This window comes from Homo sapiens, chromosome 7 (genome assembly GCF_000001405.40).
Source record: "Homo sapiens chromosome 7, GRCh38.p14 Primary Assembly".
NCBI lineage: Eukaryota > Metazoa > Chordata > Mammalia > Primates > Hominidae > Homo > Homo sapiens.
In genome coordinates, this window is record NC_000007.14 from 47738227 (window position 1) to 48891659 (window position 1153433).

The 1153433-nt window shown below is 40.2% G+C and overlaps 6 protein-coding genes, 6 long non-coding RNA genes and 1 pseudogene across 70 annotated transcripts, besides 46 other annotated features; 7 read left to right on the top strand and 6 right to left on the bottom strand.

The window, feature by feature from the left end:
* Positions 1163 to 1817: an enhancer, noted in NCBI's record as "H3K4me1 hESC enhancer chr7:47778987-47779641 (GRCh37/hg19 assembly coordinates)". NCBI's record gives its function as "activates a minimal SCP1, AML or CMV promoter by ChIP-STARR-seq in naive H9 embryonic stem cells {active_cell/tissue: H9 hESC(naive)}" and the evidence as "EXISTENCE:reporter gene assay evidence [ECO:0000049][PMID:30033119]".
* Positions 23250 to 28546, top strand: LINC00525 (long intergenic non-protein coding RNA 525). Its single transcript, NR_038407.1, has 3 exons — positions 23250 to 23287; positions 25147 to 25352; positions 27603 to 28546. It is a non-coding gene; the product is annotated as a long intergenic non-protein coding RNA 525 (long non-coding RNA).
* Positions 33145 to 33439: a silencer, noted in NCBI's record as "tiled region #6862; K562 Repressive non-DNase unmatched - State 23:Low". NCBI's record gives its function as "represses a minimal TATA promoter and a strong SV40 promoter by Sharpr-MPRA in K562 cells {active_cell/tissue: K562}" and the evidence as "EXISTENCE:reporter gene assay evidence [ECO:0000049][PMID:27701403]".
* PKD1L1 (polycystin 1 like 1, transient receptor potential channel interacting) lies at positions 36388 to 222680 on the bottom strand. Of its 2 annotated transcripts, XM_017011798.3 has the most exons (59): positions 214017 to 222680; positions 210171 to 210273; positions 205170 to 205285; positions 201967 to 202091; positions 198620 to 198732; positions 193710 to 193830; positions 192878 to 193095; positions 190978 to 191300; positions 177206 to 177373; positions 169851 to 170024; positions 167617 to 167736; positions 166931 to 167099; positions 166152 to 166391; positions 164153 to 164285; positions 159762 to 159968; positions 155652 to 155833; positions 152316 to 152537; positions 149764 to 149924; positions 147460 to 147828; positions 146372 to 146431; positions 143683 to 143859; positions 142502 to 142579; positions 139263 to 139405; positions 137871 to 137991; positions 135673 to 135784; positions 128193 to 128388; positions 126990 to 127046; positions 120447 to 120659; positions 119379 to 119606; positions 116929 to 117039; positions 116656 to 116813; positions 114901 to 115001; positions 108653 to 108845; positions 106769 to 106852; positions 104736 to 104943; positions 102235 to 102341; positions 101220 to 101436; positions 98695 to 98868; positions 96907 to 97017; positions 96741 to 96813; positions 96113 to 96159; positions 94864 to 95026; positions 92991 to 93126; positions 91814 to 91898; positions 91199 to 91375; positions 89124 to 89242; positions 82850 to 82960; positions 77108 to 77231; positions 75705 to 75788; positions 74895 to 75067; positions 73591 to 73825; positions 71247 to 71351; positions 70021 to 70161; positions 64984 to 65118; positions 62423 to 62653; positions 57763 to 57924; positions 54401 to 54571; positions 49111 to 49146; positions 36388 to 36940 (listed from the first exon to the last, which is right to left on the bottom strand). In XM_017011798.3, the coding sequence occupies exons 1-59, from the start codon at positions 214132 to 214134 to the stop codon at positions 36917 to 36919; spliced, it is 8763 nt and encodes a 2920-aa protein (XP_016867287.1). In that variant the 5' UTR covers positions 214135 to 222680; the 3' UTR covers positions 36388 to 36916. The 2 variants fall into 2 exon arrangements, with proteins under 2 accessions (XP_016867287.1, NP_612152.1); NM_138295.5 differs by lacking the exons at positions 49111 to 49146; positions 214017 to 222680 and having other exon boundaries at positions 210171 to 210240.
* Positions 48485 to 48779: a silencer, noted in NCBI's record as "tiled region #14324; K562 Repressive non-DNase unmatched - State 24:Quies". NCBI's record gives its function as "represses a minimal TATA promoter and a strong SV40 promoter by Sharpr-MPRA in K562 cells {active_cell/tissue: K562}" and the evidence as "EXISTENCE:reporter gene assay evidence [ECO:0000049][PMID:27701403]".
* Positions 57065 to 81621, top strand: PKD1L1-AS1 (PKD1L1 antisense RNA 1). 2 transcript variants are annotated; one of them, NR_161269.1, is made up of 4 exons: positions 57065 to 57217; positions 75200 to 75343; positions 79800 to 79969; positions 81281 to 81621. It is a non-coding gene; the product is annotated as a PKD1L1 antisense RNA 1 (long non-coding RNA). The 2 variants fall into 2 exon arrangements; NR_161268.1 differs by lacking the exon at positions 75200 to 75343.
* Positions 150466 to 151066: an enhancer, noted in NCBI's record as "H3K4me1 hESC enhancer chr7:47928290-47928890 (GRCh37/hg19 assembly coordinates)". NCBI's record gives its function as "activates a minimal SCP1, AML or CMV promoter by ChIP-STARR-seq in naive H9 embryonic stem cells {active_cell/tissue: H9 hESC(naive)}" and the evidence as "EXISTENCE:reporter gene assay evidence [ECO:0000049][PMID:30033119]".
* Positions 158475 to 158996: an enhancer, noted in NCBI's record as "NANOG-H3K4me1 hESC enhancer chr7:47936298-47936819 (GRCh37/hg19 assembly coordinates)". NCBI's record gives its function as "activates a minimal SCP1, AML or CMV promoter by ChIP-STARR-seq in naive H9 embryonic stem cells {active_cell/tissue: H9 hESC(naive)}" and the evidence as "EXISTENCE:reporter gene assay evidence [ECO:0000049][PMID:30033119]".
* Positions 158997 to 159517: an enhancer, noted in NCBI's record as "H3K4me1 hESC enhancer chr7:47936820-47937340 (GRCh37/hg19 assembly coordinates)". NCBI's record gives its function as "activates a minimal SCP1, AML or CMV promoter by ChIP-STARR-seq in naive H9 embryonic stem cells {active_cell/tissue: H9 hESC(naive)}" and the evidence as "EXISTENCE:reporter gene assay evidence [ECO:0000049][PMID:30033119]".
* Positions 176804 to 177305: an enhancer, noted in NCBI's record as "NANOG hESC enhancer chr7:47954627-47955128 (GRCh37/hg19 assembly coordinates)". NCBI's record gives its function as "activates a minimal SCP1, AML or CMV promoter by ChIP-STARR-seq in naive H9 embryonic stem cells {active_cell/tissue: H9 hESC(naive)}" and the evidence as "EXISTENCE:reporter gene assay evidence [ECO:0000049][PMID:30033119]".
* Positions 199420 to 199499: an enhancer, noted in NCBI's record as "active region_25982". NCBI's record gives its function as "activates an Ori minimal core promoter by ATAC-STARR-seq in GM12878 lymphoblastoid cells {active_cell/tissue: GM12878}" and the evidence as "EXISTENCE:reporter gene assay evidence [ECO:0000049][PMID:35858748]".
* Positions 199950 to 200119: an enhancer, noted in NCBI's record as "active region_25983". NCBI's record gives its function as "activates an Ori minimal core promoter by ATAC-STARR-seq in GM12878 lymphoblastoid cells {active_cell/tissue: GM12878}" and the evidence as "EXISTENCE:reporter gene assay evidence [ECO:0000049][PMID:35858748]".
* Positions 202963 to 203586: an enhancer, noted in NCBI's record as "H3K4me1 hESC enhancer chr7:47980786-47981409 (GRCh37/hg19 assembly coordinates)". NCBI's record gives its function as "activates a minimal SCP1, AML or CMV promoter by ChIP-STARR-seq in primed H9 embryonic stem cells {active_cell/tissue: H9 hESC(primed)}" and the evidence as "EXISTENCE:reporter gene assay evidence [ECO:0000049][PMID:30033119]".
* Positions 202963 to 204260: a biological region, named in NCBI's record as "MED14-independent group 3 enhancer GRCh37_chr7:47980802-47982001".
* Positions 202979 to 204178: an enhancer, noted in NCBI's record as "MED14-independent group 3 enhancer chr7:47980802-47982001 (GRCh37/hg19 assembly coordinates)". NCBI's record gives its function as "activates an origin of replication core promoter dependent on BRD2, BRD4, P300/CBP and CDK7 cofactors, and independent of MED14, by STARR-seq in HCT116 cells {active_cell/tissue: HCT116}" and the evidence as "EXISTENCE:reporter gene assay evidence [ECO:0000049][PMID:35650434]".
* Positions 203966 to 204260: a silencer, noted in NCBI's record as "tiled region #8949; K562 Repressive non-DNase unmatched - State 22:ReprW". NCBI's record gives its function as "represses a minimal TATA promoter and a strong SV40 promoter by Sharpr-MPRA in K562 cells {active_cell/tissue: K562}" and the evidence as "EXISTENCE:reporter gene assay evidence [ECO:0000049][PMID:27701403]".
* Positions 213317 to 213446: an enhancer, noted in NCBI's record as "active region_25984". NCBI's record gives its function as "activates an Ori minimal core promoter by ATAC-STARR-seq in GM12878 lymphoblastoid cells {active_cell/tissue: GM12878}" and the evidence as "EXISTENCE:reporter gene assay evidence [ECO:0000049][PMID:35858748]".
* Positions 225062 to 241389, bottom strand: HUS1 (HUS1 checkpoint clamp component). 3 transcript variants are annotated; one of them, NR_037917.2, is made up of 9 exons: positions 241184 to 241389; positions 240463 to 240590; positions 240191 to 240367; positions 238504 to 238611; positions 237387 to 237461; positions 230993 to 231092; positions 229580 to 229699; positions 227074 to 227212; positions 225062 to 226406 (listed from the first exon to the last, which is right to left on the bottom strand). NR_037917.2 is itself a non-coding variant. In NM_004507.4 (8 exons), exons 1-8 carry the CDS (start codon positions 241291 to 241293, stop codon positions 227130 to 227132), a joined length of 843 nt encoding a protein of 280 aa, NP_004498.1. In that variant the 5' UTR covers positions 241294 to 241389; the 3' UTR covers positions 225062 to 227129. The 3 variants fall into 3 exon arrangements, 2 of the variants coding, with proteins under 2 accessions (NP_004498.1, NP_001350612.1); NM_004507.4 differs by having other exon boundaries at positions 225062 to 227212; positions 241242 to 241389; NM_001363683.2 differs by having other exon boundaries at positions 225062 to 227212.
* Positions 230666 to 230960: a silencer, noted in NCBI's record as "tiled region #5513; HepG2 Repressive non-DNase unmatched - State 12:CtcfO". NCBI's record gives its function as "represses a minimal TATA promoter and a strong SV40 promoter by Sharpr-MPRA in HepG2 cells {active_cell/tissue: HepG2}" and the evidence as "EXISTENCE:reporter gene assay evidence [ECO:0000049][PMID:27701403]".
* Positions 240910 to 240959: a silencer, noted in NCBI's record as "silent region_18169". NCBI's record gives its function as "represses an Ori minimal core promoter by ATAC-STARR-seq in GM12878 lymphoblastoid cells {active_cell/tissue: GM12878}" and the evidence as "EXISTENCE:reporter gene assay evidence [ECO:0000049][PMID:35858748]".
* Positions 241040 to 241099: a silencer, noted in NCBI's record as "silent region_18170". NCBI's record gives its function as "represses an Ori minimal core promoter by ATAC-STARR-seq in GM12878 lymphoblastoid cells {active_cell/tissue: GM12878}" and the evidence as "EXISTENCE:reporter gene assay evidence [ECO:0000049][PMID:35858748]".
* Positions 241170 to 241459: an enhancer, noted in NCBI's record as "active region_25985". NCBI's record gives its function as "activates an Ori minimal core promoter by ATAC-STARR-seq in GM12878 lymphoblastoid cells {active_cell/tissue: GM12878}" and the evidence as "EXISTENCE:reporter gene assay evidence [ECO:0000049][PMID:35858748]".
* Positions 244216 to 249219, top strand: LOC105375270 (uncharacterized). Its single transcript, XR_927251.3, has 3 exons — positions 244216 to 244909; positions 245992 to 246079; positions 248125 to 249219. It is a non-coding gene; the product is annotated as an uncharacterized LOC105375270 (long non-coding RNA).
* SUN3 (Sad1 and UNC84 domain containing 3) lies at positions 248922 to 297676 on the bottom strand. Of its 6 annotated transcripts, none has more exons than XM_017011930.2 (11): positions 297593 to 297668; positions 290591 to 290718; positions 287651 to 287712; positions 279036 to 279139; positions 270809 to 270849; positions 268939 to 269101; positions 267743 to 267827; positions 257805 to 257920; positions 256089 to 256256; positions 250562 to 250654; positions 248922 to 249223 (listed from the first exon to the last, which is right to left on the bottom strand). In XM_017011930.2, the coding sequence occupies exons 2-11, from the start codon at positions 290710 to 290712 to the stop codon at positions 249104 to 249106; spliced, it is 1074 nt and encodes a 357-aa protein (XP_016867419.1). In that variant the 5' UTR covers positions 290713 to 290718; positions 297593 to 297668; the 3' UTR covers positions 248922 to 249103. The 6 variants fall into 6 exon arrangements, with proteins under 6 accessions (XP_016867419.1, NP_689995.3, NP_001271279.1 ...); NM_152782.4 differs by lacking the exon at positions 297593 to 297668 and adding an exon at positions 290803 to 290881; NM_001284350.2 differs by lacking the exon at positions 297593 to 297668 and adding an exon at positions 280273 to 280370 and having other exon boundaries at positions 290591 to 290881.
* Positions 250851 to 251692: an enhancer, noted in NCBI's record as "OCT4-NANOG-H3K27ac hESC enhancer chr7:48028674-48029515 (GRCh37/hg19 assembly coordinates)". NCBI's record gives its function as "activates a minimal SCP1, AML or CMV promoter by ChIP-STARR-seq in primed H9 embryonic stem cells {active_cell/tissue: H9 hESC(primed)}" and the evidence as "EXISTENCE:reporter gene assay evidence [ECO:0000049][PMID:30033119]".
* Positions 251693 to 252533: an enhancer, noted in NCBI's record as "OCT4-NANOG-H3K27ac hESC enhancer chr7:48029516-48030356 (GRCh37/hg19 assembly coordinates)". NCBI's record gives its function as "activates a minimal SCP1, AML or CMV promoter by ChIP-STARR-seq in primed H9 embryonic stem cells {active_cell/tissue: H9 hESC(primed)}" and the evidence as "EXISTENCE:reporter gene assay evidence [ECO:0000049][PMID:30033119]".
* Positions 253719 to 253948: an enhancer, noted in NCBI's record as "active region_25986". NCBI's record gives its function as "activates an Ori minimal core promoter by ATAC-STARR-seq in GM12878 lymphoblastoid cells {active_cell/tissue: GM12878}" and the evidence as "EXISTENCE:reporter gene assay evidence [ECO:0000049][PMID:35858748]".
* Positions 290072 to 291271: an enhancer, noted in NCBI's record as "MED14-independent group 3 enhancer chr7:48067895-48069094 (GRCh37/hg19 assembly coordinates)". NCBI's record gives its function as "activates an origin of replication core promoter dependent on BRD2, BRD4, P300/CBP and CDK7 cofactors, and independent of MED14, by STARR-seq in HCT116 cells {active_cell/tissue: HCT116}" and the evidence as "EXISTENCE:reporter gene assay evidence [ECO:0000049][PMID:35650434]".
* Positions 297196 to 297475: a silencer, noted in NCBI's record as "silent region_18171". NCBI's record gives its function as "represses an Ori minimal core promoter by ATAC-STARR-seq in GM12878 lymphoblastoid cells {active_cell/tissue: GM12878}" and the evidence as "EXISTENCE:reporter gene assay evidence [ECO:0000049][PMID:35858748]".
* C7orf57 (chromosome 7 open reading frame 57) lies at positions 297317 to 323071 on the top strand. 9 transcript variants are annotated; one of them, NM_001100159.3, is made up of 9 exons: positions 297317 to 297404; positions 297982 to 298137; positions 303108 to 303293; positions 305255 to 305363; positions 308234 to 308390; positions 311654 to 311751; positions 314474 to 314697; positions 316369 to 316380; positions 322000 to 323071. In NM_001100159.3, the coding sequence occupies exons 2-9, from the start codon at positions 298083 to 298085 to the stop codon at positions 322044 to 322046; spliced, it is 888 nt and encodes a 295-aa protein (NP_001093629.1). In that variant the 5' UTR covers positions 297317 to 297404; positions 297982 to 298082; the 3' UTR covers positions 322047 to 323071. The 9 variants fall into 9 exon arrangements, with proteins under 9 accessions (NP_001093629.1, XP_011513423.1, XP_047275841.1 ...); XM_011515121.3 differs by having other exon boundaries at positions 298067 to 298137; XM_047419885.1 differs by lacking the exon at positions 316369 to 316380.
* Positions 300463 to 300964: an enhancer, noted in NCBI's record as "OCT4 hESC enhancer chr7:48078286-48078787 (GRCh37/hg19 assembly coordinates)". NCBI's record gives its function as "activates a minimal SCP1, AML or CMV promoter by ChIP-STARR-seq in primed H9 embryonic stem cells {active_cell/tissue: H9 hESC(primed)}" and the evidence as "EXISTENCE:reporter gene assay evidence [ECO:0000049][PMID:30033119]".
* Positions 303256 to 303433: a silencer, noted in NCBI's record as "fragment chr7:48081079-48081256 (GRCh37/hg19 assembly coordinates)". NCBI's record gives its function as "represses an EF-1alpha promoter that drives an FKBP-Casp9 reporter gene in an ReSE screen in K562 erythroleukemia cells {active_cell/tissue: K562}" and the evidence as "EXISTENCE:reporter gene assay evidence [ECO:0000049][PMID:32094911]".
* Positions 310132 to 311331: an enhancer, noted in NCBI's record as "P300/CBP strongly-dependent group 1 enhancer chr7:48087955-48089154 (GRCh37/hg19 assembly coordinates)". NCBI's record gives its function as "activates an origin of replication core promoter dependent on BRD2, BRD4, P300/CBP, MED14 and CDK7 cofactors, with strong dependence on P300/CBP, by STARR-seq in HCT116 cells {active_cell/tissue: HCT116}" and the evidence as "EXISTENCE:reporter gene assay evidence [ECO:0000049][PMID:35650434]".
* Positions 311467 to 311967: an enhancer, noted in NCBI's record as "H3K4me1 hESC enhancer chr7:48089290-48089790 (GRCh37/hg19 assembly coordinates)". NCBI's record gives its function as "activates a minimal SCP1, AML or CMV promoter by ChIP-STARR-seq in naive H9 embryonic stem cells {active_cell/tissue: H9 hESC(naive)}" and the evidence as "EXISTENCE:reporter gene assay evidence [ECO:0000049][PMID:30033119]".
* Positions 350042 to 350571: an enhancer, noted in NCBI's record as "H3K27ac-H3K4me1 hESC enhancer chr7:48127865-48128394 (GRCh37/hg19 assembly coordinates)". NCBI's record gives its function as "activates a minimal SCP1, AML or CMV promoter by ChIP-STARR-seq in primed H9 embryonic stem cells {active_cell/tissue: H9 hESC(primed)}" and the evidence as "EXISTENCE:reporter gene assay evidence [ECO:0000049][PMID:30033119]".
* Positions 350042 to 350593: a biological region, named in NCBI's record as "H3K27ac-H3K4me1 hESC enhancer GRCh37_chr7:48127865-48128394".
* Positions 350384 to 350593: an enhancer, noted in NCBI's record as "active region_25987". NCBI's record gives its function as "activates an Ori minimal core promoter by ATAC-STARR-seq in GM12878 lymphoblastoid cells {active_cell/tissue: GM12878}" and the evidence as "EXISTENCE:reporter gene assay evidence [ECO:0000049][PMID:35858748]".
* Positions 350478 to 370510, top strand: UPP1 (uridine phosphorylase 1). Of its 13 annotated transcripts, none has more exons than NM_001287426.2 (10): positions 350478 to 350697; positions 350986 to 351192; positions 352024 to 352138; positions 356537 to 356601; positions 361444 to 361561; positions 363598 to 363756; positions 365071 to 365185; positions 368647 to 368856; positions 369135 to 369281; positions 369992 to 370510. In NM_001287426.2, the coding sequence occupies exons 4-10, from the start codon at positions 356558 to 356560 to the stop codon at positions 370129 to 370131; spliced, it is 933 nt and encodes a 310-aa protein (NP_001274355.1). In that variant the 5' UTR covers positions 350478 to 350697; positions 350986 to 351192; positions 352024 to 352138; positions 356537 to 356557; the 3' UTR covers positions 370132 to 370510. The 13 variants fall into 13 exon arrangements, 12 of the variants coding, with proteins under 12 accessions (NP_001274355.1, NP_001349703.1, XP_011513814.1 ...); NM_001362774.2 differs by having other exon boundaries at positions 351028 to 351192; positions 351962 to 352138; XM_011515512.3 differs by lacking the exon at positions 350986 to 351192.
* Positions 350734 to 351073: a silencer, noted in NCBI's record as "silent region_18172". NCBI's record gives its function as "represses an Ori minimal core promoter by ATAC-STARR-seq in GM12878 lymphoblastoid cells {active_cell/tissue: GM12878}" and the evidence as "EXISTENCE:reporter gene assay evidence [ECO:0000049][PMID:35858748]".
* Positions 351104 to 351633: an enhancer, noted in NCBI's record as "H3K27ac hESC enhancer chr7:48128927-48129456 (GRCh37/hg19 assembly coordinates)". NCBI's record gives its function as "activates a minimal SCP1, AML or CMV promoter by ChIP-STARR-seq in naive H9 embryonic stem cells {active_cell/tissue: H9 hESC(naive)}" and the evidence as "EXISTENCE:reporter gene assay evidence [ECO:0000049][PMID:30033119]".
* Positions 351414 to 351603: a silencer, noted in NCBI's record as "silent region_18173". NCBI's record gives its function as "represses an Ori minimal core promoter by ATAC-STARR-seq in GM12878 lymphoblastoid cells {active_cell/tissue: GM12878}" and the evidence as "EXISTENCE:reporter gene assay evidence [ECO:0000049][PMID:35858748]".
* Positions 367347 to 367570: a silencer, noted in NCBI's record as "fragment chr7:48145170-48145393 (GRCh37/hg19 assembly coordinates)". NCBI's record gives its function as "represses an EF-1alpha promoter that drives an FKBP-Casp9 reporter gene in an ReSE screen in K562 erythroleukemia cells {active_cell/tissue: K562}" and the evidence as "EXISTENCE:reporter gene assay evidence [ECO:0000049][PMID:32094911]".
* LOC105375271 (uncharacterized) lies at positions 372949 to 376149 on the bottom strand. Of its 2 annotated transcripts, none has more exons than XR_927253.3 (4): positions 375802 to 376149; positions 374866 to 375006; positions 373567 to 373687; positions 372949 to 373478 (listed from the first exon to the last, which is right to left on the bottom strand). It is a non-coding gene; the product is annotated as an uncharacterized LOC105375271 (long non-coding RNA). The 2 variants fall into 2 exon arrangements; XR_007060320.1 differs by having other exon boundaries at positions 373277 to 373478; positions 374866 to 374958; positions 375802 to 375931.
* Positions 394848 to 395455: an enhancer, noted in NCBI's record as "OCT4-NANOG hESC enhancer chr7:48172671-48173278 (GRCh37/hg19 assembly coordinates)". NCBI's record gives its function as "activates a minimal SCP1, AML or CMV promoter by ChIP-STARR-seq in primed H9 embryonic stem cells {active_cell/tissue: H9 hESC(primed)}" and the evidence as "EXISTENCE:reporter gene assay evidence [ECO:0000049][PMID:30033119]".
* Positions 408386 to 409026: an enhancer, noted in NCBI's record as "OCT4-NANOG-H3K27ac hESC enhancer chr7:48186209-48186849 (GRCh37/hg19 assembly coordinates)". NCBI's record gives its function as "activates a minimal SCP1, AML or CMV promoter by ChIP-STARR-seq in naive H9 embryonic stem cells {active_cell/tissue: H9 hESC(naive)}" and the evidence as "EXISTENCE:reporter gene assay evidence [ECO:0000049][PMID:30033119]".
* Positions 433232 to 909271, top strand: ABCA13 (ATP binding cassette subfamily A member 13). Of its 29 annotated transcripts, none has more exons than XM_011515130.3 (62): positions 433232 to 433326; positions 454733 to 454826; positions 460011 to 460134; positions 481128 to 481279; positions 483055 to 483083; positions 489036 to 489199; positions 491599 to 491729; positions 495792 to 495925; positions 501015 to 501179; positions 502641 to 502840; positions 506350 to 506477; positions 507286 to 507386; positions 507637 to 507804; positions 510013 to 510218; positions 510986 to 511125; positions 530754 to 530868; positions 533561 to 538339; positions 539868 to 541694; positions 543117 to 543226; positions 549734 to 549852; positions 557474 to 557637; positions 559006 to 559085; positions 560140 to 560261; positions 571721 to 571915; positions 574841 to 575005; positions 576006 to 576183; positions 578931 to 579070; positions 597196 to 597309; positions 600139 to 600229; positions 612417 to 612593; positions 613955 to 614261; positions 629568 to 629682; positions 633942 to 634271; positions 636121 to 636190; positions 638215 to 638346; positions 649596 to 649733; positions 650814 to 650994; positions 653695 to 653913; positions 665457 to 665653; positions 672294 to 672451; positions 674127 to 674357; positions 689540 to 689645; positions 716811 to 717060; positions 728727 to 728819; positions 733304 to 733373; positions 742810 to 742928; positions 744850 to 744937; positions 751010 to 751118; positions 768110 to 768164; positions 769646 to 769823; positions 772858 to 772973; positions 778499 to 778655; positions 781815 to 782068; positions 786022 to 786214; positions 790010 to 790119; positions 841998 to 842148; positions 848928 to 849062; positions 856484 to 856587; positions 877059 to 877151; positions 905062 to 905167; positions 906391 to 906528; positions 907191 to 909271. In XM_011515130.3, exons 1-62 carry the CDS (start codon positions 433258 to 433260, stop codon positions 907284 to 907286), a joined length of 15180 nt encoding a protein of 5059 aa, XP_011513432.1. In that variant the 5' UTR covers positions 433232 to 433257; the 3' UTR covers positions 907287 to 909271. The 29 variants fall into 29 exon arrangements, 26 of the variants coding, with proteins under 26 accessions (XP_011513432.1, XP_011513433.1, NP_689914.3 ...); XM_011515131.3 differs by having other exon boundaries at positions 769646 to 769730; NM_152701.5 differs by having other exon boundaries at positions 728730 to 728819.
* Positions 439864 to 440365: an enhancer, noted in NCBI's record as "NANOG hESC enhancer chr7:48217687-48218188 (GRCh37/hg19 assembly coordinates)". NCBI's record gives its function as "activates a minimal SCP1, AML or CMV promoter by ChIP-STARR-seq in naive and primed H9 embryonic stem cells {active_cell/tissue: H9 hESC(naive and primed)}" and the evidence as "EXISTENCE:reporter gene assay evidence [ECO:0000049][PMID:30033119]".
* Positions 506575 to 507774: an enhancer, noted in NCBI's record as "CDK7 strongly-dependent group 2 enhancer chr7:48284398-48285597 (GRCh37/hg19 assembly coordinates)". NCBI's record gives its function as "activates an origin of replication core promoter dependent on BRD2, BRD4, P300/CBP, MED14 and CDK7 cofactors, with strong dependence on CDK7, by STARR-seq in HCT116 cells {active_cell/tissue: HCT116}" and the evidence as "EXISTENCE:reporter gene assay evidence [ECO:0000049][PMID:35650434]".
* Positions 560049 to 561248: an enhancer, noted in NCBI's record as "P300/CBP strongly-dependent group 1 enhancer chr7:48337872-48339071 (GRCh37/hg19 assembly coordinates)". NCBI's record gives its function as "activates an origin of replication core promoter dependent on BRD2, BRD4, P300/CBP, MED14 and CDK7 cofactors, with strong dependence on P300/CBP, by STARR-seq in HCT116 cells {active_cell/tissue: HCT116}" and the evidence as "EXISTENCE:reporter gene assay evidence [ECO:0000049][PMID:35650434]".
* Positions 561596 to 561655: a silencer, noted in NCBI's record as "silent region_18174". NCBI's record gives its function as "represses an Ori minimal core promoter by ATAC-STARR-seq in GM12878 lymphoblastoid cells {active_cell/tissue: GM12878}" and the evidence as "EXISTENCE:reporter gene assay evidence [ECO:0000049][PMID:35858748]".
* Positions 578401 to 578905: an enhancer, noted in NCBI's record as "NANOG hESC enhancer chr7:48356224-48356728 (GRCh37/hg19 assembly coordinates)". NCBI's record gives its function as "activates a minimal SCP1, AML or CMV promoter by ChIP-STARR-seq in primed H9 embryonic stem cells {active_cell/tissue: H9 hESC(primed)}" and the evidence as "EXISTENCE:reporter gene assay evidence [ECO:0000049][PMID:30033119]".
* Positions 583544 to 584043: an enhancer, noted in NCBI's record as "H3K4me1 hESC enhancer chr7:48361367-48361866 (GRCh37/hg19 assembly coordinates)". NCBI's record gives its function as "activates a minimal SCP1, AML or CMV promoter by ChIP-STARR-seq in naive H9 embryonic stem cells {active_cell/tissue: H9 hESC(naive)}" and the evidence as "EXISTENCE:reporter gene assay evidence [ECO:0000049][PMID:30033119]".
* Positions 798950 to 800149: an enhancer, noted in NCBI's record as "BRD4-independent group 4 enhancer chr7:48576772-48577971 (GRCh37/hg19 assembly coordinates)". NCBI's record gives its function as "activates an origin of replication core promoter dependent on BRD2, P300/CBP, MED14 and CDK7 cofactors, and independent of BRD4, by STARR-seq in HCT116 cells {active_cell/tissue: HCT116}" and the evidence as "EXISTENCE:reporter gene assay evidence [ECO:0000049][PMID:35650434]".
* Positions 868925 to 869425: an enhancer, noted in NCBI's record as "H3K4me1 hESC enhancer chr7:48646747-48647247 (GRCh37/hg19 assembly coordinates)". NCBI's record gives its function as "activates a minimal SCP1, AML or CMV promoter by ChIP-STARR-seq in naive H9 embryonic stem cells {active_cell/tissue: H9 hESC(naive)}" and the evidence as "EXISTENCE:reporter gene assay evidence [ECO:0000049][PMID:30033119]".
* Positions 921260 to 931265, bottom strand: LOC105375272 (uncharacterized). Its single transcript, XR_927254.1, has 3 exons — positions 931217 to 931265; positions 925028 to 925172; positions 921260 to 922669 (listed from the first exon to the last, which is right to left on the bottom strand). It is a non-coding gene; the product is annotated as an uncharacterized LOC105375272 (long non-coding RNA).
* A 39011-nt stretch (positions 931266 to 970276) lies between these two features.
* On the top strand, positions 970277 to 973258 carry LINC02838 (long intergenic non-protein coding RNA 2838). Its single transcript, NR_183322.1, has 3 exons — positions 970277 to 970477; positions 970569 to 970688; positions 972931 to 973258. It is a non-coding gene; the product is annotated as a long intergenic non-protein coding RNA 2838 (long non-coding RNA).
* Positions 999421 to 999662: a silencer, noted in NCBI's record as "fragment chr7:48777243-48777484 (GRCh37/hg19 assembly coordinates)". NCBI's record gives its function as "represses an EF-1alpha promoter that drives an FKBP-Casp9 reporter gene in an ReSE screen in K562 erythroleukemia cells {active_cell/tissue: K562}" and the evidence as "EXISTENCE:reporter gene assay evidence [ECO:0000049][PMID:32094911]".
* CDC14BL (CDC14 cell division cycle 14 C-like) lies at positions 1108133 to 1109704 on the bottom strand (annotated as a pseudogene).
* Positions 1111438 to 1111638: a silencer, noted in NCBI's record as "peak6515 fragment used in MPRA reporter construct". NCBI's record gives its function as "represses an SCP1 promoter by STARR-seq MPRAs in K562 erythroleukemia cells {active_cell/tissue: K562}" and the evidence as "EXISTENCE:reporter gene assay evidence [ECO:0000049][PMID:32103011]".

Below are 1153433 nucleotides of genomic sequence, written 5' to 3' on the forward strand. Positions count from 1 at the left end.
CATAGCTTTCCTGATTCAAAATGTTAAACCACACTTCCCCAGGCTCTCACTGCAGCCTCCCATCCAGTCCAGACTGTGGCTGCTCAAAGTGTGGTCCCCGGACCAGCAGCCTTAGCATCTCTGGAGAGCTGGTTAGAAAGTCCACAACTTTAGGTCCATGCCAGACTTGCTGAATTCTAATCTTCATTTTACCAAAAGCCCCAGGTGGCATTTGTGCAAATTCAAGCACGAGAATCACGGCCTGGCTTTAGGAAACCATGCCATCTCCCAGAGTCGTACTTTCCTTGTCTGTAAAATGAGCAGTTGGATCAAAGGTGCCCTGAGTTTCCCCCTCTGTGGTGTCTTATGGCTCCTGTATGTGGCTCCACCTTTTGTAAAGTGTTTAACAAGAAACCGGCTCCATGAGCCTCACAAACCAAAGACTGAACAATAATCACATCAGTGGCTGAGTTGTTAAACTTCTAAATAGAATCTGACTTGTATGCTATACGATGTGTGACCGTAGTGAGTGACTTGGACATTTCTGGGGACTGCCCCACCCTTCTTGTGGGCCTAAGCCACAAGCCACATTCACACCTGAGTGTGAGGAGGCAACAGCCTCCTCAGGGTCTCTGCCTCTGCCTTCAACAAGCAGCGGAGAGCTCTTTGCAGAGCCCACACGGACAGAGCCTGAGTCCCTCCACCAGACCCTCCCCCACCTGCTGCCCCTTCTCACTTGCCCTTGCCTCCAGCAGCCTGGCCTTGGCTGGCCTTTGACCTCAGGTCCTCGGGCCTTTGCAGGTCATCCTGTGGGCCTGAGACATTGCCCCATAGCCCCAGCCTAGTCTGCTCTCCCAGCCCCCTCAGGTCTCTGCTCAAATGACACCATCTGCAGAGGCCTCTCTGGAGCAACTTATTTGATGCTGACACTTGCTTTCCACTAGCCCACACCACACTCCTGGTCCCTTTTGCCTTCCTCTAATTTTTCATTTTTCCATAGCAATTCCCACCTCCTAAGATGATGCAGCATTTACCTCCTGTGATGATGGCTGTTGCCCCACAAGGACAGGGATTCTCGTCAGTTTCAGTTCCCAGATGTTCCCCAGCATGGTAAATGTCTGGCACAGAGCATACACAGTATTTTTGGGAGGAACACACTTCTTATTCCTCAAAGTTTCAGGGAACAGGCCCCATCAGGTGCCTCTGTATCCCCAGGTGATGCCCAAGGGAGGCTGAGGGCTGAAGAGTGGCATTCTCCCGATGTCCTGACCTGGGCCACAGTGGGGACGGGAAGCCCTCTGGTATGGAGACTTTCACTGAACTAAACACAGCCTGGGTGGACTGGCCCAGGCCTGATGTGGTGTCCTCCTTGCCTCTCGCTCTGACCCACGCTGGCCTCCCCTTGAAGCTTGCCTGCCCTGAGCCTTGAGGATCTTTTCCTTGTTGCTGGGGCTTCTCTGCCTCCAGTTCTTTCTCTGCAGTGTTCCCTCAGCAGGAGGGCTCCTTATTTTCTCTATGGCTTTCTTATGCAACACAAAAGAACCGGCTCCTTAGCGCAATGAGAGGACGAGAGGATGGTCACTTTGGGAGACTGGCTGTGCGGCTTTGATACATGGTGGCTCCTGGGAACATCAACCAGGAGGGCTGCGTTTTTATGTTTATTAATTTTATTTACTTATTTTACTTCTAAATCTCATCTGTGGCTTGACAGGGAACTAAACAGCTGGACTCAAAAGTCCAGCCCCTGCCCCCCGCCCCCAGTTAATCATCCGCAGCTGTGGGTACAGGGTCCCTGTGCCTCTGGGACTTAATGCAGGTGGCCCAAGTCCCGGGCACACGATCATAAGAACGGAAGCCTTACTATGTGGAAGCGGCATAAGCGTTACTCAGCAGACAGTTTATTTATTTTCTACTTGTGTTTATAAGCCCCTCCTCTGCAGAGGGGGCCTGGAGGCTGCTCAGAGGCCGTTGTACAGAAATGAAAATGTACTAATGTGTACACACACACACAATGGAATATCATTCAGCTTTCAAAAGGAGATCTTGTCATTTGCAACAACATGGATGAACCTGGAAGACATTTTCATTAAAAAAAAGAAATGCCAAGTTAGACAGAACAAAACATTAAATATGCTCAAGGATCAAAATATGACCATGACGCTATTGCCATTCTGCTCTGTTTTCTTTCAGTCTCCATGTAAATGCTTTGTACAATAGTCCCCCCTCACCTGAGCAGCATAACTTCCAGGAACCACACTGGATGCCTGAAACTGTGGCTAGCACCAACCCCCATACAAACTATGTTTTTTCCTACATACACACCTATGGTAAAGCTTAATTTATCAACTAGGCACAGTAAGAGATTAACAACAATGAATAATAATAAAATAATAGAACAATTATAACAACATATGGTAATAAAAGTTATGTGCGGCCGGGTGCAATGGCTCACGCCTGTAATTCCAACACTTTGGGAGGCCAAGGCAGGTGGATCACCTGAGGTCAGGAGTTCGACACCAGCCTGGCCAACACGGTGAAACCCTGTCTCTACTAAAAATTCAAAAATTAGCCAGGCATAGTGGCACACGCCTGTAATCCCAGCTACTTGGGAGGCTGAGGCAAGAGAATTGCTTGAACCTGGGATGTGGAGGTTGCAGTGAGCCGAGATCGTGCCACTGTACTTCAGTCTGGGTGACAAGAGTGAGACTCTGTTTCAAAAAAAAAAAAAAAGTTATGTGAATGTGGTCTCTCTCAGAATGTCTTGTTATTTTATAATTGTTTCATCTATTCTTGGACTGCAGTTGACTCAGGGTAACTAAAACTTTGGAAAGCAAAACGGGGACTACAGTACATGTAAATAACATGAATAATGTGAATATATATCACAATTTCTTTGTCCATTCATCTGTCAATGGACATGGAGGTTGTTTTCATATCTTGGCTATTGCAAATAATACTGCAATAAAGCCTAATGGAGGTGAGGAAAATTCTCTTCCTCCTCAAGTCAAGTCTCCCCAAGCCAGGTCTCCTGCCCTCTACCCGCCCCAAACTGCCCCAGCAGGTGAGCTGCCACTACTGAGAAAGAGAGCCATCGCCTGCCTCCTGCCTTGACCCCAAACCAGAAACTCTCCTCCAGACTCTCAGAACTCTTCCTGTGTCCTCCCACCTCCTCCAGAATCAATCAGAAAGGTGCTCCTTTACCAACCCCTCAGCTGGGGCTCCAACCTCACTACTCTTCACTCTCAGTTCTTCACTAAGTTCCTCTCCAAAAGACTCTCCCATATAAATGTGTTAACTGCACCAACCTGACCTGGGCACCCACAGACTCAAGAGGTCGTGGTGTGGGCTCCCTGTGTGAGTTTTTCTGTGGAATATTCTTTTTTATTTTTATTTTTATTTTTTGAGATGGAGTCTCGCTCTGTTGCCCAGGCTGGAGTGCAGTGGCGCAATCTTGGCTCACTGCAAGCTCCGCCTCCCGGGTTCATGCCATTCTCCTGCCTCAGCCTCCCGAGTAGCTGGGACTACAGGTGCCCGCCACCACGCCCGGCTGATTTTTTGTATTTTTAGTAGAGATGGGGTTTCACCGTGTTAGCCAGGATGGTCTCGACTCCTGACCTCTCCACCCACCTTGGCCTCCTAAAGTGCTGGGATTACAGGCGTGAGCCACTGCGCCTGGCTCTCTGTGGAATATTCTTAGACGGGGAACTGCCAGCTGCAGGATGTGAGCATCTTCAACTTTCCTAGATGTTGCCAAACGACTGTGCCCTGGCTATACTAATTTACGCTCTACCAGGATTTGGGGTTTATAGAATTCTTACAGGACCTGTGGTCTTGGACAGTAGCTAATCAGTTGATACAGAAATACTGCCATGATCTAGGGGCATGCTTAGAATCTGAAAAGGTAGATTCCGGAGGAGAGAAGCAGTCTTTTGTACCGTAGGGATGGACATAAGGAATTCATTACCGAGGAGGTCATGTGGGTCAACAACATAAATAGACTCAAGAAAGATGAAGACACTCTCAGGAATGATCCGTGAGCAGCCGGGTCATTAGGAAGAGCTGAGCCCCTCTTTATGTCTTCTGTGTTTATTTTTCCCATTAAAAACACATTTTCATTAAAAAAATTAGAAATACCAAGTTAAATAGAATACAAAATTAAATATGTCTAAGTATCCAAATACGACCACCAGTGCCATGTTTTCCTTCCAGTCTCTCTGCAAATGTTTGCATAATTGAACCGTTGTATATAAACAACTTGATAACTTGCTTTCTAATTCAACATTAGATCATAAATATCCCACCAGAATATTTATAATTCTTTGTGACCATTTGTAAAAGGTTTAAAACAGTCCAAAGATAGTTAGATTATTTAGTAGCATACTGTGATGAATAATTTTGCACTGTTTTCGTATATTTAGAGTTGTTTCTTTTGGTCATTTAAAAATATATATTAAGCATTTTGTTTTTGAGACGGAGTCTCACTCTGTCACCCAGACTGGAATGCAGTGGTGCAATCTCGGCTCACTGCAACCTCCACCTCCCGGGTTCAAGCAATTCTCCTGCCTCAGCCTCCTGAGTAGCTGGGAGTACAGGCATGCACCACCATGCCTGGCTAATTTTTTTATTTTTAGTAGAGACAAGGTTTCACCATGTTGGCCAGGCTGGTTTCAAACTCCTGACTTCAAATGATCCGCCCGCCTCGGCCTCCCACAGTGCTGGGATGACAGGTGTGAACTACTGTGCCAGGACTCAGAATTTTCTTTAGTAAGATTTGCTGATATGGATTACTGGTTAAATGATCTAAACATCAGGTTAAAAGGCATGGTTATCTCTCATCATTCTCAGCAAACTATCGCAAGGACAAAAAACCAAACACCGCATGTTCTCATTCATACGTGGGAATTGAACAATGAGAACACATGGACACAGGAAGGGGAACATCACACACCGGGGACTGTTGTGGGGTGGGGGGAGGGGGGAGGGATAGCATTAGGAGATACACCTAATGCTAAATGACGAGTTAATGGGTGCAGCACACCAACGTGGCACATGTGTACATATGTAACAAACCTGCACGTCATGCACATGTATCTTAAAACTTAAAGTATAATAATAATAATTTTAAAAAAGTCATGGTTATCTATTATGGTTCTTAGTATATATTGCCTAATTGCCTTTGAAAATGGTTGTATGGCCAGGTGTGGTGGCTGACGCCTGTAATCTCAGCACTTTAGGAATCCAAGGCAGGCAGATCACGAGGTGAGGAGTTCAAGACCAGCCTGGCCAATATGGTGAAACACTCTCTCTACTAAAAATACAAAAATTAGCTGAGCGTGGTGGTGCACGCCTGTAGTCCCAGCTACTAAGGAGGCTGAGGCAGAAGAATCCCTTGAACCCGGGAGGTGGAGGTTACAGTGAGCCAAGACTCCAGCCTGGGTGACAAAGTGAGACTCCGTCTCAAAAAAAAAAAAAAAAAAAAAGAAAGAAAGAAAATATTTACACTGATTTATAAGTCTACCAGCATCATATGTGTTTCCCTGAGTTTACCAGCTTTAGGTATTATATTATTTTTAAAGTTTTGTTAATTTGATAGACAGTGAAATAACCTAATTACTTTGATGTTTATTTCTTTAATCACTAGTAGGGTTGAACATTTTCCCATATGCGTGTTCCCTAATTCTTTTTCTTCTGTTGGGAATTATCTGTGCCTATTGCTCACCTGTTTACAGGATCTTGTTAATTTTCATAATTTATATGAGCTCTTCGTGTAACAAAAATACCAAGCTGCTACGGGAATGCCGGCACCGTGGCTGAAAAACAGCACACGTGGTTAGCGCTGCCGGCTGGCCTTACCCAGGGGAAAACGTTCATGTACTTCTTTCTGGGTCGTCCTCTCCTTCCTAGGGCTCTCTCTGCATCAGAGTCACCCTTTCTGAGCGGGGTCATGTTTGTTTTACTTTTCACAACAATTTATTAAAATAAATGAGTCTGCTTTTACTGACAGCCCACTTCCTCCCTTTCCCCCCAAAGAAAACACAGAGAATCGGCAAATCTGGCGCTAGCAAGGAGCTTGCCTGCTGGCTGTGCCTGGAGACCCTCCGCAGCTTGTTAATCAGCCCCAAACGAGGTGCCAGCGCCCAGATCCCGTGCTGTCACACAGGCGGAGTCAGGTTACAGTGGCAGGGCAGCTTGAACTGGGAGCCCTGGACGCCCAGAGGGGTGGAGGTGGAGGTGGTGGGTGAGGCTGGGGGAGCTCTTCGGCCCTGGTTGAGGGGAATGATGGATGGAAGGGTTGAGGAAGAGATTAGTGGCTATGGGACGCGGAATGGCCTCCGTTCTACGTGGTGCCGCACTTTAGAAAATACTCCCACAGGCCGGGCTCATGCCTGTAATCCCAGCACTATCGGGAGGCCGAGGTGGGCGGATCATGAGGTCAAGAAATCGAGACCATCCTGGCCAACATGGTGAAACCCCCTCTCTACTAAAAATACAAAAATTAGCTGGGCGTGGTGGCACACGCCTGTAGTTCCAGCTACTCAGGAGGCTGAGGCAGGGGAATCGCTTGAACCCGGGAGGCGGAGGTTGCAGTGAGCCGAAATAATTCCACAGCACCCCAGCCTGGGTGACAGAGTGAGACTCCCAGTCTCAAAAAAAAAAAAAAAAAAAAAAAAAAGAGAAAAAGAAAATATTCTCACATGATCCTTACGACTACATTGTATACCTTATAAACTGGGCTATCTGATCCATTTCCTGGGTAGGGAAGCTGAGTCTCAGGGAGGAGGGGTGCCTTACCCACTGTCTCAGAACCAGGGTTCCCCCCCGAGCAGGGACCTGGTCCAGCCGAGCCTTCTCATGCCGGCAGAAGAGAGGCTGCACCAGGGCGATGTTCATAGGCCTGAGAAGACTGCAGCTCTGGACCCATGGTAGTAACATTAAAGGACGACAGCACGCTGCAGCCGGCCAAGCCCTAAAGTGTTCTGAGTGAAATTTCTCATTTCCAGCCCAAAAGTTTCACCCATTTTGTATAGAATGAAGCAAAATAACTAAGAAATGCTGGAAAACTGGTCTTATTGAGGATAAACTTAATTCATATATTCATCCATTCAGCAAATGATGATTTTTAAATGATATATTTTAAAGTACCACACAGTAATATTAGCTTTCTGTGTAGAGTTCTATGAATTTGAGCACATGTATAGATTTATATGACTGCTATGGTAATCAGGATACAGAACCGCACCTGACCCATAAACCCCCCTCACACTATCCTTTAGAGGCACCCCTACCCCAATCGCTGGCAACCACTGAGCTGTTCTGTGTTGCTATAATTTTGTCTTTTCCAGAATGTCATGTCAATGCAATAACATCTATTGAGACTGGCCTCATTCACATAGCATAATGTCTTTGAGATTCTTCTTGCTGCATATAGCAATAGTCCTTTGCTTTATAGAGCTGATAGTATTCCACTGTATGGATGTAACATGCTTTCAACCACTGGAGGACTTTTGTGTTGTTTCTAGTTTTGGGTGATTATGAATAAGGCTGCTATAAACATTTGTGTCAGACTTTAAACACCCTAAATTTCTTTAGGTTATTTCTTTAAGGTAAATGCCTAGTAGTGGGATTCTTGGGTCATATGTTAAGTGTATGCTTAACTTTATAAGAAAGTGCCACATTATTTTCCAGAATGGCTGTACCATTTTGTATTCTCACCAACAATATAGAGTTGTCAGTTGTTCCACACCCTCACCAGCACTTGATATCGTCAGTATTTATCCCAGCCACTCTAATGGGTATGTAATATCCCACTGTGGTTTAATTCACATTTCTTTAATGGCTGATGATGTTGAACATCTTTTTATGTGCTTATTTGCCACCTGTAGTAAAAAGACCTGGATATTTTGGTGGAGTAAAAAGACCTGGGTACTTTGCTGAAGTATCCAAGTCTTTTTACTACTTTTCTTTTTTCTTTTTTTTTGAGACAGAGTCTCACTCTGTCACCTAGGCTTGAGTGCGATGGCTCAATCTCGGCTCACTGCAACTTCTGTCACTCAGTTCAAGCAGTTCTGCCTCAGCCTCCCAAGTAGCTGGGATTACAGGCACCCGCCACCATGCTCAGCTAATTTTTAGTATTCTTCATAGAGATGGGGTTTTGCCATGTTGGCCAGGCTGGTTTTGAATTCCTGACTTTAGGTGATCCACCTGCCTTGGCCTCCCAAAGTGCTGGGATTACAGGTGTGAGCCACTGCATCTGGCTGTCTTTTTACTACCTTTCAATTGGGTTGTTTGCTTTCTTTCTGTTGAGTTTTGAGAATTCTTTACACATTCTGGAGTAGTTTCCCTGATTTGCAAATGCTGCTTGATGGTTCCCAGGTGCCAGAGCAGTGCTGGGTATGGAAGCTGTAGCCCAAGTGAAGATGGCCTGCAGGAGCCTCCTGACAGGGCTGAGGCCAGCCGGCCAGCAAGCTGTTGTTACCTCTGAGTGGGCTGAGGGCACACAGGACATGTCTGCTCCAGCCTTGAGTGTCCAGCATGACTTTCCAGATGAGGCGTTCCTGAGCCAGGGTTTATCGAAACTCCTTGCCCAGTTGTCTGTGGTTATTCCACTTCCACAGGTCTCATTGGTTCCTTGCCCCACTCCAGCCAGGCTGCACACTCGCCAGTCCTCCGTCGCAGTGATCCACCTCTCGCCTGGGCAGGAATCAGTGCTCAGCCCTTACCTGAGTGCATTGTCAGCAGCACCCCACTCCATTTCTGGCTACGCCTGTCCTGGCACACTTTCTTTCCCAGCCTTCTTTCCCTGCCTGCACACCCTCCTGATGCTTCTTCCATCTCCTCCGTTGCTCTTTCTGCATCTCCTTTGTAGGAGGCGGTGGTCTTCTCCAGAAGAACCCTGAATGCACAACTGTACTCAGATTTCTGTCTTTAATCCCCTACTCTATTCTCTCTCAGTCCCCTAGGTCATCTTGGTAAGAACCATGTCTTTAAATATTAGGAATGTGTTTGGTTGGACCTCTCTCCTGCTTCTTGACACAGGCACCCAATAGCCTACTCTGAACCTCTGTTTGAGTGTCAAATGCGATGGCAAAGAGAGCTCCTGATTTCTCCTGCCGAGCCTTCCCGGGCATGCTGTAATCTTAGGATCAGATCAGCTTCTGTGTTCTGTGTTCCTTCCGCCTCCGTATCCGGTTCACTCTGTGGGTTCTAATTCCACAACACAGCTTGAATAGAGCCACAGCTACTGCCCAAATCCAGCAATGGCCACCTCTTACCTGGGCTACTGCAAGGGCTGCCTGTCTTCCTCCACTCTTGATTTTTTTCTAGCCAAGAGCCAGAGGCAACACACATATGCTCTGATTACATCTCATTATTCCCGTGGCTTCCCATCATTCTATTTTTTTTTTTTTTTTTTTGAGATGGAGTTTCGCTCTTGTTGCCCAGACTGGAGTGCAGTGGCATGATCTCGGCTCACTGCAACCTCCGCCTCCCAGGTTCAAGCGATTCTCCTGCCTCAGCCTCCTGAGTAGCTGGGATTACAGGCATACACCACCATGCCTGGCTAATTTTTGTATTTTTAGTAGAGATGGGGATTCACCATGTTGGCCAGGCTGGTCTTGAACTCCTGACCTCAGGTGATTTACTTGCCTTGGCCTCCTAAAGTGCTGGGATTACAGGTGTGAGCCACTGTGTCTGGTCCCATCACCCTAGTATTCTTATCCTTCCAACGGAGCACCACAAGGCCCTCTGTGATCTGACCCTGGCTAACTGTTATCTCCTCCTCCCATTTTTCTTCTCCATTCTCCCAGATCTTCACGCTGCTGCCTCCTCTTTACAAAGTTTTTACTCAAATGTTTCTTCATGTTACTATTGTGGCTACCCTTGGGAAATCTCTATCCCATTAACCATTTTATCTTCTTCATAAAATCTGTAAGGTCCTGGAAGCATTCTGTTTGTCTGCCCGTGGGCTTGTTGACACGTCTCGTTTGTTTCTCCCTACTAGCATGTCTGTTCTATGAGGCAGGAGCTCTGCTTGGTTTGCAAGGCATCCCCAGCTGCTAGCACAGTGCTGCACGCACAATTGGTGCCCTACACATACCAGGAAGAGAGAGAGTGCTGCTGGTGGGTCGCCGTGGATTACTATGCCTGGATCCTGGGTAATAGAGAGGGAGGAAAGGAAAGCCAGGTTCTGGTGTGAAGGGCTTAAAGCAGAGTATGAAAGTCGGATTTTTATTCTTGGAAATTAACTCTGGATACTGATTGGAAAATGGACTGGAGTGGCGAGATCTGAGGAAAGGAGACAAGTTAGGAGAATGTTATAAAATTCCTGGGGAAAGGTTGTGCTGCTTTAACTGCAGTATTTGAAATAAAGACTAAGATGAGGGGGCAGAGTCCAGAAATAACAAGGAAGATACATCTATGGGATATTTTGGGTAGGAGATATGAAATCAAGGATAACACCCAAGTTTCCTTCTTGCCAAATCAGGGTCACAGTGGTGTCCATCCCTGAGAGAGAGATGGCAGGAAGAGGGAGAGGATGAGTGGGCCTAGGAGGCAGGCTGGCAGAGATTCCCAGTGGGCCTGAGGGTTCCCAGCCAAGCAAGCAACTCCGCCCAGTGACCCCTGGACAGGAAGGGTGGGTTACTCAAGGGCAATTGATAGGTTATATATTTGATCTAGCTTGGAGGATGTTAAATCTTATATTTATAGGGAGAATTTTAAGTACCTGATTCTCTTAGGGGGACAATACATTCCTTAGCAACAGCTTTTTCCCATATTCTCTTTTTTTAAATTAACAGACTCATTTTTCTTTTTTAGCCTATTGCTGTGATTGATTACACTAATTTATTTTTGAATGTTGAACCAGACATGCATACCTGAAATAACTGCCTTTTGGTCATAGCATGTAATTCTTTTTATATGTTGTTGGATTTGATTTGTTAATATTTTGATGAGGATTTTTGCATCAATGTTTACGGGAGATATTGGTGTATAGTTTTCCTTTCTTGTAATGCCTTTGTCTGGTTTTAGTATGAAGGTAATGCTGGCCTCATGGAACGTGTTAGGAAGCATTACCTCTGCTTCTATTTCCTGGAACACATTATAAAGAATTGGCATAATTTTTTTCTTAAGTGTTTAGTGAAATTTACCAATCAACCATCTGGGCTCAGCGATTTCTCTTTTGGAGGTTATTAATTATGCATTCAATTTATTTAATATAGGTCTATTTGGATTATCTATTTTTAATGAGTTTGATAGATTGTATCTTTCAAGAAATTGGTCTATCTAAGTTATCAAGTTTGTGGGCATAGAGTAGTTCGTAATATTCTTTTACTATCCTTTTAATGCTCATGGGCTATAACCTATTTCAATTATGCCACTAGTTTTTTTTCTTTGTTTGTAGGTGCTACATACTAATTTGCTTCTTTGCTTGCCTATTTCATAAATATTGATGAATACCTGTTGAGGTCAGGTGCTGTGTTGGGGACTGGGAATCCCAATACTGTCTGGGGTGACAGCTGGAAAGATCCCTGGTTTGTGGACTTAACATTAATTAGACGGTGTAACATGCAAGGTGCTTCATGGCTTTGGTAGGGTAAGTAGCCCACTGGAGAGTGGGCTCGCTGGTCAGGGAGGTATTCTGGAGCTAGAGCTGTTCTTTAGGTAAGGCAAATCTGGGTTTGCAGTTTTGTTCTTTGGTGTGGGGGTCTGCAAAACCATTGCAGCAGGTGGCTAGAGGGGCACCGGTGACATTATTAGCTATGGCTACTCTCACTTTAAGACAGTGACAGAACATTAGATTTACAGAAACATATATAGGGATAATCCGGTTTAATTGATTAGAACAACTCAGATGAATCTGCAATTGGAATGCTGGCTAATGGAGTTATTGAAAGGGATAGGAAAGTGTACCTAATACGATTGACAAATGGGCTTCTTTATTATATTTGTTGCAGGTTTCCTTGGTTGTGAACAAAAGCACCAACCTTGTCTATATTCAGTGAAATGGGGCTTATACCAACCCTGGGGGCTCACAGAACCAAGGAGTCTCTTATAATTAACATGAGGTTGATACTGGGCTGGATGGGCAGGACCCAAGGGCACAGCACTCTTTCTCGGAGTGAAACTGCAATCATTTCCATTTCTTTGTACTGCCGTTCAAGATTCAAATCCTAGCGGGGGATATCCACTTGGGGGTGCACTCACCTGTCACATAGGAGACAGTGGCGTCTCTGATTACAGTCTGCCCGATTCTACCCAATGGCAAAGAAGTCAAACTGGATCTATGATTATTATTTCTTTAGGATGTTTTTATTATTATTATTATTTTTTTAGATGGAGTCTTGCTTGTCACCAGGGTGGACGGAGTGGTGTGATCCTGGCTCACTGCAACCTCTGCCTCCTGAGTTCAAGCAATTCTCCTGTCTCAGCATCCCGAGTAGCTGGGACTCCACCACGCCCAGCTAATTTTTTGTATTTTTAGTAGAGACGGAGTTTCACCATGTTGGCCAGGATGGTCTCTATCTCTTGACATCGTGATCTGCCTGCCTCGGCCTCCCAAAGTGCTGGGATTACAGGCGTGAGCCACCACACCCAGCCTCTTTAGGATACGTTTAAGCAGGTATAATTACTGAATCAAAAGTAATGTCCGTCTTAGATTTGCACAAGATTTTGTTGAGGGGTGAGTGTCATTTCAGAGTTTCCTGGTGAAGTATGTTCACCACCTAAATGTTAAGAGATAATTATGGCAAGTAGTATTTTAAGCTTTTCAGATAAAGTAGTAGTAATCGTGATGTGAAAGAATCCCATCAAGCAGGGCTGGCTGTTCTGTTGAATTTCACTTTCCATTTTGGAACAAAGTATTTGAGCTCATTTTCTTGGAACTGATTACTGTGCCTTGGGGCAGCATGGTACATAAAGCAGTCGATGTTGTATAAATATATTGCGCAGCTTCATTGCAGAAACCTCATCTCGGAGGAGGCACAGGTTTTCCAGATTGAAAGATAAATTAGAGACACAACAGGAGGTGGCCTTCAAAGATGTGGTTCTTGTGGTGGGCTACCACAAGGAGCTAGAGCAAGGCAAAGAAGGGCTTAGAGCAAGCCAAAGATGATTAGGAAAACACAGAGTGATAACTGAAAGAGAGAACGTGTGGTCCTGGGGAGGACGGTGATGAAGACAGGGTAAACTCTTGTGTGCCTACCAAGAACCTCTAGGGATCTCTAGGTCACAGAAGGCTGCCCTCTCCCTCAAACGAGAAGTGTCCTCCCTGGAGGAGGCTCTGCTTGTGAGGTGGTGTGGCTGATGGGCCCAGGCAATGCCAGACTCTCTTGCTGTAGATACCAACCCAGATTTACTGGGGAAATGTACAAGCAGAACTGGCAAGAAAATTAGGTGCGCTTTCCTCCAAGAACTTATATGACAGGCTGGGAACAGTGGGGATAACCTGGGGTCCTGGTGGTGGGAGATGAAGCCAGCTGGACTTCCTGGGTCGAGTGGGGACTTGGAGAACTTTTCTGTCCAGCTAGAGGATTGTAAATGCACCAATCAGTGCTCTGTGTCTAGCTAGAGGATTGTAAATGCATCAATCAGCACTCTGTAAAAACGCACCAGTCAGTGCTCTGTGTCTAGCTAAAGGATTGTAAATGCACCAATCAGCACTCTGTAAAAACGTACCAATCAGTGTTCTGTGTGTAGCTAAAGGATTGTAAGCACACCAATCAGCACTCTGTAAAATGGACCAATCAGCAGGATGTGGGCGGGGACAAATAAGGGAATAAAAGCTGGCCACCCCAGCCAGCAGCAGCAGCCCACCGGGGTCCCCTTCCATGCTGTGGAAGCTTTGTTCTTTCACTCTTCACAGTAAATCTTGCTGCTGCTCACTCTAGGGGTCCACGCCACCTTTAAGAGCTGTAACACTCACCATGAAGGTGTGCAGCTTTATTCTTGAAGTCAGCAAGACCAAGAACCCACCGGAAGAAACCAACTCCTGACATAGTAGGAAATGGAAGCCATGCACACCCCTTTCCCATGGGGAAGCAGAAGGAATCCTCCACCCCTGCTGTGTCTCAGCAAACCACAGAGGTGCCAGGTGGCCACTCCTCCACCACCTCTGTGTGAGAGAAGCCACTTCAGATCCACACTCAATGGTGAGAACCAAAATAAACAAATTGATCGGAACTACAGGACTCTACTTCATTTCTTTTCCTAGAAAGGATTTGATTTAACATTTACTTTTTCTCATTTTTTTTTGTTTCAAAGCTTATAAAAACATTGAGAGGCTAATACATTGAATACCTATATAAATGTCACCTGATTCACCAAATGTTAATGTTTTTCAACATTTGTGCTCTCTCTCTCAATCTCTTTCTCTTCCTTCTCCCTGTCATATATATTTAAACATATCTTCACTGATAGATAATAATTGTACATATTTCTGAGCTACAGGTAGTATTTTGCCACATGTATATACAATGTGTAATAATCAAATCATGCTAATTAGGATATTCTTCACCTCAAACATTTATATTTTCTTTGTGTTGGAAGCATTTCAGATCCACACTCTAGCTATTTTGATACATATTATAAATTATTGCTAACTAGTCACCCTACTGTGTGACCAAACACTAGAACTTATTCCTTCTTCTATTATATTTTTGTACTCATGAATTGACCTCTCTTCATCTTCCCCCTCCCACTACCCTTTCTAGCCTCTGGTAACCCCCATTCCACTCTCTATCCCCATGAGATTCACTTTTTTTTTTTTTTTTGAGACAGAGTCTTGCATGTCCCCCAGGCTGGAGTGCAGTGGCGTGAGTTTGTCTCACTGCAACCTCTGCCTCTCATGTTCAAGCAATTCTCCTGTCTCAGCCTCCTGAGTAGCTGGGATTACAGGTGCCCGTCACCATGCGTGGCTAATTTTATTATTTTTAGTAGTGACGGGGTTTCACCATGTTGGCCAGGCTGGTCTCGAACTCCTGACCTCAAGTGATCTGCCCACTTTGGCCTCCCAAAGTGCTGGGATTACAGGCGTGAGCCACCACACCTGGTCGAGATCCATCTTTTTAGCTCCCACATATGAGTGAGAACGTGTGATATTTGTCTTTTTGTGCCTGATTTATTTCATTTAACATAATGACCTCCAGTTCCATCTGTGCTGCCACAAATGACAGAATTTAATTCTTTATAATGACTGAATAATATTCCCTTCTGTATACGTACCACATTTTCTTTATCCATTCATCTGTGGATGGACATTTAGGTTGATTCTCTATCTTGGCTGTTGTGAACAGTGTGACAGTAAACATGGGAGTGCAGATACACCTTTGATATTCTAATTTCCTTTCTTTTGAATACATACCTAGCAGTGGGATTGCTGGATCATATGGTAGTTCTATTTTTAGTTTTAGGAGCAACCTTCATACTGTTTTCCATAGCGGTCGTAAGAATGTACATTCCCACCGACAGTGTACTAGCGTCCTTCCTTCTCTGCATCCTTGCCAGTATCTATTATCTTTTGTCTTTTTGATAACAGAGACTTTTTTTTTTTTGGATACAGAGTCTCACTCTTTCACCCAGACTGGAGTGCAATGGCATGGTCTTGGCTCACTCCAACCTCCGCCTCCCAGGTTCAAGCGATCCTCCTGCCTCAGACTTCCAAGTAGCTGGGATTACAGGCACCCACCACTACGCCCGGCTAATTTTTGTATTTTTAGTAGAGATGGGGTTTCACCATGTTTGCCAGGCTTGTCTCGAACTCCTGACTTCAGGTGATTCGCCCACCTCAGCCTCCCAAAGTGCTGGGATTACAGGCGTAAGCCACTGTGCCAGGCGAATAACAGCCATTTTAACAGGGCTGGGCAGATATCTCACCATGGTTTTGATTTGTGTTTCCCTGATGATTAGTGATATGAAGCGTTTTTTCATATGTGTGTTTGCCACTTGTATGTCTTCTTTTGAGAAATGTCTATTCAGATCATTTGCTCATTTTTCAACCAGATTTTTTTTAAATTTTACTTATTTTTTTTCTGCTATTTGAGTTGTTTGTGCTCCTTACATATTCTGGTTATTAATCCCTTGTCAGATGAGAAGTCTGCAAATATTTTTTCCAATTCCATAAGTTGTCTTTTCACTTTGTTGATGTTTCCTTTGCTGTGCAGAAGCTTTTGGCTTGATATAATTTCATTCGTCTACTTTCACTTTTGTTGCCTGTGCTTCTGAGGTCTTACCCAAAAAATCTTTACCCCGACCAATGTCCTGAAGCACTTGCCCATATATACATGCATATTTTTGAACCATTTAAAAACAGTGACAGACATCATAACACTTCACCAGTAAATGCCTCACCAAGAACATTCTGCTATATGATACAAAGCCATTATTATGCTTAATAAGAAACTTACTATTGATTCAAATGTTTTCCTTTGTCCCCAAAATATCTCTTACAGATTTTTTTTTTTTTTTTTTGAACAGAGTCTGCCTCTGTCACCTAGGCTGGAGTGCAGTGGCAGTCTTAGCTCACTGCAACCTCTGCCTCCCAGATTCAAGCAATTCTTGTGCCTCAGCCTTCTGAGTAGCTGGGATTATAGGCATGTGCCACCACACTCGGCTAATTTTTGTATTTTTAGTAGAGAAGGAGTTTCACCATGTTGGCCATGCTGGTCTCAAACTCCTGACCTTAGGTAATCCTCCCACCTCAGCCTCCCAAAGTGCTGGGATTACAGGCGTGAGCCACTGTGCCCGGCCTTCTTATAGATTTTTAAAATACAAAATCCAGTCAAGGATCTTACATTGCCTTTTAAAGTCATGTCTCTTTAATCTAGAACAATCTTCTCTATATTTCTGTTTTTCACGATTTTGTTTTTGTTTTTGAGACAGAGTCTCACTCTGTCACCCAGGCTGGAGTGCAGCAGCATGATCTCAGCTCACCAAAACCTCCACCTCCTGGGTTCATGCGATTCTCCTGCCTCAGCCTCCCCAGTAGCTGGGATTACAGGTACTCGCCACTACGCCCAGCTACTTTTTGTATTTTTTAGTAGAGACGGGGTTTTGCCACATTGACCAGATTGGTCTTGAACTCCTGGCCTCAAGTGATCCTCCCACCTCGGCCTCCCAAAGTGCTGGGATTATAGGCATTAGCCACCTCACCTGGCCCATGATTCTGTTTTTAAACAGTCAAATTGTAAGCCAGTAAGGAGATCATTTATGGAGAAATCAACTATGTGCCAGGAGTTTTGCATATCTCAGCACAATTTTAATGGTATATTTTTGACATTTGTTTTCCAAGTACCTACCTCACAAGACATAGGACCCATCAGGGCAAGAGTTATGTCGAAGAACAGACCCTAAACTCAGTCCCTACCTCAGTGCTTACTTACCAGGAAATAGACAGTAAAGACTGCTTGTTGTAAGAATGATTTCGGTTGATTCCTATGAATGATATACTAGTATCTGATTTCCAGGGTATGGTGGGGAGTACCAGATTTATCCAAAGTGCGAAAAACTGGCAAAATAGGGATTAAAATCAGGCCTCTGATTGCAAGCCTGAATTTGTTCAACTTGAAGGCAGCCCATCTTCTCAGAACTTTCATTTTCCCATAGGGAGATTAAGGTATTAAATATCTCATAGTGAAGATGTATCCCAGTTCTTGATGTGCTGAAAGTCTGAGCGTTCAGGAGCTCCAGCGGGATCAGGTCCTTAAAGCAGCATGGCTTAGAAAAGGACGTGTACAGACCCTGGCTTCCCATCCCAGCTCTAGCGCTTGCTGTCCATGGCCATGGGCAAGATGGTGAACCTCATGTGGGAAGAGTGAACAGTATCTACCTAGTGGAGCTGAAGAAGGAGAAAATGATGCCAAACAACCAGCATGATGCCCTGCTCAGGACGCCCGAAGTGCCTGATGAATGAGGTGGAGATGGGGGAGCCGTAGCTTACGAGGGCAAAGGGCAGAGCAGGTGAGGATGGAGCAGAAGTGACATCAGAAGAGTCAGGAAACAGCCAACACTTTCTGCTCAATGAGAGCTCCTTAGTTCTTATTTTATTTATTTATTTATTTATTTATTTATTTATTATTATTATTATTTTTTGAGACGGAGTCTTGCTGTTTCCCAGGCTGGAGTGCAGTGGCGCGATCTCAGCTCACTGCAAGCTCTGCCTCCCGGGTTCACACCATGCTCTTGCCTCAGCCTCCCCAGTAGCTGGGACTACAAGTGCCCGCCACCATGCCTGGCTAATTTTTTGTATTTTTAGTAGAGCCGGGGATTCACCGTGTTAGCTAGGATGGTCGCGATCTCCTGACCTCATGATCCGCCCGCCTCAGCCTCCCAAAGTGCTGGGATTACAGGCATGAGCCACCGCGCCTGGCCCTTATTTCTTATTTTAAAAAATATTTCCAAAAACGAAGGCAAATGTCCTGCCTCCTGTTATATACTTTAACCTTTGTTCCTCCTGGGAGCTTGCTGCCTCTGGGGTTCAGGGTGTCTCAAGAGTTCAGACAGCACCGTTCAGAGCCAGTGGAGGACCCCAGATGTGACCCTGGAGCTCCACGCTGTAATTCGCCCACACCATGCCCTGCCCGCCAGCTTCAGTCTCTGTCCCAGATTGTGGCTCAGAAAATACATAACAAAAAGATACTTGCCATAGTTTTGGAATGACCATGTGGAAAGTTGAAACAGACTGATGGACTGACATTTTAATTCTCATTAAAGAATTAAATGGATCAGACTGTGTGTGTCTTCCAAGTTTCAGGTAAAATAAAATAGATTACTTTTAAAAGAAAAAATATTTTTGGTTGCTAAGGGCATATATCTAGATCAAAACCTCCTGGCTTCATAAACTTTAAATTATTTTAGATTTCTGAAAAACATGCTTCAGTCTGATGGTAAGAAAATGGGAATTTCAGACGTGTGCCTAATGCTATAACAAACTGTCTAGAGAGAAAATCATCACGATTCTTCCTGAGAATGGAGGTGAATGGGACTTCTTTGAAAGTAAAACCTACAGTGGGTGTCCCCATTAGACAAAAGAGAAGCCCAAATATATATATATATAAAATGTATTTTTTTTTTGAGACAGAGTCTCGCTGTGTCACCCAGGCTGGAGTGCAATGGTGAAATCTTGGCTCCGCATTCAAGCAATTTTCCTGCCTCAGTCCCCCAGGTAGCTGAGATTACAGGCCTGAGTCACCATGCCCGGCTAATTTTTTTGTATTTTTAGTAGAGACTGGCTTTGCCATGTTGGCCAGGCTGGTCTCGAACTCCTGACCTCAAATGATCCACTCTCCTCGGCCTCCCAAAGTGCTGAGATTACTGGTGTGAGCCACCGCACCTGGCCACAATATTTTTAGAGCCTGGTTGGAGAGTTGACTGGGCAGGAAACCACCTGGATATGCCACTGTAAAAACCCAGGCAGAAAACAAGGTGGTTGAAGCAGGTGAAGCAAATGGTGGGTGGCCGGCAACAGGGGTTGCTTCACTGATTGGATGTCAGGGGAGAAAGTGGCCAAGGACGGGAAGTCCAGGATGAACTGGGCCTCTGGCTTGAGATGTTGGATGGATGCTTGGGCCAGTCACTGTCATAGGAAACTCAAGAGTTAGGGGCACACTTTGGGGGAAGTTACTTAGTCTTTTGATACCTTAGTTTCCTCTGCTGTAAAATGAAGAAAACATCATATACTTGGCAGTTGAAATAAACATTGGAAAATTTTATAAAACATCTGAAAGTGCCCAGGAATGGAGACTGTCATCAGAAATGCTTTTTCCACTAAGTGTCTCATGGCACTCCTGTTTGCAGGCGCGGCGGCTCCTCCCCACAGTCAGGCACGCTCGCCCACACTGCATCAGAACATCTTGTTCCTGCAGGATGGCCCAGCCCTTCGCTGGCTGCCCTGCCGGCCACGGGACCGAATCACCATCACTCTCACCCACAAAGCTGCTTTTGGAATGCAGGCATTTCATGGTGTGGGAAGACAGTATTTTTACACTTTTCTCAGAAATTGGTCAAATTCTTTTTGCTCCCTGCTATTTTTCCCCTTCTCCCTCTCCCCTTTCCCTTTTCTTCATTCCAGCAATAGCTAGATCTCTACTGCACCCGAGAAAGGACATGACAGTGGCAAAGCAAAACAGTAAACAATCAACAACAAAACTCCTGAGCCCAGCTGGCTTTGATTTCCCAAAGCAAATCAGTCAAGTAATTAAGAAGGCATGAGAAAAACAGAAACACACACACACAATCTTTACTACCTGTGGGGAGGATTGTGAGGGAAAAAGAAAAATATATTCCTCTGTACCCCATGGGTTATGGAAGGAAGTGACAGATGTGAGGAGTGTGTGAGAGACAGAGACAGAGAGACAGAGACAGAGATAGAGAGACAGAGAGACAAAGACAGGAGGGACAGAGACAGACAGAGGAAGACAGACACAGAAATAGAAAGAGAGACAGAACAGAGAGAGACAGGCATAGACAGAAGTGTCTCCTGAGGTTGGGCCTCTGAGTCCTGCTCTCTGGGGAGTACTCTAGAAAAATGGCAAGATCTCAGGGACCTTGGTGTGTAGATGACTGATCGCCAAAGCAGGAGCTCTGGTCTTAGGCCAGATACACTGAAGCAGCCAAAGAGTCAAGTTTCCCTCTGGGCCGTGCCCTGGGGGTGCAGGGGTATATGAAAAGCTGCAGCTGGGTGCAGTGTTCCTCTAGGGCTCAGGAGAAGTGACAGACAGAGAGCCCAGGAAGCACCCACAGCCTGGGCCTGGCGCGTCCATTGGTGTGACCAAGACCTACATACAGAAAGGTGAAGGTGCACAATGAACTCAGACTTTATCTGAATAGGGGTAAGATCCATTTCAAAATTGGAAGTGGGGCTGATTTGAAAGAATCTATTTTATGAGGATAAACTGATGATGAGATAAATTCTATAGATAGGGTTTTCCTTGACTTCTAAGAGAATAGATACACAGAAGGTAATTATTGAGTTAGAGTTGTCTTTTGTTTCTAAGAAAATGATAAGACAATTTATATTTTTCACAGCCTTGCTTTCTTGCTCCACCAGGGGTCACAGCTGATCTTACACATTTCGGGGTGTGGGCACAACTTCACCACTCTTCCAGGGACCAATGTAAAGCCACCCTGGCACCACCCTTTGCTTACTGAAGATTCCCCCACCAAATCCACGTGCTACCTGTGCCTCATCCATCACTGGTTAATTACTCTGATTAAAATAAAGCAGTGATTTGATGTTTCCAAGGAGCTTCATTAGAATGAGAAAAAATTATATTTACCAAGGAAAGGAGGAAATGGTTGAATAAAAAATATGACAAGTAATTTAATTTTAGGTCAATGAATGCTCCACTGTGATTCAATTCTGACACATGAAACAAATAATGAGATGATCAAGCCCTCTTCTTCCTTGCAGAAACTCGCTAATCCATATGAATGGTCTGTTGTTCACGAGCATCTGGTTCCCTTAACAACCTGTGGCCTGTTTACTCCATGGGGAGAATCTGGTCCTCAGAGCAGCTTTAGGGTCCATGCACCTTACTGGACATCCATAATGCACCACAGAGTGTGGTGCAGCAATATGCCATGTGAGGATTTTTTAATCCTTGAAAAGTTGGGTGAAGAGGATAAGATTTTTCGTATAAGATAATACAGGCTTCAAAAAGTTGGAAAAAGAGCACATTTAGAAAGTCCCAGAGCTGGGATTTGAACCCCTGTGCTTCTGATTCTAAATTGCTTCCCACCACGCTCATGGTGACCTCTAGAAGGTGTTAGTGAGGTGGAGATGTACCCGGTAATCCTGCCAGTGCATCTGTGCACTGATTCTCTATTGCTGGCTGTCCTTCTTGGCATCTTATTCAACAATAGCTACTGTAAGGGGGGAAATAGTCTTATATTTTGTGAAAGAACTCAAATGGCCAATTCATATATGGCCAGTTTACTTAAGAATGAATTACCGACCGGGCACAGTGGCTCATGCCTGTAATCCCAGCACTTTGGGAGGCTGAAGCGGGTGGATCCCCTGAGGTCAGGAGTTTGAGACCAGCCTGGCCAACATGGCAAAACCTCATCTCTACTAAAAATACAAAAATTAGCCGGGTGTGGTGGCTGGCACCTAAAATCCCAGCTACTTGGGAGGCTGAGGCAGAAGAATTGCTTGAACCCAGGGGGCGGAGGTTGCAGTGAGCCCAGATTGTGCCACTGCACTCCAGGCTGGGCAACGGAGCAAAAACAAAAAACAAAAAAGAATGAATTACCAGGCTCTAAAAACCTATCAGTAAGCTTTTTTTTTTTTTTTTTAAAGACGGAACTTGATGCTAAGGAAATTGCAACAACACAATGTCCTAATACACTGTTGACAAGATTAAAAAATTTTTTATTTTTAATTTTTGTGGGTACACAGTAGGGGTATATATTTATGGGGTACGTGGGATGTTTTAATACAGGCATGCAATGTGAAATAGGCACATCATGAAGAATGGGGTATCCATACCCTCAAGCATTTATTCTTTGTGGTATAAACAATCCAATTATACTTTTAATTATTTTAAAATGTACACTTAAATTATTATTGACTATAGTCTCCCTGTCGTGCTATCAAATAGTAGGTATTATTCATTCTTCTATTTTTTTTTTTGGTACCCATGAACCATTCCCACCTTATCTCCCCAGTCCTCTACTATCCTTTTCAGCCTCTGGTAATCATCCTTCCTATTCTCTATGTCCATGATTTCAATGGTTTCGATTTTTAGATCCCACAAATAAGTGAGAACATGTGATGTTTGTCTTTCTGTGCCTGGCTTATTTCACTTAACATAATGTCCTCCAGTTTCGTTCCATCCATGTTGTTGCAAATGACAGGATCTCATTCTTTTTATGGCTGAATAGTACTCCATTGTGTATATGTACCACATTTTCTTTATCTGTTCATCTGTTGATGGACTGTAAATTTGCTTCTAAGTCTTAGCTATTGTGAACAGTGCTGCAACAAACATGGGAGTGCAGATATCTCTTCAATATACTGATTTCCTTCCTTTTGGGTATAGACCCAGCACTGGGATTGCTGGATCATATGCTAGTTCTATTTTTAGTTTTTTGAGGAACCTCCCAACTGTTCTCCATAGTGGTTGTACTAATTTACATTCCCACTAACAATATACTAGTGTTCCCTTTTCTCCACATCCTCACCAGCATTTGTTATTGCCTGTCTTTTGGATAAAAGCCATTTTAACTGGGGTGAGATATCTCATTGTAGTTTTGATTTGCATTTCTCTGATGATCAGTGACGATGACCACCTTTTCATATGCCTGTTTGCCATTTGTAAGTCTTCTTTTGAGAAATATCTATTCATTTCTGATTTTTTATTTGGATTACTAGATTTTGATTTCTGATTGGATTACTAGATGTTTTCCTGTTGAGTTGTTTGAGCTCCTTATATATTCTGGTTATTAATTCCTTGTCAGATGGGTAGTTTGCAAATATTTTCTCCCATTCTGTGGGTTGTTTCTTCACTTTAAGAAGATCATTAATTGCCTTAATCATTCTAAAAAGTGATTTGGCAAATAAGGGTTGAATTGTGTCCCCCAAAATGTCTATGTCCAAGTCCTAACCCCTAGTACCTCAGAATGCAACTGCATTTGGAAACAGGGTTTTTGAAAATGTGATCAAATTAAAATGAGGTTATACTAGAGTAGAGTGGGCATGTAATCCAATATGACTCATCCAATATGACCGGTGTCCTTATAAAGAAGAGGAGATTTGGCTGGGCATGGTGGCTCATGCCTGTAATCCCAGCACTTTGGGAGGCCGAGGTGGGTGGATCACCTGAGGTCAGGAGTTCAAGACCAGTCTGGCCAACATGGAGAAACCCTATCTCTACTAAAAATACAAGAAAAAAAAATAGCTGGGCATGGTGGCAGGCACCTGTAATCCCAGCTACTTGGGAGGCTAAGGCAGCAGAATCGCTTGAACCCGGGAGGCAGAGGTTGCAGTGAGCCGAGATTGCGCCATTGCACTCCAGGCTGGGCAACAAGAGTGAAACTCCATCTCAAAAAAAAAATTAATAAATACATAAAAAATAATAAAAAGGGGAAATTTGGACCCAGACATGCCTGGAGGGAAGATGATGGGAAGAGACACAGAGAGAAGATGGTTGTCCTCAAGCCAAGGAGAGAGGCCTGCAACAGATTCTCCTTCAGCCTTTAGAAGGAACAACACTGCCAACACCTTGATCTTAGACTTCTGTCCTCCAGAAATTGTGAGACAATGCATTTTTGTTGTTTAAGGCAACCAATTTGTGGAACTTTGTTCTGGCAGCCCTAGCAAATGAATACAACAAAATATATACTGTATTGAGAACCTTAATATTGGCAATACCATTTGCACAGGAACTCCTTGCCTTTGGTTGCCACCTAAGAAATCATGCATATGGACATGGAATTACACATAAAGTATATTTAGCTAGTTTTTCTTCAACATGCTATTGCAGGAGGACAATTCAAAAATCTTTCCAACTCCCACCTGATTTCTGAAGGTTCTCTGGGAGCCTGCGCATCAGCCATCAAAACACACTTGTCACATTTTTCTTTCCTTTTGGCCTCCTTTAGTGAAGTCAGCTGCCTGAGGCTGGGCGGAGGTGCTCAGCACTCCCTCTGGTTTGTGGGGGGCTGGGGTGGGTCACACTTATTCTACTGGATATCACTGTTCCTGGGCCCTGCCACCACTCTCAGCCCTGGTGCTGTGGATTCTGTTCATGAGAGGGGCTGAAGTCAAGCCTCCCTCTCAGGCCCAGATCTGAGTCTACAGGTCAGCCGGGGCTGGGGCCTCACGGTAGCAGGTGGTGACAGAGGACATGTCATTGTCGCAGTCACTGAGGACACTGGTTCTCATAGCCCAGCCTCTGTGCCTGGACCTCAGCTATAGGCCTGGCCCCATTGTGCTCTCCCTGATGAGAATCTCCAGGCCTTGAGCTACCTGACTCTTCCCAGTTGGCCAGACACATCCCAGTGAATGATCATCATCCTGCTCTCATCTCATAGCCAGCTGATCAGTCTGTTCACCCTCCACCTACTCAAGTACAGAGTGACACACCCCAAGCAACAATCGCATGAGAAATTCTACCACCTGGGGAGGGCAGAACTGGGACAGACTTCTTTCATTTTCTGATCTGCTTTTGCCAGATGTCCTCTGTAGCAAGAGGCAGGACAAACAGTGAGGACTGCACCAACACTCACCGGGTGACCCCTTTGCTTTGGAAACTTACTCAGGGTGAAAGGAATTCCGATTTTAAACAGCATCTCTTTGTGTGGCCTGTTTGAGGCACCACACAGAGCTTGCTGGAGCAGCTCTGTTGACCGCTGACCCTTGGCCTGCTAACTGAAACAAGGTGAGTATTTCTAAGGCTGTCGTGGCCACGGGAGGACCGGAGAATAAATGTGGACCTATTTACATTCTCTTTTCCCTGAAGGTGATAAATGGCTTCCCCCATCCAAACCAGGCCCCTCTAGGGCCTTTATTTGCTATTCTGGTTTTAAAAGGCAGACGGAGAATGTATTGAGTTATCTTTCAACTGTTTACTAGCAGAAGGGCAAAGATCAGATTACCAGCTCAGAGTGATTCATCTTTTCTCCCAAATCAAAGCCATATGTACACAGAGTCTGTGTACACATTAGTTCATTTCATTCATTCATCTAGGTCAGGAGAGGGAGACCTGGGACAAAGGTCCCGCAGAAAGAGATGGAGGCATCAGGCCACAGACAGTGAGCAGCATGGGTTTTTCTCTGCCTCCACATTAGGACTTTAATGTTTTTTTTTTTTGTTTAAAAAAAACAAAACTGCCTGATTTCCTGTCAGGCCAACTAATGATGTTTTTTCCCCAGGTTTCTGGTATAGAGGATGTTTTAATTTGAGAGAAGTTTCCACCTACAAAAACACATATTTGTCCGGGCATGGTGGCTCACGCCTGTAATCCCAGCACTTTGGGAGGCTGAGGCAGGAGGATCATGAGGTCAAGAGATCTAGACCATCCTGGCCAACATGGCGAAACCCCGTCTCTACTAAAAATAAAAAAATTAGCTGGGCATGGTGGCGCATGACTGTAGTCCCAGCTACTTGGGAGGCTGAGGCAGGAGAATCTCTTGAACCCCGAGTTCAGAGTCAGTCAGTTGAGATCGCGCCACTGCATTTTAGCCTGGTGACAGAGCGAGACTCCGTCTCAAAAAAACAAAAACAAAAAACCACATTTATACCTTTGGAAACATTAAGCCTCCAACTGTGAGAACGAAGATTCATATTTAAAGGGAAATGTGAGGTAATTCTGTGAATCTTAGACAGATTGATGGTACAAAATGGGAAGCGCCACCATCACTGATATTCTGAAATTATGGTTGACTGCAAATATCCAGAAAAGCATAAAAACAACATAATGAACGCCTATATTCTCACACACAAAACTGTAACATTTTGGCAGATTTTCATCAGCTCTTTTTCCTTAAGAAACAACACACACAAGGATCATGGAAGCCTCTCCATGCTTCCCACCCTGTCCTTAAACTGATGTTTTTCATCCCCAGAATGACGCTACATTAATGCTACAGATGAATGGCTCCATAAACTATATATAGCAAAGTATTGAACTTTTGTTGATTACATCAGTCTCTAACAAGCTTTTTTCACTGAACATTATGTTTTTGCAATTTGATAATGCCAACAGATGTAGCTACATCCATTTAACTAGTGTATTGCATTTTATTGTTACCAAACCGAACTTGGGTCCACCCATCCTGGCACAGCAAAGCCAAACACTGACAGTGGGATTTGCAGTGAAAAAAGTGAGGCATTTATAACAGGGCACCAAGCAAGGAGAACCGGATAGCTCTCGCCTAGGACCTAAACTCCCGAATGGCTTGAGTGTAAGGGTTTTTAAAGGTGGGAAGGCAGAAGTTACATGCAAAGTCATAAATCAATACATGGAGGTCTTACATTGGTTTGGCCAAAAAAGGTGGGATATCTTGAAGTGTGGGGCGAGGCACAGGTCATGGGTAGATTCAAAGATTTTCTGATTTGCGAATTGGTTAAGGGAGTGAAACTTTGTCTAAAGCCTAGGGGTCCACAGAAAGGAATGCTGAGCTCCGACCTGTAGGCATGACTTCCTCCAGGCCACTCAGGAAGAAATTCAGAACAAAAAATGGCAGTCAGAGTTCAGTCCCCAGTTCCTCTGTTATCTAAGGTCTATGTGCCAGCAGATGTCATTTTCCATTTGGTGGGAGTCCAGGTTTTTTGAAAACAACTCAGGGATATATATTAAGATGTTGTCTTTAGTTTCTATGGGGAACCAAACATTTGGTGGCTCTAACTTCCTCGGCTATTGTCTTCAGCTATTGTTACCTCCTTGCTTATCAGGTTGCTCACTTACTCCTCAGGGCTAGCTAGGTGCCCGGAATTTCCCTCAAAGGAACTCAAGATTTTTCTTTATTTCCATGCTTGGTTGGGAAGAGTGGCAGGCCCCTCAAAGGGATCCCTGCTCTGTCTCCATTTCACATGAATCATACAATTTAATCATGATGATGATAATGGATATTTGGGTGGCTTCTGTCAAGAACTGTGAAGAGGCTGACATTTCACTCACTACTTACAGATTCACAAGTGAGGCTGCTGCCCCAGTTTCATGGATGCTGGCAGAAGACTTAAGATTTCTGAATCAGAGACAGAAGACTTCATTTATTTGTCACAGCTAAAGCAATGGCCAGTGTCAGTGTATTTGCACTGGTGCCTCAAGCCCTGATGCCCACGGGGTGATGCAGAGACCCTATGACTCCCGCACATGCATTGGGTCAAGTCACAGTAGAGGACCACTGAGCTGGGCACCATGTGGACCTATAGCAGGCAGCAGGCAAGCCCTCTCCTTTGAGGTTCCTCCCTGCAACTACGACCCCGAAAAATGGATCCAGTAAAGAAGAGTCAAGGCTTTATAGTCTTGGTGCACCCAGTAAGACCTGTAGGAGAACAGGAAGCCTGTGGAGGACTGTTTCTTCCAAAAGTTTCCAAGTGTTAGCTCTTACACATGTATAAACAACACTGCAATTTGTCTCCTTGCACCGTACATCCACGAAGCAGATTTGCTTCTTGCCAAATTATTTCCCTCAGTGATTTCAGGAACTGACAATTCCCAGTCGCATATAGGAATTTTCTTGCGTCTTCTTTTCCTGACTAACTCTTGCGTTGTCAGACACTTTCATTTGTGCTAAGCTGATAAGTATCAAACGATGATGCAGGCTATTCATTATGTGTGTCCTTGATTACTGATGAGTTTGAGCAATTGTCATTTGTTGGACTGATCGTTCAATTTCCTCTTCGGTCCTTGGCCTTTTCATATATTTTGCCTTTTCTTGTAGGTGTGTCCTTTTCAAATTGATTTTTTTGGTGTTTTTGGTATATCCTGTGTACTAATTCTTTGTCATTTATATGCATTAATAATATCTCCTTTCACTGTGTGGCTTGTCTTCTCAATTTGTTTTTGGGTTTTTGTTTCAGAGAACATTTTATAAGCTTTAAATAATAAAGTTTATTTATTTTTAATTATTTTGATTTTGCTTTTGCATCTTGTTTAAGAAACCCTGTCCTACTTATAAATAAGGCCATAATTATTATTCTTTATTTATTTATTTATTTATTTATTTATTTATTTATTTATTTATTTTGAGACAGAGTCTCGCTCTGTTGCCCAGGCTGGAGTGCAGTGGCGTGATCTCGGCTCACTGCAGCCTCTGCCTCCCAGGTTGAAGTGACTCTCCTGCCTCAGCCTCCTGAGTAGCTGGGACCACAGGCACACGACACCCTACCTGGCTAATTTTGTATTTTTAGTAGAGATGGGGTTTCACCATGTTGGCCAGGGTGGTCTCAATCTCCTGACCTCATGATCTACCTGCCTCAGCCTCCCAAAGTGCCTTATTTTTCTTTTTAAAATATAAAACTTACGCCAGGTGCGGTGGCTCACTCCTGTAATCCCAGCACTGTGGGAGGCCGAAGCAGGTGGATCACCTGAGGTCAGGAGTTTGAGGCCAGCCTGACCAATATGGTGAAACCCCGTCTCTACTAAAAATACAAAATTAGTGGGCATGGTGGCGGGCATCTGTAATCCCAACTACTCCGGAGGCTGAGGCAGAATTGCTCGAACCCAGGAAGTGCTGGTTGCAGTGAGCCAAGATAGTGCCACTGCACTCCAGTCTAGGCAACAAGAGTAAAACTCCGTCTCAAAAAAAAAAAAAAAAAAAAAAAAAGAAAAGAAAGACAAAAAAGAAAAAGAAAAAAATATGAAAGTTTTGCATTTTTCATTTAGGTCATCAATACATGGGGAACTTAACCTCTTATGCAGGGTGAGGTATGAATCTAATTTATTTTTACATGTGGACAACCAGTTGTCTCATCAACTTTCGGTGGATGCTCCTTCCTTCCCTGCGGACATGTAAAATATTCATTCCGTCGTATCATATATCACCTTGCCAGTTGCTCAGGCTGAAAACCTTGGGGCTATCCAGACTCTCTTGTGCCTGACATCCAGTCCATTAGCAAATCCTGACAGCTCTACCTTAAAACAGACTTTCTGAAGCCAGCCCATTCATCATCCCCTCCAACACTGCCACTCAGGGCCAAACCACTGCCACCTTTTGCCTGGACTACTCTATGGCCTCCTAATTAGTTTACCCCTTCATCTCTTGCTCCCCTACAGTTTTTTGTCTACACAGCAACAGAGTTATGTCTTTTTTCTTTTCTCTTTTTTTTGAGAAGGAGTTTCACTTTTGTTGTCCACGCTGGTGTGCAATGGCACAATCTCATCTTACTGCAACCTCCACCTCCTGGGTTCAAGTGATTCTCCTGCCTCAGCCTCCCGAGTAGCTGGGATTACAGGCATGCACTACCACGACCGGCTAATTTTTGTAGTTTTAGTAAAGACAGGATTTCTTCATCTTGGTCAGGCTGGTTTCGAACTTCTGACCTCAGGTGATCCACCCGCCTAGGCCTCCCAAAGTACTGGGATTACAAGCGTGAGCCACCTCGCCAGGCCAAGTTATGTCTTTAAAAATACATTTGATCGTGCTCTTCCCTGCTCACATTCAGAATAACATTTGCAGTCTTACTGTGTCTATAAGACCTCCTATATCCTGGTTGCTGGTTGCAGTTTGCACCTCATTTTCTACTGCGCTTTCTCTCTCTCTTGCTGTGTTCCAGAAACACTTGTGATTCCTCGCACAATGACTGTGTTCCCAGTTCAGGCCTTTGCATTTGCTGTTTCTTCTTCCTGCTATTTCTCTTCCCCCAGAGAGCTGTACAGCTTGCTTGAACCTCATTCAAGGTTTCTGTTCAAACATCACATTATCAAGAGGGGCCTTCCCTTTAAAGAAGAACAGAGCCCTATTTAAAATAGAGCCCTCCCTAATTCACTTAATTTTTCTTCATAACATTCACCACTGTCCACGATTGTAGCGTGTTCTTTTTATTACTTGACCCATGTGCTAGAATGTAAGCACCCTGAGGGTAGGCATTTTGTTGGTTTTGTTGTTTGATCTATTCTCAAAGCCAAGAATAGAGCCTGGGACACAGTAGAGTTTTAAAACATGACAAATAAATGGATGAATGAATGAATGAATGAATGAAAAAGCAAAATTTTCCATTGGGAAGGATAAAATCTTTTTTGGTAATAGTTGCACTGAGTTGAGATCTAAGTCTTTCCATTTTGCTATCATTATAAAAATTATCTTAGCTATTCTTGGCCCTTTCTTTTCCCATTTGAATTTTATGATCAATGTACCAAGTTTCACATAGACCTGCATTGGAATTTTGATTGGAAATGCATTGAATTTATACATTCATTTGACATGAACACCATCCATAAATATGGGACGTCTTTCTATTCAGGTTTAAAGTTTTTCAGTAAACATTGGGTTTTTTTTTTAAATGAAAGATATGTACATGTTTTCCTAGATTTACTAGGTACACTCATAATTTTCTTTTTGTTGTTGTTCCCCCACAGTGAATAAGATCTTTTCCTTTTGCATTTTCTAATTGTTGGTGTATAGGAATAGTACTCATTTTTTATGTCGATCTTCTAAGATGCTTTCTTAGTTGACTGTCTTGATTTGGGGAGGAAGGTAGGCAAGTATGTCGTCTGCAACTGAGGACTGTTTGTTTGGTTTCTTCGTCTTCTCTTCTTATCCTTTCTGCACCTTATTCCATTGGCTTTATCTTACTGGTTGATTGCATTTTTTTTTATTACATTGGTTTTCAACCTACAGGATACATGCGGAAATAGCAGACATCCATGTCCTGTCCTCTGTTTTCCTAGGAATGCTTCCAAGATTGTACCATTCAGTATGATGTCTGCTAATGATTTTGGAGGATAGCCACCTTGGTTTCCTTGCACAGGTTTTATTATGAAATAATGTTGAATTTTATGAAGTACTTATTTATTTATTTATTGAGATGGAGTCTCGCTCTGTCTCCCAGGCTGGAGTGCAGTGGTGCAATCTTGGCTCACTGCAACCTCCACCTCCTGGGTTCAAGCAATCCTCCTGCCTCAGCCTCCCAAGTAGCTGAGACTACAGTTGTGGGCCACCAAGCCCAGCTAATATTTGTATTTTTAGTAGAGATGGAGTTTCACCATGTTGGCCAAACTGGTCTCAAACTCCAGACCTCAGGTGATCCACCCGCCTCAGCCTCCCAAAGTGCTGGAACTACAGGCGTAACCCATTGCGCCCGGCCAAGTACTTTTCTTCCTTTAATCTTTAATGTGGTGGATTACATTAACATATTTTCTGACGTTAAGCCATATTTCCATCTTCAGGATAAAACCCCACTTGTCATCACATGTTAGTTTTATACACTGCTGAATTTGATTTGTATTTTAAGATATTTGAGATTATGTTTATTAGTAAGAGGGGTCTATCATTTTCATTTTTGTATGATGTTCTTAAGTTTTTAAAAAAACCAGATTATACTAGTTTCATAGAACAAGTTGCTAAAGTTTACCTCTTTTTTTAATTCTCTGGGAGAATTTGTACGAGATAAAGAGATCTGTTTTTTGAATGTCTGGTAAAATTTGCTTGTAAAAATGCTCTAGGAATTTTGAGTACCATTAGATTTCTAATTCTATATATTTAATGTCTATGGTTTACATTTCCTATTTTCCTTCTCAAATTGTTTATATTTTCTAGAAAATGTCATTTAGGTTTTCAAATGTATTGAAATAAAGTTGTTCATAGGATTATCTTACTAATTTTTTAATCTTTATGATGTCTGAATTTGCTGTTTTATGCTTTTTTTGTTATTTTTCTCATTATTTCTAAATCAACTCTGCTAGAAATCTATCTGCTTTAGCATTCTTTCAAAAAATCATCTTTTGACTTTGTTGAGTTTCTCTACTGTTTCATTGTTTTTCATTTTTGTGCTTATATGTTTAAGTTTTATATTTCTATGGCGTTTTGTTGTTTGAGATCGAGTCTCGCTCTGTTGCCCAGGCTAGAGTGCAGTGGCGTGATCTCGGCTCATTGCAGCCTTCACTGCCCAGGTTCAAGTGATTCTCCTGCCTCAGCCTCCTGAGTAGCTGGGACTACAGGCATGCACCACTACACCAGTTAATTTTTGTATTTTTAGTAGAGACAGGGTTTCACCATGTTGGCCAGGCTGGTCTCGAACCCCTGACCTCAGGTGATCCACCCACCTCAGCCTCCCAAAGTGCTGGGATTACAAGCCTGAGCGCCATGCTGGCCATATTTCTATGTTCTTTATGTTTGTTTGATTTATCTTCCTCTAAGTTCTTGAGTTGCATTTTAAGTTATTTATTTTTAAACTTTCCTGGTTTTAAATAAACATATTTAAAATATAATTTTCCTTCTAAATACTGATTGAGATGCATCATATACTTTAGTTTGCATTGTGATTTTTCTCTGTAATTCATGAGTTTTTTCAGAGTTATTTTAAATTTTCAGTGACATGACTGTTTTCAAATTATCTTTTTACCTTTTGTATATCTAATTGGTCACATTGTGGTAAGAGAATGACTTCCAGATAACATCAGTTTCCTGAAATTTTGTTCAGAGTTCTTTCTACAAGGTGTCATGTGAGAAACTCCTTTTCAAAATTAATGCTGGACTGTGAGCTCCGAAATCCACATTTGTTCATTCACTGCAGTGTTCCAAGCAGCCTGGGCGGCGCCTAGGGGTGCATGCCCAATGGTGTGATGGCAGCCAGTGTGTGTTTTCCACTAGAGAGCTCTCTAACAGCAAGGGCTGTGTCTGCCGCAGTCTTTTCTTCATCTTGGCCATCAGCAGCTTAACTTCAGTGATTAATTTTCCTCCTGGGGTCATTTGTTTTTCTTTCCATGACTTTTTATTAACTACTGTGTAGTCTGGACATCCTTCTTTATACACTGTCTTGATTTAGGTTTTCAATGGAGAGAGGCCAGGTAGAAAGGGAAATAGAAAAACAGAACTCACTCCTATTCACAATGAAAGTATTTTTATAAAAACAAAAATAAAGCCTTAAGCAATTTTTCCACTTGTCTCATATGTGACTATACAACCAGATTCCTAGAAAATGTCCCTGCTTTTCTCATTCTTCTCCCTGTGGTGTGGAAACAGGATCCCAGGTCTAAAGGATGAAAACTCTCAGGGCGCAGGTTAAAACTGGATGAAGGGAGCCCAGTGGCATCAGCTGGCTGTGCCCTGGTGGGTCACACAGCTAAGGTCAGCAAGAATAGAATTTAATTACATATTTTACACAATGGGATGGAATGAAAGACTGTTTTGAGGAAATAATAGTTTATCAAAGAAGTGGAGAAATGCCCATGGGAGAAGCACGTTCAGAGCAGGCACGGAATGGATAGATTTCAGAAGGAATTTAGCTGTCACTGGTTCGAGGCCAGGCCACTCCCCTCTAAGCAGGCTCTTATAGCAAGGAGCTGCTAGGACCTGGATGTGTGGTGAAAAAACAAAGTGGTTGTCGGTGCAGAATTTCACAGTTAACAAATCACTTTAATACAAACAATCTCATGAACTCCTCTCACGCCTATGGGAAAATGTTAATTGTGTTTATTTTGTGAAGTTGCATATTAGCTTAGTTTCTCTGAGCCCAATGTGAGCCCCAAACTGTATAAAAACATGCATTCAGCCCCTCTACCACCTCTATGCAACTTTACTTGCTAAAAATGTGTGACATTCCGAAGTTCTAAAATGGCCAGGGTGACCAGTCATTCCCAAACATTGCTAGAAATCAACGTGACCAATGGGGGCAAATGCAGCAATTGATACAATAACATCCTCATTTCTCCAGATTTGGTGTGACAGTTCCTTTCACGCCTTCCCCCTTGGGTTGGTTCCCTAATAATGTTCCCCTACAGAACCTTCTCCCAGGTCCACTTGCCTCAGTAAGGACACACATGGACTGTGCGTTGGAGAGTTAGCCAGTGACTTACTCCCTGTGTGACCTTGGGCAAGGTGCTTAACCACCCTTGGACCTCAGTTTACTCATCTGTGAAATGGATGATAATAACAGAGTGGTGAAGAGTGAATGAGCTGAAGCAGTAGCCCTTAGAAGATGCACTGGCACATAACGGCATTTCCCTTTCCACAGCAGCCACTTGCCCTCTCTAGCCTCTGTTTCCTGTGAAGTGGGGTTAGTAAAAGCTGTGCCCCGAAGAGCTCTTGTAAAAGAGGGAGGCTTCTGTGGGAGGCAGGTCAATCGCTCCTCCCAGACCTCCACAGCCTGACCCTTGGTACTTACGTTTCCTACATAACAAAGGGGATAAGGCTGCAGATGGAATTAAGGCTGTTCGTCAGCCACCTTAAGATGAGAGATTATCCTAGATTATCCAGCAGGCCCAATGTAAACACAAGGGTCCTTATTAGTGGAGGCAGGAGGCAAGAGTTGGTGTCAGAGTGATGGGATGTGAGAAGGACTCAACCTACCACTGCTGGCCTTGAAGATGGAGGAAGGGGCCATGAGCCAAGAATTGCAGGTGGCCTCTGGAGGCCAGAAAATGCAAAGAAATGGACTCTGCCCTAGAGCTTTCAGAAGGAACATTGCCCTCATGGCAGCTTGATTTTTGTTCAGTGAGACTCCTTCAGACTTCTGGCCTCCAGAACTGTAAGATGACACATTAGTGTTTTAAACACTAAGTTTGTGGTAACTTGATACTGCAGTCTAGCAGGGTGCCTTGCTCAGGTAACCTCCTATATGTGATGCTGTCACCATGTTCATTACCATCACCATTGTGGGCCTAAGGTATGCAGAAGTGAAAGTTATCCCAAAGGTTTTCACAGTGGCTCATTCTGTAACGCAGCCTCATTTTAAGACTGTCTGATCTCCATGATACATCACCTCCTCATCCAGACCACCCAGAGCATGTGAGAAGAGCCACTCTTGAAGCTCCTCGGGCATGCTTAACCCTGCTAACCTGCGTTCTGTGTGCTATGGGAAAGGCAGCAGCCCGCCAGTGTCACCTCTGTTGGGATTCGTTCTACCTCCCTATACAGAACTCACTGCTGGACTTACTGCTTCCCCTCCTAAAACAGCTGCCTGTAAAAGGGGCATGGGTCTTGCTTTCTTTGTATTTTTCAAAGCTCTTGAACATGGTGAGTGCTCCATGAAAGTATTTGGAATGAAAAAATCCATGAAAAGAGTCTGTCAAAGCATAGCTGATGGAATGAAACAAGATACAACTGGATGAAGATGTATGTTGTGATGCCTTATTACTTCACTGGGGAAGGGAAGAGTCTTCTCCAAACCACCCAACCACCTGGCAGCCCTGGCTCATGCAGAGGTCTCCAGTCTGGATGCGCTCTCACTGTCCATCAATGTGGAAATGAGGCAAAGCCTGCCAATCATACAATCTACTCCCTGAGGAGACCTGTACATTCTCAAATACATAAACGCACACAGAGAATTCGTATTAGCTTCGGTCAAATCAATGACACAGAGATGCCATATGTCATCAGGCACTGTGCTACATGCTTTACACAAACTCTTTGAGGCAGGTTCCATTATACTCCCATTTTGCCCATGAGTTAATTGTGGATTAAGATGGCCATGCCCCTTGCTCAGTTTCTACATAACGAATGATTACACTAAAAATCTTTCCCAGGTCTGCTTGCCAGACCCCCTACCCCTGTCCTTTCCCAGTGTGCAGCCCCAGGCCTTCGGGGAGGCCACAGCACGGTGTGTTTCCATGACACTGGAGGCACCTCCATCCCATCCATCCACTTCTACCCACTGTCACTGATATGCATGCCAAACCAGGCATATTGAAACTATTTAGAATCCAAAAATATAGCATGCACTCCAAACTTAATAATCTCCTTAGCAAATTCTGATCTGAGCACGTAGGTTTTTAAATGGATTCCAAAACAGCCGCCCAGATAACTTCGAAGTTCAGTTTGAATAACCATTTTATATTGAATTAGTAAATCAGGAAAGATGCGTTATTAATCTAGCAAGATTCAATTGTTAAATTTACAAAATAAGGATTTTACTTCAAAAATCTTATTTAAATATTAGAATGTTATCCTGGTCTCTTTCATCGCTTTTATGAGACCTGAAAGAAATTTCACAAGATACAAGGCTTTTAATACTCAGACAGATTCAGTAAAACAAACAAATAAGACAATATGTAACTCTAGGGCAACTGGCAAATTAACCATTTGGGAGAAGGCTGGAGTTAGAATCTTGTCCCACATCTGAACTCTCCGAATGGTGATTATGAGTAACAGTCTGATGACAGATAAACCTTGATTTTCATCCTGGTTTCCCATTTACTTGTTACGTGAACTGGAAAAATTAACAAAACTTCTTCGTACCTCAGCTCTTCTCACCTGCAAAACTAGGATGTCTGCTAAAATTGGCTGTTGGGTGGGTTAAGCAAAACAGGGTCCATAGTGCCTATGCAAGGTACCAGGCTCCTCAGAAGTCCTTGATGTCTGCTGGCTAAAAAGAAAAAATGAAAAACATACTGAAACAACACCCCTCTCTCAGTGATTGACAGAACAAATAGGCAGAAAGGCAGCAAGTGCTGATCAGACCTGAACACCACCATCAGCTAACTTGACCAAGGTGACATTTACAGAACACTTTGCTCAACAACAGCAGAATACAAATATTTTAAAGTTCAAATGAAACATCTGCCAAGTTAGATCATATTTTGGGCCATTAAAACAAGCTTCAATAACATTCAAACGATTCAAGACACAGGATGTTCTCTGACCACAGCAGAATAAAATTAGAAATCAGCTACATAAGGACATCAGGAAAATCTCAAAATACATACAAACTAAATAATATACTTCCAAATCACCCATGAATCAAAGAATAAATCAAAAGGGAAATTAGAAAGTATTTTTATCTCAATAAAAATGAAAACATATCATTTTCATTCAGGGATGAATGCTAACGCAATACTCCGAGAGAAATCTGTAGCACTAAATGCCTATATTAAAAGAAGAAAGGTCTTAAATGACCTTAGCTCTTATGTGAAAGACTATAAAAAGAAAAACAACTTAAACTCAAAGTAAACAGAAAAAAGTAAATAATAAATAAATACTAAAGATCAAAGCAGAAACCAGTGCTGTAGATAACAGAAAAAAAAAAAAAATAGAGAAAACGAATGAAACCAAAAGCTAGTTCCTTGAGAAGATCAATTAAATTGACAAGCCTCTAGCCAGGATGATAACAACATATCAAAGACACAAATATGTTGTCTTTGAATAACAACAACAACAAAGACACAAATTGCCAATATCAGGAATGAGAGAGGTGACAACACTACACTTTTTACAGATAAAGGATAAAATGGAAATATTATGAACAACTTATTCCTATACATTTCACAGCTGAGATGAAATAGAAAAATTCCTTAATGATACACATTACCAAAGTTATCTCAAAAAGAAATAGATAAGCTGTATAGTCCTATACTTCTTTAAAAATTGAATTCATAGTTAAAAAGTTTCTAATAAAAAACTTCAATTCTAGATGGCATCTCTGGTGAATTCTATCAAACATTTAAGAAAGAAATAGTTCCAATTCTAGTCAAACCCATCCGGAAAACTGAAGCAGAGAGAATATTTCCAAATTTATTCTAGGAGGACAGCGTTATCCTGATACTAATATGAGATAAAGACATTACAAGAACAGTAACAAAAAAACAAAACCCAGGGTCCCCCATTGTCACTGGCTGCTTCTCCCTTGAGGAATTCTCCTCCAGGTCTCTCAGCTCCAGCTCTGATGCACCCTGATTTGCTCCAGCAGCTGACTCAGCATGGCCCCAAGCCTAGCGCATCTCCACACCTGTTTGCTCATTTGCTTTTACTGGATTGTGAGATGGCTGAGGAATTTTTTTCTTCATACCCCAGTGCTGAGAATGTAGTAGGTATTTGGTAAATATTATAGGATTCAGTTTTGAAGCTGGGAGGTAGGTTGAACATAAGTGTTACCAGAATCCAATTCAACCTGGAATGCTGTGATAAACATAGGAAGTCTAACAGGAATAATAATGAACTGTATTTATGACCACGCAATAAATAGCACCATTATGGAGAGAAAGGTACAGGAGCAAAGACATTGCTCCGCAATAAAATTTAAGGATGGGTAGGGAGGTGTTGAGACCTCCAAAGATCCTACTGGTTGACACTTAAATTCTTTTTTATTTTTATTTATTTATTTATTTTTTTTGAGAAGGAGTCTTGCTCTGTCACACAGGCTGGAGTGTAGTGGTGCAATCTTGGGTCACTGCAACATCCGCCTCCCAGGTTCAATCAATTCTCCCGCCTCAGCTTCCTGAGTAGCTGGGATTACAAGCATGCGCCACCACATTCAACTAATTTTTGTATTTTTAGTAGAGATGGGGTTTTGCCATGTTGGCCAGGCCGGCCTGGAAATCCCAGCCTCAAGTGATCCGTCCACTTCAGACTCCCAAAGTGCTGGGATTACAGGCGCGAGCCACCACACCCGGCTGACACTTAAATTCTGACTATCCCAAATGATTAGTCTAAATTAATCATGATAATTCCATTTCACCATGATCAATTTAGGAATGAGTTTGAGGGAAAATATTCTTGGGGACTTCCTGAAAAAGTTTCCTCATATCTAATGATAAGACCGAAGGAGATGGTCTCCTCCTTCCATGGACATTTCATCTTTGGATGTGATCCCTGGACCTGTAGCAGATATCCTGCAACCAAGCAGGGTGTCCTCCATCCTGAGGCAAAGCCAGCACACAGCAGAATGCAGAGATGGCATCTGCCCTACCTCTCAACTTCTGGTTTTGTAGATAACACATTTCCTTGCAGTTTCAGTCAATTAGGGTCATGTTTTACATCATTTACAGTCAAAACTATTGTCAAAGGTTATAAATAATAATATAATTGGGGGCTGCATTAGTGTAAGTATAGTTTCTAAGGCAAGTGTGAAGTGTGAGAAATTAGTTAGGTAAAAGCCATGCTGCTGCTATAACAAAGAGCCCCCAGATTCCTCAGAGCAAAACAGGATCCAGGTTTATTTTTCACATAAGCAGGGGGAAGTTGGCACAGTTCTCATCCTAGAAAGGCAGCTCTGTCATCTTCAGCACAAGGCTTCTAATCTTGCTCCAGGTATCACTCACACTTGGGAAAGAAAAAAGAGCATGAAAAGGCACATGCCTGATGCCTTCAGGAGCAAGTTCAGAAGCAGGACACATTGCTCTCTATAGGGGCTGTGAGGAGCTGCAGGGGAGGTGGCGTCAGTGCCTGGGCAGTAGCTGGGGCCTGGACAAAGCTTGGGCAGTGAGGGACAGACAGAGATGGATGCTGGTAGCCATCAACATTTAGCATAGCACAAATTTTTCCTAATCATGGTACTCCTGGACTATTGTTTATCATTAAGAGGAGACACAAGAAGTACAAACAAGGCCAGAGGAGAATCACAAGGAGCCAACCAGCAGATGAGGTGACTCAAAGCCACATCATGGGAGGACGGTGGTGGTGGGGGCTGATGGGGCTTAGGCTGGGGAAGGAAGACCACCAGGGCTGCCAAGGCAGGAGGAAGAACACAACACTTCCTCACATGTGTGAGAGATTATCGTGTGGAGAAGTGGTTAAATGATTAATTTTGACTCCGGGGCAAAGACCTTCCATTTGGTGGAGTTTACAGAGCAGGTTATGGCTCAACATCAGAAGGGAACAAAAGAACAAAAGAATAATAGCAGTTGAAGTCACTCATGATTAGAATAAAGAAACGCCAGTGAGTCACATGGAGGAGATAATACAGACCTGGTGGCTCATCAAGGAGGTATTATAGCCCTCAAACAGGTGAAGATGAAGAAAACATTTTCCCTTACAAACAATAATGCACCTGTATTTGATCTGCTGTAAAGGTCTTTGACCTATGATTTACCAACTTCCAGTGTGCTTAAGTCTAGTATAGAGATAAGGGCAATTGAAATGAGACTATGTATTACTGATATATAGGAGACTTATGATTTTAAAAGTCATCCTCATCTTTGTATGAGTTTCTTAGTCTCATAAGAATTTGAATTTCAGGACTGGCCTTTAGCACATGAATGTCTTCTCTGACCCAGCATGCTGAGGAACAGGCTTGGACACTGACTTCCCACTGACCTCAAAGGCAGTGCTGTTCTTGAACAGGACTTACTTCAAATGCAAGGCAGAACTTTTTATTCTGGAAAGAATTGTGCCCATAGAACAGACACTGGCGATCATATCGTTTTTAAAAAATGATATTCAGCTAACAGGTTGTTATATTAGTAACTAAACTAGAAGTTCTTGTCCTATGGAGAGAATCTCAAGTCTTTGAAAACATATTCTTTCCTACCCTTCACTCAAGTAATTTATCTGCTCTGAAAAATGCCAAAAACATACCACTGTGCCCTGCCCAGTGCCACAGACATTTCCACTTATTTTTTAGGCTAAGCAGCAAATGTGGATCCAAAAGTGGAAGAAATCAGACACTGCTGATGGCAGATGTCTTGCCAATAGGTCAGATGGCTGCATGTTTTTAATCAAGCAGGCCCCATCACCTGAGAGCAGAGATCAAATTATCAAGGTGGTGTGTGTGGACAGCTTTTTGCAGCCACTGGCAGACTCAGTTTCCTTTGTCAATTTCTGTCTGGGATACGATGCTGTTCAAAATGCTCGTGAGACTTTTGTGGTTAAATTATGCTGAAACATGGTGTGTTTTGAGGAGCAAGTTGTCAGCCAACTCAATGATACCACCAGTGGGAGTAGGCCATAACTCAGGCTCAGCTCCTGTATCTCTGTGTCTTGGTCAGATTCTCTAATTACTCTTCCACCCACACTTCTTGCTGATATTCTCTACGGAGATATTTGGTTACTGATACAAACATATTACTCTTGTCCCAAATAACTCAGATTTTTTTAGCGTCTGAGAATGGCTCCACCTTTACAGAGTCTAAAAGATGACACAGGCTCTTCCCTCCACCCCTATTTGGGTTTTGGTCCAGCAGAAAGTGCGAACATATGGTGCGGGGCCCACAGATGAGGCCAAAATCTCATTAGGTAGAAATCTGAGCAATTCGGGATGTCCAAATACTGCAGAAGCTCAGATGCCTTCATGCTTTGGAGCTTTCATCTATAAAAGACACTTGGGGAAAGGATAAACCATGGGCTGGGTGGGAGAAAGGAGGTGCCCAGAAAGAGCACTTGTTATGCACATTTGTGACTAGACTATTCTCTTGTTTGCTAGGAAAAATAATTAATATTTGCACTGGTTTTTAAGTTAATACCATTTTCAACTTATTGTAATTTTGTATGCTATAACAACCTCGTTATTTTTTAATTATTTTTTTTTTACTTTGAGATAACTGTAGATTCACACACAGTTGTAAGACATAATACAGAACACTCCTATGTACCTTTTACCAGGTTTTCCTCAATGGTCACATCTTGCAAAATTACAAAACAATATCCCAGCCAGGATATTGACATTGATACAATTAACGTAAAGAACATTCCATCACCAAGATCCCTTCTGCTGTCCTTTTATAGATGCACCTAAGCCTTCTTCCTTCCTTCCTCACCGTCTTTTCATCCCTGACTCCTGGCAACCACGAACTGCTTCCCTTGTCTATAATCTTGTCATTTTAAGAATGTTATATTGGCCTGGCGCTGTGGCTCATGCCTGTAATCCCAGCATTTTAGGAGGCTGAGGTGGGTGGATGACTTGAGGTCAGGAGTTTGAGACCAGCCTGGCCAACATGGTGAAAACCCGTCTCTACTAAAAATACAAAAATTAGCCAGGCGTGGTGGTGTGCACCTGTAGGCCCAGCTACTTGGGAGGCTGAAGCATGAGAATCACGTGAACCCGGGAGGTGGAGGTTGTAGTGAGCCGAGATTGTACCACTGCACTCCAGTCTCGGCGACAGAAGACTCCACCTCAAAAAAAAAAAGTTATATAAATAGAATCATATAGTATGTAACCTTTTGAGTTTGGCTTTTTGCACTCACTCAGCATAATTCTCTGGAGATTCACCCAGGTGGCTGTGTGGATCAATAGTCTTTTTGTCTTTATTGCTTAGTAGCATTCCATGATATGAAGGGACCACAGTTTGTTTAACCATTCACTCAGTGAAAGCTATTTCCAGTTCAGAGGTGTCACAAATAAAGCTGCTGTGAACATTCATGTGCAGGTTTTTATGTAAACCTAAGTCTTCACTTCTTTGGGATCTATGATCCAGATAATTTCTGGGCGATAAGTTTTCATGTTTCATTTTATAAGAAACTGCCAAACTATTTCCCATAGTTGCTGTACCATTTTACATTCCCATCAGTAATGTATGAGTGATGTGGTCTTTGCATTCTTCCCAGCATTTGGTGTTGTCACTATTTTTTATTTTAGTCTTTCTAAGGTATGTAGTGATATATCATTATGGTCTTAATTTCCAGTTCCCTAACGGCTAGTGATAGTCACATCTTTTCATGTGTTTGCCATCTGTACATCTTCTTCAGTGAAATGTCTGTTCATTATTTTGGTCCATTTTCTAATTAGATTATTTACATTTTTACTGTTGAATTCTGAGGCTTCTTTATATATTGTAGATACTAGTTCTTTGTTGAACATGCGGTCTGCAAATATTTCCCTCCAGTCTGTGGATTGTCCTTCCATCCTCTCAATAAAGTCATTTGCAGAACAAAAGGTTTTTTTTTTTGTTTTGTTTTGTTTTTTTTTTTTTTTTTGAGACAGAGTCTCACTCTGTTGCCCAGGCTGGAGTGCAGTGGCGTGATCTTGGCTCACTGCAAGCTCCGCCTCCTGGGTTCATGCCATTCTCCTGCCTCAGCCTCCCAAGTAGCTGGGACTACAGGAGCCTGCCACCATGCCCAGCTAATTTTTTTGTATTTTTAGTAGAGACGGGGTTTCACTGTGTTAGCCAGGATGGTCTCGATTTCCTGACGTAGTGATCCGCCCGCCTCAGCCTCCCAAAGTGCTGGGATTACAGGTGTGAGCCACCACACCAAGCCAGAACAAAAATTTTCAATTTTTAAAGTTCCAATTTCTGATTTTCTCCTGTTTTTTTCTCCTGCAAATTTGACAGTTTCATGTTTTGCATAAAACATTGTTCATGATCCATTTTGAATTATTTTTGTATATGGTATGAGGTATAGGTACAAGTTCTTTTTGTTTTCTTTTGCTTTTGGATGTTCAATTGCATCGGTAACATTGTCAAAAATGCTATTCTTCCTTCAATGAATTGCTTCAGCACCTTTGTCAAGATGAGTTTGGCATATTTGTGTGAGTCCATTCTGGGATCTCTATTCCTGGGATCTATTCTGTTCCAAGGATCTTTGTCTCTTCCCCTCTGTCAGGACCACATGGTGTTGATTGCTGTGGCTGCATAGTATAGTATAACCACCTTCTGTGCAAGGCATCCAGTTCCTCCCCTCTCCACTCTGACCCACCATCCAATAAACCAGCTGTCTATGAGAGTTATAAATAATGTCACCTGCAGATTTTGAAAAAAGATGCTCAACTTCTGCAGGGTGCAGGGTGTTGTAGGTCCTTCAAAGGTCAGTGCATATTTCTAAACTTTAATAATTACATTTCCTTACTCCTGCCTGGCAACAGGACAAGGATGTTGGTCAAAAAAAAACCACAGTAACTTATGAAAGTAGAGACTGCAAGGAGGCCCTGGCAAGCACAAATCTCTGGAAAATTATTCAACTCAGGACAACTGCAGCAGAAAACTTTCCTAAGGTCTCTACTTTTTCAAGGACAAGGGCTAGTATTTCAGTAATACTTAAATTGATTATAAACTAGCAAGAGAAGCCAGGAAGAAGGTCACCATGAGAAAAGAGTTCCTCCCTACAGTCCCAGAGATTTGTATAACCTCATTCTATATTTACTTGAATTCTGAAGATCAGATAGAATAAATCTCCACACTGGTGTAGTGAATGATGACATTGGTACACCCATGTGTGCTAGCTGTAACTTGGACCCTCTGTCTTCCCCTCAAGAAAAGTCTACTGGGATAGTGGTTGAGTGAACATGGCTTTGAATAGGGAAACCCTTGAATCTGCTCTAATTTTTCTTCTCCTTGGTCCTACTTAAAATCAATTAATTGTCAAGCCTTTCAACTATATGTTGAGTAATAAATTATTCAAGACATAGTTAAGAGTGCAAAACCAGTGGGAACTGCTGTACTAGATTTTACCAAAGATAGACACTCACTCCCAAACCGCTGGGGAAATGGATTCGATCTTTACTAAAGGTGTTGTGCTGGTGACATGGATGAGGTATGTCTTTGGGGATTCTTACGTGATTTTATCCCTTGAGAATGAGTCACTTACCTGAGGAGGAGGCAACAGGAGCTCCTGACCTCAGAGGCTCTCCTACATTCCTGCGTTCTGTAACTTAGAAAGCCATTGGGAGTATACATTGATAGCTATATGGTATTTTAGGGAAGACTCAATGGCATTTCTATTTAAAAGTATTATTTAAAATAGCAAAAAAAATCATCTTTTGTTATTACTTGATCTTTTCCACAGTCAAATACTCAGATAATCTACTTGTTTTATAATTTTAATGATAATCAACATGTACTAACATACAAACATCATTCTTATAAAAGCATTTATAAATTAAGATCTACACAGAGTAAAAAAGAAGAGTTTGCTAATTTTTTGAGTATTTTGTTTTAGTTTTGTCAGATTAGTGAAACTAAATTTTTCAAAAAGCTAGAATTAATGGAAAACTATAATACTTTCTTCAAATATTTACATTTGCTTAAATGTATTTGTTTTGGGTTGAATTGTTCTTCCTCCAGAACAAAAAAGGCACTGGTGGATGTGACCTTATTTTGCTGATGATCAAGCTAAGATAAGGTAATTAGGGTCGGTCCTAATCCAATATGATTGTGTTATAAAAAGAGAAAATTTGGACACCCAGGGAGAATGCCCTGTAAAAAAGAGAACTACACTGCCACAAGCCAAGGAGCTAAGGGAAGCTGGAGAGATGCCTGGAACAGATCCTTCACCAGGGCCTTCAGAGGGAGCGTGGCCCTGCTGACACCCTGACCTTGGACTTCTGGCCTCCAGACTACAAGAGAATAAATTTCTGTTTGTGGCACTTTGTCATGGCAGCCCTAGCAAACTAATGCAGTATTTTACATATTCTTTTGGGAAATAATTGTAGTTTGCAAGACTCCAATTGAAATAGAAACCTCAAAAAGAAGCCAGCCGACAGTGTATTTTAGTCCTTGAGAATTCAACTTTCTTGAACCCTGCTAGGAGACAATTTGGCCCAAGTAAATAAATTATGTGTTCACAGTCATACAGAAGCCCTGGTTTATATCCTTAGTGCCTCGAGTGCCATTCTAGCACACATCTAAATAAAAGGGATTAACAATAATATTTCAACTTCATTGGAGCTATGTCTGCCAGGAAGGAATGAATCAGCAGCCACAAAAACATTCCTGCTTGTGAAGTCATCCCGGGAAGACTTAGTATAATCCATGAAAGCAGAGAGAATTCATTTCAGAAGGCTGTCTGCTTCAACATTTCTCTTTAGGTTTTAAGTTATTCCCACTTCCAATATATTAAGTATTTGTAAGCCATATCTAGTTCTTTTAAATTTAATTAGCTTTTCTTGTGATGTCCATCATGGGAAAAATTCCAAGACATACTTAGAAACATAGAAAAGCTTAGAAAAAATAAGAACCATTAAAACAAATCATATCTCACAACTATGACCCTATCATTTTGTCATCTCTTTACTTGAGTAATACAATAGCTTCTTTTTTTTTTGAGACGGAGTTTCACTCTTGTTGCCCAAGCTAGAGTGCAATGGTGCTATCTCGGCTCACTGCAACCTCCATCTCCCAGGCTCAAGCAATTCTCCTGCCTCAGCCTCCCAAGTAGCTGGGATTACAGGCGCCCACCATTATGCCCGCTAATTTTTTGTATTTTTAGTAGAAACGGGGTTTCACCATGTTGGCCAGGCTGGTCTCGAACTCCTTACCTCAGGTGATCCGCCCATCTCAGCCTCCCAAAGTGCTGGGATTACAGACATGAGCCACTGCGCCCAACCCACAATAGCTTCTTTTTAAAAGCGTTTCACTTGGAAATAATTTTAAACTTAATAAGAAAGTTACAAGAGTAATTCAGAAGTACTCAGCTACCCTTTCCAGAGCCACCTATTAGCATTTTCCCATGCTTGCTTTATTAGTTGCCCTTTTCTATCCATATACATCACCCACCACTTCTTTTTGCTCAATAACCAGTTCACTAAATATTTACTGAGTGCTGGTCTCTGTGGAAGCCACAGTGGTGGAGAGAAAGTCATGAGAACTCAGCTAGCAAGGGCAGAACCAGGATGTGAGAGCAGGTGAGAATGATCATTTTTAGTTAAGTCTAGGAATATACTGGTCCTTAACATGCTGAATGAAGTCTGGGAACTATGGGGTGCATTCTTCCTGAGCATACCTCATTTGAACTTGATGTTTGCATCCTTACCGACCCCTCTCGGCTTCACATGAAGAAACACATCATAACATAGGTCCAAGTGGATACAAAAGTTGCTCAGGTTTTTGTCCATAATTTTGAGATTTGTACTTTCCAAGTTCCAGGAATATAATGTTTTCTGAGTGGACATAGTTCACTTTCAAGTCAATGTTGTTCATCTTTGGATCCCCAGCCTCTAGAATTGTGCCTGGCACAAAAATACTTGAGGAATGCATGAAACGTGAAAGTGTTAATAGTCTCTATTAAAGCTATAGACAGCACTTACAGCATGCAGACACGAACTCCTTTAACTCCTTTACCTCTCTCAGTGGTCTCATGGGAGAGGCTCTACTACTGTCCTCCTTTTACAGAGTAGGATGTAAAGACACCAAGAAGTTAAGTCGCTTTCCTACAGTCACCCAGCCAGTAGTTAAAACTGAATCACTCCACAGTTGCTCAACCCTCAGACCTGCCTGACCTCCATGTTTATCAGCAGGAGTTGGGGCATCTCTAGGGCATCATACTTTCTGCATGTTCAGGCCGAGTTGATATTTCTTTCTTTTTTTTTTTTTTTGAGACAGAGTCTCACTCTGTCGCCCAGGCTGGAGTGCAGTGGTGCAATCTCGGCTCACTGCAACCTCTGCCTCCCGGGTTCAAGCAATTCTCCTGCCTCAGCCTCCTGAGTAGCTGGGATTATAGGCGCCCATCACCACAGCCGGCTAATTTTTGTATTTTTAGGAGGCACGGGGTTTCACTACGTTGACCAAGCTGGTCTCGAACTCCTTACCTCAAGTGATCCACCTGCCTCGGCCTCCCAAAGTTCTGGAATTACAGGTGTGAGGCACCATGCCTGGCCAATATTTCATTTTAAAAAGCCCCTTCTAGCCTGTTTCTTCCTCAAGGATTCAAACTTAGTGTTCAGATACATTGCATCATCTGTTAGAAAATACCAAAGTCAATGAAGATTCAGTAAGTTTACAGAACCTAACTATAACTACAAAAACTTCTAGATTTGAGGGAACTCAGTAAATTTCTTTGACAGTCACCTGTGACGGGGGCTACGTAAACGCATTGGGAAAAGCTAAGTATTCTAAATCTTCTCATTATTTTACAAACTGGCAAGTTAAAGGAAGAAGCTGAGAGAAAATTCACCCTCTTGATGGCTTCCTGCTCCTAAGTAACACTGACCAGCAGAGTTCAGAGCACAAACCTTGCTGAAAAGAGTGGCTGTGGACTGTGGCACGCCAGTCTTCACAGATTGTGTTGGGGACCCCAAATGTGAAAGGGAATGCAGATTTTCCACAGTTATAAAAACCATCTCACCTTCCTCCTGGCAGGTAGGTGCTAAGGAATTACACTGAAAAAAATAAAGGCAAAAATCCTCTAGGAGAGACTCTGTGCCCTGAGGTCAGGCGCTCCCCTCTGGATGTTCCTGCCTTACGCAATGGTATTCACAAAAGCAAATCAAGAGGAAAATATGTGGAGGAAAAACCCTTCTGACATCTCTAAATTGCATCCACTGACTAGTGGCCTAGCCAGCTCCTGCAAAGTGGTGAGTCATCGCAGTAGAGAAGAGGCCCGAGCAAGGAGCAGGGCAAGAGCTCGGAGGTCCTTCTGCCCAATCAGCAGCAGCCCCCGGCTGGGAGGTCTCTTCGGGGTCCAAGGCTACATAGCTGAGAGGCCACAGAGTGCCAAGAACCGTTAAGGGGGCCGAGCTGGCAAGGGGGAGAAGGTGGGGGCTGGCAACTCACCGCATTTTGTTGCCATGAGTCACTTTAAAAATACAAAGAACAATATGATTTGTAGGTGGTTATTGATAGCTCCAGGCATCCAATCCTTCTAGTTTATAAAGATACAAATCTTAATTATTAATGGTTAAGATGAAGAAACAAATAAATGCCTTGAAGTTAGGAAATTCAAACGAATTGTTTCCTCAGATCCCCTCACACAAAAAAGGGTCTGTTCTGTAAAGTCCAGCTTGCTTGGCCTATTCCAAGACCAATGACATTCCTGGTTCTTTCCCAGGGAGGCCAGCTAAACTCATGTTGCAGAAACTTGAGTTCTGCAGGCAGAAACCCACCTGGGAGCCAGGTGAGAGAGACCCACCCTTGGCAGCATTAACTTTTTGCCAAACATACTTTTGATAAATACCTCATAAAGTGATAGTCCAGAAAGCGTTGTGTTTTCCTGTGGAATGAAACCAAAGTTATGATTGCATTGTTGCTGAAAACGTCCCACTCATACACAAGAAAAGTAAGTCATAAGGGCAAAGACAGCACCTACAAGCCTCCACCATCATTTGAGGGAAATTCTTTTCTCAGCCATAGGAAATTAGTATAGATTACTATGTGTTGTAACTGTATAAGGACTCACAATAGTGTGTGTTGTGTATATAAAGGACTGCTCAACCATATTATAAATTTAAAGTTCTTGCTAGTTATATGAGCTATAAAATATATAAACAAATTAAGCGGGTTTAAAGGAAAGAGATGAGCCATACGCCTTTAAAATGCTGTGGTGGGACTTTGTTTTCATTTGCTTTTTGAGACAGGTTTTCACTCTGTTTCCCAGGCTGGAGTGCAGTGGCATAATCATGGCTCACTGCAGCCTTGACCTCCTGAGCTCAAGTGATCCTCCCACCTCAGCCTTCCAAGTAGCTGGGACTAGAGGTGTGTGCCACCACACCTGGCTAATTTTGTATTTTTTGTACAGACAAGATCTCATCATGTTGCCCAGACTGGTCGCGAACTCCTGGGCTCAAGTGATCCTCTAGCCTCGGACTCCTAAAGTGCTTGTATTGTAGGCGGGAGCCACTGTGTCCGGCCTGTTGTAGGACTTTTGAACTGACAATCTTTTTGTCCTTAACCTTAGTAGTAAAGGCTCTGATGTTGTATTATTAAATATAATACTGACATTTAACTTGAGCTATATTCCTATTTTTTTTAAAAATATCGATTTCATTTTTATTAAGAATATGTTTTAATACTTAGGAATGAATGTTGAATTTTATCAAATGCAGCCATGGAAAAAATAAAATGATAGCTTCCTCCCTGTTTGGTGAAGGTTATTAATATATTCTTTTTTTATTTATTATTTCATTTATTTTTATTTTATTCATATATTTTTATTTTATTTATTCTATTGCCCAGGCTGGAAATGCAGTGGTGCGATCTCTGCTCACTGCAACCTCCACCTTCCAGGTTCAAGAGATTCTCGTGCCTCAGCCTCCTGAGTAGTGGGGATTACAGGTGTGCACCATGCCGGGTTAATTTTTGTTGGCCAGGCTGGTCTCAAACTCCTGGCCTCAAGTGATCCACCTGCCTTGGCCTCCCAAAGTGCTGGGATTACAGGTGTGAGCCACCACACCCAGCCCAGTTATATATATATATATATTTTTTTTTTTTAATTTTAATTTTAATTTTTTTTTTGAGATGGAGTTTCTTTCTGTTGCCTAGGCTGGAGTGCAGTGGTGCAATCTCGGCTCACAGCAATCTCCGCCTCCCAGGTTCAAGCCATTCTCCTGCCTCAGCCTTCCAAGTAGCTGGGAATACAGGTGCCCGCCACCACACCCGGCTAATTTGTTTTGTATTTTTAGTAGAGATGGGTTTTCACCGTGTGAGCCAGGATGGTCTCGATCTCCTGACCTCATGATCCGCCCACCTTGGCCTCCCGAAGTGCTGGGATTTCAGGTGTAAGCCACCGTGCTTGGCCTATTAATAAATTTTTAATATTAAAACATTTGTATCCTGATTTAATACTCATATGATCATGGGATATAATTTTCTTAATCTGCTGCTGGATTCTATTTGTTAATGTTTTATTTAGATTTTTGGTATCAAAAATCAATAAGACTGACATGTAGTTTTATTTTTAATTTGGAATATTTTTGTCCAGTTTTTAGATCAATAAATTGCTTGTTTCATAAAAACACATTCGGAAGCTTTTCTTCTGTCTCTGCTGTGGCACAGTTTGAAGGTCGTTCTGGACTTACATGCTTCTTAATAGTTTGGTGTATTTTCTCTGTGAAACCATCTGGGACTGGTGCTTTTGGAGGGATAGAACTTCAAATACTGTTTCAGATTTCTGTCTCTACTCAAGTCAGTTTGTTGCATAATAAACAATGATAACTGTTCTCTCCTTCCAAAATTTTATAATTTATTTAATTTCCTAAAGGTTATTTTCTGTTTCTCATTTTTATTTTGTATATGAATTGTACTCACTTTGTTCATCATATTTAGATACATTAGCCAATAATTTGTCAATTTAATTGTTCGTAAAAAGATTCATCTCTTGGATTACTTCATTTTGCTGTTGATTTCATTAAATTATACTTTCATTCTTTCAACTTCTTTCCTTCTGTTTTGCTTAGTGTGTGTGTCTGTGTGTATATTTGTGTGTGTTGTGAATTTTTCCTATTTGAGCTGAACACACACTTAGTTTACTTTTATTTGTTGTTGCTCCACTTTATATACCATGGGATTTCGTCTGTCAGTGCTTTCTGCTAAGCACTAATTAGCAGTATATATTGTCCTTTGTTTTAATCCCATCATTCAAAAATAACAATATATACCTTATGGTTTAAATATAAATACATACAATTATCTTTCTTCTAAAATTTTCAATTAAATTCTTTCATTTTTATGTTACAAATATAGTAAATACTATCCATTTTTTCTCCTCTGTATAAATCCTCTATTTTATTTTATTTATTATTTATTTTTGAGGCAGAGTCTCACTCTGTTGCCCAGGCTGGAGTGCAGTGGTGTGATCTCGGCTCACCGCAACCTCTGCCTCCCAGGTTCAAGCAATTCTCTTGCCTCAGCCTCCCGAGTAGCTGGGACTACAGCCGCGTGCCATGACGCCCAGCTAATTTTTTTGTATTTTTAGTAGAGACGGAGTTTCACTGTGTTAGCCAGGATGGTCTCGATCTCCTGACCTTGTGATCCGCCCACCTAGGCCTCCCGAAGTGCTATGATTACGGGCGTGAGCCACTGCGCCTGACCCAATTTTATTTTATTTTTTACAAAATTGGTCATTATATTTTCTTTTCTTAAAAATTATGTTTTTCCTATCATTTGCCCAATTTTCATATGCACATTTAAACAGTTTTTTATGATTAAAACAATAATAATAATTGCTAAATAAATAATTTTTTTTTTTTTGAGATGGAGTCTCATTCTGTCACCCAGGCTGGAGGTGCAGTGGCACAATCTCGGCTCACTGCAAGCTCTACCTCCTGGGTTCACGCTATTCTCCTGCCTCAGCCTCCCGAGTAGCTGGGACTACAGGCGCCCGCCACCATACTCGGCTAATTTTTTTGTATTTTTAGTAGAGACAGGGTTTCACTGTGTTAGCCAGGATGGTCTTGATCTCCTGACCTCGTGATCCGCCCACCTCGGCCTCCCAAAGTGCTGGGATTACAGGCGTGAGTCACCGCACCGGGCCATAACTTAAATAATTTTAACTCACTTGGAGATGACTTGATTTTCAGGGGTAGGAGGTATCTAGGTGTCAGTAGGATTATCTTTTTTTAAGTCCAGCGACTTTATTAGTGTGTGTTTTATTTTTTATTTTTATTTTTTCTGTTTTCTGTTTTTTTTTTTGAGACGTGGTCTCACTCTGTCACCTAGGCTGGATCACCCCTCACTGCAGCTTCTACCTCCTGGACCCCAGTAATCTTTCCGTCTCAGCCTCCTGAGTAACTGGGACCACAGGTTTTGTTTTTTTCTTTGGAGAGATAGGGCTTCACTATATTGCTCAGGCTGGTCTTGAACTCCTGGGCTCAAGTGATCCTCCTGCCTTGGCCTCCCAGATGCTGGGATTATAGGCATGAGCCACTACACCCACCCATGTTCTAGTTTTAATAGATGTGAATCCATTTCTTCCCTGGGACACAGTTCTTTTTTAAATATATAGGTGTATATCTCTTTTCCAGTAAAGTCTTTTAAAATTATATTTTAAAATATTTTTTTCTGTTCAAATTTTCTGGGCTTTTTTAGGGGAGACACTAATTATAGATACCCTTTCCGTGTCTTACGCACATTCTTCCTGGTCTGATTTCCATGTGTATTACTTTTCCTAAAATCAATTTTAACTTTTTTTCTCTTGCAGAATTTTCCCAAATATGTCATCCATATAGTTTATTCTCTTTTCTGTGAATCTATTTGCTTTATTTTTTTCTTTTCCATTTCTTTCCTCAACTCTGTTAATTCACTGTCTTTTTATTTCATCTTGGAGTTCTTTCATCTTGGCTTCAAACTGTCATTTCAAAGAGACATTTTTTTTTTTTTTTCATTAACTTAACCTTTGTGTGGAGAACATCTCGGTTACAATTTTTACCTGTTGATGGCAATTGTTTTCAAAGTTATACCCTTCATCTTCACTTTTGGTCATTTTTACATACTGCTTTTTCCTGAAGCAGATTTGCATAGATGCAATAATTATTTGCTTTTATTATTTCTACTCCTCTCTACATGTGGAAGTTCAACTTTTCATAAACGGTGTTCTTCCCTGGGTTGTTGTGAATTAGGGCCCGGGAAGGGCTGGGGCAGAGAGCTTATAGCAGGTACTTCATGTTCTCCTCTGCCTTCAGAGAGCTCCTTCATTGCCACTCAGTCATGTGAACATGACAGCTCTGGGCCAGCAGAGTATCTCTCTGGATCTCAGGGAAGTTACCACTGGAAGCTATTTATCTTTGGGGCATGGCACTCATCCTTCTTTTTCACTGTGTACCTGGCACATGGTGTGTCTATTGGTGTTGATTTTTCTATAGTTTGCAAGTAGTGTGACTCTAGGTCTGTGAACCACCAATAGTTCCTCCCCTAGGCAGCCACATCAACAAACAGCTTCCTACAAAGACGGCTTCCTGCACGTTTTGTCCTTCAGTCCTATGTCCCAGGAACTCTGTGGCATTAGGTCTCAGGGAGATTCCTTAAACTCTTTAGTGCTCTATAATCTATTCGTCCAAACCAGGGGCCTTTGTTGGCTCCTCCAGATACACTGTCTAACTTGGAGAATTCTGTGTGCTCTTGGAAATGGTAGCATCCTTTCTCCTTTTGGTCTAAGTTTTACTGTTCTTGGCATCCATTCTTGAGATTACTGGTCACATTCTGGGCCATAGATTTCTGGGTTTTTTTTTGTTTCTGGGAAGATCGAGTTTCCATTTCTGTTTCTCAGTCTCCTTGTTGATTTCAGTTGTAATCAGAAATAAGGGGCAGACAGATACTTATGCTACCATTTTCAACTGGAAGTCACATCATGGACTTTAAATTTTTAAGTGGTTCTTTAGTTCTGGCCAGAGCATATCTTATCAGCAGTATGATATCTAAAGAATATTTATGCAAATGGACCTTATAATTTGGAAAAACAACTATTCCAAAACTCCTTTAGAACTTAAATTGCTATGAAGAAAATTGACATAAATAATTTTGCATGGTCTTACCTCAGCAGCTTGGTAACTAGAAATGTCCACTAAGGGACTCTCTTCTGTCCTTGCCTCCCCTGTGTTGTTGGATGTTTTTTCCAGAAGGGGGAGTTGTAGGCTGTCGGACAAACCATTAATCTTCATCAGAAGTTCGTCTAACAGATTTGCAAATTCATCCAAGTAGTAATTCTGAAGGGAAGAAAATTAGATTAGTAAATGCATTCAAGAATCTCATTATCCCCCTTTCCTCATTATGTGAAGCATTTAGGGGTATCATCTGTAGACAGTATTGGGCTATGTTAGGAAACATACTGACTCTGCCTGCAGTTAGAAGACCTGGGTGCTGGGCCTACTCTTACATCTCTATATCTCAGTTGCTTCAATAATAATGTACGTATACAGATATACATGTAAATGCTACAGTTAATAATGCCTACATAAAAAAAACTATTGAATGGATTTAAAGGCAGTAATGCATCATGCTGCTATGGGAAAATAAGGTCATTCTTTCATCCCTTCGATTAATAAATCTTTATTGAGCACTATTAAAAAAATAAGGCAATAATGGATGGGGAAGCACATGACAGAGAATAAAGCCCTATCAAAATGTACAGTACCGTGATTACATATGACTGCCTTCAGAACCTTACTGGATGATGCTTAAATATCACCTGATATGGTTTGGTTGTGTCCCCATTCAAATCTCAACTTGAATTGTATCTCCCAGAATTCCTGTGTTGTGGGAGGGACCTGGGGGGAGGTAATTGAATCATGGGGGCTGGTCTTTCCCGTGCTATTCTTGTGATAGTGAATAAGATCTCATGAGATCTGATGGCTTATCAGGTGTTTCCGCTTTTGCATCTTGCTCATTTTTCTCTTGCCACTGCCACGTAAGATGTGCCTTTCACCTCTCGCCATGATTCTGAGGCCTCCCCAGCCATGTGGAACTGTAAGTCCAATTAAATATCTTTTTGTCCCCAGTTTCAGTTATATCTTTATCAGCAGCTTGAAAATGAACTAAAACAGTAAATTGGTACCAGTAGAGTGGGGTGTTGCTGAAAAGATACCCAAAAATGTGAAAGTGACTTTGGAACTTGATAACAGGCAGAGGTTGGAACAGTTTGGAGGGCTCAGAAGAAGACAGGAAAATGTGGGAAAGTTTGGAACCTCCTAGAGACTTGTGGAATGACTCTGACAAAAATGCTGATAGTGATATGAAAAATAAAGTCCAGGCTGAGGTGGTCTCAGATGGAGATAAGGAACTTGTTGGGAACTGGAGCAAAGGTGACTCCTGTTATGTTTTAGCAAGAGACTGGCAGCATTTTGCCCCACCCTAGAGATTTGTGGAACTTAGAACTTGAGAGAGATGATTTTTAGGGTATCTGGCAGAAGAAATTTCTAAGCAGCAAAGCATTCAAAAGGTGACTTGGGTGCTGTTAAAAGCATTCCGTTTTAAATGGGAAATGGAACATAAAAGTTAAAGAAATTTGCAGCCTGACAATGCAGTGGAAAAGAAAAACTCATTTTCTGGGGAGAAGTTCAAGCCAGCTGCAGAAATTTGCATAAGTAGCAAGCAGCCTAATGTTAATCCCCAAGGCCATGGGGAAAATGTCGCCAAGTCATGTCAGAGACCTTCACAGCAGCCTCTCCCATCATAGGCCTGGATGCCAAGGAGGAATAAGTGGTTTAGTGGACTGGGCCCAGGTTCCCCGTGCTGTGTGCAGCCTAGAGACTTGGTGCCCTGTGTCCCAGTTGCTCCAGCCATGGCCGAAAGGGGCCATTGTACAACTTGGGCTGGGGCTTCAGAGAGTGGAACCCCCAAGCCTTGGCAGCTTCCATGTGGTATTGAGCCTATGGGTGCACAGAAGTCAAGAATTGAGGTTTAGGAACCTCAGCCTAGATTTCAGAAGATGTATGGAAATGCCTGGATACCCAGGCAAAAGTTTTCTGCAGGGGCGGGGCCCTTATGGAGAACTGCTAGGGCAGTGTGGAAGGGACCTAGTGGAGCTGTGAGAAGAGGGCCACCATCCTCCAGACTCCAGAATGGTGGATCCTCTGACAACTTGCACTGTGCACCTGGAAAAGCCACAGACACTCAATGCCAGCCCATGAAAGCAGCCAGGAAGGAGGCTGTACCCTGCAAAGCTACAGGGGCAGAGCTGCCCAAGACCATGGGAACCCACCTCTGGCATCAGCATCACCTACATGTGAGCCCTGGAATCAAAGGAGATCATTTTGGAGCTTTAAAATTTGATTGACCTGTTGGATTTTGGACTGGTATGGGGCCTGTAACCCCTTGGTTTTGGCCAATTTCTCCCATTTGGAACAGTTGTATTTACCCAATCCCTGTACCCCCATTGTATCTAGGAAGTAACTAACTTATTTTTTATTTTACAGGCTCATAGGTGGAAGGGACTTGCCTTGTCTCAGATGACACTTTGGACTGTGGACTTTTGGGTTAATGCTAAAATGAGTTAAGACTTTGGGGGACTTTTGGGAAGGCATAATTGGTTTTGAAATGTGAGGACATGAGATTTGGAGGGGGCCAGGAGCAGAATGATATTGTTTGGCTGTGTCCCTATTCAAATCTCAACTAGAATTATATCTCCCAGAATTCCCACATGTTGTGGGAGGGACCTAGTGGGAGGTAATTGAATCATAGGGGCTGGTCTTTCTCATGCTATTCTTGTGATAGTGAAGAAGTCTCACAAGATCTGATCATTTATAATGGGTTTCCACTTTTGCATCTGGATCATTTTTCTCTTGCCACCACCATGTAAGAAGTGCCTTTCACCTCCCACCATGAACCTGAGGCCTCCCAAGTCATGTGGAAATGTAAGTCCAATTAAACTTCTTTTTGTTCCCAGTTTTGGGTATGTCTTTATCAGCAGTATGAAAACAAACTAATATATCAGCCATGAAGAAAGTGAGTATTCAGTGTGCAAACGCCTGGTTTGATTTGTTTACATGCATGTCTGGGGTGACTGAACTCAAGTAATGCACCTAAGGCTCTATGTTTTGGATAGAAGTTTGGGTTTGATAGCAGGCACCAAAAGCAAATGACTAACTCAGGGGACAGAATACAGCATGTCTGTGTCCTGGGGAAGACCATAAACTCTGTCTTTCCAACTGTACAGGTCACTATAAGGATATAGTGAGTTAAGGCAGGAGAATGTGCTTGGTAATCTGTAAAGTGTTTTAGAATTGCACGGGAAAATTCCATGAGTTCCACTATGATTGAGACTAATTTTGTGGCTTTGCAAGGAGATTTGGCATGGAAACATACTCATGCTTTGATAACTGAAAGCAAAATTCTGCAATGAAACCATCATCTTGAGTGTGTGCTATCATGCTCAGTAATCCAAGATCTCACAGCTTACGTGATTCTCAACCATCTCAGCCTCTTCCAACTTTGGTGTTTCCAGTCTCAGAAAGGTGAGGACCTTTTCCCACATATAAGCAGTGACATCTTTAAGTCTCACAAAAGATTTACTTTGAAAAGATTTTCTTTTTTGGGGTAAAGTCATGAGAAAACCTCTCAGCTAGGAAAAAGAAAAAAATAAAGACAAATTTCATGTTAGCAGCCTAAATAAAGAGCTTTGTTAACGTGATAAACTATGCAATGGAGATTATATCTGATGATGCTACTTTACGAGCTTTTGGTAAAATAGTGATTTCTTGGTGAAAAAAAGCAAAATCAGGAAAATACCTCTCCTGAATTGAACTAAATGGCAGTAAGATGATCTCAGCAATGGAAATTCATTGTATTATAAAGGTTGTTTTCAGTATCTAACTTTGGAGACTGAGATTATCAACGCGATGTGCATGCCCATATGTAAAGTCTGTGTCTCAGTTTCAGTGTCCCCTGGTGAACCATTCTGAGCTGTGGGTGAGCCTCAGGAGAGAGGCCTGTGCCTGTGCCTGGGAGACCAGAAAGGGTCTTGGGCTCAGCAAGTTGTTGTGCCCTCAACATGTGCTCTATAAGCCTCCAGGTGGTTTATTTCTTCACTGCAGGCTGTAAGCTGTTAGCTCAAAAGCCTACTGGTAACAAACTCGAATTTTTACACATCCAATTGTTTAAAAAATAACCCAAACAGGGCTGGGCGCAGTGGCTCATGCCTGTAATCCCAGCACTTTGGGAGGCCAAGGCAGGCGGATCATGAGGTCAGGAGATTGAAACCATCCTGGCTAACATGGTGAAACCCTGTCTCTCCTAAATTACAAAAAAAAAAAAAAAAAAAATTAGCTGGGTGTGGTGGTGGGCACCTGTAGTCCCAGCTACTCGGGAGGCTGAGGCAGAAGAATGGCGTGAATCCGGGAGGCGGAGCTTGCAGTGAGCAGAGATTGCGCCACTGCACTCCAGCCTGGGCGACAGAGCAAGACTCCGTCTCAAAAAAAAAAAAAAAAACACCCAAACAAACATTTTAGCCATTTAGAGCCTGTCAGCTTTACACACCCTGCAAAACCTCAGGGGACAGCTGTTACCCACTGATAATGTTATAAGGCCCCAAGCTGCTGCTGGCTTCAGGAGCTTTCTGACCCAGAGCCTCCCCTCCATGCTGCTAAGCAGCATCGTCTAAGGGGTAAGCTCTCTCTCTGCTGCCCCTCTCCCCTGAGATCGCCCTTGCTCTTCTTCCTTTTTGGATGGTTCTTGGCCCCTACGCTGTAAACCTGTGGACAGTTTCATAGCATGAAGTATGAGGGAGTTCCCCCACATGGAAACACTTCAAAACATTACCCAGATAAAGCTTGTGTGTGTTATCATCTCTTGTGGTCATATGTTTGTTCTTGATTGGTCCCCAAATCCCTCGAACCCCTCACAAAATTTCAGAACTCTGCAAAGATGCTCAGGAGCCTGAAAGGGTAGGCCATTGGTGTGTAGGTCTGAGGCCTCCTGGATTTACCAGCAACACACCCATGGCAGACAGCAAGACCTGACTCTTCCACCCAGAGACCTCAATGCAATATTGCCTGCCTGTCTCAGAAGATAGCATCCAGGTGCCTAAGCACGACATTCAAGGCCCTCCATTCCTGACTCCAACCATCCTTTTCAACATAATGCCCACTTGACCCAGAACTCCAGCATGGCCCTCCCTGCATGCCCCCTGTCTAAAATGCTGCTCTCAGCAGTCATCACCATGAGTGGAACTGCTCATCAAGGCTCACTCTCCTGTTGTATGAAGATTTCCTGGTCTCCCTAGGAAGAATAAATGAGTCTCTGATCTAAGTTTCTTGCTCTTTGAGGACACTTCTAGTTAGGCTTTAAAATTGCCTATCATTGTGTAGGATCTGTATGCTGAGAACTATAAAACAGTGATGAAAAAAATCAAAGAGTATCTAAATAAATGGAGAGAAATACAGAATTCTAGGATCAAAAAAGCTTAATATTATTAGGATGCCAATTCCCCCCAAATTTGATTTATAATTCCACAGCAAGTTCAATCAAAACACCAACATGATTTTTTAAAAAGATAGTAACAAGATGATTCTAAAACATATTGAAAGGCAAAAGAGCTAGAACACCTACAGTCAAAACAGAACAAAGCTGGAGGACTCATCCATGCTACTTTAAGATTTGCCACAGAGTGAAAAAGACCTCATGGGATTGGCTAAAGGAAAGATCAATGGAGTAGAATAGAGAACCCAGATATAGATCCACACAGATACAGTCAATTGCTTTTTGACAAAGTTGTAAAGCCAATTCAATGGAGTAAATATTCTTCAAAAAAATTGTGCTGGAAAAATTGGATATTCATTTATAAAAAACAGGAACTCTGTTCCATACCTCACATCTTACATTAAAATTAGCTTAAAACAGATGATTAACCTAAATGTAAAACATAGAACTATAAAAATTCTAGAAGAAAGGCCACGTGCAGTGGCTCACGTCTGTAATCCCAGCACTTTGGGAGGCTGAGGCGGGAGGATCACGAGGTCAGGAGTTCGAGACCAGCCTTACCAACATGACGAAACCCTGTCTCTACTAAAAATACAAAATTAGCTGGGTGTGGTGGCACACGCCTGTAATCCCAGCTACTCAGGAGACTGAGGCAGGAGAATCACTTGAACCTGGGAGACAGAGGTTGCAGTGATCTGAGATCACGCCACTGCACTCCAGCCTGGGCGACAGAGTGAGACTCTGTCTCAAAAAAAAAAAACAAAAAAACCAAAAACAAAGAAACAAAAAAAATTCTAGAAGAAAATAATAGGAGAAAATATGTGACCTTGGGTTTGGCAATTCATTTGAGCCAGGACACCAACAGCAAAATCCATAAAAGAAAACATTGAAAAACTGGCCTTTATCAAAATTTACAACTTCTGCTCTGTAGAGATGCTGTTAAGAGAATAAAAGGAGAAGCTACAGATTTACAAATCACATATCCAATTTAAAAACTGTATTCAAAATATAAAAATTGCCACAATTATTTGTATATGCCAGTCTTCCCCTATGGACTGTGAGCTCCCTGAGGCAGGAAGCAGTTATTATCTTTGTTTCGCCATTGCCTGAATATAATGGGCATTCTTTAGTTTTTTGTTGAATGAGTGAGTGCATGAATGAACAAATGAGTGGATTGATGGATGGATGGGTGGGTGGATAGGTGGACAGGTAACTAGTTTGGTGAGTAGGTGTGTGGATGGGTGATCGATGGATTTATGCATTCATGGATGAGCAAGAGTAGGGAGCTAGGATCATTGATAAAAGCAAAGGACTCGGGCCTGAGTGTTGTCAAGGTGTGAACATGAGCAATCACTTTTAGTTTCCCTCTAGCTACTAAACTAGAATACCAGTAGACTTTTAAGGACTGCAGAGAATTTTTATCCACTTACAAAGCTTGAATATTAAATTTACTGAACTTGCAGTGGGCTCTACAATGTGTCAGGAACTACTACCCTAGAAGGCAGGCACACCAATATGCCTGCTAGGAATGTGGCTAGAGTTCAAAAGCAGACAAAAACCAATAGCACAAGACAATGGGTGCAATGAGGAGGCATGCTCAGAGCCTTTGGGGGTCCAGGGGAGAATCGGTGCTGGGAGAGCTTCTAGAGGGAACACCACATTGACCCTGTCTTAGAACTTAACGCTGAACGAGTCACAGTGGAGGGATCCGAGGGAAGGCATGTTCAGTAAGTGTGGACAGCATGCCTATAGGCTTAGTCAAGCACAGAGCAGGGGTCCCAACCCTGAGCCTTCCATAGGAACACCTGTAGGGCCTTCTGGAAATAGAAGTGATGAGTCCCACCCTTGTGATGTGGGCATAGCAATCCTGGGTCTGGCTGGGCAGAGCAGGTCGGAGCCTCGGCAGGGAGGGGTAAAATATAAGACACTCAGTAACATTTTAATTTCAGGTCAACAACAAATAACTTTTAACATAAATATGTCTGAACTGCTGCAGGGGGCTTACTAATACTGAAAACTTTTCCATTGTTTACTGAAACTTAACTGTAACTGGGTTCCAGTTTTATTTGCTAAATCTGTTGACCCCAAGTCCAGGCAATAGGACAAGACCATGGGGGAGACTCTTCTTCCACTGAAGGAGTTTAAGCCATGTATGACATGACTAGATTTGCCAGTGGCAGGTCAGTAGGAGGGCGTGAAACAGGGAGCCATTCCTCCTTCAGCCGCTAGCCTGGAGAACACGTCCAGTGGAGGTGGCTGATGGGAGTGCAACTCTGATAAGATGGAAAGACTGAGAAAAGGCAACAGATACCCCTGAGGCAGTGTGAGATTGCAGATGAAGTTCACAGTAAGAAATGATGTGATTCAGTGCAGAGTGAGGGGGGCCAGGGAAGCTTCCTGGAGGAAGTGGCACCCTGGGGTGGCTGCTCTCGTGCTGGACTATTCTAGAGTAAGGGAGAGTCAAACCAACTGTGTTTGACGGACCTGACCTCCCAGGGCAGGTGAGCTGGACGGCAGGGATTCATTACCATGAGATCTGGCCTGTGTTGCCTGGCCCTGTCCACATGGACCAGAGTTTCACCCCAACAGCAAATGAAACTTTTACAAACCATAACTTGAAAGTTGGGGATGTGTTTACTTACCATTCCAAAACACAGTGTGGCAGAGACTATTAAAAGGATCCCAAAGTAACAAGCCATGGCCCGCTGGTCAGACTTGGAAAGGCCAAGGAGGCAGTCTTTTTGGCTTCTTCTGGGAAAATGAAACAGCAGCCCGGGGAAGGCGTCTGTGAAGGTGCCAGGTGGTAGAACCCACATAGAGAGCAGAAATCGGTGCAGGTGGGAGAGGGCGGCCAGCATCAGTGCCCCCACCAGCTGCAGAAAGAAAATCCAGAGAGCACTGACCTTGTCACCTCTTCTTAGGAGTGGAAGACTCAACTTCCAAATGTTGAAAATAGAGACAAACTTGGAGGGGCAGTTTTGGGAGTGTGGATCAATCATGTCATCCCTGGTTTTGAACCCAAAAGGCGTATGTCACCCTCTCACCCATCTCCCAGGCCTCCCTCCTCCCACCCCACCAGCCTCCCACACTGTGGCTGGTCTCCCTCCTCCCTTTCAAGGGCTCTTCCTGCCAGTGCCCTCTCCTCTCCTCAGCTGCCTCCTCTGCCTATGGTGACAAGCGGCCTGCTCCCCTGGCCTTTGGCCCCCTTAGGAAGCCATGGTTGCCATGAGGGGGCAGCTCCCTCATGATCTTTATGTCCCCCGCACCTGGCCAGAGCTTAGTAAAATAAATCACTTAGGAAGCATCAGGAAGGCTTTCCAATTTTGATGTAGATTTGGTTCAGGTTAAGTTTCATGGTCCTGGTTGTCGTAACAGACTGGGAACTTGGCCTGGGATCTGAGGGGTTGTATCACTGGCTCCGTTCATGCTTCTCACTCCATCTGCTCCAACCAGCCCTGGTGCTGACAAGTATTTTTTCAGCCTGGATGTCAGACCATCAGGCGGTCGTCCCATAGGTCCACATGGGGCTGTGTGTGTAGACTGTGGACGGGCCTACAGAGAGGCCCTACCTAGCTGCAGCTATAGTCATGGGCTGCATTCTGTGTGGGTGCTTGCTGGATTCATGTACAAGCCTGGACAGGTACCCAAAGACTTCCCTACAAATGCACTAGGACTCGTTTTAGTATTACTTACTCCATAAGTGAAATCAGACATCAGTGGAACTCAGAAGAAAGAAAGCACAATCTATGAGTCTACAACTGGACAAATTGAGCTGTGTGGTCTCCCGGTCTCCCCTTGATGCCTATGCATCTATACTTGCTGCACAGTTAGAATTCTGCTACTTAATTTGGACACAAATTATTTATATTCTGGGCTTTTTTTTCCTTACATAAAAGCATTTTTGGCTGGGCGTGGTGGCTCATGCCTGTAATCCCAGCACTTTGGGAGGCCGAGGCGGGCGGATCACGAGGTCAGGAGATCGAGACCATCCTGGCTAACACGGTGAAACACCGTCTCTACTAAAAATACAAAAAATTAGCCACACATGGTGGTGTGTGCCTGTAGTCCCAGCTACTCGGGAGGCTGAGGCAGAAGAATGGCATGAACCCGGGAGGCGGAGCTTTGCAGTGAGCCGAGATTGCACCACTGCCCTCCAGCCTGGGTGACAGAGCGAGACTCTATCTCAAAAAAAAAAAAAAAAAAAGCAGTTTTGCATGTTGCTAAATGGTCTTAATAATGACTAGTTTAATCACTCCATAAATTCTACATGCATATAATCTCAAAGGCCAGTAGTAACCTTCGGGGCAAATGTCGTTAATGCTTTTTCTGGAGGCAGAGGTTGGGCAAATGGCTGGTGCTCGCAACAGTGAGCTGGAGTGTGGGACAGCCAGGTTCAAATGCTGCTCTCTCTGACTCTCAGGTTCGTTCTCTCTGCCCTGGTTTGCTCAGCATGTTCCTCCAGTGTAAGGTGAATAGGGCTTGCAGAACCCCTTCCCTGGAGCAGGAGACCTGTGCTTGGTGTCCTGTGTGGCTTGGATCCTGACAGCCAGAGCCTCCTAACTCAGGGCACTTGGCCTAGACTTTCCCTCAGCCCTGATTGCAATTCTTTGCTGTACTAGGGCCTGTCAGGTTGGAGAAAGCTCTTTCTCTGCTGGGACCAGATCGGAATCAACAGCACCCCAGGAACTTCATCAGGGCTCCAAGCTGTACTCTGTACCTGTTGATTCGGAGCTTCACCCTCCAGACCAGACTTCAGGGCTAGCCCTGGATGAAGACTTGGCTGTGCCCTGTTGTTTGAGACAGGAAATCCTGAGAATCTTCTAAGAAGAACTGTGCCTGTCCATAGCTTGGTTGTGATAGTTAAACGAAGTAATCTATGAGAGGCCCAAAGTGCCATTCCTGGCACTTAGAGAAAGCTCAGTAGGTGATAATAACTACTTATATTAGTAATAATAACATGCTGTTGTAAGGTATAGTACAGAGCAAGTGTTTCCTAAATCATGGTTATTGTTGTCATGACCATAACTTACTATGTAACTATTGATATCAGTTATCTAAAACCACACTGTAAGGGATTAGAAGACTGGAATTCTAGACGGTGTTTAACCTTGAGAGCAGTTTGTTTTTCCCTTGAGAAAGGCTGACGAGTACACAGATCAATGGTTTACAAGGGAAATCACCTGATAAAGGGGAGAGTTCTTACCCCTGCTACAAAGATGCTGGGGAGTGAGTGGCGCATCATGGAGGAGCAGGATGCCATTGTGTTTTGAATGCCAGGAAGATAGACGCATTTTAATGTGAAGAGGAATAAGAGGATTCCCCGGAGCCATCGAGCCCTCTGAGACAGAAGAACATAACAGTCAGTGTGCCATGCCAGTCACTGAAAGGTGCAGACATATTCACAGCTGTCAGTCATGCATAAAGAGTTCATTGGATTTGATGATGTTATATAGACCCATGAGTCTCCGAGGGACATCAAGTGCAGATGTCTGCAGAGGAGAATGAGTTGGAACTAGGGGTAAATACAAATCGTAACGCATTTTGAGAAGACCTGCTCTGAATTCTGGCCTGGCCATTTCTTTGAACACCAGGATGGAGCAGGTCTAGCAGGCACACACAGATGGGACTCTGTCCACCCCACGTCTGTTCTCCCTGTCTGCGCCTCAGTCTACTGGGCTATAAGAAAATCATCACCACAGAGGGGACTCAAAGAAGTATTTAGTGCATGCTTATTTCCTTTCCCCCAGATACATGTACAGAATAGGGCACCAACACTTTCCAAGTAGGTTTTTAAAAACGTAATCCTTGCAAATACGGGAGGCACTCCACTTTATATCTCTAGAGTCTACGGCTCAGATAAACAGTGTGAACAGACAAACATAGTACAACTGGGGGGCATGGCAGACCCAGGGGCAAACAGCCTTATGGACTCGTCCACATTCACAAGGCCTCTAGGAAGGCTGCTCCCTTCTCCCCTCCCTACCAGGGGCTTATGGGGAAAGTACTTTTGGGTGTATGATCTCATATGCTCTCACCAAAATTATAAGCCCAAGAGAAAAGAAATGACAGCTGGATGGTTTAAAATCTATATGGGCAATGAATCAAGGTTTTCTGTTTGTTTTATTTCCTCAGTAATTGGGACAAAGTCAACAATGACTTCTGACAACCAAAACCTAGAGAAGCTGTGAGTGGCTGTCACCCCTCGGGTTCCCTTCAGAGCAGGCAGGGCCGCACATGGTTGAATGGGGGATGAATGGGGCTTTAGCCAGCACCGGCCAAGAAAAATGCAATGCAAGCTATGGGTAGAATTTTCTAGTAGCCATGTTTTAAAAAGTATAATTAAACAGAGTAAATTTGTTTTATAATATATTTTGTTTAAAATAGTACATGTAAAATCATAAAAAATAGCATCATGTCAATATGTAACCAACATAAAAATTATTGAGATATTTTACATTTTTAATTTTTTTTTTTTTTTTTTTTGAGAGAGAGTCTCAATCTGTTACCCAGGCTTGAGTGGCAGGATCTCGGCTCACTGCAACCTCCGCCTCCTGGTGAGTTCAAGCAATTCTCCTGTCTCAGCCTACCGAGTAGCTGGGGCTACAGGCACATGCCACCATAGTGGCTATTATTATTATTTTTATTTTTTTTGCATTTTAATAGAGACAGCATTTCACCATGTTGCTCAGGCTGGTCTTGAACTTCTGAACTCAGGCAATCTGTCAGCCTTGGCCTCCCAAAATGCTAGGATTATAGGCGTGAGCCACCACGCCCAGCACATTTTTAATTTTCATACTAAGTTTATGAAGTCCAGTGAGTATTTTACACTCACAGCACATCTCAGTTTGGACTAGCCACATTTGAAGTTCTCAATAGCCATGTGTGGCTAGTGGTGACTATTGGACAACACGGCTATAAACCTCCTGTGGACAGAGTGGAAGGGCCGCTTTCTTGCCTCCATCTGATTGAGGGATGCCATAAAGCCTTCTGAGTAATTGCCATTATTATGACTTTCATTTATGGAACATCTGCTAGGTGCCAAGCTGTTCCAAGGATATGTTTGAATGTGCCTGTACAAATACACACACACACACACACACACACACACACACACATTCAAATCCTAGCAAAACCCCCAAGGTATGTATCATAGTTCTACCTTATTAAGACTTGAAGAAAGTTAAGAAACTTGCCCAATGGCACATGGTCAAAGAGGAGCTGGGAGTGAGTTTTAGGTCTGCTGATTCTAAAGCCTGTGCATTTTCATTTTCACACACTCAAATCATAGTTCTTTAATCCTGGGTGTTAAATTCCATCATTAGAAAGTCATTTGTGTTTATCTTGAAGATGACTCGTTCTTCCTGCACCTGGGATGCAGCCTACATTGAAGTTAGAGCTAAATTCCTCTAACTGTCTCTACAGAGAATAATTTGACAAACAGCACAACAGGTGCCCACAGAAGTGGAATTAGGAGGGAAAGCCGTAGTGTGGGCAGAGGCCAAGGTGCCAGAACAGAGACGGGTACATGAGGGCACCTCAGAAGACAAACATGGTCTACACTGCACATTTCTGAAAAGCTGGCCCTGAACACACAGCAACACAGCAACAGAGCTGAATGGTGTGAGATACAGGTTCCTGCCTTGAGCACTCCTGGGTCAGGACAATGTGGACCATGTCCTTGGAGGGCCGTTCCATTGCATTATAGTTCTGTGCTTAGGAATGCAGTTACCCAGGACCCCAAGACCAGAGGCCAATTCCAGTGCAGCTCCTATATCAATGTGAGTGACCTTGAGCCAGTTGCTTAACCTTTCAGAGCCTCGGTCTAGATGGGTGGCATACTAGTACCTGTTTCATTAGATGGTTGGATAGCTCAACATACACGTGATTATATAGAATTTATGCAGTGCCTGGCAGGAGCTAACCTCAATACATGTCAGCTCTTCTCAGAAGCTAATTGAGGAATTGGAAATTGGCATCTGCCCTAGAAAGGATCCCCAGGGAAGAGGGGCTCTCCCCAGGTAAGTTTTTCTGGCAGGGGCAGGGAACATAATGAGAAAGATAGGACATCAGTGGGGAAAAGGGATATAAGGATGAACTCACTTCCCAAGGTCAGAAGTCAGGAGGAGGCTATTTACTGCAAGTCACCAGGTCAGTATGTAGACCAGATTCATGTTTGCCCTAGTCATGCTTCTAGAAAACCTCCCCTGTCCGCATCAGGTGAAAAGAACATCCTACATTCACTCTGCCCCCTATTCCTGAGGCCCACACCTGCTGGCCAATCAGTGACTAATCAGATGCTCTTGTAAGCTGTGCACTGAGAGACAGAAAGCTGGCCGCTATCTGTGGGCCTTTAAGCACAGGCAAGGGAGTGTCAGGCATGTCGGCATTGTAGCCCACAGGACCATGCAAGACTACAGTTACATGGGTAAGCCAGAACTCAAATAGTAGGAAGCGGGTTGACTAGCAGAGCTATACTATAAAAGGTAGACCAGGAAGCCTGCTGTCTGTCCCAGAGAGAGATGCCAATAAATTAAGCAGCCAGTCCTCATCGGGCCCTAATATTGGTACCAGGGGAGCAGTAGTGAACAAAATAGATACATTCTCTATTCTGCAGTTTCCAGCCTTGTGGGGGAAGACAGTAAACCAAATAATTGCTTAATGCAGATTTCATTAGATGCTGATAAGTGCCTGCAGAACAGGTCCCTGGTTGGCCTTGGCCAGCCCAGCTCTTCCCCTTTTATTGCTTATAGTTCTCACAATAACTGTTGAATGTGCTAGGAATGCAATATCCGGAGATAAGGAGGAACTACATGGAAGAGCGTGGGCTCTGGTCATGTTCCTCCAAGAAGAGGATGCCCTCTAACACTTTAGCACAGCATGTTATGTTCCCCCAGCTTATGAAACTTCAGGGCAGGCAGCTTTCCAGGCTCTCTGAACTGGTGCAAGCGGGACACACACAGACAGGATTCTGTCGGGACACACACAGACGGGACTCTGTCGGGACACACACAGACGGGACTCTGTCCACCCTGGTCAGCTTTCCTGAGGTGGGGGCACTGGCTCACCATGCAGCCCAGGCTTCTGCTGTCCCTGCCAATCTGTGAGTGACAGTTGCTTTGCCTTGCTTGTGCGAGTGTTCTGTCTCATCAGATTCATGTATTCTTTCACTTCAGGAGAAAAGCCAAATCTTCTGCTTGGGCTCCTTTAGAACCTGTTTCTTTCCTCTAGCCTAGGGAGTTTCTCTTGCTTGCAACAAAATGATCTCCAACAAAGAGGCAGGGACTGGGGCACTGGTGGAGGAAGCAGAAGTGTAGAGGAAACGAGCCTCATCCTGCCTGGTTCTCCTTACACAGCGGACAGGAGCCAAGGGGTGAGAGGGAGGTTGTGGGGCAGATGAATGGACCTGGGGAGAAGGGGCCTGAAGATGGAGGGGAACTGGCCCTTGTTCTCTAGGTTGCTATAGGACTCACCCAGCCCTGGGGGTGGCCCTGGGGCCCTGACCACCCTCTAGATGGGAAAAGGAGGACAAGGGGGTTAGGGAGGGGCTAGATCTGAGGGCAGCAGGGCAAGGAGGCAGAGTATGTGGGCTCATCTTCCACCACCACAGGAAGGCAGCGTCCCATGCTGTTGTGGGGGGATCCTGCCCCATCTCATCAGCCCCCTCCCCAGGGCTCGTCCAGGCCCATCTGTGCACATTTGCCTGGTCCTCCTGGTAGGAGCCCCCATCCCTGTGGGGAACCATTCCCTGCAGGAAGGGCTGCCTAGGGGAAGGAGGTACAGGGACTTTGAAACCAGACTTCTCTCTATTGAGGGACCTGATACTCTGTGAGCTTTGGTGTCTTCACTTGCAGAGTGGCTAATACTGCCTGCATTTATGACTGTCGCCAGAATGAAGAGAGAAAATGGTGTGTCTAAGCAAGTCAGCGCTAGCCTCCTTCCTCCATGCTGCATCAACACCTGCTTCCTGTGCCCCTTAGCGTCCCCTGGAGGCACTGGGGGAATTCCAGGCTCTTGAGTTCTGCTCCACGCAGAATCCACATACCCCAGTGTTCAAAGCATGTCTCAAGCTCTTCAGGCCCTTCACTGTCCTGGCCACTCCCATCTGCCAGCTCAGAGCATCATCTCTCGATATCAAACAAATCTGTTGTCTCGCACCTTCTAGAGTTTGTGTGACCTCTGCCTTTTGGATGGCATCACAGTGCATGGCCTCTATCTGCATGGCCCTGAGCACACCGTGTACCTGATTCCATGATGCCATAAGGGTGAGGTCCATAAATGCTCGGCAAAGTCCTCTGTGAAACTGGTTAGTGACATCTCCAGCAAGAGTAACAAGGTGGCCGGAAACTGCATAGTAGGTGAGGCTCACTCCAACCACGGAGAGCTGGAACATCCAAGAGAAAGGCCCTCAGATGGCTCCTGAGGAAGGGCTTACCTGGCACCCCATGTGACACGCGTTTGTAAGTTACAGTCATGAGTCACTTAACTACAGGGATGCCTTCTGAGAAATGCATCGCTGGGTGATTTTGTCCTTGGGGGAACATTATAGGGTGCACTTATGCAAACATAGACAGTCCCACACACCTAGGCTATATGAGACAGCCTATTGTTCCCAGGCTACAACCCTGTGCAGCGTGTTCCTGTACTGAATACTGAGGCAATCATACACAATGGTAAGTGCTGGTGTATCTAACTATATCTAAGCATCGAAAAGATACAGTAAAAATACAGTACAAAAGGTAAAAAATGATCCACCTGTATCAGCACTTACGATGAATGGCACTTGCAGGACCAGAAGTGGCTCTGGGTGAGGCACTGAGTGAGTGGTGAGTGAATGTGAAGCCCTAGAGCATTACTGTACGCTAATGTAGACTTTATAAATGCTGCACACTTAGGCTACACTAAATTTGTAAACACGTTTTTCTTTCTTCAGTAATAAATTAACCTTAGCTTACTGTAACCCTTTTACTTAAAAATCTTTTAATTTTTTTAAACTTTTTGACTCTATGATAACACAGCTTAAAACACAAATGCACTGTACAGCTGTACAAAAAATATTTTCCTTATATCCTAATTCCAAAAGTTTTTTCTATTTTTAAAAATTTTGTTTTAATTTTTTATTTTTAAACTTCTTTATTAAAAGCTAAGATACAAACAGACATATTTAGCCTAGGCCTACATACAAGGTCAGAATCAAGATGTCATTAGGTGACAGAAATTTCTTAGCACCATAAGATCTTATGGGACCACCACCTTGGCTGAAATTCGTGTGGTACATGACGGTAACTGTAACAACACTAAATGATACCTGATCTCAAATGCTGTTTTGAGATTAACACTACAGAGGGAGAAAACTGCAATAATGTTGGCAGTAGCTAGTGCATAATCAATTTCTTATTTAAATTATTTTTTCAAGATATAAACAGTTTATTGTTATTTTTCAAAAGAAAATGACACAAGAGAGGCTACCTCCAGCCAGTTCCTTGGCTTTCGCCAGTAGCTGAGGACGCCCTTGTCCATCATACGGTAGAGTTGAACACAGAGGTGGATCAGGCTGAGTGCCAGGAAGACCAGCTGGTGGAGAGAATGTAAACAAACAAGATCAATAGGAATGCTGATAAATTGTTTTTTGAAGGTCTAAACATGTGACCAGCTCCCCTGCCAATCACCTTTGAGTAGCTAGGATGCAAGCCCATTTCCTGTTCTGCAGAGGTTTAATCCTAAACTTGCTCTTCAGTAGGCACTTGGGGTGTTTGGTGCCTCTCCACAAGTCAAGCACTCACAGAAACTCCATGCCAGGGGTTAGAACCCAAGATGGTCTCTGCACTCAGGGAAAGCACGGAGTATGGGCATCTACGGCCACCAGGCCTCCCGACCTCCATGCTGATCCTCCAGTCCTTCCTTGGCACTGCTCAAAAGAGTGAGTTTCTGTGTACATGTGAAATAGATAACATATGAACTATATATACATATATATACTAGTTTTCTCAGCCAAGTAAAGTCTTCTAAAGCTCCCTTATAAGCACTTTCTTAAAGTTCTCTATGTGATTCTCTCTCCAGTGGTGAGTTACCTGTTGATTCATGCCTTTAATCACTAACCCAAACTCAAATTTAGTTATGGATTTGCAAGGAACTGAAGCACATCAGCAGGGCTTTATGCATCTTCTCTGTCCTCTGTTGGAGTTATGTGCATTGTGTCCCATTGGCCCGCTGTAAGGAGCTACACACATAATCAAAGCAGGGTTCACTTTTGGGTGCTGCAAGGTGTTTAACAGCAGTGCTGTGCTGAGCCTTATTGGAGCCTGAGGCAAAGAAACTATCAGGAAAACTGATCCTGCCATTGCTTACAATTTCCATATTTTGTCCAATATGATTTTTTGATATGAATTCTGATGTTTATAAATATTGCACCAGAATACTGTTCACCTTGATTACCAAGTATTTGTGGTGCCCCTTAAATTTGATGCCCAAGGTAAGTACTTTATGTGTCTCCCCCAGGCAGACCCTGACCAGTGGCCCATGCTCCCACCCTCCATTGCGCCCACACCAGCGCGAGCTGAGCTCTACACAAATCTCAGCCTTTACCGGGTCACTGAACAGTCCCTAGAGTCTAAAACCTCTTGGGACTCCCCTCTCTTCACTGCTAAAGCAAAGTAACCTTGACCTGAAGAGTCAGCAGGACTTAGTTCTTCATAGCAGAAAAGTCAACTACAGGCAGAAAATCAGGAAAGTTCCCAAGGAATAACTCAGAGTGACTTCTGGTGTTTTGGATTGTTCAGTGAAGCTATGTGGACATATTCCATCTCACCAAGACCCTGGGTACTGTGGACTGAAGATTTGTGTTCCCTTGAATTCACAGGTGGAAGCCCTAACTCCTAGTGTGGATATATGTGGGGATGGGGCTCCTAAGGAAGTAATCAAGGTTAACTGGGGCTCTGGTCCTATAGGATTAGTGTCCTTACACAAAGAGACTCTAGACAGCTCTCTCTTGCTCTCTTTCCCTGTGTATACCCACAAAGAAGAGGTTCTGTGAGCACACCGTGAGAAGGCGGCCATCTCCCAGGACTAGAGACCTCGCCAGAACCTCACCAGGCTTGATCTTGATCATGGAATTCCAGCCTCTGGGAGTGTGGGAAGTAAATGTCTCCTTCTTTTTTTTTTTTTTTTTTAGACGGAGTCTTGCTCTGTTGCCCAGGCTGGAGTGCAGTGGCGCAATCTCAGCTCACTGCAACCTCCGCCTCCCAGGTTCAAGAAATTCTCCCGCCTTCAGCCTCCCAAGTAGTTGGGATTACAGGTGCATGCCACCATGCCCGGCTAATTTTTGTATTTTTTCAGTAGAGATGGGTTTTCACCATGTTGGCCAGGCCGGTGTTGAACTCCTGACCTTGTGATCCGCCCACCTCGGCCTCCCAAAGTGCTGAGATTACAGGCATAAGCCACCGCGCCTGGCCATAAATGTCTCTTTTTAAAGCACCCAGTGTAGGCTATTCTGTTACAGCAGCCTGAGCTAAATCCCTGGGGGGATCTAAACATCAGGCCCAATTCCCCCGTGATGAATTTGGTACCTCAAGACAGCTCTATATTTGCCCTTGCCACACATGTGAAGATTGGTTTCCCCACTGGGGGTCTTCTTCGTCTCATGCCCCAACCCTTAGTGTGATGCTTGCTGCAAGAAGGGGATGTGACAAAGAGTGTGACCGGAGGGGCAGGTGAATGGGTAGGGAACTAGTCCTGTCTGGTGGAGAAGCCCAGCCCAGGTGAAGCCCCATCTTCCTGTGCACCTCCAGGAGGCCCAAGAGGCAGGTCAGCTCACCTGGGGAAGCATGAGGTGGTACTGCAGGGCTGAGTCGCTGCGGAAGATGCTGAATGACTCCACCAGGGATGAGGGGACGAGACTCCCCGTAGGGAGGATCTCCACTCTCAGGGACACGCTGGTGAAGAGTTGGGTTGGAGGGTTATAGAGAGTGAAGTGCACAGACACAGCCCTGGTGCTGCGGTCAATCCACATGCTGGCCCTGAGTCGGGACAGGGCTGTGTGGGCTTCAGTCCTGTAAAACAGCACACACTGGGGTAGGGCAGGGCAGGGAGAAAGGCACAGAAGTCTACTGAGGCTCCCAGCTGCAGGTCCCATGCTGGGAACACCCTATGCTAGACTTTGCAAGGACACACAGTGCCTGGGCTTCAAGGGGCAGGACAGATGGCCCTCTGTATCTAAGAGACCTCATCAATAGCCCTCTGTCCTCTCTCCTTGCCCCACCCTCTTCCCTGCAGCAGCCCAGGGGACCCTCAGGCAGGAGGGACCTGGAGAACGGAGGCCTCCATTTCCCACCCCAACCCATGTGAGGCAGAGATGTCCACTCTCTCTCCCCAGGGACTCTAGAATATTCATTGTTCTTTTTTTTTCTAGAGACCCCACTGTTTGGAACAAACAAGCTGGGAGAAGGCAGTTACTAAATACTAACTCGTATTTAGTAACAATTAAATCATTTCCTTTTTAAAGAGTATTACTCAAAGGCTCACATTATTGTAACTGTCTAGACCTCCCCGTTGCTCTAAGACCATCCGTGTTACCACTGGGTCAGCACAGCTCCAACCCAGTGTGAGGTGCATGCTGCTTGGGGAGCCACGGGTGGCTGTGGACAACAGTGTGACTGGCTGGATGGGGCAGGCGGCCTGACCTCAGACCTAGCTGCAACATGGGGTCGTGCTTGTTACGCACTTGAACCTCCACCCCTCACCCTCAGGACATGGGAAAAGTAGCACAGGGCCTATTCCACAGAGCTAGGTGAGGATTAAATGAGACAGTAAACACCCAGCTTGGCACAAGGTCAGCATGCAACAAATGCTCCTTATATTCCATGAGCTACAGATGTTCTAGCAACCACTTTTTGAAAGAACGTTTGCTCTGTGCTCTCCCACGTGGAGGCCTGAGCCTGTGTGATGCTTCTATCATTCACAACAATGACAAGTCTGGCTGGAGCCCCTGGCAGTGGTGCGCTGACCTCGCAGGCCTGTCAGGAGGCTGCACCTGCTGCAGATGCGCTGCGTCCAGCAGGCACCAGAGCTGGAGTGGCGGTGGCAGGCAGGATGAGCCCCGGCCCTTCGAATCTCACTGACCTTGTTCTGCCCAGGCTGAGCACACAGTCCTCCCTTGTCCCACAGCCCCCAGGACCATTCAGGGTCACGTTTTGGTTCTCTGGGTCTATCAGGTAGGGGTTCTCAGGGCCTCCAACTTCGGGACTACATGTAGGAATAGAGTCTTCGATGAGTGCTGAAAATGGCCTGGGAGGCTGCAGAACAAACCAGCAGTCAGAAGACACAGATACTATTCCCAAGGCTACCCTGCAATCCGGGGTCTCCAGGCCTGGCCACATGTGAACACCTGCTCTGTCCTGCAACATGGCACCCTTCTCTCCTCATAGGATCGTTCTGCAGCCTGTTTCGTGGTCTACAGACTCTAGCTCAAGCTACAGGATCAAGGTTCTACCCACAGAAGGTTGGCATCTGAGCTGTGTATGGTTCTAAGGCTTAGACCACTTGAAGACTTCCCCATCATGAGATGCCAGGTAAAATGCCTGTCTCAGGGCATACCCTCCCCATTAGAAAAAGATATGTGAATATTCTATTTTTAGATTGTTTGATTAAAAATCCTAGTTTTGCCTAGAATGCCAGTCTCTAAGGCCAAAGAGTGAATTGAAGAAACCTGCAGCAGAACGTCAAGGAAGAAAGAGGCTTTGGGAAAGTGTTCATAAAGGGGAAGGAAGGAAGGGCGAGGCTCGCCCTCTCCCCAGCCCCGGCACTGACAATTCCAATTACCACTGAACTCACAGAGAAGTTCAAATGATCTGCCAGGGTCCTGCCCCAATGTTGCCTAGACTTCTCTAATTCCATTTATTCTTGGAAGCAAAAGGAAAAGGAACATCTTACCTTGCATAAATGCCTAGGAAAAACTTTTAGCTGCCTAATTACGGAACTGCCTATTAGGTAGCATTTTCCTCCAAGAGCTCCAGGCTGAAAGGAGAAAAAAGATGATGAGGACTGGGTGTGCTGTGGACTTCAAACCTCCTCATCAAGCGTGCTCAAAAGGCGTGGGGCTCTGGGTAACTCCACCTGCTACCATAGAGGTCAGAGTTTTATTTTCCTTCCAATACCATTTTAGGGATACAACCAACATTCTAAGAAGGCAGCAACAACCTCCCCAGACTTGTCCTGGAAAAGGGTTAACGTTCAAATGGTGTTCGTAACTTTCGTCACATGAGAATGCTCTCTTTTATCTTTTTTGAAAGTTTCTCCAGTGTCATCAACCCAAGAGACTATATAGAATACAACAAAATAAAATTATAAATAAACTGCTCAAGGAATATGGACAAATATATTTCTCTTTTTTAAATTTAAAGACAGAGAATAGCTCTGTTGCCCAGGCTGGAGTGCAGTGGTGTGACCTGAGCTCACTGCAATCTCCACCCACCGGGTTCAAGCAATTCTCCTGCCTCAGCCTCCCAAGTAGCTAGGATTACAGGCATGTGCCACCACGCGCGGCTAATTTTTGTATTTTTAGTCTGGAGTGCAGTGGCATGATCTTGGCTCACTTCAACCTCCACCTCTCAGGTTCAAGCAATTCTGCCTCAGCCTTGCAAGTAGCTGGGATTATAGGCACGCGCCACCACACACAGCTAACTTTTGTATTTTTAGTAGAGACAGGGTTTCCCCATGTTGGCCAGGCTGGTCTCGAACTCCTGACCTCGTGATCCACCTGCCTCAGCTTCCCAAAGTGCTGGGATTACAGGTGTGAGCCACCGCGCCCAGGATATTTCATTTTTAAACATGGGAAAGGGGTTGAAAATAAAAGCTGAGCAAGGAATGGGATTATGCAAAATGCATATTAACTTTTTCTTCCGAACTTGGGATCAACCTCACCTCTTTCTGGAAGCTTCCTTGCACTTCCTCTGTTTTGGGGTGGTTCTTGTGTTTCCTTGTCAGGGTATTTTGCACACGGAACTAGAATCTTCCATTTCCTGACCTCCCACCCCATCAGCCTGAGGGCTCCTGAGGCTCTGCCATAGCCCTTGTGTCTATCTCAGGCCTGGGAAGCACAGGAATCTGGAGAATCCCGTGCAGCTCAGCAGGGTGTAATGGGATGGGGCCAATGGGTTCTGGCAGGAAAGGAACAGGATGCTCTGCTGGGACCCACTGGAGAGCCACCGGCCTTACACCTGCATGGTCATTCAAGAACCTATGCAGTGCTGCAGTTCAGCATTAGTGACTGTTTCACCCACTGCAAGATAGCTTTTCTGAGATGATCTCCTATGAAGAGGAGACGGAAAGCTCACCTGAGCCCCCGGCACACGGGCTGACGGGGTGCCTCCCGGGTACAGGCCATCCAGAAGTGTGGTCAGACTCCAGTCCCACCAGTCAGCGATGTTTCTCAGGCCACCCAAGCAGTTTCTGGCATTTCTTAATGCAAGAACAAAAATAAAAAGTTGCTTCTGCATCAACAAGAACAATGAAACGTGAGAACAAAAGCATGTTTTCTTGCCAATTTTTCTCTCATTCAGATTTCAGGTACTCTGCAGGAATTAAACTCAAGCTGCTTGCAGCGTGAAGCATGAAACCCTGGAACTCACTTTGCTCCTTAGTAGCAGGAGATAAGAGAGAATGGCGGGTGAAGCACTTGTTCATTTGCTCACTCCATCAGTCACTCAACAAACATTACTATGCAACTACTAGGTGTCAGGCACTCTTCTAGGCACTGGGAAACAGAAAATCAATTCTCTGCCCTCCTATGGGGAAACAGGCAACAAATAAGACAAATAAGCAAACATATACTATGTTGTGACAAATATGAAGGAGGAAAAAAAAAAAGCAGGAAAGACAGGCAAGTGGTGGGGTAAGCAGATGTTCAAGCAGCCATGGAAGCTTCAGTAGGTGGTGATGTCTAGCAAAGACCTGAAGGTGAGGGTGGAGCCCGTGGTCATCTGAGAGAGGGTATTAAAGGCAGAGGGGACGGCGAGGGCTTCCGCAAGCCTGAAGGGTGGGAAGGTGTCGGGGCCACAGGGCTGGTGCAGAGGGAGCGCCGGGGCTAGGGTAAACAAGGGAGGCTCTGGGACACACAGACCAAGACCCAGTCCTCTCTCTGCACTGACTGCCGACTGGGCGCAGCATGTGACTGGCCTCCCAAGATGCCTGTGAGTGGCAGATGTGAAGACATAGATGAAGTGCAGTGTTGGCACAAACACTAGTCTGTTTTCTTTCCAATTAACTTCTTCATTATGTTTATAGATATGCTTCATTTTTCCACCAAGGAACTGATTTAAGGGAGCACTGAAATAACATCAAATGAATGAAATTTATCATTTTTAGTTTGCTCAGACACTGCTATAAAGCCACATGCACAGGCCAAGGCTGTGCATGGCAGCAGCAGGGTGTCCATTTGGCTCTGAGCTACAGCCAGAGGCAAAAGGATAAAATCAAGTGTTCCTACGAGAAAGCAAAGTACCTCTCACCTAACTCTAAAAAACTTTCTCATACATAGCTTCCCATGAAGAGTCACTGAAGAATGGAAAGGATGGGGTGCTCATCAACATGCCCTCAGCAAACAGAAATGGCTCTGATGTGGCTGTTTCATCCAGGTTTCTCTCCACAAAAAGGGGAGACCAAAATAGTTCTCAGGAAAAGGAATTTTGTCATAAGGTGAGAAGAAGTTAGAAAGTCACCCAAGTACACACAGTTGAATGCCTGGTCCAGCACCAGATCCAGACTACTCCAAAGAATGAACACACTATGAATCATTCAGATGATGGCCATGGCTTTGGTAAACGAGGCTTGAGAGCAAAGTTGGGCTGTAGACAGCAGGCCTGGAGCCGACTCTTACTGTGAGAGCCAATTTTGCACAACTCCTCCCAACTCCATGTTCAGTGATGTCACATTGGTGGTGTGAAAGACCATGGTGGTTCCGGGCGTGGTGGCTCATGCCTGTAATCCCAGAACTTTGGGAGGCTGAGGCAGGCATATCATCTGAGGTCAGGAGTTTGAGACCAGCCTAGCCAAAATGATGAGACCCTGTCTCTACTAAAAATACAAAAAATTAGCTGGGCGTGATGGTACGCGCCTGTAATCCCAGCTACTCAGGAAGCAGGAGAATCGCTTGAACCCAGGAGGCAGAGGTTGCAGTGAGTAAAGATCATGCCACTGCACTCCAGCCTCAGTGACAGAGTGAGACTTCATCTAAAACAAACAAACAAACAAACAAAAAAACCATGGTGGGAGGATTTACACCACGGAAATTGGCTGGCAGATGCTATAAATCAGTGCTTTTGTTCTCCAGTTATTAACTGTTTCCAGCACACCACAAAGACTATGTTTACAGGTAAGGTGTAGAACGGACACTCCACTGTTGATTCAGAGCAGATTTTGCAGATAATTTAGAAAAAGTTTTTAAAAACCTGATAGTCATGACAATAATTGGACAATATTAAAAAAATCAAAGACAAATAAATGTCACTAGTGTATAGAGTAATAAAGAGATGCAGTAGCCTCAACCAATAATCTGTATATACTATAAATGTGTTCGAAAATTTCCATATGGCTGGGCACGGTGGCTCAGGCCTATAATCCTAGCACTTTGGAAGGCCGAGGTGAGTAGATCACTTGAGGCCAGGAATTTGAGACCAGCCTGGCCAATATGGCTAAACCCCCGTCTTTACTAAAAACACTAAAATTAGCCAGACATGGTGATGGGCGCCTGTAGTCTCAGCTACTTGGGGGGCTGAGGCAGGAGAATTCCTTGAACCCGGGAGGCAGAGGCTGCAGTGAGCCGAGATCGCGTCACTGCACTCCAGCCTGGGCAACAGAGCAAGGCTCTGTCTCAAAAAAAAAATTTCCATAGCATGTATGAGTAAAAGTCTAGTGAATTAATTTATCTGACTGGTTTTATTTCTTTTTTCTTACGAAGAAATGATCTCTTATCCTTTCAAGTATTTGATCTTCATTGGTTTATACATCTTTAGAACTTAATCTTTGCAGGTCTTTTATTGGGTGCTGGTTCTTAACTCTGGACTTCTCTACAAGTTTTGTCAAACTATCAAATGCAGAGCAAATTGGAGGCCTGCCAGAGCACCCAGAGGGTGGAATGAAGCAACAGAGAGGCATCAGGAAAGGAGAACACAGATGGAGACAGAGATGGGAGGCATAAGGTGAGCAGATACATCTCTGCAAATATTCACGCCAAAGGAAAGGAAGAATGAGCCAGGGGGCACAGAGATGCAGTGAAAAGGGCGGGAGGGTAGGAAAGAGGCAAAGGATGGCTGGAGGTGAATTTTCAACAGAGGAAAGTGTTGAGCATCTGCTGTGGGAAGCAAGATGATTTGACGACAAACATTGTACATTTATAGCAACTAATATGATCCATTTTCTGTGTTTTTAAAGAATAAAGTATAGACATTATAGCCATGTTGAGTTTGCACCACTTTCGGGGAAATGGTATCACTTCTTGACACTTGCTTCCCTATTGGAATAACATTAAGAAACTAAGTTAAAAAGCCCTGAAAATAACCCAAAGCCAAAAGGCCCAATGGCCAGACTGCAGACATCTCACACCTCACTCCTGGCACACCCAAAGTGCAGGTAGTGAACCAAATGAGCCAGGAGTATTCTGGCCCTGTCTGTATTAGTTACCGCAATTATATAAAATAAGCCCACAAAGCTGGCTAAACAATGCAAAAGATAAAATCAGCTGTTATTTTACTTTTATGGCACTTGGATAGAACGCTTGCTTCATTGATTGGTGCTTTATTTGCTGGTTTATTTTTTGTTTTATTATTTTTTTTTGGAACTTCATGAAGTCTTTCATAAGTTCAGAAACACTTCAAATACAACTTAAATATGGCAAAATCCAAGAACGCAATGACTACTCAGTAGTCCAGTTCCCTCCCTTTATAGATGAAGATGCTAAGTCCGAGCACTTGCCAGAGTCACCTGGCAACCAAACATGAGTTGGGGGCCCAGTCTCGGAACTCTGTTTCATCCATTTCCACTCCTGGGCTTATTTAGCTTCTCTATCTGGAATGCTAGTAAATGCCAAACCCTAAGTTGTTGTTGATGTTTCAGGATTAGGTATTGGGGGCTAGGGGGTGAGACGGAGAGGGTCCACTTTAAACATTCCATTACCAACCAGGATACTTGAATATCCCTGCCTGGTGGCCAGAGCACCCAGAGGCAGTGAGGTTTTGCATCCCTATGGGAAACATAAGGTCTATGTAAATCCAGGAGTTGTGAATGTGAGCACATCAATCTCATGTGCACCTGAGAGATCTCACAAACATTATCTCAGCTGCGATATTTCTGATTTGAATATCAAGAAGCAACAATTCATATGAGAAATATGTCAAATAATGTTGACTTGTGAAATGTGAGATGAAAAATAAACTAGCAAAAGCCAGAGGTTTTTCATGTTTAGATTTCCATTTCCATTGAGGACCCAAATTATCACTTTGTTTTGCACACAGCACCACCTACTGGCACAGGCTGTGCACTTGCACGGATAGGAGAGCTGAAAAGTTGGTCATGGATGGAAATAACTGCTGGTTTCACAAATGAGGAGGCAGAAAATTCCACTTAATTTCACTATTACAATGCTCAGCAGAAAAAAAAAAACAAAACAACTTGGATTACTGAGCTACAGAACACCCAGACTCATAGCACTGGGACTTCCAGGTCTTACCTTACGAGTGGGTCACAACACTGACAAAGGGGACAATATCCATTAGCCATTATCTTGCTGCGTATGAATAACCCTCTCTCACAAAAATAAAGATAAATATGTTCTGAAATAATTGATAAGATTAAATTGACTTTCCAGCCACTCACTTCTGCCAAAAAATCCAACCAAAAAGTATTTACGTCAAATTGAATTACTTAGTCAAAGGCAACAAACACACTGATAGAGTTGCTGCATAAATGTGTCTTTAAATATTCACCAGAGTAAATAAGGTAACTCCTGGAACACACTGAATTATTGTATTTACCAGCATTGAAATCATAGCAAAGAACCAATATTATTTCATATCATGCACTTTATAATTCAAAGCCACACTGCCTTGAAAGGACTATCAGACTGACTGTTTGTGGCAGGTGAAAATAAAGCCTAACCATGGATTCAAGAACAACTCTCAAAAAAAAGAAGACTACATTAAATGCACCTGTTGATGACAATATGCATCCCAATTTTAGAAGCACTGAGACATGGAAAAGAAATATGACACAACAAAATGCTATCATGCTTGCCTTTGCCTGGTGGTATCACGGAAATTTTTCTGCTTTACACTTTTCAGTTCTGCTAGATTTACCTATGATCAACATCTACTACTTATAGAAAGAAGGAGGAAGAAGCAAATGAACAGCTTGAGAAATGATCAAGAACTTGAGAGGTGTTAGAAACTGAAGGCCGGGCGTAGTGGCGCACACCTGTAATCCCAGCACTTTGGGAGGCCGAGGCGGGTGGATCACTTGAGGTCAGGAGTTCAAGACCAGCCTGACGAACATGGTGAAACCCCATCTCTGCTAAAAATACAAAAAAATTAGCCAAGCGTGGTGGCACATGCCTGTAATCCCAGCTACTTGGGAGGCTGAGGCAGGAGAATCGCTTGAACCTGGGAGGTGGAGATTGCAGTGAGCTGAGATGGCGCCATTGCACTCCAGCCTGGGTGACAAGAGCAAAACTGTCTCAAAAAGGAAAAAAAAAAACTGTTAGAAATTGAGTGTCAGTTATTACGAACTGCAACCATAGGCTTTGATAGAAGAACTCTGAGGTCTCCAGCAAAAAAGAAACTGCAAGACCCTGTTTTGGCACAGAACTTAAAATTCCTTCAAATATCCTTGTTTTGCTATTTACCCCAAACGAGATGCTAAGAACGTGTCCAAAGTCTGTGAATGGAAGGGGGTTTTATTACTACCAGGGAAATGGTGACAATCTTTCCAGTATTTCATATGTGGGATGTGAAACATGGGGAAGGTGCACACAGGCTATGGAATAGTGCAATGGCCCCAGATCTGGAAGAGTTACCCAAACCTCCTACCTTGTAAATTCTTTCCGGATAGCTTGATTGAGGGAGTATTCATCTTGGGAAAATCTCCCATATATTACACACAAAAGCAGAAGCAGCATGAGGATGTCCATGGAAATGTCTCTGTAAGAAGAGTTTTTAAGTTAGCATCCATACAGACCCTGTATGTAGGTACCTGAGTGCTTCAATTTGCAAAAGATTTATTATTATTATTATTATTTTTGAGACGGAGTCTCACTCTGTCACCCAGGCTGGAGTGCAGTGGCACAATCTTGGCTCACTGCAACCTCTGCCTCCTGGGTTCAAGCGATTCTCCTGTCTCAGCCTCCCGAGTAGCTGGGACTACAGGCACGTGCCACCACGCTCGGCTAACTTTTGTATATTTAGTGGAGACGGGGTTTCTCCATATTGGCCAGACTGGTCTAGAACTCCTGACCTCAGGTGATCCACCTGCCTCAGCCTCCCAAAGTGCTGGGATTACAAGCGTGAGTCACCATGCCGGGCCAGAAGATTTTAAATGAAACTCGGCTTTTAAATCCCTGGGAGAAAATTTTTGTATAATAGTGTGAGATGTGTGTTGGGGTTTATTTATTTATTTATTTTGCATATCAATATCAAGTTTTCCCAGCACTTTTTTTTTTTTTGAGGCAATCTAGCTCTGTTACCTAGACTGGAGTGCAGTGGCACAATCTCAGCTCATTGCAACCTCCCCGTCCCCAGTTCAAGCGATTCTCCTGCCTCAGCCTCCTGAGTAGCAGGGATTACAGGCACCCACCACCACGCCATGCTAATTTTTTGTATTTTTAGTAGAGATGAGGTTTCACCATGTTGAGCAGGCTGGTCTTAAACTCTTGATATCAGGTGATCCACCTGCCTTGGCCTCCCAAAGTGCTTGGATTACAGGCATGAGTCACCATGCCCGGCCCCCAGCACCATTTTTAAAAGATCATCCTTTTTCCATTGGATCATCTTTCTCTCTCTGCCAAAAAATCAGTTGAGCATATTTGGGTAAGTCTATTCCTGTGTTCTCTATTCTGTTCCATTGATTTGCGTGTCTATCTGTCCCCAAATATCATGCTGCCTTGGTTTCTGCAGCTGTATAGTATGTCTTAAATTCAGATAGTGTGCGTCCTCTGACTTTGCTCATTGTTTTCAGAATTGTTTAGGCTATTCTAGTTCCTTTGCTTTCCATATAAATTTTAGAATCAGTTTGTCAATATCTGTAAAAAAAAGCTTGTGGTATTTTGCCGGGCGCAGTAGCTCACGCCTGTAATCCCAGCACTTTGGGAGGCCAAGGCAGGCGGATCACGAGGTCAGGAGATCGAGACTATCCTGGCTAACACGGTGAAACCCCATCTCTACTAAAAATACAAAAAAAAAAAAGAGCCAGGCATGGTGGCAGACACCTGTAATCCCAGTTACTCGGGAGGCTGAGGCAGGAGAACAGCTCAAACTCGGGAGGCGGAGGTTGCAGTGAGCCGAGATCGCGCCATTGCGCTCCAGCCTGGGTGACAAAGTGAGACTCCGTCTCAAAAAAAAAAAAAAAAAAAAAAAAACAGCTGTGGTATTGCATTGAAACTACAGATCAAATTAGAAAGAATAGACTTCTGAACATTACTGAGTCCTCCAATCAATGCACACAGTCTATCTCTCCATTTATTCAGATCTTCCTGACTTCTTTCATCAGTGTTTTGTGGTTTTCAACATACAGATCCTGCACACGTTTTCTTAGACTTACATCCATGTACTTCATTTATTTGGTGCTGTTGTAAATAGTATTCCTTTTTAAATTTCAATTGTTCATTACTGGTATATAGGAATATAATTTACTTTTTTATATTGACTTGTGTCTTGCAAACTTGCTAAATTCACTTATTAGTTCCAGAACCCTTTTTTTTTTTGTAAATTATTTGGGATTTTCTGCAAAGAAAATTTATGTCATTTGCCATTAGATGGTTTTATTTCTTCCTTTCAAATCAATACGTTTTTAACTTCTTTCTCTTGCCTATTGCATTGGCTAGGACTTCCAATGTGATGTTCAATAGGTGTGATCGGAGAGGACATTTTTGCCTTGTTTGATATCTTAAAAAACATTCGATATCTCTCTATTAAGTATGATGTTAGGTGTCGAGTTTTCATAGATACCCTTTATTAGCTCAGGGAACTCTTTTCTATTCCTACTTCTAGTCCTAGTTTGCTGAGAGGTTCTTTTTTTTGGATGAATTAATGTTGAATTTTATCAAATGCTTTTTCTGCCTCTATTGAGACGAGCATGTGGTTTTTCTTATTTAGTCTATTAATATGGTGAATTACATTAATTACTTTCCTCCTCGTGTCTCTTCCAGTCCATAGGTATCATCTTTATTTATTTTTGCTTCTTTGCGATTTATTTGTTGAGCAAGTGGTTATTTGTACTATAGATTTCTGTCTTGCTTTCCAGGGTGATATCAACATACTCTTACTGTAAACTACAAGTTGGCAAAATAACTTCATCAGATTAAGATTGGACTGTTTTGGGTAGGTTGCCTCATAGATGATGGTGTTTTCCCACGAGGAAACACATAATGTCTGATGTTTCTCTCTCTCTCCTTCTCTCTTTTATATTGACCACTGTTAATGAGCAATGCCCAGATTCATTACTTCATTAAAACTGCAAAAATGGTCAGGCTCTAATTCTATTACCTGGTCCCCATTCATTAGCTGGAATTCCTCTCTAAAGAGAAATATCCCCCCTCCTGTTATGTGGTTTCCCAGGGGTATGGTCTGTATAGGAAAGGCAGGCTTTCACTGGCTTTTATAAAGTTGGTTTCTGAGTGTCCACCAACATTGATCAATTACATTGTGGGTGTTGTTACCAGCTCATGGCTTTAGATAGATTTCATGAACTTCAATTCAGTAGTTTCTAATCTTGATGTCAAATTATCCCATGTTTGACCAATGTGAGCCTCTTCAAACTGGCTTCTTGGTCCTCTGACAATGACTCTAGCAGTTATTAATTGCTCCCTTGCCTAAGAAACATTCCAGGTTCATCTTGTACATTTTCCATCACCAACTTCAAATCAGGAATCCCAGTTACTTCTAATTCTTTTTGGTGGACCAAATCTAGGTGCTAAAAGTGTGTGTTGCTTCTGGGCTGTTTCTAGGCCTTTTCTTGCTGGAAAAATCTAGGAAAATATTTTTAAAAACCCACATGATTCCATACCTATACTTTCAATTCAAATTCAGGACTGCAGAGTTTTGACTTCCTTGAACTCAAATCTGTACCTTCTTTCTCTCATATCAAGAATTCCACTTTTAAAGGATACCAGGAATGACAGAATTAGAAAATAACAGAATTCTTCATTTCCTTTACCCCACAATAAATCAACAATGAAAATAAAGATACTAACGCTCCACTAACAATATGATTGGTGAAAACAGCTTTAGAGTTTTTTCCCCTAGTTCTTTTCCGTCCTTAGAGACTAGGTTTATATGGTCAAATTTTTAACCTTAACACAGATTTAAAAAAATCTTATTCCTTCTCTCCCCATAAGTAACTATTATTATTTCCTAAAGGTGCCTGGATTGCCTTTCCCTTGTTTTATTTAGGGTGAGCGGATCTACAGGCACGCATATTCTTGTCCCCTTTCATTAAGCAGTGGGCAGAACAGCATACCCGCTTTCCTCTACCTGGCTTCCCTCCTGCAGCGAATCCTGCAGGCCTCTCCCTAGGAGCCTGGAGGGGTAGTCTTCATGCTTCTACATAGCTGGACACTACTACACTGTGTTCCTGTCCCTCCAGCAAGACGTGTGGGTTCTTTCTAGGATATTCTCATTACAAAAGGTCCCACATAAATTGGTTTGTGTGTGGGTATGTTCATGTTTTACTTACTGTGTCTGTAAGAGTGATTGTAAAAAGTGTGGATGCTGGATAAATCGTAAATGAATCTATCATTGTGTAGAGACTTCAAATTTCCCCCATAGTGGCTGTACCATTTTGCATTTACACCAGCACTGTGTGAAATGCTCTATTTGACATAGCCTCACTAACAGAGTATGTGGTCACATTTTTGGATTTTCACAGTTTAATTTGCAATTCTCTTACTGTAAGTGAAAGGGCCATTTGAACTTCTTTTATTCTGTGAACTCTCTGTTCACTTTTCCAGTCCACTTTTTTTTTGTTTTAAAGAGTTGCTGGTCCTTTAGGCCAGGTGTGGTGGCTCATGCCTATAATCCCAGCACTTTGGGAGGTTGAGGTGGGTGGATCACTTGAGGTCAGGAGTTCAAGACCAGCCTGACCTACATGGTGAAACCCTGTCTCTACTAAAAATACAAAAAATTAGCCGGGCATGGTGGCACATGCCTGCAATCTCAGCTACTTGGGAGGCTGAGGCAGGAGAATCGCTTAAACCTGAGAGGCGGGGGTTGCAGTGAGTTGAGATTGAGCCACTGCATTCCAGCCTGGGCAACAAGAGCGAAACTCTGTCTCAAAAAAAAAAAAAAAAGAATATTAAAACTTTGTTACAAGTATTTTTTCCTAGTTTGTCACTGCCATTTTATTTTACAAATAGTTTCTTTTTACGTAGGAGTTATTTCTTTCTCTTCTTCAAGTTTTATGTAATCCAATTTACTTTTATTTTCCCTTTTTGTGTCTGGATTTTAAGTCATAGGGAAGTTTTCCTCACTGAAATCTTAGAGAAACTTATACTTAAGATTATGCCTAAGTGTATTTTGTTGTATTTATTATTTGCTTTGTTGAATATGGTCTTGTATTAAATCTCTGACTTTTGCTTGTATATAAATATGATATTGGTTTTTGTCTTTTAATTTTATAACCTAATACTTTACTAGTTTTGCCTGTTTCCTAAATGCTTTCTCTGGGCCTGTTCTGCTTGGTTTGGATGCTTCCCCCAGCAGCGCCCCCAGCCACCCCACCCCAGAGGGCTACGTCCTGGCAGAGCTGGGTTTGGTTAGTTCTGAGGGCTGAGCTGGCCCAGCAGCTCCAGACCTCCAGACCTTGCACTCACCTGTGAACTTGACTCTGCAAACTCCTCCAAGATGCGCCCACCACACTCCCAGTGAACAACACCTACAGGAGCTTGGAGTTCTATTCTCAGATACATCAGGTACCCCATCCTTCCCGCCACCATGTTCCGTAGCTGCTAAGCTATAGGGTGGGTGCACTCTCTGGTTGGTCCCCACCTGAGTGCCTTTGGAGGTGTGTGTGGTGGGGGCCATCTCATTTAATTTTGTTGTGCATGTTTTCTATGGGTTTTGTTTTTGCTATCTTAATTACTCTATTTTTATGAGGAGGTTTGATAAGATTAAAAAACTTGGCCACTGCTCCATCTTCCTGGAATTCCTCTCCCACTCTCCTTTAAATGTGACATCCTAACACAACCGCAGCTCTTCTCCTTGGAAAGGGATATGAAAATATTTAAGGGGAAGCTAATGGTGTGCCACACTGTATGAAGGGATTGTTTTTTAAGGAAGATGGTTGGAAGTGCTTCTGTGACATGCTATTTTTTAAAAAACTATCAGAAATTCCCAAGTCCTTGACAAACTACATGAGAAAGATTGGTAGGAGACCGAATTCATGTTCCGAATTTGAAGAGGGATTTTAGCTAGCATTTAGAGAAGGCTCCTTGTGGTGGCTGCCATCCAGCACCACCATGATGGGAGGGGGATGGTACCACTGAGAGAAATGTGTTGGAGGTAGAAGTTGGAGAGCTTTGCCACAGCATGATAGTTCTTAAGGTTTGTGTTTTATCTAAAAGAATTCAAAATATTTTATGAGAACCATAACACAGCTGTGCATATCTGAATATTAAACTTATTTTTAAATAACCTGTCACTGGGCTAAATCCATGCCCTAAGAAGAGGTGTTGCATTTATCTTACAGCTTCCACATTCCTGTGTGTCCCAGCTGGAGAAGCAGAAGTCCCAGACCATGTGCTAAGCACACGTATGGGGTGGGATGAAATCCAATTGTGTGTGTGAATCCATGCTGGATTCATGAAGCTGAGGCCCAGAGGAGGAAGCTTTCTTAATCAACTTCTCAACATGGGCAAATTGTGGAACTGAGTTTTCTGACTTCAATTCTGTTTCCCTGAATTCCTCCCATCTGCTGGGCAGCACAGGTTGTTATATAAATAAGGATGGCTCTGGGGACAGCAAGGTGGTCCCCACCTCCACTCCCCACTCCTCCAGGAGAACAATCTCCCAGGAGGACCAGCGGCAGTGGGGTACTCCCTCCGAGAAGGGAGCTGGAGTGGAGCAAGCCCTCCCGACAGAAGCCGCCACCCACCTCAGGGCAGCCCGTGTGCGACTCTCTCTCCTCATCCTCTGTCTGGTGCCCCTCAGCTGGGCCTTGGATGGTGGATGCGCCCAGCGCAGGTGGCGAGCTTGTTGTCGGGCAGCCAAGACCTGTCAGGGACAAGAGTGCTGTGAGCTGCGGGCTGGTGGGTGGAAGGAGAGAGGCCCCTGGTGCTCCTGCCAAGCCAAGGAATGTGTCATTGCTGTGCTGTGCCTTCAGCCTGGCATTTGGGAACAAAGAGGTACTTTGTATGGATAACATAGACCAGGTTGTTGGGGAAGGGATCAGAGATGGGGGTAGACCCATTTTTAAAAATCTGCTCATGTCCCAGGCAAGTTTTTTTGGCAGGGATTGCAGTTGGGCTATTACAAAGAGCTGCTGTACACGAGGGGTATGTCTACTACTGTCAAATTACAGCAGCAATTATCTTGGGCACTGGCACAGTATTTTCTCTTAGAGACTTTCAAGGTATGAAAAAATCATTTTAAAGTATAGTCTTAGCAAGAAATGACCTTTCTTTTCTTTTTTCAAAAATCAATTTTACTTTCATACTCTGTTCGTGACAGGGCATAACAGTAGCCAGATAAGTGAACTCATTGTAGGTATTCATTCATTCAACACACATTCACTGGATCAGGCACTGGGGACATCTGAGGAACCAGAGACAGTCCTTCCTCCTAGAGACTCTGGGCTTCTAGGAACTTGACAGCAGGAATGTGAACAATATAAAGCTGCACATGCAGAGTGTTGGGGCTTAAGTTACTCCCTTCAGCTGTTGTGCTGTTCTGAGAAAGGAACACGTGTGGCGGAGAGATCCGTGGGGAGGCTTGGGTGTAGGGGGGCACCCCAACTCTAAGATGCTAATGAGCCATGCATAGGTTTGGAGATGCCAGCCTGGCCCTCAGGATCAGGCTGAATTCATCAGAAGGAGCCTCACCTCTGAGGTTGGGATGATAGAAAGAAAATGAACAAACTGGCAGCACAGCAGGGCACAGCTGTACGAGGGGAGAAGAGGAAGGAGAGCCTTCCAAGCAGAAAGGAAAGCTGAGATCCAACAGGTATGAGGGAACAAGGGCAACGTTGCTTCTCAAGAGCTAAGGTGCTGCAGGGCGGGGGGTGCAGGAGGAAAGGGCAAGGTGGGCCAGGTTTGGGCCCCAGACTCCCCTTTACTGCAGTGTAGCCTGGGTCTAATTGCTTCACCTCATCTTTAAATGGGGTGCAGGGATGCTGCCTAATTCATCAGGTGTTATAAGGAACAAATGATCCGATAAATGTAAATACAGTGTAGATGTAAAACAGCATAATGACTAGTACATAGCCTGTGTGCACCACCCATCTTCAGCAGCAGCAGCCTTGGTTTTAGGCAGGGCTGAGAGGCCTCAGACAGGTCCTCAGACATGGAGTTTATTAGGATCCTTTGCGAGGAGGAGGGTGGAGATGAGGAGAGGCCCAGACCGGGGTCTGACTCTCAATGCACTGGGATTGGGTCCTTGGTCGTAAGTGACTTGTGGTTATTACAAGAGTACAGAATTGCACATGCATTTCAGGTGCTTAGTCAATGAGCCTGTGAATGTCTTTGCGGTGGCCAGCAGACCTCTCTCTTCCTTCATATCATTCACACTGCCCAACAGAATGCTACACATACAACAGGCAAAACTGAATAAAAGAAGGAAGAAAGGGAGGGAGGAAGGGACAAAGGGATGAAGGCAGGGAGAGAGGAAGGATGGGGAGGAGTACATTTTCTGTGGGTTCACTGAAGGGCAAATGGACTAAAAGTTCTCCAAAATCATGGCCAAGAATTAGAGTTCTTACTTGCTTCAGTATTTTAAAATATGCTCATTTTCTTGATGCTCTAACTTCTTTAGGATTGGAGTTAAAAAAAAATAAGTCCTATGTGTTCATCTATCATACAGGTATGTGCAAAGAAGCATAAGAAATTAAGACATCCCATGGGTCTCCAAAGATGCAACCCAATCTGAATTCAAAGCCTACATTCAGATATGCATGATAGAATATAAAGTAGTTTTTTAAATCTCAATTTGCACTGCATAGGTAATTTTTTTTACTTTTTCAACCTCGCCTGCACAGTCAGGAATACTGCAGCTTGAAGAGAAGGGGAGGCGAGTCCAGGAACGTTCTGCCAATTCAGAGTCCAGATCCCTGGTAGCCTCACATAAAGACTCAGTAAAAAAGTGGTTGTCAGCTCTTCTTTTCCAAGCAAAACCCAAGGCCATGAGGCATACCTGGAAGGAAAAACATGACAGCGCAGAGAGCCGCCCTATGTCTGTGTTCATTCCACACAGAGCTGTCCTCCCGTCCCCTAATCATGAACAGGACTCCATCTCCCAGTTTTAAAGACACCAGTAGTCACTGCCTTGGATTCCCAGCCCAACTACTCACCAGGCATGGCCCCGCCCAAGAGACCTAAATTCTCTGAGTTCAATTTCCTCAAATAAAAAACGTGGGTTAAAGTGGTACCCTCCTCAAAGATTTTTATGAGGATTAAAGAACAGGCCCATGTGCAGCTTAGCACAGAGCCTGGCTCCTGGTTCTCTCCAACCACAGCTGAAATCAGGGTATAAAGAAAAGTCATACACAACCAAAATGAAGCCTCTATTTCCCCTTCCCATCTAGGTCCCCTGCTGATGGAAGGCACTTCTACCATGGAGGGTGTTTCTTACCATAAGTGGCTGGGTGATGAAAATACAGCAGACCACGGAGAGGGACAGCAGGTGCAGCCACTGCACACATTGCTCCTGGCCAAACCTGCCCCCAGGGAAAGTGCAGTGGTCAGCCCCCTCTAAGGGAGCAGGCCACCCAGCAGTCATTGCTGCCTAAGCACAGGGACACTGCCTGAGAGGGCCTATGGCCTCGCCGTGGCAGGAAGCCTGCTGTGGGGGTGGTGCTGGACATGGGCAGTGTCTTTCTGCTCATCGGAGGGGAACCCTTGTCTGCCAAGAGGACATCGACCTCCCTGAAGCTGCCTAGTGGGAAAGAGAAAGGAAAACCCAACAGGCAGATGAAACAGAGCACAGAGAGGGGAAGGGGGAGGAAAATGGGTTGGGGTATAATAATAATAATAGCAGCAACAACAACAAAGCTGGATGCTGGCGGGTGCTCCGCAGGGGCAGGCATGATGCTAACAGGACTGCTTTCATATTTCAGCTGCTCCTCCCCAAGCCCTAAGAATTAAGCTCTCTGATGTTCCTATTTTACAGATGAGCAAACTGAGGCACAAGAGAGGTCTAAGTACCTGCCCATCCTCACAGAGTGATTCAACATCTACAGTTGAGGAGAGGGGAGAGACGGGAAGAAAGGGCCTTGGCTTTGAGGCTACTCTTTGTGGTTTATGAACCACACTGAGTGACCCTGGGGTCTCCGATGGCGAGTCCAAGCTGTACAGGAGCCAGAGAGGTACCATGTGCCGGAGTGACAGGATCAGAATCTGTGACACATGCATCATAATCCCTGTCCCGAAGGCATACGCTTTTTCAAATGATGGGAGACCATGAACAGTATATTCTAGCCAGAGTTCCTGGCTGGGAACCTGCTCCTCTCAGGAGCTCTGCAGCTGGGTTCCTTCCTTCCTTGGGTGGGCGTCCTGCAGCTTCTTGTTTAATATCTGGACCCCATCCAGGCCTGCTGCCATGGCAGAGCTGGCCAGGCCAAGCCACCCTTTGGGATCTGCATAGGATTTTATTTACCCCAGGAGATGGGAGGGAGAAATGAGGGAGAAAATAGCAATAGTGACATCTGGAGCCTGCATCTGATGAGTTCCCAGAAATGCAGGGATTTGTTTACAAATGCGAGACTTTCCATCTGAGGACCTGAGGATGTTTGAAAAACTCTACAGCTCACCTGTAGGCTAGAAATCCTGTCCCCAAACTGCAGGCCAAAGAAGCGGTCCCACAAATGGCCCACACTGCAGAGCTCCACCAAGGCTGAAGGGCCCTTGACCACTGGGGCATTAGTCCCTCCAAACCACTGCTGGGTGCTGCGGAAGAGTAGGACAGAGACAAGGCAGCTTAAGAGACCTCGGCATCTCCATCCACGCGGAGTGTGGTGGTGAATCTTAGGTGTCAACTAGGCTGGGTCGTAGGGTGCCCAGGCATTTGGTTAAATGTGATTTTTGAGTGTGTTCGGGGTTGGGGGTGTTTCCAGGTGGCATTAAGATCTGAATCAGCAGACTGAGTGAAGCAGAGGGCCTTCCTAGCCACAGGCCTCCTCCAATCCCTTGAGGTCCTGAATAGAACGCACAGGCTGAGAACAGGGGAACTCCTGCCCGACTGCTGAGCTGGGACATTGGTGCTCACCTAAGGGTCTGGGGTCAGGATGGGGGTGGTGAGCAGCAACTCCTGCCTTGCTGTGCCCTCAGAAGGCTTTTGGGGATCTCCTCTTCTGACCTGCATAGGGACCTATGGGTCCCCAACATCAGAGGCAGAGAGGTCAGTTTCCATTTCAGACCCCAAACAACTAAGCAGGCTGACCTGGAATCTGAGGGTCTGCCCTGATTTGGATCAAGTCCCACACACCACAAGGGACAGGGCTGTGACTGGTCCCCTGCAGTTTTCAACCTTCCCTCTCTGCTGTGTGATTTCCCCAGGGCCAGATACAGGACCAGAAGGTTGCCCCATACAGCTCTTCATACCTCTGGGTGCAGCCGTCTTAGCTCGTTTTCTAGCAACTGCTCTTAGAGGCAGGATGCCATGTCAACCTAGGGCAATCGAGTACAACACCTTTCAACAACTAAGAAGCTCTTGCTGGGAAGCTGGTATTAGGCAAACCGAGGGACACTGGCTGAACATAAATCAAAGAATGTGAGCTGTGGCCGGGACAGTGGCGTTGTCCTAAGCCACACCTTCTCCACAACCTCATCGGTGGCTGGTCTGCCAGTGTCAGCCTTGCACTCCTGAGTGCTCCCTTCCAGCCCAGGCCACGTGTCCAGTTTGTCTGGGAGGGTCGTCGGTCCTTGGGATGAGTTTCCCTTCTGATCTACTGCTGATACTTGTGCCTACGCTGAAGGCTCACCTGCCTGAAGCTTGTTCACTCACAGAAAGGATCTTTTTTGTGCCCCACTGTGTGTAAGGTGCTGTGCAGCCTGGGCCCAACCAAACATAGCTGCACGCACAGGCCTTGCCAGTCACTGTGAACAAGCACCTGAATCCAGCACACAAGGACCTGGGCTGAGCTGGAGCCTCGAGAAAACCATCTGCTCATGTACCATGTGGCTCTAGGATCCCAAAGCCACACATCCCTGCCAGGCCAGGCCCACCACAGTCTCCTCTTTGCCATCATTTGGCCACCCTCCTAGGATTGCAGCAGGATTCAATCACCCTGGGCACAGCCCTGGTTGTTCTAGGGTAATCCCTGCCTCTACCAGCTCATTGCTGAGATTCCAGCATAATTGGAAGCTGGGACTATCGTTCACTGTCATTAGCATTAAAACATGCAAAGCTTCAAACTCCAGAATACTTTAAAAAGGTTATGAGTGTATTATTGGCTTTTAAAAAGATCTGACCAAACTTACGTTAAGTACCTGCCAGAAAGCACCAAGACTTTGGAGGAAAGCTGGACGCCTCAGTTTTGGGTGGGCCCATGCCTGGTTTTTAGATGAGACTAGAGTATTCAGTGACATTTGGCCCAATTGTGACTCTGCTTGCCCTGCCTCTCCCAATGGCTGCAGGTCTGCTGGACTGGCAGGAAGGGGGCTGTGGTTGCAAGCCACAGTTACCTTGAGTGTGGGGAGGGCAGCAGTGGCTTTTCCCCATCAGAGAAGTCCTGCTGTGGTCAGCCCCATGAACCTGCAGCTTAGGGGCTGGACAAGCTGTGCCATTGTCACTTGCCGCCTTCCTTTGGGCCCTGCCACTCCCAGAGAGAATGGCTGATGCAGGTTGCTAGAATGACAAGGTCATGCCAAGGTTAATATCTCCACAGACAGGGCTTCACACGTGACGCTCAACAGTGGTGTGGCTTGCCGCCTTCTCAGAGGACAGGCCTGGCATGGGCGGGGTGTGGTGCTGAGGCCTCTAAAGACTTCTGAGGGAGGAAGCACAGGCAGCCTGGGAGCCGGCTCCTTTGTACCCCTTGGGGGACGGTGGGTGCCCCTGGGGAAATGTTGGTGGCCTAACAGCAGCTCCACACAGTCAGGGTGATTGCACCTGGTTCTCTGGGAGGCATGACCCTGCCACAGAGGGGAATCCAGCCAAGAGCAACGGGTTGAACAAAGCCTCCAAGTGGGGAGGGCGCAGAGCTCCGGCATGGTGTTTGGGGTATGGGGGGCACACTGTGTTTCCAGCAGCGGATCGAGAGTACCACCCTCAGGAACAGGAGTGGTGGAGCTGCCGCCAGAGAGTTAGAGCCTGGCAAACAGGGCACCATGTGTGCCCTCACAGGTCCCACAAAGCAGAATCCCACGTAAGCAAAGGGGCAGTCACACAGATCTGAAAAGCACTATAGCAATGGGGTAACGCAGCTGTGCCATTGGAAGCTGCCCTCCAACTGCCCCGTGTCACAGGCCTCTTTGAGACCTGGAACGGAGCTCCCAGCACTGGGGCAGCTTCTCTGAGCACCCTCCTCACAAGGAGGTGGAGAAGCTCACTGAGCAATCACCCCGAGCCTTGCTGCTCCACAGTGTCTCTCCCACGGTCCTGCCGGTATTTACTGAGTAGACACACAGGGCTTTCTGAATTCTTCTGGGCTTCACTTCCTTCCTGTTTCAGGCCTCTGCTGAGACCCCTTCTTTCTGACCCACCTGGAGAGCCGGGTTGCCATGGCATGTGTCCTGGGAAACGGGACCTCCCTCTAGGGAGGACGGCCCCCAGCCAGCACAACAGGTCTTGCATTGATCTTTTCCTGTGTCCGTCTCACCTTGAGCCTGACCCATCCATGGCCAGACCATAGCCAAGGGAGGATGCCAGAGAAATCTAATTGTTTGCATTTCATGCTAGAAGATTAGCTGCTGCGCATAATGATTGATTTACCTTGCGTGGCTCCTGTGCGTCTGGTATCCTTCCCCAGGAATTAGGACCTGATTCAAAAAAATAAAAATCCAATGTACGATGCTTTGGGGTGATACATTTAAACAGGGATATGTTTAAGGATTAGCGGGGACACTACTTTCTTCAGCAAATACTCTTCCTTCCTGACTCAGCCAGAATGAGTATTTCTGAGAGGATAAGGCTAGAACGAGGACTTTTGTTGATGCTTCAGTCCTGATGTTGGCTTGGGCAACCCTCACACCCACTTGAGGCTGCCCTAAGGAAACATGGCAGCTTGAGAAAAATGTTTAATTAATAAAATAAATGGCACTAGCAACTAGAAAATGGATTCACTATCCATCTGACAAAGACCTACTTTACTTAGCTGGTGAAAAGTATTTAGATGTCCCTCAGAAAAAAAAGGATTTTATAAGGTTCATATAAATGTGGGCAAATAAAATGGACAGATGACAGAAAATAAAATGACTTTTACACACATTAAATGATGCTCAATGTTACTCATAATAAACATAATGCAAATTGAAAACAGAAGATACAATTTCTACTTAGTAGATTGGTGCAAAAGGCTCAGCCCCACGGAGAGTTTCTGAGAGTTTTAATGTACATTTACCATGGGGTGCCTCGGTCTGTGCTCCTCCTCTAAGTGGGCTGTGTGGCTCCACTCGGGCAGACCCCGGGGCTTCCTGCAGAAGGAAAGAGGTGGTTCGCCAAGCGTGTTCCCCAGCAATGAAGGGGCTGCTCAGGAGAACAGGGCCATGAGGACAAGTCGCAGGTACCTTGCTGAGCCTGAAGAGCAGGGACAAGAGCTGGGCCCCTGGAGAAGCCAGGAGGGTACACAGGAGACCCACCCTGAAGGATCCAAGGGTGGGGCTGACGTCCAAGTGGGGCTGCAACAAAGCAACAGCAGCCATTACATCAACTCAATATGAGTCCCGCTTAAAACGCAGTCATTGTGTAATTACAAATACATGTAATGTGAATACATACATTATATTTAATAAAAGTGCTCTCTTCATGAATCATGAATTTTAAGTTACAATTCAATTGATTGATTGATTGATTGAGATGGAGTCTTTCTCTGTCGCCCAGCCTGGAGTGCAGTGGCAAGATCTTGGCTCACTGCGACCTCCGCCTCCCGGGTTCAAGCGATTCTCCTGCCTCAGCCTTCCAAGTAGCTGGGATTACAGGCATGCACCACCACGCCCAGCTAATTTTTGTATTTTTAGTAGAAACATGGTTTCACCATGTTGGCCAGGCTGCTCTCAAACTCCTGACCTCAGGTGATCTGCCCACCTCAGCCCCGCAAAGTGCTGGGATTACAGGCGTGAGCTACTGCGCCTGGCCACAATTCAATTTAAATAATGCTTCATGTTCAATATTCGTTCTAAGAAAAAAATAGAACTATATATAGAACTGATATGATGGATACAAGCAGAAGGAATCCAGCAAAGGCTTCTTCTACCCCAGGAGTGAAAAAAACACAAGAAATCATTTTGTTTCTTCTTATACAAATCGTTTTGGATTGAACAAATGCTTGCCGAGCACCCACTCTCTACCAGGCATGTGCTCCATGGATGGAATCATGGCTACAATCCAGCAAGGCATCAACCCACAAGGTACCAATGAACAGAGAAAAGTGGTTAGTGGTCCAACATCAGACAACATGTCGGCTTCAAAGAAGAGGCCGACCGTAGGTTTCCTCACCACAGGCCCTGGTCTATTTCCAGGTGGACGGAGCTGTTCCCTTCCTGCTACTTGATGATATTTCTTTATCCTCTTTTTACAAATTCTGTGCGCTGTTATTTTTTTAATCCCACCAATCCATAATTGTTATTGGATCTCTCTGATACCTGGTGTCATAAAGGAGCCACTATGCCCGGCTGTCCCATGGATGGGTCGCTGACCCCCACCTCGGAAACGGACCTTGTCACCACATTCTGCAGCCACACTACGACCCAGCGGTGAACCCGGTGGGCTGGGTGCATGAATGGCCATGATGTTGTCGTAGTAAACAAGTCAGTTTTGCCTCAGTCCACGTCCTGCTGTGTTGTTTTTTCCTCAGGAAAGAGAGGGTCTCCATTTTAACTGCTGACACTGATTTGGAAGTAATTTACTACATCTCATGAGGAACAATCAGACCAGAGTTGCCAGTGCAAACTGGCATCTTGAGGGAAAATGTGGCCATCAGAATGGTTCTACGTTCTTTTGTCCAGAGGATTTATTTAAAATCTAAATGAATTGCCAACTTAAAAAAAAATTCAAGAGTGTTCTCAAAGACAACCGGCTGCCAGCCTCTCTGGAAAAGTTCTGCTGCTGGGCCTGGGCACGAGCTCCCACACAGCAGCTGTCCACCGAGCCAGCAGAGTCAGAGCTGTGCAGGGCCACCCAGTGCCACACCGGGCAGAGCCCTCCTGTTCCTTCTCTGGTCCCCAGGCAGCCAGGCTTGCTTCCCCTGGTTTAAACTTTTCTCGGAGAACTGTGAGCTTTGTTGATTTCTTAGGCAAAAAGGGGCCACAGTGTAGTCGGATCTGGAAGCTGCTATAAGGAAAAGCGATGGCTCTCACCTGCTCTTGCCCTCCAGCAGCAACCAGGGCAGTGAGACACGCGTAGACGCACAGCAGGGAGAAGGACACGGTGAGGCGCGGCGTGTGCAGGTAGCGGCTGGAGGAGGGCCTGCTGTACACCGACAGCCAGACATGGAAATCCTCCAGGTACTCTGTGAACTTGCAATAGAAAAGCTGAAACGGAAAGCAGGAGAAGTGTTCCCTGACATGGAGCATTTCTGTCAGCAAAGCAAAGTACTGTTAAGCAGTGATCTTCTGAGCAGAGACCACGAGCTTTCTGGTTCTTCCATCCTAGCTGCTTAGCTGTGTACCAGGTGGGCTGTGGTGCAGGTAGACAGCACTGCACTCCCCACACTCTCTGGCTCTGCTATCCTGGCTGGTTAGCTGGGTACTAGGTGGGCTGTGGGTGCAGGTGAACAGTACCTCATTCTAAGCCTCTTGAAGCTGCTCCTCCTTCAGCCTTCTTGGCAGCCCCCTTGCTACAGCCACACTGCTATCACGCTGGACTCTGGCTCACCTGGCCTTCCTCTGGCACCTCCTGAGCTTTGGCACATGCTTCTCCGAGCTTCACCTGCATGGGTCTCAAATGCCTTCACTCCCAGCCTCAGGAGACCTTCTCTCCAGAGCTTCTGATCAGTCTCTCCTTGGTTCTCCTTCATATTCCTAAGAGACTTTCAAAAACCCCTCCACTCTCAGAACTTTCCCTGGCAACATAGTTAATTTCAACTGGGCTTTGAGTACACTGAGAGTGGGGCTGAGTCACCTCCACCTCTGTCCTCAGTAGCCCACAGTGTCTGGCACACAGTGGGAGATACGTTGTTTAGGAATTGCACTAAATTTTAAGTTCCAATTCAATTTAAATAATGCGTGGGGCTCAATATTGTTCTAGAAAAAACAAAAGTATATACAGAACTGCTCTTATGGAATATGAGCAGAGCACAGAAGCGAATGCCAGAAAAATCGTACTAACAGAATGAGAATATATCTTCTTTATGTAAATAAACTAGCCAACAAGCAACGCTCAATTCGCAGCACACACAAGTGCTCATACGTGACTAAATTAATAAGCCTACATTTCTCACAAAAAGCTCTCAAGCACAACAGCTGGAGGATAAGCAACGTATGTCTCCCGTTGTTAACTATGGTTCCTCAGCCAAACAGTCATTCTCACATGGAAACAGTCGTCTAAGAGGAAGCCCCAGTTGAATGGACCTTCAGTTTTAGATGTTGAAGAATTTCCACATGCTGTGGCTGATTGAAAACTTGTTTCAAATCCTTTGTGATCATGTTTCTTACTAGCTTAGCAATATGTCAGGCCTGAAAATGCCAAGGCCTTGAGCCTGGGCCTCTCATCAACGCAGGTGGCAACAGGGCGGGTTGGAAAGAAAGCCCAGTGGCCTGGCAAGGTCCGGCGACACTGGGGACTGTCTGAGTTCACTGGGCTTTTACCACTGTTTGAGACCCAGCTTCAGGAAGTACTCATCAGGGACACAGAGTCACACATGAAAGTTCCCACAATGTTGTCATTACCATAATAAATGAAAGAAAGTTATAAATGCCCAACAGGTCTTCAGCAAATGGTCATGCACAGTGGGCCACTATATAGCCCTGAAATGATGTTTTAAAAATTCATGAAGAGACCTACTCTAAAATGTTGAATAAGAAAGTGCAAAATGCAGCTAGGTGTGTTGGCTCATGCCTGTAATCCCAGCACTTTGGGAGTCCGAGGCAGGAGGATCACAAGATCAAGAGATCAAGACCAATCTGGCCAACATGGTGAAACCCCATCTCTACTAAAAATACAAAAATTAGCCGGGCATGGTGGCGTGTGCCTGTAGTCCCAGCTACTCGGGAGGCTGAGGCAGGAGAATCACTTGAACCCGGGAGGCAGAGGTTGCAGTGAGTCGAGATCGTGCCACTGCACTCCAGCCTGGCAGTAGAGTGAGACTCCATCTCAAAAAAAAAAAAAAAAAAAAAGAAAGAAAGTGCAAAATGCATGACATTATCATCACAATTGTATGAAATGTGTTTGTATATAGGGAAAGACGGAAAGGACATGCAAAAATCACGACTTCCATGGTTAGTTTGTGAGGTTATCTGTTATTCTGTCACTCTGGCTATCTCCTGCCATCCTGGACCTGACCACATCTATACCACATCTGTAATTACTCTATTGATAGTTATCTAGGTTGTTTGGGACACACATAGGGCACTGAAAAGTCTTTAATTACAGGGCTCTGGACATCACAGACCACCAGCAACCATAAATTCCAGCAATGCTATTACAATTACAGAGAAGCATTACTACAATAATTAATAATTGTGAAGGGTAATTAATCCATGCTTGGATGGCCACTCAATGAATGTATCATTTAATATTTTGATATCGTGGTAATTAACTAAGAAAAGAGGAATACACTTTAGAAGAGTTCAAAGACACAACTGTGGCAAGCGAAGCAGAGACAGGTGCCATGCTCTGCCGGTCAGCCAGGTGCGCCACGAGAGGCCACCTGGAGGGAGCCTACCTTCCGGAAGCCGAGTCCCCCTTGCAGACAGGTGAGCTCCCGCTCCACGCGACCATCATGCCTGCCGGCAGACAGCCAGCACTGGGCAGGGAAGAACCAGCCCTGTCCCGTGTGCAGCTCCTTCACCATCACGTGGCTGATGAACCAGCCTGGGGAAGGCCCACGGCTGTCGTGCCAGAGGCGGATCTTCCTCAGCAGGCCCAGTTGGGCAGGAGCGCTGGAGGCACACACAGCAGCATCTCAGCCGGGTGGGTGACAGTGTGGTCCTGGCATCCCATCAGCCCCAATGCTCACCCTCAAGGCACTGATGGCCCACAGAGGGTGGATGGGACATGTCAAAGGTGACTGACATGCAGAGTGACATGTGAAGCCCCCTGGAACCCGGCCAGAGGATGGGAAATCCCACCGAGCACAGTGACCCTGCACTCAGGCCTTCAATATCCACCAGCTTTCCCAAACCAAAGTTACACAAATCTCGTTCATGTATTTGTCTCTGGTGTGGATTAGTCTAAAGTTAACCTTTTCTCTCTTAATGAAGACATAATACTCCAAACCTATAAATATCATACATGAAATTTACCAGGAGAAAAAATAATTTAGCTCAGTCCTTTCATATTTTCTAAGACGCCAGGTGCTTGCATCCTATCTTGTTAAATTCACTCTTTCTCCAACCCCACCATCTTTGTGACACCATGTGTCACAAACTGGGGACAAACCTAATTAAGGTCAGAAGGTTTAGTGTCATAGAAAACACTGATTATGAACTTTACTAGTATGTAAAATCAGTAAGTCTTCTTTCCCCACCCTCCTTCCTTCCTTGCCTCGCATAAACCTATTGTTTAATCTACTCAGAATAATAAACTAAAAATACATCATAAAATTGTTTGTATATAAATCGATGCTCACTATTAGAGACCAATGTTATGTATTCTACTGTTTTGTATTTGTGATAAGGTTACACCAATTCTGATTGGCCTCTCTTTCCCAAATCTAGCAGTGAAATATTTTGGAATACCTCAGGATAAAGGTGTGTCTGGAATTCCTTTCAAACAGGGGCTTCTCTGGACAGGAGAGCTCCTTGGTTTCTGACAGTCCATTGTCGCCACATAAAACAATGTACACCTCAAAACAAAGAACAGGGGTGGGAACTCAGGCTATTTCACAGCAGACACCATGCAATGCTGGGCAGGGCTTCCTCGCACTTTCTCCCAGCGTCCCACCCTTCCTCAAAACCATCTGCACGGTGGAGTGCCACAGCCTAGAGCCAGGGGATGAGTGGGCACGTCCAGTCCCAGGCTTCCCTGGAGAGCCAGAGGAGAGCCTCGAAGTGGAGCCTGGTAGAATTGGCCATTTCCTCACCTATTTGATCTAGAAAAGCCAGATCCCAACTAGGATTCGGGAGGGCATTTGTTTTCTCATGAGGGCGGGAGAACACCACGGTGGGCACACCATTTTCCTCCCTGTGGTTTGGCAGGGAGATGCCAGAGGAGCCTGGACGCAGAGTAGGGTACCCATGCACCTGTGGGCACACCCTGGGGAGGCACATGACAATCTGGCTGGGCTTGTCGTTCTCACTGGTATCTTCTGTCACACAGAAATGAACAATTCTGATGTAATGTCACTTATCAAATTTTCATTTAAGAAAGATATTTCTGTTTCTGAAATCCTTCCTTACTCGAAAGTGTATATTTTCTTTGACTAGTTTCTAAACTTTGTGTTTTCACCTTTCTGTCTCTAATGTTCTGGAGTTCATTTTTTGTGTGTATGATGTAAAGATTTAATAGTACCTTTTTCTACAAGGGCAGCTATTGTTCCAAAATATTTTTTGAAACAGTGCACCCTTTCCTGTGGTTTGTAAGACCTCTAGTCTTCCCTAGAAATCCCTCCTCAGTACCTCTCCCGAGGTCATGACACGATCTCAGGTGCTACAGTTTCAAAATAAGCCTGGATATCGAGTTGGGAGGCCCCTGCCTTGTTCTTCTCTTGAGAGTTGGCATGACTGGTCTTGTAATTCTCTTGTATTCTTTTCTACCTGAATTTTAGGATCAGTTTTCCAAGTTCCACAAAACACTGTCCTGGAATTATGAATAGATTTAATTGGATTTAACCTCATTATGCCTTAGGTTTTCATTTGTAAAGGGGGTATATTAATAGAATTTCATTCACACTATTATTATTAATGTTATAGATTAATTTGGGAGAAATGACAAAGGAAAATCGGCTTTCTCATCCATGAACATAGCTCTTTATTTGGATCTCTTATGCATATCAGGGATAGTTCCTTCATGATGGTCTTGTATGTGGGGTTTGATGAATTCACTTCTAGGCACCCCACCATTTTTTACTGTGACAAAGAGGTTCTTGTTTTCAACTCCATGTTATAAATAGTTATTGCTGTTTTATAGAGATTATTTTGATGATTTTTTCTTAATCACAAATTCAGCAAGTTTCTTTAATGTTATTAGTGCTAATCATTAGAGTGAAGATGCTTCTTCATTTGCTATGTAGACAACCTCATCCTGTACGAAGAACCATCTCTTTCTCCCTTTTGGAAACTTATATTCCTGTTTTATTTCTTGCTTTATTGTTTTTAACCAGGATTTCTAGTACAATGATAAATAGCAGTGCTGACAGCAGACATCCCTTAGAAATCATCTAAAGCTTCACCACTAAATCTTCCTTTGTTAGGTTAAGAACATTCCTATGTGTATGCATTGCTTGTGAATATATACATGTATGTTTATCTGAAAGACAATTTAAATATACAGTTGGTAGACGAAGGGCTTATGGTGAGTAAGGACCACATAAGCTTTAAAAATGTGTTGTGTCCCCATCTATCCTACTGCACTGTGGCACCCCATCTTATTCATCCTCCCATCTAACTCTTTCTCATCCACACCCCAATCCTATTGCTTCCATAAAGTAACCATGGTTCCCTCGGGAAATGGAAGCGTGAGTTCCAAGGGCAGAGGGAGTCTCCCTCTCTGAGGGATTTGTGTCACACGCACTTCGAATTGCACATGGCTCTGCCGGGCTCAATTTCTGCCCCTGCAGACCTCACCTCCACAGCTCACCGCGGCACCCCTGCTCCACTGGGCCCAGTGCTAGACTATTTCCTCCTCCTCCACCGCATCCTTCTTCCCACCCCATCTTCATCCTCCACCAGCTTCTCTGGGACTGTTGTCTTCAGCCCCAAGCTCAGAAGAGTACAACTCATTCTCAGAGTCTCAAAGATCCACTCAGAGACAGAACATATCTCCCCGGGCTGCTTTCCACAGTGGAGACAGAAGGAGAAGGGATTGGAGCAGCTGCAGAAGGTGAAGGGGTCTGCTCTTCACCCTGACAGATGTGCAGGCCAAGGGAGGGCAGTGGAAAGGGCGGGCAAGCTTTGCCTCAGCAATGAGATGAGGCTGCTGTGACAGGTGACAGACGGGGCAGCCAAATCACCAAATCCTCACTTCTGATGTTGACACTGCTTAGACACCATCAAAGAGTACCCCCAGATGCTCGAGCTACCTTTGAGGTCAACCTGGCCGGAGCTCGGAAGCCAGTGTCAATGACGACCGCATATAGCTGATGGCCCGGCAGGGAAGCTTCTTGCAGAAAGATGTAACCAGCTTTCTTTTTTTCATGATGATCTACTTGTCTACTTTTAGCGACCAAAAATCCATAAAGAATCACAGAACCCATAATAAAAATACTGGGAAGCAAGTTTTCTGGGTGGCTATAAACAAAAGGAGAGATATAAAGAAAATTGCTCATGAAAATAGACATATAGGAAAAGACTGATTGCCACCCCTAGCCCCTTACACACAAAAGTCCCTGCTGGGCTTCACTGATACATTTTTACACTTGCTGGAAGCTGAGTTAGAAGGGCTTTGAAGGCAGGGAGCTGGCCTGTGGTCCAGTGAGCAGCACCCCACAAGCATGGACTCCAGAACCAAAGAAACCTTGTAATGGACCAGCCTCTGTGCTAGGTGGCTGTGCCATGCTGGGTCTGAGGAACTTTCATTGTGAACTATGGCTAAGAATGCCAGTCTCGCTGCTATTGTAAAGATTAAGCAATACAAATATACAAAATTCTTGAAACATGCAGGTGCCATTATGTTCCTCCCTCTCTCCCTCTCCTGCTAGCAGAACAAGGCTAGGAGGCATTGGCAATGTTTTGGAGACCCTGCCTGTGCCTCCCACCGCCCCTGTGGATGGTGCTGCTTGTTCCCTACCTGTAGCCTCTACCTACCTGTTCCCAGGCACCAACACTGGCTGGGGTGAGATCACTGAATGCCCACAGTTCCGTAGAATGACATTCATATCAAGCTGCTGTGCAGGGACTCTAACCTAACTGGAGTCTTACAGATTTGTGATGGGATCTCAGAGGGTGGGCACCAGGGTCTATGTCACACGGGGATGTTGCCCGCCCCATCCCCTAGCATTCTGCTCTTTGATTTAATCTGAGGATTGGGCTCTGCTCTTGGTTTCTCACCTGCCCTCTTTTTTCCCACCAAGATAGAGCCTGTTCAGAGCTCTGCCCCACGAGCTCTGCAGGGTGCTCACATCCTTCCACCTGGACAATACTCTGAAACCTTTCGGATTCTGGCCAGATAGCCCCTGTAGAACTTCAGGTGTTGCCTCTCTCTGGACATCTTCCAGGGCTGCTTCCCCCATGGTTTGCCCCAGCCCCAGTGGTATCAATGCCGCAGACACCATGGTTGAGGCTGCTGTCTTCTGAGCCCTGATCACTGAATGGCCAGTGACCTGTTCTGCACCCAACATCTGTTGCATTAGCAATTCATATCTTATTTACTAATTATCTGGTCCACCAACTAGTCTATAAAGTAATACGATTGATGAAATAATAAAGTAAGGTAGAGTTTCTTACTATATGAATATAAGGAGAAAAAAATTTAACACTCAACACCCCAGAAAATGCAGACTCTGCCCTAGATATTCATTCAGCAAATATTTACTCTAAGCATTGTATTAAATGTAGGGTGACACTGATGAATAAGACAGGGAAGGTTCCTGTCCATATCAGCTTACATTCACTTTACTCATATCTCAGAGTCTAAATATAACCATTTCATATAAAAGTGGCTATAAAAATAGTGTACATTTTAAATCTATTATCTAAAATGGGATACTCCAGAGAGAGAAAGAGGGAGCTATTAATAATTAGGCTGTGACAATAAACATAAACCAGGACAGGCTCTTTAGGTATTATTGTCACTGTAGATATCAACCCTATCAATAATAATTGACCAAATTCACACTGAACTAAAACTAAACTTAAAAGTATGAAAAGTATGTTGACTTTCTTGTGTTTACAAATCTCTCATCAGTGAATTCAAGTATAGAGAGACAAGATATATAAGTATATATTCAACTATATAATATTTAAAGATAATTATCTACTAATATGCACATTTCAAAAATGCAATGATAGTAAGTAACATGGATTTCAAGCACCCCCGGAATTATATGTGGGCATCCTGAGTGAACAGTAAAACAAATAAAGTCTATGAAGTCTTTATGTAGGAAATGGAACTTACCTCTGTAGCTTGGAAATGTCACTCACTTCAAAACTGGCCTTCAGCTTTCTCCTTAGGAGAGCGAATGCCGCGAGGCGATGGTAGCTAGGAGGGAAATGCGGATGAGGATACAGAATGTGTGGAGAGAGCAGCTGTTGACAGTGTAATGGCATGTTGGTTAAAGGAATGAGAAAAGGAAGAAAGAGTGCAATAATGATAACTTTATGACTAAGACCCAGTTTAAAAGATTCACCTGACACCTAAGTTAGAAATGAGGGACACTTCTGATGTGCCAGAGTTCTTCACATCTGCGTGTTGGGGCACATGGCTCCCATGGAGGCTGTCCTGAGATGCAAGACTCCACAGCATATGGCGGTCTTCATGACAGCCCTCCACAGCATGGCTGCAGCCTGAGGCTCTCGGGTCCCAGTCACAGCCTAGCTGTGCTGCTGGTCAAGCTCTGGCCAACTCCTCTGCCTAAGCACCAGTTCCTGGCATTACAAATATCCTACCCTGACAATCACTGTAAACACTGTCTCCTTTTTTAAAAATAAAGTCTATCTCACCCTCATTATCTTGTGAGCAGGTCCTAGGTGTTATTGATTTATTTTAAATTTTTTGTTTGTTTGTTTTTGAGATGGAGTCTTGTTCTGCTGCCCAGGCTGGAATGCAGTGGCGTGATTTCAGCTCACTGCAACCTCTGCCTCCCAGGTTCAAGCGATTCTTGTGCCTCAGCCTCCCAAGTAACTGGGATTGCAGGTGTGTGCCCATCTAATTTTGTATTTTTAGTAGAGATGGGGTTTCGCTATGTTGGCCAGGCTGGTCTCAAACTCCTAACCTCAAGTGATCCACCTGTCTCAGCCTCCCAAAGAGCTGAGATTACAGGCATGAGCCACCACGCCTGGCCTGTTATTCATTTTTGTACCCTTGGCTCATAAAAAAGTGCCTAGCAGAGAGTAGTTACGTAATGGAGAATGAATGATTGCATTAATGCATTTATCAATAATTTAATATGGAAGCAAAATATTGGGCCATTACCAGTAAGTTTGGATGTGCTCCTAGCAATGGCATTAGAAAAATTTAAGAGTGTAACATAAGAAAATCAATAAATGGCTATGAATTGCACTGCTACGGTATGATCTGGATATATTTGCCTCCTAGCAGGAAATCACAAAATATAATGTCTTATGGCTTATTTGTTTTTTAAAAGGAAATGACTATTTCTGCTTCTAAATATGACTAATAATTGTTTATCCTAATGAAAAGGTAAGGGCAACAAAAAAGAATGATCTGAGCCTCTTATAGAATTGTTAGTCTGTCAGCTAGATGACAAACAATTTCTAATTTAGTGACATGACTCATATGCCCAGAAATTCCTGAGGAGGCTGTTCATGTTTGCGCAGAGACTTTTCTTGCCTCAGAAAGCACACCTTCACCACCAGGCTGTGGAGGGTCCTCTGAAGATGAGGGACTCTCAGGGCAACATGGGGGCATGGTGAGAGCTGAGGGTCCCACCTGCCTGACTACAAACTGCGTACTCAAAGGATGTCAGCACTTCTATGATAAGAAAACTGACAGGTTCATCTATCACTCATCCACCGACTCATGTCTTCAACAGACACTTACTAAACACCTCCTCCATGACAGTCGGTACGGGAAGGAGGAATACGAGGACAGTCTATAAAGCAGCCCTTGCTCCTTGGGAGCCCATAGAGTGGGAGAACCAAGGCTGACACACGAACTGGCTATGAGAGAACTGACACAGGCTGGAGAGTTGTACAAACCAAGAGAGCTCCAGCTTCTTATGGACAAGGTTCAGGAAAGGCTCTAGGGGTTGGGCCAAATGCAGAAGACAAGGCAGTCATTTACTAAAAATCTCAGATTCTTTCTCAAATGTGTCTATACCTGCAGTTCACTTTTTCAGGAGAAGTCCCTGGTTGTGGAGAGAAACGTTCAGATTTCCACTCTCTCTTGTCCCAAAACAGGCATCGGATCCACTGGAAATGTACTGTATAGTTCACTGCCTTAGCTAAATATCTGTTTGGAGGTTTTCTGTCATAGTCAGCATCCAATAAGGATAAATAGCCTACACTGGCATCTAAAAAGAGAAAACATAAATAAAAAGTACAACCTGAGGTTTGCAGAAAGGCATTCTCCATTTCAAACGCAGACAGAGTAGGCAGATAGGTGGGGACAAGGACTACAGATGAGCAAGAACTGAAAGACAGCATCAAATTCTAGCCATTTCCTGTCCCCGAAGCATTTAAATTTGGATTAAATCCACCCAGTCAAAGCTCCTGGATGCAGATACGAATTGAGGAATGGTAGAGAATTGGGAAGAAAAACAGTGTTTCTAGCATCCCGTATGTTCCAAGTGCCCCCTGACACCCTGAACAGGCCACACCCCCTGACCTTAGTGGGGATGGAAGAGGGTTGAGTCAGTTTCTTTAGCTGCCATTCAAGCCCACTTCCTGCTCCTCGCCAGTTTGTCAGCCAGCCTGCGAAATTTCAGTATACCCAGGGTCTAAACCCATTCTGGTAAGGACAGCACAATGACCCATGGAGTTTTAGCCTATCATTTTTTTTTTATGTTTAGCCTACTTTTTATATTTAGAAGCAGAAGTATTTAACATTCTACTTATTTAAAAATTGCCCAAGACTTTTTAATAAGTGGTGTTGGGACAACTAGACATTAGCCCTTTGTAAAAATATGGGCACCTCATGCTATAAAAAATAATAATAAACATTAGCAAATCAGATATCTAAATATGAAAGAAAAAACAAAAACAAACTGCACAAGTACTGAGGAACACATGAATGACTTCTTTTATAATCTGGACATAAGAAATAAATTTTGAACGATGGTTCAAAATCTAAGAGTCTTACAAGAAATGGTGGATAAATTACTATTTTAAAAATAGCCCTAACATATAAAGAGCTCTTAAACATCAAGAAAAAACAAACTCAATACAAAAGTGGGCATATATGAACAATTCACAGAAAAAAAGTGGATAATGGCTTTAAATATATGAAAAAATACCCAACTTAATTCATATAAAATGCATATTAAAATGAACATTTCTCAATTATAAGACTGGCAAAACTCAATAGCTTGAAAATACATCCTTTTGGCAAAGACGTGGGAAAACAGGCAGCTTCAGACACTGCTGGAGGTAAACGTGACAATACTTACCAAAACCACATAGGCATTTACCATCCGACCCAGGAACAGCCTATCTAGGAATTAAACTTGAAGATACACTCCTCCCCCTACATGTAATACAGTATATGCACAAGTCTTCCATGTGAATACATAGGAGACTGGCTGAATAAACTACGGTCCATCTATACAATGGAGAAGCACATAGCAGTTAAAAAAAAAAGATATCGATGAATAAATACATACGGAGTGATTTCTAAATATGTAATTTAAGTAAGAAAAGCACAATGCAAATGAGTGTAAGAAATAAGGGGAAATAATGTGGGTATGCATGGGCTTATTTTCCCAAAAAGAAACATCAGGAAAACAATTCCCATAAAATTATAATCATCGAGGCTGGGCGCAGTGGCTCACGCCTGTAATCCCAGCACTTTGGGAGGCTGAGGTGGACCACCTGAGGTCGGGAGTTCGAGACCAGCCTGACCAACATGGAGAAACTCTGTCTCTACTAAAAATACAAAATTAGCCGGGTGTGGTGGCGCATGCCTGTAATCCCAGCTACTCAGGAGGCTGAGGCAGGAGAATCACTTGAACCCAGGAGGTGAAGGTTGTGGTGAGCCAAGATCGTGCCATTGGACTCCAGCCTGGGCAACAAGAGTGAAACTCCAGTCTCAAAAGAAAAAAAAAATTATAATCATTGTTCTTCACAGAACTAGACAAAACAATCCTAAAATTCATATGGAATCACATAGCCAAAGCAATACTAAGCAAAAGGAACAAATCTGGAGGCATCACATTACCAGACTTCAAACTATACAACGAGGCTATAGTTACCAACACAGCATGCTACTGGCATAGAAATAGGCATGTAGACCAATGGAACAGAATGCAGAACCCAAAAATAAGGCCAAATACCTAAAGCCAATTGATTTTTGACAAAGCAAACAAAAACATAAAGTGAGGAAAGGACACCCTATTCAACAAATGGTGCTGGGATAATTGGCTAGCCACGTGTAGAAGAATAAAACTGGATCCTCATCTCTCATTTTATGTAAAAAATCAACTCGAGCTGGATCAAAGACTTAAATCTAAGACTTGAAGCTGTAAAAATTCTAAAAGATAACATCAGAAAAACTCTTCTAGACATTGGCTTAGGCAAATAATTCATGACCAAGACCCAAAAGCAAATGCAATGAAAACAAAAATAAATAGATAGGACCTAGTTAAACCAAAAAGCTCCTTCAAAGCAAAAGAAATAATCAGCAGAGTAAGCAGACAAGCAACAGAGTAGGAGAAAAAATTTGCAAACTATGCATCTGACAAAGGACTGGTATCCAGAATTCATAAGGAACTCAAACAAATCGCAAGAAAAAACAAATAACCCCATCAAAAAGTGGGCAAGGACCTGAACAGACAATTCTCAAAAGAAGATATGTAAATGGCTAAAAAATACTCAACACCACTAAGTAATAGGGAAATGCAAATTAAAACCACAATGAGATACCATCTTACTCCTGCAAAAATGGCCATAATTTTTAAAAGTCAAAAAATAATAGATTTTGGTTGTGTATGTGGTGAAAAGGGAATACTTTTACACTGCCTGTGGGAATGTAAACTAGTACAACAGAACCAACCTAAATGCCCATCAACCTACGAGTGGATAAAGAAAATATGGTATGTATGCACCATGGAATACTACTCAGCCATAAGAAGGAACAAAATAATGGCATTTGCAGCAACCTGGATGGAGTTGGAGACCATTATTCTAAGTGAAGTAACTCAGGAATGGAAAACCAAATATTTTATGTTCTCACTTATAAGTGGGAGATAAGCTATCAGGATGAAAAGGCATAAGAATGACATAATAGGACTTTGGGGACTTAGGGGTAAGGATGAGGGGGTGAGAGATAAAAGACTACACATAGGGTGCAGGGTATACTGCTCGGGTGATGGGTGCACCAAAATCTCACAAATCACCACTAAGGAACTTATTCATGTAACCAAAAACCACCTGTTCCCCAAAAACTACTGAAATAAAATAAAATAAAGGAAACAAATGAAAACAATTACCTATAAGGACTAGGTGATAACAAGGTATAAGAATAAGGCTGTTGAAAGATTTAGCTCTGAATACATACATCTTTAAATGTGCTTTAGACATCTGAACAATAAAAATGTCTCACAAATTCAAAACATAAATTAATGTTAAAAAATGGGGACGGGCGCCGTGGCTCACGCCTGTAATCCCAGCACTTTGGGACGCCAAGGAGGATGGATGACCCGAGGTCAGGAGTTCAAGGCCAGCCTGACCAACATGGTGAAACCCTGTCCCTACTAAAAATACAAAAATTAGCTGGGTCTGGTGGTGCATGCCTGTAATCTCAGCTACCCACAAGGCTGAGGCAGGAGAATCGCTTGAACCCAGGAGGCAGAGGTTGCAGTGAGCCGAGATCACACCATTGCACTCCAGCCTGGGCAACAAGAGCAAGACTCTGTCTCAAAAAAAAAAAAAAAAAAAAGGATAAAAGTAAGGCTTAGCATTAAGTACATGCAAAAAAGTGAACCTAGCTGTATATAAAACGTATAGCAAAAACCCACAGAGAAAATAATTAATTCAACTAACTTTTGACTATGTGCTCTTACTGTAATATATCATGTAAGAATGTAAAGTCAAAACTAAACAAAAAATCTAGAAAGAAATATTGAACTTTATCTGGTAGGTTTGTGATTGTTAGGGGTACAGGTGCTTTAATTCTAAAACGATTTGGTGTATACTGTAGGATAGAGCAAAGTGAATTTTGCTCTTTGGAAACTGGCTCTCAAGTTCTCATATTTTGGCAACTGGAATTCTCACTGTAGGAGAATGGGGATCTGAACACACAATGGGAGAAAGTAATAAGGAACCCTGGGTGTTGGATTTGAATTAAGGCATTGTGATTAACTCATTTTACACACACATACACACACACACACAGACGTTAAATCAGTGACGCCCCAATAGCAATGAGCAAATGTGATGCGCAGTTCTTGTGTTCTAATGTCATTTCCCATCAATGAGCCAAGCCTCATTGAGGACATGGCCGGTTCCAAGGAAGGGCTGGCCAAACACAGGATAAGCCAGGACACGCTGGTGTCCCAGAAAGTAAAGAAGCACTTGAGGATTGTGATGTCATGTCAAGAAAACCTCAGGAAGCATCTTGGAGGAGCTCCCACTGGAATAATTTGTGCATCAAAAAGTAAAATAATGGAGGTGAACTAAACACATTGAATTTTTTTTTTAACACATTGAATTTTTAAGAAACACCATGCACCATAGAGACAAGAGAGCAAGAGTAAGACAGAGAGAGACTGAAGCTCTTCTTTACTGAAGAATGCCAGCTAATTCATGGTGGAATTAGCAAATCACCGTTTTGTAGCCTTCTATGTACCTATATCACCCATGGATCCTTAAAATCATGGGGTGACAGTTTGTAAGGCAAGAAGATACTAAGGTGGTCTCAAAAGTATCATCTCACAAAGGGGAAAATGGAGAGATTGGAGGTTCTTTCCCCAAGCAAATTACCAAACTTAGCACCATCGCCTATGGAATATGCTGCCAATCATCTGTGAACTGAATTTAATCATGAGGAAACAGTCAGGCAATTTCCTGAATGTACAACATGCAGAAAATAACTAACCTAAGCTCATAAAAAAAAGTCTGAAAAAAAGGCAAAAATTGGGAGGGTGTTGTAGATTTTTAAAGGGACTATATAAAAACACAGCAACAAAATGCATTCATGAACTTTGACCTACTTCTGATTAAAAAATATAAAGAGCTATAGAAGGCATTTGGGGGGATTTTAAAAATTTAAATGTGGATAACAGAATAGATATTCTTGAATTAATGTTGATTTCTTTTCCTTATGATAATGTACTGAGTTTTGTAGGGAATGCCCTTGTTTTCATGAGATGTTTAAGTATTCAGGGGTGGTATGTCATGGGGCCTGCAACTTTCTCTCTAACGGCTTGTCCTCTCCCTCAAAAACATCCCCCACCCACATGTGCACACCTGTACACATGCAGATAAGGCAAATGTGGCAGAAATCAACAAATGGTGAATCTCAAGGAAAAGGATATGGGTATATGTTGTGCGTATTTTTCTAATTTTCTATCAGCTTGAAATTACAATAAAAACTGTGAAAAAGAACACATGAAATGCAACATTAAAAAATACCATTGAGAATTTGAATTTGATGAGCAATACAGTTTGATTCATTTTTAAAAGAAACAAATACTGGTTCTCAGAAGAAAATAACTATATCCCAGTAAACATGTAGAGACAATGGGTCTGGCGCACTCACTGACAGTCAGAAGCCAGCTCCTCTCCAGGGCCAGGGCCTGTGGAAGTCAGTGTAAGGCGCGTGTCTGGTGAGTTGCCTGTGGGTGCCACTTCAGCCCACTGAGCTCCAGTTTCTTGCTTTTTTGGGGAAGGGGTTACTGAGGCTCAGAATCCTAAGCCACCAGGGGCAGACCACGGAGAAGGGGTGAGCCCCAAACTTCACACTCTGCCCCCACACTGCTTCAGAGGGGGTCCTGTGCCCTATTGATACGTGAGACACAGAGACGTCTCAGAAGTCCTGGGTCAACTCTGAGGTCAGGGAAGCTCAGCAGAGGTTAGTTTGAGGGAAGCAAGGCAGGAGGGTGCTTCAGGCAAAGACTTAGCCTGAGCACAAGCAGAGCCCTAAGGATCAGGAGGAGGCGCCAGAGACCACCTGGGAAGAGATGGGTAGGGCAGTGAGCAGCACCAGCCACTGCATCACAAGGATGGCGCTCATCATGGGGCAGTTTCCATGTGTGGGATCTATAGTGGAGCAGTTTGTTTATAAGCAAGCAGAGAAAGGATTCTGATGTTTTTGTCATGAATAAAGAAAAACACCACTATACATACAAAGGTTATAGGGGATGTTTTAATCATGTAAACAGAAAGGGAAAATAAGGCGCCCTGTTCACTGACCTTTCTGAGAAGCAGCAGGTATATAAATCTGCACAATTGACTCATCCCAGAAGTAGATCTGCTTCACAAGAAAATCAGAGGGAGTAGGTTTCTCAGAGAATCTAGGAGATAAAAACAAAATAGGGATTTCTCATTTTTTTCTTCTCTCTCAAAGGTTTTAGTCAAATTTCTATCAAGAGTTTACTCAATTTGTGCAAAACATCCTTGTCACTGCAAGGAGGTAGCCTGGGACTAAAAAGGGTCAATGTGCTTAATTCCACAACACCACCTGGTCTCTTAGTAAAAACTCCTACATAACACTTTCACCCTGCATCTCATTAAAAACAAACACTTTGGCCAGGCACGGTGGCTCACACCTGTAATCCCAGCACTTTGGGAGGCCGAGATGGGCGGACCACCTGAGGTTGGGAGTTTGAGACCAGCCTGACCAACATGGTGAAACCCCATCTCTACTTAAAAATACAAAATCAGCTGGGCGTGGTGATGCGCACTTGTAATCCCAACTACTCGGGAGGCTGAGGCAGGAGAATCACTTGAACCCGGGAGGCAGAGGTTGCAGTGAGCGGAGATCACACCATTGCACTCCAACCTGGGCAACAAGAATGAAACTCTGTCTCAAAAACAAACAAACAAACAAACCAAAAAAAAAAAAAAAAAACACCAAAAACCAAACAAACACTTCAGTAGCAAACAAGTACAAGAATGGCCAGCACAGTCTGTAGGAATAAGACAAACAGCACTGGCTACACGTGGTTAGGGAGGGGCACTGCAGCACCCACACGTATGTTTGCATGTTTGTGTTAACTCTTTACCGTAACCTGTTTGCAGATAAAAGATAGCAAGCACAAAACTAGACTAAGTAGTAGTCTTAGTAGTTAGACTCAGAAATTCCTCAGAACTGATTTACCTTTTCTGCATGTGACTTAAAGAATTAAATTAAAATCCAAACTCTAAGCAGACAGCCACTTTTAGACATCGAATGCTTAGCTCATTTGGCAGAATGAGAGTCAGGCCAATAAGCAGAGATTAAACTGCGTGCTAAGGGCTGTGTGGACAGCGCCTGTGTAAGATACAGCCTTGCTCACGAGAACCCTTTAATCTAGTTGAGATGCCCACCTAACCAACCAGGAGCAGTAGAACAGTGAGCATCTTTGCCACATAGACTAAACACACGGGGACTCCGAGAAGGAAGGTGATCAAGGCCCTGCCCATCCAGACCTCCAACGAACTCTGCAGACTGGTGGTTTCCATTAGCACATTTGCTGTAGAATTTCAAAGAATCTTTTCAATAGTCACTTACCTTCCCAATAGTCAATTACCTTCCCAGGTAATTTATTTATTAACTGGGGCCTATACAAATCTCATGAACTCAACATTCCTGAGAAAAATAATTATTTTATGAAGTTTCCTTAGATATATAAATTTAAACACATTTTCTCCTTTTGGAAAAATAAAAAAAAATCTTGCTCAGACCTATACTGAAAGAATTAGATTTCTAAATGAGACTGTATGCATTATCACTAATAATTATAATGCTTCTCACTCTAATAATGTTAACAGGCAGGAATTCAAACTCAAAAACCAAAGTCAGGAAGCTTAGCATCCAAACAGCAGAATAGATAACAATTTCTTTAAACAATGAGCCTCATTATTGCTTTAAAAACACAATTTAATTCACTGATTTTTTGTCACAAAACATTCTTAAGGACAATATGTCTTACTCCAATCTCATTGTAGCTGTCACCATCAACACACCTTACTAGCAACATGACGGGAAATGCCCTTGTAACAGGTTTGGAAAATTCAATTTCTATCTGTAGAGATTCCTGGGGGTTTTCGGAAAGCTCAGTGAACTGATGGAGATTCACTTTATCCCGAAGTAATACAAATGTCGTTTTATTTCTCCTATTATCCTGTCATCACAAAGAAAACAAGTTAAGCAAAATTTGCCTTTGGTAAAATAAACACATTAAAAATCAGCCAGCACAGCCTAAATGAAGTAGAGATACTGAGAAAGGCTCTCCTTACCAGGCCATCCTCCTCCCCAAACTCGACCATCACGGGTTTCCTTAGCCATTGCCTGTTGATGGGTCTTCTGCTGGAGCAGGTATAGAGGTTGAGGCCCACAACTCCACCAATCTTGGGGAACAAAGACCATCTCAGAGCAAATGACAGCAAGCAATGGACTTAAGTGAGAAAAGCAGCAAACCAAAGTATCGTGGTGCTGCTATTACACTTACATAAAATTATATGCCTGATATTAGAAGCTAGCATACAAAAATAAACCAGTTTTACTAGTCAGGATGGCAGGATTGGAGTGAATATTATGCTTCATTTGCATCATTCTTATTAAAATTAATAATTTCTAAAGTATTTTGAAGTATTTTTTATTTTAAAAGCTAATGCAAAAGAAATATCTGCTCATTGTAGATAATCAGGAAGGTATAGAAAAGTATATGCAAGAGTGGGGCCGGGCGCGGTGGCTCACGCCTGTAATCCCAGCACTTTGGGAGGCCGAGGCGGGCGGATCACGAGGTCAGGAGATCGAGACCATCCCGGCTATAACGGTGAAACCCCGTCTCTACTAAAAATACAAAAAATTAGCCGGGCGTAGTGGCGGGCGCCTGTAGTCCCAGCTACTTGGGAGGCTGAGGCAGGAGAATGGCGTGAACCCGGGAGGCGGAGCTTGCAGTGAGCCGAGATCCCGCCACTGCACTCCAGCCTGGGCGACAGAGCGAGACTCCGTCTCAAAAAAAAAAAAAAAAAAAAAAAAAGAAAAGTATATGCAAGAGTGAAGAATAGCTATTCTATAGTCCCATTGCTCATAGAAATCATATTTCAGGATGTTGAGTATCAAATTTTGCTATGTAATAGAGTACATATTTGGCAGACAATTTAGTTGTCTATATGTATATCTATATATTTTTTTGACACAGAGTCTTGCTCTGTCGCCCAGGCTGGAGTGCAGTGGTGTGATCTCAGCTCACTGCAACCTCTGCCTCCCAGGTTCAAGCGATTCTCCTGCCTCAGCCTCCCGAGTAGCTGGGACTACAGGCACGTGCCACCACACTCGGCTAATTTTTGTATTTTTAGTAGAGACGGGTGTTTCACCATGTTGGTCAGGTTGGTCTGGAACTCCTGACCTTAGGTGATCCACTCGCCTCGGCCTCCCAAACTGCTGGGATTACAGGCGTGACCCACTGTGCCCGGCCTCAGTTGTCTATATTTTTGCAGTCTTCCCAAATTACTAAAATTCCCTGATTGACATAATAACAATTAGCTATATATGAACTCTATCCCTATGCTGAACATTTAGGTACATTTCTATTTGAGTTATAATAATATTGTTTTGAGCAAATAAATACGACAAGACATCTTGTTCTGAACAAATCTTTTCTCATTTTCCTAGTGTAGATTCTTACAAGTGTAACAGTGTAGGCCAGGTTGTTGCTGGATGCCTAGTTGACAAAGTGCTTTCCAAAATGTCACACTGCCGAGCACCCTGGTTTACTCACTGCATCTCCACAAGCAGTAAGTGTTTTTAAGTAATTGCACTTTTGTAAGGTAAAAAAATCATTTTAATTTGTGTTTTTTATTGATTGTTAGTTTGAATTATTTTCCTATGCTGATTAGCCATTTCCATTTCCATTTAAAAAAGCAAATGCTGTAAAAGATGAGCATTTTTTGACCAAAATAAGATGTACCTAATTTGTCCATACATCCATCAGACATTTGATGGGTCACCAAATGAGCCACGTACTTGAGCCAGACTGGGGTCGGGGGCTACAGAAATAGAGAATCCTTGCTCTCTGCCCTTCCAAACTCACTCATGGTGACCCTGGGGTCATTCACAAAGCTTCCGAGTGAATGTCTACAAAACTGCCAAGTGGCTGGGACAATCCTCCCTGACTTCCCCATCCTCACATCCCCCTTTCACTGTGGTCCCCTGTTCCTCCTGACCTCTCAGGGAGCCAGGGGCCACCCTGCAGGTTCAGCCCAGCAGTGCCTCTCTGGTGAGCAGGGAGGATGGGGGGTAAGCACTGCCATGTCCTCAGCAGCCCCTTCTTAAGCGTCATTCAGGTATACTCCGCATTTGATGTTAGACCCATATCTTCATCGTTCTAAAGACACGATTGGCCAGAATGCTTGCATAATCACTGCATCACATGCTGCAACCCCCTAGAGCCTTCTGTTCTCTGACAATGGATTAGAAGGCCTCAAGGAAACAGTGAATGGGCCCAGTGTCCCAGATACAAGTGACATCTAGTTTTGCCAGGAGTTTTCTGGAGAAGCTAATCTTCTAAGAGGAGTAGAGTCAGCAACGTGTTCTAAGTGATCCCTCTTGGCACTGAGAGGGTGCAAACATGCAAAAAACAGGTGCAAATATGCCAACCTAGTTTCTCTTTTTGTCATTTAAGCCCAATTACTGCAAATTTGAAATGGTCATTAGAAGTGGCAGGTCATCTGTCAGCTTGTACCTGCCCAGGAGCTTGGCTCCCTGGATATGGGTTCTTCTTGAAGAGTATGAGCTGGCTAATGTAGCATGGGCTCTGTGTCTCCGCCCCAGCAGGACTGTGCCCAGCAAGGTCACCAGGTAAATGCACCTGGACAGATCCCAGGCTCTGGACAGAGCTCTGAAGGTTGTAATGAAGAAGGGTCCGGAACTCCATCTGCCCAGTGCTAACATGGTTCAAAGAGAGACAACCCTGAAACATAGAGCATAGGGAGTGGGATGTTTATAACACAAATGCACAAACTGTCTTGAATCCAGACTAGGAGAGAGGGGAAAAGTAGTTAAAAAGCCCATCTCAAGTTAGATTGGATGGCAGGAAGCAAGAGCGCAGGTCTTAGGGCTCAGCGCTGGGTAAGTAGGCAACAAATGTTCTTAAACACTTGTGAGTAATGATGATGATTATTAGTAGGTTCAGATAGACTATTTACTTGCTAATTTCCCAAATGTTACAGTAGCCATCCGTTAAATAAGCCAGCAGGACTGGAGAGGGATGCTAAATTGGTAGAAGAGGAACGCCAGAAGCCTATTCACTTACTGCTTCTTGAAAGCACTGGCCATTTCATAAAGTAAAAATAAAAAAGTCTCGGAGACAATTTCCAAAGTTACCAGAGCAGAAATAAATGAAATAAACTTTGGCCTTTTTAAGAAGTTATGTATCAGCAGGGCTACTTTTAAAATTGCTGCATGCAATAAATCATTTGCATTACTTCACATAATTCCTCAAAAAAACAGAAGGTATCCTGAGAAATAATGTTTCTGAGTCAAACATCCCAAATATCCCAAATGAAAATCTACCAAAACAAAAAAAGGATAAAATAGAAGCAAGGTTTCACTGGAAACATTATAATATTACCATGAAATACTTAAAATTCAAAATGAAAGTCTCCAAATACCAAAATGCCACCCAGAAGAATGAACACAGTACTTCAGAAACTGATTCTGTTTTTGGTTTTGAGAAGCAATTACAAATACAGGTTAACATCCTGGGATATGGAAACAGTATTTTTATGGATGGAGAAAAAGTGTGACTTACCAACAATAAATCTGAGATGACTGTAATTCCTTCTTCATGTCGATAGACTTCCTCCTTCGAGTTTTCTTGCTCAGAGACTTCCCAGACTCTGGATATGAGACCGATGAGCTCAAGCCTCACTCCTTTGTCAATCACAAATGGCCCCGAGAACTGGCCTTGAGCAAGGAGTGCCCGGGTGTACTTGAGGATGAGAACCGCACTCATAAAGCCTAGCTGCATGAACAGAAAAGATGTAAATAAAATGCCTGGCCTTGAGCAAGGAGTGCCCGGGTGTATTTGAGGATGAGAACCGCACTCATAAAGCTTAGCTGCATGAACAGAAAAGATGTAAATAAAGTGCCTCATGGCATATGATGCATATATTCTTGCCTTTTTCATTATTATAAGGAATTAAAATGACTGAACTACGGGCTAAGAGAACTGGATTTAAGTCCAGGTTTGGTCTCTAGGTGACTATTGGCCAGCTTCCTAAGTAGCAAGCTGCTTTTTGATATTCGGCCTCTTGACCAAAGGAAAACAAATGGTCTCTATGCTTTAAGATGTTATTTGTTTTAAACCCCAACGACCACTTTGCAAATCCCTTCACAAATTGGCCCCCACCTCCTCCCACAGCCTTCTCCCTCCCCATTACCTATGTGCATTCTATTCTCAAGCCATGCTGAATCTCTTATTGTACCCAAAGAATCGAGGCTTTTTCTTGATGCCCTCCAGATTCCTCTACCTGCAGTACCTTTACCCTCATTTGGACTGGCAGAATCCAATCCTGCTTTTCTCTCTCTCTGTTTCTTTTCCTTTTTTTTTCTTTCTCTCTCTCTTTTTGTTTAGAGATGGGGTCTCACTCTGTCACCCAGGCTGGAGTGCAGTGGCACAAGCATAGCTCCCTGCAGACTTGAACTCCTGGGCTTACATGATTCTCCCACCTCAGCCTCCCAAGTGCTGGGACTAAAGACATACATTTTTTTTTTTTTTTTTGAGATGGAGTTTGACTCTATCGCCCAGGCTGGAGTGCAGTGGCACAATCTTGGCTCACTGCATCCTCCGCCTCCTGGGTTTAAGCAATTCTCTGCCTCAGCCTCCCGAGTAGCTGGGATCACAGGCACCCACCACCATGCCCAGCTAATATTTTTTTGTATTTTTAGTAGAAACGGGGTTTCACCATCTTGGCCAGGCTGATCTTGAACTCCAGACCTCATGATCCACCCGCCTCGGCTTCCCAAAGTGCTGGGAGTACAGGTGTGAGCCACCACACCCAGCCTATTTTTCTGAACTGTTAATGTAGTCCCCTTTCAAACCTACACAAAGTAGAAAGAATAGTATGGTAGTATAATACGTCTATCACCCAACTTTAACAATTATTCACTGGAATATTTTTTCTTCTATTCTCTACTTAACTTTAAAAAAATATTTAGAAGCAAAAAGCAAATCTCAGGTATTATTTTTATCCATGAACACTTTAGTGTGTAGTGCTGATAGATGAGGATTCTTTCTAAAAATATGCCCACAATGCCATGATCACATCTAACAAAACTACGAGTCTTTACTACGTATCTTTTAAAACCAACCTCAAATGTCTACGAGACAAAGTCAGCTGCATCACTGCTTGTGTTTATGCAGAATTTTGTCATTCTTCTGATCGTAGGACTAAGCATATTTATTGAAATGTATCTGTTTGCAACTTCATTCATCAATGCTTAAAAGACACAGACTAATCTTTTTCTTCTTTGTACCTTAGCAGCTCCTAGCAATTGCTAAATAAATGTGTGTCCATGAAATGAAACTGAGATTCTGTTTTCTATTGGCCAGGCTTATTTAACCACAATGATATCTAATGGCTTAGATATACCTTTTAAAATCTAGTTCTTCCACCACAATAAGATTAAACTAATTTGGAAATGCGTTTAAACTACTATTGAAGGCCCTTTACATGAGGTAGCTTACCATGGATATTAGGACTTAAATGAAAGAATAATCTTTAAAATTAAACAAGTGCTTTAAAGAATATATTATGCCCACTTTCACAATGCCCACTTTTTTGACCAAAAATATCAGAATGGTCACTTTAAGAGGACAATCATGTTCATTTTTATTTCCCACTCTGAACTAAGAACTGTGGCAGACCCTGGGGTTCAGAGATGCACAAGAGGGACAATGGCAGGAATGATTTGATCTCTACCAGATTCATGCTCTGGAGCCTCATGTAGGGTCATCGATGGGAAGTAATTCCATTTCCCAGGTCCCTCGAGTCCAGGTGAGCCCATGTGATGCTCACCAGGGGAAGGTGAGTGCAGCGAGGTGTGCACCTGCAGCGCCACATGACCGACAGGCAGCATACCTTCTCCATGTGCTATTCCCCTGACTTAGGAAGCCACAGAGTGGAGGTATTGGGGCACAAGATGGACGGGGCCAGAGTCCCTGAGTCACCACGAGGGAGACACCCACTGAACACCTGCTACGGAATGTGTGTGAATGAAGAAAAAATATCTGTTGTATTCAGCTTCTGGGATTTCAGGGTTATCTGTTACAGCAGCTAACATTATTTTAACTAATACAGTTTGTATCTTAAGAGGCTGAGTAGTCTAAAGTTGGAAGACAGATGCACAAAAAGAAATTACAAATCAAAGGTGTTGAAGTGCTAAAAACAAAGTCACGTACAAATTTGTCTCGAACAAAATGAACTCTGCCTTCAGACCTTTGTGAAGATTTCACGGAGAAGGTGGCATTTGAATCTACCCTTGAGGAGAAAGTAATATTTTTCCAGGGGAAGAAGTAACCTGCTCCAGTTATGGGAAAACATACCATTTCAAGGACATAAGGGGCATCCCGAATGCCTACACAGGGAAGATGCCTACGTTGGGTTGTGTGCACAATGAGGTGCAGAGAGTCAAGTGGAAATGGGTGAAGTCCTCGTATGATACAAAGAACAATTGGGACTGGGTACGGTGGCTCACGCCTGTAATCCCAGCACTTTGGGAGGCCAAGGCGGGCGGATCACAAGGTCAGGAGATCGAGACCATCCTGGCTAACACAGTGAAATCCCGTCTCTACTAAAAACACAAAAATTAGCCGGGCATGGTGGTGTGCGCCTGTAGTCTCAGCTGCTGGGGAGGCTGAGGCAGGAGAATGGCGTGAACCTGGGAGACAGAGCTTGCAGTGAGCCAAGCTTGCCCCACTACACTCCAGCCTGGGCGACAGAGCAAGACTCTGTCTCAAAAAAAAAAAAAAAAAAAAAAAAAACAATTGGGCCAGGCGTGGTGGCTCACATCTGTAATCCCAGCACTTTGGGAGGCTGAGGCAGGTGGATCACCTGAGGTCAGGAGTTCGAGACCAGCCTGACCAACAAGGTGAAACCCTGTCTCTATTAAAAATACAAAAATTGGCCAGGTATGGTGGCGTGCACCTGTAATCCCAGCTACTAGGGACGCTGAGACAGGAGAATCACTTGAACCCGGAAGGCAGAGGTTTCAGTGAGCCAAGATTGTGCCACTACACTCCAGCTTGGGCGACAGAGTGAGACTCTGTCTGAAAAAAAAAAGAGCAATTGGATTGTGTCCTCAAACTACTAGAAAGCCATCAAGTACTCTGAACAAACAGATGGCATGACCAGGTGTGTTGCTTATAAAGACAGATCATCAGAAGAGAGGTGAATGATGATGCCCTCCCACCTAGACTGGAGGTTGTTGGAGTGGAGCAGCCTGAGATGAGGAGGGGAGACTCAGGCAGGAGGGATGGTAGGAGGACAGGGCCATCCAGCCCCCGTTCCTGTATCCATTGCCCATCTCTCTTGAGCGCCTGCCATGCGTTACACCTATGGTATTTCTGTGGTGAAGAGGAAGATCCCTGGTATCATGGAGTCGACATTCCAGTGGGGGAAGAGCAGCATTAAAGAAATAAATGAGATAGTTGCTGTTGTGAAAATATTGAAGGGGATAGCCCATAACAGGAAGAGAGGATAATAATAATTACCTTCAGATGGTGGGTCTAGGACAATGTCTCTAAGAAAGTAAGTAGCATTTGTGCTGAGTCAATGAAGGGCCAGCTATTTGAAAAGCCAAGGGGAGGGCACAGCGGGAAAAGGATCAAGGCAGTACCCCTGGAGGATGGTTAGGAAGCGGGAGAAAAGCCAGGAAAGGAGGACAGAAGGAAAGAAGGAGCCAGACACTGCAGGTGCATAAGATGTTTAGCTTCTATTCCACACGCAAGGAGAAGCCACGGGGAGTGCTGAGCAGGAGAGTGGCACTCACTGACTCAGGCTTTTACAATGACTTGACTGCTGTGTGTAGCCTGTTTTCTAAGGTGGCCTGAGAGGAGGCAGAGAGGACAGGACAGTGAGAGAAACTGCCAACCTGGATGAGAAATGACATTTGCTTGGATTTGGGTGAAGCGCAGTAGAGGCAGGAGAGGTAGGAAGATTCTAGCTACGTGTTTGAGGAAGAACAGATGGGACTTCTTTATAAGTGAATGGATGAGGGGAAGAAAGGACTCCGGTGACACCTGGGCTTTAACATGGGATTCTGCATGGACGGTGCTGCCCTGTCCTGGGCTGAAGAAAGTAGGAGGAACACGGGGTTGGAAGGGGTTGGGGGAGGAGCCCACTCTGCCATGCTGGGTCTGTGCAGTTTCGGCCCGTGTGGAAATGAGAGCGTGTAGTTATACGTGCGTGTCTGGGGAGCTTGAGTCAGCTTTGGGTTGGAGGTGTGGGTTGCAGAGTCCCTATCAGATGGATGTAAAGTGGAAGGAGTGGATGAGATCACACAGGGAGGAGGTGTGGACAGAGAATCTAGGAGGCCCAAGACAAAGCTCTGAGATACTGACCACGTAACTGTAGATGGGAAGAGCCAACAGGGGTCAGTCAACAAGGCCAACCAAGAAATCATGTCGTGAAGCCTAGAGAAGAGCGTGTCCCCCAAAGCAGATTGAGCCCCACAGAAGGTCCCCGGCAGGGAGAGAATGGGGAGCAGAAGGTGTCCAGTGGATTTGGCCAGATAGAGATCTGCTGTGACTTTGGCAGGAGCAGCGGCAGTGTGGATGGAGATGGAAGCCAAAGTTTGATGGTCTAAAATGCACGAGAAGCCAGGTGTGGTGACGTGCATCTGTGGTCCCAGCTACTCAGAAGGCCGAGGTGGGAGGATGGCTTGAGTCCAGGAGTTTGAGGCAGGCTGAGCCACACAGTGAGACCTTGTCTCTTAAAAAAACACACACACAAACAAGAGGCAGCAAGTATAGCCCATAACAGGCTCAGAACTCACTTTTTAAATGCTCTGCTGTGAAGAGGAACATGAAAAGTTAGGTGGAAGCTGGAAGCAGGTTTGATTTCACTAGAGGGATTTTTTTTTAAAATAAGTGAGATTCTAAGCATGTGCAGGATCATTCAGAAGAAAGAAGTGGAAGCAGCAGCAAAGAGTGGAAAATGAAAAGAGAAACTCTGGAGAAGGCAAGGTGGGCAGGAGCAGGACTGTGCCGCCTGCACCCATGCAGGCTAGGCGTTGTCCAACACTGGGGCACCCGTCACTCAGATTGAGATGAGGGACAATGAGAGGAGCCTGGAGGAGAGCTCCACACAAATAAAGGGAGAAGCCTATGCAGGGGCTGGAGATTCCTTCTGTGGTGACAGAGCATGGCCATAGTTAGATTCACAGACTGGAGGTAGATGAGAGAATGATGCGTGCTCTTCTCATCTCTCAAGCAGCAATGCAGGGGGAACATCAGCTGACGGGGAGGAAAGTGTGCCAGAGACTCAAGAAGAAAAGAAGGTGTGACGAAGGAAAAACCCAATGCCATGTGTTACCAATAAAGAACAAGCCCCTTGCCAAAATTATTCATAGCATGGATAGTACGTGTTCTCATCCATTTCTACTTTGGGATTCCAAATTTCTTCCTTTCTTCCTTCTTTTTCTTTTTCTTTCTTTTCTTTCTTTCTTTCTTTCTTTCTTTCTTTCTTTCTTTCTTTCTTTCTTTCTTTCTTTCCTTCCTTCCTTCCTTCCTCCCTCTCTCCTTCCCTTCCCTTCCCCTCCCTCCCTCCCCTCCCCTCCCTTCCCTTCCCTTCCTTTCCTTTCCTTTCGTTTTTTTGATGGAGTCTCACTCTGTTGCCCAGGCTGGAGTGCAGTGGCGCGATCTCGGCTCACTGCAACCTCCGCCTCCTGGCTTCAAGCGATTCTCCTGTCTCAGTAGAGTACTCCTCCTGAGTAGCTGGGATTACAGGTGCGCGCCACCATGCCCGGCTAATTTTTATATTTTTAGTGGAGACAGGGTTTCACCATGTTGGTCAGGCTGGTCTCGAACTCCTGACTTCGGGATCCGCCCGCCTCGGCCTCCCAAAGTGCTGAGATTACAGGTGTGAGCCACTGTGCCTGGCCTAGATTCCAAATTTCTATATTCAAAATTTCTGAGATGGGCTTTGCTATTCAGATGAATTCTTAAGGGAAAATCACATTTCTAATCTAAGTGTCAAACTATGATTCTGGACAGTGTATTTTTCAAGAACTGATCATGTCCCTCAAAACTATATAAAATAGGAAAATATTTCTGGGAAAAAATTGCACTTACCTTATTAGAGAAGCTCACGAGGTCCCTCAACATAAGAACAGAACCAATCATTTCTTCCTGACCAGAAGAAACAACAATAAAACAAAAAGAAAATGCAAGGAGAGGGAAATTAGCTTGTTTGGGTTAAAGTTACAGCTTGCCTATGTAGAAATAGTACAGATTCCCTGCTTTTTGGCCAAAAGACCAATTGGAGGCCAGACCTTCTGTACAGAGACCATTACTGTTGTCTCTGGTTTTCCTTGGAATCCAGCATCTCTCCTGTGTGCCCCCTAGACATCCTCAGCACACTCCATCAGGGAACTGACACGAGGGCTGATGAAATAAGGGTGCAGAGCTAAGCAACAATTTATTTATTATTTTATTTTATTTTATTTTATTTTATTTTTTTGAGACGGAGTCTCGCTTTGTCGCCCAGGCTGGAGTGCAGTGGCGCGATCTCAGCTCACTGCAAGCTCTGCCTCCCGGGTTCATGCCATTCTACTGCCTCAGCCTCCCGAGTAGCTGGGACTACACGCGCCTGCCACCACACCTGGCTAATTTTTTTTTTTTTTTTGTATTTTTAGCAGAGACGGGGTTTCACTGTGTTAGCCAGGATGGTCACGATCTCCTGACCTCGTGATCTGCCTGCCTTGGCCTCCCAAAGTGCTGGGATTACAGGCTTGAGCCACTGCGCCCAGCCAGAGCTAAGCAACATTTTTAAAAAGAGGAAGAATGAGAAAAAAATTACATCAAGTGAAGTATCTTAAAGTTGTAATGAAATAAGATATATTCTTTGTAGATGTGAATATTCTCTATTGACAGTTATAAGATAGCAGTTGCATAAATGCTGTGAGCAAGTACAGTCACATTTGAATACATGGTAATTTCTTCAGAAGTTGCACAAAATCATGAACTTAACTCTCCAAGATAAAATCAGACTGTTTCACATAAGTTTTACTTACACAAACTTCAGCAGAATTATCTGTAACAACGATTGACTTGGTCATTCTCTCTTTTATAAACCAGCAGCATTCATTTGTGATACATATGAGCTGAATAGAGAGACCACAGCCATGTATGGGAGCTGAGCTGGCTGGCCCTCTTGGTCTCATTTCTTGCCTGTGTTTCATAAGCATGACCACTTGCTAGTGAGCCAGCCAGTCATGAGCCCTGCCACTTGATAAAGGTTTACAGACACTAAACTCACCCTCCTCTGAGCCATACCTGATCTACAAAAGCCAATCTGCATACTGAAGAAATTAATGCATCCTGTATTCGTGACCATTGGTTGCAGGAGGCAGTTTTGTCCTCCTTAGACAAACGACTCAGGATTCTGGTGATCACAGTGATGTAGTTCCTGATTTCTGTGTAACTCCCCATCAGCTGGAGGGTAGAAAGGTTTTTCAGGCTGGAATTATACCTGAAGGAAACACAAGAGTTATCATTACTGTTCCAACACACGGCAAAACTTTTCACCCTGACTACCAAGAGTGGGATGGGATTTGTTGCAAAAATACCTCTTGGACAGGGCAGGGTAGAAAGAGAATGATACAAAGGAGAATTGGTCTGTGCAACGGAAACTCTAAAAAGACACTGTAAGTCATAATATAAAATTTTACAAAAACTCCTTTTATCAGAACTAAAAAAGGCACAAGAAACCAGATACTAATATAGAAGCATCATGGCAAATGAAGGAATGTATTCCAGAGCCAGACAGAGATACCACCACGCTACAGCTGGCCGGAGTTTATGACTCCGGGTTTCAATAATTGCGCATTTATTTACTTATTTACAAACAGCATACTTACTTGCACTGGAAAAGATAACACAGTATTGTGAAAAGAGGCCTATACATGAGGTCAAAGGCCAGTTTCAGCCCTTGTTCTGCAATTTATTTGCTGTATGAGCACAAGAGTATTGTTTAAGAGAAAAATGATCCTCAGTTTCCAAATGTATAAAATAGAAATTTTCATCTGGACACACCGCAGTGGGTCATTGCAAGAAGTAAATTAATTAGAAATCATGTTCTAATTGATTAGAAAATGCATCATGGGCTCTATACACGATGCTTAAGTTCACCCTTGACCAATAAGTGATTTATGGAGACTAAGACCCTAGGAAGCCAAGTTAAAGATAAAAAGAACAAATAAATCTGAGCAGAAACATCACTGGCTGCACAACGAGGGGAAATATACTTTACAGAATTCGTCTTGCCAAACTAATAAACATATAAACCAATGACCAAACAAACAAAAACAACGACAACAAGCCAGGAAAAGGAGGTAGGCCAATACCCAGAGTGGCTGCAATATATTATCTAAAATGTCCAGTTATCAATGAAAAATTATGAGACATCCAAAGAAACATTAAGTGTGACCCAAACATGAGAAAAATAAGCAGGCAATAGAAACTGCCTATGAGGAGACTCAGATGTTGGAATTAGCAAGGACTTTGAAACAGCTATTATAAACATGATTCAAAGAATGAAAGGAAACCATATTTTTAAAAATCAAAGGAAGTTAGAACAATGTTTAGTCAAATAGAGACTATCAATAAACAGATAGAAGCTATAAATTTATAAGTTACAGAGAGAACCAAATGGAAATTATGAAGTTATATGTATAATAATTATAACAAAAGAAATGTTCAAAAGTAAATTTGAGAAAAGAAAGAATCTAGAAACTTGAAGACAGAGTAATAGAGATTATAAATAACAGGAAGAAAAAAGTAGGAAGAAAATGAATGGCAACTCAGAGAAATGTTGAACAATTAAGTTCATGAATTATCTTTTTCTCTCTTCTTATTTAAAAAGCCATTGCATAAAGACATTTCTACAGAGCTGTACTGTTGGGCCCATAACACACAGAAATATAATGTAACAAGAACACAAAGTCTAGGCGTGGTGGCTCATGCCTGTAATCCCAGCACTTTGGGAGGCTGAGGCATGTGGATCACCTGAGGTCAAGAATTCAAGACCAGCCTGGCCAACATGGTGAAACCCCATCTCTACTAAAAATACAAAAAATTAGCTGGGCGTGGCGGTGTGTGCCTGTAATCCCAGCTACTTGGGAGGCTGAGGCAGGAGAATTGCTTGGATCCAGGGGGCTGAGGTTGCAGTGAGCCAAGATTGTGCCATTGCACTGCAGCCTGGGCGACAGGGTGAGACCTTGTCTCAAGGCAAAACAAAACAAAACAAAAAACAACAACAAAAAAAACACAAATAAGGGAGGTGGAAATAAAACTATACAAGAATAAAGAAATGACACTAGATGGTAACTTAAAGCCACAGGAAGATATGAAGACAAACAAAAATACTAAATAAGATTAGCATACATTAAAAGCAATTTCTAAAAATATATTTGTGCTCTCTTCTCCAGTTTCTTTGAAAGACAGAAAACTGGCCAGGCGTGGTGGCTCATGCCTGTAATCCCAGCACTTTGGGAGGCCGAGGCAGGCGGATCACCTGAGGTCGGGAGTTCGAGACCAGCCTGACCAACATGGAGAAATCCCATCTCTACTAAAAATACAAAATTAGCCAGGCGTCGTGGCACATGCCTGTAATACCAGCTACTTCAGAGGCTGAGGCAGTAGAATCGCTTGAACCCAGGAGGCGGAGGTTGCAGTGAGCCGAGATCACGGCACTGCACTCCAGCCTGGGCAACAGAGCAAGACTCTGTCTCAAGAAAAAATAAAAAGACAGAAAATTTTATAAAACAATAATTACAACATTGGACTGTTGGGTTTGTAACACTGATAGATGTAACATACATAACAATCATAACACAAAAAGGGAAGAGGAAATGGATCTATAGAGGAGTAAATTTTCTACATCTTGCTGAAATTAATATAAATTTGAAGTAGTTTCTAGTAAGTTAAGGTGTATATTGTAAGCCTTAGTGCAACAACTAAGAAAATATCTAAAAATACATAATAATCATTAAAGGAGTGAAAATGATATACTAGAAAATACTTAACATAAAAGGAGGCAGTAAAGAAGAAATAGAGGAGCAAAGTAATAATGAGACATGCAAAAAATAAGCAAAATGGCATACATAAATCCATCCAACCACATCAATAATAATATTAAATGTGAATAGATTACATGATTCAACCAAAAGGCAGAGATTGTAAGACTATACACAAAACCAAGATTCAACTATATGCTGTCTACTGGAGACTACTTTAGGTTCAAGGATAAAATTAGGTTGTAAGTAAAAGGATGGAAAGAGACATGCAAACAGTAACAGCAAGGCATGTAGAGTGGTTATGTTTATATCAGACAAAAAAGAAATTAGACAAAAACAGATAGTTGCAATAAAGAGGGACATTTCCTAATGATAATGTAGGTAAATTCACCAGGAAGGTTAAAAAATTGTAAACATATAGGGACCTAACAACAGGTTCCATATACATGAGCAATAATGGACAGAACTGAAGGGATACAGAAAACTCAAAATAATAATACTGTCAATAATGGATAGAACCACCAGGCAGAAAATCAACAAGGATACATAAGACTCAAACAATAATATAAATCAATTAGACCTAACAGATAACCATTGAACATTTAGCCAACAAAATCAGATACATATTCTTTTCAAGTGCACATGGGACATTTTCTAGAATACACCATATAGTAGGCCACAAACAAAACTCAATAAATTTTAAACTACTGCTATTATACAGAGTATATCCTCTGACCATGATGGAATTAAATAATTAGAAATCAATGACAAAAGATATTTGGAAAATTACAAATATGTAAAAAAGTAAAAAACATACTCCTAAATATTATAATCAATGGTTCAAAGAAGAAATTGCAACAAGAATTACAAAATGCTTTGAGATTAATAAATGAAAACACCAACATTCTAAAACACATTGGATGCAGCTAAATCAGTGCTTGAAGGGAATTTAAAGCTATAAATGGCTATAAAGAAGATGACGAATCAATAATCTAATTTTTCACCTTAAGAAACAACAACAACAAAAAAAAACAAGAGCAAAGTAAACCAGAGCAAGTACAAGGCGGGGAAAAAAAGAATAAAAATTAGTGTAGAAATGAATGAAATAGAGAATAGAAAAACAACCACAACAATAAAAATCAATGAAGCCAAAAGCTGGTTTTTTGAAAACATCAACAAAATGACAAATCTTTAGCTAGACTGACAGACAAAAAATAAGAGAGGGAAAAAGAGATGACTTAAATTACTAAAATCAGGAATGAAATTGATATCTCTACTGACCATATAGAAATAAAAAGGATTATAGGAGAACACCATACAAAACTGTATGCCAAAAAAAATAGAGAATGTAGATGAAATGGAAAATTCCTAGAAAGAAACAAACTACTGAAACTGACTCAAGAAGAAACAGAAATCTGAATAGTAAAGATACTGAATCAGTCATTTCAAAATTTCCACAAAGAAAATGCCAGGTCCAAATAACTTTGCTGGTAAATGTTTATAGAAGAATCACTACCCATCCTTCACAAAATCTTCCAAATACTTGAATGCAAAGGAAGCTAGGTGTGGCGGCACACACTTGTTATCCCAGCACTTTGGGAGGCCAAGGTGGGAGGATTGCTTGAGCCCAGGAGTTCGAGACCAGCCTGGGCAACATGATGAAATTAGCCAGGCATGGTGGCATGTGCCTATAATCCCAGCTACTTGGGAGGCGGAGGTGGAAGGATGGCTTGAGCCTAGGAGGTCAAGGCTGCAGTGAGCCATGATCATGCCACTGTACTCCAACCTAGACAACAGATGGAAACCTTGTCTCAAAAAAAAAAAGAAAAAAAAAAAAAAAGGAATACTTCCAAATTGATTGGGGCCAGTATTATTCTGATACCAAAACCAGACAAAGACAACACAGGAAAAGAAAGAAAACTACAGGCCAATACCTCTTATGAACATGGACACAAAAATCCTCAGAAAAGTACTAGAAATCAAATCCAGCACACAGAAAAAGATGTATACATCATGACCAAATGGAATTTATTCCCAGACTGTAAGAGTGATTCAACATCTGAAAATCAATCAATTTTATATAACTTGTATCTTAGTTTGTGCTATTATAATAAAATACCTGAGACTGGGTAATATATAAAGAACAGAAATTTATTTTCACAGTTTTGGAGTCTGGGAAGTCTAAGATCAAGACACTAATAGGCTCAGTGTCTGGTGAGGCTGCTCTCTGCTTCCAAGGTGGCACCTGTTGCTGCCTCCTCCAGAGGGGAAGAAGGCTGTGACCTCACATGACAGAAGGGACAGAACGACCAAAGAGGGCCTATCTAGTTCCCTCCAGCCATTTTATAAGGTGACTAATTTCATTTATGAGAGCAGAACCCTTATGGCCTAATCACCTCCTACAGACACCACCTCTTAACTACTGTTGCACTGGGGATAGTTTGAACAGGAATTTTAGAGAGGACACAAACATCCAAAACGTAACAAATTAATGGACTAAGGGACAAAAAACATATAATTGTCTCCATAGACCTAGGAAAAGCATTTAACAAAATCCAATACGTTTTTATAATGAAATACACACACAACAAACTAGGAATAGAAGAGAACATCCTCAATCTGATAACGGTTGTCTGTGAACGACCTCTAGCTAATATTAATATGAAGTGGTGAAAGACTGAATGCTTCCTCCTTAAAACTGAGAAGAAGACCAGGATTTCCACGCTTGCCACTTCTGTTCAGCGTTGAATGGAGGTTCTAGTCAAGAGAATTAGGCAAGAAATAGAAATGGAAGGCATCCAGATTAGAAAGAAAGAAGCAAAGCTATCTCTAGTGACAGATGACATGATCTTATATAGAGAAAATCTCAAGGAATTCGGTAAAAAACTATTAATACTAACAAACATGTTCAGCAGGGTTATAGGATACAAGATACTCCCCAAACTGATGTACAGACTTGACAAATCCCTATGAAAATCCCAGTTAGCTTTTGTTTTGTTTTGTTTTTCTACCCCCTGCAGCAGGAGTCTGGAGCCCCAGTCTGCCCCAGCCAGAGCAAGGCTGGAGAGGCTGGCCGGCACCAAAGCCATTGTCCCATGCCTGTGCTGCTTTGTTTTTGCAGAAATCGACAGGCTGATTCTAAAACTCATATGGAAATATGAGAGACCTGAAAGACCCAACCTTCTAAAAAGAACAAAGTTAGTGGGCTCAGGTTTTTCAGTTTCAAAATTTACTACTAAACTATAATAATCAAGGCAGCATAGTACTGGTATGAGAAGAGACATTCAGACTAATGGAATAGAATTGAGAATCAAGAAACAAACGTTTTAATTAGGTTATCCATTATAAAAATACAGATAACCTACATAAAAATGGGTAAAGTACTAAGCAGACATTTCTTCAAGGAAGATATACAAAGCATATGAAAAGATGCTCAACCTCATCAATTATTAGAGAAACGCAAGTCCAAACCTTAATGGGATACCACTTCATACTAACTAGAACAGCTGTGAACAAAAAGACAATAACCAGTGTTGGTTAGGATATCAAGAAACCAGAACTCTCATACCTCGTTAGTGGGAATACAAAATGGTGCAGCCACTACGGAAAATAGTTTGGTAGTTACCATAGGACACTGTTTCCATTCCTAGTTACCTACCCAAGGAAAATGAAACCACACACTCACACAAAAACTTGCACATAAATGTTCATAGCAGTGTGATTCATTATAGCCAAAAAGTGAAAACAACCCACACATCCATCAACTAATTAATGAATAAATAAAATATGATATGTTCATACAATAAAATATTATTCAGCAACAAAAAAGAATGAAGTACTAATATATTTTGCTACATAGATGAAACTCAAAAACATTCACATGCTCAGTGAAAAGACAGTTACTTAAGATCATATGTTATATTATCTCATTTATATGAAATTTTCAGAATCAGCAAACCTGTAGATATTAAATAGATTTGTGGTTGTCCGGGGCCGGTGGGAGGAAGCTGGGTGGTGGGTAAAGGGAGTGACTGCTAATAAGTCAAGGTTTTCACGGGATGATGAAAAATTGTCTAAAACTAGCTTATGGTGAAGGCTGTATAATTCAATAAATTATTAAAACCAAGGAGTTGCATACTTTAAATGGATGAACATGTGGAATGTAAATGATATCTTTAAAAACTGTTTTTAAAAAAGAAGAAAGTGAGGCTGGGCGCGGTGGCTCACACCTGTAATCCCAGCATTTTGGGAGACCGAGGCGGGTGGATCACGAAGTCAGGAGTTCGAGACCAGCCTGACCAACATGGTGAAACCCCATCTCTACTAAAAATACAAAAATTAGTCAGGCTTGGTGGCGCACACCTGTAATCCCAGCTACTCAGGAGGCTGAGGCAGGAGAATCACTTGAACCCGGGAGGTGGAGGTTGCAAGTGAGCCGAGATTGTGCCACTGCACTCTCCAGCCTGGGTGACAGGCGGAGACTCTGTCTCAAAAAAAAAAAAAAAAAAAAAAGAAGGAGAAGAAAGTAGCTTTATAGGCTCTGAAGCACCTGCAAGAATGCCATGCAAATATGAGTTAGCAGGATTGCAGTGATAGCACCCGGACTTTTTTATTTGCTCCATCTTAAGAAGATGAGTTCCTGACATGTTTTTGACGCTTGTTAACAACTTGGGGGAGAGCCAACTCTGGAAGAAATACAAATAATGGCTAGGATGTCTGTGTGGCATTGTGTTACTCACAGGTCCTCGCCCAGACAGTCATTTCCATGGTAGCGGGGCAGCACAGTCACCACCACAGTGCACGGCTGGACCTTGGAGCCTTTGCCATCTGTGATTTCAGTGGAAACCATGACTGTGAGGGAACATGTCAGAAGAGGGTCATCTTGGACATGTGGGTTACAGAGATGCTTCTTCACACACAGACAGCATCTTCTGGATGACTAAAACTGTGACAAGTGCTGACAAAGGGGCCAGGCTCCGAGCCACAGGGAGCCCAGGGAGTGAAATACAAACTCGGCAATGGACTGTCAAGGCTTGGGGTTATAGTTTGACCAGTTCCTACATGATATATAGAAATTTAACAGGCCTAGAAAAAAGGTGAAGAATTCTGACAGAGGGGACTTTTTAAAAGACATAAGACCTATTTGGGGGACCCAGGAATTCCTTCATGTAACAGGGGTGCAGGGCTGTGGTGAGGGGACCTGCAGATCAGGCTCAGAGTGCAGGTGATGGCCAGATGCTAAGGGCCACAGGCACCGTCATAGGAACCACATAGAAAGATCGACGCCCAGGTGTGCCCTATGTATCTTTATAACAACATTTTCAACCTGAAACTCAGTGCCAAGGATTGGGGACTTAATTTTGGAGGTTGACACTTCTCAAGATGTGGTCTATGGACACTTGCAGCCCAAGCGCCAGGCATCTCGTCTACAAGCAAATTCCGTGCTCCATCTTCTCCCCACAATCCTGAGTCAGTGGATACTAGGTGGGCTCTGGAGGCAGCAATTTTAACAAATACCCTTAACAGATAAGGTTGGTCCTATGCACGGATATAGAAAATCCCAAAGGAGCAGTTTTTAGGCAAGACTCCACTTATTTTGACAAGCTGAGTCTGCGCCACACTCACTCATGCAAAAGATGGGACAAGAAAAGGTATGTATTAAGTATTTACTATATTGTATTTATTTTGCTTATGTTCGCCCCCTTACAAATCTTGAGTTCAGGTATTCATAGGAATTGGCTGTACTGATAGTGACAATTACAAACAAATTGTGGTTGTGAATGATTTGAGTAACATCACTAACCCTGACACTGCTCTGGGACTGTGACCTGAAATTTGGTCTGTAAATTTATGTTAAGAAATCTTTACTTCCAACACAGAGCTGAGGCCCTGGCCCAAGGTCCTTCTATTGGAACATTTGCCCAGCCTAAGTCTCACATAACCCCGTACGCAGCTTGACTTCAAGAAAACTCAAGATCAAACGGAGTACAAAGTCACTGTGATACAAAGCAGAGCATGATTATGAAGATCTCAAAATGCCCTGCTCAGAAGTTTTGCTCAATATAATTGATTTGTATCTAGAAGAAGGTACAAGTGTTTCTAACTGAAGGTGACAGGCAAAGTTTCATGAAGAAGAAGGAACTTCAGCTTGGCTTAAAGGAGAGGTGAAACTTAAATAAATCAAGTGAATGAACTAGTTCAGACTTCAGGCTCTAATAATCTTACCAGTCCAAATTAAAGAAACTTCTAGATCAGTGACTCTCAACCTTCCCTGCACATCAGAATCTTCCAGGCATTTAAAAAATAAAACAGAAACTTAAAAAGTCACCAACCCCCAAGATTTTTATTTAACCAGCCTGGGTTTGCACATGTCAAGATACCTTCCTAAATGGCTGCATGTCTCTTATGCTCAGTTGAAGCCAGTTCCAAGGGACTGGTTTAGAAGTAACCACAACCTCAGGAACAGGGTCAGAGCAGAAAGTTGTAAACACTGTGGGATTCATTTTGTTTTGAGGTTATGTTACTAACATGCTAACTCACATTCATTTACCCCACATTTTGTTCCTTAGGGGGATACCTTGATTTGGTTTCATCTATAATAAATGCAAGATTCACCAGATATGACATATTTCATTAGTAAGTAAGAAATGTCCTGATTTTAAATATTTAATTTATATATGAAAAAACATTCTCTGGCATTTTATCATTTACAGTGTATTTCAGTTAAAATTTAAGATATAAAAAACTGATTTAATTTATTGATATTACTAATGTTCTTTCTGCACTAAAAGGTAGATAATAAACCTAAACTGAAAAGCATTAAACTGATCAAGGTGATTTTATTTTCTAGACACAGTTTAGTTTTTGAAAACCAGGAAAAAAGGTTTAGAACTGTAGGTTGGCACAGCTAGTGACTCCAACTGGCACCATAGCTTACCTTTGTAATTGTCCAAGTGCTCACCAGCTGGCAACACAAAATAATACTGGGTGTCTCTCCCATGGTACAAAGTGTGTTTGGAGGTGTTTCCTATCTGGTAACTAAATTCATAATGGAAGTCCTATGATCCAGTCCAAGGGAGCAAAAATAGTATAAATGAACACACTGTGAATGATATCACAATACATACACACACAGCTGAGCCTTCATTGTACCAAGGACATTCTTTACAGCCAGGAAGAGGGTAAGTGACAGGTAAGCAGCACTCCCAGCTGCCCAGAGCCCTGGGCCCTGCAGGGCTCTCCATTCACCAAGCCCAAAGGGCTCCTCGAACAACACTGAGATTCCCCACCAGTGTCTGTGTCCTCTCCTTGTCCTGGAACCTCCCCACAGTCACAAATCAGACTGTCACAGCCCCCTCAGGGTGAAGGGCCCCAGCTGCCCCTCAGCTTCCACACTGCTGGGCATCACACAGCAGGAGGAGCAGGAGGGAGGGGTCGGGGTGCCTCAAGGGAAGGCCATGGTCTGGGACCTCTGGAGGACAAGGGTGGGGCTTCCTACAGAAGGGGTCAGGCAGAAGGGCAGGGAGGTCAGTGTCCTGGCTGAGAGGATGGAGAGGGCAGTGCCAGGGTCACAATATCACAGGCTCCTGTCCTGCCTGCCCATCACCTGAGGCATTCATCTTTTTTTAAATTTTTTTTTGAGATAAGTCTCACACTGTCTCCCAGGCTGCTGTGCAATGGCGCGATCTCGGCTCACTGCAACCTCCGCCTCCTGGGTTCAAGCAATTCTCCTGCCTCAGCCTCCCAAGTAGCTGGGATTACAGGCACCTACCACCACACCCAGCTAATTTTTGTATTTTTAGTAGAGATGGGGTTTCACCATGTTGGCCAGGCTGGTTTGCATTCATCTTTTTAAATCCATCCTCTCATTTCACCCTCACAAGACCCTGAGCAACAAAATCACAATGGTCTTCTCCATGGCCCAGAGAAAGGGTGAGGGTAAGTCCGTGTTAGAAATGTGCCTGGGGAGGGAAAGGGCCAGGCTCCTCTCCTCACTTTGGGTCACGTGCCTGCCTTTTTCTTGGGGGCAGCATTAACGGAGGCCCCTGTTCTAACCAGGCTGCAGGGCAGACGACTCCTGGTGAGCAGGCCCTTGTCTCTTTGTGAAATTCTGAACCTTCTCAACCAGGGGGCCACTTTGCACTCCTCTCATTAGTGTGTGGGGAAGCCCATTCATGCCTAACCAACTTTCCAACATTCAACGGCAGGCTGAAATCCTTCACAGGTGGGAAGGACATTGCTGTCCATTCCTACAGCACCCGTGACTGCTGTGACTGCCAGATGCCACTGTCGGGGGTCTCTCAGGACAGACATGGGGTTGTCCACGTACCGGTTTTCCAGACATGCAGAAGACACTGAAGACGGTGTGTGCTTCCAGACCATGGTGGGGCTGCACCTGACAGGCCATGTCCCGAGGAGCCGGGTTGACTGTCAAGTACAGCTGAGCTTTACCCAGTAAGCCATGCTTCGAAGCTAAAGAGAAAGATGAAGCAGCGGTTTCACCCATGATGGAGAATTACAGCAGCATAGGAATAAGTTTTTATAGATAAACCTTATAGCAGGGGTTCTCAAAGTAGGGTCCCCAGACCAGCAGCATCGGACTAACCTGGGAATTTGTCAGAAATGAAGATTCTGGAGCCCCACCCTAGACCTGCTGACTCAGAAACTGAGACTCAGTGATAGTTTTCACATACCCTTAGGGGATTCTGAAGTTCTGGGGTTTGAGAACCACTGCCTATATGTTCATTAATATAACAAACACTCACTGGGTGGGGCAGGTACTATCCTAGGCCCTGGGGAGACAGAAGTGTCTCCCTACCTGGGAGTCACATGGCAACCACCCAGACAGAAACCGAAGCCTGAGGGAGAGATGATGCTAACAGACCCATTACCCAGCAGAGCAAACTTTCTCCATTCTCCTGGATTCTCTCAAAACCTTAGCCACATACACACGTACGTACAGCTTCGTTGAATGTATAGCACCAATACAATTTTATATTTTGTTTTATTAACTATATTAATATCATAACTATTTTCCATGTTGACATAGAGCATCCAAAATCATTGTTGTAAATAGCAGCATAAGATTACATGGAACAGATATACCCTAATACGCACAATTATTATCCCCAATGATTAAACATTTTGCTTATTTTCCATTTTCTGTTATTATTGATCACCCCATAATGATTATTCTCATACATATAGTTTTTAAATGTTTAATGTATTTGTCTTGAGATGGATTATAGAAATGAAATTTACATGTCAAATGGTTTAAAATCTTGATGATCATCATCCTCATCGTAACAGCAGGTACCATCTATTGAGCCTCTGCTACACACCAGGTGCCCTGCTAGACACTGTTCCTGTATTATCTTATTTAACAGTCACATTAACCATGGAAGACAGATCTCATAACAAAAGTAAAACCCAGGAGAAAAGGATGATGAATCCTGCCTGGCTGACCAGGGGAATCTCCACAAAAGAAGACACATTTGAGTGAGGAGTCTTGGGGTATCAGTCTTATACTGGGCTTAGGAAGGGATGTGGGGAAAAGAATGGGCATTCCAGCCAAAATAACCACAGGGAAAGACTTAGAGTCACGAGGGGGCCTGGTGTTATCTGAAGAGCACGGGAAGGGAGGGCAGCAGTCAGCGAGGGTGTGCAAGGCTGCGGGAGAGAAGGCTGACAGGAGACCTGGAGCCTGAGTGCACCACCTGGCAGCCAGCCAAGGACACTGACCAGGCTGGTGGGCCATGGAGAGACTCTCATGTGTCTCCTGCACCATTAAGGAATATGGCCCAGCTAAGAGAACTGTCTTTAGACTTGTCACTTGGGCAAATTTCAGAGGCAAAAGAAAGAGGTACAGCCAAAGGCAAAAGGTATTTGTTGAAACAAAAGCAAACGCTGCCCGTCTTGTATCCAAAGCAGGGACCCAGGGCTAGTTGTTAAATGCTAAACGTGGAAGGGGCAGGCAGATGTTTATAGAAACTGTGAGAATCAAGATGACCCTCAGGGATCTCATTGAGCCCAGCCCAGCCAGTTCTCAGGAGAAAGTGAACCTCGGGTTTCCCACTTGTATGACAATAGAGTTCACAGAGAATGCAAGTTTGCAAATTCCTGATAGGTTTTAATTAATGCAAAACTGTGGATGTTGAACCAAACCTATCTGTAGATAAAAATTGTTGGCTGGGTGCGGTGGCTTATGACTGCAATCTCAGCACTTGTGGAGGCCAAGGCAGGTGGATCGCTCACTTGAGGTCATGAGTTCGAGACCAGCCTGGCCAACATGGTGAAACCCCCACTCTACTAAAAATACAAAAAATTAGCCGGGCGTGGTGGCAGGCAGCTGTAATCCCAGTTACTCGGGAGGCTGAGGCAGGAGAATCACTTGAACCTGGGAGGTGGAGGTTGCAGTGAGCTGAGACCGTGCCTCTGCACTCCAGCCTGGGCAACAGAGCAAGACTTTGTCTCAAAAAAAAAAAAAAAAAAAGGCCAGGCACGGTGGCTCACGCCTGTAATCCCAGCACTTTGGGAGGCTGAGACGGGCAGATCACAAGGTCAGGAGATCGAGACCATCCTGGCTAACATGGTGAAACCCCATCTCTACTAAAAATACAAAAAATTAGCTGGGCGTGGTGGCAGGCAGCTGTAGTCCCAGCTATTCGGGAGGCTGAGGCAGGAGAATGGCGTGAACCTGGGAGGCAGAGCTTGCGGTGAGCCAAGATCGGGCCACTGCACTCTAGCCTGGGCAACAGAGGGACTCCGTCTCAACAAAAAAATAAAAAATAAAAAAAAAAATTAAGCCCACTGTGCTTGTCATATGGAATGAAAACCTCTAGAAATGGGGGAAAATGTCTAGAAGTTCTGCAAAACGATGATCTCAGATTGAGATAGGCATGGAAACGCAAGAAGGAATGCAGAGCAAGGGTAAGGCGAGGCCTGTGGGTGAATTTCAATGAACATCAGTGGCACAAAACAAGCAATAACACCTTTCTAGGGTTTAAATAGAGAGAGAGAGAGAGAGAGAGATTACGGACAGATTTGCAGGAAAGGAATCAACTTGTGCAGTTGTCTAGCATAAATAAGATATATATATATATATACATATATATATATATATATATTTTTTTTTTTTTTTTTGAGACAGTCTTGCTCTGTCGCCCAGGCTGGAGTTCAGTGGCGCGATCTTGGCTCACTGCAAGCTCCACCTCCTGGGTTCACGCCATTCTCCTGCCTCGGCCTCTCGAATAGCTGGGATTACAGGCACCCGCCACCATGCCCGGCAAATTTTTTGTATTTTTTAGTAGAGATGGGGTTTCACCGTGTTAGCCAGGATGGTCTCGATCTCCTGACCTCGTGATCTGCCTGCCTCGGCCTCCCAAAGTGCTGGGATTACAAGCGTGAGCCACTGTGCCCAGCCCTATATATATGTAATTTTTTAAAAAGGCAACTGCTTAGCCTTTACGCTGATGTAGACCTGCACCCCATTCCTTAGGAAGAGTAAACTCACAGAGACGCAGCAGGACTCCTCATCCTCTGATAAATGCAACTGACAATGTAACATACCCACAGACACTTGCAGGACGTACGTCTCTCCACTGCTCAGAGAGTATGGCTTGATTGTCACTGTCTGTTCTGTAATACCTGCAGAAAAGACATGGCTGCATGGAAATGACAGTCAGTGGTCTCAAGGACAGAGGTCACACAGAGTCCTTGGAAATGAGTTCCACTCTTCCCCCAGGGGTGAAATTAACATAGATACTAGTGAAACATGCCACTCCTGCTTGGAAAGGTTGCTGGTTACTGCCTTCTATAAACAGCCTGTCCTGCCCAACAGAAGCATTACTGAGGATGGTCCATCCATCCCTGGCTCAGAAATGACACTAATGTCCCAAGCAACAAGAGAATTCTGTTAGGATCTTATTTTATATGTTTATAATTATGTTCATGTTTAATTTGGCAATTTTATAAATCATACTATAAAGTATGATTAAGGAATTTTGAAGCTATTTTTAAGTCTGCAGAATACTGGTTATGGACAATTTTTAACCTGGGTGTAACTGCTGACCGTGGTGACTGGATTACTTCCTTAGCAGAGAGAGGCTGACCTCTCACTACTTACCCTGAAAAAAGGAGAGATCGGAAATACAAGATTGATGATCTAAACATGGACAGTTTCTAAAATTACAATCTTACAATAGTACTTCTCAAAATGCTTCAAGGAAAGGGTGAAGGGAAAATTATCTAAAAATAGTGTGAAATCCAGATCCTCCCCAAGAGGTCTGTAAGGATGGCACAATCACATGTATTAACACGAAAGGGGGAAATACAACAAATTGAGCAAAAGCACCATGTCTGGGCTGGGAAATTCCATTAGAAATTCAATCGCTCTTCAGGAGCAGCTTCATTTTGACCAATTCATGTAAATCCCTGACCACCCTACAAAAGGCTGTCACAGAAAAGGTGCGCACCAAGGTGTCTGGGAGCACAGAACGTGCAGCACTTGGCAGCACCCCTCTTCCGCTTTGGTCTACACACATGGATCTCCTGGTAGCAACAGACGCTAACTTTACTTTTGTTAGAAGAGTCTCAGGCCATAGTCCATAGAAGAACAAGCACAAGTAGAAAAGGTACCACAATTCTAAATACTTATCTAGTAAAACGAAAAGTTCAGAAGAAATTGAGGGCTGATATCTAAAAGCTTCAGAAACACTGCAAATTGGAGGGTACAAAGAGGACATTCATACCTGAGGATGAATAGCCTTGGAAAACTGCTCGACCCAGCAGGGCCTTGGGCCAGTCAATCATGAGGACAGGCTCGGCTCTGCCTGCAGACAGGGAGGGGTCCACCAGGTTATCCCCATCTCCAGGGCTCTCCTCGGCACTCAAGCTAGGTCCTGATCCTGGAAAGCTGGTGTCCTTAGCTAGGAAGATAAACCAAGCCAATAGATGTTAAAGAAAAAAAGTCATGATGATCTTAAAGCATTAGTGATTCAATGCTGATATTAATAACTATTTGTACTATTGCTGGATACCGCCTATCTAATATAATGTCTTCAGCAGCCAAACATATTCAAGACATGTACTTTGTTAACATGTAATTAGCGGTCCAAAGGCATCTTCCCTCCCTCCCTCCCTCCCTCCCTTCCTATCTTCCTTCCTTCCTTCTGCAAGATTTATTAAGGTCTACTAAGTCCAGGTACTACTCTAGAAATAGGAGACACAGCGTGAACCAGATCAATGGTGTCCTTGCTATCTGGAGTTAATAGTGAGGCAGTCCAAAAAATAAATGAGAAAACACATAAATAAATAATATAAACTCAGGTAATGAAGGAAAGAAAAGCGGGGTATGCAGAGGAAGAGAGAGTGGTGTGGAAAGGAAGTCCTTCTGAGATGGAGGTCAGGGAGGTCCTCTCTGAAGACTAAGACTAGAAGGAGCCCTTCAAGCATCTGAAGGAAGGAGTTTCCAGGTTGAGTAAAACCAAAATGCTGTGGGAATGATCTGCCCTAGTGGTTGGAGGGTGGGAGGGAGGGAGGGAGGGCAGGAGGAGGAAAAATGTGGCTGGAGGCATTGCCAGGGTCACATCATGCTGGGTGCACAGCCACGGGCTTTTGTCCTGAGTGCCCTAGGAAGCCACTGGAGGGACCTGTCAGGAGAGTAACAACAGCCTGGTTTGTGGTGAAGAGTCCTCTGCCTGTCATGTGATGAGATGACTGCAGGCAGCAAGAAGAGAAGCAGCGAGGGCAAAGGAAGGGCTCCTGCATGGTCTAGGCAAGAAGGAGTCGCTGCACTTCACTTAGGCTAAGGAGGCTCCTTTAAGACTTGAAACCAAGGTCACTGAAGCAAGATATAGTAATAAAACACAAATGTTGTAAGGAGGAATAATTTTATAAATGCAATACAAAGGCAGATCTTTCTTCATTCAGTTGTATTGATTAAGCACCTACTGTGAGTACGAATGTGAGCCTCTACAACAGATCTGCGTGTGTACTGTAAAGACTTTTAAATGTTCTGTATGATGATGTTTTGATATACTGAAGAACAAAATGAAACAAAAGCGTTCTGGCTAAGGAGACAGTGCTTCTCTTGGGGCTGGGGCTAGCCAACTCTTAGAGATTACAAAAGGCCCAGCCTGCAATGTGTCTTTGATTTGCAAACTGACCAATCCAGAACCACCCCCAACAAATCATCCTGGGCAACTAGAGACCACCCTTAGGCCTAGGATCTGCTGAAATTAAACTAACTGATTCTAAACTATTCATCCAGCCCTGCCTTAGCCTTGCCTTTCTTTGCCGTGGAAAACCCAAAAAAAACCTTGGCTTAAGGGCTCCCCTTGCTCCTGTCTGCTGTCTCCTGACCTCCCTGCAGCTTCCCCATGTGGCCTTGTGTGGCCTGCCATGCCTCTTGTCTCTAGGACCTGGGAGTATTTTCTTTGTTTTTCTCTCCTCTGTGGCTGCACCTGACTGACCATCTCATCCAAGAAGAGCACGACACACAGGAAGGAACATGGGAAGGGCTGGAGAAGCCGTGCAGTTGGAAGCAGCTGAGGAGGACTGTTGAAGGAAACACTGCCTCAAATCAGAGGAATAAATCATTCATTCATCATCCATTATTCCCTCGATAGATAAATCATTCACTCATCAGCCATTTATCGATTCATTCATCAAATAAGTCATTTACCTACTCATTTGACAGATAAATCATTCACTAGACATCCATCTCTTCACTAGACAGATAAATCAGTCACTCGCTGATCAAACATCTGTTCATTCGATAGATGAATAAGTCATTCGCTGATCATCAATTCATTCTACAATGTGTTTACTGAGTGCCAATGTGCCAGGGACCGTGATCCATCTGGGAACATAGCATAAGCTGGCCATGGAAGCTTTCCTGGAAGAGCTCAGAGCAGAAGACACAGACACAGAAAGAGCCACTAAGTGCCAGGTGCCACCTGCTTCCCAGAGGAGGGAATAAATACTGAGCTGGTGTGTGTGTGTGTGTTTTGGGGGTTGGGGGGAAGGCGGGGGGAGTGGTGGTCCTTACAAGACAAGCCTGAGGAAGACTTCCCAGAGAGAAATGGAGCCAGACCTGAAGGAGGAGGCTCGCTGAGCAGATAACTTAGGAAGGACGTGGAGGAAGGCATTTTTGGCAGACGACACTCCATGACCAAGGCATGGAAGAGCTGGGATGCTCATCCTTGGGCCTGGGGCTACTGTTGGGATTTTGGAGCATAGGGTGAGAGAAGGGCAGAAAGAGGGGAGCTAGAAATAAAGGTTTGGTTCAGACCGTGCCATGTAAGAGTTCAACTTTTCCCTGTGATTCTGTGGAGCTCTCAGTGGCTGTGTAAGGGAACAGGTGGGAAATCCAGATTGCAGAAAGGCTGTGGAGGAGAGCTGAGTGGAGAGAGGCAGCAGGCATAGAAGCACAGTCACCTGGCTGTCTTCCTCCCGATGGTATTGCTTCTTGAATGTCACTGTAATAGGCTTCAAAATCTATAAGAAAGGACAAAATCATAATGTTTCCTTTAAAATCACAGAATCCCCTGAAATTAACAGCAGCTCCCCTGATGGGTCACATTGTCCTTGGTGTATTTCTAGACTCCATACATTGCTCTGTGGATTACAAAATACCCTCAGTGGTGGTGTCTTCCCTCACTCATGACAGCTGGGCAAGGCAGGTTTCATTGCCCCGGGGCCCCAGGAGGAGGAGAGGGAGCTCCAATAGGTGTGTGGTTTCTAAGAATAACCCAGCAAGTAAGTTGAGACCAAGGCTCACATATGGGTCTCTGCCACCACACCCAGCATCCTATCCTCTCTTCAAGCGAGTCTTTTACTGTTCTTTTAGAGAAAATGTCTCACTCTTTTCTTTTAGAAGGAGAGAAATGGACACAAGAATGCCCTGCTGCAAATGTCGCCTCCTGTCCCCTCAGCCCTCCTTTCCCAGAGGCAGAGGAGCTCACAGCGGTCCCTCCAGCCAGCCAGCCAAGTCTGGGAGGCCTGGAGCACAGCTGAATTGACAAGAGCATGCAGAGCATGAGACCACCATAGCCCAAGAGTAAGCAGCAAAATCAGTAAGCAGCTGAGGACAGTGACAGAGAGACAGATGCCAGGTCAGAGCTTTTCTCATTATTACCTTTTCTCTCCATTTTTTAAGTACCAGAATGGTTTCCATCCCCCTGAAACCCAATGATAAAGTGAAGCAATTGATCCCAGGGCAGGGGAGAAGGATTAGGAAGCCGGTGTGGAGTAAACAACTACTGTAGCACAGACACTGCACACACGGGACCTCACTGCAGCCTCAGAACCTGCCATGGGTTTGTCATTTTCCCAGTTCAGAGATGAGGAATCCGAAACTCGATGACTATTGCACAACCAGCAAGTGGTGGGTGTGAACCTGGCGCTTTCTGATTTAAAGGCCCATGTTGATGTGATCTCACACCTTACCCACCAGATTCACTGCTTCCAAAGGTAACTTTGGTGCCTAGACAAGAGGGATGACATGCAGGAACAGTGGCACTTACCAGAGAGGTGAGGGTCAGGGCTGTGGGTGGGCTGACTTCTCTCAGAGCGGCCAGTCATCAGGGATCCCTTGCTCTGTGGCCCTGGCTCTAGGTCTAGTGAACCTTCCTCTGGAGCCTCCCCCAGGACTGCAGAGTCCCCCGCAGGAGGAATCCAGTAGACTCCAGTCATGGGCTCTGTGGGGGTTCCCCTTGGAGCTGAAGTGGCAGGTTGGCCAAGGGTCACGGGTGAAGGTTCCCGTGAGAATGGTGTGGTCGTTGCATCAGGATCTGCAGTGCCAGGCTCAGTGGGCAGCAGGTTTAACTGTGATGACTCTGAAATGGCACCGAGTCCCAGCGAGCCAAGCAGCCCCACTACTCTGCAGAAGGGAACTTAAGCAAACGTTTGGCAGTGTTAGAATTTTGCAGCAAAAATATAAAATATTTGCTTAAAAAGTCTACAGACTATGTAAGGATGCTATATTATAAACAAATCTGTTGTGAATTTGAAAACCTACACTTAAGAGATACAGGGCAGAGAGTGTGGTGTTGGCGTGTTCTGTGTTGGCATGTTGGCCAACAGCAAGAAGCACATGTATGGAAGTAGAAGGCAGGATTCACAGCGATTGCACCTGACGTTTGCTCTTCCAAGTCGGGGGGGAGGGATCTGCTGAATCCTATGCACTCCCAGGCATGACTTATTCATGGGTATTCTAGAAAAAACTTGGGATGTATGGGGTTTCTCTTAATCCTCACTCCCCTACCCGCCAGTAAGTGATATGGTTTGGATGTTTTGCCCCTCTAAGTCTCATGTTGAAATATAATCCCCAGTGTTGGAGGGGGAGCCTGGTGGGAGGTGTTTAGATCATGGGGGTGGATCCCTCACCAATGACTTAGTGCCCTCCTCGCTGTAATGAGTGAGTTCTTGCTCTGAGTTCGTGGGAAGTCTGGTTATTTAAAGGAGCGTGGCAACTGCCCTGCCGCCTCACTCCTTCTCTCACCATGTAATATGTCAGCTCCCTTTTGCCCTCCACCATGAGTAAAAGTTTCCTGAGGCCTCATCAGAGCAGATGCTAGCACCATGCTTCCTGTACAGTCTGCAGAACCATAAGCCAAAATAAACCACTTTTCTTTATAAATTACCCAGCCTCAGGTATTCCTTTATAGCAGTGCAAGAAGGGAATAATACAGCAAGTATCTAGTATAACAGTTTTCAAAACTGCTGTTAGAATTTATGATAAAGGATGAATAGCAAAGAAAAAAATACCATGAGCATATAAATGGCCTCTCAATAAAGCAAGCTTTTACTTGCAACCATGGGAGAGCCCAATTCTTTGAGACATATCTAGGGGCCATGATTTACTTTGCTGAAAGTCTAACCACTGTATGTGTTTCCACTGCAAGTTCCTCTAATCTATTCAGCATGGGCTCTGATTCAGAAAAGTTAAATTTACCTAAAAGAATTTGGAATGCCTCTCTTGCCAAGAAGGGCACAATCACCCTCTATGTCTTCATGTATCTGTGGCCGCTGAGGCCAGCTGTACCCAAAGCTCTACTTGTGGAAGCTTTGAATGGCCTCATGGAGGGGATCTTCAAGAAATGTGAAGGTCAGCGGGGGCTTGGCACCAGCTCTGTTGTAGGAGCTGGCTCTCCAGCTCAGAAATAAAGCTCCTCTGTTTGCCATTCAGAGCCACCTCTCTGATCACAAATAGTGCCACGTGAGAAATCAGTCTCGCTCCTGGTTCAAACCTTCGTGTCCTGCAGCACCCAGTGTCCTGACACCAGTGCCCAGCACGCTGCAACACATTTTACTTAGCCCTGATACCACTCTGTGAAATAGTAGGATCCTCATCTTTCACCAAAGAAAATTAAATCTTAGAATTGCTTAAAGCCACCAGCTGGTAGTGTGGGAGCAAGGATTGGAACCTTCCGCCCTGGTTCCTCTGCTCATTCCTCACTGTGCAGCTGGCCCAAAAGACAGGCGAGGTGGTGACGGACACAGCCCTCTGGGCAGTGTGTCACATCGCAGGTCCTTCTGAACTGTGGCTTTAGCTCAATAAAACTGCCTACACAGGTGTTGGGCGCAGCCTTCCATATCACACTGAGGTCAGAAGCAGCCCTTGAGTGTGTCACCTCTTCTGCTGGTGCCTCACAAGTGTTCACACGGACTGTAGAGGCAAGAGGGGCTGGGGAAGCACGACGGACCGTTCACCAGGCAGATCAGACACACTGGGTCATACCAAATGTATTTTGCAACATTTTAGCAATCTCACAATAACCCTGAGTTTTTCCCTCAGAAAACAAAATAAAGCTATTAATCCTTTTTACCTTCTATCCTATTCTTTTCTGTTGCATTGACTAAAAAGAGATCCCAGGAATAAGACAGATTCGGTATTTCACTGCAGTCCTCACACATAGCTTGAAGAGAGAGTTCGTCATTCCAGTTGACGAAGGTGTCTTTAAAGCTGACCCAGGAGATGTGGACGAATCTGAAATATATAAATTGGCTTGAGATCTTAGGAAAATAATGTGAGGGTTCTTTGGTCACATTAATTCATGTTAGGCATGTTTAAATCACCCTACTTTGGATCTTTATTAAGGGACTTCAATAGCAATGTCACAGCACATATGATGGCACATATGGAGTGGCCAACACTGTGCCAAGCTCGACACTCACGTGATCTGCTCTAACACTGTGAGATCCAGTGAGGCAAGGACACTGCCACCCTACAGAGTTCAGAGAGGCTGTGTAGCTTTTCCGAGTCACACAGCGGTGAGGGCAGAGCTGGGCCTGGTCAAGGTCCCTCTGTTTCCAAGCCTGGGCTCTGGCCCAGCTCTCCACACTAGAGCAGTTGCCACCACGTGATCCCTCTTCGCTGCCTTGCCTCAGGGCTTGCTTCTACCAGCTGCAAACCCATCCCCTCCCAAACTTTCCCCGTGGCCGTCCACCTTTGTGATTCCCACACAGCCTCAGATGCTCACAAAGAAAGATGTCTCCACTGCCTCGGCCCCGCCTCTTCCCTGTGCAGGGTTGTGGGTCATGGGCAGTTCACACATCCCATGCCCACAGCCCGGCGCCCACCTCCCTTGGGCCTGCATTCCATGGCTGCCTTCTGTCAAGCCCTCTAGTCTCTTTGCTGACCCAGCACTTTCCAGAGTGCACTTTTATGGTTTTTCATAATATCTCGGGGGTGGTTTGGGATTTAACAGATTTATTTCCTGTGGGACTTAGGGAGGGTTTAAAAGGCCAGGTCGGTAGATACTCTGGGGTGTGTGTGGTACCTGGTGTCTCCCATGCAAACATCCTATACTCTGCACCTGACGGCCCACGTCTCAGACCAAGGCCTAAGCACTCGACTCCCAGCACAGGGCTGAGGAGCCATGGTGGGAGAGGCCACACAGCGTCCTCGCCTGGCACTGGGCCCAGGCTGTGTGTGTGTGTGAAAGGGTGCATCTGTGTGGGTGCACAGTGGGGTGATGGGGGTGCAGACGGACATGGGCAAAGAGAGGTCCCTCCAGCCCCAGACCTCCTGGGGACATCATCCACATAGGCCTGGACCTTCCTGACAGGATCAAAAGATGTTCACCTGATAGCTTTGGCACATATTGAAAGACTATTTTAAAATAAATTCTGTAATTATCTCATGAGTAGCAGAGGTATATAGTACATTATATTTTTGGAATAGAAGTATTTAGTTTGTTAAATTTAATGATTAATGATTTAAATTGTGCCCCAATTGTTGTAGCCTTGTACCTGGCATTTCTTCACTTTTAGTACATATCCAGAGCCTCAAATAACAGTCAGTAGTCGGGGCCTGTGGGGCTCCCTGGGCAGTGCTGTATGACCTTGGGGCTCACCATGGCATGGCCCACTCTTATCCACTCAGCCTTATTTTCATGGCTCTAATCTTGAAACCCTGAATTCCAGTCCAGGGAATGACCTTCAAAGCAGTCTTTCTGATCTCTGAGGACAGCAGATTTGCTTCCTCCTCCAGGAAGCCTTCCCAAACCACCCAGCCCACAAACAGGACCATAGTAACTGCCCAGCCCCCTTGCCCCTACCATCCATGATGGAAGCAGTTCGATCTGCCCAGGGCCTTCCAGGTGACATATAGGGCTATGGGCAGAGGGTCAGTCCCAGCACTGCTTCCTGGGTGGGTGCCAGCTTGCAGCCCCGATGGGAGAGTGTCCAAAGCAGGTGGGCCTGGGCTCCTGCTCCATCCCGATGCTCACTTACATAATGACCCAACCCCCTTAGAGGAGGAGGCTGGGAAACAGCTGCAACTCACACCCTTCCTGCACTTGGCTCGGTCCTGGTATCCTGTGTTTGGTGTCCGGGGGCTGCACTACACCCACTGGCGCTGTTCTGGCCTCAGCGCTACAGGGGTTCTGGGTTTGGGGCACATCACTTCTTTGCCTCTGCATCTTTCATAGTCTCAGACCTCACAACTGGGCCCACACTGCTGTCCCCTCCATCCTGTGATGCTTGGAAGGCCTGGGCAATGGCCCTGAAACCCCTGGCTGGGAACTTGATGGCTTTGCCTCCTGGCTTCAGTCCCAAGCCCCAGGAGAGTCCCCGATCTTTCAGGCAGGTGCTGTGATGGGAGGGTTCCCGATGAGGTTCCACTTGGAACCCCCGGCTGTGCCAGCTTTAGCTAGTGTGCTTGGCTGTCAGATGCTGCCCAGACATCAGCCCGAGAGCGGGGACTGCTTCCCCAGCCGCTTTCTGAACAGTCTTCTCCTCCTCCTTTGCAGTGAGAATCCTGCATGGCCAAACTCCAAACTGCTTGCTGTGCACAGCAGATTCCTTTCACGGATGCTAGCACCAGGTGGGAACAAACACCGGTGAGCTGAGCTGTGCTGAATACAGGGTCAGGTACCTGAACGCCGAGTCAGGGTAGGGGGACAGGAACACCCGGGTCTCAGAAGAGTTCCGGCCACCACTGGAGACCCTCAGCATCACAAGGAACTGATCATAGCTGTCACTGAGCCATTGTGCCTCAAAGGAAACAGTGGGAGCCGCGGCATCCAGTTGGTGTGCAGTGGAGGAGTCGAAGCAGGGATGTGCTGGGGAGCCAGCGGTGGCGCATTCCCAGTGATACCTGTTGGAGAAGTCATCGGAGTGGCTGAGGGGAGCATCAGGCAGAGTCAGGGACTACCCTGTGTCACTGCACGGGTTTTCCCCAGGTGAGGGGGACCACAGGGGACACGTGCTGGGAAGAGATATTGCTTCCCACATTTTCTCCTGTAACTGAAGTGGGAGGTTGCAAAAGTGCAGCAGCACCACCACCTGGGGTGGGCTCAGGCCACCCCTCCCGACTCACTGAGGCCTGACTCCAGACAGCCTTGTTTCCAGCCCCACCAGGCTTCCTAACCCTTCTCTGCGCACAGCGACCTCCTCTGCTCACATGACTGCCACTTCCCAAGTCACACAGCTGTGCTGCCCTCAAGTATGTCCCAAACACTGCACCCCATCATCATGACAGCTCCATGTGACAGACAAGAATGCTATGTGAGCCCAGTTTTAGGAAGAAAATGTATTTGGGAGGCCTCAGAGTGTTTCCCTGTAGCACAGCTAGTGAGGGGTCTGTGAGATGGACTTCAGGCATCTCTCCTCCCAGTCTCACAGTCTTTCTGCAATATAACAATTGCCACACCCAACAAGATAAACATGGCTGCTCCGTCCAGGTCAAGCAGGAAGATGTCTTCCCCAACCTTGAGCCAGTCTTGCTCTAGCAGGGATGCACACTCAAACATATAGTTCCAGCAGGGAGGAAATGCTGCTATGGAAATGTTTGTGGCTAGGAAGGCCTGGCCCCATCCCGCAGCCATAAGCCCTTTTCAAAGGTGTCACCTAAATGTGAACTGATATTGATCTTTTAAAGAGCATTTCTCTGTCTGGTGTGCAGGCACCTCATTCTAGACCTTTCTGTTTCCAGAGCCTGCATAAAGAGGTACTGTGATGGCTCAGGAACTACCCTGCTCAGCAGGAGCACTGCCTCCAGCTCACAGGCTGTGCAGAGCAACTGCCCCTGGGGTTTAGCTGGAATATTCTATACTCCCAGGGAACAAATTCAGCTCATTTCAGCAGCCACACATGGAGCTCTTGTTTTTGGGCACTGTGCAGGTGCTAGGGCATGCGGATGTGAAGATGAGTAAGACACAGCCTCTGTCTCCTTAGGTTGGGTGCAGGGAAGTCTGCAGATGGCTAAGGGCTTTCCCAGAGCATGTGCATGAATCAAATTGGGGAGTCCAAGCAGCCTTTTGCCTCCTCTCAACTCAAGAAACAGCAAATTCCACACCTGGAATACAGCAAATATGTGTGATCACAGGGGTTGGGAAAACAACGCAACTCATCTATTGCTTTATAAATAAATATTCCCTGACTAGCTACTACATTCCAGGCATGGGGGATATATCAAATAAGAGCCCTGCCCTCCAGAGCAGTGACCATAGTAAGTGAGCAAAGGCTCGATGTCAAGGGTGACTACTGTGAAGAAAGATGCCATCAAATCAGGGTAGGATCTGTCATTTTGGAGTCTCAGTGGGGGCCCCACTGGGAAGGTGATATTTGAGCAATGAGTGAAGGCGGTGATGGCAGATGTTTGGTGAACTGAGTGATGAGCTGCAGAAGGAACCCTTGCTGTAAAGAGCTGAGAGAGATGCAAGCTGGGTAAGTCCAAGGAGGGGCAGGAAGGCCAAACGGGCTGCACAGTGAGCTGTGGAGGCAGGAAGGGACAGCTGAAGCTGCAATGGGTTGGGAGAGGTCACATCATCCTCACTGGCACTGTGAGGACGTTGGCTTTTACTCTTGAGTAAAAAGGGGGTGCTGGAGGGTCAAACTGTGAAGTAAAGTCTTCTGACTGTTTTAAAAGAATCTGTCTCCAAAAGGAGGGAGGTTGGGAGGTGGGTGAGGGATGAGAAATTACCTAATGGGTACAATGTACAGCATTCAGGGAATGGTTACATTAACAGTCCAGACTTTAACACCACTAATATATCCATGTAACAAAACTGCACTCATATCCCCTAAATCAAAAAGAATAAAAACCAATAATACTAGTAAAAGAACCTATCCCTGCCTTGGAGACAGGGCTGCAGGGGAGGATGGAGGTGTGGAGACTGGCCAGGAGATCTTACGGAGATGAGCCCAAGACCCTGGCAGCTCAAACCACAATGTACCGGGGGTAGGGGAGGTGGTGTGGAACTGATGTTTAAGGGAGGGCCAAAAAAAAAGAAAGGAAGAAAAAGAAAAAGTAAAAGATGCTGGTAAAGATTTTGGCCTGTGGCTGGGCCTGATGGCTCACGCCTGAAATCCCAGCACTTTGGGACGCCAAGGCAGGCAGATCACTTCAGGTCAGGAGTTTAAAACTAGCCTGGCCAACATGGTGAAACCCATCTCTACTAAAAATACAAAAAATAGCCAGGCATGGTGGCGCGCATCTGTAGTCTCAGCTACTCAGGAGGCTGAGGCAGAAGAATTGCTTGAATCCGGGAGGCGGAGTTTGCAGTGAGCTGAGATCGAGCCACTGCACTCCAGTCTGGGTGACAGAGTGAGACCCTATCTCAAAAAAAAAAAAAAAAAAAAAAAAAGAGAAAGAAGATTTTGGCCTGAGCAACTGGAAAGGTCCTTCCACGGGTACAGAAGGCAGGTGTGTGGCTGAGATGTCTCGAGGGTGTCCAGAGGGGGCGCTGTAGGGACGCCGGGACTCACAGCCCAGAGTCCGGAGAATGGTCTAAACAGAGAATTCCTGTCTGAGGCTGTTGCACATGGATCATGGATGGATCCACATCAGGACCCTGGCTGAGCCCACAGGCGGGAAGCGGTGTGGATGGAGAAGAGGACCAAGGGCTGAACTGGGGGCAGCCTCCAGCAACAAGAGACCCATCTACCTGGAGATGAGCAACCCGTGGAAACCAAGCCTTCCACACACCACGGCATCTCACTAACCAAGAATTTAACAATGGTGACACTCAAGCCTCATGTTCCAAAACAGATCACTCTTTAAACACCACCTTAAAAAGCGACTCACATTTTACTTCCACTCTTTTCCTCAATTCCCTTATATTTTGTTCCTAAATAAAGCAGTTAAACTTAACGAAAGTTGATGTGCTTAAAATTTAAAACTATTAATAGCCTCCAACGTTCCAGAGCCTGCATTTGCAGAATGCGCGGTCTGAGTAGCTGCGCAGCTCTGTGTGGGGGTGGTGCTCACCTGAGAGTCGCCCCAGGGTCGTCAGGGTCGAAGGACTGGGTCCCTCTGAGGACAATGGGGGATGAGGTGGTCCTGGAGAAGAATAGGTGTGTGCCCTCGGAGATCACACTGACAGGGGCCTGGGCTCGCACCTCCAGGCCCACACAGTAGTTGCTGTACACCACACTGCCTTCAATCTGAACCTGCAGGGGCAAGGAAGGACAGGGGATGTCATGCAGGGACAAGGCAGGGACTCACTGGAGAAACACACTAGTCTGAAAATTAGAAAGGAAGCCGACGAGTCTCAACGCATCCCTGGCTCCAACTAAAACAGTCTTGGTAGTCAAAATAACCACTCTACTGTACGACATGAGAGCTGTGACTGGAGTCCACGAGACCATGGACATCTTCCTATCCAAGCTTGTGTTAATGTACAAATTTGGGCATTTCCTAGCTTGTGAACACAATAGAGACTTTCCATGTGTGCACATTTTATAGTTTTCAAACCTCCTCCCTCCACAGTGAATTGTTCAGGCTCCTGGCTTTTGTGCAACTTCCTTCACCTATCTTAGAGCTGCTTCTTTCTAACCCCCAAACATATCATGGACTTTAGGAAATGTAAATGAAATTTAAGACAAATACTTTTAAACCCAGGAATAGCAGAACATGTTATAAATAAAACATTCATATTGTTCTTTTACAAGTTTGATGCGGCCAGGCGCGGTGGTTCATGCCTGTAATCCCAGCACTTTGGGAGGCTGAGGTGGGTGGACTGCTTGCACTCAGGAGTTTGAGACCAGCCTGGGCAACACGGTGAAACCTCATCTCTACTAAAAATACAAAAATTAGCTGAGCGTGGTGGCATGTGCCTGTAATCCCAGCTACATGGGAGGCAGAGGCACAAGAATCGCTTGAACCCAGTAGCCCAGAGGGGGAGGTTGCAGTGAGCTGAGATCACACCACTACACTCCAGCCTGGGCAACAGAGTGAGACCCTGTCAAAAAAAAAAAAAAACTGACGCAATTTGAAAAAATACAGTCTAATACTTGCTATTCTTTCACTGGGTCTCAGCCTTGATCACTCTAGATTTTCTTCAGATGCACACAGTTCCCTGCTGATCAGTCTCCTGAGTAGGACCAAAGACAACGGAACAGCTGTAGGATTAGAACTCTCATTTCCACCTTCAACCTCTGTTTGCTCAGCCTCTCCAGCTCCAAGGAGCTGCTGAGAATATTCCAAGTATATACAAAGGCTGGAGGAGGCACCAAGCAGGAAGCTGCTTGGGGAAGATGCAGGGCTGTTCAGGAGCAAAGGAAACCTGAGGCTCTGACTGTGAGGTCAGAGACAGCAGAAGTTACCTTATCTGTCAGAAGGTCTCCAAGACCTAGAGAAAGACACAGACCCCCTGTGAAGACACTGAAGACTACAGAAGTGGCTCCCAGCTCATAGCCAAACCTCCTTCGGAGCTCCCATTACCTGGCCTGTCCCATAGGCTGGACACATCTTCTATGGCTTGCTGGGTTTAATTTAAAAATTACGTAGTTTATATATTTAGAAAGCAGAGTTTTATTTTTTAAGAAAGGGATTATAATCTGTAAGCAGGAAGTGTAGTCTCTGGCTAAGAAATTGAAAGTAAGTATTTGGAGGAGGGAGGGAGGGGTAAGAGGAATTTCAGTTGAATGCATTATCACATATTCACAGGATATAGGAGTTATGGATATCTATGGAAGAGGATTGTGTTTTTGTGTAATAAGTAAACATATATATGTGCTTTATGTTTACTTTTGGGTGGAGACAATATTGCAATGTATTATAATTAGGTCTTTTATGTTAAAAGGTAAAGTAGGGACATGAAGGCACTTAAATGCGTAGTCAAACTGGGCAGAATTAGTTTACGGTTGGTGTTTTTTATTAGGAAAAATTTATAGAAATTAGTTTTTTGTTTAATTAAAGTCATAGTTAAGGCTTGAGGAATGGGGGGTTAATTAGTTGATGTTTGGTGGTTGTAGAGTTGTAATTGTTTTAATACTGTTTATTTTAAGGCTAGTGTTTGTTTAGTTGATAGAGAAAAGGGGAGAAAAATCCTGTGGCAATGAGAACAGCTTATTTTTTAATTGTAGGACTGTGTGATTTCACTCTTGCCTGGCCTTAGGTCTTGTTTATAATTTGGTATCTTATTGTCATAAAGAGTATGTCCTGGCCAGGCGTGATGGCTCACGCCTATAATCCCAGCACTTTGGGAGGCTGAGGCAGGCAAATTGCTTGAGCCCAGGAGTTCGAGAGCAGCCTGTGCAACAGGGTGAAACCCTGTCTCTACAAAAAATTAGCCAGGCATGGTGGTATGCACATGTAGTCCCAGCTACTCAGGAGGCTGAGGCAGAAGGATCACTTGAGCCCAGGAGGGAGAGGTTGCAGTGAGCCGAGATTGCAGCCACTGCACTCCAGCCTGGGCAACAGAGTGAGACCCTGTCTCAAAAAAAAAAAAAAAAAAAAAAAAAGGAGTCCGTTCTGTCAGTCTTATAATCACTATTTTAACATTAATGTTGGTCAGTTGTTGTGTCTAAACTGTGAAAGGGAGGGGGCGTAATGAGGCATATCTGACCTTGAGTCCCATTATGGCCAGGAACTCCATTTTTTAAGTATTTTCTGGGTCCCCTTGGCCAAGAGGGGATTTGTTTAGTTGTTTGGGGGGGACTTAGGATTTTATTTTTAGTTTACAGGCTCTATCTACCTCCCCTACTAGGTTGTTCACACAAGTGTGCAAAGACCTTATTTATCTCCAAATCCCTCCCCCCAGCACACAGCCAGGTACAAATAGTGCTGTTTTCATTAGGAAAATGAAGAGCAGCCTCACCCTCCTCCACTCGTTCAGTATTACAGATTTTCCTTTGCATTTCCCCTTGGCTTCTTACAATTAGCCACCCATCAGGTCAGATGCTCCCCACCACCCCGAGGTCCCCTGACATTGACCCTGCTCTGCTCTCTATTCCCCAGCTGCCCCCTGCTTCAGCCTCTAATGACTTCTCACCTTCACTAACACTCTCCCAACATCCCATCCTTCAGTCTGTTTCCTACTCGTTCCCAATCAACATTTCTAAAGAAGAGTATACAGCCTGCTGGGAAAGCTCTGCTTTTTCCTACAACCTGCATCTGAAGTAATGCTATGCTAAGCCTGGTCTGCAGCCTGTTGTCACTTGGCCCATCGTTACCTGCCTATTTCGCGATGAGATAAGTACAGACACTGAGAGGAAGCTTCTGGCAACTCCAGCATTTGCCATCGCTGTGACATCCCAGCACAGATTGGGAGGATTTGCTTCCTCAGGCAAGGTCAGGGCAGTTTGGGTGCCGAGGAGCTTTGTGGCAAGCCACACAAGGCACCAGATGGAACTGTGCTCAATAGGACTGCGTGCCCCACAGCTTAAAAGAACAAAGCTCCTTCGCTGCAGATATTCTGAGGGTCCCTGATCAGGTTCCCGCAGCCTGGCCTGCCCACTGTGCAATTTGTTCCCAGAATCTCCCACCAGGTTCTGCTCATTATCCCTGGTCTTCTTCTAGCCTTTGCCAAGCTGTTGCCCCTCCCAATCCCTTTCTATGTCTGTGGACAGATTCTCTTTTCAGCACCCTGTTTCTTGAAGCCTACTCTTTTAAAAATGACCTCTCCCTCTTTTAACTCGCATATTTTCACCACTTTTTCCAGCCAAAATGCACCAAGCACATGCTGAGAATCAAAGTGCCAGGCAGTCACCGTGAGTGCCTCTTGGATGCCCTGCCCTCTGACTGTCGTCTCCTTTCCTTTCTGGGTGATTGGCCCCTAAATGGCAGGGCCACACATTCTCCTGACATCCCGGCACCAGCACAGGGCTTATTCAAATTAGGTACACAGGAAGGTTTTGTTATACACATTGGAAGGAGCTTTTCATCAATTGCTTTGACTGCATTTGAACATAATTTGTTCTCTTTGGGGGAATTAAACATTTCTCTTAAAATCCAATGCAGATTTTTTTTTTTTTAAACAACCTCCCTTTTCCTGGATCGAACAGGTGTTGAATTCCAAATGCTGAGCTCTTGCTCCAGGGCGATGAGAAGCATGGGTTTCATTGGGCCAGTAGAGCAGTAAGTCAGCCAGCTGACCTTGGCAAGGGCAGTGTAGTTCCCATACTCCAAGGTGTGGCTCGGGAGGATGAGGGTCTGTCTGTGAGTGTCCACAGCAGCAGGGAGGGAGACAGGGAGCCCTTCAGAGTCCATCAAGTTCCAGGTGTAAGAAAGACCTTGGGAAATATCACAGAAGACTGCAGCTTCAAACGTCACTCCCAGCCTCACAGGCTGAGACCTCCATATCTAAGTATCAAGAAGAGAAGATGTCTCATTAAAATGTCCATCACATCTAATGTACTGGTAAATTACTAGAAACTTAGTCTTAACTGTAGATCTCCCATTATTTGTTTGCATAGTGACAGAATGGTATTCTTAGGTCTGGGCTTTAGACAACACCAGAATAAACACTACATCTATTTTATAGACAAAAATAAAAGGTTAAAAAAAAACCAACTAAAATAATAAGTAAATATTTATATACTCATGAGAAAAAACTTCCTATGCATAAAATTAATGGAAAAATAGCAAAGATATCTGATATTTGATTACATAAAAAATTTAAGCTTCCAAACGTCAAAAATATAAATGTTATGCTTCTGGGTTTTGGCACCTATGTGTATATATAAATTTTTTAAATCAATGAATATAATAAGAAAATCATTTGCAGTATACACAACAGATGTTTGCTTTCCCTATTTTTTTCTTCACTGAAATATTCTTAAGTCATTCTCAGAAATCATGACATTTAATCCCTAAATACTAAATATACATCTCTAAAAACTAAGGGAATTTTCCTACATCAACACAACACTACTATCTCACCTTAAAAATTAACAATAAGTTCTTAGTATAATTTAAACCTAGTTTATAATAAAATTTCCCTTATTGTCTCCAAAACATACCCTTGTGCAATTGTTTGATTTGAGATGCACAAAAGTTCTTTTGCTAAAAAAAAAAAAGGAGAGAGGAGAAAAAAATTTTCTTATCAACTAGAACTATGAGGTTTCCTAAACTATAGTTTGGTCAGGAAAATAAGAATAAATGCTTAATTCTTTCCCTTAATTACCAACATTCAGAGTAAGAAGCTGGGGCACTAGTTACTTCCAAAGGTGACCAATATGTTACTTGTGTCTGCCTGCTTGGTGGGAACAGCAGAAGCTTCTCTTTCTCTTTCAGCATAATTATTTTTAAAATATTAGCATTATTCATTCAATTGTAGATGTTACTTTTTAGATGCTCCAAGTAGCCCATCAGGGGCCTGGGGCACTCTCCTTGGCCTGGCTCTGGCAACCTTCTGGTATGACCCTGGTAGTCTTTTAAAGTGATGGGTTTGTTGCACTATTCTTTCTACTGTTATTTATGCTTTAAAATTTCCATAACAAAGAATTTTAAATGTTAATAGTAGCTGATACATATACAAAAAGCATATTTGCTCACTTTAATAAGCCAATGAGGATGAGGATATGGGGGGGAATATTAGTGTCTACCCATCCACACCCCTTACTCCTCCCAGCCACTCTGTCTTTCTGAAGCCCCTCCACACCCCCTACTTTGGGCTGGAGCCAGATGCCACCTCAAGCATGGAGGAGCAAGCCAGGCTAGGGGGCCTCAGGATAGAGTCTCTGCCTGGCCAGAGCGCCTCCACCCTGCAGATGCTGGGTGCAGGGTCTCCCCCAGAGGGATTTTTTTTTTCCTGAAGGTTCCCTAAAAATTGGAAAGGGAAGGCCAGGCACGGTGACGCAAGCCTGTAATCCCAGCACTTTGGGAGGCCAAGGTGGGCGGATCACGAGGTCAGGAGATCAAGACCATCCTGGCTAACACGGTGAAACCCTGTTTTTACTAAAAATACAAAAAATTAGCCAGGTGTGGTGGCGGACGCCTGTAGTCCCAGCTACTCTGGAGGCTGAGGCAGGAGAATGGTGTGAACCCGGGAGGCGGAGCTTGCAGTGAGCCCAGATTGCACCACTGCACTCCCTCCTAGGCAACAGAGCGAGACTCCATCCCAAAAAAAAAAAAAATCGGAAAGGGAAAAACCTGGAGGCAGCTGAGAAATGGGATTTTAAGAAATCTTGGTGCTCATTATAAATGAAAGTTTACTTTTGACATTCTTTAGGTGACTTTAGTTATAATTAAAATTACTTTCCAATTACTTTTTATTGTTTCTATTCTGAATATGATATCATTCTAAGATTTGTCACAAAACTGCCCAGATTTATATGGGTTACAGCAAATTTTAATACTAGGATGCCAATTTTTAGCTCATTCATGATAATAAACATTAAAAAATATGAAATGCCTAGTGAGAGTGAGAGTTGGTCCCTCAGAGCGGACACATGTGAGCTGCTACAAAAACATCTCTAGGCTTGTCAAGATTCTGGGAAAGGCATTGTGTTCTTCAGTTCTATAACTTGTAGTAATTATTCCTGTGAAAAGGCCATACACTTGCAGAACAATGTACAGACAGTGTAATTGCCAAGTTATTTGTAGTGATAGAAAACCGGAAACTTGGCCAGGCATGGTGGCTCATCGCACATTGGGAGGCCAAGGTGGGCAGATCACCTGAGGTCAGGAGTTCAAGACCAGCCTGACCAACATGGTGAAACCCCATCTCTACTAAAAATACAAAATTAGCTGGGTGTGGTGGTGAGCGCCTGTAATCCCAGCTACTTGGGAGGCTGAGGCAGAAGAATAGCTTGAACCCAGGGGGTGGAGACTGCAGTGAGCCGAGATCATGCCATTGCACTTCAGCCTGGGCAACAAGAGTGAAACTCAGTCTCAAAAATAAATAAATAAATAAATAAAAAGAAAACTGGCAACAACAGTTGTTCAATCAGAGGACATTATATAGTGATGTATAATCTTTATGTATGATTTAACAGTAAGACATCATTAAAATTATGTAATCAAAAGGCTGCTTAATAACAAAAGAAAATGCTCACACTGCAACCCAGGTTTGTGACAAACACACATACCACATATAAAAAGCCTTAGAAAAATACTGAAAATAAATAATTAGACAAAAGTGGCTATCACCTACTGCCTGGATTTGAGATGATTTCATTTTTTTCTTTATACTTTTAGAAAACACGTAAAATAAAGAAAAAATGACCGGGCAGGGTCCTTCAGGTCCATAATCCCAGAACTCTGGGAGGCCAAGGCAGGTGGATCAATTGAGGCCAGGAGTTAAAGACCAGCTAGCCTGGCCAATATGGCAAAACCCCATTTCTACTAAAAAAATTAGCTACGCATGGTGGTGCACACCTGTAATCCCTGCTACTTGGGAGGCTGAGGCAGGAGAATCGCTTAAAGCCAGGAGGCAGAGGTTATAGTGAGCCAAGATCATGCCACTGCACTCCAGCCTGGGCAACAGAGTCTCAAAAAAAAAAAAAAAAAAAAAGAAAAGAAAAAATGAAATTATCAATCTTATTTTCTGTGTTTTACAGATAAGAAAATAAAAATAACAATGTTTTACAGATAAAAAACTCAAGAAAACCACTCTGTCCCATGTCCTAACAGCAGAGTCAGGACGGGAGCCAGAGTCCTCCTGCCTAGGGTCTGTGCTTTTTCCTGCTGTGCCTTTTGCTTTAGTCCCTTTGCTATTTGGGTCCAAATCTCACACCCAGAGAACGCGTTCCCCCAGCACGCAGACCTGCCCAACAGCGTGGGTGCTCGCTGGTCTAAAGGTGGGCAGGGGTATTGCCTGTGTGGGGGCCGGGACCCTTTCCGGATTGCCCCGGGCACTTGGTCTCTGCATGCTGATCTCCACCAGCACCCTCTGCGGGCTGACCTCTTGGGGTCAGATGCCACAGAAAGCAGTTTAGCAAATGCAGCTTAGTCACGGATTTTAATTCCCATGTGTCATTTGAGCACCTCTGCCCTGAAAAGGAAAATTTGCTCTGAATCACAGGCCTCAAAGGAATGAAAGAAATAAAAACCAACCCTATTTTTTCTAACCCAGAATAGGTGTTCAACAGATAACCGATCATGTCCTTTCATTTTGGTGTTACATATATTCAAATGTTTCATTCTCCTGAAAATGCTACAGTTCTTAGCATAATCCAAAAAAAGAAAGGAAAGGAAAGGAAAAGAAAAGAAAAGAAAAGAAAAAAAAGAAAAGAAAAGAGCTCCTTAAAGTGAGCTGTGCTGAATGCCAGAGTAATGCAGGCGAATAAAGAACTTATTCACACACCAGACCCCAGAAATGACACTGTCTCCTCCTGTCCAGGCTGGGGTAGCCCTCCCTCCCCTGAGGACCCAGGTCACCCGCTCTGAAGCCCTTATAGGCACTCCTTTGTGTAAATTGCAGTAGGATAAACTGGACAAAGCCTCGCTTCATGCCCCAAACTCTCACCACTCCAAACAGTGGTCCCAACTCAGAGGGAGGCTGAAAAGAGGCTGGTGGAGGATTTCCCAGACTCCGAGCCTACCTGGACTTTCCCAGGCCCCATGTTCTTCACCAGGGGTGGCTGGCAGGGCTCGCACACGATGAAAAGTTGCTGTCTTAGAGTGGAGGCACTGACATTATTGAAGGCAAGGACCTCCACTGTAAATTCTCCTTCCCTGGGACGGTGGAAAGCACAGAAATGAACAAATTTATGTTGATGAACGTCAGGCTTTCATTCACTCTTCATACCCACTCATATCTGCAGAATTATAGTATTTGACAGCAAGTCATCCCATGAATAAGAACAGAAGAGTCAAGGGTCACAAGACTGATTTCCACAGAGGTCTTTCATCATTTAATCAACAGACTGGCTCCCCAGCTAGCCTGGGCCAGGCCAAGTACCAAACTCCCAGACCGATGTCACATGCTATATTCAAACAATACATCTATGTGAGGGGCATGTTGCTTCCTTCTTTGGGCAACCCTCCCCACAGCCATGACCTGGCCCCCTTTTGATAACAGAACAGATCTATATATTTTCTCTGTGTGATGGGTACCCCAACCCATAACTGGGGGGTCTCCGGGGATGGTCTTCCTGTTCTATTTCCTGCTCCATGGATCAGTTTTCCTGACCAATTTCTTAGAGTCCTACAAACTCAGGAAGGACAGGATAGATCCATAGCCTGTCTCCGGGTAAGGGGAGCATGTCACAGCTGTGGAGAGATTCAGGACAGTTGGAGGTGAGAGCTGGGTAGCTCCTGACCCAGCAGGTAGTGCTTTACTAAGGAAATAAGTGGTTATTTTGCAAATGTTGCAACATGGATAACTACTTAAGACTTCTGAATTTGAAAGAGAAAAATATTCCCATCAGAAGACCACAAATTTGAGTTTGCAAGGACCAGAATATCACTTGCCATCCTGGAGCTCCAGCAAGAAAGGTAGGGCCTACTGATAAGAATGAAGACTAGATGGTTTTCTCAGGTTGTCAGAGCGCCCAGGGCACACTCTAGAGATGACAGTGGAGGCACCGAATAAACCATGTCACTTCCACAGGGCACAAAAGGGCTTCTGGAGCTACCGAGTATATCGCCAGGTACCTAGGCCACCATGTGCTCAATTGAGCATGCACCAATCTACAAGCCACTACTGCTCAATTCTTTCCTTATGTGAAAATCTATTTCTGATGAAAAAGTCCTGAATCCATAGTTAGTGATGGGGCCATTCAGTCCCCACCAAAGCGTGGAGAGGCTGCAGTGTGGGTTCTCATGGAAATCTTGCATTGGAGGAAGTTTGCAATCTTTCCCTGATGCCACTGCCTACACGAACCTCATTTTCTAGATACTTCTGCACCCTTTGACATTTCCCTACAGCAGCATAAAGTTTTGATGCCAGCCTGAGGCTCAGCCTTGACCATGTGTGTCTCCCTACTGAAAGGATTAGATCCACTTGGGTCCTAGGACTCACCCTAGAGGCTCGGCTGGGAATGAGTGATCCAGCCAGTCTGCACCTTATCATATCTCCACGATGCTTTGTCCCAGGTACACAGTGGACACTCAGTAAATGCAGAGTTAAAGGACAGAGTTCATGCTCTTCCATATGACATCAAGGCCCTTCACAATCTGCCAACCTACACTCATCTCACCCTTCTATATACGTCTTGCCAGTCACTCCAAACATCTCCTGTTGGCACCTCACTTAGCACCTTTGCCCAGGACCTTGTCACTGTTTGGGAGCCTCTCTCCCATTTCCCTTTGTCAAGCTCCTACTCAAGATATCACTTTCAGTAAGCCATCCCCACCACATCACAGGCCTCCTTTGCAGCCACAGCCCCTGTACTGAAAGCATCTCTTTCCTCTTTGTCTTTCCCCTGGACTAGGAGCTCCTTGAGAAGCATGGTCAGGTCTTATTTGTCTCTGTGTAATCATCTGTCACCTACGTTGACTGACAGGCAGGTCTCTATGTGGAACCCAAGGGCTGATGCCTTAAGACTCTGATTCCCGCGCTGTCTGTAGAGAGCACTCCGCCGCCTTGCAGTGGCTCACCTACTGTAGACATGGCTGCTGGAGCTGCTCCCCAGGCTGACGGTGCCATCCCCAAAGTCCCACAGGTAGGCAACATCTGTGCCGAAGTTGATCCAGCACTCAAAGGCCACACTGGCATTTACCAGAGCTGAGGAGGGGGACGTGAGCCGATTGGCCACAATTTTCTTCTGCACCCTGATGACATGGGGCTCAGAGACCACACTGCTCATCCTGTTGGAAGCCTTAACCATCACACGATACCTGCAGGATGGGGAAAGGAGGGCAGGGAAGGCAGATGGCAAGACAAGAACAGGGTCAGGTCTAGAGAAACCGTCTGCTATACTTTAAGAGGAAGGCGGGGGAGGGGGAGGCAGCATTTAATTTGTAAGAACTACAAAAGTATCTAGTGATTTTCATCTTATTGAGGAGAAGGGGGTTGATATTTTTGACTACCCCCCTCTTCATTATTTAATTCATTTCTCAAAGCAGTAGGGGTAAGCATCATTGCCCTTTCTTAGATGAGGAATTTCTTAGGTCACATGGGTGGCCGAGATAGAATTCGAACCTAGGACTGTCTGCTTCAAAGCCCTACACCGTTTCCCTTAGTTCAAGCTGAAGAGAAATGAACGAAATCTTCCCTTAAATCTTATGTTGAGTTTGCTTCACAGAAGGACCTAGTGGCCCATTATAATACAAATGCAACAGCCATAAAATGCCTTCGGTAGCAGCATGGTGATCTTCAGACTGAGTATAGGCTGCAGTACAAACAGCTACTCAGCAGGACTGCTACTTTTACTGACCATTGGGGGATGCTGAGTCTTTTTTTAATGCTTCTTGAAGTTGTCCTCACTGGTGGATCCTCTCCAAAATACCACTCAAATTCCAGGGGTATTGTTTCCTTGGTAACAGCTGTAAATGTAATGTCTGTGTCTGTGGCAAACACAGTTCCATTTGTGTAGACAGAGACGGCTGTGGCAAAAGAAAGGAAGGTATGTCTATGTCAACATAGGAGGGCTGGAATCTCCAGAGAAACTAGTACCTCTACTTTCCCACTTGGTCATGGGCTTGAGTGATGGTGAGGAAGCTCTGATATGCATGCAGATTGGCAGCAAGGATGCAGCTGTGGGCACGCGGTAGGCAGTGCTGGCCCTGGTTCAAAGGCCCCAAAGTGCTTGCACAGGAGGTGCTCCTAAGGCCATAGGGCCAACTCCCTTTGAGATTCTGCTAGAAAGGGTGTGGCACATGGAGCTGGCAGATAACAGTCCCGATAACCCACCTTCCCATTCCTTCAATTGGGAGCCTTAATGCCTGTGGTTTCAGAAAATTCCCAGAACAAATGGCAGATGAACAAAGAACCTGTTCAATGACAAATGGGGCTCTCCAGCAGAGCCGATAACAAAACCTGCTGCTGCCTACGGCTTTCCTAATCTCAGCTGACTGCGCGAGGGAGGTTTTTGTTAAATCTGGAATTAAAACAAAGACATACATTGCATCTTATACCAGACAGTCATGCTGTGCCAAGCCTGGCTGTCACCCACTTGAGTCTGAGAAATAAAGGACACGTTATATGAAGGAATAGATGGAAAGTGATGTATAACCACAGTGCCTAAAATGAGAAAAAAAGGAGATAAGAGAAAAAGTCTTAAAATTAATTCACTTTTATCATGCAACACACAGTCAGTATTTTTCATTTTTAACTTTCCCCCTTTGAATCTCAATAAATTTCAAAATTCTAAGCATGTGCTCTGAAATCAGACATACCTGGGAAACATAAACTTAATCACAGAATTTCTGTCATTAAATTTTTCTTTGTATATTTTCTCTAAATGAGAACTCCCTGCATGGTATTAAATATGCTAATTCCTTTGAAATATGTTAATTACTTTGATAGATGGCCTTGTTTTTAAAGTATTTCTCAATATGTACACTAAGTAGTCTTCACTTCACAGGAGTTCTTAAATAGGGGTCTAATAAGCCTTGTGCTTTTAAGTCCTATAAGATGTAATGTAAGATTGTGCATATATGTATATATACATGTACACACACCATACACATACCACACATATAGCATATACACACATACATACCATATACACACCATACACAGCATATGCACTATACACATATGCACATGTACACACATATCACACATACCCTCCTATGACATACCACACATGCATGTACATATGTATGTACATACATATGGAGGTGGATACCAAACACTGAATCAGATTCTGAAAGAGTACTGTGATGTCTAAGAAGATTTAGAGCAACTCATTTATCATAAAAGGGTATTAAGAAAGGAGGGTTATTTATTATTACTACTGTTCTTCTGCATAATTTTCTCTTTATAAAGAGAAAATACTTGTTTATAACAGAGATAAAGCAGAATGGGTATTCTGTCCTTCATCAATGCATCAGAATTTTTGAAAAATAAATATCATATGACTAAAAATAGATATATGATAAATAAATATCACATGGTCTCATTAAGCATGCCTGAAAATTAATTCTGAGCACAATCTGATAATCAAAAGTGTTAAAAAAAAAAGATATAGTTTACAGATTTGCACAAGAATACCCTATTATCAATCTGTAGGGCTGGATGCAAACTTGGACCTTCCTATTCTAAATCCTGGCATGGAACCATCGGAAATTTACAAGAATTGTGCCCTTGCACTGGCTAGACGTGCTGCTTATTTATTCAGGTTTAGATAAGACAAGTCAATATGAATGACCAACCGGCTAGTTAGGGTAGGCAAACAGGTTAAAAAAATCCTTCCATATGTATGTCATAACTTCTTGGATGGAGAGTTTCTCACTAGTCTGATTATAAACAGGTACAGCCACTGTGTGGAACAGCTGGAAAGAATTCTTACATGGATGAGTTCACTGAGACTCATCCCTTCATTGGATCCTCCTTTCTCCTGTTTCTGGGAAATGTGACCCCATCATCCCACCCATGTAGGCTGGGCACTTTGGGAGTGCCTCTGGCTGGCTCCCATTTGCTTTGTTGCAAAGTGTAGGGACTCTTTTTTCTACGGTAAGTGGCTGGAGTTCCCCATTCCCACCCCCAATGGCCTCTGAGCTTCCGGTCCCTCCCTCTACAAAACTGACATGAAGCAAATACCTCCCTTACAGGTAGCTGTGCGGATAAAGTGGGGTGACACGAGTGAGGCGTTAGCAGTGGATAAAGTGGAATGGATATTTTGTCCTTCATCAATGCATCAGTGTGCACCTGGCACACTCAGTGAGCACCGGATGCTTTCTCAATTCTGTTTTAGCTCAAGGCCATGCTGTCTGACCAAAATGTGCCTCCAGCCCGTGCTGCAAGGCTCATTATGTATGCCAGCTCCCACCTCAGATGTGCCCTGTCCCCACAGTTAGATAAAGTTCCTATCTCCTAAAATCTCCCAGCCCCTTAGCCATATCCTTCCTAAGCATTTTTAATGTCGTGTCTCATCTTGCTCCTATGCATATCTTAATATTTTCACTAAGATAATAGATTCCTTGAGATGAAGACTTTGTATGACTTTATCTTCATGTTCCCTCAGAACACAGTATTCTGCAAGACATATTTTCTGAATTAGGGAAGAATGAATGAAGGATGTTGTATCAAATTTAGAACTGCTATAACTTGAACAGTATAAGTAAAGCGGAGATACCCTGCTTCATTTATAGTTGAAGTGTGCTTGCTCAGACTCCAGACATACGTCTTACTTTTCTGATTCACTTGGGAGTCAGCAAAGACAAGCACTTCATCTTCATGGACACTGCTGGAGTTCATGAACGCAGACACGGCCTCATGGCCAATCTCCACATAATAAGGCCCAAGCTCCACTTCGGTTCCATGAAACTCGTTATAAATAACAGCCTTGAGCATATAGACTCCTTCTGGAAAAATAAGAATGAACGGACACTTGATGAATTTTTAATAACAAGCATAACAGTTAACATTTGTAGAATGGTCAAAATGGGGTGATTAATATGGGAACTGATACAGGAGAGGTGATCTTTCTTGTCTCTTGTAGCAGCAGGGCCATTTCATGGGCATGTGACCCATACAGTTGCACAGAGCCCCTCACGCAATGGAGCTATGTGAGTGATTTAATGCTCTGCTATCTTGAAATTCTTCATAATTATTTTTAGCAAGGAGTCCTGCATTTTCATTTTCCACTGGGCCTTGTGAATTACGTTGCCAATCCTCTGCAGTAGGAAATATTCATAAGGAAGAAAATAGATATTAGTTATCCCACAGCTAGACAAATAATACTTAAACAGCCAAATGGGAATATATCAAATAACTATGATGATGGATGACAAAAATGGTCCCAAACCCTTATCCGTTTTTCACACACTTACAATACAACTATAATATGACTCTGTGGCTCCTCTCATTAAGTGGAGAAGACTATTGCTTCACCCCTCGAATCAGTGCTAATCATATGGCCAGTGGATTTTCAAAGTGCTTGCACACTGGGGCTTGCCCTCTCTTTCTTGTCTTGGGACCTCTGTCATTGTCATTGGGACCATGTCATTTCCATGTGAATAGCCTGGCCTAGTCTGCTGAAGGATGAGATACACATGACTGAGTCTCCCCATGGCCCCAGCCAAGGGTCAGTCTCCTCCAGGAGACTGGCTGCAGATCTGTGAGTGAGCCCCTCTAAGACCAGCTCAGACCTGAAGAACTCCCAGCAGAACTGGGAGCTGAATAAAAGGTTATGTTTTAAGGCACTAAGTTTAGGGTGGCTTGTTAACACAGCAATAGACTGTCAATACAATTCCACTGAACTGGAAAGACATTAGCAATTCTCTAACCTCAACTCCCTACACAATATTCTTAAACTGTACATTTGATTGTGTCATTCCCCAGCTTGATAATGTTAAGTGATTCCTCATGTGTCACAGGAGCAAATCTGTACCTGAGCCCTTCCCTCTCAGCTGAGCTGGTTCCCATCACTCATCCTTGACTCCACCAGGCCCACAACTGATGCATCAGCCACACAAAACCAGGCTCCACTGCTCAGACGGCCGGTCTCCATCACAAATATGCCCCTGTGCAGGCTTATCTCAGTTTACAACATCCTTCTTTGTGCCTCCATCTGGCCAACTCGCACCTACCATGAGCCTCTTTGAATGACCCAGGCAGAATCACTGGCTTCACCTGGCATCTGACTACAGAACGTGGGCCAGGTTTCCCTCTCAGACTCACTACATTCTCTGTCTTTCTTGTCCTCAAACCTCATCACAGAACACTTAGTACATACATAATAAATGTTTATCAAAGGACCAATCAAGTTTACAGAATGGAATACTGAAGCTCAAAAGGTTAAACAATGTGCTATAGGCCTAGAGTATGCAATGCTTTCTTAGGAATTAAGATAGTCATTTCTCTCTTCACTTGCTGCATCCAAATTATATGGAATAATATGTGGATCTACTAGCAGCATAATAAGAAGAAAAAAGGGAATGATCTTAAAGAGTAAAAGTCTATCTCTGGGGAAGAATAGTGAACATGGTAGCATGCAGGAGGATTTGGGAATACTGTGATAAGCAGAGGCCAGAGAGAAGGGCATCGTACTCTAAGCACAACTCAGATTAACATGTAGAAGAAATAGGTACACTTTCCCAAATTGTATTCTCATCTTGGAAGCTATATCTCAAATGTTGAGACAACATTCATAACTCTATTGCAATTTTCTTACAATACTGCTCCTCTTAACTGTGTCCAAAATAATTTTGCACAGGAATTTTAATGACAAGTAGAAAGTGAAATAGATAGCCATGCAGGTCATCCCATGCACAGGAACCAGAACTTAACTAAGAGTGTGCTACGTGTTGTTTCATGTCAAAAGGCAGATTTCACGACCACAAGTTAGAAAAGGCAGTTTATATAATAGTTAAGAATACACTCCACGGACTCAGAGGAATTTGGCATTGGAAATCTTTGTGACCAAATCTTAGGCATATCTTACTTTCTTTTTTTTTTTTTTTTTGAGACAGAGTCTTGCTCTGTCGCCCAGGCTAAAGTGCAGTGGCATGATCTTGGCTTACTGCAAGCTCTGCCTCCCAGGTTCACGCCATTCTCCTGCCTCAGCCTCCTGAGTAGCTGGGACTACAGGTGCCCGCCACCATGCCTGGCTAATTTTGTTTTTGTATTTTTAGTAGAGACAGGGTTTCACCGTGTTAGCCAGGATGGTCTCGATCTCCCAACCTCATGATCCACTCTCCTTGGCCTCCCAAAGTGGTGGGATTACAGGCGTGAGCCAACGCGCCCGGCCAGGCATATCTTACTTTCAAGTTGACTTTTTTTTTTTTTAAGATAGAGTCTCACTCTGTCGCCCAGGCTAGAGTGCAGTGGCATGATCTCAGCTCACTGCAACCTCTCCTCCTGGATTCAAGCGATTCTCCTGCCTCACCCTCCCAAGTAGCTCGGATTACAGGTGTCCGCCACCACGCCCAGCTGATTTTGTGTGTGTGTGTGTGTGTGTGTGTGTGTGTGTGTATTTTTAGTAGAGACAGGATTTCACCATGTTGGCCAAGCTGGTCTCGAACTCCTGACCTCAGGTGATCCACCTCAGCCTCCCAAAGTGCTGGGATTACAGGCATGAACCACTGCACCTAGCCTCAAGTTGACTTTAGACTTAACCCCTGATAAAAGATGTAATACTGATATAGTTCGGATGTTTACCTCTCCCTAATCTAATGTGTCGAATTGTAATACCCAAAGTTGGAGGTAGAGCTTGGCGGGAGGTGACTGGATGATGGGAGTGGATTCCTCATGAATGGTTTAGTACCATCCTTTGGTGGTGTCCTTGCGATAGTGAGTGACTTCTCTTGAAATCTGGCTATTTAAAAGTGTGTGGCATCTCACTCTCTCTCATTTCTGCTTTTACTGTGTGCTGTGCCTGCTGCCCTGTAGCCTTCTACCATGATTGTAAACTTCCTGAAGCCTCCCCAGAAGCTAAGCAAATGTCGGCACCCGTGCTTACTGTAAAACCTGCAGAACCGTGAGCCAATTAAGCTTCTTTTCTTTATAAGTTACCTAGTTTGAAGTATTTCTTTATAGCAATTGGAGAATGGCCTAATACAAATACCAATTCCTTACTTTATTCATAAAACAACAAAAGAAACCAATGAATATGTATCAAAGTTGCAGATGCTTAAAATTATTATAATAGAGCAAGTCCTGATGTGAAATAGAGATATACTTAGCCTTCTACTTAATCTTCTAGGAGTTAATCCAAAAACAAAAAGGAAAACAGTGAATAAAAATAAAAACTTTTTCTCTCTTTGTTTAGTGAAACTAGGAGGTAGCTAGCATGTTCAGAATACAAAATAGACGCAAAAACTGCTAAAAGCGGCAAATATCAAGCATGCATGAGCAGGAACCGTATTGAAGGAAGAAAACAGAAAACGTCCTAAAGTGAGAACTCAGTTGCCAAAGGGCTCAGTGGCTGTGAATATCATCAACACGCATACATGTGTGTACGCAACACACACACACACACTCCACCAGCAGTTAGTTCAGAAAAAAATGCAACTCTTTAAATTATGAGTAATGCTGTGAAGAAAAAAAAAAAAAGAAAGGAAGGAAGAAAGGAAGGAAGGCAGGAAAGAAGAAGGGAGGGAAGGATAAAGGGAGAAAAGGAGGGAGAAAAGACCATTCAGCATGTACAAGATACTATAAGAGTCAAGAGGGAAAATTCAGGAAATACTCATAATAGATTAAGATAATTTATCAGAAAAACACTGTCCACAAGAACAGGACTGAACAACTTGAGGAATCGTTATCTTCTGAGATGGAAGACCAGAGAGCATCTGGTCTTGGAAGGAAACAAAGTCAACATTTTAGAGTATAATGGAGAATGGAAAGTGTAGAACACAAAAGAAGGGATGCAGAGGAAAATATGAGGAAAGCGGATCAGATGAAAAAGGAAAAACAAAAAAGATTTGAAAAGACAAAAGAGAACTAATAGATGTATGCCAGTCTCCCAAAAAGAAAGCTGACATATTGGAATAGAAACAATGTAAAGATCTAATTCAAGAAATCTTTCCTGAAACAAAGGACACATTGAAAAGGTACACCATGTGCTGGAGAAAGGTGACCCAGAGTGGCCAGCACTTAGACACGTGCTGGCAAAGCTGCTGGAGTTGCAAATAAAGAAATAACTACCGGCTGGGCACGGTGGCTCAGACCTGTGATCCTAGCACTTTGGGAGGCTGAGGCGGGTGGATCGCTTGAGGTCAGGAGTTTGAGCCTGGCCTGGCCTTCATGGTGAAATGCCATCTCTACTAAAAATACAAAAATCAGCCAGGCGTGGTGGTGTATGCCTGTAATCCTAGCTACCTGGGAGGCTGAGGCATGAGAATCACTTGAACCCAGGAGATGGAGGTTGCAGTGAGCCGAGATCATGCCACTGTACTCCAGCCTGGGCAACAGAGTGAGACTGTGTCTCAAAAAAAAAAAAAAAAAAAAAAAGAAAAGAAATAATTCTCATGACAATCACAGAAAAACATTAATCAATGACGGGGAAAAAAGAAGGCTGACTTTGGAATCACCACAAGGTAAGAAAGACAGAATGGAGAATTTCAGGGAGGCTTCTTCAGACAGAGTGTCAGGGCCACCAGCTGAATTTCTGATTCAGTAGGTCTGCAGTGGGCCTGAGAGTCTGTATTCTAAGCCAGTCTCAGGTGGTCATGATGCTGCTGGGCCAAACTTGGAGAACCATGGTTACAGGAGAGAACAGAATGGAAAGACAACCAGATTCCCCAGGAAAAGAACATGTGTCCAAGGAGTCCAGAGCCAGCACACTGTCGTTCCAACATAATGGCAGCAACAGTTTTGAATATGGGAACTTAGAGGAAGCTTATTGCATGAATTTTCCTAAAAAAAATCTACTAGAGGACAAACTTCAGACAACCAAACAGGAACACCATGCCAAAAAAAAGCTGAGTGAGGACCGAATATATTAGCTCTAGAACCGGAACTAAGACTAATGTGGGAAAGCAGGTTGATATGATTTGGATCTGTGCCCCCACCAAATCTCATGTCGAATTGCATTCCCCAGTATTGAAGGTTGGGCCTTCAGCACTGGCGGTGAGGAGGTGGGTGGTGATTGGATGATGGTGGCAGATTTCTCATGAATGGTTTAGTGTCACCCCCAATCCCTGCCACTTGGTACTGTCCTCATGATAGTGAGTTCTCATGAGATCTGGTCTTTTAAAAGTGTGTGGCACCTCCCCCCCTCTTGCTCCTACTCCGGCTATGTAACGTGTGTGTTCCCTGTTCGCTTTCTGCCATGATTGTAAGTTTCCTGAGGCTTCCCCGGAAGCTGAGCAGATGCCCACATCAATGTTTCCTATACAGTCTGCAGAACTGTGAGCCAATTAAATCTCTTTTCTTTATAAATTATCCAGTGTCAGGTATTTCTTTATAGCAATGCAAGAACAAACTAATACATAAGTAGCAGAAAAAAAGGTAAACATTTCATGTTCTGACAATGTAGAAATCATACAGTAAACGAAATTTGGGCTGGGGAAGAGAAGAGGTAGGAGCTGTGGAATAATGCAGATTGCCTCATTAGTAATTGCTGGAAATCAAAAGACATGAAGATTTAACAAAGCAATTAAGAAAGGTGAAAGCATATATGAGAAAAAAATGAGTAAAATTGGTGATAAAGAAGAGAGAAGGGAAGAGGAAGATGGGAAATATTCTAATTTCATCATTGCTCATAGTAGCTGATGAATGGATACGCTAAAGAAACAGAGGGATAAGGACATTTTATAAATAAAAGAGGTCAACTAAAACAAGGCACAAACCTTTCAAGTATCAGAAGGCTAACTCAGATGAACATACAAAAGAAAGAAAAGACTATTTAATGAAATGTATTTTAAAATGCACACAGAGCCCATAATGTAAAATATGACAAACATCTGTCATTTCAATAAAGACAAAAATCACTAAACTCACATATCTCAAATAAGAATGATCAGAATGATTCACACAGCAAAGCCAAGTCCATTGTAGAGAAACATCTAGGACAGTGATTCCAAAAGGTGGCAAATGAAATAATCTCCAAAATTGTGAGAGGCTGTGTGATGAGGTGGGAGTGCCCATGCTGCAGGGGTCTTCATAGGCAAGGCAGGGCAGAAGACACAAAGGAAGAGGCTTGGGCCACCTGGGTTGTTCAAGGAATTGGGATTTCCAGTGAAAAGGGTAAAACAGGGTTATGTTTTCCTACTCAGGACAGAGGGCCAACCCTGTGGGAGGATCACCCAGAATCCTGATCCTCAACCTCATCTTACCCAATGTTTGCCTCTCTCTCTCCCTCCCTCTCCATCTGTTTTCCTTTCTCTCCCCTTCCTCCCTCTCTTTCTCTCTCTCTTTTCTCCCCCCCAACATCCCCTCTCCCTCATCAGCCTTTCCCACTGGTGGGTGGGGTGTGGTTATGAGGACCACGGAAAAGGGTGAGCAAAGGGGCTCAGCAGATAGCAGATACCTGGAGCCAGCCCACACTCACCATACAGGAGGGACACAGGGCTGCAACTCCCTGTAACCTCCTGAGCAGCCATGCTGCTCCTAACACTGACCACATTTTAAGCCATAAAGACAACATCAGGACTTAAAGTTAAAACAGCAGAGAAAAGATTTGCTTATCATGCTACATTAAAACTAGAAATTAATAACGAAAGCAGTTCACAAAAGAGGCCACATGACATGTGAAAATTTTAAATGTAAATAATAACTAATTTAGCATCTGAGAAAGAAAAGGAGCTTTTATCTGAGGAATGCAAACCTCCTCTAAATGATCAGTCCCCAGAGGCGCGTGGGAATGAGACAGCAGTCACAGACCACTTCCCTCCTTGGGCTAAGGAATCCTGTCTTAAAACTGCTAGCTATCCCATGAGTGGCTATAAATTAACCTAACAATGCCACACACAGGACACCGTAGCCCATAGAGTGTATAGCCAATCACTAATCAATGTCATCTGTGTAAACCAATGAAAATTCCTGACAAACAGCTTTATATCAGCCCACTCCTTGTGGCCTCTTTTTGCTTTTAAAAACATACTGGTGACAAAGGCAGAAATAAGCTCATATCCAAGGTTACTGGGGTCTGAGTCTTCCAGGCAGCTGTTTTCACTTTGGCACAAGTAAACATTTAAAGTTGTATTTTGTGTCTCTGCTTCTTTGTAGGTGGACATATCCAACTGAAAATGTAAAAGATGAAAAAAAATACCTATAAAAGCAAAAAGAAGAAAATAAAGATAAAAGTGGAAATTAATAAACTAGGGGAAAATGTGGAATAAACAAAATCTGAAAGCTAGTTCTTTAAATAAACTAATGAAAATTTACCCAACCAATTAAGGAAGGAAAAAGAAATACAACGAAATAAAAATGATAGAAGAAAATACAGATGCCAATTAAAATAAAAGAACTATAAGAGCCTATTTTGCTCATCTCTATGCAAAAAAATGTTAAAACCTAGATTAAATAGATAATTATAAAAGAAAAAATAACTTGAAAGAACTAACTAGTGGAGAAATTAAAATTCTTAACAGATGAATTTCCATAGAAGAAATAGAAGAAGGTATCACTGAGCTACTCCAACGGCAGTAAGAAGAAAGTACCAGTCCCAGAGTGTTAAAAAGGAAATTCTCCAAAATAGAATATATATTTCCGATGCTATTCAAACTGTTTCAGGACAAATAAAAGACAAAGAAAACTTTCACACAGCACTGATATCAAAGACCAAAACTACTGCACAAAAATCAATGACTAGAAATTGTTCTGCACCAGCCATTTGAAGGTGATCCAGTACCTATCTACCTACCTGTCATCGAGGAGAAAAGCTATAATGAGGCAACTGGAAAATTGGACTATTTTTCAACTGCATTTGCAAATGCCTTTAAGGATTTTGGCATTTAGAATCATAGGTCTTGCTGTTACCTTCTGAGTTCTTTCTAGAGTTGACCTATTCATTAAGTGGAACTTGGGTTCTAAGATTTAGGTGCCTTAGTCCACTTTTTATAAATAAATAAATAAATGGGGGATCACAGTGAATGGGAGGCAGGACTAGATTGCAGCTCCAACTTGGATGGACAGAGCAGTGTGTGGAGGCTCGCATAGTCAATTTTTGCTCCAGAACAACTGCAGGAATAAATCAGGAAAGCTGAGAGGACCCACAGACTCCCTGAAGTAAGTGGATTGCTCCTGCAGGACCCAGGAGACACCCCAAATACTGTGCTGGTATACTTGGCTGAGAGACTCACAAATGGTTCACATCACAGTACTCTGTGCAGACAACCCCCAGTACCAGCCTGGAATCTGGTAGACTCGCTGGGTGGCTAGATCCAGAAGAGAGATAACAATCACTACAGCTCAGCTCTCAGGAAGCCACATCCATAGGAAAAGGGGATGAGTACTACATCAAGGGAACACCCACAGGACAAAAGAATCTGAACAACAGCCTTCAGCCCTAGACCTTCCATCTGACAGAGCCTACCCAAATGAGAAGGAACCAGAAAACCAACTCTGGTAATATGACAAAACAAGGTTCTTTAACACCTCCAAAAAAATCACACTAGCTCACCAGCAAGGAGCCCAAATCAAGAAGAAATCCCCAGTTTACCTTAAAAAGAATAGGAGGTTAGTTATTAAGCTAATTAGGGAGGCACCAGAGAAAGGCAAAGCCCAGTGTAAGGAAATCCAAAAAATGATACAAGAAGTGAAGGAGAAATACTCAAGGAAACAGATAGCATAAATAAAAAACAATCAAAACTTCAGGAAACAATGGACACACTTATAGAAATGCAAAATGCTCTGAAAAGTCTCAGCAATAGAATTGAGCAAGTAAAAGAAAGAAATTCAGAGCTCAAAGACAAGGTCTTTGAATTAACCCAATCCAACAAAGACAAAGAAAAAAGAATAAGAAAGTAAGAACAAAGCCTCCAAGAAGTCTGGGATTATGTTAAATGACCAAACCTAAGAATAATCAGTGTTCCTGAGGAAGAAGAGAAATCTAAAAGTTTGGAAAACATATGTGGGGGAATGATTGAGGGGAATAAACTTCCCCAGCCTTGCTAGAGACCCAGACATCCAAATACAAGAAGCACAAAGAATAGCTGGGAAATTCATCACAAAAAGATCATTGCCTAGGCACATTGTCATTGAGTTATCTAAAGTTAAGATGAAGGAAAGAATCTTAAGAGCTGTGAGACAAAAGCACCAGGTAACCTATAAAGGAAAACGTATCAGATTAGCAGCAGATTTCTCAGCAGAAACCCTATAAGCCGGAAGGGTTTGGTCAGTCTCTTCAAACAAAACAATTATCAGACAAGAATTTTGTATCTAGCAAAACTAAGCTTCATACATGAAGAAAAGATACAGTCTTTTTCAGACAAATGCTGACAGAATTCACCACTACCAAGCTACCACTACAAGAACTGCTAAAAGGAGCTCCAAATCTTGAAACAAATCCTGGAAACACATCAAAATAGAACCTCTTTAAAGCATAAATCTCACAGGACCTATAAAACAAAACTACAATTAAAAAAACCCAAAACCAATAACTAAAGTATACAGGCAACAAATAGCATGATGAATGGAATGGTACCTCACATCTCGATACTAACGTTGAATGTAAATGACCTAAATGCTCCACTTAAAGGATACAGAATAGCAGAATGGATAAGAATTCACCAACCAACGATCTGCTGCCTTCAGGAGACTCACCTAACACATAAGGACTCGCACAGACTTAAGGTAAAGTGGTAGAAAAAGACATTTCATGTGAACAAACACCAAAAGCAAGCAGGAGTAGCTATTCTCATATCAAACAAAACAAACTTTAAAGCAACAGCAGTTAAAAGAGACAAAGAAGAACATTATATAATGATAAAAGAAGCACATTATATAATGATAAAAGGCCTTGTCCAACAGGAAAATATCACAATCCTAAACATATATGCACCTAACACTGGAGCTCCCAAATTTGTAAAACAATTACTAACAGACCTAAGAAATGAGATAGACAGCAACACAATAATAGTGGGGGACTTCAATACTCCACTGACAGCACTAGACAGGTCATCAAGACAGAAAGTCAACAACAAAAAAAAAAACAATGGATTTAAACTATACCCTGGAACAAATGGACTTAACAGATATGTACAGAACATTCCATCCAACATACGCAGAATATACATTCTATTCAATAGTGTATAGAACTTTCTCCAAGATAGACCATATGATAGGCCACAAAACAAGCCTCAATAAATTTAAGAAAATCAAAATTGTATCAAGCACTCTCTCAGACCACAGTGGAATAAAACTGGAAATCAACTCCAAAAGGAACATTCAAAACCATGCAAATACATAGAAATTAAATAACCTGCTCCTGAGTGATCACTGGGTCAAAAATGAAATCAAGATGGAAATTTAAAAATTCTTCAAACTGAACCACAATAGTGACACAACGTATCAAAACCTCTGGGACACAGCAAAGGTGGTGCTAAGTGGAAATTTCATAGCCCTAAATGCCTACATCAAAAAGTCTGAAAGAGCACAAACAGACAATCTAAGGTCACACCTCAAGGAACTAGAGAAACAAGAACAAACCAAACACAAATGCAGCAGAAGAAAGGAAATAACCAAGATCAGAGCAGAACTAAATGAAATTGAAACAAACAAACAAAAAATACAAAAGATAAATAAAACAAAAAGCTGGTTCTTTGAAAAAATAAATAAAATTGATGGACCATTAGCAAGATTAACCAAAAAAAGAAGACAGAAAATCCAAATAAGCTCAATAAGAAACAAAACAGGGGATATTACAACTGACACTGCAGAAATACCAAAGATCATTCAAGGCTACTTAATGAACACCTTTACACACATAAACTAGAAAACCTAGAAGAGATGGATAAATTCCTGGAAAGATATAACCCTCCTAGCTTAAGTCAGGAAAGAATTAGATACCACGAACAGACCAATAATAAGCACTGAGATTGAAATGTTAATTTAAAAATTAACAACAAAAAAAGTCCAGGTCCAGACGAATTCACAGGAAAATTCCACCAGACATTTAAAGAATTGGTACCAATCCTATTGACACTATTCCACAAGACAGAGAAAGAGGAAACCCTCCCTAAATCATTTTATGAAGCCAGTATCACCTTAATACCAAAACCAGGAAAGGACATAACCAAAAAAGAAAACTACAGACCAATATCCCTAATGAACATAGATGCTGGAATCCTTAAAACACTAGCTAACCGAATCCAACATATCAAAAAGATAATCCACCATAATCAAGTGGGTTTCATACGAGGGATGCAGGTATGGTTTAACATACTCAAGTCAATAAATATGATACATCACATAAACAGAATTAAAAACAAAAATCACATGATCATCTCAATAGATGCAGAAAAAGCATTCAACAAAATCCAGCATCCCTTTATGATTAAAACTCTGAGCAAAACTGGCATACAAGGGACATACCTCAATATAATAAAAGCCAACTATGACAGACCCACAGCCAACATAATACTGAATGGGAAAAAGTTGAAAGCATTCCCTCTGAGAACTCGAACAAGACAAGGATGCCCACTGTCACCACTCCTCTTCAACATAGTACTGGAAGTCCTAGCCAGAGCAATCAAGAGAAAGGAATAAAGGGCATCCAAATCAGTAAAGAGGAATTCAAACTGTCACTGTTTTCTGATGATATGATCGTATATCTAGAAAACCCTAAAGACTCATCCAAAAAGCTCCTAGAATTGATAAAAGAATGCAGCTAAGTTTCTGGATACAAAACTAATGTACACAATCAGTAGGTCTTCTATACATCAACAGAGACCAAGCTGAGAATCAAATCAAGAACTCAACCCCTTTTAAAACAGCTGCAAAAAAAACCAAAACAAACAAACAAAAACAAAAAAAAAAAACCACTTAGGAATATACCTAACCAAGGAGGTGAAAGGCCTTTACAAGGAAAACTATAAAAGAGTGCTGAAAAAAAATCATGGATGACACAAACAAATGGAAACACATCCCATGCTCATGGATGAGTAGAATCAATATTGTGAAAATGACCATACTGCCAAAAGCAATCTACAAATTCAGTGGAATACCCATCAAAACACCACCATCATCTTCACAGAATTAGAAAAAACAATTCTAAAATTCATATGGAACCAAAAAAGAGGCTGTACATCCAAAGAAAGACTAAGCAAAAAGAACAAATCTGGAGGCATCACATTACCTGACTTCAAACTATATTATGAAGCCATAGTCACCAAAACAGCATGGGACTGGTATAAAAATAAGCACACAGACCAATGGAACAGAATAGAGATCCCAGAAATAAACCCAAACACTTAGAGCCAACTGATCTGCAACAAAGCAAACAAAAACATAAAGTGGGGAATGGACGCTCTTTTCAACAAATGGTGCTGGGATAATTGGCTAACCACATGTAGGAGACTGAAACTGGATCCTCATCTCTCACCTTATACAAAAATCAACTCAAGATGGATTAAGGACTTAAATCTAAGACCTGAAACTGTAAAAATTCTAGAAGATAACATTGGAAAAACCCTTCTAGACATTGGCTTAGGTAAGGATTTCATGACCAAGAACCCAAAAGCAAATGCAATAACAACAAAGATAAATAGTTGGGAGTTAATTAAACTAAAGAGATTTTGCATGGCAAAAGAAACATTCAGCAGACTAAACAGACAACCCACAGAGTGGGAAAAAAAATCTTCACAATCTATACATCTGACAAAGGACTAATATCCAGTATCTACAATGAATTCAAACAAATAACAATCCCATCAAAAAGTGGCCTAAGGACATGAATAGACAATTCTCAAAAAAAAAAAAAAAAAAAAGATATACAAATGGCCAGCAAACATATGAAAATGCTCAACATCACTAATGATCAGGGAAATGCAAATCAAAACTGCAATGCGATACCACTTTACTCCTGCAACAATGGCTATAATCAAAAAATAAAAAAATAGTAGATGTTGGTGTGGATGCAGTGAACAGGGAACGCTTCTATACTGCTGGTGGGAATGTAAACCACTATGGAAAACAGTATGGAGATTACTTAAATAACTAAAAGTAGAACTACCATTTGATCCAGCAATCCCACTACTGGATATCGATCCATTGGAAAATAAGTCATTATACGAAAAAGATACTTGCACATGCATATTTGTAGCAGCACAATTTGCAATTGTAAAACCATGGAACCAACCCAAACCAAATACCCATCAATCAATGAGTGGATAAAGAAACTGTGATATATATATATATATAATGAGATACTACTCAGCTATAAGAAGAGTGAATTAATGGCATTCACAGCAACCTGGATGAGATTGGAGATTATTATTCAAAGTGAAGTAACTTAGGAATGGAAAACCAAACATCGTATGTTCTCACTTATAAGTGAGAGCTAAGCTATGAGGATGCTAAGGCATAAGAATGACACTCCTCTCTCCCTCTCCCCTCTCCCCTCCCCCTCCCCTTCCCTTTCCCCCTCTCCCTCTCCCTCTCTCCCCTTTGCACAGTCTCCCTCTGATGCCAAGCCGAGGCTGGACTGTACTGCTGCCATCTCCACTCACTGCAACCTCCCTGCCTGATTCTCCTGCCTCAGCCTGCCCAGTGCCTGGGATTGCAGGCACGTGCTGCCACGCCTGACTGGTTTTCGTATTTTTTGGTGGAGACGGGGTTTTGCCGTGTTGGCCGGGCTGGTCTCCAGCTCCTGACCACGAGTGATCTACCAGCCTCGGCCTCCCGAGGTGCCGGGATTGCAGACAGAGTCTAGCTCACTCAGTGCTCAATGTTGCCCAGGCTGGAGTGCAGTGGCGTGCTCTCGGCTCGCTACAACCTCCACCTCCGAGCCGCCTGCCTTGGCCTCCCAAAGTGCCGAGATTGCAGCCTCTGCCCTGCCACTACCCCGTCTAGGAAGTGAGGAGCGTCTCTGCCTGGCCGCCCATCGTCTGGGATGTGAGGAGCCCCTCTGCCCGCCACCCAGTCTGGGAAGTGAGGAGCACCTCTTCCCGGCCGTCATCCCGTCTAGGAAGTGAGGAGCGTCTCTGCCCGGCTGCCCATCGTCTGGGATGTGGGGAGCACCTCTGCCCCGCCGCCCCGTCTGAGATGTGAAGAGCGCCTCTGCCAGGCCGCGACCCCGTCTGGGAACTGAGTAGCGTCTCTACCCCGCCGCCACCCCGTCTGGGAGGTGAGCAGCGTCTCTGACCGGCCGCCCCGTCTGAGAAGTGAGGAGCCCCTCCGCCCGGCAGCTGCCCCGTCTGGGAAGTGAGGAGCGTCTCCGCCCGGCAGCCGCCCCGTCCGGCCAGCCGCCCCGTTGGGGAGGTGGGGGGCAGCCCCCACCCCGGCCAGCCGCCCCATCTGGGAAGTGGGGAGCCCCTCTGCCCGGCCGCCACCCTGTCTGGGAGGTGTACGCAACAGCTCATTGAGAACGGGCCATGATGACGATGGCGGTTTTGTCGAATAGAAAAGGGGGAAATGTGGGGAAAAGAGAGATCAGATTGTTACTCTGTCTGTGTAGAAAGAAGTAGACATAGGAGACTCCATTTTGTTCTGTACTAAGAAAAATTCTTCTGCCTTGGGATGCTGTTAATCCATAACCTTACCCCCAACCCCATGCTCTCTGAAACATGTGCTGTGTCCACTAAGGGTTAAATGGATTAAGGGCAGTGCAAGGTGTGCTTTGTTAAACAGATGCTTGAAGGCAGCATACTCGTTAAGAGTCGTCACCACTCCCTAATCTCAAGTACCCAGGGACACAAACACTGCGGAAGGCGGTGGGGCCCTCTGCCTAGGAAAACCAGAGACCTTTGTTCACATGTTTATCTGCTGACCTTCCCTCCAGTATTGTCCTATGACCCTGCCAAATCCCCGTCTCCGAGAAACACCCAAGAATGATCAATAAATACTAAAAAAAAAAAAAAAAAGAATGACACAATGGACTTTGGGGACTCAGGGGGAAAGGGTGGGAAGTGGGTGAGAGATAAAAGACTAGTAATAGGGTGCAGTGTATATGGCTCAGGTGATGGTTGCACCAAAATCTCAGAGATCACCACTGAAGAACTTACTCATGTAACCAAACACCACCCGTTCCCCAATAACCTATGGAAATAAATTTTAAAAAAAACAAAAAACACTAATTGAGGGGGCTCTTGAGCAGCCACTTGCTCAAGCCTGCTCCCACTCTGTGAATTGTCTTCAATAAATCTGTGCCTACTCTGGCAAAAATAAATAAATAAATAAATAATAAAAATAAATAAATAAATAAAATCAATGATTAGAAGCCAACGCCATTTATGAGGAAGAACCATGAATACTATGTTAGAAAACTGAATGCAATAGCATAATCAAAAAGTAATTCACCAAAATCAAGTGTTTTTCACCCCTAGGAATTCAAGAATGAGTCAATAAGATATTGGCTAATAGAACACATGAGATTTGGAGTTCTAAAGAAGCAAAGAAAAAAGTTATAAAATCAGCTTCACAGATGCTGGAGAGAATTTAACAAAATCAACAACTCTTTTTTTTTTAAGTCTTCATTAAGAGAGGAAAAGATGAAAACTGCCTTTACATGATAAATTATATATGTCAAAAATCTAGTATCAAGTTTAATGGAACAATGTCGCAGCCTGATGGGTTCTTCTTTCCCACTGCCCTGAAAAAAGACTAATGAGACCAGCAGGAGTTGCAACAAAGAATGTAATAATCACAGGCCTGCTGAGCAAGGAGAACAGGGAGAAAGTTCTCAAACCTGTCTCCCCCAGAATTTGGAGGCTGGGGTTTTGTAAAAGTACTTTTTAAAAAGTACTTTCCCAGCAGGGTTCTGGGAAACTGGAACAGATGATTGGCTGAACAATTGGGATGAAATCACAGGAGCATCCCAAACTGTCTTTGTGCAGCTGAGTTAGTTCCTTGGCAGGGATGTGAGGGGGTAGTCTTAGAACTAGATGGTGTCTCTTGGTCTACTGAAACGTTAAATCCAAAAAATATCTCAAAATCAGATCTTTAGGTTTCACAATAGTGATGTTATTTACAGGAGTAGTTGGGAAAGTTACACATTTTGCAACCCTCAGTTACGTGACTCTGGGGCAATAGACAACCTATAGAAACACAAACTAAGCAATGGCAGGTTATGGTTTAATGCCTACTCATTAGCAAAGTCCTAACCCCTATCATAATTTTAACCTTGCCTTATGAATGTGGCTTTAATCTTCAGACATGGAGGGTGCCAGTTTCCTTTGCCTCCAAGTATAATGATAAACCTAATCCTTCTCATAGTTATCTTGGCCTCTGCATTACAGTAAGCAAGAAAAATATTTAGTCTGTGAAGTTAGAAGCAAGATGGAGTCAGTCATGCTAGATCACTCTTATTACTTATAATTCTACAAAAGCAGTTCAAAAACACTGGAAGGATCTTGAGACCGACATGCCCATCATCATCAATCTCATTTAACACTGTTCTGGCAGTATCAGCCATTGTAATTAAACAAGAGAAAGAAACTGGAGAGGTCAAATTGGAAATGAGAGGTTGATAATCACCATTCATAATTAATATGTTTACATAGCTGAAAAACACTGAAGAATACACTTCAAGATAACTATAAACAACATGAGAATTCAGTGAAAGAGAAGAGGACCTAAAATCAACAGCCAATAGCAGCAGCTTTTCTATATACCAATGACAACCAGTTTGGGGACAAAATGGAAAAAAAAAGGGAAAAAATATCCCTTTTATAATACAATAGTGCAAAAAATAAAATATCATACAAGAAACAGGTAAATTCTACATAAAGAAATGTTCAGGCCGGGTGCAGTGGTTCATGCCTATAATCCCAACACTTTGGGAGGCTGAGGCTGTAGGAACACTTGAGGCCAGGAGTTCGAGACCAGCCTGGTCAATATAGTGAGACTCCTGTCTCTATTAAAACAGAAAAGAAAAGAAAAAACAGAAATGTTTAAAATACTTTTAAAGAAAGATGCACGGAAAAAATGGACAGGAACAGGGCAGTTCATGCAGTGGGAGACTCGTAAATATAAAGACTCTACATAAATTAATTTATATATTAAACATTTGTAAATGAAAAATAAAATTCTAAGCTCTCCAACCTACTGAATGGACCCCTCCTTTTGGCCAAGGGCATTCCAAAGTTAACCTGAAAAATGAGTTCAGGCCATAATGGGAAGGGAGGGTCAGACATGCCCCACGATACCCTCCTCCCATTGGAATTGAGGCACAACTGACCAGCATTAACATTTAAACAGAGGCCTTAAGAATGACAAAACAGACTTTTTGTAGCAATAAGATACCAACATGACAGATAGCAGGCCCTGAAAGAAATCAAAGTATTTTACCCCAAAATATATTTGACACTTTGAAATTGTCCTACGAAAAGAGGAGACCCAAAATGAACAGCAAATAGCAGCAGCTTTTCTATATACCAATGACAACCAGTTTGGGGACAAAATGGGAAAAAATATCCCTTTTATAATAAATAGTGCAAAAAATAAAATATCATACAAGCAACATGTAAATTCCATATGAAGAAATGTTCAGGCTGGGCGCAGTGGTTCATGCCTGTAATCCCAACACTTTGGGAGGCTGAGGCTGTAGGATCACTTGAGGCCAGGAGTTCAGGGAAAAATTTATGTTCTGTAGAGAATTCCCTTCCCTTTCCAGATCTTTTCCTGATCCAGGACAGAATTAACTGAGTCTGGCACCTTTTAAAGGCTGATAAGAAACATTTACAATCTCTTCTCTCTGAAGGCTGCTACCTGGAGGCTTTGTCTGCATGATAAAATCTTTGGTCTTCACCACCACTTATTTTCACCCAGACACTCCCTTCTATTGATTCCAGGTCTTTAGGTAATAACTTAACTCTTTCAACCAATTGCCAATCAGAAAATCTTTGTATCTACCTATGACCTGAAAGCCTCCCTGACCCCCATCTTTGAGTTGTCCCACCTTTCTGCGCAGAACCAATGTACATTTTAGATGTATTGATTGATATCTTACGTCTCCCTAAAATGTATAAAACCAAGCTGTAGCATGACCACCTTGGGCACAAGTTCTTAGGACCTCCTGGAGCTGTGCCTCAGACCATGGTCACTCATATTTGGCTCAGAATAAATCTATTCAAAAATTTTACTTAGTTTGATTCTTTTCATCAACACATGATTTAAATAAAAATACCAATAAGATATTTTTATACTAGTCAGTGTGAGTCTAAAGTTCATGTGGAAAAAGGAACAAGCAAAAATGGCAAGAATAACACTAGAGAAGATGAGTGACAAGGGAAGCCAGCAAATCACCTGAGGGCAGAGAGGAAACCAGCATTGGTAGAGGCAGCACACCCCATCATTGTGGCAACCGAATTCCAGCATATGATGCTGAGCCAAATGGATGGCCATGCTAGAGAAGATGAGTGAACAAGGGATGCCAGCAAACGGCCTGAGGGCAGAGAGGAAGCCAGCATAGGTAGAGAGAGCACGCCCCATCAGTGTGGCAATGGAATCTTCCAGCAAATGACACTGAGCCAAATGGGTGGCCATTCAGGAAACAGTCAAATGGAATCTATAATGCAGGCTTTATGCCAGGATATATATTCAAATGCATTCAATATTTAAATGAGAAAACAGAATAACAGAAACTCTAGGAGAAACCATGAGAGAATTGTTCCATAAACTCAGAGTAAGGAAAAAATTTCTAACTATGACATAAAACTCAGAAACCATGAAAAAAAGGTTGATAAAGTATACTTAATAAAAGTTAAAAATTCCTACATGAAAAGAAAAAAAAACTATAAGTAAAACCAAAACACAAATAACAAATTGAAAAAAAAAGTACTAAAAAGACAAATTTTCTTTTTTTTTTGAGATGGAGTCTTGCCCTGTCGCCCAGGCAGGAATGCAGTGGTGCGATCTCAGCTTACTGCAACCTCCACCTCCCGGGTTCAAGCAATTCTCCTGCCCCAGCCTCCTAAGTAGGGCGCGCCACCACGCCCAGCTAATTTTTGTATTTTTAGTAGAGATGGGGTTTCACTATGTTGGTCAGGCTGGTCTCGAACTCTTGACCTCGTGATCCACCCGCCTCGGTCTCCCAAAGCACTAGTATTACAGGCGTGAGCCACCACATCCAGCCGACAAATTTTCTTAATAACAAAAGAGCTCATTGAAACCCCATATTAGATGGAACTGTGAAAGTGCTCAGCTTGGTTGAATATGGTCATACACTGGCAGTTGACAAGGATGAACCTAATAAAATGTAAATTTTAAAACTTCAGAAAGATACTGTTTTTACCTATCATATTGATCTCTACATCGTTCACAGGAATGTAAATAGGACAAGAGTCCTAATTAAAAGCAATTTAGCATTAACTATCAATTACAGATGCACATAGCATTTGAGGCAATAATCTTGGCTTTCCATTAAATGACATACACATGTAATTATTCACTGCAATGTTGTTTGCAATGCTGAAAGATCAGAAACAATTTCAATGTTCAGCAATAAAAAGAAAGAGCTGAATAGATTTGGTCCATTAAATTAATGGACTACTCAGCAACCACACCAAAAGCCAGGGAAGCTCTTTCTGTGTAGACAGGGAAGCCCGTCTAGATATGGATATGCATTTAAGTGGGCAAGGAGTGGGATACTGTGTGTGGTATACTTCCATTTGTGGAAAGGAGGGGAAACAACACTTATACTTGTTTATACACATAAAAGATATAAGAAGTAGAAGGCAGTAGTTGACTGTGGGTCAATAGAAAAGGACTTTTTACTATATAACTTTCTAGAATGTGGGAGTTTACACCATGAGAATGTATATGTTCAAAAAGTAACTTTAAAAACAAAAGGCCGGGGGGGAAGGTGCAGTGGCTCACACCTGTAATCCCAGCACTTTGGGAGGCCCAGGCAGGCAGATCACTTGAGGTCAGGAGTTTGGGACCAGCTAGGCCAACATAGTGAAACCCCATGTCTACTAAAAATACAAAAAATTAGCTGGGCATGGTGGTGCACACCTGTAATCCCAGCTACTTGGGAGGCTGAGGCGGGAGGATCCCTTGAACCTTGGAGGTGGAGGTTGCAGTGAGCCGAGATTGCGCCACTGCACTCCAGCCTGGGCAACAGAACAAGATTCTGTCTCAGAAAAAAGGAAGAAAGAACGAAAGAAAAAAAGAAAGAAAAAATTAAATCCTATCCGTAAGTGGAAAAGTATCAGAACTCTCCACTCACCCTCCACCCCCAATCATCATCTCTAGGGGTTTAGTAGTTGTCTGAGTAGAATGGGTCCAACGCTGGAATGTAAAGAATTTTTTCTTACTTTTGTTGAGACTACAAAATGTTGGAAATTTTAGTGCAAAAGAATTCATATAGAACATTGTGTGTGTGCATATGTGTGTGCATGAGCTTGAAGGACAATTTAAGTAATTTTTCAATAGTTATTATTTTTAGAATTCTGCTTCTGTGTAGGATGAAGCGCCAGTACATTACCTTTGGGACCTCAGGGCAAGTCCCCAGCCTCACCACATCTACCTCACAAGGCAAGTGGAAAGATTAAATGCAATGAAGTATGTAGAGTTGGTCACAGTGCAAAACACAGTGCACAAACCCACCTACGTCCGCAGTGTGCCACTGAGCTACTATTCTTGGAGCCAGGAAGGTTGGCTGAGTCCAGAGAAACGGAATGCAGTTTCTTTTCTTTTCCCAACACTGCCTCTTGGGTCCCCTAGCTCAGGACCTCCTTCCCAGGCTCCTGATAAGGACACCATGCACCTTACCTTTTGAGTACTGGTGGTAGGCAGTCACCGCCATTGCCTCAGACATGTTGTGTAGCCTCATTTCAACCCCAGAACTGTCCCCGAAATCCATCATCAGACAGAGAGCCTCTCCAGAAGCCATATGAACACGGAATCCCAGATTTGGAGGTGCCCGAGCTTCCACTTCCAGGGAGCAATTAAGAACAGGGTTCATGAAGTTATCAGAATTTCGAGCTAGGATGGCCACAGGAGGATGCTGAGTAGGGGGATAGAGGATCTCAGAACCAGACTGCGATGCCGTGAAGCTGGGGGTGCGAGGAATGCCAGGCGGAAGGCCGTGGGAGCTGTGGGAGAGAGGGAGAGGCTTCAGATTTCATGACAGTGGACCACTGGGGTGGGAGGGCAGAAGCCAAGCAGCCTGGCCTGGGTCCAGCCAGCTAGAAGCCAAGTCTGAGAAACCTGATGAAAGGCTTCACTTCCACTGGTTCTCAGAGTGGGGTCCCAGGGCCAGCAGCATCAGCATCACCTGGGCGCTTGTGAGACATGCAAATTCTTGACCCACCCCTGACCCACTGGGTCAGAAACTGGGGTGGGGCCAGCAAGCCCCCAGGTGAATCTGAGGTCAGCAAAAATTTGGGAGTCACTGCTCTAGCTACATTAGTAACAGTAAAAGGTAGAGTTTCTCTCATCACTGATTTAATAGACACGAAAGATGGTATCTCCCACAAGTCACTACTTCCTGTGTTTTTGCGAAAAGCTCCCCGTGAGGGTGGGTGCCACCCTTTCTACATTTCTCCCTAGCTCCTTGTGCTGCAAATTGGTTGGGGAGTTGGAAATAGTCTAGGATACTCAAGTCTCAGCTTCCAATCACACAGGACTTTCAAGATCATTTATGTGTTAAAAGCTGGTCTTGAGTAAAGCATATGGTGTTGGTACCATTACGTGGCATAAACGAAAGATTAAAGAAAGCAGGAAAAGGAAGATCATGGAGGTAGAAATGGCTTAAGTATCTTAATGGCCAATTCTCATGCTCCCATGTTTTTTTTTTTTTCCTCTTCCAGTGTGCTGTGCATGTCCCGTTAAAAAACACAGGCAGACAGATCACGGGGTCAGGAGATCGAGACCATTCTGGCTAACACGGTGAAACCCGGTCTCTACTAAAAATCCAAAAAATTAGCCGGGCATGGTGGCAGGTGACTGTAGTCCCAGCTACTTGGGAGGCTGAGGCAAGAGAATGGCATAAACTCAGGAGGCAGAGCTTGCAGTGACCCAAGATCGCGCCACTGCACTCCAGCCTGGGTGACAGAGCAAGACTCCCTCTCGAAAAAAAAATAAAATAAAATACACACAGTCGGCCGGGTGCAGTGGCTCATGCCTGAATCCCAGCACTTTGGGAGGCCGAGGCGGGTGGATCACGAGGTCAAGAGATCAAGACCAGTCTGGCCAACATGGTGAAACCCTATCTCTACTAAAAATACAAAAATTATCCCAGTGTGATGGCGCATGCCTGTAGTCCCAGCTACTCAGGAGGCTGAGGCAGAAGAATCGCTTGAACCCGGGAGGCGGAGGTTGCAGTGAGCCGAGATCACGCCACTGCACTCCAGCTTGGGTGACAGAGCGAGACTCTGTCAAAAAAACAAACAAACAAACAACAACAACAAAATATACACAGTCAGACAAAGCTTTAGTCTCAGTATGTGATTGATGGGAAACATAAAGGCAACCAAGTGGCATGGGTCCCTGATGGCAAACAGTGGCCAATTATGTCTACAGCATTGTAACTTGAAAGTCACTGGACTCAACTGCAACTATAATTAAAGCAAACAACGAAGATACTAAAATCACTAACGGATTGGGCATGGATGGTTCCAGACTGGGGATTGGAGAAGTGGTGCTGGCCTCCATACCTCCTTCACCGTACCTTCTGGGAGAAGTGGGAAAATGTGAAATCGGCCACAGGGGCACTCGCTGGGAGCTGGTCTGAGTGGGTCTGGCCACCTTGGTGGGGGTCTCCATCGTGACAGTCCCAGGAAGCAGCCCCGTGGCCACATCCTCCGCACAGCACAGCAGTCTCAGGACACAGCAGGAAGCCTCCATCTTCAGGCTGCAGGGAGCTGCTGCAGAAGTGGTGCCCTGGAGCTTAAAAGTTTAAGAACAGTTCAGGGTTTATTGAATGGCCTCGTCTGGCATCAGTAGCTGATGTCCGCCATGCTCAAAAAGCCAATTTAACAAACAGCCCCACTGCTACTGAGGTCTCTGCTATTTGGGTGGGTGACCACAAATTGGCCCCGTGCATTGGCGCTATGTTGTGAGTGGTAGGATTCACACTTTCCAGCATACTAGCCAAGACAGCGCCCAGCTGGCACCAGCTAGAACTATGAGGCATGTTTGATCAGGAATTTCAGGGTTGCTTAGTATTAGAAGTTCATGTTACCCCTTCAGCTAAGCCAATAGAAAATTAGCAATTGCATAAGGTCATCTATAACTCTATAAGGTTGTCAGCTGGGAGATGGCGCTCTTACAGACAGCAAAAATGCTCTTACAGAAAGCAAAAATATTTTCCCTTACTGTGGTGACAAATTTTAGAGATGCCTTCAAACTGCCTGAGCAGTGTCCAAATGACTTAGAAATGCAAAATATGGTTCACTGACAAACTCTGAGGCCGCCTACATACGGGTGAGTCTCCCCCATATGCATCAGATGCTCACCAGCAGCTTTCTGATGAAATTCAATTGCAGGGGTTAGATACCAACCTGGAGAAGAGCAGAGAATGTGCTGTCTGCGGTCCCAGTAGCACACAGCCGCCTGTGATGGAACCTGGGGCCACCACTGCTCCAGGCCCTTGCGATTATAATGAAAGGTTTGTGGGGAATTCTGTATGGGAAGGAAAGTGCAGAAAGAAAAGGAAACCCGGTCATGTTTCAGTCACATATCTGGCTTATTTGATTACAAATCATGCCCTTCACCAGGCTTTGCTGGAAATTCCCTTGCTGTGATTGCAGGCTCATTCCTGGGAGTCAGGCCCAGGCTGACCATGGGGATATGATGTGGTTAGAAGCCAAACCAGCGGGGCTGCTGCAGGCACTCGAGGGAGAAGTCTTAGGTAGAGTAGAGCTTATTAAACGATTGACTAAAATCCATGGCCACTGCTTCAGACAGTTCACCCAAAGGGGCGAGTCACATACAAAACATGCTCTGTCTTCCCTGTGGGGCCTGGACTTGACTGGAACATACTGTGGTGCAGTGACTGAGGGGGCACCGCGGAAGGCCTGGTGGTAACTACTTGCTTATTCCGAGTGCAGTCAAACCTGGCAGGGAGGCAGGGCTTGGGAATGGGACTCAAGGACCGTGCCTCTGGCCAGCAGGGACGAGGGTCAGTTAGCCGGTCATCTTCGTGTCCCCCATCATAGGACCCTGTTTTCAGCTGTTATCACCACCTCACCCTGCTGATGAGCCCCAGCGAGCCCTGCAGGAGTGGGTGAGGCACAGCAGGTTCCTTTCTCGGCGGCGGCTCCAGGCCCCACCTCTGGCAAGACCAGCCTTACTCTCAGCCTCCCTCCTCCCACATGGCTCCAATGAGGTGAGTGTCTCTGTCTCAGGCTGTGGCAAGGCCAGGCCAGCATTATAATCATGCATGAGAAAAATCCAAGACAAGTATTTCCAATGCCTGCAGCCAACTGGCTCTGGGCTTGCTCTGCTCTGCAGAAGAGGTGGTGGAGGCACGTTGGAGGACACAGGCCCAGGGTCAGAGGCTCTGGAGCTCAGTCCCCACCTATACAAGAGTCATCATTCTAGTGCCTCAGCTGAGGCTCACTGTCCGTGTCTGTTAGCATGGAGCTCAGAGAATAGACCTGCCCCGGTGCAGAGTAAACTATTAGATGATGAGAAAGAAAAAGAAACATTTTATCTGAGGAATGCGAGTCCCTTTAAATGATCAGGCCCAGAGATGCATTAAAATATGACAGCAGTCGTGTCTCACTCCACTTGAGCTAAACAATGACCTCTTGAAGCCACTTGCTATGTGGGTTCTAAACTGACTGACGCCAAGTAGCCAAAAAATGCCATTCACCTTATAGTTCAACAATGTATAGCCAATCACTGACCAATGTTATTTCTGTAAACCAACGAGAATTCCTGAGGAACAACTTCTGTAATTGCCCCCTTCCTGAGTCGTCATTTTTTCTTTAAAACTTGAGCCTCTCATTTGTTTTCCAAAGCACTTCCCAGTGTGCAGTGTGCACTTCCCCATTCTGCGGTGCTCAACCTTGGCCCAAATAAACTCCCTGTTTATTAACTTTGCCTCGGTTTCTTTCTTTAGGTCAACAATGTGGACTGCACTTAACCTCAAATCCAACGCAACGTCCTGGCCCTGGGATGTTCACAGTGACCACCATGCCACTGCCTGGGCCGCCCTGTTTGTCCCCAACCCTCTCTTCACCATGATCAGCCTTCGTGTATGGTGTACCCATGACATAACTAACTCCATCTTAGAAAAAGCCTCCATTTCTTTTCATAGAGCACTCTGCCAACAAGGAGAAGATATTTTGTTGAATAAATAAATAAATAAATAAAGGCTGCATCCAACCAGATAAGGACACGCGCACACTCTTCCACTATTGGTTCTCACCAGAGGGCCCTGTGACCATACAAGATTAGGCCTGAACAGCTCCAAATGGCCGTCTTAACTGCCACTTTATTGCAGTCACTCGTGATGAGAGCTTGACATCTGCCGCCAGAAGCTCTGCTACCTTCAAGATTTTCTTGTAAGACTGATGAATCCTTCGGTCCAGACTGGGACTCCTTTTGTCTTCTTGGCTTCCCCTGGACTGGTTCATTAACCCTTTCTCCTATCTCTTTTTCTTCTTGATGTTAAATGTTACTTTGTTTGCTGTGGAATGTTTACCTTACACCATTTATAGGTTAGGTATACTATTATGTATGGTTTGCAATACTGACTGACTTATGGAGTGGCATCAGCCTGTGTGCCCGCAGCTCTGGCTGCAAAGTAATGGGAAATACTACGGAAAATTGCCTCCTTAGGAGCTCCATGTAGCTCATGGCTTTTGTGATTGAATCACAATCAATAAAAGCCTGACACTGTGGAAAAACACAAACATGCGTGGACCTAGTTATCTCTAACCTTGCACTACTCATGACACTTCGGCTCTGGGGCTTGTGGTGCAGGGGTTCACATGCTGTCCACTCTGTCAGATGAAGCCCACTTCCAGGTACTTCCAACGGCATGTCAACCCGGATCTTCTGTCCTCCCAGAGGGACATCTGAAGTCACTTCAGCTGTTCCTAATGTGACATATTTTTAGTCCATTCATCATCCTAGTCACTTGCTTCCTATTTTTCCTTTTATATCCCTTTAGTTCTTAATGTAGTGATTTTCTTTAGGAAAACAACAACAACAAACCTGCATGTCTTAGCTGAGTCCTGGGGAAAAAGAAAAGGGCACCCGTGTCTGTCCAGATTAAAGTCCGTGCATGTTTGTGTCTTTCCACAATGTCAGGCTTTTATTGATTGTGATTCAATCACAAAAGTAAAGGGCCTCAGAACAGGGACTGGCTTGGGGGTGGGGGGATTGCGCTCAGGCCTCAGGAGACAGACACAAGAGTACCCCCACCAGGCTTAACTCTGCTCACAGCTAAGAAGGTCTTCTGTTGCTAGGAAGGAAGACCCTTTCCTTCTAACCAAGCACACAGGCCAGAGGTTTGCTCACCCAAGCACTTCGGATTTGTAACCAGTGAGGGCCCAAGACAGACTGTGGCAGCTAAGCAGGAGGTGGGAGGTGGAGTCAATGAGCTCCCGCAGAGGGAGACCCCACTCTGCTCTTGTTTCTCGTGTGTATTCACAGGCCCTGCCTGCATTGCCAGGCCTCAGCAGAGAGACAAGAATGACATTCCCGTGGCGGCACCCAGGGAGTGCTGATTCCACTTGAAGATTTCTTGCTAATTGAACAGTTACTTACACCTTAGCTAAGTCTTGAAATAATTTCTCAAAAATAAGCTGCGAAATTCTTCATTGGTTGACCCTAGCATTGGAGAAAATTGTTCTGCTCAAGCAGCAAAGAATGAGTTTTCTTAACTGGGGCTCCAGGGGATGTGCCAATCTACCCAGTAGAATCCAAAAGAAGTAAGAATTTCACACAGAGATGCTCTGCCCTGAAATGGATGCTACACAGGGCCTCAGCGATCAGATTTCCGGGGGACAGACAGACAAATCCGGCCATAAAAGGTAGGCATATTGTTAGCAAAATGGAGTCCGAAAAACAACAGACCTGGGCCCACGCATCCAAGTGTCTGGGTCACAAACCATCTGAAGGGTCCAATTCTCCCCAATACTGCTGTCAGCAAAGACTCGGAGACTGCAATGGGGGGGAACACAGTCAGGTGTGCAGCGTGGCCTGCCCTCACAGGTGGCTGTCACGGATTCTTCTTTTCCTAAATTTCCACCTAGGGGCTGAATCATGTGCGTCCATTGGCACAGGTTGGACTTGGCCCGTGGTCTCCCAGGGCATGGTGCCAGCCACATGCTCTGCCCTGCCCCCTGTCCTGTCAGGTTTGAGGATTTTACAAATAAATAAAAGGAGCAATATTATAGCAGCAAATCAAGAGTAAAGATCAGGTGGATTGGAGGTATATCAGAAAGAACTGTGATCAGTTTAGCTGTTCTTGGCAACATTGATGGGCCACTACCAGTCACTGCCTTTGAACAATAACATGAAAGGAAAAGTCGCATCGGTGAAAACAGTGGAACTGAATAATAACGAGGAAAACAAACATCTACATTTACCCATGTTTTTCCTTTAAGAAAGAAAAGTTACATTTGTTCTTTATATGCTTAAATGTTTAATTTCCATTAGAAGGAGTAAAACCATCAATTTCAGGTACAGGGTGACATTAGAGAAGGCCAACTATTTTTTAAAATTATGTCTACTTTAAATTTTGTATTGCCTGGTGCTATTGTGTTTTTTTAAATTGTGGTAAAACAATAACATAACATTTACCATCTGAACCATTTGAAGGCACAGTTCAGTGGTGTTAAGTGTATGCACATGTATATGGTTGTGCAGTACATTTTTAGGACTTACCCATCCTACAAAACTGAAGCTCTGTGCCCATTACACAACCCTCCGTTCCTCCTCCCCACAGCCCCTGGCAACCACCCCACTCTCCTTTCAGTGTCTATGAATGTGACTACTCTAGGGACCTCGCATAAGTAGAATTATAAAGGATGTGTCTTTTTGTGACTGGCTTATCTCACAAAGCATAATGTCTTCAAGGTTCATCGAATGCTGTTTTAAAGTCTGTATGTTATGCACCATGAAATAACCAATTACCATCATGTTGAGTGCTTGTACCCAGAAGGCTCACCATATTCCTTCCCAGATTTCAAAATAGAGATGATGATGATTCTTGTATGACATCACCTTCTACGGCTCCCAGCATTCGGGGGTTTGTCATACTACCTGTTCTACTCCTGCAAATTAACTTCAGAACACCATTCTTTTTTCCATCAATTTAAGAGCTGCATTTGCTAACCCACCCTCGGGCCATGTAGGAACAAGCATCGACTTTCACATCTGAGCAATTCTTTGTAAGTTCCATGTCATTTGCATGTTCAGAAAAGCAATATTTCGCCATGGTACATTGACATACCTATCAGCACTGTTATCACAATCCAGAGGCGCCTGTGTTTTTTCATTAACAACAGCCTGTGTTTTTTCATTAACAACACTTAACGCTGCTTCACTAGTTGTTTTCCAAATGTTCTGTAAGAAAAAATAATAAAATAATGTGAGAGAGCTGCTTATGAAAACCCAGTACATTTGGGAAAGTAATATTACTTCATTAACAAAATAGCAGTGGACCCCTGCTGTGCGCCCAGCACTGTGCTGGGCACCAGAGAAGCAACAGCGAGGAAAGCAGACAGCTTCATCCTCCCAGGGCTCCTGTTCTGCCAGAGGAAGCCAGAAAGCAAACATGTAGCCATAACAGCATCTGCTGGGGGTCGTGCTGCGGAAGAATAGAGCTGCAGGAGGGATTCGTGCGGGGTCGGGACGGGGTGGGGGTGGGGGGGGGGGGCGCGGTGCTTTTTTATACACAGGGTCAGAGAAGGCCGCTGTGTGTGACGACATCTAAGCAGAGCTGGAAGAGGAGGAATGCAGAGCTATGCCGAAGGTGGAGGCACACCTGCTTCACTGCAGGAGCAGCAGAAGTCTCGTGGGGCTGCAGCCACAAGTGGGAACCAAGAGAGCACAGGAGGTGACCTCAGAGTTACGGGAGGCCAAGTGGGGTCAGACTCAGGAAGTGGAGTTTCATTCTGAATGAGATGGAGGGTTCTGAGCACAAGAGTGGCACGCTCCAATGCACAGAAGCAACAGTGTGGTTGCGGTACTGAAGAGAGCCTGGCAGGCAGGAGTGGCAGCAGGGGATCCACTCAGAGGGCTATGAGGATGGCAGGTCTTGATTGTGGAGTGAAGGCAGAGGGTGAACACCTCTGAGGCTATGGGGTGGCCGGGCTGGCTGCTGGACTGGAAGTGAGATGGAGCCCAAGAGAGAACTCAGAGACAATGCCACTGGGCTTGCTCGGCCTGTGCACACTGAGAGCTTAGGTGGGGTGGGGGCATTGGAGGGCAGGTGAGGGGTGCTGGGAGCCCATCTTGGTCATGAGGCCTCTGTTGACCTTGCATTGACCTGTGCAGCTCTCCTTGTGACAAAATCTCAATCCTGGTGGCACCAGGAAAGCAGGGAGGTGCCCACGGCACAGGAGGAGGGGGGACACTTTTGGCCTACGGGAAGCTGGCCACCTTGTTTCCTACACAGGACGCCTGTCCAGAGACAACGCCCCACTGTGGACATGATTACAAAAAGCAGCCACCATCCCTCAGACTGAGGGCCCAGGGCCTCACTCTGGCTCTTGAGAGAGCTGTTACCAGAAGTAGTTCCAGCCAGTTAAGAAGTTAGTATAGGTTAACCAACGGCCCAGCCCCTCCCTGGGATGTGCGCTCCCTGTGCTGTGGGCCTTTTACAGATTTGTAACTACAGGACATCAGGTGCTTCATCTTTCAGGAGAACAACACAGGAAGGTGTCAAGAAGGCCAGAGTGGGAGCTGAAAGATGCCAGCTCGTGCCTGAGTGCATACGCCTGGCACCTGCCCCTCTTCTGTGACGAGAACAGGGAACCCCTCTGTGGCCTCCCAGAGCAGGACCTGGGTAGATCCTGGCAGTTTCCTGAGGATGTGAAACCCAGGGGCTGAGACAGCTGCATGTACCTACAACCCCTAAAAGGCATGGTGCTAGTGAGCAGCATGGGAGACACAGGGCTTTGCAAGACACTATCCTATAACTATGCCCAATCAGCAAACTGCCCAGCACGTCCAGGAGCTGGTGTATGGCCCTGTGTGACCTTCGCCTGAGCCCACTGGGGCTGTAGAGAGCAGAGCGGCCAGAATGCAGCTTGGAAATGGGTCTCCCAGTCAACCAAAACCAGAGAGCCCCCTGATTGCACATTTCACCAGGACCAAGCCCTTTGGGACATGATGGTCAAATCCTAAAGGCATCGATCTATGCCCAAAGCTGAGGTCCCAGGTGGCTGAACCTTGGAGTCACCTGGGTGGGGTGGGGTTGAAGCACCATCACCCTGAGCCACGCCACAGCATGTCTGTTAGAATCTTCAGAGGCAGGGCTTGTGCATGGTTTTGTTTGGTTTCTTTGACTTTTAAGCTCCCTAGGTGATTCTGCATAGCAGATCTGCACCAAGTGTTCAAGAAGCATGAGGTCTGTTTGCCCCCTTGTGTTTGGAGGTGAGGGCACTAAAAGCCTAAGGAAGTCACTGTATGTGGCTATTTACATTGTGTAATGTGAGAAACGCAGGTAATATCACCTCCCCTCTAAAACACCTCTCCCCAACCTCCTGTTCTCAGAACCATCAGACGCTCATCTTACTAAATATCCTTCCTTGGGAACCTAAAAATGCCTCCTTGAACTTTCGCTGACAAAAGTGATGGCAGAGCAGAGAAAAGCTCCCAAACACAAACACTGTGGGTTGAGATCAAATTCATTTCAATATAAACTCAGATGGATGTGCTACGGAGGGGGTGGTTTAATAACGCTGCTCTGCATGAGGAATACTGAAAAATGAACTGCAGGAGAGTCTTTGCCAAGGACAGCAGAGGTTCTGGGAGCTTCAAAGAGAACTGGCTTCTTTAAATTTGAACTAGAAACGCACAACTCTGGGCTGTCTGTGCATGTCCCTTTGGAACCAATGCTTATTCTGGGTGAAAAGCATGTCTCACTCAGAAGTTTTCACTCTTCTCTCGGACCCCACCCACAGATGTGAGAGTCACTCCTCTCACGCTTCTCCTCCATCTCCAGGGCATTGCCCAGGCCTTCAGACCCAAGCCCTGTTAGCTACTCTGATAAACAGATGCAAGGGAATTCACAAACATCCAGGTAGCCCAGTCTTAATTAATAGGGGTCTTCAACGAGCTCCCCACACTGCGCAAGTTAAGCAGGGTTTCAGTGCTTTGGCTGCTGGAAGCCTTGTCTGTGCTGGAGCCATCTCGGGGCAGCTCCCACTCCCCACCTGGGGGACAGCACCCACTCCCCACCCCGGGGATAGCCCCCACTCCCCGCTTGAGGGGCAGCCCCCACTCCCCACCTGAGGGCTACCCTCCTACTTCCCACCTGGGAGGCAGCCCCTACTCCCCACCTGCAGGGCAGCCCCCACTCCCCACCTGAGGGCTACCCCTCACTCCCCATCTGAGGGCTATCCCCTACTCCTCTGGGCTGGGCTAGCCCTGCCTGCACTTCTTATATGTGGAACTATGCTCTGGAGCTGAATTAAGGCTTTATAAGTCACACTTGCTTCATTGGCACAAACACACATGATAGGAAAACAATCCCTGATGAATTCCTGATGAAACATGGAGGTGCTTTTTAGCTGTACTGTACATGTACTGTATTCAGGAAGAAAAGCCTAATTTCCCCAGATCCAGGAATACCTTCTGCCTGGAAGCTGATGAGGATGGGCTCTGTGATTCCCGGTCTTCTGCCTTTCCATTCAGAGCACACCAAGGACAGCCACACTTCCCATCACTCATAAGAAGCACATGATTAGCATAGACCTCTAGAGAAAAAAAAAAAAGCAAACATTCTGAAGACTGCAATGTGCTGGGAAGGTGAGAACATAAAGCTGGAGAAGCCCTAAGTTATACATAAGGTCAAAGCCACCTGGGCCTAACAACGGGCTGATCATGAAGATGCGTGTCCTTGGGCTGCCGTGTCCTGCTGTGTGTGTTTTCTTTCTATTTCCTTGCTTAAACAATGTCTTAGGTGTAGCCCACACTAAGCAATATGAGGAAACGCACAACCACCAGCCACGCTGATAATGAATGCCTGTTCCAGAAACACCCAGTGGTCTGGTCATAAAATAATGAGGGTCAAAGGTCCTGCTCAGGGGTGTGTAGTAGAGGGGGCAACACCACAGTCGGAAGGAGTGGTTGGGGAGCTGTTGGACAAACAGGAAGACCATTAAAGACACTCCAAAGTTTATAAGCAGGATGTTCCCACCCAGGCAATCTGGCCCTGATGGTAGCACGGACCTGGCTGACGTTCACTCCTCCCATCTCTGAGGGCTGAAGGCCGGGCAGTGAGCGGAGCCAGTGTCCACCCGGCTGGGAGGCTGAGGGCCCTGCCACATCCCATGTCTGTGAGAGCATCTGGAATAGGATCTGCGCACAGCTGACAACTGTTGCCAGCGATGACAGGTCCTTGAGTGTTTGTGATGCCATTCTCTCTACTCATGCAGATGTTTGAAAATGTCCATAATAAAAGTTAAAAGAAAATATTTCTGCTAGACCTGGCCCTGCACAGAGCCACTCTCAGCAAGAAGCCAGGCGACTGCCTTGGGTGCAAGAGCTGCTTTCCCTGAAGCCCCCACCCCTCTCATCCCCAGGTAGGAGGGGAAGGAAGTGGGGGTGGCGGGTGAAGAGGGGACTGGAGCACCCTGCTGCTTTTCTGTCAGACCCGAGTCCCTGTAAGGAAACCTGTTTCTGCCTGGGCTCTCTTAACCCCAGTCTGTTATTCTGGCCAGCTTTGCTCAGGCTAAAAGGAACCCAAAGGCCTGCAGGCCGCCGAGAGCAGCAGGTTCTCCAGGAGCTCCAGGCCAGGGCTGGGCCATCCTCACAGGGGATGTGGCTTCCAATCCCTGCACCCCAGCAGTGGTGCTGGCAGTCAGCTTGCCCCTAGCCTCCCAGGACACTCTCAAGTTTAGCCTAGGACAATATCAAATCCAGTTTTAACATTGTGAGTCAAAGTCACTATTTACTGTCAAGAGTCCAGTGTATTAATATCTTGTGATAACAAAAGCTGAGGAAAAATCAAAGGCCGTGTTCCTGGCCTAATATGTGACGTGCTACAAATGCCATCGAGTGCCATTGAGCACCCATGCAGGCTGGATGCACCAACTGAGGTATGAAGTAATTTCCTGAACTGGACACATCCGAGAGGAAGAAATATTTAGAAAATGTTTCGGAATAAGCTAGAATAGTCAAGTGACTCATATTTCTCTGAAACCAATTAGTCATCAAAGTCACTGTGCTCAAATTATCTGGAAAAAAAAGTGGATATACCCCTGAACAGAAAGAAATAAATAAAAAATCATAAAAAGTACATAAAATTGCAAAATTGAATAAAGTATGTCACAAAAGGAGAAATAAACTAAGTGAGTGAAACTAATCCTGAAATTGGCTTAATTGTCCCACAGAAGTGATATTTATAGGTTTTTTGAATAAACATGGAAACTGACTCTCCTAGTCTTAAAACCTGAAACTTAACATCCATCTCATCTGAGTTCTTCCCTCAGGAAACCAACCCAGGAAAGGGACCCACCAGATCCCTGCATCCAGCCAGGCCCCTCATTCCTCAGATTGCTTCCTCACCCCTCTCTAATTTTGTTTTCTCGTCTTCCCTGCTATATAAACCCCCAAGTTTTAGTCAGATGGGGAGATATATTTGAGACTTTATCTCCCTTCTCCTCATCTGCAGCACCTGATAAAGCTTTCTTCCCTGGCAATCCTCGCAGTCTTCATGATGATTATGCTCTGTACGTAAGCAGCAGCAGCAGGATGTCAGGCAAACCCCTGGCATTTAGGTAACAATTCCACATGATCTTAACATAAGAATTGCAAAAGAATTGGCGTTGCATTGTTTCAACATTGATGCCAGGCACACACCCGCCTCCTGCCCCGCGCCCCCGCCCCCCCACTCCATTTAAATCCGTCTCTTTAGAAATTAAAAAAATTTTTTTAAATTTAATTTTAAAAATCCGTTTCTCAGGTCTACCAAATGTGTAGCCTAAGTTGAAAACTCAAAAATTCCTTCTACTTAAAGGAATCCTGGCAATTACGTTTCAGGCAACACTTTAGAATTTTCATTTTAAAAATTAAAAACAGAGATACTCTCTGTGTTAAGGACGAGGAGGAAAACCCCACACCTGTGGCCATGCAGACACCTCCTGTAACCTAAGTATTCCCTTCATTGGGCTCTGGGAGGCCCCACTTACAGTCTTGGTTGTTCTCGAAGTGTGGCCCCCAGATCTCAGCCTCACCCCAGACCTCCTAAAGCAGAAAGTCAGGGGTGGGGCCCAGTGAAGGAGTTAAAAATATACCATCCTGGCCAGGCGCCGTGGCTCATGCCTGTAATCCCAGCACTTTGGAAGGCCGAGGTGGGCAGATCACGAGGTCAGGAGATGGAGACCATCCTGGCTAACACGGTGAAACCCTGTCTCTACCAAAAATACAAAAAATTAGCTGGGCGTGGTGGCGGACGCCTGTAGTCCCAGCTACTCAGGAGGCTGAGGCAGGAGAATGGCGTGAACCCAGGAGGCAGAGCTTGCAGTGAGCCAAGATCATGCCACTGCACTCCAGCCTGGGTGACAGAGTGAGACTCCGTCTCAAAAAAAAAAAAAAAAAAATATATATATATATATATATATATATATATATATGTGTGTGTACCATCCTGGCATGTGGACTATTTAAGTTAGAGGCACTTGCAAAACAGCAGGTTTAAGATCACTCTGACCTTCCTTCTGTTTCTTAAAAGCAGAAAATGAAATTCCCATGTGGAAGATGTCCTGTTTATACCAGGGAAATAAAGCAACATTCTTATCATGGTGGCCATGCCTCCTTCCCCAAGGCCTTACCGACCCACAATCCACCTCCAGGAGGGCTACAGCTGCACAGATGAAGACCCCAGCTCTTGTCAGTGCTCACAGACAGCTCACCACCAAAGGAAAGGCAGCAGGCAGCCTGGAGACACCTAAGGGAAAGAAAATAACCAGAGGAAAATTAAATTAAGTACAATCGTTTAATCACAGACATCCTGTGACCACTCTTCCATCCATATCCATATTTCTGCCACAAAAGTATTAAGTACAAAATTGGCTGCCATATGAACAAAAAGACTCGCATCTATGGTTCTTTTCACTTCATATTTCCCAAACTCAGGGTCTGTTTTAGAAGATTAACTGAAATATAGTTCCCATCTGACTACTAAAACAGCCTCCGAACAGATCCATCTCTCTTCCTGCTGCCTCCAGGGCTTCCTGCCCAGATGCACAGAGCTGACCTTCCAGGGCAAGGTCTGGCAGCTTCCAGGGCTCCTCTTCCTCCTCCTCTCTTCCTGCCTCATCATCCCCATTCCTGCTGCTCACTCACAGCCCTAAGAGCACATTCTTCCAGCCCATGGGGATCTGGCATGCTGCAGAAAAGAACAGCATGGAACCCATGACCCTGGGGAGAGATGCCAGCGCAGACACAGAGTAGGCACTGCATGGCATCCTCCCTGTTTATTTCCACAACAGACTTGAGAGGTTCCGTGCAGTTACTTTTTCAGATGCTGGTATCATTTTGGTATTTGTCCCTGTGCAAATCTCATGTTGAATTGTAATCCCCAGTGCTAGAGGTGAGGCCTGGTGGGAGGTGTTTGGATCACGGGGGCAGATCTCTCATGGCTTGGTGCTGTCTTTGTGAGTTCTCCGAGATCTGGTCATTTAAAAGTGTGTGGTATCTCCTCCCCTCCTCTTGCTCCTGCTGTCGCCATGTGATGCACCTGCTCCCCCTTCACCTTCCACCATGATTGTAAGCTTCCTGAGGCCTCCCCAGTAGCAGACGCCAGCATTATGCTTCCTGTACTGGCTGCAGAACCGTGAGCCAATTAAACTTCCTTTCTCAGTCTCAGGTATTTCTTTATAGCAATGCAAGAATAGCCTAATGCAGATGGGATCATGAAGGCCCAGCAAAACAAATTAACTCAGCGAAGCTCACACCATCAGTGAGAGGCAGAGCCAACGTTTAAACCTGGTTCTCAGCACACCCAAAGCCGATGCCAATTCTATGGCACCTTCCTTCAAAGCTCTCTACAGGTGTGCCTCCAGAGCTCAAGCTGCAGCTGAAGTCAGCCCCAAAGCTCTGCCCCTTGGCACAGCTGGTGACTTTCCCTCTGGACTCCCTAGGCCTTGACAGCTGTCTGCTGCTCTCATGTTTGTCAGCAGAGATCATCGTGGGTCATCATCTGGTCCCTGGTCATTCCCTTTCAGCCTGTAGCTCCTTGGGTCCTGAGGTATCTGTGTCTGGCACCAATCGACTTGAGAAAGATCAAGTGCAGCGAGTGAAATAGTCCTGAACTAAGGTGCGGGTTTCCTGGGTTCTGGTCTTGATTCAGCCAGAAATGGATGGTGTGATTTGGGTTTCTCCTCCATGCCCATTCCCAGCGACAGGGCAATGGGAACCGTTGCCAAGTTCCCAGCTCCATATAGGCTGCTGTGCTAAGGAGAAGGGCAGGCTCTACATCCACTTCTTCTAGACACAGGCAGTCACCTTGCCTCTCTGTGTCAGTCTCCTTCTCTGTTTGAGAGGAACGACACAGACCTACTTCACGGGGCTGCTGCCAGGACTGTCATTCTAGAAAGGGCCGCCCTGTATTAGCTAAATGCTTGGTAACCAGCTGCTAAAGGTGTTCGCCTTTGTTCTTTCCCCTGAAAAATGCATTCAGCTCTTTAGAATTCTCTTTTTTACCTGTCTTGGATGTCTATAAAGTCTAGAGGATATCTACTTTATCTTAAGCAAGGTTTCTACAAAGATAAAACTGGATAGTTTCACCCAATTTTTACAAGCCTGGTTCTTGATGCCCAAGAAGCCGCCACCAGAGGGCAGACGAGGACAATATTTATAGTTGAGGAAAGTGTGCAGGGAGGTGAAAAGCTGTTATTTTGAAGATGAAGATGGTCACTAGGTCAAAGGCCTCAAACTGTTGAATAATTCCAAGGATTTCCTTGCCTACTCTCAACTATGCTTGTCTTCCAAAGGCCAGAGAAATGAAAAAATAAAAAATAACAATAATAGAAAAGGGGACAACTTTGGAATCATACAGACCAGACCAGATCAGACTTAGAGGATTTCTGCAATGATCTAGCGGGCAAATAAAATTAAGGAAAGGACGAACCTAACCTCTGTCCACCACGTGCGCCCCACAGTCCACAGCTGTGAGACTGCCCACCACTCTGGGCCCACACAAGGTTAGATAGCCCTGGCACCCACCAAGTTCCGAGACCCTCCCAGACACCCCCACAACAGGATAACTTCCAAGTGCTACACACAGAAAACACCAGCCCTGGTTCCTGGGACATAGTTGGCCCTTGAGAAGTAATTTTCTGTCTCAGAAGGTGAGAAACACATCCCCAACAGGTGTGTCCTCCACTCACAGAGGCGCCAAGGATAGTGCTGCAAAGCTAATTTTCCTTGAGATTTCAGAGGTCTTTTCAAATAAAAAAAATGGAAGGGGGAGATAATTTAAATACAAGGGAGGCTCTTTTTCCTGGTGTTGTGAGGAGGCAGGTCCCCAGGCCCTGGCACAGAATCAGCACCATTTTCACAGAGGTACCTGGCTTCCTCTTAGTTAACTGTGACTGTCGGGGAACAGGATGATACTGATGGCTCAAACACAGTCTCTGAGGCATCATGTGCCTCAAGGGAACTAGTCGAGCCATTTGTTTGAATTACATGACAGATCTCTTAGAATCCCTTAAGAGTGAGTGTTTTTCGGGGCCTGTCAGGGGCTGGGGGGCAAGGGGAGGGAGAGCATTAGGACAAATACCTACCACACAAACACACACCACACACTCACACCACACCACACTCACACCACACAAACACACCACACAGCATCACACACAATATACACACACCACACAGCACATACCCACCCACCACACACACATCGCACACACCACACACCACGCACCACACAAACACACCATACACACAAACACCACACACACACCAACACATTACACACACATCACACAGCACACACCATGTATCACACACACACCATACCCCACTCATACCATACCACACATACACCACACACTACACACAGACCACACACCACACCACCCACACACATGTCCTATACCACACACACACACACAGACACTACAGGCCTAACTCCATGAAATGAGGGCTACAGGAGAGTCAAGAAACCTCTTCTGTTTCTATGAACAAGATCAGTCACTGTCTTGCTTTAGGTGACTCAGGAAACCCCAAAAGGCTATGACTTCAGAAATGGGGCCTCGACACCAATTACAATGGCTAGTGCGTGCATGAACTAGTTGGTCTGCAAGTACAAGATGTATAAATATACAGGGGAAAAAACATCAAGTCAGCGACTTCCGCTCCTCAGCTTTTCTTTCCTTTCTAAGGGCAAAGGGGTAATTCCTTGCAATTCCCTGACTGATAAGAGTGAAGGTCAAATTGGGCCAACATCAAGGCTCTGGGAGTCTGCAGGAGCATGGGCATTTGGAATAAAAGAAACATGAGGTAACCAGAAAAAATAAGGGAAAAAATTGTAGCCAAAATCAGACAATGCTTGGCAGCAGTGAGTGACATAAGGCAAAGAAATTTCCAAGCATGAATGTGACCAACCCCGTCAACACGTGCAGCCTCATTTTCTCATCCTGGTTTGCTTTGGGTTTCTTTGATAAAATGATGGTGATGGCACAAAGACAGTAAGCTAACAAAGGCAGAAATGCTGACAGCAAGCATTCATCAAGGATACTGATTTTTATAACGACCCTCTGGAGTTTACAGATGTGACAACAGGGGTACTCAGATTTTCAGGATGAGAAATCTGGGGGTGAGGAGGTAAAGTGACCTGCAGTGGCGGGGTACCCCACTGGGCAAGATCTGCAGGCACAGGCTCCCATCATGCCAGGCCAGGGGACAGCGGTGACCCACCTGGGTCCTTACCACATCCCACAGGCAGGTCACCTTGCTGGCCTCACGCCCAGGAAAGGGGGCATGGAGGTTTGCACCATGTCACACTGCCATGAGACAGTCAACAGCAGAGCACACAGGCTGCCCAGCCTCAACAACACATGGGTGCTGGCGCGCACAGAGCATGGGGAAGAGGGTTTAGAAATAAGACCCATGGAGGCTGGGTGCGGTGGCTTATGCCTGTAATCCCAGTACTTTGGGAGGCCAAGGCGGGCAGATCACAAGGTCAGGAGATCGAGACCATCCTGGCTAACACAGTGAAACCCCGTCTCTACTAAAAATACAAAAAATTAGTCGGGCGTGGTGGTGGGCGCCTGTGGTCCCAGCTACTTGGGAGGCTGAGGCAGGATAAATGGCATGAACCCAGGAGGCAGAGCTTGCAGTGAGCCAAGATCGCACCTCTGCACTCGAGCCTGGGCAACAGAGAGAGACTCCGTCTCAAAAAAAAAGAAATAAGACCCCTGGGCCAAGACCCCATGATCTCTTCCTGTGCCAGGTTTCTCCTGGTCTCCATGCAAGGGACCTAGCAGACAAGCAGATAGCTTAACTTTGTCTACTACCAGGCAGCAGAAAGTCCTCGAACTTGGAAGGTATCCTGCATTTGCAGGAAGAGCAATCAGCACTTCTCATGGCTGAAGGCATCCGCTTGGAGGAGTCTTCTCAAAAGCCTTCAGGAAAAAACTCCATTCTCAACACCAACTCCAACCTCTGAACTGACCCCGCCGGCCAAATGCACCCTCCTGGTACAGGGCCTCCACTCGTGCCAGAGTGAGCCCACATCCTAGAGGTGATGACTTTTGAAAGAAAATTTCTGAATGCATACTTTAAAATCAAGCTTACCAAACCCTCTGAGAACAGTGATAACTCACCTTTCCTGGTCATCAGAAATGTTCTGGGCTGCCTCCTCGGCCATGTCCTGTGCAAGCTGGTCACAAGTATGACAGTCAGCAGACCAGCTTCTTCCTACATCCTCTGGAAGACAAAGAAATAGAGCTTAATGCTTCCAGCTTCTGTACTTGTGACCTCTTATCAGGACACACATCAAACACAGAGGGAAAAATCCAAACTCCAGTAACATTTTCCCAAGCAGAAACAGCTTTTGTTTTCCTAACACTGTCAGACAAATTCCTTCCTAAGAAGTGTGCTTTTGACAGACGTGGTGGCTCATGTCTGTAATCCCAGCAATTTGGGAGGCCAAGGTGGGTGGATCACTTGAGGCCAGAAGTTTGAGACCAGCCTGGCCAATATGGTGAAACCCCGTCTCTACTAAAAATACAAAAATAGCCAAGTGTGGTGGCACACATCTGTAATCCCAGTTACCCAGGAGGCTCAGGCGAGAGAATTGCTTGAACCTAGGAGGTGGAGGTTGCAGTGAGACGAGATTGCACCACTGTGCAATAGAGTGAGACTCTGCCTCAAAAACAAAATGAAACAAAACAAAACAAAACAAAAGTGTGTTTTAGGTAGGGATCTTTGTGGCTGCCTGAAACAGATCACTACTCAAGGGAGAGACTGTACATGGAAGCTGAGAGAAGTCTGAGAATAAAAAGCTGTAACTGTTGGCTGGGCGCGGTGGCTCACGCCTATAATCCCAACACTTTGGGAGGTCGAGGTGGGCGGATCACGAGGTCAGGAGCTCGAGACCAGCCTGGCCAGCATAGTGAAACCCCGTCTCTACTAAAAATACAAAAATTAGCCAGGCATGGTGGCACGCACCTGTAGTCCCAGCTACTCGGGAGGCTGAGGCAGGAGAATTGCTCGAAACCGAGAGGCGGAGGTTGCAGTGAGCCGAGATCGTGCCACCACACTCCAGCCTGGGCAACAGAGCGAGGCTCTGTCTCAAAAAAAAAAAAAAAAAAAAAAAGCTGTAACTGTCCACAACTGCACTGGGGAACAGGATACCTTCCACAAGAGCAGAAGAGCATTCCTAAGGAAGGCTGGCAAGGCACACACTAGGCGCACTCTGTCTTACGGCAGAACCTAGGAATGATCTGGTTCCGAACCTCCTGCACCTCTCCTTGTTTGCAACTGGCGGGTCAGACTGAGTTCTCTCCATTACGAAACATTTTCTCTTATATTTTTAAAGCACTTGTTAGTTGTCTTAGTTCTTTATACCAACATTTAAACCTTCAGAGATTTTAGAAAACTTAATGTTTTACTCAGAACACTAGATATTTTTTCTCTCCACTCTGAAGAGAGTGATACCAAGAAGAGTGGGAACGTTTTCAGGCACAAGCTCTTTCTCAGATGGGAACACAGACCCCTTGAACAATGATGAACCAAGCTACGGGTGTCCGGCCTTGGATCCTGTGTTTTCTGGAACTTTGCTGCCAATGAGGTGAGTAACCAGAGCCCTGTGGTGGGTTAAGGGGCCTGCTGTTGACCTAACACACCTGTCTCCTGGGGCCTGCTGCCACCTCTGCTCTTCTCACACTGCCTTGTCAGTGCCTCTGGCTTTGTCCCCACTGTGCTTGTTGTGAGTAAATCTCAGATTTGGGGGAAATGCATACTTTCCAATTTCATTAGCAATACACTTTCAAATGCGCCTGTGACCAAGAAAAGGATAAACTGCAAACTGCAGTTTGTAAACGAACAAAATCCCTTCTTTCTGAAGCCCCTGTGATTTGCTCTGACACCTTCCTGTCAAATCTAAACAGAGTCCACTGGGTAAAGACACCTGTGCAACCCTGCCTGCTGGGCTGGCATCCATACCCACACGCACACCTGGATGCTCTGACCTTGCTGCTGCCTGTTCCTTCCTTGTGGGGCTGGACATCCTGAGAACAGGGCCTACATTTAAAGTTTGTGATGTTTTTGAAGCCAGCAGTGCTAACCAAAGATGCCAGGAAATGAGGAGGAGCAAAGAAAGTGACATAATTGAGGGAAGAAATATGCCTGCACTGCCCTACGTGGGAGGCACTCTCATAGCCACTCTCATAGCCACTCTCAGCTACTGGAGCTTAAGTTACTTACAATTAAATAGAATTAAGAATTAGCTGGAGAAACCCCGTCTCTACTAAAAATACAAAAAAATTAGCCAGGTGTGGTGATGCACGCCTGTAATCCCAGCTATCCAGGAGGCTGAGGCAGGAGAATCGCTTGAACCGGGGAGGCAGAGGTTGTGGTGAGCCAACTTCGTGCCATTGCACTCCAGCCTGGGCAATGAGCGAAACTCTTGTCTCAAAAAAAAAAAAAGAATTAGCTTTAGCTTCTCCATCATTAGCCATATTTCAAGGGCTCAGTAGCCAAGATACAAACTATACAATGTTTCCATCATTGCAGAACACCCTCGGGGCCAGCGCTGGGCTGGGCAGCCTCGCCTTTTTCCGGGCAGTGCGGCCAGCATTGTTTCCTCAGAGCAGCTGCATCCAGACAAGGGAGGGGTTCCCAGTTCATCTACATTCTTGGGCCATACTCCTCCACCTGGGGTTTGCCGAGCACTGCACTGGTACAACAGGGAGCACAACACAGAACCAAACTCACTGCTTCCCTCCCGAGGACGGAGGGGTGTGCTGCTTAAGGTGAGACGTGGATGCAGCCAAGCAAACTGGAAAACGTCGAGTTTTGAAAACTGCTTTAAGTAAAAATATTCTGAATAAAATTAGGTAAATGGCTTCCAAATATGGCCCATTTTAAGAAATCACTATCTAAGCTCCTCATTTAGAAACAAAGACTCGATCAGGATTTTGACTCTCCTTATGACCTTGCTGAAAGGAGGAAAAAACACAAGAAAAATCATTTCTTTGCATGAAATCAATGTGCAAGGACGGAACCCCCTGGCTGGAAGAGATCCTGGGAGGTCTTTCCCTTTGTCTTCATTGTTTTAAACAAAAGCCACCTCCTTAGAATTTGTTTTTAAGCCACATTCTGTATTTCAGATTTAATACTTAGTTTCTAAAACTGCTTCTTAGGTAATAGTTCACTTAGTCAACCCCTGCCTTACTCCACAGACTTAAGGTGTTTAGTATGCACATAGTTCAGAATGAATACCTGAAAGTAGGTAGCACTGCCTGAAGACTTTCAGTAGTCAAAGTAGAAAAGCAAACACAGGTGTTTACACAGTTCACAGTGTAAAAAGGCACAGAGCTGCAGTTTACACAGCACAGGGTTCCTCCTCAGATGGAAACTTCAGCAATTGTTCTCACATGGGTTTTCATACTTGAAGATGTAATAGATGGCATTTAATGATACTAAGTTTCAGATTTGGGGAAATATTACATTTGCAACTCAGGCAAGTGTATACATAAAATATACAAGGAAAAATAACACTAGAATGATGGTTATCATGAGCAACCAACTTCGTTTCTCAGGTTTCAATGCAAGCCCAGGTTCTGATCATTATCATCTCATCTTCTGCCTGCTTCAGTTTCTCACCTCCAAATGGAGCTTCCCGGGAAAGCACCTGGCCCACCAGCATCACTTGACCTTCTTCTCTTTGGATGAGCAGTAGCACATGCTGACATGTCCCTTCCTAGCAAGACTGCCAGTCACTGTCATTTCCATTCTGTTCCTTGAGGCAGCTTGTGGACCTCTACTCATTTACCTTTAGATATTCTACATCTTTTTTTAATTAACACCCTATCCCCACTCCCAGCCCACGCTCTGGGTCCCATCACACTCACGGAGACAAACACAGTGCTTGGGCAAATTTTTGTAATTAGTTGTGGTGAAAAGAAAGAAAAATTGATAAGATCTTGGTAGAATGTCAAACTTACCATCCTTTGAGCTGGTTCCCAGAGCAGGCTGCACCAAGGAGAGCAGGGGCAAGGCTGCGATCAGCCCCCTCCACCCCATTTGCAAGCAGGCTGCTCCAATGGGGCTGCTGATCAGCATTCAAATCAGGGGTGGCTTTGGGGAAGTGAGCACAGGTAGAAAGCCCATAAATGGAACCCGAAGCAACAGGGACTGGCCTTGCTCCGCCCCATGGGCTGGAGCAGTGAGCCTTCCCTGCCTCCATTAGCATCTTGGGACAAGCAGCCAATCATAAGCACCCCCTGAGAAAGAAATCTCATGCCCAGAAGAGCTCTGGGGCCTTAGCCTCCCTTCACCCCAATATGCTTCTGGGCCGTTTTCTCTGAGATAAGTATGTCCTAAGTGATGTTAATTTGCAGGGAAATATGTGTCAATCATCTGTGAGGCTCAATAGTAGCTCCACTAAAGAAAAACAACATAGTTATTGAAGTATCATGATTTTGTGAAAAATAGCTGAGTGCCCTGTAATTTGCAGTGGAAGGGCATCATGGTACACTTTTAAAGCCATTGTCAAGTTAGAAAAGACAAATTTGCTATACCTGGGACTAAAAGTAGGTACTCTGTCTTATATAAAATCCTCAATAATTTGAATTATAAATGGCACCTCTCTCTTCTGTAGTTTTCCGTGCTTTCCATTGGCTTCAAAATAAAATTAAATATCATGGCTTGATATTTAAATACCTTGATAGGCTGCCCCCAAATGCCTTGGGTCCTTTGGCCACTTGGAGTGTAGGGGAACATAACCATACCCTAACTGTTCTCTCTGCAAAGTCACATGCAGCAATTCCACTGAAGGAATGCGATGATCACAGTAGGAATCATCTTTCAGCACTACAGTTTGGTGATCACTTTGATTTTTCTGTCTCAAAAGTACATTACAAATAGGGAATTGCCATAACCACCTCTGCATTTATCTTGTTCCAATGCAATTGTTAAGAAAAGCATAACACATGTATTACATGGGGTAATGTTTTAGGCCCTCAAGCACTTATTTTGAGTAGTATACAATTATCCGTATCATCTCAGCTTCCTCACCCTCACCTGCCCACCTTGTTTCCATCAAGGTGTCCTTTCGTCTGGAGTGGTTTCTCCACACTGATTATTTGATATAGACAACTGGTATTTCATGAAGTATGAATAGAATCCTCTTAGGAAAGGACTGCTACTTATGTGAGCCCAGATCGTATGATGGTACATGCCAAGGCAGACCCAGGACAAGTCCCATGGTCCCTCTCAGCTTCCCCATGGAGCTGAGTTGGAGCACCACTGTTTCTCTTGGTTATTTCAGACCTGTCCAGTGTGAAGGGAGGCCCACCTGTCATTTGGGACAGGTTAAGCCACCAAACATCTAAGAATCACACTGGGCATTTCTTTCTAGATTTAAGACTGCATGCTCCAAAAACTGGTAAAGCCCCAGGTAGGAGCTGCTGTGGGAAGGCCAAATTTGAACTAGGTGAAGTGTTAATGAGGAAGTCCAGCATCCCATCAAGCACTTCCCTCACGAGGGCCCCTTATGTGCTCTGCCTCCTTGGCAGGGTTTATTTGCAAACAGTGAAAGAAGTGAACAGAGAAAAGACAAAAACACAAGGTAGATGCCCTCCACTCTGTTCTGGTTCTCACTTCTGTCTGGTCATGTTTTTCTTCCCCTGTAAGGGGAGGATCCTCCCCCAGAAGGCTTCACTAGAATTTTCTCTCAGCAAGGAAGATAACCAAAAAGATAATTTTAAATTGAAACTAGTATGGTAAAAAGTGGTTAGTGTATATATGTAGCCTCCTTTAAATTTTTAAATAGCTTGAGGTTAGAAACACAGGGCTGTCTGGTCACAAGGTTTGAGCCCTAAGGTCACTGGATGATGTCATGGTGCGCTAAGACACGCCAACCAAACCTCTATGAGCCTCGGAAGAGCCATGGAAGTCACCCAGTCTGCACTGTGTGCTGCCGTGAACTGGCAGCCTCTGGTTAGCAGCGTATTTTCACTGAGAAAAAAGCCAATTTTTGCTTGTTTTGTTTGGTAAGGCTTATGTTATGGTTTAAGTGTGTCCCCTAAATTCATAAGTTAGAAGCTTGGTCCTCTGCAGTGGTGTTGGGAGGCAGAGCCTGATGAGAAGTGATGAAGTCACAAGGACTCTGCTCTCATGATGGCTTAATGCTGTTACCAGGAGAATGAGTTGTTATCAAAGATGGTCTGCCCCTCTTGCCTCCTTTCTGTCTCCTGCACCCACTTCTGCCTTGTGCCCTTCTGCCAGGGGACAATACAGCAAGGAGGCCTTCACCAGATGCATCCCCTTACCTTACTTTGGACACCCCAGCCCCTAAAACTGTAATTACTCTTTTCTTTATAAATGACTCAGTCTGTGGGAATCAGCTATAGCCACACAACACAGACTAAGACCGCTTATAAATGCTCACATTTTACGCTTCCCAATTTAGAAACCTGCCAATGAGTAATGCTATTTTCTCTTATTCCAACCACCACAGGTGGTCAGCATGTTTAGTCACTGTTAGAGAAACTGTCTCAAGAGGCTGAATGACTTGCCCCAGACTAGGACGCTGGAAAGAGCCAAAATCCATTCCCAGATCTTAGGGTGTGGAATTCAGCATCTTTCCAAGCTACATATGCTGGTTATGGTTGTAAGATTGGTTCATTTGGTGCTACAGGCGAATAGGAACTAGATTCCAGGAAGGCGGCTACATTTTCTCGTGCTACCCACAGGGTCATCTTCCTTACTGTCCAGTGATTTGTGAAGTCCTGTGCGTGGCTGGTCTCTCCCAGGATCTTTTAGCCTACAACTTAATAACTGGTCACTCTGCCCTCACTGCAAAGACTGTTACAGACACTGATTGATCCTCATCCATGTTGGGCCCATGGTAAAAAGAGATGATTCTGCAATGTGGTGCCACCTTATTGATCGAGACTCCAGTATTCTAAACCTGGCATAACATCAAAATGACAAATAAAAAGTTTAATTTTCTATTTATGAAAATAAGGATGTGCTGTGAAAAGAGTCTGAAGTCCAATGTTCGGGAAACTGTAATTGCCGAGTGAATGTGTAAGGCACTCAAGTAACAAATATTTATTATTTAGTCCCTTAAAAATAATTTACTTTATTACAAAGATAGTAATACAATTTCTAGAAAATACATGCATGTACAAAGATTGAAATAAAAAAAACACTCATAAATATCCAGATTTAAATGTCAGCATATACCTTCCTGATCTTTTTCTATCATACTGTATCTATCAACATCTAACCTGCTTTTTTAACTATAAGTCATACATTTTGCCATATCAGTACACTTTTTTCTGTAACATTATTTTTAGAGCATATCAAACCATAGTTTATTTAACCAATCCCCAATTAATTCATAATTAGAATATTTCGTGTTTTTCCAGTATAACAGTTCTATAATCTTTGATTATAACCTTTGTGTAAATTCCTATAAGTATTGAGTCAAAGGAGACACACATCTTTTCAGGCATTACATATAAAATAAATACTAAACTAGACTCCAGGAAAGTGGTATCAATTCACATTCCCAATAGCACTGTCCCAATGGGGCTAATTTATCTCCTTTTTAATCTCAGCGTATTTCCAGTTATAACATACCATTTTTACCTCTTGATTCAACAATTGTACTTAGAAGAAGCTCTAAAAATCCAAAACTGAAGCTTCCTTTTAGACCCTCCCTATTACAATCCGTATGAAAGTACAGAATTCGAGAGTGACATCAGCCAAACGGAGAAGTGAAGCTTACTGGCTTCTCTCCCTACCACATAATTTCAACTAGCAAATACCCAGTGGCAAGATTATTGCCCTGAATATCCCAGAAATTGGGAGTGAAGCTGTGACAACTCACTGGACCACAGAGCCAAGAAAAACCATGAACAGAGGGTAAAGAGAATGGTTCTGTTTGATCATAACACCTCTCCCGCAAGCCCACATAGCACCGCACTTGGAGAATTTCTCTGGAATCAGTTTCTACAGTGGGAAAAGAGAGCGGGAGGTGGGCATTCACCTTCCGCACCATTCTGAGACTCTTCACAGGGGCACACTATGGTCCTTTCCCCCTGGAAGCACTGCAGGTGCCAGCAGGGTTAGCCTGCTAGGTGTAAATTAGAAACAAAGAATGGGGGTGGGGCTCACAGCAGTCAACAAACAAATCACAGAGTGGACTGCAGGGAACCTGGGCTTAGGGCACCATTTGGCACTACACGGGCTGTAGCGTTCACGGGCTTAAAGACCAAAAAAGACAGTATGCTTACAATTTCTGGACAGACCTACTATACAAGGACAATCACAGACAAAGCCAGATTGCAAAGACTGTTTATAAATACCTACATATTCAATGCACAGATATCAATGTATAACTACAAAGATGAAGAACAGTCAGGGAAACATGATGTCACCAAACAGACAAAGTGCCAGTGACTGACTCTAAAGAGGCAGAGATATATGACATTCCTGAGATAATTCAAAATAGCTGTCTAAAGGTATAAAACTCCCTGGTAAAAATAACTCAGGAACTGATAACCAAATGATGATGATGATGATGATCAACCCAGAGGACTGGTTGAATTCGTTGCTCAAACCAGAGAAAAACACTGTCCTACTAAATGATACTATTTTAAATAAATTGATTGGTCATTACTGTCAAGCAATTGAAGTAATTTGTCCAGATACATATAAAGATGAAGGTTTTGCTCAAATTCAAGTGAGATTCAACAGCTGAATTAAAGCTATTCAAGAGCCAGATGATGTATAAGTGGCTATAGCAAACTGCAAGACATTTGCTTTTGTGCATATATCTTCTGCACAGTTTGAAATGTCTCAAGGTAATTTCAAAAAAAGTAAACACCTTCTTCATAAAGCTGTAAAATGTGGAGCAGTACCACTAGAAATGCTGCAAATTGCCACGCAGAATTGAAACCTCCAACAAAGTAGCTGCTTTCAGCGAAGGAAAAGAGTTCATCAACATTGACAATATTAACTACCCAAGAATCATTCTCTAGTTCATTGAACATTTACAGAATAGGAACATGCTGTAATTAGGCAATTAGGCAAGAGAAAGAAAAGGCATCTAAATCGGAAAGGAGGAAGTTAACTGTCTCTGTTTACAGATGACACGATCATAAGTAGAGAAAATCCTAAAGACTCCACCAAAAAAACTGTTCGAACTAAAAAACATTCAGTAAAGTTTCAGGATACAAAATCTACAAACAAAAACTAGTATTATTTCTTTTTTTTGAGACAAGATCTCACTCTGTTGCCCACGCTGAAGTGCAGTGTTGCAATCACAGCTCACTGCAGCCTCAACTCCCTGGGCTCAACCAATCCTCCCACCTCAGCCTCCCAAGTAGTTGGGACCACCACACCTGGCTAACTTTTGTATTTTTTGTAGAGAAAGGGTTTTGCCATGTTGCTCAGGCTGGTGGCAAACTCGCGAGCTCAAGCAACTCACCTGCCTTGGCCTCCCAAAGTGCTGGGATTACAGCCATAAACCAGTATCATTTCTATACATTAATGGTGAACTATATGAAAAAGAAATCAAGAAAATCCCATTTACAATACAATTAAAAAAAAATATATATATATATATCTAGAAATAAACTTAACCATGGTGAAAAATCTCTAGGATGAAAACTATAAAACACTGATGAAAGAAACTGAAGACACAAATAAATGGAAAGTTATCCTGTGTTCATGGATTGAAAGAATTATTTCTTAAATGTTCATACCGTCCAAAGCAATCTGCAGATTCAGTGCAATTCCTATCAAAATACCAATGACATTCTTCACAGATAGAAAAAAAAATCCTAAAATTCGTATGTAACCACAAAAGACCTTGAATAGCCAAAGCAATCTTGAGCAAAAAGAACAAAGCTGGAGGCATCATAATACCTGACTTCAAAATATGCCATAAAACTAAAGTTATAAAAACAGCATGGTACTGGTATAAAAACAGATAGATCAATGGAACAGAGAACCCAGGAATAAATCCACACATTTACAGCCAACTGATATTCAACAAAGGCACCAAGAACACACATTTATTGAAAAGAAAGTACAGTCTTTCAATAAACGATGCTGGGAAAACTGAAAATCCACATGCAGAAGAATGAATTAAACCCTTATCTCCCACCATATACACAAATCAACTCAAGATGAATTAAAGACATAGATTTAAGACCTGAAACTATGAAACTGCTAGAGGAAACACAGGAGAAATGCTTCATTACATTTATATGGGCAAGAAGTTTATGAACAAGACTTCAAAAGCACAGGCAACAAAAGCAAACAATGGGCAAATCAAACTACATCAAACTAAAAAGCTTCTGCACAGCAAAGGAAACAACCGATAGTGAAGCGACAACCTATAGAATGGGAGAAAATATTATATTTGCAAAGTATACATCCAACAAAGGTTTAATATCTAAAATATAAAAGGAACTCAACTTAATAGTAAGAAAACAAATAACCCTGTTTAAAAATGGTCAAAAGCCCTCTCCCTCTCCCTCTCCCTCTCCCCACGGTCTCCCTCTCCCCACGGTCTCCCTCTCCCTCTCTTTCCACGGTCTCCCACTGATGCCGAGCCGAAGCTGGACTGTACTGCTGCCATCTCGGCTCACTGCAGCCTCCCTGCCTGATTCTCCTGCCTCAGCCTGCCGAGTGCCTGCGATTGCAGGCGCGCGCCACCATGCCTGACTGGTTTTCGTATTTTTTTGGTGGAGACGGGGTTTCGCTGTGTTGGCCGGGCTGGTCTCCAGCTCCTAACTGCGAGTGATCCGCCAGCCTCGGCCTCCCGAGGTGCCGGGATTGCAGATGGAGTCTGGTTCACTCAGTGCTCAATGGTGCCCAGGCTGGAGTGCAGTGGCGTGATCTCGGCTCGCTACAACCTCCACCTCCCAGCCGCCTGCCTTGGCCTCCCAAAGTGCCAAGATTGCAGCCTCTGCCCGGCCGCCACCCCGTCTGGGAAGTGAGGAGCGTCTCTGCCTGGCCGCCCATCGTCTGGGATGTGAGGAGCCCCTCTGCCTGGCTACCCAGTCTGGAAAGTGAGGAGCGTCTCTGCCCGGCCGCCATCCCATCTAGGAAGTGAGGAGCGCCTCTTCCCGGCCGCCATCCCATCTAGGAAGTGAGGAGCGTCTCTGCCCGGCCGCCCATCGTCTGAGATGTGGGGAGCGCCTCTGCCCCGCCGCCCCGTCTGGGATGTGAGGAGCGCCTCTACCCGGCCGCGACCCCGTCTGGGAGGTGAGGAGCGTCTCTGCCCAGCCGCCCCGTCTGAGAAGTGAGGAGACCCTCCGCCTGGCAACTGCCCCATATGAGAAGTGAGGAGCCCCTCCGCCCGGCAGCCACCCCATCCGGGAGGGAGGTGGGGGTCAGCCCCCGCCAGGCCAGCCGCCCCGTCCGGGAGGGAGGTGGGGGGGTCAGCCCCCCGCCCAGCCAGCCGCCCCGTCCGGGAGGGAGGTGGAGGGGTCAGCCCCCCGCCCGGCCAGCCGCCCCGTCCGGGAGGTGAGGGGCGCCTCTGCCCGGCCGCCCCTACTGGGAAGTGAGGAGCCCCTCTGCCCAGCCACCACCCCGTCTGGGAGGTGTACCCAACAGCTCATTGAGAACGGGCCATGATGACAATGGCGGTTTTGTGGAATAGAAAGGGGGGAAAGGCGGGGAAAGGATTGAGAAATCGGATGGTTGCCATGTCTGTGTAGAAAGAGGTGGACACGGGAGACTTTTCATTTTGTTCTGTACTAAGAAAAATTATTCTGCCTTGTGATCCTGTTGATCAGTGACCCTATCCCCAACCCTGTGCTCTCTGAAACATGTGCTGTGTCCACTCAGGGTTAAATGGATTAAGGGTGGTGCAAGATGTGCTTTGTTAAACAGATGCTTGAAGGCAGCATGCTCGTTAAGAGTCATCACCACTCCCTAATCTCAAGTACCCAGGGACACAAACACTGCGGAAGGCCGCAGGGTCCTCTGCATAGGAAAACCAGAGACCTTTGTTCACTTGTTTATCTGCTGACCCTCCCTCCACTATTGTCCTATGACCCTGCCAAATCCCCCTCTGTGAGAAACACCCAAGAATGATCAATAAAAAAAAATTAAAAAAAAAAAAAAAAACTGTAAAAAAGAAAAAAAAAGAGCTCCATATTTACAGCTGTAATATCAAATAAAGTGATTATTTTTTACAACCCCCTTAACACCTTTTGGAGATGGCGTTTCTGTTTTCAGAAATTAACGTAAAATCAAGAAGCAAGATTCCATAAGCTCAGAACTCTGGACAGCTGATCAGGTTTACCTATGGTGCTTTGCCTTTAACTAGAGTGTGTGACGGTAGATTATTTCAGATATGTATGTAAGACTGTTTCCTGAACAATAAGATGTATGAAAGGAGCAGAAATAAATAATTTTTCTAATTAAAAAAAAAAAAAACATGGTCAAAAGACCTGAATAGACTTCTCAAAAGAAGACAAGCAAATGGCCAACAGGTATATGAAAAAATGTTCAACATCACTAATCATTAAGAAAATGAAAATCAAAATCACAATGAAATATCACCTCAGTCACCTCATACCAGTTAAAATGGCCATTACCAAAAAGACAAAAGATTAGCTTTGTTTGGGCCTTTCTTGGAAAAAAAAAAAAAAAGACAGAAGGTAAGTGTTGGCAAGGATGCGGAGAAAAAAAAAGCTTTTGTATGCTATTGGAGGAAATGTAAATTAGTATCCCCATTAAGGCAAACAGTATGGAGGTTCTTCAAAATATTAAAAATAGAACTAGCATATGATCCAGCAATCCCACTACTGGGTATTTACCCAAAGGAAATGAAATCAGTACATCAAAAAGGCATCTTGCACTCCCACGTTCACTGTAGCATTATTCATTATAGCCAAGTTATGGAAGCAACCTAAGTGACCATCAAGAGATGAATGGATAAGCAAAATGGACATATACACAATGGAGTACTATTCAGCAATAAAAAAGAACAAAATCTTGTCATTTGCAACCACATGGATGAACCCCTGGAGAATATTATGTTAAGTGAAATAAGCCGGGTACAGACAGTACACGATCTCACTTATATTTAGAATCTATAAAAGCAAATCTCATAGGAGATAGTAGAATGGTGGTTACCAGATGCTTAAGTGTTTGGGGGCAGCGGGGAAGGCAGATCCTGGTCAACGATATATAGTTACAGTTAGATAAAAAGAACTGCTGGGTGTGGTGGCTCATGCCTGTGCTCCTAGCACTTTGGGAGGCCGAGGCAGGCAGATTTCTTGAGCCCAGGAGTTTGAGACCAGCCTGGGCAATGTGGCAAAACCTCATCTCTACAAAAAATACAAAAATTAGTTGGGCGCAGTGGCACACACCTGTGGTTCCAGCTACTTGAGAGGGTGAGGCAGGAGGATTGGTTGAGCCCAGGAGTTTGAGACTGCAGTGAGCCATAATTGTACTACTACACTCCAGCCTGGGGCACAGAGCCAGACCCTGTCTCCCCCAAGAAAAAAAAAAGAGCTAAAAACCAGAATAGGCAAATATATAGAGACAGATATTAGACAAGTAATTGCCTGGGGCCAGGAGGTATATGGTGGGGGAGAGCAGAATAAGGGAGAAGAGAAAAATGAAAAATGATTACTTATGGTTAAGAAGTTTCTTTACTGGGTGATGAAAATGTTCTAAAATTGATAGTGGTGATGGTTGTACAACTCTGAGAACATACTAAAAACCACTAGACAGTCTATTTTAAATGGTTGAATTGTGTGATATGTGAATTATATCTCAATACAGCTGTTTTAAAAAGTTCTGAATTGTTATTTCTTCAAAACGATGGATGCTTTGCTAAATTGGCAACATACACTAAGAACATGAATGTCATTAAATACCTTTGCCTAGTGGCTGAACCAGAATCCCAACCCCAGGACTACTGTTGAGGCCACATTCTAGGTCCCCAAGAGTGGGCTCCTTCACACCAGGCACAGTACCTCACTATAAACTCAGCCTACAGACCTGATGGCCAAGCAGTTCCCTGCTGGGCCAAGGAAGGGCTGGAGGAGGATGGCAGGGCCACTTGGATGCTAGCCAGGAGCAACTGGAATGGGAAATTCTTAAGTGTCTCTGATATGGCACAGAATGACCTCAAAACTCAGGTGATAAAATTCTTGGATAAAAAGAATTGCTGGGTGTGGTGGCTCACAGCTGTGATCCAAGCACTTTGGGAGGCTGAGGCGGGCAGACTGCTTAAGCCCAGGAGTCCTGGGCAACGTACAAAACCTCATATCTACAAAACAATATAAAAATTAGCTGGGCGCAGTGGCACACACCTGTAGTTCCAGCTACTTGGGAGGGTGAGGCAGGAGGACTGCTTAAGCCCAGGAGTTTGAGACTGCAGTGAGCCATGACTGTACCACTGCACTCCAGCATGGGGGACAAAGCCAGACCCTGTCTCCCTCAGGAAAAAAAAAAAAAAAGCTAAAAGCCAGAATAGGCAAATATATAGAGATAGATATTAGACAAGTAATTGCCTGGGGCTAGGAGGTATATGCTGCGGGAGAGCAGAACAAGGGAGAAGAGAAAAGATGTGCGTACCAAAAGGATGTGAGGCCCTGAGCCCAGGGCAGGTAAGGCATGGGACTGCCTTATTTTACCCTGGCATTTAGGACAGTACTCCACAAACCACAAATTCTTATAAATCACAGCCAGTGAAAGTATGCTCAAAATCCAGAAAGCTCTTTTAAAAAAGGTCTCAACACTTTGAGATGTTAGTCTTGAAATAAGTTAATGTTTCAAATTATATTCATTCCTTTAAATGGATTAAATTGCTATTTCTTGACCCGGCAAAATTTTACCTTGGTAGATCATTCAATAAAGCAGCACTGTGCCCTTCTCTAAGTCTGTGGTGTTGTACCGGCTCCTGCCATCATTTTTCACAGCTCTTTGAGGAGCAAAGAGGTGGAGGACTTGGTAGACACTAAGTAGCAAGTTGTGATAAGAATCAGAAACAGACACCAACTTCTTGAATCTCAACTAAGGTTTCTTTAGCCACATTCTACACAAAGATAAAATCTTAAGCCATTCATTAAAATCTTCAAAATTATATGTATTTGATAATAAACATCACATAGAGCAAATGGTTAAGTCACTAACACATTCTCTTTAACAGCAATTTCAGTTTTATAAAACTACTTTCAGATATTGTTTCATTTTGTATCATGATTTTTAAGTTTTCTCACTGCAGCTGGAATTAATTTCGTTACAATGAGAGGAGGAAGGGTTTAAAAATTAAAACGGTGTCTTCTAATTTTAAAATGTTAATTTAACAAAATATTCCATCCTATTTCAACATTATTAAACATAGGCCAGGCGTGGTGGCTCACGCCTGTAATCCCAGCACTTTGAGAGGCCAAGGTGGGTGATCACGAGGTCGAGATCGAGACCATCCTGGCCAACACAGTGAAACTCCGTCTCTACTAAAAATACAAAAATTAGCCGGGCGTGGTGGCATGCGCCTGTAGTCCCAGCTACTCGGGAGGCTGAGGCAGGAGAATCGCTTGAACTTGGGAAGTGGAGGCTGCAGTAAGCCAAGATCGCGCCACTAGCACTCCAGACTGGCGACAGAGTGAGACTCCGTCTCAAAAAAAAAAACCAAAAAACAAACAAAAAACCATTACTAAACATCAAAAGAATCATTCAAATACACTGGTTTTATCAAAAAACATGAAAAAGCCAAAATATAAATTTTCATGTTAGCTAGTCTTCCAATTTCATTTTATCCTAAGCAACTTAGGTCTCAGTTTTGTAATGTGACATTAATATAATGTTTATGGATGGGTGTGATGGCTGATGCCTGTAATCCCAGCACTTTGGGAGGCCCAGGTGGGCGGGTGGCTTGAGCCCAGGAGTTCAAGACCAGCCTGGACAACACAGTGAGACCCTGTCTCTATGAAAAATTGAAAATTAGCTGGGTGTGGTGGTGCACACCAGTAGTCCCAGCTAGTCAGGAAGCTGAGGTGGGAGGATGCCTTGAGCCAAGGAGGTCAATGCGGTGAGCCATGATTGTGGCACTGCACTCCAGTCTGGGTGACAGAATGAGACCGTCTCAAACAAAACAAAACAAGAAAACAAAAGATAATGTTTATCATGTCCACCTCCACAGGACAATGAGATGTAATTATAATAGGAAATATGATGGGTATGTTTCAGGGAGAATGAGCACATCTACCAGTACTGAATCAGCTTTGATGTTCAGAAACATCAAAGAAATATGGTCTCATCACTTAACACAGATGATACCTTAGAAGTTTCGTTTGTTTCTACTCTAAATAGAAGGGTCTTCTTTCCAGAACGACAGATCCGATACACTGTGGAAGAAAGAAATATAAGGAATTACAACCTAAACCCAAAACTGGCCCCAGGAAGAAACTAGTTGGAATGGCAGAAGGAGCTCCCAGCTAAGAGCTGTGTTGGCTGGGCCAGCTCTCTAGGCATCAAGAGGGGAGTGGACTCAGGTGGGCTTGAGTCCTCAGCAAGAGAGAGACTCCAAATGCTGCAGCTGTGACACCCCACAGTGCTCTGAGTAACCAAGGCAGTGGCGGCGGGGTGACAGAGGCTGTTCTTTCTGTCACTGGGCTCCAAGGGGCAGGAGCAGCGGGGTGAACACACTGAAATGCAAGACTGACTGTGCGCTACAGGCCGTGCTGAGCTAGAGCCTCTGCCTGGAGGGAAAGTACCAAGCTCCCAGGCAACAGCTTTACGAATTCTGGCTACTACACCAAGTCTAAATACATGACGATTTTCACAACATCAATGAGAAATTGTTCTTTAAAGTCTGAATAAATAAATTCTAGCTTTTCTTTTCAGTGTCTTAAAAACAAAGCAAAACAGACATGAGCAACATGAAGTGATATGTTTATCCAACTGTGTGTTGTTGAATCAACTTTTAGTTAAAATGTTAGAGAGGGACAAATAAGTACAGTGTGTCGATGTGCGGTGCTGTGAGGGCACAGACCAGTGATCAGAACACAACACCTGCGGCCTCTCCCATCCTGACAAAGTCTCTGCATGCCAACTCCAGCGACAGGGTGCTAGGACAGCGCAGGGATGAAATACTGAAGGGACACGTCTTCATGAAGCAGATCAAAATGCACCATCTTGTTATTCACAATATCTGGGAAGAGAAAAGCCATGATTTTAGAGACCTAGTGCAGCACACACATTTTGATCTCTACTTTTTCAGAACAGCCTTCCCAGCCTGCACCTCCTGTTTTAGGCATCTGTCTTCCCTGAGGCAGCTGCAGAGACCACAGTCTCTCACTCTCACTGCCACAGCTGAGGCTACATCACGGCCCCAGCACTGGCGGCTCCCTGTGCGAGGAGAGGAAAAGTGAAGCGGCCCAAGCCCTTGGCAAAACACCCAGCAGGCTGGCTTCCTGGCAAACCACATTCACCCACATGAGCATCCTTCTGCAGCGAAGAGCAGCTCCTCACCAGTGAGTGGAGGAACTGTGCTGAGAAGAGCCAAGAGCCAGGATCCCCCAACACCTGGGGCAGGCTGTGTCACACACTGCTACATGGGATGGATCCCTGCATCTCAACGGTCCTGCCAATCCCGTGAGGGCCATGGGTGATGGCTAAAATCCAAGGCATCAGGCATGCAACCAAGCAGGGAAGTAAAGAGCACATGAGGGTGGGCAGGAGCACACAGTGTGACAACCACCGAGAGCTCGGGGAGCTGCAGCACAGCAGCCGAGGAAAGCTCTCCAGCAGATATGAGTGAGTGACAAGAAACCATGTGTGAGCAGGCTGCAGAGAGGCCAATCCCAGGAGATGGGAGGTTGGGGAAAGGACCAGAAAGGACAAGCAGGAGACAAACATTCTTTAGGAGAGGTGGTGCAAGGGCACAGGAGAGGCAGAGACTGAGGGTGGCAGGACCTAGCTAGAGGAGGGGACAATTGAGCCGACACCTGAAGGAGACTAACAGAGACAGAAAAGGGGCTTTGGGAAGTTAAGAAGGTATGAGAAGTTCAACCCACGGTGTTTTAAAAAAAATTTTTGCTACATCACAATTTGCTGGTCTTCCTTTCTCTGCTACACGTGGAGACACCAAAGTGAATGTTGGGAAGACACTTGGCTTAGTCAACCACCTTTGATAAGAACTCTTCCATGTTCCTCAACAGCCTTGGATTCAGAAAGTCCCCAAAATACCAAGTTCAAAGACTGATGTTGTGCAGCGCAGGGGCCCCCCACACCCTGTGTTTCCACACTCTGCAGACAGGAGGGGTATTTCACTCTCTCACCATTCACACTGTGCTTGTCAGGACCAAGGGTCTGGGCATTGTACAGGAGCTTGGGAGAAGTGCAGCCATGAGGCCCAGCCCAAACTATGAATAAGGAGTCCCTTTACATGACCTTCAGGCGATCTCCATGCACATCGAGGTTCTCAGAAGCACCTTTAAGGACCCTGCACTGCCACACAGCTCCCACTATGCTCAGCCCTAGAAATATGACATCGTCCATGTCAAAGTTCCTTAAAATGCAGCACAGGTACCTCACCCCAAAACTCCCCATGATCTGGCCTAGTCTAGCTTCTCCATCTCTACCCTCAGAGCTGCTTCTCTGGCGATATCTCCTTCTGTGCCCATCACTCCAACTGTGTGACACCTTCCCCAATTCCCAAACACCCATTGCCCCTCCCATGGTCTCTTCTGATTCTCTTCATGTCTCTCATTCAAAAGGGCTGGTCCTTGACATTGCCACCTAGAATCTTCTGTTCCTTCTCTACAGCACACTGCAGATCTGAAGGGGATGAGGTGCAGTGTTGGCTCAACCTCCCTCTCAGCTCAGCCTGGGAGCTATGCTACAAAACGTGGAACTTCAAATCCAGGATGCAGTCGCTTTTAGGTTGCTGTGATTTCAGTAGTAAGGTGACAAAAATGCCTTGAAAAGCTCTTGGCAGGTAATGCCTTTCTCATGTGTGGTCAGTAGATGAAGAGTGCTGGAGCAGGTGTGTGACCTCACAAGATGGGGCCCAGCCAGAATCAAGAGGCAACTGTTAACAACCAGCAGCCAAGGGACAGATATGGGGCAGCGAATGCAGGCCAGCATAGCCACAGAAAGGAAACAAGACATCACAAGGGAAAACTTAAATCCAAGCCAAACCGTGTCTGGCACTCTGAGCAGGTCAAATTAGATGACCATGGAGAAGGTGGGATGATCTGCACCCATTCTCCCGATGGCATCTCCAGGTGTGCTGGCCAACTGAGGCAGCACACAACCCACCTACCAACCAGTGTGGCTGCAGGTTTCAGGCCCTAACAGAGTGCCCAGGGGTTGTTTCTCTGCTGCCACCTTAGGTACTTCTGAATCTAGGAAAATTTAAAAAACCCCACTGTTCTAGGAAGTTAAAGTCCACATAATTGAGCTTTTTTTTTTTTTTTTGGATTTATGAGACTATATGCAATCTGTTAGACTAGAGTTGACTGCAGTATTTAGAATATGAAAGAATATGAAAAACAAAACAGAGAAGCACACTCACTGCATAAGGCCTTTGTGGGATTTACTTGTTGTCCAGCAAGAAACTGTAGGAGCTTCCTAATATCTATGTGCACTTCAGCCATGTGTTCCACGTTTCTGTCCTCATGGGTGCTTTCAGAGGCTAAAATGATAGGAATGCATTTAAATACAACATCTTCCCACGTAACAGGAAACCTGGAGATACTCAATGCATTTTACTTAAATAAATGATTCACTTTAGCACTGATTTTAGCATCCTGAAGAAATATTGCAACTTGTAAATGTTGTCATTCATTAAGCATTAGGTCCTAACTATTTAAAATACTATGATAATTTCCAAGGCATCTTTATTTACAGGGGACTTGAAATATAACTCAATCTCCCTCTTCAGGTCAAAGAAAATTTTATTTATTTGTACTTACTATGTATTTTAAGAGTGAAAATATATACATTAACTAATACAAGGCCTGTCATTCTGGAGTGGAATTAAAAAAAAAAAGAAAACATCCTTTCTACCTCTGAGAAAGTACCAAAGATAAGTCCCACCTTATGTTTATTAAAAGAAACAAAATGAGTGACATCAGAATGAATCGCTTTACACAATATTATCAAAGGCATAACCGTATGGATTTCACTCTGCTGGAGCAGGATGCTCTTAACTAGAAAGTAAAAATTCCTTCCAACTCTATGCTAAAATCTGTGTTTATATTCAAGCAGACTCGTAGTAACTTAAATGTGACTAGGGCCGATTTTATTGGTTCTGGCACACTTATGTATCATAAAATGATTTTCTCATCATCCCCAGGTGTTTCTCCCCTGGTCCTTTACCTGCTTTCCTGCTCAGGCAGCCCCTGCTACTGTGCAGCTGCCACTTTCCAGCCATGATTCTAACCCCCTCTTGGCTTATAACTCACCAAACTGTCCAACCGTCCCCTCTCTCCCCACTTGCTGAACTGACTCTATCGTCCCTTATTACCTTGTATGAGATAAGAAATGTGATCAAGTGAAACAGTTTTGCATCTGCTACACTAATTTCATACATATGGAAGTAACTGAAGGAGGAGAATATAAGAACAAATGTATCTACCTTTCTGAATCCATGCCAGGTGAGAAATAGAAATCTTTAGGAGTAGGACAGGAATTGAATAGCTGGAAGGGATCTTGGAGGTTATGTAACTTGATCCGAATTCTACAGAGGATGGAGACCCTGCACAGATCTGTCAGCTACTTGGTGGCACAGCTTCTCCCCCTGGTGGCTAACTGCCCCACTACACCACAGGGATACATAGTCCAGTCTCAATTCCTTTGTTCTTCACCCAAGCATGAAACAAAGTCAACTGAATTTCAACCTTTTTACATGAAGAGACCTCAACAGGTAGGTTATCTGAAACAATTAACTTATCCAAAGCAAAATATAACCCACTAGAAAACTTACCTAATGGAGGATTTCCAAGATCTTTAAAATGAGTTGTAACACATACTAATTCAGTTTCTATTTTCAAATTCAATTCTCCATCTAGGTTTGCTTCAATAACCTGCAAATTGAGTATTTTACATAGTCTTAGAAAAGGAAGCCAAAAGGAAAAAAACTCCATGGGCAACAGCTTTCACACAACCAGATGACAAAGTACCCTACAAAACCTCAAAACACCTCAGAGCACACTGAGACCCCCGTGCTATCAGGGAAAGTGAGAAGATAAGGCCCAAGAGCCAAGAACTCAGAAATCTCCCAAAAATCTCAAAGGGGAAGTCCCCCTGCCTGCCTCCCGGAATGAAGAACTCAGTGAAGATGTGAAAACAGGTGGAACTCCGAGAGGACTTGCCAGGAGACTACAGCAGCACAAGGGCAGGGCTCTAGGGAGGGCTGGGTGGAGCTGATGAGAACTCCCTCACAGCAGGAGAGAGTCCTGCACTGAGAAGGAACCACGGGAAGTAAGAGCCTCAACTAAGCAGAATGGGCACCTTGGGCAAAAAAAAGGGAATGAAACTTTAAATGAAGGAAAAAGAGGGACAGATCTCAGAAAGTCCTGGGGATGTGGTGAGGATGCATGTTTTAATATTTTGTGGTTACAAAGAATAGAGAATTCTAGAGTCATTAAATTAGAAAACTATTTTGGTCCACTTTCACTCCTACAATGAAACTTCCTCCTAAAAGAACCAGAAAAACCAGCCGGGCGCGGTGGCTCTCGCTTGTAATCCCAGCACTTTGGGAGGCCGAGGCGGGCGGATCACGAGGTCAGGAGATCAAGACCATCCTGGCTAACACGGTGAAACCCCGTCTCTACTAAAAATACAAAAAATTAGCCGGGCGTGGTGGCGGGCGCCTGTAGTCCCAGCTACTCGGGAGGCTGAGGCAGGAGAATGGCATGAACCCGGGAGGCGGAACTTGCAGTGAGCCGAGATTGCGCCACTGCACTCCAGCCTGGGTGAAAGAGCGAGACTCTGTCTCAAAAAAAAAAAAAAAAAAAAAAGAGAAATGAACAATAATAGACGCTATGACACAACAACATAAATCAGAATTAGGGAAGCTCAGACATGAGATGACCAGAGAGCACGCACATAAAACACAGCTGACAGCACAGGAAGTAATTAGAAACATAAGGAAAAATTTCAGAAACAGAAACTAGTTTAGAAGGAAGACTAGAGCAAATAGGCACCACAGAGAGAATAGTAAGAGAAACTGGGATGGAAAGGAGAAAGATAAAATTTACCAAACAGAAACAAAGAGTTAAAAGGATCTGACAGAAAATAATAAAGACAGTGGAGAAGATCCAAGCCCTCTGAGTCCCAGAAGAAAAACAAAGCACTGGAAAAGAAATGCTATCAACTACAGCTCAAAACTTTCCTGAAGTGAATGAAGAGTTCGGCCCACATATTGAAAGGACACACCACACACCTGGGAAAACTGACCCCGGATGGTCAAGACAATTGGATTGAAAGAAAAATGGGAAAAATCCCCAGGGTATTTAGTCCCCACTTTCAAATGAATAAATCCAAGCTGTGAAACAAAATCAGAATGGAGTCATTCTTTTTGATAGCAATAATATACACCAGCAGACAATGCAGTGCAGTGAGCCAAACTGACATTATAAACACATGATAACCAATGAAATCCTATTCCTGTGAGTCCTTCTTGAGTGATATGCTAGAGAATAGGCTTTTAATAACCAAAAAAATCATTGGAGAAGTTACAGCATAAACAGTGTGAGCCTTATTTTGACCTTTAGAACCAAAACTAAACAACAGGAATGAAGAGGACAGAATAACGTGTAGTAATAAAATTTTATGCTCTGATGATGTAGACATAATATAACCATTACAAAACAGGAAGGGGGAAAATGAGAAGAATGTGGAAATCAGTGTCTTATTTTTATAAAATATAAATCAACCATTTGTCATAAACACACATTTAATATGACTATAAGGCCTTCAGAATCTCATGAGAACATAGCCATTTATTTAGAAAATAAACTCACATGTTGGAAAATGAAATGTCCAAATCCAGAAGGGTCTGGGGCTGCTGTTGGGTTACCAGGACTGAGGATGGCTGAGCCAAACTCCACACGCCCAGGCTACCAGACTTCTGCCATCCCCTCATATACCATCGGGCACCCCTCTTCTACTCCTGCTCTTGCTGCCCGGGGACTGTCTCCACAGGTCACAAGGGACTCCTTTCCTTTGAAGCTCCTCTACCCACCCCAACAACCAATCAGTTCTTTTAATTGGATGGAACCTAGAAGTGAAGCATATGCCACAGTATGGTTTGAGGTTTTGCTAACCTATCCTGGTCCACTCCCGCACCTACAATGAAATTTCCTCCTAAAAGAACCAGTACCTGTTATTTCTCTTTTTGATGTTGATATCTGCCCAATGTTAAAGCCTAGGAGGTCTCTGGAAAGCCAGTGTGTAGTCTGCTGGATAGCATTTTGCCATCTAGTACTAGAAAAGTGCCACCTAGCAACTGGTCTTATTTAGGGCCATTCCATCCTCACAGTGTCACAGAAAGAAAACAGAGAAGGCACTCTGTCTGCACGGCTCTGTATCAGTGTTCATGTTTACTGAATACAATTTAGTGTTCCTTGTTCTTATTCCTTAAAATTGGTGAACTCTGAATAGTTTTCATTCCAGAAACAAAGTTTTTCTAATTTGGGTGAGCTCTTATTTCTGAGCTTTTCACATTAATAGAAAAATAGTGCCCCAAACTTACCTGTTGTATAATCTACTTTGAATGAGAAATACTCATTTTCAACCCTTTTCTTTCATTAATCCAAAAAAATATATTGTTATATTTCCTAACCCGTTTTCCTACAATCTGGAACAATAGTTGACTGAAATAAAATATATAAAACAATCTTTGTGAATATGCTAGACTGCTTAGTGGGGCTAAGGCTAACACATGACCTTAGCTCATTTGTTCCAAACAACCACACACCCAAGATCTGTAAATTCCCATTGTTTTGAAAAGCAATGGTTTTAGATATAAATAAATAAATACTTATTTAAAAATGCAACTTGCAATGGGCCTAGATGCACTTCAGGCTTAAATGTTCTCTTGTGTTTTCTTCAAATTCCTAAGAATCTCAGTAACAGAACATTAGATTCCAACTCCCTCCTAACCATTAACACCTGGTGCCTAGCACATGGTGGCCTTAAGTCAATACTTACTGAAGAAACTAACAAACAACTAATTCTCTGAACACTGGTCACTCATGTCTATTTTAAGATTCAGTTATTTGGGATATTATACACAACAACACACTTGATTTCTTAAGTATCAGGGTAAGATCTTTCAATGATTTCCTTAAAATAGTCAACTATTGTTTATAGAATGCTGACTATACTGGGCACCTAGTAAAAATTATCTCTAAATTTTTAAAAACTGACGAAGCCCCTGTCATAGCTGCACTGTTATCCCCATTTGGGGTAGTATCCAGCACTAGGGTACTCACTGCACAGCGCAGCCTGGAGCTGAACCCAGGTATGTGGCTCCAATGACTCCCCTCTTCCATATCATGACTCCTAAACATAGACTCTGGTTTCTATCATTAGGTGACCCTGCAGAGCCGTTTCTCAGATAACATTTGAAGTACAATATAGTATGGCAATGATGTGGTTTGTTTTGGCTCAGCAACCCCACCCAAATCTCATCTCGAATTGTAATCCCCAAGTGCTGAGAAGGGGCCTGGTGGTAGGTGACTGGATCATGGGGGCAGCTTTTCCCATGCTGTTCTCTTGATAGTGAGGGAGTTCTCATGAGATCTGATGGTTTTAAAAATGGCAGTTTTTCCTGTGTTCTTCTCTCTCCAGCTGCCATGTTAAGACGTGCCTTGCTTCCCCTTTGCCTTCTGTCATGACTGTAAGTTTCCTGAGGCCTCCTCAGCTATACAGGACTGTGAGTCAATTAAACCTCTTTTGTTTATAAATTACCTGGTCTCAGGTAATATCTTTTTAGCAGCGTGAAAACGGAGTAATACAGGCACACATCACAAAGTACTGCTACATGATGTGGTCTGAAGACAGGCAGCATCGACATCTCCCAGGAGCTGGTCAGAAACAGAGCCTCAGGCTCCAGCTCAGACCTCCCAAATCAGAACCTGCACTTTAACCAGATTCCAGGGGATTCACACGCATGGTAGAACTTAGAAGCAATGTCTTAGAACATGATGTCAATTCCCTCCAGTTCTTGCTTCTTTTTCTGCTCCTGCATGAGTCACATACAACCCACCCCATCAGTCACACCTCGCATTTAATGAAAGGAAGTAACTGGGCATCTCTAATGGGAAGGTGGGCATTTTTAGTGTGTTAAGTCTACCCATTTTCCTTAATTCTACTGCCTGTAATATTCAGATACAGAATTCTGGATACCCAGGAAGACCTCATTATGTACTTTGCTACAGTAACTTGATAACTTTCCATTTAGTAATTCCAGATCGTAGTAGCCTCTCCACAATATTTCTATGTTTTTTTAAACTCCAAAAAAGAGAAAACAAAACACCTCTGATGATTCTAAGCTACCCTTCTACCTCTCTACCTTGCTGACTCATTTTCATTGAACAGAAAGAACAAACAAATGCCATCCTTCAATTAACAGCCCTGTCTTTTCTCTCCTGGGCCTCTCTGAATTTCTCTGGAAGTCCCCAGGGTATCCCCAGATGAAGCCAGCCTGACAACTGGATCAGCATCACTGCAGTCACAGGTGACACCAACGTCAGCACAGTGCACACTGCTTCATGGAAAACAGATTTTATAGATTAAGTTATGAAGGAAAAGCTTTGAGTTACCCAGGTCCAATGACAGCATTGCTCTTAGTGTGCAGAACTCTAGAAAAAAACAGTCAAATGTACATTTTCTAGGCTTCAAAATACTTTTGTGATTTCAAAGACCTCTTGAAGCTAAATTTTGTTCCAGATCCATGCAACACTTATTGCTGCCTACTGAGTGGCAATCCCACACTGGGCAGCTGGGACACAAAGATGATTAAGATGGGGTTTCCTTTATCAAGAAGCTGGTGGTTCACGAGACCTTCAGAGATCTTAGCAGGTGATTTACCATGTACACTGGACAGCTCAGCTCCATGGAGGAGCTTCCAGAGGGGTGGTGGGGAAAGGTCTGTGATGAAGCATGAGAATGGCTAAGTGCCTTCCAGGGAGATGGAGAGAAGAAGCCATGTGTCAAATGGCAAAGAAACTGAACAAAAAAGAAGAGGCATTGTGGGGGAATACCAGAACCCAGCCTCGTTCTGCAGGGAGGGTGTGGCAATACAACAGAGATGTGGCTATAAAGGTGGCCTGGTACACTGTCAAGATCAAAAGTTTATGCTTCATCAGGTGGACAGTGGTTTTTAGAAGATTCAGGGACATAACCAAGGGTGTTTTTTGGAGCAGGATAGGAGGGAGCAGGGGGAGGAGGGAGGGGCAGTGAGTGAAGGAAGAATTCACAATAACCCCAGGTATGAATGAGGATAACCTACACATTTCCCACCACTGTCACACACTGTAACATTTCGAGCCATGTGGCCATAGGAGACTTCCACAAAATAAACAGAAAATAAACAGAAATATAAAAGTGCCCCCTAGCTTGGTGTGAGGTGTGCTTGGAATAAAGGCTGCTATGGTGTGGCATATCTTTGTCCCTGGCTCACTGAAAGACACTTGGCACGCAGACAGGAAACTCCAAACTCACTGTCAGTCATATCAGTGACTCACAGAAAAATACGGGCACGTTAGCAGGTAAAAGATACAATGTTCCAGCCGGGCGCGGTGGCTCACGCCTGTAATCCCAGTACTTTGGGAGGCCTAGGCGGGCGGACCACGAGGTCAGGAGATCGAGACCATCCTGGCTAACACGGTGAAACCCCGTCTGTACTAAAAATACGAAACAAAAAATTAGCCAGGCATGGTGGCAGGCGCCTGTAGTCCCAGCTACTCGGGAGGCTGAGGTGGGAGAATGGCATGAACCCGGGAGGCGGAGCTTACAGTGAGGTGAGATGGCGCCATTGCACTCCAGCCTGGGCGACAGAGTGAGACTCTGTCTCAAAAAAAAAAAAAAAAAAGAAAGATACAATGTTTCATACAAAATATAAGAGGAAAAACAGGCAGATTAAAGGCAAATATAAAAGCTTTCCTCAAAGAATTAGAGTTGAAAAGTATTGGAATAGGTTTCTAAATCCAACTAGCAATCTGCAGGTTCTCAGCACCAGGCCAGGTCCTCATAAGTGGGAACTCGGTTAGGAGGTGCCCACCTGCATGGACTGCTGCAGGGTGAGCTGGAGAACCCACGCCGTCCCACCAAATACTTCAGAGTTCTTTTCTAAAGAAGTTGTGACTTACAAGGTGATTGCTGATGTTTTTCATTTTTTCCACAACACTCTTCATAGTCTTCAAGACTGGTAAATAAATACTAACCTACAAAACCAATGAGAAAAAAGCACAAGTATTAAAAATATTAATATACTCTAGTAATGACAAGGGCCCCATAACTAACTCTAGAACACATGCATGCTCAAAAACTATGGGATACTATTTTACAATTTTCTGAATAAAGTTCTTTTAAAAATATAAAAAGAAAACCAATTCTATTTCACTAACTCAAGGATGCTCAAGCAAAATTAAAGAATGGAATGCCTGCCTCTGGTTACCTCAGCAACCATGTCCCTGTGGGCATTCTTTTGGCTCAAGAAGGAATAGGGTACTTCAGCTGAGATGCCCCTATATTGGTCCAGGGGGAATATAACTCAGGCAATCAGCAGGAGGCCCTCCTCTAAGGGACATTTACACCTATGATTCAAGGGCCTTTTCCATGCTCTGTACAAAAACATGGCAGACAGTCACTGCATCACATCTGAGACTGTTACCAAGAGTGCTCTATAAAACACAGGCTTTTTCAAAATCAGTGTAGGTGCCATCTAGTAAAAGTCAAGTAATTATTTTACCCAGCATATTTCTGTACTTTCTTCTTAAACAAATTGTGAGCAAGAGGAAATGGGCCCTTTGGCATCATCTTTACTTTCAGGAGCTCTAGGGTTAACCATCGGCATGACCGTTACCCCATGTTAGCCCTAAGCCATGAAATTCTTCTCTTCTTGGCTTTCGTGCACATCCAGATATCGCTCCTGACCGGCTGAGGAAAAGATCAAGTCCTGTGAAACCCAAATTGGTGTCTAAGGCCAAGAATACTAATAAATACTAATTGTCCTCCAAAAGTATCATTTGTGTTTTAAGTGATGTTACTGAGCGAGACATTTTCTACATATAGGATGGCATGACATTTCTATCATATGCAACATTTTTAAGATGCTTTATGTAAATAACAAAAGGCAAATAATCTAATGTTTTCGTTAAGTATCCTTTAAAAATAAAATATACTGCAAGACTACAACTAAAACTAGAGAATTCAAGTCATGCCATTTAATGTGGGGTGTACAGCAGGACTGCAGGCATCACCTACATCAGGATCTGGGACCACCGGTTCTTGTAAGTCCTTCCACAATTTCCTAGGAATCACCTTTATGGGGATGTCATGGGTCACAATGCGGCTACTGCTTGACATAGATAACTGCCAAGAAAAGAATTTAAAAATATTTTTATGTTGTTAATATTAAGCAACAACAAAACAAACCCGAAGACCCGGGACAAAAAAGTTGAAATACCAAATCTAAGTGGAATGCTGTCAGTTTATTCACTCAAAAGCCATTCGACCAATATTGATGGTGCCAATATTTATGGAACAGACTCTGGGTACTTCCAGGAACTGGGAAGTGTGGTGATAAGACAAAAAGGTCCTTAGTGTTCCAGTGGAACAAACAGATCAATAAAAATGCAAACAAATGAAACTGTATGAAATGCTCATTATAGCCGTGAGAAAGCACTCCACAGAGACCAGGGTGAGTGTGGGGGAGTTTCCTTAGACTGAGGAGGTGACATTTCAGATACCACCAAAAGCAGGAGAAGCAGCAGCCATGGGAAGACAAGAACAAGGGGACAGGGTTTCAGGCTGGGGAAACAGCACATGTAAAGCCGTGAGGCAGAAAGAAGCAAGCCTGCTATGTTGACGCAACCAAGAGAAGGCCATTCTTTGGGCATAGGACACTCAGAGTGCTGCAGTTTCTAACAGTTAAAAGGCAAACTATATTTATTTCTAGGGGCTCCTATGAGACTCACAGACCAAAATATCTTGCACTTTTGGACAAAAAGTATTATACGTTACTATCTTGCTTTTCCTTAAGCAATAGAAAAAACATACCAAACTTATACTGTGACATGAAATGCCCTAATTAGCTCTGAGAACTGCCTGACTGCAAAGAGTTGAGAGTTATGAAGAAAAGCTGGGCTGGGCGCCGTGGCTCATGCCTACAATCGCAGCACTTTGGGAGGCCGAGGTAGGTGGATCACTTGACGTCAGGAGTTCGAGACCAGCCTGGCCAATATGGTGATACCCCGACTCTACTAAAAAAATACAAAAATTAGCTGGGTGTGGTGGTGGGTGCCTGTAATTCCAGCTACTCAGGAGGCTGAGGCATGAGAATCGCTTGAACCCGGGAGATGGAGGTTGCAGTGAGCCGAGATCGCGCCACTGCACTCCAGCCTGGGTGATAGAGAGACTCCGTCTCAAAAAAAAGGAAATACGAACCTCATTCTATGAGTAGGAAGAGCAACTCTGGATTGTATGTATGCGCATGAGTTTGTGTATTTGTGTGTTTGGAGGACAGCTGTGCACTAAATTCATCTGGCAGTAGCATATAAAACATACGTGTACTGAAGAACGAGGGGCCATTTAAAGGTTATTATAGCAGATGAGGCAGGGTGGGAGTGGGGAGAAAACATGTCAAAGGTGAAAATGGATAGAGAAACCATGATTTCTAGACAAGGTGACAATACCACTACAAGAAACAGAGAGGCTGGAAGTTTCACGGCTTGGAAAAAGCAGCATTCTAGCTGAATGCATATGATAACAACACAATTTTAAAATGAGGAGGAACTGACTCTAATGCAAAATATAGTTATGGACCAGATCTTTAAATTTAAATAAACCAAACAGCTTTCAACAGTATTTATTGTTAAAAAGGCTAGGCTAACTATGTCTATTCCTTCGAGGCCAAGACTTCTGTGTTAGAAACCCTGACTCTCCTACTCACCAGCTCCACGGAGACCGTGAGGCAGGGAAAGTGTTTATTAGTCAGTTTGATTTTCAAAGCCCTGGCATTCTGGGCAGTCTTCAAGGCTCGAGATAAGTTTTCCGATGTTAGCTCTAAATAAATCTCATTGTTTTCTGCAGAGACACCCTCCATTTGAAATTCGTTGAAGAAGTTCTCCTAAGGGAAAAAAAATGAGGGATGAGGGAGGGTATATGTGATCTTTCCAGTGACAATCTGCAGAGTGTGCAGGCCTCTCAGAAGCTTTTGCTCACCTGTTCCAGCTCACACCACATGCTCACTCCTCCATTAGCCAGCTTGTCACAAAGGATGAAGTTAAGCTTATCAGGGCTGATGCGGAGGGTGCAGGTTTTGGCAAGCTTGGCTATCATGTTACTGATTCCTAAAGCAGGGGTTAAAATAAGGAATTACTAAAATGCACATTATGTATCCTAGAGACCAACTTATTTTGCAGAATTTCTTGTTCATCAACTTCTCGGTGGAAAAATAACCACTTAACGTTGGTATCACACTGGAAAGTACTTTAATACCCCTGATGTCACGCAATTCTCCCAACAAACTAGGGGAGATGTACAGCACACATCATCAGTGTTCAAATAAGAAAACAGGCACCTACCAGTCATTCATTCATTCAACATGGATTTATTGACTACTAGGTACTGCAATACACAGTTAAATGCAAGGTTAGGCACTGTCAGGGTGGAGGGACGAATGGGGCCTTGAAGGTATGTCAATGCCTGATAAAGCCGTCTATGGGAGCAGTGGCCGCTTTTTTTTAAAGCCACGTGATCGGAATCAAGTTTCAGAAACGTCCCTTGAAAGCCGCCTTCATCCCCACAAGTGCCCTCCGACCCGCCCCGCGCCCTCCCGGCCCCACCCTCCCGCGGCCTACACCAGCACCCCCATCCCGGCCCCATCCTCCCGCGGCCCCTTCCGGCGCCCATCCCCGTTCTGATCCTCCTGCGCGGTCCCCACCGCGCGCTCACTGCTTCCTTCCGTTCCTCCCTCGCTCCTCTCCGGCCTCCCTGCTCACGTGTGAAGTGGTTCAGACAGGCCCCGTCCACGATCTTGGCCCGAAACTTCATGGCCGCGGATGGCGCAGCCGCGGCGGGCCTCTGTGGGTAACAGAAAAGCGTCGCGCCCTGAGTGTCCCCGCCCGGAAACACGGCAGCGCGAACAGTGGTTCCGCCCGGCTCGGGCTACGCGACTCTTACCAGGGTTATCTCCGGGCCACGCCCCGGAGGAGGTGGGGCTAGGGGGTCACGCCCTAGAGGAGGTGGGGTCACGGGTCAAGGATCACAGGTCACGCCCCGGGGGAGGTGGGGGTCCCAGTCTCCGGGTATGCCTCCGCGCTGCCGGGTAATGGTGGGATCTACTTTTAGTGAGGCGGAGGCTTCAAGCCCCAGATTCGGGGAGGTTGTTCTGAGAATTCACGTTTTGAAAGAATTTTGTGACACCTATTTCAAGTGTTATTTTAAAATATCCAAATAAAATTAATCGTTTATAAAGGTTAAACAATATTATCTTAAATATACCTAAGGTAGAGCAGCTTTAAACCCTCCAGCCTCAGATGACGGTACTGGTACTTTGGTATTGAAGCATCTTGGTGGATTAAGGTTCTGAAAATTGTTTCAAATGACTTCTAAAAAAATTGAACATATTACTGGCTAGTTGGTAAAGTCGGGAAGCTTAAAGAACACTGACGTTAAGTGATAATTCTGCAGTTTGCCTCAAGACGAACTTTATTACATCCGATAAAATTCTTATTAGCATAAATAATGTCATTAGGATTTTTTTTAAAGGAAAAATTTTAAAGGGGGAAATGAAGCAACAATTGTATCTAATTTGGTTTTTCAAAGACTAAAGATTATCTGTGTTAACAATTGTTATTTTTAATGTCCTTTGCAAATAGACTAGAACCTTGTCTTTAACTTGACACATAGAATCAAGATAATGATAATGCAGATGATGATGATGATGATTTTGAGACGGAGTCTGGCTCTGTCGCCCTGGCTGGAGTGCAATGGCGTGATCTTGGCCCACTGCAACCTCCACCTCCCGGGTTCGAGGGATTCTCCTGCCTCAGCTTCCCAAGTAGTTGGGATTACAGGCACAAGCTACCATGCCCGGCTAATTTTTGTATTATTAGTAGAGACGGGGTTTCGCCATGTTGGCCAGGCTGGTCTCGAACTCCTGACCTCAGGTGATCTGCCCACCTCGGCCTCCCAAAGTGCTGGGATTATAGGCGTGAGCCACCGCGCCAGGCCCAGATAATTTTCAAAGACACATGCACACATATGTTTATTGTGGCACTATTCACAATAGCAAAGACTTGGAACCATCCCAAATGTCCATCAATAATAGACTGGATAAGGAAAATGTGGCACATATACACCATGGAATACTATGCAGCCATAAAAAAGGATGAGTTCATGTCCTTTGCAGGGACATGGATGAAGCTGGAAACCATCATTCTCAGCAAAATATCACAAGGACAGAAAACCAAACACCGCATGTTCTCACTCATAAGTGGGAGTTGAACAATGAGAACACATGGACACAGGGAGGGGAATATCACACACTGGGGCCTGTTGGGGGGTGGAGGCCTGGGGGAGGGATAGCGTTAGGAGAAATACCTAATGTAAATGATGAGTTGATGGGTGCAGCACACCAACATGGCACATGCATACCTATGTAACAAATCTGCACGTTGTGCACATGTACCCTAGAACTTAAAGTGTAATAATAATAAAAAGGTGCAAAATACAAAAATTGCAGTTTTTGCCTATTTTAAGACTATAACATGAAGCAAAATTCTAATCTTCATTGTCATATGCGAGTGTTTGCCAAACCAAACTTAATAGATCACTTTCAAAGTTATGCCAACAGGCAGGGCAGGATGGCTCTCTCCTGTAATCCCAGCATTCTGGGAGGCCGAGGCGGGTGGATCATCTGAGGTCAGGAGTCTGAGATCAGCCTGGCCAACATGATGAAACCCCGTCTCTACTAAAAATACAAAAATTAGCCCGGCGTGATAGCTTGTGCCTGTAATCCCAACTACTCAGGAATCTGAGGCAGGAGAATCACTTGAACCCAGGAGGCGGAGATTTCAGTGAACAGAGGTCTGCCACTGCACTCCAGCCTGGGCGACAGAGCGAGACTCCGTCTCAAAAAAAAAAAAAAATGTTGGCATAACTCTTTTTTTTTTTGGAGACGGAATCTCGCTCTGTCGCCCAGGCTGGAGTGCAGTGGCGCAATCTCGGCTCACTGCAAGTTCCGCCTCCCGGGTTCACGCCATTCTCCTACCTCAGCCTCCCGAGTAGCTGGGACTACAGGCGCCCGCCACCACGCCCGGCTAATTTTTTGTATTTTTAGTAGAGACGGGGTTTCACCGTGTTAGCCAGGATGGTCTCGATCTCCTGACCTCGTGATCCGCCCGCCTCGGCCTCCCAAAGTGCTGGGATTACAAGCGTGAGCCACTGAGCCCGGCCATGCCAACATTTTTTATTTGCCCCATATGATCTGCAGGAAAAAGCCTGTTTTTTAATTTCCTCATGAATGAGTTTTGAAGAGTTGAGCATCACATTAAATAAAGTGGCTGCTAGTAGATAAATGAATATAATTAAAGAATGTATCTAAATAAACTTTGTAAACAATGTTTTGTAACATCTTGATCTTTAGTGTAAATTGCTTAATTTTATGTCATAAAAACTGATAAAGCAATTTTTTAAACTTCCTAAGAAGATGTGATATGATACATTCTGCATGGACAAAAGCCCAAATAATATAGGAATTTGACTCAAGAAATAGAAAATAAAGCTGCAATTATCTTTTCTTGGAAGAAGAAAGGAATCTTTTATGTGCTCTTGCAATTTTCTTAAACAGGTTTAGCAAATTAATTCATTAACTTCAGAATTGACAATTAAGTATATTGACACTACTTCTCTACTTTCCAAATGATTTTGAGGCAAGGAATGTGATCTCTAGAGATTTCTAGAAGCCCCATGTACCACTGAGTTTTCTAATGCAATGTATATTCATGTTCTCATCTAGCTACAGTAAATTGCCTTCTGACTTAAGAACTGCCAAATGTCAGGGATTAGTAATTCAGTCACACAATGATTTGGGAAACAGTGTTCACGCTGTTCATTAAGTTTGTTTAGTGGGGAGGTAAATGCCTTAATCTTGTCTTAGAAACTGAAATAAACAGTGGTGCAAATAAAATGTCATTCAGGATGCATATAGTTGGAAGTAAGGGAAATAACCTCTCTACAGCTGCAGATGGTAAACTCTGTCTAGGTAAGTATTTGGCCAGTCTCTTTCAGGTACTTACTCATCTTCTCTAGTCCCTGGGGGAAGAGACAGCAATTTGCAGCCCTGTTGTTAGCAGTTAATGTTGGAAAAATTACCCAAGGGAAACAACGTGACTAGCTCACATGTTACGCATCAAATTTGAAAGGCAGTATTTGTCTTCTTTTTTTAACATGAGAAAACTGTAAAATGAAGGAAAGCATACCCTAGAGGTGGCATGAGTGAATGTCTTTTGACAACTGTACTTGTTCTAAGAGATGGGTTTTTGCTTAAGCAGCTCTTCAAAGACTCTTCTCCTCTTTTAGGTGTCAAAAAAATTCTTCAATAAATTCCATAGATACTTTTCTAAATGAAGATTTGTGGAGCACATGAGAAGTGTCAGGCATGGTGGTGAGTGATGGGGATTAAGGAAGGGGACCAGCCCCTACTCAAGAGGAGGGTGATCAACATTTATTGGATGCCTTTAAAGCACTATTTAAATATTATTGATCAGTAGGGTGAGATAGATAGCTCTCATTTTATAGCACTCTGCACTGATATCATCACTTAGATAATATAAACACACGTAAAATAAGTATGATTATTCCCATTTTATTTTATTTTATTTTATTTTAGATGGAGTCTTGCTCTTGTTGCCCAAGCTGGAGTGCAATGGTGCAATCTCGACTCACTGCAACCTCTGAGTCCTGGGTTCAAGTGATTCTTTTGCCTCAGTCTACCGAGTAGCTGGGATTACAGGCACCTGCCACTACACCCAGACCATTTTTTGTATTTTTAGTAGAGATGGGGTTTCACTGTGTTGGCCAGGCTGGTCTCAAACTCATGACATCAGGTGAGCTGCCTGCTTCAGCCTCCCAAAGTGCTGGGATTACAGGTGTGAGCCACAATGCTCGGCCTATTATTCCCATTTTAAAGATGGGGACAGATAGAATTGGCAATGTTGGCCATGGCATGCCCTACCTCACACTCTTGATGAGAATCTGCATCACTGGATTGCTGAGTGTCCAGTGACCCACATGCTCCTGCTGACTGGACCAGCTCTATTTACACTTGACCTTCAGGAAAACAATTGATAGTGTGGAAATAAATGAAGACCAACCAAATGGAACAGGCAAAGCCTATTTATTCAGAGTCAGCCATTATCACTTGCATTTCAGCAGAGACTCAAAGGCAGGCAGAGAGGTAGGAACGCTTCATAGTGGAAAAGGAAGGAGAGTATAGTGAAGTAACAGAAGAGGTTACAGAGCATGTTTATTTACCAGCTAAAGCTAAAGTGGCAAAGGAAGGAGAGGTTCATCCCTACCCTTCTGCACCCCCTTATTTCCTCCTGGGAAATATTACTGATGAATAACATTTTATATACGGCATTTTGCACATGGTAAGTTTTTTAGTCAAAGGATATATTCATCTCGATTTTTATAGATAGGCCAAGTTCCCTCCATAAATGTTATACCTATTTGCATTTCTTCCAGCAACGTGTGAGAGATCCTGTTTCCCCAAAGCCTTGGAATAAAACATTATCAAACTTTTGGATCTTTCTAATTTCATCAGTGAAACATGGTACAGTATAATTTTTGCCATTTTTCTTAAGTAAATAAGCTTGAATATCTTTCATGTGCGTCTCTAGATGATCTGTTTACTGGCCATTTTTCTATTGGGTTATTGATATTATAATTGCTTTCTTGGGACTGTGTATATATTGGAAAGATTGGTCCTTATAATGTCAGTTGTGAATATTTTTTGCATTTTAAGTTTTGTTGGCCATGCAGAGGTTCTTGATTTTTATATAGTGGAATTTTTTTTCTTTTGTGGCTTCTAAATTTTGAGTCATATTTAGGAAGACCTTCCTCTATTCAATACCATACAGGAATTATCCCAAGTTTCCTTGTTAATATTTTTATGGTTTTATTACCTACTTGTATATATTTTACCATACTGGGAGTTTGTCATATTGTAAAGTGAGAAATATGGATGGAATTTTATTTTCTTAATGACTGGATAATTGTCCCAAGCCATTTGTTTTTTTCCCCCATACTCTTTTGAGATGCTACCATTATCATACACCCAACTTCCACATACATGTAAATATATTTTTGGACTTGTCTGTTGTTGGGAACAGGCCCCCCAAAATCTGGCCATAAAGTGGCCCCAAAACTGGCCATAAACAAAACCTCTGCAGCACTGTGACATGTTCATGATGGCCATAACGCCCACGCTGGAAGGTGGTGGGCTTACCGGAATGAGGGCAAGGAACACCTGGCCCACCCAGGGCGGAAAACTGCTTAAAGGCATTCTTAAGCCACAAACAATAGCATGAGCTATCTGTGCCTTAAGGACATGCTCCTGCTGCCATTAACTAGCCCAACCTATTCCTTTAATTCAGCCCATCCCTTTGTTCCCCATAAGGAATACTTTTAGTTAACTTAAGATCTATAGAAACAATGCTAATGACTGGCTTGCTGTTAATAAATATGTGGATAAATCTCTGTTCGGGGCTCTCAGCTCTGAAGGCTGTGAGACCCGTGATTTCCCACTTCACACCTCTATATTTCTGTGTGTGTGTCTTTAATTCCTCTAGCGCCGCTGGGTTAGGGTCTCCCCGACCAAGCTGGTCTCGGCAGTCTGTTCCATTGGTCTATCTGTTTGCCAGTATCATACAGTTTTAACTATTGTTTTATACCTATGTCATAGAGCTATTTCTTTTTGTTGATTTTTTTTCAGAGATTTTTCTGGCTGTCCTTTTGCTAAGTTTATATTTCCATATGAACTTTAGAATCAATTTTATTTAAAACATACCCCCCTTTGGGTTTTTAAAAATATATACATGTCTTAATTTTTAAAAAACTTTTTAATTGAAAATATCGAACATATATAAATCTAGACAGAATAATATAATGAAGCTCCATGGACTGGCAGCATTCAACTTCAATGATCATTTCATGGCCAATCTTTTTCATGAATTTTCTTATCCATTTCTTCCTCTTATGTTATTATGGAAAAGATCCCACATATATCATTTCAACTTTAAATATTTAAATATGTAAATAAAAAGATTTATTTTAAAATCATCATTTTAGTACCATTATCATACAGACACCTATAATTTATTTTTTTCAGACAGGGTCTTGCTCTGCCGCCCAGGCAGGAGCACAGTGATCATGGCTCACTGCAGCCTCAAATTCTTGGGCTCAAGTGATCCTCCCACCTCAGCCTTCCAAGTAGCTGGAACTGCAGGTGTGCACTGCCATGCCCAGCTAATTTTTTTATTTTTAATAGAGACAGGGTCTCACTATGTCACCCAGGCTCATCTTGAACTCCTGGAGTCAAGCAGTCCTTCTACCTTGGCCTCCCAAAGTGCTGAGATTATAGGTGTGAGCCACCGTGCCCAGCCCAAATTATTTTTTTTAACGATAATTCTTTAATATCTCATAACTGTCCCATAAAGTCCATATTTTTCTGCTTTTTAACTGAGATCAAGTTACATTTATAAATTAACTTAGAACTGACATCTTGACAGTTGAGTTTTCCCATTGAAGGATACAGTATATGGTACATCTATTTTTCCATTTATTTTACTGAAGTCTTCTTTTTTTTTTTTTCTCCAGACAGGGTCGCCCAGGCTGGAGCGTAGTGGCTCGAACACAGCTCACTTGAAGCTTCAACCTCCCGGGCTCAAGTGATCCTCCCACCTGTCTCCTGAGTAGCTGCAACTACAGGCATGTGCCAAGACGTCTGGCTAATTTTTAAATTTTTTGTAGGGATGGGGTCTTGCTGTGTTGCCCAGACTGGTCTCAAACTCCTGGGCTCAAGTGATCCCCCAACCCTTGGCCTCCCAAAGTGCTAAGATTACAGTTGTGAGCCACTGTGCCTGGCCTTAAGTCTTCTTTTAGTCATTCACTGCTGTTTGGGATTTTTTTCACATAGATATTTTACTTTCTTCTTTTATTTGATGTTTATTATCTAAAGATAATAATGGATTTTGTAAGTTATACCCTGTTGTTTTTATGAATGATATTGATTTATATATGGGAATTTTGCATCCACGAACTTACAACAGTTTTTCCTTGTTTCTAATTCTTTTAAAATAGACTCTATTGCATTTCAAGGAATTCATCAAATTATCTGCAAATGGTCATGGTCAGAACTCCTCACTAATTTTTACCTCCAATTTAAAAATTACTGGTTTCCTATCTAATTGCGCTGACCAGTGCCTCCAGATCAGCACTAAATGATAGTAGTGATAGTGGACATCCATGCCTGGTGTAAATAAATGAGTCCGTGAAGGCAAAGATGCTATTATGGGAAAGACTGATGATGAGACTATCTTCTTCTAAATACAAAATGAGTTTTCAATGCTCTAACAACATGAAGCATCCTTAAAGACTAAACTATGGCAAGGATATTTAATTTACTTCCATATTTTTTTATTAGTAAAATGCATTTACTTTTTACAGGCAAGTATGAACCACTTTGAGGTTTTCTTCCCACTCCCAATTCTCAATTCCTATGGGTGCGGTATCATCTAAGAGAATAAGCATTCTTGAATATTCTGGACATGTGGCATGGCCTTCTGTACCAACTCTTCTAGATGTGCTTGCCTGGTGTGCCATGGACCCTGAATCGATATAAACAAGTATACTTCGGGTGTCCCCAGTTGCTAAAGATATTAAGTTTCACACATAATAAATATTCAGAAACTGCATGCTGAAAATAAAGAAAAGAAAATCAATGCCTTATAACGAAATTCATCTCAAAGAATCCCAATGAATACTGATATAATTTTAAATTATATACTTTTTTTTTTTCGAGATAGGATCTGGCTCTGTCACACAGGCTGGAATGCAGTGGCATGATCATGGCTCATTGCCACCTCTACCTCCTGGGCTCAAGTCATCCTCCCAGCTCAGACCCCCGAGTAGCTGGAACTACAGGCACACGCCACCGCACCTAGCTAATTTATTAATTTTTTGTAGAGACAGGGTTTTGCCATGTTGCCCAGGCTGGTCTTGAACTCCAGGGCTCAAATGATTTACCTGCCTAGGCCTCCAAAAGTGATGGGATTACAGGTGTAAGCCACCACGCCTGGCCTATATACTTTTTCTTTTCTAACATAACTATTTTCAAATATCAGTCTAATGAATGAGAAAATAAGCTACTGGAATAAAGAGCTTATGAAAAGATAAGTAGAGGGAGAGGAGGATAATATGGCGGCCAAGTGACCTCTCTATTCCGCTGTTTCCCCCCTCTACACTCCTTGCTGGCTGTGCCGAGGAGCAGGGGCAAGAGGGCTTGTTGTCTAAAAACCAGAACTATGAAGCCAACTATAAGAACAGATAATATGAGCCCAAATGCATATGAATACATAATCAAATATGAAGCTCTACAAATATGCTCATTTCTAACATATATGTATTGTTTTACCTTTATTTTCTCACTATTTGGCCAAAAAGTGTCATAAAACACTTGTTTTTACATGATATAAAATGTCTTCTACATCTCTTCAGTTACTCCCTGTGGCTAATTTAAAAAATGAGGATATATTTCATTTGCCTTGGTGAGTTTCAGGGGATTTATAAGCTAACAGTTGATATTTTCTCCCACTGGGTTAGGAGTTTTACTTGTATTATCTGATATTAAATCTTTATCCTCTATTCCTTTGAGCTTCTCTCTGCCTCTGTCCACTTCATATTGTACCATCATCTTCCTCCCCTATACTCAAGCAAGGTGAGGTAGTAACTATTACACTTAATAGTATTCAGGGAATGGAATAGTTAAGAAAGAACCAAGAAATTAAATATATATATTATAAAAAAGTGATAGCAGATGAGGAAGAATTTGACTTAGAAACTGCTTTTGCATTTGTCTGTCTTTTGCATTAAAATCCTCGTAAGCACTTCGAGCTCAGAATTGAAGATCAGATAAGCCTTGTGTAACTCACGCTTTTGTCATAATTATTCTCATACGTCACTTTACATGAAGCAATCCCAACAAATTTCTCCCAGTGATAGAGCTACTCATATCATTTCCCAGAGCATACATTACCTGGAGTTCAAATGTTTGAACGGTGGTTCCTGTTTTGTTATATATAAACTGACCTAGGAAAATTTCTTCTCCTTCACATTTTTTTGTGATGCCCTATAAAGAAAGCAACAGATATAGAGATTGTAATGAATGGATGCAGTTGTGTTTTCAAAAAGAACCAACAATTCACCAAATATCTCTGTGTGTCCACCAGGGGCACAGTGCTGTGATCATGCCAGTACTAACCTATACACCCAGAGGATATTTAACAAGGGGTCAATGAGGCCCAAGGCTGATCACGGGACTGACTAAAAGGATAGAAGATGGATGGACACACAGACAGATAGATAGATAGATAGAGAGCTAGATAGATAGATCCATAGATAGATAGTTAGAAGATAGATGATTGACAAACAGCTGATAGATGGAAGACAGATACATACATATAGAGCAAATCCCAACATTAACTTTGACCTGATAACTATATTTGCAATAAGCATACTTTGAATAAAATAAAAATGCGTCGCCATACTGAACTGATGTTTACCAAAATGAGATAAACATAAGCCCATTGCCAGATTTTGATCACACAAATAATTTCCTCTGAAAAGTAAGCTCCCGTTGACTGACAAAAACACTGATTTTTTTCTTTGTATGCAATTTCTCTTGTGCTTTTTGTTCTTCTCTACCCTTCAAATTGAAGATTTGTGAGAGGATAACGCACTGGTGCAAACTAATTTATTTTGTGAATCTGAAGTTTATTGTTAGGTTCCTTAAATTGTAACACAGCAAAATAAACAGTACATTCATTAAATCATTTTATAATAAAAATATTAATATCAAACTATAACATTTTTATTAAAAGAGTTGGATACATCATGGTTACATAATGTACTCACAATTATATATGTATGTGGGGAAAAGAGAGATCAGACTGTTACTGTCTCTACGTAGAAAGAAGTAGGCATAAGAGACTCCATTTTGTTCTGTACTAAGAAAAATTCTTCTACCTTGAGATGCTGTTAATTTGTAACCCTACCCCAACCCTGTGCTGGCTGAAACATGTGCTGTGTCAACTCAAGGTTAAATGGATTAAGGGCTGTGCAGGATGTGCTTTGTCAAACAAATGCTTGAAGGCAGCATGCTTGTTAAGTCATCACCACTCCCTACTCTCAAGTACCCAGGGACACAAAACACTGCGGAAGGCCGCAGGGACCTCTGTCTAGGAAAGCCAGGTATTGTCCAAGGTTTCTCCCCATGTGATAGTCTGAAATATGGCCTCACGGGAAGGGAAAGACCTGACCATCCCCCAGCCCGACACCCGTAAAGGGTCTGTGCTGAGGAGGATCAGTAAAAGAGGAAGGCCTCTTTGCAGCTGAGATCAGAGGAAGGCATCTGTCTCCTGCTCGTCCCTGGGCAATGGAATGTCTCGGTGTAAAACCCGATTGAATATCCCATCTCCTGAGATAGGAGAAAACCGCCTTAGGGCTGGAGGTAAGACATGCTGGCAGCAATATTGCTCTTTAAGGCATTGAGATGTTTATGTATATGCACATCAAAAGCACAGCACTTTTTTCTTTACCTTATGATGCAGAGACATTTGTTCACATGTTTTCCTGCTGACCCTCTCTCCACTATTACCCTATTGTCCTGCCACATCCCCCCTCTCCGAGAAACACCCCATAATGATCAATAAATACTAAGGGAACTCAGAGACTGGTGCCGGCGCGGGTCCTCCGTATGCTGAGCGCTGGTCCCCTGGGCCCACTCTTCTTTCTCTATACTTTGTCTCTTTGTCTCTTTCTTTTCTCAAGTCTCTCGTTCCACCTGACGAGAAACGCCCACAGGTGGGGAGGGGCAGGCCACCCCTTCATATGTACACATGACTCAAGCCTCATATATTCTCTTTAGCTTAAGACAGGAGTGCTAGTTTTATTTCTACCTCCTTTATCACCTTGTTGGGTTTTTTTAAGAAACAGGATCTGATGGAATACTATGCAGCCATAAAAAAGAACAAGATCGTGTCCTTTGCAGGGACATGGATGGAGCTGGAGGCCGTTATCCACAGCAAACTAACACAGGAACAGAAAAACAAATACTCTATGTTCTCACTTGTAAGTGGGAGCTAAATAATGAGAACACATGAACACAAAGCGGAGCAACAGACACTGAGATCTACTTGAGGGTGGGGGGTGGGAGGAGGGAGAGGAGCAGAGAAATACCTGTTGGGTATTACTACTTACCGCCTGTATAACAAACCTGCACATATACCTCTGAACCTAAAATAAAAGTTAAAATAAAAAACAAATAAACAACAAAACAAAACAAACCAAAAAAACGGGGTCTGGCCATGCTGCCCAGGCTGGCCTCGAATTCCTGGGCTCCAGTGATCCTCCTGCTTTAGCCTTTTAAGGAGCTGGGATCACAGGAGCAGATACTGCGCCCAGTCCTTTTATCACCTTGTTTTAATTTTACTTGGTTCATAAATTCTTTAATGTAGAAGAAAATGATGAGAAGCAGTTTTTATTACTAAAGGATTCCTGCCTTTGGGATTCACCCATAATTTGTCTAAATAATGAACGTGTTCACCTTTCTGAGATGGAACTTAGCTGCTCAAACTCAACTTTTCAGAGACACCACTTGCAGGTGGTGTGGGCTTCTATGAAAGGACAGCAGCCCTTTGTTTTGAAACTCCAGATATGGAATGTAGAGGCATTTGGGTGACATATAAGGCAGGCTGTTTAACCCAGGGCCCTCCTCCAGATGGGAAGATCATAATTGAAGGCATAAACCTATATAAGGCAAAAGTGGGAGTAGACAGTAAAACCAAAAAACAAAACAAAACAAAACAAAACAAACCCCAAAACAAACAAACAGAAAAACCAAAAAGTGAAGATGGCCAAATGGCGCCTGGAGAGAAAGAACACAAACTACTCGGGCTGTACGTGGACCCAGCAGCGCAGGACTTAAGCGGCAGGTTCCCAGGAAGGCCGGAGGAGGGTGTCCATGTGGGGAGCGTGTGGGTGAAAGCGTGAGGGGGAGTGTGGGGGAAAGGAGCCCAAATCTGCGGCTTAGCTAACAGTCATTTCAAAAAGCAGTTACAACGCCTCCACGCCCCTCCAGCCCCGCCTGGCCCAGCAGAGGGCTCTCTTCTTCCTCCCATCTCTAAGACCACTGCCGGCGCCGCCCCAGAACCGCCCACAAGAGCATGGCCTCTGCACAAAGTGGTGACCCCGCGGCCCTCCTCTCCCCAGCAGCTCATGGTGTGGTGGGCCAGGCTGGCACCTCCTGTGCACTGCAGGAGTCCTCTCAGGGTCAGCTCTCCTGATAGCACACTTGTGACTCCCGACGAAATGGCCCGACCAGATGATTCCCGCTGCAAACTCACGACGGATGAGCCCCACCGTGCGCGCAAAGCTTCCTGCCGGCTTTGCACCGCCTAGCAATTCATGTGACAAGCATCACAGACATGGGAGAAAAGTGTTGTACAGGAAACAGAGAGACGCTACCCGCAAGGGGGAAAAGTGGGGCTAGGAAATCCAGACCCGGAAGCGAGCAGAAGAAAATGAGACAAGCCTACAGTTAATATATTCAGAAGCATAAGAGAAGGTACTGCCTTCATAAAAGAAAAAAATATAGGCTCTAAAAAAGGGAATATGTATAGAAACAAGAAGTCTCAGAAAGTATAATCATGACAGCAGGAATGAAAATTTCCGTAGAGGGGTTAAAATGTGAATTGATATGATCTTCCAGAAGGTGGAACAAAAAGCAGAAAAGGGAAAGAAGAAACACTTTTTAAAAATAATAAATTAGACAGTAAGTTGAATCCTCAGGATGCATGAGTGAAATCCCACGACAACAGTTGTGCATCAGGCCTACCTAACAAGGCTGGAGCAAAATGCTGAGGGCGCCAGAGGGATATCTTGGGAAAAAAAAAAGAAAATAAATGAAAAGAAAGTGAAGGAAGGAATAAAGAAAGGAAGAAATTTATAAGTTATCTGATGTGAATCAACATAATGGGGGAATATTTGTACTTCTGAAGAAGAATTTGGGAAAGTTTTAGTAATAGGAATGCAGAAAACTAAGCAAATTAAAGAAAAATAGGCTGGGCACCAGTGGCTCACGTCTGTAATCCCAGCACTGTGGGAGGCCAAGGCGGGAGGATCCTGAGCCCTGGAGTTTGAGACCAGCCTGGGCAACATAATAAGACCCTTATCTCTACTAAAAAATTTAAAAAACAATCCCACGAGTTTGAAGTTGCAGTGAGCTGTGATTGTTCTCCAACCTGGGCAACAGAGCTGAGACCCTGTCTCAAGAAAAAAAAAATGTAAAGCAATTATTACACTCAGAAACATTTAAAAAAATGGAAGAAAGTAGTATTTAAGTACACTAAATAGCTCAACTGAGAGCTGTTTTGTTCACATAGTCACTGTGAAAACATTGAGTATTGCTTGAACAAAAAGATAATACAGTCTTCTAGCAGTGCCTCAAATGTTAAACCTACATTTACCATGCTATCTAGGAATTCCAGTCTTAGGTATACACCCAAGGAAAACAAAAACTCATGTCCACACAAAAACTTGTACATGAATGTTTGTTGAAGCATTATACATAATGACCAAAAAAATGAAAATAATTCAAATGTCCATCAACTGATGAATAGATAAATAAAATGTCATATATCCATACAATGAAATGTTATTCAGCAATAAAAAATAAATGAAATATTGAGACATACTACATCATAAATGAACCTTGAAAACAGTATGCAAAGTTAAAGAAGCCATTCACAAAAGATCACACATTATAAATGATTCAATTTATATGAAATGTATAGAATAGGTAAATTTATTGAGACAAAGTAGACCAGTGGTTGCCAGGGGCTGGAGGAGTACACTAGGGGAATAGGAGGTGACGGCTAAGGGGTATGGGGTTTCTTTTTAGGGTAAGAAAAATGTTCTAAAATTGATTATGGTGATGGATACACAACTCTGTGAATACACTAAAAGCCACTGAAGGGTGTACTTTAAATGGGTGAATTAATTGTTATGGGAATTACATCTCCAGAAACCTGTTTTGTTTTTTAAATTAAGACATAAATATTTTGGGAAGATGGAAGTGCCATGGAAAAGAGTTAATCTTCATTTTCAATGAGAGGATGTCATAATCAAAACTGAAAAATCAGGAAATAATGGCAAAAGCCAACATGGAGGCAAGTACCCAAATAAACATCTAAAATTGTTGCAAGTAGAAGCTTTGGGATAATGAGAATTGGAGATGTGGAGAAGTGGGACAAGGAATTACTGTTTCTTTACAAACTTTATGGAAATATTTGATTTTTACTTATACATGTATAACTTTGATAAAAGTAAAAATAATAATATAAATCATTTGGTCCAACTCTCTCTCTTTGTAGGTGAGAAAGCAGAAGTCCAGGAAATAAGTGACACAACTAGTTATCTGTCCTAGTTCAGAGGACAGCCCCTAATTCCTAGCCAACCACCTTCTATCAGGCCAATCTGAATGACAAATTTAGATAGCTTCTTACATAGACAGAAAATTCCTTGGGTGCACTGGAGATGTTTCCTGACGGAGACACCTTCTCTGAGATGTGCTCCATGGTAACAGCAGTTGGTATGATCTTTGTAGCAAGCTTGATTAGGGTATGACCCTGGGAACCTGGAAAAGCCCAGCACTTTCCAGGGTAGACATCCGGCTGGAAAGAAAACACTGAATTAATCTCTTAACTAGTTATGTGAATCCATTCCCACAATACTGGTCAGCTAATCACTATTGACTGCAGATCTCTCTTATGCCTATCAAATAGGAAAACTCCCAAGGCACCTCTAGTGTGGTTGTTCTTCCAGAGCACTGTATGCTTATATCAATCAGAGCCCTTTATCATATGAGCATGTTTTCTTTCATTGCTCTAACTAGACTGTAAGCTGTTATAAGGCAGCTAGAGGGCATGAGTGGTGGTGCTGGTAAGGCTAGTGATGGTGGTAGTGAGGATGATGATGGTGACCATTGTGATCATTGTGGTGATGATGGTGGTAATAATGGTGGCAGTGGAGGTGACAGTGATGGTGGTGGTGGTAGTGGTGATGGTGATTGCAATGGTGGTCATGGCAATGGTATCACCTAAAAAGGTGGTGGTAGAGGTAATGGTGATGGTAGTAATGGTAGTGGTGGTTGTAGTGATGGTGATAATTGAAGTGGTAGTGGTGATGGTGATTGCAATAGTGGTCATGGCAATGGTATCACCTAAAAAGGTGGTGGTAGAGGTAATGGTGATGGTAGTAATGGTAGTGGTGGTGATAGTGATGGTGATAATTGAAGTGGTAGTGGTGATGGTGGTGATGAAGGTAGTGGTGGTGGTGGCAGTGATGGTGGTGGTGGTGGTGACAGTGATAGTGGTGGTGGTGATGATGATGGACATGGGGGTGGTGATGAAGAAAGATGGTGAGGTGGTGGTGGTGGTGGCAGTGATGGTGGCTGTGGTGGCAGTGATGGTGGTGGCGGTGATGGTGATGGACATGGAGGTTGTGATGAAGAAAGATGGTGCTGGTGGTGGTGATGAAGATGAGGGTTTTGATGGAGATGGGGGTGGTGGTGGTGGTTATGGTGGTAGAGAAGAAAAATGAGGTCTACTACTTTGTAGATATAAACTACAGCCTGGAATAAGATCAGTGGGTTTTACCCCTGAAAGTTCTAAATTTGCAACTAACTTCAGGTGTATGGATCAAAGTTGAGAGGTGCTCTGCTGTCTATTGATGGCTACTGCCTTTAGACTGTAACTGAAAAGTTTGGTGGGGATCTTACTTGGAGATTTCTCCTGTTATAATTAGACTTAAGAACATGTGGTCTGAATAGCACTTAACATAGTACAGTACTGGCACTTAGGAGACAAGTACTTTCAACAAATGTTTGTTGAATGACTGAAGTTTTCAATGGAAAAGGATGGTCACAGAATCAACTTACAGAAAAGACATGGAATGTATATGTTTTACTTGAAAATAAAATAATCTAGTTTACTAATCTTAAAATGATAAATAAGTAAATAATTAATCATAGTTTACTGACCATAAAATAAGACATAATTCATGCAGTGTACTGACTATAAAAATATAATGAGATGATTTCAGATTCTGTGACAAGTTCAGACACTCTTATATTGCCTCCATTTTTAAAATTAACATTTTCATGATAAATAATAAGAACAAAATTCTAAAATAGAAATAAGTGATTCTTAATTTAGCTTTACCTGAAGAATAATATCTGGAGGCATTTCATGATTTAGGAAACCTATCCCATGCCAGTACAATTTTGCTTTATTATTTTTATAACTTTCTGAGGTCCCAGCTTCAATGATGGAGGCTCCTAAAATTATAAAGTAAGTTGTAAAATAAAGAAACAACATACACAATTCAAAACACATCATTTGAATTTTAACAATGTCTCTAGAAAATTATTACTGGGCAAATTATAAGCGAGGTAAAATTCATACTCAGGAATTGATAGGAAAAGTATGACAGTTTTCACTACCACTGAAATTTTGTCATTTTGAAGAAAACTAGTTTGTTCTGTTTAGTTTCACAAAATGTATGATTAAAAAAATTGAATTTTGAGGCAAGTAAATTAGAGATGAGAATATTATATGGATTCTGTATCACCTAAAAACGTATATAGATCTTTATATTTTAACAGCTCATGTGATAAATGAGACTTCCTGTCATTCCCATTCACTCAATAACAAAAAAAGCAGAAAACCAACAATGCTCCAAATGTCCTTCAAGTTACATTTGTAGCAATTATGCAGATTCATTGAACTCTATTTTAATCAAAGAAATATGAAATATACTCATCAAACATTATCCCTTCAGGTTACTTCATTTTAGAAGCAAAATGTATTTTATACAGAATAAATAAAGAAAATGCAAATTGCTTTTACAAATTGCATTTGCATAACACACCACAACACTAAAAATACATGTGCCTCATCAAATATCTGATTATCCTTACTTTTTCTTTCCTTCTTTTTTTTTTTTTTTTTTGAGACGGTGTCTCACTCTGTCGCCAGGCTGGAGTGCAGTGGTGGAATCTTGGCTCACTGCAACCTCCGCTGCCTGGGTTCAAGTGATTCTCCTGCCTCAGCCTCCCAAGTAGCTGGGACTACAGGCGCCCGCCACCACGCCGGCTAAGTTTTTGTATTTTTAGTAGAGACAGGGTTTCACCATGTTGGCCAGGATGGTCTCGATCTCTTGACCTAGTGATGTACCCACCTCGGCCTCCCAAAGTGCTGGGATTACAGGCGTGAGCCACCGCGCCCAGCTGATTATCTATACTTTTCCTAAGATGACACACTTTTTGAAATAGTAATTGAGTTCCTAGAGTTGCCAGATTTGGCAAATAAAAATAAAAGACAGCCATTTAAATTTGAATTTCAGGTAAACAAAGAATAATTTTTTTAGTAGTAGTCATGTCCCATACAATATTTGGGATATATTTATACTAAAAGATTATTTGCTATTTGTCTGAAATTTAAATTTAACTGGGCTCCCTTCATTTTATCTGGAAACCCTATGTGTACTTCGTTTTTGAAGGCTAATTCTGACTGCCCGCTCACTATTCCTACTCGACCAACTGGCTGGACAGAATCTACACTTTCACCTGCTAATGTGGGGACTGAATACCCCATCCCCATAATCCTTTCCAGAAAAAAATTAAAATTTTAGTGTGGTGGAATTTTGAAAATAATTCATATTTATTCATTTTCTCATTCATTAAAAGATTTAAATCAGCTTTATTAAGATATAATTCACATCCTATACAATTCACTCATTTACAGTGTATGATTCAGGGTTTTGTATTATATTCTTAGAGTTGCACGGCCACCACAATCAATTTTAGAACATTTAGTCAACCCCAAAAGGAACCCATAGTGGTTAGCTGTCATTCCCCATTTCCCTCAACCTCTCTCCCCAAGCCTTGGCAATTATTAATCTATTTTCTGTCCCTGTAGATTACCTATTCTGGACATTTCTTTTGCTGCTCCCTTGTAGTCAGTCACAGTATGTAGCCTTTTCACTAAGGCTACTTTCATTTAGCCAATGCATTTGAGATTTATGAATGTTGGAATGAGTATCAGAAGTTCCTTCCTTTTATTGACTGCAGGTTGATATTCCACTGTATGAATGCATCCGTTAGTCTTTGTTGATGGACATGGGGTTATTCTCAATTTTGGTGATGATGAATACAGTTGCTATAGACATTCTTGGCAAGTTTTGATGTGAACATGTTTCAATTTATCTTAGATAAATGTATAGAAGTGGGATTGCTAGGTCAATAAGGTGTTATATTGAACTTCATAAGAAATTGTCAAACTTTGCCAGAGTGGCTGTGCCATGTTACATTCTCACCCACAGTGTATGAGAGGTCCATTTTGTTCATGCGGTTGCCAGCACTTAGTATGGTCGGTTTTGTTTTGTTTGGCATTCTAATCGGTGTGTAATGATATAACATTGAGGTTTTGACATTTCACTAATGAATAATTAATGTAAGGCATTTTTTCATATACTTTTTTGACATGCATTTATCTTCTTTAATGAAGTGTCTTCCAAACCTTTTGCCTATTTTTTATCTGGTTGTCTGTTTGCTTAATTGAAGCTTGACAGTTTTTTATAAATTCTGGATTCAAGAATGTGTGTGGTTTCCAAATATTCTCCCCTAGCCTGTAACTTGTCTTTTCATTCTCGTAACTGTTTTTTTGGCAGAGTAGAAATTAATTTTGTTGAAGCCCATATTATCCATTATTTTCCTTTTACAATCATAGTTTTTGATGTTGTGTTTAAGAAAACTTTTTCTAACTCTAAAAAATTTCGCTTATTTTTTTTTCTAGCTTTAAGCTTTATATTTAAGACTGTGACCCATTTGGGGTTAATTTTTATAGATTGTGGGTTTTGGGCCAAGGCTTTTTTTTATTTTTGCATATGAATGTCCACCTGTTCCAGCACCACTGACTTGCCTTTTTTCCTTTTTCAAAAATCTATTCACCACAGGTGTGAACTACTTCTAGACTTTTTGTATTGTTCCATTGATTTCACGAGTACCACATGCTCTTGATTACTGTAAACTTATAGTAAGCCTTAAAATTAGGTAGTGTGAGTTCTCCAACTTTGTCTCTTTTTTTCCCAAAACAAATTTGACTCTTCTAGTTCCTTCACCATTCCACATACATTTTGAAAATGGTTGTCAATTTCTACAAATAATCCTGCTGGGATTTTAATTAGGATTATATTAAATCCATAGAAAAGTTGGACAGTATTGTCATCTTAATGGTATTGAGTCTTCTAATCCATAAACATGGTATACTTGTCCATTTATTTAAATCTTTTTTATTTATTTCATTATTGTTTTTTAGTTTTTAGCTCTCAGTTCCCACATTTTGTTAGTCTTACACCTAAGTATTTTATGTTTTTTACTGCATTTATGAATAGAGCTGCTTTTAAATAGTCTCTAATTTTCTATTATTAGTATATAGAAATTGTATATATACCCTTGAACTTGTAAACCTCACTTACTCTGGTAGATTTTTTTGGTGGTTTTTCTACATAAGCAATCATGTTGTCTCTGAATAGAGCCATTTTTTTCCTTTCTAATTTGCATGCCTTTTCCCCTATCCTCTGCCTTTCGTACTCTCTTTCTCTCCCAGTTTTTCTTCATTTCCCTTTCCTGCCTTTTTTTAAATATTAGTTGAAATTTTTTATTTATTTTTTATTTCTTTTGAAACTGAGTCTTGCTCTGGGGCCCAGGCTGGAGTGCAATGACGCAATCTCAGCTCACTGCAATTTCCGCCTCGCCTTGCAGGTTCAAGCGATTCTCCTGCCTCAGCCTCCTGAGTAGCAGGATTACAGGCGTGCGCCACCGCGCCTGGCTGTTTTGTATTTTTAGTACAGCCGGGGTTTCACCAGGTTGGCCAGGCTGGTCTCGAACTCCTGACCTCAATTGATCCGCCTGCCTTGGCCTCCCAAAGTGCCAGGATTATAGGCGTGAGCCACTGTGCCTGGCCTCCATTTTGATTTCTCCATTAGCTTTTGGATATCTCTGTATTTTTAAGTAATTGTTCTCATGATTACAACGCACGTACCTAGCAGCTCATAGTTTATTTGAGTTAACTTTTTATCATTCATATAAAATCTTTACATTTATAGATGTCCATTAAATCTCACCCACTGACTTTTCCTTTATGGTTGTCATAGAATTAAATCTACATATATTAGCCCTCCACGCCCAGACAATGCCATACATTTTTTCCTTTCAACAGCCATACATATTTTAAAGTACTTAAAGAAAGAAAATTACCTCATCTTTTGTTGTTGTTGTTGTTTTGAGATGGAGTTTCGCTCTCGTCACCCAGGCTGGAGAGCAGTGGCGTGATCTCCGCTCACTGCAACCTCCGCATCCTGGGTTGAAGCTATTCTCCTGCCTCAGCCTCCGGAGTAGCTGGAATTACAGGCATGCGCCACCACGCCCCGCTAATGTTTCTATTTTTAGTAGAGACAGGATTTCACCATGTTGGCCAGGCTAGTCTGGAACTCCTGACCTCAGGTGATCCACCCGCCTCGGCCTCCCAAAGTGCTGGAATTACAAGGCATGAGCCACTGTGCCGGGCCACCTCATCTTTACTCACAGATGAGGCTGTTGCTCTTTCTTCATTCTTTAAGTCCCGAGTTTCTTTTTGGTGTCATTTCTATTGAGCTGAAGAACTTCCTTTAGCAGATTCAGTGGCAGATAATTTTCTTAGTTTTTCTCCATCTAAATGTCTTCATTTTGCCTTCATTCCTGAAAGATATTTTCACTGGATCTACAATTCTGCATTGCTAGATCCTTTCCTTCAGCACTTTAAACATGTCGTTTCCTTCTCTTCTGGTCTCTTTAACTTCTGGTAAGAAATCTGTAATAATGTGTAGTTTTTTTTTAGCTTCTTTCAAGTATTTTCATCTTTGATTTTGAGCAATTTAACTATGATGTGTCTGGATGTCATTTTCCTTGAATTTATCTTCTTTCTGATTTGCCATGCTTTTTGAGTCTGTAAATTTATGGTTTTTTTTTTTTAAATCGAGTTTGAGATGTTTTTAGCTATTACGTCTTTAGATACATTGGTCTCTTCTTCATCTCCCTCTGAGACTACAAGGATAAGAATATTATACCTTTTTATAGTGTCCTATAGGTTTCTGAAGTTCTGTTTGCATTTTTTTCAAACATTTTTTCATTCTTTGAATTGCATAATTTCTTTTGATCTATCTTCAACTTCACTACTTCTTTATTTTTAATTTTTAAGTTCGGGGTACATGTGCAGGTTTGTTACACAGAAAAACTTGTGTCATGGGGATTTGTTGTACAGATTATTTTGTCACCCAGGTGTTAAGCCTAGTATCCATTAGTTATTTTTCCTGATCCTCTCCCTTCTCTCACCCTCCATCCTCCAATAGGCCCCAGTGTGTGTTGTTCCCCTCTATGTGTTTATGTGTTCTCATCATTTAGCTCCCACTTATAAGTGAGAACATGTGTTTTTGGTTTTCTATTCCTGTGTTAGTTTGCTAAGGATAATGGCCTCCAGCTCCATCCATGTCCCTGCAAAGGACATGATCTTGTTCTTTTTTGTGGCTGCATAGTATTCCATAGTGTATATGTATGACATTTTCTTTATCCAGTCTATCATTGATCAGCATTTAGGTTGGTTCCATGTCTTTTCTGTTTTTTTTGTTTTTTTTTTTTTTTTTTTTGAGACAGAGTCTCGCTCTGTTGCCCAGGCTGGAGTGCAGTGATGCAATCTTGGCTCACTGCAAGCTCCGCCTCCCAGGTTCACACCATTCTCCTGCCTCAGCCTCCTGAGTAGCTGGGACTACAGGTGCCCGCCACCACGCCCAGCTAATTTTTCTTTGTATTTTTAGTAGAGACAGGGTTTCACCGCGTTAGCCAGGATGGTCTCGATCTCCTGACCTTGTGATCTGCCCGCCTCGGCCTCCCAAAGTGCTGGGATTACAGGCGTGAGCCACCGTGCCTGGCCAGTTCCATGTCTTTTCTATTGTGAATAGTGCTGCAGTGAACACATGCATGCATATATCTTTATAACACAACAATTTACATTCCTCTGGATATCCCAGTAATGGGTTTGCTGGTTCAAATGGTATTTTTGTCTTTAGGTCTTTGAGGAATCACTGTCTTTCACAGTGGTTGAAATAATTTACACTGCCACCAACAGTGTATAACCATTCCTTTTTCTCCACAACCTTGCCTGTATCTGTTAGTTTTTGACTTTTTGATAATAGCCATTCTGAATGGTGTGAGATGGTATCTCATTGTGGTTTTGATTTGCATTTCTCTTTTTTTTTTTTTTTTTTTTTTTTTTGAGACGGAGTCTCGCTCTGTCGCCCAGGCTGGAGTGCAGTGGCGCGATCTCGGCTCACTGCAAGCTCCGCCTCCCGGGTTCACGCTATTCTCCTGCCTCAGCCTCCCGAGTAGCTGGGACCACAGGCGCCCGCACCACGCCCGGCTAATTTTTTGTATTTTTAGTAGAGATGGGGTTTCACCGTTTTAGCCAGGATGGTCTCGATCTCCTGACCTCGTGATCCACCCGCCTCGGCCTCCCAAAGTGCTGGGATTACAGGCGTGAGCCACCGCGCCCGGCCTTGATTTGCATTTCTCTAATGATCAGTGACGTCGAGATTTTTTTCAAATGATTCTTGGCCACATGTGGGTCTTCTTTTTAAGTGTCTGTTCATGTCCTTTGCCCACTTTTTAATGGGGTTGTTTTGTTTTCTTGTAAATTTGTGTAAGTTCCTTATAAATGCTGGATATTAGACCATTGTTGGTTGCAGAGTTTGCAAAAATTCCCTTCCATTCTGTAGGTTGTCTGTTTACTCCATTGATAGTTTCTTTTTCTGTGCAGCAGCTCTTTAGTTTAATTAGATCCCGTTTGCCAATTCTTACTTTTGTTGCAATTGCTTTTGATGTCTTTGTCGTGATATCTTTGCCCATGCCTATGTCCTGAATGGTACATACAACTTTCAGGCTGAGACTATGGGGTTTTCTAAATATAGGATTATGTTGTCTGCAAACAGGGATAGTTTGACTTCCTCTCTTCCTATTTGGATGCGCTTTATTTCTTTCTTTTGCCTAATTGCCCTGGCCAGAACTTCTAATACTGTGTTGAATAGGAGTGACTTCATAGGCAATACCTAGGTTGTCTTCCAGGGTTTTCTTTTTTTTTTTGTAGTTTTGGCTTTTACATTTAAGTCTATATTCCATTTCAAGTTAATTTTTGTATATGGTATATGGAAGGGGTCCAATTTCAGTCTTCTGCATATGGCTAGCCAGTTATTCCAGCACCATTTATTGAATAGGAATACTTTCTGCAATGTTTGTTTTTGTTAGATTGGTAGAAGATTAGATAGTTGTAAGTGTGTGGCCTTATTTCTGGGTTCTCTATTCTGTTCCATTGGTCTATGTGCCTGTTTTTGTACCAGTACCATGCTGTTTTGGTTACTGTAGCCCTGTAGTATAGTTTGAAGTTGGGTAACATGATGCCTCCAGCTTTGTTCTTTTTGCTTAGGATTGCCCTTGCTATTTTTGGTTTCATATGAATTTTAAAATAGTTTTATCTAGTTCTGTGAAGAAGGTCAATGGTAGTTTAATAAGAATAGCATTGGATCTATAAATTACTTTAGGCAGTATGGGCATTTTAGTGATATTGATTCTTTCTATCCATGAGCATGAGATGTTTTTCCATTTGTTTATGTCATCTCTGATTTCTTTAAGCAATGGTTTATAGTTCTTTTTGTAGAGATCTTTCACCTCCAAAATTAGCTGTATTCGTAGGTATTTTATTCTTTTTGTGGCAATTGTGAATGGGAGTTCGTTACTGATTTGGCTCTTGGCTTGACTTTTGTTGGTGTATAGAATGCTAGTGATTTTTGCACATTGATTTTGCATCCTGAGACTTTGCTGAAGTTGTTTATCAGCTTAAGAAGCTTTCGGGCTGAGACTATGGGGTTTTCTAGATATAGGATTATGTTGTCTGCAAACAGGGATAGTTTGACTTCCTCTCTTCCTATTTGGATGCCCTTTATTTATTTCTCTTGCCTGATTGCCCTGGAGAGGACTTCTAATACTGTGTTGAATATGAGTGACTTCACTCCTTTTTTTCTCTGTTTTTGTTTTTCTATCATTAAGCATATATAGTCAATATTTATTTTAGATATCGTATTTTTCAGTTCTAAAATTCCATCTGGTTCTTTTTATTCTCTTGGCTGAGAACTGGTATCTTTTCATTCATTTCAAGTGTACTTACTTTCACCTCATAAAGCATAATTATGCTAGCTGCTTCAAGTCTTTGTGTGACAATTCCAACATCTGTGTCATGACGGGGTTGGCATCTGTTGTCTTTTCCCTTGGGAGTTGGTCTTATTTCCGTAGGAGTTTGCATGCCAAGTAATTGTGATTTGTACCCTAGACATACTGAATATTATACTGTAAGACTCTGAGCCCTATTACTGTCCACTAGGGAATGCTTTTATTTGCTTCATCAATCAACCAAGAAATGTCAGTCCTCCTTCCTTTTATGAGTGGTGGTTCCAATCTCAATTCAGTCCTCAAAACCTTTACTACAGGCCTGTCATGTCCATGTACCACTCAGGGGTTAGTCCAAGACTTGAGCCACAGTTTACATCATTGCCAAATTCTCAAAGCCTCCACTTTGCTGTTTTGGGTCTGTTCCCATGAATGGGCAGCTGAGAGGTGAGGCCAGAAGCTGGCCGCAAACAGACAGGGGAGCAGGCGTCTTCTCTGCAGCTTTGCCTTCCAGGCTTTCTGCCCACACTCTCTGGCCCACAGGACTACTTTATTCTGCGATTTTGGCTAGAAAAATTGGGCTTCTTTCACAGATTTAGCTGCCTACCTTGCTGCCACGTTTGCAGCTCTGTAATTGCTGCCTGCCTCAGCCTAGGCTGCAAGAGAAAAGAAAAGAAAAAAGGAAACTCCCACAAGGCTCACATCTGCAGTTTTTGGTTCCCCTCTACCAACTGCCTGCTTTGTTTACTTTTTAGCCCACTCACGTAGTTGCTTTTTGAATTTTGTCCGGATTTTTTCTCATTGTAATCAGTTGGAAGAGACTTAACAGGCTTTCTCTATCTTGGCCAAACCAGAGCTGACATTTGTTTCCACATCTATGGCTACAGAGAAGCCCGAGCATTTCCTTCTTTTCCTCACTCTGCATGTGCTACTCTTGCACCTACATTCGTCATCATAGGCTTTTCAAAATGGAAGTTGTAAATACATCAATTGATATAAATGCATCAATACAAAAAAGAAAGCATTAAAAAAGTGTATCAGAATGCCAAGACCAAAACAAACAAACAACCAAAAAATCCCAACTATGGTTCGTCTCCCATCTTGTCCCCAACACTCATGCTTTAGGGAATCAGGTTTGGGAAAGTTCTGCCCTCTAACTCACTCTCTGAAAAACACATGCTCACAAGACTGAGTAATCATGCTGTTCCAAATGCTCTCCAGTTCATGCAAGCTGGAAATTTATTTCCCTGGCGTAAATTTGACTATCAATTGATTAAAATTAGCATTACTATGTGTTTTATATTTCCATTCTCCTTCTGTCCCTTTCTTCTTTCCTCCCACATTGTTCACTGAACACATATTGTCCATAGACTATTATAGGCAGGGCATGGTAGATAAGATTAAGGTTAATGATTCATAGCCTTAACCCTTAATAATTAATTTTAATTGGAAGATATTAGGAACATTATATATAACCTTTAAACACTGTCATTTAATCCCTAATAATGCATTTAGATTGGTGATCATAAGTAATTTTAGTATATAATAATACAAAATGTCCTAATATTTTGTGCCTTCCACAACTTCACTGTGGCATCTTGGCTTTCTTGGTGGTTCTTTTAGATGCATGTTAATGAAGTTGCACAGGCTTTTTTCCCTGGAACATTTGCACTCAGCAATCAGTAGTGACAACTATTTCTACTCTCTTCTTTATTATCTAAATTGATTAATTTCCCCCCCCCAAGTTACCAGATAAATATGTTTTCCTCATAAACAAATGTAGAGAATAGGGACATTCCTGAAGCATTCTTTTTTTTTTAATGTTCCTCTTTTCACTTTTTCTGTACTCACCGGCCGACTTCAGGGCATAATCAGCCATCTCGACTTGGTCTTCTCTCAACTTTTTAAGTACATAATTGACCAAGTTTGACACTTCCTGTAGAAATTTTATAAACAGTTTTCTGTTAACAATCTTTGCCAACTGCTTGAGTTTTGACCATTCATTTTATTGATTTGGACCTAATTTGCAAAATTAGAATAGCAGTGAGCCCCTATCAGCTGCACTCTGAGCCAGGCCCTGTTCATGGATCTGGACTGACACCTTCACAGCTCTTGGGAGTGTCATTTTCAGGAATACGGTGTAAATAAAGCCAAGGTGTGTTCAGGGACTCCCACAAGGTCACACAGCACCGTGGACCTAGGGTCTCTTCTGAAGCCCTAACCACTGGCATCACAGTGCTCTCCCGGTGAGGTGCTGTGACCTACTGTGTTCTGTCCCTCATTAGTGTCCTGTGGTTAGCAGTAAAGACTTGAACATTCTAGAGTTATTTGGGAATCAAGGCAGTTTACACAGACTACATGATTGCTTATATTAGACATTTTTCACCCAGTCTAATTAATATTGGATTCTGAAGGCTGCTCTCATTCTAAAAAACGAACAAACAAACAAAACCAAAAGCACCCTAAGCAGGCGTAACAGTTCAAGTTCAAGCTGCCTAAACGTAACACCTTCACAGTGACAAGGATGAAATGGGGTCTGGAGGGCGGCAGGTGGTCCATGTCAGATTGCTGCGCATTTCAAAAAGTAGACATTAGGGAAGAAAAAGAAGGTAGTAATGACAGCGGAAGAGAAAGAAGCAAAATAGAGCTTGTGGTTTCCAACACAGTTTTGCCTGAATCTGATGCTGTCTAGACTAACTACATTAGCTATGAAGATGATGAATGCAAATCTTTTGCTATTTAAGGTATTTGTGTATAGAGCTCAGAGACTGTTATTTCTTTCTTTCTTTCTTTCTTTTACTGGAAAATAGAACAGTTATTTATTTTGGTGTGAAGTAAGTCATATGCAATAGAATGTCTTCTCTGTGACACAGCATTTATGAAACACTGGGTTTCTGTACACAAACCAAATATCAGTCAACACTGGACTTCCCACTGGGAGAAGAAGCAGATGTGACATCGGAAGGACATACTCACTCCCCGTCACCCTGGACATCCGCGCTAACCACCACCCCACCCTGCCCAACCCGCCTAGCCTCATCCAGGACCTCTGTGTGGTCCGGGTCCTCCACAGGGTCTCCATGGGTGTTCCAGTTGTGATTATTGTCCATACCATCCTTCATATCTCTTAGCAATGCCTTCAGGACATCTATTTGTTCGATCAAAAATAGAATTTGACGAAAATTGTTTTCCAGATTCTGGCTTTCCTTCCTGTAAAGGGAAAATCTCAGCATGAGAGGAAGAAAGTGTAAAGCTCCTGTTATCAGCTGTTGCTGGGCTCCACCCGCCATGTGATGAGGTGCTTTATATTGTTGAAGATATACATTCTTGAGTGAGGGAAGAGCAGAGCATGCCCATTTCTCTAAAGCATCACGCTTCACTAAAAAAAAAACAAGGACATCCAGGGGTCACATGGCTGAGGGTGTCCTACTGCTTGACCGGGCTCTGCATGGGGCAGGCAAGGCTCAATCAATCTTGCTGGTCCCCCAGCTGGGTAACGTCACACAGGTGAATCCTAAATCCCACTGTTACCTTTCCAATTGGGAACACCTTGCATTTCCGGTGTAGTACAGAGCAGTGGCTTTCGAATTGTAGCCTGAGTTCAGTGGAAGTGCCTTGGGCAAGGGGTGCTGGTGGATCCAGCCAGTGGGCAGTGACTGGTTACCAGTTTGACAGCCTGAGCATGCAAGATTTTACTTCCCAAGAATGTTTTTTTTTTTTTTTTGAGATGGAGTCTCACTCTGTCCCCCAGGCTGGAGTGCAGTGGCGTGATCTCGGCTCACTGCAACCTCCGCCTCCCGGGTTCAAGTGATTCTCTTGCCTCAGCCTCCCCAGCAGCTAGGATAACAGGCACATGCCACCGCGCTCGGCTAATTTTTGTATTTTTAGTAGAGACAAGGTTTCACCATGTTGACCAGACTGGTCTCAAACTCCTGACCTCAAGTGATCCACCCGCCTCGGCCACCCAAAGTGCTGGGATTACAGGCGTGAGCCACCACGCCCGGCCAAGAATGGGTTTTCTATGTTTACAGTTTGAAAATTACTAGTAGAGAGAAAAAGAAAATGTCAAGCGAATAGGTATTTCTTTATGCTGAAAAAGTATAAGCACTACTTATCTGGTATTTTTCCCCATTTGTAAATCAATACATGTTTGAATTCGGGAAAAAACCAAGCATTTAGAAGAAATAAACACTGTTAAATTTTAATGACTTTCTACCAGTTTTTATTCCATGCAAAAAATTGGTAAGAAAATAGAAATAATATTTATAATTTTGTGTCTCCACTACACTTCCAAATCATTAAAAACTATTTTAAAATTATTTAAATGGCTTTATAATTCTTCATTTCATGAATATATTCCAATGTATTTAACCATTGGCCTAATTTTCTTATAGGGTTATTTTCCATTTTTAGTTATCATAAATGACATGGAAAGCACACCTCAGTGTGTATTTTGTCAAGGAATGCTCCATAGAAGTAGAAATATGTAAAAGGACAAGTAATTTTCTAAAGTACTACAAATGTTACTGTTTGGTGTTTAAAATTTTAAATTATGTATATGCACAAGTGAGAGGAGGCAATTTTTATTTTGTTGTTTCCTTCTTTTGATAAATCCAAGTAACAATAAATGTACTATTTTTAATACTAAATACAGCATGGGTAGATTAAGTCACCTCTAACCCTTTAATCTTTTCTATCTCCTTTTTTTCTTTTTCTTCCTCCTTTCTTTCCATCTGCATATATACATAGAGAAATGCTAGGAATGATATCATTAAATATTAATAATAGTTATTTCTGGGAGTGAAATTTTGAGTTATTTCAGGGAGTAACTTTTCTTTCTTATACTTTTCTGTACGAAAACATTTCAGTATTTGAAACCACACCAAAAAGAGGCATATAGCAAAAGATCGCACTCACTTTAAAAGTTCCAGTTGCTCTTTAGGCATACGAAGTCTGGCCTGAAAACAACAGAAAAAGATAAATCATTCTGAATTCTGCTTATTCAAATAGAGTCTTTTTTTTTTCTCAGAAAAGGGAAATAAATAGCACATTGACTCCTGATATACAGATGTGCTGGCTGGAACTCAGGAGCGTCCTCTGAGAGGCCCGCCTCTTTCCTAGCCTCACCTGTACATCATGAATGTATTTGAAGGAGATGAGGTAATGCAAATCTATTTAATGAGTGACATTCAACAGGAGCTCTTGGATGGGCACATCATTTCCTATTTCTTAAGACTGTAAAGGCCTGAACACAGTCTGAGAGGGAGGTTGGAAGAGGAAAAAATAGAGGGAAGAGGAAGAGAGGGAAGGGAAGACAAGCGGGAGAGGCGCCCCTGGTGGATGTGGAAAAACCTAAGGAGCACATGGCGACGTTAGAGGACCATGCTGAGCTCTTTGGGCTTGTCCCTGAATAAGGAGGGGGACTCCCACTTACAAATAAGAAAGGGATGTGATTACTTTTGGGCTAGATTGGCAATCACAATCAGAAAATTGCAGAAATTTATCTAACACTGGTGTCATGTCTGGTATAGATAGTCTCTGGTATGGACGGTCTTGGTGGTGCCCAAACCAAGACAAGAAACCAGGAAAAGGTAAAGTTACTGTTTGGACACAACATGTGGCTTCAGAGGACTTTCTGCTATGGAGGTGGTCAGTGAAAACATAAACACTGGGAAGATAGAGCATGCTGGAGTGCAGGCAGCACTCTGGTCTGCAGTACCGGGCTACTGTGCTGCCTGTTCCTCACCTGGAATGGGGGAATGGCCTAGCTGCATCCTCCTGTCACTGAGAAGAACTTGGGTCTGGGTGGCCAGCACCTCTATGTCCCTTAGCTCATCCTGCTGTGTGTCTTCCGGGCCCTGCCACAGATGACGGTGGTTGGGTGCTCACATTTCAAATGCCCTACAAGTCATTAGCCTGGGAGCCTCCAAAGCCCTGCACTCTCTTCCCGTCTGTCTTTACCCAGCATGAGACACACACACACAAACACACACACTCCACATACACATGCTTATACACACGTATGCACATGCTCATAGGCACACATGCATACTCACATATGCACACATGCACAGCCCCTATTCCAACATGGGATGGTTGGAGAAGGTCAATAATATTACCAACAGAGAAAGGAGGGCAAAAGAGAGCACCTTGGGGCACCAATCTTGAAGGGCTCAGAAGCCAACAACTGAGTGGACAAGCTGGTAAGAAGGGGAGGACAAGTGTGAAAGGGTGATCTCTTCCCCAGAGGATTCCAGGAAAAATAGTCAACAATGCCCATCGAGGGATGGCTCCTGACATCCTTTCTTTACATCTGGAACTCCCCTACCCTGACATGTTTTACTCAAGTGGTTTATCAATTAAGAGGCAGTATCTTTGACTATGTGCCAAGAAAATAATGTAGATCAGAGTGGAGGAATGATCAAGTGTGAAAACGAAGGCCGACCCAAGCAATCAATTCCCTTGGGTTTAAACTTAAATCTTGGAGGATTCCCGCAGCAGTCTCCAGAAATTTGTCTCATCCACATACTCTCCCTGCCAGGTTGGGAAGCAGACACCTCTGCCTTTAAGGATCACTTTCTTGTAGCAACAAAGCTCACACTTCAGGCACCCAACAGAGAACTCAAAGGGACCCTATGAGTTTCCTGGGGCTCTTGACACACATGACCACAAACGGGGTGGTTTGAAACAATGGAAATTTATTCTGTCGCTGTTCTGGAGGTCAAAAGTGTAAGGTCAACGTGTCCACATGTTTACACTCCTCTGAAGGTCCTCAGGGAGATTCTGTTTCTTGCCTTTTCTAACTTCTGGTGGCTCTGGGCATTCCTAGGCTTGTGGCTGCATCACTCCAGTCTCTGCCTCTGCCTTTACGTGGTCTCTTCTTCTCCTCTCTGTGTCTCTCTCCTCTGTAAGTCTCCTAAAGAGATCCCTGTCATTGTATTTAGGACCCATCTGAGTAATCTAGGACGATTTGATCTCAAGAAACTTAATTACATCTGCAAATACCTTTTTCCCAAATAAAGGTCACATTCACAGTTTCTTGGGGTCAGGAGGTAGACATATCTTTTTGGGAATCACCTTTCAACCTCCTACAGTGACCATCAATGTGCTATCTGGGAAATAGTGCTCCATCTTTACCCAGTAATTAGCTTGCTTTTCTGTTACAAAGACTGGCTTTTTATCAGTTAGCTCTGCCCAAAATAGTGCTATACTATAAATGTGTTGTGTCTTGTGCGATGTTATTCTGTCATGTGTGATAATGATGTCAGAATGGAATGTAGTGTGGCACATAGAAAAATATTGCCTTGCTTTTGTTCTGAACAATTACACTTCTTATACGTTCTCCTCAACATTTTTATTTTGACAAGGATGTGAATTTGGGAGCTTATCATTGGTAGATAGAGATTCTCACTTCTAGTTTTTCACATTCTGTTTGAGCAACTTCCCTGTCAGTAGGAGCAGTGTTTTCAATTTGTTTCTTTTTTCTGTTCTAGCCTTAAAATAACATACAGAAAATACTCCTCAATTAATTTGCTGATAAATGAACTTGAGAGTTCCATGAAAAATAAAATATTTCACAATTTTAAAAACATTTTTATTTTGCTTCATTCCCAAAAGCATTTCAGGCAAGTTCTACTATAGGAACTTGTATAGTATAAGAACATGTAGGACAAAACAGTAAGTAAGGAAGTGAAAGTGAAGATAAAATAAAGATTGGAAAAGTAAGATAATGCGAGAAGGATGAAGTTGGAACCTACTCGTGCCTGAAATTCTTGAAAGTTATTAGCTGTGGGCTATAAATTTGTTTCAGAGCATCACAGCAACCAAATGGGTGGGAGAGGGGGCAGGCCAATGGCCAAAATTTACCACATCCACAATGTGGAAAAAGAAAATCAAAAGTGTTATAAAGGCTGCTTTGTGTATAGTTGATTATCTTTCTGAAACATTTCTGGCAATGAGATGGGGGTTCAGTGTCCTAGGAACCTTCCTAAAACATCCCTCCCTGTAGGCTGTTGGCCTCATGACAAAGCCTATGTCAGGGAAAGCCTCATCAGATGTGAAAATGTCCAGAGCACTCGTTAAGAGGACACAGCCTCCAGGGATATTGTTTTCAGCAACAAAGTCCCTGTGCCTCATCCTAACCATGGATTAAGGTAGGGTTTGTCTGCATGTGCTGTCAATTTACAGCCTCCTGAGACACGAAGGCGTCAGGTAGAGGCTGGCAAAGAAATAGCCATGGGCAAAGCCCAGTTTTACTTGTTTTTTGTTTAGTTTTTTTTTTTTTTTCTTCAGATAATGTTGACTGAGACCCAAAGCTTTATGCCTTGGAACATGGCTCTAGTAATTTGAACCAAGATAAATTCAATGATGTGTTAACACATTTCTGACATGGTCATTAAAATTTTTTTTCTCAATGAGGTCCCATAAGATATCTAACTTTAAACCATATAACTTCAAGGTGAATCCTACAAACTATAGTGATTGCAGACTGTGCCCTGGGTAAATAACTAAGCTTGCTGCTTAATATAGCTTTAAGATAGAAACCAATTAAATATTGGAGTAAGTAATTTGAAGTCATTGGTCTTGAACTCACAACTGTGATCACTGTGGCTTGAATATCTATGTTTCTTCCAAAATTTATGTTGAAACTTAATCCCCATTGTGGTGGTGTTAAGAGGTAGGGTCTTTTGGGGAGTGATTAAGTCATGAAGGTACCACCCACGTGAATAGGATTAGTGCTTTTAATAAAAAGCTCGAAGGAAGTAGTTTAGGCCCTTTTCGCCCTTTGACCTCCTACCACGTGAAGACACAAGAAAGCTCTCATTAAACATAGAATGCACATGCCTTGATCTTGGACTTCACAGCCTCCAGAACTGTGAGAAAGACATTTCTGTTCTTTATAAGCTACCTAGTCTATGGCATTTTGTTATAGCAGCATAAATGGATTAAGACTGTGCTGGTGATTTGAAAGTGGCATGTGACAATAAAATTTTGTTCTCAGTGTAGCAGTGAGCAAAGTCTTAGTCTGAATGGCAGGCCCAGTCTCAACAAAATCTGGATCCTCAGGGAGGATCATTTCAGCTCTGGAATATGCAGTGGTGTGACCACAGGCTGCCTTCCTTCATTGTGCTGATCCATTGTGCTGATCCAGCTTCCTAATCTATAAATGGATTTAGTAATACTCTTACTGAAAAGTCATTTCGAGGATAAAGTGTAATATATATTTAGTGTTCTTAGGATCTCTTCTGATGCATAACTATTACCATTATCCTGTTCTCCATGGTGGAATATGAGGCGATATATCCAGCTTTTTGAAAAGTAATATCAAATCATTGGGATTCAATATGACAACAAGGTCACCTAAAAATTATAAATATTCTTTACTTATTTTTCTTTTAAGAGTTTATCCTAAGTAATCAAGGAGAGGCAAATTGATTAAGCCATAGGATGTTTGTGTTTATAATATTTAAAAAATTAGAGACAATCCAATTGTTTAGAAATAAGTATTCATTGAAAATATTATTCATTGGAATATTTTATCATCCATTACATGTCATTATAAAATAATATCTAAAGGCAAGGGAGCATATTTAAAATCTATTACTGGCTGAGTGCAGCGTTTCATGCCTGTAATCGCTTGAGCTCAGGAGATTGAGAAACAGCAACTACTTCATGTAGCTTGGGATTTATAAAGAACTCACGTAGAAATAAGTTAAAATCAGTCTCCAGTGGTTTCTGACAGTGCTCTTGTCTGTGTGAAAACCAGGTTAACACTGGTCAAAAATTAAATGATCATAGGTCAACCTCAACCTCATGAAAAATACTGTCCTTAGAAACACGGCCATAGTCATTTTATTTTATATTTTGAGACAGAGTCTTGCTTTATCACTCAGGCTGGAGTGCAGTGGCACAAGCACAGCTGACTGCAGCCTCAACCTCCCAGGCTCAAGTGATCCTGCCACCTCAGCCTCCAGAGTAGCTGGTACTACAGGCATATTCCACCATGTCTGGCTAATTTTTTGATGTTCAGGCTGGTCTTGAACTCCTGGAGCCAAGCGATCTGCCCACTTCACCTGCCCAAAGTGCTGGGATTACAGGAATGAGCCACCGTGTTGGGCTGGCTAGACATTTTTAAAGGGTTGAATTTGCTGTTGAGTATGCTGGTTAGTCTAAAATCGGAAGGTAGAAGGGAAGGATGCCTTTTAAAAATGTGATTAGTCTCAGATAACTTATTTATTTATTCATTAATGTGCATATTTATTAAGCCTCCATTTACCTGGGGACTCTTCTAGGCTCTAGACAAGCTCCTTGATCATTACATTTTAGTTAAAAGGGAAGAAGGCAAGAAGAGAGCTGGTAAAGAAATCGATGAGTGTCTAAAATAAAGCAGGGGTAAAAACTAGGATGCACCTACACCTGGATATTGTCACAGGTGGTTTGTGTGGTCACAGAAGCCTGTCTAATGAGGAGACATTTGGACTAGCTGGAATTTCAGAAAGAAACCAATCCTGCAAAGATCTGCAGCAGAAGACTGTGGGCAAAGGGGCACCCAATATTCAGGCACTAACAGAACCTGCCAGATAAACTTACAAGTGTATTAGTCAGGGTTCTCTAGAGAAATGGAACCAAGCCAATGTATATATAGAGAGAGATTTATTTTGAGGAATTGGCTTAAATGATTGCAGGGGCTAAGTCTGAAGTTTTCAGGGCAGGCTGGCAGGCTGGAGAACCAGGGAAGGGTTGATGTTACAGCTCGAGTCTGAAGGCTATTTGGAGACAAAATTTCTTCTTTCTTGGGGAATCTCATTCTTTATTCTTAAGACTTTAAAATGCCTGTGAGACCAACCCACATTGTAGAGGGTAGTCTTCTGTATTTAGTCTATAGATTTAGATGTTAATCACATCTAAAAAATACCTTCACTGCAATATCTAGACTGGTGCTTGACCAAACATCTGGGCGCCATGGCCTAGCCAAAGTGACACACAAAATTAACCATCACAACGAAGCTTAGGCACAAATTGGCAATAGTTGGAGCCACCATGACCACTCTGCGTGCTCATCTCTGCTTTTCTGGTTATGACCTAACTATCCAGCTTCAGCTCCCATGGGCTTGGTCTTAGTCTTTGATGTGAGAACCTCGTGGAGTAGGAGCTATCTGAGGCTGACCCTCTCTGTGGGGTTTCCAGGTAGCTGTGCTTTTGTCTAAGACTGGGGTCTCACAGATTCTCAGCATATGCAGACTGAGTAGCGCCTCTGAGATGGGAGTTATCCTGGGCATCAACCTATGAACCTCCAGGGAGGCTTCCTCACTGGACTGGAATGCTGTGGGCATCATACATGTGCAGTCTCCCCTCTCTTTTGGGACTTCACATGGCAAGACACATTGGAATGAGGCAGTTACTGGAGGAACTAGGAAGTAGAAGATTTCAGAGGCCCTGAGCAAAAAGGGTATGAAGTAGGAATCTGATCAGTCAGGCCTAAGGCCACTGACTGGGTCACTGAAGTCACTATGGGTTAAAAGATCAGCATACTGGTGGAGACAGGCCAATATGTCTGTCCATCTTCCCCCAGAGCAGCAGTAACCTGGTCATAGCTCCTGCTGAAACCACCTTTGCAAAAATGAAAACTAAGGGAAGTATGACGGTGAAAGAGACAAGACCTATCCGACTCCATCATGCTTCTAACTTTTAAGCTGTCCTTGTTCATTCCTGGGAGTAGGCCAAACTAACTTTGGGAAGGAATTCAGTTCATGGTTTGACTCTGAAACAAAATTGATAACAGTCCTTTCCTGAAAAGACCCCCTTCTTGCTTGGGGACCAATCTGCCTTTTTAGGACTAACAAATTAGCTACAAGATTAGAAATTACAGTTTAGGGGTCACGCAGACCCTGGCTCCAAGAGTCTGAACCTCCCCAAATTGTTCCTGGGGATAACATCACTATTGTAAGACCTAAGATCAGTGCTTGAGATGTTTTGCAGACCCTGCACTAGATGGATCAGCTGATACCACCCAGGCCAGTAATCTGACTCAACCAGTTCTGCCAGCCCACCCAGGAACAGAAGACAGCAAGAAAACCTCACTTTGACTCTCTACGATTCCATCTCCAACCTGACCAATCAGCACTCCCCACTTCCCAAGCCCCTACCTGCCAAACTATCTTTAAAAACTCTGATCCTCAAATGCTCAGGGACACTAATTTGAGTAATAATAAAACTCCAGTATCCCACACATCCGGCTCTGCGTGAATTATTCTTTCTCCGTTGCAATTCCCCTGTCTTGATAAATTGGCTCTGTCAAGGCAATGGGCAAGGTGAACCCTTTGGATGGTTACACTGCCACCCTCCTCCCTCCAATCTTCTGAGTTTCTGAGCATAGAATGGACAAGGCTTATTCTGGAATGCTGGGGGTGGGGTGGATCAGAAAGAGGACATTCAGTGACTAGCCTCAGTCTAAGCCCACCTAGATCTAACTAGCTTCAGGACAAAGGGAAGTGCCATACTCCTGTCCAGTGTCAGGCAGTGTCAGGCAGAAGTTGGTGATAAAGGTTTATTTGCCATTTTATTTGTGCTTGAGATTCTCTTGGGGAAGTGTGGAGAATTTTTAGGACCTCATAGCTATAAAACTATTGTCTTAGTCTGTTTTCTGTTGCTATAACAGAATACCACAGCCTGGGTAATTTATAAACAACAGAAGTTTGTTTGGCTCACAGTTCTGGATGCTTGGAAATCTGAGAGCATGGCACTGCCATGTGATGAGGGTTCTACCATGGCAGAAGGGTGAAAGGGCACAGGAACATGTGAGACAGAGAGAGAAATGGGGCCAAACTCATCCTTTTATTAGGAGCCCACTCTTCAGGTGACTATCCCACTCCAATGATAATGGCATTAATTCAGAGCTCTTATGACCCAATCACTTTTTAAAGGTCTTACCTCTGAACACTGTTACAATGGCAATTAAATTTCAGCATGAGGTTTGGTGGTCACATTCAAACCACAGAAACCACTTAATAGAATTCCATTTCCTACATTAATTTTATTAGATATTCTCATATAAAACAAAGATAACATATTGAAAGTTGAACTAGCCTTGTAGCATATTAAACTTTAAATGAGTGATATACAAAATTACTTAACAAAATATCACCTGATATTTATAAAGCCTTGAACCATATTCTGCAATTATGGCATATAATTGTCTGGATTTCTGAGGAACATCTGTTTCTTTAAGCCACTGATGATTTAGGAGTCCTGTTAAAGAAAAGACAAACTTTGATTAAAGAGTTTCTCTGGAAACATAAAATATTTTACATGTATTCATAAGAATTTCCCTAAACATGAAGAATATGTATACTCTTAAGAATATCAGATCCTTGGGTGACATCATGGAAAATGGTGGAATAGTACACACAAAAAATCAGGCCTCCATGTAAACAATATAGCTAGTAAAGATTGACAGAATCAATTTTTTTTGGAACTCTGGAATCTAATCCAAAACCTACAGCAGCCAGATAACTAAGGATAGGGTGGCTAGTTTCTAGAAACAGAGCATGTGGCATTTTTCTTTACCTGACTACCATCTTCCATTTCTCAACCTGGTGGTGGCAGCTATAGGGACAGCATTTCACATTCCTTTAATATAGACTTTGTTCTTAAAATACCATGGTAATGTTTTTTGACTCATCTAGTGGTTCCCTGAGGGGCTGGCACAGAAGCTGACCTGTGTTTATTCCACGCCTATAGCTTTCTAGGAAGTGGCAATATCTATTGAAAGACTTCAAAGACATACTGCCGAAGCCCAACTGGGACAAAGGACAGTAGATGATGGAAGTGGCAGACAGACCCAACAGCCCATGAATAAAGAGGCAGTCTCTTTCTGGAAAAAGGGCTCAGAAGGACTGCTGCATCATATACTAGGAAGCAGAGAACGTAATGTGCATTTCTAGGACTGGACGCATGTTCATAAATGACCCCAAGAAGATACTGGGTTGCACCTCTGGTGGATCTGTAGATTGTGTATAAGCAGGAGATGAAGACTAAGGCAGAGTTTTAGGTGGCCTGGCTTAGTCTTGAAGGAGTGTCCCAGCTTAGAGCCAAGCTGCAAAGACTGAGAGAGTAATCTCTGTCTCTGTCTCTGTTTCTGTCTCTCTCTCACTCTCTCTCTGGATCCAGGAATTCAAGGAAATATGTGAGAAATCAGTGGCTAACCACTGAGATAGTGGAATAGCAAACATATACGACAAGAAATACAGTCTTCCAAAATAGTTTTGGGAGGCCGAGGTGGGTGGATCACAAGGTCAAGAGATCGAGACCATTCTGGCCAACATGGTGAAACCCCGTCTCTACTAAAAGTACAAAAATTAGCTGGGCGTGGTGGTGCTCACCTGTGGTCCCAGCTACTCGGGAGGCTGAGGCAGGAGAAATGCTTGAACCCAGGAGGTGGAGGTTGCAGTGAGCCAAGATCGCACCACTGCACTCCAGCCTGGCGACAGAGTGAGATTCCATCCCAAAAAAAAAAAAAAAGTTTGAAAATGTTACTAAACAAACAAGTGATTGCAGCCCTCAACATGCAACAGCAGGCAAACCCTGGGGAAGAGGGAAATCTGAATTCTAGAGTTATTACATTATAATATTAAAATGCTCAATTTGCAAAATCACATGGCATACGATGAAACAGGAAAGTATGGCACATTCAAAAAGAGAAAATGGCAGAAACCATCCCTGAGGAATCTGACATTGGAATTACGAGACAAAAACTTTATATCAGCTGTTCTACATATGTTCAAAAACTAAAGGAAACCATGGACAAAGAACTACAGGAAACCAGGAAGATTATGTATGGATAAAATGAGAATATTGATTAAAATAAATTATGAAAGAAACCAAATATAAACTCTGAAGCTGAAAGAGGAATAACTAAAATGAAGAACTTACTAGAAGGGCTCAACAGTTGATTTAAGCAGGCAGATGAAAGAATCAGTTAACTTAAAGATAGAGCTATGAAATTATTGAGTCTGTGAACAGAAAGAGAAAAGTGAAAAAGTGAACAGAGCCCAAGACACCCATCAGACACCATGAAGTGGATCAACATATGCATTGTGGCAGTCTCAGAAAGAGGAGAGAGAGAGAAAGGGGCAGAAAGAAATGAAGAAATAAATAAAACCTATGGGATACAGCAAAAGCAGTACTAAGAGGGAAGATTATAGTTGTAAGTGCCTATATTGAAAAAGAGGAAAAACATCCTATAAATGATGTAATGATGTACCTTAAAGAAATAGAAAAGCAAGAGCAAACCAACCCCAAAATGAGTAGAAGAAAAGAAATAATAAAGATCAGAGAAGAAATAAATAAAATGGAAATGAAGTAAACAATACAAAAGATCAATGGAACAAAGGTTTTTAGAAAAATTAAATGAAACTGACAAACCTTTAGCCAGATTAACAAAAAAGAGAAGATACAAATGAAATTAGAAATAATAAAGAAGACATCAAAACTGGTACTGCACAAATTTAAAGGATCATTACTAGCTACTATGAACAACTGTATGCCAATAAATTGGAAAATCTAGAAGAAATGGACAAATTACTAGACACATACAACCTACCAAGACTGAACCAGAAAGAAATTCAAAACCTGAACAGACCAATAAAAAGTAATGAGATCGAAGCCATAATAAAAAATCTCCCAGTAAAGAACAGCCCGGGACCCCATGGCTTCACTGCTGAATTCTATCACACATTTAAAGAAGAGCTAATACCAACCTTATGCAAACTATTCTGAAAAAGAGAGGAGGAGGGAATACTTCTAAACTCATTCTACAAGGCCAGTATTACCTTGATATGAAAACCAGACAAAGACACATCAAAAAAAAAAAAAAAAAAAAAAAAGAAAGAAAGAAAACTACAGGCCAATATCTCTAATGAATATTGATGCAAAAGCCCTTAACAAAATACCAGCAAACTGAATTCCATGATACATTAGAAAGATCATTCATCATGACTGAGTGGGATTTATCCCTGGGATGCAAGGATGGTTCAACATATGCAAATCAATCAATGTGATACACCATATCAATAGAATGAAAGATAAAAACCATGTAATGGTTTTCAACTGATGCTGAAAAGGCATTTGGATAAAATTCAACATCTCTCCATGATAAAAACCCTAAAAAAAACTGGGTATAGAAGGAACATACCTCAACGTAATAAAAGCCATGAATGACAGACAGATCCACAGCTGGTATCACACTGAATGGGAACAAACTGAAAGCCTTTCCTCAAAGACCTGGAACACGACAAGGTTGCTCACTTTCACCACTGCTATTCAACATAGTACTGGAAGTCCTAGCTAGAGCAACCAGACAAGAGAAAGAAATAAAAGGCATCCAAACTGCAATGAAAGAAGTTAAATTATCCTTGCTTGCTGATAATATGATTTTATATTAGGAAAAAAACTATTAGAACTGATAAATTCAGCAGTGTTGCAGGATACAAAGTCAATGTACAAAAATCAGTAGCATTTCTATATACAAACAGTGAACAATCTGAAAAATTAATAAAGTAATCTCATTTACAATAGCCACAAACAAAATCAAATACCTAGGAATTAACCAAAGAAGTGAAAGATCTCTACAACGAAAACTATAAAACATTGATGAAAGAAATTGAAGGAGAAACAAAAAGTAGATAGCTCATGTTCATGAATTAGAAGATCAATATTGCTAAATGTCCATACTACCCAAAGCAATCTACATATTCAATGCAATCCCTATCAAAATACCAATGACATTCTTCACAGAAATAGAAAAAAACAACCCTAAAATTTATATGGAACCACAAAAGACCCCAAATAGTCAAAGCTATTCTAAGCAAAAAGAAGAAAATTGGAGGAATCACATTACCTGACTTCAAATTATACTACAGAGCTTAGTAACCAAAACAGCAGGGTACTGGCATAAAAAGTGAGAGATAGGCTGATGAAACAGAATAGAGAACCCCTACAGAGAACTCATTTTCAACAAATGTGCCAAGAACATACGCTGGGGAAATCATAGTCTCTTCAATAAATGGTGCTGGGAAAACTAGATATTCATATGCAGAAGAATGAAACTAGACCCCTATCTCCTGCCATATACAAAAATCAAATCAAAATGGATTAAAGGCTTAAATCTAAGACTTTAGACTATGAAACAACTATAAGAAAACATTGGGGGACAATCTCCAGGTCATTGGTCTGGGCAAAAATTTCTTGAGCAGCACCCCACAAGCACAGGCAACAAAAGTAAAAATGGACAAATGGGATCACAGCTAAAAAGCTTCTGACAGCAAAGGATACAATCAACAAAGTGAAGAGACAACCCACAGAATGGGAGAAAATATTTACAAACTACCCATCTGACAAGGGATTAATAAGAAGAATATATAAGGAGCTCAAACAACTCTACAGAGAAAAAAAAAAAAAACAAACCTAAATAATCTGATAAAAAAATGGGCCAAAGATTCAAATAAACATCTCTCAAAAGAAGACACACAAATGGCAAACAGGCATATGAAAAGGTGCCAGTTTCATTGATTGTCAGAGAAATGAAAATCAACACTACAATGATATGTTATCTCACCTAAGTTAAAATGGCTTATACCCAAAAGATAGGCAATAACAAATGCTGGAGAGGATGTGGAGAGAGGAGAACTCTCATACACTGTTGGTGGGAATGTAAATTAGTACAACCACTCTGCAGGATAGTTTGGAGAATCTTCAAAAAATGATAAACACAGCTGATATATGATCCAGCAGTCCTACTGTTGGGCATATACCCAAGATAAAGGACATCAGTATATCAAAGAGATATCTGCGCTCCCATTTGTTGCAGCATTGTTCACAATAGCTAAGATTTGGAAGCAACCTAAGTGTCCATCAGCAGATAAATGGATAAAGAAAATGTACATATTCACAATGGTGTACTATGCGGCCATAAAAAAGAATGAGATAATGTCATTTGCAACAACATGGATGGAATTGGAGATCATTATGTTCAGTGAAATAAGCCATTCATAGAAAGACAAATATCACATGTTCTCAATTATTTGTGGGAGCTAAAAATTAAAAGAATTAAACTAATGAACATAGAGAGTAAAATGATGATTACCAGAAGCAGGTGAGGGTAGTGTCGAAGATGGAGGAGGTGAGGATGGTTAATAGGTACAAAAAATAGAAAGAATAAATAAGACGTACTATTTGACAACACAATGGGTGACTACAGTAAAAAATTACTTAATTGTACATTTTAAAATAACTAAAAGATTGTATTTGGATTGTTTGCAACACAAAGGATAAATGCTTGAGGGGATGGATACCCCATCCTTCATGATATGATTATTTCACATTGCATGCCTGTATCAAAACATCTCAGGTACCCCATAAGTATATATACTATGTACCCACAAAAAATTAAAAAATTTTAAATTTTAAATAAGAAAAAGAACATTTGAAGAAATAATGGCTGAAAAAGTTCCAAAGTTGATAAAAAGCCATGAATCTACACATCCAAGAAACTCAACAAACTTCAAGTAAGACAAACTTAAAAAGACTCATGCTGAAACCTATTATAATCAAACTGTTGAAAGACAAAAACACAGAGATAATCTTGAAAGCAGAAAGAGAGCAATGCCTTGTTATATAGAAGAAAGTCTTTGTTGGATTATCACCTGATTTTTTTCTTCAGAAACTATAGAGGCCAGAAGACAGTGGGATGACATATTTAAAGCGTTGAAAGAAAAAAAATTCTATATATGAGAAAACGATTCTCCCAACTGCAGAAAAAATTAACATATTCTAAGATAAAGAAAAGCTCATGGTGTCTCTATGACTAGACCAGCCCTTCAGGAAGTGCTAAAGGGATTCCTTCAGGCTGCAGTGAAAGGACATTAGAGAGTAACTCAATGCCGCATGAAGCAATCAAAATCTCCAGTAAAGGTAACAGAGAGGTAAATATGAAACCAGTATTATTGTTTTGGGTTTGTAACTCCTTCTTTTATTTCTTTCATAATTTAAAAGACAAATTTATAAAGCATAATTATAAATCTATGTTTATGGGTACCCAATGTGTAAAGATGTAATTTTTGACAACATAAAGAGGAGTAAATCCCAGTGAATACAGATCATAAGGAGGAAAAAAAAGAGGAGCAGAGCTGAATAGGAGCAGAGTATTTGCATTCTATTAAAGTTAATTTGGTATAAATTTAAACTATATTGTTATAAATGTAGGGTCTCAGTTGAAATCCCCATGGTAACCACTAAGAAAATATCTAAAAAACGTATACAAAATGAAACAGATCAGAATCAAAAGAGTGCACTACAACAAAGCAATTAAACACAAAAGAAGGCAGTAAAGAAGGAAATGAAGAACAAAAAAGGTATAAGATATAGATTTTCTAAAAAATAGAAAAATGGCAGAAGTAAGTCATTCCTTAGTAGTAATTAATGTAAATGAAAATGGATTAAACTTTCCAATCAAAAGGCAGAGGCTGGCAGAATGAATTTAAAAACATGATTCAACTATATGCTGCTTACAAGAGATTTACTTTAGAATCAAAACTGAAATTTATAAAACATGGCTGAAAGAAATTAAAGAAGACCTAAATAAATGGAAGGACAACTTGTGTTCATGAATTGGAAGATTTACTACTGCTAAGATGGCAACACTACCTAAAGCTGTCCACAGATTCAAAGTAATCTTTATCAAAATCCAAACAGCATGATACTGGATAATGATAGACATATAGACTAATGGGCTAGAATATCCAGAAATAAACCCATTCAACTATAGCCAATTCAGTTTTTGGAACAGAGGACAAGACATTCAAAGATTCCTATAGGGAAAGAGTAATATTTTTAGCAAATATTACTTTGGCTTTCCACATGCCAAAAAATGAAGTTGGATCCCTTGCATCATATACAAAAATGAACTCAAAATGGGTCAATTACCTAAATATTATAAGAGCTAAAACCAGAAAACTCTTTTAAAAAGGTTTGGCAATGGATGCTTCAATATGACACCCTCAAAATTACAAACCTTCGTGTATCAAAGAAAGTGCAAAGACAACCTAGAATGAAAGACAACCTAGAATGAAAGAAATGTTTTCAAGTGATATATCTGAGAAGGATTTGGTATCTAGAATATATTAAAAAACTCTTCCAACTCAACAACAAAAGGACAAACAACCTAATCAAAAATGAGCAAAAGACTTTAATGGACATGTCTCCAAGGAACACATACAAACGGTCAATAAGCACATAAAAAGATGCTTGACATCATTAGTCATTAGAGAAATCAAACCATGATGAAACATGACTTTTCATCCATCAGGTGGCTGTAATTTAAAAAAAAAGGAAAAAAATGATAGTGGAAATGTAGAGAAATTGGACTTCTTGTTTTAATCCATTTGTGTTGCTGTAAAGGAATATCTGAGGTTGGGTAATTTATAAAGAAAAGAGGTTTATTTGGCTCACAGTTCTATAGGCTGTACAAGAAGCATGGCACCAGCATCTACAACTGGTGAGGGTCTCCAGCTGCTTCCGCTCATGGTGGAAGGCAAAGGAGGAGCCAGCATGTGCAGAGATCACATGGTGAGAGAGGGAGCAAGAGAGAGCTGGGAGAAGTCAGGTTCTTTTTAACAATTAGCTCCCACAGGAACTAATAGAGTGACAACTCATTACTGTAAGGATGGAACCAAGTGATTCATGAGGAATCTGTCCTCATGACCCAAATGCCTTCCATTAGGCCCCCACCTGCAACACTGGGGTTCAAATTTCAACATGAGGTTTGGGAGGACAGATATCCAAACTATAGCAGTCCTCCTACACTGCTTGTGGGAATGTAAAATAGTGCAGCCATTGAGGAAAACAGTCTGGTGGTTCCTCCCCAGAAATCTCATTCCTATGTATATACTTGAAAGAATTGAGAACAGGTGTTCAAATAAGCACACATACACACTTATGCACAGCATCACTATTCACAATAGCCTAAAGATAAAAGCACTCTAAATGTCCATGAATAGATAAATGGATAAACAAAATGAGGTATATACATACAATGAAATATTATTTAGCTACAAAAAGGAATGAGGAACTGACACATGATAGGATATGGATGAACCTTAAAAACATTATGCTAAGTGAAAGAAGGCAGATAAGAAAGATCACATGCTATATGATCTTTTTTGTAACAATAACTGGGTTGAAACTTTTATTTTAATGGGAGATACATGCCTTAAGTTGTGAATATATTAAAGAACAATTTTCCAGTGTGCTAGGGGTGGTGGATGGTGATATTTCCCGATACGAAACTACAAACTGCACATTCTGCAGTAATTTATTTGGGAACTGTGTGATGAGCAAGAGTCTCTGGTTGTCAAAACCTCCCAAGTGGAGTCACCTAAATTTAGAAAAGGTAAAATGTATGTTTGCAATAAATATATTAGAAATTCTTAACTTTAAAGCAACATCTATGACTAAAAAATTTGCAAAAAGCAAACCACAATTCTAAAAGAAAAATCTCCTTTCTAAATTTTCTATTAAAAAGCCAGTATTACTCTTACAATCAGAAATAAAAAACAAACGAAAAAGCTTTGAGAATGTGCAGGTCACCTCCAGCACTTTCCGTGGCATTTATTTACAAATATGAGTCATTCCGTTGAGATCTCTCTCACCAGGCAGACATAACCTGTGGAATGGTTTTAAGGATCATTACTTAGGAAGACTTACCTACAAGAAGAAAAGTCAGTGTAAGCATTGTACTTAGAATAATCTTCCATGATCGAGTTACCCTAAAAGAATAAAAACAATGATTAGAAAAAGAATTTAACAACATCATGCATTTAACTTGGACTTTAGCCACTACACTCACGTCAACAAACTTACTTATTTTCATTCTTGCTTAATCTAGGTTGAGTCTATGAATTACTTTAATTTCCAATCCACTATTTTTTAAATTGAGAGAAGATCGTTTTAGTGATGATACACACTCACCAGCATATATGAGTGCGCATACATAGAGTCATGCCTCTTACTTTCACATATGCAATGCTTATGCTAGTATATGTCTATTTATATTCTTAAAATACTTATAAGAAAAAAACAAAGGCAGTTTTCTGGAGGTCTCAAATGTAGAACTAGCTACAAAAAAAGAAAAAAAAGAAAAATCAGGTTCTGATTTTATGGAAATTTTGTACTAAGCTAAAGAACTATGACAGTTAAGAAATATCTGATAAAATTCTTTAAAGCCACCATGACCTTTTTTCCTACTCTGTGTTGAAGTACAGTATGCTATACAAATACGATTTGTGCTCTTTTCTGTATAATTGTACAGACCAGTGATGCCTCACAGAATGAACACATCCATGAAACCTCACCCAGGACTGGAAATTGAGCATACTCAGTTCTGTGGACTGAATTGCACCCCACCCCCCAACACACACACACACACACACACACACACACATTCATTTGTTGAAGCCCTACCATCATTGTTACTGTATTTAGAGATAGGGTCTTTAATTGCTAATTAAGGGTAAAAGAGGTTATGAGTGGGACTCTAAACTAGCAGGATTGTTGTCCTTAGAAGAGGTGGAAGAGAGACCAGAACTTTTTCTCTCTTTGTGCAGTCAGAAGAAAGGTCACATGGGGACACAGTGAGAAGGCAATCCAGGAAGAGAGCCCTCGCTAGAGACCAAATCAGCTGGAACCTTGGACTTCCCAGCCTCCAAAACTGTTAAAAAAAGTAAATTTCTGTTGTTTCAGCCACCCAGTCTGTGGTATTTATTATTGCAGCCCGAGCAGATGAATATACCAAGCCCATCAGAAGCCCATCTTATGCCCTTATCAACCCTATACCTCCCACCTCCAAAGGTACCTGCTCTCCTGAGCTCTATCCCCATTAAGTAGGTTTGTCTGGGTTTGAACCATCTATAAATGGACCCATGTGGGTATGGGCTCTATCTGTCTGCCTCCTGTTCCCAGTCTTAAGTCTGTGAGAGTCAACTGTGCTGTTGTGTATAGTTGTGGTTCATTCATTCTTATAACTGTGTAGTATTTCATTGTGTGAATATATCATGTGGGTATCCATCCTAACATTGATGGGTGTTTGGGGCTATGATAAACAATGCAGTTATAAATATTACTACAAGCAATGCAGCTATGAACATTCTTGTACATGGTTTCTGATGAAGACAAGTATGTATTTCATTTAAGTGTATTTTCAAGAGAGACATTGATGGGTCATAGGATACATGCATAATCCGTTGCAGTAGATTTTGCTCAGTGTTACAAAGTGGTTGTAATGACAACCTTTTCACATCTAACCTTTTAAAAAGCCCTAAAGGGTGGATGGGGAGGGAAGCTAAAATGATCACATTAATCTAACGTGAAGGCTATAAACTTCCGGATAAAGTATTACAAGTTGGCAAACTAAAAATTTCTACTTAAAACATAAGAAAAATCACATTAAGATGGACCATTCATTAACTGTATTCACTAGAGTGGGCCGCCTAATTCTCCCAGTACAGAATCTTTAAGTAGCTTATCTACCCTACATAAAGCAGTCATACCTATTAGCCATCCAAGAGTGTGACAGTGTGGAAACCAACTAAGAAGAGAATTTTCTTAACTCTCTTCCCCTCCAGGGAAGTGTATTCTGGAACCTCTTCCTTTTAACTATTATTGGAGATGTGGAGAGTGGTAGGGGGTCCACTGTATTAAAAAAGTTGTTCATAGGTCAGTTATGGTCTACAAGAGCTCTTTTGGTGGGCTGCATTAAGTGAAAATTATCACATTACCATATTTACCAAAGATTAACTCCAGTGTTTTTCGTTTTTTGTTTTTCACTAGAAAACTGGCTGCCAGGCTCTGCATTGCAAAATTCCTTCGGTGCCTTCACCCAGCCAGTGGGATTCTGCCATTTGGGGCAAGCATATTTTGTTATTACTGTGATTTTGAAATGCTGCTCTACTTGTACTAATAACTTTGTAGCATTCCTTTTATTTTTATTGACAGTTTTGTTCTGTGCAAGTGCTTCATTGTTACCAATAGGAAGGTTATTTCATTACTTGTAGTTTTTGTTTTCCCAGCAGGCAGCACATGGGCAGGGCGTTTGTAAATAGGTTTAGGGTATTTGGATTCCCTGCTATAATAATCCCCACATATGTTCTCACTAGAGGAAACAGGGTGATTCACTCAAAATGTGCATCCCCTACCAGAGTCTTTAGTCAATTATCACCCAAGAATGTAATAAATGCCACTCTGTGCCCAGAGTCCTGAGCCCGGTGCTAAGCTCTGCATACCACCAAGACTATACAAGCTAGCCCAATGACAAAAAAAAAAAAAAAAAAAAAAAAAAAAAGTGAATTATCTGGAAGCTTTTAAGTTCCTGCTGCTGTGGCTCATTCTTTTAAAGAGGGTGGCTCTCCTTTCTTAATCCTTCTCCCAAGTCTGCTGTTATTAATCCAGATACCGTTGACATAGAAGTATTGTGATCAAGTGTAAGACTGTGATGAAGAGAAACCTTCAAAGGAAACTATTGAAAATGATTTTCTCTATAAAGGGAGAAAATACTGTCGGGTAACAGGTAACAGATGAACAGACACAAGTGACAGATGTAACACATAAAACCTACAATTTCAGGCACACCGTTCTGCCATGTTTACCTACCCATTCGCATCAGGATTTTCGTCCTCTGATAACAAAGCATTGCCACTGGCGCTACCGCTGGCGTCTTCAGAGCAACGTCTAAAAAACATGGCAGCCCTTCTTGCCTTTGTTTTTCCACTCATGATCCCCTACCAAAGAACAAACAGCTGGTAGGATGAAGAGCAACATTTGTCCTCATTCCTATTTTATGAAAAACATGAAGCTATACATACAGTTTCTAAATTTGTTTTGTATAATGTCTTCTTCCTCCACGGGTGTTTCTTCTTGAAGACGGAATTTTGAAAAGCTTCTGATTCTTCTGTTGCATCATCCTCCGTGACACCTCATAATGCAGATGGCCACCACGCCCAGCCAGGGCATGGACAGGCAACCACCTCTCTGCTTCAAGGGCCTAATTGTACCATATGTCACACCCACTGAATAATACAAAGGCCCCCCCATGTACCTACCGCTTTTCGATAGCAAATCTGGATGTTTTGCTGTGTTTGCTTCAGTGCTTTTCTAATAAAGAAAATATCAGAAATATAATAGTAGACCCCCAAGTATCCCTGAATCTCAGCACTCTTATTTTCCACAGATAACTACAACCTGAAAATTGATATACTCTATTCTCATTATTTTTGATACTTTACTATGTAAATCTGTATCTATAAATAATACCATTTTCATGCTTAAAACATAAACTAAATGTTATGCCACTCTAGGTTTTCTTACAATATTATTTATCTTGAGACATTAACTCCACTCATTTTAATTGCTCTATGGTATTTCATTATACATACATCACAATTCATTTACCCATCCTTCTGTAAATGTATGCTTAGGTTGTTTTCAGTTTTTTTGGCAAGGAATAATGCTCATTGCACGTTGTTATATGCACATCACAAGGTTTTTCTAAACATACACCTAGAAACAGAATAGTTAGGTGGAAGGATGAGCTGGTTTATTTGGGGCATAAATTCTACGATGACAGTCATTTCACTCTCAGCACTTTGGAGATACTACTCCATGGCCTTGTGGATTGATTGTTGTTGATGAGAATTCTGTCTTATCTTCATTTCTCTGTTTTTTTTGGCAATTTCTCGCGTAGTTTTTAAGATTTTCTGTTTATCCATATTTTCCAGTTGTATTTTAGTGTATCCAGGTTTGATACTAGTTTTTGTTTTTCCTCACTTATAACTCAGAGAGTCTTTTCAATTTGGGTACTTGTGTGTTTTTTCAGTTCTGGACTATTTTTCAGCCATCAGGGCTTCAAATATTGCTTCTCTGCCACTGCCTCAATTTTCTTAGAATGGTCCACCTATTGACACTTGTGTCTCCCTTTTGCTTTCCGTTCAACTGCTCCTTCATATTTGTTTTTGCTTTTTTCTCTTTTTACTTATGCTGATTTCTGGGTGAATTTGTAAGTGTTATTTTTCAATTTACTACTTATTTTCTGAAAGCTTAGATTTATACCAAGAAACCCCCAAGTTTCTACTTTTTTACCTACTAGTCCAAAATTCGAAAGTTACAAAATGGTACACAGCAAATATGGCCTTTCCACCCGGCATCTGCCTTCTAGCTATTGGTTCCCCTCTCTTTTAGCATCTATGCTACCATTTATAGTATTTCCTTTCAAAGATGTGATACACATGCACAGTATGTGACATTGTATTATATATGTAATATTTTATAGGTATATTTATCTCTCCACATTCCTAATGGTAGCTTACTATAAACTGTGCTCTGCATCTTGCTTCTTTCCCTTAAACATGTATCTTGGAAGTTGTTTTGATTGTTTGAGATAATCTTCCTCATTTATTTATGACTGAATAGTGTTTCATTGGGTGAATGGGCCATAGGCTATTTAGCCTGTCTCATATTGATGGGCAGTTTGGTATTTAAAATAATGTGCAATAGTAATCTTGTATTTAAGTTATTATCCATATGTGTGAATATATCTTTAAGGATATATACCCAGAGGAGGAACTTCTGGGTCAAAGTCTATGTGTATTTTTCAAGAATAAATCCGCACATATACAGCCAACTAATCATTGATAAGTTTGTCAGGTGTACACAATAAGGAAAGGACACTGTAGTCTCTTCAATGAATGGTGCTGGGAAAAGTAGATATTCACATGCAAAAGAATTAAATTGGACAGTTATCTTACACCATACCCAAATAATACCTTGAAATAGATAAAAGACTTAAACATAAGACCTCTAACCATAAAATTCCTAGAAGAAAACAAGGAAAAAATCTCCCTGACATTGGTCTTGACAATGACTTTTTAAATATGACATCAAAAGCACATGCAAAAATAAATAAGTGGAACCACATCAAACCAAAAACCAAAAAGCTTTTGCACAGCAAAGGAACTTAATAACAAGAAAACAAATAACTGAATTTAAAAGTTGGCAAAGGTCCTAAATAGACATTTTTTTCCAGAGAAGACATACACATTGCCAACAGGCATGTGAAAAGCTACTCAACATCATTAATCATCAGGGAAATGTAAATCAAAACAACAATGAGATATCACCTCACAGCTGTTAGGATGGCTATTATAAAAAAGATAAACAGCTAGTGTTGCACAAAGTGGTACACGCCTGTAATCCCAGCTACTCGGGATGCTGAGGCAGGAGGACTGCTTGAGCCCAGGAGTTTGAGACCAGCCTGGGCAACATAGCCAGACCCCATATTTTAAAGAAATTGTTAATCTTAAAACAAACAAACAAAAATATATAAAGATAAGTGTAGGCAAGAATGCAGAGAAAATGTAACCCTTGTATACTGTTGGTGGGATGTAAATTGGTATACTCATTATGAAAAACAGTATGGAAGTGCCTTAAAAAATTAAAAATAGAACTACCTTATGATTCAGCAATCCCACTTCTGGGTATATATATCCAAAGGAAATAAAATCAGTGTGTTGAAGAGATATTTGCACTTCCATGTTCATTGTATCACTATTTACAAGCCAAGATATAAAAACAACCCAAGTGTTTATTGATGGATGAATGAATGTGATTTATGCACACACACACACACACACACACACACACACACACACGGTGGGTGTGTGGTGGTGGTGGGGGGAGAGAAAGAGAATGGAATATTATTCAGCCATAAAAAGTAGGAAATTGTGTCATTTGTGTCCACATGAATGAGCCTGGAGAACATTATGCTAAGTGAAATAAACCAGACACAGATAGGTGAATACTGTATGATCTAATTTATATGTGGAGCCTAAAAAGTCAAATGTGTAGAAGCAAAGAGTAGAATGGGAGTTGCCAGTGGCTGATGGGCAGAGGGAGTGGGAATGGGGAGATGTTGGTCAAAAGGTGCAGAGCTTCAGTTACAAGAGGAATACATTCCAGGGATCGAATGTACAGCATGCTGACTACAGTTAGCAACATTGTATTGTATACTTGAAATGTATTGAGGGAGTAGATAGATCTCAAGTGTTCTTACCCCACATACGCATACACAAAGGTAACTAAGTGAGATGATGAATATGTCAATTAGCTTGATTGTAGTAATTATTTCACAACGTACATGTGTATAAAACCAACATGTACAACTGAAACATAGAAGTTTTGTTTGTTAATTATATCTCAATAAAGTTGGAAAAAATCCAAAATGTGTCTTTAAAAATTTCAACCAAAGAAAAAGGCCATTATTTTAACATGCAGAGCACTGCAGAGTCAAAGAAATCCAGTCTCTCTCCTGTGTGAAGAGAAGATGATCTTGTTTCTCCAATGAGGCTGAAAACCCAAACTGCTATAACATTGAAATACATAAATATATATCAAAAAAGGAAACCTTGTCTTTAAATTACTCAGATTATCAGAAAAAAGCACAAAATGTAAAAGCCCCTCCAGTTGGTGGAACCCTGGTGAGACTATGTTGTATGTTCTAGAGGGAAAGACTGAGCTCACAGAGGTGAAGGTTGGAGAGGGGAATTATACAAGGGCTTTCAGCTGCTTGAGATTGGAACAGACAGTAACAAGGCAGGGCAAAAGTGGGAGAGATGGAAAAGCACAAATGGAGGATGTGTCCTGAAAGTTTAAATAAACTAGCTTCAGCCAACAACATGGGTAAACCAACAGAGACCAGGCAGGAAGGAAGGGCCAGAGGGCTTTGAAAAATCAGAATTTGTACTCAAATACATTTTTCCTCTTCTCAAAATGCTCATAAGCAGGAGATTATCTGCATATCTACAAGTAAAGTGAAAAAATTAGGCATAAAGTGAAAATATATGTCAGAGAATGTTGGATCTTTCTAAATACTGAGGCCGATTATGTGGTAGAAAGATGATTATGTCATAAAGTATAGAAAATAAAAACATTGAGATATTCTTATTATAAATAAATTATTCTTGTATCATGTTTTAATTTCCATGGCATCATTACCTACATTCTTGTCTGATCTGGTTTGCAAATATTTGTAATTTCAATCACACTGCAAAAGTCAAAAGTTGGCTAGGTGTGGTGGCTCATGCCTAGAGCCCCAGTGCTTTGGGAGGCTGAGGCAGGAACATTCCTTGAGGCCAGGAGTTGGAGACCAGCCTGGGCAACATAGCAAGACCATTGTCTCTAAAAAAAATTTAAAAATTAGCTAGATGTGGTGCTGTGGGCCTGGACTCCTAATTACTCAGGAAGCTAAGGTGGGAGGATCTCCTGAGCTTAAGAGTTCAAAGCTTCGCTGAGCCATGATCACACTAATGCCTTTCAGCCTGGATGACAGAGCAATATCCTGTCTCAAAAAAAATAAAATAAAAATAAAATAAAAAGTTTCTTCTAAGGAATGATAACACTTCATTATCACTGAACTTATGATTTCAGCCAGTCAAGAAGGTTATCAACTTGGATGAATGCTGTACTTTTTTGTTAATCCAATGGAGAATAGAGATGCTCTTTGGTCATGACAGCTCCAGTTATTATGATCAATTAAAAAAAAAAGAATAACCTTCTTGACTAGGCACGGTGGCCCATGCCTGTAATCCCAGCACTTTGTGAGGCCGAGGCAGGTGGATCACGAGGTCAGGAGTATGAGACCAGCCTGGCCAACATGGCAAAACCCCATGTGTACTAAAAATACAAAAATTAGCCAGGCGTGGTAGCACGTGCCTGTAATCCCAGCTACACCGGAGGCTGAGACAGGAGAATTGCTTGAACCCAGGAGGTGGAGGTGGCAGTGAGCCAAGATCACCCCACTGCACTCCAGCCTGGGCGACAGAGCAAGAGCAAGGCTCTGTCTCTAAATAAATAAATAAACTTCTCTTGACCATACAATCCCGTAGCTAGAGGATGCTGTGACTTGCACAAACAAAAGCATTTGTCATGCTTGGCAATAACCTAAGAGCGTGTATATGCAGTGGAACAAACATTTGACATTGCAGTATGAAGTCTTGATTACTCATGACTGGACCACTGAAGATGCTTAGAATTCATTATGATATTATATTAGAGCAGGATAAACCACAGAATTAGAGTTAATTCCTGCACAAAAACTATCTTCTCTTTAACCAATTCTGATATTACCTGTCTCCTGCTAGATTTCTAAGGCTATACTCGTGTAACAGAAACAGACTCATGTTCAGTTCAAGTTGTCAAATACCCACCATTATGAAAAGTCTTGATTTAAAAAAAAATTTTCAACAAGAGAAAACCAAGGCTGCTAACTGTTGCTGCAGTCGTTGGAACAACAGGATTTCTTTGAATGTTCTCTGTATCAACTTATCCCCTCAAACTCTCACAAGCGGTTACCACCGGGTAAGTAGCCCTTATTATTTTTGCCAGGGTTGTATAGGGCTTTCTGGGTATCAAAAGTGTCTCCTACTGAACTGCGCCATAGCTGTTGGTGTCTATTGGCCTCACCAAGCATATGCCAGATAGATAATCTTCATTCCCATGAAGCACCATTGGTAATATACTCATTGTACTTTCTGTAGATCTCAAAATCCAGGCAGGCAACAAGTTTACACTTAAGCCAAGTGTTTGGAGTTCTAAACGCGATTCCATATAAATATGGTTAAGAGCTTTAAAAAAAGTCTCTCAACTTATAAAACAGAAATATTCTCAAAAAATAAGATATAAGGAAGAATGTTCACATGATAATTTTATTATCGACACACAATTTCCAAATACTTATTAGTCTTGAAAAAAATGCATTAGATGAGAAATTTGCAAGCAAATTTGTCTAAAATTAAGGATTCCTTTACTAAGTGAATCATTACTCCTGCATCTCATTAGTAAATTCTTTTTATGTTTTATTTTTGTATACTGGTGGGGTGTTTTGTTTTGTTGTGTTTTTAGGGTGAGACAGTTATACTTATTTGGAAAACGTGATGCATGTCCCCAATTTTTCTGGACCGCTCTACAGTAACTGTGGTTCCCAGCCAGAGCGGCATGAGGAGGACTGAGGCCTGACTCTCTTCCTGCGTCCACGTCCCCACGTCCCCACGCCCCCACACCCCTGCAACAGTAAGGCCCTGCTCCCACCCCCGCTGCGTCCCGCCCGGTTCCCCGTGGCATCGCTGCGCTGCCCTGCCCTGGTCCGGCTCTGGGCTACGGGCAGTTGACAGGCGGCGCCCGCGCTCCGCTTCCTGCCCTGATTGGCCCACCGCTCCCCCTCAGGCTTCCCCTATTGGCTGACAGTGCTCCAGCCGCGCCCGCCGGTTGGCCGTTCAGCCGTTGCCCTGGCGACGCCGATGTTGTGGTTCCGCGGCGCGCTGGGAGTTTGGGTTTGGTTGGCTGCAGCCAGCCAGCCGTGTAAAAACTCCAACGCCGGGCGCCGCGGGCAGCACCCACGGAGACCCGCGGGGAGCTGGTGAGCCTGAGCGGGCTGGAGGACAATGGGGGCGCCCACTGTGGTCCCGGGCCTTGTCCACTGTGCGGAGCTCGCAGTGCGGGCAGTGCGCGCCGGGGCTGGAGGGAGGGGACCACCTTGTCGCCGGGTTGGGATGAGCACAGGGCGGGATCTCCAAGCCTGCCCAAGTCCCGCGGCCCCTTGGTTACCTGTTGCTTATCCTCTCTGTACTTGCTGTGTCCCTGGCGTGGACGTGCCTGTACTGGATACCCGGCGTGACGTGCCCCCTCTGTGTGCCCCGCACGCACGTGTCTCTGCTGAATACCCCGCGTGAATGTGCCCCTGCTGTGTACCCGGAGTGCGTACGTCCCTGCTGTGTACCCTGTGTGGACGTGCCCTGCTGTCTACCCGGCGTGCGTGTGTTCCTGCTGTATACCGGCGTGATGTGCTCCCTTCTGTTTACCTGGCGTGGACATGCCCCCTGCTGTATACCCTGCATGGAAGTGCCAGCGCTAGGCGATCGTAAGGCGCCTGCAGGCGTGTCAGGGCGAGGCGTACAGACCGACCCAGAGCGGGCGCGCGGATTTTGCTTTTGCAGCTGCAGCTCCTGGCAACTGGTCAAGCAGGCAGCGTCCAGCGCACCCGCGAACACCAGGTCCGGCAGCATCTGTCTTTTCCCGCAGCGTGCAGCGCCTGACCATGAGGAACACAAGCAAGGAACTTCAGGGCGCCACGCACCGCTACGCTCCCTGCGGTGAGTGCGCCCTGAGCGCGTCCCGGCCAGAAAGAGCTGGGTGCGTGCACTCTGCTTGCTAGACACGCTGTGGACCCAACGTCCTCTATGTGGGCTGGAGGGGGGTGTGAACGATGGAGGACCAAGTGATAAAACTAACAAGTCAAAGAAAGCCACAAACTGCTCCTGTGCCTGAGTGTGAAATCAAGACTTAAATATGAGTGGGGGGAGTCTTGTTTTTCTTTATTTTCAACAAGAGAGAACCAAGGCTACCTATCTTGGTTCAATCTGGAGCAACAGGATCCCTTGGAAATTTTCTTTGTCATAGTTCAACCCTATACAATTCTCACAACTGCGTTCCTGAATGTTGACCTGGGAAGTTTCTTCTCTAGCAGAATCCCCTAGGAATTTCACTGAATCCCTAGCCCTTGCTCCTACTTTAGACCCCAAGCAAGTTAAATATACATTCTGGGTTTAGTGTCTGGATACAGGAAAAGGAATTCAGTGAGGTTCATGTCTTCTTATGTGCCAGGGTTTGAAGTGGAGGAGAGGGGAAGGAAGAAGAAGTCTTGAGATGCTGTCTTCTGGGTTTTTTTTTTTTCCTTTTGCTATTGCTTTTTTATTTGTGAAAGGCTGTAGGAGGGTAGAGAAGAGGGTCCTGGGGATCAGCTGGGACAGCTGAGTTGCAGCTGGTCGGCACCCTGGAGCCAGCACATTTGCTCAGAAGTGAACCAAATGTGACCCTTCTTCATACTCTAAACATGCTGCTAGCCCAGAGCTCTACCTTGTGACCACTATTGAAGATAGTGTGGCCATGCTGGGGATTGGAAAGGGGACAGCACAGAAGGCCTGGCTGATTTGCCTTTTCCCAGTAGGCTCTGGAGCCTTTATGTGACTTCTGGGTGCCTTCTAGTGACCTTGTCTGTATGAACAGCAGTAAGGAACACTAACAACTGCCAGGCACTGTTCTAAGTGCTTTGTATTAATATACACTAACTCATTTAACCTCATAACAATGCTACAAGGTAACATTACCCCCATTTTATAGAGTTTGGAGTAATTTGCCCAAGGTCACACACTTCGTAAGTGGCTCCACAGCTGTTCTGTGAGGCCACAGCAGCCTAAAGCAGGAGCCTGTGCCCCTGCGGGTATGTGAACATATAACACACTGCCTTGTGCCTTAGAGACCAGAAGAGCTGGGGGATCTTCAGTTCATCTCATAGACTGTCACAGACTGTGTTTCCTCACTGATTAAATAAGAGTACTAATATATGGCAAATGAGAAGGCAGGGAAGGCTATATATATATATAAAAAATCTATAGGATAGTAAATGACTGATATTGTACAAGTGCCAACAATTTTTTGCATGATAAAAGCTGAGATAACTCTTAGTCCCTTTAACCCTCTGTGTGTGTGTGTGTGTGTGCGCGCGCGTGCGTGTGTGTGAGGTGGTCACAAATGGTTCTTACTGATCCAGGCCCTCATTCTCTGAGTGCCTCCTTTGTATGCATTTACAAATGGCCAACCAGATTCGAGTTCAGTGCCTGTCCACAGCTTCCAGTAATGAGAAGAAGGTAGAAGACACACTGTTCTCTGTGGATTAATTAGTAATCAAAACACAGAGCGGAAAAATAATGCAACAATCAAACGCCTTCTCTCAAATAGAAAATATTTGAACTGAATATGATCGGAGTATGAAGCTGCTAAATTCTCTTATTCATTCTTAAATTGATTCTCTGTGATCTTTTGTGCAATTCTTTAAATCTTTTCCAATTTTTTTCTTTCCTTTTCGAAACCATATAGTGTTGATTCAGCTATTTAATGTCTTTTACATACTTAAAAGATTGTCTGTATTAAATACCATCCATTAAAAATTCAATGTCTAAGCTTTTAGCTTTAAAGGATGGTTACTTCTCATTTCTCTGTGCTTACATAAATCAATTTATTCAGTACTATTTTCCTGTGCATCTACTGTAATAGTCAGCATTCTCCAAACCAAAATAACCAACAGCATATCCATGTCTATCTTTCTATATACATATAGATAGATAGATAGATAGATAGATAGATAGATAGAAAGGGAGAGAGAGATTTGTTTTAAGGAATTGGCTCACGTAATTGTGGAGTCTGGAAGGTTCGAAATTTGCAGTGCAGACCAGCAGGCTGGAGACCCAGGGAAGAGCTGATGTTGCAGTTTGAGTTTCAGAGTGGTCTGGAGGAAGAATTTCCTCTTTCTGGGGGATCTCATTCTTTTCTCTTAAGACTTTCAATTAACTGCCCACAAAAAGAGTCAAACTCTGTAAAATATTTAAAGAGGTTTATTCTAAGCCAAATATGAGTGACCAAGGCCTGTGACACAGCCCCAGGAGTTCTTGAGAATATGTGCCCAAGATGGTTGAGTCACAGCATGATTTTATACATTTTGGGGGGACAGAAGTTATAGGAAGACATCAATCAATACATGTAAGGTATACATTGATTCAGTTTGAAAAGGTGGGATAACTCCAAGTATGTGTGTGTATGTGGGTGGGGGGTGGTTCCAGGTCATAGGTGGATTTAAAGGTTTTCTGATTGGTAATTGGTTGCAAGTTATTATCCAAAGACACGGAATCGATAGAAAGGAGTGACTGGGTTAAGATAAGGGGTTGTGGAGACTAAGGTTTTTGTCATGCAGATGAAGTCTCCAGGTAGCCAACTTCAGAGAGAGTAGATGTGAACATCTCTTATCAGACCTAAAAAAGTGTCAGACTCAGTTAATTCTCTCCTGGATCAGGAAAAGAGCTGGAAAAGGAAGGGGATTCTCTACAGAATGTAGATTTTCCCCACAAGAGACAGCTTTGTAGGACCATTTCGAACTATGTCAAAGAAGTCTATATTGGGGTAAAATATTTCAATTTCTTTCAGGACCTGCTATCTGTCATGTGATGCTATACTAGAGTCAGGTTGCAATTTGGTCTCTGACTGCCACAGAGAGTCTGTTTTTTCAGTCTTAAGATCTCTGTTTTAATGATAATGCTGGTCTGCTGTGCCTGAATTCCAAAGGAAGGAGGGTATAAGGAGGCACGTCCAGCTTTCCTTCCCATTATGGCCTGAACTAATTTTTCAGGTTTACTTTGGAATGCTCTTGGCTGAGTGGGGGGATTCATTCAGTCAGCTGGCGGGTGGTGGGGGGCTTAGAAGTTTATTTTTGGTTTACTCTGATAGGAGGAAGCCCACCCACATTATAGAGGACAGTCTACTTCACTCAAATTCTACCGTTTTTAATGTTATTTTCATCTAAAAAACTTCATAGACACAGCTAAAATAATGCTTTACCAATATCTGAGTACCATGGTCCAGCCAAGTTGACACATAAAATTAGACATTATACCTACCCAAGAAGAGGATATTGTGTTAGACTCTGAACATACTGCCCCTGTGACAGTACGTTCTGATAAGTGGTATTGAATAGAAGGGGATATTGTGTTAGACTCTGAACATACTGCCCCTGTGACAGTACGTTCTGATAAGTGGTATTGAATACACCCAGTCACTTGTGTCACATTAATTGCATCTTTTGTATCTGACATTCTTCCTGGGTTTTGTTTCTAAAGTTTTCAATCAGGTGTGGTTTTTTTTTTCTTACATTTGGGCATCTGGTTAATCAATTTCAGATTCAAATAGTTACCTAGAACCTCAGTTGTCTGAGTGCCCCAGATCTCTTCTCTCTGTGGGGGTCATCAATAAACACTGATAACTCCAGGTCCCTGGGATTTTGCCAACTCACTTGACAGAAACTCCCAGTAGGACTCCAGGGAGTCTCCTGGGTGGTCCCAAGCCAGCCTGCAGGGCCTGTCCTGGATACCCTCAGCTCAAGGCCTTAGGGAGCCTCATGGCTTCACCAGGCCCATGTTCAGCTCCTCTGTCCACAGCACCTTTCTGCATGGGCTCCAATCAAGAAGGGAGGATGGACAGAGAACCGCTCTCTTCCTCCACTCGATTGTGCCTGGCTTCTTCGTGGGACCTTTTTCAATAGAAATCACACAATCTACACTCACTGTGTTTCAACTTGATCTTTCTCAAGGGAGCCACACCCAGTCACCTCAGGAATCTCTGAATTTCCAGCTGAGATGTTTTTCCATAACACATAAGTCACCTGTTTCCGCCACTTTTCAGGAACCATCTAGACCTCTGGCCACCTTTCACAGCCCTCTTTGGCCTCAGGCATGAGCAAAGCCATTATGATTGAAAACAGTAATTACATATTAATAATAATGAAAGGGACAAGGAGAGAGGGAGAGGGAGAGTGATAAGGTGAGATGAATTCTCATGTGGGGAGTCTGGGTGGAGAGAATGGGGGAACTCACACTGTACTCGCTCATATGGAGAGAGGCTGCCGAGCTGATTCGAGTGCCATTGCTCGGTGGACAGGCCTCTTTGACCACTCCCCAGTCCTACCTCTTCTCACTCTTGTGTTATTGGTAAATGTGTTCAAACAGGCTGTTATTTCTGTGACAGAACTTAGATTTCAGTATTTTTAACATACTAAATTTAGCAAATCTTGGTCAACATTTAGTCATGTATTCCACAGGCTTACCCATAACGTTTTAAGTGATTTGGGATTTTTCAGGAATGTATATTCCCCAACATAACCAGAAATACTGTTGTCTTATTTTTATGGAGGATTAGGAGAGAGAGACAGAGACATCATGGGGCTTGGGTACCTCCCTGGGAAGCGAAAGCACCCATGAAAGAGGCTGAGCCCTAGCAGCTTTCCCCTTGATTGGTGCCAGTGGTGGCATCTTGGTGGGCAGTAGAGACTGGATTGCATAGCTGGTGTTATGACTCACGTCAGTAACCCAAAAGAGGGCATTTTCTTCCTTGCTAATGGGCTCTGTGGCTTGCACTGCCCCACCTGATGGTGTTGTCTGCATAGAGATACTCTGGTAGAGGCCTAGAGGCCACCCCGACACACAGCAACAGTGTGGCCCTCCGCCTCTCTCCTCTATAGATTGGTATTACCACGTCCCAGTGAAGCGCTCTGAGAAGGCCGTGGATGCCCCACCAGCGTCCCAGATCCCAGGTCTCAGCAATTTGGGAGACTCACACAGCGAGAACCTGCCTGGGACTCGGAGATACTGGATAAAAGAAACAGATTCGGAATATGTGAAGCTCGCGAAACAAGGTGGCAGGCCCGGTGAGCCCCCTCCTGCCCTGTTCAGTGTGGCAGCCTCGCGGGCGGTGAGGGGGGCGTTTGTTCCTAATTTCTTCCATATAAAAATATTACTACAGAGTCTGTATGTTTAGCTTAGGGCCTTGGGAAAGCTAGGTTAATTAGGTGTAGGGATGAGCATGATCTCCAGGGATGAGCTAATTTTTATGATGCTAGAATAAATAGGCCAAATTCACAGAATTTCCTGTGTAGGATATTTCTTCTGAGTAATGCCTTTGCGATGATTCAACCCTTCCCTCACCCACTTTATATTCTAATTACAAAGAGAATCTCAGGAAGTTGCCTCCAAGAGAGAATCTGTCTTTGCATGCTACCAATTCTTGTCTAATTGTGAAAAGGTTTTGTTGTTTATTCTCATTGCGGCTTGTCCTTTGTATGAAAACGTTTTAGAAAATGAAGACCATAGAGGAGTTTCAGTGTGATACTGACGAGGACCAAATTTTGATACATGATTTAATTGAGAAAGTACTGCTTAACTATGCTAAAAACTAAGTTATTTGAGCTCAATAGAAATTACTGATCAGAGTCTAAAATGTCTCAGAGCCAGCCTTGTGGTCAGTGACTTGGAGAGACACTAACCTTTTTTCCCCTTTAGCTGCCATTACCCCTGTGGGGATTGTCAGAGAGAAAATGGGAAGCAAAATGGCAACATCTTTGCTTTAATATTAAAAAGCCTGGACCAAACAATTTGATGGACTAGGTGTGATGCTCAGAGAACAAGACCTAGACATTTTTTCTTAGATTCACCTCCTCCTGCTGTTGGTTAAAAGAACATTAAGGGGACAAACTCTGAATGTCTGTAAATCAGATAAAAGAATTGCATCAATAGTAGTTTCCTGAGTGTGATCATTGTGCCATGATTATGTCAGGAATGTCTTTTGGCAGCATCTGCTGAGGTATAGGGGGAGGACTGGGCATTGTGTCTGCAACGCGCTGCCCAGTGATTCTGAAAACAATAACGACAATAAAAATAATAATGAGAGAGAGGGACAGACAAAGAGAGAAAACATAAAGCAAATGTGGTAGAATATTGTTTGGGGAGCCTAGGTCAGGGTATAGGGGAACTCATACTATTCTTGCAATGTTTCTGTAAGTCTGAAACATTTAACAATGAAAAGTGCTTTAAAAGTAAAAAAAAAAAAAGAAAAGTTAAAATTTTCTTACTGATAGTAATAGGTCAACCAAAGTTGTCTGCTACTGCCACAGGCACTGCTATCATTTTGCTGTCCTTATGATCAAGAAAGTCAGTTCTTCCCACTCCCCGCCTTTTGAAACCGGGGGAGGGAAGTGTGGGGAGCTAGAAAGCAAGTGGGTGAGTCCGGAGCTGGCCTGGGCCTCTGAGAAGGAGCCTGTGCTCTCTGTGCCTCTCAGGGTTGGCTCCAAGGTGACTGTGAAATCTCCCAGGTACCTTTCAGGGGCTTGTATCCTACTTCCCATCTGGAAACCTGGAGGTGTGGCTTCTCCTGGAAATGGTAGGGGTGGGGTTAGGGACAGCTCCACAGTGGCAGAGGACAGTCAGACCGTCCTATGCTAGGAGAACGGTGTGGGGGTAGCTGAGGATGAGGGAGCCAGCATGTGCAGCCCCTGGAGACCTGAGCAGTGGAGGGATGGGCCCCCTCCAGGAGCTGGTAGATGCTGGCCTGCATAGATGCAGCTCAAGACCAGGAGCTCTGTCCAGATCTGCAAAGAGTGAGATGTGGGGAGGCATACAGGATGTCCCTGCCTGAGCACAAAGCAGGACGCCCACCTGTCAGCCTGTGCACAGACAGGTGAGGATCAGGGATGCTCTGTTAGTCCCTGGATCCCAGAGGCAACTACAGGGAGACCTACAGTTCGCCTTGTAAATTGAGCCTATCACTGGCAATGCTGTGCGTCTGTGTAGGGGCGGCGGGGTGTCTCACAGCCATGTCATTTTCTCTTTTGAGATTTGTTGAAGCACTTTGCCCCTGGAACCAGGAAAGGCTCTCCAGTGGCCTACTCCCTGCCAGACTGGTATATCCACCACAGCAAGCCACCGACAGCCAGCCAGCAAGAGTAAGTACCTTAAAGCACTCACATTTTTGTTTATCTTTACAGGAAAAAAATAGCCCAATTTTAATTTTAAAAATACAAATGTCTAATAGTGGTAGCAAGCATGTGATATGACAACTTCAGGTTCTCTTTTACAATAGCCTGCTCTTTGAGGGATGTAGCCTAAGTTGTCAGAAAACCAGAGTTCTGGAAACCTGTGGCATTTTGTGCCACCCTAGAGTCTTGTGTCTTTGGGCTCCTTCTCGGTAAATTGCACTGTAGTGTTACCGGCGGGTCTTCGTTCTTAGAGCTTCTAAGATGGTGGCGGGCTGCTTCCAAGATGGTGGTGGGCTGCTCTCAAGATGGTGGCAAGCCTTTTGTTCTCTGACCTGGGGTTCTTGGCCTCACGGATTCCAAGGAATGGAACCTTGGGCCATGCATGAGTGTTATAGCTCTATGAGAAGCTGTGGGTCACGGAAGAGAACCGTGGAACCCAGCGACTAGTGTTCGGCTCCATTAGGACGAACCCGGGCACTTAGCTGCGCAGGAACAATGGCGAGCCTCTAGCCCGATGGGGAGCGTCAGTGGGTGCCTCCCTGGATCAGAAGTGCAGCGGACACTCTGCCGGATCCGGAGAGGTGGAAATTAGCGGCGGGTCTGCAACGGAGGCAATCAGCAGTGGTGGACTGTGAGTGAAAGCTCAGCTCAAGCCGGAACAAACACAGACCAGAAGAGTGTGCAGTTGCGAGATTTAATAGAGTGAAAACAGAGCTCCCATACAATGGGAGGGGACCCAAAGGGGTTTGCCACTGCCGGCTCAAATGCCTGGGTTTATATGCCGATCATTGTCCCTCCCCCTTTGCTCTCAGGCAATAGATGATTGACTATTTCTTTACCTCCCGCTTTTAGCCTAATTGGTATTTTAGTGAACGCTCTTTACTACCTGATTGGTCGGGTGTGAGCTGAGTTACAAGCCCCATGTTTAAAGGTGGGTGCGGTCGCCTTCCCCACCTAGGCTTAGGAATTCTTAGCTGGCCTAGGAAATCCAGCTAGTCCTGTCTCTCAGTAGGACTGACCACATCCTCCTGATGTAGAAATAGCAGCCTATCCCAAAGGGTTCTCATTAAAGACAAAAGGCACTAGGTAAAGCTAGAAATACATGAAATCCTAAATTTCTATGTTCAATATTGAGATATGGGGAGCCATCGTTCCCATAATATTTGAAATGTCTAAGAAATTTCTATTTGTGGACATGCAAACTTTATCTCCAGAACCACCTGTCGTGGATTGAGAGGTAAAATGAAAAATCATTTCAGGCCATTTCCCCATTTTTTTGGCTTGAAAATAGGACTACCACAAATATATTTCCAAGTGGTTATCCGGTGTTACTTGAATGTTCTGCACACTGCCACATGGACTTTTTCTTCCCTTCCTTCTGCTTTTTTTCTTCCAGACTGTTGGTACCCCTGTCCCTTTGCTGTCTCCTCCCACCCCATATGTCCTTACCAATTGTCCAAGCCTTCTAGGATGATCTACTTCTGGGGCCTTCAGTGTTTTCCGTCCTCCTGGGACCTTGTCCTCCTCTGGACCGCAGACCACCTGCTCCAGGTCCTGGGACAGGCAGAGGATGAAGAGTGGGAAGCTCAGGAGAAATCCTTCCTTCACTGAAAATCTGGGAACCCAGGAGCTATAACTTAACATGCTTTTTGTTTTTAATTGTCCCTCCCTTTGTTGTTTTCAATGCTCATCTGTTTCTGTGGGCTTTTTCCTGCCGAGACCACATCAGAAGTGGGAGGCCTGGGGAGAGGTGCCGCTTTTCACACCTGTGCTCCCTGAGCAGCTCAGCCACACTCATGGCTTCTCTTACTGGGTATCTGCGTCCACCTTCCAAGCCTGCATTTCCAGCCTCTGACCGCTGCTCTCTGGCCTCTTCACTCGCTCTCTCGGAGGCCCCCAGCCACCTCCTTCAGGTGCTTTGCTGCAGTGGTGCCCAGTACCCCACGCCTCGACCTTGCCCTTGGTGCCCACTTTGCAGCTGGGGCCTTTTTTCAGCATCCTGGAGCCCTGAACAAGTACAAATGAGGAGCAGGACATGGGGGCATCCCTGCAGCCCCTCAGACACTGCATGGGGGGTTTGTGTTGCCGTGTCAAACTTGAATCCAGTGTTCTTCCCTGTTCAAACCTGGTTATGTGTACAGATGGTACCTTCAGGGATCTGAAGGCTGAAGCATTCTAGTGCCTTTGGATGCCCCTCCTGTGTGCGCTGCCTATATGGGAAGACTGGTTGCTAGTTTAAATACTCACATTAAAAATGACCATCCAACAGGAAACAGAGCATGTTATTATTATTTTAAATGAACATGTTAAATGGTAAATGTTTAGGGGTGTTTAGCTATTTTAAGGGGTCAAAGTGGTAGATGCTATCCTAAAAGAAATAATTATTTTATAAGGTACGTTTTATAAATTCATATTTTAGTATATCTCGTTTTACTAACGTTGAGACCTTGTGATTTCTAAGTGGGCCTCCTGATCCTGGGACGCAGGGCCTGGAGGGGTTGGTGTGTTGTTTAGCAGGCACAGGAGGGAAGGGCCCGTCTGTGTTTTCAAGGAGAATGGGTAGTGCTGATGTCAAGAGAGACGGAAGAGAAGAGAATAAGGGAGGGAGAGAAAGAGAAAGAGAGGGAAAGAAGAGGAAGAGGAAAAGAGAGAAAGAGAGAGAGCAGGAGAGGGAGAGAGAGGGAGAGAGAGAGGAGAAAGGAAAGGAGGGAGACAGTGAGAGAAGGAGGGAGACAGAAGGAGGGAGGGAAAGGGAGAGCCAGCGATGGAGATGGAAGGAAGGGAGGGAGTGGAAATGGCTCTGAGCACCAGGCTGTAACTGGTGTCTGTCCTTGCAGAGTGCGGGCTGTCTCCATGCCGGATTACATGGTTCATGAAGAATTTAACCCCGATCAAGCCAATGGTAGCTATGCATCCAGAAGAGGGCCCTTCGACTTCGACATGAAAACAGTTTGGCAAAGAGAGGCTGAGGAACTTGAAAAGGAGAAAAAAAAGGTGACGGGAGCCCATAAATAGACGGCATCCGCATCCGCTTTGCTTCTGTGGTCTCGAGTAATTAAGTGCTGTGATGTTAGCTGCTGGTGGCGTCTTATGTTGCTCGTGGCATCGGCCACGTGCTCTGTATTTTAAGTTTGGATCTACTAAAAGGCAAGCAGGCACCATACTATGGTCTTTCTTTTTCTTTTTATGAATAATGACTTTAAGAGGTAAGATTTCTTTTTGCTAAATGATTTATAGATAGTTAATGCTTATCTAGAGGAAAACTGGCATAGCACTTCTTATCAGGCCAATATAGAAAAGGAATTTTATATTTAGTCATCCCATTTCTGAATATTTTCATTTATTTAAGTATTAAGAGTTTTCTGGGACACTCTTTGTTGATAATAAAGGAAGAGAAGATGAATTCTCTTCTGTATGAAGTCCTGGTGGTGTATTTGATCACAAAGGAGTGACTGGCTGTGCAGTGAAGCCTTCTCAGAGGATGTGTATTTTAAGAATGCAATGGAGAAAGTTGGAAGCAATCTTGAATTGCCAGCTCTGTTGTTGGGAAGTCTTGACAGGAGGACCTTCTATCCCCTTTCCTTGGTGCTGGAAGGAACAAGAGCCAGGCCTTCAGCTCCACCAAGGGCTCAGTGTTGCCCGGGGCATCAGCACCAGGTCTCAGATTAGTCTCAGTTCTTGCAACTTCAGGGTTTGTGAGTGAAACGGTGAAGTTCATATTACAAATAACAATAGTGTTTGATACTGAGAATAAGAGTGAACACCGTTGTCACCTGATGGGTGATCATTTTGAACAATGAAGAGACTGGATGTGTCTCAGCGTACGTGGAAGTTGTTGTGAACTATTTATGCCTGATTCCTAGGCTGTTGCCTTAGCATCTTGGTTTGAAGGGAAACCCCTCAGTTTATTTTGGGGACTTGAGTAGCTGAACACCAAGTGGAATGTCAACTGGCTGCAATGGGCCACATGCTTTTTCTTTAAGATCTCCATGTCCGGCTGTGATTCAGATTTTGGGTTGTTTCCATGATCCGTGCAAAGGCATTAGACCTTTTATTGTTGTTTTTTTGTTTTTGTTTTTTATTTTATTTTTTTAATTAGAGAGAAGTTCTCGCTCTGTCACCCAGGCTGGAGTGCAGCGGCATTATCATAGTTCACTACACCCTCGAACTCCTGGGCTCAAGGGCTCCTCCTGCCACAGCCTCCCGAGTAGCTAGGTCTACAGGTGCATACTACCGTAGACACTCAGCCAAAATGGACCATGTTAAGAATTAGATTTATCTCTTAGTGTTGCACAAGTGACCAATTACACTGAGCTACAACCTCTAGTGATAAATGAACCTTTGGATATTAACCGTGGCTACAGCTCATTTCTACAGAAATCTTAAAATGCTAAATGCTGTATCACTCTCAAATCAAGTGGGGTTTTTAAGTTAGTACCCATTTACAAAAGGTGTGCTAGGGGCTACACAAAGTTCCTGAAGCCAGCCCTTCACTATGGGGAAGGAGATAGGATGACAAGGGGTGGTGGTTAAAGACACACATGCTGAGTATTTAACAGGTAGAGGGACATGGTGTCGGGTAAGGTGCAGGGGATGAGCACCGCATCGGGATGGGCTCTGATTTCCCTAATAAGACAACACCATCACCGCTTTGGTATGAAGGTCACCTATGAGTGATGATCACATCATGGGCGTGGGCCAGCTGACAAAGCGCTTCCTCAGCTGTGCCCTGGCCTCACACGGGACACATGGTGGACACCTGACAAGACTTAGGGCACATGTATTGCCTGTTGGTTACCAGCATTCATGGGGGTCTTGCTCACCTACAGGGTGATCGGGGGATCTTGTTTCTTTTTTTTGAAAAGCCATCTTTTCTTCCTATAATTGTTAGCAATACCTCCGTGGATTTTGTTTGCTTCGTTTTGTTTTTTCCCGTTTTCCCATAGCATGTATTTCTATTTCTTTTAATAAGAAACAATTTAGGTAGAGCGAAACCCACCTTTTATAGAGAACTGCTCCCCAGGTTTTGACTAAGGCGTCCCTTGTGTACCACCACAGCTGTCAAGGAACATATAGCAGTTCTGTTGCCCCCAGCATTTCTACCCCTCTTTATAGTCAGCCTCTCCCCTGCCCCTTGCAAGCCCTGATCTGTTTTCAGTCTTTATAGTTCTTCTGGACAGTGCAGGAACATCGCCATCTTGGACAAGCCTCTCATTCTAAAAGTTCACCTTAAAAAAAACCGCCTAAATCCAAGGGGCATCAGCCTAATGGCTAAGGTCAACACGACCATGAACCATAGGTAACATCTCCAACCAGAAACATTCCAAACTCCTCCCTGACCAGAGACATGGTAGCCCCTAAATAAGCTCTCTCCAGCCAGGAAGATGCCAGGCCCGAGTTAACCCCCCTCCGGGCTGAAAGATGTCTGCACCAAGATAACCTCCCCTCCTCCCAGAGAGATTCCAACCCAGCCATGAACTTCTCCACACACATAAACATTCCAAGCTTCTGATAAGCCCCCTCACCCCAAAACTGATATATACTTTTAGTCTGTAAGAGAAAGTGCTCCTGACCACAATCAGCCAGGAGTGCCTCTCAGGTTTTAACTAAAGAAAACCTGTCTTTGACTGCCACGCCGCATTTCGTGTTTCTTTCCTCTTTCTTTAATTCTTACACTTCCTTTTCCAGAATGTGAAATCAATGGAATCATACGGCATGGCGTCTTTCCTGCTTGGCTTCTCCCATGTGGTGTAATGCATTTACATTATGCATCTACATTACATACGCATGGCCATGCTGTTCTGAGTGTCAGTAGTTCATTTGTTTCTGTTGCTGAGTTTCATTGGCTGATCATGATACAATTTGTTTATCCATTCGTTTGTTGGTGGACATCTGGGTTGTTTCCAGTTCTGGGTGATTATTACAAAAGCGTACAGGTGCTTTTGTGAACATATGTTTTCATCTGGGTGTGGGAAGTTCCTTCAGGACGAGGCTCTTAGTTCATTGTTTTTCCTCCTGAGCAGATGGCATCTTTACTCAAATATAGCAACTGCTTTTGAGTTAGTGATAGTCCCTTTTACATAACTATTTTGTTGAATGAGATTATTGCTGAATTATATTTTATTGTGAGCATTTACAATGACCACATTGAAAGTCCAGCCTATAAGCTTTGTATCTTTGCTACCATTAGTGAGTTTTCTTCTCTAGCTGTTGAATGCTTTCCACTAACTCAAGGTTTTGTGTGTTTCCTCACACAGCTGAGGCTACCGGCCATTGACTCAAAGTATCTGAGCAAAGCAGGCACCCCACTTGGCCCTAAGAATCCTGCAGGAAGTAGACTCTCCTTCCCCCCCGTGTAAGTGCTTGAGCTACGCCCTCACTGTCTGGACTGGGTTTGGGTTTGGCCTTCCGTCTTTCATCCGGTGATGACTGCGCTAGTGACAGCATCCACACAACTTCCCGAAGCCCTGTCTGTGGCCTGGCCTGGCTGTGCCTGTCGCCTCCTCACTGTGGTTTCTGTTCCTTCCTAATGTCATTTTGCCCCTGTTGAACACATCTGCCCTTCCAGGTCATGCTTGCTGCAGGTTGGCAGTGTGGAGGCTCTGCTTCTCCATCAGGCTGTGCCCTGCCTGAAGCACTCCCCCTCCAAGATACCACCCTCACCACAGTTCACGGGGACTGCTTGTCCTGCATGTAGGGGCCACCAGGTCCTGACGTTTCTGTGTCCAAGGCCTGAACTGAGGTGTCCGCGCCTTGTAAGCGTGCTGGCTCTGTTTCCAGTTGGAAGATATAGCAGACACACTGACATTTGCTGATCCTCCAGCTGCAGAGTGAAATCCCTGAGGCCTTAGGTGTCTTCTTACTCTCCCAGAATCCAAGTTTAATGCTAGGATAAATGTTATTAATTACCTGACTAATTCTTCAAACAGCTTCTTGTCCAATGGGGAAAAAACAATCAGATACATTGCATTGTGACAAATGCCATGAGAGCACCAAGCTCAGAGGGAAATATACATGTATTCATATGTGTTTATATATATGTAAGTATATATGTATACCTAGACATGTATTTATAGATGTACGAGAGAGAAAATAAAGCATTAGGAGTGGCCTTGATAACAAAGTGATTGAACCCCTCCTGGGCGCAAGAAATCCTCCCACCTCAGCCTCCCAAGTAGCTGGGGCTATATGCATGCACCACCACACCCAGCTAATTTTTTATTTTTTGTAGAGACAAGATCTCACTATGTTGCCCAGGCTGGTATCAAACTCCTGTGCTCAAAAAATCCTCCTGCCTCTGTCTCTCAAAGTGCTGAGATGGAGGCTTAGAGAGAACAGGTGGTGGGCTGCTACTGCTCGAGCTGAAAGCTCACACTACCTCTACCGTGTCAAACTGCCCTGTCACTCTTCAGTGTGGGTCAGGATAAGATATTTGAAGATGCAGTAGATGGTGAAAGGCTAAGCTAACATCAAGAAATGACTGGAGACAAACCTGTGTAAGAGAGTAAAATAGCAGCAGATAATCATTGATAAGGACAAGAAAGAACCAATAAGAAAGTAATCATTACACTTTTTTTGAGATGGAGTCTTGCTCTGTTGCCCAGGCTGGAGTGCAGCGGTACGAACTCAGCTCACAGCAGCCTCCACCTCTCAGGTTCAAGTGATTCTCCTGCCTCAGCCTCCCAAGTAGCGGGACTATAGGTGCCTGCCACCACAGCTGGCTAATTTTTTTTTTTTTTTTTTTTGGAGACAGAGTCTCACTCTGTCCCCCAGGCTGGAGTGCAGCGGCGCAATCTTGGCTCACTGCAAGCTCTGCCTCCCGGGTTCATGCCATTCTCCTGCCTCAGCCTCCTGAGTAGCTGGGACTACTGTGTGGGCTAATTTTTTGTATTTTTAGTAGAGATGGTTTTTCACCATGTTGGCCAGAGTGCTCTCGAATTCCTGACCTCAAGTGATCTGCCCGCCTCGGCCTCCCAAAGTGCTGGGATTACAGGTATGAGCTACTGTGCCCACCTCCCTCCCTCCCTTCCTCCCTTCCTTTCTTCCTTTCTTCCTTCCTTCCTTCCCTTTCTTTCTTTCTCTCTCTCTCTCCTTTCTTTCTTTCTCTTTTTCTTTTCTTTCTTTTTCTTTTCTTTCTTTCTTTCTTTCTTTCTTTCTTTCTTTCTTTCTTTCTTTCCTTCCTTCCTTTTCTCTTCTCTTTCTTTCTTTCTTTCTTTCTTTCTTTCTTTCTTTCTTTCTTTCTTTCTTTCTCTTTCTCTTTCTTTCTTTCCTTCCTTCCTTCCTTTTCTTTTCTCTTCTCTTTCTTTCTTTCTCTCCTCTTTTTTTCTTTCTTTTTTTTTTCTCTCTCTCTTCTTTCTTTTCTTTTTTTTGAGACAGAGTCTCGCTCTGTTGCCCAGGCTGGAGTGCAGTGGCACGATCTTGGCTCACTGCAACCTCCGCCTCCCAAGTTCAAGCAATTCTCCTGCCTCAGCCTCCTGAGTAGCTGGGACTACAGGTGCGTGCCACCATGCCCAGCTAATTTTTGTATTTTTCGTGGAGACGGGGTTTCACCAGGTTGACCAGGATGGCCTCGATCTCTTGACCTCATGGCTGCCTGCCTTGGCCTCCCAAAGTGCTAGGATTATAGGCGTGAGCCACGGCACCCAGCAGTTTGTTGTTGTTTTTTGTTTTGTTTTTAAAGGTAGTTCTGAGCAATCCATTACTATGAGGGAAGGGCATGGTGTTTTCTTAGGAAGGCTTCCCTGTGAAATACTAGAATTATTACTAATTCTTAATTGACTATCACAAAGAAAGATTTTGGAAGCTGAACTAAACATGCTCTCATCCCTGTACAAGGGATGCTTTGACATGCACTTGCTATGCTTAAAAATGGAGACAGTGAGACAGAGAAGCAGAGGGAGAGACAAAGGGGCAGAGAGAGATAGAGGGAGAAAGAGAGAGGGAAAGACAGAGAGAGAGAGGTTTGTTAGGTTTAAAGGGACAGTGACACCTCCTATTTGGTGTGTTCACGGAATACTGCTTCTGCTTTATCATTAACCCTTGTACTTAAGTTTCACATTACTTTTACTCTTTTTAAGGCCTGGTCAAAAAAACAGTTCACCTACCAATTTTTCCAAACTCATTAGCAATGGTTATAAGGATGAGTGGTTGCAGCAGCAGCAGCGAGCTGACTCAGACAAGAGGACCCCGAAGACCTCCAGGGCATCAGTGTTATCTCAGTCCCCACGAGACCTGGAAGGTCCCCAGGATGCAGCCAGGCTCCAGGATGCAGAGGCTTCTGAAGGTCCTGAGGACACCCCAGGTGAGGCACAAGCAGCCATCTGCATTTATTGGAGGCTTGGTTAATTGTGATGCAGCAGCTGACGTTCTTATCACATGATGCGTCTCGTAATGAGAAATGAGTAACCCAAAAACCATGTGAAAACGCCCACAGAAGTACTAAGGTTACAGATAAGCAAGAGAGTAATACATGTTTTGCTCTTTCCTCTTTATTCAAATGAATAGCGGAAGTCATGACTTTTGGGGTTTCACATTTTCTTTTATTTGTCAAAAATTTTGATAGTCCATTTGATATAACAAACAAATAATATACCAAATAGTATCAACTTTTAATCTTCCAGATCCAAACAATGTTGACCCTAAAAGGACTTTTGCATAAGCAGCCGGTACTTTTTGAGATCACTTCTTAAAAAGCTTTGAAAATAAGTCAAAATTCAAACTTAAAATTACTCCATTATTGGCATGTCTTAAGCTTTGAATAATTTAGAACTTTCTCCACAATTAGATGTTCAAAGTACTATATTAGTTTTTATTTATTATAATATTTTATTTTATTTATTTATTTTTTGAGACAGAGTCTTACTCTGTTGTCCTGGCTGGAGTGAAGTGGCACAATCACAGATCACTGTAGCCTCAACCTCCTGGGCTCAAGCGATCCTCCCATCTAAGTCTCCCAAGTAGCTGGGACTATAGACATGCACCATTACACCCAGCTATTTTTTTATTTTTCATAAAGACAAGGCCTCACTATATTGCCCCGGCTGGTCTCAAACTCCTGGGCTCAAACAATTCTTTTGCCTCTGCCTTGCAAAGTACTGAGATTACAGGTGTGAGTCACTGTGCACAGCCATTCATTTTTATTTTTAATAGTACAGAAAGAATTCATCTTATTTTTTCAACACATCCATCTTAAAGCCTATTGACATTGTGTTCAGTATCCATAGCTCTATTAATTATTGACCATTTGCTTCTGGGAAACCTGTTTTTACTCTTGAGGCTTGAGCTCTTTGATTAAGAGGAAAGATGGCGTGTTATACCTCTTCAGACATTTGAAGTGTTTGGTGTGGTGTGGTTATTTGTAAGTGAGGTCACCGTTTGCCATTCTACACCCTGTTCCTTACTGTATTTGTTGAACAAGATCTGCCACTTATTGGCCAACTCTCTCCTTTATTATCCTGGAAGATGAGATGGTGACAAGTTCATACTCAGTGTTGTTAAAAAGCACCCTATTGGCTGAGCATGGTGGCTCACGCCTGTAATCCCAGCACTTCGGGAGGCCGAGGCAGGCAGATTACCTGAGGTCAGGAGTTCGAGACCAGCCTGACCAACATGGAGAAACCCCGTCTCTACTAAAAATACAAAATTATCTGGGAGTGGTGGCACATGCCTGTAATCCCAGCTACTCGGGAGGCTGAGGCAGGAGAATCACTTGAACCCAGGAGGCGGAGGTTGCGGTGAGCCGAGATCGTGCCACTGCACTCCAGCCTGGGCAACAAGAGGGAAACTCTCTCAAAAAAAAAAAAAAAAAAAAAGGTTTGTTGCCCTATTGAACTTTACAATGTCAAGAGTGTTTTATGACTTATTGTTGTTTTAAGTAATACAGAATTTTCATTAAATCTTTAAGTAATTATGACTTCTTTTAATACTTGATCTGTTTCATTAACCTGAACAACGAATGTACTTTTTATTACAGAGTCTTCTCAAAGTGAGTACTTATAAAGTAACCAGCACCAAAACACAAAAAGTCTTACACAAAGAAATTGATGGACATAGTCCTGCATTCTGAGACTACAGCCTCTAGGCAGCCTGGAATGTCCTTCTCCAAACTGCATGCATTCTGACTACAAAGCTTGTGCCATGTATGCTTTAAAAAAATCAGAGTTCCAGAAACTTAACTTAGGGAGAGCAAAAAGAGGATCGCTTACACAATTACAACAGGATGAAGATGATGATGATGATGATGATGATTATTATTATTATTATTATTTTTTTTGAGATGGAGTCTCGCTCTGTCGCCCAGGCTGGAGTGCAGTGGCGCGATCTCCGCTCACTGCAAGCTCCGCCTCCCGGGTTCACGCCATTCTCCCGCCTCAGCCTCCCGAGTAACTGGGACTACAGGCGCCCGCCACAACGCCCAGCTAATTTTTTGTATTTTTAGTAGAGGCGGGGTTTCACCGTGTTAGCCAGGATGGTCTCGATCTCCTGACCTCGTGATCCACCTGCCTCGGCCTCCGAAAGTGCTGAGATTACAGGCGTGAGCTACCGCGCCTGGCCTATTATTCTTTTATTCATGTTACACAAGCAAAAACATACTTTAGTTCATGGACACACATTGTATTACTCGTCATGTGAGAGTCATACTGGAAAACATAAGTAAAAAGCCATCGGAGACTCCAATTTATTTTTTAGTTTACTTTTTATTTTATTTTAAATCGACAGATAATAATTGTATACAACTATGGGGTGCAATGCGATGTTTTGATATATGTATACATTGTGGCATCATTAAATCAAGGTAACTAAAATATCCATTACCTCAAATACTTACCCTTTTTTTGTGGTGATCACACTTAAAATCTGTTCTTTTAATGATTTTGAAATATACAATATATTATTATTAACTTTATTCACCTTGCTGTGAAATAGATAATTAAAACTTAACTCCTCCTGTCTAAGGGAAACTTGGCACCCTTTGACCAACTTCTCCTCTTACCCCATCAACTACTGCCCCATCCCCAGCACCTGGTAACACATTCTATTCTACTTCTATGAGTTCAATTTTTTTAGATTCCATATATGGCTGCAATTATACAGTATCTGTCTTTCTGTACCTGGCTTATTTTACTTAGACTAATGTACTCCAGGTTCATCCATGTTGTCACAAATGACAGAATTTACTTCTTTTTTAAAGGCTGAATAGTGTTCCATCATGTATATACCACATTTTTTTTCCTTATTCATCTGTTCATGGCCAGTGAGGTTGATTCCATAGCTTGGCTATTGTGAATAATGCTGCAGAAAATTTGGGAGCGCAGATGTAGCTTTGTGACATACTGATTCCATTTCCTTTGATATATGCCCAGCAGTGGGATTGCTATATCATACGAGAATTCGATTTTTAGTTTTTTAAGGAAACTCCATAATGTTTTCCATTATGGCTATTCTAATTTACATTTCACCTTCAGTATGTAAGGGATCCCTTTTCTCCACATTATCATCAACACTTGCTTTTCATCTTTTTGATAATAGCCATTTTGACAGGTGTGAGATGATATCTCATTGTGGTTTTCATTTGCATTTCCCTGATGATAGTGATTTTGAGCTTTTTTGTATATACCTGTTGGCCATTTGCATGTCTTCTTTTGAGAAATGTCTATGTAAGTCCTTTGCCCATTTTTAAATTGGATTATTTGTTTTTTTGCTACTGAGTTGAGTTCCTTATACATTTTGGATATTAACCCCTTATCAGATGTATGGTTTCCAGATATTTTTCCTGCTCTGTGGCTTGTCTTTTGTTGTTTGTTTCTTTTGCTTGCAGAAACTTTTTAATGTAGTCCCACTTATTTTTCCTTTTGTTACTTGGGCTTTTGGTGTTCTGTCCAAAAAATCATTGCCCAGACCAATGCTGGGGAGGTTTTTCCCTATATTTTTTCTATAGGTTTAGCATCCCAAATCTGAAAATCTGAAATCAAAGGAAATGCTCATTGGAACATTTCGGATTTTGGATTTTTGGATTTGGGATGCTCAACCAGTAAGTATGCAAATATTTCAAAATTTAAAAATAATTGAAATCCCAAACACTTCTGGTCCCAAGGATTTCAGATAAAGGATACTCAACCTATAGCAGTTTTACAGTTTCTGGTCTTTTGTTTAAGTCTTCATCTATTTTGAGTTGATTTTAGTATATTAAATGAGATGAAGATCCAATTTTCTTTCTCTGCATGTGGATATTCAGTTTACCCAGCATCATTTATTGAAGAAACTGTCCTTTCCCTCATTGTGTGTTCTTGGCACCTTTGTTGAAAATTAATTGACTGTTAATGTGTGGGTTTATTTCTTGGTTCTATCCACTGATCTATACTTCCATTTTTATGCCAGTACCATGCTGTTTTGCTTACTCTAGCTTTGTAATATATTTTGAAATCAGATGATGCCATATATCTGTTTTTTTTTTTTTCTGTTTGCTCAAGATTGGTTTGGCTATTCAGAGCCTTTTGTGGTTCCCTACAAATTCTAGGATTTATTTTCTATTTCTGTGAAAAATGTCATTGGAATTTTGGTAGGGATTGCATTGAATCTGTAGATTGTTTTGGGTAGTATGGACATTTTGACAATATTAATTATTCTGATCCATGTATGTAGGCTATGTTTCCATTTATCTGTGTCTTCTTCAATTTATTTCATCCATGTTTTATAGTTTTCAGTGTACAGGTCTTTCACCTCCTTGGCTAAATTTACTCCCAAGTATTTTTTAATGCTGTTGAGAGTGGGATTGTTTCCTTACTTTCTTTTTCAGATCATTTGTTGTTAGTATATAGAATGCTACCAATTTTTGTCTGCTGATTTTGTAGCCTGCAACTTTACTGAATTTGTTTACCAGTTTTCACAGTTTTTTGGTGGAGTCTTTAGGGCTTTCTATATATAAGATCACATTGTCATCAAACAGAATATTTCACTTGTCTCTTTATAATCTGAATGATTTCTATTTATTTTTCATGCCTAATTGCTCTGGCTAAGACTTCAGGTACTAAGTCAAATAGAAGTGGTGATAGTGAGCACCCTTGTATTTCTCCTGATCTTAGAAAAAAAGCTTTCAGCTTTCATTGGTGAATATCATATTAGCTGTGGGCTTCTCATGTATGGTCTTTATTGTGTTGAGGTACATTTCCTCTATGCTTAATTTGTTGAGAGTTTTTTTTATCATAAAAGGATGTTGAACTTTGTCAAGCACTTTTCCTACATCTATTAAGGTGATCATATGGTTTTTGTCCTTCATTCTATTATGTAGTATATCACATTCTATTAATGTAGTATATCACATTTAATGATATATTATGTAGTATATTAACATTCTATTAATGTAGTATATCACATTTAATGATTTGCATATGTTGAACCATCCTTGCTTACCAGGGATAAATTCCACATGATCATGGTTTATGATCTTTTTAATGTGCTGTTGAATTTGGTTTGCTAGTATTTTGCTGTGAATTTTTGCATCTATGTTTATCAGGGAAATTGGCCTGTAATTTTCTTTTCTTATAGTGTCCTTGTCTGACTTTGGTATCAGGGTAATGCTGGCCTCATAAAATGAGTTTGGAAGTGTTCCTTCCTTTTCAATTTTTTTGGGACAGCTTGAGAAGGGTTAGTATGATTTCTTCCTTTACATGTTTGGTAGAATTCACCAGTGAAGCCATTATGTCCTGGGCTTTTCTGTGATGGGAGAGTTGTTTTTTTTTTAACTGATTCAATCTCCATACTCATTCTTAGACAGTTCAAATTTTCTATTTCTTCATGATTCAGCTTTGGTGGATTGTATGATTCTAGGAATGTATCCATTTCCTCTAGACTATCCAATTCGTTGGTGTATAATCCTTCACAGTTGTCCTTTGTGGTCCTTTGTGTTTTGCAGTATCAGTTGCAATGTCTCCTCTTTCTTTTCTTATTTTTTTCAGTCTTTTCTTTTTTCCTCTCTTAGTCTAGCTAAATATTTGTCAATTTTGTTTATAATAAAAATACTACTCTAACATTTTTTATCTCTTCTATCTTTTCTTCTGCTAACCTTGGGCTTAGATTATTCTTTAGGACCTCAAGTTGAAAATACAAATACAGCAGGTACAGAAGATCACCTTCATAAGATATGATAAGGGTTTTATTATTCTGCATTGTCTTAAGAAGATAGAATTTACTTCACCATTGACAAAGTATTACATATTATCTGATCAAGGGACGATCATTTGGCATTCATATAAATGTATAAACTTTATATTGCAGGTGTTATGTAATCTTTGTGTTTATATTATCAGCAAGATCTGTTCAATTTTGAAGAAACCTTTTAACGTTTCAAATTAATGAAGGCCTAAATAAGCAGCAAAGCCCCTAAGAGCTGGAAGAATCGTCATGTGGAGAAGAGGATCTGCTCTGCTTAGTTTCTGGATAGCTGAGGCGGGGGTCACTATGAAATGCCTGCTCCCACCTCTCAGTATCTCTGATGCCAAGGCTAGTGCTAGAGCTTTTGACAACCACACTCTCTCCACTGTCAGTCTGACCACTATTTTCCTTCCTGTATTTCATTTCCTCTTCTGTTTTCCTATTTCCCCTGCTGTCCCTCATGGTTTTAACTTTATAAGCAATAGGCAATTTAGAAAGTGCCTTTTTTCCTTCCAACTAGACATCTCTCCACTTAGAGTGTGTTGCTATAACTTTCTGGAGACTAATCTTGTCAAGGCTTCTTATTTTATTTTTTTGAGACAGGGTCTTGCTCTGTTGCCGGGCCTGGAGTGTAGCGGTGCCATCATGGCTCACTACAGCCTTGACCTCCTGGGCTCAAGTGATCCTTCTGCCTCAGCCTCCTGAGCAGCTGGGACTACGGGTGCATGCCACCATGCCTGGCTAATTTTTGTATTTTTTGTAGGGACGAGGTTTCGCCATGTGGCCCAGGCTGGTCTTGAACTCCTAAGCTGAAGCAATCCACCCACTTCAGCCTCCCACAGTGTTGGGTTTATAGGCGTGAGCCACCACACCCAGCCTAAGGCTTCTTCTTAATGTTTCTTTCCCTCCATGAGACACAAGATTATTATTATTTCTTTATTGCAATTTTTTTCAGCTGTCCTAGATGTTTTGACGTGCCCTAAAGCTGGGCATTAGGAAACTGGTACACTACTGTACTTTGAGAGGGTCAACATTAATGAAGATTGCAACAGGCTTGGGAGCAGGGACACGTGCCATGCCGAGGCTGACAGACAGCCTGAGTTGCCCCTCTTCTCTACTCGCCTTGCCCAGGCTGTGCTCATACTATTTATTTAATAATTCTTATCGGTGTGCTTATGTCAGCAGAAACTTTCCACCATACACAGGCAAAACTCATGAATTGAACTGTTTCCAATGGGGCATTCTCTTCTGGTCTACCAGTGCAAAAGTTGTAATCTTGTGTTTCCAATGTATTATTTATGCCAGGATCATAAGCTCAATTTTTATGTAGACTTCAGAAATAATCCTTATTAATAGGTACAAAACTATGTGTTTTCTTATATTTAAAATTAATGTTTTTTAATTTATAGAAAATGTCATCTTTGTCTACTCATTTATTTACTTTGTGTTGCAGGCCCAGAAGAATCTGTATCTGCATCAACACCAGCAGAGCTCAAATAAATCCTGATGCAATATGTATTTAGGATAATTTTTAAATGGCTAAATATGACATGACTGTATTATAGCTATATTTCTGAGGCTTTTTTTGTATTTTATTAATATAGACTCTCATTGAATAATTTACCTTGCAGCAGATTTGACATTGCTGCATAGAAGGGGCAGGTGTTGGTTTTTGTTTCTTGCATTTCTCTGGGATGTGAAACACTTGGCTAACAAACACAACTAAGGCCTCTGGTACCCTCTGCCCTGCTGGCCTGGTGATGTCCCAGTGTCTCAGAACTGATCACTTGCTCCTCCTATTGTGTGAACCACTCTTAGCAGGCATTGCTACTGGATTCTTAACTAGAGAAAACTTACAGAACAGGTGTTAAGCCTTTTCCAATATTTAGTATTGTAGTCTTCATAGAAATCATTTCTAGTTACAGAAAAATTTAACTCCAGAATATGGTGATACAGTTTATGTTAAGAAACATATTTTAATTTATTATGCCATGAATTTATAAACATTTAATATAAAACATTATAACATTTGCTGTTTTAAAATTTTTGCTATTTTTTCACAAACTGATATTCAAAATATTAAACATTTGTTATTTTGTATAAACCTTTAAGTAAAAATATGCTGTTTTAATATTTAATTTAGTAGAATTAACAAAAACTTTTTAATAGTCAAACTGAATTACCTTGTTTTATAAATGTTAAATTGTTTATATTTAAGTAATTAGCTTAAAAATATAGTTTTATGTTTTGTACATTAATTGATTAATAAAATAATAATTTTATGTGAGAATGTTTTCAAAAAGCCAAATAAAGTCACAGATATTTTAGCTTCTTTCCCAGAATAAACTTATCATGCATTTGCTTACCTAAAATTTAAGTTTCAAATTAGTTCTCTATATGAGATACTTAATCGAGCATATATATTTATATTCATTGATCAAACTGATATGCTACAGGAGAATGTATGCAATGTGTAAAAAATGCAAATGGCTGTATGCATTGAATAAAAATAATATACAATTAGAGTAAGAAGTTTGTTTTTTCCCTTTCCTATTCTCTTCCTTTCTCTATATTCTCTTCCTTCCTTACCTCATTCCCAGACACCCCCACCTTAACAAAAAAGTCATCAGGAACAGATATCAATAGTGTAGAACGCTTCAATTATTTGTTTAGATTATTATAGTAACAGAAACCTGTGGTTTAGGAAAAATGGGGACAAAATTTGGAGTAAGGACCAGTGATCAAATTTAGGCTCCACCTACAGTAGCCAGTGTTGACCTAAACAACAAGCAGAGAGGCTGTCTGAAAGCAAATGGTATTTATTTGGGAATGAAGCAGTTCAATGGAAATATAGTAAACCATGCACATATAGTAAACTGCGCACATATTCATGGAGGTCAAGGAAGACAAAAATAGGGAGGATTACATAATTGTTTTGACATAATTATCCTTGACTATAATGATCAATAATGAGGGTGATGCCAGTCCAGGTTTGAACAGGCAGTGGCTGAATAGATGTCCTCACAGAAGTATTTTTTTAATGTATGGTTGCAATACCCTTTGTTCAAGGTTGCAGTTTTATAGAGTCTTTTGTGATAGCTTTTGCTATTCTGTGCAATTCCAACTATATGGCATGCTGGGAATGGAAAAACTATGGCTGCAGTAAAACTATCACTGATAGATGGGGATTAGGGAGGAAGAATGAATAGATAGAGCACAGAGGAATTTTAGGCCAGTTAAACTACTCTCTGTGTAATGCTACAACGGTGGAAATATATCATTATAAGTTTGTCCAAACCCACAGAATTTATAACACCAAGAGTAAGCCTTAATATAAACTATGAACATTGGGTGATAATGGTGTCTCAAAATGGGTTCATCAAGTGTAACAAATGTTATCACTGCTGCTCCAGGTGTTGATGGTAGGAGAGGCTGTGAGTGCTGAGAGGAAAAGGAATATGGGAACTCTCTTCTTTATGCTCAATTTTGCTGTGATCCTAAAACTGACCCAAAAAGTCTATTAAAAATAAAAAAAATAAGATAATGCCCTACATGTCATAAAAAAAATAAAAACTACAGTGTAAAAAAAGCAGGTTGGGCATGGTGGCACATGCCTATAGTCCCAGCTACATAGGAGGCTGAATACAGACTATTGCTTGAGCCCAGGAGTTCAAGTCCAGCCTGAGCAGCATAGTGAGGCCCTGTCTCATAAATAAATAAATAAATAAATAAATAAATAAATATTTTTATAAAGCAAAAAGTGTTGGGTTTGCTGCCTGCAGTGCTAAATGATGGGATATACAAGTGGTTGTATCACATCCCTTGAGTTAAAGGTTAAAAAACAACAGATCAACTTAGGTCTAAAGGACAAATCAGCATTAGTAACATTTAAAAATGAAAATAAGGGTGCTCACCTCAGCAGCACTTATACTAAAAATGAAAATAAGGAGGAAAAATTATTTTCAAGTCTTTTTGTCCTTAGAGAGCAAAGCTCAGCAGCTTTGACAGGCTCTCACACTCTTAGTTTAGATTGCATGTGGGAGCTCTTTGTGAAACAATAAAGAGGCTGTCTGTGCAGTTTTAACAAGTACAATAATGTGCTACAGAAATTCTGATTCAGTAGCAAGCTCTTCAGGTGGTAAGACATGAACCCTCCTTTGAGACATACTGCCCTGTAACCTGGGTCAATGCAAGTTTGAATTAAAAGATTTTGTTTTGAATGTGCCATGTTTTTATGAGGTTACTAAAAGATTTGCAATAAAGTACAACTTTTCTACCCAAGAATATCCTAATTTCTTTGAAACTATCCATTATGTATTAATATGTAGCTATTCCTTGCCTCATGAACTATAGATGTACAATTATTTTAAAACTCCATCTTGGGGACTTTCTGGTAGTTAAGATAATTATAACCATCTAAGCTAAATCTCCCCACACATCATTTAAAAATTGAGCAGATCAATTAACCAAATTGAGCAGATGTACCAATCTTTGTACAGCTATAATATAAAGACAACCACCAATGGCCCATTTCTTCAGCACAATTAGAAAAGGAAGGACGTCATAAGCTTAAAATGACCTGTAAATAGACAAACATAAACTTCCAGTAGAGTCATTTCTGTAGCTCCCACCACACACTTTACTGAAGATGAGGGAGGATCCAGAAAGACTCCAGAAAGAGAAGCAAGGGTGGAGGTAAAACTACCTGCAGAAGGAAAAGTCCCAGTTATGTGGGAACATAGTAAAAATGCATGGTGAAGGGGAAATCGAAGTGGAGAAAATGGAAGACTCTATCAAACAACAGTAAACCAAAAAAAATGGAAGGACACACCATCCCTCCCCTGTACCTATGAAAACAGCCACTCAAGAAAAAAGTCTTTACATCTCACTACTGATAGAAGATGGCACATTTGAATTGTATAAATCATCCCAGTAGACAACTCTATTCACAAAATAAAATATATTAGAAGTCTTTATCTATTAAGAGAACAATAAGACAAAGGCAAAAACTGAGAATAAAAATATTTTGGCTGATAAAAATTTTCTCCAAAAAGTTAACAGTGAAACACCTCTATTACAACAATTCTCAAGCAAGCATTTAGAGATTTTTAAAATGTATACACAACAACAACAAACATACACTCTGGCTTGGAAATTTAAAAACTAAGAACAGAAATTAATTCCATCCTGTAAAAAAAAGAACAAATAAAATGAGAGTTTATTTAATTTCAAGAAGAAAAAGAATCAAAAGAAAAATTATATCAGAAATAAGGACTATAAGATGCCCAAAGGAGAACAGATTCCAATAAAAATGTAATATGAGTCATTGAAGAAAAGAAAGAAAAGAACGAAGAGAGTGAAAATGAGATGAAATGGAAAGGATTAGAGGGAAATTTGTTGAAATGGAAGACAATGAAAGAAGATTAAACATATGTACAATTGGATTCTCTGAAGAAGGAAAAAGCTATATACAATGGAACAGAACTAATATTTATAACTGTAACTCAAGAAAATATTTCAGAAATAATACTTGAATCTACATATTGGAAAGATCCACAATGTACCAGGAAAACTTATTTGTAACAATGTCAAGACATATTCTAATAAAATTATAAGGTTTTATTGTAAATAAAATATCCCCAGTTCTCTAAAGATCTAATAACTTACAAGGTCAAACAAAATTATCCGGCGTAAGATTTCTCAAAAGCAATATGCAAGGCAACACTGAAATAGCATTTTCAAGAAACTCAATGAAAGAATATATGAACCAAGCCAAACTGTCCCTCAAGTGTCAAGGCTATAGAAGAACAGTTTCAAACTTGTAAGAATGAGCCTTTTCTGAAGCACCAGCTAGAGGATGAGACTGACTCAGCTAAAAATCACTGAAGAAAATTCAGCAAAAGGACCACTGATGAGCACTTAATATAGTTAATTGTGGACCTGAAACTAAAATAAAAGTGGGGAAAACATGAAAGAGTAATATATAAATGTTCTATGTTCTGACAAACTAGAAATAACATAACTAAAATTTTAGAAAAGGAAAAGATAAATCTAAAATAAACCCTTTGGTGGATAGGTCATACACAGTACTCAAAGAATACCATTAGAAACTGACAAAACAGATAGTAAAAAATTAAATAAGAAAACAGAAATAAGGGCACTAAGAAAGACATAAGTTAAAAAAATAAAAACAAAACATTACAGAGAAAGAAAAATAGTAAATATAATACTCATAATAATTACAATAATGTGACTGAATTAAGACTACACCTGTAAGTCATATCAATAAATGCAAATGAGCTTAACTCATCTGTTAAAAGATTTTCATTTTGGTTTACAAAGCAAGACACAAATGTCATATGCTGGAGACATGAGACACATCTGAAACAAAGGATTCAGAAAGGCTAAAAATGAAATGATGAGCAAAGGCATACCAGGAAAACAGAAATAATAGAAAACACAGGTAGCAATATTTATGTCATACAAAGTAAAATTCAAGCAATAAACATTACATGAGACAAATAAAGAACTTTTTAATACTAAAAGCCAGAAGTCATGGGAAAGACAGTACAGTTATGAATATCTAAGTATCGAGTATAACAGAGACCACTTTTATGAGGCAGGAACTACAGGAAATGCAAGGAGTCAACTACTAATAGGATACTTTAACAGATCACTCTCAGTGCAATTCAGATCAACCAGAAAAAGATAACAAAGGTTATAGAAGGCCTAAGCAGTGTAATCAATATGATAGGTCGTACGGATATATATCAAAAGTTAAGATGCGATAATAGAATGTATACCTTCAAATGCATGCACAGAATATTCACATAAATAGTTGTTATACTGGAACACAATAATGTAGAAATGTGCAAATACTACTCTGACCACAGCTCAATAAACCTGGAAATTAATCACAAAATCAATAAACTTAAAAAAATTCCCACCAGGAAATTTTTGAAAACCTGCACAACTTATATTTAATGCCCTTGATGAAAGAGAAAGTACTAACCTAAATTACAAAATTTCTAAAAATAAATATAATAAAAATTCTCCTAGTAAGGACCTATGAGAACTAGACCTAACACATATATACAGAGCACTACACCCAACGACAGCAGAATGCAAATTCTTCTCATGTGTACATGGAACATTCTTTAAGACAGAGCATACATTAGGCAACAAAATAAGCCTCAAGAAATCTAGTAAGATGGACATCATACAGCGTATCTTCTCCAGCCACAATGGACTGAAACCAGAAATTAATAACAGGAAAACTGGAAATTTCACAAATATGTGGAAATTAAACAACACATATGTAAGTGACCAGTTGGTCAAAGAAGACATCACAGGGAAATTAGGAAATAGTTTGAGATGAATGAAACAAAAGCACAGTATATAAAAACTTATGGAGGCCAGGCTCAGTGGCTCACGCCTTAATCCCAGCACTTTGGGAAGCCGAAGTGGGTGGATCACCTGAGATCAGGAGTTCAAGGCGAGCCTGGCCAACATGGTAAAATCCCTACTAAGAATACAAAAATCAGCTGGGCAGGGCAGTGCATGCCTGTAATACCAACTACTGCAGAGGCTGAGGCAAGAGAATCGCTTGAACCCAGGAGGCGGAGGTTGCAGTGAGCCGAGATTGCACCACTGCACTCCAACCTGGGCGACAGAATGAGACTCCGTCTCAAAAAAACAGAAAACAAAAACAAAAACCAAAAAAACACTTATGGGATGCAGTGAAAGCAATGGTCAGAAATTATAAATTTAGACAATTTAGAAATTTTCATTATAAGTTTAGAAATTTATAATTCCTGACCACTGCTATCACTGCATCCCATAAGTTTTTTTAAAGTTTTTATATGTTGTACTTTTTTAATGTAAACAAATACATGAAAAAAGAATAAAGATCTCAAATCTGTAACCTATCTTTACATTTTGAGGAACTATAATAAGAACAAACTGAACCCAAAGTTAGCAGAAGGAAGGGAATGATCAAGATTAAAGCAGAAGTCAACAAAACAGAGAATAGGAAAAAATACACACTCAATGAAACCAAAGTTGGTTCTGTGAACAGATTAACAAAACTGACAAACTGTTAGCTAGAATGATGAAGAAAGAAAGAGAGAAAACTCATATTACCAAAAAAAGAAATAAAAGTAAAGACATTGCTACCAACATTAAAGAAATTAAAAAGGATTATAACACTATGAACAACTGTACTCCAATAGAATTAGATAACCAAGATGAATGGACAAATTCTTAGAACACTCATATTACAAAAAGTGACTCAAGAAGAAATAAGAAAATATGAACAGATCTATAAAAATTAAAGATACTGACCCAGTAATCAAAAACCTCCCAATAATGGAAGTAGTTTTCACTAATTACCAGTTATGAACAACAATCTTTCTCCAGCTCTTCTAAAAATCGTAAAGGAAGGAATACTTCCTAACTCATGAGGCCAGCATTACTTTGATCCCAAAGTCAGATAAAGGACATTGCAAAAAAAGAAAATTACTATCCAATATTCCTTATGAATATAGATGCAAAAATATTTAACAAAATACTGTCAAACTGAATCCACTAGCATATTAAAAGAATTAAATGTCATGACCAAGTGGGATGTATCCTAAGAATGCAAGGCTGGCTAAATTAATCAATCACATTGAGGGAATGAAAGGAAAAAAAAACCATAATCATCTAAATTCATCCAGAAATGTATGTATAGCATACACCCACAATATATCCAATATCATGTTAAATACTCAACACACCAGGAATTGAAGGGCACTTCCTTACCCTGATAAAGGACAGTTATGAAAAACCTGCAGCTAATATCAAAATCAATGATGAAAGGCTGAAGGCTTTCCCTCTAAGATCAAGAACCAGATAAAAATGCCTGCTTTTGGCTGGGTGCTATGACTCATGCCTGTAATCCTAGCACTTTGGGAGGCTGAGGCAAGTGGGTTGCCTGAGCTCAGGAGTTTGAAACCAGCCTGGGCAACACGGTGAAACCCGTCCCTACTAAAAATATTAAAAAATTAGCCAGGTGTGGTGGCTGGGTGCCTGTAGTCCCAGCTACTTGGGAGGCTGAGGCAGGAGAATTGCTTGAACTCGGGAGGTGGAGGTTGCAGTAAGATGAGATCGCGCCACTGCACTCCAGCCTGGGGACAGAGCGAGATTGCATCTCAAAAAAAAAGAAAAAAAAAAAAAGCCTGCTTTTGTCACTTCTATTTCAACAATGCACTGCAATTAGGGAAGGAAAAAAAAAGGCATACCAGCTGGAAATACAGAAATAAGTAGAATTATCTCTATTTCCAAATGGTTCTACAGTTTGAGTGTTGGTGTCTCCCTACTTCAAATTCCCAATTAAGATAGTATTTAGAGGTGGGGACTTCAGGAAGTCATTAGGTCATGAGGGCAGAGTCCTCATAAATGAGATTAGTGCCCTTATAGAAGAGGCTTGAGAGAACCTGTTTGCCGCTACTGCCATTTGAAGATGAAGAAAGAAGCCACCATATTTGAAGCAGACAGTGACTCTTCCACCAGACACTGAATCTGCTGGCCCCTTGATCTTGGACTTCCCAACTTCCAGAATAGTGAGCAATAAATTTCTGTTGTTTATTAATTAAGAAGTTTAAGGTATTTTGTTATAGCAGCAGGAACAAACTGAGACAGATGGAATGATCTTATACAGTGCAGTATACAGAAAATCCTAAAGAATACACACACACACACACACACCCCTATTATATGGCCTATGGCCAATAAATGAATTCAGCAAAGTTGCAGCATACAAAATCAATGCACAAAAATCAGTTGCATTTCTATACTTCAACAATGCATAATCTGAAAAGGAAATTAAGAAAACATTTCCATTTTCAATAGTATCAAAAAGAATAAAATACTTAGAAATAAATTTAAATAAGGAGGAGACTTGTACACTAAAAACTACAAAACATTATTAAAAGAAATTGAAGAATACAGAGTAAATCCAGAGACATCTGTGGTCATGGATTGGAAGACTTAATATTAAGATGGCAACACTCCTCCAAACAATCTACACACTTAATGCTATACTAATGGAGGCAGAGTGGTACTGGCATAAGGAGAGACATATACACCAATGGCATAGAACTGAGCTTCCAGAAATAACATCATATGCCTACAGTCAGTTGATTTTAAACAAGGGTGTCAAAACCATTCATGGTGAAAGAACAGTCTGAAGTTCTAACCCTTTAACTGTATCTTGGTTTTTCCTAATCCTGAAGCTAATCTAGGGGCTCCTAACCAAAAAAGGCATCTCATTATCGTATAAATGACACTCTTTTTCACTCTGGAGATTCCACAGGTTTTAGGAGTTGTGTGCCAAAAACCAAAGACAAAACCCGAGTAACTTTTAAAAATTATAACACAGTATATCTGGAAAACCCTAAAAAATAAATAACAAAACTAACTCAGACTATAAGATAAACCAATGTTATTGGCATATATGATCAATATGCAGAAATCTGCAATATAAATTTTTTAATTGACAAATACAATCGTATATATTTATGGTATGCAACATAATGCAAGTTTTGTATACACAAACAATGACCATTTAGATGATAAAATAGTAGAGAAAATTCCATTTATGGTAACAAAAAAGGAGACTAAATATTTGGGAATAAATTTATCAACAAGTAAAATCTACATGAGAAAAAATTTTAAAACACTCCAGAAGACATAAAAGTAGTCTTGAACTAGACATCCCTTGCTTTAGCCAGGATAGCAACATTATAAGGATGCCAGTTAATTTATAAATTTAACACAATCCCAATAAAAATATGAATAACCCTTTTGAAGTCAATACTAAAATCCCTACAGAGGTCAGGCTTGGTGGCTCACGCCTATAATCCCAGCACTTTGGGAGGCCAAGGCGGGCGGATCACCTAAGGTCAGGAGTTCAAGACCAGCCTGATTAACATGATGAAACCCTGTCTCTACTAAAAGTACAAAAATTAGCCAGGCATAGTGGCAGGTGCCTGTAATCCCAGCTACTCAGGAGGCTGAGGCAGGAGAATGACTTGAACCTGGAAGGAGGTTGCAGTGAGCAGAGATTGTGCCATTGCACTCCAGCCTGGGCGAGAGAGTGAGACTCCCTGTCAAAAAAAAAAAAAAAAAAAAAAATCCCTACAGAAAAGAAAATATGCAAGAATAGAATGAAAACAGTTAAAAAGGAAAATCTACAAGGGAGACTAGGCCAACTAAAAAGTAAAACATACCAAAAAGCCTTCATAATAAAACAGTGTGGTTCTGGCACATGAATGACAAACAGGTCAGTGGAAAAGATGAAAAAATAATACAACTACAGACATAGGTAAATACGTGTATAATGAAGGTGGCATCGCATAATGACCGAGAAAATAAAGTTTTTAATACATGGGACAAGTATACAGCCATTTCGATAGAAAAAAAGAGAAAAAGAGAAAATTAGATCCATACCTCACACCATACACAAGCAATACTCAGCATGGACACTGAGAAGCACGTCGTCAGTTATGTGGTGCCAGGCTACAGCTGCAAGCTCCTCATCTCTCAGTCAAGTGGGAAGGACAACAGCGTTGCTAGGTCTTCTTCCAGTTCTGAGAAAAGGGAGTCAAAATTCATGAAACCTGACAGTTGGGTCTCCGCCATCCCAGTCTAAATGCCCTGGTGAGAGTTTAATCTGTACATGATGGCGACCACGAGTTAAGACACCAGGTGCCATCTGGAGTGTGAGCTACCTGCAGCTCTTCAAGGGAAAATAGGATTCAGATCCACTTTTTAGATAAAATAGTGGTTCTCAGAGCATGTTCCCAAGGGTGCTTGGGAATACCCAAGACCTGTTCAGGAGTCTGCTAGGTCAGAACAATTTTCATAATAATTTAAAAACTGTATTTATCTCTTTCTCTTATTTTCTCCCTATATTCAACAGTGTTTACTGTACTATATGACATATGATTCTATTTCAGATTAAATGCAGAAGCAGACCTGAGAATTTAACTGTCTCTATTAAGCTGGATAGTGAAGGAATTGGCAAAAATGTAGAATTATGCCACTCCTCACACTTTTTTTTGTTTTGTAAAGATATAGTTATGTTTCATATACATGTCATTTATACTAATATAATGGGTTAATTATTGTTACTTTAAAATAAATTAATAAGTAAATAGGCTAAATATATTAGTTTTAATTTCTAATATAATAAACATCAATAGCTAAATACCTACATACACATTTCTTTGAAGTCTTCAGTGATTTTTAAGAGTGTAAAGGGGTCCTGAAACCAAAATGTTGGAGGTCTGCTGAGTTACAGCAACTCAGAGAGGTTAAGTGACTTCCCTGCTATCACATAGCATGTGTCAGACAGATGCCTGTCCACCTCTGGACCTTTATGCGCTTTCCTTTCTTGTTTTACTGTGTTCCAGCCTTTGCATTACCCCATACGATACACGCAAATTGGATGCCACCTTTTGAAAACCCTTACTTAAAGAATTTTATTTTCATTTGGTGCAGTATTTGTGCTTTGCCAGTGGAGTATAAAACACTTAATCTTTCCACTCACTCAGACCTGGGGCTGAAGTAGTTTACAGGACAAGGACACCAAGATCTCCACTTAGGATGTTACCTAGAAAGGCTTTCTGATATCTCAAGGTTGTGCAAGGGAAAGCTAACACCATCATTTCTTTTGAGATAGACCTGCTTTGGGCAGCCAACTGCCATGGGGTGAGGTGGTGTGGGACACAGAAGGCAACAGGGGAGAAATAAGCAGAAAAGAATAAATGTCCAAACTGCTTGGCAATGCACAGTGTATATTACATAGCATACAATGCACAGTGTATATTACAATGCACAGTGTATATTACAGTGCACAGTGTATATTACAGTGCACAGTGTATATTACATAGCAATGCACAGTATATTACATAGCTGTATATTACAGTGTATATTACATATTACATTACATATACACAGTGTATAATATATTACACAGTGTATATTATTGTATATTACACAGTGTATATTACAATGCACAGTGTATATTACATATTACACCGTGTATATTACATATTACACCGTGTATATTACATGTGCAAAGGTGTGCAATGTGCAGTAGAAAGACACGCACTTTCCCTCGCGCCACTGCACTCCAGCCTGGGTGACAGAGCGAGACTCCATCTCAAAAAACAAACAAACAAACAAAACACAAAACACACAAAAAACCAGAAAACTACAACCCAACTATATGCTGTTTATAAGAAACTCACTTCACTTACAACACATGAAAATACAAAATGGTCGTGTACCATGTAATAATATTTCTGTCAATGACAGAGCTCATATACAACTGTGGTCCTATAAGACTACAATACTGTATTTTAAATTACATTTTCAGTGTTTTTGTATGTTTAGATACACTAATACTTACCATTGTGCTACAATTGACTGCGCTATTCAGCATAGCACTATGCTGTACAGGATTGTAGCCTAGGAACAATAGGATATACCATATAACCCAGCCTAGATATGTTAGGTATACCATCTAGGTTTGTAGAAGTATGCTCTACGCTGTTTTTACAATGAGGAAATTGTCTAATTGTCTAATGGTGCATTTCTCAGAATGTATCTCCAGTGCTAATTGAGGAATAACTCTACATCAAAATTTGTGGGATGCAGCTAAAGCAATGCTGAGAGGAAAATTTATGCCCATATTAGAATTGAAGACAGGCTTCAAATCAATATTCTAGGTTGTCACTTCAAAAAACTATACAAAAGTAGCAAACTAAGCCCAGAGAAGGCAGAAGAAAGGAAACAATAAAGCTTAGAGCAGAAATCAATAAAGTTGAAAATAGAAAAACAATAGAGGAAATCAATGAAACAAAAGTTTGTTCTTGAAAAAATCAATAAAATCAACAAATCTCTAGCAAGACTGATAAGAATAAAAAGAAAGAAGATACAAACACCAATATCAATAATGAAATAGGGAATACCACAACAGACATCGCAGCCATTAAAAAGATGGTAGAAAAAAACACTAGGACCAACTTTACCTTCATAAACCTAGTGATTTATAAGAAATAAATGAATTCTTCAAAAGTCACAAACTACCAAAACTCAACCAAGATGAAATACACTGCTTGAATTGTTCTATACCTATTCAAAAAATTGAATTCATAATTCCTCACAACTTGGAGGTTTCCCACATGGTTTCAATGGGAAATTCAACAAAATGTTTCAAGAATTAACGCCAATTTTACACCATTTCTTTTAGAAATTAAAAGAGGAGAGAACCCTTTTCAACTTATTTCATGAGGCCAGTATTATCTTGATGCCAAAATGAGATGAGCACAGCATAGAAGAGGAAGACTGCAGACCAATATTTCTTATAAATTTAGATTTTAAAATCTTCAAGAAAATATTAGCAAACAGAATTCAAGAATGTGTAAAAATAATTATATCCAATTACCAAGTGAAATCTATTACAGGTATGCAAGGTGGTTCAACATTCAAAAATCAGTTAGTTTAGTGTAGTTTGCCATGTAAATATGCTAAAGAAGAAAAATCACATGATTCTATAAATTGACACAGAGCATTTGGCAAAATTCAGTATCTACGTATGATAAAAGCTCTTAGCAAATTAGGAATCAAGAGGAACTACCTCAATTTGATAAAGAACATCCACAAAAAACCCTACAGTTAACATATTTAATAGTGAAAGATGAAATGATGCTTTCCTCCAATGACCAGAAACAAAGCAAGGATGTCCACTCTCACCCTTCTTATTCATCATAGTACTGGAAGGCCTAGCCACTGAAGCAAGGGAAAAAAAGAAAATAAAAGGCATACAAGTGGGAAAGGAAGAAATAAAACTGTCTCTGTTTGTAAATGAGATGATTGTCTGTGTAAGATTTCCCAAAGAATCTACAGAAACACTCTTAGAACTAATAAGTGAGTCCAGTAATGTTGCAGTTTAAAAAACCCAGACATACAAATAAATCACTCTTCTATACACAACAATGAAGATGTAAGAATTGAAAAATTTAAAACACAATGCCATTTATGATCACTCCAAAGATAATGGACTGCTTAGGTATACACTTAACAATACATGTACAGGACCTGCCTGTTCAAAATTACAAAATGCTGATGACAAAGTTTTTAAAAGACTTACATATGTAGAGAGACATACTGTGTGGATTAGAAGGCTCAACATAGTAAACATGTCATTTCTACTGTTAAAGAAAAATATTATTCATGACTCTTATTAAAGATAGTAGAGAGGTTTTATTCAGGACTTTTGCAACAGATATAGGCACCACTGTGATGGGTTTTTACAGTAGGAGAGAGAGATTGTGAAAGCATATTTGCAAAAATTTTGACAGAGAAACCTAATATGGCTGACAACATCTTGCTTCTAGTCTCACAGGCTGACTGTCTTCACTCATTCCTGCACATAGGCCAAGCTAATCACAGGAGGAATTTAGTTTATAGTTTAAGTTGGAAACAAGGATAACAATAGCACTTCCCTAAAACTAAGCCCCTCCTTGCTCAGGGACTCAAAATTAGTGAAAGGCCATGAGATTAGGATCATGGGAGGGACCTGAACTCTGCTAAAATGTAGGCACAGTTTCTATAATTCTTTACTTCCCAGGAGTCATGTGGCCAGAGGTCACAAGATTGGTGACTTCACCAATTGCTCCTGTAGATAACATCACTATTGTAGAACCTAAGATTGGTCTTTTGAGATGGTTTTCAGATTTTTGCCTTCTGGCAACCAGCTGACTTCATCTGGAGCCATGACTCATGGCTCTACCAGGCATGTAGCCCACACCCAGAGGCTGGCTCAATTTTTCAATCAGCAGCACCAATTCCCTAGCCCCCTACCCACCAAGTTATCTATAAAAACTTGTCTCTGAGTTTTCAGACTGATTTGAGTGATAACCCCAGTCCTTCTGCTCAGCTGCCTTGCTTTAATTAAACTCTTTCTTTACTGCAATACCATGGTCTCAGTGAACTGGTTTTGTCTGTGCAACAGCCAGGACGAACCCATCAGGTGTTACAGCTGGGTTCAACAACTAATACAAGGATAAGTGGGAATTTACAGCCAAGGAGCTGTACAGGGTCAGTAGATAGAAAATTACTAAGAGAAAACATCTAGGCTAAGGGGATTCTGGCTAAACTGAATCAACCTACTTGCTGAAGACAAGGCAAGGTGATAAGGTATCTAGGGCAAATAATTAGAAATTTGATCAGATATCAAGCATACGGGACTTTTGCTAAATTAACTCAGCAGGATTCTTGCTAAAACTCAACTAAGTGGACATATACTATGGACTAAGGACAGATCAGGTTCTAGTCAGAAAGGGGACTCAGAGGCCAGGTGCAGTGGCTCAACCTGTAATCCCAGCACTTTAGGAGGCTGAGGCGGGTGGGTCACGAGATCAGGAGATCGAGACCATCCTGGCTAACACGGTGAAACCCCGTCTCTACTAAAAATACAAAAAAATTAGCCAGGCGTGGTGGTGGGCACCTGTAGTCCCAGCTACTCGGGGGGCTGAGGCAGGAGAATGGCGTGAACCCAGGAGGCGGAGGCTGCAGTGAGCCGAGATAGCGCCACTGCACTCCAGCCTGGGTGACAGAGCGAGACTCCATTAAAAAAAAAAAAAAAAAAAAAAAAAAAAAAGAAAGGGGACTCAGAGGAATCTGACTCAAGCTTGGTCAAAAAAAGAGAGGCTTAGTCACTACCCAAATTGATCTATAGGTTTGATACGATCTCTATCAGAATCCCAGTATGTTTTGTTTTATTTTATTTTTTCGCAGACATAGATGTGTGTGTTCTAAAATTTATACGAGCTGGGTGTAGTGGCTCACACCTGTAATCCCAGCACTTTGAGAGGCTGAGATGGGAGGATCACTTGAGCCCAGGAGTTTGAGACCAGTCTGAGAAACATGGTGAAATCCTGTCTGTATAAAAAAATTAAAAAATTAGGTGGGCATGGTGGCACACACCTGTGGTCCCAGCTACAAGTGAGGCTGAAGCAGATGGATTACTTAAGCCCAGGAAGTGAAGGCTGCAGTGAGCCATGATCGCACGGCTGTACTCCAGTCTGGGAGACAGAGCAAGACCCTGTCTCAAGAAAAAAAAAGTATATGGAAAGGGATAGGCCTTGGAATAGCTTAACATCTTAACAAAGAAGAATCTAACAGGAAAATCACTCTACCCTATATTAAAGCCTAGTATAGTGATGAAAAGAGTACAGTATCGACAGAAGAGGGACAGACACACACACGACTCGAACAGAATAGAAAACCCAGAAACAGACCCACACAAATAAGCTCAACTAAACTCTGACAAAATGCCAAAGCAATTCAACAGAGAAGGATAGCCTTTTCAATGAATGGTCCTACAGCAACCGGATATCCATAGGCAAAAAAAAAAAATCATCTTCACCCAACCATCACACCTAAAAACAGACCATAAACTTAACTGCAAAGAAGAAAACTGTTAAACTTTTAGAAAAAAACATAAAAGGAAATTTTCAGGATCTAGGGCTGGGAAGAGAGTCTTGACAACAAAAGCACAATTCACAAAAGGGATGATATATGAATTAAAAATTAAAATCAAATTGAAAATTAAGGCCAGGCATGGTGGCTCACGCCTGTAATTCCAGCACTTTGGGAGGCCAAGGCAGGTGGATCACTTGAGGTCAGTAGTTCAAGACCAGCCTGGCCAACATGGTGAAACCCTGATTCTACTAAAAATATAAAAATTAGCCAGGCATGGTGGTGGGCACCTGTAATCCTAGCTACTCTGGAGGCTGGGGCAGGAGAATAGCTAGAACCCAGGTGGTGGAGGTTGCAGTGAGCTGAGATCACGCCACTGCACTCCAGCCTGGGCAACACAGCAAGACTGTGTCTCAAAAAAAAAAAAAAAATCAGAAATTTTTAAAAATGCTCTATGACAGTTCAAATATATGAAGAGGATAAAACGACAAACTAAAACAGGGAAAAAATATTTGCAAACACGTACTCAACAAAAGACTGATATCTAGAATATACAAAGAACTCTCAAATCTCTACAAGAATAACAATAACAACAACAACAGAAAACCCAAACCATTCAATTAGAAAATGGGGAAAAGATATGAACAAATATTTCACCAAAGCAGATATACAGATGTCAATAAGCATCAAAAGATGCTCAACATCGGCTAGGCGCAATGGCTTACGCCTGTAATCCCAGCACTTTGGGAGGCCGAGGCGGGTGGATCACGAGGTCAGGAGATCGAGACCATCCTGGCTAACATGGTGAAACCTGTCTCTACTAAAAATACAAAAAATTAGCCAGGCATGGTGGTGGGTGCCTGTAGTCCCAGCTACTTGGGAGGCTGAGGCAGGAGAATGGCATGAACCTGGGAGACAGAGTTTGCAGTGAGCCGAGATCGCGCCACTGCACTCCAGCCTGGATGACAGAGCGAGACTCCATCTCAAAAAAAAAAAAAACAAAACAAGCTCAACATCATTAGCCACCAGTAAGGGCAAATTAAGACCACAATGAGACACTGAAACATCACTGCACATCCATCAGAATCCCTAAAATTTTAAAAAATGACAACATTAAATACTGGTGAGGATGCAAAGAACCTGGATCTCTCATAAATTGCTTGTGGGAATGTGAGATGGAGCAAGGACACCTCTCTTAGGGACCTGCAGTTCCCCCATCCTTCAAGCACAGCAATAAAGGAAAATCCTGAGTTTCTTCAAGGGAAATTCTAGGCATGTAGCTGGCCCTGAGAAGTACATAAGCAACCTGATAAGCAAGAAGGTAACTGTAGCTTAGAACAATAGCCGAGGAAGCTAGAATCACAGGATGTTTGGTTCCCCTACAGAAGCTAAAGATAATAGCTTCACATATGTCCCTGAGTTGTTTTTCAGGAACCCAGACCCCTACCAAATGGATCTGCCAGCACATAGACCTCAGATAAGGGGAACTGGGGACTGAACTCTTGACTATCATTCTTCATTTTAAATTTTTTCCTGAGGGGTCTGGAGGAAGTCACAGCCATGAGCCAGAAGTAACATTCTTTGCTGACCCCAAATTTTAAAACAAAGCTTCTCTTCCCTAGCCAGTTGGAAATCAGAGTATCTTTGAATTAACCTGTGACCTGAAAGCTCCCATTTCATAGCCCATCCTTTAGGCCAAAACCAATGTGTGACCTCCATGTATTGATTTAAAATTTTGCCTGTAGCGTGTGCTTTCCTGAAATTACCCCTGCCTTAAAAACGCCTTACCTGGCTGGGTGTGGTGGCTTGTAATCCTTGCACTTTGGGAGACCAAGGCGGGCAGATCACCTGAGGTCAGGAGTTTGAGGCCAGCCTGTCCAACGTGGTGAAACCCCGTCTCTACTAAAAATACAAAAATTAGCCCCGCATGATGGCAGGCACCTGTAGTCCCAGATACTCGGGAGGATGAGGCAGGAGAATCACTTGAACCCGGGAGGCAGAGGCTGCAGTTGGCTGAGATTGCACCACTGCACTCCAGCCTGGGTGACAAAGCAAGACTGTCTCAAAACAAAAACAAAACAAAACAAAACAAAAAACCCTTAGCTGATAGGCATCAGGGAGCTCAGGACTTAAGTGTGAGCTGGCTGATGCTCCTTACTTGGTGCCTACAAACCTCAGTGTGGATAACTGGTTTTCCCATGCCAGGTGAGTGGACTCTATTTCAGTTAGATAACAGATATAAAACATTATAGCCACTCTGAAAAATAGTTGGGCAACTTCTTATAGAACTAAACATGCAATTACCATACCACTCAGCAAGTGCACTCTGGGCATTTATCCAAGAGGGAAGAAAAGTTGTTGCTGAGTTGTATGGTAATTGCATACATGAAATTTCATGCCAGCTTTATTCTTAATAGCCTAACACTGAAAACAGCCTGGATGTCTTTCAACAAGTGAGTCGTTAAACTATGGCACATCACACCATGGTATATGGCTCAGCAATAAAAAGGAATGAACTACCGATACACACAACATGGGTGAAAGTCTGAGGAGTTATGTGGAGTGAAAAAAGCCAATTCCAAAAGGTTACACACTGTATGTTTCCATGTATGTAACATTCATGAAATGGTAAAATTTTAGGAATGGAAGACAGATTAGTGGATGCCAGGCTTAGGGTTGGAGTGGGTGAAGGGGAATTGGGGGTGAGATGGGTGAGCTATAAAAGACCAAATGAGGGATCCTGAAACTGCTGAGGATCTTGACTGCGATGGTATCACACTGTGACAGAATTTTTTTTTTTTTTTTTCCTTGAGACGGAGTCTCGCTCTGTCACCCAGGCTGGAGTACAGTGGCGCGATCTCGGCTCACTGCAAGCTCTGCCTCCCGGGTTCAGGCCATTCTCCTGCCTCAGCCTCCTGAGTAGCTGGGACTACAGGCACCCGCCACCATGTCCGGCTAATTTTTTTTTTGTATTTTTAGTAGAGACGGGGTTTCACGGTATTAGCCAGGATGGTCTTGATCTCCTGACCTCGTGATCCTCCTGCCTTGGCCTCCCAAAGTGCTGGGATTACAGGCGTGAGCCACCGTGCCCGGCCTCACTGTGACAGAATTGTATAGGACTAAATCCAGCACAAAATGAGTACCAGAAAAACAGGAAATCTGAAGATTGGTGGATTATGTTAATGCCATATCCTGGGTGTGACACCCTCCTATAGTTTTTCAAGACATTACCTCTGAGGGAAACCAGGTTAAGGAGTACAAGGGATCCCTCTGTGTTATTCCTTAAAACTTCATAATCAATTAAAATGCAATTTAAAAAATGCAGGGGTCAATGGGCTAGAATTTCAGGAATAGGGCTCTAGAAGAACTGGGGTTCAGGGAAGGCTATCTGGGAGATGACCTTTACGTTGAGACCTAAATGAGGAAGGAAGAGAAGACGCCTGCAGGGTGAGTGAACACTGAGTGGAAAGGCGTGGAGCAGCAGCAGGACATGTTCAGAGAGCAGGAAAGGAACCCATGGGGACAGCTCAAGGCACCTGGATGATCTGACAGCACTTGTCCTCTCACAGATTCCTGGACATTTCCACACCACATGCTTTTTGGCTTCCTAAGCCAAAAAGCACTTCCAGAAAATGAACAGTGAACCCCTTAGTAATTTATATCAGCACACCTTTAAGGGTCATCTCTGCCAGGGGTCCCCAATCCCTGGACCATGGATCAGAACCAGTGCATGGCCTGTTAGGAACTGGGCTGCACACCAGGAGGTGAGCAGGAGGTGAATGAGCAAAGCTTCGTCTGTATTTATGGCCACTTTTCGTTGCTCATGTTATCACCCAAGCTCTGCCTTCTGTCAGATCAGGGGCAGCATTAGATTCTCATAGGAGCATGAACCCTATTGTGAACTGTGCATGTGAGGGATCTAGGTTGTATGCTCCTTATGAAAATCTAATGCCTGGTGATCTGTCACTATCTCCCATCACCCCCAGGTGGGACTGTCTAGTTGCAGGAAAACATGCTCAGGGCTCCCATTGATTCTGCATGATAATGGATTGCATAATTATTTAATATTTCATTATATATTACAATGTAATAGAAATAAATGAGCAATAAATGAACTGTGCTTGAATCACCCTGAAACCATCGCCCCCATACCCCCACGTCTGTAGAAAAAATATCTGCCAAAAAATTGAGGACTGCTGATCTATGACAACATAGATGTAAGATTTAACCAACCTGAAGTTTTTAAAAAAGCAGGGATATAGAAGGTATCTCAGGGCACTGAGTAGTTTTTTTTTTTTTTTTCACCAGTCGAAGTTTAATAATTTCAAGATATACTGAAAACAAAGGCAAGAAACACTTAAAATGATAACAATTCTCAAACTCAAAGTACTGTTTGTAGACATCAGATCTAATGAGGTCACATCACATTAAAATGTTATTAAATAATTAGCTGTACAGGCAATATTCTAAGTACTTTACAAATATCAACTGTTTTAATCTTCTTAAGAACCCTGGGGGAGAGGCACTAATATTAATACCATTTACAAATGAAAACACAGAGACAGAGAGATTAAGTTAATTTACCAGCTGTCACACAGCTAATAATAAATGACGAAAGTAAGACTCAAATTCAGCAATCAATGGTTTGATCCCCTGCACTTTGCTGCATCTCGGAGTGACTTCTGAGGCTCCTGTAGCCAGAAAGGGGCAAAGCAAGGTATAGAACAGAGATTTGACTTCCATTGTCTCATGCTCTTTCCATAAAATCATCTGGTCAGTTCAAATGTTCAACTAGTGTTAGAAAGACTAAGAAATTCTATGTGGTGGACTAGTCAATTGTCACAAGCAAAAACAGCAAAAGAAATATAAAGTATTCCTGAAATCACAACTTTATGTGATATGATTAAACTATGATATACATTTAAATACCAACAACAGAATTCACAAACTAACATATAGAATAATTTTAAGTGAAGTGGCTCATTTTGGGTTAACCCCTTGCAATCAGCTCACGTGATGTGAAAAAACAATATAACCACAACCCAAATTAAACCAAAGAAGAGCTTTCACTGATATGAAGCATTGTTTTTGTTAAGCCGCACTACAGCAACCATACCCACACAAACAGAACTGACATATACTAAAGACTTTACCAATAATTAGCAATGAAAATATTCATGATGTCTTCCAGCAATTTAAAGATACATCTTCTAAGACAAACAATAATAATCAGTGTATGTGCAGCTTTTAAATAGTGATTTCATCTTTATGAAAGTTATAACCTCAACCTTTTAATGTTGTGTTTTAAAAAAATCATACATTTACACTTCCCTACCAATGAAATTTGACTTTTTAAAGACTATAGTTAAAATTTCTATGCTATTTACAAGGTAGGATAATAGTTTGACATTCAGTTAATCAAAAATATTATGTGTTCTCAAGCATCTGTAAATTTAGAATATTATAGGCTGAACATATTTGTAGAGAATTCAAACTACCATTATTTTATTAAGAACATTAAGTGAAACTTGAAACTTAACACATGATAGATCTTTACTTGTATCACTTAACTTATACTGAGTATTTTAGCAATTACATTTTTATTTCCAGCAGGTAATCAAGAATACAGATTTTCGTGGCATTGGTGGTAGAGTGGTGATCATAGCTGCCTTCTAAAAATGCTGATTTTTATTTATCTTATAAATGCGCAAAACGTTTTGGAGAAACAAAAGCAAATTTGAAGTGAGTAAAACTTAACAGTTAACACCAGGTTACATAGCTGGTTAATGGCAGTCCTTGAAATACCTAGCTCAAATCTCAAAATCAAACAATTGCATGGGGTAAGAAATAGAAAGCTTTCTACTCCTTTGTTCTGTTTGTTATGCTGCTTCCCATGCCCAGAAAACATGCAGGGAACCAAGATAATGCATTCCCAGAGCTGCCTCATCAGAAAAATGAAAAAGCTTTACCTTGTCTTCAAAATGGCTGGTAACAGTACAGCCCCAATTTATTCATTTTTCCTTATGCTTGTTCTCTCCCCTACCAGGTACACCTAAATACTGCCTCTTTTTTAAAAAAATTAAAAATCTGCAATCCTTTTAATCCTAGGAGCTATACTAGTTTAGAAGTTTAAAATAAAGATGTAATGAGGAATTTGGTGTCCTAACACCATGAGTCATAGTGATACAATAGCAATATCACCTTTACTATGAAGAATACCTGAGACCAAGCCTAGGTAAAGGAAATTGCAGGCCTGTATTGAACATGCAAGTTTCAGGCTATGGTTTAATTAGTGAGTCAATTTTCTGTCTCCAGTACATTGGCACACCCAAACCTTAAAGATATGTCACACTCATTACCTAGCTGGAAATCAAGACAACTGTAGGACAAAACTAAGCTGACAGTCACTAGAAAAGTGATGATGTCTGATCACCAGTGACACCTCATTTTCCAGACCACATTCTCCTACCTAGGGGTACAAATGGGATAGAGTGAGACGAGGGAGCAAATAGCTTTACCTGGCATGTGAGATAGCAAGCATAAGGAAACAATGATAGATTAAAACTATACTCTTACCAGCCATTGTGAAAGCAAGGCAGCAGACTTCATTTTTCTAACGAGGTGGCTCCAAGAATGCCTCATCCTAGCTCTCTGCGTGTTTTCTAAACATAAGCAGCAGAATAACAAACAGAACAATGAACCAGAAAAGCCTTCTTTTTTTTTAAATTTTATTACTATGATACTTTAAGTTTTAGGGTACATGTGCACAACATGCAGGCTTGTTACATTTGTATACATGGGGCACTGAGTAGTTCTATATGATGAGTGAGAGTTGGTGGGAAGAATCTCGCTTTTTGTATTTTGGCAAGAATTTGCTAATTTGAATACATTTTTCCCTGACCTCAACCATCCTGCAGAACCATATTATTCCCCTGCGTAGACGAGGAGGCTGGCTCAGATGGTTTTTGGTAACTTGCCCAGTCATCAGCTAGGGTGCGGCATGGCCAATGACCCCTGTGTCAAATCTCATGAGGAAAATATCTCCATGGGTCATATGGCATGCTGAGTCCAGTTCAGAAATGAACCCTTATTATTCCTGGGTGGAATTTGTGAAGAATTTCAGTCTGAGATAGTGGTTTAGAGCAAAACCAGTCAGGTAGAAGGCTTCTTGGAAAACTGGAGAGCAAATGGAGCTGTGTGGCAGCAAGGCATGAGACAAGGGTGTTTCCTAGATTAGATGGTTCCAGAGGCCCTGAATGAGAAATACCACATCCTGCCAGCACCACCTCTCCTAAAGGTGAAGACTGAGAGGGCAAGAACCAGTCAGCCATTGGCATCCGTTGGGTAGCTGGCTGTGACTCCTAAGTGTTTTGTATAAATATCTCATGGCCTGTATCTTTTCTGTAAACATGGATATGCCTGTGAAGCCTCTGGGCAGCTGGAATCCTGTGGGAATCCTCCACTTCCTTGGAGGCTAGCCATTGACTGTGAGGACTAAGCTCTGACGTTTTTTTTTATCTTGCCAATTCTTATCTAAGGGGTCTGGGGAGTCATGCCCTATAAACAATGAATTCTCATGAGATGGGTTTTATTTAACCCTATATATCGTGACTTACTTTCCAACCTGACTCTGGCATAACATTACGAGACAGGGAAGAAAATAAAAATATTTTATCCCAAAACATGTTTCTTTGCCATATCTTGAAATGGCCCTGCAAAGCTGTCCTTTGTGGGGGAAATTTGCATCTGTAAAAAATCTCTATTAACATAGCTAGAGCTTTTTCTTCCAGGCTCTCCCAATTTTAAAGAGATTAACTGGCCGGGCACGGTGGCTCACGCCTGCAATCCCAGCACTTTGGGAGGCCGAGGCAGGTGGATCACAAGGTCAGGAGATCGAGACCATCCTGGCTAACATGGTGAAACCCTGTCCCTACTGAAAATACAAAAATTAGCTGGGTGTGGTGGCGGGCGCCTGTAGTCCCAGCTACTCGGGAGGCTGAGGCAGGAGAATGGCATGAACCTGGGAGGCGGAGCTTTCAGTGAGCCGAGATCGCGCCACTGCACTCCAGCCTGGGTGAGAGTGTGAGACTCCATCTCAAAAAAAAAAAAAAAAAAAAGAGATTAACTAAGTGTCTAGCACCTTTTATTAAAGATCTGAATAGGAAACATTTGTCATCTATTGTCTCTAAGGGCAGCCACTATAAGACTTCAAATACCCTGGGTCTCCACAATCTTTTATCTTAACCTGGACATTTCCTTTCTATCAATCCAGGTCTTTAGACAAACTCAACCAATTGTAAACCAGAAAATGTCTAAATTTACCTATAGCCTTGAACCCTGCCCCCTACCCCGCTTTGAGTTGTCCTGCCTTTCTGGACCAAACCAATGTATTTCTTAAATGTATTTGATTGCTGTCTCATGCATTCCTAAAACATATAAAACCAAGCTGCACCCTGACCGCCTTGGGCACGTGTCCTCAGAACCTCCTGAGGGCCGTTTGCTGTGTCACGGGCCATGGTCATTCACATTTGGCTTAGGATAAATCTCTTCAAATATTTTACAGAGTTTGACTCTCTTTGTTGACTACTAGGACCAGCAACCTGGGAAAGTGATGGCTCATCAGACTGGACTCAGCTGCCAGGGGAGTGGGCCTGCCACTGTGAGCCTATCTGAGCTGGGGGTGGGTCAGGGGACTGAGTAGCTCTATATGATGAGTGAGAGTTGGCGGGAAGAATCTCACTTTTTGTATTTTGGCAAGAATTTGAAATCTCAGGGGTCTGAGTCATGCTGTAGTCTCACCACAGGCCTCAGGGGAGTCAACTTCTGACCTGGAGGCCTGGTCTGGGTTTGTGGTGTCTGAGTCATAGTTCGTGTGATAAAAGTACGTGCTCTGGTGTGGAAAGCAGGCAGAGGCTTTTTCACTCCATTCTGTCTCACTGACAATGAAAATGCTAGCTGTGACCCACCACATGGGTTTCATGACCCACGAATGGACCAGGCAGCTGTTTAGAAAACACTGCGGCTCAATTTCTGCCCTCTCTGAGGGGTGTTCTAGAAATCTGTATGGCTGCTGGATTGGAAAGAAAAGAGCAATTGCATGAGGAATTGGGAAGTGAGGACAAACAGAGAAGAAGCCTCAGCTACTATCTCTAAAATATTATCTGAGAAAGAAAACAAACAAACAAACAACAAACACATTTCTTTTCCTGAGGAAGGTGAGCCTTTAAATTATCAGGCCCAGAGAACATTTAGAACAGAACAGCAGTCATGGCTCACTTCCCCTTCAGCTAAGTGGTTACCTCTTGAAGCCACTTGCTATGTGGCTGTAGAATAACTGAGGCCAATTAGCCATAAGATGCCATCCACCCTATAGTTCAACACTGTGTGGGCAATCACTAACCAATGTTATTTCTGTAAACCAATGAGGATTCCTGACAACTCTGCAATCGCCCCATCTCCTGAGTTGTTCTTTTTTCTTTAAAAACTTGAGCCTCCTTTTTGTTCTTGGAGCACTCCCCATGGCAACTTAGAAGTGTGTCCTGGGCTACAGTCCTCAACCTGGGCACAAATAAACTCTCTATGTTAATTTTGTCTCATCTTTCTTTTAGGTAGACACATTAGCTTTGGGAGAATTTCAAAGAGTTTGAAGTTACTTAGATTTGGGAAACCTGAAGGGCAGTGGTGTGTCACTATCTGGTGTGGCCTGGCCTTCAGCCTCTCAGCCCCTTCCCTCCCCACCTCTCAGAGCTCAGGGCCAACTGCATCTCTGAAAGAGCCCAAAGACCTTGTTGAGGAGCAGGGGGATCCTGGCTGAGCCTGCAAGCCCTGGGTCTCTTCCAGACTTTCCTGCCTCTAGCAGCTGCTGCTCTAGGTGGCCATTGGTGGGCTGCATTTGCTCTCTGCTTGCAAACATTGATGACACAGGTATTTTGGGTGTGGTTTAGTAGTGGCCCGACACAATTTTGTTTCCAGTTTGTCACACTGACAAGGTTTTAACCTGACAAATGTTAAACACAAATTATAGGAGGCCATTGTTTTAGACTAAGCTCTTGCACTAGGCCCCAAAAGACAAGACTAAAAATAAAAATAAAGTCACCCATGCTAACGTTTCAGGTCACCAAACTTACTGGAAAGGCGTCCTGATCCTGAGCCCTAGAGAAAGTTCTTGGATCTCCTACAAGAAAGAATTTGGGGTGAGTCCACAGAGAACAGTAAAAGGAAGTTTATTAAGAAAGGAAGGGAATAAAAGAGTGGCTACTCCATAGGCAGAGCATCCCCAAGGGCTGCTGGTGGGTATTTTTTATGATTACTCTTGAATATGTGCTAAGCAAGGGGTGGATTATTCCTGAGTTTTCCAAGAAAGGGGTGAGTTATTTGGTTATTCCCCCTTCCCTTTTACAAGGGAACCCTTAATCCTAAGGGTTGTAGAGTCAGGAAATATGTCAGCAGGAGTCGACTCAGAGACTCTTCATCTTGAATAGGAGCTGGGTAAAATGAGGCTGAGATCTGCTGGAGTGCATTCCCAGGAGGTTAGGCATCCTTAGTCACAGGATGAAATAGAAGGTTGGCAGGTGGTATCACAAGATACAGGTTACAAAGACCTTGCTGATGAAACAGGATGCAGTAAAGAAGCCAGCCAAAACTGGCCAAAACCTGCCAAAAACCAGCAAGGTGAGGAAAACTACCTCTGGTCTTCCTCATTGCTCATTATTCGCTAATTACAATGCATTCTCATGCTAAACGACACTCCTACCAGCACCATGACAGTTTATAAATACCATGGCAACATTTAGAAGTTACCCTATATGTTCTAAAAGGAAGAATTCCTAGAAAACTCATGAATAATCCACCCTTATTTAGTATATGATCAAGAAATAACCATAAAAATAGCCAACCAGCAGCCCTAGAGGCTGCCCTGCCCATGGAATTGCCATTCTTTTATTCCTTTACTTTCTCAATAAGCTTGCTTCTTTCACTTTACTCTGTGGACTCACCCTGGCCCCGAATTCTTTCTTGCACAAGATCCAAGAACATTCTCTTGGGGTCTGGATTGGGACCCTTTTCCGGTAACAAAACTAAAACTAAGTTGTTAATCTACCTTCAGAGAGAGAGAATAGCAACTTCCTAACCAGGCCAGTTTCAGTCTTCAGTCTGAGGCAGCAAAATAGGGTCTGGAGGCAGGGAACATAAGGCCGATTCACACTTTAGCTATGACAGGAAATAGCCTCTGCGTAGGCCAAGTAAATGACTTTGTAACTTTGCATCATCCCTTTCATTTACATAGTGTGTGCCCCAAGCGGAGGACATTGAAACTCCCCAAAATTCTGGAATGGGGCCTTTGAGCCCCTACGCTCAGGCCCGCTCCCACACTGTGGAGTGTACTTTCATTTACCTTTTTTTTTTGAGATGGCGTCTCACTGTGTCACCAAGGCTGGAATGCAGTGGCATGATCTCAGCTCACTGCAACCTCTGCCACCCAGGTTCAAGTGGTTCTCCTGCCTCAGCCTCCCAAGTAGCTGGAATTACAGGCACCTGCCACTGTGACCGGCTAGGTTTTTTTTTTTGTTTTTTTTTTTTTTTTACTTTTAGTAGAGACGGGGTTTCACCATCTTGGTTAGGCTGGTCTTGAACTCCTGACTTTGTAATCCACCCGCCTCGGCCTCCCAAAGTGCTGGGATTACAGGTGTGAGCCACTGCGCCTGGCCGTACTTTCATTTTCAATAAAACCCTTAATTCCTTCCTTGATTTGTTTGTGTGTTTCACTCTTGTCACCCAGTATGGAGTGCAATGGCGCGATCTCGGCTCACTGCATCCTTCGCTGGGTTCAAGCAATTCTCCTGCCTCGGCCTGCCTAGTACCTGGGATTACAGGCACGCGACACCACGTCCAGCTAATTTTTTGTATTTTTAGTAGTGACGGGGTTTCACCATGTTGGGCAGGCTGGTCTCGAACTCCTGACCTCAGGTGATCCATCCGCCTCGGCCTTCCAAAGTGCTGGGATTACAGGCGTGAGCCACCACTCCCGGCCCAACCCCATGTTTTCTCAGGAACTGGAGTTCCCTTTAGGAAGCAAGTAACAGAGGTGCTGGGCTGCCCGGGCCTCTAGGTCGTCTTCTTTCCCAGGCTCTGTGCTCTCACCAGAGTGCGCGTTCGGGAAGCAGGGAGAGGACCAGGAAAGACGCCTGAGACGGAGAGTGGGCACCGGCCGGGGGCAGGCAGGTCCGGCCCCTGGGGGTCAGAGTGCAGCGCCGGTTTGAGGCAGTTCGGCCACTTAGCTGCGACTCGAAGTGAATGAGTCACTTCCCCTCCTCGGGCGAGCTCCTGGCTTTGCCCCAGCAAGCGGGAACTCCCAGGATCAGGAAGGTCCCAGAGAAACTCCCCAGGGGGGAAGCCGAGGCCGTCCAGAGAGATCCAGGGTACACACAGTGACAGTGCCAGCTCCACATTCCCGACCACCGGGCCAGGGCTGGTTCCACGCTGTCATTTCTCTCCGCTGGCCCCAGCCGCGGGGCCACCGCCAGACAGACAGACCGGGGATCCTGCCTGGCGGCGTGACCTTGGGTTAGTCCTAGAGCCGCTTCTAGCCCGGTTTCCTCCGCCCCAGGTTAGGACCACGTGGGTAAGAAGATTTCCTCTGTAGTAGGGGCTGTTTAATGAGTAACAGAACTGGCTGCTGGTTCTTTACAATTGCCCAGCTGCTCTGCAGAGGCGAGAAGCAATTGCGGGCTGAGCCTCCCGGGACCTTCGCGGGAGGGTGGAGAGGAGGAAGGCGGGGGAGGCGGGGCCAGAGGGGCAGAGGAAGGTGGGGGCGGGCGGGGCTTGTCTGCGGGATGGCCCAGGATGCGGTCAGCTGAGTTCGCCGGCCCAGGGCAGGCGGGGCCCGAGCCTAGCGGTAACCCCCGGGCAGGGCGGGGCCGCTCGCAGACTCCATATGAGATTCACCTCGCAGGTGGTTCCCTCATTCGAGTGCTCCGGCGCACAGACCCGCGCCCCGCCGTCTGCGAGCCTCCCGAGAGCCGTCCCTTCGTCCGGCCCTGGAGCATTGCGTTTGTCGCCGGTGTCGCAGTGCGAGGATGGCGCCGCGGGTGTAGCGGCTCTCTGCGCAGGCCGAGTGGTGAGTCGCCCGCGGCCCGGCTCCCGCCGTTCTCTCTTCCCAGGGGTCTAGCCCGTCCCCTGCCTTGGCCACGTGCCCATTTACCTGTAGGGGCGGTGACGGAGGCTCTGGTGCACCTTGGCTGTGAGCTGCAGAGGAGCAGAGAGCGGCCCGGCGCGGCTGCGCGGGGAGGCGGGCGCGCGGCCGGGAGGTTCTGGGGCTGGTGTGTGCGGAGCGAGGTGGGCGTGGGGGAAGCGCGCGGGCGGGATGTGCTTCCTCGGGTCCACCCCGTGCCTACCTCTCCCACGTCCCGGCGACGGAGCGCGCGGGGCTCTGGGCGGGGAGCCCACCGGGCCGAGGCGCAGCGAGGGTGAAGCCAGAGCCGGCAGGGTCAGGTCCCGCAGGGCGCAGGCGGGCGCTTCTCGCAGCCCAAACCCGGGCGGGGAGTGCGGGAACCCCTAGAACTATGCTGGGAGCCCCAGATAAGAGGAAGGAGATGGTGACTTAAGTGACGAAGTGATGTTTTGTCCCCACCGCCTTTTAAAGGGAGAAGGGGGTAAAATTTCATTTGGAGGATGATTGTTACGCGAGCTTTCAGAGTTCAGATGGCGTCAAGTGGCCATCGAGTCAACATTTAACAAAATGTTACCGCATAAAATATTGTCATCGAGTTATCTGGCAGCTCCGCAGAGAAACTTCACAGGCATATGCGTTATATGACATAATTTGCATGGGGAAGGGGGTCCCTTCACGATTCTTTTATATGGCAACCTGTTCTTGGACCTGGCAGGGCCCAGAGAAGCGAGGAACTCCGCAGCTCGTCGACACGTCTCGTCTCCTGTCCCAATTCAGGGCTTGGTGAGGTGACTCGCGGTCGCGGGTGACTCGCCGGCAGGACACTGCCTGGAACGCCTGGAGCGCCTCCCACTGCAGACGTCTGTCCGCCTCCAGCCGCTCTCCTCTGACGGTCAGTTTCAAAGAAACACAGTCTGGGATCCGGAGTAGAAAGAGGCCGTTTCCCGTGAAGGCCATAGAGGCAGTTTCCAGGCGCCTGGGTGACCTGTCTCTGCACTTCCCTCTCTGCTTCTCCATCCCTGTTTCCTTTCCCCACTGTCCCCTGCCTGGCCTTTCTTTGGCTCATTTTCTGCCTTCCTGGGGTCTTCTGGTTAAAAAGACCATTGGTTCCATTCATTGGCTGTAACCGCGGGTCTTTAAAAAACTTTGTGACTTCCTTGAATAGAAAGAATGTCTTACTCTGGATTTCTACAAGCGCTGCTGAGCCATTCCCAGGGCAGGCCTTTGTCTCTCCCGCCTTTCAGTTTGTTTGCCCATCTGCATTTTGGCCCAAGCTTTCCCCATTTCTCAGCTGCTCTTACATTATTTCTTTTTTCAGAGGCTACCCTGACCTTCTAGTCCTCTGCATTAAACCTCATCACCGCAGACCGTTTTAATTCAGCACAGGTGTATCGAGCACAAATTATATTCTTGGTTCCAATACTTTCAGCACTGGTGGGCATTCATGTTTCATTTAAGAAGGATAAATTAGTGTTTCTTTACATGGGCTTTTTGTCAAAGTGGAATTTTGTTGACTTTACTGATCTTAAAATTAACGCAAACTTATTGTAAAAACAAACAAACAAAAAAACCCAAAAACCAAAAATCAAATATATAACAGAAAATGAAACTTCTAGGTTTTCCTCTTCCCTAAAGATAAACAACAAACATTCTTCTTCCTTCTCCTCTCTCTCTCACACACATTTGCTTTTGAAATATGTTCATTCAAAAAAGTATTTTAAATGTTTACAAGCTAAGTTATTTATGCAAGTAACTTACCAATCTGATTTGAGTTTAACGGGTTAAAACTAAAAAAAAAAATCAAAAACATCTTCAGTTTTTTTTTTTTTTTAAGTAAGATGGATCTGGCTGGTAATAGGTAGAGAGCCCCAGGTGATCACCGAAAAGACTCTTCCTTGGGGAGCCAAATCCTAAGCCAGGTTTAGGATTTCCCTGGGAGGTAGAATTTGCAGCCCAGGTAAAACCAGCAAAACTCTCCTGTTATGTGGGGAGGGGAGCGAAGAGCATGGCTTTCTAGAGAGGTGAGAGAAGACTTGTTGAGAAACTGAATTTCATTTCCTTACGGAAGTTGGAGAACATTGTGGTACAATGTTAGGAGAAAGGTTTTCTAAAATCAGTGCAGTCTGACATCTTCAACACCAGGGTCTTTTCCACTGGAGCACTGCAGACATCTGCAACTTTCTCTGCCTACGTGGGTGTGGTTAAATAGACCCTCCCTGAGTGCAGGGCTGAAAAGTGGAGAGAAGTTAGTTCTTGGGACACTCACACCCAGGAGGGGGGATCCTGCAGGTACTAAGATTGCAAAGGGAAAGAGAGAGTGAGGCTGGTCCTGGAGCCCACTAGGAAGGAGCCAGCGGAAAGCAGTGACTGGACAAGGGAACTGATTTCTCTGCTGATGTGGCCTTGGTTTCTCTGGTTCAGAGTAAAGAAAAGCAACCAAACCTAGAGAGAAACATCCTTACTCTACAAGGCCAGACGGGAAGTTCTGTCTTTGGCTTGGTTTCCTTTTCTACAAACGGGGTTGGATTCTCTCTGGAGAGCTTTCCGGGGGCCACTCAGCAGTCTCTGATTCAGTGGGATGTTCTCAGCTGCTGGCCCAAGGGAGCTCACCTCTTAGCTCTTCCCCTGCCTGGTTCACTGGGGGGCTGCTCCCTCCCATTAGCTCCCTACCCCTAAAGACAAAAATAGCAGCCTGGAGGGGGCAGAGTTTTAGGGGAGGTTGTAAGAGGGCACATTCTTCAGAGGAGCCACTCTTACGGGGGAATGTTCCTGCCCCACAGAAACTGGCCCTGGGGATCAGGACTCTGCCTGACCCTAAACCCTACTTCTTCCCTCAGTCGGTAGGTCTGCTTAATGGATCCTGAAGAAGGCCTGAAATCATGACCAGACCCCTACGCCCCGGGATCCTCCTGTAGTGCCTTTTGATAAGAAGCACTGCCCTGGCTTCTCTCTCCTCCTTCCACATGTGTAGGGAGAGGTAGCTCTGCCTATTCATGAAGCTTCATCCCTACACTGTCCTTCATTTGGCCCCTGGTGAACCGGGGGCCAAGGTGTGATACCTCTTTTAAAACTCATTCCCTTCACACTGGTGTTGTGACTCATGCCTGTAATTCCAGCTACTTGGAGGCTGAGGTGGGAGGATCACGTGAGCCCAGTAATTTGAGGCGGCAGTGAGCTGTGATTGCACCACTCCACTCCAGCCTGGGTAACAGAGTGAGACCCTGTTTGTTTCTTTTTTTTTTTTTTTTGAGACAGAGTCTTGCTCTTTCACCCAGGCTGGAGTGCAGTGGCATGATCTCGACTCACTACAACCTTCATCTCCTGGGTTCCAGCGATTCTCCTGCCTCAGCCTCCCGAGTAGCTGGGATTCCAGGCATGCGCCACCACACCCAGCTACTTTTTTGCATTTTTAGTAGAGATGGAGTTTCACCATGTTGGCCAGGCTGGTCTTGAACTCCTGACCTCAAGTGATCTGGCCTCCTCGGCCTCCCAAAGTGCTGAGATTAGGGGCGTGGGCCACTGTGCATGGCCCCCTGTTTCTAAAAAAATGAAGAATAAAGTGTTGAATTAAAAAAAAAATCAACAACACCACACCTTATTCCCCTTCTTAGCTCTCCTTAGCTGGACTGCAGTAGGCTGGGATTTCCAAAGAAGTGTTGTGTAAATGCTAAGGGAGAATGAAAGCCTGGTGGAGAGATTTAAGGCAGCAATTGGAGGGAACATTTTTCTCCACACCTAACAACTGTAGTTTTCCCTGGCATTCAAAATTTGCTGGAAATGATCACTATATTATGGTAATAATAAATCCCATTCTCCAAAAAGGGACCTTTTGGGTTTTAGCTTGGTGACAAGAGACTGCTGAGTTACGAAGGTGAGAACCGTGTGGTGGAAACAACTGGCTTGACCTCAGGAAAGCAGCTTCACTTCACAGACTCCTACTGATGTCTTTATGAGCCTTGGATCATCCTGTAGACCCAGTGCTTCACTCTCTTCCTCTCAGCATGAATCCTGCCCACTCTGCAAGGCTTTCCAGGGAGTTGGGGGCCTGGCCATTACAGGGCATTTGGGGATTTGTTTCTTTATTAACTGAGTTCAAAACGTGAGTCTCACCCTCCTTCAAAGAGCTCTGGCAAAACCCTGCCCTTCTCCACACAGAGAAGTGGTCTTGGGGGTTTCTGACTACTGAGCCCTAGTAGAATAACTTCAGGTACGCCACGTTTTTCCTTCATGGGACTTTGCAGTGGAGACGGGGCCGTGGGCTGACTCAGGTCAGCCTCAGTCCCTCTCCCTCCTATGGTGGTCCCCTGTCCCCGCTGCTCCCCCTGGAGCTGATAACTTTTACCCATCTTTGACCCAATTCTTCCTGGGGAGAAGAGCATCTGAGATTCTAGAAAAGTGAGGCAGAGGCCAGGCGCAGTGGCTCACACCTGTAATCCCAGCACTTTGGGAGGCCGAGGCTGGTGGATCACCTGGGGTCAGCAGTTCGAGAACAGCCTGCCCAACATGGTGAAACCCTGTCTCTACTAAAAATACAAAAATTAGCTGAACATGGTGGCGTGTGTCTGTAGTCTCAGCTACTCGGGAGGCTGAGGCAGAAGAATTGCCTGAACCTGGGAGGCGGAGGTTGCAGTGAGCCGAGATGGCACCACTGCACTCCAGCCTGGGTGACAGAGCGAGACTGTCTCTATTAAAAAAAGGGAGGCAGAGAGGTGTGGTGTGTTGGGTCAGTGAGTCTTGACTTGCTGAGCTGGGAAATTGGGAATAAGGGACAGGTTTTTGTTTTGTTTTGTTTTGTTTTTTGAGACGGAGTGTCGCTCTGCAACCTCTGCCTCCCAGGTTCAAGCGATTGTCCTCCCTCAGCCTCCTGAGAGTAGCTGGGATTACAGGCGCCTGCCACCACACCTGGCTAATTTTTGTATTTTTAGTAGAGATGGTGTTTCACTGTATTGGACAGGCTTGTCTTGAACTCATGATCTCCACCCACCTTGGCCTCCCAAAGTGCTGGGTTTACAGGCATAAAGGGGACAGGTTCTCTGGAGGTGTGAGGTGCCTGTCCACTTAGGCTTTTGGCACATTTTCAGCACCTCCTCTCTGAAACTAGCAATGCTATAAACACACATACACACTCTCCTCTCTCTCTGTTTCTATTTCTCACACAATTCACACACTTACATCAGGTGTGTAAGGAATTCCACTTCATTGCACTGACTTTCTACATATTAGTGGGGCTCTGCACGATCTTGGTTTCTACTGAGTGGATTCACTCCATTCTGTGATTTTTTTTCCTTAGGGTCCTGCCTCAGTTGGCGGAATGGCGGCCACGGGAGCCAATGCAGAGAAAGCTGAAAGTCACAAGTAAGGCTCCATTTCATTCCAGGTTGGGTTGGGTGGGGTTGGGTTGTTTATAGAGCATATGTTGTGCCACACATTTTTCTAAGGACTTGACATATATTAACACATTTGATGCTTGTGAAAGAGACTGAGGCCTGGAGGGATTAATGACTCAGGAGGTTCGTACATTAGATGGTTAAAGACCTCCGGGGTCGGGTGCTGGGGCCTCAGCTCTTGATTCTTAGGACATGTTGTTTCAGAAAACCAGACAAGTCCCTGCTCAAATCTCTGTCTAGTAGGTTTTTCCTCTATGTGCCAATTTCTTAAACAAAATCCCCTGCTTATCACTCAGCTCTGCCTTGGTTCTGAATTTTAAATGCCTTCTTATTTCTTTGCAGTTTGTCATACTTCTGGTATGCTTGGCATGACACCACTTGTGTTTAGGCATTGCTAGAAAAGCAAGAATTTCTTGTCTTCATTCTGATTCCTATGTGAACTTTAATCCGCTGATTATTCTTATTTTCTCACCCCCCCAGTTGTCTCCCACCTCTGCTGGGGTTACCTGGGCAGGCCTTCTGTCCTGCCGCCATGGCCTCTCCCCAGTCTTGGTGGCCTCTGACCTTGGCACCACCCAGGGTTGTGGTGACCTCTGGCCCCCCTTGCTCTGGACTCCTGGTCCTTTGTTCCTCTGTAACTTCCCTGAGACCTCTCTGAAGTCTCACATGTGACAGCTGCATACCCAGGTCATAATTCCATATGGACAATGCTCTTCTCCTCCTCCATTCCCCAGAAGTCCTGGTGTCCATTTTGGAGTTTCTGGTGCCTGTGGACATTCCCTGCAGTGATTTTTTTTTTTTGAGATGGAGTTTTGCTCTTGTCGCCCAGGCTGGAGTGCAGTGAGTGGCGCAATCTCAGCTTGCTGCAACCTCTGCTTCCCAGTTTCAAGCAATTCTGGTGCCTCGGCCTCCCAGGTAGCTGGGATTACAGGTGCAAGCCAGCACACTTGGCTAATTTTGTATTTTTAGTAGAGATGGGGTTTCACCATGTTGGCCAGGCTGGTCTCAAACTCCTGACCTCAAGTGATCCACCCGCCTCAGTCTCCCAAAGTGCTGGGATTACGGGCGTGAGCCACTGTGGCCTGCCTCAGTGATTATTTTTTAATTGAACTAATAGTATTCCTGGTATTTTCAGTCATTGACAGCCAAAAATGCCTTGTCCCCAGTTTCTGGAGCTCCCCTCCTTCCTCCTCCTGCCATGGCTTGAGGTTGAGGCCTAGTAGGAGGCTGGTGGGGGTGGAGGGGAGTGGTAGAAATGAAGGCTGGAGAAAACAGGGCCGGCACACCAAGTGCCAAGCAACTCAGTGAGGGTTTCCTCCCCTTCCCTCTCTTCAGTAATTATTTTACCCTCCCTTGTTTTATCCTCAGCTATCTGCTAATCATGTTCCACTTGCTGAAAGGCAGTCAGGTGTAGAGCTCAGGAGTACAGCCTCTTAGGAAGGATGTGACCTTGGACTTTGAATGGGGTTACTGATGGTACTTAGTTTATACTGAGAGTATTAAATGAATTGATATGTGCTAGCTATTAATAACTTCATTTCTACCCCAAGTCGAAAGCCTTCCATGAGTGGAACTGGATCTTACTCATCTTTATGTTCAGTACACCCAGCACAGGATGCTTGGCTGTTGCGAGATGCAGCCAGCATTTTCTGGAGCCCTCCCACTTCCCCTTCCCCAGTACCTCAGGCCCCTGTGTCTCACCCATCTCATTTTCTTCTTGTCTCCACATGTGCTGGTCCTAAGCTATTTGGGCAAGTTTATATAAAGGTTGATACTGCTTTCTCTTCCCTGCTGATAAACTCCTGGAATCAGAAGCCAGTTTTCATTGCTTTCTTTTTTTTCCTTTTTGTCTTTTATTGAGACAGGGTTTCGCCCTTTTACCTAGGCTGGAGTGCCGAGGTGTGATCTCAGCTCACTGCAACCTCTGCCTCCTGGGCTCAAGTGATCCTCTCACTTCAGCCTCCTGAGTAGCTGGGACTACAGGCATGCACCACCACACCCAGCTAATTTTTGTATTTTTCACAGAGACAGGGTTTCACTGTGTTGTCCAAGCTGATCTCAAACTCCTGGGCTCAAGTGATCTGCCCGCCTCAGCCTCCCAAATTGCTGGGATTACAGGCATGAGCCACCGCGCCCAGACAGTTTTCATTTCATTTCATATATTTCTTTTACATGGTAGATGCTCAATGAATATTTGCTAGATGAATAAAGTGGTAGAATAAAGCAGAATAAAGTCACTTGAAATTATGTGTAGACTAGAGAAATATTTTTTTCCAGGTAGTATGTCTCTGACTTGTTATTTTAAAATCCTTCAAAAAATAAATTGGGGCATCTACTGGTTCATTATGGTACATGTTAAATTTACTTTTTAAATTTTACTTTATTTTTTATTTTTAGACAGTCTTACTCTGTTACCTAGGCTGGAGTGCAGTGGTGTGATCAGGGCTCACTGCAGCCTCAACCTCCTGGGCTCAGGTGATCCTCCCACATCAGCCTCCCAGGGAGGTGGGACTATAGGTGCATGCCACCATGCCTGGCTAATTTTTACATTTTCTGTAGAGTCAGGGTTTCACCATGTTGCCCTGGCTAGTCTCGAATTCCTGGGCTCAAGTGATCCACCTGCGTTGGCCTCCTAAAGTACTGGGATTACAGGAGTGAGCCACTGTACCCGGCCAAATTTTCATGTTTTAAAATAATTGCCTGTCTTCACGGTTACACCCTACTTCCTTCTTCTTCATTTCTCAGAATCAAGGAGAAAAGACAAGTATTTTATTTTGAAATATGTGACAAAGTTGTCTTAATCACATCCTGTTTTGTTATTTTGAAGCATGACTCTTAGCCCTTCTATGTTGTACTCTGTGTATTTCTAACATCCTGAAGGAGGAGAATGGAAATGTTACTTACATGAAAAATAGTTGTCACTAAAGGATCCTAAAATACTGTGGGGTGTGCAGATCGTCAGAATTTCAGATTGGCCTAGAGATCAAAAAGGTTTTCTGAGAAAAGTTCAAGGATGGTCCTTACCACACGTGATTCTGGATTTGGTCGCTTGAAAAATGGCCTTGCCCCACATCCCAGAGTAGAATGAACCCTGATTCTGGAGATCCCCCCAATAGCTTGTCAGGAAGAGGTGGGCTTAGGGGCAGGCGGGTGTGGCTCTGTGCTTCAGGCAGGCTGCTGTGCCTTCCTGAGCAGGGTTTTCAGCAGATTCACTAGTGCAGTCAGCAGAGTCCCTGCCTGCCCATACAGGAGACAGTCACCTAGCCCCCTGTCCCCTTATACAAAGATCTCCCTGTCTCTGTGTATAACCCTTTGTACTTATGTTTTCTATATCAGCCTTTCTGAAATGTTCAGGTGTGAGCTCACCTGGGCCCCACTCTAGGGGAATTGATGGGAAGGAACATTTGACAGTCATGAAAGGAGGAAGCAGTCAGGTATAGGCCATCTGTGTGTTTGGAGCCTGGGTGTCTGCTGTTGATGAGTGCCAGATAGAAATAGGGATTTGATAAAATGATAGATAAAATAGGATGGGACCATCTCAACCTTGTTTTTCTTGTCTGTGGTGTGTTACGTGGGATTCAGAGATATATAAGACGTGGTCATGGCCTCCAGAAATTTTTGTTCTGGAGGTAAAGTTATTACATTAATTATGTATACCAGTGTTAAAATATAGATAAGGTGTAACAAGCATCGTGTGGGGAGAGAATGGACAATGTCTGTGAGGGGGGTGCATCCCTTATTTAACAGTTATTTCCAAATCCGTGGCAGCTGAGACCTTGCCTCTCTTGTGTCTTTTTCTTTTCTCATGAGTTAGAATGAGGAGGAGACATGACCACGGGGTTCAGGGCAGAAAGTCAGACTCAGAAGGAAGAAAAAGAAGTCCCCAATTGCTCTGACATCAGCATCCCATGTCTGCCTCTGTTTCCTGTAAGGGAGCCCACCCATCTCTAGGACTCAGAAGGCATACATTGTTGAAGGAGCTACGTTTGAGGCTGGCTCTAAGGGACTTCGACAGGCTTGAGGGACTCATCTAGACCTGGGGCATTTGTTTTGTAAGGAAGGTTTTATTGGAACACAGACACACTCACTCATTTGTGTGCTATCTGTAGTTGCTTTCACATGTCTACGGTGGACTTGAGAAGTAGCAGAAATCATGCAGCCTGCAAAACCACATGTATTTATTATCTGGCCTTTTATGAAGAAAAGTTTGCTGATGCTTGCTCTAGACCAGCATGTGCCACGAGCACATTTTCTAGCAGATAAACAGATGTCTTATCTTGTCACTCCTATTGGATATCGTGCTGGAGAAGTGGTAGCTAGTGTAACAAAAACAAAAACAAATTGAAGGTATGCAGATTGGAAAGGTTATCTCTGGGAGGTAGGATTAGAGGTTGTTTTTCCTTCTATTTCTGTTCATATTTCCTATGGTAAACATAGTAGTTTTAAAATAAATTCAAGTTTATACATCGAATGAACTTGATTAGAGGAGCAACTGGCTATACTCCCTACTCCTTGTATGGGTAGATCAAACATTTCCATCTGTGTACTTTCGTGTGCTCTTCTGATTTCATCCCTGTTGCCCTCCAAACAGAGCCATGGGAGCAACAGGGGTTAAGAGGGAGGAGAAGGGGGAAGAACAGAGGGGAGGCAAGTGCGGACCTTGGCAATGTTGGGGTTGTCTTATCTCCGGGATCTGGCCCTGTCTTTCTCCCACCATGAGCCTCGTGTCTGACATAGGCCACTTCTGTGATAATGTCGGCTGTCGGGCACTGATGTTCTATAAGCCTTCCACTTTCTTGTTTTTTAACAGTGATTGCCCCGTCAGACTTTTAAATCCAAACATAGCAAAAATGAAAGAAGATATTCTCTATCATTTCAATCTCACCACTAGCAGACACAATTTCCCAGCCTTGTTTGGAGATGTGAAGGTAAGAGGCCAGGTGTTGACACCTTGGAATTTGCCTTAAGATCAACCTCCCCCTATATTATACAGGTAGACCAACCCACAAATGCTTGAGAGACCACAGCTGACAGGTTTATGAAGACATAATGTTTACCAAATTTTTGCAAGTTTTTAACTTTCAAGTATGTGAACTAGCAAGTAAAACTATCCTAAGTAGTGCCAAATTGTTCCCTAATTCATCTTTTGCAAATTTAGTGCAGTCATGCATTGTTTAACTCTGGAAATACGGTCCGAGAAATGCAGCCTTAGGTATTTCATCATTGTGTGGACAACATAGAGCGTAACCACACAAACCTAGGTGGTAGAGCCTACTACTTGCCTGGGCCATATGCCTCTAGGCTACAAACCTCTATAGCATGTGAGTGTCCTGAATACTGTAGGCAGTTGTAACACAGTGGTAAGCATTTGTGTATCTATACATATCTAAACATAGAAAAGCTACAGTAAAATCATGGTATTATATAATTTTCTGGGACCGCTGTTGTGTATATGTGATTCCTTGCTTACCAAAACATCGTTACATGGGGCATGACTATGCATTTGAAACTATATATAAAATAAACTTCCTAATGCTTCATTGAGAGAAGAGAAAGATGTAAAAATTTCCTAGGGAAGCAAAGGATAGTAAATAAAGGTCATTGTATTTTGTTTGTAATATAAGATACATATTGATATTCTGTTTAGTTAATTGCCTTTAATGTCTTATTTTGCTTCATGCAGCTTCCAGTTAACTTTTTCTACAAAGTCTTAAGTCCCTTAGTTCTGATTTATCTTAACGTAGGACTTTGAAATGTCTAATGGGTAAAGATGAACTGACATGTAGAATTAAAAATCAAAATATACCAGGACGCTAGAATCCAGTGCTGCTACATGGGATCATAATTAAACAATAGTGTTATGTCTTATCAATCATCCTGTTCTTTGATAGTGTTGGTTTCAAATGGTGGACAACTTCCCATGTGCTTTTAATTCATTAAAATTTCATTCATCCTATTAAGTTAATCCGTAGTGATTTTTATTCCAGGCTATGGAATTTTCTTTTTTATGTTTAGAGAATAATTAATAATTCTTTTCTTTTATCTTCAGACTTTTTTTTTTAAATTTTTTGACCTGGAGTCTCACTGCCCAGGCTGGATTACAGTGGTGTGATCTCAGCTCACTGCAACCTCCCTGTCCTGGGTTCAAGCGATTCTCTTGCCTCAGCCTCCTGAGTAGCTGGGATTGTAGGCACCTGCCACCATGCCCAGCTAATTTTTGTATTTTTTAGTAGAGATGGGGTTTTACCATGTTGGACAGGCTGGTCTGGAACGCCTGACCTCAGGTGATCTGCCTGCCCACTCCCAAAGTGCTGGGATTACAGGTGTGAGCCACTGTGCCCAGCCATCTTCAAACTCTTTAAAAACTTACTCACTTAAAAAAATTTTTTTTTTCAAAACCAACATTTTCTTACATGATGTTCTGCAAATTAAAGTTTTTACTTCTCTGAGAGAGACCCATCCAGAATAGCTATCACTTCCTGAGCCTCCTCTAGGCTTCGGCTGGCTCTTCTCAAGCATTGGCTATTTGGCACTCAAGTAACCAGGCGAGAGAGCGGTCAGTAGCCCATTTTGTGGGGCCCTGGTAACACAGAGGGACAGTGAGGAGTTGCTCCCTCTGTTTCAAACCCAGGCTGTCTCCACAGGCCGCCTTCTACATGACGGAGGGAGGCCGAGGGTGCACAGGACCTGGAATTACCTCCTCAGAGAGAGCAAGGGTCTGGATTCCTGCGTTTGTGGAGCTGACTGCCTTTTGATGCTTGGCCGCCCACCCTGACCACTCACCAGGGGGCCTTGTTAAAGCAGATTCCTGGGCCCCTTAGATTCAGCAGGTCCTGGTGAGGCCAGTGAACTTATATTTTTAGCAAGTTCATTGGTAATACTGATGTTGCTGGTCTAGGGGCCCCACTTGAGGACCTCTGCTATAGACAGTGCACTAATGGGGGTCTCTCTTCTCTGGCTGCAGTTTGTGTGTGTTGGTGGAAGCCCCTCCCGGATGAAAGCCTTCATCAGGTGCGTTGGTGCAGAGCTGGGCCTTGACTGCCCAGGTAGAGACTATCCCAACATCTGTGCGGGAACTGACCGCTATGCCATGTATAAAGTAGGACCGGTGCTGTCTGTCAGTGTGAGTACCTGCCTTCCCTTGTGCTCAGTCTCTAGGCTCTGCAACCCCCTGTGCCCCACCCCTCTGCACACACAGACAGCTGGTCCCCTAACACCTGCTTACTGTAAATGGCTGGGAGCAGGGTGAGCCCACAGTAGCTGGGATTCAGAGATTATTGAACTCAGGCTATCGTCCTTGAGGCTCAGTCTCCAGGGGCGACTAAGTACACAAATGCATATACACCGCTGTCTGTCTACACAGTGTGAGGGTGGCAGGTGCAGGGAGTTAGAGTGCTTGGGGTGTAGAGGAAGGACAGTAGGGGGCGCCCTGCCTGGAGCAGGATGGAAGGAGAGCCTCAAAGTACCAGGCCTCTAATCCCCTCTACCACCTCACAGTGAGTTACTTCAAAACACATTTTGATTTAGCAAGGAGCATGGTGAACACAGAAATCTCCAGATTCTACCATAGAAGTCTTTTCATTTTTCAGTTTTGATTTTGTCAGGAGCAATATAAATGAACAGCTGCAGAGTAAGGAAAGGGAACCCCTTTTGTTGAGATGTGCACCCCTACCTCTCCAGTCAGCTGAGGACACTAGCTATGTCAACCAACTAGAACATATCAGGGAGCCAAGACATGACTAGGTTACTGATAATCTGCGCAAGCCTTTCCTGTGTGTAAGGCTCCGTGACCGATTCTAGCAGGGATGCCTCCACTGTATGGCTCTGCCACAGGAACAGCCCCTGGAAAGTGCTGAGTTCATCCGGGGAGAGGCATCACAGAAGTTGTGACACTAGGGGGGGTGCTCTGAAGAGGAGAGCAGGAGAAGGAGGTATGCAGAGACCCCAAAGAGAGGAAAAGGCACAGGCAGACAAGATCAGCAAAGCATCCTGTGTCCAGTGGGCTGAGGAACCAGCTGATTACTTAGTTTGTCTGAAGCAGAGGGTGTAGGGAGAAAAGAGAAAGGAGATAAAACTTTAACCTGTGGTGGGGTGTGGGAGAATAGGGTGGGTATTTATGCAGGGCTTCAAATGCTAGAAGGAGCTGTTTGTTACCTGGCAATAGCAGACTGCTGCTTCCCTGCTGAGCCCCTGGGTCCGCAGCTGTTACCTATTTGACAAATTGTGTCGATCAAATGGGGTTTTGTCTTTGACAGCTTTGCATACACTTTAAAGTTTCCCAAAGTGTTACTAGTTCTTAAATTTATATTTAAAAAGTTTATCTTTCATCACTATGTCAATGGGCATGTTAGATTGAATTACATCACATGAAACATCAGCCAGAACATTGACAAAGTCACAACCTTGGCTTAACATGGGTGTTTCTCCCTGGTTCCAGCATGGTATGGGCATTCCTTCTATCTCAATCATGTTGCATGAGCTCATAAAGCTGCTGTACTATGCCCGGTGCTCCAACGTCACTATCATCCGCATTGGCACTTCTGGTGGGATAGGTAAGGTCTGCAGAGGGGCCTCTTGCCCTGTGAATGGATGAGGGACTGGGGCATGCCAAGGCAGCTTCTACATGGTGTGGCATTAGAGACAAAGAGTTCCTTTCTTGGCTTTGTTCAAGGGAAGCTTGTTAACAGGAGGTGTGAAAAGAAGCTTGTTTTGTTGTTTTTGTCCAACCTGTTCTCCCAACCCGCACCCCAGAGCTAGGCAGTAGAAGGGCACCACACCATGCATATGGGGGAAACTCATCCTTTTGGGGTTACACAATTTGTGCCTTCTTGTCTGCTTGATTCTGTCTTATTCTTTCTAATCCCCCTTCTTCTCCATTCTCTCCTTTCCTTTGCTTACTTTTCCTCCTCCCTAATCCTGCAGGGATTTTGAAGCACCTTAGGAGAAAAGACACAGGAAAATCAAAGGGGGGAAGAGAGAGGCGCAGTACAAAACTCAGATAAGTGTCCTTAAATTAGCTTAAAATGTCCCTATCCTCAACAGGGACATTTTTTTTTTGTTTAAAAAACAAAGATGGTTGGCCGGGCGCGGTGGCTCACACCTGTAATCCCAGCACATTGGGAGGCCGAGGCGGGCGGATCACAAGATCGGGAGATCGAGACCATCCTGGCCAACATGGTGAAACCCCGTCTCTACTAAAATACAAAAGATTAGCTGGGCGTGGTGGTGCACGTCTGTAGTCCCAGCTGCTGGTGAGGCTGAGGCAGGAGAATCGCTTGAACCCGGGAGGCGGAGGTTGCAGTGAGCCAACATCGCGCCACTGCACTTCAGCCTGGCAACAGAGCGAGACTCCATCTCAACAACAACAACAACAAACAAACAAACAAAAACCCCCACAAACATGGCAAAGAAAGAATGAGATTTAATGAGAAAGCAAAAGCTAACAAATTGTTGAATTGTAAGCCAAAGTCTGTTAGGCAGATTTGTTTTAAATACGTGGTCTTGCTCTCTGGGGTTCCAACTCTGTGCCATTCTTTCTGCTAAAAACTGGGTTCTAGTGATTCCTGCTCCCACCGAGGTGTTCAGAGCTCAGGGAAGAAGCCTGCATGTGCCCTAGAGAAAGTTGAGCTTTGCCGCTGCTGGCCAGGCCTGTGTGTACTTGTTCCAGGCTGTCTAGGGCCTGGACTATCTAGGATTTATAGCAATTCTAGAATTTAAGTGTCCTGACCTTGAAAGGGGACTTGCTTTAGACCCAAATATTTTGAATATGTTATCTTGTCTCTTTTCTTTTTGTTATATAGAGAGATTGATGCATAAAATCTGTGTTTGTATGACTGTAATTCCAAGTTTAGCGAAATTGTCCCTAGGACAACACACCAACGGCCATGAGCTGTCTCGGTCCTGCAAGCTTAGTCTCCGATGCTGCCCACCTGACACAGCTGTGCATAGCATGCTGGCCTCTGCCAGGAACTCTAGTGAATGGTTCTTGAGTTCTTGCTCTGGAGTGATTTTTAAAACAATGATCAGATAATTCTGGAGGGAGTAGTATAGATTTTGAATTTTCCTCAATTGCTCTGTAAAAATGGAAAGAGCAACTAGGGAGCAAAACCAAAAACCACTGGACACAGTTGATAATAAAAGGTGATGTGCTATCCTCACAAACCCCAAAGTATGAATGGGTGGAGACAAAAAGCCTCAGGATCTGGTTGTGTTGGCAGCTGCTCAGGGGGAAGCTCAAGGCGATGGACAGACCTGAGAACAAGAGTCCCAGGCACTCCTAGGAAGGTGCAGGGGGACATGGTGAAGATGGCAGCTGACACTGGAGGGGGCCTGTGCGTCCCAATGTGAGTGATGCTGGAATTCCAAGGGGCTTGACCACTCCAGGCCCTGTGGGTTCACCAAGGCATCAGCCAAGCTCTCCTCTAGCTCCAGCCCCAGTGCTGGGAGAAGCTGCTGAAATGAGACTCTGAATTGCCCAGAACAGCCGCAGGAGTAGCAATGGAAAGAGGAGTTCAGATACATGTGGGGAGCGAAGCAAAGGTCTTTGCAATCGGCCATGTTTTTTAATGTTTCATGAAAACAACTGACTTGGGAGCTCTGGAAAAGATCTGACTTCTTGTTCCCTCCCACATGTTTAGGAAAACCAATTTTGCATTAAAATAAGTATCAGAAATGGATCATAGTTATCTTAGTCCCTGCAGGTTGATAGACAAGATGCCATTGACTGAGTGGCTTATAAACAATAGGAATTTATCGCGTAGTCTGGAGGCTGCGAAGTCCAAGGTCAAGGAGTCAGCAAACTTGGTGTCTGGTGAGGGCTAACTTTCGGATTCATAGAGCTCTGTTTTCTCCCTGTGTGCTCACATGGCAGAAGGGGCAGGCAGCTCTCCGGGGTCCCTCTTATAAGGGCACTAATCCCACTCATGCAGGCTCCACCCTCATGACCTAATCACCTCCCAAAGGCCCTGCTGCCTGAAACCATCACATTTAGGGTTAGGATTTCAGCCTATGAATTTTGAGGGGGAAACCAGCATTCAGTCCAGGTCCATAACAATGGTCAAATCCCATCTAAAATTATTATAACACAAAGAATAAGGGGCAGAGTAATGTCCCTACAAACAGGAAACTACTCCAGGAAGGCACGCCCAGAACATAGAAACTGGACCCTAATAATGCATCAATCTGAGAGGAAGGCCAGGTAGGTCAGGAGTTGGTCATAGCTCACCTGGGTTTAGGGTGTGGGACTTCATTATACTGTTCTAGTCTGCCTTTTGCTGGTTTACTTTTCAAGTATTTGCCTGAAATCTTAAATATTAACAAGGTATGAAACAGGGATCAATGAAACACATCATGGTATATGGTTCAGTGACAGACAACAGTGGGAAATCGCCGTGAATGGAAGCAAGAAATATGGGACAAAGTACTTGAAGGTTCCTGGCCATTTTTATTTTATTCTTTTTTTTTTCTTTCGAAATGGAGTTTGCTCTTTTTGCCCATGCTGGAGTGCAGTGGCGTGATCTTGGCTCACTGCAACCTCTGCCTCCTGGGTTCAAGTGATTCTCCCGCCTCAGTCTCCCAAGTAGCTGGGATTACAGACACCCGGCACAATGCCTGGCTAATTTTTGTATTTTTAGTAGAGATGGGGTCTCACCATGTTGGCCAGGCTGGTCTTGAACTCCTGACCTCAGGTGATCTGCTCGTCTTGGCCTCCCAAAGTGCTTGGGATTACAGGCGTGGGCCACTGCACCCAGCCCTCTACTTTGTTTTTTGTGCCTTTCTCTTCCATAGTGTCCATAATGATCATGCATTAATTACTTTCATAGCTTAAAAAAAAGTTGAATGGGAAAAATGGGTCACTGTGTATTTGAGAACAGTACTGGATGCTTCGTGTTTGGATGTGTGGGTGGATCTGCTTCTTTCTTCCATATGCTCTGCTGTGTGCTCCCTGGCTGCCCTGCTTTAATTTTATTTTGTTTTACACCCTGCATATCTTGATGTCTGCTTTTTTCCTCAGGTCTGGAGCCCGGCACTGTGGTCATAACAGAGCAGGCAGTGGATACCTGCTTCAAGGCAGAGTTTGAGCAGATTGTCCTGGGGAAGCGGGTCATCCGGAAAACGGACCTTAACAAGAAGCTGGTGCAGGAGCTGTTGCTGTGTTCTGCAGAGCTGAGCGAGTTCACCACAGTGGTGGGGAACACCATGTGCACCTTGGACTTCTATGAAGGTGAGGCAGCGGATACGAGGAGGCATCTTTCAGCCAGGGAACCCTGGTCCGTCCCCTGAGCCTGCCTTCTCGCTGTGGACTGGCGTTTCCACTTGCCAGGCTGCTGTCTCAGTTACACTTCGCCCAGAGTGGTTATAATGACCCGTTTGAGTGGTCATTATAGGCAGGACCTGGATGGGTCTTGCTTGTCCCTGTGTCCTTCTGGGCATCAGTGGCGCTGATGTGTTGTAGGAGCTTCTCACATGCATGTGGTTCTCATGTCTCCATGTGTGCCTCAGGGCAAGGCCGTCTGGATGGGGCTCTCTGCTCCTACACGGAGAAGGACAAGCAGGCGTATCTGGAGGCAGCCTATGCAGCCGGCGTCCGCAATATCGAGATGGAGTCCTCGGTGTTTGCCGCCATGTGCAGCGCCTGCGGCCTCCAAGGTAAGCGGCACTTGATGGGCCTCGGCGTCCCCTCCTCCCTTCACTTCTGCTCTCCTGGAGCCCCTCGCTGGGGCCCCTCCTCCTGGGGCACCCCGATACCCATTTCTGGTTTCTGTTTCCGCTGCCCCCAAGTCACTTTCTGACATATGTGTTGTCACCACAATGCTGTTCAATGTCTGACTGTCACACCCTGACAAAATGCAGGATTCTCAGTGACCTTGTGCAGGAAAAATGACAAAAAAGCTTTTGCTGCCCCATGAGGCTGCCACCAGGTCTATAAAAAACTCGGCTTTCAAAGCGCTTTGGCTTTCTGAATTGTGGTTCATCTACCCTCAAGGTACTAGCCACCCTTGAAGGCCAGCTCACAGCTCTGCAGAATTCCCTTATCACCTCGGCCAAAACGTGCCTTTCAAGGTGGTGCTTGCAGCCCTGAGCTGGTCCTGGAATGGTGAATTCCTTTTGGAAGCAGGCACGAGAATAAGGGAGGGACAGGGCAGGGTGGTGTCAGAGAGGGAGGAGTCTTCCGAGCCCCTGGACCAGCGCCTTTCCCTCCCGCACTCCATCCTCCGGCCCCGCCTGACTGCATGGGCAGCCTGGTTTCCTGAGGAGGCAGAGAGGCTGCTCCTCAGAGCTCGTGGGTTCTTCATCCCGTCCCTGTGAAATGTTAGACCCCCGGCACCTTGCCTTGATGTGGTCTTTGTCCTTTGCAGCGGCCGTGGTGTGTGTCACCCTCCTGAACCGCCTGGAAGGGGACCAGATCAGCAGCCCTCGCAATGTGCTCAGCGAGTACCAGCAGAGGCCGCAGCGGCTGGTGAGCTACTTCATCAAGAAGAAACTGAGCAAGGCCTGAGCGCTGCCCTGCACCTCCGCAGACCTGCTGTGATGACTTGCCATTAAAAGCATTGTCCAAAATCCCCTGTTGTGTGGACTTTGAGCACACTTTACACAAGAATCTAGAAAATCAGATCGCGATTAAGAGACAGAGAATCTTGGATTAACCGCATGGGAGATGTTCTTCCTTTTGAAGTTTCATTGGAGCATTTTCAATGATGTTAGCCTGATTTGGGGTTTCTTCAAGAACATTCTACCAAATTTTTGTACTATTTCTAGGGAAATTTTTCAGACTTTAAAATTCTAATGGTAGTCAGATTTCATGTCACTAAACAAGAAATCTGACAATAGTGCCAGGAAACTAATTTCCTGATACATTAAAAAAATTCCATGCACCACTTGCAATGAGAGATGACTGAAAACCAATGAAGCAGACAGCAGGGGTGTTTGAGAAATAATGCGTACCTAAACAGGCATATACACAGTTTCCAAATTATAGTCACACACATTCCCAAAACCATCCACACCAGCTTAATCACACGACAGTAATCCTCCCACCCATTGTCCACAATGCTAGTGTCTTGATCCAAGTACCTAGGGATGGGAAACGGGACACCTGGGCTCAAGACAGCTTGTCCTATTGTTTCTGTCCATGGCTTGTCAGCCTTGCATTCATTCCTGGCCTCACACTGACATTCCTAGACTCCGTGTCTCTTAGCTTCCTTCTCGGTTGCACCTTATAGTGGAGGGGAGAATCCAGGGTGGCCCCTCTGTCTGTCTCGGGTGAGTCTGGCAGCAGCTACTTGGGCAGGCCTAGGTCCCCAGCTCAGGGGCAGCTGGGTCTTGGGTCTTCACTGGCTTGTGGGTTGCCCAGGCTCCTGGCTGACTTCTCAACTCTCCCCACATCAGTGTGGCCACTTTCTGGTATTTATTGTTTCCTGTCCTTGAGATGGGCTTATTTCCTGGTGGGCTCTGAGGGACACTCCCATGCTCAGGGGCTCTGCTTAGCAGTTTGCTGTGTGACTTGGAGTGGCCAGGGAGGTGTGTGGGGACCTTGGTGTGGGTGCATGTGTGTGGTCTGTGCACTCTTTAATGTGCCTTCCCTGTGATTCTGAGATTCAACCCAAAATGAGGGTCATTCAGCATCTACTGAGCCCACATGCCCTTCTAAGTGCTAAGAGCAAGAGAGATCCTTGTCCCAATCAAAAACTTCCTTCCCTTCCACCTTCTCAAGCTCTAGGGTCTGTAATACAGATTTGCTTAGGGTGGAGAGTGAGTCTCCTTCCATTTCTCCCTCAGCACTTCTTGGTCCCTTTGTTGAAGCTGTCCAGGAGAAATTGGAACCCTCAAGGAGACTTCAGGGTCCTGGGATGTGGCTGTGCAGTCATCTGTGCACCCAGGGCAGCATGCTAAAGGCTCTGCTCCTGGCTTCTCACTCCAGCACGAGCTGCAGGGGCTGGACTTGCTACTATTGTGCGCTCATCTGTCTCCAAATTACCAAGTGCCCCCAGACTTCAACTGGATGTCACCATGCCCCTGTGGGTGCAGGACCCAGTGTGGGATAGCCTTTCTATCCTCTGACCAACCAGATGATGTTTATCACCAGGCTCTGGGGCAGGCTGAGGATGCAGGTGCGGACCATTGCCCCAGGCAGTAGGGGACTTGCAGGTTAATTTCTTTCACACCTCAACCCAGGCAAGTGTGGCCAGGTGGGCCCGCCACTTCCTAGGAGGACATCTTTGATAAAGCAGAGAAAAAAAACCACACAGAAATAGAATTTAAGGCTAAAGAGGAGGCTGCTATTAGTAAGAAAAGGGCTAGTTTGTTTTTGAGGTGTTTTGTCTCTGCACTGCCTGGAAGTCTGTCTCGCTGGGGGAGCTGTCACAGAGCCTGTGGCCTGAGCACCCTCCTCCGGGACAAGGCAGAAGGTAAAATGACTTCTGAACATGAGATTCTTTCTACAGGTGTCAATGGCCAAGCTGCAGCTATTGGCACTGCACTGCCCTCTGCTGGCTATGTGAGGTAGTGCACATCAGCCACCCCCAGGTGGATCTCTGTTGATCTAATCGGGCGACATCCCTGACCTTACAGGTGAACTCTATACCCCCTGACACGCAGGAAATGCCGGTTGAACAACACATCTTGTTCTGATTGAGTAAACATGAACTTGTTGGATTAGTTTATGTCGGCCTAAAAGGAAGAAGCTGAGGCAAAATTGGTAAAAGTAGAGAAGTAACTGGGTCCAAGCTTGAAGACTGCAACCCAAGAACATAGATTCAAGTTCCCCTGAATGAACACTCTGATTAGCAGCACTTACAAGTGGATTTTTAAAGGTAAAAGGGACAGGGAATGGGCTGATACACAGCTGTCTGCCAGGAATTCTCATTGGTTTACAGAAATGATATTGATCAATGGCTACACATTGTTAAGCCATAGAGTGTGGGTTCTAGTATTCAGTGTGGCATTATTAAGTTAATTTATAGCTACTTGTGGCAATAGCAAGCAGTTCCAAGAGATGAATACATAGTTAAAAAGGGGGAGTGATTGATGTCTTTTTCTTGAGACAAGGTCTTGCTCTGTCACCCAGGCTGGAGTGCAGTGGTGCAATCACAGCTCACTGCAGCCTTGACCTCCTGGGCTCAAGCAATCCTCCCACCTCATCCTTCTGAGTGGCTGGGAATACAGGTGCACGCCACCACAACCTGGCTAATTTTTGTATTTTTTTGCAGAGATGGGGTCTTGTGTGTTGCCCGGGCTGGTCTTGACCTCCTAGGTTCAAGCGCCCCTCCCACCTAGGCTTCCCAAAGCATTGTGATTAGAGACGTGAGCCACTGTGTTTGGCTTATTGTCCCATTTTAATGTCTCTCTGGCTGTAATAATTTGAAAGGTCTCAAATTCCTCAGATGAAAGTTATTTTCTTTCCTCATTTGGCTACCAAGATGTCTCTGGAGCTGACGTTATAAATGTCCTCACATGAGTGTTACTTGAATTCCTCGGGAGACGACCAGAAACTTGGTCCCCTTCCTCACCCCGCACTGGCCACTCTTTGACTTTCAGGCCCTTGTGCCACGCTGGTATCATTGGCTTGGTCCCCTTGTGGGGGCTTCCCACAACCTGGGCACTGGCCCCTTCCTCAACCCCTCCTCCATTCCCAGCGCTGGTGATAAAGACTCTTCTGAGCAGGAATATAATGACACCAACATGGTTCACTTTCGGTGCTTTCAGCAAGGCAGAGAGAATTAGGAATGTAATTGGGATTGTTCTGATGGAACTAATTACCCTGGATTTCAAAAATCGTTGTCAGCGAGTTCACTCCATGTTTTCCTCTAGTGCAGTCCTTAAGTGATATGCTCAGAATGCCTCCCACTAATGTGAAAAAAAAATGTTAATAATTATCCAGCCCTTTGTAAATTGGAAAATCAGCACGTCACTAGTGAGTTAGTCAAGAGTTTACCTCAGGAAGCCTGCCACGCTCTCACATAAAAGGTTGGGCTTTGGTGTCAATTGCAGAGGTGGCCACGCTCCTCCTGCTGCCTCCTCGCGGTCCAGTCTCATCACAGCGGTGACAATGCCACCTTGACCAGAAACAATGAGATGATGGTTTGTCTTTATAAATGACAATAGGGACAGTGGAATATGTTAGAGCATGAGCTGTGCGTCTCCTATACCTTTATCCTTAAGCCTAGCACTAAGCCACGTTTTAAAGCCAGGTGTCCATCATATATTGTATTATCCGGTAATTCCACTCCTGCTCCTGGGCTTGCATGGAGAGAACTCATGTGGCCCAGGAAACATGGACAGGAATGTTCATAATTGCAAAGGCCTCGGTAACAAAAGCCAGAAGTCCCCAAATATCCATGTGCCAGAGAACAAATGCAATGAGTTTGGTGTGCTCAGATGATGAAAAACAGTGAAAATAAATGCAGACACCTTCACCATCAGTACAGAACCATCTCAGGTAACATTCTAAGTGAAAAAAGCAAATTGTAGAATAGTACCTACAACATGATTCCATTTATATAAAGTTTGAAAATGGACAAAACTAAACAATATGTTGTTTAGGATTACGTGCATTTCATTGTAAGACTAGGGGAAAAAACTCCACCAGGGATTGAGAAACCCCAATTGAGATCAGGAGTTTCCTCTGTTGGGAGGCAGGGTGCATTTGGGAGGAGGGGGGACCCCCAAGGACATCAAAGATGTTCTGTTTCCTAGGTTAGGAATGACTTTCACATCAGGGCTTCTGGGTTCCATTGCAGCTTACTCATATTTCAGTACTCCTTGGTATGTATGTAATAGTAGAATATCATCTCATTAATCACCACCCAGACATTAGGCTCAACTTATAAAATAAGGAAGCAGTGCTAGTATAAGAAAATAGTACTGCTCTGCTGGTGCTTAGTAGTTTTTCAGTTACCACGTACATGAAGGAGAGTGATTTCTGACCGATTTTCATGGAGTAGGATCAGCTCTGCAGATGTGAGCTTTTAATAATAGCTAATATGTATTGAGCCATCGTTGTCAGGCCCCTTGTGTGGAACTTCCATCAGCGATCCTGCCTGGCCCTCTCCCCATCTGTGTTATCCCCAAATGCCAGATGAGGACACAGCCTGGGCTCAGGTCTGTGTGAGGGTTGGGACTGTGCGGCCACAGTGTGTTATTCACATATGTGCACACATACACACCTGTGCGTTTCCATGCACATTCATGCACACATTGTCATACATGCACAGCCATGCAGAAGTTTACTTACTAGGAAAAGAGTAGCACTCAGTTCTCTGGACTTCACAAGGAGAGGAGAACACAGGTATGAATGTCAGTCCTTGGCATCCCAGCGTAGTCTGTGCTGCGGTGGGGTGGGGTGGGGGCTGGTAAGAGTTCTCCTTTAGGGTCTCTTTCAGTGAATGTTTTGTAGGAAGAAAATTTTAAAAAGGGTAAAATCATGACTGCCATACAGAAATGAAATGAACATGTGTGTTATGGAAATAAAGCCAACCCGCCAGTGGTAGGCCTTTCCATGTCCAGTCTAGGAGAGAGAAAGCCCCAGTTATGTGTGCTGAGACTCCACGCGTGTGGGAGGGGACTATGTGGAGGGAGTCTTACATTACACAGTGAAGTGGAGGAAAAATGAGAACTTCCCCCAGATCTCCTTGAAGGGTGACTGGATGATCTTGTGACAGTCCCTGCGTGCCTCCCGAGGGTGCCTGAGTTATTTGGGTGCATGTGTTCCCAGTTCTAGGGGGCAGAAGGCCCTAGACCTTGCTTTATAAAATCAAAATCTCTCACCCGGCTGATTCTGGAGGCACTCTAAGGAGGGAGGAGGGAAGCAACTACCTCCCACAAGAAAGGTTCATCATTTTATCCTTACACATGGAAAATACTTTTTTTTTTTTTGAGACAGTCTTATTCTGTCATCCAGGCTAGAGTGCAGTGGTGCTATCTCAGCTCAGTGCAAATTCTGCCTCCCAGGTTCAAGCTATTCTCCTGCCTCAACCTCCTGAGAGCTGGGACTACAGTCATGTACCACCACGCCAGGCTAATTTTTGTAATTTTAGTAGAGATGAGGTTTGGCCACGTGGGCCAGGCTGGTCTGGAACTCCTGACCTCAAGTGATCCACCCGCGTGACCTGCCCACCTCGGCCTCCCAAAGTTCTGGGATTATAGGCATGAGCTGCTGAATTGCACTCACCATGAGGGAAGCTGGCAGGTGCTGTGACTGGTTCTCAGAGGCAGTCCCAGTGGCAGGAGTTCACACGGAGTGAGGAGCATGAAGTACAGATGGAAGCAGAGCCAGCCTCTCAGCAGGGCCCACAGGGGCAGTCAAGCCTCTCCAGGCAGGACAGAAGTTCTCTACAATTCCCAGGGTTGCAAATAGCTCCTGTGGAAGGGACGCCAGAAGCCCTGCAGAGGCACCTTGCAGAGTCTGGACAAGGCAGGGTTCCCTGCAGGGCCCCACGGCTTCCCTCCAGTGTGCCGCGGCCAGAGGCAAAAGGACGTGGTGGTGGACTGCCTTGCTGGCAGGTTCCCAGGCCTGTCTGGGCAGGTTCCTCCCTTCACTGAACAGCAGTTTCCTTTCCTACGAAATTCCATGTACCACACAGGGCTCTTGTGACGATGGGATGAGGTCACAGGTAGAGAAGCACGGGTGCGAGGGGCTCATGAACAGATTTAAACTCTTCCCCAGATAGCTGAGCTTGGTGCCATTTGCCCTGGGGCCTCTTTCTGGCTCACATTTTCCTCCTGTGGCAGTAGTTCCCTGAGGCCAATCCAGTCTCACCTCAACCTTAAACACCCCTCCTTGTGCCCGGCCAGTTGTCACTTGTTATCTGAGGGCTGCACCCCTGCATCCCTGCCCTCCTTCTCACTGAGGACACAGCGGGTCCCCTCTTTCTAGTCCCACGCAAGGATCACTCCTCGGGGCTAGCTCTGGGCTTTGGTTCACGTGCCCCACACCCAGTCCACGCCAGGCTGGCCTCTGGAAGGTGAGCTTCTCACTGGGGACAGGATACAGGGTAGTGTGGCCCAGGAAGGACATCTGGTCGGGGGGCTGAGGAGAGGGAGGTGGAGGTTGGGAGAGAGGCAGGACAGGCAGGATGGAAACTGTGTTTGTCCATTTGCACTGCTATACAGAAATACATGAGACTGAGTCACTTATAAAGGAAAGAGGCTTAATTGGCTCATGGTTCTGCAGACGGTGCAGGAAGCATGGCCCTGGCATCTGCTTCTGGTGAGGCTTACAATTATGGCGGAAGGGAAGGGGAGCAGGTGTGTCACATGGGGAGAGAAGGAGCAAGAGAGACGGGAGCAAGTCCCAGATTCTTTTAAACCACCAGATCTCATGTGAACTCACTCATCACCAAGGGGAGGGCACCAAGCTATTCATGAGGGGTTCACTCAACACCTCCCACCAGGCCCACCTTTAACACTGGGAATAACATTCAACATGAGATTTGGAGGGGACAATCATCCAAACTATACCAGGAACAGTACTTGGGGATGGTTCGTATGTGTGTGTGTGTGTGGTTTTGTGTGTGTGTGTGTCTGTGTGTGTTTGTGTGTGTGTCTGTGTGTGTGATCAAGGTGTGGGCAGAACTGGTTCCTTTTGAGGCCTCTCTCCTGGGCTTGCAAATGGCTGCCTTCTTGCTGTGTTCTCTGTTGTCTTCCCTCTGTACGTGTCTGTGTCCTAATCTCCTTTCTTATAAGGACACCAGGCATATTGGATCAGGCCCAACACAATGACTCTGTTTATTCATTCATTCATTTATTTTAAAAAATAGAGATGGGGTCTCAGTATGTTGCCCAGGCTGGTCTTGAACTCCTGGCCTCAAGTGATCCTCCTGCCCCAGCCTCTCAAAGTGGTGAAATTACAGGCATGAGCCACCAAGCCCAGCCCCAATGACTCCATTTAAATGTAATCACTTCTTTAAATACTCCAGGTAGACCACAGTTGCATTCTGAGGTCCTAGGTGTTAGCACTTCAATACATGACTTTTGAGGAAAAACAATTCAGCTTATAACCAGAAGGAGCTGGCGTGAGGGCCTTGTGAAAACAGAGGCACATAAATATTAATGGTGTTGATCTACTGTCTTGGATGTAATACAGATACATCCAGCCCTAGTCCCAAAACAAATGACCTTCAGTCAGAGGTAATTTTTTAAGTGTGCATTTCCATAGGAGCAACCAATGTGTAAGAGCAGGTTGCTCAAAATTAATCTGGTTTTAAAAAATTCTACCCACTTTGCTTTTCAACTAGAACATCATGATCCTTCCATATCACCTTTCCACTAACTGTGTTGCTGCCACTTACCAGGCCACCTGTGGGGACTGGTCACCAGTGGACACACGGCCGAGATTGCCTGTGTGGACTGGTCACCGGTGGATGCAGGGCTGTGATTCCCCCTGTGTGGGCTGGTCACTGGTGGACACAGGGCTGTGATTCTCAGTGTGGACTGGTCACCAGTGGATGTAGGGCTGTGATTCCCCCTGTGTGGGCTGGTCACTGGTGGACACAGAGCTGCGATTCCCCATGTGTGGGTTGATCACTGTTGGACACGGTGCTGTGATTCTCCTTGTGTGGACTGATCACCAGTGGATGTGGGACTGCGATTCTCCCTGTGTGGACTAGTCAATGGTGGATATGGGCCTGTGATTCCCCCTGTGTGGGCTGGTCACCAGTGGATGTAGGGCTGTGATTCCCCCTGTGTGGGCTGGTCACTGGTGGACACGGGGCTGCGATTCCCCGTGTGTGGGCTGATCACTGTTGGACGCGGTGCTGTGATTCTCCCTGTGAGGACTGGTCACCAGTGGACGTGGGACTTCAATTCCCCCTGTGTGGGCTGGTCACTGGTGGACATGGGGCTGTGATTATTCCTGTGTAGGCTGGTCACTGGTGGACGTGGGGTTGCGATTCCCACTGCGTGGGCTCGTCACTGGTGGATGTGGGGCTGTGATTCCAGTGCTGGGTAAGCAGATGCTTAGAGAGCTTCAGACCCTGGCACGGGTGATGAAGAATGACAATATGGCAGAAGACGAGAGAGGGTTCTTTTGGGAGTGGCTACTTTAGAATGATTGTTGGGGGTTATGATACCCACTTGGTTGTTGGGGGAACAGGAACAGGAAGTCTGTGGCTCCAGCAGAGGAACTTGCCAGATACATGCCAGAGGAATGAACGTGGCATGTGAGAAGATTCCAGTGAAGGGGACTAGTGGTGTGGCATACAAGGTGGCTCTGAGCTGCTGAGAGCAGATTACACAGATTCCTGTAGATCACACGTGTCCCTGTAGACCACACAGGTTCCTATAGACAGAACAGGTCCCTGTAGACCACACAGGTCCCCATAAACCATACAGGTCCCTTTAGACAGGATAGGTCACTCTAGAGCACACAAGTCTCTGTAGACCACATTTTCTTTTTTTTTTTTTTTAAGTTCACTGAAAAATGCATGCTACAAATATAACCAAATTTTATAGCAGGAGGAAATAAGTGAAACCAAGTAAAACCAATTATAATAAAATTGAGAAAATATGGGCAGCCAAAATAATGGAAAATAGCATTTTTCATGGTGCTGTCACATTTTTCATTGCAAATCTAAGAACTAAATCAATGTCGAAGCAATCACGTTTATGAGATTTCCATCAAGTTATATTTATTCATCTTATTCTTCAAATTGAAACTTTATTACAGTTTAGATTAGAAAGCAAAACTTGCTAATATTTTTATGTGTATTAAAGCAAATTTGACAACAATGTTTCATATTCTGTAACTTGGCTTTGGTCGTTATTTTGAAAATGACTTTCCATGTTTTTCTTACAGGGCCCAAAAGGTAATCCTGGCCCAGTGGTATGGATGTCTCCATGTTTTCTGTCATTTAGGATATAGGTCTTTGAAAGAAAAGAATCAGGAAGATGGCCTGCTTTCTTAGGTGTTCATCAGTTAACATGTTTGAGGTGACAAGCAGGCCACCAAAGAAATGCCAACATCCATCTTTCCCTCCCTCCCTCCCTCCCTTCCTTCCTTCTTTCCTTTTTTTTCTTTCATTTTTTGAGACAGAGTCTCACTCTGTTGCCCAGGCTGGAGTGCAGTGACGTGATCTCGGCTCACTGCAACCTCTCCCTCCTGGGTTCAAGTGATTCTCCTGTCTCAGCCTCCCGAGTAGCTAGGATTACAGGCACGCACCACCATGCCCAGCTAATTTTTGTATTTTCAGTAGAGACGAGGTTTCACCATGTTGGCCAGGCTGGTCTTGAACTCCTGACCTCATGATCCGCCTGCCTCGGCCTCTCAAAGTGCTGGGATTACAGACGTGAGCCACCACACCCGGCCTGTTCTTTATTTTTAAGAGGCATTAGAGCTGATGTTGTCACTGCCCTTGAGGTTCGCCTCTTCCCATCAGTGTGTTTAAATCATCCTGCGTTGGAGGACGGCGCACAGAAAGCTCTGATAAATGGGACGGTTTCTTTTAATAGCTCTCTTGATGATTGATTCTATTTTAAGTAGATTGTGGGAGATAAATACTGACTGGAGAGAAATTCCTTCACATATCTGCCACCTCCCAAACAAAAAAGAAAGGAACTGTTTCTCTGCTTTAAACCAGACCACATTTTCTTCATCCAATCTGCTGTTGAGGGGCACCTTGGTTGACTCCATGTCTTTGCTATTGTGAATAGTGTTGTGATGAACATACGAGTGCATGTGTCTTTTTGGCAGAACAATTTATTTTCCTTTGGGTGTATACCCAGTAATGGGATTGCTATAGGTTAAATGGTAGTAGGACATAGGAATCTTTCGATTTCTATCTCTTTGGAAATCTGTTTCCTGATATAAAGGAGCAAATTGAAGATAATGTAATTGGATACAGGTCAGCCCTTTGATATCACTTGGGCTGCAATCCAGTTCTTTGAGGAATTACAAACAACTGTCCTTGTCTTATAAATTGAGCCTTTACAAAAACAAAAATGTGACTCTGGAAGCAATTCAAAACTCATCCATCCTACTTCCCAACCCTCAAACCTCCTCTATTCACCTGGAGATGCATCAGGTACTGTACAGTCAGGACACTGAAAATGTAGGCATCCTGCATCTAAGAAAAGAGGAAGAAGTTTAAATAGTCATAACCTAAAACTCTGATCATAGGCAAATGTGCTCCAGAACTCTTTGTTTTTGCCTTTTCTTTTTTTTCCCCATACGTTATTGGGGTACAGGTGATGTTTGGTTACATAAGTTCTTTAGTGGTGATTTGTGAGATTATGGTGCAGCCATCACCTGAGCAGTATACATTGTACCCTATGTGTAGTCTTTCAACTCTCGCTCCCCTCCAATCCTTCCCCGCAAGTCCCCAAAGTCTGCTGTATCATTCTTATGCCTTTGTGTCCTCAAAGCTTAGCTCCCACTTATCAGTGAGAACATATGGTGTTGGTTTTTCCATTCCTGCAGAACTCTTTCTTGAAGAAAACTTCCATCTTTTCTCTGTGCCATTGAGGTGTAAATCTTCTACTCTGTCTTCTCTTGGACCAAAAAGCCATCTCTTTGAAACTTCCAGGGAGTTACAAACTTCCAGGAAAATTACTTTCTACCCCCAAACCCAAGGGAAACAAAAGTGGGGTTAGGGGAGGCTATTAAGAAAAAAACTGGCAAATAAAAATTCCTGAAGATTTCTTCCACAAATATTGGTAAGAAACTTTAGCCATCTGAGCAGATTTGTCTCATCTTCCAGAAGCAACTTAAATTCAGCTATTTTTAAAATATAAACTACCGAGCTTTGTGTTATTGTATTGTAAAATTTTAAAACAAAAGCTACATAATCTCTATTTGCATCTGTCTGTTTATATATGTGTGTTTGCATGTTATGTTATGTAGTATGATATTTTTCTACCTTCGGATGATATGAAATTAATATATAAAATCCCTTAAAGGCATTCTATTTAATTAGCTTGAATAAAATAAGTGCTTACATAAATTTAGTATTCCTTTTTTTTTTTTTTTTTTTGAGATGGAGTCTCGCTCTGTATCCCAGGCTGGAGTGCAGTGGCACGATCTCAGGTCACTGCAACCTCTGCCTCCTGGTCCTGGTTCAAGCAATTCTCCTGCCTCAGCCCCCTGAATAGCTGGGATTACAGGCACGTGCCACCTTGCCCAGCTAATTTTTGTATTTTTAGTAGAGACAGGGTTTCACCATGTTGGCCAGGCTGTTCTTGAACTCCTGACCTCATGATCCACCTGCCTTGGCCTCCCAAAGTGCTCACAGGCTTGAGCCACCGTGCCCGGCCAATTAAGTATTCTTAAGACTTTCAGAGGTGTAGAAATGAGTCCAAACGTTTCTTTTTTTAAGTTCACGTAATTTGTGATACTCTTTGGTAAAGAAAGTTTTAAGATTGCTGACAAAATAAAAACACGGTTTCCAGAGCTGTTAGCATTAAACATAATAAAGACATACACTTTTTTCTACCTAGTTTACTAGTCAAACAAACTTATGTTATCTCTATTAGATGTTTAAGATTACAAAGCTATAAATCCAACCTAAGAACAACATTAAGAACAAATTGCTTGATGCATGTTAAGTGTGGCAGTGAGGAAAACAAATAAAGAAGAACCATATATTTGCTGTTGTAATTTCCTTGCTTCTGTGATTTTTTTTTACTACTTGCCTGATATGTCAACAATAAAAAAATTAAATAATTTAGAATGATAGCTACTTTTGTTTAATGTCTCATGAAATTTTCCTGAGCAGTACTGGTGGGAATAGGCCCCCAAAATCTGGCCATAAACTGGCCCCAAAACTGGCCATAAACAAAATCTTTGCAGCACTGTGACATGTTCGTGATGGCCATGATGCCCATGCTGGAAGGTTGTGGGTTTACTGGAATGAGGGCAAGGAATATCTGGCCCACCCAGGGCGGAAAAACGCTTAAAGGCGTTCTTAAACCACAAACAATAACATGAGCGATCTGTGCCTTAAGGACATGCTCCTGCTGCAGATAACTAGCTGGAGCCCATCCCTTTATTTCGGCCCATCCCTTTGTTTCCCATAAGGAATACTTTTAGTTAATCTATAATCTATAGAAACAATGCTTATCACTGGCTTGCTGTCAATAAATACTTGGGTAAATCTCTGTTCGAGGCTCTCAGCTCTGAAGGCTGTGAGACCCCTGATTTCCCACTCCCCACCTCCATATTTCTGTGTGTGTGTCTTTAATTCCTCTAGCGCTGCTGGGTTAGGGTCTCCCCAGCCAAGCTGGTCTCAGCACAGTACAAATATAATTGTTAAGAATAAGTAAATTACATAAATGTAAGTGAGATTAAAAATGTACAAATGAACTATTCAGCAATGATTATGTTTTATAATATGTCTGCCTGAAAACACTTTTCAGTCTTTTGGTAACTTGCAACCTTAAGGTTATGCTAAATTAAATTAAGTCATAGATATTCATTAACTGTCTGGGTCATTCCTAAATAAGATAAGCTATTGAAATGTTAATTACTAAGCAGGAGTAGGCACTTATAAACCTTGTTTTTATGTGATATAAAGTAAATATATTCAAATTTATTAATAAACAAGAAATTGTAATATGAGGAAATAGCAAAGAGCTACAAAAATGTGAGAGGAATCCTTTTTTAAAATTCAATTTAATTTTTAATTTTTTTATTTCAATAGGTTTTGAGAGAACAGGTGGTTGTTGGTTACGTGGATAAATTCTTTGGTGGTGATTTCTGATATTTTAATGCACCTGAGCAGTGTACACTGCACCCAATGTGTAGTCCTTTAAACCTTACCTTCCTCCCATCCTTCCCCACAAGTCCTCAAAGTTTGTTGTGTCATTCTTATGCCTTTGCATCCTCATAGCTTAGCTCCCACTTATAAGTGAGAACATACAATGTTTGGTTTGCCATTCCTGAGTTACTTCACTTAGGATAATAATCTCCAACTCCATCCAGGTTGCTGTAAATGCCATTATTTCATTCCTTTTTATGCCTGAGTAGTATTCCATCGTGTGTGTACGTATGTGTGTGTGTGTATATATATATATATATATATATATATATATATAAAAATATATATATATATATATATATATATATATATATATATATATATATATATAAATACAAATTTTATTTATCCACTTGTTTATTGATGGACATTTGGGCTGGTTCCATATTTTTGCAGTTGCAAATTATGCTGCTATAGACATGTGTGTGCAAGTGTCTTGTTCATATAATGACTTCTTTTTCTTTGGGTATATACCCAGGAGTGGAATTGCTGGATCAAATGGTAGATGTACTTTTAGTTCTTTAAGGAATTTTCACACCGTTTTCCATAGTGGTTGTACTAGTTTACATTCCCGCTAACAGTGTAAAAGTGTTCCCTTTTCACCACATCCATGCTGACATCTATTATTTTTTGATTTTTTGATTATGGCCATTCTTGCAAGAGTAAGGTGATACCGCATAGTGGTTTTCATTTGCATTTCCCCGATAATTAGTGATGATGAGCATTTTCTCATGTTTGTTGGCCATTTGTATATATTCTTTTGAGAATTATCTATTCATGTCCTTAGTCCACTTTTTGATGGTATTGTTTGTTTTTTTCTTGCTGACTTGTTTGAGTTCCTTGACGATTCTGGATATCAGTCCTTTGTCAGATGCATAGTTTGTGAAGATTTTCTCCCAGCCTGTGGGTTGTCTGTTTACACTGCTGATTATTTCTTTTGCTGTGCAGAAGCTTTTTAGTTTAAATAAGGCCCATCTATTTATCTTTGTTTTTGTTCCATTGGCTTTTGGGTTCTTGGTCATGAAGTGTTTGTCTAAGCCAATGTCTGGAAGGGTTTTTCTGATGTTATCTTCTAGAATTGTTACAGTTTCCAGTGTCAGATTTAAGTCTTTGATCCATCTTAAATTGATTTTGGTATAGGGTGAGAGATGAGGATCCAGTTTTATTCTTCCACATGTGGCTTGCCAATTATCCCAGCACTATTTGTTGAATAGGGTGTCCTTTCCCCACTTTATGTTTTTGTTTGCTTTGTCAAAGATCAGTTGGCTATAAGTATTTGGCTTTATTTCTGGGTTATTGATTCTGTTCCACTGGTCTATGCGCCTATTTTTATACCAATACCATGATGTTTTGGTGTCTATAGCATTACAATAGTTTGAAGTCAGGAAATGTGAAGCCTCCAGATTTGTTCTTTTTGCTTAGTCTCGTTTTGGTGGTGTGGGCTCGTTTTTGGTTCCAATGAATTTTAGGATTGTGTTTTCTAGTTCTGTGAAGGATGGTGATGGTATTGTGGTGGGAATTGTATAGAAGCTGTAGATTGCTTTTGGCAGTATGGTAATTTTCACAATATTGATTCTACCCACCCATGAACATGGGATGTGTTTCCATTTGTTTGTGTCATCTATGATTTCTTCCAGCAGTATTTTTTAGTTTTCCTTATAGAGGTCTTCCACCTCCTTGGTAGGTATATCCCTATGTATTTTATTTTATTTTTTGCAGCTATTGTAAAAGGGGTTGAGTTCGTGATTTGATTCTCACCTTGGTCACTGTTGGTATATAGCAGTGCTACTGATTTGTGTGCATAGATTTTGTATCCTGAAGCTTTACTGAATTCATTTATCAGATCTAGGAGCTTTTTGGATGAGTCTTTAAGGTTTTCTAGGTATAAGAACATATCATCGGCAAATAGCAACAGTTTGACTTCCTCTTTATCGATTTGGAGGCCCTTTATTTCTTTCTCTCCTCTGATTGCTCTGGCTAGGACTAGTACTATATTGAGTAGACGTGGTGAAAGTGGGCATCCTTGCTTTGTTCTAGTTCTCAGGGGGAATGTTTTCAATTTTTCCCCATTCAGTACAATGTTGACTGTTGTCATAGATGGCTTTTATTACTTTGCTAAGGGTATTAATCATAAAGCGGTGCTGGATTTTGTCAAATGATTTTTCTGTATCTATTGAGATAAACATGTGATTTTTGTTTCTAATTCTGTTTATGTAGTGTATCACATTTATTGACTTGCATATATTAAACCATTCCTGCATCCCTGGTATGAAACCCACTTGATCCTGGTGGATTATCTTTTTGATATGCTGTTGGATTCGGTTAGCTAGCATTTTTTTTAAGGATTTTTGCATCTAGGTTCATCAGAGATATTGGTCTATAGTGTCCTCTTTTGTTCTGTCCTTTCCTGGTTTTGGTAATAGGGTGATACTGGCTTCATAGGGTGATTTAGGAGGATTCCCTCTTTCTCTATCTTTTGGAATAGTGTCAATAGGATTGGTACCAATTCTTCTTTCGATGTCTGATAGAATTCAACTGTGAATCCATCTGGTCCTAGATTTTTTTATTGGCATTTTTTTCAGTTGTCATTTCAATCTTTCTGCTTTTTATTGGTCTGTTCAGGGTTTGTTTCTTCCTGGTTTAATCTAGGAGGGTTGTATATTTCCAGGAATTTATACATCTTCTCTGGGTTTTCTAGTTTTTGTGTGTAAAGGTGTTCATAGTCGCCTTGAATGATCTTTGTATTTCTGTGGTATGGGTTGTAATATCTCCCATTTCATTTCTAATTAAGCTTATTTGGACCTTCTCTCTCTCTTCTTTTCTTGGTTAATCTTGCTAATGAACCCTCAATTTTGCTTATCTTTTCAAAGAACCAGCTTTTTGTTTCATTTATCTTTTTTATTTCAATTTCATTTAGTTGTGATCTGATTTTTGTTATTTCTTTTGTTCTGCTGGTTTTGGGTTTGGTTTGTTTTTGTTTCTCTAGTTCCTTGAGGTATGACCTTAGATCATCTATTTGTGCTGTTTCAGACTTTTTGATGTAAGCGTTTAATGCTCTGAACTTTCCTCTTAGCACCACTTTTGCTGTATCCCAGAAGTTTTGATAGGTTGTGTCACTATTATTGTTCAGTTCAAAGCATATTTTAATTTACAACTTGATTTCATTGTTGACCCAGTGATCATTCAGGAGCAGATTATTTAATTTCCATGTATTTGCATGGTTTCGAGGATTCCTTTTGGAGTTGATTTCCAATTTTATTCCACTTTGGTGTGAAAGAGTACTTGATATAATTTTGATTTTCTTAAATTTATTGAGACTTGTTTTGTGGCCTGTCATATAAATGGTCTATCTTGGAGAATGTTCCATGTGCTGATGAATAAAATGTATATTCTGCAGTTGTTGAGTAGAATATTCTACTGTAAAAGAGTCCATTTATTCTAGGTTATAGTTTCAGTCCATTGTTTCACTTTCTGTCTTGATGACCAGTCTAGTGCTGTCAGTGGAGTATTGAAGTCCCCCACTATTATTGTTTGCTGTGTGTCTCATTTCTTAGGTCTAGTAGTAATTGTTTTATAAATTTTGGTGGTCCAGTGTTATGTGCATATATATTTAGGATTGTGACATTTTCCTTTTAGACTAGTCCTTTTATCATTATATAATATCCTTCTTTGTCTTTTTTAACTGTTGTGGCTTTGAAGTCTCTTTTGTCTGTTATAATAGCTACTCCTACTCCCTTTTGGTGTCCATTTGCATGGAATATATTTTCATACCCCTTTACCTTAAGTTTATGTCAGTTCTTATGTGTTTGGTGAGTCTCTTGAAGATAGCAGATACTTGGTTGGTGAATTCTTATCCATTCTGCCATTCTGTATCTTTTAAGTGGAACATTTAGGCCATTTACATTCAATGTTACTATTGAGATGTGAGGTACTATTCTATTCATCATGCTAGTTGTGGCCTAAATATCTTTTTTTTTTCTCATTGTATTATTGTTTTATAGGCCCTGTGAGATTTATGTTCTGAGGAGGTTCTATTTTGGTATATTTTGAGGTTTTGCTTCAAGATTAGAACTCCTTTTAGCAGTTCTTGTAGTGCTGGCATGATAGTGGCAAATTCTCTCAGCATTTGTTTGTCTGAAAAAGACTATCTTTCCTTCATTTATGAAGCTTAGTTTTGCTGAATACAAAATTCTTGGCTGATAATTGTTTTGTTTAGGGATGCTAAAAATATGACCCTAATCCCTTCTAGTTTGTAAGGTTTCTGCTGAGAAATCTGCTGCTAATCTGATAGGTTTTACTTTGTAGGTTACCTGATGCTTTTGTGTCACAGTTCTTAAGATTTTTTCTTGCATCTTGACATTAGTTAACCTGATAACTATGTGCCTAGGTGAATGATCTTTTTGTGATGAATTTCCCAGGTGTTCTTTGAGCTTCTTGTATTTGGATATCTAGATCTCTAGCAAGGCCAGGGAAGTTTTCCTCGATTATTCCCTCAAATAAGTTTACCAGACTTACTTAGCTCTTTTCTTTTCTTTTCTTTTCTTTTCTTTTCTTTCTCTCTCTCTCTCTCTTCCTTCTCTTTCTTTCTTTCCTTTCTTTCTTCTCTTTCTCTGTTTCTCCCTTCCTTCCTTCCTTTCTCTCTCTCTTTCTTTCCTTCCTCACTTCCTTCTTCTCTCTTTCGCTCTCTCTTTCTTTCTTTCTCTTTCTCTCTCTTTTCTTTCTCTCTCTGTCTCTCTCTCTCTCTCCCTGTCTCTCTCTCTCTCTTTCTTTCTTTCACATCTCACTCAGTGGCCCAGGCTGGAGTGCAGAGGCATGATCTCAGCTCACTACCACCTCCACCTCCCAGGTTCAAATAATTCTCATGGCTCAGCCTCCTGAGTGGCTGGGATTACAGGGGCCTGCCACCATGCCTGGCTAATTTTTATATTTTTAGTAGAGACAGTGTTTTGCCACGTTGGCCAGGCTGGTTTCAACCTCTTGACCTCATGTGATCTGCCTACCTCAGCCTCCCATACTTAAATTTTCCTTCTTCCTTGGGAACACCAATTATTCTTAGGTTTGATCATTTAACATAATCCCAAAAACTTCTTGAAGGCTTTTTTCATTTTTTAAAATTCCTTTTTCATTGTCTTTGTCAGATTGGGTTAATTAGAAAGCCTTGTCTTAAATCTCTGATGTTCTTTCTTCTACTTGTTCAATGCTATTGTTAAAACTTTCTAGTATATTTTGCATTGCTCTAAGTATGTCTTTCATTATCGGAAGTTGTGATTTTTTTTAAATTTATGCTATCTATTTCTCTGAAGACTTTTTTCATCCATATACTTTATTATTTTTAAATTTCTTTAAGTTGATTTTCACTTTTCTCTAGTGCCTCCTTAAGTAGCTTAATAATCAACCTCCTGAACTCTTTTTCTGGCAATTCAGAGATTTCTTCTTGGTTTGGATCCATTATTGGTGAGCTAGTATGATCTTTTGGGGGTGTTAAAGAACCTTGTTTTGTAATATTACCAGAGTTGTTTTTCTGGTTCCTTCTCATTTGGGTAGAGTATGTCAGAGGCAAAATCTGGGGCTCAAGCGCTGCTGTTCAGATGTTTTGTCCCACAGGGTGCTCCCTTGATGTAGTGCTTCTCCCCTTCCCTAGGGATGGGGCTTCCTGAGAGCTGGACTGCAGTGATTATTATTGCTCTTCTGGAGGTAGCCACCTAGAGAAGCTACCAGGCTCCAGGCTGGTACTGGGGAGTATTTGCAAAGAGTCCTGTGGTGTGATTCATCTTCAGCTCTCTCAGCTGTAGATACCAGCACCTGCTCCAGTGGAGGTAGCAGGGGAGTGAAGTGGACTCTGTAAGGGTCCTTGGTTGTAGTTTTGTTTAGTGTGCTGGGTTTCTCGAATGCTGGTTGTGCTAGCAGTGAAGTTGTCATATGGACAGACTCAGGACCTCTGGTTTTCCAGGATGTTGCAGGTGGTGGAATTAGCTTCCTTTTGGTTGTTTTCTCCTTTCTTGGAGCAGGAAAAAATAATTTTATTCTGAAGGAGAATGACTGGTTGTTCTAGAATAGGAAAGCAGATAAAAACCGGACAAAAACTGAGAGGATATAAAAAATAAAAAATGTTGTAGAAAATTTTCAAAAAAGGAGTTTGTGTGGTTGAGCTGCTAAGATTGAGTGGATTTATCTATGAGTTAAAAAATGATAAGTCTTAGGGTCAAAAGGGTACTAATATAAAATTAAAATGGCAATGTTTTTTCAGATTGTTAGTCTGCTCTTAATAAATTGTGAAAGGTTTTTTTTTGTCTCTGAGTAATCTCCCTAGAAAACAAATATTTTTGTGTTTTATTAAAAATAATTTTCTGTGCTTCTTGTCTTTATCAGGTCTTTAATTACCTAAGGAAGCTGACTCTTCTCAATATTAAAAAAAGCTAGCTTTTGTTCTCACCTATGTAACCTTGTATATTTGCCTTTACAGTATTTTATTATCACTTTATTTAAACAGATAGCTAAGTATTATATAATAATAATCTGAGATTATATCCTAGGATCTGTGATCCTAATTAAGTATTAAAACCTTTTGATTTTTTTTACATCTCAAAATCAAATTCTAAATGTGGCCTTTTTTTTTTTTTTTTTCTTACCTTGAACTAACTTTGATCTTTTCTTGGGGGCTCCTGGAAAAACTTAAAATTTTTTTTGCTCTTACAAAAAGATATATGTTAAACTACTTAGGCTTACTTGGTAGTTAAGTTACATGGAAAACATTGCCAAATAAGATGTGATGTTGAATTTTCTTTAAGTTATATTTGTATAGATATGTAGTATTAATATAAGTGTTTCAGAAATTCTGTGAGGTCAACAAAAATTTGTCAATACCCTAGCTGTTTATGACAGTCAACCATAATGTTATCAGGTGACTGATAAGGACCTCTCTGATGGCTCATAGAACCTCCTTCTGCAATAAACATACACCTGGAGTGAGCTGATAAAGAGAAGATGAGGCTTCCTCAGGTTTTGAATTTTATAATGATCTAAATGGAGAACCTTTGTTAAAAATCTGTGACTTTAATTTAATAAAAATAAAGTGTCCAAACAGTCTCTTAAAATCTTTTGTGTAATGATTGCTTGTGGGACTCTGGAAGTATTGTTTTAAATTGCCTATGTTGTGAATATATTGTTATCCTGGATTCTTTCTCCCACATCCCTAAGCTGACATCTTCATAGTCAAGCTTGAACTTGACCATGAAGAAGCAAGGAAAAATGAATATTCTCTCCAGCCCCTTTCTAGATTGTCTAATGGTCATTGGTTTCTAAATGACTTTGAATACCACTGCTGGTAGGAAAACTCTTACATTTAAACAGGTTTCTCCACTGCAGAACTTGTTAGTAGAACTTTTCATCTGCGCAATTGAAATAGAAATTGGGACCTACCACTGATGACTAATTAACAGCTGTATCCAAATAGGTTGGTGTGAACTTGGAGGAAGGTCATTAAGACATTTGTGTGAAAAAAAATCTGAATGTCTGAGGCTAGCTTAATGCAAAAACTGGTAAAAGCAAATGCACTCATAGATTCCCAGAGCTCTACTGTTAGTGTGCAAAATGTAAACTGTTACTTTTTAAGTGTGTACAATTGTGAAGGTGAGAGATTCAGAGCTAGATCATATCTCCGGGTATGAAGCTTGCAGATGACCAAGACAGAATGTGATCCTTCTTCAACCTGAGGGAGATATTGAGTAGAGGGGAGGCAGGTTGGATGTATTTTTCCAGATTCAAAACAGAAAAGATTCTGGTATCCAGCATATTTTGGTTCAGGGTAGAACTTTAATAACAGGAAGGAATGTTCTTTTCTTGACATCCACTTCTTTCTTCTTCCCTTTGTTGCGGAGACTTTGGTAAACAATCCAAAGAGGTAAACTGTATCAGCCCAGTGATATATCAATGAACACCTTCCAGAGGTCAATAATATTATCAAGATAAAAAATGTTTGTCTTGAATTTTTGATTTTCTTTGAAGAATCTGAAGAAATAAAATATCTTCCAGAGATTCTGTCAAAAATCTGGGAGTGAGTCTCTGAACCCTAGGGGTCTCACACTGTTATCGACAATAGGTTGGATCTGAGATCCTGGCAGGACGATAAGGTCCTAGGGAGAAGAAGAGGGATATGAGAAATAGGGAGCATAAACTTTAAATAATAAAGTTCAGAAAATATGATTAAACATTGAGATTATCCAAGCAGAAAGCTTGAGGATGGCCACTTGGGAACACCAATTCCAAACCAATGGAATCAGCATTCCAAAGTGGAGAAGTTACGGTTTCACATATGGATTAGTCCATTTTCACACTGCTGATAGAGACATACCTGAGACCGCACAATTTACAAAAGAAAGAGGTTTAATTGGACTTACAGTTACATGTAGCTGGGGAAGCCTCACAAAATCACGGCTGAAGGCAAGGAGGAGCAAGTCACATCATATGTAAATGGCAGCAGGCAAAGAGAGAGATTGTGCAGGGTAATTCCCATTTTTAAAACCATCAGATCTCGTGAGACCCATTCACTATCACGAGAACAGAATGGGAAAGACCTGCCCCCATCATCTCCCACCCGGTCCCTCCCACAACATGTGGGAATTATGCCTACTTATGTAGGCAGAGACAGAGAAATTTTACACTTTCCATACAAGACCAGTGCATAGTTACAAAGATTTGATTGGTTACAAATTGCTACATTCCAAGGAAGATTATTACTCGGTGAGGAGGGATAGTGATCTGAGGGAGTCTTATCTCTGGTGCTGTCTGGTCTTCCTAATTATTTACAGGAAGAAAATGCAGCAGACTGTATAGACATACCCCCTTAAGGGTCAGAATAATTTAACGTTACGACAGCTTTAAGTACAATTATTTAATTTCACATTTTCCCCTTTTCATTAAGATCTTTCAAAGAAAGTCTTGTAGATAAACTCAAATGGTTTGGGCTCCTTTTGGTTCAGGAGTTTAATCCCACATCACTAGGAAGGCTAATTCTTAGAGTGTCATGTCTCACAGAAGAAGGAGTTTGTCAGGCTCTAAAGCTGATGGGGTATAGGCTGAATTTAAAGCAACATAAAGGAAGTGGCTTTGAGACCTGAGTCAGGCTGCATGGCTACAACTTCAATTAATGCAATTCTTTGAATGACAATTATTTTAGTTTTTTTCAGTTGTGCATTGACTACATTGTGAAAGAATGCCTCAGCAGCAGTAAAGACAAAACAAAACAAAGGATTATAGTTTTGAGAACAAGTAACCACCAAATTCTGCAAGATCCAAACCAGCTGCTCAGCCAATCTTTTAGAGAGGATATTGGATCTGAAAGGGTAGTTTTTTAAGCTTTCATATTGGTGATTAAGTTAGTGATGATCTGACTCATCTGGGGTACAGACATAACACTCAGTTTTTATGACAGCACAGGTTTCTCCTTGGGCTGCAGTGAGTATGTCTGCAGCCCTTCTCATAAGAGCAATGCCATTGTTTAATAACGAGATAACCATGCAGCTATCATTTAGGGCCTCATTTTATATAGTTGGTTAGGGCCTCTACATGCCAAATGGCATACTCAATACACAGTTGGGCAGAAAGATGGAAGCTAAATGATCATACTGATGGGATACAGAACAAACCCATTGATATTATAAATGAGGAAGATTTGCAGGCCTTGAAGGAATATGAACTGCTCAACCTTGTGCCCAGGCATAACCCAAAGAACACCGTCCTAACCATCCTAGGGGTAAATGTGACCACAGATTGGTGCCACACAGCCAAGATACAGCCATTTAGAGCTAGCCAGTAAATACCCACTCTCTGTGCCCATTCAGGGGCATGTCAATCAGTACTGTGTGATATACTGATGTGGTTAGACATTTCCTTGGTTATCCATCACATATCTCTAGTGCTATTGAGCCATGTATCTTTGGTGTGATTCTTTCATTCCCAACTTAAATCTGACCAAAAGAGGAGGTAAGCCAGCTAAAACAGTTCCGAATTTGTATTATATCATCCCCAAATTCAGTTGCTTTATCTCTCAGTTGGGTCAGTGCCAGCATTAAAGCTAATAAATTGGTCTCTTTTACTGAAATGCTCTTCCCATGTGCTTTGCTTTGTATAGTATTATTAACAGGCCAGTGACGCACGTCATCCTTTGTCATGCTAGTATGAAGCAGTGATCACTGTTCTTGAGAAACATGGATATATTTCTGACATTCTATCTAATCTTGTCTTTGGAAAGGAGATATCCACCATGGCAGGCAGAACCACTGGAGAAGGGCATGAGGCCACATACCCAACAAGTGTTTTTCTGTAATCTGCTAGCATGGTCCTGAGCCCACTGAAAGAAGAGGTTTGCTATGGGCAATAACTGTTGATAGTGGCAAGAAAGCCCAAGAACTAGGGACATAAAAACAAAAAAAGAAATTTAGTGGGAACTTCAAAGAAAGATATTCTCCATCTACTAACAATTATTAATGTTTAGCATTTATATAGATACAGGATTAGTCCAGTGTCTTAGGAAAGCTGTTTATCTCAGATGTTGTCTTTTTCTCATTCTTGTTGGTTCTGGAGAATTTTTTTAGATCACCAGTTTGAGACAAAGTTCAAATTGGTGAAGTGGCTTTCTTTTTTTCTTCTTCTTCTTCTTTTTTTTTTTTTTGAGATGGAGTTTCGCTCTTGTTGCCCAGGCTGGGGTGCAATGGTGCGATCTTGCCTCACCGCAACCTCTGCCTCCCGGATTCAAGCAATTCTCCTGCCTCAGTCTCCTGAATAGCTGGGATTACAGGCATGTGCTACCACGCCCAGCTAATTTTTTTGTATTTTTTAGTAGAGACGGGGTTTCTCCATGATAATCAGGCTGGTCTCGAATTCCTGACCTCAGGTGATCCACCCACCTCAGCCTCCCAAAATACTGGGATTACAGGCGTGAGCCACCGTGCCCGGTCAAAGTGGCTTTCTTTAAATGGGTGACATGAGTCAATTCCTTTTAGCTTAGTGGCATGAGGATTGGTTGGGAGCACCTGATAATTCCCTTTCATCTTGGCTGGAGGAAGTCTTTTAAAAGATCTTATTTCCAACAGACAAAATCTCCTGGTTGAAGTCCATGGTCCTAGAATTTTTCATCCTACAGGAGGTCACTGTGGAAAGAGTCTTTTACTAAATTATAGTTTCTAGTTGGCTGCCTTATAAAGCTGTTGCAATTATTCAACATATTCTTTTAATACCATAGATTCACAGTTTTCTGGAAATAATTTCATAGGTCTGCCTGTTATAATTTCAAATGGAGACAGTTGGTATTTACCAAAAGGGGTTGAGTTTAGGCAAAGTAAAACCAATGGAAAAGGTTTCAGACAAGGAATTCTACAAAGCTCAGCAAATTTTTGCCAATTGAGTTTTGATTATTCTATTTGTGTTGAGAGTTAAACTCTGACCTTTTTTCTTCTGTTGTCCAAATTCCTACCTAAAAGGTTTGGGGAGTCATGCACTACACACCATAAAGTCTCCTCAGAAGGGCTTATTTAACATAGCCTGCTTTCCATCCTGACTCTGGCATAACATTACATGACAGATAATGAAAGAAATCAAAATATTTTAACTCCAAATGTATTTCCTTGCCATATTTTGAAATTATCCTGCAAAGTCATCTCTTGAAAAACCTATGTTCTGTAGAGAATCCCCTTTTCCTTTCCAGGCATTTTTCCTGATCCAGGAGAGAATCAGCTAAGAGTCTGGCACCTTTTTAAGTCTGATAAGAATCATTTACAATCTATTGTCTTTGAAACCCACTACCTGGGGGATTCATTTGCATAATAAGAACCTTGGTCGGCTGGCCACAGTGGCTCACTTTGGGAGGCTGAGGTGGGTGGATCACCTGATGTCAGGAGTTCAAGACCAGTCTGACCAATATGGTGAAACCCCATCTCTACTAAAAATACAAAAATTAGATGGGCGTGGTGGCACACGCCTGTGATCCCAGCTACTTGGGAGGCTGAGACAGGAGAATCACTTAAACCTGGGAGGCTGAGGTTGCAGTGAGCCGAGATTGAACCACTGCACTCCAGCATGGGTGACAGAGTAAGACTCCATCTGAAAAAAAAAAAAAAAGGAAACTTGGTCTCCACAACCCCTTATCTTAACCCAGACATTTCCTTTCGATTGGTCCTAGGTTTTTCAATAAAGTCTTTTAACCAATTGCTAATCAGAAAATATTTAAATCTACCAATAACCTGGAAGCCCCGCACACCCACCTTGAGTGGTCCCGCCTTTTTGGACCAAAGAAATGTACATCTTAAATGTATTTGATTGAAGTCTCATGTCTCCTAAAAATGTATAAAAACTAAGCTGCACCCCAACTGTTAATGGTGGAGGGTCTCCAGGTACTTGACATCTTGAACAAAGAATTGGACAAAATGCACAAACAAATCAAGAAAGGAATGAAGGGTTTTATTGAAAATGAAAGTACAGTCCACAGTGTGGGAGCAGGCCTGAGCATAGGGGCTCAAAGGCCCTGTTACAAAATTTTGGGGAGTTTCAATATCCTTTGCTTTGGGTATGCCCTATGTAAATGAAGAGGATGAAGTAAAGTTACAAAGTCATTTACTTGGACTACACTCTATGGAGAGGCTATTTCCTGTCACAGCTGAAGTGTGAATCGGCCTTATGTTCACTGCCTCCAGACCCTATTTTCCTGCCTCATCTCCCCACCGAGAGATGTGATGAACCCAAAGCCCAAGGTCCTGAAGTTTTGTTGTAGTGTGGATGGCAAGGAAACTCTCCAATGTTCTCAGAAGATCCAAACCATAAAAAGCCTTTTTACCTGGTGAAAATACACTGCAGCATAATAATCTACTGTTATAACATCAGCCATCTTGCATGAGAAAGCTTTACAACCAGAAAACATGCATTGAAAATAACAATCAAATGAAATCCCTTTATAACGTTTAAATGGCCTACCAGGTATTTTCTTTTCTTTTTTCTTTTTTTTTTTAGACAGAGTCTTGCTCTGTCGCCCAGGCTGGAGTGCAGTGGCACCATCTCGGCTCACTGCAAACTGCACCTCTGGGTTCAAGCAATTCTCCTGTCTCAGCCTCCCAAGTAGCTGGGATTACAGGCATCTACCACCATGCCTGGCTAATTTTTGTATTTTTAGTAGAGAGGGGGTTTCACCATGTTAGCCAGGCTGGTCTTGAACTCTTGACCTCAAGTGATCTGCCCGCCTTGGCCTCCCAAAGAGCTGGAATCACAGACATGGGTCACCATGCCTGACAAAATGTACGTGAAGCTTTAATTGTTTTCCCAGGAATATGGGGTCAAGCATTGGTTATAAACTATTTTAAACAATTTCAGTGTCAGCTGGCTTAACATGAAAATCTGACAAAGTATTTTCTTGGTATTTAATTAATTTTTGGGTTAGTAGCTTTATACAAGGAAATTTGGTTATTTCTGTGGTTTACAATAACATAATAACCATAATTATAATTGATAGCATATACTATTTTAGAAATCCCATATAAGTTTGGAACATATGTTAGATTATTCACAAAAATATAACCTAAAGAAGATTGAACACCATTTTGGCAATCCCATGTACCTAAACATGTCAAATAATCCTGTTTACCTCTTCTCTGTATGTTTTCAGGGCCCTCTGATCCATCCAGAAAGCCAGGCATTAGGAGAGACAATTTTGAAACTGAAGTTTTATTTTGGAACTCCATATTACCATAAATCATTTATTTTGCCAAAATGATGACTCAGAAATTATAAAGAAGCAAAAACCTTTTATAACCTTTTACAAAAAGGGCACATTCTCCTGTTTTTACATGCCTTGTATGTGAAACTGTTTGTAGTAGTCTTAAATGCATGTTACAGTGGTAACTCTTAGCAATTTTCACTTTAGTGTAAAACCTAGTAAGTTATGTTCTGATAAGGTTTGACTATTTCCAGCATAGCTGGGGCATGGCCAACCCCACATGTTCCTAGGCCTCACCTAGCTGGAAAGCAGGTGAGTTAAACAATTTTCAAAAGCAAAAAAAGCAGCCTATGACCTTAAAGCATATAGCAAACCTAACATTTCAACATAATTTAGACCACATGTTTACATTTTGAAGACAATTGTATTTTACCAATAATCTTTAAAACCCTCTTTTTTTTTTTTTTTTTTAAGACAGAGTCTCGCTTTGTAGCCCAGGTTGGAGTGCAGTGGCATGATCTCAGCTCACTGCAAGCTCTGCCTCCTGGGTTCACACCATTCTCCTGCCTCAGCCTCATGCGTAGCTGGGACTACAGGCGCCCACCACCACGCCCAGCTAATTTTTTGTATTTTTACTAGAGACGGGGTTTCACCATGTTAGCCAGGATGGTCTCGATCTCCTGACCTCGTGATCCACCCGCCTTGGCCTCCCAAAGTGCTGGGATTACAGGCGTGAGCCACTGCACTCAGCCCTAAAACCATCTTTATTTCCCAAAGATTGCTAAAGTCATGTAAGCTAAAAGGCATTACATTTTCTACATTTCTGACAAAATATTTGATTTAAGCTCTTATTGTTATTAAACCAATTAATTTAAAAGTTTACAGAGGGGATAAACAGTGACTTTTTCTTTATATTTAATCAGTTTACACAGACAGAAAGAGGCCAGAAACTGACTGGTGAGAAATTCTCACCCTTTTGCTGGCATGCCAGGTTTCTGGGTTCTCTCTCCCTAAGCAGCCCTGGCAGCCCTGGCAGCCCTGCTTGACTGTATGCAAAAAAACACATTGTCATGAATTAAGAATATTCACAAATAGTTTACAAATGTTGGAGAAATTAGGCAGAGGGAGAAATATGACTCAAATTCTATTTATGAAAGTATACTCAGCCCATTTAAAGTATCAAGAAGCCTAAAATCCAAAAAGTTAGTTTATAGCTGGTGTGCTCCATCAATTCCTGCAGCTTGACAAAAGTAGCTTATAAATTCCAGGTAAATGAAGTGAATGATGACTTGCTGGAAATGCCAAGGAAACAAAATAACTATTCATAGAACCAAATAAAAGCCTTCTACTAGAAACTAAAAAGCATCAGGGTTTTATATATATGGATACACAAGCAAAGCCAGAGGAGAATAACCAGCAAATGAATGAAAACTAGAAGCAAAAACAAATAAACAGAAAACCAATCCTAAATTTTCCTACTTAATTTACCCTGGAGGCTACAGTGTTACCTAGGGCCCCCCAAAACCCACATAATGAATATTTTATTCCTGATACACAATTCAATACCCTTAAATTCACCAATATCATTATACTTCCGTGCAATCAAGAAGATGGATTACTTGAGGTCAAGAGTTTGAGACCAGCTTGGCCAACATGGTGAAACCTAGTACCACTAACAATACAAAAATTAGCTGGGCATGGTGATATGTGCCTGTAGTCTCAGCTACTTGGGAGGCTGAGGCAGGAGAATCGCTTGAACCCGGGAGGTGGAGGTTGCAGTTAGCCGAGATCGAGCCACTGCACTCCAGCCCGGGCAACAGAAAAAGACTCAATCTCAAAAAAAAAAAAAAAGAAAAAGAAAAAGAAAGAAATCCTCTTTAGGCACATGACCAATAAGTACTCTAACACTAGCCACACAAAACAGTAACCATAGTGTGAAACAATGCAAGCGTGTATGTGAAATTTGGCTTTACACTAAATCCAGCTTCATGTTTAACTATATTAAAAAAAGAATTGCCAAACTGCCGATGCATTGTACAATACTTTTTATTTTATTTTAATCAAGATTAAGAGATTTAATTACGAAAATGCTAATTAGCCAAATGTTTCCAATTCTTTATCAGGTTTTAAAGAATATTTTATTATTTAAACTTTTTCCACATCTTTCTCCCTGTTTAAAAATTCCTTACTACATTGTTTCATAAATAACCTTTTGAAAGCTCTGTAATTTGAGCTAACTTTTAGATAACTTCTGAATAGGCAAAATAATTTTTTTTCCACTAATAACCCTTTCTGGCACGTTTTGTATACAGAATTACGTGTTAACTAGAATTGTATCCCTAGTAACCTAAAACTTTAGCAAAACTCTAAAAAGCAAGAAATCCTGAACTATTAGATATGGGCATTCATAAATAAGAACAATTCCACAATTTTAGAAACATATTTCCCTATATTACAACCCTTTCTTAATTGGAAATGACCCAGATATTAAATGAATGTTAAAAATAAGATTTTAATTTACAAAAAAAGTTTACCTAAAACATTTATCCCATTCACTGTACTTAATTTTTTTTTACTTTTAACAAGGGAGACATGAGATATCAATCAACATATGTAAAATGAACATTGGTTCCATCTGGAAAGGCAGGACAACTAGAAGCTGGGAGGGGGTTAGGGCTTCCAGGTTACAGGTAGGTGTGAGAGGAATGGTTGCATTCTTTTGAGTTTCTGATGAGCCTTTCCAAAGGAAGGAACCAGATATGCATTTATTTCAGTGAGACTTTGAATAGCTTGCTCCAAGCAGCTACCAGCTTGAATTAACACTGACATTTTAAAATATCTAGCAAAGACAAACATAAAATTCAGACAAAATGTATGTTGACAATTCTGAAGGCATTTCTATTTTTATCCCACCAATAATTTTAAAGCTAGCTTGTTTAGTAAAGGTATACTTTAAGTCACATGAACTTGAAATTCTTAGACTTATTTACTTAATTTATGAGTGCTCTTTTACTTATAAGCCAATTTGATAGACACAACATATGTACAACAGTGTACATACAAATAAACACATCTAGACATGTATACACATACATAAATGAAGATCCAATAGCTTGGAACCTTAGCCATGAGATAGCAATACAAGCTTGCTGGTTTTACTTTGCCCCAATAGATAATCCAATGAAGGCTGTGAACCAAAATTTCAGATAAAGCAGTCTCCATGGCAGTTTGATTTTTTTTTTTTTTTGAGACCACATCTTACTCTGTCACCCAGGCTGGAGTGCAGTGGCATGATCTCGGCTCACTGCAACCTCCGCCTCCCAGGTTCAAGCCTTTCTCATGCCTCAGCCTCCTGAGTAGCTAGGACTACAGTTGCCCGTCACTATGCCTGGCTAGTTTTTTGTATTTTTAGTAGAGACGAGGTTTCGTCATGTTGGCCAGGCTGGTCTCAAACTCCTGACCTCAGGTGATCCACCCACCTTGGCCTCCTAAAGTACTTGGATCACAGGCATGAGCAGTGATCCCAGTGGCCTGGCAGTTTTATTTTTAAAGGCCAAACCTCCCCAGATTCCCAAGAGCACTGGGGCCAAACCAAGCCAAAGGAGGGCGTCACACGTGAACCAGGCCCCCTGCTTAGAACGGCAGCACAAAAGTCTGGATACATACAATGCTATTCCACTTTCCATTCAACAGTAAACTCCAGATTCCAAACAATGTTGGAGCCAAACAGCATTGCCACTGTGAGAGAAAATTCTAAGGAGGGTTAATACTAGACCTCAGAACCTCTGACGAGAGCAGCCCTTTTGGGCAGGCTGAGGTCTGCTGGACCCCCGGGAGCGTCTTCCTGTGGGGCCCGATCTTAGAGTGCCAGACATCTCTGGCCTTAGGTGGGTGCCACATGCAGGTTTTCCCCGCCAGAGCCTATTATGAGCTTTATAAGAACAGACATGAACTGTAATGTGAAGAACTGGATGCCGGGTGGGCCTTTTTGTTCCTCAGCCAGTTGAGTATGATCAGGGAAAAATTTAGCATAGGAAAAGAAGGTTTACGTCCCCTGAAACATGTGCGAGTTTGCTCCAAGCTGTGCTTCATGTAGGGATCAGGGACCATGCGTGGAAAATATTTTTAAAAAGTCCTTCCCCCTTCGGGGCAGGGCAATTGTAAATGGCAGCTGAAAGACCGAAAAAGAAAGAAGGGAAAAAAAAAAGAAAGAAAAAGACCCAAGTTCCTTAAGCCAACCAGGAGGTGGCAGTCAGGCTTCTCCACATGGAAACTCCTTAGTTTCACTGGCCACGGCCAGAAACCTGCAGTTCCTTCCATGTTTGGGCGCTGCCCACCAAGGGTCCCAAGTTGAAAAGGAAAAGAGAGGGAGAGAGAGGGCCCCTGCATGGAGCAGAAAGGAAAGGGAGAAAAATGAATCCCAAACTTTGGGCTTACATCTTCCTCCTGGCTGGCTGAGCAAAATCTGCTAATGGTGGAAGGTGTCCAGGCTCTTGATGTCCTCAACAAAGAATTGGACAAAATGCACAAACAAAGCAAGGAAGGAATGAAGGGTTTTATTGAAAATGAAAGTACACTCCACAGTGTGGGAGTGGGCCTGAGCATAGAGGTTCAGAATTTTTGGGAGTTTCAATATTCTCTACTTGGGGTATGCCCTATGTAAATGAAGAGGATGAAGTAAAGTTACAAAGTCATTTACTTGGCCTATGCCCTACGGAGAGGATTGTGGGAGATTGGTTATAGTGGTGGGAAAAATGATAGGGAAAGGGCGCAAACCTTCTGAAAGGTCGGAGATTCTGCAGAGCCCATGGGAGAATAGCTGAAGGCAGCTGTTGTATAACCCTGATGCAGGGGGCAAGGAGTAGGTACAAGGGAATGCAGGCGAATTTATCATAAACAGGCTTGTTTACTTATGTTGACCAGGAACTGACCTTTGATCATCTGCATGCCTGACATTCTCTGAAAGGGGAACAATAAATGTTAACTACCTACAGCTTGTGTTTGCTCCAGGCTTTTGGCATTATGCCTGCACTGAATAAAAGCAAGCAGCTCCAGCTTCTCTGGGCTGCTCTCTGGCCACTAGAGCCAGGCAGTCACCTAGCTGCTCTTACACTGCATGCCTGTGTGTGAGCACTCATTTCATCTGTCAGCCAGGGTCTGCAGGACAGACCTGGCAGGAGGTGCCCTGTGTGAGGAACACTGCAACGGATCACGACAGAACCCTCAAAAATGAAAGTGAAGTGACTGTGCAGTAAATAATTGGTGCCTGCTGGGGATTGATTTCCAAGTTTGAAGGGATTTTCAAGCTGGGGTTTCATCATGGGACAACAGTTATCAGCTTAACAGCAACAGTATATGAAAGTGTTGAAACCGCTGATTAAAGCTAGCAAAGCCTTGCTCTCAGAGTCCCAGTTAAGGGACCTAATGCAAACTGTTGTTTTCCATAATCCATCATTCTCAGAAGGCACACTAGACTTAAAGCTCTGGGAACAAGTAGGAAAAATTCTTAAATAACATTATGTACAACGACAGTGAGTCCCAGTAACATCTTTAACGTTATGGGCCTTAGTTAGGGCTGCTTTGGCCCTGCTTTACACAGAAGAGCATAAAAAGGGAGGGGAGGAAGAGCCATCATCTACTTTACCACCTCATCCTCCTCCCTCAGCCCTGCTGTTACCAGGTAAAGGTGCCACAGAGGGGACAGATTTTCCCTGAGCCCCCTCCCTCAGTTAATTGGAAAAAAGACAAGGGATACACTATAGTTATGGGACCCTGTCTTAAGCAAGTGGCATTAGAAGGGGAGCTCTTGGCTTGCCTGGTGATGCAAGATCAACAAGGCAATGGGGTACATGAACCCATTACTTTCAACACTTATAAAAAATAAGAAAAAGCATTAGAGAAAATGGAGCCACTTGCCCATTTACAAGGGGATTAATTGAGGCCATAGCAGACAACTACCATATGACCCCTTTCTGATAATAGCCACTGTTGTAATTTCTCCCCTACCCCTGACATGGCTCCAATTTGGGACATGACAAGATCCAGTTTGGGTAGAAAAGTGGCCTTAAAAGGGAGACAAGTTAACAATGATCCCACGAATTAGTTGAGGGACAATTAACAGCTGGCCATATAGAACCATCAAACAGCCCTTGGAATTCATCCATTTGTGTCATTCCCAAAAATTCTGGTAAACGGAGACTTTTGTATGACTTACATGCTATCAATGCTAATTTGCAACCTATGGGGCCCCTTCAACAGGGGGTCCCTTCCCCTGCAGTGATTCTTTGAGATTGGCCTGGAGTCATTATTGACTTAAAAGACTGCTTTTATGCTATTCCCCTTGCAGAACAGGACAGAGAAAAATTTGCATTTGCAATACCAGCTATCAATAATGAAAGGCCAGCTCACTGATTTATTGAAAAGTACTTCCTCAAGGAATGTTGAACAGTCCTACCATGTGTCAGTATCATGTAAATCAGACTTTGCTCCCCAGTAGAAAAGAACTTCCTAATTTCAAGATCATCCATTATATGGATGACATTTTACTGGCAGCCCTAACGGAGCCAATACTTTTGAGTTTATATGCCTCTGTCAAAAGGAATACACAGTTAAGAGCTTTAATCATAGCACATGAAAAGGCACAGATGTCCTCCCCTTGGAAATATCTTGGATATATACTAACTTTCTGGTCAGTAAGACCTCAAAAGGTTAAATTGAATACTAACAATTTACATACCTTAAATGGCTATCAAAAATTATCAGGTGATATTAACTGGCTTCACCCCAACTTGGGCATAACTACCGACAAATTACAGAACCTGTTTTCTATCTTAAAGGGCAATGCAGCCCTGGACTCCCCCAGGTATTTAACCCCTGCTTCAAAAACAGAAATTGAGGAAATAGAGCAAGCTATTTCTCAGAGGCAACTAGATTGCATAGACCCACAATATTCAGTCCAATTATTTGTATTTCCTATTAAACAACAGGATTAATAGGACACCTTCAGATAGTACTCTCTAATTATGCAGGCCATATAGAACATCCCCTTCACTGATGAACTATTCCAATTCTTATCTCATACTACTGTAGTTATGCCTACAAAGGTAGTTCACTCCCCCATACCTAACACTTTAATGCTTTCCACTGATGGCTCTGGTAAAAATGGAAAAGCAGCTATCTGGTGGGAACCACATAACTCCCTTACTCGATCTGGATTTACTAGTACTCAGAGAGCTGAGGTTGGAGCCCTAATATTGGCTCTGGAAACCTTTTCCACTCAGCCCATCAATGTTGTTAGTGACTCTGCTTACTCTGTTTATTTATTCTAAAACCTTGAAACAGCCCTCATTAAGTCCACTCTTGAGCCCACCCTGTGCATCCTTTTTCTTTGACTTCAGCAATCGCTGGGTCAGTGGACACATTCTGTTTTTATCACACACATTCGGACCCACAGCTTGCTGCCCGGTCCACTAGTTCACGGCAATGATCAAGCAGACCTGCAGGTTATGACATCACTGCTTGGCCAAGCCACCCAATCACATCAATTTTTCCACCAAAATTGGAGAAATTTTTCTAAACAATTTCAGTTAACCTAAAGACTAGCTAAACAAATTATCCTGCAGTGCCCAGATTGCCAGCTCACAGGCAAGTCCCCTTCCTCAACAGGTATCAACCCTAGGGGACTAGAACCAAATCAGTCATGGCAAACAGATGTTACGCATGTCCCTGAATTTGGAAAACTAAGATATGTACATGTATCCATGGATACCAATTCCCACCTAATTGCTCTTCCTGGAGAGTCTGGCTGATATGTCATTAAACATCTTCTTCTCTTTTGTGTTTATGGGGTTGCCCACAGAGATTAAAACTGATAACAGTCCAGCTTACACCAGCTCACAATTTCAACAATTTTGTCACACATGGAATGTCCAACATTCCACAGGTATCCCATATAATCCCCAAGGACAGGCCATAGCAGAACCTGCCCACTCTACCCTTAAAAATATGCTCAGAAAACAACAAAGGGGGAATATGAGTAAGGACCCTGAAACACTATTGGCACAAGCCTTATTTACCCTTAATTTCTTAAATTTAGAGGATAAGTTTCAATCAGCTATAGAAAAGCACTTTGCAAAAATCACTCAAGATATAAAACCTTCATTTTATGGAAAGATGTAAATAGTAATGTATAGTGTGGTCCAAATGATTTGCTAACGTGGGGAAGAGGATATGCTTGTGTGCAGACCCCCTCAGGTCCTCTTTGGATTCCAGTATGATGCATCAAACCATACTGTGGTGTGGCTAGAACCCAACCTGGTACCAGAAATGAAGGAAATGACCTTGCAGGACCCACAGCCCTGGATGATGCAGCTTCCTCGGGCAACACAGACCCTGGACATTTTGCTGGAGAAGATAACTCAGGAGGCTTAGCAAATCCTGCTCCAGACACAGATACCATTCACTCCAGATAATTTGTTCCTTGCTATGCTTTCTGTTGTACATTGCATCTCTCATAGGGTATTAATCTTTTTTAGTCTCTTACTTTGCCTGCTACCTCTACCTGCTACACTCTATTGGGCCCATCTTCTAGATCTGCCTTTTTTCCGCCCTGTTACTTGGGCAGACACTCCCTTCCCAGCCTCTAACAACATGAATGATTGGCTGGGAGGGACTGACATACCACCGATGGGGTCCCTCAGTAATGGCACACATTGGACTGAGGTGCCAAGTAACACTACATATCGCTCTTTGATTGGAAAGGAATAATACTGATTATACTCATGTTTGTCTTATGTTATTTACTGGTTCTAGGATGCAAAGCCGGAACATGAGCTGTAACTGCCGCACCAGTCAAACCTGTCACTGTGCACATCAACAAAACCTGATGCAGACAAAACGAAACAAATCAAAACAAAACAAACCAGAAAAGGGGGAGATGTGGGGGACCAGTCAGAGTGGTGGGAAAAACTCTAGGGAAAGGACACAAGCCTTCTGAAAGGTCGGAGTTTCTGCAGAGCCCCATGGGGAGAATAGTTGAAGGCAGCTGTTCTATAACCCTGATGCAGAGGGCAAAGAGTAGGTACAAGGGAGTGTAGGGGAATTTATCTTAAACAGGCTTGTTTACTTATGTTGACCAGGAACTGACCTTTGATCATTCCCCTGAAAGGGGAACAATAAATGTTAATTACTTACGGGTTGCATTTGCTCCAGGCTTTTGGCATTATGCCTACACTGAATAAACGCAAGCAGCTCCAGCTTCTCAGGGCTGCTCTCTGGCCACTAGAGCCAGGCAGTCACCTAGCTGCTCTTACACTGCATACCTATGTGTGAGTGCTCATTTCATCCAGGGTCTGCGGGACAGACCCAGCAGAGGATATTTCCTGTCATAGCTGAAGTGTGAATAGGCCTTATGTTCTCTTCTTCTAGACCCTATTTTCCTGCCTCACAACCACCCTGGGCACATGTTCTCAGGATCTCCTGAGGGCTGTGTCACAGGCCATGGTCATTCATATTTAGCTCATAAGGAGCTGGACAACTCGAATCAGGTGGTGGGGTCTGGGCAACTTCCAGGCTATAGGTAAATTTAAACATTTTTTTTTTTGAGACAGAGTCTCACTCTGTTGCTGGGCTGGAGTGCAGTGGCGCTATCTTGGCTCACTGCAACCTCCAACTCCTGAGTTCAAACGATTCTCCTGCCTCAGCCTCCCAAGTAGCTAGGACTACAGGGGTGTGCCACCATGCCCAGCTAATTTTTGTATTTTTAGTAGACATGGGGTTTCACCATGTTGACCAGGATGGTCTTGATCTCTTGACCTCTTGATCCACCTGCCTCGGCTTCCCAAAATGCTGGGATTACAGATGTGAGCCACCACACCTGGCCATAAACTCTGCTTTTTTTTTTTTTTTTTATCTTGCCCAAATTCCTATCTAAGTGGTCAGGGGAGTCATGCCCTACAAACCATAAATTCTCATCAGATTGGTTTTATTTAATCCTATGTATTGTGACTTACTTTCCAACCTACTCTGGCATAACATTATGAGACAAGGAACAAAATCAAAATATTTTATCCCAAAAACATGTTTCTTTGTCACATTTTGAAATGGCCCTGCAAGCTGTCATTTGTGGGGAAAATTTGCCTCTGGAAAGAATATCTATTAAGATAAACAGACCTTTTCCTTCCAGGCCCTTCCAATTCTGAATCAGTTAACTAAGAGTCTCACACCTTTTAAAAGGTCTTAATAGGAAGCATTTGTCATCTATTGTTTCTAAGGGCAGCTGCTATGAGACTTCAAAAGAGTCTTGGTCTCCACAGTCTTTTATCTTAACCTGAACATTTCCTTTCTATTGATCCCAGGTCTTTAGACAAACTCAACCAATTGTCAATCAGAAAATGTTTAAATTTACCTATAGCCTGGAAGCTGCCCAGACCCCACCACCGGATTCGAGTTGTCCAGCCTTTCTAGAACAAACCAATAAGCCAATGTATTTCTTAAATGTATTTGATTGAAGTCTTATGTCTCCCTAAAATATATAAAATCAAGCTGCACCCCCGCAACCACCTTGGGCATATGTTCTCAGGACCTCATGAGGGCTGTGTCATGGGCCATGTTCACTCATATTTGGCTCAGAATAAATCTCTTTGAAGATTTTACAGTTTGACTCTTTTCGTCAACACTCAGGATAAATCTCTTCAAATATTTTACAGAGTTTGACTCTTTTCATCATCAGTGTGTTCCACTAATCCAGATGACTGGGGATGACTGGCACAAGGAAAATGTTGTAGAACGGGCCATATTTCACATGCTGACTGGATTGTTTGTCCAATAAAATGAGTGTCCCATACACTCATAAAATAAGTTCATTTGAGAGAAAGTCCCAAAGTTGAAATTATTTTTTTCTAAGGGAATTTTACTTATGGCCAAAGGTGATGGTGGTAGGCGAATAAACTCTAGTTGCCATACCTCCTTTCATGCGTGTCCATGTGAAGAGACCACCAAACAGGCTTTGTGTGAGCAACATGGCTGTTTATTTCACCTGGGTGCAGGCGGGCTGAGTCCGAAAAGAGAGTCAGCAAAGGGAGATAAGGGTGGGGCAGTTTTATAGGATTTGTGTAGGTAAAGGAAAATTACAGTCAAAGGGGGTTTGTTCTCTGGTGGGCAGGAGTGGGGGTGGCAAGGTGCTCAGTGAGGGTGCTTTTTGAGCCAGGATGAGCCAGGAAAAGGACTTTCACAAGATAATGTCATCACTTAAGGCAAGGACTGGCCATTTACACTTCTTTTGTGGTGGAATGTCATCAGTTAAGGTGGGACAGGGCATATTCACTTCTTTTGTGATTCTTCAGTTACTTCAGGCCATCTGGGCATATACGTGCAAGTCACAGGGGATGCGATGGCTTGGCTTGGGCTCAGAGGCCTGACACCTCCAATCAGCCTTTAAGGAAAACAACCTTGATAACTGTGTAAAGGTTTCCACGGATTATGTTTTGGGCAGGGATTTTTACTCACACAAAGGGTGGGTTCAATTGCTTGGTGGGTGACAGTTCACTTGAAGTGGCATTGATGTCTGGGGTAAATACCAGAGGTTCGTTGTCTCACAGGAGGGAAATCAAGGACGTGAACATACAAAAAGTGAGTTTAAGAGTGGAGGTTTAATAGACAAAAGAAAAAGAAAAGAGAATTGCTCTCTTTCTTGCAGAAAGAGAGGAGCTCCTGAGTGGGTTTTCTGGACCACTGCATAGTGCATGGGGTCTTATAGACTGGCTTGAGTAGGAAGTGTCTGATTAACATGGGGCCAAAAGATTGGTTGGACCAGGTGTGCCATTTACATAGCATGCAAAGAAGATGACCACCCCACCCTAATCTTTTATTATGCAGCTGGGTTCTCTACCTGGCCAGCGCCCTGTTGTCTGCTCCTTACTGCACACATGGTTGACAAAGAAAAGAGAAGATGTTGGGAAAACCAGCCCCACACCACCCGGTGGGTACCCTGAGTCCAGCGGAGGCAAAGGAGTTAGAAAGAGACAGAATAAGAGTTTAAAAGGCAGGTTCAGGAGACCTGAGTGTCAGAGGCTTGCTCATGGCCCAGAGTTCTCGGGCTCCACCTAATTTATTGGTTTACAAGCTCTTTGTTCTTAGGGCAGATGGGAGGGGGAGGAAGGGATGAGGAAAAGGATTAATCAGTGAAGGAGAACTCTTGAGTCATTCAATAAGATGTAGAGCAGTGGTGGTTTCTGTGAATTTCCTGAGCAAAGGCATGTGTCTAAACTACTAAGATCTTTAAGTTATCTGGACTGAAATGGGTGGGAGTGGGTTTCAGGAGGAGCCAAGATGTTTGATTATACTCCACTGCTTCAAGGGAGTGTTATCTCCCTGAGCAACCTGTGGAATGCCGCGGAGCTGTTATGCTCTCGGGCATAAAGACATGAAGGCAATAAGGAGACTTTTCTCCTCAGAGGCCGCCCATGGCTCCCCCTGGGTGTCTCACACAGGGGAGACCAACTCATCTGGCACCCTAGAAACTCTCTTTCCCACAGAAGATGGAGCCACCATGTTGAACATGCCTAGCCCCCAGGTAGCCTTTTCCTATTGGCACAGCTGCTGACATTCACCTGTGCAAGCTCCCAGCTTGCTTATCTATGTTTGCAGCTCGATTTTACAGGCTGCTCTTTGTTAAAAAAAGAAATGATTTGGCCGGGCTTGGTGGCTCACCAAGGCTGAGGTGGGTGGATAACTTGAGGTCAGGGGTTCGTGACCAGCCTGGCCAAACTGGTGAAACCCTGTCTCTACTAAAAATACAAAATAATTAGCTGGGTGTGGTGGCATGCGTCTGTAATCCCAGCTACTCTGGAGGCTGAGGCATGAGAATCCCTCAAACCCGGGAGGTGGAGGTTGCAGCGAGTCAAGATCATGCCACTGCACTCCAGCCTGAGTGACAGAGAAAGAACTTGTCCAAAAAAAAAAAAAAAAATTGGGGGCTACTTTTTATTAAAAGGAATACCTTACCAAGGATTCTTACCCTCACTATCTGCCTAAATAATTTCTTTTTAACTCCTGTGTCACAATGACCACAACCAAGGAGGATTTAACAGGGGTTTTGTTATTTGTAACAAGTAAGGAGGACACCAGGCATAGTTCCTAAAGCAGTGCTTCCCTGAGCGATGGTGGAAACAGGGCTTTTACTGGGCTGGTGAGCTGAGTCATTGTATGTAGAGGTAAAGTCAAGTCAGTGCAGGTGCAGTTGCTAATCATGCTACTACACACATCGCATGTATAGGAAAAGTTGAGTAAGCTCCTCCCTGGGTGAGGATTTTAGTATGGTAATGAGGGGAGTTCACTGAAGTTCATTTCCAAATCTAGCATCTCTGGATCCAACTGTTTTTTGTTTTTCAGGTGCTGGGCTTCTTCATGGAATTCAAGGTGCAATAGTTACAAGTGGGTAGTTTTTCACAGTGCTACCCCAAAACTGGGGACCCAGGGTTACAATGCGGCAGCACTTGTACTTCTTATGAGCCACAGTTGGACCGAGTTTCCTATTATATTGTTTGCCCCAAGCAATCAAATGATTGGGGCTTCAAAGAGTTAAATCTTGCATATAAATTAAGAAAGATTACTATAATTTGATTGGGAGTATGGGTAGACCATTTGGTCTATACCATAGCCCAGTTTCAGAGGAGTGTGTTCCCCCTTTTGTTTCCCAGTTTTCTTTTTGTTTTGAAACACCCTTGGCAATGTAAAGCATTGAAGTGCTAGATGTTACTTTTACAAGTCCTCAGAGTGTGCATTATGTAACTGCTTGCCTCCTCAATCCTGTAATCCTTCCCCCTGTTTGTGATGGCTTTCACCCTTCCTTCCTTTTCTTCCTTTTCCTTTTCTTCCTTCCTTCATTCCTTTTCTTCCTTCCTTCCTTCAGTCCTCCCTTCCTTTCTTCCTTCCTTCCCTCCTTCCTTCCCTCTCTCCCTCCATGCATTCTTCTTTCCTCTCTCTCCCTTCCCCTCCCCTCCTCTTCCCTACTACTCATCCTTTCCTTCCTTTCCTTTTCCCTTTCTCCTTTCCTCCCTCCCTTCCCTTTTTTTTAAAAAAAATGGATCATAATATATTTTTCTGACATTTAAACCTGTAACTTAAAAAATTTTAATAATTAAAAAGTTATATCTGTAAAATGTCTCTAAACTTTAAGCAATTGCTGAAAACTTCAATAGCATTCAGTCTAGCAAAAATTTTGCAAAACTGGAAGGATTTTTCTCATTTCATAATATGAAAAGCCAAAAGAATTCACTTTGTATCTAATTAATATATTTAAATTAAAATATACTATAGAGCCAGAATATGAAATAGAATATTAAGAAAAAGTACCAGCTGGTTATTGAGAAGTGAAGGAAAAGGTCACTAAACAAATTGTGTAAACTCTAAAGTGATACAGATTAATAATGGAAAGAGTACCACCTTAATGGGTCTTAATTTTCTTTAAACAAATGAGAAAATGAAGAAAAAAGCGTGTTTTAAACAACCACCATTGAAGCAAAACCAATTCTATTGTTTCAAAAGGTAGTTATCAGCTTTCCATGTCATACGAGCAGAAATCCACCCTCAAGTCAGAGATTTGATCTGTAGTTACCCTCAAGACAGCACCACCATAGTTTATTCATTTCACAGTTTTTCTTTTCTTTTTCTTTTTATGAGACAGAGTCTCACTGTGTCATTCAGGCTGGAGTGTAGTGGTGTGATCTCCACTCACTGCAACTTCTGCCTCCTGGGTTCAAGTGATTCTCCCATCTGTAGCTGGGATTAGAGGTGGGTGACGCCACACCCAGCTAATTTTTGTATTTTTAGTAGAGACGGGGTTTTGCCATGATGGCCAGGCTGGTCTCGAACTCCTGGCCTGAAGTGATCTACCTGTGTCTGCCTCCCAAAGTTCTGGGATTACAGGCATGAGCCACCATGCCCAGCCACATTTCTCAGATTTTCTAAAGCAGATCTTTTATGACTAATGGGCCAGTCCTGCCTATTATCTAGCTGTTTGCTGAAATCATCAATCCTTTGATCCTTAGCAATCCTTAAAAGATCAGACTGTCTGAGAACCACTGGAGTTGACAGGGATGTCCTGCAAAGGGGCTGGGGATAAGGGAGAGAGAGGGTCATGTCAGAGTCCAGAGTTTGCATCATTGCCTGCTCTTTAATAGTAAGTGAGCTCTGTTTCCAGAGCCTCAGTTTACCTCAGGTTTCCTGAAATGAGAAAAATGTTCATGCCCGTATCGGCCTTGCAGGGTCATTGTGAAGATCAAGGAAAATCATTGAATAAAAATTATTTGTAGACTGTTTGACAAATGGAAGCCCACACAGGGCTCCCTTGAGTTCTGTGAAGATGGGTACCTCCTTTCTCTGTGGTCTGGCAGTACCCTGTGTTCTCCACTATTAGAGAAAACCTCATCATAGCGTAAATATTGAAATCTTCCCTTTATTAAATTGTGAGTTTAAGGAGAGAGGACAACTTACCTTTGTAACCAGTGCTTAGTAGAGTGTTCAGAACATAGGAATCTATTTGATAACAGTTTGCCAAATGGGTGTGAGCAAGTCATTCTCAGGATTTAGCTGCAAGATATTTTTATTTAATGTCACACAAAATGAATCCTATTCTTGCTAATCTCCAAATAATCACAATCTGAATGGCTTGCTTAGTGATAATTTTATTCATGTAAGAATTATTTATCATATGGCATAGAGGATGTTGTCCCTGGGGTGGGGGTAATTACTGTGGAAAGTAAATGACTCCCTTATGCTTTTTGCCTTTGGGATTGAGTTACCTTGAATCACATGGGATTCAGGTGTGTTCCTGCCAAGCAATTTCACTGCCCTGCAGGGGAGCTCGAATTAACAGGAAAGAGTTGAAGCAATTAGTCCAAAACAGTGATTCTCCATGTGTAGCTCTGAAAGAACAATGTAAATATTACTTGAGAACTTCTTAAAAATGCAATCCTTGGTCCTCAGACCTAAGAAATTAGAAAGTCTGTGGATGGAACTGAGTAATCTATGGTTTAATCACCTGCAAGTGATTCTGATACCCACTTGTGTTTGGGAACAACTTCCAAAACCAAGGAAAATCCAGCGAGTTCTCTGTTAATGAAGGTTCTTACCATCTCATGTAGGATGGCTTCATCTCCAGGTAACCATCCCAACTTTGACTGACTTCACAATTAAGAAGTTAATTATGTCACATTACAAGGGGTCCAGATGGAGAGTGGATTCAGAATCAGTGTGGTGTTGGACCGGGCCCCAATCCCACTTCTCTGTGGTTCTCCTCACTCTGCCTTCCTTTGTGGATTGACTTTGTTTTTGTGCTTGGTGAATGGCCATGGCTGTTACAGATGTCACATCCAAAACAAAGACATCTCGTCTGGTGTTCTCTTCTCAACAGTTAGGAAAACTTTCAGTGAAGCTGCAGTTGAACACCTCTTCCTATGTGTTTTTTGGCAAACATGGAGTCACGTGGGAACTCCTGTACCAGTTCTATGGAAAGAGGTGGATACTACTTTGACAGATCAGTTGAGTTTTGATTTTTAATCTGGATATTCAATTCTTCTCTGTGAGTTCCATGTGTGTGAGAACTGGTCACCAGAACAGGAGAAGACTGAAGCTCTGCCTGCAAGTCTTGTTTTTGTAATTTTTTTTTTTTAACATACAGTTCACTTTTTTGGATTTACTGTTCTATGACCCTTTTAAAAAAACTTTTTATTTTGAACTAAGTATAGACACAGGAAGTTGCAAAGATGATATGGAGGGATCCCATGTAACTTTCCTGCAGTTTCTCCCAGTGGTTATATCATATGTAACTGTAGCATAATACCAAAATCAGAAAACTGACATTAGCACAATGTGCATGTACAGTTCTGTGCGCTTTTATCACACATGCAGATTCATCTAACTGCAATCAGGATACAGAACTATTCTATCACCTCAAACATCTCCCTTACGCTAGCCCTTTTTAGTCATGTGCAACACCCCCATTCCTAATCCCTGGCAACCACTAATATGTGCTTCGTCTTAATACTCTTGTCATTTTAAGACTGTCATATAAATGGAATTATATAGTATGTGACTTTTTGAGATTGACATTTTTCATTCAGTAATATCCTTGAGATTCATCTAGGTTGCATGTATCAATAGTCTGTTCATTTCCTTTATTTTTATTTTTTATTTTTTTTGGAGACAGAGTCTCACTCTCTTGCCCAGACTGGAGTGCAGTGGTATGATCTCGGCTCACTGCAACCTCCGTCTCCTGGGATCAAGTGAATCTCTTGCCTTAGCCTCTCAAGCAGCTGGGATTATAGGCGCCCACCATGCCTGGCTAATTTTTGTATTTTTAATAGAAGCAGGATTTCAATATGTTGGCCAGGCAGGTCTTGAACTCCTGATCTCAGGTGATCTGGCCATGTTGGCCTCCCAAAGTGCTGGGATTACAGGCGTGATCCACTGTGTCCGGCCATCCATTCATTTTCATTGGTATGGAGACAGGTTGCTTAATCATTCACCTATTGAAGGAAATTTTGGTTGTTTCCAGTTTTGCACTATTACTAATAAAGTTTCTGTGAACATTCATGTACAGGATCTTGTGTGAACATGTTTTCATTGTTTAAATAAGTGCTCACGAATATGATTGCTGGATTATATGGTAAGGGTATGTTCAGTTTTCATTTTTATTATTATTATTTTTGAGACAACATCTCATTCTGTTGCCCAGGTTTGAGTGCTGTGGTGTGATCTCAGCTCGCTGCAGCCTCAACTTCTTGGGCTCAAGCAATCCTCCCACTTCAGCCTCCTGAGTAGCTGGGACCACAGGCATCTGCCACCACACTCAGTTAATTTTTTTTTTTTTTTTTTAGAGACAGGATTTTGCCATGTTGTCCAGGCTGGTCTCAAACTCCTGAGCTTAAGCGATCTGCCCACCTTGGCCTCCCAAAGTGCTGGGATTATAGGTGTGAGCCATCACTCCTGGCCTGTATGTTCAATTTTTTTTTTTTTTGAGACTCTGTTGCCCAAGCTGGAGTGCAGTGCACTCTCAGCTCACTGCAACCTTTGCCTCCCAGGTTCAAGTGATTCTCCTGCCTCAGCCTCCTGAGTAGTTGGGACTACAAGCACGTGCCACCACACCCAGCTAATTTTTGTATTTTTAGTAGAGACAGGGTTTTACTATGTTGGTCAGGCTGGTCTTGAACTCCTGACCTCAGGTAATCCACCCAAAGTGCTGGGATTACAGACGTGAGCCACTGTACCTGGCCTGTATGCTCAATTTTTAAAGCAACTACCAAACTATTTCTGGAGTGGGCATACCATTTAGTCATCTCACCAGCAATGTATGAGATATCTAATTTAACTGCATCCTTGCTACCGTTTGGTATTTACATTAATTTTTATTTTAGTTGTTTTAAGACTTGTGTAGTGATATCCCAGCTTGATTTTAATTTGTATTTCCCTGATGGCTAGTGATGTTGGACATCTTTTCATGGTCTTATTTGCTAATGTGTATCTTCTTCACTGATATGTCTCTTCATGTTTGAATTTGAAAAATTCAAATTATAATTTTTTCTTTCATGAATTATTCTTTTTGTTTTGCATCACTGTATTCTTTATTGTTTTTTTTTTTTTTTTTCTGTGCTAATATCTTTCTCCTCTTCTTCAGGCTCATCATTGATCAGAATGTTAGAGTCTTTGGTATGGTTTCATACATTCCTCAGGCTATGCTTTTTTTTCTCAATCATCTTTTTCCCTCTGTTGTTCATATTAGATGATTTTTATTGCTCTATCTTCTAGCTTCCCGATTCTTTAATTTTCATATACATTCAGTTATTGAGCCTCTCCAGGGAATTTTTTATTTCTGTTATTTTATATTTCATTTCCGTAATTTTCCATTTGGTTCTTTTTTTATAGCCACTAATTCTTTGCCAGGAATTAGTGTAATTGTTTCAAGAGTGTTTGCTGTCACCTAATGGAGCATGGTTATAATTGCTTTAAAATATTTATCTAATAATTTCAACATCTCTGTTATCTTGGGATTGCCATCTGTTAATTGCCTTTTCCTCTGAGAATTTTAAAAAAGGTTTTCCTGGCTCTTATGTATGTTGGATAATTGTGGATTCTCTCTTGGATATTTTGAATATTATGTTACAAGATTTTGGGTCCTAATAAAATCTTCTGGGGGAATGTTGATTTTTTTTTTTTTTTTTTTTGAGACAGGGTCTCACTCTGTAGCCCAGGCTGGAGTGCAGTGGTGCTATCTCTGCTCACTGCAGCCTTGACCTCCTGGCATCAGTTGATCCACCTCAGTGGCCCCCAAGTAGCTGGAACTTCAGGTGTGTGCCACCACACCTTGCTATTTTTTTGTTTTGTTTTGTTTTGCTTTTGCTTTTGTAAAGATGGGGTTTCATCATGTTTCCTAGGCTGGCCTCAAACTCCTGAGCTCAAGCAATCCACCTGCCTTGGCCTCCCAAAGTGCTGAGATTACAGGTGTGAGCCACAGTGCCCAGCCTGTTTTGCTTTATTTTAACAGGCAGTTAACTTAGTTGGCTTTGCTCTGCAAGTCTTGACCCATTTTCTTTAGGCTGTGCATTCAATGTTAATTTAATTTCAAAGCTGTTGCAGTGCTATTTTGTCTGCTTTACATGTGTGCCACCTAGGGGCCAGTCTGGGTCCTGGAGAGTGTTCAATGTTGTAGTTTAGTTCTCAAAGTCTTTGCTATGTTGATTCTTGTCCATTCCATAGCTCACGGATGATCTCAGGACTTTACACATTGATCTAAAGGCTCTCGTCTTTAGCTCCTTCTACTCTGTGATGTTCCTCACACATAGCAATTCTTAGGGTCACTCTTTCCTGGTGCCCTAGTTAGGAAGCTGGTACTTTAGCGTTTCTGTGCTGTTGCATGCTTCCTATGACAGCGTGCACTTCAGGGCAAAGCAGCAAGTCATGGAGGCTGCGGGGCTGCTATCACCACTGCCACCACTGCAGGAGTCCAGATTTGTTATGGGTGTTCACCGGAACTAGGGTTGGGAGACGCGACAGAGCTCCATACTGCAGGGACTCTTTTGTAGGTTCTCTGGTGAGTGTAAGAGTGTGTGTTTTTATTTTTTCTCTCCCTTGGAGCCTTTTCCATATGTCACAATTCCAGGATTTCGGTTGCCCCAAACTCTATGTAAGGCAATATGAGAGGAACCAAATTTTAAGAAAAAGGGAAAAAAATTTACTGCCATCTGGGTTATTTGCTGAGTTTGATTTCTCTGTGCAGTCTCTCTGCTTCTATTTACTTTTCAACATTCTTCAATAACTTTTTTCTATACTATTTTAAGACATATTAGTTGCAGTAAGTGGGAGATAGGGTGGGATGGTCTTAATCCATCCTAACTGGAAACAGAACCTTAAATCTTGGCTTTGAAGTAAAAAGGTCATGGTCCAGATATAAGGCAGGATAATTTGGAAGAATATTTATCAAATTTTAAAAAATTTACTCTCTAGGAGTCTAGATAAATTTGTCTAAAATACAAATGGATGAGACTATTAGGAAAAACTGAATGGAAATAGTTTTAAGAGGGACCCTGTACCCATCTCTTCTCCCCTACCATGTTATCTCCAAGGTGGAGACAACACAGCCCCAAATAGCACTTGGGACCTGAGTGTAGAGGAGGCTAGTGCTCCACTTCCACCTGAAGACCTGGGCGGTAAAAGCCTTCCAGGGAATCTGTGCTCTCATGGCATGAGAGTGGTAGAATAGAGATGACAGGGGGTCATTGAGGCAGAGATAGTCCCACGGAGTTACTCTTGGTACCAGGGATGTCAAAGAACAGCTGAGGGTTCTCTATGTCTCTGAGAAAAGGGGGAGAGAGGTCTCATGGTCAGGATGAGAGGTCATAGCAACAAAGGGCCTGTGGCCCTAGAGACAGGAGCCCAAATTTAAATGTGGGCATTTCAGTAGAGTTCAGCAGTGAGACAGGGAGATGTGGCGGATTGCTCAGGACCATCCAACATCGTGAATGTTGGTAAGGGGAGAGATCAGACCTGTGTACAAATTTGGGAGCAGTGAGTGCATGAGTGGTATGGTATTTAAAGCCATGAGCTTGGCTGAGGTGTGGGTGAGAGGAGAAACTGGCAAACGCTGAGTCCAGGACACTCTGAAGTTCAGAGGATGGAAAGAGGAGGAGGAAATGATAGAGACTGAGAAGGTTGGGCCAGAGAGGTGGGAGGGGAGGTAAGATAAAATGGTGAGGAAGAATGAAGTACTGTGCCAAACACCACTGCTGGGGTCACGCAGGAAGAGGTTAGCTTTGGTCCGGCTCTTATATGTGGAAACATGGAGCATGGAGATCACAGAAGAAAAGTCAGTGGAGTGGTAAGGACAGAGCTTGACAGCCATGGATTTAAGGTGGATAGAATAAAGAGTTGTGGACAGAAACAATATACACTTGATCTTAGCTAAAAGGTGGAGAAGCAATGACAGAAGATTGACAATTATTTTGAAGAATTCTGATGTTAATAAAGATACAGTGCAGTACTTGGAGGAACTGATTTTTATTGTATGGTAGCAATCTTAGCGTGTTTGTGTGCTCATTAAAGGGTGTAAAACTGATGATCCTGCAAAGGGTACGAGATGCAGCCAGTGCAGCAGGGGGGAGCTGTCTTTAGGTAGGGACAAAGTGAGTCAAGCCATTGTGTCAGGAGGGAAGGCAGATGGTGTTAGTAAAGACGAGGCAAGCTGGTCCATTTGGTGGAGGGATTCTGTGAAAGTTTTATTCTAACTGCCTCTGTTTACTCAGTGAAATATCAAGCCTTAGTTTTTGCATTTGTAAAATAAAACATGTAATACCTACCTATTTTATTGGTTTAGTGAGCATCACAGAGGGCCCATTTAAACATATTTTGGAAATTGCAAGACATTGTACAAATATAATCATTGTCATTGGCTTTGATAAAGTTGTTCCCTCTCTTTGGATATCGATGTTTTCTTCCTGAGGTCCTCAGGATTCTAGAATGTTGATTTGGGAGGCATCAGCTCCTCACCGCCCTAGCCTGACAACAACTCCTTTAGGGTGAATTCTCTTCCCTCATCCTTACACTGAAGGAATGGTAATCCATAAGTCCTATTGCTAATTGAATTTTAGATTTTGCATTATATTCTGCCATCCTATGCTTTCAAATTAGACCTAGAGGCTCTGACACCAGAGTAAACAGACATTGCATTTCATATTCTCACCTGGAGAAATACAATTTTGCTTGAATGGAAGATGCAAGGAGCATGGTTTAAACCTCAGATTCTCTCAAAGAGATGAAAAGGAGAATTCTACTCAATGCCCTTAAAATCTAGGTGTTGGCAACTTTCCTTTCAATGGATAAAAGTAATTGTTAGTAGACTTTTGAGGATTTCTTTTAAATTTTCTTAGCTCAGTGGACACTAAATAGCATTAAAAGTTGAAAACCACTTGTCCCTATCCATTTATTATCTTTTGAAGAGACATTCTTTAGACAGAAGTTGAAATTATGTTTTTTTATTAGTGTAAGAAGGGAAACTAATTCAGATTAATGAGAAATTACAGAAATTAGCAAGAGAGAATTTCAGCATCAGAAAAAAGTAAGTTATTTAAATTACCTTTGAGGCGATTATTTTCAAGATTTATAAATTACAATTAAATATGAAGCATTTGAGTCATGAAAGTTCTTTAAGCTATGAAACTTCTAATTGCTTATTGCCCCTAATTTTAATAAAGCTTTTTAACAGAGACAAAGAGGCAATTTTACCTGAAAACACGGAATATTTTACTTACAACTTTGAAACCACATTACCATAACCTTTCAAAGGAATCAGTCAAGTGTTTCTTGATCATCTCATGCATTCAAGTCGATTGCATGCTCATCTGACAGTTTGCTAGGCTCTTTGGGAACCACTCAGCTCTGACCAACTCAATTTATGTTTGAAACTTATTCCATCCAAGCAGCATTAGACTTAAGTGTAGCTGGGAAAGAGATAAGTTAGATTTGGCCTGCAGGGGCCTTTGTTCTTCATTCCTTTCTTTCCTGGATTAAGCCCTCCTTTCTTCCTTCCCTCTCTGGTCTGTGCGGGGCTTCATGTACTCTTACCCATCCACTTCTCTAAGGAATAAAACCTCCATTCAAATAATCAAGTAGAATGGCTTCAGTTTGAAAAGGTGGGGGGTGGTAGAGGGGCAAAAAAGAGCAGAGACTGGGAGCAAGTTTTGTTATTAGTCATAAAGCCAAATGTTACTTTTGTAAACCAATATGAGATGTCTTGTGAGAAAGCACCAGTAGACATGGAATTCTGATTTACAATGACTGATGCATGAGGCATGCGGTCTGTCCTACACAGATAATTTGTGATTCTGTAGTGAGTATAGAGGGACCGGTTCTCCTCTGAGGGAAATTCAGCTTTAGACATGATTTCCAAAAAGTTCCATCCTCTGGATCCTTTCATATAAAGACTTTTCTGCTAACTCCATGGTTTTCTCAGCGCCTTTCAGGGTCAAAGGAATTCCCTGATCTAGGTAAGGTGTGAGCATCAACCTTAAATTCCTTAGTAAGACTCATCTTCAGGCACCCAAATGCAAGTTTAGGTTGCACATCCCCTTTTTAACCCCTTTGTGTTAGTCCGCTAGGGCTGCCATAACAAAATACCGCAAACTGGGCAGCTTAAACAAGAGAAAACTATTTTCTCACAGTTCTGGAAGCCAGAAGCCCAAACTCAAGGTGCCACTAAGGTTGGTTCCTGGTGAGGCCTCTCCTCCTGACTTATAGCTGGCCACCTTCTAGCTATGTCCTCACATAGCCTTTCCTCTGTGTGTGTCCACTCCTGCTCTCTCTTCTTTTCCTGTAAGGACACCAGTCTTATCAAATTAGGTAAGACTAAGCTTTATGATCTCATTTAACTTTATTGACTTCCCTAAAGGCTCCATATGCAAATACAGTCACATTGGGGGTTAGGGCTTCAACATTAAATTTTTTGGGGAAGGCAATTCAGTCCATAACACCCTCCTTCCCTTCTTGGACTCTTCTTGTGATATAGGTTTCATAGTAAATGTCTCATTTCCTAATCACCGTTGAACTAGCAAACCTTCGCTTTTGTGCATTATAGTAGAAGAGAGACTGATGACCTTGCTTTCGTGGCTTTCTCCTTTGATTGTCATGGCTGCATATGGACTTTTAATGCTTTCCTCTTTGCACATCATCCACTGAGTAGAGAGTTGTGGAAGAGGTGGTTGCTGAGGCAGGTGGCTGACATCAGGGAAGATGGCAAGAAGTGAGTCAGTCTTGGGATGGAAGAATCTGGGAGCAGGTAGCATTAGGAGAATGAGGGTTGTATTAAGTATTTAGTCACATTTCATCCATGGTGTTCTCTTCATGTTGTACTGATTGAAACGATAAAGCTGTGGATGGCCAAGGTCACGCTGGTCATTAACTGCAGGTTGGACCTGGAACTCCCACCTGGATGATTCCAGTGCCAGAACCTGACTTCCCTTGGAAATCCAGCTACTTACTATTCCCCAAACCTCCCACCTCCACTTTTTCACTACCCTTGGCTTCTCCTCCTTCTCTCCTTCTTTGAATTATGTCATCATTAATTCCTTTGTACTTTTTCCATGTCTCAGCCCCTGCCAAAGGCCCTTATTCCCTTCTCCTTGGACAGTTGTGATAGCCTTCTTCCTGCTGGCCTTCCTGCCTCTAAGCTGTGCTAAAGGGGAGGTGGATAGTTGAGATGGTTATTTACAGAGAAAGGGAAGGACAGAAAGCAGGGCTCCCAGGATTCTCTATGGACAAATTCTGTTCTCTTTCAGCCACTTGTATCAGTGAGGCATCTTAGTGAGATAAGAGAGACAGAGAGACAGAGAGAGAGAGAGAGGCAGATGCTCCTTCCTGATGACCATGGCAGGCCGGCCTCAAATCCTGACTCAGCCATTCCCCTAGAAGCTGGTTTTTATGAACCATTTGGTGGACTATGTATCAACAGGATCAACAAGAAAAATACAAGTTAATGTTGCATATTATAAAGAGATAAATTTTAATGTAGAAAACTTCTATAGGTGATGGAAGAGCCAAGAAGCCAGGGAGGCAATGGTGAAGTGACTCAGAAATCGGCAATTAGGGTAACAAATGGCCAATGGGGGCTCCAGGCTGGAGGAACAAGGGCAGGAGATGGAACTGCTGCAACTCAGGGTCACTTATGCAGGCTGGAGCCCTGACAGGGAAGGGAAGTGCAGGGGGAAGGATGGAGGGTGGAGGAGAGGAGACAGGGAAGAGAATTTCTCTAGAGAACTCTGCCACACTGGCCGCTTTAACTCACTAACACCCACACACAACTGGCTCAGCTCAGGGCTGCTTGTTTCTGCTCACCAAGGAGCCCACCAGATGCTCTTTGCTCAGGGGGTTTTGACACATGTGGGGTTCCAGGGCCCAGGCTGCTTCAATCTTGTTCTGCCATCCCCTAGGGCCTCTAATGGAGAGAGGAGAACATTGACTGACACTGAGGGCCTGGACTTGGAAGTGACAACGGTATTCCCCTCACCTTCAGTGGCAAGAGTGAGCCACTTGGCCCAGTGCAAGGGGGCTAGGAAGTCCCTTGCTGAGCATCGCCCTGGGCAGCGGCTCAGCACTGTGTGAGGAGAGTGCCATCCTAAGGGACATTGGTCACCTCTGCCTCATGGCTTAGATACTATTTTGCTTGTGAAGGAAACCAAAATATTTCATATATATATATATATATATATATATATATATATATTTGGAAATATTTAGAGATAGCTATTCTGAGGGACTGGAAATACAAGAGTAGCAGAAAAGCTGTCCTTCTTGGGAAGAGCTGTATCTGTGGAGAAATTCTGCATCCCCCTTCTTGGGGTAAACAGAACTTACAGTGTCTTTTATCTAGTCTGCCAGGCTGCCTGGTTGCTCCCTCAGGAATAACCTCCTATGTGTCTGGATCATATAAAACTGTCTGCAGTTGCTCAGTGTTGAGATGTGGGTCCCACATCAATCCAAATGTATGCTTTTCTGCTCTGTAACATTTAAAACCAAAGATACTGCCCCTAAATTGGTCACTCTTGTAATCCATTTTAGTAAAGATGTCTCAGGAAGCTGATATTACTGATCTACAAAATGGAACAATTCCTTCACACTATACCATTTGGTTTCAATAGTTAGTTGGTTCGCCCTTCCTTCATATTGATTATTTTCTTGGTAACCACAAGTCTCAGAGGTACTTTCTGTTGTTCCTGCATAATATTTTCCTTTGTTGTTGACTTTGAGGCTAGAATCCTGAGCTCAGATGGACCACATCTGAGTTTGATCCAGCTTCAAGTTCTGACTCAGCACCCTCTTTTACTTTCATTTTAGCCATTATAGATAACAGTCACCAAAAGATTGAATATTTTTTTTTTCCTTATTAGTTTGCATTTCCTTATGTATCCAAAGAAACAATTCCTGGAGAGTAGGATCCATCTCTAAATTCCATTGGTAACTTTCACCTTTAGTAATTGATCTCAACATAGCTGTGGCTTTATAACATGGGTGACCACCTGGCTACCCAGGAATCAAATATTCCTCATCCCCCACTCTTTTATCCTTTCTCTTCCCAAGCCACATGTTTCCATGAGTCAGTGCCATTCCAATAAATCCCACTTCACTCACCAATTGTGTAGAGAAAAACTTTTCTCAAACTGCATGTTCCCTCCACTCTCACACCACATTAGTGATCAACACAGAAGACTTCTGTGACCAAATGTGTGGGTATTTTTTTTCCCAAACACCAAGGAGAAGACAGCAGCTAAGTGTCCTTTAATTTAGTTCTGACACTGTCTACTCAGAGATAGTGTCAGATCCCACAGGTTGAAGGCTCAGTCTCTGAGACTGCCCCTCTATACACACCAGTTGCAAGTCCAGGCATCTGGAACTTCTGACTGACCAGCTTTATGTTGGGGTTCCCATGACCCTCTCTTTGGGTTCAGTTAATTTGCTGGAGTGGCTCACAGAATTCAGGGAAACACTTATGTTTACTGGTTTATTATAAAGAATATTGCGAAGGATACAGATAAAGAGACACATAGAGGAAGGTATAGGGGAAGGGACATGGAGCTTTCATGCCCTCCCTGGGTGCCACCCTCCAGGAACCTCCACTGTCTAACTGTCCAGAAGCTCACTGAACCTCTTCCTCTTGGGTTTTTATGGAAGCTTCAAGAAATCAGCATTCATTCCCCCAGTGTATAGTATGGGACCTTCTCATGGGAGGGTCTTAAGATCCACAGTCAGAAAGACAGGGGAACATTAGAGTAAAAGGAGGGCAGGAGAAAGTAAGAGGCCTGTCCCTGAGGCCTAACACACCCAACATTATGAGAAAAGACTGTAACAAGGGCTATGGGAGTTATGATCCAGGAACTGTGGACAAAAACCAATGTATATCATAACACCACACTGCCAAAGTAAGCTTAATAAGTGAAGGAGAAATAAAATCTTTTCTAGACAAGCAATTGCTAAGGGAATTCATTGCCACTAGACCAGCCTTACATGAGGTCCTTAAGGGAGTTCTAAACATAGAACTCAAAGAATGATACCTAATACTATGGAGTTGGTTCCTTTCAGTGAGTTCTTGGTCTTGCTGACTTCAAAAATGAAGCTGTGGACCTTTGCGGTGAGTGTTACAGCTCTTAAAGGTGGCATGGACCCAAAGATTGAGCAACAGCAAGATTTACTGTGAAGAGCGAAAGAACAAAGCTTCCACAGCATGGAAGGGGACCGCAGCAGGTTGCCGCTTCTGGCTGGGGTGGCCAGCTTTTATTCCCTTATTTGTCCCAGCCCATGTCCTGCTGATTGGTCCATTTTACAGAGTGCTGATTGGTCCATTTTACAGAGTGCTGATGGGTCCATTTTACAAACCTCTAGCTAGCCACAGAGCACTGATTGGTGCGTTTTTACAGAGCACTGATTGGTGCATTTTACAAACCTCCAGCTAGCCAGAGTGCTGATTAGTGCATTTTACAATCCTAGCTACAGAGCGCTGATTGGTGCATTTTACAATCCTCTTGTAAGACAGAAAGAAAAGTTCTCCAAGTCCCCACCCAACCAAGAAGCCCAGCTGGCTTCACCTCTCAATACCACAGAAACACACTTAAGTACATAGCCCACAGGCTCTATAAAGCAACTACACAGTCAAGACCACAAAGCAACCAGTGACCAACTTTACAACAGGATCAAAACCTCACATATCAATATTAACTTTGAATGCAAATAGTCTAACACCCCACTTAAAAGACACAGATTGGCAACTTGGATAAAAAACAAGACCCAACCATCTGTTGCCTTCAAGAGACGCATCTCATATGTAATGACACACATAGGTTCCAAGTAAAGGGTTGGAGAAAGATCTATCACACAAACAGAAAACAATAAAGAGCAGGGGTTGCTATCCTTATAACAGATAAAACAGACTTTAAACCAACAACAGTAAAAAAGGACAATGAAGGGCATTACATTATGATAAAAAGTTGAATTTCATGTGAAGACTTACCTATCCTAAATATATGTACACTCAACACTGGAGTACCCAGATTCATAAAACAAGTACTTCTAGATCTAGGAAAAAACTTAGAAAAATACACTGCAATAGTTGCAGACATCAGCACCCCCCTGACAACATTAGATCATTGAGGGAGAAAACTAACAAGGAAATTCTGGACTTAAACTTGATGCTTGACAAATTGGACCTAATAGACATTGATAGAATACAGCACCCAACAGCTAGAGAATATACAATCTTCTCATCTATACATGGAACATACTCTAAAATTGACCACATGCTACGTCATAAAGCAAATATCAATAAATTTAAAAAAATGGAAATCAAACCAAGCATATTCCTGGACTATAGTGGAATAAAAATAGAAATCAATACCAAGAAAATCTCTAAACCAGAGGTACCCAACCTTTTTGGCATCAGGGACTGGTTTTATGCAAGACAACTTTTCCACAGACTGGGGGAAGTGGGGATATTTTTGGGATGAAACTGTCCCACCTCAGATCATCAGGCATTAGATTCTCATAAGGAGTATGCCACCTAGATCCCTCACATGTGCAGTTCACAATAGGGTTCACACTCCTGCGAGGCTCTAATGCTGCTACTGATTTGACAGGAGGCAGAACTCAGGTGGTAATGCTTACTTGCCTGCTGCTCACCTCCTGCTTCGTGACCTGGAGTTGGGGGAAGTTGGAGACCCTTGCTCTAAACCACATGATTACATTGAAATTAAACAACTTGTTCCTGAATGACTTCTGGTAAACAATGAAATTAAGGCAGAAATTAAAAAAAATTCTTTGAAATAAATGAAAACAGACACAACATTTGCCTGGGATGTAGCAAAAGCAGTGTTAAGAGGAAAGTTTATAGTGCTAAATGCCTACATCAAGAAGTTAGAAAGATCTGAAATTAACAACTGAACATTGTTCTTAGAGAAACTAGAAAAACGAAAGCAAACTTCAAAGCTAGCAGTAGAAAATAAAAAACTGAAATCAGAGTAAAACCCATTGAAATTGAGACCCTAAATCCACATGAAGGATCAATGAAATAAAAAGTTGGTAATTTGAAAGGATAAACAAGATTGATAGACTGCTAGCTAGATTAACAAAAGAAGAGAAGAGAGATCTAAATAAGCAGAATCAGAAATGACACTGCAACCAATCCTACAGACATACAAAAGACCCTCAGAGAATATTATGAACACCTCTATGCACACAAACTAGAAATTCTAGAAAAAATGGATAAATTCCTGGGAACACATAACCTCTCAAGATTGAATCAGGAAGAAATAGAAACCCTAAACAGACCAACAGCAAGAATGAGTTCCAAAATTGAATTAGTAATAAAAAACCAACTAATCAAACACAAACAAAAAAAACCCCTGGACCAGATGGATTCGCAGCTGAATTCTGCCAGGCCTACAAAGAAGAGCTGATACCAGTTCTGCTGAAACTATTCCAAAAATCACAGAGGAAGGATTCTTCCTTAACTCATTCTGCAAAGTCAGCATCATTCTGATACCCAAATCTGGAAAAGACACAATGATAAAAGGAAAGTTCAGGTCAATATCTCTAATCAATACAAATGCAAAAATCGTCAACAAAATACTAGCAAATCAAATCCAGCAGCACAGCAAAAAGTTAATTCACCACAATCAAGTAGGGATTATTCCTGGGGTGCAAGGATGATTCAACATATGTAAGTCAACAAATGCAATTCACTACATAAACAGAATAAAAAACAAAGTATATGATTAACTCAGTAGATGAAGAAAAAACTTTTGATGCAATACAACATCCCTTTATGATAAAAACCCTCAAAAAACTAGGCATCAAATGAACATATCTCAAAATAATAAGAGCCATCTATTACAAACCCACAGCCAACATACTGAATGAGCAAAAGCTGGAAGCTTTCCTCTTAAAAAGTGAAGTGAAACAAGGATGCCCACTCTCACTAAAGCTATTCAATATAGTACTGGAAGTCTTAGCCAGAGCAATCAGGAAAGAGAATGAAATAAAACGTATCCAAATAGGAAAAAAAATAAGCCAAATTATCTCTCTTTGTTGATGATTGATATGATTCTATACCTAGAAAACTCCAAAGGCTACTTCTACTAATAACTTCAATAAAGTTTCAGGATACAAAATCAATGTAAAAAAATCAGTAGCATTTCCATACACAAATAATATTCAAGCTAAGATCCAAATCAAGTATACAATCTCATTTACAATAGCCACAAAACCCAAAATAACTAGAAATACTCCCAACCCAAAGGTGAAAGATCTCTACAAGGAGAACTACAAAACACTGCTAAAAGAAATTATAGATGACACAAACAAATGAAAAAACATTCCATGTTCATGAATTGGAAGAATCAATATTGTTTAAAATGGCCACACTCCCCAAAGAAATCTATAGATTCAGTGCTATGCCTATCAAACTACCAATGTCATTTTTTACTAAATTAGAAAAAAACTATTATAAAATTCATATATAATCAAAGAAGAGCCCGAATAGACAAAGCAATCCTAAGCAAAACAAAGCTGGAGGCATCACATTACCCCACTTTAAACTATACTGCATGTGTATACTAACCAAACAGCATGGTACTGGTATGAAAACAGACCCATAGACCAATGAAACAAAATAGAGAACCAGAAATAAAGCTGCACACCTACAGCCATCTGATCTGTGACAAAGTCAACAAAAATAAGCAATGAGGAAAGGACTCCCTATTAATAAATGCTGCTGGAATACACCTGCAATACCTGCCTAGCCATACACCAAAGAAAATAACTGGACCTCCACATTTCACCATATACAAAAACTAACTCAAGATAGATTAAAGATTTAAATGTAAGACCTCAAACTATAATAATCCCAGAAGAAAACCTAGGAAACCCCATTCTGGACATTGGCCTTCAGAAAGAATTTATGACTAAGTCCTCAAAAGAGACTGCAACCAAAAAAAAAAAAATTGACAAGTGGGACTTAATTAGACAAAAAATATTTTGCACAGCAAAAGAAACTATCAACAGAATAAAGACGCACCATACAGAATGGGAGAAAATATTTGCAAACTACGCATCTGGTAAAGATCTAATATGGAGAATCTATAAGGAACTTAAACAATTGAAAGAGAAAAAAAAATTGTAAAGTGGGCAAAACATGAACAAACCCTGCTCAAAAGGAGACATACAAATGGTCAATAAACATATTAAAAAGTGCTCCTCATCACTAACCATTAGAGTGATGCAAATCAAAACCACAATGAGATATCAACTCACATCAGTCAAAATGGCTATTATTAAAAAGTCAAAAAACAACAGATGCTGGCCAGGCTTGGAGAAAAGGGAACACTTAGTTTGTTGGTGGGAATGTAAATTAGTTCAGCTACTGTAGAAAGCAGTTTGGAGGTTTCTCAAATAACTGAAAACAGAACTATCATTCAATCCAGCAATCTTATTACTAGGTATTCATCCAAAAGAAAATAAATGTTCTATCAAAAAACACACACTTGTATGTTCATTGCAGCACTATTCACAACAGCAAGACATGGAATAAACAAAGATCCCCATCAATGGTGGAACAGAAAAAGAAAATGTAGCACACATACACCACGGAATAGTACACAGCCATAAAAAAGAATAAAATCATGTCTTTCACAGAAACATGGATATAGTCGAAGGCTATTATCCTAAACAAATTTGTGCAAGAAGAGAAAACTAAATACTGCATGTTCTCACCTCTAAGTGGGAGCTAACCATTGGGTACTTATAGGCATAAAGATGGCAACAATAGAAACTGGTGCTACTAGAGGGGGAGGGAGAGAGGGAGCAAAGGCTGGAAAACTTAACTATTAGGTACTATGAAGAGTACCTGGTTGAGATAAATCATACCCCAAATCTCAGCATCGTGTAATACACCCAGAGAGCAATTCCGCATGTGTAACTCCTGAATCTAAAATAAAAATGGACATTATTTTTTAAAAAGAACAGGAAAGAAACAAAACAAAATGAAACAAAAATGCTATCATCTCCCTACAACTAAATTTATGTAACTAAAGCACAAACTAGAATTTAAAAAAATGTAAATACCAAACTCATAGCATTTCTGATGATGAATTTTATGTGTCAACTTGATGGGGCCACAGGATTTCTAAATATATGGTCAAATATTATTCTGGGTGTATCTGTCAGTGTGTTTTGGATGAGATTAATATTTGAATTTGTAGACTGAATATAGCAGACTGCCCTCCCTAATGTAGGTTGGCATCATCCAATCAGCTGAAGGCCTGAATAGAACAAAAAGGCTGATCCTCCCCAAGTAAGAGAATTTTTCCTGCCTGATGACCTTTAAATTGAGACCTCAGCTTTTTTTCTGCCTTCAGACTTGAATTGAAGCCTTGGCTCTTTGGGGTTATTAAATATGCTGGCCTTTAGATGGCACCGATTGCTTTCTTGGTTCTCAGGCTTTTAGACTCTGACTAGAGCTACACCATTGTCTCTCCAACTTGCTACACCATTATCACCAAGTTGCTGACTCACCTGCAGATCTTGGGACTTGCCCAGCTCCATAACTGCTTATGCCACTTCCTTATGGTAAATTTCTTTAGATATATAAATATGCATATGATTCTGTTTCTCTGGAGAACCCTAATACGTATTTTGGTACTAAGAATAATTCTGGAGGAAGAGAATCTTAAGGATAAACTTAAATAGGTTCTGAGGTTTCTGGGATTGAATCTCTAATCTGATTAGATTTAAAGACTATTGACTCTATTTCTAATAAAGAGAAAATTGGTGGTCCATGACATGATGTGGCAGTAGAGATGCACAAAATATCACCACTAGATGCTTCTAATCAAACACTTAGAAGAAGCAAGGGTCTGGATGATCTTGTATTTGATACTTTCCAACATTTTTGTCAAACTCATGAGTAAAATGAGGTTGACTGGTTGCTTCTAGTGTTGGTGGACAAAGTGGAAAAAGAAAAGGATGACCTCAGGGGTCAAATTCCCAGCTGAAGTGCTGCATAAATGACCTGAAAGTTTCTAAGTGTGTCCCCGAAAGAGACCCTTATTTCCTGTAGTTGCAGGGCTGAGATTGCAGAAAATCAAACCAGAATCTCATCTTGCAACTGACTGAATTACAATGCAATTTGACTGCTAGTCTTGTAGGGTGTCTACTATTAAAGTAAAGGCATTGATTTGGAGGGAATGCGGTGCTGAAAGTTGGAATGGAGATATGTGGGAAGACCCTGATGAAGCTGGAGACACTGAGCCCCTAAATAACGTCTTCTTTGTTATGTGGAAGAGATCTCCACACTCAAGTGGAGGCATTTTCCCCAGTCCTAGTGGAAGTAGTCTCTTACCCCATGTCTGAGGGGATCAACCCTGCCTTGCCTAAGAAAACTATAATGTCCTACCATGAGGCAGTTGCCATGCAAGGCGCTTCTGCTTCTCCTCAGAACCCACTCCCACCATTCCTCGTTCATTTCAGACCTATAACTAGATTCAAGTCCCAGCAGCACCCAAAGGGGAGATATAAGGTATAAACCATGAGGAAGTGTGCTATACATCAAATGGACAATTTGAGTTTTCTAATGTATACAAGCAGAAATCTGGGGAATATGTGTGGAAATGGATATAAGGGTATGGGATAATGATGGAAGGAACATAAAATTGTATCAGGCCAAATTTGCTAATATGGGGTCACTAAGCAGTTATTCTGCATTTAATATGGCAGCTCATGGAGTTAGGAAGGGCTCTAATTGCTTGTTTGTTTTCTTGGCTGAAACACGGAACAAAAGATAGCATTATTCTGGGAGTTTCTGCAAGGGTGTTTATAAATGACATTAATATTTAAGTAGGTAGACTGAATTCAGCAGATGGCCCTCCCTAGTGTGAGTGGGTCTCATCCAATTAGTTGAAGACCTAAACAGAACAAAAAGTCTGACTTTCCCCTAAGTTAGATAATTATTTCTGTCTGATGGCCTTCATACTGGGACATTGGCTTTTTTTTGTTTTCTGCCTTCAGACTTTATGGAAATACCAGCTTGTCCTGGGTCTCAAGTTTCCCAGTCTTTGGATGGCAACTACACCATTGGCTCTCCTGTTCTCAGGTCTTTGGACTCGGACTGGAACTATATCATTGGCTTCCTTGGGTCTCTGACTTGCTAATTCACCTTGCAGATCTTAGGACTTGCCCACCTCCATGACTGTGTGAGCCTATTCCTTATAATCAATCAATCAATCGATCAATGAATCACCCATTGGTTCTGTTTATCTGAAAATCCTAACACAGCATTGTTCCATGAAAGCAATGGATGAGATAATTTTTGTGTCTCTGACATAATTCTGGCATAGCAGCATAAAAACTGGCTGCTATGAACATAACATGAGAAAAACCTTATGGTTGGAGGCTTTTTCTTATACTAGATTTTTAAAAATTATGACAATTACTTGTAAGGTGTTCTAGATGTTATCTGCAAAGAGAACCAGAGTAGCAATACTTAGGCAACCCCAAAGACCTTTGAGAAGTCACAGGTCAAGGGGGAACATCATATGGGGATCAGGCAAATCCACTTATGGTTGCTGGGCGCCATCCTGCTAAGTAATGGCCTTCACTCTAGTGCTGCCAGCCATGTAACAAAAAATAAAATAAAATAGGCATGCTCTAAACAAATAAGTTTACAAAATAATTGAGTCAGTTTCTTTGCTGAAGCCTGTGTTCCCTGTTTCCTATTGCAAAAGCCATTTATCAAGCATTCACAGCTTGTGAAAATTGCTTTATGAAATAGAAGACCACAAGACTGGGTTGCCTGAAATCCTTCTGACCACAACTGGGGGCAACAGGAACTCAAGAGGGCCTGGCTTCCAAGACGATGGAGCCACCAGCTGGCAAGCTGAATCCATCATGCCACTTAGAAAGTGCAAGTGTTCAGGAATCAAACAGGACTCAGAGGTAATCCACAGGCCACTTGCTGAGTCCTGCCACATCTGCACCCGATACCATTTGAAACGTAGATCCTGATCCCTTTGGAGGAAATGGGTGAAGGAGAAGTATGAAGTGCAGGTGCAGTAGCAGAGTGGAACTTGAGTCACCCATTCCCCAAACTCCCCCAGACACCAACACTGCTTCCATCTCCTTCCCTTCAAACTCTCTGCCATGGGACCACCAAAATTGAAATATTTTGGCAAATTTGTGTAATAACCAATGCTTCAGAAGAAAAAAGGAAAATTCCATCTAATTAATATCCAGAAAAAAAGGGAGGTAAATGGTAAATGTGGGCATTACTTCTTGTCGCACAGATCAGTTCTGTGGGTTCTCGGAAAGGGAGGGCACCCTCTCTGTGTATGTGTGTATGCCCGAGAAAGTCCCTGAAGGCAGCTTTCTGTAATTCAACCCTCCTGAAACACTGAACAGCTAGTGAAAAGATTTCTCAGCAGATGCCGAACAAGAGGGGACATCTGATGCCTGTTTTATTCAGTCACCAGTAATCTCTCTTGCATCACTCACTTTTGTTAGAATTGACTAATAGGCAACATGCCTTCACTTGAGCCCAGCAGATATAAGCACCATCCTTACAGGCTGGCTTCCTGACTGAGAGCAGGGAGCAGCAGGCATGGGGCATGCCGGGTGCCAGTTCAAAGCCCTGCTGTGGAAGAATTGGCTCTGCAGACTCAGGAACCCGGTGAGTGCTTGCCTTGGTTTTCCATAGGGTTCCAGTGAGGTCTGGAGCAAGATCAGGGTCTATTCTTTCCTGCCTGCCTCTGCCTCCTGGCAGGTAAAAACACTCATGCTGCAGGGAATTTGGGGAGGTTGGATTATTTTAAATCAAAACCCGTCCCAAGGGCCAAAGTAGCTGAACACTTTAATGACCAGGATGAAATCAAGGCTGAAGAATTTATCAGAAAAGGGCAAATTTAGAAAAATTCTAAAAACAAACAAACAAAAAAGCAGGTGGAATTGAACTATAATTTGTGTTCTAAGCATTCGTTGTAAAAACTGAACAGTGAATTCTCAGGTTTAAGGAACAAAGCATTTGCTGCATTTAATGCATAAGCAGAATGCTACAGGTACTGACTCCGAAGCACAAGACTGCACAGTGTGCCTCACCAGAGCAGGGTATGACACATCCACTCTGTTATTCTGTAGGGTCACCATCTTTAGTGTTAATTCACATCTATTTAGAACTGTATTCAAATTACATTAGCAAGGTTTTCCTAAGGAGATTGGAATTGTTCAAATGAAACTTGTGTGAATACTTATGCAAATATCCTGTAAGTGTACGTTTTTGTGAAATAGAAATCAATTGCTTGTTATTATGACTAACTTTATTCCTGATGCCACTATATAAACATTAATACCTATAAATGTCATTTTCAGGAGAAGTAGATGTGCAGTAATTTACCTGCATCGTTTCTGATTTTAAGGTCTACAGTTAACCTATGGGAATTTTCTGCTGACAAATGCTTTGGTTTGAAGAGATTCAGTAATTGACATTGAATTACATTTTGCTGAATCCTCCGAGCCAGAATATTCTATCTCTCTGTCTTGAAATAAAATACAAGTTAAAGGAGATGTTTTCTTTTTTATGTGATCTTTAGGATCAAAATAATTTCAGTTGAAAGTTTGTACAAAAGTTTTAAGTTGGCCGGGCGCGGTGGCTCACGCCTGTAATCCCAGCACTTTGGGAGGCCGAGGCGGGCGGATCACGAGGTCAGGAGATCGAGACCATCCTGGCTAACACAGTGAAACCCCGTCTCTACTAAAAAAACACAAAAAAATTAGCCGGGTGTGGTGGCGGACGTCTGTAGTCCCAGCTACGCGGGAGGCTGAGGCAGGAGAATGGCGTGAACCCGGGAGGCGGAGCTTGCAGTGAGCCGAGATCGCGCCACTGCACTCCAGCCTGGGCGACAGAGCGAGACTCCGTCTCAAAAAAAAAAAAAAAAAAAAAAAAAAAAAAAAAAAAAAGTTTTAAGTTCAGGAATAAAGGAGTGAGACAGTCTTCATTGATTGTTAGTGTGTTCGTGTCTGTGTAGGTAGTTTTACATTTATAAACAGTGTATTTCATTGACATGTAAGTTTGTTTTAGGGAATTAGCCTATTTTCCCATGAAAGAGTGTTATGGGTGGAAGTTGGTTCCCAGGCACTGCTCTTTCTGCTTTATGCATATCTACCTCAAAACAGTTCAGTGACCGAGGTAGCCAGACTGCCTACTCCTCCTTAATGGATACTTGAGTTTTAAAAAATTTTCACAATTACTTTTGCTGCTAAGGCAAACATCCTCATCAGAAGGTTTTATTTGTTTGATAACTGTTTATTTAAAGTGGTAACTCCTGCATCCCACTTTTCTTTGACTTATTTTTCTTTAGTATTTATCATCTTGTAACACACCACAGATTTTCTTATTTGCCGATTGCCTCTGGATCCTACATTAGTATGTTACATGCATGAGAGCAGGACATTTTCCCCAATTGGTTCATCAATGTATTCTCCAGCACCCAGAACAGTGCCTGGCACACAATGGATGTTCAGTAAATATTTGTTGAATAAGTAAAAGAAGGAAGGAATAAAGCATTTATGCATCTCTGTTATGTGCCAGATAGTGGGTGAACAAGAAAAGTGAGTTCCTGGCCCACAAAGAGCTATAGTCTGTTCACAGAAAAGCAATGAAAAATGCAATTAAATATTTAATGAAACCACCTCTTGGGATATATCCTATAGATGTCCCTGCACAAATGGGAAGTGATATTTGTACAAGGTTGTTCATTATAGCAATGCCTAGAATAGCAACAGAGTAGAAACAACACAAGTGGTTCCATGCATAGAATTTGGAGCTGCCTGACTGGGTTCACATCCCAGCTCTGTCACTTACTAGTTTACTTTTTCAGGCAATTTCTTAACTTAGTTTTCTTCTCTGTAAAATGAAATTGTTTGTAAGTATTAAATGAGTTTGTACATGTAATGTGCTTGCAACAGTACCTGGTATAGGAGTGGGAGCTGTTTTCTTATTTGGTAGAAATGGGTGGCCTCAGACATCTGTGGACATGAACCGTGGGCTGTGAGGAGAGGAGGCACAGGGTAACTCTCAGTTCATGGCTTGCACAGTTGGGTTAGAACAGAACTCCAGGGGGATAAAATGTGAATATGTTTACATATCTTAATGTTATTACAGTGGAAATATTGAGGGCAGGCCCCTCTGGGTGAATGTCTTTAAACTGACCTATTTTTCACAGCATTCTCCCATTCTCCAATGATAATCTGTAGATTCTTTGTTTTTGAACTATGAAAGTGAGGTGTTGGCATGAACTGTGGAATAACCAAACTGCCTGAGTGAATAAATGGCCTCAAATACATGTTTATTTAGTGAGTAAAGCCAGGAACTATTTGTTGTAGGAAGGAAGCTTGTCTGTTTTTACATTTACTGTTTTTTTTAGCTTTTTTTTTAAATTGATGCATAATAGATGTACATAGTGTCAGCATACATGTGATAATTTAGTAATTTGTATCATTCATAAAGAGCAAATCAGTATATGCTTTTACATTTACTTTTAAAAAATCTTTCATATATTTCATGATTATAGTTTCTTCAAAAAACATCTTATTATAGATTCAAACAAAAATTTAAAAAAATAGAATAATGGATAAATAGTACCCATCATACTTATCTTAATACCTAACTCTATAGATTGTTAAAATTCTACTATTCTTGGAAAAAGTAGTTTCTTACCATTATTTTAATACCATTTATTTTTTCCTCTTGATTTTTATTTATTGTAAAAACAGTACTAAAACAAAAGATAAACATTTTAAAGTCATCTAAAATTTTATTATCCTAATTAACTTTTGTGGTCTTTTCTTATCCTTAGGCATACATAATGAAATATTTTTACGTAATTAAAGTCATAGCTTTTTTCCCACTTTATATTGAAGCCTAACATTTTAAAAGTTACTGTATGGTCTTCTTATTTAATGGTTTTATTGAATAACAGTTCATCAGTTGTATACACATAATTATTTGACCATTTCCTTATGTTGAGGATTAAGGTTCTTTCCAGCTCTTATTGTTATGAATAACATCATTATGCATGAAGGACACACCTTCTCCTGGATCATTTCTCTTGAATAAGTTTCCTGGAGAAGTTTCTGGGTCAAGGTAAGGAAACATTGCTTTTGGGCAGGTGGAGATCAGTTGACAATGTCTCACGGGTGACCCCATGGATAGTTCCAGTGCAATGCCATCAACATTGGCAAATATTCAGTGGCTTTGAGCCATGCTTTTCCACATGAATTTCTATTAATTTCTACATTTTATTCTAACTGTAAATCAGTCTAATTAATTACTTATTTTATTTTTATTTCTTTTAATTTTAATTTTTTTAAATTGACAGATAATAATTGCACATATTCATAGGGTACATAGTGATGTTTCAATACAAATAATGTATGGTGATCAGATCAGGGTAATGAGTATAACTGTTATGTCAAATGTTTATTATTTCTTTGTGTTGGGGACATTCAATATTCTCCTTGTAGCAATTTGAAGCTATATGATATATTATTATTATTATTTCATATGGAGTTTTGCTCATGTCACCCAGGCTGGAGTGCAATGGTGTGATCTCGGCTCACTGCAACCTCTGCCTCCTGGGTTCAAGCGATTCTCCTGCCTCAGCATCCTGAATAGCTGGGATTACAGGCGAGTGCCACCATGCCCAGCAAATTTTTGTATTTTTAGTAGAGATGGAGTTTCACCATGTTGGCCAGGCTTGCCTAGAACTCCTGACCTCAGGGGAGCCACCCGCCTTGGCCTCCCCAAGTGGTGGGATTACAGGCGTGAGCCACTGCGGTGGACCTATGTGATATATCATTGTTATTATATAGTCATCCTATAGTCATATAGAGCACTGGAACTCATTCCTCCTATCTAGCTGTAATTTTGTATCCTTTAATAAATCTATCCCTATTCTCTCCCTCTCCCTACCTTCACCAGCTACTTCTTATTTTAAAGAATTAATAACAACAACAACAACAACAACAACAACAAGAAAATCATGTAAGCCAACTGTAAGCTCCTTGGATAGCTCTTAGTTTTGCAGTCTGTTTGGGTTCTCCCATGTTTTAATATTGAACAGAGCAGCTGAGCCTGTAGCCTGTGTACTGTGGATGGTACACTTCCCCTAATCTATCCTTCAAATCATGGAGCAGTGACCATTCACAGGGTGGTTGTTGTCTCCAGGATCCTACATCTGTTGACACCTTGGATCTCTGTTCTGAATCTTGCCTCCTGTGACTGCTACTCAGTCCTTTCCTTCCCCGCCCAACTGGACAGGACTCTGATCCCTTACTCCATTAATGAAAGCTGATATCCTGTAAGTGATACCAGCTTTTTGGGTTGAGCTGGCCAATTTTACTGAAGACTTGGGCTAGTGGAGGAGGGTTGAAGCATAGTTTAATACGAGGACATCAATGTTTTAAAAAACTCATGGTTCTCTCCCAACCATGGGCTGGAAGAGGATAATGGAAACAACAAAACTACACTGGCCACAGTTTTACTAGGAACATCCTTCTGCCCATGGAAACCACATCCCAGAACCCAGCGACAGATATCCAGATGTCTACCATACATAAAGCACCGCATTCTTGATTTAAAAGGCCACAGTGATAAAATGCATACTTTCTTTTAGTCATGAATAAGAATTATGGTGTTATGCCAGGGCTCATCCTCTGACCTGGCTTGTTGGGGAATAGGGAGAAGCCTATTAGACTGTCTGAGTTCAAATGCCATCCCTCCACCAGCATTAGAAAGACCTGAGTCAGCTCACCCAAACCCAGGCTGAATCCCTGCTGGGCTCTGCCTCTGCCTATCTACCTCCTAGAGATCTACCCTGGGGCTAGGTAGGGAGCTTTCCAAGATAACTACCTTGGAAATCACTTTTTTTCCTTTAAGATGTAAAGAAACATATTCTTAAGTTTCAACTACTTTCTTTTAAGATGTAAAGAAACATGTTCTCAAGTTTCAACTACTTCAAACCTCAGAGCTTTTGTGTGTATATGTGTGTGTGTTTCTTTTCTAAAACAAAATAATCTCATTTCTTTGAGATTTTTGTCTGTTACTGTTGTTTATTTTGTCTATTACTGAAATCAGGTGCTAAAAACTGAACTTGGTGTTACAAAGAATAATTTTATTTTGCAAACACTAATCCTGCTAGCTACAATTTCTGTATTTTTCTGAAATTGAAAAAAAATTTACAGATATCAAGCCTCAGAAGTAAAGTATGTCTTATTTCTTTTGGACATTGTTTTAGAGGTTGGATTTTTGCTGGTTTTGCATAGTTACATGTTATAGCTCATCAACTATTTGTTGTCAAATTTGCTGTAAGGATTTACTAAGGGAATCAGCAGATGCCAGAAGGTAAAAGGTGAGGTGCCTGATCTCTCTCATAGTCAGGTTGGAAAAAGTCTTGAACTAACTACTCTTGAACTGCTCCTATGGCTAGAGGTCCTTGGGGTCAGGGCATCCTCACTGGCTGCGGGTCAGTAGTGGGGCTGGGGTGCTGCTGAGCAGCCACCTGCGAGCCAGTGCACTTTCTGCTCCACTTCTCAGCAGCGGCCCACACCCAGGGGCGCTCCATACACAAACCCGCTCAGCTGCAGACTCCAGCACTGCGGGACAAGATTGGCAGTGAGAGGCGAGAGGGTTCTCAGGTGGTGTAGGAGCCCTTGAACTATTCTCGTTTCCAGCACTTACACGGAGGTGACACATTTCTTGCGATTAGGCCACACGGATGACTGACATGATGGCTTCTCCCTCTCTGGCTGCAGTCATACAGTAGTGCAGGTGAGATGGAACTCCTGATAACTCGAAGCTCCCACCAAGGGCTCTTTAATAAAATGTAGAGTAATTCAACTTCTGTTTGGCTAGATGAGAAGATAAAGTTGATAATCTTCCTACTTGTCATTAAATCGGGAGCCTGTGGGATCTTGGGGCTTGGCCTGGGCTTCCCTGGCCTTCAGGACTCGCCTTAGGCTGAACCCTGGGAGGAAACTGCCTCAGCCACTGCCAGGCCACTGAGGGCCATTTGAGTGTGTCTCAGGTTTGCTAAGAGCAGTGATCTAGGAAAAGCAGTTCAGAAACCGAATTAATAAAAGCAAACCTCCCTTTGTATTTTTTTTAGCATGGGCTGGCCTCTGCTAAGCTGTTTGGGGTTGGTTGGTTTTTCCTAATTCACAATCATGGTATCAGCAGTGCCTTTTCTTTAATTTCAATTGATCTGAATTTGCTTCTAAACCTTTAATTTTAGCTTTATTTTCCTCCTACACCCTCTCTCAAAGCACTAGTGATTAAATAGACAACCAAATATATATTAAAAAAACAATTTTGAAGGGCAGTGAGGGAAATGCTTTGAAGGGCAGTGAGGGAACACTTGCAGTGAAAGCATCTCAGTGTTTCTTTAAGAGTCTGGCTGTGCGGTGAGCATCTCTTTTGTCCTGCATCATTGCCTGAGTTTAAGAATGTGAGAATAGTGGCCGGGCATGGTGGCTCACACCTGTAATCCCAGCACTTTGGGAAGCCGAGGAGGGCGGATCACCTGAAGTCAGGAGTTTGAGACCAGCTTGGCCAACATGGTGAAACCCCATCTCTACTAAAAATACAAAAAATAGCCTGGCATGGTGGCATGTGCCTGTAATCCCAGCTACCGAGGAGGCTAAGGCAGGAGAATCACTTGAATCTAGGAGGCAGAGGCTGCAGTGAGCCGAGCTCGCACCATTGCACTCCAGCCTGGGTGAAGAGCGAGACTCTATCTCAAAAAAATAAAAAAAAGTAAAATAAAATAAAATAAAATAAAATGAAAAAAAAAAGAATGTGAGATTATCCAGTCTTCTAAAGGTATGGAAAACTGACTGGATTTCAAAGACAAGCCATCCAGTTTCTCATTTACCAATTCGACTGTCAGGCTGAAAAGAGAAAATAATTCTCTCTAGGTTGCTCTTTTGCTGAAATTGTTACCAGCATATTGCAGAGAAAATTACAAGATCATCAAAAAGCTAGGTCTGGGAGATTTTATTTAGGATGGTGGATTTACGTGGCTTCTGTGCAAAACAAAAACTAATAATAATAATAATAATAATAATAATAATAATAATAATAATAATAAAAACAAAGACTTACTTTCCCAAGAGGCTTTTCCTTCTTACTTGTGAATGCAGGTCTCCTTGGGAAGCCTAGAGTTCCCTGGTAGAGTTATTTACTTTGGCCCAGATAGGCCTGGGTTTTTCAATTACAGGAAAGGTTTTAAAAACAACAAACAACAACAAAACAGTCACAGTAACAATAATGTGAGAGACCAGAGGCAAAGGCAGCCTCAAGTGTTATTTTTATGAGATTGTATTGGAGGCCGCGGCTATTTATTGGGGAACTGGTCCTCGTGAAAAGCACATTTCTTTTTTCGATTTGGAACTCTGGGGGGCTCCTTTCAAGGAAACCTTACCCGAGGTCAGCTCTTCGTGAGTGTCCTCTCCTCTCTCTGCTTCATTCCTGTCGGGGATGTTTTCCTCCCCCACTGCCTGCTGTCAGCTAAGCCAGAGAGTTCCCCTGAGGGGTAGTACCTCTGCCTGGTCCTACCCGATTCCTGGGCTGTCCCGGCCAGACAGCACCTGTCATCCTCCAGGTTTGAAGTTGGAGCTCCTGGGAGAATTGTACCTGTGTGTTCTTGTGCCCACCTACTTGGAAAATAACCATTCTTTAGGGATGAGAGGGAAGCAGCCAGGAGGCACGGTGCTCTGTCCCGGAGCCACAGAATGATGTCAGCTCATTCAGAATGATGTCAGAATGATGAGTGTCAGCTCACAGGGCCTGCTACGAAAGATCCCAAATGGAAGCTAAAATAGTGCTGTGCTGTGATCCCGGCAGGTCCTGAGAGCACACTCTCTCCTTCTTCATTTTGTCACATCAGCGGAGCCAGATGGTGTCAGAGTATGCTCTTTCTCTCTGCCAACAATCATCATGCACCTGAGCCCAGGACATCAGTCCTATTTCCCACACTCCTGCGTGACAGAACTTCTTACTCCCATTTCACAGCTACAGAAAATGAGCCAGGAAGGGTGGGTAACTCGCACAGGCCCATTTGAGGGAAGCAGCAGAGCTAGGCTGAGACTCGATTTTATCTGATGCCTGAGCCTATGGCACTCCTGGACAGGTTCCTGGAGTAAACAACACCAATACAGCACTCTGAATTTATCTGATGAAGACTGGTGTGGGTGAACTAGGAACAAATGCCACCAAACTATAAGAATTAGGAAACACTTTTGCACATGCTAGGGACTGTCAGGAACTACTGGGGGCATTACCACAGGACAGCCTTGGTGCTGTCTCCAGCAGAGCCTTGAACTCCATGTCCACAGCACACACTGGCATGGGTGGTGTGAGTCCCAAATTCCAGGTGGGGTTAGGCACTGCCCTTACCACTTCTGTTGTGGGGTTTCCTTGTTTCTAGTGGTAACTCAATTATCCTAACATACTACTCTTGATACATCACATCATATTGATGCTGGATATCTTTTGTTTTTTTTGAGATGGAGTTTTTCTCTTGTCACCCAGGCTGGAGTGCAATGGCGTGATCTCAGCTTACTGCAGCCTCCGCCTCCTGGGTTCAAACAACTCTCCTGCCTCAGCCTCCTAAGTAGCTGGGATTACAGGTGCCACCCATCATGCCTGGCTAATTTTTTTTTTTGTATTTTTAGTAGAGATGGGGTTTCACCCTGTTGGCCAGGCTGGTCTCGAACTCCTGACCTCAGGTGATCCATCTGCCTCGGCCTCCCAAAGTGTTGGGATTACAGGCGTGAGCCACCATGCGTGGCCGATGCTGGACATCTCTTAATAAATTCTAAGCCAGGTGTGGTGGCACATGCTTGTAGTCCCAGTTACTAGGGAGGCTGAGGCAGGAGGATCGCTTCAGCCCAGGAGTTCTAGGTTGTGGTTAGTCACAATCCCCCTACAGCTCTCCAGCCTGGGTGACACAGTGAGACCTCACCTCAAACAAAACAAAAGGAAATGAAACAAACAAACAAACAAACAAACAAAACCTACCAACAACAAAACAAAACCAACAAACAAAAAATCCCAGATTCTAAGTAGTAATATGGCTAAGCCCAAAGGGAACTCAAATTACTAACTCTTTTTAGTTTCGTTCCATCTGTTGGCTGGCGTCTGATCAGAAGGGACCCGCAGTTCCTGTAAAGCCAGTTGATGCATCCAGTGTCGTATTGTCCTTGACTCAGTGTGGTCTGTGCTTGCAAACTGACTACACGTATTAGGGCTTATTTGGTTTTCTATTTTAAGGAGTTAGTGTAAGAATGAATTTTTTTCTCTATTTTTTCCTTATATAACTTGCCCATCAAATTCTTTCCAATTGTGTCATTAGAGGCCTGGTGATTACGTGCATGACAAGTATTTCTTTGGTTAGTTATCCTCTTTTTTTCTTATTTTTATTGTTCAGACTTGACAGTTTGTATATCTTAAAATATCTTTTCATTTTCTTTGAAATATGTCTTTTGTAATTTCAAAACTACTGAAATTATACTTCATTCATCCATAGCTTTGATCAATTTTCTGCTCTCTTCTTGTTTTACTAAAATTAAATTTACTCTTTTTTACACTTTCATTTACTTGTGAGTTGTATAATGTTTTATCTTTTTTTTTTTAAGTCTCAATTCAAGTAGCCTAATGCCCTTGTTAAATTACTCTATTTTACCTCCTTGTACTTAAAGGTCATTTTGTCATATCTTTTGAAATGCAGTAGGGCCTCTTTTTGGACTTCCTATGCCACTGCATAGATTTACATTTCTGTTTTGTACCAATTTTATTTTTTTTAAAGCACTGAAACATCACACTATGTTCTAATATTTTGTAGGATTAGAATTTTTCTAGCTCTTCTTTCTTCTTAGGAAATTTTTGTTTTTAAAAACACATTTACTTACCAATTATATTTTAGAGCCATTTTGACTTAAGAAATTATTCCAGTTGGTATTTTGATTATGTTTCCATTCCAATATAAATGCGAACTTGGGTTGAGAGTGTCCTCTCACCCTTCCTCTTTCCTCACTCCCTGGAGTCATCTTGGCCAACTCCAGGGTCCCTGTGTATGGAGCACTTGATGTCCTGTATACCCACCTCCCCTGCTGTATGGCCACCTCTATGGAGGCTGTAGCTTTCCATAGAGTACCTGCACTCAGCCATGGCAGAAAAAGCACAACGTCCTAAGTCACTAGTGCAAACATCCTAACTCGACCATAATAATTGCGGATTCAAAAAATGTCCATAAATATGTATATTTAACTCCATTAAGAATAGTTGTGTTTAGCTGAAAATGCTCTATCGATACCCTAACGATTGGTGCTTAATTTCTAATTTTTTTGCAGTTGAAACAATATTAAAATAACTCTTTTATACATATTTTAGATACTTTCCCAATTGTTTCCTCATTAAAAATCTATCAAATGAGAATCTTTGGGTTGAAGAGTATGTACATCTCACAATTTAAAAACATCTTGCTTACTTGACTTCCTGAAGGGTTGTACCAATATGCATCTCCTTCCAGTGTTCATACTTAATTTTGATTATTTGTGTGTCTCCTTGGAGTACTTGAGTGGAGAAAGTATTCCTCATTCATCTTTATAATGCCAAAGTCTCTAGCTCAATGTTTGAGAAAGTGCTAAATAAATGTTCATTGAATGAACATTGAAAGAAAAGCAATTATTTTTCAATAGAAAGCCAAAAAACAACCCTACTCCTCACAAAAAAAGAGAGAAGGGAGAAAAAAATTGGTTTATTTCTTTCTGTCAGTATCCAACTAACTAAAAGGTTTGCAAAAATTCACTTGGGGAAGGAATTTTGGACTTTGATGGAGAGATGTTTGGAAGCCTCGACTCCTAACTGTAAAGGATCTAGGCAGATCAACTGTAACTATAGTTGCTGTTTGGCATTTGGATTATCTCTTAGCTTGGACTTGTGCTTTGTTGGAACTCCTTGTGTGAACATTGGGCTGTGTTTTCCTGCAGTGCTTAACAACAAGAACTTCAAAATACATCTGGGAAAGTCCCCTCTTTTGAGAGGTTGGCATCTAGAGGCCCCAAGTGCCCCAAAGAGACACAATAGAATTTCATGCTTCTTTCAAAGCCCTTTGTTTCCAAAGACAAGGGCAACAGACTAATTATGTGCTTTACTTTAGCTTCCTGGATATTCTAAACTTATGGTGTTTTCCTCTTCTCTCAGCCAACGAGATCTTCTGGCTAGCTCCTCCCTTTGAAAGGCTCTCTTTCTTTCTTATTCATTTACAATTTTAGTTTTTGTACCTAAGCATTTTATTCTTTGTGGTTTTTAGTTGCAACCAAATCCACATACCGCATGAGTCACTTGGAGGATTTAAAAATATATTTAGACTCAATCTGGAGATTGTTTGTTCAAGACAGATGGAAAATTACATACTTAATCTGTAGGCCTGAGCTTCTGTCCAGGTACCATCACAAATTAGTTCCAAGATATTGCACAAAATAGTAATCTTTATGACATAAAAGGTGTAAAACTGGCACAGTATTACCTATCTCACTGGTTGTTGTGAGGATTAAATAATGAATGAGCAAGTGCTTGCAAATGCTTCATGGTTATGCAAACGAACTACTTAAGGATAGGGCTTGGTCTTCACATCTGAATTCCCAGGAGAGCCTCATTCAGGGATTGTGTACGGCTCTGCTTCATTTAGTTTCACAAGGACATTCATTCCATCCTCTTGGACAGAAACTAGGTCATGTTGGTTTTCACTGCTATTTCCCCAGTCCCTGTAACAGTGCCTGACGTGGTACACAATTCCGAATGAACGAATGAGTGAAAGCACTTATTTTTATTGCCTTAGTACACCACAGTTTATTGATCTATTCTCCCATTGACGGGGTTTGCATGACTTCCAATTTTTTTTTCTTTCGCAAGTAATGTTGTGTAAACACTTTTGACCATTGAGCATACCTCTTGGTTCATGTGTATAATCCCTTCTTAACAACTGTGTATTTGGTTAAATTATATAGTATTCTTAAGGTTGAAACCAGTCTAATCTAACAGAATTAATATGGTTCAATTTACTACATAGTTATTGAATTATTGGGCCATAGAATTTGCAAATCCTTAGCTTACTAATATTGTCAAATTGCTGTCCAAAGTTCCTGTTTATGCATATGGTCACTGACAATGAGTACTCTCAGGCTTTTTACATTGTCCCGAATTGGTGGGTGTAAAATGATGATCTCATTGGGGTTTAATTTGCATCTGCTTGAGTACTACTGAAACTGGGCATCATATAAGGTGTTCATAGTTTGATCTTGTCTGCTCATTTCTTTTGACTGTGTTCAATTCTATCATTTCCTACTATTGATTTGTAGGCATTTGTAGGTATTACAGATAACTGCATTATCAGTTATACATGTTGAAATAGATGCTTCAAGTCTATGGCTGGTCTTTTCCACTCTTCAAATGGCTTTTCTGAAGAACAGAGATTTTAAATTTGTAAATAGCTTAAGTTTCTTTTGTTGTTTATGACTTTCGTGTCTTATTTAAGCATTAAAAAGAAAAGGAAAACTGTCTGTTTTCTTCTGAACATTTTAAAAAAGTTTCGTTTACTTTTGGCCAGGTGTGATGGCTCCCACCTGTAATCCCAGCACTTTGGAAGGCTGAGGTGGGCAGATCACTTGAGGTATGGAGTTCAAGTCCAGCCTGGCTAACATGGTGAAACCCTATCTCTACCAAAAATACAAAAATTAGCCAGGCATGGTGGCGCATGCCTGTAATCCTAGATACCTGAGAGGCTGAGGCAGAAGAATTGCTTGAATCTGGGAGGCGGAGATTGCGGTGAGCTGAGATTGCACCACTGCACTTCAGCCTGGGTGACAGAGCAAGACTATCTCAAAAAAATAAAAAGACAGTTTCTTTCACTTTTTATTGAGACAGGATCTCACTTTTTCATCCAGGCTGGAGTGCAGTGGTGAGAACACAGCTCACTGTAGCCTCAACCCCTTGGGCTCAAGCAATCCTCCTGCCTCAGCCCCCCAAGTAGCTGGGACTATAAGGGCACACCATCATGCCTGGCTAATTTTTGTATTTTTTGTAGAGATGGGGTTTCTCCATGTTGCCTAGGCTGAAAGTTGTTGTTGTTTTCTCATATTTAGAGTTTTTTATATGATGATGACAAAGACCTAATCTATCCCTGCCTCCTCTATCTCCACTCTCAGAATAACCAGTTTTATAGCACAATTTGTTGCAGAAGAAATTATTGTCCCTTTGATTTGTCAACCACCTTTCTCATACATCAAGTCTCCAAATATGCACAGCTCTGTTGCTAGGCTCTTCCACAGGTTGCTTTGCTTATTATGGAACTAATAGCATGGTGTTTTAATTACTATTACAGAAAGCTTTGTTATATGAAAGGACAAGTTATTTCAACCTGTTGATGAAAATTGTCTCAAGTATTTTTGACCATTCTTCTCCCAAATACATTCTAGAATCAGCTCATTAAGTATGATAACAACAGCAAGATCAAAGCAAATAAAACAAAACAAACAAAAACCTTTTGGAATTCCATTAGAATTGCATTGAGCCTACAGATCAATCTGGGTAGGATTAACATCTTTATGGTACTGAGTTTTTTAATGCAGTAATGATATTAATCTGTTCATATATTTAGCTTCTTTTTGCTGTCTTTCAATAAAGTTTTATAATTTTCTTTATGAAATAATTGCACAAACTTTAGTCAAAAATTTCCCCCAGATGCTTTATCTTTTGTTGATAATACAAATCATATGTTATTTAAAAACACTTTTTTTGATTAATACTTGCTGTTGTAGAAAGTTATTGAGGTAGGTATTGGATTCTCCTTCTATGAAGGTAAATTCAGAATTTTCTTCCTGTAATAAAATATTGTAATATAATGTAATTGTTGTGCTATATATTTTGAGGTTAAATGATTAAGTATACACGTTCATAATATTATTATACTTTTTGGTATCAATCTTTTTGTTATGTATTAATCCTCTCAATCATTGATTGATATCCTTATATATTGATAAGAATGACAACTTTCCTTGTCTTAAAGTCTTCTTTGTTTGATATTAACATAACTAATTTGTTTAATATTTACCTACCATATCTTTTTCATCTCCTTCCTTTTAACCATTCTATGTCCTTATATTTTAATTACAGCCATTCTAAATAGCATATAGCATTTTCTTTTTGAAATCAAGCTTGATAATTCTTGTCTTTCAAATAGTGAGTTTAATCTAAGCATTATTTGAAATTAAAGCATACTATTTGAAAGTTTCTTTAGTGTAGGTCTGTTGTTGGATAACTTGGTTTCTGATTATGTGAAAAATTTCTTTTAGCCTCATTCCTGAGAGATTGTTTTTCTGGGTATACAATTCTAGATTGACAGAATTTCTTTCAGCAATTTAAAGATATTTAACTATCTCTGGGTTCTTATTTTTGATGAGTCTTCAGTAATTCTAATTATTTCTTTGAGGTGATGTGTCCTTATTCTTGAATTGATATTGAGATATTCTCTTTTACTTAGTTGTGTTGAAGTTTCACTATACCATGTCTTAGTGTAGATTTAGCTTTCCTAGTAAATGTGGTATGTACTTTATCTATGGATTTGGACTTGTGTCTTTCATATTTTCTAAAAAAAATTTTAGCCACTAGTTACTTAAATATAGCCACTCCTACTTTCTCTCCACTCCCCTTGAGGGGCACTCTCTCCCTTAAATTGAATCTTATATGTTAAGATTCAGCTCATGAATTGTTTTTTCTAATTTATTTTTTGGTCACTTTCCTCTCCTCAGCTCTTTGTTGATTTATTTTACTTCCAGAAAGACCAGAAATGCAAGAAAAATGACATTCTTTTAGCAGGAATGCCCCTGTCGTTTCTAGTCAGCATACTACTGAAAGCAGAAGTGATATTCCTTCATTTAAAATTTTCTTCCATTTTCATTTGGTCTGGAATTCATTGCCAAGCCTTTTCACCCCTCAGGGTGTTTGGTAAATATATTATCTGTGTTATTTCATTATTGAGAATATGTATATATCTGTGTGTATATGCATATATATATGTGTGTGTGTATATATATATATATATCAGTGTATACATATATATATCAGTCCCTGTCTCTCTATATATATCACAAATATATATACATATATATTTGTAAAATTTGTTGTTTAAAGGCCATTTAGCTGTGTGTCATTTTTTTTAATCCTACTTTTTTTCTCTTAGAACTTTGTAAATTGATGCATTGGCATCTAACATGAAATGTTTTGAGGATATATTTAAGGCCAGACTGATTTTCTTCTCTTGTTAGGGAGTTGTCTTTTTTTTTTTTTTGTCTGTCTAGACACCTGTAGTAGTAATAGTTTATTTTTGAAGTTCAGTAGCTTGAAGTTTAATGGCCGTAGTTTAACTACAGCTTATTTTATTTTTCTGAAATATAGTATACTCTTTCAGTCTGCAGATGAAATCTTCTCTATTTCAGGGAAATTCTCCTATCTTATATCTTTGAGGAATATCGTCAAAAAATATTTTGTTCAATTTGTTGGATTCTTTACTTTGGGGGTGCCAATTTTCCTTATGTTGTATAGTCTTTGTTTTTCAAATATATTAGCTTTTGCGTCTTAATATTTTTGCCTTTAAAATGTTTTTAAAAATCATTATTGTTATTGTAAGCTGTTTCTTATTCCAAAAATTGAAATTTAACTAGTATGTATTTTCTTTTTATGGTTTCTAAATCATTTAACATTCCACAGTGATGATTTTTTTGTTTTTTTTCTTAGATCCACAATCTCTTTTTTACTTATTTGTTTATATCTTTTTTCTGAGCCCTTGTTTTCTGAATATTTGTCCTTATTAAAGTGTTCTTCTTAATGGGGCACTTGTAAAGAAATTCTTCATTTTATTTGAGTTGTTTCTTTTCCAGGCATGCTTTATGACTTCCTTTTGTTTTCTTTTTCTTTTTCTGTTGGTTTATTTCCTTCCTAATGTTTAGATAGCAGCTGTGCTCTTTGTTTTATTGCCACCTATACTTGGGGAGTTCAGCCCAGGTATTATATTTGTTCTTGACTCTCTTTTCAATAAATCTGGGAACAGTTTTATTTCTCCTTCAATATCTAGTGTGATCCCTAAGCATATCCTGTATGCTCTAATCATCTATAGAAGGAGAAGATTGGAAATGGTCAGGACAGCCATGGAGAAGAGTGAGGGAAATCATCTGAGATGCAATACAACCTTTATTAGACCAGTTGGGCTCCGTGCTCTCCTATGAAAAATTGTTAAACGTTTTGTGTAATGTTCAGTTCATTTTGTGGAAATTGCTCTCCAGCTTTGGATTCTTCTCACATTTCTCTATGTAGTCCTGGAGGTTTCCTCGAGAGTCAGCCTCATTGTTCACTTTCCTTGTTTATTTGATCATTCTCAGTAGCAGTTTTTCCAACTCCTCTGTCAGAAGCAGGAGATAAGGAGACTCCTTTGGGTTGCTCATCTCCATGGATGTGGGTTTTGGGGATAGTCACCAGGATTATGAGGGGACATTGTTATGGCTTTAGAGATTGTCAACTGAGTTGGGGTTGAAGTATGGTAGGCTTATTTGATCTGCTCTAGAAACTTTTTTTTCTTTTTTTTTACGTTTTGGTAGTTTTTTTCTATTAGGCAAATACAAGTTTATTCCTGCCTCCTCTAATTTATTTTCTTTTCTCTCCCCCCACCCCACCCATTTTGTCTGGAAGAAGAAAAAGTCTGTGAGGAAGTTTCAATGTATCATTTTACCCAGGAGTCCTTTTTGTGTACATGTTCATCTGTATGTATTGCTAATGTCTTCCCAAATGCCATCGTGGCTCAGCTGTGCTGATGGAAACATGGAAAGGTTTATATTCATGCTCAGCCCACAAGGTGAGAGGAATGGTAGTGGAACAGGGATCTGGGCATCCACGAAATTCATGGTGAGAAGTGCCTTGCGGATGGGAAGCTCCGGGGTACAGGACTGAACGCTTCCACCCTCTGCTGGTCGGAGCTTCCCTCCTGGAAGAGTAGGAGGGCTTTGTGGTGGTTTGGTAGTGGGGGCATTGTTTTGTTAACTGCTAATAGGTTTACCAGACGGTTATTTTTCTTGAGAGGAGAGCCTGTGGCAGCATCTGTGCCAGCGCATTTGGACAGCAGAAGTGCCAGTTTCTGCTTCTGATTGGGTCACTTTCTGGTGTTAAGAAGTCAGCAATGGAAGGTCTGAGATGTGCGAGATACGGTGAAGCCCTAGCATTAATCAGACAGCATTCCTATTTAACAGGGGTAAGATTCAAAATGTTAAGCAAGATTCGAGGATAATAATGACATATAAGAAGAAAAACGTGATTAAAAATGTGATGAGAAAGGGAAGGCTGCCTTTGCACCCCTGCAGAGAAATAGTCTTATGAAAGCCACTCACACACAATGGAAAATGACACAGCAGAACTGGTGTCTGGCTACTTTTCTCTTGAATGGAGCAACTTCAAATTCAGAACAATGAAAGATATTTTTTCACTTGTGATTTTCAGAAGGGTCAGTGACCACCTTGTAAATAAAACACTCTGAGATGTTGTTTTTTAGGTTTAATTGGAATTCTGTTATTATTTCAAGATGCTTAGAGAAACTTCTCAACGATAAGATTCAAGGTTTTATTTTCTTCCAATAATATTTTCATTTGAAACTAGAGATCGGATGTGGATTTTTAAGACTGGACTGAAAAATATTTGTGATTTTAGAGTTACTACTATTTTAATTTGGCTTTGGCAGGGTCCTTTAAATGATGTTGTCTTCATGTGAAGGGAACAATATCCAGATACTATAAATAAAAGGATTGATAAATTAATGGCATGAAAGATTTAGACAATAAAAAGGCAAATACAAAGTTGGAGAAAGTATTTGTAATACCATAAGCCATGAAAAGGCTGAATTCTTTAATTAAAAAATTAAATACAAAATGATGCTTTGTAAGTCTGTAAAAATAAAGAACAACTTAATAGAAAAATAGGCAACTGGAAGAACAGAGAGTTAATATGCAAGGAATTATTATATGCTTAACTTGTGAAAAATGCTTGATCTTAATAACTAAAGTTATCATTATGTTTTTGCATATCAGCTTGACAAAAAATTAAGTTTGTTAATCCTAGGTGCTATTGAGAGTGCAATCAGAGTAAATGATAATTGGTTTAGTTTTTAATGAGGGCATTTTCACTACATCTATCCAAATTAAAAATCCACATTAAAAATCATATACACTTCAGTGCAGTAATCCCATTTGGCAATGGTACCTCACGGATCTACTTACAAAAGTCAGCCAAATATGTAAAAAAAACCTCATGAAGTTAAAAGCTGGGATTCATTGAACTGCATCTACTTGATTTCATAATGTGCATTGGTTTTAGTATGTTGCTGTCTTGTTATCTGTAATCAACTATAATAGAGTAATATATTTGGTGTTTTGGACCAAAATTCATGCTACACATATGTCTGACTTTGATGGCCTTTACCTTTTCAAGAAAACTGTTGCAAATTTGAGCAAAATTTTCCCAGTTGTAATATTTCAATAGTGTCATGTAATAGAAAAAATTTAGAAACACTCCTAAGAGAGTTTTCAATTTCAAGCAGAAATGCTTCTCTTCTAAGTAAGTACCACTTTAATTGATAAAAGAAAAACAACCTCATGATATCACTGGCCCCAAATAGAAAAACATGCAAATTTTCATGATGAAGTGATTGGTTAAATAAATTAAATCCTACGGTGGAATATTATGTAGCCTTTAAAAGTAGCAAGGTAGAACTATAAGTGCTGTTATGGAAAATTGGTTCTAACACATTAGTTATACATATACATGTATTTTGTAAATAGATAGTTTATCCTATAGGAGAGTGGTTATAATCTTTCTGTACTTTTAAAATTTCTTAACCATACATATGTTTATTTACATATTTATAATGTCAAAAGTTATATGAGTCTTGGTTCTATAAACCATTTTCTGTTTTTTATACAACTACTTGTCTTAAAAAATAGCTATTGTATGTTATTAAAAATGAAACAGAATAAAAAACCCAAGAAAATTATGTGTTTATTATTCTTAATGCTATCAAGTTATCATTTAATATGAGGTATATTTTTTATTTTGCTTACTTATATTCAGTCAGAATTAATGATGGAATCTTCCCCCACCACCTCCCTACCCCAATACTCCAGTAACTTATTAATTTATTACAAAGAATGACCAAAATGACTTAAATAAGTAGTTATCTCCTGAGCGTCCTTGACCTTTCTTTATAGTTTAATTGTGGTCCCTTGAACCAGAGGGTGATCTGCAGGCATTTTCTTTGTTATCAGAATGTGTGAAACTAGGTTTCAGGACTGTGTCAGAGAACTTTTTAATCATGATGCACTTTTTGTCACAAGAAATACTTCCTCGTGGAATATTTCAAAGACGGTGATTTATTTTTAATTTTTTAATTTGAGACGGAGTCTCGCTCTGTTGCCAGGCTGGCGTGCAGTGTGGTGCAGTCTCGACTCACTGCAACCTCCACCTCCCGGGTTCAAGTGATTCTCCTGTCTCAGCTTTCTGAGTAGCTGGAATTACAGGTGTGTGCCACCATGCCTGGCTAATTTTTTTTTGTATTTTTGGTAGAGATGCAGTTTCACCGTGTTGGCCAGGCTGGTCTGGAACTCCTGACCTCAAGTGATCCGTCTGCCTCGGCCTCCCAGAGTGTTGGGATTACAGGTGTGAGCCACCGTGCCCGGCCAAAGAGGGTGATTTCTTTTCTTCTTTAATTATACCAGGGATGGAAAAACTCTTTTACACCTGTGTTTTGTCTTCATGGCTTTAGGCCACTCATCTGGTCACATTTAGATCTGCTTACAAGGAAGGATTACTGCAATGGGATATGACCATGGCAGTTCAAAGAATAAAGAAACCAAAGTGACCAGAAGTTCATGTTAGTTCAAAGCATTATAACTGGGAATCTGAAACAGTAAGATATCCTCTTTGGTGTTTGATGGAGCATTCTTAGCCTGCAGATTTTTAGGTTTTTTTTTGTGCATTTATTCAATGGCTTGCCTACTTTTTGTCTGGCTATAAACTTTTGTATTTGCAAAATGATGTCACATGAATTCAATACAAGATTATCCACCATAAAACAAGTGAAGAATGATGACAGTAAAATTAATTTTATGACAATTGAGGCTTTTCTATTAATTTTTTGGGCTATACCTTATAGGTGGTGTTTTTTTTTTTCCTCAAATGATTAAATTCCATGTGTGAAATGATTAAATTCCATGTGTCAAAGTTAATTTTCTTTTAACTTTGAAAATTTGAGGTTGTACAAAGTATTGCAATCATTTGAGTAGCTCTTTTGTAGTCTGTGTCAAGAGATTTTACTCCAGTAATCTTAGTTTTAGGAGTTTATTCTAATTTTAAGAAAATAATTCAAATGAAAGATTATTTATACACAAAAATGTTACTTAACAGAAGAATGTGTGAATTATGGGATATTCCTTTGGTAAGAATATTATGCAACAAGTAAGCTGATAGTTATAAATCTTGTTTGGCAATATTGAAAAATATGCATAAAATGAAGGTAAATGAGAAGTGGATGCTACCACCAAAGCCAGCAAAATATCTATTTGGGTAAAAAAGTCAGAAATGTTAAAGAAATTAGAAAAATAAAAATAGTTGCTGTATTGAAGTATGGGAAATACGGGTGAAGTTATTTATTTCTTTAATTTCTGTAATGTCATAAGTTCTGAAATAAATAAAAATGTGCAGAAAAAGGAAAGAAGCAAAAGCTGGGTCTGATGGGAGAAGAACAAGGAGATGACACCGTCACAGATCTGGACGCAATGATAAATGAACTAGGCCTTGTCTGTGGGCTCCTGTCCCAAATGACTGTTCTGAGACACACAGCAGGGATTAAAATGACCTCCTTCAAGAGATGAAAATATTGTAATACCTTACAATTTATTCAGGTGATTTTTTTTTTTTTTTAATTTTCTAGGTCCTTTTCCTTGCTGAATTCTTCTGGCCTTGTATCCTGTTTGTAATTCTGACAGTTCTTCGTTTTCAAGAACCTCCCAGATACAGAGACATTTGTAAGTTTCACTTTTTAATATACTTTTTGAATTAACCTTTGGAGAAAAAAAACTCATAGCACTCTTTCTTGTTTTTTATAAACTCTGAATGCTGAGTGAAATGAATAGATAGGGTTTCATTATGACAATAACAACATATCTGGAGTATATGTCAATAAGCCACAATTTAGGTTTTGTCTTTTAAGAATGATATTCACACAGGTTCACTCAATCTAGCACATAGATTTATTCTTCCAATTAAAACTGACACAATCTGGGCATAAGTAAATAGCCATTATAAATATAGAAAGGAGAAGAAGTAGAAGTGGGAGATGCATTTCATAGTTTATCAGAATGATACTGATAGTAATGTTGATGGTGGTGATGATGGTGGTGAGAAAATAATGATGCTGATGATATGATGATGATGGTGAAGATGGTGATGATGGAGATGATGGTGATGATGATGACAGAAATGATAATGATGGTGATGATAGTTATAATGGTGCAAGAGATAATGATAGTGGTGATTGTGATGACAGAGATGATAGTAATGAAGATGATGATGATGATGAAGATGATGATAGTGATGATGATGTAGATAATAGTAACTATGATGATGATGATGATGGAGATGATGATGGAGATGATGATAGTGATGATGGTGATAATAATAGAGATAATAGTAATGATGAAGATGATAGTGATGATGCTGGTGACGATAGTGATGATCTTCATGATAATAAAGATGATAGTAATAATAATGGAGATGATGATTGGGAAAATAGTGATGATGGTGATGATGATGAAGATGATGATAGTGATGAGAGTGATTATGATGGAGATAATAACCGTGATCATGATGAGGGAGATGATGATAGTGATGATGCTGACAATAATGTAGATAATAGTAATGATGTGATCATTATGATTGAGATGATGGTGATGATGATGGAGATGATAGTGATGATAGCGATGAAATGATGATGGAGATAACAGCAATAATAATGATGATGGTGATGATGATGATGATGATGATGATGATAATGAAGAGTAGTGATGATGCAGCTGATGATAATGATGGAGATGATGATGGTGATGACAATGTTGATGATGATGATAATGATGATGATGATGATGATGATGCTGATAGTGATAATGATGATGATAAGAGTGATGATAGTGGACGATGATGATAATGATGGAGATGATGATGGAGATGACAGTGATGATGTTGATGATAATGGAGATGATGGTAATGATGGTGATGATGATGATAATGGAGATGATGGTGGAGATAATGATGATGGTAATGATTACGATGGAGATGATAATAGTGATGATGGTGTTGTTGGTGATGATAGTGATGGTAATGATGGAAATGATATTGATGGTGATGATAGTGATTACTATGTTGATGCTATCAGTTGTGATGGTGATGCTCTGATAAACTATTACTGGTAACTTCCTGTGCTTCAGGAAAATGGTCAGATGGACCATTTTGTTTTTCTGGGTTGAAACCTTAACAACATCACTCCTTGAGAAATAGTGGCCTGCTTTGTCTCTATCAGGCTATACCACTTAAATATGTATAATGTGGTTGACTCTGTAATCATTACATCAATAAGGGTTTAATAAGTGTTGGGATTTACCCAAAACAGTGTGTCAGTTATATTTAGGTTTTACACATATTAGGACCATTCCTATCAGTTTGTCTTTGTTGTTTGGAGACTCTATTGTGTGTTGCAGAATGGAAAAATGTAAAACCCATGTGAGTAAAATATCATTTAAGAAAACCTAAAAAGCTTTTCAGGGTTTCTACTTTATTATTATTATCAATAAATATGTATTGAGTGCCTTTTGTGTTTCAGGCTGAGAATAAAATGGTGGACAAGGCATTTTCCCTGCCTTTGCAGAGCTCACTGTAGGGCCAGACTATTAGACTGTAGTGGGAAAATTGCCATGATGGGATTTTATACAGGGAGCCATGTGAGCACACAAGAGGGTCAGCCAATCCATTCTAAAGAAAGCCTTCTCAGGCACTGTGCAACTTTGTCAGAACAAGAGAGTGCAGAGGAGAAATTGCCTAGGCAGGGCAGACAGCATGGACAAAAACCTAAAGTAGAACCAAAAGGCAGAGATGTGGCTGAAGTAGTAAGCAGGGTCAAATCAATAAAGGGCTTTGTATGATGTTGAGGATGGTGAACTCTCAAAGAACATGAAGGAGCCATTGAAAGGTTTCAGGCAAGGTCATAATAAAATGAGCATTTAGGGGTCACATTCTGGACACTGGAAAAGGCAGAATTTGGGATTGGTGGAGAGCAACACTAGAGAAGGCAAGATCAACTTGTGGAACTCTTGAATAACCAGGCAAGAGATGGTTGTGCCCTGAAGCAGTGGGAAAAGGGCAGATTCAACAGACATGAAGGAGGTAAGATGGGAAGAAACAACTGGCTGGATGCATGAGGACAGGGAGGCCTTTGACTGGAACAGCTGAGTGGAGAGTGCACTCCCACTGAACTGACAGGGCACAGGACATGTGGGGGATTTGGGGAGCTGTGCTCAGCATGACCATCCTGAATTTGAGGGACTCTTGTGATTGTCAGAGTGAGTCGCCTAATCAATCAGATTATGAATTTGGAATCACATAGATGAGGACACCTAAGAAGGAGAAACTTCCAGAACATAGGCCTCAAGAAGAGCACATTCAAGGGACAAGTAGAGGAGACAATAAGCAGCAACCAGAGTGCTGGAAGGGAAACAAAGAGGTTTGGAGTCTGCCTGGGAAGCACTGAAAGAAGGAGGTATGGCAGAGTGACAGGTGCTGTTGCTGCATGAGTAGATAAGGACTGACAAGTTCTCCAGGGCAGTTCAGTAGAGGGATAGGATGAGGAGGGCCAGGCTGCAGCAGCCTGAAGAGCAAAGGGAGTGAAAAAAGGGAAGGTAAGTGATAGAAAACCAGGTGTACTGTGCAGGAGAAACGGGCAAAACAGGGCAAAAAAAGCTTGCATGCAACCAGAGGATAACGTGGTATCAGGACTGATAAGAAGCCTCAAAATGATAGTGGCTAATGCAAAATTGTGAATGATTTAGTTGTAAATGATAGAGAGCACTAAGTCTGCCATCCACTGTGGTAGTAGCTCAGTCCTGCCCTATGGAAAGGGTAGCTTATGATGTTCCTTATCCTCGAAGTTTCCATCCATCCATTAAACATTTATCAAACTCTTGCTTTGTATCAGGACTGCAGTCCAACAAAGATGTGGCCCAAAGAAACACTGGAAATGTTTCCTAGAGGTATGCAGATGAGCTTTCCTACAGAAGGGAAGGCTTTGTCAGAGCCTCAAGGGGCTCAAGAGTCAAAATTGATCAAGGACTGCACGTTGAAGCTCCATCAAGCCCCCCATCAGCTCTGTGGGGATGGGCATGGCGTGCAACCTTTGTGAGCCTCTTCTCTATAAAGACAGCAAATTTCCCCTGGCTCCCAGGGCTGCTGTGAGGACTTGGTGAGAAAGCCAGTCAGGAGCATGCACTCAGCACCAGCCTGGCATGGCAATGACTAAAAAATGCCCATCCCCCTCCCTCATGCTTCCCACTGTTTTGGGGTGGCCTGATGTTACCATGCCAGGTCTTTAATCTTGGAGACAAAGTGTGCCCAGGGCTGAAGTCCTCAGTCTCTGACCCACTGAGCACTGTCTGTGGGGCCACCATTTCTGATGTGTTCCTGGAGAGATAGAGGGGACACAGAAGTCACGTCAAGGAAATGCACTATCTGGGCACTGTTGCTGACCCCTGAAGTCACCACCATGTGGAAGATGTTCTGTGCCTGTCTTGTTACAGGAAGAGCTGGCCCCGTTCTTGTGCTGTGACTGAGAGGGACCTTAGAAAAGGTGATATGGATTTTACAACTTTAGAATGAAGCCAAAGACTGCATATATGGGTATTTTCACTAAGAATAAATAATCTTCCAAAGTTAAGATTATTTGCATAGGAAAGTGAAATTTCCTGTTAAGTGCCTTGAGAGATTAAAGCTTGAGAAGCTTTATTTATCTGTCCCAGTAAATTCTGTTTGTGCTGGTGAAGTTAGGCTTGTGATCACCTATGGTTTGGGCAGGCTGCACATGCAGGAGGACAGGCACAAGCCCAGGGTGCTGCTGCTTCCTCGAGCTACATATGAATGTGAAAACCGCTGTCAGGGCAGCGCTGCCTTTGTGTTCTGGCTTTCAGGGACTGGGAAAAGAGAAAGACAAGAAGCGGTCACAGACCCTGGGGAGACCTGGGAAAGTGCTCCAGGTTTCAGATGGGCCCTGGCAATACTGGGGCGCTGGACAGGCATCTCCATTCCAGGTCTGCTCCCTGGGGAGGTAGTGAGGTGTGGTAGAATGAACATTTGACCTGGAGTCAAAGTAGATAAGGGCTGACAAGTTTTCCAGGGCAGTTCAGTAGAGGGATAGGATGAGGAGGGCCCGGCTGCAGCAGCCTGAAGAGCAAAGGGAGTGAGAAAAGGGAAGGTAAATGATAGAAAACCAGGTGTACTGTGCAGGAGAAACGGGCCGGTAATCATAAGTTTCATGTTGCTGCAGCCATCAGCATCCTCACCACTCCCACCCTCCTGATGGTGTGAAGGGAGGATATGGTTGGGGATGTGTAAACAGCACATTATCCATAGAGGTGGCTATTTTGTAGTGACATTTGTTCTGAAAAGTCCTATTCAGTGTAGACAATTTTTTTGTATTATACAATATTTAACAACTATATTTAAACATTAAGAATTCAACTTGCATTAAGCTTGAAGTTTTTTTGCCAAAACTAAAAACTCCTACATTTTTATATGAGATGGGAAGAAGCATCCTTTCTATTCTTCCTACCCACAGCTTGTTTACAGAGAGCGGTGTCTGGAAGCTTGGCTGTGCATCAGGGTTATTTCCACTCAGTGAATGGGGAAGCTTGTGAATCCTGCAGCTATATGGCTGCTCAGAGCCATTCTGCCTTGAAACATGAGTACTGACCCTGGAAGAAAGGTGTTAGATATAAAGGTTTTTCCATTTTGTTTGATTCTTTTTGTCTGAGCCCTTAGATCTCCTTTAAATTAATAGCAAGGTTAATAATATAATAATATGATGTTATATATTACAATTTCAACTCAACAGGAATTCCATTTCTGGTAGCAGGTATACGGACTCATTTCTTCTTTGCATCTATTTCTAGGTTATTTGCAGCCCCGAGATCTACCCAGCTGTGGTGTTATCCCCTTTGTTCAAAGCCTTCTTTGTAACACTGGATCAAGGTGTAGGAACTTCAGCTATGAAGGGTCAATGGAGCATCATTTTCGGTAAGAGAAACACAAAGATCTTTTTCAGAAATCTCAGAAAGCTGATACATAGAACAGGCTTCTGCTTTTTGTAAAGCCTCAATAATTTGGGATAGGTCAGAGATCATGAGAAGTATAGAAATTAAAGTTTTATTAAATTCAGAGTCATATAATTCTGCCTCCAACTAATGGTTAGCTTCCAGCAGGAGATCTTTCCACTGTCACTTGCGGGACTCACAGAGTAATAACTGATTAGCAAATGCCATTTGCATGTAATAATTTGTTTTCTGTAGGTTAAAACTCTTGACTTCAAAATTACTTGTCTAGCCAACTTTTCATTTTAGTGCCACATGCCCCCAGAACAATTATTTTTTGAGCTACCTACTGGGTTTTTTCTCCTGTGCTGCTAGTTGACTAGAATCTTGTCGCCAGCTGAGGGAAAATAAAACTGGGCAGTAACTCTTTATTTGTCATAAACCACCTAAACGGACTACAGGACAGTTAAGTTGCCTTCTCTGAGTCTCTGAATGCTGAGCTATGCCTGTGGTTGCCTACAGTGTCAGTTGGCCTTAAACTCAAGAAGAGAAGGAGAAGAAGATATTTCATGTGAGAAGAGACAAAGTGAGGGGGTTTAACTTGGGGGATACTGAATGCCCTGGAAACTTCTCCCAGGTGAAGTTAGGAAGGGAAGGAAGTGGCTAGCGGATTAAGATAGTTTGAATTTATCAGGTATGAATGATCTGAGTTTTATTTAATCTATATTTACTAATATTAAACAATCTAAGATATTTAAATGTAAAGCAAATGTTGACATATATGATCTTTATTTTCCAACTCTAAGTTACAAGAGGAAAATTAAAAGTTTCCAGATAATTTTCGGCATATCAGGTACAATATTTATAAATGGTGTTGTTTTAGTTCATTTGGGCTGCTATAATGAAATACCATAAACTGTGTGGCTTATAAGAAACAAATATTTATTTCTCATAGTTTTGGAGGCTGGGAAGTCCAAGATCAAGGTGCCAGCTGATCTGGTATCTGGTGAGAACCCTTTCCATTATAAATGACACCTTCCAGCTGTGTTCTCACATAATGGAAGGGATGAGGCATCTCTCCAGGGTCTCTTTTATACGGGCACTAATCCTATTCACGAAGGCTCTGTCCTCACGATCCAATCACCTCCGCTATATCATCTTAGGGGTTATGTTTCAACGTAAAAATTTGGGGATGGGAGATGCCAACTTTCAGGTCATAGTAGGTGCTTACTTTTTCTGAGACAAATCATATAGAAATATGATATAAAGAGGCTCATTTGAAAATACTGTAAAGTGATAACCCTGAAAAGTTCAATGGTCTTTTCTTGAATGTGTGGAGAAGGGAAATATACAAAACTCTGTCTTTCTTGGAAGCATTAGAAGAGCTTGAGACTTAGCAGTGTCTTTATTTCAAGTCTTTCTTATGTCTCTTCCTTACTTGGATTGGGAGGTTTAAATGATGTTGAAGTGGGAAGAATATGATTTTGTGGCTAAACAATACTGGCTCTGTTACCTGTGGTTCTGTGAATCTGTGCAAATTAATTGACCTCTTTGAATCTGTTTACTCACTTCAAGTGTTGTGAATGTTAAAGACAAATATAGAAAACATCTAGCGCAATGCATGGCACAGAGGCATTCAACCAATGGGAATTGATAATAACAAATTCTTATTACTACGGCTGTAACAATTATAAAAATACTACTTGAAGGCCAGGCACGGTGGCTCACACCTGTAATTCCAGCACTTTGGGAGGCCGAGGCGGGCAGATCACCTGAGATCAGGAGTTCAAGACCAGCCTGGCCAACATAGTGAAACCCAGTCTGTACTAAAAATACCAAGAAATTAGCTGGACACGGTGGCAGATGCCTGTAATCCCAGCTATTCGGGAGGCCGAGGCAGGAGAATTGCTTGAACCCAGGAGGGGGAAGTCGCAGTGAGCCAAGATTGCGCCACTGCACTCCAGCCTGGGTGACAGAGCGAGACTCATTCTCAAACAAAAAAAACCCCCCAAATTACTTGATATCAGGAAATAATCTACCTTTGTTTTCTTTGTGTTTTTCCACATCAACATCCTCACTTCAATGTGCAGAAATTCAGGGGTTATAAAAGCAACCTGGTGAGATTCTTCACCTAACATTCTGAGAGTGGTAGTCAGGTTAATAGCTCACCAGCATTGCAAAGCCTTTAACTTTGAGAACGAAGAATGAAATTCCTCACTTTGTCTGGTAGTGCCCAAGTCAGAGGTATAAGAAATACAAAATAAAATAGGGAAAGGAAATTGTAAGGAGTAAGGAAAGAGGGAGAGGGAGAAAGGAGACAAGAAAGAGTGAAGCACGCTGTCAGTAGGGCCTCTGGTTTCAGACTCAGCCACTTGACCAAGCAGATTTCATGCGTTTTCATATTGGAGTAAGTGTGGATTCAATTGAAGTTCAAGCCCATAAATAAAGACTCACTCCTGATTATTTTGTGGTAATTGTCTCAGTTAAAAAATACCTGAAAGCGGCTGGGTGCAGTGGCTCACGCCTGTAATCCCAGCGCTTTGGGTTGTTGGGGAAACCAGCCCCACACCACCTGGCAGGTACCCCAAGTCCAGCGGAGACAAAGGAAATAGAAAGAGAATAAGAGTTCAAAGGCGGGTCCAGGGGTCCTGAGCATCGGAGGCTCGCTCACCGCGCAGAGCTCTCAGGCTCCGCCTACTTTATTGGTTTACAAAGCTCTTTGTTCTTAGGGCAGATGGGAGGGGGAGGAAGGGATGAGGAAAAGGATTAATCAGTGAAGGAGAACTCCTGAGTCATTCAATAAGAAGTATAGCAATGGCGGTTTCCGTGAATTTCCTTGAGCAAAGGCGTGTCTAAACTACTTAAGATCTTTAATTTATCTGGACTGAAATGGGTGGGAGCGGGTTTCAGGAGGAGCCAAGATGTTTGATTATACTCCACTGCTTCAAGGGAGTGTTATCTCCCTGAGCAACCTGTGGAATGCTGCGGAGCTGTTACGCTCTCGGGCATAAAGACAGGAAGGCAGTAAGGAGACTTTTCTCCTCAGAAGCTGCCCATGGCTGTCTCACACAGAGGAGACCAACTCGTCTGGCATCCCAGCACTTTGGGAGGCTGAGGCGGGTGGATCACGAGGTCAGGAGTTCGAAACCACCCTGGCCAACAGGCTGAAACCCTGTCTCTACTATAAATCCAAAAATTAGCTGGGCGTGGTGGCAGGCACCTGTAGTTCCAACTATTCAGGAGGCTGAGGCAGGAGAAGAGCTTGAACCGGGGAGGCAGAAGCTGCAGTGAGCAGAGATCGCACCACTAAACTCCAGCCTGGGCAACAGAACAAGACTGTCTCAAAAAAACAAAAAATCTTGAAGGCAAATATCACAGTTAATTTAGTTCATAATGTGTCTGGAATTGGTGGGTTCTTGGTCTCACTGACTTCAAGAATGAAGCCGCAGACCCTCATGGTAAGTGTTACAGCTCTTAAGGTGGCACGTCTGGAGTTTGTTCCTTCTGATGTTCGGACGTGTCCGGAGTTTCTTCCTTCTGGTGGGTTCGTGGTCTCGCTGGCTCAGGAGTGAAGCTGCAGACCTTCACGGTGAGTGTTACAGCTCTTAACACGGCGTGTCTGGAGTTGTTTGTTCCTCCCGGTGGGCTCGTGGTCTCGCTGGTATCAGGAGTGAAGCCGCAGACCTTTGCGGTGACTGTTACATCTCATAAAAGCAGTGTGGACCTAAACAGTGAGCAGTAGCAAGATTTATTGCAAGGAACGAAAGAACAAAGCTTCCACACAGTGGAAGGGGACCCTAGTGGCTTGCCGCTGCTGGCTAGGGCAGCCTGCTTTTATTCTTATCTGGCCCCACCCACATCCTGCTGATTGGTAGAGCCGAATGGTCTGTTTTGACAGGGCGCTGATTGGTGCGTTTATAATCCCTGAGCTAGACACAAAGGTTCTCCACGTCCCCATCAGATTAGTTAGATACAGAGTATTGACACAAAAGTTCTCCAAGGCCCCAGGAGAGGAGCTAGATACAGAAGTGTCAATTGGTGCACTCACAAACCCTGAGCTAGACACAGGGTGCTGAGTGGTGTGTTTACAAACCTTGAGCTAGACATAAAGATTCTCCAAGGCCCCACCAGAGCAGCTAGATACAGAGTGTCGATTGTTGCACTCACAAACCTTGAGCTAAACACAGGGTGCTGATTGGAGTGTTTACAAACCTTGAGCTAGATACAGAGTGCCGATTGGTGTGTTTACAATCCCTGAGCTAGACATAAAGGTTCTCCAAGGCCCCACCTGAGCAGCTAGATACAGAGTGTCAACTGGTGCACTCACAAACCCTGAGCTAGACACAGGGTGCTGATTGGTGTATTTACAAACCTTGAGCTAGATACAGAGTGCCCATTGGTGTATTTACAATCCCTGAGCTAGACATAAAGGTTCTCCAAGGCCCCACCAGACTCAGGAGCCCAGCTGGCTTCACCCAGTGGATCCCGCACCAGGGCTGCAGGTGGAGCTGCCTGCCAGTCCCGGTGCCGTGCGCCCGCGCTCCTCAGCCCTTGGGCGGTCGATGGGACTGGGCGCCGTGGAGCAGGGGGCGGCGCTCGTCGGGGAGGCTTGGGCTGCACAGGAACCCACGGAGGTGGGGGAAGGCTCAGGCATGGCGGGCTGCAGTCCCGAGGCCTGCCCCACGGGAAGGCAGCTAAGGCCCGGCGAGAAATCGAGCGCAGCGCCGGTGGGCCGGCACTGCTGGGGAACCCAGTACATCCTCCGCAGCCGCTGGCCCGGGTGCTAAGTCCCTCATTGCCTGGGGCCGGCAGGGCCGGCCGGCTGCTCCGAGTGCGGGCGGGGCCCGCCAAGCCCACGCGCACCGGAACTCCAGCTGGCCCGCAAGCGCCGCACGCAGCCCCGGTTCCCGCTCGCGCCTCTCCCTCCACACCTCCCCGCAAGCTGAAGGAGTGGGCTCCGGCCTTGGCCAGCCCAGAAAGGGACTCCCACAGTGCAGTGGTGGGCTGAAGGGCTCCTCAAGTGCCACCAAAGTAGGAGCCCAGGCAGAGGAGGCGCTGAGAGCAAGCGAGGGCTGTGAGGACTGCCAGCACGCTGTCACCTCTCAATAAGTTTCCATGACCTCCCTAATTCCTCAGGTAAGTTCACTTTGGGCAGAAATCCTGGGTACCATCTGATGTAGCTTATGGTTATGAAAATCAGCTTCCTCATTCCTGCCTTTGTTGGGGGGTTTCCCCTTCATTTTAACAAGAGGATTTCAGAGCAGAAATATGAAGCACTGCAGGCAACAGAAGTGGATATTCTTGTGTTAGTGGTCACTCCTATTTTGTTTAATTTAAAATGCTTTGTAATGCGAATGTGCTGTCTAAACCCGACCCTCACTTCCCTTTCACTGTCTGACAACCTTCGGGAGGCGGATCGCCATACCCATGCTGGGGCACTCCCACCCTTAGTCTACAGCACCCGGTGCCTTGCCTTCTGGGCTTTGATTGGGTGACCTTTCATTTCCAGTTTCTTGAAATGTTTCCAGCCATTTCCTACTGGTCTCATTTGGTGGTCATCAATATTTTAATTTATTTTTTTCTCCATTCTCAAACATGCCCAGACCCCCTGAGAATCATCTGACCCTCTCTGCCTCTTTTCCAACCACCATACTGCCTGGTTCTCAGCCTTATTTGATTATCACCTGCTGCTGCCTCACCTCAGCTTCTCAGTTTGCTTTTCACTCTCTTGACACTCTTTTTTTTTTTTTTTTCTGAGACGGAGTTTCTTTCTTGTTGCCCACGCTGGAGTGATATGATGAGATCTCGGCTCACCCCAACCTCCGCCTCCTAGACTTATAATTTTTTTTTTTTTTGAGACAGTCTGGCTCTGCTGCCCAGGCTGGAGTGCAGTGGTGCGATCTCGGCTCACTGCAACCTCCGCCTCCCGGGTTCAAGCGATTCTCCTGCCTCAACCTCCTGAGTAGCTGGGACTACAGGCGGGTGCCACCATGCCCAGCTAATTTTTTGTATTTTTAGTAAAGAGGGGGTTTCACCATGTTGGCCAGGCTGGTCTTGAATTCCTGACCTCAGGCGATCTGCCCCCCTTGGCCTCCCAAAGTGCTGGGATTACAGGCGTGAGCCACCGCGCCCGGCCTATCCTTGTTTCTTAAATGGCTTTCCTGACATGGAGACGTAACAGCATTAGATTCGCCAGGGAGAAGGATTCCTTCTGTGCCTGCCGTCCCATTCCGATGCTTTGGGGCCCTCCACAATGATGAGTACTCCCCTCCCCTTCCTCCGCACCTTCCACCGCATGGTCGGCCTTTCTCTTTTTGTATTCCCCATCTGTCCAGCCCTTACACAGCCCAAGGTCTTCCTCTTCTATATGCAGTCAGCTCTGTCGTGGTCAGCTACCTGCTCGCGATGCAGCACCATGGCTTCTGCACACTGAGGAAAGACAACTCCGGATGGGTCTGGGGTTTATTTCCCAGCCCCTTTCATAACTTAGTGGAGAGCTGGCCCAGGAGGGGTGAGTGAAGAAAGAAAAAACGATCCAAGCTCCTGAGCCCAGAGTCTCCCCTCCTGACCCAGCCACTTGCCTAAGGAAGCCCTCCCTGTAACTGCAGTCACTTGTCTACCTGCAATAGAGCATTTTAGGGCTGGGTCTCTGTCCTGGGGTTCTCTCCTTGCCCTGCCTAGGCATGTCTCTTGATGGACTGTTGAAAACTTGGGAATTATGTGCTTTTTGCTAGGTTTTTATTTTTAAATTTCTCCTCCAATAAAACTTATTTTATTTTTACACCGTGTTTAGTATTTCAATTTTGTTTTCTTTCCTACTTCAGGTTATAAAGATAATTTCTTACATTATTTTCTTAAAGTATTATAGTTTTTCCTTTCACCCGCTGGTCTGGAATTCATCTGGGTTTTACGTCTATGTATGGTGAAGGTAATGATTTAACTGCATTTTTTTTCCATTTGGATAAGTATTTTTTCAGTTGTATTATTAAACAGTTTATCAATTTCACATTGATTTGTAATCCCATTGTGACATGAATTAAGTTTTTGTATGTGGTGCATCTGCGTCTGGCTTCTCCAACTTGTTATAGCCCCAGCCATTCCTTGAACTATACCCTGCTGTCTTACTGTAGCTTTCTAATGTCTTGATATCTGAAGGAGTAAATGTCTCTATCTTGCACTTCTCCTTTAGGGAAGTCTTTGTTCTTCCATGTAAGTGTAACAACCTTGTTGTACAAGTCAGTGAAAAATATTATTGGGATTTTTATTGGAGTTGCATTGCATCTTGAGATCCTGATGCATTATTTAATTTATTTAGGTTTTCTTTAGTGTCTTTCAACATAGCTTTATAGTATTTTTTCATGAAGGTTATGCATATCTTTCATTAACTTACTTCCTTGTTACTTTATATTTGTTGTTGCTATTGCAAATAGTATTTTTTAAAAAGTTACACTATGTTACTTATCATTGCTTGTGTAATGGAAATAAAGTTAATTTTAAAAATCAACTTTATTGATCTATACAATAACATTTAAGAGTACATTTCAATGAATTTGACATGTCTATGCACCTGTGTAACCACCATCATGATTGAAATATAAAGCATCTTCATTTTCCTCAGAATTCTCCTGTGCTCTATCCCAGCCCAACCTACCTCCACTCACCCCACATCTTCAGATCCAGGCAATAGCTTGTCTGCTTTTGGTCATCTAGATTAGATTTGCCTTTTCTAAATTTTATATAAAGGATATATCCTTGGTGTTTGGCTTCTTTCACCCAGTAAAATGTTTTGAGATTTATTTATGTGGTTGGTTGTATTAGTATGGTCATGCACCACTTGACAATATTTTAGTCAACAATGGACTGCGTATATGACAGGGGTCACATAGAATTATAATACCATATCTTAACTGTACTTTATAAATGTGTAGACATGCAAATGCTTACCATTGTATTACAACTGCCTACAGTATTCAGTACAATGACATGCTGTACAGGTGTGTAGGCTAAGAGCAATAGGCTACACCACATGGCTAGGTATGTAGTAGGCTCCACCATCTAGGTTTGTGTAAGCATGTTCTGTGGTGTTCACACATGATGAAATTGCCTAAGAATGCATTTCCCACAGTACATTCTCTTCTTTAAGTGACAGATGACTATAATTCATTCCTTTTTATTTTTCCCATGGGTAAGGATGACCCAGGATGTTCTTTTCTGTTTTTTTGGTTAATTTTTAAAAAAAATTTTGTTTCTGAATATATATTTTAAAAGTCTTTATTTTTAATTATTGTGGATACATACTAGTTTTATATATCTCTGAGGTATGTGCAATATTTTGATACAAATACACAATGCATAATGATAAAATCAGGGTAATCAGGATATCCATCATCTAAAGTATAAATCATTTGTGTGAGTGTGTGTGTGTGAGTGTGTTAGGAACATTCCAGTTTCACTCTTTTAGTTATTTTGAAATATGTAATAAATTATTGTTATCTATAGTCATCCCAGTGTGCTACTCAACATTACATCCAACTCCTTCTATCTAACTGCACTTTTGTACCCGTTACTTATCCCCTCTATATCTCCCACCTCACCACTACCCTTCTCAGCCTCTGGTAACTATCATTCTACTCTCTGTCTCTATGAGTTTAATTATTTTAAGCTCCCACATATAAGTGAGAACACATAATATTTGTCTTTCTGTGCCTGGCTTATTTCCCTTAACATAATGCCTTCCAGTTGCATCCTTGTCGTTGCAAATGACAGGATGTCATTCTTTTTTATGGCTGAATAATATACGTACTACATTTTCTTTATCCATTTATATGTTGATGAACACTAAGGTTGATTCCATAGCTTGGCTGTTTTGAATAATGCTGCAGTAAACATGAGAGTGCAGATGTCTCTGTTTTTTTTTTCCTTTTGGATTGGATTTATACACAGCAGTTGGATTGCTAGATCACATGGTAGTTTTATTTCTAGTTTTTTGAGGAACCTCCCTTCTGTTCTCCATAGTGGCTGTACTGATTTACTTTCCTGCCAACAGTGTACAAGAGTTCCTTTTTCCCAACCCCTCACTAACATTTGCTATTGCTTGTCTGTTTAATAAAAGCCATTTTAACTGGGATGAGATCATATCTCATTGTAATTTGGATTTTCCCTTCTTGGATGAGTAGTGATGTTAAGCAAGTGTTCATGTCCTAGTGACCCATTTGTATGTCTTCTTTTGAGAAATGTCTATTCAGATTTTTGCCTATTTTTCATTGAATTGTTTGTTTGTTTTGTATTGAGTTGTTTGAGCTTGTTATATATTCTGGTTATTAATCCCTTGTCATATGTGTAGTTTGCAGATCTTTTCTCCCATTCTGCGAGTTGTTTCTTAACTTGGTTTGTTATATTATTTTCTTTGCTGTGCAGAAGCTTTTGAGCTTGATGTGATCCATTTGTCCATTTTTACTTTTGTTGTCTGTGCTTTTGAGGCCTTACTCAAGAAATCTTTGCCCAGACCTATGTCCTGGAGTGTTTCCCCAAAGTTTTATTCTATTAGTTTCATAGTTTCAGGTCTTAGATTTAAGTCTTTAATCAATTTTGATTTTTTTTTAATATGGCAAGAGATAGGGGTTTAGTTTCATTCTGCATAAGGATATCCACTCTTAGCAGCATTTATTGAAGAGACTGTTCTTTCCTCATTGAATGTTCTTGGAGCCTTTGTAAAAAATGAGGAATTTAATGCTTGGATTTATTTCTGGGTTCTCTGTTCTGTTCCATTGGTCTATGTGTCTGTTTTCATGCCAATACTGTGCTGACTTGGTTACTAAAGCTTTGTAGTATATTTTGAAATCAGGTAATGTGATGCCATCAGCTTTGCTCTTTTTGCTGAGGATTGCTTTGGCTATTTTAGGTCTTTGTAGCTGCATATAAATTTTAGGATTTTAAAAAATGAATTTTTTTTCTATTTCTATGAAGAACATCTTTGGTATTTTCATAGCGATTGCATTGAATCTGAAGATTGCTTTGGGGAGGATGGACATTTTAATAATATTGATTCTTCCAATCCATGAACACGGAACATCTTTCTAACTTTTTGTGTGTCCTCTTCAATTTCTTTCATCAGGGTTTTATAGTTTTCATTGCAAGGATTTTTTGCTTTTTTGGTTAGGTTTATTCCTAGGTATGTTATTTTATTTGTAGCTATTATAAATGGTATTGCTTTCTTGGTTTCTTTTTCACATTGTTCACTGTTAGTGTATATACATGCTATTGATTTTTCTTTGTTAATTTTGTATCCTGCAACTTTACTGAATTTGTTTATCAGTTCTAATAGTTTCTTGGTGAAGTCTTTAGGTTTTTCTAAATATGAGATCATGTTATATGCAAACAAGGATAATTTGACTTCTTCCTTTCCAATTTGGATTCCCTTTATTTCTTTCTGTTGCTGGATTGTTCTGGCTGGGACTTCCAGTGTTATGTTGCATAAAAGTAGTGAAAGTGGGCATTCCAGTTCCAAATCTTAAAGAAAAGGTCTTCAGTTTTCCCCTGTTCAGTATGCTAGTAGCTGTGGTTTTGTCATATGAGGTGTTTATTGTGCTTGATTGTGTTCCTTCTATATCCAGTTTTTTGAGAGTTTGTATCATAAAGGAATGTTGAATTTTATTTAATGCTTTTTCAACATCTATTGATATGATTATATAGTTTTTGTCCTTTGTCTTTTGATGTGATGTATCACATTGATTAATTTGCATATGTTAAATCACTCTTGCATCCTTGGGATGGATGAATCCCACTTGGTCATAATAAATGTAATATTAAATGTAATATTATATTTACATGTAAATTTAAATGTAATATTAAATTCAGTTAAATGTAATATTAAATTCAGTTTTGTTGGTATTTTGTTGAGAATTTTTGCATCTATGTTCATCAGAAATATTGGCCTCTGGTTTTCTTTTTTGTTATTTTTTTGTGTATATGTCTGGTTTTGGTATCAGGGTAATACTGGCACTGCAGAACGAGTTTGACAGCATTCCTTCCTCTTCAACCTTTTGGATTAGTTTGAGTAGGATTAGTATTAATTCTTGTTTAAATGGTAAAATTCAGCAGTGAAGCCATTGTTTGGGTCCTGAGCTTTTCTTTGATGGGGGAATGTTTATTACTGTTATCTTATTACCTGTTGTTGGTTTATTCAAATTTTGGATTTCTTTGTGGTTCAATATTGGTATGTTGCATGTATCTAGGAATTTATTTATTTCTTCTAAGTTTTTCAGTTGAAGAGGACACACAAAAAATAGAAAGATATTCTATGTTCATGGATTGCAATAATCAATATTAATAAAATGTCTATGCTTCCAAAAGCAATCTGCAAATTCAATGTAATTTCTACCAAATCGATGTATTGATATATAGTTGCTCACAGTAGTCTCTGATGATCCTTTGAATCTTTGTGGCATCAGTTGTAATTTCTCCTTTTTTGCCTCAAACTTTATTTATTTGGGTCTTCTCTGTTTTTTCCTATGTCAGTATTGCTAAAGGTTTATCAATTTTGTGTATCTATTAAAAAAACTTTTTGTTTCATTGATCTTTTAAAGAAAACTTCTGCTCTGATCTTTATTATTTCTTCTACTAATTTTGGGCTTGTTTTGTTCTTGCTTTTCTAATTCTTTAAGATGCATACTGTATTAGTCAATTCTTATGCTGCTATGAAGAAATATCCAAGACTGGGTAATTTATAAAGTAAAGAGATTTAATTGACTCACAATTCTGCACCGTTGGGGAGGCCTCAGGAAACTTACAATCATGGTGGAAGGGGAAGCAAACATGTTCTTCACATGGCGGCAGGAGAGAGAAGCATAGAGCAAAGGGGGAAAAAGCCCCTTATAAAACCGCCGGATCTCATGAGAACTCACTCACTATCATGAGAAGAGCATGGGGGAACTGCCCCCATGATCTAATTACCTCCCATGAAGTCCCTCCCACAACACATAGGGATTACAATTCAAGATGAGATTTTGGGTGGGGACATGGCCAAACCATATCACATAGTTAGGTTGTTTATTTGAAGTTTTTTTTCTTTTTTTAAAACTTTTGTGATGTAGGCATTTATTGCTATAAACTTGCCTCTTAATACTACTTTTGCTGTATCCCACAGGTTTTGGTACGTTGTTTTTCTATTTTGATTTTTTTTTAAACAATTTTAAAATTTCCTTCTTAATTTCTTCATTGACCCAGTGGTAATTCAGGGGCATATTGTTCACTATTTCTGTGTTTTTACAACTTGCAAAGTTGATCTTGTTATTGATATCTAGTTTTATTCCACTGTGGTCAGAAAAGATACTTAATATAATTTTAATTATTTTGAATTTTTTTAGACTTATTTTGTGGCCTAATATATAATATATCCTTGAGAGTGTTCCATATTCTAAAAAGAAGAATGCAGATTCTGTAGCTGTTGGATGGAATGTTCTGTAAATGTTTATTAGGTTCATTTCATCTATAGTGTAGATAAAATCAAATGATTCTTCATTGCTTTTCTGTTTAAATGATCTGTTCAATGCAAAATATGGGGTGTCAAAGTCTCCAGCTGTGATTATATTGAGATCTCTCTCTCTTTAGCTCTGTTAATATTTGCTTTTTATATATGGATGCTCCAGAGTTGGATGCACCCAATTTATATTATTATATTTATATTACATTTCGCTGTCTGAGAGGTCACATATCTCTGTCACTGCAGGATTGGTCACTGATTACTTAGTTTGTTTGGTGAGGTTGTGTTTTTCTGGATGTTCTTGATGCTTATGGATGTTCATTAATGGCTGAGCATTGAAGAGTTAGGCATTTATTCCAATCTTTGCAGTCTGGGCTTGTTTGTACCCATCCTTCTTGAGAGGACTTTCCAAGAATTCAAAGGGGAATAAATGTTGTGACCTAAGCCTGTGGTCACTGCAGCTGTTTCAGCACTAGCTGTTTCATTCCTAAGCCCAAGAATGCTGCAACTCTTGAAGACTCCCAGATAATCAGCCTTGTTGGACTTAGGGAAGTTAAGAGAGCATTCTCTGGGTTACCAGTTGAAGTCTCTTGCTCTCTTCCTTCTGTTTCCCCTAATCAGAAGGAGTATCTTTCCACACTGGGCTGCCTGGAATTGGGGGAGGGGTGATGCAGGCACTCCCATGGTACCATGTTGGGTCACACCTGAAGCTCATGTTCTTCCTGATGAGTACAGTACTGGGGCTTACCCAAGGCCCATGGCCACTACTTCCTGGCTGCTGCTGATGTTTATTCAAGGTTCAAGGTCACCTTACTCAGCAGGTGGCCAATCCTGCTGGGACTGGGTCCATCCCATCAGGGCAGCAGATTCTCATCTAGCCTAGATGGGTCTAGAAATGCCATTGGGAAGCAAAGGCCTGGAATCAGGGGCTTCAGAAATCTGCCTGGTACTTTATTTTACAGTGGCTGAACTGGTATCCAGCTTGCCAGACCAAGTCCTCTGTAATATTCCTTCTCCCTTCCTCAAGCAGAAGTCTTTCCCCAAGCTCACTGCCTGGAGTTGGTGGAGGGTTGATGTAAGCACTCTAATGGCTACTACATCTGGTATTGCATTGGTACTGCAACTCCACTGCCTTCAAAACCAGCAGAACACCAGGGCTTATCTAAGGACTGCAGTTCTTGTGGCCTGCCTGCCACTCAAATTTATTTGGGATCTCAAACCACTTTATCAGCCTGTAGTGAGGCCAGCCAGGACTTGGATACCTCTTGCTGTGGCACAGGATGCTCATCTGGCTCAGGGCTGGTCTAAATGCTCCCTCTGTGGGCACCAGTAGAATTCTGCCCTTTGTTGCATTCTATTGTGATAGGGCAGCACTGAGTTTCAGTACAAAGATTCACACTTAGTTTGCTCTCCCTCCCTCAAGCACACAGAATCTTTCTCCATGCTGCACTGCCTGGGATTGAGTGAGGAGAGGTAGGCAACGCAAGACTGTCCTTTCTATCTTCTTCAGTGCCTCTTTCCATCTTAAATGTTATGAACATTAAAAAATAAATCTGTGTGTGGACAAATATTTTAATTTTTCTTGGGTTAATACCTAGGAGTAGAATTCTTGGGATAAATGTTTAGTGTATGTTTAGCTATATAGTGTATGTCCAGGCTGTTTGTTCGAAAGTGTTGTGCAATTTTATACTCCCAACATCAATACATAAGAATTCCAGTTGCTCCACATTCTTGCTAACACTTATTATGTTGTTCTCTTTAATTTTAGCCATTATACTGTTGTATTGTGCTTTCTAATTGTAGTTTTAATTTACATTTTCTTGATCAGGAATGATGTTAAGCATCTTTTTATGTGTTTATTGGCCATTTCAATATTTTTTGAGGAAAGTGTCTGTTTAAATATTTTATGCAATTGATTTTTTATTTTTGGTTTTATTGAATTCTTAGAGTTTTTTTACATATACTGGTCACAAGTCTTTAATCATATGTATACATATTATACATGTATTGCAAATATTATTTTCTCATTTGTGCTGTGTCTTTTGAAGAGCAAGGGTTATTTTGATAAAATATAATTTATCACTTTTTTCTATTTTGAGTAGTGCTTTTTGTGTTTTTCTTTAACAAAGAAATATTTGCCTAATATTTTTGAAGATTGTTCAGATTTTTTCCTGTATTTTCTATGTTTAATAATTTTAGCTTTTGTTTATAGGTACAATTTATTTTCAGTTTATTTCTTTCTATGGTGTGATGTAACTTTTGAGGTTTATCTTTTTACATATGTATATACAATTCTAGTAGCATTTGTTGAAAAAGCTATTCTATTTCATTAAAATACATTGGGACCTTTGTTTAAAATCAGTTGATTTGTTAATAGTATGAAGGGCTGTTTTTGGACTCTCAGATCTTGTAGGTTTCATTTCACAACATCAGAATATAGCAAATATTGCAATAAAGTGAGTCACATAAATTTTTTAGTTTTCCATTGCATATAAAAGTTATGTTTACACTATATTGCAGTCTGTTAAGTGTGCAATAGCATTGTCTAAAAAATGTACATAACTTAAATAAAGGAACACTTTATAGCTAAAAAATGCTCATGATCATCTGAGCCTTCAGTGAGTCAATCTTTTTGCTGGTAAAGATCTTGTTTTGTTGCCGATGACTGCTGACTGATCAGGGTGGTGGTTGCTGGAGGTGGAAGTGGCTGTGGCTATTTCTTTAAGTAAGACAGAAATGAAGTTTACTGCATCATTGACTGTTTCTTTCATGAAAGATTTCTCTGTAGCATATGATGCTGTTTTATAGCATTTACTTACAGTGGGACTTCTTTCAAAATGAGAGTCAATCTTCTCAAACTCTGTCACTGACTTACCAACTAACTTTATGTAATATTCTAAATCCTTTGTTATCATTTCAGTAATGTTCACAGCATCTTCACCAGAAGTAGATTCCATCTCAAGAAACCACTTTGCTTGCTTATCCATAAGAAGCAACTCCTCATTCATTAGTTTTATTATGAGATTGCAACAATTCTGTCACATCTTAAGGCTCCACTTCTAATTCTAGTTCTTTTGCTATTTCCATCACATCTGCAGTTACTTTCTCCACTGAAGTCTGGAACCCACTCAAAATCATCCATAAATTTGAATCACTATCTATGACTCTATAGCTTTATGAAATTCATTTCTTAAATAATAAGATTTGAAATTTGAAGTTACTTCTTGCTCCACGTGCTGCAGACTGGATGTTTGTTAGCAGGCTTGAAAACATTAATCTCCTTGTACGTCTTCATTGGAACTCTTGGATAACTGGCTGCATGGTCAATGAGCAGTGATATTTTGAAAACAACATTTTTTTCTGAGCAGTAGGTTTTGACAGTGAGTTTAAAATATACAGTAAAACATGCTGTAAACAGAGGTGCTGCCATCTAAGCTTTGATATTCCATTTATAGAGCACAGAAGCAGTTGATTTAGCATAGTTCTTAAGGGCCCTAGGATTTTTGGAATGGTAAATAAACACTGGCTTCAACTTAAGGTCACCAGCTGTGTTAGCCCCTAACAAGAGAGTCAGCCTGTCCTTTGAGACTTTGAAGGTAGGCATTGACTTCTCCTCTCCGGTTAATGAAAGTCCTAGATAGCATCTTCCAATGCAAGGCTGTTTCATCTGCATTGAAAATCTGTTGTTTAGTGTAGACACTTACACCAATTATTTTAGCTAGATCTTCTGGAGAACTTGCTTCAGCTTCTATATCAATGCTTACATCTTCACCTTGTACTTTTATGTAATGGAGACGGCTTCTTTCCTGAAACCTCATGAACCAACCTCTGCTAACTTCAGACTTTCCTTCTGCAGCTTCCTCACCTCTCTCAGGCTTCATAGAACTAAAGAGAATTAGGACCTTTCTCTGGATTAGACTTTGGCTTAAGGAAATGTTGTGGCTGATTTGATCTATCCAGACCTCTAAAACTTTTTCCATATCACTTTCTTATCATTTGTGTTTTCACTGGAGTGGCACTTTTCATTTTCTTTAAGAACCTTTTCTTTGCATTCACAACTTCATTAACTGTTAGTGAATTGCATTTATTAACTGCTTGGTGAAAAAGTCCTAGCTTTCAGCCCATCTCAGCTTTTAACATGCTTTCCTCACTAAACTTAATAATTCTTAATCATTAATAAACATGGGAGGTGGAGGTTGCAGTGAGCTGAGATTGTGCTACTGCTCTCCAGCCTGGGCAACAAGAGTGAGACTCTGTCTCTAATAATAATAATAATAATTCTAATAATTCTAGCTTTTGATTTAAAGTGACAGACATGTGACTCTTCCTTTCACTCGAACAATTAGAGGTCATTGTAGGGTTATTAATTAGCCTAATTTCAATATCATTGTGTCTCAGGGAACAGGAAGGCCCGAGGAGAGGAAGAGAGATGGGGGAATGGCCAAACAGTGGAGCAGTCAGAATACACACAATATTTATTGATTGAGTTCTCCATCTTATATGGGCATGGTTTGTGGCATCCCCGAGCAATTATGATAGTAATATCAAAGATCACTGATTACAGAACACAATAGCAGATATAATAATAATGAAGATTTAAAATATTTTGTGAGGATTACCAAAATGTGACACAGAGACACAAAGTGAGCACATGCTGTTGGAGAAATGGCATTGATAGACTTGCTCAGTGCAGGGTTGCCATGAACCTTCAATTTGTGAAAAATACAGTATCTGTGAAGCACAATAAAGCGAAGCATAATAAAACAAGGTAGGCCTGTACACAATTCAATAATTGTTAGTATATTCAGAGCTGGGCAACCATCATCACAGTTAATTTTAGAAAAATTTCCCCAACCTGACAAGAAAATCTAAATGTATTAGCATACACTTCTCATTTCCTCCCAATCTCCCCCACGCCTAACCCTGGGCATACAACTAAACTACTTTCTGTCTCGATAGATTTTACTATTCTGGACATTTCCTACATATAGAATTTGTATAAGTTATAGGCTTTGTTTGGTGACTGCCTTCTTTCACTTAGCACGATGTTTTTAAGGTTCATTCATGTTGTAGCATCTAAAATCCTTCATTTTAAAATTGATGATCAACTAATATTCCCTTGTATAGATACAGGACAGTTTCTTTATCTTTTCCTCTGTCGAAGTACATTTGAGTTGTTTCCACTTTTAGCCTATTATGAATAATGCTGGAATATTCATGTGCAAGTTTTAAAATAAATGTATGTTTTTGTTTCTCTTGAGTATATGCTAGGTCATATGATAGCTCTACGTCTAACATTTTGAGAAACCGTCAGATTGTTTTTCAACGTGGCTCTACCATTTTGCTCTCCCATCATCAGTGGTAGAAAGCTTCAATTACTCCACATTCTCACCAATACTTATATTTCTGTTCTTTAGATTGTAGCCATCTAGGTGGATATAAGGAGTTATCCCATTGTGATTTTGATTTACATTTCCCTAGCGGTTTATGATGTTGACAATCTTTTTATGTAGTTTTTGGCCATTTGTATATCTTCCTTGGAGAAATGTCTATTCAAATCTTTTGCCCATTTTAAATTGGATTATTTGTCTTTTTATTATAAAGTTGTAAGAATTCTTCATATATTTTACAGACAAGTCCCTTATTAGATATATGATTTCCACATCTTTCCCCCCCATTTTCTGGGTTATCTTTCCACTTTATGATTGTGTTTTTGAAGTAAAAGTTTTTAATTTTCATGAAGTCCAACTTATCTTTTTCTTTTGTTGTTTGTGCTTTTGGTGTCATATCTAAAATGCTCAGCCTAACCTTCAATCATAAGGATTTCCTGCTATGTTTTCTTCTGAGTTATACAGTTTAGCTTTTACATTTTAGTCTATTATCCATTTTGAGTTGACTTTTGTGTATGGTGTGAGGAAGGGATACAACTTCATTCTTTTGCATGTGGATATGCAGTTGTCCTAAAGGGTTACCTTCTATCTATAGATTAGTTTGGAGAGAATTAACATTTTAAAAACATTGAATCATCCAATCCATGAGCATGATATAGCTCTCCATTTATTTTAAGCTTTCTGGAATTTCTCTCAGGAATGTTTTTGTAGCTCTCAGTTCTATGTATATTTCATTAAATGTATTCCTAAGTAGTTAATATTTTTTGGTATTGTTTTAAACATTTTGATTTCTCAAAGAACTAAGAATAGAACTACCACTCTATACAGCAATTTCATTACTGGATGTCTATCCAAAGGAATATAAATCATTATATTAAAAAGATACCTGCTCTTGTGTATTTACTGTAGCACAATTCACAAGTGCAAAGTTATGGAGTTGACCTAGTACTGTCCTCAGATCCTTCCTCTCTGGCTCAGATGAATGGGAGCAGTAATGTGAGTCAGCCATAACAACCTTCTTAGGAGAATTACTTCTGCCTTTGGATCTGCTTAGAGATAATTCTCATTTGATAACAATTTGCCCTGTTTGTCTAAGCAAAAATTAACAAAAATTGTAATAGAAAGAATAATCATATTGCTTCACATTCCTTGCTTATTCTTGTAGTCCTTATGCTGAAAATGCACATATCTCAGTGTTAGTCTCACCACTGCCGCTTCTCTTCCTGCTTATTTACACAGTGCTGGGTGCTGGATGATCCTCACACCACCCTATTAGGTAGGTAATATTTTGATCTTATTTTAAAGATAATCTCCCAAGTGTGACACTGCTTTAAACACATTTTGACTCCAAGGGAGCTCTCATTGGGTCTAAGTTTTCTCATCTTCAAACTGAGGAAGGGACCTGAATAATGATTTCCAAGGCCCCATGTACTTCTGACAACCTCAAGTGGGTCCTTCACAGAATTGCAAGGATGTCTCTAGGTGCAGCATTGGTTCCTGGCCCTTTGAAGGGGTGATTCTCAGTGTCAGTCTGAGGGCTGGGAAAGTTCAGTCATCTCTGCCCAGTGGCCTTCTCTTGATCTCCCCACTGTAATCTCTTTTATCCCCTTCCCTTTGCAAGTCTTTTCCTAGCCTGGCAGGTCAAGCATTACCTGATAAAAGTCTCAATAAAGACCTGTACTCAGAAAGGAGGAAACTGCTCTCCACCCAAATCCTATTATAGCTCTGGGATTTCCCTGCTGCTCTGGAATTCACTCTCTCTCTCACACATACACACAAATTAACATTTAATCAGGATTTTCTATGTATTTTTCTGCTATAAACATTTCTCATGTTAATGATAGTTCCTAATTTGGTCTTAAGGACAAATTGAGGTACTTTTGAGATAATAACTAGAAAAAGAATGTAAAACCTGCTCATTATTACAGGGGAAACTCATCTTGAATTACATCAGTTTCTATAATCTGATAATTCTATGGTTTCCGAGGCGAATCTCATGTATGGGTGAGGCAGGAGAGTTTGAATCATGGTTCATAGCTTTCAGAGGTCATTTTTAGCCTTTAATATGAGGCCTCAGTAGAGAAGTAATTTCTTGTTGTGCTTTTGAAATTCTGATCCATTCAAGTTGAAGGCCACACTTAAAAGGTAAGATTTCTGGCTGGTCATGGTGGTTCATGCCTGTAATCCCATACTTTGGAAGGCCAAAGTGGGAGGATCACTGGAGGCCAGGAGTTCAAGATGAGCCTGGGCGATATAGCAAGATCCTCTCTCTACATTTTTTTTTTAAAGCAAAGCAAAACAAAACAAAAACAGGTGAGATTTCTGTTGAGTGTACGTAGCAACCACCTGTAGTAGAAGGTCCTCTAAGCCAGTGCTCAGTTCTCTGGGCTCCAGACCTAGCTTTGCTGCAAACATTCTGCTTGCTTTTAGCAAATTCACTTTGATTGTCTGGGCCACATTTCCTCATCTCTAAATAGCTGACTTGAAAGGCATTGAATTTATTTTATTCATCAGTAAATGTTGAACCTGCTCTGACTTCATTATAGGTTGTGAGAATTAAGTGATAATATTTGTGGAAGAGATTTACTGTAACTCTTTGTGATGTAAGCTTTGTTATTTTTTCATGGTAGATATGCATGTTGACAACTGTTAATTCATTTTCACTATGTTCTCTAATTTGTAAAATAAAGGCATGGAATTAAAAAACTAAAACATTCTCCGTAATTATCTCTGTCTCCTCCTCATGCACAGATCATATCATGTCCGTACTGTTCACTGATGTATTTATTCCAGGCACCGTGTGCAGGGCATGCTGTATAATATGTGTTAAATAAATTTAAAAAATGGCTTATAAACATAAAATGGCTAAGCTTTCAGATAATACAGAGAATGAGAACGATTTTCTAATTTTAAATTTGTGAAGATTTTTTAAATAATGATTTCTCTTTTGGATGAGGGTCAGGTGAAATGGGCTCTCAGGGTAGATGATGAGAGTGTAAGTTGGTACAAGTTTAATTGAAAGCAATTTGGTATCAAGAATCTTAAAAAATGCCAAGGAAACTTATTCTTGTTAAAGAGTTTCACTTGCAGTATTTATTCTGTTTAAAGTTTGTCTAGGTTCCAAACTGCAGCTGACCCCAAGAAAGTCAACAACCTGGCCTTTTTAAAAGAGATACAAGACCTGGCAGAGGAAATTCATGGAATGATGGACAAGGCAAAAAACTTAAAAAGACTTTGGGTAGAACGATCCAACACTCCAGGCAAGTAAACCTCTCATAACTGTGACACTACCTACCTGGACATAGCTTAAGGAGAGCTGTGGAGGCTATGAGAACCCAGAATGCTAAATGCTCAACTCCTGCCTGTGCTAAACTTTCATAGTGAGTCTTTGATGGATGAGGCCAGCACCTGCAGACGGTTGTGGAGGGTGGAGCTGGATTCTCTCTCCTCAACCCCCTCGGAAGGCACCTTGTGCAGTGCACACACTGCATAACCTTCAGAGGGCTGCAGCCCATCCTGACTTTGTCTCCACAGTTACCTTCTCACCACTCTGCCTACTCCTTTACACTCTTCGGCTGTTGTCTTCCTTTCTTGCTTTCTCTTATTCTGTTTTTAAAATCTGTCCCCACCTTCCCCAAACACACACACACACACACACACACACACACACACACACACACACACACACATTCCCAATTCATTTCCTCCTTCTTGTATATTTGGATTGGTCTTTTCCATGTTAGTAACCCTTTAAGACTGGCCTTGGATGATTTATTTACTTTGATTACAAACCTTTTGGATTATTGGGGTGGATTATTCCCTAAACAAAAGCAATTTCTGTTTATTATAAAGAACATCCACATTATAAATGGCTTCATCTTATTTATAATCTATAGTAGGGAAAGTTAGGATGGATAAAGATCTTAGAGAGTTTTGCTTACAAATGGAGAAGTTTGCACCTCAGAAATAGGCAGCCAGTTGCCTCTCTTCACATCCCTGAGTCATTGCCTATTGTGATATTTGTTAATAAATGGGGGCATTCAGTTAAATTTGAAATTTAAATAACAAAAATTTGTTAATATATGTATGTCCCAAGTGTTACATACTTGGGTAAGAAATAATTTATTTCTAATCTGAAATTGAAATTTAACTGGATGTGTTCTATTTTAAATTTGCTAAATCTGATAATCCTAAGTATATAGCTCCAACTATAATTCCTATGTAATTTTTTCTTTCTTCATGGAGTGTATACAAAACCACGAAATAAAGAGTTTGGCAGAAACATGAAGAATGGGCTTCCCAAGGCAGATGGCATTATGTGGTATTTTTAAGAGACAAAATAGCACCTTTGTCCAGGATGGGGCAGGGCTGGCCATGGCCTGCCTGAAAGCTGATTTCACAATGGACCCAAAATGTATCAAAATAGACCAGAATGGTTCCAAACACCAAATGATGGAGTTCTTATATTACACTCTATTTTGGGGTCATTCTACTTTTATAAAATTTGATTTTCAAATGAGGTTTTTAACATGCTATTTAAAGAAGAATTAAATTTTTTTGAGATGAAGTTCCCACTTTATTTCTAGTTTTCTATTATTTGAGCCATTTTCTGTGAGATATGTAACTTAAAATAATCTGAAAAATTATAATTTCACTTTTTTCTCTTCAAGTTTTTCCTTCATTTTTTTCTTTTTAAAAAAATTTTCATTTATTCCCTCTCTCCTATCCTGAATTTTTGCAATGCCCAGTGAAATTAGATACTAATTAAATAATACAATACCCTTTGGCAAATTGTTGAAATTTGGTTTACCAGTTAAATTTTTTCCATGAATATACTTAGATTTGGAAATCTATGGTGATAGCTTTCTTCAGATAAATCTTATGAAGATAGATTTATTCTTCAGTTTTGGTGTATTTGATTTTTGGGCCAGGGCTCTTGGATACTCCATTTGACTTTAGAATTAAAAGTAGGCATTTAGCATGTGCTTTTTCATTGATGATTGAACTAATATCTCTTAAACCTTCTTTATTATAGATTCTTCTTATGGTTCCAGTTTTTTTACAGTAAGTATCTTAACAATAGTTTGAAAATTAGTCTTCAGAGACAGAATGGTTAAGTTTACAACACTGTTTTTAAGTTTACATTTTCAAAGATTATTTCTAATGACTTGTATAACAATTGTATAGAAGCTGGATTTGAGAGAGCCAAGGTCTTTGTAGATACGGGCTAAAAGACAAGTTTGAATTTTCTGAAGCAAGGCTCTGGGTCTGTGAAAAGCAGAGGTGAAACCTGAGGCCAGCAGGTGGTGGGCGATCCACAGAGTTGCTTTGTAAGATGGGTACAGAGTTTATCTGATCCCAGGGATGGTCTGAGATTTGTGCTTGGCACATAAGCGGTGACTCCCTCGAGGCACGAAGCCCTCAGTTAAGGAACTAGTTATCAACAGGGGGGATTTTGACCTCCAAAGGATATTTGTCAATGTCTGGACATATTTTTGGTTGTCATAACTGTGGACCAGTGGGGAGGGTAATATTAACCTCTAGTGGGTTGAGGCCAGAGATGTCGCTAAGAATCTTACAAAGCACAAGACAGCTTCTACAACAAAGAATCATCTGACCCAGAACATCAGTAGTCCGGTTGATAAGCCTCAAGTTAAGGTGCAACCCTGACAATATTAAAAATTCTTCCTTGCTCATATTGCAGCACCAGACACTGACTGACTGTACAGGACTTTGTAGTAACATTGCATTAACAGAAGCATATGTGTCTGTATCTGTTTAATTCTAAGAAAGATTTAGACAGCTCAAAAAAAATATGCCATAAAACCATTAGGAGAAAAGTAAAAGAATAGGGGCCAGCTAATGGATTGGAATGAAGCAAGAATGTCAGTGCATCCATTAAATAATGACACTAGCAAAGAGTATTGAACAAACACTCATCTTAACTTGGAGATTTCTGATGCACCAGGTCAAAAGGAAAATATGGGACACACACTCAAAATCTTACAAATAATGAAAGAACTTAAAAATAGAATAAACCATCACTTTAATGATTAAATTAGCATTTAAAAAAGAAATTATAATACCTGATGCTTGTGATGTTGTAGCTTACTGATATAATCTCATATGGTTGTGACAATGTAAAAAGATATAATAATTTTTGGAAAAGCAACTTGATTTTCTTGCTCTGTAATTGTTCTGAAAATTAATGTTATGTATAATACAAGGGAAATAAAAAGCTGTATGCATAAAATGTTCATTGATAATGATGGATAATTCAAATTTCCCAAAGTAAGATAAGTTGACCTTGATGGCCTTCTTAGTACAGTCACTTAATAGTGAGTATGGTATGTGGAAAATGAGTATGTTATTAGATCAAGTGTAAAAAGCAGAGGACAGTATCATATCCATCGTATGTTTGCGATGTAAAAACATTTCGGTGCAAAGAATTGAAGGAAAAAAGATTTGTTACAATGAAAGAGTTCTATGTTGCTTTTTTATTATAGAATTCTGATAAAGATGTTATACCGTTTGATTTTCACTGAGAGTGAAATGGCTATCTGAATAATCTGAGCAGAGGAATGGTGGGACTTGAGTTATGTTTTTGGAGGATTTCTTTGGACATTGTGTCAAGCAGAGACCGACGGTAGCCAGAGCGGAAGTGGGAGCCCACGTAGGGAATCAGCTCATCCTTCTATGCAACATTAAATGGAGGTATTTTAGAACAGACGCACAGTTAGTGAGGGAGGTAGTGAGATGTGAGGGTGGTTTTGATATATTTTGGAGGTAAAATCAGTAGGCTCTGTTGATGAATGTGAGGTAGGTTATGAGAGAAAGAGAAGAATCAAAGATGACTCTATGTGGTTTGACCTCAGTAATTGGAAAAATGGAGTGGCCATTTACTGAGGTGGGGAAAGACTGAAACAGGTTTTTCTGAGGGGAGAGGAGGAGAGGGTATAAAGGGAAATCAGAAATTGATTTGGGGGATGTCAGTGAGATATCCAAGTGGCATTGCCAAGGAGGTTGTGGGAGTTTCCAGTTTGGAGCTGAGATAAACTCTCTTGGCTGGATATATCAATTTAGAAAGTGTTGGTGCATAAATGAGACTTCAAGGTCATCAAGGGAGAGTGTGTAGACAGAGCAGAGAAAGAGGGCTGAGCACCAAGCACTTGCATTTGAAAAAGAGTATCAGGCAAGGAGGAGGAAGGTGAGAATGTGGGGTGTTGTGGAAGCCCAGGAAGGCAATTTTCTAGGAGATGGGGATGATCCATTGTCTCAAGTGTGGCTGATTGATCATGTAAGAAGAGGATGGAGAAGTGCCACTGGGATTAGCAGCATGGAGTTCATTAGTGATGTTGACAAGAAAGGCTCTGATGGAATGATGAGGGTAAAAGCCTGACTGGAGTGGGTTTAAAAGAGAGTGGGGGCACTCCGGGCTCAGTGGCTCATGCCTGTAACCCTAGCACTTTGGGAGGCTGAGGCGGTCCAATCACCTAAGGTCAGGAGTTCAAGACCAGCCTGGCCAACATGATGAAACCACTTCTCTACTAAAAATACAAGAATGATCCAGGCGCGTAATGGCAGGTGCCTATAATCCCAGCTACTCGAGAGGCTGAGGCACGAGAATTGCTTGAACCTGGGAGGCGGAGGTTGCAGTGACCTGAGATTGTGCCACTGCACTCCAGCCTGGGTGACAGAGCAAGACTCGGTCTCAAAAAAAAAAAAAAAAAAAGAGAGAGAGAGAGAGAATGGGGGCAGGTAAGTGGAGACAGAGAGTGTATATGACTCAAGATGGTAGGCTGTGAAGCAGTGAAGTATGGGGTGGAAGCTGCTGGGCATTGCAGAGGCCTTTGCTGTCTGTTCCCACCCTGCTGGCTCTCTAATTTCTCCCCAGCTAAGATGGACAGTTCCCCGAGAGCTCAGACATCTGGTCACAGGGCCCCATGTCAAACACATGCTGAGAGTATTTTGCTTTCTGTTCTTCCCCGAAGTCAGTTCAGCTTGAGAGGGCAGGGGAGCTAACAACCCCATTGCAACCCACAGCTGGGGTGACCACCAGACTCACATTGCCTGGGACTGAGAGTCCCTTGTTCCAGGAAACATCTCAGTCCTGGGCAACTGGGGAAGGTTGGTCCAACTTCCCCCAGCAATGGTTCAACTCTGGGCAGTACCTTTGTTCCTGAGAGGCTTTGAGGATTCAAGCCAGCATGGCCTGTGCAGGTCCTTGATGGCTGCATTGACTTTTCCCTCTTTCCCTCTTTCCCCACTGCAACATGGATGTTGCAGTGAACCTTCTCCAGACCATTTTGAAGTGAGTGAAAAAGAAAAACATAACTGAGTATCAATATGTTGTTTTTTTACCTTATTTTTAAATGGGAAATAAAAATTACTAATTGTTGGATTTAAAAAAACCTCACAATAATGTTACCTTGAAACAAGAGGAGCTTCTGCACCTCCACGAACGTCCCTCATCTGTCTGTGTACATATTTTATATACAGGCAGTGATGTTGTTCAGAGCGTGTGCTCCCTGATTTAAAAAAGTCAGCGCCATATTTTAATATTTCATATGTTGTTATAGTTTATAAATGGCCAGTTTTAATCGCTGCAGCATTCTTTCCACCTCCTCAGCTCCTTCTTCCTGGGACCATCTCCTGAATAAGCCACCTATATACAAGTCCTTGTTGCAGGGGAACCTAAACGGAGACAGGAGATATGGATTTATTTTCCTTCTTTATTATTATTATTATTTTTTTAGAGACAAAAAATGCTCTGTCGTTGAGCTTCAAACTCCTGGGCTCAAGCCATCCTCTGGCCTCAGCCTCCCTAAATACTGGGATTATAGGCGTTAATCACCATGCGTGCGTGCCTGCCTGCCTGCCTGCCTGCCTGCCTTCCTTCCTTCCTTCCTTCCTTCCTTCCTTCCTTCCTTCCTTCCTTCCTTCCTTCTTTGCTTCCTTCTTTACTTCCTTCCTTCCCTCCCTCCCTCCCTCCCTTCCATCTTTCCTCTCTCCTTTCTTCCCTCCCTCTCTCCCTGTTCAGCACAGATGGAACCATCCATTTTTTTCCCTAAATTTTTTCAATCGATGGTTTATTGAATCCAAGGATGCCTAACACACAGTTACGAAAGGCTGACTGTACTTCACTGTATACTTCTGAAAAACAAGGTCATTCTTGAACATAACCACAGTACAATTATTAGAATCAGAAAATTAACACTAATACAATAGAATTATTTAACCTATAGACTTTTTCCAGATTTGCCAATTGTTCTAATAATGTCCTTAACAGCAAAAGAAAATCTTGGATCATGTATTGCATTCAGTTGTCCTGTCTTTAGTTTCCTTTGTTCTGGAACGGTCTTTGTTTTTATTTCATCATGATTTTTGAATAGATCACTTATTTTGTAGACTATCTATCTCAATTTTGGGGTTGCCTGATGTCTGTTCGTGATTGCATTTGGGGTTTTGTACTTATGGCAGGAACAGCTTGTGTTTTTTAAGATGGCAGATAATAACATGCTGATAGGAATGAACCGATAGAGGGGAAAAGAGAGAATTGCTGGATGATGCTCTTGAGGGGTGGGAGAGCAGGAGGGCTGAGCTCAGCCTGAGGACTGAAGCACTGAATTTGGCTGGGGATAGATTTTTTTTTCTTTTGCCAGTGGAATATATGATAGATTGTGAGAAGAGAAGAGAGTTGAGTGGGTATTCAAGGGAAAGATCATCCAGGAATGGACCAGGGGCACGAGGGCAATGGGGACAAGAAAGAGGTGTTGGCAGAATGGAATGTGGGGCCTGGTAGGGCCAAAGAGTCATTAGAGTTGGGGAACTGTAGAAAAGGAGTGGGGTTGGTCATCGAAGAGTGAGGTGCATAAAGTTGTAGCTATTGATAATGAAAACAAAATGAAGATTTTGACCAGAGAAATGGGTGATTCAAGCAGGTGGAAGAAAATATCATTGGATGGAAGGGAGATAAAGTAACAGAGGGGATTTGAGGATCATTAGATATGGAAATTACTGAGAATGGTGGCTGAAGTCATGCCGAAAAGCATGGTAGTGTGCTAGAAGCCAGAATCCTCCAGAAATGGAAAGAGCTCATTCTGGGAGCTTCCCAGGACCCTGCTGAGTTCTGAGACCCTCTTTTCATTCCACTGAGAGTGGTGTGAGGAAGAGGGAGTGTGTCTCGTTTGGAGTAGTTGGACCTCTGGAGAATGCTTCTTTTTCTGTTTGTTTGTTTTAACTCTATCTCATCTGAAAGATAAATGCTGTGACTTTTATGAGTGGTCTAAAATGCAGGACTCACTTTTATTGAAGAAATGGGAACTAGGCAGCAAGAAGAGAACCAGCAACTGTGGAGCTTGGATCACAGAGTGTGGGGTAGTTGTTACTGGGATGTCATGGAGCATTGGGGTGTTTTTCCACCTAGGGAGAGCATGCGGGCTCAGTGAGGCACTGGAGACCCATGTTCCTTCTATTTTTGCACTTAGCCATTCTTGGCATATAATAAGAAAGCCTCGGGTATCTAGAGAAATCCAAAGGCTCTATACTATGGGCCAGCTGCATTTGCCTTCTGATCAAGCCATCAGTGCTCAGTGAAATGTTGGGTTTTTTTGTTCATATTTGAATTACTCTCTTTTCTTTATCATTTACATGTAAAGAATAGATCATTACATTCTTATCCAGGATCTATGTCACAGACTTTGTTGCTTCAAAAACTGTAGAAGTTGGTACAGCTTGTTACAAAAATCGGCCTTCTTTTTCTTCTTACCCCATCCATATTTTTCCCTCCTTGTCCATATTTTTAAGCCATTAAAAAAAAATCCTCCAACTGCACAGAATAGTTTTAACATTGTGTTCAGCAGATTGGCAAATCTGTTCAATGTAGTGATATATTAAGTGTGAGTTTCTACTAGGAGAATGTCTACAATTTTGCACCTTTGTAGCATCTGTCTGTCTCATTTACTTTATTAATAAAACTCCAGAGGGAAACTTTTGGTGTATTTTTTTTCCCATCAGATGGATCTCAATAAGACCGAGGAGGTAATATTGAAACTGGAAAGCCTCCATCAGCAGCCTCATATCTGGGATTTTCTACTTTTACTGCCGAGACTACACACAAGCCATGATCATGTGGAAGATGGCATGGATGTTGCAGTGAACCTTCTCCAGACCATTTTGAAGTGAGTGAAAAAGAAAAACATAACTAAGTATCAATATGTTGTTTTTTTACCTTATTTTTAAAATGAGAAATAAAAATTACTAATTGTTGGATTTAAAAAAACCTCACAATAATGTTACCTTGAAACAAGAGGAGCTTCTGCACCTCCACGAACGTCCCTCATCTGTCTGTGTACATATTTTATATACAGGCAGTGATGTTGTTCAGAGCGTGTGCTCCCTGATTTAAAAAAGTCAGCGCCATATTTTAATATTTTGTATGTTGTTATAGTTTATAAATGGCCAGTTTTAATGGCTGCAGCATATATCATTCTGGTAAAGTACTATATACTGTAATTTACTTAATAAATTTGGCATTGGATTTTTGGTTGTTTCTGAGTTTTTCACTATTAGAGATAGGCTTGAATATAATAATTTCAACTAATTTCTTAAGAAATTATGCCATAGTTGCCCAGTATAGCATTCAGAACTGATAAGCTCAGTTGCTTCAGTTGTGTAATTCAGTTAGCTGGACGTTGGTCTCCTATGCTGGATTTGACCCCCATGTTACCTGGGGTGACCTTTGGGAGCATCCCTTCCCGTGGTGGGCTTCTTATGCCTTAATCAGCATGGCCCTCTTTTATAACCAATTGAATTATTTTGTGTAAACTCATTGTATGAATAATGGGTTTTATTATTTTTCATTAGCAAAGGTTTATATTCTTCTCTGTTTTTTAACTGTTACTTATTCTATCTGCCATTGGTGAGAGCCACATTACCCTTAAGCTACAACAAAAAGGGCCCTGTCCTGGGGCCTGTGCTTTGGGGAGGTCCCCGTTCTGGCTTTCCCTGGACTGTGCCTCTGCTCATGGCTCAGACTGCCCATGGGGTGAAGGGGATGTGTCCACGGAGCCCACACACCCTGATTCCCTCTCACCCTGGAGTTCCCTAATTTAATGACCAGATCATGGTCAAGCCTCTTTTCTGGCCCCTCCTTCTGAGGGCAAGTCTTAACACTGGACTGTGGCTCCTGCAGCCCAAGGGTATTCTAGGGATGGCTGCAGCCATTGGCAGGAGTGTGGGGTGGGAGGCACGGGTGCTGTTGGGCTTTGTAGGCTGGAGGACCTACCTATGTGCACTGAGGCCCCTTGAGGTACAGACCAAGCTGAGGGTGGGGAGCACATAGGGGAGGAGTGGACTGAAGGTTGGGGCCAGGGACAGGTGCTCCCCAAACTCCCACATTCTGGTGCGTAACTCTGAGGATCACAAAATTCTAAATTTGAATGTAGCTTTCCAAGTTGTTATGAAGATCTATTTGTCAATGTAGGAAAATGGAACGTATTTTGATAGTTAGTTAGCTTGATTTATAACTTAAATATTTGAACATATTTGAAATGCCTCCCTTTGTATTCTTGCCCGAAGCTCTGACTGTGTTAGCAGTGAACAACGAAAATAATTGGCTATTCTGAGAGATGCAAAATTTAAAATGAGAAGATATTGATGACAGTTGTTGAACCATATCAGCTTCAGTATAAATTGTATTTCCATATTTGGCTTCAGTGGCATGATATCAAGAAAATCTGCATTCATAGAAGTATTTGCAAGTGGTACCAGGTTTCAGTGATATATCTTATAATCCTGGGATACGCTTCAATACACAAAGTTGTCATAAAAGATTTTTCTTGATGAAAATCTACAAGGAAATAATCTGTTTGGAAGCACAGCTTATGATTGTGTTGGTCTCATGTTGCTAAAATGCAGATATATTCCAACTTCTGTTGAGTGCATTTTCTAATCTACAAATTTAAGCATATTTATTTATAAAATAAAATATTAATATTTTAAAAATAAAATTAATATGTATATGTAGATTCTCCCTCCCCAAAGCTCCTTGTTCTTTGAAACAGTTTAACAGCCACTGATTAACCCTTGACCTATTCAGATCCATAGGTTAAGACAGGGTGGAGGATTGAGGTACATGGTATTGCCCCCCAAATATTAGACTGATTATCTGAACTTGAAGCAGCCAGGCTGACTGTTCATTTGCTTTTCTAACATAGCAGCCCTTTGCACCCTGGCTGGCCTCATCAGCTGCCCTGCGGCAGGAAGAATCAAGGCTGAGTATAAAATAACACCTATGGCAGAGCCAATGCAAACTTGAGTTCTGTGTCAAAGGCAGAGTGGAAGATGGCCTAAGTTCTCAAGTGTTTCAAGAGAAGACCTTACCTCTTACATTTAGTTACTAGTTCAGGGAGTTAGGGTCACATTAAAGCCACAAAGAATGCTGACATGTAAATGGTCCAGCCACATCTTGCAACAGCACTAGGGGCCCAGTCCATGGGATGTAAGTAAACCTAGAATTGATGCTACTTGTTTTGCTAACTACCCACTCATATTGCTTTTTGTTTTGTTTTGGTTCTAGTTCCTTAATATCCCTAGAAGATTTAGATTGGCTTCCACTCAACCAAACTTTTTCCCAGGTTTCTGAACTTGTACTGAATGTGACCATTTCGACACTGACATTTCTGCAGCAACATGGAGTAGCAGTCACCGGTATGGGTGCCTTGTAGCTATTGCTATATTTCAAAACGTTTAACTACTTAAATTCATTGACAGTTGACATAGAGCTAAAATGATGTTCAAAATGATTTAATTAAAATTTCAAATTCAAAAAAGTATGAATTGTTTCTGTTAATACAAGACAAAAATAGAATAAAAATTTTGAACTCGAAACTGAATTTGACTTTCTACCACTGTTGACATTCTGCAGTCATTGCTAATATAAATGATATTTTTAAGTTAAAAATAACTGATTTTAAAATTCTTTGACTTTATTTCATCTAATATTAGACCTATCACTAGCTCTGTGATTTTAATCTTTCCTCTCTCTAAGCTCCTATTGGGAGGAAATATTTTAAAAATGGCAAAGCTAGTAAGAGGAGGCAGGTTGATGTGGACTTACAGAGTCCCTAACTAAATAAGCAGCCCTACCACAGGGGAGGGAATGGAATTATATAGCTCTTTTCTTGATCCAGGATATTATTATTTCCTGAATTACCAACTGAGTCTGAGCTTTTTACTTTTAATTCCCTTCTTTTCTCTATTTTTCTATCTTTGGCTATTTCTCTAAGGGAAATACAGTGAGAGAACAACAAAGTTGGAATTCATCCACCCATTTATCTGTTCATCTGTCCATCCATCCACCCACACATCCATTCATCCATCCATCCATCTGCCTACCCATTCACCCACTAAACAACTCATCAACCTCTTTATACATCTATCCATCTATTCGTCCATTAATCCATCCATCTATCCATCTATTCATCCATTAATCCATCCATCCGTCCATCCATCCATCCATCCATCCACTCACTCATCCATTCATCTGTCCATCCACCTCCCCATTCATCTACTCACCAACCCACCAACCCATTCATCTGTTCATTTATTTATTCATTCTCTCATTGAATAAACAACGAGCACTTCCTATGAGCCAAACACTTCCCCAGAGAGTGGGAATAAAAAGCTGAATAAGACATAGTTCTTTAATGAGAATGCATGGACACAGGGAGGGGAACAACATACACCAGGTCCAGTCGTCGGGTCGGGGGAGAGGGGAGGGAGAGCATTAGGACAAATAGCTAATGCATGCGGGTCTTAAAACCTAGATGATGGGTTGATAGGTGCAGCAAATCACCATGGAACATGTATACCTATGTAATAAACCTGCACATTCTGCACTTGTATCCCGGAACTTAAAGTTAAAAAAAAAAAAAGGCATAGTTCTTACTTTCAAGGAAGTCATGTTTAGTAAAGGAGAGAGATATGTCAATAATAAAAAACAAACAAACAAACAAACAAAAAACAAAGACCACAGAGTAAGGATCTGACATCTGCTTCAGGAAAAACTTCAAGGAGGAGTTTTGAAGGGTGAGTTGGAGTTTATCAAAGAGATGAGGGAGCATTTCCAGGAAGAGAGAAGACTGTGAGATACTTGGGCTTGCTGAGAGCTGTGAATGTTTGACATTCAGTGTGTCTGAGGTACAGTGGGCAGTAGCAGGGGGTGGCATAGAAAGGAGCCCAGGCCAAAACACGAGTGGCCATGGGAGCAGTAGAATTAGATCTGCATTATAGAAAGACACTCCTGGGCCGGTGTGAGGAGTAGATTGGAGGCAGGTAGTTCTGGGGTTCAGGATCCTGGGAGCAAGTCTTCCATCAGCCACTTTCTCCTGAGGTCTCAGTCTCCTGAACTATTATTATTATTATTATTATTAGAGATGGAGTCTCGCTCTTTTGCCCAGGCGGCAGTGCAGCAGTGAGATCTTGGCTCATTGCAACCTCTGCCTCCTGGGTTCAAGCAATTCTCCTGCCTCAGCCAACCAAATAGCTGGGACTACAGGCGTGCATCACCACGCCTGGCTAATTTTTGTATTTTTAGTAGAGACATGGTTTCACCATGTTGGCCAGGCTGGTCTCAAACTCCTGACCTCAGGTGATCTGCCCTCCTCGGCCTCCCAAAGTGCTGGGATTACAGGCGTGAGCCACTGCGCCCAACCCTGAACTATTGTACAATGAGATTGTTATACACAGAGATTTCTACAATCCCATTCAGAATTTTGCTGCTTCATGGAGCAAACTAACATGAAACCCTCTATGGCCCCAAATTCCACCTTTCCACCTGTTGCTTCTTTCTTCTTGTTGCTTGTGACTCAGCACAGTGAGACCCACATGGAATTTTTTTTTTTTTTTTTTTTTTTTTAGCTTTCTGTAAGAGAAAGCTAGCTCATTAACGTTTAACTCCATTTTCAGGTTAGGTTAGTTCCACTGGGAAGTATTTCTTATGCTGAGAACAAAACCCAGAGGTGGGGTGCGAGATGAATAAAACACCTCATCGAAATCTTCCCAGTGACCTTAATTTAACAGACTCATTTAGAAGCTCAAGTTTTTGTACATCATCCAAATTACAACAACAAATTTGCCTTACAATTGAAAATGTAATTACCGTTAAGAATGTAATTAAAATAAACAATTTTCTATTAACTCTCCAGCGAGTCAAAGCTAAGGAACACTATTACAAAACATACTTTGAGAGGTAACTAAAAATTGTCTTCATGTCTCTTGTCTCCAAGAAAAATTCTTTTGCTTGATGAGCCAATTCCAATGTGAAGAGGAAGGGATGAGTGGCCTCATGTGGCTTTAGGCTACTGGTCCAATTATGTTATGCACTAAAACTGTTAATCTACACATTCTGAATTCTCTGTTGTTTAGCAACAAATTTCTGAATCCAAGTTGTCTTTCACTTTTTGAGAAAGATTTTATACTTTTATAAGTATGCTACACTGATGTCACTATTTTTTCTCTCCTTTCTGGAACTCTGTGAGTAATTCTAATACCTTCTGAGACCAGTAGAGATTAATAGTTACAGCTCAGCTTTGGAAGCCAGATCATTTGGGTTTGAATCAGAGGCTTAATCTAACAAGTGGGACTCTAAGAAAAAGGGGATAATTACAGCACCTACCTCATAGTGTTGTTGGAGGACTAAGTGAGACCTCCCATGGTGTATTCTTAGTCTAGGTCCTAGTACCTCTTCAACATACAATAAATGCTGGTTTTAATCTCAGACACCAATCTTTTTTCCTCCCATGATGCCATGTAAAGGCAATCAGACTGGAAACAAAAAATCTTGTATTTCTGGGATTTTCCCCATCTTTAACACCTTCCTGAAGTCCCCGTTGACTTGGTCTGTCTTTGTGAATGTCATGGATTGTGCTTTTTTTTGTAGACCTCACTGCAATTATAAGGATCCTATGAGATAATGCTTGTGAAAATGGCTTATTAGTGGCTGGCAGGTGAAGGGGCTCAGTCAATGGGTGTTGAATCATCATGATCTGAAACAATCTAATTTCTAAATGAAGGTTCAAGATTCAAACACACCAAGAAATTTATGTGTTTTTATGTTTGCAGTTGCTGAGGCATACTCCCCAGAGATTTTGTCATACCTTGGGGGTCTTCGATTTATATTTTGAATGTGTCACTACTAGATAGTGCCATGGGTTTTTTGGGTAGCTCATGAATTTTATATGTTGATAACTTGAGTTAGGGGAACTTTTTCTTATGACTTCAAATAATTATTGAGAATACAGTTTTAAAGACTCCATAGTATTTTATGCTATGGATATACTATAATTTATCCTTTCCCTGGATACTAGACACTTAACTGGTTTTCAATATTTTATCAGTATAGAACCAATAAAATATTGTCGTACCTTAATTTTTGCTCAGATATCTGATTAAGCTTCTTGAGAAAGACTTTTAGAAGTGAAATTATTGGGTTCAATGACTTGAATTTTATAAAGCTCTTGAAATATGTTTTAAAATTATCTTCTGGAAATGTTGCAACCATTTGTGCCAGGGAGCATGGGACACTTCACCATTCTCTCTATAGCAGCAAGTGTTTATTCTGTTTGCTTTTTCTATCTGATGCCCCAGTGGTGTTTGGTCTTCATTTGCTCTTCCTTTAGAGGTGAAAAAAGGTATTTTTTTTCTGGATTACATTAAACATATCAAAATATTCAAACAACTGCTGGTGTAAATCTTTTGTTATTCCAACAGAGCCAGTTTACCACCTGTCCATGCAGAATATAGTGTGGGATCCACAGAAAGTCCAGTATGATCTCAAATCCCAGTTTGGCTTTGATGATCTTCACACGGAACAGATCCTGAACTCTTCAGCTGAACTGAAGGAGGTACACATGCTTGACTGCTTCTCACACCGCTGGGCCTTTCCTGGAGACTGGATCTAGAGCATGCTGCTGGGGCAGGGTGAGCGGGTGCCACGGGAGAGGCAGCCAGACAGGAGAGTTCGGTCAAAACCCGAGCTCCTTACGCAGAAGAGACCCCTACTGTCTCCAGCTTTTCTAGAAGTGTCTCTTTCTTCTTACCATGTAGTTTTATCCCAGAATGGAAAGGCAGCTTAGAAATAATATGACACTTGATTGCTCTGGGAACTAGCAGTGGGAGAGGCCAGGTCAAGTGAGGGTGTGAGATTCTGAAGACAGCGCTAGTGGGGTCCAGGTAGGAAGATGGTGCACCAGCTGTAGTGAGTGGGGATACAAGTGGGTGAATTTCCAGGTAAAGAGATAGTTTTCATTAGAAGAGTAGGAGCTGTACGTTATGGATGCCTGCTGGGTTCACCAAAGTTGAGCCTCTTCCCTAACTAGGTGAAATAAGGGAGTTGGACTGGATGATCGATCCCCAAGACCCAGTTCACTGTTGGTATTGCTGAGGTTCTGGGAGATATCTTTTAGTTACAGAGTCCCTTTTGTCACTCCAGCCCATTTGTAGGCACTTCTGCTTTGCATGGTGCAGGTCCAAGAACTATGCGGGACCTGGAGCTTTGGTCCATAGACTCCACCTCCAGGGTTAGAGCATTTCTGGTGCAGCTCCTAGGTCAGTGTTGAGTTAGGAATGTTTGGAGAGGACCCACTCTCTTCCATTAGGATCTCAGTCCATGCTGGTTATGTAGATTTTGCTCACTTTTTTGTGAGTTCCCCACAACCTGGTCTTCCCAGATAGCACTTTTCACATTTCAGTGCAGCTAGTTTGTGTTCAGACTGTTGCTTTCAGTATTTAGACTCTGGATCTGTGCTCTCAGTCTCAGGGGTTAGATGGTTGGGTTGCAGCCAGCAGACCCTCATGCTGGCTTGGTGTTTGAAAACCCAGTTCTACCAGGTAGGTTTAGGCTTCACCAAAGTATACTAAATTTTGTGCTTCTTGTATCCCTGGCACAATTTTATTAATCATCTCACAATTTTATGAACTATCTACCTACCACAGGACTTGAAATTGTGACCCTTGGGTTTTCTCATGGATGCTGATGTAGATGGAATATGAAACCCCAGTTGGCTGACTTTTATTCTAGTTTTCTCCATCTTTATAACCCCGTTTTCTCATTATATTATAGTTTGAGTGAACTATGTAAAACTTTTACCTTAGAATGTTCAATATATTGAGATTAGAATTAAAAGGAAAGTGATCAGAAAATACCACTGTGTATATCAACAGAGCTCCATGGAAATTGTACATCATGTGTGTGAGCTTTCTATTGCTGCTGTAGCAAGTTACCCCCAACATAGTGCCTTAAGGCAACTGACATTTTCTTTTATCATAGTGTTCTGGAGGTCAGATGCCTGAAATGGTCTCACTGGGCTAGAATCAAGGTGTCTGCAGGGCTGCAATCCTTCTTGAGGTCAAGGGGACATACTGTTGTGGGGGAGGAAAAATTCTTTTTTTCTCTATTATTCCATCTTCAATGGCTGGGGCTCATGAATTAACCTGATAAAAGACAGATAAAGAAGAGGAAAACCAGTTATTGTGTAGGTATGTATGGGAGTTCACAAAGAGAAATGTGTAGATCTTCCCTGATGACCATTCTGTTTTTCACTTTCAGTATAGTATTCAATAAATTACATGAGATAATAAATACTTTATTATAAAATAAGCTTTGTGTTAGATTATTTTTCCAATTGTAGGCTAATGTATGTGTTCTGAGCACAGTTCAGGTAGGCTAGGTTAAGTTTGGTTATGTTTTGAGGTTGGGTGTACTAAATGTATTCTTGGCTTATGATATTTTCAAGTCATGATGGGTTGATGAGGATGTAACCTCATTGTAGATCAAGGATCACCTGTATTTTAAGGAAGCAGCCAGATTATTAAGGCTTATATGCCATCCAAGGCTATCTATACAAAGGAAAGGGGGCTTGGGGTTTCTGAGTAGCAAGGCAAGTTATGGGAAGGTGAGGGGAGGAAATATATGGTGAATGAGTTATCCTGTTTTGCAGAGAAATCTCCCAGGTGATCAGAGTTATTTGGAGAAGCAGCTCTCTTTTTGGTAGGAGACATCTTTACAGATGAAAATTATCTTAATAATGTAAATTTTCTTTATAAATCTAAATTTCCTTTACCAAAAGGAAATTTATACTCTATTTTTAAACAGTTAGGGAACGGTAAGAAGTTTTTCCTGCCTCTGCTGGTTTTCAGTTTGTCTTTAGCTCAAAATAATCCATATGCCAAAGAAACATACTTTGGGGTGGCGTATTCTGTTTTCTTGCTTTTTCCAGCTTCCAGTGGCCATCCACATTCCTTGGGTCTGAGCCTCTTTCTCAATCATCAAAGCCAGCAATGGCAGGTCTAGTTCTTCTCATATCCCATCACTTGGGCACTGACATTTTTGCCTCCTTTCTCCAATAAAAACCCTTGTGGTTACACTGGGCTCACCAGGTTACCCAGGATAATCGCCCATCTCAAAGCCAGGTGATAAGTAGCCTTAATTTCATCTGCAGCCTTAAATCTCACTTGCCATACAACATAACATATTCATGGGCTCTTGGGATTGGGACATGGACATCTTGGGGGAACATTGCCTGCTTCCCACCCTTCGTAAGTGTAATTGCCTGGTGAGCTCTTCCTGCCCACTGCACAGACAAAACCAATTCATTGAGACTGCAGTATTGCAGTAGAGAAAGGGTTTAATTAATGCAGAGCTAGCCAAGGGAAAAAACTGGAGTTATTACTCAAATCAGCCTCCTTGAGAACTCAGAGGGTAGGGTTTTTTTTTTTTTTTTTTTTTTGGATAATTTGGTGGGCAGGGGACTAGGAAATGAGTTTCGCCGATTGGTTGGGGATGAAATCACAAGGATGTGGAAAAATGCAAAAGTCTGAAAAACGTCTCAAGAGACCAATCTTGGGTTTGACAATAGTGATGTTATCTATAGGAGCAATTGAGGAAGTCACATATCTTGTGATCTTTGGCCCCATGACTCCTGAGCAGCAAGGGATTATAGAAGGCAAGCTAGGGACCAGTGGCTGATTATCATTTAGCTACACCTACATTTTAGCAGCATTCAAGCCACTCTCATAATCTTAATCTTGTGGCCTTTTATTAGTCTTACAAGGGCAGGTTCTGTACCTGAGAAATGAGGGGATTCATCTTAGGGAGGGACTACTATCAACCTTGCTAAAAAGTTAAACTACAAACTAAATTCCTCCCATGGTTAGCTTGGTATATGCCCAGGAGTGAGCAAGGACAGCCAGCCTCTGAGGCTAGAAGCAAGGTGGAGTCAGCCATGCTAGACTTCTCTCACTCTCATAATCTGCAAAGGTGGTTTCACAGGGCCCTTTCCATCTGCATCAGCCTGTGAGCCTAGGCCCTCCCTGGGGTCTGTCTGACTCCTGACCCTGTCACTCTCTGGGCCTGCTGGGGGCCTCAGCACATGCTGCCCCTGCAAGAGAATAGTCCTCCTCTTTCCCTGCCTCTGCCTCCTGAATTGGAAAATGATTTATCTAACCTCACATCCTCTGTGGATCTCCTGTGACCTCACTTCAGCCTCTGCCTCTACTTCTTCAACCTTCTATAATAGGGCATGTCCCAGGGAGCCTGATGGCTGCATATCTGCCTCTCATAGGCTGTGAGCATCTGAGTGGGGACTTGGCCTTATCTATCTAACATGATACATGGTATTGTTGATTATTTTTAATTAAGGGAAAAAAATAGAACAAAACATCAGGGACCCTGTGCTTTGACAGTCACAGGTTAATATTTTAAATCCTGATCCAAAAGGAACCTAAAAGTGAACACATGGGACTAAAATTAAGCTTTCTGACTATTGTCATTGTTTAGTCAATTCAGGCTGTTATAACAAAAGACCACAGACTTGTAAACAACAGAAATTTATCTTGGTGTGTCCTCACGTGGTAGAAGGGGTAAGGGAACTCCCTGGGTCTCTTTTATCAGGGTGCTAATCCCATTCACAAGTGTTCACCCTCATGATCTGACCAGCTCCCCAGGGCCCCATCTCCTTATACCATCACCTTGGGGGCTAGGATTTCAAAATACGAATTTTGGCGGGGAGGCCACAAGCATTTAGACCATGGCAGTCACCAACAGAATCTCTTAAAGATGGCATTATAATTGTTGTAAAATGATGTAATAGGGGAATGTGCTTCATTATATCATAAACATAAGTATTTACAAAGCAGTGTTACAGGAACTCTGTTGAAGTTCTTTTTTTTTTTTTTTCTTTAAGACAGAGTCTCACTCTGTTGCCCAGGCTGGAGTGCAGTGGCACGATCTCCGCTCACTGCAAGCTCCGCCTCCTGGGTTCACGCCATTCTCCTGCCTCAGCCTCCTGAGTAGCTGGGACTACAGGCGCCCACCACCACGCCTGGCTAATCTTTTGTATTTTTAGTAGAGACGGGGTTTCACCATGTTAGCCAGGATGGTCTCTATCTCCTGACCTCGTGATCCACCCGCCTCGGCCTCCCAAAGTGCTGGGATTACAGGCGTGAGCCACCGTGCCCAGCCACTGTGTTGAAGTTCATGTATAAAATAAAGGAGATTTGGTTCAAAAACATTAAACAGTTTCTGACCCAGGACTTCAATTTGAATCTTTCCAATTTTATCCACTTTTGATAGTCAGAAAAGAAAATGTTCTTGGCAAAACAACTTTGTTAGTCCGAAGTATGAATTAAACTGGGCTGACCCATGTTCACTTTTGGCCTAAGAATGAAAAGAAACAAGATTTGATGTCATCTCCATGTCCTTGGCCTGGAGAAACAGCTGTTCCTATTGTTTGTGGATGAAACTGAAAAATATAACTTTTTTTTTTTAACTACCAAGTCTTCCCTCAAGGTAAATCACATAGATATCATCACTTACTTCTTCAATCAAGCAAATGTAAGAACTTTTACTGTGGCAAGATCGTGGTGTTATTTTTAGAAGAGGAAGGTTCTAGGAAAGGAGCTTTATGTCTAAATATTTTTTCATATTGTTGTCAGATTCCCACAGACACTTCCTTGGAGAAGATGGTGTGTTCAGTCTTGTCTAGCACATCAGAGGATGAAGCTGAGAAATGGGGCCACGTTGGAGGCTGCCACCCTAAGTGGTCAGAAGCCAAAAACTATCTTGTCCATGCAGTCAGCTGGCTGCGAGTCTACCAACAGGTGCTGTCCCCTCTCTCTATGTTCTGTTCAAAGGTGTGCCAGTTTGAGTGTCCAAATCCATTCTCCTCCCCTGCCCTGCCATGTTTACTGTTGGATTTTATGTCCCTCCAAGGAAAGGGCCTTAGGAGCCCCACATCCTGGCCATTGAGTGCACCTTGTCCCATGTGCATCAACTGGCTCCAGCTCCATAGGCCTAGGCCCTCAACACTCATCACCAAACAGTCTATCCTAGGCTTGCACACACACCTTGGCAACTCAGAAGTTCCTAGACCCATGCTCTGTTATTGGTGCATGAGATTGCCCTGGAGTACTATGACCAGCTCTTTGGACATTTGCATGCTAGCATTGGGCATCCCTCTAGCACTTTAAGCTCTGAACTGGCCTTGTCTCTTCACTCTGGTTTTGACCAGAAGCTCTGTGCACAAACAGTGACTGTGATTTCAGTGACCATAATTTAACAACACGAAGGGAGGCTCTAGTCTGTCTTTATAGGGATGTTGGTGTGGGGCAGAGGGCCTGAGTGATTAGATTGCTCCTGGCCTCAGAAGCTCATGGAGCCCTGGCTGTTTCACAGCTTTGCGCTTCTTGGGGAGGTTTTGGAGACTGTGAGGCAGAGCTCCCCTGGCAGTCACTTCCCATTTGTTTTATCAGGCTTTGCCGTCTCTGTCTCATGTTTTTCCTTAAAGAACACACCTCTTTAACTTTGTTCTCCGCTAATATGTGTCATGTATAAAGGCCAAAATCTCAAATGGTAGATAAAACATCCTTAAAAATATATAGGTGTTGTCGTCTGCTTCGTGGCACTAAAGTCATCCGGCACTAAAATAATCAAGGGACAGTGCTGAAATGACCAGCATCCAATGGTCTAGTGGACACACTTGCTTTGTGCATTATCTGGGTAACATAACTCATGGTTAATTAAGGCATAGTTAGCACACATACATGTACATCGTGCACCTCTCCATGCCATCAGGCTTGGGCAAGAATGATCTATTTTTGTGTAATGTTGATGACAAACCACAGTGCTAATTGACTTCAGTATCATCCTCACCATGTCCGTGTCGTAAAATGACACTTAGTAACCATGTATTAACTTTGGTATATATTTAAAAATATGCAAATATATTTATGCTATCCTAAATATGTTCGTTTAGGTTTTAAATTGTATTTCATTTGTTTAGAGGTGTATGTTATTCCCTTCTCTCTTTTTCTCTTTTGGGGGAAAAAAGAGAAATAAGGCAGAGATTATAAAGTTGTGTGCATCCATTGTTGCAACATGAAATCTTTAATTTCTGAGTAGAAATTAAATCATACTGCAATTGCTAACAGACATTTTAATTTACCAAAAAATAAAGATTGGCTGTCTGTCATCTAGAGTGGTATGTTAATATTTCTTAACTAAATACTGTTCTTTCCAATTTGCTATTATTAATGCTAGTATTTTGGTTTCCGAATTTGTAGGTGTTTGTTCAGTGGCAACAGGGTAGCCTGCTTCAGAAGACACTCACAGGCATGGGCCATAGTCTGGAGGCTCTCAGGAATCAGTTTGAAGAAGAGAGCAAGCCCTGGAAGGTGGTGGAAGCTCTGCACACTGCACTGCTCCTGCTGAATGACAGCTTGTCAGCAGATGGCCCAAAAGATAATCATACATTTCCAAAGATGTAAGTCGCATTTCCCTGTTTGATTATTGATTAGGTAGATGACACAGAATGTTAAAGAGTGCGTGATGATACTGTTAGAAACACATTCTGTAAAACTACAGCTAAATAATGAATTTCTTGTTAGCAAATGGGAAATCAGAGGCTTTCATTGTGGACCATCACCAGGGTAGAAGTCTTGGCAGCACTCTGGATGCCTATTCAGAGGCTGCAATCGACCGAATACGGGAGCAATGTTTGAGAAGGTGTCAGTTTCCTAGATTTTAGATTTTATGTCTTTGGCATTTGTTTAAAAATGAATAAATTCATTTCGGAGGCATTTTTATGTACAGAACTACCTTACATGAGTAGCTCTTTTCCTAGAATCTTCCTCTTCAAAAAATATGTTTTTATATTTACTTAAAGATTTTGTATAGTTGAAGTGTTTACATAAGGTCCAGAAATATTGTAGAAGTAGGAAATGGTGGAACTTGTTTCTTCCTTTTTAAGATAACCACAATTGATTCACCAAAATAGCCGACTAGATCTTTTTCCTTAGTAGGTGTGGCAGTTTGTAGTAACTTGAATCTTATTATCCTTCTGAAGTTAAGGCTGTCTTTGGAAAAGAAGAATATGATTTCTCAATATTATCTCAAAAATGTGCATTTCAAACCAGGTCACACAAATTCTTGCTCTCTGTGTACCATGAAGGAGAGTTGTGATGACAGAATTGGATAGGACCATATTGTGTTCTTATGATTACTTAAGAAATAGCAATTCTAAACACTTCCAGTTCTTTCACATTTTCTGGAACTTTTAGCAAACAGGATCTTGCTTTTGAAGGTCCTATTTCCTAACTTTTACTTAAGAGATGTTCTGGGGCCTGAGGTGCTTGCGCTAAAGGCAGAAATACAGTTCCCTATCCGGGCCATAAAAGCTACAGGAGGATGGATGCAGGGAGCCAGCAAGGATGCCTTGAAGTAGTGTTCTAGGCAAAGGGCAGGGACAAAACATCTGTCATAAATGAACAAATGCAGGGACATTGCACTGGGGATATTGAAAACCTCCCTGCTGGTCTGTCACTTAATGCACATTAATAGAAACACCACATTAAGTCACCGTAATTATCCTACAAATCTCGAATGCCCCCTGGCACTTTAGCCTAGGATTTTGCCTGCTCTGTGCCAGGCCAGGGGATTGAAGCCCCAGGAAGCTGTACTTGGCTCTTAGTCCTACAGAGATGGGGGGAAGCTGAAGACTATACCACACTCTAGGTACAAAGCTAGGATAGCCCACATTCTTCTGCCCCCATATAAAATTTCCACACATTCTCAGTGCCAGGAAGATGAGGCCCAAACACTGGCTTTGCTGTCCATCTGCTGTTTTTTTTTCTTTGTTTTGTTTTGTTTTGCTTTGAGACAGTCTTGCTCTGTTGCCCAGGCTGAAGTGCAATGGCGCGATCTTGGCTCCCCGCAACCTCCACCTCTCAGACTCAAGCGATTCTCCTGCTTCAGCCTCCTGAGTAGCTGGGATTACAGGCTCACACCACTACTGCCCAGCTAATTTTTGCATTTTTAGTAGAGACAGGGTTTCACCGTATTGGCCAGGCTGGTCTTGAACTCCTGGCATCAAGTGATCTGCCCTCCTCGGCCTCCCAAAGTGCCGGAATTCCAGGCGTGAGCCACCGCAGCTGGCCACCTTCAGCCTTATTTAAATCTTTCTGAGATTCACATGCACCCTTAGCAGAAAATTGTATATCTTTTATCATTAGCTTTGGTCCAAGAAACCCCATCCCTTTTTCACTACCTTGTCTTCATAGCCAATTGTTCATATCTTTTTCTCTTCCTAAGCTGCAAAGTTCACCCAAAATAAATGGAAATCACACCAGACTCTCAGTTTTCTACTGAGTTTTTCGTGTCATTACAGACTGCCTTTTCTCCTCCAGGTTCTTTCTGGTTCCTGCCCACGTCCCTGCAGTACGGGTGGCTGAGGTGTGGGAGCTCTTCACCCAGGCTCTAGCAGATAGCGTGGATTTTGGCAAGGCGAGGACTCACAGAGGTGCCTCTGCGCCTTCCAGCAAGGACTCACCCTTCAATGTCGCACGTTGTTGTGAATGTGAAGTGTCTGTTCACAGATGTGGGGGGAATAGTCCCTAGGGTCTGGCCATGTGGTATCCTTGCTTGTCAGAGTTTAAAGAGACTTGACAGTAAGATCCAGGTTCCAAGCCACACAGCATTTCTTTTTTCCTTGGGGAAAATAAAATAATCTCTTTCTCACTTTCTAGCTCTTTCCAAGTGCCACTCTGCTTCCTTCTCAGTGTAATCCAAAGAGTCAGAACAATGACTGACCTAAGCCCAGTTCATTCTGCAGATGGCCAATTCCAAAAGCCATGTGTCCAGCTTCACTCTAGCATGAGGTGTCAGGAGTCTGGTCAGCAGCCAGAAAGCCCAAGCATGTGGCTCTGATGGAGCAATTGCTCCGCCTTGTAGGGTGATGACGTGGGGATGGGTACCAGTTCCTGCTGGTGTCTTGTAGGAGAATTATCATTGGGACCTTGCTCACTCTCTCTATACCCTTTACGGTGCTTGGGTCCATCAGCTCTCCAGCTAGAGAATAGCAGCAACTATTTATCAAGCCTGTGTTCAACCCCAAACTATCAAGATGCCATGAAGAGACTGACCACTATGGCACAGAAGTCGAAATGGACGCCAGGCACTCAAAGCAGTGGGATGGCTCCAGCCAGTGGAACATTTTGCTTGGGCTTCAAGTAGCTACATCTCTTTCTGCTTTTCTCCTTCTGTAGCTTGCTTCGTTTATCACAGGTGAGGATTCCATGCAGTTGCTCAAAGACACAGAAAGCCTGGACTCACCTGCTCTGGGCAGTTCTGCTGCCCACAGTGTGGCTATGCCTTGCTTCTCCCTCTCCCGTATTTATTCCCAATTTCAGGTTCTTCACATTATCAAACTCATTTTCTTTCCAGCTTCTCTTCTCAGTTGTTTCTTCCATGTCTGGAGCCCGTTAGTCTGACATTCTAGGGACTATTTGTATTGAGCTGCCTGGGTGGTCGTTCTTCCTTTGACCTTGGAGAATCCTACAGGCATTGCCAATTGGCTCAAGTTGGGACCACTGCGATGGGTCCTGTATACCATCACACACCATCTCTATATTTTGAAACTTTTCTCAAAATATTTTTCTATATCTCATTAACTATAGGCTTCAAGGCAAATGTTTTTAGACCCCATGTGAAACTTTATCCTAACCCTCACTTCTTTTACACACACCTAGGAATATACTTTCCCATTTTGGGGTAAAGAGAATGTTTAATCCATATTCAGTATTGAAAGAATCTCCCAATCAGGTGACTCAATGCAATTTGTCAAGAACCTGGTTGTGTGATGAAGTGTGACTTTCAGTCTAGTGAACACACTTCTCAAAGCAGTGGAATATTTTCCTTTGAACGGAATTTTTATTTCCCTAATTGGCACTTCGAACTACTTTTCATTTTATTTCATTTATTTATTTTTGCCCTCAGATTACAGCATCTGTGGAAATTGCAAAGCTTGCTGCAAAACCTGCCCCAGTGGCCGGCACTGAAGAGATTTCTTCAGCTTGATGGAGCTCTCAGAAATGCGATAGCTCAGAATTTACATTTTGTCCAAGGTAAGCTAGCTTTGGTGTTATTTGTCCCTGACTCACTAAGAGTAAATGTGAAATTTATTGGAAAATGGACTTGAAACTGCCTGACACATTGTAAAGTTGGGAGATAACTTTGCTGGTGTCATATGCATATTTATGCTTTACTCTGATGCCTTCTAGGGGATTTAAAATACAGCACACCAAGGCTAAATAAACAATAAGGGCACAGTGAAGAGCGCATCCTTCTGTTTTCCTTAAGCCCATGCTGTGGCCTATGACAAGCAGTGTCCTAAGGCTGGGTTGACTTTCACATTCACGGCAGCATCTGTGGTTTTCAGGCTGGAAAGGGACCAGAGTGCGTTGTGAATAAGCGTATCTTTTGTATTCTGTTCCTTCTACTGCCTCCTCCCACCAATGCTTCTTGGTGTCCGGTAGGGAGAGTGTGTTCCCCCTGGGTTTGCAGAATGCCCTTCTTTGAACTTTCTTGACTATGGTGAGCATTATTCTTTCTTCCCTCTTCTGAGGAAGTTGGGTTTGGACTTTTGCCCAGATGGGCTGCAGCCTTTTCATTTTCTCAGGGAGGAGAGGGAAAAAGTGAGGGGGGATGTTACTTTAGAAGTAAAAACTCATTCTCACTAGTCTTTGGAAAGGACAAAATGATATTACAATGACTCCTGTTTTCCTTTCTAAGGAAGAGAAGAAAATGTATAATAATAGGTCAAGTTTTTAAAAAATCCATGTTTTCAGGATCCAGTTTATTGATTCATGGCCATGTATAAAAGTCAAGCTTACTTACCTTAGGTGAATAATAATCAATTTGTCTACTTTGCAGAAGTCCTCATTTGCCTGGAGACATCAGCTAATGATTTTAAATGGTTTGAACTTAACCAATTGAAACTGGAAAAGGATGTGTTCTTTTGGGAGCTGAAACAGGTAAAGCACAACAAATAATTATAAATAAGCATTTTTAATAAAACATTCAAGAAGCTCATGCAATATTCAGTTTTGCTCCTTTTGTGAATTGTGCTAGCTAAAAAAGGGAACAATATGCAGGTTTTTCAAAACTTTATGTTGTGTTTAAAATGTTTATCATTGCTTATTATATTTGCAGTTCTTGAGCCCATGAAGAGGGTATCTAAGCCTCTTTAAATGTTACTCCTTCCCACTCTTATTAATCTTTTAGATGTTGGCGAAGAATGCTGTCTGCCCGAATGGTCGTTTCTCTGAGAAGGAGGTCTTTTTGCCGCCTGGAAACTCCAGCATATGGGGTGGTCTCCAGGGACTGTTGTGCTATTGTAACTCCTCTGAGACGAGTGTTTTAAACAAGCTACTTGGTTCAGTAGAGGATGCTGTAAGTATTCTACCATCTTAGCTCTTCTAAGGGCACAAATTTAAGATTAAATTCACCAAAGATGCTAATATTTAACCTGGAGTTTCGATGAGGAAAGTTTTGCCGTAAGCCCACACACTTAAAGGAAGCTGGCTCTCTGAACTCCAGCTGCCCTTCAATGCTGGCCTTTCTGTCTGACTGAAAGGTTGTATGCCACCCGCCTGGCCAAAACCTACTTGAAATTCCTCAAACTTTCAAAACATACCACTTCTTCTTTTCTGGCTTCCTGGATCCTTGATCTGCTTCATTCTTGGCTGCACATGCTAAGAAAAGCAGAGGAGTCTCTGGTGATTAGTCAATCCCAGCAAAACTGTGGCTTTGAGTGGTTACAAGCTTTAAAAGTCATATTCCTCTCATGTAACTGCCCAGGACAATGGGCTACCCCTGTTCAGCGCTCAAGTGGGACTGCAGAATGTTGAACGATTTGTTTGGAAAGATTATTTTGTCAAGTTCCAGCCCTATTCTTCTTACTGAGAATTAAAATTACAATATTTATATTTTTAGAGTTCATTTTTCTCTCTCAGTATTACCTTTTTTTTTTATATCCTTATATACCATGGAAATAAAACCAGTGAAATAATGAAACTAGTGAAATATAAATGGTGTCTCAGCAAAATGAAAATTGGGATAGTAATTGAATAGTGTGCATAATTCAATCACCGATTTCTTAGCATCTACTCTGTGCATGACAGTATGCTGAAGGGAGTACAAACATGAAGAAGACACTATCTTGGTAGAGAAGGGCAAACAACAGTGAGAGCCTTGGAGCTCAGCATCTAGGAGTCTTCCCAAATAAGTCAATGAGCCTTAGATGAGGTGTAAGATTTGGAAGCAAAGAGAAGTCAGGAGAGGATGCTAAGCAGGCAGAAAATTATATGTGAAGGGCTGGGCATAGTAGCTCATGCCTGTAGTCCCAGCACTTTGGGAGGTCTAGGTGGGCAGATCGTTTGAGCCCAGGAGTTTAAGACCAACCTGGGCAACATAGCTAAACCCCATCTCTACAAAAATGAAAACAAAAATTAGCCAGATGTGGTGGCACATGCCTGTAATACCAGCTACTCAGGAGGCTGAGGTGGGAGAATTGCTTGAGCCCAGCAGGTCAAGGCTGCAGTGAGCCATGATCACACCATTGCACTCCAGCCTGGGTGACAATGTGAGACCCTATTAAAAAAATAAAGAAAAGAAAATAAATAAGAAAAGTGTATGTGAATGCATGCAGGCACAAAAAACATTACCTGTTTGCAAATACCTTTCTTGCTACTAGATGTCAGCTCTTTCCTGGCAGAAATCCTATCTCAAATTTATTTTTATCTGTAAAGTCTAACTTGTAGTCTCATACGAAGCAGGGAACTATGTATTTATAGGTTACATATACTTGAGGTAGCCTTTTGGATGATGCCTACGATACGTATCACTAACAAATCACCCCAAAGCTCAGTGACCTAAAACAAAACACATTATTTTCTCGCTCTTCTGACTCTGGGTTGACCAGTCTCCGTGGGGTGGTTCTTCTGATGGTCTTACTGGGCATCATTCATGTAGTTGCAGTCAGATGGCCGTGAGGGCTGGAGTCTGGTTAGCTAGGATACTGAGACGAGGGCCTCTCATCCTCCTCTCAGACTCAAGATGTCTCTTCTCCAGGTAACCTCTCCATATGGCCTTTCAGCAGGGTAGCCAGACTTCTGACATGGCTATCCAGGGATCCCACACACAAGCAAAAACAGGCAAGGAGGGAGAGTAGGAGCTGCCAGTCCTCAGAGAAGGTAGAACTAGAACTGGCACAATTCACTTCAGCTGCATTCTATGGGTTTACGTGAGCCAGATCTCAGCCTAGAGGAATTGTGGAAGGTGGTACTGAGAGTGAGACTCTCAGGGGGTCTGGTTCACAGGCTACTTGTTGCAACTAGCTAACACAGATAGCTATGACACTGAGTCCCATCCTACTTTATTATTGGATTAAGTTTTATTTTTGGACTTATTAACCTGAACATGAGTAAAGATTCAAGTCTAGAACTATAACTTAGATAATTACCATGCCATAGGGCACGATCTTTGATGTACAGTTTGAGTGGACCCCTTGTTTAGTGATACAGGGTCAAGGCTGCGTCTCAAATACCCACATCTGAATTGCTTTATTTATTATAAGCAATATCTTCTTTTCTTGTTAAGGATCGTATTTTGCAAGAGGTCATTACTTGGCACAAAAATATGTCAGTTTTAATACCTGAAGAATATTTGGACTGGCAGGAACTTGAGATGCAGCTGTCAGAAGCAAGCCTTTCCTGTACTCGGCTCTTCCTGCTGCTGGGAGCTGATCCCTCTCCTGAGAATGATGTCTTTTCTAGTGACTGTAAGCACCAGCTTGTCTCCACAGTGTAAGTACATGTTTGGTGGGAAACTTATAAACAATTGGGACATCAGAATGATTTCAACTGCCCCTTCTACACAAATGATAGATCAATATGGTAGATTATATTTTGAATAGAAAGAGGTTCAATTTATTTTAAAAATATTAACCTACTGGTACTGTTGGAAAGCATCTAATAACTGTAAAATATGAAAGAGTTCCCTTAATGTTTAACCACTGACTTAATCTTTCATTAGAAATTGAGGATCCCTGGTAAGTCCAAGGTATGCATGTGATGGAAGTTCTTGTTAATTACTCAGAAATTGTGCACTAAGTACAAATGGGAAGCTTCTCTTGGGAGCTGTAACTCTACAGAAAATTCGCCTTGATTTTATTTTATGACTCTGTGAATTATATGTGTGATCAATTTCCATTTTCCTTGACTGCTAGGATGTTCTTCGTCAAATATGTCAAATAGGGAATATATATTTTCTTAATATTTAAGTTCACTTCCTGTTATGGCCTTTAATTTTCCTCTTTTTTTGTCCTTCTTGATTTATTGTCTTATATTTTATGTATTCTCATAAATTGCTTTTCCTTATTTTTCAAATCGAGGTAGAGGAGTTTGTAAACAAACTTAAAAAATTAGTAGAACTATTTGAAAGATTCTATTTCCTTACATAAGTGGACTGCCATGCATTTGCATATATTTGTTTTTAGAAAAATTTATAATGATCTGTCATCTGCAAGATCATTTTTAAATTTTAATTTTCTCTGGATTCTTTTTGATTGCAGGATATTTCATACACTTGAAAAAACACAATTTTTCCTGGAACAAGCATATTATTGGAAAGCCTTCAAAAAGTTTATCAGGAAGACTTGCGAAGTGGCCCAATATGTAAATATGCAAGAGAGTTTCCAGAACAGACTATTGGGTAAGTCAGTAGCCTAAACTACAGGAATGGGGGATGCTTTCCCCTTTTAGTGAGGTGACATAATTTCCTGAGAGTCCATCCTATTTAACAAAGCGGGGCTTAAAATGGGTGGCTCTCCAAGCACAATTTGGCATTGTGATTACTTCATATAATTTTTTCTCATCAATTATGACAAGACTTACCAGAAGTCCTGGTTTGACTGAGCTACATTGTTCCTGCAAAATTTATAATAGTGACTGCTTTTACTCTCAAGACTGTCCTGGTTTGGGTGATAAATACTTCTATATGCAGACTAGTCATGATCCTACTCACAAGAGTCCAGATTTTCTGTTGTGGCCCTTCTCACTTTACTTAGCATTAAGATTGATGCTCACACTGGGGACAACTCCCCATGAACCTATAGAAGAAAACACAAACTGTTTTTCTCTATACACACACTCAACACTTCCAACACTGCTGTGACCATATGTGTGGATTTGTTCCACAACAAGCAATTCTCCACTTCTCCATTGACACTAACTGGGTGTCCTACAATTCGATTCAATTCTCGCACTGTCTGCCTGGAATTAGCATCAGATCCTGCAGGTTAAGGGCTCAGTCCCACAAGATTGCCCCTACTTCAGACGCCAACCCCAAGTCCAGGCTTCCCTTCTCACTTCTGATCAATTGGGTATAAATCAGGATTCCCATGAACCCCTCGTTGTGTTCAGTAATTTGCTGGTACAAGTCACAGAATGCAGAAAAACAGCTTACTTCCTAGGTTACTGGTTTATTAAGCAGATATAATTTAGGAACAGTAGATGGAAGAAATGCATAGGGTGAGGTATGTGGGGGCATGGAGCTTCTATGCCCTCTCCAGGCCTATCACCCTCCCAGCACCTCCATGTCCTCATCAACCTATGAGCACTCTGAACACTGTCCTTTTGGGTTTTTATGGAAGTTTCCTTATGTAGGCATGATATATTAAATCACTGGACATTAGTGATTGACTCAACTTCCATCCCTCTCTCCCCTACCTAGAGGTTAGAAGGCAGGTAAGGGAATGGGAGGAGGGAGAACCTGAAAGTTCCAACCTTCTAATTACAGGGTTGGTTCCCCTGACAATCAGCCCCCATTCTGGGGCTATCCAGCGCCTCTAGTCACCAGTCATTCATTAGCCTACAAAAAGACACCACTTCCTACATTCCAAGGGTCTTAGCAGCTATGTGCCTGTCAGGAAACAATGGCCTAGACCAAATATATATGTATGTTTTTATTATGTTAATGGCTCACCTCTTTCCTTATCAGCTTCATAAAACCAAAAATTCCCTAAAATATAAATATTACAAACTCATAACTGTATGATTCACAGGGAGTCCTCCTGTTCCCCAGAGATCTACTTTTTGGAAAGATGCCAGCATGTAAAACTTGCACTTCTGACCTCTGCTTTTTTACTCTAGAGCTGGTTGTCTATTTCCATCTCTCCTTGGGAATTATCTTCTGCCCTGGTTTTCCAGCATGCCATGACACTGCTCCATCACAGTGGGGTTATCAGCTTCTCCTTAGAAAGCCTGCATCTTGGACGTCAGGGACTTGGACAGGAAATGGGAGTTTCTCATTCCTTTTCTGTGGCTATTACGACCTTGCCTTTTCTTATTTCATGCTGTTTTTTAAACTGCTACTTTTAGAGGCTGCCAGAGATACTCCCTCTGTAGCTCTCAGTATCAAATCCACATATGGTAAGATGGGCCTTTGCATTTTCTACAGATTACACTATAAAACTCTTCTGTATAGCAGCAGTATTGGGTTGATGGTAACTTCTCCAATGAGTTGGCCATGTTCTTCTGGGTTGAGTACTCATCCTACACTTTAACTTTCTCCTATACTACCTGTCCTCATTATCACTTATTATTGCCCACTTTTGACTCTTTTCAGAAACAGGCTACAGAGAGTGATATGCAATAGTGGCAACAGGCTTGTGGTTCAGAAGTCTCAATGATACTGATAATTGCAAATATTTATTGTGCTTTCTATGATTATCTTGTTTAATCCTCATTCAACCTGTGAGATAGGTACCATTATGATTTCATTTTCAGATGAGAAAATTGAGGCTCAGAAAGATTTTATTCCTAGCATAGGTCTCAAAAGTATTAAGCATCAAAGTCAAGAATGCAAATCCAGGAAGTCTCACTCTGGATCCTGTAAGCTTAACCACTCTACTTTCTTTGGACAGACCCTTGCTGGGGGCTGATCTCTGTGAAAAGGCTTGCACTGTCACAGAAATATAACTAGTCTTATTAAGAAACGGAATTTAAAAAAAATATTTTTACTAAATATGTATATTATTTTATTAATTTATTTTTTATCTTTATTATTTTCTTTCTTCTAGTAAATTTAGTGTGATTGTTGTTCTTTTTCTTGTTCTTGACTTTCAGATTTTCTTATTTTCTAATAGGTACTTTTAAGACAATAAATTTTCCTCTATGCCGAGCTCTAGGTATATTTCACACATTTTAATATGTCATTCAACTGCCTTCTGGCATGTAAGAGAAGTCAGTTGGTAATCTTATAAAAGCTCCATTGTATGTTATGAGTCATTTTTCTTTTGCTGCTTTTAAGATTCTCACTTTGTCTTTGACTTTCAATAGTTTCATTATGAGGTGGCTTCGTATGGGTCTCTTTGGGTTTATGCTACTTGAAGTTTTTTAACTTCTTGCATTTGTATATCCATTTAGTTTTCAAATGTGGGGTGTTTTCAGCCGTTAATTCTTTAAATACACTCTCTGCCCCTTTCTCTTTTTCTCGTCTTCTGCATGTGTACATTGGTTGGCTTGATGGTGTCTCATAAGTTCCTTGGGCTGTGTTCATTTTTTTTTCTTTGCTCCTCTGATTTGATTGTTTCACATGGCCCATCTTTAAGTTTGTGGGTTCTTTCTTTTGCCTGAATTTCTAAATTCAGTTATTCTATTTTTTAGCTCCAGAATTTCTGTCGGGTTCTTTGTAAATACAGCCATGCATCACTTAATAATGTGGATGCGTTCTGAGAAATGCATTGTTAGGCAATTTTTCCATTGTTCAAACATCATAGAGTATATTTACACAAACCTAGATGGTATAGCTTACTACATACCTGGAGTATACGGTTAGCCTATTGTTCCTAGGCCACAAACATATACAGGTTATTCTACTGAATACTGTAGGCAATTGTAACATGATAGTAAGTATTTGTGTATTTAAGCCTATATAACAGAAAGGTAAGGTAAAAATATACGATTATAATCTTACGGGACCAAGCATCATTATGTGGTATATGACTGTAATCTCTCTCTCTTTGCTAATATTCCACTTTGTTTATAAACCATTTTCTAGATTTAGTTTTGTGTTTTTCACTGTGTTTTCTTTGAGTTCATTGGCCATATTTAAGGTAGTTGTTTTAATTTATTTATCAAGTAAGTCAGAGGCCTGCATTTCTTTAGCGGACAATCTCTGGAGATTTATCTGGTTCCTTTGAATCATTCATGTTACTCTGTTTTATTTTGGTATGTCTTGATACGTTCTCTTGAGATTTGGACACTTGAAAAAAATTTCCACTTCCCCCAGCTTTTGTAGCATGGCTTTGTGCAGGGGAAGACCTTCATTGCCCAAAATGTTTTAAAGGCTCAGGGTCTTTTAAATCTTTTCTGAAGATGTGTATTCCCTAAGCCTAAGTGTGTGTTTTTATTCCACTTCCCTGCATACATACTATCTGCTTTAAAATGTATTATTCAGTCTCCTGGTTCATCTCAAAAGCCTTGGATGTTTATTGTATTCCTATGTCCATAATTGATTACTCCTAGCCGCCTGCAGGTCTGCAGACTCCCTGCAGCTCTAACATGCCACAGTGACTGACTGCTGCTTTCAGTGGCCTCCAACCTGGCATCCAAACTATGCCACTTTTCTCATCTGTGCTCTACATCAGGCAAGACAGAAACCAGTCACTTCGGCAGCCCCTAGGCAAGCCAAATATTGCCAGCAAGTTCTATTTTTTCCCTTGTATACTGAGGGAGGAACTTGAAATTGATACACATCTTCCTGACAGTGGCATATTGTGCCATGAAGGGGATGAAGAGTGAATGAGAAAAATGTCACAAAATTTCACAATGAGTGTGACATTTTCTTGCATTATTAGGGATTTACCTGGTTGTTGCATCTTCTTAACTGATTTCTAGTGCAATGGTGCAATCTCACCTCACTGCAACCTTTGCTTCCAGGCTCAAGTGATTCTCCTGACTTTGCCTCCCAAGTAGCTGGGACTACAGGTGAATGCCACAGCACCTGGCTAATTTGTATTTCTTGCACAAGTGGGGTTTCGCCATGTTGCCCAGGCTGGTCCCAAACTCCTCAGCTCAAGTGATCCACCTGCCTCAGCTTCCCAGAGTGCTGGGATTACAGGCATGAGCTACAACACCTGGAATGTTTCTTCATATTTATCCATCTTGAGGACTTAAGATGTGTGGACTTATATATTTATTGTCTTTGAACAATTCCATATTACTATTTCTTTAAATATTTCTTTTACCTCAATTTCTTTTTTTTTCTTATTAGGACTGTACTTACGTGTGTGTGTGTCTGTGTGTGTGTTCGTGTGTGTGTCCCAAATGTTTCTTCTTTTTTCTATATTGTTCCTCCTGTTTTCTTTAGTCTCTATGCCTCAGTCTGGGTGGTTTTTCTCTGATTTATTTTCTAGTTAAGAAATTCTTTCTGCAGAATGTGTTTAATTAAGCTTACTCCTTTAATTCTTAATTTCAGTTATATGTTCTAGAATTTTCATTTTATTTTATAGGTTTTACTAAATATTTTCTGCCTGATAACTTCAATAATTTTATTTTCTGGGTGTCAGTATCTATTGTATGCTTTTCCTATTTTTTTCCCCAATTCCTATTGTTTTTTTATACAACTTTTTTTCTTTTAAGAGGTAGAGTCTCACTCTATTGCCCAGGGTGGAATGCAGTGGTACAACCATAGCTCACTGTAGCCTCGAATTATGAGGCTCAAGTGATCCTTTTGTCTCAGTCTCCCAAGTAGCTATGACAACAGGCTTATACCACCATTTGCAGCTAATTTTTTTATTTTATTTTTTTGTTAAGATAGGGTCTTGCTATATTGCCCAGGCTAATCTTGAACTCCTGGGCTTAAGAGATTCTCCTGCCTTGGACACCCAAAGCACTCTACATAAATCTTTTTATTAAATGCATTTCAGACATTATATGTAGAGATAATGCGACACTCTGCATGATTTTTTTTTCCTCCAGAGGTGCTTTAGTTTTGTTTCTGGCAGGCAGTGAGAGTGGAGGCATATCGCTTTAATTCAGTCAGGAATTAAACTATTTTTGAGCATGCTATGAAACTTTGTGAGAGCTCAATTGTTTCTTGTCTTCTTTTACTACTGGGGTGTAGCCTTCTGGGGGTATCAAGCTAAATTTGTGGTGTTTACTAAAGGCAATTTTTCCTCAGCTGTCTGTGAATTTCAGTTTCTTTCCTAGTCTTGTGAGGCTTTTGAAAGTTCTTATTTTCGTAGCCTCTCTTCCCTCATTTTTGTTTTGGAAACAACAGTTGCCCACAGTGGAAAAGTAGCTTCAAATGTTGGACTTCATCTCTCCTGTCTTCCCTATTCTGTAATGTTGGCACACAAATTCCCAGTGCCTCAGTAGCTCTCTGATGCCTTAAAAATCATTAAAAATATTGTTCTCACTTTTCTGGATGTTTGTAGTGGAAGGGTTGGACTACAACAATCTAGTTTGCTACATACAGAAATTTTTTTCCAATTTAGAATTCAAAGCTGTCATGTCACTAACCTCTGAGTGAGAAAGGCTGTGCCTGTGACTCAGTAGTTCAGCCTTGAGAAGCTTTCTCAGCATGAGTAGTGTTGTGGTAAAGAGCTTGAATGCTGACGTCAGACTAATTAGTTTCTAATCTTGGCTTTGCAACAGATTAGCCATGTGATTTGGTGGCAAATTGCTTCAGTTTCCTTATCTATAAATAAGTTTCATAATATTAAAGGAATTAATACTTAAGACAGTATGTGATGATCCCATCACCCAGGTAGTGAACATAGTATCCAATAGTTAGTTTTTCAACCCTTGCCCACCCCTCTTTCCCTAATCTTTAGCTCCCAATTTCTATTGTTGCCACTTTTATATTTATATGTACACCATATTTAGTTCCCACTTATAAATGGGAACATGTGGTATTTGATTTTCTGTTCCTGAATTAATTTTCTGAGAATACTGGCCCCCAGCTACATCCATGTTACTGCAAAGGACATGATTTCATTCTTTTTTATGGCTGTGTAGTGTTTCATGGGAGTATATGTACCACCTTTTCTTTATCCAATCAACTCTTGATGGACATCTAGCTGGATTCCATGACTTTGCTATTGTGAATAGTACTGTGATGAACATATGTGTGCATGTGTCTTTATGGTACAATGATATACATTCCTTTGGGTATATACACAATAATGGGACTGCTGGGTCAAATGGTAATTCTGTTTTCAGTTCTTTAAGAAATTGCCACACTGTTTTCCACGATGTTGATCTAATTTACTTTCCCTCTAACAGTGTGTAAGTGTTCCCGTTTCTCCACAACCTCACCAGCATCTGTTACTTTTTGACTTTTTAATGATAGCCATTCTGACTGCAGTGAGATGGTATCTCAGTGGTTTTGATTTGTATTTCTCTAATGCAGTGGAGTATTTTTTCATATACTTATTGGCCATGTGCATGTCTTCTTCTAAAAAGTGTCTGTTCATGTCTTTTGCCTACTTTTTAATGGGGTTGTTTTTTGCTTGTTGGTTTTTTAAATTCCTTATAGATTCTGGATATTAGACCTTTGTTGGATGCATAGTTTGCAAATATTTTCTCCTGTTCTGTAGGGTGTCTGTTTACTCTCTTGATAGTTTCTTTTGCTGTGCAGAAGCTCTTTAGTTTACTTGGGTCCTATTTGTCGATTTTTTGTTGTTGTTGCAATAACTCTGATATCTTCATCTTGAAATCTTTTCCTGTTCCCATGTGCAGAATGATATTGCCTAGGTTATCTTCCAGGATATTGATAGTTTTAGGTTTAACATTTAAATCTTTAATCCATCTTGAGTTGATTTTTTTATATGAGATGAGAAAGGGATCCAGCTTCAATCTTCTGCACATGGCTAGCCAGTTATTCCAGCACCTTTTATTGATTAAGGAATCCTATCCCTATTGCTAGTTTTTGTCAACTTTGTCAAAGATCGATGGTTTTAGGTGTGTGGCCTTACTTCTGGGCTCTGGGCTGTCTATTCTGTTCCGTTGGTATATGTGTTTTATTTTTTATTTTTATTATTTTACCAGTACCATGTTGTTTTGGTTTCTGTAGCCATGTAGTATAGTTTGGAGGTGGGTAATGTAATCCCTACAGCATTGCTCTTTTGCTTACGATTGCCTTGGCTATTCGGGCACTTTTTTGATTCCATATGAATTTTAAAATAGTTTTTTCAAATTCTGTAAAGAATGTCATCGGTAGTTTGTTAAGAATAACATTGAATCTGTGAATTGCTTTGGGAAATCTTAATAATATTGATTCTTCTTATCCATGAACATGGGATGTTTTTCCATTTGTTTGTATCACCTGTGATTTCTTTGAGCAGTGTTTTTTAATTCTCATTGAGGAGATCTTTCGCCTTCCTGGTTAGCTGTATTCCTAGGTATTTTATTCTTTTTGTGGCTATTGTGAATGTGATTCTGTTCTTGATTTGGCTTTCATCTTGGATATTGTTGGTTTGTACATTGATTTTCTATTCTGAAACTTTGCTGAAGTTGCTTATCAGATCTAGGGGCTCTGGGGCAGACTATGGGGTTTTCTAGGTATAGGATTGTATCATCTTGCAAACAAGGATAAAACTATCCCTGTTTGGAGACTTCCTCTCTTCCTGTTTGGCTGCCTTTTATTTCTTTCTCTTGCCTGATTGCTCTGGATAGGACTTTCAGTATTATGGTGAATAGGAGTGGTGAGAGTGGTCATCCTTGTCCTGTTACAGTTCTAAAGGGAAATTCTTCTAGCTCTTTCCCACTTAGTATGATTTTGGCTGTGTGTTTTTCATCGATGGGCTGTTATTACTTTGAGGTATGTTCCTTCATTGCCTAGTTTGTTAAGGGTTTTTAAAATGAAGGGATGTTGAATTTTATCAATAGCCTTTTCTGCATCTATTGAGATGATCATGTGGTTTTTGTTTTTAGTTCTGTTTATGTGATAAATCACATTTACTGATTTGTATATGTTGGACCAAACTTTCAACCCTGGGATAAAGCCTACTTGATTGTAGTGGATTAGCTTTCTGATGTGTTGCTGATTTGGTTTGATAGTATGTTGTTGAGGATTTTTGCATCTATGTTCATCAAGCATACTGGCCTGAAATTTTTGTTGTTGTTGTTTTGTGTCTCTGCCAGGGTTTGGTATCAGGATGATGCTAGGCTCATAGAATGAGTTAGGGAGGGGTCCCTCCTCTGCAATTTTTTGGATTAGTTTCAGTAGGGATGGTATCAGTTCTTCTTTATACATTTGGTAGAATTCACCTGTTGCTTATTTATTTATTTTTTTTGAGACAGGATCTCACTCTGTTGCCCAGGCTGGAGTGAAGTGATGCAGTCGAGGCTCACTGCACCCTCGACCTCCCAGGGTCAAGCAACCCTCCTGCCTCAACCTCCCTAGTATCTGGAACTACAGGCATGTGCCGCCATGCCCAGCTTATTTTTAAATTTTTTGTAGAGACAGGGTCCTGCTATGCTGCTCAGGCTGGTCTTGAACTCCTGGACTCAAGTAATCCTTCTGCCTCGGCCTCCCAAAGTGCTGGGATTACAGGTGTGAAATACTATGCCTGACCTTTTTGGTAGTCTTTTAAATTACTGATTCAATTTCAGAACTCATATTGATCAGTTCAGGGATCCAGTTTCTTCCTGTTTTGATCTTGGCAATTTGTATGTTTCCAGGAATTCATTCATTTCTTTCAGTTTATGTAGTTTGTCTGCATAGAGGTGTTTGTAATAGTCTTTGAGGCTTTTAAAAAAAAATTCTTTGGGGTCAGTTGTAATGTCCCCTTTTTCATTTCTGATTGTTTATTGAGACCTTGTCCCTTTTTTTCTTTATTAGCCTAGCTAACAGTCTATCAATCTTATTTATTCTTTCAAGAAACCAAGCTCTGCATCATTGATCTTTTGTATGTTTTTTTGTGTGTGTGTCTTCATTTTCCTTAGTTTAGCTCTGAATTTGGTTATTTCTTGTTTTCTGCTAGCTTGCTTGCAGAAACCATGTGCAGAAGGGGTTGGTTTGCTCTTGTTTGTCTAGTTCCTGTAGGTGTGATGTTAGGTTATGAATTTTATATCTTTCTAAATTTTTGATGCGGGTGTTTAGTGCTATAAACTTCCCTCTTCACACTGCTTTAGCTATGTCCCAGAGATTCTTTGTTGTATCTTTGTTCTCATTAGTTTTCTAAGAATTTTATATTTCTGCCTTAATTTTATTGTACCTATAAGTCATGCAGAAGCAGTTTGTTTAATTACCATGTAATTGTGTAGTTTTGAGCAATTTTCTTGGCATTAGTTCCTATTTTTATTGTGCTGTGGTCTGATAGTGTGTTTGGTGTGACTTTTTTTTTTTTAATTTGCTGAGGATTGTTTTTATGGCCAATAATGTGGTTGATTTTAGAGTATGTGCCATGTGCACGTGAGAAGAATGTGTTTTCTGTTATTTTGTGGTAGAGGATTCTGTAGAAGTCTGTTAGGCCCATTTTGTCAAGTGTCAAGTTCAAGTCCCAAATATTTTTGTTAGTTTTCTGTCTTGATCTAATATTGTCAGTGGGGTGTTGAATTCTCCTTCTATTATTGTGTGGTTGTGTAAGTTTCATTGTAGGTCTCTACGAACTCATTTTATGAGTCTGGATGCTCCTGTGTTGGATGCATATATATGTAGGATAGCTAGGTCTTCTTGTTGGATTGAACCTTTACCATTATGTAATGCCCTTCTTTGTCTTTTAAATTATTGTTGGTTTAAAGTTTGTTTTGTCTAAAGCAAACTATAGCAAGCCCTGCTTTTTTTCTGCTTTCCATTTGCTTGGTAGATTTTTCTTCATTCCTTTTCTTTCAGCTTATGGGTGTCATCGCATGTGAGATGGGTCTCTTGAAGACACATATGGCGTCTTACTTCTTTATCCAACTTCCACTTTGTGTCTTTTAATTGGAGCATGCATAGTTTTAGCCTGTTTACATTCAAGGTTAATATTAACATGTACAGATATGATTCTGATATCATGTTGTTAGTTGGTTACTATGCAGACTTGATTGTGTGGTTTCTTTGTAATGTTAATGATCTATATACTTAAGTGTTTTTTTTTTGTGGCGCCCAGTAACTGTCTTTCATTTCCATATTTAGCACTCCCTTAAGTATTTCTTTTGAGGCAGGTCTTGTGGTATTGAATTCCCTTAGCATTTGCTTGTCCCAAAAGGATCTTATTTCTCCTTTGTGCGTGAAAGCTCTGTTGTTATTTCCTTAGCTTGGTCTGTTCTGCTGTGAATACTTGCAATTGTATTATGAAATTCTTATAGTGTGTTTTTCAGCTCTGTGAGTGAGATCAGTTCTATTCTTTCTTGTAATGACCATTTCATTTTTCAGCTCCTGTATCATTGCCTTATATTCCTTAGATTTCTTGGATTCAGTTTCAACTTTCTCCTATATCTGAATGATCTTTGTTCTTATCTGTATTTCTGAAGTGTGTCATTTCAGCCATTTCAGCCTGGTTAAGAACATTTGCTGGGGAACTAGAGCAGTCATGTGGAGGAAAGAAGACAATCTGACTTTTTGAGTTGTCAGAGTTTTTGTTATGGTTCTTTCTCATCTGTGTCAGCTGATGTTTCTTTAACTGTGTTGTAATTTGAATACAGTCAGTTGACTCCTTTTCTGGATATTTTTAGAGGAAAGAGGCTTTGTGCAGGGTCTTTATTTGTAGTTGATGATAGTTCTGTTTTAAATTCTTTGAGAAATCTCCAAACTGTTTTAAACTGTGGCTAAACTAATTTACGTTCCTCCAGCAGTGTATACCTTTACCATTTTACCAATGTAGTTTTATCACATTTTTGTTAATTCAATGCGCAGGTTTAGAGTGCTATGTCTATGTTAATAGTGTTCATTTCTTAATTTTGTGGGGAATCAGGATCACATATTCTTTCTTGCACACTGTTCTATTTTTCTTGAGTTAATAATTGTCTCATGATTTTCGTTTGACAGTTTTCTATGAATTAATCACCAATTTAACCCATACTTGTCAAACCTGTACAATATTAATATGGTAAAAACGTTAGATGGTCTATAAATGTATAAATGTCTTCTTCTATTTTTCCTGTTGACTTAATGCTCTATGGTCTTCATGCTCCATTTGTAGTTTTGTGGTCCCCTAGAGCCAGGGGTCACTCTCTGGTGATTCTTTTACTTATATCCCTGAAGAGTCCCTACTCTGCTTTTCTGTGTTGGAACTTGTTTCCTGGATTCTATGTTTTATCTTTCTTGGTTTATACTCTTGTTTTAGAGAAGCATATCTTCCAGCAACTTTTTCAGGGAACACTTTGTAGGTAAGTGATTTTTAGAGCTTGTATGTCTTAAAATGTCTTTTTTTTTTACTCTCAAATTTGATTGGTAATTTAGTTGGGCATAAAAACATAAATTTGAAATTAGTTTGCCTCATGTACCATGGTATATTCAATCCAGCATGCCAATATATTGACTCTCTCTGTCTGAAATTTTTAGGCTGAGCTGATAGCTTTTAGCTGTGAGCAACCCTGTCTATTTACTCCAGTATGTCTGAAAAGTATTTTTATTTATTTATCTCCTGTCTTCAAAAAGTTTGGGAAGAACTTTATTTAGTTTATAGTGTTCTTGTTGATAAACTCCTTAGATAAAATTTCTAATTTTTCAATGTAGCTTCCCCGCCGCTTTTCCTTCTCACTGATAAACTTTACGTTTCTTTTTTAGTCCAAATATTCTGAGATTGTATGAAGACTTAAGTTAGTGTGATACTTAAAAATAAACATTTTGGAAAATGTTTTTGGATTACTTCTTTGGTAATTTCAAACCCTGCCTTGTTTTTTTCTTTCTAGAACTCCTGTTAGCCATCAGTTGAACCCCCTGTATGAATTCCTAACTTTATAATCTTTTAGGATATTTTTTCTTCTACTTTCTGGGATATTTTCTCCATTTGATTTAAAATACTTCTTTAAAGATTTTTTAAATCATATTTTTAATTTTTGAGAACTTTTTCTTATTCTAAATATGTTCATTAAAATAGTTTTTTTGTTCTTGTTGCATCTTCTTTTATCACATTGAGACAGTCCTTTATTTTAAAGTTTATATAAGCATTTTCGATTCCTACTGGTTTTTATTTTTTTCTTTTGTGTGATCTGTCTTTTATGTGTAAACTTTCCCCAGTTTGTAATGATTCTAGGCTGTTCATTCATATTTAAAAATGAGGCACTAGAATGGTGATGGAAAGTGCCATGTCAAAGGGGGTGGCTTGTAAAGTGGGAGACATCACTCTAGGATAATCGGGCAGTAAGCCAATCTCCCATAAGATGATTCTCAGTTATTGGCATAGTTGCACATCTTTTCTTTTAGGTGGTTCAATTTCTCCAAAGCTTACACAATAGAATTCTTGAAATACCTGCTAACAACACACAGATGGAAAGGAATAGACCTGACTGCCAGCATTATGGAAACAAACAAAAAATGAGGTGATGAAAATATCATTGTTCAAAAATAACAGGTTAAATTAATCCCCACTATTTCCAGTAATGTTGTTACATCCATACCATCAGCTGTGTCTATTACTGGAAGCTCTGTATCAGTCTGGTTTTATTTCTTCAGACTAGTCAATCTCTAGCTTTCTACTGACATAGGAGAGGAGTGGATGCCTGGCTGGGGTGATGGAGAGAGTGTGTTAGAATTCATTCTTGCTCAAAATTTTATCTAAACCCATCTGCATATTTTTAGTTCAACCTCTCATGCTTATAGTCAGATGCTTATACCTCTAAGTCATGAGACTTTGGGGGATTCTGTGAAGGAAATTAACTTTACCCTCTTTTGATTTCTTTTTCTTGAAGTTTAAGCTTAAACTTTTCCTTCTCTGCTATGCCATATACCCCTTGTCTATTTGCTTTCTTCCTTCTAACTCTTTCTCATCTGCCGTTGTTTCCTTTTCCATTCATTTTATCTATGTGGTTGTATATTTTTATATTATCTACTCTCATTTCAGTGGTGTTTTGGCTCTACTTTTCACTGGATATTCCACAGCTTGATAGGGAAGTCCTAAGAAAGTCCAAGCTGGTGGGAATTATACACACATTTAGAGGTGTATGTCAGCATAGAGGTCTGGTGTACAGAGCAGATAACAATTTGAGTTGTTTGAACCAGAACTTGTGGAATGAGTGGAATTTGACAGCTAGCAACTGAAAGAAGAGTGTTCAAATACTTGCTTGATATAGTCTCCTCACAGACATCAGACACACAAATCTTTCCATGTTGAACTTTGAAATATTATAGCTTTGAGTAAATGAATGTATCATAAAAATTTTTCATCATGATACACAGACATGGGTAAGGTGAGATGAATAATAACTGAAGTAAATTAATAGACTGTGTGTTCTCTTTTGCTTGTGTTGCATGTATTGTGCACACCTGATTTGCTTACATCTTTGCTACTCAAAGTGTGATCCCTGGACCACAGTATCAACATCATCTGGATCTTGTTAGATATGTAGAATTGTGGCCCCATCTCAGACCTACTGAATCAGAGTATGCATTTTAAGAAGACGCCTAGATGACTTGTAAGCACAGGAAAGTTTGAGAAGCACTGGCTGTTGTTATGCATTCATCATTAGGTTATACATTCTTTATTTCCTCCTTTTCCTATTAGAACAAAACAAAACAACTACACATGATAAGTATGTGGTATAATAGAGACATCATTTATTCTAGTCAATACATTATCTGTGGTTACTTAAATTCATGGAGTGCAGTTTTATGATGCAGATAAAGCATGAACTGTTTGGTGTTTTGGCATGGGTTTTGGAAGCAGATGGACTTGGTAGCAAACATTGCATTTGACACAGATTCTTAATTACTTTTACCCTTGGTAAAATAAAAATTTACATAGTTTTCTTTACTGAGTTCTTATGAAGATTAAATAAAATGATGTTTCTAAAATGCTTAGCACAGTATCGTAGGCACATGCAATTAATATTAGTACCCTTTTCTTCCTCACCGAAATGAGTGTCAAAATTTTAAGGCATTACAACTAATGGCCAGGGAATTTGATATGGAAGATTTTATTTACCTATTTTGTTTAAAAAATTATTTGATACTGTTGAGCTTTTTAAATTTTTTAATTTTTATGGATACATAGTAGGCATGTATATTTATGAGTAACATGAGATATTTTCATACAGGCATGCAATGTGTAGTAATCACATCCATGTTGACATATACATATATCCATAAAACTGTAATCACAATTAAGACAGTGAAAGTCTTCATCACTCCCAAAAGCTTCTTCTCTATTGTCAATTCCGGCTTCCTGCCCTGTCACCAGGCTACCATTGCTCTGCTTTCTGTCACTGTATTTGAGTTTTCATTTTGTAGAGATTTTTATAAATGGACATATGCAGTATGTACTTTTTTGTCTAACTTATTTTACTTAGCATAATTAATTAGCATTAATTAGTGTGAGATTCATTCATGTTGTAGTGTGTTCAGTCCTTTTATCACTGAGTACTATTCCATCATATGGATGTATCACAGTTTGTCAATCCATTCACACAATTCACAATTTGGTTGCTGACTCTTTCTGGCTTTACAAGTAAAGCTGCTGTGAACATTCACGGACAAGTCTTGTTTGGAAATATACTTTCTTTTCCTTAAAATTGAAATGTTTTGATTATGTGGGAGTTGTATGCTTAGCCTTTTACAAAATTCACAAACTGTTTTTTAAAGTCATTGTACCCTTTTACACTCCCATTGGCAGTGCATGAGAGTTAAAATACCTCCACTTCCTTACCAACACTTGGTATGATCAGTCTTTTAAATTTTAGTCATTCCAATAGATGTGTAGTTGTATGCTATTATGGATTTAATTCGTTTATATGAGTAATAATTTTGAACACCTATCTTTTCATGGACTTCTATGTCATCTGTATTTTTGTTCATAAATTGTATATTCAAATCTTTCCCACTTTTTAAATTGGGTTATTTGTTTATTATTTAGTTTATAATTTTCCTGTATATACAGGATACAAACTCTTTATCAGACATACGCTTTGCAAATATTTCCTCCTGGCCTCTGGACTGTCTTTTCATTCTTCTTAACAAAGTAATCCAGGAGAAACATTTTAATTTTGATGATATTTTGTTTATTTTTTTTGTTTGTTTTCTTAATAGATCCTGCTTTTGGTGTTGTAGCTAAGAAACCTTTGCTAACTCACAGGGTTGCAAAGATTTTTGCCTATATATTTTTTCTATGAGTTTAATAGATTTATGTCCTAAATTTAGGTCTATAATTCATTTTGTGTTAATTTTTGTATGTGGTGTAGGCATATACTGAAGTTTATTATGATTACTTTTGCATAAGGGGACCTAATTACTCCAGCAAAATTTTTTATGAAGGCTATTCTTTTTCCATTGACTTACATTTGTATTTTTGTCAAAAAGTAGTTGTATAAATAAGTGGGTCTTCTTCTGAACTCTGTATTTTATCCCAGTGTTCTATTTGTCCATCTTTATACCAAAATTAACTATCTTGGTTATCATAGCTTTACAGTAAAACTTAAATTTAGGTAGTGTTAGACCTTTAATTTTGTTCTTTTTTTTAAAAAAAATGTTTTTAACTATTCTAGGTCATTTGCCTTTCCATATGAATTTTAGAATCTGCTTGTCAGTTTCTCAAAATTATGCTGGAATTTTAACCAGGATTGAATTGAGTCTATAGATGAATTAAGGGAGAATTAACTTTTTAATTATTTTCAATGTTCTAGCTCATGGTATATCTCTCCATTTATTTTGTCTTCTTTGTTTTTCCTTAACAAATCCTGTTGTGTTCATTCTAAAAGTCTTTCACGTCTTTTTTCAGATTTATCCCTAAGATTTTAATACTTTAAATGCTTTTGTAAATTGATTCTTAAAAATTTTGATCTTCAATAATTTGTTGCTCATACAAATATATATAAATATACATTTAATTTTTGTAAATTCATCTTGTATCATGCAAACATGCTAAATTTACTTTTTAGTATTTTTATAGATTTCATCAGATTGTCTATAAATCATGTTATCTGTGAATAAAGATGGTTTAATTGTTTTTGTATGTCTTTTATTTATTTTATTCATTCTTATTACACTGGCTATAACTTCTAGTATAATATGGAATAGAAATGATGGAAGGTAACATCTTTGTCTTTTCCTTGATCCTGGAAGAGGCGCATTTAATCTTTGGCAATTGAGTGTAATGTTAGCTATAGGTTTTCATAGATACTTTTTATTAGGTTAGAGAAATTTTCTTTTATTCCTACTTTGGCAAGAGCTTTTAATCAGGAATAGATGTCAGATTTGTCAAATGTTTTTCTGCATCTATTGAGATGATTTTTCTTTTTAATTTTTTTGAATTTAGTTTTTGTAAAAATTCTAGTCATATAGTAAATTGCATTGCTTATTTTAAATGTTAAATTAACCTTGCATAACTGAGATAAACTCCACTTGATCAAAATATATTACCTTTTTATCTATTATTGGATTTAATTTGTTAAAATTTTGTTTAACATTTTGCATCAGTTTTTATGAGGGGCAGTGGTCTTTAGTAGTCTTTTTAAAATTTGTCTTTGTCTTATATTTATAGGTAATCATAACCTCATAGAATTATTCAGAAGTATTCTCTTATTTTCAATTTTCTGGAAGAGTTTGTGTTGGATGGGTATTATTTCTCACTTAAATGTTTGGTAGATTTCACTAATGAAGCCATCTAGGCTTTTAGGGTTTTTTATTAGAAGATATTTAATTACAAATTCAATTTTTAATATACATTAGGGCCACTCAAGTTGTTCAATTTAGTATCATAAGGATTTTTTTTAAACTGTATTCTATTATTAACTTCTTAATTTGTATAGAATCAGTGGTAATAGCACCTTTCTCATAGTTGATATTCATAACTTGTGCCATTTTTTCTTGATCACTCTGCCTAGAGGCTTATCAATCTTATTATTGATCTTCTCAAACAACCAGCCTTTGATTTCATTCATTTTTCTCTAATGTTTTTATTTTTACTTCCTTGATTTCCACTCTTCTTTCTTTATTCTACTTAGTTTTGGTTTAACTGACTCTTCTAATTGCTTTGCATGGGAGATGAGGTCATCAATTTGATACCATTTTGTTTTCTAATGTAGGTGTTTAATGGTATACATTTTCCCCTAAATGCTGATTTTAGAGGCATCCCACAAATACTGGCATGTTGTACTTTCATTTTCATTCAGTTCAAAGTACTTTCTATGTTTCCTTTTGATTCCTTTTTTCATCTATGAGTTATTTAGAAGTGTTATTTTTCAAATATTTGGGATTTTCAAGAAATATTTCTGTTATTGATTTCCAATTTAATTTCATTTTAACCAGTGAACATTCTTTGTAGGACTTTAATCCTGTTAAGTTTATTGGGACTTGCTTTATGGTCTGGAATATGATCTACCTTGGTAAATGCTCCATATGCACTGGAGAAGAATATGTATTATGTTGTTGTTGGGTGGCATTTTTTTATAAACAGCAATTACATCAAGTTGTTTGATAGTATTGTACAAATCTTCTGTATCCTTACTGATATTATGTCTTGAGCAGCATTGAAATCTCTTGACTATAATTGTACATTTTTCTATTTCTTCTTAGATTTGTATTCATTTTTGTTTCATGTGTTGTGAAGCTCTGTTGTAATGTTCACAAACATTTAGAATTGTTATATGTTCTTGATTGATACTTTTATCATCATGAAATGATAATTATGTTATCATCTGAAACCTACTTTGTCTGATAGCTTTCTTTTGATTAGTGTTAGAGTGGTATGCCTTTTCCATCCTTTTACTTGTAACTTATGTCCTTATATTTCAAGTGCATTTCTTACAAGTAGCATACAATTGGATCTTGTTTTATCCAATCTTACAAATTTTGCCTTTTTTTGAGCATGTAAATTATATATTAGGTTGGTGCAAAAGTAATTGCTTTTAAATAAATTTATCATACCTTTAAAAGCAAAAACCACAGTTACTTTTGCATCAACCTAATAGTATAAAGTAAATAACATAAACCATTTTATGTGATTAATGTTCCCTTCTGCTAGTTCTATCATTCAAACTGCTGTCATTTTTGATTGATTAATTTTTCTCTTCTTTATGGGTCATATTTTTCTGCTTCTTTACATGCCTGCTAATTTTTTATTGAATTCCAAATATTACACATTTTAACCTTGTTTTGTGCTAATTATTTTTGCATGCCTATAAATAATCTTGAAACAAATTGCTTGAAATAATTTGATTCTTTAGGATCTCGTTTTTAAGATTTGTTAGGCAGGACTGGCAAAGTGCTCAGTTTGATGATAAATACTTCCCACTCCTGAAGCAAGACCCCTTTTTTGTACTTTACTCAATGACTAATGAATTATGAATATTTCAGTCTGGCTGATGGAAACAAAGTGTATTGCTGGTCCTGAGCACCAGAAACGGTTATCTTTAATCCTTTAAAAAAATTATTTATTTATTTATTTATTTTGAGACAGTCTCGCTCTGTCACCCAGGCAGGAGTGCAGTGGCGTGATCTTGGCTCACTGCAATCTCCCCCTCCCGGGTTCAAACAATTCTCCTGCCTCAGCCTCCCAAGTAGCTAGGATCACAGGCGCCCACCACCACACCCGGCTAATTTTTTTGTATTTTTAGTAGAGATGGGGTTTCACCATGTTGGCCAGGCTAGTCTCAAACTCCTGACCTCAGGTGATCCATCTGCCTCGGCCTCCCAAAGTGCTGGGATTACAGGCGTGAGCCACCACACCCGGACACCTTTAACTCTTTTGGGTGTTTTCTTCCATGGTCTCAGGTAGTTTCCTCAAATGCCTGTGTTGATTATTACTCATCTGAATACTCAAGCGAAGCACACTGACAATTTCCTTGCCTTGTGCAGCCTTCTCTGGCACTCTGTCCTGTGGTTTCTAGCTGTCTTTCAGAGTCTAAGCTTTTTCCCAACTCAGCACGTCCACTGGACTCTGGTGCAGTCTCTCCTTCCTGTGCCATGGCCTGGACTCCCTTAAAGCAGCAAGCTGGGATAATCATAGGTCTCGCTCTGTTGTTTACTGCCTTTCATGGATCAGTATATTACATTGCTCGATGGCCAGTGACTGGTACCTCATCTTGTCTGGAAGCACAAGTCAAATTAGAAGATTCCTACTCATCTTTTTTTTTTTTTTTTTTTTTTTAACATTTTCAACCATATTAGGTGAACTACTCTAGCATTTTTCACTTTATTAGATTTGTCTGTTATAACCAGTTTATAATTAATGTAGAAAATGTCTTTTTATTTAGCTTTTCCTGAGGAATCTCCTTGTTTTGAAGAAAACATGGATTGGAAAATGATCAGTGATAATTATTTTCAATTTTTGAATAACTTACTCAAGTCTCCAACAGCTTCCATATCCAGGTAAGTTATCAGAATCCAACTTCTAGGTCTTGATTTAATTATCATCTGAAGATAATCAAAACCTAATTATAGGATATGCACTCTTTAAAATTTATGAGCCTGATTTAGATATTGACACAATCTTTCATATGAGCTGTTCAATAAATATTCCTTTAATAGAGTGTGTGACTCAAGTATCAAGTTGTTTAATAGAATGTATGACTCAATGGATTTTGAAAGGAAATACAGATCGTAGTAAGAAGATTTTCCTTCAATAATAACATGATTTATAATAGATGCTCCAAAAATAAGGTATTTGTTTTGAAAAATTGTCTTAGCTAGTTACCTAGAGTTTAAGCAGGAAATCAATTCTATAGATTCTGTTAGTTTCAAAGACTCCTGGGAGAGAGAAGTGGTCTTTGGAACTAAATTTGTCGGACTATTTTCTGCTGTCCTATTTCAGCACGTGTATTGAAATGCAGATTTTTATGTCTGGTTATGAATAGTGTGTCCAGTTTAAAGGTATACTCGGTTATTTGTGGGGTGTATTGGAACATGATGGGAGAGATGTTTTGCATAAGAGCAGTAACGCTCAAACTTGAGAATGGATTAAATCTGTGAAGACTGCTAAAAATAAAAATGTCTGCACCTTGCCCCAGTCATATGAAATCTTGCTCTGTGTACAGGACCCAGGTTTCTATATATTTCACACATTCTATAGGTGGTTCCAGTGCACACCAAAGTTGGAGAACCATTCTGCTATATCTGTCTAGAATGGGGATTAGTCATTCCTATGGAACTTCTTAAGCCCAGCTATTAGTAGGAACAGAAGAAAGGACAATGGGATGGATCCTCTAGAGAATCAATTCCTTGCTTAGGTCAGATTTTTAATTCCTCTTTCCTGAAAGCCTCAAAAATTTAATAGCCCTAGAAAACCAGCACAAAACTAGTCTATATGTGCACAAGGACACATTTAATTTTATATTTGTGGACCCATAGCAGTTGGCACAGTGTCTTTCATCATGGATAGTGGTAGATAATTAGATGTTGATTTAATGAATGAAAAATCATTGAACATTAAGTGCAATTTATATTAAGAAAGCTGAACTTGAAATGACAAAACCTGGGTCGTCTCCTAGTCATGCCACATAATAACAGCTTGAACCTGTCAATTAAAAAAATAAAAAGTTTCTTTTTTCATGAAAGGGAAATAATGACGTGTACTTCAAAAGGCTGTTGTAGGAATGAACTAAGATAGTAGTTGTGAAAGTGCTTTATAAACTAAATTACTAAAGTAATATAAAAACGTGGCAATAATACTATTAGTAGTACTACTTCTACTTCAATTTATTATTCTATTGCTACTCCATAACCCTCTCAGTTCCCAATACAAATAAGTTTTATATTCTCCTCTATCAAGGCACAATGACTTGGATGGTAGTTAGGCATCTATTCTTAGGGAGGGCTGGATTTAGGCAAGGTTTATGTTGAATTCCTAATAGAACTTTCCCTTTTCTGATGGGATTTTTTCCCTAGGAATTATTTCAAAGAAGCCATTCTGTCCTAAAAATAACAACTAACTAAATTAAGACCATATTTTTGTGTGGGGTGCTCAGGTCTCAGCTATCAGGGAAGTAAACAGCATTCTTGCCTTTGATAGGTCTTATGTCTGTCCTATGTCAGACAGTGTGTTATACAACAAGAGCAGAGGGTTAAAAAACTTAGGAAGTAATTTACCCTGTAAGGCATAAATAGCCAATAAAGGTCAAAAATTCCTTACCCACAATTCTGAACTCTTACAAAGTCTGAAAATAGAGGCTTTTCTTATGGTTGACATCACAACTCATTCAGCAAAGATTTATCATGAACTGATGTGAAGCAGTTTCAAGTGTATTATCCTGCGTCGCGAGATCATTCACAGGTCTCACTGCGAAAGTGTTAATACGGTGATGATCAGGGCTGTCCCAGCCCTCACTGAGATGCATGAATACATATCTGATACCTGTATCATGCTACATTTCTAAAGGATGAACATCCTGAATTCTGAAACACATGTAACCCCAAGAATGTCAAAAGTGGACTTGTAAGTTCTGAGTTAGTAGAAGTTAGTTCTGCAAGTGTGGATTTCTGTTACAAGAGGGGACTTACAGTGTCTGAGTTGCTCTTCTGAGAACTCTGTATTTTAAAATTAAACACCTGGCGATAAGCTACCCCATATATAATAATGAGTTTCTGACAGTAGGATGTATATAGTATTGTTGAAAGAGCACTGGAATTTGCCTTCCAGGACTGGGAGTGCCCACACCTTGCTGAAACCCTACAGGCATGGTTTCTAATGCACTCCACTATCTGTGCTACCTTTACATGCCAAGACATTTTGAAATGGAATTAAATCCTAAGATTCTTCTGGCATAAATAGCAAACTTATCTTTAATAATCATACATATTATTGTTAAATATGCCAGGGGAAAATAATTGAGAATGCTTTCTTTTTGGTGGTAGGAAACATTTTAAGCTAAATATATATAACTTCATTGTGCATTTCTAAAACACTTTCAAATCCTCACATTAGTTTAATTTCTGTTGGAAATCATGTTGTCTATTAAATGTTTCATTTGTGTTTTACTATCAATAAATGAGTATTAACTTGGAAATTTGATAAATCAAATTTATTTTTTTATTTTATACTAAAATAATTCTATTAATATTACAGGGCTTTAAATTTCACAAAGCACCTTCTAATGATGGAAAAGAAGTTGCACACCCTTGAGGATGAACAAATGAACTTTCTTTTATCATTTGTGGAATTTTTTGAGAAATTATTGTTGCCTAATCTTTTTGACTCCTCCATTGTTCCCAGTTTCCACAGCCTCCCATCTCTCACAGAGGATATTCTGAATATAAGTTCTCTGTGGACAAATCATTTAAAAAGTTTAAAGAGAGACCCATCTGCCACTGATGCTCAGAAACTCTTGGAATTTGGCAACGAAGTGATTTGGAAAATGCAGACTCTCGGAAGTCACTGGATAAGGAAGGAACCAAAAAATCTTTTGAGATTCATAGAATTAATACTTTTTGAAATTAATCCCAAATTACTAGAATTATGGGCCTATGGCATTTCAAAAGGAAAAAGAGCTAAATTGGAAAACTTCTTTACACTTTTAAATTTTTCTGTTCCAGAAAATGAGATTCTGAGTACAAGTTTTAACTTTTCCCAGTTGTTCCATTCAGATTGGCCTAAATCACCAGCTATGAACATAGATTTTGTACGTTTAAGTGAGGCTATAATAACTAGTCTCCATGAATTTGGATTTTTGGAGCAGGAACAGATCTCAGAAGCTCTGAACACAGTCTACGCTATCAGGAATGCATCTGATCTTTTCTCAGCCCTTTCTGAACCACAAAAACAAGAAGTTGATAAAATTTTGACTCACATACACCTAAATGTCTTCCAGGACAAGGATTCAGCTTTACTTCTGCAAATTTATTCTTCATTTTACCGATATATTTATGAATTATTGAATATTCAGAGTAGAGGCTCTTCGTTGACTTTCCTTACACAAATCTCAAAACACATTTTGGATATCATAAAACAATTTAATTTCCAAAACATCAGTAAAGCATTTGCATTTTTATTTAAGACAGCAGAGGTTCTTGGGGGAATTTCTAATGTATCTTACTGTCAGCAATTGCTTTCAATTTTTAACTTTTTGGAGCTTCAGGCCCAATCCTTCATGTCTACAGAGGGCCAAGAACTGGAAGTGATCCACACTACTTTGACAGGCCTCAAACAGCTGCTCATAATTGATGAAGATTTTCGTATTTCTTTATTTCAATATATGAGCCAATTCTTCAACAGTTCAGTAGAAGACCTATTGGATAATAAATGCTTGATTTCGGACAATAAACACATTTCTTCCGTAAATTATTCAACAAGTGAGGAGTCTTCATTTGTTTTTCCATTGGCACAAATTTTTTCAAACCTCTCAGCAAATGTCAGTGTGTTCAACAAGTTTATGTCCATTCACTGTACCGTTTCATGGCTTCAAATGTGGACTGAAATCTGGGAAACCATATCTCAATTATTTAAGTTTGACATGAATGTTTTCACATCTCTTCATCATGGTTTCACTCAGCTTTTGGATGAATTGGAAGATGATGTGAAAGTCTCTAAAAGCTGCCAGGGTATACTTCCCACCCATAATGTTGCTAGACTCATATTAAATTTGTTTAAAAATGTAACTCAAGCCAATGACTTCCATAATTGGGAGGACTTCCTGGATCTCAGGGATTTTTTGGTAGCTTTAGGTAATGCATTAGTTTCAGTAAAAAAACTTAACTTGGAGCAAGTGGAGAAATCCCTTTTCACCATGGAAGCTGCCCTGCATCAGTTGAAGACATTTCCATTCAACGAAAGTACAAGCAGAGAGTTTTTAAATTCTCTGCTTGAAGTTTTCATTGAGTTTAGCAGTACCTCAGAATATATAGTCAGAAATCTAGATTCAATAAATGACTTTCTTTCAAATAATCTCACAAATTATGGAGAAAAATTTGAAAATATCATCACTGAGCTAAGAGAAGCAATAGTATTTCTTAGAAATGTATCACATGATCGAGATTTGTTTTCCTGTGCTGATATTTTCCAAAATGTTACTGAGTGTATTTTAGAAGATGGCTTTTTATATGTAAATACCTCACAGAGGATGTTACGTATTCTAGACACGTTAAATTCCACATTTTCCTCTGAGAACACAATTAGCAGTCTGAAAGGATGCATTGTATGGTTAGATGTCATAAACCATTTGTATTTGTTGTCTAACTCCAGTTTTTCACAAGGTCATCTTCAAAATATTTTGGGGAATTTCAGAGATATAGAAAACAAAATGAACTCTATATTAAAAATTGTAACTTGGGTGTTAAATATAAAAAAACCTCTTTGTTCATCAAATGGCTCACATATAAATTGTGTCAATATTTACTTGAAAGATGTAACTGACTTTCTAAATATTGTACTTACTACAGTCTTTGAAAAAGAGAAGAAACCTAAATTTGAGATTTTATTAGCTCTTTTAAATGATTCCACAAAGCAAGTAAGGATGAGTATCAACAACTTAACAACAGACTTTGATTTTGCATCTCAGTCCAATTGGAGATATTTTACTGAATTAATTCTAAGACCAATAGAAATGTCAGATGAAATTCCTAATCAGTTTCAAAATATTTGGCTTCATTTAATAACACTGGGGAAGGAATTTCAGAAGCTTGTAAAAGGTATTTACTTTAACATCCTGGAAAATAATTCCTCTTCTAAAACTGAAAACTTGTTAAACATATTTGCCACCAGTCCAAAAGAAAAGGATGTAAACAGTGTAGGCAATTCCATTTATCACTTAGCTAGTTACCTTGCCTTCAGCTTATCTCATGACCTCCAAAATTCACCAAAAATAATAATTTCACCTGAAATAATGAAAGCTACAGGTCTTGGTATTCAACTGATAAGGGATGTGTTCAACTCCTTAATGCCTGTAGTTCATCACACTAGTCCACAAAATGCAGGTTATATGCAAGCTTTGAAGAAGGTAACTTCTGTCATGCGTACCCTTAAGAAGGCAGACATAGACCTTTTAGTGGATCAGCTTGAACAAGTTAGTGTAAACCTAATGGATTTCTTTAAGAATATCAGTAGTGTGGGAACTGGCAATTTAGTGGTCAATTTGCTTGTTGGCTTGATGGAAAAATTTGCAGACAGCTCACATTCTTGGAATGTTAATCATCTGCTGCAGCTCTCACGCCTGTTTCCTAAAGATGTTGTGGATGCTGTGATAGATGTGTACTATGTGCTTCCTCATGCTGTAAGGCTCCTGCAGGGAGTACCTGGTAAAAACATCACTGAAGGCCTCAAGGATGTCTACAGCTTCACACTCCTTCATGGCATAACCATTTCAAATATCACCAAGGAAGACTTCGCAATTGTGATAAAAATTCTTTTGGATACAATTGAATTAGTATCAGATAAGCCAGATATTATTTCAGAGGCTTTAGCTTGTTTTCCTGTGGTTTGGTGCTGGAATCACACAAATTCTGGATTTCGGCAGAATTCAAAGATAGACCCCTGCAATGTCCATGGGCTCATGTCTTCTTCCTTTTATGGCAAAGTGGCCAGTATACTTGATCATTTCCACCTGTCTCCCCAAGGTGAAGATTCACCATGTTCAAATGAAAGCTCCCGAATGGAAATAACTAGGAAAGTGGTCTGCATAATTCATGAATTAGTGGACTGGAATTCTATTCTTCTGGAGCTCTCTGAAGTCTTCCATGTTAACATTTCTCTTGTGAAAACTGTGCAGAAATTTTGGCATAAGATATTACCGTTTGTCCCACCTTCAATAAATCAAACTAGGGATAGCATCTCTGAACTCTGTCCTAGTGGTTCCATAAAGCAAGTTGCTTTGCAAATCATAGAAAAACTTAAAAATGTCAACTTTACAAAAGTTACATCAGGTGAAAATATTCTTGACAAACTAAGTAGTTTAAACAAGATCCTTAACATTAATGAAGACACAGAGACATCTGTTCAAAATATTATTTCCTCAAATTTGGAAAGGACAGTACAATTGATTTCTGAAGACTGGAGCCTAGAAAAAAGTACGCATAATCTACTCTCTTTATTCATGATGCTCCAGAATGCAAATGTCACAGGTAGCAGTTTAGAAGCATTATCAAGTTTTATTGAAAAAAGTGAAACACCTTACAACTTTGAAGAACTATGGCCCAAGTTTCAACAAATCATGAAAGACCTAACCCAAGATTTTAGAATCAGACACCTGCTTTCTGAAATGAACAAAGGAATCAAAAGTATAAATTCAATGGCTCTTCAAAAGATAACTTTGCAGTTTGCCCATTTCCTGGAAATCCTGGATTCACCGTCATTGAAGACATTAGAAATTATTGAAGATTTTCTATTGGTCACAAAAAACTGGCTTCAGGAATATGCAAATGAGGATTACTCCAGAATGATAGAAACATTATTCATTCCTGTGACCAATGAGAGTTCAACTGAAGATATAGCTTTGTTAGCCAAAGCTATTGCTACTTTTTGGGGCTCTTTAAAAAATATATCTAGAGCAGGCAATTTTGATGTTGCCTTTCTTACCCATCTGCTAAATCAAGAACAGCTGACTAATTTCTCAGTTGTTCAGCTGCTTTTTGAAAACATCCTAATTAATTTGATCAATAACTTAGCTGGGAATTCTCAGGAAGCAGCTTGGAACTTAAATGATACTGACCTTCAAATAATGAATTTCATTAACCTTATCTTGAACCATATGCAGTCAGAAACTAGTAGGAAAACAGTTCTCTCTCTGAGAAGCATAGTAGATTTCACAGAACAGTTTTTGAAAACATTCTTCTCCCTTTTTCTAAAGGAAGATTCTGAGAACAAAATATCTCTTCTGCTGAAATATTTCCACAAAGATGTTATTGCAGAGATGAGGTGAGTATACTTTTGCTTTGTGTCATATATGCAGTTGCGATATATCTCAAACTACTTTATTTTCTGGAGTATAGACATGTCAAAAACAGTATTTGTATCTAATACCTTTGAAAGATCTTTGATGTAAATTTGTCTTAATAAATATTTTATCAAAATGTCAAGGTAAAAGAATTTTGATTACTGTCATCTAGTAAAATATAAACCCAGCCCAGGGTAATTAATCACGTATTATTCTTACATTTTTAGATTATGAAAACAATTATGAATTCTATTTTATATGGATCTGAAAAATTAGTTTTCATAGCTGTACATGCATATACAGGATTGACATAATTTGAATTGCTATACTAACTGTCTAATCACCAACTAGGGGCTTAAGTATTCTCAACCCAATGAATCTACTGTGGTATTTGCATTTAGAGACATAAAAATTGATAATCACATTATCTTCTTTTCATATATCTTTAAAAATCTCGTTTGAAGTTTGCCAGTGAAAAGGCTGGAGGGAAATTCCAATTTATTCCATGATGTCTGCTTTAGTCAAGTTTCAAGCAGAGTAACAAAAATCATCAAAGGATTTAATCCAAGGAAATCAGCTTACACAATTTTGGGGGCTGGCTGAGTAAGTCTGCAATCAGTAGGGCTGACTGTCAGGAAGGGAGGCCCACAGTAGGCAGGGGCGCCCACAGCAGGCAGGGGCGCTGCGGGCATGAGTGAAAGCTCCTTGTCCACAGTGGTCAGGAAGGAAGACCAGGGGAAGGGAGAGCCACTGACTATGAATACCCAGCAGTGGTTTTGTGCCTCTAAGTTACAGAGGTTCTATGCCCTCTTTCAGAGTTTTCCTGGCCCACTCAGGACAGTATCCCTTCTGACTAATTTAAAGTTAACTGATCAGGGATTTTAACTCCATCTGCAAAATCTCTTTATAGCAACACCTAGGTTAGTGTTCGATTGAATAGCTGGGAGAAGATGTACTTATATTACAAAATGGCTATAACTCCCATCTATCCTAGAACTCTCATGAGAGAATCTCCCCTGTAGCCCACCCAGATGAGAAACATACAAGAAAGGGGCTTCTTCAGCTATTGTTTAGCCTAGTCATGTTGATACATCTGTCTGAGCAATTTGCTAGTACTTCTAAAGCTCAGAAAAATATAAATATGCTAACCACTTTTCAGACACTTATCTCTTACATCAAGAATCACATTGTAGTCATTTTACTTTCTTTCCTAAGTAAAAGCCCTTTTAACCTTTTTCATAAGCAAAAGTTTGTGGCTTTTTAAGTTGCTAGGTTTAAAGAACTGTAACAGAATTTGTTCATGAAATTCCTCACTCTTTTCATTATTTGGCAACAAAATATTGAGTTTCATCTGAAATTATTTTAGCATGTCATCTTTTGCTCAGTATTATCTTCCCATGATGCTATTATAAAACAAATAAAATAATATAAATCACTATGTATCTTAATATTTCCACTGTTAATGTATTAAAAATTAAATTAAAAGTATATATATATATATATTTACAGTTTTGTCCCAAAAGATAAAATTCTAGAAATTCTGAAACTGGATCAATTTCTTACCCTGATGATACAAGACAGATTGATGAACATTTTTTCAAGTTTAAAGGAGACTATATATCACCTAATGAAAAGTTCATTTATATTAGACAATGGAGAATTTTATTTTGATACTCATCAAGGACTGAAGTTCATGCAAGATTTATTTAATGCCCTTCTCAGGGAAACTTCAATGAAAAATAAGACTGAAAATAATATAGACTTTTTCACAGTGGTGAGTCAGTTGTTTTTCCATGTGAATAAGTCTGAGGACCTCTTCAAACTCAATCAAGATCTTGGGTCAGCTCTTCACCTTGTAAGAGAATGTTCAACAGAGATGGCAAGACTTCTGGATACAATTTTACACTCTCCTAATAAGGACTTCTATGCTTTGTATCCTACCCTCCAAGAAGTTATACTTGCTAATCTAACGGATTTGCTTTTCTTTATAAATAATTCATTCCCTCTAAGAAACAGAGCAACATTAGAAATTACTAAGAGATTAGTTGGTGCTATTTCAAGAGCAAGTGAAGAAAGTCACGTCCTGAAACCCCTCTTAGAAATGTCTGGGACTCTGGTCATGCTGTTGAATGACAGTGCTGACCTGAGAGATCTTGCCACATCAATGGACTCCATTGTGAAACTTCTTAAGCTGGTCAAGAAAGTTTCGGGGAAGATGTCCACAGTTTTTAAAACTCATTTTATCTCCAATACCAAGGACAGTGTGAAATTCTTTGACACTCTGTATTCCATCATGCAACAAAGTGTTCAAAATCTTGTGAAAGAAATAGCTACTTTAAAAAAAATAGATCATTTCACATTTGAAAAGATAAATGATTTGTTGGTGCCATTTCTTGACTTGGCCTTTGAAATGATTGGGGTAGAACCTTATATATCATCAAACTCTGATATTTTCAGTATGTCACCTAGCATACTCTCATATATGAACCAATCTAAGGACTTTTCTGATATTTTGGAAGAAATTGCTGAATTTTTAACATCTGTGAAAATGAACTTGGAAGATATGAGGAGTCTTGCGGTAGCATTTAACAATGAGACTCAAACATTTTCTATGGATTCTGTCAACTTACGGGAAGAAATTCTGGGTTGCTTAGTTCCTATAAATAACATCACCAACCAAATGGACTTCTTATACCCTAATCCAATTTCCACTCATAGTGGCCCTCAAGATATAAAATGGGAAATAATTCATGAAGTGATCCCTTTTTTGGATAAAATATTATCACAAAACAGCACAGAAATAGGATCTTTCTTGAAAATGGTGATCTGTCTCACCTTAGAAGCTCTTTGGAAAAACTTAAAGAAAGATAATTGGAATGTTTCTAATGTGTTGATGACATTTACTCAGCATCCAAATAACCTTTTGAAAACCATAGAAACAGTTTTAGAGGCCTCCAGTGGAATTAAAAGTGACTATGAAGGTGATTTGAATAAAAGTTTATATTTTGACACACCTTTGAGTCAGAATATAACTCATCATCAACTTGAAAAAGCAATCCATAATGTTTTAAGTAGAATAGCTCTCTGGAGGAAAGGACTTCTGTTTAACAACTCTGAATGGATAACTTCCACAAGAACTTTGTTTCAGCCACTTTTTGAGATTTTCATTAAAGCAACCACCGGAAAGAATGTCACATCAGAAAAAGAAGAGAGAACCAAGAAAGAGATGATTGACTTTCCTTATAGTTTCAAACCATTTTTCTGTTTGGAGAAATACCTGGGAGGATTATTTGTATTGACTAAATACTGGCAACAAATCCCACTAACAGATCAAAGGTAATTAAAAAGCTGAATTCACTTTGTTTTTTTCTCTACCGCAGTAGCTATAAAATAGAACCATGCAGGAATTACAGTGAATCGGGGTAAGTAGTTCTTCTTGACTTCAACTTTGTTTACACTCTGAAGTTGGCTTCAACATAGAGCAATTCAGGTCCAGTCATTCTTTTTCATAATTCGACTCATTATTTGGCATTCAAATATAATTGCAGTTTATTCAAAATATTTCAAAAGTAAGTTATTTTATTCTCAGAAGCAAAAACCTCTTATTCTATTCACTCATCCCAAGACTAGTTGCATAAACAATTTTTCTGTTCATATCCTCTGGCAGCCAAGGGTCCTATGACTCAGTATACACACAAGAACATGAAGCTGCTTGCTTCACAGAAAATTATGCTTTCAGTTGTAGCTAACCACAGGAAAGGGCCAGGCAGCTGCTGGCTTCTGCCCTTTTTTGATTCTGCCAGACTTCACGTGGTTGATCCACCTCCAAGCCCTCCTATCGCTGAAAGTTATGTCCATAGAAACCTGTTCTTAAAAGCTCCAGTCTTGCTAGTTGTCATGCCTTGGAAGCAGTCTGTTGCCTTAGGTTGGAGACCCTGTGCCTCTTGATGTGCAGAGGCCCAGAGATGCTGCAGCTGTCCCTACCTGTCCTTTCTGTGGGTGAAAATACTGTTAGGGTGGTCCCTGGTCTCTGTTTCTCCCTGCTTTCCTCTCTGGCCCACATGGAGATTGGAGATGCCATGTCAACCCTGGTTCATTTGCCAGGCAGGCTGACTTATTTTCTGTTGGTTCTATTACTCCAGAGATGTACCTTGAATCCAGTCATGTTCTATGAGTTGGAAAGATGTCTTTAGTTGGTGAAACAGGTAGCCACTGGCACAAATAACTATTGCTACCTAGGAATTTGACTGCTAGTTTTCAGAGCTTCCTTCTTCATCTCCTCCTTGCTTCTGATGTCAAACTATATTTTGTTTGACTTTAGTGCTCTTCTCTGAATTGTCTTTTGAGCTGAGGTGGTCCTGGCAACCCCATTCTCCACCAATCTCAGGTTTTATCTCAAATTTTTCAGTTCTCCACAGAGGGAGTTTATACCTTAGCTCTTCATACCATCATGTTTTGACACCTTTTCAACATTTACCTTTGCATTTCAAAAGAATAGAACAAAAGAAGAAAGAAAAGCAAGTATTAAGCTTATTGGCCACAAAATTGATGCTTTGAAATAATTCTGGAGACCTAAAGTTTTCTAAAGGTCCAGAATGTGTTATCTGTGTTTTCTTATGTTCCTATGAAGAAAATATGATTATGCAGGGAGGGAGGATGGTTCTTACATGTGTGTTATAACTTAACCTACACAGTAGAGATGCACATGGGTTGCACATTTTTACCCTTTTATGTCATTGTATATATTTTTTTGCTAAGTGTTGTTGAGATTTGTGAAGTTTTCCAGCAGACTGTGAAGCCCTCAGAAGCCATGGAGATGCTGCAGAAAGTGAAGATGATGGTCGTACGTGTGCTCACCATCGTTGCAGGTGGGCTGCTCATATAACAAGTGCTCTGCAATTGCCCTGTGCCAGTTTTCAGAACTCAGGTGTCAGAGAGATGAGTATATTGCACTTGAGTTTCTTTTAGAACAAAGCACAGCTGTCTTAGTCTGGCAACCAGGCCTTGAGGGATCTGCCCCTCCCAACCTCATTCCCACCACTGGGCCTCTACTCCAGCCAAATTGAACGGCCCGTTCCTGCGCCTTTGCTGGGTTTTCTGGTCTCTGTCTTTGCTCATGGAATGTGCTTCCCTTGTCTTCTTGACCTAAACTACAGCCGTACTCTGTGGCCTAGAGCTGGGGGTGTCTTGTCCAGAAGTGTTCCCCCATCTCCTTTACTGGCAAAGACCTTGAGGAGACTTTGATCACGTGCAGTATCGTACTTTCTTCTTTCTTACATTTCCTCCCTCTGCTACAGTCAATATTTTTTGAAGATAGAAACTGTGTCATAACCTTCTGTGTGCATTTCCTGATGGGTGCTGAGTAGTCCCTGCAGTAACCTGAATTCCCTACAGCCGTGGCACTTATTGCTGGTATTATAGTTTTTGGTGTCTTCTTTTCCTGCTGCAGTCTGTAAGCTTACTGGGAACAGGATCAGTCTCTTGCTAAATTCTGTGTCTCCATAATACTCAGCATAGTGTCCAGCAATAGTGACTATATTGTAAATGAATTAATTCATCTGCTAAGATGATACTTGCCAAATCCATTCCTGCACATTTCAGTGCAATCTCCTTTCAATGCCACTGCTGAAGGAGAGTCCCACGAGCTGCTTTAGAGGGTAACTAGATGATCTTAGGGCTTTTCTGAAAATGTGAACATTAGACTTTAGAGCACACTTGAGTCCATGGAATGGACCACAGTTGTTTAAGTAATTCACAGGTGCACAGAGGTGCTGCCATCCTCTGGCCCAGTCTCCTGAGCAGGGCTGCCCAGAGCCCCCTCAGTGGGCTACTGGGCCTGAGTACCCTGTCTTAGCTGATGGCAGTGGGTTTTGACAACATGAATCGAAGCCCAGAAGAGGAGGGGAGGCGAGGAGAAATGGGGAAGCCAAGGGTGGATCCGATCAGATCAAGAGGGAAAGAAAAAAGTGAGGGGTCATCTGAGTAGGGCTTACTCCATATCCTGGCCCCGGACTCCCTGCCCCCTAGCTCATCTGATCCACATGTTCATTCTTCTGCCTTTCCTTGATTTACTCCTGGATCATTATTATTATTTCGATTACTATCAGGTTGTTATATTATGATTTGTAGATTACGTGTTATTTCCTCTGGAAAGCTTTTCTTCACCTACCCTGTCTGGGGTCACATGGCCTTAGCTCCTTGTTATGGCTCTTACCACCGTGTGCTATTCTGATGATGAACATGTGTCTCTTCTACAGTTGTGAGAACCCAGAGACTGTGCCTGTCTATTGATCACTACAAACCTGGCACATGGGGATTAGAACATGGGAAATGTTGATTGACATTTGTTGAATGAATGAATAAGTGCCAGAAGCTCTTCTATACTTACGTCATGTTTCACTGGAATTACCAAATGTGAAATCTGTTCATGGGGGAGTGCTCAGCAGCGAGAAGTAGTGGGTGGGCTGTTGGCATGTTCTGGGCCTATTTTGTACGACTGAGCAAACTGTGGGGGCCTGGGGAGGATGTTGTAGAGAGGAGTCTGGTTTACCCAGGAAGGGGCACAGTGGACGTATTCCCAACATCCACTATCAGAAGAGGAAGGGTTACCGGCCCCAGGATGGCTAATTGGTGGGTGTGGGCCACTGAGTCTGTGAGCCAGGAGTATGGACCAGCATCTACTGGGGAGCGGTATGGAGGAGAAATGAGCCTTGGGCAGAACCAGCATGTCAAATCCATTTTTCAAAACAAAAAAGATAAATTTTTCTTTGTATTGATAAGTGCTAGAAAGAAGCTAAAGTATGGCCATGAGGGTGAGAGTGAGGGGTGGAGGAGAGGAGAAGACCTTGAGGGTGCAGTTCAGGGTGAGGACATTTCAGGTGAGACTTGCGTAGTGAGGATGTGTGTCTGCCATGCTCATGGTTATATCTTCCCAGGGTTTAGGAAACATACTGACATAGGCATGATAGGCATTCAATCAATATGTGTAGAAGGATTGGATAGGTCAATGCATGAGGGCTGGCACTAGGTTGGGCACTTGTGACTGCTTGAGTTAATCTACACAATCACTGATGGGCTTCAGACTAGTGTGCTGGGACTCGTGGTCTGTAAGGCTGCCTCCTTACTGTCACGATGGGGCACTCAGGATTATACACCTTCATGACTGGTAAGGCTTTATTGCCCCAAATATCTTTGAGGGCAGAGTCAAACATGACTGTTAAAACAAGTGATGTCGTGAGAAGTGCTGTAATGGAAGAAGCAGGCGCTTTGAGATTGAACAGGCTGAGTTCCTTGATTCATGCTGAGTGACACAGGGTAGCTTCTGAATCTCTGTGAGCCTTGAAGAAAACATAGGGGAACACCTATTTCAACCTATGTGAGAGGATTAAATAAAATGAGTCACCTCCAAGGGGCTTATCCTAAGGAGATGCCTTGAACATGCTAGTTGCCCTGTCCTGCAAGTTGAAGATGCATCTCCCTGCATGCCATTGGGAAAACTACTTCTCAGCTTAGAGGGCTAGTTCATAAGTAAAAACTGGTAATTTAGGGACTGTCTATCACAGGGTTAGTTCTAATCTGCTCACTCATCCCTTTTTTTGTAATACAAATGGTTGTTTGAACAGAAGAATTGATTGGTCATTGGGTCTAAGAAACATGGAAAAGGAGTAAGAAACAGAGGGAGAAGTGGGACAAGCTTGATTTAAAAATGAAACCCCAACTGCTGTGTAGGGGTTTTGCATGTTTTTTTTTCTTTTAAGATAATCTGTATTTCCAATTAGATGTTATGAACATTGGTGATTAGGAATATTGCTTTCTGTTGTCAAATAGAAATCAGTAAAGTGTTACAATCTAAGTACAAGTTAGGATGGTTGGTACATGATTTCAGCATTTGGAAGTGTGCTCAGGTAAAATTCAAATCAAACTTCTTCCTCGTTCTTGAATGCTTATCTTCCATATTGAATTCAGCCACGTTTGAAGACACAATTATCTGGACATTTCACAGTCAGCTAATATAATGGTTTTTAAATGAATTAAACATTCATTAATGTATGAATTTATATTTATTTTGCCATTCTGTATTGCAGCTGCTAAATTAATATAGCATACTTGAGATTACATTAGTAACAGATAATTAATTTTTAATTTTTATATTTTATTTCAAGGAAACTCAAGCATAACTAACATTTAAACTGCCACCCCACTGTCCTTATTGAATTGTTACTCCATCCTGTAGAATAGGAGGGCAGTGACAGATCCCATAAAGTTAAAGGGATGGGGTGGAATTGACCAATGTGGGCAAATAGCCCCTCCTCTCCCATCATATAAAGGGAACAAGAATAAGATCTGTTATTATTATTGTTGCTGAAAATGCACTATATTTTCGTCATATCACAGAGTTGAGTTCAGTATCTCCAGGAGGAAAGTGACAACTTTCCTTCTCCTGATCTAGTGCTTTAAAGATGCCAAGGACAATGCAGGAGAGCTCATGCAACGGAAGGAGCCTCAGTGGGCAGCTACTTTAATCTTCCAGTTTCCCTAATTGACGAATTGAGGCCCAGAGAGTGAGAGTGAGTTTCCCAGGGTTTCAGAGTGAAGCAGTCAGAGCCCATTTCCAGTTGAAGAGACCTGAGAGGGTCCATGGGGCTGAAGGGAGGAGAGGAAAGGGGTCCAGAGAGCGCTGGCAGATCTGGAAAGCCAGAGTGGGTCTGAATGTGTCCTTGGAGCCAAGAAGAGGGGCCACAGCAAGTAGGAAGGGCTGGAGCCAGGGATTGGGAGAGGCAATGAGAGGTGGAGAAAGAGGGTACCCGGGAAAGTTGGAGGAGTCAAGGCTCAAAACCAGCTCTTGTTAGTGTCGAGACAGTTGTCAAGTGTCCTTGAGGGTGGTGCCTTTGAGGGCAGGCTTCAAGACGTGTTAGATGTGAGGCACATGGAGGCCAGATGGCCTGACAGCCCAGCACTGCATCCCATGATCATATCATCCCTGACCTAACCTTGCAGGAATGCTGGGCTTGGTCACTGTCGACTCCACGTTGTCATTTTACATTGAGGAAGCAAGGGGCTGACACAGCCCACAGCTTGCCTGATGCCATACATTACATCAGCTTTTTCAGGGTGCATTCTCTGCTCTTTTAGGTTTGAACAACATAACTTATAAACACATTATTGTGTCTTCCCGAGACCAGAGGATATGTTTATGCTTAAAGATAAGTGCTGTGATATATAACAGCACATTATTACCTTCATTTCAAATTTTAATAAGAGATTACTTAAGTGACACATTTTATATTTCCTACAATAAAGATACCTGTCTTTGAAATTAGTAAAATAAGATTAATGAGAAAAGAAAAACAAATAAGGCATCAAGGTGGGTTGCTTCTGGAAAGCATGACTTTGGATATATTGTGTCTACTCTGCATTTTATGTGGTTGAAAACTGTTTTAGTAATTAATAAATTTTATATTTTAGAGTAGTTTTAGATTCGCAGCAACCTTGAATGGAAGGTGCAGGGATTTCCCATATACTCCCTTCCCCACCATAGCCTCCCTCATTATCAGAGTGGCACATTTGTTACAATTGATGAACCCACACTGACACAGCATCATTCCGAGTCCACAGTTCACATTGGGCTTCACTCTTGGTGTTGTCATTCTATGGGTTAGGACAAGCATATAATGACATACATCCAGTGTTACAGTATCACACACAGGGTTTTACTGCCTGAAAAATCCTCTGTGCTCTGCCCATTCATCTCTCCCACCCCTCTAGCCCCTAGCAACCACGGATCTTTTTACTGTCTCCATAGTTTTTGTCTTTTCCAGCACGTCATTGAGTTGAAATCATACAATATGTAGCCTTTTCAGATGGGCTTCTTTCACTTAGTAATATGCTGGAACTGTTTTTTCCCTTCCTTCCTTCCTTCCTTCCTTCCTTCCTTTTTTCAGACAGAGTCTCGCTCTGTCGCCCAGGCTGGAGTGCAGTGGTGCGACCTCAGCTCATTGCAACCTCTACCTCCTGGGTTCAAGCAATTCTCATGCCTCAGCCTCCTGAGTAGCTGGGATTACAGGTGCCCGCCACCATGCCCGGTTAATTTTTGTATTTTTAGTAGAGACGGGGTTTTACCACATTGGCCAGGATGGTCTCGATCTCCTGACCTCGTGATCTGCCCAACACGGCCTCCCAAAGTGCTGGGATTACAGGCGTGAGCCACCGTGCCTGGCTCAGAACTTTTTATAAAGGACTTTTGAGAAACAATTTATTATTCATAATTTAAGAGTCAGGATAACATTTTTTTTTCTAATTAAAAAAAGATTTTATTTCTTATAAAAATGTATTTTATTTTCTGTCATGACCAAGCATCTAGGAGGTACAAAGCCCTGTGCTAGGTGCCACAATGACAGGAAGGCAGTGATAAGAAAATTTGCCCGTGGCAGGTCTTGTGCAGATGGATTTATCGTGCGGTGGGAGGTGAGCACACAGGCATCTGCGCAGCAGGGAGGGGAGGGGCTTTGCTCAGCCTGGGAAAGGTGGGTGTCTGGAGGCAGAACTCTAAAAGATACGTAGGTTCAGGAAGGGAGAGTGATGCCTTGTATCTGATGGCCTTGAGGAGACAGGAGGGACATAGGGCATGACTGCAGAGAGGTGGAGGCACCTGAGGCTGCGGAAAGACATTGGATGCAACATGGAGCCTTTGCACAGATTCCTGTAATGGGGGATCTCCTTTGGGGAAGAGCCTTGTGGATCAGAGCGTAAGGCAGATTGGAAGGGTGAGGTGGGAGTGGGACTGTTAAGAGCACAGCAGTTTCCTGGGCGTGATCTATGGGTGCTGGACAGACGCACAGATGGAGAGACATTGGGAGGTCATGCTGAGCAGATGGGGAGGTTGGTTGGCTGTGAGGACCAGGGGGAGGAGAGTCATGACTGGCTTCCAGGAAGTGACTTGTGAGGCATGGGGCATGGAGAAGACCACACATAGACAGTGTGTAATTCATCCTTCAAACTGGGGCACTTTTGAGAATGACAGAGGGCACTGTTCATAACCATGCAAGAATAGGTGAAAAGCAAGTCTGTCCTGGGCAAACTGGGGTGAATGGGTACCCCACTTGTAGGGGATACAGGGAAAGGAGCCAGTTTGAGGAGGTAGAGATAATTAATATTTACAAAATCAATTAGGCCCAGAAAAGCAAAATCTTTATTTTATTACATTTGGAACTCAAAAGGCACAGCTTTACCCTCATCATCTGAATGTTCATCTTGATGATTTAAGAAATGTTTAGGAATTTGTATCACTTTGAATCTTTAAAAAGTGATTTTGTGAGAGTGGCTAGTTCAGGAGAGGACTGTCTATTAATTATTTCTCTGTGTGTTTCCTCTGGCAGAAAACCCTTCCTGGACCAAGGACATTTTGTGTGCTACTCTGAGTTGCAAGCAAAATGGGATAAGGCATCTCATTTTATCTGCTATACAAGGGGTCACTTTGGCGCAGGACCACTTCCAGGTTTGTCGTCTTTAATATTTCAGAGAATTTCATGTTCATGACTATTGGCCCTTGCAAGGCAGTCCAGTTATTCAAACTTGCTGCTTCGTTCTTATAACTACAGCAATGGTGTCATACACAGTCTTGTTGCAAGCTGGGCTTGCAGAATGACTGCTCACCCTTCCTCCCTCTTGGCCTCTCCCAGTGGTGTGCTGGGTTGAGTGGCACTGAGTTGAGAGATCGGATTGTTAAATTTTCAGGAATTTTGCAAGCTGGTTGTTAAACATAGATGTCATCATTATAAATAAATTATATAAACTTATGATGAAATAAATCATGTTAGAAACACAAGTAATAATTACTCAAGATTCATCACTTCCTAATTATTTTAGTATGTTTTACTGTTATCTCTCTTCCTGAGATGATTTGCTTTTGTTGTATCCACATGATGGAAATACTATGTAGTCTTGTGCTAAGTGCAGTTCTTCCCTTCTCTACGTTTAATGACGTTATGGTGGCAGCATGAACTGGGCCATGCAGGAGCTTTTGCACCATGGAAATTGGCAAGTGCTCCAAATCAGAATTTTTTTTTTCTGGAGAGTTAGTTTTTAAATATTTACCAGCCCAACACTGGCTCTAACTCATTGAATACACTGGCTAGTACCAAAAATTGATGGCTGAATGGGAACCAGCATAGCAATTTCCTTTTTATTAAATTGGACACATGCCCAATAGGCTCCCATGCAGGGTCTCCAACTATAGCTGAATCAGACAATGTGTCTCTTATTTGGGCCCCACTCCTTTGTCCTAGAATTAAAGACCCCTGGGCCCCTAGGTAGGCCTGATCCCCCTGACAAGCTTGGACAATGGTGATGTCCTTCCAACAATGCAGTGAAGACCTGTCTCTCTTCTAGTTCTGGTTCTGAATGTTGTTTCTTGCTTTTGTGATCCATATTATCTGTGAGTATGAGATTATCACAGAAAGCAGAGAAATAGATGATGCCGAGAGAGATGAGAGATAGCCATGCCAGACTCCCACAGCATGGCAAGGGTGTCGAATGCCATGCCTTGGTGAAGTGTCAGGAGGGAGTGAGAGCTGCTGATCTCTAATCAATGTCTTGTGGCCTTTGGAGGAGTGGTGCCTGTCAGCAGGAAGCCCTGAGCAGTCCCTAGCAATGATTGACTTTACAACCCCAAATTTACATTGATTTTTTTAGAACATCAAATTCTTATTTCCAGGTTGTGCAGATCTTTGTCAGGTATTAAATGTGGATACAGGAAAAAAAAAAGCCCCACAGACAATTTTTTTTTTTTTTTTTGAAACGGAGTCTTGCACTGTTGCCTGGGCTGGAGTGCAATGGTGCAATCTCGGCTCACTGCAACCTCTGCCTCCCGGGTTCAAGTGATTCTTCTGCCTCAGCCTCTTGAGTAGCTGGGATTACAGGTGCCAGCCAGCACGCCTGGCTAATTTTTTGTATTTCTTGGTAGAGGTGGGGTTTCACTATGTTGGCCAGGCTGGTCTTGAACTCCTGATCTCGTGATCTGCCCACCTCGACCTCCCAAAGTGCTGGGATTACAGGCATGAGCCACCTCGCCCGGCCCCTCACAGACAATTTTTTAGTGATGAGTGAAGGTTATAATAATAAAATAGTCAAGAGACTCCAGCTTTCAGAGCAACTGACTCAAAGACTGTATTTATAGTTCAAATTGTTATATGATTGTCAACAAGTCTGGCTGGTAACAGTTGGGTTAGTTTTGATAAAGAGCAGAAGTTCCTGTCTTTAATGACAAAAATAGTATGTTGCTTATCTCAGGATGCAAAGCTTTTAAGATGGGTCTGTGGTTCAAGGGCTTCAAGTATGTGAGACTTTTAGAAATACAAATCTTTTTCAGGCTGTGGGATATGAAGTCGCCAACAGAGATGGGCAAAAAGCACAATGCCATTTGCTAGTTTTCAGTATCTAAATAAATATTTTAAATATAGTTTTCTCAGTAGCAACATGGAATTCCCATTTAGAGAGAAAGTTTCAGCTGATTGAATCGATATGACAAAAGTTTGGGGCTGTCAACTCCTTACCCTCTTCCACCCTTTGTTCCAAATAGTAGAAAGTAGCAATAAGGAAATGAATGGGGCAGAAATTAAACTTCAAAAATGACAGCAAGTGCCCACTGTATTTCCTGGGCTAAGCTGAGTTGGAGAATGCAGCTGGAACTTCAGGTTGGGTGGGGGCTTCCTACTGCCTCTCTAGATCTAGACCTTTGGGTCCACCTGTATACACTTATCCAGCATTTCTTGATTCTAGGCCTGATGTAGCCGGAGAAGGAGAGTCTGATAGGTGCTGCCTTTTCCACGTGGTGGTTTTACCTGATCCCAAAAGTATAGCCTGATGAATTTCAATCTCAACTTTGGCCTAGATGCCTCTGCTTACCTGGAGCCTGGTACACCTGTGCTGAAGAAACTTGGAATTTTTCTTCCGGTAGTCCTTGCTACTGGGGTAGAATGTGCACTTTTCTACTTTATAATCCCCTCTATGTCAAAATTATTATTTTATTAAATTTAAGAATAACATCCATAGCAGGAATATTATAAATGCATTGAATGAAAATTAATTTGCATGCAGTTACAAATTACAAACTAGAGGTTCTTTGCTATAAGGGAATACTCCATGGCAGAGCCCTCATGCAGTAGGTTTAATTCAATCTATGTTCTCAGGAGTGAGTTGGCCCCTAAGGGGATACTCACCTGTATCTATTGTTCTGACCTAGTTGTATTTCTGCATTGATATGCTACAAAAAGGGATCTCTTTGGAGCAAGGAGAATACCGAGCCTGAAATGCCTGGGTGAGAGAATTGGAGAAGGTTTAGAGAGCTTCACACTCAGGGAAAAAAAAAAAAAAAAAAAAAAAAAAAAGAGAAAAGAAGAAAAAAGCAGAGTGTGAAAGTCCAAGGGCTTCTGTGCATGTTATTAGAAATGTGCATGTAGCTTGGAGTCTTGAGGCTGGACCTAGACATCTCTCTGCCTTGCAGATGCTCTTCCTGAGTTTGCTACCATCCTTTTTCTTTCTGCTTTGCTGTGGTGACATTCAGACATCAGACAATAAATGGGGTCTGTGCACATTAGGGGCAGTGGGTGGGTGAAGGCTGGAGGAGGCTGTGTCTCTTCTGGTAGAGCAGTCAGCGGAAACCTAAGTGAAGAAAGGAAAGAAGTCTGTACCCTTGAGCCCTGTCACACGTTAGAAAATGGAGACGGGCTTGAGCTGAGCACTCCTTGTCAGACCCCTTCAGGTGTTACTCACACAATGCAGGGGTTCAGTTGCTTGGTGGGTATCAACCCAATGACCACAACCAAGGAGGATTTAACAATGAGATTTAAGTAAGGAGAACACCAGGGATGGTTCCCAAAGTAGTGCCTCTGAGCTGGGGACGGGTTAGGTTTTATAAACGTCATGTAATGTGGATCTGATTGACTGGGTCCTGCCATGGGTGATGCCAGAGCTCAATCCAGTTGGATCCTGGATCCTGCCATGCAATGTCCGCTTCTTAATTCAATCCCTGCTCCTCAGTCCGAGCACTCCAGCTCCCCCTGTGGTTGCACACTAGTTCATCCAGGCATGCCCGGGTTATGTGACCTGAGGGTCCATGGCAACTGAAAAACTACTCACAACTTTGTTACGTAAAAGTCGAACCAGATTGGCCTGGTGCGGCTAACATAGACAGCAGACACCACTCCACCTGCTCAGTCCGTCAACCTTCACATGCGGAATCTCACTCCTCACCTCCGGCTTCTGAGCCCGGCATTGACACAGACTCAGCCACGCCCATCCCCACGTCACTCAGCTCCCGGCACTTTCCCTGGGCTCCTCTTGCATCCTTGACCGACTGTCTCCAATTCCACACCTGGCTCCTCTATGTGGCAGAAGGACCCAGGCTGTCTCCAGACCCTTTCTGTTCTCAGTCTGTGCTCACATGCTAGGGAATCTTATGCAGATTCATTTGCAACCTAAAAATCCCAATTACTTCCTGACAACTTCCAAATTTCCTTCTCCAGCCAACACCTCCCCTGACCTTCATGCTCATGTGTTCAGCTGCATTCCCACTCAGATGTCAAGCAGGCCCCTCAACTTTACTCATCTGAAAAAAAACCTCTTCATCTTTCCATGTAATTTTTCCCACCCCTGGTGTTCTTTCCCTCAGATGCCAGGGACAACAACCTTGGCATGCTTGTTTAGTCTTTGTTCTTCTTATTTTTTTCAGTTAGAAAACTCTCCCTTCTACCTTCCAAATGTTTCCCTGATCTGGCCATGTTCTACCACCTCCACCAGCACCTTTCAGATATGAGCCAGCTCTCCCTTCCTTCTCCCCTTGCCTCGATCCCTAATGCGGTAGCCAGAGTGACCCTTCCAAAACATCATCAGATGGTGTTACTCCTTTGCTGAGAGTGTCCAGCGTCTTCCAGTCTTATTTGGAATAGGTGTCCGATTTCTAAGGGAGGCCACTGCTAGGTCCTGCTGTCTGGGTGGCATATCTCTCCTTCTGCCCTCCCCGGCACTCTCTTCTCCACCTCGCTGGCTCCTTTGCACCCACCTCAGGGCCTTTGCACTTGCTGCTCCCGCACCTGCAGTGTGCTTCCCTAATGATGATAAGGAGGGTTGTACACCTTCCTCTTGCACCTCCAGCACTGCCCCCACCCCTGCCTTATTTTCCTCCAGGTCACCTGTGACATGCTGACCAGTTTGCCCCTACAGCTGTCTGCTGGTAGTGTTCCTGCACTGGGTTGTGAACCTCATGGAGGTAGGAGTTTTGTCTCCTGTGTTCATAGCTCTCAGTCCGGCACCTAGCCTGGGCCTGGCACTTGGCAGGTGCTCCATAAGTATTTTTTGAATGAATGAATGAACAGTCCTATAGGATTTCTGTTCAAGTTCCACTCCCAAATCACTTGGGAAGAAAAGAAACTTATAAAATGAATGACAATAATAGATGAATTAGAGTCAAGAAGTTGCATGCTTTGTAATAATCTATTGGCTGGTTTAGTTCCCCCCACAGTGAGATTTTGTGGTTTGGTTGAGGCGGTGGTGACAGTGGCATGAGTGCTCTGATCATGGATTAACGTTCATCATTTCCTGAGAAGTCTTCAGCCCCCCCCCCGCCACACACACACTAAATCTACCTCAGCTCTGCTGGGGGGCTCCATCTTGGGGCGGCCTCCAGAGCTTAGCTCCCAACCTTGACTTTTCAGCAGTCTTCACATTTCCTTGGAACATATATTTGTGAGCTTCCTCTGGCCACTTGAATGATTCATGATTTTCCTTTGCAAGAGAAATTGACAGTGGTTTTGAAAAAAATATTCAAAGTTTTACTTCGACAGAAATATTATCTAAGTGTTGACCTACATATGATACCTTCCCATAATTGGTGCAACCTGGAACTATGCTTCCAATATCAGTAAGAATATGTTGATATAAATAAAATGTGATGAAGCAAATAAATTCTGATGATGTAAAATAAAGTATTTATGGTAGAATAGCTGTGACTAGGGAAAGTGTATAGATTCATGTGTATGTTTATAGACATAGATGTTATATGTTTGTGGTGTTTTCTGGGTTATTTTAAATATTATGTTACCTATATTTGTCATTTAATTCCACATATGGTGTTTTGCATTTTGTCAATTAATAGGTATTATTCTAAAAGGTTTTTTTTTGGCAAAATGATTGGTTGTTTAAAAAACTGATTGTTTCTAGGAAGATACGGATAAGATGTCCATGAAATCTTAGAGGTGGGGGTTAGAGATGTGGAGAGTGGGGACCTACTTCTGGAGTCTTTCCAGATGTTCCCCAGAGTCTTAGGAGCCTCTCCACCTGCAGTGGACAGAACAGGAGCCTCTCAGGCTGTACTGCTGACCTTCAGAGCACGGCAAATCCCGGTTTTATCCACCTCACATAGGAATAGCCACATATGATTTCTTTCTAATCATTGTGTTTGTGGCTGTGAATTTTGAAAAGCCTCAAGTTTCTTTAATTTTTTTTTCATTTTCATATTTATTTTTTAATAATATATATTTGAAGTGTACAACATGATGTTTTGATAAACATACAAAGTGAAATGATTACTACAAACAAATGAGCATATCTGTCATCTCAGAGTTATCTTTGTGTGTCGTGCGTGTGTGTTAACAGTACCTAAAATCTACTTTCTTAGCAGATTTCCAGTATGTAATACAATATTGGCAACTATAATTCTCATGCTGTATATTAATTCTCTAGATGTGTTCATTCTACATAACTGCAACTTTATACCCCTTGACCAACATCTTCATTCCTCCCAAGTTCATCCCTGGTAACCACCACCCTATGCTTTGTTTCTATGGGTTTTTTTTTTTTTTTTGTTTTGTTTTTTTTTTGAGACGGAGTCTCGCTCTGTCGCCCAGGCCAGACTGCGGACTGCAGTGGCGCAATCTCGGCTCACTGCAAGCTCCGCTTCCCGGGTTCACGCCATTCTCCTGCCTCAGCCTCCCGAGTAGCTGGGACTACAGGCGCCCGCCACCGCGCCCGGCTAATTTTTTGTATTTTTAGTAGAGACGGGGTTTCACCTTGTTAGCCAGGATGGTCTCGATCTCCTGACCTCATGATCCACCCGCCTCGGCCTCCCAAAGTGCTGGGATTACAGGCGTGAGCCACCGCGCCCGGCCCGTTTCTATGGGTTTGACTTTTAAAAAGTTTGACTCTACATGTAAATGAGATCCTGTAATAGTTTTCTTTTTGTGGCTGACTTACATCACTTAGCATATCTTCTGGGTTCATCCATGTTGCTGCCAGTGGCATAATTTCCTTCTTTTTACAGCTGAATAATATTTTATTGTATATAATGTCACATTTTCTCTATTCATTCATCTCTTTAGAAACATTTTGGCTGATTCTATATCTTGGCTTTTGTGAATAATGTAAATATCTCTTTGGGACATAATTTCATTTCCTTTGGCTTTATACCCAGAAGTGGGATTTCTGGATCATATGGTAGTTCCATTTTTAATATTTTGAGGAATCTTCATACTGTTTTCCATAATGGCTGTACCAATTTGCATTTCCACCAACAGGGCACAAGGTTTCCCTATCCTGCACACCCTTACCAACACTCGTTATTTCTTGTCTTTTTGATAACAGCCATCCTAACAGGTATGAGGTAATAGCTCATTGTGGTTGATTTGCATTTTCCTGATGATTAGTGAAATTGAGCACCTTTTCTTTTACCTGTTTGCCATTTTGATGTCTTCTTTGGATAAGTGTCTGTTCAGGTTCTTTGACCATTTTTTAAATTGAGTTATTTGTTTTTCTGCTATTGAATTGTGTGTGTTCCTAGGAACAGAGCTTCAGGAAGTTAAGAGCCAGGCGATTTGGTGGAGAATTGCGTGTTCTCTGCTGTGTGTTCAAGAACAAGCTGTCTTGCTTGGCTGGCTAACAGCGGAGCCAGGAGTAAAATCTGGGCTTCTGTATTTCCACAGCCAAGGGCTCTTTCTACTACTCTGCAATGCACAGAAGCAACTGACATGATTGTTCTCTGTGTTTCCTGAGACTAATGAGAATAAATCAAAATCTTACAGATAAGTATGTGTGCTTCTAACCTATATCATTGCTATGTTTTCTAGGAAATTGAAAAGATATGGTCCTCGCCGAATCAGCTAAATTGTGAAAGTCTTAGCAAGAATCTTTCTAGCACCTTGGAGAGCTTCAAGAGCAGCTTGGAAAATGCCACTGGCCAGGACTGCACAAGCCAGCCGAGGCTGGAGACGGTGCAGCAGCACTTGTACATGTATGCTCTGATATTCTTTCATGCCCTCCCCAGTACTTCCATTCATAGAGAGGATGTCTAGGACTCTTTAAAATGTGAATTTCAGACAGTGGTCTGTATAATATACTCTTAATGTGCATATTAATATATATTTTCCAAACATCAAAGTTTTCCATGACAATTTTTGAGTGGTAAAATGTAACAGCAGCATTAATCAGAAGGCTAACTTTATTGGCGATAAAGATATTAGATATAAGAATGTAATCCACAACGCTTGGTGGCAAATGCCTGTAATCCCCTCTAATGGGAGGCTGATGTGGGAGAATCGCTTGAGGCTAGGAATTTGAGACCAACCTGGGCAACATAGCAAGACCCTGTCTCTAAAAAATAAAAGCAACAACAAAAAAATTAGCAGGATTTGGTGCTGTGCATTTATGGTCCCAACCACATAGGAGGCTGAGGCAGGAGGGTTGCTTGACCCCAGGAGTTCAAGGCTGCAGTGAGCAGTGATTGTGCTACTGCACTCCAGCCTGGCTGACAGATAAAGGGCCTGTCTCATAAATTAAATAAATAAATGAATAAATTTCTGTTTGAACAGCAAATATTTTTCTTTTCTTTTCTCTTTTTTTTTTTTTGAGATGGAGTCTCGCTCTGTTGCCCAGGCTGGAGTGCAGTGGCGCGATCTCGGCTCACTGCAAGCTCCACCTCCCGGGTTCACGCCATTCTCCCTCCTCAGCCTCCTGAGTAGCTGGGACTACAGGCACCCGCCACCATGCCCGGCTAATTTTGTTTTTTTATTTTAATAGAGATGGGGTTTCACCGTGTTAGCCAGGATGGTCTCCATCTCCTGACCTCATGATCCGCCCCCTTCGGCCTCCCAAAGTGCTGGGATTACAGGCTGAGCCACCGCACCCGGTCGCAAATATTTTTCAAATTACCTTCATGTTTGATCAATTTTGCTTAGTGTTCTGAAAGTGTAAAGCACCAGAAGGGGAAATAAGGAACTTTAAATTCTGCAAGTGACTTTTTCACTGAAAGAATGATGTTCATCTGACCCTGGCTATCCTAATTTCTCGTACGTTCCATGATCTATCCTATCTATTCTCTTCACAGTTGTGAAAAGCCATTTATTATGCATCCTCATTCCCCTGGTTCATCTCGGTTGGCAGGAGCTCTGAGAAAGAAATACTGGAGTGTGGGTAGTATTAATGGATATTCACATACAGATGGTATTGGGAGACATGTGGGTCTAATTGTTGCAGGAACTTTATGGAAATGTGATCTTGTTATCCAGTCCATCTCTTGGGAGCTGAGGCAGTATTATTCATTCCAACACTGTTTCTGATGTTTTAGCTTGCCTAATTTAGCTTTAATTTTCTGCCATTTTAGGTTGGCCAAAAGCCTCGAGGAAACTTGGTCATCAGGGAATCCCATCATGACTTTTCTCAGCAATTTCACAGTAACTGAGGGTAAGTATGTGGTTTTCCAAGTTTGCTTGATTAAAAATTAAATTTAGTTTCTCATGCAAATATATTATTAAAATAAAACATACAACAGAAAATTTATGCTATATGTGATACATAATCATTTACAACTTGGCTGGTATGATGTATTTGGCATTTATAAAGAAAGTCCTGAAATCCTAGGGTACCATGTTGAAGCAGAGGAACAAAGAGAAGCTTCTGTGGTCTGGATTTTGCTCTGGCCTTGCCTCCTCGGACAAGCAATTGATGTCTGTGTGTCTCTGTTTCCTTGGCTGTTCACTCTGTCAACTCATGAAGCTTCTTGTAGCATTAACATGCCATGTCTGAAGAATTCTGGCAAATACTTAAATGATCCCTCTCTTCTTAAAAAAGTGAGATGAGTAGATGCATGTATACAAGTGAGTTTCTTATAGCACTTGGTCACTGCTCCCTAAGAAGAAGCTCTTTCTTTCTTTCTTTCTTTTTTTTTTTTTGTGTCTCACTCTGTCACCCAGCTGGAGTACAGTGGCGTGATCTCGGCTCACTGCAACCTCCGCCTCCTGGGTTCAAGCGATTCTCCTGCCTCAGCCTCCTGAGTAGCTGGGATTACAGGGATGTGCCACCATGCCCGGCTATTTTTTTTTTTTTTTTTGTATTTTTAGTAGAGACAGGGTTTCACCATGTTGGTCAGGCTGGTCTCGAACTCCTGACCTTTGATCTGCCCACCTCGGCCTCCCAAAGTGCTGGGATTACAGGTGTGAGCCACCACACCCAGCCAGAAGAAACTCTTTCTAAAGTAAATGTTCTTAAAACATACAGGCCTTAGAGAGAGTAGACCAGTAACCAGAAAATACCACAGAACCTGGCATTTTGGTTTATTGTCATATAAATTATTTAAGTTATTCCCAGGGGAGTAAGGTATGACTTTATTTAGTGATTTATGGGTTGAATGGTGTGAAAGAAACTATCCTAGCCAGGTTGTAATATCAAATTTTGTTTTCGCAGTCAGTAATGATCTAAACCTTTATTACACAAATTTCTTATTTTCCTTACTTTGCAGATGTAAAAATAAAAGATTTGATGAAGAATATCACCAAGTTGACTGAGGAGCTTCGCTCTTCCATCCAAATCTCGAATGAGACTATCCATAGCATTCTAGAAGCAAATATTTCCCACTCCAAGGTGTGGTGCTGTTTCTTGTCTGTCTGTTTTGCTCATGGAAGGAGCCTTAGCCTGAAGTCACTGGCACTGTGTTGTCCTTTCTTCCTTCTTGCCTTCCTCTCCTTTGGCTAGTGTAGTGGGTTGCTGCACAAATGATATAATTGGAGGCAGAAAGGAAACAAGAGAACAAGCAAGGAACCAAAGGGTGTCATTGTCCCATGCCAAAATCTTAGGGTTTTTAATTCCATAATATTTTCTTTATTTGGAGTTAGAACAAAGTTGGTGATTATTTATTCTGTTGATTTCCAGCCCTGATGCATGACACCTGGGAAGGGTCTCGGCTTGATTCAGCAGGTGTTGCAAAATTCTTAAAATACCCAAAACCAAAAACAGCTAAAAATATCTTAAGAATCAACTATGACTTCCTCTGAGTGGAGAGTGACTGGGCACAGTCTGACTATGTGCTACCGTAGTGAATCACTGTGAACGCAAATGAGTAATGGCAGGCTGTGTCATCTCCAAGCTGAAAAATGTGATAAAACAATCAAAGAGCTACTGCAACAAACCAAGGGATGAGTAACACATACGGGCCACATGGGGTATGGTTTCTCTGTGGAAAAGGGGAACGGGGACATCTCATGTTTTCCACAGCAGATATCACCTGGATCCTTAGCAGGAGATTTTCTGAGACAGCTTTCAGCACTTCTAGTTGGGGTTTTATCTTCCTGTACAGAGAACCTTCCAGAAGTAGTAACCGTGGAGCTGACTCGTAAGTGAACGTTGCAATTGACCATCAACTGGGCCCCAACACACGTTTAATATCATGTCAATTCTGGTTAATTGGGGCTTATTGCAAGCTTGACGGGTGGACTAATGAAGAATTAATCTAAATTAAAAAGAGATTAGAAGCTGGGAAACCAAAATTCAAATGACAGTGTCACCAAGTTACTTATAATAAGGCACTTAGTATTTATCTTCAAGGAAAAATGTCAAATTCAGCTTATTAAACATGCAAGAGCCAAGGAAAGCAGGGGGCAGTGCTGAAATTGTCTCTTCCCTACCTCGCATGATGCCTTATAGAGAAACAATGAAGATTTTTGGTTTAAAATCTTTAGTTATTGAAACGAGTAATAGGGGAAAGAAGCAGTGGAAGGAGTAATCGGAGCAGCTACCTGGGAATGTTTTAAGACCAGGGTCAGATTAGCTAACTTCTGGGGTCCCTTTCAAATTCAGTTTTATGATACTTTTTGGGTTTGGGCTCAACTGTTTTTGATGACCACTGCCTGATGAAACAAGTGGCCACTGGGTGTCACTGCTGTTCTATTATGGGAGGGCTGTGCACAGAGAAGGCTCCTGTGGTAATGTGGTATTGTCTTGTGTAGATGGTTCTGTAGTGCTTTTTTTGCACTCTGTGTATCTTTCTCTACCTCTTTGTCAGTATGAATCATTATGATCGCCTAAACAGCTGGACAGTTAAGTAATTGGGAGGAGTATTTAAAAAGTTGCATTCTTGCGTTTCAAATAAGTAATGAGATTATTTGCTTTGATGGTTAAGTATATCCATAAATGCACATGTATCTACAGATCCTAGGCAAGGAATTAACATTAGGTTAGGAGGTGACACTTTGGATACTTGTTTTTTCTAGATTGTCAGGTTTTTAGCAGCACCATATTATTTCTAGTATCCTTTTCTTATCTTTCTTCCTGGGTTTCTCTACCATAGCTTTAGTCAGTTTGCAAATAATCACATCAGATTCTTAGTCCAGGCTGTTGGTGGCATGCAGGGAATACTCTTCAGTGGTGCTAAAGCCCTGGCAAAATTGCAGAAATCTTCATTCATTCATTTCTTCCTTTATTCACTTAGGAGGTTTCTGCATGACAGGCATGGTCCCAAAAACTTGGGCTCAAAGCCCGTGCTCCAAGGGAGCCAATGTTCTGTGGGGGATGACACAGTAAATATGCAAACAAAAGAAGGTCAGTGTTAAGAGACCAGAAAGTTCTATCATGCAAATAGAACACAACAATGAGGACAGGTGGTCCCTGGAAGCCTCCCTGAATCGGTGAAGATGGATGTCAGACTGGAATGATGATCTGCATATGAAGAGCTATATGAGAGTCACAGAGCTGGGGCATTTCTGTCAAAAGACCAGAGACAGGAGTGAGCAGAAGGAGGCAAATGCAGCAGATGCATGGATACCATCTCATTTTTCTTTCCTGCCCTCTTCCCTGGCTGCAGAGAACCTGCCATGGGCACCCACCCATGGGAATTTCCTTTTTCTTGCAGAGCTCTATTCTCTAATATCAGCATCACCCAATTAAAACCACAAATCACAGGGGCTTCCTGGACACTGGAGCCCATCTAGCCCAGCCTTCTGTCCTGGGTTTGCATCCTGTCCACCTGCCCTGTGAAGCACCCATCCACTTCATGCTGTGTTCCTATGTTTTAGGCACATGTTCAAATCAACAATGACTTCCTTCTTTGTGTTGGGCCAAATTTTTATTCTTTTAAAATTAGCAATGAGGCCAAAGTGTCAGGACCCAAATAGATTGAGAGAGCAATCAAAAGTCGGCCCTCTGTCCCTTTATTTTCTGTGGTAAACAATTAGGCAGAGTTCAGAGGACTTTTGCTTGGAAGATGAATATTTTTTCACAGTCCTCAGTGGATTCATTCTCCCCGCGCCACAAATCTTAAGGAGGAAGGGAGAGGGCATTCCCTGAAAGTTCCAATCTCTTCTGGGAGGCTCCTTCAAATGGAAAGGTATTCTGAATTTTTTTTCTTTCTGTTTCTTTTGAGCAGAAATGATTGAGTTTGGTGAATCTGGTCAAATTTCCTTATCTCACTTGGGGCCGGTCCTGGGGGCTGGTTCTGTCGGTTGCGACATTAACAGAGCTGCTGGGCATAATTTATGGAGAGGGAGAGATTCCTTTTAGGAGTTTGGAAACATTACACATTCCACTTGTTTTAATACATGAAGTTTGTTTCCTGGAAAGCTCCAACAGATAGTTCTTGGTGAAACTCATTTCAGAGCAGACACTGGTCAAAATTTGCTCATTCTTTTTTTTTTTTCTTTCTCTGAAGACAAAAAGTAATTAATGTGTGACTAGAGTTATGGGTTTCTGGGATCATGAGAAGTTTGGCCTGAAGTTTCCTGGAAGACACCATCTGTCATGTGCAGAGTCTCATTCTAGAGAAAGTCCTTCCTAGGCCTTAGACTGCTTGTCTGGCTCTGTCACCACATCAGGAGATTGGGGTTTGTGGTCCTTGTAATCCAGGATTCACAGAATGAAGTGCACACACCCATCCACCACCATCTCATTCTCTGGTGTTCTTAGAGTAGGGCTTTTCTCTTTGATTTGTTTGATTTGTTGTCCTACCAGAGTATTCTCAGTAAATGTGGTAGGTTCTCATTAAACATTCACTAAAATAAAGTGAAATTCCAGCTACTCTCCTTCCATTAAGTCAGCTAGCGTTTCTTAGGTTTATGAAAGCCACGTTACCTTATTTGCTCATTAGGAATTCTGAGAAATGAGTATTGTGCTAAGGGCATTTGTGTCTCATTTAACTCCCTCTGAGCAGGGCATTTCTCTTCTTTCACAGATGAATGTGATGCTGTGGAAGTCACAGCTGGGAGAGGGCCTGAAATCAAACCCACGTCTTTGAACTTGAACTGTGTTATTCTTCCATCACATGATGTTATTGCTTCAATTTGTTACAAATTAATAGTTCTAAGAAAATTACTGCTTGCCGATGGGTTTCCTCTTCTCCTACTTGCACTTATGTAAATATTTTTAAACCTTAATTCCCCAATTGGCATTGATCTCTGCAAAAATGCTTCTTGCTAATTTTGGCAAAATATTTTTTCCTTTTTATTTTTAAAAATTAAACTTTTATTTTAGGCTTAGGGGTGCATATGCTGGTTTGTTATATAGGTAAACTCGTGTCAGGGGGTTTGTAGTACAGATTATTTCATCACCCAGGTATTAAGCCTAGTATCCAATAGTTATTTTTTCTGATTCTCTCCCTCCTTCCAACCTCCACCCTCAAATAGGCCCCAGTGTGCTTTGTTCCCCTCTTTGTAGCCATGTGTTCTCATTATTTAGCTCCAACTTATATGTGAGAATTTGCAGTATTTCATTTTCTGTTCCTGTGTTCATTTGCTGACGATAATGGCCTCCAGCTCCATCCATGTCCCTCCAAAGGACATGACCTTGTTCTTTTTATGGCTGCATAGTATTCCATGGTGTATATGTACCATATTTTCTTTGTCCAGTTTGCCCTTGATGGGCATTTAGGTTGGTTTCATGTCCTTGCTATTGTGAATAGTGCTGCAATGAACATACATGTGTAGGTATCCTCATGGTAGAATGATTTATATTCCTTTGGGTATACAGCCAGTAATGGGTCAAATGGTAGTTCTCTTTCTAGTTCTGTGAGGAATCGCCACACTGGTTTCCACAATGGTTGAACTAATTTACATTCTCACCAGGAGTGTATAAATGTTCCCTTTTCTCTGCAACCTCATCAGAATCGGTTACTTTTTTGACTTTTTAGTAATAATCATTCTAATTGGTGTGAGATGGCATCTCATTGTGGTTTTGATTTGCATGTCTCTAATGATCAGTAATATTGAGATTTTTTTCATATGCTTGTTGGCTGCATGTATGTTTTCTTCTGAAAAGTGTCTGTTCATGTCCTTTGCCCACTTTTTAATGAGGTTGTTTGTTTTTTTCTTGTAAATTTTTTTTAAGTTCTTTATAGATACTGGATATTAGACCTTTGTCAGATGCATATTTTGCAAAACCTCCCGTTCTGTAGATTGTCTGTATACTCTGTTGATAGTTTCTTTTGCTGTGCGTAAGCTTTTTAGTTTAATTAGGTCCCATTTTTCAATTTTTGCTTTTCTTGAGTTTGCTTCTGGCATCTTCATCATGAAGTCTTTGCCCATTCCTATGTCCAGAATAGTATTACCTAGGTTGTCTTCCAGGGTTTTTATAGTTTTGGGTTTTACATTTAAATCTTTAACCCATCTTGAGTTGATTTTTGTATAGCATAAGGAAGAAGCCCAGTTTCAATCTTCTGCACATGGCTAGCCAGTTATCTCAGCACCATTTATTGAATAGGGAATCTTTCCCTATTGCTTGTTTTTGTCAGGTTTGTCGAAGATCAGATAGTTATAGGTTTACGGCCTTATTTCTGGACTCTATTTTCTATTAGTTCCATAGGTCTATGTGTCTGTTTTTGTGCCAGTACCATGCTGTTTTGGTTAATTGGATATTCTTTCAAGGTGTTTTTTGATATCAAATTCTGATACTTTAATTTGCAAAGTATCATTTTTTTCTCTCAACTTCATCAGTCACCAAAAGATGAGAGTATCTTTTATATTTTCATCCAAGTCGTTAGTGCAGAAAGATTACCATGGCATAGGAAGGTATAACCTAACACCTATTTATTTGTTTGGGCTCTTAAATCAGTTGCAACATGTCTGTCTGGGGTGTCTTGGTAATTTATTAGCCTAATAATTTCATCATTAAAAGAAAATGACTTTATATTGACATGGCTCATTGATCATGACTGTATCGACATGGTTTCCAGCAATTTTCTTTTTCTTCAAGGGCTTACACATAATCTTTTGGATAATCCATGATTAGAATTCTTCAAGAATTGACATTATTATCTATTAGTAATTTCTAAAGTCTACTTTACAAAATAAAACCTGGATAGTTTTTATTTCCATCACGACTTCTTAAAAACTGTAGATAGTAGAACTGTCACTCTTTCTGAAGGCATGAAGAGGGAACAGGGAGAGAGGGAACTGGAAATGGAGACAGAGAAGTTGGTGGAGAAGGTGGCCAGACAGCAGCCATGGCCTCACTGAAGAACTACAGCCAGGCTGAATGGTAGTTCTCTTTAGGTTCTTTGAGAAATCCCCACACTGCTTTCTGCAGTGGCTGAACTAATTTACATTCCCACCAACAGTGTATAAATGTTCCCTTTTTCTACAATCTCACAAACATCTTTTATTTTTTGACTTTTTAATAATAGCCTTTCTGACTGGTGTGAGATAGAATCTCCTTGTGGTTTTGACTTGCATTTCTCTAATGATCAGCGATGGAACAATAGACATGGGGGACTACTAGAGGGGGACTACCAGATGGGGAGGATGAGAGGGGGAAAAAGAGTTGAAAAACCACCTATTGGGCACTATGCTCACTACCTGGGTGATGTGATGGTTCATACACCAAACCTCAGCAACACACAATTTACCCAGGCAACAAACCTGCATGTACTCCGTAAACCTAAAATAAAATTTGAGAAAAAAAGGAACTGCAGCCAAATGATGCCTGCCTTACTGGGCAAGGACACCATTGGCACTGCCCTAGAGGCCAGCTGCCAAGATGCTTATCCACAGATCTCCTAGGCATCCTGTTTTACCCTTCCAGTGTGAAGATGTTTCTCTTTAGGAATATGAAAACCAAGAAGGAATTAATTAGTTCTCTTAAGTGTAATCATCATCCTTAATCAATAAACCCACCTAATTCTTATTCATCTTTTCCCTTAAATATCCTGTAAGTCAAAACTGTGCTTTTGCTGGCAGTGACTGATAGGCTTCTTAGTAGTAACGTCATTTTTGAGCACTTATATACACTACCCCTGAGCTGAATGCTTTACATCTCATTTAATTCTCCCAACAACCCTTTGGAGCCCTTTGTCTTTTATTGTCATCCCTGGTTGTATAGACAAAGAAACTGAAGTGTGTAGATGTTAAGCAGCTTTCAGGAAGTCAGACGGTAAGAGCTGGAGTCAGGATCCACCACCTTGCCACAGTGTGGCTTCAGTCCTTCTGGCCAGGTTCTCGCAGCCTTCTCCTGCCCTCCGATGCTCATCTCTTGTACTTGCCTCTTTATCCTGTGAGCAGCTCTGAGCTCAAATGGGTCCCCAATGGCAGAGAGCCACACTGCTCCTCTCTGAAGGGCGTAGGGCCTATTTTTAAATACCTGCGCTCCTTTCATTGTCTTGTCTTACAAATTCTAACTTGGCAGACTCTCTCTCCCCATCATCTCCAGTTCCCTTGAATCACTGTCCGTGTTTCCCTTCCGGTCACAACTGAGCTGAGGGCAGCCTTTCCTCCCATGCTTTCCCAACCTCTGAGTCTACAATGAGCAGCTGGGCAACATGGAGGCCATCTCTGGTGCTCTCCTCTGAATGCGATTCGGGTTTCAGCAGATGTCCAATAAACAAAGCTCTTGCTAAAAATGCAAATGCCTCTCCTAAGGATCATTGTCATTTTTAAACCACATAAATACTCAGATAATTATCTAAGTGGCCAAGTGTGTATGAGCCAGGCTCGCAGGGCAGAGAGGCATCGCCCTGGATCCTAAGCCCCCTTACAGCTTTCCAAACCAAACACTGACACACAGGAAAATCAGCAGGAACTTGGCATTCTGTTTCTGATAATTTGCAGCATTAGCCTATGCAAAGCCCGAGATAAAAGGTGCCTGTTTTACTTTGAATAGAAATCACACAAGATATTTCCAATCAAGCACAACTCAGTGTTGTCTTTGCTTTTCTAATCTTCCTCCCCTCCTACCTACTCTCAAACAGGAACAACGAACGAACGCAATACAATCTTTAAAAGATAAATAGTAATATTTGGAAAACCACAGGAAAGGAGAGGGAGCAAATGTGCTGCTGGGGCTGTGGCTTCTGTGCATTGTGACTGCGGAGCTTCCACATGACAGGGTGTGGGATCCTCTCTATTTGGTAAAAAGAGATGTAAAAAATTTCAGGACAAATATTTTTTGTCCTGGGACTAGACTCTAAAAAACGTATTAAATATGATCTTGCATGGGGACCACTGTGTGACATGCTAGAAAGTAATTAATACAAATGTTCTATGACAAATGCAGAAAGGACTCTCATTGGGCCAGCTTGGGTTGATGCTCATGAAAAGCCAGGGTGATTCCCCTGAATTGGGGGTTTGGATGAGGTCCATTTTGAGGGATAGTTTCATGCAAAAGCCTATTTTGTGGGACTGATCAAAGAGAGGCTCCTCTTGTGAAAGCAAAGGGTAGATGCCTATATTCTGCTCCCAACCTCCTCCTGAGAGCTTCCCCTCTGCCCAGAGACAGCATGATTGAAAACAGTGGCATTAAGGAAAACTTCACCAATGTGTGTCTGCACAATGCCAGCCCTATATGAAAAAAGGTCTTTTTGGTAAGTTAGTGATGAAAATACTTAATATCCTTTCTTAAAGACTCAAAATGCACACTAGCATACTAGAGTATCATAGCCATTGGTGATGATTAATTTTGTGTGTCAACTTGGTTAGGCTGCAGTACTCAGATATTTGTTCAAACATTATTCTAAATGTCCCTATGCGGGTATTTTTTAGATGACATTAACAGTTAAATCAGTAGACTTTGAGTAAAGAAGATTACTCGTCATAATGTGAGTCAGCCTTATCCAATCAGTTGAAGGCAAAAAAAGTAAGAAAGTCCCCCAAGGAAGAGTAAGTTCCATCTCCAGGTAGTCCGCAGATGTGAGCTGCAATGTCAGCTCCTTCCTAGGTCCCAAATCCGCTGGCCCACCCTGCAGATTTTGGGCTTGCCAGCCCCCACATTTGCATGAGCCAATTCCTTAAAATAAATCTCTCTCAATGTATGTATGCTATGTGTCACTTAATGACTAGGATTCATTCTGAGAAATGCATCATTAGGTGATATCATCATTATGTGAACATTATAGTGTATACTTACACAAACCTAGCTGGTACAGCCTGTTACACACCTAGGCTATATGGTATGGCCTGTTGCTCCTAGGCTACAAACCTGTACAGCAGGTTACTCTACTGAATACTGTGGGCAATTGTAACATCGTGGTAAGTATTTCTATATCAAAACATAGAAAACACAAGAACGTATTTTACTATACCTGTTCTAAACATAGAAAAGGTACTGAAAAATATGGTATAAAAGATAAATAAAATGGTATGCCTGTATGGGGCACTTGGCATGAATAAAGCTACAGGACTGAAGTTGCTCTGGGTGAGTCAGTGAGTGAGTGGCAAGCGGATGTGCAGGCCTAGGACATGCCTGTACACCACTGTAGACTCAATAAACATTGTGTGTTTCTACATTTATAAAAAAAAATTTCTTTCTTCAATCATAGATTAACCTTAGCTTACTGTAACTTTTTTTACTTTATAAACTTTATTTATTTATTTATTTTTTTAAGACAGAGTCTTGCTCTGTTGCCCAGGCTGGAGTGCAGTGGCACAATCTCGGCTCACTGTGAGCTCCACCTCCTTGGTTCAAGCAATTCCCCTGCCTCAGTCTCCCAAGCAGCTGGGATTACAGGTGTACGCCACCATACCCAACTAATTTTTTTTGTATTTTAAGTAGAGACAGGGTTTCACCATGTTGACCAGACTGGTCTCAAACTCCTGACCTCAGGCAATCCGCCTGCCTTAGCCTCCCAAAGTACTGGGATTATAGGTGTGAGCAACTGCACCCTGCCGAACCTTTAAAATTTTAAAAAACTTTTGGACTCTTCAGTGATAACATTTATATTAAAACACAAATACATTGCACAGCTGTACAATTGTTTTCCTTTGTGTCCTTATTCTATAAGCTTTTTTCTATTTTAAGTTTTTTTACTTTTAACTTTTAAAATCGTATTTTTAAAAATTAAGACACAAACACACAGTCTAGTCTAGGCCTACATGAGGTCAGGATCATGAATACCACTGTCTTCCACTTCCACAGCTTGTCCCACTGGGCGGTCTTCAGGGGCAATAACATGCGTAGAGCTGTCGTCTCCTGTGATAACAATGCCTTCTTCTGGATACCTCCTGAGGGACTTGCCTGTGGCTGTTTTACAGTTAAATTTTTTTTAATAACTAGAAAGAGTATACTCTAAAATAATGATAATATAGTATAGTTAGTACATAAACCAGTAATATAGTCATTTATTATCCTTGTCACTATTATGTACTGTACATAATTGTGTGTGTGATACTTTTGCTATGAATGGGAGTGCAGCAGTTTTGTTTACACCGGCACTGCCACAAACACTTGAATAATACGCCAGGCTACAACACTACAATGGCTGATGTCACTAGAAGATAGGAATTTTTTCATCTCCATTATAATCATATTTTTCATCTCCATTATAATCTTATGGGACTACCACCGTATATGTGGTTTGTCATCATGTACCAGATAGCGATATTTTGGTCAACAATGGACCCCATATAGGATGGTGGTCCCATGAGATTATACTACTGTATTTTTACTGTACCTTTTTACTGTACCTTTTCTATGTTTAGATATGTTCAGCCACACAAATACTTACCACTGTGTGACAACTGCCTACAGGATTCAGTACAGTGACACGCTGTACAGGTTTGTAGTCTAGGAGCAATAGACCATACCCTATAGCCAAGGTATGTAGGAGGCTGTATCATCTAGGATGCTGTAAGTGCACACTATGATGTTCACACAATTAAACAATTACCCAATGGTGCATTTCCCAAATGTATCCTTGTCATTATGAGACACATGACTGCACACACACACACACACACACACACACACACATTCTCTTGGTTCTGTTTCTCTGGAGGACCCTGACTACTACACCATTATTTATATCTTACTGTATTTTGGGAACATTTTATGGCATCTGTTGAGTTCTCCGTGCTCTTCTTCAGAGAGCATGGTTCCTATTCACATAGGTTCATGCACTTCGGCCTCAGTTGGCCTGAATGTTTCACAGCAATCATACCCATCAGGAGCAAAAACATGGAGCAGGAAGTATGGTTTTTGTTTTATTTTGCTTTGTAATTTGGCATATCACAAATGTCCTTAACTGAAAAGCATACCCAAATGAAGAGGTGTGTCAAAGCCTTTAATTGCGATGCATGATAGTAATAAACTAGAGACTAATATAAGTTGTCCTCAGTGCCTCCTTCTGAGTGTACTTGCTTTAAAAAAATATATAACAAGCTTGGTAATCCTGTTTTCAATCTAAAAATGAAGGAGCAAAAAATATCAGCTTCACACTGATGACGGTGAAAAGTGGAAGCTGATAAACTGAAAGCCAAGGGTAAGACTTAATATCAGACAAACGAGACACAGATGCTAACTACGGGGGTGGCATCGGAGGGTGGGGGCTTGGTGGGCATTCAGAGTGAGCCTCGTGGAGAGCAGAGGGACAGAGTTTCAGAAGGGTGATCCAAAGACCTCAAGCGAGGGCAAATTTTATAAGAAGTCAGAGAATGATGTGCGCACTTCAGAAACATTTCCATCAAAATGTTGAGAATCGAACCCCAGTTTGGGCTCCCCGCATCTGCAGGTCAGTCCCGGGAGTTGGGAAATCCACTCTTGGGCGACTCCCTGCCGATGAAGCTCCGGTCTGAGGTGGTGAAGCACATGACGTCATAGGTATACTCACCTCTAATCTCTGTGCTTTGAAACAGGTTCTCTTCAGTGCCCTCACCGTAGCTCTGTCTGGAAAGTGTGATCAGGAAATCCTTCATCTCCTGCTGACATTTCCCAAAGGGGAAAAATCTTGGATCGCAGCGGAGGAACTCTGTAGCCTGCCAGGGTCAAAAGTGTATTCTCTGATTGTGTTGCTGAGTCGAAACTTGGATGTGCGAGCTTTCATTTACAAGGTATGGAGAGCATGCTGGCTGGGGGCAGTCCTCTGCAGGACTCTGCTGTGGTGGCTGCAGATAAGTACAGTAGTCCTAGGGGTGCGGCAGTGGGAGATCAGCACCTGGCCACTCTGCAGTGGTCTCCACCAGCCTCTGGTGTCACCTGTTTGCTGAATCCAAGGTGGGGCTCAAGAAGACTTTGTTGTAATAAAGGGATGTTCAGGAGACCCTTCAGGGGGTCCTTGGAAATAAGTGTCAGGGCATTGGGACAGAGTTGGTGGTGATCTCCATGCTCATTGTGGAAGGACCCACTGCAAAAACACAGCACCGCTTCCTAATGCCAGGTGTTCTCTCCTCTGTAAGGGCCACCTCCCTGGAGCATGTTTGAGGAGGCTGGGATTGTGCATGGTCCACTCCTGAGCGGCCCGAGTTAGGTGCTGCTCCCTGCACGGTGGCCCTATCTGTCAGCGGGAAGCATCCAGCTCTGCCAGGGCCTGCCCTGGAGAGAATGTGGAGGGGTGGGCAGCACAGGAAGCCCAATCCCCTGTGTGTGCCGGCTCTGACAAGCATGATCCTCTGACAAGCAGCAGTGTGAGGGCAGGGAGGGACTGGAGGAAGCTAAAGATGATGAAGTCTGCAGGAGAGAGTGGAGAGTGGGAAGTGAGGAGGAGCTGGGGCAAGCCCAGGCCCAGCACTTTCCGGACGGGCCCAGAACCCATGTAGGGGCAACCTAGCTCCAAACCACAGCTCACTGCTCTCAAGCTGCCCCTTCCAGAAGCTTCTCCTCCTTCTGGCCTCTACTGTTTGAATCTTTACTTAAGTTTCCAGAAGCTTCCCCTCCTTCTGGCCTCTACTGTTTGAATCTTTACTTAAGTTTCCAGAAGCTTCCCCTCTTACCCTTAGGCACTGATCTTGCTCCAAGTACCATTGTTTTCCCTTTAGGGAAGTATTTCACAACCTCTGGGTTCATTAGAGAGGCTGCAGGGTTTGTACTATGGTAAGGTGGCTGTAGGCACCCTGAGTTTGGGTGAACAGTTTTATAGTCAGCAAAGGGTAGATTTGCCATTTCAGCCACGCATGATTTCCTTAGTTTCTATTACTTCAAGAGTCCAGGGAGTAAATGTTGGAATGAACACACACACACCCACACACACACACTCCAAGAACAAATATTTGTTTTCAGAATGATTACATTTTAAACCCATAAGGAGGAGAATAAACATTTCTTGCATCCCCATAATTTGCAAACCCACCTCTATCTTGGTGGAATTCGTATTTTTCGCTAACATGCTTATGGTTTAGCTCTGCATTTGCTCACCACAGCCTCTCTTCCAACTTTACAGTTTGCCTTTTGGGAAACAGAGCTCCCATTGGCACGATGCTACTTTAGTGGCCACTTTGTTATGTGCACAAAGGTCCCCGATTTGAAGTAAGTGCTTGTAGAGGCCCACATAATTACTGTGACAAGGGCCATCATCTGTACCAAGATTTCTTTGAAGGATAAGATAGTGGGTTGGATTCAGTCTCCCAGACACAATGAAAATGACATCATCATTAATAACAACAGCTCTTATTTATCAGGTACCTTCTATATGAAGGGCTCTATGAAAGTTGATTAAATACAAGATATGGCTCAGGATGTTAGGGCAGCCCGACCTCCATGTGAGGGCCACGTGCAGGTGCAGCTCATTCCCAAGTCCATGTACTTTCTGATTCACTCAGCTGACAATGAATTTCTGAAGCCTTCAGCAAAGCACAGTTTGCTATATTAATTCGGCACATCAATCTGGTCTCTTGGAGCTGCGCTGGATCCCTGTCACTCCCCACCATAAGTCAGGGGCCAGTCACTGTGTGCCACTTTTTTTTAAAGGGCAGCTGCAATTAGAAAGATGAGTAGAAGAAGTGACAAAAGCTACACACCATTTCTCCTGCTAGAGTTGTCTCTATAGTATGAATGGACAGAATTCTGTCATTATAAGCAGAGTGCCTCTGTGAAGGATGGAGCTGTGATCCCGGAGCCCTGAAAGTCATCTGCAGAGCTAACAGCTAAAACACTAATGAGCAAAAATAAGAAGCAGTGACAACTGGGTTCCTCTGCCCCAGCCTGGAAAACAGAAAATTCAATATCCAAATGACAGACAGTGGAAATTAGCTGTGATTTTCCCTGCTCTGTGCGAAGAGCTGGCATTTCCTCATTTATCCATTCATCCAACAAATATTTATTGAGCAACTAATATTTCCTGTTGCTATTTTATGCCCAGTAGCTACATGAAAGATCAAGACAGAAGAAAAGCCTTGCCTCCAGTGTAGAACTGAGAATATGAAAAAAAAAAATCATGTAAAATACAGAGCATTTCAGTTGGTGATAGCATAAGTAAGCTTCAGAGGGCACTGACATTTTTAAAGAATCCAGGTTAAATTCACATCCCTGAACCTTTCTAACTGTTAGACTTCAGGAAGACTTTTAATCTCCTCAAGCCCCAGTTTTCTCATCCACAAAACGAACAGTATAATGCACATCCCCAAGGTATTAGGAGGATTGAGATGATGTGTGAATGCTATGAATACTGTAAAGCAGTAGATAAATGTAAATTGCTTCACATATAAGGACTGCTCATATTTTGAGCCTCTTCTCAAATTTCCACCTTGGTCACCTCAAAGATACAAAGAAATATTTGGCAAATGATTTGAATTTTAATGATAGATCACATTTGTTTCTGGTTTACATTTTAACAATGCTAGTGCAATTCAGTGTGCTCCAAAACACATGAGCTATATATACTCTAATGAAGATAACTTTCATATAGTACCGCAAAGGCGTCTCTGAAGTTCAAGAGAGAATAAAATCAGATAAACAAGTTTTCACAGCTCAAAAGATGCTTCTGAGTGTAAAAATACAGTGTTGGTTATTTCATGTTGTTTTGTTTTTGTTTTGTCCTTTAGACTCTGATGCCTTCTGAAGCAAATGGCTTGCTCAACTCCTTGCTGGATATAGTTTCCAGCCTCAGCGCCTTGCTTGCCAAAGCCCAGCACGTCTTTGAGTATCTTCCTGAGTTTCTTCACACATTTAAAATCACTGCCTTGCTAGAAACCCTGGACTTTCAACAGGTGTGTGTTTCATCTTTGTCCCTAGGGAAATATTCAAATTTGCCCCTTCTTTGTATTTGCCCCTTTTTGCCTTTATCTTCCCACATCTAAAATTTGCATTAGACAGCAAAATACAGGAATGAAAGTACCTTTTCATATCTCTGGAAGCAACAGCATAACATAGAATAAGGCCTGGCATCTCTCTAAAAACTGCATGAAACTGATATTGTTGATCTACATTCCACCAGTGTGGAGATTGGGATAGTACATGCATTATCTATAAAGTAAGAAATTACTAACTCAGTTATTGCACAGATGAGATTTCAAGGGCCTGTTTAACTTAATTCAGAGAGCAAATTGCTTTCAAAAACCTTAAAACATATATTTACTTATAAATAATTGGCTTACAAGTTACAGATCATTTACTGCAAATGCAAACACAAACTTGATTTAGTTTAGTGACTTGATGTTAGGTTTTGTTTGAACTCTTTTTGCCTGGGATGGAACTGACTGGGCACGAATGAGGAGGAGTGTGGAAATTTTAGGGTTGGACGTGTAGGATGAGGAGCAAGATAACAATGTTCTCAGAACTGCCTTGGAGACAGAATGTAAGTCCATCATGTGATAGATAATTTGTATAGCTATAAAATATCTGGATATCTTGGTAGCATAGACATACATTAAGACTAGTAATTAGTCTGAATTAGTGATATTTTATGGATTAATAATTTATTACTGGACAAATAGTGTAAGGACTTATGTGTGTGTGTGTATGTGTGTGTGTGTGTGTGTGTGTAGGTATGACATTTCCCTCTTCTACCAGGTATGTTGGCCAGAAAAGTTACCGTAGTGTTTCAAATGGTATCCCAAGGACAGAAAACTCTAAAGCAGACATTCCATTCTTTTGACTTGTTGAATATCTTGTACATTCAGTGGAGGAAGGAACTAGACTTTCAGAAGTGTGTGAAGGAATTGTTTTAAGTCACTATGTAATTGCAATTTAGTTTTCTTATTTTCTCAGGTTTCACAAAATGTCCAGGCCAGAAGTTCAGCTTTTGGTTCTTTCCAGTTTGTGATGAAGATGGTTTGCAAGGACCAAGCATCATTCCTTAGCGATTCTAATATGTTTATTAATTTGCCCAGAGTTAAGGAACTCTTGGAAGATGACAAAGAAAAATTCAACATTCCTGAAGATTCAAGTAAGACAGTAGTAATATATATATATGTGTTTAGATTCGTTTGTATCTTGATAATTGGCCTTAAATTATAGTAAGTATTCTGTCTGTGTATAAGGTTGCTATATACTGGCATAGAATCTTCTGCTTCCACCTCCCCAAATGCTGGCATGGCAGCTGACTTTGAACGGTTCTAGTGCCTTTGAGCACAGACAAATCCTCTCACCTGAGTCACTAAGGAACTGTGTCACCAAGGAAATGTCTAAAACACCTGAAACCCCAGCCCCATTGGTTTCCCAGGCTAACCAGTATTGGTGAGGGTCCAGGCATAAAGACCATGAGCACTGCTTTGGTCCATGCAAATGGCTATATTATAATAACGAAGAGAACTTGTCTGTGGCCACCTCCAAATTTGCTCTCTATGAAGCTCAGGTACAAGTGAATATGCATGATAGGTACAAACGAATATGTCACGATGGGTACAAATGAATATGCCACGATAGGTACAAATGAATATGTCACGATAGGTACAAATGAATATGTCATGATAGGTACAAATGAATGCAAATTAATACATAATTTTTTGGCCCCAATTTAAGTGAAGATGTTTTTATTAGAAAGGCAGAATAAACATGCTGGTGAGGTTTTGGAGTTTAGACGGTTCAGCTCCATCAGTTGTGCATTTTTGGACACATTGTTTTATGTGTCTGCATCATGTTGGTTTCATTTATAACGTAGAAACAGTAGCACCTGGCTCATAAGCTTATTGTGAGATGCAATGGATATGAGGAGTGTTGGTGCCTTAGCATAAGGGTATAAATGTATCCTAGTGTATTCGTTTTCTATGCTGCATGACAATCATTGCACACTTAATGGCATAAGAAAACACACATTTGTCATCTCATAATTTCTGTAGGTCACATGTCGGGATTTCTGAGTTAACATTTTTAGTTTTGTACATATCGTGACTATACTTTTTTCTGCAATAAAATTGCTCCTGTTCATATTAAGCTTGCAATGTAAAGAGTAGGTCATTAAATTTCAGTAAGAACAACTTCTATAATTAATGGCTTAAAAATGTATTATGTAGTCATATTCTTTTTTTTTTTTTTGAGACGGAGTCTTGCCCTATCGCCCAGGCTGGAGTGCAGTGGCTTGATCTCGGCTCACCACAAGCTCCGCCTCCCAGGTTCACGCCATTCTCCTGCCTCAGCCTCCCGAGTAGCTGGGACTACAGGTGCCTGCCACCACGCCGGCTATTTTTTTGTATTTTTAGTAGAGACGGGGTTTCACCGTGTTATCCAGGATGGTCTCGATCTCCTGACCTCGTGATCTGCCTGCCTCGGCCTCCCAAAGTGCTGGGATTACAGGCGTGAGCCACTGTGCCTGGCCTATGTAGTCATATTCTTCATTTATACTTTGGGGAAAGTATTTCTATCAACTTTATTGTCAAATAATTTTTTTCCTTTCAAATGGGAAGTTTGGGAAGATGAAAGTAACATTTAAAACAACCACAACAATCATACCTTGAGTATTTATAAATCATAGTATCAAATCTAAGATAATATTTTCATTTTATTCTTATAAAGCTAAAATAATATTTTCATTTTAAATGTTCTCTTGATGAGTAAAGAAATAGTTATACTGAAGTATTCCTCACTAGCTTAAAACCTTATAAGATTTAGTTCCTACTCATTATGGTGATGAAATCTCTACCCTCATCAGGTGACCATTGATTTAGACAATTTAGTTAAGTAAATCTTTAATTGAAATCAACTAGCATCACAAGACTCATGAGAGCCACCAAGAGGGATTAAGTACTTGCGTGAAAATAAGGCAATTTAATATGTCAAAATTCGTAAGTTTGATGGTTCTGCACGGGCTCATTAAAGACAGTTCAGTAGTAACTTGTAAAGCTAACTTCATAAAAAAAGCTCAGTTCCGGTCTCAATATTGTGACTGTTGAAATGAGAATTTTCTTGATGAAAAACCAGATTTATTTTTTGAATTGTCATTTTCATTTTCAAGTGTCCATGTCATTATTTAATACTCTTTTTGATTACTTAGTTTGAAAATGTAAGTCATTCTTTCCTGCCTTTGAAGTCACTTAAGTGAACATAGCATGAAGTTTCTTATGAGTTGAGAGCTGCTGAAAACTATAACAGGGAAAAAAAATCTTATTTTACTTCCTGTCTTGGTTTATTTGGTGTTGCTATAAAGGAATATCAGACACTGGGTAATTTGTAAAGAAAGAGGTTTGTTTGGCTCACAGTTCTGCAGACTATACAAGAAGCATGGCACCAGCATCTGCTTCTGGTGAGGCCTCAGGCTGTTTCCACTCATGGCAGAAATTGAAGGGGAGATGCCATGTGCAGAGATCACAGGACAAGAGAGGAAGCAAGAGGGGGGAGGAGGGAGATGCCAGGCTGTTTTATTTACTTATTTTTAAACAAGCAGCTCTCTTGGGAACTAATAGAGTGAGAACTACACTCATTACTGTGACAATGGCACCGAAACATTCATGAGGGATCTGCCCCCAAGATCTAAAGACTTCTTGTTAGGCTCCACCTCCAACACTGGGGATCAAATTTCAACTTGAGGTTTGGGAGGACAGATATTCAAACTATAGCACTCCCAAAGTTCAGAGTGGTGTCAGAAAAAAATATGGCTGTCATTGAAAATGAGGCATCCTGGATATGTGAATGAATTTCCCTATTAACCTAGGCATCGTGTATCATTAGCAACTTTTTTTTTCTTTCTAATTGCAACAGCACCGTTTTGCTTGAAGCTTTATCAGGAAATTCTACAATTGCCAAATGGTGCTTTGGTGTGGACCTTCCTAAAACCCATATTGCATGGAAAAATACTATACACACCAAACACTCCAGAAATTAACAAGGTCATTCAAAAGGTAAGTTAAAATAAATGAGAATCATATAGACCATACATACACTAAATCAGGAAGGAATCTTTAAAAATGTCTGACATAATTATTATGCGCCTTGGATTATGTAGAAGGCTCTTGTTTTGAATCTACTTCATTTTAGCCTGAGTGTTTTTCCTGTCATTGTTATTGTTAAATCTGGATTTGCTGACTCCTTCCCTTAGAGGACACTTTGGGGGTTGGGGTTGTTATTTAGAATAATTAATGCAGTGAACTTACAGAACTCTAATATGAAAAGTCAAGGACAGTGAGACAGAGAGGAGGACTGTTTGGAGTAATTCCAGGAAAACTTCGAGAACAAATGCTAATCTGTTTTGCTTGGTGCATCCAACAATTACGAAAGAATCAGACATGATACATACAAACTGATGTATTAGCAGTTAGTTAGTATTTTGGTTAGTGATGTTTCTGAATTCACTGTAAGGCTTTGCTTCACCCTGTGGAGAATAAGGTGAGATGAAGACACCAAAGCAGGGTGTATCCAGGAGGAATTGAGACACTATGTGGCTCTGCTTATTTTCCTTTCCTTACATTGTTTAACCTCTCTAATCTATTTACTGCAGGATTTGTTATTATTAATATTTGCACTTTCTTTTTAAATAATTGTGTTGTATTTTCCTGGAGTCTTTTCTTGCCTACTAGGGGGCCTGTAAGCCTACAGGCACCTGGAAAGGGGACATTTTACCAAGGACACAGGAATAATTTGGTCTTATTGTCAAACACAGAAGAGAAGATACCTGCACTATTCATGATAAGCTTCCAAGCCTCAAATAGCATTAAAAATTTGGAAACTGTGATCATATGGCATGGGATCATATGAGCAGTTAAGTCATTTTTGATCAAACTTGCCTTCATGAGTTTCATGCTTCTGACCCATGGTTGCTGTGTGAGGTCACAGCACTGTTTCCTGTAAGTTCCCTTTCCCACTTTGCCACCTACCTCAGGGGCTGCATTTACCTCTGCCTACTCTGAATGGTATTTAAACTTTAAAACATTTATATAATTTATTTAATTTTTGTTTTGTTTTGTTTTTTGGAGAGACAGACTCTGGCTCTGTCACCCAGGCTGGAGTGCAGTGGTGCAATCATAGCTCACTGCTTGGCTGAAGCAGTTCTCCTGCCTCAGTCTCCCGAAGTGCTGAGATTACAGGTGTGTGCCCCCACGCCCTGCTAACTTTTTAGTTTTTTTTTTTTTTTGTAGAGGCATAGTCTTGTCTACTTCCTAAAAAAAAATCTTGAAAGTGTCCTTTCAGAGGGGTATTTGCCAAAAGTCTGCACTCTCACATGGAACGACATTGATCTCCGTATATCCTCAGTGTGAGCTGTTCTGTTGGGCAGGAACTCTGGCCTCACAGCTGCCATCCCAGGACTGGAGCCTCTGCGCCATTACTCGAATTTCCTTAGTGTAGTAAGCTTTTTAGGGTTTTGGATATTTAAGGAATTTCACAGAAAATGGCTCCATATCACAGCTCTATTTTAAATTCAAAATTTAAAAATAGGCCATGACTTTAAAAAAAGATGATATGCTATATTATTATGTTAATATTATTAATATATGACTATAGCATTGCATATTATGATGTATTCTGCAGTATAACAATTAGTGTGATGATCTCTGCTTTTAAAGAGCTCACCCTATTGTGGGGAAGAGAAGGCAAATAGCTGAAGAAATAAGTTAGATATACTATGCTATAAAGACCATTCAGTGCAGCAGAGGCACAGGCTGTGGGGGGCAGCTGGTCTCCCTGGAAAGAAAGATTGGGCAAAGCACTTGGAAGGATGGGTTTTCTAAGCCCCTGTGAGGTGGAGACGGGAGGATTGTGGGCCTGGACAGAGGTGTGGGGAGGTGCCAAGCCCCACATGTGTGTTCTGAGAATGATGAGAATTTTTGAAAAATCACCAAAGATTTCACTGGTTTTTGCTTAGCCCCTTTTTAGATATTGCAGGCAGTATTGAGAGCTGATGTCTTTTTTACTTATTTAAAATGGCTAGCAACTTTGCATGCAGGTATCCTGGTTTTGCACTTGTAAAGCTGATTTTATGGCATTGTACCTGGGATGAATTATCCTAGCAGTCAGCCATGGCTATTTGGTTTTATGAAAATTGTTTCTAGTCATTAGACTCATGGTCTAAAGTCCCACAGAGCTGGGAGACGCTTGTAGGTTTGCCTCTTGGGCTATGCGAAGCAATATTATCTACAGTGTTGGAGTGGCCCATGCTATAAATTATTTAAGACGTGGTCTTTTTCTCTCCATTACTTCTTGTTAGGTGGAACCATCTGAAGTTGCCATTTTTGCAGGAAAAAAAATCTATAAAAGTTGGTAATTTCATTTGGTTTAACTTGTAATAGCACAGGTGACACCCAGAAGCATGATGCTGTGGTAAGAAACGTGTGTATGTGTGTTGGAAGGCTGGATTTTGGTCCCCCTTTTCCTAACTCTCTGTGACCTTGGGCTTATTGCATTCTCTTTGAAGGACTCTTCTCCTCTATCTGTGAAATGAAAGACTTGAGTAGATCCGTGATTTTCAGTCATCTGGGAGACGGCTCTTCATGGGGGATGCATCAGAATTACCCACGGACCCTTAGTAAGGCCTTCCGCCTCTGGGCTCTGATATCCCCATCCCTGAACACTTGTACCCCTCACACCCATCCATATCCTTCCACAGAGCTGTGTGCACCTCCATCTATCAGCCTTAAAGACAGTGGAGGTCAAGCATTTTCATGAACTGGAAAAAAAATGATGGCCAAAACTTCTAGAGAGTGTTAAAAGGTAAACTTAGGGACATTAAAATTTCAACAAGTTTATTTGAGCATTCGGTTATTCATGAATTAGGCAATGCCAGACAATTCAACCCTCCACTGACTATGTTGGGATGTGGGATGTGGGGTAATAGAAGAAGCTTGTATGAAGTGTTTGCTGCAGCAACAGGGAGAAAATATATTCGTTAAAGTCAAAAGTCCCTAGTTGGAGGTTAGTTGGAGGTTTCTGATTGGTTAATTTTAACTTTTGTTTTACTGTTTGCATTGATTTGGGTTTTGGTTTGCCTACATAGGAACTCAAGGTGCTATAGCTGTCTTAGCCTAACAGCCTCCTGATCAACTATTTTAACAGGAGTTAATTTAACTCATACTCTAAGGGTGTCAGACTCAGTATTTGCAAAGAAATTGATGCTATTTCCATGTCATTAGTCAAGAGATTCCAATGTATTAGTATGCTCTTTTTATTTTATAGGTCAGAGTCGTGTTCAGTTTTGGCCCTAGGCTGATGAAAAATTGAAGAACAATGTGTAGACACAATGTGAGCTTGAAGGGAGGCTATGAAAGAAAAACAGAAAAAAGAATTATATTGTTTTCCCAAGAATAAGTAGCATGCCTGAAATGATACTTCAGTGAGAATCACCAGGCACATTCTAGGCCACTGGTGCACAAAGTAGGTTTAGTCTGGGCTTCTAAGGGACGTATAAGCCCATGAAAACAGACCGTCTTATTTTCATCTAGCTCTCTCCCTTTGGCTAAAGGACAGAGCTTTGAACTGTCACACTCAGTGTCCTCCTTTGTGAAACTGGGCTAAATCATAACTCTCAGTGCCATTTGGAAGTGGAAAAAATACCAGAAATAATATTCAGAAAATAGTAAACCAATGGGATCTCCTCCCCTACAAGTGTTATTCCCAGAAATGCATTCTGCCATTGTTGCCTCTGGGGAGTGGGGAAGACAGATGTCACCTCAGAAAGAGGAAAGAGATGGTGGAGGCCAGTGGTTCAAACCGGGGTGGGGTTGGAGAAATTTTACCCAACTGGGCACATGTGACAGTATCTGAAGATATTTTTAGTGTCACAAGTAGGAGGCGCTGCTGGCATCTGGAGGCTGGAGGCCAGGGATGCTGCTATACATCCTACAATGCACAGGAAAGCCCCCACCCCCAAACAAATAATGATCTGGCTTACAATGTTAGTGGTGCTGAGGTTGAGAAACCCCAGCATAAAGGGGTATATAATGCCAGACGGGAGCGGGTGGGAGCCCCTGGGAAGAGAAGGATGAAAGTAGAGGAAGCTGGTGGTCAGGTGGGCATCCTGGCTTCTCCTCTACTGGTGATGGTCCCAAACAGGGGCTGTGGGATGATGGAGGAGCTGCAAGCTGAGGGCCTTGGCCCTACCCATGTGTCTTGGGGGATAGTCCCTGTGTAGGCCGGCCCTGAGCTAGCATGTGGTCCTAGCAGTGTGGCTGAGCAGAGGAAGGATACCTGAATTAGTGTCTCTGAGCATGGAGTAGAAGGGAGCCAGATTTCCCTGACATCCATGTCCTGAGCCAGTGTGTCAAGTGGAGGCCTTGGGGACCTGCTATGAGCCGGCTGCCGTGAGAGCGAGGTGGCCTCAGCACCAAGCTGGCCTAGGCCAGGCTGGCAGAGGAGATGGCTGAGGCTCAGAAAGCAGGAGCCGAGGTGAGAAGGAAGCAGCAAGGGAGAAGGCAGTGCCAGACCCCAAGGTTCCAGGTAAGATGTGGGCTGGGCAGGCCAGGCCCTGGCAGCACCACAGACAGGCAGACGAGGCACATGGCTGTGGGAGTCCTGGGCCCTCCACCCCTGACTGTCACCAGGCTGCCCCTGGAGAACATCAGGGGGTTTGAGCATTCACCCCAAAGAGCCTGAATCACTCAGAGGAAGCTGTTTGAACAGGGAGCCACTGTCAGCAGGCAATTTTGAGACTTTGTTCTCTCTTCACCATCCCCAGTGGGTAAAAACTGGATCAGCTACAGGAAATAGAGAACTACCTTTTCTTTGCATCCCCAAGCAGTGAGGTGTCAGATATTTGGCTTTGTAGCATCATCTGTCTGTATGCATAACATCAATCAGGAAACAGAGCAGGTCCCATAAAATGGCAGCCCTACGTTGGGAACCTGGTGATCCTCTGTCTGGAAGCCGCCTGCAGAGGAGGGACTCTGATAGTTATGTTTGTTTCCAAGTCTTCCCATGCTGCTCAAGATGGCAAAGTTTTTCAGTAACCTTGTGTATCACTCCAGACATGGCAGCAGCCCACACATACCTGGAATTTAAATGCCATACTTCCTTGGGATCCAGTGTGCCAGAGACGCATGTCCTCACCTGACCACTGTGTTGGAGAGGTCCTTCCTCCTTTCAGGCTGGCCTCAGCAGGTGGCAGAGATCAGAGAGAGGCCACCAGCGGTGATCCAGACAGCCACGCCATGTCTCTCCCTGTTCCCACTCTCCCTGTCCTCTCAATGCCCAGGGCAGCCGGTGCTCCTACCTCCAGTTCCAGCTGTGGGGGGCTCCAGCTGTCTTTCTCTTGCCTTTGTTCCTGGAGCTTATCCTCCAACCTTCTTAAGAAGTATCTTCTCTCCTCAGGCACCCCCAACAGGCACTGTGTGTTTTTGCTTTGTTTTTAAATTAACATAGAGTAAGTTCGGCAGGCTTTTTTTCGGTCGACAGCTCTCACATTTGTCTGGATCAGTACACAGAACAGTTCCATTGCCCGAGCCCACACCAAATCCCTCATTTTGTCCCTTGGTAATCACACTGTCTTCCCACCCTAAACCCATCTGTTCTCTATCACTATAGGTAGGTTTTCTTTGTGAGAATGCCCTATAATGGAATCATCATCTGTAACCTTTGAAAGTGGTCTCTTTTGCTCAGTACGAGGGCTGTGATTCACCCAGGTCATTGTGTGTATCAGCAGTTGCCTCCTCTTTATTGCCAAGTGGTATTCTGTGGTGTGGATTCACTGCAGTTTGTTCGTCCATTCACCCACTAAAGGGCGTGTGGGTTTTTTCTAGTCTTTGGCGATTATCAGTGGAGCTCTTACCTTGCTTTTATCACTACTTGAAATTATCTCATTGACTTACAGGCGTACTTGTTTATTATTTGTCGCCTGCTGTAATATAAGCTTCATGAGGGGCAGGAGCTTGTCTGTCTTCTTGGCCACCGTCCCCAGTGCCTAGAAGAATGCTAGGAATACCTTCAGCAGTGGCTGTTGAATAAGTTAAAGAATAATAATTATTTGGCTCTTGTACCCATTTGAGCCAAAGACATTCTGGTGTTAAATATACAAGGGAGATAGAGTAGACTGTATGCCAAGCCCTCTGCCCGCTGCCAGAGCCAGGCCTTAGCTTTGCAGATATGCAGTAGCTTTGTCTGAGTTTAGCAGTGGTGGGTGCCATCAAGAAGATTATCTCCCAAGGTCATTAATTTCATTTACTGAGCTTGGGCCAGGCACCTTATGTGGATTATCTCATGTATGCCTCACAACCACCACTGCAGGTAGGTACTAATATCCCCATTCTATAGCTAGGAAAACCAAGGTTGAAAGAGGATAAGTTAGCTTGACCAGGGTCACACACCTATCAAGTGGTGGAGCTGGAATTCAGGCCCAGTGTATTATTTTGAAGCCTGTGATATGGTTTGGCTGTGCCCCCACCCACATCTCATCTTGAATTGCCATAATCCCCACGTGTCAAGGGCAGGGCCAGGTGGAGATAACTGAATCACCGGGGCAGTTTTCCCCATACTGTTCTCGTGAGAGTGAATAAGTCTCATGAGATCTGAAGATTTTATAAATGGGAGTTCCCCTGCACAAGCTCTCTTCTCTGCTGCCATGTAAGACATGACTTTGATCCTCATTTATCTTCTGCCAAGATTATGAGGCCTCCCTAGCCATATGGAACTGTGAGTCAATTAAACCTCTTTCCTTTATAAATTACTTCGTCTCAGGTATATCTTTATTAGCAGCATGAAAACAGACTAATACAGCCTGTATTAGTTTTCTCAGGCTGCCATAACACAGTACCACAGATTGAGTGGCTTAAACAACAGAAATTTATTTTCTCAACATTGTGGAGGCTGAATGACCATGATCAAGGTAATGGCAGGACTGGTTTTTCCTGGGGCCTCTGGCTTGCAGACAGCCATCTTCTCTTTGTGTCCTCACATAGTTGTCCCTCTGTGTGTGTGTCCTAATATCCTCTTTTTATAAGGACATCAGTTATATGGATTAGAGTCCACCCCAATGACCTCATTTTAACTTAATTGATGATTTAAATAGGATCTTTAAAGACCTATTTCCAAACAAGGCCACATTCTGAAATATCGAGGGTTAAGACTTCAGCATATGAATTTGGGAAGCACATAATTCAGCCAGCCCACAACAGTGCCTCTTTGGAATGATCTTTTACCACTTGTAAATGGAAATAATTAGAGCTCTCTATGAAACTTGTGAACCCTGTCCTTATGGTTTTGCAGCTGGTTATGGAATCACATTGAAAAATAGTAGCCCAGGGAGGCTAGTTTGCTAATTACTACAGGAACGTAGGACTGCATACTAAAAACAAAAAATAAGTAGGAAGCACTTGGAAACCAGTTGCAGGTCATCTCTCAGCAGCCACCTGTCCTCGGGACCTATATGAATTCCCCACTGAACCTTGGATGCTCACATGCATGGCGTTTGTTCCTTGGGAACGTTCCAGAGCAGGGTCCAATCTCACTCATCTGTGTTAACTACCTAGCACGGTACAATGATGCACAGTGTTTGCTTGTAAAAAGCTTGTTAAGCTGCATTTATGTATGAAGATTTTTGTTGCAAAGCCATTTGGAGGAGGAGAAGATGTGCTTCGAATTGCTTTCTTAATTAAAAATTTTCCCTAAAAATTGAGCTAAACGTTACTTCCCCCTTCCCTTTGGTCACTAGAGACCTCCTCTGTCAGAGAACCAACAATGTCTTTTTTACTCTGACAATAGTTTGCTCTCAAGTTACTGAAGCAGTAACTTAGACATGCCTATCCATGGGAAGCCTGCTAATTTGTGCCTGAGCAAATTTTTGCAGACTAAGGATGGCTTGCAGCTGGTGGTAGGAAAGCTGATCCATAATGGCCAACTTTTAGTTTTCCCTGTGGTCCAGGTATGTTCTGTAAATAGGACTTGGTGCTAGGTATATGAGCCAAGGACTGAGAACCAGGAACCTATTGGTGGCTATGACCACCCTGTGGCTATTGTGCAGAACCCTACCTTACATGAGGCATCAAAGCATTGGCATCCCTGCCTCAACCTCCCTCATGCCCTTAGATTAGCTTGTGTGGCTTCGTACCTTTGCCAGCATCACATCCCAAGAGGCTTTTTTTTCTTTTTCAAAAAATATCAGACGGTGCTTAAAACTGTAGCTTTTGGTACTTTCAGTGATCTTGACATATTGAAGAAATCTGATTACTTTTTCTTTTTGTTCTTTTCATGGCATCTGCATTTTTTTGCTGTTTCCTGAGTGCAGTGTCCATTTTGTTATTAGCCAATGTATCAGTCAAGGTTCAAGCAGAAAAGAGAAAACTGGTTAAGTTTAATATGAATAATTATTACTATAAAAAGGCATTAGAGTAATGGTGGATTGGTTATCAACAGTGAAGAGATCTCTAAAGAATGCAGCAATGGCGGATACAGGGAATAACTCTTGCCCCTAGAGCTGGGGCAGAGAACCCAAGGAAGAAACAGAACTACAAGTGACTTCCCCATCCAGGCTTGAAATCCAGACCCTACTGAAGTTAGCACAACCATGGCCCTTAGTATGGCAGAGAAAATCACTGAGGTGAGTGGTAATTGCCATGAATCTGCACTCTAGGGTATCTGGAGAAGTTCTACACTTTTCAAATCTGCAAGGCTATAAAAGGGCATACCTGAGGAAGTCATCTAGGTGGACATGCCACACCTGCAGAAATCCCTGGGACACCACTCTTTGGGATGCCATGGATGTTGCCTATGAGAAGGTGCCATGTGCTGCTGGTTATGCGCATTGCAGGAGCTGAGGTTTAGAGAAGCTAGATGTGGGGGAATCCAGGAGCTTGCTCCATGGGAGCCTTTTGGAAGCAGCACACTGGAATCTGGAAGAGAAAATCCCTCTTCCTTCACTGTCCCTCCAGAGCCCTCTTCTGGCAAAGCTTAACAGTGTATCAACTGGCAAGGGAGAATGTCTAAAAGGCCCAACTTTATTATTGCAGAACAGGCAATGAAGGGTGAATTTCAAGTTGTGAGAAGGTAAATTAATAACTAGCCGGCTGTAAATTGGTTTCTTTGTTTTAGACTATTGAAGTACAAAGAGTTTCCATAAAGCACATGAGTTCTTAAATGTAAGTTTTAATTTATCAAACATATATTGAGTAGAGGGAAGAATTACTTGCTCTAATCCTGACACCGCTAAGAGCTAATGTTGGTTGCAAACCTCATTTATGCCTTATACCTACAATAGGGGTTGGCAATTGTCATACACGTTTTGCAGGTAAAGAAAGTGAGTCTTAGGGGTAAGTAACCTTATCAAAAGCTGTCAACAGGAGGCAGAGATGGGATTTGAAACAAAGTCTGTTTAACTCTAAGGCCAATGTTTTATTTTTTCTGTTATATTTTACTGTATTCTCCAAGTAGAAATTCACATGTGAGTATATCTATTTCTGCCTCAGAGGAACTGCTTGTGGTATGAAGGAGATGTGGAGTCCCAGTGACAAGGGCATGGGGAAGACTGCTTCCTATGGAAGGAGCTGGCCTTAAGCTGCCAAATTGGAATATCGGGTTATGATGGGCAGAGATCAGCTCTCAGTCTCATCTATCTGGTATAGTGGATTCTGATTGGATCTGGAGCAACAGAGCAGGACAGATAGAGAGTTTTACATTTGCTCATAGTTCCAGAACTCTAACACCAATAATTTCACTGTTTTAAATGCAGATTGAATCACTCTTTATTGAGCACTTACTTCTGTAAGGTTAGAGGAACCATCATGTTCACTGTATTAGTCCGTCCTCACACTGCTATGAAGAAATATGGGAAACTGGGTAATTTATAAAGGAAAGAGGTTTAATTGACTCACAGTTTCACATGGCTGGGGAGGCCTCAGGAAACTTACAATCATATTGGAAGGTACCTTTTCACAGGGCAGCAGGAGAGAATGAGAAATGAACAAAGGGAGAAGTCCCTTATAAAACCATCAGATTTCGTAAGAACTTACTCACTATCACAAGAATAGCATGGGGAAACTGCCCCCGTTATTTAATTACCTCCCACCATGTTCCTCTCATGACACGTGGGGATTAGGGGAAGTACAATTCAAGATGAGATTTGGGTGGGGATTATGGGAAGTACAATTCAAGATGAGATTTGGTTGGGGACACAGCAAAACCATATCAGACGCTTTCCCAAGTCCTCCCTCATTTACTTCTCACAAGAACCCCAGGGAGTAGACATTGTTAAATCCATTTTATAGATTAAAAAAGTAGTAAGAATTGTGAATGTTTATATTCCCAAGTTTATTAGATGATAAACAGAAGCTCATGGCTTGAATCCAAATTTGGCAGACTCTGCAGCCAATTTATTTTCATTGGCCATATTTACAGTATTAGTTATAAAATAATAAGGATCCTGTATACTAAAGCTTCTTTCACTATCATCAGTTTGGGATACTGGGTACCTAATTTACCTCATTTTAAAAAATAACTTTGTGTAGCAATGCATGGCATTTCACCCATCCCCAGAATCCTGACTGCCTTCACCTTTGGGAGGATGAGAATGAAGTAATACAGTTTAAAGATATTTATTTGTTTGTAAGCAGTAGAGATGGGAAACAGCTTGGCCATCAACACAGAATTTGGTGAATCAGATATAGACTGATCTTCAGGAGAATATCAGGCAAAGTGAAGAATAAGCACAGGCTATTGCTAGTGTTGTCATTAAACGGACACAAAGCCTGATAACTAACTTCCATAGAAATAAAAATTCTTGGTTCCATGATAATTATTAAAGGTGAAAAATGCCAGTGAAGTGGAAGCTGCCCAAGCCTGGAGTCTACATAAACTTGTACGGGCTGGAAGTGCACAGGCTCTGCACATATGTGGGGCTATTTACATGTGCAGAGCAATGGGGAAGGGCACTGGTGGGACCTTTAGGCAGGTCAAGGTCTTTCCCAGGGAGCCCTACAGAGAGAACAAAATCCATTGCAATCCACTTTCTGACTGTAGGCATCAAATCAGTTATTGGAAAGCAAGTTGTCCGTGGTTTGGTGAGGCTCTCAGATGGGTGAAAGTGGCCAATATGGAACATTTTATCAAAACTCAGCAAAGTTGCCCAGAGTAGAAGTAATTACATTTTACAAGTGGCCTTGTTTGATATAACCTCCTATAAAATAGCAGTTCTCTAAGACAGCAGTATCAGTAGAACTGTGAATGTACTTTTTCTGTGAGACTAGATAATATCCAAACCCTCAGATGAGCATAGATGTTGCTCTTTTACTGACCTTGGATACCTGCAATTTTCCATCATTCGTTTTCCTGTCTGCTTGGAAATGGTGGTCTATTTGATATAATCTTAATTAATTTATTAGTGAAATAGCACATTAGAACATGAGGAAAAATTATAAACATATAGTTCAAAAAATAATAAAAAAACCCAAGATGTATTTTAAACAAATGAAAAGATGCTCAAACTTAATAGTAAGAGAAATGCAAATCCCCAAAATGAGATATCCACAAATGAGATATCATATCAAAATGCTAAAGGCTCACAATTTGATATATTTTGTTGTTTGGAGGTATTAGGAGAGAGTCACTCTCATGCATTGCTGTTGGGAGTGTATTCGTGTGAAGTCTTTGAGGCCATGTTGGGAATATCTATCAATACTACAAAGACAGCTATTCGCACATGCAAACAAGGATATTTATTGTGCCATTGTTTGTAAGCAGTAGAGATGGGAAACAGAGACTGGACATCAATACAGAATTAATTGAATCAGATACAGACTGATCTTCAAGAGAATTTCAGGCAAAGAAAGAACGTGGATAGTATGAGTGAAGAAAAACAGAATACCAACATAATGCATCTGTTTTTGTAAACATATAGATAAACTCAGGGGGTCCACATTGAAGAACCAATAACGATGCTTCTTCTGCATTTGAAACTGGGCTTCTAGGGGACAGAGTAGAACCCTTTTGAAGGCTTGGAATTTGGTACAGTGCGAAAAGTGTATACAAGATAAAATCCCAGGAAGTCTTTTAAGCTAGTTATTTCATGTTCTATTGAATTTGTGTGCTATATTGAGGACATAGGGCATTATAATTGAGTGTTAGCATCCTAGGGGGCTGGCTGTGTGCCCTCTAAATGCCCTGTCTAGCCATGTCCTCTGTATGGGAAGGTCAGGGCACAAGTCCCTTTTGTTTCAGGGGCAACAGACCAGCCTTTCTCTTTTCCTCCCATCCGTCCATCCATCCATCCATCCATTTATCTATTCATCCATCCACACATCCATCCATCTGTCCATCCATCCATCCATCCATGCATCCATCCATCTACTCTTGCATCCATCTATCCATTTATCTATCCATAAAATCATTCATTTATCTGTCCATCCAACCATCCATCCATCCATTCATCCATCCATCCACACATCTATCTGTCCATTCATCTATGCAATCATCCACCCGTCTATCCACCCATCCACCCATTCATTCATCCACACATCTATTCATTCATCCATCTATCCATGCATCCATCCATCCACACATTTGTCTCTTCATTCATCTATCCATCCATCCACCCACCTATCCACCCATTCATTCATCCACACATCTATTCATCCATCCATCTAGCCTTCTATCCATCCATCTATCCATCTATGCATCCATTCATCTATCCATCCATCCATTTATCTATTCATCCATTGATCTATTTATCCATCCATCCATCCATCCATCCATCCATCCATCCATCCATCCATTCATCCATCCATCTATCCATCCATTCATCCATTAATTTATCTATCCATCCACACATCCATCCATCCATTCATCTATTTGTTTATCTCTCTGTCTGTCCATCCATCCGTCCATTAATCTATCAATCCATTCATCCATTTATCTATTCATCCATTCACATATCCATCCATTCATCCATGTATTCATTCATCCATCCATCCACACATCTATCTGTCCATTCATCTATCCATTCATCCATCCATCTACCCATACACCCATTCAGTCATCCACACATCCATCCATCCATCCACCCATCCATCCATCCATTCATCCATCCATCCAAATCTATCTATCCATCCATTCATTTATCTATTCAACCATCCACACACCCATCTATTCATCTATTCATTCATCTGTTTGTCCATCCATCCGTCCATCCATCCATCCATCCATCCATCCATCCATCCATATATCCATCTATCCATTTATCCATTTAAATCCATCCACACATCCATCCATCCATCCATCCATTCATTCATGCATCTATTCATCCATCCATCCATCCATCCATTCATCTATCTGTCCATCCATCCATCCATCTATTCATTCATTCAACCATCGATTCATCTATCTATCCATTCATCCATCAATCCATTCATCCATTTATCTATTCATCCATTGACACATCCATCCATCCATCCATCCATCCATCCATCCATCCATCCATCTATACATTAATCCATTTATTCATCTATCCTCCCAACCATTCATTCATCCATTTATCCAAGATGGGGAGAAAGCAGGCTCTTATTAGTATGAAGTGCATTGAGGGGAATCGGGGGATGCTGTATCCGTGGGTTTTTCCCTTCCTGATTTTGGCCAAGTGAAAAAGAAATATTTTTCTTTTATCTACTCTGAATATGTCTACTTGTTTCCTTTTCAAATCTTCAAATTCCTCTGCCCCATTCCCCTTTGATGCAATAAGAAAAAGGTCTGAATAAGGAGGGAAGAGGGTGATATAACTAAGAAAATAATTGATATAACAAAAAATAATGAATACAACAGAACAAATAAACCCAGAGCTAATATCTTGTGCTATGACCTAGTCACATTCTTTTAATATTTTCCTCTATCTTAAAAGAAAGAATAGCTGCAAGTAAGAGAGGAATAAATCATTTTCTAAAATTAAAAGTTAGTAGGTGGTGTATAAATGAAACCAAAGCCCAAGACATTTCTCCTAATTAAATAAAATGGAAATAAGACTTTAATCACAGGATATCTGAAAATCCTGACACACTTTTAGTTGGGATTATCAGCTCTGAGCCTCATTAGTTCCCTATAATCTTCTGAAGGTGATTAATTAAACAATATGATTATGAATTCATAGATTTAAACGTGTTAAATGTATTTCAGTCCATTGCTGTTTTTATTTATTTTTCTTGATGCTCAAATGATCCCAACTGTGGTCAGTGGGCACCTCTTCATTTAGAATTCCATGTTCTTTTAAAAATTAACTTTTTAATTTGGAGGCAGTTGTAGATTTACATGCATTTGTAAGAAAAAACATGGAAAGATCGGTGTACCCTTCACTGGGTTTCCTAATGGTAACATCTCATGACACTACCTATAATGCAGTATCACAAACAGTATTCTGCCATTGATACAGTTCACTTGTCTTCCAATTTCCCATTTTACTGTGTGTGTGCGTGTGTGTATTTAGTTTTATGCAGGCTTAGCACCTGTGTAGGTTTGTGTATTCATCGCCAGCACTGAAGCAGAACAACCATATCACAGCAGGGTCTCTTGCTTTACCTTTCATAACCACAGCCATTAATTCCTACACCACTCCCCCGCAAGTCCCTGACCCCTGCCAGCCACCAATCAGGTCTTCATTTCTATAATTTTGTCATTTCTAGATTGTTGTATACATGGAATTATACAGCATGTAACCATTTGGGATTGACTTTTTAAACTTAGCATAATTCCCTAGAGTAGTATCCATATTGTGCAGATATCAGGAGTTCATTCATTTTTATTGCTGAATAACATTCCCTGGTATGCATGGTCCACAGTTTCTTTAACCATTTACACATTGTGGGACATCTGGGTTGTTTCCAGCTTTTGGCTATTGTGTCTTCTGTTTCTCTTTTCTTGCCTTCCTGTGGATTACTTAAACATTGTTGAGCATCCTCACCCTAAGACATGATTTTAGGATACCCATTCTAAAAAATAATTTATTGATACTGTCTTTGAGTGTATCTTTTTGCATGATGTTCTTACAAAGAACGTCTGGCTCTAGATATTACAATACAGACATACACACGTGGCTTACCACAGTTCATTGGCATTGAGATTTTACCACTTCAAACCAGGTATGGAAATCCACTTCGACTTAGGTCCCTTTACCTTCTCTGCTTTTAAATATCATCATCTTGACTATCAGAAGGTGTTATGATTTATGTTTTAATCATCAAATACATTTCATAAAACTCATGGAAAACAGTATGGTCTGTTGTATTCACCCACATTTCTGCTCTGTTGTTTTTTTCTTCCTTCCAAATGCTCCAAGATTCCGTTTCATATTTTCATTTTTTAAAGTTTTTCTTCATCTGAGAATGTCTTTATTTTATCTTCATTCCTAAAAGATATTTACATTAGATTCAGAATTCACAATGACAATTCTTTTCTTACGTCGTGATAAATGTTAGGCTACTTTCTTCTGGCTCCCAGGGTTTCAGATGAGAGATTTGCTAACCTTTGAGTGGGTGTTCCCTAGAGGTAACATGTTATGGTTCTCTGGCTGCTTTAAAGCTTTTACTGTGTTCAGATTTTAGAAGTTTAATTATGGTGTGGTTTAATGTAGATTTCTCTCAGTTTATCATATTGAGTGTTTGCTAAGCTTCCTGAGTCTGTAGGTTTTTGTATTTCTACAATTTTAGGAAGTTTTTCAGCCATTGTTTCCTCTCATACTCTTTCAGTTCCACTCAGTTTCTCCTCTCTTTCAGAGACTCTAATGACACCAGTATCAAAATTTTTATTATTGTCCTATAGGTACTTGAGGCTCTGTTCACTTTCCTATCAATCTCCTTTCTCCCTGTTGCACAGATTGGGTACCACACATTGATCAGCTGTCAGGTTCAGTGGTTCTCTCCTCTGCCATCTCCATTCTTCTACTGAGACCATCTAGTGAGTTCTTGTATTTGCGTTATTGCATTGTCCATTTCTGGAGAATCCATGTGGTTCTTTTTTATAATTTCTTTTTATTCATTGAGATTTTCTGCTATTTTGTTTGCTTCAAGACAATTTGTAATTGCTTGTTGAAGCATTTTTTAAATGATGGGTGCTTTAAAACACTAGCCAGGTTATTCCAATATCTGATGTGTCTCAATATTGGCATCAATTGATTGCTTTTCTTAATTCTAGTTGTCTTTTCTTTGGTTATTTTTATAATGGGTGGTTTTCAATTGTATCATGGGTATTCTAAGCAATATAATAGGAGACTTTGAGCCCTATGTAAAAATCTTTTATTTTTGTGGGTAGTCATTCTACTTAGGCTTAACACACAGATCTTGGCCCACTTTGTGTGCTGTGGTTCCAATAAGAGTTTAATTTTGGTTTATCTGATGCATCTGGGACTCCCTGATGCTGCAGTATGAAAGGACAGATGAGATTTCTCCAGTCCAGCTGCCTCCATGTTGGGGAGATGGAGCCTCCAGCAGTTGGAGAAGAAGGGGACTTCTTAGGAGCCCAGGTCTTTGTTGCATCAGGAGCCATCCTGCTGTGGGGCAGCCAGTGTTTCCAGGCCAGGTCACTTGATATTGTGGAATACTCCTTGCCCTGTCTCCTGGGTGCTTGTTGTGGTTCCTCTACCCTCAGGGGAAGAACAACCATTTGCCTGGCTATTCATTACCAGTGTCATCCGAGCTGATCCCCCTGTTGGTGTTGCAGGGGCAGCTTGGTTTGTTGGAAGGACTCCTGGTCCCTCCAGAGAGGCAGCCCAGCTAGGCTGCCTTCTGTTACTAGAATGTTAGAAATGTGAGGTATTTTGGCTGGGGATTTTAATGTGTGTGTACGTGTGTGTGTGTATTCTCTATTTGCAGTTTTTAAAGATTTTACAGATCTTCTACATGTGTTGCATTAATAATGTTATTCAACCTTTGCATATCTGTATGCATTTTTGGTTAGTATAGCTGGCGTTTACTGAGTATTTGCTATGTGCCAGGCCTGGTGCCAAGGTATTGGAATACTAATTTGTCTTAATACTTACAAGAGTCTCTATCCCTATTTTTTTTTTTTTTTGAGATGGAGTCTTGCTCTGTTGCCCAGGTTGGAGCACAGTGGTGCAATCTTGGCTCACTGCAAGCTCCACCTCCCGGGTTCATGCCATTCTCCTGCCTCAGCCTCCCAAGTAGCTGGGATTACAGGTGCCTGCCACCGTGCCCGGCTAATTTTTTGTATTTTTTAGTAGAGATGGGGTTTCATTGTGTTAGCCAGGATGGTCTCAATCTCCTGACCTCATGAGCCACCCGCCTTGGCCTCCCAGAGTGCTGGGATTACAGGCGTGAGCCAGCACGCCCGGCCTCTATCCCTATTTTTATTGAATACTGAAGCTGAGAGTTCAAGGTTTTTCTCTGTTTGCTGTGCTGGCTGCTTTTCAGCTCCTGTGCCATTGTGAGGGTCTCCTAGTGACCCTAGGGAGATGTGGTTAGACTCTCAAACCCTCCTTAAGCATTGTCCCTTTGGCATTTAGACTATTTTCAGTATTAAATGTAATAATATTGCAATAGACATCTTCATGGAAATAACTTTATATTTTATTTAAACTATTTCCTTAGGATAGAGTCCTTTTATCTTGAGAGAGTAAAGCATGTGCATTTGTTATGGATCAGTGACTGCATTTTTCTGATACCAAATTATTTTATAAAAGTCTTATGCCAGTGTACTCTGCCAGTAGCAATAAATGAAAAAATATACCAATTTTATTCTATCCTCAATAGTGTTGGGTACCATTAAACAAGTAAGTATTAGTTGAGAATGTATCTTTGAGGAAGAAATGTGGGCAAGCATTGATTAATTTGGTCAGTATATACTGGGGACATATGCTGTACCCAGCAGTGACTCTAACACTGGCGAGACAGCAGTGAACAGGCAGGTAGCCCCTGGATGGACAGAGTCAAGGAGAGAGGTTTCAGAGGACTCACCTGTGATGTGAGAGCATTGGAACTTTTCATGTTATTGAGGAAGGCATTAGCTGGCCTGCAGGCAGATCTTTGCTCTGGTGGCCACATCATATACAGTCCTTGTTGGAAGATTTATCTTAATATAACAGCTGAATAAGAGACATATCCAAATATGCTTCATTTTGCAGGCTAATTACACCTTTTATATTGTGGACAAACTAAAAACTTTATCAGAAACACTGCTGGAAATGTCCAGCCTTTTCCAGAGAAGTGGAAGTGGCCAGATGTTCAACCAGCTGCAGGTGAGTGGTTGGTCTTTGCCACCGAGGGATGGGGAGCTACTGCTAGGGCATGTCCGAGACATCAGGGCTGCCCTGTAGAAGATTCTACAGAGTCACATCAGGCATAGTGGTTCTAGTTGACTCATATAATTGACATAAAACTAGAGATGTGTGAAAACTTTTTGTGAATTTTCAGTATTTTACCCATGCAAAATGGTATCGTTGTGAGAATGATTAATAATTTAATAGTAACTTTTTCTTTAAATTCTTTATTAAGCTTAATGCTTTTTAGATTGTTTGCATATTTTTGAATTGCAGGTCTATTCAACAATCAATGATCATTTCTGCATATTCTGTATTGATAACTTAATATTTTTAAAAGGAACGACTTACAGTTTAGAATGGCCTGACTCCATTAGAGTCTGACAATCATTAATATAAAACTTTAATTCAGGTAGATCACCTAATAATTTTTTGGGCATTTGTGTAGCTTCAACTTACCTTAACTCTGATAGGATGAGAAAATATGCCTGCATTTTAATTCATGTTTAGTTTTTTTATTAACTTACCAGGTAAGTAGTTCAGAGTATGGACTCAGGAGCTAGAATCCTTTGAGTTTGATTCCCGGCTCAACCCCTGCCACCAGTTGTGTGATCTTGGGCTAGTCACTGAAGTTCTCTGTACCTTGAGTTTCTTCCCTGAGAAATGAGGAAGCGATAGTAGTTATGAGGTATAAATGGGTCAGGATACATGGAGCCCTTGGAATAGGTTTTGACACAGAGAAAATGCTACTGTGTGAGTCTGAGTTTTCCAAGAAGCAGATGCCAAGACAGGATTACATGTGCAATAATTTTATTTTGGGAGATAGCTGCTGAGGAAAGGAAGAGGAAGCTAGACAGGTTGGAAGCAAGGTTGTCAGTGGTGATGCAAGTCTGACCCTGAGGAAAGGAGAGAGGGAGAGGGTCGGGTGGAAGCATCCTGGTGGGCCCTGCAATTTAATGGAAATCAGATAAGGCCGAGAGGGAGTCACAGAGCTAAAGTCAGTTATCAAGGTAGGGGTCCCATGTCAGTGGAGTCCTGTGGCTCCTGGGAGTGGGCCTGATGTGGTGGTCATTGGTGAGAGACAGCCCATGGGAGGCGTGGCCTCAGGGCAAAGTGCCATGGATTCAGAGTGCAGCAGTGGGCCCTGCCATTTCCGTTTCCTGCAGTTGGAGGTCTGCGATGTTCATTCTCACAGCGACCATGGCCATATGTATTAGCTAGTATTGTAATCTTCTTTAATTTGTTTGTGTATGGATTAATTTGTTAATACAGACATCAGCAAACCTTTGCAGTTAATGGGACAGATAGTATTTTAGACTAGATAAGGTCTCTGCTGCAACTATATATAATCTCATGCAATATTATAAGCACCAAGTCGAGAATGTACAAATATCTAGGAGAACATAAAACAGTGCCTAACTCGGCCTCAAAAATAGGGCAGCTCCTTGTGAAGTCTATGGTGTACCTGAGTACTACTTACTAAGTAGCCATGTCAGAAATCAGTCACATGTTCAACCAGTTGAAGAACTTATCTTCCAAAGGATAAGACGGCGTAAGTTGTTCCTCTATTTCTTAGCTTTGGGATCATGCTCAAGGGAACTCGCAGTACCTTGGGTTTGTAGTAGTCGATGTGTATGTTGCAGGCCTGGTTCTGCCACTAGATGGAGTGGTTAGAGTCTCTGAGGAAAGCCCTAACTTTGCTCTGCTTCCCTGTTCCATCAGTAAAAGACAACAGTACCCTCCTGGGGATGTTGTTGAGATTAAATGACATGATGCATAATAACTACCCTGCACATTGACTGGCAAATAGCGAATGCCCAGTGAAGGAAGATAAATAAGATTCCAAAAAAGAAAAGCAAACACCAAACTTTCATAATAAAACCTTGTCATCCTTAGACAAGATTAGTTAAAACTATCACATGTAATAAGGTGAATGTGAGAAATAAAAGAGCTAATTACAAAGGGCACATATTACTTGAGAATTCCTATATGGACCTCTTGTGCTATTAGGTTATGTGCTGGACCAAAATCTGGATAGTGTACAAATATTCTCCAAGAAATTGGCAAATTCCAAAATTAATTCCCAGTCATTGATCCTGAGGCAGAGCCTGGATACATCAGTATCTTTCCCTCTCAGCTTCTTGTTGGTTGTTGTATGTTGTAAGTGTCAGGCAGTGCAATGCAAGTACATGGATATCAATGGCAAAATAAAGGGGCAAGATGTCATGAAGTTGATGAAAAAATCTTGGAGAACTCTCCACAGTAAACAATTTGTCTCCAATCATTGAAAAATGAGGCAAAGTCACAACCATCAATAATAACGAGAGAAGAATGGTACAGATGAAGCAATGAAAGATGCTTCCGAAGATGAATAGCCAAACATTGAGAGAGGGTTTGGGAAATTCTGAAATCCTCCTTCAGAGTTTTCATAACAATGACCCTCTGTTTACAACTGGCCTCTGGGAAAGGCCATGCAAAGGAAAGGAATCTTATAGAAAGGTTCATTATATAGGTTCGTTTGAAAATTTTGCCAAAAACAAACCACTTAATTCATTCTTTGTTTTTAGTATTAACACATAATTACAACTACAACATAAATTTTCATAATTGTTGATTTTGTTTTTCAAGGTAAGCTTCTAATAAGATATTATCCTGTTATTTATTGTGGTGTTTTAAAACTTCTTTTAAGTGGATTCAGTTTATGTGCCTTGTTCCTTTGTAATGAAACTTTGAATAAGTCTAATAAGTATTATTCAATAATACGAAATAATGCAATTATTTTTATTAAGCTATATTATTTTTCTTTAGGAGGCCCTGAGAAACAAATTTGTAAGAAACTTTGTAGAAAACCAGTTGCACATTGATGTAGACAAACTTACTGAAAAACTCCAGACATACGGTAAGTGTGCTGATGGGCATGGTAGTGTTCTTCTGCCCATATGGCTCTGCCACTTGGGTGGGTCCTCCCCCTTGGGCCATGGCATTGCTAGGTGACTTCCAGCAAGTCACTTTTCCTCTCTCAGTTTCTATTTTCTTATCTGGATCCTGAAGGGCTTGAACTAAATACTCCCCAAAGTTTGTTTCATACCTGAAGTTTTTTCGATTCACTGATTCAGGACTTAACTAGTAAAGAACCTAGTTAAAAAGGAAGTTTTCTGATTCAAACACAAGAATTGTGAATTACAAAACAAGTTTATAAAAGAAATTATTATTATTATTGAGTTAAAAGTAACTTGAAAGCCATTGCATAGATTTGAAAATGGGAAGCTCAGATAAAAACATTACCTATCAGTAAACATTTATTGTACCTCTGCAATTGATGTATCTGTGAATTCATTTAGGTGTTTTAACAAACATTTGCTGGACACACGAGGAGAGCCAGTTCCATGAAATAATCCATAGAGGGGCATAAAATATTCCTGTTCCACCATGCAGTGCAGAGAAGAAGATGACCATGCTTAGAAACTGCAACACTGTGGCAAAATCAGCGATCAGGGCCCTGCCAGAGAAGCTCTCAGGAGCCTAACCCAGTTGGTGGGGACCTGGAGTCAGAGGGAGGATGGGTGTCAGGCTGTTCCAGGTCCCTGGCTCCCTCACACTCTGCTTGTACATGGGAAAGGGTTTCGGATCTGCCTTACATATGAAAGTTAGAGGAAGGCAAGACATTTTATTCGGCATAATATAGTACTTCCCTTTAAAAAAATTTCTGGTGAATGCAATACTTAATATTTTACTTCAGAAAGGTTAATCATATTTTAAAATGTTTCATATTTTAAATGCATTACATAATTTTTTCAATTAATTAAAACACCTTTAAAAGAAGAAGTAGCACTGGAAAGTTTATAATAATAGTGTCCCCATCTTCTGTTGCTGGAACCAAGGACTGACATGGGTCTGAGAGATTTCCTGTGTGGAACGCAGATGTCTCCTGAGTTTGCGTCTACCATGGTGCTAGTGTTAATGCAGATGTCTTAGAGTGTGAATCGTACCTGAGCCACATTTGTTCAACATGTTGCTGCTTAGCCAACAGTACATTTGAATAGGTTTTCCCACATGTAAACTTCTATTGTAAAATTAAGAGAAAGTTCCCCAGAAATTTAGAACTTTTCCTACAAGTGTGTTGGGACACAGAATATGAGATTCACATGGAATTTTGAGATCCATGAGGTGTGATCCTCTCTTCTTTCTGCTTCCGCCTGACGCTAGAGATTGAAGACCATATCATCCAGGTGAATGTTGGTTATTTTCCATCCGACCCTGTACAGCCCTCTGGGAGCAGGCACAGAGTGGGGTCAGGCATTCACGGGTGGGGTGGCGGTGGGGGATTGATCACTGACCAGATGCAAATCTCCTTTTGTAACTATGCTAACAAATGAACTCACCTTACTGCATGCACCCTTTTAAAATTTATACCTAGGTCATACTCACTTTTCTTCATCCTATAAACAGTACCTGGAAACTGAGGTGACTATTTGAAGATATACTGATGCAACTTTTGGGAATATTTGCCCAATCATGCTGTCATTTTTATTCATTATATAACTTTCATTTTATTTTTATTTTTTTTAGACAAGAGTTTTGCTCTTGTCATCCAGGCTGTAGTGCAATGGTGCAATCTCAGCTCACTGCAACCTGCGACTTCTGGGTTCAAGCAATTCTCCTGTCCCACCCTCCTGAGTGGCTGGAACTACAGGTGCGCACCGCCATGCCCGGCTAATTTTTGTATTTTTAGTAGAGATGGGGTTTCACCAAGTTGGCCAGGTTGGCTCGAACTCCTGACCTCAGGTGATCCTCCTGCCTCGGCCTCCCAAAGTGCTGGGATTACAGGCGTGAGCCACTGCGCCTGGCCTCATTATATAACTTTAAAAAATAACTTTTTGCTTTATTACAAAAAGTATATATGTCTGTTGTAGAAACATTAGAAAATACAAATAAGCCAGAAAACAAATCCACCTATAATCTTATCACCACAGATAGCTATTTTAAAAGCCTCGGAGTTCTTTTTTAGGTGAATTTATATGTACTCATATGAAGATAAGAATATGTATTTTCACAAAAATGATTATACTGTTCACATAATTTTGTTACCTGAGTCTCCTGAGTTTGCATCTACCATGGTGCTAGTGTTAATGCAGATGTCTTAGAGTGTGAATCGTACCTGAGCCACGTTTGTTCAACACATTGCTGCTTAGCCAACACTACTTTTGAATAAGTTTTCCTATTCAAAAATTAAGATTATTATAAAAGTTTTTCATATCTATAAATATTGACTGTTACTAAGAAAAAGTCCCTTCATCTAGCTCTGCCTTCCATTTCACTCCATAGTATGAATTTAAAATTACTTAGGAATTTCTTTGGGATCGGTCCTTATATTTCTAACTGATACACCTACGGCAGTATTTCTTGATTTATTTGTTACAGGAATTATCAATTGATTTCTTGTTCTGAAAGATGCAGATTTAGTTTTGTACTACATCATTTCCCTGATCAGTTGCTCCCACTATGGTAATATGACCATTTTAGTAGTTATAAAACAGTATGAGGAGATAAATGTTGTTCAGTGCAGAGTCAGGCTATGCATTATAATGACATTCCCTTATTTACCATGTTTCCCTTTTCCTAGAGTTTCATGCTCTCTTGCTACTACATGAAACACCTGTTCTCCATTGCTCCCAGCTCTGTGTGCCAACACATCACCTTTATGTTGAGTCATTTTGTCTGTGCAGACGCCACCCAGACCCCCTACCATGCTCCACCTGGGCAGGCTAGCCGCTCCTGCCAGCACCCAGCTGCTTTCCTAGGAATTCTCTGCTCTGCTCTCCTGGGGTGGATACCATGATTCCTGGGCTCTAGGTCCTCATTTTTGTTTTGTTGTCATGTTTTGTGGGTTCATATTAATCAGTGTAGTCTTGAAAAAGAGAATGAGAGAAAAAATTCCTGAGTGATTTTACTCAGTAAAGTAAAATTACATCTGAATGATATGTGGAAATATCCTCTATTTCATTACCAATAATTTTGCATCTCTTCTTTCTCTCTCCTTTTTGCTTTTAATCAGTCTTGTCAGAGGGTTATCAATTTTTATTAGTCTTAAAAAAACCCACCGTTTATGGCCTTATATTTCATTTGATTTCATTGATTTCTGCTCTCTATTGGTTTTTTCCTTTTGCCCTGTGTGTGTGTATGTGTGTGTGTTTGGTAACTTCTTGAGATGAATACTTAAATTATTCATGTCCACCTTGTCTTCTTTTCTTTTCTGATATATATATATATCTTTCTGATATATATATATATATCTTTCTGATATATATATATATATCTTTCTGATATATATATATATATCTTTCTGATATATATATACTCATATATATATACTCATATATATATATTCATATATATATACTCATCACTAGACACTTCCCTCTGGCATTACCTTAACTGCATCTCACTAATTTTGATATCTTGTATTTTCACTCTCATTCAGTTAAGCATATTTTAAACATGTGGTGTAATTTCCTTTTTTTTTCACCTTTAGGTTATTTGAAAGACTATAGCTTAATTTCTAAATATTTGGTATTATTTATTTATCTTTGGGTTAATGACTTCCAGCTTTACTTCACAGTGGTAAGATAATGTACTTCGCTAATACGATTTCATTTGCTTAACATTTATGGAGACTCACTCAATCCTTGCACACAGGGTCAGTTTTGGTTCCTGCATTGTTGGGTGCCGTCTTGAGCATCCTCACTGTCTCCTTGTTCCATCAGCTCTTAAGAGGTGTGTGTTTACATTTCTCGTTATGACTGTGGGATTGCCTATTTCTCCTTGAGGTTCTGTCCACTTAGGCTTTATATACTTTAAGGCTGTATTGTATTTTCTGTTGAGGACTTGTTTGAGACATTTATATTTTCCTTTGTTTGTATTTAAATTATCTTCCAGCCTCTCCCCCTTCTTTTACTTCTTTATTTCTTTCCGGAAGTTTTTCTGTGACTGACTTAGTTATGGTTTCTTATGAGAATCCTCTTTTGGCTCTGTAGCATTTCTTGAATCAGTGGCCAAATATCTTATATTTGGGGAAAGTCTTGGCTACTATCTTTTGAAGCATTGCTTCTGATCACTTCTCTCTCTGCTTTCCTCTGCAACTCTTCTAAACAAGATGAAAACTTTTCACAGTGTTCAATGCTTCTTATTTCCTTTTCTATATAATCCAACCTATTTTCTCTTTATACTTCAGTTTGTGATTTCTTTTCTTACTAGTTTTTTAATCGACAAATTCTCTCTTCAGCTGGGTCTAATCTGCTATTAAACATACCAATGAAGTTCTTCATTTCAGTTGTTGCATTTTCCGCTTAAAATTTAAATTTTCTTATTTTAAAATAGTTTTTAGCTCTCTGGTGAAAGTCTATTTTCATCTAATTTTGGACACAATACTCACATAAGTCTATTTTCATCTAATTTTGGACACAATACTCACATTTTGGAAGTGCATGTTTGTGAGCTTTAATACTTGTCTTTTGTGGGTATTTTTTTAGTCTATTTTTCTCTTGCTTTTTTTTTTGGTTATTTTTCTTGTCTTGTCTCCAGGAATATTAAGGATTAAAAAAATTGAAACCAGACATTATAAATGGAAAATTGTAGAAATAAATTTGAGTCTCCTGATAGTGCTATATTCCTCTAGATAATGTTATTTTCCTGCTTGTGGCAGAGAGCTAGGGCAGGGCCACGTTTTCCTAATCCATTTGGGGATGGAGTGGATTGATGGAGGTAGACTTCAGCCTTAGTAGGGAAATTTCCAGTTTCCTGTACTCCTGGATAGATTCCCTATTTGGGTGGGGTGGGGATCTCACCTATAAAGCTGATACCGATTAGGGCCCATGTAGATCCAGAGCTCAAAGTCCCGTGGACCACTGGAGACTCAGCCTCTCAGTTTTTGGCAGGATCAAATACCAGGCTTCCCAAGGTTCTCTTTTCTCTTGCATCTCTGACCTTTGAGCTTTTGCTGCCTTGGTAGCTCTTTAAAGTCTTTATATAGATTTTCTTTTTTTTTTAATTTCAATAGGGTTTTGGGGAGCAGGTGGTGGTTGGTTATATGGATAAGTTCTTTAGTGGTGCTTTCTGAGATTTTAGCGCAGCCATCACCTGAGCAGTATACACTGTACCCAATGTGTAGACTTTTTTAAACTTTTAAACTAAAGTCTTTATATAGATTTTTTAAAGGCCATTCATATTTTCTGGTTGTTCTTGGAAGGAAACTTCATCTGCCCCACATTGTCCTCCATTACTCTAAGTGGGGTTTCCTCAATATGACCTTTCAATCTGAAGACGACAGCTCTTCAATTAAGGGGAGTTTTCTTGTCATCATTTCTTTGATATTTTTACCTCTCTATAAAAATAATGCTATTTTAACTTTAGTTTATTTTAAAATTACTATTACTGTTTTCTATTTGTTTATTTTGAGTTCTCTCTTTCATGTTGAAGGGTTCACTTAAATGTTTGGTGATATTATGTGTGAAGCATTAAAACCAGACTGAAAGTGATTTGGTGAGTAGAAGTTATTGTGACTCAGTTCATATCAGTAGTTCTCAACTGAGGATGATTTTGTCCTCTAAGGGATGTGTGGTTATGTCTGGAGATATTTTTGGTTGTCACAGCTGGTCACAGCTACTGCCACCTAACAGGTAGAGGCTAGGGGTACTGCTAAACATCCTACACTGCATGGAACAGCCCTCCACAGCAAGGAATTATGTGCCCAAAGTGTCTGTAGGGCCTAGGTTGAGAAACTCTCATTTAGAGCAATAAGATGGAGTCACTTCTTGAAAACAAATTTCAGGAGGAGACACGTTGGAATGTCAAATCCTCTGGTCTGTTTTGGCTGATGCCTGCCATGTCTGGGGTCCTCAGGTATATACACTGAATGGTGAACAATCGTTAACTTGTATTATTCTCTGGGGCTTGGCCCCACATTAGTGTAGAATTTTATACTATGTTGTTTTATGTCCACCTATATGTGAACCTCAGTATTGTTTTTGCCCTTTCAGACTTAAAGTAGCCTGTGTTTCTTTACCACATAGGGTTTCACATGGGCCCTATGTGTTTTTCTTGGCTCATTTTTCCTATATATTGTGAGATGAAGCAACCCAATAAGAGCTGTGATTCTAGGACTCTTACCAGAGGCTTTGCCCATTCGTGTCCTGTCCTCTGTAATCCATCTTTCTCTCATAGCAGTGCCCTCATCATTTAGGTTGGGGAGTGTACTCAAGGTCTCCAAAGTGATGGAACATGCAGTTAATACTAGACCACATTTTATTTTTATTATATCTAGTCCATTGTGCAGGAACTATTACCCAACAAAGATATTGCTTCTTTCCTCCCAGAGGAGGGAGATCTGCCCAGTGTCCTAAGACCTAAGAGTTTTTGTGTGGAGCTGCTTTTCTAAGTTGTAGTTAATGCCACATAATAACATTTTAGTCAACATTGATCTGCATACATGATGATGTTCCTATAAGGTCATAATGAGCTGAAAATTCCTACTGCCTAGTGACTTTGTAGCTGTCAGCACATTGTAGAACAACACATTACTCACTTGTTTGTGGGGATGTTGGTGTAAACAAACCTACTGCACTGCCAGTCATATAAAAGTCTAGCACACACAATTATGTACAGCACGTAATACTTGATCATCGTAATAAACTACTGTTATTATTGGTGTATGTGTTTAATTCAATTCAGAGTGTACTTCATATATATATTTATGAGTTAAGTGTAAAGCAGCCTCAAGTAGGTCCCTCAGGAGGTATCCAGAAAAATCCATTGCTAGCACAGGAGATGACAGCTCTGCGTGTGTTAGTGCCCTGAAGACCTCCTTCCAGTGGGACAAGAGGTGGAGGTGGAAAAAAGTGATATTGATGATAATGACCCTGTGTAGGCCTAGGCTAATGTGTGGTTTTGTGAGTTAGTTTTTAACAAAAAATTTAAAAAGAAAGAAAAAACCTAAAAATAAAAACAAGCTAGCTCATAGAATAAGGATGTAAAGAAAATATTTTTGTACAGCTGTACAATGTGTTTTGTATTTTAAGCTAAGTATGATTACAAAAGGGTCAAAAAGTCAAAAAATTAAAAAGTTTATAAAGTATAAAGTTATAGTAATCTAAGGTTAATTTATTTTTGAAGAAAAATTTAAAAAATAAATTTAGTGTAGCTTAAGTATACAGTGTTTATAAAGTGTATAAAGTTTATAAAGTGTACGGTAATGTCCTAGGCCTTCACATTCACTCACTGCTCACTGCCTCATCAGAGCAACTTCCAGCCTGCAAGCTTTATTGGTGAGTACTCAATCTAAGTGTATCATTTAATACCATATAAAATCTTTCATATCATATTTTTATTATACCTTTTCTATGTTTAGATATGTTTAGATAAACAAATCCTTACCATCGTGTTACAATTGCCTACAGCATTCAGTACAATAACATTCTATGCAGGTTTGTAGCCTAGGAGCAATAGGCTATGCTATACAGCTAGGTGTGCAGTAGGCTGTACCATCTAGGATTGTGTAAGTCCACTCTGTGATGTTCACACACGATGAAATTGCCTAATGCTGCCTTTTTATGCCGCATTTCTCAGAATGCATCCTCATGATTAAGTGATGCATGGCTGTAAGATGTACCTATGTCTCCCAATTATATGCATGATAAGAAAGCTTAAAGCCTTCTCCAAAGCAGTTCCAGTTCTGCTACTGGAAGATAATGAAAGTCACACTATAGTGAGACCAAGTCACTCTTCACTGTGTTTAACATCTGCTGTTTTATGCAGTTAAATTGTTTAACCACGCTTGCTAGGCAAGCTTATAGTGCAGCCTATTCCAAATAACAAATGGTCAGCAACACACAGATACAGTAGAAAAATGTCTCCAGTTTGCCCTACACCGAGAAATTTAACAATCTCCACTTCTCCATTAAAAAAAAAAGCCCCCCACAATGCACAATATACTTTTTGGTTTTCTATTTTCTAGTTGTTATGCTTACTTTCATGCAGAAAAGTTAATTAAAGATATTCAGTTGGAGCCTCGCTCTCTCCTTATAGCTGTTACATGATAATAGTTAGCACTTACTGTAAATCAGTTTATAGTGTATATATAAACTTCAACTACATTTACTTTTCACAGCAATTTCATGGGTAATTTTGCTTTTCTTATGCTACAGATGAAGAAAGTGAAACTTTTATAGATTAAATAACTATCTAATGTGAAACAAGATAAATAGTGCAATTGCCATGGGAGCAAAGCCATGTCTTGTCAGCTTTGAAGCACCAGTGACCTGCACTCCTGGAGCAGTGACAGCAGGGGTCAATGCCACTTCTATGTTCCCAAACCAGGTTACCCCAGCCCATGTATTTAGTGGGTCTTGCTTTTTGATGCCTCCCATGGCTATAATTGCCCATAAGAATATCCAAGTTTAGCCTCATACCCACACTATTTAGAAATCAGAAGAACCCTCAAGGGAGTTTTCATCACAGCCATTGCATACCCCATAAGTACCAGTCATTACAGTAGCATTTCACAGCACTGCTGTCTCCAGAACCTGATACCTCAATACTTCTAGCAGGTACTAGGTGGTGTTCCAGGGCCCATGGAAAATCATGGAATAAACATGATGAAATGTCCAAAGGAATCACTTTTGCAGCAACATTTTGGGGAAAATGAGACATAATTTTATATACTGAAACAAATGAGTAGACTAGTACAATATAACATTTTCACACACAAAAATCAGTTATTTCACGGAATTTTCACCTTCTCAAGGCTCATCCAGGATCCTGTCTTCTTCTCGCACACCCTTGTATCCACCCTCCTCCCTGGGTGGAGTAATTTGAGAAGTGCAATGCAACAAGGCACCGTCAGCACAGTATGCTGGAGTCACCAGCCAAGGGCTGGTTCAGAGATTTGGTGCCATCTTAAAGAAGGAAATAGATAGAGAAAACAGACAAGAAATGTTAAGAACTGCTGGTGTCAGCACTGGCTCCGCATCAGCCAGTCCAGGCCAGCTGTCCAGCCCCAGCCCTCTGTGTTCCCACAGCAGATAAATTGGGATGCTGAGTGTTTCATTTTGGTTAGGTGGAGGTGGGGCTGGAAATCTGGAAAGTCCCCTGCCACACAGGACATTGCTTTGTGCTGTGCTACCTGAACTGTTATTGGAGTCTTAAAGCAAGATAAAGGCAGTGGAGTTTGTCTCCTCCTCTACTGGAAACAATTTTATATAGTGTATTAATAACCGTTATACTAGGAAATAGTTATTGAGTGCTCTCTATGTGCCAGACACAGTGTCAAGCATGTTACACATTATTCTACTTCATCTTTGGAAAAAGACCATTGAGCAGATGATTATCATTTCCCTTCCATAAAGAGGGCGAGGATTATTCAGCCTCAGATGCCCACTGAGGGGTGGTGAGCAGGCACCCAACTCCATCTGACCCATAGTCCACAAGGCCCAGTAGACGGTGGAGATCCTGTGTCCCTATCTCCAGGCCAAATGGGCACCATGCCAAGATAAATTCTTTAAACCAAGCCACATGACCTCTTGTTGAGTGAGGTGGGCTGGACCAGACTGCTAGCCACCCTCTAATCCTTCCACGTCAGTGCTGAGGGAAAGGCCTCACTGGTGGGCCTTACAGTGGCTCGGAGGCTCAGAACTTTTCCAAGGAACTCTGAGATGCTGTGTCCCAGTTGGGGGACTCCGGGGACTCATGACACTCTGAGGCAGAAGACTCGACGCTGTGGATCCTTCTAGCTCCTCTTTGATTGTGTCATCCAAACAGCCAAAGGTCCTTTTCTGCCTTAAACCTTAGAAAGTGTTGACTATAAAACTAAATGAGAAATGAAAACTGCTGTGCAATTACATGTTTCTGCTATTGACGCCATTTGAGAACTCTGGCTTGAGCTATTTTCTTCTCACTGATTTTTCCAATGAGCGTGTTTTATTCTTCTATGAATTCAGTTTGACGGTCTTAACTTAACCAGGCCCTTCAGGCTCTACCAAATTGGGAATTACAGGAGGATTTCTATGAGATGTGTGTGTGAGCTCTGATGGCAATAGTTAATTGATCTTATTTACTAAATGGCTTTATGCCTTTTTTATATCTTTTATTTCTCTCTGGAAAACAGTACCAAGATTTTCATTCTTTCTGAAATATAGATGATAAATCTCAGGCTTAGAGACTGGCTCTTTCAGAGCCCTACAATATTTGGTGGAATCAAGAACCCAATTCTTTGAATTCTGGATCATGTAATTCTTCTACTATGTGTTAGGCAGGGCTGTCTGGAATTCCTGATGTTTGAATATTTTTAACACACAGTAAGCAGAAGTTTCATATGGTTCCACTCAATATAAATGCAGCCTGGTGTATTTGTAAGAAGGTGGACCCAAAAGCTAGATGGCATGTGTTTGAATCATGGTTTTGAAACTTACTGGTTGCTTATACTCTTTGTGCCTTAATTCCTATACTTTAAAATGAACATGCCACTAGCAATTCCCTATAGATATAAGGGTTCAGTGAGACAATACACAAGTGCCCAGAATTGTACCTGGCACAAGACTGACACTCATACAGTGACACTTCACTATTATTGTAGATATTTAGCAAAAGCTTAATTATCAGAAATCCAGCCTTCCCAAATCCTTACACTCATGTCTTGGCCTGAGATCGGCAAATTACTGGAACATAATAACAGCAGTTACAACATAATGAATAACAGTCTTTTCTTTGAGAAACTGTGCAATGTAGGTTGAGGGGATGAAGGGCAGAAGGAGCCCGACACTTCTTGATGTTGTTTGGCAGCTTACATGTTCTCATCCATCTGAAGTTGGCAGATGGAAACTAATCTTTCCTTACCAGGGAAGAAGTTGAGGCCAGGACATGTCAACTGATTTTTCTACAGACCTCAGGATGATGGAGATGCATCTTCATGTAGTTTCTTATTCAGGGCTGGCCCCCCTTTACAGAGCCCCAACACCCCTTTCAAACATGGGCTGGGTGCCAAGCAAGCAAAACCCAGACTTAATCCAGAAACCTTGGAAGCCAGGAGGATCTGGGAGCAGGGAAACCAGTAGAGGAGGGAAGCAAGCATGAGAGGCAGAGGCAGCTGTCAGTGGGTACTGATGCTGCCATGTCCGGGGACAAATGCCCACAGGATGGCAGGTAGGCTCCAAGCTTCGATGGAGGGTGGAAATGAGCACAGGGAGCAGCTCACATCATTTGGAAAGTTGAGTGTTCAGGAGGTCAGTGAGATACAGGAGGGCCAGCAGGAAGCAGTGACTGCACACAGGGCCAGGGATAGACTGTTGTCTGTCACCATACATCTTTCCTGCTGCTTTCCCTCTGGAGGTCATGTTCTGGGCATTCCCACGCTGCCTTGCTCTAGATCATTTGGTTTTTCCAGCTCCTTCCTGAAACCAGAGTGAAAATACTGAGATATCCTCAGCCTTTTGCCCTGAAAATGTTTGATGTCAGCATTCATAGCCAAGGTGTTGCGACTTTACTCTGCTGCTCTATTTATGTTTCGAATGCACAGATCCAGGACAAAGACTACACAAGGATTTGGTTTCCTCAGTGTCCATGCTCCTTGATAATTGCTTTTGCAAAATTAATTTAATAAAATGACTTTCCCAAAATGACTGCTTCAGGGAAGGCGTGTTTTTTTTAGAATTGCTTGACTCCAGGTTGGAACTTTTTTTTTCCCCTGAACTCTCTGTGAGAGGGTCTTTCCTATCACATGTAGACTTTCCTTCTGTTGTTTATCCTGTTGTCTCCAACTGTGTTTCCTTAGGCTGCTGTATTACCCTTTGTGCTTTAACTGTTTTTTTTTCATGTACATGTATCAGTGTTACAGAGCATGTGTATAAAAGTGTAGAGTTTACACTCAGCAAGTAAATGCCAAATTTCACATATGACCAAAATTTGACTCTTTTGAGCAATTTTTTAGTGGAAGAATTCATATTCATTTTCAAATCCATTTGCACAATCTCCACTATATGAGTGGTAAGCACTGGGGGGATACAGAAGTTGATGTGTCCTAATCTGTTCACTTTCCTCAGGAGGGCTGCTGGATGAGATGTTTAACCATGCAGGCGCTGGACGCTTCCGTTTCTTGGGCAGCATCTTGGTCAATCTCTCTTCCTGCGTGGCACTGAACCGTTTCCAGGCTCTGCAGTCTGTCGACATCCTGGAGACTAAAGCACATGAACTCTTGCAGCAGAACAGCTTCTTGGCCAGTAAGTACTCAATGAAAAAATATGTTCGCCAAGATGCCAACTCCTGTAAGTTGTCATTTTGGGAGTTTCTCCCTAAAGGTGTCTTATGATAGCTCAGAAAGAAAAGAAGTCCTTTCCAGATAAAACATAAAATAAAGCAGAACTGTTTACCTTGGATAAAACATAAAATGAAGCAGAAATATTTGCCTTGGTTAATGAAAAGTTGTACCTTATGCCATAGTGACTAATAACGTTTTCACCATCCTAGGACCAATGCTATTTACTGCATCTGCTTTTACCCTTTTATAACATCATGTTCTAGTTAAATCTCACACCATAAGTTATATTATTCCCGATTAAAGTTATACTCTAATTTCCTGCATCACCTTTCCTTTTATCAGAGTATCTTGATATCCTGGTTGGGGCGGAGAGCAGGCAATGGCCAACTCTGCTCCATTATTTAATTGTTCACCCATTCAAGATAAATATGGTGGTGCTCTCATATTCTTTTGGAATACACATTGAATTATTTTTAATTGAGGTTTTGTATTAGTTTCTTAAGGTTGCTGTAACAAAGTATCGCAGACTAAAACAAGAGAAGTTTATTGTCTTAGAGTGCTGGAAGCTAGATATTCCGGATGGAGACATCCACTGGTTTTTCCTGCGGGCTATGAGGAGAGAATCTTCTCTAGGCCCCTCTCATTGGCTTGTAGGTGGCCATCTTCTCCCTGGGTTTCTGCACCTCATCTTCCCTCTATGTATTTCTCTGTGTTTAAGTTTCCCTCTTTTTATAAAGACACCTTCATATTGAGTTAGGGCGCACCCTAATGGCCCTCATTTTAACTTGATTACTCTTTAAATGTTATCTCCAAATATAGTCACATTCTGAGGTACTGGGGGTTAGGACTTCTACATATGAATTTAGTAAGGGACACGATTTAGCTGTGATAGGCTTTATGCATACAATTCAAAGAATCCGTGTGGCATAAAATAGAATCCATGTATTTAAGTTATGAATGATAAGTAACCCCAAAGAGATGGATTCTGCACATTGAGTTAACATCTGCAATCAAGAGAAAAAAACCCTGCAAAAAACATCTGACAAATAATTTCTTTGTGTTGATTATACCACAGTTTGCTTTTATGAAAAATACAAAGCAGCACTGGACAGGGAATTAAGAGATCTTGGTTTAGGCTTACCACCAATTGCCTGTGTGACTGAAAGTCAGCTTTGCCACTGCGGGCTGGGGCTCTGAGTCTGCAGGAGTGGAGGGCTGTGAGTCTCAGGCTCCTGCAACTTTTCCTGTCTCACCCAGTGTAGGCGTGGTTTGAGCCACTCCCTACAGTGTGGTAATGCTTCGTTTTTCCTTTTCTGCCACTAGGTATCATTTTCAGCAATTCCTTATTCGACAAGAACTTCAGATCAGAGTCTGTCAAACTGCCACCCCATGTCTCATACACAATCCGGACCAATGTGTTATACAGCGTGCGAACAGATGTGGTAAAAAACCCTTCTTGGAAGTTCCACCCTCAGAATCTACCAGCTGATGGGTTCAAATATAACTACGTCTTTGCCCCACTGCAAGACATGATCGAAAGAGCCATCATTTTGGTGCAGACTGGGCAGGAAGCCCTGGAACCAGCAGCACAGACTCAGGCGGCCCCTTACCCCTGCCATACCAGCGACCTGTGAGTAGCCTGGGGCAGGAGCCACCGACAGTGAGAAGGGCCTTGCATTTGTCTAGCTGAGGAGAGAAAACTCAGTTTTTCTATGGTTATTTCAAAAAGCACTGTTAAAAAAGTTCACCCCCCACTTTTTAATTTCGTAAGGTTCATTTTTTTTATATGCTTGTACTCTTCAGGTAGAAGAAATATAATGGTTGAGATAATACAATCAAGTGAAGTTTTAAATTTGACATCAGGCATCATCTATAGTTTTAAATACACTTAAAATAAATTTGATGAATAACATTCACAAGGGCTGTGCATGTCCAACAAAAGATTCCACTTACCTAACCTTGGGAAAACTGAGGGAGGTTATTTTCTCTGCAGTGCAAATCCTTAGATATAGGCTGTATACTGGACAGGGTGGTGAAGGATTCCATACAGGCCTTGACCATGGCTTGGGTACCCATGAAGTAATATGAGAACATTTAGGAGTTTGATTGTGTAATTTGGCTGCTGACATCTATAGGAAGAGGGGAAGCTCAGTGAAGGGCTGGAGCAGCTGGACAAGAGGACTTGGAGGGGACATCATGGAGGCATTAAAACAGCCATCAGGGAGGCCAGGCAGGGGATGTTTGCAGAGAGGACGGGAGACTATGGTCGGACTGGGGCTCAGTGAACCTGAGGGTGAGCTTGGACACCTTGGCAGGTTCAGACAATGAACAGACTTCAAAGCTCACCAAAGCGGGGTGAGCCGTATTGCTGTGGGCTGTGGGGCTCAGCCTGGATTTCTTACTTTCCTCATGGTGCATACTGTTCTCATAAGCATTCTGCTCCCACAGCTGGCCTGGCTCTGGATAATGTAGGTCATTCATTTGCAATCCCTGCATGCTGGCTCTGATGCAGGGCCTCAGGAAGGTACCACCTTCCTACCCTCTCTCAAAAGCACACTAGGAAGTAAGTGGCTGAACATGAGGCTACTGAAGGGACCGGTTTGCGTGTTCTCTTAGTTATGAGAACAGGGACAAGTACTCATCCTTCATCGAAACACTGCCAGTAACAACTCATGGCACCTCCCACCCCTGACTGGGGCAGAGCCATGGACCACCAAGCAGAAGTCAGGACTGCCTCTCCAGGTGACTGGGCGACACACACGTGAGGATAGGTGACTTGATGTCTTGACCCCTCCTTCCTGTCTAGTGATAGGCTGCATACATAATAGCACATCCACACATTTTTTATGAAAATGCTGGTTGTACAGGAAGGACTTTCCCACAGTGGGAGGATAAAAGGCTGAAGACCACCTGATTGAACTCATCTTGGGATAGCCTAGTGTGGTGCGGTGAACAAAAGGTCAGGAAGAAAGAGACTAAGGCGACATTTTCACTCAGGGGCTGCCTTGTTAGGCAGACTGTTAGTAAGCCTCTTAACTTCTTTCTTTGTAAAATGATAGCTTTTCTTTCTTTTCAAAGTGATGATATTTTTGGCTATGAACATTTTCAACCTGTGATTTTCTGCTCCTAAAGCATGTTTCTTGGAGGTGATAGCAGCAGGAGCAGAACCGAAGAAAAGTGCTGTTGTTGGCTAGTTGTCATGCACAGACACTTCATACCCAGTGCAAACACCTGAGAGCTCTGAGAATTAGTGATCTGTGTTAGATACTGGGAGAAGCCGAAGTTTTATTATGCTCATTTTCTAAAGGCAAACCTGAAATCTATTGCATTCTGACAATCTCCTTCTAGCTCCAAAGTATGCTATGATCTCCACCCATGAAAGAGCGGGGTTGTGCTTACGTGGATGGGAACATGACAATTCCCTCTGCTCCGGTTCACAGGAGGAGACTGGGGGTTTACTTTGTCCACTCTGACATAGGATATTTCCCAAGAAGGCACGATGGGAAGAACAGCATACACTCCTACAAATGTATTGATGGAAATCCAGAAATGGCCTGAGTAATCAGTTTTCAATTCCTACTGATCATAGTGTATGGCTAACAGACATTGCAAGAGAGCTAGAAAGGAGGAATTGAGGGACATGGATGGAGACATATTTTTTCACCCCTTGAAGATAAATTCTGATGTATGAGAAACATTCCAGCCTAAAACGTTGGAATGAGTGGAATACCCAGGTATGATTCTGATCTCATGGAATTACCTCTCTTATTCTACTACTGGGATACAGCAATATAACTCCTCAGAAGTATTGCTTTATTTCTTTGAGAAAGATGAAGAAGTATTTTAATTCTCTGAAATATTTAAATCTTTGAGATTTCTCACTGTGCTATATCCATCTTTTATCTCTTGTTTCGAAGTCTCCCTTTCTTGAGGGCTTAGAGTACCTGCAGTGATTGAAACACAGTCTGAGATCTCGAAAGAACTCAGTCACTTGAGTAAAAATCCTAAAGCACAGTTTGTACTGTAGACAATGTTTGTTAAAATTTTTTTAGCAGTTTCCTCCTGCTTACTGAATGAGCTACATATTCATTAATTTATGAATTTATTCAATGACTTTTATGTACTATTTGTCAGTCTCTAGACTGAATAAGTAAAGAAAATAAGTAAATCAGTAAAGAAAATAGGTGAATCAGTAAAGAAAATAGGTAAAAATCCCTGCTCTTGTGAGACTTCCAGTCCAGGGAAGCAGAGGTGCCACAAATACAATTAAGAAGACAATTGCATTGAATGATAGGAAGCAGGAAGTGCCGTGGAGCTGGGAAATAGGATGAGCAGGGTCAGGGACACTAGGAGGGGAAGATGGAATTGTTAATGTGGATGGGGTAGACCCTATCAGGAAGGTAGCATTTTAACAAAGACTTGACGGGATGCAGAAGCACAAGGGGAAGTGTGTTCTAGGGCAGAGGAACCCCCCATGCAAAGGCCCTGTGGTAGGAGTGGCCTAGGGTATGTGTGAAGAGTCACCAGAGCAGAGTGCACAAGGGCAAGAGGGTGGGAGATGAAGTCAAAGAGCTGATTGTAGATTGCATGGTTGCAGGTGACTGGAGTGGTATTAAAAGACTGCTGGAGAGTTTCGAGCAGGAGTGATGTCATCATCTGACTTATACTGTAAAAGTCTTGCTCACGCTGTTGGGTGGAAAAGAGCTTGTAGGGGTATGTGTGGGACAGAGAAATCATTTAGAAGGCTGTTGTAATAACCCAGGTGAGAGATGATGGTGGCTTGGTCCAGTGTGGTAGCAGAGAAGCTGGTAAAAAGTGGTCTGATTCTTGGTTGCATTCAGGAAGTAGAGGCAACAGAATTGCCAAAAGATTTGATGAGGGCGTGATAGAGAGACATCGAGGAAGATTCCCCTATTTTGGTCCAAGTAACTGGATTGCTGGAATTATCTCTAACTATAATAGAAAAACTGTGGGTAGAGGTTTGGAGGATAAGGATAGAAACTCAGCTTTGGACATGTCTAGTAGGCAGATTTGTTCAGGAGGCTGGGACAATGTATGGATCTATTAATTTAGGAGTCTCCCCGATTTTGATGGCATTTAGAACTCTAAGATATTACCATGGGAAGGAGTATAGATAGAAAAATAGAGAGGGCCGAGACCAAATGTGGGGCCCCTCCCATGAAGAGGTAAATGAGAAGAGGAGATTGAGAAAGTATCATTGAGGCAGGAGGAAAACCTACAGAGTGTGGAATCCTGGAGGTCAAGCTGAGCAAAAGACTCCAGGAAGAGGAGTGATCAAGTGTGTCATATGTGGCTCATGGGTGAAATAAGGTAAAGACAGATAATCGACCATTGGATTTACACCATCCAGGACTTCATAGAGAGTAGCTTCCATGATGTGGTGAGAATGACGGCCAAATTAGAGTGGACAGAATGGAGACTTGGAGGGGTAGAATTGGAGAGTGAACTCAGACAGCTCTCAATGGGAAGAAATGGGAGGTGACTTCTTCTTCTTCTTTTGGAAGAAGTCTTTTTTTTTTTTTTAAATATAAGATGCTACCTGGGGAATAGTCCAGTAAGATGGGAAAATTGGTAGTGTATAAACGGGGGGGACAGCTGTGTCCTGAATTAGTCAAGGGGAAGAGACCTCAACAAGTGGAGAGACCTACTATAGGTGGGAACATGGCAATTCACCTGTGGTAACAAAACCTGTTTAACTCTATTTAACTAAAAATTTTCCACTTTTCTTGCACACAGATCTCTCTCTCTCCTCCTTTTATTTTTCATGTAGTATCTACCAGCAGCTCATGGAACTAATGTCCTGAAAGGCATGCATTGGAAAATGTTGCTGGAGACTGTAGAGATGGATAGGCAGCAGCAGTTTTTGAAATTGCATGTTCCTATCAACCCCCTGATTCATAGGCAGTTATCATAGAATAATTTTATGATTGGAACTGTAGTGTGTACTTCATGAATATAAAGGAATTCAAATGTTAATGTGTTGCTTCAAAGAATAAGCCAACTTAATAAACAGGTTTTCAGAAAACAAAAACCACAACAATATCCTGGGATTGTTTTATATGCACAAAGAATATTTATTTGAAAGGTCACCTGTTATTTCCTCTATTGCTTTTTGGCTGCTTCAATTCCCACCACCCTGGGGTGGGTTCAAGAGAAGGAGAAATGGAGCGTGCTGGGTCAGGCTGAGTGATGGCTCCCGTGAGGCGTTGCATCTGGACTTTGATGTGTCTTGGGCAAAGTGGAGAGTGAAGGGTTGACAGCCACTCATGCTTGAAATGTTGAATTCCTGCTTAAAAAAAAATCAGCTTGATCCACAACAGACCAGTGAGAGGACCTCTCATTTTATTTATTTTGATTGTTTCTCTTCCTTGGGCTCTACTTCAGGTAACTTTATTAAACACCTCTCTCTTCCATTTAGTCAATAGTCATTGTTCTCAGCAGAAATTCCCATTCTTGATGACCCTCAGCGCTCAGAGCTGCTGGAAGCCCCCTCTGTTGCCCGCAGGCTCTGTCCTGTCCCACCAACGCAGGTAATTTGTTGGTGATACCAACTGTAGTGGGAAGGAGAAGAAAAACCCTCATTAAATTTTACAATTCTTCACTTTCTCAAGCCCCACACAGCTCTTACAAACTTATCTCCTTGCTGGGCAGAGGAGGATGGTTTCTCATTAAAACCTCAGCAAATCGTTTCTCCAATTTGTCTATGTTCTTTCCCTCAACAGCAGCAAAGTAATCTCTTAAAATTGTATCACATTTAAAAAAATCATCTCACTTATTCTCTAAAAACCTTAAAAGTACAGTGGAAGAAATTGAGACGCTGATAGGGTAAGTTATTTCCCCCAAGATCTCACAGCATCTTAATACCCCTCACTCCCCAAATAAACTATTAATTGCCACTTGCTACTTTTAAGCACTTTGTGCAGGATGCTTGGTCACTTGGCTGCCATTTCACTCCATTGTATTTGAAAGTCTGGTATGTTTTCGGCCGGGTGTGGTGGCTCACACCTGTAATTCCAGCACTTTGGGAGGCCGAGGCGGGCAGATCACAAGGTCAGGAATTCGAGACCAGCCTGGCCAACATGGTGAAACCCGGTTTCTACTCAAAATACAAAAATTAGCTGGGCATGGTGGCACGCGTCTGTAATCCCAGCTACTCGGGAGGCTGAGGCAGGAGAATTGCTTGAACCCAGGAGGCAAAGGTTGTAGTGAGCTGAGATTGCACCATTGCACTCCAGCCTGGGTGACAAGAGCAAACTCCGTCTCAAAGAAAAGAAAAGAAAAAAAAGAAAGGACAGGACAGGACAGGACAGGACAGGACAGGAAAGGAAAGGAAAAAGGAAAGGAAGGGGAGGGGAGGGGAGGGGAGGGGAGGGGAGGGGAGGGGAGGGGACAATGCCTGCCTGGCATGTTTTCTTATATCCTAGCCAGAGCTCAGATTTGAGCAGTAGTTCTTAACCTTGGTTGGTGGGAGTTTGGAAGTGTATGGGGTGTTTTGATGGTAACAGTGGGGACCAGTGTATGTTTAGTGCCTAAGGGCCAGTGGTGACAATTGTTGTGTGATAAATGACACTGTAGTGTGCAATGAAGAATAGTCCTAGCCAAATTCCAAAACACCCTCATTTAGATCCACTGTTTGCTCTGCCTCTGGTAAATTATTTCAAGGGCCTTCATCATTCACTCATATAGTTATTCCTCTATTCATCTATGTAGAAACATTTTGTTTTCATATTCACTGTATGACACACATTCTATGCTGGGATGGATGCAGAGATCAGCACTATGCAGTTCTTGAGGTCTAGAAACTCACTGCTTAATGCAGTAGTTAGTGTACATTCATAACTAATAAGGGGCGAAAAGGGAGATACAGATACTGTAAAAGTGGCAGCACTGGGTTGCTCACAATTGATTTCATGCCTTCCTCTACCTAGTAAAATATAGGAGAATTTCTTGGTAGAATCTGTATGACCTGAGAGTCTGAATTAAGGTCTCAAAGTCTCCTTCTTTAGACATATTGGATCTTGACAGTGCATCTCACCTTCTAAGTTTATCCGATCTCTTTCGAGCTTCCTGGATCCCTTTAGAGTCTCAGACTTGACATGATGACAGAACTGGGATGAAAAAACTGCATTTGGGTGCCAGCTTTGACACTTGCTGGTTCGCAGGACCTTGGGCCAGTTTTGCGCCAGCTTTGGGTGTCGGTCTCCTCAGCTCATACGGGGTATTAACTGCTGTCTGCCCAGTGCATTGGCTTGTAGTGCGCAGTGAATTATCCTGCTTGAGGAGACCTTGAGACTTGTGAGGGGCAACGCCAGGCACTGTGAATGGGTGGGATGCTCTGAGTGGCAGCCCACTCCATTCTTGGGCAGCTTCAAATCTGAGAAAGTTCCTCCACCTACTGATGCAGAAGGTCAATCTGCATGACTCTGGCAATGGCTGAGTCAGGAACACTAGAGTCTTAAATGCCCCTTACTTCACCTTCCCTGACCTCCACTCACCTCCAATTCACAAATCACGTCAGACTTCAGCTGGCTGTGTTGTGCGGAAGGCAGCGGAGACAGAGCTAGCAAGTGACAGGGGCAACATGAGTGTGCCTCTGGTTCCATGAAAAGGAAAGGGAGGATAAAGGGAGAGAGAGAAAGTGGAGGCCAAATGCACTGGTCCTTCTCTTCAGCAGTTGCCCCCAGCTATGTCCTGTCTCCCCATGGTTGATGTGGACTGGTCCTGGGCAGTAGTGGTGATGGAGGCCGGTGGAGAGGGGCAGAAGCAGGGAAGGGCAGAGGCCGGGCTGATGTGAGAGGTGGTGGCTGGAAATTTGCCTCCTCCCTGCACTTGCCTCAAAGTCCTACATCCTGAGAAAACAAAACAAAAAACAGACAACAACAGCAACAAAAACCAGCTGATTTCTCAGGGTGGTTCTTTCTATAGTAAGACTTTGGTCCAACACGCCCATGACTTTTCTGTCATTGCACTCACTGATAGTGCTGACAGAGGCAAGTAACAGATCAAATACCAGGAGCAAGGCTTACTAAAATGGAAACCAAAAAGTCCACCTGCAGAAAAAGCAATGGTGACAATTAGTGTTTGTGAAGATCAGAGTATCCCTTTAGAAAGGCTTAAAGAAGTAAGAGAGTTTAATTTCCTTTTTTGTTTTTACTTTTATTTTATTTTATTTTTTATTATACTTTAGGTTCCAGGGTACATGTGCACAACGTGCAGGTTTGTTACATATGTATACATGTGCCATGTTGGTGTGCTGCACCCATTAACTCGTCATTTACATTAGGTATATCTCCTAATGCTATCCCTCCCCCCTCCCCCACCCCATGACAGGCCCCGGTGTGTGATGTCCCCACTCTGTGTCCAAGTGTTCTCATTGTTCAGTTCCCACCTATGAGTGAGGACATGGAGTGTTTGGTTTTCTGTCCGTGTGATAGTTTGCTCAGAATGATGGTTTCCAGCTTCATCCATGTCCCTACAAAGGACATGAGAGAGTTTAATTTCCTAATGGTATAATTTATAGATAGTTCTTTGATTTGGGTTCCAGAGAAGGGGAAACATACAGAGAATATTCTCGATTCTTAGTTTGATTCATGCTCTCCTGATAAGAGGAAAATCCTATTTCTGAGGTTACTGAGACATCCCTGACCTTTGTGTGTATGTTTTTTATTTTTAGTTCTATAAACAAGTGATATTCAAGAGTGAAGAAAATAGAGAAAATAATTCACACTTAATATCCTGTTCCAAATAGACACTTATTTGTTTATTTATGTTTTCTTTTGGGATGAGTCCCTCATTCTTTGTCGTTGTGATTCATGTTTTACAAACTAGAAATCGCAAAGTCTTGCCAAGAGTTAGCCTGAAAGTTTTTGTGCTACATACTCATTTGGGAACTATTTACGCAGTACTTATTATGTGTCATGCACTGTAATCGCATGACATATGTAGTAGGGAAAGATGTAGTCCTGCCTTGAGGAAGCTTGGAGAGCAGGGATTGTTATGACCGTATTAAGATGAGACAACCAGCCTGGACAGCATAGCAAGACCCCATCTCTACAGAAAATAAACAAAATTAGCTGGGCGTTGTGGTGTGTTCTGTAGTCCCAGCTAATTGGGAGGGTGAGAGGGGAGAATTGCTTGAGCCCAGGAGGCTGAGGCTACAGTGAGCCCAGATCATGCCACTGTACTCCAGCCTGGGCAACAGAGTGAGACCCTGTTTGGAAAAAAAAAAAAAAGACAAGAAAACTACGAATGACTTAAATCTGCTCTGCTGTGACCCCGCTCTAGTGGAGACTGCAAGGGACGAGAATCACAGCACCTCTTTAAAACTTGGTACTCAGTGCAGTTGTTGTTGGTGATACATAATACATAATGCTTCAACTTTAAATATGAACCACTTCCAATTATTAAGATCCTAGAAGAGAGAAATTAAAGTCAAAAAATGAAACAATTTTCTTCTCTCCCTTTCTCCCTACTCATCCTCCTTCATTCCTCTCTCGGTGTGGTTACTCCTCTTTTAACATGCTTTTTCCTTATTTTAAAAATTCATGATGTGCAAGTTATTTCATTCTTTTCTTATTTGACTTCTGTTTTCTCAAAGAACCCTATTTGGACTTCATCAATTCTCTCTTTTGTCTCATCTAACTTTTTCTGCTTTTATTTTTATTACTTCCTTACTTTTCTGTATCTTCAATATATTCTTTTATAATTTGAGACTAAAGTTTAATTCATTATTTTTAGTTTTTTTCTTAAATATTTGTAGTTAAATATATTATGTAGGTAATATATTTAACATAAGGTAATGACTGTTCTTTCAACTCCTACCTTATATCCCATAGATCTCATATGTAGCTAACAATTTATTGTTTTCTAGATGCATGCAGTACAGGTTTCTATTTTCTCTTTGACCCAAGAGCTGTTTAAATAAAGCTTCTTTTAATTTCCAGGTGAAAATTCTCAAGAATTTTAAATATATGAAAAACTATGTTTACACAGCTTACTTGTAATAAGAAACATACAAATTAAATCTGCTTTGTAATAGTATGTTTTTACATATCAGAGGGACAAAATACAAAAATTGCATTATATACTAAATTGCCAAGTTCTGTTGCTAAATCTTAATTTCTGAATTGCAGTCAAAATATGATTCTTATTATTTCTGTTTTGGTATCAAGTAATATATAACCCACTTTTGTGAATGATTTGTAGACACTTGAAAAGAATTTCTAATTCCCTATTTTAGGGCAGAGAATTTGGTCTGTGTTATTTTTGTTATGTAGGATTTTTCTATCCTTAATTTATGTCGTCTTGATCTGTCTTAGACTGGGATAGGTAAATTATACTCCCTTATTACTTGGTTGTCCTTCTCTCTTTTTCCTGTGGAGTTTGGCTTTTGGATATTTGTGCTTTGTTACTGTGTGCATTACTATGAATAATTGTGTCTTTTAATGCTTTGTGGACATAACTCTACCTTGTTTGATATTGAAATGGTGAACTCTGCTTTTTTTCCCTTCTCTTCACTCTTCCTCTTCTTCTTTTTTTTTTTTTTTTTTTTGCCTTTTGGTGTTTCTATTTGCTTGATATGACTTTGCCCATCCTTTCATTTAAATTTTTTCTGAAGCATTTTGTTTCAAGTGTGTCTCTTGTATGCATTATATAGCTTCTTATATATGTGGCCTTAATTCTTTGATAGTATAAAATGCAATTATAAATTATATATAGTCTTGCCTCTATCTTGTGTTTCTTATGCTTATAATTTTTCTTTTAAGCTAATATTTAATAATGTTTTATTATTATTGTAGTGGTTACCTTATAATTATAACATTATATAAGTAATATAAACCCTTGTTTTTTTATCACAAGCAATAAAAACTTAAAATATGTTCTCTTATTTCATCATATATTTTCTCTTGTCCATCATGCAATTTTAGCTGGTATTGTTAATCTTACTTAATGTTGCCTTTTGTACTGTTAAAGACACTTATACTAATATTCTACATTTGCCAATATTTTAAAAAATAGTATTTGAGTTTGGCATGCACCAACTTTTTCTTCGTCTCTAACTCATTCCCCATTATCCTTCCATTTGTTTTTCATATCATTTCTGCATTTCAGGGAATAGTAGCATTTCCAATCTGTCTTGTAACCTTAATTCCTGTTTTTGTTTTAGTCTTGCTTTTACAGGAAAATGTACTCATTGCTTACCATCAGCCCTTTCACTGTAATTTACCAGTCATCATTTGGCGGGATGAAGTTTGCCATCTAGTAATTTCCTTAAGAAGCTCTCATAAGATAATATAACCTGAATTCCTACATACGTAAAACTCTTTGTAGCATTTATATTTGAAGGACATCTTGGCTGAATAGAAAACCCTTGGTTCATTCCTTCCTTAAGTATCCTGTAAAAATTGTCTTTGGTCTTAAATGTTATTATGGAGAAATCTGGGGCCACATTGTTATTTTCTCCCTTTTATATAACTTGGTAATTTTGGCAAGCTGCCAGTAGCTTGAAAACGCAATAAATTTTATAAGAGTATGTTTCATTGTTGAACATTCTAGGACAATTTTCTATGATGACAAGACAAGTCCTTTGGATGTGTAGATTTTAATTTTTTTTAATGGAGACTCTTGATGTATTCTAGCTTTGCAAATTTAGAAATACTTAGTTTTTCTTTTTCAGGGAGTTTAATTGCCTGCGTTTCTTTTCCCTGTGTTTCTAATCAATAGATTTTTACATTTTAAAAAACTCTATTCCTGTTTCCTTTAGTTGCATTTCTTGCACCTATTTTCTACATCCCTTACTGTATTTTGTGCAGTATCAATTTGGCCTGTGTTTCTTCCAATTTTATTCTCCTTTGTCTGATGGCTAGTTTTTTTCACATATTTTTTCTAAGTTCTTCCAATTCCCATTTTATATCTTTCTGCTACTTTACCATCTCATTAACTCAATTCTAATGATTGTGCTGTGTGGTGTTTCTTATAGAGGGGCTTGCCTTGTTTAAATTGTTTAAATATATTTAAATTGTTGACAAAAAGTATGTTCACTATTATCATCTGTTCAATGAGACCAACTTTTTCGCATGGGTTTTTCACTTGTTAATAATTATGCAACTCTCAATCTCTTTTTATTTCTTGCCCAAATGTTGTGCTAAATTTTTGTTACCGTGATTGTTACTCATCTGGAATGAATTGGATATTCCTGTCCAGGTATCTGCAAGAGGGTCCTGGTGGTGGTGAGGACCAGGTGCCATTAATGACCTTACAGCTCAAAAGCTTACTTTTCCATTGCCACAAAGATAGAGTGCTTCCTGAAAACATATGGATTTCTCACATAGCCTCCGTCTTCTGTTTCCCTGGAAATAGGGTCTAGGAGAAGGCTTCTCACGCTAGTCAATGTAACTTTTTTTTGCTTTTTTATTGATACACAGTAGTTGTTCATATTCATGAGTTACTTGTGATAATTGGATACATGTGTACAATGTGTGATAATCAAATCAGGGTAATTGAGATAGCCATCACTTCAACAATCATCTCTTTGTGTTAGGAATATTACAAAGCCTGTCTTCTAGCTATTTTGAAATATACAAGTTATTGTTAAGTACAGTTCCCTTAGTGTGCTATTGCACACTAGAACTTATCCCTTCCCTCCATTTGTACACACTAAACAACCTCTAATTATCTTCCCCTCCCCTTTACCCTTCCCAGCATCTGGGTAACTCACTACTCTACTTTCTACCTCAATGAGTTCATTTTATTTTTAGCTCCCACGTATGAGTTAGAACATATATTTGTCTTTCTGTGTCTGGCTTATTTCACTTAATATAATGTCCTCCAGTTCCATCCGTGTTGCTTCAAATAACAGGATTTTTTCTTTGTAATTGCTAAATAATATTCCATTTTGTATATATGCCACATTTCTTTATCTTTTCATCCATTGATGAACACTTAGGTTGATTCCATATCTTAGCTATTGTGAATAAGTCTGCAATAAACATGGGAGTGCACATATCTCTTCGATATACTGATTTTCTTTATTTTAGATATACACTCTGCATTGGAATTGCTGGGTCATATTGTAGTTATATTTTTTAGTTATTTGAGGAAACTCCATACTGTTCTCCACAGTGTCTCTACTAATTTACATTCCCACCTAACAGAGTGTGGGTTTTCCCTTTTCTCCAAATCCCTGCCAGCGTCTGTTATTTTCTCTCTTTTTGATAGTAGCTATTTCAATTGGGGTAAGATGATATCTCACTGTGGGTTTGATTTGCATTTTTTTGATGATTCATGATGTTCAGCATATATTTGTATAACTGTTGGCCATTTGTGGTCGTTTATTTTTGAGAAATATTGAGTCAGATCTTTTGCCTATGTTTTAATTGGATTATGTGGGTTTCTTGCTATTGTATTTGTTTGAGTTTCTTGTATATTCAGGCTATTAGTCCCTTGTCAGATGGATACTTTGCAAATATTTTCTCCCATTCTGTAGGTTGTCTTTACACTTTGCTGATTGTTTCCTTTGTTTGCAGAAGCTTTTTAGCTTGATGTAACATCATTTGTCTATTTTTGCTTTTGTTGTCTGTGCTTTTGAGGTCTTACACAAAAAGTCTTTGTCCAGAATCAGTGTCCTGAAGCAGTTCTCTGATATTTTCTTCTTGTAGTTTTATTGTTTTGAGCTTTACATTTAAGTCTTTAATCTATTTAGAGTTGATGTTTGTATATGGCAAGAGATAAGGCTCTAGTTTCATTCTTCTGCATATGGTTATTCAGTTTTTCCAGCATCATTTATTGAAGAGATAGTCCTTTTCCCAATGTATGAACTTGGAGCCTTTGTTGAAAATGTGTTGGCTACAAATGTGTGGGTTTATATTTGTGTTCTTTATTCTGTTTCATTGGTTTATGTGTCTGTTTTTAACCAAAGAAGTGAAAGATATCTACAAAGAAAACTATGAAATGTTGATGTGATGTGAGAAGTTAAAGAGGACATAAAAAATGAAAAGATATCCTATGCTTATTGATTAAAAAAATTGTTAAAATGTCTACATTACCCAAAACAATCTGCAGATCCAATACAATCCTTATTAAAATACCAATGACATTCCTCACAGAAATAGAAAAAAATCCTAAAACTTATATGGAACCACAAAAGACCCAGAATAACCAAAGCTATCTTGAGGAAAAAAAATGAAGCTGGAGGCATCACACTACTTGTCTTCAAAATATAATACAAAACCATAGTAATCAAAGCTTTAGTCTCCATTTTATTTATTTCTGCTCTAATATAAAGTCTTTCATCAAAGAAAAGCCCAGGACCTGATGGCTTCACTGTGACCCGTGTTCTGCTTGCTCCAACCTCTGGTCCTTGCCCTTTTTTTTCCTTTGCCTGGAGCAGTCTTCCTTTAGATACCTGTGTGACTCATTTCCTTACTTCATCCGCTTTCTGCTTGAGTATTTTTTTCCCGCTGTCAGCTCAGCTAATCACCCTGTCTGAAATAGCATTCCTTCTCACTTTTGGTTAAGCTAGTTCTTTTTTACTCATAGCATTTATCACTACCTGATATTATGCATCTCTGTTTTAGTCCTTTCTGTGCTGCTATCACAGAATACCCGAGACTGGGTAGTCTGTGAAGAAGAGAAATTTATTTGGCTCATAATTCTGGCAGGAAGTCCAAGATCAGGCAGCCTTTCTGGTCAGCTTCTGCTGAGGGTGTCATGCCACTTCAACTCATGGCGGAAAGTGTAAGGGGAAGAGGGTGTGCGCTCCATACATGAGAGGCAACCCTGCTTCATAACAGCCAGCTATCTCAAGTACCTGGAATCTATCAATCCAGTATCCTGGAAACTCAACTTGTCTCATGAGAACTGCATTAATCCATTCATGAGTGTGGAGACCCCATAACCCAAACACCTCTTAAAGGCTGCATCACCTCTCAATACCATCACATGGGCAATTAAATGTCAACATGAGTTTTGGCAGAGACAGAACATAGCAATCTCTGTGTTTATTGGATTATTTTATGTCCCCTCCCACCTTGCCGACACACTGGAATGAAAGATCCTTAATGGCAGGACCTTTTTCTGTTTGGCTCATTCATGTATCACCAGCCCAGTAACACGGCTTGTACCTTCAGTTGGTCTCAATGTTGAATAAATAATTATTATGTGGATTTAGAGCTCAGAGAGTATGTGGTGAGAAGACAGAGGGTCCAGCTTGAGGTAGGAATGCCTACATTTAAAGGCAGGTAAAGGAGAAGTTGCCAAGATGTGGGTGCAAAGCTGGGAGTTGTTCTGGAAGCTAAGAGAAAAGAGAGGAGGAGGGAATGACCAATGCCATCCAACATGTCTGAGAACTCAAGAAGGAAAATGACTGGATAATTCTCATTGGATTTTGAGGCATGACTGTCATTGATGCCCTAGATAAGAGTCATTTCAAGTGTATATTAGAAATGGAGCCCAGTTAGAGTGGGTTGAAATATGAGTGTTAGGAAAATAGAAAGGAAGACTTTCATTTGCCAATTTTCACGTATTTTGTAGATGATAATCTGTGATCAATTAATATCAATAATTGAAGATAGATAATGGTCCCAATTAAATGGGGGAAATGGCAGGCATGGATTAATGACCTGCTTTGCTCCAACCTGCTCTGCCTATGGCAGGTGTCAGAGAGTATTGTGGTTGGGCTATGGCTCTCTGAGAGATCTCGAACCAGTTGTGTCTCCTTCATGGGTTCCTTCATGAATTTGCATACCTACAAAATCAGCACACCAATCATGGCCCTCCTACCTAAGTCACAGGCATGTAGAAATGACCAAAGGAGATATCACTCCTGAAAGAGCTTTCTAACTTGGAAGAAAAATGTAAAAAATTAGTAGAGTCATTTTGCTTGTCTCCGGATGCTGACTGAATTATCCCCTTACAGATTCCTGAACAACGTTGGTTTCTTTTTTCCACTGATAATGATGCTGACGTGGATGGTGTCTGTGGCCAGCATGGTCAGAAAGTTGGTGTATGAGCAGGAGATACAGATAGAAGAGGTAAATATCCTTAAACCTTGCCTGGGAGACAAAGATAGGGAGGCTGGGGACTTTGGAAATGGATCTTGTCCCATAACCAACCTGAGCCTCTCTGTTTTGCTTCCCTCTCCTCTGCTGGGGTTCTGGTGTACAAAATAGCTGAGTCCCTGTTCCAGAAAGAAGATTTTATGTTGAAGTCTGAAGCAATGCCAGATATTTTCCACTGACATGAAAGAAAGCCAAAGAATAGCCACATGAGATTGCAAGAACAAAGCCAGTGTTCCTCATTCAGCAACTTTTTTAAAACCCAGAAAAACATAGCAGCAGACTTCCCATCTTAATTTATGCTTAGAATTTTTTATGTAGAGACCCTGCTATTTTTTTTGTAATACTGTTATAAAACTTGAAACTATCATAACTTAAATTTTTTTATTTCCATAGGTTTTTTGGGGAACAGGTGGTGTTTGGTTACATGAATAAGTTCTTCGGTAGCGATTTCTGAGATTTTGGTGCACCCATCACCCGAGCAGTGTACCCTGTACCCAGTGTATAGTCTTTTATCAATCACCATCCCCAACCCTTTACTCTGAGTCCCCAAAGTCCAAAGAATCATTCTTATACCTTTGTGTCTCATAGCTTAGCTCCCACACGTGAGTGAGAACATATGATGTTTGGTTTTGCATTCCTGAGTTACTTCGCTTAGAATAATAGTCTCTAATTCCATCCAGGTTGCTCTGAATGCTATTATTTCATTCCTTTTTATGGATGAGTATATCCCATGGTGTGTGTGTGTGTATGTGTATATATATATATATATATATATATATACACATACACACACACATTTATATATATACATTTATATATATATATACACACATATACATATACACACACACACACACACACAGACATTTTCTTTATTCACTCATTGATTGATGGGCATCTGGGTTGGTTCCATATTTTTGTAATTGCGAATTGTGCTGCTATAAACATATGTGTGCAACTATCTTTTTCATGTAATGACTTCAGGAGTGGGATTGCTGGTTCAAATGGTAGATCTACTTTTAGTTCTTTAAGGAATCTCCACACTGTTTTCCATAGTGGTTGTACTAATTTACATTCCCACCAACAGTGTAACAGTGTTCCTTTTTCACCGCATCCATGCCAACATCGATTATTTTTTGATTTTTTTGATTATGGCCATTCTTGCAGGAGTAGAGTGGTATTACATTGTGGTTTTGATTTGCACTTCCCTGATAATTAGTGACGATGAGTATTTTTCCATATGTTTGTTGACCATTTGTCTATCTTCTTTTGAGAATTGTCTGTTCACGTCCTTCACCCGCTTTTTGATGAAATTGTTTTTTTCTTGCAGTTCTTTGTAGATTCTGGATATTAGTCATTTGCTGGATATATAGATTGTGAAGATTTTCTCCTGCTCTGTGGGTTGTCCATTTACTCTGCTGATTATTTCTTTTGCTGTGCAGAAGCCATTTAGTTTAATTAAGTCCCAATATATTTATCTTTGTTTTCGTTGCATTTGCTTTTGGGTTCTTGGTCATGAAGTATTTGCCTAAGCCAATGTATAGAAGGGTTTTTCTGATGTTATTTTTCTAGACTCGTTATGGTCTCAGGGCTTAGATTTAAGTCTTTTATCCACCTTGAGTTGATTTTTGTATAAGGTGAGAGATGAGGATCCAGTTTCATTCTTCAACATGTGGGTTGCCAATTATCCCAACATCATTTGTTGAATAGGGTGTCCTTTCCCCACTTTATGTTTTTGTTTGCTTTGTTGAAGATCAGTTGGCTGTAAATATTTGGTTTTATTTCTGGGTTCTTTATTCTGTTCGATTGGTCTATGTGCCTATTTTTATACCAGTACCATGCTATTTTGGTGACTATGTCCTTATAGTATAGTTTGAAGTCGGATAATGTGATGCCTCCAGATTTGTTCTTTTTGCTTAGTCTTGCTTTGACTGTGTGGGTTATTTTTTGGTTCCATATGAATTTTAGGATTTTTTTTTTAGTTCTGTGAAGAGTAATGGTGGTGTTTTGATGGGAATTGCATTGAATTGCAGATTGCTTTTGGCAGTATGGTCATTTTCACAATATTGATTCTACCCATCCGTGAGCATGGCATGTGTTTCCTTTGTTTGCGTCATCTGTGATTTCTTTTAACAGTGTTTTGTAGTTTTCCTTGTAGAGGTGGTTCACCTCCTTGTTTAGGTATATTCCTAAGTATTTTATTTTATTTTTTGTAGCTATTGTGAAAGGGGTTGTGTTCTTGATTTGACTCTCAGCTTGGTCACTGTTGGTGTATAGCAGAGCTACTGATTTGTGTACATGAATTTTGTATCCTGAAACTTTGCTGAATTTATTTATCAGTTCTAGGAGCTTTTTGGATGAGTCTTTAGGGTTTTCTAGGTATATGATATTATCATCAACAAACAGCAACAGTTTGATTTCCTCTTTACTGATTTGGATGCCCTTCATTTCTTTATCTTGTTTGATTGCTCTGACTAGGACTTCCAGTACTACATTGAATAGTAGTGGTGAAAGTGGGCATCCTTATCTTGTTCCAGTTCTCAGAGGAAATGCTTTCAACTTTTCCCTGTTCAGTATAATGTTGGCTGTGGGTTTGCCATATACGGCTCAGACCATAGTGAAATAAAATTGGAAATCAACTACAAAAAGAACACTCAAAACCATGCAAATACATGGAAATTAAATAACATGCTCCTGAATGGTTGTTGGGTCAAGAATGAAATCAAGGTGGAAACTAACTGAACTGAATGATAATAGTGATACAACCTATCAAAACCTTTGGGATATTGCAAAAGCGATGCTAAGAAGAAAGTTCACAACGTTAAATATCTACATCAAAAAGTTTGAAAGAGCACAAATAGACAACCAAGGGTCACACGTCATGGAACTGGAGAAACAAGAACAATAGAAACCCAAACCTAGCAGAAGAAAAGAAATAACAAAGATGAGAGAATAACTAAATGAAATTGAAACAAAAAAGTACATTTAAGTCTTTACTCCATCTTGAGTTAAGTTTTATATAAGGTTTAAGGAAGGAGTCCAGTTTCAATTTTCTGCATATGGCTAGCCAGTTTTCCTGGTACCATTTATTAAATAGGGAACCCTTTCCCCATTGCTTATTTTTGTCAGGTTTGTCGAAGATCAGATGGTTATAGATGTGTGGTCTTATTTCTGAGATCTCTATTCTGTTCCATTGGTTTATGTGTCTGTTTTTGCTCCAGTACCATGCTGTTTTGGTTACTGTAGCTTTGTAGTATAGTTTGAAGTCAGGTAGCATGATGCCTCCAGTTTTGTTTCTTTCTCTTAGGATTGTCTTGACTATACAGGCTCTTTTTTTTGGTTCCATATGAATTTTAAAGTAGATTTATCTAATTCTGTGAAGAGTGCCAATGGTAGTTTAATGGGAATAGCATTGAATCTATAAATTACTTAGAGCAGTGTGGCCATTTTCATGATATTGATTCTTCCTATCCATGACCATGGAATGTTTTTCTATTTGTTTGTGTCCTCTCTTATTTCCTTGAGCAGTGGTTTGTAGTTCTCCTTGTAGAGGTCCTTCATCCTTCACTTCCCTTGTTAGCTGTATTCTTAGACATTTTATTCTCTTTGTGGCAATTGTGAATGGGAGTTCATTCACGATTTGGCTCTCTGCTTGTTTCCTGTTGGTGTATAGGAATGCTTGTGATTTTTGCACATTGATTTTGTAACCTGAGACTTGGCTGAAGTTGCTTATTAGCTTTAGGAACTTTTGGGCTGAGACGATGGGGTTTTCTAGATATAGGATCATGTCATCTGCAAAAAGAGACAGTTTGACTTCCTCTTTTTCTATTTGAATACGCTTTATTTCTTTCTCTTGTCTATTTGGCCTGGCCAGAACTTCCAATACAGTGTTGAATAGGAGTGGTGAGAGAGGGCATCCTTGTCCTGTGCCAGTTTTTAAGGGGAATGCTTCCAGCTTTTGTCCATTCAGTATGATATTGGCGACGGGTTTGTCATGAATGGCTCTTTTATAAAAATTTAATTTAATTTTAAGTTCCAGGATACAAGTGCTCATGAAAATCAAATACCAAGCTTGAGGAGGCAATGTCCTTCCCAGGGCCCTTCACAGGGCTGAATTTGCAAGCAAGCAGATTTACCTTTCCACTGGTCCACCTTCTTTCTCCTACCATCTGATTTGTTCTTCCTCAAGTACGCATGCTGTGGTAACCTTGGGTTTTTTCTCTTTTTGGTAGTATATGCGGATGATGGGAGTGCATCCAGTGATCCATTTCCTGGCCTGGTTCCTGGAGAACATGGCTGTGTTGACCATAAGCAGTGCTACTCTGGCCATCGTTCTGAAAACAAGTGGCATCTTTGCACACAGCAATACCTTTATTGTTTTCCTCTTTCTCTTGGATTTTGGGATGTCAGTCGTCATGCTGAGCTACCTCTTGAGTGCATTTTTCAGCCAAGCTAATACAGCGGCCCTTTGTACCAGCCTGGTGTACATGATCAGCTTTCTGCCCTACATAGTTCTATTGGTTCTACATAACCAATTAAGTTTTGTTAATCAGACATTTCTGGTAAGTAAGTTGTTTTGTAAAAAAAAAAAAAAAAAACAACAAAATTGCAATCTATCTAACAAGACAAAATCCCACCACTCTCACTTTTTCAATTTGTCATGTTCATATCTACATGGGCTTTCTGATATCTGCTTTTTAAAATCTTACCCACAAATGCAAACCGTTGAAACTGCAGGGTTTTTGCTGGACAGCAGCCCATTAAGAATGTCCAGTTTTTACATAACAGAGACTTTCTGCAGATTCTGGAAAATAAGCAACATTCTTAAGGAAGCATATAACTTTATTTTCTCTTTCATGCACAGAAAAAAGCTAGATTTCTAAAGCAATTTTAGAAGTAAAAAATAAGCATTTTTTCTTGAAACATTATGAATTACATCACATTAAGTGGAAAAATCTCTCTGTTAGCAATGTCAGAGTCACTCATCCATTTAAAATGTACCTCCTAAAAACGTATGATAACACTTTCAGGTCTGTAACATCAAATACGTAGAACATAAAAAAGTATTCATTCTTTTATGGCAATTGCTGGCAAGCGCAGTGCCTGACACATAGTAGGAACTCAATCAAAGCGAGGGTGAACCATCACTATTAAAATGATCTGTTTCAGAGAGCCAGTGGCATCACTATAAACACTTGCACTGTGCTCAAGACTTTATTCTCTCCAGCAGGTCAAGTGACTTCCTAAAATTGCAGTCTGTTGAGAGATAAGACAGAGTCATTAACAGAGACTTTGGGGAGGTGTCAAGGAGACCTAGATTACGGGGCTGCTCAGGGGTATTTAAAGGCCCTTAAAAGTCCTTTAGTCCAGCACAGGATTCATGACGGCCCCAGTGCTTCACTCACTTATTGGGAGCAAAACACCTTCTCTGCTCATTTAGGGCCTAGAGTAAAATATTTCTATGAAAGCCAAGTGATTTGTCTTCAACTTCAGTAAACGATTCAAAGCTGTCTGGTTTCTACTAGCCATATGCTCACAACAAAGATATACATACAGAATGAAAAAGTGGTTATATTCCATCAGTGTTTTATCTATTGGTATGTGTTCATTGGTCTTGATTAGCTTATGTTACATTTGTAAAAACCCATAACCAATAACTTCCTGTTAGTGTTAATTAGCTGTTTTCAGAATAATTAACACAAGTGGGACCATTGGTGGTCCTTCCCCATATACTCCTTGTACATAGAAAAAGAGTCATCCATGATCTGACCTGATTTTCAGATGGTGTTATTTTTAATTTTACTTCAGTCATTATATTCGTGGGTTCTGTGCACATAAAATTTGATTTTCTGTTTACATATTCAAATGCTTTCTAGCAAGTAAAAAATATCTAACTCTGGTACACTGTATTTTTTAATGTAAGATATTTTTTTCAATGGGGTTTCGTTCTAACATAAGACTTCTCCACTGAGATACAATAACATTTTTCTTCAATACACCTTCTTTCTAGTGTAGAATAGTGTATGCATTCCATCAGTCAGCCTGCAGTGTGCTCCAGGGCATTCACTTAATAATAAAAAATAGTAAATTACTCTATTCCAGTTTTCACTGTTTTGTGTTACACATTTCTGTGTATGATACATTGGATTTATGACACTTCAAGCATCTCGGTAAAGAGAAATAATTCCTTTTAACGTTAAAAACTAGCTTGTTATCATGCTTTTCAGAGTGGGCTGACATTCCGCTAAGATTTTCAGATCAAAATATTTAAATGACTGCCTGAAGCGATGGTTGGGCGTCATCAGAATGAAAAGTTGTCATGGCTTCGCTCCTTGAATTAAGTGTTGTGGATTTTCTGTGGTCCCAATCAAAACACTAACGTGCAGTTTTTCTCCATCAATCTGTGGGCAGTGCCTTCTTTCGACAACCGCCTTTGGACAAGGGGTATTTTTTATTACATTCCTGGAAGGACAAGAGACAGGTAAGAGCATGCATGTGTAAAAAGTGACTCTCAGTGAATCACGTTTTTGGAAATTAATAGTTATATTGCAAGTGATCCAGTAGGAAGTCTTCATTATCAAGTAGAGCATTCAGAATGAGGTTTGGATATTTGCTTTCACTGTTGTATACACCTCCCACTATCTGGTAGCACCAGTTTTGAGAACAATCAAGAATAATCATGGCATCCCTTGCTTCAGACACTATCCAGGTCAACCACCCAGCCAATGCTTGGGTCTTCCTTATACCACCCTTGACGTCTGGTCTGGTGAGTGACCTTCTGAACCTTCCAAGATAGGGTGTGCAAATGTGTCCATCTGTTAGATCAGGGGTCCCCAACCCCTGGGCCATGGAGCAGTCCGTGGCCTGTTGGGAACTGAGCCTTACAGCAGGAGGTGAGCAGCAGGCAAGGGAGAGAAGCTTTGTCTGTATTTACAGCCACTCTCCATTGCTCACGTTATCGCCTGAGCTCCACCTCCTGTCAGGTCAGTGGGGCCATTAGATTCTCATAGGAGCCTGAACGTTATGTGAACTGTGCATGCAAAAGATCTAGGCTGCATGTTCCTTATGAGAATTTAATGCCTGATGATCTGTCACTGTCTCGCATCACCCCCAGGTGGGACTGTCTAGTTGTAGGAAAACAAGCTCAGGGCTCCCCGTGATTCTACATTATGGTGAGTTGTATAATTATTTTATTATATATTACAATGTAATAATAATAGGAAAAAATGCACAATAAATGTAATGCACTTGAATCATCCTGGAACCATCCTCTATCCCCCGGTCTGTGGAAAAATTGTCTTCCACGAAACTGGTCCCTGGTACCAAAAAGGTTAGTGACCACTGTGTTAGATGATTGTTGACCTGGGATCTGTCTTCCTGGATCCTCTACCCATGTTTTCTAGTTCTTCCTTTCTAATTATCCCTTTCACATGACCACCATCTACATATTTGTTGGCTCTCATCTTTACTCCTAGATTTACTAGATTGTTCCTGAAGATCAAGATCCAGAAATAGGTCTAATAAGCATAAAATAGAGTGCAATTATCTCATACCAATGCAGGCTAAAATGATTTTCTAAAAATCTATTGGCAGCATTTTTTGCTTATATTGAGAATTTGACAACTAAAATTCTAAACCAGAACAGACATATATTTCATAGATATTTGTATGGTTTTTTTTGGGGGGGGGTGTTTTTGTAAACAGAGGTAAAACCATGCTATAAGTAAAATTTGACTCTAGCTATTGTTGTATTAGCCAGTTAATTTGTACTGGTCTTTGAGTTCTTAGAGTTTTTCAATAAGATGTATTAAAATGTTCTTTTACAGATGAGTAATCTTGAATGATTTCTTCTAACTGATCTTTAGAATAAATTGAATCAAAATGATAGAAACAAAAAATGGAAACTGTTAGACCATTTGAATATTTTGGTCTAAATTCCAAGTACACAATGATTAAAATGTATATTTTATTGAACTGTAGCCTGGTACCATAGGGAAATTTAGAAAGGGGAATATTTTTCTTAAGTTGTATGTTAATCCAGAAATAAATCACAAACCTATTGTAAAAAAATAATAATAATTTCCCACCCTAGTTCTTATATATCCTATTATATATTTTCCAAGAGCACAGAGAGTTACACAGTTTAGAATTTGGGTTCTCAAGGAGACTTTAAAAAATTTTTTTGAATGCTTATTTTCCTTAAATATAAAGTCCTTTCTACTCAGGTAAATAAAACCAGATATGAGTAAGGTGACCTTTAAAACTTTTTAAAGTATTAGATATTAAAAAGTAGTTAACAATCCCCCCACCTGATATCATTGAAATAGGTGTAAGATTGCACAAGTTAACATTTCATGAAAAGTTATGGCCAGTGATATTGACCTTCTTTTTGTTTTAGTTCTGTTCAACTTCACTTGAGCTTCCAGAAGTAATGAACTCATCATGACAAAATCTACCATAAAAGAGCTTGTGCAGTTCTAACTCTGACCTTTTTCTTCCTGCTAGGGATTCAATGGAATAATATGTACCAGGCTCTGGAACAAGGGGGCATGACATTTGGCTGGGTTTGCTGGATGATTCTTTTTGATTCAAGCCTTTATTTTTTGTGTGGATGGTACTTGAGCAACTTGATTCCTGGTAAGAATTTTGCCTTTTGTAAGATAACACAATAAATTTTAAAAACAGTTTGAATTAATATGCATAAATATTAGAATAATCACTTATTCTTTAAGGAAGATCCAGAAAGGGAAGTCTTAGGATATATATTTAAAAGGAGCTGTACATTTTTGAGAAAAAATGTGATGCCTTTGTTTCCCAAGTGAAAGGTAAAAGGCCATGTGAGGGAATAGCCAGGATGAAATTAGCATGAAAACTCACCAGGCCCACCAAGCAGCTCCCCAAAAGTGGGCTTCAGTCTACACAGAAAATATCCTGGTTTCTCAGAGAGTGTTTGGGGAGGGCAGGCATGAGGGGGTGAGGGTGGGGGTGCTCAGAGTGCCTTGGCCAGAAAGTCACTCCTAGTGGGGATCTAGGGACCAAGCGCTCAGCCAGTGGCAGGTCGGTGCATGGCAGGACCTGGGGAGAAGCAGGCAGAGCCTAAAGGCAGCTGGACAGGGTGGGCTGGGAGTGAGGGGCCATGTCCAACCACAGGGCTTTCACTGTTGTCACGGATATGGGGTTTCCCAAATGTGGTGGTGCCCTTCTTCCCTGGTGTGGCAGGCATGCCCCAGAGTCTGGAGGACAAGTATATCAATGGCCAAAAAAAAAAAAAAAGGCCAGTAATGGTAATGGGTTTTCCTAGCTGTTTTGGGAGGAAAAGAGGCACGCATACCTTTACCTTTTTGGTTCAGGCCCGAAAGAGCAGAAATAGCACTTTAAAATTACTTATTTTATTTTTTAGAGATAACACTTTGATGGTGGTGTATTTTCTTGCTGAAATTACTTGGCAACTCTGGTTCTATGCTTTTCAAAGCAAATAGTGTCTAACTAAATTAAAACTAAAAATTAAAAAAAATGATTCTAATCTTATACAAATGAAAATGGAGGGATAGAAAGAAAACAAATGCAGTTCATTCTGTTTGTGAAAACACATTCCAGACTTGGAGAGCTCATGAATCATTTAGGGATGGGTAAACATAAAAATAATATGGGCCACTGAAAAGATCATTTTACACAAAAGTAGGAATATATGGCCCTCAAGAGGTAGAGAGAGAACATAAATTGGAAATGTGATTTATTTAGGAAAAACTTAGACTGCATTGTCTTGGTACTTTGAATAAAATTTAAGAAAATAAAACTTAAGAAATAAGATTCTAGGAAATAAAGGATAAAACAAATGAGTTGAGAAGGCCAAGGGTTCAAGGAAATTGGATGAGAAGCAATTGACTATTGAGAAGAAGCAAAAATAACATAAGAAAGTAATGTTACAAAATACATTTGTGATGTCCATCTAAAATACAAAGACCAGCAACAAAGTCTACTCTCTGCAATGTTGAGATGAAGATAAAATGTGTCCCGGGACCCAGAATGATCTGATTTCTCCCTCAACCATCAGCATCTAAGGCTAGAGGCTCTTGGGGCAATATTTTTCTACATTATGGTAAAGCAAAGGAACATTGTATTCAGCTGAGACTTTCCCTCTGAATCCCACTGTGGAATTCTAAATTGAAAAGTTTTAAAAGAGACTGAGCCTTGAGGTGGATGTCTGGTGTGCAGAGGGCTCACTGTCTAGGTCATATTTGAAGGGAAGAAAAGGGAATTGGGAGTAGACTCATGGAGGAAGGTAATTGAACTCAGAAAAGCTGAGTGATGGTGAGAATGTCCTCACCAGTGGGACAGTATTGAGTCGTTCCTTATCCTGTGGGTCAGGGGATGTTTGGCTAAGCTGGTGGCTTTTAAGAAGAAATTCTTTCTAAAGTTCAATGAGGTCAACTTGAGGCTCAGAGGAAATTAAAAAAAATTGTTTTCCTCAGGGGACCAGGAGATTCAAATGCTAGAGTTGGTAATCTTTTGGAAGTACCTTGGCCATCTGAACCATGCCACATTTGGAACTCACGTATATTCGACTGAGGAAACCGTGATCTCCTGTTCCTTCTTTCATCTCCTCCTGTCCTTCCATTCCTTCAGACTCCTAATTCCCTGCCCTCCCATTAGGTGAAGGTTAAACAAACAATCCACCATCTTCATACACTCACACTGCAATCCTGCAGTCTCACAATATGGCTCATGATTAACATCTACCCAATATGTTAAACTTGAGCTATTTCAGAATCAGCTCTTACCCTGCCACATCCAACTGGAGAAAAAGATCTGCTGATTTTACTTCACAAGTCTCCCTTAAGTTCACACGGATGTACCTTTTCTAGGGAATGTCTCCATGTTTTCATCAAGCCATACAAAGTATTCTGTGACCTCTAATGAGTTATGATTCCCAGATACACTGGATCCTACACCCTGCAAAGGGAAGCAAATGCAGTAGGACCTCAATCCACCTTTGAATGGCAGACACTCATTTCAACATTTTGTTTAGTGAATTTAGAGTGGGAGGTTTTATATTTTCTCTTTGTGATTGTGACACTAATTTTAGCTACCAGCTAGTTAGGAAAAAAGATCAGAGTCTATTACAGAATTTAAAAAAAATCAAAGCTCGCACATATTTATAACACATATTTAAAAATACAAAGGCATAGAGCTGAATAAATATGTCAATAAATATTTTTGACTTTATCACAAAATTCAGATTCTTTTATTTCAAAAGCTAAAAATAAGAGTTGGCAATTTGCATATTCTTAAATTGCACAAAGTATTTCTTTTCCACTTTGACAAAGTCTGCCAATAATAACAAAGAATATAATTGCCAGACACTACTGATGGGCTTTCAGATCCATAAAGAGGGTTATAATTTCTAGGAGGTCTCAGACCCAATACCTTCTTTTTAAGAGAAATATTTTATATTACCTCCTTTACTCTCTTGAAATGAAACTTATGGATAATGAAAACTACCTGCATATGAGTCTTAAAATTAATGTAATTTAAAAATTTTAATATAAAAGAGAAATAGAAACTAATTTATAGTAAGTTCTCGGTGCTCAGGCATGAATGCATCGGAACACAGAATGAGATATTCAGTTGCTTATGCTTATGTGGAATAAGTTCGGATTTAAAAGAAGGAGAAAGGTCAGAAGCCATTTGGCACTAAAAGGAAAGAAAATGCATAAGTAAAGAGAAATGTAGATACTAGAAGTAAAGCTAATATTAAGTAGTACTAGATCAGACTTATTGGTATGTGATTATAAAGATGAAAATAACTTCAGTTGAAGTAGGAAAAACGTGGGAAGAAATATTATACATGAATGAAGTGAATAAAAGAATGATATTTTTGTAAATGACCTGGGTCTTTATTTAAAAGTAATCAGGAAATTCCCTTTGTTAACACATGGGGCAGGTAATGACAAAACATAACAGAAGATCCATTTTCTGTCTTACAATTCTATCTCATTTCAGTTTCTCCATTCAGCCTCCAGTCTTTAAAGACGTTGGAGATCTATTCTTTAGTAGTGACAGGAAATAGAGGACTGATTGGACAAAGGAATAATATTAATAATATAAGAGGGTTTTATAGAGAAGCCAAGGGGTGAATATCTGGGAACAGCATCAAAATAAGATTGAAAACTAATAGGGAGCCTCATGTTAATCATCTCAATGTGTAATTTTCACCAAATGGTCTTATTGTGCTATACAGTTTTAAAATATATATATCAAATGACAATGTAACATAGTTACTAACCCTTATTAATACAATTTAGTGCATTTTCTAAATTTCTACTATTCAAGAATATCTGGTTTTAAGTTTGTTAAAAGCAATCTTCACATCTTTTGTCATGTGTTTGTATATAATGGGGCAGAATGAAGATTGATACAGACATACTGCATTGCAAACTCAAACGCAGTGAGTGACATCACTATTGATGGCGTTGTTTTCCAAAACAATGGACAATTTCTGCTTTAAAAAATAATCTTCCACTAGTTTACACAGTGGTTGAATTTCTGAAAAATTTAGTGTATACTGAAACTGCACGGAAACTTTGAGTTTATATGTCCTAGGCTCAATAACCATGAAACACTTTGCATTTGCACGGCTGTGTGTGATCAGGCTCACAGAAGGCAAGTCAAGGACATTTCTTTGTTGCACTTTGTAGGGTATCAACTAACCCAGGCATCTGCACACTAAAGGCAATTGTACCATCCCCATTGTATTAATCATACTTTTTTATTTTCTGTATTTTTGAGGCTTTGACTGGGGTTGAAGGAGTGCAGTTACTGACCCTAGAGGGACTGTTCCTTCCAGGGATAGCCAGTTCCTAGCCATAGTAAAGGACTCACCTGTGGATGTGCCTTTCACAAGCAAAAAACCAATCCAGAGCCCACGCCCCTACCACCTGCTGTACGGGGCGATCACACTCGGGGTCACTGTCCACCTGGCCTGATCAGCCCAGGGCAAGGTACCAGCCAACTAGGGACAGACTCTCTCCCGAAGAGCCTGATGAAATTATTCACAGTAGTTAATTAGAAATGTACTTGCCCTTCCTCACATGTTCCTTCCCTTGAAAACCACAGTAAAGGCTCTTGTTCACATTCCCACAGCACCCCTCCCTACTTCCCCTGTCTCCTGACTGACACTGGTGCTTCCCTGTGTGACCCTGTGTGGTGTGTCATGCCTCCTTCTCTTGGGGTCTGTGAGTAACAAAGTGTAGTTTCAATGACAGTTATCTCCTGATTTGTTGGCATCATCATACTTGAGTAATAATAAAATCTATATTTTAAAACACTGTTCCAGAGTCTCCTGTGGGTAGGAGGGTGTCTCCAGATGGGAGGTAGGAGGCAGGAGGCAGGTGAGAAATTTCTCTCTTTTGCTCTCTGTCACACACATACACATACACACACACACACACACACGCACGCACACACCCCATACCTCAGACAAATACTTTTCTCTCGATTTTCTTTCTTTGTTATAAAGTGACCCTGTGAGTATGACCCCAGCATTTCTCAGCCCCGGTGTCTGACTGGGAGACTCTGTAGATCCAGCATCAGATCATTTCCTGGCCTGCGGGGCTCAGCGTCAACTGCAGGTCTCCACGCTCGAGTCAAGAGCTCACAAGCAAACATCTGGTCCTCTCGAAGAGTTTTCATTGCATAAACTCTTTTTATATGCTTCCAATTAAATTTGATTCTGCTCGATCTGTCTAATTTCATTGACCTCTTCTTTTATCACTGTCAGTTTTGGGGGGCAATGCTGATTAGTTTCCTGGCCTGCATAAGCCAGCAGGCAGTTCCCCTTGAGGAGAAAAGCTCTGTGTAAATGGAGGGCCTTTGCACATATTAATGTGCCCAATTACATCTGGTAATGTGAGCAGGTTGTATGTGCTTCTAGAGTGTGCACGTAAAACAAATTTGAATTTATAAGCAAAAGCCGATTGCAGAGGCAAGCCAAAGAGCTGAGCGGCTTCCACGCCAGCTTGCATTTGGCAGCTCTCTGCTTTAGTTAGATTAGTAGATTAATTAGGGGGTTTTAAAAGTCCAGACAGATTATGGCTGAGATGGTTTAATTAGCAAAGCAACCCTTAATATTCAATTTATTTTTTCATAACTCTGGAATGTCTTTCACGTTTGTTTCTACTTCCCATCCCTGAAGCCATTACCTTAGTTCAGGCCTCACTGTGCCTGATCTGGACTTACAGCGAGTTACAGTGCCTTTGTAACTCCTTCCTACTCCTCTAGGTATCCCCGACCCCAGCACCTCACCTCTGCATCCTACCTGCATGTTGACACAAAGTTATCTTTCTTAAAAATAGACCAAATAGACCATGTCCCTCCCCTGCATGACAGTCTTCCCCAACTCCAAAATGTCTAGAGAATAAATAATATCCTCAGTGGCTCTCAGGCCACCCGAACCTGCTCTGCTGCAGATTCACGCCCCTCTCTCTATTCCCGTTGTGCTGATGGGGAGTTGGGGGGCAGTCTTCAATGTGCCCAGCACACCCACACAGGGTAGGCAGATAAAATACAGGGCACCCAGGTGAATTCAAATTTCAGATAAACTACAAATAATTTGGGGGACATATTCATACTAAAACATTAATTGTTGTTTGTCTGAATTTCAAAATTAATTGAACATCCTGTGTTTGTATTTTCTGAATCTAGCATCCCTCCCAGCATCTCTGTCTTTTCATTCTCATTCCTTTTTCTTGGGTTGAAGGGCCTGCTTTTGTTTTGCATAGGTGGAAACCTATGATGACAATATCATCTTGTATTCTTCTCTCAATGATTTTTTTTTTTTTTGGTCATCTGTACTAGAATGAAGGTCATAAGAAGGCGCAGTCTCTGCCTGATTCATTGGCGTGTCCCTCGTACCACTAGAGGGTGTGACTAGTTGATTTCTGTTTGATGACTGACATCTTCCTGGAACAGGAAGGTATAATCCGGAGAACAGAAGGGCAAGGGATATGATGTTCCAGATCTAGGTGACTTCTGCCCTGCTCCTTTGTCACTGTGCTGAGGCCTCACCTGTCCTACTCATTCTTGGGCTGACAGCTGGAACTGTGAGCCCTGGGAGATGAGCCAGCATCTCTCCTCATACCTCTGTACAAAATGCTTAGTTATTCATTTCTCAACAAAGCATCTCCCACAGTAAATCAGGGCTGCAGGAAGGTGTCATTTCCCAAAGACTCAAGTGAGAAAACAAGGATACAACTAATAAAGAGTAATGTCTTAGCTCCATTGCAAGAAACTGGTGACTCCTGACATTGTTGCAGTTGTCTATGTGTGCACACTTGTGTCTGTGTACATGTACATGTGTGCATGTGCTGCATGAATATGTGCATGTGTACATGTGTACTCGTGTGTGAATGCCTGTGTGTGTGCATATGTATGTGGGTATACGTATGTGTGTGCACACACACACGTATGGTGATCTTCACTTTGAGTCATGGCCCTAAGTTTGAAATCATATTTATCTTTGTACGACTTCCACTTATATCGAAGTGAAGCAGAGCTGAGGCTTGCTTCAGGATTTCCTTGCGTACACTCAAAATGTGAAGGTGTTCAATGACTTCATTTGGAACAGGCAAATTGTGCCTTATTTCACCTTTAGAATGTGCATGTATGAAATATTCTTTTCTCCCCTATGGTTCTGAAAAATTGAGCTATAATACATCAGATGGATATGTGTTTATTGTAAAATGTTTGAAAAGTTTATAGAGAAGCAGGAAAAATTTTTGAGGAAGCAGGAAAAAATTCAGTTATCTCCAATATCACCAACCAGAACTAACATTTCCCAGGCTTTTTCCAGACAGTTTTCTGCACCTAGTTGGGTTCACACTGTATATGTAAATTTCCCTCTGTTTTAAAAAAATATTTTTATCATAAGCATTTATCCACATCTTTGAAAGTACTGTTAATGGCTGCTCAACATTTCATTAAATGAAAGTAATAACTTCCTGGACCTTTCTCCTACTTTGCAAGTTTAAATAATTTCTGCTTTTTCCCCACTATAAGTAATGCTACAGTGAATATATTTATGTTCAGATGTGTGTCCCCACTTTGTCATTGTGTCATCTAGAATCCTAGAATTTTAATTGCTAATTCAAATCTATAAACACTTGAAGGCATCTGGATCCCATTGCCTACTATCCTTGCTAAGGGTGGTGCCCACTTAAGCTGCGACTGAGTGTGGTTGCCTGAGAGGCCTCTGAGCCGAAGACCTGCAGCTTTGTGAGAATAATCTTCCTGATGTGTTTGCTTGCTTTCTGTCTCCTTTGATTTCCACACACTCATTGTTCACGTATGTGTCAACAGGGGCTTTTCGTGTAATTGGTACTGGAAGAAACTGTGCTTCTTTCTTGTTGTAAAAGGCAACCCAAAGCATCCTCATGACTGCACTTGCGTGTTCAGACAGGCAGGAGCTGCTAGAGGAGAGGCTAACCAGTGTGTAGCTTCTGGAGCCATCAGCTGCGCGTCACTGGGCAACCCTTGCTGTTCCTCCTTTTCTTATTGGGAAGGTAGAGGTGATAATTTTACCTGACATGTTGGTGGTCACAGGACTGTGTGAATTAATACAACCAGATACCCTGGACAGTGCCTGGAACACAGTGAGTGGAATGCTGGCTGTGATATGACCTGATTATCCAGCTGCTACTCATCCTCTTCCTACAGAGGGATGGTTTTTGCTTTGCAAGGTTCTTGGAGGACACCTGCCTGCATTAATTTTCTCAGCCTGCCATAACAAAGTACCACAAACTGGGTGGCTCAAACAACAGGAATGTGTTGTCTCACAATCCTGGAGGCTAAAAGTCTGAGATCAAGGTGTAGGCCTGTGTATGTGGGTATATATATGGACTGGTTTCTCCCAAGGCCACTCTCCTTGGCTTGCAGATGGCATTGTCTCCTTGTGTCATTCCTGTGTATCTGTGTCCAAATTTTCTTTTATGAGGACACCACTCACATTGGATTAGTCCTCGCTCTTGTGACTTCATTTTGCCTTCATTACCTCTTTGAAGACCGTGTCTCCAAATACAGTCACATTTTGAAGTACAGGGGGTTAGAACTTCAACATATGAAACCTGCGGAGATACAACTCAGCCCACAAAGAAAAGTCAGTGCTATTCCTCACAGCAGCTGAACAGCTTCCCTTCACTTTATGTATTTATTTTTTTGTAACTTTTAAGTGCAGGGGTACATGTGCAGGTTTGTTACATAGGTAAATGTGTGTCATGGAGGTTTATTGTACAGATTATTTTGTCACCCACGTATTGAGCCTAGTACCCATCAGTTATTTTTTCTGATCCTCTCCCTTCTCTCACCCTTCACCCTCCAAAAGGCCCCAGTGCATGTTGTTCCCCGCAGTGCATGTTGTTCATGTGTTCTCATCATTCAGCTCCCACTTATAAGTGAGAACATGCAGTATTTGGTTTTCTGTTCCTTTGCTAACGATGTTAGTTTGCTAAGGATAATGGCCTCCAGCTTCATCCATGTCCCTGCAAAGGACATGATCTCATTCCTTTTTATGGCTGCATAGTAGTAGTCCATGGTGTATATGTACCACATTTTCTTTATCCAGTCTATTGTTGATGGCCATTTAGGTTGATTCCATGTCTTTGCTATTATGAATAGTGCCACAAAGAACATACATGGGCATGTGTCTTTATAATAAGATGATATATATTCCTTTGGGTATATACTCAGTAATGGGATTACTGGGTCAAATGGTATTTCTATCTTTAGGTCTTTGAGGAACCACCACCTGTCTTCCACAATAGTTGAACTAATTTACACTCCCACCAACAGTGTATAAGCATTCCTTTTTATTCACAACCTCACCAGCATCTGTTATTTTTTGACCTTTTAATAATAGACATTCTGACTGGTGTGAGATGGTATCTCATTGTGGTTTCGATTTGCATTTCTCTAATTATCATTGATGTTGAGGTTTTTCCATATGATTATCAGCCCCATGTATGTCTTCTTTTGAGAAGTGTCTCTTTATATCCCTTGCCCACTTTCTAATGGAGTGTTTGTTTTTTGCTTAATTTATTTAAGTTCCTTATAGATGCTGGATACTAGACCTTTGTCAGATGCATAGTTAAGCATTCCTATACAGCAACAACAGTCAAGCCCAGAGTTAAATCAGTAACAAACTTCCATTCACAACTGCCATACACACACAAAATATCTAGGAATACACCTAACAAGGTGAAAGATCTCTACAAGGAGAACTACAAACCACTGCTCACAGAAATCAGAGATGACAAGAACAAATGGAAAACGTTTCATGCTCATGGACAGGAAGAATCAATATCATTAAAATAGCCATACTGCCCAAAGCAGTTTGTAGATTCATTGCTATTCTCATTAAACTACCATTGATATTCTTCACAGAACTAGAAAAAAATGTTTCAAAATTCACATGGAACTAAAAAGGAGCCCGAATAGCCAAGACAATCCTGAGCGAAAAGAACAAAGCTGGAGACATCACATTACCTGACTTCAAACTATGCTACAGGGCTACAGTAACCATAACAGCATGGTTCTGGTACAAGAACAGACACATAGACTAACAGAACAGAATAGAGAACCCAGAAATAAGAATGCACACCTACAACTATGTGATCTTCAACAAACCTAAAAAACAAGCAATGGGGAAAGGATTTTATATTTAATAAATGGTATGGGGATAACTGGCTAGATATATGCAGAAAATTGAAACTGAACCCCTTCCTTATTGCCATATACAAAAATTAATTCAAGATGGATTAAAGACTTAAATGTAAAACCCAAAACTATAAAAACCCTGGAAGACAACCTAGTTAATACAATTTAGGACATAGTCACGGACAAAGATTTCATGACAAAGATGCCAAAAGCAATTGCAACAAAAGCAAAAATTGACTAATGGGATCTAACTAAAGAGCTTCTGCACAGCAAAAGAAACTATTGACAGAGTAAACAGACATGTCTCCCATTCTGTAGAATTGGAGGAAAATTTTGCAGACCTTCCCTTTACTTTCAAAAGGTAATGGATACATGTGCTCTCCTTTGAGTGCATGAACATCTCTTTCTATTTTTTGATTAGAATGTGCGAGGGCTTGCATATCTCTCTTCTGCTTGATGATCAAAGTGCTATAATAGTCTTTATATCAGCCTTTTTAATTCTAATCAGTTGTAGAATTTAGGCCTTTAGGTAAGTTACGTTCATCAAACTTAAACTAGAATGGATGTGTTAAAAGAAAATTGGGAAATGTTAATAATGAAATCCCTTTTCATTTCAACATGTAATGAGGGCAAAGTGACTGTTAAATGGGCTGAAATGAATTTGGAGAATACTTTTGAAGAATGGTAACGTGTTTCATATGGAAATGTTAGCATTATGAATTATTCTTCTTTATGGAAATTTCAATTGATTAATCCCCTCCTACACTTACCTCATGCTCTTCCTCTTGTCTAGGAATCCATGCAAACATCAAAGATAGGCAAAAGAAGAACAATCACAAAATAGAAGGGCAGTGTGGGGCAGGGTGGGACTTTACTCTGGGAATATTCAGCAATTATCCAAAAAGCATGTATTGAACCCCTACTCTAAAGATAAAGTCTTGGGGGAAGTGGCTGAGAGGGGGTTTTAGCACATGGCTGTGGATCAGGCCGAGAAGGGAGAGTTAGGGCTCCACTGCAAAACTAATAGCTGTGCCCTGGGATATCACATTTTGTATATGGGACATATATTAAAAATATTAACATGGGATGACATTTTATATTAATTACTTAAGATATTCTAATACAGTACCTTCATCTAAATAAAAAATTAAACTAATTTTAATTGTTTCATTTTTTAGGAACATTTGGTTTACGGAAACCATGGTATTTCCCCTTTACTGCCTCATATTGGAAGAGTGTGGGTTTCTTGGTGGAGAAAAGGCAATACTTTCTAAGTTCTAGTCTGTTCTTCTTCAATGAGAACTTTGACAATAAAGGTTTGTAAGGAGTAGAATTATTAGATGCATGTATTTTTCCTTTGATCCATTTTGATTTTTTTTTGTTTGTTTTTATGGTCCAGCCTTTTCAAGTGTGTGCTGATTCCTAGAGAGACTTACATTTAGGCTGTCTTGGGCTGGGAAACAGCTGCAAGCCCAAGATGTGGGAAAGTATGCCATGACAGTGTTTGTTCTGTGAAACCCAGGAAACCCAGGGAGTTCCCATTAATTATTATTTAGCGTCCTCCCCTCTGTGCATTATGTGCATTTGTGTGTATATTACAATTTAGAAAAATTGAAGCGTTAGTCCCAAAATGAATATGTGTAAGAAATAAAAGCAAATATGGGCAGCTACCCTGTGTAAAGCATTTAAAAATTTTTAAGTGTTCTCACCCATGCTGGTTTATTCAGTGTTCCTGTGTGAGGGAGAATATCACTGTCCCTTACAAATAGGGATTGTGGTTCTCAGGAGATAGGGGCAGGACTGTCCCTGTGCCTCTGCACTCCAGAGTCATGGCCTGTTCCTGCAGGTGCAGGCACAGGGCACCTCTGCCAAAGGATGAATCCATAGGCCATCTCCATGGAAATAGAGATGCATCACTCAGAGATAAACAAGCTCCCATCGTGGTGGGTTTAGATTACAAGTCAACATTCTAATCTAAACAATCTAAATATTTTTCTGAATTATGAATCTTTTAGAAAATGTGGAACACATCAACAAGCACCTATCCACTCTCACGTCCTCAGGAGACTATTTCTCATGAACATTTTATGTGTAACTAATCTGCCTGTTGTTTTTTTCTCTACTTAAACAAAAATACATGTGTGTGTTTTTATTTTTTTTATTTTTTACAAAATGGTTATCATAAGGGTTCAAAACTTTGTAATCAGTGATATCACTTAATGTTTGCCATTATATAGTCTGCTTCTTGTTCTTGCTAAAGAAAGATTTTTGAGTTGATTTGTGTGCTTCACAGAGCTGGAATTCAATTTCAAAGCAGAATGCTGAATTAATAAATATGAGCATTATTTTTAGGGCTTTTGAAGTCTTTTCACAATGAATTTTCATCTCTCTCACAGGGTCATCACTGCAAAACAGGGAAGGAGAGCTTGAAGGAAGTGCCCCGGGAGTCACCCTGGTGTCTGTGACCAAGGAATATGAGGGCCACAAGGCTGTGGTCCAAGACCTCAGCCTGACCTTCTACAGAGACCAAATCACCGCCCTGCTGGGGACAAACGGTGCCGGGAAAACCACTATCATGTGGGTCCCATTTTACCCTTATCAAACACTGGGCATTTGATTCTTAAAACTTCAGTTTACCTGTGAGACAGAAGGTTTGATTTCTTTTCCTTTTTTTAAAATTTTGAGTCTCAATACAGAGTTTAGAGACACGGGTGAAAGGCAGAGCCCCTCATGAGTGCCCGTGTGAGAGAGGCCCTATGTCTTCAACCGCACAGGTGCACTGTAGGCCTGGGGCTCAGTCAAAGGGGTAGTGGTGGATAGCTTTTTAAAAGGCTTAATTCTTGTATTTTCTACAAATAATTTACCATGTTGTACTTTAGTCTTTGAAAGTCCTTTGGCACTTTCAGCGTTTGTCCTACTAAGTATCATCTTGCTTGCATATCTGTAGGAAGAGGAATATCACAGTGGTACTTGCAAATTTTTTAAACACCTGATTATTTTTCTTTTCCATGTTCTGGTTTTTGTGTGGTTCTTTTCTCATTAAGGGTAGATGTTTGGTTTAGGATTCAATGGCTCTAGATTTGATTAAAGAATCAAATCATGTGCTCCCAGAGAAACAATGAATTCAAACATTCACAGCCTTGGGCTGGCTGTAGAAGTGGAGGTTTAAGGTTAAACTACTAAAATTATGAAATATCTCTTTTGAACAAATCACTTTCTCTTTTGTTCTTTTTCTCACTAAATATGTAGTATTAAAGTGTGATTAGTTAAAACAATGAAGAGGGCTTTGCCTCAGACTTAATAAGAAAGGTAGAAAAATAACACATGAAACTTCAGAAATCTCATACTGAAAAAATAGAAAGAAAGAATATGGACAGTTTTTATTTGTTCCTTGGATACAGAAATGGACCTGGAAAAGCGTGTGAGTGTTTTTTTTAGTGTTTGAAAATTGGGAAACCACAAGTTGCACAAATAATGACTCAGCCAGCCAGTTCCTCTCACCCTGCTTTTACTAAGACACATTTCTTACAAGGAAAACCTGGGCTGCTTGTTTAGCAGAATGATGAGAATTGCATTTGGAGTTTCTAGATGATTTAAAGTTCAATGACTGTGTTGCTTTTAGTGTACATTTGTAGTACATTTTGAGTCATCCTAAGTGGCTGCCTCCACCTGGCAATTCTTAGATGAAAGGCTGAGAGGTCAGTCAAAGACGGGGGGGTCTTCACTATTTAAAACAACAGTCTTTGAGACTTCTAGGGAATGTGTATAAACTATTTTATAGTATCCCCCAGATAGGTTTGAAAATAATATAGCAAAGAGTTTTAAGTTCATCGAGGTTTAATTTTTGTGCAGTAAACAGTATCTGTTGATGTGTACAGTTTGATGAGTTTTGACACATTTGGTTAGTGCCGGAACAAGCACCACAAATACAGAACCTTTCTATGCTGCTCCAAGGTTTCCTGTGCTCTCCTTTGACCCTGGCCTTCATGTGACCACTGATCTGCTCTTTGTCACTAAAAACTAGGTTACTTATTCTAGAATTTCTTGTAAATGGGATCATGTCTGGCTTCTTGTACTCAGCAGACTGTTTTGGGGACCCAGGCATGGTGGTGGTGGCCCAGCAGCCTGCTCCTTGGGACAGCTGAGTGGTATCCACCATATGGAGGCAACCCAGCTTCTTTATGTTTTCATCCATGGGTTGCAACTGAGGTTGTTTCTCTTTGTCAGTGATTGTGAACACAGCTGCTGTGAACATTTGTGCATACAGCTTTGTGTCGGCACACATTTAATTTCTCATGTGTAAATACTAAGGAGTGGATTTGCTAGGTCCTGTGTGGTAGGGGCATGTTTAACTTTTCAGAAATAAGAAACCAATTTAAAACTTAAATAATAAACTTCCTGAAACAAGGAAGCAGAACTAGGCAATTCTGAGGCTTCTGTTGGTAAAGTCGGTCATGTGAGCTTGTGGTGGCAGGCTGCTTGATTTCTTGTGGTTTTAACACACACAGACTATCCCGGGAGCAGCGGAAAGAAGACTGGCTCCAGGGTTGGGGCCTAGCTTTGTATCTCTGTTTTGCTTATATTTAATGATGAGGATTTAGGTATATATGTCATTTCTTTAGCATGTTTCCTCATCTGTAAAAAGTTGAATGTTATCATCTTAAAGTCCCATACAACTATAATGCTCTATGATTGCAGTTCAGACTTACAATGGTTCAACTTAATGATATTTTGACTTTATGATGGTGTGAAAGTGATACATATTAGGTAGAAACCATAGTCTGAGGACTCATACAGCCATTCTGCTTTTTACTTTCAGTACAATATTCAATAAATTGCAAGAGATATTCAACACCTTATTATAAAATACGCTTTGTGATAGATGATTTTGCCCAGCTGTAGGCTAATGTAAATGTTTTGGGTACACTTAAGGTAGGCTAGACTAAGCTGTGATGTTAGGTAGGTTAGATGTAAATAGATTTTTGACTTACAATATTTTCAACTTTTTATGGGTTTATTGGGACATAACCCAATCAGAAGTCAAGGAGCATTTTTATTTCATGTGGTAGCATAACATGTTAAACTCACATTTTCAACATCAACCAGCCAATGTACCCTCAAACTACTCACACCTTTTAACTGATTGTGTAAAAACCAGGTCAGCAGAAGGTGAGTGCTCTTGGCAGGATGCATGCGCCATCCTGGAGCTGACTGGATTGCTGACGTTCACAGTATCAGCAACGCGTATTCTCCATGCTGTCTTATTTTCTCTGGCAGATCCATGTTGACGGGGCTCCACCCTCCCACTTCTGGAACCATCATCATCAATGGCAAGAACCTACAGACAGACCTGTCGAGGGTCAGAATGGAGCTTGGTGTGTGTCCGCAGCAGGACATCCTGTTGGACAACCTCACCGTCCGGGAACATTTGCTGCTCTTTGCTTCCATAAAGGCGCCTCAGTGGACCAAGAAGGAGCTGCATCAGCAAGTCAATCAGTTAGTAAACAGTTGTCTCTCTGCTCCTCCTGCCTCTGCCCATTGTGTAAGGAAGTGAAGACAATAGAAAGAGACACTTAAAAAATCATCTGTGTCTACATTTATAAGATGAAATAATTAGCAAATGGTTGTTAACTATGGAATTATGACACAGCCACCAACACTGAGAATGTCAGAAAAGGCTTCTGTGGGAAGGCATTGAATTTGATTTGATTTGTCTTTGAAATGTGGAAGAGATGAGCACATGTAAGCACAGAGGCTGTTGATGGAAACTTTGTGTATCTGGAGTAAAAGGTCCCTAGGGGTGTCCTGAAATGAAAAGAATTCAAAGGCAGCGGGAAAACTGGTTGTCAAGAAGCTGATTAGTCTGCCTTTTCTCTCCTTGATCCCTAGCTCTTCCTCAACTCCTTCCTTCCTTCCTGTCACACACACACACAAAGATTAAGAAAAAAAGAGCCTTATTAGTCATGCTAAGGAGTTTGAACTTCACTGAGCAAGTAGGTGTTCATGAGTGGGGGACTGTGATTAGCCTGAGATCTGGAAGATCTCTCCTGCTAGATCATAGCAGGTGCCATGGGAGAGACTAGATACAGAGTGGCCAGTGTAGGCAAGAGGTGGTGACAGCCTGATTTATGGTCATGCCACTGGGGTGCATGGGCCAGGAAGGCCTGTATTTGAAGACTATTCAAATTTAGAAGAATCAGGTCATGTTGACTAACTGGTTGCACAAGGCAGGGAGCAGAGAACTCCCGGTAGGGTCACAAACAATTGGTAGGACATTGGTTGGTCCACATGGGGGGCTGAACCCTATATGAAAGTGGAATAGCACAAGGAAGATCTAGAGTTGAGAATATGTGGGGAGAAGTGGAAAGGAAGTAGGGTATCCAGGATGGGAAGCAAGGCAAAATCCAGGCAGTGTGCCCTGGCTCATTGGACATTGATAGAAGTTTAGACCAGAGGTAAAAGGGAGAGACAGTAGGTTCCTGATTAGAGAACAAAGTGGTGTTTGAGGGTGATGACCATGGAAGCATGGATTGGAGGGGAAGTGGAGCAATGAAAGTCATGGAGAGTAGCTGGAGATAGAAACATTAATCCAGTGCTGGGGTCATCGATTCAGCAAACAGTGGTAGTTAAGTGTGCAGGCCGTCTGTCCTGTGCTGGGCTCTGCCCCCTCAGGAAGATGCATGGCTCTGGCCTCCTGGGGCTAGTGCTGCATGCTTGGCAATTCCAATGGATGGACTTTGCAAAGCAGAACGTCAACCATGGCGTGAGTGTGTGGGGAAGGGGCCCTTGGAGGCAAGCATGTAAGTATAACTGGTAATGGACTGCACATTCCTAAGAAGAAAATGTGAATGTCATGAATTCTTACAGAATATTGTTATTTTACAATATTTTTGCAAGCTTTACATTTATAAATAAGTATTTACAATCTGCATTTAATTAAGGTGAAAGCTCACAGGGTTTGGGTGTTGTTTTGTATGGTGTAACCTTATTTCTTTACCACTTTTTCCGCTATGTGCTTCATGATGGTGGAGCTCTACCTTGGTGTTTCTAGCCCTGGAACACTGAGAAAAAGAAGAATGAGTCTTAAAGTTGTCACACATTCCATGTGCCGTTGGCGATATGACCAGAGACCAAGTAAAACGTTTGCAATGAGAATGCTCCATTCCACCCTTCCTTTTACTTGGCCTCTCCAGGTGCCATTGCTTGCTTCTCCATCCCTGCCATTGCAGGTCACCCCTGCATCATGCCTCTGTAGAGATGCCAGGGCTGCAGCTGGCCTTCCTGCCTGCTGTCGGCTTCTTCTACCCTTTCCTCCAGCCCCTTTGGCTCACTTCTGCAAAGCTTATCTTGTCCCCAAACCCAACCCCCAGCTGTTCTCCCCAGATCATGGTCTAGCTTCCTGATGTCACGTGCTTTCAGTACTCCACATGGAGTGCTCCTTAGAAATGTACCCAGGTCCTGGCCCTTCTCTGCCAACTGCCCTTCAAGGACTCACATCACTTGAGGTATAATCTAAAGGTATGGAGGCCTACAATTGTGTAATTTACATTCTTGTGCCTATTGTCTCAGATTTATTATGAGTGCCCCCTTCCACCTCAAAACCCTCCTCCTTTGGAATATAAATTTATAAAGCCCTGCCAGCCTCTCTTGCTTTACCTGATCCTTCATTGTGTGGTGCCTGCTGCGCTGGTCTTATGGTGGATCCCTGAGCACACTGAACAGGCCCTTCGCTGCGTTCGTGTTGTGATGGGCTCCGTGTGTAGCCTGCCTCACTGCCGTCCTGGCTCTTCTCAGACACCATCTTACCAGAGCAGACTTCCTGAGCATTCTGTCCAGAACAACTTCCCACTCACTCTCCTGAGTCCCCTCTATTTCTCTGGCTCTTATTTACGACATTTATCATTTCATGACAGCCTCTGTGTATTAGTCTTCTGTTTCTTTCCACCAGATAGCAAACCCCTTGACTACAGGGACGTAGTCTGTTTGGTTCACTATAGTATAATAAGCATTCTTTGAGTTGAATAACTGGATTTTTTTTTCAATTTTTATTTTTATATTTTTTCCATAAGTTATTGGGGTACAGGTGGTATTTGGTTACATGAGTAAGTTCTTTAGTGGTGATTTGTGAGATTTTGGTGCACCCATCGCTTGAGCAGTATATACTGCACCATATTTGTTTTATTTTATCCCTCAACCCCCTTGAGTTCAGAAAGAAACCTCAGGTGCAAACAATGAAGCTGAATAAGCTCTACTGGGGGGTGTGTGAAGTGGGTGCAGGGGGTCAGCTGCCCTTGGTTGTATGGTGAAGGGTCATAGCAGAGGTAATGATTGAGCAGCAGGCTACAGGATGAGTAAGGATGAACTGGGGTTGACTGCAGTGGGTGGGCTGCAATATGTTACAGCATGTGCAGCTTAGAGCGTCCACAGGCCTCTCTCTTGCAGGCCTGTGCACAGGCACATTACAGAAGCTTCCTAAGCCTTGCAAGATTTTAGGTTTTGTTCCTTAGGCTGTCCATGGGCATGAGGCCTCTGGAGAGTGCTGAGCACCTGATACGATGGCCGTCTAATGATGGTTCACACACTCTCTCCAGTTGCAGGTGGAGGATGGGGTGGGCTGGGGTGAGCCCAAGTCGCAGGGAGAGCTGGGGGCTCCTGCACTAAGAACAGATTAGGCCAGGAGAGGTCCAGTAGGGTGAGGAGGAAAGGGAGATGCAGACCCAATGGGGAATAAGAGAGGAGGGGGCGTCCATGGTATTCCCCAGATGTCTGGCTCAGGCAAGCACAGTGTTTTTCAACATACAGTTGACTCTTGAACAACACAGGTTTGAACCCTGCAGGTCTTACTTATATTCAAATGTTTTCAATACAAGTAACACCCAGTGTGCCTACCTCTTCTGCTACCTTTCCTTCTCCTCTGCCTGACCTGCCTCAACCACCTTTGAGATAGCAAGACCAGCTCTCCCCTTCCTCCTCCTCCTCCTCAGCCTACTCAACGTGAAGATGACAAGGATAAAGACCTTTATGATGATCCACTTCTAGTTAGACAATAGTAAATATAGTTTCTCTTCTTTAAGCTTTTTTAAATAACATTTTTTTCCTCTAGCTTGCCTCATTGTAAGCATACAGCATGTAATGCATATAACATACAAAAGAGGTGTCAACTGACTGTTTACATTATTGGCAAGGCCTCCAGTCAACAGTAGAATATTAGTAGGTAAGCTTTTGGGGAGTTGAAAGTTATACACAGATTTTTGACTGTGTACAGTGTGGTGCTTTAAGTCCCTGCATTGTTCAAGGGTCAGCTGTGTGTATAGAGAGAGCCTATTTGAGAAGTTGGGGAGAGGAAAGTGATGAGTTTGTCTTAGAGATGTGAGTTGAAGGAGTCTGGAGGTTTCTGATGCTGAGGCCAGCTGTGGTGCTAGGCTCCCACCAGGGCACTGCCGGCCTGTGCTCCTGCCCATGCTGGTTTTCCTTATTTATTACCCTCCCCTCCACTGCTACCTCAGTTTCCTTGGTGTGCCCAAATCCTGAGATCCTTCAAGGACCAGATCCCCTCCCACCATGGCCTTGGGATGTTGTGCAGGCCATGTGGGCCAGGGCAGGAAAGAAGCCCCTTGTGGGCTCTCTCAGATGGCCAGAGGGGCCTTCTGCTTCCAGCCTCACCTCTGCAATGGCTACCTACATTGTATAAAGGAGGACTTTCATTTGTTTAACATCTTTTTTTTGTGCCAGCCGCTATGGTGGATATGTGCCAGGAACTTACATGAGTGATCTCATTCAAGTGTCTTTTCCCTGGGATATGGGCAGAGGCTCCAGGAGATGGTGCCATGCAGCTCGGAGAGGGAAGCCAGGATCTGACCTAGGACTCTCAGATGCAAAGTGCCTTCTGCTGCCTTTCTTTCAAGCTGGCCACTACGTTGTAGCATGTGGGCATGGTCTCTGCAAAGACAAAACCCACTAGGCGGAGAGAGGGCAGATTCTCTAGCACATTTCTAGTGTTGATGCCCTAATGGGAGTACGGACCCTCATTGGGGATTCCATGAGTCTGAGAAGTGAAGGTGATTTGTTAACAGTTGCTCTCCCTGGGGTTAGTGAATGCAGTAGCTTTAAAATGCACTCTCGGAACTTGGCAGGCAGGGCAGGTGTGTCACTAGCAACCCACAGTGGGGAACGTGTGGATGAAGGATCGCTGGTGCATTGTGGAACCTGCCTCTGGGGCATTTCTCTTGAAGGAATCTCACCCCAGTAAGGTCAGATTGCAAACACGGGATCCTAGAGGGGCTAAATGAGGCAGTATTATGAACATTCTTTTGGAGATACGAAACAAAACAAGATCACAAACACAGAATACGGTAGAGGCTTTTCTCTTTTCATAGTGTCTGTTTTTGTGTCCTTTTATATTTGAATTATTTTAAATTTGCTTACCTCTATCAGATTGATGGATTAGCTTCAGTTCTTGTGGGTTGAGCCCTGCTGGGAGTTTGCTGATTCTTGAGTGTGATGAGTGCACTGTGGCCTTGTATTGATCAATTCTTTGTAGTTTTGAATCGCAAAATTAGGAGACCTGGAGGACATGAGAATACAGCATATTGCTAGTTCCAGAGAAAATGGGGAAGGGGAACAGATACTCCAAGAGATATTGCCTGAGAATTTTGTAGAGTTGAAATGCATCAATCCTCAGTTTTAGGGAGCACAGCAAGTTCTGAACAAGATAAGCCAAATGAATGGTTTTTTTCTTACTGAATTCTTATACTGCAAATTGTAATTTGCAATATATACTCATTTCTTTCAAAGTGTCAAAAAACTCCTTATAATAAAAAAAATTAAAATTGTAAAAAAAAAAAAGAATATGGTAGAGGCACATATTACCCAGGGGTCAGGGTCTGAAAGGAGGGCACTGGGGAAAACCATGCTCACATTACCCCTGAAAATCTTTTAGTGGAGAGCAGCATTGGAAAATGACAAAGTGGCTCTCTAGAAATGCACCACTGCATTGCACAGTTTTATTTTTCCATACTTGGATGGGATCAGTATTTGTTTAGATGATCTCAAATTGAAATTCGTGCCTGTGTTTAGAGACCAGCTATACTATAAATGCATGTGTGGAAAAAGCCAAATCTCCTTCTGGATGGATGCTGACACTGTGAGGGCCATGTGCAAATTAAGCCTGAATTGATGGAAAAAGTCCTTGAGGGACCGAAGTCCATTGTTAAAGTGATGGATGATACTATACATTTTATTTAAATCATCCTTTCTTCTTTTGTCCCCCGCTCAGCATTCACATTATTGTCATAATCTCTACTGGAGGGCATTCTCTACTGGAAGGTGGCTGGTTCACATCTTGTGCTGTCTTCAGAGAATGGCTGGAAATAGTAATAATGTTAATGACAGTGGACACTTGGATATACATGGAAAATATTTAGTTTGTACTATTGAAAGCTGTCTTAAATTTGAGTGGGTACTTAACGAGAAATAGCTAGGTATCTTATGGACTATATATTATGAGATAGCAAATTGGCTATGTCCAACCTGATTTCTTTAAAACAAGTCATAGGTTACCTATTGTAATTTTTTAAAATGCATCTACCCTAGACCACAGTAAACTCTATTGTGATTGAGATTGGGAGCTTAAATCAAACACCTAACAATGCTACATTTGCTTCATCTTTTTTTGGGTGCCAGGCAACCTTAATGATTATCAGCGCACAGAGTGTTACCTAGCAACAAAGCCAATTTGCACAAAAGCAACCAGAATAAGATCATGTTTTAGGATGGTAGTCTTCAATTAGAGAAAGGGAAAACTGCAAACATCTGATTTAGATCCAACATGCTCCCTATTACTCTCCTGTATCACCGCTTGGTTTCCTTAATGTGTAGCTTCATTAAAATGTGACTTCAAGGGAGGTTGCATCCCTGCTAGAATCTTTAGAGTAAACATGTGTCAAGATTCAGATCATTACTGTTTTGCCCTTAATTTGGCCTAAAGAAGATAAGCATAGTCAAGAGAGGAACTTTGTTAGACCTTTAAGTCAGTGTGATGTTGTTATGTAGTTAACGTTACTACTTAGAGTTCTGGAGTTCACCATGCAACTCAGGTTGGAGGTACATTTGTTTGATAGTAATGAGATCATTGAGGGCATAAGTGAAGGAAGATTAGAAGAGGGGACAAAGCATTGATCCCTGGACACTCCAACATGGAGTGTATGGAGAGATGGGGAGAAAACAGCCAAGCAGGCAAGAAAGAGAAATCAGTAGCAAAGGTGGAAGACAAGGAAGTGAACCAAGTCCACTAATGGTGAGGGTGTGATCAGACCGTAAATGCTGTTGAGGGTCAAGTAAAATGAAGACTTAAAAAATGGCCTTTGGATTTAGTATGTGGAGGGCTCTAGTGACCTCTGGAAGAGCAATTTTAGTAGTGTGAAGGGAATGAAGGTCTTATTAGAGTCAGTTAAAGAAAGAGCGGAAGAAGAGAAATTGGCAGCAGCACATCTTAGGAGTTTTGCTGCAAAAAAAGCAAAGAAATATGATAGTGTCAAAAAGGAAAAGTGAGGTCAAGAGAAAAAATGCTCCTCTTCCATTCAAATAATTCAAAGACAGGAATCACAGCAGCATATCTGTACACAGATGAGAATGCCCCAGTAGAGAATGAATAATTGGATTGAGCTACAGAGCAGGTGGCTTGCTGGGACACTATTCTGTATGGGACAGGGGAAGGGATTTAGACAAGAGACAAGGGGTTGTCTCTCCTGAGAGCACAGCAGGCTCACTTACAATAGAAGGACCAAGAGCTGAGTCTGTGAGTACTTCCATTAGCTTCATTGTTTTTCAAGGTAGAGTGCATGCACAGAAGGGATTATAAAGTTAACTAGTCAGAAGAGGATGCATGGAATTGAGAGCCTGGAGAAGATGTGTTTGTTAGAAATTACAAGGTCTAGGATGTAACTTGGTTGTGAGTAAATGGGATTGGTGGAGTGAAGGGAGGATATGCTACAACAAATACTAATAAAATCTCTAAGAATAATGATAAGAGTAGAGCTGAAGAAAGAGACAGTGCACAAGAGCAGATTCAGGGATGGGTAGATGACAACAGCAATGACAACAACACCCAACAGTGGATGATATGCTCAGATGACCTGAGATTCAAGGCTGGGGGCTTCAGCAGAGGTGGGGAAGGTCACAGTGAGACAAAAGGAGACACCTGCCCCACATGGAGACCCAGTGAAGGAAAGAAACAGCAGTTATAGAACAGGATTTATGATGGGTATGTGTTCTGGCTCAAGCCTTTCTCTCCTGTCTTATCTGAGGTCATTGTATGGTTTTCCATGTATTTCAAGGACAGAATCTCTTTGTTCCTTGCATATGCTATTCTTTCTCCCCCAGGTCCTGGCAAGTGCTTTCCTCTTTTTTTTTTTTTTCTGGAACACACTGTTCAAGCATCCCCACTTCACTTACTCTCACTACCCATCTGACTGATTTCATATGCCACTGTCTCTGGAGTCAGAGGGAATCCCTATAGCTCCTGGGACTTTATCATTACCCTACTTACCTATACTCTTATTATAATTTCTTGCCTGTCTTTTCCACTAGACCTTGAATTTCTTGAATCAAGGATAAGATTTGATTTATTTCTCTAGCCCTAGCAGGTGGCAGGTGCCAGGCATTGTAGGGGTTCAGTAAACATTCCTTGAATAAATGAATGGATGATTAAAGAGCAGCATCTGAAACACATTCTCTGGTGCATAATTGGGTCATAATAGGAGAAAATATCTTTTCCTCCTTTCCCTGCTGCCTAGCAATGTTCTCAATTAGAGGATTATCCTGTCCTTTTGAGAAGGAATTTGGAAATGTAACTTTGAAAAAATTATTTGCTTCTTTTTGATATGTATAAGATCAATAACTAGAAAAACACTAGCCTCTAAATAACTTTAAAATTAAAAAAAATTCAACAGATTAAAAACTTCTGGCCAGTGTTTACAAATTGCTGTCTTCTTTAATTTTTAAGTCCACTCTAAGCATATGAACAATGCCCAGAAACCAGCAGAGTGGAAATGACTGGGCTTTGCAATGGGGTTCTCTTCCTGCTGCAATGATAGGTGTTCAGACATTGTTTTGCTGACCCTGGCCAATGCCTCAGTGGCTTAGAGTCCTAGGAATGTGTCATTCTGTACAAAATAAGTCAAGGACTTTTACTTCCATTGACCTTAGTGGATATTATATTCACTGATTAAAATGCCATGAGTGCTAATTATCTTCAGCCTCCATGCCTGGTTCTGGGAAAACAGACATAATAAGTAAAGGGGCTTGTTCTTGGGGAAGCCCCAGTCCATGTGGGGGGTGAGACACTTAACAGGTACATATGATACGTGTCACAGGGACCCAGTGGATGCCAGTGTGTATTCTGGCTTCAGAGTGCTAGTGGTTAAATGCAGTTCTTCCACTTAGAAAGCTTTTAACAATATATGCTATCTCTCTCTTGGGTTTTCCAAATACAATGTGGTTCTAATAATGAGAAGACCCTCATTTGGAGGTTATGTGGATTATAATAATTTATACACACAAAGCACTTAGACTAGTAGTACCCAGTGTATGATACATGTCTAATAAATGTTAAATATGATTATCTAGGCTTGGAGCTAACATTTAAAAAATAAAATAAAGTGACTGGGATTTCCTCTGTAGGAAAGCGTTTATGAAATGAATGAATGATATTCTTCAGAATTATAGATTCTACAGTATTGTGATGTGATAGAAAGTTCTACTTTAAGTTGGACCTCTCCAAGACCAATAACTCACCATCTCCTGTGAGCTTCCCATAGCATGTTGATTATACTTCATCTGTAACATTTATCTCATTGTGTCCTAATTGGATATATACACATGATTTATCTAGATAACTCTGATTTCCTGCAGAAGGACCTGTGCTTCGTTGCTCTTTGATGCCCCTACCTTTATACCCAATATGCAACCAGCACCTATGATGCTATAGACCATTTGTGCAATCTTGCAAGAATTTATAAAATACACATGAATGAAATACCCTCATCCTCACTTCCTCCACCCTATCATTATTACCTACTGCTCTTGGCTTCAAGAATTTTAAAACACACACACACACACACACACACACACACACTATGGGGAGCAAAATTGTCCATAAAATGTGTTTGTATATTGAAATTCAAAGTGCATCAGGAAAACAGGCCTCCACTAAAAACAGAAGTAAAAATACAGAGTGAACCAGATCGGTCAGTTTAATGCTAACCAGTTGCATAAGATATAATAGAGAGCAGGCCCCAGCTTCTTTGCATAAATTTGATTGTAGAAGCATGGTTGGTCCCTTTTGCTTACATCTTGTTTGACACCTGTGTAGTGAAGGTTCTGTGAAGGACTGCACAGGTGGGGACAAAGTGCAGGGGGCCAGAAGCGTTCCTGAAGTTCAATGCCAGGTGTATGAAGAGGAGGTAGGCTTCCAGCTTGCTTAGGGTGCACAATGAGGCAGCAGCGTGGGGCCACCCCAGAGGGTACCATAGACATCCCAAGTAGTACCAATGGAAGAAATGAAGAAGGAGGGGTTTGGGGTTGAACACAGAAAGGTAACCAGAACATGCACGTTTGAGAACATCTGACATCTTACTGACTTGTTTTCTTGTCTATTTGTCTTCTCTGCTGACTGATCTCTGGTTAATGTGCTAAGTTTAATAGATCGACCTCCTCTGCTAGATTGGAATCTCGCAGCTGGGAATGTGTTGGGAGATTGCAGGGCTAGGCAGTTACCTGGTGAAATGGAAACATTTGTCTTCCTCCTTCCAATAGGGTGTTGTCCACACTGGGAACACATGAAAAACAGGAGCATAAATTATTACTATAAATTTAGGTTGAGATTTAACCAGCAGAAAATGCACTATAAGACTTGGATGAAACATTAAGTGCACAGAGTGAACACTAAACCCTAAGAAGTGGGCTTGAACTCTTTCTAGTTCAGGATGGGAAGTATTTACATTAAATATTTACTTAGTCATCAGGCAGAAAATGGGATTCACCCAATTCTTTGCTTGGAATTCTGGAATGTTCCAGGCCCCAACTATTCTTGAAGCTCAACTGTCTGGAACATGTCAAATCCTCTTCTGCCTGTCTAGCCTTCTCTCTGGCTGCAAAATGGCACCATGACTTCAGCTGCTGGCTATCAGGAAGGTAGAAACATGCCTGCAGCTCCGAGGAGACACTCCACTTTGGTTTGAGTGGTCAAGGGAAGGTTTCAGGAAGGCATTGTTTAAACTGGGTTTGTAACAATGAGTAAGATGGTAAATAGGTGATGAGGGCAGTAAGTATTCCTGTAGAGTTAACAGGGCCACAGTGGTGAGGGAAGTTATTTGTGAGAAAAGAGAGTGGATCCCTGGAAGAGGGGTAAAGTTTCACATGGGGAAGGCTTTGCACTGGGTATCTGAGATCTGGAACTCCTAAGACTGAAAGATCCCTGCAACGGAACAGGACACTTGTTCTTACATTAATAGCAAATGATAATTTATACTTTGCACGTGGCATTTCACTGGAACATCTGCATTAATCAGGAAGGTCGGGTGATCCAGATTTAGTGGACAGTGGCCAGGGAGTGAAGGGCTTCTCTGCTGAGCAGTAGAGCTGGGCCTGCCTTGCTTCTTCTGACCACACTGGTACATCAGCCATTCCACCATACTCCATACCCTGTAGAGGGATGCAGGGCCCTCCCTGGCAGAAGGTATGAGTGAAATGAGAGACATGCTTCTCCAGAGAGGAGACAATGCAAGCATTTCCAAGCACAATTCTGGGCAGATATTGCTGGTCTGCATCACGGTTGGTGTCCCTTGGCGTGGTTCCATCTGAACCTGAAGAAAGTCAATGCTGCTCTGGTGAGACTCACGTGTGTGTAGCATCCACACCTCTGTGATATATTTGTGGTTTATAACGATTTCAGCCACTGTTAGTCATTATTTCTGGAGTGAAATTAGAAGCAAAGTTTTAAGGTGTTCAGGGAGAAGAGTGATGTTTTCTTCTAATTTCAGAACTCTTCAGGATGTGGACTTAACTCAGCATCAGCACAAACAGACCCGAGCTCTGTCTGGAGGCCTGAAGAGGAAGCTCTCCCTTGGCATTGCTTTCATGGGCATGTCGAGGACCGTGGTTCTGGATGAGCCCACCAGTGGGGTGGACCCTTGCTCCCGGCATAGCCTGTGGGACATTCTGCTCAAGTACCGAGAAGGTAGGCACTGGGCCTCATTCTGCCTTCTCTTCCCACAATATTGTGTTGCAGGAAATGCATTGCTACTGTACAGTAGAATCAAGTTGTATCCCAGTGAGGCTACATTATCCTTTTCAGAAAAATATAAATTTTTAAAAGCACTTATAGGGATATATTCGTTAGATAACATCTCTATAGTGCTTAGAATTGCTTACTTTGTGTTTGACCTTTTAACTCAATAACAGCAATGACATCTATGTACATTATACATTATCATACATGATTTCAAGGAAAATTGTCTTCTTCTGGAAGCATAGTTTCTTAGAAGAGGCATCCCAGATCATAGGACAAGCCTCCCTTGTCTCAGATGAAGAAATGAAGGCTCAGAGAGACGGGCATGTGATTTACTTGTAGCTACAGAGAAAGTTTCCTGAACTGAGGGTGGATGTTGAACCTCTTGTCCATGTTTCTCACATCTATTATTGTTTCTTTCCAATTTAGGACATTTGATGGGCAGTTACTAATTTCCAACTTCTGATTCTTTCTGCAATCCTGACAGCTAGGAAGCATTGTTCTATGTATTTTCTGTGAGAATACTCCCTTTTGGAAAGAAACATTGCAACAGTAAAACACATCTTGGTGCTGGTAAATAAGTGTAGAGGCATCAGTGGCAGGATTAATACAGATTCTCATAAAATGTTATTTTGCTTTTTCTTTTGCCTTTTGAGTATAAATTTTCTTCTGACTTAACCTAAAGTCTCCATTTCCCTGGAGGTGAACTAGGATTTGCAAAGGAAGAAATAAAGGAAAAATAACAAGAAAGAGTCCTTCTTTTTCTTAGCATATAGAGGGCTGAGGCCAGAAGTCTTGGACCATCAAATTCTATCTTTGGAGTAGAAAAGGTACTCCAGTCTGTCACTTAAAGCTTAACCATAGGCTGGAGTCAGAAAGGAGAAAAATAACAAAAGGGAGCATAGAAGATCAATCTGTTTCTTTCTGTCCCACAATTTTGTTGGAATTATGGAAGGAGAAGATAGATAGAAGTGGGAAAATTGAGCAAGCAGATGTGACTTTTTGTTCCACTCTGGGCTTTGGCCTGGCCTGGGCAATTGCACTAGAAAAGTGCAGGCCACATCTGCGGTGCTGGCTCCTCAATCATGGTGCAGCCACATCGGAGTTCACGAGGCTCAGCAGAAATCCAGGTCCCAGTGAGGCACTGAGGGCTGGTATTCCCTACCTTTTCATGCCCATGAACTTTGACATTGAAAGACAGGGCTTGCTAGGCATGCTGCCATGGAAGTAGGGGACCCCTTGGAGCTAGCTGGCTGGAAGCCAGGGCAGAGATTCAGCCGTCTGCAGTCAGCAGGACCTACTGTGAGGCCTAGACAGCCTGGGAGCACTCTGCTCTGGCCTGACCCCTTTGGAGTCCAAGCTACAAATGCCAAGGTGGGGAGGCAGGCAGTGCCATGTGGTTTTGGTTGACACCCAGACACCAGATGACCCTGACCACATTGCACCCAAAGATTCGAACCCTTCCCCGTTGCCACAAGATCAAGAAGACTCCTGACTCCATTTACCTAAGTGTCTCTTGGGGAAAGACATAGAAAGGGCAGACATGGGATACTGACCACCACTTCAAAAGATTGATTAAATTTTGAGATGCAACGATTTAAACTGGACGAAACAATTTGCGCACTACCCTGGCTGGGGACTGATGCGGAAGATCAATGGGAGATAGACAAATAGATAACATTGTCTCTGCACCTGTGAATTGTGGTGCAAATTAAATACCACAAGCCCACTACTCTTGTTTAGTTTAAAAATTAGAGCTGGAGTCTCAAAGGTTTAGCTGACAGAACATTTTTGTAATGAGCACAAAGGTTATTTTAGACAGAAAAATAGATACAATGAAAGTCTCAGAAACAGACAGTTTTCTTCAGTTTCTGTTGTTACAAACCAAATATTTTCTCACTGTCCTTCGTTGTTTAGCAATTTTTTTTGTCTTTGGAGGACTTTTTTGAAATCATCCCTGCACTGACTGAAGTGCAAAATCAATAGTATGTAAGCGATTAGATAGGCGGTATTGGAAGAAAAATGTGTTTTCAAGAATCAAAATGTATAGCCATTTCTGAAGCAGCCCAAACCTCTAGGTAATCATAGAGCTCTGTGAGACAGATCTAAGGACTGTGCAGAAACAAACACTTCCTTCTGAGAAGAAAGAGCTCTTCTGTCGGAATACCAGTGCAGTGGGGGCTCAGTCTACCTGGAATTTTGTGTGTGTTTCTTGCTTAGTTATGTACAGTGAGGGCTCTTGATCAGCCCTGGTACCAGTATTTCTGTGTCTCCCATGGAAAAATAAATAAGGAAGCAAAAAATACCGGTGAAAACTGGCACATCTCAACTAAATTTCTGTTCTGGGGTATGCACTTGCTCTACAAATCCCATGTGACCCTGCAGAAATGATCAAATGCTTCTGAGCTTCAGTGTTCTCATTTGCAAATAGAGACAATTGTACCATCTCATAGGATGTGAGAGGGCACAGTTGTATGTGAAAGTGCACAGTTCTGTATATACCATGTGTGCGCTCAATCAATGACAGGTTATCATTATTATTATTAAAATAGACAAGGGGCGAATGTGGGAAGCGCAGCTTTTGGAGGAACATATCATCTGAATCAGAGAGAGAAACAGTCAAACAGTGTCTTGGGGAAAACAGTAGCATTGCTCTTTGAGGCCGGGCATGGTGGCTCATGCCTATAATTCCAGCACTTTGGGAGGCCAAGATGGGTGGATCACTTGAACTCAGGAGTTCGAGACCATCCTGGCCAATATGATGAAACCCTGTCTCTACTAAAAATACAAAAATTAGCTGGGCATGGTGGCGCATGCCTGTAGTCCTAGCTACTTGGGAGGCTGAGGCAGGAGAATCACTTGAACCCGGGAGGCAGAGGTTGCAGTGAGTTGAGATCGTGCCACTGCACTCCAGCCTGGGTGACAGAGCAAGGCTCCATCTCAAAAAATAAATAAATAAATAAATAAAAATAAAATATATGTATATATATATATTGCTCTCTGAGGCTTTGGATGTGTCTTGAATTTCCTTAACAGCCACTAAAAAGTCATCAAGGGTCAAATGCCTGCAAACTTAATTGAAATTCTTTGGAAGTTTATTCATTTATTTATTTTCCCAGCTTCATTAAAGTATAATTGACAAATGAAAATTGTGTATTTGTGGTGTATAGAGTGATGTTTTGATACACTGTTGACTCCTTATATCCATGGGTTCTGCATCTATGGGTTCAAACAACCTCGGATCAAAAATATTCAGGGAAAGGCCTGGCACAGTGGCTTATGCCTGTAATACCAGCACTTTGGGCGGCCGAGAGAAGTGGATCACCTGAGGTCAGGAGTTCGAGACCAGCCTGACCAACATGGCAAAACCCTGTCTCTACTAAAAATACAAAAAAATTAACCAGGTGTGGTGGTGCATGCCTGTAGTCCCAGCTGCTTGGGAGGCTGAGACATGAGAATCACTTGAACCCAGGAGGTGGAGGTTGCAGTGAGCTGAGACTGTGCCACTGCACTCCAGCCTGGGTGACAAAGTGAGACTGTGTCAAAAAAAAAAAATTTTCAGGGAAAGAAAGCCAATAAGAAATAATAATACAGCAATAAAAATAATACAAATAAAAATAATAGAGTATAACAACTTTTTTTTTGAGATGGAGTCTTGCTCTGTCTCTTAGGCTGGAGCCCAATGGTGCAATCTCAGCTCACTGCAACCTCTGCCTCCTGGGCTCAAGCAATTCTCCTGCCTCAGCCTCCCAAGTAGCTGGGATTACAGGTGTGCACCACCAAGCCCAGCTAATTTTTATATTTTTTAGTAGAGATGGGGTTTCTGCATGTTGGCCAGGCTACTCTCTAACTCTTGACCTCGGGTGATCCACCACCTCGGCCTCCCAATATAACAACTATTTAAATGGTATGTACATTATATTATTAATAGGTATTATATGTAATCCAGAGATGATTTAAAGTATATGGGAGGATGTACTTAGGTTATGTGCAAATACTACCCCATTTTACATAGGGATTTTGGTATCTTCAGGGGTCTTAGAACCAATGCTCCACAGATACCAAGGGACAAATGTATGTATACATTGTGGAATGATTAAATCAAGCTAATTTACATGTGCATCACCTCACATATTTACCCTTTTGTTGTTGAGGGCACTTAAGATCTAATCTCAGCAATTTTCTGGTATATAATGCATTATTACTAACTGTAGTCACCATGCTGTACAATAGATCTCTAGAATTTGTTCATCTTGTGTCACTGAAACTTTGTATCCCTTAACTAACATCTCCCTCCTTCTCCTCCCTCCCTGCTCCCTGCCCCGCCAGCTCCTGGCAACAACCATTCTACTCTTTGCTTCTCTTTTGGGAATTTAGATTCTAGTTGACTTTTATTTTTAGACTTCATTGTATGGGAATGTATCATCTGAACTACATGATAGCTCTAGTCAGATGATCTAAACTGCCTTTAATCCTAGATCAGGGATTAAGCAAATTTTCTTAGCCTCAAAGGTCTAACATGCAAGGAGCTTGGCCTTGGGTGTGGGGACAGGGACATACATGTGCAAGAACTGGTCATTGTGGACCTTCAAGCTCTATTGCTTTTGTGTCTACGTTCCATAGTTTATTTGTAAATGCATCTTTTTTTTAATGTATTGAAAGTCTTAGTCTTTTAAGGTGTCTCCTCTATTATTGTTATTTTTTCTACTTGCATTTTGTTTTTAATTGACACATGATAATTGCATATGTTTATTGTTTTGATTTTTTTACTTACATTTTAAATTCAGGGGTACATGTGCAGGTTTGTTATGTAGGTAAACTTGTTTCTTAGGGGTTTGTTGTACAGATTATTGCATTGCTCCGGTATTAAGCCTAGTACCCATTCATTATTTTTCCTGATCCTCTCCCTCCCGGCTCCCTCCACCATCTGGTAGACCTCAGTGTGTGTTGTTCCCTCTATGTCTCCATGTGTTCTCATCACTTAACTCCCACTTGTAAGTGAGAACATGCGGTGTTTGGTTTTCTGTTCCTGCATTAGTTTGCTAAGCATGATGGCCTTGAGCTCCATCTACATTCCAATTATGGGTTACAGTGTGATGTTTTGACACATGAACACGTTGTGTAATGATCAAATCAGGGTAATTAGCATATTCACAACCTCAAACATTTACTTGAGTAGAGTTAAAGACATGTTTAGCCTTCTCTCTTTGAAAATTTACCTTTGGAACAAGAATCAGTCAATGAGTTTCTTTCTATTTAATAAAACGGAACAGGTTGAATGGGGCTCAGTGAAAGCCAATAGGGAGTGTCGAAGCTAAAAGCAGCAACATCTTTTTACATAACTGAATCAACTTCACCAAAATATCTTCTAGTTTCTTTGGCCTCTGCTCTGCTAAAGCTAAATCTGAGGCTTCTTCTTTACAAGCAAAAGTCGTAAAACTTGACAAGATGCTAGAATGCTTAGAGAAAACATTTGAATTTAATATTGGTTTCTGCCAAAGGAAGCCATGCCCACTGGGCTCACTGATGACTTTCCTGCCAGGAACACCCAAGTCCCCCTCCACCCTGGCTCCCTGTGTCCATCACCCACAACATACTCTCCTCTCTGTGGTTCATGGCTACTGTGAGCTTTTCCAGGAAGGCATTGCATGTTCTGATGCTGCTACTTGGAATAATGAATACATGTGGTTACATCATCCCTGATTCCAAAGGGTATCAATGTATACCATGGCCATTTCAGACCTCTTTTTTATCACTGATTTCTGCCTTAACTCAGTGCTATGATTTTCTTATTCAATTGCGCTTCCATAAAATATAGCCTTCTCCCTACATACATCTCCCTTGTCATCCAAAGAAGAATGAGGAGGGCCAGGCATGGAGGGTTCACACTTGTAATGCCAACACTTTGGGTGGCCGAGGTGGGTGGACCATCGGAGGTCAGAAGTTCAAGACCAGCCTGGCCAACATGATGAAATCCCATGTCTACTAAAAATACCAAAAAAAAAAAAAAAAAATTAGCCAGACATGGTGGCATGCGCCTGTAGTCCTAGCTACTCTGGAGGCTGAGGTGGGAGAATCGCTTGAACCCGGGAGGTGGAGTTTGCAGTGAGCCAAGTTGGTGCCACTGCACTCCAGCCTGGGAGACAGAGCAAGACTCCATCTCAAAAAAAAAAAAAAAAAAGGATGAGGAAGAGGACTTTAGTATCTGAGGAGAGAGATAACCACCCAGCTTTTTTTTTTTTAATTTATTCTCTCCGTTCATTCAGTGATCTGCTTCAAAGACAGAGAGAACAGGGGGCTGTGCACAAGCACTCTGTTTTGCCCCCCAGTTTCACTCTCCGTGCCTGGCAGAGCACCCACTTTTGTTCATGGGGGTGGGGATGGGAGATCCGTGGAAACTACTGTAGAGGAAAGAGTTTCAGGGCCTCGAATTGGCAAAGTGGCCAGGACGCATTTCAATTTTTTTCAGTTTGAAAATTGGTGAGGATCTTTAAATTGTGCCCTGGATCTACCATCCTGAGGAAAGGAGGGAAGGTCCTCCTGGGGCCTTTGTCCTCCTGGTGCTGATGCACCCTGTGCTTGGACCCAGGTCGTACGATCATCTTCACAACCCACCACCTGGATGAAGCTGAAGCGCTGAGTGACCGCGTGGCCGTCCTCCAGCATGGGAGGCTCAGGTGCTGCGGTCCTCCCTTCTGCCTGAAGGAGGCATATGGCCAGGGGCTCCGCCTGACACTCACGAGGCAGGTAAGGAGTGCAACCATTCTATCTCACTGAAGTCCCATTTCTGTCTGTGGCATAAGAAACAAGTGGTGACAGTTACATAGTAATAACGTCTCAGTGGAGGCCTTCTGTGCACAATGGCCCACATGCCAAAATAAGTGGCCCCAGGCCTGTGCAGGGAGCAAGCCTCTGGGAACCCAAGCATGCATTTTGACCGCCAGGAGAAAATACATGAGGAGTCAGAATTACCTGATAGATAACAGGAGCTGCTGTGAGTGTCAGGGCCAGGAAGTATATGACCTATGTATTCTAGAAATTCTTTTCTCTTTCTTTCTTTCTTTCTTTCTTTCTTTCTTTCTTTCTTTCTTTCTTTCTTTCTTTCTTTCTTTCTTTCTTTTTCTTTCTTTCTTTCTTTCTTTTTCTTTCTTTCTCTCCTTTCCTTTCCTTTCCTTTTCTTTTTCTTTCTCTCCTTTCCTTTCCTTTCCTTTCCTTTTCTTTCTCCCCTTCCCTTCTCTTTCTTTCTTTCTTTCTCTTTCTTTCCTTTTCTTTTCTTTCTCCCCTTCCCTTCTCTTTCTCTTTCTTTCTTTCTCTTTCTGTTTCTCTTTCCTTCCTTTCCTCCCTCCCTCCTCCTTCCTTCCTTCTTTTCTTTTCTTTTCTTTTCTTTTCTTTTCTTTCAATGGAGTCTTGCTCTGTTGCCCAGGCTGGAGTGCAGTGGTACAACCTCTGTTCACTGCAACCTCCCGTTCCAGGTTCAAGCAATTCTCCTGCCTCAGCCTCCCGAGTAGCTGGGACTACAGACACATGCCACCAGGCCCAGCTAATTTTTGTGTTTTTAGTAAAGATGGGGTTTTACCATGTTGGCCAGGCTGGTCTTGAACTCCTGACCTCAGGTGATCCACCAACCTCGGCCTCCCAAAGTGTTGGGATTACAGGCGTAAGCCACCATGCCCAGCCTAGAAATATTTTTTTGACAACGATATTACCCTCCTAGAGGCTAAAACTTTGCCAGAATACAAGAGAGTAGTGAGGGTATAGAGCAAGTGGAGTCTGGCCCGAGAGGCTGAACTTGGGTCACATCTGTAGTCATCATTGCCTGTGTCAACCGGGGGCAGGAAGTGGTGACTCTGGGGCTGGGATTCAGGGTGTGTGGGAAATCACCTCTCCACTCTTGATGACTGTATTTGACCCTTGGTGGCCCACGAAAAGTCTTCCCTCACCTCTGAGCCAAGGTTCCTGTTTGCTTCCTCTCTCATTCAGCGTGAATGTCATTATCCCCAGGTGGCTCCTTTCTTCTTTGGCTGAGAATTCTTGTCTCCCTTTTAAGACTCCTTCAACCCAGTTTTCTGCTGTTCAATGCTAGGCCCAGGATCTCTCTGTGACTCTCCCAGTGGACGGGGGGCACTTCATGAATACAAACCTCTGGAGGCTGGCCATGGCAGGCCCAGTAGCTAAGACGGGCATGTTGGGGGGCATGTGGGTGTGGCCTCACAAGGTTTATCACTGCAGATTTATATTTTTTAAAAAGAAAGAAAAAAATACGAGATGTCATTGAGATGCCTATTGCTTAAGTGTGATATTTCATTTAAGCTTTGAAATGGAGTTTTGAAATAATTTGCTTATGGATATACATGAAATCAATTGATGTATATATGGATTAACATTCCTTACTGGCTTCTTTTTTCCTTTTTTTTATGGATAGCCTTCTGTTCTGGAGGCCCATGATCTGAAAGACATGGCTTGTGTTACATCCCTGATAAAGATCTATATTCCACAAGCATTTCTCAAAGACAGCAGTGGAAGTGAGCTGACCTACACCATTCCAAAGGACACAGACAAGGCCTGCTTGAAAGGGCTCTTCCAGGCCCTGGATGAGAACCTGCATCAGCTGCACCTGACGGGCTATGGGATCTCAGACACCACCTTAGAAGAGGTACTGAGAAAACTGAAGCGTGCTTTAATTATTTATGCCTTTTTGACCAGTCCACATTAAATGAAGAGATGTGGGTAAAGGGGGGGAGATGTGGGTAAGGGGGAGGAGTGTGCACTTTTATTTACATTTGATTTCTGATTGGTAGCATACTAGATGCCAATAACTGAACTTAACAGGCCTGACAGGTGGCAATTGCCCTTTAAGTGAAATGGCATTCTTTTAGCATTCTTTTTTTTTGTTTTGTTTTGTTTTTGTTTTTGAGACGTAGTGCAGGCTGGAGTGCAGTGGCGCTATCTCGGCTCACTGCAAGCTCTGCCTCCCGGGTTCACGCCAGTCTCCTGCCTCAGCCTCCTGAGTAGCTGGGAATACAGGCGCCCGCCACCACGCCTGGCTAATTTTTTGTATTTTTAGTAGAGATGGGGTTTCACCATGTTAGCCAGGATGGTCTCGATCCCCTGACCTCATGATCCGCCCGCCTCAGCCTCCCAAAGTGCTGGGATTACAGGTGTGAGCCCATGCACCCGGCCTCTTTTAGCATTCTTGTATTTGAGAAGCTTGGTGTCTTTAATTCAGAATCATGAGGTGTTTAAACAGTTGTCAGTAGTGGTTGATTGCTGGTTGTAATTCTTCATGTAGAGATGCCCTCCTCTTTCTGCTTCTGTCTGGGAGTCTCTGGCCCCATGCTGGGTATCCGTGATGTGAGAGGGTTTAGCACGGGAACACTGCAGACGCCTGGTGAGCTCCCATCCCCCAGGTCCCACTTTTCTCTACCTGGATCTGAGGTGGATGAGACCACTCCATGTGGGTTCTTCATAGAGTACACTTAACAACAGGCAGAAATAGGCGTTTCCTCCAGGAGGACATTGCTACGTTGTGTGACCCAACCTGAGGCATGCCTTGTTTGGGGTTCTTGAGGTTGGCTCTCTGTGTGGGCAGTATTTGAGCCCTAATTTTACATTGCTATTATTTATATAAAATGTCACGGGTTTTCAAAAAATCAAGTGCTGCAAGTTAAAATTTTTAAAAATCTGCAAAAGTCAAAGTCTGAACATTCAGTTGTGTTTTGGAATTGATTCCTTGGGTTAGTGATGCAGGAGGAAAGGCAATCTTTTGTGTGATAAATCAGTGTGGTCCCAAGTAGATAGCCTCCATCACAAGTTTTGTCTGGAATAAATAGTCATAAAAGATTGTGAAACATAAAAAATATTACAAAATGCTTTTATACATAGAATGTATTTGGTTCCCCTGAAACTCCGTAACTTATTATTCCTATTTTAAGGTTGAGTAAGCTGAGGCTCACATAGGCCAATTTCTTTACCCCAAATCACGAAGGTCGTAAATGGTGAGCTCTACTTAGACCTAGGGTTTCTGATAGTTAGTCAAGTTCTCTAAATTAGCCCATACCTTTGTGGTTGATGCTCTGTATTCCATGCATCATCAGGACTGGAGTCCATCCATTCCCACTGCGTTTTAATAGAGCAAGTTACAGTGCAAGAGACAAACAAAAAGCAGCCTAATAAACACACATGATGAATAGGAGCTGTTTTCTAAAGCCAAAGGATGCGGTCACTACATCTTTTCTTGTCTGGCTGTCTCCTATTTTCATTCTTCAAGTCTTGACATGAACGGCGCCTCTGCAGCGGATTCCCAGATTCCTCAGCATCAATTCTGTTCCGTGTTCTCCCCACCCGCCCTCACTGCACTCTGAAGCTTTTCTTCGTGACACTTCTCCCAACTTGTTATGCATGCTTCTCTGTCTCTCCCATGGACGCTGAGATCTGTGAGTGCTTGTATCTTTTCTGCCCACCTCTATAGCAGCAGTGCCCAGGACAGTTACTGGCACTCATGGTTGCTTAATAAATATTTTCTAAGTGAACAATGTGCTGAACCTTTCCAAAGATTCATCCAGCTATATTTTTAATATAAAATGAATATTTTATTATTTAATAAAATAATACATATATATTACACATAATATACATATGTATACATATGTAACATATAATATACATACATATACATATATTACATGTAATAATACATAGATATTTAATAAAACATATATATATGTTCAGGGTTTCGTTGTGTTGCTCAGGCTGGTCTGGAACTCCTGGGCTCAAGTGATCCTCCCACCTTAGCCTCCCAAGTAGCTGAGACTATAGGTGTGTGCCACTGCATCTGGCACCAAGATTTTGATCTTTAAAATGGAAAAATCAGAACAGTTTGCCTGGTTTCCCAAGGAGTAACAATCATGATTAAATGCCTGGAACAAGTCTGTCAAAAATGGTAATGGCTTTTCTCACTTACAGTGGGATTGCATGAGACGTTGCTGCCGTAGCTTTGGAGTGACCACGGAGCTAAATAACATCTATACCCCCAAAAGTCACCTTTCCTCCAGGAATTTTTGGGAGACAGCAGTCTTCCCTGGGCCAATGTAGAACAAGAAGGAATTTCCTAAGCCCCTTTTCCCCAGATTGCATGAGTCAGAATGCAGGTTTACAGACGTGCTGCTAACTAAAGCACCATACTTGAATGCAGCTATGTCAGACACCACAGTTGTCACTATCTTCTTAAATGTGAATAACAAGTCCAAATATTATATTGGAAGCTAATCATTTGGACAGTTGAGAGCTGTCAGCTGGCATGAGTCAGTTTCCCTACAGACAGAAGGAGGCGCTGCTTCCAGGGGTAGTTTTGCCATCCTGGGTCACTTGGAAAAGAAAAATAAAATAATTTTTTTGGGGGGTTATCGAGAGAAATTGTCAAAAAAGCCCAGACTTCTTATGTTCATGTCTGTCTCTCTAATCATTCACCGGGTTAATCCGGTTGTTTACTAGTTGTATGGTGTCTTGTACAGATAAATTGAACATATTCATAAGCTCACTGGACTCTCAGGGCAGGGAGGAAGATGCTGTAGGAATATGGACCAAGCACACTTATCAGTGAAATAATGAGTGTTCACCCCCAATGTATTTACTGATTTGCAATTAAACACATGCGACAGGAAGAGTGGGTGTTCCCTTTACGTAAGTGGCATTTTGCTTGTTGTTAACAAAAGAGAAATCCTTGGTAATACTTTTAATTTTTATTATTAAGAAGAGTGAAATTTTGTGGAACATTTTGCTTCAATATTTTATGAATTTAAATATCACAGAAAAAAAAACTGGTGAGGAAAGCCTTTATATCACGGGTGGATGCTTAGCTCTTAATTGTTTTGTTAATTATTGTGGCATATATGACCAATCAATAATATCTCCAGGTAAAACATACATTTAGGGAGAGGCTTATTCATAACCATAGCACATGTGAATAAGATACTTCAGTATTCTTTTTAGTAATTCCCTTCCTTCCTGCCTTCCTTCCCTACCTCTCTCTTTTTGCCTCCCTTCCTCCTTCCTGCCTACATCCTTCTTTCCTCCCTAATTTTCAGGTCTGTCTGAATTTTTAGTCACATCTGAGACTAAAATGAAGATCCCACAGGAGTAAGAAAGTGTCAGCTGTGCTGTTTCATGTTTGCTGTGCTTGTGTTGCTCGTATTATCTTCAGAATCTTTTAAAGCCACTATCTCCTTTATAAGTGTTATTTTAGTAAAAACTAGATAAATCAATGTAAAAATCTACTTAGACAGGCCTCTACAAAGCTGCAACCTGTTGAAACTTGAAGAACTGTCACTGTGGCCACAGAGGCCACCAGTGCTCCTATCAGTCTTAAATAGGAGGAATTCTTTATGTCTGATAGGTTCCGCCTAGGAATAGAAACTGAGATTTCCATGTTTCCTTCTGCACCCCCTGGGGTGCTGAGAGAGCTGGGCCTCGACAGAGCCTGCAGGGCCACGGGGAGTGGTTTGCATTCTTGACCATGCATGGTGCTCCCTCACTGCACTCACTGCAGAATGACTCCCCTACCTTGGCACCCTTACCTGTAGGTTGGGAATCATGGAAGGAACCACAACATAGGGTTGAAGGGAAGAAACTTCTAGTGCAGCGCGTGACACACAGACAGACGACATTTGTTCTGCTTGATAGGGACTTGCATGAGATGCCCTGGGAGGATCCCCAGTCGGAGAGTGCCCCGGGACCAAGGGAAGCCTCCTGCAGGCGCTCCCAGAGGACAAGGCTGGAGCTGCAACCTGGGTGTGTCTTGGGGTTTAGAGGCTGCACCTTTTGCTTCCTCACCCTCCAGGTCCAGCCTCCCACCTGCCCCAGACCCATGTCCATGCTTCTCCTTCTGATGTCTGCCCCTTCCCCACTCTCTTCCCTACAGAGCTCGGGCCTGTTAAGAGCTTGCTGTACTTCAGTCCTTCCATGCTCAGAATTCTAAACCAGTCTTGGAATCTCACTGCATCACTGCATATACCTTTTTTTTTTTTTAAACAGGAGTTACCCATTTCACAATATTTATCTTGAACAGTTTTTATTTTTCCCATAGTCATGATGTTCATGGTGACATAATTTCTTTTACAAAAATGTGTCCTTATGTAGTTCCTCCCCTCCCTGCTTTAAGGCACTTTGGTTGTTTCTAAAGTTTTGATTTTACCATTGAGACTGTACAAGTCCGAAGAACAGGATCCCCCAGCTTTTCCATAGACTGATTCCTAGAAATGCAATTACTGGGTCCAGGGGATAACCCTCAAGATCTGTGACGGGGTCAAATGACAGAATCCCCAAATGATGACATGCATTTGTGTCCTAGATGCTTTTTTTTCATATGCCTCAATCTTTTCAACATTTCAAAAGAAACCCAGTGCCTTCTAGTCACATTTAGGATTTCCTAACTGGCCTGCTGCCCCATATCTTCTTCAACCCATGGTTGCCATGGGAAGGGCCTGGGAATCAGGACAAGAACATTGACACTTGCATTTATGTTTCATCACTTCCTGTCGGGGACAATCTGGACAAATCACTTAGACTGGAACCACATTTATTCATTTATTTTAATTTTAAAAACCTTTTAAAGAGCAGTTTTAGATTCTCAGCAAAATTGAGCAGAATGCACAAATTGTGCATTCTGTGTCCCTCTGCCTCCCTTGCCCCCAGCCTCCTCCACTATCAACATCCCTGCAGAATGGCTCATTTGTTACAATTGATGAACCGACATGGACACATCACCATCCAGCCCATTAGGCTTCACTCTTGCTGTTGTACATTCCATGGGTTTGGATGAGTATATAATTCCATGTATCTGCCATTATAGTATGATATGGAACAGTTTCACTGCCCTGAAAATCTCTTGTGCTCTGCCTAGCCATTCCTCCCTGCCCGAAGCCCCAGCCCTCAGCAACCACTGATCTTTTTACTGTCATCGTAGTTTTACCTTTTCCTGAATGTTGCAGAGTTGGGAATCATACAACCCTTGTAGCCTTTCCATTTTGGCTTCTTTATCTTAGTAACATGGATTTAAATTTTCTCTGTGTCTTTTCATGGCTTGATAGCTTATTTCATTGTACCGCTGAATAATATTTCAGTGGCTGAATGTACCATAGTCTATTTATCTATTCATCTACTGAAAGACATCTTGGTTGCTTCCAAGTTTTAGCAATTATGAACAAAGCTGCTATAAATATCTGTGTGCAGATTTTTGTGTGGACATAAGTTTTCAACTTACTTGGGTAAATACCTAAGACTGCAACTGCTGTATCTTACAGTAAGAGTGTCTTTAGTTTTGTAAGAAACTGCCAAACTGTCATCCAAAGTACCTGCACCATTTTGTGTTTCCACCAGCAATGAATGGGAGTTTCTGTTGTTCCATATTCTTGCCAACATTTGGTGCTGTTAGAGCTCTGGATTTTAGCCATTCTAATAGGTGTGTAGAGGTATCTCACTGCTGCCTTAATTTGCATTTTCCTGATGACATATGATGTGGAGCAACTTTTCATATTCTTATTTGCCATTTGAATATATTCTTTAATGAGGTGTCTGTTTAGGTCTCTGGCCCACTTTTTAAAAATTGGGCTGTTTGCTTTCTTATTGTTGAGTTTTAAGAGCTCTTTGTTAACTTCATTTTTCTCATCCCTACGGTAGGTTTATCTTCCCTATCTTCCACACACAGTTTTTGTTTAGGTCAAATCATATAATTAAACTGAGTGCAGGTTACATATTGCTGGATTGTGGCATAAATATGAGGAATTATCAATATTTTTTCTACTATTTATATCCAAAACACATATGCAGTGGTGTATTTTCAGATTAGACACTGTTATATTTTAATCTGTCTATATTTTAATGTTACAGAATACCTTGCATTATAGAATAACTTCTAAAAATTCTTTTTATGTTATGTATTAGTCCATTCTCACATTGCTGTAAAGAAATACCTGAGACTGGGTAATTTATAAAGAAAAGAGGTTTAATTGGCTCAAGGTTCTGCAGGCTGTACAGGAAACATAGCAGCATCTGCTTCTGGGGATGGAAGGTGGAAGGCAAAGAGGGAGCAGGCATCTTATGTGGCAGGAGCAGGACCAAGAGAGAGTGGGGAGGTGTCACACACTTTTAAACAACCAGATCTCACAAGAACTCACTCACTCGCTATACACTACCAAAGGGGGATGGGGCTAAACCATTCATGAAAACTCCACCCCCATGATCCAGTCACCTCCCACCAGGCCCTACCTTGGACATTAGGGATTGCAATTTGACATGAGATTTGGGTGACGACACAGATCCAAACCATATTATGCTATATTCCTTAAATATCTCTGTTTCTGTTTAGTAGTCACCTTTCTTTTACAAAATATTTGTATTTGTACTTTACCCATTCATATTCCTTTTGGAAATTTCTCAGTCTTCCTCCTCTTTGCCCTCTTTTCTTAAAAAATTTATATTTATGTACTTCATATGTAAAATTCCTACAGTAAAATTCACTATGAGTTTGACAAATGTATAGAGTTGTAGAACCACCACTCCAATCAAAGTACAGAGGAGTTTCATCCCCACCACCTTCTGAAAAGAGTAATTCTTCCACGTAACATGCCTCTGCAATTTTTTAAATCCAGGATTCATGTTCTTGCTGTTAGTCACCCCAGAACAGCAAGAACTCCTCATTAGTCAGTGAGGAGCAACAGAACAAGTTGTTCAATTACTTTGGAGATGTAGTACATGTTTCTTCAATTTCTTACAGTAATTTCTACTTTCTACATTTAGTATGTGCTTTGCACATAATAGGTCTTAAATAAATATTGATTTACTAGATTTTACGTATCTCTCTTTTTCCACATCTCTCACACACACGGACGCTAAGAAAGAAATTATCTCTCTAAGGGCAACCATGGGCAAAGAATCTGGAATATATATACAATGTATATGAGATCTAACAAAATATAAATGGTATATTTAGAGCCGTTTGAGAAAGGTATCTTAAATTGGAAAAAGATTGGGGCTTTTGGAGAACCTTCTTTTGTTTGGTAGAGGCTATAAAATGTCTGTCTCAACCAATTTTGTCTCTTGACACTTGGCGAGCATTGACTTTCCTTTCTTATGTCTGATACACAGTTAGCATGGCTGTTGTAGCGCTGAGGGTGCTTTTCTCTTCCTTCATCTGCATTTTGCCTGATGACTTTACAGGAGTGAGGAGGACCTGCCAATTAACTCTCCAGTTGAGCTCTTCAGCTAAAAAGCATATTTTATTTCTAAACTGGAATACACTTACTATAAATTATGATCTCCAACTTTACCTACAAGCTAGTGAAATTAAGATTTAAAATGAAATCATGATAGTCACCAGTTTCATTAAGGCATCTGTACTTTCTACTCCAATGCTTGGACCTAAGGACAATCCTGGCAAGTTACAATGTTTACTTTGTGTGGGATGGGACCATAGAGAGTTAGAAGACTTGGCTTTGCATATGGAATATATTTTCGGCAATCTCTGAAGCCAAGACAAAACTTTCTGGCATAATGCAAACAGAGTAAATTTTTGCAGTGTATTTTTTAATAGTTTTGAAGTTTTTAGTAATGTTTTAGAAATGCTGGTGAGCCTGCCTGAGATGTGAAGTTTCTTTCCTTCCAGCTTGCTAAATACTGATTAGTGGGTTCCCTTTGTACCTTTGCCAAGGAGGTTCTGGATGCTAGTTCCTTGGGTGCATGAACTCAGCTGCCCCATCCTACACAGCATTAAGAGGTAAAGCCTGGGCCTCAGATGTAGGGCTTGATCTTTTTTTTTTTTTTTGACTTTTTTTTAGAACAATTTTTAAGAAAAAAGAATTGCTGTAAAATCTTTGCCCATTTAAGTTTCAATTGTGCCCCTCATGTCCCTAAGAGCAAAAGGATCCAGTCCAGGATCACGAGCTGCACTCAGTTGCAGGCCTCTTTAGTCACTGTCAATCTGCAAGAATTCCTCAGTTTCCTTGACTTTCATGACCTCAATATTTTTGAAGAGTCCAGACCACGTATTTTGCACAATGAGCCTCAATATGGGTTTGCCCTATTTTGCTGTGATTGGTCAGGTTATGCATTTTTAGTTGGCATATTCCAGGGGTGATGCTGTGTCCCACTGCTCCTGGCTGCCTGCTACACAAGGCTGATCTGTCCCATGGCTAGTGAGGTGATCTTTTTTCCCAGGTAAAGTGGAAAGTGGTGTCTGCCAGGCTTTCCCACTCTTAAGTTAATTTCCTTTTCTCTCTCTTTTTTTTTTTGAGGATATATTTTGAGAATCTGTAAATTCCACTTTTCTTACCCACCTGTTTTTGCATCTTCTGATGTTCCTTGCCAGAATTAAAAATTATTACTATGGCACTTGCCAAGTGGCGATTTTTCTAATTCCATCATTCCTTCCATGTGTTTTAGTTGGCATTGTCCAGTAAGAAAGAACTCTCTCTTTACCCCATTGACCTATTTATATAAGGAACCACTCATAGCATTCTATTCTACTCAATGAGTTACAATTCAGTAGGGTCATTATTTACTTTGAGGCTCATGTCATACCAAGTTGAGCCAGTGGGAGGTCCTTCAAGCTGGTTTTTGTGCCTTTTAACTCATGCCTCCCATTCTTTGAGCATTTTCCTGCTTCCTGACAAAACAAGATGTTCTAGGATTGCCATTCTTTCCCAGCCCTGGCTCTAGAATCAGCCATTTCTCCAAGAAATCCTGGCTGCTCAATACGCTCATGGTGATTGGGGTGTTGCTGCTCTGAGGTTCCCTCATGGATAAAGTAAAAGATCCACCTCTATTTTTGCTTCTCTTTCTGCCTATAAATACAAAACTAGGAGTTCAACTCCACATCTCTAATTCCAATCCAATTACACAGCATTCATTTAGTGTTTCCTCTTGCCTTATTTGTACCGCCCTTCACTGATAATGAGAAACTCGACTTACTCATTCTTATGCTACCTTTTCCCTTAGTCCTCCTGTGTGCAGCTCATCTTCCAAGGCCTCCACACTGCTTTGCTGCTCTGCTCACATGCTGTCTTGTGTGAACCTGCCCCACTTCAGCTGCCACTTTCTGTTGGCCCCAAACCCTAATCTGGTGTCTTTCTTACAAAAAAAAAAAAAAAAAAAAAAAAAAAAAGAAAAAAGGAAAGAAGGAAGAAAGAGGGAGGAAGGAAGAGAAGGAAGCAGGTACTTTTTTGAGAGACCCTGTTCCCTTTTTCTTTCATGTGACATCCTGTTTGTTGTTGTTTTTTTCTTTTTTTTCTTTTTTCCTAAAGAACAATACATTCAGTATTTTGAGGATTCTTCATTTGGGGGCTAAGGTCTTCTTAACTTAGAACAGTCTCATGGTCTAAGCATTTATGCAGACAGCCTGCTGTCTTGTTAACACTGACTGTGCTATCAGCCCTTTGACTGGAGTGCTGTGACCCATTCTTTGCATTCTGTTTATAACAAGGTGTTATAGGATGTCACAGAGCCTGAGTGTGAACTAGAATTGACTTTTTATAACTTATGTCTTTTAATCTTCCCCTTGTACGAATAAGCAAACTGAGAGACCAAGAGACCAAAAAGGTAATGAGCTGACCAAAATCAGACATTGAATTTTTTTTCATTTTGTGTTGGACTCCAAAATTTTCTACTCTACTTACCAACGTCTCCTGTTCTGTAGTCTCCAGGGACACCTCAAATCAACAGCCCTTGTTTCAAAGGTGTGTTGATGGTGTGATAGTTCTAGGACAGGCTGGATAATGGTCCCCCAGCGACGTCCACGTCCTTATCACTGAAGCCTGTAAGTGTTACCCATATGGGACTGTGGCAGGAGATATCCCAAATTATCTGGGTGGACTTGATGTAATCAAAAGGATACATCAAAGGGGGATCGAGGAAGGTCAGAGAGGAAGAAGGTGATGTTATGATGAGGCAGCAGTTGGAGAGATGAGCTTTAAAGATGGAGGCTGGGGCCATTGGCCAAACAATATTGGCAGCCACTAGAAGTTGGGAAAGTCCAGGGAGTATATTATCCCTTGATTTTAGCCCAGGAAGGCCCATATTAGGCTTCTGACCCCCAGAACTGTAAGATACTAAATACATTGTCTTAAGCCACCACATTTGTGGTAATTTGTTACAGCAGTGATAGGAAATTCATACAAGCTCCTGTAAAATAACAAATCTTGCTGCATGCATTGTGTTAGCATGTCAGGGGACAGCCCTGCCCAAGATCCCATATTTAGAGAGCAGTTGCTAGTACCTCTAGTGTTTCGTATCATCTAAGTTGTCCATGTGTTTTCATCTTCTGCTTCCTTAAAAAACAATCACTTTGGGGAAACAGAAAGAGTACATCTTATGTGACATGTAGGTCAAGTTTGGAAATTCTTCCTCTGCTCAAGTCATCACTCAGCTGGGTTCCATTGTCCTTGTCTTACAAAAATTTGGTCAGCTTCAAAAATTTCTCTAGCATCTAAGCAAAAAAGTACCTTGCACTGACCATCTCCAGGACACAATCCATCAAACTGACACTTTAAGTGTAGATCATATCTGGGGTCTCATGCTGCTTGACAACACCCTTTAAACAGAGAACCCAAAAGGATGGGGCATAGGACTCATGGCTGAGGGACTGATAGCACAATCAGTGTAGAGATGACACTGGGCTGTCATAAATGCCTAGACCTCAAAGCTCTTTTAAATTAAGGAGATGTAGATCCCCAAATGAAGAATCCCAAAACTTTTGAATTTACTGTCCCTTGAAAAGAAAGAGTGGATACACCATAGGCATTGCTTTTAAAGCATATTTTTGTTACATTTTAAATTACTTTCATGCTAGTTAGTGTCCTTTAGACATAATTTCATCATGTCTTATTTTATTCTTATTTACTTTGTGTGATGAATTTACCTAAAAATTAATGACTAGTTTGACCAACTTGATTGTCCTTTGACTTGAGAAGCTTGTAATTTCAGTGAAATTCAAAACATTAGATAAGATTGAAAAGAATATTCTACTTCTTTTGTATGAAAGTGGGAAGGTGTAGGTCTTATTTGGTCCATTTGAATTGGCTTATGGCCTATATTCAGTTACAATGATAGAAAATACCACCAAAAGAGGAGGAAGACATATGTATAAATAATGTCATTCCATACTAAATGCACAAACGCAGCATTCTTCTTAAATTGGAAAGTGTAGCCAGGACATTAGATGTTTAGCCTGCATTCACTTCCTGTGCAGTTGCCTAACCTTTATTTCTATCTCTTTTGGAAGATTGTTTATATGTTTTGATCAGGACTTTTATACTCTTAATAAGAATATTTTTGCAGTATTTTGCATCTCCTCATAATTGTTGAAATGAAAGAGAGTTTACGTTTCTTTATTTGAATTACTTTAAAAAACTTGAAGAACACCTTTCGGTATAAATAGTGATTTAAATATTGCTGGAAAGTATGTATCAGATAAGAAGGAATACAGTGAGAACTCAGTTAACATTGTTGATGGGTTCTTGGAAACTAAGACTTTAAGCAAAACAACTTTTTTTCCCTCATCAACATTATAACAAAATGGCGTTGAATGAGATGACATTATTTGAGGACCTGCTGTATGTCCTTTTGCTGAAAGTTGCAGTTGTGAACAACAACTTACTGATGACGCTAAGTGAGGACTTACTGTAAAATGATGTAATGTGGAAATTCTATGTCCAGAATTCAGTGAAATGTTAGGAGCCTTCTTGTAAGTTTTCTTTCATTAAATCCCTGGGTAATGTTCTATTCTGGATGTTAGGGTTACCTGAAATACTTGCCAAGGGGAGTTTTACAGTTGCTGTCTGTGTGATTCAGTGTGAGAATTATAATGCAAAATAACAAAGGCAAAGTCTGCCATCAAGACTCCAAATCTTTGATTACAGTGATCAGTGTCATATTGCTTTTGAAAAGAGTAACCTTTATTTGCCCTCTCTGTTAATTGGGCTACTTTGACATTTTGTCAAAATCTCAGAGCCTCCCGGACAGCCTGCCTGCAGTTAAGGTGAGTTGCCACTTGATGGCACGCATAACATTCTGATGGTCTTAGGCTTGCCTTTCACTGTTCATAGGCAAAGTTCCAGAATTTTCAGACACATTGTACCCAGATACTTAGTGCCGTACCATAATTGATTGTATCTCCTGCTGATCTGTGAGATTATTGAGGGCAAAAACTCTGTCCTTATTCTGTTTCCTCCTCTAACACACACATGCCCACAAATGTGTGCATTCAAACATGTGCATATACATTCACACATGTTCATACACACTCACACACACACACCCTCCTCCCCGCCACATACAACTATGGCCTTTTATGAGAGGGGCTAGAAAAGGAAAATTTAAAAAGGACAGATGAATATTGTTATCAATAATGCCTTAGTTATCAAGGTATGCTTCATATAATCATAGTTAAATATGACCATTAAATGAAAATTCCATTTAGAATAAGATATAAAGGAAAATCTTTAGTCAATGAATAATTCTTGATTTTCACTATTTCTATTGTTTCCTATTTAATTCCCTATAAATGCACTAGGTGAAGACTTACTGCACTAAGCCTCAGTGCCCTCATCTTAAGCAAGGATAATAGTACTCATCTCATCAGATTGATCTGAGAATTACATGATGAAACATAGCACATACACCCTACTACACTTACTCATCCTTATCTAGCTACTGTTGAGACCAGACATTGCCAGCATGCTACATGCCAGGCATCGTTTTTATAACTTTATATATAAATGCATTTATTGCTTGCAACAATCCTATAATATGTCTTATTTATTTATTTATTTATTTATTTTTTCGAGATGGAGTCTCGCTGTCGCCCAGGTTGGAGTGCAGTGGCGCAATCTCGGCTCACTGCAGGCTCCGCCCCCTGGGGTTCACGCCATTCTCCTGCCTCAGCCTCCGGAGTAGCTGGGACTACAGGCGCCCGCCACCTCGCCCGGCTAATTTTTTGTATTTTTAGTAGAGACGAGGTTTCACTGTGTTAGCCAGGATGGTCTCGATCTCCTGACCTCGTGATCCGCCCGCCTCGGCCTCCCAAAGTGCTGGGATTACAGGCGTGAGCCACCGCGCCCGGCCTCTTATTTATTACCATTTATCATGTGAGGAAACTAAGTTAAAGAGTGGTAAAATAATGTGTTCAAGGTCACATGGCTGGCGCACACTCAGAAATGTTATTAATCATTCTTCTTCTTATTATTATTTGCAATAGTAGTGAGGTTTACAGCTTTTCCTTGGAGTCTTACTGAGAATCAGCAAAGTGTTATCTTTCACATGAAGGTAGCTGCATCTGACCTTTCACTAGTGCTACTCATGCAGATTTTGCTCAGTAGGATTCCATGCAAACTAATTAACCACGTGCGGAGATATTGCATGCCTCTCCTGAAGGCTTGCTTGCTCATGGCTTCTTCTTTCTGGTGCCTTCCCCCATCTTTCCCTGTGGTTAGGGGCTCCTCAGGAACATCTAGAGACAGTCAATCCCTTTTTGCTTGTTTAGAGGAATCAGAATGGTGAGGTTGTGTAGAGAAATCAGAAGTGAGGCAGGGTGCTCAGTGTGGGCTGAGATCTGTATATGCAGGTATAGGACTTCACTACCCAGGGCATTGGGTGGGAGGTACCAGCTGGATGGACAGTGACGCTGGCCCAGCAGGAGTCACTTGGAGAGGGGCCAGGGCCAGGGACCAATATCTCTATGGATACGTGCAGAGGAAGGGGTGATGGAAGCACCTGCACAGATGATGCTAAGGGAGAGAGTGGCAATGCACAGTGCCTAGCTTTGTGCATGGCCCACAGAGAACGTTCAGGAAACCTTGGCTAACCACATGAATAATAGAAGACTTACTGCATGCTTCCAGAGTCTGTGCCTGGCACTTTACAGCCATCATCTACTGAACTTTAAATACTGTGATCATCATCTCTGTTTTATTAATACAACGAGGCAGCCAACACTCTGCGTGGTGCAGTCCTATGCCTGCAGACAGAGCCGGCCCACATCTTGCCAAGAGTGGAACTCCAGCAGTTAGGACTGTGCTGCTGCAGGGCGATGTCTCCTTGACTTGTATGCTTCTCGTGAATTGCCCAATGTTTATTTTAGAGATTCTCTTTCCATCACTCCATAAATCCCTGCCAGCGATCCAGGTGCAGCTCAAGGCCCTCGATGTCTCCACCCCACCTCATTTCCCTTTGTGTCTGCTTGCACTTCTGCTTTCTCACCTTATTTTTGCTACTTTAGTCATAGTATTTGGCTTTGAATAAACTGAGGTTGGACTTCTGCCTCCACTACTAACCAAGAAATGACTTCAAGCAAGTTATTTGATTAACTACCTTAGTGACATCATATATCATAGCCCATGGAAAGCATACATTTAATGGGGATTTTTATGTATGAGATCCCATCTACTGTAAGTAAACTGAGCATTGCAATTTTATTGTCTGATTCACCTCTGAATTCCTAAGATGCTGGTACAGTGAGTCACAAACTTAAGTTGAATTGGATACACTGTGTTGCTATCTGTCCCCTCCCTGCCTACCACTGCCTATGCATTTGACCAGCCTCCACTAGCCCGTGAGGGTCTGGGAGTTCACAGTCAAGTTTCATTCATCTTTGCATCCTATGGGTAGCCTGTTTTGCTGAGACCTAGGTAGTCTTAGAGTTATGCCAATTAAATGGATGGCTAAATGAAATATATGGGGTGTGTTTGGCATATGTTGTCACAACCGGATTAGGCAATTGAGGCAGAAGAAAAGAAATGCGATGTGTATAGAAACATAAAATAATACATGGCGTTTTTTTTTCTCCGAAAGGTGTTTTTGATGCTTTTGCAAGATTCCAACAAGAAATCTCACATTGCCCTGGGGACTGAGTCAGAGCTGCAGAACCACAGGCCTACAGGACATCTGTCTGGCTACTGTAAGTACAGAATGGCTTCCTGCATTTCTGCTGGAGGAACAATGACACCAGCCTTATTCAACATCCCTTGTTTTAAAAGTTGTATAGCAAGGTTCTGAAGTTAGTGAGGAGATGTGAGTGTATAGTGAGGGGGCAAGTAAATACAGGTCAGAGGCAAAAAAAACGTTGAGTTTTATCCTGGCTTGAAAAAAAAAAACTGTGTGTTTATGGGACACATTTATCTTTTCTTCAGGACTTGACTTAGTATATAAAAAATTTCTCAATGTATACAGTTAGAATAATGACCATCATTCATCTTATTTTACCTTCATCACAAACAAACTGATCTGGCCTACCTGCGTGGTGTGCCTCTTATGTGCAGGCACCCTCCTGGTAATGGATTTGCATGGTTTAACAAAGCCCCGGATGTGGGCTTTGCCTTCATGCGACCTCTGTCCCTTTGGGACCAAATCATGGCTTCAGCTTTTGTATGCAGCCTCCTTTATAGGCTTTAATGATTGAACAGAATCCAGATTTGGTATCTAGGTGTGTGACTGAAGCTCCAGTTCAGTCCAATTCCTGGCATATTTATTAGCAGCAACTCAGCAAGGATCCCTGAGCTGAGCTCTAGGGATGTGGAGGGTAATAAATCTAAGAGCTTTCCTTCAGAGATTTCAGTCTACTAGGCACATGAACCCATGAATAAGTAACTAGAATTAAATATGTTATAACCTTTTATGATGTTTCCCAAATTGCATCCTTACCAGCAACTGTAGGAATTGCTATTGCTGTACTTCCTCTTCAGCTCTTAGTAGTATCAGATTTGAAAAACATATAATTTAGCTATTAAAATAGATGTGTAGTAGTTTCTCATTGTGGTTTTAATTTGCATTCTCCTAATGATTATGTTAGGCATATATTTTTATTTCCCACAGCTTTATTGAGATATAATTCACATAACACACAATTCACTCATATAAATGGGACCATTCAGTGGCTTTTAGCTTCTTCAGAGTTCTGCATTCATCACCACAATCAACCTTATACCATTTTCATTACTCTGAAAACTGGTGTCACTTAGCAATCACTCCTCAAAATCCCCATCTCTTCAGCCATAGGCAACCCCTAATGTACTTTCAATCTCTAATAGATGTGCCTATTTTGGACATTTTATATACATGGAATCATAGTATGTGTGGCCCTCTGTGACTAGCTTCTTTCACTCAGCACAATGTTTTTGAGGTTCATCCATGTTACAGCGTGCCAGTACTCAACTTATTTTGATTACCAAATATTTCATTGTATAAATATACCACATTTTTGTTTGTCCATTCACCAGTTGATGGGCATTTGGGGTTGTTTCCAGTTTTTTACTATTGCAAATATACTATTATGAACATTTATATACACAATTTTTGTGGATATGTTTTCTCTTACATGTATACCTAGGAGTGAAATTGCTGAATCATATGTTTCAATCATTTGAGAAACTGCTAGACTGTCATCTAAAGTGATCACACCTTACATTCCCACCAGTAGTATATGAAGTTTCTAATTTCTCCACATTCTCCCAACCCTTGTTATTATCTGCTGTTTTGATTACAGACACTTTAGTGGATGTGACACACACCTTAGTGTGTATCTCATTGTGGGTTTTATTTACATTTCACTGGTGGCTAATGATGTTGAATATCTTTTCATAGGCTTCATGGCCACTTGTATATTTTCTTTGGAGAAGTCATATTCAGATTTTTTGTCCATTATTAAAATTGGGCAGATTTTATTTCTAGAGCTGGAAGAATTTCTAATTATGGAATTGTGTGAGTTAAGTGGAATGGTAACTAGGTTTTCATAAATGCCGTTTATGAAGTTGAAGAAGTTTCTATCTGTTCTTAATTGTGGAGTGTTTTTAATCATGAAAGGTGTTGGATGTTGCCAAATGCTTTCTCTGCATCTATTGAGATGATCATTTGTTTTTTGTTTATTTATTTATTTATATGGTATATTTTTGGTTTTTGGTAGTTAAAACAACATTGCATTCCTGGGACAAATTCTACCCGGTCATGTCATATATTGCTGGATTTTATTGTGCTAGTATTTTGTGGAGCATTTTTGTATCTTTATAGCAGGTATTGGTCTGCAATTTTCTTTTCTTGCAGTGTCTTTGGCGCTGTTATCATGGTTATCTTCACCTCATAGAATGAGTTGAGAGGTGATCCCTTCTCTTCTATTTTGTGGACATGTTTGTGAATAATTGGTATTAGCTCTTCTTTCAATGTTTTGTGGAATTCACCAGTGAAGGCTTCTGGGTCTGGGCTTTTCTTTGTGGGTAGGTTTTTTAATTATGATTAATTCAAATATTTAATTGATGTAGGGCTATTAGATTATCTATATTTTTCTCAAATCAGTTTCAGTGTTTTATGTCTTTCTAGGAATCTGTCCATTTCATTTCAGTCGTTATGCTATTTTATGTTATTGGCATACAATTGTTCATAGTAATCAGTTATAATTCCTTTTGTTTTTTAAAAGTCTGTAGTGATGTTTGTCAGGCGTGGTGGCTCACGCCTGTAATCCCAGCACTTTGGGAAGCTGAGCTGGGTGGATCATGAGGTCAGGAGATCAAGACCAGCCTGGCCAACATGGTGAAACCCCGTCTCCACTAAAAATACAAAAAATTAGCTGAGCATGGTGGCAGGTGCCTGTAATCCCAATTACTTGGGAGGCGGAGGCAGAGAATTGCTTGGACCCGGGAGGCGGAGGTTGCAGTGAGCTGAGATTGTGCCACTGTACTCTACCCTGGGCGACAGAGCAAGACTCCGTCTAAAAAAAAAAAAAAAAAAGCCTGTAGTGATGTTTCACCTTTCATTTCCACTTCTAATAATTTGAGTCTTCTCCGTTTTCTTGGTTAATCTAGCTGAAGTGTTGTCAATTTTGGTAATGTTTTCACAGAATCAGCTTTTGGTTTTATTGATTTTTCTCTTTTCAATTTCATGAAATTCAGCTCTAATTTTTATTATTTTGTTTCTTTTACTTACCTTAGATTTAGTTTGCTCTGTTTTTCCAGTGTCTTCAGGTGGAAGTTTGCATGAATTTGAGATCTGTTTTTTATAATTATAAACATTTACTGCTATAAATTTTTCTCTAAGCATTGCTTCAGCTGTACCCTGTAAATTTTGATATGTTGTATCTTCATTTTTCATTCATCTCAAAGTATTTTTTAACTTCTCTTTTGATTTCTTTCATTTCTTATTTAGGTTGTGTTGATTTCCACATATTTGTGAGTTTCTAAATTCCCTTTTGTTATTAAAGTCCCATTTCATTTTATTGTAATCTGAAAGAAACCAGAATGGGTTCATATTTTTAATAGAGATGGGATTTCACCATGTTGGCCAGGCTGGTCTCAAACTTCTGAACGTGGGAGGTGGAGGTTGCCTTGAGCCTAGATCATGCCACTGCACTCCAGCCTGGGCAACAGAGGGAGATTCTGTCTCAAACAACAACAACAACAACAACAACAACAACAACAACAACAACAACAAATCTCTTTTCAACTTATTAAGGCTTGTTTTATGGTCTATGCTGGAGAAAGTTCCATGCCTCTTGAAAAGAATGTTCATCTGTTGTGATAGGTGGTGTGTTCTATAGACATCTGTAATATTTAGTTTGTGTGTAGTGGTTGTTCAAGTCTTTTGTTTTCTTGTTGATATTCTTGTAAATTATTTTATCTGTTAATAAAATTTGGGTATTGATATTTCTGATTATTATTGTAGAATTGCCTATTTCTCCCTTTAAATCTGTTGACTTCTGTTTTTATGTCTTTGCGGGCTCTGTTAGGTACATAAATCATCACAATTTTATATCTTCCAGATGTAAGCCTTATTTCATATCTTTTATAGTCTTCTTTCCTTCTTGTATTCTTCCTGGTCTTTTTAGACAGTGCTGGCACTATACCTGATGAAGCAGTTTTCGCAAACACTTTGTGAAACCTTCTTAGGTTTCAATAATATTCATCCATTAGACAAAAGCCAGGTGTTTTTGAAATAACCTCTTCTGTATTTTTTGGCTTCTACATAGATGGCAGAGGGGACCACACCACAAAGCTTCCTAGAGGTCCTCTGGTTTGGTTGAGTAGACCTGTGAGACACACTTGATCTTTTTTAAAATTTTTTAATTTTACATACGTAACAAACCTGCACGTTGTGCACATGTACCCTAGAACTTAAAGTATAATAATAATAAAATATGTGTATACATTATATATAACCCAGTTAAAGAAAACAAGTAATGCAGTTAAAAAATGATCAAATGACCTGAATAGATAGACATTTCTCAAAGGAAGACATGCAAATGGCCAACAGGTATATGAAAAAATACTAAATTAATAGTCAGCAGAGAAATGCAAATGAAAACCACAATGAGATATAACCTTATATCTGTTAGAATAATTAATATTAAAAAGACAAAAGATAACACATGCTGGTGAGGTTGTCAAGAAAAAGGAACTCTTCCATACTGTTGGTGGGAATGTGAATAAGTATAGCCATTATAGAAAATAGTATGAAAGTTCTTTAAAAAATTAAAAATAAAACCACCATATGATCAAGGAATCCCATTACTTGGTATATATCCAAGGAAATGAAATCAGTATATTAAAGAAATATCTACACTCTAATGTTTATTGCAGCACCATTCATAATAGCCAAGACATGGAATCAACCTAAGTGTTCATCAACAGATGAATGGATAAAGAAAATATGGCATATGTACATAGTAGAATACTATTCAGTCTTAAAAAAGAAGCAAATTCTGTCATTTGTGACAACATGGATGAACCTGGAGAACATTATTTTAAGTGAAATAAGCTAGGAACAGAAAGGCAAATGCTACATAATGTCACATATATGCAGAATTTTTAAAAGTTGAAATCATAGAAATGGAGAGTAGAATTGTGGTTACTAGGGGCTGGGAGGGGATGTGGTGAGGAGATGTTGGTAAATGGATACAATATTTCAGTTATATAGGAGAAATAAGTTCAAGAGATCTATTGTACAACATGGTGACTGTAGTTAATAACGTTTTGTATTGTTGAAAATCTCTAAAAGAATAGATGAGTTTTCTCATCACAAAAAACTATGTGAGGTATTGCATATGTTGATTAGCTCGGTTTAGCCGCTTCACAAGGTATACATATTTCAGGACATCATGTTGTATATGATAAATATAATTTTTATTTGTCAACTATAATAATAAACAAATAATAGTTTATGACAGGTTAAAAAAAAAAGAAATAAAATCTACCAAGTGTGCATTCAAACACATACATGTAAAATATCTTTGGAAGGGTAAAAAGATGCTGGTAATGGAGTTTGCCTCTAGGGGAGGAAACTGAGTAGCTGAAGGATTCTATAGCCCCCTTGAGATCTTTGGTAGATTTGCACTATGTGAATTTTAGCAACTGAAAATAATTAAAAAACAAAGAAAAATAAAAATAAGTACAGTACTCAAAAAATATTTTTTTCATCTAGGACGTTTTTTGGTAATAGAAAATATCAAATGGAAAATTAACTAGCAAATGTGTTTTTATATATGATAAATATATAATATAAGTACATATATTTATATACATATATATTTATGTATTATATATGATATATATTTTTACTGTGGTAAAATATACATAATATAAATTTTACCATTTTAACCATATTTAAGTATACAGCTCAGTGGCATTACGCACATTCACATTATTGTGCAACCATCATCATCATCCATTTCCAGAACTTTTTTATCTTCTCAAATTGAAACTCTGTACCAATTAGACAACAACTCCTCATTTCTCCCTCCCCCAGCTCCTGGAAACCACCATTCTAGCCTGTGTGGCTGTGAATTTAACTACCTCATATAAATGGTATCATACAGTATTTGCCCTTTTGTGACTGGCTTATTTCACTTAGAGTAAGAGTTTCAGGGTTTATCCATGTTGAAGCAAGTGACAGAAATTCATTCTTTTATAAGGCTGAATAATATTCCATTATATGTATGTATCACATTTTGTTTATCCATTTATCTGTTGATGGACATTTGTGTTGCTTTCATCTTTAAGTTACTGTAATAATGCTGCTATGAAAATTGATGTACAAATATCTGTTCAAGCCCCCTGCTTTTACTTTTTTTGAGCATATAACAAGAAATGGAATTACTGGATCCTATGGTATGTTTGATTTTTTGAGAAATTGCTGTATCATTTTCCACAGTGGTTGCACCATTTTACATTCCCACCAGCCTGAACTAGGGCTCCAGTTCCTCCATATCTTCACCAATGCTTGTTATTCCACCTTTTAAATAATAATCATCCTAATGGGTGTGAAGTGGTATCTCACTGTGGTTTTGATTTGCATTTCCCTAAGGACTAGTAATGTTAAGCACCTTTTCATGTGCTTATTGGCCATTAGCATATCTTCTTTGGAGAATCCTCTAGTAAGGCCTTTGCCCATTTTTGAATGGGGTTGGTTTTTGTTGTGGTGGTGACTTGTAGAAGTTCGTTGTTTTCTGGATATTAATCTCATATTAGAAATATAATCTGCAATTTTTTTCTCTTTCCATGGGCTACCTTTTTACTCTATTAATTGTAGTTTTTCTTGTACTAAAGTTTTTAATTTTGATGGAATTTAGCTTACCTATTTTGTTGTTGTTGTTGCCTGTGCTTATGGTGGCAAACCCAAAAAATCACTGGCAACTGCAATATCCTGAAGTTTTTTCCTGTGTTTTCTTCCAAGAAGTTTATAGTTTTAGCTTTTACATTAAGGTCTTTGATTTATTTTGAGTTAATTTTCTATACTGTGTATGGTAGGTGTCCATTTTTATTCTCTTGCATATGGATATCCAGTATTCCCCACATCAGTTATGGAAATGACTTTTTCTCACTGAATGGTTTTGGCTCATTTGTTGAAAACCAATTGACCATATATGTGAACATTTTCTTCTGAGTTCTCTATTTTATTCCATTGGTCTTTACGTCTGTTTTTGTGCCAGTTCCACACTGTTTTGATTACCATGGCTTTGTAGTAACCTTTGAAATCAGAAAGTGGGAATTCTCCAAATTTCTTCATATTTATCAATATTGTTTTAGCTATTCAGGGCCTCTTGGGATTCTGTATGGATTTTAAGATTAATATTTCTTTTTCTCCAAAATGTCATTAGAAACTTTAGAAGAATTGTATTGATTAGTTTAGATAGTTTTGGGTGGTATTGATATCTCAAAAATATTAAGTTTTCCAATCCATGAACATAGACTATCCTTCCACCTGTTTGTGTCTTTTTCATTTTCTTCAGTAACATTTTGTAGTGTTGAGTGTACAAGTTGCTTGCCCTCATGATTAAGTTAATTCTTTAGTATTTTATTCTCTTTTATGTTATTGTAAATGAAATGATTTTCTTAATTTCTGTTTTCAGATTGTTCATTGCTAATGGAAGAAGTGCAACTAATATTTGTGTATTGATTTTGTATCCTGAAACTTTGGTGAATTTGTTTATGAGTACTAACATTTTGTGTTTATGTGTATGTATGTGTATTTTTTAGAGTTTTATACATGTAAGACTGTCATCTGCAAACAAAGATAATTTTACTTCATCCTTTTCAATTTGGATGACTTTTATTTCTTTTTTTGCCTAATTGAGCTGGCTAGGACTTCCAGTGCTATCTTGAATAGAAGTGGTGAAAGTGAGCATCTTTGTCATATTCCTGATCTTAGAGGAAACATTTTTAGTCTTTCAATATTGAGTACAATATTGGGTGTGGGTTTTTCATAGATGGCCTTTATTATGTTTAGGTAGTTTCCTTTTATTTCTAGTTTGTTAAGTGTTTTTATCATAACAAAGTGCTGAATTTTGTAAAAGTTCTTTATGTGTCAATTGAAATGACCATAGGTTTTAAAAATTTTATCCTTTTAATGTGTGGTATTAACTTGACTTTTTTTTGTATGTTGACTCATCCTTGCCTTTCAGGAATAAATCCTCCCTTGTCATGATGTGTAATCATTTTAATATACTGTCAAATTTGGTATGCCAGTATTTGTTGAGAGTTTTTGTATCAATATTCATAAGGAATATTAGTTGGTAAGGTTTTTTTTTTTTTTGGTAGTTCCTTTGGCTTCATAACTCATTCTGTGAGGCTAGCATTGCCTCATACAATGAATTAGGAAGTTTATTCTCCTCTTCAATTTTTTCAAAGAGTTCTAGGAGGCTTGTTGCTAATTCTTTATAGGTTTGGTAGAATTTACCAGTGAAGACATCTGAGCTTTATTTTTATTTTTATTTTTTGGTGGGAATATTTTAATTATTGATTCTATCTCCTCACTAGTTATAGGTTTACTCAGATTTTCAATTGCTTTTTGATTCAGTCTTAAAAGTTTGTGTGTTTTAGGAATTTATCCATCTTATCTAGGTCATCAAATATGTTGGTACACATTGTTCATACTATTGTTATAATCTTTTTGTTTCCGTAAAATTGGCAGTAACACTTTCTTTTCTGACTTCAGTTATTTGAACCTTCTTTCTTTTTTTCTTAGTCAATCTAGCTAAAGGTTTATCTATTCCGTTTATCTTTTTTAAAGAACAAATTATTGACTTCATTGATTTTTCCCTATTGTTTTTCAACTTTGTATTTTATTCATCTCTGCTTTAGTATTTACTCCATTATTTCTGCTAGGGTTAGGTTTAGCTTTTTTCTTCTTTTCTTATTTTTTAAGGAATCATGTTAGAATGTTTACTTGAAGTCTTTCTTCTCATATAAGAGAAGAATTTAGAGCTATACATTTCCTTCTTAGTGCTGCTTTTACTGCAACCCAGAAATTTTGGTATGTTGTGTTTTCACTTCATTCGTTTCAAGATATTTTCTAACTTTTCTTGTGATTTACTATTTGATCCATTTGTTATTTTGACTGTGTTTTAAATTTCCACATATTTGTGAATTTTTCTGTTTTTTTTTTCTGTTGTTGATTTCTAATTTCTTTCCACTATGTTCAGAAAATACATTTTGTGTGATTTCAATCTTATTTAAAATGTATTAAGACTTGTTATGTAGTATAACATGTGATCTATCCTTGAGAATGTTTCGTATACACTTAAGAAAAATGTATATTCTGCTGTTGTTGAGTAGAGTGATCTGTTTATGTCATTTACGTACAATAGTTCTATAGTGTTGTTCAATTCTCTGTGTCTTTGTTGATAGTCTATCTGGTTATTCTATCCATTATTGAGAGTGAGGTATTGAGGTTTCCTACTATTACTATAGTGCTATTTTTCCCTTCATTTCTGCCAGTATTTGCTTCATATGTTATGAGCTCTCATGATGGGTATCTATGCATCTCTAATTGGTACGTCTTCTTAGTGAATTGACTCTTTTTTTAAAGGGTCAACATAATGTTCTTTGTCTTTTGCATTTACTTTCTACTTAAAGTTTATTCTATCTGATATTAGAATAGCCACCCTTCTGCCTTTTGGTTACTATTTGCATGAAATGGCTTTTCCATCATTTTACTTCTAATCTATGTGTATCCATAGACTTAAAATGTGTCTCTTGTAGAAGGCATGCATTTGGATCCTGATTTTTAGTCAATGCTGCCAATCTATGTCTTTGGTTTATATATTATTTATATATTGCTTTCCTGATTTTCTTTAGTTCTTTATCCATGTTTTCCTTTAGCTTTTGGAGATTATTTGACAGTTGCTTTAAAATCTTTATGTAGTATGTGTTTCTTCAGAGACTGTTTCTAGAAACTATTTCTCCTTTTAATGGGTAAGATTTCCCTGTTTTTCTTTGTCTAAATAATCGTTTGTTGGGAACTGTGCACTTGATAAAATAGCCACTTCTCCTAATTTTTGCAAATTGGTGTGGAATACTTCTGCTAATTAGTGATCCCCTGGGTCTTGAGATCAGCCTGGGGTAACGGCTTATGGTCTTCATAGTTATTTTCTGGGCATGTAGCCTATCTGAGCCTGTGTAAGTGTGTGCTTTTGCCTCTTTCTTCTGATGTTCCTTGGCCACTTTCAAATGCCTTAGTTTTTCAGAAAGTCTCACCTTTTTATCCCAGTGCCTCAAATGTTCTAATGTATTCCCCTATCTATAATCTTTTGCCTCAGGCACCCATACGCCTGCACTCCTCCTTTAGTTTTCATGTGCTCTGTTGCCCACCAAATGCCTTCCATGGTTTCCAATCTTAGATCTAAACTATGCTCTTATTCTTGTGTGCTTGCTGAATCAGGTAAAACAGACACTAGTCCTTTGGGCACTCTACAACCAGGCAAGAATTTTGAAAACGATTTGCACTTTGCTCTTTCTGCCCTGAAGGAGAGATCAGGAATTGAGCCATTTCTTTGACCCCACCAATATGGGAAGAGGTGAGCAAAGTCAAGTAAAACACCACAGAATTTTTCCTACCATTTCAATGTGTTTTGTTTGTTTGTTTTTGATTGGGAGTTTGGTTGGTTGCTATAGATCTTAGACTAATTTCCAGAGCTCTTGTAAAGTTGTTTTAGTCAGTCTGTAGTTGTTTATTTAGTGTTTCCATAGGGACAGGGGAGTTTGGACTTCCTAATCAGACATCTTGCTGATGTCACTCTATCCTCTTAATCTTTTTAGGGGGCCAATTTTCTGACTAAATACTGGCATTTTGTGAGCTTTTTGACGTTTGAGCAGAAGGTTCTGTAATCACATACTCAGCCTTTTTTTTTTTCTGCCATGTTATCAATAGCTTTTCTTGACTTTTGCTACCTTTTCTTTTTTTTAACCTGTTGAGGCTGAAACTTATCAAAATTTTACCAGTTTCTTTACTGATTTTTTGTTTACTTGTTTGCTTAACATTTCTTTCCTCATTTTATCGCTCTCCTCTCTCATTTTACTGGAAGTTCCAGTAGAAACCAGGCAGCACCTTCAATTCTTTTTTGGAAATCTCCTTAGCTAAATATCCAACTTTGTTGCTAACAAATTCTGTTTTCCACATAACCACATAACTGCAGAAGACAATTTTGCTAAGGTTTTTTTTTTTTTTTAAAAAACTAATGATCTAACCAAGGAAATTTAAGTTTCCTCTAGCGTGATTCCAAAAACTCTTTCATCCAAACCCATTCCATGATTTCAAGTTACCCTTACTTTTTTAATATTTGTTATGTCACTTCTCCATTTCCAGTTTCCAAAATTTATTTTAGTTTTCTATTGCTATTAATAAATTACCATCAACAGAACAGATTAAAACAATACCTATTTATTTTCTCACAGTTTCTTTTGGTCAAGGGGCTGGGCACAGCCCAACAAGTTCTCTGCTTAGGATCTCATAAAGCTGAATAAATGTATTATTAAGAGTGCATTTTTATCTAGAGCTCAGGGGTCTCTTCCAAGCTTGTTTAGGTCTTTGGCAGAATCAGTTCCTTGAGGTGCCCATTTTTTGGCTGGCTGTCAGCTGGGGGCTGCTCTCAATTCTGAGAAGTCACCCTCAGGTCTTAGCTATGTGATAAAATGTTTACAAGAATCTAATAATCATATTTTCTTTAAATTCTCTCTTACATATAAAAGTTATTAAAAAATGTATCTCAAAGGAAATGAATGCTAGAAATTAAACTTAGGCAAAATGCTAATAACCGAAAGAGAAAATAATGTGTATGTCCAGTTAAAATAAATCTTGACATAAACAGTATCCCAATTATGATATATGCAGGAGGATATTACTACATAGAAATTAGATAAGCAAAAAATACATTTATAGAATTAACAAACTTTTGTAATACTATATAATTCCTTTTACATAAAGCTCAAAAACAGGCACAATCATACTAAAGTGATAGAATTACCCTTTGGCATAAAAAATTTTATAAGAGCTCTGTCAGAAGTAAACTGGAAGTTTACTTCTTCAAAGTGAGCAGGATAATCTGTTTTGATTAATTTAAAGGCAACTGATTAGCGTTCTTAATGAGATCTGTAAAATGTCTTCACCTTTGTCATATGACGTAGTTTAATTGTGGGAGTGACAGTGTGTATTCAGGGTCTCACTCACACTCAAGGGGAGGGGATTGTACATGGGTTTGAGTCATTGGGGGCCACTTTAGACTTCTTCCTACCAAAACAGTATTATAACAAGCTAAACTGAATTTCCGCAACTTGAGCCTCTCTTCATATTTATTAGCCATTTGCATTTTCTCTTTGGTAACAATGTTTTTCCTTACCTTTACATATAAATTACATATTTATTTAAGAATAGTGTTCTAAATTTATTTTCACTAACATAAACTGCATACATCTTATAGTAAATGGCACAGATGTTAATTGTACAACCAGATGGATTTTTCCATGGTACATACCTGCGTAACCACCACCCAGATTGAGCTAGAACTTTCCCAGTACTTCAGCAGGCACCCTCACATCCTCTCCAGGTCAAATCCCTCCTCACAAGGGTAATTGAATTACTTTAGAATAATTGTGCCTGTTTCTGAACTTTATATAAAAGGAATCATACAGTATATATAGAAGTCTGTGTTTTTTTCTAAGTATTATTTTGTCTCTGAAATTCATCTATGTAATTGCTTGTGTAATTTCTATGTAGTAATATTCCCTGCATATATCATAATTGGTCTCTACATTCTACCGTTTATGTCAAAATTTATTTAAACTGGACATACACATTATTTCTTTTTTGATTATTAGCATTTTGCCTAAAGGTTTAATTTCTGAGCATTCAGTTTTAAAAAATATTAGTTAACTTTTATATGTAAGATCGAATTTAATGAAACTATGATTATTAGGTTCTCATAAACATTTTGTTATCGTGAGAAGTTAGAATAATTTATGTTGAAGATGTATTGCCTATATATATCCTCTATATAGGATATATATATCCTCTTTATTATGCTTATACATCTGTTTTAGAAACGATAATTTTATGTTCTGAATTTGGAGAACATTATTAAAAAACCCATGTAAATAATTTGGAAATAAAACACGTGCAATAAAAGCTAATGCTATATGAAAAAGAGTGATGTTTTGAATTTAAGAAAGAACCCTGAAGAAAGAAAACTTATGTTTTTATTGCCATTATAAAATATGACATAAAAATGTAATTTTAGTTATCATTCAAATTATAAATCTGGGAACTGAAATGTATATTATTTAAGAATCAATTTAAGTATTTCATTACCAAATAAGAAGTAAGTCTAGGATGCATTAAAACAAATTTGATATGAGATTGCCTACATTTGCCAATTTTATTATATTCTTCAAATTCCTCCTATAAAACTCCACATGAGGCCTCAACCTAAGTCCAGTTTATGTTACTTAGTAGATGTAACTTAATCACAACATTAGCTCAGGATATTGGACACAGTGTGCATTAATGTCTTCTAAGTAAAGTGATTTAGTTGCTTTTTGTGTTGTGTGTGTATGTGATCTACACTAGAGAAATTCAATTTCTAGAATAGCCATTTACAAAAGCCTTTCTCCTCCTATTGGTGCCCTCAAAGATTACTCTTTTGTTATTGATTCCTACTCCTGGGCTGCACCTGCCTATGGGCACCCCTTCTCTCTACAGATGCCATATGTCTTCAGAAATAGTTTTTTAAGGGATAGCTCTGAAATAACTCACTCCTTGCTTTTCTGAGGGATTGATGAAGACAAAATAAAATATAAAATATATACTTTTTAATCATAGGGACCCTAGTAGCTCCGTAGAAATGAGTTATGAAGACCGATGCCTGCAACTGCACTTTTGTCCTTGTCTCTGCACCGCAGAGTGTGGAAGTCACTTCTTCATGGAGAAAGAAACTATTTATTAGCTGCCTGAAGTGGATCGGACACTATGATAGGCACTTTACATGATTTGGATTTTCTCACTTCATCATTACAACCAGTTTGCAAACAGACTTTCATATCTCTGTTACTGGATGTTATAGAGATGTGATTTGGATTTCTGGGCAGTGTTGAGAGCCCTGTTACTAAGAATCTACTATAGAGACTGCGAACTCTAAATGATAAAAATGCTAACCTTACTGCGAAAAAAATGAAAACTGTGCGATGAGTAACAACAAATTAGCATGGTGAAACCTACAAAAGAACTGTGTGCTAAATGTTGGAGGAACATGTAGCACAGAGTAAATAACTGCTCAGAAGAGCTGAGAGGCTTCCAGAGGAGAGACTGTGTAAACAGAGGCTGTGTGAGTGCTGTACCATGGCCAGTGCCCATGGGGCCAGCTTTTACTCTAGATCAAGTCAAGTGGCATGAACACACAGAGTGTCCCATCCCACTGCCGAGCTGCTGGGTTGAGGAATCAACCAGTCAAACTCTCACGTTGCCCATGTGTAAGCGCTTCAAGAAAATGACTTCCCCAGTTGTATTATGACTTCCCCAAGTTGTAGTTGTATTGGCAGCTTGGGCTGCCAAACTGCCACAGACTGAGCGGCTTAAACAACAGACATTCATTTCTCACAGTTATTTTCTAAACCTCTAAACTGAGGTTTAGAGATGTTATCTGATTTGCCCAAACCCTCACGAGGTTCAGCATGAAACTCTCATCCAGGCACAATGCCTATATTTATCCTCTTTCTTATGGTTATACATCTGCCATTGCAGTCCCTTTGGGTCCTTTTTTAAAATAATTTTAATAATTTTTATTTTTTGAAAAGGCTTTTCCAAGGCTCAATATACATAAATCATTGAATTTATAATGTTTAGTATATATTAACTGCTTAGTGTAATGTTTAGAATATACATAAATCACTGAATTAACTAGTCAGCTTCCTGAGAAATTTAGTGATCTCACAACTGAATGATGACCTGGAGAGTTTGTTACAACACAGATTATTGGGTTTCACCCCCAAATCTTCTGACTCAGGAGGTCCAGGATGGGGCCTGAGAACTTGCATTTCTAACGAGTTCTCAGGAGACGCTGCTAGTCCATGCATCACATCTGGAGATACACTGCCTTGGTGTGATGGAAAAAGAATTCTACTTACAATCATAAGTTATGGGGCTATTCTCTCTTTTATTGGCCTTCTAGCTGTGCGCTGGTGGTACGGACTGAACTGTGTTCCCTGTTTGTTGAAGTCTTAACCCTCAGTACCTCAGCATGTGACTATAGCTAGGACTTTAAAAAAGGCAATGAGGACTAAATGACATCAAATGGGTGGATCCTTATAAGAACAGGAAATGTACGCATAAAAAGAGACACCAGGGATGCACACACATAGAGATAAAACCATGTGAGGGAGAAGAAAGCCGTCGGCAAACCAAGGAGAGAGGCCTCAGGAGAAACCAACCCTGCCCACACCTTGCTCTTCTTGGTGCTGACAACTGTGAGATAATGATTGTCTGTTGTTTCAGCAGCTCAGTCTGTGGTAGTTTGTTTGGCAGCCTGAGCTGACTAATACAACTGGGGAAGTCACTTCCTTGCTGAGCTTACACATGGGCAATGTGAGAGTTCGGCTGGTTGATTCCTCAGGCCAGCCACTTGACAATGAGATGGGGCTTTCTGTGTGTTCATGCCACTTGACTTGATCTAGTGTAAAAGCTGGCCCCCACGGGCACTGGCCATGGCACAGCACTCACGCATCCTCTGTTTACACCATCCCTCCTCTGGAAGCCTCTCAGCTCTTCTGAGTAGTTATTTACTGTGTCCTACATGTTCCTCCAATATTTAGTACATGCTTCTCTCACAGGTTTCACTTTGCTGATTTGTTGTTACTCATCGCATGGTTTTCAGTTTTTCCCAGTAGGTTTAGCATTTTTATCATTTGGAGTCTGCAGGCTCTATAGTAGATTCTTAGTAACAGGACTGTCAACACTGCCCAGAAATTTAACCATGTTTCCCTGGCCAACTCTCACTTCTTGTGCCAAGTCAATTTCAAATGTCCCCTCTCCTCGTGCCTCCGGTTCCTCCTCCTCCCACTCCCATTGGAGGAGGGAGTTCCTGCCTCAGAAAGAAAATAAGAGTGAATAAATCCATCCACCTCCCACCCTCTCCCACCTGCATCCTCTTTCCTTCCTGTTACAGGAGGAAACACCCTCTTTCCTTCCTGTTACAGGAGGAAACACCCTCTTTCCTTCCTGTTACAGGAGGAAACACCCTCTTTCCTTCCTGTTACAGGAGGAAACACCCTCTTTCCTTCCTGTTACAGGAGGAAACATCCTCTTTCCTTCCTGTTACAGAGTAGGGCCCTCTTCCTAGGTGAGGCTGATTTCTTTGCCAAGATGAATCCTTTCCCACCTTTGAAGGAAGAATTCATTGCTCTCTGTTTTCAATGCCTCCCCCTGTCCTGAATCTTTCTCACTATGGATTATACATGCTCATGGCTCTTCTTTTGCTAAAGACAAAGCAGCATAAGAGAAACAAAACCCTTCCTTCAAATCATTTCCCTCCAGTTGCCTCCATAGCTCTCTCCCCTTTACAGCCAAACTTCTTTCTCAAGAGTTGTGGAGACAAGCTGTGACTTGCATCGTCGTCTCTCACTTGAGCCTCGGTCAACTCAGATATGTGCCATTTTCCCACCATCCCACTCAAAAGGCCTGTTTTAATTTCACTGGTGACCAGCACATCACTAGTTTCAAAAGGCATCATCCTTTATCTCTAAGCTGTATCCAGCATCCTCTTTTTGGGCAAAACTTTATTTCTTTGGACCCTATGACACATCACTTGTTTTCCCCTGAGTACTTGTCTTCACCTCACCTCCTGCTTCATCCTGACCTTCATCTGTTAGAGTTCTACCATGCTCAGGCAGTCCCTGAGCTCTCTTCTCTCTTTATTCTTCTGAGGGGTCATTTTGTCCCTAACTGAGGTTTCCTTGTTCCCATACTGCTGCTCATACATCTGGGGTCAGCTCAGATCACCTCTCTTGGCTCTTGGCTATAACTGCCTGCTGAGCAACTCCATTCTAACGCATCCCAGGTACCTCCATCTCAACACGTTTAAGTCCAACTCATGATTTTAACCCAGAAAACTTTCCTCTGGCTCATTCTTGGTCTTAGAGAATATTGCTGCTCTCTACCTAGTTTACAAACCAGAATGTCAGAGTTATTCATGAGCCTTTTCCTCTTGCCCTCCATATGTAGCCATCCCTAGATTCCATCAGGGCATGCTCTACACTGCAGCCAAGTCTTTCTTTCTTTCTCTCTTTCTTTCTTTCTTTTTTTTTTTTTTGAGACAGAGTTTCACTCTTGTCACCCAGGCTGGAGTGCAATGGCGAGATCTCAGCTCACTGCAACCTCCAGCTCCTAGGTTCAAGCGATTCTCCTGCCTCAGCCTCCTGAGTAGCTGGAATTACAGGTGCCCACCACCATGCCCAGCTAATTTTTGTATTTTTAGTAGAGATGGGGTTTCACCATGTTGATCAGGCTGGTCTTGAACTCCTGACCTCAGGTGATCCACCCACCTCAGTCTCCCAAAGTGCTGGGATTACAGGCATGAGCCACTGTGCCCGGCCTAGCCAAGTCTTAAGAATAAGTATTTGATCACATTATTCTCACTCCCAAATATTTAATGGTTTTTCATCTTCTGGGACTCAAATTCTGCTCATGGACTCCTAAGATGATAGAAGGATTGGATCCTGACTGCACCTTGTCTATGCCAGTTGGACTCCTTTCAGTTTCTTAAACAGATCAAGCTCCTTCTTGCCCCCAGAATCTTTACAACAGCTCTTCTCCCTGCCTGGAATGCTGTCTACTCTTTCCCCCTTCTCTGAGCTAATCTTTGTTCATTCTTCAGTACGTGATTTATTTGACTCTTCTGCAGAGTCTTCTTCAACTTGCCAGACCAAGTTACTTCCCTCCTGATAAATGCTCATGCTCCCCTCTTATGCTTCACAGAACCTGTGGCAGGTTGTATTTAAATAGCTAATTGCAAGTGTTTAACATCTTTGCCCAGTGAAAGAATGCAAATTCAGTGGAGCTATCTCGTGTGTGGCTGTATTTCTGGCAGGGAATGCAGTGTCTGTCATAATAAACCTGGAATATAGGTTTCTTGCCTGACTAACAGACCAGCTGAATGAGAAGGGACACCTGCATATCAAGGCAAGTGGTAACCACTTGGCCTTACCTGGGTTCTACTCTAGGGCTTCTGGAATCCATGTATCACTGCACATATCTGGCCTTTGCGGGCTCTGTCCCACCTACAGAGTGAACAGTCCCACAGTGTTGGCCACACTGATGTGGCCAACTGATGTGGTCCCACTGATGTACCATTGCTTTGGTTACTTTGTTCGGAATGTAGTTTTAAGAGAAGGGGCCTTTTTAAAGAAAGTTTAAAAATCACCTGGGTACTTAGTAAGATGGCATATTCTTAGGCCTAACTTTCACAAATTTGGATTCTAAAGACCTAGACATTTACATTAAGGAGCACCCCAAGTTCCTTGATTTAGATGGTCTGTGGCCACTACTATGAGAAACATCCTGTTAGAGTATCTTTAAGCTCAAAGTTTATGTGAAAGATCACAAATCTATCTAATACTGAGTGATTTGGGGAGACATGATTGTTTTCTTTATATAATGCTTTGTCATGCCCTTTAAAAAAAAAAAAAAAAAAGAAACCTTATTCCCTGATGTGAGACCTGAGATTGCATTTACATTTTCAGCTCTATGATCTGCCACTACCACTTTACATACAGTTCTGTTCCTTTTTTCTCCCACAATTTAATTCTCTGTATTTCATTTCTAATTACTGCTTCTTCTGATGATGGAAAGCAATTTTGGCAGTGATTAATTTGAAGGGTCTGCAACCTCTCCTTTGCTTTTTAAGACAATTCTATTTGCACAGCCCATCCTATGAAGGGCTAGTAGAACTCTGCCTCTTCAGAGGGCTGTTCCAAATTTTTTGGGTGTCTCCAGGCTTAACCATGATGCTAATCCTAGAGTGCTGTCTTTTCTTCTTTAACCAAATTTCCTCAAATTTCAAAAACCACCTTCCCTGGAAGCAAGGTGGGAAGGGACATGGCTGCTGCCAATTATGCAGGCCAAAGAAAGTTTGTGTTCCACATTAGCTAAAAGCAGCAGAAAGCTAATGGCAGGGTGCTTTGCAGAAAAGAGTCTGCCAAAATAAAATGGAATTGAAATAGATTTGGGCAGGATAAATGCTGGTGGCAGGTGCCAGAAAGCAGCAACTTCTGTCAGAAGCAGTGAAAAGAGAAGAAAGTGTGTGTAATTCTTGCAGCCATGCAGATCAGAGCTACTAAATAAACCTCCTGAGGTTAATGATAAATAGTTCCAAACCTCATCTCCTGTACTGGAATATCATATTCCTGTGAGATATTTAACAAAAGATGAGATTAACTCATCTTAAATGCAGTCATTGCCTCAAAAGTGGGTAATGCAGACAGGACTAGCTCTGAGCAACTTTCACTAACATATCTACCTCCAGGAAGCTAAGGATAAATAGGCCCTTGAAAGCATCTTCAATCCTGTTTCAACACCCACCTCCTCACGGGAGCCTAGGAGAGTTGGGTAGGGCATCTTGAACTGGCTCCTTCAATTCCATCTTCCTCCCTACTCCCATAATCCATTTCTTTCTCCCTAGTGGATAGAGATACTTGGGAATACTGTGAGTAGCTGCATTTATCTCTCTTTGAACCATGGTACAAAATCATGACTTTACTTTGTTAACTACTTTAACTTTGTTGTTTTTAACTCTGAAAATCATGTTGCAATGAAGCCCCATTAATGACTTGAAAACTGCTCCTGAATGAGGCCCACTAGGCATGGCTGTCAAAGTTGAGAGTGAAATCAAGAGGTTAAAGGAACTGCAGAGGTGGTATTAGGTTTTCTGAGGAGGGGAAGAATGGACCCAGGAGAGAGAGAAGCCTCACCTCAGGAAGGCAATACATAGATAGGGATGCTGAATACAATATTTGGTCAATATCCATCCATTCAATCACCCATCAGACCTTACTGAGCATCTCATTTGGGCTGGGGAGTGAGATTAAAGCTGAAGATATTGAGATGAATTTAAATTAAGCTCCACTCTTTCTGGTTTCAAGGACCTCAGCGCATATGAAGAAGACAGGTAAGTGGAAGGTGATAGGAACAGTGAGGGAGATGAACATTGGGCTCAGGTTGAAGAGAAGATTTGATAGTAGGGAAATTTTTCTTCTTTTTTTCAGCTATATTTATTGACCCTCACTTGTGCCAGATGCCACCGTAAGGGCTCCTACTTGCATTATCATCACTAACTTTTCCAAGAGGAGCTGTCTGAGCCAGACTTCCAATGGGCAGATGCCTGACAACAGAGTCCACATGCCTGCCTGCATAGAACCTTGCCTCCCAAATGTGACCAAAATAGAAATCAGAGAGCAGGGTTAAGGCTGAGATCATAATTATGGTGCAGCAAAATTATCTCTCGCCCTAACCATCAATGACAACCGCAAAGGAAGCTCAGGTTTGGAAACTCAAGTGTGAAGCTGTTTAGAGACTGCAGGAAGACCTGTCTTTGGTGCATATTTAGAGTTTAGGTGCCTTGACCAGGTAGTATAAGCCCTTTAGTGATACTGATGGGTTCATACCACCCATTCAATATCCCTGATTCCCTGAATGTCAACTCACTGTCTTTTCAGTATAGGTTTAATCAAAAGTGTTTCAGCAACCTTTATTCAAAAATGTGGCTGGGTTTAAGGTATGACCTTATTCACAAGTGAAATACTAATTTGATCTTTTGACATTTTGGCTATTACAATCATAGGGCATTGCAAAGAACCAAATCAATGATGAATTAGCCACATAGGAATTGGAAATTTTAATGGCATGACATGTAGCATTTTTCTTTTACCTATATTGTGTTTTTTTAAGAAAAATTACATTTGAAAAAGCAGTATGGTTGTTATAAGAAATAAACAGATAAAGTATCACATAAATTGATAATTATGAGATTATCAATAAAACAGTTTAGATAAATATTGCCTCCACTTATTAGCTTCTTTAAAGAATTAGGCTTAATATTGATTTTACTTTTTAAGAATATATTTAATTAACCTAGCTTTATTTATTTATTTGAGACAGAGTCTTGCTCTGTCTCCCAGACTGGACTGTAGTGGCGTGATCTTGGCTCACGGTAACCTCTACCTCCCAGGTTCAAGCAATTCTCCTGTCTCAGCCTCCTGAGTAGCTGGGATTACAGGCACCCACAACCACGCCCAGCTAATTTTTGTATTTTTAGTAGAGATGGGATTTCACCATGTTGGCCAGGCTGGTCTCGAACTCTTGACCTCCAGTGATTCGCCCACCTTGGCCTCCCAAAGTGCTGGGATTACAGGCATGAGCCACTGTGTCCGGCTCCTAGCTGTCTGTACTGCCATGTTTAATAAATAATTGTTTTTCAGGTTTTATGTTTTGTTAGTAAGCACCCACATGCCACAAAAACATTCTTTTATTTTCTTTTCCTTTTGATTTCTCTCTATTCCCTTTCCTATTTCCTCTCTCCTTCCTTCCTTCCTTTTTCTTCTCTCCTCTCCTCTTCCCTTTTCTATTCTTCTTTAAAAATAAGATGTTTGATTTTATTGGCTCTCTACTTGGGGAAACAAAAATGTTTTGAATAAGACAATTCAGTAATGGTTTGGATAAATATCATACAGCTTTATATATACCAGAACAAAGATTGAAGAGTACCCTATCTAACAGGGAAGAAAATTACCTGTCCAAAATGTTCAGTGTATTCAGGGTTAGCCAGGGCTGGAATTCAGGCATCCTGATGCTAGAGTGTGTGACTTCCCCTGTGAGACATTTACAAAGTTAGTACCCATCTTAATGGTGTCTGCCTATTGAATTAGAAGTATATTTCCCAAGGAAACCTGTAGCACTGTTAAGGTTTCCATGCAGCTCACCTGATTCTATTTCCCTGACTTGGTGAGACAGATGCAATGATTTATGTCTTTTCATGTCTGCCAATTATTCTGAAATCCAGCATTATGACTGGGGTCAGCAGAAAATAGTCCTCATACCATTTCTGTAACCAGCTTAGCATATTTCTGTCCCATAATCCATGTCTTTGCATGAGATTCCTTCTATTTCTTCACACTCTGGTTACCCTCCCTACCTGTCACAAACATGTTTTTATTTTTGAATTGCTGGCATTGGCTGACTCCTTGAAGAAACTTCCTCTAATCTGACATTATGTATATTTCACTGTGCTGTTCAGGTTTCACTGACACGTTTTGTTTACTTGTTTGACTCTATTACAAGACCAAGAACTTCTCGAAACCCTTCTTCAAATAGATAACCCAGCACCTAGCATAGCACTTGCACTAGTAAATACTCACTGAATTTAATTCCCCAAATTTAACTCATTTCACAACCTCTCTTGAACTGGATTTATTTATAAATAAATGAACCTTTTGATCTACATTAGTTCAGAGAGCCATTTCAGCACTAGAATTCTGTAACTCACTGAACAGAGAATTTTACTGTTTCTATCTCATAAAATCATGCTTTATTTCCTGAATAAGTGTACAGTCTTTACAAAGTAATTTATCGTTTACAAGATGATTAAGTGTTCAGTGCTGAGAAAACCCAGAAAATTGTGAAGAAGAATAAAAGAGTCATAATCTCACCACAAGAATATAAATTTTTAAGTAGGTTAAAAAATGCTTATACCACCTTCGCTTTTTAAATTAAAACCTTCCATTTTATCAAATGGCATGTAGGGTTTATGAATTATTGGATAAAATGCAACTTTTCACTAAAAGCATATCAAAATATTATTTTTTATAGTTTAATATTAGTAGTTTTAGCAAATTATCTTCATTCTATATGTATTACTTTGCAACATTTTTCATCTGATATATGATGAGTGTCTTCCTATAATTTCATATGTGATGTTTTAACCCTCCCTCATTTTTTGGTTAATACACGCTGTTAATACTTGGGTCATATTCCCTCTCCCACTCATTTTACTGAGTCACCTTTCATGTTCATTTTTCAAAAGACTGTATAATTTCATCTTAAATTGCTTTATTCACTTACAAAATGTAATAAACATTCTCTATGAGTATTTACCTATACTATTACCTTAAGCAGATTAATGTATTTTACTACATCCTTGTATTGTAATTTGTTCAGTTAATACCTACACATTAAATACTTGTTTCTTGCCTCTTGTTATTATATTCTTTTTTTTTTTTCTTTTCTTTTTCTTTTTCTTTTTTTTTTTTGGAGATGGAGTCTCACTCTGTCACCCAGGCTGGAGTGCAGTGGCGTGATCTTGGCTCACTGCAACCTCCGCCTCCCTGTTTCAAGTGATTCTCCTGCCTCAGCCTCCCAAGTAGCTGGGATTACAGGCATACACCACCATGCCTGGCTAATTTTTGTATTTTTAGTAGACACAGGGTTTCACCATGTTGGACACGCTGGTCTTGAACTCCTGACCTCAGGTAATCTGCTCCACCTTGGCCTCCCAAAGTGCTGGGATTATAGGTGTGAGCCATCGCGCCCAGCAAGATGTTATAAATCACCTGGTTTATGTATGTGATGAAATTTTATTTTATTATTTATAATAAAACTCTTGTATTGAGATAAAGCAGATCAAAGGCGATCTGTATTTGTCTCCAACAGAAAGACTATATGGACCTGTTCTCCCACCAGGAATGTATAAGAAGATCCGTTTCCTTAACCCTCAATAATATTAGATGTTAACATTATCTTTAATCTTTACTATATTGATTAGTTTAAAAACTAAATTATTGCCTTGGATTACAATATTTACATATTGGCTATTTTGTAAATCTTTTATTAACTGTATATTCCTGAACGTTGTGTGCCCATTTTCTTTTGGAGTTTTCATCTTAATTTTACTGACTTGAAAGCATTATGTTTGTAAAGCTTTATTATAAAATCTTCAAGAACACTTGGATGAACTGGGTAGTGTGGAGATCATATTCTTGGATGCTTGCTGAGACTTTGATATTTAAGCTATTTCTCATAGGTGTTAATGTTTGAACAATTGCAGCCAAGTGACCAAAAGAAAAATTCTTTGGACATTTTTCCCAAGCAATTTGATGGTCAGGATAAATGGGAATGCATGATTATGGATGAAACTAGAGTCCTTGAATATAATTGCACTCATAAGTCAAAGAAGGCAATTCATAACAATTTGGCCCAGCATTTTAATTTTGTCTGTTAAATTATTCATGCGAATACTTTCATGAGTTAAGCCATGAATATTTGATTGGTGGTTGATTCATAACCATAAACTATATTAGCCCTTTATTTTTCTCATTTATGTCCAATTAACATATACGGGAAGGTGGAGAAAATTTATTCTTCTTAATATGAGAAACATCTTTCCCCACAGACTTATCGAGGCTGTCTGATGAACATTTACTATGACTCCGGGTCAACATTACGTTTATTCTGGCAGTTTAATAACTGTTCTAATAATAATTCTCATTACATAGAGGGAAAATATTACAAATCTCTACTTTACAAGTGAGGAGATGACATTCAGAGAGGTTAAATAATGTTCCAGAATCCACACGATATGTTGGTGGCTGAGATTAGATTCAAATCCAGGATTAAAAAATTGAATGTTCCCCACCCCACAGTGGCTCTGATGATTGTTCTCAATGAACCCAGGCCAGTGTGCACATAAATCACCACTCTCTGAGTCTACTCTATTCCTTTTCTGTTACCAGAGCTAATTGCTAAGTAGATATCCAATACTTGTTTAGTCATGTCAGTTTTGTATCACTTAACAAATATCTCTTCTGCCAACTAAGCAGGTATTTACAGCCATTTCCCTGCTGTACACAAATATGAGAAGGTGCACAGTTTGGCAGGTGGCTAAGAATGGGTGGCTAGATGTGAATGTCAAAAGCTGCTACGTAAAGGCTAATTTGTAGGTTGTGACATTTGGTGAACTGTGGCTATTCAGTTCCTTTTAAGCCTGAACAAAGTATGGCATTTTACCTTGTCAGAGAAAGAGCTTCTTGGTCAAAGGGCTGTGAAGATATCAAGTAATTATTTCAGTAATTACTTTTAGAAATCCAGGGATGGGCACCCAAAAACATCCCAGTTATTTTAGCTTGAGTTAGAGAATTCAAATACTTATCCTAATAAATATGCAGACTTAATAGAATTGGTGTTATCCAGCACTATAACCTCATAAAATCATCAAGAAGAGTGTATATACTTGTATGTGTGTATATATATAGATAGATAGATAGGTAGAGATATAAAATTTAGTTTAATGACATACTTTTTTCCTAGCAATATAATCTGTCTATATGCTGACTTAATAACTGCTTTATGAGAGCTGTATATGGATCACCATTGATAAATGCATTAAATCAGTGGTTCCATAGACTGGCTGAGAATTTCAATCTTCTGGGAAGTTATAAAAACACACTTTTAACTCTGAGTCTCTGGAGATTGGGATTTTTTTTTTTTTTTCTGAGATAGGGCCTGGCAACCAGCATTTAAAATGTTCCCAGGTTAATCTGATATGCAGCCTGGTTTAGAAACCACTGCTTTAACTACCTAATGCCTCATCCTCATTAGAACTTTATTCATTAAAATTAAATACTAATTTGCCTTATAATTTGGAAGTCTAACATGTGACTCAGCCCAAGTGACTACTGGGTTTGGAAGTCTTCTGTCCAGCACAAACCCTGAAATCCTTAAAAATGGGTGTGCAGGTCTTTCTTGTCTTGGTTTCTGATCACTTTTAACTCTCATCTCCTGCCACTTGCTACACGGATGTGCCACATTCTGTTTCCTTGCTATTCACAGAGAATGCCAGGCCTATTTATACCTCCTGTTTTGATCTTTAGACTTCCACATTTTCTTGTCTGCCTGTAAACTCCCAGGGATCTCAAGGATTCTACCTGAACGTCCGGGCCGCTTGGCCTGTTTCTCACTTTTTCCTCAGCATCCCAAGGACTCACTCCTTGGTACCGACTCTTTCCAGCCTGACACTTTGTTACAGTGTGCTGGGTTATTTCTTTACATTTTTATCTCAACCCGTATGTTGGGGACAGAAACCAAAGAGCCCAGCGCCTGCACACACTGGGCACTCAGTAAATATCCCAAATGAAGTTTTCTCAGATATGCATTTTTATCCCCATGACCCCTCTACAATTCTGTTCTCAATGCTGTGACAAATGATGTCTCTTTCACATGGTACAGCTTCTTTAAAAATGTTCTCTTTTGGGTCTTCAAACTTGTTTGCTGCTCTCTATTAACTGTATTTCAGTTTGGTGTTTGTGAGCAGTACAATCCGTTTAGTACATCTGTTCTTTATAAGACTGCCTTTCTTGTGAAATACTTCATATTGGATTTTCTGGAGTACTTTAGAGTCAATCACTGGGAAAAACTATCACCACAGCTGATTGATCCGGCTGAGTCCTGCTTTGGACGTCGTTTAAGACTGCAGTCCATGGGCTACCTCTGTCTCTGCTCCCAGCTTCTCATCCACCCAGTGGACAGAAAAGCTGCTCTCCACAGCTTGTTTGGAACGTGCAACCTCAACTCCAGGAGATTTACTGAGATTCGTTGGTAGAGGCTCCAAAGGATCACTCTTGAGGGAGCGTGGCCGGATGATCAGTAGATGAATGATGCACAGCTCACGCTTTCCTTTCGAATTTTGCTTGTGGATCGCTCTGATAGCTGAGGATGTTTTCACATTCGCTGCGTCCCCCAGAGCAGGGAAGCGGGAGCAGGGAGGCGCAGTGGGCAGGCGCCGGGCTCTCCTATGCCCTGCGGGGAAGTGGAAGGCGCCGGGAGGAGCGGGGGCGGGGTGCAGGGACGGTGGAACTGAGGAAAAGCAGGCCGTGGGGTTATTCCCTGAATGAATCCCGACCCACACATAAGCTGGGGTTTTCCCAGGAGAGACCTGGAGTTAAGAACAGAGAGGAAAAGGATGGTGGGAGAGAGGAGGAGGAAGCAAAGGAGCAGCCCAGGTGTGTCGTCCGCTCTAAGCGCAGCGGAGCTCACACGCCCTGCTCCTGCCACGCGTTGCCACGAGGCTTCCTCTTGCATTGCAGCCTTCCGGCCCAAGGCCCAGCTTCCGCACTTTAGGTGCATAAAGGGGACACTCAAGGGAGTCCTCATGGGGTGGGCCTGCGTCGCATTCCCATGGCTGCGAGATGCCGCAGGGTCACCGAGAGGGCAAACGAGGCAAAGCGCTGTCACCTCCGCAGAGCTGACCCAGCCGCCCTTCCTCCCGCCCGTCCTGCAGGTGGCTCCCTAGCACGGCCCGCAACTGTGCAGGGCGTCCAGCTGCTCCGCGCACAAGTGGCCGCGATCCTGGCCCGGAGGCTCCGCCGCACGCTGCGCGCCGGGAAGAGCACCCTCGCCGACCTGCTGCTGCCAGTCCTCTTCGTGGCCTTGGCCATGGGCTTGTTCATGGTGAGACCCCTGGCCACCGAGTACCCTCCCCTCAGACTCACACCTGGACATTACCAGCGGGCCGAGACCTACTTTTTCAGGTAAGTTGTTTTTGTTCCTTTGATTTCGAAATTATGTCGAGGCAGATTATGAATTGCAATAGCTTCGATACTTTTGAGAATTCTAGATAAAAACTGGAAATATAAATGTTTTCATTATTTCCGAGGTCTGAATTCACGAGGAGATCCTTGGAGAAGCTCTTGCTCCTCTCAGGCTGTCTCAGGGCAGGCGCTTAAGGCTAATGAGGCTGCCTGGTCTCCGAATCCTGAGCCCCTGACCCCTCCTCATGGTGGCCGAGTCCCTGCGCGAAAGGGCGCAAGCTGTCACCCGCCGACCTGCAGAGGGCCCAGCACGCCCTGCCCCACAGGAGGGCGGGATAGACTCCGGGATTTGTAGGATTCTAGAACGTATTAGATATATGTGGTATTTTCACAAAGCCCTCCACAGTTGTTTCTGGGACAACAGCCCCACAGTTGCACACACCTCTCTGCGGAGAAACGTATGACAGCACGGAAGGGATGGAAGCCCTGAGCCTCCCCAGGCTGGGGTCAATTGAGCAGGATCTGTTGCCGGTGCGTTCAGAAGAGCCTGGGTTTTTGCCACCAAATGAATTTACGCAAGAACTCAGAGCTTTCTGGGTTGCAGATTCATACACAAGGGTTGGGAACCTAAGATAGAAACCGATCCCCTAAGTTCCTTTGCCTTAGTTTAGCGGGCTCCTCTCTAGATTCAGGAGAATCTGTGCAGAGTCAGGGAGGCCCGGCCCTTGCCGGGCACGGCCATGGCTGTGATCCAGACATCATTACATTGAACATGCAAAATCGTCTTCAAGGTGGCTACAATTTTTCACATTTGGGATGGGGAGACAAATGACTGGAACTCAGTGATACTAGTTTACAACTGCACAAGCATACTGGCTAGGCTTTTCAACATGAAGACAACTAAGAGGACAGTGTCAGTTCTGCTTTTGTCAAATATATATGCTTACTAAAATAAGCAGCTTAACCAGCTAATCTCTAAGAGCCTACTAATATGTGTGTAATTTTTGTAGTGATGTGTAATTTGGAATTAGATTTAAACAAATACATGGACAAAGTAAAAATCTATGGTAAACTCTTCAGTTTGTTCCCTCCTTGTCACACTCCTCAACTATAAAAGGGCTATCACTATTTTGAGTCTTTTGATTATAAAATATGTTTCTTGAAGAAAATAATACAAAGCACAGGCTAGCCAAAAAATAAAATAAAAAACAATCACATGTAATTTTACCAGAGATATCTACAGTAAACCTACTGGGATAATCTGCCACATGATATACATAATACTTGTATCTACATGCATTTGTATTTGTTATCACAATGAGATTACACTGTAATACTCTCTGTAACTCTTTTACACTCCATAATATCTTTGTATCTCTTCTTATAAATCAGTACAACCACTTTACTCATGAAAACTACAGTACCCTGACTACTGAATGGCTCTTTAGTAGTATGTTGTTGGAGGCACATTAATTTATTTAGACAGTCTCTTTTTGGGGGCATATAAAGGTTTATTTATTTGTTTTTTTTTTCCTATTATAGGCAATGCTGTATAACAATCTTTATTTAGTTAGATTTAGGTGACTATCTACTTATTCTTACCATCAGACATTTCTATTAGAATTTTGGGGGGCAAAGGCATCAGTATTTTTATGGTAGATAGTGCCAAATTACCCTTATAAATGTGTGCCAATTAACAGTCTTATAAAGTCATTGATTCTTTTCTTCAACAAATATTTATGGTGTACTTACTATATGCTAGCTACTGTTCTAGGTGGTAGTTATATGTATAATTAGAACAAACCAAAACCCCTAGTTTTGTGGGAGAAAGGAAGTTCAGTTCTCTAAACTCTAAAAGTTTTGATAGTTCAGACCTGATATTTCATTGCTTAATAGGCAGCTCTTTGATTACTATTGAAGTTGAATATTTTCAAAGTTTTTTGGTTATTTAAAATTTTACTTTACATATTGAATATATTAAGCATCATCTATATATATATAAGTGTATTTCCACATCATATTTTGCTTCTAACTGACTTCTTCACCCTCCTCCCCTCTCTCAACTTTACCGCTTATCTTTTTCTTCTGAGACCGCTGAGAATTTCCCTTCATGGTGTTTATTTCACTGATACCATTTTCAGTTGACTCCAGATAGCCATTCACTTTCTCTACTGCATTGTTAATTTGGCGATTATGTTTTTCATTTGAAAGCATTTTTCCTACTCTCCCAGTATTCATTTGTTATAGAAGTGATGCACTTCAAAATTATTTTGAGTCTGAGAATTAAGATATTTTAATATTTTCTTCTATTTCTAAGAGTTACTATTTTAAATTGAGATATTGGTTTGTTCTCATTTTTCATAATGTTACTTAACTTATGAAACAGAGACATTCACATGTCTGGAGGTTTATTTTCTCATCCTTACAAAGGAGTCCTGCCTACACAGGCTATCGTACCTGTTCCATCAGTGATTGCAAGTGCCCCACTTCTCATGGTTAATTTCTGTCTAAAGAGAAAAGAACAAGCTTACATTTTCTCAGTTTTTATTTTAGTAGAGTGGTAGTTTAGTTAGTTATGAGGAAAAAGTAAAAAGCTACCAGGAAGCATCCACATTGATGGAACATTTTCTTGCTTTTTTGTTATTATCTCTAATGTTTGCAGTGATAGTCAAAAATTAGTGGGCGAGAAGAATAACTATCATCATTTGATCATTTTATGGGTGCTATAACTGCTCTTGTTAGGAATTCTCCACTGACATTCATTACTTTTCTTCTGCATACTGGATCCTCTCTGAGTGTGTACCTTGATTTCTCTGAAGACAACCCCTGTTGTTTTGCATTTGTATTAAACTTGCCTCTTTCCACTCTCAAAAGTGCCCTCTTATGAGTGATAAATGATGTGGCCATTCCTTCGTTATTGAATCTGAGCACCATGATCTAAATCTTGGCACAGGAATGATTCAAAAGGGGCCCAGATTTTCACATCTTATAGTCCTCCTGACTCCCTGTGTACACAGGCCACCCGTGGTAACCCAGCACCCATCCTTGCTGCTCCAAATGTGGGACAACCCCATTTTATAACATCTGTGAGCAGTCTCCTTGGGAAGGCATATAAGATTGCCATTACACTCCCTCTCTTTCTCCTTAGGGTAACTCCCTGTTGATAGATGCATAATTCAGGCCTGCATGTGGCTTTCAAAAATCATGAATGCATTAGCTTTGTGCTGATTTGGAAGATACATATAAATCTTATCTTATTAGTGTTCTGACAATTCTCAATAGAGCCCCATGCTTCTAAAATTTTAGAGTTGAGAAAATGCAATTATATATCTACATTAAATTCACTGAAAATTTCTTGCAGAATACAAATCTTCATAAAAGCACAAACCAGAAGAAATGCACTAGAGAGGTTCTTTTCTACCTGAATCCTTCTACAAATGAAGGGAACAGATGACACCCCCACAGCTCATAGAGGGTTTGAGCTTCTTGGGCCCAAACAAACCTGGGGCTTTGGCAACTCAGTCTGCAGTGTTCTCCAACTCACATGCTTTGGTGGCCAGGTAGGGAGTGAACGCATGACATCCACAGGGCTGTAAAGATGCTTGTTTTGTAACCAGACCTCCACAGCACATTGACTTTATAGACTGTGAGGGAGGAGGAGAAGTATGGAGCATGTCTGTGTTGGTTTGGGGTCTGGTCAGCCATTCATGACCCAGGCTTCTGACTCAGTTTTGTTCTGAATCAACTTGCTCTGATTGCTGTTTTGAGAGTGCTCCAGAAATTCTCCCTCCCCACTAAGAAGTGTGAGAAAAGGGTGGCAGGGCCTCTGTGCCTGTTTAGGGTGGAGGCGAGCAGCACAGAGCAGCCCCAGAGAAATTAGAGGAGGGTGGTGCATCTCTGAGAGATATAGTGTGAACACAGCTGCACCTGCTTGCAGACATCTGAGGCTGGTAAGACCTGACGGACCTGCTCAAAACCTTGAGCAGCTCCATATTGCCCAAGGGATGATATTGCCACATCTTAGCATATCCTACAGGTCCTCCTGGTGCCTCTGCAGCCTCTGCCACTCCCTTTATCTCATGCTCTGAACTTCAGAATGACACAATCATACATGATGTTGCTGCATCTCTCCCTGTTTAAGGAAATGGAAACTACCTTCCTCTCCTCAGTCCTCTGCCACTCCCACTCTATACACTCTAATGTTCCCAGCAAAATAAGAATACTTCAAAACCCGGCTCAGATGCCCCCTTCCAAGGATCCTCTGTGCTTGCTCTCTCATCTGAATGTCTGTCATTCCTGTGTGGATGTCACTGTGGCTTAACTTAGTGCGGGAGATTCTTGCCTTTCTTCCTACAGGGAGACTTCCTGGAGCTTAAGGATCAAGCCTTCTTTATATCTGTACCTTTAGTTCCTGCCAACATGTCTATAAATGATTACTTTCATTAAATCCTTGTTAAATTGAAATAATGAAAATGAAATGTATCAAAAATGTCTTCCAGAAATTAACTTGGACAGGCAGCAGACAAACAAATGGAGCATAGAAAGACAGCTCTCTACACATTAAAAATATAAAATATTTAGGCTCCATGACCTCATCTTCTGGGATGGGGCTCTTAGTCCTTACTAGAGGAGATGGTCCTAAATATACCACTAGTTCACTGCATTAGAAAAACCCGTGAGCCCTCCTTGAACATGGACCTGACCCTGGCCCACTGTCTGCTGAGTTTGTTCCTACCCCCAAACTCTCTCTCTTTTTCTCCTAGTTCTCCAACTAGGAGACCTAGAAAAAGACCTAGAAGGAGCAAGTGTAGGACTCCCAAGTCCTGGTTGCTACACCAGTTCTTTAAGAACCCAAGAGGGCCAGTGGATGTATGTGGCCAGTCGGTGCCCACTGTCACCATCCCCTTCTCCTGTTAGCATGCCAGCAGAAACTGGGTGCGTTTTTTAGTTTTCTAGGGCTGCTATAGCAAAGAACCACAAACTGGGTTACTTAACAGAAATGTATTTTCTCACTGTTCTGGAGGCCAGAAGTCTGAAATCAAAGGGTCAGCAGGACCATGTCCTCTCTGAAGGCTCCAGGGGAGAATCCTTCCTTGTGTCTCTAGCTTCAGTGGCTGCCAGCGATCCCTGACATGCCTTGACTTGTGGCAGCATCACTCCAGTCTCAGCCTCCTGTCTTCATGTGGCCTTCCTCCTGCATGTCTCTGTGTCCACATTTCCCTCTTAGAAGGACACCGGTCATATTGGATATGGTACCCACTCTAATCCTGTATGAACTCATCTAATTATATCTGGACAAACTCATTCCGAATAAGATCACTTTCTGAGGTTCTGAGTGGGCATGAAATTTGGAGGGAAATCATTCAACCCACAACATTTCCTACAACATCTTCCTTAACAAATACCACTAAATTTGACCAATCTCTTGGCCACTTGCCTACAGTAGAATCACTTGGTGTTCTGTAAAACTCAAGCTTTTCTGCTATATGCAGAAGGATAACAGAAATTAAATTAACTGAAGACTGACAGTGATTGTTGGTGTATATTTGTTGGTGTTCTGTCATCTCAAAAACATCCACCAGGTTTTGCAAAATGGTCACCGGGATGTGATAAATGTATACTTCATGATCCAGTGATGTTAACATTCATAGAGAACATCTTCAATTATTTATATTCTTCTCCTCATATATGTACAACTTCCTTCTATGTATGTGGCATCTTTATCACATGAGATAGTAGTGATTGCTTCACTTTGTTTCAGTAATTCAGTGAGAGGACGAATGGAAAGTAATTGGACAATTGTTTGGAAGAAATATAATGAAAGTTATTTTTCTTCTTATTCTTAGTAAATACTAGGATGGACCTAATATATCATCTGTGCTTTTGAGCGGGATGGAGAGGATGTAGCACACTCACCAGCAGGCTCTTGGAAGCCTTTTTTCTGGCAGAATAACATACAAAGTGCTGGCTGCCCCTCTGATCTCATTTCCTGGTTTCCCTTCCCTTGTCTGCAAGGTCCGCCTTCACACCAGGCTTCGTCCAGGTCATAGAACATCCAAACTCTGGACCGACTTTGCATGTCCAGTTGGATACCCCAAGAGCATTCTTCCTCTCAGTCATGGCACAGAAGCTGCTTTCTCAATGTAACTCGCCCATGGTCCTTTTACAGTCCAGTGGGAAAAAACAGATGGTAAATGAAATAGCTGAAACTATTTGCTTGACTTAATTATGTATACATTGTATGGGGACAAAGTCCAGCACTGAGTAGGCATTTTTAAAATGTTTACCCATGAGTGAATATATATCCTTCATGCTCTACCCAACCATGAATTTAGGATGTACTTCATGGCCCCTCACCCTGGGTGAACTGTTCTTCAGCTCAGCCCACCTGAGATTCAGTAATTTGTGAATTGCTGGTAGTCGTACCTCTTAGTGGGTTGAAATTTAAGAAAAAAGAGAGAGAATCCCTGATGACGACATTCTCATTGTGGACAGTGAACTCACAGATGTTGGGTGAACTCCTCAGTTGGCACAACCTAGCCAACTAGCCAACAGGACTGAGAATCCATTTCAGGCCTCCTGGCTCTAATTCTCATTCCACAAACACTTACAAGGCCATAAGTTCTACCCTGAGAAAGTTTACAGTCAAGCAGAGAAATGATCCCTACAAACAGATGGGAAAGTCTTATAGGTAGATACTTGGTGCAGGGGTTGTGCATAAGCCACATGGGGAGATATTTAGGGGTGTCAAAGAAGGTTTTTTAAGGCTATGCCCCCTAAATTGCTTCTTCTGAGATAACAGGTGTTTTCCAGACGTGGAGAAGAGAAAGTTTCTTCTCTTGTACTCTCTCTAAAGGAAGAGTGTGAGTAAATGTGAAAAGTAAGGCAGGAAGTCTAGCAGAAGCCTTGATGGTTTCTGGCAGGTATTACGGTATTATAAGGCATTCTGAGGAGAATTGACATTATCTTGCAAACACAATGCAGGGAGGCATTAAGAAGTTCTAAAGTCTGGGGAGTGATATGAGGGGGATTATTTTTGTAGCTTCCAGGTATGAAGTCTTATTTGGAGCAGTCTATCTGAGTCTCTTCCCCTCATAGGTAACTTTTTCTGTCTGGAATTGTGCAAGATTTCTTCTTTATCCTTGGAGTAAAGGATTCCCCCCCCCCTACTGTTTCCTTATCAAAACTGCAGATTTAAGTCTTTTTTTCAGTTCAGGGTAATTTTTTTGGGGGGTGGGGGAGTACAGGGTCTCACTCTGTTGACCAGGCTGGAGTGCAGTGGCGTGATCTTGGCTCACTACAACCTCCACCTCCTGGGTTCCAGTGATTCTCCTGCCTCAGCCTCCCGAGTAGCTAGGATTACAAGCATGCAGCACCACATCTGGCTCATTTTTGTATTTTTAATAGAGACAGGGTTTCACCATGCTGGCCAGGCTGGTCGCGAACTCCTGACCTTAGGTTATCTGCCGGCCTTGGCCTCCCAAAGTGCTGGGATTACAGGCGTGAGCCACCGCATCCTGCCAGTTCAGGGTAATTTTCTTCTATTATTAATCTAATTTCTTCACACCCATTTTTCCTTTACCTCCTTTTAGAACTCCTAGCACATCTCATGTTAGGGTCTTCCAAATCCATCTTTTAATTCTTTATCTTTCCTTAAGGATTTCTTTTTCCTTTTTGTCCTCCTTCTGTGTGGATTTTTCTTATACATCACTGTTTGTATCTAAACAGTGGCTATCCTCTTACTCAATTTATACCTCTAATATTATCTTCAGGAAACCATTCTTCTTGGTTTGAGAAAGTCCTGTGTAGGCATGTGCTTCTCTGTTTTTTTGTTTTGTTTTGTTTTGTTTTTAATTTTAAAGTGTGTATTCCTGCAGCACCTTTATTTTTCATAAATATTGGCACTGTTTGGGTTTTTCTCTGGTTGCTGGGACCCCAGGACATGTGTTTGTTATTGCTGTTTTGACAGATCAGATAAGTATGTTGCCTATCAACTGGACGAAGTTCCGAATCAAAGCACATTCTGCCTCTGTAGGGCAGCAGCTGGGCTGCCAGTACTTTCTGTTTTTTTCAGGGAGGTGGGGACCTTTGCTTCCTATACTCTCTCTCATTTAGGAATAGAAGGCATCAGCTCCTTTAATTAAGCTTTTTCTTGACTATTGGGGTCCAGCGAGAGAGGGGAGGCTGAGGTCTCTGGAGATTTGCAGGTCTCTGAGGGCCACACCTCCCAGGATGGGTCCTTTCTGGTCCTTTTCCCTGGATGCTCTGCTCCTGTTCTTCACATTGCATTCATATGTGGCCTGGCCTGTAGAGATGATGGCCCTGAATTTGCTTGGCTAGTAGCAAATCCCATAGAGCCCAAGACCTCACCTGGAACCAGAAATTTATCAACACCAAAAGCTGGTTGGATCAGGAGAGGTCGAAAGACTGGAGCTGAGAGTGTAGGGAAGGAAGGAATAAAGAAAGGAAAGGAAAGGAAGGGAAAAGAACGGAATGGAATGGAATGGAATGGAATGGAATGGAAAGGAATGGAACTGAACGGAACGGAACGGAAAGGAAAGGAGGAAGGGAGGAAGGGAGGAATGGAGGAAGGAAGGGGAGAGTGTAGGCTGCTGTCTTCCCAGATGCCCCAGTGTTTCTCAAGGTTGGTTTGATCCTTGTCTAAATCAGAACCACTGGGGGGACTTGTTAACCAGGAAGGCCCATTAGGAGTGTGTATTTGTTCAGCCAAGCTCCTTGGGTCACTCTGGTGCACAATAAATTTTAAGAGATGATTATTAGAGAGAGTGATTCCATTTATGAAGTTCCTCGAGAATCATAGGTAGTAATTTTCAATTTCTAGAGTCTAGTAAGGACAGATGTCAAATGTTTCTAACATAGAGATTTACTTTAAAATATAGCCAGGAGTTTGAAGGCAACAAAAGAGGGATAGTTTAGGAAAAAGCATTTGAAGTTTGTGGTGACAAAGATACTTTTAAAAGAAGCTTGCATTTCCTAATTTGTTAGAAACCTGAAGGCTGTTTATACAGAGGTCACACTGCCTACTTATGAGACATAACTTTGTTGTAAATTTCAGCAAGTTCCATCATTGTGTGTTTCTGGCCACAGCTGTAGGGAATTATATTAGGACAGTTGTAAACCATACGAATATTTTAAAATCTTTATTAAATTTTATGCAGTGGGGAAGATAGTGTTTTTCTGTAAACATTTATTTCTGGATTTGGATGCCACAGAGGTGTTTGCATTTTAAGTTGCTCTGGAAACAAAGTCCTCCTCAGCAGAAATATAATACTAATTTAATGTAATGAGTTGCATTTCTTCTCAATTAAATTTTGTTTTTGTTTGAATGGTAAAAGTTCAGAAAGGGCCAGATTTAGGGAAGTAAAATAATTGGATGGAGATTAAGGATGAGGCCAATGAATTCAGTGCATTGTTAACATATCACAACTTGGTTCGACACATCATTTATGAGACCCTGAGTTCCAACACCTATCCTAAGCATTGTGCCCTTTCCTCAAGGATTGCTTCATTCCAGTAATGAGAACAAGGGTAAGCCTCCAGTTAAACTCCAGTGAAGATGTATACTAAGGCCACCAGGCAGGACAAATGGAGCAGAGGAGGCAGGGAGGACTTATTATGGAATCGGTGTTCCAACCAAGGTTTCCAGGCCAGGCTGGAGATGGCTTCCAATCAAGTGTCCAGGATATTGGAGATACCGAGACAGAGGGATCAGCACCCTCAAAAGCAGATCTGCCCAATCAAACAGTGGTTCTCCTGGTCTGGGCTGCGCTGGCTAGGCTGGGCTGGGTGCCGTGCTCAGGAAGAAATGGTGAGCAACAGGCCCTAGGATTGTGGAGGGATTCAAATACTATTTCAAAACGCATAGGTAACAAGAAGCCATTGATACATTTTGAGCAAAGAAAATGTCAGATTGGTATGTTAGAAGAGCTCACTAAAGGAATTAGAGAAATTGGGAGTCTGTAATGTTCCATTCTATGTGTACGGTCACACTGAACAGTAGCCTAATGAGAAGTTTCTTCTCATTCTGAGCTTACGTTTGTTCTGCAGGATGTGGTTGGAAATTCCTACATTTCCACCTCAGACCTTTCTACATTTTAATGCTAATAGCAATTCAGAAAAATATTTTGGACTCAATTATTTCTTGTCTGAGAACAAAAAATTAATTAGAGAAATCAGTGGTTACAGATTGCTCTGTGGTTGCTTACATTTCTTCTTTCTTTTTTTTTTTTTTTGCATTTTCTGTTTTAAAGCTTTTTTATTGCTCATAATAATTATACATATTTATGGGGTACATGTGATATTTTGATACATGCGTACGATGTATAATAACCAAAGCAGGGTATTTAGGATATCTATCACCTCAAATATTTATAATGTCTTACTTTGGGAACATTTCAAATCTTCTAGCTGTTTTGAAAATAGGATAAATTGTTGTTAACTACAGTCACCCTGCTGTGCTATCGAACACTAGTACCTATTTTTTTTTATAACTGTATGTTTGTACCTATTAACCAACCTCTTTCTCTCCCCTATTCTTCCCAGCTTCTGGTGTTTGCATTTCTTCAATGTAGCTAATGTTTTAAGTTCTTTAAAAGGAGTCACTTATGTATATTTGTTAATTTATATAATAATTCTTTCCAAAAAGAATTGAGGTCACCAGGTATATCTATATAATCTATAATGCTGATTATATACCATTTTTGAAATTTTTGAGACAAGTGTTTGCAAAGATTCTTACTCAAAAAGTATTTTATAAATAATGCAATGTAAGTTCTGAAAAGTAAGAAATCTATACTCTTTTCTAAATACTAATTTAGAATTTTAATTAATTAAATGAGCTCATTCTCATTCAGTCCAATTTAGAAAATCTTAAAATGTCTTTTTCTCTACATTTTCTCAAGATTGTCTTATAATTGAGGTATAAAATTTAATACAGGGTTTGTTTCTACAACTCCCCACAGTGACATGAATAGTGTCTTATTGCTGATGGTGTCTTCAGTAAGGAAATTCAGTATTGGTGGTTTTGGCTTTCAGTAATGCTGCTTGAACTACAAATAGACTTCTGAGATGTGTGCCAGTAAAATTTAATGTGTACTTAAAGCACACATAGGATTCTGTGTTGAGGACCTCTGTTAAGAAAATGTAGCTCAATGTAGCTCACATATAGAAACCAAATGATATTTCTTACATTAGAAATTGTTTTATTTCAGGACTATGTTAATAGAACAAATATTCAGACCAAACTGGAGCTCCAACTTTAAGAGCATAGTTTTGCAGATTTTAATATATTAACACAATATGATATTATGTAGCCTTTAAAATTTGTTTTTAAAAACCATGTAAATATGTGAAAAATGGTGGTGTTATATTAAGTGAAAATGTTGAGGAAAATAATGTACTGTGAATGTGAGTCTATAAAAATGCATATCTGATGGCAAAACTATACTTGTAATAAATTTTCCAATTTTATTGCTTGTTTGGCATTATCATAAAAACAGTGGAAAATTAGCTGTATCTCACTTACTAGGAATCATTAGATGGATCAGCCTGACTAGGGCACAATGTGAGGTCAGCAGCTGGTTCTCCATTCTCTGTTGGGAGCCACTAATAATCCCACTTTGTTTCCTTTGTCTCACAATGAACAGCAGCAGTGGGGGCGACAACTTGGACCTCACCCGTGTGCTTCTGCGGAAGTTTAGAGATCAAGATTTGCCCTGTGCAGATTTAAACCCACGCCAGTAAGTGTCAGGTGCTCTCTGCAAAAGTGAACACTCCCAACTGGTAATATTGTAGCCTGGGAGGACTGTTTTTCTTCATGATTGGTTATTTCATGTCACAAGTTTATGTTATAAAAAATGAAAATTAGCCTAATGACTAGGTTATTACTGAATGGGCCTTATGGGTATCACCATATAAAATGATCCGAAATAAGCTTCATAATTACCCCCTTTCTCCCTTCGTACATGCATGCTTTATATTATTGCAAAATAAATTAATAATTAACAGCATTCAATTTGTTTAATAAAACCCAAAGCTGAAAAGAATGAAGTAGGAATTAAGTCTGAATTATGTCTTAGCTATTATTTACTTTTAGAGAATCCTTGTACATATAAAAAATTAATTATATATTTTTTTAACTTAAAAGACTTAAAGGTCAGTACTGTACATCAATCTGGGGTGAATTACTTTGAAAATGATCTTTTTGGTATTTAATCATGGTTATTGTGATGATCTTTCTATGAAACCTGGATAGGGGAGGCCTTTCTTTATAAACACTTATTTCCCTCTTATTTTGCTCAATTGTTATATATTGAAGATCTACTACAAGCAAAGTGCTGCTGTAGGAACCAAAATTAATACGGAATATGGCCCTGGTCTCAAGGAATTTACAGTTCTGGGTAGAGCAAATGAGGCAAATGATAAAAGCCATAATGATTTATTAAGTGCCAGAAGTGTATGTTTTTAAGTAGTAAATATAAAAATCTAACAATAATACAATATTGGCAATTTGTTTTCTAATTTGCGATGACATATTTTGCCCATTAGTCATATTGGTAATTAGTGTGAGACTGAAAAACTATTAATGTTCTCAGTAAGAAAGAATTAATAGATAATTATGCTGCTTCACTCTAGTCTTTGCAAAACAAAGTAATTTATTTAACTAAAACTTCAATGGTAATGTTTCTATTTTTCTCCTCTCTGATGGAATACACAGGGTGTAAAATATGTCTACCTTTGAAAAATTGAAATGTAACCTAGGGCCCCATGGGGTCCAGCCCTGGTCCAAGCTGGGATCAAAGAAGAACCAGTTAGAAAAAAAAAAATCTTTTATCTAGTCCTTCTCCTTCCAGAGGAAAAAAACAAAAGGTAGAATCAATAATTAAAGGACAGCAGAACGTATTGGACATTTTGTTTGGACACGTATTTTACTTCCAGTTCCTTTTACATGGGTTGCAGTAGAGCCCCAAACTCTCCTCCTCTCCTCTCTCTGTTCCATGAGCTCCTGCCCTCCAGCCCAGCCTGCAGATCAGCCTCATAGCTTTTCTCCTCTGTCCGTTCTTCTTCTACCTTCCTGGATTTATGTTTTTGTGTTCTCCCTTTTCTTTGTGAAATCTACCTAATCTATCCTTAACTCATTTCTATATTTAATCATTTCTATCTATTTTTGTGGTCAGCATAACAAAAGGGTAGGAGGAGAGGTACATGAAAAGATGCTGTGAACACTTGTATTAATAATAATTTATGTCCATGTTATACAAATAGGGCTTGATTCACTAGGACCTCAAATCAGAGCAAAAAGTTTTACTTAAAACCTGTAGATTTCCTTCTGTAAGTGTAAAATATTGTTGAATTTGATGATATCTACATTTTACCTCCTTGGAAGACTTGGGCAATCACTTGATAATTAACTAGAGGAAACATTTTAAAATAATACATTAGATTCTACTGATAGGTTGCTTTTCTGTTGAGATACTCAGCTCTGAGTGTCAACTCAATGGTGCTATGTTGAACTTCTGATTTGTACCTCCCTCTCATACGAAGACAATGAAGAGCTCTAGAAAAATCCACTGTTGTCTAAATCCGATCTAAAATATGAGTTTTCTCACAGTAGTAGGTGATGCATAATTTAAAATTTAAAATGTGTTAAAGTAGTCAACTTTTAGTAGCTGACGGGTAGATATAGATATTTAGCTTTATTTTACAAGGCTTATATCTGGTGGCACTTCAGTGTTGAATTCTCCTACTATTTCTAACACAAAATGGTCACTTTCCTCACCCATTCTTGTTAATGGTTTAGTACAGAACAAAAGTCATAGCAAATCTTATATTTCTATCAAACTTAAAACGCCAAGTGGGGAGATGGATAAGGTTTATTTTTGTAATTAAAAAGAAAGTTATTAGATAGCAGTGATACAATAAATCATCTCAGTACTCAGGAAAATCTAGAAGGCTCATTATTAGCCAAAAGGTGGGATCTTCAGAGCCTGTCATGGCTGGTGACAGATTCCCTCTTAGGGGCCTGTAAAGAGGAAAGTTGAGGCCATGGATCAGCAGTGTAGAGAATGTGCATACCAGGGATCATGATAGAGGGGTAATATAGGACCAGTCTTCCTGAATCCAAATCTCAGCTCCACTCTTACTGACTGTGTGACCCACGCAACTTGCTGAACCTCTCTCTGCTTTTCTTCATTTGCATCAGTGTGCTCTCAGTTCTATAGAAAGAACAGTCACCTCAATGGCAGGGTAGTTCTTGTAGAGAGCTTTTGTTCTCTTAAGGCAAGTTCCTGCCTCAGAAAGCAACTCTCAAGACAGGAGGTCCTTAGAGCTTCTGCCTCTGTCTTCGAGATTTAAAATGCACCTTAGCACTTTGGGGAGGCCGAGGTGGGCGGATCACGAGGTCAGGAGTTTGAGACCAGCCTGGCCAACATGGTGAAACCCCGTCTCTACTAAAGATACAAAAAATTAGCTGGGTAAGGTGGTGCGCACCCATAATCCCAGCTACTCGGGAGGCTGAGGCAGGAGAATCACTTGAGCCCAGGAGGCGGAGGTTGTAGTGAGCCGAGATTGTGCCATTGCATTCCAGCCTGGGCAACAGGGTGAGACTCCATCTCAAAAAAAAAAAAAATGCACCTTAGGTGATTGAAAACTCCAGGCAGCCCTGTAGTAGAGAGAACTATTTCACCCAGTGTGTCCAAACCTGAAGGACCAAATGACCCTCCTCCAGCAGCCTCTCTGCAGCTGTGTCCTGTAGGCCACTTTAGGGAAATGCTTTGCTAAGTCAAAGTGTATTTTTCGATTCTTAAACTTTAAAAGAAAAATTATGTAGAAACTTCTGATTTCTCATAGATCATCCCCTCTGTCTCTCCCTTTTATGAACATTCACACAGCTTCTTAGTGAATCTGTTTGAACACAAAACTTGTTGGAGGCTGAGAAGTGCTCAAAAAACTACCTGTCATGGGTCATTATGTACCTCTCATGGACACCTAGTTTTACTCTATAAAAGGGAGCTAGGAGAAGAATAAGGGAGGATTTGGAAGAGAAAAAGAAGACTTTTTGAAGTCATATATTAAATTATAAACACTTGTTAACCATCATCTAAGGCATCTGAAGGAAGAAAGGCCTGCTGAGTTTCAGAAGTATAAATGGAATTTTTTTTAAAAGTACATATCAGATACAGTACTCTGATTAAATACGTAACTCTCTTAGGTGTTATTTCCATGTAAACTCTTAAGTTTCAAACTGGAGTCCCTATAAGCTAGTCAGCCAACAAAGTGTGGAGAAATCTTTACGTTATTTTTGTTGTTTCAAAAATTACGTAGACATTGTACTTTGCTAACCTGGTTAATAGAAATGGCAAGTTTCTTTTCACTGGGCAAGGCTTTCTTCAATTGGTGTTATCATACTGGCTTTCTCATTGGAGCAGCACACACTTTGCATAGAGCTGGGATCTCGACAGCTGCTTCACCTCTCTGGACCCCACCTCTTCTTCTGAAAAGCAGGGCTAGTAAGGATGGTGGTAAAAATATCTAGCCGGTGCTTGTAATTCGGTAAATGCTAGTTTTCTTCCTCCTTTTCCAATTTTTGAGTAATTAAGAGTAATTATCATTACTGAAACAAAGTTTGATTTCCAAATGCTAGAAAAAATATTTTAAAGTATGGGACTCATAAGGAAATAGAAATGATAGGGAAACTGTGGAATACAAATGTGTTTTTGAACCACTGCTACAAATGGTTTTCATAACTGTTTCTGTTGCACAATCTTTCTGCAACAGAAAGTTTAACCAAAAAGGTTTAAAGAGGAAATTTAAAAATTGTTTTTCCTTAAGTGATTATTGAATTACTGTGTCATGCCACAAAAAGGAATTGACGTCTTGCTGTTTATTAATTGCTTCTTGGTACCTGTTTATGAGACTGCAAGCCTCAGTTTCCACCAGGAGCCCCAGCCGCACCGTGAAAGTCCTAGGGAGCCCTGTGATACACTCAGTACAGTAAGAAAAGTGAGCCCCATGTAATATAATGGAAATGCTGGCGTTGTAATAAAACATTGTCATCAGATTAACAGCTCAAGCTGTGAAAACAAATGTAAGAGCTCTGCCTTCTCGGCAGTGGGAGATGATTATCTTGTGAACTCTGTTCTAGTCTGATGAAACTCTCTTTTATGGAAATACAATGGCTTTGTAAATCTAAAAGATCATTCCAATTCTCTCCTTTGTTTTTTAGGAAGAATTCTTCATGCTGGCGCACAGATCCCTTTTCTCACCCAGAATTCCAGGATTCATGTGGCTGCCTGGTAGGTTTCTGCAGCATTTTTGATCTTTTTAAGTCTAAAATTCAAGTGACAAAAATGAGTTTACCCTATCTATAAAATTTTCATATTTGTAACTGTGTCTTTATAACTTTTTGGTTTCCTGGATTAGCTGTTTCTGGGAAAAGTTTTGTCACATAAAGTGAATATTTATAGAACACAGATGCTGTATAGATTGACAGTGCCCCTCTCCTTCATTGCCTTCTGCCTTTGGTCTTTAACATTCCCCTGGCATTCATTAAGAAAATGACTATTCTTCAAGTAATGATAAAGAAGCTAGAATTGCCCTAAGGAAGGAAATTTTTCTAAATTTCAAGGCAGCATGACCTCAAGGTTCTTGCCATATTTTTATTTGGGCTAGATATTAACAGCTAAGATGCCCCTTAGCTCTCTGACTATGGTTGATTCTTACAAAAACATGTGGAAGTAGGTGTGCCACTATTGAGGTGAGAGACATCACTGTCTAATCTGTGAAGGAGAATAAATTGAAATTTATTTGGAAAACTGATTGGAACTCATCTCAAAGAAAATCTCAGACTCTAATTAATAAAAGGCATAGACCTGCTAGCCACAATCAATAAGCAAGTATGATGACAGGTCTAATTTATAGGAAAAAGGGAAAAGAAAAAAAATATTGAAGTTAATTGAGCATCTGTAATGGAAATGGCTATTTGGAGAACGTGTTTACAGGGCCTTCCTAGTTAGTGGATGATGAGATGCAATTCTCCTTAATAGTTGTCAACCTAAGGGAAGAAACTGAGACAAATTAATATAGGTAGAGAGTTTATTTGAGCCAAAGTTGAGAACAGCTATGTGGGACACACTTCCAAGTTATCTTTGGAAGTACTCTAGAGAACAAAAAAGAAGCTCAAGTGAAATGGCCTTATTGTCTAGGGTGTCAAATGAAGTTATTTGTCTCATGGCCAAGGAAGTCAAGGATGTGGACACACCAAGAGTGAGCTTAGAGCAGAAATGTAATAAGTGAAAGAAAGAGAGAAAACTCTCTGCTGCAGAGAGGGATCTCAAAAAAGCGTTGTCATTTTGCAGTGAAGTGCAATAGTTTTAATAAAAAAAGCTAGCAGGGAAGGGTGCTCCATTTATATAGGGCTCAAAAAACCGGTTAGGACTAGGTGTGTCATTTCCATAAGGCACGAATCCCTGGCAGTCCCCACCCCATCTGTTTAGTGTACATGCAGGTCCTTAGCCTAAGTTACTCCATATTGCTTATCTCCTCCTACTGTGCATGCATTAGGGGCGGAACCCTTTTTATTAATCCATTTTCATGCTGCTGATAAAGGTGTACCCAAGACTGGGCAATTAACAGAAGAAAGAGGTTTATTGGACTTACAGCTCTACATGGCTGGGGAGGCCTCACAATCATGGTGGAAGGTGAAAGGCACTTCTTACATGGCAGCAGCAAGAGAGAGAATGAGAACCAAGGGAAATGGGTTTCCCCTTATCAAACCATCATATCTCATGGGACTTAGTCACTACCATGAGAACAATAAGGGGGAACCACCCCCGTGTTCAGTTATCTCCCATTGGGGTCCCTCCCACAACATGTGGGAGTACAAATCAAGATGAGATTTGGGTGGAGACATAGAGTCAAACAATATTACCCTTCAAGGTGGATGTGCCTGGCCCAGGCTAGCTCTTCTTATCTATAGTGTTGCAGCCATGTTCCAAGCAAGCTCCCCGTGCAAGCTTCCTTATGTGAGTATGTCGAAAAAGGAAAGGAATGTGCTCACTGGGGCCCACTGTATGTCAGTGAAACTTGCTGACTACACAGGAGGCCCCTTTCTGTGAGGGAATTCATCTCCCCATCTATGTTTGCAGCCCGAACTTTCAGGCTGCTCTTTGTTAGAAAATAAATGCCGCTGAGGACCTTGCCCTAACTATCTGCCTAGCCAGTTTCTTCCTTCCTTCTCTCTCATAATTTATTAAAGAAAAAAGAATGAATCAGGAGAGTGGGTGGTTACAAAAGTCGTTTGTCAGGGATTCTCACTGGCATTGTTAGGTTACTTTATAGCTCTGGTGGTGGCACTCAGCCTAGGGTCCATATAGCGAGCTGCTTAGAAATGATTGCTTAGCCCAAGGGGGATGGGGTGGAGTGTGACTGCTATCTCACTCCAGTGCCTCTCTGGGCCTGATTATTTAAAGGGAGCTCACATTCCTCAGATAAAAAGTTTTTTTGTTTGTCTTTTTTCTAGAGATTTTAGAAGCCTTGCTTTTGGAGGAACTAGTCTGCTTTCTTCTCTTAGACGAAAGATACACATGTAAGCGGGAATAGTGACACAGTACGCTTAGTGAGCACTCAGAGTGTTGGTTGATATGGGAGAGGTTTTGGAACTCTCCATGTTTCCCTCTTGGCCCCAGCTGTCAATAAACTCAGCTACATTTGGTGATCCTTTGCAGTGATCAGTTATCTTTTTTTTTAAATACATAATTATTGTTTTTTTTCCCCTGGTCTTGTTTTTCCATTTATTCACTTTAGGGGCAAAGGGCAAATTTCCCTTTCACCCTCTGAAGCTTCACTGAAAATCAGTTGACAAAAGGCAGGTTAACTGGGGAAATACCATACAAATGTGTGAATTTGCATGGGAGGATCACATCACAGAGTAATTACCCCAAACCCCCAAAGAGGTGCAGAAATTTCTATACCCTTTTCATAGGGGAAGGAGGAGATGGGAAATGTGGATAATTCTTTTAGGGACAGGAAATGATTGTTATAGAGAAAGAATGGGCCAGGGAGAGAGAAATTAGGTTCTCTCTAATTAGATGATTAGATGATTAGAAATTAGATGATTCTCCTGGAATTTGAGTGAGCCCGAAAGTCAGGCATTATCTTGTGAAAAAGTCCATCCAAGCATGGTTGCATTCTTCACACTTCTTTTCTGAAATAGATAATGAGATTTCAGGGAGGGGATTGAGGACTTATGTGTTTCCTTTGGTAAGGAGTTTTTTGGTCAGATATGGAAATTCCAAAGAGAATTGGAATGGAGGAGGAACAAGACAAGGTTTCAGGGACCTTGATTCTGAGGCTTATTTCTGAGGCCTTTCAATTGATAAAAATGCCCAGCATGCACAAATGCCATATTTTGGGGGATTGTTTTCTATGCCTCAGCACTCATGAGATCTCTGATTTTTTACACCACGCTCTTATTCTCTAGCCTTGATTTGATCATTCTATTATAGTAGTGGCTTTTAGTACCACCAGCTACCTAAGGCCTATTGGGATTAGAGTGGGTAAATATCAGAATGATTGGTGTTTATGTTCCTAAATTCACTTCAACTCACATAAACTATGAGATTTCAGTAATATGTAAGAAAAAAGGTTTTATCTGAAAAAGTTCCATAGTCAAATACGTTTTGCAAATGCTGGATAAAGCAGTATTAAGCAGGTATCTTTGCCACAGCTCTTCTAAGAAGCTATTTGGTGATAATGAAATTGTCCTTGAATTGACAGTGGAGTAGATGCAGCATTTTCTGCAAATTTGACTGCAAGAGTCCTTCCCTTTTGTGGCAGCAGTGTGTTTCGGGATGCACTTTGAGAAATGTTGGACCACACGTTAGAAATCAGAGAACCTCAGGAGACAGGGAGTTGAGGTGGAATTAATGAAAGTCCTAAGCAATGGGTGTGGCTACTCTTTGGGGTTGTCTCAAAGGAGACGTACACAAAGCTGTGTGGAAGGAAGGCCTATAGACCCAAGGCCAGTTCTCTGGTCTTTAGTGTTCATGTTGAGCCAAGTTGACTGTGTTTTGTTAGAAGGAAAAATATTTCTCTTCCCTTAAATACATGTGTGCTATCCAGCAGCCCTGGGTCTGCAAGAGCATGTCAATTTAATTTTTTTTTTTTTTTTTTTTTTTTTGAGACAGAGTCTCGCTCTGTCACCCAGGCTAGAGGGCAGTGGCGTGATCTCGACTCACTGCCACCTCCGCCTTCTGGGTTCAAGTGATTCTTCTGCCTCAGCCTCCTGAGTAGCTGGGATTACAGGCATGCGCCACTGTGCCCGGCTAATTTTTGTATTTTTAGTAGAGATGGGGTTTCACCATCTTGGCCAGGCTGGTCTCGAACTCCTGACCTTGTCATCCACCTGCCTCGGCCTCCCAAAGTGCTGGGGTTGCAGGTGTGAGCCACCACGCCCAACCTGTTTCCTCATGTTTTATCAAATATGCTGTGGCTGTCTCCAAACCTACAAAAAGGTTCCATGGTTAGTCCTTCTGAGGATGAAAACATGATTTGGAAGCGACACCGTTAGAAAAGGCTTAAAGGGGAACAGGAATTGAGCTAACTCTAAAGAACAAACAGGGATTTTTAGGGTCTGAGCTCCAGTGGATAACAACACTATGACCCAAAACATGTCATCGGGACTGAGTGTGGCTTTATACAGAATAGGTGGAGGGCATATTTGTTTCTTGTCGCTGAGATAATAAATTATCACACAGTTGGTGGCTTAAGAAAACATGAGTTTATTCTCACACAGTTCTGGAGGCTGGAAGTCTGAAGTCAGTGTGACTGGAGTGAAATTAAGGTGTCTGAAGACTCTTGAGGACAATCTGTCCTTTTCCTCCTCCAGCTTCTCTTGTTTCTGGCCTTCCTTGGCCTCTGGTGACATTACACACATCTCTATCTCCATTGTCACAGTGCCTCCTCCCCTTCTTTCTCTGTCTAGTCCTCCTCTGCCTCCCTCTCACAGTGGCACAGGTTGTAACCAGCAAAAGGGCCTGGCTGCTCGCTGCTTGTAGAAAGAGGCCAAAATAATAACGAGCTGATTAAAAGTGAGCAAGACTTTTTTATATGTGCCAGCAAGGGGAAGAGCAGAAAGCAATTCCGCTGTAATTTGTGGAGGGAACACAGGGTTTTTTAAAGAAAGGGTTTGGAATGCAGAAGAGGCAGGGGTGGTAGGTTGGGGGTTGGGGAGCGGGGAGCTAGGAGGTCCCAGGAGGGGTTACTTACTCCAATGGTTCATCTTGAATTATTGTTTCATTTGGTGAAGAGGCTGACCCCATCGTGGATCCTGCCAGGTTATAAACTAATCACAATCTTGTAGTTAGTCTTCAGCCGGGAATGGGTTCTGGCCTTGAAGTAATCTTTTGTTGGGGACAGATTTTCAGAGGTGTCTAGTCCTCTGAAACTTCTAAGGAAATATATGACCAGGTAAGTGAGCATGGCATGTGCTTAACAAGCATCTAGGTAAATAAATATGCATAAGGCATGGGGGCATGAAGTGGGAAAGGAAAGAGAAAGAAAACATTTCGAGGCTATAAGTTTATCTCAGAGCTACATCTTGAAACTCGGAGGGGAAAGAGGAAAAGGGAAAGGATAAAACATTTTAAAATGTTGTTTGAGGCTAAACTGCTAAGCAGCTCAGTTACAAGGTGAGTGCATGAGGGTGCACTGTCACAATCCAGGATAATCTTCTGGACTCAAGATCTGTAACTTAATAACATCGTCAAGATACAAAGTAGCATTTAAAGAGTCCAGAGATGAGGGCCTGATATTTTGGTGGGGGGGCGGTCAATATTCAGTTTAATACAGAGGGTGTATTTGGGGACACCTACACGGATAATGGTTAGAATGAGACCAAGGATATTTTCTCATGATCATTAAAAAGTCAGGAAACAACAGGTGCTGGAGAGGATGTGGAGAAATAGGAACACTTTTACACTGTTGGTGGGACTGTAAACTAGTTCAACCATTGTGGAAGTCAGTATGGCGATTCCTCAGGGATCTAGAACTAGAAATACCATTTGAGCCAGCCATCCCATTACTAGGTATATACCCAAAGGACTATAAATCATGCTGCTATAAAGACACATGCACACGTATGTTTATTGCAGCACTATTCACAATAGCAAAGACTTGGAACCAACCCAAATGTCCAACAATGATAGACTGGATTAAGAAAATGTGGCACATATACACCATGGAATACTATGCAGCCATAAAAAATAATGAGTTCATGTCTTTTGTAGGGACATGGATGAAACTGGAAATCATCATTCTCAGCAAACTATCGCAAGGACAAAAAACCAAACACTGCATGTTCTCACTCATAGGTGGGAATTGAACAATGAGAACACATGGACACAGGAAGGGGAACATCACACTCCGGGGACTGTTGTGGGGTGGGGGGAGGGGGGAGGGATAGCATTAGGAGATATACTTAATGCTAAATGACGAGTTAATGGGTGCAGTACACCAACATGGCACATGTATACATATGTAACAAACCTGCACATTGTGCACATGTACCCTAAAACTTAAAGTATAATAATAATAAAAAAAAGAATGAGACCAAGGATATTTTCTAGTAGACCTGAATTCTTGATAATAATTGGAATTTTTTTTAGCAAGAAAATCATCTAATGGAAAACACCATTTTAGAAGGATGTATCTTGATAAGTATGGGGGGTGGTGAAGTGAATTGGAGAGAGGAAAGCTGGAGGTAGGGAAACTTTGGAGGTTGTTATGTTCATCAAGGTTGGCTGATTTATTTATTTATTTTAATTGAGAAGCAGAAGTTATATATATTTGTGGTTACAGCATATCATATATCATGATATATATATAATACATAAAATGATATGATATATATACATATATCATTATATATACATATATAATATTTCATTTATATATAGTATTTCATTTTTATATATATCATATATATCATTTTATATATATATATATATAATCACACACACCCATTATGGAAAGGCTAAATCCAGCTTTTTAATATATGCATTACCTCATGTACTTATTGTAGGGGCACAGGAAAACTTGCCCTTCATCCTCTGTAAGTTTGCTAAAAAATCAACTCTAAAAGCAGATTAATTGGAGAAAAGGCATATGAATTCTTTTAACATGTACAGGGGGAGAATTACAGAGTGATTATCTATCCCCCAATGAAGTTCAGAAGTTTATATATCATCTCAAGTTTACCAAAAGAATAGGGCTTTGGATCCTGGCAAATCAGGTTATGGCGGGAGAAGACGCATTCTGTACTGGGACAATAAAAGATTGCAATAGAGAATAAATGGATCTTGGAACAGACACTCTCTGTTTAGGTATGGTTACATTCTTGGTCTTACAGGGAGGAGAAGAAATAAAACATTCTCCTTGGTGAGTCTAGATTTTAGTTAGGTAAAGAATTTCAACTTCATCCTGTGCTTTGGGAGAGATGGTGGGTAGGAGGGAGGTCAGAGAGACCTTGAAGCTTCTTTAGCTCAGCATGTGAAAGCACCACATTTTGGGGTATTGTTTTCTGAGCCCCAACGTTACTATTTGTGTGCATGTGTTTGTGTGTGTTGAGGATACTTAAAATCTACTCTTTTTTTTTTTTTTTTTGAGATGTAGTCTCGCTCTGTCGCCCAGGCTGGAGTGCAGTGGCGCGATCTTGGCTCACTGCAAGCTCCGCCTCCTGGGTTCACGCCATTCTCCTGCCTCAGCCTCCCAAGTAGCTGGGACTACAGGTGGCCGCCACTACGCCCGGCTAATTTTTTTTTGTATTTTTAGTAGTGACGGGGTTTCACCGTGTTAGCCAGGATGGTCTCGATCTCCTGACCTCGTGATCTGCCCGCCTCAGCCTCCCAAAGTTAAAATCTACTCTTTTAGCAATTTTCCTTTTTCCTTTTTTTGAGACAGAGTCTCGCTCTGTGGCCCAGGCTGGAGTGCAGTGGTGCCATCTTGGCTCACTGCAACCTCCGCCTCCCAGGTTCAAGCAATTCTTCTGCCTCAGCCTCCCGAGTAGCTGGGACCACAGGATTGTGCTACCACGCCCTGCTAATTTTTGCATTTTTATTAGAGATGGGGTTTCATCATGTTGCCTAGGCTGGTCTCAAACTCCTGACCTCAAGCGATCCACCCACCTCCGCCTCCCAATGTGCTGGGATTACAGGTGTGAGCCCCTCGACTGGCTCTTTTAGCAATTTTCAAGGTACAATACATTGTCACTAATTGTAGTCATTATGTTGTACAATAGATCTCTTGTACTTTTGCCTCCTGTTTAGCTGAAATTTTGTATCCATTGACCAACATCCTCTCTGCCAATCACCATTTTACTCTCTGTTCCTATGAGTTTGACTTTTTTAGATTCCACAAATAAGTGAGAGTCTTGCTGAATTATTATGTACAACAATTATTATTCTTTTTAGTATCTTTCCTCAAGCCTTTCTTTCAAGACCCTGAAAGTAGTATCTTAAATGCATATCGCCCTTCTTACTTTGCTGTAGTTCTTTCATGTGTATCTGAACCTAACAGCAAATCCATGCATTTAGGTAAGCCTGTTTTCATTTTCATTTTGCAAATAAGCAGACAAGCTTCCAAAGCTGTAATGAATGTGAAACTGGCCCAAATGTCTCTTAGAAGTAATATTTATGGATTTTCGAATAAACATAGAAATGGACCCTCCCTGGTCTTAAAAGTTGAAACTTACATTTCTCTCACCTGAGTTTCTTCCTCAAGAAACTGATCCTCAGGCAAGGGACTGAAATACGTTAGATCTCTGAGTTCAGAAAATGAGACTCCAGACGTCTTATCCATCATGATTGCTTCCTTACCCCTCCTTCTTTCCTGTTTTCCCATTTTCCCCTCCATATAACCCCCACCAGTTTTAGATGGTTGAGGAGATGGATTTGAGACTTTCTCTTTCATTCTCCTCAGCTGCAGAACTCAGCTAAAAGCTTCCTCCCTGGCAACACTCATTGTTTCAGTGATTGGCTTTCTGTGCAGCAAGACCAAACCCCTGGCATTTTGATAACAAAAGACTCAGAGACAGAGTCGTTTCCTATTTTAATATATCATCTTTTCTGAAAGTGTTTGAGAAATGGAAACAAAGCACATTAACTCTAAAGCCGGTCTGTGGCAGGGCAGAGCACATCATTGCGCAGCCTCCAGTGGCCTGGGTTTTGCGTTGTGTTGATCACCTCCTCCTACCTTGTTAGGTGATTATTCCATGATGCAGAGCTGGTGTTGGCATGCTGGTGAGTCGCTGGAGAAAAGCTGTTTGATTTCTACTTTAGACCCTTATGAAAGAGACACACGCCTTTGAATTATCCTGCTTATCTTCCTCCCACTAGTTGTTTCTGACTCTCTTTCAGGTTCGTCAAATGCAAGATCACCCCAGTGAAAACATTTTTTTTCTTTTTAGTTTTTATAAATCTGCCCAAACTTACATACAGAAAAGGATTTGAAGTTCTCAGATATAATTGACTGCATAAGTCACAGTGGTATTCTGGCATAATTCTCAAATACATGTGACTGAAAGAGATTTTAGAAATTAGAACATATAAAGGGCTGCAGATAATTTATTAAAAATTGAAAGCTAGAGAACAATCACATGTAGTTTCAAGTAATGTCAGTGAACCAGTTTGTGAATTATAAAAAAGTTTGTTTTTATCTTTTTGAAAACAATTTCAGAAGTGTCCAAATAGAAGTGCTAGTGCTCCCTACCTGACCAACCACCTGGGCCACACACTGTTGAATCTCTCAGGCTTCAATATGGAGGAGTACTTGCTGGCACCATCTGAAAAACCAAGGTGTGTTCAATACTCTTGTTGGGTCTTTACTTGTTTGGATTACTATGGAAAACTTATTGTTTTAAATGCTAATGTTCTTAAAAAGTCAAAAATCTAAGACTGACCTTGGTGCTCATAAAAATTCCACAGTGTGTGATGTTCCCCTTCCTGTGTCCATGTTTTTACATTGAAAGTAGACAAATAGTTTTGTCATCTGTTTCTCATCCATTTCTAATATTTAAATATAATAAAGTCTAATTGAATACAAAAACAAACAAAAAAAATTCCACATAGATGCCATGGACCTTAATAAGATTCCTTACTGCTGACTTTCACTCTTTTAAGTGCTGGGGGAAATCCTATCAATTGAGATTTGTCAGTGGCAGAAGCACGAGAGCCAGAAGCTGTTTTACTGCTTTAGGAAATAAGAGCAGATAAGTTTACAGCATGCAAGCTCCACCTCCCAGGTTCAAGAGATTCTCGTGCCTCAGCCTCCCGAGTAGCTGGGTCTACAGGCACCTGCCACCACACCTGGCTAATTTTTTTGTATTTTTAGTAGAGATGGGATTTCACCATATTGGTCAGGCTGGTCTTGAACTCCTGACCTCAGGTGATCCTCCCGCCTCAGGCTCCCAAAGTGCTAGGATTACAGGCATGAGCCGATAGCTTTTTGAAGGTGGGAACTTGTGTGCCCAGAACTTAGAATATTATCTGGCACATCAAAGATGTTCAACCAGTATCTGTTGAATGAATGAGTGTATTCAGTTGAGCCAGTTGGGAATGTGTACTTATTCCTTTGCCTGAATTTTTGCTGAGAGTAGAACACTGTGATAGAAGAGAAGACTATTCTTCAGTCTCCTTTTATCTAGTGAGTGGAAGACAAAATTTATTTAGATAATAGTTAACATTATATTTTTTTAAATGTTAACCCTTTTTTTGAAGTTTAATAGATACAAGATACTGTGCAACTCATGGAGATATTAAAAAAAGATATAATTCCCACCCAGGAAAAATTCACAGAGCTACATAAAGATAAACCAGCAAATAGACAATAAAACCCAGTGTGGTAATTGATAACAATGGATGGAAATACAGGGTATTGTGGGAACTCAAAAGACAAGGAACATCTAACCCACTTGAAATTGTCTGGAATGCTTTCCTAAACCAGACAAGATTTGAGTGAAAGATTAAAGAAATAGAGTAGGGAAGACAAACCAGAGTGGCTCAAAAGATTATGACCACTATTAAGAAATTTTTTTTTTTTTTGAAATGGAGTCTTGCTCTGTTGCCTAGGCTGGAGTGCAGTGGCACGATGTCCACTGTAACCTCCGCCTCCCAGGTTCAAGCGATTCTCTTGCCTCAGCCTCCTGAGTAGCTGGGATTACAGGTGCCTGCCACCATGCCCAGCTAATTTTTTTTTTTGTATTTTTACAAAATACAGAAAAAGACAGGGTTTCACCATGTTGGCCAGGCTGGTCTCAAACTCCTGACCTCAGGTGGTCCATCTGCCTCGGCCTCCCAACGTGCTGGGATTACAGGTGTGAGCCACCACACCTAGCCCAAGAAATTCTGAATAATGGATTTGTAGAGGGAATGACCATTAATTAAAATAATAACAGTGCTGATGATCAAGCCCTACCTGTTACATGGCATGTATTTCCTAACAAGACAGTAAGGTGTGACAAGTACACTTTCTAATGTGGCCAGCCTTATCCACACCTTCTCAATTATCAGTGCCTTCCGTTTTGCCTGGCTTGGGAGCCAGGAAACTTGCATCAGCACAGCACCTGTCTGCCTGTGTGTTCATGTCACAGACCACAGATGCTCAGTTGGCTACTGTCCTAAGACTGCTGTACCTGGTGGGGTTAGTAATGAATACCCTCTGATTAGAAGTCCTGGTGCTCTGTGGTTGAAGCACTAACACAATGTTCATTGTTAACAGGCTTGGAGGTTGGTCTTTTGGATTAAAAATCCCCAGTGAAGCTGGAGGTGCAAATGGAAACATATCAAAACCCCCAACTCTGGCAAAGGTAATCATATTTTTTTATTTTTTTCCTGTTTTAGAAAGTATTTAGGAAAACTCAACATTCAAATATAATTTTGAGCACAGGGTTCAGAAGGACCAGATTAAATCCAATCATTTGTTACTAAGCATCAAGGAAAATTATATGTAAACATTGTCTTGAAAAAAAATGGCTTGTTTTTCTTTAGAAATCGAGGAAATAGGTTTTTGCTTTTTGTTAAGACAGGACTTCACCTAGTAAATATAAAGTGGAGGAAAAAATCTATTTTCAAAGATACCCACAGTTGTCATAATTGGAAATATCACTAGTTTCTTTGCTGGCCAAGGAGTACTTCCATTCATGAATGTAAATGCCTTATCTTCCAGAAGGCTGGATAGATAGGCCTGGAGATGACACAAAGAAAGCAGCAGTTACACAGAGCTACTCTTAGGAGTCCTGGATTTTCAAGCCCTGCCAGGACTATACCTGTGAATTAGGAATGGTCCCCTTAGAATTAAAGAGACTAGGTGGGAGATTCTTCAGCTTTGAGAGAATGAGGACTGGGATAGAGGAAAGATGCCTTGATCCATCAGTAGGAATAGAGAAGTGGTGAACCCAACAGTGAGTTGTTATTTAAGGAAAAAAGTCAACACTACCTTAAAATGGGGAAAGCAGAAAGATTCAAAGCATTCAGTCTCCATGACTGGAGAAATAGTATTGTGTTTGATTGAGAGAGAAATCAGAAAAGGGTAGATTGTGGGAGGAAGTTAAGTCCACTGCGGGAGAGTGAGTGTGAGTTCTTATTAGGATATCAGTATAGACATTTCATTCTGTAGTGTGTGGATGTTGTGTCTACTCATGAGCCAATTGTGGAGCTATGAGAACAAGAACAATCTCCATGAGCCCAGGAAGGCACTCTCTCTCTTCTGTAGTGGGGACTTGCATGGTTCATGTGAACCTGAAGGAGCTTATTGGGATAAAGACATGCACATGTTGGAGGTTTATTCAGTGAAATAAAAGTTCTTACAGGTGCTTCACAATGTCATCCCTGATGAGACAGTCATACTTCACAATGTAATCCCTAAACAAAATTTTAACAGTCATGTATTACGATGTAATCTGGGAAAAATTTCCAGTCATAGTGTGGACGATTCAGGAATCTCTCCAACAGCTGAGGTTTGTTCAAATCTCTTTTCCTTCTAAAGACAACACACATTCATGAAGATTTAAAGCTTGATATGAAAATATCATTATTAATAACTTGATAGAAAAATAAAATGTATTTGCTGACATATATTGGAATACATTATGTGGCCATTATGAAAATATACCTAATTAGTAGAAGGAATCTGTTCATTTCCTCTACAAATATTCCGACTTTTTAGTCTATCCCAATCTAAACCCTTCTTACGTATTCATAGGAGATGGTTGTGTCTTTGCTTTGAAGTGTCTGAGGCACGGACCTCTTGTTCAGTGATGAGTGGCTGGGGATTTGTGTGTTCTCCTCACATCTCTAACTTTTTGTCTTTGTTTAGATGAGTCTTCTGTACTGACATGTTTGAGTGGTGATTGCTGAAGTTTTTAATGTTATTTACGTGTCCTTCACCAGGCACAAGCATGCAGGTGAATTATACTTGACCCTTTGGGGACTGAGCTCCTCTCCAGCAAGCCAAGGAACTCAACATTGTTGTGGGGTGTAAAGGGCAATCTATTATTTGAAATACCAGAACTGCTGGCGGCTGATACTGCTTCAAATGATTGCATTTATCTTTCTGTAATGACCGGCTTTTTCTTTCAGCCCTTAGGCTACATTCATCGACATAGATGATATGATTTCATAGTCCTTCTGAAGGAAAACATGAAAAATTTGCATATGAATAGGCTTAATGTATGGTTCAATATCTTGTAGAATGTCTCTTGTGTGACCTTTATGAGTTCTATCATTCACATCTTGAGTGTTTAGCTTGTTTAATCAAAACACTCTTTAGAACTTACACACTTCAGTTAAAGAAGCCAAACACATTTTCACTTTCGTTTTTTTCATAGTTCTGTTCTCCCATGGAATTTTATATATTTGAATATCCACTGAGAGTTTTTTTTTTCTTATAGCTGCTTAGTTACTTTTTGGAGGGGCTGTTATTCCTGAGATGAAAGGTCTGTTTTGAGGTGTCATAGTATGTTCCTAAAAGAAGATTAATTTCCTATTTCATTATTGGACTTTATCACTTCGTGACTTATGGACTGGTAGGGAAGGAAATCCCACAGCTTATTTCCAGAACACAGCCTAGTTTTAGAAAACCATTCTTGGGAGAAAAAGAAAAAGAAAAAGAAAGAAATAAAAGCTTTTTCTTTGATCTCTGTTAAGTCCTGAATGGTAACTTTAAGATCATCACAAAGTATGCATTTATTACTTAAAGAATCTATAAAACCTTTCTCAAGTAAAGGCCAGTTTATAAAGGAACCGATCAGGAGTTCCAGAACATTTTAAAATCTGTTCCTTGGAACTCTGCAAGTCAATCATTTATTGCCAAAATGATGCTATGTAGCAAACAACTGCAAACCGTTAGTAGCATCAAGAGTAAACATGCATTTCGCTCATGAGTCTGTGGGATTGTGCTGCTGTGGGCTGTGCATAACAGATGGTGCCAGGCCCCACTATCTGTGGGGAATTTGGGATGCTCTTTATCCAGGCCCTGGTTCTACATCCTTGGAATGTTCCCCAGCTCATCATCTGCAATGACCCTTAACTCTACTCTGCCAGGTGCTTCCCCTTCCATTGCCCTCCATAGCTATGTGTGAAGATACTTTAAAATATGCCTTTTGAGTAGCTCTCAGCCTGCTTCCTGCCTGTGGACAGCTGGGTTCTTAGAGCTATTTACATTTTACATGTATTCCAGCCTGGGGTACCTTCTTGATATAGCTTCCTATAAAGCACCCTAGGCTTTCTAGTTTTCTAACTGAGATCCACAAGCTACTCTCACGATCTTGTTGAGATATGCTGCTCTCTCTAAAATTAATTAGTGGCATTTGGGGAATGCCAGAATACTAGAGGACAACACCCTTTAGGTTCCTAAAAGCCCTGTGTCTCCCTGAGAGAGTCTCTTAGCAGCATCATTCTTTGAAGATCTCAACAAAGTTCTTACAATTGCACCCTTGACTTGATCTTTCTTCTGAGGCCATGTCTTTCAACATTCTCTCAAGAGAGCTCCGTACCCAGGTCAAGATGTTTATTGGGCACCATTTCCATCTTTGAAGTTAATACAGGTGACATTACCCACTGTTTTCACACTGTAATATGCGTCACCCTTTTTTCAATTATTTATAGCAGTTTGTTTTTTATTATTTTTCCCCAGTATTCCTAAATACTTTATCATGTATTTCCAGGCTTCTCAATTGTCTCTTTGTCCCCCAACTTGCTAGTATCAAAAGCAACGCCAACTATTTTCGGTTTTTGGTACAGTAACACCCCATTCCAGTGTAAATCACTATATTGGTACTCTATTGCCACAATAATGCTCTATAACAACAATTTCAAAGCTCAGTGGCCTCCACAATGGATGTTCATTTAGCTCACGGGTCTGTGAGGTTTTGCTAATGCAGACTGGGCTGGGCTGATCTTGGCCAGGAATGAACATGTGTGTGGTATTGGCTTCAGCTGGGATGACAGTGGAGGTCTCAGCTCCACTGTTGCATCTGATGATAGCAGAGGCATAAGGGAGACTTCAGGAACATACATGTGCCTCTCAATTGTGCCACATTCTATTGGCCATAGCAAGTCACATGGCCAAGCACAGCATCAGAATGGGAGGGCATGAAAGTCATATAGCAAAGCATGTGGATACAGGGATGGTGAAGAACTAGGGCCCTTAATACAATCATGAACAGAAGTTTTGGCCCGGTGCAGCGGCTCATGCCTGTAATCCCAGCACTTTGGGAGTCCAAAGTGGGCGGATCACCTGAGGTCAGGAGTTCGAGACCAGCCTGACCAACATGGAGATACCCCATCTCTACTAAAAATACAAAATTAGCCGGGCGTGGTGGCACATGCCTGTAATGCCAGCTACTCAGGAGGCTAAGGCAAGAGAATTGCTTGAACTCGGGAGGCAGATGTTGCAGTGAGCTGAGATCATGCCATTGCATTCCAGCCTGGGCAACGAGCAAAACTGTGTCTCAAAAAAAAAACAAAACAAAACAAAACAAAAAAAACAAACAAACACAAACAGAAGTCTCAGAATCTACAAAGGGTGAAACTAGGGAGGCTGAGCAGGCAGCCTCCTGTCTTTCCAGCTCCATTCAGCCAAAGAAGCTCTGTTTTTGTTTCTGTACTGTAGTGTGGTGTCATTTTTAAGTTTTTTTTTTAATCACTCTACTTTTAAAACAAAAATTAAAATAATAAAACAAATCAAAACAAAATTTAAAAAACCTTAATTCAGGGCAGGGACTATCCTTGTGTCTTCTATTTTTTCCCTAAATTTGAACAGTTAAGGGAATCAAGACTTGGGGGAGAAGGAGGTCACAGACCAGGCTAGTGGGAGGTTCCACTTTCCATAGGCAGTGGGCTTTTCTACCAGATTAGCCTGTCCCTTAACTTCAACAGAATCCTGAGTTTCTATCATTTCCAGAAATCTGGCTAGTGCCTGTGTAGGTGTCTGTGTGTGAGGGGGCAGGGTGGCATGGGGGAGACCCCAAAGGGTGACAGTACAGAGTTGTGTGGGTGGATGACATGGACACACCTCTGATATATGACATAAACTCCTTCAGTTCACTTTTGACTTTTCCATCAAAGGAACTTGGAATTTACCCTACTTTGGAGAATTGTGTCTATGTTGCTGTAGTTTTTTTGTTTGTTTGTTTTGGTCACAAAATCCCACTCTGTTTAGACATAGCTTTGAACACTCACAGTTCTGTAGTTAGTGGGTCTCAAGCTGCACTTCTTCTCCTTGGGGTTTAAAAAAATGATTGGCAAGGATTTCTCTGTGAACTTAAGAAAATATTTTAAAATGAGTGGTGTGAAAGATGAGATCTGCATTCTGAATTGCCTGAAGAGGTAGGCTATTTGAGAAGGAATTGGGGAACATTGTCTTGTGTAGTAGGGTTTTGTTTTTTTTTTTTCTCTTTTTGGTTTTTTAACTATATGATCAATATTTTATTACTTAGCTGTTTCCACAAACACAATAGCTGCCACACAAGTCTCTGGTTAAAAAATAATTAGTTATAGCATGAAGGGGTGGAAAGAAAAGAGATTGGAAGCCCTCAAGTTGGAAGGGATTTGAGATCTGGTCCAAAGTTTGCATAAACTACGATAACTTGAATAGGTTCCCCCAAGCCTTAACTTGCTGTGAGGCAGCGGTAATTCTACCAAGCGGATTATCTGTCACAAAAGGCAGCCTCTTCTAGAGAAATGAGCTGTTCAGTCAATTGAATTAAGACCAAAATGCATCAGTTGGAGTCATCATACTTCTTGAAGACACTCACTTGCTTTTCAAATTAATAATATATTTTCATTTTTATTAAAATATTGATACTTTGAAATATAGATACTGATGGTTTGATTAGTGTTTTTTATGATGCTTCTCATTCCAGCTTTAATAACATTGTCTTTCTCTTATTTTCACCTTTCTCTTGACAGGCATGCTACTTTATTCTCCATGCTCAGCAAATGTTCAGTTCAGTTTATTTTGAGAAATAATGTTCCATGTTCAGTTATTAATTTGAAAGTAATCATTTTTTTTCTGATAATCTTCCACACATTTAATTTGCAGGTCAAATTTCAGTAGCTTACTAACTGAGAAAGAAAAAAAAATGATAGGGTTTGGTTCCTTTATTCTTATAAGAAAATAATTATAGAGCAACATTCACATTTGTTCTGGGGAAAATTAATCTATTTTTAGCTGTAAATTATATGCTGGAGATAAATATAAAATTAGCAGACTAGAATTGACTGCTCACTGTCAGCCATGCAGGAACATTACTTTGAATCCTGCACTCAGGTGCCTTGGAAGTTAATTGACACATACGTTCCTTAAATCCCAGAATAGTTGACAAACAGACTTACGAGCTAATTTCGTGAGAGCCATTAAATTATCTTTCTTTTTTTAGGTGTGGTATAATCAGAAGGGTTTTCATTCCCTACCTTCCTACTTAAATCATCTAAACAACCTTATTTTGTGGCAGCACCTACCCCCTACTGTGGACTGGAGACAATACGGTAATGTTATTTTTCATGCATTGTAATTCACTACTTTCAAAAGACAATGTTTTTAAAAGTGAAAGAAACAGAAAAGTTTCTGAATAGAAATGTGAGGGGCAATGAGAAGGTTTCTACTTGGCAACCAATCCGTGTCTAAACACAATACCAAGTTGTAGGCTGTCTTTCCCTTTGTGTGTCATTAAATGTCTTTATTTTCTTGAACCTGTAACCTCATCTGTAGGATGAGGGGAACAAAATGTGACTGGAGAGTTCTCTCCTAAAATTATTTTATTCTGTGACTTAATATCTTACAGAAGCAAGAAAAATTTTACCTTTTAAAGACAATATTATATGGAATACTGTAATAGAGAATACAGACTGTCCCTCCTCCTTATCACTGGGAAGATGAACATCACATTTTGATTTATGCTGAGCCCTCAATTCATCAGTTATTTATGTTGATCATTGATTCATTATCTATGCTTTCTTATTTTGGTAAATGGCACAGGTCCATTTCTGGTATCCAGAGTTAACTTACTGGTTTAAGTGAATATTTATTTATTTCACTTAGGTGGGATAAATTATAATTTGTTAATTTAATTTAGCTTCTTTTTTAAAGAAAGGAAAGAAACAAGAAGTATAAGCAACAGGCCATGTCCACCACAATTTATTCACAAAATGTATTTGTTGAAACATTAATTCACATAGACATCAACACTAAACAATTTTTCTAATATGCTCTCACTTTATTTCAATCATACTTTATTTTTCCATATTTATTTTTCCTTCTACACCAGTTTTTTAACAAAGTAAATTTAATTATTTTGTGGCATTGTAATTATTTTGGAATGCTAATAGGTAATGTAAAAGTTAAAAATGTACGTGACTAAGAGAAGTACAAAAATAGTACAATAGTCATACAGAGTAGGGACAGCAGAATAACATTTCTAACATATTTGAAGTGTATCAAGAACTTCATTAGATATTTAACATCCATGGTCTTATCTGATTTTTATGTCAATTTTGTAAGATAGACAATATTTGCCTACTTTACTGATTAGAAAACTGATTTTCAGAAAACATCGCCTATCAGCTGTGGCTCTGAGCAAGGTAATAATGGGGCCATGACTGGATTCTAGGTCTAGCTGATAACAAACTCTTGCTTTTCTACTACATCAAACTGAGATGTCATTCTGGTGGGCATGAATACAGCATGGTTCACAGAGGGGAAGTCATTAACACTGGATCTTGAACAATGAGCAGAAGTTTGACTGAGGTCAGAAAGCCATTCTAGGTCTTAGCAATGCAATAACAATTATAGTGTATGTTCAGCTTATATGGAACAGTCCAGTTTCACCTCATCATAAAGCTGAATGTAGAGGGATAATTGTTGATCTCTTTGGAAAGATTGTTTAAGATCAAATGCTGCTTGGCTTTGACTGACATGATGAAGAGTATGGACTTTAGTAAGCAATGGACAGGCTTTACCAATATGTGAGAATAAGAATGACATAATCTATGTAATATGTTAGGAAGAATGATCTGGAAGCCACTGATTAAAGGGAGAAGACTGGTTGTAATTTAATGACCTATTGGAAGGATACTGCTCACAATTTTGAGGTTAAGGCCAGGATGAATCCAGAGGAAAAAAATGATAAATTTCAGACAGATGGGAGAAAAGATTGAGGCACTAGGGATGGGAATAAAAAAGATTTTAAGAAACTAAAATATAAACCTGAGCATTTTAGAGTTCAGTACTGATGACATTATAAGAAATGGCAGGGAGAAGAGATGTTTTCAAGGAAGGGGCGAGGTGATTTGTGCAGGATTAGAGATGCTAGTTTGGTTCACATACATAGATGAAAATGTGCGTAGGATTCAGAAAACTGGAGAGAAAAGTTTGGTAGAGCAGTCATAGGTAACCTAAGTTCTAACATTAATAACAAATGATAGATAAAGGTGTTGGTAAAGTGAGATCCTGCACGGGTCAGACACAGGCTCAGAACAGAAGAAGGCTATGGGTAGAACAGAGGGAAGAGGACAAAGGTTCTGTAGCCCTTGAGGTAAGAAGATCTTGGCACAGAGGCCAGTGGAGGGCAGAATTTCACATGGATGGGCAGGAAAAATGAAATATTTCAGGGTCATCCAGAAGAAGTAGAATGCAGACGTTTTGCTGGTGACTTCCAGAGGGCTAGTTCAATGGTGTTTCAGAAATGGAAAATTAAAGTAGAAGGAATTAAGCAGAGAGAGGTTGTTTTAAAAACTTGAGACTAAACAGATAAATTCTAATTTGACTTGTTGATGCATCATCATGGGAAAGGAAGGTTTGTGCAATAAATTGGGAATATACAATACATAGCACCACAGGAAGGTGTGTTGGCAGTTATTATCAAAATATTGATAAAGAACTCCCACGAGCAGGGTTCTGATGAAAATATTTCATCACATCCCTTGATGCTTGCTTGTTCCTGTGGGAAATGGACAGAGCTAGAACTATTAGCTTAATACTTAGAGTGAAACAAACCTTGCCCCAATGTGGAACTTCAGTAAATCCCATGAAAACAGAAGCTGTGTCTTGCTCCCTGTTCGTCTCAGCAGTCGCACAGCACCAGGCTCAGGGGACATTCAGGCTATAACAAGTGAATGAACGGATCATTATACTACACGGACAATATATCACACTTCTCATGACAATGGTTTTTGATGAGGTTTCAGCAGATGTACACATTCTAATATTAGAGATTTCTGAACCCTGATGCAGGCCGCTTGATAAGAAGCTATTTTCTTAGAACCCAGGCTGGCCCTTTCTCTCTAGGAGACAGCTAGCTGCTCCTGACCTATCTTCTCAGCCTCATGTCTCGCTTATGGCCCCTCACTTTCCCCTCCGTGTAGCTGGCCTTTGCATCACTGCCCTGCCATCCCTGTGAGCCTGGTAGCTGCATTGCCTCTGCTGAGACTGCCTGTCTTCTCCTGCATCACCTTAAGCATTTCTGCTTAACTTTCTAGGCCCATCTCAGACATCACCTCTGTTGGAATACTCACCACCCCTGCAGGATGAGTTAGTGGCTTCTCTTTCTTCTCCCACAGTTATTTGCTTATGAAATTCATCCATATATTTATTTCTATCAAGCATTCATATAATGACAGATATTTCCCAGACACTGTGTTAGGTCATTGCTGTATTTTAAATGTGTCTCCCAAAAGTCTGTGTGTTGGAAACTTGGTCCGCAGTGTAACAGTGTTGGGAGGAGGAACCTTTGAGAGGTGCTTGGGTCATGAGGCCTCCTCTGTCATGAATGAATTAATGTCAGTGTCTCAGGAGTGGGCTACTTATTGCTGTTGCCATGCCCTTGGACTTCCCAGACTCCAAACACTGTAAGAAATAACTTTTTTCCTTTATAAATTACCCAGTCTCATAGCTGGGCATGGTGGCTCATTCCTGTAACCCCAGAACTTTGGGAGGCTGAGGCAGGTGTATCACCTGAACTCAGGAGTTCGAGACCAGCCTGGCCAACATGGTGAAACCCTGTCTGTACTAAAAATAAAAAAATTAGCTGGGCGTGTTGGTGGGCACCTGTAATCCCAGCTACTTGGGAGGCTGAGGCAGGAGAATTGCTTGAACCCGGGAGGCAGAGGTTGCAGTGAGCTAATATCACTGCACTCCAGCCTGAGTGACAGTCTCAATAAATAAATAAATAAATAACCCAGTCTCAGGTATTCTATTATAGCAACAGAAAACAGACTAAGACAGTCATTAGAGCAGTTGATACTTCACATTATCATTATTTGTTTACATTCCTTTGTTAATAAAAGTGTAAACACTTCATGGAAGGTGTTTATACTACTGATGTTTGTGTTTTCTAAAGTCTTTATTCATAGGTATTCAATAAATAGGTCATTTAAGTGAATTTGCTTTTGCACTATATTTTAGGGTTACTATAGTACATTCCATTATGATAATTACATTCTAAAATAAAGATAAATATGCAGCAAAATATGTACTTGCTTCTTTCGTTATTAGGACCTTTTAAGTTGGCATAATTTTGTTAAATTAAAATATTAAATAAAGATATAAAATAATGAACCTAAGAGGAAATTTCTTTTAATAAGATTAACAGAATAAGTGAAAACAGAAGATTAAATAGAAGTGCTTAAGTAGATAGGAAGGTATCTTCCTCTGATAGAGTAAAAATGAAAAGGGATAAAGTATTATTTTATTTTGTGTTATTGGGGGTGGTTGTGGGTGGTGATGATAGCAGTTGTAAAGGTTAAACTTCTTCAACTACTTATTGAAATTTCATCCAAACCTTGGCATGCCAGTAATGAAATGCCACCATGTGGGAGGAATTAACCTCAGCAATGTCATGAACAAGCCAGATCCATGGTCATTAAACTGTCTGTACATTGGAATCACTTAAGCATTTAAAAAATATTGATTTATGTTGCTTATCCAAAGATTCTGATTTGGTTGATTTGGAGTAAGTCTTTAACAGCAGGCATTTTTAATGTTTTTGGGTGATTCTAATGGTAACCAAGTTTGAGAACCACTGGGTTAAACTGATAAACTTCCCAGCTGATTCATATTCTGACCACTGAAGCAGGAAAACAGACAGAAGTGTAAGTTAGGAGTCAGTTTAGAGATATCCACACTCACCTTCTCACTGCTAGGAAGGAACCTGATGGATACCTGGCTACTGGGTGTCAGGGGAGGACTGTTCTGTATTAGAACAAGAAAGAGCTCTTGACTTTCTTTTCTCCCCATTTGTATATCTCTTTTGGAATCCCCTGGAGGGCCACAACTCATTAGTATGCTGCAAACCCCAGGGAGGAAGGAGAAGGGTGGTGCATGTTGCATGCTAGGATGATGGGACAGAGATGAAATGAACCTGGGAGCAGTGGATGACATGCATGGTAGATTTTCCTGCTTTGCTTTTGATGAAATGAGAAACCTGCTAAAATCTCCAAATCACAATGAGAGAGTATGAGCATGAGAACAGGGGAAAATCTCTGATCTGTAATAGAGCTACTGAATGAACAGCATTGGCTGTTGGAATTCGGCTGGCATCCATAACCTTCAACATGCCCTTGAGAGCTTTGGGTATATTTGAGATATTTGAGAGAGAAGATCTGGTGGTACCCGAGTGAAGGTAAAGGGGCACCCTGGTAAGGGAGGATTCTGAGCAATGCAAAGCACCAGTACTAGCTTGCCCTTGCTGGAATCAGGGAGTAAGAAACAAAAGGACAGCAAAGCCAGTTATCAAACCCAGTATGGAACAAGGACTGATCCCCCAACCACAGAGAGGAGGACATTGCATACCTTGAGAGGGTGTTTTCATGGGGAGCATCTCATGATGTGTTTATATCTGCATAAATAGAGGAAAATGTGTGAACCCTATGAAAGAGAGGATAAAAGATAAGAAGAAAATGCCAGGCTGAGCTGCAGTGTGTTACAAAAACGGAGCTAGCTAAGATGAAGATAGAAATATGAATTTTCATTGGATGCAGTGAATAACATTATTGATTGATTACAAACCTCTCTCCTTCACTTAGAATTATTGACTTAAAGAACAAACATGCAGTATTCTCTAAGAACACACAGGGAAAAGGTGACACAGTAAAACTGATCAGAGGGGAAAAGCTAGAGGAATCGGGTATAGAAAAAAAGCAGATGAATAAGAAAGTAAGAAGGAATGATGTAAGAAGAAAATGAATCGAACACAAAACAAAACAACAAAATAATTCTGTACCAATAGATTGGAAGAGTTTGTCATGATTCTATCAAAATTTATGAATTAGGTATTATGGCAGTAGCAATGATTGATGCACAAATTTGATGAATTTTCTAAAGTTCAAGGATAAAGAAAAAAGTTTTTACAAAGCTATGAGTCAAAGCACATTAGTTTCAAAGGAATAAAAATAAGACTGGCCTCTGACATTTTTTATAATTTCTCTTGAGACTTCATCTTTGACCCAGGGATTATTTCAAAACATGTTGTTTAAATTCTAAGTTTTTGAGATTTTCCTGTGGTCTTTCTGTTACTGATTTCTGGTTTGGTTCATCACGGTCAGTGACCATACTCTGCATTATTTCAATTATTTTAAATTGGTTGAAGTTCATTTTATGGTCAGGATATTGTTTATCTTGAAGCTTCCATGGGTGATTAAAAAAAAGTATTCTACTCTTGTTGTTAGAAATGTACATTATATGTCAATTAGATCCTGTTGGTTGATTGTGTGGTTTTGTTCTTCCATATCTTCACTGATCATTGAAGATTACTGAACCTTCACTGAAGATCATCACTGACACATTTCGTTTGCTGAGAGGCGAGTAGTAAAGTCTCCAAATTGTGGCTTTGTTTCTTTTTTCAGTTTCATCAGTTTTTTCTTCATGTATTTTGAAGCTCTGAGGTACACGTCAAATGTGTGTACACATTTGGCATGGTCACATATTTCTGGTGGATTGAGCCTTTTATCATTTGGGATGATTATATTTTCCTGGTAGATTAATCCTTTGCATATATGTAGTGTTCCTCTTTGTCACTAGTAAATGTAGTTGCTGTGAAATCTATTTTATCTGATCTCAACATAGTCACTCCTTCTCTTTTTCTTTTGATTAATGTTTACATAATATATCTTTCCCGTTATTTTATTTCCAACCTATCTCATTGTGTAAAGTGAGTTTTGTGTAGAGTGTATATTGTTAGGTCATATTTTTTAAGCTGCACTGCCTATCTCTGCCTTTTAATTGGTGTTTGGGAACCATTGCATTTAAGGTAATTACTAATATATTTGGGTGTAAGTCTGACATTATCATTTGTTTTATGTTTCCTCTGTTTCTCTTTTCTTGCTTTCCATGAGTTACTTGAGCATTTTTTTTGATTCTATTATGATTTATTTATAGTATTTTTAAGTATATACATTCATTTAGTTTTCTTAGTGGTTCTTCTAGGTGTTATAATACATATATATGACTTATCACAGTCTACTGATATTGTTATTTACTACCTTGGGTGAAGTGTAGAAAGCTTACTTCAATTTACTTTTACCCTGTTTACCTTTAAAATATTATTGTCTTAAGTGTTTCCTATACACACCACATCAGATGGTGTTCTAATTCTTAGTTAAGTCACCAAATATGACTTAGGAAACTCATGAGATGAACAATAGTCTATTATATTTACTTCTATTTTTAACGTATCTTGATGTTCATCTTTCCTTTTGTAAGTTCTAAGCCTTTTCCTGTTATGATTTCCTTTGTGCTTATGTAACTTCTTTTTGCTATTCTTTAAGAGTAGGTTTGCTAATGAAAAATTTGCTTATTTTTTTCAACTGATACGATCTTTATTTCACCTTGATTCTTGAAAGATATTTTCACTGAATATAGAATTCATGGTTGACAATTAAAGAAAAGCTCAGCACTTGAAAAATGTGCTACTTCCTTTTGGCTTCCATGGTTTCAAATTAGAAATCCATTACTATTCTAGTTGGTATTTTCTTCCTTCTCTCTTTGTGACGGCTTTAAAGAATTTTTTTTGTTGACTTATTAGTTTCTAGAAATTTAATTATGATGTATCTTGGTGTGGCTTTCTTTGGTTTTATCCTATTTGGGATTTATTTAGCTCTTGGATTTTTAGGTTTATGGTTTTTTTTTGCCAAACTTGGGAAGTTTTCAGCTGTTATGTCTTTGAACACTTTTTCAGCCCCACTCTCTCTTTCCCTTTTCTCTAAGATCAGGTAATAAGATTATTAGCTCTTGTATTGTTTTCCCAGAGGTCTCTTTCCTGAGTCTCATTTTTTAAAAAGTTTATTTCTCTATGTTATTTAGATTGGATAAGTTTTATTTTTTTCATCTCGAGTCCATGCAGTCTCTTCTTTTTTAGCTGCACTCAACTGTGGAGCATGTCCAGTGGGTTTTAATTTCTGTCATTGTATATTTTAGTTCTAGAATTTTCATTCATTTTTTAATCATTTATATTTTCTAATGAGATTTTAATTTGTTTTTCATATTTAAGGAAAATTCAAAATTACTTTTTGAAGCATCTTTATGATACATATTGTCAGATAATTTCAACATTCAGTTCATTTTGACATTACCATTTTTTATTGCCTTTTTCAACTGGTAATATTCTGGCTCTTGTTGTGAAGGATTATTTTCAGTTGTATCCTAGGCATTTTGGAAACTGTAATATGTGACTCTGGATTCCTTTTCCTAGCAGGCAAGCCCTCTGTTGAGGAATCATATGAGAGCCACCTAGATGTATATGTTTTGATTCCCTGTGGGCCTGATGACACCACCCTGGCTAGGCAAAGGTAGAGAACTGACTTACACTGCTTTTGTGCAGATGAGTGGGACCAGATCGCCCACCAGCCTCACTGACACATTCATGGCAAATGAGGCACTGACTCATGCTGTCTCATTGTCTCTAAGTGAGTGGGGGAGTAGAGTCTGCTCCCCATTGGGCCCTGATGACGCTGGGGACAGGTAGTGAAGTACCAGCTGGCTCACTTTGAAAGTATTCTTTAGTCTCATCGAAGCCAGATGGGAATGGATGCTTGGCATCCCTCTGTGCCCTGCTGCCACTGGGGTGGGGGCAGTGGTGGAACCAGGGTACTGAGTAGCCGTATTCTGCACTTCTGGGTTCAGTCTCATTGCTGTCAGGTAGATATGGAGGCTCAGCTCTTTGTTGGTCCCTCATGACATGAGAAGTAGAGTGGCGGCTAGCCCTGTCTCACTCTGCTTTGTGAAGTCTCATTGCTACCAGGTGGGGATGGAGTCTCAACTTGCCTCAGGACCCCAGTGAGAAAACCACTGTGCCCCTTGTCTCTGTCAGGTGGGGAGTGGAAGATTCACTACCCAATGGGCCCTGCTGAAACCTGAGATGGTGGGGACAGTTTTGCTGGTGGTGTTTGCCTAGAGTAAGGCAGATATTGCTAAAAAGTAGTTCTTTTGTTAGACCACTCTTTTCCGGGTCCTTGGGTTTTTTATTTTTGGGAGCCTTTCTTATTTGTACTTGTTGAGTTTCAATTTGGAGACTTTGGCAATGCCTTGTTCAGGATATATGTGAGGTGATAAGGAAGCCAGAATATTTACTGTTGTATTGTTGAAGTCTTATAGTCTCAGGGCACCATCATCTTGTTTGCACCCCAGAATCTTCCTATTTCTGTTTGTTGTGTTATGTCCAGCAGTTTTTTATTGTAAAAATGAGGACTTGGCAGAACTGGGGCTGCTCCATCTAGGAGGACTATCTCTGACATATTAGCCACAACCTCAAAGGCAAAGAATAATAGAATAGCACCTATGGAATATGGAAAGAAAAGGCTATACTCCCCACATTCTGTACCTAGTGAAGATGTTTCCATAAAGTACACAGGCCACAGAGATATGCTCATATAGAATGTGGCTCAAAAATATACTGTAGACATATTGTCCATTAGAAAGAATGCCAGGAGGTAGTTATTTGAGATATTAACTGAAAGGAAGATCATGAAAATATTGAATGCACACAATGAAGAAAAGAACTTGGGTGAGCACCGGTTGTAGTGAAGGACATAGATTATGCAAATGTTTGCATGCATGTGGTGAAAAATTAATGGAAGATCAAGAATTACCCATTAAACTGAAGATATGTAATATAAAACTTAATAATAATGCATACATGTAGAGAAAATTCTCAACAGAATTAAGATCCAAATGCAAACAGTGATTACTTCTGATTGGTTTTGGATAGGATTATAAGTTATTTTAATTTTATTCTTTACCCTATTTAAAAATGTAAAACCCTTCTACAATTGGCATCTATTACTCATAGAGTAATAATTAATATTGAGAAAAATACATTTTTTCAGGATAGATTGATGAGGAAGAGAGAGAGAAAGTCATCAAAACGCCTTGTAGTCAGAAGAACGCATATATTTCTTTTAATAGTTTGTTAGATTGAATTAACTTTTTACTCTTACATATTTCACTGATATCTCATAATGAATTAATTAAAACAACGTAAACTTTCCACATATATTGATGATAAGACAAGTTTTTCCTTTTGGTAGATGCTTACAGACATCTGGGCATTAATACTTCTAAAGATATACATTTTATAGGAGTAATGAACCCGAAAGTGAGTACTTGAATTGGAGACATCTTAAGTATCTTGCTATCATAATGGATATTGGACAAAAGCACAGATGTGCATTTTTACCAATGACAAATAAACAGAGTCTGGAAACCATAACAGATGTAGCCATAATGAGAACACTAAATGAGAAAACTAATTTTGTACATTCATACATTGCTGTGGGCCAATTCCTGGAAAGAAAAGCCGGAATATAAATGATAATAACAATCAAACAAAGAAAAATTATTCAAATGTACTCAACATGTACATTTTGAAACGTCATTTCTGAAAACTTGTGAAGTAATGTCGTAAAGACTTCAGTGAGATTCTTCTACTCAATTCTGGTGTTGAAACTATGCCCCTTTTACTTAGGAGCCTTGGACCTTTTACCAACATCATTGTCTCAAGATTCTATCACAATACAATTGTTACCTACCTAGAGTACTGAGTGCTCAACATACAATGAAATCTACAACCCAATTACAGAGATTGTCCATTGCAATAATGTGTTTTTTACAGCAAGGGTATCAAAGACTACAAATGATTTTCCTAGTCTCATAGGAAATTGATCAGACTGGTATCCAGAAAATCAGGGTTGTAGTTCTCACTCTGGTACCAATTATGCTTGACCTCAGATAAGTTAGTAGAGTAAGCTTATGCCTCAGTTTCCTTACCTGCACCCACTCACCAACCTTGGCTACACTTCCTCTACAGTAGGCTCCATCACGTCTCGTAGGATTCCTCTTTATGAGACAGGGCATAGCTATCCTCTCTTTCTTTGGATCCATGAAGAGAGTTCTGCTTTCTAACGTTTTACAATTTTAAAGAACAAGGGGTATCATGGGAAGGTGCAGGGTAGTGTGAGGGTGAGCCCATGCCGTTGCAATTGCTCCTACCTGCTGCTTTTTGCTCAGGGATCTAGGACAACCAAGGACCTTAGGTAGGAGAGTAAGCTTCCACCTGTGTCTTGTTTGTTCTTTCTTTATTCATTACTCTTATTTTTGAGAAAATATCCATTATTTATTTAAGTAACTCCAAGTCCATCTTCCTTTTTGAAAAATAAGAGTAAAATCTTTTTAGCACCAATTTAAAGATATATTTGCTTGATTTTTAATGTATGTTTAATTCTATGCAGCTGCTTTCAACGAATGACTATGATTCTAAAAACATCTAATGTAGTGATTGATAAGCTAAATTGCAAGATAAAAATGAAAAGTTCACCCAGTGTTCCTAAACCAAAACATTGCATGGGTTTCACCCTGCACCTCTCTGCCACCCCTCCAGTCTTCCCACTGAAGCTCCAGGGCAGCCCTGTAGGACTGTACTTTCCTTGCACTCCAGCCCTGTGCTGGGGTATCCTGTGCATCTGGAATCTACCTTTCCTTAGAAAGCTCCCCGACTTCCTCCCACCCTGCTGCACCCAACCTCTTAGGTGACCTTACACAGGACATAGTCCTGTGAGTGGGCTATAGTACCCTCACCATGGTGTGTCCCTCCCATCAGACTGCTGCGGCATAATGGGCAGAGAAAAGATGCGTGTTGAATGAATTCTCCGTTCTGTGAAGGAAGAGGAATCAAATCTCTATTTGACCCTTGGTGAAACTCAATTACTGTCCAGTGCCCCGGTTTTCACCACCAAAATCATAACAAAGTCAGAACATTCTTTAACCCTTGGCCTGACAGGGGCAGGCTGTTGTCTTATAAAAGCTGGTGGTCAATGTCCAGTGGAGGGAGGTGGGGAGTGAACTCAAGACTGACAGCAGGTCCAGGGTTTTCTCTACTTACTTGATGACATTATTTTCCTAAACACTGTGGTCTAAGCCCTCTCATTCTCTGTGTATTAGCTTTGAAAGATAATTTTTTAATTTCAGAGTAAAAACATGGGAATGTTAAGCCCCAAAATGCTTAGGAATTGTCCAAGAGCTCTGAGCACTAAGCAGAAAGGCCCCATTCCAAGGCCATGAGGATTCCCTAGAGCGCCCCATGAGAGGAACTGTAGATCAGTGTGTTCTTTAATAGAGTCTTTAAATATTTACTCTATGACAATCATGTAAATTATAGGACTCTAAAGCCTGTGCCAAATGAAAATCTGTGGCCCCTCTGAATTATTTATGAGTAAGGGACCTAGGAAGAGAGAGGCAGCCACTGTAGTTTGTGGGGGTTCAGGTATTTGCACCAGTGGTTTTTTACTTCTAAGACCTAAGTAGAGACAGAGCTCATGGAAGATTACAGCTATGTGCAAAAAATCGGAAAAGGCAGGATGGCTGCCATCAGTGGGCTGTCTCCTGAAGTTCATTACGTGAAATTTATCAGCTGCTCTCTTCTGCTGTCATAGTTGAGGTTTTCATTTCTATGTTATGCTGTCATTGGGATCCATTGCGGCTCATTGTAGAGGCAGGATTTTCAGTGCTCTGTATGTTAGTAGGTGATTTGATGAGAGAGACACATACCTGTGACTCCAGACATGTGGGTTCTGCCTGTGTCAGGAGCAGGTTCTAAACTCCAGGAAAAGTCACAACATTCCTCTGATTCTGTTTCTGCTTCTGGAACACAAGGGCCTGTCCAAGCTAGACCACTTCATGGGATTTCATTTTCCTAAAAGAATCTATAATTCTAAAATGCTGAAAGCTGACTTACAAAGAACTGTGCATAGCATACTAGCTTCCTTAACACAATTTCACCATCAGATTACTGAATGAGAAAATGTATTATGAAAACTTCCAGGAGAGGGTCTGGCACGTTGGGGAATTACTAACTACAGGAGCAGTCAATCATTTCACCAGCGAGATGGGAGACCAGATGTACTCTCGCCTCCTAGATGAAAACCCTAAAAGAATGACACAAATCCAGGAAATGTGCTAAAATGAAGGGCAATAAATTCATAACAGAAGAACTAGGATACAGAAAGCAAATATGAGAACACTGTTTTTAATCTTTCAGCAGTGACTGTCATGGTTTAAGGTAAGAAAAGGTATTTATGCGACTTGATCAAATAAAGATCCAACCTTGGTAGTTTAATATTTTATTATTGAGCTCCCCACAGAAACAGCAGTGTTCTTTTGGCAGCTTTTCACTGAAGAATGAATAGAACAGAGGCCTTCAACTTCCAGCCCTGTATCCTTCCCACTGTATGGCTATAGTCTTAGGAAAACCAGACACGTGTGCTGAAGAAGGGTGTATGATATGCTGGCAGGGAAATAGTTGTGGTGTCTGCAGACTAAGGCCTGAATCTCAGCTGTGTCATAGCTGTCAGTCTATAGGAACATTTCCTAAATATCTGTGCTTCAGATACTGCTTCTGTAAACAGGCATAATAATTCTGATGTGACATAGTTGCTCTATCAGAATTTATACAAATAGTCTAATGTCCTAAATAGCATACAGCACATGGCTACAGGCTAATTTTTGTGTATTTCTGGCTACCAACTCTTTCTCTCTGCTCACAAGTTTGAAAGGACTTAGAGTTTGAGATTTTCCTCTCCTCCTTTTTGCCCATCTTCATACTCCTGAAAATTTAATTAATCCTTTTTTTGTGAGGATAACTAAGATCTAATTTCTCAGCAAATGTTTAGTATGCAAAACATTATTAACTGTAGTTGCCATGCTATACATTAGGTCTCCAGAACTTATTTACATATTTACTTATGTATGTATTTATTTATTGAGAGAGATGAGGTCTCACTCTGTTGCCCAGGCTGGAATGCAGTGGCGCAATCATGGTTCACTGCAGCCTCAGACTCCTGGGCTCAAGCAGTCCTCCCACCTCAGCCTTTCAAGTAGCTGCCACTACAGTTGCATGCCACCATGCCCTGATAATTAAAACAATTTGTTTGGTAGAAATGGGGTCTCTCCATGTTGTCCAGGCTGGCCTCAAACTCTTGGGCTTAAGCAATCTTCCTTCCTTGGCCTCCCAAAGGGCTGAGATTACAGGTGTGAGCTACCATGCCCAGGCTTTATTTATCTTATGTCTGGAATTTTGTATCCTTTGACTAACATCTCCCCATTGCCTCTTTCCCCTGGCCTGAGGTGACAGCCTTCTACTCTCTCTTTCTGTGAATTTGACTTTTAAAAGTTCCACACATAAATGAGATTTTGCAGTGTTTGTCTTTCTTTGCCTGACTTATTTCTCTTAACATAATGTCTTTCATGTTCATTCATGTTGTCTCCAAGACAGGATTTCCTTCTCTTTTGAAGCTGAGTAATGTTCCATTATGTGCATGAATATCTATCTTATATTTTCTGTATCCACTCATTTATCAACAGACACAGGTTATTTTCATATCTTGGCTATTGTGAATAATGCTGCAATGCACATGGGCCTGCAGATATCTCTTCAAGATAATATTTTATTTTACTTTATTTTTTGACATACATCTAGAAATGGGTTTGCTGGAGCATATGGTAGATCTATTTTTAATTTTCTGAGGCACCCCTATAGTGTTTTCCATAAGGGCTGTACTAATTTACATTCCCACCAGCAGGATAAAAATTGTGATAATCATTTTGTAATGTATACATATATCAAAACATTACATAGTACACCTTAAATGTTTGCAATTATTATTTGTCAGTTATACCTGAATAAAGCTGGAAACAAAACAAACAAAATGAAAGCAATAATAATTGAAAACCAAGGAAATTAAATTCAGCGTTGGACAGACATGAGGCAGGAGTGGGGTGTCAGCAGGGTTGGACAGGAAGCATAAGCAAATGACAACATATGCCTGCAGCCATAGAGTTTGGGGAAATGATAGCAATCCAGCTTTTCAAATGGGAGCAGTGGGAGAATACAAAGATTGGGTTTCACTTTAAAGGAGATCTGTGTCTAGGTAAAGAATATGGGCTCTATATTTTTCTATTTCTTTCTGGAAGTTCTCTAGGCTTTCTGGGTGAGGGATTCATGAGTGTGCGGAGAGGTGAGCTGAGCAGGGATGCACATGTTTGTGAGTGAGGCCTGGCACTGCGAGGATGGAGTTCACGTGAAAGTAACAGGACTCGGTAACTTCTTGGATGTGTGGGGTGAAGAAGAGCAGGGAGATGGGGAGGGCTTAGTGTTTTTTGAGCCTGGGTGACTGGGAAGATGATGGGGATATTTGCCCCAGGGTGTGTGTGTGTATATTTAGGTTAAACAATTTCAGTATTCTACTGTGTTCCTCAAATAATATAATTCCAAGACATGTACTCAGCTAACCACATTTCTCTGGATCCTCTTAATCCAGAGTGTTCTCATTCTTACGTAGAGTCTAGAAGAGCACACAACATTGCAAATATACTCCACAGCACCAGTGGTCCACGGGCCATACTTTGGCAGGATCTGATACTTTATAAACACTGTCTAATGTCGCTTGGCTTTTTCTGACCTCCTGATAAGGTTGGTTGACATTGGGCTGCACATCAAGTGAGAAGCTCCCTGTGAGTCAACACTTTAGCTAGGAAGGACAGGACTGGCAGGCCCCATGAGGTGTAGGCTAGAAATAAAGCTTGGTGAAAGAAAGACACATAGGAGAAAGACTGGTGGGTGTTATTGGTCCAGACAGGTGAGGGATCAAGACCACACAATTCAGTTCATGATGAATGTGGTAAGTCCAGGATCCAGGAAGCGATGCAGCAGGTGTCAGGCACACACACTGCGAGCCTGGACCAGAATATCTGGACAGTATTAATTTATAATCAAAATTTATTCTGGAAAACTGTACAGTGGATTTGCTGAACCAACAGCTCCTACTGTTGTTGCTTTTATGAGCCGGAACTTGCCTTAGTACGTGGCTGAGTTCCCAATAGAAGGAAAAAAAAGGCTGGCATAGCTGGGGAGAAGAGCAGGTGGCAAAGGGACAGAAGTCCAGATGCCTGGTCGCAAAGCTGTTGGAAGTTTGGAGCACTGTAGCCTGTTCCAACTCTGTACCTTTTTTGTAGGCTTACTTATACCCCATGATGTTTCAGTAAGGATTTAATGTGCTCTCATAAAGCAGTGCCGATAAGATAATACCGATAAGATGAATTAAAATACAGGTGATAGTATAAATTAAAATACAGATGATAGGGTAAATTAAAGGCGAGCCAAAAGAAAAATAAGCAAAATCTAGGACTGGCAACATGAAATGGAGCAAGGATTTGTGCCTTTGGTAATGGCCTCCACATACAAGCCACACATTTGACTCCAATCACTGACACAACCAATTAGGCAAAGGAAATCTGATTACTCTCACAGTCCACAATGTCCAAGATAAAACACGAACCAACTTTATTTATGGAGTTCTTCTTAACACAATATTGACTAGAATTTCTGGGGAAGCACTGTCCCACTCTGTGATATTATAAACAGCTCTTATAATAAAATGCTTTTAATTGATAAGCTGATGGCAGTTTCTTCATTTTGGCCGCTGGCATCACACACATGCGCAAGCCCAAGAAAGCAAACAAAGCAAAACAAAACAAACAACTCCAAAACCAAAATTGGTTCAGTGAAACAGTCGTTATCTATCTATCTAGATGTGGCTTGATCTAGAGGTGAATATTGATCTGATTCATATCAGATAGTCTTCTTTGCATATTGTTACTTAGCCTGAGTATGTTTCCTCTCTGCAAACATAGGCTATGGGATACTTATGAGGATTACACAATAAAACATGAGAACCTATGAACATAGGGCCTGTCATGTAAAGCATGAACAATTCATGCTGGTTATGTTTGACAACAACAGCAATGACAGAAATCCCAGCACATATTTGCTGAATTTCACAATGGAATTTGCCATTTTTTTCTGCTAATTGACCAGGGCCTGGGCAAAGCAAGCAGGATACATTGTGATGGCACAGGGAATCTGCGTAGCCTGTAGATGAGCTGCGATTCACCATGCAGGAGCAGGCTGAAGGCTCACTTTTCAATTTGTCTTTCACAGGAATAACACTCTACAGCCACCCATATGGAGGGGCCTTGCTGAACGAGGACAAGATGTGAGTTGATGGAATGCTGAGGGGTGTGTGACCCTGACTATGGAAGAAAATCTTTGTGTTACTTAGGGATGACTTTGGTCTCTCTTTTGCATTTGCCCCAAGAGATGGCTTATAGAGTTAGCAGGAAATGCCCACAGGACTTGGGCATTTCTTTGCAAAGTGTGAGAAAAACGACTATTAAGAGAGTCAGTACATTGACTGAGCTTAAAACAGATGAGTTTGTCATGCAACTGTACTTCTAAGCAGAAATTCTTCTAAGGGAATGATTTACCAGAAACTTATGGGACTGTACATCTTCTGAAGAGTTTTCGGGGTTAAAATCATAAACATTGCATTCATGTACATAAACATAGTAACGCCTCCTTGAATATTTCTCATGCAAGATTTTCCTCCTGATCCAGATGGAGACATGGGTGGGGATAAGGCCAGAGCTCTTCAGGTACAGAATTCTGTGTCAGTTCTCACTGTCTTTGTAAAGGGTAGCATGCTTCCACCTGTCTTCTCTTTTTCTCCCCCATCTCCCTTCTCTATTATATGGTCGACAAACTTTTAATTAAAAGTCGATAATAAAAGTGGGTATTTTTGAAAAACTTTTTATGACCTACCAAATTAAGTCGCAGAATGCAAATCTGCTTAATGGGCATTCTCTGCTCAAGTTGTTAATCTGGCAGGAACCGGCAGGAAGCACCGGTTGGGTTGCAGCTTGTCCTCACGTTCACTTAATGATTTTCAGGGTTCTAGCTTTAACAGTGTCTGACACCTGCCAGAATTCCAAGAGTAGGCTAGCTGACATCTGTTGTAGAATGCGACACGATGGAGCAGAAGGCATGGCACAGCAGATGACTTGTGCTGAGGAGTTCCATCGTGTCGGCCTCCTGAAAGACCATCTGTGGTCTGACTGTTCCTAAAGGAGTTGAGAGGAGGCAGCAATTGACTTGAGTAAAAGTAGTAGTGTTCCAGGTAAAACAATTACTAAGAAAATGTACAGTGTATAATATTACAGAGCACCTCAATCTATTGCAAAATCTTGTTGGTATTTCATGTGACTAAATTCAGAGATGGGCCAGTGCAGTGTGGAGCTGTAGTGAAGGCTCCTCTCTGGCAGGTGCTACTGTATTGCAAAGCAGTCCCTGTGTGGGCAAAGGTCACAGCTTACCCGGATGCTGCTCAGAGGATATCTTTCATCTTAATTGGGAGTCAGGCTCAATGGTGAAGAGCAGATTTTGACACAAGAAGACTCCGAAATGCCCTCAAACTGTGCTCCTCAGTTTTGTCTTCTGTAAACTGAGCTTAGTCATCCATGTCTCAAAAGGTGGCTGAGGGGATTTAATGAGGGAATCCATGCCCTTAGCCAACATGCCTGGCTGATTATGAATTTTTAATTAGCAGTTTTCACTGCTGTCATCATTGCTGATTGTTATTAGCAAAGAAGGCTTGTGTTCTTCGTCAGGTGCCTGAGAGCTGCTCTGTTCCACCCGCAGCCTGGAGAGCATCCGTCAGTGTGGAGTGGCCCTCTGCATCGTGCTGGGATTCTCCATCCTGTCTGCATCCATCGGCAGCTCTGTGGTGAGGGACAGGGTGATTGGAGCCAAAAGGTTGCAGCACATAAGTGGCCTTGGCTACAGGATGTACTGGTTCACAAACTTCCTATATGACATGGTAGGATTTGGGAATGAGATTCTGTGTGCCTCCACAATAGTGATCTAAATAGTGCGTGTATGGAGGGATGGAGGGGGGCATTGGGGCCCTGGCTGCCTTGGAGTGTCCACAAAAAGGGGTCATCTTATTGATAAGAGCATTTCAGATTAAGTCACCTTTACTGATCACCATAGAATTGGTTCATAAGGGGAAGACTGATAAGCTTCAGGCTGGAGAACTGGGAAATTATAGAACTTTACAAAGATGCAAAGTTTCTTATTGAGAAGATGAGAAAATTATTACCTTTACTATGCTCTTTTCAATGGGGTAGCAGATGAGGTGATAAAAATCATTAGAAATGATCTTTCATCTGCATGCTTAACACCCCCTCCTGTGAGACCTGTGCCTCATTGCCTAATAGGTATGGCGGGTATTATTAGCATTTTTGGAATGCACTCAGTTTCCCAATGGAAACCCTCCAGATCAGTGTCTGCCATCCTGGGGGACAATAACAGATGCTTTGTCTAGGTGTTCCCTATTCTTCAGGACATTTATCTTAAGTAAAAAAAAGCATCTTATATGATAAGTTGTTCTTAGTGGTCAATATCTACTGTCATTGTTCTCTGGTGGAGCTGTCTTTATTTTGTAGGAAAGTGATATCCTTGCCCTCATACATATGATTCATCTTGTGATACAGAAAATCATACATAAGTCAGTGGAAGGCCGGAGGTCAACCATTTACTGAGCACCTTCCATGCACTAGGTGCTGTCTGAGCTGTGCTACACCAGGCACAAATTTCCGCATATTAACATGTTGCTTTCCTGTAAGGTTTATTTCTTTGAGCTGGCTTAGAATTTAGCTAATTTATTTTCTTTTGATCATGTAACTTGGATTTTTGTTTTGTTTTGAAAGTACAATTTATCGGGGTCACACCTAAGTTACCTAACATTTCAGGAGTTCATTTAATTTAATCAGAGGTTTCCCTGAACCTGCCTGGTGATAGATATCACCTGGGACATTTGGTAACAATAAGGATTCCCAAGGGCCTATCCTTCGAGATTCTATTCAGTAGGACTGGGGGGACTTGGAGGTCTGTGTTTTACTAGGTACTCAAGGTGATTTATGAATCTTAACCAAGATTGACAAATTCTGGGTCTTTAAACCCTTATCTTTACTGAGGGACACTTGAAGGCAGGCAAGTGGAAGTGACTTGTCCAAGATTTTACATCTAGTTGGTACAGAGATGGCTTCTCAGTGCCAGCCTCTGTCTCCTGGTCCAGTTTTGTTCCCTGTGCTACACACTGCTGCTGGCTACTTGTCTCTCTGCCGTCTGTCATTTAACAGTGTCTAAGGGCCACAACTTTCCCAGATAAAAGGGAAGAAGTGTGTGGCAAGAGAGAATCACAACACACAGGGGGCCACGTTTCTAGGACACCATGGGGCTTTCAAAGTCTCCAAAACCCCAGGATCTTCCTTCTTTTCAGCACCCTTAGTTTATTATCTCTTTATGCCTCCCACTCAGTCTGACTCTTCTTTACTCTGTGATGTTTGATCTTGGTGATTAAGGACAGGAAGGGTTTCTTGCTTCTTGCTTGGATGGTTTTCCATCTTCATCCAATCATTCTCTGCTTATTCTATTCAATCACTAATTTAATAAATATTTTTGAGGATCTGTTGTGGGTCAAGGTGGGTCCAAGGTTGCTATAGACTAAATGATTATGTCCCCCCAAAATTCATGTTGACACCTAATCCCCAGTGTGATGGTATTTGGATGTGGGATCTTGGAGAGATAATTAGGTTCTGAGAATGGAGCCCTCCTGAATGGGATTAATGGCCTTGTAAAAGAGGCCGCAGAGAGCTCTATGTGAGGACACAGTGAGAAGTCACAGCCTGAACGAGGAAGCTGGCCCTCGCCAGTCACCGAATCTGCCAGCACCTTGATTCTGGTCTTTCCAGCCTCCAGAACTGTGAGCAATAAAGTTGTGTGGTTTATAAGATACTTGGTCTGTGTTATTCTGTCATAGCCCCCCAAATGGTGTTGGGCATAAAGCCATGCATAAAGCAGAGAAGATTGCTCCCTCAAAGAGATTCTTATGAGAGGAAGCAGAAAAACTAGTAAACAAACAAATAAATAAATGCGCAGGATACAGTTGGCCATGACTGGGTCTGTTGAAAGAATGAAAGAGATTGATGGGATGGAGGATGACTTCAAATGTGAAGGTCAAAGAAGACAGTGAAACTTTACCTGAGATCTGTGAGGTAAGAAGGGGCCCTGCCCATGGATGACGTGCAGGAAGAGGTCTGCAGCTTGAGGCTCTAAGAGAAGAAGGAACCAGGCGTGTGAGAGCCTGAAGGAAAGCCATGGCTATTGTTGGCCTGCAGGGAGCACCTTAAGGTGAGGCTGGATAGGGAGGTAGTGTGAGGAGCCTGTCCTTGGTTCTACGTGTGTGGGAGGAGGCTGTGTTTCATGAAAGCTGATTGGATTCCTTGACCCTCCTCAAAGGAGATGGATATGCATGACAGTAGTAGTCACCTCAGGCCACCATAACAAAATACCACAGGCTGGGTAGCTTCACCCCGGAAACTTGATTCTCTCATTGTCCTGGAGGCTGGAAGTCTGAGATCAAGGTGTTGGCAGGGTTGATTCCTTCTGAGGCTTCTCTCCTTGGCTTGTGGACAGCCATCCTCTCCCTGTGTCCTCACATGTCAGCCCTCTGAGAGTGACTGCATCCTGATCTCCTCTAGAGACACCAGTCATGTTGGATGAGGGCTCACCCAATTGACTTCATTTTACCTTAATCACTTGTTCAAAGTCCTGTCTTCAAATACAGTCACATCTTGAAATACTGGGGGTTCAATGTATAAATTGTGGGGGGGTACAACTCAGATTAAAACAAGCGACTTTCCAGGACTAATTCCACGGCTACAGAACTCCTAATGTGCAAAATAGGAAATATATTTGTGAAGTTGAAAGGAAACTTCAGGATAAGTAGATGATAATAAATATGACCATCTGATGTAACAGCTCTCCCTTATTTCTTTTTATCTTCTCAGCTCTTTTACTTGGTTTCCGTCTGCCTGTGTGTTGCCGTTATTGTCGCCTTCCAGTTAACAGCTTTTACTTTCCGCAAGAACTTGGCAGCCACGGCCCTCCTGCTGTCACTTTTCGGGTATGTGATGAGAAACGCTGCTGCAGAATTACGGTTTGTTTTCTGAAAGAGAAAACCCTCAGGATGGCTTTGAACCTGCTGTCGACTTCATGATTTCCTCTCTTTTGAAGCAATTATGTTGCTTCTGCAAGGGACACGGAGCAAACAAGCCTGAGCAGGATGATGAATGCCCCGTGGAGGAAGGAAGGGCTGACCTGGTCGTGATGAAGACAGCACTGCCCTGTCTCAGACAGGCCCTTGAGCTGTTTGACAAACTTGTGCAGCTGGAAATGGATTCTCTATTATTCTCACTTTGACATTAATCAGGGGCTCAAATACATAATCCAATTAACTCGGAGATTGCATTTGTGGAGGTTCTCTCAGCAAGCTCTCTGGCATTTTTTCTCCTCTCCTCTAATATTAGTAGTTTGAAAATGTTTTGTCTAATTTCTATCACTTTTTTTTCAGATGAAAAAATAGCAAATGGAGAAAAGTCATTTTATGAATTTCTGATTTATGCATGCTAGTCAGGATCATTGCTAGTGGCCTCAAAATTATATCTATCCGGTATCAGGATATATATGTCTTCTTATTTGTCATGCACGTATGCTTATATACAGGCTAACTACATAAGAGATGCTTAGTAGGGAAAATCATTATCATACTAATTTATTATACTTCAAGGCTATTTTAAAAGATAAAACAGCTTGCTCTTATTTAAGAGGATTACAAATGAAGTGATTTTTACAGTTTGTATTTATATAAGTGCCCTAGAATTATTCAAAACATCTAATTAGAGACAGAGTTTTACTTAAACAAATATATACCATTACTAGATGATTGTATAGGTGGGTGGGTGGATGGATGGAAGTATGTAGATAAGAGAAAGAAAGATAGACAGGGAGAGAGAGATTAACAGAGAGAGGGAAAGAGACACTAAGAGAGAGAGGGAGAGAGAGATTAAGAGAGAGAGAGAAACAAGACAGACAGACAAACTTTTGGGGGAACATTGATATTACTACTCACTAACCCCAATGCTGTAGCTTTGGTAATACTAATTATTCTGTCTAATCCTCAGTTTTTTCTTTGTAAAACTTCATGTCTTTTGCTATAAAGATTAAATAGTTTATATGAATATCATGGACAATGACTGGTACAAAATTCCCATTAAATTAATTTTAGCCATTATTGTTACTCTTTAGAATTATTTTACTCTTTAGAAGATGTAATATCCTGAGCTATAAAACATGCTTATAGTAGACATATATTTATTATATTTAGCTAGAAATTTATGGACTTGTGTATAAAGATCTATGTGTGTGTACCCAGCTCTAAGAACACAGTTTGATTTCAGTTTATTGATCCAATTGAATGGATAGTGTTGTCATGTCTCCCTCTATTTCAAGTAAAATAGACTTTGCTATAAAATTATTTTTGAATTTTAGGAGAGTATATCTCAAAAACTGAGTTAAAACTTAGATGAAATGGTTAGAAAGCCTTGAAAACACGCTTTTAGAAATTTTTATTAGTTGTTTTGATTGTGAAACCCTTTAAGAATTTGAATTAAACTAAGAATTCTCTTCATACATAACTACCACATTTTTCAAAGAATTTCTGGAGATTCACAGGTCTGTTGAAGCACAATCATAGGCAATAGGGGTTACACGCTTCTGGTTAAGAACTCTTAGGTTGCAGAGACTGGAAAGATGTCAGAGATAACTCAGACCGTGTTTGTAATCATGGCTAATCCCAGGGAAGAAGAGCCCCCAAGGAAAGTTTATCAGGGTCACTGGGTGACATCCATGGGAATGCAGATTTAGAAGGTAGCTCTTTCTTCATTGGAGCACAGCCAGTGGAACTGGTGACAACCTCCCCCGCCACTGTAACAGGAGGGGCAGTGAGAGACCCGGTCTGGGGAACTGCTGTCTCCTGTGTGCCTGGCAATCTCTGGGTGAGGATAGCAGAATTGGCTCATGCCTGCTGTCCTTCTAAGGACCTATGGGTACACGGAGCCCAAGGGCAAACTCAGGAAAGCTGAATCCCGAGCTGAAACCTAAGAGCACGTCCAGGCATTAAATGGCTGCTTAAAGGCAGGAATCTGAAGGAATAAGGGATAGTATACACGAATTGATTCTTTTAAGAGATAACAAGATAAACATGCCTAATCGCAGTCTTATTGTTTTTCTTCTTTCTATCAAGGACAATTTGTTATTTAAACTATAAAAGGGAGAGTCAGGGAGAATTAGCATCCAAAAGAGGGAAGTAACACCTAAAATGAATGAAAGAAAACAGAGCCTAACTTACATAAAGATGGAAACCTTAAGAACATATTTGATGTATATTTACCGCTAAAAGATGAGATTGCAGAATCCTGCTTGGTGTCTTGGGAAATCCACAAAGCATGGGGAAGCGGCCGATTTTCAAAAGGGGAATTTTCTTCCGCCATAAATTCCATGATGTTGTGAACAGTAGGCCAGTCTCTAGCAAATTTTAAAATCATTAAAATGATATTATATTTTAATAAAAGCCTGGAGATTGTTGAAATTCATTGTAATTTTCACAAAAAAATAAATATAAGCCAATTTCATTTTTTTCTTATAAAATAGGAGACGGGAGCTGCTAATACGTTAATTTGAGCCAAGTATTTTAAAGATAACTAATGAAAATGTAGTAAAAAAAGTGATGGAATCATAGCCCGTTGAAAACCACACTGGAATACTCTTCATTCATCTAGCAATAGGAACTCTCATGTGGCTTCATTTAGGACAATGTCTCTGATTCTTTGTTTTTCTTAAATAATGCTTTGATCCACTTGTCAAATATTTAAATGACATAACCCAACATGGAAACCTTATGTAATAAGTAACTAGATACAGATCCTGAACCATCTCAAAGGAAGTAGAGCCTAATGTTGAGGTGGTAATTAGTCACTCAAGTGCAGATCAGGTATGCAGACTCCACAGCAAGACCGGGAGGCTGCTGTACCCTTAGATTGTATTGCTGGATGTGGAGATGCTGATCAAAGCAGATGATAATCTTGCTGTGTGTTGTGCCAGGCCAACCACATCATGTTCTCTGTGAGGTAGCTTTACCTAAACTCCCCTAAGTCCCACAATGCAAAATTTAACAGAGAGAGCTGGTTGAATATCGTGTTGTTAAAGGAGCAGAGAAAGACCCAGTCTTTTGTAGTGGAGGTTTAAGCAGAATAACATGGCTATCCTCAGCTATTTAAAGGACTGTCACATGGAAAAGAAAAGCAATTTGTCACGTGCTGTTCCAGAATATAGAGTTTGAATCAGTAGCTATAAGTTGGAGAGAGTTTTCATTCACTCTTAGAATGAATTTTATAGCAATTACAGCTGCCCCAAAATTTGGCTCACAAACTTCTACTACTGCTTATATTTCTGTTGCAAAAATACTTGCAATTCTGTGATTTCATTTGATTCTCAAAACAGTTGCGTGAAGGAGTGTAGCACTTGATTTTTGTCTCAGAAGGCACAGTAAAGGAAAGAGGGTAGGTGTGTGGTGTGGGTGAATATGTGTTGGGGTTTGAATTCTCTCTGTGGTAGTTTATTTCAGACAGAGATGTTGATAATGTACAGCCCTAAGAAGTCATGACTTATCTCTCTGGTAATTATTTTGATTTAATTAGTTGATTGTCTTATGTAGCAACTGTTTTAGAACAGCTCTTGCCTCCATTGTGTGCTTTGAAATAATTAATGCCCACATTTTGAGGCAGATTGCTATTGAGTAGAGTGTCTAAAACACTATATGATTTTATATATCATATTATATATATCTTATGAACTATGAGAATGTATCTTTTAACCCAGGAAAGCATTCCAACATCATGGATGTCATATGAAAGGGGGTGCATACTAGACTAAGAGTTAACTTGAGGGCCTGGCATCTCTTATATCATTTTGAAGTCTCATACTTTTCAGAACTTGTTAACATATTAGGAAAACCTCAGACATTTTGCAGGCACTGAAGTGTTTCAGGTTAATCCAATTATTCACCATAAGAAAACAGTGATACATTTACCTTGAGTGAGCAGAGAACTTGTTGGAGCTCCGGATATATGAGAATCTTTTGGGAAAGTTGTGATTCAAAATCAGTGACTTCTCTGCTGATATTAGGAACCATCGTTCAAAGTGTACTTCCTTTATTGGGTGCAGTGGTATTATTTCAGGAAGGAGATGAGGGAAGTTGCCATGAGTGAAACCTGGCTCTAGAATTGAGGAGACGGAATGAAGAAAATGAGATGTTTTCCTTTTAGGGACATTTGGGTGGTATCTTAGATCCTGATGTCATCTGACACATGTGGGGACTGCTTCTAGGGTTCAATGTTTAGCAATGCTTCTTACTCCCCAGCTTTGGGGCCACATGGAAATGAATCCCATGTTCATCTACTTATCACCTGCAAAGCTCGATCAAGTGTCTGAACTCTGCAAATCCCCATTGTTCTGCCTGTAAGATGACAGTTACAGTGCTGTCTCCTGGCTTGCTGGGGACTAAAGGAAGATTAGGGCACACTGAGGAGTTACAGATGGTACCCCCTGTGCAGTGGATGCTGGAAGGAGGCTTTCAGTTTTTATTTTTAGGCCTTATTTTTTTTACGTAGCTCTGCAGCTTTTTATATTCTTGATATCTTTTGATTCTCAATATAATGAATAAGTATTATTCCTGCCTTCCTGATGAGAAGCAGAGCAGAGAAGCTCCTTTTGGAGAAGAGAGGTTGGAGAAGTCAGCCGACTTTCTCCAGGCCACAGAGCCGACAAGTTCAGGCCCACGTACAACCCGTGTGTGTGTTGTGACCCCATCCGGTGTTCTTTATTGCATTGCAGAGTCCTCTGAAGCCCCAGGAAGAGTGTGTTGTCTTTGAAAAATACCGTGGAATGTATTATGTAAAGTTCATTTCTGTTCACCAAGTGAGGAAAAATTGCTGGGCCAATAAAATTGCATCTATAATTCAGTCTTACGGCTGTCCCCTTATCTGCATTTTTGCTTTCAGAGAATTCGGTTACCCACAGTCAACTGTGGTCTCAAGATATTAAATGGAAAATTCCAGAAATAAACAATTCATCAGTTTTAAAGGGCACAGTGTTCTGAGTAGCAGGATGAAATCTTGTACTGTCTTGCTCTATCCCATCAGAGACGTGAATTTCCCCTTTGTCCTGCATATCCTCACTTTGGACCTGGGAGTCAGTGAGTTACCAAATTGACTGTCGCAGCATGGCAGTGCTTGTGTTCAAGGGACCTTTGTTTTACTAGATGGCCCCAAAGTGCTAGAGTAGGCACGCTGGCATATTGCTGTAATTGTTCTATTTTATACTACTCATTGTTCTTAATCTCTCACTGTGCCTAATTTATAAATCAAACCTTATCATAGGTTGTATGTATGGGGAAAAACATAGTATATGTAGGATTCAGTAATATCTGCATTTTCAGGGATTCACCCCAAGGTCTTAGAATGTATCTGCCATAGATAAAACTACTGTAAATGTTACAGTAAAACAAACATTACTTTTCACTTTACTTTTCAGATATGCAACTCTTCCATGGATGTACCTGATGTCCAGAATCTTTTCCAGTTCGGACGTGGCTTTCATTTCCTATGTCTCACTAAACTTCATCTTTGGCCTTTGTACCATGCTCATAACCATTATGCCCCGGTTGCTAGCCATCATCTCCAAAGCTAAGGTCAGTAGCTTTGTAGCATCACCTCTACACTTCTGCACCTCTAGTGCAAAGACGGTGTTAACTCATGCCTCTTTTGTTGCTTTTCTGACTGGAATTCAATGGAAATGCATTGGTATCCACTGTCTTTAAACTCCAGAGAGATAAATGGATTCTAATTAACAAAAAACACATTGCCGTTATAAAAGCCATGCCTAGGCTTAGCAACAATTGACGAAAAAATGTTCTGTTTCGGCCACTCCATTCTTGAGGGTAGAGCCATGAAGATGTTCACTGCCGCATCCCTAGCATTTTCATCAGAGACTATTTATTGATGAATTACTGATGAATGGTGGAAGAGTGAGTCATTGAAACATGCCCTCTCAATGTTCACCATCGTTTGGGTCAGACACTACAAGATAGAATGGGCCACACAACACAGCTGACCATGCTCTCGGGGCACAGCATGTCTGAATGATGATCTGGCGGGATTCTACCCTCTTCTCTGGGATTTCTGGAACAAATTTAATTTTGCTGTTTTCCAAGCATGGCAGCCAAGGGCTTTCCTGAGCCTGAGGCCCGTGGTCAGGAAGAACTTCTCCTTGTGAGGTCAACGCCACTCTCCAATAGGCCGTTCTGATTAGCAAGTCATTTCTTAAATGTCATCTCCAGCTGGTGTCTAGGTCAAGGTGAACCCATTAGTCCTGCCACATTCCTTTCACTCCTGTCTCCTCCCTTAGTGAGGCCTGCCTGGGTGTTTGCCTCTGCTTTAATACATCTTTCAGCCCCTCAGCATCCCCAGTGCTACCTGGAGATACAGACTTCAGATTTTGCACTTTCCTCTGCACCCTTATTGCAATCCTTTTCATTCTGTTTTCTTTTCTCAGCTCTGACCACACTATTCTCTCCTGATTCCCTGCTGCTTATATGGAGTCTGATTCCTCAGTAGTTCCCAAATGTTTGGCCAGCTCAGGGGCTGAGAAATGACCTGGAAAAGGTACTGAGCTCCTAGTTTTGAAGCATGTGCTGCAGTTCTCATTTCAAATCAAACAGGGACTGATGCCTATTTAATTGGGATGAGTCTACTTCCTCATGGCTGGACTTTCAGAGACTTAGTAAATTTGCCACTGATAGCTAACATTAGTTTTTATTACTGTGCTTCATATTTGGATAGAAGCAGTGAACTCTGTAAACATCTATTATGCATTCAGTGATGGTAATAATCTATTTTGGTGATTTTTACAGATTTATTATTGACACTGATTTATATTAATATGTCTACACTTTAAAGAGAAAACTTGCAGAACCATTGATTGGCTTTAGCTTGAGGAGAAAATTGAAATCAGTAGAGATAGTGTACAATTTCCCTCCTCCCTCATCGGATCTCTAGCATGACATGAACCATCAGGATGTCAGTCATGAATCATGGTGAAACTGAAAAGAGACTCACAGTAGATAATCCTATTGGTGAGGAACTTGAAAGCAGAGAGCTTCCCTGGGGAGTGGAGTCACAGAAGTGAGATTTAGCTCCAAAAGAAAAACGAAGAAGAATTGTCCATATCCAAAGAGGAAGCTGACCAGGAACCTTTCCACTCATGAGGTTTTACCAGTGTGGCAAGTGGAAAGCCTTGTTACCTTTAATTATAAACAGCATTGCTTACTTGTTAAAAAAAAAATCAACAGGCAATGAAGTGTTTGCCAGAAAATGGATCTAAATCAATTGGTAACAAGTAATTAAAAGCAGCTTATTGCTTTTGTTTGGGTCTTTCTTTTCCTTTGCTCTTTATTTTGATATTATTTGCTTAGGAAGCAACCTTATTCAAATGTTTATTTCAAATAATTTCAAATTTTCATTTGTAGGTTATGGAGCTTTGTAGCATTAATTCTTATAGAATTAATGAAAGAAACCAAAAAAGGTGACTGGATTCTCAGATCACTCTTTTTCTTAAAAAATAAAAATATTTTAAGTTCTGGGGTACATGTGCAGGATATGCAGGTTTGTTCCATAGATAAATGTGTGCCATGGTGGTTTGCTGCACCTCTCAACCCATCACCTAGGTATTAAGCCCAGCATGCATTAGCTATTTTTCGTAATGCTCTCCCTCCCCCACCCCATCCCCCAACAGGCCCCAGTGTGTGTTGTTCCTGTCCTTGTGTTCATGCGTTCTCATTGCTCAGCTCCCACTTATAAGTGGGAATATGCAGTGTTTGGTTTTCTGTTCCTACATTAGTTTTCTGAGGATAATGGCTTTCTTGCTCCATCCATGTCCCTGCAAAGGACATGATCTCCTTCCTTTTTATGGCTGCATTGTATTCTATGGTGTATCCATCTATCCAGTCTATCATTGATGGGCATTTGGGTTGATTCCACGTCTTTGCTATTGTGAATAGTGCTGCAGTGAACATATGTGTGCACATATCTTTGGAATAGAATGATTTATATTCCTTTGGGTTTATACCCAGTAATGAGATTGCTGGGTCAAATCGTATTTCTGGTTCTAGATCTTTGAGGAATTGCCACACCATCTTCCACAGTGGTGAACAATAAGTCTGAATATCTAGTGTAACCAGTATTAACCATTGTGTTTACAAATTATAGTGTTAATTAATCATTTTCATTGTTACCAAATCACAGTTTATATGATGACACATTTTGATTTCAAACACAAGATCTGGAACATCTGTCTTTCCCACTGGTGAGGCTCCCTGTTGGAGCGAGGGGGATGTGGGGGAGCAAAAACTCATGTTTTCTAATTTATTTCTTTGTATAATTATCATTTTCACATAATCCTAAATCGAACACTTATGGATTGTTATTCTGTGAGTTTGTGCACCTGCATCCCCCTTCTATGTATGGATTATTTGTTAACTCAGTGTTCATATATTGCTAACACCTTTGTTCATACTTGTGTAGAGATCATTGTGATTTCCTTAAAAGTAGATGTAAAAATCATCACTGTTCTCAAGCAAGAAAACCTTGAAAGGCAAATACCAGTAGATCTAATTAATATCTCTAAACAAAATACCTTTGTTTTGATGGCTGTCTGAGAATATCAGTGAATAGTTGGGATAGGGAAGACCTGGAACACAGAGCTAACCAAGGAGAAAAAGAAGTTATTGGTATATATTATGAAAAGGGGAATAGCTTTTAATTGGATTTTTTTTCTTTTTTTCACTGTGCAGAATTTACAGAATATCTATGATGTCCTCAAGTGGGTCTTTACTATTTTTCCTCAATTCTGTCTTGGTCAAGGACTGGTAGAACTCTGCTATAATCAGATCAAATATGACCTGACCCACAACTTCGGCATTGATTCCTATGTGAGTCCCTTTGAGATGAACTTTCTGGGCTGGATCTTCGTGCAACTGGCCTCGCAGGGCACAGTACTTCTCCTCTTGAGGGTTCTGCTACACTGGGACCTTCTGCGATGGCCAAGGTGGGTTCTGAAGGACTCATCCTCGAGCTGCACTTACTCCTGCAAAATGAGAGGAAGAGAAAAATTCATCCTGGAGGTTGTAAAATAAAAATTATATCTGATCAGCATTATACATAGTTCTAATGCGTTAAGATTTTATTATTTTTTAAACATTGATTGGTGTCAGTCACCCACACCAGGAAGGAAAATTTCAAAGGATAAGGTGACAAACTGTGAGATGATCTTTCCAATTATTTGTCTCAGCATATTTTCTTTTTTTAAAATTTTTTTTATTGTACTTTAAGTTCTATGGTACATGTGCACAATGTGCAGGTTTGTTACATATGTATACATGAGCCATGTTGGTGTGCTGCACCCATTAACTCATCGTTTACATTAGATATATCTCTGAATGCTATCCCTCCCCTCTCCAACCACCCCACAACAGGCCCCGGTGTGTGATGTTCCCCTTCCTGTGTCCAAGTGTTCTCATTGTTCAATTCCAACCTATGAGTGAGAACATATTTTCACTTTGAAATTGCTGAATTTCTCTGTTACTTTGAAGCAGCTAAGGTAAATTTGGTTAATACCATAACATTATTTTTACAACTAAATGCCAAGAACTCTGGGAGCAGGAAGATAGGAAAATTCAGTACAGATGTCTGTGTGTCCTTTGCTGGATCTTGTTGCTTATGCTGCTGTACTCTGATCTTTGTCAGGTGAGGTCGAAAGTCAGTAGCATGGGGCATGTGTAGACATGTAGATATATAATGTGGTTTATACACATGCATGCACACACATGCATTCCTACTACTATAAATAGGATTTAATGTGGCCTTGAAAGGATATCTGAAATATTGTCAGATAAAACATTTGAACTGCATAAGGAAGCAATGTGCTTTCCTGTGTAGGGTCCACAATGGTTGGCTTCCCCCCCATACCCAAGTGGCCTGAATTCATTGGCCTGCTCTTTCCAAGGGCTATGTATTTCCGTCTGACCTCTACTTGAGGGAGGGATCCTTTTTGGAGAAATTACCAATTAAGACCATGTCACTAGAAAATCTATTAAGGATTATAAAGACACATGATTAATAATTTATGGTGATCTCTTCATAGAATTATTTTTCCTTTCAGCCATTTCCTGACATATTTTGTTACATAACCCCTTTTAATAAAGTAAAATAGACACCGTTTTGAGTATAAATCCCAATGTGCTTTTGAATTGGCCACATCACCCTGGAGTCTGCAGATTTCCAATAGCTGACTGAACCTGGAGTAAAATGCAGAGTGCCCTTTAAACATAATTTGTTCTCTGATGTCCCTTACTAGTTTAGTCTATTTTATAAAACTGTAATGTAGGATCCCCCTTGGCAGATTTCAGGGTACTCCATTTTCCTATAGTATCAAAAGATTTTTCTTTAAAGAGAAAAATCTGTATTACCTTTACTTTCTAGAGTTGTAAGTATAAGTTGAATTGTATTTTAGAATAATATCCTTGTTACCCACAGTAAAGAGTCAATTTTTTTCTCTACATGAAGGTTACAGAGCATAGAAATTTAAGTGAATTTAGACACTAGTTGCCTACTACCATTTTATGGATAACTGTCATAATGACTGCATGACCCAGTCAATTTACTTTTAAGACCCAGATCTAACTAAGCCACTAATCATTGTTTGAAAGGTAAAGCCCAAGGTTCTTAGCAAGCCCCCCTGAAGTGTGGTGCCTTCTGCTCAGTGAAGGTGTCTGTGATCCTCCTCCCATCCCACAGGGATATTTGTTGCCCTGCCTCTGGGGCTGGGCTGATGCCTTCTCCGTGTTTCTGTTACGCCCTCTTTCTCTATTAGGGCACATCTATGTTGGTTTATGGTATCGATATGCTACTCATAATTGAATCTTGCAAGAAAATAGGGAGACCCTGCCCTGTGCAACTGGGAATGGATAGATCCTGCCTTCCCAGCCTGAGCAGGGCCCCTGTCACCTGCACCCACTGCTGGACATGAGTGCTGAGATCCCACTTCCTTGCTGTCCTTCCCTAACCTGCGCTGACTCCTGTCCAGCTGTCCCACTGTCCTGCTGCTGGCCTTGGGTTGTTTGCCATGAATTCAGGTTTCCATTAGGACCTGAGCCCTAGTTCCTGCCTATTTTGTCTCCTGCCTAGAGCTGCACTTTTGCTGTCTGTACCCTAGGTGCTGGCTGGGTTGGAACAGCCACACTGTTCAGATATGAGATATGCTGCATATCTGGAAAGTTCTGCTATACCTAGGTCCCATCTGAATTCTTCCTATTTAATACAGGGATCGTTTGTTAGTCATTTTCAGTTAGAGGATAACTAAGTGGCACATTTCTGGGCATAGTTGGATTCCTGTATTAGGACACTGGATTGTTGTGAGTGGGTGGACCAGAAGTAAGCTCAGTCAATTGTCTCCACCAACCAGAATTACTTGAAGAGATTTAAATGAATGTGCACACCTGGGCCCCTCCCTAGAACTCTGCAATGAGAAGCTCTGGGGATGAGACCCAGGAGCTGTTCATAAAGCTTCCCAGGTAATCCTCCTGAGGAGAGAATGAGCAAGCTGATGTGGGTTACTGTGAATACTACTCTGCCAGGCAGGAGGGAATACAGTGGCACAACTTCCTGTTGGAGTGGGAAGACTTCCAAAAGTCCAGGATAGGGTGAAAGGTCAATAAACACACCTTCATCTGGGAGAGGGAAATAACATTCAAACAGAAAAGTGTAAAATTCAATGAATTTTCACAAATTGAACACATTGATGTAGCCCCCTCTCACTAATAAACTGAATACTGCCAACACTTCAGATGGCCTCTCATAAACTTCTCCATCAATAGCTGCACCCTAGGTAACTGCAATCCTTATTTTTATTTTTATTGATTCATTTTTCTTGCCTTTGAACGTTATATAAATGAGGTCATGTAAGATAGAATTCTGAGTATCTAGCTATATTTTTCTCATCGTCTATGTTCTCTGTAGAATAAATTATATATTGTCAAATGGTGATTTTATATGTGGAAAAATAATAAAGAAAAGTTGCTGGGGATACTGGGAGCTTGCCATGGATATTGGATTTTATTTTTAATACCTTTTTTATTTTGAAATAGTTTAATAATCAGAAGAAGTTGTAAAATTATTATCGAACATTGCTATGTACCTTACACCCAGCTTCTCCCAATGATAATATAATAATATATTACATGGCAATTTACACTGTCAAAGCCAGGTAATTGATGTTGGTTATGATACTAACTCAGTCGTTATCATTAAAATATAATCATTAAATATATTTTAAATGATTAAATATAATAATTAAAATGTTGGCATATTATAGTTTATAGGGGAAATTGAAATTTATTGGAAAGTTAAATGTGTCAGATTGCAAATTAGAAAGAAGATTAAAAAGTGAGCAGCTCAGATTTAGAGAAAATAAGAGTTGAAAATTAAATTTGCATTCCTCTGATAGATACTTACTGAATACTTTTTGCAAAGTATTGTGCAAAGTGCTGGTTATATAATCCTTTTATGCGATTCAACATATACTATAAACTTACAATGTTTCAGTACTTTTATATACAATCTACATTATTAAATGACTTGTTTAGTAAAAAGCACTTAATAAGTAAATGCCTTATAATAATTTTGTGATAAGCTATTTTAACATTTAGTACAATTAATCTGGCATGATCTTATTCATAAAATTAAAAACTAGCTCTAGTTTAGTGCCAATTCATTTCAGTATCTTTTAGGAATGTATATATTTCATTTATGTTAGACAATAAAAAATGGATTCTTGCCTGATAATCAGGATGGCAGAACTGGGGTGCTCTGGACAAAGCTGACTGCCCAGAAGTCCGAAGGTGATATCTTCAATTTTTTACAAATCTCTGACCTTTTTGCCTCTTCTAGACTATTCTGGTATCATTTGCTAGGTGTGAATTCACTCTGATTTCATCTTCCCAGGGGTCATTCTACTCTCCAAGGCACAGTCAAATCTTCTAAGGATACAGATGTTGAAAAAGAGGAAAAGAGAGTGTTTGAAGGAAGGACCAATGGAGACATTCTTGTGTTATACAACCTTAGTAAACATTATCGACGCTTTTTCCAGAATATTATTGCTGTGCAAGATATTAGTTTGGGCATACCAAAAGGAGAGGTAATGAAGCTTCTATTTTTAATCTTCTTCTGTTGTGAACCTGTACAACTCTAGTAGCTGATCTGCTTGTGTTAGTCTCAGAATATTTGAAATCAGAGCCAAAAATAGCCTTCAAATTTTAGAAATTCCTACAAAATCAGTAGGAGCAGAACCAAATAGAGGGTCTGTTGACTATTTCATAGTAAAAACTTGGCTGATTGATAGGATTTATTTTGTTTTATAATGTTAAAAATTTCATGTGATTGCATAGTTTTAATTATGACTTGGGCTATGGGATAACTTTTTGTTGAGCAAATATTTTTTTGAATCTAATTAAGGAACCACTTTTATCTCTTACTGGGACATCAGTACTCTAAGTGTCCAATTAAGCCCATCTGGCAAAATGCTACTCAGAAAAGGTAAAGAACACTCATCCACCTAGCAATAGCTCAGGAATTTTTGTTCACAGGTAAGACATTAATTCTAGTTATAATGTTTAATCAGAACTGACAGAAGCCATATAAATTGTTCCTGATTTATGCTTAATGTGTAAAGGGAAATCAGTTCTGGAAGTGATTGCCTTCAATTAACTGTTAAAAATAAAAGAGCACCTTGCATTCATACGGTTCCCAGCTCCTGAGAAATTCAAAATAGGTTATATTGTTATCTGATTGGTATCTATATTCTACTTGTGATCTGACAGTAGGTGTCTCAGATATGTGTATTCTGAGGTAAAGAGAAGCCGAGAGATCAATCTGAAGTAATGCAGGCATATTCTTACTCTCTGAACTATGATTTCTGGTAGATTAGAACAAAATGTTAAGAAAGGATTTTTTTTTTTAGTAGTTGTTAGCTTCTGCTCTAAGACTGGCTATGCAATCTTACCCATCTTATTGAACTATTTTTTGTACCCTTGCTTTAAAAATCATGATTATTATAGTTTTGCCGGTACCTCTCCATAGTAGTTTGAGGCAAAGGGGTGTGGGAGGGCCAAGATTCACTGAAAATCAACTGACAAAAGGCAGAGTAACAGGAAAAAGGCATATGAATTTATTTGATTATAGTTTTACGTGATACGAGAGCCTTCAGAATGAAGACCCAAAGATACAGGGAAACTGTCTGTTTTTATGCTTAGGTTCAACCAAGTACGGACAGCCATGTAGAAATATGGTTGGACAAAAAGAGTATGACCCAATTAATGCTATTAGGCTGAGAGGGGAAGCCCAGCAAGGCCTCTCTGTTTAGATGCGCTTTTTTTTTTTTTTTTTTTTTTTGAGTTATTATCTACATGTTTATGATGTTTTATTTTTATTGTTAAAAATTTTATTTTAAGTTCTGGGATACATTTGCAGAATGTGCAGGTTTGTTACATAGTTGTAAATGTGTGCTGTGGTGGTTTGCTGCACCTCTCAACCCATCACCTAGGTATTAAATCCCACATGCATTAGCTATTTATCCTGATGCTCTCCCTCCCACCATCCCTCTGACAGGCCCCAGTGTGTGTTGTTCCCCTCCCTGTGCCCACGTGTTCTCATTGTTCAGCTCCTACTTATAAGTGAGAATGTGCAGTGTTTGGTTTTCTGTTTCTTCCTTGTGGGTGTGGGGCAGGACCCTCTCTGGAATGCAGGTCTGTCTTATGACCTACAGTCAAACAAGGTAGGACAGATAACTTCTTTAGGGGTAATTTTTGTACTGAAAAATATGTAAAAGGGGAGAAGTTAGGGTAATATTTTTGGTTTTATGGTGGCTTTGGGGAAAAGAGGTTCTAGTTTCTATGACCAGCCTCAGGGGAGAAGGAGGGGCCGGAGACAGCAGGGCAGGAAAAGGTCAGAGTAAAACTTTTGATTCTGAGGCTGCCTTTGGGGCCTTCACTTTGGGGTATTATTTTCTGAGTCCCAACAGGGCTAAGAGATAAACTTGTAAAACATTGACAGAATGATGCTCCAGGTATCTTAAATGGTCCAAGATGCCATTTAAAGTTAGATTTTATTATCTTAAGCTCTTATAAGCATTACAGTTTAATTACCTAGATGGAGAGTGCTATGCAAAAGTCTGTGGAAAATACAGAAATGACTAAGATACAGTCCTGTGTTGTTTAACAATGGGGATATTGTCTGAGAAATGTGTCATTAGGTGATTTCATTATATAATATACTTTCACAAACCTACATGGTATAGCCTACGACACACCTAGGCTGTATGGTAAGCCCATTCCTCCTTGGCTACAAATCTATACAGTATGTGCTGAATACTGTAAGCAATTGTAACACAATTGCAAGTATTTGTGTATCTAAACATAGACAAGGTACAGTTAAAATATGGTATTGTCATCTTGTAAGATGACCATTGTATATGCAGTTCATCATTGCCTGAACTATCATTGACTGTATATCCTTCTCCATCTAGAAATTAATAATCAGTTAGGAAACAAAATATCATAAGCATGTACTATGTTACATGGGAGCATAAGCATTGTCCCAAGGCAGGGACTGTGATATAATAATGTAATATTTTTTGGAAGTCACAGCATCATAATAATTGTTATCCTCCCAATTTCATTTTTGTATATATTAAAGTACTTTCTAAAAAGAACTGAAAGGTGCATGAGTGGTATTGTCTTCAATGCTGTCAGTCCAGAGAGGGTGGCTGTGCAGGCAGGGAAGGAAAGGTGGGAGGACAGGGTATGTGGGGAGAGCTTTATTAAAAATGTGGTTTATAGCTAAGCCTAAAAGCGTTGGTAGAATTTGGATAGGCTGATGGTGGTGTACCCTGGAACATGGACAGGGTAGGCCTGGGGGAGACGGACTCATATTGCAAATGGTGGGAGAGATGCAGGGAAAGCGGGGAAAACATGGTAATTGAAGCAGATGGCAACTCATGGGGTTGTGAAATTCAGAGGTCCAAAATAGGGTGAGGTGATGGTTAGGTGGGGCTTGGTGGCAGAAAATCCAGAAGCAGTCACTTTCCAAGATTTGAGGAGCCAGGAAGCCAGTTTGTATCCATAGATCGCAGCTCCTAGCCATCAGAAAACAGCTGTCTTGGAAGGAGATTGACAGAACCAGAGAGACACTGTCACCAAGGTGGACTCTCAGGCACAGTATATGCTGAGGCACATGATAGAGACAAAGTGTAGAAAAGACAGCAAGAAGGCCATTTTTCACATTGGCTGTAAGGCGAGATTTGATCAAGAACTGAGTTGACTCTATGCTCAATGTCAGAATATAGAACGAGAGTTTCTCTTTTAATTAATATCAAGATTAGCTTAGACTCTGAGTTAGGAGTGAATTTGCAGGAATTTACAGGCTCTTCAATGGAAAAAGAAGATATATAAGAAAGCTGTGAGCACTACACACACACATACACATACACAGACAAACACATATGTATATACAGTAGAAGATGGAATCTTTTAAGAAAATACTTTAAAATACACAAAAATGAAATTAGGAGAATAATAATTATAATGATGTGACTTCCTAAGAATATTATATTATCTCTGCATAATTTGGGGGTAGTTGGCATTTACTTCTCATCCTCTTGAGTTTTCCACACATGAATTTATTGTCTGTAAATTACTGCTGAAATTCTTATACCATTCAAGTGCCATGATGATTTTGAGAGGACTTTGTAATCTATACAGTGTTTTATACACTATTGTCATTTTAAAACTCCATAAATAACACAAACCAGCAAAGTCAACTCAAAGTTGGCTAAAAGCAAGTGCTGTTTCTGATATAATTTTGATTTTATTTAACTTGTTCTATTTATTTAGCTTGTTTGATTGAATGTGCTTTACTTAACTTTGTTTCCTCTTAGTGCTTTGGACTTCTAGGGGTGAATGGAGCTGGGAAGAGCACGACTTTCAAAATGCTGAATGGTGAAGTTTCTCTAACTTCAGGACATGCTATCATCAGGACTCCCATGGGGTAAGATACAGATTTCATCATTTTTGTTGCTTAAAGAGATAATAAGCCCAGAGAACCCCCAGCATTTTCCCTCAGTCCCGTGGAATAAAATTTGAAAACATCATTTTCCTCCAAATTTACCTTCCAATTACCACTCCTCTGATGTGGGGAAAAGTTTCCAAATATGAATAAACTGAGCTCAGTACTTCCAGCTGGAGTAAAGGGCCTTGGAGGTCTTATCACAGAGCAGCCAAAGGCAGACGTCCCTGGGAGGTATCAGAGTGGATTGGAAGTGCCCAGCTCCTCTCTGCAGATGGAACTCAGGGGAGCAGGAAATGGCCAAGGGGTGGTTCTTCTTTATTCTCCTCTGGATAAAACTTCAAATGTTCCCATCAGCCTAAGTGGCCAGATGGTTTCCCTCTTTTTACCACCCAGACTTCCTCTTTCAGGTGGTCATGACTCCTTCAGGGTGGGAGCAGTGAACACATTAAAAACCAAGAAAGCGGCCTCTAGGGGAGTAGGCAAGATGTTTATTCCCCTTGCTTTAACATATGTGAGGTCCCTGGGCACCCTGCACACTCAGAGGCTGCCTGAGGCCAGATGACCCCTGCAGGCTCTGTGGGTAACATACACTCATGCATTCCTTTATGTCACTCTTACCTGGGCCCTTTCACTCCCATTTCACAGGGCACCTGATTCTTCACCTCCTTCTAAACTGTGTGCTTGGTTGGGAACATTCAGGGCATGGTGCCTTCACGCCCCTTTCTGCACCTGTGTGGTAGTGTGTCTTCCTTTTTCCCCTGCTCTGATCAGGACTAATGTTAATGATGTTTCTCTCTACTGCAAGAAGAAATCCCCTGCTCTAAACCTCTCTGTGCTCAATTTGCTCTTTGATTTGTGTGCTATCAAGTTTACCCTAACAGCAAACTGGGCTCAATATCACAAACTAAAATCTTAGACCTTTAATTTCATAGCCAGTTTCTGGTGATTCTTTCTCCACATACCACTCCTGTGCTGTGCCTTCTAATATGGATGTCCTCGTATCCCATTCTTTTTTCAGCACTGTGTTACAAGGCCCCAGGCATCTATCTTTCTTTTTTCCCACTACAGCAAACTCATGGTAACTTGATGGGTAGTCAAATTCATAGCTGTCTTTATGAATTTAAACCCAGCACCCACCAGCCAACAGGTTGAGATGCGACCTCCAGCTTTCTGTTCAGTTTCTGATCCGCAGAGATATTTATTTTTAAGAGAGGTTATATGTTCTTGACCCTAGTTTTGTAGCAATGAATATGGCAAATAAAAATCGATTAAACATTGTTTTGTGGATGTAGAGAAAGAACTGTAAAGGATTGTGTCTACAATTTCCCACTGGAATTTTAATTGACTTTATGTTGCATTTATAAATTAATTTGGAAAGAACTAACATTTGACAATCTCTTTTTTTTTACAATCACTTGCTAAAATAAATATAATTCATTTGTGAAAGTATTTTAATTAATCCTTGCAGTCTATTAGAAGAGAATGCTCTTATCAGTAATTAATGAAACAGTTTTCTACACTTTCTCTACAGTAATGTCTCCTTTTTAAATTTTATTTTTTATTTCAATAGGTTTTTGGGGAACAGGTGGTGTTTGGTTACATGAATAAGTTCTTTAGTGGTGATTTCTGAGATTTTGGTGCACCTCACCCAAGCAGTGTACACAGTACCTAATTGTGTAGTCTTTTATCCCTCACTCCTCTCCCAACATTTCTCCCCAAGTCCCCAAAATTCATTGTATCATTCTTGTAATTCATTGTATCATTCTTATGCCTTTGTGTCCTAATAGCTTAACTTACAATTATAGTGAGAACATAAGAATGCTTGGTTTTTCATTCCTGAGTTACTTCACTTAGAATAATAGTCTCCAGTTCCATCCAGGTGGCTGCCAATGCCATTATTTATTTAGTTCCTTTTTGTGGCTGAGAGGTGTTTCATGGTGTATATATATGTATATATATACACATATACATATATAGATGTATATATACACATATATACATATATATTCTTTATCCACTTGTTGATTGATGGGCATTTGAGCTGGTTTCAAATTTTTGCAATTGCAAATTATGCTGCTATAAACGTGTGCGCAAATATCTTTTTCATATAATGACTTTTTTTCCTTTGGGTAGATACCTAGTAGTGAGATTGCTGGATCAAATGGTAGACCTACTTTTAGTACTTTAAGGAATCTCCACACTGTTTTCTATAGTGGTTGTACTAGTTTACATTCCCACCAACAGTGTAAAAGTGTTCCCTTTTTACCACATCCATGCCAACATCTATTATTTTGATTTTTTGATTATGGCCATTCTTGCAGGAGTGAAGTGGTACCACATTGTGTTTTGATTTGCATTTCCCTGATCATTAGTGATGTTGAGCATTTTTTCATATGCTTGTTAGTCATTTGTCTATCTTCTTTTGAGAATTGTCTATTCATGTCCTTAGCCCACTTTGTGATGGTATTTTTTGTTTCTTTCCTGCTGATTTGTTTGAGTTCTTTGTAGATTCTGGATCTTAGTCTTTTGTCAGATGTATAGATTGTGAAGATTTTCTCCCACTCTGTGGGCTGGCTGTTAACCCTGCTGATTGCTTATTTGGCTGTGCAGAAGCTTTTTAGCTTAATTAAGTCCCATCTGTTTATCTTTGTTTTTGTTGCATTTGCTTTTTGGTTCTTGGTCATGCAGTCTTTGCCTAAGCCAATGTTTAGAGGGGTTTTTCCGATGTTATCTTCTAGAATCATTATGGTTTCAGGTCTTAGATTTAAGTCTTTGATCCACCTTGAGTTGATGTTTGTATAAGGTGAGAGATGAGGATCCAGTTTCATTCTTCAACATGTGGCTTGCTAATTATCCCTGCACCATTTGTTGAATATGGTGTCCTTTCCCATCTTTATGTTTTTTTGTTTGCTTTGTCAAAGATCAGTTGGCTGTGAGTATTTGGCTTTATTTCTGGGTTATTGATTCTGTTCCATTCGTCTATGTGCCTATTTTTATACAAGTACCATTCTGTTTTGGTGACTATGGCCTTATAGCATAGTTTGAAGTTAGGTAATGTGATGCCTCCAGGTTTGTTCTTTTTGCTTAGCAATTGCTTTGGCTATGTGGGCTTCTTTTTGGTTCCATATGAATTTTAGGATTTTTTTTTCTAGTTCTGTGAAGAATGATGGTGGTATTTTGATGGGAATTCCACTGAAATTGTAGATTGCTTTTAGCAGTATGGTCATTTTCACAATATTGATTCTACCCATCCATGAGCATGGGATGTGTTTCCATTTGTTTGTATCATCTATGATTTCTTTCAGCAGTGTTTTTTACTTTTCCTTGTAGAGGTCTTTCACCTCCTTGTTTAGGTATATTCCTAATTTTTTTTTTTTTTTTTTTTTTGCGGCTGTTGTAAAAGATGTTGAGCTCTTGATTTGATTCTCCGTTTGGTTGCTTTTGGTGTATAGCAGAGCTACTGATTTGTGTACATTAATTTTGTGTCCTGAAACCTTGCTGAATTTATTTACTAGTTCTAGGAGTTTTCTGGATGAGTCTTTAGGGTTTTCTACGTATACAATCATATCATCAGCAAACAGTGACAGTCTGACTTCCTCTTTACCAATTTGGATGCTCTTTATTTTTTTCTCCTGTGTGATTGCTCTGGCTAGGACTTCCAGTATTATGTTGAATAGAAGTGCTGAAAGTGGGCATCCTTGTCTTGTTCCAATTCTCAGGGGGAATGCTTTCAGCTTGTCCCCATTCAGTATAATATTGTCTATGGGTTTGTCATAGATGGCTTTTAATACCTTAAGTTATGTCCCTTCTATTCCTATTTTGCTGAGGGTTTTAATCATAAAGAATGCTGGATTATGTCAAATGCTTTTTCTGCATCTATTGAGATGATCATGTGAATTTTGTTTTTAATTCTGTTTATGTGGTGTATCACATTAATTGGCTTGCATGTGTTAAATCAACCCTGCATCCCTGGTATGAAACACATTTGATCATGGTGGATTATCTTTTTGATATGCTTTGGATTCAGTTAGCTAGTATTTTTATAAGGATTTTTTCATCTATGTTCATTAGGGATATTGGTGTGTTGTGTTGTGTTCTTTTTTTGTTATGTCCTTTCCTGATTTTGGTATTGGGGTGACACTGGCTTCATAGAGTGATTTAGGGAGGATTCCCTCTTTCTCTATCCTGTAGAATAGTGTCAATAGGATTGGTCCCAATTCTTCTTTGAATGTCTGATAGAATTCAGCTGTAAATTCCTCTGGTACTGGATTTGTTTTTGTTGGTAATTTTTTTAATTATCATTTCAATCTTGCTGCTTGTTATTGGTCTATTCAGAGTTTCTGTTTCTTCCTGGTTTAATCTAGGAGGATTATATATTTCCAGGAATTTATTCATCTCCTTCAGGTTTCCTAATTTATGTGTGTGAAGGTGTTTATACTAGAATTGAATAGTATTTTTTATTTCTGTAGTATCAGTAATAATATCTCTTTTTTCATTTGTAATTGAGCTTATTTGAATCTTCTCTCTTCTTTTCTTGGTTAATCTTGCTAATGGTCTATCAATTTGATTTGTCATTTCAGATAACCAGCTTTGTGTTTCATTTATCTTTTGCATTTTTTTTGTTTAAATTTCATTTCATTCTGCTCTGATCTTCATTATTTCTTTTCTTCTGCTGGGTATGAGTTTGGTTTGTTTCTCTAAGTCTTTGAGATGTGACTTTACGTTGGCTGTTTGTGCTCTTTCAGATGTTTTGATGTAGGCATTTAAGGCTATGAGCTTTCCTTTTAGCATTGCCTTTGCTGTATCCCAGAGGTTTTGACAGGTTGTGTCACTATTATCATTCAGTTCAAAGAATTTTTGAATGTTAATCTTGATTTCATTGTTGACCCAATGATCATTCAGGAGTAGGTTATTTAATTTCTATGTATTTGCATGGTTTTGAGGGTTCCTGTTGGAGTTGATTTCCCATTTTATTCAACTGTGGTCTGAGAGAGTACTTAATATAATTGTGATTTTCTTAAATTTACTCAGACTTGTTTTGTGTCCTATCATATGGTCTATCTTGGAGAATGTTCCATGTGCTAATGAATAGAATGTATATTCTGTAGCACATGAATGTTCTGTAATCATCTGTTGAGTCCATTTGTTCTAGGGTATAGTTTAAGTCCATTGTTTCTTTGTTGACTTTCTGTCTTGGTGACCTGACTAGTGCAGACAGTGGAGTATTAAAGTCCTCCACTATCATTGTGTTGCTATCTGTCTCATTTTTTAGGTGTAGTAGTAATTGTTTTATAAATTTAGGAGCTCCATTGTTAGGTGCATATATGTTTAGGATTGTGATATTTTCTTGTTGGGCTAGTCCTTTTGTCATTATATAATGTCCTTCTTTATCTTTTTTTTAACTGCAGTTGCTTTAAAGTTTGTTTTGTCTGATATAAAAATTGCTACTCCAGCTTGCTTTTGGTGTCCATTTGCATGGAATATCTCTTTCCACCCCTTTACCTTAAGCTTATGTGTATCCTTATGTGTTAGATGAGTCTCCTGAAGACAGCAGAAATTTGGTTGATGAATTCTTCTCTATTCTGCCATTCTGTATCTTTTAAGTGGAGCATTTAAGCCATTTACATTCAATGTTAGTACTATTTGTTGCCTGAATGTCTTGTTTGTTTGTCTGTTTCATTGTGTTATTGTTATATAGGTCCTGTGAGATTTATGCTTTAAAGAGGTTCTATTTTGGTGTATTTTGAGGATTTGTTTTAAGATTTAGAGCTTGTTTTAGCAGTTCTTGTAGAGTGGGGCTGGTAGTGGCGAATTCTCTCAGCATTTGTTTGTCTGTAAAAGACTGTATCTTTCCTTCATTCATGAAGCTTAGATTTGCTGGATACAAAATTCTTGGCTGATAATTGCTTTGTTTAAGGAGGTTAAAAATAGAACCCTGATCCCTTCTAGCTTTCAGGATTTCTTCTGAGAAATCTGCTGTTATTCTGATAGCTTTTCCTTTATAGGTTACCTGATGCTTTTGCCTCATAGCTCTTAAGATTCTTTCCCTTGTCTTTACTTTAGATAACCTGATAACTATGTGCTTATTTGCATGGTTTTGAGGGTTCCTTAAAACGTAGGTGATGATCTTTTTTCAATGAATTTCCCAGGTGTTCTTTGAGCTTCTTGTATTTGAATGTCTAGATCTCTAGCAAGGCCAGGGAAGTTTTTCTTGATTATTCCCTCATATATGTTTTCCACACTTGTAGATTTCCCTTCTTCCTCAGGAAAACCAATTAGTCTTAGGTTTAGATGCTTAACATAATCCCAAACTTCTTGGAGGCTTTGTTCATTTTTTAAAATTCTTTTTTCTTTGTCTTTGATGAATTGGGTTAATTAGAAAGTCTTGCCTTTGAGCTCTGAAGTTCTTGCTTCTGCTTTTCCAGTTCTATTGCTGAGACTTTCCAGTGCGTGTTGCATTTCTCTAAGTGTGCCTTGATTTCCAGAAGTTGTGATTTTAAAAAATTTATGGTATCTATTACACTGGAGATTTTTCCTTCCATGTCCTGTATTATATTTTTGATTTATGTAAGTTAGAGTTCACCTTTCCCTGGCTCCTCCTTGGTTAGCTTAATAATTGACCTTCTAAATTATTTTTCTGACAATTCAGAGATTTTGTTTTGGTTTTGATCCATTGCTGGTGAGCTGATACGATCTTTTAGGGGTGTTAAAGAATTATGTTTTGTCATATTACCGGAATTGTTTTTCTGGTTTCCTCCTCATTTGGGTAGACTATGTCAGAGGGAAGATCTGGGACTCTAGCTGCTGTTTAGATTCTTTTGTCCCACAGGGTGCTCCCTTCATGTGGTGCTCTTCCCCTTGCCCTAGGAATGGGGCTTCCTGAGAGCCCAACTGTAGTGATTGTTTTTACCCTTTTGTGTTTAGCCACCCAGCAGAGCTACCAGGCTCCAGGATGGTATTGGGGAGTGTCTGCAAAGAGTCCTGTGATGTGATCCATCTTCAGGTCTTTCAGCCGTGGATACCAGCACCTGCTCAGGTGGAGGTAGCAGGGGAATGAAGTGGACTCTGAGGTTCCTTGGTTGTATTTTTGTTTAGTGTGCTGGTTTTGCATTGGTTGGCCTCCAGCCAGGAGGTGGCGCTTTCAAGAGTGTATCGGCTGCCCTTGTGGAAGAAGGATCAGGTGGTGGGTGGGGCCATAGAGTTCCCAAGAGATTATGTGCTTTATCTTCAGCTACCAGGGCAGGTAGAGAAGGACCATCAGATGGGGGCAGAGTTAGGTGTGTCTGAGCTCAGACTCTCCTTTGGTGGGGCTTGCTGTGGTGGCAGTGGGGGTGGGTGTGTGGTTCTCAGGCCAGTGGATTTATGTTCCTCAGGGGATTATGGCTGCCTCTGCTGAGTCACACAGGTTGCCAGGGAAGTGGGGTAAGTCGGCAGTCACAGGCTTTACCCCGCTGCCATACAGCCTGCAGTCCTAAAGACAGGTCTCACTCCCACCGTGGCCCTCCCAACAGCATCAAGTCAATTTCTGGGCAGTTGGTGACCAGGGCTGAGAACTTGCCCCAGAGAACTCAGCCTTCCTGCTGAGAAAGCAAATGGACTCATGGTTTTCCGATGTCTCATTGAGCCAGCAGCAGTGATCCAGTTCCTTCAAAGGGTCTGTGGATTCTCTCAGCTTTCCTGGTATGTTCCTAGGGTAATTCTTGTAGCAAAAGTTCACGATATGAGTCTTCACATGCAGCTGTCTGAGCAGGAGCTGCAGGCTAGTCCTGCCTCCTTTCCCTCTATGGTAACATCTCTGATTCTAATTCTCCTTATTGCTTTCCTTAGAACTATCAAAACAATGTTAAATGGCAATGCATTTTCTCATTTAATGGTAATATTTCTATTTATGAAATGATGGATTGAAAATTATCTACAAATTTTCATCTAATGTAGACATTATTTTGTTGGCAATTTTATAAAAAGTTCTTACAAGAATATTTTAAATTTATCACTTTAAGGCCAGGTGCAGTGGCTCACACTTGTAATCCCAGCATTATGGGAGGCCGAGGTGGGAGGATCACCTGAGGTCAGAAGTTCAAGACCAGCCTGGCCAACATGGTGAAACCCCATCTCTACTAAAAATACAAAAATTACGTGGGCGTGGTGGTGTGTGCCTGTAATCCCAGCTACTCAGGAGGCTGAAGTGGGAGAATCACGTCAACTCTGGAGGCGGAGGTTGCAGTGAGCCAAGATCACACCACTGCACCCCAGCCTGGGTGACAGAGTGAGACTCCATCTCAAAAAAAAAAAAAATTATAACTTCAACATTTATAAAGTTGCATGTATTTTATAGTTCTTTTCCTTTTGACAAATTTGTTATAAATAAGAGGTAGTTGATTATCCACCTATCCTTAGCTTTCCATAATAAATTTTATTTTTGTTAGATTTTTAATATTTTTGTTAAATTTCATATGCTAATAGTCTATATAGATTTTATATTTATTATTCATAAGAAAAATTAATTTGTTGAAAACATCATTTTCAATTTTTGCTATTAACTATTTTGCATTTTTGTAATTTTGACAATTTGTGTTTCCTTAGAAACTCATTAATTTAATTTAAAATTGCAAATTACTTACATAGGATTATAACTATGGTTCTCCTAAAATTTGTATTTCCTTCCTATACCTGTGTCTGTATATTTGTGTTTTATTTCTATAAGTTATATTTTCCAGATTCTGACTTTTATTTTTAAAAGGATGAAATATTAATTTATTTAGAAATTCAAATTATTTTTGCTTTTCAAATTTATCAAACTTTGTCATTCTTCTTAATCCCCCACCATGCTTTTCTCAATCTAGTTTTGTTGTTTTATTTCTAACTTTTTGATTTAAGTGTTTTTTGTGTTTTTCATCTTAAAATAAAAAATCAAATTATGAGGACTACCAATATGCTTTTTGTACAGCTTTTACCTTGATCCTAAAAATGTAATAAATCATAGTATTGTTGTTATTCTCTAAATGATGTTAGAAATACATTTTCAGTGCCACAAAGGAAGTAGCACTCGAACATGAATTTTCTCAGCAAGGCAATTTTACTTCTATAGAAGGATGCATCTCACGGATGGAGCAATGGCGAGAGCACACCTGAACAAGGGAGGGGAAGGAGTTTTTATCCCTGACGCAGGTAGCCCCTACTGCTGTGTCATTCCCCTATTGATTAGGGTTGGACCACACAGTCTAAGCTAATTCCTACTGGCTATTTTAAAGAGAGCAGGGTTACGAGCCAGAGTGGTGGGATGAGCAGTTCTGGTGGGAAAGACGGTTACAGAACAAATGACTAAATGTGACTCAGGTCAGAACAGGTGACCAAGGGTGACTCAGGTTGCAGCAGGTGATCAGGGGTGACTCAGGACAGAGCAGGTGATCAGGAGTGACTCAGGATGGAGCAGGTGACCAGGGGTGACTCAGGACTGAGCAGATGACCAGGGAAACAGTTGTGAACTACTGATTACAACTGGTGGGGAGGTTGTTTACTGAAACTAGGGGAAGGAGATGAGGAGAACAAGGAAGTTAAACTTTAAAATGAAGGTCATAGAACTGAACATACTGACATACTGATACTTTGAAGAGAAACTTAGAACTCACTGTATTTAACAATGACATATATGATTTTAATATAGTATTTTTATCAAACTTTAGAAGGCTTTTTTTCAGATACTCATTATCTTATTTTTTTCTTTCTTTCTTTCCTTTTTTTTTTTTTTTTTTGAGGTGGAGTCTTGCTCTAGCACCCAGCCTGGAGTGCAGTGGTGCGATCTCAGCTCACTGTAACCTCTGCCTCCTGAGTTAAAGTGATTCTCCTGCCTCAGCCTCCTGAGTAGCTGGGATTACAGGCGCATGCCACTGCACCCGACTACATTTTGTATTTTTAGTAGAGATGGGGTTTTACCATGTTGGCTAGGCTGGTCTCGAACTGCTGACCTCAGGTGATCCACCCACCTCGACCTCCCAAAGAGCTGGGATTACAGGTGTGAGCCATCGCGCCCAGCCTATCTTATTTCTTCCTTCAATATTTTTACAAAATAATTTTAAAGACTTTTTTGAAGTTTAATTTACATATGAAAAAGAACATCCAATGACTTTTCATAAAATGAATATAATTATATAATCTGTACCTACCTCAAGAAACAGAACCAGACCACCAACCCATAAATTCCATCTAATCACATCCCTGTTGAGGTTAACTCTTATTTGCATCTTTTTTGTTTTTAATACAACTTAATGTATTATTAAAGGCAATCTTGTAAACAAAACTCAGGACAAGAAGTAGAACTTTGGTAGCTAACTTATAAGTCATTCTATGTACTCCATTCCAAATACAACCTCTTCCATTTAAATGATTTTTTTTGAATTCATTACGCAAGAGTCTATTCCTAGACACCATAGTTTAATCTTGCATGTTTGTAAGATACTTGATAGGGCCTTTAAGTTACTCAATTCACAGGTCCTTTCTCCATTCCTTTCATTTCTTTACAAACTCTCTGTCGAAGAACCTGAACTGTTGGACATGGTGAGTTGGCCTACAAACTTTGCTGACTGCATACTGATGATGGAATTTAATATGTTCATTTGTTCTGTTTCTTGCAATTGCAGCTGGATTCAGAGGTTTAGTTAGACGCAGGTTCAATCCTTTGGCATGACTAAACAGGAGATGATGTTCTCTTTCATCAAGAGGCACATAATGTCTGGGCCAGGTGAGGTGGCTCATGCCTGTAATCCTAGCACTTTGGGAGGCTGTGGCGGGCGAATTGCTTGAGCCCAGAGTTTGAGACCGGTCTGGGAAACATGGGGAAACCCTGTCTCTACCAAAAATACAAAAATTAGCCAATCTCATAACCTTGTGTAAAAATAATAAATATTAAAATATAAAACTAAAAAATAGGCACATAATAGCTGGTCTTTAGTCTTTTTTTTTTTGCTTTTAGCAGTTTTGATGTTTAATGCTTAGGTGAATTCATCCATTGCAAAATGGTCATGTTTTAACCTAGTCTTTTTGTTTTCATTTACTAGTTTGGATAATTTTGTACAGAGATGCTTTAACTGTCTTTTATTTGGCTACTCAGAGGTACAGTTCATACAGGAAAAGAGACAGAATTTATTTACCCAGTTTTCACAATAATCAATTGGTTTTCAGCTGTCCTCAGAAAGTGACAGATTAGGTTTTCATGTATTTGTTTCCTTGTATCATTCTGACTTCATTCTGATAGAATTAGAATGTATCACAAGTGTCACTTTGTGCTTAGTTATCTCTTTTACTTCTTAGAATTTCCCTTTTTTATTCTCTCGACATTCTCCTCTAGTCATTTCTTCATCCATATACTAGAAATAATAACTCAAATGTTTAAATGAAGGTTCAATGCTATACCACATAAAATCCACCTTGTGCAGAAACAGACATGCTGTTGTCATTTAACTGCAACTAACTTATATGAAGAAAATTGCAGACCTGAAATCAAATCTATCTTGCTCCAAATGCTACATGCTATATCTGTTTCTGTCTGTCGGCAGATAATGCAGTTTTACTTGGGTTAATCTATGTCAATAGGTGAAAACTCAACATTAAGAGCTAATTATGTTTGAGAACAGAAAGTAGAGAAAATTTATTAGTTGAGCAAGTGTTTGAGGTTGGTATGTGTAAAGAGAGTTGTGATACTACTTACTCTGAAAGGAAATCCTGCTGTATGGGATTGAATCTCTCTCAAGTGTTTCCTTGATTTTTCTCTGCAGTCATAGAAGAAGTAAGATATTTTTGTTGAATTTGGAGGTAGGTTTTGAAAAAAAAAATTCTAACTTCTCTATTTACAAGTACATGTAGACAAAAGAATTTTAACTTATAAAGCAAAATTAGGTTTATTTCTTCATCCCTGGAAGACTGACTCTCTCCTTTGTAATTCTATTTCATCATTTGTAAAATAATTGGAAAATGAAATTCAAATAACTACTCTTGAAAAGAAGAATAAATTTACATACAAATAATGGTCTGCAAGTCCCTTATTATACTCCATATCTGTGTAATTAGTTTAATTATAACTAAATCATGCTTGCATTAATTATATTTTAACCTTGATTATTTGTAATGTTAATTGCACATTGGTATTCAAAGAATTAAATAGGTAATTAGCAGCACAATGGAATTTTTCACTACTTAGAGAGTTGAAATGTACCTTCCTGCCCATGAAGCCCATAGCTTATTGCTACCTAATTGAAACACATCTACTCATTCATTCAATATATTAAGGTATTTTTGTCTCTTCTTTGAGGTTATATTATCTAAAACAGGGCTCTTTTACTTTCCTGTTTAATTTACTAATCTCCATGAATGCACATCTTCAAACTTGAGAGTAATACATGTCTAAATATATTTCAAAATTGTCCACTGTAGTTTGGCTCAGAGCATGTCATGTTCTCCTGATATACTGATAGTTGTCTCAGGCCAGAAATCACATGCATTTTTATTATTATTATTTTCTATTCTCTGTAGCTCTTCTTCCTACTATCGTAACTCTCAACTTTTTGTCTTGGCAAGTTGTCAAGGCTGCAGCATGATAGACTAGGTCCCAGAGGAAGTGAAGACAAGGAAGTGAAGTAAGGAATTTAAGACTAAGATTTGTTTTATGAATTTGATCAACACAGTTGAGAAGCAGGCATAAGAATAAATAATTATTTGACTTAAAACTAGCAGTCTCATATCTGGAACACTAAAGTCCTGCTAAGGTAGTGGCAAGATTAACAAAAGGCTCTAAAAATTGGAGACAAGTTTTCTGATGAAAATCTTATGTTGTGATATTTACTTAAAATATGAAAGGCTGTGGCATTTTTATTTGGTCAGCATAGTGTTAAAATTTTGGATTTGGATTGGCGTTGGTTCCAGTTTGTCACAGTTGCCACCATTGCTTGTTGCCTTATTGATGGACACCATCAAACATTTACTTGGACTATTACATCTGAAATTATTGAAATTTGTGGCTCCTGAACACCATAAATGTTAATCTCATTAGCCATGATTTACTGTGTCTCTCTTATTCGCCGAGTATTAAGTTAGGGGCTTTACATTCTAGATCTTATTTGATAATTATAATGACAAAGAGGTTGTTATCCTAATTTTACTGACAAGAATCTAAGATTCAGAAAAATTAAGTGGCTTGCCGGAAGTCAAACTTCTAGAACATGATGGAGCTTTGAATCCAAGTTTTTGAAACTCTAAATCACATGCAGTTCCTATCCACCCTTTGACTATTAGAGAAAACAAAGTAGTCACAATCAATGAGACAGAACATAAAATATTTTAAAAGGGAGAAGAAAAAGAGATATATATATACATATAAAATATCATGTATATAAATATCATATGATATATATCTTAGTTATATCTATATATATATTTTAAAAGGAAAGTTGACAGATAACAGAGCAGGCACATATTTTTATAATAAATATTATTGGGAGTATCTTTCCTTAAAAAATCAGACACTCAGAAACTGGGTTAAAAAAGGTATTTTTTTTTTTACATGACACAACACACCATTACAGTGAAATTAAAAATAATGGCCATTATGCAAATGAAAACAAAACAAAACTGTATAAATACGTTAACATTTAAATATATAATTCAAGTAAAGGTACATATGAGGCAAAGACACTACTAAATAAAATACATTCTTTGATGTGAAGTCATTGCAGTCAAGAAATTCTGTATATGAAAGACATAGAATGATAAGGTGTAAAGCAAAGTCTGTTGGGAAAACCAGAAAGAGAATGAGAGGATACGTTGGAAGGAAGAGACCTTAACTCTTTAATTATCTAATAGTTACAAAGTGTAATATATTTGGAGAATGAGTTTCACGTCATCAACACAAGAAACAAGACTGTTTATCATACAAACATGACAAATACAACTCTTCATTTTTATTTATGAAGTACTAGAGTAATTCCTGTTAAAATAAGAAACAGAATAACATGATCAACATTATTATTTAGCATTTTCTGGAATTTAAGTTCCTGCTATAAGACATAGTTTAAAAAATAGTATGAGTATTTATACTGCTAATTATTATCTTTTGTGTCATCATACACTTAAATACCCAAGAAGATCAATTAAGAAATAATTTCAACTGAAGTGGCCAGAAAAAATAATAAATACATTCAAGGCTATATAATATGAAAAACAATTACAATAGAAAAAAACACATGCAAGGTAATGAATAACCTTAGAAGGAAATATGGTCAACCTATATGTTAAAATGTAGATGATGTTTTCAGCATAAAAGAATAAATAAGTAATAAGATAATACCATGTTGCTGAATGGAAAAGCTGAATCATCTTACTATTACTCTCCTCTAGCAAGTTTTATAGATTTAATGTAATTCCAATTGATATTGCAGAGAATAGAGTAGGCTTTACACAGAATTTCTGAAGTTTTAAACACAAGAATAAATAGATGGGTCTAATCGTGACATTTTTCAAAAAGAATAGGTTGATAATGGCTAAATGACTTAAGAAATATTTCAGTGCATTATATTGACTTTGTAATAAAATAATGTCTTTCTAATTGGATTGCTTAATCGATAAGAGAAAATCAAAATATAAAAAAGGTAGTATACACATTTTACATTAGTGATAAAAGGAAAAGAAGTTGCAAAATTTTCCTGAGATTGGTATTTTCTATCCCTCAAAGAAAATTAGAAATAAGGCAAATAAACACATTGTTTATTCAATAAGGACATTTCTTTTAGACATTAAATTAATGTAAAATTTACAGTAGAAAATACAGATATATTTAAACATAGAAATTTAAATTTCTTCTGTAAGTCGAAACATTAAAATTGAAAGGCTGAAAACAAGGATCAAATAAGACAAAGCATTAATAGGTATAATATGTAAATTACTGTATAGTGATAAGGAAAAGACTACAATTACAATACAAATAGGCTAGCTGGGCACGGTGGCTCACGCCTGTAATCCTAGCACTTTGGGAGGCCGAGGCAGGCAGATTGACTGAGGTTAGGAGTTCGAGACCAGCCTGGCCAGCATGGTGAAATCCTGTCTCTACTAAAAATACAAAAATTGGCTGAGCATGGTGGTGGGCACCTGTAATCCCAACTACTCGGGAAGCTGAGGCAGGAGAATCGCTTGAACCCAGGAGTCGGAGGTTGCAGTGAGCCGAGATCGCACCGTTGCACTCCAGCCTGGGCAACAGAGGGAGACTCCATCTCAAAAAAGTAAAAAATAAAAAAAATAAAAAATAGGCATAAGACTTAAGCATTAAACACAATATGAAAGTGAATGGTTAATAAACATTTTAAAAATAGTTGCCATCATTAATATAAAAATGCAAAACAAACAACAGATACATATATATTTTTAATCATTATAAACAACTAAAATGTAGTGCACAATTTCATGAAGGTATAGTAAAGTGGACACTGTTATATGCTTATCTTTGGAATATAAATCATAATTTTACTGGAGTTAAGCATGGCAATATATATAAAAAATACTTGGGCTAATAATTTTCCTTCTGGGAAATTTGTGCCTAGGGAGATAACAGAAACTTGGATAAAGGTTTAAATGAAAATATATTTATTCTAGTAAATAATTGAGAAGGTATTGTTCCTATATATTTAACAATTACATTAATTACAAAATGTTGGTGCAAAATCATTTAAAATAATATTAAATATATTAAAATGGAAGATTAGCATAACTTGAAAATGCTCTCATTACTAGATAAGAATTATCTAAAACGATTATATTAGTACCTATCTGAGGTCACAAGAAAGGAGGGAAATTTCCAGGTGCCATAAAAGAAGAAACCAACAAACCTGATGTGATACTGTGCAATATATATTTTTGTCTTAGACCCATTTCCAAGCCTACAACTCCTAAAATTCTTGGAATGTCCAAACTGATGTAATTTTTATGCTAATGATTTATGGCGCTGGCAGCCTCTAGGTCACTTCAGGATGGGGCTGGTCACCAGAAAGACCAAGGCAGGATTACAGGGTTGGGACTTCCAGCCACACCCCTCAATCTCAGGGGATGATGAGACGCTGAAGGTTAAGTTGATCACAAATGACCAACGATTTATTCAACCATGCCTCTGTAAAAGCTCTGTAAAATCCCCCAAAACTGTGTTCAGGGAGTTTCTGGATACCTGAACACTTGATAGTTCCTGGAGGGTGGTTCCCAGAGAGGGATGGAAGCTCCATACCCCTTCCCACATGCTTTCCCTTATACATCTTTTCATTTCTATCTTTTGTAATAGTCTTTGTAATAAACTGGTAAATGCAAATAAGTGTTTCCCTGAGTTCTGTGAGCCATTCTAGCAAATTAATCAAACCCAAGAAGAGGGTCATAGGATCCCTGGCCGATCCCAAAAGGTCAGAAGCTCAGGTAAAACAACCTGAGGCTTGTGACTGGCATCTGAAAGGGAGCGGTCTTGGGGACTGAGCCCTCAACTTGTGGGATCTGATTATGTCTGCAGGCAGATAGGGTCAGAATAGAACTGAACTAGAGAACATTCAGCTGGTGTCTGCTGCAGAAATGATTGCTTGATTGTTGGTGGGGAGAAATCCCCACACATTTGGTCACAGAAGTCTTGTGTTGATTGTTGTGGTGTGAGAGCAGAGGAAAAACAGAGTTTTCACACTTTCATTCCAGAGTAATTGCTTGTGTTGCCACCTAAGAAAGGGGCAAAGCATATGTAAATTTCTGATTTGGAGGCATAGGTTTTAATGTCCCTGATGGTGCAAGAGCTATGACTGCAGCTCTGCATGTGGAGAAGCATTGAACTGAAACTCTGTATAAAGCTAGGATCGTTGAAAGGCTGCATCCTTACTGAAGGGGTAGGATCTAGAAAAGACCTTCTACTGGCATAGAAAGATAATAGGAAAACATTAATTTCTGTCTAGGATTAGAGGTGAAAAGAAAAAAATCTCCCCTGGAATTTTGAAAACCTGAGCTTATACCCTAGAACTGAAACTCCTAGAATTGTGGGAGTTTAAATTTGACTACCTGTGATCTGAGAACCACAACTCCCCCTACCCAAGAATATAACATAAACATTGACCTCAGTTTGATGATACCCATGGGCACTTTTAAGAAGAAAACACAAATCTTTGCAAGGATGGTCTCACAGCTCATATATCATTTTTTTTCAAGAGCCCATTAAAGTGGAGTGACTAAACAAACATTACAAAACACACAAGACAACTATCTACTATATAGATAAATTAATGGCTATCACAAAAAGGAGAATTGGCACACAAAGAATGTAATGTAAGAGAACTACAATCACAAAGAAAATGTAAGAAGTACCATGATATGAGAGAGAATAGATTTGAAAAAAAAAGTACTAAGATTAAAAACTGTGGCTATTAAAAAGAAAAACAATGGTTGGGTTAAAAACAAATGATGTACTGCTAATAAAAAATATGAAAATGAAATTATGTGAAATATGGAGGATAGAAAGAGGTCTAACATAAGTCTAATTAGATTTCTGAACAAAAGAATAGAGACAATGGGAGAGAGGCACCATTTGAAGAAATAATAGGTGAGGATTTTCTAGTGTTAAGACTGTTGCTTCCTTCAATTGAAGAAACATTACATTTATTGAATATAATAAATGAGACATTCATACTTAGGCACTTTGTGTTGAAACCAAGAATTCCAAAAACAAACTCTTAAAAGAAACAAGGTGGCAGGTCACCACAAAGTAAGAAATACACCTGCATCTGTTCACAATAATAGCCACTAGCCACTTGTAGCATCTAAAATTAAATGTAAATATGTTAAAATCAAATCAAATTATAATTTTTTTCTCAGCAGCCACTAGCAACATTTCAAGAGTACAAGAACCTTCTGTTTCAGGCAGCACAGATACAAAACATTTTCATTGTTGCAGAAAGTTTAATTTGGCAGTGATGAATTAGACCAAAGACCAACTTCTTGACAGCAAGAATATAAACAGAATCCAGTAAAATGAAAGAACATAATGAATCAAAATGCATTAATAGGTCAATAGTTGTTATATATAGACACAGAATTATAGGTTAAGTTTTATTTTTTCTTAATCCTTCCTGTACTTTCCAAATCTTGCGCTATGATCGTGTGTTAGATTATCAGACAATTAAATAATAAACGGGATATAAACTCTTAAGACAAAAGCCTTTCTCTTCACATTTCAAACTAGCATTTTTTGAGTTTGCTCCATTTTAATATATGCAACTGGGATAAACTGTTTTTTCCTTAGGTTTTCCCGTTTTTTAAGTGACCGTATCATAGAATTCATGTGAACAATAACTATGAAGTGCTATGACACCATCAAAATTCTAAGTATTATGTATATAATACTTAAAAATTTATGTATAAATTACTGTGCTTCATATAAACCAATGCACTACCAATATATACAAAAAGACATGGAACTCATTTATTGCTTTTAAATGTTTCATCTTCCTTTAGACTAATATGAATCACAAATTAGAGTAGTTTGAATCATAACCTCACCAACTAGCAACTAGTTGACAATTTAATTTTCTCCATTTAAAATTAAATGACAATTTAACAATACTAACCTAGGAAAACAATGAAAGAAAGTCCTCTCTAATTTTACATCAAAGTGATTTTTATTCTTGCAGACACCAGTTTAAAAAAATGGTCTAACTGTGCCTCTATGTTTGTATGTATCAATTATCTGTCTGCATGTACACATGCTTGCATGTACATATACACAAAAATGCTCATATACAGTGTATATTTTTTTCATTCATTTCATTCAGTTTTTAAATTTACATCATCATATCAAAATGTTTTCAGAACTGCTGCACAGTCTTCACATTAATGCCTACCTTGTATTCCACTGGTTTTCTATGCCAGCATGTACTGAGTCATTTCTCTATTACATAGTTATATTCTCATTTGAATTTCCCTTCCCTGGAACAAAGTATCTCTTAGCTGAAAAAGTCTTATTCTGTGAAAGAAAATGCTGCCTCTTCCATGCTATGTCTAAGATATGGCAGAATGTGCAAACTAGCAGAAAGCATCTGTATTTAGCCACAAGCATTGACTTCAGTCGGCCCCATGTAGATCTGTATTAGATGGGTTTCCCTGCTGCTTGCTGCCTCAGGCTTCCATGGGGAGCACCCAGAATACAGTATGTGCAGAGGTGTTCTTAATTTCACACTGAAGATGCTCACTCCTCTGCACACATGGTCCGTGATGTCCCAACTTTACACTGGTGTAAAAATGATACACATTTCAGTGAGTACCATACTTTGGGTACCCATACAATCATTCTTTTCACTTTCAGTACAGTATTTACTAAATTACTTGAGATATTCAGGACTTTATTATGAAATAGGTTTTATGTTAGATGATTTTGCCTAGCTGTAGGCTAATGTAAGTGTTCTGAGCACACTTAAGATAGGCTAGGATAAGTGATGATGCTTGGTAGGTTAGGTGCAATAAATGCATCTTCAACTTACAGTATTTTAAACTTACAATAGGTTTATTGGGATGTAACCCCATCCTAAGTTGAGAAGCATTTGTATTTGCTACTTGTTGATGTTTACTTCCTGTTTGCTAACACACTACCTGTGGTGTGGCTTCTGTCATCCACGATGTCTTTTGTGTCTTTTCAAGAACAACAAGGTTGATGCATAGCTAGAACTGATAATATGTTCTTTTTAGTGGAAAATATCTTCTGTATATAACAAACTGCTAACTGCTCATACACAGCGAGTATTTTCATTTGTTAGTTTTCACTGGAAAATATTGTTTATCCTATAGGAATACATATATTTCTATATTCCTATCCCGATATGCCACTATAATTAAATCATCTTGGGTACAGTCTTTGTTTCATTACGCAGTGGTATTAGAAAACTTCTGAAAGTCCCCTGGCGGAGAAATGTCCCTAAGCATTTTGTTAATTAAGGGATAATTTCACTGAAGAGGAATATTGGAAGGAATTGCTTTCTTTCTCAGACATTTAAATATAAAAGCCGAGTTGAAGTCTTTGTTAATCTAGAATCTATTTTTCTTTCTAAGGCTATGCCAACATAAAACCATATTTTCTTTAGTTAATGTAATACAGTACTGGGAGTGAAGGATGATAAAAACACCAGCATGTAACACATTTTTTTTTTTTTTGTCCACAGATTGTTAAACGTCAAAAGCAACCTCACGCTATGGCTTATGTATTGAGCTGTGTGAGAGTTCACATGTCGACTTCCAATCTTCAAATTTTAGTTAATATATTGTTTGAGCTCCCTAGCGCTTCATGGGAAGTCCTCACTGGGAGACCTTATCTCCCTTTCAGCTGCTCTCGTTACATAGAAACTAAGCCACCATGAGCAATGTGCAGGTTCCCTCATGCCAGGGTGTTTTCTGCATGCCTTGCTTGCACAGCTTCTATGTTCCCTACATGCTCCTTACACCTGGGGAGCTCTAATCCTGTCAGTGCCAGGCACAGGTGAGTCTACTGACTCACACAGGAAGGGAGGATTATTCTCAGCTTCTTTCTAAGATTGAAACTTGACTACATCTCTATTAAAATAGAGATGGGTGGTGGTTGCCTGGTAAACCTATAGCCAGACAACTCTAGCCTATTTAGGAGTCATTATTTTTTCTTTACTTTTTTTAAAAAAAATTTACTTTAAGTTCCAGGATACAAGTGCAGAATGTGCAGGTTTGTTACTTAGGTATACATATGCCGTGGTGGTTTGCTGCACCTATTAACCTGTCATCTAGGTTTTAGGCCTTGCATGCATTAGGTATTTGTCCTAATGCTTTCCCTCCCCTTGCCCTCTACCCGCCAACAGGCCCAGGTGTGTGTTGTTCCCCTCCCTGTGTCCATGTGTTCTCATTGTTCAACTTCCACTTATGAGTGAGAACATGTGGTGTTTGGTTTTCTGTTCCTTTATGAGTTTGCTGAGGATGATGGCTTCCAGCTTCATCCATGTCCCTGCAAAAGGACATGATCTCGTTCTTTTTTATGGCTGCATAGTATTCCATGGAGTACATGTACCACATTTTCTTTTTCCAGTCTATCATTGATGGGCATTTGGGTTGGTTCCATGTCTTTGCTACCATAAATAGTGTTGCAATAAACATACGTGTGCATGTGTCTTTATAGTAGAATGATTTATTTTCCTTTGGGTATATACCCAGTAATTGGATTGCTGGATCAAATGATATTTCTGGTTCTAGATCTTTGAGGAATCACCACACGTCTTCCACAATGGTTGAACAAATTTACATTCCCACAAACAGTATAAAAGCGATTTTATTTCTCCACAGCCTCACCAGCATGTATTGTTTCCTGACATTTTAATAATCACCATTCTGACTGACGTGAGATGGTATCTCATTGTGGTTTTGATTTACATTTCTCTAAGGATCAGTGATGTTGAGCTTCTTTCATGTTTGTTGGCCAGTTGAATGTCTTCTTTTGAGAAATGTCTGTTCATATCCTTTGCCCACTTTTTGATGGGATTGTTTGTTTCTTTCTTGTAAATTTGTTTAAGTTCCTTGAAAATTCTGGATATTAGACCTTTGTCAGGTGGGTAGATTGCAAAAATTTTCTCCCATTCTTTAGGTTCCCTGTTCAGTCTGATGCTAGTTTCTTTTGCTGTGCAGAAGCTCTTTAGTTTAATTAAACCGCATTTGTCAATTTTGAATTTTGTTGCCATTGCTTTTGGTGTTTTAGTCATGAAGTCTTCATAGGCAGATGAAGCATAGCTAACATTTCTGTCCTATGCTTACCACAAAGTAGCTGAATATTTATTTTTATAGAAAATTCTGCGTTTCATATATTTTCTTCTTTACCAAACTCTTTGAAGTCTCTATTTTTCTTTTTTTTGGAAATGGAGTCTCGCTCTGTTGCCCAGGCTGGATTGCAGTGGTGCGATGTCAGCTCATTGCAACCTCTCCCCAACCTGATTCAAATGATTCTCATGTCTCAGCCTCCAGAGTAGCTGGGAGTACAGGCGCCTGCCACCATACCTGGCTAATTTTTGTATTTTTAGTAGAGACGGGGTTTCATCATGTTGGCCAGGCTGGTTTTGAACTCCTGGCCTCAAGTGATCCGCCCCCCCTCAGCCTCCCAAAGTGCTGGGATTACAGGCGTGAGCCACCAAGCCTGGTCTCTACTTTCTTTTTTATCTTTGAGTAACAAATCTCTTAATTTATGTGTGTGTTGTTGTTTATTCTTCTTTTTTCAGTGGATGATGCCACTGGCTGAATAATACTGTGAATCCATCTATTTATCTATCTACGTACCTACATACCTATCTATCTCATCTATCTATCTTTTTAATCTATCCATCCGTCTGTCCATCCATCCGTCCATCCATCCATCCATCTGCTTGGCAGACCTGCACAGGTCATCCATGTTATGTCACCTCCCCACACTATCAGTGTGCACCAACTGTCATCCCAGGCAGATACTGTTTTTAATAATTTTACAGATAAGACTAATAGAGGCCAACTGAAAATTTTTTTTACCTTCCAGCTCTTTACTGAGCATTCTATTTTAGTCATATTTCTAAATATTTCAAGAATTATTTTTTCTCTCTTGACTTATTTATGAAAAAAATGGCATCCTACTTTTTAGAAATGCAATATCTAAATAAATCATTTTTTCTTTAAATATTGATGTATTTTTCTTTTAAATTAGTTTATCTGCATTGTTTCAGCTACCTGAATTTTCTGGAGTTTTTTGTTTGTTTTTGTATTGTTCATGTCATATATTTCCTTCAAATAGCTAATGTTTTGTGATTGTCTACTCCTACTTAATATGTGAGCATTAAAATCCTTAATGAAAACCCTTGGTATATGGCTAGGGCTTACTGACTGTTCACTATAGAGTGAGCTATCATTTTGATAGAATTTGGTGAGGCAATAAAAGTAAAATGTACATTTAAACTTCATCTTTAATTAGATGTCTAGATTAATTAAAACCACTTTTGCATTGCCACTATAATCCCATGTGATTATGTTGTATTCCTTTGAATTTTTCAAAAATTTGAATTTCCAGAATCAATAGTGAAATATTTTTGAGTTACAGACACATAAATCTAAGGATTATTAGATCTGTCCTTTTTCTCTTCAGTCTTGATAATGTTCTTTGATTTTAGATTTAGACTGCTTTTAGGTTATTACTTTATTATTTTTTCTTTTCAAATAAATTCGTATGTATTGCACTCTTTTTTTTTTTTAAGATATATGTCTGTTTTAATTTGTTTCTACTGACCACCAACTTTTTCATTCATTATAATAATGCTTAATTCCCAGTTTGGTAAAATTAATCTTAGTTGTGTTTTATTTTTGTAACAAAGGATGACTGCAGTGAGAGATTCCCTGTCCTGATTCCCTGACTACCAGAGAGTAGGTTTCAGCCTTCCCTTCTGAAAGACAAGAATGCACATGCCATTCTAAGGTCACACATTTTCTCACCAGACTCTGGGCATTATCCTACTGTCTTCTGACAGTCAGCATGCAATGGAGAGGTCCAAGGCAGCCTCACTTTGATTCTTGTTCAGATATTTACATGTTTTATGTTCTTTCCTCTGAAGTTAACCAAAAAAAGCAAGAAAACAAAACCCATTAAACTCCTTGTCAAATCATCAAGGCTTAGTAGTATTTTCATTTGTCCTTTTAGCCTTTATTCATAGTTTTGTTTTTAATTTAAGAAAATAATTTTGGTTTCCTTGCAGTCCTTACTAATTTTAACCTATTAACCTGTTGTTCTCATTCTGGAGGGCCTTAAAAAAAAAGTTACAATTTTATCTCAGACATTCCTTTCCTTGGGTTTTATGTTTCTATTTCATTGAGGCTGCTTCATCTTGCATTCTTCTGGAAATACCAGTGTCTTTCCTTAATATTCAGATACATGTTTTGCTGAATCTTAGAGATTTTGTTCCTTTTCCACTGTTTATTTTTAGAGGATGTTGTTTTACTCATCTAAGAAAATGTAAACTTTTTATTAAGTTGATGTTGATCAACAGCAATGGACAGTAGAATTCTCTCTGCTTACTTTGGTGGTGGTTGGATACAGAATTTGGACCTACAACATAGGTTGAATAGAAATGTATAGGTCTTAGTTCAGTCTTGGTTTTTAGCAAGGTTTTACTTTGTACTTCCTTTGTATTGTAGGAGCATTGTTCCTCACCTTTGTTGCCTTTTTTTTTTTTAGAAAAAAATATGTATTGACAAATTATAATTGTATATATTTACGGGGTACAAAGTAATGTTATGATTTAAGTTGTTTAATTTTTAATATTTGTTGGTACATAAGGGTTATATATATTTATGGGGTACATGAGATACTTTGATATAGGCGTACAGTGCATAATAATCACATCATGACAAATGGGGTATCTGCCCCCTCAAACACTTATCCTTTTTGTTATAACAATCCAATTATACTATTAGTTATTTTAAAATGTATAATTAAGTTATTATTGACTGTTATGCTATAAAATACTAGGTCTTATTCATTCTTTACAACTACTTCTTGTACCCATTAATCATCCCCACTTCCCTCCCTACACACCCACTACCCTCCCCAGCCTCTGGTAACTATCCTTCTATTCTCTTTCTCCATGAATTCAATTGTTTTAATTTTTAGCTCCCACAAATAAGTGAGAATATATGAAGTTTGTCTTTCTGTACTTGGTTTATTTCACTTAACACAATGACCACCAGTTCCATACATGTTGCAAATAATGGGATTCTCTTTTATGGCTGAATAGCACTCCACTGTGTATATGTGCCACATTTTCTTTATCTATTCATCTGCTGATGGACACTTAGGTTACTTCCAAATCTTACCTATTGTGAACAGTGCTGTGATAAATGTGGGAGTGCAGATATCCCTTTTACATGCTGATTTCCTTTCTTTTGGGTATATACCTAGGAGTGAGATTGCTAGGTCCTTTGGTAGCTCTATTTTTAGTTTTGAGGAACTTCCAAACTTTTCTCCATAGTGACTACCAATTTACATTCCTACTAACAGTGTATGAGGGTTCCCTTTTCTCTGCATCCTCTCTAGCATTTGTTGCTTGTTGCCTGTCTTTTGGATAAAAGCCATTTTAACTGGGGTGAGATATCTTTTTGTAGTTTTGGTTTGCATTTCTCTGATGATGAGTGATGTTGGGAACTTTTTCGTATACCTGTTTGTCATTTGTATGCCTTCTTTTGCAAAATGTCTATTCAGATTTTTTGCCCATTTTTAAATCAAATTATTAGATTTTTCCTGTATATCTGTTTGAACTTGTTATGTATTCTGGTTACTAATCCCTTTTCAGATGGATAGTTTGCAAATATTTTCTCCCATGCTTTGGGCTGTCTCTTCACTTTGTTGGTTATTTCTTTTCCAGTGCAGAAGTTTTTTAACTTGATGTGATCCCATTTGTCTGTTTTTGCTTTGGATCACTTGTGTTCGTGGGGTATTACTCAAGAAATTTTTGCCCAGACCAATGTCCTGGAGAGTTTTCCAAAGTAATAGTAATAGTAACTGTTCAAGTAATAGTTTCATATTTTGAGGTGTTAGATTTAATTCTTTCATTCGTTTGGTTTTACCTTTTTATATGATGAGAAAATAGGGGTCTAGTTTCATTCCTCTGCATATGGATATCCAGTTTTCCCAGAACCATTTATTGAAGACCATCTTCTTCTGAATGTATGTTCTTGACACCTTTGTCAAAAATGAATTTCCTATGGGTGTATGGATTTGTTTCTGGGATTTCTATTCTGTCGCATTGGCCTATGTGCCTGTTTTTATGCCAGTACCATGCTGTTTTGGTTACTATGGCTCTGTAGTATATTTTGAAGTCAGGTAAAGTGATTCCTCTAGTTTTGTTCTTTTTGCTTAGGATAGCTTTGTCTATTTTGGGTCTTTTGTGGTTTCATATAAATTTTAGGGTTGTTTTCTCTATTTCTGTAAGAATGCCATTGGTATTTTGATAGGGATTGTATTGAATCTGTAGATTGTTTTGGGAAATATGGATATTCTAACAATATTGATTCTTCCAATTCATGAATATGGAATATCTTTCCATTTTTTTATTCCTTCTTTGATTTCTTTCACCAATGTTTTGCCATTTTTATTGTAGAGATCTCTCACTTCTTTGGTTGGGTTAATTTCTAGATATTTAATCTTATTTGTGGTTATATTAAATGGGATTACTTTCTTGATTTCTTTTTCAGATTGTTCACTGTTGTCATGTAGAAATGCTACTGATTTTTGTATGTTGATTTTGTATCTTGAAACTTTAATTTGTTTATCAGTTCTAGTAGTTTTTTGTGCTAGAGTGTTTAGATTTTTTTCAAATATAAGATAATATTATCTGCAGCAAGGATAATTTGAGTTCTTCCTTTCTAGTGTGGATGCCCTTTATTATTATTATTTATTATTATTATTATTATTATTATTTGATTGCTCTGGCTAGAAGTTCCAGTACTATGTTAAATAACAGTGGTGAAGGTGTCCTTGTTGTGTTTTAGATCTTAGAGGAAAGGCTTTCAGGTTTTCCCTCATTCAGTGTGATACTAGCTGTGGGTCTGTTGTATATGACTTTTATTATGTTAAGGGATGTTCCCCAGTTTTTTGAGGGTTTTTAATCATAAAGGGATGTTGAATTTACTGAATACTTTTTCAGTATCAATTGAAATGATTATATGGTGTTTATCCTTCATTCTGTTGTTATGATGTATCACATTGATTGATTTGTATATGTTGAAACATCCTTACATCCCTAGGATAAATTTCACTTGGTCATGATGAATGATCTTTTTAATTCATTGTTGAATTCAGTTTGCTTGTATGTTGTTGAGGATTTTTGCATCAACATTCATCAGAGATATTGGCACATAGTTTTCTTTTTTTGATATATTGTCTGATGTGGGTATTAAGGTAATACTGGCCTCATAGATTGAGTTTGGAAGTAGTCTCTCCTCTTCTACTTTTCAGAATAGTTTGAGTAGGATTGGTATTAATTTGTTAAACATTTGGTAGAATTCAGCAGTGAAATCATTGGGTCCCAGGCTTTATTTTTTGCTGGGATATTTTATTATGGCTTCAATCTTGTTACTTGTTATTCACATGTTCAGATTTTGAATTTCTTCATGGTTCAATCTTGGTAGGTTGTATGTGTCTAGGAATTTATCCATTTCCTCTAGATTTTCCATTTATGGGCATATAGTAGCCACTAATGATCCTTTGAATTGCTGTGGTATCAGTTGTAATTTCTCCTTTTTCATCTCTGATTTTATTTATTTAGGTTTTCCCTCTTTTTTTCTCAGTCTGGCTACAGGTTTGTCAATTTTATTTATCTTTTCAAAAAACAAATTTTTATTTTATTGATCGTTTATATTATTTTCTTTATTTCACATTCATTTATTTCTGTTTTAATCTTTATTTATTTTTTACCAATTTTGGGTTTGGTTTGCTCTTGCTTTTCTAGTTCTTTAATATGATTATTAGGTTCTTTATTTGACATTTTTCTTCTTTTTTGTTGTAGCCATTTATAGCTATAAATTTTCTTCTTGGTACTGCTTTTGCTGTATTTCATAGATTTTGGTATGTTGTGCTCTCATTAGCATTTAAATAAATTTTTCAATTTCTTTCTTAATTTCTTTACTAATCTACTGGTTATTTGTGATCATATTGTTTAATTTCCATGTGTCTCTGTAATTTCCAAAATTCTTCTTGTTCTTGATTTCTAGCTTTATTCTCTTGTGGTCAGGGAAGATATTTGTTATTATTTCAAAGTTTTTGAATCTTTTAAGATTTGTTTTGTGATCTCATGTATGTTCTTTCCTTGACAGTGATCTACGTGCTGAGAAGGAGAATATATATTCTGAAGCTGTGGAGGGAAAGGTTCTGCAGTATCTGTTAGATCCATTTGTTCTATAGTACAGATTAAGTCCAATGTTTCTTTGTTGATTTTCTGTTTATAATATCTGTTCAGTGCTGCAAGTGGGGCATTGAAGTCCCCAGGTATTGTTATATTGAGGTCTATCTCTCTCTTTATCTCTCATAATATTTGCTTTATATATCTGAGTGCTCCTGTGTTGGGTACATAAATATTTACAATTGTTTTACCTTCTTGCTGAATTGACCCTTTTATCGTGATGTAATGACCTTCTTTGTCTCTTCTTATGGATTTTGTCTTGAAATCCATTTTGTCTGATATAAATATAGCTACTCATGCTACATTTTGGTTTCCATTTGCATGGAATATAGTTTTTCCATCCCTTTATTTTCAGTCTATGTGTATTTTTATAGGAAAAATGTATTTCTTGTAGGCAGCAGATCATTGAGTCTTGTACATTTTTTTTCATTTGGCCACTCTGTTTTTTGATTGGAGAGTTTTGTCAACTTACACTCAATATTATTGATAAAAAAGGATTTACTCCTGCTATGTTATTGTTTTCTGTTTGTTTTGGCATCTTCTCATCTTTCTTTTATTCCTTTATTGAAGATGATTTTCTCTGGTTGTATGATTTAATTTTCTGCTTTTTATTTTGTTGTTTATCTGTTGTATGTTCATTGATTTGAGTTACCGTGAAGCTTGCAAATACTATTGTATAACCCACTATTTTAAATTGATGACAACTTAACAGTGATTGCATAAACAAACAGGCAAAAGGAAACTACTAAAAACTCTAGGTTTTAATCTTGTCCTCCAGCTTCTTAACTTTTTTTGTTTCTCTTTAAGTTTTTTGTACTATCTATGTCTTCAAAAGTTATTGTAGTTATTATTTTTGATTGGGTTCATCACTTAGTCTTTCTACTTGATAAGAGTAGTTTACACACCACAATTACAGTATTATAATATTCTGTATTTTTCTGTGTGCTCACTATTACCAGTGAGCTTTACACTTTCAGATAATTTCTTATTGCTCATGAACAACCTTTTCTTTCAGATTGAACAAATGTTTTTAGCATTTCTTGTAGGACAGGTCTGTTATTGATGAAATCATTCGGCTTTTCTTTGACTGGGAAAGTCTTTTTTTTTCCCTTCATGTTTGATAGATATTTTCACTGGATATACTCTTGTAGGATAAAAGTTTTTTCTATCAACACTTTAAATATGTCTTGCCATTCCCTTTTTGCCTGTAAGGTTTCCACTGAAAGTCTGCTGCCAGACATATTGGAGCTTCATTGTATGTTATTTGTTTCCTTTCTCTTGCTGCTTTTAGAATCCTTTTTTTATTCTTGACCTTTGGGAGTTTGATTATTAAATGGCTCAGAGTAGTCTTCTTTTGGTTAAATCTGCTTGGTGTTCTATTTGTTTGGTGCAAAAGTAATCACGGTTTTTGACATTAAAAGTAATTACTTTTGGCAATTAAAAGTAATTACCACAATTACATTTGCACCAACGTAATATAACCTTCTTGTACTTAAATGTTGATATCCTTCTCTCAGTTTGGTAAGTTCTCTGATATTATCCCTTTGAATAAACTTCCTGCCTCTATCTCTTTCTCTTCCTCCACTTTAAGGTCAATAACTCTTAGATTTGCCCTTTCGAGGCTATTTTCTAAATCTTATATGCGTGCTTCATTCTTGTCTGTTCTTTGTTCTTTTGCCTCCTCTGACTGTATTTTTAAGTAGCCTGTCTTCAAGCTCATCAATTCTTTCTTCTGCTTGATCAATTATACTGTTAAGAGGCTCTGATGCATTCTTTAGTATGTCAATTGTACCTTCCCCTTCCTTCCTTCCTTCCTTTCTCCATCCCTCCCTCCCTCCCTCCCTCCCTTCCTCCCTTCCTTCCTTCCTCTCTCTCTCCCTTTCACTTTCTCTTTCCCTTTCTCTTTCTCTCTTTTTTCTTTTTCTTTTTTTTTTTTTGACAGAGTCTCAGTCTATCACCCAGGCTGGAGTGCAGTGGTGCAATCTTGGCTCACTGCCTCACCCTGTCACCCAGGTTGGAGTGCAATGGCGCAATCTTGGCTCACTGCAACCTCTGCTTCCCAGGTTCAAGTGACTCTCCTGCCTCAGCCTCCCGAGTAACTGGGATTACAGGTGCACACCACCACGCCTGGCTAATTTTTGTATTTTTTAGTCAAGATGGGGTTTCACCATGTTGCCCAGGCTGGTCTTGAACTCCTGACCTCAGGTGATCTACCTGCCTTGGCCTCCCAAAGTGCTGGGATTACAGACATGAGCCACTGCACCCAGGAATCAAATGTATTTTTCGACTCTAGAATTACTTCTTGATTCTTTTGATTTTTTCAATCTCTTTATTAAATTTATCTGATAGAATTCTGAATTCCTTCTCTATGTTATCTTGAATTTCTTTGAGTTTCCTCAAAACGGCTATTTTGAATTATCTATGTGAAAGGTCACATATCTCTGTTTCTCCAGGATTGATCCTGCCTTAGCTCATTTGGTGAGGTCATGTTTTCCTGGATGGCCTTGATGTTCAGAGATGTTTGTCAGTGTCTGGACGTTGAAGAGTTAAGTATTTATTTTAGTGTTTACAGTCTGGGCTTGTTTGTGCCCATATTTTTGGGGAAGGCTGGGCTACTGTCATAGTGGCAGCCTTTTTGCTTTCTTCTTTGGCCCCCTCTCAGCTGCTAATGTCTATCTAACTACCTAACATAACCACTACCTGCCTACCACCTATGTTCACTCAAGGCCCTAGGGCTCTACAATCAGCAGGTGGAGAAACCAGCCATGTTTGTGTCATTCCCTTCAGGGGGTGAGTTCCCCCAGGCCCTGGCTGGACCCAGAGAAGCTGTCTGGGATCCAGGGATTAGAGTCAAGTATCTTAGAAATCTACCTGGTACTCTATTTTGCTGCGGCTAAGCTGGCTGTCAAACCACAAGTCAGAATCCTTCCCTCCTTTTCCTCCCTTTTGACTGTCAGAGGAGCCTCTCTCAGTGGCCACCATCACTACTGGCTCACAGGGAGTTCTTCAAGGCCAACGCTGATGTCCCTTTAAAGCCCAAGAATCAGCTTGTGATAAATGCTGCCAGGCCTGTGACTCACCCTTCAAGGCAGTGGGCTCCCTTCTGGTCCAAGACAGGTCCAGAAATAATGTCCAAGAGCCTAGGCTTGGACTCTGATACCCTAAGAGCTCACTCAGGTACCATAAGCGCTCCACCCCACTATGGCTGAGCTGGTACATAAGATTCAAGACAAAGTCATCTTTCCTTTGCCCTCTGCCCTTCTCAAGCAGAAAGATTATTTTATCATAGCCACTACAGCTAGGAATGTGCTGGATCTCTCCTGAAGCCAACACAACTCAGTCTCATCCAAGGCCCATGGCATATTACCTGGGTATCACTGCCAGTTATTCAGGACTCAAAAGTTCTTTCGTCATCGAGTGATGAGTCCTGCCACGACTGGGGCCTTCCTTTCAAGGCAGCGGGTTCCCTTCTGGCTGAAGTTATTCTAGAAATGTCATCCCGGAGCAAAGGCCTAGATTGGAGGCCTCATGAATTTGCCTGGTGCCCTATTTGATTGTGGCTGAGCTGTTAAAAGTCCTGTTTATTTTTTCTCTCCTCTCTAACAGAAGGAAGGAGTCACTTTCATTGCCACCAGCTATGCTGCCTTGGGTTGAGGGAAGGGTGGTGCAAGAACTTCCTTAGCTGACCCCACTGGTGTCTCCCTAGGTCACATGCCACCCTAGTCCACTGGCTGTAATCCCAGCCTAGAATTAGGATTTGCCTGGGAATTTTAGTCCTTGTGTTCTAGGCTCCCTTTCAAGTTTACCTAGGACCCTAGAGCCCTTTAGCCAGAGATGGTAAGGCTTGCTGAAACTCAGGTTCCAACTGCTGGGATGGATGACTCCCCTCCAGCTAGGGCTGGTCCAAATGCTACCTCCATGTGTGGGCACTGACTGAGCCCTGCATGATTTTGCTCTCTGCTGTGACAGGGCAGCATTTAGTTCAGTGCCAAGTCCCCCAGTCACTGTGCTCTTCCTCCCCCAAGTGCACAGATTCCCTCTCCACACCATACAGCTGCTGCAGGGGTATGGGGGAGGGATGTAATCAGCGATTTATGACTGTCTCTCCCACCCTCTTCAGTGCCTCTTTTAGTGATATGAAGTTAAAACCAGGTACTGTAATTGCTCACCTAATTTTTGGTTCTTATGATGGTGCTTTTTTTGTGTGTAGTTAGTTGTTAAAATTTGGTGTTTCTGCAGGAGGGACAATCAGTAGAGGCTTCCATTCTACCATCTTGTTCCACCTCTATTGTGATTTTTGATGAGAATATGGAATAACTAAATTAAGCTGATTAGCATACCCATTACTTCAAATATTTTAACTTTTGTGTGATAAGCATATTAGACGGTTACTTTCTAGCAATATTGAAATGTACAGTACTCAGTTATTAGCTGTATTTAGCATGTTGTGCAATAGATCTCAAAATAAAATCAGATTTATTTATTCTATCTAATTGAGCCTTTGTATGCTTTGACTATTATCTTCTGATTCTCTTCACCATTCAGTCTTTGGTAATCATGATTCTACTGTCTGTTTCTGTGATTTCAGTTGTTTTAGATTCCACATGTTAGTGACAATATGTGGTATTTGTTTTTCTGTATTTGACTTATTTCCCATAACATAATGTTCTCTAATTCTGTCCATATCATCACAAATGACATAATTTCTTCCTTTTTAAGGGCTGAATAGTATTCCATTGTATGTATATGTATATATATGTATGTATGTATGCATATATATTTTTTCTTTATTCATTTTCTTTATTTATCCATCCCTTGATGGACATGCAGGTTGATTCCATAACTTAGCTATTGTGAATAGCGCTGCAATGAACATGGGACTACAGCTAACTCTTCAACATAATGATTTCAAATCTTTCAGTTAAATACCCAGAATCAGAATTGCTGGGTCAAATAATATTATATTTTTAGTTTTTTTGAGTGATCTTTATACTTTCTCTTTCATAATGTTTATACTAATACACTTTCCTATCAATAGCATGTAAGGGTTCCCTTTTCTCCACATCCTCACCAACACTTGTCTTTTCTCTTTTTGATAACAGATTTAACAAATGTAAAGCGATATCTCATTGTGTTTTTAATTTGCATCTCCCTAATGATTAGAAATGTTGAACATTTCTTCATGTATCTGTTAGCTATTCAGATGTCTTATTTTTAGAAATGTGTTTCTTGCCCATTACTTAATTAGATTATTGGTTTTCTTTCTGAGAAAGTTTGTTTGAATTTCTTATATATTTTGGATATTAATAGCTTATCAGATATATGGCTTACAAATATTTTCTCCCAATCCATAGATTGTCTCTTCACTGCTGTTTTCTTTGATGTGCAGTAGCTTTTTATTTTGATATAATCCCGTTTGTCTTTGTTTCTATTGCTTGAGTTTTTGGAGTCAAGTCTAAAAAATCATTGCCCAGACCAAAGTCATGTAGTTTTTTCTCCTATGTTTTTTTTTCCTACGAATGTTATAGATTTGGGTCTTATGTTTCAATCTGTAATCTATTTTGAATTGAGTTTTGGATATCGCATAAGATAAGTGTCCAATTTCATTCTTTTGCAGGCTGTCTTTTCTGAAAGCTTTCTGAATAAGTGTAGAACATGAAAACAGGCCCCGTCTCATAAGCAGCCCCCAGTGTTTGAGGAGCAAAGTGCCCTGTCTTCTGGTTGGAAAGCTTCCTTCCTCTGTGAGCCGGGGTTCAGAGGACATATGCATATGTATGGGGGGGGAGGTGGATACAAAGTTTGCCTGCCTTTTTTTTCTTCATATATTCTCTCTTTATGATTTGAATCCTTATTATGATCTGAGCTGCAGTTGTGATAGTTTTTGGTTGTTTTAGTGCCACTCTTCACTTCTGTCTTGTAACTATTAAGACACCTTCTAATGTTATTATTATACTGCTTTTTTGTGGGCTGAGTTTTTAATTCTATGGGCATTTTAGGGAAATATTAGAAATGTCATTCCTTAATGACATCTAAGGTTGGAAGTTAGAGCTTTGGTTTTGAATAATAAATCCGATAAGATAAAGTGTGAATCACCATGGGCAAAAACTCTTCTTTTCTTCAGATATCTAGGCAAGGGACCATGGGGAATGAAACAAAGAGAAGAGCTGAGGAGTTAAAGAAGCAGAAATGACATATGCAAACATAGATTGGGTACCATAGAACCTAACTCTTGACCAGGGCCAGTGAAAAAAATAGAATCAAATATAATTCTGAAGTAGAGATGTTTGAGTCAGGATTTTCTGAAGAGTGACATGTTAATAAGCAACAGAGAACATGAAAAAGGAACCACTGGGGGACTAGATGCTGTCTTTACTTTTAGATGTTATTATTTTATTTTTTGGTGTTTGTTACATGTTCAAAGGTACATATGCATCCTGAAACTGAAAGGCATAAAGTTGTGATTTTGATATAATTTGTTACCTGTGAATACGGTAGATGGTTGCCAAAATTATGTAGCATAAATAATATAAACATGTGGTATCATCCTCTGTAATGATACTAATATGTTGTGATTTCCAAAAAGAATGATGATGCCTTATAGCTTTGAGTTATTACATATATGTATGTGTGTATATATATATATATGTCTGTGTATCTACATATATATATTATGTGTGTATATATATTTATATATATGTCTTGTGATATTGCTTTAGCATTTGCATTTGGCATGATCATTTAAAATATTTTTAAATATGCAATGCATGGCCATGGTATAAATATCCAGGCTATAAAAAGGTACAGTCAAGGTGTGTCAAAGTCACTGAAAGGTATAGTTTTCCCCAGTCATGCAGCATTTCTCTTCACAGATTTCTTGTTTAGTTTTGTGTACCTTCTATGTGTAGATTTGTGTTACAGTGAGAAGGAGTTGTTCTTCAGCACATTCTTTCCAATTTCTAAATAATAATTGGTCATTGTTTGCTCATCTGTGAGGTCAGTTTGGGTTATTTATATTTCCTGAAGAAAGAGAGGGTTAAAGGCTAGGGTGGAAAAGTATTGGGTACCTAGTCGGAGTAGGGAAATGTGTCATTAAGGTTCTCCCTTGCTCCTCCCATGATGAGGTCTCAGCAGAGATGATGAAGGACTCAGATAAAGAGATAAGAATGAAGTCACCTGGGCTAGAAATGCCAATACATGTAAGAGCATGCCTGGCCAAAGGAGCCTGAGACCTTGACTGGGACTTCTCTCAGAGACTTCAGTGTGTTGGCTGTGCACCAAGTCTCATAGAGGAAGGGCAACTTTCCCCCATGAGGCCTGTCAGGTACAGATTTTGTAATGGCCTGTGGTCAGGCCTGAAAAGTTGCATAAGTCTTTAATTGGAAGCAAGACTCCTCAAATCCCCCCACCCCAATCATGTTTAATTATATCCGTGTATGGTCTAGCTTTTGTTGTTTTTGTTTACTGCTTGTGTGTGTGTGTGTGTGTGTGTGTGTGTGTGTGTGTGTGTGTGTTTTGCATGGCCTCATCTTTCTTCCTATAATTTGGAGGATTTCTAGCCTGTGTTTAGCTTCTGTGGTTTCCTCTACAAATATAACTCTATATAATGCTTGGTTTCCTACTTCTTTACAGGGACTATATTAACTCTTCAGTATAAACAATAGCAAAGTTATTTAGTATATTCCTAACTCCACATGTCATCTCCTCTCTTTCTTTTTAAATAGATCTCCTTTCATCTTTTTCCCTCTAGCTTTTTTCTTTTGGGAAAGCATCATGGCATGAGACTAGAAGTGAGACTTGGACCCACAGCCAGAGGTTCTGGGTGCAACACATCTCTCAGATCTAATCTAGCACATTGATTTGGTCCAATGTAACTGTCATATATGGTCCTGAATTCTGTCCCCTTTAAATCTGTAAAATAATAATAACCTCAATTTATCCATGTCTTTTTTTTTTTGAGGTAAAATACATTAGAATCTCTGAAAGACACTGACAGATTTAAAGAATGGTATAAAACTGAGGCATTATCATCTTATGGCTACTGGTTATCAACAGCTTATTAACAAAAAAATGAAGCTCTTTTTTCTGATAGCTGTAGTTTCAACTTTTTTTTTAATAATAATGATTCTTAGTGTATTTTGACACATAATATGGTAAAGTAACCTGTGCTCACATAGGAATTTGTTTTTAATATCACTTTAGGAAAATAAAAATCTTAGTAAGTTTACCTTCCCTTGCTTAAATATCTAAAAATATCAGCCAGGTAGAGAATAGTTGTACTAACATTCTCAATCTATCAATATCTTGTAAATAGTAAAGTTTTGGTATTTCTTTATATAAAAATTTCTTATATAATTAAAAAGTTAAATAGATTAGAAAATACGTTAGAAAAATTTGAAATACTAAAGTTTAAAAACCTCCCTGACAATATCTATTATGGAATTAATAATGCATTTAAAATTTTTGAATCTACATATATTTGGAAAATAATACAAATATGTGTAAGCTATATTACAGACAATTGTTATGTGAATTAGTGGCTCTCATATTTACTATCCGGAATCTGTAAAATTTAACAGTGACTTGCTTGATCTCTAACACTAACTTTGTGGAAGAATTAGATTTGGTAAAGGAGTTCTAAGAAAACTGGAACTGTATTGTTTTCTGGATAGTTTTTAAAACTGAACCTGTGTGTGTCATAAATTAAGACACCAAATGAAAGAAACATTAAATGAAAAGTCTGAGTGACTGCGGAAACGGTGATAAACATAAGCCACCATTTGTTCTTTAAAAACATGTCTTTGATATATTAGTCTTTTCCTCCAATAAATTATTAAGTGGGAAGATTGGCAGCTGCTATGAACAGAGCATGTGTGTAATTTAATGAGCTTTTTTTTTTTTTTTTTTGCCAGTAGTTTATAACATTTTCTTCATGGGCAAGAACAAAAAAAAAAAATCTCAGGAGTATGAAAATATAATTGTGTGTTAATTTTTCTGTTTTGAAAAGATGTAACTTAATCAGATTTGTGACGTCTCCCTCAGCCAAGCACAAAGGAATAAAATGAATAAAAATCATTACTGAAGTCCCGAAATGAATGACTGTTTTCTCTTATGTTGCAATTGTAGTGATGTTTAAATACCAATCTGAAATACCCGAGAGAACTTCAACTTGTATTAGAGGGTTATATAGGTGTGTATGTGTGTGTGTACCTTTAAACCGGGGGGATAAACTTATTCTACCTTTCAAAGAAGATAAGGCCGGGCGTGGTTGCTCATGTGTGTAATCCCAGCACCCAGACTCCATCTCAAAACAAAACAAAACAAAACAAAAACAAAAACAAAGAAGAAGGTAAAAACATATTCCTAATCCATATGTAAGAAACAAATCAGCATGAGAGCATCGTAATCTTTCTAAAACAATGTCAAGCTGTCATGGAGTGTATGCTCCCTGAAGCTGTCTTTGGATTCAGTTTCTTTGGTTTTGGTCACAGGCTCAGGGCCTTCTCCTAACAAACACATGGCCCATGTTTAAGAGCTAACAAGACCAACAGACAGGAGCCTGTGACATTCCTGTTAACACACAAAAACAATTCAGATATTCAGGATCCAGTCACTTGATGAAAGGGCAGGTGGTAAACTGGGGGTTAACCTTCCTATAAAGTATGGCCAGTGGCAGTAGAGAATCCAGCAGTTTGGAAGCAAATGAATTTAAAATACTATCTGGAAAGCAAATCAAATCAGGACCATTGAGCTGTTCTTTCTTGACTCTCATTGACCTACTTTCACGGTTTACAGACTGCTGATAATATAAAGGAAATTAAATGCCTGCAGTGAGAAGGTTCTTGATCTGGCAAAGACCCCTCAGAGTGCTCCAAACATTTTATTTAATTTCCAAAATTTCTTGATCTGTTATGTCATTAAATAAAGGGGGAGAAACAGCTAGTCAGCATGCATCATGATAAAAGCCACTTGAAGCTCACTTTTCTGTCCCACCCAGGACTAAAAAATGTCTTGCCTTTCCAAGTGGTGCTGAAGCGTAAAGCATACAGTTATGACTTTCACTGCTAGGTTGAGATAACTGAAATGCAAGTGCATGGAAACCGTAAAATGGATGTGAGCATTTTCTAATAATATCAATATGATTGACAGTGATTTTGATTAAGGAGATGTTGGTTAGCATCTCACAGAGATAGATTAGAAGATTTATATAGATGAGCTCACTTCTTCTAGGTCAGTCAGAATGAGCTCTGGTTTAGATAATAAGCTCTTGCCTTGCTGAAAGGCTTTATTATCATATGACCTCCTTTTGTATGCAAATCTGCACAAGGCTGTACCCACTTAGTGCTTCCATCTGGATTATAAGAAGACACCATGGAAAATGGGTCCTGTTCACTTAAACTGAGTTGTCAGGTTGGTCTTCGTAGATCCTTATTTGCCCCCAAAATTCACATAAAGAAATTTAGCTATTCACAGAGCAGCAGGTATTTAAGCCAATAAAATAGAGCATGGGAAATCACAGTACAGTTTGACTTAACATGTCTTTAAAATGCTATTTGAGTACTGACCTCTACTGTGGTTTAGCACACTCTGGATCTTCTCCGCAAACATTCTACCGAACTACTTATAGTGATAGACACATCACTGCTTAATAAAATCTAAAGAATTGATAGATATGCTGTGTGCAAAAGTTGAGTGAGGTGATTCCCACTAACTGCAAAGCAACTGCAACCATTTTAATTGTACGGCACACAGAAGATACCCTGCTCTGAAAGTGGAAGTAAAGGTTCTTCATTTGTTTTCATTATGAAGTCATGCCCTTAGTTTAAAAATATAATCTAAGTAATTAAAAATTAGGCAGCTGTCATTGAACTGGATGACGGGTTGCTTTGAAGGCAGAAAGACCTTTTCCATTGTTGAATCCCTGTGTTCGCAGAGTGCTGTATTTCCTGTTTTGAAGTAGAAAGATACTGAGTAGAAAAAAATGAGTATGGGCCTTGGGCAGTGCAGAGGCTGCAAGGGTGCTGGGGTCATTGGACAATGCAAAGAATATCTGAATATGTATTCCATATCTTTATATGTTTTAGAACATTTAAAATATATATTATATGGCTTTACATTGTTAGGGAGCTCATTGAGATTGGGGAGTAGTTGGTAGGAGACCATCCAAACACATTCTATCAGAACTTATATAAAACCTTTTTTAGACATGAACATTTGTGCTAGGTGATTAATTAATGTGTGGAGATTACCAACAAATTTTAAAATATCAACTTAAACATTGAGTATATAATACTCATAAATCATAAATATATGGGTTGATGAACTTTTATAGTATTAGCATACATGTAACTATCATCAGGAGAGAGACCTTTGGCAGACCCCCAAGAAACTCCTTTCATGACCCTATCTAAACCAAAGATAAACACTGTTCTGGCTTTTATTAGCATAGGTTAGTTTTACTTGTTTGTGAATTTTATATAAATGAGATCATACAGTTTATATTTTTACATGAGCGATTTTTTCCTATAAAATCATATTTGTAAAATGCTTCCATATTGTCACATGTTGCAATAGTTTTATTGTCATTAATAATGACAGATATTTGTTAGGAACAATCCCCAATACGTATATGAATGAAATTGCCTCCATAGAGCATGTGTGTGTTTAGCTTTTGTAAATACTGGTAGTGTTTTGGTTAACTAAGACATAATTCACATACTATCAAACTTATAATTTTTTAAATGCAACAATTCAGTGATTTTTACCATATTCATAAAGCCATATGATGATTTCCACTAACTCTAGAACACTTTCATTACTTTGAAAAGAAACCCTATACCAATTAACAATCATTCTCCATTGCGTCCCCCCATTGTCAACCATTAATTTACTTTCTATCTCCATGGATTTGAGTATCCTGGAAATTCCATATAAATAGGTTCATACAATAACTTCCTTTTATCTCAAATTCTTTTCCTGTTTTATCATAAAAGGGTATTGAATTTTGTCAAATTCTTTTTCTGAGTTTAATGAGATGTGTGGTTTTTGCACTTTATTCCATTAACATGGTATAGATGATTGGTAGAATCAACAAATAATTAATTTTATATATTAAACTAACTTTGCATTCCTGGAATAAATTACACTTGAGCATAGTGCCTACTTCTCTTTATATGGGCTGGATTTGATTTACTTGTATTCTGTTGAGGATTTTTAAACATCTATTTATAAGAAATAATGTTATATAGTTTTCTGTCATGTCTTTAGTTGTGGTATCAGGGTGATACTGACCTTATGTAATTAGCTTGGGAATTTTTTTTCTCTTCTACTTTTTGAAATAGTCTAGAAGCATTAGTATTAATCCATTTTTAAATATTTGGTAGAACTCACCAGTGAAACCATTTGGTAGTGGGCTTTTATTTATGAAAAGGTTTTTTGGCATTGTTTTTATTGTTTTTATTATTATTATTACTAATTCAGTATCTTTATTTGTGGATCTGTTTAGATTTTCTTTTTCTCATTTGGTCACTTTCAGTATTTTCTGTCTTTCTAGGAATTTGTCCGTGTTATCTAAATTTCTTAGGATTTTGGCATACGAATATTTAGACTATTAAAAAATTTTCCATTTCTTTAAGATTGGTAGAAATATTTTATTTCTTATTTTAGTAATTTTAATATTCTTGTTCCCTTTTGTTGGTCATTGTAGCTATGAGTTTGTAGATTTGATTGACCTTAAAGAATCAAGATTTGATTATGATTATTTTCTTTATTATTTCTTCCCTATTTTATTTATTTCTGCTCAAATCATTATTTTTTTATTCTGTTTTCTTTAGGTTTAGTTTGCTTTAGTTTTTCTAATTTCTTAATGTAAATGGCTAGGTTATTGTTCTGACATCTACCTTTTTAAAAAATAATACAGATATTACAGCTGTATCTTCTCTTTATGTACCTTTTTAGCTGAATACCATGTTTTGATATGTTGTGTTTTTGTTTTCATTCATCTCAAAGTATTTTTTCATTTTCCTTTTGATTTCTTCTTTGACCCATTGGTTATGAAATAGTATGTTGTTTAATTTCTACACATTTGGAATTTCCCAAAGATTGCTTCTGTATTGATTTTTAATTTTAGTCCATTGTAGTCAAAGAACATACTTTGTATGATTTCAGTCCTTTTCACTTACTGAGTTTTTTTGTTTGCTTGTTTGTTTGTTTGTTTTTTGATGGAGTGTTGCTCTTTCACCCAGGCTGGAGTGCAGTGGCATGATCTCGGCTCATTGCAACCCCCACCTCTCACGTTCTAGTGATTCTCCTGCCTCAGCCTTCCAAGTAGCTGGGAATACAGGCATCTGCCACCATGGCCAGCTAATTTTTGCATTTTTGGTAGAGAGTGTTTTTCATCATATCGGGCAGGCTGGTCTTGAACTCCTAACCTAAAATGGTCTGCTCACCTTGGTCTCCCAAAGTGCTAGAATTACAGGCTTGCGCTACTGCACCCAGCTAATAAGTCTTTTTATTTGTTTGTTTGTTTTTTTAATAGCCAAACACTTGTTCTATTCTGGAGAATTGCTTCTATATACATTTGAGAAGAATGTTCAGTCTGCTCTTTTTGGATGGAGAGTTCTAAGTCTCTATAGTCTCTTAGGTCTAGTTATCTTGTTGTATTGTTCCAATCTCCTATATTTTTGTTAATCTTCTAGCATAGTTATTCTATTAAATATTGAATATAGTGTATTGAACTTGTTCTATTGTTGAATTGTCTATTTCTCCCTTTAATGCTGTCAGCATTTGCTTTGTGTGTTGTGTGGCTCTGTTCTTAATTTCATGTTTTTATGATTAGTCTGTCTTCCTAAGGAATTGACCCTTCTATTGTTATAAGATGTTTTTCTTTGTTTTTAGTAACAATATTTTCTTCAAGTCTATTTTGTTATATATTAGTAGAGTCACCTCAGCTCTCTTTTGGATACTGATTTCATTGTATATCTTTTTGCATCCTCTTTTTTTTTTTTTTTTTTTTTTTGAGATGGAGTCTCACTCTGTCGCCCAGGCTGGAGTGCAGTGGCGCAATCTTGGCTCACTGCAAGCTCTGCCTCCCAGGTTTACACCATTCTCCTGCCTCAGCCTCCCAAGTAGCTGGGACTACAGGCGCCTGCCACCACGCCTGGCCAATTTTTTGTTTTTTAGTAGAGACGGGGTTTCACCATGTTAGCCAGGGTGGTCTTGATCTCCTCACCTCGTGATCCACCCGCCTCGGCCTCCCAAAGTGCTGGTATTACAGGTGTGAGCCACCGCACCCAGCTGCATCCTTTTACTTTCAAACTATTTGTGACTTTGATTCTAAAGTGTATATTTTATAGACAGCATACAGTTGGATAATTAAAAAAAAATCCAGTCTGCCAATCTATGAATTTGTTAAATGGTAGAATTAATTGATAATTATGTGGTAATTACATTAAATGTAAATGAGCTAAATAATCTAATTATTGAGATGGTAAAATTGGTTTCCACCATTTTACTATTTGTTTTCTATATTTCCTCTATATTTTTCATTCCTCTGTTCTTCTATTACTGCCATCTTTTGTGCTAAATAAGTATTTTCTAACATACCACTTTAAGTCCTTATTGTGTTTTTTTGCTATATATATTTTTGAGTTATTTTCTTAGCAGTTTTCCTGGGGATTGCAACTAACATCTTGAGTTAAAATTCTCTAATTTAGATTAATACCAACTTAATTTCAATAGTTTATAAAATTGTGTTTCTACATAGCTCCTCTCCCATTTATGCTATTATTATTACAAATTACATTTTTAGAGATTGTGTGCTCATCAGCATTGATTTTTAAATTATTCTATTATGGAAATGCATTTAACTAAAACAGAAAAAGGAATTACAAGAAACACGTACATTTATCTTGTCATTTATATTTCTTTATATGGTAATCTTAACCAGTGCTTTTTGTTTTATTTCATTATGTGGATTCATGTTACTGTTAGTACTTTTCATTTCAGCTTAAAGACTTCATTTAGTAATTTTGAGGCAGTTCCACTGTCAACAAACTCTCTCAGTTTTTGTTGAGCTGTGAATATCTTAATCTCTCATTAAATTTTAAAAGATAGTCATTTCTTCTTTATTTCTTCTTTACTGTAGAATTCTAGGCTAGCTTTTTTTTTTTCTTTTAACCTTTTGACACTTTGTGTATGCCATCCTATTGTGTTCTGGCCTCTGTGATGTCTGTTAAGAAAGCAGCTATTAACCTTCCTGGAGATTCTTTTTACACTATGAGTCACTTCTCTCATTGCCATCATGATTCTCCCTTTGTCTGAAGTCTTTGACAGTTTGATTATGATTTGTCTAGGTATAGATTATTTTGTATATATTATACACATAAGGATCTCATTCCTGAATATATACAACATTATTATTTTCTTTCAATCTTTATAACTTTCTTTTTCTTGCCTTATTGCACTGGCCAGCACTGGCATTATAATGTTGAATAGAAGAGGTGGTAATGGGGACCTTACTTTTGTTTTTGATATGAAAGGGAAAACTTTAAATATTTTATGATTAACATAGGCTGGGTGCAGTGGCTCATGTCTGTAATCCCAGCACTGTGGGAGGCCGAGGTGGATGGATCACTTAAGGTTAGGAGTTCAACAGCAGCCTGCCCAACGTGGCAAAACCCCATCTCTACTAAAAATACCAAAAAATTAGCTGGGCCTGGTGGCACACGCATGTAATCCCAGCTACTTGGGAGGCTGAGGCATGAGAATCATTTGAATCCTGGAGGCAGAATTTGCAGTGAGCCGAGACCGTGCCAATGCATTCCAGCCTGGGTGATGGAGTGAAACTTTGTCTCAAATAAAATAAAATACATATTTTATTATTAACAGAAATATATAGCTTTTATGGACTTGGCATACATTTTAAAATCAGATTAAGAAAGTTCTTTTATATTTTCCTTTCTAGCTCAATTTTTGACTTTTATTTATTTATTTTTATAAAGAATATATTTAGAGACAGGGTCTTGCTCTGTCACCCAGGCTGGAGTACAGCAGCATGATCATAGCTCACCACAGCCTCAAACATCTGGGCTCACATAATCTTTCTGCTTCAGCCTTCTAGTAGGTGGGACTACATGCCCAGCTATTTTTATAAGCAATAATTTTAACATTTTACTATTTTTTCTCACCTTTTCTTTATACTCTTAGTATATTATGTGACATTAAATAATTTTTAAATTTTATTTAAAAAATATTGAATTCATGGATAAAGTTGACTTGGTCAAAATTTAATACCCCTTTTATATATCACTTGATTTAATTGGGTAATAGTTACTAAAATTTTGTGGTGATTATTATATGAAATTATCTTGTGAATTTTACTTATTGTAACACATTTGCCAGGTTTAATTGTCAAGGAATAATGGCCTCAGTAAGTAACTTGAAAATTGTTTCCAGCCTGTTTTCCAGAATAGTGTATGATCCATGTAATTTTTACATAGATGTTTCAAAGAATGCCCTAATGAAAGCATTTGGGTCTAAATTTATCAAAACAATTTTAATTAATGATTCAATTTCGTTTTACATGTAGAAATTTTTAGGCTTTCTATTTCTTCCTTTTCTTGGTTTATTATGTTTTAAGGGATTTTTCTATTCCATCTAAATTATTCCATTTCTATGCAGAAATTTGGTGCATAATATACTAAAATTTTATTTTTAATATCTATCTTAAGTGATGTTAGTATTCCTGATACTGGTATTTTGTATCAAATTATATTAATGTTTCTATTCATTACTATGTTTAAAGTACTCTGTTACTGTCTTAATTTTGCTTATTATAACTTTCCAGTTATAAAATTTTTATTTGATTTTTTAAACAGATTTCAATTTTCTAGTATAATTCACCTCTTTTTCCTCTTTTTTGTTCATTTATTAATTAAACTATGTTAAAGTCTATGTCTGATAACTCCAATATCTATATCACTTGTGGGTTTATTTTTATTTTATTTGTTTTTTATCTTATTTATTTATTTTTTTAAGTGGTATTCCTGGTGTATTCATTTTCTAGGACTACTGTAAAAATATACCACTGTCTGGGTGCAGTGGCTCATGCTTGTAATCCCAGTGCTCTGGGAGGTTAAGATGGGAGGATCATTTGAGGCTAGGAGTTTGAGACCAGCCTGGGCAACATAGCGAGACTCCATCTCCACAAAACAGAAACAAAACAAAACAAAACAACAACAGCAACAACAAAACATTTAATTAGCCAGGCCTGATGGTGCATATATGTAGTCTGAGCTACTTGGGAGGCTGAGGTGGGAGGATTGCTGGAGCCCAGGAGTTCGAGGCTGCAGTAAGCTATGATTGTACCACTGCACTCCAAGCTCAGCTACAGAGTGAGACTCCATCTCAAAGCAACAACAACAAGAACAACAACAGAACACAAACTTAGTGGCTTAAACCAGGAAAATTTATTCTCTCATGGTTCTAGAGGCTTGAACTCCGAGATCAAGCTGTTGCCATTAGTTCCTTCTGATTGCTGTGGGGAAGGGATCTGCTACAGCCCTGTCTCCTTGGCTTATAAAGGACCATCTTCTCTCTGTGTGTTTATATAGTCTTCCCTCTATATATGTGTCTGTGTCCACATTTTCCTTTTTTTAAGGACATCAGTCATACCAGATTAAAGCCCACCATAGTAGCCTCATTTGGATTTGATTTTCTCTGTGACATTTTATCTTCAAATAAGGTCATATTCCAAGGCATGGGGAGTTAGGACCCCAATATTATTATTATTATTACTATTATTTTGGATGGGACACGATTCAACCCATAACAACTGATAAATTTTGATTAAATGAAAATATTTAGAGTCTCTGGATGATTCTGTTTTACTTCAAAGAGAATTCTCTTTAGCTTTGATATGGAATTAGAATAGATAAAATTATCTCAGAAAATGGGATGATCTTACTAAATACGTTTTTTAAAGGGCTTGTCTATTTTTACATTTCCGGAGGCTTCACTGTTCAATGGCCCTGACTGAAAGCCACGTTCATTTGCCAGAGTCCCAACACCTGAATGTCTGCTTAATGACAGTTTCTGTTATCCCAGCTGGTTATTCCAGGTTTGTTATAAATTTGATAGGTTTAGTTACTTTTTAGATTCTTAGATTTGTGTCTTGATTTCCCTCTTCAATTATAGACCTGCATTACTCATACATTAATGAACATCTCAAGCATGAGACACCTAGAGTTACAGGGTTTTTCTTACTTTCTTCCCCCTGGGATATTGGCCTCTCAAGTCCTGTCTGCTCTGGTAGCCCTGAATCTCAATTTTTATCTCTTCCAAAGACTAATAACAGCTTTGCTTAGCTCCTCTGCCTTTTAGCCATCACTTTCTCCACAACATCATTACTTCTTCTTCCTCATTTTATATGTGTGACTAATATTTCGAGGAAAAACAAACAAAACACATGTCTCCTCTCAGTGAGTTTCTTCTTTTTGGGATTTGAATCTTTAATTCCTAGTCTTTAAATAGATTTTTCTGCATTTTATCCAGCTGTTCCATTGTTTTATGGGCTATTGAAAACAACTCCCATTTTAGCATCAATTTTGATAATAAAGCAAAAGGATAATATAGCACATGGATGGTATATTTGAAGCCACAGGTAATATATACATTAACATTTATAAATATTCCCCTATCCAGAAAATACTTGAAACTTGAGTTTCCAGTAGACATTTTTTTTTTGCATAACACATGTAAACATTTTATGGTACATACTTAGACTTAACATTTATTCATTGTCTATCTGAACTATAAACTTAAGTGGATATTTTGTATTTTTTTCTGGCAATCTTGCTCTCTTTAGAAGAATGCATAAACAATAATACACCAGAATAATTATGGTACAAAAGCTGATTGGAGCACTATGGAAAGATTCTAACTAAAAATTATACATGGATATTTTTATTATTTAAATATAAGGGAATGGTTTTTTAAAAGTTGATACTCTAAAGACTTAAAGGTTAAAATTTTATGACATAAGTGTGGAAACTTTCATGATAAATGTGCTAGCTGAATTTGAAAGATAGGAGAATATGGATGTAATAGAAACTAATGTAAAGGAAATTAAGTACCCAGTAGATCTTAAATTCTGTTTTCTCTTATATTTATCACATACAACAGAATTAAAAGTGCGGAATATTAAATTAGCGCTGCCAGTGATAAACTTGAGAAATTGTTCTACTGTGTAGATTAGAAGCCATTGACATGATGAGTAAGAGAATGGTATACAATGTAGAGGATGGAGAGATACATTTAAAATTTATAGCTTTTCCTGTGGGTCAGAGATGTGGAACATGAAAAAATGAAACAAAAACTCTACTGAAAAAGGTACTGAGTTGTGGCTTTTGGTACAACATTTAAAGAGCTTGCAAGTTGTCACTTTCATTTTCACAACAGGAAAATACCTTAAAAACTAAAAATTATCAACTCTTCTTAGATCCCTCAGAGATTTGAGGTCAGAAAGCAAACTGCTACCCCAGTACTAGAGAGACAGTCAGGGGACCCCCTACACCCATGGGTTCATATCCATGGATTCAACTAACTGTGCCACAAAATATTCAGAAAAAAAGGGATGATTCTGCCGGTACTGAACATGTACAGACTTTTCCTGTTGTTAGTATTCCCTAAAAAATACAGCATAACCACCGTTTATATAGCATTTACATTGCATTAGGTATTATAAGTCATCTAGAAATGATTTAAAGTATTTGGGAAGATGTATGTAGGTTATAAGCAAATTCTACAGTATTTTATATAAAGGACTTGAGCATCTGTGGATTTTTAGTATCCAAAGGGAGTCCTAGACCCACCCCCCATGGATATAGAAAAACGACTGTACTAGAAGGAAGCCCAGGACTGTGAATCAGGAGACCCAGAAGCAGAAGTCACCATATGAGGCCAGGATCAGTAGGAACACATCCGCTATAATCAAAAAGTGATGTAGGCTCAGTGTGGACTAACTTGAAAGTAGCCTTGGGGGCTCCTCACTGATGAGTATTACCTACAGGAACCCTACCAGATTCTCCATGTGAAGACAGGGGAAAAATCCTTTCGTGCTTTCAGCAGGAGTTAATTATATAGAAGTATGCCCAGACCTCTGTAAGCATTAGAAAGACCAGCCCAAAGGGGAAACTGCTTTTCCAGAGCCTAACTGACCTGGGAAAAGGGAAATGCCCAGCTCAGGCTCTAGAAGACTGAGACATGATTGTGGGAATATAGAACTCTTCCCCTCAACCAACTCCTCACCACCACATCAGTGGTGCTCCTGTGTAATAACCAGGGACTAAGAGAACTACAAGCCTCAGACTCTATTTAAGATGGAATCTCTAGGCAAACCCAAAGACAACTGGGTATAAACAGAAGGACACTAGAACTAACACCACTGAGACAGCCACCAGTAAGCACAATATAACTTCTAGTCAGATAAACTCAAACCTCACACTAAAAGCCCAAATAACAGCTTAACAATAAAGAAATAGACATCATCCAAACTATGCTGTCAAACCACAATGGAATTAAACTAGAAATAAAAAATAGAAGGATAGCTTTAGAAATCCCCAAATATTTGGACATTAAATAACCTATTTCTGGGTAACACACACGTTAAAGGAATCAGAAAAGAAATTACAAAAATTAAGCTTCAATGAAAATGAAATTTAAACCTATCACAGTTTGTGGAATACAGCAAAAGTTGTGCTTAAAGGAAAATTCATGGAATTTGATGCATCTGTTAGAAAAGATTAGAGACCTAAAATAGATAATCTAAGCTTATATGTTACTAAACTAGAGGGAGAGGAGCAAATTAAATTGAAAGTAAGTAGAAGAAAAGAAATGATAAAAATTAGTGGAGAAATCAATAAAATTATAAAAAGGAAAATAATAAAGAAAAATCAATGAAACTAAAAGCTGAAATCAATGAATTAAAAGATGAAATAAATAAAATTGATAAACTCCTAGTGAGATTATCCATGAAAAAAAGAAAATACAAATTACTAATATCAAAAACCAAAGATGTTATCCTTACTACTCTCATGAACATTAAAATATTAATAAGGAAATATTTTGAGCAACTCTATGCCCACATCTTTGATAACTTACTTGAAATGGGCCAATTCCCTGAAGACACAATTTACCCAAACACATACAAGGAGAAATAGACAATCCAAATAGGTATATATCATTGAAAGAAATTGAATCAATAACTAATGACCATAAAAGCAAAAGCACTAGACTTAGGTGATCTCACTGGTGAATTCTACCATTTAAGAAAGAAATGATATCAATTTACTGCAATGTCTTTTAGAAAATAGATACAGAACAATTATGGTTAACTGTTTTTATGAGGCCAGCATTATCATAATACTGAAACCAGACAAGGGCATTACAAGAAAGGAAAACTATAGCCTAGTATCTCTTATGAATATACATGCAAAAATTTTCAACAAAGTATCAAATTGAGTCTAACAATGTACGAAAAGAATTATATACTATGACAAAGAAGGACTTATTCCAGATAGGCAAGGTTCGTTCAATTTTTGAAAATCAATTAATATAATCCATTACAACAATAGAATAAAAGGAAAAGATGGTTTGATCCTATTAACAGATGCATAACAACATTTTTCACAAAAGCCAACACTTATTCATGATACTAACTCTCAGCAAACTAGGAACAGAAAGGACATTCCTCAACTTGATAAAGAACACTGTAATAAACCTTCAAGTGATATACTAAATCATGAGAAGCTAGCTACCTTTCTCCTAAGTTTGGGAACAAGATGTCCTCTCTCTCCATTCTTACCTCAATACTCTGCCAGCAAGCAGTCCTACGTAATGCAATAAGAGCAGAAAAGGGAGTTAAAATCACACAGATTGTGAAGGAATAAATAAAACTGTTATTGCTTATAGATGACATGATTATATATGTAGAAACTCCCAAAGAATTGTCAAAAAAATACTCCTAGAACTAATAGCCATTTATATCAAGGTTTCAGGATACAACGTTAATATAGAAAAGTCATGTTTCCCTATATATCTACAATGAATAATTGGAATTTGAAATTTTAAAAACATATCATTTACATTAACAATCCCCAAAATGAAATACTTAGCTATAAATCTAACAAATTATGTGAGGAAAACTACAAAATCCTAATGAAATAAATAGAAAAAGCTCTAAATAAATAGATATTCCATGTTTTGGGGTAGAAAAACTTAACATCAACAAGATATTGGTTCTTCCCAACCTGAATGTTAGGTTTAACACAACCCCAATCAAAATCCCAGTGTTACTTTGTGGATATTAACAAACTGATTTTCAAGTTTATGTGGAAAGACAAAAGATCCATGATAGGCAACACAGTATGGAAGAACAAAGTCTGAAGACTGACATTACCTGACTTTAAGATTTACTATAAAAGCACAGTAATTCCCAGAGATAGCCCCACATCAATACAGTCAACTGATATATGACAAAAGAACAAAGGCAACCATGTGGGCAAATAATCATCTTTGCAACAAATGGTGCCAGAACAAATGGACATCCACATGCCAGACAATGAATCTGGGCACTTAACTTATACCTGTGACAAAAATTAACTCCAAGTGGATCTATGACCTGATTGTAAAATACAAATTATAAAAGTTCTAGAAAATAACATAGGATAAAATCTAGGTGACCTTGGATGTGACAATGCCTTTTTAGAGACAATATCAAAAGCATGATCCATAAAAGAAAATGTTGGTAAGTTTGACTTCATTAAAGTACATTTCTGCTCCTGCAAAAGACACTGTTAAGACATTAAAAAGTCAATCCATAGACTGGGAAAAAATTTTGCAGACCCATGTCTCATAAAAGACTTGTATATGAAATACATAAAGAATCCTTAAAATTAAACAATAAGAAAACACAGAGTTAAAACATGGGTGAAAGATATGAACAGATGTATCACCAAAGAAGACAGATGCAAATAAGTTCATAAGATGCTCAACATCATATGTCATTGGAAAATTGCAAATAAAAGCAACAATGCAATGCATCTATATAGCTAATAGAATGAGTAAAATACAAAACACTGACAATACCAAATGTTGACAACAGTGTAGAGCAATAGGAACTCTCATTTGCTGCTGATGGGAATTCAAAATGGTACAACCACTTTGGCAGACAGTTTGGCAGAATCTTATAAAACTAAATATAGTCTTCCCACCTGATTCAGCAATACATATTAATAAAAAAACAGTTTGATTATGTATGTAGACACAGGAGTTTCACACAAAAAATAAGACTCAAGGAGCTGCCCAGATGATTGAGGCTTATGTACCATATAAGGCTAAACAAAGCAAAAGGGATTTGGGGATTCTGGGCAGGGGAGGCCAGCTATGGGAAGGTGAGGGGAGGAAATGTATGGTGGACTAGGGTTGTCTCATTATGCAGATAAGAGTCTCTCCAGTTCAGAGTTTTCTGGGAAAGTAGCTCTCTTTCTGGTAGGGAGACATCTTTACAAATGAAAATTTCCTTTGTAAATGTGAATTTCCTTTTCAAAAGAAGACATTTATACTGAATTTTTAGGCAGTTAAGGAGAGATAAAGAGCTTTTCCTTTGTCCTCTGGTTCTCAGTTGCCTTTAGCTCAAAATAATCCATATGCCAAAGAGGCCTATTTTGGGGTGACTTCTTGTATTCTTCACGTCTCATGAAATGAACCTATTATTGTGAAATGAACTAATTGTTTTAAATAAACTGCAGTGGACTTGTTATTGATGAGCCACATTTTAAAAATGGGTTGGTGCCAGTTTGGGAAACTGCTGTTCTCAGCCTGTGCTGCTTCTCTCTGCAGAGACGCCGTGGACCTGTCTTCTGCTGGCACGGCAGGCGTGCTCATTGGCTACTGTCCCCAGCAGGATGCCCTGGACGAGCTTCTGACTGGTTGGGAACATCTCTATTATTACTGTAGCTTACGCGGGATTCCAAGGCAGTGCATCCCTGAGGTAAATCTCCCTGGGGTCTTCTAGATAAAGGGACCCATTGAGGAATGCTTGGTGACCACCTCTGGCTCCAAGGCAGCTCTCTCACCCTATGAGGAGAAGGAACTGTAGTATCAGATAAACTTACCTGCAAGAGATTTTCTAATATGATTATACTGAAGAAAACATTAAATATATTTCCCTTATTTTACATTATATATTTAAAAGGTATCTGTGTGAGGCAGTCATGTGGTCGGAGTTAAAGCATAAATACATCATTTATAACTTTGTATCCCCCTTGCTCTTTTCTTCCTCTCTAAATGCCTTTTACATTTATTGAACTACAAACTTGTATTCAGGAAGAAATATCACAAACTCTGTATTTTCAGGGCTTGTGAAAGTGTGGGCACAAATTATGTGTGGAATCTGGGGGACTGCTGGAAGGAATGACTTCCTGATGAGTGGGCGGACAGATTCCTCCTGCCAGGGGATTCCTTCTGCCAGGGGATTCCTTTCTGGGTGGTCTTAGGGGAATGAAGGAGTGGCAGAAACTGAGACCCCCACCTCCATCACTGCCTGTGACAGGAGAGAGGCAGGTGGAGCAGTGAGAGAGCAAAAGACAGCTGCCACTTCTTCTGTGTGAGTAGAGGTCAGCGAAGCAGAGCGGACAGCCTTGATTGACAGCTCAGGATGTTGTACCGTGAGCCACCAAAATTGCAGTTACTTAAGCACATTTTTACCTTTTCTGCACCTCATTATAGAAAGTCTGGGGTGCGTGCTCCTCAGATTTCTGGATTCTGAACTAGAAGCAGAAATAAGTGGCTTATATTATGCGTTTGCAATTAGATTCTGCGGGAGAGGGAAAATTCTAGGACTCACAGGAGACAAAACTAATAGCCTTCGCCTTCACTGGTCCATGAACGTTCATTCTCTGTTCTGTTTTTATAATGCTTCAGCATTTGTTTCTTATTTATGCTTTCTAACTTTAAGTGAAACTAAACAGAATGTCTGCACCTCATTGTAAGGACTCTGGCCCCTTTTCCCATCTCCCGTCTTAATAAAGCAAAGATAACTGACCACCCCACAGAGACCTGCTGGTTGTAGTTAAACAGTTATTGGCATCCGTGGCTAATTGTTGGATCAATTTTTAATCGGTGTTTATCTCTGTCAGCTCCTCTTTGTTAGTTTTTGATGAAAGAGGCGGGTGCTTGGCAAAGGCTTTAAGCTGGCACTTTTGTTTTTCGAGGGAAACATGCTTATGAAAAAGCTCTCGTTAATGTAGGTCGGTGCTTTCTGTCATTCAGGGCAATTGTGTCTTGATATTCATCTGTCTTACAACTTTGTTTTTCTGAATTGTTCTACCAATAAAAGTTATTTAAATGGTAACCAATTAGGAACTGCCTTCATTTCCTTTATAAAACTGTAACTGATTTTGCAGACAGTATTGCTACTTGCTCTTGTTTCTAAGATGTCTGCACACTTTTGCATCTGTTTCCAAAGGAGTTAGCTCCTTTTCTGGAAACAAATTTTCTTTTCTATATATTTTGGGAATATTTAAGTTATAGAACAGGCATATCCATTTTGAGGTGCTTATCACAAGATGTCCAGAAAGAATTATTATAAAATAATGGAAAATAAAGTTTTATCTTTCAGTATTTATTCCACATCAGGTACTGTTCTAAGTATTTTACAGCAACCATATGAAGTAGATGCTTATTCCCATTTTACAAACTGAGAAATTAGACACAGTTTAATTGAGACACAGAGACACAGGAAAACTGAGACACCAGAGAAATTAGGCCACTTGCCCATGTTCACATGGCTAGTATTTGGCAAGGTTTTACTTTGAAACCATATAAACCAGCTCCAGGGTACAAGTTCTTGACTAAGACATTACTCTGACACTTAGTTTATTCAGGCTGTTAGTTGTATAAGATGGAATTTCTGGTGGTATTAACAGTTCAGTCTTATTTTTATAACCCTGGGATGGCCAAAGAAGTGGAAACTGTGTGGGGTTAGTGCATGACTTCTCTAACATGGGGCTCCTCCTGCTGCCTGGCTTTCCATTGGTCTGGAGTTGGACTCAACATGTGTGCCTCACCTCCAGGCTTTCAGAACTCATAGATATGGGGGTAATCTTTAGACACATCTGCTGCTCACCTTAGTTGTTTTCTTCAGGCTGCCATCTATTTTCATTGTAACATGGAGAGCCACCATTGTAAGCTCTATGATTCTAGTGCAAGACCCTCTGTGCTTGCGGGGAGGCTCCTTTGTTCAGCCTTACAGTCCCCTCTCCTCCCTCCCGGGGACCCTCAGAGCCCATGCCATGGCTGAGCCAGTCCACCTGTGCTCCACTTGCTGGTCATTTCTAAGTATGGTCAAATTGCTCACTTCCTCAACCTTTCAAAAGTTTGATGAGGTAAGAATAAGATGCCACTTCATAAAGCTTGAACTTAGGTTTGACAAGTTAACAATGATTTCCAAATTTCCCATGATTTACACTGCACAAAACTGTGCAGTGTACATATTTGAGCCTCAATTTAATTAACCTTGTAAAGCATGTTATATTAAGTTATATCACTTGGTTATTACCAAATGATGCAAGAGATGAGGGCTACATAGTCTGGGATGCTAGAGAAAATGTGTCAGAGTTCATCATGCTAGGTAGTTTCAATGTTAGTGTCATACCATAACAAACAACCAGTACTTCTAAATGGGAAGAGATTTGGCAAATTCTGTGTTTTAGTTTTCCCTGGTATAGAAGAGGTATGGCCCCTCATCATCTTAGTTTTGTTAATACCTGCACATTCCTACCAGGGACTGTCCCTACTGTGTCTTGCTTCCCCTTATCTTCTGTAAAGACATGACTTTTATATTTAAGTTTTCTTCCATTCACACAGTCAGTTTAGCTAGAAGGAGCTAGAATTTATAAGATAGTAGGAATGGGGACAGGAGGTCATCTTCAGAGGAAGGGCCAGGATAAACATTTCCATCTGAAATCCTTGGTTCCCTTTCCCTACTTTACGACTCATTTTGGTCTTTAATCTCACAGAAATGTTGACCTGGCCATTATGTGTGCTAGTGGAAACACTTTGGCTTTGGAGTCTGATAGATGTATGTGTGAATCTCAGGGCAATTTATTTTGGCTCCAGTGATGTTTATGGAAGTCCTACTATGTGCCAAACATGAATAAACACTGGGGATTTCCATCCCAGTGCATATCCCATTGAGATTCATCCCAAAACCAATGCATCCGCAAACGAAAGCATCCCAAAACAAATGCATCCCAGTAACTTGCCTGAAGTATGGTACAATTTCTAGAGCTTCATGAGAGAAAAATACCAAACCTCAGAGAGAGATTCTGTGAACTTTTGACATTTTGGGATTTTAGGCAGTATTTTGCCAACTGAGATTGCTAAGGCATTGCTTTTGCCATTACTTTGACAGTATTGCTGAGTGCAGAAAAGACTACAGCAAAATACTTCTTATTAGGCTATTTTCAGTTATTTTCTGACAACATGACATTCAGAAAACATTGGATCAAACTAATACATTTGTTCCTGTATACTCTGGAATCTTTCCTATGGTTAACCAATCCAGAATTTGCAGGCTGCAATATTTAACCTTTTGTGAAATTGGGAAAACATGACATATGTTTCCTAACTTCATAAAAATATGCAATAATAATTTGGCAAGTTTATTCAAAATGTAACTTGCATTCTCAGGTGCATTTCTCCAGAACCAGGTACATATATTATTATTTTTATTTCATTTGTCAGTTTATCAGTTTTCTTTTATGTATGGCTAATCTTTGAATAACATGGATGAGAGTAACTAAACATTTCTTTCTAATACATGCACACATACACACATTTTCATTCTCTTTTTCTTGTAATATTTATAGATCTAAAAATAACCAAAACAATCATTATCACAATTTGTCATTTTTGCCAGCCTCACCACTGTTAGTACAGCAGGTCCCCAAATAACATTGTTTAGTTCAACATTGTTTCATTACAATGATGAGAAAAGTAAAATTGATTTTCTGCCAGGACCACTGTCGGAGAGGAGTTTGCACGCTCTCTCCATGGCTGCATACATTTTCTCCAGGTACACTTGTTTTCTGTCATGTCCCAAAGCTGTGTACATTAGTTTCTTTGGTGTGTCTATATTGAGCCCATGTGGGTGAGTATATGTGGGCGTGTGAGTGTACCCTCGATGGAATGGCATGCTGTCCAGGGCTGGTTCCTGCCTTGTGCACTGAGCTTCCAGGATGGGCTCTGACCACCCTCAACCCTGAACTGGAATAATTGGGTAAATCATGTTTTTGTTAATCTTTCACAAATATATGTGTAGCTCACATTTATTTCAGTGTTTGCTATTAGAAGTTTTTTTTTATTTAGAAGTTTGGAGATGTTTTTGTGACCAGACATATGACATAGGAACTTTTATTTCTACCAATCAGCTTATGGTAAAATTGGTTTCATTAAATGTTGATTCGGTTAAAGCGGTCTCCAAGAACATATAGATGACATTAAGTAAGGACTTTTTTCCGACAGATAAAGCTTTCTAACAGGGTCTATCATGCTCTTAGTTTTCTTCTCTTTTATGGGGACATCTGCCTCCTTTTCCAGGAAGCCTCCCTGGTTTCCTTCCTTCATCTCTCATATGAGTGTTTATCTAGCACTGATTTACACTTCTTGGCCATTCTTCTGTGAGAAAAATTTGGACGAAGCTACATGACTACTTCTGCTATCTCTTTAATTCCTGAAATGCCAGGCATTTATATTTCTTCATTTATAAGACCCTTCCTTTAATATTTGTGTTTGTTTGCTTGTGATGAATAAAACGTTTTGTTTTGATATTTTAAAATTCACTTAAGTGAATTTTTATTCAACTTGTGATAATTAAAATAGTTGTTCTGAATGGAGCCAGGAAAAAGGATGATTCATATAAAACATTCTGGGGAAAATGACTTTACTTTCAATAAGACCAACTACTGGCCTTGAGAAGATTTTCTTAGGCAGATAGCAGGAGATTAAATATTTCATCTTTATATATCTTTTAGGCCTTGAAATCTGCATTTCCTAGAATTATACTATTTTACCATAAGACCAGTCCTTGAGCCTCTTCATTCATTTGCAACATATTTTGAAGTTGCACAAGTAAAGCCATATAATAATTTCTGTTGAAAGATTTTACTGGGGGGCATAATGATTATCCTAATATTTGTAGAGGTTCTTAATGCTTCATTATCATTATTGTTATTATCCTAACTTTTATGTACTTGTCAAAAAGAGTATACACATTAGTTTATATTTATTCAGTTATTTGGGATGCACAATTATTAACCAATCTTTTTAGTCCTATAGAATTTTTCCCTCTTCTCCTAAATTTGAATTAAAATATGATCTTGGTCAATTTGGCTATATGATTATATCTAAAAAATGAATCTATATTAATACTTCTATGGTCATAAGAGTTAAATAAAATTGTTTGGAAAATTTTTAAATTATGCTAAGTTGGAAACAAAAAAATTGCTTACCTTGGACCCCAGGAAGAATTAATCCAGCATAGGAGATAGAACTGGAAACAGAAAATATAGTGTGGTACAAATTACAGTGGGAAATGCTAAATAAAAGTGTTCTATAGACACATATAATACACAGAAGAGGTGACACATATATCACACAGAAGAAGTGACAATTATTTTTTCTGATGAGAGATATGGGCTGGGCCTTCTAGGATGTGGGACAAGCTGGCAGGGTGGAAGGCAGGGAAGAAGAAAGAAGCTGTGAACCGCAGGCTCTTGGGTACAGTCTGAACTCTCCTGTGGCTGGAGGGGTGAGGTTTGACAAATGCTGCCACCATCCTTGGGTCTTGGCAAAGTGGTTTTCAGCAGTTGCAAATAAGAAATATTTCCCATTCTCCTCCCCATCTCTAGTTACTTTATAAACCAAACTCTGAGTTTGCAAACATTAACAGTGGCTTCTCAATGTCAAAGGGATATTTCTTTCCTTGTGTTAATATTGAAAATTCCCTCCAGCCATAAAAATGAACAAAATCACATCCTTTGCAGCAGCATGGATGCAGCTGGAGGCATCATCCTAAGCAAATTAACACAGGAACACAAAACCAAATACCGTGTGTTCTCGTTTATAGGGGGGAGCTTAACATTGGGTACACATGGGCACAAACATGGCAGCAGTAGACACGTGGGAATCCAAAAGTGCGGAGGGAGGGCGTGTGACAAGGGGTGAAGAACTACCTGTTGGGTTCCATGCTCACTACTTGGGTGGGATCATTAGAAGCCCAAACCTCAGTGTCACACAATATACCCATGTAGCAAACCTGCACATAGACTCCCTGAATCTAAAATAATAAAGAAAATTTTCTGCTTCGGTTGTCTTCTCCCTTTAAGTTTTGACACCGCTATTAGTTTCATTCCCATTTGTTTCCTTCTCAGTTTTCTTTTTGGCATACCCTTCTCTGCTCACCTCAACATGCTTATTTATCTGGACCCCCAACCTTGAGTGTGTTTCTTGCCCACCCTTCTCCCTGAACTCTAGATGTGATTATTCTGACCATCACTTAGATGTCTCCAGCTGCAGAAAACTCCCACCTGTTCACTCTCAATTACTGCCTGTATGGTAAAGGGGGATGTTTCAGGAGATGTACTTGATTGTATGTGTGAAGGTCGGCAGGGTTAGTGGGAGGTAGAAGCAGGAATGAGGACTGAGACCAGCTGTCTGGTGGGCACTTTGGTGAATGCTGGTGTGCACATGGACATGCCTCTCTTCCAGGTTGCTGGAGACCTCATCAGGCGCTTACACCTCGAAGCCCACGCGGACAAACCTGTGGCCACCTACAGTGGGGGAACCAAGCGGAAACTCTCTACAGCCCTGGCCCTGGTGGGGAAACCTGACATTCTTTTATTGGTGAGTAGAAGAATGTCAATATCTTGGAGTAAGATACATATTGCATATTGATTTATAAACTGATTTTAAGGGTTTTTCTGGGAAGTAACTTCAGAACTTGCAAAGCTGGTTCTACAAACTAGTAAACTGTTTTGCCATAAGCCAGCATTTCCCAAATGTCATTTGTATTTTACAGAAATAAAACATTTATTTTTTGCTAGATTCACTTATATTTGTCAAGCTGAAAATTCTATAAAATTTTAACATTAAAACAGTGTTTTAAAAGATTATTAGAATTCATCTGTAATCTGAAAACCAATTATGTTTTCCTCTAGAATATTGCTTTTATGTCTTTTTCTGTGTGTAGATGTATGTTTATCACAGCAGTAGTGACACCTGTCATGGTGAATCTTAAAGATGGGTGTTGAGAGTGAAGGATGGATATGATGTTGAGAGTAGGGAAGAAAACTCCAGCAAGAGGGTAGAGTATATGCAATGGTCTTGAGACAGGGTGGTCTATAATCAATCTGGGAACTGCAGTTAATTTGATTTGAATGAATCAAAGCATTAATTGGAGGCAACAATTGTCAAGAAATGGAGTTAATTATCTTGCATTTCATAAAACAGCTATAACTGTTAATACAAGTAATGCCATTGAAAGAATAAATAAAGGCTATTGTTACATGCCATAAATTGGATTCTAATCAGTAGAGTGCATCTTTGGACTTCACACCAGTAGAGAGTCTGAGGGGTGTCAAAAAGTGTGGAAAACAAAACAGATTCCTTTTTTTCTATCTTTCTTCATCAAATGAATACACCCTTTTAGTGGGGTAGTAAATGGGGATTGAGAAGGTCTGTGTGGGAAAATGGTCTCATCGTTTGCTGGTTGTCTCCTGGAAACTCACCTGAATATTCTTTTTAGGTACCATAAATTTGCTTTTGCAATGTCCAAATTCCTAGACTATTGTATAGTTTCATATTCCAGAATCTGATAATAAAAACTACCATTTGCACAATCCTGAAGTTTACAAATTACATTTTATTTTCAACATGAGGCAGGATTATGTTGAGTAGTTAACAAGACGTGGGCATTCATTACTTTCTGTGGAATTTCCCTTTGCCCAGCCTCTTACAATGCATCTCCTTAGTTGAATGAAGGGGCCTCTGCTCTGTAGCCATGACCTGCTCACTGCAGACCCTGACATGCTTTTCTTTGATACATCCTTGCTCTCAGCTTTCCTTGGATGCCCAAACCTGTGACAGAGTGGTCAAGGTGGGGACTCTGGAGTCTGACTGACAAGCTTTGAATTTTGCTTCTGCAGCTGCCCAACACTTGGCCTTGTATGTTCTATGCCTGTTTCCTTCTCATCTGAAAATTTTCCTGATAATAGTGTCTGTCTCATGGAGTCATTGAAAGCAGTAAATAAAATAAACTACATTAAGCATATAGCCCAGTGTCTAGCAGATGGTAAACCACAGTAAATATTCGTGACTATGATGATGGTTACTGTTCAGAGCAATAGGTTAAAGAGATTTGTTGCCAGGCCTTTGGAGTTCTCAACAGAGAGACTAGAAGTGATTCTCAGAGCTGACATCAAGGAGGGAATCAGGAAAACGTAAATTACACATACAACTCTCATAATGAGCATTGCATGATCACACCTTTTATTTACTTATTTTTATAACTAATACACATATATTGCTTGATTTGCAGAAAAGACTAGATATTTATTTTCCTGTTCAGTGCTTCTCCCCCTACACTTACTGCTTCCCATCTGTTTCTTTCTTTATGGAAGTTTATGAACCTAAGCTCTTAAGAAATATGTGTTTAGTACTCCCTGGCTAATAAAAGCACAGAAATACATCTTACAGTTTGGCGAGATTTCTCTAGAAGTGGTTCATATAAGGAATACTTTGGTGTCTATTGAAGGAGAAAGCTTCAAGTTCTAAGAAATATTAATTTATTTGATGTTGCTAAATAAATGAAGCCTTTTTCTGCTATCATATGTCTTCCTAGGGGATATCATTCCGAAATTTTATGGAGGTTGAAAATTCATTTTAGAAACATCAGGGTTGGCTTACCTAGCCAGATCATGGAGGAGAACCAACCTGACATGAAAATATAGCCCAATTCCCCTCCTCTCAGTTTTATGGAAGTATAATTAACTGATAAAAATGGTATCTATTTAATGAATTCAACATGTGTTTTGATATACATAAATATTCTGATGTGTTGACTACAATCAAACTAATAAACATATTGATGACATCACATAATTGCCATTTTTTCCCCTGTATGTGATGAGAACACTTAATATCTACCCTCTTAGCAAATTTCAAATATGTAATACAGCATCGTTATCTACAGTCCCTCTCTTAGTTCACTGTGCTGCTATAACAGACTGGATAATTTATAAAGAACAGAGAACAGAAATTCAGGTTTTGGAGTCTGGGAAGTCCAAGATCAAGGCACTGCCAGGTCCAGGTGTCTGCTGAGGGTGCCAACCCTGCTTCCTGAAACCTGTGCCCTCCAGAGGGGAGGAATAGGTGTCATCACAAGGCAAAAGTCAGAAGGGCAAAAAGAGGTGAATGTCCTTCATCAGGTCCTTTTATAAGGTCACTTAATCTTATAAACTCATTCACCTCCCAAAGGTCACACCTCTCAATACTGTTTCATTAGGGATTGAGTTTTAACATGAATTCTGTAGGGGACAAAACATCCAAACTATAGCAGCCCTATATCCTGTATATTAGGTCTCCAGAACTTGTTTGTCCTGTATAACTGAAATTTTCTGCCCTTTGACAAGTATCTCCCCATTTCCACAGCCTGGCACCTTTCTACTCTCTCTTCCTATGTGTTCAACTTTTTAATATTTCACTAAGAAGTAGTGTTTTTCCATGCATGGCTTATTTCACTTTATGCTTGGCATAAAGTCCTCCAGATTCACTTATGTTGTTGAAAATGGAAGGATTTCCTTATTTTTCAGGCAGAATAATATTTCATTACACACACACACACACACACAGTGAGAGAGAGGAGAGAGAGAGAGACAAGGAAACAGGGAGAGAGAGAGAAAGAGAGAGAGAGAGACATACACATTTTCTTTTCCCATTTATACACTTAGGGATGCTTAGGTTGTTTCTATATCTTGGCTTCTGTAAATAATGTTGTCATGAATATAGCACTGCAAATATCCCTTCCAGATATTGATTTTATTTCCTTTGGATACACACACAGAAGTGAGATTACTGGATCAGTGGCAGTAGTATTTTTAATTTGTAGAGGAACCTCCACACTGTTTTCCATAATATGTGTACATTTACATTTCCACCAATTGTGTATAAGGGTTCACTTTTCTCCGAATCCTTGCCATTGCTGGTTATCTTCTGTCCTTTTAACAATAGCCATTCTAACAAGTATAAGATGATATCTCATTGTGGTTTTCATTTGCATTTCCCTGATTATTAATAATGTCGAACATCTTTTCATATACCTATTGGCCATTTGCATGTCTTCTTTTGAGAAAAGTCTGTTCAAGTTTTTTGTCTATTTTTAATTATTATTATTTGCTATTTAGTTTTACGACTTTCATATATAGGATGTAACCCCTTATTGGATATATGGTTGCAAATATTTTATCCCCCGCTGTAGTTTGTCTGCTTTGTTGATATTTTCCTTTCTTGTGCAGAAACTCTTTTCGTTTGAAATAGTCCCACTTTATGTTTGCTTCTATTTTATGTGCTTTTGGTGTCATATCCAAAAAAGAAACAAGCAAAACATTGCCAAGACCAATGTCAAGGAGCTCTTCTTTTTTTTTTTCTACAAGTTTCATGGTTTCTCATCTTATGTTTAAATCTTTAATACATGTTCAGTTGATTTTTGTGTATGGTGTAAGATAAGGACCGAGTTTTAATTTTTTGTATGTAGATATTCAGTTTTCCCAAAGCCATATATTGAAGAGACTGTCCTTTTCCCAGTTTTAATTTCAGTGTATTTGTCAAAGATTAATTGACTATATGTGTGTGGGTTTATTTCTGTACTGTCTATTCTTTTCTATGAATCTATACATCTGTTTTTATACAAGTACCATACTTTTTAAATTATAATAGCATAGTAGTATATTTTGAAAATAGGAAATGTGAGGCCTCCAGCACCATTCTTCTTGCTTACTTTCTTTAGCTATTTGTGGTCTTTTGGGTTTTTTAAATATAAATTTCAGTATTTTGGTTTTCTATTTCAGTGAAAAAATGACAATGGAATTGTAGGAATAGCACTGAGTCTGTAGATCGCTTTGGGTAATATGGACATTTAAAAATATTAATTCTTTCAATCCATGTACATGGATAGCTCTCCATTTATTTGTCTTCAATTTCTTTAATCAAAATGTTATAGTTTTCAGTATACAGATCTTTCACTTCCTTTGTTAAAATTATGCCTAAGTATTTTATTCATTTTGATCTTATTGTAAATGAAATTGTCTAAAATTTCCTTTTCTGATAACCCATTGTTATTTTATGGAAGCACTATTGATATTTGTATGTTGATTTTGTATCATATGACTTTATTGCATTTGTTTATTAATTCTAATGGATTCTTTGGTGGAGTCTATAGTGTTTTCTGTATGTTAGATCATGCTTTTGAAAAGATGATTTTACTTCTTTTTTGATTTGGATGCCTTTTCTTTGTCTTGACTAATTGCTCTGGTTAGGACTTCTAGTATTATGTTGAATAGAAGTGGCTAGAGTGGGCATCCTTGTCTTGTTCTTCTTAGATTTGAAGTTTTTAGCTTTTCACTGTTGAATATGATGTTAGTTGTGGGCTTATGATATATGGCCTTTTATTCTTTTCTATTTCTGCTAACTTTGGGATTAGTTCATTTCTTTATCCAGTTTCTTCAATTGCAAAGGTAAGATATTTATTTGAAATCTTTCTTTTTTTCTTAATGTTGATGACTTCTTCCTCAAATCTGCTTTTACTTCATCCCATAAGTTTTGTTTTGTTTCCATTTTCATTTGTCTCAAGATACATGTATTTTTTAAAATTTTCTTTTTAATTTCATTTTTGACCCATTGGTTGTTCAGGAACATATTGTTAATTTACACATATTTGTGAATTTTACAGTTTTCCTCCTTATTAATTTCTAGTATCATACCATGGTGGTCTGAAATGATACTGGATATGATTTCAATTTTTTTAAAATTGTTTAGACTTGTTTTGTGGCCTAATATATGGTCTCTCCTGGAGAGTATTTTATGTGTTCTGGAGAAGAATGTGTATTCTGCTATTGTTGGATGGAATGTTCTGTGTATGGCTGTTAGGTCCATTTGGTCTAAAGGGTAGTTCAAGTACATTGTTTCCTTATTGATTTTCTGACTGGTTATTCAATGTATCATTGAAAGTGGAGCCTTGAACTCCCCTATTATTATTGTACTTATGTCTTTTACTCCTTTCAGTTTTGTTAATATTTGCATTACATATATAGTACTCTAATGTTTAGTGCATATCTATTTACAATTACTCTTTTATCATTTTATATAAATTGACCATTTTATCATTGTATTTTTCTCTTTTTACAGTTTTTGACTTAAAGCATATTTTGTGTGACATAAATATAGATAAACATGCCCTCTGGGTCATCATTTGCTTGGAGTATCTTTACCTATTGTTTCACACTCAGTCTATGTGTATCCAAAAAAACTGTACTAAGTCTCTTGCAAACAGCATAAGATTGGATCTTGGTTTTTATCCATTCATTCACTTTATGCCTTTTGATTGGCAAATGCTGTCTATTTACATTTAATGTAATTATTAATAGGTAGGATCATATTCTTGACATTTTGTTAATTGTTTTCTGGCTATTTTTAAAGTTATTTATTCTTTTTTTTCCTCTATTACTGCTTTTCTTTTAATTTGATAATTTTTTTTTGTGTTGGTATGTTGGTATGCTTTGATTCATTTCTGTTTTTTTTTCTTTTGTGTGTGTGTGTGTGTGTATGTGTGTGTGTGTGCATCTTCTATAGGTTTTTTATTTGTGGTTACCAAGAATCTATATAAAACATCTTATAGTTACAAAAGTCTATTTTTAACCTGATAGTAACTGAACTTATATCACATTAAAAAAAAACTACACTTTTGCTTCCAACCATCTCATTTTATGTTTTAGATGTCACAATTTGCAGCTCTTTATATTGTATTTCCATTAAAAAATTATTATAGCTATAGTTATTTTTAATACTTTGTGTTTTAATCTGAATATTACCATTATAAGTGATTTATACACCAACATTAAAGCATTAAAGTATGCTGAATGTGGCTGTATACTTAACTTTACTGTGAGTTTTATAATTTCATGTTGCTAATTAGAATCCTTTTATTTTGTTTTGAAGAACCCCTTTAGCATTTTTTTTTTATAAGACAGGTATTGTGTCAATGAACTCTTTCAGCTTTTGTTTGGGAGCATTTTTTTTTTTATAAGACAGGTATTGTGTCAATGAACTCTTTCAGCTTTTGTTTGGGAAATTCTTTATCTCTTTTTTATCTCTGAAGGGCAGCTTTGCTGGGTAAAGTAGGTAAAGTATTTTTATTTGGCAGGTTTTTTTTCTTTCATAGGCCCACTCTTTCCCAGTCCTGAAGATTTCTTCTGAAAAATCCACTGATAGCCTTGTGGATGTATGTCATGAGCCTTTTTTTTCCTCTTGTTGCTGTGAAAATTCTGTTTTTCATTTTTGACAGTTTGATTATTGCGTATCTCAGTGAATAATTTGTTGGGTTGAAGCTATTTGGGAACTTTTAAGCTTCATATATCTTGATGTTCAAATGTCTATCTCTTTATCCAAATTTGGGAATGTTTCAGCCATTATTTATTTAATAAGCATTCTGCTGCCCCTTTTTCTCACCTTTTTTATTTTGTAAATCTCATATTGTAAAAGTTAGGTCTCTGGATAATGTGCCATAAACCCTGTCAGGCTTTCTTTGTTCTTCTTAATTCTTTTTTACTTTTTTAAAATTTTCCTTGACTGGATAATTTCAAATAATCTGCCCTCAAGTTCACAGATTTTTTTTATCTGCTTGATCAAATGTGCTTTTCTCTATTATATTTTTTATTTCATTTTATTTTTCTGCGCCAGTATTTCTATTTGGTTCTTTTTTTTTATAATTTTGATCTGTTTTTTGAATTTCTCTGGATGAGGTGAGAAAGAAGTGGGGCTCCTGGGTAGCATGCTGCATGGCTGGAGGAGTCAGGCCCTCACTCATTGCTCTCTCACATTCCCCTATCATTCTGGCTTTGTTGAGCAGAGTGCAACAAAGCCAATTGGAGAGGTGTCTTTTAGAGCCAGAGCAGAGATTTTTCTTTCACCTGGGGTCTGGCCTCCCATGTCATTGTGTATATTTCTATTTGTGTTTTTCAAATGCTGATTACTCTGTGTTGCCTTTCCTTCAGGATGAGCCCAGCTCTGGGATGGATCCCTGCTCTAAGCGGTACCTGTGGCAAACAATAATGAAGGAGGTTCGGGAAGGCTGTGCTGCGGTGCTGACCTCCCACAGGTGAGTTCCAGTTTCTCTTGTAGCCATTTCCTGATAAGACTGAGTAACAAAGGTTAAGAAGTGCATTTAGGTACCTGCACAGTGTTACACATGGACATTTCTTAATCTTTACAACACAATAATGGTGATATTATTGTTAGCCCTCATTGTATAAATTGAGACTGAAGCCATGAGGGATTACGTTATATAACCAAGTTTACATAGCAAATAGGTGGCAGAGCTAGAATTTGAACCTAGTGTTCTGTGTCCAAAGATGATATTCTTGCCTCATCCATTGCTACTGTTCAAGGATGAGTGCTAGACTACCATTTTCAGGTCTTCCTGAGGGATCTTTCAGATCCTTTCCATCCAAGGCCTATTATTTCAGCAGGTAGAATTAGCTGAACTAAAATACTTAACAGGTTACTGAATCTGGTTTAACATTTTCTTTATCACAGAATTAAGTTTGTAATTAGATTTCAAAACCATTGGCTTCTTTTTAACTTTCTAATACACTGTTCTAGCCCACAAAGAATTACAAATATAGATTTCATAAAACCTACTTATGGGGAGTGAGCAATATGATTTAACTAATACAAATTCTAATGATGTAATAAAGACCAGGCTTTAATGTTTAGACTTGTTTTGTCTTTATGTTTAAGTAAAATATACTGTGAATAAGATGTCAAGAGCTGCCAAAGATCTCACATTTTGCCCTTTTGCAAGCTAACAAATTTAGCTTGATACAGTTTTATGGATGTTGACAGAAGAAATGAGACTTCTGGGTCGGAGATGAAAGACTTTATTGCTCACAGCAAGAACAGTAGCCAGAGTGTCAGCATGGTTTCTCATTGGTTCCCTAAACCCCAGTTTCTATTGGACTAATGGATGCCTGCACACAGAGGAGAGGAATGCCAAATCTGGTGAAATTACTACCTTATAACATCTGATAAGGAAGCCAGCCCTTCGTTTGGGAGGAGGTGTCGCTTCTTCCATGGTTGTTTGCTACTAGCATAACTTTGAGAAATGGCCCAGTTAAAGAGCAGTTAGGGCCTTATATTCTTGGAATTCATGGCAAGACACGTAGGAACACAAGGGACCCATGGAAACATGCTTCCCAACAGTCTAAATCATTCAGTCTATGCTTGAGTACCCCAGCTCTTGTTACCAGGAGTGAAATATAAAGCTAGCCCTATCATTTGAAACGTGAGATTTCTGAGAGGACCTCAGGAGACTTTACTGATTACTGCAGCATTATTAGTTTACGTAAAAATACTATTAAATGCTATAACTCAGCATGCATAATCCTATTACACATAAATCTTACAGCCATTTCCTGTAACAAGTGTTACTGGCTGCAAAGCCAATGTATTGTGAAGAACTCAGCCATTCACACATTTCTCACATTGCTTCATGTCAAAGTAGACTTTTCTTAATTTTCTATCTCTGGGCTCTTTCTTTTTTAAAAAAATTCATTCACTGATAGGTTTGTCTATACTGCTTAACATTCCCCAATTTTCACTGCCAGACTAAACTTTACACTGTTGTTTTTTTAAATGCCATTTTCTGAAGTATAATTTACATTTGATATAACTTAACCACTGTAAGTATGGAATTCTATGATTCTTTAGTAAATTTATAGACTTGTGCAAATATTACCATAAATAAGCCTTAGAATATTTGGGTCACCTCCCCCAAATTTTCTCATGCTTACTTTCAGTTAAATTAGCATTTGAGGCTAGGTGCCGTGGCTCATGCCTGTAATCCCAGCACGTTGGGAGGCCAAGGCGGGCGGATCACGAGGTCAGGAGATCAAGACCATGGAGAAACCACATCTCTACTAAAAATACAAAAAATTAGCCAGGCGTGGTGGCGGGCGCCTGTAGTCCCAGCTACTCAAGAGGCTGAGGCAGGAGAATGTCATGAGACCGGGAGGTGGAGCTTGCAGTGAGCCAAGATCGGGCCACTGCACTCCAGCCTGGGCGTCAGAGCAAGACTCCGTCTCAAAAACAACAACCACAACAAAAAAATTAGCATTCAAAACCTCCACCTAGGAAAACATTGATGGCTTTCTGCCTCTGTAAATTTGCTTTATATGGATATTTCATTAACTGAATCATATAATCAGTAGTCTGCTGCATCTCTTTTTTTTATTTATCATAACACTTTTTTTTTTTGAGACAGAGTCTTGCTCAGTCACCCAGGCTGGAGTGCAGTGGCACGATCTTGGCTCACTGCAAGCTCCGCCTCCTGGGTTCACGCCATTCTCCTGCCTCAGCCTCCCGGGTAGCTGGGACTACAGGCACCTGCCACCAAGCCTGGCTAATTTTTTGTATTTTAGTAGAGACGGGGTTTCACCGTGTTAGCCAGGATGGTCTCGATCTCCTGACCTTGTGATCCGCCCGCCTGGGCCTCCCAAAGTGCTGGGATTACAGGCGTGAGCCACCATGCCCGGCCTATGGCAACACTTTTAAAGGCTATCCATTGCGTTTTATGTCAATAGGTTGCTCCTTTTCATTCCAAACGGTATCCCATTTTATAGCTATACCACTTTTATTTATCCATTCACCAGTTGATAAGCATTTGGGTTGTTTCCAGTGTTTTGCTATTATGAATAATATGTTATGAACAGTCATATAAATGTCTTTGTATGTATAGACATGTTTTAATTTTTTTAGATTTTTCTGAGTCAAGTTGCTAGATTGAATAGTAAGTTGTATTTGAGACTTTAAGAAACTGCAGAGTTATTTCCCAAATTGGCCTTATCAGTATATGTTCCCAGCAACAATGATGAGTCTCCTTTATTCCACATCCTTGTCACTACTGTCTGTCTTTTTTCATTATAGGCATCCTAGTGAAGTGGGGTTTTAATTCACATTTTCCTAAGGACTAACGCTGTTAGAATCTTTTCATGTGCCTATTGGTTATTTGTATTACTTCTTTAGTGAAATTTTTATTCCAATATCTCCTCCATCCTCCATTTTTTAAAAATGGCTTGATACTTTAGAATAGTTTTAGGTTCACTGAAAAATTGAGAGGAAGGTACAGAAATTTTTTAAATCCCTCCTTGCCTTCACACATGCATATCCTTCCCTATTATCAGCATACATTACCAGAGTGATACATTTATTAAAATTGATGAGCCTACATTGACAGCACATTACCACCCCAATCCAATTTACATAGGGTTCTCTCTTGATGTTGGACATTTTATGGGTTTGGACAAATATCTAATAAGAATCCACCATTATAGTATCAGATAGAATTGTTTCTCTGCCCTAAAAATTTTCTGTGTTCCACCTATTCATCTCTCCCTCCTGCCTAACCCCTGGTAACCACTCATCTTTTTACTGTCTCCATAGTTTTACCTTTTCCACAATGCCATATAGTTGGAATCATATAGTATGTAGTCTTTTCAGGTTGACTTTTTTCATTTAGTTTCTCCCATGTCTTCTCATGGCTTGATAGCTCATTTCATTTCAGTCCTGAGTCATATTCCACTATCTGGATGTACTACAGCTTATTTATCCACTCATCCGCTGAACCACATCTTGGTTGCTTCCAAGTTTTGACAATTTTGAATAAAGCTGCTTAAGGATCCGTGTGCAGTTTTTTGTGTGAACATATTTTCAACTCCTTTGGGTAAATACCAAGGAATGTGATTGCTGGATCGGATGGTAAGAGTATGTTAATTTTTGTAAGGATCCTTTATATTTGAATTGTTTTTTATCTATTATTTTTGAATTGTAATAGTTCTTTTTATGTAGCAGATATTCCTATATTCTGAATAGAAGTCCCTTGCTGGATAAATGATTTGCAAATATGTATTTCCAGTCTATGGCTGTCTTTCCATTTTATTAATAATGTCTTTCGAAGTGCAAACATTTTAAATTTTGATTACATTCAGTTTATCAATTTATTTTTATATGGTTTGTGCTTTTGGTGTCTCATCTAAGAACTATTTGTTCAAATGAAGTCCTAAAGATTTTCTTCTATCTTTTTTTTCTAAAAATTTTAGAATTTTGGCTCTTATATTTAAGTCTTTGATCTATTTCAAGCTAAGTTTTGTGTATAGTATGAGAAAAGGATATAAATTCACTTTTATGCATGTTAATATCCAATTATTTCAGCACTCTTCCTTGAAAAGATTATCTTTTATCCCACTGAATTGTCATAGCACCTTTATTATATTATTTATTGTATGATTTATTTTTGGACTCTCAATTATTATCCATTGATATGTATGCTTATTTTCTCACCCAATAATATCATGTTGATTATGGTTGTTTTCTATTAAGTTTTGAAAACAGTAAGTGTTATTCCTTCAGCTTTTTCCTTCTATTATAAAATTTTTCATTATCTTGAAATATTTTTCAATTTCTCTTGTGATTACTTCTTTGACCCTTAGTTTATTTAGAAGTGTCATTCAATTTTCAGATACTGGGAGATTTTTAAGAGATTTTTTTTTCTGTTATTCATCTCTGATTTAATTTGGTTGTCATTAGATAAAATAAGTTGTATGATTTCCATCATTTTAAATTTGTTATGACTTTTTAATGGCCTACCAGAGGGGTTACAGTTTTTTTTTTATAAAACACCATATTTTAATTGTTTTTTATCTATTATTTTTGAATTGTAATAGTTCTTTTTATGTAGCAGATATTCCTATATTCTGAATAGAAGTCCCTTGCTGGATAAATGATTTGCAAATATGTATTTCCAGTCTATGGCTGTCTTTCCATTTTATTAATAATGTCTTTGGAAGTGCAAATATTTTAAATTTTGATTACATTCAGTTTATCAATTTAGAACTAGAAATACCATTTGACCAAGCAATCCCATTACTGAGTATTTGGTTTTGCAAGTCGTATGGTGTGTACTGCAGTATCCAACTCCACTGTGTAGTGTGAAAGCTTCCACCAGTATTAGGTAAATGCATAATTGTGGTTGTATTCCAATAAAATTTTATTTGTTCCTCTCCCCCATCCCCCACAAAATGGTGGCAGGCTGGATTTAGCCAATGGGCTGCAGTTTTTTACTCCAGGCTTAACATATGGTCTATCCTAGAGAATTGTCTATGCAAAGGAATATGTATTCTGTAGTAGTTGGATGGAATATTGTATATACAGCAAGTCAGCAAGTTAGCTTGACAGTGTTGTTTAAGTATTCTGTATTCTTGGGAATTTTTTCCTGGGTATTCTATCAATTACTGAAAATAAGATATTGAAATATTCAAGTATAATTGTTACATTTTTCTTTTCCTTCTTTAGATTCTGTCAGTTTTTGCTTCATATATTTGGAGTCTGTGTAGTTAGGTGAATATGCATTCTTAATTGCTATCATACTAATATTTTGACTTTCTTATCATTATGAAATGTCTCTGTTTTACTCTAGCAGTATGTTTTATCTTAAATCCTATTTTGTTTCTTAAAATAGCCATTGCCTCTGTCTTTTGGATAATGTTTGTGTGGTATATCTTTTCATATTCTTTTACTTTCAAATAATTTGTGTCTTTGAATAGGAGTGTTTCCTATAGATTGTGTATAGTTGGATATTGTTTTTTTTTTTCCCAATCTGACAATGTCTGCCTTTTGTGGGAGGTATTTAAACTGTCCCACATTTAATGTAATTATTGATATGGCTGAAGTAACATTGACTGTTTTGCTATTTTTTACATAATGTCTCCTGTGTTTCTTGTATCTGTTTCTACTTGGCAGCCTTATATATTAAATGAATAATTTGAAGTATACTGTATTTAATGTTTTATCTATTTTTTTTAGTTATGTTCTTACTGGCTAGTCTAAGGATGATAGTATACGTCTTGATGCTAACTTAATTCTAGAAAAGTGTTGTAATCTTGCCCTAATATGGCTCTATTTCCTCCCTTTTTCTTTGTGCTATTATTACCATATATATTGCATTTTATATGCTATAAATCCAATAAGGCATATTTTAAGTTTCACTTTATACACTTTTAAATCTTTTAAAGAAGATAAGAAAATATATCAAAAAGACATATCCACAGTCTTAAATAGTAATCCATACAATTGTCATTTCTGACGCATATCTGTCCATATGAAAAATGTGAGAAAATTTTGGCCATTATTTACTCAAATACTTTTTCTGGTCCTATCTATCTTTCCTTTTCTTTTGGTCTTCCATTACGTGTATGTTGAAACTCTGATCTTATCGCACAAGTCTGAGTTCTTGCTCATTTTTTTTAGTCTTGTTTTTTTCTATTTTTGGATTGGATAATCTTTATTGATCTATGTGTTCACTGACTCCTCTGCCATTTTGAATCTGGTGTTGACCCCTCTAGTGAATTTTTCCTTAATTTCTTGTAATCTTTAACTGATTTATTTTTTTTATAATTTTTATCCCCTTCTTCAGAATCCCCACTTACTAATGTGGTTGTCAGACTTTTCTTTAATTCTTTTTATTTTTTATTATTATACTTAAAGTTATGGGGTATGTGTGCAGAACGTGCAGGTTTGTTACATAGGTATACATGTGCCATGGTGGTTTGCAGCACCCATCAACCTGTCATCTACATTAGGTATTTCTCCTAATGCTATCCGTCACCCAGCCTCCCACCCCCGCAACAGGCCCCGGTGTGTGATGCTCTCTGTGTCCATGTGTCCTCATTGTTCAACTCCCACTTATGAGTGAGAACATGTGGTGTTTGGTTTTCTGATTTGTGTTACTTTGCTGAGAATGATGATTTCCAGCTTCATCCATGTCCCTGCAAGGGACATGAACTAATTCTTTTTTATGGCTGCATAATATTCCATGATGTATATGTACCACATTTTCTTTATCCAGTCTATCATTGATGGGCATTTGGGTTGGTTCCAAGTCTTTGCTTTTGTGAACAGTTCCTCAGTAAACATATGTGTGCATGTGTCATCATAGTAGAATAATCTGTAATCCTTTGGGTATATACCCAGTAATGGGATTGCTGGGTCAAATGGTATTTCTAGTTCTAGATCCTTGAGGAATTGCCACACTGTCTTCCACAATTGGTGAACTAATTTACACTCCCACCCACAGTGCAAAAGTGTTCCTATTTCTCCACATCCTCTCCAGCATCTGTTGTTTTCTGACTTTTTAATGATCACCATTCTAACTGGCCTGAGATGGTATCTCATTGTGGATTTGATTTGCATTTCTCTAATGACCAGTGATGATGAGCTTTTTTTCATATGTTTGTTGGCTGCATAAATGTTTTCTTTTGAGAAGTGTCTGTTCATATCCTTTGCCCACTTTTTGATGGGGTTGTTTCTTTTTTTCTTGTAAATTTGTTTAAGTTCTTTGTAGATTCTGGATATTAGCCCTTTGTCAGATAGAAAGATTGCAAAAATTTTCTCCCATTCTGTAGGTTGCCTGTTCACTCTGATGGTAGTTTCGTTTGCTGTGCAGAAGCTCTTTAGTTTAATTAGATACCATTTGTCAATTTTGGATTTTGTTGCCATTGCTTTTGGTGTTTTAGTCATGAAGTCTTTGCCCATGCCTATGTCGTGAATGGTATTGCCTAGGTTTTCTTCTAGGGTTTTTATGGTTTTAGGTCTTACATTTAAGTCTTTAATCCATCTTGAGTTAATTTTCCTATAAGGTGTAAGGAAGTGATCCAGTTTCAGCTTTCTGCATATAGCTACCCAGTTTTCCCGACACCATTTATTAAATAGGGAATTCTTTCCCCATTGCTTGTTTTTGCCAGTTTTGTCAAAGATCAGATGGTTGTAGATGTGTGGTGTTATTTCTGAGGCCTCTGTTCTGTTCCCTTGGTCTATATATCTGTATTGGTACCAGTACCATGCTGTTTCTGTTACCATAGCTTTGTAGTATAGTTTGAAGTCAGGTAGCGTGATGCCCCCAGCTTTGTTCTTTTTGCTTAGGATTGTCTTGGTTACGCGGGCTCTTTTTTGGTTCCATATGAAATTTAAAGTGGTTTTTTTTTTCCAATTCTGTGAAGAAAGTCAGTGGTAGCTTGATGGGGATAGCATTGAATCTATAAATTATTTTGGACAGTATGGCCATTTTCATGATATTGATTCTTCCTATCCATGAGCATGGAATGTTTTTTTCACTTGATTGTGTCCTCTTTTATTTCCTTGAGCAGTGGTTTGTAGTTGTCCTTGAAGAGGTACTTCACATTCCTTGTAAGTTGTATTCCTATGAATTTTATTCTCTTTGTAGCAATTGTGAATGGGAGTTCATTCATGATTTGACTCTCTGTTTGTCTGTTATTGGTATATAGGAATGTTTGTAATTTTTGCGCATTGATTTTGTATCCTGAGACTTTGCTTGAGTTGCCTCTCAGCTTTAGGAGATTTAGGGTTGAGATGATGGGGTTTGCTAAATATATAGTCATGTCAACTGCAAGCAGAGGCAATTTGACTTCCTCTTTTCCTAACTGAATATGCTTTATTTCTTTCTCTTGCCTGATAGCCCTGGCCAGAACTTTCAACACTATGTTGAATAGTAGTGGTGAGAGAGGGCATCCTCATCTTGTGCTGGTTTTCAAAGAGAATGCTTCTAGGTTTTGCGCATTCAATATGATAGTGCCTGTGGGTTTTTCATAAATAATCTTATTATTTTGCAGTATGTTCCATCAATACCTAGTTTATTGAGAGTTTTTAGCATGAAGGGCTGTTGAATTTTGTCGAAGGCTTTTTCTGCATCTATTGAGATAATCATGTGGTTTTCGTCGTTGATTCTGTTTATGTGATGGATTATGTTTATTGATTTGCATATTTTGAACCAGCCTTGCATCCCAGGGATGAAGCTGACTTGATTGTGGTGGATAAGCTTTTTGATGTGCTGCTGGATTCAGTTTGTCAGTATTTTATTGAGGATTTTCGCATCAATGTTTATCAGGGATATTGGCCTAAAATTTTCTTTTTTTGTTCTTTTTCTGCCAGGTTTTGGTATCAGGATGATGCTGGCCTCATAAAATGAGTTACAGAGGATTCCCTCTTTTTCTATTGATTGGAATAGTTTCAGAAGGAATGGTACCAGCTCCTCTTTGTACCTCTAGTAGAATTTGGCTGTGAATTCGTCTGGTCCTGGACTTTTTTTGGTTGGTAGGCTATTAATTACTGCCTCAATTTCAGAATTTGTTATTGGTCTATTCAGGGATTTGACTTCTTTCTGGTTTAGTCTTTGGAGGGTGTATATTATTTCAGTAATTTATCCATTTCTCCTAGATTTTCTAGTTTAGTTGCATAGAGGTGTTTATAGTATTCTCTGATGGTAGTTTGTATTTCTGTGGGATCAGTGGTGGTATCCCCTTTATCATTTTTTATTGCATCTATTTGATTCTTCTCTCTTTTCTTCTTTATTAATCTGGCTAGTAGTCTGTCTATTTTGTTGATCTTTTCAAAAAGCAGCTCCTGGATTCATTGATTTTTTGAAGGATTTGTTGTGTCTCTATCTCCTTCAGTTCTGCTGTGATCTTAGTTATTTATTGTCTTCTGCTCGCTTTTGAATTTGTTTGCTCTTGCTTCTCTAGTTCTTTCAATTGTGATGTTAGGGTGTCAATTTTAGATCTTTCCAGCTTTCTCTTGTGGGCATTTAGTGCTATAAATTTCCCTCTACACACGGCTTTAAATGTGTCCCAGAGATTCTGGTACACTGTGCCTTTGTTCTCACTGGTTTCAAAGAACATCTTTATTTCTGCCTTCATTTTGTTATTTACCCAGTAATCATTCAGGAGCAGGTTGTTCAGTTTCCATGTAGTTGTGCGGTTTTGAGTGAGTTTCTTAATCCTGAGTTCTAATTTGATTGCACTGTGGTCTGAGAGACTGTTATGATTTCCGTTCTTTTGCAGTTGCTGAGGAGTGTTTTACTTCCAATTATGTGGTCAATTTTAGAATAAGCATGATGTGGTACTGAGAAGAATGTATATTCTGTTGATTTGGGGTGGAGAGTTCTGTAGATGTCTGTTAGGTCTGCTTGGTCCAGAGCTGAGTTCAAGTCCTGGATATCCTTGTTAATTTTCTGTCTCAGTGATCTGTCTAATATTGACAGTAGGGTGTTAAAGTCTACTACTATTATTGTGTGGGAGTATAAATCTCTTTGTAGGTCTCTAAGAATTTGCTTTATGAATCTGGGTGCTCCTGTGTTGGGTGAATAAATATTTAGGATAGTTAGCTCTTCTTGTTGCATTGATCCCTTTACCATTATGTAATGGCCTTCTTTGTCTCTTTTGATCTTTGTTGGTTTAAAGTCTGTTTTATCAGAGACTAGGATTGCAATCTCTGCTTTCTTTTGCTTTCCATTTGCTTGGTAAATATTCCTCCATCCCTTTATTTTGAGCCTATTTTGTGTCTTTGTACATGAGATGGGTCTCCTGAATAAAGCACACCCATGGGTCTTGACTCTTTATCTAATTTGCCAGTCTGTGTCTTTTAATTGGGGCACGTAGCCCATTTACATTTAAGGTTAATATTGTTATGTGTGAATTTGATCCTATCATTATGATGCTAGCTGGTTATTTTGCCTGTTAGTTGATGCAGTTTCTTCATAGCATCGATGGTCTTTACAATTTGGTATGTTTTTGCAGTGGCTGATACCAGTTGTTCCTTTACATGTTCAGTGCTTCCTTCAGGAGCTCTTGTAAGGCAGCCCTGGTGGTGACAAAATCTCTCAGCATTTGCTTGTCTGTAAAGGATTTGCTTGTCTGTAAAGGCTGGATATGAAATTCTAGGTTGAAAATTCTGTACATTAAGAATGCTGAATATTGTCCCCCATTCTCCTCTGGCTTGTAGGGTTTCTGCAGAGAGATCCACTGTTAGTCTGATGGGCTTCCCTTTTTGGGTAACCCGACTTTTCTCTCTGGCTGCCCTTAACATTTTTTCCTTCATTTCCACCTTGGTGAATCTGATGATTATGTGTCTTGGGGTTGCTCTTCTCAAGGAATATCTTTGTGGTGTTCTCTGTATTTCCTGTATTGGAATGTTGACCTTCCTTCCTAGGTTTGTGAAGTTCTCCTGGATAATATCCTGAAGAGTGTTTTCCAACTTGGTTCCATTCTCCCCATCACTTTCAGGTACACCAATCAAATGTAGATTTGGTCTTTTCACATAGTCCCATATTTCTTGGATGCTTTCTTCATTTCTTTTCACTCTTTTTCTCTAATCATGTCTTCTTGCTTTATTTCATTGAATTGATCTTCAGTCTCTGATATCCTTTCTTCCACTTGATCAATTCAGCTAGTGATACTTGTGCATGCTTCACGAAGTTCTCTTGCTGTGTTTTTCAGCTCCATCAGGTCATTTATATTCTTCTCTACACTGATTATTTTAGTTAGCAGTTCATCTAACCTTTTTTCAAGGTTCTTAGCTTCCTTGCATTGGGTTAGAACTTGCTCCTTTAGCTCGGAGGAGTTTGTGATTACCCACCTTCTGAAGCCTACTTCTGTCCGTTCGTCAAACTTATTCTCCATCCAGTTTTGTTCCCTTGATGGCGAGGAGTTGTGATCCTTTGGAGGAGAAGAGGTGTTCTGGTTTTTGGAATTTTCAAGCCTTTTTGCTCTGGTTTCACCCCATCTTCATGGATTTATCTACCTTTGGTCTTTGATGTTGGTGGCCTTCAGATGTGGTCTCTGAGTGGGCGTCCTTTTTGTTGATGTTGATACTATTCCTTTCTGTTTGTTAGTTTTTCTTCTAACAGTCAGGCCCCTCTGCTGCAGGTCTGCTGGAGTTTGCTGGAGATCCGCTCCAGACCCTGTTTGGGTGTCAGTGGTGGAGGCTGCAGAACAGCAAAGATTGCTGCCTGTTCTTTCCTCTGGAAGCTTCATCCCAGAGGGTCACCTACCAAATACCAGCCAGAGCTTTCCTGTATTAGGTGTCTGTCAGCCCCTACCGGGAGCTATCTCCCAGTCAGGATACACAGGGGTCAGAGACCCACTTGAGGAGGCAGTCTGTCCCTTATCGGAGCTCGAACACTGTGCTGGGAGAACCACTGCTGTCTTCAGAGCTGTCAGACAGGGACGTTTAAGTCTGCTGAAGCTGCACCCCCAACCACCCCTTCCCCCAGGTGCTCTGTCTCAGGGAGATGGGGGTTTTATCTATAAGTCCCTGACTGGGGCTGCTGCCGTTTTTCCAGAGATGCCCTGCCGAGAGAGGAGGAATCTAGAGAGACACTTAGCCTTGCTGAGCTGCAGTGGGCTCCACCCAGTTCGAACTTCCTGAGGGCTTTGTTTACACTTTGAGGGTGAAACCGCGTACTGAAGCCTCAGCAAGGACGGATGCCCCTCTCCCAACCAAGCTTGAGCATCCCAGGTCCACCTCAGACTGCTGTGCTAGCAGCAAGAATTTCAAGCCCGTGGATCTTAGTTTGCTGGGCTCTGTGGGGGTGGGACCCGCTGAGCCAGGTGCCAGGCACTGGAGGAAATCTCTTGGCCTGCTGGTTGCAAAGACCACAGGAAAAGCGCAGTATCTGGGCCGGAGTGCACGTTCCTACCAGTACGGTCTCTCACAGATTCCTTTGGCTAGGAAAGGGAAATCCCCTGACCCCTTGCACTTCCACGGTTGAGGCAATGCCCCACCCTGCTTCAGCTCACCCTCCATGGGCTGCACCCACTGTCCAACCAGTCTCAATGAGATGAACCGGGTACCTCAGTTGGAAATGCAGAATCACCCACCTTCTGCGTCGATCTCTCTGGGTGCTGCAGACTGGAGCTGTTCCTATTCGGCCATCTTGCCAGCTCTCTCTTTAATTCTTTAAACTTGGTTTTCGTTAGTTCTTTGATGATGTTTATAATAGCTGCATTTAAATTTTTTCTTCTAAATCTAGCATCTGAGAACACTTATGAACAATTTCTTTTGACTGCTTTTTCCTCCCCAGTTATGGGGAGAAACTTTCTTGTTTCTTTGCATGCCTTAAAAATTTATATTGAGAACTGCACATTTTAGATAATTGTAGCAGGTCTGGATTCTGATTCTCCCTCCCCTGTGGTGGTTATTGTTGCCAATTTGTAAAAAGTTTATTTGTTTATTTTGTGTTTGTGTCTTACTTATTTGCCTGAGATAAATCTGTGAAAACTCTCCTTTAGTGAGTAGCTACCTACTCCTCTACTCATTTTCTTATTTTTTATTTTTATTTTTGGACCGTCTCATTCTGTTGCCCAGGCTGGAGTACAGCAATGCAATCTCTGCTTACTGCAACGTCTGCCTTGTGGGTTCAAGTGATTCTCCTGCCTTAGCCTCCCAAGTAGCTGGGATTACAGGCGCCTGCCACCATGCCCAGCTAAATTTTGTATTTTTAGTAGAGACAGGGTTTCACCATGTTGGTCAGGCTGGTCTGGAACTCCTGACCTCAGGTGATCCACCCACCTCGGCTTCCCAAAGTGCTGGGATTACAGGCATAAGCCACCATGCCCAGCCAGTTTGTTTTTTAAGACTGGCTCATAGGAGTCACTCTGTTTATGCATAGGCTAGTTGCTAGTGAGTGACTGGGCACAAGTTGTGCTCAACCACCTGAGGCCAACAAGGTTTTTGTCTTTGCAAATGTATCTGTGTGTGGGTAGTGAAGAAATTAGAAGTTCAGGCTATTTTCATGTTAGCCTAACTTTACTGGCTCCTTTTGTGTCTCTCCTATGTGCATGTGGACAGCCTCTGGGTTCACAAAGAACATGTGGCTGGCCTGGGCCCTCTCCAATCTCAGCTGCACATACATGCAGCCGCAGCTATATGCATGCTACATCCACGTAATTCCAGTCTAGTAGAGGCCAGATACTGGAGGAATTGGCTTTTTCTGTTTGTTTGGCTCCCAAATAATCAGGTATATCAACAGTGTCACTGGACCTGGGCATTACCCAATGGTCCAAATTGTTTGCATCCTCTTCAGCTGGGGCAGAGAAGCTGCTGATCCTCATGGTCTGCCCTTCCTGCCAGTAGTTGCATGTTTTCGAAACTAGGGAGAGTGGGGAGCAGCCTATGGCTGGAATGCCACTGATTATCAGTCTTCTTATCCTAAGTTTAGCAATTTGTCAGCTAAAAGTGCTTCTTAGATTGTGGTATGCTTTTTGTTCAATTTTCAGAATTTTGAAATGGCTATTTTTGTTAATTTTGTCCAGATTCATCATTGCTTTTTGAGAAAACAATTTACCAGTTTCTTCATTTGACCCTAGTTGGAAGTCCTACCCTGGGATTTGTTGTTGTTGTTGTTGTTTTTCTTGTATTTTACTTCAGAAAATAAAATTTTACATTGAAATGAATTAAATTTGATAAACCTTCTACTTTATCATAATGCATACATGTGTTTACTTAAAACGATCATTTTGCTTTGCCAGTTCTAGAAACTCTCTACATTCTTGTATTTATTTTGCTGGAGTTTGCTGGCATGAGAACATGAGCCTTCATGTTCATGCAGAGGTTCTAAGATTGGATAAACTGGTGTCATGACAAAAATTTCATTTATTTCTCATATAATTATTAGATTGTTCTCAGAAAGACTGCATATCATTGCAATTTCTCTTTTAAATCCTCCTATTCATTTGGTTTCACATTAAATATATATATATTCATTTCCATAAATCTGTCCATATCCATGCAGTACAAAGGTCAAAATTACTCACTGTCGATGAAGAGTGGGGAAGCTTATGATTTATCCTGTGATTCTAAAATGGCAGACTTTGTTGAAAAAAAGTCTCGTATTGGACATTTTCCCCTGAATTTTGAGTTTATTTATCATTGCCTCTTCTGGTTCCTTACCCCAGGGAATCTTGGTAAAGCATGGAGCAGGAAACTGAGGATAAGAACCTTGCGTACTACTTTTCTTACTAAGGGAGTTGAAATCAGTATAATCAAGAATGACCAACACTACTTTTTTCTCACACATCCAACATCATGAATTCCAATATAACTCCTGAAATATCTGCATTGCCTAGCCATATTTCTGTACTAATTAGATTATCCAGCCATACAGGAAATTTTGTGTTTATTTTTTGAAGCTAGCACATCTTACGTGGCCAGAGAAGGAGAAAGAGTGTCAAGGGGAAGGTGCTACACATTTGTTAACAACCAGATCTCATGAGAACTCACTCACTATCACAAGAATAGCAACAGGGAAACCTGCCCCATGATCAAATCATCTCCGGCCAGGCCCTTCCACCAACATTGGGGATTACAATTTGACATGATATTTGGGCAGGGACACAAATCTAAATCATATTATTTCATAACTGGCCTCTCCCATATCTCATGTTTTTCTCACACTGCAAAACACAATCATCCCTTCTCAAGATTCCCCCATGTCTTAACTCATTTCAGCATGAACTCAAAAGTCCACAGTCCAGAGTTTCATCTGAGAAAAGTCAAGGCCCTTCTGCATGAGCCTGTAAAATAAAAAACAAATTAGTTACTTCCAAGATACAATGAGAGTACAGACATTGGGCAAATACACCTGAACAAAAAGGAAGAAATCAGCTAAAAGAAAGAGGCTACAGGCCCTGAGCAAGCCCAAAACCCAGCAGAGTAGTCATTAAATTTTAAAGCTCCAAAATAATCTCCTTTGATTCCATGTCCCACATTCAGGCCACACTGAAGCAAGGGGTAGATTGCAAGGCCTTGAGCAGCTCCGCCCCTGTGGTTCTGTGGGGCTCGGCTCCCAAGGCTGCTTTCAAGGGCTGGCATTGAGTGCCTGTGGCTTTTCCAGGAGCGCAGTGCAAGCTGTCAGTGGATGTACCATTCTGTGGTTTGGAGGGTGGTAGCCCTCTTCTCACAGTTCTACTAGGCACTGCCCCAGTGGGGACTCTGTGTGGGTGCTCAAATCCCACATTTCTCTTCTACACTGCCCTAGTAGAGGTTTTCCACGAGAGCCACGTCCATGCAGCAGACTTCTGTTTGGACAGCCAGGTGTTTCCATACATCCTCTGAAATCTAGGTGGAGGCTCCTAAGCCTCAACTCTTGCCCTCTGTGCATCCGCAGGCTTACTGCCATGTGGAAGCCACCAAGGCTTACTGCTTGCACTCTCTGGACCAGTAGCCTGGGATTTATCTGGGACAATTTAACCATGGCTGGAGCTGGAGCAGCTGCAACACAGTGAGCAGTGTCCTGAGGTTATGCAGGGCAGTGGGGCCCTGGGCCTAGCCCACAAAATCATTCTTCCCTCCTAGGCTTCCAGGCCTATGATGCGAGGGGGGCTGCCTAGAAGGTCTCTGAAATGCTTTTGAGGCATTTTCCCCATTGTCTTGGCTATTAACATTCAGCTCTTCTTTACTTATGCAAATTTCTTCAGCCATTCCTCCTCAGAAAATGTGTTTTTCTTTTCTACCATGATGTCAGGCTGCAAATTTTCCAAACTTCTATGCTCTGTTTCCCTTTTAAATAAAAATTTTAATTTCAGATCATGTCTTCGCTCATGCATAACAAAACTGAACTATGCTCCAGTTTCCAATAAGTTTCTCATCTCTATCTGAGATCTCCTCACCCTTGACTTATTGTCTGTATCACTATCAGCATTTTGGTCACAGCAATTTAACAAGCCTCTAGGAAGTTCCAAACTCCCTTATTTTCCCATCTTCTCCTGAGCCCTCCAAACTGTTCCAACCTCTGCCCATTATCCAGTTCCAAAGCTGCTTTCACATTTTCAGGTATCTTTATTGCAATGCCCCTCTGTCTGTACCAATTTTCTGTATTAGTTTCTTTTCACACTGCCATAGAGAAAAGAAGTTTAACAGGCTCACGGTTCCACAGGCTGTACAGGAAGCATGGCTAGGGAGGTTTCAGGAAACTTACAATCATGGCAGAAGGCAAAGGGGCAGTGGGCACGTCTTACATGGCCAGAGCAGGAGGAAGAGAGTGAAAGGGGAAGTGCTACACACTTTTAAACAAACAGATCTCACAAGAACTCACTATCATGAGAAAAGCAAGGGGGAAATCGGTCACCATGATCCAGTTACCTCCCACCAGGCCCCTCCTCCAACACAGGTGATCACAATTTGATATGAGATTTTGGTGGGGACACCAACACAAACCATATCAGACCTCCACTTGTCTGAACTATGTTTAAGAAACTAATATATAAGTGACTTAACATTCTACCTCTTTAATTAGAGTACCTACAGTGCACCCATAAGATGATTACTTTTAAATTGAAATTAATTAAAGAAATATGTGTTTGTACAGGAAAATATATAAAGCATATTTGGAAAATTTATGACATGTATCTCTTGGACTTCATGCTAAGCAACTATAACAAAGAAACCTCAACTTACAGTGGCCCAGACAAGACACATTTTTTCCTCTCGCTAAATTCATGTCAGTGGGCTGTGCATCATCAGGCCAACCAAGGCCTTGGGTTCTTTCCACCGTGCCACCATCACCATCATCATGGTTGATGTTGACTCATCAGCACCGTATCTACATCCTAGCTCAAGGGAAGTGGAGAAAAACAAAATCCAGGTCAAGTGGCTTGCTGTATTTCAACATGACCCAGAAATTGTGCATTCCATTGAGCTGAGTTTGTTGCATGTCCACATTGAGGTGCATGGAAGGCTGAGAAATATCTTGATCTGAATGCCCATTAACCCACCTAGGAGACTGCTTTATGACTGTTCTCCAATAATATAAATAACACATGCTTCCTGTAGAGCATTTGGTTATGCAAAATGGTAAAATAAGTAAAGAAAATCCATCATTAATTTCATTTTTGAGATATTGACAGTCATACTTTTTTGTGTGTTTTTCTTACTAGGTAGTTTTTTAACATACCTGTGCAATTCTCTGAATACACATTGTCATTTTACCATTGCTATACTATGAACTTTTCTCCATGTGATTAATTGACTTTAGTGAACCTCATTTTAATAGCTAACACATGGATGAACTCTTACTTAAATGAGTGATATATTCTCCTACTGTGAAACATTAACCTGTTTCCAGATGCTTACTATTATAAATAAGTTGTTACATGCATTTATATTTTCAGTGTTTTCTAGGGTAAGTTCTTAGGAAAGTAATTACTGCCAAATTGGTGTTCAAAAAGTTATGCCAATTTTTACTCCCACCAGCAATATATGAGATGACATATTGAGAATTACTGAGAAAATGGCCTTAACTTTCTGGGTATTTTTTTTTTTATTTGAGAACTCATTGTTTTTGAAGTGACGATTGGAAATAAAAACCCCTCGTTTTTCTCTACAATACACAAAAGTACACATGAACACTTTTCCAGCAAGAAAATAGTTTTAAAATCAATTTGATTTAATGGTTTATATTTTATAATTTGTTGGCATGTTTATTACCCACGAGCAGTTCTTTGAATGGTCTCTACATGTTATTTACCCTTTTTTCTCTATTATATTTTTATTATTTTGTTTTAAACTAACATATATTAGTTCTTTATAGTAAGTATATCAACCTCTACCCAGTAGGTCTATTGGAATTTTTTTCTTTCTTTTTTTTTTGAGATGGAGTCTTACTCTTCTCACCCAGGCTGGAGTGCAGTGGCAAAATCTCGGCTCACTGCAACCTCCGCCTCCCGGGTTCAAGTGATTCTCCTGCCTCAGCCTCTTGAGTAGCTGGGATTACAGGTGCCCCCCACCACACCTGGCTAAATTTTTGTACTTTTAGAAGAGACAGGGTTTCATCATGTTGGCTAGGCTGGTCTCGAACTCCTGACCTCAGGTGATCCACCCACCTCGGCCTCCCAAAGTGCTGGGATTACAGGCATGAGCCACCACGCCTGGCTGGAATTTTTTAATGCTAGTTTGCTGTGTTAAGACACAACGACTACAAATCCCTTAATAGCTTCTTCCATTGCTTTTCTGCTTAGAAAATATCTTCCCATATTCAAATCATTATGTATATAAGATAGTAACATCTTGTTCCTTGTAATTCTTTAGTGTATTACTGAATTGCAATTATTTTAGTTGTATAGAAAATATTTATGTTTTCTGGAGCAAGTCTTCTTTCATGATTCCTCTTTCATTTTTTTTCTTCCTTTCACTAAGTAATTTTAAAGGTATACTTTATAATTATTTTAAAATTTTCTCATGGGAGTGATAAATGTAAAATTTTGATTAGATTTACTATATCTGTATTATAATATATTTTCATTATTATAATAATATAATTATAGATTACCAATTTTGTAACATATTTCAAATTGAAATGTCAAAATATAATTTAAATTATAATTACACATTAAAATGTTATTTATGGTATTATATTTTATATTATGCACCATATTAAAATACAACTTATTTATATTTTACATATAATTAATTTACTTATGTTTTATGTTTACACTTAAGGTAATATTTAATATTTATACTAACATATTAATATTATTTTATATTACACTAATTTTCATATTATAACAGTTTTTCCATTTTCAAAATATCCATTCTTTTCTTTTCTTCCATGCCTCCTTCCATTGATTCAATATTTCATTTGTGCCTATTAGTAAGGCTTCCTTGTTTCTTTTCATAAAACATTCACATTGCTTTGTTAAGATTATTCTTATTTTGTATTTTTGTACTATTGCTAAATGCTTCTCTCCTATATATTTTATAGCTGGTCTTCCTGGTATAAGAAAATACTGATTTTTGTTAGAATGGCAATCATTAAAAAGTCAGGAAACAACAGGTGCTGGAGAGGATGTGGAGAAATAGGAACACTTTTACACTGTTGGTGGGACTGTAAACTAGTTCAACCATTGTGGAAGTCAGTGTAGCGATTCTTCAGGGATCTAGAACTAGAAATACCATTTGACCCAGCCATCCCATTACTGGGTATATACCCAAAGGACTATAAATCATGCTGCTATAAAGACACATGCACACGTATGTTTATTGTGGCACTGTTCACAATAGCAAAGACTTGGAACCAACCCAAATGTCCAACAATGATAGACTGGATTAAGAAAATGTGGCACATATACACCATGGAATACTATGCAGCCATAAAAAATGATGAGTTCATGTCCTTTGTAGGGACATGGATGAAATTGGAAATCATCATTCTGAGTAAACTATCGCAAGAACAAAAAACCAAACACCGCATGTTCTCACTCATAGGTGGGAATTGAACAATGAGAACACATGGACACAGGAAAGGGAACATCACATTCTGGGGACTGTTGTGGGGTGGGGGGAGGGGGGAGGGATAACATTAGGAGATATACCTAATGCTAAGTGACGAGTTAATGGGTGCAGCACACCAGCATGGCACATGTATACATATGTAACAAACCTGCACATTGTGCACATGTACCCTAAAACTTAAAGTATAATAATAATAAAATAAAAAAATAAATAAATAAAAAAGAAAATACTGATTTTTTGTTAATTGTAAAATTGGCTGTCTAAATAAAACCTTATTGTTTTCAAAAGCTTTTGATTTGGTTACCATGAGATTTCTGTGTAAAAAAATTAAGTAATTTGCCCTAATGGTATCTTGTCTCCTTTTTGTTTTGAAAAGTTTGACTCAACCCTCCCCTCTTCAGGAAATGGCTCATTTTTGTCTCTTTTCCTTCTTTACAGCATGGAGGAGTGTGAGGCTCTTTGCACAAGACTGGCCATAATGGTTAACGGCAGCTTCAAATGTCTTGGTTCTCCTCAGCACATCAAAAATAGGTGCGTTGAAGTTCTCCTTTTGCTTAGATATTTACTATGAAATCAATAGCATGATGCAGGGTTATGACTGGAGATGCTTTAGAGGCAAGTATGTTCCAATTACCTGCTGGCATAAAATAGGAGATGAAGGCTCTGAGGGGATAAAATACTGTGGCTAGTAAGTCAAACACATAGCAACTCCCAAACACAGTCTAGTGTTCTCCCTGTAAGGGAGACATTTTGCTTTTCTCTTGCCAGGTAGACATTGCTCCCTCCTTGTAGTGACATTGGTAGGGGTGAGAATAAGATTGCAGAGTCAAGATGATGACAGGACACAAAATGTCCTCTTTACACACAAAATGCCTTATGAAAAGGCTGTGCTGATATGTCCCTCATCTGCAGTGAATCAAAGTTCCCATTTTATCCTACCAAACACTATCCTTTTGAAAAAGACCATCAATTTATAAGGGTAGGAGAGGGTTGTTATGGTTGCTTTCCATTTGGATTATGAAAGACTAAAGACTTCTTTCCTGTGCTCATTGATCCTTTATATTTCTTCCTGGTTAATTCTCTTCATGTATTTTCTTTATTTCCTTTTTGGAATCTTAATAATTTTGTTATCAATTTGTGTGAGCATTGTTACATCCTGGTATAACATTAAAAAAATTAAAGTTGCCTAAATACACGTCCAATTTTCCTTTGATTTGTTTAACCTGTCATTCTATGTAGAATAATTTATTCATTTATGTTGATAAATCTCTTATTTTCATTTATTCAGTGTTTTTAAGGTTAGGATTCTCAAGCAGAGATTTGGTAAATAGTCATATGTAAATTTTAAATACTTTTAATTTATGGAGAAAATAGCTGATGCTCAGGATTGAGATGACATAGTAGGGAGTGAGTGTCCATTTTTAGAGTTAGGCACTGCTGGGATGGTCAGCCTCACAGTTGCTTGCTGCTTCGGGTCAACCACTGGTCAGATGCACCTACTGGAAACTATTCTCGGTATGTACTCTGCCCATCTTTAATAAGTATCATCAAAAGAAAAATAATATTTCATGGTCTCCAACCTTTATGAATGCCTACATAAAGTTTTATAACCCATTCTTGATTGTTGGGTGATTTATGTCTGATTTATGTTTACAAAAGTTTCCCACAAGAGCCAGCAGGACGAAGCACATGGGGATAGGTTTTCTCTAGCTGTTGCATTCTACATACTGGAAAATCTGTGCCTACTTCGGAGTTTGGGTTCCCATAATGTGATATATGGGTTGAGCATGAATTGTTAGTGGATATGAACTGTAGGACTATATTAAACAAGAAATGGCTTGTGGGTTATTCACTGAAACATCAAACTTAATAAAATTTAAAAAATAATTTGTGGCCGGGTATGGTGGCTCACACCTGTAATTCTAACACTTTGGGAGGATGAAGTGGGAGGATCACTTGAGGCCCAGAGTTTGAGACCAGCCTGAGCAACATAGTGAGACCTCATTCCTACAAAACATTTTTTAAAAATTAATTTTAAAAAATTATATCCAGGTGTGGTGGGGTGCATCTGTAGTGCTAGCTACTTAGGAGGTAGGAGAATCAGTTGTGTCCAAGAGATCGAGGCTGCAGTAAGCCATGATTGTGCCACTACACTCCAGCCTGCGTGACAGAGTCAGAAAACAATTAAAAAGTAAAATAAAATAATTTGTAAAATGCTTATTCTCCTATAACTATAAACCTATAATAAACAAACACATGATGATGCCTGTTTCTATAATATTGAGATAAAGAATAAAGGATTGATCATGACATAGATGGTAACAATAACTAGATTTTTCATAAACTTCGGCATCCATACCTGGGAGTTAGCAACATCAGAACCCATTTCTCTGACGTGGAGGTGTTGAGATGGATGAGAGAACTTGTAGTGGGTCTCCTTCCTCCTCCTCTCCATCCCTTTCTTTCCATGAACATGAATTGTTAGGAACGTGAATAAGGAAGAGTAGGGTCTGGGTGAGGGAAGAGGTTCTGAGGAGATAACTCAGGAGAAGGCGAGGGTTTTGGAGGGAAGATTATGGCTGAATTTGGGCAGGGATCTGGGTGTCAGGATTTCCCCGTGGAGAGGCAGGAGGCTGGTGAGGAGGGTCCCAGGCTTGGGCTGGGAGACATCTGCCCAGAGGGAGAACGGAAGAGAGGAGCTACAGAAATCCCACAGAGGGGGGACCCAGAGGGCAGGGCTTGGGCTTCAGAGACCAGCTCCCCTTGGGAGGGGCAGGTGCAACAAGAGCCTGCAATGAGAGCCTAGTGGAGTGAAGCCAGGAGAGCACGAGGGTTTAGTCACCTTTAGCTTCTGAATTGCAGTGCTGACCTTGACCTCATGAACAGTCGGGAACCCTTCAGTGCAGGTCTCAGCAAATTCGCCCGTGACAGGAAGCTGAGGCTTGCACCTGCTACGTCAGTTCACTCGGACAAAGCAGCCATTTTTCAGGGTGAAGTGGGGAAAGTGGAAAAGGAATGTAAGGATCAGAAAAATGAGGAGCCACAGAAATATAGAGGGAAGAATGTCCGTGGCAAGTAGGGACAGATACATAAGAGGAAAAAACAAAATAGAAAGTGAAGTGAAATTTCCCAAACCAAAGAACTTTTCCTACCTCACTCTCTGCCCCAGGCACAGCCCTCAGAGAAATGGGGCCTCAGATGAGAAACAGCTCTTCCATGGGACTTCAGACCCCACCTGGGCTCCCTGAGTTCATCCCACCTTCCTGAGCCTGGGGAGTAAGACCCAAGCACAGGGATCACTTTCTACCCCAATCTGCAGGTGGCACTGTCTTTCCTTCCCACCCTCTGTCGGTTCAGTCAGCCCCGTAAACCCATGCCTGACTCTGCTCTGATTCTCTTCCTTCCTGCTGTGCTCATTTGAGTTGCTTTCTTGGGTCTTAAGCAAAACCTTGGTACATGCACTTCACCATCTGAGAAGGGTTTCCGCAGAGGACACCAAATCCCATTCCCATGCTCCTAACAGAGCATTAACACCCCAGCATCCTGCTTCATTCCTGGACTGACCTCATCCTTAGCCCACTGTTTTAAAATATAGTGTGTTAATAGAAAAATTGAAGTACAATAAGGCCAATAGATCAGGAAACGACTGCCTTTGAAAATACCATGTATTACAGTTTCCAATAATAGGGGCATGGCACACAGGGTCCCATGAGGGAGCATCAGGTCAGCCAGGAGGCAGAGGGCAGCTGGAAGGAAACCTGAGCAAGGGATTTTATTGTGATTTCTATTGGAAGGAAGGGGTGAAATAGGGCAAGCAGGCCTAGGATCTGCTACTTTGAATAACTTTAGTGGGCTGTGCAGCATAGGGGTTGTCCCTAGTTGTCTAGTACCTGTGCCTGGGGTGACTGGGGGAGGTGGATTGTGGCTTAACATGTGAGAGCCCCTTAGAGGAGGTGTTTGAGATGATGTGTGCTCTGGGTCAGCTGGTTTGTATTTGAAAAAGTGAATTTATTTGCAAGTTGTTTACTATCTTTAGGAATTGGCTAGCTCTGGGAGGGGCAGTTCTTCCAGAGTCAGCAAGTCCCCACTTTTTCAAAGTATTAGAATACAGAAGATAATAGGCATGGTTAATACACACACTCCAGGACTCACTGAGGCTGAGTGGAGCCATAAGGGCAGGGCCAATCACATTCTGCCTGCCTGGAGGAAGCCAGGCTTGCCCACTTTGCAGAGGAAGGCAGGGAGCTCTGGCTGTGCCAAGGGTTCTGAAGTCCCCCTTCTCTTCCTTGGTACAGACTTTTGTTCTTCCTGGGAATCTTTAATAGCTTGTTTCAGAGCTATTATCTACATAGTGAATTTCCAAACACTTTGAGATTATAGAGTTGTATTAAAAAGCAAGTTCCTTGGACCCCTGATCTATGGATAACCTAAAGCTCTCTGTGACCGGTCTGTACCAATCATCCATGGAGAAGGGCCTCTGAGAAAAAAAAATGCAATAGGCCACTATCTAGTGTGTATGTCTATCCATTGATATCAAGTTGTTATGTTAACTGTGATGTTGTTTCTTACCTGAGTCACAATTTAAGAAAAGTCAATCAATATTAGATCTTTTGCTCGTAAAACTGAGGCTGTTTGCTTCTGACATTTAATATTTCTTTAACAAATGTTTATTGAAACCCAGCAAGGGCATGCAGAGGTAGGTCTGATGCAGTTTATGCCTGCTTTGGTACTCACAAGTGCAGAGAGTGAGTCCGGCACATGCCCGGTGACATCACAAGGCCTAACAGGGCAGGCAACATAGAAAAGGTATCAACTAGAGTGTTCCGTGAAAGTGTCATATATGCCAAGTGGCCTCCAAACCCAGGAAAAGCCGAGAAATCAAAGAAGGAGGAAGACACATCCAGTTTGTTGGTAAAGGGCGATTTCCTGGGGTCACTTATGAATGGAAGTGTGGTCTTGGGAAGCAGCAAGACAGGTAGACCTCTGCAACATTACTCCCCAGACCCAGGGCTCTTATATCACAGGGAAAGGGCACCTACCCTAGAGAGACAATTGAAGACACCCCTCCATAACAGGCAAGAGTTTTTCATGCGTTATGGGCTATCATTTGTGCAATAACTTAAGGGTTGCCTTGATCTAAAGGCAGGAGCACTTGTTCTTACAGGAAGGACAGGAAGTGAAGTAGGAATCAGGAGGCATTTGCGGGCCTAGGCTAACCAGAAGTCAATGTGGTAGATTAGCATCCATGATGCAGTCACTTTTGTCTCCACATGGAGCTCTGAGGAGGAGGAGGAGGAGGCCTTTTTTAGTTTGAGGAAATAGCGAAATATCTTAGACCTGGAGTACAGGTAAAATTTGGTTAAAAGGGGATTTAATTCTGGATTGTATTTAGTAACAAAAAATCACTACAGAATTGGAATTTGAGAGCAAGTAAGAGGGACAGATACCAGTCAAAGCAAAGTTTAGATTTCAATATGAAAAATAAAGAAAATCCTCAGGCTAAGTAAAAGCAGCATGACCATTTTAAATGTTCCTTGAGCAACCCTCGGCTTCATGGTCTTAACTTCGTTTCTGCAGCTCAGCACTGTTTCGTTTTGGGTTGGATAATTCTTGGTTGTGGGAGGTTGTCCTGGGCATGTAAGATGTTTAGCACCATCCCTGGCCTGTGCAGCACCCTCACCCCAATTGTGACAACTAAAAATATCTCTTGACATTGGCAAATGTCTTTTGGGCAGCAAATTGTCCTGGGTGAGAACCACTGTCTCAGCTGTTACTTTGTTCTATGTCCCCAGAGACATGGAACACACTAGGAAACCTAGTTACAATAATAGTTAGACCAGATTCCAAAAACATTAGGCAGTCAACCCTGTCTTTCCTATGGCCAGATCTGAAACGTGTCCTGCTCAGTGGCTAAGAGGAGGCAGGTGTATGAAGTAGGAGGATGTCAGCAAATGGGCACAAGGATGGGTAGAGGGCGTTGCACACAGGGCATTGTCTTACCAGAGGCAAACACTCTGGGCTGTGGAGTGATCTCATTTTGCAGAAGTCCAAGATCCATGAGAAAGGAGTGCCCTCTTCTCCTTTCAGTCTTAGTACAGCCCTAGTATGAGATGTATGAAGTCATAGTGGAAAGCCAGAGGTCCTGAGAGGAGCTGCAACTCTGCAGGCCAGCATCACTCAGGTGCTTTCTCATGCTTCTCTAAATACATCCCTACCCCACCTCAGTGCCTGTTCTCACTTGAACACCTTGCTTGGACCACTCCCCATCACTGATTACACAATACTCCCACCCACAGACACCGAGGATGATTCTTCCTTTTTCCTTGAGACTTCTCTGGCTTTTTCATTGCTTGGCATTTTCTTCCCTTTGCTTGTGTTTTTTTCTTTATAGCAATAATCTTTTCCTCTTCTTTGGCATAAGTTTGCATCCTGCCTGCCAAAAGATCTGTTCGTAGAGTGTTTAATATCCACAATCTTACCTCGTTCCAATTCAGTGTTCTGCTCCTAGAGAGCACAGACTTTGTCTTTTATCAGTCCTACTTTTGCGATATGCTCAAGTATCCATGTGATTTAGGAGATAAAATATGAGGGCAATGACAACCAGTCCAGTCCTGGAGGTCTTGGTGTCTGAAAACCCAGGGGTACCACAATAAAGAGGATATGTGTGGTCCTGAAATGTTTAGGTTTTAGTTCACCAGGAGGTTTAATACTGCCAAATTCTACATTCATTATTTACTAAGTTGGTGTCCTATGCTCTTCTCAAGCTCTAGATCTTCTTGTTATAGTTCCTTAAATTATTTTTTTGATACTTCTAAGTAGTTAAACAATGATTTTAACTTTAGATTGGTATTCCAATGTATTTCTAAACTGCTGTATGTGTTCATAAGTTAAGAACTAACCAAATTAAAGTTTAAAGAATCATGTCTATGGTTTATCACTTCAACAAAATAAGCCAACAATGGATTTCTATTAGTGGGATTTAGCTAAAAGCATTTTCCTGATGCTGGTTTGGGACCTCATCATGCTTTTCCTGGCTTCAGCCAACACCAACTGCCCCAATCCTGAGTCTGGTGCAGGTGGAAATATTTGTTCAAAATTGGTAATTGATTTCCCAGAAGGACAGACAGCATCTAGAGTATAGAATTTCGGGGACCCAACCTCATAGGGAAAAGTGTATTTGCTCCCTCCCTGGTCATCTTGACCTCATTCCAGCGCTTCCCTTCTTCTCTCCCACCCTTATGACCCTCTGGCCTATTTCAACTGGAGAAATCATCAAGTCCCTCCTTGTCCCCTCTCCAGCCTGCAGGACTCTTGCTAAGCCTGCAAGGTTGTCACAGAGTGCTCCTCAGATGCATTCTTCAGCTGTCCTTCCTGTGGCATTACCAAAACACACCCTCAAAGGATTATTATTATTTGTTCTTTCTGCCGAACCTTCTCTCTCCTAATCCATTCTCTACTTCTCAGTTTCTCTAGCCTGGACCCAGTTTACACCTGGGCTACACCTGTGCCATTTTCCTCTTGGAGCAGAAGGGGTTAGAATGCTGCTGGATGTCCTCCCTTTGGGCTCAATAAACTCCTGGAAAATTCTCTTCTCCCCTTTTACTCCCTGGCAAAGGAAAATTTACCCCTTATAAAATCTGTAGAGTGTGTCCTAACGCGCAATACTGGACCATCTCTTAGTGATGTTATGTCCCCTTGTCTTGCATCACTATATTCCCTTCTTCTTGCCTTTCTAGCCTATAGATATTCCCCCTTTCCTAATTGTCCTCATCCTCATCTTTTATCTCTTTTGTCTTCACCATTTATTATAGTCTGTTACCTACTGCTCTGAGCAAGATATATAGATTATCTAGCAATCTGGATAATAATATTGAGAACTAATTCTTATATAGTGCTTACTGTATGCCAGCTGTAAGTGCTTTATACACATGAATCAATTTATTCCTCATGACAATCCTACAAAGTAGCTGTTATTATTACCCTTCATCTTATAGGCATAAAAAAGTAGTCATAGAAAGGTTGAGTGACTTTTCCAGGATTACCATCTAGTAAGTAGAGGGACTGACATTTGAACCCCAGCATTCTGGTGCTACTTTGCTCTATGATGCATCATCTCATGATTGTCCACATTTAACAAATGAAAGAAGTGAGCCTCCTACCTGTGGTGGAGCTGCCTTTCAACTGCAGCCAGTCTGACTCCAAGCTTGCAGGCCTGGTCACCATTTCCGCTTCCTTCCTGCTGGAGCACTTCCCAGAGCCGTAAGCATGAACATGCAAACTCTCGCTGCATCTTCAATGGTGTCTGCACCAGCAACTCTCTCTTGTTGACATGTCTTTTGGCAAAATTTTAATATCTTTTCCATTCCTATTGAGACCTCATCATCCTACTCATTTAACAAGTAATTTCTAATTTCCTGAGAGACACCTCTTGTCAGCTAGCTTTTTGATGGGCTCTCACAAAGTTTTTATTTCTTCGTTATCCTTTTCTTTCTTTGTATCTATGTCTGAGAAAGAAATCTGCTTAATTATTGAGTGTTTTTATTCTGTTTGATGATAACATAATCGATTTCCCTTGGGATGCCTTCTGTCAGTGGTTTTATTCTGCTTTACATCCTTGATCTTTTCACAGTCAAGAGCAGTTAATAACAGAACATCAACCACATTGACTTAACCATATTCATCGTTATTTGTAGTAAGAATCCAGAGGTAACTGGTTATTGGCATTCCTTAAGAGGTCCTAGGCCTGACAGTGTGGGTGTTCCCAAAGTGGCTGCTGTAGCTCCACCCAATATATATATGTTCTAGGCAACAACTAAGAAAAGCAGAGAAAAGCAAAAAGAGCACATGCCAACTGTCTGTTCCCTCTTAAAGTAGCTTTCTGTCAGAGTCCCACCCAGCAACTTGTACTTAGGTTTATTTGTCACCTGGCTACAAAGAAGTCTAAGAAATGTAGACTCTAGCTGGGCACTTTGCTACTTAAATAAGGTTAGGTTTCTGTTCCCAAGGAAGATAGGGATCATGGTTGTGGAGTGGGAAGCCTGCAGCCTCACTTATTCACCTGACTGGATTCTTTTCCTCCATTGAGGGTAGGTCGTTAGGTTGAGCAGCTGAGCTGAACGGACTCTTGGGCTTTCAATTTAAGATTGTCATATGCTATGAAAGAGCCCTATATGGTATAGAGATTCATGAGTTTACGTGTGAGCACATGATAGAGTGTGTGTGTGTGTGTGTGTGTGTGTGTGTGTGTGTGTGTGGCTCAGTTAATAACAGAGGAGAGCTGGAGTGGAGTGGCACTCACCTAATAGCCACAGGTGGCTAAAACTATCCTTTTGGGCACTGATGTTTTGTCCCAGGCAATTAGGGATGCATCCTCAAATCCTCTGCATGTCATAAATTGAGCACATAATGGTGCCCTGGTAGCTAGCTGCCTTTGTACTTGCAGACACTGAGCATATTCCCAACTTACCTGGAGGGAACCATTAACAGCTGCATGCGGCATCTATTTGCTTTTCTCCTCCCTTGAACCTGATTGACATAGGAGGCTTAAGTCTGACTTGGTAAAAACACTCCTGTCATGGAAAGGAAATAAAACATGCTTCTGAAGCACAGAGTTTACAATGTGAAATACTCCAGGCCAATTTATGATTTTGGGGTGAGGGAGGATAAAGGCTGTGTATTTTGTTGTCGTTGTTGTTGTTTTCTTTTTTCTTTTTTTTTTTTTAGACAGAGTTTTGCTCTTGTTGCCCAGGCTGGTGTGCGAGTGCAATGACACGATCTCGGCTCACTGCAACCTCTCTGTCCCAGGTTCAAGCGATTCTCCTGCCTTAGCCTCCCAAGTAGCTGGGATTACAGGCATGCACCACCATGCCCAGCTAATTTTGTATTTTTAGTAGAGATGAGGTTTCACCATGTTGGTCAGGCAGGTCTTGAACTCCTGACCTCAGGTGATCTGCCCGCCTCAGTCTCCCAAAGTGCTGGGATTACAGGTGTGACTCAAGGCACCCAGCCTGTTTGTTTGTTTTTCTTTCTTTCTTTCTTTTTTATTTTTTATAAAGAAAACACAGCTTCAAATGATTTAAAGAAAATTGTTAAGATTATGAGAATTTACATTTCCTTGAGTTATCAACTGTAAACTTTGAGAACCAAGAATAAAAGTAGAATAAAGTTCAAAGGATCCCATCATAGATGTGTTATATAGCCATCTAAGTTAAAATATAAAGAATAGTGTAGAAGGGTTTGTTTGTGGATTTTTTTCCTAAAAAAAATGAAAGGAGGCAGAATCTTGTTTGAGCTCTCAAGCTACCACTGTCTGAGTAGCTGCAAATTAATGTATCACCTTATGTGACACCATATGCTTTAGTGTGGCAACTTTGACTTAATATATCTATAAACCATTACTATAATCATAACATCTCGGATTAAGATTGCATCACCACATAATGAAGTGGATCATTTAAAAGTGAAATAGATAATTCAGTATGTTTATGTCACTTTCACAAATGGGGAAGGAAGTTTGCACATGAGCACAAAAATAATTTCTGCCATGATGTGGAACTATGGAATGATGTGCTACTGAGTTATATTTTTCTATATTTTACTTTAGTTTAAAGCATCATATAATTCACCTGCTGCTACTAACCACTGAATTAATTCTCTTTACTAGAAATGATTTTAAGAGAGATAGTGCACCTCCATATCCTCAGCGTGTTTCACCTCACCTGCTATGTGTAATTTGTCATCTCATTTGTTGTCACAACATCATGTTGTATGAACACAGCATTGCTCTGACATAATTAGCTGGGAAGACTTTCTGATTCTCATGCCATTCTCATGCTGGACATTTTGGTTAGCTGCCTCTGGTCTTGGAAATTCAGGTCATGAACAGTATCACCCAGAGCTGTCACTTTATCAAAAGTAAACATTCGGCATTCATTTTTTAATATTTTCTGTAAGAATAAACAGAATGCTTTTCACTCACAATGAAGATGGAAAATAGAAGTGTTGGAGATATTTTTAGATGGGTGAAGTTGTTGGGGACTCAGACTCACATCATGAGTCCTGTTCATTCATACACATTTATTGAGTAACCACTTAATTAGAGATGATGAAAATGTGATTCCTAATCTCAATAAACTCGGCATAGTGTACAGGCAGAAACATAACAATGAATACAACACAATATGATAATTGTTCTAAGAGACTGGTGAACGAAATGCTGTGTTGTGCATCTCAGTTTAAACCTGCAAACATTACTGAATGTTTACATAGTGCCAGGGTCTTGGGATTGAGTGGGTAATAAGGCATGAGCCCTGTAAGAACTGGGCTAGACACTCAAATAAAAAAATTATGTAAGAAAGACCATTAGCACGACAAGAAGGTTTCAAAGCCCATGAGGTAGGAGTTAGGAGGAGGAAGAATGCACACACATTGTTTTAGGGGAAGGATTGGCACAGGTAGTTTTATGGGTGAGGAGGAATTTAAATCACGTGTATGCTTAGCCAGCTAATCAACTATGAATGCATTAGAGGTAGTGGCACAGAGATGAACAATGTAAACCATGTTTGAAATAGCTTGATGGCAAGTGGAATACAGGTGGAATCATGCGGCATAAACTTGAAGGGAATCTTTGGGACCAAATTATGGGAAATATTAATTCTAAGGTAAAAAAAAGGCAAAATAATGGAGGAACAAAGGGAAGCAAAAAGAAACAGGAGAATAACTGGCCTATTAAACAGAAATTTTTGTTCTCTAGTAGGAAGTTAAATAAGACAAACTGAAGTCAACTGGTGACCAAGCACATGGAGAAGGCAGCATGGGTGCAGGAGACGCTGAAGAACACGATAATAGAACTTTACAGCCGGCTGATCTGAGCTTGAGAAAAGGAGGTGCCTTTGGGTTTGGGACATGGAAAGATAGTGATGTCTTTAGAGAAACAGAAGTTGGGTGGGCTGTGAGGGTGAGGAGGATTCTGGGTGTTGAGTATGTTCCTAGGGACACTGATGGGCTGTTTGGAGAATTCCTACGAGGAAGGGCTGTTGATATTCATGTTCTCTTTGCTATGGCAAGAAGCAGGAGAGAAAACTTAAAGTTGGGGGTGATTATTGCGTATGGTTGAGACGGAGGAATAAGTAGCTGAACTCATCACAACTTTGAAGCAATATTTATAAACTCTGAAGTAGAGTGAGCTGAGCTCAGATTCATGTTGCTGCATTTATTTTAATTATTACTAAATATAGGCAATTTGCCAAATGCTTTCTGTGCATGGTCTTATTTAATCTTTATTACGTAATGGCTATTATTGTACCCACTTCACAATAAAGAAACTGAGACCTAAAGAATTTAAGCAGTTGGCCCCAAAACAGAGTCAGTATTGAGAAAAGCAGTTTTCAAACTCAATTTCTTGACTCTAAGTTTCTTATTCTTTCTATACCACTTCAATAGTCTCAACCAACCTTATGTATAACTGACTAAAGAACAAAGCTTTGCTTCAAGTACATGTCGTGGGCACCTGCGTGATGAAACCTACACACTTTACTCTTTGTTGAATTTACTTCCTGTGTATTTACCGAGAAAACAGACTATCTTCTTTTAAAAAGATGCACAGACTCTGCTTTGAAAGCCTGGTTTGATGAAATAAAAGATATTTAGAGTAAGACTCTTACTCACTTACTACGTATGTAACTTGGAAAAAGTTAACATCTCTGGAGGTAGTCTTTTTCTTCAGTGGAGATAATAATACGTATTTTATAGTATTTTGAAAAGAAATGGAGGAATATACCAATCATTTTCTCACCTGCGTTAATCCATTTGCTGTTACTATAACAGAATACCAGAGACTGGGTAGTTTATAAAGGAAAGAGGTTCATTTAGTTTAGAATTCTGGAGGCTAGGAAGTCCTAGATTTGGTGGCTGCCTCTGGTCGGCTTCTGGTGAGGGCCTAGTGCTGCTGGATAGCCTGGCAGAAGCACAGACATATGAGTGCAAGCTAAAAGAGACAAGCACAAGGGGTCAAGCTTGCTATGTAACAACCCACTTTAATGAGAACTAGCCAAGTTCCCTGAGAACTAACCCAGTCTCTAAAGAATAGCATTAATCCATTCATGGGGGAAGAGTCTCCATGACCCAAACACTTCCCACTTAGTCCTATGTCCCAGTGCTACCACATTGAGGAATTGAGGTTCTGATACCTGAACTTCGGGGGGACACGCTCAAACCGTAGCACCACTTGAGCATGCTATGCTTTCTCTTTCCCCCGCTGTAAAGTTCTTTCCCAAGAAAAACACATGACTAGTTCCTTCAGTTCTCTGCTCTACTGTCCCCTCTTCAGAGAGGTCTCCAGCATCGATTGTAATTATTCATAGAAGAAGAAGAACACCTGGATGTTAGCTGACAACATGCCTACATAGGAATAAGACTGTTTTCCAGCTTTCCCTACAGCTACATGTGGCCGAAGAGTTATAGTAAGAAGAGATGTCCACAATGTCAGGGATATGAATTTGCAAGGAGGGACATCCCTGATTCTTCCCTTTCTTTCTTCCTTTTACTTTATACAGAGCTGATGGCTAGAGATGGCTAGAGATGAAGCAGCCATCTTGAGCCACGAGGAAATCTTAGCAATGGAGACCTGTGAAGCGGAGCAATAACACAGAATGAGCCAAATGAATGCTTTTTCTACTCTGGCTGCCTGACTTCAGACTTTAAACATTAACATCCTTACTATTTGGGGCTTTCTGTCACTGTACATGAATCTGAACAGACTAATATTCCCTGTGACATATTAAATATAGCATTAATTTATGTACTTAGAGGTTATTGTCTATCTCTGCCCAGTAGCATGTAAACTTTCTGAGGGTAAAACCTTTTCTTCTGTTTACTTCTGTATCCTTACCATTTGAAATAGTGCCAGGTACATAAATGTGCTCAACGTATTTGTTGAACAAATGAATGAATGTATTAATAATGAATGTAAAATTCCTAGTACATGGCAGCTTTTTGCTTAACGGGAATTCCTTTCAGAATGCTGCAACTAGACTGTAAAAGACGAATCAGATGAGGCCACTCAAGCATTCAGCTTCTGCCTAGCTTAATGAACAACAACCACTAACAAGAACAATAACTGACCCCTTTGATGGAGACTTTTACTCTGATGCCATTTATCTTTAGACAGGGTGAAGCCTGCTTTCTCTCAAAACAGTCTGCATTATTCATGACTAGTTTGCTGCTTTTCGAAACTGGACTCTGTCTGCCTTTGGCATCTCCACTAACAGAAACTATCAGGTGTACGATTCAGTCCTAATTGCTGCCATGGCCTTGGCAATATTGTGCTGTCACCTTCTCTGCTGGACAGCCAGACTTAGTGCTGGTGTACACCGGCTTGCCAAGAATTAATGTGCATTGCAGACAGCAAAAATATGCCATTCCAGAATCCAACTGTACACTATGGGATTATGATTTCCTATTGTAAATATAGCCTAGGCACAAGAAAACATAGCCTAACCAAGGAAATGGATTTCTTTATTCCAGGTTTAAAATGTATCAGGATTGGGATTTGGGAGAAGCTTTTCTTACTCTGAGTTCAAACTATGAGCATAAAATGCGTGTGTGAGTGTGTATTTTTAAATGCACCAGCCCACAACATTTGTTTCATAGTTATCTTACAAATTTTATTTTTTCATTCCATTTTTATAAAAGAACAAAAAAAATTCCTAAAGCATCAGTTACATTTTGGCAAAAAAAAAAAAAAAAAAAAAAGCTGCAAAGTCCAAAAAAACTCAGTGGCTTAAAAAATCATTTGCCCTCAAGAGCCTGCAGGTTTTATGGAGATGGGCTGGCCTGGGCTGGATTTGTGCACCTGTCCCTTGTCATCCTGGGATTGGTGTCTGGAATGTTGAGGCACCAGAATGGACAGGCCAAACTGCACAAGGATGAACCAAGCCTCTGGTCACATCACCACTACTAATGTCCTTTTAGCCAAATCAAGTCACGTGGCTAGCCCAAAGTAAAAGGGTAGGAAGGTAGTCCCACCCATAGTGGAAGAACACCACGTATAGCTACATGGCAAAGGACACAGATGTAGGAATGAGAAGAATTGGGGCAATATTTACAATCTGCTACAACCTCCAAACATTTTCACCAATTTTTAAAATTATTATTATCTATTTCTTGGTCTATTTTGTTCTACTTTTCCTTTTAGGAGAGTTTCCTAGATTTAAAATTTTTATGTGTTTTGAAAATCTTTTTTGTTTTTGGATTACTACTCTAAATATTTTATATAATATCCTGTCAGTATTTCAAGGATAAAATGTCTTTTATTAATTTTTAAAAAATTTTAGTTTTAGGGGTATAGGTGTGGATTTCTTATATAGGTAAATTTCATGTCATGGGGGTTTGGTGTACACGTTATTTCATCACCCAGGCAATGCAAATAGCATCCTATAGGTAGTTTCTCAATCCTCACTCTCCTCCCATCCTCCACCCTCAAGTAGGCTCCAGTGTCTATTGTTCCTTTCTTTGTTTTCATGCATACTCGTTGTTTAACTCCCACATATAAGTGTGAACATGTGGTATGTGGTTTTCTGTTTCTGCATTAGTTCAGTTAGGTTAATGGGCCCCAGCTCCATCCATGTTGCTGCAGAAGACACGATCTTGTTCTTTTTTACGACTGCACAGTATTCCATGGTATATATGTACCACATTTTCTTTATTTAGCTGATGGTCATTTAGGTTGATTCCATGTCTTTGCTACCATGAATACCTTCTGCAAAAAACATATACATGCATGTGTCTTTATGGTGAAATGATTTGTATTCCTTTGGGTATATACCCAATAATGGGATTACTAGGTTGAATGGTAGCTCTGTTTTAAGTTTTTGAGAAGTCACCAAACTGCTTTCCACAGTGGCTGAACTAATTTACATTCCCACCAACAGTGGATAGGCATTCCCATTTCTCCACAGCCTTGCCAGCATCTGTTTTTTTTTTTTCTTTTTAATAATAGCCATCCTGACTCGTGTGAAATAGTATTTCACTGTGGGTTTGATTTGCACTTCTCTGTTGATTAGTGATGATGAGTATTTTTTTCATATGTTTGTTGGCTGCTTATAGATCTTCTTTTGAGAAGTGTCTCTTCTTGTCTTTTGCCCATTTTTTTAATGGGGTTATTTGTTTTTTGCTTGTTAAGTTCCTTATAGATTCTGTATATTAGACCTTTGTTGGGTGCATAGTTTGGAAATATTTTCTCTCATTCTGTGGGTTGTCTTTTTATTTTTAACTCTGTTGATAGTTTCTTTTGCTTTGCAAAAGCCCTTCAGTTTACTTAGGTCTCACTTGTCAGTTTTTATTTTTGTTGGAATTGCTTTTGAGGACTTAGTCATAAATTCTTTGTCAAGGCTGATGTCCAGAATGATATTTCCTAGATTTTCTTCTATGATTTTTTTAGTTTGTAGTGTTATATTTAAGTCTTTAATCCATTTTAATTTTTATACATGGTGAAAGATGGGGGTCCAGTTTCATTCTTTTGCATGTGGCTAGCCTCTTATCCCAGCACTATTTATTAAATAGGTAGTCCTTTCCCCATTGTTTATTTTTGTCAGCTTTGCTAAAGATTAGATAGTTGTAGGTGTACAATTTTATTTCTGGATTCTGTATTCTTTTCCATTGGTCTATGTGTCTGTTTTTGTACCAGTACCATGATGTTTTGGTTATTGTAGCCTTATAGCATAGTTTGAATTCAGATAATGTAATGGCTCCAGCTTTGTTCTTTTTTATTAAGATTGCTTTAACTATTGGAGCTTTTTCTTTCTTTTTGTTTTTTTGGTTCCATATGAGTTTTAGAATAGTTTTTTTTTAATTCTATGAATAATGATATTGGAATTTTGATAGGAATTACATTGAATCTGTAGATTGCTTTTAGAAATGTGGTCATTTTTATGGTGTTGATTCTTCTAATCCATAAGCATGGGATGTATTTCCATTTATTTGTGCCATATATGATTTCTTTCATTAGCATTTGTAATTTTCTTTGTAGAGATCCTTCACTTCCCTGGCTAAGTATATTCCTAGGTATTTTGTGTTTTTGCAGCTTTGTGAAGGGAATTGAGTTCTTGATTTGATTCTCAGCTTGGTTGTTGTTAGTGTATAGCAGTGCTACTGATTTGTGCACATTGATTTTGTAAACTGAGACTTTACTGAATTCATTTATCAAGTCCAGGAGTCTTCTGGAGGAGTCTTTAGTGTTTTCTAGTTACACATTCATATCATTGGCAAACAGAGATAGATTTACTTCCTCTTTTCTGATTTGAATGCTCTTTACTTTTTTCTCTTGCCTGATTGCTTTGGCTAGGACTTCTGGCTGCCTAAGTCTCTGTAGGTCTAGAAGTACTTGTTTTATGAGTCTGGGTGCTCTTTGGCCATTTTTATATTGGTTTATTTGTCTTTATTATTGAGTTGAGATCTATATCTATATCTATCTTCTGGATGCCAATTTCTTATCAGTTGAATTTTTCCCATTTTATGGGCTGTCTTTTCACACTTTGGGTATTGCCCTTGAAAGCACAAACATGTTTAATTTTGATGATACTTAATTAATCTTTTTTTCTTTTGTTGTTTGTGGTTTTCGTGTCATATCCAAGGATTCATTGCCAAATCCGAGGTCATGAAGATTTACCCCCAGATTTTTTTCTAAATGTTTTATAGTTTTAGCACTTACATTTAAGTCTTCGATTCATCTTTAGTAATTCTTTTTTGTATTAACTGTGTGTGAGGTAGGGTCCCAACTTCATTTATTTGCATGTGGTACTCACAATAGGATATACCTGTAGATCAGTGAAATAGAATTAAGAGTCCAGGAGTAAACCCTGGGCTTTATGGTCAACTGATTTTTGCAAGGGTGCTAAGAACATTTGATGTTGAAAAGACTATTCAGACATTTGGTGTATGTGCTTGGCTGAGGAGCCAATGGGGTGGATAGGATTTTCAAATCGTGTTTTCAATAAGTAGTGCTAGGAGAACTGGACAGTCACATGCAAAAGTATGAAGCTGGGCCCCTACCTCTCACACAGTTAATACAAAAAAATTACTGAAGGTGAATGAATGACTTAAATGTAAATGCTAAAACTGTAAAACTCTTAGAAGAAAACATAGGGATAAATCTTCATGACCTTGAAACTGTCAGTGGATTCTCAGATATGACACCAAAAACACAACAAACAACAAAAGACAAAAAGTAAATTAATTGTCATCAACATTAAACATGTTTATGCTTTAAATGACACTATCAAAAGTGTGAAAAGATAACAGAATAGGAAAAATTTACCTGATAAGAAATTGGCATCCAGAAGATAGATAGCTGTAGATATATATCTCAACTCAATAATAAAAAGATAAATAAACAAATATGGAATGACCAAAGGCACTCAAATTCATAAAACAAGTACTTCTAGAACTATGAAAAGACTTAGGCAGCCACATAATAATACTGGGGGACTTCAACACCCCACTGACAGCATTAGACAGATAATTGAGGCAGAAAGCTAACAAAGAAATTCTAGACTTAACTTTGACACTTGACAAATTGGACCTAATAGGCATCCACAGACTACTTTACCCATCAACCACAGAATGTACATTATTCTCATCTGCTCATGAAACATACTCTCAAATCAACCACATGCTCAGCCATAAAGCCAGTCTCAATAAATTCAAAAAATTGAAATCTTGAACCACAATGGAATATAAAAAATAAAAATTAGGCTGGGTGCGGTAGCTCACCCCTGTAATCCCAGCATTTTCGGAGGCCAAGGTGGATGGATCTCTTGAGGCAAGGAGTTTGAGACCAGCCTGGCCAACGTGGTGAAACTCTTTCTCTACTAAAAAAAAAAAAAAAAATACAAAAATTAGCTAGGTGTGGTGGCACGCACCTATAATCCCAGCTACTTGGGAGGTTGAGGCAGGAGAATCACCTTAACCTGGGAGACAGAAATTGCAGTGAGCCAAGATTGCACTGCTGCACTCCACTCTGGGTGACAGAGTGAGTGAGACACTTCTCTTTCATAGATAGGTAGATAGATACATAGATAGATAGATACATAGATAGATAGATAGATAGATAGATAGATAGATAGATAGATAGATAGATGACAGAGAGATGTAAATAAAATAAAAATCAATACCAAGATTTCTCAAAACCACACAATTACATGGAAATTAAACAACTTGCTCCTGAATGACTTCTGGGTAAACAAAAAAATTAATGACTTTTGAATGATAAACAAACTGCATTTCTAGAATAAATCTCACTTGATCATGATGTATAATTTTTTTCAATATTATTGGATTTAATTTTCTAGTATTGTGTTGAGGATTTTTGTGTTCATATTCTTAAGAGACATTGGTCTGTAATGTTCCTTTCTTTTGAGATTGCGTGTGTGTGATGTCTTTGGTTTTGGTATTGTGGTAACACTGGCCTCAAAGAGTGAGGTGGAAAGTGTTCCTCCACTTCTATTTTTTAAACACGTTTGTGAAAAATTGGTATTATTTCTTAAAACATTTGGTTTACCAGTAAAACCATCAAGGATGGCTTGTTTTTGTAAGGTCAGCAGTAATGCTTTCTCTTTCATTTCTGATACTAGTAATTTGAATCATCTCTCTTTTTTTCTTGGTCAATTATGCTAAATATTTATCACATTTGTTGATTTTTTTTCATAGCCATATTCCATATGGCATTCCAAACTTCCACAATCAACTTTAGTTTCATTTTTCTCTATTGTTTTTATATTCTTGATTTTATCAATGTCCACTCCAACTTTATTATTTCCTGTCTTCTTGCTTTAGGTTTAGTTTGCTTTTCTTTTTCCAGTTTCTTAAGGTATACAGTTGAGTATTATTTTGTAATTTTTCTTACATGTTAATGGAAGTATTATTACTATAAATGTTTCTCCAAGCACTGCTTTAGCTACGTCTCATAAGCTTTGGAATGTTGTCCCTTCATTTTCATTCATCTCAAAGTATTTTATAAAGTAACTTGGGATTGCTTCTGCCTCGTTGTTTTACCCACACGCAGCTGGTAAGATTCACTCATTGCTGTATTGTTTTCAACAATATCATGGGCATAAATTGTTCTACATATAAATCTCATAAAATTTAGGCTGTGTTAAAGGACTCCTTCCTGAGATCAGTGTTTGAGATTTGTTTTAATCACAAATTTGCCACTGGGAGGGCTCCTTCCAGTGGTCTCCCTGGTTCTCTCTGGTAAATTAGACAGCCTGTAGTTTAGCCTGTATCTCCGATGAATCTATCAATCTCCCAATTGCCTTTCACCACAGGTTCCAGTTATTAAGAACACCCTTATGGTTGAACTTCTCCACATTTTGTTGCCAAAAAAAAAAAAAAAAAACCTAAAAACTAAAACAACAAAACAGTCCCTTTGGGGATAGATTAGCAGTTATCTGTTTATGGCTTGCTTCTTTAGAGGCAAGGAAACATATATGAGCCACATTTCTGGAGCTAGAAATGGGAGCAACATCATGTTTCTTTCTGAATGACCCTCCCACTTTAGGAGCTGAACACTCATGGGAGAGGGAGGACAGTGACCTCAGATTCTCTCAGCTTGCTTCTCCCATGTGGAAACCCCACACCATGATATGAGGCAAGAACAAGGGGGACCCCAATATTCTCGGCAATGCTGTTCTTAATTTAAAGCCTCTGTCTAATGAGCCTTTGTCTAATGAGGTAGAGCTGGGTAAAAAAAGGGCACCATCACCTCTCATCTGTACTCACTGGCAGCTTAACCTCATGAACATGTAGCTGGGGCCAGAATGAGAGGGGAAGACAGCTCACTTACAGAGAGCTAAGGTGGGAGAGAGCCCTGTGTTCTTGGATGCAGCAGGCTGGAGTGGAGTTTCCATTTCCCTGAGCTGGGAGGTAGCAGAAGAGTAGATCTTGTTTTAAATGCCACAGACTATTACTGTTCTTACTCAGTTTTAGTAGACTTTCTTGAATAACTATATTTTTTATCTTGCTGTATACAGAAAAATAGCATTTTGGAGACTTTACTGTTTTTTAAAAAATAGTTTTCAGCAGTCTTACTGGGAAATGAGTCTGCAGAACTCCTCATACTGTCCTGATGGAAGCCTTGGCTAAATGCTTTCAAAGACATCTATTTATATCTATTTCATGCTGGTATTGTACCTGCACCTAAAGTGACTGTGCCCGTAAAATAGGGAGTCTAGTTCTATTGTTTTTGAGTCCAATTTTAACATCCATATTGACTTTTTACAGCCCCTGCTTTCTTCTCATTATTGTAAATATTTATAGTATTAATTTTATTGTGTACAGAGGCATATTTGAATGATTAAAAGGCAAGCACCAGCCTTTTGAGAAGACTTTATCAATCACTCTAGCACAACTGTTCACAAAGCAAGGAGTCAGCCGCCTCCCATATAGGCATCCCCCAACCATAACGTGGAGAAGCAGATCCCAGTTAGTACTTTCTATGTTATAGCTCCTCTAGTTTGTAATTAGTGTTTGAAAGGATCCAGAGTAACATGGAAAAGATTCACTGTCTTGATTCACTTTCATAACTCAGCTGTCACTTGGGTCTTTCCTGCCCATGGGAGATTTAGGAAAATGTGCCTGATTTCATGCCAGGGAGTCCAGGACCCTTGTCTCAAGGGTTCTATGAACTCCTGGTGAGTCAGAGGCCTGTGTGCCCTGCCCTGTTTTTGAGCCTGTGCAGTCCTGCCTGGGCATGTGCTCCAGTGCCTGGGGAGCCAGCCACATTATCACCCCCGCCACCATACACCCAAATGTATCAATAATTCCATGAATTTAGTAATTTTCCAACATTTTTGAATGTGGGCCTGAAGAGAGAAGTAATTGTGAATCCCTGGGCTGTCCGTCCACCTGGCCCCTCCCTGCATCCTCAGCTGTTTCCCCTCTTGTGCCCCTGGCTGCCAGGGTGCTGTCATTACTCAGGCATCCAGTTGGAAAGTTCCAGGCACATTTCGGCCCAGAGTCACTTACCCAGAGCCTGGCTTATCAAAGCCTTTTCTTAACAATGGGAGGGAGGTTGAATCTTAAAGCAATTCTTCTCTGTTAAGGCAATTATGCATTTTTTCTTATTATTACATTATTTATTTAAGGGCTGTATTACATGGGATCTGACTGGAGACGATAGAGGTTATTTGCAAAGCCTTTGAAAATGAACTCAGAAGAAGTTTAATCCACTCTCCCAAGGGAACCATGTCCCTACAAAAACTTAAAACTGCAGCAAAACAGAATAGAGAGGGTTTGCTTGTGTGCCTGCAGCAGAGCACCCCCTTCCTTATGTAAACACTTACAAAGCTGCCATCTTTGCACAGATGGTGGCTGAGTGGGGTGCTGGCTTTGAAGGCTCCCTGTTTTAATACTGGTGTTTTCCTCCTCAGGTCTCACGCACGAAGTACTGTAAGCTTCTCTATGGGCAGCACTCATCAAGCCAGAAAGTAGCTTGCCATGGCTTCTTCTATGGGGTGTTTTCTTTATTATGTTCATAAAGCAAAAAAAAAAAAAAAAAAAAAAAAACAGAGAGAGAAAGAAAAGAAAATCAGAAGACAATGACTACTTTAGCTCTCTTGGCCTCTCAAGGTGACTGGTGTGAGAATAGCTTGGTGGCTAAGGACAGAAAAAAAAATCTTTTGTTTATCTAGACTCTAGGGTATTTCTGAAATGAAGGGAAATGTTCAGAGACCATTAAAAATGCAAGAGGCCACATAAGGGGCTGAGTCATATAGCTGTCACCTCACCACCTTGGAAACAAAACGCTCTATCATGTTTGTTTAGCTGGTGACAATGATATAATGCTGGAGATGAGGCTATGTATTTTTTTTTATCCCACTGACTTGGCTATTGTTCCTTACTTTAAAATGATCCCCTTTGGTTACTCTAAAGAACAAAGGAAAAAAACAATAGATATGCATTTTGCTGTTTAGTTAAGAAGGAAATATTGTTTTCATTACACCAAAGTCTGACAAGGAATTTAATTCACTCATTACTCCATTAAATATGAACTGGGCATCTGCAGGGGTGTTAGAGTCAGTGGCAGAAGGGTTTATGTGTCCTGTATTCTTGGAGCTCTACTGTAACAACTGATGGCATTGAAGGATGCACCATACACCTGCATGTACACAGGAAGGGCTTTCACAGCCAGAATAGGGCCTTGCACAAGTGAGCACTGAATTAGTACTGAATGGATGGAGGAAAGGAGATCTGGTTGTGGGTAGCATGAAGGATACTCTTAGATGCGAAGTCAGAGAGGAAGGCACTCGTTACATCATGGAGAGCCTCATGGACAAGCTGAAGAGTTTGATATTGAGTCAGAGTCTTTCAGACATGAAGCTGACATGGCCTCCGGAGTTCTGAGACAGTTCTGTTGGCCTTTCCTGGAGGTGACGTTGACCCAACCACTTTAATTTGGATCTATGAATGGTGGAGTCATTTAAGAAAGTGACACATCCAGCCACAGAGAGCAGTGTTTATGGAGTGATGTGTATTAACATGAATCAAGCTTCTTTTTTATTGTGAAGCTGTCATGTCCCTATACGATCTCGTCTTTAAACTCAGAAGTGTATTGAGGCTGTTTTCAAAGAGGTTTTCTTCTCCAGGAGGAATGTGAGTGCCAGCTGCCAAACACTGTTTTGTTGTTGTTGTTATTTGTCAAAGGCTCTCTTTATGTTAATACCTTGGGTCTGTAATCCTCACAGCCATTCTGATTTGCATATGCAATGATTGGAAAATGATCCAAATCAAACTTAACTGAAGTTGAAATAATAAAGGTGCTTGCAGTGAAGGGACATGGTTGTGAGGTAAGCCCCATGGTCTCAGCTCTGCTAGTTAATAAGCTGAGTGACAAAGAAAAAATCTCCTGATCTCTTTGGGCCTCAAATTTTTGCATTTTATAGAGAGGAATTGGTATCCATTCTAGTCCATGTACAGGTGTGATAAGAGTAAAATGAAATTATTGATGTGAAAGTATTAATATAAAGGATATAAGAGCATTAACGATTAGATGAGATCCTGCTTCAGGCTGGAGTTTTGAGGTTAATTACTCAGCTGGAACTGTAACTCCCTCCATTCCCTTGGAGTTGTGTGACCCAAACAAGTTATGTAGCTTCTCTGAGATCCACCTCGCTTCTGTAAATCAGAGGCAGAGATAGCAGCATCAGTATTTTGTGGGGATTAATTGGGATAATGTGTTTGGTGCCTCACTCACAGAGGATACAGGACAGAGCTCATGTCCTCAGTCTTCTCTTTTGGTTTCCTTTTCTTTCCAGTGGGTAATCATGAGGACTGAGATTACAATGAGGAAGTTTCTATTAATAATACAGAGATGCCAGCTACACATCAAGTGCTCACATAAATGTTTGCATCCCGCTGTTTGCTCAGCCACCCTTCCTCAGTGCCATCCTCTCCTCCTCTTCATGCATCCAAAGGAAACCTATTACAATTCAGTAGCTGAGGACAGATCACTGGAATTTGGTACTTTGTTGAGGCACCAACCCATGAGGAGTGGGGTGTGGTGTGGTAAGGCAGGAAGATGAGAATTAGGGACCAATGTAGTCTGAGGCAGCGGGGACCCCATATTCCACAGTCAGTGCTGTAACACTTGTGCTGGATGAGAGCTTAACGTGAGACCACGGGAGGCCTGGTCCCCCTCCGCTCTCTGCTCTTGCCCTGTGGTGGATGAGGGAGAAGTCATCTTTAAAGGTATTTCCTACTCAGATATGTGTAGGGAATAGCACATGTATGGGGTTGTGGATGTGAGTGTGAATAGACTCCTCGTGGGGCAGATGATGGAAATCAGTGGGCATATATCTATAAACACATAATACAAATATTACATATTTTACAAATCCTGTTATTTTCTAAAGTCTAAGATTAGTTTCTATACCAAGAAGAATTTTATGCGTTTAATTTTTAGAGGCAATGTGACAAAAAGTTCCTAAATAAATGATTTTTAAAATCAGAAACTGAAATACAGTCGTAGAGTATGAGACATTAGTATGTTCCTTTAATTCTCTTAGAAGCCATGTATATTTTTTCTTTCTAATGATAAAGTTTTATGTGCTCATTATTTTAGAATTCAAAATAGTATAAAGAATAAAACCTAATGGTTATGCGATTATTTCTTGTCCGGATAACATTCCAGAATTTATTTCAGTCTGACTGTAAATATGTGCAAACATACTTACATCATTAATGTAATACTGAGTCTATGATTTTCTATTTTGCACTTAATATTATATAATAGCCATTTTCTCTTCATTAAATATTATTTGTAGAGATTTTTAATAGTTGAGGCTGAAATCAATGTATTTGTTATAAATTATGACTTTTAATTTGGGGGGAAGGACTTTTATAAGGGGAGCCTTAAGCTCAGGAATGCAAAGCTTCATAGGCACTTGGTATAACTTGACAAGTGATTTTTCAGAAATGTCTCTGCAGGTGCATTGCCACCTCTTTTGTTCTGCTCTTGAAGTGTCTGACTTTCAAAATATATGTGTGTATGTTTTTTCTTCCTCTCATGTATTATTCCTGCTTCTGTTTTAGCATTAATTAATATATTACATTTAATGTTTGTGGTTCCAAAATGTTGTACCTCAAAAAATTGTAGAATATTTCTTGTAAGCACCTTTACCTACAGATAATGCCATTTATTTATCTCTATTTAATCACCGATTATACAAATAATGTGGACATAACGTATTATCTAGAAATGTTAGATCAATGAGTGAACATAGAAATAAATGACTCCTTGGCTATTTTGCAACATTTTATTCTGTGGAAGTATGAAAATCAAATAAATCCTTCAGGGAATTTAGATTATTGACATAACTGTGTATGTTATAGATAGAAATGAAAAAGTCAAGCTAATATTAATTAGATATTTACATCATAATGAATTTAATAATCTTCGAAGAGTGTCTAAATTGTTGAAGGTGCCATGCTTTTATAATTTTACGTTTAGAAGTCTTCTTAACTATTAACTGTTCTAGAGAGATCCTGAGTAACCTATTTCAACCTATCTCCTATCTGTTTCAGGCATATTTTCTCTAGAGTGTTTCTATTTTGGAAGACTGGTAGAATTTACTTTTTGTTTAATTTCTGTGTAATTTTTCTTTTTTCGTAATTCATGTTCTTCACAGTAAAGTTGGAATTCTTTTAGTTCAAACGAAATTTTAATTTGAAAGAATTTTAATTATTAATGTGCATATGTGCTTATAGAGAATTTATTAGATAATTACTGGAATTTAGCATGAATTTTTCAAAAGTCATTAGCAAAATATACTTAAAGGGCTGCAGTTTCTACTAATGGTAAAAATGGATCCTAATATGCATAAGAACATACAGCCATCTCTGTGCCACTGTCTCCTCATACCATTGTATTTTTATATAATGCTTCCTATTCATGTTTGAATTGTTTTATCTGCTTTTATCTAAGTTCTCCAAATAAATAGTGGCCTTCTTCACTCCAAGAAGAACATTCTTCTGTTCTGGTCATATTCTGAATAGATCCTAAATTTCACTGCTTATTTATCTACTTAGTTACACAGTGCCAGACATTGTTCCAAGTAATTTGCAAGGATTAATTCAGTCAGTCCTCTCACAACCTTATTAGGCAGATACTATAATTAATCTATTTGCTAGATGAGGCAACTGAGGTTAGAAAATTTACCAGACTTTCCAGGGTCAAACAACTGGTACGTGGAGGAGCTGGATTCAGTAGTGCAAACACTACATTTTGTCATGCCATCAGAATCATTAATAAACATGAGACCAGAAACACATCTCCATGCAACACATCCCCTCTGCCCTGGAACATAATGTTATGCCCAGACACAGCTGAGAGCTCTCCCAGGAGCATTTACAAAGCTCCAGTGACATGGTGCTTCACCTTGGGAAGCCCCTTCAACCACCTAGGCCTCAATCCCTTCTTTTCATGAAACGTGGACATATAGACCCACTTTGGGGGATTTGGTGAAGACACAATGGGTTGATCGTGTTATTCAGCAGCATAGCTTGTAACATACTGCTGAGAAGGGGGATGGCCACAGAATATATACCTCTTGTACCAACCCAATGTGTTGGCCTTTAACAATTCTGAGAGATAGCCAAATAGAAATGTTAGAGAGGTGCATGTCCGTATGCTTTTATGTATATTTTGTCAGTGTCCTCACCAACCTCTCAGCCATGTGAAGATTAGAAACCATTAACTCGAATGATGGGAGGCTACTGTGGCCATGCACAGACCTCAGAGGGAAGTGACATCTGACAGCCTGAAATTAAGACAAGAGGACAGAAAAACAGAACACCAGGGCAAAGAGCTCCATGGGTGCTCACAAGGGTGATCTATGTCACTGAAACAAGGTCACATTGTCTTGGGTCCCCTGTCTTTACCAGACAGACTTGAAAAATAATTTGACCATAAATCTGTTAGGGATCAGCCTCATTTAGGGGAAATTTACTTAAGTGTAACACATTTTCCCCCAGCAATGCTTTGTAAATGAGATGAGTATGATTGCTAAGACTGGGCATGCCATTTCATTCATTAAACTAATATTTACCAGTGCTAGGTACTAGGTACTCATACTGTGCTTGGTACTTAGAAAAGATGCTTCAGTGAACAAAATGGACAGAGATTTTAGTCATCAGAGTATATTCATGTATTTCTGATTTTTTTTGGGATGCTATGATGTGCCCAACACCACCTGAGATAAGGGAGTAGAATAATTCATATAGTTTTTGGAGGACCCCTACATTCCTGGAGATTGCTATTTGAGGTTACCTTAGGGTATGAGTATGAGCTCATGTCTTGCTGATGGGACACCAGTGGAACTACTGTCTATAACTCTACAATGTGAGGAACAGAGCCCCTTAGGCAGGAGACTTCCTTTGCAGTCATAGGGCCTGTCCACCTAGGCTGGGTTGAAGTACAATTGGGATAACTTTTTTATATAACAAACAAACAAGTGCCTGGTAATTACATATGCAATCCCTTTCATCTTTTCCCAGCCAAATTTTAATCAGTACAGACCTTGAAGCAATAAGGCCAGCAATCATGCTTCCCAGGGCCAGTTTCCAGCCCAGCTTCCCACTTCCACTAGCTCAGGACTTTGCTTTCACCGTTTGCATTTTCACCTTCCCTCTTTTATTGACTGGGTGTTGATTCTGGGACTTGCTGATAATTTTTTTAAGGTAATTCAGTGTCTGTGTCAATATAAATGGAAAACAACTAACTGTATAATTGACTTACAATTAATTTCTGTGTCTTATATTGAGAATCCAAACTCCCAACAATTTGGAGTAATTACTTCCTTTTTCTCCCTCTGTGTGAAAATGGACTTAGAATTTACTCATCTTAGGTCAATATGATAATAATCATGTTTCTATTTTATTTAACTCTCAGGTTTGGTGATGGTTATACAGTCAAAGTTTGGCTCTGTAAGGAAGCAAATCAACATTGCACTGTTTCTGACCACTTGAAGCTTTATTTTCCAGGAATTCAGTTCAAGGTAGTGCTAATATCTTGTATTATTTCTTTGTTTTCAGCTAAAAAAAAATAATAAATGTACCTGTCTTTTTTTGTTTTTATTCTATGCTGTTATAAGATACTACTTGTTACCTTAGCCACATTGCAAAGTATAGGCCCTGCCTCCCTACCAAAAATAGCATGGATAGCTGATATTGCTTGACCACTCTGAAGAGTGACAAGCCTGCTTAATTGCTTCCTGGATTGGCCAGAGCAGCCTGTGATTACATATCACGCCTCTTATCTGTGGGCACAGGTCCATTGCATAACTCATCTTGTTCAGCATAGAAGATTGCAAAAGCTAATCTCTTCCATATATTTGCTGTAGGGTTTATAGGCTTGATGGTTTCAGCATTGCTTCACAGAAATAGCCCTATGCTTGAGATCACAATCCTCTATAAACTTGCTGTCATCAAGTATGGTCACTGAACCAGCAGCATCTTCATTGCCTGGGACCTGTTAGACATGCAGAATCACAGGCCCCAACCTATTGAATGGGAATCTGCATTTTAACAAGGTGACCCGGAGATTCCTATGAACACTGAAGTTTGAGAAGCACTGTCTAAAAATCTCTTGGATAACTGTGGGATGCTAGTTTATTATAACTTCTAGGAGGCTGTAGTCCATAAAGTAGTTATGTTCTATTTATTTCAACAACTGTCATTTAGTGAAATCCTACTATGCAAGAAGCATGCTGTGTGAGACTGTCATTCATGCTCAATTATGACTCTGAGTCACCCTATAAAACAGACATAATTATCTCCATTGGCATACATGAAGACAAGGATCAGAGGTTTAAATATCTTCCCAAGTGTTGCTCAGCTAATGATGAGAATAGTGAGAGATAAGCCCAAGTCCCAGTGTAAAACTCAGGGCCCTTCCATCCGTCTCTGTTAGGCCATGTTAAATTCCTACATTTCAAATATCTTTGGGCATCTTATGATTCCTTAAACAGGGCTTCCCCATGCTGTTGCAAGGTTAGAGCATATCAGGGGGCAGAACAGCAATGCCACTCAGTTGAACGTTGTTTGTCAAATATACCCCATGAAAAATTGTCATCAATAAGCATTCATTGGAGACTCACAAAATTAAGTGTAGGTTGAGAAAACGTAACTGAATTTTTTTGCCAATTAAATGTAGTATGATCAATTTTGTTTAATAATGCTAGTTATATGATACTTTTTTTTTTTTTTTTTTTGCTTTTAGGGACAGCACCTGAATTTATTAGAATATCATGTGCCAAAAAGATGGGGATGCCTAGCTGACTTGTTCAAAGTTATAGAGAACAATAAAACCTTCTTGAATATTAAGCATTATTCCATTAACCAAACCACTTTGGAGCAGGTATAGTATCTTGAATGATTCAGGAGGTTGAATTTTGGTCTGTTCATCAGACCTAATGTAGCCAATTTTAAAATTAATCGAATTGCTTCAATTCACCACTTTATTCAATTCATCTTGTTAAATTTTATAAAATTATGATAAGGATGGTGAGTGTCAGAAAGTTTGTTTACTGTATACCCTTCTACTTAAGATAGATATTCAGTAGAGTTTCAATTTGTTCATATTATTTTGGGCATTTAACTAATTAAATCATGTCACGTTAACCTTCCTATCTCCACCTTACTCAGCCCCACAAGACTTTTCGGGGGGGCTTCACTGTAATCAAATGATAGCTAACTTCTGGGGAAACAAAAAGCGTTTCATTTACTAAGAGTACCAGGAATATAAAAATACATCACGACATATTTCTAAAACCAGGCTTAAGGTATTGAGAACTTCTAGGTGATTTATTATTATAATTGTCTAGAAATATGAATGTTCTTAGAGTTGTGTCCTCAATGGATTTATATATTTATGTGATTTGGGAGGGAATGGTATGAATTAATGATCTGTGGTTTTTAGGGCAAGTTGGCCAGTGTTCTGAGACAATGTCTCCTTTCTAATAAGTGAGACCAAAGGGTTGTATTCTTATAAGTAAACAACATTTTTATGGTTTTTTTCAGGTATTTATTAATTTTGCTTCTGAGCAGCAGCAAACTCTACAATCTACTCTTGATCCATCCACTGACAGTCACCACACACATCACTTGCCCATCTGAGCACTAAAGAAGTTTCCATAAGGAATAAAACCTTGTCTTCCATTACAATTAACAGTCAAGGATAAAACAAGCACGCGCACAATCAAGGAGCTGGAACACACTCTCCAGGCCGTCAAATTATTCTCTTGTTCATTTTCTATTTTGAATCTCCTTGTTAGTTAATAACCACCAAATGGAAAGGTCATTCTTTCTGCAGACTTTTGGGGAGCTCCTCCAAAACATTTGTTCTCTTTACCATGCCAGATGGACACCAGCTTCTTTGTGACAAAGGCATGAATGATTTGACAGTGTCCAAACTGAGACATTCTGGAGCTGGAAAGCCTGTCACACTAGAGTGTGTGTGACATGTCCACTCTAAACATGTCACTTTTCTGTTAAGAAAACTGAGCCCCCTCCCCACAGGTTAAAAAACTTTAGTAACTTGTTTGTATAGAAAATAGTAACAAGGACTATTTTCTATTGTTGTCATCTATTTACTAGATACATGTTTTTAATGATTTTAATGTAAGCTTTTATTAATACTGATGACATTATATGGTATGATATGAAAAAATCACCAATTTTTTACATATAAAAGATACCTTTTTAAAAAAATAGGTTTTAAGAGCTCTTTTAGTATACACTTTAGCAAAATTAATTAAATTGAACTAGTTACTCTGTATCAATTACAGTAGTTCTACCAGAATCTCCCAGGTTATAATTTATGAGGGTAGAGAAATAAAATGTAGATGCATTTTCTTTTTCTTCATTTGGATGAATAATTACTGTTTTTTGTTATTCTAAGTCAGTGTTTTTCAAAGCGTAGTGGTCCCCATATTAGCTGCATTGCCATCTTCTGGGAGCTTGCAAGAAATGTACATTCTCAGGATCCACTCCAGACCTATTGAATCTCAAATTCTGGGGCTTAAACAAGCACATTCCAAGTTAAGAACCAATGACCTAAGGGAATGTCTGGTTACCTCCTAGTTATACAAGCAAAATCTGCATAGTATGTAGTCTTTTTTATTTATTTATTTTTTTTTTTTGAGGCGGAGTCTCGCTCTGTCACCCAGGCTGGAGTGCAGTGGCGCGATGTCGGCTCACTGCAAGCTCCGCCTCCTGGGTTCACGCCATTCTCCTGCCTCAGCCTCCCCAGCAGCTGGGACTACAGGCACACATCGCCACACCCGGCTAATTTTTAGTATTTTTAGTAGAGACGGGGTTTCACCGTGTTAGCCAGGATGGTCTCTATCTCCTGACCTTGTGATCCGCCCCCCTCCACCTCCCAAAGTGCTGGGATTACAGGCGTGAGCCACCGTGTCCGGCCGTAGTTTATTTTAAAATATATTTTTAAAAGCTTTGTAAAAATTATGTCATTCTCAGAATTGTTGTCTTCAAAGCATTGTCAGATGTAGAGTGCTCAGATGTGGCTCTTAAAGACTATATACATCTGAATTTTTCATCCTATAGTTAGTAAGATGCATAAAATCAATCCACTACTGAAATAGTTTCCAGTCAGACATTTCTGAGTTCAGACATTTCTCAACATTCTTTTAACAACATTTTTCTGAATCCTCAATAGAAAATCACATTAATCTTATTTTAAAATTTGGCCTTTTTCAACACTAACGTTGAGTACCGGTAGCTTGTGATCAAAGGCATATACTTCCTTATGAGATTTCTTTACTAAAGCAAGATTTCATTAAATCTCTATTTCCTAAATATCATTCTATACAAAAGATATTTTTTAAACGGTAAGGATTAAGACAATCACTGATAGCTTTGTTGTGAGCAATTTTGATTCCCATGTATCACATGAATTACACTTCCTTAAATAAATTACAGTTTATGGCTGTATGATTTATTCTCTAATTCTAACATAGTCTAGTTGTCAAAAGGAAATATGTAATCTTTTTATGATTGTTGAATCAATAAATACCAATTTGTGAAACATGAATGTGTTTAAACTGCAGTGAATAAATGAGATGTGCTTTAATTTAACCCGATTTTTGGAATGTAATTGTGCTTTTGCCAATATATTTTCTTGTATCTTTATTTGTGTCTTTAGGGATCCAATTTAATTTAAGTAAGCAGGAAATGAAGCTACTCCAAATCTTTTAAAGTTTGAAAGGTTAAAATTTAATTGAGTTTTGCTCTGCTGTATTCTGCTCTTAGGGGTTCTTTTCTGGTTTTTGAACTGCTGTATTCTTGAAGTTTATGCTTCAAGGTATGCCTTTGAACAATAAACAGAAAGAAAGAGAAACCCAACATGCTAAAACACCACATCCCAGAAGACTGGATACAAAAGGTCAAATCTTATGTTAATGTTGAAAATGTCATTGCATTTATAAGTCATGCAGGTATTTAACGCCTTTGGAGTTAAACATTTGTCTTAAGACCTTTGGGCTTAAGGTCACACAACTGAGACTTTTAAACAGACTACCTTCTTTTGAAATCATTCTGAGTAGAGTACTTTATGAAACAGAAATAATAGTGATTATCCCAGTTCTAGTAATCTAGCATTTACTATATAGATTATCTTTACTCAGATATTTAAACAGTTGATGTATGAAAACTTTCATGCAAAATCAAGATAGTAAAAAGCAAACAGAAAGTGTATTTTAGCATAGTAAAGACTAGGTGGCTTAAGGTCATAGGTAGTTTATTTAATAAGCATTGAATTGAAAAATAGCTCAACATGACATCTTACAAAACATCTTAGAAAATACACAGCCACATACATACCCCACAACCTCCCCCCATAGGCACACTATTAGTGTTAATGAGAATGACATGAATATTAGCATAATCACAAATGTTTCTGCCTAAGTAGGAGTTACAGACACTTTAAATTTTCAAACTGGGTTAACTATGTTTCTCCTTTGGCTTTTGCTTTGGCCTGCTGCATTATTTCAGCTCAGTGGATTTTTTTGATGACTTGTTACAACTCAATTTCACACACTTGAATAATTCAAAGCCCTTTCACACATACACACAGACATACATATGCACACATGCACATACAAGCATACATACTCACACATGCACATGTATGCACACTCAAACACACATTCATTCCTTCAACTAACACCTTTGATCTCATTCCATGCACATAAGTAGGTAGTGGGTACTATAAACATGGGGTGGTGGACTAATCAATAGCAGAGCCACAATCATTGTCCTTGAGGAGCACTTAAGCAGGTGGAGATGGCAAGATGAGATCTACAAGCAAGGAGTACTCCCTGACATGGGGTCGGAATGATTCACTCTCATGGAGGATGTGGGAACAAATCTCGTGAGATAGTTACCACCTGCTTGGGCCTTTGCAGATTGAGAATGGGGGAAATGACATCTGAGGCTATGAATATCAGAGCAAATGGAAAATATTTAATGAGCAATGGATGCTTGCTTATTATGTTGGAGAACGATAGCTAATATAGTGGTTTCTGTAGACATCAAGAACCCAGGTGTCTCATTTTTAGAATTTCTCTTACATTCCAGAATGGCCGCTAGATCTCTAGCTATCACAATATTCAAAGATGAAATAAAAGAAAAATTGGACTAAGGGGATAATAGCACATCTATTTGAAGAGCTTCCCTGGCAACCTCACCTGCATACTTAGGCTTATATTACATCACCTGGAAGTATTCACATGACGCTAACTAGCTACAAGAGTGTTTGGTCAATGCAGTCTTTATCCAGGCTTCTGACCACCCTAAAATAAAATGAAGGTTTTGATTCTATGTGAGAAGAACTAAACAGATACTGGATAGATAACCAGCAGTCACTACTAAAGAAACAGAGAAGTTTTGTGGCCATTTTGCTTGGGAAAAGAATGCATTCAATTTTGGACATGTTGAATGAACCAGGTAGTGTTAAATTATGTGGCTATTTTGGGCAATCTAGGTTCTAAGAGTGTTACTATTTTCAAGATTAAAGATGTATGCTAAGATCTGTGGAGCGGATATCATTTATATTTATAAACATTACTGTCAAATTGAATGTGGTAGATAAAGAGAAGAAAATTTTATGGATATTTCCCATTTGGGTTAAATAAATAGCATTGTCATTTTCTCACAGTGAGAATTCCTCTTGAGAACTTTAATAAATAAATGTCTCTTGCTGGAAAGGGTTGCAAATTACAGAAAGAAGTCAGAAGCATTTTTCTTAATTATTTGCTATTGCTTGCCATCACAAGAGACATTTCATTGTCTTTCACTGTAAGTGAATCTATCACATTTTTTCTCTTTTGTTAAAGTGTTTTAAAGAAACACTCTACATTAAAATGTTTTAAAGAAAAATTAGGTCCACTGAGTTAAAGGTACATCTTAAACCTAGCAAAACTCAATGGTTAAAAAGCACATCTAGAAATTTTATGAGCATATTCTTCTTTCCAATACAAGGCAACATTCTGAACCCCATATTGGCCTTCACATTTATGTTCCATGGGTGTGGCTTGGTATTGATGGATGACAACTGTTGTTGGTGGGGTTCTGTTTGTTCCTTGGTTTTGTTCATGAAACACTGAGGACTCTTTGCGGGGTTCAATGCAGGGTGAGGAGTCATTGCTTCCAATCTGTTTACACTTGCACTTAGTGTCACATTGCAGCTTTTTCTACCCGCACATAACCAAGTAAAAACTTTGTTTGCCTCAGCATAAGTTTAAGTGAATTAGGGTAGTACGCTAGGGCAAGGCAGCAAGTCCAAGGGGGAGTTCATAGGCTGGGCATCAGGAGACCTGGCTCTACTGCCAATCAGAGTGGGATCTCCAAGCCCTTTTGCTGTTGTGCCCTTCCATTTTCCTCACATTTACAATCATGACAAGATCTTTGAGAAGACTAATGAAATCAGCAAATTTCCACAGACGGTGCACAAATATACAATTTTAGAAAAGAAAAGGGAGCATATCTAAAGATAGAAATGAAGAGTAATAAGAGAATAATATGAAAAACTTTATGCAAAATATTCAAAAACAAATAATATTTTTAGTAAACAGTTAGGAATCAAGATTGTCTCAAGAAAACAATAGCCACTCCAGAAAATGAATCAACCATGAAATATCATCACAAGTATATCCCTACCAGTGTCCCATCCCAATACAGCAGACCCAGATGGTTTTACAAATGTGTCATTCTAAAAGAGATAAATTCTCTATTTTACACAAGCTACTTCAGAAAATGAACAAATTCTATCTCATTTTAGACACCAGTATAACATTGGCACACAAACTTGTCCAAGAATAAAAGAAAAGACAAATATGGAGAAATTAATGTATGAACATGGATTCAGACAGAACTAATGATAAATAGAATCAGTAGTATATTTCTCATAATACAATGTGATTTATCTAGAAAATGCGGTTGTGATGTAAACTCAGAAACTATTAATGTAATCCATTCCATTCAAAGGTAATAAATGCTCTCAAATGCAGAAAAAATATTTCATAAAATATGATAATCTATATTAGAAAGTTAAACTTACAAGTAAGTTTTCACAATCTGATATGATACAGCTAATAATATTTATGAAGTTTTAAAAGCTGAATTGTGCTACACTGTCAAAATATAGCGTGCCCTTCTCAGGAAACGTTATTTATTATTTCTCTTCTGTCTTGTATATTTTATCTCTCTTAGAGCTAGGTTCTTTCTAGCAACACTTAAGATGTTTCAGTCTCTCCCATTGTATAAAATACTGTATCAATGCCACATCAGTGTCCACTCAATAATCCATCCCTCCAGCGTCTGTTCCATCATCACCTCCGACTGCCTTCTCTGCCTGTTCTACTCTGGCTGCTGCTCCCTCTATGCCACCAAAACAGTCCCAGCTAAGATCACTGAGGGTCTCCATTTTCCTAAGTCCAACAGATAATTCAAAATTCACACCTTCTCACCTGTCTGTTAAAATACCTTTTATTCCTTGGATCTCATGACTCTATACTTTTCTGTTTTTTTTTCCCCCTCTCCTTAGTATCATTTTTAGGCAAATGCTCCTTCACATGGCAATAAACTTTGCTTCTGAATCATTCTTCTCAAATCTCAACTTTTATTTTTGCTTCACTCTACCATTGCCCTCTGGATTTTTGTAGATTCCTTTTTTATTATTTATTTATTTATTTATTTATTTCAGATGGAGTCTCGCTCTTTCGCCAAGGCTGGAGTGCAATGGCATGGTCTCAGCTCACTGCAACCTCCACCTCCTGGGTTCAAGCAATTCTTCTACCTCAGCCTCATGAGTAGCTGGGACTACAGGCTCATGCCACCATGCCCAGCTATGTTTTGTATTTTAGTAGAGACAGGGTTTCACTATGTTGGCCAGGCTGGTCTCGAATTCCTGACCTCAGGCGATCCTCCCATCTCAGCCTCCCAAAGTGCTGGGATTACAGGCATAAGCCACCATGCCCGGCCTAGATTCCTCTTTTAATTTTTACAATTTACCCCTTTATCTTCCTTCTAGTCTTAGGACTCATATTGTAATTCAAGAGTGCAATGAACATTGTCTTTGGCACTCTCATTACTCTTACATAAATAGCAACTACTCCTTTTGTTCTTATGTTATTCTGCTCTCTTCTGACTGAAACACAGTGACCTAAATTAAGCTAATTATCAGTTAGGTATGTGCAGCCCTACTTTGTCCAGCAACAGCCAGAACCTGACTTCTGTTTGGTCTTCCAAGTTGCTCTTGGTAATTGGGAAATTTTTTGATGAAAAAAAAAATGCTTTTACCAGTCAGTAATAGCTGTGTGTCCCCACTCAAAATTTATGTATTGAAGTCCTAACCCACAAGGTAATAATTTTAGGAAGTGGGGGTGAAGCCCTCATGAATGGAGTTAGGGCCCTTGATAAAAAGGCCCCAGAGAGACCCCTCAGCCTTTCCACCACATGAGGACACAGAGAGAAGGCACTGCCTATGGGGAAGCAGGCCCTCACCAGCCGCTGAACCTGCTGGTGCTTTGGTCTTGGACTTCCCAGCCTCCAAAACTGTGAGGAAATAAATATCTGTGGTTTGTAAGCCACCTGGTTTATGGTATTTTCTCATAGCAGCCTAAATTGCCTAAGACAGTGTCCATGCAAACTAATTTACACAACACAAAAAATAATCCAAATATTGTGTTCAGAAGTGGAATGGTCTGTGTAATATAAAAATCAGATTTTGAGGTTAGACTGGGTCTTATATCTTGGTCCTAGAGTTTCCGTAACAAAGTACCACAGCCTGGTGGCTTAATAAAATCAGAAACTAATTCTCCCACAGCTCTAGAGGGTAGAAGTCCAAAATTAAGGTGTTAGCAGGGCCATGCTCCCTCCAAGACGCTAGGTGGAATCTTTTTTTGCCTCTTCTTGCTTCTGATGGTGGCCATGCTTGTTTTGCATTCCTTGACCAGAAGACGCATCACTTGAGTCTCGGGCTCTGCTGTCACATGGTGCTCTCCCTGTATACATCTATCTTCACATCATGTTCTCCTTTTCTTACCAAGATACAAGTGATGCTAGATTGGGGTCCACTGTGATGGCCTTTTCTTAATTAACTCTGCAAAGACTTTCCAAATAAGATCACATCCACTGCGACTGAGGGTTAGGACTTCAACATCTATCTTTCTGGAGAACACACTTCAATCCATAATACACTTTGTCACTTAAGCATCTTGAATTTCAATTTTATTAAGCTGGGGATAATAATGCTGACTTCACAATGTTTCTGTGAAATGAAATGGGACAGCAAATGTAAATGACTGCCATGGTGACTGACTAATATTAACATTCTGTTTATCCCCTCACCTCCAAGAAAAGGTGTATTCATGCCTTTTCCAGTTCCTCCCTTTTCTCTACCTTCTTCGCTGCTGCATGAGGCATAGATGACAGTTCAATAGCCCATATCTCAGATTTGTTTTGTGGCCAAACTGCTGTTTAGTTCTAGGTCTGTTTTTCTAAATATCCACTCGGAATCTCCCTTTGAATGACCTTAAGGCCTTTAAACTCATTATCCAAAATCTAATCAATGCACTTTCTTGCCAAACCTTAATCCCTTTCGAGCATAACTATCACACTCATAGGACTCAGATTGTAATTCAACAGTGCAATGAACATTGTCTTTGGTATTTTCATTACTCTTCTCACATCCAGTCCACTATGAAGTCCTGTTAACTTTGGCTCGTATATCTCTCTCAAACCTTTCCCTTTATGTCCATCTCCACTGCAAACATTCTGGTTCAAGTAGACTTTACTTCCCACCTGGTTGCTGCCTCCTAGGTTTTCGACCTATGTACCTGTAGTGGACAAAATAATGACCTCCTGACTGACAATCCCTAGAGCCTGTGAATATGGTACCTTACATAACAAAAGGGACTTTATAGATGAGATTAAGTTAATTGAGATGGGACAATAGCCACATTATCCAGGTGGCCTCAAGGTAATCACATGAGTTCTTATCTGGGAAAGAGGGAAGCTGTAGAGGCACAGAGAAGAGAGGTGATGATGGAAGCAGAGGTTGGAGTGATGAGCTTTTTAGATGGAGGTAGGGGCAAGGCACCAAGGAATGCTGGTGCCTTTAGAAGCTGGAAGGGATGAGAAAGCCCATTATCCTCTGGAGCTTCCAGAAGGAGGATTCAGGCCAATATCTTGATTTAAGCCCAGAGAAATCCATTTCCAACTTCTGGCTTCCAGACTATAGGATCATAAATGTCTGTGGCTTTAATCCACCATGTCCATGGTAAATTCTTACAGCAGCAACGGGAAACTAATATGCTACTGTTTGCCTCTTCCTGTACCTTCTCTATGCAGACAAAATAATGCCATCTTCGAGAGTCAGATCTTCTTGAAACCAAAATTAGATAATCTTCCTGACACATTCTTACATCCCTGGTCCACACTCGTCTGATCCTTGTGTAGTAGGATCAAGCCTTCCTTACCCTTCACGTTCTCTGCACCAAGGTCTCCCATTTCCTGGATCTCACTGGCTCCTTCCTGCTACAGGAATTTTCTCATGTTGTTCCCTGTCCTCAGAACAGCTGAGCAGCCCCATCATCACTTCTTATAATACTCTCTTAATATCATTTATCTTCTCTTTTTAACCCTTGTCATCATTGCCACTGACATTTTACAGTTCTTGTTTTTTATTTTGTGTCTCTTTTTCTACCTGACTTTATGTTTACTCCTCCACAGAGTCGGGGACAGGGCCTCGTTTCCTCCCTCTTCCTTTACATCATTGTGTCCCCATCCTCCAGCTCAGTGCACTTGTCACTGTGGGTACTGAAACTTATGAGTTTAGGCAAGGAATGCACAGAAGAACCCCAGCAATATCCAGGCTAGAGCATGTTTGTATTGCTGCCTGGACTGTTAATAGCATCTGTAGCTTTGTAATGTATCTACTTGAATAATTCTACATTGACAATGTTTCTACCCATCTGAAATAAATAAATTAACTTGCATCATCTTTTCATAAGTTCAGGAAAGGCATTTCTTATGGAGTTATCATCATTTGCATGTCAGAATAATTTTGAGGCACTGAAGTCATTGACAATTCAATGTCGGAAGTGATAGTGTTTCAAGCTTTTAAAAAATCTGTAACGGTACATATCCAATGTGTTCTAAATCTTTATGTCTCAGAACAGTAAATTAATACAGATAAATAAAGCTAAAAAAGGAACAGAATTAAGTTCCAATCTGATGTGGATAAAAGCATAAGATAATGTTTAATTCTCTACCACATTCAGTTATAAGCCAAATAGAGTATCAACAATCTGGAAAAGATTAAATAAAAGGTTTAAAGCACATTTTTCAGTTCAAAAATAGGTTATTATTTTCAATGCTCATGGCACTTACAATTCCTTAGAAATATTCTGTCCCTTTTTATGTTACAAGTGTGTGGGAGATGGCTGTTTCACATAAGAATAAGCCTGGTTCAGGCCCTGTTATGAAGTGTTTCTCAGTCAGAGAACCCAAATCCACAAAATCCCACTAATCCTAATCACCCAGCTAATCCCTTTGAGAAGAGAGTGGAGACAGGGTGGAAGGTGAAGGTGCTGCTCAGGGTATCAGTTACACTTTCTGTGTTTCCAGAAATGTGGCCTCCTCCAGGAGAAAGAATTTACTGGGCCTCTGGGTGTGGAAGGGAAACTGGGTGGGATAGGGTGGGGCAAAGCAATGGGTGCTCAACCCAAACCCTTGTAGAATCTATTCCAAAATCTTCAAATTAAAGAGGACCAAAGAGAAAGGCTGTCATGATTGACATGAAGTCATCTGAGAAGAGTGCCTATTCAGGGCAGCAAGACGGAGGGGCAGGGGCTTGGGTTGTGTTGGAGGGAGTAGAGGGTTTGCTGCTTTGTGAGCTTGACCTCAGGCAGAGGACAATTGCTACATCCATATGTTCAGGCATACTATGGTCCCACCAGTATCTGCAGGGGTTCTTTTAATTCAGTATGTTGTGATGCTAACAAAAGGGCTAGTTAGGAAGGGCCTGCCCAGTGGGATGAAGGATGTTGTCTAGGTGGTTGCTACAGTTACTGGAGCACAGGTTGAGACAGGCGTGGTGAGAGTTGGAGCTGGGCAGGCTGGTAAGGCATGATCAGGAAGGGCCTCCAGGGCCATGTTTTGGAGTTGAGACTTCAGTCCAACAATGAATTCTATGGGACCTTCTTCCAGGAGGTTTTTTTCCTATGGTTCTTGAGCAAATGCCTTGTGCACAATCTCTCCCAATACACATTCTAGCTTACACCCTGTTGGTCAATAGGAAACTGTTGAGGAAGGTTAACAATGGAGTAAAAATGTCCTATTTTGGACAGACAAACCTGGTGTTCCACGAGGGTCCAGTTGGAATTAAAGAGAAGGGGAAAGACCCAGCATCCTCCAGGTGGCTTTGGCCATCATCTGAGTGACAATACTGGAGGACCTTAGCTAGCACGGGTGAATGGGGAGAGATTTAGAAAGCAAAATTGGTAGAGGTTCAGCAGAGAAATAAATATGTACATGTAGCAGAGAGATATGGACTGGGAGAAGACATCTGGCAAATATAGAAAGCTGTAACATCAAAACTGTGAAAAGACTGACATTCATTAAACATGAAGTGTGGAGAAAGAAGAAAACACACAAATGCTAAGGAGAATAAAATGCCAAAGAACAAAGGGAGATGAGCCCTTGTTGAAAAGTGAGAATGAAGCAGAGGTAGAGGAAAGTCAGAGAAGGATAAAGAATCAGGAGAAATGGGAGGAAAGGGTTTCACCAAGGGAGATGGCAAAATGTCACTATAAGCAGCCTGCTAGAGCAAGCCTCTCTTCCAGACCACAGTTATCCTTCCTTACAACTTCTCCCTTTTCAAGCCGCTGGCTGAGAGTTTTGGTTACTTCTGTGGATTTCTTCTATCAGATATGCTGCCTCCTGGCCTGCATCACCTCGGTCCTTATCAATGGGATTGGTAATGTATTGTTCCTCTCATCTCTTGTTTTGGGTGGACATCTCTATTCCACTTCCTAGATATGGCCAGTATCCTTTCTCCTTCCCACACCCATCACTTTGCAGTCAATATCTAAGATGGATAAGGCCCATTATTCTGAGAACATCTATCATTTGTTTAATGAGCCTTGTCTGAGCCATTTACTCTCTGGGTCTAAAAAATATGTTGGAAAGGAGGAAAATGCAGCCACTACTGCTCAGAGGTGACTTCACTACCACCCAATGGACTGCTTAGGAGTAGGTTGGCAGGTACCAGAGGCACTGGCCCTACACTCTGCTCTGGAAGATTGAAGCCAGAGAGCAGAATCTCCCAGGTTCACTTTTGGCAGCAAGTAAACGGTGTCATGTGACAGGTTTTCCAGGAAGTTTGCATGGGTCACTTTACATTGTTGTCTCCTAGCAATAGATTGATGGTGGTCACACTTTCTGTGTATCTAGATTATGCCCTCTTGGGTGTGATGTGTGTCTCCTGGCAGTGACATACAGAGGAGTTTTCCCACTTCTCCAAGGAATAGAGAGTCACTGAGACCATTTGACATCTGGAGTGGAGCAAAGGAACTTTGCAAGCCTCGTTCAAGAGAAGGGTGAGGGAGCTTGTATGTCCAACCTTTTTATCCTCTCTGGACCACTTCTTTGCATCTGTGCTGCATTTTCTGATCCAGCAATGTTCTCTTTGAAGATGAGATAGGAGTAGGGACCCATGCTCCTTGCTGCCAGCACTTGACCCAGCTGGCACAGGTAGAGCAGGACTAGTCTCAAGTAGGAAAGCTGGTTCCATATTGTGGTGAGACTAGGGGAGTGGCAGAAAGTGCTTTAGCCTCACATCTACCCTAGCTAAGCTCTGGAATGCTCTCCACTTTTAAGCGATGCAAGGGACAAAAGACGTTTCTCTTAGGATGGCTATCTCCTCTGGCCAGCTCCGAATGCCTATCCCTCATGATGGTTACATCCAGGTAAGGTATGGAGAGGAAAACACAGTCTCAGAGTTTAAAGTGAGGTTTCATTATTGGTAATGATTTCAGGACTCTCAGTAGGAAGAGGAAAGTGAAACATGTGGTTCTAGATTTCAAACTTCCAACTAACTATCAGGGTTTGTGAAGTTTCTGGGATTTTTATTCTAATTGCAACCTGATATATTAACCTGTTATTGCTTCACGAATGCTGGCAGAAGACATGATAGTCCTGTGTCAGAAACAAAGGACTTTATCACTCATGGCGAAGCAAGCAGCATTAGCTTCACTCTGGTTTGCACTGGTTTCTCTTTCTCTCCAAGTTTTATGGGCCGACACATGTGGGTCTACATGATGCCTGTCTATGAAGTGGGTTGGGTGACAGCAACAGGACCTGGAGCCTGGAGAACTTATTGCATTTGCATAGAGCAACAAGCAAGCATGATCTGTGTCTGGGGGATGGGGGTTGGTGGCACTGTTACATCATCCTTCATTGATGCTGGACAAACACAGTCCTGAGAAAGGGGCCAGGATTCTTGGCACACCAAGCAAAAACAGGCAGGAATGCTAAGGCACCATGGTAGGTTGCCTTTGTGACAATGACTCTCTGAAAAGGATGCTGTTAGCTTGCTTTTTAAAGAAATCATGTTATTTTTTCAATTAAACATTTAATATCTATAACAATGTTATAGCATTGGTTGAGGGTAGTAAATCAGGAAAGATCTATTTTTAGTTGAGATGTGTAACGTATTAGTGTATGTGACATGAAGTTATATGGATTATATGGAGACAGTTTACTCTGCAGGTGTTCTAATGCTTATGCAAAATCCTGAATGTGGCATCTTGGGGGATTTCCAGTGGTCCTGTATCTGACATGTTATTCTCCAATATACTGCAGTTGTAACATTTGTTCTTAATGCACAGATAGATTAATCTCCCTGCTTCCACTCTTCATTTGCTCATGAAGTATAGCTCTAGTCACCTTCATCCACTCCCTTTCCTTGGACACAGCAACACGTGTATGATCAAAGATCTTTTCACAAATACAGTATCCCTCTTCTGTGATGGTTTACAATAATCAATAGCATAGATATTTTCTAGGTCTGTGCATAAGTGGATATGCCTGCCACTGTATATATAGGACCTAGAGGATACAACCTGATAGAACATAAAAGAATCTAATTCTTAGCATGATAACTGTATTCTTACTGCTCCTACAAATGGACTAACTGAGTCATTCTCTTACCATTGTGGAGTTTGCCTACAACAATTCACCACCCTTCTTGAGGTAAAACACACTGTACCTTTGCAACTATGGCTTCTCTGTCACTGGCTCCTTTCACTGCTGACTGCGTCCACCATCCTCGCTTCCAGCAGTAGCAGGAGGAGTTGTGGACTTTCCAAGAGGATCTGTGATATATTTTTGGCCATGCCAATAGGCTGAGCAAGTTTTGATGACCAAGGCTTGGTTCCAGTGAAAGCTAGGGCAGCCCTATTAGTTAATACTACAATAATAATGAAGGACCAATAAAAATAGAATCATGAAAATCTACCCATAGTCACCATAAGAGTGCTCCGGAATGTTCCAGAATGGCCTTCCAGCAGGTGATCCCAAGAGGTCTCCAGGTGAGACCCTTGGATTTTCTGGTCCTTACACTGGCAGGTCATGCAGCACTGGGCTAAAAATGCAGTAAAGCAAACTGTGCACAGGACAAGAGGTAAGGCCAAGTGACCATTTCACACCTCTCCTCTCCTCCTTACTCCTTCCCCTTTTAATGTTCTTCACTTGCTTACTGTCACACCCCGGGTTTCCAGAACACTAACTCTTCTCCCACTTCACTTTCCCTCATAGGTTTATCCATTCTCTGGATTCCCTGTAGGATTGTTTGCTCAGTGGCTGTCATCTCTGCCTTCAACCCTCACTGCTCACCTGGTTCTTCTATATCTCGGTATGTAACCATGGTGGGTGGGGAAGCAGTTTTGTTAATTAGAGAAGTAGAGATACTCTCCTCTGGGTTTCAGGAAGTAGGAGAAATTGCTTCCAGGTAGAGGTCAGGGAAATACTTGTGCAGGAGAAAGCATCTGCCTGGAATCTTGCAGACAGTGTGCATTTCCAACTAGGAAGACATCAAGAGGGGCTGTGCAACAACAGAAAGACCCACAGGCAGTTCACTGAGGGCATCCTGAGCAAGGGTGAGAAGCTGAGTTTAAACGAAACAGAACACACATATGTGCTAGTGATTGCTGAATTCTCAGATGTTGCTTTTCTGATAATTGTACATATAATTTCCCCTCTTTCTTTTTCACTTTCCAAGTGTTTTTTTTTCTTTTCAAAGCTGCAATGTTGGTTGCCACTCTGAAAACTCAGTGTTATCTGGAGAAGCATATGCATTTTATAGTCCCCATCCCTTGACTCTTCCTTAACAATCTCATCTTTGTGGTTTCTCCAGTAAATTTATCTGAACAGCAGCACATTATTTTCTATTTATCCTGGATCATTTAAAAATTTTCTCAAAGGGATTTCTTCAAAGTTTACTAGTTTCTTTCTCTTGCTGTTTGCCCATATTCTTGGAAGCATCACAGCATTAATGATTCTGTGATTGCTGGACCGTAGAAACTTGGCCCTTGCATATTTGCTTTCATCATTCTTTGTTTATTAGGAGGAAATCCAGGAAATAAATCAAGAAATTAGAGCATTCTCTGGAGTTTTACTGCGGCTCAGCACTCCTTAAAAAATATGTCCTGCTGTTCATTTATTCCAAAGTGTACTTGATGATTCTCTGGGAATTCGCTGTCCATCACATGTTAGAACATTGCACCATTCAAAAATTCATCGCTTAGGGACATAAACTCATTGGGGAGAGTTTCTTCAGCTGTTTTTCTCATTAGTCTTTAACTTTCCAGAAACTGCCTCAGAGAAAGCTTTAAATGCTCGCTATTTAAACTACAAATATACAGCAGTGATCTTCCCATTTTGTCAAAAACTTCCAATGGCTGCTGATGGAATTGGGTCTGCAATAAGAAGAAGAGTGAAAGAGATGGATCAGAAAACATTAGACTGCAGAATTTAAAGCATATATTTGAACATACTGTCTGAATGAAAAGGGATTAAGCCATAAAGTTGAAAACATTTATGTTGTATAGCAAGCAGCCCTTCTTTCCAAGCAGAGACTTGGTCATGCCATTAGTTTTTCCATCAAAATTTCTTGAATTAAATATCTAAGAAACATCAATTGAGTGGCTACAGTGTGCCAAGTATCTAAAACACAAACAATGTAAGCAGAGTCTCTGGCTCCAAGCATATTACAAATTGTACTGTAATAGCGAGATTTAGCAAATGATTTTGATAATGAGCCAAATAAAGATATATGCCCAGATGTTTCCACCAGTGGAGGACCTCTCCATGCCTAGGCACAGGCTACGATTAACATGCTTATCGCAGTGGGGTTGATTCCAGGAAGCAGCACCCAGATGGGAAAATGTAGCCAAGAGCAATCAGGGTCAATGAAAGGATGGTGAGTGGCCAAGAGATTGGAGAAAGTGTGAGCTATCATCAAAGTGGCACAGAACAGCCCTTGCGAAGATACAACAGGAGGAATTCAGGTTCTCATAGCATCTTTTTCTGTGTTGGGCCACCTTTCATTATATGTGCTGGGGGCAGTTAGAAAGTAAATTGCAAAATGGAGTTGGGTAAGATGTTCAGCTCTGTCTAGGGAAGCAGTGAAGGCACCATAGGATGAATTGAATTCTGAAGGATGAGTCATAGACCAATGCTGTTTTATTTTGTTTGAAATGAAGCTGTCATCAAAATATGTATTAGATAATCAAAATATGTCTTAGAGATTTTCCTTCTAAGAATTTTTATGTGCATGTGTGTGTGTATATGTTTGTGTGTGTGTATATATAAATATATATTTACATATACATGTGTCTATAAAAGGGAATATATATATAAGAGAAAAAATATATTTCTCATTTTCTGAAAAATAAGTCTATATTGAAATGTTTTTCGTTTATATAGTTAAACTATATTTATATCAAATATACAATGAATTAAAGAAAATTTGTGTTTTGGTTAATCTAATTGGTTGAGAACATTGCTCTGTTTCTGATTGTATTATTCTGTTTTCTACAGAAAAAAATAATTCTTTTGGGTTCAAATAAAGGGACTTTAAGAAAGAGAACAGTTACAGAGGTGAGGTCTTTGTTAAAAACAAGGGTACTCAGAGATGAGCCACAGCAGCTGGAGAAAACTGGTATGACTTGTAATGCCTGCGAGATGTTGGGGGAGGGGATAGGAGATGCTTTTTGAGAACAGTGATCAGGTAGAGAGATGGAGGAAAAGATAACTGAGAAGGTGTGGTGCCAAACCAGAATACCAGAATATACCTCTGAACAAAATATATTTGTATTAGTGATATGGTTTGGCTGTGTCCCCACCCAAATCTCATCTTGAATGGTAACTCCCATAATTATCTCCTGTTGTGGGAGAGACCCAGTGGGAGATAACTGAATCACGGGGCGGTTTACCCCATACTATTCTCATGGTAGCAAATAAGTCTCATGAGAGCTGATGGTTTTATAAGGGGAAACCCCTTTCGCTTGGCTCTCACTCTTCTCTTGTCTGCTTCCACGTGAGATGTGCCTTTCACTTTCTGCCAAGATTTTGAGGCCTCCCCAGCCACGCAGAACTGTGAAGCTATTAAACCTCTTTCTTTGTAAATTGCCCAGTTTCAGGCATGTCTTTATAAGCAATGTGAAAACAGACTAATACAATTGGGTTATCTGTAATTTGTTAGCCTGGGTACAATTCTACAAGAGTAAAAAAAGCCATTCCATTCAGAGAAGAAGCCTGTATGAAGGCAAGAAGACAAGAAAATGCACGGTGACCTGGAGACCACCTCAGTGGACTTCAGGTGATGGAGGGAAAAAGAAGCTGAGTCTGCAGGGGAAGATTTTGGGAGAATGCAGGCTTTGTGCCACGGTTAATGAGACCTACAATTAGCATTAATCTTCACTAGCCTACATCTTAGAAAATATCTTCCAAATTGTGTGTGAGACTCTGTCAAAGACAATTAAATTGGACTTAACTTGTTAACTAGTTAATGGGACAAGTTCTAGTTACTTCAGATTCTGTCTCAGGAAATAGAAATGGAATTGAAACTTTGTGAATGACTTTTATATCACCATCTCTCTGGCATGTTTTGAAAATTGTTTGAATAATTCAGAAAGAATTTTCTGAATCTTACTATATGCTAGGCTCTGTGATACATGATATACATCTGATTTCACATTTTAACCTTAGGCATAAGATGGATACAAATGCTAGGAACTGAACTAGAACAGTGAAAAAATGAATAGAGTCCCTACCTTCATGGAGTTTATAATTCAGAAAGAACCACTGAGAATTTGAAGTGTTTATGAGCACATGACATTTTTGAAGGACACCTGGCAGGTGTTATATGTGAAGCAGATTCATGGTGCGCCAGTTACCAGTCCTAGGGGAGGGCTCCCACTGCGTGGAAAACAGCAGAAATCATTATGAAGTCAATCATGAGGAACAGGAGTCCAAACGCTTTCATCCACTGCATTTTGAGCTGCAATTTCTACAACTTGCACAAGTCTGGTGAGAGAGAATTTATACAAGTGAAGCAACTTTATTGCTCACAGACATGCTGCAAGAGACAGTAGAAGCCATGGTGAGCCAATCTCTCAAAGCTCAGGAAAGCCTCGTAGGATAGATGGAGTCTCACCTGCATGTTCCCTACATTATACCATAGCTGAGGAATCCAAAAAGCATTCTGCACTGGGGTTTATACCCCAGGAAAAACTGGGATCGCTGGGCTAAAGCATTGTGGGACATTCTATTCTAGGAGATATAGGAACAGAGCTCAGGCTATTCCAGCCAGTTCCTCCTTATCTCAGAATGTTGCATTCTCAGCATGTCCCACAGTTATTCTGACATTTACAAGGGAAAACTGAGGAAGAGCTGGGTCAGCCAAGGCTATCTTGGGATGTCCTGCACTATGAGAAAAAGTGGAGCTTCATCTATAGGTGATAATTCAAGGCTCCCCGGAGGGAGAATTATAAAAGCTGAGACTTGAATGTGGAAGATTCAGCCATGAAAGAAAGTGCTGAAGGTGGGCATGTCAGTGCAGAGAGCCCCATTTCAAGCAGGGAAACAGCGAGAGAGTGGGGCCCATTCGAGACACTTAAGATCATTATGTTTAAAGTAGTGGCTGCAAGAGAGAAAGCTAGGTTGCCTTGTGCAGGATCTAACCATAAATGTGGTTTGCAACACACTGACCCTGAAAGATAAAGTTATGTGTAATGCTAAGTTAGTTGACACAAACCCAGAAACGCATTCCACCCCTGGTGCTATGAGAGACATCCAGTAGTTAGAAGCTGAATGAGGACACTGTCATTACTTTGTAAAGGCTATTATTTCTGGTGTACCTATCCAGGCTGTCAACGTAAAATTCTATATATTCAAAGTTAATACATATCCGTCTCTCTTCACTTGGATGTGAAACTGCTGGTGGAGCTAGCAAAGAATTTGCAAGTTTAGTCAAGTCTGACTGACACTCCCAAGGGCAATGAGGCATTTGCCCCTGATTTAGGTGACCAGGCTGGTACTCCTATCCAGGGTCCCTTCATTTCTCAACAGATATTTATTGGGCACTTGCCATGTGCGGGGTCTTGTACTCAGAACTGGATTGATTAAGTTATAGCTCTCAAGGCAGCCACAGTCTATTAGGAAAGCAGAGAAGATTATACATCAGAGATAATACCACATGATAATGCTTCACAAAAGGAAAGTACAATATCCTAAGGGAAAAGAGGCTACCTGAGGAATCTGAGTTAATTCATTTGAGTCACCTTCAAGGAATAAACAGGAGATTTATAAAAGCAAACTGCCATGGCTGAAATTTCAATTCACTTGGCAATTTGGAATTTATGTTAGACTCAAAGGTGTTTAGTGCCTCCCGCCACCCCCACAAAAAAGTGTCCAAATATATTCCAAAAACTTACTAGAATATTTGCATTGAAAATAATGTTTATGGTTGGATATAAGGATGTTAACCAAATACACTTACAGCACTGATTTTTTAGACAAGTGTCAGACTTTAAGCAAGAAGTATTAGGATATCTACAGAAATAGCTGAAAGGGAGTTCTTAATTAAGCCCATCATTTTTGACTGTATTAACTGTAGGGAGACAAACAGAAGGGTTGTCCAGTGGTTCTCCACTTATTGAAATCTCTCTGGAACTTTCATCAAAGAGAAGTATTAAATGCATTCAGATGTTTGAAATGGGATTTTTTTCAACAGCTCAATGGATTCTGATATTTTCTCAGATAGATTGAGCCAGTTGAAGACTAAGCTGGAGAAGCCTTCAGCCAGTGAGATTCTGCTCCTTCCCCCCCATATGAAAAAAGGGTTATTACGGCTTCAGAGGATTGAATTCTAGATATTTTGGTAATTGCTAAGAAGCGTAGAAGTAAGCTCTCCTGTCATAAAAATATTAAAAACCAATGCAGTTTAAATTGTCAAAACAAAACAATCCCTTTATGTATAGGTACCACAGATGGATGGATGATGCAATGTGAATGATAAATGACCGTAAGCTCTTTAAGCAAATGCTAACCTCTAGCTGGGATGTTATAGGAGTCCCATTCAGAAACGGACTTTGCATTGAGCTAGCCATGAAACCTTACACTTGATTTAGTCTGTGATACTGCCACAGTTTGATCTTTGCCTTCAATGACTGATTCCTTGTAAGAAATAAAGCTGCAGAACCAAATGCACACTCTCTCTATAGCCACTTGAGACAGCAACATTTGCAGCCTACTTGGTATAATTGCAGATTTAAAATTACATTAGAATATTTTCTCTTTTCTGTTCCCTTTTTTTCTGAACAATTCAGATCAAAAGTTGCTAGGTGGGTCTGAGCAAGGTTATTTTCTGCCGTGGGTGGCAGGGTCCTGGCTTAGGTTATCAGAGACCCAGCTGTGTGGAGACTGTCAGTGGGTTGGGGAAGGAGGTGACAGCTCAGCATGGGTTATTGGAGCTCTACTGGAATAAATAGAATGTCTGAGGGGCATGAGTGATAACAAGAAATTGGTTCCATACAAAGGAATCCATTAAACAGGTAATGATATGAGGATATTGAGAGACAGACTCTCACTGTCAGAGAAGAAAGTTAAGTATCCTAAAAGGGAGAAAATTAGAATGAACCTTATTGCATTTGGATATAACTGTATAAACTAATTTCCAAATATCTATAAATAAAAATAAATATGTCTATATTTAAAAGTAAATATAGACGTAAATGTGCATATAAAAACATATATGCATGTACATTCCCTAGTGAAATTCACTGAAAAAGGCTGCTGAACATCAACACACACATTTTGGATTTTAAAGATCATTTCACATCTCTAACAGGCACCAGGGCTCTTGGAAGAAATAGCTGATTCCAGGGCAGGGGCAGAGAAAGTACAAGATAAGCCTGGAACTTCTTTGTTTTCACAAAAATGTAAAGAAAAGCACAAAAAATGATAATGATTGATAAATTAGGCTCCTCTGGCCAAATATGAGACAATTTAAGCACCGTATTAGTGATCGTAATCTATTATAATTTGTTGAATAAAATGATGAGCCATGAGTCGATATTAACATAATTTTTTCAAATGAGTGAATAAATGAAAAATTTGATGAGGAAAAGGATATTCAAATAGTTTCAAAGTTCTTCCCAATAAAAAAATAAGTTATAAAGGAGAAAATAGTAACATTACAGTGGAGAAGACTGACAGACACCATCTTAATCAAGCAATCAAAATGAATATCATCAAGAAAGGGGTGAATCAACATCATATGTTACCTTATAGGATATAATGAGAAAAAGTAGCATTGTTTTTGTGATATTCCTTATGAATCTAATAATAAGGAAATGTCCAAATTGAAAGACATTTTACAAATAACTTGCCTTCATCTTTCAAAAGGCTCAAAAGCATGAAAGATATGAAACATCTGAGGAGCTGTAACTAATGGAAGCATAGTAAAGATATGCAATAAGTGATTAAGTATTGGATCTCTTGCTTGCTATATATTGGACAATTGGTGAAATTTGAGTGAGGTCTAAGGTGTAGATGGTAGTTATGTGTCAATGTAATTTCCTGATATTGATGTCTGTACTGTGTATACATAGGAACATGTCTTTGTAGGACATACAGGACATACACACTAGGAGTTATACTCCAATGGCTTATAAAAAAAGAATTGTACTGTTTTTGCAATTTTTTATGGAACTTTGAGGTTGTTTTATATGTATATACATAAATAAATTTATATATATAAATAATATATAAAAATCAATTTATATATATACAACTATAGTAGAGAAAGATTAAGTTTAATGAGTGCAAGACAGCCAAGTGGGAGAACTGGTGTTATCACTTAAACTGGTCTCACTGAAGGCTTGAAGGTTAGAGTTTTTCAAGTATAGTTTGGTGGCCAGGGGATTAGAGGATAGGTGCTGCTGATTGTTTGGGATGAAATCATAGGGGTGTGGAAAGCAGTCTTCTTACATTGAGTCCACTCCTGGATTGGGGACCACAGGACTGGTTGAGTCATGAGTCACAAGTTCAGATGGGGTCAGTGTGAAAACCATCTCAAAAGACCAATCTTAGCTTCCACAATAGTGATGTTTTCAGCAGGAGCAATTGAGGAAGTCACAAATGTTGTGACCTCTTCCCACGTGACTCCTGAGCAGTAAGAGATTACAGAAACTATGCCTACTTTTTAGCAGAATGTAGGCCTCTCCAATAATTCTAATCTTGTGGCCTTTCATTAGTCTAACAATGGCAGTTTCAGCCCCCCAACAAAGAGGGAATCCATTTTAGGGAGAGACCATTATCCTTGCTTCTAAATTAAACTATAATTTCCTCCCATGGTTAGCTTGGCCTATGCTCAGGAATGAGTGAGGAGAGCCAGCCTGTGAGGCTAGAAGCAAGGGGGAGTCAGTCATGTTAGACTTCTCTCACTGTCATAATATTTGCAAAGCTGGTTTCAGTCTCTGCCTTAGGCTTCAGTATACCTAAATTCTGAGGTGTGAGCTGCAGAGATGAGAAACAGCCAGTGACCAATCTAACTTCTTCCTACTGAAAGAGGACAGGGTTTGGGTAGGGGTCACCCACAGTATAAGAGGAATGAAACAATTTTGCAGTTGTCTGTATGTATTTATGGGTGCCTGGTTTGGGTCTCAAGGTCTGTATAACAAAAACATTAGTATTCATATTTACAGTTTTAGTACAGCACTTAAGAGAACAGCAGACTAAAAAACAAATAATGAGCCCTAACAAAGAGAGTGAGGGTCTTTGCTTCAGGAGTCCCTGCAGAACTGACCTGAAAATTTGAGTGATGCCGCTGAATGACCTTGAAAACAAATCAGATTTGAGGTCACCAGTAGAGACTCAAAAACAATAGACCGAGTTGGAATCCAACAACAGGTATAATATAGTTTTTTACTTGAGACATAATTTTTCTCTCTCCAGTTCCCTATTTTTACCAAAGACAAATCACAGCAGCACCAATTTATTTGCAAAACAAGTTTCAGTTCCATTATATTTGTCCTAATTATTTGCATAAAATGAATTATTTTCATAAGGAATTTGAGATTTAACCTTTTAAAAGCCTCTTGAGCCCAGCCAAGGATTTATCTGTGCCTACAGATACCTGTACAAATTGGGTGAATTCCTGTCTTCTTGAAGTCTCAAAATAGCTTAGGGTTTCTGGGCTTGTCAGAAAGTGACATTCTTTACTTGCCACAGATCAGGAACCCTGCACAGGACAAGATATGAGGCCAGTTTCTCCAAGGGGCTTTTATTGGCTCTATAAATCAACCTCCGTTCCACAAAGCAGTCTGAAAACATGTCATTCCAGTAAAAATCTTGGTAAAAATAACCAGTGTCTCTAATTGTGTTCTGCTATAAAAGCTAATACCTATATTGCCATAAATTAAGAATATTCACCAATAGTAAAGTATACTCCTGTGAGCAAAATTTGGAGCACATTTCTCTCTACCTGATTTCTCCAGAATTTGGAAACTATTGGTTGTAAGAATCAAAACCAAAGTAATCAGCAACATTTTGAGTAAAAACTCATGCTATTAACTCCTGCTCTACTTGATATTGGGCCAGCAATCCTTACAAACACATCAGCTCTCCATGAGAGTCCTCAAAGTTATTGTTCTCTATTTCAATGACACAATTTTTAAAGTTATCAGGAGCCCATCAGAGCACCCAACAGAGTCTGATAGCTAGTTATAAAACCAACTTTTGAAAAGAATTAAAGTAAAACAAAAAATACATTTTTAAAATTAAAAATTAGATGACACCTTTGTATAAATACTTAAACGTTCTGAAAATTTTCATGTATTCAAAGATAAGGAAATAGGGAATATCAAACTTTTTGTAACATAAAAGATTGGAAATATCATTACCATACTGGACAATAAAATCAGTGTAACTATGGCACTGTGAAACAAAGAATTACTTACTTTCTGACTCATGAATCTCAGAGAAAACTTAGGCACTGCTGTGTTCCTCAGAGCTCGGAAGAAGTGTTGCATCACAAAGGATGGGCACGATACTCTGATGGTCCTCACGTGTGCTCCAAAAAGGGGCCTGGTAATGTAGTGAGGCTCTAATGAGACAAATAGGCTGCTTATAAGGTTCTGGAGTGAACTCATATTATAGTAAGCAAGATTTTGGAGAAAGGTTGGATGATAATCCTATGTGAGGTAGAATAAAGAGAACCAGTCCTATGAGAGCCTGTATCTATGTTGTTTCTAATTTTGGTGAAAAGGAGAAAAACCATCTTCAGATTGGAAAAGACAGATCAAACATGAGCAGGAAGGAGTAGGTGAGTTACTTAGGAGACACAGTGGGTATTTGTAGAGGCAAAGACACAAATATTGGCTCTCAAAACTGGCCCAAGTGTTTTTTTCTCCAGGCAGAAATAGGGTCCTTGTAAAACTCTCTGGCATTCTGAGGGATCAGGAAATCTTGCATCAGTGTGAACAGAGGTTCACAAGATGGGTAGGAACTGTTTCAATCTTTAGAAAGGAAGGAGTAGGCCATGGGTTACTCCTCATATTGTAAGTTTGTACTTCAAGACAGCATACTATGCAGTATGCCTGTGGATATGCTGGAGAAATGGACAAATGTGAGCTGATTAACACTAAATGGTTGAAGCCTTATAACACAGATGATAATGCACTGAATTACTGACTTTAGTTTATTGATCTGGGTGATCCAGTAACAAAACTGTAAAGGAGAAATAAGGCTTTGTGCTTGAGCTAGTCCTCTTCAAGATGTTTTCAAAACATGTAAGATTCCTCTGCTCTGCGTGTAAGACTCCACAGTGTGTCAAACAAATTGGCCCTGTGTGAAGACTCCATGGCTTGCAGCCTGCTCACCCTTACAGACTCCATTTTCCACACTTGCTCCCTGAGTGTCCCCAAGTAATCCCTCCTATGATGAACTTTGCCCTTTCATACATCTGAATATTTTCTCTGTATCTCCTCTGTTTGAATGCTTTTTTTCTTCTTTACCTCCTGAATGAAATGCTATAAATGTTTGGGAAGCAGTAGCAAGATAGGTTTTAAAATTAGAAAGACCAATTTTCAAATCTTGCCTCTTTTGCCTGAAAATAGCAGGACAACTGGAGCTGTTACTTAAACTCTCTTGACCTTAGATTTCTTCTCCGTACAATGGATATGGAGGATGTCTCTAATTGAGACAGTTGTTTTTCAGGATCAAATTAGGTAATTAATATAATACTTTTATCACAAGTGCTCATGTAGTAAAGATTAATAAATATTAGCTGCCATATTGTCATTGCTATCATTAGACCCGAGGCTGGATCAGGGTATCATTAATAGTCTGGGCTTTGGCTAGATGTACCAGCTGTGTGACTGTGGTGACTTTATTTAAACTCTCAACGATTCAGTTCTTTTATCTGGAATGTCAGGACAGTAAGGGTTGTTTTGGGAATTAAATGAGATAATGCACATAAAACTGGCATGTGTCAAGCACTTAATAAATGTTAACTATTTTCATTACTAGTTGCATTAGTCAGGCTGCCATAACAAATACCATAGACAGGGGGCCCACACATCAGAAATTTATTTCTCACAATTCTGGAGACTGGAAAGTCCAAGTTCAAGGTGCTGGCAAGGTAGGTTCCATTCTGTATGTGCTTCTTCTTGCTTATATGTTGTTCCCATCCTGCTGCATGTTCACATGACCTCTTCTTTGTGAACACCAGGGAGAAGGAAGAAGTTCTCTGCTGTCTATTCTTATAAGGGCACTAATCCCATCAGACCAATTCCTTACCATATGGCCTCATTCAACCTTTACTTACATAAAGAGCCCTCTCCAAATATAGGCACATTGGGGGTTAGGGCTTCAACATACAAATTTTGGGGAGGACATCAGAATTCATCCTGTAACAGTATTACTATTGTTGCTATTATTTTTTAAGGTCTAACATAAATATCACCTTATATTTTAAGCCTTCTCTTACTTTCTCAGAATTCTTTCCTCTTTGTATTTATGTCTTTATGTATAGAGATGTATTTCATCTTAAAAAAGGTTTAAGTTACTGGCTTCACATACAACTGGCTCACAAGAAACTTCAGTAGAACTTTACTGAAAAAATAATAGAACAAACACATTCATAGGGAATTGATATCATACTTATTATATGTGACTGTAGACAGCTGGAGTAGTTACAGTGGGTGGAAGTTATGTGGATTCTGGGTTAAATACTGAGGAAACTTTCTTACAATTAATGTTGACTGAAATTGAAATAGTTTGCCTCTGTGGTAGCATTACCAATTTATTCAGCTACCTTGTTCTAAATAGACTTGCCCTAGTGACATGTTTGTGGCTGAAAACTACCTGAGTTACCTGGGGCAATGCACTTCCTCTTTATGGGCCTCATGTGTAAAATGAGAAAGTTGGTATAGATCTTTCTCTAAATTGTTTTTCATTTCTTCTTTATTGCCATGGAGATGATTTTTTTTTTTGGTTGTCACGTTCTAGAGTTTTATTTTTTTTCCTAAGAAGTCAAACATGTAGGTGAGTATTCACCTTAATCTTGAGCCCCAAGTTATCTGCTTCTTTTACTCACAACACATTTAGTTAAAAGAGCAGAAACTCACTTGAGCTAGCTTAAGTAAAGGGAGGTTTATTGTAAGGACATAGCAGGCAACCTCATGAGCATCCAATAATAAAAAATAAAAGAATTGGACCTGAAAAGTCAGATTCCAAGGCTATGACTTCTTCCCTGCCTAATGACAGCATTACATTTAAACTCCATTTCTCTCCCCTTGCCTGTTCCATCATCTCTCTTTTGAATTACTAACCTTCTCTGTTTCTTCATGAGTGTGCCCAACCAATGGTGATAACTGCCCACTCAACTCAATCAATAATGACACAACAAAAACAAATTAAGCCAGACTTTAGTCTCTATACCCCTTAATTCAGTTGGTTGAAATGAGAAAACTGATTTTTTCAGAACTAGCCTTGGATGGTGGCCCTTGGGTTGGGCCTCCCTTGTACCAAGTAGTTGTGGTTGGTGGTAAGTGGAAATAGGATCACAACTTCCAGGAACTACAAGTAGGAAAATAAAACTGACTGATAAAATAGCCACAGAGATGGTCTATAAATATGCAAAGAATCCTATAATAAACTGCTGAATTTCAAAGACCTTCAGGGAATGAAATATGAAACATGGTCTAGGGAAAACAGCAAGATTCTCAAGATGCTAGCAGGATAATGTGGACCCACAGAGTGAAGCCATGTTGGTTCCCAGTAAGGCTGACTTGAGAAAGTGTGCTTCTGTTGATATGGCTTTTCCTTTTATTTGTTAAGATATAACATATATATATTATATATAACATATATAATATAACATATATATATTATATATAACATATATAATATAACATATATATATTATATATAACATATATAATATAACATATATATATTATATATAACATATATAATATAACATATATGTTATATATATTTAATATATATAAAGCAAAAAAAGCAGGGGTTGCAATCCGGTGTCTGATAAAACAGAATTTAAACCAACAAAGATCAAAAGAGACAATAATGGTAAAGGGATCAAGGCAACAAGAAGAGGTAACTATCCTAAATATATATGCACCCAATACAGGAGCACCCAGATTCATAAAGCAAGTCCTTACAGACCTACAAAGAGACTTAGACTCCCACACAATAATAATGGGAGATTTTAACACCCCACTGTCAATATTGGACAGATCAATGAGACAGAAGGTTAACAAGGATATCCAGGACTTAAATTCAGCTCTGCACCAAGCAGACCTAATAGACATCTACAGAACTCTCTACCCCAAATCAACAGAATATATATTCTTCTCAGCACCACACCACACCTATTCCAAAATTGACCACGTAATTGGAAGTAAAGCACTCCTCAGCAAATGTAAAAGAACAGAAATCACAACAGACTATCTCTCAGACCACAGTGCAATCCAGTTAGAACTCAAGATTAAGAAACTCACTCAAAACTGCACAACTACATGGAAACTGAACAACCTGCTCCTGAATGACTACTGGGTAAATAATGAAATGAAGGCAGAAATAAAGATATTCTTTGAAACAAATGAGAACAAAGACACAACATACCAGAATCTCTGGGACACATTTAAAGCAGTGTGAAGAGGGAAATTTATAGCACTAAATGCCCACAATAGAAACCAGGAAAGATCTAAAACTGACACCCTAACATTACAATTAAAAGAACTAGAGAAGCAAGAGCAAACACATTCAAAAGCTAGCAGAAGGCAAGAAATAACTACAAGCAGAGCAGAACTGAAGGAGAAAGAGACACGAGAAACCCATCAAAAAATCAATGAATCCAGGAGCTGATTTTTTGAAAAGATCAACAAAATTGATAGACCGCTAGCAAGACTAATAAAGAAGAAAAGAGAGAAGAATCAAATAGATGCAATAAAAAATGATACAGGGGATATCATCACTGATTCCACAGAAATGCAAACTACCATCAGAGAATACTACAAACACCTCTACGCAAATAAACTAGAAAATCTAGAAGAAATGGATAAATTCCTGGACGCATACACCCTCCCAAAACTAAACCAGGAAGAAGTTGAATCTCTGAATAGACCAGTAACAGCTTCTGAAATTGTGGTAATAATTAATAGCCTACCAACCCCAGAATGTCCAGGACCAGAGAGTTTAACAGCCGAAATCTACCAGAGGTACAAAGAGGAGCTGGTACCATTCCTTCTGAAACTATTCCAATCAATAGAAAAAGAGCAACTCCTCCCTAACTCATTTTATGAGGCCAGCATCATCCTGATATCAAAGCATGACAGAGACACAACAAAAAGAGATAATTTTAGACCAATATCCCTGATGAACATCGATGCAAAAATCCTCAATAAAATACTGGCAAACCGAATCCAGCAGCACATCAACAGGCTTATCCACCATGGTTAAGTCAGCTTCATCCCTGGGATGCAAGGCTGGTTCAACATATGCAAATCAATAAACATAACCCATCACATAAACAGAACCAAAGAGAAAAGCCACATGATTATCTCCATAGATGCAGAAAAGGTCTTTGACAAAATTCAACAGTCCTACATGCTAAAAACTCTCAATAAACTAGGTATTAATGGAACACACCTCAAAATAATAAGAGCTATTTATGACAAACCCACAGCCAATATCATACTGAATGGGCAAAAACTGGAAGCATTCTCTTTGAAAACTGGCACAAGACAAGGATACCTTCACTCACCACTCCTATTCAACATAGTGTTGGAAGTTCTGGCCAGGGCAATCAGGAAAGAGGAAGAAATAAAGGGTATTCAATTAGGAAGTGAGGAAGTCAAGTTGTCCCTGATTGCAGATGACATGATTGTATATTTAGAAAACTCCAGCATCTTAGCCCAAAATCTCCTTAAGCTGATAAGCAACATCAGCAAAGTCTCAGGATACAAAAATCAATGTGCAAAAATTATAAGCATTCCTATACACCATTAACAGACAAACAGAGAGCCAAATCACGAGTGAACTCCCATTCACAATTGCTACAAAGAGTACAAAATACCCAGGAATCCAACTTACAAGGGATGTGAAGGACCTTTTCAAGGAGAACTACAAACCACTGCTCAACAAAATAAAAGAGGATACAAACAAATGGAAGAACATTCCTTGCTCATGGATAGGAAGAACCAATATTGGGAAAATGGCCATACTGCCCAAGATAATTTATGGATTCAATGCGATCCCCATCAAGCTATCAATGACTTTCTTTACAGAATTGGAAAAAACTACTTCAAAGTTCATATGGAACCAAAAAAGAGCCTGCATTGCCAAGACAATCCTAAGCAGAAAGAACAAAGCTGGGAGCATCACGCTACCTGACTTCAAACTATACTACAAGGCTACAATAACCAAAACAGCACGGTACTGGTACCAAAACAGATATATAGACCAATGGAACAGAACAGAGGCCTCAGAAATAACACCAAACATCTACAACCATCTAATCTTTGACAAACCTGACAAAAACAAGAAATGGGGAAAGGATTCCCTATTTAATAAATGGTTCTGGAAAAACTGCCTAGCCATATGTAGAAAGCTGAAACTGGATCCCTTCCTTACACCTTATAGAAAAATTATTTCAAGATGGATTAAAGACTTAAGTGTTAGACCTAAAACCATAAAAAGCCTAGAAGAAAACCTGAGCAATACCATTCACGACATAGGCATGGGCAAGGACTTCATGAATAAAACACCAAAAGGCAACAAAAGCCAAAATAGACAAATGGGATCTAATTAAACTAAAGATCTTCTGCATGGCAAAAGAAACTACCATCAGAGTGAACAGGCAACCTACAGAATGGGAGAAAAATTTTGCAACCTACCCATTTGACAAAAGGCTAATATCTAGAATCTACAGAGAATTTACAAGGAAAAAACAACCCCATCAAAAAGTGGGCAAAGGATATGAACAGACAATTCTCAAAAGAAGACATTTATGAAGCCAACAGACACATGAAAAAATGCTCATCATCACTAGTCATCAGAGAAATGCAAATCAAAACCACAATGAGATACCATCTCACACTGGTTAGCATGGCGATCATTAAAAAGTCAGGAAACAACAGGTGCTGGAGAGGATGTGGAGAAATAGGAATGCTTTTACCCTGTTGGTGGGAGTGTAAAGTAGTTCAACCATTATGGAAGACAGTGTGGTGATTCCTCAAGGATCTAGACTAGAAATACCATTTGATCCAGCGATCCCATTACTGGGTATATACCCAAATGATTATAAATCATGCTACTATAAAGACACATGCACATGCATGTTTATTGCAGTACTACTCACAATAGCAAAGACTTGGAACTAACCCAAATGTCCATCAATGATAGACTTGATTAAGAAAATGTGGCACATATACACCATGAAATACTACGCAGCCATAAAAAAGGATGAGTTCATGTCCTTTGCAGGGACATGGATGAAGCTGGAAACCATCATTCTCAGCAAACTATCACAAAGACAGAAAACCAAACACCGCATGTTCTCACTCATAGGTGAGAATTGAACAATGGGAACACTTGGACACAGAGAGGGGACCATCACACACTGGGGCCTGTCAGGGGTTGGGGGACTAGAGGAGGAACAACATTAGGAGAAATACCTATTGTAAATGACGAGTGGATAGGTGCAGTAAACCAACATGGCACATGTATACCTACGTAACAAACCTGCACGTTGTGCACACATACCCTAGAACTTAAAGTACAATAAAAAATAAAATAAGTTTCCATTCAACCCAAGTAAGTGCCTTAGAAATAAAATTTATGGAACATACGATATTTCTTTAACTTTATAATAAATTCCTAAATTGTTTTGCAAAGTGCTTGCAACATTTTACATTCCACAAACAATATATGAGAATCCCTGTTCCTCTGTATCCTCTGGATGTGTCAGTTATTTTTATTTTTTAGCAGTTTAAATAGATGTGTAGTGCTATCTCATTGTGGTTTTAATTTGCATTTTTCTAATGACTAATGATTTTGAACATCTTTTTGTGTATTTATTTGCCATCTGTATATTGTCTTTGATAAATTGAGTCTTTCACCAATTTATATTAGGTTGAATGTTTTCTTATTTTTGAATTTTCATAGTTTTTAATGTATTTCACACATGCATATACACACTCACTTGCTTAATCAAATGTTATTAACAGATTTTCCTCCCTGTGTAAAGCTTATACATATATATATTTAAAAAACAACATTTTCAACTAATTTTAGACTTACAGAAATACAGAAACAGTTTCCTTTTTTTCTTCACCCTACTTTGTCTATGTTACCATCTCACGTGCTCCCTTAATAGCATTGTTTGAAGAGCAGAAGTCCTTAATTTTGGTCAAGTCCAACTTATCATTTCTTTTTCCTTTGTAAAACATGTTTTTGGTTTCCTGTCTAAGAAGGCTTTACCTAACTCAAAGTTGCGAAGGTTTTCTCTGTTTTCTTCTGGAATATTTAGGGTTTTAGGACATATGTTTATAGTACCCATTTTGAGTAAATTCTGTATACAGAGTGAAGTGTGGATTAAACTTTATCTTAGCTTATTTTTTTGCAAATAAATATCCAAGTATTCTAGTAATGTTTTTTTTTTTTTAAAAAAAAACTATCCTGTTTTCACTAAATTTTGTTTGCAATTGTGTTGAAAATCTCTTGACCATGGGAGATTATTTCTGTATTGTATCCTACTGCATTAATCTATATTCTTTCACCAACAATATATTGCTTTGATTACTGAATGCTATAAATCTTAAAATCAGATAACATGACTTCTCCAAATTTGTTCTTTCTAAAGTTGTTTCAACTCTACTCTTTTTGCATTTTCACATAAATCATGGAATCACTAAGTCTATTTCTACAATTCCCTGCTGTGATTTGGATTGGAATTCTGTTGAACCTATAGAATCACTTTGGGGACAATTAACATGTTAACAAATAGTTTCTAAAATAAGAATTTTGGGCTATTGATATGTGACCTTTTTCTTTTCTAATATACAGTTATGTACTACATAATGATGTTTTGGTCAATGATGGACTCTGTATATGATGGTGGTTCCATAAGTGTACAATATTATATTTTTTCCATGTTTATGTATGTTTAGAAACACAAATACTTACCATTGTTTATAATTGCCTATGGCATTCGGTACAGTGGCATACTGTACAGGTTAGCAGCCTAGGAGCAATAGGCTATACCATGCAGCTTAGGTGTGTAGTAGGCTCTACCATCAGGATTTGTGTAAGTCTACTCTATGATGGTCTCACAATGACTAAAACACCTAACAACACCTTTCTCACAACATGACCCTGTTGTTAAATGATGCATGACTGTACATGTATACTGCTATAAATTTACCTCTATTTGCATCCAAAATTTGATATGCTATAATTTTTATTTCATTCAACTCAGAGTATTCACTAATAACTTGTTTAATTTTTTTTAACTTAAACCACATAGTAATTAGAAGTTTGCTGTATGGTTTCAAATAATTGTTTTGTTTTCACTGAGACCTTTGTGTTTTTGAATTTTAATTTGATTTTTCTTTACACGACATAGTTCATAGGATTCCAATCTTTTAAAAGTTATTTAGAATTGTTTGATAACCCCAAATATGTTCCATCTTGGAAAATATTCACATACACTCGAAAAAAAATGGATTTTATTTGGCTGTGGGACAGAATATTTGATAAATATCAGAGTTCTTTTAAAATTAAGCTTATAAAATAAATAGCTATTATTTCTTCAAAATTTCTTCTTCCCTCAATTTTTTTCATTGATTCCAATTATGCATATATTGGCCCAAATGAAGTTGTCCTATAGTCACTCATTAGTACTCTTCTTCTGCCCAAATATTCTGTTTTGTTTTAGATATTTTAACGGCTGTATCTTCAATTTACTAATGTATTCCTCTGCTGTGTTGAATCTGCTGTTCCTTTCATTTAGTTATTGTTCATCTCAGATGTTGTAGTTTTCATTTCCAGAAACTCAATTTGGATTTTATTTTTTGTATCTTTGTTTCTCATGATTATGCTCTTTTCTACTTTCTTAAATATATAAATAAGTTATAAATATATAAATATATAAAAAAGCATATTAATGTCTTGTAAACTTATTTAATGTCTGGACATTTTTATCTAGATGCTCAATTTTGTGATTTTATGTTAATTGGGTCTGTATCCTTTTCCTCTTTAGTTGTAAGTTATATCTATCTTACATTGTCTTTCTAAGTATTCTCCTATTATTATTAGACAATTATTAGTTCTCTTTCAAGTTACCTTTAAACAGCTTCCTATTTTTGAAGCTTGATTTTAAGGCTTGTTAGATTGAACCAGACCAGCATTTAGTGCAGGACCTATTTTCCCCACTTTTGAATCAAAACCCTTGGGTTAATTCTTTCCAATTCCTTATGTATTATTTATTTATTTGTTTGTTCATTTTACTTGGAACGGTGCAAACAGTAGCTCTTCCTGGCCTTATTTTAGCTTTGTAGATTCTTTCACCTGCTCCTTTCATGTGCTTGTCTTCCAAGCTTCGGGTGTTTTCTGCACTTGCATGCACTAAGCAGTGCTGTGTTATACACTTGAGGGAGACCTTTTGCAAACTCTGGAGCTAACCTACCATGCGGTTCTCTTCTCTAGGATACCTTGTCCTAAAATCTCTAACTATTTTTGTTCTATCCAAACTCTGCTCTTCATCTGCTAACATCCAGGCATTCACTGGGCTCTGTCTTTATTTTTCCTTTTCGCTAGGACCCAGAATCTCTCTCCAGGCAGCAAGCATGGGCAACTGCAGTACTCTTACCATTTGCTTTCCCACTCATAGGGATTTTCAGTGTCTCCAAAAATGTTGTTTCATATATTTTTCCATCATTTTTAGTTGTTTAAGGTGAGGGGACACATCTGGTTTTTGTTACTTCATCTTGTAAGAAACAAAAGTGCCTCTGTAAATGTAATTCTCATTGAGAAAAATAAAAACCAAATAATAACAAAAGGGCTTTCCAAAAAACAAGGTGTGATGGATCTCATAGTACTGATACAATAGAATATTTCAGAAGCAGAGCAAACAAGACCATATGGAGAGAATACACAACTATTTGAATTACATGTAAATTAAGTAGTAAAACATATGTCAAAATGTCTATCACGGGGTTTGACTCAGATTAGAAACTTTAATATTAGGAATGGGGGATGGTGATGTTCTGCAATTCTGTTCATTTTCTACCATTAAATTCCTTTTTTTTTTTTTTCCTGAATCAACAGTGGTTCAGGAATTATCAATCAGGCAGTTAGAGAGATGACTTACAAATCATAATACAACTTACAGAGTGTATTGTGACTTACAGAGGCTGCGAAATAAGTTATTTTGAATATTGAATTGCCTGTTTTTCTTAGTCTAGGGGAAGTATTCTTGAAATTGGAATTCTGTTTTTAAGTAGAAAGCAGACATGTTTAGTTCCAATATAGTGTTTATTTCTCTGAAATTAATATCAAAATTCAGACTATTTAGTGTTTAGGCCTTTCCAAAATATATTTTCAAGGTCTAAAAAGAGTTAAGCTTCATTTTGTATGAATATTCTCAGAAGAATACTCCTCAAGTAAATTCCTACCACATCCTCATATTTACACTGCTTTTAAATAATGAAGCAATGCAAATTGTTTTTCATGCATATGGATTAGAACATTCAATTGGTTTTCAATTATGTACCTGACTGCTTTTAAGAAATTCCAAGTTTGTATTATGATAGCACCAGCTCCTTCTTTTTCTTTCTAACCTTAAGCAATTTTAAGAAATCATCTGGCAATATTAATGGCATCTCATGAACTGAGGAAGAAAGAGTTCATGAAGCTTCAAAATAAAAGAAGTATAGCAGTGCTCAAACATTATAGCACAGGTTTCCTGTCTTGTCTACTGGATTCAATTCAATTAATGGCATTATTTGCAGAGGAGCATAAAGAACACTTCAAGGTGTTTACAAACTAGAAGAGCCGGACAACAGGGACCAGAAGACACACCCTGAGGTTCATTATCTACTTACTCATTCCTCTCTTTAATAATTCACAGGATTTGTACTTTGCTGATACTTACTAAACAAAGAGCTGGAGACTGTCAGGAGAGCAGTATGAGGACACGTCAGACAAGAATGCAGCCTCTAATGAGTCTACTGAGCTGTCTACACTGATCATAATCAACCAGTCATGATAAGCATTCCCTTTTGTTAGATGCTTGCTCTGTAACTGGCACTTTTATATGGTTTAACTAGTTGACTCTTCTCAGTAGCACTGTCCAGAAGGTGTTATTCTTCCAATTTTATAGATGAGGTAATAGGAAAAATAGCATTCACTAAATTACTCAGGAAATAGTGGAGTTGCCGTTCAAACCAAGATCTATTTGAGTCTAAAATTTTTTTTCCACTATGAGGCATGATTCCATTTTCCTCAAGATTTCTCTCATAAATTAATATCTTAGGCCAGGCGCCGTGGCTCACGCCTGTAATCCCAGCACTTTGGGAGGCCGAGGCGGGTGGATCATGAGGTCAGGAGATCGAGACCATCCTGGCTAACACGGTGAAACCCCGTCTCTACTAAAAAATACAAAAAATTAGCCGGACGTGATGGCGGGCGCCTGTAATCCCAGCTACTAGGGAGACTGAGGCAGGAGAATGGCGTGAACCCGGGAGGCGGAGCTTGCAATGAGCCGAGATTGTGCCACTGCACTCCAGCCTGGGCGACAGAGCAAGACTCCATCTCAAAAAAAAAAAAAAAAAAAAAAATTAGTATCTTAGAGATAAACTTGGAAAAGAAAGAATAGGACAAAAATAGAAAAGAGTAAAATTGACCATATGTGCTGGCCTCATCCTCTCTCTGTATAGGGCAGACCATGCTGGGCCTCAACCTAAGGACATGAACTGCTCTGCTCACCAGCTTCCCTGCACTGGCTTAGCTGCTCACACTGGCCTCCTTGATTACTCCAGGCACATTCTCATCTTAGGACCCTTGCCTTTATTGTCCTCTTTGCCTTGGAGCTCTTTCCCCAGAGATTCTTATAGCCACCACACTTAACTGCCACATGTCTGTTTAAATGCCACATTCTGAATAAACTCTTTCATGACCACACTATGGAAAATTGTAACCATCTCAGCAGCATTTTTCATCATTCTTCCTGGCTTAATTTTTCCATTGCATGTGTTAGCTTTTAATATATACATTTTGCATATAAATGTCTTCCTTATTTTGTTTATCGTGTCTTACCCAGTTAGAAAATAAATTTCATGAGGCCAGGTATTTTGTTTAGTGGTGTAATCTCAGCTCTTAAAACAGTGGATGGTGCTTAATAGATGTCATTTATCAGGGTTGGTATAACAAATTACCACACACTGGGTGGCTTGACATAGCAGCTTTTTAAAAAAAATTTCATATATAAGTGAGATCATACACAAAGATAGAGCATGAAACAGAAGTTATGGGTGGTAGGGTGAGAAGAAATGGGGAGATGTAGGTAAAAGGATACAAAGTAGCAGATATGTAAGATGAACAAGTCTAGAGATCTAATGTGTAACACGACTAATAAAATTGTATTGTATTAGGAATTTTTGTAAAATAAGTAGATTTTACCTGCTCATGTCACAAAAATGAGATCATATGTTAATCTGCTTCATCATTATAGTACTTATTTGTATCTACATATATATCCCATAGTATCATGTTGTAAACCTTAAATATACACAATATAATTTATTTTAAAATAGAAATAAAAAAAACACACAACAGGTTTTTATTCTCTCCCAGCTCTTTAGGATAACGATTTGAAATGAAAGTGTCAGTTGGCAGCTCCATGCTGTTTCTGAAGGGTTTTGAAAGAAAGCCCTTCCTTGTCTTTCCCTGGCTTCTGCTGATTCCTGGCAATCCTTGGTGTTCTGTGGCTTGCAGCTGAATCCTTTCAGTCTTTGTCTCCATTGTTATACAGTGTTTTCCCTGTGTGTGTGTGTGTGTGTGTGTGTGTGTGTGTGTGTATGTGTGTGTGTGTGTCTTGTGCCATGCCTTCTTCCTATAAGGCACCAATCATTCAATTTAGGACCCAAACTAATCCAGTATGACCTCATCTTAACTAATCACAGCTACGATAATTCTATTTCCAAACAAAGTACATTTTGAGGTTCCAGGTAGACATAAATTCTTGAGGGGAGGAGGCATTTATTCAAACCACAGCACTTGGTATACAATGCATGCTTGTTGAGTGATAGACTATATAAATGTCCTTCACCTGCCCTACCCTGGGTTCCTCGCTCAAACGTATTGTAGCCCAGGAGACTCTTAGTCTATGGCCAACTGATTAAAGAAATGGGCCCAATTCATTCATACTTGACTGTGTCCATGCCTTTGAATCTCAATTTAGCCATTCAGCTGGCATTAGCCAATAAGACATTGCAAACATGATGCAGAGATTGGAGGTATTTGGTGTTAAGGCTTGTTTGCTATCTTAGGAACCCTGAGCCCTTCATGTGAACATGACTTGTGTAGAAAGAGGGATCATATGGAGGTCTCCCATTATTCTAACTGGCCCACTTGAGACCATCAAAAACCTGCCAGCTCTAGACAACCTACCAGCTGACCACAGATGCATGAGAAAGCTTAGTTGAGTGCACCAGAGCCTGATACTGAATAGAGAAACTGCTTAGCTGAACCGTGCCTAAATGACCAAGCTGCAGACTTATGAACTAAATTTTTGGTTGATTTTTTAATGCATTGAGTTTAGGGGTGTTATTATTCAGAAATTATTACCTCATACCTTGACCTTCATTGGCTCTCTATTCTACTTAATTAGGAATAACACACACACACACACACACACAAAACCCACAACCCTATATCTACCTACATATATATACAACCTACTAATTCAGAATTTTAATATTGTTTTAATTTTATTGAAGACTTCCAAGTATAGGCAGATAATTAAAGAAATATTGCCAATCTAAATTTTAATTATTCTTAAATTTAGATACCCTGCACACAAGTTCTAAGACAAGAGATTTACATAGAATTAACGTTTTGAGATACATTTACTTTGAATAATTTTGGAATGCATTCACTTCCGTGCCAAAGAGATTATCATATACAAAGAGAAAATTTACACTGCTGTCATCAGATCACATGTAATTCTGTGTCTTTGTGCATTTGTTCAGTTATGGAAGGAAGAGCTCTATAAGTTCTCTTCCAATAATCTCAAACATAATTACTTTTTATAAAAATCACATATTATACAATGAATAGAAAATATATTTTGATTTCTTTTTCACATACAACTTTCAATTTAGTCTTGAGGTTGTAGAATTTCCCTAAGGGAAAAAATCCTAGCAGATAAAAATTGTGTCTGCAAAAGTCTAATACATTTGGTAAAGTTAGAAAATGCATCATGTTCACAAAGTATTTGTAGCTAGTGCAATTTTGGTGAAATGAATTTTTAGAGGTTCAGTCCTTTCTCTGGGCCTCTTTGGAGACAGTCAAAATGTCTCATTGAAACATGGATTCTGCTTAATTACTGATTAGTGCATTCTTTTTAAATGTAACTGTGTTTCAGCTTTATCAAATTATTAGAGTGAAAAAATGCCAGAAAAAATTTACAAAAAAAATTTCTTGGACAGGAAAATTGACTCATGAAATCAAGAGAGGAGTCTGGACTTTCTGAGAAGATTAGAATTTTTAAAAAATGTTCCCAACTCCAGAAGGCCCACCAGGCACACTATCCTTGGAGAGGTTTTAGGGTGAGAAAAGCATTGTAAAGGGCCAGCTTAACTTGACTGTTTTATGGAGGCTACTTTTGAATAGAGGGCCTTCACAATGAGCCCATAGCTTATAAGAAGCATTTGGGGGGGTAGAGCCAAGAAGACCATATAGGAACAGCTCCAGTCTACAGCTCCCAGTGTGAGCGATGCAGAAGATGGGTGATTTCTGCATTTCCAACTGAGGTACTGGGTTCATCTCACTGGGGATTGTCAGACAGTGGGTGCAGGACAGTGGGTGCAGTGCACCAAGTGTGAGCTGAAGCAGGGTGAGGCATTGCCTCACCCGGGAAGCACAAGGGGTCAGGGAATTCCATTTCCTAGCCAAGGAAAGGGGTGACAGATGGCACCTGGAAAATTGGGTCACTCCCACCCTAATACCGTGCTTTTCCAATGGTCTTAGCAAATGGCACACCAGGAGATTATATCCTGCGCCTGGCTCGGAGGGTCCTACGCCCATGGAGCCTCACTCATTGCTAGCACAGCAGTCTGAGATCAAACTGCAAGGTGGCAGTGAGGATGGGGGAGGGGAGCCTGCCATTGCCGAGGCTTGAGTAGGTAAACAAAGCAGCTGGGAAGCTCGAACTGGGTGGAGCCCACCACAGCTCAAGGAGGCCTGCCTGCCTCTGTAGACTCCACCTCGGGGGGCAGGGCATAGCCAAACAAAAGGCAGCAGAAACCTCTGCAGACTTAAATGTCCCTGTCTGACAGCTTTGAAGAGAGTAGTGGTTCTCCCAGCACATAGCGTGAGATCTGAGAACAGACAGCCTGCCTTCTCAAGTGGGTCCCTGACCCCGAGTAGCCTAACTGGGAGGCACCCCCCAGTAGGGGCAGACTGACACCTCACACGGCCGGGTACTCCTCTGAGATAAAACTTCCAGAAGAACGATCAGGCAGCAACATTTGCTGTTCACCAATATCCGCTGTTCTGCAGCCTCCACTACCGATACCCAGGCAAACAGGGTCTGGAGTGGACCTCCAGCAAACTCCAGCAGATCTGCAGCTGAGGGTCCTGACTGTTAGAAGGAAAACTAACAAACAGGAAGGACATCCACACCAAAACCCCATCTGTACATCACCATCATCAAAGACCAAAGGTAGATAAAACCACAAAGATGGGGAAAAACAGAGCAGAAAAACCGGAAACTCTACAAATCAGAGCGCCTCTCCTCCTCCAGAGGAACGCAGCTCCTCACCAGCAATGGAACAAAGCTGGACGGAGAATGACTTTGATGAGTTGAGAGAAGAAGACTTCAGACGATCAAACTACTCCGAGCTAAAGGAGGAAGTTTGAACCCATTGCAAAGAAGTTAAAAACCTTGAAAAAAGATTAGACGAATGGCTAACTCGAATAACCAATGCAGAGAAGTCCTTAAAGGACCTGATGGAGCTTAAAACCATGGCACGAGAACTACATGATGAATGCACAAGCCTCAGTAGCTGATTCGATCAACTAGAAGAAAGGGTATCAGTGATGGAAGATCAAATTAATGAAATGAAGTGAGAAGAGAAGTTTAGAGAAAAAAGAATAAAAAGAAATGAACAAATCCTCCAAGAAATATGGGACTATGTGAAAAGACCAAATCTGCGTCTGATTGGTGTACCTGAAAGTGACGGGGAGAATGGAACCAAGCTGGAAAACACTCTGCAGGATATTATCCAGGAGAACGTCCCCAATCTAGCAAGGCAGGCCAACATTCAAATTCAGGAAATACAGAGAACACCACAAAGATACTCCTCAAGAAGAGCAGCTCCAAGACACATAATTGTCAGATTCACCAAAGTTGAAATGAAGGAAAAAATGTTAAGGGCAGCCAGAGAGAAAGGTCAGGCTACCCACAAAGGGAAGCCCATCAGACTAACAGCTGATCTCTCGGCAGAAACTCTGCAAGCCAGAAGAGAGTGGGGGCCAATATTCAACATTCTTAAAGAAAAGAATTTTCAACCCAGAATTTCATATCCAGCCAAACTAAGCTTCATAAGTGAAGGAGAAATAAAATACTTTACAGACAAGCAAATGCTGAGAGATTTTGTCACCACCAGACCTGCCCTAAAAGAGCTCCTGAAGGAAGCACTAAACATGGAAAGGAACAACCAGTACCAGCCACGGCAAAAACATGCCAAATTGTAAAGAACATCGAGGCTAGGAAGAAACTGCATCAACTAATGAGCAAAATAACCAGCTAACATCATAATGACAGGGTCAAATTCACACATAACAATATTAACCTTAAATGTAAATAGGCTAAATGCTCCAATTAAAAGGCACAGACTGGCAAATTGGATAAAGAGTCAAGACCCATCAGTGTGCTGTATTCAGGAAACCCATCTCACATGCAGAGACACACATAGGCTCAAAATAAAGGGATGGAGGAAGATCTACCAAGCAAAAGGAAAACAAAAAAAGGCAGGGGTTGCAATCCTAGTCTCTGATAAAACAGACTTTAAACCAACAAAGATCAAAAGAGACAAAGAAGGCCATTACATAATGGTAAAGGGATCAATTCAACAAGAAGAGCTAACTATCCTAAATATATATGCACCCAATACAGGAGCACCCAGATTCATAAAGCAAGTCCTTAGAGACCTACAAAGTGACTTAGACTCCCATACAATAATAATGGGAGATTTTAACACCCCACTGTCAACATTATACAGATCAACGAGACAGGAGGTTAACAAGGATATCCAGGAATTGAACTCAGCTCTTCACCAAGCGACCTAATAGGCTTCTACAGAACTCTCCACCACAAATCAACAGAATATATATTCTTTTCAGCACCACACCACACCTATTCCAAAATTGACCACATAGTTGGAAGTAAAGCACTCCTCAGCAAATGTAAAAGAACAGAAATTATAACAAACTGTCTCTCAGACCACAGTGCAATCAAACTAGAACTCAGGATTAAGAAACTCACTCAAAACCACTCAACTACATGGAAGCTGAACAACCTGCTCCTGAATGACTACTAGGTACATAACAAAATGAAGGCAGAAATAAAGATGTTCTTTGGAACCAATGAGAACAAAGACACAACATACCAGAATCTCTGGGACACATTCAAAGCAGTGTGTAGAGGGAAATTTATAGCAATAAATGCCCACAAGAGAAAGCAGGAAAGATCCAAAACTGACACCCTAACATCACAATTAAAAGAACTAGAGAAGCAAGAGCAAACACATTCAACAGCTAGCAGAAGGCAAGAAATAACTAAGATCAGAGCAGAACTAAAGGAAATAGAGACACAAATAACCCTTCAAAAAATCAATGAATCCAGGAGCTGCTTTTTGAAAAGATCAACAAAATTGATAGACCACTAGCAAGACTAATAAGGAAGAAAAGAGAGAAGAATCAAATAGATACAATAAAAAATGATAAAGGGGATATCACCACCGATCCCACAGACATACAAACTACCATCAGAGAATACTATAAACACCTCTGTGCAAATAAACTAGAAAATCTAGAAGAAATTGATAAATTCCTCAACACATACACCCTCCCAAGACTAAACCCGGAAGAAGTTGAATCTCTGAATAGACCAATAACAGGCTCCGAAATTGAGGCAATAATTAATAGCTTACCAACAAAAAAAAGTCCAGGACCAGATGGATTCACAGCTGAATTCTACCAGAGGTACAAAGAGGAGCTGGTACCATTCCTTCTGAAACTATTCCAATCAAAAGAAAAAGAGGGAATCCTCCGTAACTCATTTTATAAGGCCAGCATCATCCTGATACCAAAGCCTGGCAGAGACACAACAAAAAAAGAGAATTTTAGACTAATATCCCTGATGGACATTGATGCAAAAATCCTCAATAAAATACTGGCAAACAGAATCCAGCAGCACATCAAAAAGCTTATCCACCATGATCAAGTGGGCTTCAACCCTAGGATGCAAGGCTGGTTCAACATACAAAAATCAATAAATGTAATCCAGCATATAAACAGAACCAATGACAAAAACCACATGATTATCTCCATAGATGCAGAAAAGGCCTTTGACAAAATTCAACAGCACTTCAGGCTAAAAACTCTCAATAAATTAGGTATTGATGGGACGTATCTCAAAATAATAAGAGCTATCTATGACAAACCCACAGCCAATATCATACTGAATGGGCAAAACTGGAAGCATTCCCTCTGAAAACTGGCACAAGACAGGGATGCCCTCTCTCACCACTCCTATTCAACCTTGTGTTGGAAGTTCTGGCCAGGGCAATCAGGCAGGAGAAGGAAATAAAGGGTATTCAATTAGGAAAAGAGGAAGTCAAATTGTCCCTGTTTGCAGATGACATGATTGTATATCTAGAAAACCTCATCATCTCAGCCCAAAGTCTCTTAAGCTGATAAGCAACTTCAGCAAAGTCTCAGGATACAAAATCAATGTGCAAAAATCACAAGCATTCTTATACACCAATAACAGACAAACACAGAGCCAAATCATGAGTGAACTCCCATTCACAATTGCTTCAAAGAGAATAAAATACCTAGGAATCCAACTTACAAGGGACATGAAGGACCTCTTCAAGGAGAACTAGAAACTACTGTTCAGTGAAATAAAAGAGGATACAGACAAATGGAAGAACATTCCATGCTCATGGGTAGGAAGAATCAATATTGTGAAAATGGCCATACTGCCCAAGGTAATTTATAGATTCAATGCCATCCCCATCAAGGTACCCATGACTTTCTTCACAGAATTGGAAAAAACTACTTTAAAGTTCATATGGAACCAAAAAAGAGCCCACATCGCCAAGTCAATCCTAAGCCAAAAGAACAAAGCTGGAGGCATCACACTACCTGACTTCAAACTATACTACAAGGCTACAGTAACCACCACAGCATGGTACTGATACCAAAACAGACATATAGACCAATGGAACAGAACAGAGCCCTCAGAAATAATGCCACATATCTACAACCATCTGATCTTTGAGAAACCTGACAAAAACCAGAAATGGGGAAAGGATTCCCTATTTAATAAATGGTGCTGGGAAAACTGGGTAGCCATAAGTAGAAAGCTGAAACTGGATCCCTTCCTTACACCTTATACAAAAATTCATTCAAAATGGATTAAAGACTTAAATGGTAGACCTAAAACCATAAAAAGCCTAGAAGAAAACCTAGCCAATACAATTCAGGACATAGGCATGGGCAAGGACTTCATGTGTAAAACACCAAAAGCAATGGCAACAAAAGCCAAAATTGACAAAAGGGATCTAATGAAACTAAAGAGCTTCTGCACAGCAAAAGAAACTACCATCAGAGTGAACAGGCAACCCACAAAATGGGAGAAAATTTTTGCAATCTACTCATCTGACAAAGGCCTAATATCCAGAATCTACAATTAACTGAAAAAGATTTACAAGAAATAAACAAACAACCCCATCAACAAGTGGGCAAATGGTATGAACAGACACTTCTCAAAAGAAGACATTTATGCAGCCAAAAGACACATGAAAAAATGCTCATCATCACTGGCCATCAGAGAAATGCAAATCAAAACCACAATGAGATACCATCTCACACCGGTTAGAATGGCAATCATTAAAAAGTCAGGAAACAACAGGTGCTGGAGAGGATGTGGAGAAATAGGAACACTTTTACACTGTTGGTGGGACTGTAAACTAGTTCAACCATTGTGGAAGTCAGTGTGGTGATTCCTCAGGGATCTAGAACTAGAAATACCATTTGACCCAGCCATCCCATTACTGGGTATATACCCAAAGGATTATAAATCATGCTGCTATAAAGACACATGCAAACGTATGTTTATTGCGGCACTATTCAAAATAGCAAAGACTTGGAACCAACCCAAATGTCCAACAATGATAGACTGGATTAAGAAAATGTGGCACATATACACCATGGAATACTATGCAGCCATAAAAAAGGATGAGTTCATGTCCTTTGTAGGGACATGGATGAAGCTGGAAACCATCATTCTCAGCAAACTATTGCAAGGACAAAAAAACCAAACACTGCATGTTCTCACTCATAGGTGGGAATTGAACAATGAGAACACATGGACACAGGAAGGGGAACATCACACACTGGGGCCTGTTGTGGGATGGGGGGGAGGGGAGAGGGATAGCATTAGGAGATATACCTAATGTTAAATGATGAGTTAATGGGTGCAGCACACCAACATGGCACATGTAGACATATGTAACAAACCTGCATGTTGTGCACATGTACCCTAAAACTTCAAGTATTAAAAAAAAAAAGAAGCATTTGAAGCAGACCTTGAATACATTTTATTGTAATTAACAGGTTGTCAGCTTTCACACATGTAGAAGTTTTTCTAAGGGAGATTTTTACATAGTTTTATCAGAAAATGATAATTTATGCCTAACATCCACCCAAAGTTATTTTTCTATCAATCTTGTTCACCTTTTTATGTGGAAGCAGCAGGAAAGAACATGTTGGGATTCTTTTTTATGCCGTGTTTTGATCAGCTTAGCTCTGTCTGAATGTTTGTTGTAAGGGCTTGTGGCTGCTTCTAGCAGGCACCATTGTTACGCAGGAATATAGACACTTTCCGATTTAAAGAACGCTGTCTCTTTACGAAGATAATTTTTTCCCTAAAGTTTTGGCTGAGAGAGGAGTTGAGGCCAAACCTGAGAAAATGCTTACATTGTACTGTTTTCCTGAATTCAGAACTATCTTTAGGTGGTGTGGGGGCCTCTTCACAGCCCCGTGCTGCTCCATGCTTTTGTGCTCCATCACAGTTGGGTTCTTATCAGGAGATGAGGAAATGGAGGCTGTGAACAGAAAGTTCATTGGTCTAACATGATTCGACTTTGGGCAAGTATTCAACCAGTGCTTACAAAGGCAGGATTGGGCATGCAGTGAGCATCCTAAACCTTTGAGAAATTCAGCCCCTTACTCCTGTATATAATCTTTATATAAAAATATTTATTAAAGCCAGTGTGCAAAAGTTGAAATAAGGATGTCTGCTTTGGAAAGAGATTTATTTCTCTGGAGCAATAATGATAACAAAATATTGTAAAACAGTATTTTATCATAATTACAATCATCCAGTGAACACTTGCTATGAGCCAGCTCTCTGAGGTTCTGCTCACATCACATGTTATTTTTTCACTTCTGCTTTACAACAGCCCTTTTGGGTAGATACAAATGTGCCCTTTTTACTGTTGAGAAATCCGAGGCTCAGAGAGGAAGAGTTCTGAGCAGAGTTAGGGAGTTGCACAGCCTAACTTTAAACATGCCAATGTGTCTCTTAACCTCATTCTATAACCACTATGCTATTGCATATTACATTTTAAATGTGCATTTCAGTGTCCTTTTTATGTTTAATGGCTATATTTAAATTTTGTGATTTTTTTTCTCTTAATGATTTAATGCAATAATAGACAGAAGCCAGAAAATGGTGACAGGAAAACTGGGCTTCAGAGATGTTAGTAAATTGCTGAAGGCAATGCAGGTAACTGGAAAGATAGAATTGGACCTGAGCTCTCTCTGACCACAAACCTCGTCTAATATATTATGATGTTTTTGAGGCAGCCTGGACCAGAACTAAATTATGCCACTACTATTTTAGGAATACCAGTCCTTATATGAAGATATCTAAGTGATACTGCCTGGTTTTGTTCTGCTTTTCCCTTAAGATAATTCAATAAGGGAAGCTTCATGTGGTGTGTGGAATAAAGGGGAATAGGCAAAGTGTTGGATGCAATAAAGTTTTGACATTTTTGAAGAGTAACTTATTACTTGGGACCTTAACTAAGTTTATTTCAGTTCTCAGATCCCAGGTCCATGTCCATCAACCTTCACCCCACAATCCCTTTAGAACAAGAGCAATGAGTAAGACTTCAGCAGCCAGATGATCTTTAAGGAAGCCTAACATTCCATGATAATACATTTCATTTGAGGAAGTTGAACTTATTATATGTAACATGAATCAAAGAAAACTTTTATTTTTGACCATTATGTTACTGATAAAATAGGAAAAAGGGCAAAAAATTTCTCATATTAAAAAACCATAACTTTACAATAAAAGAAATCTATTGCATTCATATGTAGTAAATAGTTATAAGTCTATTTGTTGTTTTGCTTATTTCTTGTTTATGTTTCTTTCCTACTAATTCAAAAACACCTAAAGAATCATGCATTAATACAGTATTTGTACGTTAGGGAAAAAGTCCAGAACAGCAACTAAAAAGATGAAAAATAACAGATCACATTTTATTGAAAAAAGCATAATGCCTGATTTCATAGTCTAAAAACATGATAGAATTTGATGAATGTCAACATACACCATCAGAAATGATTTTGTCTTGCATTGCAGAATGACTTCTTTTACGCTTTGTATCATCTTGGGAATCACAACAGCAAATATGTATTTAGAAGCAAACATCACCATCATTTACTACCTCTGTACCCTCATACATTCCAGGTGTCATGTAGCACCACAAAGACACACGTTCTGACTTCGAATTTCTAAAGGTTACCCATTAAATTTAATGGGAAGGTGTTGTACAATGAGCATATTTTGTTGAGGTCTACAAAATATCACTACACATGTGTTGTAACAGTGACATTTTAATCACTTATTTAGTTGTCCACCATGAATATATTCAGCTCATAAAAAAGAATATAGATTTGTCTCTAAAAATTTCCCAGGAGCAAAAACACTATTCAAAGTACCTAATTTTGAGCCTTTGTTTTTAATTTACACCCAGGGATGGTGTGATAAAACTGCTTTCATTTAACACATTTCTAGTCTGTTTTTGAAACTATCTAGATATATTGTGGTCTATTGAGCATCTGTCTTAATCAGATTAAAAATGTTCTCTAGGTCAAAAATTTTCTTCAAAAATGTCATCCATTCAACAAAAAAATACACTGGACTCCTACTACATTCCAGTCAGAGTAGTGATTAGACAGTTGGGATGCCTGCTTTAAGGGTGCGTGAATTCCAAGAACGAGGATAGACACCCAGCAACAAACTTTATGAAAGGGAAGCCCAGTTTACCTGAAATATGTGAATATGGGACCTAACTTTATGTAGTAATATATTCATTCCTACAGTGTCCTGTGTCTACTTAGCCACAGCACAAACATCCTTGCATTTTAATTGTGTGTTTATACTTTTGATATGAGGGACAAAAAATTAGATGTTTTATTCATCTAGTTTCCAGCAGTGTCTAACACATGGTAGGTGGTCAATATATTTTCTTGAACAGAAGTTAATAACGGACATGGATACTTGCAGAGTATACAGTGGACTTCACTATCAATCATCTCATAAGCAGGTGGGCAAGGCTAGGTAAACAATTTAGCCTAGATTCTCTTCTACTTTATTCAGGGTATATTTTAATCTCAATCGCAGTGTTTTCTTTAATTGTGCAGAGAAATCCATGGCCTAACATTAGAGCATGTCACAATATCTAAAGATTTAGAAATTCTTACGCTAGATAAATAAAACTAAAGAAATTGGTTGTGGGGGGTCTGCTTCAAATGAACAATAACTTAGACCTTGCCATATTTGAACAATTAGAAATAAAGAAAATTGTTTACACAGTTGGTCTAGAATTCTTTGTATTTTTTTTTTTTTGTAGCAAATCCTAAGTAGAAGAGTCATCAAATTTACCTAGTTCTGGATATATAAACTTACTTAAGGAAATCAGGACTCTTTCTACCATATGCTGATGAGAAATGCTACTTAGAGAGGAGTAGAGGCACCACAAGACGCTATGCTATGGCGCACCTGCTCCTGTCAAGTACCACATGGGAAGTCTTAGCTCAGGGTTTATGAGAAGCAGACCCTGAGTCAAGCGGTATTGAGGCAAGCATTTGTATGGAAGGAATTCATTTGGTCAGTGATCCTAGGAAGCAGTGTGAGGGAATGGGGAAGGGAGATCAGGGAGGGAGGGATATCAACAAGGAGTGCAGTAAGTGGCAGGAGATCTCTGTGGACATCTAGAGCTCAATCCCCTTGGGGTCTCCCTAAGAGATTGTGTGGAGCTGTCTCACAGAGAGAAAGGGGACTGGGGCTTTTGCACCCATGCTTATCCCTTCTTGGTTGAGGTTGATCCTGGGGTGTTACCTGCAGCCTGTCCCCGTGTGTGCCTGGCACTCTCCCAGGGGCAGAGAGGACCCTCAGGTAGAAAGATGCTGGATGCAAGCCAGGCGCGGTGGCTCACCCCTGTAATCCTGGCACTTTGGGAGGCCGGAACGGGTGGATCACATGAGGTCAGGAGTTCGAGACCAGCCTGACCAACATGGAGAAACCCCGTCTCTACTAAAATACAAAAAATTAGCCAGGCATGGTGGCACATGCCTGTAATCCCAGCTACTCGGGAGGCTGAGGCAGGAGAATCACTTGAACCTAGGAGGCAGAGGTTGTGGTGAGCCGAAATTGCACCACTGCACTCCAGTCTGGGCAAGAAGAGTGAAATTCCATCAAAAAAAGAAGGAAGGGAAAGGAAGGGAAGAGGGGAGGGAGGAAGGAAGGAAGGAAGGAAAAAGGAAGAAAGGAAGAGAGAGAGAAGGAAGGAAGAAAGAAAAGAAGGAAAGAAAGAGAGAGAAAGAAGGAAAGAAAGAAAAAAGAAAGAAAGAAAAAAAAGAAAGAGAAAAGATGGAAAGGATAGATGCTGGATGCCGTTGGCAGGGCTGGAAATTGTTCAAGGTCACCTCCTGAGTAGGTTGAAAAGACATGGACAGGGACCAATAGCATCAGCTTCATGTATCTTATGTCAACTCTTTTAATGAGCTGGTGAGGTTGGCTACATTGCTCCATTGTTATAACTGAGAAAAAGCCAGAGAGGTTAGTAACTTACCCTGCTTTATCAGTATAATAAATGATAGAGCAAAAACTCAAACCCACCTATACAGAAATCCAGGACTTTTTGCCTTCCCATTATACTATGCCTAATATATAGGAATTAAACAAAGGAAATGTTATAATCTTTTATCAAAGCAAACTGCATCAAAAAAAGCCGAACTCAAAACCTGAAACATTAGATACCTCAAACATGTTATACTCTGCTATCATAGCACAATGACAGCACCTAAATCCAATGGCTGCTGTCTCTATAAGACAATTATTTATAATTTACTGCTTAATATTTTTGAGAAGAAGAATTTGATTTAGATATTAACAGATCTTTTTGAAAGAAAAACAAATGAGGGAACATTAATTTCAAGAATCTGGGTTTGTACAAAAAAAGCTTAAAAATGCCTATGTTTGTTCATCATACGCACTGAAATGATTTTTATTATTTATTATTCATTTTTAAAGAAATTCGGCACTCTCTAAATGGCTTACTATATGATCCTTCCCAAAGTATTTGAAATTTTATGGTATAAGTTAAGGGACCTTTACTTTCTTTCTGAATCCCTGTTATACCTCCTTGTTACTATGGCAATCCATCCCAACAACTGTCTTTCTTAAGCTATGTAATTTTTCCTCATTAAATTATTGCACACCCTGCAAAAAATCAACACGGAAACATTAACAATGACCAAGACACAGCCATTGATCAATATTGATGCCCAGAACCCAGGCAGACATGATGGAGTGAGAGGTTGTACCTTAATAAATGGCCACTTTGCCTTTTCTGAGCAGTTGTCATAAAAACACACCTTAGAGGGGTAATTTCTCTTTCCACCAGAACTTTTTATTGCTTGTAATTTAGAGCCACAGTAATTGAGATGTTGAGTGGGGAATTGGTGACAGAAAGGTGAGAGCTTGGGGAAAGGAAGTTTTGACCCACATGTTAATAACGCATGATCACAGCTTGAGAAAATGGTAGATCCTGTTTTTAATAGCAGAAAAAAAGAGGCTTGTCTTTGTTGGAGAGTAAAATAGCAGCCCTGGAAACTGGAGGGGAAGGAATGGATTAAAATGAAGACACTGGGACTGTATTTGTTAAGAAAGTTGTATTGGAACTTGGTAACAATAAAATCTATGCACTTGTTTTAACCTGATACAGGGTCTTTGAATTTTATTTGACATTTCTTCTCTTTTCTCCAGCTGCTAAAAAGCCAGACCTGTATTTGTCTTCCAAAGTTAACAAATGCGTAAGACATTATGGTATGCATTTCATGATTAATCTCTCCCTTGGATGAAAATTAATTTCCTACTTTTCTTCCTTCATCCTTTAAATTTTGTTTGGTATTGTGCATACTTCTGGTCTCAAAGCCTTCACAGACCACACAGGATATAAATCAATCTGTCAATTACATTTTAATGAACATGACAGGCTAATAAAGTGAACTAGACCATCAACCATATCATAAATATATTGCATTATTTTTGACTCTTTTTATTTACAAGAAGAGGAGGTCAGAAACGCATTTTTCCTTTTAATGTTCACCTTTGTTTAGTTACCCTTTTCTTATATTTACGTATAAAAAAGTGAGGTTTCATTCAGCTTAGAAAATATCTGGCTTTAGGCAAACAACTAGTGTTCCCCATCCCATAAACTGTCAAGAAAGGGTGTGAGAAAATATATTTTACTTCATGATTACTGATTTGAAATTGTGAAGACATAGTTCCAGGTTTCACCCCAGATGAAGCTCTCAGCAAATGTAATTCTGACCCATTTCAGACAGTCATAAGAGGATGTGTGTCATGTACCTGTTCTGTAGACATGGTGAGCGCTGGCTGCTTGCAGGGCCCATGCAACACTGAGCTCCGACCCCTCTCAAAGCTGGGCCACAGTTTTGATGGTGTTTCTCTCAGCACTTCAGAGTCCTCCTGACTCCGCGGGATTTTACTCTATGTTTTATTCATCCATATGGTCACAAGACTTGAGGACAGTAGAGCCTCAAGAAACAGCTGATAAAGGAGTGTGGGGTTTGCCCCCCCAAAAACAGCTCCTCTTTTATTCCTGTGACTGATTCCACATTCTTTCATTTTCCCAGGCCAGACATCTTTTGCTTTCATTGACCCTCTATCTCATTTGGAAGAGGAAAAATCATGAAGACCTCTGGATTCTTCCTTAGAAATATATTCCACAGCAAATCTCTCCAGACTTTATTTCATTTAACATTATCTTTATCTGTGGCCTCATCATACTGGGTGCCATATACTGACATAACTTTGGGACTGTCTTAGCTATCTCCAACTGTCCCTTTCTTTATGCTATTTGAATATACCTAAAATACGTTTTTTTGTTATGTCTTTTCCCTTATGAATAATTTCTGCCATTTAACATTTAGTATGTCCTTTTCGGGCATTCAGCTGTCTCTACAATCTGGCTTCACCTCTCACCCACATTCTTTTCACCAGACTCCCTATCCATTGTTGGCCTTCAGAAAATCTGTTATTATAGTGCAGATTCTGATTTTACACCTCTTGTTTCTCCTTTGCAGAGGCATGTAAGAATCAGTCTTTAATGTCAACATCTGCACCACCAAGAGCCTAAAGTTCTTCATTGCTCACATCCATTTAGGTTTTTCATCATGACACCTGAGACTCTAAAATAAATAGTGAAGGAAAGATGGAAGGATACTGGCAAGACATTTTATTTTACACATGCAATAAAATAAGGATGTGCCAGATTAAAACATAAAGATTAGGATGGACACACCAAGCTCAAAACTGACATTTTCACCCTATTACACCATGACTTAAATAAATATTAGAATTTTCCTGGGTTCTATCTCATACTGCATTTCTTCTCTCGCTGGACCACACCACACATTTCTTAGTTTCACATATCACTAATATGCCAGTGACACCCAGGGCTGTGCCTCTTGTGTCTATCTCTCTGCCGTTTGTTGTCCTAACTCTACCTAGATGCCTTCAAACAAGCTCAAATGTTTTAATTCATTGTAATTTTCACCAAACGGGTTTATCCTCCAGAAATTTCTGTTGAATGTTCACCTTGAAGTCTACCTTCTGTAGAAGACTTACAAAAAAGAGGAAGAATCAGTGGAGAGTAGAGACTCCGAGCAGAAGTATGAGAACAGGAATACCCCAGGCAAGGGGGAGGGCCCATTGTGGTGCTTGGGAAGGACGAGATGGTAGCTTTAAGTGGTAAATAAGCATGCTACAAGGCACAAGAGTAATGCACAATAGAATTGAAGTCCAATGGATAAGTTTGAAAATATTCTAAAACAAGGTGGAAACAAATATTCATATTTAGACTACCTCCCCCTCAAAAGAGTGGAGGAAAGGCAAGAATAGAGGCGAGGGATAGGAAAAGAAGGACAGAAGCAAAATGTATTGTTGAAAATTTAAAAGGTGATGTATACCAATGATCAACAAATAATGGCCTAGAATCACCTATTGAAATAAAATGAGCAAAACAACTGTCCTCCAGAAATTCCCAGTTATAATTTATGTGAAAGTAACAGACCTACCACTGAAGGACGGTTGAAAGTAAGGGGTTAAACTTAGAAAATACTAACCACAAGAAAGTTATGAAATATAACAATTTTAGACAAAACAAACTTTAATAATAAAAGCATTTTTAGACATTTGAAGGATAAAATGTGTGATAAAAGGTTCAATTTAGCAGGAAAATGTAACAGTTATCATCTTAAATGCATGGAATAAATTAATATCAAATAAGATAAAGGAAAATAATTGTATCATTACAAGGAAAAATATAAACTACACTATCAAATATGGGGGTTGTAATACAACTCTCTTGGCAGTCAAGCATTTAAGCAACATACATACAACTAAATAAGCCATCTGTATAGCATAAACTACATGCTTTTTATTTTTTTTACACCTACAAGAGAACTCACGTTCTCAAGAACATACACAATTTTCAGTTCGCCATGGTCTTTGCATTACATTTTTTCAGAAATAGAATTTGAGATAAATATGTTAGTACCAGTACTTTACTTATGAGGGGAAGGAAACACTGATAAAGAAATGGAAAGTGAGATAGGAAAAGGAAAACTAAAGCACTGAGTTTTAAAGCAGTTATCAGCAAGAGTAAATGGAGCTTGTTCTTGCTGAGAAATGGACAGCATAAAACATGCATCTGAGTTCTTCCACACAGGGACGATGGAGCTGGAAAATTGATAGACTAACTCCCATCAGTCATTGGTTGAGTGCTGTTCCTTGGGGGCTGCAAATTCTGGAACACCTCTTGTTCCAGCTCAGCCATTGCACAGGTCATTGCAGAGGCCATGGCCATCGAAAGAAGTTTACAGGCAAGCAGGTGCTGGCAGTTGGAAATCAAGAAAACTGAAGTGGAGAGGAAGACGCAATAAGGCTAAACTATCAGCAACGTTTGCTACAACCCCATTCTAGTCAATATAACAAATATAGGCACATTTAAGGAATCTGTTCCATATTGTTTAAAGTCTCGGGTACAGAGCAACTAAAAAGTATAATAGTAAAGATATTTTAAATCCACATACATTTGAATTTTTTAAAAAAAGTTCTAAATAAATACACATCAAAAATAAACTCCCAATAAAAATTTAAAGAAATACCCAGAATTGAGAGATAATAAAATTATGTATAGAAACTTAGGAGATGCAGTTATAGAAAGATTTAAAAGAACATTTACAAAAAATAGCTGAAAGTTAATAAGCTAAGCAACTACATTATAAAGTAGAAGGAGTACAGCAAAATAACCAAAAAAAATCGAAGGAAGAAAATAATAACCAAGATGACAGTAGAAATTAACAAAAGAGAAAATACCACAAAAAGGGTCAAGAGAGCCAAATGTTGATAGAAAAACAAAAACTAGTGGAACAGATAAATACCTGGGAAGATTGAAGAAAAATAAAATAAAATAAATTATAAATAACTATATTAGAACATTAATTATACATATAATATATAGAGAGCCTATATAATTATATATATAATGATGTGTATATATAATGTTTATGTCTCTAACATAGTTCCATATATGTGGAAATTATTCAATACATTTTAAAATTTATATTAAATATTTGAATTTCTTTTAGTTTAACATTTGAAGTGCCCCTCAAGTTATAAACTAGTTTTTGGCCACAGGTTTGTACACATAACAAAATAAAACATTGCCTTTGAGATTAAACATTCCTCTGGAGACACTGATGGCATTTTACATGACGCTACAAAATCAAATGGAACACTGACATTGGTATTACACTTTTAGCTGGATTACAGACGTTGGTCAGTTCTATCTTTACATGCAAACTTGTATGTATTATGCTGTGTCCAGTTCTATAGAAAGAAATCATTTTTAGAAAATTTAAAATTAAGTAAAATTATGCTCTATATATAAATTTTAAAGATGCTTATGCATATCATAAGTATGTATCATAGAATACGTATTTAAAAACAGATGACAACATAGGTGAGGAGATATGCAGTGATAACGAAAGGTCATTTTAATGTTTCAGTTTTTAGATGGGTGGTGAGTTCACGCATTTCATTTTCAATTTATCTTTCTAATTTACGTACATGAAATATAAATATATCAATTGTTGTGGAATAAAATATTTCATTGCTTGTAGAAATTTGGAGGCTGTTGTTGATCTCCCTAGGACTGTTGCAGAAGGCATTTCCAAATGCTGACACAGAGATGATAGAGTAAGCATTGCTCTATTGAGTGGATGGGAGGGGAAGAGAGAAAATGTAGGCCTGAGTGGGCATAGCAAGCAAAGTGGCTTTTGTACGAGTTTATGCTTCAGCCTGGGAGCTGTGCACAGTGGATGACACTTGAATGACTAAAGATGGAAGAGACATTCAATGCAGCCACAGGGAAGGGAGGGAGTCCATGGGCGTCTGATTGATCACTATCAAAGAAGATTAAGGAAGTTTGACCTCCAAATCTTGGTTGGACATTTTTGTGCTTGGGGGAGAGTTAAGAGAAAAGATCTGAAACATTTTCTCTTAGATGCATTTATGTTTTTACTGGTGCCCTCCAAAGGTCAAGGGTTGAGAGAACAAGAGAGGCTAGGCCGGATGTGGAGAGCAGACACGAGTGCAAAATAGCTACAGGGAAGAAGGAGAATAAAAGTCATCTGAGAGCGAATAAAGATTGACTGAAAGCCCAGCTGGGATCAGATTACACAAGTGTGCCGGGGAGGTTTATTATATTCTTTGAGGGGAGCCTGACAAGAATTGGGTATTAATTAGTCACTGATCTGTATTAAATGATATATATATTTTTCCAGGCTGTGGTGATTTGGAGTGCATGTAGATTGGTAGGAACAAGCATCCTACCAGGTCAGTTGACGGAGGACTTTACCTTCCATGGGCATCATATGATATGGATTATGAGGACACACTCAACACACCCTCAATTTCAGGGATATTGAAATGCAAATATTTTGATTGAGATAAGAAGATTCTTGGAGGAGCCCACTTATATACTACCCTGACTGCTCTCCATGCTGTGAAGAGGGTTTTTTAAAAAGAACATCATGATCTGGAGAAAGGCAAGGATTAGGTTTGCTGAGCTCTACATTGAGAAGATGAAGGAGAGTGAGAGATTGGGTGCTCCCAGACAATAGTTAGTAAAGGAATTAAAAACAGAAGCCAAGAAACTACGAAGAAAGAAACTTTGAAATATTCCTTTGATTGAATGCCCATTAAAAAATATGCTCTATGCAAATTTACATCTATATCTGTTTCTAAATCTATGTATGTATGTGTGTATGTATGTATGTATGTATGTATGTATGTATGTATCTATCTATCTATCTATCTATCTATCTATCTATATCTATCTTATATGTTTTAAATGAATGCTGGCGAGCAAGTTTGATGTAGAGGCTATCCCTGATTTTAAAAGGTGCTTACAGCCCACAGTGGGTGGGGGTGGGGGTGGTGACAGATAGGTAAAGGAACAATTTAATGCTATCAAAAAGGAGGGACGTATTGCTGGGTATGGGTTGTGGATAAATGTGGCAAACCTCAAGTTCATAAAACATAATAAAATCAACAATAATCACAACGGGTACTATTTCTGAGCACCTAACTTAAATTAGGTGCTTTACAGTATCATTTCAACCACAATGTTCTTATCTCATTTTGTTGAAAGCTGCAAACTCTTTAAGGGCAGGAACTAGGTATGTTCTGTTTATCAGTCTACACTGGAGACCTACTGTAGTGCCCAGCTCACTGTAAAAATAAATAAATAAATAGATAGATAATAATAATAAATAAGGGAACTGAATCTGTCCACCACATCATGCTGCACTGCTGGTGGGGAGAACTATGTTAAATCCTAGTCAGCCCTCACCAGCCATCCCAGCCTGGAGCAACTGAGTCTAGTAGGCTGTATTAAGTCCTGTCCCACAGGTTCTGTCCATGGCTTCTCCTCTTTGGCTGGATACTTGAGAGTACCTAATATTCAGCACCTGTCCAAGCAGGCAGACATTCAGAAGCCAGCTTTCCCATCAGCAGTAGCATTTGTGCTCCAACCTGGGAGCCGTGCACGGTGGATGGCATTTGAATGACCAAGGATGGAAGAGACACCTGCAAACCCATTTGTGGTGCATATGTCCTTCTTTGAAAGCAAACATGGTAATTTGTGCATTTTAAAGTATATAATATATTTGGAGGCTTCAAAGGAAAGGGGGCAACTTGGAACACCAAGTAAATGACAAATGTATAGAATCATTTTAAAGGAAATGCATGAATAACCGATTTTTGAAAAATCAGTAAATAGCTCTTTCCCCTTCTAATTTTAAAAGTTGGGTTATTCATTTTCCCCAAGACTTTCATTAGCCTTAGCAAATGCGTGCTGTTCAAGCCTCAATTCTTGCCATAAGTGCTATTCAGAGAACATCTGCGTGTAGCAGCTCTTTCTCTGTTTCCAAGCAGAGCTGCGACACTTGCTGAAAGGGAGCTGCCACACTGTTGTGTCATCGATAGGCCCAATCAGGCTGCCTCTTTCAGATGTTGAAATAGCATGTTTTCTGTACAAAGCAGATGCTTCCATCATATGGGACTAAATTATCCTAAGAGGTTGAGGGAAGGGTCTTAGGATGAGCCAAAACAGGAAGCTCTGCAGTAGGCTTCAAATGCTGCTAAATTCTGGCGTTTGTTTATGTTGAAAAGGAAACAATGAGAGAATGGGACAGATGATCAGTGGCATAAAATCCCAACCAAAGCTGAGAAAAAGAAAATGAGCTCATAGTTAGGTTTTCTGTAAAATGGCCCTGTGTGGTTTAGTTAGCAGAGACTCTGGGCTGAAGCTGTGGTCCATGCTCTAAGGGGTCCCCAAAAATGGATCTTGGCAGGTAGATACTCCCTGAGTTTTTAACTTAAGTCAAAATGACTTCGCTACGAAAAGGGTCTACTTCAGTGAAGAAAATTGGGGTCTGGAAATGAAGCTTGGCATAAGCCAGTTGTGGTTAGGGAATCTGCTCTGGCCGCAGGGTTGGACTCTGGTAATGGTACTTCCTGTCCAGATTAGGGTGTCAGAATGGGCATCGTGGACTCAGTGGGCTGATGGATCCTGTCCTGTGGGGGAGTCTTCCAGCAGCTGGGTTTTTGACTCTGAGATTCTTCTAATCTTGGAAATGCTATCATTCTTGACCCTCTATCAGCCTTAAAGAAAGACCTCAGCAGGCAATTGTGGCTACAGAAGGCATACTCAGCTTCCATGGAGACAGGACAAGTGGCCAGGGAACCAGCAATGTGTACTGACGTGCAGAGGCTCAACAATGTGGTAAACAAGATCTAGCAAAACGAAAAGGCCAGAAGCACATTTGTAGAGCACTATAATGAAGTCCTAGGCTACCTCATTCAATTCCTAAAATCTTCTGAAAGGTAACTATTACTGTGCTAGATTATATAGAAAATATAGAAGCTTATAGTGGTGAAGTAACTTGCCCAAAGTCATGTGCCTAGTAAATGGTTAAGGCAGAAGGGAGTTTCAGGTGTGGATTATATAGCTTCCATCTTTAAGCTACATCAAACAACCAAGGTGGGGGTAGGGTTATCAGGTAAGCCTTCAGTATTGTAGGGCCCTCAAAACAGACAATCTGTATATCATGGACACAGCAGCACATCTTGGAATCCAAAAACCTTGTGAGCCTGGTTCAGATAGACTGCGAAACCTGAAGTTCAGCCTGTGAGATCCAACAGTGATGGAAGCGGAAAGGAGTCACTGGCTTGGTTTGGATGCACATGAGCCCATATACAGAAAGGCATTTTTACCCACCTGTAATACCAGGTGAAGTCCCTGATTAGCCTGGTCCTATGCCCTAGGCAGAGTCGAGAGCTCAGTGCTGCACTTTCTCCAGCGGGATCCAGAATGGGCCCTGCCTGATGACCCGGAATTTTATCCAGCCCCTTTCACTACAGCACTCAGAATTCAGCCAGGTTAGCTAATGTTCACTCACACTCCTCTCAGATTGTCCTTCAGTTATAAAAATCAGCATTTGTCAGATGAATTTATTAATGTCTTCCCCAAGTTCAGAAGCTAATTTCTAAATGAATTCCATGACTTTTGCCCTGCAGAACAGGGAGTGCTTACATGCCAGCTCTCTCAGAAGGTGATCAGGAAGTTTGGGGTGAGAAGACAATCCAGGTAGGATGATTCCTGCAAAATAGAGCTGCCGTGTTCCTGCATGTTGTGCCTCCAGCCTGTTTAATGCACAGCTATGTGTGAAGAAGGAAGTTAATAACTCTCATTTTGGTATGTTGGGACATCATCAACATGCCTGTAGGGTTCTAGGTATATAAGAGAACTCCAACATTTAATTAAACTGCCTGCAAACATTGATTCATCTGTTACCACCTGAATGGATTGGTCAGTGAATGTCTGGTGCTCCTTCGGAGAACTCTGGAAAATGGATAACTCAGGGGCAGAAATCTGGTGTTAAAGGGCCACAGGGAGAATGGGAATTAATTCTTCCAGAAATGCCTTAGGGAGGAGCCAACCTACAAATCTTTCATAAGTATGCAAACTTGGGCCAGGATAGTGATATAAGATCTAGTAGGAGGCAAGGGGAGTGTGAGAACTGTTGGATACTAAATGTGCCTTTGATTCTTAGAAACAGCTGTTTTATGCAGAGATTACTTGAATTTCTCTCCTAAATGTTTGAAAGAAAAACTACTGGTTAATTAGGATTATGCTGACTTTGAGTTAATTTTCTGAATAAGTGTTCATCCAAAAAATTTGTTGAGAACATGTAGTAGATGTTCAAAAATGGAAACAAAACCACTGGCTAGGGAAATAGCTATAGGAGATCTTGCTCTTTAGTTTTCATGCTTTTATAATTAGGATATTGACTACAGTAATCATCAATGTTCCAAACAGACTCAACTTAAGTATCCATCATTATATGAATTAGTTTATTAAACTCGGACATTGAAAAAGAAAGATCAAAATTTAGTTGAGAATGCCTGAATGCATCCTCTGAAATGAGGGTGGTATTTTTCAGTAGCATAACTTTGTGAATACTTATTTATGACAAACTCAGTGTCATGCACTTAATTTTCTCATCAGCTTTTGTTTTTGCACACTCATTTTTGGTATGACTCTTTAACCAGTGCAATCAGGGGAGTAGACCCCATCTTGGTTTATCCTGAACGAGTGGTTCTCAACTTGAGGAACTTTGACTCTCTACTGAAAGGACCATTTGGCAATGTCTGCAGACATTTTTGATTGTCACAACTGTGGAGAGAGGATGCTAGTGGACTCTAGTGAGTGGAGCAGAGACGCTGCTAAACATCCTCTAATGCACAGGACAATCCCCCACAACAAAGAATTATACAATCCAAAATGTTCATTGTGCCAACATTGAGAAACCCTATCCTGACCGAGGTCTCCACCTTTAGCAAATAAAAAGACAGGACACTTAGTTAAATTTGAATTTGAGATAAACAACAAATAATATGTATGTATTATGTAACATATAAATAATACATTAGTATATATATGTTCAATTGACTATAAAAATGTGGTGCTTAATATGTCCCAAGTTTTTATGAGGTATATTTTTTCTAAAAAAAAAATAGTTCATTTGAAATTCAAATTTATTTAGGCATCCTGCATTTTACCTGGCAACCCTAGATCTATCTCTTGTACAAGAATGTGACCTATTCCATGAATTCTAAGCTTTTCTGCAACAGAAGGAAATTTTATTTTGTATGCAGCTTATTGTGCCATTGCATAGGCTTTGTAATAAAGCATGTCTCAATGCAGATTCCATTTCTGACCTACTGTACAATCATGGAGAGGTTATTTAATTTCTTTAAGCCTTAGTTACTTCATATATGTTATGGGAATAATTATGACAACCTCATAGGTTTATTGCAAAAAGGAAATAAAATAATGTATGTAAAATGACTAGTATTCATAAAGGATAATTATGATTTTTATTATTGATTTATTATTTTCCTCAGTAATACCTTGAAGTTCTCTGTCAGCCCAGGTTTTATCAAGATTTTTTTTCTTTGTAATATATTCAGTGGATTTATAGCAGCTTGCTTTACTAGATAACCCAAGAATGGGTTGAGTTTTATCTTTTCTTGTAATGTTTGTTGAAGTAAAACACAATGATCAAGGGAGCGAATCTTGATTATACTCTTCATCATTTTTCTTTACATAGTGAACATACTCATGGGTATCATCCAGCTCAAAACGCAGAACGTTGTCAGCCCCCAGAGACTCTACCATGACCTTTTCTATTCATTACACCTCTAAAAATAATGAATATCTTTATGTCCATCACTATACATTAGGATTTTTTTTAATTTATGATGAATGGAATTATGTGTTAAGTACCCTTTTGTGTCTGGATTTTCTTTTCTTTTTTAAAAAATATGTTTTCTTCACATTATGTCTGTGAAATTTGTCATGCTGCATATAGCAGTAGTTTAATCTTTTTGTTTACTGTATGACATTCCGTCATGTAAATATGCAAGGCTTTATTCACCTATTCAACTGCTGATGAGCGTTTGGGCAGTTTCCATAGTTTTACTATTGGAAATGGTGCTTTTATTAATATTTTGTATGAGTTTTGATGCACATACAAATGCATTTACATTGGGCAGAACAGTTGTGATACAAGGCATGCACAATTTTAGGGTTAAGTAGATAGCTATACAATTTTGCATACAGAATGCGCTAATTTATGTTCCTACTAAGAGTATCAGAAAATTTCATTGTCCCACATTGTCTCTACAGTTGAGATTGCCACTTTTTATAAATGTTAATTCTTATGGTGGGTAGGTAATATTATCACATTGTGGTTTGAATAACATTTTTCTGACAATAATGTTGAGCACCATTTCAAATGCTTATTGGCCATAGTAATATAGCGTTTTTTATTATTATTATGCCAGCAAAGCAGGTTCGCCATGCAATGGTTATCATTTCATTCCAAAGCATCATGGGCTGCAATTTCTACTCCTTGCACAAGTTCAGGATACTTACAAACACAGGTTACATGCAGTAGATTTATTACCTATAGACAACTAGAAAGAGACAACAGAGGCCTAAGATTCATGACAGCCTGATCCCAGAGGCTCAGGAAAGCTGCCAGGACATAGTCTCGTTTGCGCATGCCGCACTTGCACTGTAGCTCAGGAACCTTGGAAACAGTTCTCCTGTTTGTCAAACATCGCCAGACATCCAATTCTAGGAGAGATTGGAACAGAACTTGGGCTGCTCTGGAGAGCCCCTCTTTATCTCAGAATGTTGCATTGTTAGCACATTCTATAGTTATTCTTGAGAACTATAGACAAGAAATGAGAGAGAACTGGGATAGTCTAAGGCCACATGGAGATCTGTCTTGCACTATGTTGACTTAGTTTAGAGGCCCCGGCTGGAGAGGAGTCAGGCCCTTTTCTTGTGGGGTCAATTAAGTCCGATCCTCAATTACCTCCTTGTTTGTCTCTCAGACCCTTGGCCGCTATTCAGTCGCCATATGTGCCTCGGAGCCAGGTACCAGACAACCAGGAACAAGCCCACTGAAATTATTTCAAGTCATCAAGCCTAAGCCTGTTTGCCCTGCCTAACCCTTTCATTCCTGCAGAAACCACAAAAAAAGGTTTTCGCCTACTGCTGCCCTTTATCCCTCTGGCTCAACTCTGACGCTGGTGCTCCCACGAGTGGCCCCCTGTGGCATGGCACGCTGTGTTCTCCCCAGGGAACTGTGAGTATAACAAAACTGTAAAACTCTTTCAAGCTTCTCTTTTGATCTTCCTCTGGCTTCACCATACCTCATCCACATTAATATGGTTAAATCAGCCATCTGATGTCTTGTCAAATGACAATGTTTTCCTCCCATATTTTTTTGGCAGGCCTTTGTTTTCCTTGTTGAATTGTAGAAATTTTGTTTTATAAAGGATATAAATCCTTTGTAAGATGCATGCATTTCCAATTTTTTTTTTCTACTTCGTGGCTTGCGTATTCACTGTCTTACAGTATCTTCTGATGAAGAGTAATTAATGATTTAGCAAATTCCAGTGTATCAATATTTTGCTTTATGATTGGTGCTTTTTGTGTGCAATTTAAGAAAACCTTGCCAACTACAAGACAATGTAGACATTTTCCTATGATACCATCCAGAACCTGTATTGTTTTAATTTTCACGTTTACTTAGTGGTACATCAGAGTTGTTTTTCTGTGTGTGTGTGTGTGTGTGTGTGTGTGTGTGTGTGTGTGACGTGAAAAGTATGGCATACGTGAATGGTGAAGTAGATGTGAAAGATTCATTTTGTTCTTCAGGAATATCTGGCTGACCCAGCACTGTTCCTGGAGTATGCCTCCTGGCATTACAATGTCACCTTTTCATAAATCAGATGATCACATAAATTCATTTGTTGAACTTAAATTTTTGATTTTTATTCTTTCTTTTCTTAAAATAATATATCCACTGAAGTCTATCAGCTTTTTAAAAGCAGGGCTTTAGAACCATTCTATAATTTTTGACATGCCAAATTCTAAATTTTCATTGAAATTAAAACAAATTCTTTTATTTTGATTTCTTTTTTGAACCATGGAATATTTAATACTTTATTGCTTAATTTCCAAAGATTTGAATTTCTTTAAGTTATTATTTTGTGAATCATTCTCATCTTAATCGTTTTAAACATTTCTAGTGTTATTTGGTTTGACAATATTTTAAGTTAATTTCCATATGATCAGATTAACATATCTTATTTTTTAAGACTTCTGTTATAGCTTAGAATTTAATCAATTTTAGTACACATTCACATGGAAAAAAATTGTCTTCTCTTGATCTGCGTTCAAGTTTTATATGTGTGTGGGCTGAGTGCGGTGGCTCACATTTGTAATCCCAACAATTTCTCCCAAATTGAGGCAGCAGGATTGCTTGAGCCTAGGAGTTTGAGACCAGCCTGGGGAACACGGCAAGACTGCATCTCTACAAAAATACCAAAATTAATCAGCCATGGTGGCACTCACCTGGGTCCCCACCAGCTACTGGGAAGGCTGAGGCAAGAGGATTGCTTGAGCCCAGGAGGTCAAGGCTGCAGTGAGCCATGTTCACACCACTGTATCCTAACCTGGGTGACAGAGTGAGACTCTCTCTAAAAAAAAATAATAATAATAAAATAAAAGGTTTCGTGTGTGCTAATTATATTAATTTATTAATTATATTGTTCTAATATTTTATATTCTTTCTGATTTACTTACTGTCACTTACTGTCATTTACCGAGAATGTTACTTAAACATGAAATTAGAAATTTGTCTACTCTTTTAAAGTTTTTTTCATCATTTTTTTTCCAAGTTTACCTTAGTTTTAGTAGTAAGTAGGAAAAGTTTTAAGTCTCAGAAATTATGTAATTGGAGACAAATGTATTTTCGGGGACCTTTTTTTCTATTTCTCTACAAAAGTTAATAATAGTATCCATTCCTGTCTTCCTATGGTACATAACGTTCATAACATTGTTAATTATAAACAAGTCTGTGGAGCCCTGATAAACTACCAACAGGTTTTCTAGGACTGCCCTTGACATAATTTTTGACACTTAACAAATATGACTAAGTTAGTAGGTATATAATTTTTGTCTCCCCTTAAATAGAACCAAAAAAGGAAGAAACATTTGAATGTTTAAGCAGATAAATACAATTACTACAATCTTTATTATATCAACCTGTTAGAACATATTTCAATTATAAATGCAACAGAGGGGTTTCAAAGTCAAAATGTTCAATTAAGGCACCTGGTTTCTATTAGATTAACATTTGTGTAATCTATTTTTGTCTTTTATTTTACTTTCAAGCTACTTATGTTATTGAATTTAAGGTGAATTTCTTATAAATAGCATATCATTGAATTCTGTTTGTTTACACACTCTGAAAATCTTGTTACCCATTGTAATGCCTCTGTGACCTAGCTGAATTTCTACCTGATCTTAACTCTGCTTAGCTTTAGGAGACAGGATGTCTGAGGTCAGAAGTTCCCCCTGGTGACCAAACCAGTTAAGACTGATGAGATTCAAGATCCAGCTCACTTCGCCTTTGAAGAACCTCCAACTTCATTATAATTTATTTTCCATACTAAATGACACTCCCACCAGTGCCATGACAGTTTATAATCACCATGACAATGACCAGAAGAAATTATGAAAGGACAAAAAGGAAGACCACAACTCCGGTTCTGAGGAATTCTCCACCCATTCCCAGAAAAGACAAGAATACTCCTCCCCTTGTTTTTAATGCCCAAACCCTTCATTAAAGATGTCCCATATCTGTGACTTCCTGTCTCTCATTAATTGAGAAGTTAATCTGTGAGTCAAGCTCCCACTTCTTAAGTCCATGGCCATTGAATAAAGCCTGCACTGCTTGATGCTCACTTTTGGTTTCATGCATTGTCTTCTCATCACTGCATAGAAAAAGAACCCATTTTAAAATCAGTAACACTTTGATTTCTAACGGATTAAATTTGCCATTTTATTGTTTTCTGTTTGTTTGATTTGCATTTTGTTCTTCTGTTTCAAGTGGGTTACTTGAACAGTTTTAAGAATTCTGTCTTTATTTACAGTGTTTCAGAGTTCAACTCTTTGTACAGTTTAATGTTGTTGTAGGTTTCACAGTATACCTAACATGTGACTTGTCATAGTCTATTGGTATCAATGGTGAGTCCTGTGAAAGTTTATTTCCACTTAGGTCTCTTTACCGTCCTCATTTTTCAATATCATTATCTGGAGTACAAGATAATGTAATAATTTTTATTTCACTAATAAAATATGGTTTATAGAATTCATAAAGAAAATAATATATTATTATGTATCTATATTCCATGTCCAGTTTTTTATTTCTTTCTGATCTCTAAGATCTTTTTCCTTTATTATTTCCTTTCTGTTTTAAGACCTTCCTTTAGCCAGGCTTTAAGAGTAGGTCTACTAGTGACATATCCTACATATCCTTTTAGTTTTCTTATGTCCAAGATGGTCTCTATTTCATCTTCTTACCTTAAGGATAATTTCACCAGTTATAGAATCTGTGGTTCAGTTTTTTTTCCTTAAATATCATTTGAAAGTTTTGTGTCATTTTCTTTTGGTTTCCAAGGTTTTGGATGAAAAACTCACTGCCATTTGAATTGGGGTTCTCTTGTAGATAACATAGTTTCTCCAGCTACATTCAAGCCTTTTCTTTGTCATTAATTTTCAGAAGATTAATTATGATGTTTCTTGATACAGATTTCTTTGGATTTATTCTATTTGGGATTCATTTAGATATTTAAATTTGTAAAGTTTATATATTTTGCTAACTTTAAGAAGTTTTTATCCATTATTTCTTTAAGTAGAAATGTTGAATATTTTACTTTTCTGTATCCCTAAGGCTCTGATCAATTTTTTGGGGGGGCGCGGGGCGGGGGGTTCTGTTTGCTATCTGTTATTCAGACTGGGTAAATTTTAGTGATTAGTCCTCAGGTCCATGGATTCTATTCTCTGTCATCTCTGTTCTACTAGGAAGCCCATCTGGCAAGTTTTTTTAATTTTTATTATATTATTCATACCTGGGTAAATTTGATTTGGTCTTCTTTGAGTAACTTCTATTTTTCTGCTGAGATTTGCTAGTATTTGTTTCAAGAGAGTTTATAATTGCTTATTAATTCAATTTTATGATAGCTGCTTTAAAGTCCTCATCAGATATTTCCAACATCTGTATCATTTCAGTGTTGGCTTCAGTTGATTGTGTTTCTCAGGTTGTGATTTTCTTGGTTCTTGGTAAGATAGGTGATTTTCAATTGTATTCTGTGCATGCCTGTTATATCTATTATGAGATTCTGGATCCTGTTTAAATTTCCTGTTTCAGCAGGTATGCTTTCTGTTTAGATTTAGCATGCAAATAAATCTTAGATGAGCCTTTGTAGTAGTATTTTGTTCTACTTGGTTTATATGGTGTGTCTGGGGCTCCTGTTGGACCTTGCTGGCATCCCGAGGGGGCAGAAAGTTCTTTCTCAGGACGGGGCATATGGTCTCTCCAGGTGGCGGAAGTGATTCTCCACCATGGAGGGACAACAAGTCTTCCCAAGCCAGGTGGCTTGTTGAGGCAGGATCCCATTTGCCTGTACTTTCTGACCACCCAGTGTCCCTCAAGTGACAGAAGAGATTTTCATGCCTTGTGGGGATAGAAATTGCTTACCAGAGTGCTTGTTATGGAGGGATCCCCTTGCCCTTTCCAATACTGTCTGGCTGCCTGCTGTCTCCTGAGGGCAAGGGGAGTTTCAGACCTGTGAGACCAAAGTTGTCTCCAAGATTGGACACCCCACCATGTCTTGTTCTTTCAGTCCTCAGTCCCTAACAAACTCACCTTTGTCCTCCCATCTTTCAGAATACGCCTTTTGTTGCATCTTGCACTATTTCCAGGATTTATAGTTAGACCTAGAGGGGAGAAGCAGGGAAAGCCAAGTCTATACCATGTTGTCCAGACCACATGCCTCCTTCAACTCCCGCTAAATTCGAAGAAGTAACACATTTAGAAATGTTATATTTCTTGTTGAATTGATCTATTTATCATTTTAAAATATGTTTCAATCTTTACTAATGATTCTTGCCTTATACTTTTTATATTCTTGGAGCACTAGCATTCACTGGTTAGTGTTTGCCTCGTATATGTTTTTCCAGTGTACTTTAAAACTTCCTATCTCTTTATAATGAATTTGTTTCTCTTGTAGGCAGCTTGAAGTTTGGTTGTATATTTCACCAAATTGACATTATTTGTCTTTTGATTAGAGTTTTTAGTCTATTTATATTATTTGACTTAATATAAATCTAAGTACAGTTAAGTCTAAATCACCAATCTTGCCATGCTTTCTATTTGTCATCTTTTATTTGATCAATCCTTTTCTTGCATGTTTGTATGAAGTAAATATATTTTATTCCTTCATATTTTTTCAATCTGTTAGCCTGTTAATCATTATTATTAATTCTTATTTTTATTAGTACTTACCTTCACAATTACTATTTGCATCCCTGATATAGTTGAGTGCTATTGTGCAACCTGGCAGCCACTGGCTACATGTGATTTTGGAGCACTTGAAATGTGCTAGATTGAATTGTGCTGCAGATGTAAAATACACACTGGATTTCAAGTATTTAACACTGACAAAATAATACATAATATCCAGTATTAATTTTTGTATCTATTAAAATAACATTCGAGATAGAGAATTAAATAAAATATGTTATTAAAATTAATTTCATTCTCTAAATTTTTCATTCTCTAAAAAATTTTTAGTGTAGCTATTAAAATTTCTGACTTCACATGTATGATTTACATCGTATTTCTATTGGAAAGTGTTCCATTGTATTCTACCTTAAATCAGTGTCTTTACTGCTCTGTGAATCATAAAAAGACTTTAAAACATTTTAACTGCATTGAGACTCCTTTTCTCTCATATTGCTTCAGTAAAATATTTTAATTTTACATATTTTAAATCCACCAGATAATATTAATACTGTTTTAAACAGCCAAGCGTTATGTACATTTACTCACATATTCACCCTTTTTACTACTACTGCTTATTCTATTTTACTGGGAAAATAATTTCCTGGGAAAATAATCATGGATCATTTTTCTGCAAGAGCTTCCTTTAGTAATTTCTTTAGTGTCATTTTTATCATAATGAATTTTTTAGTGATTGCCTGAAAACATCTCTTTTTTTCCCCTTCACTTTTGGAGGAGATTTTCACTGGATGAAAATTTCTACATGGTCAGCTATCCTTTCCTCATTAAAAATAAATGTCATTATATTGCCTCATTTTTTCCATCACATCTTTTGAAATGTTAGCTTGTCAGTTTTACTGTTGCCTTTTTGAAGGTGTACACATTGTTCAATGATTACTTCGACAATTTTATCTTTGTCTCTATTTTTTAGTAGTTTGCATATGGTATGTGATGGTGTCAGAAATTTTTTCATTTGTCTTGTGTGAGGTTTGCAGAACAATCTGTTTATTATTTTTTATCATTTTTAGAAAATCCTTTGCTAAACATCTCTTCAAATATTGCTCCTTCCCCATTCTCTTTACTCTCTGATTTCAGATGCTAATTACACATATATTAGACCTTTTCTCTGTGCTTCATATGTGTCTACTCTTTTTGTTATTTTCCTCTTTGTCTTTCTTTGGTTCAATATGGATGTTTTATGCTTAATCATCTTCAGTTCATGAATCTTCTTTCCTGCTGCATCTAATGTGTATTCACCTATCTATATTGAAACTTTTTGTCATTAATCCTTACTATCACTTATATTGCTTTTAATATCTAGAATTTCTGTTTTATTATTTTATATATTTTAATTCTCTGGTGAAATTTTCATTTTTTCATCCCTTTAATTGAATATATAATAATAATTTAAGTATTCATAGACTCCGATATATAGATCACCTATTGGTCTGCTTCTGATGTCTTATAGTCTCTCGGGTTTTAGTTATTTGTTCTTACTTCTTGGCATACTTGGTAAATCTCAATATAGTACAGGATGATTTGTAGAAATTCTGAATTAAATTTCTTTGCTCTATAGAAAAGAATTTAATTTATACTTTTAGTCATATAGAGTATAATCAGATATTTACTTTCAGTTCACCTTTACTGCTATAGTATATCCTTTCCAGAGTCCCATGAAAAAGCCTGAGTTATGTCTCAGGGCCTCTCCTCTTTGGCAAGCCCAGAACTGTATTTTTTATCTTCCCAGAATCACCAAAGTTCTGAAATATCTGCTTAGCTTTTTACTCTGTTGAAGCCACTTGATGCTTAATTTTGCAGATTCTTGCCCTGTTGTGTGTGCAATTTAGGAATCAGTATTGAGGGGAATTGCGTGCAAAGTGTTGACAGCTCGTCTCCATGAAATTTCCATTTCATTTTGATCCCAAGCCCTTAAGTCCTGGATGCTGTGGTAACATTCAACATCAGTTTAAGTGTGTGTGGGCCAGAGAGACTGCCAGATGCTGTCATTCACGTTTTTTTGTTCAGATTCTCTCCTGATCTGAAAGTCTACAAGTGTCCTCAGAGAAAAAACCTGGTGTTAGTCTAATATTTATCTCATGTCTTTCTCTTTTTTCTGGGACTTTGGTCCTTTGATGTATATCTGTGTTAGTTTTTTTCTGATGCTTTTAAACAACTATTCCTGCAATTGTTTCAGCTTTCTTGTTATTATAGATGGGCAGGTTAGTCAAACAGCAATGACTTTGTTACTGCTGGTAGCAGAATTCAGCCCTGAATTCTCATCACTGAAGTTTGGTTCTGGGATAGTGGAGAAACTTAATATGCTCTATATAGTTGGTTTGGAATCTCCCTAGAATTTTTGAGAAATTAGCACCTTTTATTCTCTGTTTTAGGGCCTCAGATGAAGTTTTAATACTATATAAAATATCTTATTCGAAATGTTCTAAGCACTGTGAAGAGCACAGATGCACTTGGTAAAAGAGATGAGCCAAAATGGAACCTTAGGGAGCTTAACTCGCATCTAAGAAAGTTAATAATAATTATATGAGAGTAGTAATAATTATTATGGCTGGTTTTTATTGAATACTTACAATATTATAGTAATATTCCAAGCTTTATCCTAGGTACATTTTATATGCTTATGCACTGAACTCACAACAACGCTTTATGTTACTCACTGTTATTTGTCCTCTCTTATAGGTGACCAAGGCCAGGGTGGTTAAGTAGGTTACCCAAGGTCTCACAGAGAGTAAGTGGCAAAGCCAGTGGAAGATATCAGAGCAGAGATTGTTGTTGTGAAATTGAAAATGCAATGTATTTTAAATTTCACAACAGATCTCCATCTACTAAAGTTAAGGCAGTCATTGCTTCACAACAAGGATACAATCTATAAGAAAAAAGCCAGATAGTTTTGGCAGAAGTCAGTTACATGAACCAAATGTCAGACAGATTTGGTAAAAGTCAGACTCTTGCCCTGTCTACTGGAGCATCATCTGGAGAAGGTGCATGTTCTCAGAAGTCTCATTTTCAGAAGAGTCATGATTTTTCATAAGGGTGTGGGAGTAGGAGGGATGGCTGAAGAAGGTGTCTAGATATGTATATCTGAAGAAGAAAGTTCTTAGGACCTAATAGACTTCACTATAAATACTATACTATACTATACTATACTATACTATACTATACTATACTGTACTATAAAGCAAGACAAGATGCTGACTTTTCCCAAAAGGACATTCCAAGGGCTTAGTGGTACTTCCAGAAGCTGAGCCAGGCCCAAGCTGCCCTTTGAGCAATGTTAATCCATCACTGTGTGGTTCGCTATTGTCATTCTTCTGGAACTGTGCACCAGTTGCTATGGCTCTGTTTATGCCTCTAGTCTTCCTCTCCTTTAGTGGGAGAGACTGCAAAGTTACATGTCAAAGGGTACAAAATACATAGAGGAGCGAAGACTTTAGAAAATAATATATTCTATCACAGTGAGCACCCCGGAGCTTAGCTTTGGAGATCATGGAAAAGGATGAGGGGTAAAAGATACTCAAAGACTATCTGTGCCAAAAGGACCACTTTGAGATAAAATGTGGCTGTGATAATAATGTTTGAATTTAACAGGAAATTCAAAGAATTGAACTAGAAATATAAAGATACCTTATGTAATATATATATATTTGAATATGGGGGCACTTGTAGGATGGATGAGTGGTTACCAATTTCTGCATTACAGAGTATCAAACAGAATGGAGAGGAGGAGACAGACAAAAAAAAGATGACCTCAGGGTTGTAGATGTAGGGGGTTTGAACAAGGCGCAGCTGAAGATGATGCTATTTTTCAGTTGAGTGCTGGGATTCTAGGAATGAGATTAACAAAATCAAGAGAAGAAAGAATAATTTTGGAGAGAATTATCAGCTCACTAGGGCTCTATCACAATTGTGTTTCTACTAATTTCCCATATGTTTCCAATCTCTTTTTGGAAATGACATTTTTTCTAGGCTGTTCCATGCTCCAAACATATTTGACCGAACCTGTCCTCCTGGCTTTGTCCTAACCATGCACCAAACCTCAACTTAAACATCACTTTCTCTGGGATATGTGTGTTGACTCCATATATAGGATGGAATATCTTGGTTTCACCCAGCCCTCCTCTTTCATGACATTTTTCCTTTTTTTTTTTTGGTAACAATTTTTTTTTAAAATAGCTGTTTTCGCCACTTAAATGTAATATGAATAATATTTTATCCACTTGTCTTTTGATTGTAAAATGAGCCTATATGTAATTCCTGACTTTTGAGTGTTCAAAAGTTCACAAGAAAACAGCATTGTGTAAAGAAAAGTAGATAAACCTCAAACTTAAGACAGAATCCATTCTGCTGCCCCCATGCTAGCCATTGCTGGCCAACAACAGCCTTTTCCATTGGAGCAAAGACTGTTAATTTTTTAAATGTTCTCTATATAAAAATTGATAATTGACTGAACTATCAGTGTGCCATAATTAAAAAGAAAAAGCAATGAAGAAATCTATATAGTAAGTATATAGTAAGTATATACTTACTATATAGTAAGTATATAGTAAGTATATAGTAAGTATATACTTACTATATAGTAAGTATATAGTAATATATTAGGGTTCTCCAGATAAATGGAAACAATAGGATATGTAAATATATATATATCATAAAAATGATACAGACATTTGAGAGAGGACTTGTTAGGAGAGATGACTCACATGATTATGGAGGCTGAGAAGTTTCACAATAGGTCATCTGCAAACTGGAGAATGAGGAAAGCCAGTAGCACACTGAGTCCATGTCTGAAGGCCTGAGAAGAAGCCGGGAAGCTGGGGAGCCTCTGGTACAAGTCCCAGGGTCCAAAGGCTGTTGAACCTGGAGTTCTGATGCCCAAGGATAGAAGCTGGGTGTCCCAGTTTCAGGAGAGAGGGAGAGAATTCACCTTCTTTGTGCCTTTCTGTTCCATCTGGGCTTGCAGCCAATTGGATGATGCCTGCCCACATTGGATAAAGGCAGGTCTTTCTCAGTCACTCTGTTTGTTTAAATGACAATCTATTCTGGAAACAGTCACAGACACACCCAGAAGTAATGCTTTCTAAGCTATCTGGATATCCCTTAATTCAGTTAAGTCGATACCTAAAATAAACCATCACAGGGAGTAATCTTTGAAATCAATTATTTGCCTAATTTTGAAAAAAAAAGAGATACACTCAAAGAATCAACCATAATCTAATACAAATGGTTATCTCATAGGCAAGGAGAATTGGATAAAAAAATACAGGGATGAAAGCAACATTTTACTGAATATACTTTTTTATATAGTTTGGACTTCTGTAAATATTTTCCATGTTCAAAAAGCAAAATTTAGTTAAAAAGCACACCTCGAAATTGAAAACAGAAACAAATGAACCTACATATTAATATGGTGAAATGAATATATAATATTTTAAGTAGTAAGTTTAAATATAGTGACCTGACCATATACACTTTTTCAGTGTTTATATCCTATAGAAAAATTAAAAAACTACAAAAAAGTTTTAAAATTTACTTATATTATTGTAAGTAGTAATATTGACATGATAATTTTTAAAACTTTGAAGTTAAGTTCATGTTTTAGAGAATAATTTTAGATCATAAATGTAGAAGAAAAAATCAGAAATACCATCATTTTTTAATATTCATAAAATATTAAATTAAGTCAGAAAGTACCCATGGTTACTAATTCATAAAAGTTTCTGGTGAATAGAATTCTTTTAGTGTAAAAAGCAAATAAAATGTGTGCAAATAGCTTGATCATTGCAAAAAAGAAAAAAATATATTTTAATTGAGAGATTAATGTTACTACTAGTGCTATATCTGAATAATAGTTGCTTCTGCATATGATACAGTAGGAAGGATAACTTCACTTGGAAATTACTCTTGCAACAAATGTTTTAACTAAATTGAATCAAATTTTTAGACCTAAATTTCATTCAGGAAATACATGGGCTAGAGCAGTATTGCTCAACCTTGGTTGCCTATAGAGATCACCCTTCAGCTTTAAAAACTACTGATGCCTGGATTCTATCCTGAGGATTCTGTAGAATTGGACAAATTTGAATGTGGACTGAGTATTTAGAGAATTATTCTTTAATGAGCTGTGATCATGATATCATGATTCTATTTAAATGAGAAATCTGTTCCGAACACCAAAAACATTGAGGTTAGTGGCAGCTTTTTAGTCCATATTTTATATCAATTTGAGATAATATTTTTGAACATTGTTTCAAAACACTAGGTTTAATTAAGAAATAATTAAAGACTTTTCTGATTCCTTTAAAGTCATCAGTTTCTTTTTTCATAATAATGACCACTATCTGTGGGTATGTAATTCATTTTACTTATATATGTAGTGGCTTCCACTTGCCTCTAACCACAAAATAGTAAATGAAAACCAATATCACATTCCTGGAGGGATTGCAGAGATTAGTGTCACTGTCTAGGTCTTGAAAGATGCAGAGACAGTGATTTCTACCACATCCCAATTCAACTTGCAGGTGAATCTTGGGAAATGATTGAAGAAAATAGCAGTTGCTATTCCAGATGTGGTTTTGCTGTGTTAGAAAAGTAATGCAGCCTCTGGTATCTGACACACTGTTCTGTATCCTGTGATTTTTTTTTCTCTATATATCTGCTGAGAAACATCACCAGAAGAAATTTTCTTTTCAGCTAGCCATGTCTTCATGGGCCTATCTGAGGAGTAGATCAACTCTTCTGCCTTATTCATAATTTAGTTGCCTTTTCTTCGATAAGACATAATGTTGGTCCATTACATTGATAACATTATGATGATAAGACATGCTGGATTAGTTTAAGTTACAAAAGAAGAAATGCTTCCATTAGGGGACACAACAACGATTCCATTAAACTAGCAGTTAAGACCGACACCTGGCCGCTTAGGTTTCTCCTGCTTGTGAATCAACAGACAAAGGAGGAGGTACTGGGCTGACTAGGGTGATTGACACTAGGTATCAAGGAGAAATTAGGTTTCTGCTACACTGCTGAGGTGAGAAAGAATATGTCCAAAATAAAGGTGATCCCCTAGGTCACTTCTTAGTATTCCTATGTGCTATAATTAACATGAGTGAAAAAAATGGAGCATCTTTCAGACAAAACATCTAATAGCCCAGATCCTTCAAATGTGAAAAATTGGGTGACCGCATCAGACAAGAAATGATGACCAGCCAAGGTGTTTGCTTTGGGAAAAGGAAATATGAATGGTGAGCTGAAGAATATAGTTATACATATTAGCTATGACCTCGTGACTGGATGCCGAAATGAGAACTGTAACAGTTGTAAGTATATCCTCTTGATCTCAATAGAAAAACGTTTATAATAACATAAAAATAAGCTAGTATATTAAATCCTAAATCTTGAGAAAGTGTACCTGTAATGACAAATTGAGCCAGATCAAGCACTTATGTCATCCTCCATCCAGTTACCCCAGGGTTATTCCCACACATGGCCCACAGGCTCTTGTCAATCTTTTCTTATGGGACTTTGTATTTTTCTCCTGAAAGAATGTTGTTGTCTAATTCTCATTATAAGTTGGAAGCTATACGAAATGGAAGGGTTAACTGTGGCATGTGTATGAGGCTTTTCTTGCATTGCTATAAGAAATACCTGGGACTGGTAAATTTGTTTTAAAAAGAGGTTTAATTGGTTTACAGTTCTGCAGTCTTTACAGGAAACATGAGACTGGCATCTGCTCAGCTTCTAAGGAGAGGCCTCTGGAAGCTTACAGTCATTAGCTGGTACCTCACATGGCAAAAACAGGAACAAGTCAGCAGGTGGGTGGGGGGGGTGCCACACACTTTTAAAAGACCAGATCTCTCGTGAGGACTCATTATTATGAAGACAGCACTAAGCCATGAAGGATCCACCCCCATGATCCAAACACTTTCCACCAGGCCTCACTTGGAATTACAATTCAACATGAGATTTGGACAGGGTTTAATATCCAAACTGTAACATTCCACCCCTGCCCCCTCCCAAATCCCACGTCCTTCTCACATTGCAAAATATAGTCATGCCTTCCCCACTGACCCTCATAGTCTTAACTCATTAATGGAAAGCGTTAACTGAAAAGTCCAAAGTCTCATCTGAGACAAAGCAAATCCCTTTCACCTATGAGCCTGTAAAATAAAAAACAAGTTAGTTACTTCCAAGGTACAATGCGCATATAGGAATTGGGTAAACATTTTTATTTCAAAAAGGAGACATAAGCCAAAAGAAAGGTGCTACAGGCCCCATGCAAGTTCAAAACCCAGCAGGGCAGTTACTAAATCTTAAAGTTTCAAAATAATCTACTTTTTTCATATCCCATATCCAGGGCACACTGGAGCAAGGTGGGGGTGGGGGGGCTCCCAAGGCCTTGGGTAGCCCCGCTTCTGTGGCTTTGCAAGGTGCAGCCCCCATGGTTGCTTTTACAGGTTGTTGGGTGCCTTGTGACTTTTCCAGGCACGGGGTGCAAGCTGCCAGGGCTCTACCACTCTGAAATCTGGAGAATGGTGACCCCTTTCTTATAGCTCCACTATGCAGTGCCCCTCAAGGATTCTATGTGGGGGCTCTGACTCCACAATTTCCCTCTGCACTGTCCTAATAGAGGTTCTCTGTGGGGGCTCACCTCATAGCAGGCTTCTGCCTGGGCACCCATAGTTTTCCATACATCCTCTGAAATCTAGGTGGAGGGTGTCAAGCCTCATTCATTCTTGCACTCTTTGCACCCTTAGGCTTAACACCACATGGAAACCACTAAGGCTCATAGTTTTTGCCCTCTGGAGTGGCAGCCCAAGCTGTAGCTGTACCTGGGCACCTTTGAGCCAAGACTGGAGCTGACACAGCGAGGAAGTGGGGAGTATTATTTCAAGGCTTTGCAGGGCAGTGGTGCCCTGGGCCTGTCCCACTAAACTATCATTTTCTCCTAGGCCTATGGGCCTGTCATGAGAGGGCTGCCTAGAAGGTCTATGAAATGCCTTCCAGGCCTTTTCCTCATTGTCTTGGATATTAGCATTTGACTCCATTTTAGTTATGGAAATATCTCCAGCAAGAGGTTGCTCCACAGCTTGCTTGAATTCCTCTCCCAAAAGAGCTTTTTCTTTCTCTGCCCCATGACCAGGCTGCAAATTTACCAAACTTTTACACTCTGCTTCTTTTCTAAAATAAATTGCAGCTTTAGGTCACTTATTTGCTCCTGCATCTGAGGGTAGGTTGTTGGAAGCGTCCAGACCACATCTTGAATGCTTTGCTGCTTAGAAATTTCTTTCAGCCCCTAGGTTATCACTCTTCAGTTCAAACTTCCACAGATTCCTAGGGCATGAACACAATGTAGCCAAGCTCTTTGCTAAGGCTTAACACATGTGACCTTTGCTCCAGGTCCCTATGAGTTTCTCATTTCCATCTGAGACCTTGGCAGCCTGGATTTTACTGTCCATATCACTATCAGCATTTTGCTCACAGCCATTTAAATAGTCTCTGAGTAGTCCCAAAATTTTTCTTACCTTGCTGTCTTCTGCTGAGTCCTCCAGACTCTTCCTATCTCTGCCTGTTAACCAGTTTCAAAGCTACTTTCACATTTTCAGGTATCTTTATAACAATATCCTAGTCCTATTATGATTTTTTTTTTGTATTGGGTAATTCTTGCATTGCTATAAAGGAATACCTGAGACTAGGTAATTCATAAAGTAAAGAAGTGTAATTGGCTCACAGTTCTGCAGTATTTACAGGAAAGCATGGTGCTGGCATCTGCTCAGCTTCTAAGAATGCTTCACGAAGCTTACAGCAATGTTGGAAGGCAAAGGGGAAACCAGCACATCACATGGCAAAAGCAGGAGCAAGTGAAAGAGAGGGAGAGGGAGAAGGTGCTGGGTGGGGGAAGGTGCCACACAACTTTAAATGACAAGATCTTGTGAAAACTAACTGTCATGAAGACAGCTCCATGCCATGAGGAATCTGCCCCCATGATCCAAACATCTCTCAGGGGGCCTCATCTCCAGCATTGGGGATTACAGAGCAATAAGATTTGGGTGGGGACAAATATTTAAACTATATCAGCCTATAAACTAAAAATAAAATCCTAAGCCCCCAACCAACTGAACAGATTTCCTCTTGGCCATAGGAATCCCAGAAAAACCTTAAAAACTGAATTCCTGGCTGTATTAGTCTATTTTCACACTGCTGATAAAGACATACCTGAGACTGGTTAATTTATAAAGAAAAGAGGTTTAATTGACTCACAGTTCCACATGGCTGGGGTGCCCTCACAGTCATGGCAGAAGACAAAGAAAGAGCAAAGGCACATCTTACTTAGCAGCCAGCAAAGAGAAAATGAGAGCCAAGTGAGAACAAGAGCCAAGTGAAAATGAGAGCCAAGCCACTCTTATAAAACTATCAGATCTCGTGAGACTTATTCATTATCACAAGAACAGTATGGGGGAAACTGCCCTTATGATTCAGTTATTTCCCACTGGGTTATTCCTATACCATGTGGGAACTGTGGGAGCTATAATTCAAGATGAGATTTGGGTGGGGACACAGCCAAACCATATCATTCCACTCCTGGCCCCTCCAAAATCTCATGTGCTCACATTTCAAAACCAATCATGCCTTCCCAACAGTCCCCCAAATTCTTAACTCATTTCAGCATTAACTCAGAAGTCCATAGTTCAAAGTGTCATCTGAGATAAGGCAAGTCTCTTCCGCCTATGAGCCTGTGAAATAAAAATCAAGTTAGTTACTTCCTAGATACATGGGGGTACAAGCGTTGGGTAAATACAGCCGTTCCAAGTGGGAGAAATTAACCAAAAGAAAGGGGCTAAAGGCCCCACTCAAGTCCAAAATCTAGTAGGGCAGTCAAATCTTAAAGCTCCAAAATGATCTCCTTTGACTCCACATCTCACATCACGCTGATGCAATAGGTGGGTTCCCATGGTCTTGCCCAGCTCTGCCCCTGTGGATTTGCAGGGTGCAGCCTCCGTCCTGGCTGGTGTCATGGGTGCTCATTGAATGTCTGTTGATTTTCCAGGCACATGGTGCAAGCTGTTGGTGGACCTACCATTCTGGGGTCTGGAGAATAGTGGCCCTCTTCTCACCACTCCACTAGGCAGTGCCCCAGAAGGAACTCTGTGTGGAGGCTCTGACCCCACATTTCCCTTCCACACTGCTCTGGCAGAGATTCTCTATAAGGGCCCTGCCCCTGCAGCAAACTTCTGCCTGGGCATCCAGGCATTTCCATACATCCTCTGAAATTGAGGCAGAGGTTCCCAAACCTCAATCTTTGACTTCTATGTACCTGCATGCTCAATACCACGTGGAAGCTGCAAATGCTTGAGCTTGCACCCTCTGAAGCAACAGCCCGAGCTGTACTTTGACCCCATTTAGCCATGGCTGGAGTGGCTGGGATGCAGGGCACCAAGTCCCTAGGCTGCACAGAGCAGGGGGACCCTCGGCCCAGCCCACAAACCCATTTTTTTCTCCTAGGCCTCCAGGCCTATAATAGGAGGGGCTGCCATGTAGACCTCTGACATGCCCTGGAGACATTTTCCCAATGGTCTTGGCAATTAACATTTGGCTTCTCGTTACTTATGCAAATTTCTGTAGCTGGCTTGAAATTCTCCTCAGAAAATGGGTTTCTCTTTTCTATTGCATCAGCAGGCTGCAAATTTGCTGAAATTTTATGCTTTGTTTCCCTTTTAAAACTGGATACTTTTAACAATACCCAAGTCACCTCTTGAATGCTTTGCTGCTTAGAAATTTATTTCATCAGATACCCTAAATCATCTCCCTCAAGTTCAAAGTTCCACAAATCTCTAGGGCAGAGGCCAAATGCTACCAGTCTCTTTGCTAAAACATAACAAGAGTCTCTTTTACTCTAGTTCTCAACAAGTTTCTCATCTCCAACTGAGACCACCTCAGCCTGGAGTTCATTGCCCATATCATTATCAGCATATTGGTCACAGCCATTCAAAAAATCTGTAGGAAGTTCCAAACTTTCCCATACTTTCCTGTCTTCTGAGCCCTCCAGATTGTTCCAACCTCTGCCTGTTACCCAGTTCCAAAGTCACTTCCATATTTTCAGGTATCTTTATAGCAGTGCCCTGCTCTATCAGTACCTATTTACTTTATTAGTCAGTTTTCATGCTGCTAATACGACATACCCAGACTGGGTAATTTATAAAGAAAAGAAGTTTAACTGACTGACAGTTCCACACAGCTGGGGCGGCCTGACAATCATGGAAGAAGGTGACGGAAGAGCAAAGGGACTTCTTAATGGTGGCTGGCAAAGACAAAATGAGAGCCAAGCAAAAGGGGTTTCCTCTTATAAAACCATCAGATCTCATGAGACTTATTCATTACCAAGAGTATAATATGGGGGAACCTGCCCCTGTGATTCAATTGTCTTCCACTGAGTCCCTCCCATGACATGTGGGAGCTACAGTTCAAGATGACATTTGGGTGGGGTCACAGTCAAACCATATAACTGGCCATGATGGGAAGAGAGGTCAGACATGCCTTTATCTCATCCCTTTTGGAGTTTAGGCACAACTGACCAGCATGAATGTCAAAATAGATATTACAAGACTGACAAAAAAGACTTTTGTGGCAACAAAATATCAAATTATAAACAAAACCTAAGGCAAGGCAAGGCAAGCATTAAGTCTTGCCTGCAGGCAATCAGTCTTATTAAATAGGTCATATTACGGCTGACTCTAACACACCATCCTTATTTGAACTTAAACATTCCTTTCTGTTAACTCCAAGTTTTTAGACAAATCTTTGTTCCTTTAACCAATTTCAGATTAACAAATCTCAATCCATCTATGACTTGCAAGACCCCACTTCAAGATATTCCACCTTTTCGGGCAAAATCAATGTATACCTTTCATGTATTGATTTATGTCTTTGCCTATAACTCCTGCCTTCCTGAACTTATCCAGTAATCCAGCTGCCTCAGAATCACTTATTCAAGGCTTCTTGGGTTTGTGCTTTCTCCAGGTGATGGTCACTCATAATGGCTCAGAATAAACCTCTTTAAGGTATTGTATAGAGTTTGTTTTTCTCCATTAACTGGAGGATAATAGAAACCTCTTTATGAGGCACCTTCTTGGGTGACGTTATTACTCAAAGTTTTTAAGCACAAGACAGCCTGTCTCCAGACTGAGAGAGAGACCGCTTCCATTAGTTAGGTTGTCCATGGGTATTGACTTTTAGCATCCCATTTTCCAACAACAATGAAGTCATCATTAATTCAGGTCAAACTGGTGAGCCTTCAAATTTTTAAATCTTATCTCAAAGGTCTGTTTCATGAGCTCACTCTTGGTACCCAGCTGCTGTCAGCCAAGGTAAAGCTAAGAGAACAAAAAATCTATTCCTGGAGTCCAAGAGAGGAAATGTAATGTGAGGAACTGCTTATGAAGTTGTCAAAAGAGATAAAAATGAGAAAGTAAGGCATCTCAGAGATTAATAATGACTGATTAACAACTTACAAAATAATAACACAAATTTTTGTGTTAGGGCTAGAGGGTCATCTGGGAAAAAATGGGGTTACTATATGACAGGAGCTGGAACTGCCTGGTAGGACAGAGAAGCATGGTGGAAAGGATAGGTGATGAGGGCTGGAGCTGTGAAGAAGCTGCCTGGAGGAAGATGAGATGAAGTAAAGAGACATCCCAGTAGGAGATTAAATCACAGAGGACAACTATTAGGCTGGTGCAAAAGCAATTGTGGTTTTGGACTATGAATTTTCAATAATTATAACTAAGCTCAAACACATCATTATTAATCAAAATAGGAACCATTACAATCAACACATTTTTGACAATGAGAAGTAAGTTGGTTTATTCCTGTAGTGTAAAAATCCATGCTTTGGGATTCAATGAACTCTAGGAAAGCATTTTCTGCATTCTATTGGCTGTGGAAGCATTTTCCCTGCAAAAAGTTGTTGAGATGCTTGAAGAAGTGGTAGTCAGTTGGCGAGAGGTCAGGTGAATATGGCAAGTGAGGCAAAACTTTGTAGCCAGTTCATTCAACTTTTGAAGTCTTGGTTGTGCGACATGCGGTCGGTGTTGTTGTGGAGAATTGGGCCCTTTCTGTTGACCAATGCTGGCTACAGGTGTTACAGTTTTCAGTGCACCTCATCAATTTCCTGAGCATACTTCTCAGATGTAATGGTTTTGCTGGGATTCAGAAAGCTGTAGTGGATCAGACCAGCAGCAGACCACCAAACAGTTGCCATGACCTTTTTTTTTTGGTGTAAATTTTGATTTGGGAAGTGCTTTGGAGCTTCTTCTTGGTCCAACCACTGAGCTTGTCATCACCAGTTGTCATATAAAATCTACTTTCTGTCACTTGTCACAATCTGATAGAGAAATGATTCGTTGTTGTTGTGTAGCATAAGAGAAGAAGACACTTGAAAACGACAATTTTTTTGATTTTTGCTCAGCCCATGAGGTACCTACTTATTGAACATTTTTACCTTTCCAATTTGCTTCAAATGCTGAATGACCTTAGAATGGTTGATGTTGAGTTTGTCAGGAACTTCTAGCATAGTCGTAAGAGGATCAGCTTCGATGATTGCTCTCAATTGGTCATTGTCAAGTTCTGGTGGCTGTCCACCACACTCCTCATCTTCAAGGTTCTCATCTCCTTTGCAAAACTTGAACCACCATGGCACTGTATGTTCATTAGCAGTTCCTGTGTCAAAAGCATTGTTAATGTTATGAGTTGTCTCCACTGCTTTAGGACCCATTTTGAATTAGAATAAGAAAATCACTTGAAATCGCTTTTTGTGTGACGTTATTTCCATAGTCTAAAATAAACATAAAATAAACAAGAAATTGGCAAAAATAAATAAATAAATAAATAATACAGCGAGAAATGCCCAATAAAATGTTGTATAACATAAAGAGATTTATTTAATAATGTATTCCAATATCAAATGACAAATTCCAACAATGCAAAAACCACAATTACTTTTGCACTCACTGAGTAGATGTACCTAGGAGTGCCATACAAAGAGGAGGGAGAGAGTAGGAACAGCTGAGATTCTCTCTTCCTCCTGCTTCTAGTCTACCATCCTACTCTCCACTGACCAAACCTGCCTAAAACCAGTAGACAACAAACCTGGGGAACGTAATTCTTATGCATCTACCCCTTAAATTGCAGAGCACAGCAATAGAAATGTACAAAGTGAATCTGAAAGTAAACAAATGCGGACCTAATAGACATCTACAGAACTCTCCACCCCAAATCAACAGAATATACATTCTTTTCAGCACCACACCACACCTATTCCAAAATTGACCACATAGTTGGAAGTAAAGCACTCCTCAGCAAATGTAAAAGAACAGAAATTATAACAAACTGTCTCTCAGACCACAGTGCAATCAAATTAGAACTCAGGATTAAGAAACTCACTCAAAACCACTCAACTACATGGAAACTGAACAACCTGCTCCTGAATGACTACTGGGTACATAACGAAATGAAGGCAGAAATAAAGATGTTCTTTGAAACCAATGAGAACAAAGACACAACATACCAGAATCTCTGGGACACATTCAAAGCAGTGTGTAGAGGGAAATTTATAGCATTAAATGCCCACAAGAGAAAGCAAGAATGATCTAAAACTGACACCCTAACATCACAATTAAAAGAACTAGAGAAGCAAGAGCAAACACATTCAAAAGCTAGCAGAAGGCAAGAAATAACTAAGATCAGAGCAGAACTAAAGGAAATAGAGACACAAAAAACCCTTCAAAAAATTAATGAATCCAGGAGCTGGTTTTTTGAAAAAGATCAACAAAATTGATAGACCACTAGCAAGACTAATAAAGAAGAAAAGAGAGAAGAATCAAATAGATGCAATAAAAAATGATAAAGGGCATATCACAGAAATACACCGATCCCACAGAAATACAAACTACCATCAGAGAGTACTATAAACACCTCTGTGCAAATAAACTAGAAAATCTAGAAGAAATGGATAAATTCCTCGACACATACACTCTCCCAAGACTAAACCAGGAAGAAGTTGAATCTCTGAATAGACCAATAACAGGCTCTGAAATTGAGGCAATAATTAATAGCCTACCACCCAAAAAAAGTCCAGGACCAGATGGATTCACAGCCGAATTCTACCAGAGGTACAAGTAGGAGCTGGTACCATTCCTTCTGAAACTATTCCAATCAATAGAAAAAGAGGGAATCCTCCCTAACTCATTTTATGAGGCCAGCATCATCCTGATACCGAAGCCTGGCAGAGACACAACAAAAAAAGAGAATTTTAGACCAATAGGCCTGATGAACATCGATGCAAAAATCTTCAATAAAATACTGGCAAACCGAATCCAGCAGCACATCAGAAAGCTTATCCACCATGATCAAGTGGGCTTCATCCCTGGGATGCAAGGCTTGTTCAACATACGCAAATCAATAAATGTAATCCAGCATATAAACAGAACCAACGACAAAAACCATATGATTATCTCAATAGATGCAGAAAAGGCCTTTGACAAAATTCAACAGCACTTCATGCTAAAAACTCTCAATAAATTAGGTATTGATGGGATGTATCTCAAAATAACAAGCTATCTATGACAAACCCACAGCCAATATCATACTGGGTGGGCAAAAACTGGAAGCATTCCCTTTGAAAACTGGCAGGAGACAGGGATGACCTCTCTCACCACTCCTTCCAACCTTGTGTTGGAAGTTCTGGCTAGGGCAATCAGGCAGGAGAAGGAAATAAAGGGTATTCAATTAGGAAAAGAGGAAGTCAAATTGTCCCTGTTTGTAGATGACATGATTGCATATCTAGAAAACTCCATCATCTCAGCCCAAAATCTCCTTAAGCTGATAAGCAACTTCAGCAAAGTCTCAGGATACAAAATCAATGTGCAAAAATCACAAGCATTCTTATACGCCAATAACAGACAAACACAGAGCCAAATCATGAGTGAACTCCCATTCACAATTGCCTCAAAGAGAATAAAATACCTAGAAATCCAACTTACAAGCGACATAAAGATCTCTTCAAGGAGAACTACAAACCACTGCACGATGAAATAAAAGAGGATATAAACAAATGGAAGAATATTCCATGCTCATGGGTAGGAAGAATCAATATTGTGAAAATGGCCATACTGCCCAAGGTAATTTATAGATTCAATGCCATCCCCATCAAGGTACCCATGACTTTCTTCACAGAACTGGAAAAAACTACTTTAAAGTTCAATATGGAACCAAAAAAGAGCCCACATCGCCAAGTCAATCCTAAGCCAAAAGAACAAAGCTGGAGGCATCACGCTACCTGACTTCAAACTATACTACAAGGCTACAGCAACCACCACAGCATGGTACTGGTACCAAAACAGAGATATAGATCAATGGAACAGAACAGAGCCCTCAGAAATAATGCCGCATATCTACAACCATCTGATCTTTGACAAACCTGACAAAAACAAGAAATGGGGAAAGAATTCCCTATTTAATAATGGTGCTGGGAAAACTGGCTAGCCATATGTAGAAAGCTGAAACTGAATCCCTTCCTTATATCTTATACAAAAATTAATTCAAAATGGATTAAAGACTTAAATGTTAGACCTAAAACCATAAAAAGCCTAGAAGAAAACCTAGGCAATACCATTCAGGACATAGGCATGGGCAAGGACTTCATGTCTAAAACACCAAAAGCAATGGCGACAAAAGCGAAAATTGACAAAATCGATCTAATTAAACTAAAGAGCTTCTGCACAGCAAAAGAAACTACCATCAGAGTGAACAGGCAACCTACAGAATGGGAGAAAAGTTTTGCAATCTACTCATCTGACAAAGGGCTAATATCCAGATTCTACAATGAACTCAAACAGATTTACAAGAAAAAGACAAACAACCCCATCAACAAGTGGGTGAAGGATATGAACAGACACTTCTCAAAGGAAGACATTTATGCAGCCAAAAGACACATGAAAAAATGCTCATCATCACTGGTCATCAGAGAAATGCAAATCAAAACCACAATGAGATACCATCTCACACCAGTTAGAATGGCGATCATTAAAAAGTCAGGAAACAACAGGTGCTGGAGAGGATGTGGAGAAATAGGAACACTTTTACACTGTTGGTGGGACTGTAAACTAGTTCAACTATTGTGGAAGTCAGTGTGGCAATTCCTCAGGGATCTAGAACTAGAAATACCATTTGACTCAGCAATCCCATTACTGGGTATATACCCAAAGTATTATAAATCATGCTGCTATAGAGGCACATGCACACATATGTTTACTGTGGCACTATTCACAACAGCAAAGACTTGGAACCAACCCAAATGTCCAACAATGATAGACTGGATTAAGAAAATGTGGCACATATACACCATGGAATACTATGCAGCCGTAAAAAATGATGAGTTCACGTCGTTTGTAGGGACATGGATGAAGCTGGAAACCATCATTCTCAGCAAACTATCGCAAGGACAAAAAAACAAACACCGCATGTTCTCACTCATAGGAGGGGATTGAACAATGAGAACACATGGACACAGGAAGGGGAACATCACACACCGGGGCCTGTTGTGGGGTGAGGGGAGAGGGGGGGATAGCATTAGGAGATATACCTAATGTTAAATGACGAGTTAATGGGTGCAGCACACCAACATGGCACATGTGTACATATGTAACAAACCTGCACGTTGTGCACTTGTACCCTAAAACTTGAAGTATAATTAAAAAAACAAACAAACAAACAAAAAAAACAAATGACCAGCATGTTGATTTTTTTTCCTTAAAACTTGCAGTGTAAAGGATAAACCAAATTGGAAGTGACATTTTCTATACCAGGTCAATGTCTTTTCTCAGTAAGCATGCATCTCCTTGACTACTGTATTCATTTTTTTCTGTAGCTGCGTAAAAAATTAATGGGTTGAAACAACATACACTCATCTCACAGTTTTAGTGTAGCAGAATCTGTGCATGGCTTAGCTGGATCTTCTGCTCAGCATCAAACAAGACTGCAGTCAAAGTGTTGTTTGGGCTGCAGTCTCATCATCAGTTTGACTGAGGAAAGAGCCCCTTCTAAGCTTCCTCAGGTTGTTTGCAGAATTAATTTTTCTCGCAGCTATGGAACTCACGATGTCTTCTTCAAGGCCAGCAAAAGTGCTTCTCTTCAACACGGACCTAGTCTCTTGTAGGGCTTTTCAACTGATTGTCAGATTCATTCAGGATAATTTCCCACTTGATTAACTAAAAATCAATTTATTTGGGACCTTACACTACATCTGAAAAATTTCTCCACCTTTGCCATGGTACATAACCTAAATACAAGGAATGAACTTTTATTCTAATCATTCCCAAATAGAAGGAATGATCTTTTATTCAAAGATCTTGCCCACATTCAAGGTGGGGAGGATTATGTAGGGTGTATATACATTGAGGGGTTGGGGGGGCAAGAATCATGGGGTCTTCTGAGAATTATGCCTACCTCCAGTGCTTTGTATAATCTTCATATTTTTCCCACATATAGAAGTCATATTTCAGAAGTTCCACTGTTGAATTTTTTTCTAGTTCTGTCAGTTGACATAATTGCCTTTTTTTAGAAAAGGCAACTTCCATTCCATAGTCTCAGAGATAATGATAAGAAGCCCAGTACATGGTGATTGCACTTTCTAATTTTATTCTAAGTTTACTGGTAACAGATTATATCATCAGAATTGAAGAAACAAATATAATGTACTGCTGAGTTATTCAGTTACTGGGAGGAGATAATAGTATTTCTAATGATTGATGAATGAAGTCAGCAAAACTAGAGGTGAGTATGTGGTAAACTGGAAGCGTAGAACAAAACATTTAATTTATTACCTTAAGGAGCTTTTATTTTATGAACAGTGGTCCCTTGGATTATAAATCTACATTTATGGGCTCTCCAAAGAGCTGTCACCTTAGAATAGAAAGCACTGCAGTCCACAGAGTGAAGATCAGCGTCTTTACAGAACTGATGGTAGATAGATGCTCATTATTTGAATAATCCATATGCAAGACTCTAGAAAGTGGTGTGGGGATCCCTATTTTGGGAAGCTATACATTATAACAGGTATTTTTAAGGGCCAAGTTTGTGGTCATGGCTCTGAGACTCATTGCTGGGTGAATTTGAACAATTTTCTTAACCTCTTTAGGACAGCTTCTTTCATCTATAAATGAATTGGTGGATTCTAAAGTTGAAGGCTCCAACATTCTATATGTCTTAAAATTATAGTAGAGATGCTATTTAGGTGCCTTAGAATTTGGAATCCTTGCTTTTCGTTTTTTAAAAGGAGAAGGATTTCAAGTGCATGGTGTGTTGTCAGCTGGGAAAAAGAAAACACAGAGAACACAAAACGTAAGACCCTCATTAACTAGATGGTAATACACATAGCCCTTATTGTTTTCATGTCATAAAGAAAAACCTCCTCAGTATGGCTTTGAAACCTTTCCTGTTTTTGTTCCCTCCTGCTGAAGCAACAAGAGCCCTTGCCTTACTTTATGTATTTCATATGTCACATCCTCTCTTGATTTTGACTGAAAGATACATTCTCAGTTTCTTAATCTGACACGCTATTTCCCCTTTAAGGTGGAAGCCAGAATGTCTGTGACATATCCTCCACTCCTCCTTCCCCTAGGCTGTAGAGATCTTCCCAGCATTTATTGTGCAGGCGTTGCCTGTGTCATTGCAAGTTCTGTAGTGACATCATCCTGTTTCTTTGAGGCAGGGACCTTAATTGTTGCTATTGGCTTAAATGATTAAGTGAATGTATATATTAGACTTTACCCTACATTTAAGTATTCCAGGGGTAAGATAAAGGGGTCTCCCTTCTCTCTAGTAAGCCATAGGCTTTCAATAATAGAATTTTAAAGAATAGCATTGCCATAGTTTGAGTATGTCTTCTAACAATCATGTGTTAGAAATTGAATCCCCGGTGAAACAGTGTTGGGAGGTGGAGCTAAGTGGAAAGTGTTTGGATCATAAGGGCTTCACCCTCATGAATGAATTTATGCCCATTGTAAAAGAGCTTGAGACTGCCAGTTGGTTGTTTTGCTCTCTTTTTGCCCTTTTATCATCGGATGACACAGCCAGAAGTCCCTCACAAGATGTGGGCTCCCTGACATTGGACTTCCTGACCTTCAGAACTATAAGAAATAAATCTGTTTTATTATAAATTACCCAGTGTCAGGTCTTCTGTTACAGCAGCACAACATGAATTAAAAACAAATATATGCATCACTTTTTAATTTAACAAATATGTAACACTTATTGTGTAGCTGGCATTGTTCTACGCACTACACACACTAATTTAATTCTTATAACAACTCTATGAGGTCATTGCTGTTATTGTCTCTGTTTTATGGACAAGAGCTGAGGCACAGAGAAGTAACTTCCCCAGTGATCTTGTTTGTCTCATAATGAAAACCAGTGTTTTCTTTTTTCCCCAGCGTTTAAAGTGGTCTGTGTAGTAAAACAATTTTTAAAAAGAGAAACACAATCATTGTTTTTTCCTCTAGAATGTCCAACTGAAAAGTAGTTGTTTTTAAATCAATTAGGAGATTCTAGTTTTGAAGTTGAGCCCTATTGTTGACAAGAAGGGAGCACTAAAGGAAACCCTTGGGACTAGCCCCATAATGTTGGCTCTCTCTAGTTTTCACACAGAAAGATAACTCTTAAATTAAAAACCAGTTACTAATAGAGCAAAACGAAAAGGTTGAGACAGCATGACACAGAATGGGCAATTACTTTTAGAGGACTTTTTCTCCAATATTTCTAATAAAATGGGACATGTTTCCTCAATGCTGCTTTGAAGAAAATATTGCTAACTTAAATATAACTTAAATCACAATAATAACAATCCATGATAGAGGAAAGAAATCGCACTTTTCTAGTTTTCTTTTATTTGCATTTAATAGTGTGGCAAAGCTTTAGAGACCTTTTCCAAGATTGCTTTAGCAAATTTGTGCCTTTGATCAAACACACACCATACCACACACACAGACACACACGCACGTGCACACACACACACACACACACACACACGTCTATTTTGAAATCCAGTTGCTTTAATGGTCATCATAATGATGCTGTCTATACTCAGCTTCTCAATACTTCTTTTATGACCAAGAACTAGACAATTGTCAATACAGAAAAGTCAAGGAGGTAAACCATGTGACAAAATGTAAACAGGTGTTCAATAACAATGTCTTATGAAAATGACTGGTGTTAGAACAGCAGAAGGATTTGAGATCATCTGAGGTTTACATCTCTATGGGCCCTCTTGCCTATCTGGGGGCTAGGCTTATGGGGGACATGCAATAATACATTTATTCAACAAATAAATTTGTGAGTGTGCCAATAAAAAACTAAGGCCTGGCCGGGTGCGGTGGCTCATGCCTGTAATCCCAGCACTTTGGGAGGCAGAGACGGGTGGATTACGAGGTCAGGAGATCGAGACCATCCTGGCTAACATGGTGAAACCCTGTCTCTACTAAAAATACAAAATAATTAGCTGGGCGTGGTGGCGGGTGCCTGTAGTCCCAGCTACTTGGGAGGCTGAGGCAGGAGAATGGTGTGAACCCGGCAGGCAGAGCTTGCAGTGAGCCAAGATTGCGCCACTGCACTCCAGCCTGGGAGACAGAGTGAGACTCCATCTCAAAAAAATAAATAAATAAATAAAACAAAACAAGACAAAAAACAAACAAACAAAAAAAACTAAGGCCCAGGGAAATTAAACAACTTAATATCATGCAAATATGAGACAGCAGAGAGAAACACTGAATCTAGGCATTCTGTCTTCATATACCACATTCTTTCCCATACTCCTTGGCTATTATTTTTACACAGTGCAGATATTTATTTTGTTTTTTAAAATAATATATAATGCCACTATTTATGGAGTATAAATCAATTTGGCTATTACATGTTTGCCTAAAAGAATTTCTGACATTTATTTTAGTACAAAAATGTTCCTAAATAGCAAATAAATTTCTGTTATTATTTTGTTAGAATTCTTTTGGTGTACCTATTTGCTTCTCCCTCAAAAGTGCACGTCTGCAAGAATACTTGTGCAGGCAGTCCAGGGTGGACAGAAAGGTCTGTGGGAGAAAAAAATGTAAAGATTGAACCTGAATATGGATTTTGAAATTGATGTGCTTTACCAAGAAATTTCAAGAGGAGAGAATGTATGCCTTTACAGAACCAATAAAATGATTATGGTATTTATTTTCCTTTGCCAATTATTGATTCATTAGTTCATATTAATAGATATCTTAATTTAAAAGTATTGGGGAGTTCTCCAATTATACCCTAAATGATCAAAGCATAATACATGCTGATATGGTTTGGCTGTGTCTCCACCCAGATCTCATCTTAAATTTTAGTTCTCATGATCCCCACATGTCATGGGAGGGACCCCATGGGAGGTAATTGAATCATGGGGGCGGTTATCCCCATGCTGTTCTTGTGATAGTGAGTTCTCATGAGATCTGATGGTTGTATAAGGATCTTTTCCTCCTTTGCTCAACACTTTCTCTCCTGCTGCCATGTAAAGAAAGATGTGTTTGCTTACCCTTCTGCCATGATTGTAAGTTTCCTGAGGCCTCCCAAGCCATGCAAAACTGTGAGCCAATTAAACTTCTTTTCTTTATAAATTACCCAGTTTCAGGTATTTCTTCATAGCAGTGTGAGAGCAGACTAATACACTAAATTGGTACCACAGAGAGTGGGGTGCTTCTTTAAGGATACACTTTGGAACTCGGTAATATGCAGAGGTGTAATGGTTTGGAGGGTGCTGAAGAAGATGGGAAAATATGGGAAAGTCTGGACCTTTGTAGAGACTTATTGAATGATTTTGACCAAAATGCTGATAGTGATATGGACAAAGAAGTCCAGGCTGAGGTAGTCTCAGGTGGAGATAAGGAACTTTTTGGAAACTGGAGTGAAGATGACTCTTGCTATGCATTAGCAAAGAGACTGGTGTCATTTTTCCCCTTCCCTAGAGATCTATGGAACTCTGAACTTGAGAGAGATGCTTTAGAATATCTGGCATAAGGAATTTCTAAGTGGTAAAGCATTCAAGAGGAAGCAGAACATAAAAGTTTGAAAAATTTGCAGCCTAACAATGCTATTGGAAAGAAAAACCCATGTTCTGGGGAGAAATTGAAGCAGGCTGCATAAATTTGCATAAGTAATGAGCAGCCAAATGTTAATCACCAAGACAATGGGGAAAATGTCTCCAGGGTACATCAGAGACCTTCATGGCAGCTCCTCCCATCATTGATTCAGAGGCCAAGGAGGGAAAAATGGTTTCCTGGGCTCAGCTCAGGGCCCCCTGCTCTGTGCAGTCTTGGGACATGGTGCCCTGTGTCCCAGCTGTTTCAGCGCCAGCCATGGCTAAAAGGGGCCAAGATACACCTCAGACCATTGCTTCAGAGGGTAAAAGCCCCAAGCCTCAGGGGTGTTTACATGGTTTCGGGTCTGCAGGTGCACAGAAGTTAAGAATTGAGGTTTGGGAGCCTCCACCTAGATTTCAGAGGATGTTTGGAAAAGCCTGGATGTCCAGGCAGAAGTTTACTACAGGGGTGGAGCCCTCATGGAGAACCTCTGCTAGGGCAGTGCAGGAGGGAAATGTGAGGTTGGAGCCCCCACACAGCATCCCCCCTGGGGAACTGCCCAGTGGAGCTGTGAGAAGAGGGCCACCGTCCTCCAGACCCCAGAATGGTACATCCACTGACAGCTTGCACTGTGCACCTGGAAAAGCTGCAGGCACTCAACACCAGCCCAAGAAAGCAGCTGTGATGGGGGCTGTATCCTGCAAAGCCACAGGGGCAGAGCTGCCTAAGGCTGTGGGAGCCCACCTCTTGCATCAGCATGACCTGGATGTGAGACATGGAGTCAAAGGAGGTCATTTTGGAAATTTAAGATTTAATGATTGCCCTATTGGATTTCAGACTTGCATTGGGCCTGAAGTCCCTTTTTTTTGGCCAATTTCTTCTCTTGGAAAAGGTGTATTTACCTAATGCCTGTATCCCCGTTGTATCTAGCAAGTATAATGACTAACTTGCTTTTAATTTTTCAGGATCATAGACATAAGGGACTTGCCTTGTCTTGGATGAGACTTTGGACTTGGATATTTGGGTTAATGCTGGAAGGAGCTAAGACTTTGGGGGACTGTTGGAAAGGCATCATTATGTTTTGAAATGTGAGGTCATGAGATTTAGAAGGGGCTAGGAGTGGAATGATGTGGTTTGGCTGTGTCCCCCACCAAATCTCATCTTGAATTATAGTTCCCATAATCCCCAGATGTCCTGGGAGGGACCTGGTGGGAGGTAATTAAATCATGGAGGCAGTTACCCCCATGCTGTTCTTGTGATAGTGAATGGATTCTCACAAGATCTGATGGTTTTATAAGGGGCTTTTCTGGCTTTGCTTGGCATTTCTCTCTCCTGCCACCTTGTGAAGAAGAATATATTTGCTTTCTCTTCCACCATTATTGTAAGTTTCCTGAGGCCTCCCCAGCCATGCAGAACTGTGAGTCAATTAAATCCCTCTCCTTTATAAATTAACCAGTCATGGACAGTTCTTTATAGCAGCATGAGAACAGACCAATACACAAGCCTATGTGCATTGTGGACACTGCTCTTACTCTGCACAGGTCTCTGGCTCCCACCTGAAAGTTCTGTTCACACCTCCCTTCATTACTATTTGCTTTTGCTTCCAAAGATCCTTTGCCTGGGACTTGTTTTGGAGACCTGCTCTTGGACTACTAGAACCTCCTGGAGCTACTTTGTGGACACAAAGGAAGCAGAAGTACCTGCAATTTTATATTCACATGAGCAACCCAGAGCCAGTGACTAACTTGTCAAAGAGTGTGAAAACCCAGCTCCTTGCCCAGTCTTGGGACAAACTCTCAGATATCACTTATACTCCAGCATCTGCCTGTAGGATCTAGCCTAACCTTTCCTGCCTGGGACTCAGCCTAAAATTTTCCTTACTCTTGAATGTTTTAATCTTTCCATTTCTTTTTTCCTTCCTCTCTTGCTCATTTTTTTCCTGGGAGCACTTCCTGAATAACTCACTTGCCCAAGAATCTTTGTTTTACTGTTTGCTTCTAAAGAATTGGCCTAAAATGTATACTACATGATTTGCAAATGTTAAATTCTGATTTTAGCCTCTGTATCAATTTTCTAAAGGGGTCTATATGTTTCTTCTGGAGGCTCTGGGGAGAATTAGTTCCTTGGGGTTTCCAAGTACATTCCAAGTATCTCCCAACCTCTGCTTCCATCAGCAAATCTCTCCTGCCTCTGCCTTGCAAGGATCTTTGTGGTTACGTTGTGTCCACCCTGATAATTCAGGCTGATCTCCTCATCCTGAAGCCTTTAATTAAAGCAAATCTGCAAGTCCCTTTTGCTACATAAGATAACATGTTCATAGGTTCTGGGGATTAAAATGTAGAAATTTGATGGGGTGGACTATTCTCTTTACCATAGCAACTCAGAAAGATGACCTTCTCTGAAATTTTATTAATCTCCTGTTTGTTACAGTCTTCTGTTACTTATACTCATAAGTGAAATTGACCTATCAGAGGTATTTTTGTGGGTCAGAGTTTTGTATAATATTGTTGTTAGTATAACATCATTTACTGAGAAAATTACTTTTTTCTTTGGTCTGAAACTTTTTACATTGCAAACAATGATCAATGTGAAAAAACATGTATTTATAAAATCAAAATGAGTGTACAATGCTTGAAAGCTGTTCTTAAGATTAAAAAAAAAAAAAACCCCACAACACAAGTTTTCCAATTATTTTCAGTATTTTTTCCCCATGAAAGTTTTTATTTCTTCTGTGCCAGTTCAAAGTCATTTGCATAGCATTTTATAGGATGTCATCTATTTTCTTTCAAAATATACTGCATGCTCCTATTTTCTAATATAATGCTGTCTTTCTTTCCTTCTTGATTGTAAAGTGCATGGAATCTTATTTGTTACTATGCCTTTAAATGTCCTAGCTCTTAAATTTATAAATTCTGTTATTTACACATTTTCTCTTGCAAATGTTTTGAATGTAATATATTTAGGTTTGCTCATTTTTCCTTTGCTAGAATTGAATATTTAGCATATATTTTCTATTAAATGATAACTTGTTTTAGTTTTTGAAAATGAGATTATTAGTTTCATGCTGCCCTTCAACATTTCATTCAACTATATTTTGCTTTATTTGGAATAGCTGGAGAATTTTATAGATATACCATATATAACTGATCTCTTATTGCTACACATCGATATACTGTTCAAGTTTTTTGTATCAGAAAAAGCACTATAATAAACAAATTTATATTCACTTCTGTATGCTTTTATTTAAATTTCCTTAGAGAATTTTGACAAAAATCTTGAAGGAGAAATTGTCTGGGTGTTTTGGGGAAATTGTCTCTTCCTCTTTCCTAAACACAAAGATTTTACTTCCCATTTTAGGGCCTCTGATCAGCTCCCCACCTCCAGTACGGCCCCACAACTCAGCAAGTTTTCTTTACAGACATGTGTTTGTGGCCTCTTGGATTCCCAGTGCCCCACTCCATCACTGTGTGAGTGGATTTTTGTTGGGTAACATTTCTCCAGCAGAGACTCTCTGTGTTGGCCAAGTGTGGCCCTTACCTGTGCCAGAATCAGCAGATGCCCTAGGGAAGACCTGGCTAGAGAATGTCAGTTTCTCTTAGAAAGACATCCCTCTCTGAAATTTTAATTCATTTGGTCTTTGTTGCTTATTCATTCTGTCAAATAACACTGATTGAGCATCTACTCTGTGCCAGAGACTAGGAAGTTTTTATGAGTCCAGAAAATACTTTCTAGCTCTTAAAATAATCAAAGACAAAGACTAAAATTACTACAGTGAGAGGTAAGATAAGAAGAGTTTCATAAGAGGGGCCATGGACTGCTTATAAATTGGAGAATTCCAGGCATCAGTGCACACATTTGCATCCAAATCACTGTTTCTAGTAAAGCCTACAAATAATTGAGGCAAAAGTGCCTGGGGGCTGGATTAACTGGGCGTATTTTCTCAATTCAGCACTTGTACTTGAGGGTGTTGACAGAGTGCAGAGGAGAATTGTAATCCTATTGACAAGACTGCTGTGAGAAAAAACTAATAAAAATGATGTGAAGACAAACACCCAAGTCCTGTTTCCCAGGGTTTCCAACATTAGCATAAATGAAGGTCTGTTTTCAAAAACTCAGCAGAATCTTTATGCCAACAAATATATGAGAACTGATGTTTGGTATACACAGCCTTGAGGGCTGTGTGTGTGTGTGTGTGTGTTGTGTGTGTGTGTGCATGCATGTGTGAAAGTCTGGCAGTTCTCTGTATTCAGGGACATATATGTATGTATGCATCGGATGGCAGGGACTTGGAATCAGAGCACATGAATAATCTCTTTGCAACCTAATGATGGTGTGGCCTCTGACAAGTGACACGGAAAATCCAGGCTTCCACTTACTTTTCTTGCTATTGAAAATAATTATTTGCCTCATGGAGCCATCTTGAAGTTGAGGTGAAATAACACCTGCCATAATGGAGTTGTCTCTAAGAAAAGTAAACACTGAAACAGGCTTCTTTTTCAGAACAATGACACTTACCTGGACCTAGGGTCCTTCTTAACCACATTTAATCATCATAATAAGTGATAACCACAATAATTGATGGCCACAGTAAGTACCATAATAGTACCAATTGCTAATATCTCCTCAATGCCTCATTGCACACTCCCAGTCCCCACTTTGGCCAGGCACCACCTGCTTCTCTGCCACAGTAAGATTACAGTATGCTGCCAAGATCACTACAAATCCAGCTGAACTAAAATGCAGAAATAAGAGGGATGAACCCTGTTCCCCAGTTTAAGAGCCAGTTCTGGAGGTGAGACCAATTGGTAGAGCAGGTAAACAAGAAGAAATGGACTGAAACTAAAATCACACAAAACCATCTGAGAAATACCTGGAAGCACCAAGCCCTCAGAAGATCTACCAGTTCTTAAAACATGGGCTTAGATTTGCACATTGTACTAAAAAGCATACTCATTCCTTTTTGGTTTCCTTTTTTCATTGTCTTAAGGTTTTTGATTAGTGCCACCCTGTTGAAGTCACCATGATTTTTCCTATTTCCTGAAAAGCTTTCAATATTTCACCATTAAGTGCTGAGAAATGTAAAAGAAAAATCTATTTACAGTTCCACTCGTTTAGAGGATACCAAACTTGAATGTTGTCTTTTATCACAGTTCTTCTTTTTACCACCACCTGCAGCTCTTTAAAGACCATGAACTTTGAATGGTTTTAGTATGTCAAACACTTACTGAGCCTACTGAGTAATGAATGATGGAAATTCCTTAAATCAATGGTATACAAATGATGGCACTGATTCTATCCTCTCCAGGGCATTAGTTTTCAGTGTTTGATTGGTATCCCATCAAAACATGTACTCCTCCACTCTGCAATATCTACCAATGAAATCTTCCGAAGTCCCCTCCTCTGGCTGCTCAATGAAGTCCTTCACTTGTCTGTATCCCTTGCCTGGCAAGTTACTAAATTCCTTTTTCAGCTTTTCCTTTAAAAAAAAAACAACTTCAGGAGAAACTCCTCTATTTCTAGTTGTTTAAAATTTTTATTATGAATTGAAAACTGAATTCTACCATATTTTTCCCTGTACAATTTGGCTCTTATATGGTTTCTTTTTGTGTTTATTTAGTTTGCTAATATTTTGTTTAGAATATGTGCATCTTTATTTATTAAAGAGATGGGTGTGCAATCTCACTTTTTTTGAAGAATGTACACTCTTTAAGTTTTCTGGAAATCTTGGTATACGAGGGAAATATTTCTATATTGAATGTCTGGGACTATTTTCCAATAATATTATGTAGTGCTGGAGTTTCTTTGTGGGAAGAATTTGGATAGTGAATTCTTTTAAAATAATGGTTAGATGATTTTTCAAGTTGTTGATTTTTCTTGAATGATTTTTAAGTTTTGTCCATTATCTAAAATTACAAAGTATTAGCATAAGGTTATTCATAATATATTTTAAATGTCTATTTAATATCTGCACAATCAACCCCCAAGAGAGACAATCTGCATTTTTGGTCCTGAGATAAAATCACTAACTGTTAAATTTGAGCTCTCTCCCCCATAGCAGGAGTGAAGGAAGACTGAATGGACAAGTGTGGGGTGGAGGTTGTGAAGGTTTTCTTTTGATTGCTTCTATTTTCTTGGTGAAATGAAAAGCAAGGTCATGGGCTGAGAGTGAGTAGGTACCAGGGAGTATCAAGGACTGGAAGAGAAGAATGAGTTATGGAAGAGTTGTCTCAGAGAGTAAAAGGAGGAAGTGACCAGGAATATGTTGTATGATTTCCAGGCAGCTTGAAGTAGTTGTTGAAGGCTTATGGTCATAAAATCCAAATGACATCAGACCCTGTGGCTGTGTGTTCCTCCATGTGTGGAATAGATAGAGAGCTGGATGTAACTCCAATTGAGATTCTGGCCTGTAAGGGTGAAGAAGTCAGAGTTTGCTGGATTGGACCAATTACTAATAAATAAATAATGCTCATATTCTTTTGTTTTGTTAATACTTGCTGCCTTTAATTTTATATTATCTAATAAAAAGTTCCTTTATTTTCAATTTTGCTTTATATTTTAATATATTTGGCCATCCTTTAATTTTTAATCATTTTGTGCCATTTGGCTTTAGAAAACATATCTCTTGAAAACAGGACAAAACAGGTGGTGATGCACTCTTTCTTATTCTTGCAAATTGCATTGTGTTCTTCCTTGCTGTTTTTATTTCCTTTTTATGCTATCTTAAATTCTCATGTCTTCTCCCATTGGTTTGAAAATTATAATTTTAATATTTACACTCTGATGGTTTCAAAACATACTTGATACTTTGTCTTTAACTACATTAGAAATGAAAATAGACAGCACAATATTTTCCAAAGGAATGCGAAAATTTATTACTTTTGTTCTCACTGTCCTCTTTCTCTCTAAAAGTATTATTTAGTTGTATTAAATTTTTACTAATACGGAATTTTTGAATAAGGTGTTTACTATTACATTTTTATATTGTAATAGTTACTTTATTCACCAATCAGGGAAATAGAATGTTTTTAATTTATTTCACAATTCATTACTTACTATCTTTGAAATAATACGTTTCTCCTGTCTTTGAATAGTATCCTGGTCACATAATGAAAAACTTCCCAAACTTAGTATGCACACAACTCACTGGGATTTTGTAAAAAGGCAGATGATGACTCATTAGGTCTGGGTGGGCCTGAGATTACACATTTTTAACAAGCTCCAAGATGGTACAGATGAGCAGATTGTCTCATTTGCCGATCACTTTGTATAGCAGGAAGATAGAGTGTTTCCTTGAAAACCTTCTCCTAAGAACAGTGCACAGCTAGTATAGTTTCTGAGTTCTTGCAGAAACTGAGACTATTCCAAGACTACTGTATCATTACCCTTGTGCAATGACAGTAGTCTGCCTAGCTGATTGTCTTCTGGTGTCACAGCATTTTTTTTTCTCATAGATTTTCTTGTTGTAATTTTTCAGAAAGATTGCTTTTTAGAAGATGGAAATGGATCATATGAGTAAGAACGTGCATTCAGTGAGACATACTATTTTGAGTCATATTTTGTTGACTTTAAATTGTGTAAACTTTTTGCATTAATAGTGTTTAATGTGTAAAGTACATCCCACTTGATGATATGTTTCTAAAGTTCATTTGTTTATTTTAATCCAACAAACATGGAAAAAGAGTTCTGTGAATAGCATCCTTCCAAACATACGTGATACAGCACTGATTAAAATCAGCAAAATTCCAACCCCCAAGGAGCTTAAAAGAAAAAAATATCCTGGAATTAAGCAGTAATAGTGGAGATCAAGAGGTCTGAATGCATTCAAATACCTTTTAAAATTAAAAATTGCAAGAATAATTTGTAAGTATCTTAGTCTTTGGTCTTTTATCAATTTAGCTTGTCTGCTTATTACTGAAAATTATGATTGACTTTATTAATTTATATGATCTCTTTATATAATGTGGAAAATAACTGTTATATTTAAATATTGTGTTTATTTTTTAAAATTAAGTTTGATTTTTTATTTAACCAAAGTTTTTAAATATTTAAATGGTAGAATCTTTTGCTTCATGTGTTTGTATTTTCTTCTCTGTTTGGGAAATCATATTGTACATATAATTTTGGGTCACAAACTATTTGGCTGACTTTAAATTGTGTAAACTTTCTGCATTAATATTTTGAAACATGTAGTGTTTGATGTATAAAGTATCAATTTTTATCCTTTGAATGCCATTACATTGTCTTTGTTTCTTTATATAGTCATATTTATTATGTGCTCTTTAAACCAGTTTTCCTAATGTCAGATTAAAAAACAAAAAAAGAAACTTTTGTTTTAAGTTCAGGGGTGCATGTGCACATTTGTTATATAGTTAAAATCATGTCACGGGGTTTGATGTGTAGATTATTTTGTCACCCAGGTACTAAGCGTAACACCCAATAGTCATTTTTACTGCTTCTCTCCCTCCTCTCACCCTCTGGTAAGCCCCAGTATCTGTTGTTTCCTTTTGTGTCCTTGTGTTCTCATCATTTAGCTCCCATTTATATGTGAGAAGACATGGAATTTGGTTTTCTGTTCCCGCATTAATTTGCTAAGGATAATGGCCTCCAGCTCCATCCATGTTCTCGCAAAGAACATGATCTTGTTCTGTTTCATTCCATACATAGTATTTCATGGTGTATATCCAGATTTTCTTTATCCAATATGCCATTGTCTTTGAAAGTCTCTAAGAACTTGTTGGGTGCATATGTATTTTGGATAGTTAGGTCTTATTGTTAAACTGCACCCTTTACCATTATTAAATGCCCTTCTTTGTCTTTTTTGATCTTTGTTGGTTTAAAATTTCTTTTGTCTGCAATTAGGATTGTACCCTCTGCTTTTTTATGTTTTCCATTTTCTTGGTAGATTTTTCTCCATCCCTTTATTTTGCAGAAGTTCTCTGCATTTCCTGAATTTGAACGTTAGCTTCCCTAACTAGGTTGGGGAAGCTATCATGGATGATATCCTAAAATATGTTTTCCAGGTTGCTTCCATTCTCCCCATCTCTTTCAGGGACACCAGTGAATCACAGATTCAGTCTCTTTACATAATCCCATATTTCTTGTAGGTTTTGTTCATTTTGTTTCATTTTTTTTTTTTTATTCTTGTCTGACTGTCTTATTTCAGAAAGCCAGTCTTCAGGCTCTGAGATTCTTTTCTCAGCTTGGTCTATTCTACTCTTAATAGTTGAAACTGCATTATGAAATTCTTGCAGAGTGTTTCTCTGCTCTATCAGGTCAGCTATATTCTGTTCTATACTGGCTATTTTGTCTGTCAGCTACTGTATCATTTTACTGTGATTCTTAGCTTCCTCCAATTTGGTTTCTCTGTTCTCCTGACTCTGGATGATCTTTGTGCCTATTCATGTTCTGAATTCTATTTCTGTCATTTCAGCCATCTCAACACTGTTGAGAACCATTGTTGAAGAACTAGTGCAGTCATTTGGAAGAAAGAACATGCTCTGGCCTTTTGAATTTTCAGAGTTCTTGTACTTGTCCTTTCTCATCTTTGTGGTCTCATGTTCCTTCAGTCTTTGAAGTTACTCTCCTTTGGATGGGTATTTTTCCCTTTTATTTTATTTGATGACTTTGGGGGTTTGGTTGTGGTATAAGGTGGGTTCAGTTGACTGGCATTGTGAATGGAAGATTTTAGGGGGCCTTGGATCAGCCCAGAACTCCTGAACTGCATGCTCTAACTCTGGGGTACTGTTATTGCCCTGGCTTTTATCTCTGGCCTCTAGAGATTAGAAGCCTGCTGCACTGGAGGGGCAGTTGCTCTTGGACTACTGGTCATAACACTTCGAAGGGCGGGGCCAGCCAAAGTACTTCATAGGGTGGTGGCAGTGGAACCTGTCCTTGTTGGCATGTGCCAGCAGCAGCAGTGGCAATGAGACAGGGTGCACACTTGTCAGCTGGGCAGGGTGCTAGTGGGTGCTGGGGTGCCAGTTTCTGTGCAGGCGTTCACAGCAGCAGTGGTGGTGGTATGACTTGGGTGGATGGCAGCCCTCACCGGTGACTGTGTGTTCATGCTGGTGGTGGTATTAGCATGGGGGCAGGGGGACTGGTGGACTCAGGACTGTATGTCTTTGAGTGTTCAGGCTGGTGGTCGTGGCTGCTAAGGGCTGGGGTGGTCTGCCTTTTTCCGCTGTCTAGTTTGTGGCTGGCAGCAGTGTCAGTGCAGGGATGTGGTGCTGGTGGGGGCAGGTCTGGCAGGCTCCATGCCCATCAACACTACCACATCACTGGCGGTGCCGCTTGGGGGTGAGGGTTTAGGGTGCACTCACACCTGCAGCAGTGGCACTGCAGGGTGCACATGCACACGTGTACTGCTGTGGAAGGAAAGGTTAGGTCTGCCGGTGTACACATGCTCCTGCAGAGCAACGTTGGGGGTGGCTGTGGTCAACTGCCTGCAGGCGAAGCAGCATGGGGGAGGCTGTAGTGCTAGGGAGGGTGTGAGTGGGCTGTTGAATGTCCATAAGGGCTGCTCTGCTGGAGCACTCTGCCATCAGGTGGTCCTCTAGCATAGGAGCTATGATGTGGGCCCCCAGGAGGTAACTGGCCTACACCAAACCCTCTGGGCTCTGCACCTGCTGGAGGTATGCCCCTACCACTTCTCTAATCAGCTTTCAAGTGTCTGTGGTGGTTGGGAGTTTCCTCCTGCCAGAATTACCGAGGCCTATGGTGAGAGCGAGTTGCTCCTTGCCTGTTCAACTCACCTCCACTGCAGGAGTCCTGGGGGGCCAGGAATGAGTCCTGGTGCGCAGTTGTCCCATTCAGGGTTCCCAACTTCCTTCACCTTCAGCCTGTGTTCTGTGTCTTCCCTCTATCTGTTGTCAATTCCTTCCTTCTGAATATCTGCTAGGAGTGCGCCAGTCTTTCAGATGTCCCGGTCCCTTAGTGTGAGATGTTCTTCCTGGCTACGTCTAGTTGGCCATCTTGCAAGTATTTTCATAGTAGGCAATTATCAGACTTTTAATTATTTCTTTATATCTTTTAGGCAATTGGTTAGGCTTAGGCAAGTTTTCCTAACAATCAGCTGGATGTGCTATACCCATAAGATTAATTCAACCAGTGATCATATATGCATATTGTGAACACATAAACATCACACTCTATTAATTTGTAAACGTTTTTGAAAAGAAACACTTATTAATTATATAATGTATTATTAGGCAATTATTTATCCAGTTTTTAAATAAACAGAGTTTCTACAATCTGTATTTTTCAACATATTAATTTAATGTAGGAATTAATTGCCTGTGTTTCAAATTATAAGTTTTATCTTAATAAATGCTTACAGAATTAACAAGTCTACACTGTTAGAGTGATCCTAGACTTGTTAGTGAATCACTAGGAGAGGATCAAGATGCCCAGACACTGAAGAGACAGTGTAGCAAGAATGCATCACACAGGAATGGGAGAGAATCAGAAATGAGAAGGGGAAGATGCCATAGAATCCATGACACTGAGCACTTAGTATGTCCCTAGTAAGACTTACTATGTATGAAGGAAGGTAACACTCAGCAACTAGCATCGTGGGAAAGAGCCTAAGACAGAACAGATGGAGTAAAATTGTAAACACTTCAGCACGCAATACCAGAGACAGGAGTTAAACATATTGCACTAATATTCTAAATGCTGTCACAATGGAACGATTTAACTCAGTTCAGTGTTTGGGACATCACTATCACCATAGCTAATTACAGGGGAATCCACATGAAGCAATAATTGCTTAGAACATATTCAAGGGCCAGGACTGCTTTCATCTGTGAATTTTGACTTTAAATCACTGCCTGTAAATAATCACAGCCAAATATTTGTTGATTTCTCAAAATTTTGCCATTGGATTATTAAAATTTTGCCATTTTAATAATGTCACAATATTATAACATAGTTTACTGACTGTATATATGCCTCAATATATAATTGAATTAGTTATGCTGTTTGTTTTAAATGTTAATAATAATCTTTCATTAGATCACTTTCACTCCTCCACATGACTTCCAGAAACAATTTGCTAGGTTATAAAAGTATTTTCCTTTGGATTTTTTACTAATATTTCATGAAGATATATAGGTTGGCTTTGAAACATTGGTGTTTGATCACCTCATTCAAGAAAATGCCGTTTCTTCAGATATCCAAGTCACTTTTATCTCCACTTGCAAACTTTTATAGTCTTGTTTTGTAGGTTATGCATCCTTCTCACAGTATATCCTGAAGAATTTTAAATGTTAGTTGCTATAGTGAAGGAGATCTTATATATTCTATGCAGCCAGAAGGGGCTCATCATGGGGGTATTAATTTTTATATATTTATAATATGTGCACTATTTATTGGACTTTTCTAATAATATTTGGCATTGATTGGAGCCTTTAGTGCCTCCTTGTTCAATACCATGGGTATGTCTGTATTGATATAGAATTGAGTCTCAGCAGACTAGAAGACTCTGAAATATCTGTCAGAAACTAAAATCTTGTGGGAATGCCTGAAGTGAATCTCACCTTTAGAAGGGCAACAAAGTGAGAAACTGGTTAATTTTGGACTCTATAATGGATACTATTAGATTTTACTCTTGAAACATCTGGGTGGCAGAGGTCAATTAAGCATGGTTGTTGAGGAACTGGAAAGTTTTTGTTGTAGTCTTTTGCTGTACCATCTATTTACAGAAAGTATTATTTTTAAACTTTTGCAAATATAATTTTATGTTTTTCCCTAATTTATATTGCTGCCAAATGGGAGAGCACAGGTCTAAATTATTGTACCTGCCACACCTACATGAGGTGGAAAATACCATGAAAGTATCTTTGTGCAGAAAGGGAGGATTCATGGTGCTTTCATCTGTGGACCTCCAGTGGAAGGAGGACAATCCAGACCTAATTTAGAGCACGGTGGGAAACATACCTTTTCATTTTATATCTTTAAAAATCTATGGAGGGGAAGTAACTGATTCACACAATTTAGACATTGGTTTATCCTGTGTACTTGGGCTGCTCAAACAGGGCATATAATTCCTAATTCCAAGGGAGGATAATAAGGTCTTCTTTTCTTGCAACCCAAAGAGGTTGAGCATTCATATATATTTTTTCAAAGTCAAAAAAAGTACCTATCTGGGAAAACCCAAACAAGCTGTGAGATTGCTATTAGTTAAATGATTATCTAAAGCATAGATATATACATGGAAGCACATGGAGTTGCATTAGCCAACTCTTGTTTGGTATATATTAATTCTACTTCTCTTATTAGCGTAATAGTGGGACTTCAAGTAGGTAGTCCTTGATTATGCTATACATTCATTACGATCTAGGACAGAGGATAAATTTAGCCCTCAGATACATTGGTTTTTGCCTTCATGTTTCATTTTTTAACATTTACATTGACATTAAAGTATATTGTTTATGTGTCTAAGTTTATACCACCATTTAAATATTAGTAATCAACATTTTTAGTTTTTCTTAGAAACAGAAAGGCTGCTCTGCCCATGACTGGAATTCACATCCACAGGGGCCCCCTTTAGATGAGCATGTGCCCCTGGCATTTGCCATGAATTGTCAAACAATGTTTTGGTCACATTTATATCTGCCTCCTCCACTAATTTTAGCTTCATGTCTGGTTCCTGAAGGCAGATAGAACTCTCATTTGCATTTCTGTAATTCATTTTTATAGACTATTGCTGTATTTCATCAGAGGTAACATAAAGATTAAATAGAGTCCTTCCCTGTCAGTTCTACAGCTGCCTGAGAAAGTTTTGTCTTTAATGTGAAACAAATTCTTTTCTATCTTCTGTTTTCCTTTCCTCTTAGCAAAGATCCAAGTAATAAGGAAGTTTCAGGAATCATGGATATGTTAATTTCGTCTTTATATATGTATGTTTCCTACACGTTATCGGGAAGGGAACAGTTAGATACGTCCCTTGTCAAAGAATAAACATTATCTTCTGGGTTAAATTTGATTCAGAAAGATTATGATTATAAGTATTTGAATAGCATTATGCAATATATAAAAGATGATCAATTATAGTACATCTTTCTTATTTTTGGAAATAACTTGAACTATGTACTATGCTGTCAAGCTCAAAGGGTATCAGAAGAGTCAAACAGACAGGTGAATATGTCTAGGCATATGTTTTGGGTGGACAGGGATGCACTTCCAGCCAGCTTCTCTGATGCTGATTCCTGGTTTTCTCCACTACACCATGACTTCATGTTTCTATCACCACCATGAAGTGCTTCTCTAGTCCTTGAAAGGAAATGTAAAAATTGATATTTTCACTGTCTCCCCAGGTTTATGGTTTAACCACTATGCAGCTTAGGGAGAGCTAGATCCTGTAGAGAGGAGAAAAAGGTTAAATATCTTTAAAGCAGGTGACTGGCTCCAAGGTTCTTAGGTTACCATAAATGAGAAAATGAGTTCTTAAGCAAAGAGAAGGAGCTTGCTTTGGAAGAAATCATTTCTTAAGAAGCCTTGATGTGCAGAAGGGACTTACTAGCTATTTTGTACCAATTACTATGTATTCACAACCTTTCATTTGTGATCTTGTTGAATAATTTATAAAGTGTCATGTCATCATCAGAAAGCCATATGAGGTAGAAAACAATCCTAAGTATTTACAGATGAGAAAACTGAAGTTTTGTGTGGTTAACATACTCATAGTTAATACTCTGAGTAAGTGGCTGAGTGAGGGTTTTAGCCCAGGACTCTCGAGGTTGAGTCTATTATAGCTGTCAGGGGTGCTAGAAGGCAGCTATTTTCTTGCAACTGTTCTGTTTCCCAAGTTTCTTCTTTATTAATCCATTGCACTCCGATCTACCTTCATGAGACTTCTCTGATTAAAGACACCTACATTGCAAGATCAGAATCTGTCAGGCGGCCACAGATTGATTTTCTTACTACCAGAGCAGAAAAACACATTTTCTATTTCCCATATAGATTTTTCAGTGCAGCTGTGCAGGTAATAAACTATTGGCACATTCAGATTATGGGTGATGCACAAAATCTAGATGTGTTGTATATGATCTTCCAAAAATGCAAATTAAAATGGTATTTGCTTCATCCTTCAGCTCTGGTGTTTCATCACCCAATGTCACTACAACAGTCTGACAGAAACTGCAGGAACAGGCAGAATAGAAAATGTTAGATTTGGAAATTCTGGTAAACTTTATTTAATATGCACCCTATGCAGAGAGACATGGGGAAGATATGCCTATGTTTGGAGCAATATCTTTATCAAATTAGCAGGACAAAATGAGGCTAAAGGCATGACATATCTTATTGTCCACAGCCAGTCTTGTAGCTCAGAGTTCTCTGGCACTGGGCTTAAAGGAAAGACCACAACTGGCTATTTAAGAGACAATATTTACAAGAAGGTGTCCAGTGGAATGTCAGTGCCCATGGAGGTAACATCTTTCCCTCTCTTCATGTTTCTGTGTTGGTCCTTAGTTTAGGATTTTTATCAAACATTTCTACATTATTGGGAAGTTCTGGTGGACTTTCGCCACCATTTTTACCTTCTCAGGAAAGTGTTTAGAAGGAAGGGTCTGTCATTTCTTCTAGCCCCTCACTTTTCCTCCACAAGGGAGAAGGGGTGGTTATACATTGGAGGGGGCTGGAGTAAAAGTCCCTTCATATGTGTGATCTCCTCTCCCACTTACTTTCTCTCCAATATGCCTCACTACAGGAAGCATGCCTCCGGAAAACACTTCTCTGGTTTCCTCTAGTCTGTTGGATAAAAACTAAGTCAGTCATGGTCCTCAGGGAAGCTGGTTGGATGATTATCTGCTGTTCATATCCTAGTAGTGTCTCACTAGCCTTAAATACTGGTCCCATGACCCACTTTAGGGAAGAAAAAGGAAGCATTTGCTTTGGCCTGATACTAAATCTCATTTTCCAGATCGTAATTATCATTGACAGCACTGGCATTTTTATTCCTGTCTGACTGTGGTTTCTGTCTTTGATTCTGAACATAAAGAGAGATAAAGTATTTCAAGTGTAGTGACCCATTGTCTTGCTGACATTAGCTTAGAAAAAGCAGAACACAGCAGAAGGAGGGCAAGCCTTGCAAGAGGTCACCACAGTCTAGAAACTTGGTTTGCCAGGGAAACTAGAGCTCATCAGGACCTTGGAAATGGCATTCAACAAACAAATCATAAGGCACTACAGCTTAGCAGTGTGAATATATCATCAGGCAGTGAGAGGAAAAATGTTCAAGTATCCCACTCTCTGGGACCCACGTTTATCTCTTGTAGGGATATCTAAATGGCATTCTTACTGGAAACAAAGATGGCCTTGACTGAGGGGAAAGACAGTGCACTGGATGATCCTGTTGGCCCACATTAGTAAAGTTGGCAATCCACCACAGAATCACCATTGGGATAAAGTATCGCCATGTGACAGCACATGGAGTCTCCAGCACTGGAGACAAACTGAAAGGATCTTGGTGGTGTGGTAGGGGGAGGCCTTTATCTAAAGTCCACACCAGTGACTTTTCTCCTACTACTTTATTATCTCTCTAGACACAGGGGCTAAGGGTATGGGCTCTAGGGAAAGACAAGATCTGTGTTTGAATCCTAGATGTGTTATTTACTAGCTGTATGAGCCTTGGACACAAACCCCATGAGCCTCAGTTTGCTCGTCTGAAAAATGGAGATGACAATTACACCTACCTAATTGGTGTGGTGTGAAAGTCAAATTAGTGCTATGCATGTAAAGTACAGTGTCTGGCTTGTAATAAATAAGCAGTAATTATAAACTACTGGACCTCAAGTGAAAAAGCCTTTGGCAGTAGCCCTAGTAAGAGCTTTAGTGTAGATGTTGTTTGAACAAAGGTTCTGCGAGGCAAATGTGCGAAGCAAACTAAACCTTCCTTTGCAAGACAGGAATAATAGTTCTCAGAAATGAGAGGCAAATGTTCTGTCTTTAAATAGAAATTATGACTGTTTTGTAACTGATGGGCTCTATGAGTGTGTCAAGAGCACATGCTTTGTGGTTAGATAGACAAAGATACGCATTCCAGATCTCTGGCTTAGTAACCCAAAGCTTTGCTTCTTTAGGATTAGGGAAAATAAGCATAACTATTTCAGAAGATTCCTTTGGATAGTAAAAATAAGGTGCTTAGCTCAATTGCCCAATAAATAGTTGGTCCTTACTGACAAGTCAATACCATGCCTGCAGCAGCTATCACAGGTGGCATAGCCATGGCCTAGTAAATCCCAGATTTATCTCTCAGTCATCTTTCTGTCCTTCCATTTTCCCATTCTCTCATCCTTCATTTCTTCACTCATTTCATCCTTCTATCCTTCCTTCGTCCAGTCTTCCCAATCTACCATCCTTTCATTCTTCTATCTGTTCATCCATTTATCCTTCAATCCTCCCTTCTTCACATTCCCTTTCCACATATCCTTCCCTCCATCTTCCATCCTTCCAACCTTTCATCTGTTTATTCATTCATGCTTCCATCCTTCTACTCTTGCATGCCGACCTCCTCAGGATTTTTGACTAGATTCACACAGAGGCTTCACACTAAGATTCTGGAGGCACACGTGTCTTCAAGGTGACTTAGGGGACACTGGAAAGGCTGGCTATCTATAAAGAGTAAGGAAGGAACGCTAGCCATGACAGCTCATCTTAAATCAGAGAAGCTTCTGATTTGAAGAAGGAAAGAATTCTTTGAAACCTTAGGACTACATTATCCCCAAGCGTCCTTGGAGCTGTGTTCAGTCTGTGCATGCTGGGATGGTGCAATAGTCACTGTGTGGACTGACGTGCTGTTGTCCTTGCCATCCCTGCTGTAAATATTTAATTAATCGATTTAGGATCTGGAATCTTATTCAGGAGGCTGAAATGAATTCTTCTAGACCTAATAAAGTTCTTAAGCAAAATTATCTCCTTGCTATTTGGAATAATTCAAGGTACAACAAGACAATTAGTAGCATGAAATAAAATGGTTATTTACTCCATTGAAAGGTTGGTTAACTCAATGTCAAGTCTGTTGTGCTGTGTGTATAGCTGTAATTTCCCATGGTAAACTTATGTGTTTAATTATAGGGTCACCAATCATGAGAATGCCAGTTAATTGCAAAATCTTAAAGTATGTATTAAACTTACATGCTATTTCTAATTGAGCTTTGATTTATTTAACATGATATGATTGTAGTTACTTTTATCAGCCACCATATTATTATTACTTTTGTTTTTTATCGTTTTCAAAATACTTTCTATTATACAAGTATCCCTGGCTCTCAGAATGATGTTTTGCAGAAAAAATCTCTGTCAGAAGAGAAAACTGAAACTCAGGGACTTATGTAAGGTTTTGTGGCCAACACATGGCAAAGTCCAGGCTGGAACCTGGTAGTTAAAAGGGTTGAGTATTAGCCACACACACAGGGAAAGGAGAGCAAGTGGCCTGAGGAAAGGAGACACTCAGGACGTCCACTGAAGGTCAACATAGAGCAAAGCTTTGCTATGGCTCCAGATATGTCACCTTCAAGACACCCCAGCTAGTCTCTATGTCTCAGAGCACTAATCTACTATGATGGTTCATTTAAGATGTCAGCTTGATGGGGCCACGGGATCCCAGATATTTGGAAATATTCTTTCTGAGTGCTTCTGTTAGGGTGTTTCTGGATGAGATTAATATTTGAATCAGTAGACTGAGTAAAGCAGATAGCCTTCCCTAATGTGGATAGGTCTCATTCTGTCCATTGAAGGTCTGAGTAGAATAAAACACTAAGAGAGAATTCCTTCTGTCCACCTAACTGTCTTCAAGCTAGGTCACTGGTCTCCTGCCTGCAGACTTGGACTGGATAGAACTCCATCAGCTCTCTTGGTCCTCAGGTCTTTGGACTCAGATGAAAACTACACCACTGGTTTTCCTGGGTCTCCAGTTTGCTGACTACAGATGTTGGACTTCTCCACCTCTATAACTATACCAGCTGATTTCTTATAGTAAATCAATTTCTCTGTCTGTTTCTACATGTCTCTCTCTCTCTCTCTCTCTTTCCTTCTCTCTTTCTCTTCACACACACACACCCACCCCCCCACCCCCCGACACACACACAAACACACACACATGTCCTTTGGTATCTGCAGGGTGTTGATTCCAAAACCCCCATGGATATTAAAATCCACACATGCTCAAGTCCGTTATATAAAATGGTGTCATATTTGCATATAACCTGTGCGTATCCTCCCATATGCTTTAAATCATTTCTAGATTACTTATAATACCTAATACAATGCAAATGCTATATAAATAATTGTTATACTATAGTTTTAATAAATAATGACAAGACAAAAAGGCTATACATGTCCAGTGCAGACACAACTATCTGTTTTTTTCCTTCCAAATATTTTCTATTTGCAGTTGGCAGAATCCACAGATGCACAGCTCACAGATACAGAGAATTCACAGATACATACACCCTTGGTTCTGTTTCTTTGGAGAACCCAGACTAACACATTTACTATGTATTAACCCAGACTAACACATTTACTATGGTACTTTCTACTATAATCCTTTTGTAGTTTCAACACAATAGTTGTTTGGCCTTAAAGCATACTTTATAACAGTAACAATTAATATTTGTATGGATTTTTAATCTTCTATTATGTGTATTTTCACATCTAATCCTTTTAAAAGCCTGCATAACAAGGCATTTATTACCATCTCAATTTACTGATGAGGAACTCCAGGCTAAAAGAAATGAAGTAAGGGCTGGGTGCAGTGGCTCATGCCTGTAATCCTGGCACTTTGGGAGGCAGAAGCGGGTGGATCAGTTGAGGTCAGGTGTTCAAGACCAGCATGGCCAACATTGTAAAACCATGTCTCTACCACAAATACAAAAATTAGCTGGGCATGGTGGCCATGTGCCTGTAGTCCCAGTTATTCTACTCGGGAGGCTGAGGAAGGAGAATTTCTTGAACCTGGAAGGCAGAGGTTGCAGTGAGCCGAGATCGCGCCACTGCACTCAAGCCTGGGCAACAGAGCCAGCTTCCGTCTCAAATAAAAAATAAGAAATAAAAATAAAATTAAAAAAAAAAGAAAGAAAGAAAAGAAATGAAATGGGGTAAGGTGCCATAGGTCACATCTAGATAAGGTTACAGGTGGCGTGTGGCTGAGCAGGGCTCAGCCTGTGCTTACCCACTCTGGAGCTGCCTCTTTAGAGCAGGGCCCTCTGCATTTGACAGTGAAGGCAAATGTGCTCAGCAAGATGGCATTGAAGCTTAAGCCCTCGATCTTTTCTCTATCAAATTCTGCGATGTTTCTGGTTTTAAAAGACCATTCCAAATTTAATAATTTGAAATGTGCTATTAAAGAACAGTCTTTTCAGTTGTGTTGCTTTAGAATGGACTGCATTTTAAAATGTGCCTTTTTATTCAACTGCTTTCTACTTATTGCTCACCATTTATTCATGATATGTTGGCAAAGTACTGAATCTTAGTAATTTATATTTTCAGACAGAGGCTGGAGATTGCCTTTAACAAATTAAACATTATACTAATGCATGCAGGCAGCCACTGTTTGAATGAATTGGGAGAACAAGAATACCTATTTATTATTATTTTCTTTCTAGATTCCTGTATCAGAGTTTAAATTGTTTCAGAGCAAGAAATCACGAAGTACATTACTTATGTATCCTTTTTCCTTTTTGTTTACATGCATAAAATTTAGATGGGAACACACACACACACACACACACACACACACACACACCCTTCAGGGAACTATGCTAAAATAAGACTCAGAAACCAAGAGAAAATTACTTTACTGCTGCAGCCTCCTGCCTGCTCTCCCTCTCTCCCCTACAGAGAGAAACACTATCATACATTTTATCTTAATTATCCCCATTTTCTTTGCTCTCTTTCCCCCACAGGAAATATATGCATCTCTAAGCAGTCTATAGTTTGGTTTTAGGAGGTTTGGGGCTTTGTCTAAAGAAACCATACTGTGTGCACTATTTTGTAACTTCGTTTTTTATCCAACCTGTTTTGAAGATTCTTCTCCACATGTGTCATATACACAATTTGCCCTAGAAATGAACATTTTAAAAATTGATTAGTAGGGGAATCATCCACTTCCAACTAAATGGGCAATCAATATTGCTTGGAAAATTACCTAAGGAGATAAAAGCTCCAATTATCCCTAGTTGAACAAAAGCCTTTGACAGAGCACTGAGGTTATGGGCAATCTTGGCTTCAACCTTCACTTTTGTGAGTTGAAATCCTCTGTGTAATGGCTTCAGCCTTTTGAAGTCCCACTCCACCTGTCTATGCTGTACATGACAGTTATTCCTCTCCACACTACCTAAATGAAAGGTAGACACTTGTGCCAGACAAACAGAATCAATAAGATGTGTATGTGTACACACACACACACACACACACACACACACACACAGAGTCAGGAGTCAGAGAGATTTATTATAAAGAATTGGCTTATGTGATTACAGAGGCTGGCAAGTCCAAATCCGCAGTGTGGTTGGCAGGCTGGAGACCCAGGGGAGCTGCTTGTGCAGATGAAGTCCCAAGGCCATCTGCTGAAGATTCCCTCTGGTTCAAGGGATCAGTCTTTAGTTCTATTCATGCCTTCAACTGATTGGAGGAGACCCACTCACATTATGGAGGGCAACCTACTTACTCAATGTCTACCAATTTAATTGTGAATTTTATCCCAAACACCCTCCAAATTGATGCATAAAATTAACCATCACAATGCTGAAGACCAGAAATTCAGAGTTTTGAAATGTCTACCTGAAATTATTTCTGCTCTATAAATGTAGATCACATTTGTGACAGCTTCTCTGATGAGTCTTCTATGTCTTTATGTTCTCTTATTGATATTTTGTGAACTATCTTAATGCCTGACGTGTACCACATTGTTACTGTTATTACTTTATCCTTTCCTTCAGGTAGATTAACTTCAGGTCAGGTAATGAGTCTCATTCACTTTCCCATCTCTGGGACCTCATACTGTGCATAGCACAGAACAAGTACGCAGTAAGTACTTGCTGAATGCAAACCAACACAGTCTTGATAAATCACACTCATTTCAATATTAAGGTATAATAATAATAAATAGAAGTAAGCCTCTTTAATAGAACATTGTGAAAGAAAAGGCTATTTTCTTTGCTTTTGCTTTCTGGTATTAAGATCGTGACTCTAAGTGTCTGGAATGATCCAGCCATTCAGAATATATCTATGAATAACAGCACTAGACTGGAAGGTTCTCTAAAGTACATCTTTATAAAAAGGGTAAAAGGATTTTCACTCTTGACTGAAATCAAATAGAACTCTATGTGCTTTGCTTACCAGTTAACTTAGGCAGAGCTCCAGACCACTACACATGCTCCACCGTGACATTCTTGTTCTAGCCCCGACTTCTTATGGGATTAGTAATAACCACAGTGACAAAAAAGATGAAACTTATCCTCATCTGGTCCTTTTTTTTTCTGGAATCTGCTCATTCACCCTCAACTAGAACTTAATTCATGGCTCTGGGATGTCTACTTCTGGTTAACAATCCTTACAACGATTTGCAGAAAGTTTGCAGAGTGTGCTTGACCATTTTAAGCAGCATACAATTGGTAATTGTTATTTCTGGAGGCTAAATAGTCCCCTCCACTGTAGCTTCTGCCATTCCAATCATCTTCCACAGAAGCCATTCTGAGCATGTCGGGGCTTCTACCAGTTCACTCTGGAAGTGGATTTGGTCTCATTACTCTCTGTCTAATTTTAGCACTCTATGTTTGCAGCAGTCTCTGATTCATATACATCTTTCTGCATTAGCCATGAATAGCACAGGAGCATTTGAAAACATGCTGGGTGTGGAGAACCAACTCTTCAATGTGTGAACATGCACAGTTCTTTGTGTGATTTAATTTAATCTTGTGAGATAGGGTAACTTATCCACATTGTGCAGATGAGGAAAATAATCTAAGAATGGCTCACATTATAAAATTCATAAATGGTTCTGCCAAAATTAAAACCCAGATCCATGTCTAGAGGACATGCTTTCCCCTTTTCAACTCTCCTCCAGATATATGAGCACCAGAAGCTCTGGTGTGTCTGCTCCTTATCTGGACCCTGAAGGCAGGTGAGGAAGATGGTGATTAAGAGACTACTTAGAATGGTTTTCCTGACGCTTCGCCTTCCTTGTCATTCTGACCTCCACCACTGTCTTTACCAAGCACACAGTGAACCACCTTTAGCCATGGATAAGGACCCAGTGCTAAGGGCTGAACTGGGAAGACCTCTGTCATAGTGCCTCCCGTATACCCCAGAAATCATGACTCCATGCAATGACTCCCAATGGGAAACCTCTAAACACTCAGCTTGAATGCAGGCCAGGCCAGAAGTTCTGGGGACTACCCAGCTCCACACCTCAGAAACAGCCCTCAGCCAAAGGGCTGACCACATATCTCTCTGTTAGATTGGTCTGGTTCCAATCAAGTCACAAAAGCACACTGTGGAACAATGGAAATTCACTCATTCAAATCTGACCAAAGAGAAATTGCAAGAGATAAGGACACTCTATAACATACTGGGAAAGCAGAAGAGTAAGGAGGATGAACAAATTTGGAGATAGCCCCTTCCCCAAAGCAAGGATTCTAACCTCACTAGAGAAGGTACAGTTGCACCCCAGTGATAAGCAAACCTCTCAGGTTTCCTCAGCCAGAGTTGATCCACAGTCAGTGAGCAAGCAGGAAGCAGCATCCTAGGGCACAGGCCAGGTATGTGGTGGTGTGCAGAGGGCATGGGGTGCCCTGGTGGGCAGGAGGCCTGAGGTTGTGTGTTCATGTTGAGGGAGCCACAGGAAGGTGATCAGCTGGCTGGACTGGAGCTATAAGGTCACAAATGCACCATGCATTCTGCACATGTGGCCAGAGCAGAGCCCCACCAATGTCCTCACACCTATGCTTCTGAGTGGCCATGCAGCACTGCCAACAAGAAGGGAGCTCCCTGATCCTGCAGTGTCCCTTGCAGAACCCTCTACTGAGAAATCTCAGGATCTGTCATGCTCAATATAAAGGAGGAAGGCATACAGGAATTTCATCTATTATTGCAGTGTGAGTATTGAAGGGTGAATTTTGACTTGAGAGGATGACCCATGGGTTAGAGTGACTCTGAGGTATACTTTGCAATGCCTCTCAGAGTCTACCAGTATGTTAAAACCCAGTTGTCCATAGATCAAATTCGCATCTTTCATGGGCTTCCTTCTATTTATTTTTCACCTCCACATTTCGTGACGTTTGTTTCCTGGGACAGCTTCTATGCACATTCTTATCTCTTCATGTGGTTCTAGAAAAACACAACCTTAGCAGAAAAATCAAGCAGAGAGTTCAAGAATGAGTGATATATCATGAGTTTTTACTATGATGAGTGTATGAGGTCATCCTGAACAAGTAAGAAGCAAGTAAAAGACACACATTGGGATGAAAAAAATGGGATTCACATAATAATTGTATAACACTGAAAAATTATATGAGCTTTGAGTAGGTCACTTGCAATATGCAGAAAGCAACTCAAAGGGCTGCTGAGAGGATTAAATGAAATTATGAATGAAGAGATGTTAGAATGCTTACAAGAAAACCTTTACCTTCAATCAAACTTTCATTGGCCCAAGCCAATGTGCATGGTTTCAACCATAAAGATAAAGAATGATATTATCAGTGTTTGGGACTAAAATGGGCAAAGTGTCTTGGCGATCACAAGTTTAGAGTCAGTACATTTGGAGGAAAGTTAGAGAAAGCTAACTCAAACTTGAGAGGGAGAGAGAGATAGAGAAAGAGATCACAAACTTGTTGACCCACAATACTGTAAAGTCCAGCAGTAATGGCTTCAGGTACACATGGATCAAGATGCTTCGGAAGGCCTTTACTCTAAATTTTTGCTTACTTTTCAAATGGCTTCATTTTAAATTCAGGTTCTTCCTTCATGAGAGCCCAACATCTCCAGGTGGATATTTGATATATTTTCTTCGTATTTAGTTTTAAGAGATTTGATTATTACGTGAATTTCTTTTGGTTCATTTTGTTTGAGAATGACTCAACTTTTTGAATTTGTAGGTTTATGTCTTTTGCCAAATTTGGGAGTTTCAACTATTATTCCTTTGATTTATTTTCAGCACAGCACTAATTATCCTTTTCTTCTAAAACTTTGATGGTATGATTGTTAGACCTTTATGTTATTGCCTGGCAGATCCCTGAGACTCTGCTAATTTATTTTTCATCTCTTTTGTTTAGATTAGATTATTTCTATTGATCTGCTGTGCCTTATGCTCTCCTCTGTCATCTCTAATCACCTAGTTAGCCAATTCATTGATTTATTGCATTCTCTTACTGTAATTTTTAGTTTTAACATTTTTAGTTATCTCTTGTATTTACTATGACTTTTTATGTTTTGATTTGTTTTAAGGGTGTTCATGATTACTTGTTGGAGCATTTGTGTGAAAGGTGCTTTCAAGTTCTTATCAGATAATTCTCACATTAGTGTCATCCTGATGTGAGCATGTGTCTTACTGAAGTTGACATTTAACACATTCTTGATATGCTGTGCAATTTAGGATTTTTTTGGGGGGGGACGTTACATTATGTTACAGAACTAGTTTCTGTTAAAATAGTTTGTTTTATCAAGCACTCAATCCATATAGGCTAAGGACATTTTGTAGTCTATGGCTTAAATGAGAAATTAGTTTTCAAAGCCTTGCAGTGTTATTCTGCTGTTCCTATTGATATGCAGCCCAGTGACAAGTCTGAAACCTGGACTATTCCATGCTGCAGCTCAGTGTCTTAAGCTTTCAGTGTGAGAAATATAGAGTGTTCAGGAAGGACTTCAGATACACACTTAAAGAACCACTTTCTCTGGCTTTCTCTTCTTTTCTCCTTTTACTCTACTTGGCTGAGAAAGTGGCACTCTGCTGGATTTTGTCTAATATAGGGCAGGGGTAATAGTAAGTATTTGGCCCCACATGTCTCTGGCTACAGTATAAGTGGAGAAGGTAGGTCACCCTCTGCTTATCTTTGCTAAATGCAAGGTGACAATAGTTGAGAGGTCTCTGATTGTTCTTAGCTACTGAGTCAGTGGGGAGAAACAGCACTTCTTGCATGGCATTCAACTGGTATATAGTAGGTATAATCTACAGGGTTCCATCCTGTAGGTCCACACTCTACTAGAGCTTCTGGCAAAAATGAAGGTTTTGTGGGGAGTTTTTGTTCTGTGTATTTTTTGGAAGTTCTGAGTTGTAAATTCTTCTAGCATCCAGGTTGGGATATACATATAGCAAATGGGCACAAAACAACCAAACAAACAAGCAAGCAAAAAACACATGAGTAAACAAAAAAAATCCATGGGGAATTACTGCATTTGCTCCTGGAATCCTGAGGTCTTACTTCCTTTCTTTGTAGTTCAGCATTTTCCCATAGTTGCTACATTGATTTTGTCCAGAGTTTCTAGTTGTAATTAGTGGGAGATGTAGGAGAGAGTGTGCTTGTTGCATCTTAGCCAAATCTAGAAATACCTAGTTTTACATTATATTTCAATGACAGAAATAGAAATTATGTATGTGTCAGGTATACTTGTATCCAACCAAACTATCATTGGATAGATAGTTCCAGTTGTCTTGGATTTAGAATGGTCTGGAGCCAATTCAGTTTCACAATTAAACTGTAGATGAATTCTTCCACCTGAATGATAGATGTGATAGATTAACCAGAAAAAACTTGAGAGATACCTGTTCGTTCACAAGCTACACTTTCCAGACCTGTCATCTATTTCTGCTGCTTTTTTTTGACTTAGAGATAGAGGAATAGATCCATTGCCGTAATATAAAATGTACTCCAGTTTTGCTTTTTCTCTCCTTGTGGTTAAAGGGACCATAGCCAGTACCTTTGCCAATAATTAGCACCCTCAAGCTGCCTGAATTTATAGAACTGTAGAATATTAGAGATGAATGCAATCTTCACAATCAACTTTATATTTACTTCAACCTAATGTTTCTCTCTGGAACTGTATTTTCCAACACTGTAGATACATTTCAATTACCTAATAGCTACATGGGGCCAGTGGGTATTTTATTGAACAATATTTTCATCCACATGGAAACTCTACTGGAAAGCTATGATCTAGAACCTTCTTTACTGAGTTGCCAGGCAGTAGCTGTCTTACCTGTAATTGAATACATCTCTTTCAAACTTTAATACTTCTATTTTAGTAGTATGAATTTTAACTAGATATAGCAGTCCCTGCTCAGAGTAAATGCATTTGGAAGATCAAAGGCTCTCAAGTCAGAATGACCTGGGTTCAAATTATGTTTAGGGATAGAAAAATACGGGATATGTCAATTTACTCTATTTTAATGAATTTCAAATTTATTATCTGTAAAATAGAGAGAACAAAGCTTCACACATAAAGTTACTGTGAGAATTAAATAAAATAAGTGTGTAAAAACAATTAGGAAAGTTACATACCTGATTGCTTCTTTCCTATTTTTAATCACACTGAGCTCCTTAAAACAAAAAGAAAATCCTAAAGTGTATGATTTTTGTGTGTGTGTGCCAGAATGCTGTATTTAGACATCATTGTTGCAGAAGTATTATCTCCCTCATTCTTTAATTATACCATTGCTATTTTTGGACCCAGGTGTAGGATTTTATATTCATTCATGCTGAATTCTGTTCTACTCCACTAAGCCTATTACTTAAGCCTTTGAAGGACTTTCCAATCCACATATGAGCAGGGATTTTCTCTCTTCTTAAGCCTCACATAATAAACACTTAGATGATAGTTTTCTATTGCTATGTCCAAAAGGTTTATGCACATGTTGAACAAAAGATATAGTTGGGCCCTGGGTGTCTTTTAACTAAATCCTGTTGACCCCAGCTCAAAGTGTGCTCTCATTACTTTGTATTCTCCTGTTTACACAAGTAGCAATCCGAATCCAAACAATATGAAGTCTTCACAGAGATATCTCTTTCTAATAATAGGCAAGGGTTGTGTACCAGTAGATTTAGTGCTAGTTTTTACTTGTTATATGGAATAATGGCCCCATTAAAAATGTCCATGTCCTAATCTCTGGAACCTATGAATATGTTCACTTACAGAGTAAAAGGAACTTTGCAGATGGTTATTTTAAGGATACTGAGATGGGGAGATTATCCTGGGATATCTGGGTGGGCAAAGGGTCTTTATAAATAAAAGAGAACAGCAGAGAGTCAGAGAGAAATTCTAAGATGCTGTGCTGCTTTCTTTGAAGATGGAAGAAAGTGCCATGAGCTAAGGAATGCAGGTAGCCTCTAGAAGTGGGAAAAGACAGGATAGGGATTATCTCCCAGAGTTTCCAAAAGGAACACAGCCCTACGGCAACTTCATTTTAGTCCTGTGAAATAGAGAGTAAATTTGTATTGTGTTAAGCCATGGAGTTTTTGATAATTTGTTACAGCAGCAAAAGGAAACAAATACCTTATATTCAGAAAATTTTCATTTCACCACGATCTGATCTGTTGAGACAGATTCCTCCACTGTTGTTGCTAGTGCTAGCTGCCATCTGCAGACTGTATTATGCAACAGTTCTCTGGCAGAGACTTTAAACAGATTATGTCATTTAATTTTCACAAGAAATCTATAAGCCAAAGTCATTTTTCTAAGTTTATTTATTTGTTTTATTTTTTTCGAGATGGTGTCTTGCTCTGCTGCCCAGGCTGGAGTGCAGTGGCACAATCTTGGGTCATTGCAACCTCCACCTCCGGGGTTCAAGTGATTCTCCTGCCTCAGCCTCCCAAGTAGCTGGGATTAAAGGTGTGTGCCAGCACACCTGGCTAATTTTTTTTGCATTTTTAGTAGAGACAGGATTTCACCATGTTGGTCAGGCTGGTCTCGAACTCCTGAGCTCAAGCGATCCACCCACCTTGGCCTCCCAAAGTGCTGGGATTACAGGCATGAGGCACCGTGCCCGGCCTCTAAGTTTAAATAAAAGAAACCTAAGGTTCAGAGAGTCAGGAATATATCTAGTGCTTCAGAAGCAGGAGTCCTGGCAACTTCTCCCTGGCTCTCTGTATCTCAGAGTTTAAAGAGCGGTACTGGAAAGAACCTTGAACATTTGCTTTTCCTGCATTTTTTTTTTAACCTAAGACTCTAATTTTGTTATCTCATTATAAAGTAGTGACAATATAACTGCCCTATTTATGTCACAAAGGGATGCTATGACATAAAATTGGGGAAAAGTATTTAGAAATGCTTAATTTTATAAAACACTTTACATATGTATTTTATTTTCGTTGCAATTTAAGGAATTATTAGTATTATTTTAATCCCATATTTTCACAGAATTTCCAAGAGGCTAAGCTTCACAAATGTTACATAGCAATCATAAAAAGAGCAATATTTGTGTATCCCAATTATGCATATTGGGAAATTAGTACCATTTTGGAATTAATGAAATACTAGATTGCCCAATTAAGGTGAGTGTTAAATTCATCTAACGAGCATTGTCTGTGCATTCAATTGTTCCCCAATGAACATACGATTTCACTGGAATAGTTACAGTTATTAAACAGAAAATTTATAGCTATCTCTGAGATGTTTTTGTTAAAATCAGTATGAGAGCGTCCACCTAATTGCAGCTATTATCCCTTTCTCAACTTCATATTGCAGAACACCACATGGCTGCAATCACCTTATAAATGGTGATGCTTGGAGCATTCATTGTACATCTCAGCAGAATTTGTTTTCTGGTTTTTGTTTTTTTCTTCTTTCCCTTTTTAATAAATAGAAAGAAAGCACAAACTTTTTGACCTGATGACTGAAGTCCTTAAGCAACTGACAATTTTCTCCTAGGAGAAAATTGAAAGGTATTCCCTTTGTGTTTTTAGCTCCGTTTGAGCAAATGCTGCAGCCTGGATGTGAATGTGGACCAAGATGAGCAAGTTGCTTGCAGGTCAGACTGGCTTGTGTGAGGATATGTTGGCACTAGAGTCAACAATGCATCAAAAGGAGAGGCACAGATACTGTGGAGGCAGCTAAAATTGGTAAAACCTAAAATTATTCTGCTAATGAAACAGTCTTAGCATGGTAATAGCAGGAACTATAATAGCAATAAAAATAGAAATGCTTTATTTTAAAACAATGGGCATTTAAAACTGTTTACTTGAAAATTGGATAGAGATGTCTTCAAGAATGAGTGATAGTAGATGAATATATGTTTTAGAGTCAAATTCATCTAGATTGGTATTTTGGATGCACCTTGGTATCGTCGATTCTTGACCTGTGTTTCTTCATCTGAAAATGATTGTCATGCCATTTGCTTTAAAGTGTAGTAATGAGATACAGGAGTGTAAAGGATCTGCGTGGGGCACACATGTAAACTCTGATAGCTATTACTACTATAACTGATGTTAACATGAAATATGGGTGGCCAAAGTGGAAGTTATAATGAGCCATTGTCTCTAATTAGATCTTCAAACTGGAAATAAAACTAATATCCCGAGTATTGACTTGGGGCATATTGAGATTATTTTCTATTTTATGCAAGGAGAATACATCTACTTAGAGCCCAGAGCCTGCCTAACTACAGTCTCTGCAGATCTTTGTGGTAAGCCATGCTTAGTTCCAGGCAAAGCTGGGAAATAGTTAAATTTTGTGTTGGGCTCTTTACAGTCTCTGTGGCCCTACCCTTACCTCCACTCTTACTCATCATTCTTATCATCTATCCCTATTGTCTTAGGCACCTCTGGCTGCTGTAACAGAATACTGCACATTGACTGGGTGGCTTAAACAATAGGAATTTAATTCTCACAGTTCTGGAGATTGGAAGCCTAAGATCAAGGTGCTGGCCAATCTGGTGTCTGCTGAGGTCTCTCTCCTTGGCTTGCAGATGACCTCCTTCTTGTTGTGTCCTCACTTGGCCCTTCTTTGGTGTATGTGGGTAAAGAGGAAAGGAGGAAGAAAGCTCGCTGGCGTTTCCTTTTGTAAGGGCACTAATATTATCATGCAGTCTCCACTGTCCTGGCTTCATCTGAACGTAATCACTTTCTGAAGGCCCCACCTCCAAATACCATCACACTGGGGATTAGGGCTTCAACCTATGGATATTTGGGTAACAAAATTCAGTCCATGGCACCTATTATTTTTAAAATGAAACAAAACAAATAAAACCTCACAAGTTTCCTCATGTGCTTTACTACTAACTCTCTCAACACATATTTGTTGATCATCAGAGCCAGGCAATGGGCTGGAATCTGGAGGCTCTGGAAGGACTCTGGTTGATATGTCCAACCTTTGGGAGGTAAGCAGTCTGGCAGGATAAACAAAGATAAATCAATTAATAATAGCAAATTGAGATAGTCTAATAACTATAGATTCTAGAAATGTCCCCTAGAGGCTTTCGACTATGGATCTGACCTACTGAAAAGATTAGAGCCAAAGAGTGACATTTTTTATTGAGCTCTGAAGGATGAGAAAGAGGCATGTCTAGTACATTTATGGACTCCTCTCTAAAATTTCAACTTATATGTTGAACACCTACTATGTGCTAAGATCCAAAGTCAGCACAGAAAAACTGAATGGTATATACATTCTGACCAGAATGTTTAAGTTTAAATTGCAGTATCCATTCACAATTAAATGCTAAAAGCTCTTATTCATGGACTGCATATAAGATACACACCCATTCCATCTGCTAGAATTTAAGTAGCTAAATATTATCTTTGGAACCATCCAAAATCACCAGTTAGCTAAGGTACCACGCATAACATCATCTGGTCCCTTATGGAAGGGGTTTTCCCCAGTAGCATCTCTGATACACATTTAAGGACATTAAGAAAGATAAGCATAGAAAACTTGCTCTCCCCTTCATAAGACTTCACAGAAAGAACTTTTTTGTTCATTCCTTTGTGTTTTAGCACAAGGAAGCTGCTCTTTTTCTGTACAAATAGTTTTGATTTTATAGACATTGAATTCCAATTATATTTCCATCTTTGCTTTAGCCAAATTGGTTGTTAATTTTAAATAATATTTCAAGATATTATCACATGCATTTTTGTGTATTAACTTTATGTAACATTTGGAATGTGTGTGCTGATAAACTGTTTCACTTATAGTAAAGACTAAGGGGAAGGTGTTACCTTACACAAGAAGTGCAGAGAAAGAAGATGGCTCTGATGCTGATTAATTCAGTGGCTCAACAAGGATCCACTCTTTGCATCTGTGTGTTTCCTCCTCTGAATGTTGGCTTTTGTTATTGGAGTTCATCTCATGGGTGCAGGATGGTTCCATCACAAGGAGATGTGCTCACATTGAAGGGAAGGAGAGGAACCTACCTAGAGATTTGTCCTCATGTCTCTGGCCAAACTGCATCACATGCTTTTTCATTATCCAATAACCAGCAAAGAGGAATGAGATTAGCAACATTGCTCTAGATTTACCAGTATTCCCCACTCTGGAACTGGAGGTCTGCTCCCTTCACACATGACAGTGGAGGAAGCAAATGAAACTTAGAGTCCAGCTAGCAAAGAAGGTTGAATTGCTGATAAGTACGTATCAAATTTGTATTATGCTTACCTGTGTTTTATATGGATTTTTGTACCCTTATGTCTTTCTTTGATGCAATGCTCTCAACTAGTCATTCTATTCTATCCTATGTGAATGTCCCAATCATTTATTTTAATGTAAAGTGGATGCATAATCAAACAACAAAAAATAGATATTAAAACAGTCCATATACTCATGTGATAAGCCCTACATTTGGTATTAAAGCTATAGATGTAAAAAAATAAAAAGAACAAAAAGATTAGGGCTCAAGGAGATAAAAAAATCAAGAGGCTTTTCTTACGGGCTTGATACAGAACGCAGAGGTGAGGGGAGTGTACTGCCACTCTGAGTCTGACAGGAGACCCTGTAGGTAGTGTTTCTTGCAACTATGGAGGACATTAACTTGAAAAAAGTATTCACGAGCGGCACCACGAGTTTAGAAACACTATTAGGTAGTTAGGTAGTTACGGCAAATGTCAGAGTGCTTGTCATGAGTTTAGGTTCAAGCAAGCTGTGTTTGTGGTGTCCTGTTGAAGAAATCCAAGAGGCACTCATGTGCATCTATGAAAGCATTTCGAAGTTCAGAAAAAAATGCTTTCATAACGATTATCTCATTTGTTCTTTCCAATCCTGCTAAGCTCTACACATTATATCCATAAAGAAACTGATGCTCTGAATGGCTGTGTGCTTTGTTCCACATCACACTGCTAACAAGAGTCCAAGACCTTTTAGACATGATATCATTTATTGAGTCCAAAGCCTCAGACTAAAATTTTAAAATTCTACATCCACAAGACTTCAGTTGGATAAGAAGATGCTTTGGGGTGGAGTAGGTGGAACTGAACTGAGTTCTCTGTTTCTTAATGGATCATTTGATGAAGAAGCCTCACAGCACTTTGTTCATGTAATTTACCTGACTTTTGATCTGTCCATTTACTTGTTCATTCATTCATTTGTTCACTCATCCAATAAGCATTAAATGAACACAACTATGCTAGGTACTGTACTGGGTGTGTTCAGATACAAACTACACAACTCAGAACAGAAGACATACATGAGAAAAAAGTATGTGTTTTGCTGAGGTGCTGTTTCAAGGGTGTCTGGAATTTAGGTCCAATTGTTACTAGTCTTTTTTTGTTCCTTAGATTCTCAGTATCCACCCCCATCCCAAGTTTGCTACATATGATAGAAGATGACAAGGCAAAAGTATTTTGTCTTGCATTAGAAGCACATTGCAAGAAGGAGAATGGAAGGAGAAGATATTCAACCTTTATTTTCTAGCTCTATGTGCTAGACAGTCATTTATATGTTGCCATATAATCCTCACAATATTTGTGTGAGTGGACATTATTCTACTGCTTGGTTGACTTGATAATTGGTACTCAGAGAGGTTTAGTACCTTGCCCAAGTTTGTATTCATTTGAAGTAAATATATCAGTATATATTTTATAATAAATATAAAATATAAAAAGCTAAAGAACGTTTTTGTTGATAAGTCTGTTGGCTTTTCTTAAACAAAACAGAGTTAACTCAGAAGATTTATAAACTGAGATTAAAAGTGACTGGGGAGATTCTAAAAAAAACAAAAGAAAATATTCTAAAGCGTAAAGGAAGCATTTAAGTGGATCTCTAGACAGAAACACATGCTGTTTCTCTTGTGTCACCGGAGGAGATCATGGTGAAGAAGGAAATTGGAACAACAGCTGAAAATGTTGAGGGTGAGGATAGTAAAGCTGTGGGGGACATGAAATAAAGTTGCCTGGAATGCACTTGCTTCAAAGGTCTCTGCCACCTGGTCTCTTATGTATGCATTCTCCTGACTGATTTCCCCGTCGGTGAGCCAGAACGTCAGGCAATTTGACAAAATGAGAGCCTTCAAGTCTTTGGTATCAGATTGAACTTTCTTAAATGTTATAATAGAAAAACTATTAGGTGGGTAGGTAGTTACAGCCAATGTTGCAGAGGGCTTGTCCAGTTTCACTAAAGGTCCAAAAAATTGGTAAGTTACTAGCAGAATGGCTATTTAGGAGGGAGAGGTATAGAGAACTCCACAGTTAATTCAGTGCCTGTTTCAGGGCCTTTCTGCTTAACTAGAAACTGAACTCCCACCCTCCCCATCTCCCACTTTGCAGAGAAGACTGAAATCTTGTGGCTTATCCTTCTTCAGTTTTATTCCTTGCCAACAAAAAAATGGTGCAACAATTTAAATCCAGCACTAATCAGTCAGGTACCATAACTTGAAGTGGGTCAAACAGTCCCCTGGATGCTATTGTGCAGAATGATCACTTCCTACCACCATCCCAAACTCCAAACCCTGTGGCTTGTCCCTTGCTTGTTTCTGCTCACCGGATAACTTGGACTGGGACATTCTTGCTTGGTGCTGTTGGGGACATTTGGCTTACCTGAGTAGATAAGTAGGTGCATGCTTCAGCCAATGCAACATATTTCAGTATCCTGTCCACACTCATAGTTTTGTTCATATGAGCCATCATTGCTTTACTTCTGTAATGAAGGGATCTTGACAGAAATTAAAAAAAATACTTATGTTAAAGTCTAACCTTACTAGAATGTTATTGAATATATTTTAAGGGATATTTAACACATGGTAAGTCAGAAACCATGTAAAAATGAGCCATATTATAAGAGGTTCTAATACATGTCTCATCAATCTTAAAAAGAAAATGGTCACACCAATTAAAAACAAAATAGACATCCATCCTCTTTCTCCTGTGACAGAATTTAGGTTCTTTTCCTCAGCCTATAAAACATCCAGGGCTTCTCCATTCAAGAAATGCTATACATTTTCCAGCTACCTTACTGTTTCTTATGCTCTCACTTACCAAAATTAGTTAAAAAGTCGTCCATATTTCTGGTTTCCTATCCTCATCACACATTCACCTTCATTTCTTAGTGATCAGCCTGCTGTCTACTGAAACTATACACAAGAGTCACCGGGATCACTCTGGTTTTTCATTTAATGGGCTGCTTCTCAACTTTCTCTCTCTGTACCTCTGGCAGGAAAGATGCTTTTCCTGAAACATATTTTCTAGGGAGTGGTTAAAGCTTTTTATTTTGAGTCTGGGTTGGGAAATTTGGCTCCACTGCTTTCTAAAACTGTGAGCTTAGGTAGGTTATTATGAATTTGTAAACCTCAGTTTCCCTTCTGTATACAAAGCGTTACTAATTCCTACTTCAAAATGTTCGTGAGAAGATTACAGAAGGTAAGGCATGTAAAGCATTTAGTGAGATCCTGGCTCAGAGTAAACATTCCATGAATGTTAGCTTTTGCAGCCAGCTTCCTTTTGTTTCCCTTTGATTGCTGTCTTTAGGTTCTTCGTCTACCACTCTATTTTTTTTTATTATACTTTAAGTTCTAGGGTACATGTGCGCAACGTGCAGGTTTGTTACATATGTATACCTGTGCCATGTTGCTGTGCTGTACCCGTTAACTCGTCATTTACATTAGGTATATCTCCTAATGCTATCCCTCTCCCTGACCCCACCCCACGACAGGCCTGGGTGTGTCATGTTCCCCACCCTGTGTCCAAGTGTTCTCATTGTTCAATTCCCACCTATGAGTGAGAACATGTGGTGTTTGGTTTTCTGTCCTTGTGATAGTTTGCTCAGAATAACTCCATCGCATTAGTTCTCCTCTCCCTGGGGGCTTCTAAGTAAATATTCTATAAAAGTTACTTCTTCAGCTCACTTTTCTCTGTGTCCACATGTTTTCCTTTGATGACATAATTATTCCCATTGCCACTGTCAATGCATCTATACTCTTAACTCCCAAATCCTCATCTCTATTTTAAGAATGAGCCTCCTGCATCCAATTCTTCACTTACCGTCACATTGAAATGTCTGTAGGACTGTTCAGATTCATCACAAGAAAATCTTACCTCACCTCTCACTTTCTAAACTGCTCTGCGCTCCCAGCATCATCCCCCCAGAAGCCCAGAACACACCCAGCAGCAGCTTCACACCCCGCCACCCCCATTTCCCAAGGGAATCAGCCACTAAGTCTCTTCTCGGCTTCCTCACCTCAACACTTTTTCCATATCCTTACTTTTTTTTTTGAGATTGAGTCTTGCTCTGTCACCCAGGCTGAAGTGCAATGGCACGATCTCGGCTCAATTCAACCTCCGCCTCCTGTATTCAAGCGATTCTCTTGTCTCAACCTCCAGAGTAGTTGGGATTACAGGAACCCACCATCATGCCCAGCTAATTTTTGTAGAGACAGGGTTTCACCGTGTTGGCCAGGCTGGTCTTGAACTCCTGACCTCAGGTGATCAGCCCGCCTCGGCCTCCCAAAGTGCTGGAATTACCAGGCGTGAGCCACCGTGCCCGGCCCCGTATCCTTACTTTTTCCTACATCATCATTTTCTATCTCAGTATCTCATCATTTCTTGCCTTATCTCTAGTAATAATGTTGAAAGTATTTCTCCTGCTTTAGCCTCTGCCTCTCCTTCACATTTTCACATGAACTGCCTTTCACGTTGTAGTTTTCATCATCTTGCTCCTCTGTGTGGTAACTGGGGAAACCTCCCCTAGGCTACAAATAAGGGCCAGATTCCAATATCCAATTAGTTGGTATAAATTGAATTTCCCAGCTTCTAATTTAAAAATGTTCTCCCTGCCACTGTCCCTGGGCTTTGACTACCACAGTCTAGTCTCCATGTCCTGAAAAGTTTCCCACCTCCACCTCTTCTGCCCTAATGCATATTCCCCCCATTCAGGTCTCTTTCTCTGAAATGCTCTTTCTCCAGCCTCATCCTATCTCTGTCCTCAGAGATCCTTCAAGTCCTACAAAAATTCTTGCTCTTCCAAGAAGTTGTCCAGAAAGAAAATAGTGTAGCCCTTTATCTGCTCCCTGGACACCTGGTTTTGTCATGCCATTACAATGGCTTCACCCTCGTTATCAATGTGCATGTATGTCTGTGCCATTCATTCCTTCAAGTCAGAGACCACATCATTTTGAATTTCTATCTTTCCTCAGTGGCATGAATATATTAAAAATGCAATGGATACTTATTTTATTGAATTATTGACTGTTTAGAAATTACAAAACCAAACCAACATATCACATTAGTGTTGTGAATATAGAATTAATTAATTAATTATTTTTGAGACGGAGTCTTGCTCTGTCGCCCAGGCTGGAGTGCAGTGGCGTGATCTCAGCTCACTGCAAGCTCCGCCTCCTCGGTTCACGCCATTCTCCTGCCTCAGCCTCCGGAGTAGCTGGGAACTACAGGCGCCCGCCACCACGCCCGACTAATTTTTTGTATTTTTAGTAGAGACGGGGTTTCACCGTGTTAGCCAGGTTGGTCTAGATCACCTGACTTCGTGATCCGCCTGCCTCGGCCTCCCAAAGTGCTGAAATTACAGGCGTGAGCCACAGCGCCCAGCCTATTAATTTATTTTTTAAATCATGATTGAGAACAGATCATGTGACAAATGTTAGACATTCAAAGAAAAATGTAATTTTTCTCTTTGTGCTGGATAGTATCCCAGTCTTTAGACAAGTGGTTCTCAAACTTTGTCATGCCTTAGAACCACATGAGAGCTTGTCAAAAACTCCAGAGTTTCCGAGTTGGTGGATCATGGCTGATACTAGAGAATTTACGTCTCTACAAGTTCCCAGGAGGTGCCAATGCTGCTAGTCCAGAGATCACACTTTGAGGACCATGGTCCTAGATAATGAGTCCAGAATTGACTTCACTACTCTTGGTTCAGGTGGAGTCACTTCATTGTCTGAATCTCACTTTTCTCTTATATAAAAGGTATTCACTGGGCAAAATAATAACTTGCCCAGCTCTAGTATTCTACATTGATTTGTGTAATGCATTTTTAATGAATAAATAAAATCTAGAGATTCTGGAACTTTTGACATTTCTTTCAATACTGGTATAAGAATGGGACATGAGTTATTTTCATATCTTGGATTGTAGATTGATTTCCCCTAGATATATTTTAGGAAATCTAGATTATGTTTCAAGGCCAAAGTACAGTCATCTCCACCTTGCTTTGAAATAGAATCTTCTGTTAACAGACATGGGTGACTTAGTTAAGTGGTAGTTGTTTCGAAAGAATTCTAATATGGATAAAATCTGTCTTATTTTTGCATTTGTCTAGGCTGAATCTGGAACAAGGAATTCACAGGCTATGCGCTCTGGACCATAATTTGAACAGCATCACCTAGAAAGTAATTATTAGAAATATTTGCGGAAGAGAACCAGGGAACAGATAGAATTTATGGTAAATTGTCTGATAAGTGTTTAATGTTGTATTTTGGGTATTATGAGCCTAATTTTTGTCCAGGAGGCATGAGATCTGGCTAAATGGAGCCTTATTATCTTCACTAGGTAACCCAGACCTTTACCTTAGAAGCAAAGCAGAGCAGGAAATAGCAGGTGTTTTGTGGCTGCACTTCACTTCTGCCATCATGTTCATGCGTTGCTTTCATCTGAGAATTTGGCCAAAAATGAAAAGAAAGCAAAGCAAAAGATATACAGCCCACAGGCCAATCTGTTTAGATTCCCAGAATTTGGCAGGGCCTCCCAGACTGAGTCTTTCATTGAGGAGATGATCGATGGCAATAAAATTCACACAGTGAAGACACAGCTTCATGCTATAAAGAGTCAAGCTGGAATAGAGAAGTCTTATTAGATTCTCAGTCTCTCTTTCTTTCATCAGTCTTAAAGATACAACTAATTGCTATAGAAAGCCTAGTCAACATATGGGGTTGCTGTCTATGTGTCAATGTTCTTTACTCTTAGAACACCACAGACACTTGTAGTTGAACAAGCTGAGTTTTTTGCTTGATGCAACAAGAAAGAACACACACCATGAGACATCTCAATAAAGGATAGAGGAAAGGACTTATAGGATTTGGGCTTCCGTTAGATAACATTTGGTAGGGTTAAAAAATAGACCTCTATTCTGGAGTGGGTGCTGTTGGGAAGTAGTAAAATTCAATGATTAATAACTTAATATTTCTTATCTATATGATTGAATGAGTCTAGCCTAAAGCTCTGATAGGTAAAGAAGCAGCAGACACATCACTCATAATAGCCAAAGTATGGGGCTACTTGGCCATTTTTGTGATTAGGAAAATGTTCATAATTTTATCTATGTTCTAACATGATTGTGAAGTTTTCCTATATTTTTCATGTTCTATTACATTCACACTCTGGCTGGGTCTGTTGTCGGTATACTATGAAACTGTATATGCTCAGCAGGAAAATACCAAATCCTAGATGGCAGTACCAGGCTGGCTCCTGAATGCCAGCAACAGCTTTATTCTTTCTTAAATCTGAAACACTAGCTGTGCTTACTATGAGGAAATATATGTCTACAATTAATTCCATCTTCCCAAAGTTTATATCCAAAATAAAAAGCATACTATATTGTGCTAAGGAGATTTTTTTTCTTCTTGTTCTTCAAAGCAAAATATAGTTTCACAGGTAAAAAGATCCTTAGAAATCATCTAGTAATCTAATCCTATGTTGATCAGAGCTCTCCACAGAAACAAAACCAATAGGATGCTTGTGTGTGTATGTGTGTGTGTGTAAATGTGATTTATTTATTTTTTTTGTAAGGGATTTGTTCTGACAATTATGGAGTGTGAAAACCCAAAGATTTATAGGCAGCAAGCTGGAAGCCCAAGAGAGCCAAGGCTGTAAGTTTCTACTCTGAATCTCAAGACCTGAGAACCAGGAGTGGCAATGGTGTAAGTTCTAGTCTGAAAACTGGGAGGCTGGAGATCTAAAAAGTATTCATGTTTTAGTACAAGTCTGAAGGCAGAAAAAAGACTTAAGTTTTAGCTCACCCAGTCAGGCAGAAAGAGGTCCCCTCTTAATAAGATTAGTTCTATTCAGGTCTTCAGCTGATTGAATGAGGCACACCATATTGTGGGAGCCAATCTGCTTTACTCAGATGCAAATATTAATGTCATTCAGAAACACCCTCACAGACACACTTAGAAGAATGGTTGACCAAATGGTTGGACATCCTATGATCCAGTCAGGTGGATACATAAAATTGACTATTAAAGGCAGGATATGGTGGTTCATGCCTGTAATGTGAACACTTTGGGAAGTCAAGGTAGGAGGATTGCTTGAGGCAAGGAGTTAGAGACTAGCCTGGACAACATAGCAAGACTCCATCTCTACAAAAAGTAAAAACAATTAGCTGGCTGTGGTGACACAAACTTGTAGTCCTAGCTACTTGGGAGGATGAGGCAGAAGGATTGTTGGAGCATAGGAGTTCAAGGCTGCAGTGAGCTATGATCACACTACTGCACTAAAACCTATGCAACAGAATAAGACCCTGTCTCTAAAGTAAAATTAAATTTTAAAAAAGAACTGTCACAAAGCCCAGTTGGGAAACAACTAAAAGTAGTAGTTTAGAAATCAGGGCTCCGTGTACGGTTTTCTGGATCTTTAGAGAGTAATCATCTCACTAGTGCACTGTTGTTACTGCACAGAAAGTTTGTAGAGAAAATTGACCTGCTTAGAATCAAAGTTTAACATTCCATTCCAAATTGAGAAATGTTGACAAAAAGAATCAAAATTTGTAAAATATTTCAAGAGATTGACTCTGAGCCAAATATGAGGACCATGACCTGTGACACAGCCCCAGGAGATCCTGAGAACATGTGGCCAAGCTGATTGGGCTACAGGTTGGTTTGCACATTTTAAGGAGATATAGGACATCAATCAACACATGTAAGATATACATTGGTTCCGTCTAGAAAGGCAAGGCTACTCAAAGTGGTGGTGGGGGTGGGGAAGGGGGCATCCAGGTCATAGGTGGAGTTAAAGATTTTCTGGTTGGCAATTGGTTGAAATAGTTAGGCTAAGGACCTGGAATCAATAGAAAGGAGTGTCTGGGTTAAGGTAAGGGGTTGTGGAGACTGAGGTTTTCATCATGAAAATGAAGCCTCCAGTTAGCAGGCTTCAGAGAGAATAGATTGTAAATGTTTCTTATCAGACCTAAAAATATGCTAGACTCTTTAATTCTTTCCCGGATCAGGGAAAAGACCTAGAAAGAGAAGGGGATTCTCCACAGAATGTTGATTTTCCCCACAAGAGATAGCTTTGCAGGACCATTTCAAAATATGTCAAAGAAATATATTTTGGGGTAAAATAATTTCTTTCAGGGCCTGCTATCTGTCAAGAGTGTGTTTTGTAAGCCCTACGGTCTCTGTTTTAATGTTAATGCTGGTCAGTTGTGCCTGAATTCCAAAGGAAGGAGGGTATAGTGAGGCCTCTACTAGTTTTTCAGGTTAACTTTGGAATGCCTGTGGCCAAGAATGGGGGTTCATTCAGTTGGTCAGGGGGCTTAGATTTTTATTTTTTGGTTTACAGAAACCAGTCGCAACTGCTCACTCTCTGTTCTTAACAAGTATATCTACTCTGAGGAAGTTCAAGAGATGGCATTACATAGACAAACTTATACCTCTAGGCAATGAGATTTTAAATATTTTTCAAGTTTATTAAATATCTGAGTTTTGAGAGATTTAACCTGAGCCCCATTCTGATTCTTAGGCATTGGATCTTGCAGATTGTTGGCAACCAGTTGGGACAAATAGTAGACAATAGAATTAAAACTGGGTTCAAGACAGTGCTGACCAGGGTGGCAGTGAAACTGATATAGGTGTAAGAGAATGAGTCAGGAGAAAGAGACTCAGACCAAACAGAAGGCTCTCTTAAGAGAAACAGGGCAATTAAACTTTAATCCTGGCTTCACATTCCCGATACAAGCTGTGCCCTGGGAAACACAGGTAACATTTCTACCAGAGGCTAAGAAGGGATCAGAGCAGGCACATGATAAGGGTGTTGGAGTTATCAAAGTATGAATTTTAAAAACCCATGCACAATGGCTAATCTGACAAGAACTTTGATGAAAAAAAGTACACAATATACAAGAACAGATGGATAATGTAAGTAGGGTGATGAAAATTCCAATAAAAAGGACATTCTAGAGATCAGCAGCACTACAACAGAAATGAAGAATGCCTGTGTCTCTGAGCTTGAGGATATGACTATACAGCCTTTGAAAGTCATATGTGACTCTAGTTCTGATGTTTGTTCACTTTCTTCAAACTGTGTATTTTGCCTTTTAGTATGCCCGGTAATTTTTTGTTGAAAGGCAGACACAATGCAGTGAGTAAAAGGAAGTGCAGTAAATAGACCTTTATTGATGTGGTGGTAAGGTTAGGGGGTGGGGGAACATTCTATAGTTCTATGGGTAGGTCTCAGTCTTTTGGTGAGCCTGTGCCTCTGGACTTGGACTTCACCAGTGCTTCTCAGTGTGTTGGCTCCCCTTCCCCTTAAGTGGTACAGGATGGCTACTGCAGGCAGGACTTGGGTATTTCCCCCGTCCCATGTGGAAGGGTAATGCTGGCTGAAGTTGGGTATTCGCCTTTCCCCAGGTCAGTTAGGCTCTGATAAAACCCCAGAAGATTAGGCTCTGGTTGACTAGTTTCTCCAGAGGGTAGACATTATTAAGAAGAGTGGGACACGGTGGTTCATGCCTGTAATCCCAGCACTTTGGGAGGCTGAGGCAGGCAGATCACGAGATCAGGAGATAGAGATCATCCTGGCTAACATGGTGAAACCTCATCTCTACAAAAAATTAGCCTGGCGTGGTGGTGGGCACCTGTAGTCCCAGCTACTCAGGAGGCTGAGGCAGGAGTATCAGCTTGAACCCGGGAGGTGGAGCTTGCAGTGAGCCGAGATTGTGCCACTGCACTCCAGCCTGGGTGACAGAGCAAGACTCCATCTCAAAAAAAAAAAAAAAAAAAAAGAAGAAGAACAGGATGCTCTGGCATATTTCCAAAAGGGTCCTCCTCTCCTCCCGCTTTTGGAAACACAAGGCAATTTCTCTCCACTATTCACTATGAGGTCTAGGGAGTAAATCTCAAAAAAGCATGGGGGTCCCCCCAGGACTGGGCTCCCCTGGAGTTTTTGTCTCTCAGTCTTGATCCCACTGAACTTTCAGCAATTCATCAATTACAGTTCAGGTTTCTCCGCATCAACAGTGGTTCCCCAGGGTGTTTCTGCTTGTGGGCTTCTGCTGTGGTTAACTTATGATTCACTGTATCCCTTTGTCTGTCTCTCCAATTCTGGGGCGGGCAGCAGTTTGCCTTATGATCTCACTTCAGTGCTGTATCTATAAAGAGCTGTTGATTTTTCAGTTTGTTTAGCTTTTTACTTGTTAGAATGAAATGACAGCTTCCAAGCCTGTTACCTGACAGACCAGAAACCAGATGTTGTTGTCTTGTCATATTTAATTGTGTTCCATAAATTGTGTATTTGAAAAGTTGTTTGTAAAAAAATAACTGCAAAACTAGGATGATGCTGTATTTTTTCAAAGAGCATTTGGTTTTCTTTTGTCAGGTACTTGTACAAAATTGCAATGTTATTACTGCAGTCCACTTTCAGGAAGTGAGGTGATTAAAAGTTAAGGACTTTCACTTATGGTTCCAACCCAAAGAGTGAAAGGTTCACGAGGGGTTTTTCCACTAGGGATCCTGAAAGGCTTCAAATGTTTCCCCTAGACTTTCAAGGCTGTGAATTCACCATTCAACCATTTGTCTTCTCAGGCACCCTAATGACACAGGGAAAAGCAATTCCAGATGCAGGATTTGGAATTGTATCTTCCTTCTCCTGTGTTTGAGTTGGCTATTTCTCAAATACCTTCAATAAAATTTCTGAGACATATTTTTTCAAGCAGCTTTGTAAATCCTCATTAGGACAGTTGATCCGTATCATCTGGTATACCATTACCTCAAAGCCATGCATGTTTAAATTGTGTTTGCCCATCCACTTGATCCACTGAATTCGTGCTCTGTCAGACGCCATGTCCTGCTCATGTTTATTTCCAGAGTCTAGCACACTTCCTGGAGTTCTGCGTGCACGTCACACATGTATTAAAATAAAGAGTGATGAAAAGAAGCAAGGAAAAAAAGAGACAGTAGCCATCAATCATTTCCTAGGAGGCTAACAGGCAATTGTTTCCCATAATAACCCAAAGTGAATATGATTCTTTTTCCTGAGTAATTCCAGGTCTACCCATCTAACACTGCCTCTGAACCAAATCTTTCCTTGCCTTATAGATACTGCTTATCACTACCTATACATATGTATCTATCTTTAGAAACATCTCTGATCTTCACAGCTTACATAGTTGCCAATTACGTGCCCAAGGTTTGAGATTTATTTATGATCTATAATTAATTCTGTAAAAAGAAGTCAGGTGTTTAAAACCTGAAAAATCTTTAATTTTCACATAATTCCATGCTTGGATCATGTTAATAATATATTTATAATACTTTTAGAGTGAAGCGTGTCAAAATAATTAACTGAACGATTGTACTTTGTGGTACAGGTGTGAAAATTGAATAGATGTCCTTTGATAGACTGTATTTCATAGGTGAAAGAAAAAATTATCTATTTTTTCATTAAAATATCACAATTTTCCTGCTCTTTGTTTAGTGGCTGTTAAACTTCTATGTCATAATAACTCTTTTTTTGATTTACCTCTTCTATTTTGTGGTATCATTTCCCCTTCAAAACCCAAGAGTGTTCATTATACCCTGTGGCAAAGGAAAGTTTTCTCAGTAAGCAACAGCAGTTAAAAGTATATAGTTTAAGTTGTTGAAATAAGGTTTAAATTCATGATTTAATCAATAGAGAGGGTACAGGTAACATGGTTATGTTTGCAGCATTTCTGACTTAATCACTGAGTTAAAATGGCTCTGCTCTTTTAAAACCATACTTCAAAAAATACCCTTAGGTCTTTAAAGATTCTAAGACATGAAGCTCATAAACTTTTCATTTTCTAGAATCAAGAGGAGCCTCCAGCATACTTTGACTGATAGGTTTCTACATTTCAAGTACCCATTTGGTACCTAATTCACTCCTGGCCATCAGACTCCCCTCCCGTAACACTGTCAGGCACACGTGAAAAACTACTGCTTCAGAAAGTTACAGGCAGAGGGCAGATGAATTTAACTGTTTCCTACCACTATCATTGCCAAGTGAGAATCTAGGTCCATACCTAACAGCATCATGACAAATATGAGACCACATGCATGCTCCATTTATCCAACAAGGGTGCACAGGATATCTACCTGTGCTCATGAAAAAGATCAACATAAACCTGCCCACATAGAAATTATCATCTAATACAGGAACCCAGAAAAAAGCCCAACACAAAAGCGTAAAAATTAGTAGATAAAGAGGCTACGAAAAGGTTCCCCGAGGTGGTGACAATTGAGATGGGATTGAGAAGATCAATTAGAGGTAACCATGTGAAGAAACTGGTGATGGAGACAATGGCTTGGATGCAGCAGTTAGAGCAACAGACAGAAAAGCAATGTGGCTAGAAAGGGATGGAAGATGAGGCCAGTGGGGCTGAACGCACCCAGATCAGGTGGTCTTGTAGAACTAGGAAGTCCAGGTTTGATTTTAAGAGCAATGGGAAGCTTATGAAGTTTTAAAATCGAGGATGCTGCTTACCTTTTTAAAAGTTCTCTGTTGTGTGAGGAGAAGGTTTTATAGGAGGATATAAGTAGAGGGGTGCAGCAGTGGCCTGGGGAAGTGGTCATGGTTATTTGGGCTAGAATGATGTGATGGTTTATTTTACTTTTATGTGTCTACCTGGCTGGATCATTCAGCCAGGTATTTGGTCAAACATCTGTCTAGATGTGTCTGTGAAGGTATGTTTTTAGATGAGCTTAACTTGTTTTTATTTTTATTTTTTAAGAGACAATATCTCACTCTGTTGCCTAGGCTGGAGTGTGCTGGTGTGATCACAGTTCATTGTAGCCTCCAACCCCTGGGATCAAGTGATCCTCCTCCCTTAGCCTTCCAAGTAGCTAGGACTAAAAGAGCATGCCACCATGCCTGGCTACTTATTTATTTTTTTATAGAGACACGGTCTTGCTATGCTGCCCAGGCTTGTGTCAAACTCCTGTGCAGTTAGCATTTAAATCAGTAGACTTGGAGTAAACAGATTGCCCTCCATAATGTCAGCAGGACTTACTCAATCAATTGAATTTCCTAAGAGAAAAAGACTGCCTTCTCTGAAGGAGAGAGAATTCTGTCAGGAGACTGCCTTCGGGCTCTAACTGCAACTCTTCCTTGAGTCTCCAGCCTGCTGGCCTATCCTGGAGATTTTGGACTTGCCAGTCCCATAGTCTTTTAAAATCGTTCTCTCTGTGTCTTTGTGTGTGTGTGTCTCTGTGTGTGTGTGTGCATGCATGTGTGTATGTGTATCTGTATCTATATCTATATCTATATCTATATCTATATCTGTATCTATATCTATATCTTAGATACATAGATATCTTCTATTGATTCTACTTCTCTGGAGAACTCTGACTAATATAACTAATTACAGAGACATGCAGAGAAAAGGGTATATTCTTCAAGAGGTTCAGGGATTAGGAACACAGATATTTGCTGACATATTGCCAGTGGGGGATCTGAAAAAGAGAGAAAGTGACCTTAGCTCCAAAATTCGGGCCTGAGCAAGTGAAATTCAGTGGTGCCATTTGCCAAGCTGAGGAAGAAAGAGGAGAGCCAGAGTGTGCAATGCGGTTTCAGGGAAGAATTAAAGAATGCTGTCCTGCACATGCTGAGTTTAAAATGCTGATCATTCCATATCCAAATGCATATATCTAGTGGCCAATGGTATGCATGGATTAATGTATAAAAGGCATCCCGGGGCTTTAGAAAGAGCATAGACTTTGACATTCATTATCATGGGTTCAAATTTCAGCTTTGCCAATTTACAGTATCTGAATAGATTACTTATACCTTTTGATGCAGATTCCCTTTTTACATTTGAGATAAAAATAACATCCACGTCACAGAGTTTTTTTGAGATAACGTATTGCAAAAACATTGTATCTTAGCATAGAAAGATTTAAAATGCCACATAAATGTATTATGTGCTCACAAGAATATTTGATTTGATGGAAAATAAATGCCTGAGACAATGCTGTTGGTTGTCTTCCTCATTGATTGTTTTCACAAGTGTAAATTTAAATACTTACATAGATGACAAGAAGCCTCTAGTGTTGAAGTATAGAAACTGGTCACCTTCCCTGGGAAGGGGGCAACCACAGTAAAGAGTCACCTGATGAGCTTCAGGAAAGGCTGGTAAGCCAGTGGACAGGACAGGTAGGGGTCATTGTTTGATGTCTGGCCTCAAGGCATCAAAAAAGTTCAGTCCCTGCAAAGAACAGGGGAGGAAGAGCTCCATCTGAAGGATGATACATAATCAGCCCAGGGCCCGTGGGTTTCTCATCTATGGTAAAGCATATTTTTCCTTCATTTTTTCCCTTAATGTAGGTGAATCGACACTTTAAAAAGATAGAATAAAAATAAAACACAAGAAACATAATTTTAGAAAAACAAAAATATGTAAGACAAATCCTAATTATTTACAATTAGATTTATCCCACTGATATGGTTTGGCTGTGCCCCCACCCAAGTCTCATTTTGAATTCCCAAGTGTTTTGGGAAGGACCTGGTGGGAGGTAATTGAATCATGGAGGCAGGTCTTTCCCATGCTGTTCTCATGATAGTGAATAAGATCTGATGGTTTTAAAAATGGGAGTGTCCCTGCACAAGCTCTCTTCTCTTGTCTGCTGCCATGTGAGACATGCCTTTCACCTTCCACCATCATTGTGAGGCCTCCCCAGCCACGTGGAACTGTAAGTCCAATAAGCCTCTTTCTTTTGTAAATTGCCCAGTCTCGGGTACGTCTTTATCAGCAGCGTAAAAATGGACTAAAACACACATGTAAAATGAGTCTCAAAAATTCCTGTGAAACATATTAAATGATTTGTCTGAAGTTTTGCATTTGTCTGGGTCTGTACCTGTAACAACTAACTCACAAACTGTGAGCTCTGAGCCATAACTGGGGAAATGTCATGTAGGAAGTAATTCTCAGAAACATTTGAGGTGGAGGCCCGGGGAACAGATAGAATTTATGGTAATTTGTTAAATAAGGGGTTAGTATTGCTGTAATTTGGGTATTAAGAGGCAGATGACCCTATGTTTTAGCCAAGGGCAAGAGGTCTGGGGAAGTCAGGTCTTATCCTCACTAGGTGACCCAGGCCTTCACCCGAGAAGCAGGGCAGAGTGGGAAGTGGCAGGTGTCGTGTGGCCATACTTCACCCCCACCATGCACTCCTGTTGTTTTTGTCTGGGAGTCTGGCCAAGAATGAGAGAAAAGCAAAAGATACACTTCCCACAGGCCAAATCTGTTTATTTTTCCGGTAAAACTTGGCAAGGGCTTCCAGCTTTTGTTCTTCTTTAAGGATATGATAAAAGATAATTATATCTACATGTTGGAGAACCAGCTTTATGCCATCAGAAGCCAAATTTCTGGACAAAAGACAAGCATAAAATCTGGTGAGCAGCAGACAGCTGGCCCACAGTTAGCCCAGAGCCAAGCCCAGGGGAGGTCAACACAGGGTCAAAGGGGATAGGCCAAAGATTGGTGAGGTGAGGGGTGGCAACACTTGAGGCTCATGTTTCTATGGCTCCACAGTTTACTTTGTTGGTTCTAGAAAACTCCGTTGTTAACTAACAAAATCTTAATTAGAATAATCACCCTAGTAAAATGCCAACAAATAATATCACTTTCTCTGAAAGAAGACTTTACTGGCTAAGAAAGGAAACAGTTAATTGCTTGAGCCTTCACAACAGTAATAGATTTGGGAACAAGAGCAGGTAACCAAACTGGTTATACTGGGATTGGAACCAGGAAAGTTTAATTTTGCCCCTGACATGTTGGGCAGGAAGCCCCATGGCTTTCTGTTTCCTCCAAGAGGTCATGAAGCACCTCCCATTTCCACGCTGCTCTATCCAGAGCTTACCCTGGAGGGGTTTGGATCTGATCCGGGCCAAGTGCAGAAAGCCAGGTTGGGTCATGGAGTACAGAAATCATATCTAGGTTACTATTTATTGAAACGTTAAAAAATATTTCAGTTCATTTGTTCCTTCACTTCAACTTGAGGTAGCTAAAATAAATAAGTAGACAATAACAGAATCAAGGCAAAAGTAGGAAGTGTCCAGATGGATATAAAATAAAAATAAAAACTATCAGCAAGCTCATGATGACATATGAAATGCCTAGCATAGAGTCATGTAAGATTTCTAGAAATTGGGTATGAATCTATTTCTAAGACCCTAATAGACAACATCAGTGGGAAATCATTGGTAATTAGTGGAGTCTTGTAACTACATGTGCAAACTGCAGAAGTTCCCCCATATCCGTAGGAAATATTGCCAAGGGCCCGAGTGGATGCCTGAAACCACAGATAGTATCAAAGTCAATAAATACTATTTTTTCCTATAAATATTTATCAGTGGTAAAGTTTAATTTATAAATTAGTTACAGTAAGAGATTACCAATAATTAATAATAAAATACGGCAATTATAACAATATGCCAGCATCACTACTCTTGCATTTTGGGGCCATTATTAAGTACAATAAAGGTGACTCGGACACAAGCAGCTCTCATTACCATGACACTCCATTTGATGACTAGATAACTGGTAGGTGACTAACAGACAAGAGCGTAAACAGCATGGATCCTCTGGGCAGAGGTGCCGTTCAAGTCCCAGGACAGACCAAGTGGTATGGAGCAAGATTTCATCATTGGACACAGAACAGTGTGCCATTTAAAACGTATTAATTGATTATTTCTGGAATTTTCCATTTAGAATTTTCAAACTGTTGTTGACCATGAGTAACTGACACTGCAGAAAGTGAAACTATGGATATGGCGGCACAGGGGTGTTACTGTAACTAAATGTCTGGAAGCATTACTTTCCTGAAATGAAGACATGAGAATTTTGTATGCGGCCTCATAAAGGAGATATAGTGTGATATAGAGATATTTGACTTTCTGTTCTTTTAAATGCTAAACAAAAAGTGGTTTTCAAGTGAATTGATCTCATAGTACATAAAAATATTGTCATTTGGCTGCATGATTGATTTAAATGCAGTAACTATTTGTCAGGCATTATGTCAACTTAGAAAGTAGTGCAGAGATTATTTTCTTATTTAAGTGCATTAGAATGCATATGTAGTTTAGAAATGCAAATCATTTAGACACACTCCATAACAAACTCTGGCTTTATTTTAAATGGTTATAATAGAATCCCTTTCACATAAGTAAATATTTCACATAATATTTCACATAAGTAAAATATTATGATTCCAAGACACAGATCTTCTGAAAATATTTGAGGGGTCTGACCTGTGGAGGTGTTACATAGAAACGTGGGCTCTATTTGAATGCAAAGTTAAAAAAATAGCATCATGAAGGACTTTTTCTTCTGCTGAGACCCCAGTCTAAGGAGGAATCTGTGGCTATCTTTTTTCCTCTCATTCTAATACACAGGGCAGTTTTGTTCTTCTAGTGCATTTTGTGGAAAAAATGGATGGTGCATCACTTTGATTCACAGTTCTAGTAGGACAGTTTTTTCACTGCTGCCCCTCTAACACTTCTGAATGAATTTTAATATGGTCTCTGTCCAAGTGCCCTTTTTAGCAAAGTAGGTGTGGAAGACAATGGATTTCTTTTTCTTTACTAGCTAAAAGTGAGAAATATAAAAAATACCTTTAAATGTGGTGTGTGTGTGCATGTTGATAGCTGAAATCAATCATCTGTCATGAGAAGATATTTTATTGCCTATGTTTCAGTCAGTGATATTTTCTTTATTCACTTAAAAATTGTAAAAAAAATAAAATGTGCCATAGTTCCTCTATTATTAGATTTCTTTCCAAGCCATATCTGTGTAATTATTTTACATAATTATAACGATTACTCACATACTACATAATAGTAGTTTAATAGTAGTTTTATATTATTAAATTTTTATTGCACTTTCGTTATGTAATACTTCACAAATGTGTTTTCATGTCTTTCTTAAAATCATTTTAAGGGGTAACATATCATAATTTACTTCCATATTCTAGGAGTGCTAAGATTGTTTCCAGTGTTCACTTCCACAGTGAACGTTCTGTTGCACGGCCATTTACTGTGCTCAGCAGCAGCTCTCCTTGTGTCATTCCATTTAGGACCTAACTGATTCAGGACACTGCTGGTCTCAAAAGAGGAAATAAAAGACATGGCTGAACACCTCACTGTCTCCTAGAGGCTCTTCTCAGGAGTGGCTTCCATAACTTCCCATATCATCTCATTCAGCACAGCAGTTCAGGTGGCCAAACCTGAAGTTTTCGAGTCAGAAAGTAAAATCCTTCCCCATAGAGAGGAAGCGACTCATTTGAACAAAAATACAATTGAGTACAACCACTACACTCCACTGCTTCTTTGAGACATAACTGATTACATTTTAAGAGAGCCTCCAATGCCCAACTACATTTATTGTGTGTGAGGTCTGTCTTCTTTCCTTTCCCACTTCTTAGCTAAAAGGTTCAGATAAGCAATATCATGATGTCATCTTTCATATTAATATTAATTTATCTGATGAATTGTGCCAGACATTGCCCCTTAAGTAAGAATCTATAAACTACACTAGGCTTAGACATAATTTGGAAAAAAAAATCTAGTATTGCAAGAACTGTGTTATAGATCCATTAATTTTACAGCTAAAGTTGATATGAACACATGTAAAAATCATATCCAAAGCACAGCAGTGTCAAGATGTAAAGAGAATGCAGAAAAAAGAATTTCTGCGGCTCTTTTATGTATTTATGCCATATTTCCCTTTAGGATTCAGGCCTTGCTTTCCCAATCACTAGCGAAAAGCAGTGTTCATTATTTGATGACTAAACTTTTTTAAATTTTAGTCTTTTCAAAATATCAATCATTTCTAAATTCATCAAGACTCTTGAATAAAATGATGCACAAGAAGTTACATACAATTGATAGTGAACTAATATTTCAGTGATTTGTATTGTCCAGAATCTTACTGTATTTGAGGAATAGTGAGGACTAAATTTCTCAATGACTATATTTGCTGAGAGTTGCCACTTAATTTCTGACCTTAGTATTTTCTTTCCCCTTTCTAACAACAGAAATTCTGTCTTCTGCAAATATTTTCTATAATATCACAGGCTAACTCTCAGTGTTTTTTTTTAATTTTTTTTTATTATACTTTAAGTTTTAGGGTACATGTGCACATTGTGCAGGTTAGTTACATATGTATACATGTGCCGTGCTGGTGCGCTGCACCCACTAACTCATCATCTAGCATTAGGTATATCTCCCAGTGCTATCCCTCCCCCCTCCCCCGACCCCACCACAGTCCCCAGAGTGTGATATTCCCCTTCCTGTGTCCATGTGATCTCATTGTTCAATTCCCACCTATGAGTGAGAATATGCGGTGTTTGGTTTTTTGTTCTTGCGATAGTTTACTGAGAATGATGATTTCCAATTTCATCCATGTCCCTACAAAGGACGTGAACTCATCATTTTTTATGGCTGCATAGTATTCCATGGTGTATATGTGCCACATTTTCTTAATCCAGTCTATCATTGTTGGACATTTGGGTTGGTTCCAAGTCTTTGCTATTGTGAATAATGCCGCAATAAACATATGTGTGCATGTGTCTTTATAGCAGCATGATTTATAGTCATTTGGGTATATACCCAGTAATGGGATGGCTGGGTCAAATGGTATTTCTAGTTCTAGATCCCTGAGGAATCGCCACACTGACTTCCACAATGGTTGAACTAGTTTACAGTCCCACCAAAAGTGTAAAAGTGTTCCTGCTTCTCCACATCCTCTCCAGCACCTGTTGTTTCCTGACTTTTTAATGATTGCCATTCTAACTGGTGTGAGATGGTATCTCATAGTGGTTTTGATTTGCATTTCTCTGATGGCCAGTGATGATGAGCATTTTTTCATGTGGTTTTTGGCTGCATAAATGTCTTCTTTTGAGAAGTGTCTGTTCATGTCCTTCGCCCACTTTTTGATGGGGTTGTTTGTTTTTTTCTTGTAAATTTGTTTGAGTTCATTGTAGATTCCGGATATGAGCCCTTTGTCAGATGAGTAGGTTGCGAAAATGTTCTCCCATTTTGTAGGTTGCCTGTTCACTCTGATGGTAGTTTCTTTTGCTGTGCAGAAGCTCTTTATTTTAATTAGATCCCATTTGTCAATTTTGTCTTTTGTTGCCATTGCTTTTGGTGTTTTGGACATGAAGTCCTTGCCCATGCCTATGTCCTGAATGGTAATGCCTAGGTTTTCTTCTAGGGTTTTTATGGTTTTAGGTCTAACGTTTAAATCTTTAATCCATCTTGAATTGATTTTTGTATAAGGTGTAAGGAAGGGATCCAGTTTCAGCTTTCTACATATGGCTAGCCAGTTTTCCCAGCACCATTTATTAAATAGGGAATCCTTTCCCCGTTGCTTGTTTTTCTCAGGTTTGTCAAAGATCAGATAGTTGTAGGTATGCGGCGTTATTTCTCTCAGTGTTTTTTGGTCATCTTTATGAATTCAAATTGTATTAGTTGTGAAAATGAGCATTTGCAAAGTAACTTGGAGAAAAATGAAACTTTCAATTTTATAATAAAGGCTTATATTTTTATCTATTGCATTAACATTAAAACAATTCACATGATTCAGATTCTTAAGATAAAAAAATTACTCATTTCATAATCCTCTTATATCTCTGGTTTTGTTTTAAAATTCAGATTTCAGATTCACTCCAGAATTATCTTGTTTCTCTCTTCTGTTTTCATATTCTCACCAATGACTTTTTCTACATGCATGTATAAGTTTTACATATTTTTAACCATAGCATGGCTAACATTTTTCATCCCCATTTGGCACTTTTATTCTAACTTATAAATATTTTCTCATGTTAATACATGGTCTTTAATATCATTAGTGCTATACAAGATTTTACCAGACCAATGAACCACTATTCTGTTTGAGTCATTAAATAGCATCCTATTATTGGAGCTCTGCCTTGTTTCCAATTCTTTGTAAGCAGACAGTGCTATAATGATTATTTTTATTTCTATTGGTGTTTTTAGCTTTTATTTTTGTTTGCAAAAGTATCTTACAGTAGATTCTCAGGAATGAGAGGATTGAGTTTGAGCACCTTTTCAGCTCTTGAAATCTATGCCAAATTGCTTTTCTAAGTGAGATGTACCAATTTATAGCCACAATCTGTATGTTAGAATGTGTGTGTTATTGCAGCATTGTCAATCTTAATTATTAGAAATTGGCTTATGTAATAGATAAAAAATGTTAACGAATTTTGACACTCCTGGGTTTAATCAGGAAGCGTTTAAATTTGATGTTCCTGTTTTCTATTGACTAAGGTTGTTACTATTATTGTTAGTGGTAGTATTTGTAGTAGGTGACATGTTTCCTTGTGACCTTTACCTCCCGAGGTCTTGACCTTCTGTAACATGTAAGCTGATCCAACTATCTTTTGTCTCTTTTAGAAATAGTCTTTTAATTATATAGAAGTTTAATCATTTTATATATTTTAATGTTTATCAATGTATTTTGTATATTAGTCAGAAGATGGAAATCCTTTCAGTAATTTAAAGAAAAAGAATTTATTATTAAGAACTGCTAACTTGGTATAAAGATGTTAATTACTGAATAGATAAAGAGTGGACACTAAGTTGTCAGGGAGTTAGCAGCTAAAGGAAGCTATGCTTACCTCTAAAGCTAAGGGGACAAAGGGAAAAAAGAAGTGTGGAGGTTATATTCTGCCACAGAGAGAAACTCAGTCCTCTGAGTAGAGAGGACTGCGTGCTGCAGTCTCTGGGTCTAGAGAAGGTGCTGAGGAGCTGCAACCCTGACCTTCCCAAAGGAACTGCAGCCACAGGAGTGAAGATGGATGTGTTAATGTTGTGCTACAATGGGAATTAAAGGGGACAAAGTACTCCTGTCACTTCTCCAGACTTGCAGTTCCTTCGAATGCCCTCTCTTAGTGGAACATAACAGAAGCCAATTGGAGAGCAAAAATGCAGCTTGTGGTGTTCCAGCCCCAGCATCACAAAGCAGGGTATAGAAGATTGTGCTCAAGCTGAGAATCAACAACAGAATGACAATCATTACATATACTGGAAGAAGTTGGGGGTAATTATTTGAACTCTGTTAAATAAAACAATTATTCTGAAACTCATTAAAAAATAAGAAGGCTTTATTCAAGACCATCAGAATACAGGAGAGAGATCAGGCTCAACTCAAATACAGCAAGGACAAGTGGGGGTTGACAGCCAATAAAGTGAAGGAGTTCATGGGTGGAAAATTACTAGGAGGAGACATCAAGGGTATGGGGATTCTTGCTAAACCAACATGACAGGATTCTTGCTAGAGGCAGGTCAAGAACTTGTACATCAAAGGTGAGGGATGACAAATTTGATTAGATATCAAGGATGGGGAGATCCTTGCTAAACTGACTTAGCAGGATTCTTGCTAAAACTGGACTAGGAAGGCCAAAAGCAGGACAGGGGCCAAGGTCAAGGCCTAATTTAGAAGAGGGTTCAGCAGAGCCTGACTAAAGTTTAATCAAGAAGAGAATTTTTGCCAGGAAAAGGTTGAGGGTCATTATTTGAGCTTCTAGAAATTGATATGGCCTCTATGTACTCCTTCATCCTACAAGGAGAGAGAGAGAGATACATGTGTAATTGCTTATTTATGATTTTATAGCTTCCTTGTATCACAAAGGATTTGATATTACTTGCCCATGTTAACGGAAAAAATCATTGTGTATCTGGATCTGTTTGAGATTTTCAGATCTACTTTTCTTGAATAAATTCCATATCCCTGATTAAATTTCAGAAGAGATATTCAACAGGGCACATACTAGTTTAACGTATTGTTTTTTATTTATTTGTTTGTTTGTTTTTGAGACGGAGTCTCGCTCTGTCGCCCAGGCTAGAGTGCAGTGGTGCGATCTCTGCTCACTGCAACCTCTGCCTCCTGGGTTCAAGCGATTCTCCTGCCTCAGCCTCCTGAGTAGCTGGGATTACAGGCACCCACCACCACGCCTGGCTATTTTTTGTATTTTTAGTAGAGAAGGGGTTTCACCATCTTGGGCAGGCTGGTCTCAAACTCTTGACCTCATGATCCACCCACCTTGGCCTCCCAAAATGCTGGGATTACAGGCAAGTTTAACATATTGTTATTTCCAACTAGGTATTCAGTTTATTGCTTTTAAAAAAATATTTTTTGATTAATTGGGATAGATACTTTTACACACAAAAGTGGTACCATATTTAAGTGAAGTAGGAGGCACTGGGCTAAGTATATTCCTTATTACCATACACATTTTTTAGAGTTTTATGTGAATGCTGGGCTTCCAAAGCACCACAGGCCCCTGTTAATGCCATCAAAATTTAGGAATTCTTAGAATTAGCAAATTCTCCTTTATTGCTCCTAAACATAAAGATTAGTTGAAAGAATAAAACAATGAATGAATAAGTGGAACTCTTTTTACGATCCAACCACTAACTGCTGGTTTTCTGTTTCACCCCTATTCCTTTGAGTATGCACACACGTATTATGAAATCATGTGATATGATATATTTAATCATATGTTTTAAACATATTACCAGATCATAATGATTGTTCTGTATTATCATTTAAAGTTTTCACAGTGTTTCAGTGAATTCCATTTCAGATGACAGTGTTATTTTTAATTGTTTTTATTAAAACATGGCTCCAAAAACTTTCATTTTTAGCTCCACATGTAAAGAGCTTAAAAGTTGTCAAAGTTGTCACTCTGTCCTTAAAACAGGAATGAAACTGCATAGAGTAAAAGTCAACAGCTTTTTTTGGGTCCCATTAGAGAAATGAGGTCATGAGACAAACAGCCACCACCAAAATTGGAGAGACAGATAACTAGAGACAATCACAGTTGAGATCATCTTATGATGAGCAAAAGTTGGTAGGAAGAAGCAATAATAACCACAAGTTGGTAGGAAGAAGCAATAATAACTTCCACCAATTGATAGAGGTGGTATGAGTAATTTCTGGGGTCTGCAGTCTTAGAATAGCACACTTTTATTGATTTTCCTCTATGAACTTCACAAGTTCTAAGTAACCATTCTGAAATATATTCAGAGTGTTCTCTGTAGCAAAGGCCAGAACTCCCAGGGAAAGGACATTTCTAGATACTTATCTGACATGGAGAAAGGACAATTTCCCAACTCCAGCCCCATCTAGCCTTCCAGTTTCACCTAGGGAGGGTAAGAAGCAGTGAAACATTTCCAATGATATCACAGCGTAGGGAAACAGGTGCACTAAGAGTTTCAGATTTAGTCATAAGAATATAGAATGATCCCCTCTGCCACTCCTAATCACCCTATCAACAGGGCTTCAATAGAATAACAGCAGGTTTCATCAAGGCTCAGACTCTAAGGCATTCTTAGGAAAACCCAAACATAACAAGGGAGACAGAAAGACAGTCAGTAGACAGAGGACATTGGAGTCCCTGGAACATACAGCTACCACAGACATGAAGCACACCTCAACTCATAGCCAGAGGGATGTAAAACTCATCCCAAAGGTTCCACTTATCTAACTCTAGTATCTGATGTGTCATGTCTGGCTTGCACAAATAGTTGCAAAACATTCGAAGAGACAAGAAAAAACAATGTCTGAAGAGAAAAAAGTAACCATGCTCAGATATGACACAGAATTTGGAATAATAAGACAGTCAATTTAAATAATTATGATTAATATATTAAGCACTCTCATAAGAAATGTAGGCTATATATATATATATATATAAACATAGCAGAATACACATATCCAACATCTGCACAATTTCAAGAGCTATGAATTAAATTAGAAATTATTGGAACAATAGAAAAAGAAAAAGATAAGATAGCTGAAAAAAATATTCAAAATATATAGTAATGCTGAACAGGTTTCAAAATTAATGATGTTCATCACACTATATTGCCAGAAACCTCAGAGAAAGCTGAGGTGGATAAGTGCCAGATAATTGAAACTTAGGCATATTGTATTTATTTATTTATTTTCTCAAATTTGTTGAGGGATAATGACAAGTAAAAATTGTGTATGTTTATGGTTTTCAATATGAAGTTTTTATAAATGTATATATCATGTAATGATTAAATCAAGCTAATTAACCTATTCATCACCTCACATACCTATTTTTTATGATAAGAAACACCTAATTTCTTAGCAATTTTTAAGTGTATCATAAATTGTTATTATTTTTAATTTATTATGTATATTTGAGGTCTACAACATGATGTTATGGGATATGTATTGATAGTAAAATGGCTATTATAGATGAAGCAAATGAACACTTCTATCACCTCATGTTACTTTTTTGTGTGATAACAGCAGCTAAAATTTTATTTAACAGAAAGCCCTTATAAAATTTTATTAACTATAGTGCTCATATTATACATTAGATTTCTAGACTTATTTATCGTACACTTCTGCTGCTTTGTATCCTTTGGCCTATACTTCCTTCTTGTTCCCAATTCCCATCCTCTAGAAACCATTGTTTTACATTGTTTTATTCTCTCTGTATATTGTGTATATTTGACCTCTTTTTTAGATTCCACATAAATGTGAGATCATGCAATGTTTTTCTGCTGGTAGTTTTTGTGTCTTCTTTAGAGAAATATCTATTCAGGTCTTTTGCTCATTTTTTAATCAGGTTGTTTTTCTGCTGTTGAATTTTAAGTATTTTTCACATATTTAGGGTATTAACTCATTATCAAATATATGGTTTGCAAATATTCTTTTTCCCAATCTTAGGTTGCCTTTCCATTTTGTTGATGGTTTCCTTTGCTGTGTGGAGGCTTTTTAGTTTGACGTAGTCTCTTTTATTTATTTTTGCTTTTGTAGTCTGAGCTTTTCGTGTGATTTGCAAAAAATTCATTGCCAAGGCCAATGTCCAACAGCTTTTTCCCTATGTTCTCTTCTAGGAGTTTTAGGATGTCATGTCTTATCTTTAGTTTTTTTATCCATTTTGCATTGATTTTTATATATAGTATAAGATAAAGGTCCAATTTTATTTTTTGTCTGTGGAAATCCAGTTTTCCCAGCATCATTTGTGGAAGATAATGTTTTATCCCCACCTTCTCCTCTTGGCACAAATTTTGAAAACTATTTGACTGTGTATGCCTGGATTTATTTTGTTCTTCTGTTATAGTAGCCAAACAAATTAGGAGACATACCAAGTATCTTTTCTGACTGCAGTAGAATGAAATTAGAAGTCAGTAACAGAAGGAAAACTGGAAAATTCACAAATAAGTGAAAATTAAACAACACCCTCTTGAACAAGCATTGGGTTAAAGAAGCAATCAAAATGAACATTAGAAAATATTTTGAGTCAATGAAAGCAAAAAGCTTACCCAAACAGATAAGATATAGAAAAAGCAGTACTAAGAGGGGAAGTACATGGCAATAACTGTCCATATTAAGAAAAAAGAAAAAAAGGTAAATAACTTAATTTTATACCTCAAAGAACTAAAGAAAGAAGAACAACCTAAGACTGAAGATAGCAGAAGGAAGGGGATTTTAAAAATTAGATGAGAAATATGAAATATAGCCGATAGAAAACTAATAGAAAAAACAACTAAACTAAGATTTGGGCTTTCTTTTAAGATAAGTAAAATTAACAAACTTTCACACTTACTGGAAAAAAATAAGAGAAGACTCAAATAAAATCAGAAATGAAAGAGATGTCATCACATCTGATGGCAAAGAAATAAAAAAGATCATAAAAGACTACAGTGAATAATTATATGTCAACATGTAGAAACACAGTGTACCAAGACTGAATCATGAAGACATTGAAAATCTCTCTCAATAAAGAAAAGTCCAGCACCAGAAAGATGCACTGATGAATTCTACCAAACACTTAAAGCATGAACAGTGATCCCTCTCAATCTCTCAAAAAAAAAAAAAAAAAATTGAAGAGTGGGGACTCCCAAAGTTATTTTATGAGGCTAGCATCACCCTGATAACAAATACAGACAAAAAAAAACCCTTTACAAGAAGAGAAAACTACAAGTCAATAAATATTCCTGATGAATACAGATGCAAAAAACCTCAACAAAATACTAGCAAACTTAATTCTGTAGCACATTAAAAGGATCATATACCATAACCAAGTGGGATGTATTTGTGGAATGCAGGGTGTTCTAACATATACTAATAAATAAATATGATACCATACATTAGTAGAATGAAGGATAAAATTACACAATCGTCTCAACAGATGCAGAAAAAGCATTTGACAAAATCCAACACATTTTTGTGATAAAATCTCTCAACAAACTATATACAGAAGGAATTTTTTGTATATGAAAAGCCCACAAATGACATGATCTATAACAGTGAAAAAATAAAAGCATTTTCTCTAAGATCAGAAACAAGGCAAGATGAACACTTTTTATCACATGTACTCCTCATACTACTGAAATTTCTAGCCAAGGCAATTAGGAAAGAAAAAGAAATAAAATATATTCAACTGAGAAAGAATGAAGCAAAAACTATCGTTTGGCAGGAGATGTGATTTTATATGTAGAAAACATGAAAGACTACACACACAAATTTTCAAAGTGATGTTGGGCAAAAATACAAAGCTGGAGACATCACACTTTCTGATATTAAAATACATTACAAATGTAAAATAATCAAAATAGCATGGTACTGGCATAAAAACAAACACATAGACCAATAGAACAGAAAATAGACTTTAGAAATAAACCCAGGTATATGTGGTCAATGGATCTTCAACCATTGGGTGCCAAGAATACACAATGGGGAAAGGATAGTCTCTTCAACAAATGATGTTGAGAAAATTGGATATCCACGTGCAAAAGAATGAACTTGATCTTTATCTTACCACATACACAAACATCAACTGAAGGTGGATTAAAAATTAAATGTAAGACCTGAATCTATAGAACTCAGAGAAAAACAAACAAAAAAAGACTTAATCTTTGTTTTAGGCAATGGTTTCTTAGATACGGCACCAAGAGCACTGGCAAGAAAAGCAAAAATAGGCAATAGGATTACATCAAACTAGAAAACTTCTGCACAGCAAAGGAAATAATCAACAGATTAAAAAGGCACCTACAGAATGAGAGAAAGTATTTGTAAACCATATGTCTGATAAGGGGTTAATGTTTAAAATATATACAAATCTTTCACAGCTCAATAGCAAACAAACAAACAAACAAACAAAAAACAAACCTGATTTAAAAATTGGCAAGATAGGCCGGGCGCAGTAGCTCAGGCCTGTAATCTCAGGACTTTGGGAGGCTGAGGCAGGTGAATCACGAGGTTAGGAGTTCAAGACCAGCCTGGCCAAGATGGTGAAATCCCGTCTCTACTAAAAACACAAAAAATTAGCCAGGCATGGTGGCAGGTGCCTGTAATCCCAGCTACTCGGGAGCCTGAGGAAGGGAATTGCTTGAACCCAGGAGGCAGAGATTGCAGTGAGCCGGGATCATGCCAGTGCACTCCAGCCTGGGTGACAGAGTGAGACTCCATCACACACACACACAAAAAACACATAAATAGATATTTCTCTAAAGAAGACATGCAAATGACCAAGTATATAAAAATATGTTCAACATCACTAATCATCAGGAAAATTCAAGTCAAAGCCACATGAGATATCACCTTATTGTGTTTAGATGGCTGTTATCAAAAACCAAAAGATAAGTGTTGGCAAGAATTTGGAGAAATTGGAACACTGTTAGTGGAAATGTAAAATGGTACAGCTGCTGTAGTAGTTTGTCAAAAAAGCAATAGTAGAACTACCATATGATCCAGCAATCTCACTTCTGGGTATATTTTTTAAAAATTGAAATATATATTATGATAAGATATTAATACTCCCACATTTATTTCACTGTTATTCACAATAGTCAAAATATGGATGCAAACTAAATGTTCATGGATGGATGAGTAGATTCAAATATGTGACATAGACATATAAATAAATATTATTCAGCCTTAAAAAAAGGAAATCCTGTCATATGTGACAACATGGATGAACCTGTTGATCATTATGCTAATTGAAATAAGCAGGTCACAGAAGGACAATAATCTATTGTTTCACTTATGTGAGAAATCTAAGTTAGTCAAGCTCATCTAAAGAGAGTAGAATTGTGGTTGCCAGAGGCAGGGAGAGGGTGGAATGGGAAGTTGTTGTTCAATGTGTATAACATTTCAGTTATACAAAATTAATAAGTTATACAAATCTGTTGAACAACACTGTGCCTATAATTAACAATACTGAATTTTGCACTTAAAATTTTTGTTAAGAGGGTAGATTTCATGTTAAATGTTCCTTCCACAATATGAAACAGAAACCAAGGTGAAATAAAATAATTTTTTATTCTTCACTGATCCAGCAGATAACTCTTAATTTAAAAAAATAGTGGCAGCATTGTATATGGTGACTATAGTAGGTGGTAAGTGAAATTAACCATATCGATATAGCGGACAGGAGAGAGGAATGGGAATAGTATATTAAGGTATCTGCACTGCCCATGAAGTGGTATAATGTTAATGGAAAGAAGACTTCATTTAGTTGTAAATAGGTATTGCAAACTCTATAGCAATCACTAAACAAAATTTAAAGAGATAATTATTAATATGGTAAGATAGGAAAGAAAATTGAGTTATACAAAATGCTTAACTAAGGTCAGAGAAGACAGAAAAAGAAGGAAAAGAGAAACACAGGGTAAATGAAATAAATGGAAAAAATTATTAACACAGTAGATATTAAACCAACTAAATAAAAATCACTTACATACAAAGGTCTAAATACACCAGTTAAATGACAGAGATTGTCAGAGTGATTACAAAATAAGAACCAACTTTATGTTGTCTATGAGAAATCCACTGTGATCATAATGATAGAAATAGGTGGCAAATGGAGAGATGTCCAACTTATTTTTAAGAATGGTGCTAAAATAATTCAATGGGGAAAATAATAGCCTTTTCAACAAATAGCACTGAATAGAAACATGCAAGGGAATGAACTTGTACCCTTACCTCACACCGTATACAGAAATTAACTCAAAGTGGATAAGAGACCTCAATATAAGTACTGAAATTTAAAACTGTTAGAATAAAGTTAAGGAGATAAATCTTTATGACTTTGGAATCAGCTCTGGATTCTTAGATATGACATCAAAAGTGCCAATTTAAAAAAAAAAGAAAAATTGGACATCAACAAAGTTAAAGTCTCGTTTTGCTTCAACAGGCAGTATAAAGAAACTGAAAAGTAAAACTCACATAGAGGAGAAAATAATCACAAAATATATCTGATAAGGTACTTATATCTTGTGTATCCTCACATGCAAAGAACTCATACAATTCAATAAAAAGACAAGTAACCCCTTTAAGAAATAAGTGAAAAGCCTGAATAGACATTACTTAAAAGAAGAAATATAAATGGCCAAGAAGCACATGAAAAGATCCTCAAAATTATTAGCCATCAGGAAAATGCAAATCTAAACTGCAATGAGATACCACTTTACACCTACACTTTACACCTGATAAATGGAATAAAAAATTCAGCTGATAACACGTGTTGGTGACAGTGAAAAAATTGGAATCTTCATACATTGTTGGTGGGAATGTAATGCTCTAAGTCAAGAACAGGATCTTGAAGTTTCTCAAACAGTTAAACATAGTTATCAATATAATCCAGCAATTTCATCATAGATACCTATCCAAGAAAAACAGAATCATATGACAAACACAACACTTAGCACACAAAAATGTATAGCAGCCTTATTAATAGTAACCAAAAGGTGAAATAAACCTAAATGCTCACAACTGATAAGTGGATAAACAAAAGTAGAATATCCACACAGTGGAATATTATTCAATCATAACAAAGAGGCAAATACTAATATATGCTAAAAATGAATGAACCTAGAAAACATTATGCAAAATGAACAAATCCAGTGACAAAAGATCACATATTATATGATTCAATTTATATGAAATTGTTCTAATGGACAAATTTATAGATACAGAAAATAAACTAGTGGCTGCTTATGGACTGGGATGACAGGTGGATAGAATGGTAGTAGTTAAAGGGTATGGAGTTTCTTTTTGAGGTTAAAAAAGGATCTAACATCAAGAGTGGTGATGGTTGCACATACCTTTGCATATATTAAAAATCATTGAATTGTACCTTTTAAATTGGTGGACTGTATTTCTCAATGAAGCTATTTTTTAAAAGCAAAGAATTGGAGAAAAATATACCATGTTGCCGCCAATCAAAAGAAAACTGGACAAGCTATATAAATTCCAGACAAATGAACTTAATATCAAGGAAAAGTACCAGAGATAAAGAGGAGTATTGCAAAATGATAATGGATCAATTCTCCAGGAAGACATAAAATCCTTAACATATATATACCTAACAACAGAGCATCAAAATATATGAGGCTAAAATTAACAGAACTGCAAGGAAAATAGACAAATCTAATAGTATGATTACAGGCTTCACCATTTCTTATCAGTAACTGACAATTTCAGCAGGTAGAAAATCAGTACGGATATAGCTTAACTGAACAACACCATCAATCAACTGGATCTAACTGACATTTATGGAATTCTTTATCCAACAAACACCAGAATACATATTCTTCTGAAGCTCACATAGAACATTCACCAAGATAGACTACATGCTGGGCAGCAAACACATCTGAACCAATTTAAAAATAGAAATAATATTCAGAATGTTATCAGACCGCAGTGAAATTAAACTAGTACTGAAAACCAGAAAGTTAGTGATGAACCCCAAAGTATCTAGAGATTAAACAATGTACTACTGAATCAAAATTGTGCAATACAACATAAGCAGTCTTTAAAGGGAAATTTATAGCATTCAATGAATAAAAAGAAAGATTTACAATCAACAATCTAAGCTTTCATTTTAGGAAACCAAAGAAGGAAAAATGACACAAACCTGTAAAAAGTGGAAGAAAGAAATTAAGACCTAAAGTATAAATCAATGAAACTGAAAATAGAAAACGAAAAGAAAATCAACAAAACCAAAAGCTGTTTCTTTGAAAAGATCTGTACAATGTATTAATCCCTAGCCAAGCCAATCAGGAAAAAAGAGAGAAGACATAAATTACTAGTATTAGAAAGTGAAAAAACACATATTTCTCCATTGATTATATGTCCTATTTGAACAATGTAATCCTCTTATTTATAGTTCAATGACAATTTTTAAAAGAGCATATAGATCATATTGTTGCATAGGCTTCTGGAGCCAATTCACCTTAGTTTGAATTCCAGCCTTGCCTTTTCCAACTTTGCATACGGTTCAGATAATCTTATTTTCCTTTTAAGTTAGATTCATGGGTGAATTTTTAAAGATGATATAATAGCCACAATTAAGATCAATATGTGGTGGTGTACAGAAGCTCATGTCAATTGGAAAGAGTGCTTGTTCATTTTGTCAGGAACTGAGCAGCCATGGCATAAGTCTCACCTAGATTTGCGACCACAGGTAAATTAATTGAACAACTTGTGCTTCAGTTCCATTAGCTGTAAAATGATAATATGAAAGTACAGAATAGTACATATATTATAACATTAAATTCTTGAGAATATGAAATGATTTATGTTGCTTGACATACAATAATTATGTAAATACAATTATATAATCATTCTTCAATATTTTGATCTACATAAGTTGATTTTCTAATATTGAGCTGACTTTTGCTTTCTGAAAAAAATTCAACTGGTTTTTCTTACTCCAATTTATCTTCATTCTTTTACATTTAGTCATAGACAAAGGGACACATATAAGATGAAAGAGAAGAAATAATTTAAAAATAGAGTTAACACAGCCCTGTCACGGCGGCTCACGCCTGTAATCCCAACATTTTAGGAGGCCAAGGTGAGTGAGTCCCTTGAGCTCAGAAGTTCAAGAACCCCCTGGGCAACATGATAAAACCTCATCTCTATTTTTTATATATATATAGCAGGAGATGGTGGTGCATGCCTGTGGTCTCAACTACTCAGGCAGCTGAGATGGGAGAACTACTTGAGCCTGGGAGGTAGAGGTTGCAGTGAGCTGAGATTTCACCACTGCACTCCACTCTGGGTGACAGAGTGAAACCCTGTCTCAAAAAAAAAAAAAAAAAGAAGAAGTAAGGTCAACACAAAAGTTACCCCAGAGATGCTCAGTTTCTGACAAAATTAACAAGCACTCTTTCTAATTGACATGAACTTTTGTACAGCACCACATATTGATCTTAATTATGGCTTATTACATCATCTTTAAAAATTCTTCCATAAATCTAACTTAAAAGATAAATTAAGAATTATCATTGTTAACATTTTGACACTTCTTTTCTGTCAATATGTTTTTAATGTGTTTTTCTTAAGCTTGGTATCATATATAGAGAGAGGTAATTTTGCAACCCACTTCTTTCAAATATCATCTATGATATATTTTCCTATGCTATTGAACGGAACCTTATAGCATAGAAAACAATGCAAAGCTGTGCTAAGTTCCCATGAGGTCACTTTTACCCCAGAGCTGCTCGGGTTCCCAGCAAAATAAACCAGCACTCTTTCCAATTGACATGAGCTTCCGTACACTACCACATATTGATCTTAATTGTGGCTATGATATTATCTTTTAAAAATCATCTGTAAATCTAACTTAAAAGGAACATAAGATTATCAGAATCATATGGAAAACGTGTATGGGTCACTCAATTTTGAGCCTGCCAGTTTTCTGTAATGGTGAATTTCTAGTGATCTCTATCTTTTCTTAAACAAAACACTTGAAACTTCTTTATTGTTACTTTCATCTTAATCTTCTAATTACCTGGCTGTATGCTAAAAATTATGAGTTTCTCTTCTTACAATAAGTATATTTTTTCATAGATTCTTGTAAGATGGACATTTGACATGTAAAAAAATACCATTGGTTGCAAATTTTCACTAGTGAGATTATTTGGGAAAAAAAATATTTATTTTACACTTTCAAGAATGTCACATAGAAATGAGGTTTTAGTTACAGAAGAGATCATTAGTATATTCATTTTTTATTAATGCTATAAAAATTTACCACAAACCTAGTGACTAAAACAATTCAAATATATTATCTTATATTTTTGTAGATTACAAGTTCAAAATGGGTCTCACTGAGCTAAAATAAAGGTGCTGGAAGGGCTCGGTTCCTTTCCAAAGGTTCTAGGGGAGAATCTGTTCTCTTACATTTCCCAGCTTCTAGAGGCTCCCCTTGTTCCTTGGCTCATGGTCCCCCTTTTTTATCCTCAAAGCGACAAGTGTTGCTTTCCTCTGATCCTTCTCCCATAATTATGTCTTCCATTAACTCTGCTGGAATAGGTTCCTCAACTTTACAGATCCATGTCGTTAGATTAAGCCCACGTGAATAATCTAGAATAATCTCTTCTTCTCAAGGTCCTTAACTACATCTGCAAATGTCCCTTTTTCCAAAGTCCAATAATTTTCAAAGATAAATTAAGAATTATCATTGTTAACATTTTGACACTTCTTTTCTGTCAATACGTTTTTAATGTGTTTTTCTTAAGCTTGGTATCATATATATAGAGAGGTAATTTTTCAACCCACTTCTTTCAAATATCATCTATGATATATTTTCCTATGCTATTGAACGGAACCTTAACAGAACCTTTTGAAAGGTAACAATTAACATCTTTAGTTACAAAAAAAGTGATGTATTCAATTTAAATTTTCATTAAAATAAATGACTTTTGGGTTTCCCCCCAAAATTCTGACCTATGGTTTATCCTTTGTGCATTTAATGTGCTTGAAGATCTTGGCTCTTTCCACCATGCAAGTCATTAAAGCCAGGTCATGCTCCGCAGCATTTCAAAAAGTCATCATCACACAGCTGAGAAATGACCCAGCAACAGATAACAGAAATCCCACCGCCTGATTATTCACATCTTTCAACTCTCATTACAGGTCAATTTTAGGCCCCACAGAGCTATTTTAGTGTGGCCACAACTGCCACATTGGATGATTGTCAAATATTCTAACTGTGGCTGTCAGGAAGACAAATAAACAAACCCTGGATCAAAAGCCCACCAGGCTGTGCTGGCTCTCACAGGGCTGGTGCTTTGCTTTGAGACAAGCCCTTTCCCATTTGTGACTTGTTATGGCCTCCAAAATTTATATGCTAGAAATCCAATCACCAACGTGATGGTGTTAGGCGGTGAAGCCTTTGGGAGGTGATTAGGTCATGAGGGTGGAACCTCATGAATGGGATTAGTGCTTTGATAAAAGAGGCCCCAAGGAGCTGCCTTGCCCCTTCACCATGTGAGGACACAGCAAAAGGACAGCCATCTATAAAACAAAAAACAGTCCCCCTACAGAACACCAAATCTGTTAGCACCTTGATCTTGGAATTCCCAGACTCTGGATCTTTGAGAAATACATTTCTATTGTTGACAAGCCACCTAGTTTGGGATATTTTGTTACATCAGCCCAAATAGAATAAGACAGGGCTCTACCACTAAGATTTTGTTTGTTTGTTTAACTCTGGGCAAATTATACAAGCCTCTTTTTTCATATAAAGTGGAGATATCTGACACTTTGAGTAGAATGATATTACTACATATTTAGCTCACCAGAATTATAGCAGAGATTCAACAAGTACTAGTTCTGAATCTCTGACCATCTGGTCTAAAGAAGGCCCTGCCTTCCTTTATTTCACAACATTTATTAATAGCTGTAATTAATTATTGTTCACTATGTTTACCTAACTTTAAATTTCAAAAGTGCTAAAATCATACCTTTCTTATGTAGCCATGTGTACCTGGCACCTAGCTCAGTTTAATGGACTTAGTAAATGCTTAACATTTTCTCAGTAAGTTAGTTTCCTCTTTTCTTAGCTCCCTTACATGTGTTAAATCCATGACAATCATTCCTAAGAAACTTGCTCACCAAACTTATGAACAATGACACACATTTTTAAACTTATTGCCTGAATTATTGCTGGTGTCACCTGCTGGAATTAGACAGTGTAGAAGAAAATTTTGTAGAAAAAGTTAAACCCAAGACCTGAATATAGATAGCCAGGAATGAGAGAAAAAGATAAATTCCTGTCTTTACTTGAGACTGGAGGAATTTCTAGGCTTTAAGAGAGGATATCAGAGCAGAGTCAGTGCTCTTGCTTCGGTCAAAGCAATGTGCCTGCTTTTCAGCATACAGAAAAAGAATATGCTAGGTTGCAAAGAGGAAATATTGTTGTACCATTCTGAACAGGTAAATCCTGCTTAAGCATTTAATTGGAAAGTGAAAATGAAAATATCCAAGGAGCTATACTTCACACTTGAATAGACTGAAATAATTAACGTATTTATAACCAAAATAGGACTTACTATTGTAAGTAAGTTTTGGAACTTGAACGTTCATTGTCCAGGTCCTTTCCAAGGCTGTGGAGTGGCTCTAGCAATCTCTTTACGTGATTATCTGTTTTGTAAAGTTTTCAATTCCGTAGTGTAATTTATTTTTTTTCTTCCACTACCCCGAGTAGTTTAGGTATTTGGGCCCATGTTTTCCTCACTTTTTTGTTTCAACCTGCTGGATTATCCAGAGAAGTTCCACTTGGAGACTGGGTACATCATTACTTCAAGCAGGAAAATGTCAAGACACTCAAGACCCTCCGTGCTGTGTGGGCACATGGCTGCTGGGCTATGAGGCTTTCCCTTGGACATGTATTTTCAGGGCAATAATGACCACATTCTGAGGAGAACAACCAAGATTTTAAGGAGATTTGTTGTGGTTGTTGTTTGCTCAGGGAGAGACTATTTGGAAGAACAGAGGGAACTTGACTCAGAGCTAGACACTTGGGTACATAATGACACTCTGGAAAGACTTTCAACTTGGACTACAGAAATACAACTGAAAATAATTCTCTCTTATCAACCTAAATAAGTCAGTTCAAATTTATGGTATTCCGTTTGCTTAATTTGTAAAGCATAAAGTCAGAAATTGAGTCATAATAATAATATGAAACCTAGTGTTCTTTAAGCCTTTACTTTGTGTGAAGCGCAGTGATAATTACATAGAATTCTCAGAGCAAGATGAATTAACTCAAAATGGATCAATGACCTAAATATAGGAGAAAAACAATGAAACTACTAGAGAAAAACATAGGGATAATTCTTTATGGCCTTCGATTTGTTAATAGGTTCTCAAATTTTACAACAAAATCAAAGGCAACAAAAATAACAGATAAATTATTCTTCATTAAAATTAAAAAATTATGTATCAAAACACATTAGCAAGAAAGTAAAAAGACAACCTATAAAATGGAAAAAAATTGCAAATCATATTTCGGGTAAAAATTTAGTTTCCAAAATAGAAGTACCATATCACATATACTAGGATGGTGAGATAACAATAACAACAAAAAAAGGAAAGAAAGAAAAGAAAAGAAATTGAAAAGAAAAACAGCTGAAATTAACAAGTGTTCACAAAAATCAAGCAAAATAGGCACCCTCATACATTGCTTTGGGGGTAAAAACATAGTGCAGTTTGGCACCCTGCTAAAAGCTAAACATAGAATTACCATTTGACACTGCAATTCTACTCCTAGATAGATGCCCAAGGGAAATAAAAACATACGTCAAGTTACTATGCTCACACAAAAACTTGTACAGCAATGCTTGTAGCAGCATTATTCATGATAGCACAAAGGTGAAACAACTGTTCAGCAAGGGAGGAATGGATAAACAAATGCTTGTATATACACACGATGAAATGTTATTAAGCCATAAAAAGGAACGAAGCACCAACACATGCTATAGTTCGAATGAACCTAGAAAATAATATGCTATATTCCTGTCTTTGCTTGAGACTGGAGGGATTTCTAGGCTTTAAGAGAGGATATCAGAGCAGAGTCAGTGCTCTTGCTTGGGTCAAAGCAATGTGCCTGCTTTTCAGCATACAGAAAAAGAATATGCTAGGATGCAAAGAGGAAATACTGTTGTACCATTCTGAACAGGTAAAAACTGCTTAAGCATTTAATTGGAAAGTGAAAATGAAAATATCCAAGGAGCTATACTTCACACTTGAATAGATTGAAATAATTAACTTATTTATAACCAAAATAGGACTTACTATTGTAAGTTTTGAAACTTGAACGTTCATTGTCCATGTCTTTCCAAGGCTGTGGAGTGGCTTTAGCAATCTATTTACATGATTATGTGTTTTGTAAAGTTTTCAATTCCGTACTTTAACTTATTTTTTTCTTCCACCACCCCGAGTAGTTCTATATGCTATAGTTCGAATGAACCTAGAAAATAATATGCTAAGTGAAAGAATTCAGCACAAAAGGTCTCAGATTGCATAATTTCTTTCCTGTGAAATATCCAGAATAGGTAAACCCATAGAGACAAACAGCAGATTAGTGATTGCCAGGGGATGTGGGTGAGAGGGAGGAAGGGAGAGTCACTATTTAAACAGTGTGGAGTATTTTTCCGGGGTGATGAAAAATTTTGAAACTAAAGAAAAGTGGTGGTTTACAGGATTGTAACTGTACCAAATGTGCTATTTGAAATAGTTAATTGTGTATAATGTGTATTTTGCCTCAGAAAATGCTAAGCATGATTTAGTATATAAACACCTTGAAAAGGCAGAAGAAAAATCACATTGTTATCTCTAATAAAAGTGGAAACATCATTGGGCAAAATCCAACATCCATTTCTGAAAAACTTTCAGCAAAATAGTAACAGGAGGGAACTCCTATAGCTGCATAAAGGGCATCTGAGAACATCCTATCGCTAACACCTTAACGCTGAAAGATGGAGTGCTTCCCTCCAAAATAAGGGGAAAAGGCAGGGCTGTCTACTCTCTCAGCATACATAGGCAACCAGCTGGAATATGGTTACTGTCCCCTGTGGCAAAGGAACACCACAGGGATGTCCTCAGCACCTCCAAGAAAAAGAGCTGGGTTCAGATAGCTGCTGGGTCCACAGAGCCCTGCAGTTAGATCAGCCCAATAGCACCCACCAAACAGGAACTTTCCAAGATGATTGCAAACGGGGTTAACATGTTTTTTGGAGAGCAACTAGAGGCACTGGATGAGACTTTGTCCCCTCAACTGACTGCCATCTCCCACTCCCCTCCCCAAGTCAGGCTTCTGTTGAGGGATGGAGAGATGTATTTCCTTTAAAGCAAGAATTAAGTATTGACTACTACAAAACTAAACTAAACTAAACTGGAAATGTGCCTGAAGTGAACAGAGTCAGGTGTGTGTACCCTAAGAGGGAACAGAAATCTCCGGAGCCTATGGGAGGTTTCACCCAAGAAGCCCCATCCCACACAGTGGGTTAAAAGAGCAGTGCAAGATCAAATCAAGTTGCTTCAGGATTGCATCCTGCAAGTGAGGCCCACACAAGGGCAGGCTGTTACTAGCAGAGAGAAAAGGGAACAATTGGTATTGTTCTGCCTACCTAAATAGGCATCGGGATTGTGATTTTGGGTCAGAATTTCTCATATAAATTGCCACATCATCTGTTTTTCAATGTTCTTTCCATTAGGCAACTCACAGCAAGGGAAGTAATTCTGGAGAAGAAATTAAGAATTTCTATATTCCCTGGAAAGTATTCCATCAAAATAACACACAGAGTAGCACCCAAAATAACACCCCTAGTAGCAACCATTTTTAGAAGCCATGATTCCTAATGATCAGGCTTCCTGGGATCCTCAGCTATCCAGTTCTAGTTTAGACATACATCCTTGCCTCCTATTGCCACTATGCAATGGACCATGGATGAAAATCTGAACAAGACTGCTGACTGCTCTGTTAAAAAAGCCTCCTGCATCACTGCTTCAGTCTCTTGGCCTGAAATGCTCCTTCTACTCATGAAGTTAATATCTTGCTGCCAAAACTTAATTCAAAAACCACCATCTACCATGAAGCCTCCTCTCATTCTCACAGCCCAAATGTATTTTTTATCTCCTTTAAATTCTGTATGTTTTCTCATCCGTTTCTATCATAGTTTTACTATTCTACCTATGTTGCAAAACTCTCTAAGCTTAGAGCCATATTTTATACACCAAATTTCCTGCTACAGCAGACGGTGCTCAATAAATATTTGTTCAGTGAATGAATGAGTGAGTGAATAGAGCTGAAGGAGTGAATTAAGGAAGAGAGTTATTATAGCATTTCCCTTTACAGGAGTAGAAATAATAAGCGCCATTATGGATTGAAACTTTGAAAATATAAGCAGTAGAAAGACTGTGTTGCAACAGAAGTCTTATAACCACAGCCTTTATTCAAGGTATTTCCCATGTTTCTCTACAAAGCTAATAATACTTTGATTCATCTTCCTAAGAGAGTTATAAAATAAAAAGGAATGATCATCTAATTTAATATCTGATGTAATTCCAGTGATGTGTAATTTACTAGCTTCTTAGCCCTGAACTGTTTTTTAGTGTTAGTAATCACATCTGTTCTGCACCTTTAGAGAATAAAGCACTGCCAATCAATATATGATAATGCTTTTATTAAAATGTTCAAAGCAGAAAACAGGTCTTACTTACTAAATACTTCATCAGTTCTAAATTTATTCAGAACTCTTTCCTCAAATAAGTAACATGTTTTAAACAAGACTGTGGTTTGCTTTCTCCAATATTCCTTTCATTGCACATGTGTTAGTTCAAGATGGCTAAAGTTCTTTGCTTTCCCCTGTCTTGTGTTGATGACCATCAAATGAGGAAACAGATATCTGAACATTGATTTCTTTCATCTATTTGACTGATATTTATTAGAAAAAATGGTAATAATTGCTAACATATATTGAAGATTCATTATGTACCATGTTTCTAACATTTGTTTTATATACAGTATCTCATTGAGTACACATTGCCAAGGACTGTATAATGTGATGGGCTAAAATATGTTCCCCCCAAGATCATATGTTGAGGTCCTAATTCCCATACTTTAGAATGTGGCTGTATTTAGAGATAGGGCCATTAAAGAGGTCACTGAGTTAAAATGGAGCCCTTTGGGCTGGACCTAATCCAATCTGACTGGTGTCCTTATTAGGACATTGTCCCTGGTGCACAGAAAGCTGACCATGTGAAGAGACAGTAAGAGGGTGGCCATCTGTAAGATAAGGAAAGGGGTCTCAGAGGTCATCTACCCTGCCAGCACCCTGATCTTGGATTTCTAGACTCCAAAATTCTGACAAAATAAATTTTTGCTATTTATGCCACCCAGTGTGTGGTATTTTGTTATGGCAGTCTGAGAAAACTAACATAGATACTGTTATCATCTCAGTTTTACAGATGGGAAGACAGAATCTTGAAAAGGTCACAGTCTAGTCTGTGGTGGAGCAGATGCTAAAACCACAGTCTGAGTTCAAAGGCTACACTCTTTGCTATTTTCTGTTAGCACCTCCTGACATTAATATCAAATTGATTTAACTATAAGATTGTGGCAGGCACTGTGCTAAGAACTTTGGTGCTTTATCAAACCTGGTTGCTGATACACTTAAAACATTTCTTAGAGTTTCCCCATTTGTGTTTCTTGCTGCTGACCACTTTATTCCTCAGGGCTCTTCCAATTCTCTTACATGGACTCTTCTCTTTTTCCATCCTTTTCTCTTTCCCCACCCTGTGTCTATGACAAAGTCAGTATTATCTGGGCTGTCCAGTGACTCTCCCACAGTAATTTTTCTTGACCTTTTTAAAACAAGCCCAAGTCCTTTGGAACTCAGGCATCTAGAGATAGATATTGGCCTCTTAACATAGTTGTGGCCACTCGTGGACTGTGACTGAGTTTCCTGTATTGAAGCCCAGCTCACCGCCTTTCTTTTCATGTCACTCAAACAATGTTCTGTGCAGTCTGTCCAGATTCAGCAGTTTTGTCCCTGGACACATGGTTTGTTGCCACCCTCCACTTCCGGTCCTCGTGAAGGCAGTTTCATCTTCACTCTTGGATGCCTCCCTGTCTTCCTACTGTTCCAGAGCCCATGCCATTTCTGAGATCCTCTGAGCTGTCCTTGTGGCTTCCATGCAGGTGAACACAGGATTATCAGGGATAAATGATCAGCAGTGGGTGGGCCAGGGTCACATGTGAGAAGAAACAGGCTGTGACCTGAGAGTGAGATGCTGAAAAAATTGGGAGGTGAAAGTTACTGCATTTGAGAATTCCAAGGATCTTAGAAGACAGAAATCTGTTGAAGTGTTCACACGGACACAGAAATCGGTCAATATGATAGTGCAACATAAAGGCGAGTTCTCAAGGACCCCCATTCCTCCTAATGAGAAGAAGACACAATTATTATTATACTGTGTCTATTTTTAGCAAAATAATAAGCATGCGATAGTATAGCTTGTTTTATGCTTTGCTTTTCAACTGGGTGAAAATCCATGCAAAATGATTTCCCACCTTATTTGAGATCTAAAGTCTTAAAATGCAGAGCCTATCTGTGAAGTCCTCCGCAGCCTCCTGCTCCCACCCCCCTGTCCGCTTGCTAAAAGGTCATGCATTTTCCTTCCCGCTGCAGGGCCTTTGCACTTGCTCTTTACTCTGCCTTCAATGCCCTTTGTTCAACTATCTGCACGACTCATTTATTCTCTTCCTTCAAGACTTTGCTCAAATACAATTTTCTCCTTAAGGCCTTTTCTGAATACTCTGCTTAAAATTGCAACTTTCTGCCTCCAAATCCTCTTCCTTTTTCCAGGCTTTGTATTTCTTCAGAGCATCTATCACCTTCTATTATATCATTTACCCATGTATTTTGTTTATTTGCCCTTGTCTGCAATGTTCAGAATGACTTATTTCTCCCTTATTGTGTTTTTTAATGTATCTTCAACACTTAGGAGAGTGCCTGGTGCACATACTAAGTAGTCATTATTCATTTATTAGATAAATGAATAAATGATGTAGGGAAGAATCTTTGTATCTGCAACTCTTTGCTATAATCTGTTAAATTTTTAATTTATTATACAGTTCAACTATGAAACTTACCTTTCTGAATACCAGAAAACTCCTTACCCTTTTTAATCTGTAAATTAACCAGATTCTTCCAGGGATTATTAAGTCATTCTGGTGATTTTTATAATTGACCTTTGTTAACCTATGATGGATGCATTTGCTACAGTTCATACTGAAGACTTCTGAAATTTTTCTAACCCATGCTGCATTGACAGTTTCCATGACTATATGAATATTACCAAAAAAAATCCTAGCATATGTACGTTAACATATTATCAAAATTGAGGAAGGGAATTAGAAAAACAGGAAAAAGAAAAGAGTGCAAAACAGTGATCACCCATAAATTACCTAGCTCAATAAATGTTACCATTTGAGTGTACACACCCACCCCAACATTCACAAAATTGCGATTGTTTTGTTTGTTCACATTATTCCTAAGTCTTTTCCCTCCTTTTTCAGAACTGTTCCTGACACCTCAAATCTAATACCAGTGCTGTAGAGGCTGTGGGGAATTGTCGCCGTTGGCCAGGGCAAGCCTCCTTTGATGGCCCTTGACATTCACACTTTTGGCAATATATCTTATTATGGAGTCATCAGTGTTCAATATTGAGAATTTTAAAGATGTGAATATATAAAGGCATCTATAAAGGCAGAAACATCACATGTAATTCCAAAAGTCAAAATGACATCTATTTCTTGAAAAATTTTTAGTATTTACTTCTAGAAATCTATTTACACATTTTCATTTGTATATGTATCTTTTCCCAGAATTGGGGTCACATAGTACATTGTGTTTATAACCCACTTTCTTTCATGTAATAATAACTGTGAAGATTTTCATATCCAGTTAATATTCCCACTTACTGCCTATGTGCCATTTATCACCTACACCAACAGAGTTATTAAGAGGACTGCCACAAGTAAAGTTACAGAATAATTCATCTGAAAGCTAAATTAAACCTAAAACACATCATATTTTCCCTCCTTTATTCATGGTAAATGCTGTTATCTCTACCATTTGGCCTCCAGCAGCAATTTATGTTCATAAAGAATTTCCATCCAGGAGAGAAAATGGCACTCCACTTTTCGCTTTCAATTTTTTATAATGTGTGATGTGCTTCACAGGATTTCACTGCTTTCTCTGACCACAAACAAACAGTGGAACTGAATGGCCTGTGTCTACTGCCACCCTGCTTGTACTTCCCAGCTTTCTTTCATGGTTGTCTCTATACAGAAGACATGTAAGCATGGAAAACAATAAGATCATAAGCATGTCACAGTAAGATCATATGGAGTAACCTTTTTCTCACTCTTAATTGCAAATGAAGTTTGTATAATGAAATGTTTGGAATTACAAATTAAAACCACCAGACACCATTTCACACTCTGTTTGTTTGGGAGAAAGTACTAGTCAATGTTAAAAAGATGTATGAACTCTTATTTAGAGTTTGTATAGGAGACACATTTGTTACAATCACTTTAGAAGTATTTTTGGCATTATCTTTTCAATTTTAAAATGTATGTAGCCAGAGATGCAACATCTCCAGTCATAGCACATTATATTACCTGAATGCTTACATATTTATGAGGGCTAATAGTAGCAGCATTTACAATGGCAAGAAATAAGTAAATAAAGCAGATGAAAGGTACATAAACACACATATGGATAAATAAATTGTGGCGTATTTTCTCAATGGATTGCCCCACAGCAGCAGAAATGAATTCTGCCAAAAACAGGAAAGAAGATGAGTATCACACACCTTTGTTGAGTGGAAAAAGCCACACATGTATACGGATTCCTGGAAGGTTCATATACCTTGCCCCACATGAGTGGAACAAACAGGACTTGAATTCAAGGCCTCTAACAGAAGGGTGCAGCTGCTCAACGGTATACTAACCCAGCTTGCGCAGATGTGCATATTAACATACAAGGATCAGTGGGAAAACACATCTTGAGAATGACAAAGGGAAAGGAGGGGATCCATGGAGTGCAGTCCTGAGGGGGCAGGTGCATGATCAGAAAAAACAGCTGTGCCACTCAGGCAGCAGGAAGGCACGTGGGCATGGGTGCAGACCAAAGAAAGAGGTCGGAGTGGGGACAGAGGGATGAAGGTACTTTGTTAACTTAATTTGGTTGCAAGTTTTGTATTCAAATGCTAAAACAGAGTACCACCACGTTGTGATAAAATATGAACTGTAATTCATGCTCCATATTATCCCACTCTGGAGTTTCCTTCCCCAAACTAACTTTTGTAGCTCTCTCTTCTGATATTTATTTGCATAATTACTAAACATTCTGTATCACTATTTCTTATGAAAAATTTTATCTATGTACTTTCATAGAAGATAATGATCATACACTCATAAACCAACCTCACACTATCCCCTCCCATTACCTTTCTATCATAATTTTTAAAACATTATTTACCATTTAATTTATAGAAATGTAATTCTTACCACTGATGATCCTTAAAGTTAGTGTATAATTGAATTTCCTTTTCTGTATTTTCTCTTCTGTAAAATGGCGATGATAAAATAAAACCTTCTTCATAGGGCTGTTAAAAGTAAAAGTGTGTATGTATAAAGGGTATTAAACAGTGTTTGGCATATGATTCAATAAATCTTAGCTTCATTTACTATCGAAAACCCAGAGGAAGATACAGAAATTGACAGACTCAGGTTAAATTCAAAGTTTCTTGACCTCTCATTCAAACGCTATTCATAGTATGCCACATTCTTGCTTTTGTCACATATAAATTTAAATTTTTAAAAAAGTAATTGCTTTGAAATGTTAGAAACAATGTGGCCTTGCACATAAAGGTCAACAAGACATCCCAAGTGCGACTTGATGAGTACTTCCATATTCTCCTCAAATTTATTTTATTGCCTTGACCTTTTCTCCCAGCCTCAGCTGAGTGATTTTCCTGGTTTGTTGAATACATTTTGCAGTGATGTTATGCTTTTGTGAAGAAGGAACCCTTTGGTATGTCAGTATAAATACCAATTTAACGTCAGAGTGATTCTGGAGGGAGTTGTGATTATGAGTTTATTTATGAAATAATGAATATTACTCATTAGTCTGGCACTGATGTATTTGAAGGGATAGGCTGGATTAGAACCATGGTGGTAATAGTGCTGTCATAGCATATTTTAACTGCAGGAACATTGAGAGAATAATTGCTGGATTAGAACTTTGGTGTTAATAGTGCTATCATAGCATATTCCAACTGCAGGAGCATTGAGAGAATAATTACAGCTACTGAATGGAACCTCCAGCTCTCTTAACTAAAGAAACCCAAACACTTTCTTAAATACTCAATGAATATTATGTCATTGAAACCATTCTCCCAGCAATAGCCCACAAATACTAAACAGGATAGAAAATTATGCCTACCCAGGCTGAGGAAGGTGGCTGACATCTGTAATCCCAGCACTTTGAAAGGTTGAGGTGGGTGGATCACTTGAGCCCAGGAGTTTGAGACCAGCCTGGACAACATGACAAAACCCTGTCTCCACAAAAAATAGAAAAATTAGCCCGAATGGTGGTGTGCACCTGTAGTCCCAGCTACTAGGGAGGCTGAGGTGGGGGGATCAAATGAGCCCAGGAGGTAGAAGCTGTAGTGAGCCATGAACAGGCCACGGCACCCCAATTTGGGTGACAGATAGAGTGAGACTCTGTCTCAAAAATAAGAGAAAAGAAAGAAAAAATGGCTACCAAATATGAATGCCCTGGATCTGCTAAGAGAAGTGATTCACAACCATTTGAAACTTTTGTTTCTGAGTCAACAAAGGATGCACTAAAATACCACTACTACTGCCACGAGGAACTCTCTGTTTTTGCAGTCATGAGCATATAATATCCCCAAACAATATAGACAATGTCACCTTCTCACAGGGTGTATCTCTGACCTTTCAGACTCAGAGGAAACTCTCAAACACTCTTGAACCTGTAGAGGATGGTTATTCTCTTCAAAGCCCATCTATCTAAAAGTATGTCATTTTGTTTGTTTGCCTATACGTTATTTTCTTCTCACACTAGATTTTAATCTCCATAATATCAATAATTTTGTTTTTATCATGACTATTCCCAGTGCCTAAAAAATTTTTTAGCATAAAGCTGTGCCAATAAGTAGCTGCTGAATTACACAGTTGCTAAATGATACGACACAGCTAGTTTGGTTTATAGACTCATGGGAGCCCTACATAAATTGCACACCTAGCTCAAAAGAATCCATTATTTTGAGAATCCACACACCAAAATGTGGAGCTGGGGGATTATTAGAGGACTGAAATAAGCAAGCTCAAAAATGAGTTCTTAGGTCTCAATTTTAAAAGTTTGTCTTCAGGAACCTCATCTTAATTAATTTATTTTTTGATGGGGTTTTGGAATTTTATAATCTATATCATTAACAATTAGGTAGCAAAAATTTTACAAATAGCTGAGTTATTAGTATTTGAAACAACACATTTTTCATTGCAAAAATTCCTTTTCACTTGTTCAGCATCTACCTGTAAAAAGCAAAATTACACACATACGCTGTAATTTCAAGGGACACTCTAATATTTTCACCTACATACCAATCTAGCAAAAATGTCTTCAAGGCAAGGACTTATGAGGCTTTCCTTTAAGACCAAAAAATGTATGCAGATATAAGAAAAGGAATTACCCAGAGTAAACACTTTTGGCCAGGAGATTTATGAGGGGAAGGATGTCTTTCTCTGAGGGCATATATCTCAATTTTGACCGAGCTGCGATTCTCTCCATTAGTTTACATTGCTCTGTAAGCAAGCAAACTCTTCTGTTTCAAGAGGACACACAAGTGTCTGAAAGCACTAAGCTGCTATACAGTGACATCAATAATTTGCAATAAATTTAAAAATCATACAGTATTACAGAAACCACAAAATCATAAAGGATTGCAGAAGAGTCATTGCTGTTGGGTGTGGAGTGTAGTAGAACCAACAAAGAAATACTTGGGCCATCTTAGCATCCTATAATAGTGCCCCAAATCCTGGAGGGGACCCACAGCTCTAGGAAATGTAGTGGAAAAAATTAGAGTTTTGAAAGCATATGTGCTTGATGTTGGGGAAGCAGTGATGCTAATTTTAACTCTACTCTATTTACCTGGGATATATTGGGCAACTTGAACAAACTCTGGGCCTTAGGGTCTTCATCATTAAAAAGCAGAAAATACAGTAGTAACTTCCTTAGAGATTACTGAAAGAATTTAACACCTCACAAATTCCTTAAACTGTGGCAGTGCACCTGCTACAAAACAGTTCTATGGTGTTGTCTCTATGTTAAAAATGCCATAGAGACACATGAAAAAAGAGGTTAAAATTAATAATACTTTCTTACTAATTCTCATTTAATAAATTTTATATTAATTCCCATATTATATGAGGCAAAATATTTTATTCTTTTTCCATTAGATAAATTATGACTACATGATTCCAATAAAGTCTAGAGAAACACTTTTATCCTGTTCTCTTGGCTTTGAAAGGTGTCAAGATATAAAATTTACCCTAGAGGGAAGAAATGTCAAATATGTAGACGCTTTCATTGTGATTTTTTTTGTACCTCCTATATTATTTACATTTCTTGTCATTTATATTTTATACATAATATATTTTTAAATGAAATTTAAACTTGAAAAAATTTTGATTGCTACTGCTGTCTGTATTTAATCAACAACAAAGACACAAAATAAAATGAGAAACTCGTTTAACATATATATGTTCTAGGTAGTTTTGAAGAGCTAACATCTGATCTGATGGCAGATTTCTGACTCAGAGATTAAAATATTATTGTGAGGAGTTCTACTAGTGTCAAGTTTGAGTTAGGGTATTCAGACAAATATTAACACTGAGATCAAATTGAAAGTTGGACAAAATAATAATAAAGTTAAAGGCATTGAGGAGTTTCGAGGCATTGAAAATTTGTGACCTAAAATCTGGGAGAATAGGGATACCAAAAGTTAAATAAGCCATTTGGAACTCTTTTAGCTTAGAGGTATTTGCTGTTTTCAAAAAGTTTGATAGAAATGCTGAGGAGCCAAAAACAGCTATCAACAACATCATGGAAACAGGCCAAAAAAACTGGAGTTCAAGGACCACAAGGGAGGAAGGGCACGGATCAACTCCCAGCTTTTCTCTTGGGCTCTACAAAGCTACAAGCCAAGAGTAAGAGTGAACATTAAACAGACCATGCCTCACAAGACTGAAGCTCAGCTTAGAATCATTTTGATCTCTGATTGGATTAAGGTGATCAGGGATCCTAAGTACCCCTGCAGGAAGATAGCATCATGTAATGCTTCAAACCACTTGGATAGCATTTCATATACAATATCTAGCACTAAAAAATGATCAGTGATTTGAAAAGACAAGAACATGTGGCAGAAAATAAAAGAAAGTACAGACAATATAAATAATAGAGAGATGGATAGATAAAGGAAATAGAAGGTGCAGATTATAAGTAGCTGACCAAAAAAAAATTAGTGAACTAGAAGATGAGTCAGAACAAATTATCCAGACTGATGTATGAAAAGACAAAAGGATGAGACACCCAGAAAAAAATGATGTATGTCAGATACAGTGCAAATGATTACATATATTTGGGATCCCAGGAGGACAATGATAGTGACAAAGAAATAATAATCGAAGGGATAATGGTTGATAATTTTCTAAGATTGTTTAAAGTTATCAAGCCACAGATTTAAAAAGTACTAGAGGTTTAGGAAGAATACATTCCAAAAAATACGCCTAATAACACCATGTTAAAAAGTTGAAAAGTTCAGACTAAGAGAAGATCCTTAAGAGAGAGAGAAAATAAAATAAAACCGAGACCTTCCAAAAAGCAACAATAAGAAATGAAGCTAACTTCTCTGCAAGATTAATGAAGACAGAAGATAATGAAATATCTTTTTTTTTTTTCTGAGACAGTCTCATTCTGTTTCCCAGGCTGGCACAATCTCAGCTCACTGCAACCTCTGCCTCCCGGGTTCATGCGATTCTCCTGTCTCAGCCTCCTGAATAGTTGATGAGATTACAGGTGCACACCACCACGCCCGGCTAATTTTTTTTTTGTATTTTTAGTATAGACAGGGTTTCACTATGTTGGCCAGACTGGTCTCAAACTCCTGACCTCGTGATCCTCCCGCCTTGGCCTCCCAAAGTGCTGGGATTACAGGCATGAGCCACCGTGCCCAGCCAGATGATGAAATATCTAAAAATTCTGGAAAGCTGGGGAATAAGAAACCATCAAACTAAAAATATCAATATCCAAGAAAAAGATATATGTTAATAATACATTGAAATAAATACATTTTCAGCCAAACGAAACCTGAAAGTTTGTCATCAACAAACCTTCAGTTGAAGAAATAAAAACATTCTTCCTTCAGAAGGAAATAATCTCAGATTAAAATGGAAGGTTTATTAAACAATTAATATATATATGTGAGTAAATTAATATTAATTTAATGTATTTATATATGTATTATTTCAGGACTTAAATATATATAATATCTATTTTTATAATATACAGTGCAATTGTAATAAAGGTAATTAATATATAAAACAACAAGAATATAGAGTTAGGAAAAGCTAAAGTAGTTAACATAGTTAATGTCTTTGTCTCATCCCTGTGGTATGTGTATGTGTTTGTGTGTGTGTGTCTGTCTGTAGGTGTGTTTAAGAGTAAACACAGTAAAAGTTAAGGATACATGCTGTATTCTTTGAAAAATCACAAAAGAATTGTAAAGGAATATATACTGATATGGTTTAGCTGTATCTCCACCCAAATCTCATCTTGAACTGTAGTTCCCATAATCCCCATATGTCCTGGGAGGGCCTGGTGGGAAGTAATTGAATCATGGGGGCTGTTACCGCCATGCTGTTCCCCATAATAGTGAGTGAGTTCTCATGAGATCTGCACTTCTCTTTGCTGCTGAAGGAAGGATGTATTTGTTTTCTGTTTTGCCACGATTGTAAGTTTCCTGAGGCCTTCCCAGCCATGAGGAACTGTGAGTCAATTAAACCTCTTTCCTTTATAAATTACCCAGTCTTGGGTATGTCTTTATTAGCAGTGTGAGAGTGAACTAATCCATATACCTATCAAACAGAGGGGAAAGAAAATAATTTAAAAATATGTATTAAATTAATAAAAAAATCGAACACAATAAAACAACAAGAAGAACATTAAAAAGGCAGGACAAATTTAAACAAATATTAAGGTAATAGACTAAAATCCAAATATTTCAGAAATTACATTAAATATGAATGGATTTCATACTCAATGACACATCTTTCCAGATCAGATAAAATTACCAAAAAATACAATATGTTTGTGAAAAAAACACACATGTAAATATAGGAATATCAAATAAATGAAAAGAGAAAGGGTGTAAAAAATATAGCATGTTAATTCTAACCAAAAGGAAGCTAATGTAGTTATTTTAATAACTCACAAAATAAACTTCAAATAAACGTGGATACCAGAGATGAAGAGTATTTGACAGTGTTTCATATTTTACTATATATTATATAGATTTTATTACATATTTGTCTTAGTCTTGGCTGTTATAACAAAATACCATAGGCTTGGTGGCTTATGAACTACAGAAATTAAAATTTTAAGCTCTGGAGAATGAGACATTGAAGATCACTGTGGGGTGCCAGCAGATTCAGGCGCTGGTGAGGGCCTGCTTCCTAGAATGCCTCTCTCTGGGGTCTGTTAGAGTTCTGATGATCTAGTTACCTCCCGAAGGCCCCACATCCTAATACCATCACCTTAAGGGTTAGAATTCCAGCATATGAATTTGGGAAATATAAATGTTCAAGGCATAGCAATGTTATATATTTTATATATTGCATATTTAGTATATATTTATATAATTTTATTTTATAATCAAAAGTTTAAAATCATCAAGATGATGTGACATTTTTAGATTTGTGTTGACTTGTTAAAGTAACTCTAAAATGCATGAAGAAAAAATGATTAAAATAAAAGTGCAGAAAAATTCCTAATTATAGTGAAAATTTTAAATATACATTTTCCAGTTACTATTGGATCAAGGACATCAGAGATTCTTTAAACATTTTCAACACATTTGATACCATTTAACTGCATTTAGTACAGTGAAATCATCCAATAAACTACACCAGGATACTTACTCTTTTCAAAACACAAAATTATTATATGGGCACAGTGCTATTAAGCTAGAAATTAATGTCTAAATTAACATTGGAAATTTCCTACAAATAAGACATTAAGAAATTCACTTGAAATAATTCATTAAAAAGAAATCAGTAAAATTAGAGAATATTTTAATTGTATTACAAATGCTAAAAATGAAATAAGTGACGCATAATTAAGCCACAGTTACAGAGGCAATAATGGTCAGAAACATATATTTTAGAAAAGACAGAGGCTGAAGATCTATTTTTAAGTATTCATCCTAAGAAACAAGTAAAAGAATAGTTAATACATGCAAAGGAGGCAGAAAGAAGGAAATAATACCATAGAAAGGAAATCAGAGAAAAGTAACCTACACAGAGATGTTGAGGAAAATAAGAAAAAGAAAAGCAATAATCAATACCGTGAATGGTAAAAGGGCAACATGAGGATCTAGTAGATATTAAAAATATAAAAAGATTTTGAACAAATTTATGCAAGCAAATTTAAACGTTTGAATGGCATGGACAGGTTCGTAGAAAAATATAGCTTATTAAAATCAACACAGAAAAATGGAAAAATTTGAAGTGTTTATTATATATTAATGACACTGAACTCATAAGCAATGATCTACCAAAGATAAAAATTAATTCCAAAAGCTAAACTACAGTTTATCAAAATCACTTATGAGGTTAGCATAACCTTGGAAATCATAAGACATCTCACCCATGAATATAGACGAAAATTCCTACAGAAATTACTAAACTGTATCTAGCTATCTATGAATATAAATTTAGTTTTAAATTTAGGTGTAAATATAAATTAAAAATATAAGTTATAGGATAAATAAATCACAACCAAGTTGCTCCTCAACCTAGAAATTTAATTTCAGCTTAACTGTAAAAAATTAATCACGGTAATTCACTGTATTAACAACAGAATTGAGGAGAAAAAAATGATCATATTAATAGATCAAGCTAACGCATTTTATAAAATAGCATCTATATAAAATTAAAAAACTGTTTGCATACTTAGAAAATAATAGCTTTAATCTGATTATGTTTATCTCCAATTTATCTATTTCAAACATTACATGAAATGGTAAAGTATTGAAAGCTAATGTGTCTGGGATTGAGAGGGGGCTACCACCTCTTCTATTCAAATTTGTACTGGAGGATCTCTGTAGTATGAAATTTATGTGATACAAGTAATGTGCATAATAATCGAAGAGAAAAATAAAGCTCATTAACACAGGGTGGATTGAAAAAATAATTTATGTCCACAGATAATGATAGTTAAAAATAAGCCTCTGGATTCAAGATGAACAAGCAACGTCAAATGTATTCCCTTATGTGAACAACAAGCAGCTATTGAAATGAAGTTCAAAAAGATATAGTTTACATTAGCAACAAAGTCACATTTATGTAAAAATAAATGTAACAAAAGATGTTAAAGAACATTTGCATTATACTGCATTGTAAAAATATTATAATTAATAAACTGGAGGTTTACATTAGATAGAAGGAAAACCATATTTATACATGGGAAGAGCAAATATTTCAAATATGTAAATTTTCTTCAAATCAATAAATTAACATAACCATAATAATTGTTCAACCATTTATGTCTTTGAGCATATGTGTGTGTGTGTGCAAGAGAGAGTGAGACAGAGAGAGAAAGAAAGCATATGTGCAAAATAACTGATTCTACAATTTACATGAAATTTCAAAAGGACAAGAATAGACAAAACATTTTTAAGGAGAACAAAGTGAGAAGACATACTCTACCAAATATCAAGAACTATTATGAATCCACATAAATAATTCAGTGTGGTAATAATATAATAAGTGGGAATTGGACCAATGAAACAAAGAAGAGAGACTCCAAAGTCAGATTCATACTGGTATGAACACTTTATTTATGATAAAACTGGAACTATATAATATCAATGGAATATATATGTGTATGTATGTATACATACATATATACAAACACACATACACACACACATAGTTATGGTGCTGAGTCAACTAGCTATCAAAATCGAACAAAAAAAGAGAAAAAAAGAAAACCCCTACCTCATACCAAATACAAATATTAAATCCCAGTAAATTCTAGATATAAAAGTAAAAAGCAAACCAATAAGGCATAGATATTATAGGAGAATATCTTTGTGACGTTGAGAAAGGGGAATATTTGTTAAACAATACACACGAAAGGCCCTATTAATTATAAAGGGAATAATGATTGGTCTACACCAACATTTGAAATTTCTTTACATTAAAAGACACGACTGGGATAGTGAAAATGTGACCAAGAGAGTGGGAGTAAATACCTGCAACATATACAACAGTCAAATAATTTGTATTTAAAAATATATAAATAAATCTTACTAACACAACAATGCAATTAAAAATGTGCATTTGACATGAATGTATGCATGCATACGCCCTGATGGATAAGAATGTTGTTAATGGCACAAATTATATTAGCCCAAATCTAGAAAAATTCTAACATCCATCAACTGTAGAATGTATATAAGCATTCACAAAATCGAGTATAATATATGCAATGAAATAAATTGTAACTCTATGCAACAATAAAGATATGTATCACAAACGTAAGGTTGGGTGGAAGTAGCTGTACACAAATAATTGCATGTATTTAATTCCATTTATATACAGGTCAGAATAGGTAGGGAATCAAGATAGAGGGTATCTTTGGGAAGGCAACTGGTGATGGAGCCAAGGAAGAGGCATGAATGGAGTTTCTGGATTGTGGACAGTCTTCATTATTTTTGACTTGTGGTCATCTTTGTGAAGCTACATGTATAAATAGACCTATTTGGGGTGTGTTCCCTGGAAGCAGAGCCTGGTTGTGTGTGATTCATTGAGACAGAGCTCTTCAAGGAAAGCAGTGAAGGAGGAGAGGGAAAGAGAGGACACTAAGAAGGATGCAGTGTTAGTCAAAGGTGAGACTTAAATAGGAGTTGACTTAACTCATCCAAGGTAAGGCTCTGGACCATAACTCACATCCCCACCTGCCTTCAGAAAAGGGGCAGACACTTTTAGCCAATGTATATCAGTTAGTAGCTGAGCACACATCCTCTTCAGTGGGTTGCTGCTGAGGATTATAGCCTCTCCTCCCAGCTAACCCCTGGTCAATTCTCCAGAGAGGGACCAGTAGCTAGGACTACTGTTAGCACTCAGATGTTAAAGCAGCGGAGAATGGGTATCCCCGATGGTGAAGCATAGAGCACCAAAGCATCTATCAATGACATGAACCCTGTTGTTGTGGAAATTACATATTCAAATGTTCTCAGTATTAATGCCATGGGCTAAAGTCATGAATCTCATAAAAGAGCACTATCCAAAGAGCAGGAACTTGCTAATCAGGTTTACTTAGGGATATTCCTCATCCACAGCCTCTCCACAGTAAACCAAACCTCCAAGCATTTTTCTGAATGCTTTTTTTTCTGTCCAATGGTTGATTTTCAAGAATGCTCCATCCCGTCTTTATCATGTGGATGCCTCCTTATGAGTTTTATTAATTTCATCATCTCTGGCATCCATTGACTAATGAGTCTTTCCTTCATGATTTTCTTTTCTGCTGGGTCTGCAGAGGGGACAAGTGTGCATGGATCTGTTGGTATGGAAAGAAGAAAGAAGGATAGCGGGGGCATCTCACTATGAATGTATTCTTTCTTAAATCTTTAAAATGCAAAATGCTTAATGTCTCGAAGAAAACCTCTCATCTAGGCTTGATGGGAGTCATATTCTGCCATTAATGAAACACAAACATCCCTCCTTCCCTCACCTTGTTACATTTAAAGAGACTGAATTTGACCAAATTACTTTCCCTGAACCATAAATTGCTTCTCTGGCCACAAACAGGAAAGGCCATCTCATTTATCCACAAAAACATTTCTTTGAACTTTGAATATTCTCATCTCCGATATAATGTAATGTGATAAATCTCACATTGAGGGAGGTTAAAATTATAGAAGGTATGGGGGAATTAACTTTCCCTTTAGCATGGTGGGAGATGAGACTAAAGAGGTGTAATAGGATGATATTATTGAGTGTCATATTTCCAAAAACATTTATTAAGCACCTAACACTTACTAGACATTGGAACTACAGAAGTAAATATTTTCTTTGAGAAAGATATTGGAATGGTATATTTTACTCTTAATCAATGGCCATATTAAGCAAGATAGTCATGTTGTTCTGTGTGTGGTTAAGATGTACAACTCCCTGGATAAAGTGAAGGATAGATCGGCCGGGCGCGGTGGCTCACGCCTGTAATCCAGCACTTTGGGAGGCCGAGGCGGGCGGATCACGAGGTCAGGAGATCGAGATCATCCCGGCTAAAACGGTGAAACCCTGTCTCTACTGAAAATACAAAAAATTAGCCGGGCGTAGTGGCGGGCGCCTGTAGTCCCAGCTACTTGGGAGGCTGAGGCAGGAGAATGGCGTGAACCCGGGAGGCGGAGCTTGCAGTGAGCCGAGATCCCTCCACTGCACTCCAGCCTGGGCGACAGAGCGAGACTCCGTCTCAAAAAAAAAAAAAAAAAAAAAAAGTGAAGGATAGATTCAGTGGTGGGATGGAGAACAGAAAATAGAGAATCATTGAGCATTACACTGCATAATGCAAGTAGACAGTGATGAGAATTGAAAGGATGGTGAAATTGCAGCTGAGAGAGTGATAGAATACAGACAAGCCTGGGCAGGGAAATTCAATGGATTTTGTGATGAACTTAAGGGAGGAAGTGAGAAGGAATTAAATGATGACTGGATTGCTCTCAGATTTCTCTCCAGTGTAACTTTTGGTAATGTTGAAGGGCATGTCCGTGAAGGTAGGCAGAAGAAGAGATTTAAGGAAGAAGATGCAGGATTTGATCTGTGGTAACCAGAATTTGTGATACTTGAAGAAAAAGATGTTTGGCATATTTAAGAATTCTAAAGCTCTGCTGAGGGAAATCCATCAATCACTTTTTTAAATGTATTCTGGAAATTACCTGGTTTTTAAAAATTCGATTTAATAATAAAAATATGGTTCATATAAAATGTTTTATAGTTGATAACTATACTGACATCTACAAAACTTGTTATTTTCCAGTGCTGGCAAGTAATTTTACTAGCTTTTAATCATGTGAATTTGTTTTAATTATCACTGTAGAAAAAGAAAAACGACATCCAAAGAGGGTATGCGACTGTGTCGAGTTCAACAGAAGAATGAGGACTGCACAATTCCATCTAGTTCCTGTTTGAAAGCTCTTTTGTCCACATGACCATTTCCCTTATGGACTCTCCTTCTACTTTTGTGGGATTGTTTTTCTAATTAGAAAATTCATTTTAGCAGTATTCTTATCATTCCAAAAGTTAATTACCCGTGCACTGTGGCATGAGCTTCATATCTGTTGAATTTCTTCACCTTTAATAAAGATCATTAAAAGGGAATTAGTGGCTTACTTGTAATTTCTAAAATTTTTATATACATGAGCTCAAAACAATCATAGATATTACCTCATATTACAGGTGAAGAAATAGAGCCACAAAGAGGAATCAAATCTAAAACCCATATTCTCACTACACTATGGTATTAAATTATTCTCTCATGTTAAGGTCAAGACACCTATTATGTATCTCCTAACTCTGGCTGTCAAATAAAAATCAGCTAATACACGCCACTGTAGTGGCAAACAACTACCCTTCTATAATTCATTCTTAATATAGTGACATTAAGCTCTAATCACAAAAATCACTAAAATCAAGTCAGCTTCCAGTTTATCACAAGGGAACATAATTTCGTCATATTATTCAGTAGGCCTTTTTTGATACTCTCGCACACACGTGACACACATGTGAGTGTGCACACACACAGACACTAAAAGAAATATAGTTCTTAATATCTCTTCTAAGTAGCCCTCAATGATACAGTACACACATTTAAAGTAAAAGAAATAAAGTTAGAAAATGCAAACAATACAGAAAAATGCAAAATTGCAAGGGAAATTATTTAATCTACCTCATACCTAAGACCTCTTTCCAAATCTAAACACTGACAATAGATTTTTCCATTACTTCTTTCATAAGCACATATCCATATTTATATAAATAGGCATTTGTTTATATACTTATATATGTTCACACACATTTATTGTCTGTTTAGTAAACATTATTATACTATGCACACTTGTTTTCCTCACTTAATGTCAGATCTTAAAAGATATGTTTCTAACATATATATTATGTTTGTCTTTGGGTCAGCATAATTACAGACATAGATTTAGAGCTGCCCAATCCAGTCATATTCAGTATCACATTGTCTTTAAAACAGAATAGATTTTCTAGTTAAGTGATTTTTAACATTCACACATTTTCAGGAAAACATGGTTAGTTGTTTTTAAATATATCTTCTCCCTTTCTAAGATTAAAACCTGCTGGCCCGAGTAATTTGAACACATCACCAAGAAATAATTCAATATAATTTTTCCAAAAACCAAAAAGTATCATCACTGCAAATATAGTATTTATTTATTTTTTTAGAAGGAGTCTCAGGCTGGAATGCAGTGGGGCGATCTCGGCTCACTGCAAACTCCGCCTTCCGGGTTCTAGCGATTCTCCTGCCTCAGCCTCCCAAGTAGCTGGGACTACAGGCATGTGGCACCATGCCCAGTCATTTTGTATTTTTAGTAGAGATGGGGTTTCACCATGTTGGCCAGGATGGTCTCGTTCTCTTGACCTTCTGATCCGCCCACCTCTACCCCCCAAAGTACTGGGATTACAGGTGAGAGCCACCGTGCCCTGCCAAAATTACTGTTTTTAAACATCTATAATTAGTATTTCTACTCTTTAATCATTTTTAATTTTACATTCTGTATTTGTGCTTTTTTCTGTATTCCAGGAAATTTTGCTATTGTCCCATAGATTTCACTGTTATCCATGCAAGGACTACATTAAGTGGAAGGATTCTAAACATTACCTTTGAGCACAATATGTTGATAAATTTTAATAGGTTTAAATAATCCATGTTGAGTAGCTGTATATATCTTTGGTTGCATCACTGATTATTTAAGACAAATTCTTTGAAGTGGGATTATTGAGTCAGGAAAATGAATCCCAATGTTAAGACACATCAGAGACTTTGATGTAGGGGTATAGACAGTACTGATGTTTTTCTTGTTGAACAAGTTCCTCTCTATGAATAATGCACAAACCACTGCTTGCCAAGTAGAAAAAGTGAAATGCCACTGGGAAATGAAATACATGGGTAGACTGAAAAGAGGAAGTTTTTGAGATGTGTTAGTGGAGGATAATAACTTAAAATTAAACATCTATTTAAAACAGAAACTTTGATGGTATCGTGTGGAATTCTGCCCAAGGGAAAGGAAGAGTAAAGGAGAAGCTGGACATGCACAATATTGCTATGAGCAGAAACCCTAAAAATGGTCTGGGGTGTGAGGCAGATTGAGTAGACAATCCTAGTACATGCTATGGGTTAAATGTTTGTGCCCCTGCCCTGCCTAAAAATGTTCTTATGTTGAAGCCCTCATCCCCAAGGTGATATTATTTGAAGGTGTGGTCTTTGGGAGGCGATTCGGTTTTCATGAGGTCATGGGTGTGGGGCATCCATGATAGGGTTGGTGCCCTTTAAGAAGATTTCTGTATCCCTCAGCCCATCTCCCCACTGGCCACCATGTGAGGACATAAGAAGAAAGAGGCCATAGGTAAGCCAGGAAGAGAGGCTTCACCAAGAATGGGACCAGGCTAGCACCTGGATCTTGGACTTCCAGCCTCCAGAATTGTAAACAATTGTTGTTTTAGCCACCCAACCTGTAGTATTCTGTTACGGCAGCCTGACAGTATGTAAGCTGGGAGCAGGATACACTGGACAATATGGTGGGAGAGAAGATACTCATCTCAATCTCATGAGTTGTGCTGGGCTTCGGCAATGCAACAGGGAGAAGCTCCAGGAGACAGGCTGCCCTGAAAAGACAGATGAGTGCACATGACTCCATCAGCGGAGGACACCCAGAACTCGCTAATGCCCTCTTAGAAAATGCCGTGGAGGGAGTTCAAATGAAGCTGCAGGATTTGGCTGTAGGATCCTGAGATTATGTGAAATATATTATGACAGTTTACACTGCAGGGCTTGCTAGAAGTGGATATTTCCACTGAATTTGAACAGTTTGCTGAACAGAACATAAAGAAGATTTGGCCCCAGAGGGTTGAAGCCTGCCAAGGAGGGAAGAAAAAAGAAAAGAGAGACATAGCAGCGAAGGCTGAGCTGAAAGCAGCATCCCTGTCTTCCTCCTTTTCTTACACTCCAAGGACAGCACCAACTGACCAGCTGTGTCATCCCAGCAGCTTCTAAAGTGTTCTCCTCTCTCTATTTTTATAAGAATCACACAATGCACAGCACTACCCAGGCCATGATTGCTCCCAGCTCTCCCCACAATGATTCCTCCATCCAATGGGCACCACGTAGGTGTAGCTTATCTTAGTCACTTTGGGCAGCTTGAACAACAGACATTTATTTCTCACAGTTCTGGAGGCTGGAAATTCATCAAGGCACCAGCTGATCTAGTGTTGGATAACGGCCCACTTCATGATTTTCAGACAATGCTTCTTGCTGTTTCCTCACATGGCAGAGACAGACGCAGAGAGAAAGTGAGCTGTTGTGTCTCTTCTTATAAGGGCACTTGTCCCAGGCATGAGGGCTCTGCCCTGTTGTCCTAATCATCTCTTGAAGGACCCACATTTCTTCACATTGGGGATTAGGATTTCAACATATAAAACAAACATTCACTCCATAACACAGCCTCTGCTCAATTTGACCAATGTTCTTTTTTTCTGTTTGCAAATGGAAGGGTTGCATTTTTTCATGAAGATTTATCATAAGGACATGCACAATAAGAGAAATAATTTGGAGGGTGGTTTCTTGTACTGCTGTATGTGAATAAGTAAGTGTTGAAGGATACTCTTGTAGGTCTCTCCTTTTGTGCTGGTAAGACCTTGGCATACTGTCTTCCTAGGCTCTACACAGATGATGTGGACATTAAATATGCTTAGTTTCCTCCTTGCCCCCTTGGGCTCAATCTGTCCATTTAAGAAAAAATGAATGGGTAACGTATCATGAGCGCTACAATTTCTTGAATTTAGAAAGGTATGCAAAGACAAGTAAGAAAAACGCAACACTCTACTGTTTTAAAACTATTTTGTGAATTTTGGAGGACTAATACAGCCAGAAATTAAGGTGTAAAAATAAGAGATGTGAAAACCTTTGACAAAATAAGAAGTAGAAATTAGAAATGCAAAAAAAAAATACTTTCATATCACTGGTTTTTTCCATTAAAATACAATTTTTCCATTGTGGGATATTTTAATCAAAATTACACCAGGGAACTGAAATGAAACCATTAGACTGTAGTGAGTTTATTTATCTAACCAGGGGATCACACCAGTTTCAAAGCAATTTTGTTGCATTTTCATTTCTTGCTGTGTCATGTCGCATATCAGAGATGCAATTGAAAATGAAATTATCTGTAACCATGTCACCTTAATAGTATTTATTTAAAATGCAAGTGTTCTTCTCTGGCACTTTATTAATTCTAAGAATACAGTATGGTAATTTTAACTAAGGACTATGCATAAAATTAAATTTTAAGATGGGCTGAAAATCCAGTTGGCAAGTAATGGGATTTGTGAGTATGCATGTGTAACGAGTAGCACACATAGACACACTGCACCCAGGAGAGGGAGAATTCTGAAATAAAGGATGCTTAGTTCATTTTGCTCTCTCAAAACAGCACACTCTGACTGAATGGGCCAGAGTGGGTCCATTTGCCTCATTTACCTATATGGAAAAAAAATCTGAAGGGTTCCTTTAACATGTAAGAAACTAACAGCTGGGGTTCTCAGGAGTGAATAATCTTACACTGGGATGTTAACAATATTCATTTTATTAAACCATTACCTTGAGCAAAATATTTACATCAAACTACAAAGAACACGGAGTCAGAATTTTTTTTTAGAAAAAATCAGGTACAGTTCCTCATCACTGCTTCTCAGCTGGACAGAATCTCTCTCCAGGATGGCTGTGGGCAGAGGCTCATCCACACTGCGGATTCTCTTTACTTGAGCATGTTTTACTTTCTGCAGCTTCTTATCTCAATGTCCCATATTGTTGTCATGTACACAAGTCTGCTCAAGGTTCCTGTGTATGTGTTGGGGAGTAGGTGTGTGCCTGTGTTTGTGTGTGCATGCCTGCATGTGTCTCTTTGTGAATGGGTGTGTCTGTATGTATATGTATGCCTGGACGTGTCTAGGTGTGTGTCTGTGTGGGTGCATGTATATATGTATGTCTGGGTATTTGTGTGTATGTATATATGTGTGTTTGTGTGTAAGGGTGTGTTTCTCTGTGTTTATGTGTGTGTGCATGTGTGTCTGGGTGTCGGGGGTGTGGGAAGGTGGATGTGGATGTGCGTTTGTCTCTGCTGAAAATTTTAATCCACTTATTACATAAGGACTTGTCCAATGCTCATTTTAGTTATCATCTTTCTAAGTTCATACCCGGAGATTTTTGTTTACAGTAAATTACCTCAGCAAAATGCTTCCAATTTATATTAATTCTCACTTCTGTTTATTTGCACCTGTAAATTTTCTAATGAAATAATTTGGAGCTCTAGTTTTATGTGCGTGTTTCTGTGTCTGTGTGCTGATAGGAAAGATATTTTATTTCGAATTGGAATATGAGCAAAAAAGGGATTCCCAGAGGCCTGGAGCCCCAGTGCTGAGGCACCTGCTTTGTACAATCCCATTACACAGCTATCTGGCCTCAGGGAGGCTGGGACTGGTCCAACCTAATCATCCTGCCCTCAGTCTTACATGCACTACAATATGCTTCTCCTGCTTCTTTGTCATTTGAAAACTGTAGTGAGGGTTTTGGCTTAAGTGACCCTGCCTGACACACAAGTGATGGCATTAAATATACTTTGGACTGTGTTATGTAGGAAACCCTTATCCACCACATCTAAAAACTTTGAAGTCCTAAAAAGCTCATATAGCAAAGCCAAAAAGTGCTATATTTACTCATTTTAAATTTTTAAATGGCCAATTACTTTATATAATAATAACATTATGGAAGCTGGAAAAGAAAATGGTATTAAAAGAGTGAGAGAGGCTGGGCGCAGTGGCTCACACCTGTAATCCCAGCACTTTGGAAGGCCGAGGAGGGTGGATCACAAGGTCAGGAGATCAGACCATCCTGACTAACACGGTGAAACCCCACCTCTACTAAAATTACAAAAAAAAAAAAAATATATCCAGGTGTGGTAGCGGGCGCCTGTAGTCCCAGCTACTCGGGAGGCTGAGGCAGGAGAATGGCGTGAACCTGGGAGGTGGAGCTTGCAGTGAGCCAAGATCATGCCAGTGCACTCTGGCCTGGTGACAGAGCGAGACTCCGTCTCAAAAAAAAAAAAAAAAAAAAAAAGGAATGAGAGAGAATGGGGGGAAAGGAAAAGAGTGAGAGACCTCAATTTTATAACAAGAACAAAAATTCTTAGTAGCAAAAACTAGAAAAGATAGCTCAAAAATAAAAGATTATTCCTACCTAAAATCTCCATGTGAAAATACCATATGAGAAAAAGGAAAACAGAAGAATACCCGTGGCGAGCAGCCTTGAAGAAGGTCCTTAATGACTCCACCTCCTTAATGACCCCACTTCCTGGCAAATGGCCAATTATTCCATATCATAGTAACATTATGGAAGCTAAAAAAGAAAGATATTAAAAGAGAGTGTGAACTGAATTCAGTGACTCACTTATGAATAGAACACGCTGGAAGTGATGAGATGTTGCTTTCATGATGAGGTTACAAAATACCCAGGCTTCTGCCTCAGGAGGCCTCTGTCTTGCATGCATGAGTGGATGGTGGCGGTTGCCATGTGGGGAGGCCCATGTGGCATGCCTTGGGAGGCCCATGTTGGGGGAACTGGGACAGCCATCTAGGAACCGAATCCTGCTGAAAATTACTTGAGTGAGGTCAGAAGCAGATGTTCCCCCATTCCAGTTTTCAGATGATCCTGCAGCCCCTGTTGAAACCTTGACTGTAGGTTTGCAAGAGACCTTGAGCAGAGGCACCCAGCTCATAGAACTCCCGGGTTCCTGACTGACCTACAGAAACTGTGGATTAAATGCTTTTTGTTATAAGGAACAAAGTTTTTGGGTAATTTGTTATGCAGCAAGAGAACATTAATACAGTACATTATCCTTCATGCTCTAATTTATCTAATAAATTCAAGGACTTGGAAAATTCATCAATTTATTCACTGAACAAGGCAAATTGTGTAGCGTGTACCATACGCTATGTGAAAGTGAGATAAGACGGTCCCTCCCTCAGAGGCCTTATGTTGTAATGGGAAAGACGACCTACAAGGACTTTTTGGGAAACTTCTTCCTGACTTGACCTCACCCAATCTGGCTTGATTCCACTTCCCAAAATGCAAACTGGGTCCCTTCCCACTTTATCTCTCAAACATGGGTGCTCTCTGTGTGATGTATCTAACTTCCCAATGTGGGATTGGGTTTTAGGTTTTGAAATCCAGGGTCAAGACTTCAGAGACAAAGGGTCTATTCCTGGTCCTGAGATGCTGTGAAGCCACATGGCCAAGCAGGATTTTCAGCTACAAAGTGTCAGGTTTGCTTGGTATCCATTGAGAACTCTGAAAGGATTAATGAGAATAATGTGAAGACTCACAACATGATTCAGAAGAAAAATGCAGCATGACAAGTATTCTTATGTTCAAAGGTAACCTATTTTTTCTTAAAATATACCACAGGGACATAAACTTTTGAAAAAAGTGTATTTTTGATCTTTTTTTTTTTTTTACTGTAATGAGACTGGTGAACAGCTAGCAAAAATCCAGGATACATAACTTTTTCATCATGATGCCATGGTGTCTCAAGCCCTATTCAAAACTCATCTCCATCACACATTGAGCTAATGATTTGGGGCCAGTCTTTTGACCTAAACGTTTGAGCCTTAGTTTCCGCATCTGTGAAGTAGACATAGTAATCCCTGCCATGTCACACCACAGGGTTTTTCAGTGGCCCCCAGCACTTGGCACCAGAGCACCTCCTCCACAAACAGATGAGGGATGCTGTGGACCAGGAAGGTGTGGGAACCAAGCTTGACAAGCAGCTTAAAGTCTGTTGGGAATCTCTTGCTTTAGAGCACACATTACTGCAGAATTTGCTTTCTAGCCTGTGTACAATATAGTTAGTACAGCTATTTCCCTACTTTGGGGAAAAAATTGGTATCTTAAGAAGATGTGTGATAACCCCAAGTCACCCTAAATCTCAGTGCAGCAGCACATGGGCACCTGCTCATTTTGCTCTGTCAAAGTCCAGTGAACACTGCCAAGTGTACTGGGCAGCTCTTTGTAGTTGCCAGCCACGCTGTCCAGCCTCCTTCCACTTCACATGCCTCTGTGTCAACATATTTCTCTAGCAGGGATAAATCAAGTTAATAAGGTGAGTACCAGGATTAAATGCTTCTATATAGAAGGGAGACACATCACTTCTGCTCCTGTTTCATTGGCCAAAGCAGGTCTCATGTCTACTCAACATCAAGTAAATGAGCAGAAGGTCCAAGAATTAGTGACGGACTGAATTTGGTCAGTGAAAGAAATGCCCACCACATGCATCTGGATCCTCCCCCCTTCCTCTGAAATCTCTGTATGAAGGTTCAAGCAGAGTTCATTACCAAAACAAATGCAATCAGATTTATGGCCAAACAGGATATCCAGACCTGGTTTCTCCTTAACACATAAAGCATTTGCTGCTGGTATGAAAGTGCCTGTCCTACTCACCTCCCTTTGTTTAGACCCCACTGCCTTTGCATCCATTTCTAGTCCCTCCTAGAATGCTCTTTATGCTCCCCAGGAGTCACAATGGACCGTTAAGCCAAAGCGGAGAAGATGTGCTGTCCTTGCCTCTCACCGTTGAAGCCTGGGATGGGGAGTCTTCACATCCTTAGACTGGGGTACCTTCTGAACAAAAACTCACCAGAATGCCAGAACCACTCTGTACTATGATGCAGACATCTCCTTGTTGGGGAGTAAGGATGGAAAGAAAAGCACAAAGGAAGAGCAAAAGGAACCATCTATGTGCCCTGGCATTCACTTTAAGGGAAAATAAGGTATAAGTGAATGCATTTCCTCAAATTTCATTTATCATTTTATATGTTAATATGATTGTTAGTTGAACAAGGTCACTCTGTCTGTGAGCAAAGTACCATAATGAATCCTGGTAAAACAGTGAGGTTGACACTATCCCATGCCCTCTGGCTCTTGCTTGGGGCTCTCCAACTGCATTTTAAAACTTCTATAAAATCCTACTTATAGATGCCCTCCTGTAGCTTTTCCATGCACTGGACCTTGTACTGGTTAGACTCATCAGGGTTCAGTGAGGGACCCATGCAGAAATACCTCGGCAATGGGCAGATATATAGACGTGAAGAAATGTCTTTCAGCTATAGTAACTCCAAGACTGAAATTTACAGCAAGTCTTACACAAAACAAGGTCAGTAACTCTGCATCTTCGGTATATAGTGTGGTTACTAGACCTCTCCTGTCTTTGGTTACTCACCATTTAAACTCCCTCAGACATTAGATTAATAAATAGATCAAAATTGATATCAGTAAGGAAACTATAGAGCTCCAGCAAAGTTCTATATGACAAAAGGAAACATATAGGATAAAAAGGAAAAGTGATTAATAAATGTATTAAAATTTAAACCTGCTAATATTCAAATAATTAAAACTATAACCACAGCATACATGTTTATCAAAATGGCATTTTCTTTTTTTTTTTTCCTTTCTTTCTTTCTTTCTTTTTTTTTTTTTGAGACAGAGTCTTGCTTAATCTGTCACCCAGCCTGGAGTGTAGTGACACGATCTCAGCTCACTGCAACCTCTGCCTTATGGGTTCAAGCAATTCTCCACCTCAGCCTCCCAAGTCGCTGAGATTACAGGCATGTGCCATCATGCCTGGCTAATTTTTGTATTTTTAGTGGAGACGGGGTTTTGCATGTTGGCCAGGCTGGTTTTGAATTCCTGACCTCAAGCAATTCACCCACCTTGGCCTCCCAAGCTGCTAGGATTACAGGCATGAGCCTCCATGCCCAGCCGCAAAATAGTCATTAGTAGCTCAGATGGGAGAGGGTAAGGGTTAAATTAGAGTAGTAACCTTTGTCTGAGTCACACGCATTGTGTAAGAGAGAGAAGAGTAAAGCTCCTCTTGTATGTGTATGAGACGAGGTCACAGAGGTCCTGTGAATAAAATCTTCCGAAGTCCCTCCCTCATGGAGTGTCCTGGTTGTGTAGTGGGAGGGGCACCATGATTGAGTCCCTTGTTGGCTAACTCCTAGAGCCATTGGTCTCTAACCATATTTCACTAGACTGTAAATTCTACTCCAGGACATACATTGATCTTATAAATTTGGCATTCCCTGTGCATAATTCAGAGTCTGCCACATAGTAGGGATGTCTGTGAATACCAATGGAGAAGTTTATTATCTTCACAAGCAGTGTGATTCTTCATGAGGCCCAAAATCTGCCTACATGGAGGTGAAATGTAAATTTCTGTAATTAGTGTTAACCAGTCTGGGACACATGTTGTTGCCACAATGTCTACCACAGGCTGCCCTCACCCTCTTTCTCCCTTGGCTGTCCTCCTCTGTGAAGGTGAGCAAAGCCAGACAGCAATCTCCTTGCAACTGATGAGGAGAGATGAGGCAAATGATTGGCAAGGGAGTCTTCTGGGGTGGAGCGGAGTTTGGAGTTCCTCCAAAGATTCTTTCTTGCAAAAAAAAAAAAGCAGCAGCAGCCCAGGGAAGAACACTTCTGTCCTGCACTCTTCCTAGTCTCCTGTCTTTGAATGTGATTGTGGACATGAAGCCCAAATTTATGGAAAGACTTGGTAATCATAAATGCTCATATCACCTAAATGCCAACCCAGAGCACAGGCCATCAAACAGCAGCAGCTACCTTCTCATAGATGTCTTGCTATAGGAGAGCAGTAATGCCATTTTTGATCAGGCATTCTGATACTTGTAAATAAAGCATTCCTTATTGGTGTCATATCCCACATATTTATACCATTTACTCCTCTGCTGGGCTTGGGAAATGGAAAACCATTCATCTGTTTCTTCTTCTTCTTCTTCTTTTTTTTTTTTTTTTGAGAAGGAGTCTCACTCTGTCGCCCAGGCTGGACTGCAGTGCTACGATCTCAGCTCACTGCAACCTCTACCTCCCAGGTTCAAGCGATTCTCCTGCATCAGCCTCCCGAGTAACTGGGATTACAGGTGCCCACCACCACGCCTGGCTAATTTATTTTTTATTTATTTATTTATTTATTTTTTAAGATGGAGTCTCACTCTGTCACCAGGCTGGAGTGCAGTGGCATGATCTCGGCTCACTGAAACCTCCGCTTCCCGTATTCATGCCATTCTCCTGCCTCAGCCTCCAAGTAGCTGGGACTACAGGCATGCACCACCACGCCCAGCTCATTTTTGTATTTTAGTAGAGACATGGTTTCACCATATTGAGCAGGATGGTCTTGATCTCTTGACCTTGTGATCCACCCTTCTCAGCCTCCCAAAGTGCTGGGATTACAGGTATGAGCCACTGTGCCTGGCCCCTCTGTTTCTTTTAACACTTTATTTAAATGCTGTGAACTCTCAGTTCAAAATGCTTTAGTACAGGGGTCCCCAGTTCCTGGGACACAGACCAGTACTGCTTAAGAACCAGGCCACACAGGTGAGTGGCTGGTGAGTGAGCATTATCGCTTGAGCTCTACCTCCTGTCAGATCAGTGGCAGCATTAGATTCCCATAGGAGCAGGAACCCTATTGTGAACTGTGCATGCGAGGGATCTAGGTTGCCTGAGCCTTATGAGAATCTAATGCCTGATGATATGAAGTGGAACAGTTTCATCCCAAACTACTCCCCTACCCTGTCCATGGAAAAATCATCTTCCATGAAACTGGTCCTTGGTGCCAGAAAGTTTGGCAACTGCTACTTTAGTAGAACCAGAATAAGACATATCAGTTCATTTTTGCTTCTACTCACCTGACATTTGTTTATTGAATACATGCTTCTTACCCAGCTCTATGCTAAGAGCTACTTTACTTAGCCTTCCTAACAAGCTTTACTTAGCCTTCCTAACAGGCTAAGTAAAGTAGCTCTTAGCATAGAGCTTGGTAAATAGCATGTGCTCAATAAACTTGTCCATTCTTCTAATACATTTATGTCCTCTGTACATCAATGGATCTGAATGCACATAGTATTTCTCTTGTTAGTGTCATACAAGTAGTAGCCTGAATTCAAGAAGTCTCATGAGAGACATCATTTGCCGTAGACAGGCTTAGCATACTTAGCCTTCCCTTTTTTTTTTTTTTTTTTTTTTAAAGACGGAGTCTTGCTCTGTTGCCAGGTGGAGTGCAGTGGTGCAATCTCAGCTCATTGCAACCTCTGCCTCCCGGGTTCAAGCGATTCTCCTGCCTCAGCTTCCTGAGTAGCTGAGACTATAGGTGCCCACACCCAGCTAATTTTTGTATTTTTAGTAAAGATGGGGTTTCACTATGTTGGCCAGGATGGTCTCAATCTCTTGACCTCATGATCCACCCACCTCGGCCTCCCAAAGTGCTGGGATTACAGGGATGAGCCACCGCGTACCCTTCTTAACAGGCTAAGTAAAGTAGCTCTTAGCATAGAGCCTGGTAAATAGCATGTACTCAATAAACTTTTCCATTCTTCTAATACGTTTTGTCCTCTGTCACATCAATGGATCTGAATAAACACAGTATTTCTCTTGTTAGTGTCACATAGATAGCAGCCTGAATTCAAGAAGCCTCATGAGAGACATCATTTGTCACAGAGAGGCTGACTGTGGAGGCAGGTGTCCCCTGTGAGGATTTCAAAAGCACTAGGAATGACGGATGAATTTTCCAACTTTGCTGTGATTTTACTGACAAGTGAATTTTCAAAGGCTTGTCTGGTATCTGCTTTGCAGATTTTCCCTTTGCTTTTTTATTTTTTATTTATTTATTATTTTTTTGGGGGGGTTAATACTTTTAATTACATGATTGTAATTATACAATTTCCACTATTCGATGTTTTGTATAAAACCAGTTACAACCCACAAGATTTTCAAACGTGACAATATGTATCAAACTACACACATACGCAAAGTTTACAGGCCATTAGGAAGCTTTATCTTAAAAATACCTTCAGGAAAATAAACATTCATTCAACCAGTTCTCTTGGCTTTAAAAAATATGATTAGAAATATACACTGTAAAAAATAATCAAGACAATGATTGATCAATACTGATCAGTTACATTTTAAAACTTTTAATCTGTACATGAGTGCAGGTTAGATAAAAGTCTGCAAATTGTTAATAGAAAACTGCAGTACTATCACCGGATGAACATGTCTGTTGACAATTTTACCAGGTAATTAAGGAGGTAATTTCCTACACGGTATAGGTGAATTGTCCAGTCTTTAAACACATCCGGAGTCATCTCTACTCAGTGACGAGGAGAATACCCTGATGTGGGGAAATGGAAGAACAGCAGCTAGCCTCTCCAGGGCAGTGTCAGCGGGAGAGAACATTTAAAGGAACAATAAAATAGGTCTTAAAAGTTGCTTGTGATGAGCACTGCTTTCCAAAATGCAATAATGATTTTTTTTTAAATGTAGAAAGAGAAGCTATGTTAACAACAGACATCCAATGAGTGCACTGCTTCTGTGGCTCAGATGGTGACTGGGAAAAGGGAGGGCTCCAGGAGAGCCCTCAGGCCATGCACAAGCCCAGGACATCCGGCCCAGCCCCAGCGAGCACACTGGCCTCGAGCACACTGGCCTCATGACAATGCTTGGGAACTCCTCTAAAACTTGCCTAGGCCCAAGAAAAGAGAGAGGTAGCAATCACCCCTGTGAGAGGGCTAGAGGGGAGGGGAGGAAGTAGGTAGGGGACAGGCTAGGGGCATCAAGGTCAGAACGGGGAAATCCTGGAGGCCGGCAGACCCGCGTGCTGCCGGGAAGCACTGGCCACGCCAGGCCATTCTGCTCTCATGAGGAGCTGCTCTCCACCAAGTTCTACAAAAAGCCACGTCCGTCCCTACTTCCAGGAACCCAGTTTTGCAGATACTCTTCCTCCAGACTGTCATTGACTCTTGATAATTTTGAGTCCCCAGAAAGCTTCAAGGGCACCTAAAAATATTCACTTCTAATTTTAATTCCATCGCAAACTGTCCCGGTGTACTTTCAGGGCTATTTAAGGCTCTTAAGGGAATCTATCTGACAGACACAGTTTCATGTTCCATAGCAACAAGGTCTTCTATAACAAGGACTCTAATCCCAGAAGATTCTGGGTGTTTGTGGTTTTAGTTGGGGGTGAGGGGAAGAGTCCACTCTCATTCATAGCAGGAAGAACTTTCCATCCCTCAGACCCAGAGACTTCTTGGATTCTAGAGATGGTCCCCATAAGTCTAGAGACGGTCCCCGTAAGTGTAACACTGTTGCTATGCACACCATCCCAAGTCATTTGATTATTACAAGGAATGTTTCTTCACCAAATCACAAATTTTCTATGACTAATTTCAGTGAGCCAGTTAAACAGAAGGATTTTTAGAAAGAGTCACAGTGATAGCAATTCTAGGTGGAAACTTGAGCAGGCAACATGAAGAGGCAGTTTATAAAATGAAAAAGGACTGTTGTTCCGCCAACACCCTTCCTTTTCTCAGACAAAACACCAGGAGGCTTGTTCACCGTGAGGGAGACAGTACTCACAAAAGCTGTGGCACCCACATTTACTTGTTCTGATGGGATGAAAAGCCAAACTAAGAAGGAATCAGATGGAAGCACAATTTTCACAACTACCTGGATTACTATTTATGAAGGGGATGGCCTTAAAACGGGTAAGGGGAAGAAGTGGTGCCCTGAGAATTCAATGCTTTATGCATGGCACAGTTTAAATATTTATATTGTCTCAGCTTAAAATAGCAAAAGTAATGTTCCTCCTCCCACCAAAATCTTATTGAAGAGTGGTCTTCCCACAGCCAAGTGGGTCTTTGTGCCTATTCATTTCCAGGGACAGAAAACCACTGTTTTTCTGTGATCCAGTCCCCAGTGTTTAAAAGCTAGCCTGACCCCACCACATAGTGCTTGGCAGGGAAAGAGTCACTTGTTTGGCTGAGAATACGGCATCTTCCGTCTCTCGTGATGCCGGTCAGTTTCATGCTTTCTTCCAAGAAAGTACACCAAAATGGAGGCACTGCCTTTCAATTACCTTTTGCATTAAAGACTTTAACTTGTTTATTCCAACTGCTTTGATTTCTTACAGTTTTGTGAAAAAGGCAGCTTCTTAAAATGGAGTTGCCTCCTGATCTGGCGCACGCCTTGTGACTTAGGAGGGCATTTGTTTCCCACTGCCTGTCAACATCTCAGCCCTCCATGCTCCCAGCACAGGCAAAAATGGGTTTACAATCATTAAACCACCCACCTCTTATGGAAGGAACTGAGGTGAGTACTAAATATTCTTTTATTTTGGGCCCCATTTTTTTTTTTTTTTAGCAGCAAAACAATTCTGTTTCTCTAATTTCTTCATGGCACAGACTCTGCTGTGTTCCAGTAGGGTTGCGGGAGAAGGCACTCTGCAGAGTTACTAGTTGTGTTCCCTAGCCAAAGGCAGCAGTGAGATTCAGAAGCAGATCATTGTTACTGAGATCACAGGCCTTATCAATGGCCTTAGGCTGATCTCATAAGGAAAAAAAAATCCAATGTTACAGAGAAGGACTCTAAAAAAGCGGTAACTTTTTTTTTTAAAGCCGACATTATTTGAGATTGCTGTTTCCAAGGCGAAAAACCAATAGTGTGTTTTTTCCATGCATGGAAGGAAATATGATTTTAATTTGTATGACTGGCAACCAAACAATGGGCAACCTCCCAGTTCTTCAGTCCCTAAAGGACAGAAAAAGGAATGACTTGCAACATCTTCCAACTCTGAAGTCAGTTTCTCCTCCTGAGTCTTCTAAAGCTACCATTAATATTCTCTTGCAAGTTTTAGGTTACCAAGGTATCACCTGATATTACAACATGCAACAGTGTTTAAATGTGGTTTTCACAGATTCTTGTTAATAAAGCACTCTTTGGTGGAAGACAAGCAGCTTGGGTACTTATCAGAGTTAATATTACTACAGTATTACAAACAGTCAAGTGAAGATGATAAAGCCAAATAGTATCAAATTACAGAAAGTACCATTTCAGTAATGCCTTTTGTATCTTTACAAATTTTGACACAGGGTCGCAAGCTGAACAGAAAATAAATACATAAAAAACCTCCATCAGATCCTCAATTCTTCTGAAGGCCAGCAACTACAATGCTTGCCATCACAAGGACACACATGCACCACAGACCAGCCAGCTCCCTGGGTACCAGAGGGCTTGGGTATTTACACCTGAGACTAAATTTACAACAGCATTTTTGTCATTCAGCTTGAGAGCTGGGCCTTTCTTTGAGTCATTCTTTTTGGGAGCAAGCCCCCAAAATCCAGCCATAAACTGGCCCCAAAACTGGCCATAAACAAAATCTCTGCAGCACTGTAACATGTTCATAATGGCCCTAATGCCCACGCTGGAAGGGTGTGGGTTTACCGGAATGAGGGCAAGGAACACCTGGCCCACCCAGCCCAGAGTGGAAAACTGCTTAAAGGCATTCTTAAGCCACAAACAATAGCATGAGCGATCTGTGCCTTAAGGACGTGCTCCTGCCGCAGTTAACTAGCCCAACCTATGCCTTTAATTAGGCCCATCCCTTCGTTTCCCATAAGGGATACTTTTAGTTTATTTAATATCTATAGAAACAATGCTAATGACTGGTTTGCTGTTAATCAATATGTGGGTAAATCTCTGTTCGGGTCTCTCAGCTCTGAAGGCTGTGAGACCCCTGATTTCCCACTTTACACCTCTGTATTTCTGTGTGTGTGTCTTTAATTCCTCTAGCACCACTGGGTTAGGGTCTCCCTGACTGAGCTGGTCTTGGTACATTTGCTTGCACCCAAACTCAAAAGTTCATTACTGAAACCCCAGTGGACATTTTCTCCATTGATTAGCTTCTTAGGTGGAAAGCAACTAAGTCTTTTGCAATTTTGTTTTGTTTTCAAATTGTGCTAATTTCTGTTGCAGTTTTCAGTTCCTAGAGTCTTCCTTCAGTTCTGGTCACAGGTTTTTACTTAATGCAAAACAGTTTTAGTCCTTGAAATGGAGAGAAGCAGCTATCTGTCAGGGGGTCCTGATGGCTACTATGTTCTGAAATCTTCGAGTCAGGATAGCAGGATGGGAAGAATGTAGTCACAAACAATCCACCAGATGACAACACTACACAGTGTAAAGGTCAGCACAGCCAGGGGAGATGGGAGAAGAATATCGTTTGTTTTTGATTGTCTTTGCCTTTTCAGGGCCCGACTTCTATCACCTTGTGTCACTCCATTGATTTCGTCGTCATCACCGTAAGGTTTGGGTTCTTGCTGGTCTTGATTCTCGACCCCATTTATGGAAATGTCATCAACACCAGAGAGAAGTTTGGAGAAGGCTGCTCTGTGTTGTCCATTCTCCTGCCCCTTTAACTTCTGACGAAAATAGTCCCCTTCCAGCCAGAGGCTTGTTTGCTTCATCACCAAAAACTGCTGCGGAGGCCCGATCACCAAGCCAGGTCTGCAGATCCTTACCCACGCAATGGTCTCGGCTGCTGTCATCCTGTAATGCTTCATGATGTAGCAGGCTATCAGAGTGCCTGTGCGACCAAGGCCAGCTTTACAATGTACTGCAATGGCACCCTCAGCATTTTCACAGATATCCAGAAATCTTTTGACAATGGCATCAGTAGGGGTGCTGCCATCTGCAAAGAAAAGATCATGGTGATCGAAGCCAGCATCCGTAAAGCGTTTGGCATCATGTATCCTTTTATTCAGACGAATAATGGTAGTAACATTGTGATTCTTAAAATATTGAATATAAGTCTCGGGAGAATGTTGGTGGTAACCACTTTCAAGTCTGGCTCTTGAATGAGGTCCACAGAAGGCAATAAATCGGTCTGGTATTAGCCAATTTAAATCTCCGTTTTCTGCTTTTTCATAGTGTTCATATTCATCAAGGTTAAATGAGTTGAAATTAAGGAAGCCATACTGCATTGCCTTCTTTACTGCATGAAAACAGGACACAGGAAGGGGAACGTCACACTCTGGGGACTGTTGTGGGGTGGAGGGAGGGGGGAGAGAGAGCACTGGGAGATATACCTAATGCTAGATGACAAGTTAGTGGGTGCAGCGCACCAGCATGGCACATGTATACATATGTAACTAACCTGCACAATGTGCACATGTACCCTAAAACTTAAAGTATAATAATAAAAGAAAAAAATATTTAAAAAAAGAAAAAGAAAATAAAAAGAAGTGTAATGTACAAATTGCAGCTTCCATAGGCAGCATCTCTGAAAGGAATATAGGATGTATCTCCAAAGATTAATATTCTATATGCTGCTTCTGGGGTTCTCCCCAAGTATATAACCATGTAGCATCCAACAAGGAAGGCAGCATTTGCTTGTTTTCTCTGATCAGAGCCAGTAAAATGAACAATTTTCTTCCTTAACATTGTAATGGACTTTAATTTCTTATTTATCTTGCAACAATATCTGTAAACCATTTGCCAGATTGAGTGGTCCAAAGTCTTCGGAGAAGTTCTCATATTCGAGTTCATTATCTATGCTGAAATAATGTACATTTGATGCACTCTTTGGTCTGCTGTAGAGAATGGCAAAACGAAGGCGATCGGTGATGTCCAGGTACACGTCGTCCTGGGGGTCCCAGCGGCGCGGGTCCTGCAGCGTGGAGCTGCGCATCTTCTTCACACCCTGCAAGGTCAAAGAGCAGCGCTGCCAGCAGAGGGGCGCGGCGGCCCAGCTCGACCGCCGCTTGCTTTTCCGCTTCCTGGAGGCGGCCGCAGCCGGTCAGGGAGCAACGACCACGGCCCCGCGCGCGCCCGCCGAGGCTCGCGCCAGCGCCGCGCGGGCTCTCAGGACGGCGGGCACAGAGCGGCCTTGCGGGGATGGCCGGAGCCAGCGGAGCCCGGAAGGAGGAGGTGGTGCAGGAGCCAGAGGAGGGGCCTGGCCCACAGCGCCTGCCCCGCTCCCTCCCGCAACCGCCCTCCCTTTGCTTTTTTAAACCATGAACTGAAGGGCTATATCATACTGACATCAACAAAGTGTTAGATGAATAAGTCATCATGCTCTTGTCATAGCAACCACCTGGATCTTAACCTTCTCTCCAGTCTCTGGAAATTCAGCCAAATAAGTGTTACTTCGAGTATGACTTTATTACCAAATGACAGTATTTTTGAAGCACTCATTTAGGATCCATTAAAAGTTGGAGGTTTTGACCATTTGATATTGAAAGTCATGCCTGCTTGGAGACAAGTTAATGTTGACATATTGCTTTTTCACCAACTCTCCCAATACCCCAACCTTGGAAACATGGGAGCACAAGATAGTTAAATAGATAGTTTAAAAGATGGCATTTCTTTTTTCTGTTCTATGTGGGCTTTCCAAAGAAAAGTCTTGGAGAAGCTAAACAATGTGTGTAGAAGATCACACAGGGATATCACAAGTGATAAATTTTATACCCAGTGTCATCCCAAAGCCAATATGCAGCTTCGCACTCCTCGGCAACGGAACAGGCCTCTCTCCTTCACAAAAGAGAGCTTCGTGAAGCTTCATCCCTAAGTTTTGGGTTGGGGGTAAAATAAAGAAGAGGACTGATGGGTTGTTCTTGAGCTTACTACTCATTCATACATCTTCTTGCCCTTTCTGTTTGGTGGGATTTCCCCTAATCATTTATATCCTTCTGGTGTCCACAAGGAGACCTAAATTCCCAATTAGATAGGCTTTATGAAATTTTAAAAGTAAATGTATATATTAGAATTAGTTTAGGAGAAAGGAGAGAAGAGTAAAAGAAGATAGGTAAAGATTCATATTTGTCCTTAAAGATTCAAGCTTCTGGATGCCACAAATATTTTGATTAATGGGGACCTCAAGAATAATTTTGCTCACCACTGTCCCAATGCTTGCCCCCCATCCACAATATTTCTGTCCAGTGAATGCATTGTATTTTCTTTTCTCCAGTTTCTGTTGGAATACCCGTATCTGATAGGAAACACACGTCTGAAGGCATGCAGTGAGGATGTTGATTTCCCTTGCCTTTTCTTATCATTTATTAATAGATTCAGAAACAATTTACTGAATGTTTGCTCTTTGCTAGAGACCTGGTTCTTGCTAAGAAATGCAACCTTTCATATGAGACAGTCTTGCTCTTGGAATTTGCTTGTATAGTCACCACACTATCCATGAACACTTAGACCCCTGTTTATAATAATTTTAAAAATCCTAAAGACAACTGATTAGAAAAGTCACTTCATCCAGGTTGGGCCACTCAGATCCCTTCTTCTATGAGGTAAACTTGAGTCCCAGAGCCCCTCCTTATTCTCTTTGGGGTCCCCGAGTGAAATGCTCATGTAAAATTTAATCTGGGTAGCCATATCTGAAATAAGTGAAAGGTAGGCTGAGAAGGCCATGCTTCTAAGAAAAAGTAATAAAGCAGACTCCTAGAGAGAAACAACAATGATTGACCACGTGGCACCAGAGACGATGGAGACTGTTATCTACCCTTTCAGCCTGAGGTGGTTTCCCTCTAGTTATTGGCATCTGCTTCTCAAGAGATCTTCTCCTTAAGTTCCGGAGATACTATCTTATTCTTCCTTCCCCAGTCCTCCTGCAATTGTCTGGCTAGTCTGAGAGTGTTTGTATCTACAACTCAATGATTTCTGCCTAGGTCTTTGTTATTCAGGTAGCCACAGGAATAGACTCTTTTGACACATCTGAAAAGATATGTCCATGGCCGCTTCTCTGTGGGAGGAAAGTAAAGGGCTCTACTTTTCTCAGAGAGGTTATTTATTTTTCATTGTTGAATCCCTTTTGCTCCTTCTACCTTTACTGTTGAACTCCAATGTGTGTGGAGGGTGTTGGGCATGGAGAAAGTTTTATTTTCTCACCCATATTAGCTACCATTTTGACCACCATTTCTGCATAAGTTGGGATATACAGACAACTAGAGGAAGGTTTAAAGAGCAGTCTACTAATTGCCTCCAAGATCATCTAAACTTTACAGAGTCAAGGCTGTGTGGAAAAGTAAGCTATTCTGTAATGTTGGATCAAACAAAAGGGGAGATTCTCACTGGTCATGCTTATTGAAAACAAAACCCAACAAATGAGGATAACTAAATTACAATGACCAAACAGGGTTGTCATGATGCCACAGTTACTCGCCTGAAATTCCTGTACCTTTTTACTTATAAGAATTCCAGGAGCTGGTTTCATCACAAACTGATAATGACTATTCCAAGAAGTGCTGTAGCCTTTAGCCAATCATCTGTTAGCTCCTTTCTGTTGACCAATGGTATTTCTGGATGAACAGGCTGAGACCACCTTGGTATACCTCTTCGTTTTGTCCTTAAAAATCTGCTTGTAAACTCCCCAGCTGAAAGCACTTCTCTGACGTAGTTTGCATATGTGTTTCCCGGGTTACACTCCTCAAATTTGGCCAAAACAAATTCTTTACTTATGCTAATTTTGCCTTAGACTTTTATTTCAGATCAACATTATGGATGCCTTAGATGGATGTGTTTTAGGTGACCCAGTTGTTCAATGGGTCGCCTCCATTCTTTATCTCTTTCTAAAACCTCTTATTCTTCCCTTAGTCTTATTCTTTTAAGTCTTTCCCCCATCCTAAATTCTAGTCCTCATTTTTTGTCTATTTTAGTTACTCTTCCCTAAATACATATCCAATCCCGAATCTCCTCTGAATTTTATGGTGAGATTATTATCCCCAGCTCCTCACAGCTGCTTGTTTATGCTCCTGGGGAAAGAGAAACTATGGCATCAGTCATGGAGTCACCTCTGCAGCCTGGCTTTCTCCCTTCCCTTTCGTTTGAGCTCCAGCTATAAGCTCGTTCCCAGAAGCTATACTTGCTTTGGCGCTTATACTCATTCTGTTCCCTCTATGTAAAGTAAATATTCTCCTACATTTCCTAACTTTGTAGCTTATAATCCTCTGTCCAAACTTGGTGGTTCCCAGAGTACTTGCATCTTATTTGATTGTTTGGTCACTGCACCTGAGAATTTGCCGTGTGTAATTCTGCATAAAGAAATACTGTATGGTAATATATTCAACATACCATCTCACATGCTTACCTGATACATCTGCTTGTATGGCTGTGAAGTTTAAATAACTTAAAATACAAAAAAATTAGGGCTATTGGATTTGGGAAATACAAGAGTTGTAAAATGACTAATTAAATAATACAACAGTAAATGATTTTATGGCTTCTAGTTATTTTTCAAGCTGGAAATTATTTGGCATATAAGAAAATGCAAGAATTCAAGCAAGATATTTGTCATAAAATAAAATGATTAAGGTGGGGATTTCATGTGGTTCTTTCATTTGCTCCTCTTGCGTTAGAACAATTCAGGAGGTTTGTGCTTATGAGCCGTTTATGACACTTAATTCGTCTTTAAATTAAGGCATATTTTCACTCCAGGATTGTTTTTCCCCTCCATATAAAAATAAAAGACAAGCTTTGTAAGGCCTATGAACAGTTTAACTAAGTTGCTTGCCCTTCATGCCAGTGACAAGTAATGAGTAAGAACTAGTAGGTGTCATTGAGAAAACAGACATTGTCACTCCAGTGTCAATCAAAATTATCTGGTAGTGAAAACTGGACTTTAAATTTTAAAAATAACGTGAGAGCTGCTAGAAAAATTATGAAGAATTGAGTAGGGTCACAGCACTCGACAAATCTTCCAATTTCTCTGCCACTGGCTTAGTGTCACCTGTACATTTTCTAGTCTAAAAGAATGTAATAGCCCAACAGGGTCAGCAGCGATATGCACCTCTCCCAAATACATTTCTGTTTACATTCCTGAGGTCCAATTATGATAACAATGACATAATATGAATTCTAAACACATTTGTATTGTTGATATAGTAAGAAATTTTTCAACTAATTAGAAAACTCTACCTTTTAAAACTGCACAGTTAATAAATATAACACATACGCATGTGCTGCTGTTTCTGCTTTTGTTTTTTGTTTTAGCTAAGAGCTAAGTCTATGACTACTACTTCAGGAATGTTTGTCAATTTAATATGAGCTGAGGACCATCGCACTTCTAGCCTTCAAGCTTGTATTCTATCAGGAAGAAGGGATAGAGAAGAATTGGTAGAAAACATTGTATATCTTTGCCGGGCACATGTTTGTAGTCCCAGCTATCTGAGAGACTGAGGTAGAAGAATCACTTCAGCCCAGGAATTCAAGACCATCCTGGGCAACATAGTGAGACCTTGTCTTTAAAAATAAATAAATACAAATAAGTTTTAAAATAAAATAAAACAAAATATGTGTTTTTTAAAAAATTGTATGAACTCAACATATGGCTAATTTTCTTCATTTGTTTCATTATTAATGAAATTAAGGAAATACAAATATTCATTTTAATACAGATTTATTACGTAGAAGTGTTTGAACATCTTTACACTATTTACTCTTTTATCACAAACCCTTCATTGCTTTTTATTCTTGGCACCATTCTTAGGAAAATGGAGACCACAGCACCAGCTTCTCCCTGCAAATCCCCATTTGTGCTTGAGCAGCCAAGTGGTTCACACTTCTTGCCACATTCAGAAGAAACTTCATTCATTATGCCAGAAATAACTGAGAAATAATGAGAATGTTTCCTATAAAGTCTAAAAATCATACTAAAGAGGGGATCCATTTATACTGCTGTTAGGAATTGAATTGTGTTCCTCCTTCCAGATTTCTGTGTTGCAGTCTTGATCCTCAGAACTTCAGAATGTGACTGTATGAGAATACCGGAGTAGGTTGGGCCCATCATCTTATATGACTTGGGTCCCCATACAAAAAGGAAATTTGGATATCTCAACCTGAATGAAAAAAAGATAATCAATATATACCAACTTTAAGGTGAACCAAATGTTAAAATTATCTAACAAAGATTTTAAGGCAGGTGAATTGAAAATGCTCCAACAAACAACCAACCACAGATGAAAAATATTAAAAATTAATAAACAGCAATACGATAAAAATAATACAAATAAGAAACCAGTATAGTATAACAACTATTTACATTGTATTAGGTATTCTAAGTAACCTAGAGATGATTTAAAGTATACAGGAAGATGTGCATAAGTTATATGCAAATACTACACCATTTTTTTGTCAGAATCTTGAGCATCCTCATATGTTGATATTCAAGAGGGGTCCTGGAACCAATCAATCACCCATGGATACAGAGGAATGACTGTACACAGCAAAAAAAACAAAACAAAACAAAAACTAGAAAGCGTCAGCAAAGAATTAAACAATTCAGCAAAGACACAAAAACATAAAGACTTTGAGAGAAAAGAGGAGACCAGTTGGGCACAGCTGCTGTAATGTGATAAACAGCTTTGAAAAACTAGGTAATTTTACTTTTTTATTTGTGGTTACATTAGTTTGCTAGGGACAATCACTTTAATCATTTTTCTCCTGAGTATGATGTCCACCTGTATTTCTAAAACAATTGGCTTATGTCATAATTTCTTGTTTTTCAGATTTTTGTTTTGTTTTGTTTTTTGAGATGCAGTCTTTCTCTGTCGCTCAGGCTGGAGTGCAATTGAATGATCTCGGCTCACTGCAACCTCCGCCTCCTGGGTTCAAGCAATTCTCCTGCCTCAGCCTCCCGAGTAGCTGAGATTACCGGCACCTGCCACCATGCCCAATTAATGTTTGTATTTTTAGTAGAGACAGGGTTTTGCCATGTTGGTCAGGCTGGTCTCGAACTCCTCACCTCAGGTGATCCACCCACCTCAGCTTCCCAAAGTGCTTGGATTACGGGCATGAACCACTGTGCCTGGCCCTGTTTTTCAGTTTTAAGAATTGTCTGTTGACTTGCTGCTATGCAAAATGAGGATACCATTGTTGAACACACACACACTCACCACCTCCTTTCATTTTCCCAGGGTAGTTTTGGATTAGAGCAATATCCTATGTTACATTTCTAGGATAAAATGTATATTATCTGCTTCTGAGTAGTGGAATATATTTTGAGTTAAATTACTTCCTATATGCATTTCTTAAATTACCACCTTACCTTATATTTTCTCTTTTCTCTTTCTTTTAAGCTTCTTCATTGTTTGCTATCCAAGTTACAGTCTAATTTGAGATTTTCTGAAGATTGATCACAGTCTGTCATTGGCATTGGGAAAAGTGGAATGGAAAAAGTCTTTTTGCCTTTTTAGTTTTGTTTCCATTTTGAATTCCATACATGTGTTATTTTGATAAAAATTAAAATGTTGTAAGAGAAATAAAAGCAATTACTAGGAGCTTAGAAGAAGTTAAAACTTTTTTAAGTACTTGAGATTATTATATGTTCCCACTGTCCACCGATTTTATAAAGAGAAGTTGAGGACCAGAGAGACTGAGAAAACAGCACCATTCCACAGTTAGGGGAGCCAGGGCTTCAGGCCACATCTGTCTGACTTCCAGTCCAATCTCTGTGCAATACCTTAATGAGAGGTGGGGGAAGAAGGCAAGGGTGACATGGGTTGGCATGCTGTCTGTTCAGAGGATACCTTCCAGGCTTGGAGAACAACACTGTGATAAGCCACCATGATTCAATTTGTAGCCAGAAAGGTAATCCACGTCACAAGGATGACAGGGCTGAATTACAGAGGGCTGGGAGCTTCTGTCAGGATTAACTGGTCACCTGAGTAGAAGAAAAGACACTCAGCTGTGAAGCAAAATGAAACAATTACGATAAGAAGGCCCCGCTCAGGTTTACTTGCAACTATGAAGTACTGTTTTCTAGACTTGAGCTTAGTTTGGGCAAATTAACAAACTTATATATAAATGAACAAAGGAAGACCGTTTCTTGATCAAATTAGTCAAAATCCAGTGCCATGTGGCTTCCTTGCTAATGTTAGTTTACTTCAAAAAGGGGTTATTTATGCTAATCTTTCATCCATCACCCCAAGTCAATTAGCAAAGTGCGCAATTGCTTAACAAGTAATGCCTATATTATAAAATACTCTCTAATACCTTAAGATGATGTATGAATGTTGGGGTTTTATTTGTACCTCTCACTATCCCTTTATGTTACAGGCAATAATACAACAGGCCATTAATGTCTATTTAGTAATTGCTTGTTTATTAAGCACTTAACTGAAGTGCTTCTCATTAACGGGGGGGAATTTAAATAAGAAAATAATAGGAAAATAAATTGTTGACAAATGGATGTCATGGCATATGGCTACTGTTGTCAAGGCTTGCAGTGATCAGCATCTCACCTTTTTTCTTCTTTCACATACTTATCACATTTCTTTTGTGTTCTAGTGTCTGAGCTAGGTGTTGGGGGTGCAGAAATATTCTACAAGCAGTCCAAATCCTGAGGACACGGAGGAAAGAGCCACCACCTGTCTGTCTTCAGGGGAAAGGTAATGCTTTAGTTAAGCTTGAGTGGAAGTTAAGCTTTAGTTAAGCCTAGATGTTAAGCTTGAGTGGAAGTTTTTCCAGCAGAAGAGGGTGGAAAGGCTCACTCTGAAAGGGCACAAGGCTACACCAAGGCTTGTTTCCTTTGCCTCTGAAGTGTCTAGTCATCATGAGCAGGTCTTCCTATGGCACTAAGTGTTTTATCTATGAAAATATGATTCTTTAGAAATATTTTTTCTGGTGGTTATGATAAACTCCTTTAAGATTTTAATGGAATATAATTTACTTCACATATGTAGGCTCTAAGGCAAGCTTGTCCAACCTACAACCCGCGGGCCGCATGTGGGCCAGGACAGCTTTGAATGCGGCCCAACACAGATTCATAAATTTCTTAAAACATTATGACATTTTTTGCAATCTTTTTTAAAGGTCACTAGCTATGATTAGTGTATTTTATATGTGGCCCAAGACAATTCTTCTTCTTATAATGTGGCCGAGGAAGGCAAAATCTGAATACCCTGCTCTAAGGCTAACAGATCTTCATATAAATCCCAAATCCTCTGCTCTTTACCATGTGACTTCAATGTACTAAATCTACTTGAAATTGTCTCCTCATTTTGAAATTATAAATAGCATAGCCTATGTGCTAGAGTTATGCTGAGTATTAAATGATAGAATGATAGTAACTAGCACACTGTTTTTCATCTCATTTTGCTTTATTTCATGTGACTGTGTTATAATATCTAATGTGAATGAAAAATAAACAAGATTTGGTTCTTTGCAAAGAAGAAAGTTCTAAAGCCTTAGAAGTTAGTTTCAAGTTTCTATGACCTTTCAGAAATGTATTCATGGATCAATAGATACATTGAAAATGGATATTTATGAACGTCATTGCGTAAGTTCAAGAAAAAGAGAAAAAAGTGATATTAACAATGGCTGAATGTTGCATGATGTCTTTCCTCATAGAATCAGAGTCATGAAAGTATTTCTGAGATGAAGAAATATTTCTGAGACTGGGCCTTGATATAAGCTGTAACAAGGCTAAAGTAGGCCTTTCTCTGGGCTAGGGACACATTAAGAATCTGGAAATAATATGCATATAGTAGCTGTTTAGGCCACGCCTGGCAAGTATTCTGGGTATATATTTCCTTTAAGAACATTACCAGTGAGATTGGCTTGGGTGCTATTGATTTGGCTGGCATTCATCAAAAAAAAAAAAAATGAAGAAAAGTAGACAAAGAATTTAAATTAGGGGTTAGATCTGCTGAAAATTATAAGGCTGAGATTTCCTTTTTCAGTGAAAATAACAAGAAGCTTAATTACTAAGTTAGGAATTTCTAATGTTCCCTCAATTCCAATACACACACACACACACACACACACACACACACACACATACAACTTGAAGTTTTCTCCTCCAAATACTTACAATGTTTTATAATTTGAATGCCACTCCAATAAATATGTTCCTGAAACTGTTCTGAATCTTCATTCCAGACCCCTCTTTAGTTAGCTGAACATTCCCAACGAGTGAGTAAGTCCAATATGGTATTGATTGCTGTTTTGGTGTTAGGTATTAAAAAAGATTATCATTATTGACAAGAAACTAGTCTCTCACTTTGCCCTGTTGGACATTACCTGAATTGTAGCCAAGAGTAGCCTTCAGAATCTGTGTGTGAGGGTAACCATGACCTTGAGTAGCCATCTCTGAACACTGCGGGAAACAGGAAAGGAGGCATGTGAGGTAGAAGCTCACATTTTTCCACAGCACTGATTTTTGGCTGCTGTTCACCTTGCAGTCTCTTCTGGGAGGCTTCACAGATCCGGATAAATGATGGTCTCTGCTAATGTTACATGTTAGAAAAGCAGACTGGGGGTTGGCCAGGATAGCTGACCAGAAACACCAGTATTATAGGTCACCTACTAAATTCCAGCTCTAATGATATACTTTTGGAATAATATAAAGAAATTTTCTGTTACTTAATGGCAATTGATAGATTGCTTATTTTACTTTTATTTGAAATGTTTCAGAAAAATTCCATCCATGTAGGCTCCAGGACAGAGTGGGCTCTTCTCATGATTCCTCTAAAATAACCTGGCCTGGACTGGACACTCTTACCTATCATAATCCCATTATTTCAGTGTCTGGCCTGTAAGCTGATATGTTCCATAATGGGCCTGCACTTAGCACTTCTATGAATCTCTTAGTTCTTGATATTCTTTCATATTTATGCATCATTCTCCCCTAAAGCTCATAAGCCACCAGGATGGTACAGTGTATTCTCAAAAGCATCTAACCATGCTCAGCATTTAATTGTCACATAAAATGCTCTCTAAATTACAGAGGATGATAATTCATATTTTAGCTTCAAATTATCTATTTTGAGAGGGCTAAAGTAAACAATTTTATATGCAGATGATTATTTAGATAGTAATTGATTTGTGGAAAATATAACAACTTGAAAGTGGAATATGAGTTGTAGTCTTTGTTTGGCCTAAAAGTGTCCAAGCTGTAAGTTATAGGAATAGTCCATGTAAATCCAGCTCATCTGAAGCTCTTTTACTAATTCACTGTGCAGCATAAGCCCACTCACTTTGTCCCCATGTGATTTAATCACCTACGTAGAGTGAAATTACTAGATAAATCTCTTTCCAATGGGAACATGGTCAGGCTCCTTGTATAAGAAATTAATTTCCTTGATTGCGTTGAATGTAAAATGGAATAACATTAAGTAGAGTATTTATTTTTACCACTGATATAAGGACTCCAGTTTCAGCTCAGACATGTAAAAGACCTGGGAAGTCGTTATATCTGCCCCACAGCAACAAGAAATCTGAGCAAAATGAAAATCAATGACTTTTCTTGGACCCATCAGAAAACTGAGTTTGTAGCGTTTGTTAGTCTGCATTGCTATGAAGGAATACTTGAGACCGGGTAATTTATAAAGTTAGTTGGTATATTTTGGCTCATACTTCTGCAGGCTGCATGGGAAGTGTGGTGATCTGCTTCTGATGAGGGCCTCAGGAAGCTTACAATCACGGCAGAAGGTGAAGGGGAGCCATTGTCATGTGTCAAGAGAGGGAGCAAGAGAAAAGGGGCTAATTTTGTGTTTTTAGTAGAGGCAGGGTTTCACCATGTTTGTCAGGCTGGTCTCAAACTCCTGACCTAAGGGATCTGCCCCCCTCAGCCTCCCAAAGTGCTGGGATTACAGGCGTGAGCCACCCTGCCTAGCATGGTGGTGCATGCCTGTAATCTCAGCTACTTGGGAGACTGAGGCAGGAGAATCACTTGAACCAGGGAGACAGAAGTTGCAGTGAGCTGAGATCATACCATTGTACTCCAGCCTGAGCAACAGGAGCAAAACTCTGTCTCAACAACAACAACAACAACAAAAAAGAGAATATGGGAGGTTCCAGTCCCTTTTTGTCCAGGAACTCACCCAACATTTACAAAGGGGAACAAAGAAGAACCTAGAAAAAGTTCATCCCTCACTCCTTTCCCCACACACACTGTAGTGCTGGCTGGGGTTGGTGGAAGAAGCAGCCACTGCCAAATCTACCCAGACTATTTCCAACTATGTACTTCATGGATAAAAGGCTTAATCTGGAGGGAAAATTATCAAAGTTAACCCTGAGACACTGTTTTAATTTATTAAACTGAAAGATGGAAATAGAGATCACCACCAAATCTCTAACCAGAAGCATAATCCCAGTTTCCCCTAAGCAACCAAAGTCTCAATCTGCAGGAGAAAAGGCTTCAAAACCACTGCAATTTGGGAAAAAGAAGAGGAGCAATAAGATGAGGAAGAATTTTTATCCCAGGAAAAGGGACAGGAATAGCTGTGAAGGCTACATGTCCAGGACTTAGGTTTTGATACGTGCCAAAATCTTTAGCTAAATGTGAACATCAGATAACCTTCTTCTTAGCCAGGACCACCACCACTGTAAAAAACAGCAGTAAAAGTAGCAGTGGAATACAACTGTGAAGAGGCACATGGGGAGACTCAGTCAAGTGGGAGCCAAAAAAGGGCACCAATGGAGTGGCCAGAAAGCGCTGGTGCCCATGGCACAAACAGTTTCAAATGCAGCTTGTCTTCTGACCAGATGAACATCCATCTCCACATTTAAGGCCTCACACAAGGAAACTTGTGCTTTTCTCCCAACATATAAAATTTATCTAATATCTGCTGTTCTTTTCATGTCTAGCTATAACCAAAAAATTATAAGGAATATTAAAAAGCAAGAAAAAAAGTCATTCAAAGTGACAAAGCAATTGTTAGAACTAGACAGAGCCATGACACAGAGGTTGGAATTATCAGACAAGGAATTTGAAAAAGAAAACTCTGCTTAACATGTTAACGGCTTCAATGGAAATGCTAGACAAAATGACAACACTCAGTGCCAGGTGGATAATTTGAATAGAGAGATGGAAATTATAAGAAAAAATCAAATTGAAATACTGGAAATAAAAATATAGCAATGGAAATGACAAATTCCTTTGATGGACTCATTAGTAGACTGGACATGGCTGAGGAAAGAATCAGTAAACTTAAACATAGGTTTATAGAAACTTACTAAACTGGAAGCAAAGAGAAAAAAAATGAAAAACAAAACCAGAACACTAATAGAACATCCCAACACTGTGGGACACAATCAAATAGTGTAACATATGCATAGTTGCATTCTGAGAATAAGAAAAGGAGAAGGGAGTATAAAAAAAATTGAAGAAATAATGGCTGAGAATTTTCTAAAACCAATAAACAAAACTACAGGCCTAAGGAGTTTAGAGGAAAAAAAACAGAATTAATACTGAAAACACACACACACACACACACACACACACACACTCACAAACACACACCCCATATCCTATTCAAACTCCCCTGAAGCCAGGACAAAAAGCAAATCTCCAAAGAAAGTGGGAAAAAAAAATCATGCTAGTCACAGAGGAACAAGGATAAGAATTACAGCAGACTTCTCATCATAAATTATGCAAGCAAAGAGACAATGGCATGGCATACTTAAAGTGTAGAAAGATAAAACAGAAAGATAAACACAAAAATCTGTCATACATAGAGCAAAAATATTCTGCAAAAGTGAAAAAGAAATAATGAAGGCTTTCTCAGTCAAAGAAAACTAAGGGAATTCATGGCTAGCAGATATGTCCTAAAAGAAATGGGAATAAAATGGAATCACAAACATACAGACACAAAATTTAAAAATAAATGTGATCTCTGTCAGCATAGGGCAAGATCCCTGCTTGTTCTAGTCTCTAATATGTAACAGAAGGCCCACTCTCTGATCTCAGCACTAGCTTGGGTGCCTCTTCTAATTCCAGGTAAGAGATGAGAGCTTTTGCATGAGCTGCAGTCATGAATCCAGGGGATTGGCAGCAGAGATGAGAGATCAAATCAGGAAATAGTATTCAAGATGGAAATTAAATTGGGAAACAATAGGATGTCACAGAGACAGGAATACTAGAGTAAAAAAAGGAAAATAAATGTGGATGCAGGGAGGTATTGAGATCTTGGAGGTTTCCAGAGACGAGGGGGTCTCTTCTTAATGACACGTTTGCATAAAGGAGTGGAATCCCCTTCAATGAGGTTATAGAAGTGGCATATCCTAAATGCATATCAAAGAATTATCTTTAATTCCTCAGATTGCTCCTCAGCTTCTTTCAGTCATTTACAATCGGTATTAACATCTGTTGCTCTGTAGCTTTTCAGTCTGATTGATTTTAATTACTTTATCATGCTCAGTGAACAGATTATAAAATATTGAGTACCTAAATAAAAACTAATTAATGATTCTATGGCCACAATTCAAAAACAGTGGTCAAACAGGGAAACATTTTCTGATATATTTAATAACAGTGTTAGCAATTTTTACAGTAGAATAAATACTAAATATCCTTTAGGGAAATGGCCCATTATTCTTTGATACCTTAGAAATAATACACAAAAGAATCCTCAAAGATAGATAAAATCTATAACTGTTAGTGCTGTATTTTTAATAAAATATTCCCACTGATATCTAAGATACATTCTTGATTTAAAAGAGTGACAAAGACTTTATTCTGATTGGCTGTGTTGAGTAGAATGGTACGGCAAATAAGTAGATTAAGAAGAGAGGCAGAGAAAGAACGTGGTTTATGATACTTGCAAGACTCAAAGCTTCTGTGTGCCACAATTTCCTTATCTCCAAAAGAGAGAACAAAAACAACTGCTGGTCTTTGCACTGGGACTGACCTTAGATTGGAAAATGACCTCTTTAGTTTCAGATAAGAAGTTTCCAATCTTGTTCCAAGATAAACTAGTTTACTTAGCTTTTCTATTCTATGAGATGTCTGTGAAGTAAGGACAATTATGCCTTCCTTATAATTTATGAATGAAAAAGGCTGTATCAGTTAATAATGCTTTCAGCTGTGTGGAGCCGAGAGCGACTCCAACTTTCCCCTTAACAAATATGGCTTTGCTTCCCTCACTTCCCAGGGAGCCCAGAGGCAGCTGAGCCAGGGTCAATGTAGCACATTCATACTAAGCTTCCCATAACTCTGAGTGAAGTGGGTGGGTTCATGGCCCCAAGAGTCACAATTTCTCCGATCCAATTCTAACATCACATCTGCATTCCAAGCAGGAAGAAGGAATAGAAAGAGAGGCATCAGCAGAGTTCTGTGAATGCTGGACTGAGCACATTTATGTTACGTGACTGTCAGAAGCTACACTGAAGGCTGGGAACATGAACACTTAGCTTTTTCTATCTTTATAATAAAATCACAGTAGGAAAAGTGGAATTTGGTGAGCCAATTCTCCCGACACAAAGGAAGCCAAGGGCAGGGGAAAGAAGTAGCCTAAACCAAGAACTAATGGGAAAATAGGGCATACCCTAGAATATTGGAAGGGGGGCAGTGATTGATGGACTAGATATTTCTTTCCTCTGAAGGTAGAGAGCACCTGGTTGCATCTGGGATGGACTGGACGAAACTGGAAATCTTATTTAGAACCCAGCTGCAGGTTGCCGCTTTTCCTGAGAATGATGAACGAACGATGCAAGTAAACATTTCAAAGTGTCAGTACCAAGCCTCCACCTCATCCATTTTCATAAAGACTTTCCAAAGACCTCTGACTTGACTTTACCTGTGGCTTTAATCCTCATTCCTACATTGCTCCTGACACGGTTTCCAACCTAGTGTACCTGCCTAGGTTTGCCTAGGCTGGCACTTCCACCATTAACATCTGGGCACGATGGCAAAGGTTTTCATGCCATAAAATGTGGACTTTATCCTGTGGGAAATGTAGGTTTTAAAGCAAGGGAGTAGAATGAACACATTTGAAATTTAGAAAGCTTCCTGTGTGTTCTCCACAGTGTGGAAATGTATTTGGATGGGTGAAACTGGGGGATGTTACAACAATTCAGGTAAGAGATGAGAGCTGAGCCAAGGTAATGTTAGGGGAGTGGAGGGGAAGGGTATGAGAGACAGGAGGTCACTGTGCATTTGTTGTGGAGGATTAGGGTGTAAAGCTGGTCAAAGGTGCTGACAAGACTTCAAGTTGAGTGAAAGGTCCAACTTTCGTGGTAGGAGAAACAAGCTTTGGAAGAAAGATATAGAGTTAAATGACAGACCAGATAAGTTGAAATTGCCTCTGGAAATGCAGGTAGATGTGTTCCCCAGAAAGAAAGACATATGGTGACTGAAACTGGCAATAAATGATGTTTCTTTCTGGATGGAATTCCAGAATTTGAAGAAACTAAGGCCGAGGAAATAAACTGTGGAACATTGATATTCAACAGGCAGGCAGATGAAAGTGAATCAGGAGAGGAAAGTAAAAAGTAGAGAAGAGAAGGGGAAAGGTTAAAAAAAAAAAAGAAAAGAAACAGATGCCACAGAAGTCAAACCAGGAGAGAACTTCTTTGTTTATCTCATAGCATGGTTGAATGTTAATAGCATGTAGTGGGTGAGAGAATAGTCTCCAGAAATACACTGTCTGCTTCAAATATTGCCTTTACCATTTATTAATTCTTTGATTTGAGGCAAGATATTTAACTCCTTCAATGTTGGTTGTGAGTGTTAAAATAGTTAATACAAAAAAGCAGGTAGAACTTTGTAAGTGTATAGTTGAGTGTAAATAGGTAGCAGTCAGCAAATGCAACTTAATATTATAAAAGATGCTATAGCTCCCTTTTAGTTGGTGAGATTCTTAACGTGAAAGTCCATTTTTTCTTGTCATTGCTGTAGCCTCAAAACTCAATGAAGGAAACATTGTTGACACTGTGTAGTTATTTTAATATCAAAACAATTGTTGTTCACTTCCAGCATTTGAACAAAAGAGAGAAAGAGAAGGAGAGGGAGAGGAACTAGGATGTACAAAACCTATGCTAATGTTTAGTGTTGTTTTGTTTTAAGCGCATTTTAGCTATGTTTTTCAACTTCTCTTGGCCGTATGTGTTAAAAATCCTGCATTTTTTTCCTAATGCCAGGAAAATCTCTAGAATTCAGACCACTGAGAGACATCCACTACTACCACAGGGGTCACCATCTTCTTTCCTTTGCCTTTAAAAATTGAAGTGTTATGTAAATACAGTGCAATGTGGAAATCTGAAGTGTGCATCCAGGTCAATTTTTAGCTGTCTGACTTTCAATGAGATAAAGATACAAACTGTTTCTGTCACTCAGAAAGTCTTTCCATCCTTTTCCCCAGTCAATCTTCACAGCAGAAGTATTCATTATGCTGACTTCTGTCATACCATGCTCTACATGTTCTTGAATTTCATAAATTGACTCCTACACCATGTACTTTTCAACTCCACAGAATGTTTTTGAACTTTACTCATGTGGTTTTATGGCCCGTTGTTCATTCCTTGTCATTGCTGTGTAATATTCCATCGTGTGATTTATGACGATGGGTTTATCGAGATGAAGCAGCTGTCCTTTTCAGGAGGGTTGACCAGACTGTACTGTGCAATCACTAAGAATGTGGGAGTTCTTGCAGAATCATCCCACTCCTTTGAAGATTCCTGACTTCCAACCACAGAGTTGATCATCATGTGACCTGGTTCACAGAAAGAAAAAAATTAAAGGGATTTGGGGGTGGGGGTGGGAAGGAGAGACAGCAGCACTGTCCATTTGTTTTCTCTGAGGAGCTTAAATACCCTTCCCATCATCCCCTAGTTTTAAGGAACAATAAAGAATAACTTTCTGGGTCCCTTGGGTGTTTTCATTAAGTAGCCACAGAAAGTGCTAGCTAGAAAAGTCTATAGCGACTTATATACAGAAGTGATAACATTCTAAAATGGGCAGTTTTGGCTTAGGGGTGGAAAATAGTTCTCATATCTCCTAATCCAATACCTGCTTTTGGGGAAACTTTGATTTGGAGAACAGCTAGGGTCTAGCTGTACCCTCTTTTAAGTTATTTTATGCCCAAAGTCCAGCCTAGCCCTTGTGGAGTAGACATCTGTCAGGACAGCTGCCTGGGGGCTGCATGCTGGAGACGGAAGGAGGCAGAGGTGCAGAGAGGGACTAACGTTTACCTCTGAAATGCTCCCATGAAAGATTGTCTGGATTTCTGCTTAAAAGTACTTTATTTATAAGATGAACTAGCTGAACTTGATATAACTGCATATATTCATTACCAAAATTTAATGTCATCTTTCCAAGCTCACCTTTTAATTTGCAATCAAAACACAAAGAAATAGGTGTACAAATGTAATATAAACACAAATGTTGCATGTAGTTGCAAAATATCAGCACATTGTAAAATTGGACATACTATATGGCTTCATTTGGATGAAATTACTTTAATTAAAATGAGAAAGCATTGAATAATCTTAGAAGTTTGAATGTGCAGCAAACAGCAGAATGGGTGAGAGTGAGCCTTCTGTAATGAACTCTCCTGACCAAAGTGGGACTTAGTGGCATATACAGTGATCCATCAGGGGTGCCATCTGTCTATGGGAATTCATTGCTAAAGTAAGGTCCTCTTAAGTTAATCTTTCAGGGTTCCTTGCACAAAGGATAGGTCTTACCAATGACGTATTTGGAACACAAAGCTTAAATACTTCATATATGAAACAATAAAATGACTTAAATTCCCTTCTCCAATTTTATGAAACAAACATCACTTGAGATGCACTATCTTAGGGGAAAGAAAACTGTGCACTAAGCACTTACCATATGCAAGATACAGTGTTGAACATCATCGAATTATATGCAAGTGATATCATTTTGTTTTTATGACTACTATATAAATATTAATATTCTCAGTTCACGTATGAAACCAAGCCATGTTCTTGGGTTATATAGATACCAAAGATCTGTTTTTCACAGTCAGGAATGATGTGATTCTGGGCTTGATCTTATTCCCTGAACTTCTGGTCATTTTTACTATAGAAGCTTAAAGAGAAAAATCAGTTAAATCTTTGGGAGGAGAAAATTTTCCTTATGAATATGCATGGCCTTATCTCTCAATGCCTTAGGTAGGGACACCTATTTGTCTTGGAAATGAATGGTACTAGTTTTCTTAATAGCAGGACTAATGATGTGTGGCTAGAACACAATCAGAAACCATACTAGTAATAAAATCATGGTGTACTTTATCATATAGTTCTTTGATATGCATAGTCAACAATGTACTGAGAATGAAAAATGGTGCTTCACAGGTAGGACTAGTCTACTTACAGGAAAGCAGAAGTACAGGATAAAGGTAGAGCCAAGATAAACATTCCTAGGATGCCTTAGGCAGAGGGTAAGAAGACAAGGGAACCGAGGCAGCAATTGAGTTTTGAAGAGTTTATCTGGACTCTGGAGAAAGGAAAATAAGTCAGAAGGACACTATTGGTCTAGGAAATGATAATATTTTATCATGATTATGCTTATAATGGTAAGGAAGGCAGAAATTGGAGATTATGGCAATGATTAAGAACAAACGTATTCGGGCCAGGCGTGGTGGCTTACGCCTGTAATCCCAGCACTTTGGGAGGCCAAGGCTGGCAGATCATGAGGTCAGGAGATCGAGACCATCCTGGCTAACACGGTGAAACCCTGTCTCTACTAAAAAAATACAAAAAATTAGCCAGGCGTGGTGGCGGGTGCCTGTAGTCCCAACTACTTGGGAGGCTGAGGCAGGAGAATGGTGTGAACCTGGGAGGTGGAGCTTGCAGTGAGCTGAGATCATGCCACTGCACTCCAGCCTGGGTGAAAGAATGAGACTCCATCTCAAAAAAAAAAAAAAAAGAACAAACATATTTATATTTATAGGGAATGAGGACATGGGAGAAGAAAAAACCTGAGATTATGTCAGAAGGAATTAGGTTCTAAAATAAGTTTAGAACTTCAACTGTTAAGCATTTTGGGGAACAGAGCTTCAAAGCATCACCCTTCAAACAGGTTACTAAAGTAAGAGGTAGAGACCATGAGAGCATAGAGCGATAAGGCCCAGTGCTTAGGGAACTCATTTGCAGGAGATCAAGTTGAGTGGAAAAGTGCAAACCAGACCATCATAGTCAGTGCATGTCTGGCAGTAACCCTCAGTTGTAGATTGTAGGTGTGGAGGTAAGCATGGTTTTAGTTTGATATACACCAGAGTACAGATTGCTATTAAATAGAGAGAGTGAATAAGAATCAATGGCTTTATTGTGTCATCACAGCATCTCAATTTTTAAAAACTACCATGAATAAAGCATTAATAGGAAAGCCAGCTACATTGCTCACATGCTGCATTTTATTATTCATGTAACATTTCTGATTGGCTAAAACATTTCAGTATATCAGGCAATATACCCAGTTCTAGAAAGACAGAAAAACTAGTCACAATTGCTGGCTTACCATCCAATGTGTGTGTTTACATGAGGGGGGAGAAGAGGGAGACCATACAAATACCGTGCATGTGTCAAAGGAGCTGTGATGTACAGAGTGTGGAAACACCAAGGAGAGAAGAGCTAGTTTAGCAGCTGCGGTAAAGAACGGAAGTAGTCACTGAGCTTCCCATCCTCCACCAGCCTCCAAGTGCCCTTGTCTTTCACTTCATTATTTTCATATGATTGATCATATATAACCAACACCTTAGTCCCTCACTTAGCTGATCAATTTGTAGTGTCTCCACATAATAAAATATCAAAGAAGAAAGCCACGATAGTCTGATGAAACACCATCTTTTCAGGACAACTATTTGTTAGCATCTAAAGGCAGAGTTTAAAACATGGTTCTTCAATCTGTGCTCTAATATAGACAAATGAGAAGACATTAATCTAATAGGGCAGTGTGAGTCCATTCCTCGAACAGCAATGTGAACAATGAACACTTGGTCCACACCAGTACACCTGCACACGGCTGAACTTCAGAATTATTTGGAGAGTTTGATTTTCAAAGTGTAGCTCCTTAGGCTTTATCATAGACTTTCTGAATCAGGAGTTTCAGGAGAAAGTCCAAGGGTCTGCAGTTATAGAAGCCTCAGAAGGAGACACTGATGCTCAGCCTAATGGAGTGACCAATATTCTAGGAGGGTCTTAAAACTCAGACTGAAGCACCATGGCTATCTCTGTGGATTCTATCCATCTTGGAGCTGTCTCAGCCTCTGGTTTCCCTGCTCCTGCAATCCTGATGCAAACCTGTTAGGGCATTCTTTCTAACTGGATCCTCTGATTATGCTATGTGCTTTCTCAGAGTTACTCAGTTTCCTCTGATCTATAGATCTGTTAAACACACTCTACACATTCGCCCTGCCTTGCCTTTGGCTGTGGCATTATGCCTATCTGTTCATAATGACAGCCTAGTTCTGCCAGCTGACTCACATGAGCTAACTCTTACTACCCTATATTCCACGTTGTGACAACATTTGACTACTAACCTACTTCATAGTTCCTATATGGAATCATAATTTTTGTTTTTGAATATTGTAAGTATTTGCTGTATGAAAGAATGAATTTTTCTCTCTGTGGCCTTTTCTGCAAAACATAGGTTTCCATGACAAGTATTTGAAAATACCCAAATTGCTGAGACCCAGTGACTGGATATTTGAAAGCACTAAAAGGGAGAGTGATGGGTTTGACTGCCTTAGAACACTTCAGAGGACTTGGTCCCGATCAATCACTCTCTCTAATACCAGCACTTTCCCTGGCTATACCCTCTCCCAAACCACTGGCTTTCAAGTTGTCTTTTATCCTAAGCAATTTGCATAATATTACCTAGATTTCTCAGTAAGATTTGGAATAAAGGAAAAGAAATCCATCTTCTATCTTGAGTTCAGCTCTATAATTGCAAGATTCGCACAGAGGCTGAAAACTTCCACAAAGCATTTATTTGCCCTTGGGTGAGTTGCCGATTCTCTGGAGCAATCTTCTCCTCTTTTGCATGCACAGAGTAAGGTAGCAGAGATGAAAGACAGCTTTGAGCTTCAGCTACAAATCAGAGCAGAAGGGTGATGCTGGACAGCCTCAGAATTGTAACTGATCCAGCTTGGCTCAGCAGTGATTGGAAGTAGGTCAGAAAATGGCAGTGCTGGAGTCCAGACTGTGCGGGAGAATACTACATCTTCTTTAGTATTCTAACAGTTTCTTGTCTTGTTCTCCGACTTTTTACTCCTTTTTTCTCTTTCTGTAGTTTTTAATCTTTGTATGCATAAAGAGACAAAAATAGCTAAGAAATTTTGATGTAGAAAAGTGAAGAGAGAACTTAAATTATAAGATAATAAATGTATTTTAATCTTAACAATATTTATAACACTGAGGTCATTTTTCAAGAAGAGACAAATAGATCAATTGCTCAGAATGTGAAGCCCAGGAAAACAAACTAACGTAAATTAAAATTAATAACTGATAAATGAACATTTAAATCGATAGTGAATGTATGAAACTATTTAATGAATTTTCTTGAGGAAATAATCTATCAGGAGAATTTGGTTAATTTGCCACCAGAATAAATACTGGCTGGGAGAGAAAAGTCAAAATGTATTTTTTAAAAAGTAGTCACAAAACAATTGAGATAAAACTGAGAATAATATTTATTTGCTTTGGCAGATGGGATAACATTCAAATGATGAAAATTATAAAATAAATTAAAGAAATGGATGATTAAAAAAATTAAAAAGCACTGTACATGAAAAGCAACATAAAGATAATTAAAATTCATGCAGAGGACAAATACAAGCATTGGGAGAGTATTCTAAAAATACATAGAATTTATATACATGAATAGGAAAGCACTAATGTACTAATGTCCAGAAGTGAAAAGGGCAAAGGAGACACAAAAATAATCCACAAATGACTAAATTCAAATGGCTAATAAACATATGAAAGGCTTTGTTTTGTTTTGATTTGATTTTGATTTTTGAGTTAAAGAGAGCGAATGAAAATAACATTCATGGTAGTTTTTCAGTGCTAGCAATGGTATGTAAAGATTAGCATACTCAGACACTAATGTGAGAGAGTGTATAAATTAGTAGAGGCATTCTAGGTGCAGTTTGGTATTAGGAGTCTCAATAACATGCAACTCCTTTAACCCTATAATCCTGATAATGAGAATTGTAAGTTTCCATCAAATATTTATAAAACTTTTCATTGTGCCTTCATTTTAAATGATAAACAATGAGAAACAACCTACCTACTCATGAAGATTTCCAGTATGTTTCTGAAGTGTTTTTACATCCTCCTCACAAGGAGGAGAGTTGACAAAGACTACCCAATGTCATTATGGTGGAATTGAATCATGGCATCTGCTGGTGAAATACCAGCTGTGACTACGTCTGCAGAGAGTAGCTCTCACCCAGCAAGAGATGGTGCAGGTGGTCTTCTGTACCTAGAAAGAAGTTGAGAAGCATTTCGGAAATAAAACTTGCAAAGCTTGGCTGCCAGCTGTGGATGGTCTGGGAAAGAGATGGAAAACATTCAAGAGAAGCTGGCATTTGTAGGTCAATGAACCGAGTTGGTGGAGACAATAACCAAGGCTGTGAGAATGAGGAAGGAAACTAGGCAGAAACCTCCAGTTTTCAATTCCTTTTGGAACTGACAAATGAGAAAACAGCTACAGAGAGACTTGACAGTTCATCTGCATAAAAGATGGATGGAATTAACATTTGGGGAGGTCCCTACTCTGTGTGTATCAAACCTATTTCTTATTCTGTTTTATTTAATTCTCATGGCAGGTAAATAAAATTTTTAGATTTAAGCATTCAACAAACATTTCTTGCTTGCCTGCTATATACCTGACTTCATGTTAGGTGCTAGGGAGCTGGGGACATAGACGTGAGTGCAATATACTTACTCCCTCTTGTAGAGTTAAATAATACCTATGATATCAGTTATCTAGCAGCAGAGGATGAAAAATGTAAGCCTATTTATTTTTAATTTTCTTTAATTTTTTTCCTCACTTCAAAGCCTCCCTGCTATACCAGTCTTTTTTCTTTTCTTCTGTTCTTTGAGATTATATTTTAGGTATATATGTCATCTTTGCATATATTGTCTTTTAAAAAAAAACACAGGAAAATATAAAATACCTTTCAGCTTCACTTGTTCCCTTTTCTTTTGCCTCAGATAACCACCATCATCAAATTTTCTATATATTCTTCCAGTCATTTTTCAGAGCATTTAATACAAATATAACTATAGAGAATAATATTTATTTTCCATATAAACATGGATATTTTGTCTATAATAGTCTGAAACTTTTTATAATCAGCAATATATTTTGAGCTCTTACTACATGAGTGTATTTCAATTTAGTTTATTTTTTTCAACTACTCTATAGCAATTGTGTAAAGTAATTTATTTGCCCAATACAGTCCTTAAGAAATAAAACATTATCAATTCAGTTGAAAGCAACAATGTATACCACCCAGATCAAATATTCTGCTGCCTTATCAGAGGGATGGTGATGAATTAACAAGCCTGTGAATTGCATTTTGCTTGGACTATGCTTGAGTGACAATTGGGTACAGGATTACAGGCTTCTGGTTTTCTCACACCATTCTGATGATATTATTTTACTAAGTTCCAGTTTTCCATTGCTGCTACTAAAAGCATCTATGGTCCATGTAATTTTTGTTCTTGAGTAGCTTTTGCTTTGGAGTTCTACAGTTTCACTATGACTGTGCTTCTGTGGATTTCTGGTTATTATGTTATTCTTACAATTATTGACCACTGAAGTCTCAGAATTAACATTGTTAATTTATCCTGTTTAGAATTTCAAGAAGTGTCCTCATCAAATTCTAGAAAATTGAGAATTGCCTCTTTCACTTATATTCTATTAATTCTTCTGAAATTCAATGAGATATGTATTAGAACTGCTCACTTGTTCATAGATATTAATTCCTCCTTTATATTTAAAAAATTCATTTTTCTGTGTTGTAATTTTGTTGATTTTTTTCTAATACATATTCTAATTCAATAATTATTTTTTCAGTTATGGCTAATGTACTTTTCAACCCAGCTATATTTTTATTTTAATGTTTATATTTTATTTCAAAAAATTTTTTAAACAGTCATAATATTTATAATAATCTCTTATTCATTCCTGTAGTATTCAATTACTTTTCTTATGTTTTAAGCATTTTGGACATATTCCTTTTCTAGTTTGTTTTTGTTCATCCTAATATCTGAATTATTTGAGCTCTAAATCTGGTTTTCATTGTGTGTGCTTATTCTTTCTCACAGTTGCTTGTTTTGTTTTATTAACTTTTTAGTTTTTATTTAATTCTGACTCATCTGAATCTTTGGGAATATCAAGAGCCTGGATTGAGGGTATGTTTGTCTAAAGAGAATCTGTATTTTATTTTTCCCGGTGCAATCAACCTAGAAAGTAGTGGGAGTGACTTCTGATGAGAGTGGGGTTTTTTTTGGTGGGGTTGTGTTTGGGGGAGAAAAATTATTTAAAGTTAGATAGTAGCGGTGTTTGCATAACTCTTGAGTATACTAAAAACTGCTAATTTTCATACTATAAAGAGGTGAATTTTATGGTATGTGAATTATATTTCAATAAAGCTGTAATACAAAAATTAGCCAAGAGGAGTTTGAATCAACTCTACACTCTCAGTCAAACTTTCCTCCAAATAGTACCAAGATGTGGAGCTGTCCAGCGGAAAAAATGTGTCAGGGCAAAGAGTATGTCCTCTACGAACAATTCAAGAAAAGAGGGGATGAAGGCAAGGTCAAAGCTCAGCATCCTTGTCAGAAAGCAAAGTTTTAATTTTTCTTCAGCTGTTTATCAATATCTGCTTCATTAATAACAAGTCTCTACATTTTTGCCAATACTGGTTTATTTTATTTAATATTTGCTAATATAATAGATTTTAAAAAATCTATTCTCACTGCTTTTTAATATGTTTCTTAGATTACTGTTGTGCCTGAAGTGTTTTTTACATTAGCTATTCTAATTTTTTATTTTTAAAACTAAGTTGCCTTTTAAAATCCTTTACCCATGTCCTACCATAAAACTTTTTCTCCTAATGAGTTTTGAGAGAGATTCATAAAACAAAGATTCTAGTCATTTGTTGCAAATATTACATTCTAAATTGCTTCTTGCTTTCAATTTTATTTATAATAACTTATAACTTCTATTTCGGGGTTTTATATATAGTTCTTTATCACAGGACATCAACAGTGTTAAATTAAGTAGGTACTTTTTAAAATAAGAAATATGTAAATATTTACATTTCTTTAGGCATTTCTTTAAGTAAGAAATTCAGCAAAGCCATATGGGACATAAGGAAAATGTCCAAAAAAAAAAAAGAAAGAAAGAAAGAAAGAACAACAACAACAAAATAAAAAACCTGACAATTTACATTTAGTACACATAAATAAAAATTTACATAGCAATAAAAGGGCCACAAACTATTCAATAAAATTACAGACTTTTTAGAGCTAAACTTACTATAGAACTTAGTAGCTGTCTCTGATGTAGAGATGGCAGTAAGATTTTCCTGCTAAAATAACAACTGCAAAGACGGTTTTGGGATGCAAAGGATTATGTGTTTTTATTTAGTTGCAGGAAATAGAAATAGAAACATTTTTATTCTTAGTGACTTTTTTTTTCCTGTCACCAGCCATTGGAAGGACTACAATGTGAAGGCTGAGATCAATGATCTTATTAGTGACTACTGATAGGAGTAGGGGTCCTGGAATATTTTGTGTCTATACTGGCCCGCCTGGCATCTGACTTCAACTACACTGGCTGGGCAGCATGAGAGCTGAAGACAGAAAGAAACACATTAAGCAACTTTTAATTGTGGATATTTAAAAAACATTTGGTTATCAGATCCTTTCCTACTCAAAGACGGCAGGAAACAGGTTCTAGTAGGGAGAAGAAAAAAGAAAGTGGCCTAATGGACAACGATGCAGGCTTTAGTCACTACAAGTGTAGGGAGGGGAAGACAGGGAAAGAGGAGAATAGTAAAACATGACCACAAGATTAGCAAAATCCTAAAAGTTGATGAGATTGCTGAGCAACAGGAGTTCTTGTACATGGATAGTGGAAGAGCAAACTGATGAAAAACCTTTAGAAAACTTTGGCAGCATCCATAGAAGCTGAACATCCTTATTCAGCAAGACCCCTCCCAGTCATAGTCTTCAGTCAGCAGAAGCATATGCCTGTATGAACTAGTGCCCATGTCCACAAAGAATTAGCCACTCTCTAATCCTTTAACTTGATTTCACAGAGCATGATACTTTCAATAAGATTCTTAGTGACAGAGAAAGATAGATTAACGTTGCTATTAGAAGGCTCTGTTTATTTTATTTGTTTATTTTTTTCTTGCTCACATTATTAAGAATGGCCTCACAGAAATAAACTGCTGGGATTTCAAATCCAATACTCTATCGTGAAGTACTTGAACACAGCAACCGTGCCTCACTCCCTTATTGTTCATCCCCAAATCTAGGAAAGTGCAGGCATTTTTCAGGGACTCAATATGTAAGTAAGTACTGAATATAAGCTTCTTAGATGACAGGCTTACACATTTCATAAACAACCAAAAAGCAAAACAAAACAAAACAAAAACAAAACCCAAAGCAAAAACCTTCAAATTTTCCTAAACTAACATATAAAATTAAGGAGATTTTGTGTATTACAATCATTGTGGTATTTATTAAATGTGCCATAAATATTTTATACCATTTCTACTAGTAATTGATGACTTTTACTATGTTTTTGATGCCTTACAATGAAACAAAGTATTTGGTGGTAACAATGTATTTTAAATTATCATATTGAATATCTTTTACACTATAACAGAAATTTTTGGGAATGAGGTGAAAATTTGCTCTAGGTTTCTTTATGATGTAAATTTATCATGGGATTCTCTTAAATGATGAGCTTGTCAGGGTAGTTGAATGGCAGGTCTCTGTTTTAGTGGTACTTTCCCTAACCTCCCTCCCAAAATAGCACCCCTGGTTCATTCATTCTTCTGCAACCTTACACTGTATTACATATTTTTATTTGCCCATGTTATCTCTCCACTAGTAGAATATAAACTCCTTGAAGACACTTTGTCAATTGTGTTCATTGATGTATCTCAAGCTCCTATAAATGCTAGTGACCTAAGAACTTACCCATCTACCCTCAGAATATGTCTCTATCCAGTTTCTTTTAGGGGCCTCGAGATAGGGCTGCTTCCAGCAGCGCTCTAAATTCTCAGCTATGCTGATTATTCTCAGTCCTCGGCTGTAGCAACAGTGCTCTTTCCCTTAATTTTATTGTACTTTCAGTTCTGGGATACATGTGCAGAACGTGCAGGTTTATTGCATAGGTATACACATACCACGGCGGCTTGCTGCACCCATCAGCACTCTTTCTTAGTAGTTGACAGTACAGATGGTCACGATGCTGGGCTGACCTCTGCTGGCCACCAGGTTGCAAACGCGAATGCTAGTGTGTTTCTTCCTCAGGGCCCAGCAGGAGAATTCCTTTGAGCTTTGAGCAATTCTTTCAGAGAAAGGAGTCTTCTCCCCACCTTTTGTTTAACTATAGTCCTAGAGAGGTAGGGATACAGCCAGGCATAGTCTTCCATTATTCCTGATTCCGTTTCTCAAACCACGTGCCTGTGGCCCCATCTGACACTCTGGGCTTGATTTCTTGAGGTATGATGATTTTCTCAAAAGATGCCTCTGTCTTCCCATGAATCTGGTGTTTTTAGGAGTTGCCCAGGCCACTCGATGTCCTATATGTGTTTATACTCCAGTCATTAACAACTTCCATCAAGTTCCTTGCCACTGGGTTTCTCGACGCAGGAGATGTGAATGGACAACTAATTCAAACTCCTGGAGCATTCTATTAGGGTTAAGAATTTCTCACGTATACCCTCGCACTTAGGAGCCTCCTCTGCCCTAAATATGCTGGGGACATCTTTGGTGTGTTGTGGTGTCTCCTCATCAGTAAATGAGGTCTTACGTCTGTATCAGCCCAAACAGTAAAAACAGTGGATCACAATCACAAAGATAGAACAGAAGAATAGGCAAGACTTCTATTCTAGTGCTCTTTTCCAGGATAATTGGTTTTTGGGGAGGAAACGTAGAGTTCATATGAACGGATATAAATGGAGTTATTCTATGCCAAACAGAGCCTATCATGAAAGCTCTGTAAGAAATCTCTTCCCTCCTGTCCCCATATTTGCATTCACCACCAGGGGTGTCTCTTTCGGTGTTTGAGTTTCAGTTCCTCTGTTCATATGAACTCTAAATTTCCTCCCCCAAGGACCAATTATCTTGGAAAAGAGCATTAGAGTAGAAGAGTTGCCTATTCTTCTGTTCTACCTTTGTGATTGTGATCCACTGTCTTTACTGTTTGGGCTGATACAGATCTAAGACCTCATTTGCTGATGGGAAGACATCGTAACACACCAAAGATGTCCCCAGCATATTTAGGGCAGAAGAGGCTCCTAACTTTTAGGACCGTCTTTCCTGCTGCCTCAGGTGAGCAACACACATACAAAAAAACTTTTCTAAAGTAAACAGACACAGATTTTTAGGATTGTGATACGTAATTTTTAAATAAAAATATATTCATTTTAAGTGTGAATATGCTAATTGTAGAAATTTAAAAATGAAATATAAGAAGGAAATGGTTTTCCAGATCGCTTATAGCCTTAGAAACCATCGTTAGCATTTTATTATTTTTCCTTTCAGCTCTCTCTAAGAGCAGTTTTAGATCATAGTTGCTCTCATGCTTTAATTAAATTGTGTATTTGGTTTTCCATTTAGCATGAAATCAGTATTTCATTTGATAAACATCATTTTAATAGGTTGCACATTACTTCTTTGAGCAATTCTACCACAACATAATAGCCTCTCACTTGAGGAATTTTGGGTCTCTAGTTTCAATTGCTGATACTGATGTTGTTATTTTATACATAATACTATAATACTACTCACCAGTGAAAATGAAATAGTAGGCAATCTGGCAGTATGTATTGCTTTGAAGTTAATAGTAATAATACTAATAACCCTTGCTAGTTTGGGACCTACAATGTGCCACTCAGCTGTTTTCATGTTACCTCCTTCAGTCCTTAAAACAGTGCTGCTGATAGACACTGATTCCATGTTTCCCAGATGCTCACTGATTAAGTCACACTACCCAAGTCATACAATCATCACAGGTAGGAGCCAGCTATTAGAACCTAGTTCATCTGAATCTGAAGTCAATGATGTTTCCATTGCTCAATGCTGCCATAGATAAGCATGTGTATATAAAGTTTTCCCTGTCTTATTTCCTAATGTGAAGATAAATGTGATTTTTTTAATTGAAATATGTTATCAGCTAGGTAGAAAAAAATGACCAAGAAGTACACTAGGTATGAGGAAATTTCAACATGCACATAATCTCTATAAGTATAAATGTCCCCTAGCATTCTGTACTGTGGGTAACTGAGAGGCAAGTGACTCAGATTGGGCCATTTGCATTGTTAAATAATTATTTCTTGCTGTGGCCAGGCTCAATCAGGACTATGCACAGTTAAGGTATTACCCAAATGAATGGTGAGGACTTGACATGTGTTGAGAGCCTCTTTTGTGCCAGGGAAAATAGGTAGTACTGACAAAAGATGTGAGGAACACATTTTAATAAAATGTGACAACTGTCATTGGATCCAAGAAGTGGATCATCAACTCATTCTCTGGAGTGAGAAGAAAGTTAGACATGGCTTCCCAGTAAACAGGTCAGAAGGATCCGGCTGCATGAGAAGTTGGGGGAAGCAGTACGTGAACAGAGATGGTTTCCCCTTAACACTGTCAAATGAGACCCTGAGTGCCTCTTGAGGACAGGAGCTTTTTTCTTAGTACCTATTGTACTTCTCACAGTGCCTGGCTCACAAGAGTCTGTCAATGCATACAAAATAGATAGATAGACAAATAGATATAGAGATGTGGATGGATAGATTAATAGGAAGATATAGAAAATAGATGTATGTGTGAGAAAGAGAGAGATAGAGATGAAGATAGAGATCAATAAACAGATATAGATAGATGATAGATTAGATAGATAAAAGGATGAGGAAAAATGGGTAGATAGCTACAGATAATGTGTGTGAAAGATAGAGATAAAGATACAAATAGATCAATCAATAGAGATAGATGACACATAGACACACACACTTATACATGATTTATCTATTCTATCTCTCTACATGGATAGATGATGGCTAGATAGATGAATATAAAAATAGGTATATATACAGATTTTCTTCTTTCTATTGTTACTGCAAGCCTAGAGCATATTAGGTGCTAAACAAATAACTAAGGTTTAGGAAAATAATTGGTTAATGGCTGATATGTCTTCTCATAAACCTTGAGCTGTTAGCACTATGCAGTCTCTTCTCAGCACTTCATGCTTTATTCTGTAGCCTGGTGTGGCACCGAGCCCCATGTTACTGTGAGGTGCACACCCAGGACAAGGGTTTTGGGCAGCCTAGACAGCCCATGTCATCTACATTAAACTCTGCTTTCTCTTTACATTTTTTTTCTTTTAAACACAGCCTGAACATGAGTGAGACAAACATCTGTAACCTTTTCTAACAATATCAGAGGATATCATTTTTATATTTAGAAGGTGGATGAGATTGAAGTCAAGAAGAGATGCCGGGGCAGCTCATATTATTCACAAGCAACATAATCACTGTGAAAATACAATCTTTTTTCCCCCTTTGGAGACCCAGTTACTATATTTTTTTAAAAGCATTTGTGCAAGAAAAAACAGCTTATTAAAATGCATGAGGTCTAGCTTGCCTATCACCAATAATCAGAATATTTTTATCTGCCATAAAATCTCATGTTGACAAGTAATGTTCTTCTCAGTTTTGCAAGTATGACGCTATTGTCCATTTGATTTCTCCATCACCTGCTGACCTACTTCCTGTTACTCACCCAGCAGGCCCTCCTGAGGCAACCTATTGATGCTCTTGTTGGTTCTTCTACCCCTTTATCTCATAACAATCTGTCAGCTCACCCCTCCAGAGGGTTTAAATTGCCACCAACTGGTCAATAGATGCAACCTCCTATATATCAATACGCCTGCTTCCACCAGTAGCTCTTTGACATCATCTCTCAGATAAATTGGTCTCTCTCTTTTTTCATATTCTGTTCTCTCCATGATGTCACATGAAATGTGAATGTTTCTCTCCAGTTGGAGTACTACATTGCTTACATTTAATCTCCATTTATTTTCCTCCTACACTCCTACCCCAGAGATTTTCAGAAAGTGAGAAAAGTATTAGAGGTTTGGAAATGAATATACATGTCTCTAAGCTTTTGAAATCTTGTTTCCAAATATAGAGCTGACTTGATTTGAGAGGAAGAAAAGCATTAGCAATATTCTTAAAGGATGACTTTACAGTGATAATCTGAATTTTATTCTGTGGGCAGATTTCTTCAATAGTGATTCAGTTATTTATAATAACAACAACTACATGAAGACCAATAATCATGAAAGAACAGTGATCATTTTTCATCTGAACAAAGTGTAATTGGATTATCTTCAGAGATTCTAAAAATCACAACTTTCCAAAGATCCAGTGTACATGGTGGATGTAGACCAGCGCTGAGCTGTTTCACGAACTATCTTCCTGTTACCAGCAGGTCAAGGGCTGGAAGTCTGTGGAGGAGGACTTGAAGTCCTTAGGCTGGCAGCCCTCCTCATGCAGCGGCAGGCCAGGCAGCCCTCATTTCTTTCCCCAGCTCCAGGTCACACATGGTAGAATTTCCACCTAGCCCCCAGAAGTTGTTTGGATCTTGCTGCCCTTGTATTGTTTGGTCTTGAGGAGTGGCTCTTTTCTCATATGAAGGGAAGATCTGGGTGGATTGCCTTCCAGAACTTCTGTCTTCCCCTGCATCCATATTGGTGTGAGGAACCACGGCAGAGTCTGTGGGAACTGTGAACATGTAAAAGGACAGAATATCACTGTGTAAGATGACTGTGTTTTCTCCAAGAAACAGAAAGCTATCAGCTGTCTGAAACTAACTTTTAAAATACGAAACAAAAAACAGATTTTTTTCTCCAAAGTCAGGGAGGGAACCTGAAGCTCGGGGTTTTCTAAAACTTCTTTGAATTTAATGAAGTGAAACACTGAAGATCACTGGGAAAGGGTGAGTTAAAAGATCATAGTGATATGCTTTCTTACTTAGGAGTTTTTGCTAACTACAGCTTATTTTCAGAAGGTGTGCATATCCTGAGTGTTTCTATTATTTTTTTGCTTTTCTGCAGCAATAACATAAAAAAAATCAAAATACCAGACCACATCAACACACATACTTTGTTCTTTGGAAAGTAAATTTGGCAGAAATAGAAAGAATCATAAATATGATATTTTAAAAAGGTGTTTTATTTAAATATTTAATAATGATGAAAGCCCCAAATAATCAAAATTGGCCTATTTCTATTTTAATTTCCAACCAACCAAGGAAAGCAGGAATTCATAGACTTTGGCAAGGATATTTTGAAGTGTGTTGATGAAGCTTGTGGTGAGTGTGCACTACTCTTCACCCCAGAGTGAAGAATGGACACCCATAGGAACAGCCATGTGGCTGTGACAAATGAAGGGCCGTGCCCTACCTTATGAAATTGACATCTGGTCCTAGAATTGCACAGTCATTGAAACCAATGTGCAAAACACTGCTAAATCAGAAAGACACTTCAGTGAGACCCTCCTTCTCTGCCCTATTTAATTTAACACCCTACTCCAACATGCCCTTTCCCCTTTCCTACCTGTTTTTCCCTGGCACTTCTATAGCTATGTATTCTATGACCACGTGTAGCCACTGTGTATGACACTTACTTACTTATTATCTGCTCACACACTAGAATGTAAGTTCTTCCATGAAGGAAGGACTTTTGTTTGTTTTACACATCTGCAGTGACTGCAAAGTGCCTGAAATACAGAAAACACTCAATGCATATCTGCTGCATCAATGAATGAATGTGCTTTTAATTACATTAGTAAATATTTATAATGAGATAAAAGAGTTCTACTGATATTGCAGTGTAAATATCTTTAATGGCAGGGCAAAATATGTAAATTGAATTATAGAAGTTCAGAACTGAAACAGAAATGAGAAAATTAGAAATTTTCCATACGGGAAAACTGAGTTCAAGAAAAGCTATAACTTGGCAATGGTCATGTTTGTAGTGCACAACATAATCTAATTCTCCTGAGTCCAAATAAAGCCCCAAATATAACCCATTATTATTATGCATTTTGTTGCCTTACTACTATTAGCATATAGATTATTTGAATTTATATACTTTTAGGCTGTGCTATTTGCATGTGTCTGTATTCAACTGTTGTTTATCTCAAAAATATGTATTCCATTTGGCTCATCCTTAAATGTAATGGCTTAATAACTTTATTTTTTATCGATATTTTGAAAATATTTTTCATAAAAAATGAAGCCTTCAAATACTGGAGGTTTCTGTTGTATTTAATTTTTTGAAAATCATTGTCTCTGCTATTTAATGAACAGTATTGTCTTCATGTTTTTGTACTGACATAATAGAGTTCCTCAGGGTAGGTAATTTATAATTAACAGAAATGTACTTGGCTCATAGTTCTGGAAGTGCAAGATTGAGGGGCTGGCATTAGGTAAGGGCCTTCTCGCTAAGTCATCCCATGGTGGATGATGAGAGGGCAAGAGAGGGCTGAAATTGTCCTTTTGTAAAGAACCCACGTCTGAGAAACTGAACCTACTCCTGAGATAATGAGTTTAATCTACTCAGGAGGGCACATGCCCCGTGACCCAAACACCTCCCACCAGGCCCCAACTCCCAACACTGCTGTGTTGAGAAACAAATTTCCAACATATGAACTTTTGGGGACACATTCAAGTCATAGCAAGTATTATTCTTAAAATATATAAACTAAATATTTAATAATTAAAAATTTGTGGGGAATAAATTATTGTCTTTGGGGCAGAAATTAAGTATATACTTTATTTTTTCCATTAATTAAAAGCTTCCAATTCAAGATAACAGATACCGTAAAACTCTATAACTTTCTAAGACAATGTTCAATACTTTTTATAAATAAACATCATTGTTTAAAAATTTTAGTTTCAAGAACATTTGATTTTTCAACCCATTGAGCGATGATTACTTATTTATGAAGGATGCTAATTAAGCCTAGAAGGAGAGGCAATCTACTACTTGTGTGTATGTTTATATTAGCCAAGGGAGTTATTGATTAAATTTTCTTCTTTTTTATTATACTTTAAGTTCTAGTGTACATGCGCACAATGTGCAGGTTTGTTACATGTGTATACATTTGCCATGTTGGTGTGCTTCACCCGTTAACTTGTCATTTACATTAGGTATATCTCCTAATGCTATCCTCCGCCCTCCCCCAACCCCACAACAGGCCCCGGTGTGTGATGTTCCCCACCCTGTGTCCAAGTGTTCTCATTGTTCAATTCCCACCTATGAGTGAGAACATGCAGTGTTTGGTTTTCTGTCCTTGTGATAGTTTGCTCAGAATGATGGTTTCCCTCTTCATCTATGTCCCTACAAAGGACATGAGCTCATCATTTTTTATGGCTGCATAGTATTCCATGGTGTATATGTGCCACATTTTCTTAATCCAGTCTATCATTGATGGACATTTGGGTTGGTTCCAAGTCTTTGCTATTGTGAATAGTGCAGCAATAAACACACATATGCATGTATCTTTATAGCAGCATGATTTATAATCCTTTGGGTATATACCCAGTAATGGGATGGCTGGGTCAAATGGTATTTCTAGTTCTAGATCCCTGAGGAATCGCCACACTGTCTTCCACAATGGTTGAACTAGTTTACAGTCCCACCAACAGTGTAAAAGTGTTCCTATTTCTCCACATCCTCTCCAGCACCTGTTGTTTCCTGACTTTTTAATGATCACTATTCTAACTGGTGTGAGATGGTATCTCATTGTGGTTTTGATTTGCATTTCTCTGATGGCCAGTGATGATGAGCATTTTTTCACGTGTCTGTTGGCTGCATAAATGTCTTCTTTTGAGAAGTGTCTGTTCATATCCTTCGCCCACTTTTTGATTGGGTTGTTTGATTTTTTCTCATAAATTTGTTTAAGTTCTTTGTAGATTCTGGATATTAGCCCTTTGTCAGATGGGTAGATAGTAAAAATTTTCTCCCATTCTGTAGATTGCCTGTTCCCTCTGATGGTAGTTTCTTTTGCTGTGCAGAAGCTCTTTAGTTGAATAAGATCCCATTTGTCAAATTTGGCTTTTGTTGCCATTGCTTTTGTGTGTTAGTCATGAAGTCCTTGCCCATGCCTATGTCCTGAATGGTATTGCCTAGGTTTTCTTCTAGGGTTTTTTATGGTTTTAGGTCTAACATTTAAGTCTTTAATCCATCTTGAATTAATTTTTGTATAAGGTGTAAGGAAGGGATCCAATTTCAGCTTTCTACATATGGCTAGCCCAGTTTTCCCAGCACCATTTATTAAATAGGGAATCGTTTCCTCATTTCTTGTTTTTGTTAGGTTTGTCAAAGATCAGATGGTTTTAGATGTGTGATATTATTTCTGAGGGCTCTGTTCTGTTCCATTGGTCTATATATCTGTTTTGGTACCATTACCATGGTGTTTTGGCTACTGTAGCCTTTTAGTATAGTTTGAAGTCAGGTCACATGATGCCTCCAGCTTTGTTTTTTTGGCCTAGGATTGTCTTGGCAATGCTGGCTCTTTTTTGGTTCCATATGAACTTTAAAGTAGTTTTATCCAATCCTGTGAAGAAAGTCATTGGTAGCTTGATGTGGGTGGCATTGAATCTATAAATTACCTTGGGCAGTATGGCCATTTGCACAATATTGATTCTTCCTATCCATGAGCATGGAATGTTCTTCCATTTGTTTGTGTCCTCTTTTATTTCCTCGTTATTTCTTTGAGCAGTGGTTTGTAGTTCTCCTTGAAGAGGTCCTTCACATCCCTTGTAAGTTGGATTCCTAGGTATTTTATTCTCTTTGAAGCAATTGTGAATGGGAGTTCACCCATGATTTGGCTCTCTGTTTGTCTGTTATTAGTGTACAGGAATGCTTATGATTTTTGCACATTGATTTTGTATCCTGAGACTTTGCTGAAGTCGCTTATCAGTTTAAGGAGTTTTTGGGCTGAGACGATGGGGTTTTCTAAATATACAATCATGTCATCTGCAAAAAGGGACAATTTGACTTCCTCTTTTCCTAATTGAATACGTTTATTTCTTTCTCCTGCCTGATTGCCCTGGCCAGAACTTGCAACACTATGTTGAATAGGAGTGGTGAGAGAGGGCGTCCTTGTCTTGTGCCAGTTTCCAAAGGGAATGCTTCCAGTTTTTGCCCATTCAGTATGATATTCGCTGTGGGTTTGCCATATACAGCTCTTATTTTGAGGTGCGTTCCATTAATACCTAGTTTATTGAGAGTTTTTAGCATGAAGGGCTGTGGAATTTTGTCAAAGGTCTTTTCTGCATCTATTAAGATAATCATGTGGTTTTTTGTCTTTGGTTCGTTTATATGATGGATTACGTTTATTGATTTGCGTATGTTGAACCAGCCTTGTATCCCAGGGATGAAGCCAACTTGATCATGATGCATAAGCTTTTTGATGTGCTGCTGGATTTGGTTTGCCAGTATTTTATTGAGGATTTTTGCATTGATGTTCACTCAAAATCGCTCAACTACAGGGAAACTGAACAACCTGCTCCTGAATGACTAGTGGGTACATAAGAAAATGAAGGCGGAAATAAAAATGTTCTTTGAAATCAGTGAGAACAAAGACACAACATGCCAGAATCTCTGGGACACATTTAAAGCAGTGTGTAGAGGGAAATTTATAGCACTAAATGCCCACAAGAGAAAGGAGGAAATATCTAAAATTGACACCCTAACATCACAATTAAAAGAACTAGAGAAGCAAGAGCAAACACATTCAAAAGCTAGCAGAAGGCAAGAAATAACTAAGATCTGAGCAGAACTGAAGGAGATAGAGACACAAACAACCCTTGAAAAAATCAATGAATCCAGGAGCTGGTTTTTTTGAAAAGATCAACAAAATTGACAGACTGCTATCAAGACTAATAAAGAAGAAAAGAGAGAAGAACCAAATAGACACAATAAAAAATGATAAAGGGGATATCACCACCCGTCCCACAGAAATACAAACTACTATCAGAGAATACTATAAATACCTCTATGCAAATAAACTAGAAAATCTAGAAGAAATGGATAAATTACTGGACACATACAACCTCCCAAGACTAAACCGGGAAGAAGTTGAATCCCTGAATAGAGCAATAACAGGCTCTGAAATTGTGGCAATAATTAATAGCCTACCAACCAAAAAAAGTCCAGGACCACACGGATTCACAGCTGAATTCTACCAGAGGTACAAAGAGGAGCTGGTACCATTCCTTCTGAAAGTATTCCAATCAATAGAAAAAGAGAGAATCCTCCCTAACTCATTTTATGAGGCCAGCATCATCCTGATACCAAAGCCTGGCAGAGACACAACAAAAAAAGAGAATTTTAGACCAATATCCCTGATGAACATCGATGTAAATTTTCATAGTAACATTATTTACTTTATCCACTGATGATGATATTTAATATATTTGCTGAATTGCACAGTATCCACTTAACAAAATCAAACTTTAAGGACTACAGCTTGGATTTCTTGTGCCAAATGATCAAACAGTAAAAGCACTGACAATTTAGCCTAGGGATAGCCGCAGTGATAGATGAGGCAGACAAGTCAATCGAGAATAATGAGCCATAAGAGAAACAATTGATCATTTTATTTGACTGTTCGATTTAAAATATGCACATGGCTTGGGGGCTCCCTGTCACATTTATACACAGAAATTCCCTTATTTCTTTCACTTTTTCAGCACACATTCATTGGCGGTTTATTAAGTGGCAGTCACTCTGCCTGTCACAAAGTCATCTAGAAATTATAGTCAAAGATCTCACTAAGCAAGATTGTGACTATTTGTGGGTCCCCTTCAACCTACTGTGATACAGCCACCACTCAATATTTATTGTGTATTTTAGGGACTGCTCTAGGATAGCTGCAACAAGAAACTGAGATAAGTGAGGAATTAGGAGCTATAAGAAGAGTAACACTTTTCAGGCACCATGGCTCACGCCCGTAATCCCAGCACTTTGGGAGGTTGAGGTGGGTGAATCACTTGAGGTCAGGAGTTTGAGACCAGTCTGGCCAACATGTCAAAATCCCATCTCTACAAAAAATACAAAAATAAGCCGGGTGTGGTGGCGGGCACCTGTAGTCCCAGCTACTTGGGAGGCTGAGACACAAGAATCACTTGAACCCATGAGATGGAGGTTGCAGTGAGCTGAGATCGCGCCACTGCACTCCAGCCGGGTGACAGAGTGAGATCCTGTCTCAAAAAAAAAAAAAAAAAAAAAAAAAAGAACAATAACACTGATGGACAAGTCCATGGGCTATTAGAAAAGAATACTTAAGGGGAAGTTGGATTTATGAGGCTTGTGCAGAAAGGCTAAATGGATGAGGTGACTTGAGTGCGCCCTGAAGAAAGAGGATCATTTCCCTGCAGAGAGAAGAAGGAACAGAGAGAAGGAATGGCATATGCACAACATAAACAAGTAAAAGGGCACGGTGGGAGGGTGCCCTTCAGTGGGCTGGCCCTGGTCTGTGGTGAGGGAGAATGGTGAAAGACAGACTGAAGAGGAATTTGGAATTTGTCACTGGGACCAAATATTGAGTTGGGAACAGCCACAGCAGCACAGATGAGCTAGGAAGCACGGAGAGGCAGACTTCAGGGGATGCAGGCTTCATGGCAAAAACATCATAACTAAAGGTGAGCTCTGGACAGAGAGTAAACCTCTTGGACTCCCTGCTTCCCAGGTAGATCTTTTTTCTTCTTTCACTTGAAGCCACTTAAAAGATGGAGCACCCTCAATGAAGTTAGGGGCATGGGAGAGATCCAAAATAGGTAAAGGATTTTTTATTTGAAAAATGTGTAAAAACCAAAGTGAATTATGATTCATACGTGCATTTGAAGGGGGACACTGCTCATTTTTAGGCAAACTATACTGTGTGATTCTTAAGTTCCCCCAGCAAAATTGTCCTTCTGAGAGGGCTTGTGATTTGAACCCTTTCTTCCTGGGAGTAATAAGAGTTTTTGCCATTTCCAGGGCAAGTGCCCTGTTGTGGCACCATCCTTTCCCCTGGTCCAGGTGTTCTCCCCTGGAACATGCAATTCTCATAGTCTGGGAGACTAGATCAGAGAAGGTGTCTGAGCAGGGCGCTGTGAGCAAAGCAGATGATCTGATGTGTTATCCCTTCCCTAGGCACTCTTAGTGGGAAACTGAGAATCACAAACTCTGTGTCTGTGTCTAACTCTCCTTTTCAATGTGCTTGTTAAGAACTCTGTGAGCATAAAAACCGGGGTGGAGGGGAAGCTGAATGGTATGAAATCCTGGAAACCAGGAAGCTTCAGGAAATGGCTTGTAGGAAAAGGGAGCTTGGGGCCTTTTTTGAAGCTTGCAGCAGGCAGAGGAGCTGTGCAATTCAGCGGGCATGACTCATAAGGCAGCTGCTGGCTGTGAAGACATGGGACTAGAGGCTGAGTCCAAGCTTGGCTGGTAGGTTCCCATCCCAGCTGCCAGACCAGAACATCCCTGAGGGTATGCTTTCTGGGGGCTGTCAATAATTCACTTCCAGTTTGTTGCTGCAATAAGAAATAACATTTTAGTACATTTTACTCATTTGGAGTTTATGACATCCTTGCACTTAGAGAAGGTGGTATTACTCCCATCTTACAGCTGGTGAAAGGGAGGTTAAGGGAACATAGCCAGCTGTTTGGCCTCACCTAGCTGGTAAACTGCAGATCTCTAATTTGGATTTGTGCCTTCTAAGTCATCAGTCTCAGGGTCCCCCAATGCTACTATTCTTTCTCTAAGAGCCCTTTTGAGGCTGTGTCTGTCATGGCAACAGAGCTGCAAGGATTGTGGGGTAAGTGACAGTTCTGGGCAGGAGGGCCCTCAGAGCAGGTGACAGAGAGTGAGCAGAGGGGAGAGAGATGGAAGGCTCCGAGGAGGTCAGAAGCTGCTAGGAGAGAGATTTTTCCCCAAGTCAGCAACCTTGCAGCATTGGTCTCTATGAGGAGCAACTCAAATTCAGCTAGATTTAAAATGCTAGAGTCTTCCAGTGCACTAGCAGAGTCCTACACAAGAGCCTGAGACAAGAAAAGACAGAGGCGAACGACACGTATCAGCATTCTTGGGATCATACACCCACTCTCATTCTCCTAACAGTCATTCAGCTTTTGATTTCAGCATTGACCAATTCAGCAGAAATTTCTACCCAGAACCAGTGATTTCAGGCCTCTTAAAAACCAGTGGTATTTATCTGGGTTTTGTCTTCAGCAGCCTCATCATTGCCTGATTGCCTCGCAGTTCTCGAGGGGAGGCTGGCAGCCACGGCAGCGTCTTTATCATAAAGATGATGTTACCTTTCTCTCTCCTGATTTCCCTTCGGCTTTTATGTAGTACTTGAAGGTGAAATATTCTATAGAACATTTTGTACAGTATGTTCTCGTTTCTTTAAAAACACAACACAACAAAACAACTTGTATATGCACAGAAACTACCTGGGAATCAGGTTAACAGGGCTTCACTCCACAGCTGCTGCTGGGGACTGGAATGCTGCTGGCAGGTGGCTGGGGGGGGTCACATTTTCTTTTATACATTTTATTATGTAGTATTTTTTAAAGCTTGAATTACTTAGGTAATAAAGTAACACTTTATTGAGTAAATGGAAAATCTACTTAGATATATGAAACTTTTAAAAAATAGAACTTTAAAATTAAAGAAAACTGGATTCTTTTACATTTGCATCTCAGCATCACCCAATATACCTTTGTAACAGACATGCATATGTACCCCCTGAATCTGTAATAAAAGTTGAAAAAAATTTAAATGCCCTTCTCTGAGTGTTGTAGGATATACTGATAGACTCCGGACGCATGTCCAAGTCAGAGTTTGGTTTTCAGGTTGGAGATGTCCTGGCTTAAATTGTCTAGAAAGATGATATCTTTTACTGTTTCTGTGCCATGAAGATGTGTGTAACATACCATCTCCCTCTACCTCCCACCCCCAACACCATATGAAGGAGCCATTTCGTTATGCAAAGAATACAATCTGAAATGGCTTAAGGGGACTTGATTGGCTAGGAGCTGCCCATGGCAAGCAAAACACATGGAATATGAAGATATGGAACTGCTAAGAGGACCCCCCAGACACGACTTTATGCAGAGGCTCCTTCTTAGCTGTGAAGGATATGTTCAAAAACCAGCAGCGGCTTCCTGAAACCACGGATAGGACTGAGCCTTATAATACACTATGTTTTTTCCTATACTTACATACCTATGATAAAGTTTAATTTGTAAATTAGGCATAGCAAGACTAACAACAATGACTAGTAGTAAAATCAAATGATTGTAACAATATGCCAGCATCAGTACCTCGGTGCTTTAGGGCCATTATTAGGTAAAATAAGAGCGACTTGAACATAAACACTGAGATACCGTGACAGTCCATCTGAAAATGAGACGGATCTGAAAAGAAGGACAGGTTTCATCACACTGACAGATGCAGGAGGCTGATAAGGAGGGTCCCTTGAGGATCTCTGACCCACCTCACAAGTGTTTACATCAGACGCTTTTGATCAGATGAGAAAACCTGCCCAGGGTCTTGTCTGCGCATGCCTGGAATGGACTGGGGACCTACCTGCACTGGGAAGATGGGGTGGAGCCATGGGAAGTTCATGCCTTGTGCAGGGGGAGGAGCTGGGCCTCTTCAGCTAGTATGTGGTGGCTGGTATTCAATCTGTGAGGTGGGAGCCATTGGCAGGATTCCCTCTCACTTTGCTGAGTGTTTTCTTTCTGCTCTTCTCACCCTTCAATGTGTCCACATGCCTAATTTTTTCTGGTTAAGACACAAGAACGTGGATTTAGCTGAACTAAGGAGCAAAAATTCTGCATCATTAAGATGGCCCATATGGGGACATGAGGAAGGGTGCGTAAGGTGCGGATGAAAAAATCTTTTTCCCTTTTATTTCTAAGACTTTTTGTTCTTGGACTTCTTCTTAGGGTAGAGAAAACTGCGCCTGCCACTGTCCATATCACTCTCAGGGATTGGGAATGGCAGTGTCAGTCCAATTCAGCCTTTCTATGGGATTTTCCTTCCTTTTTTCGGGATGGACAGGCGAGCAGCCAGATATGGCCCAACATCCCTGCATGGCAGACTGGCCAGTGTTCCCTGCCATGTGTCCAAAGAGTCTTCACCTCCAAGTCTTCCCCTCCCCTGGCCAGGAAGTCCAGCTCCATCTAACAGCAATAAGGTTTTTCTCCCTGTTGGAGAAAACCATTTGCCTAAGAATAAGAGGTGATCACCCCAAGCATCTTTCAAACCCTGCACTTTAAGCGGTTTTTTTGTTTTGTTTTCTTTTTCTTTTTTTTTTTTTTACCCAGTTAGCTGTTAACACAGCCCTGAACTTTAAATGTTGTTTTGCTTTTTTTTCTTTTCTCCCCCAGGTCAGGAGTTAACTTTTAAGGGAGAGTTTTTTCCATTTAGAAAACATTTTACTAGGCCAGGACCCCAATTATCACTGTTTATATCCTCTGTAAACAGTGATGTTGTTTTTGTGAGGTTGGTCTCAAGCTGTAGCCAATCTGGTGTACTTTGCATGTCTTTCTGTGTAATCAGTAGCAAACTTTGCTGCAGGCCTCCAACTTGTTTTATGTATTTGGGAGTGTGACCTGTAATCATGTGGCAGTACTTTGTTTTAGCCTCCACCATTTTACAATGACAGCCCAGGTTCAATCCTGGCTTAGGGAATGAGTTCTTTCTGGTTTGGTATCTGCATCACTGTTGCCATTTATTGATTCTCTTCTCCTCCATAAACCACCTTGGATTTTACTTTCTTTAAGCCTTTAAAATACTTGGCCACTTGGTACAGCTAAAGCCAGGTAATAAGGGATTTGAAAAGATTTTCTTAAAGAACACTCAGCTTAATTAAAGTGGATATCCAAGTTATAATATATTTAAAAGGCTTTTATGTTTTTCTCTTCTGGGATCTTGTTTTGATGGAAAAGGGTTTTTTCTCAGTCAACTGAATTATTTTTCTCCATTTTACCTTGCCACTCTTAATGCATGCATGAAAGGGGAGAGACCTCTGTTTTCCTCATGGGGCTCCAGGAATTAAAAGTAGATCCCTCTAAAAATCTGTTTTTGTATTTCGGCTATCCCTGTTTATTAGGCCCTAGAAACCACATGTTTTCCCAGTCTTGCTCTTAAAGGGCTCCACCCAGAGGCCAATAATCCAATTAGTAGATGGGCAAAAAAACAACCTTCTAGCTATTGGATCTTTCTCTGTCGGTCTATGTAGTTATATATGTGTTTTGTGTGTGTGATGTCTGTAAAAAAATTAGCTCTAATTAATTGACTTGAAGGGAATTTGTAAGGGGGAGATAAAGGTTGTGGTACCTTTTAGTTC

Coding starts and splice junctions, on each gene's coding strand:
- C7orf57 (NM_001100159.3), top strand. CDS start 298,083: ATGAGGAACACAAGCAAGGAACTTCAGGGCGCCACGCACCGCTACGCT. Junction 305,364..308,233: donor CCGACAGCCAGCCAGCAAGA/GTAAGTACCTTA, acceptor CTGTCCTTGCAG/AGTGCGGGCTGTCTCCATGC. Junction 308,391..311,653: donor TTGAAAAGGAGAAAAAAAAG/GTGACGGGAGCC, acceptor TTCCTCACACAG/CTGAGGCTACCGGCCATTGA.
- UPP1 (NM_001287426.2), top strand. CDS start 356,558: ATGGCGGCCACGGGAGCCAATGCAGAGAAAGCTGAAAGTCACAA. Junction 361,562..363,597: donor CCTTGTTTGGAGATGTGAAG/GTAAGAGGCCAG, acceptor CTCTGGCTGCAG/TTTGTGTGTGTTGGTGGAAG. Junction 365,186..368,646: donor TGGCACTTCTGGTGGGATAG/GTAAGGTCTGCA, acceptor TTTTTTCCTCAG/GTCTGGAGCCCGGCACTGTG.
- SUN3 (XM_047420114.1), bottom strand. CDS start 290,712: ATGAGTGGAAAAACAAAGGCAAGAAGGGCTGCCATGTTTTTTAGACGT. Junction 287,713..290,590: donor GAAAATCCTGATGCGAATGG/GTAGGTAAACAT, acceptor TTATTCTTTTAG/GGTAACTCGATCATGGAAGA. Junction 256,257..257,804: donor CTCCAGATATTATTCTTCAG/GTAAAGCTAAAT, acceptor TTTTCTTTCCAG/CCGGATGTCTACCCTGGAAA.
- HUS1 (NM_004507.4), bottom strand. CDS start 241,293: ATGAAGTTTCGGGCCAAGATCGTGGACGGGGCCTGTCTGAACCACTTC. Junction 237,462..238,503: donor CGGTGGTCCCAGATCCTGAT/GTAGGTGATGCC, acceptor TTGGTTTTGTAG/GTTAGTATTTATTTACCAGT. Junction 229,700..230,992: donor TCTTGGAAATCCTCCATTAG/GTAAGTTTTCTA, acceptor CTATCATTTTAG/CCTCTGAAAGCACCCATGAG.
- ABCA13 (XM_011515130.3), top strand. CDS start 433,258: ATGGGGCATGCCGGGTGCCAGTTCAAAGCCCTGCTGTGGAAGAATTGG. Junction 460,135..481,127: donor TCAATGGAGCATCATTTTCG/GTAAGAGAAACA, acceptor TTCTGTTTAAAG/TTTGTCTAGGTTCCAAACTG. Junction 842,149..848,927: donor CAAGGCAGTGCATCCCTGAG/GTAAATCTCCCT, acceptor CCTCTCTTCCAG/GTTGCTGGAGACCTCATCAG.
- PKD1L1 (XM_017011798.3), bottom strand. CDS start 214,134: ATGCTGATCAGCAGCCCCATTGGAGCAGCCTGCTTGCAAATGGGGTGG. Junction 96,814..96,906: donor TGCTCTTCAGGCTCAGCAAG/GTACCTGCGACT, acceptor TTCCTTCTGCAG/GAAGCCCCGGGGTCTGCCCG. Junction 70,162..71,246: donor AGCCAAGGAACTGGCTGGAG/GTAGCCTCTCTT, acceptor TGGATGTTCCAG/CTCTCCGTGGTTGGAGTGAG.